The sequence below is a fragment of the Polypterus senegalus genome, chromosome 3 (genome assembly GCF_016835505.1).
Source record: "Polypterus senegalus isolate Bchr_013 chromosome 3, ASM1683550v1, whole genome shotgun sequence".
Classification (NCBI taxonomy): domain Eukaryota; kingdom Metazoa; phylum Chordata; class Cladistia; order Polypteriformes; family Polypteridae; genus Polypterus; species Polypterus senegalus.
In genome coordinates this window covers 230,717,013-231,864,758 of record NC_053156.1, presented here as the reverse complement: position 1 = coordinate 231,864,758, position 1,147,746 = coordinate 230,717,013, and the positions used below count along the sequence as shown (strand labels likewise).

Below are 1,147,746 nucleotides of genomic sequence, written 5' to 3'. Positions count from 1 at the left end.
CGTCGCAAACTTGGCTATCAGCTTTGGCACCAGGCAAGGTTGCTCATCATGGTGTGGCTTTGGTCTTGTGGGGTGACGCCTCACGTGCTCTGAAGACCAACAGGCAGGCACCAGAGCTTATTTATGTATTTGTTCAGGCACTGCCATGGACTGGGGCATCACCCTGGGCTAGTTAGTGTTGGGATGGGCTTTGGCTCAATACAGATGAAATTGAAAAAGGATGAAGGTGAAATATTCCCAGGCTTTCTAGCATCTGGTGATGAATTACTCACCAACATCCCTGGATGGAGAAAATTTTATGGAATTCACACGAGTAAGCAGATATGTAGGCAGAAATATTTGACTATGTTAGCAGACTAACTTATTTGCAGTTGTATTACTGTGCATGAACATGGAGATCAAAAGGTCTGGGTGGGTTGTTTGAAGCTCTAGTGAGATTTATCAGCACAGGGGCAACATTTAAGCAAGGAAGAGTCGCTCCATAATGGAAAGTATCTGCACCTTCAAGCTGAGTTTACCAAAGAGTGTTGTTCAAGGAAATAAGAAAGAAACCGTACATCTGCTGAAAAGTGAATTGAGGTTAATTGAGCGATGCTCAATGAAACAGTGACTCCCCAGTAGCCTTGCCAGGAAGAATGAAGATAAATGTTACAAAGGAGAGAGAGAAGAACCTGCTAACCAGGTAACCTCCCTTAAACTGAGGTATAGGTCAGTAAGGGCTCCTCAGCAATCACTAGAACTAAGTAACTGTGCCACTCCACCATATTTGAGATATGGGAGAAGATAAAATAGAAGTGGTCATAGCTACCTGACCTGGGGTTTAGTGTTGAGCGGGCTGGCCAGAAAGTTGTGCTGTCTTACCTTTTTGTCATGAATAGGAGAACTGAAGCAGATATAATCTATACTAATAAAAGGCAAAGCCCCCACTGACTCACACACTCAATAACTCACTGACTGACTCACTCATCACTAATTCTCCAACTTCCCGTGTAGGTAGAAGGCTGAAATTTGGCAGGCTCATTCCTTTCAGCTTACTTACAAAAGTTGGGCAGGTTTCATTTCAAAATTCTACGCGTAATGGTCTTAACCGGAACCTATTTTTCTCCATATACTGTAATGGACGTTAGCTCGACGGCCATGGGGGCGGAGCTGCATGTGACATCATCAGGCCTCCCACATAATCACGTGAATTGACTGTGACCGCAGTATGTAGAAAAGAAGGAAGAGCTCCCAAAGATCGCTTAAGAAAAACGCAGAATAGTTTATTCGCGAGATACAAGTTTAATGAGAAGACACAAGGTATAAATGAGACTTTAGATCACTTTGTAATGGAGTTCAAATTGCTGTAGCGAAAAACTTTTAAGTGCCGGGTCTTAGCTAACATTAAATAAAGCCGTGGACATCGCAACATCACACAAGAGAGCAGCTAACGTGAACTGACTGAGCAGCGTGCAGTGATCACTTCCATGTATTAAACCTGTTCAAAAAATGCATTACACAATTGACAAGGTAGGAAAAGAATATGCTCTGAGCTGAGCTCCACAGCTAACGCGGTCTTGCGGAAGCAACTTCGTCACGCTGCCACGAAATACTTTACAATAAAATCCACAAGTTAATACACACGCTGTCTCTAGAGTTTCTCCACACTCAATGTATTCCTCACGTCCCCTTTATACCCTCTGATCTCCCATTTCAATTCAGATGCCTCCAATTTCCAGTAAGGCTCTGCTGCGCGATGACAAGTAATACGTGTCAGGGACAGACCCTACAAAACGATGCCATTGATTTCAGGCAAGAGCTGCTAAACATATTTCTGTCGACAAAATAAAAATTACTTATATTTAAAATTTAAATAAAACTTGAACAGATACGATAGTTCATAATACCCACGCAGCACTAAGAGCAGGAGTCCCTCTTTTGTTTTTTCAATAGGAAGAGGGTCATGTGACACATTAAACTCATTGGGAATTTCACAAGAAAAACAATGGTGTGCTTGATTTTAACTTTATTCTTTCATGAGTTATTTACAAGTTTCTGACCACTTATAAAATGTGTTCAATGTGCTGTCCATTGTGTTAAATTGTCAATGCAACCCTCTTCTCCCACTCTTCACACACTGATAGCAACACCGCAGGAGAAATGCTAGCATGGGCTTCCAGTATCCGTAGTTTCAGGTGCTGCACATCTCGTATCTTCACAGCATAGACAATTGCCTTCAGATGACCCCAAAGATAAAAGTCTAAGGGGGTCAGATCAGGAGACCTTGGGGGCCATTCAACTGGCCCACAATGACCAATCCACTTTCCAGGAAACTGTTCATCTAGGAATGCTTGGACCTGACACCCATAATGTGGTGGTGCACCATTTTGCTGGAAAAACTCAAGGAACGTGCCAGCTTCAGTGCATAAAGAGGGAAACACATCATCATGTAGCAATTTCGCATATCCAGTGGCCTTGAGGTTTCCATTGATGAAGAATGGCCCCACTATCTTTGTACCCCATATACCACACCATACCATCAATTTTTTTTGTTCCAACAGTCTTGGAGGGATCTATCCAATGTGGGTTAGTGTCAGACCAATAGTGGTGGTTTTGTTTGTTAACTTCACCATTTGCATAAAAGTTTGCCTCATCACTGAACAAAATCTGGAAGCCTGTGCTAGCATTTCTCCTGCGGTGTTGCTATCAGTGTGTGAAGAGTGGGAGAAGAGGGTTGCATTGACAATCCAACACAATGGGCAGCACATTGAACACATTTTATAAGTGGTCAGAAACTTGTAAATAACTCATGAAATAATACAGTTACGTTAAAATCAAGCACACCATTGTTTTTCTTGTGAAATTCCCAATAAGTTTAATGTGTCACATGACCCTCTTCCTATTGAAAAAACAAAAGTTGGATCCAAAATGGCCGACTTCCAAATGGCCACCATGGTCACCACCCATCTTGAAAAGTTTCCCCCCTCGCATATACTAATGTGCCACAAACAGGAAGTTAATATCACCAACCATTCCCATTTTATTAAGGTGTATCCATATAAATGGCCCACCCTGTATATATATATATATATATATACTAGCAAAATACCCGCGTTTCGCGCACTACGAGAAGTAGTGTGTTAAAGAAGCAATGAAAAAGAAAAGGAAACATTTTGAAAATAACGTAACCTGATTGTCAATGTAATTGTTTTGTCACTGTTGTGAGTGATGAGTGTTGTTGTCATATATATATATATATATATATATATATACTGTATATATATATATATATTTACACACACACATAAACATATATATATATATACATATCTATACATATACACATATATACATACATATATATATCTACATATATACACACACATATATACACACACATACATACATACACACATATATATACACACAAATACATATATATATATATATACAGTGGAGGAAATAATTATTTGACCCCTCACTGATTTTGTAAGTTTGTCCAATGACAAAGAAATGAAAAGTCTCAGAACAGTATCATTTCAATGGTAGGTGTATTTCAACAGTGGCAGATTGCACATCAAAAGGAAAATCGAAAAAATAACTTTAAATAAAAGATAGAAATTGATTTGCATTTCATTGAGGGAAATAAGTTTTTGAACCCTCTAACAAAAAAAGACTTAATACTTAGTGGAAAAACCCTTGTTTGCAAGCACAGAGGTCAAACGTTTCTTGTAATTGATGACCAAGTTTGCACATTTTAGGAGGAATGTTGGTCCACTCCTCTTTGCAGATCATCTCTAAATCCCTAAGGTTTCGAGGCTGTCTCTGTGCTACTCTGAGCTTGAGCTCCCTCCATAGGTTTTCTATTGGATTAAGGTCCGGAGACTGACTAGGCTACTCCATGACCTTAATGTGCTTCTTCTTGAGCCACTCCTGATATATTTTTCAAATGTGATCGCGCAATTCAGATAGAGTTAGGCCAAGACTACAGCCTGCATGCCTCAATGAGTCATCCTCCCTCGCTCTTACTTTTTACCGTTCATCTAATGAATACACTGAGTATGGCTTTACCAAAACAATCATTGATGGCTAATAAAGTATCCATTATTGAGTATGTAGATGCGGGATATATATATATACATATATATATACCCGCCGTATCGCAGCGAGAAGTAGTGTGTTAAAAAGCTAGAAAAGAAAAGGGAACATTTTAAAAATAACGTAACATGACTGTCAATATACAGTATTTGTTTTGTGAGTGTTACTGAGTGTTGCTGTCATCAAGGATTTGATTATCATTATTTCTTTCAATCAGGTTCAGTATTTGTAGGATGTGTTGTGTTCAAGTTACATTCCGTGTTTGTCAATCGTTGTAAAGATGACAGGTTTCATTCATCGATTCGCTTACTGCATCAATAAACAGCTCGTCTTCTTCTTTATCTGAGACCTGACACACTGCATGCACGGGTTTTTTACACTGTCTTCCTTTAGCGGGACATTGACTTTTTCCACCGTGTGCTTTGTTTCCGCAGTAGCTGGATTTATGAATTTGTTGCCTTTGCTGTATGTTTTGGGTCATTGTCGTGCTGGAACACCCATCCACGACCCATTTTCAGTTTCCTGGCAGAGGGAAGGAGATTGTCGCTCAGGATTTCACGATACATGGCTCCGTCCATTTTCCGTTAATGCGATTAAGTTGTCCTGTGCCCTTAGCAGAAAAACACCCCAAAGCAAAATGTTTCCACCCCCATGCTTGACGGTGGGGACGGTGTTTTGGGGTCATAGGCAGCATTTTTCTTCCTCCAAACACAGCGAGTTGAGTTAATGCCAAAGAGCTCTATTTTGGTCTCATCAGACCACAGCACCTTCTCCCAGTCACTCTCTGAATCATTGGCAAACTTCAGACGGGCCTGCACATGTGCCTTCTTGAGCAGGGGGACCTTGCGAGCCCTGCAGGATTTTAATCCATTGCGGTGTAATGTGTTTCCAATGGTTTTCTTGGTGACTGTGGTCCCTGCTAATTTGAGGTCATTAACTAACTCCTCCCGTGTAGTTCTAGGATTCTTTTCACCTTTCTCAGAACCATTGACATCCCACGAGGTGAGATCTTGCGTGGAGCCCCAGAGCGAGGTCGATTGATGGTCATTTTGTGCTCCTTCCATTTTCGAACAATCTCACCAACAGTTGTCACCTTCTCTCCCAGCTTCTTGCTAATGTTTTTGTAGCCCATTCCAGCCTTGTGCAGGTCTACAATTTTGTCTCTGACATCCTTGGACAGCTCTTTGGTCTTTCCCATGTTGTAGAGTGTGGAGTCTGCTTGATTGATTGATTCTGTGGACAGGTGTCTTTTATACAGGTGACTAGTTAAGACAGGTGTCCTTAATGAGGGTGACTAATTGAGTAGAAGTGTCTAACCACTCTGTGGGAGCCAGAACTCTTAATGGTTGGTAGGGGTTCAAAAACTTATTTCCCTCAATGAAATGCAAATCAATTTCTATCTTTTATTTAAAGTTATTTTTTCGATTTTCCTTTTGATGTGCAATCTGCCACTGTTGAAATAAACCTACCATTGAAATGATACTGTTCTGAGACTTTTCATTTCTTTGTCATTGGACAAACTTACAAAATCAGTGAGGGGTCAAATAATTATTTCCTCCACTGTACATACATACACACACACATATATAAACATATATATACATATACATACATATCTACATATATACACACACATCTATTTCATATCAGTGCGTCGCTGTTTGTTAAAAGCGGTTGACTCCGCTCTTACGTGCAATAACAAATCAAATCATTCAGTTGTCTTTGCTCAGATGTCATTTTAGAGCTGGGCGCCTGGCATCTTTTTTTGGCCACAAGTTCGTTTATGTTTGGTGTGAGGTTCTGTGTTGTGGAGATTCTCAGGATGAATTGCAGGTGCTCATCAGTGAGGCGACTCCTGTGTGCTGTTTTGTTAGTCTTTATCACTGAGAAGAGCTTCTCACACAGATATGTGCTACCAAACTTGCACAAGGTTCGAGCTGCTTGTAGACGGACTTTTTTTGTTCTTCAAAGTCACCAAAGCGCCGTGCAAACTCAGTGCGCAATAACTCTAGCTTCAATAACTTGCAGCATCATAAGGTAGACTTGATTAGCGGTAAGTGTTAGGCAAGGCAGCTGAAGCGCTGCATTATGGGATCTGTAGTTTATTTTGTTACCAGCGCTTCATATACCGGGCCATTAATAACAATAATACAGTATATAAAATGATCTCAGCGGGCGGATATAATTACATGCCGGGCTGGGTGTGGCCCCCTTGAGTTTGACACATATGGACTAAATAGAACTTGAAAAGATATATTTTTCAAATGTGATCGCATAATTCAGATAGAGTTGGCCAGCACTACAGCCTGCATGCCTCAATGAGTCATCCTCCCTCGCTCTTACTTTTTACCGTTCATCTAATGAATACACTGAGTATGGCTTTACCAAAACAATCATTGATGGCGAATAAAGTATCCATTATTCGAGTATGTAGAGCGGGATATATATATATACTGTGGCCCCGGCTGCTGGAGCCGGCGGGGCCTAGGAGGGCGTGAGGAGGGCTTGTGCCTCCTCCAGACCGCGAGGCGTCCGTCCTGGTTCTGTTGGGGCCACGGGTTGAGGGCATGGAAGCCCTTCCCTGTAGGGGCCCGTGGTCACCGCCAGGCGGCGCCCGATGCCGGTTTATCCCGTCGCGGTTGCGGTTGGGGCTGGAGCCCGGCGGGGCGCTTGGAGGACGGAGGAGGCGAGTGCCTCCTCCAGGCGGAGTGGGGCGTCCGTCCTGGTTAGGCAGGGGGCCTCGGGTACAGGGCTTTGAAGCCCAGCCCTGTAGGGACCCGTGGCCACCGCCAGGCGGCGCCCGGTGCCTAATTATTCGGGAGCCCGGCACTTCCGCCACACCAGGAAGTGCGGGAAGACTTGTGTGGCACCGGAGAGCTGCCAGGAAGACAGCCGACACTTCCGCCACGCTTGGGCGTGGCTAGAGGCAAGCACCTGGGGCTCATCCGGGGCATTATTTAAGGGGCGCCTCCCTCCAGTGATTGGTGGAAGTCGGGAGGAAGCAGACGGAGCTGGAGGCGAGGGCGGGGCGGCCAGGACAAAGGCACAGAGACTGTGGGCCCTGGACTTTGGGGATTGGTCTTGAAGGCACTGGGGGTGCACGTGAGCACGAACTGTAAATAATATTAGTGTAAATAAAAGTGTGTTGGGCAAAAACAATGTTGTCCGTCTGTCTGTGCCGGGGCCAGCCTTCACAATACATATATATATACCAGCGTATCATGGCGGAGAAGTAGTGTGTTAAAAAGCTAGAAAAGAAAAGGGAACATTTTAAAAATAACGTAACATGACTGTCAATATACAGTATTTGTTTTGTGAGTGTTACTGAGTGTTGCTGTCATCAAGGATTTGATTATCATTATTTCTTTCAATCAGGTTCGTATTTGTAGGATGTGTTGTGTTCAAGTTACATTCCGTGTTTGTCAATCGTTGTAAAGATGACAGGTTTCATTCATCGATTCGTTTCTTACTGCATCAATAAACAGCTCGTCTTCTTCTTTATCTGAGACCTGACACACTGCATGCACGGTTTTTACACTGTCTTCCTTTAGCGGGACATTGACTTTTTCCAACGTGTGCTTTGTTTCCGCAGTAGCTGGATTTATGAATATGCTTGTAAGTATCAGACGCTTCATATTTTTTGCTGCCTTTTCAATTGTGTAATTCGGTTTTTGTTCAGCGCTCTTTGGAACTGTTGCTTTTATCTGTGCACTGCGTCAGTTCACGTGAGCCACTCGGTGTACATGCATCGAAGTTTCCCAGCTGTGCTGGTGCCATCTCGTGCTATGTCCATGGCTGTATTTAATGTTACCTTAGTCCTGGCACTTAAAACTTTCTCTGCAGTTTCGCTGAGTTTGTGTCAAACACCACCCTGACCATCTCATCTTCCTCTCCATAAGCACAGTCCTTCACCCGTGAATATTTACCTGTGGCAGTTTGCTATTGGATTGCCGCTAACGGACGTCCTTATATGGGCAGGCACTAAATTACAAGCGCCAGCGTAGCCTGTCTATGAACTTAATTTAAAGTGTAGGTTTACATGCGTGCTTTGTTTCAGTAGCAGAACTCATGAATATGGTTGTATATGTCACTCGCCGCTTCTTATTGTTTAGCTGCCTTCTCAATTATATAATGCATGTTTTCTTCAGCGCTTTTTTGAGGTCTTCCTGGTTTTCTATGTACTGCGTGATTACGTGGGAGGCGTGATGATGTCACACGAAACTCCGCCCCCACGGCGTTGAAGCTCATCTCCATTACAGTAAATGGAGAAAACTGCTTCCAGTTATGACCATTACGCGTAGAATTTCGATATAAAACCTGCCCAACTTTTGTAAGGAAGCTATAAGGAATGAACCTGCCAAATTTCAGCCTTCCACCCACACGGGAAGCTGGAGAATTAGTGATGAGTCAGTGAGTGAGTGAGTGAGTGAGTGAGTGAGTGAGTGAGGGCTTTGCCTTTTATTAGTATATATATATATATATATATATATATATATATATATATATATATATATATATATATATATTGTGGACTAGGCATTGGACACAGACAGACGGACGACATAGTTCCACCACACACTGTTTATTTACAACTATTATAATATTTACAATTTACCGTGCACACACAAACCCCAGTGCCTCCAGCACCGATTCCCCCAATTCCAGGCCACACAGTCCTGTGCCTTTTTCTCTCCTGGCCGCCTCCAGTCCAGCTCCGTCCTCTTCCACCCGACTTCCGCCCTGATGGGCTCCAGCTGCTTCCCGGCACTCCTCCGCAGACACGCCCTTGTGTGGTGGAAGTGCCGGCTGCGCACCCGGTAAGCCGTCCGGGTGTCCCCTGTCGTCTTCCCCCCAGCACTTCCTGGTGTGGCAGAAGTGATGGGCTCCAGGGTTCCTCAGGCATCTGGACGCCGCCTGGCGGTGGCCACGGGCCCCTACAGGATTGGGCTTCCAAGCCCTCTACCCGTGGCCCCCAACATAACCAGGACGGACGCCCCCTCGCGGTCTGGAGGAGGCACAAGCCCTCTTCTGGTCCTCCTGGGTGTCCTGGCCGGGCTCTTGCCCCGGGCGGGGTCCACGCGGGATATTCCGGCATTGGGGTGCCGCCTGGCGGTGGCCACGGGTCCCTACAGGGCTGGGTTTCCAAGCCCTGTACCTGAGGCCCCCAACATAACCAGGACGTACGCCCCCTCGCGGTCTGGAGGAGGCACAAGCCCTCCTCTGGTCCTCCTGGGAGCCCAGCCGGGGACCACAATATATATATATATATAGATAGATATATAGATAGATATATATATATATATATATATATATATATATATAGATAGATAGATACATAGATATAGATATATACAAAGTATATATATATATGGGTGTGTGTATATATGTAGATATGTATGTGTGTATATATATATATATATATATATATATATATATATATATGCCAGCAACTCTCATGACAATGACAAAACAATTACATTGTCAATCATGGTACGTTATTATTAAAATGTTTCCTTTTCTTTTTCATTATTTCTTTAACACACTACTTCTCCACTGCAAAGCGCGGGTAATTTGCTAGTATATATATATATAAAAGACCGCCAATATTATTGGTAGACATGGTCACAGTGGCCTACACATGGATGACAACTGTATAACAGAAAGATGAAGGGAATGGACAAACTTTGTAAGAGAACACAATAGCAGAGAAGGACAAACAAAACAAAGAAAATGACAAAATTAAGGAGACGGCACAATGAGAGACACCAATAAGAACACAAAGAATAAACAATGGTGAATAGACAGAGCTTAATTTAAATGGCCTAATGTGGAGAAGAGCAAGACTGAAGGCATAGGTACCTAAAAATGAAGAATCAACAAGGAATGATGGCACAGCCATTACTGATGAGAAGTCTAAAGTGTTGTTTCTATTCAAATAAACCTTTGCTGAATTCTTGAGCTCCACGCCCTATAATTCCAGAAAAGCCACTTTTCTACTTTTGTCCCATTGGTCATTACTCATAGACCACAAATATGAATGTAGATATCAATAGATGGGTAAAGAACTGTGCAGAACCTCATGTCCATTTTTAATTTGCACAGACAGACACAGCACTTCCATTCAAGTCTACTTGCCATTAAGAGAGGCAGTACTTAAAAAGAAAGCTTCATTTTTCATGATTACTGCTCAGCTTCTGCTTACATTGCATTTGAATAAAATATTGCATGTTTGGCTGGCAGTGCTATCCATAGCGACTTACAAGATTAACAGTACAATTATTTACATACGATTTTTCACACTTTTATCAGAGAAAGGTATCTTGCTTATGATTTCAAAGTTTATCAGGGCAACAACTGAAGCAATGACCTTATGATTTAAAAATCCAGACCCTTGGCCATTACTTTTCCAGGCCACGAGACTTTTCCTTCATAAGAAATGCCACATTTACCTGATGCATGTAAGCATGTGAATGCAGTTTAAATCTATAAAAAGTGGCTAAGTAACATTCAGTGCCAAGACTAACAGGCCAGACTGTAGCCTAACTGGGCTATATGACTATTTAGCATTGCTGTAAGAAACAAAGGGAATGCCAATCACAATTATTCTGAGTCATCCACGCATAGTTTTGATGAGACAGTTTAAAGCCGTGGGAATGCACAGAGTTACTAAGTGGCAACACAGGAACTTCTCTTTACTGAAGAGCGGTGTGAGGGAACATCTCATTATAGATAAACTTCTCAAAAAATTTCATGATGTCTCAGCATGCTGTGTAATTAAATCATTTTTCACTACTTTCAAATTCCAGTCCTATATAACACTGGAACATAAACAGCGTAACATCATACATTATATACAGAGATATGCATATATTCTTTGATTGGAGTTATGTTGCTCGAATAAGCAGTTGTCAGAGATGCCTTGTGTAGCAACCCGGCCGGGACATCTGGGAAGACCGGAAGAGGGCTTACACTCACCTCAGACCACATGGGGGCAACCACCCTGGTTCTTTTGGGGGCCACGGGTACAGAGCTTTGAAGCTCTACCCTGTAGGGGCCCGTGGTCACCGGCAGGGGGCGCCCCTGTGCCTAGAGAGGCCTGGACATCCAGGAAGTGCTGGGGGGAAGAGGATCGGGGTCACCCGGAGTGCTTCCGGGTACACAGCCAGTGCTTCCGCCACACAGGAGCATGTCGGCGGAAGGTCACTGGAAGACACCTAGAGCACATCCAGGTGCATTTAAAAGGGGCCGCTTCAGACAATGGCTGGAGTCGGGAGGAGAAAGACAAGGTCTTGGAGAAGAGGAGTGGAGGCGGCCTGAAGAAGGAAAGAGGCATTGTTGTGGGCAGGACTTTTGGGGACTTAGGGGGTTGTTGTGCACCTTGTACATAATGGAGTATGCAAATAAACGTGTGTTGGGTGACATTAACGTGTCCGCCTGTCTGTGTCTGAACCAACTTCCACACAGTGCATAAACACCACAAGAGGAATTTCCACCTCTCCAATATTACAGAATGCTTTAATAATAAATACATTAGGTAATACAATCGATCAGTCTGGTTCCTCGAGTTAGGGTTGGGTTATATTTCCAAAAGGCAGGGGTAACTAAGGCTTCTTTAATGCCTTTTTGTCCTAGTTTTCAGGGCAGTTACTCTTTTCCATGTGGCCGAGCTCCTGCTCCGAAGGCTGTTAGAAGTTATGTGAAGAAGACGAAGCTGGACCCTCTCTTATACTGGGCCTGAGTTGAATAATGAGCAACCTTAAGTTATGCCAGTACTGTGGCTGACTATAGTGTGTTGAGATATGACTCTATCCTGTTTCCATCCTGAAAATGGAAGAGAACTTTGTCTTAGGTAGCTGGAACTGTTCTTATTTCACAGGTTTTTCCCCATGGAGGTAGATCAAATTGTGGTTTTACATGTATATGTGGGTCATTTTAATCTAAATACTAATTGCCTTTGGTCAGCTGCATTCTGAAACAGATCATCTAGTTGAGCAACTAGATCATAGTTTCTCTAAGGGTTGCAAAATATACAAATATAAATAAACATACAGGATCTTTACTCACTGATGTATTCAATGGGAAGGGTCACGTACAGTTTGCAAATTGTCACATGATGGGTCACTGTGGGCAGTTTAAGCAATCGACATTGCTCTTCTATGACTGTCATTGGCGATTCTCTAAAAAGGTGCTATGACTGTAGGTGTCAAATCTCCAAGGGGGAAAGAGGAAACCCCCTGCAATCTGACAGTCATCATGTACTAGGTCTTGAAGACACTAAAAAAGTCAAGATTGGGTGGCAAGAAAAAAAAAAGTTTAAGAAACACTGAACTAGGCTCAATTGCTTTATTTCAGTTATTTATATGTGTAGATGGCAAAAGACCAGGTAATACCAAGTATGTCTCTGCAGTCTGGTCTCCAGTTAGTCATCTATGACAGGTTTCTATATTTTTCGTTAGAAAAGAAGTGGTTGATTTCAACATCTTTGCCCAAGGCTTTTGTGCAGCTTCCTCATGCTTGTGATTTCATTGATGCCATGCCTTTTTCTTTCAGAGCTTTGTGTGTGTTAATTGGATGTGATAGAATCAGATGAATTATTTGTAGGATTTTCAAAAAAAGGTGAAGCAGATCAAATGAAATCCATTACAAACTGATTAGCACATCTTATATTATGTAAAGTTTATCCACTACCTATACCGCAAAAGACAAACTAAAAAATGTAAGTGTGCTAAATCAGGTCACCCATTCACTTAGTGGTCCAGATCCTTTTTTAGAAGCGCCTCAACAGTAAATTACTCATCTTGCCAAGACACTGCAAGATAAAGTTCTGAATTGTGTGTTAATCTGCCCTCCTCAGGTTTATGTTGTTCTAAAAGAAAAACACTAAATATGTGGTCTTTCTTCCTTGTGGAACAGGCCAGGTCATGTTGGGGAGCATGCAGTGATACAGCATATTGTCACAACCACCACGACCCTCCAGGCAAACATGCATCCAGTCTCACCCCCTGAAAATGACCGTCTATATCCACAGCAAGTGTTACGTGGGCGCCCCCTTGGGCTGGTCCAGCTGTTTGGGTCCTCAGCAATGAGGATTCTGCAAGCCAGATCACCCTCGGGGAATCACACCACATGGCTGTAGTGCCGTAACTGAAACTCCCTGTACCTCATTTGGAACTCCGTGAGCAACCGCTCATTCGACACAAAGTCAAACCAGTGGTACCCAACAATTCTTTAAAGAAATGAAGTACTGAAGCACTCCAGTCTTCATCTCAGGTCACTCGATAGTGTGCACATCTCGCAACTACATAGCAAAACATGAAGCACCAGGACTCTAAAAACGTGGACCTTCGTCCTCTTGCAAAGATATCGGGAACACCACATAACCCTTTCCAGTGACCTCATGACCCCCCCCATGCTCTCCCAATCTGTCTACTGACTTCATAGGAAGAGTCACCAGAGACATGAATGTCACTGCTGAGGTAAGTAAACCTCTCAACACAGTCAACAGTCTCTCTGCCGACAGACACATTGCTGATGGCTCGTCCCAAGAGGTCATTAAAGCACTCAAGGACACTCATAAGCCCAGACGCTTGGACTCCTCGCTCAGGGCCTCCATTGACTCTGTGAAAAACAGAATTGTCGACAAAGTCAAGATCAGTAAATCTTTCTTTGCCAAGAGATACCCCACAGCCACTGGAACCCACGACTCTGCCCAGAACAAAGTCTTGCAAGCATTAAACAGAGTAGGAGCAAGAACACACCCCTGACAAACTCCAGAATCAACTGGGAAGAATACAAAGGTTCTGCCTCCAACTCTGTACAGCACTCACAGTAAAAGTGTACAGGCTGGCCATGACATCCATCAATTTCGGGGGGATCTCGCAAAGTCTTAGGATGTCTCACAGGGTAGCTCAATCAGTCAAATGCCTTATGAAAATCAACAAAAGGTGTAAAGAAAGCTGATATTTGTGTTTGTGATTCATGAAAATCATCAGTGCCAGGATACGGTTCGATGATAGAGTTCTTAGGTATAAAATTTGACTGTTCCAGGTGGACAAATGATCACAGATCCTATTGAGGATGACCCTACTAAGGACCTTACCCAACACCAAGAGTAGTGTTATCCCCCTGTAGTTGCCGCAATTCAGTTAATCAATTTCCCTTTTCCAGATAGGGATGACTAGTCCCATTTTCCAGTGAGTTGAAATGAGGCCTGTCTCCCAAATGAAAGATGCTTACAATGCCGGGAGGACAGCCTTACTACCAGCCTGGAGAAGTTCACCCTGGATACCACATTCCTGTAGCCTTACCTACCCTCAGCTAATTCACCCCCTCTGCAATCTCAGTGAGCTTGGGTGGTTCACAGCTAATTGGAGGATTGGCCTCAAGAACCGCGGACATCCTAGCTGGTGGATTTGCTTTAAACAACTGCTCAAAATAGCCAGCCCAGAGGGTCACAAAAGCAGCATTATCTGTAAGGACTGTTCTATCACCCGCCCTGACTTCATCTCACTGAGAACAGATTCATATGTGTGTAATGCTTTGATTCCTCTGTAAGAAGGACGTGGGTTGCTAGACAATAGATGGTGTATCACTTGCACACAGATTCCTCAAACAAACACCTCCTTATGGAAGTCAAATATATTATCAGGACCTTCTACTTTCAGGTATTAGGCATGCTCATTTACTGCAATTCTTTATTTCTAGTATCAGCTACATTGCTCTTTTCTGAACTCTTTCTGGGCAAAATTGTATAGTGTTGTCTTAAATGTTAAAGTTCTTTGTTTAAACTTAATATCAAATTATGTGATTTTGTTGGTAAGATAGCAATTTAACACAATATACTGCATAATTCAGAAATTGCTTACAAAGGGACGAGGACCGTACCAGAAGCACAGATAGCCAGGCAAAGAGAGGTCACGAGTTGATCAGTGGGCCACATTTTGTGTTGTTTTAGTGAAATGTCCAGACCCGTTCACCTCCCTTGAAACTCCTTGAAACCCCATGCAGAGATATAACTTTCATGATCACAGAAGGGGACGTGACCCATACTCATTTTGAATACAGTATTAGGAATTTAACTTTCACATTTTTGAAAAGTAAGCAATAAACATTAAATAATTATTCACACCTTTTGAAAAGACTCGCATATAATGTGTGCCATTGCGTTGGAGTGCAAGAAAAAGTAAGACGCACCCCTGAAAAAATTCACTTTGCCCTTCAAATTATGGAAGGGTCAACCTATCCATCACCTGATCTCTGGGAAAAATACACAAACCATTTACTCTGTCCCTTCAAATACTGAAAAATCAGACATGAGATTAGCCGTGTTACTGGAAACTTAAAATAAAGCACACTGCCGATCAGTCTAAGTCCATTCTTCTTCAAACATGTTGAAGAACCTACCAGAGCTGCTATACCCTGCATAAAAGTTAAAGCAAGACAAACACCTCACGCACTTTCCTTTCAGAATGGTGTAAACCTGATCCGAGATGAGATGTTTTACTTGAACATGATATAAAGATATGCTCTTCATAAATTCATGTCATCCTTCTTGTAAGCAATTTAAAGTGGACCACACCCTTGGACTGAAAGCTAATATATCAATAACCACACCTTTTCAGCTGTAAAACCAGTGCTCAGCTAGCCACATGCATTTCCTTATACTTAAAACTTCATAAGTGTCCTCATGTCGATAAGTACACTATCATTGAAGTTTAGTGTCTGTGAAACCCAGAATTCTCTCCAAAATAATAATAGGGTCTTCTGTTCATAAAAAAGGATATTGAAGTTAATGTTGTCCCTGGATGCAGATCACATTAGAAGTTTCCCCAGGGTGACATAACGTCTCTAACAATCAAATGCAGCATCTCAGACTTGAAGTTTACTTTGCTATTGGGCATCACAGCCTTAGTTCTTATGACCCCTTATTTTGTGCACCTTGTCATTGATATTAATGTTATTACCCATACTGTAGATTGCTGGGAGGAAGACCAACATTTAAAAAGTGTGTAATTTCATGAGTAGGTATAATTAGCACCCTCAAAGCTTCCAAAAAAAAAACAAACAAACATATTTCTAGGCTCCAGAATTTTCTCATGACGGCACACATGAAACAATTATTGTTTTATGTCTTTGAATTTATTCCAATTTTTTTTTTTTGTTAGGATTCTAACGAATCATTTGTAGTAAAACACTTGTCAAGTTAGGATGAGTATAACGATTGTGTAATAGGAAAGCCCTTTTATAATCTCCACTTGATGTTTATATCTAAATATATATTTAAAAACAATAATGATAAAGTTGTGGTCTCCAGGAGGAATATGAAAATAAGGTTGCTTTTAAGGAGTGTGCAGCCTTCCTTGGCTCGGTTCAGTATGAAATCTGATGCTCTGATTCACTGCTGAATACACACTCTTAGAAGTCTTTCCAAGCAGTGCATGAATACATTATTTATTTTTAAAACTCAAGAACAATAAAGGCATAGAGGCATGCATATTCTACCCGTTACGCCTCAGGCAGCGGGTGGAGTACTTGCCGTCTTTGTTTATGCTTAAATTCAAGTTTGGGACTGATGCCCAATGGCGCATGAGAATACAAGCTGGTTAAAGTTGTATAGCACTTTTCTGTATCTTCTCTTTCAAACACTTGTCAGGGGAACAAAGTGTCACTTAAATCTTGGTTCCAGTCACAATTAATCATAACATATTGTAGCCAAAGTTCAGAGTTTTGACATTCTCAAAATGCACATTAGCCTATATTCCCATTTACAAGTTTGTTTGCATTTTCTGCTATTCTTATTAGATTCAAAATAGTCAGCATCATAATGTGCATTAAATAAACTGGAGAAAACAAACAAAAGCACTGGACAAACAAATGTTCTTTCTTTAATCAATCAGGCAAAACGAGGGTCTTACAAATCCTGGCAAAGAAAAAAAAAGCGATGGAATGGATAATACATGTAACCTGTGAAGATTCAGCCCGGACACAACAGACACTGAGACAAACGTCCAAAAACACACGCTTTTATTTGTTCATTTCTACACAGCACAGTGCCCCCAGACAGCCACAATTACTTAGTCCTTTTCCTTTCCTTCTTCACTGTCGCCTCCACTTCTCTCTTGCAAGCTCTGTCCTCTGCCGCCTGACTCTGGCTCCTTGAATGGAGTGAGGCGGCCCCTTTAATGTTGCACCCGGATGTGCTCCTGGTGTGGCGGAAGTGCTGCAGTTCATGGTTCAGGAATGATCTGGGGGTTCTGTGGTGGTGGCCACGAGCCCCAACAGGGTTGAGCTTCTAAGCTCCTTTCCTGTGACCCTGATGCAATCCAGGGGGGCTGCCCTCTTACGTCCTGGGGAAGATGACGCCTCCCTCCCAGTTCTTCTGTTCTCCAGGTGTCCCAGCCTGGCAAGGGTCCCAGCCGTCCACCACAAACCATAGTAATGAGTTGGCTAAAGTCTTCTTGTCTTGTCTAGTCCCTTGCTTTTAACTTTTGAGTACAGAGTTGCATGGTATATAAACGGTGAGCTTTGAATTGGGGTATCAGGGACATAAGGAAGTTGGAAGAGGGTTGGCCTCAGCTCTCCAAGAGGACATCCTTCAGTTAAATAGTTGTTAGATGACTTTTACTGAAAATGCTCTTTGCCTTCAGTTTCAAAGCTACCTCCAATCAAAGCCACAATGAGTTTCGACTTAAAGGATGATTCGTTAGCAGGATTTCAACTGACAAGAAAAAGAGATGTCAGAGGCTTGTGGGTAAGAGTTTGAGTGGGGAGAAGGAGGAATGTTTGGTTTGCTACTGAGCTAGAAACTCCCCTACATAGACAGGTGATTACTGTGCCTGTAAAAAGTTTTCACCCCCTTGAAAGTTTTCAGATTTATTATTATATAACATTGAATCAGAGTGGATGTAATTGGGCCTTTTTGACATTGATCAAAAGAAAAAAAACTTAATTTCAAAGAGAAAGTTCTAGTAATAATCTAAATTAATTACAAATATAATACATAAAATAACTGAGTGCATAAGTATTCATGTGACTCATGAATACTGTAAATCATCACTGGTGAAGCCAATTTGATAGAACTTACATTAGATTACATTATAGATCTTTATTGTTATATATACTACAAGAGAATACTGAAATTCATGTGCCACAGTTGTGGTGATGTATAAATAAATACAGTAAATAAATAAGAATAGCATTAGACAAATAAATGCTTAAACAGGTGAACAACATGAATAAATAAATATAGTAAATAAGATAAGAGATTAAAAGAAAAACTAACATACATTACAATTACAAATAAACTAGCATATGGGTGCAGTACATGGTGAAGGGCAATAAGGATCAGGTTACTGCGGAGTTCAATGACTTTATAGACTGGAGGAGGAAGCTGTTCCCAAAGTGGGTGGAGCAAGGGGTTAGTGCTTTCCAGAAGGTACAAATGAAAACAGATGATGGGCTGAATGGCTGTCATCAGAAATAATGGATTTAGCTCTCCTCAGAAATCTGGTTGAGTAGATGGTATGAAGCTGTGTAAGGTCAATTCTAATGATTTTAGAAGTTATCCTTTGGAGGAGTTTGAGTTCCTGACAAGTCAGGTTACCAAACTACACCATGATGCATCTGGTCAGGAAACTTTCAATAGTGAAACTGTAAAAGTGTATTAATGTTTTCGCTCCTACCCCAAAGCTCTTTAACCTTAAAAGAGACTTTTCTGAAATTTTTGACTATGCAGGTAGTGTAGACTGACCACAAAAGGCATTTGGTGATGTGGACACCAAGGAACCTGAAGCTTCTAACTGTCTGGGCAGGGAAGCTGTTAATGTAGAGTGGAGGGTAACTGCCTTTGTTCTTTCTGAAGTGCACAGTTATCTCCTTTGCTTTGTTGACATTCAGGAAGAAGATGATGTTATGGCACTATATGCTCAGATCTTTACCTTCCTCCTGTGGTGGGCTCTGGCATCATCCGAGTACTTGATGCTGTTGCACTCATGCTTTGCTACACAGTTATATTTGAATAGCCTATACAGTACATCAATGGGCCAAGGCAGTAGCCTTATGGGTTGCTGATATTAGTGAACAGTGTGGAGGATTTAGTTTTGCCAATCTTCTGTGACTTGTCTCTATTTGTCAACAGGAAGTTAAACACCCAGCCACAGATGAAGCTACTCAGACGAAGGTCTTAATGAATTTTAGCACTAGCCTGAAGAGCACAGAGGCGCTGAAGGCAGAGATATAGTGAATGAACACCATCCTGCCATAGGTGTTTTTTCTTTCTAGATGTCCCTGAGCAGTTTGTAAGGTGAGGGAGATGACGTCATCCACAGGCCTCTTAGGCTAGTATGCAAACTATAACAGATCCAGGTTAGCAGGGATATTGTGATTAATGTGGATCATGACCAGCTTCTCCAGACACATCATCACCAGAAAAGTCACATAATTAGCTAAATGAAGATCATCTCTCTGTAGATGAGGGTTGTCAATTCTATCTATCTATCTATCTATCTAATTGATTGTTATACAAATGCATCTGTAGCAGAAAGGTCCAACGTGGTCAGTCAGTATCATGGCCTTACCTACAAAATGAAGACAAAAAGAAAACTCCAAGAAACTCTTTGAAAAAATGACTGAAAAGCACAATTCAGGAGATGTAGAAGTAAATCCCCAAGTCACTGAAAATCCCTTAGGGTCTAATTAAAGCAATCTTTAGGAAATAGAAAAAGAACGACACAGCTGTAAATCTGCAAGGGACCTATGAGAAGTTTCAAGGAGCTACACTGGCTGAGATTGTGCAGACAGCAACTCTTACCCAGGAGCTTCACCAGTCATATCTGAATGGAAGAGTGGAAACCCAATGTTAAAAAAACACATATGACATATCAGCTAGAGCTTGCCAAGAAGGCACAAGGGAACTCGGAGGTCAGCTGAAAGAAGTTTCTATGGTCTGATGAGATCAAAATTTAGCTTTTTGGCCAGAAAGGCCATGCCAGTTGTAAGCGTAACACTGTACATTATCAAAAACACACCATCCTCGCTTGGTGACAGCATCATGCTGTGGAGATTCTTCTTTGCAGCAAGCCTTGCAAGGCTTGGGTTAGTAGAGGATAAAATGAATGCAGCAAAACACAGGGAAACCCTGGAGGAGAACTTGATGCAGTCTGCAAGAAACCTGGTTTGTTTTCCAGCAAACAGTCACCTGAATCATAAAGCCAAAGGTACATAGTAATGCCCTGTTGTCGACTGTTTCTGGAAAAAAGAAATACCACTTGGAGTTTTGCTAATCAACATAAATCAGAAAATATCAGAAAGCAAACTTTGAATCTGATTACTTATTTAAAATCAGAGATTCTGGCTTCCAGTCTTTTGTATATTGTTTCTGGTCTTGGCACCATATTCTTGTCATACAGTATTGTAAAACTATGTGGTTTTTATACACAGTGTGTTAGAACAAAGCACAAGTACTGTTACATCTTGTTTCCTTTGTTCTTGAATTGGTATTCACTAATGAATCATTGCATAAAATGTGTCAGGGAGGAGTCTTATGTGTCATTCAGTGAACTTTGTTCACTTTTACAGTCTGCGAGCACGTAGACACTGGTGCTGTTCTTTCTCATCTGTATCACAGAAAGGCAGATTTTTACACAGTCTAGAAATATTTTTGATGAATTCCAATCTCATGTGTGGTCACTGTCTGTGTGGTGTTTCCATTGACTCACCCTGTTTGTGCGAGTCTTTTTCTGTATATCCCTGTTCTTCACCCACATCCCAAAGAAGATGCATGTTAGGCTTTCTGACAACTGTAAACTGGTCAATTAAGGGTGAGTGTGTCAATGAGTGTGCTTTGATATAGACTGGCACTCTCTACAGTGTTGGCACTCTCACTGCACTGTTCTGCCCAGTTCTGTAAAGATAATAACTTGTATATATAACTTGTAACAGCTTGTATAAATTTTAGTATGTGCCTTCCTTTTTTAAAGATGTTCTCTTATCTGCTGAGGGATGGCTTGGAAGTTCCTTGGTTTTGCTGGCTGCAGAGACTATGCAGTGGCTCAGTGATGCACCATCAGATTCAAACTGGTAAAATGAGTGGAGCAAGTGGTATCTGAATTAAGCAGGAGGCTGTCTATAGTGCTGTGTGTATTACTGATACATAACATACACACTGTAATGATTCCAAAATAATAAGAATTGTAAAAACCCACACAACCAAGTTAATAGAGACAAATAAATGTCAAGAGACAAACAAAAGGAAAATACAACATTTTGACTATGTGTTGCTCAAATCTGAACAATTTTTTTGTTTTTTGTAACATTTTTGGTTATTAAAAATTAATGATATCAGACTACATCAAGGGAATATTTTAGCCTGAAGGAGGACAATGGAGAATATTCAAAACAAATCCAGCAAAGTTGTGAATGCTATTCTGAGGACTCTGAGGGATATAAAGGAATACTTAGTTGAAATGCATGTTGCAAAAGAAAAATGGTGACTAAAATCTTACATGAATGCTATGGTATAAAAATGACACACTTCTTGAAATTGAATTTAACTATCACACAACTAAATTTTGCCAAAACAAAATAGATGAACACAAACCAATCCAAAAAACACAGCACATCTTTGGTCACATTTTTGGTTCTTGAAAGACCTATCTGCATGTAGGATCCAGAAACAACTTTTTTATTGAGATACCTAACAGGTAACAATGAATAGATGGTAACAGATTTGTGAAAAACCAATGGGTTTTGATTTTAAAAGGATTCTTGCTTCATGCACTAACTCATATGTAAAGGACCCTTCCCAGTATGAAATAGTGCGTTGTCAAGCAATGGTTTAACAAGTAATCATATATCTCAGTAAAAAAAAATTAAGTACTATTAAAGAACCAGTATTTTTAAGAGTGTACTACTTTTAAATATGTTAAAATAGAAAACAGATTCACTCAGAATAACAGAAAAGATATTTGGTGTGGACTGGGCTTAATGACTGTACTCAAGTAATCTGAGGATGAAATGTGGACAAAGTTAATGCCCTAAACCAAGTTTTAATAGATTTTCCCACCCACTGTCATTTTCAGGGATGAGACAGAGTATGGGAGTCAGGTAAAGAAATTTGTTTCTTGCTACAGAAAGAATTGTCTGAACATCAGCAAAACCAAGGAAATGTTTATTGACTTTCACCGAACTATAGAGCCTGTATGCCTGGTCACTATTCAAGGAGTGGATATGGGGATGGTGCCCTGCTACAAGTACTTGGGTATCTACATCAACTGGGTTTGTAACACAGAGTAACAACATAAGAAAGGACAGAATAGGCTCTTTTTACTTAGGAGACCGTGCTCTTTTAATGTGGGTAGTGATATCCTTCACATCTTCTATAACTCTATGATGGCCAGTTTGATTTCCTACGCTGTGGTGTGCTGGGCTGGTAACATCATTTAATGAGAGGCCCACCAAATCAACAAGCTAATCGAAAGTTTAGGCTCACTTATGGGACACATTCTAGATCCCCAGAGGTAGTAGTGAGGAAGAGAATTAAAACAAAACTATTATGCCATTATGAACAATGCTGCACATCCTCTCTCTGTCACTGTAACACTGAGGAGTTTCAACCAATGAATCATTCAGCAGAAGTGTGTCAAGAAACACTACTGGGGCTCCTTTATACCAACAGCAATTCACCTGCATAATGCTTCACTGTGACTGCCCTGACATACCCGTAGCAAAGTCAGACATTTTCATCTTTTTGAAATTCTTTGTGTATGTTTAATGGGGCTGCTGTTTCTTATAATATTTCATGAACTTCTGTAAAAACTAAAATTTCCATTTTTGGATAAATAAAATAAAAAAATCTATCTATCTATCTTCACTTATTTCATATATATACAGTGGGATGCAAAAGTTTGGGCAACCTTGTTAATAGTCATTATTTTCCTGTATAAATCGTTGGTTGTTACAATAAAAAATGTCAGTTAAATATATCATATAGGAGACACACACAGTGATATTTGAGAAGTGAAATGAAGTTTATTGGATTTACAGAAAGTGTGCAATAATTGTTCAAACAAAATCAGGCAGGTGCATAAATTTGGGCACCGTTGTCATTTTATTGATTCCAAAACTTTTAGAACTAATTATTGGAACTCAAATTGGCTTGGTAAGCTCAGTGACCCCTGACCTACATACACAGGTGAATCCTGTAATGAGAAAGAGTATTTAAGGGGGTCAATTGTAAGTTTCCCTCCTCCTTTAATTTTCTCTGAAGAGTAGCAACATGGGGGTCACAAAACAACTCTCAAATGACCTGAAGACAAAGATTGTTCACCATCATGGTTTAGGGGAAGGATACAGAAAGCTGTCCCAGAGATTTAAGCTGTCTGTTTCCACAGTTAGGAACATATTGAGGAAATGGAAGACCACAGGCTCAGTTCAAGTTAAGGCTCGAAGTGGCAGACCAAGAAAGATTTGGATAGACAGAAGCGGCGAATGGTGAGAACAGTCAGAGTCAACCCACAGACCAGCACCAAAGACCTACAACATCATCTTGCAGCAGATGGAGTCACTGTGCATCGTTCAACCATTGAGCACTTTACACAAGGAGATGCTGTATGCGAGAGTGATGCAGAGGAAGCCTTTTCTCCGCCCACAGCACAAACAGAGCCGCTTGAGGTATGCTCAAGCACATTTGGACAAGCCAGCTTCATTTTGGAATAAGGTGCTGTGGACTGATGAAACTAAAATTGAGTTATTTGGGCATAACAAGGGGCGTTATGCATGGAGGAAAAAGAACACAGCATTCCAAGAAAAACACCTGCTACCTACAGTAAAATATGGTGGTGGTTCCATCATGCTGTGGGGCTGTGTGGCCAGTGCAGGGACTGGGAATCTTGTCAAAGTTGAGGGACGCATTGATTCCACTCAGTATCAGCAGATTCTGGAGACCAATGTCCAGGAATCAGTGACAAAGCTGAAGCTGCGCCGGGGCTGGATCTTTCAACAAGACAATGACCCGAAACACTGCTCAAAATCCACTAAGGCATTCATGCAGAGGAACAAGTACAACGTTCTGGAATGGCCATCTCAGTCCCCAGACCTGAATATAATTGAAAATCTGTGGTGTGAGTTAAAGAGAGCTGTCCATGCTTGGAAGCCATCAAACCTGAATGAACTAGAGATGTTTTGTAAGAGGAATGGTCCAAAATACCTTCAACCACAATCCAGACTCTCATTGGAACCTACAGGAAGCGTTTAGAGGCTGTAATTTCTGCAAAAGGCTGATCTACTAAATATTGATTTCATTTCTTTTTTGTGGTGCCCAAATTTATGCATCTGCCTGATTTTGTTTGAACAATTATTGCACACTTTCTGTAAATTCAATAAACTTCATTTCACTTCTCAAATATCACTGTGTGTGTCTCCTATATGATATATTTAACTGACATTTTTTATCGTAACAACCAATGGTTTATACAGGAAAATAATGACTATTAACAAGGTTGCCCAAACTTTTGCATCCCACTGTAGTTCTCTGTATGAGTAATTCTGCTAAAATATTGGAGTCAATTATATAGTCTCCCTATTGTATAAAAAAATAAGACAAGACTTTTGTCAAGTGATTTTTTCAAGTCCCACGAGACAAGACTTTGGCCATGAGATTTTTTCAAATCACGCCCTCCTCTCAACCATATTTAACCACGCACACGGTACTCTCACCTCTCATTCGTGTAAATGCTTTTGACAGACACGCTTCCTGTGCTCTTAGCTCTTATAAATGTTAAAGTTTTTCTCACTTTAAGATCCCAATTAAAGAAGTCATATTATGTCTAAGTCTTATTGAAGAACTTCATCACGAAGGGTTATCAACAGAAAAAATGAGTACACGGGCAATCCTAGCACCTAGAAACGAGGAAGTCAAATGAATCAATCGGTCACATGGCAAGTTGGTTAAATGCATAACAATAGACTACGCTGAAACAGTTGGTGGTGATTGTGTGGAAGATGAAACCAGCAAGTTACGATATCCTGAAGAATATCTAGAACCATTAATACTGTCCAGTCTTCCTCCACATGAATTACTGTAGAAAGAAGGATGTATCCAAGAAAGGTAATATAGTAAAATTAGACAACAAAGGAGATCTTGATATTCCTGTTAGAATAGCTTTTGCAAAGATAATTTACAAATCTCAGAGCCAAAAATTCGAAAAAGTCATTTTATTTAATAGAGAGAATGAAACAAAATTCAATCATGGGCAGTTTTATGTTGCGTTGTCACAATGAAAGTCCAAACACAGAATCAAAATTCAATGCAATATTGACAAAAACATAATTAAAAAAATTGTTTTTACTGAAGTTTTACAGTAAAAGTGTAAGTTTAAAAAGCATGTTAATTTTAAAGCCAAACAGAATGAAATCGCATTACACAACGAATAACTTTAACACAACATGAAACATAATTTACTTTCAAATTATTACGTTTGACTATTTTTTTAATATGGTTAATTACTTGCTGTAATGTAAAATAGTTCTATTATGCATATGTAACAATTCCCATGAAAATAACAAGCTGTTTAAATTCTACATCTGCATCCCCAAACGTGAGCGGCACAACCGCAAAGAGGCTAGCACGTAGCGCAGGCCCGGGTTTTGGCAAGCGAAGTGAGCATGGCGCAAAGACCCCTAGTCTTTATAATCTTAACCATACTCTATATTTGCCTCCTTCTTCTTTCCTAAGGACTAATTTAATTAAAAAAACCTGACGTCCACGACACTTACTACATCATTTTAAACACTGGCATGTCCTCATCTCCATTTGCCCAGACTTTCTCATCATTTGCTCCCTATGCTTCATTAATTATTTCTGAAGCTCTATTCTTTCTCCATGTCATAATTCAGCATTTGTTTATATGTAGATTCAATCTAGACATGTTTCACCTAGCTTTATTACATACATCTTATTGATAGATAAATATATTTTTTTTGTGACATCCTTACGGCACATTCAGTTTTGCAATTATGGATGTCCTAGTTTTGGGATTTTCTCTAAAAACATATTTCTACTTAGAATTAGATGTATTTTTATTTCAGAACCGTTGATTTGTCTTCTGTATCAGACTGCTCAATTATTTATGTAATTACATTGCCTGGTCTTTAATTTCCTAGATTTCTGGCATTCATGTACCCCTGAATAAATCATTACACTACAGCACTTTAATGTGTTGTTGTAATTTTCCACTCTGTTAGAGATTTGGCCTAACAAGTGCATTTCAAATCTTAAGCAAAACCTCTCCTGACATCCGTCCCAGACAATGTGCTGTATAACCCAACAATCTATTATCATTTTTAATTTCTTCTGTTCTATTGCTAGCTGAGGGCAGTTGCAAGTCTACTAACACTTCCCATTGTTTCTCCTTATATACTTTTCTTCTTTCAACCCCTTATATTAAAGACCTAGGAGTTGTGGTGGCTTAGTCACTATCAACCACCAGGCAACTTTCAGAAACCAATAGAAAGACTAACAGAAAGTTGGGTAAAATAGCACAATGTGTAGAGTTCAAGTCAAAGGAGGTTATGCTCAAGCTTTATAACACACTGGCGAGGCTTCACCTGGACCACCGTGTGCAGTTTTGCTCTCCAGGCTACAAAAATGACACAGCAGTACTAGAGAAAGTCAATAGAAGAGAATCTACTAGTCAGATTCCAGGACTGCAGGGGATGAGTTATGAGGGAAGATTGAAGGAGCTGAACCTTTTCAGTTTAGGCAAAAAGAGATTAAGAGGGGACATGACTGAGATGTTGAAAATTATGAAAGGAATTAGTACAGTACACCTTGACTGTTACTTTGAAATAAACACATGGGGACACAGCTGGAAACTTGGTAAGGGAGAACTTCAAAGTACTGGAAGGTAAGTCTTTATTTAAGACAATCCATTGTTTGACTGGAAGCCAATGTAGATGAGCACTTGAGAGGTAATGTGGAGAGAGTAACTTGTTCAGGTCTAGATTCAAGAAGCCCTTCAATAATCCTTTATTTTCTTACTTGAAATTTTCAAATATTTACTTTTATTTAAACAAAATTTCATTTGTTGCTGAGGAGAACCCTGGAGATATACAATGGGAAAAGGCTGGGGAACAAAGTTGGATCTGCCTTTATTAACAGGGCTGTCAGTTGTATACTGAATTAAAATGAGATGATCCTCCATAACGAAAGAATTGCACAGATATGACATTTATGTTCTCTAACTCTCAAATGGAGTCTGCTCAAAAACAATCTGAGCCATTTGATTACCATTGCTCTGTGGCAGATGTTCTTTATCCTGTTGGCAAAGAGGAGGTGTTGTCTAAATAAGTTGTCCCTTTGAGATAATGTCTTTTTCTCTGTGGAAGAAAGGAAGAGGGTTGTGCCCTCAGAAACCTTCCCTCCAAGAGACAGTTACAGGTCAGTACATTTGTAGCATCACATATATGTCCAATTTTGTATTCTGTCAAGGTCCAGCCATATGGATTTTTCTGACAGAGTATGTGGTGCTAATGCACCAATTCTATAGCCTTTTACAAATTTAACAATCATTTATATACCATATATCGTTGAAATATTTTATTTAGAGTAAAAAACAGCAGTGATCAAAGAATTAATTCCAGCAGGCCGCACACAATCCAGAAGATCATCACTCTAAATAAACCTTGATGTGCTCTGTGCTAAACTAAAATTATACTCCTTTCTATAAACCACACCCTGATGATATAATGATTACCCTTTCAAGAGGTAGCTTGTCAAAAGATTTGTTATTCTTTCTCATAAAATTTCAGCATATTGATAAACAAACATCTCTGCTGTATTAACATTTGGCTGCTAATTACTCACACAATTATGTCTCTGTTGGGTGCTTAATAATCATTTTTAATAAATTACCTGTGAAACAAACTTCACTGATTGATTTTCTAGCATCTAGTGCTAAATTATTTCCCTTTGTGTCAGTGACATCAGCTATTTAGATAAGTTTTAGCATATCTATTCAGTAGATTTCTTGTTGACTCTAGGACAAATAATGTTTGGTTGCAGGGATTTATTTGGCTTTAAACAAAGAATTTATGTAAACTCCAAAAGGATTAAATGTGATCTTAATGTTTCCTGTATATTTGCATGCTTCCAGAATGCATATTATAATATTTATTAAATTAAATTCAAATAAACCATTGCTGAAAATGCATCTGAAACAAAAACTGGAAATCAGCTCTCCCCACAAGTACTGTAGAATATTAGTGACTTGCTCAGTTTATCTTCCCTCATATGAATGATGAGGTGTTTGACAAAAAATGGACAGAACTAGATAGAGAACTGACTGAATTAGTAGCGCTCCAGTAAAGAGCGCCATTTCAGCCATAAGAATCTATTGCAGCACCCCTGGGTTCAGACCCGAGAATGACACACTCTCCATGATGCCACAAATTGTCAGAGGGGGTGAGGACACCAGGAGAAATTGGTTATATAAGCTGCTCTAGCAAGCAGGGAAGGAGGGGGTGCAGACACAACACTGTATGAAAGCATTTTATTCTGCGCTTCCCTGCTGATGAGAACTATAAACTTGTGTACATGTCTGCTGGTGAGCCTTGAATGTGGACCCTAGTTTTGGGTTGGCTCATGGTACCAGGGAATAGTTGCTTCTGTTCCAGGATAAGTGGAGTGTGACAGAGCTAGGTATCATTTGTGTGTAGGGTTTGAGCCAGCACGTTAGTCAGCCAACACACAAAGCAGGGTACACACTGGATTTAGTAATTACTAAAGGACTAAAAGTTGATGTGAGGCAGATCATTGATATTGGTTTATCAGACTAATTTTTCTTACTATTTAATATAGAAATAATGACAGAAAAAATTAATGAGAAGCATACTGCTAAAAATGCTTCTTTGATTCATCTGCAGCTTCAAAGTTTACAAACGTCTTAAGCAACCAGTCTGTTTGTAGTACTTATTACAATAGTGAGGATAATTTAAATAGTAAGGTAGAAAATTTTAATACTAAAGTGAGAGCTGCCGCTGACATTGTCGCACCTGAAAAGACAGTTCAAAAATCCCCCAGCACTGTTACACTATGGAATACCCAAAGAGTGTCTGATCTAAACAAATCATGCCAGAGAGCTGAGCGTAAATTGAGAAAAACTAAACTGATTATCCACTATGAGATATTGAAGACTAAAATAACAGAATACAATAACATAGTTCGTCTTGAGGGGCACTGATATTTCTCTAAAATTATAAATAACAATGCTAGTAATCCCGGTGTTTTATTCTCTACAATTGATTGTCTGTTAAACCTTAGTCACTCAATGGAATGCCTCCAAAAAACCACCAGTGAAACTTGTGAGGCTTTTGCTATATTTTTAATCACAAAATTAATGATATTAGAAGTAATATAGTACATCTCCCCAATACTGATCCTCTTAAACCTCCTTACTCCATTTTAAACAAATTACATTCTTTCACCAGGATAGATTTACCTGATTTATATAAAATAATTTCTCAACTTAGACCCTCCACCTGTGTCCTTGACCCAATACCAGCAAGTTTTTTCAAAGAAGTATCTGGCCTGCTAATTGATAGTATTCTTGACATAGTAAATTTATCAGACTGTCTTAAGACTGCTGTAGTTTAAACACCTGCTCAAAAAAATAATCTTGACTCCTCTGCTTTTGAATATTTTAGACGTATTTCTAACCTGCCTTTCATAAGTAAAATCCTAGAAGATGTCATTATGCAGCTAAATGACCACCTCAATAAAGATACTGTTCTTGACCCATGATATTCTATACTGGTGTTCCACAAGGCTCTATCCTGGATCCACTGCTCTTTTCGATCTACATGCTTCCATTACGTCAGATTATCTCAGGGAATAACATGAGCTACCACAGCAATGCAGATGACACACAACTGTATTTATCAATAGCACCAGATGACCCCGACTCTCTTGTTTCTCTGAGACAATGCAGAATGCCACTGGTAGAATCTTAACTTGGAAAAAAAATCTGAGCACATCTGTCCAGTTCTGATGTCACTACATTGGTTACCTGTGACATTTAGAATTGACTTTAAAATGCTGCTTATGGTTTACAAAGCCTTAAATAATCTCACTCCATCCTATATTTCAGAATGTCTTACACCTTACACTTCAAATCGTACCTTTAGATCTTCAAATGAGTGTCAGCTTAGAATTCCAAGAACTAAACTTAAAAGAAGTGGTGAGGCAGCCTTCTGCTGTTATGCACCTAAAATCTGGAATAGCTTACCAATAGAAATTCGTCAGGCTAATACAGTGGAACTGCTAAAAACTCATTACTTTAACGTGGCTTTCTCATTGCTTCATTTTAGTTTAACTCTGATATTCTGTATATGCATTTTATTGTCATTATCATTCAGGGTGGCTCCAAAATCCATACTAACCCCTACTTACTCTGCTGTTCTTTTTCCGATTTTCTGTGGTGGAGATCTGTGCCACCACCACCTAATCAAAACACCGTGATGTCCCTACATTGATAGATTGAAGGCCAGAAGACTACATGACCATCATCCTCAAATTCTTCTATGTGAAGCCTGAAAACCATAAGGACTAATTAAGATCATTTATGTTAGGTAGAATGCCTAGAGGGGGCTGGGTGGTCTCGTGGCCTTGGAACCACTGCAGATTTAGTTTTTTGTTTTCAAGCTGTCTGGAGTTTTTTTTTTTGTTTTGTTTTTTCTGTCCTCCCTGGCTATTGGACCTTACTTTTATTCTATGTTAATTGTATTGTATTGACTAATTTTATTTTTATATTTTGTCTTTATTCTCTTTTTTCATCCGGTAAAGCATCATTTGTATGAAAATGTACTATATAAATAAATACTTTTGTTGTTGTAGGTCAAGTGAACAAGACGGCTGAAAACCTATAGCACCACAGAATACTTAAGTGAGGTGGCAGAAACTGACAGCTGATGAAGCCACAGGTCCTTCTGAGGAAAACACCAGTGGTCTGGCATAAAATGGCTTAATCTATTCCTCAATCTCTTGCAACCTCTCCCCCAAAGTGTTTAACAGTATAATTTAGTACGTCAGGGGGTGAAGCTACCCGCTTAATGATTTACTTTTTAAAATTTGGCGGTGCTGAGATTTTAAAAGAATTTTTAGAAGAAAAACCCTTTTGAACAGTCAGACAAGGAAGACTAAGAAATGAAATACAGCAGTATTATTGTGTCATTATTGTCACATGTATAAAGAACAGTGAAGATCTTTATTGTCAGTATTAATCAACAGGCAACATGTTACCACTCCACAGCACTATTATTAATGAGGATAACAACCTTATCCTGAAACTTCTGTCAAACAGCAAAGCTAATGAAGTCCTTTAGGTCCTATTTAAGAGCTCCTCATGCCACGGTCCAATTGCTGAGGCACTGAATTCCCTCTTCCTTGTTCCTGACCCCCATTCTCTGAGTCATTTGACTTTCTCGTTGTGAGTTTATTATTTACTGTTAATTATAGCTACACTTTGTTCTTTTAAGGAGAACTTCAGTTTTGGGAATTTGGGTTTTCATTTTGGGGTTCCACCTTCAAACATAAATAATCATTGTCTGGCTTGTAATCTTGGGCTTTGTGTTATACTTTTACTGTTAATATACTGTTAATATTTTTACAGTTCACCAGCCAAAGTTATTTAATTTGGGCTCCTTCTATGTTGCTTGATTAGTATCTCTGCTACATTTACATGCTTAACTAAGCAAGTTTATACTTGATAAAGTAATTATTTTGTAAGCCTCTGTGAAACTGTTTTCTCTCTTAACCCTCTGATCATAAAACTGAGGAAATAAAGTACTGTTAGATACTTATCCTGTTATGATTAGTTTTATCTGCAATTTTTTCACTATAAATACATTTTTCTTTGCTTTTATGTAATTTTCTCATACCCTGTTATTATTACCTTCCTTCTGTATTTCTTTTGTTTTGGAAGATTTATTTTTATTTAACCATATATTTTGATCATTTAGTAGTGGCCTGTTGTTTTTCATAGGTTTCAGAATTTAGTAGTTCAGTTGCTAATATATATTATATATTGTGACAGAGTGGGGACGCTGCTGTCCCCTTAAACCCTCAGACCAGACGCCAGACACCAGGTAAAAGACCAATTATTATTTATTTGGACAATATTACAGTGCACAAGCACCCTCTACTCCACAATACAATTCTCAATAAATCCTCCACTCCCAGACGCGTTGCCACCCTGCCACCCAACTCATCCACCTGGGCTCTCCCACAGTCTTTTATAGTCCGTGACCCAGAAGTGCTTCTGAACCCTCAGTCCATGTGACTTCCTAGCACTTCCGGGTCAGATCAAAAGTCTTCTTTTCATCCCGGAAGTACGTCATTTCTTCTGTCGCTGTAATTAAGATGTACTTCCAGGTTAGAGACAAAACTCTTGTTGCTCCTCCCTGCAGTGCCTTCTTGGGGCCCCTGTGGTATCCAGCAGGGCTGTGGATGAAAACTTCAAAGTCCATAATTCCCTGCTGGCATTCGGGGCACCTCCATGCTGCAAGGAGGGTTCCACCTGGCGGCCTGGGGGTAGTGGCTGGGATGACTGGCCAGCCATAGTCCACAATATATATATATATACTGTATATATATATATTGTGGAAGATTAGCCTCGGACACAGACAGGCACACACCAATTTTCAACTCACCACACTTTTATTAACAACTATTTACAATTAGTAACAGTCCTACACACAACCCAGTAGCCCGCACCAAGCACCCTAAGTCTAGGCCCGTCAAAGTCCTGTCCTCTCTTCACCGCTGCTGCTCCTCTCCTCCGAGCTCCGTCCACTTCCACCCGACTCTAGCTGACAAATGGAGGGAGGCGGCCCCTTTTATGTCCACGTGGACGTGTTCCAAGTGCCCCCGATGAGCTTCCTGCGGCACTTCCTGGTGTGGCAGAGGTGCCGCATGAGCACCCACAAGCACTCTGGGTGTCTCTGGTAATACTTCTGCCAGCACCTCCAGATGTGGCAGAAGTGCTAACGTCCAGAGCTTCAGAGTCTTCAAGGCACCCCCTGGCAGTGGCCAAGGGCCCCAATAGGGTTGAGCTTCCATGCTCAACTCCTGTGGCCCCCACACAACCCAGGGCAGCTGCCCTTTTGTGGTCCAGGGGAAGCATAGTCCTTCACTCGGTCCTTCTTGGCGTCCTGGGTGGGCACAGCCCCAGCCTGCCACAATATATATATATATATATATATATACAGTATATATATATATATATATATATATATATATATATATATATATATATAGGTCAAATCCCATTATAGTGAAAATCAAAGTAACAAAATAACGAATGTTTTTTGTTGGCCCAGGCAAATGTTCATACAAAGTTTCACTGATTGTTATTAATTAATTTTTGTTTTTTACCAGAACTGGCCCCCAATTATAATAATGCGATTCAAAAAATACTTAATACTATCCCTACACTTCCACTGTCAGTTTGATATCACAGAACTGTAGTCTCGAGAACTCAGCAACAAGTTTTCTTGTTAGACCAGAAAAAATTGACAGTCTGTTGAGAAATTTCCCGGCGAGGCTCAGCAAGAGTGTAGGCATGACATCATATATTTGTTTCTGAATTAGTCCATTAGTTTTCCATAATGCCTTAATAGGATGTAATAATTCTGTAGTGAGTTCACCTTCAGATGTGCACTGTATTAATAACCATAATGTAACCAAAAATCCAGACAAAGTTGTATAAATGCAAATACTTTAATTATCATTTCACCTTTAGATTTGCACTGTATTAGAACTATAACAAAAGTTTATAGAGTAAATAAAAAATCTGCACAAAGCAGCATTAACGAGAATAACTTAGTTACCAGCTTTCATAACACTCTGATTCAGCTCTGGGGCCTCATGTATAAATGGTGCGTACGCACAAAAATGTTGCGTAAGAACTTTTCCACCTTCAAATCGCGATGTATAAAACCTACACTTGGCGTAAAGCTACACACTTTTTCACTGTACCTCATACCTTGTCGTACGTAAGTTCCCCGCTTGGTTTTGCAAACTGGCGGCAACCAGCGTCAAAGCAATGCTACTGTTCCTGTGTGGTTACTCCTTATTTTCCTGACGCGGCTTTATAAATACACTGAAACTAACCGCATATTGTTTATTAGTGTAATGCCTCTGATTGTAACTAACTTGTAACAATATAATGGTCCAGGGAATAGCCATAGTATACCAAATACCATAACTGCTTTAGCGTTGTTACTCTAACTGCACCTTCTTCTTCTTTCAGCTGCTCCCATTAGGAGTTGCCACAGTGGATCATCTTTTTCCATATTACTCTCACGGCACCACTCGGAGTATTTATATCACTGTATCTGAGTGGGGAATCACAGCTCAGCAGCTGATTGAAAAGAGAATTATCGGTATACGGCATTAAGCACACGCTGTCTCAGCCACGGCAAAACGTTTCAAAGCCTTACCTGTGCGGATCTCGCAGTTCAGAAACAGTTTCATCCCAAGAACTATAAACACACTCAATCAAGCGCTCCTTGTAGAACTGTTTGTACTTATAAGTACAATTACCTCACTGTAAACTTGCACTACAGTTATAATATTACACAACCTGCGCCACTTTATAAAGCGCGTATTTACATATGATGACGAAATCATTTTTAAGATGAAATGCAGCAAAATATGTTTATTATATTTTACATTTAAAACTTTAACTTCATTTAAATAATCTAAATTCTTCACTGGTACTGGCGTGAAGGATAGAATAATTAAACATGTACTACGAAGATATTTCAATGTTCCTTTAACGTTTTGAAGAATCGGTGCTCTAAGATTACAAATGGCTTAAAGTCTATTACAGAGCTGATTGTGTGGCGATCCACCGTGCATAAGATACCATATTGACATTGGACTTTTTCTATTGGACATAGAGCCGCCCATGAGTACTGCTGCAATAAATAATTTCATCGAAGATCGCACACAATCACTGCGCCGTGAAACTCATGTTTAAGAATGTGCTTTAACTCCTATCATCATAAAAATTATATCCTGTATACATCTCAGTATTTTAGTTATTCAGAGAGCTCTAATATCACAAATGTAATGGATTCTGTGTCCAGTTGGAGGAAGAGAGCCGGTTTAAGAAGCAAGTAGTGATTCACACACATAGAGCACATAGAAGATCAAATACAAAACAAAGCATTTAACGTGCTACTTTAATTACGATGTGATTTGAGAAACTGGTTAATTAAATGATTTTAAGATGACGTTTATGATGTTCTACTTTAATGACAAAATAAACTACGTGATTAAAGTGGAAATGTCGAGATTGAAGTTGACATTTCGCTTTTTCCCCACCGTTTGCCTTTTTTCTCTGTACCCTAGTAAACTTTCATATGACACTCAGACAGTGGGCTACAACTCGCCTTTTCACGGCGACTTTGATATGTGACTTCTTTTTTATTTCCGGCACTGCGCTATTTTGTGAACGTGAGCTTTCAAGTTTCCCCAACACGCTATGTCACTCGATCAACTTCCTTTTGTTGATTATAACACGGTTTATTTGAACAAATAGTATGTTTTTCCTTTGCCTCCACTTGGTATTCGCTGAAATTCTTATATTTTCCCCCATGCTTTTCCCATTGTCTTTTCAGAGAAGGCTGAGCTTAAGGGTGATTTATATTGATTTGCATATTCAAAGAGGCGTAATTCTGGGAGGAGTTGGGGCGTTACATAAAGCGAGTGCACGAGCGTTACTTTTCACGCTGATCGGGATTTATGTAGTGGAAGAACGTGGAAGTTGAAGTACGCACAGATTCCTGCATCTGGATTTTTCTGTGTGTAAGCACATTTCGGCTTTTGTGCTTAGGCCATGTTATAGTGCGAGTTCTACACATGGCGTTATACATGAGGCCCCTGCTCTTTTGAGACCGTAAATATGACTTTACTAAATATCAGAGCATTAACTAGTAAGACTCTTTACATTAATGATCTTATCAGTGATAGGAATATCGACTTCCTTACACTAAGCAAAATGTGGCTTTGCACAGATGGTGTGGCAGTGTTAACTAGAGCAGATCCTCTGAATTACAGCTTTGCTCATTCGGTTCACCAAGGGAGAAAAGGCGGCAGTTTCAGGAGTATTTACTTGAGCCGATTAAACTGTAAAGATATGAGTTTTGGTAACATCACATCATTTGAGTATTTTGTTATTCAAGTAGTGTTTCAGTCCCAGTCTTTCATATTGACCATTTATAGACCTCCTAAATATAATGTGTCTTTTATTGAGGAATTCTCAGATGTGTATCTATAATAATAACTAACTTTGACAAGTTCCTAATTGTAGGCAATTTTAATTTTCATATAGATAACCAGTATGACCCGAAAGGAGGAGAATTCCTGAAATGACTGCTCTCTTTTGATCTCGGTCAGCATGTCAACCTGCCCACACATAAGGAGGACACATGCTGGATTTAGTGATTTTAAAAGGATCATAAGTTGATGCGTGGCAAGTTGTTGAAGTTAGTATATCAGACCATTTTTGCATATTATTTAATGTAGAAATACTGATAAGCAAAATAACTGAATATAACAACATTAACTGCCTTGAGAGGCAGTCCTATCAATCAATCAATCAACATTTATTTATATAGCACATATTCATACAAAAAAATGTAGCTCAAAGTGCTTTACAAAATGAACAGAAAAATAGAAGACACAATAAAAAATAAACATAAGTCAACATTAATTAACATAGAATAAGTAAGGTACGATGGCCAGGGTGGACAGAAAAAACAAAAAAAAACCTCCAAAGGCTGGAGAAAAAAATAAAATCTGTAGGGGTTCCAGACCAAGAGACCACCCAGTCCCCTCTGGGCAATCTACCTAACATAAGTCAAACAGTCCTCTTTGTATTTAGGGATTTCATGGAAGGACCTGATGATGATGGTCACGTAGACTTCTGGCTTTCAGTCCATCAATGTTGGTGCATCATGATGCTTTGAGTAGGTGGTGGTGGCGCAGGCTCTATTGCTCTAAAATTATAAATAATAATGCTGGCAATCCAAGAGTTTTATTCTTAACTGTTGATCATCTTCTAAACCCAGCTCACTTAATGGAATGCCTCCTAAAACTACTATTAAAACTTGTGAGGCTTTCCCCCAAAGTTAATCCGATTGAATTCCAGCATTCCCTTTTAAGCAAGTTACATCTTTTTCACTGGAATAGATCGACCCAAACTATGTAGAATAGTTTCTCAACTAAAGCCCTCCATCTGTATCCTTGACCCAGGACCAACAGGCTTTTTCAAAGAAGTCTCAGATGTGATAATTGATAGTGTACTTGACACAATGAACTATTCATTTGATGCGGGGTCTTCTCTGACTGTCTTAAGACTGTAGTTGTTAAAGCCCTGCTCAAGAAAAGCACTCTTGACTTGACTTTTTGACAACTGTTTTGACAACAACTTGCCTTTCATAAGTAAAATTCTACAAAAGGCAGTAATTAAGAAGCCAAAGTATTACTTGAATAAACATTCTATTCTTGACAAGTTTCAGTCAGGTTTTAGAACAAATGGAAGCATAGAAACTGCAATGGTAAAAGGAGTAAATGATTTGCGGGTTAATGAAGACAGAGGCCATATATCTATTCTTGTTCTCTTAGACTTTAGTTCAACATTTGACACTGTTGGCCACAGTATTCTTATAAATTGCATTAGACAATAAGTGGGCCTCACTGGCAGTATCCTAATTGGTTTCAGTCTTACTTTACAGGTAGAATATTCTTTGTTAGTTGTGTTGATCGTACTTCAGAGATACAGTACATGATATTGTATATGGTGTACCACGAGGATCTATTCAGGGTTCGATGCTTTTTTCAATCCATGTGCTTCCATTAGGTAAGATTATCTCAAAGCACAAGGTGAGCTACCTCAGCTATGCAGACGACACACAGCTAGCTTTATTTATCAGTTGCACCTGATGATTCTGATGCTCTTGTCTGTCTGATCCAATGTCTTAGCAGTATTTTCATTTGGATGAGTAGTAACATTCTCAAACTGAAAAAGGAGAAAACAGAGCTCTTAGTGATATAGGAATAGCGAGGGTATTAGAAATAAACTCAATCTTATAACTTTACAGGACGCTGAAAAATTAGTTCATGCTTTTGTTTTTAGTTGAGTAGATTACTGTAATGTACTCCTAACAGGACTACCTATAGTAAAAAAGACATCAGTTGGTTGCAATTAGGGCAGAATGCACCAGCCAGAATATTAACTAGAAAAAGAAAATCAGAGCACAACTTATCAATTTCAGCATCATAACATTAGTTACTCATGTCACTCAGAATTGACTTTGAAATTCTACTAATGATTTACAAAGCCTTAAATAATCTTACTCCATGCCATATTTTGGAATGCCTGTCACCCTACACTCTGAGTCAGAGGTCCTCAATCACAGTCCTGGGGGCTCATGCATAATGCCATGCTTAGAATTCACACTAAAACATGGCATACGGATAAAAGCAGAAATGTTTGTATGCACAAAAAAATCCACATGCATAAATCTGTGTGTTCGCCAACTTCCATGTTCTTCCGCTACATAAATCCCAGCCAGCAGGAAAAGTAATGCACGTGCACACACCTGCTGCCACTCCCCAAACTCCTCCCAGAATTACGCCTCTTTGAATATGCAAATCAATATAAATAGCTGTAAGACGAGGAGACCAGAGACGTAGAAAGGTTTGGGGCAGCCACCCGTTTAATTCGGTTTCCCGGCTGCAAAAGTCTTTGAGGCATAATTAAACAGTTGTTACACAACAGAGTCCAAAACAGAACTGCCTGCCTAAGCAAAGGCAGTGAGCTTTATAGCACAGAGGGCGGAAATGATGTCGTCCTCTGGGCGGAACTGAAGTGACATCATCCTTGGGGCGGAACCGAAGTGACCTCATTCTTGGGGCCGGAACCGGAAGTGATGTGTCCTTCCTGGAAATGGTGGCTCCTGGTGGGATTTCCCGGGTAAGACCTGCAGAGAACTCAGAAAGAGCGTCAGTGCACCCGCCCCTGGGCAGATGTATAAACAGTATTTCCTAAGCCCTTCAGCTGCTTCCCATGCACACGTGTGTGACAAGACTCCCCCCTCAGCCCAGACCCGTGGTCGGGCGACCTGCACCGAGGGGTCGTGGGCCCGGGAGAGGGCATCGGCGTTGGCATGAAGAGACCCCTGTCGATGAACGAGCGTATACTTGTACTGCTGCAGGTCAAGAAACCACCTCGTGACCCGCGGATTCGACTCCCTGTGAAGGGCCATCCACTTCAGAGGTGCATGATCCGTCACCAGAGTGAACACGCGACCCAAGAGGTAGTACCGCAGCTGAGTTACCGCCCATTTGATCGCCAGAGCCTCTTTCTCCACCGCCGCGTACCTGGTCTCCCTGTCCAACAGTTTCCGGCTCAGGTACATAACGGGGTGTTCAACACCGTCGGCGCTTTGGCTCAACACGGCACCCAAGCCTGTGTCCGGCGTCCGTCTGGAGGATAAAAGGAGAGAGAAGTTAGGGGAGATCAAGATAGGTGCTGAAGTCAGAGCCCTTTTTAAGTCACTGAATGCAGCCCCCGCTTTATCAGACCATACCACCGTATTAGGAGCTCTTTTCTTTGTCAAATCGGTCAAGGCGCCGCGCTCTCGGAGAAGCGAGGCACAAACCGGCGGTAGTACCCGGCCAAACCGAGAAAGGATTGGACTTGCCGCTTGGTTTCTGGACGGGCCAGGCCATTATGGCTTGCAACTTGGAACACTGTGGCCTCACAGTACCCGCCCACTAGGTAGCCCAAATATTTGGCTTCCTCAATCCAAAGAAACATTTCTTGGGGTTGATTCGGAGCCCGGCCTCCCCCAGCGTCCGTAACACTGCTGTGACCTGCTGTACGTGTTCCTTCCAGGTGCTGGAATAGATGACGACGTCATCCAGATAGGCAGCACAGAACGAGTTATGGGGCGGAGCACTTTGTCCACCAGGCGCTGAAAAGTCGCAGGCCCGTGTAACCCAATGGAAGGACACGATACTGCCAGTGTCCGCTAGGAGTGCTAAGCGCGTTTTTCCTTCGCGGACTCCGTTAAAGGAACCTGCCAGTACCCCTTTGTCATGTCAAGTGTAGTCAAGAATTTGGCTGGTCCCAGTCTCGAGGAGGTCATCCACGCGAGGCATGGGATAAGCATCAAATCGGGAAACTTGGTTAAGCCGACGGAAGTCATTGCAAAACCTCCAACTGCCGTCAGGCTTAGCAATCAAGACGATGGGACTGGACCAGGGACTACTACTTTCCTCGATTACTCCTAGTGCCAGCATTCGCTTGATTTCCAGTTCCACTTCTACTTTCTTTGCCTCCGGGAGTCTGTAGGGTCGCTCACGGACGATCACCCCCGGGTCAGTCAATATGTCATGCGCAATCAGAGAGGTCCGACCGGGTTTTTCACTTACCACCTCGGGGACAGAGCGGATAGCTGCTTCGAGCTCTTGTTTCTGCCTGGGGGATAGCTGCTCGCCGAAATTAAGGGAACTTACTTCAGCGAAGAGAGAGCAGGGCTGTCCGGAGGAGGGATCGGGATCCCTCTCCTTCCACGGTTTCAGCAGGTTTACATGATATATTCGCTCAGCTGGTCGGCGATTGGGCTGTTTCACCAAATAGTCAACCAATCCCTTCCTTTCCTTAATTTCGTAGGGGCCTAGCCAATGGCGAGCAGTTTAGAGTGAGAAGTTGGTACCAATACCATGACGCGATCCCCGTTGGAACTCCCGGAGAGTCGTGCCACGGTCATAAAGGCGGGCCTGTGCTGATTGCCTCCTCTATATGACTTTTAGAATCGGTCTTATTGCATCAAATCTACGCGCAATTGGGCGATATATTCCAAAATATTAGTGGAGGGCTGTGCCTCCCCTTCCCAGCCCTCTTTTAAAATATCCAATAAACCCGGGTTGTCTTCCGTACAGTAATTCAAATGGAGAGAACCCGTAGAGGCTTGAGGAACTTCCGATATGCAAAGAGGACAAGGGGAGGAGTTGGTCCCAATCCTCCCATCCTTGCTGACTACCTTACGTAGCATTTGCTTGAGAGTTTGATTAAATCTCTCCACTAGGCCATCGGTTTGAGGATGATACACCGAGGTCTTTAAATGCTTTATTTTCAGTAACTTGGCAGTCTCCTTGAACGTTTCCGAGGTAAAAGGCGTTCCTTGGTCCGTCAGGACTTCTCTAGGAATGCCTACTGCGAAAAGACTCCTACTAGTTCCGTGCAATATTTTTGTGGTAGCCGGCAACGGAACGGCTTCAGGGAATCGGGTAGCATAATCCACGAGGGCAGTATATATTTATATCCTCGGGCTGAGGGTTCTAGGGTCCTACTATGTCAACCCCAATCCTATCAAAGGGAACGTCAATAAGGGGAAGGGGAATCAGAGGAGCACGGTCCCTCCTAGGAATTTGCCGCAGTTGACATTCCGGACAGGAAATGCAAAAGCGGCGAACCTCCTCATTAATCCCGGCCAGAAAAACGGAGCTTAATTCGCTCTAATGTTTTATCGGGCGAGATGGCCTCAAGAAGGTGGGAGTGTGCTAACTTCGCAAACCTGCCGCCGGTAGGTCAGCGGGATTAGCAACAACTTCGGACCTTCCCCTCATGTTCAGCGACCCGATACAACAAATCATTATCAGCGACAAAGTGAGGTCCCTGTGGCATGGGCAAATGTGCGTTGGCGTTAGAGAACCACTGCATTCTTTATGTGTTTCAGAGAGTCGTCATTCCACTGTTCTCTCTTGAAAGAAGCCGGCGTCGCTCTAAACTGAAATCGTTGTCATCTATAACGAGGCCATACGTTTTTCGGGGAATGCTTTCTAAACTACCGCCGTTACTATCAGACCAGTCTCGCCCGAGGATTACGGGAAACGGAGGATCCGGATGCACCACCACGGTAAGCTGTCGAAGGGTTCCTCCGAGACATACGTAACACCGGGCGGTATTGTATGTGCGGATATCTCCGTGTATACATTTTAGACTGGTCTTCTTTTTAATCCACTGTTGCGGTAGAATAAAACGGCGAGCAACGACAGACACGTTACTGCCGGAATCGAACAGCGCTGTAATTTTATGACCATTACTAAGAAGCTCCCCGTATGTCTATCCGCCAGGGGATTGCTAAGGGCACACAAACAACCCCGCCATTGTCCCCTACGGTCCGCCTTGTTCCCCGACAGGTCGCAAGCCAGACGGCCCGGCGACTTCGGAACAGGCTCTGGATTGCGTGGAAGGGACTGCTTTAGTAGGACATAGCTCCCGGGTAGTCCATAGAGCGGCTGTTCTGCCTTCCCAGGTTTCACAGCCGGCTTCTGGGTTTGCAAGGTTTGTAGCAGCTCGTCCATAGAATGGAATTCGCCCCAGGCCGGCTGGGCAAAATCCTGGGGTAGCTTTTTTAGCAGCAAAAAACAGGCCACTTGCTGCACTATCTGTAGGGGGGTCAACTCGAATGGCCGTAGCCACTCACCCACCTTTTGCCAGAGAGCCATAGCCTGCTCTGACAGCCCTTTGTTTGGGTTAAACTCCCAGTTTATTATTTCTTTCACCTGCCAGCCTGGGGACAACCCATCGTTAACAGGGACCTTGGTCCCGATGGGCAGCTCGGCTTTCCTGCCAAGGAGAGCATACTGAGCCACTCGAGTGTGTTCCCCAGAAGCCAGCCCACGCCTGTGGGTCCCCTCTACCTTCTCCACGAGATGGGTGGTCAACCCCGGGTTATGCTCATGGAGCAGAGCCTGTACCAGCGTCCTTCCTGATCCTCCGGCGCACTCCCTGCCCTGAAACTCGGCCCCGGTACTCACCCACCTGGTTCCATGAAAGTTCGTGTCCCTGGTTCATCGGGGACACCATCCTGCCGACTACGCCACTGTAAGAAGAGGAGACCAGAGACGTAGAAAGGTTTGGGGCAGCCACCCGTTTAATTCGGTTTCCCGGCTGCAAAAGTCTTTGAGGCATAATTAAACAGTTGTTACACAACAGAGTCCAAAACAGAACTGCCTGCCTAAGCAAAGGCAGTGAGCTTTATAGCACAGAGGCGGAAATGATGTCGATCCTCTGGGCGGAACTGGAAGTGACATCATTCTTGGGGCCGGAACCGGAAGTGACCTCATTCTTGGGGCCGGAACCGGAAGTGATGTGTCCTTCCTGGAAATGGCGGCTCCTGGTGGGATTTCCCGGGTAAGACCTGCAGAGAACTCAGAAAGAGCGTCAGTGCACCCCGCCCCCCCCTGGGCAGATGTATAAACAGTATTTCCTAAGCCCTTCAGCTGCTTCCCATGCACACGTGTGTGACATAGCCCTTAAGCTCAGCGTTCTGTGAAAAGGCAATGGCAAAAGCACGGGGGGAAAATAGGAGAATTTCAGTGAATACCAAGTGGAGGCAAGGAAAAACGTACTATTTGTTGGTTTAAACAGTGGTATAAACAACAAAAGGAAGTTTATGGAGTGACATAGAGTATCTGAGAAACTTGAAAGTTCAATTTCACAAACTTGCACAGTGCCTGAAATAAAAAAGAAGTTCTCAGATATCAAAGTCACCGTGAAAAGGCGAGTCGTAGCCCACCGTCTGAGTGTCATATGAAAGCTTATTAGGGTACAAAGAAAAAAAAAATAGGGGCACAGTGGGAAAAAAGCTTGAAATGTCAACTTTAATCTCAAAATTTCCACTTTAATTACGTAGTTTATTTTGTTATTAAAGTCGAACATCATAAAGTTTATCTTAAAATTGTTTAATTTACTAGTTTCTCAAATCCCATCGTAACTAGAGTAGCACATTAAATGCTTTTGTTTTGTATGTGTTATTCTATGTACTCTATGTGTGTGAATCACTACATGCTTCCTAAACAGGTTTTCTCTTAATCTGACAGGACGCAGAATCCATTACATTCGTGATATTACAGATCTCTGAATCATTTAAATACTAAGATGTATACTTGATATCATTTTCATGATGATAGGAATTAAAGCATGCATTAAACATGGGAACACGGTGGTGCAGTGATAGTGATGTGCTGGCGCCTCATCCAGAGATTGTTCATGCCTCATGCAAGATGCTTGCTGCTCCGTGCACGACCCTTGATGAAATAATTTAAGCTTAGAATGGCTTCCTCAGAACTTTTAAGGAACATTGAAATATTTTCGTAGTACATGTTTAATTATTCTATCCATCTATCCTTCCAGTGTCGCGCCAGCACAAGCAACAATACAATGCAAGGCAGGAACAATACGTGAATAAGGTGCCAACTTCTTGCTAGCGATGTGCCACCGTGTCCTCACATATTTAAATATTAACAATATAGATTATTTTGTATTTTGTATAATATAATAAACATATTTTGCTGCATTTAATCTTAAAAATGATATCGTCATCATATGTAAATATGTGCTAAAGTGGCTCAGGTTGTGCTATATTATAATTGTATCTTAAGTTAACAGTGAGGTAATTGTACTTATAACTACAAAGTTCTACAAGGAGCACTTGATGGACTGATTGAGTGCGTTTATAGTTCTTGGGATGAAACTGTTTCTGAACTGCAAGGGCCCTACAGGAAAGGCTCTGAAGCGTTTGCTGTATGGGAAAACTTCAAATAGACTGTACGCATGGCTGAGGCAGTATGTGCTTGATGCTATATACTGATAATTCTCTTTCCAATCAGCTGCTGTAGAGCAGTGATTCCACACAGATACAATGGGATAAATACTACAAGTAGTGCAGTGAGAGTAACAACACTAAAGCAGCTTTGGTATTTAGAATAGTTTGGCCATTTTGTGGGCCATTATATTGTTACAGGTTAATTACAATAAGATGCCTTAAACTCAAAAACAATATGCTGTTAATTTCTACAGCGCGAGGCAGGAACAATCCGTGAACGGAGTGTTAGCTCCTTGCTAGCCCTGCGACACCATGTCCTCACATGTTTAATTATTAACAATATAGATTATTTAAATTAAGTTAGAGTTTTATCTGTATAATATGATAAATCTATTTTGTTGCATTTAATCTTAAAAATTATATCGTCATCATATGCAAATATGCGCTTTATAAAGTGGCTCAGGTTGTGCAATATTATAATTGTATCTTAAGTTTACAGTGAGGTAATTGTACTTATAAGTACAAACAGTTCTACAAGGAGCACTTGATGGACTGATTGATTGTGTTTATAGTTCTTGGGATGAAACTGTTTTTGAACTGCGAGGTCCGTACAGGAAAGGCTCTGAAGTGTTTGTTGTATGAGAGCAGTTCAATAGGCAGCATGGCTGAGGCAGTGTGTGCCTGATGCTGTATACCGATAATTCTCTTTCCGATCAGCTGCTGTAGAGCTGTGATTCCACACTCAGATACAGTGATATACAGTAAATACTCCGAATGGTGCAGTGAGAGCAGGGCCGGCTCTACGCTGGGGCAAGGGGGGGCAATGCCCCTTAAACAAACGTCTGGCCTCCTTAAATCAAACTTTTAGAAGCTGAGAGAGAAAATAATAGATTACCCACAAACTGAATATGGACAAGATTTACTACAGTAGCTGAAAAATCCACTGGAAAAGGCACAAATGAGATGATAGGTTTCACCTCTTGTTCGCTCTTTCCCTCCGTGCACTGTTTGTCCGCAGCTCACACAGCACTCCGCAGAGATCCTCCACTCACCCTCCCCAGCTAAACATCCAATCACTGTTTAGTATGCAAATGACCCGGTGTCAGGTTTCTCAGTAGGCAGGGCTGCGCAACAGCGGCAGGCTTTGAGGAAGCAGCAAATCTCTGTCGTCAAAATCATAGTGACTCGTGAGATAATTAACAACAACTGAAAAATACATCTATATTTGTACAGTCAATGGGGGACTAGTCCATTGTTCTTCTCACAGTTTCAGTCTGGTAGAGAAGTGTTTCTTTCTCGATCCCACAAGCATTGCTGCTGCTGCATAGAGCCGACTGGAGGTCCCGTGTCTGTCTATCAGACCCCGACACAAAGCCCCGCCCCAGCTTTCAACTCTGCACTCAACAGTTTTTTCGTTTCATATACTGATGATAATCACAGCGATTTTAGTAAAGCTTAATTACTTTCCTCCCCAGCTTCCAGCAGTCACAAAGGGAAAGTTAATGCTGTGAATGCATCCTTTTTCCCAAGCTTTTAAAAGTGTGACGCTGCTCCTGGCTGTACCAATAGCAGTAGCAATGATCAGAGACAGCAACTAGCATGTCTACTCCTGTGGCATCAACAGGCACTGCTTCTCCTGTACCTCTGCCAACAATTGCTGCCCCAAAGCAACCCGCTCAGCTACCCAGTGACTTAAATGGTAATACACCATCCCAGCCAATACTGGGTAGTTACCCCAAACGTGTATTTGGTGGTACAACATTAAGATCATTCAATCCTGCCTGGTACCACACACACCATGGCTGGAGTACTCTGTTGTGCGGGACGCATGCTTCTGTTTCCCATGTTGGAAATATGGCAGGCACTGTTAATGAGAGGGATGTAGTTTTTACCTTAACTGGTTTTAACAGCTGGAAAGCAGCACTTGATCGAGACAAGGGGCTACAAAGGCATGTGTCCAACCACAACCATGTGCATGCTTCAACCATCTGGATTGAGCATAAAAGCAGAGAGGCCATGGGGGGGACTGTGGATTCAATGTTGGTTGGTAAAACACAACCTGAAAAAACATTACTATGTCAAGAGTATTGGTAGTGCTATAAGGTTTCTCTGTGTAAATGAGTTGGGGCTCCGTGGGACTGCAGAAACCTTGAGACATGATGCAGGGTAATGATGATGACATTGCTTCAGGTATTTTTAAAACTGATGGAATATACCTTAGAGAAGGATGAGAAGCTAGCAAGCATTGCTAAGGGTGTCCCAAAAAATGCAAAATACACATCTAAGGATATCCAAAATGAAATTATCCAAACACTGGCTGACATGGTGCTTGGAGAGGTCAGGAAAAAATATGAAAGTGCTTTTGCCTCAAAAGTGATGGGACCAGGGATAGGTGCAATGTGGAAAATTGTCTGTGATAATACGGTTTGTCAGAAATTCCATGCCAGAGGAGCATCTTATTGGGTTGCTTGACTTGCAACAACTTGATGCAGAGTACATCACCTCTGAGATACTGTTACACCTTTCTGATGCTGGCTACAGTGCTGACAGTATACTTAACCAGTGTTATGATGGGGTTAGAGGTGGTGTACAAGCTCTGCTCCAAAAGAAGCTTGACAGATATGTCCCATACATCCACTGCTACAACCACCAACTGCACTTAGTGGTTGTGCATGCCATGCAGAGTGAGCCGTGTGCAAAAGATTTTTAGCCTATCTAGTTCACTCTACAACTTTTTCACCACCACTATGTGCTCAATAAACATGATGCACCTTGTCTAAAAAGGCTGCTTGAGATCAGATGGACAAGCCACTATGAGGTGAGGTGACAAGGTGCACTGTGGACAATCAAGAACAAATCCTTAGTATCCTATCTGAGATGACAGAGGATGATGATGCTGCAGTTGACCTGTGCACCGAGGCATCAGGCCTGCTATGCCAAATTAAGAGGCATCACTTCTTTGAGATTGGAAAGTTCCCAGTGCGGTGCTTGGTGTCTTGAAACCAGCAAATGCTATTCTACAGTCTCAGTCAGTTGATCTGTGCAGTGCTTCTGAGGTTGTTAGTGCAGCACTGGACTCCTTAAAAACATCCTTGAGGATGACTGTTGGGGAGTGTCATCTCCTGCTGAGGATGAGTCACATCCAACAAAGAGAAGGAGAACAATGAGCAAACACCTGGGTCAAAGTGTTGTGCTCTCAACTTTGGGCCATACAGACTCTGGTGATCCCACCATTTCCCCCCATCAGTTTCTAAAAAGATCCCTGACAGGGCCATTTCAGAAATGGAAACTAGATTTTCACATAGGAATATTGACCTGATGAGAGCCATATCTAGTCTTGCACCCAAATCTAGTGCATTTCTAGATCCCACCCTGTTGCACCCTCTGGCTGTGATGGCTGGCACTGTAGCAGATGTTGTAAGTCTGAAAAATGAAGTTCTTGTGGCAAAACAGATGCTGCTCAAAAAATGTTCAAAGGAAACAGACCTGTCCACTGTGTGTAAACTCCTGCAGGAGTACAAGGAAGCCTTTCCTGAGTTGCATAAATTGTATGTAACAGCCCTGGTAATTGGTGTGTCTTCAGCATCGTGTGAGAGGTCCTTCTCCACTTTGTCACAGGTCCTAACCCCCTATTGTCACACCATGTTACATAAAAGAAAGAGGAATTTGGTGATCTTGGCCCATGAGAAGTCCATAACAAATAACTTGAATATGGATGAATTTGTAAGAGTTTTTTGCAAACGGAAACAGGAGACTGTTGTTGTAGAGTGGATTGAGGAGAAAGGAGAGAGGAGCTGTTCAGTTACAAACAGAGAGTTCAGTGGCTTACAAAACAACCAAGCTTAAAACAAGACAAAAAGACAAAAAAAGAAGAAAAAGTTCAAATGTTCTGTTCTAAATCTGTTGTGTTCTACAAATTAGTTTGAGAATTGTAGGAAAAGACATGGTGAATTTTTTTTTTTTAATTACTATGCCAACCTTTTAGTTTTGTAAATATTGGCTATATTGAGAGGTCTTATTTTATTCTTACTTTATTTTGCAAATTTATTTGAGAATTAGGCCCTCCAATTAAGATCATTTTATGTTGTTGGTTGTAAAGATCTGGATGGATATTTTATTTTATTCTTTATTTTATTTTTTTACTTTTCAAGACTTGGTGAATTGATTTTTTTATAACTTGGCCTACCCTTTTAGTTTTGTTAATATTGGCAATAGTGAGAAGTGTTATTGTTGGGTTCGAATATAATTGATATAGGCCATAAAATTAAGGTAAATGTCATGTTTTTAGTTGTTATAATTTGATGAGGAATATTTTATTTTATTTTTGTTGTTTTATTTTTCAGTTTTCCTCCTGAGGGATTGCCACCTTATTGTGGTCAGGGGGTTTGTGTGCCTCAGTGACCCTAAGAGCTACACCAGCAGAAGCTTAGCCTTCAGGTGGGACACCCAAGTTGGACAGGTCTTAGGGTGGAGGCCTGACAAAGTGCAATCCAATTACATGACAAAAACAGTTATCCAGAGCACCCCCACCCCTTTCCCGCCTCCGTCGTCACTATGTGCCCCCTTCACATTTCTGTCTGCCCCCTCATATATGCCTGTCTAGAACCGGCCCAAAGTGAGAGTAATATGGAAAAAGATGATCCACTGTGGCAACCCCTAATGGAAGCAGCTGAAGGAAGATGAAGGCGGTGCAGTGAGAGTAACAACGCTAAAGCAGCTATGGTATTTGGAATAGTGTGGTCATTCCATGGACCATTATATTGTTACAGGTTAATTACATTCAGATGCCTTAAACTAATAAACAATATGGGGTTAATTTTAGTGTATATGATAAAGTCGCGTCAAGGATGTGGAGAAAGGGAAAAGAAAAAAAAAATGAAGTTAAAAAGAAAGGGAAACCACACTGGAACAAAAGCACTGCTTTGACGCTGGGTGCCGCCAGTTTGCAAAACTGAGAGCTTGCGTATGCCAGGGTTTGATCTACCGTGGAAATGTGCATGGCTTTACGCCAAGTTTAGGTTTTATACATCAAGATTTGAGCGTGGAAATAGGAGTACGCAACATTTTTGTGTGTACGCACAGTTTAAACATGAGGCGGCTGCAGGGTTTTCTTCTAACCCAGTTGCTTAATTCAAAAGCAATTCTTGCCAATGATTTAATTTCATGGCTTGTTAGTGCTTTAACTCTGCTATGTCAGGTCATTTTCATATCCTAGATTTTCTTCCCCTTTCTAAGGATATCATCCAAATGATTTGAAGGCTAAAATGGATGAGTAATTCTCAGTTCTTCACTTTTTTCTCTTCACTTTCCTTCCAAGTATTTAATTAAACCCAACAGAGCATGATAAATACACACAGGTGTAAATGGTAACAAGCTAAATGGAGAAATACTGGTCTCTTTTGTCATGTGCATGTTATTGCTAATTAGGAGCAATTAAAAACTGAAATACAGCTGTGTAAGACTAAAATAAGCAATAAGGGTTCAAAATCTTAACAAGCGAGACAACTAAAGTGAAGCAGAAGTGTTACTTAAGTTACTTAATAAGTGCTTCTGATTAAGAAATTGAGTTGGAGCAAAAACCTGCAGCCACTGCAGCCCTCCAGGACTGTGATTGAGGACCCCTCTGTAAGTCATAACTTTCCAAGAGCCCAGATTAAAAGAAGTGGTGAGGCGGCCTTTTGCTGTTATGCACATAAAATTTGGAATAATTTACTGGTAGAAATTTGCCAGGCTAGTACTGTGGAACATTTACAAAAACTGATAAAATCCCATTACTTTAAATTGGCTTTTTTGCAGCTACATTTAAGTTGTATTCCTGATAGAATTTATGGGCATAGAATTACTTCATCAAGGCACCATGCAGCCCCCTATGTTGACAGACTGAAGGTGGCTGTTCACAAGGCCAACTTCATCAAATACTATCATGTGAAGCCCAAAAACAAAGATGATTGATTTAAGAAACTGGAGTATTTTATTTTGTTTTTTTCTGTCCTCCGATCTTATCTTTTTCTTTGTTACTTATTCTTTAACTAGCAGACCTCGTGCGCTTCGCTGCAGTCGCTGTATTTGGAATAATTATATATCTACATGCGACTTATAGAGCTTCTTTATATACAACATTTTTGGTTTGTCCTCCTGGAGCCAAAATATATAAATTTTCTCTATGACTAATTCGTGAACATGCTACATAAAAAATAGAAACGGGAAAAACGGCAACACCGCCGGGAACAACAGTAAAAAACAACAGTAAATGAGATAAAGTAAAAGTCTACTAAACACTAAAGTACAAAAACGAAGTAGAAAGTAACAGTAAACCGCAACACCGCCCGGGAACACCGGCACACCGCGAGTACTAAACACAAAGAAACACTAAATAGAAACACTAAAGGAAAAAATACTATTCAGTAAGTACTGCGTCTAGTAAACAGTACATCAGTAAAGGAGAGAAGACTAAACAATAAGGAGAAAGAACGGCAAGACCGCGTCAGCTGCAGAGCTCAGCTCGGAGCGAAATGAAGCGAATGAAATGACGTCAATGGGAGGGGAGATGATCACGTGACTCCCTCACCCTCCCTCCACAAACACACAAACACAGTCTTTTGGATCCCAACTCTCCTTTATATGTATAGATATTATTTCCTAATCTTATTTGTTTTTCATTTCATATAACTTTCTTTTTGTCATCTTGTAAAGCACTTTGAGCTACATTATCTGTATAAAAATGTTGTTGTTGTGGTTGAAATCACTTAACTTTTCACTTAATTCCACTAATAGATCTGCTACTTTCTTTTTTGCTCTCTCTATTACGGACTTACTCTAGTATCTCAGCATTGACTTCCCTCCTCTGTACATTAGATCAACACTTGAAATTCCTATCATGTTTTTGCAGACATCAAGATATTGATTCTATTATGATTGTGTTCCTCTTCCTGTTCAGTCCTGCCAAGCCACTGTCACAATCATAATTTTTCTTTATGCAAGCAAACATTTCTAATTGCATGCTATACATGTCACAAAAAAATCAAACAATGGGATGGTGATGCCTGATCTGTCTCAAATGGTATCAGATAATTGTGAAACCCTATAACACTGTAATTTTTCGACAAAATGCAGCTATATAGATATAAACATTAGTAAATTGAGAACCTCACAATCACCTGTTACTCAGATAAATATATTGTTTATGAACTTCCTAATTTGAAACAGCGACACCTTAAACTAAAGATCAAATTGCTTTAAGTTGAAACAGGAAAATAATATAGAAAGCACAATCAGAGTTCATACACGGCATGACTTGAAATCAAGACCCTGCGGTTCTCTGTTAGCAGTGCTAGTGATCAGATCTTTGTTATGTAGTTCAAGGCCATCAAACTTAAAAATTCTACATATACTGTTTGTTCTTTCTGCTTCAGCACTCCGTGCCTATTTGAAACAGGGACATCATACTGATGGTTTGTTTTCTATAAAGTTGAAGGAACACATGCAAGGCTTCGTTCTTGTTGTTGTTGTTGTTTTTTAATTTACCATCATCAGGTAATCCTCCTCAGAGGGTGGGAAAAGATTTAGATGCCACTCATTTCCATTCTGCTTAGTCTTGTGTTCGATGCCTTCCTGATATTGTTGGCTTTCTTTTTCTGAAAATACAAGAAGCATCCAAATGCACAGCCGCATCACAGGTCTACACCAGCAGTTCTCAGCAGAAGTGACGCCACTGCCTGTGTATACTACAAACTAACAGCACTAACCCCTATTCTTAAATTACCCTTTATCTTAACATTAACACTAACCACACTAATCCCTAACCTTAACAACCTTGATCTCTAACCTTAACTTATCCTATATACTACACGCTAACCATACTAACCCCTAACTTCTGCCATGAAACTACTGGTTTAGACCTGTGGTGATGTATGGTGCTGCGGATCTGCAGTTTGATGTTATTAGAAATTACTGTGGCTACCATTAAGGTGGCTACTGGTTTGGACCTTTTGGCACTCTCTACTGGTGTTTGCTGCATAGCTTTGATTGGGAGAAGCTCAAACTGAAAAGGCAAATGTATGATTAAAAAAATGAATGAAAACAGTCCTCAAATCAATTCCAGGAATAATGGGTTTATCAAGTTCCATCACTAAACTGGAAAGTTCAGGTTACACATGTGCATCCTCTTCATAAACCTAGAACACTGCACATTATAGATGCTCCAAAGGATAGATGGGCATCTCGCCCAGGACAGAGATGAATCCCTTACCCAGGCAGGATGCCATAATGGAAAGATGGACTAAGTATAGGCATGCCTTATGATTCCCGTCCTGAATGGGATGCCCAAAGGCTACAGGATTCGGCAAAAGATGAGGGCAGGGAGCAGTTCATCCCCCAATATAATAGGTGGCAGTGTACCTCATATAGAGTCCCATTTTGGATACCTGGACGGCCTAATGGGACTTGGAGTCTAAAAGTGCAGCCCTGTAGGGGTTCCTGGCAGATGATAGGGGACACTGCCAGGGGGAGGGACCGCCCGGGCTTTCTTATGAATCTGGAAGTGCTTCCAACTGGCCATGTCATGTCACCAGAAGTGCCCCCTGGTCCAGCATTAAAACGAGCCCGCTGTGACTCTTGGATGAGTCAGAGTTGGGTGACAGTAGGCTAAGCTCTAGGAGAAAAGAAGGAGAGAGAAGAGAGAAGGGTAGAAAAACTTAAAAAGGCTGCTGTATACAGTATGTTGGCTGTAATTGTAATTGTATTGAGCTGTCTGGATTAAAAATCCTTACATTTGTAGCCGGAGTTGAGTTGGGTCATGTGGGTGTGGGTTTGGGCTTTGGGGCTTGGTGGCACTCCCTACTGTTCACAATGGTCAATAGAGCTAGCCACTCAGTTAGAAATAGGCTTCCAGTACCCAGTACAAGGATAATTTCACATAGCACAAAGAGCAATATTTTTGTACATAAGAAATTACATTGTGCATACCACAGAAAACCGAAAAAAGAAATTGAGGGTTGTTATAAACATTTTGATAACAAATTAAACTACTGAGAGAAGCCTATTGCTATCTAACTTTACCTTGATGCAAAACCATCACTTGGTCACAATACATCTGTTTCCCAGCCCCTTTACCCTTTACATGACCATCCAGAGTTATTTGGAATATCATTAATCCTGACTGAAACATTCTGTTCTAATCCATGACAGTTATGACGCAGGTGTCATATTTTTTGTAATTGATATTTTTCTTTTGACAGGTCCTTTCATGTATTCCTGTTTTTTAATTCCTTTCCAGTCTTTTCATTGTTGTTTTTTTTATACAATTATAATGGTGATATCATCTCAGTGCCATTTTGTTTTGGTGGTTGTCATCGTTTTGGACTAATTTCATGGTGGCAATCATATTGTTTATAGCAACTGTATGTGTTGCTACCAAGAAGACTTAGTGCTAAGATTTCTGCTTATTATTATTATTTCTATTATTATTATTTTACTTCATTTTAGAATCATAAATTGGGTCTTAATGAATAGCTTTAAAACCGGTCTTTCTGTTTTTTATTGACTTTCTGCCAGGCTCTGACTACACCGCTGCTCATTCTTTTTAATATGTTAATTGCTCTAGCTACAAACTGAGCCACAACAATAATCATATGCTCTGAATCCAGCTTGGAAGCAGGTAAGAATTTGTGTCCTTTTAGCCTGACTTCTCATCAAGTCTCCGATTGCCTTCCCCTCTAAACTGAATACAAATGCACCAGTTTGAATCTGAAGACCTGTATGCTTTGCCTAGAGGCGCCTTATAGCTAAATTTGTCACCAAACAGAAGACACTTAAGCTATACATTGCACTTCCCCATACATAACAAACATGCCAATTTAAAAGGTTCTTTGCATGGCACATTGGGTGATCTGCTCATTTATTCTTCCTTTGAAATTTCTTCCTCTTTATTTCTTCTCTCTGCTCAGTTTAAGATGAAAAGAACAGGGATCTTGCTTGCCAGTTTCACAGAGTAGCTGACCATTAACAACAAAAACTAACAGATTTTTTTCCTTAGACAAAATATAAAGTATAAATATTTTGTAAGCGGCAGAGAAGAAAATGTAACAAAAATATCAAATATCGTAGTTAGCAAATCTAGCATTGTAGTCATGTAGTCAGTAAAAATCAGGTGCTCAGATATATCTAGGTCTACAAAATGAAGTTAAAACAAAATTGAAGTCAAAGAGAATTAAAAGGTCACATTTAACACCATAAAGAAACTTTAGAATACCAGGCAGAAATGCCCAAAGGGAATTTCAAATCAAAAAAACAGGAATTCCCAAAAGCCTAAACTCTTTTTAGGGGATTCCTATTCAGTCCAAATTCTTGGTCCCTAAACCAAGAAAACAAAATCAAAACCTAAATAAACTTTGCAACAAACAATTATCTTTTGAATGTGCATGCCAACATTTATAGCAATGTCTACCACATCAAAGTGATAAAATAATGTCATCAACAGACAATGTCAAGGAATCAAGATAATAAACAGAAACCCAAACAAACCATTAAAAGATTATCTATTGACATCAAACAGCACAAAATCAAGCTAAAAAGGCTCTAGACCAAGATACTGGAATGTGCCCAAACAAAATTCTTGAAATTATTATCCTGCTATATACCTCTTAATACATTTTCAGGTGCTAGGAATGAAACTGGTGTGTGGGGTATATAGTGAGTAGTGATGAAATTAAAACAGAGGAGACTGGTCCCAATTGTTTTTGATTTTAAAAAAGTGCAAAGATCCGATGAAGAAAATAAGTAAATGTATGTTGCCAAACTGTTCATTTAGGAGTTGACATTTTTAGACTAACCTACTCTCTGTAGTGTCACCACAGTCCTGCTACACCTTTGTATCAAATTTTTCTTCAACCAAACATGTCACTTTGGACACCAAGGTCTAAATGTCAAAGCTAAAGTTAGGGAACCAAAGTTGAATTGTTCAGATATTTTTGCTGCTTTCAGTTGTGGCCAAGCTGAATTTAAACACATTGATTTGTGAATAACAGAGTTATATACTTATAAATGCCAAGATTGTCACTGGTATCAAATAATGAAATCACTTTCAGTTTCCAGTTGTGCATGTACCCACAAGTAGATGGCAAGAGCACCACATGGATTGGCAACAGGACATCAAATGCATGTGACATTCACGGTAAAAAAAATGTAAAATAAACATGATATATGAATAAACAGTAACAAAAAAAAAAATAAAAAATCCAGTTTCATAACGGTAGAAAACTGGTGCAGAATCATCCACACCAGGTGCTTCATCAAAAGTGGTATTCTGCCATGACAGTAGATAACAAAGACAAGAAAGGTAGATAGTGCACAGTTCACTTTTAATAAGGCAGAAGGAGCAGGAGCTCAGGGAGATTACTGTAGATAATTTGATTAAAATCCATACATAAAGGGGGACCTCAGTTTTCATTTTGATTTAGATTATTTAGTGTAATACTGAAGACTAATGCTGACCTTCTTACAATTCAATGGAACCCAATGATAACACCAATAACTGAATGCTCAGTTTCTGCAGAGGACTTTCATTAACTTGGACGATTCTGGTATATATTAGTTACTGGATGATGTGGTGTTTGAAGTGCCGTCTGGAGACTGGCATTTTATTCACACACAATATCACCTGACCCTAAAATACTTCTTGATGGTAATGAGGTTGTGCTGGAAGTACTCCTACTTTCCTGGACCAAAAACAGCTACCTTTCCTTACTCATGTGAGTTCGCGTTTGGAGTGGAGTCGGGCATCGGGAAGAAGTGGAGGACAAAGACAAGGAGAAGGAATTAATAAAGAAGAAAGGGGGAGAAATATTCAAAGGGATAATCTGTAAGAAGTTATTTGGCATAACACAAATACTTTCTTTGAGCAGGGACTGTGTTGGTGTAGTTGTGTCAAGGGGTTGGAACTCAGTATTGCCCCCTAGTGTCAATACTATCCTTAATTTTGGGCCTTGTTACCACTCATTGAATTTCTCAAGAAACATACTAAAGCCTCACTGAAGAAACGTCAAGGAGAGGTACATACTGTCAAGAAAGGCTTAATCAGGGAACACTAAATCATATATTTTGCATTTTTATCAGTATACCTTTTGCCACCCATATTAATATAATAATGAAAAATAGTAGTGGGCAATACAGAATATGTGGTGGTATGGGTCTATATTTGGTGATGTTAAACATCTTTTAGGCAGTTTGAGTAGTGCAGGAAAGCCCAATTAGCCAAAAAGAGCCAATGAATAACTAAACGGTGGTGGCCAATGGTGATTATTCCTTTAATTTAATTTGAGAGCATACTTGTTACAGAGATAGGATAACCTGGCTGTAGGACTACTGACGCCCCCAACTATACATTAGAAAGACTGCAGCGTCTTGCTGAATACAGTGGAACTTCATTCTTTTATAGCAGCTTTACAGTTCAGCTGTTCTTTAGCAGTTGAAATTCATTAATGACCTATTATAGTTACACATGATTCATTCTACATATTATGTAATTTTAAGTGCTTTATTAAGAATTGTTTACAAGGCACATTTCAAATGCAGTTACATGAGCATATTTTAAGCAAAAAGAAAGATAACAATGAAGAGAGTACAGTGCTTTCTAAACATTTATTCTTAAATTTAACATGGTAAAAAAGCTAGAGAAAAATAATGCATTATCCCAAAAAAATCTATATATTCTCTACTTGTAGCTGGTTTGTTATGTAAAATAGCACATGGCAAACTGAGTTCAATAAGGGATGGATAAATGTGCTGCTCCTTTAAAGGGTACATGCTGAAAGTGGTGTTACCCGGGAACAGTGGACATTGTGAGAAGCCTGGGCCAAGTCCATCTAGCCAGTGAGGCAGTTGGCCTTGTGTATTTACTCAGCACAAAGGGAAGCAAGTACTTGCTGCTTGATATTATTTCTTTGTCACTAAGCACACTCACGCATTGTCACAAAAATGACCTTGGCCAATGTCTGCTAAGTTAACATGAATAAAAAAGTATATGGTTCTAAAAACATTTTTTAAATGCTTTTTTCCATTATAAGGTCTCAGTGAGTCAGGGCCTATACTGGTGATACAGAATACACACACACAGTAAGCCCCTGCCCTGGAAGCATTTGCATTCACACAAAGCAAGTTAATATCTAGCCAATAACTAAGAGGAAGAACCTTTATAATCCAAATAAAACATATATTGGGCTGGATTCAAACCCAATTTCCACAAGTCGCAAGGCAGCAGTGCTAAACTAGGTGCCACCACGCCAACCTCTACACTGTATATAATTTCATAACATATGAAATACTTAACTCTCCTTCATATTTTCTTAGACTTTCCATTACAATAAGCCAATTATATATATAAAATATATATATATATATATGAAAGTATGTATGAATGTATGTATAGCTCTGCAATCTACTGTACACATACACATGCTCTCTCACATAGACACTGTGCATCACCATAATTTATGTGACAGAAAATCATGACTGGTATGCCATGATGGGTTAATAAAGTGGAATCTCGTCCTGTGACACATCTCATTTGGATCAATGTGATGTACGGCACAGTTACGGTTATAAGGAGCCCGATATAAATTCATTAGAAAGTGCTAGAGATGCTGTCAAAGCACCTCCAGTTAGTGCTAGAGGGTGGAAGCCTTGACCATGTTTTTTTAGAAGGAACACTTAATGGAGTTCATATCTCAGGACAAAGCTTAATTTTCTGTTCCTTATAGGACTGAACAGGTACATGTACAGTAGTTGACACATTAGTGCCCAATATTCATATTATGAAATTAGGTCAGGGTTTTACGAAGTGAATACAAACACTTTATAATCATTATCCAGCATCTGTAATTAATGTTTGAAACATTGGAGAGGAAGGCCTGAAATGGTCTTGCACAAAATACTGGGGCCCAAGTTTGTTGTATTATTCTCCCTATGACCTTCACTGTATTAAGAATTGTACATTCCTGTGATGCTCAACAGTGCAGAGTGAATAATATATGGAACATTCAGAACTTTATTTACATACAAGCAGACAGAAAGTAAAGGCTCCTAAAATGACTCCACTGGAGCCAAGCTGTTCAGCATCCATGCCAACAAAGCCATCTTTAAATTCTTGCAATCATATCCATTCATTTTAAGATAGCCTTAAATCAAAGAAATTTAAAAATTAAGTGCACATTTGATAAATTAGAGAGTTACTTTCATTCATCCATTCATTTCCTAGTCTTTCAATCTTCTCTTACAGTGTTGGGAATTATTCTGAATTCATATCAAAATGAAGTTTTGGTATAAATGAAGACTGCAATACTTAATAGGATTTAAAAAAAAAGTTAATGGCATTATTTAGGTAACATAAAAGCATTAAAAAGAGAGGTCCAAAGTGGAACTGACTAAGTCTATATTGAAGGATTCTGGAATTAATACTGATAAGCTGTTGATCCTATTAAAGACACACTGCCGTTGTCAGCTGATTCAAGAAGAGTTCTGAAATTCCTGACAGCAGGGATGGAGACTGGGAAAAGGGTGATGCTTAAATTCTCCCCATGTGCTTCATGACAACAGTATGGTTTTGCAGGACACATTATCCATGTAGTAAAGATAGACAGGATCTAAAGGTTTGAAGTAAATACTTTCAGAAGAGGGAGACAAGCTTGGATTTCTTCTGCTGCTACTCCTCAGAGAGCTGTGCAATTCAATGCGTGCTTCTGGTAATTTAACAAGAGTAGTGTTACAGGCCTGCAATGATTCATAAAAGTATTTCAACACAGAAGATAAACTGGAGAACATGAAAGCTCAGTCAAAATTGTAACATAATTCATCTCGAGGTGGCAATCAAAGGTATAAGCTAATAAACATCATTTATCCAAAACGACAGAGAACTGTAGATATTACACCATTACACTGAAAATGAATGTTGTATAAGGCATGAAAGAGAAAGGGAACACTGAAGCTTATGCAGGGAAAGTAGTACATTCAGTTGAAGCTTTGCAAATGGTGGCCTCCTTCCATTCCTCTTTTTTCTAACCTGAAAGAACAACAGAAATATCAAAAATAAAAACCTTTCCAGTGCTGTAAGTTGTTCTATCATGTGAAGAGCATTCATATGTGGGTATTAGCGTGGAGTGAGTTACACAGGGCATTGCTATGTGTCATTTGTGAGAGCCATAGGATGTTCACCTTCATTGAAGAGGTCAGTAGTGTGAGTCATTTCTGGAATTATTTTAGAGAGAAAGACCAAGTCTAGTACCCCTAAAAAAACTGCTCTATTTTCTGTATTGAAATACTGTTGGTGGTTATCAAACTAATTGAGTTAGAACCTTTGTCTTCATTTATGCAGACAGACAAGGTGATATGCCTGACTGGTAAGTGATCAAAAAAGTTACAGGTTTAACTTAATGCCCAAGATAATTATGATCAAGCTTATCAAAAGACCTGCGGTGGGCTGGCGCCCTGCCCAGGGATTTGTTTCCTGCCTTGTGGCCTGTGTTGGCTGGGATTGGTTCCAGCAGACCCCCTGTGTTAGGATATAGCAGGTTGGATAATGACTAACTGATTTATCATAGACTAAATGCAAGAATAATAGCTGTAATGAGCTTTGGGAGAGACTTTGTCATGAAATGCATCACTTATAGTACATAAAGCAAAGAATGCTTTAATTTCTCTATTTTTTCTTATTAGTATGGGGCTAAAATGAGCAGGAAACAGCAGGATACTTGGGAGATTTAATCAAACTAGCCAGTTGTTGTTAAAAAGAGAAAACATGCCAGTGCTAGAAAAGATCCCTATAAAGTATCTATCTATCTATCTATCTATCTATCTATCTATCTATCTATCTATCTATCTATCTATCTATCTATCTATCTATCTATCTATCTATCTATCTATCTATCTATCTATCTATCTATCTATCTGGGATGTGCAAAGCAGAAGACCACTGTGATGTAGGCATGTACAGTTAGGTGTCACACTTACATTTAAATGTTTCTGAAAAGGTTAATTTGAACTCAGTCTTACCTAAGGCAATTTTCTGCAGAGATTTCATAGTGGAAGTGGCGAGATCATTCACAAAGTATCCCTTTTTTAGTCCTTTCTGCAGAAGGAAGAGAAAAACATAAACAAACAAGACAGATTAATGAAGCAGATGTTACCTTCTTATAGAACACTCTATTACAAATCAGCCAGTTGGCCTTTCCACATTAACTTGCAGTGCAAGTTTCTCATTTGCAAACTGGAAGGAAAGTGGAAGATTTCAGGCATTGGTTGCATGATATTTTTAACGTTTACTGGGAGACAAAGCTCTTAAGAGGAAAATTAAGAGTGTAGGAGCAAAGAATTCTACATGTAAATGAAAGTCCATTTACAAAGTCTGTTGTACATTGCACAAATTTAAATTAAACTCAAGACAATTCATATGCCCTAAATCTCCATCTCAATTATGTTTGTGTATACTCAGCATAACAAGAGGCATGACAGAAACGCCGTAGAGGCAGACGCCATTCATTATGTGCCATATTGACAGATTTTTCCCCAACTCATCAGAAACGTCTTCAGTAATTCTGAATGTTCTTTCAACACACATTGGCACATTTGTCAGTGACTGTGGATTTTTGAAAGTGATCCTAGCATCTTTTTTAAAGAAGCAAAAATTATGCAAATAGTGTTTAAGGTAAACCTGTCACAAACTATGAAAAGCTATTTGTTAGAGATGAGAATAAACTGTTCATTGTGAGGAATTCAATGCTATGAGACTGAAAAAAAATGTTAACGTAAAAACTCAAAATTTAGTAAACTAAACAGTTCTGTGCAAGAACATCGTACATCCCAAACCAATAAAGAGCATATTAATACATTACCGATGTTTAACGTCTATAGCCATGATTATTAATAAATGAAGTCCCATTCTGATTCAACAAAGCAAACATGGGAATGTCTAGTGCACTGAATAATTCAAGAAGTATTTTCAAAACAAACTATTTATAAGCAGTTTTGACCAGCAGTCATGCTGCTTGAGAAAATATTCATATTTTATCATAATTACAGTACAACACACAACATTACAAGATATGCCAAGAAAATTAAAAAAAAAAATTTGCATTTTTTCTCTTTTTGCCACAGAGCCTTTATGTTTATACCAGTGTTCTTGTATTTGTTCTTTTATGCACATAACTATACTTAAAACAGCTTGGTTTACATTCCTGATCATGTTCAAAATTAAAAACTTTTAAAGAGTATTCTTAAATACCCAAGTTTCCAAAATAATTTTGAGTATGGAAAAGTTTGCGAAGATGCTTATGTTTTTTCTTCCTATAATCAGGGACTGTTCAGGACATTTACATGCAGTAGAACACCACCTGAAACTTAGGTGTTAGAAAACAAGAGATAAGGTGGGGGGTTTGGGGGCTTGAAGTATCAGCTTTAGGGTCTATTTTAGGCTTATTAATCATAAGTGGCTTTCAATACAAGATTAACAACAAGAATGAAAGAAAGAAATGTGATTATGGCATTTACTTTTTGAAATAACCTGCTAGACCAGTTACTGTTGTCTTGATATTATACAGTATCTATTGGAGACATTATACCAAAGCAGAGAAACACCAAAACAGAATCTAAAAAAGGTATTTGTTAGGTGTTTTATTTCCAAATTCATCACTTCGGACATGAAAATAACTTTAATTTCCAACTCATTAAACCATTTCCTGACTCTGCTTTTCCATTACGGGATTTGTGGAAGATGAGAATAACAGGACTAAAGTGAACCAACTAAAATGTGAATTTAAAGTCTCTATTTAATGTAACCACAGATGTGAGATAAAAGCAGAGCTGCAAACATAATCCAGACAAAGGAGAAAAACCTACAAACTCCAGGCAATGACCAGGCTGTAAAGCACTAACACTAGAAACTGAACCACAACACTGCCTTTTCCAAGCAAGCTTATGTTCCCTTTATATCATGAGTACCATATCAACAATCCTTCTATATAAAAGCGGTTGGGATTGTCCTTCCGTCCCGTGAGTGCTACGCAGGCGCGGAGTTTCACACACGCCCTGTCCATTTTGCAATGCATGATGAGATTTGTAGTTTCGTTTTTCCAGGTAAAAGATGATTTTCTACTCCAGACTGTGCGATATCTTCTTCTTCTTTCTTACTATATAAAAGCGGACGGGATTGTCCTTCCGTCCCGTGAGTGGAAAGCGTAGCGGTATTCCGCTTATTACAGCCTTACTACTTGCAGCTTGCGGGTCGAAGCGACATGATGTGAGCAGAGTTCTGGTGCTCCCATCGTTCCCTTGCTTTTGTGTGCGATGCGATGGAAATAATTAATGTTGATGGAGTACAAATGCCTCCCCGCATAGTCAATATCAGGGAGGTTTAAAAGGGCGACCTCAATATAGAAAAAAAGTTTCAATTTCATCACAAAAATAACAGAAACTACGAGTATTAAAGTAATACCGCTCAAATGCAATATAACCAAATTAATGAGTTTGTATAAAATATCAAATTGATCTACATATTGAATTGCCTTAAGAAGTGGTCAACTTAAAAGTCGGTCGCCTTAAAAGGCGGGTGAGCCTAGTATTGTATACAAGGATCTTTAATTGGAATAAAACAATCTGAAAATGTTATAGACCTCCATTGAACAACTTTGAAAGCAGACAGTCCAAAGACTAAGTATGAAAATGTGGGAAGTTAACAAAAGATACACCTTCCGTATGACAGAGTTTTACACTTTTTGGTCTTAAGAAAAACCGGAAAAGCTTCCGTCAGCTTCACATCACACAGAAGGGACAGCACAGTGCGGTAAGCGCAGAGTTTGCATGTTCACTCTGTGTCTGCATGGGTTTCATCCTGATGTTCCAGTTTCTTCCCATGCTAAATTGGCTCTAATTTGTGTGCGTGTTCCATTTGCAATGGACTACCGCACCATCCAGGGTTTGTTCTTGCCTTGTGTCCTATGCCTTTATCAGCTATAAGAGTAAATACCTAAAGCGATCTTAAGTGAAATAAAATTTAGAAAGAAATATACACAAAATTTACTTACAACTGCTTAAGTTTATTTTGGGAAAAAAATGATCCTCAATATATAGCAAAATTATGAATGAATGCCTTTGGGCAATTACTGTAGAGTCATTTGTTTTAGTAGTATACAAATGTATAAGAGTATACAAAGTTGAGGCAAATGCTTGTTATTTCTTAGTTTTTAGTGAGAAAATCACATAAGCTCTTTTTCTCTCCTTCTTCTTGGAAGGCTACTATAGTTAGCACTGAACATATATTTAACCAGTAGGACAATCTCCTGAGTGCCGTGAGAACAGGATGTGCTCAAGTGCAGCTCTACATACGGAAGAAGAGGTGCCTGACGCACTCTGTAAAAATCTGGTGGTACAGCAATCCAAACAATGAGTTCTTAGTGCTCGGGTTATTGTCTTGCAGAAATGAAATTACTTTATTTTGTTCTTTGTTAGAAAAACTAATTGTAAGTATCACAAGTCAAAAAAAGCAGGAATATCCATTAACTGAGGGAAACATGAGTGGATGCGCTGGCTTTTAGCAATCTGTCTGCGGCAGGTTTACTGCTGTGCATGAAATAATAAGCATTAATATTAATAAACTACACTACCCACCCTGACAAAATATTTACTGAACACTATGCGGTTCCACAACAGCAATCATCTGTCTGCATGCCTGTACTTCATTCCAACAATAAGGCAATGCTCTATCATGTATAAAGAATAAAATCAAAATCGATTAAAATTAAAATGGAAAAAGGGTTGTGTGATAATGCAGTTGACTGCACTGCTGGCTCATCACTCCAAAGACTCATTGATTCTACGTATAGGGTTTGCTAATTCCACACATGTTCATATAGGGTCCTCCTAGTATTTCCATTTTCCAAAAATGTGTGAATTAGGAAAATCTGAAATGCTAAAAATCTGATTAGTGTGGGTGTGTGAGAGAGTGTACCGTCCATGTGAACTGACATTCCATCAAAAATTGGACTTCTGCTCAATCTTCCTGGAAGAAGCTCCTGCTGTTCAATATCCAAACATGTATAAAACAATATTGGCAAATAAACAGCTTAATCAATTACTTAAAAAATACAGTTTGCATATGTAATTCAATGAAATTGATTGTACTAGGAGAAACACATTTGTTTGAGATCAATTTCTAAAATGCTTATAAAATGTTTTTCACATTTCACTGTTATACAACACTGAATCACAGTGGATTACATTTGGCGTATTTGACGCTGTGTTAGAGAAATCACTATTAAGTAATCAGTTGAAGCTCTGGATGATTTAAAAGATTCTTTTCTTATACCAAAATACCTGGGGAGACAAGCACAGTTACCTCATGCAGGTCCCAGGCTGACCTGGAAAATTACGGGAATACATTAGTGTATATAATATTTATATACCTAATGTCAGTAAGGTTAATTAGCATATAGTTGTAAGTGAGGGCCCTATTAATTAAGCTTCTTAGAATTACTTATAGGAATTGCTTTAAAAGTCACACTAGGATAAGAATTTGTCCTACCAATGAGTTTGCCAGAATTATTTACAAAGTGCTCTAGTCTCAGTCCCAATGAGGAGCAGAAGGCCATGTCTGAAAATGAATTGTGCCACAATTTAATGGCACATCTTGATCAAAACTAACACTTATGATGATGATTTGTAGTTTTCTGATATTAATGGTGAGGCTTCACCACAAAGATAATAATAATAATAATAATTATAATAATCAAAGTCGAAGAAGAAGAAAAAAACATAATAAAGAAGGATACTGAGTTAAGCTTAATGTACTTGTTGCCACTTTGCAATATCATGAATAACAATTTAGTAAACACAGAGATGGAAACAGCAAGACTCACATAACGAATGAAGGTAAAGCCCAATAACAGGCATGTTTTTTAACAACAAAAGCTCCATGGATTGTTCCAGCCTTGTGCACTATTCTTGCTGGAATAGGCTCTTGCTTTGATGCGACTCTGCTCATTATAAAGCAAACTTAGAAAATGGATGGATGTGTGTTCCACAGCCACACTTCCCGATAAATCACCTTCCTTCCTTCCACAAAATGCCTCACAAAGCATCTGCAAAAACTGAGTGATCGTGCAAGAAGACTAGTGAGGGAGGCCACCAAGAGACATTTGAGAATTCTGATGGTGTTATAAGCTACAGTGCTAAGATTGGAGAGAATGTGCATACACCAACTGTTGCCCAGGTGCTTCATGGAGAGAATAGTTATGTGATAAGTTATTTTATGTTTTATATTTGCAATTAATTTAGATCACTTTGTAGAGATATGTTTCCTTTTTACACTAAAGTCTCTTTTATGTTGATTAATATAAACAATTCAAATTAAACCTCTGTGATTGAAAGCTGTTTCACATTCAAACTTCAAAATGGAAAGACAAGTGGAAATGAACATGGGAGGAATCATGCAGCTAGCAATAGCAAAAGTTCAGTTATGTAAGAGAATAGAAAATGTTTGCAGAGATTCAACTCTTACTATTGTTTGGTAGGCATACCTCTTTAAACAAATTCTGAAGCTCCTTCTGTCCCCAGAGATCATACATTAAGAGGGAAGCAGATTTCAAAGATTTAGGATTTGACCTGTAAAAATGTGGACTATAGTTAGTATAATGGTTTTAGTATTTTTTTTAATTCAATTAAAATTTTTGTCTGCTATACCACTGTCAAGAGACATGTGACATAGTTATAATTAACTATGCTTTGATCTAAGAAAAAACAGCTTACATTTTGATACAATGCTCTTTACAAAAGAAACAAGATAAGTGTACAGTATTTTTGTTTATCTGTTTGCACAAATATTTAATTTCAGACAACTGAAACTAGATTTAACTGAGGTCTAACAAAATGAACTTTGGATAAAAGCCAGGGGTCTTCCTGAGAGACATACCTGTCTAAGGAAAGTTCATGCAGCACTGTCAGCAACTGGCCATCAGCCAGCGTCCTCTTGGCAGTTCCAGCGTCAGCCGTTGCCAGTAAATGAAAAGTGCTGCATGCTGTTGACATAAGATCATCTGAGTTTTTTGAATCGTTACCTATAGTCCTTATCATATTGGAGAGATCAGGGAGGACTTGTTGACCTAGATGAAGAACATCACATTTTGAAATCTGTTATTAAGTAACACAATTTACAAGTGATGACAAAAAAAAAAACAAACCAGCTATTCTGCAAGGTTTTTGAAAACATAAGGTACTTCCTATTTATATATTGAGCTTTAGCCATAATGCAGTGTATAACATTACTTAATCAGAGAATTTATTTTTACCAAGTAGTTAAGCCTGTAATCACATGGAGACAAAACTATACGCCAACCTTAAGCCATTAGACTGACTCATAACCCCCAAATTACCCCATGCTTGCTATGATGTTAAACTATATTATCTACAGTGGTTTCAGCAGCTGGGAGAGAAAGATGATGGGAGATAAAGAAAAGTAAATGTTTCTGTGATGCTGTAATACTAGTCTCACCATCATGCAGGAATTAGACATGCTTTGTTAGTTGTTATTTTGGGATAATGACTATGTTTCTGTATGTTTGCACACAACATTCAAAATAAATAAGCAAGTAAATAAATTAATCATTTTGCAGTTTCAGAAGGCCATTTGGACTTGGCTTGATGTTAACCTAGTGCTTACTACATTTATAAATTAAATCGCTTCTTATTTGTATTCTTTAATTTATTTGAGTTCATATCCATCCACTGCATCTATGTATTCATTCACCTAGCCAGCAAAAAAACTTCTGTCTTCTTTTCGGTTTGCAGTCAACGTCAGTTTGCAGCAAGAGGAAAAGTTAGGCACTAATCTTCAGAATGCTCTCACTCATACTAATCCAGTTTACAGTGTCCAGTCCACCTAACTAGATTTCTTAGGGTTATGGGAGAAAACCTACACTAATGTAGTTAGAACTAGGGAATCCATTTCCGGACATTTTTCATTCCCGGGAATGAAACTGCTGTAATTCCTGGGAAACCGGGAACGGCCAAGCTTGCATATATAATGTGTAAAAGTGTAAAAATCGATCAAGAAATAACAGAGTTATAGCTGAAAATAATAAAGTGGCACGGTTTTTTGGCCCACAGTGTAGTGTTTTGCAGATTAATTCTGTCAACCAGCAGCAGTCGTCAGTCTCCCGGCTCCGACTAAGACTGAGTAAAGTGGACTGGGAGGAGTCTGCATTCGGCAGCTCACGAATGCCGGGGCAGGGCAGACTTCATTGACGTCTGTCGGACAACAGCTTTGAACAGTAACTTGAAATTGCAATGCGTCAGTGTGTGGCATCCGCATTATCTGTGCCAAGAAACTTGCCATCACATAATGATGACAAGAAACTGGAAGCATCAGTAAAAGCTGAAATGGCGGTGTTTCACAGCAATGGCAAGCGCGGGCGTTGTTTAGAACAAGTGTTTCAGTATCTGATCAGGTAGATCGTATTGCATTCAAAAAAAATTTTTTTAAACGTTAGTCTATCATATATCCTCCCTATGGCATTTGCCACTTGATTGACATACAGGACGGCCAGTCTGAGATCTCTTTCCTTCTAACACACTGATCATTCCACATGCACCCATACAATCAGATTGTGATTCAGACTATGAATGCCATGAATTTAATTACACCGATCTACATGCTGTCAAATAAACGAACCACACGCCATGGCTTCGCCTCTGACGCTGATGTCCGAGGTTCGATTCCCGAGAGGGGGTGCAGTGAGTGTGTACGCCTGATGAGCCCAGAAGTAGGGCATGTTGCGTACTCTTTGCATTATTTGACAGTAAAACTTTGTAACCTTCTATGATCTTCTTCTCGCAACTGAAGAGGGCACTGTGGCGGATGTTTGCCGACACAAGCGTTACCTGGTAGGCAACCACCCATACAATCAGATTGTGATTCAGACTACGAATGCCATGAATGTAAATACCCCGATCTACATGCTGTCAAATAAACAAACCACATGCCGTGGCGCAACATAAAGGGCGAAACACATGTCGCATACTTTTTTGCATTATTTGACAGTAAAACTATGCAATAGCATTTTTAATGTAGGTAGATCATTTCGACCTGGTCATTTTAAAAGTAGCTCGAAAGCCGAAAAAGTGTGGGCACCCCTGAACTAGATACATGTACTTATATGACAGCATGAACTGCTTGTAGATAAGGTTAGTCTTTTATTGGTGTCAACATATTGCAGTAGTTTTATTAAAAATAAGTGTCGGTCATTCTAAAACTGTTCACATGTGAGATGCCCGTGCACTGTGTCATCCCGGGAGCCCGGGATTCCCAGTAATGACATGCGGGATTCCCTAATTCCCGGGAATGGATAAACCCATCCGGGAATGGATTCCCTGGTTAGAACACGGAAGCTCTGCACTGCAAGGCATTCAAACCAGAATTCACACACAGTGGGCTGCTAATGTCACCTGATATTTTTTACCACCTATAAACTATTCCTTTTTTGTATCAAAAGTTGCTTGTCTCATTGTTGTGTCTCAACTTAGGGACATGAAACAGAATTAATAAAAAAAATATATCTTTTCTTTTTTTATCTTAATGAAGTACATGAATGCCAAAATGCAGAAATGAAAGGTTCTATTATTTAACCTCCCCAGGTTTTACAGTAGTGTTAAATTTCACATATTCCTTGTATCTGCCTGATGTTCCTACATACACACAATTTTTTATATCCCAAAGATGTTCTGTTAGGTTAATTTTCAATAATAAATTTTGCAATTTATTCTTTTCAGAAGACAGCTTTATAATTATAAATTAGTAACAGGAAACTGCCAAAAATACAGAATTGATTACATCTTTCCTGAAGAAGGGGCCTGTGTTGCATTGAAAGCTTGCATATTGTAATCTGCATAGATTATAAGAAATGTAACATAAACCGATGCACTACCTAGTTTAAGTGCTTGCACTATAGTTAAGTCACTTTATTTCATTGCTGTGTAATAAAGATGGTGGTATATGATTTAAACATCCTCCTGCCTGTCTTTGCTTAACAGTCATTTCTACCATAGGTAAATACTATTTTTTTAATTCCCCACAAGCAGAAGGCAAGGAACATGAATTATACAAATACTGGGATATGGTCAGTACTAGAATTGATGCCGAAAGCCCCTTGGGACCTGTGGTCCACTGGCATAGCTTAAATTAAATTTCAACTGATAACTACTGTATATTCTCAAAGTTATTATAAAATATTTTACTATGCTCACTAGTGCCCAAACATATGAACTGGTGGGATAATTTGATAGAAATGAGTATGAGTGAGGTGAGTGTGTCTGACTGGTAATGGATTGGCATCATGTCCAAGGACTGGTTTCTGCCTTGGCTTTACCACGACAACCTCCAGCATAGTTGAGAATGTAATAGAAGGAACAAGGTTGAACAATGGATAAATTGTTATGGAGAGAAGCAGATGCAAAGCAACATGTTCTTGATGCCTTATGAGTAGTTCAAACATGCACAACACAGCCTTCTGCTGCTTGTTTAGTTGAATGCAATGTCAAATGAACATGGAAACTCGACTGCATGATTGTACCATTGCTGAACAATGTGACAGAGTGTAATTTCTTTGGTTAGAAGGATTGAAATCTGCTGAATTTCTCTGAAGGACGTTGGCTCAGTATGGAAGTGAAAACAGCATGACTCAACAAAAATTTTATGAATGTAACCAACGAAGCCCAACCATCAACATCACGCACACAAGCACACTTCAAAAGAGCAAATGCTTACATCAGAAAAGACCAACATATTACATTGTCCATTGTTGTTGCACATTTGGATGTTAACTATGGATCTGCACATGCCATAATGCATGATGACATGGGGTACCATAAAGTGTGTGCAAGATGGGTATCTAAACAGCTTACTGATCTGCACAACCAACATCCTTTGGTATGTTTCAGCAGGTTTCAGTCCCTCTACCCAAAGAAATCTCACTACAGCATGTTTATTAACAATGGTGATCCTATAGAAGAGCATCCATTTCCATTTGACCTTGGTTTCAACTATGTTCGAACTGTCAATAAGCCAATGCAAACATGTTGCATTGCATCAGATTCTATCTGTTGTGGTTACCATGTCATTTTCAAATTGCATTTACTTTTCAATTTGTCCTTGTATTTTTTTCCATTATAAAGAGTTCTACTAGTTTGCCATTAGTTATAGCATTACAAAATAAGACAAAAGCAGCAGTACTTAATACCGTAGTTCATTAACAAAGAACACTTGCTTTCTCACTTACACATTGTTTTCTGCACACTTGGAGTTCGTGCAATGTTTCCAAGCACAGACACAGCAGCCTTCTGAATGTTCTTATTGCTAGACCGCAGCAGACGGGAGAATTCTGGGAGCCCCTTTACCTTACGCACAAGTGAGTCACTCATTACATCTGACACCTTGCCAGGTAAAGAGAAAAAAAAACAAAACTTTAAGAGAATATTAAGTTAAACACATACATTTTCACTCTTTGGCTTTTTCTTCAAGAATGTTACATTTTGCATTTTGAACCTAGATTTTTTCCAATGTAATATTTCACACTTGAACTTAGATGTCATTAGAGCATTTAATAAGGAGAAATTCAGTGACTAAAACTAGCTTCACTAGAGGTTATCTCCCAAGCTGAACCCTTCTTCATTAGAAGACTTTATAAAATCAGTCTGAGGCTTTTCATATCTTCAGATGGCAGGCACTTCAATTCACAGATGCTATTTTTTTAATTTAGATGAACTGAGTGTCACTCATGTTTGTGCTCCTTCCTTTCTCCTGTCATGGATTTCAATTAAATAAATGTTCCGAAGACCCTATGCAAAAGGCTCTGTACACATACATATTTATTATAATTTATTACAGAGTGACAAGTTAACTTATTGCGCCACTCTGACAACCAACGATATTCATTTTTCAGAAACTAGATAAAGACTGATAGTTAAAAAGTAGTTAATCGTCCTATAAACAGTGAAGAAGCTAGAAATGTAAAGTAAACAACTTATCACAAGGTCAAACCTATGCCAACGTTTAGGTGAATCTTTTAATCTATAATAGCAATGTACAGCATTAGAGTATACATACGTATTATACTACATTTATATACACATATATATGTATTATTATAATACATAAAAAATCTTTCCTTCACACCTCCCTGTCAACATTTGATGTGTTACGTTTTAACACATCTGTACCCCTGTTCTCTGTCAGTGATCACACTCTCCCAATTCCCATGTCCACAGGCTCAACTCTCTTACTGTGCTCTTGCAAGCTGTAATATTTTGTAGAGCTCCAGCGCAGGCCTCAATTGTAGATTCATTTCTACTGTTTTTAATTAAAGACATGTATGTCTCTAGTCCTTTAGTGTTGCGCAGCCATTCCACTCCTTCTGGGTTTTTATCTTCTACTACATTGAAGTTAAATACTTCCTTCAGAAAAAAAGAAAACAAGTTTAATCCAGGTTAGTTCGTACAGATTAAGGAGATGTACCCAGAAGTAACATCTGCTATTTACACGCATTTGCTTTGTGCCAGAAATTAGTGCATCAATTAAAGCATTGATGAAGTATAACAGTTAAATCTTCACACAGTGAAAAAAAAAGTCCATCTCCAAGCATTCCCTTTCTGAATATGCCAAATCCAAACAAATCCTAAAATATACATTACAAGCCCACTTTGCTAAACACAGCAAGTGTGTGTGAACTATATATGTAAAGTTAGCAAGCCGCCTTTAGACAAAGTTAGCTTCTTAACTGGGGGCACTTCAAAAACAGTATAAGTAGAATGAAGAGCTAACCAAACACACATACTGTAAGCATAGTGATGTTACACTCTCTGGTATTGTGAAAAATTATTCCACACAAAATATTACAGATGAGCATCCCTCTTACCTCCTCTGAAATTTTTCCACTCCGAGGGCTAAAGCAACCCACTGATGATGAAGACTTCCTAGAAGAGGAATTGCGAGGACGTGAGTACTCCATTGTTTCAAGCTTGGATGGCACCTCTGAGTTTAGCTGATAGGAAAGGTTGTGCAAAATGCAAGCACAGTTCTCCACGGACTGTGAGGGAAGCACACAGATGACATCAAAGCATTTTATACTCAAAAAGATTTCATATGCTGTATAGTACATAAGGGTTTATGCATGATGTATTCAATCCTAGGGAGGCTAGCCCAGTACCTTATGGGGCAAAACTGCAAGGGCTAGTCGAGTATAGTATTGCACATTTTTAGAAATGAAGTTTCTTTTTCCATGGTCTCTGCATATTACTGTCAGTTTCTCAAAGCCAAGTGCTGGGGTGGAAATAATGTGGAAGTCATTTTTGTAGTCAGGCATTAACTGGATATTCCACACCAGAACCCTAGCATGGTTATTTTTCAGAGGCATTTTTGAAAAAACTAACTTCATTTGCAACATGTTTATTTTGCATCATATGTTGGGTACCATTTTGCTGGTTATGCTAGGTACATACACTCAACAAAGCCAGAAAATAATTTCAGGTAGAATAGATCTACAAAAGGTGCCCAAGCTTTATTGCAACCTTAGAAAGGGGTAGAGCCCTTCAGACTGTCCAAAGTGGAGAAGTCTATAAACTGACCATGGACACGTCAGGAACAATCCCAGATCAACATCCTCTCCCCTTGTACTAGGAGACAGTTCATGAAAAGCCAAAGAGCATCCTTCACCATCCTTTATGTAACTGATCAGGTCCCAAGCCTCGTAGATTGCTTTGTGTGTGTACGGGTGTCAGGAAATAGACTAAAGCATTAATATTTTCTAAAGGCATTAATAACATTTGAAGTAAAACAAGGCAAACGGAGAAAGTCTCTATAATGGCTATGTCTAAAAGCATAACATGTGGTACTCAAGGAAACCAGATAAGTTAAAAAAAGGAGCTGAGGACTAACTTTGTCATCTGGTCTGTTGGCATCCACACAACCCTGTAGGTAGTTCATCAGAGAGTCAATCAATCCCCGACATTCCCTCATGGCATTGCGTTCCTTTTCAGAAGAGCAGCTTAAATTTCTGTAGAGAAGACAAGCAAAGCAGAAGTGCATGTAACATTATAACTTTGGGTAACATGCCTTTAGAAGGGACCATTGTAACTTTTTATATTTTATGAAAATTGTGTTTTTACTTGATGACAGCAATATTTCATTTACTTTTACCATACTCTATTTTCTCCTGTGCAAAGTATTATTATCTGATCTATAAATGCACATTGTAATAGTGCTTGTTGTAAACAGTGCAATATAAAATAATGATTGAGATTACCTTTAAATGCAATTGTTCACTAACACTGAATCGTTATACAGTAATGAGAATCATCTAATCATTAAATCTGAATACAAATAGGATGAATCAGTGACATGTTTGAAGGTGCGTGTTAGTGAGAAGTATAATTTATGCGGTTGTGAAGGTACAGCTTGAGAAGATACCATCAATGGGAAGCTTCTACCTAGTTTAACATTATGTTCTACCCTCAAGGTACAGTACTTGGCAATATCTCAGTTACAGTTTTGTGAAAATTACTCCCCTTTATTCCATAAAGGTTTTGGGGCAAACAGCCCTCATGTATTTATAGTACATGTTTGACTTTAAACAGTGTGTACTTGGAAATAGGTCTCTTGTTGCATCAAGTAACATTTTAAATTCAGACATAGCTCAGCAGCATGGACTCAACTGGACACTGCACACAAGTTAGCCTTCACAAAAGCGGAGGCTTCATCCAAATAAATATTGTAAAGCATGAGACCAAGGAAAATTTGCTAGCACTAATTCCATTAGACTTTCAAATGTTGCTGGTGCATTGAAAAGTCCAAAAAACATTACTTTCTCATTGGAAAAGTATTCTGTAGCTAAGGCACCACAGTCCAGGTAAGTCTGCAGATATCTTTTCCGCAGGTCTACTGAATTGAAACAGGATAACCCAGAAACGCAATCCAGAGTCCTCTTAATGCAGTGGTGCACCAATTGTTTCTTGTAAAATTATTGAGCCTGCAGTAATCCACATAATGCACAATCCCTCTTTCAGATGGCCATAACAGGTGCTTCTCATAGTTGCATGACAACACCACCAGTCATTTTTTCGATCTTATGTTCCACTTACTTAAGATTGGCTAGTGGAATATGGTGTGATTATCCTTGGATTTGAGTGGCATCCCCAGTATAAATGATGTGCCATGTCAACATGCCCTTTTACAGTTCTTATCACTAACTGCAACTATATCAAAAAACCCATCAAGCAACTCTCTAAGTTGTCCTTCTTTGCTATGAATTAGGCCCTCACTGTTGCAGTACCAAAACTCATGCAGCACAGCCCGTGTTCCTCTCAATGCCCTAATGGAAATGCCTGTCTTGGCATGAGCCAGTTCCACTGTTCCTCCAGGTTTGGATGCTCCATGTTTCAAATCTGCTTCTTAAATATCCTAGTCTCATGGAGCCAGATATGAATACATGTCAGGAAACAACCCGTTAAAAAGTGGCAAAATTCTGCACTGTAAAGGCTATGCCCACAAGACCTCTTCCCAAAACACCCACCTCCAGTTCCTCCAGTCCATGAAATTTAAATTGGCAGGATTTCATGAAGACAGCAAAAGTAACTGGATAAAAGACGACACCGAGAGAAAAGAAATGGCTAAAATTGCCATTAGCTCAGTAGCACAAGGTCACCGAAGCTTAACAATTAATATAGGCATTGTAATGAGCTGGGTCACAGAAGACAGAGACAGACAGACACACATGCACGCACACACACATGCGTAGACAATGGCTATTACTTGGCTCCACTTGTTTGAGATGAGCTTCTGCCTTCTACTTCTTTCTGCTAAAATATCTTTCTGTCATTTTGACTACTGCATCACTATATGGCATAACAACAGCAAATAGGGTTAAGACAAACATTGTGAGCTATGGATATACATGTTAAAATGGTACACCTCTACTCTGGCATAGCATGTTTGCACTTCTAATTAGACAGTAATGATAACTTACTTTAGTTACTTGTTTAGATGTGCAGTCAGAATGATTTTTAGGCATATTTGTTGCTTTGTGTGTTTTGAGTACTGAAATCTGCATCTCCTGTGGCTCTGGATCATCAACAACTATAATGGCACAACACAGGTGGCTTTCACTTCAAAGTGGCCTGCTGCAGGGTTGAAGCTTGCTTCATATGCAGTCAGGACATCTAGGTCCTGCATGTAGGGTTTACATATGTGAACCAGCTAGAACTAGAAGTGCAGAGTCTAATCCCTAATGCAAATCCTTAGGTAGCACTGTCCAAGTAATGTACAGGCAAGTTTACCGGTCAGCAGTATACCAAGGGCTGCTCACAGGAAGAACTACAGTATTTGCCTGACCTCACTCATTGTCAAGATTGTGGTGATGAGTGATTTGAATTTGGCATGCACAAGATCACGCAGAATGTACAGGCTCTTCCCAATTCATATTTTTACGCCATTTTAGAAATCTGTGTGGTTGTGATATAGGAAAAGGAAGCAGTTTGGGCTGGCTGATCCTGTGTTAAGCTGATTCACTGCTGTCTTCTTGTGCCATTTTTGGCGCTGTCTTTCCAAGTCTGTCCTTCAAAGGTGCCAAGAGTGTTCAGATCACCGGTAAATCTGTTCTTTTTGTTGGTTTCTGGTTCATACTGCTGCATTTTGTGGGTGTCCTCAGCTTCCTTGTTTTCTCCAGGAATTTTGGTCCAAGCCTCTTATTTGTTCCAATGTGAGGACAATGATGGGGAAAGTTGACATTCAAGTGCATAAAAACTGATTCAGGTTCTGCTTTGTTTACTATTTTATGTTGTGTTAAGAAGGCATTGGTGGTGCTGCTGAGTTTGCTGAAGCACTGCTCAGAATACTTCCAATGACAAAGCACAAACCTCTTCTCCAGTCAGACTGCCTGTATACTCTGCATAACACACTGTATATCTGCTGGCAATTTGTCAAGTGCTTCCTCTGGGGACTGATGGCACTGATGCAAATGGATGCTCAGCTGATCAGCACATTCCCTTCCCAATGTGTTATTTAAACATGACTTTCACATTTGTTGTGATACCATTGCTTAGTGATTTCTGGTGTAAGAGAACCAGTTGTGCTCTTTTTTCCAGGGCAGTCACAACCTCACCATCTGACCAGTCCACTAGTGCAACCACTTCTAATGGGTGCCTAATGCCTCCCAAGTCTATTATAAGGCTATATCTGCCATCTTACCTGAGGCATCCAGTGGCATTGAAGAAAATCTCAGGGTCCATTTTGTTGTTTGCTGGAATACGTTCTTCTGGACAGCCAACAAAGGGCAGCACAACATTCTCGGTAAGAGAAGGCAGAACAACATTGATCATACGAGATTTCAGGTCATCATGTGAGGACAAGTTCCACAAGAGGCCTGTGGAGGGTAAAACAGTTACATAACTAAAATTAATTTTAATAAATGTGTGCACCTTGTGCATATTTAAGAAAAAAACACTTTATTTACATACATAATTAAACAAATATATGCATGTGTACACTAGAATTCAGTAGTTTGAAAAGTTTGGAATCAGCCATGCATTTTCAAGTTTTTGGTAGAAATTGACGCGTTTATCAAGATGCAAAAAATAATTTAAAAATAAAACTAAGACAAAAATAATAATGTTGCAAATGTTGTTATCATACTGAAATTTTGAAGCCCAAAATATCATTAACTAATGGATACATTATTTTAGAATAACTTAAATATCACATATACCAGAAGTAAAAACAGAGTGTTATAAAAACATTAGACCGCAGAGGCATTATCTACATTTGGTACATCTCAGCTTTAGCTCTATTAAGTAGTACATACAATAACGGTAATTCAGCACCATTTTTATGTAGCTATACACTTTCCAGACAAGCAAATTTATATATATATAGTAAATCTACACACTATTTTTCTACTTTAGGAATAGATCATACAGTTATCATGACAGCACATACAGCAACAGCGAAATGTAGAGAATTCCCAGCTAAGATGATAAATTCAGTCATATGAACTAATAAAGAACAATGCAGGACAGAAGAAAAATAAAAAGATACAAGCATAACTCTAACTACAAAGCCACTGACTTGCAGTTCTAACATATATGATATTTTGAAATCAGCATAGACCAGAAGTAAGATTCCCCTTTCTTATGATGAAATGTGAAACATCATTTCTCAGATTTTTTTCATGAATAACTTTTCAACTAAGCTTAATTTTTTTAGACAGAGAATTTTTAGCAAAGACCATTATTAAAGGGTGTTTATAACACAAACAGTAGTAGTTTAGAAGCTCTGCACTCCTAAGTACTCACCAGTCAGTTGTTTTTGAGTCTCAGAAGACTCTTGATTCTTGAGGACTCTCAGTGCTTCATCGATTCCATAGTTGTTAAATATTTCCCTCTTATTCAAATCATTTTTAAAGGCAGCATTGCGTAGAGCTCCAGCAACTGCCTGCTGAACCTTGGGATTACGACTCTTAATCAGGGAAATGAGTTTTTGGATGCCCCCCAACCTATTAAGCTAAAAAAAAACACACAATGCTTATTTATCATGTAAATATAAAAACACTTAATCAAGTTAAACTTCATTTGGATGTTTTTACTTATCATATCAATTGTTTCTTTCTCAAGAATATTAAGTCCCAGAAGTATTTAATAGTTCCAACAATTTCTAAACATTCTTGTGTACCTTGCTTTCAATATAGCAGACTATACTTCAGTATTTAGCTCTTTAACATTAGGAATTATTTTATGATATCCCAGAGGTGTACTAGCTTTGGTGATGCAACCACATTTAAGACCGGCATAATTTTTCATGAAGTTCACATTTACAGAAACACTACTTTCTTTTATTTTAAATAAGTTTGTGGATTGGCACACATTTACAGACTGGAAATAGGATATTGGCTTCAAAGGAACACAAGTACATATGAGGGAAATTTCTCTGACCTCACAGTTAAGTAGAAAAAAGAACAGAAAGAAATTATCCTTAGGCACAAACTCCTGTTAATTTTCTTGAAGAAACACCCTTTGTACACACCAGGCTAGAGCTACCACCCTCAGCTAGACAGCTGATGCCTTCACAGAAATAAACGCATTTACCCCTTAGAACCCACCTCATCTTTAGCTGTTGCTTCTTTATAGCAGGCGTGTTGAATGAAGCTGGCTCCACAAAGTTGCAAGTCCTCATTATTGTTGTCCAGGAATAGTACTGCCTCTTCAAAGCTGATATTAGCATTTGTTGGTCCTGCACTATCAACCCTAAAATTATACAAACATGGCAAGAAATAGTCTGAGAAACATATTATGCTATAGAAATGTAGGAGTGAAAGTAGTACAACAATGAAAAAGATATTTACTGTATATTTAGGATAATTAACATTTTGTTGAGCTTCAAAAAGCCTGAAATGCTGGTGACACTCACACTACATGATTCTTTATGCAGTGCTCCAGAATTATTTAATATTTTTGCTATCAACAGGGTATCAATGGCATTTCATGTTTTTTTCATATGTCTATGTTTATGAATATTATGCTAAATTACATGCTCTTTGCTTCACTAATTTCACACTTTATTTAAATGAAGGATGCAGTAAGAAGTGATTGATGGCTCATGCAAATACCATCATTACCCAATAGGGTGGACGGAAGACTGAAGATAAACCAGTGTCCTGGACAGGAAAAAAGAGACATGGTCACGTTTGGCATCTACAGACAGGTATGAAATGGAAGGAGAAATCTCAGCAAAGCTCAAGGAAAAGGCAAAGCTCAATGGTTAATAAATGTGCTAAACCTCAAGTGCTAGTGCCAGGTGCTATGGCTGGAAGTAGGTGTTGCTTTGGCAGAAGCAAAAAGAGGGTGTTAGAGAAGTAGAGGAGGAAGTATGAAAATGTGTGAAAGCCCAAAGGGACCCCCAGCTCTTTGACTTTATATACATGTATGATAGTGCACAGCAATAACAGAGGTGGCTAAGACCCTAGCACTTGATAATCGTAGAACGCCCCTGGACTGACGGTGTCAGTTTAAACTTAATGGGTCCCCAGGCAAGCTATTTAGTTCTTATTACATTCAGATGTACAAATTTTAAAAAGGGACCCTCACCCCCGACCTCCAAAATCATTTTACATGTGCAAATGCTTATTTTCTAAGGCGTATCTCATTATACTTACTCTGCTTGCTCAATGCCAAATCTGTTGACAGTATTCATAAATCTGCTTTGTGCAACATCCTCTATGTTGGAACTTGAAGAGAGAGCTCTGTAATTTTGTACGGGCATCCTCTGGGAGCTTACTATGATATCATCCTGGATGGTATCACTATACAGGCTGCGCCGGTTGGCGCGAATGCGCTGGCTGGGAGCTCCACGCAGAGTGCGACCGTCATTCAGGTGTGGCAAGTCAGGCTCACTGCGGCTGGCAGGCATTTGGACAGGGTCATAATAGTTGTTAACCTGACTGACTGGCTGTGTGAGTATATCTTTTTGGCTATTGGAGCTGAAGATCCTTCTCTGTGAAGAATTACTGTTAATCCGTCTTGTGCCAGACTTAAACGTTTGCTGTGAAAACATAAAAGCTTGAAGAAGCTATGCACAAAATTGAGGACATACAATTCTAACACATATGACAGAAAAAGTATGAAATAATACAGTGCACCCAGCAAATTATGAAATATTACAGTGTACCCACATAAAATGAAAATAAAAACATTCTTAAAGAGAACAAACTATTGAGTCTACTAAGCTTATTTGGTGGGCTAACATTTCTCAAAATATTACCCAACTAATTTTTAAAAATTGCTAGGTTCCCCACTACCCTCTGTTAACAGTGCTGCTACTTTAAATGGTCACAGGAAAAATATATAAATAACCACTTAACTTATGAATGTACACCAAAAAGCAGTGTCCAGTAAGTTTGAGGTAAATGGGCAGAACAGAATGCAAAAAGAGTAATTGGCTAGGTGCAGTTGGAGTACCATTGCAGAGTGTGATGTTAAACAGTACTCAGGTGTACACACTTTAATGGCTCAAAACAGAACGCTCTGCCTAGAAATATTACCCTGCCTTATTCAATACCACATAGAACCTGAACATAAGACTTGGCCAGGACTGGATCACTATTCCATTTTGAGCAGCACTAGACAAGAGCTAAGTGGTAAGGTGTCCTGGTCAAGTCTGATCTGGTACTGAATTTCATACAGATGTCTGTGGTTACATTCATTGCATAAAAGATCAGTTTGCTTTCAAAAACCCAGTAGAATCATCCATGATGTGTCCATTTCTTGAAAATCCGATGAATGTGGAGCTGGAATTGTCTGCAACAAACAGTTGAATGACTGCACAGACACCTGGGCATTCCTTAACAATTACCTAGTTGCAAAAATCAAATTTACATGCAATTAGTTTAAGGCATTGTGATGTGAACTTACTGTAACAAATGCCTGACCACTGTGCAACCTGTTTGCATCATTTTGCCTTTTCTTTTTTTTAAGTAAGTCGTGAATCTCTGTAAAACGCACATGTCCAAAGCAGTATACGTGACACCATATAAAAAGTTACAACACAAAAAACAACACAGGCACAACAGAATGTACTCGTGTGCGAGTAACGTCACCGCCAAGCTAAGAAGAGACAGAATGTGTAAAATACAAATCATTCTGTTGTATCAATGCACAGGTCAGTCCTTTTAAACGACAGTGATGGCTATGACCAGTGGTGTTGTCCAATCTGACATTCTGATGAGGGTAATCACACCTGTGGCAAAAGCTGCAGCCTTCCATTTGCTTGCCAAATTTATCTTTGCATATTAATGTATTGTATATTCTAGTAATTTGGAAATATGTTCTTGAATATAATTTTCAATTGCAGCCCAGTGCTCTTCATATTGTTGCTGAATACATACTTGTTTTAAGCATTTCAGGTATCACATTCACAAATTAATTATGTTCACATTTTTAATGCAAATAATTTAATTTAATTATGCAATGCTCAATTTCATTAATGTAATGTACTCAGGCATCAGTCTACTAAAAATTGTCCCGCAATCTTCATAGCTTTTTTAATAGCAGACACATTTCCTTATGAATCAACTATTATTTCTTGATCAACTGCTGTTACAGATTCTTCTCTTTTATGACAATTAAAAAAAACTCAGCTTTTCAAAGGTATCTAATATTACACTATATAGCAAATCAGTTTAATGCTGAAGGTCACAGGTATTTAATATGCTAATATTATGCCTTGTTCTGTGCTTTTTGAGTCCTTGTTGATGCTATCAACGATTACCAATGATAACATGAAACACATGGCATTCGTGGAACTGACTTTACCGCAATTGGAAAACTAAGCTTATTCAAGAGATTTGTCTTCAGTTTTGTGTCGACTTTATAAGCGCAATTCATGGATTACCTTTACACCCTGGCAGGTCTTTGGTGTCAGTGACACACCCCTTTCATCAAATCCCACACTTTTTTTCAACTGCTTCACCACAGTGTGCTGTTTGTGTCACACTACTCAAGCTGCTGCAAGAGCAGAGATTTCTTTCATTCTCAAAGATCTGAATTTAACATCCTTTTCTGAGTCTGCATTATCAATGTACCACTTCATGGCCAGACACCTGCGTTTACTCTACCTGCTCACATTACCCCTAGAAGACAATACACCAATCAAAAAACAGTAGTTGCTAGAGCTCTTTCTTTTAACCTTAAGGTGGAAATTTCAGTGCACTATACTGTTATTTTTTTACAGGCTACTGGTTTGCCCACAGAGGCTGAAGGCTTGCCTGCATGCACTACACACGACAACAGGCTAAGGCATAGTTTTGTCCCCTTCGTAGTACAGAGCTATCATTGCAATCAGCCCTGGACCTACAAAACTACAGTACAGTTACAGTTCTATAAAGTAAGTACAACTAATACTGTATATCAATTTTTTCCTTAATTCAAAGAGCATTACAAATAATAACACTGTGTGTTATTACATTTCTCAAACCTTGGGTGATTACAAAGAGCATTAATAAGAGGACATTAAGACAAAGAACCAACAGATAAGAATAAAAACAGGGAAAAAAAAGATATCACAAAAAAACAGTATGTATAGAGCTTAAAAAAAACATCTACAGAAACTAAGAGTTAAGACAAGAAAAATGCTGACAGAAAAGAAAGGTGTTGAGTTCAGGTTTAAAAGAAGACAGTGAAAAGCAGTTTCTAAAGAATTGAAGTAATGCATTCCAAAGTTTAGGGGCCAAAGTACTGGGGCCCCTCAAGGATAGTTTGGTCTGTGGTACCCTGAGCAGTCTAGAGGACCTGAGTACACATGGAGGTTGTAAGAAGGTTGTGATTAGATAAGTGAGTGCAAAACAAAGTAACACGCTGAAGGTGGTAAAATTTTGTATTTATATGCAAAGAAATTGGTAACCAGTGTAAACCAATAAAAAGTATATGAGTGATGTACTCTGTACTCTTAGTGTAAATAACTAATCTAGCTAATCTATACTGCGTGCTGTTCTTACTGGAACAGCTGAGTCTTGCTTATCCGACCTTCACTTATCCAACATTCTGTATTATCCGACATCCCACCGCAAAAAAAAACAAAAAAACGTATCAATCGGCAACAAGAACTGCAAGTTGCGAGCGTGAGCATGGTCTATTTTTTGTTGCTAAGTTCATTTTTTCAGTTAAATTTTTATGTTTTGTTGTAAAACGTGATTACAGTGGATTATGTGGCCAGCCCTCTCTAGCGTGTGTGCGTGTGTCTCTCTCGCGTGCTTGTGTGAGGGTGCGTCTCTCTCGCGGGCGTGTGTGTTTGTGTGCGCATATCTCTCGGGTGCATGTGTGTGTGCGTGTGTCTCTCTCTCTCTCTCTCGCATGCGTGCATGTCTGCGTGTGTCTCTCTTTCTCTCACGTGTGTGTGTGCGCGCGTGTGTCTCTCTCTCTCTCTCGCGCGCGCGTGCATGTGTCTGTCTGTGTCTCTCTCGCACTGCACAGGGAGAGACTGAACACGTGCGGAAATCATCGGCATGCACAAACCGAAAGGGAAACTGGCTTGCTCCTATACCGAGTGTGTGGTCGTGAACAGAGGCAAAAGTTTGGCGAACTTTTTGGTCATAACCCGATTTGTACGTGTTCAGAGACTTCATGAACCAGGCCACTGTATTAGGTTCGTAATGTGTAAAATTATAACGTAGTTTGACGTTTAATAGGCTTTCTCTTAACACCTCCCATTATCTAACATTTTCGATTATCCGACATTCTGCCGGCCCGTTTATGTCCGATAAGCGAGACTCTACTGTATAGAAAATTCTTTTTGCATTTGAAACGGAAATTACGTATGATCACAGAACATATTATAATACAGGAACTAATCACTTTGTTTGTGGACGCCATTTTTATATTGTCTTTACGAATTGTTATTATTTGTGTGAGAGTTATTTTACTAATATTGAAAAGAAGTAAACACAAACACGCCGATCTATCCCATAAAAAATGCACCCCGCGTCGCACTCTCCCAGCCCTCATCTCTGGACTCCAGCGCTGAGCCGTCCACCGCCAGGAGCGTTCTGACAGAGAAGTTTTATTTATTCGGCTACGTGACTGTCGCGGAAACTGCCACATCATAACTTTTTTTTAATTGCCATTTAATTGGCATTACAGCTTTGCGTCTTTCTACTTTTTAACTGCGGCGAGCTGTAAACAATGTGAAGACGACACCGACTTCCGCAGTGAGGGGTCGTGAGAACAAAGTGGACGTTGGGAGGCACGGAATGTCGGGCTGCTCCGTCGGGTTGAGAGCTTTGCAGTTTCGGGCGCTGTCCTCTTTTCTCGCACTCTTTGTGACACTTCGAGTTCCCCTTGGCTCCTGGGAAAGTGGAAATCTTTCCGAATGAGAGTGATTGGTGCAATCGAAGCAAAACTCTCTTTGTAAATTGCGCTCTACGACTACTTACTGTCCCTTAAGGTGAGTTCGTCACTAAAACCCTGCAACATTCAAGGTTGCTTTTGTGATGAATTATTTTAAGACGATGAAGGGTTTACATCTAAGAAGATGTACTGACCTCTTCATGTTTAGTTTTGAACTTGGTAATTGTTTGGACCTTCTGCCTGTTAAGCACGGAAGGGCAGCGTCCACATTTCCCACAATCATTTTCCTCTTAAATCACAGGCATGTAGTGCAAGGTTGTCAGGCAGAAATTTGCAGGATTGCATAGGAAATGTAATTTCTATACCACAGCGGTCGTGTAGCGGCTTTCACAAAGGATCTGCTACCGAGAGATGATCCAAATATATTTAAGCTGCTGTCAGTGCTACTTACCTGTTGTGTTATAGCACCTTTAAAATGTACATTACCCGAAAGCACTCCAGTACTGCTCAATGTATCTTTACTTCTTACATGTTAATGTTTTACTGTTTAATAATTTATATACAACATTTTATTTTTTCCCCTTGCACTCAGTGAATGAAGCCACTGGGTAATCAGCTAGTCTCTGAATGGATTAGTCCATTGAGTGTTTTAGTTGGGATACTAGTGAGCAGGAAATTGCAATTATCAAGTCAGGAGGTAATGTAAGCATGAATGTGTATTATGGTTTCTTTCTTGTCTTTAAAGAGCGAAGGTGAGCAATGCTGTGGTGATGGATAAATGTAGTTTTTAGTAAGTGAGCTTATATGAGGCACAAAGTTAAGTGTCCAGTAATACCATAGTAATATAACAAGATAATGAACAGTATGTAAAGGATTTACAATCCATCCATCCATTATCCAACCCACTGTTTCCTAATTACAGGGTCACTGGGGTCTGCTGGTAATCACACCACTAATATTAATACAAAAGTCTTAAATTTTGAAGCACTTAATAAAGCTTCAGTTTTGTCAGTATTTAATCTAAAAAAATTTGCATTTAACTACTTGTTTATATCAGAGATACTTTTTGTCAGTGAGTAGTGTGGGAAAATGAGTAGTAGACATAATGCTGAAATAAATCTGTCATCACCATAAACTGAAACTGAGACCATAGCAGCAGGTGATCTGGCCAATGAAGAGAACATATATTAAAAAGAAGGGGACCAAGAACTGAACCCTGGGGTACATCTTGAGTAACATGGGCAAGGAACAATTTCTGACTTTCTTGTGAGATAAAGTACTTCAGTTAGGTAACTGAAGTGAGACAAGAGAGAAGAGTATCATAATCTACAGTATTAAAAGCAAAACGAAGGTCAATCAGAATAAGAATGTTGAGTGCATCTGTATCAGCAGACAGGAGGAAATCAGAAGGGCAGTCTCTGTACAATGCGTCATGCAGAAACCAGACTGAAAAGTTCCAAAATGTTTATGTTTGAAAATAAATGTTTGATATTGTTGTAGCCACTACCCTCTCCTAGAAAAGGGAGGTTTAAAATAGGCTGGTGGTTGTCAAGAATGGGTAAGTTGAGGCCGGGTTTCTGAAGGACATGAATGACTGCCTCAATTTTAAGGCAAAGTGGAACAGAGCCAGAAACTACCAGTTTATTGATAAGGTTTGAAGTAGGAAATAACTGATATACAGGCTTTAATTAGACAGGTCAGGTTTTGAGGAAGAGGAGTTTGATTTTGCAATGATATCAGAAAATGAAAAATGGTCAATGGTGGTGAAAGTTGACAGCAACTGCTCTGGAGCTTTAGGAAAAGGTTCATGAAGTTCTCTCTCTTTCTCTTTATCTACTGTATCTATCTATGGGGAAGAGGAAATGGGTTGGCTGGATGGAACAGTAGATACATGGCATTTTACTTGCTTTGTTTCTGAAGAAATTAAAAAGCCCTCTCAATTTTCTATGAGCTAGATTATTGTAGTAAAAAATTCAGTGCTGACTTTTGTTTGAAAATTCTGGTAGGGCCACACAGACTTGTAAAATCATTAGACGGATAGATTGATGGATGAATTGATAGAATAAAATGTATTTGTCCCAAGAGGAATATTTAGCTTTTTTTACAAAAGCTCTAAAAATAATAAATAAATAAACACACACACACACACTACAGACTGAATACACATCAAAATAACTAAAAAAAGGAACACTTCTGACTTAACAGTCACAGTCACAGTCACAGTAAGGCATTACGCAGATGTATTACCATTAGTATTTAGGAGCCCCAGTGGTGTTTCTTGACTTACATCTGCTAAATAATTTGTTGGCTGAAAGTACTCAGTGTTAGTCTATCAGGAAGAGGATGTTCAGCATTGTTCATAACGGCACTCAGTTTTGTTGTGATGTTACTAGGCCAGCACATCACAACGTAGAAAATTGCACTGGCCCTCACAGAGTTATACAAGATGTGAAGGATGTCATTACCCACATTGAAGGAACACAGTTTCCTAACAAAACAGGGCCTGCTCTATTCTTGCTTGTATAATTCTATGTTATGAAACCAGTCTGTCATTGATGTGGACCTCCAAGCGCTTGTAACAATGCATCAAACATGCACTCCCTGACTGGGCATAGAACCTCTTTGGTGCGTCAAAAGTCAATAAACCGTTTTTTGGTTTTGCTGACGTTAAGTTGGAGACAATTCTTTCTGTCCCAAGAAACAAAGTTCTACACCTGACTCCTCTACCCTTTTGCTTATCAGTAAACCCTTTAACTACAGAATCATCCAAGAATTTCTGCAAGTGACATGGCCTGGTGTTATATTTATGGACTGGGATATCCTGCAGGGGTCACATAATAAGAACGTTGAGGATGTTGTTGACTGCACTACTGATTACATCAACTTCTGTATGGACATTGTAGTTCCAGTAAGAACAGTACGCTGCTATGCTAACAACAAGCTATGGATTACAAGTGACATCAAGGGCCTTTTGAACCAGAAAAAAAGGGCTTTTAAAGGCGGTGATCAGCATGAGCTCAAGCGCGTGCAGAAGGAACTCCGAGTCCAGCTCAGGGCATTAAAGGAGCAGTACAGGAGAAAGCTGGAGCAAAAGTTGCAGAATAACAGCATGCAGGAAGCGGTCCCACCCCATAAATTATTCCTCTACGCCTACTCTGTTGTCTGTTGTAACTGTCAAAATGAACATCCATTATCCAAACTTAAAGTATACGGGGCCAGAAAACCCCAAACCTTTATGCTTGTCTGTGCTTTTGTTGTACACCCTGTATATATCTTCAGTTCAGTTTTTATTAGGGGTTACCAGTAATCTAATGCCTAAATAAGGTCCTATGATTAAAAAAATTTGGATGCATTGTTGTTTAGTTTGGCAACTAACTTAAGTGGTGTAAAGTTATTGAAACATCTGTCAGACTCTAATGAGATGCCCTGAACTTGTTCAGCCTAATTGACTCTGTTGAGCTAAGTTGCTGCTATGCCCTGACGCTCAAGTTCTGACCAAAAATTGGAAAAAATTGTAGGTTGTGACGTTACAGCTTTGTTAAAATTAGTTGTAATGACTACTGCTAAAAAGCATTTACAGAGCTGATCATACCAATTACGTTTTTGTTTTATCCTTGCAACCATAAATTCAGCTCATTCAGAATGTTGGTTAGGTCAGCCAGAAGTGCTAAATCCATAAGTCACTTTTCATTATCTGCCTGTTCACATTCAGCATGTTTTTGGAGAAAATCTATAACACTGAAAATCTTTCCAGAAATGTATCTCTGCTCAGGCATCACACATCAGTATGTAGTTACAAATGTGTGTTCTGCATCATTCTCCTCCATGTGTGCAAGGAATACCTGCCTCTGTAGAGTTCTTGCTCAAGTGGAATTTGCAACATCCATCACATATATCATGTTCAAAGTCTTGCCATACAAAGCTTGTGTCATTTACACAAGGCAACAAAACCAACAAAACCATTATCGTGACCTACCATTGGTAACAGAGTTAAATTTACAAATAGGTAGGTGTATCTTGTCAGTTAGTTCAATGAAAGCTTGGAAAATATCTTCACCATGTGTATGCCCTTTCAGTGCTAAAATGGCAAGCATCTCTTCTTTAGCACTCATATCTTCAAATATCATTTGTATGTAAATACACAAATGGACCACACCTACCACATCACTTGAGTCATCAAACCTAAGAGAGAAACACTCACATCTCTCGATATCCATTTTCAGTTGATCCTCAAGTGGTTCCACTACCTCACATCACAGTGACACTGTATCTATTCATCCATTATCCAACCTGCTATATCCTAACTACAGGGTCACGGGGGTATGCTGGAGCCAATCCCAGCCAACACGGGGCACAAGGCAGGAAACTAATCTCGGGCAGGGCGCCAGCCCACCGCAGAATGACACTGTATTTCTGAGTAATTGGATTTCCTTGATAAAATCTCCAAATAGCGAGAGTGTCTTCAAATGGCTATTTTTGTTTTCCAAGAATGTGACTCACATGGTATGATGCCAAGGTCGCTGCTTTCCCTCTGGTATTATGCCTCATAAAACTGGATTGTTATGCTATTAATTGAGTTTTAAGTTCTTGGACCATTTGTCTTCATAGCTTACTTTTTGTGGGGAAATCTCTTTCTTGGGTTTTGCGCATTGTTTTGAAATGTTCTAGTTTGCCCTTCTTTGCTAGAGCAACACTAGCTTGGCATATCAGGCATACACATTTAGAGTTAGATATAAAGAAATAATCCTTGTCCTATTCCATGTGAAAATGATACATTTTTAGGCCACTTTGTTTCTTTCAGTAGCCATTATTTTTGTGGTATGAAACACTATTGCAACTTTTCAGCTACTATACTTTCTACTTTCCTGCACAAATATAAAGTATCCAAGTGTTTTGGGGGTCTAGTCTACATGTGTGTATGTCTTAACTGAACTCACAATAAACAGGGAATGATAAAATTTCTGAGATATTTAGCTAAATTAGTAAACTGCAATAGGTATTCTTACATCAATGGTAAAGGAATTCATATGTTACATTTATTAATTTATGATATTTATGATAGGTTTACTCTGCTAATGCATATCTTATGCTGCATTGTTATATTAAATAATTAGATTGTAAATCTAAGTAGAACATAGAAAGGTGCTATATATGAACATAATACTTTCCTATGAATGTAGTTGAAAAATATAAACTTCCTTAACAAGCATACTCATTAATTTCCCCTTGGGATTAATAAAGTATCTATCTATCTATCTATCTATCTATCTATCTATCTATCTATCTATCTATCTATCTATCTATCTATCTATCTATCATAATCACTGTGTCTTCTCAAAAACGTATTAGAACGCATGTGCTAGACATACAAACATCCACCTGAAGTGCTGATCATTCAAGACCTCAAAAGATAAACAGAGATTGGGGTGTGGGTGTAAAGAGGGTAGTGGTAAGAATCATCCCCATCATGTTGAAAATTATCCGCAGCTGCATGGACCCTGCTAGATGTTGACTTTGAACAAGGATATTTAAGTTAAGGGGTAAAGATGAAAAAATATAATGAGCGAATGCCTGCCATATAGGTTGAATGAGCCAGATATAATACTTTTCTACTACAACACAAGTTATGGGGCTGCCTGCCAGCATAACATCCAGGCACCAGTTCTTACAGGTCCTATAAAAAGCTATTTTCAACTCAACACCTTGGTCTTGTATTTCTTGGTAATTTATTAAATCTGTACTTTTACATGCCTAAATAAAGTTGATTTGGTTATTACAACATTAAAGTGTATGCCTTCTCATGTGTAATCACTCAGTTGACAGAAAAAATCTTTAAACATAGGGTTCAAATAGTATATTTTGGGGTGGGGGGAGGTTTCTTCAGTGAAGAAGCACAGTACTGTATATGCTTGGGAATAATACTTTCACAATAAACTGTATCCTTGGAGAGGTTCGTGATTGTATTATTTGGTATCAAAAGGTAGTTAAAGAGATAGACAAAGGGGAAATCTTTCAGGAAGGTTTGGAATAATTGCTACTTATTTAGAAAGAAACTATTTATTTATTGTTCCTTTTAGGGGGGGGTTAACTTCTATCCACAATAGAACACCTGATTACACATTTGGGTACTAGACGGCAGAAGTGAGGAGAAAATTGTCAATGATAATAAGCTACCTACACTAATTTTTCAATAACACGTCCGTGATCACTCTGCAAGCACTTCACTATTGACTGGTTGGGCACAACTGCACTAAAGACTAATTTAATGACTAATGAAAATCACAAGTGGCTAACATTTGAAGAACTAATGAACGAACACGTGGCTAGTGAATTTTGAAATACAGGGAAATCTTTCATTGACTGATTTCATTGCTTTCAATGTTCAATCTTTATTTTATTATTACATTCAGCTGCAGTTCTGCCATGAACAGAGCCTGACACTACAGTAGATCGCTTGGGCTGTAAGTAAGTTGGGTAGATTTAGAGAGCTACTATGCAGTACTCTGTTTTAAACTAGAAGTCCAAACTAGCATGGCTACATTTGAAAACACATATTTTTCTATTCATTCCGGCCTTTCGTTCACATTGAAACAACATTTTTGACCACTGAAAACAAATCATTTCGAAAACACTCTCCATTGCATAGCAGTGTGAAGGGAGAAAACTGAGGTTTTCGAGAATACTAACATGTACCTGTCATGTTAGTGACACTGTGGCACTGACTTCACTTTTGTCCCCTGTGATCTAATCTTTACTGTGGAGAGAGTCCTTTCCTAACTTGCCAGCATCATCTGACAGGTACTACACCTCATAAATATACAAGCATAAATGCTGTGCTGACTGCTGTTACTATTAGCAACAATATGTTTATGTACCTATCATATCGGTATGGTTGAGATCCACTTGTAAATTATATATAACTAGTACAGAACTTACCTGATCTTTAGTAACTATTTGGTTTTATTTCATTATCTGTTTTTTTTGTAGCTCATTAATATTGGTATCTGTTACATTATTTGAATTATTAAACCAGGATTGTTCTAAGCTGTCCAATTTCCTATACAGTTCTAGTATATTCGTGCCTCTTTGGTTCAGATGCAACCCATACGAAGAGTATACAGTACATCCCATCTTTCCTTATTAACACCCCACAAAACTGTGACCCTTTTTCTAACACTAACATTTAAGCTGTACATTTAATTGTCTTGTTGCCCCAGTCATACTTTCTGTCATGCATCGGAACAGGACAGTTGATTAAGAAGAATACAATACCTTGTCAGTGCTGCCCCTAATCTTATCATCTGAATATACAGTATATGTATTTTTAAATTCTCATGCACAGTAAGTATCCTACTTTTACATATGTCATGCACACCGTTATGTTTCATTGTATGTTTCAATGCTGTCTACAAGCCATCTGCCTGATAGAAAAGTTGCCATCATTCTTCTTGATAACGGAGCCCCTTGCTGCTATAACTTCCTTCTTTTTGGGAGTGGTTTTGGATGTAATTTATTTAGACTCCCTATTCCATCCTGTCAGGATTTCTGAGCCAAAAATGCCACCATGAAGTTTTTCTTTTTTTAAGAAATGAAGATCCCAGATAATGTCCAGTTCCTGACTTATGTCTAAGAATGATCCAGCTAACTTTAACTTTACAAACTGGAGTCTCCAGCTGTGTCAATTTTGGGATACACACATTGTATCTGTAACATGTGGGTGAGTTTTTGCATTTTTCTTTTGCAGTATTCTCAAGTAATCTTTTTTCTTTTTTGTAAGCAGCTTTTGTTGCAATGTGCAGAGGACATTGCCACCTCTTCAATGCAATCATCTAGGAAGGGTCCATCTGTGTTTTCTATTTATTTAATAATTAAAATAGTCAGTGGATGTAATGATATTGTGTTAAGCACTGGTTTTTCTCAGCTGTAGAGTTCTGGGTTACAACTTTAGTCTTGGTCTGCAGGCAGCAAGTACCACCATTTGTTTGTATAAAGTGTGTGAGAGTGGTTCAGTATTCTGATGGAGTAAATGTAAATTTAGATATTGGTAATGGAATTGTTTTGGAGAAAATATGAAGTTTTGCTATTTAGGTGACATGTTGAGTGCTGACAGAGGAGCAGGAACAGTAGTCATTCTGAAAATCTTATCTTCTAAATGAGTCTCTTTGACATTGAAGGGTAAAAGTCATGAAAACTGTGTAAACAGTTGTATGCTCTATGGTATGGGAGTGAAAAGTGGCAGATTAAAGTAGAAAAATGTGGAAAAAAAAGAAAATGATCAGATGAATGTGTGAATTATTAAATTAAGAGAATGATTTGGTGTGGGGGTGATAGGTGTTGTGCTGAGGAGAGTACAATTGTTTGGACATGTGGAGTGAAAAGCAGAGTAATTGGGTGATAAGGCGCACTAAGATGGATGAGGGCCCATTGGAGCAAAAAGAAGACAAATAGTACTTAAAGGTGATGTCAAGTAATTGGGAAAAGAATGGAGTGATAAGATTTGAAGACAACTGTAAAACCTTATGGGTGTTTAAACTGTTGAGAATAATAATGACAATGATTAATGTCCACATGGAATTTCCCAGTATCTGTGTGGGGTTTAAAAGTGTTACAGCAATCATCCTCTTACATCCAAATGTCTTCCTTGCTAGATTAACTGGCAATTCTAAATTTGAGTTGTGTGAACGGAGTTTAATGAGTGTGTGAGTGAATCCCACTGTAGATGGCCATCCTGTCCTGAGCTTGTTCCTGCCTAGTGCCCAGTTATGCTTGGACAAGCACAACTGTCTTCAGTCCTGCATTGGTCAGCAGTGGTGTAATAAATGAATGAATAAATTAAACTTCTCCATTCATTTTTACATTTAAAAGCGTTGGAGCTTCTTTATAGGCAGAACATTTAAGGCTGTTAGGAGATATTAATAAAAGGAAATAACAAGCATCACGGCTTTTTATAGAGTATACAGGAGAGGACATTTGCATTTTGTGGTTCGGGATCATCTTTTGGTTAGAGGCATTAACAGAAAATCATATTTTTATTAGTTTATTAAAGGGTGTTTTTATTACAGATAGAGCACCATGGTGACAAAGTAGTTTATGCTGCTATTTCATGTACTAATGGATGTCTGTGTGGAATTTACTAATAATTTATTTAATAATAATAATGGCAGAGGAGTATATCAAGTGTACAAAGTTGGTAGAACTGGTTCCTCACATAATAGAAATATGAATATAGGTTGAGGACACTTCTCTGCCCCCCAAAAAGGACAAATACAGGGTTGAAATTGAACTGATCTAATTTGGTTGGAGTCTCAGTTATTTTCAAAACAACAAAGAATATTTAGTGGTTTAATAAAGAGGTGTGTTCATGTGGCATTACATGAGAAAAGGCAAGATGTGACTCAGTATTTTCAGAATGTAATAGGAAAATCCCAAAATTTTGAAGCAGGGGAAAGGTGAGGGAGGTCCTGGCTCAAGTTAAAGTTTGTATATTTCAGCAGAAGCCAACAGCATGCCTTTTTTGCGTGTGAATGATTTTCTGATTTTACAAACGGAAGCAAAGGGTAAGAGATAAGCGCCAACTAACTGAAGGTGGAAATTATGAATGCTTCTGCTGCAGGTGCAGTCATCTTTTGCACTTATTAGTTTTTCTTTTAAAGTTGTGGTGTATAATAACCTCTGTTGAAAGCTATTACACAAATATTACATTTCTCTTACTTTAATCTTGGTTCTTTCTATCACTTTTAATTCTGAAGCTGTTATTGTATTGCCTTTTTCTCTCACTCTCTCTCTCTGTTAAGCTGTTAGACTGCTAGACTTTGCTGTTATGTTTTAAAAAGTTAACTGGCAAATAGAAAACAGTGACACTCTAGTGAAATATTCTTCACTGGCGAAAGCCCACCGTAGCATACGGTGGTGTAAGAATAGGAACGGAAAACAGTGAGAAAAGAATTGAGAAATCATGAAGAAATAAATACTTCTTGAAAGACGCAGTTGTGAATAGGTGTTTTGGTGGTGACCACAGATAATGAGTCGAAAGATCTAACCATAGAAAAAGCCACGTACAACTGACCATGGCTGAAGACTGGTTGTTAGAATTATTGTGAAGAGTAAACAGCATGTGGGTATAAGGAAGGCTACACTTCTGAAATTTGATTGCGTAAATATAATCAATAACAACCTCAAAAAGATGTTGTAGAATGCCTCTAAGTAATTCCTGCAGCTTAATACAAAAGACTCGTACTACAATATCAGGTCTGTGCTCCGGTCTTTGAGTATCCGACAGTGCATATAGTATTTCCTGCCAAGCAGGATTACATGTGAAAGTGATAAATAAATGAGGCTGTCCGAATTTATGTACTATGGCCATGGCATCCTGCTAGTTTGTTGCATGTATCTTGGACGTCCTGGAAATTTGGACGGTAATATGATCATTTTGCCTAAACGTACGTTGTTATTTTCAAAGTTTGCTTGCAGTGCGTCTGACAGTCCTTTGTATTGTTCGACGCGCAAATCTTGTTGATCTAATCTGAGATAGTTGAGACACGCGGCCTCAGTTTTAACATACACATCTATGACGTACTCTTTAGAATAGTTCACCGCTGGAGTACAAAATACTTAATGTATTCCTCATTGCTAATCTGTACGTGTAAAATTGGCATTGAGTAAGCTTTCTTCGCTTGGCGGTTCTTTTATCGGGAACATGTTGTAAATCTTTGTGCCAGCCAATTTCTCCGTAAGGGAATAAAAGTGGGTAAACCATAGAATCGCAATTCATATTGAGCGTGGAAATCTGTTTACAGGAGTTGCCTATGCAACAGATGCAAATGTCCCTTTCGGCAGGCGGTTCGCCATCTTCTCCAACGAAAATCGCTGTAACATTGGTGTGACATGTCAGGGCATTTTATCGTCGTAAATCCTGCCTAGGGTTTTCCTCTAAAAGCATTCGTACAGATGCTGTTGGATTGGACTGAGAGATTTCATGCATATGTTTGTATGATTTAGCGAAGGGTTTGATGGTTCTGAGCATGGAATCTAGCTGGAGAAGTAAATTTTCGCTGCATGTAGAGTTTGCTTTATTTCGTAAACGTACTGCAGAAGCTTGGCGAGAAATGCTGTATTGGCTGCGTGGGGGCGGGACCAGTTTTGAAGAGGATCCGCTGGCAGCATGGGGAAGGGTTTGGAAAAGGACAAATAGGAATCGAGAAATCCCGTGCCTGCTGCGTGTGGGCGGGACCAGTTTTAAGGTGGAAGCAGGACAATGGTCATAGCTTCCTAGTTCTGATGGTATGAATCATGGTTTTGTAGATAAAGGTTTTCCCTGTTCCAACAGGACCATCTAAGAAGAAGCATGCTTGTCGCGGATGGGAATCGCTGTATGCAGCGGGTAAACATGTGTTTGGCGAGGTGTTGTGGGCGACCACATGAGCAGGCAGTGCGCATGCCTCGAGAGCGAGGGTTAGAGTTGGCGGGCGGGGCTCTGTCGTGCGTATCCCATGACGCAGGAGGAGGGTTAGAGTTGGCGGGCGGGGCTCTGTTGTGCGTACCTCATGGTCAGGCGACTTGGTCGATTATATATATAGATGTTTGAATTAATTATAATTTTATTATTTCTCAGTTGATTTACAAAATATATTTTTTGTTACAAGTGTTAAAACATGTAATTAATTTTCCAATTTATTTAAGGAGTTATTCATTAAACTACTTATCACTAGCTGCAGTAATGGTATGAACCACAATACAGTATTTAAATATCAAATATGCAGAGATAATAATGAACAGAATAAGGAGAAATAATACATAGTATACAATGAATGACTGAAAGAATAAACAAATAAATTAATTGAATAAAGTAAACTATACCGTACATAATATTCTGATTACACCATGTGGAAAATAATCTAAATTCAACCACAACAATGTATAGTATTATACAATAAAAATTCTCTGTTTTGCAGATGTTCGGTGCCATTCTGTTTTCAAGTAACTTTTTTTTATTTATATGATTGTTCTGTGACATACAGCTACCTTTGTATTATTATTACTATTATTGTTGTTGCTATTGTAGTTGTTATATTCTTTAAAGATTGCCTGATACTTAAAGGGACTTCCTATCCATTTTGTACCTAATTGGAAGCTAGTTTATTATGTAATGCTGCTGACTCATTTAGGATGGTTAACTATGCCTAAAACTGAATGCTATTTATTTATTGGACACAGCTTGTACAGGTTCAGTGTCTAATAAATACATAAAAACATGTCATGCATACATGGTATAAGCTTTGGGGTATCACACAATCATAAAAGAAATGCTCAAAAATTCATTTTTTAAGTGGAAACATCAGTATTAGATCAGCGTGGCAGGGATACACTTTCAAAAATAAAGGCATGAGGCCTAAAAATAAGGCATACACCTCAGGGTGTACATAAGTACCACTGGCATGACTATAATATTTGTACCTTTATAATAACATACAGCTTTTTTAAGGGCACAAATATTGTACCCATACCAGTAAAGAGATTTCATACCCCTGACTGCACAACCCTACCCACAACTTGTACAATATTGTTTTCCTGACAGCGCACAGTTAAAAGTGATGGGGGAACAGGCTAGTAAAGTGTCTGAATCTGTCTAAGATATACGAGCAATTACAAGAAAGGCACCATCCCAGTTTACCTGGCATAGAAGAGAAAAGTCAAGGGATGTGGAATTGCAGTCCAGCTTCCAATACCACTCAGAGGGACACAGACAGAGCAGACCACTTGGAATAGCGTACACAATGATATCATCATTCAGTTAATATCAAGAATGTCTTGCATTTGCAAAGCATTGATCAAAATCTCATCAAACAAATGTTGTGCTGCCCAAAACACTAAATATTAAATATGTCTTAAGCACTTTCTGGTGTCTATTACTGAATGACATGACCAATATGAATGTTGATTACAAATTTTTGGCAAGTAGTTTAAATACAACTCCATCCAATCTCATAAACATTAACATCCTTGAACAACTTAATTTTGTACATATGAATGGTAATACATAAATATGATAGACATAAAACATTGCACACAACTGTAGTACACACAACAAACACTTTACCTATGTATAATACATCCATCCATCCATTATCCAACCCGCTGAATCCAACCACAGGGTCACGGGGGTCTGCTGGAGCCAATCCCAGCCAACACCCTGGTGAGCAGGGTGCCAACCCACCACAGGACGCACACAAACACACCCACACACCAAGCACACACTAGGGCCAATTTAGAATCGCCAATCCACCTAACCTGCATGTCTTTGGACTGTGGGAGGAAACCGGAGCGCCCGGAGGAAACCCACGCAGACACGGGGAGAACCCGGGAAGCGAACCCAGGTCTCCTAACTGCGAGGCAGCAGTGCTACCACTGTGCCACCATGCTGCCCATGTATAATACATATTTTACATATTACACAAATCCAAATTTCAATACATTCCTGTTTTTGTCTATACAATGTCATATTCTGGGGCATGAACAAATTCTGTGCACAGCCTCCACATTAGCATGCCAGCATGGGAAGGATGGGTTGTTGTTGAGAAGTATATTGTTTGTTCAGCAACATAAGAGTGAAAAAGGGAGTGCCACTATAGACATATGCTATAACAAACTCTACAGGAAGGTAGTGGCTGGGCAGTGCAGGAGGAGTAAGATTAACGTTATCAAAATATGATAGATGCTTGTGCTACTACATAACAACTGTGCTGATGCCTATTTATACGATTATGTGAGAACAGTACATTCAATATCTTTGTGTTTGAGTACAATAAGCCAATGTGAATGTTCATAAACTTCTCATGGGTGTGCTTGTGAGCGAGAAAGTGTACATGTGTTTGTGAACATATGTATGTATATATATATTTGTAAGTCACAATAAATTGACAGCCTGTGCTTTCAAATGTGTTTATATCTATAATGTTTATTATATGTAACAATGGGTAAAACTGTATATTATGGAATGTGCTTAAGTCTTTGCAATAGTGATGTTGTAGATGCACTTAATTATTTACAGTATATGGATATACAGACATGAGAATTTACTAATGTGTTTTTATGTTGGTTTGTAGGTGTGCTCCTATCATCTTAAGTGTCAGTGTGTTTTGAAGTCCTTGTGGATGATGACTGACTGACTGACTGACTGTCTGGAAGAATGTTTTCAGTCCACTCGACTGGGACCTATCAATTAAATGTGGTCTTATCCCTGCTTTACTGCTTATATTGTGCCTCCTATCTCCCTCTGTGCAGATGTGCTTGTGTATTTAGGAATACAGAATGTTAAATTTTAAGACACTGTTAACTTTGGGACTGTTAAGACTGTGTATTCTTACAAAGAGAAGACAAAGTAAGTGAGCTGCCTGTTGAAGGAAACCAGAGTGTCAGTTTCTGCTGGGCCAATATCAAAATTTCAAACATGTCTGAATGATCTTTCTGCAGGCAAGCAGACATGTTTTATATTCAGTCAGGTGGCTTGATGTGAGTCTACACTGAAACTGGACTAATGCTGCACTAATTGCTATGTTAAAGTTTGTGCTGATAATCATCTTTGGTGATCAAATTTATAATAATAAAAGGGAAAGGAGTATAGTAGATTAGAATGTAATTAAAATAATTTTTCTGTAAGTGAATAACAACTCGACCCAGTGTTTCAGGCACTGATTGATTAAGAACATCTCCAAATGTAGACTTGCTTGTCTGACACAAAAAGGAGCAAGGGAATTGCCTCCAATACTGTGGATTTATTAAATAACAAGTGTGGAGGTGTCTCAGAAGCAGGACCATCAATTTTGAACCTGTCTCAAACTTCTGAAGGACATAAGATATAACATTGCCAATAATATATGAGATAAGAACTAACTTATTAGAAGAGAATGGCAATGAAGCTAGGTAATGGGGAAAAAACATTTTGATTTGAAAAGAAAGCAAGGGGATTGCTAGATATTGATCTTCATTTATTACTATTTGTTAAGTCTCTTCTGCCCAAAAGCTTTCCACTCTTTGTTTCATTGATGCCTGGTGGATATGTTAGTGGATTAATAAAACATTATGCTTGATAAGTGCCACAAGTGAACAAGTCAATTAACTTCTCTGGGGACTAGTTGTAGAAATATGGGAGCAGGTGTACTATTTTGTACCTGCAAAGCTCAGTGGGAGAATGTTTCAGTTACCTTTGGTTGAATTTGTTAGCAGTTTCTTAATTTCTGCTGTCTTGTCCATCAGTTTGAAGTGCTTTTGATTTTACTGATGTTTGGTCAATTTTTGGTGGACACTGGAGTTGGGTAGAGATGATATTCCCAGCACAGGGCGCATCCACGTTTAGTGCAAATTTAGGTTAATTTATGCAGTACCTTTACAGTATCTAGCTATTTTTTGTTACCACATGAGGATTATACACTGTGTAGCAAAAGACTGAACAGAAATAGATATAAAAAGTAGTAGGGCCTAGGTACTCAAGCAATTAATAGATCATTAGTAATCATTGTTATTTCAGTATTAAATATTCTGTGTAGTGTTCTCAAAGAAGATTGATGTCTGAAAGAAGCATACTACAAGATAAAATTATTCATGAGGCTCACTTTGAAAAGCTTTCACTAAATAACTTGCTGTGCTGTCCATCTGGGACAAGTTGAAGTCTAAGCAATCAACGTAGACCAAGTATCAACATTTGAGTGCATCATTAATCGGAATGTACTTTGTAATGTATGTGGAAATACAGTGCACTATATTTGACATTCCAACAGATTGCACATGGCGAACATTTGTGGTAATGAATGGTATGGGATTCGTAAGAAATTTGTTAATGTGTGCAAGGCGTCATCTGTTGGAATGAAAAATACAACACATTTTATTATAGTCATGGCCAAAAGTTTTGCGAATGACATAAGTATTGGTTTTCACAAAGGTTGCTGCTTCAGTGTTTCTAGATCATTTTGTTAGATGTTTCTGTGGTATACTGAAGCATAATTACAAGCATTTCATAAGTTTCAAATTATTGACAATTACATTAAGTTTATGCAAAGAGTAAATATCTGCAGTCTTGGCCCTTCTTTTTCAAGACCTCTGCAATTCACCCTGGAATCAACTTCTGGGTCAAATCCTGACTGATGGTAGCCCATTTGTGCATGATCAATGCTTGGAGTTTGTCAGAGAATTTGTGGGTTTTTGTTTGTCCACCTGCCTCTTGAGAATTGACCACAGGTTCTCAATGGGATTAAGGTCTGGAGAGTTTTCTGGCCATGGACCCAATATTTTGATGTTTTGTTCCCCACACCACTTAGTTATCACTTTTGCCTAATGGCACGGTGCTCCATCATGCGGGGAAAGGCATTGTTTGTCACCAAACTGTTCTTGGATGGTTGGGAGAAGTTGCTCTCGGGGATGTTTTGGTGCCATTCTTTATTCATGCAGTGTTCTTAGGCAAAACTGAGAATGAGCCCACTCCCTTGGCTGAGAAGCAACCCCACACATGACACTTTACTGTTTGCATGATATATCACACCAGGCCATTCTCCAAATGCCTTCACCTCAGTTTGTAAGTAGAAGCATTCACACCTGCCTGTTACCATTCCTGAACAAGCTCTGCACTGATCCCACAGCCGAATCAACTTTAGGAGGCAGTCATGGCACTTGCTGGACTTTCTTGGGTGCCCTGAAACCTTCTTAACAACAACTGAACTTCTCTCCTTGAGGTTCCTGATGATCCGATAAATGGTTGATTTAGGTGCAATCTTACTAGCACCAATATTCTTGCCTGTGAAGCACTTTTTGTGCAAAACAATGATAACTGCACATGTTTTCATGCAGGTAACCATGATTAACAGAGGAAGATCAATGATTTCAAGCACCACCCTCTTTTTAAAGCATCCAGTCTGCCATTCTAACTCAATCAGCATGACAGAGTGATCTCTAGCCTTGTCCTCGTCAACACTCTCACCTGTGTTAACTAGAAGATCACTGAAATGATGTCAGCAGGTCCTTTTGTGGCAAGGCTGAAATGCAGTGGAAATGGGCAAAGAGAGACTTTACAATTAATTGCAATTCATCTGATTACTCTTCATAACATTCTGGAGTATATGCAAATTGCCATCATAAAAACTGAGGGGGCCATCTTTGTGAAAACTAATATTTGAGTCATTCTCAAAACTTTTGGCCACGACTGTACTAAAAATGTTTGTGATACGCCACTTTTTGGAATAACAAAGAGACACAGCAACTGAATAAGCACATAGATACAGAGACACACAGACACTTGTCTTTTAACTGCGATGGTTAATGTGCAAATCATTTTGTAAAGGTTCATATTACAATTCACTATATAGAATAAGAATTGAGAGAATTACTGAGAAATTGTGAGAATTTTTGTGATGGTGTTCACCTGAGAAAAGGCTACAAATATTACACTTTATTTTGTGAAGTGATTTACCATTCCAATTGTTTTAAATTTAGTAGAATAAACGATTGTGTGATAGTGTCTATTTCTAAGGTTTTTAAACAGATTGTAGAGTAATGTGTAAACCATGTTGTAATTTTGCTTGCTATAAGAAGTATAATATAGAATGAGATTTCTTTGTAGAATGAAAGAAAGGCACTAAAAACAATAAAATATGAGTTTTAAGCACATTGTGACACATCAGTCTAACTATTTGTGCTATATTGAAAGCAAGCTACTATTTAACATGCATTTTTTCTCCTGTTTGCTCATTTCTGCTTGAAGACAAAGACAGCCTGAGCCAGCAGATGCACATATCCTCACTAATGATACTGCTTGCTTTGAAGAGTTGCTGTGTATAGGCTTGTAGGCTTGCTTACTTAGATTACCAACAACATTTTTGAGATCTCTGTTCTGACTAGCACAGTTGGTTTGCCTGCAACATTTAACCCTGAAAGCAATATGCAAAACTCTGGATCTCAAAACAAAGATACATCAGTTATTAGCTTGTTGAATATATTGTCAAATCCAATGGGTCTATACAAACAACTTTTTCCCATAAGCACTGAATCTGGTACCTGCTATGCAGAACACCTGCTGAAATGATCAAAATGCTACTCCATACTTGGTATTGAATAGGATACTAGACAAACCATCTCAGTGATCTTTATATGTATACCTAACAGGCATTTTGTCACTTCGGCATACTGAGGAAAGTGAGTTGAATGCCATATAAGATTCCAATACCACAACAACAGACATCTGATTCTAGCCTTTCCACAGCATCACCTATATATGCAGCAAATCGTGAACAAGTGCGAATAGGGTAGTCATTTACTCCGTATGAAGCTAAAGTATAGGCTTATATTAAAATGCCAATTAACTCTATCCTGATTATAAAAATACTACATTTTTCAACACATCCAGTCCAGCCTAAGAAAGCATCTCATGTCAGTTACCTTTGTCAATGAACATGGTATTTGCCCAGACCCTTTTTGAGGAACTTTAAGGAGCTGTAACTGTGACTGAATTTTTTAGTTAAAGTAAGTGCCATACAGAGGTTATTAGCAGGCTGAAAATGTTTTAATGTAGGCATTTAGAAGTTTCTGCAATCAAAGTGGAGAAAAGCAAATCTGATTCAACAGAAAACTGGGTTTACTTTGGAGTGGTGTTCACCATTTATGGTGTTATGTAAAAGATTATTGCAGAATCCGTACTGTACTGCAAACTAAACTGGAATCACTGACTAGGTAAAACAAAAAAATGGTTTACATCTGTTTTCTATGCATGAAGAACATAAATTCATACTTGGTATGACTTTAGAAAGAAACTGTGCTAGAACATGTACTACAAGTTTTGACTATGGAAGAATTAAAGGAATGGATGTCGACGGCCTCAGATAAGATGTTGTGTTTACTACTGAAAGGGAGGACCTCAGCTATAAAAATAAGTTACATTTATAAGGGTGGAAAGAGTCGATGAGTGTCGTTAATACCAGCTCTGGGCGTCACCCTTTAAAGGCAGTACCCAAAATGGCAGCAGTAGTGAAATGCAAGGAAAATGAATTGACCGAATAAGATATGCTGGAGTCTGGATTCCGGATTAGGAAAGGTATCAAAACAAAAAGATTTTCCACAACTGTCTTTTTCACATTCTAAAAAACTTTTTTCTTTTTATGGTCCTCTAGTGGATGAAAGTCAGTTTTCATTAATTAAGTATATCAGATATTTTTAGTATAACAACATTTCAAAACAGCACAGTACACATATTCATTAGACATTCTGTAGGTTAGGCAATTTGGAGACTCCAATTTTGGACGATATGGATGTGTATTTATGTGCCCTATGATAGACTGGATTCCTAATCAAAGTCCAGATGCTGCCTTGCACCTAACGTTGCCAGTATGATCTCTGGGCCCTGTGACTTTGAGCTTGATTAAACTGGTTCTATAATAGATGGATAGAGTTTTCCAGGATAGCAAACGTAAGCACTGATTATATCTTCAATAAGGTAGAAAAACTAGTTGTCAGAGTGTGTTTTGTGCATATGTTATTTTGATGAAATAAAATGAGACTGAAACTAAGAAACCTGTGTTTTGCTCTTGTAGAAAGAGAGTGAGAGCATAGGAAAGATTATCAAAATCATTTTGCCCAGTTAGCAGCTGACCTATGATTGCTGCTTCATGTGGCCAGTGTCCTGAGTTAGAATCCTGTGTCAGTGTGATTTGTATGTAGATTTTGCATATTCTTCCTGTGTTAGTATGAGGTTTCCCCTTACATGCCCAAAGACATGTGCTGACTCTACATATTAAAAAAACTAGAAGAGCTGGTAGTGGAAACATGGCTTAAGGCACTATGATCAAACACTAAGTTATCCTCAACCTTAAAAATCACTAAAAAGGCAAGGCTGTACACCATGTACTATAGTATAAACCACACTGTTCAACTTGTTGTCACAGACATGGTAAATTATTTCAATTTTATGATGATGTTAACTTGGCTTGCAGAGAATGCTCATATAATGTGTTCATATAAAATAGCTGACCTCGGAGTTTGGTCACTGTTCTGCTGGCTCAGATCAAAATGTGTTTAGTTTTTTATTTAATTTGCTCTGTGGTGGGCTGGCACCCTGCCCAGGGTTTGTTTCCTGCCATGCGCCCTGTGTTGGCTGGGATTGGCTCCAGCATACCCCCGTGACCCTGTAGTTAGGATATAGCAGGTTGGATACTGGATGGATTTAATTTGCTTTTTATACACCCACTACTTTTGTTTCATGATTTATGATCACCAGACACTCATAAACCTAGGATCACAGGTTACTAACCAGCTTTGTGACTTCATATTCGTTTATTTAGCTTGGCTAAGCGAGATCCTTTTGGAATAATGGTGACAATAACAGTGGACCCACTCAAATGAAAAAAATGAAGTGCGCAACAGACTAAAGGATTGTTATAGTTATGTGTGAAGTCTGTGCACAGACCAAAACGCAAAGCATAAACTGGTCATCTACCAAAACACATTCATACTTGTGGCCTGTTCGATCAGTGTGCTTATAGTCTCTCAGTGAGTAAGTGACTGTTTGGTCAGTGTTACATGTCATAGCAGAGGAAGGGAGACTTGGTTTATGAAGGAAGAGCTGTGCCTGTGCTGTGCTGTTATTGACTTTACAAAAAAATGGAGAAGGTGGAGTGAAGTGTGGTATATACAGTACATGATGAACAGATTCAGTTCAAGTATTTCTGAATGTCTATTGAGTGCTTTAATATCCTGTTGCATCATAATCAGTCCTTTATTCATCATTCTGGAACCCACATAACCAGACTCTCCTCGAAATTCACCACTTTGAATGCATAGTGCTGCATCTCCTTCACTGCGTAGGTAGAAAAAATTAAGTGTGCAGCATGTGCCAGCTGCACATGGGGTATGCCTCCAACTCTTACATCATTTTTGTCGCATAGCCTTTACTACTCGAGCACACTGACCACCAGTACCCAGTGTTCTACTAGCAAATGTCCAGTCACTGGAGAACAAGCTGGACAACTTCAGAGCAAGGATAAAGTTCCAGCATATCACTGTAATAAAAATAATCTCTCCTTAAACCGGTATGTTGTGCCAACATGCTTTAAAAGATACTTCATTGTCCCTGTACCTGGGTTTGCCTGAATGCCTATAGCAAAGAAGTGTTTTAGGAAGCTAGTCAAACATTATATATGCCCTTTCTGACAAAAGAACTGCATCCATTAAAATTTGCATATCACTCCAGTAGATCCACAGAGGATGCCATCACCTTAATTCTTCACATGGTACTGGCTCACCTGGACAACAAGTGAGGCAGTTATGTGTGAATGCTATTTATAAACTATAGTTCTGCATTTAACACAATAAACCCCTCAAAGCTCATCATCAAGCTCAGAGACCTGCGTCTGAGTGTTTCATTGTGTAGCTGGGTTTTTAACTTCCTGACAGGCAGACCCTAGGTAGCTGGAGTGGGTGGCCACATTTCATCATTTCTCCCTCTCAACACAGGCGTTCCAGAGGGCTGTGTTCTGAGTCCAGTGCTGTACTCCCTCTACACATGTGAATGCAAGACTCCAACATCATCGTGAAGTTTGCTGGTGACAACAATGAGAAGACTTACTTGGATTAAGTAAAGAGCCTGTCACACCGATGTTATAACAGCATTTTAATCCAGAATGTCAACAAAACAGATGTGTTGATTGCAGGTGTTGGGAGAAAAAAGCAGAGGCACTATCATCTCCTCAGTATTAACCTCACTAGAGTAGACAGGATGGACAGTTTTAGATACCTGACTTATTGGTCCAAGCACATCAACACCTTGGTAAGAAAGTTACAACAACATCTTCACCACCTGAGACACCATAATGATTTCAGGCTGCCCTTCCAATTACTAAATAACTTCTAAACATCCACCATTGAAATTCATTGTCTGGTTTGGAAGCAGCAGAAGGCTCTGCTTATGTGATGAGGTCAGCTGAACACATCACTGACTAAGCACTCTCTAACTTCCAGGACATTTACACTTAAGTGATGTCAGACCTGAGCAAAGAATATTGTCATCCCAACAGCAGCATCATTTCAGTGCTCTGAGTCAGGTAAACGCTACTGCCGTCTAAATCCCAGTTCAAAAAGACTGAGCAGGAGATTTTTCCCACAGTCTATCTGCATGTTGAAAGAGGAAAATGTCTAGAAAATAAATGATGCCCTATTGTTAACACTCTTACATTACGTTATTCAACTTATTATTTATTTAGTTATTTATCGCATATTTTATAATTCTATTATAATGTGTTTTATTGCACTTATTTAACATAATGATTTTTATTGACATCTGTAAAGTCATATATTATTGCTATTGTCCTTTATATTCCTCCTAAATTTACAGTCTTTGAGCTTAGCAACTAAGCATTTCACTACATATTATACTGTATTTATAATCGGTAAATAAAATTTGACTTGACTTGACTTGAAATATATAATACAATGTAATCCCCTGTTTAATATAATTACTCATCTTGGTACTGGAACACTTGCCAGAACTTGTCACTCTGTTTTTATTTTCTCACAAATGCACAGAGAAAAGATTTAGGTTTTAACCATGTCTTTTCATTTGGTTGTGCTTGATGTTTATAGTAAGCGTTCCTCATTGTTATGTGTTGCAAGGAACTCATTTTTTGTGAAATATAAAATTGTTTTCATTTGACTGTTTGAAATGAAGGAGATCCCACCCAGGCAAATGCTAAAACATTTAAACTTTAAATATTTTTCCCAGTCGGCAAATAACCAAATATGATTAATAAAGCCATTCAGTTACTACTTTGGTTCATATCTTGGCAGGAATGGACACATGGTAGCAACAATCCTCCTGATAGGATGCCAGTCAATTACAAACTCACTCGTGATGGGTCAGCACAGAGTAACTAGTTAACTTGACAGCATGACTTTCGACTGTAAATGTAGCAAAGAAGCCCTACTGGAAATGCATGTAAAGTTAGGTCCATAAATATTTGGACAGAGACAACTTTTTTCTAATTTTGGTTCCGTACATTACCACAATGTTTTTTAAATGAAACAAATCAGATGCAGTTGAAGTGCAGACTTTCAGCTTTAATTCAGTGGGTTCAACAAAAAGATTGCATAAAAATGTGAGGCAACTAAAGCATTTTTTTAACACAATCCCTTCATTTCAGGGGCTCAAAAGTAATTGGACAATTGACTCAAAGGCTATTTCATGGGCAGGAGTGGGCAAGTCCGTCGTTATGTCATTATCAATTAAGAAGATAAAAGGCCTGGAGTTGATTTGAGGTGCGGTGCCTGCATGAGCAAGATTTTGCTGTGAACAGACAACATGCAGTCAAAGGAGCTCTCCATGCAGGTGAAAGAAGCCATCCTTAAGCTGCGAAAACAGAAAAAACCCATCCGAGAAATTGCTACAATATTACGAGTGGCAAAATCTACAGTTTGGTACATCCTGAAAAAGAAAGCAAGCACTGGTGAACTCAGCAACACAAAAACACCTGGACGTCCATGGAGGACAACAGTGGTGGATGATCGCAGAATCATTTCCATGGTGACAACAGCCAACCAAGTGAACAACACTCTCCAGGGGGTAGGCGTATCGATATCCAAGTCTACCATAAAGAGAAGGCTTCATGAAAGTAAATACAGAGGATGCACTGCAAGGTGCAAGCCACTCATAAGCCTCAAGAAAAGAAAGGCTAGATTGGACTTTGCTAAAGAACATCTAAAAAAGCCAGCATAGTTCTGGAAAAACATTCTTTGGACAGATGAAACCAAGATCAACCTCTACCAGAATGATGGCAAGAAAAAAGTATGGAGAAGGCGTGGAACAGCTCATTATCCAACGCATACCACATCATCTGTAAAACACGGTGGAGGCAGTGTGTGATGTCTTGGGCGTGCATGGCTGCCAGTGGCACTGGGACACTAGTGTTTATTGATGATGTGACACAGGACAGAAGCAGCCGAATGAATTCTGAGGTGTTCAGAGACATACTGTCTGCTCAAATCCAGCTAAATGCAGTCAAATTGATTGGGCGGCATTTCATGTTACAACTCGACAATGACCCAAAACATACAGCCAAAGCAACCCAGGAGTTTATTTAAGCAAAGAAGTGGAAAATTCTTGAATGGCCAAGTCAGTCACCTGATCTTAACCCAAATGAGCATGCGTTTCACTTGTTGAAGGCTAAACTTCAGACAGAAAGGCCCACAAACAAACAGCAACTGAAAGCCGCTGCAGTAAAGGCCTGGCAGAGCATTAAAAAGGAGGAAACCCAGCATCTGGTGATGTCCATGAGTTCAAGACTTCAGGCTGTCATTGCCAGCAAAGGGTTTTCAACCAAGTATTAAAAATGAACATTTTATTTCCAGTTATTTAATTTGTCCAATTACTTTTGAGCCCCTGAAATGAAGGGATTGTGTTAAAAAATGCTTTACTTGCCTCACATTTTAATGCAATCTTTTTGTTCAACCCACTGAATTAAAGCTGAAAGTCTGCACTTCAACTGCATCTGACTTGTTTCATTTAAAATTCATTGTGGTAATGTACTGAACCAAAATTAGAAAAAAAAGTTGTCTCTGTCCAAATATTTATAGACCTAATTGTAAATATAGGAAAATTAGGCAAGCTTGACAAAAAAGCAAAACCTCCAAGAAACAAACTGTGGTCCTAGAACAAATGAAGTGGCAATGCTATCCAGTATCAAAATACCAACATTAGTGTTTCTTTTGTGGTGTGTAGGGGGAAGATAGCACTCCTGTCTTCATATATGTCCTGACCAATGGTTACTGTATATCAAACACACTTTTTTTGTGCTGGGGTAAAAGCGTAAAGTTTCTTTGGATTGGCACCATGGAGATTTCTTTTTGCTCAATGGCAAACTGGCACCAGAAAGAGTATGAGCAAGTGGCTGGACTGTGTACTTTTCAGCAGAGACTTTTATGACCTGGATCAAAGTATAACTGCATGGTTGCCCCCACCCCCTTTCCTCAGGGTGAAACCTGGCCAACTTGGCTACAAATAAAAAACTGAATGCACTGACTGGTGTCATCTTAATTGAAACTTCCTGATGTTCTTATCTCTAGCTCCAGAGCTGGCTGGACACTTGAGGTGTCCGGTAAAGAGGGAGCTTAACAGTACAAAACAAAATTTGCAATTCACTCATCTATGAAAAAAATGCAGTATTGGAAGAGCAATAAAACAGTTACAGAATAACAATTATATGCTGTGTATCTTAAACATACAAAAGTCAGCTAAAGAACCACCAGATAGGCTCCCATGGCGTTAGGGATACAGTACATGTCGAATCACTGACACGCTGTTTTTTTTTTTGGCTAGGGACACAAAGTGTGCTGAAACACTAAGAGTGGATAATTGGTATAATAGATTCAGGCCAAAAAAACAACAGGTGTTAAAAAGACTCAACAAATACTGAGAAAGTAAAATGATTCTGGAAGATCAGAATTTTGCTCATTCTTTACTGCGATTAGGATTTATTCTCCTTTCCTTTACTAACTACTACTTCTTGCTTATACTCTTAATTCATGCATTTGGGTTATGAGTGCAATTGTGTCAGTATTTGGGCTTATTAGCTAGCATCTCTTCATGCTTGGTGCTTTTATGTATGTATCAGGCAAGTTTCTTGAGTGTTTCTGACTGTGTGAAGTGGGTGAGTGCATTTGTGTACTCATGTTCAGTTTTAGAAGTTTGTACATATTTCTATGTTATAATATATGTCTGTGGGTCTGAGAGTATGTGTTGGCATTTGGTTGTTAGAGAATGCTTACATCAGCGAACAAATGGTGGTATCTGACACATGGATGATATGAATTTCACAATCACAAATTTCATGGAAACACCCCTTGTAGTGTGAGATCAGACAATTAAAAGTCAGCAATACAGCCTGAATTCTCAGAGTTCTGACATTACAGTGATCTTTCACCTTACTGTATAACCTAAAATTAAAAAAAAAATAATCTGGTTAGCCAGAAATTGCATTTTTATATTTGGAGTGAAAAATATGCTTTCCATGAATTTACTTTGCTTTTTAAAACCTGGCTGAAGCTCGCAAGTTGTTGATTTTGGCAGTAGCATAAGCCTCTGAAACTAGTTTGCAGCCAATTCTTTTGCATTTTGCCTGTCTCAAGTTTGTTCGTGGATCAGCCTAGTGACCTATGATAATCTGAAGTCAGCAACTAAAGCTTAACAATCTACAACTAGAAGTCAACAAAGCTTTTATTTAGTAGTGGAGTAGGGATGTTCTTCTTCTAATGGCAGTGGAATCTTGTCCTGTCCTTCATTCTTCAATGTTTTGAAGAGTAATGTGGATTGCAAGCAAGATGGACTTGCAAATTGGACCAATGCATAATTATAATGTTGTTTGGTGTTATCAAGAACTTTTTTCCTTCATGTAAAATGCTACTGCTGCCCTGACACAACACTCTCCTTTGTGGTTTGCTGCTTTTCTTCTGTGTCTAATCTCTGTTTTCATATATATCTTCAGCTGTGGATTCCTTCTAACATGCTTCTAGGCATTCTGCTTCTGTGGATGAGATTGGGGTCTTATAAGGGTTTGCTGCACTTGCACAGTTTATTTCTTGAGTTGGATTTTTGCATACAGGCAAATGTGTGGCATGGTGGTGTAGGAGGCATAAGCATGAAAGATTTAAGTTATTTTTTAATGTTTCATTGTGTTTTTTTCCATATATAAATCTCTACTTGACACTTGTTTTCCCCCACTCTAAAAGCATCTCCTTCATTCATCTAGATCATTATGCAAATTTGTATCATTTTTTAATCTGTGTGACCCATGACATCTACTTAATCCTTACACTAAGATTTTGTCCTTTTTTCCCCTTTCCAGTTCATCTTCTCTATGACCACATCTTATCTTTTTCAATGTAAGTTCCTACATTGTATTAGAAACCCTGGTTTGGACTTAAATGGCTGCCAAAGTACCTGCAAGGCGAGTACTCACATAGTATTCACTCACACTTAAAACAGGAGGTTGTGGGTTTGCCAACACATGCTCCTTAATACATTTTGTGAATTAGCTCCATTTCTCATTTGTTCAAGTTTATTAGGAAACGTGCTATATAATACAACAGCATTACATTTTATATTTGTTGCATGTTTTACATGCTTCAGCTAGTCTAACAACCATTTGATCTCATGAGATTAAGATGAACTGAAGTGAAGCCAAGTGTAGTCATCCTGAAAGATAAACACTAAGCAGGCTGCTTGCCACTCATCCAAATAAAGCAATATTGAATCTTTTTCATGAGTACATACTGCAAATGCTGAAAGAAACTTTGCAAAGTGCTTCTTAAAATGATACAGTGAATAAATTACCTGCCGTCGAGTTGTTGGCACCCTGTAGACATTGGTATTATATCCGGATAGTGTATTTCCTCCTGCCCAGTAGGAAGATCTATGGCCAAAACCATTCATGAAAGTTGAACCCTCCATATCTATAAAGGAAAGAGGAGCATTAAAGGTGCGACCGAAATTGAGCACCATTTGAATTGCTAATTGTATTAATATATTTTTTTTATACAAAGTGTACTACATGCAAGTTCAGTGCAGGAAATAATCTGTTATGTAAACAACAATTTTTGACTGAAACTCATGGGAATTTTATATACAAATAGGAGTATTTTACAAAATATACAATATAATAGTTTATATTATCTGAATAATTAAATCAATTACTTAGTCTCATTGGTAGCAGAAACACTTTATAAATTAAACAATCAGCTTCTTTCTTTCTGATTAATAATGGTCAAACATAATTAATACACAATATATAGGTATATCTAGTCAAAAGAAAACATACAAGAATTTATGTAATTCAGAGGTACTTAAAGGTTTTCGGGCTAAGGATAAAATTGACCACCTATAGCCATCAATCACTAGTTAGTCTAATTCTGCCTTACAATTACCATATTTATTTTACTAACTTTATTGATGAGAAATATGCATAATTACAGTACTTTTATTTTTCCTTTCAATGATATAACTTGAATATGAAAAATCAGTGTTCCAGAAACTCTCAACAGGAGTGTAATGTGTTGCTGTCATGACACAGACTTCTTTAAAGACCAAGTTTTATGAGCAGCTGCTTAAAATGGAAAAATGTATTGAACAGGAACAATTAAGAGATTTCAAGCAAACCTGCAATCTTAACAAGAAAACAGAGATACTGGCTATAACAGGTGAGGTGTTAAACGCATTCGCTAAAGAAGAGCATTCAAAGCTACACTTTCAGATTTGAACTAAAACAGAATTGTATCAGGTAGCTCAATGAACATGCACAAGCAAAGCACCTGTCTCATCCTCTGTCCTGCATGCATTTGTTGCCATTTTTGTCATGCCTACTACTCATCTGATTTAACCCTAAAGGAGTGTTACTAATAATAGCATTGGGATTTTTGAACTATTATCGAAAGTCTTTATAATGAACAATTTGAGTAGTCCATCTGACTAGTAATACTGCCAAGTCTGGTAAAAGACATCAGCCTTGGACAGAAAGACTTCTACTAGTTTTGTGCCCTAATCAGTAGTTTTTGAAATGAAAATTCAGTTGGGGCCACACAGATCTTGGAGAGAGAGAGAGAGAGAGAGATGCTGTCAGAAAGGGTGGAGCTATTCTGAGAAGCCACGCAGAGGGTGAATATGTGCAACAGAGAGAACAAGCACTTAAACAGCAGATTGTTTGAGACCTACAACCTTAGTCTTGCGGAGGGAAAACCCATTAAAAAGTCTGTAGTGAATACTGGCGAAATCTTCCCATACAAATGCTAGGCCCACAGGAATTCTTCCTAAAACACACGCCCCCAATTCCTCCAGTCTGGGCACTTTAAACTGCTGGGGATTCAAGAGAGATTAAAAGAAAACGAACAAAAGACATGAAGCTGAGAGAACATAAAAAAGCTAAAATTGCTGTTATCAATTCAGTAGTAGTAGTTCCACAAAGTAACTGAAGCTAATGATTAAATTGTACATTGTAATGTGTGCACTGCGACAGAGAAGACATACACACACACACACACACGCACACAAGTAGACCACTGCAGCTTCTTGGTTGTAATTGTTAGAGAAGTGCTTCTGTCTGCTACGATATCTGTCTGTCATTTTGAATATTGCATTACTACATTGCATACCAACAGCAAAAAGAGTTTAGATACCCATTGTAGTCTATATATATATATATATATATATATATGTATATATACGATGTGTTAAAACGCTGCAGTTATATTCTGGAATGGCACATTTATATTTCCAATTCGACAGTGATGTCAACTTCTTTCAGTTATTCGTTTAGAAGTTCAGTCAGAAGGGTAATGTTGTGTAGCATTGCCCATGCTTTTACTGTTGTGGTTAGGCAGATAAGTTGCTTGGGGTGTTTTGAGTATTGAAATCTGTATCACCCATGGCTCTTCATTATCAGCTCTTTTAAAGTAGGGTGTGACACATTGTTTACTTTGGATGCATATTTTGCAGTTCAAATTTTCACGAACATAGCTGCTAATTCTTTCAACCTTACATTGACTCCAACACTATTATCTTAACTAAACAACAGAATGCACACACAGTACCTGCGACATGTCATTCACTTTTTCACTAGTGCATTGATGTCTTCAAATGCCAGTTGTGGACATTAGGGCTTGCTGTTGCCCCTTACATGCAACAGACAGACACACAGGACACAGGGTAAAAGCAATGAGAAGTATTTTTAATGCCATTTCTTCTCTGAACAGTGCCCTAAGCACCACAACCACAACAAATCAATGAATACCAAGCACAATAATCTTAAATCTCTCCTTCACACCTCCCAGCAAGCTTTGTCTACCTCCACCCAACTCTGGCTCCCTGCTGGGTTCACAGCAGCCCTTTAAAATAGTGCCCTGGAAGTACTTCTGTCATTTCAATCAAGTGACTTGTCAGCACTTCCAGGTCGAATATAGAACTTAAATTTTTCTTCAGCCAAGATGTACTTCGGGGCTACCATTCCAGTGACCTTCTAGTACTTTTGGGCTATGTAGAAAATAAGATTCCTGAGGTTTTCTCATAGCATCCCTGGCGGTGTCCGTAGTACCCATTAGGGCTGTGATACAGAACTTCAAATTCCATGATGCTCTGCAGGAATCCGGGACACCATTATGCTAGAGGGAAGCTGCCATCTAGCGTGCTGGGGGAAGCAGTGTCCCAAAGTTGCTGCCTTCCACTCTTTGGGCACCCTGGCCGGGTACAGCCGGCCATCCATCACACAGTGTATAATCTGATGGTACAGGTTATGTTTATGCAATGTGGTCTCTGCACTTGTGACACAAATTTATATGCTTAATTGGGTTCTTTTTAGGAGATGTTTTGGCAGTAGACAGTTCGTTGTAATCAGAAACAGGCTCTTTGTCAAACCAGTTTAATGAGAGCACCATTGCTCTTTGCTGTTCAAATTTACCAGCCCTTCTTTGAGTGACAGCTTTATGAGGTGTTGGATTAGTTTATAAATGTGGCACTCTGTTAGCTGTCAAATTGTTCTCATCAAGTTTTAAACAAAATTCACTGATTGTCTCCAGTCATATTATAAGTCTAGCTTAGCAAGATTACCCACACCTCTACTTACATCCATTGGCCATTGGTGATTATAATATTGATGACAGTTATACCAAAATAGCAAGATATACGGGCACACAAACTTTAAACTGCATCATAAAAAAATCAACCAACATGTTGCTTGAAAGGTGGAATTGAAAAGATGAGCACATGAGCACACAGGGTCAAAGGCTCTCACCAAGCTACCTTGAAACATGCTAGTGGCACAAAGAAAACTTCACATACTTCTAAAATAAATATTGTCCTACATAGGTAATTGCATTAAACAGGTCAGGGAGAATGCACTGATACAGCAAATTGCCGCACACACCATACGACGAAGCATCTCAGGATCCTGGTTGGTAACCCCCGGGAAGTGACCATCTCCTGCTACAGCCAGGTATTACATTGGTGTCTCCTTGGCCTAGTCCAGTCTCTCAGGTCTTCAACAGTGAAGATCCTGTCAGCTGGATCACCCTCGGGGAATCGCGCCACATCATAGTGTCATAACTGACGCTCTTCACATTGCAGGTAACATGCCTTTTAGGACTCTGGGAGCAGCTGCTCATTCGACACAAAGTCAAACCAGTGGTACCCAAGGATTCTCCGAAGAGAAACAGTACTGAAGGAGTCCAGTCTTCGACTCAGGTCACTGGATAGCATCCATGTCTCACAATCATATAGCATAAGCATATCATGGAAAATTGGGAAAATCTCAATATGATGAATAAGTTGAGTTTGCTATAAATATGTTATCAATATATTAAATTATTAGGGCAACTTTATTACTTACTACATTTTGTTCAACAGTGCCCTTTGCCCAAAATACAGAGATGAAAGTGACTTTAATATATGACAAAAGATGTTTTATCACAGTAATTGATGGACATTGACCTGAATAAGAAAAATTAATTTATAAAAAAGACCTATTTCAATTTTAACCATTTGTAATTCTAACCATTATGCTTTGATTAAAATGTTTTGCAGCTAGTTAGAAAATGTGCTTGTCATTTGTTATTTATTATACTGTAATCGATCCTCTAATAAAATGATGCTTGTGACCATACAATTGTGACTTAATGATCTCTTTAGATGAAGATGCAATCTAGTTGCTTTCTAATACTACTTTTTTTATATCTCTTAAACTTGTTACAACCCCTCTAAAACATTTAACACATCAATCCTTGCTCTGTATTATCTAATAATTATGAAAAAATGTGGCAAGGTGAGACTTGCTTGAGAGATGAAATGAACAATGTTAAGATATTCAAGTATATGTCCCAAAGGTTTAATCTGCATAATTTATGTGCCAAATATTTTCCATTGTTTGTGGGAAGAGCTTGTTGATATGCATGAAAGCTAAGTGTTAGTCAGGTGCTGGCTTTGACTGAAATGGCTTGTGGCACTTCTGTATGCATATCAGACTAAAAAGGACATAGCACAGCAGAAAGCTAGAGTACAAGCTCTCTTGAAAGCCAGCTCTATCAAAACTCCATTGATGGTCTGAAGATCTTACGTGAGCCCACTTCCTATTTCACAGAACCATTATAAATAATGATTATTAGTATCTTACAACTTAATGCTTTTATTTTTTAGCATTAAACAAAACCAAATAGCTATAAATATAAGAGAAAATTAGTTAAGCACAGTGTAGCAACAGCACCACAAACAAATAAAAGCTACTAATTATAAATCATTGTTAAAAGTTTACTCAGATATGTGTTTAAACTGAATATGAATTCTTTTCATAACTTTGATTTTTTATTGTCCTTAAAATGGGTGCCAAAAGGAGCAAGAAAGAAATTAATTAAAGGAAAAGTCTATTGTAGCACACACAGATGCAATCACAAATACAAGCTCAATGTGTGGTTTGAGCTGGCAAATGGCCTAACAGCATGTTTTTATCACAAAGGAAAGCATCAAATGTATAAACAGAAGCCATCATATTTAGGAATCAAATCAAGGACTGTGAGAAACTGGTGAGCTCTGCTGATCCACCTTTTTTCTCATGTTTATGATGCTATTTGTATTTTACTAAGAATCTGAGATGCACCAAATCTTGTATGTGCTGATTTTAGAGGATGCAAATTGAGTTTGCAAGTTGTAATAGAATATCCTATGGTCCTCTTTGCCATTTTATATCCACTGCTTTAGACAGTGTGCTGTTCAGAGACGACAGAAAAGCCAGAGTATGTGAGTCTTTCTTATTAACAAAATGTAAAAATGCATAGTTTAATGCCAATTACTTCAATGTATTATAGATGCAAAAATATTCATGTCCATATCAACAAATTAATGAAAAAACTGTGTGGCTAAGTAGTTTAGATATTTGGCTCCTTATATTTACCCTACTTGATCTCAATGTAATTTTTGACACTGTAAGCTCATAATATTGGATGTGAAGATTATCTAAATTGGAAGCAGAATAGATTTTAGAGTTTATTTTTCTTGATGTTAGGCCATGTGTTTGCTCTTTCTTATGGTATTACAAGCATTCCTTATGGCTTCCTTACTTATCCTATTTGTATTTATTATGAAGTTTTATCCTTTAGCAAAATATGTGTGAATCTCAAGTTACTTCCATATACTGTATTGGCTGAAAATACTCAAAAATAGTGCAAAGGTTCTGACAAGTTGCATAAGCCTGCACATGGTATATTCTGGTTTAAGATACTAAATGTTTAACCAATAAATAAGTAGCAGTAATATTAAAAAAACTATCTGGACTATGATCCAAATCCAAACTTAATGAAAATTTGACAAAGTCAAGCATCAAACACAGCACATTTGAATGTGCCATGAATTTAGATTTTTTTTACCTCTAGACTTTATTTTGTTTTGGTTTTATGGGAACTAATATTATTTTTTACTTCTATGTAAATGAAAGTATCGTAATGAGGTCAAAAATTCACTTTTGAATTAAGTTCAGATTCTGATTCTACAATAGCCAAGAAAAAACTGATTTTAGTATGGTGTGTCTATGGGTGTCTGTGTGTGAGGTTTGTGGAAAATCAAAATTGATTTTCATGTTCTAAAATTACAGTTTTCATTGGAAACTTACGCATTATGTGGCACTCCTAAAAGACCCCATCCCAGCAAAGATACAACAAATTACAACATCCAATTTCCAAAATACTGTATCTGCCCTAGGCAGCACGGTGGCACAGTGGGTAGCGCTGCTACCTCGCAGTTAGGAGACCCGGGTTCACAAACTTCCTGCGTGGAGTTTGCATGTTCTCCCAGTGTCTGCGTGGGTTTCCTCCGGGTACTCCAGTTTCCTAACCACAGTCCAAAGACATGCAGGTTAGGTGCATTGGCGATTCCAAATTGTCCCTAGTGTGTGTTTGGGGTGTGTGTGTGTGCACACCCTGCGGTTTATTTCCTGTGTTGGCTGGGATTGGCTCCAGCAGACCCCCCTGACCCTAGTTAGGATATAGCGGGTTGGATAATGGATGGATGTATCTGCCCTAAGCACTGAGGTCTATGTACAACGACAGTGTCCAAAAAAACTCACATACAGTATGTTTTGCATCATGTTTGTCCTGTTATAGGCTCAAGGCTTTTGTTCTGGTTGGTACAGTACTTATGTTCAGCAATATCTACTATAGGAAATGTTTTACTCAATGGTAATTTTTGCAGTCTGCTCCGTTTAGTCATGGGGCCTACTGAATTGCAAAATATTTGCACAAGTAGATTTTGAGACACATACTTAATTTAAATATACATGTATGCACACATGGAGGCACAGGCACATAGGCACATACACAAACACTCAAAGAAATTTATAAACAAAAATAAAAGTGAGTTTAATGCACCTGAGCATATGTTGGATGATGAAGGGAAAGAAATAAACACACGCATACCTAAACTCTAAAAAATAAAGGTGTCAAAGTGCTTCATTCCATGCAATGCCATAGAGGAACCATTTTTATATCCCAAAAGAACACTCCACTCGAAGCTTCCAGAAACACCCTTTGTTTATTTAGATCTGTAAGAAACTCCATAAATAATCATGCATACATGATAACAATTTTTAAAACACCAGTAGGTTCCTGAGTTTAAAAAGACTCTTGCTGTATATAATGACACAGGCTAAGTTTGGATGTTCTTGATCTTTTTGTATCCTCCTAGGTAGCCTACTATACATTAATGATTCCTATTTTGTCCACATATTAAGAACATTTTCAAAGCCCAAATAACTAATTTCATATGTGAAGAACCCTTTCCTTTGTTTAGCAATGGTTTTACAATGACCCACGCAACCTAGTAAGGTGCCATCACATAATCATTTTTTTAAGAATGTAGATCTGTAAAGATAGACAATGACTGAGGCATTAGGACACTCCTGTACCAATAAATCTATGCAGCTTGTATACTTCATTTGACCCAACTTCCTATTCATTTTACAGAATTTGTGTAAATAATAAATTTTAAATAAGTTAAAGTACAGTACTTGATTCTATATTATTGTACAGCACAATTGGTTATACTGCAAAATCTTCTGCTGAGTGTTTTCCTGCAGTATCTCTCAGGTGAAATTTACATACAGGTACTGTAAAGACTATTCCATTCCAATGGAGATGTTAGCATGTCATATTCCTGTGATTATTTTTTTACAATCACTTTCAACATGTTCTTTATTTCTATAACATCACGTGCCAGTCACACTTTAAAAGATGGCTGGTATTCTACTTTTGGAACTCTGCTATTTGTGCACATCTTTATCTAAATATTATGACCCGATTTGTTCCAAAAAATTTAAAAACTTTTAGGCATTGGCAACCTTGGCAGAGTGACATGTGGTCATGTTTTAACAGCAAAGTAATGGTAAAACAAAGTGATAACAACCATAAAGGCAGAAAAAAAAAAGAAGCGTGACAACTGCAGAGCATCAAGCAAACCACAGAAGCCAATTACATGACAAACAACAAGAATTAGTAAAAAGACAGGATGCTGAAACACATAAGCAAGCAAGAAGCAGTCCTGAATATAACCTATTATGATCAGGAAATATTAAAAAAAATGAGGTAGCAGAAACCTGCTCAGAATTCATAATCAGATGTAAGTATTGTGTTTACTGATCATTGAACATTAAACTTTATTTCTCATAAATAAAGAAAGGCCAAGTGACCTGTGGTCATGCTTTCACTGCAGAGTGATTGATAAACCAAGTGATAACCACCACAATGGCCAAAAGAAGAGCAGCAACATATGCTACCTGTCAAGAACGCCCCTCAGAAAGCAAGTAAGTGCTGAAGAACAAAAAAAATAAGAAAATAAGATGCTCAAGAACATAGACAACCAAGAAGTAATCCCAAATATAGAGTAATTGAGAAGCAGGCAAACATGATGGTTCATAGGCATGCAAGAAAAGTCCAGGATACAGAATGTGAGAATGAGAAATGCACAGCAAGTAGTCCACTACTTAGTAAAGTTATATTAGCAATGTCAACATGTATTTTGTAATGGTTAAAAGAAAATGTTGCCAAAACTGAGAAGTTCTACTTGCTTCATATAATCATATGTCATTATAATTTCTAGAGGAACTGAAACAAGCAACAGTTTAGAAACCATAAGAAGTATCAGCAGCTCCTAATCTTACCTGTTTTTTTTTTGCATTTCATTTTAGTAGCGTAGGGCAGCATTTCTCAACCTTTAAGTATTTGCGACCCGAGTTTTCATAACAGTTTTAATCACGCCCCCCTAACGCTTTTTTGAAAGGAGCCCACTAATACCAATTTGCTCTTTTTTAATTAATGAAATATCATAGATACATACTTTATTATGCCTACTTAACTTGTATCGACATTTATCTAACTCTATATTTATTTTTCTAGTATCAGAATGTAGTTTAAGTTAATTTGTTTTGATTTCAATAGATATATTTTCATATTTTTGATTCTTGTTTTCTTTTTTTTTCACATCTTCGCACCCACCTTTTTGTTACTTCGCGCCCCCCTAGGTGGGCCCGCCCCACAGTTTGAGAACCACTGGCATAGGGCATGTTTCACTGGTTAGAGTATAGCATGCTAAATGGTGTTTCAAGAAGATTTTAGTGTTAGGAACTTTTGCCTTGTTTCTTGGCCTCCATTTGGTTTTACATATTTTTAGCTGATTTTCAATTTTTCCATTCTTACTTGCTGTGTTTACACCTCCTGTTATTCTCTGAGTACTAGTTAGCCTTCTCCTTTTCTTTGTTTTCATCTCCCATTTGTTTCTTTTAAAATTCGGCTTTATTCCCTTGCTCTCTGTGTGCAAGATGATACCAGAATGAACTTGTAGTATTGATTGGTGGTTGTTATATAGAAAGTATTAATTTGCCGTGTCTTCTAATGGAGAGAGGAGTATTATTCATATCTGTTTAAAAAATATCGCCTGCCTACTGAACGATGTTTGAAGACGTGCACATAAACTGAAACATTTACAATACAACAGTTCATACTAAAGATCGACCTGCAGTTAATTGAATATATTGTTCAGAAGCATAAGCCATGTTTATTGTCTCAGTTCTCAAGCAGGTGTGTTTTAACTTGTCTAATTCAAACCAAACAGCACAATATTTGTTTATCAGTACATGTGTATTAGAGTTGTGGCATCCTTGCAGTTAAAACAAGCATGAATTACAGAACACTTTCACACATTGCACTATTTGTTGTCTTGTTTTGAATTCTGAAGTAAATATAACCTGAGGTTTGAATGAAAAATCATTGCCAGTTTTAAACATGAAACTGTTTTTACTATAATGTTGTTCCCTACAGTATTTGCATGTGAATCAAAACTGCTTACATTTTGCAAAGTAAAAAGAATATACTTTGTAAATCATTATTAGAAAAGAGAATGTGGTCATTGCTACATTTGTTAAAAGATACATAAAACAAAACATTGTTTTTTATTTCTAGTACATAAGATTGAAGTTTATAATTTTGTAACTTTTATGAACAAAATGGTCTTCTTGTACTCCTAAATTATAAATACAGTCCCAAAACATTGAAAATAGTGCCATGCTCACTTTTGGCTCAAGAAAAGCTTATTGACTAAAAGCTAAGACAAACTAGCCTGATAGCTGGATGATGTGAATTTAAACAAATGCAAAGCAACAAATTATGGTAGTGCTAAGACAAAAATCAAATACACCTTAAGTAACAGTGTTATTCTAGCAGTCCATCAATTTTGAAATCACTCAATTCATTTCTGGGTTGTGGGGATTCATAACATAACCTGACAAAAGAAGCTGAATGAGGAAACCAATCCTGCATGTGATAGGAGGAAATGCTATCCTTCTTTCTTACAATTTCAAGTTCCCAGTTGACCTACATTATGCAATCACGAGGACAACATAAAAACTGCACACTACACCAACAATAACAATAGACAGGCCAGTATTTGTGTCTAGGCTCTTGAGACATTGCCTAATCATGGTGCTATGTTATCCAGCAGTATAACATTTTCCAGGTCATTTAATCTGTTTCAGGGTTGAATGAGATCGGAGCCTGTGTCAGCAGAATCTGACACAAAGCAGGGGATAACTGGATGTGGCACCAGTCCTTTATGGGGATCCCTAAGACACAAAGGGACAATTTAGAATTGTCAGTCAACCTAACACCTACATTTCTGGGGAAGTCAGAAGAAAGGTGGACTACCCAGACAAAAACCCATCCAGGTATGAGGATTTGAATTAGAGGCAATAAATTCATAAAGCAGCAGTACTAACCAATGTATTGCTAGTACTGATAGTTTAATTTAGATAAGTTTAATTAGCTGAGGCTGTCACCCAAAAATCTAACATGTTACAAATAAACAGGGTATTGTTTCATGTATTTCAAAATTGAGCAGCAGGTCAAGTGATATATATTCAGTGTCTTACAATGAGTATGTATTAGACAATAAATGGCCAACTGCATGATTTAGATTTCACTGTAAAAAAATAAACAAAATCTCAAGCTACTCTATTATTAACACACTGTATAACACTTAATTCTGAACTTAAAGTACTAGCTTAGATGAGTTGTTTGGTGCCATAATATATGTATGTAGTCATGACCGAACTATTAATATTTTGGTCGTACAGTCAAACACCTTTGCTTCTTTGGAACATCCACTATATTTAACACCTTTCTATACTTGGATTTGGTAACCAGTCCTGCATGTGACATGAAGTTCAGGTGTAATCAGACAGAACCCTAGCAGTCCTGACACTTTTAGAGCTTGTTCCCCACAATACAATGAGAGTATACACAACCTTGGTTGGAGCATTAGAGGAATCTAAATAATGGTACAAGCAGAGGGAGAACTTTGTTTTGCAAGCCAAAGTGTTGAGTAAATTCTCCTGGAGGTTAAGGCTGAGGATGCCCTTCCCTTTTTGCAGTATTATTATATTGGCATGATCTACTAGCAGACATGACAAAATTCTGGTTTGTTTCTGAAGCTGCAAAGAGCATCAGAGAAAGATACACTGGTGAAAAGTAAAGATGAAAGCACATGATCTGATTCACAGAACATCTGTTTTCTTGAGATGCTTGCTTGCATAGACTTGCTTATGTTAGTCAAATGAGTAGTTTGCACCGCATCTGTATTATTCAGTACAAAGCCATATTTAGTCTGATTGCTTCGGAGTGGTTATCTGTCCTCGGCAATTGTTCTAGGCATTGGTGGAATCACTTAAAAATGAATACAAACACATGAAAAAATGAATGTATTCTTTATTAAAATTATAAGCTGTTAAACTAGCAAACGTTTGAATAGATGTCGAAATGCATAATATGCTATTCATTTGCTATACTAACAAAAAATAAGTCATAAAATTATTTCCTTCTTTATAACCACATACATTAAATTATTTTTGACATGAAATGTCCTGCCCAACTTTGGACACGCAAACCATGTAGCGATGATAGAGGCACAGGATTTTCCTCTTTCTAGTCGAAGTATAATAATCACTCTCTTTGTCTGGCCTCACAGCTATAAATGTAGTTGTTACCTCCACCTTTTCCTTACTGATCAGTATATCCTTGTGCAGCTGTTTTGCATTTAAGTAAGCAAAGCTGTTGGGAATATGCATACACTTGCTTCAGACACTTGTAAACTCATATATTCTGTGACATTTTATATATCACTTTACATAGTTACACCTCATGACTCATAAGATGGCTCACAGTCATAAAAACAATAAATAGTTTAAGTTACCAGTGCATATGTTAAAGAGTCAACAAGGTCATCTATTCTTTTGTTATATTGCATGTGGGAGGGATAGCCTGTCATGTTCTGAAAGTTTACACACATATAAGACAGACAGTTGAAAATACTGTACCTTTGAATAAGACAAGGTTTACTTGCATTGTAATTTATAAACAAAAATTAAAGTGATCCACAACAGTTGTTTTTTTTTCACATTTGTACTATCATCAAAAAGAGCCAATCAAAGCCTGTACCAACAACAAAACCTCATAGTTTTTCAAAGCTTCATGACTAAATAAAAATTTATCAGAAAACATGTTAATGTCAGAAAAATAAATAAAAATTAATTATATGAATGTTGCTTTAATACGAAATATTCTAATGTTCTTAAATCAGACATTCTTCTCATTGCCACCTGTTTTTTAAGTCTGTTACTACTGACTCACCGATTTGTTTCGGCTGAGTCTCTTATTTCTGAAGTAGAATAGTATTACTCACTTGCTGCCAAATGTCTAATGTGTTAGATAAATTGAATGATAACAATGTATGCTGAGCTACAGTTACTGATTTCCAGCTTTCATATTTAGATTTTTAGATTTTGTGCTGGTTTCAGGCAGTATTTTACATTATGCAAGGATTATTGCCTTAAAGAATTAACTATTTGATTCCAATTCTTTGTAATGTTATTTTAAATCCTTTTTAGCATTAACCGCTAGATACTATGTACAGTATGCTCTTATTTAAACATTTGCTCTTGAGCCTGATTTTAATTCTGTTTACTGTTGGATAGTGTTTTAGTCTTTATGCTTAGAATTAGCTGATGGTTTTCAAATCTATGTAGAATTTGACATAATCTGTTTTGAATTAGACACTGGTTTTCACTTTTTTATTTTTTGAAAATTTCATCCAAGTTTCTAAGTTTGATTGTGCTAGTTTCCAGGTCTTATTACAAGCTAAAAAACTAACATTGGTTTTAATACTGGTTTCACTCACTGAGAATATAATTTAGAGAAACAGGTTTAATCCATCAGTGTATGCATACTGGTTTATTATTTAATAACAGCTTTTGTGTCCACTTATTATTTAATATAGATTTCTGAATTTTTAATACTGCTTTTAACTCTGGATTCTAAACCTTTCATTTCAGAGTCTTGGTACCCAATTCAAATTTCTGGGTATGTTAGTGTTGGCATTAGTTTCCGCGTTGTTAATATCTGGTAATAATTTCTGAGCCTACCTTGTTGCAAAATGTGTTTAGGTTTAATTTAGCATTACACAGTAGTTACTTAGTCTGTTTATAAACAACCACCATTTTCCATGATACTGGAATCTGTTTAGTATTTGACACTATCTACTAAGGTATGTACAGTATATAGAGAAGAAGTCATTTGTTTCTGAAATGTTTATGATTCATAATTAAGGTTTTAAAACTTGTATATCGGTATGCATTACATTCTCATATTCATGTTTCTGAAAGTTTAAGATAGGAAACTAACCCTGGTTACGCAGATACCAGTCCATCACAGGGCCTAATTAAGCACGCAAACACATTCACACTCAAACTGGATTTATTTGGAATCATCAAATAACATAGCATGCATGCCTTTGAAAATGTGAGAGAAAAGCCTTAACAGACAAGGAGCAAACTCTAAACAGACACTGAGCATGTACTGTATAGGATTTGATGCCAGGATGGTGGATCTGTGCTGCAGCAGGCTTAGGGTTATTTCCTTTATAATTCTGTTTACATTTTTTTTAATATTACTGACTTCAGGATTTAACATTACATACTGATTTCTGTATGTTTTTGGCATCTGCCAATCACTTATACAGCATAGTATATTTTTTCCAACACTTATCAATAGTTTAATGTGAAAGCACAAACATATTGCAAAGTATGTAATACTAACATATCCTCAAAATATTAAAATAACTTATGAGTGTGTAGTGTGCTTTTTATAAATACATGGCATCGTCACATGATTACCACGTGGTGTGCAATGTTATTGCATCTGCTAAACAGGAAGGCACGTAGCGCAGTTGTTTACTGTGTTTCAGCACCTGGGTTCTAATTTCAATTCCGGGCATGTATGGATTGTCCACATGGTCTCGGGATACTCAGGCCTCCCTCATGTTTTAAGATGTGGTTCTCCACTTAGCTGACTACACTAATTTTGCCCAGTAAGAATATTGTGAATTGTGTGAATACACTTGGATGTACCTTGCTTTCGAATTGCGTCCTATCCAGGGTTAGTTCCTACCTAGTACCCAAAGATGTAATCCTATGGTGGTATAATTGGTTTATTAAATTGACTACAATATAGATGGATTAGTGAAGTCAGATTTCATCTTAATACCATTCATTTTTGTGTAATGTTTGTCTGGTGGGCCCTTTGGGCTAGAACAGTAATATGAAATAGTCCAGGAAATAACATCATAAAGATTGTAGCTTTTGTCACCTGTGTTGGGTAAAAGAATGATCATCTAACAATACATTAGTTAGCAAGTTGGGTATTAAATTGTTAGAATTTCATTTCTGATGTTACCAATGAAAGTTTTTTTTTTTTTTATTTACTATTCAGTTGCCATTATTGGTACAACTAACTACGAACACATTATCTAGATAATAAAGGCCGACTTCTGTCCGTCCAACAGTTAAAATTAAAACAAGCATATTTCAAGATGAAAGCAGTTTTGCAAAAATTAAAGGAAACTTACCCACTACTTGGTTTATCCATTTGTATTAACTGGCGGTAGTGCACGATTTACAATACTGTTAGCATGTGGAGCCTAAACTATTTTCTACCGTATGTCGCAGTCTCTTTTTAACCATTTTTGCGCATGAAACGATTCTGAACTTGCGATCGAGACTCTCCCTTGAGTGGATAATTCCTTAGATTGTACAAAGGAGGACCAGTTATAATCGGTAATTTTATATGGTCGTGAGTATTTACGTGATGGGGCGCTTTAACGTCCCCTAACTCCTCAGCATTTCACTTCTCAGAAGTGTTTGGTGCAGCTTTACGAACAAATCAACACTCATTCCCCCCTCAAACACCACTCATTCTAGAGAAAGAGAGCAAAGTCCCTTACTTTTGATGGTGCTCTGTGCGATGGTCCCATACTTTGACTTTTTCCTTTTGATCGTGTTGACTTGCTCCAAGACGCGCTGCTGTCGGGTAGTATCGGTCTTTCCTTGCCTTTCTGAGGGAATCGCTAGGGAAGTGTTTTCGGAGGTGTTAAACAAATCCCCGGCCGTTGCCGTCTTAAGGTGCTGGGTGGACATTGTGTGTCTGGCGATAAATTGTCGGCTTCAACAGATGCCCGCCGCCGCTGCACGCTCCAGCAGTCTTCCTTGGAGCCCCAGCTACCGTAGACACCTCAGACAGACCACACCTTTGTGAATATGGACTTGCCCATCCCACGCCCAAAGTCGCTAGTGCAGGGTGTGTGTTTTGATTTGAAACGTTGATAAGAAGCGCTACCGGACGGACAGGTTAACCGGTGTACAAATGTGACATGGATTAGCATGTGCCGCTACTGTAGTTTCAAACACTGCAAATATTTTGCACATTTTTGGGTCGAGGGTATTTGTGAAAATTGTATCACAGAAATGAACATAATTCATATTGATTCAAGCACGTCTACCAGAGAGTATCAGTTTGCTTATTCACAGCTGCAATCAGCACGTGTTGTATACTGTAAAGGGATGATTTGAGTGAAGTGTCATCTAAATTTTAAAAGACAAGGAATTCTAGAGGGTTCAGCATCCACATACATGGAGTGCATGTAGTCGTAACATTCTGTTTGTAAGATGCATGATAAACATTTAGTCTGCTTTAAATAATAATTATAGTCTAAATTGGACAATATCATACTGTTTATGTGGACTGCATGGAAAAGATGTAATTTCTGCAAGGAATTCAGCATTTTTTGCATTATCCCTTGTATTATGCCTGCTACAGTTATACACAGATGAGTCTAGGAGGTACTGTATGAGAGACTGAGCGTGTATAAGTTTTATTTTGTAATGGACTAGTATCCTTATCCACGGTTGTTTCCTGATTTACACCTGATGCTACTGGTTTAGGCTCCAATCCTTTAAAACTGGATTAAGAAAGCTCAGTTAGCTTTGCTTTTCAAATGTTTTAGTTCTCAGACCATTAATTCAGTCATTTACTTTCTGGTAATACACTTCAAATAGTGAAATGCAGAAGCCATTAGACAGACTGGATGCATGGACAAATGAATAAGGACACAGGCTTATATATTTGGTACAGTGTTTAACAGAGAATAGTTGCTGTACTAGAAACAGTTTCTCCTTCATTAACAAATGCCTGTATTTTAAAAGAGTTTTTCTCAGTAGCATTGGCTGCAAGGCAGGAATGAACCCTGGATGGGGCCACCACTTCATTGAACGCCACCTCACTTGCCACTTACGACTCATATATACTGTATACATATAGAGCCAATTAATCTAACATGCTTGATTTTGGGATACAGGAGAAAACTGAAATATCCAGTGAGATATGTACACTCTATGCAGACAATGGCAAAGATGATTTTTGAATATTGGACTGTGAGGCAAAAGAGCTAACCACTGCACCCTAATTTCACTCTGTATAGAAATTAAAACACAAATTGGAAAATGTTAGTGATTGCACCAATTTTTACTAAATATTACAATTTTGATGCATAACCTTCATACATTTTCATGTTTCATGGGTAGATTGAGTAACGGAAAGAAGCCAAGTCTAATTGCACAAGCTGTTTATTTTATTCATTCTATGTCAAAAAACAGTTCTGTTCAGATGCAGCAGTCAAAACTACTGTAAAGAGCAGGTAACAAAATAAAATTATGTAAAACTCAAAGTCAAAGAACACTTTTATTGGTTCAGAAAAAGTGACATTTGTGGATTATTATGCATCAGAATGAAATGTAATAAAAAAAATTATATCCATGTAGAAATCCAATTTCCTCAGCCCAAAGATACTTCAATGAGTTATCAGTATAGGGTTCAAGGTGTTACCTGGTGATCTGTGGCGGATACATCTTTGAAGAAGGTGGAAAGCATTGGCATTGTTACTGTAATGGTCTGTCTCATGTTCAATAAGTCCATGTGGTGTTGGCTTCCCAGACTCCTCCAAATTGATTTGAGAAACTTTCAGCAACCATTTTCAGCAAAATTATCAACATGATCATACTGCTGTCTGAAATGTGCTGCCACCATATGTGTAGTTTAATGGGCTGTATGCTCATTTTCATGAAGACAAATGGTTTGACCTCTGTCAAACTCATTTATTGGGTTGATTCATTGACAAATCCAGTATTTTTAGTATGCTTCATTGACACATCAATAAATCTCATGGTTACTCAGGATTCCACTTTTTTGGTTATCAAAGTTTTATGCTGAGCTCAATCTGCTGTCCTTCATAGCCAGTTGTGAGGCTAATGTGAATATAGACCTAATTATATGTGTACCTGTCATACTGATCTCTCTTTTGCTGATTTTCATGCAAGATGAGTTGTTCAGGTATTTATTTGTAACAGATATGTTTAAGTAATGGGAAAAAAGATACAATTGTTGAATTGTCCATCATGCCTCTTTTTGCCATGATAAGTAAAAAATGCACTGAAACTGAATGTGTTAGAATATTGATTTGTGCAGGGGAAAAAATCAGGGCAAAATGTGTTTGCTAATTTCTAGTTGTAGTTGATCTTGTCACTAAAATCCAAGGATTTTCCATAAACTACAAACTTTATCCATATCTTGAAAGACCTTGTCTTATGGACAGTTTGTTTTATGATCAGTAGGCTATTGAGTGAGGTTGCATTTTTGTGTTTGATTTCCCTCTTGTAAGACATTTCCTTCAGTTAGAAAGAAATGTTAGGCTGAAGATGACCAATCGGAATTATTAAATACTGGTTACTCTTATTATTAAATACTTTAATAACTATTATGGAATCAAGAGGGCGCTTTGCTGTTCTTACCAAATATTTAGGTCTGCAGGCTTCTCTCAGTGCATTCCACATGATTGGAGAATATGTGGAGAGGGATGGTTCATCTGACCATATATTTATCCCCTTTTCGTTAGCCCGTTACTGCAGTTCTTTGAAACAGTATATTTATAAACATTATTGCATTGTTTTTTTCATTTAGCACTGTATTGTTATCCATGTTAATTGCCTAGTAATAACACGTGCTGTTTATAGTGTTTGAAAAAAATAAAAATTATTTAATTGTATTATTGGCCTCTGATGATCTGCTCTGAATTCCAAACAGGTGGGAGTTCTGCATGGAGCATTCTGTTCCATTCCTTATACAGAGATTTATAGTCGGTAGTTATTGTTTGCGTCATTCTGGGTTGGATGCTGCCCTTTCTACAATATTACTGGAATATGCTCCAACGCTTCAATACCCTGTTTTGGAGTTGGTGTTTTTGAAAATAATTGGATGTTGAGAGATTGTTTGTTTCCGAAACAGCAGCAAGCAGTGTTATATTTGGCACTGAAGTGTTCACCAAATGTTTAAACAATAGGCAAGTATTTGTAAACTAGCTATGTAAGCCAGCACGGGGTCCGAGAAACTATTGAAATCGTCAGAAAAAAAATTGAAATGTCGAGATGTCAGGTAATTGAAAGTTTCTTCGAGGGTTCATTTTGCCGATGTGCTTGCCTCATTCCTGTATTAACCACTAAGCGGGCGACTCTTTCTTCGGAGTTTTCGTTTTGCCAACGTGCTGGCCTCACTTGCGTATCCTCAGAGGTGGAGCTCTTACCCTGACTCCACCTCTAACTTCCAGGCCGGACAGACACACACACTTCCACGCGTAGACATTTATATATAAGATTGTAGGCAAAGGGGACTGCCTAGAGTTTTTAATCCCTGACCCAGAGCAATTTGTGCATGTTTACTACTTTTAACCAAAAACATTTTTATTTTGTAGTGTGCTTTACAGTGTAAATAGCATCTTAATACACTTTTCAAGTAGAGAATTACAGCACAATTTGTTTCATATTTTTTACAGTATGGGCACTGCCAACCTGCTCAATATGAATTTCAACAGTTGAATACCTGAGCTAGTAAGCCACATTTATTGTGTTTACGCAACTCAGGAAGCATAGTAGTATGAATTATCAAATTATTATATAATTTATATAATTATTATGTAATTTGTACTCTATTTATTGAAATGTTGCCAAATATAATTAGAATTTACAATGTAGTTGACAAATTCCACATATGTGATAATAATACATCAGATATATCTAATCTTTTGTTTAGAGTTGAGAATGAGTTAAATATTGATGGAAGTGTTCTTGCATGGTTTAAATTGTACCTTAAGGACCAACAGCAATTTGTTGCCATCAGTAAATTTAGGTCTAACCCATCTCATCTGCTCCAGGGTGTCCACTGGGGATTAGTTCTTGGTCTTCTGATTTTTATCATTTATATAATTCCTCTTGGTACCTTTGTTAGACGGCACGGTCTATGAATATATTGTTATGCTGATGATACACAGGGCTACACACTTGGCTTACACAAACATTACCTCCTCCTGTATTGTTTGCCTGTTTGGCTGGCATAAAACACTTGTTGTCTGAAAAATTTCTCAAACTGAATAGTGATAAGGCTCAGACTTTAATTTTCATCTCCTGACACTTTAGGAAATTAGATAATGTCCCACTACAAATCCTGAACTTTAGTACATCTTTGTCAGCATAGGTTAAAAATCTTGAGGTTGTTCTTGATTCCACAGTCTCCTTTGATCCACATTTTAATAATATTAATAAGGTTGCCTTTTTCCACCTTAAGCAAATATCAAGACTGCATCCATTACTCTCTGATATTGCAAATGAGATGCCTATCCATGCTTTTCTTACTTCGCGACCTGACAATTCCAACGTAGTGTTTTTTGGTATCTCTGCTTAGAGTCTAAACAAGCTACAATATATACAAACCTCTGCGGCAAGGGTGGTTACACATTTAAAACATTCACTTCGTTCTTCTGACTCCTTGGTGTTAACCATTCCATTATGAAGGTTGCACACTATAGGCGATAAGGCTTTTATGTATGTAAAAAAATGAAAAAAAAATGTAGTCTTTCCTTTTCTACATCCATTTTATGTGAAAATTGGTATTTTATTATGTTAATTCTGTCATTTCATATCAATGAAATTGCATCATCTTTAATTCCTAATGTATTTTAGTTTTGTAGAATCGAGTGATTTAGTGTAAAAAAGAAATATGGTAGCATCAATTAATACCTTAGATGGTACTTCTGAGAGCAAATACCCTGAAGCATGTTTCCCATGCTTTAGGTGTCATACAGACATCATTTATATGATGTCTATTTAAACAAATTTATAGGCAAAATTATTTGCACTGCAGAACAGTTTTCAGAGCTGTAGTAATCTGCCCGTGTATTTAGCAAAAGAAAAAAATAATGATGATGATTGTGATGAATCAAGTAGCAAAGAAAGATATTCTTTTCACACTAAGGTGACAGCTTTATGAGAACACAGTCTCTGGTTTAAAATACCATTAAAAAGAGAGACTGTAGACTCCACTCCACTCCACTCCACTTTATTAATTCTCACTATTAGCTTACTTTGTAATTCTCTTATCCACACTTGTTGAATGTGACACCCATGCAAAACTGTACCATGAATTCTACGTCATTAATCTTTTAAATATTGGCTTTATTATTTGCTATGAGGCTGGAAGCCCTGGCACATACATTCGTAGAGTGTACCACAGTGTGCTGGAAAGTACCCCAGGCAATGGCTTCTTTAACAGAAGTCAGCACTAAATAAAATTTTATGCCTACTGCTCCTTGTTTTTATTCCTGTTATGAGTGTAGCTGCTATCAATATGCATGATGGCCTGTTAGGACTGTAGTACTATTATTCTTCATAACTGTTTCTTGAAGACATTTTCTGTGGAGTCATTTGTGCTTTGCAGCTATGTTTTCATACTTTCAGAAACATATGCATAAATTCACCAGCATATGTCAGTCTTAGCTACCAAGTGATTCAATATGTAGATGTGTGACTTTGAGTTTTGTGTCTATGTTAGGCTTATATACTAACTGTGTCCCAAACTGGCACCCTACTGAACTGGTCTTTTTACTCCGATTTCATATGCTCTTTATATTTCAGTAGGTCCTCAAGAAATTTCAGCAGTCTATGGAAACTTAGCCCAATTGCTCAATTCTCAGTATAATCTAGTGGCTTTTGGTTCACTAATAGCATGCCTACTATTTCACCATCTACTTTACTTTGAGTAAGGGACATGTTGTATTATCTCAAACTATTTGCTAGACATCAACTTTCCTATTTTATAAAATATGGCAACATTTTATAGAAACTTCACTTTACCAGCCTCTTTAGTAAGAAATGCAAAACCTTTTATTGTATTTTGCAATTTTATCTTTTCATTGTTGTTTCTTTTCTTTTTGCCTATGGCTTACGGGGGAGAAAACAAATCATCTAGCAAATTAAGGATAATCAATCTTATTTATTTTATTTGAAGAAAATAACATTCCATACAATCAAGTCTAACTTATAAAACTAAGAAAATAATATTACATACAATTAAGTCAAACTTAACAAACCAGAATGTATCCCAAACCCTAGAAAATAGTGGAAAGCCAATAGCAATAGGAAACCTTTAAAACAACAAAGAAGTGAAAATGTCCTTTTCCGCGATATAAATGCTTATTCTAAAATTTAATTAGTTAGATCTTGCCATATTTAAAAAAGTTTTAAACAGATCCTCTAAGTGAAAATTTGATTTTTTCCAATTTCAAATAGTACAGGACATCAGTTATCCACTGAGTTATAACAGATGGACTGGGATTCTTCTAGTAGAGCAAGATAGTAGTGTGCTATTGATATATGCAATTGCAATCAATTTGTCCGTTTCCACTTTAAGGCCATATGGAAGTACACCAAACACAGCTGTTAATGGGTTAGGAGTGATTGTGACATCAAGACTATCTGATAGACCTTCAAAGATTTTTGTCCAGAATAATTTTAATTTGGTGCATGCCCATACCATGTGGTCAGTGAAGCTGGAGCTAGATTGCAACATTCACAGGTTGAATATTGGCGTGGATATGTTTTGGACAATTTTAAATGAGATAAATGTGATCAATAAAACATTTTAGTATGATTGAATGCTTTGCGCGTATGGAGGAGCATGTCCATGCATGGCTTCCTTCCTCTCCTTTCCAGAGATGTTAAGTGAAAGATCCGCTTCTCACCATACCCTACGATCTTTGAAATGAAGAAACTTTAAAATTGTTTTATATATTAGTGGTATGCTGTTTGACTCTTCAATACTGGTCAGTAGAGGTGAGGAAAATCGGACAGGTTCCTTTTAGCAAAGTTTCTGATTTGAAAGCAGTGGAAAAATTGTGTTGATGGGAAGTTAAGTTTGAAGCATAATTGTTCATAAGATTCAAAGACATTATCTATATATAATTGTCTAAGTGTTTTAATTCTTGACAGTTTCCAAACATTAAATAATATGTAGGTTTGTGAGAATAGAAAAAGTTGATTATCATGTAGAGGTGCAACAGGTAAAATCTTCTCTGCCTTAAACTGCTTCGTGCATTGGTTTCATATTTTGAGTGACTGATGGACAATTGAATTATTAGTATACTTAAGATAATCTGTATTTACTGGGGCATGATTTTATTTCTATTGCAGACCAGGCTTGTGTATATTCATAAATTTGTGATAATTTCCAGGTCTTTATTGCTTGTATATTTGTAATAAAACTGAAAATTAGGTAATGTCATACCTACTTCTTTTTTAGGTCATTGTAGAATTGCTCTTTAAATGCACGGATGCTTCAAATTCTAAATAAATTAAGTTATAATTGAGTGTAATTTCTTAAAGAATTATCTGTTAATGTATATGGGGTTGCTCTGAAATAGAAAAAGAAGCTTGGGAAGGATGTACATCTTAACAGTATTGATTCTCTATGCCAATTTGAGATGAAGGGTAGACCATCTGTTCACATCTTGTTGAATTTATTCCATGCTGATAGCAAAATGTTGTTGAGATCTACTATGTTGATTCTTACCCCTAGGTATTTAAACTGATCTAGAGAGTTCACTAGAAAAAGCACATTTTAATTTAAATAAATTTTGAGTCCAGATATCTTTTGAATTCTGCTAGTGCATTAAGAACTAATGGTACTGCAGCTTGTGGGTCTGATATATACAGTACCATATCATCTGCCTATAGTGTTGTTTTCTGTTTAAGTACTTCTCAGTCTAATGGCTCAATGGTCATTGCAAAAAGCAATGATGATAGGGGGCATCGATGTCCAGTACCACATTCTGGTTTGAAGTAGTTTGAAATAATGTTGTTAATGCAAGCAGAGGCTTCTGGACTGGTATATATTAGGTTTATCTGTGCATGTATGTTTGGGCCCAACCCAAATTTGTACAATGTGGTAATTAGGTATTCCTATTGGTTTGTCAAAATGCATATTTCCATGTCAGATAATTTTTCTGCATCCAAAGATAAGATCTCTGGTGTGTTAGATTTTATGGGTGAGTATATTACATTAAACAAACATCAAAGATTAAAAGTTTGGTCTTGTCGCATTACAATAGGAAGAACTTGCTCAATCCTTCTAGCTAGAAGTTTGGAGAGTATATTAATATAATTATTCAGAAGTGAAATTGGTCTGTATGATACACATTGTAATGAGTCCTTACTTTTATTTTGAAAGATGGTAACTAATGCTTGGTGAAAAGTTTGAGGCAGAAATATGTTGTCTCTAGCTTCTATAAATGTTGGTAATAATACTGGAGCTAACTTATTTGAAATAATTTTTTTATAAAATTTCAATGGGTAGCCATCAGGGCCTGCTGGTTTCCCACTTTGAAGTGAGTTTGTAGTGTCTAGTAATTCTGAGAGTGTCAGAGGTTTATGTAGTTCCACTAGAGATACAAGAGTATCTAGATGCGGTATTTGTAATTTATCAAAAATTCATTAGATTGTGTCTTATATGCTTTAAATTGAGTAGAATATATGGACTTATAGTACTCTCTAAATGTGTTGGTTATATTTTTATGGTTAATGATTTTATCTCTATCTTTGTTGGTAATTTCTGTTATTGTATTGCGAACTTCCTGTTTGTGTATTTGTTGAGCTAAGATCTTATTAGCCTTCCCTCCATGTTCATATTAATGATGTCATGATTTAAAGATAAGCATGATTATATAATTTAACTAGCTGTCCCCCACAGCTCCACCCATGTAGTAATGAAAAAGGACAAACTTTAAAAATCAATAATAAAAAAAAAGTAATAATTTGTATTGAGAAGAATTTATATTTATTGCTTCGTATCCGAGGGCCTCTTGGTATACAATATTTTTGATTTTGCTATCAGAGGCGAGAATGTAGCTGTGATCTCTTTGACAAAAATGTAAAAAGTTGGCAAGGTATCTCTGGCCAAGTGGAAGGTAGGTACGCTCCAACATCAAACATTCCCACTGTATCTGATTATGTTCAACTCTGATGGGAGAGCGTCCCCCACATGGGGAGAAGAGCATGTGGTCGTGATATCTCTGCCAATAAGCAGGTACCCTCTAAAACACACGTAACTGTAATATCTCTCTCAAAAACGTCAAATGTTACTCTTTAACAATCTCTAGATGATAATGTCTGCTGAACAAACGGGCTAGCTAAGAGGAAGCAAGGTACGTTCCAACACATGGCGATAGGTAGAGCGACTCAAATTGAGGCTGGCATGTGAGTAAGGATGGTCCCATCTGGTTCCCTACTCCTGAGGGCCTGCCTCCCTCTCCCCTCCGCCCGCAGCCTGTTTGTCGGATTTGCACGAATAAATTGCACCGCAACCGAACTATGATACTTAGCATGATGCTAAAGTTGCAAAATCAACTAGAATGTTCAAACAAATTATAGAAAAAAAACCTGATCTAAATCCATTAAGTAGTCTCGGGAAAAGCAGACAGACAGACAGACAGACAGACGTTGGATTTTATATATACAGTGAACCCTCGTTTATCACGGTTAATCCGTTCCAGACTCTACCGTAATAAATTAATTTTCGCGAAGTAGGATTCTTTATTTATAAATCGAATATTTTTGCAGTTAGAGTATAGAAAACCTGTTTTCGACCTTCTAAATACGTTTTTTAACATTATTAGAGCCCTCTAGACATGAAATAACACCCTGTGGTCACCATTACACTCGCATTACCCAATATACTAGACAAAATAAGAGAAAATAAGACATATTAGATGTTACAAATATCATATTACTAGGCTCACTCGCCTTTTAAGGCGACCGACTTTTATCCTCAATTTTTGTGCGCTCCATGTGTACATCAGGCATATAAGTGTAGGGAATGAGAACATCAAAGTGCCCATTCATAACATCTCCCGAAAACCTAAGTTTTTTTTTATCCCCTCAAGTGCCTGTCCAAAGTTGTACAATGTCAGCCCGAATCTGTACCGCTAAAGACGGAGTTTCATGCACTAAATAAGCTATAGATGAGAATAAGCAAGCACCATCTCCCCTGATATTTACTACGCGGTGAGGCATTTGTACTCCATCAACATTAATTATTTCCAGAGACATAATTTTGGCTATTTTTCTGCTTACATCGCGTCGCTTCGTACCTCAAGCCGCAAGTAGTAAGTCTGTAATAAGCGGAATACCGCTACGCTTTGCACTCACGGGACGGAAGGACAATCCCGAACGCTTTTATATAGTAGATTATTGTACTGTACATTTAAATGCACACAAACACACACAGTTCTTACACACAACCACTAACCTATGAAGGCACGACCTCAGTAAGATAGTCTTCAGAGGTGGTGCAGTATCTTCAGCAGGTGTGTTGTTGTCTTCTTTCGCTAAAGGAGTACTAGAAGTATGCAGTGGGTGTCTGGGTGCGCAGCTGAAGAACATCTTGATAGGCAGTTGCTGGCGCTGTCTTTTCATATGCGTGAGGAGGCTTTTGTAGGGTATTGCCATCTTTAATCATATCCAAGAGTTTCACCTTCTCCTGGATAGTAAGCATCTTCCTCCAGCGCTTAGTTTTATTGTCAGAAGGCTTAGAAAAAGCAGCAGGTTTAGGAGCCATCGTAGGGCTTAGATAAAAGTTCTCAGAAAGCGCATGCGTAGTGATGTAAGCATGTATGAGAAAAAAATCGCGAATGAAGCCGCGAAAGTTGAAGCGTGATATAGCGAGGGATCACTGTATAGAGATAGCATGAGAATCACTGCCTGTAGCAACATCAGGAGCAATGTAGAAAACCATGGACAAGGAACCAGCCCATCACAGGCGGTGCAGTGGCAGTGCTGCTGCTTTGCAGTAAGGAGACTATGGAAGATTGTGGGTTCGCCTCCCTGTGTGGATAGCTCTTTGAGTACTGAGAAAAGTGCTATATAAATGTAATGAATTATTATTAATGTGCACACTCATATTCACTCCTAGAGCAAATCTAAGAATTGTCAAATAACCTAAACTACATGACATGTCTTTAATATATAAGATAACCTATGCAGACATGAGCATGCCAGTTCCACACAGACAGTACCTCAGCTGGTAGTCAAACACAGCACTCTGGAATAGTGAAGTACTAATTACTGTACTTCATTGTCTCTGCAGAATGAAATATTCACACGTGTATGAAGGTAATATAAGCATATGGCCTCTAATTTAGTCATCTGTGAAAAAAAGACATTTACTGTATGTAGTTGACAAATGGGATGCACCTGTTTGCTTTTATATGAAAAAACTAGAAAAAAAACTAGTGAGTGTGAGCTGAACCTCTCTTAATTTATGTCCTAGACTTTAAAAAATTTATTAGCAAGTTAATGGTTTCTCCTTACTGCCTGCAGGATGAAAACATTGCCTCAATTTGAACACCTAAGTCACTTTTATAGTTTGCTTCCCTTCACTCATTTTGTGTATATGATTCATTTTCTTGCTACCTTTATGAGGTGCTTTTCAATTATCTTTTAAGACTGTATATGTGTTTCTGATTTAATTTTACATCTAATCATTCATGCTTTGTCCCTACATTTTTACTTTTTTCTGGAATTCTCATAAGTATAGTTATTGAAGTTGACTCTTCACAGTTAATGTAATTTAGAAAGTGATATTAGTGCCCCAACCCATTTTAATTATTTTTTATCACCTCTCTTTTCTCAAGTCTAATATATTATTGAAAAGGTAGAAATTGGGTTTTTTAATCTATTGAATGGAATTCAATGGATTTAAATACATTTTGGTAGTTTAATATATTTAACAAAGAAGGCTATTATACTTTACTGCATGTTTTCAATGTGTCTGAAATATAATGAGTTTGTCATTGATCTGAGTGTTCATGCGTTTCCCTCCACAGTATCCCTGGAATCCTTACAATGACAATGAAAACCAGTAGCAATATCTATACGGGGGTGGCCAACTCTGATCCTAGAAAGCCATAGTTGATTACAGATTTTCATTCTAATTAGCGACTAATTTGTGCTACTAATTAGCTTCATTTAATTTATTTGCTATTTAAGACTCAGGCCCTTTAAATCAGGGCTGAGCAACGTCAGTCCTGGAGGGCCGCAGTGGCTTCAGGTTTTTGTTTGAACCCAATTGCTTAATGAGAAACCATTCATTGCTGATGAAGCTCTTTTTGCTCAAGTGACATTTTTCTGCTTCAATTTAGTTGTCTTGCTTATTAAGACAACTTGAATCCTTAACTGCTTATTTTAGTCTTAAACAGATTTATTCATTGTTTTAACTGATCCTTATTAGCAATAAGATACAAATGACAAAGGAACCAGTAGTTCTACATCTAGTTGTGTCCATTTCCACCCATATGTATTCATCATTCACTATTTGGTTTAATTAGGTACTCATCTGTTTTAGGCTTCAAATGATTTGGATGATACATGTATCATTAGAAAGGAAAACAAATCTGTGATTTAAGAATGAACTGACATGGTAGATTTAAAACACTAACAAACATTGAAATTAAATAAAATCTGTTATTAGTAAGGATTGGCTTCTACTTAAGCAACTGGGTTGGAATAAAAAACCTACAGCCACTGCAGATCTCTAGTGTCGGAGTTGGTCACACCTGATCTACACAGCAGGTACTCAGTTTAAAGAGTAAAAGAACAAATTGGAAAACCAAAAGACACAGCAACGTAATAAGATGGCAAAGGTCCTCAACTTGATGAAATTATTACGGAAGCCACAAGCTAGCTTAATTGCCTTTTGTTCCTCCTTGTTTTAGAATCTTTTTCAAGATCCCGTCATCCATTCCTGTAGCTCTGAAATAAACCAAATCCAAGTTCTTGTTTATGCTGCTTTCCTTATGTTGACCAGTGTGTAACCTTTAGAAGTGCACATTTTGGCAATATCAGTGTCTATCTCTATTAACAAACCCTTCTTGTACAGTATGTGGTGTTTTTTGGCTACAACAGAATATCTATTCATAAGGCTGGTTTGGGTGAAGACATGATTTTTCATGATTTTATTGTTAAAATAGCATGTCTGAAAACTTGGCATATTAACCTTAGAGTGTTGACCATATGGAGTGTTATGTATATTGTGTTGGTATTTAATGTAACTAATTTAAATAATCATAATAAATAATAAATGGTTTATATTAAATAAAGCTTCAGTGCTGTTAGTTGGAGAAACTTGTTATATGAAAGATTATGGAGCTCCTTACTAGATAGTCTTCACTTCGGCCGTGTTCCGTACCTAACTTCTGGGTGTCATGAAATTATTATTGTCTTTTCAGGGTTAGAGTCAGACATACATCAAATTTATATATTACAAAGGGATCTTGTAGCACTGAAACTTTCCTTTCTCCATCAACTTGCACTTGTGTTTGCTATTTGTAAAGGTCAGACCTTTGCTTTTTTTCTAGTGTTATACATTTATGAGAAGCAAACCTATCCAAATGGCCTGCAGGCTAGAACCACTTGAGTAAGATGACAGGCAGACAAACCTGTTTGGCTTTTGGAGGCGAGCAACCTTCAGGAAATATGTAGATGTCAATCAAGCCTTTCATTTATTGCACCCAGAATATAAAGGCCTCTTTAATAAATGAATCATGGTGACCACACCTAGATTGCAGACCTGGGGCCTGCAAATGGTGCATGTTTTGGGCGTGATTGCATTTCAAAAGCTTTGCCAAAGCAGTCTTTTAAATATTAGTTCCTTTCAGAAGATAAAAAATATCCTGAGGATTAGACATGTTGAGATTTGTTTGGGCCTCATCTTCACACTGCAGTATAGTTACTTTCTGATTTCATCTTACTTAGGATTGTGGGTGGTACTATGTGTTTAGTTGTCTAGTAGCTTACAACTGAGTTTAACTGACTGGCCCTGATCCAGGATTCATTACCAAAGAGCGACAGAAAGAATTAAAGCAGAGCACATTATAATATGAACTTTTACAGGAAAGCCTCTTGTATTACCTAAAACAACAAAGCATTTGTTAAAGTAGTAAGAGCACTCAAATTAACAAGGTAACTGTAGAAATATTAATAAGAGGAGAGCTGAATAGAAAGGACAAAGCAAGGATAAAACCAGTAAAATAACAGTAATGCAGACTAAAAGGGAAGTAGCAGTTGTGGTAAGTTGAGGAAAACATTCAAATGACTATGGCCCCAAATAACAATTCTAGTAGAACATAAACTGTATATGATGAATAAAGGATTAAGCTACATCTGAACAGGTATAAACTGTGACATTAAAATTACCATATGTACTGGAGAAGCTAATGACATTAAATGATTAACAGTACAAGACAAAATGGCACAAGACATCCTCAGGTCACCCTGTAACTGTCATTATTATTATTATTTGGTTAAATTATTATTTTTAAACCTGAGCTGAAATAATTACATGGGACAAAAATTGATATATGTTACATTTCATTTATGCCTATTACTTTAGTTTTGGAGTTTAACATGTTAGAACACAAAAAGGTGACAAAGGGGAACATTTTTTGTATAATAGGTGGGTTTTTTTTTTCTTTTAGGGAAAAAAAATATAAATAATAAATGAAGAGGCAATAGGCACCCTTTATTGTGACTGGGGTGCAAATTTCCTTAATAATTCTGTTACAGGTTAATGTTGATGTCTGTCCACAGGACATTGATATTTCCCTGTCTGCTTTGAAGAGGAAACTGTTTTGTATCTCATTAACATATAAGATTGTGATAAGAGAACTGCCTGCTTCCTTGTAAAATGTTTGTATTTACCTGGTTTGAAAATTAACATGTTCTTGGGTGGGCCAGCACGGTGGCGCAGCGGTAGCGCTGTTGCCTCACAGTTAGGAGACCTGGGTTTGCTTCCTGGGTCCTCCCTGCGTGTAGTTTGCATGTTCTCCCTGTGTCTGTGTGGGTTTCCTCCCGCAGTCCAAAGACATGGTGGATTGGTGATTCTAAATTGGCCACTTGGTGTGTTTGTGTGTGTCCTGCGGTGGGTTGGCACCCTGCCCGGGATTGGTTCCTGCCTTGTGCCCTGGGATTGGCTCCAGCAGACCCCTGTGTTTGGATTCAGCAGGTTGGAGAATGGATGGATGTTGGTTTTTAATCAGCATACAGTGGTGAATGTACTTCTTGATAGCTGACAAAAGTGTTCTTTTTCTTTAACCAATGAAAATGTGTTTAAGCAAAGGAAATTGATCGTCATGATGATAAGCATTTATATACTTTTGGGCAGTGGGTCGTGTTTGAACTGTGCAAAGAGAGACAGCACAAACAGAAGGGATGGAGCGACCTAGAAGATGGTGTGAAAGGGCAGACGGTGTAGGAGAGAGATGTCAAGATCTCTCAAGCAGTCGAGGATATGTGGTTGGCAAGACATAAGGCACACAGACTGTGACACCTGCTTCCAGGGAGGAAGACACAGTTTCACCAGAGCAATGCTGGATCCAGTGAGAGGGGGAAGACTCACAAAGTCAGTGTACAAGAACCAAGACTTCTGTTGAGAAACAAGCATTTGAAGAACTGAGTGTTTCAGTGGGACAGTTAGAAGACCAATCATTGTATTAACACAGCGTGCAACTTGGACTTCGAGCACCAAAGGTTGTATCCTCAACTGTTATGTTTTAAAGGACTTTAGAGTGTGGACTGTGTGTTTTTCTTTTTAAAAGGTTTTCATTTTTGATATTTTTAGATTCTTATGTACTTTAATTTTATTGGTAGATTTTATATTATCTGGTGTAATATTTTTATAGGGTGGCGCAGTGGTAGCGCTGCTGCCTCCAGTTAGGAGACCTGGGTTCGCTTCCCAGGTCCTCCCTGCGTGGAGTTTGCATGTTCTCCCCGTGTCTGCGTGGGTTTCCTCCGGGTACTCCGGTTTCCTCCCACAATCCAAAGACATGCAGGTTAGGTGGATTGGCAATTCTAAATTGGCCCTAGTGTGTGGGTGTGTTTGTGTGTGTCCTGCAGTGGTTTGGCACCCTGCCCAGGATTGGTTCCTGCCTTGTGCCCTATGTTGGCTGAGATTGGCTCCAGCAGCCCCCCGTGACCCTGTGTTCGGATTCAGCGGGTTGGAAAATGGATGAATGGAATATTTTTATATCTTGAAATTGCTGCCATGTCTTTCATTTTGTGTTTATTCACCACCCACAATCTGTGCACTATTACCTTTAAAGTTCAAGAGTTCCCAGACTCTTAATAAAATTGGGTGACTTAGTGGATATTTTAACTGAGTTTAGGTTGGATTACCTAAAAGTGTGACCAGACACCCATCACAAAGTGATTCTTTTCAATCAGCTCATTTAATTTAAGCATAACTAATGGCCAAAATAGTTAATTTAACAGTTGTTTCTTGCTACATTGATTGAACATATAACAAATGAGCTGTGACTGTATAGTGTTCAATTTAGTCTTTTATTTTTCAGCTTTTGTTTGAAGAATCAATGCCTTATTGTGGTTCAGAAAAATACGCTACATTTGATGAATATAATATAATTATGTAGCAGTGCTGGAACTTAACAGAGTGATACTGGTAATTATCTATACAAAAATAGCTTCTTTATGAATAAGCAAGAGACAAAATTTCATTGTATTGAATTTTACAATACAAATAACTGCTGATATGAACGTGTCATTTTGTCATGTATTGTATAACATTAGCCAAAGACTAAAATTAAAAAAAGGTTAAATGAAAATTTCAGCAGAGGATTTAAAAAATCAATAGAAAAGCTAGAACTAAGGTGTAACCTGACAATCTGACCGTGTTTTGGCAGAACCATTATTCACCATATGTGCACAACTGTCATATTTCAGGCAGGATTCCTCCACTGGTTGGAGTTCAAATATATGTTTTACATCTCTTTTGTTCATTTTAGATTGTTTCATTTATTTTGATTATGTTAATGTTACTTCTGTTGATCATCTGCATTATTCTTTGTTTTTGATTTTGTTTATTTATGTAAGCTGCCTGTGTTATGGTCCATTTGTTTTGTGGGTGATCCCCAAGAGTCGGAGCCACCTACCAATCACCACCAAGAACACTGCCCTCCACCCTCCACCCTCCTCCCTATAAATCTGGAGGATCTCCCACAGTTCCTGGTTGCAATTAGTGCAGCTACATGGGAAATTGAAGTATATTTTTCACTGTAACTGATTCAGAAATAGAGGTAAATTACAGCAAGGAGGAATTATACAGCAGTGCATCTTGCATTGCTCTCAAAAGCAGACATCTGGCATATTTGAGGGAGAAGGCAGCCAAACTCCCAATGCAAGCTTTTCTGGCCAAATCATACACACTGAAAAAAGTATAACCTCCATTCAACTTAAAATAATTAACGTAATGATTCACACTTAATATCTTCAATATGAACCAATATAATTCTTTTTATCTTATTGAACCCACAATTTTTAAGTTAAGGCAAATCATTTAGAGTGATTGGGTGTAATTCACTTGTTCTATACTGAAGTAAATCTATTTTTTAAGTTGTTACAATTTAAAATGCTTTATTGGTCATAACCTGTTTTTATACTATTAGAAATATTATGAACATAATACATTCCAATCCTTTTTACATTTATTTACAAATCCAGTGCAAATACATAAGCATTTTGCAGTGTAAATCTTAAAAATACAACAATAAATTATTTCTACAGCTTTCTTGAAAGTATGTTTTATTACAAGTTCTTATACTTAAAATTAACAGTTGAGAAACAGGGTTACTTACCAGAAATCCTCAATTATAAAAGTCTGCTGCTGAAAATGACCAGACCTGTATAGCCACATCCACTCCACTCAGGAAAGTGTTCTTCTTTTTTGGCAGTTGGAAAGCCAGCACGCTGGAAAGTTCAACCGGAAGAATATACAAATGGCGCCTCCCTCACAGCACACGAACAACCTAAAATTTTAGGTTAACTGAAATAGGAGTTTTATGTTTATTCCTTCCACCATAACTTACTTTGGTACAAACAAATCTTTTGACTTTGAATGAGATTTGAAACCAAATATTTCAAGCTACAACACTAAATGACTAATCTTAAGTTGCTTGAAAGAGAAAATTTACGTTAAATGAACAACATCCATGTTATACTTTTATCTGTGCAGTTCATCTGTACCTAGTAAGTGAGTGTAGGGGATATTATCACTACAGAGAGGTCTCAACTTCATACAATGTTGACATATATAACATTATACGTTCCTCATAGACCCAGTCAGGACCAAAAGCTAACAGGCCAGTAGGGCATTCAAGCTGAAAATTGAAGGAAAGCCAGTGTTGTATGGCACTGCAAAATACGTTTTCTTTATTGTGACATTTCTCATGTTTAACAGTGAAGGCTGAAGGAGAGAACATTGATCGGGTAAGTAGCTTACTCTTTCATTTTCTTTTTTTTCTTTTTTTTGCCCGAGGACCTTTAAAATTTTTAAAATTGTTGAGCATAACGCAATCTGGGCATCAGTTAATTATCCTTATCATAATATTCTTGTTGGCAGCCAAATTCTATTTGTTCAATGGGGGGTGTAGCATACATTTCACATCGTTGAGCAGGACACTGATCATTATCATTTTATGTTTACTTGTGATCATGATCATTCTGTACCTAATATGTACAATTAAGGTTTTTATTTTACTTCTTTCATATTTACCCCCAGTCCAAATAGCACATCTTTTAGATCTTATGTTTCTAAGGCATCCTCCACACTGACACGTTCATATAGCTCCTGTGATGTGCTGCAGGAGGGAGCAACTGTCAAACTAGTGTTTTTATTAAACAAAATGAGTGTTTAGAGTTCTTAATGTCAGCTGGGCTGACTGCCAAGACTTTTTCCAAATGTCTGGCTGGGTAGTAATATCCCTTTTGTTGCTAATGCGCTGGGTATTTCAGACTTAACTCTATTTCCTTCATCTCTACCTTTGATTGAAATAGACTGTAATATGTGTGTTTTTTCTTTGATGTGGCAGAGATTTTATAGGTGACATTGTGTACTCCACAAGTGGTCCTCAAGTTCATATTTAGATAACATTGGCTTCAGACTTTTATTCCAACCAGTTTAACAAATTAACAGGTCAGACTAGCCTTTAATCTTCTGTTATTTTTACATTTAGAAACATGTGGTAGTAAGATATTTATATTTAAGAGAAATTCAGACATTTGAGTTAGTTGCATTAGAATTAAATGCTTAACTTTCTTTTATCATTTTCTTTTTAATTTACTCTTTCCTGTAGAGGTTGTATCCAAATACTGGCAATTAGTAATGAACACTGAAATCACACGTGCAAATGACACAGAATACTAAAGTGTAACCAGCACAGCAGCGTCATGTTCATTCTGTACTTATTAGTAAAAGTAAGGCTGTTTGTTCTGTTATATTTGTATCTTTTGTGACATTTGGAATTCAGGCTTCACACATTATACACTTCATGTCTACATTTTGTCAATTATTACTAAAACATGAAAAACGTTTCTGTTTTAACAATGTGTTTACTGTACATAGATTGTTGTAGACACGGAACTCACATGAAATGCAAGTGTTCCAAATAACGATATAGTATTTATAAAAGGTGTCATTTTGCTTGACTTCTCATCTATACAACTCTTAGCAACTGACACACAGGTAAACAGACTTGATCTGAGACAACTGTGCAGGGTGGGGGGATATGATAGTAGGCTGGTTGCTGTGTGCTGTTTATTCACACATGTAAAAGGACAAAACATGCTGATGAAGAGGTGCGAAGCGTTTTAAGGTGGGCCGGAGTTTTTTCCTAGGCTCTGGTAATTCTAATGTTAAATCAGTGGATCTCAAGTTCTGTTGAGTGGATCACTTTAACTACACTTAACTATTTATTTCAAAAACTACCTATACCTTGGTTCATTCATCCTTATTAAATGTCCATACCACTGCAGCAAGATTTTCATGAATTGTTGCGTTTCCAGTTTTTTCACAGATTCTTTCACCTCTTACCCTGTCTCATTTTGTTTTACTAACCACTCACCTCAACTGTTCTACTGGAAGTTCCTACTGGAGAACCTAAACATCTGAGGGTATGTCCTTTATCTCGATTTATCATTCTTTTGCAGAATTATGAAGGCCTTAATTACTCAATTTAAAACAGTCATATATGTCTGATGTTGCTTTCTCCAACAGTTAATGAGACGCTGTTCTGGAAATAACAAAAAATTCACATTTATTGCCGACTCCAAAAGAGAAAATGGAAAGAACCAAGTAAATGTTCTGTAAATTAGCCTTATGACATAATCCCTAGCTGGCTGATGTGGGTATGGCTCAAATAATGGTGGAAAGGGATGCTGTGGTTTGAAAAAGGGCAGTGTCTGCTTATTTTAACAGCGATCATTGGGCTAAAACATTAGAATGAAACCAGCTTTTAAAGCACTGGAAGACAGCATATCATCTGTAGAACAAAGTGGGCATTTTCCATTGTGCTAAGCTTTTAGTGACACACAAGGTCTGTTAAGACAACAGACAGTAGCTGGGATACAGAATTTGAGCTACCTTCCTGATTTAACAAGAAAGTGAATAGCTGAACTGTAGATTTACCCATACTTTGGTCAGTAATGTCCTTTAATTGAAAAGAAAGGTATAAACCAGAGTTGAACTTACACCTCTGCAGATATTCCTTCTTACAAAAAGGTGCCCAGATGGACAATCGTTTTAGGCTTGTAACCACTAACTGAACTCTGGCTGGTTTGTGATGGACAAAATAAGGCATCTATAAGCAGGCACTGTATCTATAACTGGAAATGACTTTGATCTAATCATCAGAAAAAAATAGCTGCATTTATCTCTTCTGACTCTTTGGGAAGCTGAAGGCTGACAATCTGTTTTCTTTGTGAGCTGAAAGACGACAATTTTCTCTCTTTGGGGTGAGGAGCCACCCTACTTTCTGCAGAGCAAAAGCTCATATTTAGCCTGGAAGTAGGGCTGGGCAATGTGACCTCAAATCAATAACATACTTAACTGAACATTTTACCTTGATTATGATTAATGAACGATTATTTTGTTGTTTTTAGTTAGTTTTTTTTTGTTTTTTGCCCTCATAGTTCACTGACAAGGTTTGTAACCCAAAACCTGTGACCTTTTCTAATGAAAGATAGTATATCTTATCTTTGTGATTTTAAACTAATAGAAGGAAACACACAGAGATAAAGAATTTATGATTCAGCTCTTCTTGAACCTCCACTAATGCCTTCTTTTTTCCAACTGCAGGAAATAAACACTTATGTTTTTCCTCACCCTCATTACCTGCTCCATGCATTGAGCTTTCATTGCATTTTCTGAAATAAACACACATTAAAAAATGAGTTGTTATGTTATTGATGGTTTCACTTATACCTGAAGATTTTACAAACTGTATAGCTCAATAAAAAAATAATAAAAGAGGAGAAATACCTCTTAATTCTAATCTACTGTACTTAAATAATATCAGATTAATAACACTTCTAGAGCATTTTTTCTACTCTAATGATGACTCAGTGTAGGGCTTTGTAACACTGTAATATCAAGTACATGGTAACATTAAGAAAGGTGCTATATGAACTGTTTTTTATTGTTGCCACAATATTTATTTAATGTGCTGAAAAATAGCTGTATCTCAATTCTAAGTAACTAAGTAAAAGTTTACTTATGTTGAAGCTTTTTGAAAACATGTAACAAAGTACTTAACAACAACAGCACAGTAAAGGATAATTTTTAAAAATAAGGCATATAAAACATGTAGACATTATCTTTGGGCAGCACGGTGGTGCAGTGGTAGCACTGCTGCCTTGCAGTAAGGTGACCTGGGTTCACTTCCCGGGTCCTCCCTGCATGAAGTTTGCATGTTCTCCCCACGTCTGCGTGGGTTTCCTCCAGGTACTCCAGTTACCTCCCACAGTCCAAAGACATGCAGGTTAGGTGCATTGGCGATCTTAAATTGTCCCTAATGTGTGCTTGGTGTGTGGGCATCTGTGTGTGTGTGTCCTGTAGTGCCCGGGGTTTGTTCCTGTCTTGCACCCTTTGCTGGCTGGGATTGGCTCCAGCAGACCCCCGTGACCCTGTGTTCGGATATAGCGGGTTGGGAAATTACTGACTGACATTATCATTCATGACACATATAAACGAAGCACAGAAAAAATATTGCAGCTAGTCACCACCCAGATATCACCATTTAGATCACTGGATATTGTAGTGTTATGTCTGTTAAACTGATGCGCACTTACTGATTGTCTGTGTCCAAAACACTGCTGCCGTATCCATCCATTGAGCTCTGCAGCTTTGTCAACATTAGCGGCGTTGTCTGTCACACTGACCACAAGGTTCTTTTCCATGAGGTCCCATGCAGAAAGCATATTTCTCAGGCCCTGTACAATCAATAAGTATGCTGTCTCAAGGCATCTGTTGCGCAGCTTCCATTCATCGTCAATGTAGTGCAAAATAAGGCTCAAGTATGGCTCCATCATCCTACATGACCAGAGATCAGATGTGGCTGCAAAGTGCTGAACAGATTTCAGTTCTGCAGCTACCTTTTTCCAAAATATTTTGTACATATTGGGCACCGCAGTTTGGGGAAATTATTTTCATGATGGCACAGTGTATCTTCTGACAAGGGTTTTAATGAGGTGTTTAAGCCCACTGTGCTACACTGTAGCTATGATAGCCATATCCTTCATGATATAGTAGGAAATGGCATCAGTTATTTCTTTCCATCTTCTTGAATCTTTTCATATTGTGTAGCATTTGTAAATGCTTGTATTATCAACAGCTGCATTGAGGAGTCACTTGCTGCTGGGCGCTTATCAGTCTCTCTTTATTTGAACCATGCACTGTTCATATTTGTTGAAACAGATTGGTGGTATTACCTTTGGTCACTGAAACTGTTTTTCTGTAGTGTTTACATTTAACTTCTTCTTGTTCAGAGTTGTCTATCCTGAAACCAAAATGTGTCCAAACAACAGACACTGCATTTTATTTGGTAAGAGCTGCTCCGTGTTTGAGATCTCCTCCATGTTGCTTGCCTTGTACAGATTGGATGGGGTGGAGTCATGTGACAACACACGCAGTAGTATGTTTTTATGGGGACAGTACATGAGCGTACACTGGTGAAAGTATTAACAGAATTAAAAATAAAAGTACTAACAGAATAAAAAAAAAACTAAATAACCGACATTGGCAAGATTACACTGATCAGAGGTTCTGAATGTCAATTTCAATTAATTCATTTATCATAGTTCTGGAATCCTTGTGTTTATCAATAAATAGTATTATTCTTTTTCTTAAAATAAGTGTGCATCATTTATCTTAATATATGTCTAACAGCTGAAAAACCCTCCTACAGAGAAAGGCAATAGAAATAAAGTGGAAGCTTTACCAAATAATTTAATTAAGTACTGACATTGTAAAAGTAAAACCTGATAACTAGCAGATTGATTAATATCGATCAATTCTTCTTATCACATCCTACAAAAATTTGTTACATTTATTTGCCATCCCTGGATGGGCCATGAAGCATAGATCCCTCACTTATTTTCTACACATCAGAACAAAAGTACAACATGGTCATGGGTCACTTCCTTGTTTGTTGCTGAGGTCTTGGCTTTTCAACTGTGCTGACCTTGCTTAAATTGTATTAACGATCCAAAGGCTGGATGGCTCAATCAATTTCCATAAGGCAGAACTCAGATGCTAATCATTGTGACAGACAAATCACTATTTTATTTATATATTGGTTATAGAAATTAGTCCAATAAACAATATAGTACTCTATAAATTGCTTGATATGCCTAATTGTAGCTCTTTGATGTTTGTAGCTTTGTTATTGATTCTTACTTTTGAAGAAGGCTTTGTTTTGCAGCTCATATAGCATCTGATATTCCTAGTAAAAACTAAAATACTTTTATATATGTATTTAAATGCAAGGTAAATATACAGATAAATATTTGGATATAGGAAAAATATGTGTAAATATGTGTATATATATGTATGTATATATAGTATATATATGTGTATATATATATATATATATATATATATATATATATATATATATATATATATATATATATATATATATGTGTGTGTGTGTGTGTTCTTATTTATCAAATCGATTCCAGTATGTACAGAAATGTGCAGACAGTACTCCATCATTATACACAGAAGTTCAATATGGTGTCCCGTAGGGCTCAGTACTGGGACCTTTACTGTTTTCACTTTACATGCTTCCACTGGGATCTGTCATTAGGAAACAATGTTAATTTTCACTCGTATGCAGATGACACCCAGTTATACCTTTCATTTAAATCAAATGAAGTTTCTCCGATGTTGTCTATAATAAGTTGTGTTAGTGAATTAAAGGAATGGATGAATGAGAACTACTTGTCTTTAAATACAGATAAAACAGAGATGTTAATTGTTGGAGGGAATGACGCTGTTCGCAGCAATATTTTGTCGTCATTTAACTCAGTTGGAATCCCAATTAATTTTACTGAATCAGCCCGCAATCTAGGAGTTATCTTTGACTCTAGCATGTCATTTAAAGCGCATATTACAAAGTCGTCCAAAACATGTTTTTCCATCTTAAAAATGTTAGGAAATTAAGGCGCTTTCTAAATAAACAGGATTGTGAGAAATTAATTCATGCATTTATCTCTAGTAGGATTGACTACTGCAATGCGGTGTTCACTGGCTGTTCAAACTGTTCTCTATACAGCCTCCAGTTAATCCAAAATGCCGCTGCAAGAATTATTACAAGAACAAGAAAATATGAATCATAACCCCAGTTCTTAAATCTTTACACTGGCTCCCAGTTAAGTTCAGGGCAGATTTCAAAATCCTCCTTTTAACATATAAAGCATTAAATGGCCAAGGTCTGGCTTACTTGTCTGAACTTATCATGACTTACAAACCTGAGCACATTAAGATCTCAAGATGCCGGTCTGCTTAGGATTTCAAGGATTAATAAAATAACAGTGGGAGGTTGAGCTTTTAGTTACAGGGCCCCTAAACTGTGGAATGGTCTTCCTGCTTCCATAAGAGATGCCCCTTCAGTCTCAGCCTTTAAATCCCAGCTGAAGACTCACTACTTCAGTTTAGCATATCCTGACTAGAGCTGCTGATTAACTGTACATACTGCATCTCTGTTGTTAGTCATTAGCACTATAACATAAGTAACATGATAATTTTATTTGAATACTAACCCTCACCTATTCTGTTTCTTTTCTCGGTACCCAAATGTGGCAATTGGTGCCACGGCCCACCTGCCAAGTTGTTTGCCTGCCTATGGTAAAGTCATCCCTGATGGAGGATCACAGGAATCATGAGAAAGAGGGGTCCTTTCATCGGAGCAACGTTTCAGCCGTGGCATGGCCAAATGGGGAGGCAGCTAGGATGGATGAGGTCTCCAGGACTCTAAAAATATCCAAACCTAATTATGTCATATCATCTACTGTTAAACCGTACTTCTAAAATTTTTATTATTATGCTGTCTTAAGGAATTGTTCTGTTCTGTATATTGTATTGTATTGACCCCCTACTTTTGACACCCACTGCACGCCCAACCTACCTGGAAAGGGGTCTCTCTTTCTTTCCCGAGGTTTCTTCCATTTTTCCCTACAAGGTTTTTATTGAAAGTTTTTCCTTGTCTTCTCAGAGAGTCAAGGCTGGGGGGCTGTCAAAAGGCAGGGCCTGTTAAAGCCCATTGCGGCACTTCCTGTGTGATTTTGGGCTATACAAAAATAAATTGTATTGTATTGTATTGTATTGTATTGTGTATATATATATATATATATATATATATATATATATATATATATATATATATATATATATATATATATATATATATATACCCCCCCGTGATAGGTAAAAATCCGCAAAGTAGAAACCATGTGTTTGTATGGTTATTTTTATATACAGGGTGGGCCATTTATATGGATACACCTTAATAAAATGGGAATGGTTGGTGATATTAACTTCCTGTTTGTGGCACATTAGTATATGTGAGGGGAAAACTTTTCAAGATGGGTGGTGACCATGGTGGCCATTTTGAAGTCGGCCATTTTGGATCCAACTTTTGTTTTTTCAATAGGAAGAGGGTCATGTGACACATCAAACTTATTGGGAATTTCACAAGAAAAACAATGGTGTGCTTGGTTTTAACGTAACATTATTAGAGAGCGTGACAGAAAAACAAACAATCAAAAAATCAATATGTGCTGTTGGGCTTTTAAGTATGAGCACCGCGAAGGGAGCAATGTGAAGGTAGTCTTTCAGCATTTCTTAGAGGAGCGTCAGTATCTTCTAAACAAACAGCCTCTGTGCAAACAGCCCCTCTGCTCACACCCCCTCCGTCAGGAGCAGAGAACATCAGAGAGAGAGAGAGCGCGCAAGATTAAAGCAAACAATCAAAAAATCAATACGTGCTTTTGGGTCACCGCCGATAAAGCGGCATTTCTTAGAGGAGCGTCCATATCCTCTAGGCAAACAGCCTCTGTGCAAACAGCCCGTTTGCTCACACCCCCTCCATCAGGCGCAAATAGAATGTCAGAGAAAGACCGAGAAAAGCAAACAATCCGCTTGGGAAGCACATCGTATATCATTGAGGATTTTTAGTTAATATGTAATACATGCTCTGATTGGGTAGCTTCTAAGCCATCCGCCAATAGCGTCCCTTGTATGAAATCAACTGGGCAAACAAACTGAGGAAGCATGTACTTTAAATTAAAAGACCCATTGTCCGCAGAAATCCGCGAACCAGTGAAAAATCTGTGATATATATTTAGATATACTTACATTTAAAATCCGCGATGCAGTGAAGCTGCGAAAGTCGAAGCGTGATATAGCGAGGGATCACTAGATATAAATACACGGGGGTTACCCACTACTCGCTTCGCTCGCCAACCCCTCTTGCCACTTCCTGTCTCTGCCGCTCTTGTTGTGAAAAGGGGGGCTGAATGCAGTCCAAGTAGACGCAGTCACTCCTCCAAAAACCCCTCTTAAATGGTGATATAATGGGAAACAAATAGAGTTTTTTTTTTACCTCCTCTTTGCTCGATCAGCTGCTGGCTTGCTGTTGCTGTGCCACGTGATCTGCATCTCATGTGGTGCTTCAAACATTTAAAATCCTGTACAGTAGCTGTCTTTGCCATCTACTCTTTTTCTTTTATTTCTGGTCCAGGGCGTGGTTAAATCTGTTGGCACAAAGTCTCATCATGCGGAATGTAAGTTCTTGATATTTTTTAGTTTATAATTTAAAAACAGAATAAGAATCTGAAAATCTAACAACGTCACATTAAAGTTTGATAAATTCTGAAAAGAATGATACCAAACATATATACTGTATATAGATTTTTAAATAAGCCCGATTTAAAGCATGATAAAAAACGTGTCATAAAAACGTCATATAAAATTGTTGCACTTTTAGGCTTAGGAGTTTATATATAGAGAGTAGATATATATACTGTGGTGGACAGCCAGAGCCTCGAAAGAGGAAGGACCAGGGGAGAGAGCTTATTCAGGGCATTACCTCCCCGGGAGTGCCAGGTGGCAGCCTCCTGGTACCTCAGACTGGAGAAAGTGTCCAGAAGTGCTGTTACAGAGCAAGAGTAGGGTGCTTCCAGCTTTTGTGTTAATGGCATGCGTTTTGTTTTGTATTGCTATTGTCATCTTTACCCATCATACACCCTGTTCTTTTAAGGACTAATAAAGACTCCAAACTTAAATGATCTCTGCAGCTTTGTTTCTACACTCAATAAAGCTGAAATATGCTTTGAGATACTGTATGTATTGCTATCAGTTTTCATACTAACAATGTAATTCAAGGATGCCACCCAGGAAACTGTTACCTTATAAATGATTTCATGGAACAAATACAGTATATGCACTCACAGGACAATTTACTAATTATAATATTACCTCAGGCTTCATGGGCAGTGTGTTTAATTCTGGTATCTCAGGGTTTAATGAGGATGTTGTGAAATACTTTTTTTTTCAAAGCAGGCTGTATGCATAGTAAAAGAATCACTGTTTTTAATGAGAAAAATAATCCTGCCTGCCAAAACGTAATTTCCGCTTGGTGAATCTCACTGGAAAAATGCAATGGCAAGGTTGTATGAATCTATTCTTTCAAGCAGAGGCCACAAGTTCATTTCATACTAGTAGAAAATGAAAACAATGTACACAGGTAAGGGTTTACAAAAATAGATACAAGTGCTTTTTTGGAGATGACAAATGAAAGACTATTTAGACAAATATCTAGAAAATTAGATGAAAAGCCAGTAGACATAACATTGTAATTATATGATGGGAACAGCAGACTACACACTGGATATAGCATATAAAATCTTGCGCATTGTAATTCTCTCAGGGTTCTCTTATTTTGTGTTTTGATGTTCATAAAAAGATCAACACATTTGTGGCATAGGCATATCCTCCCTGGAGTCTTTTATTTACAAATCTGGAAAAGACCAATGTATTTGAGCCTTGGACTGTAAACTTAGGTTGTCACTCTATTAACAATAGAAAAATAGTTCAAAAAATGAATATATGTCTCCGGGCACTGGAGAAAAGGGAAACTGTAATTCAATAAAGCCAGCATCAAATTTACCTGAATATTGGCACAAAAAATATTGCTAATATATGCATCAAATTATCAAATGCATAATAATCTATTTATGAAGTTTTGTTTTGTTTGTATCTGTTTTAATGTGATATAGTCCCTCAAAACATGACACCAAGATTTGGTGACATATGCCTTTTGTTAATGGTCTCTAGATGAGTCCTTTCTCTAGGGCTTCTGCATCCATTTTAATTTGCCTACCTTATGCTAGCTAGCTAGAGTAGCATTTCTTGGCACTACATATGTTTTTGCTGTCTGTGCAAATGATAGTTCCAAATTATTTCCTAACTGAAAAGTTACACAGTTATGTTTTGCTGTTTGTACTATATTGTTTGAGAAAAATATTACATTAAAACCTGGGACAGCACGTTAACTTCATTCAAACAGCAGTTAGTACTGAGTCTTATGACACTTCATGCTACTACAGAATGGATTTATTCAGGGAAATGTTTAAGTATGAGAGCAGTAGTCTTAGTGTTGCATCTCTTTTCTCTTCAGTAAAAGAACACCCTTGGAAGACTAGTCTTGCATACCTGCATCCTCTTAAAAGGTCCCCAGACATTCTGCAGTCATGGAATAGCAACAATGGAGGTAATTGTATGATAGAGGGAAAAACAGAGAGGAAACAGAGGGATCCTGGGACTAACTTGCTTTACTGGATCTGCCTCATATCAGCGGGAACTGCTGGTGAAAATTATACAGCCTTTACTTGTATGTACATAATAAACATAGAAACTGGTATTACCCAAAATATTTGTCTATCTTTAGCTCTTTAGCTTGTAAGATTATTAACTTATCCACAGAATCCAATGATTCAATAGTGGAGGAAATCAGTGGATGAAGTTTTACATGCTTGTTATTGATTAGCTCTGACCATTCCAGTTGTAATTCACCAGAAAATTAAATGAGCTGGCAGGGTATGTCTGCATTAAGAAGGAATGTAATTGTAGAAAGCCTTAAGCCTGTGCAAATATTAATTGCTCTTTTCTTTTACTGATCACATTGAAGTATACCCTGTGTTGTATTAATAGGCTGCTGTTTGCAGTTCTTCACTTAAAGAAGAATAGTCACTCTTGCTGCGGTGGGCTGGCGCCCTGCCTGGGGTTTGTTTCCTGCCTTGTGCCCTATGCTGGCTGGGATTGGCTCCAGCAGACCCTCGTGACCCTGTAGTTAGGATATAGCGGGTTGGATAATGGAAGGATGGATGGATGGATAGTCACTCTTGTACCATTTCTCTTGGGAGAAAACTCTAGAATCCTAACCTGGATATGGTGCTTGCCACTGACTGCCCAAAGCTGAAGTATGAGATTGTCACCCATCTTTGAGTTACATCCACAAACATTACTACAGTACCTGATGGAACAACCTGTGGAACTTGGGGCTAACTGTTTAGATAATGAAGTTAATTAAATTCACTGGATGGTTGAATGATATTTATGAACAGTACTATACAGGTTTTTTCTCTTAAAACGTCATTACTCCATTCAACAACATGGCTAAAATACACTGAAGGAAGTTAATCATCTTCACTGAAAATGCTCTATTTTAGCAATGGTTTAGGTGAGCTGGCATATACAGATAGTAAAACAGCAAATGGTTTAAACTTGTTTAAAGTTTATACATTTAAATAAGTCGATAACCTCCCAAACGTGTCATGGTCTACTGAGGAGCTACCTAGTGACTTGGAAATTGCAGAGGGAGAAATAATGATTAGATTAAACAGGTTGGGAATCTAAAAAATCAAGACCAGATAATACAGTATGTTACCTTGAGTGTTTAAGTAAGTATGCAAACCCTTGGCATATATTTTTCAAAAATCTCTGTACAAAGGGGAAGTTTCTAAAGATTAGAAACTAGCAAATATTAACCCACTGCAAAAACAATATGGTGATCAGGCTGATCCAGTTGTCTATCGGCCAGTTAGCTTAACGTGTATCACATGTAAATTAATGGGTGCAATAGAGGAAAAGATTTAGCAGCACATGTCTAAAACCAGAGTGTTATGAAATATTCAACATGGGCTCAGTTGAGGAAAGTCATGTTACACTAATATGCTGGAATTCTCTGAGGAAGCAACACAAGCATATGATAAGAGAGTTGCATATGATATCATTTACCATGATTTTCAGAAGGCTTTTGATAAGGTACCACATCAGAAATTAGTTATCAAACTAAAAAAAGTGGGAATTCAGAGCATGGTGAGTAGGTGGATACAAAATTGGTTAAAAACAGGAACCAAAGGGTAATGGTGAGGGAAACTGCTCTTTTTAGTAATAATAATAATTAATTACATTTATATTGCACTTTTCTCACTACTCAAAGCACTTAGATAGAGGGAAAGCACTTCAACCACCAGCAATGTGTAGCACCCACCTGGGTGATGTGACAACAGCCATTAATGCGCCAGTACGCTCATCACACGTTAGCTATTAGGTGGTGAACAGGTTAGAGAGATAGCCAATTAGAGACGGGGGATAATTAGGGGGCAATAATTGTCAATTTAACCAGGACATTGGGATAAAACCTACTCTTTTCAAAAGATTCTCAGGGATCTAATGATCGCAGAGAGTGATTTAAAATTAAATCCACAACACAAAGTGTGCAGAAAGCAAAAGGTTCTGATTACTTTCTGAATCCACTGTATATATTCCAAATAATAAGTGATAAAAAAAAGAACCATGATGTAGTATTAGGTTCATCACAGGGCTTGTTCGCTCACACACAGAGGGTATTTAGAGTGGCCAACTAACCTCACAATTATATCTTTTGGCTGTGTAAGAAAATCTGAATAATTAGAGAATATCTGTGCAGATATGGGGTGGAAGTGCAAGTTCTTTATATGTATCGATCAGTTCAAGAATTGCACCACGGACACTAGAGTTTCAGAAAGTAGTGCTACCCCACTGATCCATGCTGTCCAGCCTGGTCTTTTACATGTATTGAAAATATGGGGAATGAATAGGTAGATCTCTAGGTTTATTTTTGGGGTTAAAAATGTGGTTCTAAATACAGTAGGATTCAAAGCTTCTGCAGGACAGACAGCACAATAATTATTTACACTTCCAAGCATTATATTCAGCTTCATTATGCTTGGGCTCTGAGGCTGTTTGTGCTTAAGTGACACCCCAAAGTAATTAATTTAATGTTTAAGGTCCTCTACAATCTATTTTACCACTTTTAAAATAATTTTATGACCTCTTATGCTAGCCACTAGCTAAGTTTGCTTTTCAAGTTAACCCACCTAAAATTTACCTTAAACCAGTTATGTAAAGCACTTTGAACAATTAACTTGATTTTTAATCCCTTGGACCACACAGTTCTTCAACTTGTACAGACTCGACCATACCCTTCATACATCCCTAAGGCAAGCAAAGCTAGCCATGATTAATCAGCACTCCTTTTCTTGACGTAATGGTACCATCTGGGTTTTTTGTAAAACAGAGTAGTAGAAGAAAGAAACTGCAATGCAGAAATAATTATAGATTGAAAGACAGATCATTACTCCTATATTTTGTATTTTCTTTTAGCCGCAAGATTTATGAATTCATTTTTCTTTGTCTTTACATTGAGCTTATGAAAGAATGGTTGAGAGAATGTCGGAAGAAGTTTTTGTCAGTAACCCTGTAATTAACATGTTCTACGATGTTTGTAATCTGGGAATCTTTACTACATTGTCTCTAATGAGTCTGTAATTACATTATTTTGGAAGAGAAAAAGTACAGTATAAGCACCATGTGGTTAAATCAACATGTGACCTATACAGTACTAACCCAACTTTGACTCATAGCCTTTCTTTTCACTTACTCTCTGGGCAGTAAATGTGACATTAAGAGCTAAAGTGTGGAATTTCAAAGGGAAGAAGATAATGACAATAGTATGGATTATTATTGCACCTTTTGGCAGATTATACTTTAGTTCAGGAAACAGAAGGCAAGTCAAAACCTCTGTGACAGGTGGGGCTCTGACTTATTCTGAGTGGCAAATTGACTTAAATTATTGTGGTGTTAATTATGGGTTTCCGTTTTTATCCACATTCACTCTGGCTTTCACTTCATCACTAAATTTGCTAATAGACTGCAAGGCAATACTGTTTTTCTTTTTTTCTCTTTTTATAAACTTGGTACATTGGTTAAAAGTAATGACCAAAAAAGAGACAATAATTTAAATGAGAAGGTTGGAATTATGACACATCTGCAGACTCACACTGCTGCACTGCTGATCTGTTCTTGGCAAACTCTTGCCTACATTGCATCCTCTCATCTTCTGTTGAAAAAATGCAAGCTTGCAGACCTCTAATTCCTCTTCATCTTGTGTTGCTAGGAGGACAAAGAACAAGTAAGGTAGTAGCAGCTAATTATTTAGCTGCACATGCTGTTATTAGTTACTTAAATGTGTGTCCAGATCCAAGACATGAGTGGACAGCAGCCCGGACCATAATTTCAGGTAGTGTCACTGAAGTTGCAAACTTGGAAGTAGTGGAGCATGGGCAAAACACAAACATGTTGATATAAGCTATCGTTAGCTGAAAGCAGGTGAATAGTGTGAAAGAAACAGGGAGAGACCACTGTGAAGGATTTGGGAGTACCAGCATGGTAAACCTCGTATACTTGGCAACAAGTAAAAAAAAACAAAACAAAAATGATGTCTTTACAGACAGAGCTCATGAATGAACTAAAGACATTAGGCAAAGATGGCAGTTATATAGGATGGTGACAAGAAGGGGCAGGTCCAGGGGAACCAGGGGTCCTTCTGTTAGTCTGCAGAGGGAAAAAAGGGAGAACGTATTAGAGGAAAGCACCAACCGCATGGAACAGTAGATAATTAAAGTTATTCAAGCCTGTAAACTTTCCCATGTGCATGTGTGTTACAACAGCTAAGAAGTATTTCAAAGGTTCATGTTAAACTAAGATGGGAAAGGGCAGGCAGAACTTGAAGCAGCAAAAGATATATTTACAACAGTGAAAAGCAGGAAAGAGGATAAAACTAACAAGATAAAACTGAGCTCCAATACATTGTACTTTAGAAAAATTTGTTACATTTGTCTTGACTATACAGAATATTATCTGTATCTTATTAAAATCAATGAAAATATTAAAAAAGGAAAATTTGTAGTAAATAATTTGTTACTAGAAACTAAGCCTTAAAGTCAACAGATACCATGCACCTAAACAATAGACAGAACTTAAAGCCAAATGTATATAGCAAAAAATTAAAGCATTGAAGGAAAAAACAAAAACCACTCTGGATTTTTAAAAGTATCCATATCCTGAACAACACTGAACTGCATGATCCCAAACTTTATACTGTCGCAACAATATCGCACACTTCCTTTTGGTAGCACACATGTAAAAACAAAATGGTGGCACGTAAGAATAGAAATATAATGCATATTATATTTAATTAAGTCAAAAGCAAATCAAAAGTAATAACATTACAGTATTAAACTCTGCAAAGTACCAAATAAAACATTATTCCACAAAAGTTTTAAATGTAAAGTTAAACAGGGAGGGGAAAGAAATGTTGATCAGTTTGTTAAACAGTGAACATGCTCATTAATATTTAAAGCTTCCTCTTGTTTCTGTAATTTTTGTACTAATCACCTTCACAAAAAGCAGACATGTAGATCTGACAGATCTTTCTCTGTTACAACTAGTATGTAGCATGACATTATATTTAAAAAATGGTTAAAAGTCTTGGTTTTTCAAGTCATTTTGTTTTTAACTATAACCTACATTAGAAACAGTGTTTTTTATATTTCACTATTCACTGAGCACAGGCTCAGAGTGCTTACAAATGTTTACCAGTCTAATATATGACTAATATGGCATAAACCATGCAACATTCAAGGAAAGCGATTCAATTTTGAGTACTAACCTAAACCTGTTAGTGTACAGCACTGACTTTGGAAAATAGTAAGATTAGCTTATGTGTACTAAAATACCAGTATGTGATTCACATGTTTGTAGCATATGTGGTTTATAGTATATGCTTCATGTTTCAGAGTCAATTCTTCATATACAGTATGCATCATGTACCAGGGAATGTCTCTTTTCCATATGCCATAGTCAAGCGGTACACTGGTGTTTTCCATTTGTGGCCGGGTGGCTTTCAAAGATGACCCAAACTCTGGATAGCCTTTGATATGCTAGAAGAAAATGTTGCCACTTTGCAGACACCATCGGAGTCATCTATGCATTAGTTGCATTCATTTTTCATAAACAGTTAAAAATGAGAAAAATCTTGCATGTCAGATTCCCTGAATGTTGACTTCTGAAAAAAATCACCATCTCATGCAACAGACAAAAAAGGAGGCAAGGTGTTTCTCCAACACTAAAGGAATTCAATGTCCAAGACAGTGCTGACAAAATCATCTGCAAACATTCTTATAATGATGAGGGCATTGTCCATATTGGAATATTACTGAGAAATGTAAACTTCTTGTTTTATTTGATTATTTATTTATTGAACATCTTTGGAGCACTGCACAATTTGAACACTGTTTTTAGATTGTTTTAACAAAAGCACCAAGGTACTTTTGTACCTACCCTTTGTTTTGTGTGTTGTGTCCTCATCTGCTAGGCTCAACCCTCTGGTACATAATCGGCGGTAGAGGGTTCGAGAGGCTCCTGGAGGGACCCGGTAGTGTGGGACCGACTTGCACTGCCACAGTGTGTCAATAATTGTCTTTCTGCATCACAACAATGCTCCTGTTCTTACTGTACAGGCTGTCAAAGCTGCTCATCAAAGTCATAGATTAAAAGAGATGCCACACCTACTCTATACTCCAGACCTTGCCAAGTGTGACTACCACCTACTGCACAATCAGAAGAGCATCTCTGTGGCATGTCCTATATCAATGATGACAGTGCTGTGTCTTAGCCCAGGTCTCAAACCCAGTTTATTTTATTTTTTGTGATATTTGTGTTAGTTTTTAAATATCTTTATTGTGCGTATTGTGTTTTTTGCCCTATTATATGTTTCAAATATTGTTCTGTTTATGAATTATTTGTAATGTACTGTATGTTATTTGTTCATTCTTATTCTAGTGTTTGCAGTCATGTGTCCTGTCCTCTTTATATAAAGATTCAGGAGGCAGGTCCACCATGGCATTCAGCTAGAGGACCACCTGCTGCTAATTTATTGCAGAAAAAGGGTCATATCCGCCAGATTAAGATTGATTATTCTTGGAAATACATTATTTTGTGAGTAACTGTGTTTTTTCTCTCTGTTTTTAAAGATTTCGATATTGGATTCTGATTTTAGGGTGGCATGGTGGCTCAGAGGTATCACTGCCTTGTATTAAGGAGTCCAGGGTTCATGTCCCAGGTGATTATCACTGTGTCTGTGTGAGTTTCATCCAGGTGCTATAGTTTCCTCCAACTGTCCAAAGACATGCAGATTAGATGAGCCGGTGATTCTAAATTGGCCCAGGTCTGTGTGTTTACTGGTGCCCAGTCCTGGGTTTGTTCTTGCCTTTTGCCCTGTGCTAGTTGGAATGGGCTCTCGCAACCCTGGTCTGGGTTAAGCGGATTAGAAAATGACATTGACTATGATTTAGATATGTTAGCTTTGGGTTGCCTTTTAGGAAATCTTATTTCTTCACCAATTTTTGCCTTTGGTTTGTGTGTTTTTCTATATCAAAATACATTTTTAAATAAAAACTTTGTGAATTTTAAAAGCCCAGAGTTTTTATGCTTTCTTTTCTATTTATTAATTTTGGTGTTTTGTCTGAAGATTGTCAAAGATGGCTTTGGTGCAGCGCTTTCGCCTTTTATGCCTGTGAAGGCAAGGAAAAGCCAATTTTGAATACTAGGCCTTGGTTAGGCTGGAGGCCAGATTTGTGAGGTAATGTCTTATTTTGCTATTTTAGTGGCAGAAGTCACAACATACAGAAGGATGGATGCACAAGGAGGACAACACATTTATTTGAGAGACATAAAAAAGATTTGTGAATGCGTCAACAAGTGGTACAGTATCACATCTTTTACTATACCATAAAATGATAAAAAAAAAATCAGGATTACCCATGATGTGCATCATTCATTTCCTTTTATTCACATGTTGGTGAAATGATTTTCTTTCAGTCGTGGAAATTCCTGACACATAGCCATTGGTAGAAAATTATTCCAGTGATGAACATGGATGTAATTGTGAATTTCCATCATTATTAGCAGTTTTACATGAAAAAGGTTGCCATGGAATATTTTTATTTTTGAACCTTCAATTTTACGGCATTGCTCATACATAATCTAAGAGGGTCAGATAAAACATAAATGGTCTTCATTTCAGCAAATGTCCAGATTGAGTCTCCCAGAATACTGACTCACTTTTCTGTTTATGTATGACTTTAAGCCAGAAGCTTGCCATAGCATTCTTGTGACAGCCTTCACATGTATAAGTGGCTTATTACATTTAATTGGTGCTTTTTGGTTCAGATTCTGCAAACACATCTGTATCACTTGTTTAGTCCTTTTGAAAGCAGACTTAGTAACTGTAGGGTTTCAGGTGAACAGACTCACTAACCTTTGGCCAAGCAAGCAGAGAGCTACGTCAAATAAGATATTCAAAAAGGGGAAGACAACATGTAATATTCATGAATGCAGGGGTAAAAGGAGTAACTAAAAATGCCTATTTTTAGGTTCACAGCTCACATAGACTTGACTGGCAGCTTGAGGCCTGTACAGAATTTTCTTTTGCTGAATTAGGCTGTGAAAGATTTTTAAAGACTAGCAAGAGAGTAGCTACTTTTTTATTCTTGAGAATTCAGAATTGCAGAGACCTGACATTTTGAAGGCAAAAGAGACACACCCTGAACTTGATGCAGCATTACACAGTGGGAAACAGGATTAGCTATGTCTCCCAGTGAGGCCACAGAGGAGCCATTCCGCCTCCTCCCTGTCTCCACCTCAAGGAGCTTGAAGGATGTTGGCACTGTTTTCGGTGTTTTTTGGCAATCAAATATTCGTCAGACTATCCCTCTCTTAAGATGGAATCATCAAGTGATATACTAGCAGAGATGTGCAGAGTAGTGCCTCAAACGTTGATGTGAGTCATCACCCTATGCTCCTCAAAAAAATGCTCCGGCTATTGCAATTTATTGGTGGGTGGGCTACCCAAGCACCAGCTTGTTTTGTTATGTAGAATGAGTCAGGTGTCTTTATGCAAATCAACACCGCAAGTGCGTTCCCTCTTGCCTGGAAGCTCGAAGGCTAAGATAAGATCCACCTGTCAAAGTAAGCCTTCAAGTGCCTCCAATTAGCCTGTTTATCTAAAGTCTCGTTTTGGAGGATCAGGGTGTGGAGAATGCTTCAGAATAAACACCTTGGGCTAGACAAGTCTGGGAAAGGTGTGAAAGTGAATTGCATTTCCAGAAGAGAACAAACAAGGAAACAACTTGCTATATAGCACTAGTATTCTCTAGTTTTTTATTTAATCATTGATACAGTCAGCTAACAAGTAGCATACTCTCAGCAGTTTTTCATAGGCGGCAATAATTATTAACAAGCTTATTTTATGAACATTTCATGAACGCCTTAGAGTCAACAAGGGAGTAAGCAACAGTCAGCATTATTTTTACGACCCAGCAACACAGTCTTTTTAAAATAAAAATATTTCACTGACTTCTAGAGGATACTCTCTTCCTTAAATTAAAGGAGAAATGACATAATATAATCAACTACAGTGAGTCTGATATGCTAGGTGGTGTGGTTTTCTCACTTTAAAAAGATTAATAATGATACCCTGTTATTTCTTATCACGTGCTGAGCTTTCAGAATAGGTTCCTGCATGTGGTTAGGTGACTTTTAGGGCAGAGTCAATTCCAGGTCAGTGGGTGGACTTTTATTTCAGGGGCACTGTAATGACACCTGTGTTCATCTGTAAACATTTAACTGCCCTGCGAATGCTCTCCCTCCAGAGCAGTGTACTGGTGTCTCTTCTTTGAGAGATACCAGTTCTGGGCTAAAGGAGATAAAGCTGACACAATGATTTTCTTTCTTATCATCTCTTATAACCCTGGGCCTCCTTAGTAATTTCTAAGACAAGTTACTGAATAGACATTTCCCCATTAAGGTCACTGTTAGTCCTGCTAAGTTGCTGCAAATGCTCCTGGACAAGCCAACTCACTCATGTCTTCTTGTTTGAGGTTGTGAAAGAATAATATAGAGATAACAGTAGTTAAGTATTTTGGTTTGCAGTGCACACTGAAATATATAAGTATTTGTTTGAAAATGTCATGATGGAAACAAGTGTACTATGAGGAAGGTTGATATAATCCACAAAATGTACTAAAAAGATGACTAAGAGATCAATAGATGTCCTTTAAACAACATGACCGGACATTTGTTATATGCACAGAAATGTCAAGGGTGGTGGCTCAACACAAAGGATATGAGAAGAACAAGAATATGAGAACATATACTTTTATTTTTAATACGTCATTTGGTTGTAGACCAAAGAACCAAAAAGAGTAAATGTTTGCATTGATTGACACTATTATGTAAATTTAGTTGCTTATAAAATAGACCTATACCCTTAATATTTTGATCTTTGTGTAACAGACTGCTGTGAAGGTTGCTCCCTCTTCAGCATATTGTTACAAGAGTAATAAAGGACACAGATGGACAACTTTTCTCCTGCCTGATTACCGACATAAAGGGGTTTATCAGACCTCAATGTTTCCTTGTCGTTTATTTCACCTTGTACAATTTCTTGTATTAGGAATTTGTTAGTTTTCGCATACCCCTTGGGGTCAGAGTGCAGGGTCAGCCATTGTACAGCCTCCCTGGAGCAATTGAAGGTTAAGGGCCTTGATCAAGGGCCAGAAGAGTAGGATCTCTTTTGGCAGTGATGGGGATTCGAGCCAGCAACCTTCAGGATACCAACGCAGATCCTTAGCCACCACTCCACTGCTCTTTTATTTTAGCTTGTCTTTTGTTGTCCAAAATACAGTCTAATGATATCTGTACTGGATGAGCTGGCTTAAAGATTGGTCATGATTTCTTTTCTCCAAGCTAGCAAACTCCCTAAGACAAAAAACCTACAGTCTATTTCCTTCTTAGGTTAGTTTACCTTTCTCAATAATATTCCTAAGCTGCACACATATCTAATTGAGTATAATATGAGGATGAATGTCAATGAAAAGGGCCATTACCTCCTTCACTGCAACAATATTGCCTCCTGAAGAAAGTATAGCATTCAGATTTACTACTTCCATACCAGCTTCTTGTTTCATTTGTAAAGACTCATCCATTATCGAGCTTGAAGTTTGCCTTAAACATCAGCATAAACCTGTGAGATGCAGCAAAGACATTGGTCAAGACATACTGTACCTTTCACAGATTTATAGCAATACGTTGGCACTGTTTGAGACCCACAAAGAAAAAAAATCACTTATATTTGAACCACTGATCAGATTCTTCCACTGTAACACCAGTCATATATTACCACTGGACTTGTTTTGGTGTCTTTAACCACAGAGCAAGACCATCTAATGTTCCATCTTATGGCAGTATTTGTGTACTTGTGGTTTTTTGTGGTGGGGGATTTTTGTGGATACTCCAGCTTTTGATGAGACCCACACTTCATCTAATTTTCTAGAACTCTGCATGAACAGTATTAAACTATTTTAACACATTTATGTTTAGTGGAATGCCTAAGGGTTCATTTATACTTCACGCTCAGAACGCGTACGCGTCCGCATCATGGCTGCCACGCGTTCCCAGCGTTCATTTCACGCATCCTCTGAACATGAACAGGTCCTCAGAAATTAACGCGACGCGTGCGCAAGTTGCAGTACCAACAAAAAGTCGGGGGGCGCAGTGTGCTAAAAGTCGGAACGTGACGTCAGAGTCTCTGTTTACTATCTACATGTGACAGCAAGCCTCTATGGAGATCCTTCGGGGATCGATGTGCACGCTTTGCTGTTTGATGAATGGTTCAAAGTGTTGAAGCAAAATGCCGACATACAGATGCATTCGTGGTGCTTTTATATTCAAGCGTCGCATATTCCCGATTGTAATGACACGATACATTTTAAAAGTCTCACATACCATCTTTTGTGCCGTCTATTTTTATTTTTTTACTTTACCTGCTGTCAGGTCCAAGATGCTCGTAGCGATTAAAAACTGGGATGACGTTTACGATGGTCTGCTTTAATAATAAAGTAAACTATGAGGTTAAAGTGGACATTTCGAGATTAAAGCCAAAATTTCCACTTTAATCACAAAATACGCGCTTTCACGTGTCTTTTATTTTTCTCAGTGGCTCAAATAGCTATACATTATGTTGCCGATGTGAAGTTGCAAAAACAGATGGCACTGAGACTTTTAAAATTTTAAAATGTATCGTGTCATTACGATCGGGAATATGCGACGCTTGAATATAAAAGCACCACGAATGCATTTGTATGTCGGCATTTTGCCTCACCACATCGAAGCATCCATCCCGTAGGATCGGCATAGAGGCTTTCTGTCACATGTAGATAGTTCCCGAATGTAATGACACGATACATTTTAAAAGTCTCACATACCATCTTTTGTGTCGTCTTTTTAAATTTTTTTATTTTTGCAACTTAACAACAGCAACATAATGTATAGCGTTATATTTGAACCACTGAGAAAAAAATAAAGGACACGGTGAAAACGTTTATTTTGTGATTAAAGTGGAAATTTCGGCTTTAATCTCGAATTGTCCACTTTAACCTCGTAGTTTACTTTATCATTAAAGCAGACCGTCTTAAACATCATCCCAGTTTTTAATCGCTACAAGCTTCTTGGACCTGATAGCTGCGGCAAGCAGCAAAAGATCACCACACAGAACAAATTAAATGTATGATATTCCAACTCTCTGCACATTTAGAATCTTTAGATTCATACTTGATATCACTTTCATGATGAAATGCATTAAAGTGTGTATGTTACATTTTACATATAATTTCATTTAAATAATGAATACTGTTAATAATTACACACATGGGGTGACACGGTGGCGGAGCAATAGCACTGCGGTCTCGCAGGGAGTTACGTTGCTGGTATTTCCTGCTTGTATTCCACACTGTGCTCCGGTTTCCTTCCAAAGATAAGCAGATTTGGGGATTTGGTGCCGCTAAAATGACGCTTAGTGTATGTGTGCTTGTATTCACCTTGATGAGCGGAGACCTCGTCCAGGGATTGTTTCTCAGTCGTGCCCAATGCTTGTTGGAATGGACACATCCCTGGATTGATGGATTTAATCAATAAACATCCTTCACAGATATTGCGGTAAGGTGTTATCGGAATTTAATAGGTGTTTTAGGCAATTCACAACACAGAGAAGCCAAACATGTTCTCACCGTGATAATATCTCACACTGCCACCTGGTGAACTCCTCCAGATTTACGTAAAGTACGCGCGCAAGTATAACCACTTCAACGCTTGCGTAGCAGGAGCGTCCGTTGCAGCATGCGTCGCGTCGCGTGAAGTATAAATGAGCCCTAACAGGGCCCAGATAGTGTTTTGGACTTGGAACCCCTATAACTTTAGGTGTATTTTCTCCACCTACTTGAACTTTTATTTTCCTGTTATCCCTGGCCATCTGCCCATAGCATTAGGCTTATCATTATATTCATTAAAGACATTCATTAGTTTAGCAATTTAATCTATACTAAATCTACTATATCTATTACTTATTTGTTAATATTTTATTTGCATTTTTTATTTCATTTATTATGTATTCTTTGTAATCGTAATTTTTTTATTTATCTTCTTCTAAAGCTCTTTGAGTTACATATTTTATATGAAAATGTTCCATAGAAATAAATGTTAGTATTGTTGTTGTACATGTAATAAATCTAATGTATGAGCAGTTGCACCCATGGAGACAGTATTAGATAAAGCAGAGCAAATGCTGCATTTCTCAGGTCCTGTGCTCTAGCACCAAATCTTCACTGTTCTGGCAGTGTTTTAAGGTTGTGCTGTTCAGATCAACAATTGTCTTCTTTATGCTAATCTCTCTTTTTCAGCCTGAACATGATCCCCTTTTGACTTGTATCCTGCACTTGCCAAAAACACCAATAAATATTTTCACTTATTTTTCTTTGACAAAGAGGAAATCTGCTTTAAGCTGCAGACAGCTGAACCTCCAGAAGCTTTATGCACTTTATTAGAAACAAGACACGACTTCACAACTTATTACCTACTTCGGTATCATTCAGATCTCAGTAGAATTATGTGTAAAGAAAAACAGCCTCAGTTTTTCAGTAGAACAAATCATGCACTCATACCAACTTTAACTATACAGGTTAAGAATGACAGGTGACCAGTTAATACCTAAGGACATTTTTAATTTACAGATACAACCAAATACATTTGTCATTACACCCTGACAATGAATGCTCACATATTATAGATCTGTCTCCTGGGTAGTAAAAACACTGCTGAAACATATTTCATTTGTAAGTTTTGCTAAAATGTTAAGCAAAAGCTGCAGAGATATGCAAACTGAACAGTAGTATTATGGCATTGTCTTTGTGCACATTTTCATTTGGTTGCTTAGCTTATTGCAAAAGAAAGAAAGAAAAATTAAAGGTGCTAGAAGGTCAGTGCTCCTCAGTGGTAGTTTTCTGCTTAAATAAACACAGCAATGGCTTCCGGGTTTTTCTAATCTCACACGTAGCTTCCAGTAGGCAAACACAGCAAAAAATAGGACTGGAAATACACACAAGGAGATTGTGCTGGAGAAGCTCGTCTGTATCCTGTGAAACTCACACCAAGGCATGTTTATCCAGTAAGGGGTGGAGTGGTGGCTCTGAGGTTAAGGATCTGTGCTGGTATCCAGAAGGTTGCCAGTTCACATCCCTGTCACTGCCAAAACAGAACCTGCTCTGCTGGGCCCTTGAGCAAGACCTTTAACCTGTAATTGCTCCAGGGGCGCTGTACAATGGCTGACCCTGCGCTCTGACCCCAAGGGGTATGCGAAAACTAACAAATTCCTAATACAAGAAATTGTATAAGGCGAAATAAAGAACAAAAAAAAAATAATAACAGGCTGTTTCCTTGTGTTGTGTTAAGCATAGCCTTGCGGAGTAGCAGTTCATTGAGACTGTGGTATTTACAACTCTGAACTCCTAACAAGAGGTCCTACTATTTTCATGGTAGTAGATGAAAATGAGGAACAACACTGTACATAGAATTAGGTGGACGCATAATATTTAAGACTTTTAAGAATTTTTTTGTTAGTTGTGAGTGTAGTGTGTCTGAACACAAAGAAAGTCAGTCTTTACTTTATATGGCCAGAAAGATATACTATATAACTTTATATAGCAAACTATAAGTGCACAAGTTTAGGGGTGCTGCCTCAAATATCCTTTAGACTGTTAATAAATCTTGACTTAGATACTGTCTGTATGGAATAAAACTTTTTTCCCTATGTCTTTATAGTTGTTTTCAAGTGTTCCAGTTTTTCAGCGAAATCTGAATGATGTGTGTTAGGGTGCTTGCTAACTATTAACTTGCTTACATAAGTGAATACACAATTGGCTAATTCACTTTCATTCCCTGCCTATTGCTGCTAGGATGAGCTTAAATTCATCTGGCGCTGAAATATGATTATTGTACAGAACATAGTGCTTTATAAAGTAAATTAACAAACGTACATTCATATATTGTAAACCTGTTTTTTTCTCCACTATAACACCTTTTCTATCAGCATTACATGCAAGGAAAAACAAACCTCAAAAAATATCCAATTATTAACAAGACAAATTCAAGCACTTATCCACACAGTATAGAGTTAGTAGTTAACCTGGTATGGATATCCTTGGAATGTAGAAGGAAAACAACCACTAAGGCATAGAGAGAACATACAAAAACTACACTATATTTAGGCCTGACCTCAGTGTCTCGATCCTAGAGGTTAAGAAAGCAAGAAAGGAGAGGTGGTTCTTTATTTTGATGTGAATATTGTGCCAGGTGAAGCATTATGTTAAAACCAACATAGACATTTTAGAGAAAAGGAAACATTAACTGTAAGTAGCACTTAGAGACAGATAACAGGGCTTAGGACTGCAACACCAGTCAGCACCAGATAAGCTCAGACAGCTTCATGCAGAGCAAACAGTAATTACCGGGATTTTGGTTGGTGGAATTTATAGCTCTGTGCGTCCATTGTAGGGTTTTGAAGAGGGTTATGTATGAGGCTCCTGTGGGTTAGTATGTTATGTTTTGTTTGAATGAGTGGAAAAATTAACTAAGAACCTCACTCTAGAGTCATAAATTTTCTAATCAGACTATTGGGTTCATGTTTCATCTTTTTTTTATACAATGCAAATCTACTTAGCGACTTTTTAAGAAAACATTGACAAAACCATGTTCCACTTATTAACTTCTGACTCACATGTCAAGATGATATAATAAGTATCAGTTTCCTCAACACTGTAACTCTGTTTTTTCTAATCCAGTAAGCTGTCAAGACCTGGCTTTTTAAAATTTTTTTCGACTTGTTAGTCTTTAAAAATATTTTACATATCATTTGGATAATGATGTGGGGGGGATGGTGGTTCAAGGCCAGGGAATGAAGAGGTTATGTTTATTGTTTGTTTCAACACATTTTAATGATGTTTAAAATGAAATTGGTCTCATGGATTTTAGGGTGGCACGGTGGCACAGTGGCACAGTGGGTAGCGCTGCTGCCTCGCTGTTAGGAGACCCGGGTTCACTTCCCAGGTCCTCCCTGCGTGGAGTTCGCATGTTCTCCCTGTGTCTGCATGGGTTTCCTCCCACAGTCCAAAGACATGCAGGTTAGGTGCATTGGCGATTCTAAATTGTCCCTAGTTTGTGCTCGGTGTGTGTGTGCCCTGCCCGGGGATTTGTCCCTGCCTTGCGTCCTGGGATTGGCTCCAGCGGACCCCCGTGACCCTATAGTTAGGATATAGCAGGATGGATTTTATGTTGGGGCCTTTCTGTTGATGACTGCTATGCTATTGCAAGGCACAGTCAACTGAAAGTGGTATAAAGGTCAGTGTTGGTTTTTCCAGTTTTTCGATTAGCCTTCTTATTAGTATTTCTATCTAATATTCCTAAGCTGCACATATCTAATTGAGTATAATGTGGGGATGAATGTCAATGAAAAGGGCCATTACCTCCTTCACTCTTTTTAACAAATTCAAATTTTCTTGTGTGCATATCTAGTTCAGTCTCTTAAATTATGACCTTGTTTATATGAATAATCCTAGGTAAAGTTGTGACACCCTGACTACCTTTAAGAAGGCCTCTCATTTCTTTTTCTGTGGATATCATTGTGATATATAAACTCTCTTCACCTTTCTGCTTTACTGTGTTTAATAAATGATGCACTGTGTCTGTCATCAGTGCCCATCCACAAGAAAACATCTGGTTTCTTGAAGCTGGTGAGTTACACTTGGTTGCAGAGTCTCATGTAATAATTCAGGAAATGCAACTAAGCCAGCACATCCTGACTATTTATTACGCACCCATTGTCTCATGCTTCTTCTTTTTGATTTCAGAAATAAGTGGCTTTGTGAGAAGCTATAATTGAGAAAATGAAAGGATACAGCCCACCTAGTGAATAAACTAAAGAGACAGGATACAAGACTCAGTGTGAAAATGCGAATGTCAGTTACTTCTCAGAAGGGTGAGAAGTGATAAACTATTTTAAAATATACAGATTTAGAAAGATAAACAAGTTTGAAAATGTATGCATGACATTTTTATTTATTTCATTTCGTAGACGCCTGATCGCAGCAAAAGTATTGTAAAATCATTAGTTGTTGGTTGAGGAGGGTCTATGTCTAATTGTAGTTGATATCCCTTAAGCATAATACCTTTCAAAGGCTTATCTGATGGGGAGTAAAATATATGTTATAGTTTCAGGCTAAAATTGCTGGCTGCAACGTATCATGAAAGATAGCAGTTAATTGTGGTGATTTTATGATAAATAGAAGTATAAAAGAAATATTGAATCATTACAATCTGCAGATAATGCAGCTGTAAAGTTGTTTTTAGTGTAATGTGAAAATGTAAACACATATTTATTTATGTAAAACAGTAAAATATGAAAAATATATAAGTTGAAATAGCTTCTAAATGAGAATTTCAAAATTTTGTCTATGTTTTTAAATGGCAGGTTTTAAGTTTTCAAAAATGCATACAGCTCACTTCATTTTAAATAATTCAATAAAATAGAACTTTCTGGACAACAGTTAAATTGTTTCATGTGAAGAGACAGACATAATATTGATGGCAGGTATGTTTTGCATTTAATGCAGATGGACCTAAAAAGGCATAATCCTTCAAAGCTGCAAGTCTGCAAGAAACCTATCCAGCATAAAGCAGAAGTCAGTTCTGGATGGGGTGACACATGATTGCAGGTTACACTCACACACTGAGGACCAAATAAGACCACTCAATTAACTGGAAACATATGTTTGTGATATTGAATTAGAGTTTATTACCTGGAGAAAAGTGTCATAGGCATGAGGAGACATTGATAACAGTTTCCTAAAGATTTAATGTCACTATGCTACTGCCCACTAAATAGTTTCCTCAGTTTCAAATGCTATATACACTGCCTGGCCAAAAAAAAAGTCGCCACCAAAAAAAAAGGTCACACACTCTAATATTTCATTGGACCGCCTTTAGCTTTGATTATGGCACGCATTCGCTGTGGTATTGTTTCAATAAGCTTCTGCAATGTCACAAGATTTAGTTCCATCCAGTGTTGCATTAATTTTTCATCAAGATCTTGCATTGATGATGGTAGAGTCTGACCACTGTGCAAAGCCTTCTCCAGCACATCCCAAAGATTCTCAATCAGGTTAAGGTCTGGACCCTGTGGTGGCCAATCCATGTGTGAAAATGATGTCTCATGCTCCCTGAACCACTCTTTCACAATTTGAGCCCGATGAATCCTGGCATTGTCATCTTGGAATATGCCTGTGCCATCAGGGAAGAAATAATACATTGATGGAATAGCCTGGCTATTCAGTATATTCAGGTAGTCAGCTGACCTCATTCTTGGAAGCAGAGAGCGGCGGCGTCACCCACAGGCACGTAGCCCTTCGAAAGCACCCGAGCAAGTTCACCTGAGGTAAAGCCGGCAGCTGACCAGTAGAAATAACCGGCAGTGAGAAATTAAAGTCGATCGCTCAGCGGGTGGTGGAAACTTAAAGCGACGGTGATTCAGCTGAACACGGAAAGCGCTGAAGCACCTATAAAAACGGCAAAGATGACTTCAACATTTAATGTAAGTTCTATCTGCTCTCTGCCCATCGAGGGCACGTTTATATGTTGTGTGTCCTGCAGTATGTACAGCTCAGGTTTTCCGGCCGACAGTGCAGATAGCTTCACCTGCCAAAAATGTTTAGTTAATTTAGAGTTGGTCGGGAAAATACGCGAATTGGAGGACCGCGTTAGGAATCTGATAGCGATTAGGCAAACCGAAAATTGGATCGACTCGGTTTGTTTAGACAATTCGGCTACATCTGATTCGCTTCAGTCTCTCCAGGTCCCACTGTAGTCAGTGCGAGGCCGAAATCAGCAGCACCAATTCAGCCACAGGGCGAGTGGGTAACAGTAAGACGGGGGTCTAAGAATCCAAAATTTAGTCCCCCAGCACCCAGGTCACCAATTCGGACCCAGAACAGGTTCTCAACTCTCCGCAGCGCGCCTGTGGAAACTGAGAATATTAAAGTGCTCATAATTGGCGATTCCATAGTGCGGAATGTTAGAATTCCAAACTATGTTAAACCAGCAGTTAATGTTAAGTGCCTTGCAGGGGCCAAGATTTCTGGCATAAAGGCCGCATTAGACCATGTCGCGACGATGAAGTATCTACCTTATTGCTGCATGTCGGCACTAATGATATTTATTTACAGCAATCTGAGGTATTAAAGCGGAACTTCATCTCTCTATGCACCAAAGCTAAAACAAAATGTCGGAATTTAATTGTATCTGGTCCCTTACCAAGATTATATAGAGGGATGTGATTTATAGCAGATTGCATTCCTTTCACTGCTGGCTAGAAACCTGGTGTGCAAATAAAAGCATAGCATTTGTGAACAATTGGGATGATTTTTGGGAAAGGCCTGGATTTTTCAGAAGAGATGGTCTTCATCCTAACTGGATGGGATCTTATGTATTATCCCAAAATATGGCAGCAAAACTGCCTGGTTGACTGATTAGAGCACCATCCAGGCCGCAGTCATGTGATCTTAAATCACAGGCTGTTGTTTATCCCACCTGTTATTTTCCTGAAGCTGTTACCCTGTTGTGGGGCATCCAGTAAATTTAGTCTTGATACAAACCATAAATTAATTGATAACCAAAAATAAGGTGTATAATTAGACCAAGGGATAAAACCAGACACTCCACCAGGGGCATCTGTAATAGAAATTTAATTCAAATTAAAACAAAAAATATATCAGCAGTTCAGAAAGAACCATGCAGTTTTAAATGCTGTTTATTGAACATTCGCTCTCTTGGCACTAAAGCTGTTTTGGTAAATGATATAATATTAAGTACAAAATCTGATCTGTGTCTTCTTACTGAAACCTGGCTTAGTAAATGTGACACTGTTCCTCTAGCTGAGGCGTCGCCAGATGGATACTCGTTCCTTCATAAGTCTAGAGATTCTGGTCGAGGAGGAGGCCTTGGAATAATTCATTGTAACAAAATGCAAATCACTCCTAAAAATTTAGGCAACTTTACATCCTTTGAGGCATTCATTTTAAATATTAAAACAGATTCCAACACAATTATAGTGCTAGTCTACAGACCACCAGGGCCATATTCATTGTTCATGACTGAATTTAGCAACCTTCTGTCTGATTTGGCTATAAATTATGATCACGTAGTTCTGATGGGGATTTTAATGTACACATTGATGTGGAAACTGACACTTTTAGCAAATGTTTTACTTATTTGTTAAATTCAGTAGGATTTTGTCAGATTGTCAAAGGTCCAACTCATAATCATAACCATACATTAGATTTAATTATAACTTACAAAGTTGAAATTCAAAATTTAAATATTACTCCATTAAATGTAGTTATTTCCGATCACTTCTTAATTACGTTTGATTTAGTTCTGCCCATGCCAGCGCACTCGCAGATTAAAACAAAGACAGTGCGACATCTAGATTGTAATTCTGCTTCAAAATTTATAGATACCTTGAGTAAGTCGAGTGTAATTGTGGAAAACCATTTAGATCAGTTAACATCAAATGTAAACGTGGAAAACAATTTAGATCAGCTAATATCACATTATAATGTGACCTTGAGAGATGCTCTGGACACAGTGGCTCCCCTAAAACAAAAGTGATCAAAGCACATAGAAACTCTCCCTGGTTTAATGAAAATACTCGAGCTCTTAAATTAGAGTGTCGAAAACTGGAGCGCAGATGGAGAACAACAAAGCTACATGTCTTTCAAATTGCATGGACAGAGAGTGTTAATAAATATAAAAAGCCCTCTTTAAAGCTCGCTCAGAATACTATTCTACATTAATAGATAGCAATAATAAAAATCCTAGGGTACTTTTTAGAGCAGTGGCTAAATTAACAAATGGGAATTCAGATCAACAGTGCAAAATACCAACAGATATTAGCAGTACAGACTTTATGAACTTCTTCAATGAGAAAATTAAAAATATAAGATCCCAGATCTCAGCATCACAGTACAAACCAAATACTAGCTTAGCAGACCCTGCCACATTGCATTCAGCACTTTAATAATTTTAATCCTGTAACTCACCAGGAAGTCTTAACTTTAATTACTAAAATGAAGCCCACTACTTGTTCCCTAGATCCAGTGCCAACAAAACTAGTAAAAGTGCAATGGATGTTCTTGCAGCAGCCTATTCTAACATTATCAATAGTTCATTACTGCATGGCACAGTACCTGATGCACTAAAAGTGTCAGTCATTAAACCTTTACTTAAAAAGTCAGACCTAGACCCACACATACTAAATAACTATAGGCCTATTTCAAATTTACCATTTCTCTCTAAAATACTAGAAAAGTAGTCGCCAGTCAGCTTCAGTCACACCTTACGCATTACAATTTATTTGAGAAATTCCAGTCTGGCTTTCGCACTGGTCATAGTACAGAAACGGCACTAACACGGGTTGTAAATGACATTCTGATATCCTCTGATGAAGGAAATTCCACTGTAATTATGTTGTTGGACTTAAGTGCAGCATTTGTCACCATTGACCATTCTATTTTACTGCACAGGCTAGAAAACGATGTTGGGCTTACAGGCCCGTGCTCGCTTGGTTCAGTTCTTATTTATCAAATCGATTCCAGTATGTACAGAAATGTGCAGACAGTACTCCATCATTATACACAGAAGTTCAATATGGTGTCCCGAGGGCTCAGTACTGGGACCTTTACTGTTTTCACTTTACATGCTTCCACTGGGATCTCTCATTAGGAAACATAATGTTAATTTTCACTCGTATGCAGATGACACCCAGTTATACCTTTCATTTAAATCAAATGAAGTTTCTCCGATGTTGTCTTTAATTAGTTGTGTTAGTGAATTAAAGGAATGGATGAATGAGAACTACTTGTCTTTAAATACAGATAAAACAGAGATGTTAATTGTTGGAGGGAATGACGCTGATCACAGCAATATTTTGTCGTCATTTAACTCAGTTGGAATCCCAATTAATTTTACTGAATCAGCCCGCAATCTAGGAGTTATCTTTGACTCTAGCATGTCATTTAAAGCATATTACAAAGTCGTCCAAAACATGTTTTTCCATCTTAAAAATGTTAGGAAATTAAGGCGCTTTCTAAATAAACAGGATTGTGAGAAATTAATTCATGCATTTATCTCTAGTAGGATTGACTACTGCAATGCGGTGTTCACTGGCTGTTCAAACTGTTCTCTATACAGCCTCCAGTTAATCCAAAATGCGCTGCAAGAATTATTACAAGAACAAGAAAATATGAACACATAACCCCAGTTCTTAAATCTTTACACTGGCTCCCAGTTAAGTTTAGGGCAGATTTCAAAATCCTCCTTTTAACATATAAAGCATTAAATGGCCAAGGTCCGCTTACTTGTCTGAACTTATCATGACTTACAAACCTGAGCACATTAAGATCTCAAGATGCCGGTCTGCTTAGGATTCCAAGGATTAATAAAATAACAGTGGGAGGTCGAGCTTTTAGTTACAGGGCCCCTAAACTGTGGAATGGTCTTCCTGCTTCCATAAGAGATGCCCCTTCAGTCTCAGCCTTTAAATCCCGGCTGAAGACTCACTACTTCAGTTTAGCATATCCTGACTAGAGCTGCTGATTAACTGTACATACTGCATCTCTGTTGTTAGTCATTAGCACTATAACATAAGTAACATGATAATTATATTTGAATACTAACCCTCACCTATTCTGTTTCTTTTCTCGGTACCCAAATGTGGCCATTGGTGCCACGGCCCACCTGCCAAGTTGTTTGCCTGCCTATGGTAAAGTCATCCCTGATGGAGGATCACAGGAATCATGGGAAAGAGGGTCCTTTCATGAGCAACGTTTCAGCCGTGGCATGGCCAAATGGGGAGGCAGCTAGATGGATGAGGTCTCCAGGACTCTAAAAATATCCAAACCTAATTATGTCATATCATCTACTGTTAAACCGTACTTCTAAAATTTTTATTATTATGCTGTCTTAAGGAATTGTTCTGTTGTGTATATTGTATTGTATTGACCCCCTACTTTTGACACCCACTGCACGCCCAACCTACCTGGAAAGGGGTCTGTCTTTGAACTGCCTTTCCCAGGTTTCTTCCATTTTCCCTACAAGGTTTTATTGGGAGTTTTTCCTTGTCTTCTCAGAGAGTCAAGGCTGGGGGGCTGTCAAAAGGCAGGGCCTGTTAAAGCCCATTGCGGCACTTCCTGTGTGATTTTGGGCTATACAAAAATAAACTGTATTGTATTGTATTGTATTGGAGCACATACTGTAGTTAAACTTAGATCTGACCAACTGCAGCAACCCCCGATCATAGCACTGCCCCCACAGGCTTGTACAGTAGGCACTAGGCATGATGGGTGCATCACTTCATCTGCCTCTCTTCTTACCCTGATGCGCCCATCACTCTGGAACAGGGTAAATCTGGACTCATCAGACCACATGACCTGCTTCCATTGCTCCAGAGTCCAATCTTTATGCTCCCTAGCAAATTGAAGCCTTTTTTTCCAGTTTGCCTTACTGATTAGTGGTTTTCTTACGGCTACACAGCTGTTCAGTCCCAATCCCTTGAGTTCCCTTGGCATTGTGCGTGTGGAAATGCTCTTACTTTCACTATTAAACATAGACCTGAGTTCTACTGTTGTTTTTCTTAATTTGATTTCACCAAACGTTTAAATGATCGCCGATCACGATCATTCAGGATTTTTTCCCGGCCACATTTCTTCCTTGAAGACGATGGATCCCCACTATCCTTCCAGTTTTTAATAATGCGTTGGACAGTTCTTAACTCAATTTTAGTAGTTTTTGCAATCTCCTTAGATGTTTTCTCTGCTTGATGCATGCCAATGATTTGACCCTTCTCAAACAGACTAACATCTTTTCCACGACCACGAGATGTGTCTTTCGACATGGTTGTTTAAGAAATGAGAAGCAACTCATTGCACCAGTTGCGGGTTAAATAACTTGTTGCCAGCTGAAAGATAATCGCCCATGCAGTAATTATCCAATAGGAGGCTCGTATCCATTTGCTTAGTTAAATCCAGGTGGCGACTTTTTTTTTTGGTCAGGCAGTGTATTACAGTATTGCAAATTAAGCTCTAAGCATTGATCAAATCAAACCCCTTCATCTCTTTCTCTTCAGTGACAGGATAACTAAGGAATGTTAAAGTTTCAAATTATTTGTGGTTTGTATCGTGCAGAAAAACAATGAAATGCAGGCGCCACAAATCCTAATGACTCTTATGCAAATGAGGGTGACGAGGCTCCTGAATAGCTTGATGTTCCAGCTTTGTATGTTAAGGGACTCCGGAAAAGAGATGTTTCTGATTAACTATGACCTGAACAATATTTTGAAACAGATCAACAGCATAAAGCTTGCAGAGAGCCAGTATGTGATCCAGCAGGGTTAGAATGATTGAACTGGAAGGTCTCGAAATGGACAATGTTAAGCATTTAATTATGGTCTCATATGCTTGCATGCAATGGAGTTGTAAACTGAGAAGCAACTGTGCATGTTTCTGTCTTTCTGATCCAATTAGGCATTGTGGCAAGGGAGCACAGCTGCACATTCCAAAAGCAATGTCCAGCATCTATGAAAATGTATGCGTTTTGGTGTCCTTTACTATACATTGCCCCTTTCTGTAATAAACACCATACTAAAGTGCATTCCTAGTACAGAGATTTAACACATTTTGCATTTTTTATGATATATAGTATGTATAGTGACTTGTTTCAGGGTCTCACTTTGAGTCAGTGGTGGGAAATGAACTTGTGCTTTGCATGTAACCAGCTGCCTTTGCCAGTAGATAAAACTACTATCGTTGTGGGCAATGGGCAAAAATGAATATACTGATGACAGATGAAGAAACTGCAAAGGACAGGACAGTATGAGCAGATAATGATGGGCCAGTTATACAACTGTTAATATACTGTATCATGGCACTGGGTGTTTACAACAAAGCAGAAACAATGTGCCAATCTTTTTCTTCCTCTTTTGGCTGCTCCTGTTAGGGGTCTCTACAACAGATAGGAAAGGTGCTATATAAATAAAATGTATTATTATTATAATCGGTTTCCATATCTTCCTGTCCTCTATATTTTTCACTGTCAAGCCCATCACCTGCATGCCCTCTTTCACAACATCCATAAACCTCCTCTTAGGCCTTTCTCTTTTCCTCCTGCCTGGCAGCTCCATCCCTAGCAATCTCCTCCCAATTTACCCAGCATCTCTCCTCTGCACATGTTCAAACCAACACAATCTAGCTTCTCTAGCTTTTTCTCCAAATCATCCAACCTGAGCTGGCCTTCTAATGTACTTGTTCCTAATCCTGTCCATCCTCTTCATACCCAATGCAAATCTTAACATCTTTAATTCTGCCACCTCCAGCTCTGTCTCCTGTTTTTTTGTCTGTGCCACTGCTTCCAACCCATATAACATAGATGGTGTCACTAAGGTCTATTAGAAATTCCCTTTCACTCTTGCTGGTACCAGTCTGTCACAAATTACTCCTGACACCCTTCTTAACCCACTCCACCCTGTCTGCACTCTCTTCTTCACCTCTCTTCCACATTCCCCATTACTCTGCGCTGTTGATCGAAAGTATTTAAACTCTTCCATCTTCACCAACTCTACTCCTTGCTTGTTCACCATTCCTCTGACCTCCCTCTCATTCACAAACATGTATTCTGTCTTGTTCCTTCTGACCTCCATTCCTCTCCGCTCTCAGTCCTATCTGCACCTCTCCAGGGTCTCTTCAACCTGCTCCCTACTCTTGTTACAGATCACAATTTCATCCTCAAACATCACCAGGACTTATGTCTAATTTCCTCTCTCCACCTGTCCATCAGCATTGCAAATGAGAAACGGCTCAGAGCTGATCCCTGATGTAATCCCACTTCCACCTTAAATGCATCCGTCACTCCTACCACAGACCTCACCACTGTCACACTTCCCTCATACATATCCTGTACCACTCATACATACTTCTCTGTCACTCCTAACTTCCTCATGCAATACCACAGCTCCTCTCTAGACACCTTGTAATATGCTTTCACTAGGTCCACAACGACACATTGCAATTCTATTTGGCCTTCTCTATACTAGAGAATATAACACCCTCACAGCAAATATTGCATTTGCAGTGCTGTTCATTAATCGTCACCTCCCTTCTAAATCTAGTTTCCACCACTCTTTCCCATAACTTCATGCTTTGCCTGATCAATTTTATCCCACTGTTGATACCACAGTTCTGCACGTCCCACTTATTCTTCGGTACCAGTACACTTCTTCTCCACTCTTTTGGCATCCTCTAACTTTTCAAGATTGCATTAAACAATCTGGTTTAAAACTCCAATGCCATCTCTCCTAAACACTTCTATGCTTTCATAGGCATGTCATCTGGACCAACAGCCATTCTTCATCCTCTTCAAATTTTTGTCTTTACTTCCTCCTTGTTAATTCATTGCACCTACTGCTTCACTATCTCCACGTCATTCAACCTTCTCTCTCTCGCTCTCTTCATTCATCATTATCTAACTATTCTTTCCATCTGCTCAACACATTCTCCTTGCTTGTGAGTATATTTCCATCATTATACTTTATTACCCTCACCACCTGCTCATTTTTCCCAGTTCAGTCCCACTGTCTAGCAAATTGGTACAGGTCCTTTTCTCCCTACTTAATGTCCAACCTCTCTTACAACCCATCATATGCCTTATCCATAGCCTTCACCATCTGTCTCTTCACCTTATCTCCTTGTACTCCCATCTACTTTCTTCATCTCACTGACTATCCCACTTTTTCTTCACAAACCTTTTCCTCTGTATACTGTTTTGTACTACCCCATTCTACCACAAGGTTTCTTTGTCCTCCTTCCTCTGTCCAGATGTCACTCCAAGCACCCTCCCAGCTGTCCCCTTTGCCACTTCTGTTGTAATTACCCAGCATTCTGGTAAGTCTTCACTACCTCCTAGTGCCTATCTTACAACCTAAACCAAACTCCACAGTCTTTCTTTTTCAACTTCCACCATTTTATCCTTGCTTCTGTCCTCACTCTCCTCCTCTTCTTGATCTCCAGCATCAACCTACAGAACACCATCCTTTGCTACCTATGCTTTTCCCTGCCACTACTATGCAGTCTCCAATCTCCTTCAGACTGATCCTCCTGCCTAGGATATAACCCACCAAAGTGCATCTTCATCCACTCTTGTACATCACCCTGTGTTCCTCCCTCTTCTTAAAATATGTATTCACCACAGCTATGTCCATCCTCTTCACAAAATACACTATCATCTGACCTTCTTCATTACTCTCCTTGGCACCATTACTTTCTCATCCCACCTGTTCCCTTCACCAACATGTCCATTGAAATCTACTCCAATCGCCAATCTCTCTGTCTTGGGTACAGTCTCCACCACTTCACCCAACTCACTCCAAAAATCTTCTTCCTCATCTATTGTACACCCAATTTGCAGGGCATATACACTAATGACATTCATCATCACACCTTTCATTTCCAGCTTCAATCAACACTCTGTCCAACATTCTTTTAACCTCGAAAACACTCTTGACATACTGTTCCTTCAGGATAACCCTTACTCCATTTCTCCTCCCTTCCACACCATAGTAGTATAATTTGAACTCGCCTCTGATACATCTGGCCTTACTCCCCTTCCATGTGGTCTCCTGCACACACAATATATCAACTTCTCTCCATCATCTCAACTAACTCTCTCCCTTTACCAGTCATACTGCCAACATTCAGAGTTCCTACCCTCACTTCCTAACCTTCCTCCTCTCCTCTGGCCTCCAGGCATGCCTTTCCCCTCTTGTGTCCTTCTGCCAACAGTAGCCCAATTTCCCCGAGCACCCTGTTGGTTAACAGTACTGGTGGCAGCCATTGTTAACCCGGGCCTCAACTCATCTGGTATGGAAATCTGCATTGTTGTTCGCATATTGATCTGTCAGCATTTTTACACTTGATGCCTTTCCTGACATAGCCCTCCCTATTTATCTGGGCTTGTGATCTGGCACGGAAAAAAGTCTCCGGTTTATGCATTCTCAGTGGCTGTGTTAATGTGCCAATACTAGGACCAAATATGTTTCTTAATTTCAAACTAGCCTGTCAGCACTTTTTTAGGAAGACCATTGAAGAGAAACTTGTTACACTTATCTCATTGTCTACAATTTCAACCTTACTTAATTTTTGAACAGCTTTCAGAACTACTGTATGTTGTGCTGTAAATTTTACATTTCTGGTATTTTGCATGCAACAATAATAATGAAGATGTACATTATTAGTGACTAAAAGACTAGAGCAATTGTATCTAGAGATCGAGAATAAAAAGCAATCAACAGTACACTTATGTGCTCAAAATAAGTTAAATATGTGGTAACTAGAGTTTTTCATAAGACGTGCAGTTGACTCATGTTTTATATGTGTCCACTTAACAGGCTTTAAACAACAGAGACCTGCAGCATATATACTCTGTAAACCACAAGATGATGGTTTTGAGGTCTTTCTTGCTCGAAAATCCATATAAAGAGTTAGTGTTTTAAAAGGTTACATGCAACTTTTGTTCTTGCTCTCCACCATGAGGCAGCTGTACATCATGCTCTGTAAGTATCTGAGACTGTAAATCTTTAACACTTCTCTTGTTTGAGCTTTATTCTATCAGAAGTCTTAGCTGTGTGTTAAGTTTAATACCTCTTACAGAAAAAGGGTGATTTTAATTATAAACAATAACATTGAAAGGCTCTTCATTTATATGTAATTTTTAAAAAGATGTTCACAATTTTCCCACAGCAACAGTGAAATACAGCAAATTCTTCACATCATTTTTTAATGCATGCTGTCTATTTAAGTAGGTGAGAACAGAGAAAGGAAATAATGTAATTTTTAGAATAAACAGTTTAACAAGTTAGATTTTTAATCTCCCTGATTGGATGGAAAGATACATAGCCTGGGCGGCATGGTGGCGCAGCGGGTAGCGCTGCTGCCTCGCAGTTAGGAGACACAGGTTCGCTTCCCAGGTCCTCCCTGCGTGGAGTTTGCATGTTCTCCCCGTGTCTGCGTGGGTTTCCTCCGGGCGCTCCAGTTTCCTCCCACAATCCAAAGACATGCAGGTTAGGTGGATTGGCAATTCTAAATTGGCCCTAGTGTGTGCTTGGTGTGTGGGTGTGCTTGTGTGTGTCCTGCGGTGGGTTGGCATCCTGCCCAGGATTGGTTCCTGCCTTGTGCCCTGTGTTGGCTGGGATTGGCTCCAGCAGACCCCCGTGACCCTGGGGGTTGGAAAATGGATGGACACATAGCCTTATATATCATTATTCAAAGTATTTCTGTTATAAATCAGTGTCATATAGTTTTAGTAAGTGGGAGTATTTAAAGAATAGCCTAACTTTTGACCTTTTAGAAATAATAACGTTTTCAAGAGCAGAACTTAAATCTTTTGTTATTGTTACCTGTTTCTTTTTAATCAGAAATACAACAGATGTGATATGTCTGTGTACAGTTCAGATATGATCAGTTTAAAAGTAAAAGTAAAGTGCTAGTGCTGTGCTGATGGAAATCATTTGTTGAAGTGCTTCAGTGGGCAGTGGTTTCTATTGCTGAGCTCTTAGGCTCATGTTTTAAAGTGTTTTTGTCAGTTATTTTTACTTTCTCCATCTTTCACATATTGAGGACTATTGTTTTAATGAAAAAATCAGCTTTAGGGTTTTAAGTGTAAAACATGTTTTGGTATCCTTAGAACACATTTTAGCCATTTTTAAAAGATGTGTCTGTGTGTTTGAGTAACTGTGAACACTATAACTCACAATTCAATGAAATGGTTCTTATTAAAGTTTGCCAACAATTTGAATCCCATAGTTGTAACAGCTGAATTGTTTTTTATAATAATAATAATAATTTATTTTATTTATAGGCACCTTTCGAGGCACACAAGAACACCTTACAGAACACATTAATGGCAACAGTCACAATATAAAATTAATCGAATATTACAGTAAAATTAAACCAGAATAAATAATTAATAAAATCGAATTTAAATTTATCAGCTAAAATTATCGAACAGAATAAGCAATTTTAAAAAGATGTGTTTTAAGATGAGATTTAAGGGTGCTAAGAGAGTCAATATTATAAATTTCTTGTGGGAGAGAATTCCAGAGGCACAAGGCTGCTCGACTAAAACCTCTAAACCCCAGTGTAGTCAACCGAGCTGGAGGTATAATAATAGATCTATTGATAGAGGAAGAAGATCTAAGGATATGGAGATGTGAAGAAGATCAGAAAGATAAGGAGGTGACAGATTTTGAAGGGTCTTGTAAGTAATAAGCAGAATCTTAAAATCTTAAAAAAAAGTTGCTGGAGGACAGGAGTAATATGTTCTATGGAAGGGGTTCAACCATCATCAGACCTAAAGGTTGAGCTATCTATATTATCTGTTTACTTCGAGCTTCAAACTTAATTTTACATACAGTGGGATGCAAAAGTTTGGGCAACCTTGTTAATAGTCATTATTTTCCTGTATAAATCGTTGGTTGTTACGATAAAAAATGTCAGTTAAATATATCATATAGGAGACACACACAGTGATATTTGAGAAGTGAAATGAAGTTTATTGGATTTACAGAAAGTGTGCAATAATTGTTCAAACAAAATCAGGCAGGTGCATAAATTTGGGCGCCACAAAAAAGAAATGAAATCAATATTTAGTAGATCCGCCTTTTGCAGAAATTACAGCCTCTAAACGCTTCCTGTAGGTTCCAATGAGAGTCTGGATTGTGGTTGAAGGTATTTTGGACCATTCCTCTTTACAAAACATCTCTAGTTCATTCAGGTTTGATGGCTTCCAAACATGGACAGCTCTCTTTAACTCACACCACAGATTTTCAATTATATTCAGGTCTGTGGACTGAGATGGCCATTCCAGAACGTTGTACTTGTTCCTCTGCATGAATGCCTTAGTGGATTTTGAGCAGTGTTTCGGGTCGTTGTCTTGTTGAAAGATCAGGCCCCGGCGAAGCTTCAGCTTTGTCACTGATTCCTAGACATTGGTCTCCAGAATCTGCTGATACTGAGTTGAATACATGCGTCCCTCAACTTTGACAAGATTCCCAGTCCCTGCACTGGCCACACAGCCCCACAGCATGATGGAACCACCACCATATTTTACTGTATGTAGCAGGTGTTTTTCTTGGAATGCTGTGTTCTTTCTCCTCCATGCATAACGCCCCTTGTTATGCCCAAATAACTCAATTTTAGTTTCATCAGTCCACAGCACCTTATTTTAAAATGAAGCTGGCTTGTCCAAATGTGCTTGAGCATACCTCAAGCTGCTCTGTTTGTGCTGTGGGCGGAGAAAAGGCTTCCTCTGCATCACTCTCGCATACAGCATCTCCTTGTGTAAAGTGCGCCGAATGGTTGAACGATGCACAGTGACTCCATCTGCTGTAAGATGATGTTGTAGGTCTTTGGTGCTGGTCTGTGGGTTGACTCTGACTGTTCTCACCATTTGTCGCTTCTGTCTATCTGAAATCTTTCTTGGTCTGCCACTTCGAGCCTTAACTTGAACTGAGCCTGTGGTCTTCCATTTCCTTAATATGTTCCTAACTGTGGAAACAGACAGCTTAAATCTCTGGGACAGCTTTCTGTATCCTTCCCCTAAACCATGATGGTGAACAATCTTTGTCTTCAGGTCATTTGAGAGTTGTTTTGTGACCCCCATGTTGCTACTCTACAGAGAAAATTAAAGGAGGAGGTAAACTTACAATTGACCCCCTTAAATACTCTTTCTCATTATAGGATTCACCTGTGTATGTAGGTCAGGGGTCACTGAGCTTACCAAGCCAATTTGAGTTCCAATAATTAGTTCTAAAAGTTTTGGAATCATTAAAATGACAACGGTGCCCAAATTTATGCACCTGCCTGATTTTGTTTGAACAATTATTGCACACTTTCTGTAAATCCAATAAACTTCATTTCACTTCTCAAATATCACTGTGTGTGTCTCCTATATGATATATTTAACTGACATTTTTTATCGTAACAACCAACGATTTATACAGGAAAATAATGACTATTAACAAGGTTGCCCAAACTTTTGCATCCCACTGTAAGTGTATACCAACAGATTTCATAATTCCATTTTTATATTGGGGTGGTTAATTAGTCACTTTATAAGTAAGTATAAATTAAAAGACTGAATAACTGATTTTAGATCTTTATCATGTTAAATAACACATTCTTTATTAGTAAATCATTCCTAAAAGTGTTACTGTTAATTGTATCTAAGTGAATACACTATCTTCGGTGGGCTGGTGCCCTGCCCGGGGTTAGTTTCCTACCTTGCGCCCTGTGTTGGCTGGGATTGGCTCCAGCAGACCCCCATGACCCTGTAGTTAGGATATAGTGGGTTGGATAATGGATGGATGAATGTATACACTGTACATTTACTTGCTCCCTACATTTTTTTATATTGAATAAGAAGAAGAAGCAGGCTATGCTTATATGCGCCATCACCTTCCAGAATAGATTATAACTTCCTTAAACCCAGTATTCAAGAAAGCAAACTCAGATGTTGAGTGAATACAATTAATATACTCTCACAGAACCAACATTAAAAAATCAGTACACAAATGTATGAAGTTTAACTTTGAATTTATGAATTGTGAACTGAATTAAAAAATCCAAGCATGAAGACATCAAATTAAGGAACATGCTGCAAATACATCCTGTAGCCACATTGTTTCTCTTCCTCTTTCTGTTTTATTTCTGCTGGTAACCAGTGCAGACGCACTGTGATAAATGTATAATAAAATGAGGGGAAGAAACAGTATGAATTGATTCTAGACCCTGAGCCTATCCTTCTGTCTCTACACCTGTCTTGTGTTTGACCTTCTGAGCTTGGTATACAATGGCTAAAAACACACACACACACCCACAGACAAATTCACAGAGGAAATGTATATAAAGAATGTGAACAGGCTACTTATTATAAGTTGCCTGTGTAGGTTTTACAGAACAGGAAGACGCCCCTACTCCAGGGTAAATGCACACAAATATTATCATCATTTAAAATCTAACTTTCACTCTCATTAAATTTCTTTGACTACGAGTAAAACGTTTTTAATTTCAACTTAGAGCAGTAAGAAATATAACAAAACTTGTAAAATGAAAAGGCACCTGTAACTTTGATCTCATGACCAAAACATTGGTTACAAATAGCCAGTTGATATAAATGTATAGTGGGTAGTGTGGCTTAGTGGCTGGGGCCCTGGACTTTAAAACATGTGACTGACAGTTCAGTCCCCGCCTCTTTTCCATTTGGCCGACACTGTTCAAGTCACTGAACTTGCTTGGGAACCAATTGTAAAAATATGTGTAAACAATTGTAAAGTGTCTTGGTCTTGTATGTTGCCTTGGGTGAAGGCGTCTGGTACTTTAAATATACAATAATAATAATAATAATAATAAATAATAATGACAAAAGAATCTTGAAGACAAATATAGTAGCTACATTTCTAACATGACTAAATGCTACGGCAAGTGTCCTTGTATGAACTGGGAGTGTAGAATCAATCTATATGTCTATCTATCTACATGTTAATGGTTTACTGAATCCCTCAATATTCCTATGACCTCTGCTGAGAATGCGTAACACCAGATGACTCAATATTACCCTGATATGTGTATGTCTGTGCAGTTCCATCCTGGCCAGGGCTCCACATAACCTTTAATTGAGTTAATGTTTAAATAAAGGAATATATTCAAATTACATCTAATTTTTTCTAAATATAATTGGATTACTATAAAAAGGAGTACCCTAGCGTTGCAGGTTCCAATTTCTGCCACAGTGTTCTTTTCTCAGATCTCAGACTTTGTGGATGGGTATTTTTTAGTGCTGTCATTTTTTCCCCCATATCCCAAAGATGCTCAGGTTACACAGGCTGTGATCTTAAATTCCCTTCATATGTGTTTGTAAGTGTGACCAGTAATAGACTGCCATTATAGGTTGGGTTGCTTCCTGCTTTTTACACAGTATTACCAGAACTGCCTCTGCTCCTTTGGGATTTTGAATTCTGAAATAAGAAGAATTAGAAAATAAAAAGATTGAGCCATTTATAACCATTTGAGGACTGTCCTTCTTATCCATTGCTAGTTTTTATCTTGCATATGTTGCATTTATTTTAACTCCTGGCTTCCTATAACTCTCTAAAACATGTCTGAAAAATAAGCAGAAGGATCTGAAGTTGCAAAGAGGAATCTATAGTTTCAGTATGTAATAACTGGAATGGCTGTGTTAAGATTTTGTTGTGTTATGTTTCTTGTAAATTTGTAATCATCCCCTATTCCCTGTTTTGCTTCCTGTTTATGTTTTTTTAGTATTTGTAGATTTGCCTTGGTCCCATTCCTCACTTATTTACAATTAGGCCTTTCTGGTGTAACGTAAAGTGCCCTATATATTCCTCCTGTTTGCCTCAGTTCTGTACTGAGGCATTAGCTGTCCTGCTCCTAATCAGCCCTTTTCACAAAATCTGAAATGACATATTGACAGGTAAATCTACTTTCTGCTAATATGTCATTAATAGTAAGTGTGTATTCTGCTTTTCTATATCAACTTCTAATAATAGTTTTTTGCAATGTAAGAAGAAAAGCACTACATAACAAAAGAATGAAAATTGGAAAAGTAAAAATTAATTGTGAGGATTTTTTTTATAATTATTAAGGTGTGTCTGTTAACTTTCTTATGCCAGTACACTAACAGTTTCAGGTAACCTGTTCTTTTTTATATTTAATGTTAGCTCACTCTATTTTGACAAGTCAAATCAAGTCAAGTTGAAGGGTAGCATGCACTGGTACAGATAGGGATGACAAGTCCCATTTTCCAGTCAGTTGGGACGATGTCAGTCTCCAGCACAGCATTTAAACTTATGACTCATATTGTTAATCAGGAAAAAATAATAACATTGCAGTTATGTTAAGTTTACCTATGACTATTTGCAGTTGCCATTACATCAAGAAGGCATCTGCTGTGCTCACACATTATCTCTGAGACAAGCATTTGACAATTTTGGTGTCAGTAAAACACTAAAGTTTTTCCAAAACGGCATAGCAACAATCTTAAAGCAGTGTGTGAACTTTATGTACTCATCAAATTTAAAGTGCTGGCTACAAGCGTGTTACAATGGCATTGTCATAAAAACGAGTCCAAGTTATTATAAAGGTTTGGGGCAGCCACCCATATATTGTTTTTCCCAGCTGCAAATGGGTTTTCTTATCAAAGAAACGATGTGCATCTCACAGAGTCCAAAACAGAACTGACTATAGTAGCCCAAGATGGAGGCTTTAAAGGTCTTGAGAGGAAGTGACGTCAAAGGGACCGGAACCAGAAGTGACGTCATCAAAGGGGCCGGCTTCGGAAGTGACGTCTTCAGAGGCGCCGAAAGCTTGCAGGATTTCCCGGGAAAGGTCTGTAGGGAACTGAGAAAGACAGTCAGTGCACTCCGCCGCCCCCTGGTCGGATGTTTTATTACAATTACTCGAGCCCTTTAGCTGCCTCCTACTCGCACGTGTGTGACAAGGCCCCCCCCTCAGCCCAGACCCATCGGGTCGGGCGTCCTGCACTGAGAGGTCGTGGGCACGAGAGAGAGCATCAGCATTGGCATGTAGAGAACCCTTACGATGAATAAGTGAAAACTTGTACGGTTGAAGGTCAAGAAACCACCTAGTGACCCGTGGATTTGACTCCTTGTGAAGGGCCATCCACTGTAAAGGAGCATGATCCATCACCATAGTGAACTCCCGGCCCAAGAGGTAGTACCTCAACTGCATAATTGCCCATTTGATCGCAAGGGCTTCTCTCTCCACCGCTGCATACCTGGTCTCTCGATCCAACATTTTCTGGCTCAGGTACATGAAGGGGTGTTTAACACCATCGACGCTTTGGCTCAGCACTGCTCCCAGGCCTGTGTCCGAAGCGTCCGTCTGGAGAATAAAAGGGAGAGAAAAATTAGGAGCTTTTAATATTGGTGCTGACGTAAGAGCCTGTTTTAAGTCACTAAATGCAGCGTCCGCCTTGTCAGTCCATACCACATGATTAGGAGCCCTCTTCTTTGTAAGATCAGTCAAGGGCGCCGCTCTCTCTGAAAACCGAGGTACAAACCGGCGGTAGTACCCGGCCAACCCGAGAAAGGCTTGGACCTGCCTCTTGGTTTTCGGACAGGATCATTTAACAGTGGCATCTATTTTTGAACACTGTGGTTTCACAGTACCCCAACCCACCAGGTAGCCCAAATATTTAGCTTCTTTCAATCCAAAGAAACATTTCTTGGGATTAATACGAAGCCCTGCTTCTCCTAGTGTCCGCAATACCGCAGTGACCTACTGTACGTGTTCTTTCCATGTGCTGGAATAGATGACTACGTCATCCAGATAGGCAGCATTATACGCATTATGGGGTTGGAGCACTTTGTCCACCAGACGCTGGAAAGTCGCAGGAGCCCCATGTAACCCGGATGGAAGAACACGATACTAGCAGTGTCCGCTAGAAGTGCTGAACGCGGTCTTGACCTTCGCAGAGTCCGTTAAAGGAATCTGCCAGTACCTCTTTGTCATGTCAGGTGTGGTCAAAAATTCAGCTTGTCCAAGTCTCTCGAGGACGTCATCCATGCGAGGCATGGGATAAGCATAAAAAAGGGAGACCTGGTTAAGTCGACGGAAGTCATTGCAAAACCTCCAACTGCCGTCAGGCTTACTAACCAAGACAATTGGGCTGGACCAGGGACTAAAACTTTCCTCAATCACTCCTAGTTCCAGCATCCGCTTGATTTCCAGCTCCACTTCTGCTTTCTTTGCCTCAGGAAGTCTATAGGGGCGCTCTCGGATTAAGGTTAATTCCTTGCCGAAATTAAGAGTGTCTATGTGAGCAAAGAATGAGCAGGGCTGAGCGGAGGAGGGATCTGGCTCCCTCTCCTTCCACGGCTTCAGCAAGTTCACATGATAAACCCGCTCAGTTGGTCTACGATTGGGTTGTTTCACTAAATAGTCGACCCACCCTTTTCTCTCCTTAATTTCATAAGGGCCTTGCCAATGGGCGAGTAATTTAGAATGAGAGGTGGGAATTAATACCATGACACAATCCCCCGGCTGGAATTCTCGGAGTGTCGTGCCACGATCGTAATAACAGGCATGTGCTGCTTGTGCCTCTTCCATATGACTTTTTAAAATATGTCGAATTTTTTCAAATCTAACTGAGCGATATATTCCAAAATATTTGTACAGGGAAGAGCCTCTCCTTCCCAACCTTCTTTCAAAATATCCAATATACCTCGGGGTTGTCGTCCGTATAACAAGTCAAAAGGAGAGAACCCCGTAGAGGCTTGTGGGGCTTCCCGATAGGCAAAGAGAACGAGGGGGAGGAGTTGATCCCAATTCCTCCCATCCCCGCTGACCACCTTGCGAAGCATCTGTTTGAGAGCCTGATTAAACCTCTCCACTAGATCGTCAGTTTGAGGATGATACACCGCGGTCTTTAAATGCTTTATTTTCAGTAACTTGGCTGCTTCCCTGAACGTTTCCGAGGTAAAAGGTGTTCCTTGGTCCGTTAGGACTTCTTTAGGAATACCAACACGCGCAAATACTCCTACTAGTTCCCGTGCGATTGCTTTAGATGTAGCTGAGCGCAAAGGAACAGCTTCTGGATATCGGGTTGCATAGTCCACGAGGACTAATATATATTTATGTCCTCGGGCTGAGGGCTCCAAGGGTCCTACAATATCAACCCCGATTCGTTCAAAGGGGACATCGATTAAGGGAAGGGGAACGAGAGGAGCACGGTCCTTCTTAGGAATTTGCCGCAATTGACATTCTGGACAAGAAATGCAAAAACGGCGAACCTCCTCGTTAATTCCCGGCCAATAAAATCTGAGCTTAATCCACTCTAAAGTTTTTTCGGAGCCTAAATGGCCTCCAAGGAGGTGGGCGTGAGCTAATTGACAAACCTGCCGCCGGTAAATTCGTGGAATTAACAACAGTTTCCAAACCTCCGCCCCATGTTCCACGACCCGATATAATAGATCATTTTCTATTACAAAGTGAGGTCCTTGTGGCATGGGCTGATGTGTGCATTAGCCATTGACAAGGACTACTGCATTTTTTGCAAATTTTAGGGAGTCATCGTTCCACTTCTCCCTTTTAAAAGAAGCCGGTGTTTGTTTAAACTGAAAGTAAATGTCGGAGAGAGGGTCTGGTCTGACCTCAAGGGGAGGGGATTCTTCCCGACTCGTCAAGGCGCGGGTGGATATTCATCTGGGACCTCAGTCCCAATGGGCGGCTCAGCTCCATCCTCCGAGAGAACATAATAAGCCCTTTTTGTTTCATCCCCAGAAACCAGCCTATGCCTGTATGTCCCCCTCACATTCTCCATTTGGTAAGTTATACGCCTGGGGTTGTATCTGAGGAGCGGAGCCTGTACTGAGTCCTTCCTGACCCCCAAACGCACTCCCCCCCCAGAAACTTGGCCCCGGTACTTTCCTACCTGGTTCATCACCTGTCCGAGTCCCGGTTTCTTCTGGGACTTTATCCTGCCGGCTACGCCACTGTCATAAAAACGAGTCCAAGACATTATAAAGGTTTGGGGCAGCCACCCGTATATTGTTTTTCCCAGCTGCAAATGGGTTTTCTTATCAAAGAAACGATGTGCATCTCACAGAGTCCAAAACAGAACTGACTATAGTAGCCCAAGATGGAGGCTTTAAAGGTCTTGAGAGGAAGTGACGTCAAAGGGACCGGAACCAGAAGTGACGTCATCAAAGGGGCGGCTTCGGAAGTAACGTCATCAAAGGGGCCGGCTTCGGAAGTGACTTCTTCAGAGGCGCCGGAACCTTGCAGGATTTCACGGGAAAGGTTTGTAGGAAACTGAGAAAGACACTCAGTGCACTCTGCCGCCCCCTGGTCGGATGTTTTATTACAATTACTCGAGCCCTTTAGCTGCCTCCTACTCGCATGTGTGTGACAGGCATATAAAAATATGTTCTTTTGTCTGTTTTGATCATTTTGATCTATTATCTTTACCATGTTTCATCAGTGGGAAAGCTATTGAAACTCAGGCAAGAACATTTTGGTTTAGAACTTCAGCACAGAGGAACACTATAAAAGCTCTTCTGCCATTTTTTAGGTTCCTTTCTCAAATTTTACAGTTCATAGATCTGGCATTTTTGAGGGTGCAGGCCCAAGTCTACCTTTTGAGGCCTAGATGAGTATTCTCCCTTTATAAAGTTATGCCCTATGTGTGTGATACAGTCATTACTAAGCTTTTTTGGTTACCATAGAGGGATATCTGAACTGAAACTGAAACAGTATGATGCAGGTGCTATGTATGTCCAAGCAGCTAAAGGCCAGATGACAAGGAGTGGATTTGCACAGTTCCTTCTACCTCACTATGACTTACCCAAAGAAAACTTAATATGTTGTGGTTGTTTAATTTATTGTATGCTACCTACTATAGCATACACTGTAACCTAAATTAGACTATATATACTGTAACCAATAAAACTAAGTAATAATCAGTGCAAATTAATCGTGCTAATATTTCCATCAATTTAAATTGAAGGTTAAAATAGTTACATTTATTTTATAATTCATAAATGATGTAAGAGGGGTGCAGAATACTGATTTAACAAGTGCAAATTTAGATATTGCCAATAGAGTTGTTGTGGAGAAATTAGGGAAGTTCATTACTGTGAAAGAAGATAAGTTACAGGTTAGAAAAGTCTCGGCTCAGATTATAAAACCCTGTTTTATGCAGTTGATTGTAGAAAGGAAAAAGTGTGCAAGCACACCATTGGTGATGGCTTTTTCACTTATGATAAGCATTGTGTCTTGCTTCCATTTGATTTAATGTACAAATGGTAAATGAGTTGAAGTGTACTTTTATATTGCTGAAGATTTGAGCATGGTTGGATTTAGATATCCAGACTGGGTTCTGGTTTTTTAGGGGTTGCGACTTCCAATTTGTTGAACAAACAGACAGGCATGTTATCTAGCCCAGTCACTCCTATGTCCTTTTTCTGCAGTCTCTTTTTAGTCTGGCAAATTCTGTTGAAGAGTCACATTTTTGACAACAGTGGCGCAAAATTGCTGCTAAGATAGCACCGTTTCCATTTGTGTATTGTAAACATTTTCTGAATTATTCTAGAAATAATAGCATGTTCCATTAGTTATAAGAATCAATATGCAACGAAGAAACTAGTTGGAATAAAAGTCATACCCACTGCACCCTCCAAGACCAGGTCCAGGACTTTCCAATCTGCTTATTTATTCAAATACTCTAATTTCACATGTAACCTCTGACTCACAAAAATGAAATCAACAATTGTAACTTGTTGAGTTCCACAATCTCACTATGAAATAAACGTTTTTAAAATTACAACTAAAGAATTAACTAAATATCAATGTTACCTCTTACCTCAAAGAACTACTTACTAATATGTGTTCTAACTATTCATATGCAATAATTTTACATTTATGTGCATTATAAAATCTATTCATTAAAATGGCATGTTTATTTAAACTATTCAGACAGAAACAACTGGTTCATGATTGAATGAATAAATTAAGAAAAAATGAAGAATTCAAAATGTATAGAAAATGGCTAAATAAAATGACAGCTTCTCGTCTTCTTAATTTTTTCATAAGGTTTAAAGTGTCAAGATTAACATTGCTTCAATGATTCTAGACTTCAGTCCTCATTAAATTGTCATTGTGTTCAGCTTCTAGTCCATTCATCATTCTTGTTTGAATTCCTTTTCACAATCAGTACTGAAATACAATATAAAATTAATTTTCTTAGACATAAAGTAGGGTGGCACAGTGGTGCAGTGGGTAGCGCTGCTACCTTGCAGTAAGGAAACCTGGGTTCACTTCCCGGGTCCTCTCTGCATGTTCTCCCCGTGTCTGCGTGGGTTTCCTCCCGTAGTCCAAAGACATGCTGGTTAGGTGGATTTGCGATCCTAAATTGGCCCTACTGTGTGCTTGGTGTGTGTGTGTGCCCTGTGGTGGGCTGGCACCCTCCCTGGGGTTTGTTTCCCGCCTTGTGCCTTGTAACCCTTTAGTTAGGATATAGCGGGTTGGATAATGGATGGATAGACATAAAGTATCCTAAATTCTCTATACTGTTGACAGAGCACCTTTCCAAAATAAGTTTCTTCTTTTTCAAATAAAATGTAGCATCATTCAGGCAGTCTGGTAAGCTTTTCGCATCCAAATGTAAAATCATCAATATTGGACACAGCTACAAAGCAGTATTTATCAATGCCGACGATTAGATAGATACTGCATGTTAATAGGAGCATTGCAAAATGACTGTAGCTGCCGAAATAAGGTATAGTCAAGCACGGGTAAAACACGTGTCTAAAGAAATCTCACAGTCCAAAAGTTCGTTTTGAAAATATTTAGTGAAAGTTAAAAGCAAATAATCCACACAAGAATAAAAGAAAAAATAGTTACACACGTAGAATAAAAGGCAAAAAAAGGGAAAAATGTATCTTGTCTTAAACTTAGCTTTTCTTGAGAAACTTTAGTTATTTCTGTACTTTAAAGTTCTATAATTTTTGTTCTCTACTTAAAGATTCTTAAATTCTTAAATACTTAAAGACTCTTTGCTTCTTCTTCTGTATGCTTTAAGCATACGGCACAGCACATAAATTAAGTGCTATTTTCTTACATATTTACTTCACACACTCAAAAAGCCCGTAAGCCCACTGGCACATAGGCATGTGCCCAGGCACGGTTTAAAACCATATGCCTTCCATTCCTTACTCAAGGCAAAGCTGTCACTAACTGAAGATTATTGTTTAAGTCAAAGCTGTTAGAAATGGCAGGAATAAACCAATACAATGCTATTTACGGGGGTTATAGGAACCTCCCACAGATTAGGCATTGTCATCTAATAAATATTCATAAACGTTATAGAACTAGGAAAATGGCTCTTACAATGACAGCAATTCTTGTCCAGTTTCTCTGAAATTAACTCTTTCACTGAGATTTTTTTGCAATCTTCGCTTTCTGATGTTTGATTTTACAAACTAAAATATTGTCTGTACTCAAGGAGATTCTTTGAATACTTTGACTGTTAAGTTCCTCAGAACATAATTAAGAAAAAACAATACTAAATATTATTCTGCATTATTTTATCTGTCAGGACAGAATGTATCCACAGGTCATTGTGATAGAGATGATTAAGATAATTTAAGTTTTTCTTTTTTTTTAATCCTTTAGAAATGAAATCTGTTTCTAGGCATTATAAATACCCCAATGCTTTAAGGTGGCCATATAGTGTTGTTCTATACGGAAGTGATTGACACAAAGTGCAGCCACACTATAATGTCTTCTAAGTGTTCAGTGATGCACCACCCGATATAAACATCATTGTTTTGTTCTGTAATTTATATCACAATTAAAGTGCTTCATTGTTGTAACCATGGCTCTCACAAGCTGCTAACTTAACAATTACGAAAATCACAGTGGTATGTTTGGATCACCAGTTTTAATTCATCAATTTAATATGCCAAGTCAACATTTTTAATAGAAATATACATATTTTCATCAACTATAAGGGAATGCAAAGTTGATTGCCATATTTCACTGAATACTTCATAGACCATGTTTCAATGAATGGTTATGCTGATAATGCATTTGATTAATTCAAAAGCATAATTTTTCCTTCTCCGGGTATCGGGAATTTCAGTGCATTTTGTTAAGTGACAGTGCATCTTTAACACAAAGAGCACTGATGAATTTAGCTTGACAGCGCAAGGACATTATCAATTGATGTATTCCATGTTACAATTTGTTTCCACTGGTTTTGGCTTTCAGTTAATTCAGTCAATAGATTTTTCAAAAGTCTTCGAGTCTAACTTTAAAGTTTTGTGAGTGTGTTTATGTAGGTTTTATAACTAACATGGTGCTTCAGATAATGTAATTTTATTTTCAATCTACATTTAGCCAGAATTCCACTCTCTATTAACGTCAACTTTCCAGCCTGTTACACCTAACAAATGCCAGTTTCCCAGAATTCAAAAGTTTCCCCAAGGCATATACTGTAAAGATCTGTCATGCTTGGCATAACAGTTTCAACGGAATGATCATTCGTCCATTCTTTCTTAAAGGTTAAGTATCTTTTCTATTGAAGACCACCAAGTGTTTTCATGGTTAAGACATGCTGTATGTTGCTGATCAGACATACTGCATGTTGCTCATGACCTAAAGATCAATGAAAGGCACAAGCAGCACAATTTCTTTAATAGTGCATATGCATACATCTAGATAATTAAATAATTGCTATGAATAACATCACTTCATAGATTTAAAGCACAGTTACCTGCCTCATCATATTGTGGAGTTGCAAGAATAATTGCTGACCAGAAATGTATTTCATTTTTTATAACAAATAATAGATTTAATTCATTCATGATCTACCTAATTCATCCCAACAGCATTTAAGTGCAATACAGAAATGAAAGACATAAAAAGTTATTTCTTGACAATACAAAAATAGTACAAGAAGTTGTACTAGTAGAAAAGTAAAGCGAAGAAAACTGTGCGCCATTGATCAAGAACATTAAGCCACCTTCCGAAACGCAAGTGACAGAGGGTAATGGCATATATCTAAACAGGAGTGCAGCCTGACAAATTATAAGTCCATGACTTTAGGGGTTTCTTACAGTACAGGCTCTGAAGTCCTTATCCTTTTATGCAGTTCCCCTTCTTTTTTTATCCTTGTTAGATCCAGTTTGCCCTCTTCCCTCAAGATATTAGACACCTTTGTGTGAAATGTTCAGTTTCTTGTCAATCTGCCAAAAGAAACTTTCACTGTGCAAAAAAAAAAAAAAAAATACTGACAGGATTCTTAAGAAAGCTGCTTGATTTTGGCCATTTTTTAACCCAGAATTGAACTTTAAGAACGCCAGTACTTTGCAACCCAAGTGAACTGAATAACTGGGTCTAATGCATTTAGAAAGGTTTCTCTAATAACCAATTAGTGTTTACACATGACTTTTTAAGAATGAACTAAGACAGGAAGGACTGCTGAAAATGGAGCTTTGTAGACATATGTAAATAATAAATAAAAAATTTCTAGTACAGCCATTAGAAATCTATACTAATAAAAGACAAAACCCTCACTGACTGACTGACTCACTCACTCACTCACTCACTGACTCATCACTAATTCTCCAACTTCCCATGTAGATAGAAAGCTGAAATTTGGCAGGCTCATTCCTTACAGCTTACTTACAAAAGTTAAGCAGGTTTCATTTCGAAATTCTACATGTAACGGTCATATCGGTCGATAACGGTCAACAATGTCCGCCATGTTGAACTTTCTTATTTATGGCCCCATCTTCACAAAATTTGGTAGGCAGCTTCCCTGCGCTAACCAAAATCGATGTACTTACATATTTCGATGGTATGACGCCACTGTCGGCCGCCATATTGAACTTTCAAACGTCACCAATTTTCAAACTTTCCGTGTAGGTAGAAGGCTGACCCCATCTTCACGAAATTTGGTAGGTGGCTTCCCTGCGCTAACCAAAACCGATGTACGTACTTATTTCGGTGGTATTACGCCACTGTCGGCCGCCATATTGAATTTTCCAAGCGTCACTAATTCTCCAACTTCCCGTGTAGGTAGAAGGCTGAAATTTGGCAGGCCCATTCCTTACAGCTTACTTACAAAAGTTAAGCAGGTTTCATTTCGAAATTCTACGCATAACGGTCATAACGGTCAACAACATCCGCCATATTGAACTTTCTTATTCATGGCCCCATCTTCAAGAAATTTGGTAGGTGGCTTCCCTGCGCTAACCAAAACCAATGTACATACTTATTTTGGTGGTATGACGCCACTGTCAGCCGCCATATTGAACTTTCCAACGTCACTAATTCTCCAACTTCCCGTGTAGGTAGAAGGCTGAAATTTGGTACTTATTTCGGTGGTATGATGCCACTGTCGGACGCCATATTGAACTTTTAACGGAAACCGATGTACGTACTTATTTCGTTGGTATGACACCACTGTCAGCCGCCATATTGAACTTTTCAACAGTCTTTGTTACTTATGGGCCCATCTTCAAGAAATTTGGTACACGGGTTCCCAACGCTAACTGAATCCTACTTACGTACATATATACATCCATAGCCTGCACCTCGGTCACCGTGTGAGGTGGAGTTGGGTCCCCCATCCCAACGCCTCCCATGTTGTTGGCTGCCTGCCTATATAAGACCGTCCGTCGCTCCGGTCTCTACATTCCCTTCCTTACTTCACCATGGGATTCACGTCTCCCTACTGATAACTACAGCCTTTTTGTTTAATCCACGGCTTCTCCGCTGTTTTATTGTTTGTTTATTACAATTATAGTTATTGTTTAGGTATTTTAGACTTACTTTTCATTGCTCAGGTACCCATTTCCTTTATCATTCCAATCCCCATTACCATGTCTATCGAGATGATCACTATCGATCAAAGAACTGTCACTTGCCGAGTGGTTTCCATGCCCGGAGATAGCACCTACCTTTTCCATTCTCTTTGTTACATATTGCATATTGTTGTGTGCTTACAACGCTTGACAGATGCCGAATGTCACTTCAACACAACAAATCCTGCAAATACTGTCGTAATTGAAGCAAACCATGAAACTCAAACCGATTATGACAGCAGCAATCCAAGCTGTGAGATTTGAGACAAGAGTATTGTTCACATGGCCAACTGTAAGTTACATGCTCAAGAGTAAGCTCAGCGCACAACTTGGTCATGTTACAACCGGAGGGCCGAACTGACAACATGGTATACAAACAGATCCTTAACAAATAATTATTGGCATATTTTCCTGCAGTTTAAAAAGGTTTAATTTTCTTCTTAATAAAAATTTTAATACAGTACTTCGCCTCTGCGAAGCGCGGGTATTTTGCTATATATGTTTATATGTGTGTGTGTGTATATATATATATACTGTATATACATCCCAGCAACACTCATGACAATGACAACACAATTACATTGTCAATCATGTTACGTTATTATTAAAATGTTTCCTTTTCTTTTTCATTACTTCTTTAACACACTACTTCTCCGCTGCGAAGCGCGGGTATTTTGCTAGTACTACTATATAACACTTTTTAAATCAGCGCTTCCCGATTCATTTTACCCTTGCACCCCCTGTGACGGACGAGGCCAATTTCGCACCCCCTTGGTTTGAGAAGAAGTATGAAAAAATATGAGGTTAACGCAGAAAAACAGATCACCAATTGAAGCTTCATGAATAATGGATACTTTATTCGCCATCAATAATTGTTTTGGTAAAGCCATACTCAGTGTAATCCTCCTTCCATTTTCTAATTTTTTCGTGACTAGCCATGATTAAATGAATGGTAAAAAAGTAAGAACGAAGCGACGGTGACTTATTGAGGCAGGCAGGTGAGAGCACAATAGCACGCGGGCTTGATGTAGTGCTCGTCAAGTCGATCTAAAATGTGCTGTCAGATTCGAAAAAATATATCTTTTCAAGTTCTATTTGGATATAAATAGATTCTATTTAGTCGATAGAAATATCTTTGGTAGGAATGTAAGTTGAATTTAGTCTTTAAATTTCTATGGTGAAGAAAAAAATATGCAATGATGACTAAATTTAACTTACATTCCTACCAAAGATATTTCTGTTGACTAAATAAAACTTACTTATATTTAAAATTTAAAATAGAACTTGAACAGATATGATAGTTCATAATACCCACGCAGCGCTAAGTGTATGTAAGAGCACTCCATTTTAATAAGCAGCGTATTGCACTGATACGAAATAGCTTGCCCATTTAGGCCTAATTATTTAGGAATAGATAGATAAATTAAGATTTTGCACAAATAATGTTTTTCATTTTTCTTCCTCGATGAATTCTGGCACCCCCAATCGGGAAACGCTGTTTTAAATCAATATAATGGCGTCAATTTCTATGAAAAAAATTCTCAGTGCATCTAGACTTTTGACATGTATATATTAGTATCCTTATGTATATGTATGTACGGTATGCAATGATTTGTGTGTAAACTACGTTCAAAAAAATTAGTCAACACCACTTTCCATGTCAGCTTTCTGAAGAAACAAAATGAAAAGAAAAAAATATATATTTTACTGTGCAAGCAACTTAATTTTTTAAGTTTTAATAATTGCTTATGAATGCTTTGAAATTACTTCAGTTTTATTTGGTCTGGCACCTCCTGACTCATTGGTATGAGAAATTCTCCACATATGATATACCATTTGATTGGTCTTGATGTTTACTTATACAAGAGGAAAAGTTTTTTGGGGTCCCTTTTTGGCACACTAAACCCAAAATATCCTCATTTTCAGACCATGATTTGTGCAGGAAATGACACCTTTTTGATAAATAGTATACCAATAGGTTTACCCCCTATAGTGGGATAAAAGGGGTCAAAGTTATTCCATTTTACAAAACTTTGATAAAATGGATATCAGTAATATAGGAAATGTGAAGTTCCATTTTATATTACTTCAACATTGCTGATCATGAATATAATATTTTTAACATAAAATAGTTTTTTGGGGGGCCTAGCCCTCTAAGATCCACTCCCAGAAGGTTAAATATGATACATTACAAATATAAGGTTGTGGAGTTAAACTAATTCAAAGTCAATAATTCTGAATATATTATTTTTGATTTTTGATCCTTTACTGGGGATGTAACCCTCTAGGGACCTCTATGAGTGGGTGAAAAATGACAAATTTCCATTACAATCAAGAATATTTAGACTCTAAACATTTAAATTCAAGCACACATTTTAATATCTATTCTTTAATACCTATAACTATTCTTGTTTATTATGTACTTCTATCTCATGAAGTAAATTATTGCATTTCATATGAACACCCCAAATTAGGGTGACCCATTTCTTTTTACTCTGCAACTCTGATGTCTTCAGAAGTTAAGTTTTATCATTATGTCAAATGCTTTGTCCAGGGGTGGATTGGGTTTGTTAAGAGCATGGCCTGTGGATTTCAAAGTTGTTTTTTTGTCAATAGCCAAGATCCTGTGCCTCCATTAAGCTTGTAATTTATTTAAATAAGCACACAAATGCCAAGTAGCCATTCATGGGGCAGGTATCCCATTTGCCTCCCTTTAGAGAAATTACATGAAACTAAAGCTTGCGCTTTGAAAAAAATATTCTTCACCTTTTCTTTTTACTGCGCCCATCCTTATTGCTGTTTTTAAGGGTGGTGAGTTTTATTACACTGTTTGGATACCCAACATTTGCAAAGGAATAAAAAAGAATAATTTGTATGGTATCTACAGACAGTGCCATGTCCTAGTGTATGTTTTAGCCTTGTATCTTAAAGAGAAAGAAGTTTGGATGTTCAGTTCTCCTCTCTTTTGACTCTTAAAACCAGTACACTTTCAATTACTGCTTACTTTTTACCATCTACAGTAGCTGTTTTTATTTTCTGAGTTTCTCAGTTTTCATAGGTAACAATGTTTCTTTATGCTTATGTGACACTTCACTGCCTACCATCCAGGTTTCTTCACAAGAAAGAAAAAAATGTATATTTAGAAATCTCCCTCATCTTTTTCATCCTGATTTTTTTCAGTTTTAACCTCCATGAATTGCAGTATGCCCAACAAAGGTAAGTGTTTTAAAAGCATCTCTTAAATTGGGTGTTTAGGGCCATGAAGGTCATCAAATATTCAAGAGCACCATTCTTGTAAATCATATACTGCCTTTGAAAACTCAGAAAAGAAGCTTTCACTTAAATTGCAATATATTTCTACAAAGGCAGTTTCAGGTGGTTATAGGTCCAAACAAAAGAAACTGCTCAAAAAAATTAAAGGAACACTTTGAAACTGTAACATGTGCTCAGGGTGAACCTGCTCTCATCTGTGAAAAGCACAGGGTGTCAGTGGTGGACCTGCCAATTCTGGTATTCTATGGCAAATACCAATCAAGCTCCACGGTACCGGACAGTGAACACAAAGCCCACTAGAGGACATTGGGCCCTCAGGCCACCCTCATTAAGTCTGTTTCTAATTGTTTGGTCAGAGACATTCACACCAGTGGCCTGCTGGAGGTCATTTTGTAGGGCTGTTCTTCCTTGCCCAAAGGAGCAGATTCCAGTCCTGCTGATGGATTAAGGACCTTCTACTTCCTGTCCTGCCTGTCTCCTAGAATCTCCTCTATGCCCTTGAAACTGTGCTGGGAGACACAGCAAACCTTCTGGCAATGGCACGTATTGATGTGCCATCCTGCAGAAGTTGGACTACCTGTGCAACCTCTGTAGAGTCCAGGTATCGCCTCATGATACCAGTAGTGACACTGACTGTAGCCAAATGCAAAACTAGTGAAGAAACAGTCAGAAAAGATGAGGAGGGAAAAATGTCAGTGGCCTCCACCTGTTAAACCATTCCTGTTTTGGGGGTCGCCTCAGTGTTGCCCCTCTAGTGCACCTGTTGTTAATTTCATTAACACCAAAGCAGCTGAAACTAATTAACAACCCCCTCTGCTACTTAACTGACCAGATCAACATCCCAGAAGTTTCATTGACTTCATGCCATACTCTAATTAAAAAAAGTGTTCCTTTAATTTTTTGAACAGTATAGTTTCTATATCCTGTAGCCTTCTATATCCTTCTGTGTGCCCCTTTTTTGGAGGCCAAGCTCAAAACTTTATATTGCTTTTATTTGTGAAAGTGAAAAGAAGTGATAGAATTAAATGCTTATCAACAATTAATTAAAGCTGATCATGAAAGCTGCAGGGACATTTGCCCACAACTGTTTTGAATATTACTGTGTGCCAACCTGTTTGTGCTTTATTATGGTGTTATCAGTTCACCTGTAAAATGTTCCTACTACAAAAGGTACCAACTAACCTCTTAGGCTCTTTTCATAAAGGGGAATTGGAAGAAATGTAAAAAACAGTTGTACACTTTACCTGAAACCTCTTATCTGTCTAACTGTTCTTATTTTACCCTGCACGTTCAACCCTGAGGACCTCTATCAGCATTCTGATTCTCTAACTGTCTTTGGTTTCACTACTTTATTTCAAACCAGTTAACCACAGTTAGACAAGGAATGAACAATCTAAACTCATTAGTAGTAATCAGACAGAGAAATTTTTTAAGCTTTCATTTAAAAATTATATTTATTTGCAACCAAACCAATATTAGAAAATATGAGCAAGAAAAAGAATTACTCTATATAATAATAATAATAATAATTCTTTGCATTTGTATAGCACTTTTCTCACTACTCAAAGCACTCAGCAATTACAGGTTAAGGGCCTTGCTCAAGGGCCCAACAGAGCAAAGTCCCTTTTGGCATTTATGAGATATGAACCAGCAACCTTCCGATTGCAAGTGCAGATCCGTAGCCTCAGAGCCACCACTCTGCCTACGATATTACCTGGGTGAGTTCATGCATTTATCATTCACTTCCAGATAACAATTCCAAGATTGTCCAGCTCCTTAGTAACAGATGATATATTCTTTTTTATTGAATTCATTAAAACCAAGTAAAATTCCATACAAACAAGTTGAACTTAACAAAACTGAATTCAATTCAACCCCCACCCCAGAGAAAGAGAGGAAGGCCAACAGCCAGAGTAAAACTTTAAGAGCAGAAAAGAATGAAGGGAATCCCTTTACCCAGTATAAAAGCTTATTCTAAAATGTCTTTGATTAGATCCTGCCAGGTTTTTAAAAAGTTTTGAACAGATCCACTAAGTGAGAATTAGATTTTTTCCAATTTCAAGTAGTTTATAACATCAGTTACCCACTGACTTCAAAGAGGTGGGCTAGGATTCTTCCAGTTGAGCAAGACAAGTCTATGTGCCAATAGTGAAGTAAAGCGTAATTACAGTTTGTTTGGCCTTCTCCTCCTTAAGCCCATCTGGGAATACACGAAACAGCTGTTAATAGTTTAGGAGAGATTGAGACAACAAGGCTGTATGAAAGGCATTTAAAGATTTTGGCCCAGAATGAAGTTAATTTGGTGCACGCCCAAAACATGTGGCCTAATGAGGCTAGAGCTTGATTTCAATGTTCGCAGGCTGGATCTTGCCCATGGAACATTATGGACATTTTTAAACAAGATAGATGTGCTCGATAAAGATTTTAAGCTGAATAATTGCATGGTTTGCACATATGGAGCTAGGGTGAATTTTGTGCATGGCTGCCTTCCATTCCTTTTCTGAAATGGTGAGTATGAGATCCTTTTCCCACTGTACTCTGGGATCTTTGAAAGAAAGGGACTTTAAAATGTTTTTATATACAGTGGTGTGAAAAACTATTTGCCCCCTTCCTGATTTCTTATTCTTTTGCATGTTTGTCACACAAAATGTTTCTGATCATCAAACACATTTAACCATTAGTCAAATATAACACAAGTAAACACAAAATGCAGTTTTTAAATGATGGTTTTTATTATTTAGGGAGAAAAAAATCCAAACCTACATGGCCCTGTGTGAAAAAGTAATTGCCCCCTTGTTAAAAAATAACCTAACTGTGGTGTATCACAGTTAAATGTGTTTGATGATCAGAAACATTTTGTGTGGCAAAAGAATAAGAAATCAGGAAGGGGGCAAATAGTCTTTCACACCACTGTATTATAGAAATTCTGTCTGAATCATGGCCGCACGGTGTGCAGTGGTAGTGCTGCCTCGCAGTAAGGAGACCTGGTTTCGCTTCTTGGGACCTCACTGCATGAAGTTTGCATGTTCTCCCCGTGTCTGCGTAGGTTTCCTCTGGGTGCTCCGGCTTCCTCCCACAGTCCAAAGACATGCAGGTTAGGTGCATTGGCGATCCGAAATTGTCCCTAGTTTGTGCTTGGTGTGTGGGGGTGTGTGTGTGCCTGGGGTTTGTTCCTGCCTTGCGCCCTATGCTAGCTGGGATTGGCTCCAGCAGACCCCCGTGATCCTGTGTTAAGATATAGTGGGTTGGACAATGACTGACTGACTGACTGTCTGAATCCACAAGACTGATCAATATTTCTTCTGGATTAGAAATAGGAGGGAGGTGAGGAAACAGGTGATATATTCTTAATCGAAAAATGAAAAGAAAAGTTTTCTTGCAGGAGACAGCGCTCTTTTGTTAAGTGTTAAGCAACTAAGAGAAAGTTCCATTTGAGTGTCTGTTTTAGTTAGACTCCTTGCAAGAGTCCATTTTTTCCAGCTGCACTGAGCTTTGTACAGAAGTGTCAGAAAAGCAAAAACTGAAAACTGAGCTCCATTAAAGTGTCCGTGCCATCTTTTGCCTTTACTCGTGGTGCAGCTGCATTGTTCTTATGTGTGACTGGACATTTCTTGTGGGGAGAGCTTCTGTTCTCTTTCTCTGATGTAGAACCCTCATCCTCATCCTCAGAGTTCAACTCTGTTATAGCACACCTTTATTTGAAAACTAGCAGTGTCAGATTGGGGGGAGCGTGAATGTGACTGAGAAAATAAAACTGCATAATAACAAAAAATGCTAACATTTACAAGTACCATGAATTTACACCAGCTGTTACAGACTGAAATAAAATGTATTTTTTTATTGTATAACAGTAAGAATAAGAGCAGCTCTTTACTCAAAATGGTAAATCTAGGAAGAGCCCAGAATCAAACCCACAATCTCTTGATTATGAGTCAGTAGTTCTTACCTCTGCACCACCCAAGTGGTCATGTCAGCATCGTACACTAACCCGATTTCTTTTTTTAAGTTATATTCTTGAATAAAAGCACACTTGTTTTGTTATACAGTACTTGTACGTTTTGTGAAAACGTTTATTTGACATTTGGACTTCAGTCTTCACACATTATACACTTCATGTCTACATTTTGTCAATTATTACTAAAACATGAAAAACTTTTCTGTTTTAGTTATGTGTTCAACAATTCCTACCTTGCATTTCCTGATATCCTGCATTTACATAGATCACTGAAGACAAGGAACACACATGAAATGTATGTATTCCAAATGACAATATATTTTTTTCCCTCTACAATTCCAGGCACCTCACACCCAGATAAACAGACTTGAACTCTTAGAATCTTCTGTGTGACTTGAGCTGTGTTAGTAGGGGGATGGGATAGCAAGCTGCTTGCTGCTTGTGCTGAACAACACATTTGCAAAACAAAAGACACTAATGGAGAGGTGCGAACCAATTTAAGGTGGCTCAGGATTATGAGTTTTTTTTGTAGGTTTCAGGGAATCCAGTGTTAAGAAACTAGACTCAATGATAATCTCATTTATCTGGAATTTGAGACATTCGCACATTCAAAAAATTAACCCTACAAAGACCTAAAGCAGAAGGTGGCATGGCACTACCTAAGTTTCAGTTGCATTTTTCTGTGGCAAATATATAAACAATAAAGAACTGGAAATCAGCTACAAATTAATGAATTTACACCAGCCTGGTCAGCAATGGAAATTAAATCTTGCTATACCTCTTCTCTGTATGCCCTGCTTTGGGCCCCAGTAAATATTAAATTTTGTCAATTTATCTATAATCCTGTCATCCAGCAGTCATTTGGAAAATGGAATTATTACAGGACACACTTCAAGCCAGAGAATCTTTTACTGTGTCTGTTGTTCCTCTATATGATAATGACCTTTTTCAGTCTTCTCAGACCTACTCAGTATTTAATCTTTTGAAAACACTTGGGTCAGAGGCACTTAAAAATGTTATATAGATCACATATTTGCATTTTATGAACAATTAAGCTTCAAATTTAACTTTCCAGTAACACACTTTCATCACTATTTTCAAATTACAATTTTTTAAAAGAAACCTAACCATTTTTTCGGTACTTCCACCCATTTATATTCCAGAGGCAATACTGCTCAGTCTTGGAGACTCAGACAACACCTCAACAATATAAAAACATGTAAAAAAAAGCCTTCCCTCCAATGATCCAATGGTGCAGTGGGAAAAGAACCTTTCAGTGAATATCTCAGAAAAATGGTGGAAGTAAGCCATACATAGAAGCCATTCTAGATCTGTATATGCGCCAAGCACTCAATAATTCAACTTAAAATCTTTCATTGATCACACTTATCTTGTTTAAAATTGTCCAAAATGTATCCAGGGCAAGATCAACCTTGTCAGTGTTGCCATCTAGCTTCAGCGTCAGTAGGTTATACTTAGGTGTACTTTCTTCATCTCTCTGACTGTACCACTTCTTCTTGACAAACCTCTTCCTCGGTTTACTCTCTTATACTTCCCCATTCCACCACCAGGTTTGTTTGTCCTTCTTCTTCAGTCCAGATGTCACATCAATCACCCTTCAAGCTGTCTCCCTTGGCACTTCTGCTGCAGTTGCCCAGCTGTCTGGTAACTCTTCACTTCTGCCCATTGCCAGTCTTACCTCCTCCCTGAATTCAACTTTGCAGTATTCCTTTTTCAAATTCCACCATTTGATCCTTGGCTTTGCCATCACCCAACTTCTCTTCTTGATCTCCAATGTTATCCTACACACCACCGTCCTATGCTGCCTAACTACACTTTCCCCTGCCAACACTTTGCAATCTTCAATCTCCTTCATATTGATCCTCCAGCATAGGATATCATTTACTTGTGAGCATCTTCCTCCACTCTTATACATTACCCTGTGTTCCTCCCTCTTCTTAAAATACGTATTCACTACAGCCATGTCCATTCTTTTGGTAAAATCATCTGACCTTCTTCATTCCTCTCCTTGACACCATACCTACCCATCACCTCCTCATCTCCTCTGTTCTCTTCACCAACATGTCCATTGAAATGTCCATCACTTCATCCAAAACACTCCAGAAATCTTCTTTCTCATCCATTGCACACCCAACTCGTGGGGTATATGTGGTAACAACACTAGCAGTTATCACTAACAACACTAGCACTAACATACACTAGCAGTTATCACTGTGAAAATATTCTTTACCTATTTTTTTCCTTTAAGAGAGGCATGCTGATACAGCACTTCAGTAAAATAAATTTTTATGTAATTTTTAACTCTGGCAATTTTTATTTTAGATTAAGGCAGTACACATAGGTTTCTTCCCATCACACAATTCTAACTGTTGCTCTGGCGTACCCATAAGCATCATTAATAGTGTCATTATTTTTTATAGACAGCATAGATCTATTCTATAAAGGTGTCACAGACATTGGTGAAAAGGGGTGTGAGGCCTCCTAAGAGTCTGACAAAGCAGGCAAGGACCTTTACCAACCTGCCCAGAAGTAGCCTCACCACTAAACAGCCAGTCCTCAGGCTCCACAGGCAGGCTGCAGTCTTCTGGGCTCAAAAATGGTTGACTGGCTTTAAAAATTCAAATGCCCTAAATATTCAAGAAATGTACAAAAATGCCACTCAAGAGAGAGGAGTCATCAAACATCTGCTTTTATGAGACAAGTCTAAACAATGAACCTTTATAAATGAATTATTTATTTGGAATAAACAAATAGAGGCACAAAAACAAGGAAAAGGATTTACCTAAAAAGACAATCCAGGGTGAACAAGTTACTGAAATAATGTTCATTTATCCACCCTCACTCAATAAAATGGGAAAAGGGAAAACTTTGTGAATTAGACCCGCTGTTTCCTTATGTTGAGCAGAGCTAGTTGAGGTGGTTAGGGTATGTAGTTGGAATGTTCCCTTGGTGTGACTTTTAAATAACCGTGAAATTGATTAAATCCTATAATCTAAAAAAAAGTTTGCCATTTTATTTGTTTATTGGCCAAGCATCATGCACTGAATCAATATATCCCCCATGTGGAATGCTGGCCTGCCTTTTCCAAATTCAGTTCAGGACGTTTAACATGACACCCAGTAAGGTAAGGACTACAAATGCCCAACACCAAGCTTTTAAAATTAATAACAAACTTCTTATTTCCCAAAATTTTATTCCAGTGTATTGTGCTTAGGTCCTACTCTGGTCTGTACCTTGAAAAAAAAGAGAAACTTTAAGAAGATATAACATTTCTGGTAATTCTAGCAGTAGCATTTTATTTTAGTTAATGAATGTCAAATTTAGTCTTTCATACCTGTCACTTTATTTATCTCCTAAAGGAAGGGTCGTGATTGATCTGGATCCACCCTGGGCAGATTTATTTGAGACAGAGTCAATCATTCTGAAATGTGAGGCTGAGGATGGATCTTCTGGATGGAAGTATGAGTGGGCAAAAGAAAATAAGGGAATGCTTGAGAAGCTAAAGAACACCACTGGCAGCAATGGAGATACATACAGAATCAAGTCTGTTAAAGATTATGACAGTGGAATTTACTGGTGTCAAGCCGAGAGAGTGACTGAAACAACTGAGAGTGCATCATGCACCTTAAATGTCTTAAGTAAGTCAGAAGCTAATTTACCTATGAGGCACATTCTGTGGGGCACAAAGAGCACAGTCATCAAGATGTATGGTGCGGGCAGTTAATAATGTGTTATGTGTTATGAGAAGCATTGGTAACATTATGTATTACTACACATGTCTTCATTTAAATCCTTAGTTTATCTGAGCAATTAATTATGTAACATTTGTTGTTACTACTTTAAACACACCCAATTGCACTGAAGGTGTATACTATAAAATAAATTAGCACAGACATTAGACTGAATACATTGTTCATATAAATATCAATTTGGTGAGCATTCAAACCAAGTGTCTGAAATAGTATTAGCTCTAATAATAGAATGGACCAAAAGAGAAGAAACGTGGAGTCCTTTGGACGACATAATGCAGTGTTAAGTGCAAAATAAACACAGACTCTTTTTAACCATAAAATAAGTATAAACAGAAAACAACAAAAAGAATTGAAAATAATGAAGCAAATATGACATTGAAAATATCATTAGTGCAACTTCAGCCTAAATATTAAAGATGGTTTGCAAGCAGACAAAAACAGTAGTTGAGAACTCAAGAGATCAAAACTAAATAAGTGTTTAGTAGTTTTTTTTTTCACAGTTGAACACTATATGTGAGTTATGTTATAAGATATTGCCTATAATGAAAGATGGTGCATAGTTAAATGAAACCAACATCGCTTATTAGCCAAATGGCTAATGAGTAGAGTACTGCAGCAGACTGTGAGAGTTTTTTCAGCATCATAAGATGTTTACAATTCATGTTGATTCAACACTCATCATTAAATCACTTTTACATTGTTTCTTTCCTTTTTTTAAATTATCAAAAGCCTACAACTTCATTATGACTTAAAATGGAACAAGTTTGAGAGAAAAATGACTGTACCTAGAATTCAATTTTAAAAATGAATTTCCTCTATAATAGGGTTGAAGAGAGGTGGCCCCTATTCTGGTAGTAGTTGGTTAAAAAGGAAAAGTAACTCTGAATGGTATCATGATTCCAGTCATTCACATTGGAATAGTCCAATACACAAAAATACAAACTCAGGTTTATGACAAGGGCAGGTTTATGATAAACAAACTGCATGAAACTCACGTTCCTGGGAGAACTTCACATTAGCTTGTGAGAATATGAAAGCTCCATATTATATGCACCTCAAATGCAAATATAGTACATGTTCCAAACACTGTGAGGCCACAGCACTCTTTGCTGTAAAACTGTCTCACACAAAAATCATTATAGTACAAAATATATTAAGCTGTATGTCTGCACACACTATAGCATAGATATCAACATGACAAGCTCGTCAAAAAGCAAGAATAACACAGAAGGCTGCAATGAAGTGTCACACATTAAAGTTTAAAATGGTTACTTTTCCTTTTTGGGTTACTTTGTTGTATGTAAGGGACAGATTTAAGAATACAGTTACAAGAAGCAGACAATTTACAGCAGAGGAAGTGTGAAGCACTTTCAAAAGATCGAAGAAGTATTTTAATATGAAAAATATTTTTTCTATATTATTCTATATTACTATACATGCAATATTATCTGGTTTTAACTTTTTATTTTCAATCATTCCCCTCCTCCTTTCCTTCAAAAGCAACATTTGAAATAAAAGAGCATTGATTTGCTATCCAGTTTAAAAGTAAAAATGTATCAAAGAAGGCTTGCCATATTTTGTTTGTATAAATGGGGTTTGCAGGGAATGGGTGAAGTGGAGCTGACTGAAGTGTTGCTTATGTATGGTGTTTAAGAATTTGCTGGGATTAATTGTATTAGAATTGTACTAAATCTATAGGTGTGTAGCACATGGTAAAATAACTACAGTATATGACTACCATATAACAAAATAAGTTCAGTTTAAAATACTTATTTTAATATTGAGTTTCAGTATGTTACTTAGTTTTAATTGTGCCTTCTTTCAGTCACTGTTCAGCCAACAAAATTATCTGAAATATGTAAACTTGGCGGAAATACATTCTGTGCCATGACTGATCCATTTATTTAAGCCGATGATGTGATTGTAAAAGGAACTTTAAAACAAATGTATAATATCCAATTGGTTAGTTCATATCACTTTTTCAAAAAACTATATAATCCCACAACCAAAAAGTCTATATCATTTATTAAATTATTTTCAAGCTGATCTGTCTGTTTCGTAGTTAGTATTTTGTGCTCATTGTTTGCTGCCTGCTTGTTTTCTTAGAGGGGCGTCCAGGAGTTTCAATTACTCTGCAACCATCTTTCACAATAGTTTATGTGGGAGAGTGGCTCAGTCTAAAGTGTGAGGTAAAAGAAACGTCTGCTGGCTGGAAATATTCCTGGGCTGCTGGCACAGATTCAAACTTAATTCAAGTTCAACATCTATCTGATGTCATTGTAATTGGAACCGAACTGAGATTTAAACCAGTGAAGTTATCTCATCAAGAGCGGTACTGGTGTCAAGCTTCGAGGAAGTCATTTCAGTCTTCTTCATCCTCCTTCCTTCTTCAAATAACTGGTGAGTGCACAATAATAAGAAATGTAAGAGTAGTGAAAAGTGTAGTACTAAAATGATGTGTGGAACATACTGATCTGATTTATTTTTCCATTTATGAACTCTTTTGGAAACAAAACTAGAATGTGTCATTTGTATCAGAATCTACCAATGTATATTTACTTGTAACATAACATAATATTCTCCAACCATGCTTAATTCAATTCAGGTTCACAGAGAACAGGGAAACAAAGGCATAAGTCAGAAAACAGCCCTGGACAAGGTGCCGTTTTCCACAGCGCCCACTCATCCATACACAACCTCATCCTCACGCAGAGGCAAATTTTGGAATCTGTAGTCAATCAAATCGTCAGGTCTTCAGAAAGAAGAAGGGAAAAGGAGAGCAACTGAAAGGAAAACCAATAAAAACATAGAGGGAACATGCAATTGTTACATACACAATGTTCAGGCACATGATTTAAACCCAGAACACTGTATCCATGATTGTTGTATTGTTAATCATAGTACCTACCCCATGCCACCCTCAATTGAATTAAGAATGTTTTGTTTTTAATACTTTGTTAATAGTTTACTATTATTTTTTAGCTGTTGGTTGTGATTGTTTTTCTCAAATTGCTGTCAGTTTGAATATACATTTGTAGGCATAACATAGATGTGATGCTAGTATTAAGTGATGATTGTTATTTTGGGAACTATGACTTTATAAACTCTGCAGTCTTAAAGAGAGTGCCTTGAATATATCTGAAAATCGAGAAGAAGACCTTAAATTTAAATGTCTTGGTTCTTAGTTCCACACCATAAAATCTGGTTTTCTCCTATTTCCCTTTTCTACCGATATAATGTTAACAAATGAGGTTTACATATGTGGTTTCCACTCATTTCAGGTCCCCCCTTTAAACCATTCTCAGTAGATATCTGCTAATAAACTCATTTATAGCAGCTAATTTGAGAGTATTCTAAAATGTACTCTTTATGAATGCTATCAATAAGGTTATTGTCAACTGTACAACTACCCCAGTGTGCTCCAAATACTGAAATATATACAAGTAGCTGACTTGGAATGATAATCAAGCTAGTGTTCAAGGATCTAAGAGTGCAACTGAGAATAAAAGGAAATTGGCATTCCAAAGTTTAAGAACTATCAACATTATTCAGCGGGTTATATACCATTAATAGCATTTTAAAATAACGTCTGTTCCATTTTTGACTACTCATTTTGCTGTTTTTTCTTTGCTCAGCTTGAGGAAATTACAGCTTATTGATTATGAAATACAAGTAGGACATTGGAGCAGAGGGCACAGAGCTTGAGGGTCTTCCACTACTATAGATAAGTAACTCTGCATGTCATCTGCATGACTGCGGTAGTTTACCTTGTGTTTCAAGGTAATCTAGCCTAAAGGATGCAAGTAGATTGAAAATAACAGCAGGCCCAGATTTGATCCTTGTAATGCCCCATGTAAAATATGGATCCCTGAACTACAATCACCACAACTAGCAAGGAATATTCTACCTATTAAATAAGACTGAAAGTAATTAAGACCCTACCAGGGAGACCTAGCTATTGGCTAAGGCGAGGAGGCATTCCATTAATTTAGCAAGGTTCAGTCAATAAAACTCTTGGATTTCCAACATTATCATATACAATTTTAGAAACATAGGACTCTTTATACTGTATTTAGTTCTATACTTCTCCAGTATTCTGTAGTGAATTTAGTTTTCCTACATTTACGCTCAGCCTTCCAACAGTCTCTCTTAAGTTCAGATACTCTATGTGTGAGGTCAGAGGTATTTTAGTAGTGTAAAATTTCTTAACAATTTTTATAGGGGCTACATCAGATGCAGCTATTACCATAGCATCACAATTTTCCACCATACTGCTTACAAAATTCAGACTGATTATTTTCAATATTAGCACACTTAGCAGCTGCTGTGGCATTGAAATAAGGTTTTCTAACAATATGCTTCTCTTTAGTTCTAGTCATTGGTATTTCTGTGTCAAATGATAAGCAGAAGCAATCATAAATACCAATATCCTTGACCTGCTTCAAGTAAAATTTTTAATCCTTTTGCAATTACTAAATCAAGCATGTGTCCTCCCTTATGTGTATTTTGGTTAAGTTTCAAATAAGCAGGAAGATGATAAATTATCTTCTTTTGAGGTCACACTGTTTTTATATAGTTCGGAGTTGCTGCTAACACTGTAGCCCCATCACTGCTAAGACATGTTCCACTCAATGTTAGAAAGTCTATTTTACTGTTATTGATAAGGTCAATAATGTAAAATGTCTTTCTGGTTAACACTGAAATAATAAGTAAGGTCATACTGTGGGATTCGGAAAATCACAGCTGCATCAAAGTTTTAGGGAAATTAAGCAATTCACTTATATACTGGTTTGTCTGGACCTTTTAGCTAAACTATGATGTATTACTATAAACCCACTGCCAAATCATCATATCGTAACATGGGTTTATAGGTTAAATCAGGCCTAAAGTTACATAGTCATGAAAGAAAACTGTATTTTTCCACTATTTTTACCATTTTTAGATGTAAGTGGAGTATGTTTGTATTCTCAACTTGACCATGGTATACCTTTATGTTCATCTTTGAGGTTGATACATGAAGTGAAACGATTTAGAGTTACTTTTTTATTTTTTCTTGCACCTTGAATCACTTCATAGCCATCACTGTTATTGAGTTTTCCCATTTTTTCTATTTGTTGCCTCTACATGGCAAGGTCTTTTACCTTTCAATTCAGTGTCAAACTTGTCTTAGCCTCTGTTCCATGTGATTCATTATCATGTAAAGCAGTGTTTGTCACTGAAGTGTCTGACAAATGTGCCCAATTATTATCCCTCTCTCAAAGCCACTGTTATCTCTTCTTCAACCGATACTAGACAACATACAGAACATGTATAACTGCTCAACATTTTTATTTATGCCATTAAGAATAATGGAGTATTAACTTTATAATTATTTCAATGATCACATCTGCATTGAACTATCAGCTTCAATATAATTTGTACTACTCTATTATTCAAGTGTTTCCTTCATTTTTGTCACTTAGCCTACTGTATATAATCGCATTCTTGTCTTAGTATTTTCACATTTACTTTAGCAATAAAATAACATATACCTTATATTGAACTGAACAGAAAATAGCCTTAACTATTTTACTGCAAGCACTTATGCTGAAGTTTCACAGTAATTTGAAAATTGATAGCGGGTTGGAAAATGACTGACTGACTGACTGGCGTGTTTACATTTACAGTTGCTCAAAAATCCAATTTCTTCTTTTTTCAGAATTAAGCTGAATCATTATTGTGACTAACACAAAAGACAGAAATATCATCTTAGTTCCCTTATATTGCAAATATTTTAGGAATGTTCAAATCTAAATGTCTCATCTCCATAACCAAATTTGGACTCCAGAACTAATTGATCTACTGATTTAAACTTCTGAAGGGTTGCAAACATTTTCCACAAATTCAGATACAACATGTCAAATTTTGCACACACATTTAAGCTACTGTAAAGAAATGCTGTAATTGCACAGTTCTAACTAATATGTAAAGTGTGTAAATGAAGTTCTGTCATATTTATTTTAGAAAATTTTGTTAAGGATACAGTTTAAAGAAACATAGTTATTATGTTTAATGTTTTCATTGCTGTTGAATTTTCTCTTAGACAAAGTGCCTAAGGTGCTATTATCTATACAGACATCAGAAGGACCTGTTTTCACAGGAGAAACTGTGTCTATGAAGTGTGAGCTGGATGAGGATTCTGCTGGCTGGATCTATATCTGGTACAAGGGTATGGAGCATAATTCAAAGTTTCATACCAATAGTAGTAGAGATCCTGCTGGATCCAATTACGTGATTACCCAAAGTGGGATTTCAGACAGTGATGTATACCGATGTCAAGCAGAGAGACCAGCAACACATTTTTTCTCCAACCTTAGTGAAACAGCAATTTTGAAAATATCCAGTAAGTATAGCATTCTATGTAAAGCTTTGAGATTAGTTTGTATTAAAAAAATTGGAATAAAATGTGAACATTACTGATAATTCAGTTTGCTTTAAGTGATTCATTTTTTTGTGCAAGGTATCTCAAATTGGATGCTCTAGATTTTTGTTTTATATTGGTATATTTATGGTTACCCACACATAATGTGAAGTGAAAATAAAAACAAAAATAGTTGCTTGTAAGCAAATTCGTCTTGTGGTGTGCCATTTAGGCACCAGCAGATTTTAATGTACTTTTAATAAATGCAACATGCAAAGTCAAGTATTTTATGTTTTCTATAACAATGTAATTATTTTTAGCAGAATAGCATTTGAACATAACACGATCTGCAAACTATATTCAAATTTATAATTAGGTCTTTAATGCTTCTGTAAAAAAAAAAACATTAAACCCAGGTAAGTGATATATTAGAAAATAAAAACTTATAGACTATTTATACTCTTGACACGGTAGATCTGTGAGTGTGACTGACTCAGGTACTGCTGTCTTTCTTAAAGTGGTAGTATGTAATTCCCTGATAATATAGTGAATTAATACTGGGGATTTTAGGGTTTTATTTCTCTTTAATTATATGATACAACATATTTATCTTTGTACAACATTTTCATAACAATTAATATTATATTCTAATAGAACTGGATCTACATATTTATTGTAATCTTTTCAAAACATTTCTAAACCTTTTTTGGGAATGCTCTGTATTCTTGATGGAGTACAGCAGAACCTGTGTGGAGTGTGCAAGTTGTGTAGTACATGGCTGCTGAGAGCCCGAAAAAGGGCTTTCAGATCTCCTACAGATGTTTTGCAGAAACAATATTCAACATTTACCTGCAAAAGTTGTGGTTGAGGATTGGCAACTAGAAATCAATCACTCATTGGTTAGGCCATGATTTCTGTCATTCTCCTCACTTTTTTCCCATGGTGCTACTTTAAGAAGAATTTATGCAAAGGTTCTGTTGTAATACACTGTATTACTAAAATGACTGCATCCAGAAGCATATTGCACATTTCTTGAAAATAAATGTAGGTGATCAGCATGGGCAGTTATCCAAATAATTAGATTTACGTGTCTGTACTAGTCATCACTTACAGTAGAGACCCTTACCCTGAATGGTTAATAATTAGGTATGATAATTGTAAACTAGAGATATTTCTATTTCTATTACAATACGTCAAGAATAATTTGATAATGCTTTTATCAGTCTTACAAAAAACAGTAAATGTCTACTGAGTTGAATACTCATTATTCATGAGATCTGGTTGTTAGCCTAAAGTAATACAGGCCACATTGTCTATGACCGAGTGATGCTGCTAAAATCAAGAAGGATTCGCGTGAGCCATAATTCCTACGCAAACATTTCACCACCAAATGCAGACAGACATGTAACACTTTGTGAATCACTGGACAACACCTTGGGCCATGGGTGGATGACCTAAATGGGGATGAAGAATCTCCCTTTGTAATTTATAAAAGAGTATTAACATAGCCACCTGTTTCATAACAGAACAATTTTAGACTGAATTGTTGGTAATAATGAGTTTTGGGGTCTCCTGCTCCTTTTTGGTTAGTAATCATGAGATTTGCAGTAGGGGATGATGTAAACAATGGTGCAATTTAGGCAAGGATCTTGAACAGTAAATCAAACAGCCAGAGAGTGATGTGTTATGGTGCTCCATCACCTCTTATAATTAGTCACAAAGGATATTTGTTTAAGACAGTATGGTGTAAATTTTCAATGCTACTATCTCACAGAAGGGATAACAGCACTATTGTTTGTCTTGTGTACAACATGTGTCTAACAATAAGTAAAGACCCCCACCCCCCTTTTATCCTACTGACAACTACTGTTTTTTGATGTTAAATACTTTTTTGGATGTGCCAAGATACACCATTTGGTACCGATCCATTGATCCATAGCTACTTGTGTCACTGTTCTGCTGCAAACCCACATATACTATACAACCCCATTGTGGATCAAAAATGATTCCTTTTGTCTTGTTGTAGAATAATTTCTTAGTTGCATGGCATATATTCTGTATGTTGTTTTTTAAACAAATTAGAACTCCAAAATTTTTTTCAGTGTGTATCCATTAATGAATTTTTGAAAGCCATACTGGAAAATAGTTTCTGTATTGTGATAAAAATTGGCAGAATGTGTTTTGTTCTGTGAAGAGCCATGAAGAGCCACGTAAACTGGGCATGTAGGTCTTAGAGTATTACACTACTGTATATTTCTTAGTATTTTGTGATGAAACCTCAACAGATGCCAGTGCAGGGAGGTGAATGAATAACCTGTCATTCATCTACCTTGTGAACAACACCAGATTTGTCTTGATTGCTCTTACACAGCTGACAAATTCATGCACAAATACATTTTTCTCTTTTAGTTTTAAATTCATATTGTTCAAATGGCCTAAAATAAATGTAACACAGAGCCACCTGTTTTCACGCAGCTCTCTGTCCAGGAGGATGCTAAGTTTTTTCTTTCAAATCATTTACCCATTTCAGTACCATAACTTAGCCAACAAACATTTGAATGATAGATCAAGTCATCATGCCTCAGTGTCTACCAGTAGCTCTTTGAATTTACAATGATTCATACCTCTTTAACTCGTTTCACCACTTATTTTAATAACATGTTCCAATTTAAGCATGCTTTTGTAAAGTGCCTCTTTGTGAATGATGCAGTGCAAGAAAATTCCCTCTGAGTCTAGAGAAAACTTGTTCACACCTTTTTCAAAAGCCCTATTTTTTTCCTGTAACATTTGGAAATCCATTAGCGGTGACACTTGTTGATTTATCCAACGACAACCTTAGTTATGTATAGAGAGAATCCCATTTTTGTGAAGAGGTCTGTTTTTAGGTGTCACATAAGTTTACCTCATGCGACTTTTAAACAACAGTGCAAGAGTTATAAGTACTTTATTCTTTACCAACTCACCACAAGGAAAAAGTAATAACTTTAATAATAATAGTATAATATAGAAACAAATATTGGATCAAGTAAAGTACAATCTCTAAACTGTTTATCTGTCAACAGATCCACCAAAACCTCGTCTGACTATTGAGAGAAAATGGATGAAGGTATACCAAACAGAAAATGTGTCTTTAAAGTGCGTGATTGAAAATTTTACCAGTGACTGGAATTACACATGGTACAAAGATGGCATTAAGCAAAACGCCTGCAGGAATAGCGAAAACTGCTCTGTCTACGCTATTAACTCTGTGGCAGAGCAGCACAGTGGAAATTATACTTGTCGTGCTAAGGCTCACTCAAAGTATTCAGAAATAAGTGACCCTCTTCAACTGCATGTTTTTAGTAAGTACCACCTCTATTTTCACTGAAACTAAAAAACTAATGCTTTCTGTAGTCATGGCTCACCAGCAAATGGCCAACATTGTCCCAGCACTTTTCTTTTTAAACTGATGATAGCTTCAAACATATCATTATATTTTTAGAAAATGTGCACTTTTAATAAAAGATTCTTTAGATGTCTTTTAGTCACTTCAGAATAAGTGTTTACAATAAGTCCACTTTTACATATTCATTATTGCCATTTTTATTTTGCATTGCTAATGTGCTTTTTTCTCACAGTAACTGGTACAAAGAAGATGTTTCTGTTCTTTATATGACAAAAACTTTTAATCTTACAAGACCATCAAACTTTATAATTTTACAGTGAATTTTTACAGTTGGAGCACAGGAAGGATACGTGAATTTCTTATGGTCCTTTGGTGACTGAGCTCATACCTTTGTGACTTTTGTCACTTTCCCAGGCTGATTATTTAACGTGTATATTATAAAACCTTTTCACCGCTCTTCAACTTCAGCCTTTTATTAACTCAGAACAAATAGATTTGGGGAGCAGTATTCTCAATTCAAAACTCCTTTTTTGTGTAGTGTATCATTACAAATTGCTGTATTGACAGTATAGCACACAAGGAAGCTACAAAAAAAGACAACTGCAATATTAAGTACTGTTTCTTATCAAAGCAGTGTAAGTGTGAATCTGTGTTCAAGATTTACAGTCAAATATCGTTTAACAGTAATATCAACTTTCTTAACTGCTATTACTATATAACCAGGATTGTTGGCTTGACTAATGCTCAGACATTGACTGGGTACGTTCTACTGAAGTACATAATATTTAGTTCTGAATCTGACAAGTAGCACTAAAAAAATCAGAAGCAGAAGTCCACCATGAATTGGAATTAGAAGTGAAAATTGTGCAGTCAGAGAAACCTAAAATTAAGAAAATGAGTTTGAAATACCACAAACAATATGATCAGTGTTAACCTATGAGATGACACGATCGAGTGTGTATATGTAAGTAATAAGTGTATTATCCTGGCATGTTCTGCTACCTTTAGTGAAACTTGGCGACATTTCAAAGACACTTCAGTCCAGAGAGGTAGTCATTTTATTTATAAAAACATTTGGTAATGTTTTAGTTTAAAAAATGCATCTATTACTCATTTCATATTATGTAGCAAGCCTTAACCAACACTTCTTTAGGTCTTAGTAACACAAAGCATCAATAAAGTGCTTATTCATCTCTGCAGTGTGACCTACTAATAAAATTTCACTTCGGAGTGGTCTGAGGTGGCTTAACTGAGAAACATTTCTTTTTTTTTTTATTTTATTGATTTTATTAAAATCAAATAACATTCCATACACATAACTCAAGTTTTACAAAAAAAAAAAAAGGTTTGAAACAAATCAACACCCACCCCTGAGAAAGAGAGCTAGGCCAGCGGTGTAAAACTTTATGCTAGTAAAAATAAGTGAATAGATAAATTAATAAATGAATAAAGAGAAATGGAGTAAAAGAGGGAAGAGAACCTGCTTCCTCAATTTAAATGCTTATTCTAAAATGTTATTGATTAGATGCTGCCAGGTTTTGAAAAAGTTTTGTATAGATCCTCTAAGTGCGAATTGGATTCTTTCCAGTTTCAAATAGAATATAACATCAGTTACCCACTGGCTTAGAATAGGTGAGTCAGGATTCTTCCATTTGAGCAAGATAAGTCTACATCCACTTTAAGCCCATCTGGAAGTACACCAAACACAGCTGTTAGTGGATTAGGAGGGATTGTGACACCAAGGGTGTCTGAAAGGCATTTAAAGATTTTTGGTCCAAAATGATGTTAATTTGGAGCATGCTCAAAACATGTGGCCCAGTGAAGCCAGAACTTGATTGCAGCGTTTACAGGTTGGATCTTGCCCTGGAAATATTTTGGACAATTTTAAATGAGAGAGAAGCGCTTGATATATAATTTTCAGTTGAATAATTCTATGCTTTGTGCATATGGAGCTCGAGTGTATTCTGTGCAGTGCTACTTTCCAATCCTTTTCTGAAAGGTAGAGTGAGAGATCCTTTTCCCACTGTTCTCTTGGATGTTTGAAAGGGAGGGACTGTAGAATAGTTTTATATATTATGGAAATGTTGTCTGAGTCCTCAAGACTGATCAACATTTTTTCTGGTAGGTGGGAGGTCAGGAAAATTGGGCAGGTTCTGTTTAACAAAGTTTCGAATTTGAAGGTAGTGAAATAAATGTGTTGCTGGAAATTATGCTTTGGAGCATAATTGTTCATAGGATGCAAAGACGTTGTCTATGTACAGATCTCTAAGTGATTTAATCTTGAATGTTTTCCAGGCATTAAAAACTGCATATGTTTGAGAGGGTGGAAAAAGGTGGTTATCGTGCAGAGGTGCCACAAATAAAAGCTTCTCTATCTTAAAATACTGTACTTCCTACATTGGTTCCATATTCTGATTGAGTGAAGCACAATTGGGTTTTTAATATAATGGCGATAACTTGTATTTATTGGTGTGACCCGACATTTGCGCGATAGAGATATGCGCGCCGACAAAATAGCAGCGATTAAAACGTGGCGTCAAAATCGCGCAGACAAACTCGCGTCGACAAAATCGCGAAAGTTTCATTAAATATGAATTACAGTACTAGTTTAAAGCATATATAATAATTTAATTTTAGAAGTCAATATTATGAGACGCGGCATGCCATCAGCATGGCACGTAGATAGTCCTTAAGATCATGCTCTGCATATGTCTTGCAGCAAGACGTCTTGATAATTGAGCATATTTAGACTTGCTGATTGCCTGACTGCTGGTAATTCCGCTTTGTATACGACGTGTTATGCCAACCCTCGACTGAGTTGTTTGTTTGCGGCATGCCATCAGCAGTTATAACAGTTATAACCTAGCACATAATGTGTACATAATGCACATGTACGCGTTCCACTCTCTTGGCCTCTCTCGCGATTTTGTTGTGGCGATTTTGTCGGAGCGCATTTGTCAAAAACCAGTTAGCGGGTTTGTTGCCGCTCATTTGGCCATCGCGGTTTTGTCGGGGCGCATATGTCTATCGCGCTTTTGTCCGTGAACCATTTATTGGGGTGCAAAGCAAGGAATATAAAGAAGTACTGCAGGATTTTATTTCTATTGCAGACCAAGTCTGTGTATGTTCATCTATTTGTGTCCATGTCCATGTTTTTATAATTTGTATATTTGCTGCCCAGTAGTAAAATTGAAAGTTAGGTAAAACCATGCCACCTTCCACCTTAGGTCTTTGTAAGGTCGCCCTTTGGATACATGGATGTTTTGAATTCCAAATAAATGAGGTTATGGTTGAATCTAATTTCTTAAAAAAATATCTATTGATGTATATTGGAATGTTTTGAAATAAAATGAGAAGCTTTGTAAGGATATTCATCTTAACAATGTTAATTCTTCCAGCTAAAGTGAGATGAAGGGTTGACCATCTATGCAAGTCTAATTTTTTCCATACAGACGACAAAATTTTGTTGATAAAGAGCTTTATGTTTACTTCTGATGTTTACCCCCAGGTATTTAAAATGATCTGCGATGATAAAAGGGAAGGTGTCAAATCTAATATTGTATGCTTGAGAATTCACTGGGAATAGCACACACACTTTTATTCAAATTGATTCTGTGACAAGAAATCTTTTGAAATTCCGTTTGTGCCGTTAGGACTGCAGGCACGTATTTTGTGGATCTGATATATTCAGTACCATATCATCTGCATATAGAGAAACTTTCTCTTCTAGTCCTTCTCTGATAATCCCCTTTGTTTTAATTGCATTTCGACAATGAATTCCAGTGGGTTAATGGTGATTGCAAAAAGCAGTGGTGATAAGGGGCATCCTTGTCTGGTACCATGCTCTAGTTAAAAGTAGTCTAAATTAATGTTGTTAATACCACTTGAAGTTTCTGGATTGGTATACAGTGATCCCTCGCTATATCGCACTTCGACTTTTGCGGCTTCACTCTATTGCGGATTTTATATGTAAGCATATCTAAATATATAACGCAGATTTTTTGCTGCTTCGCGGGTTTCTGCAGACAATGGGTCTTTTTACTTCTGGTACAATGGTTCCTCAGTTGGTTTGCCCAGTTGATTTCATACAAGGGACGCTATTGGCGAATGGCTGAGAAGCTACCCAATCAGAGCATGCAGTTAAGTTCCTGTGTGCTGATTGGCTCAGCGATGGAGCGTCAGATTCGATTCCGCTGCATTAACCAGGAAGTCTCGTCTCGCTCATTCAGCATCAACGTATTTCGCTGTGTAAAGAGTTAACTTTTGCGCTCTTTTATGTTTATCTTTGTGCATAGTCAAGCCCTTCGTTATGGCTCCAAAACGATCTGCTCCTGCTACTGCTACTGCTTCAGGGGCTGTGCCCAAGTGCCAACGGAAGATGCTAACGATTGCCGAAAAGGTAAAAGTTTTGGATATGTTGAAGGAAGGGAACAGCGACACCGCTGCAGGACGCAATTACGGCATCAATGAGTCCACAATTCTTTTTATTTAAAAAGGAGGAAAAGAATATAAGATCTACGGCTGCAGTGTCCTTTAACCAGGGCGCAAAACGAGTTGTAAGTGGATGTAATAAGGCAGTAGTCCAGATGGAATTTGGATTGAAGACTGCCGGAAGAAGAACAATGGCGGTGCTACACAATCGCCTGAAGAGGATCCTTTAGAAGAGCTGTAATGCTCTCCTTAGTTGTGATGTAAAATTAAACTCATTGTTATCGGACAAATCGTTGTGTCATTGTTGGTGAGTAACCATAATTAATTTTCTACGTACAGTACTTATTACATGTTCATATGTTTAGTGTCACTGTACACACGTTTTACTGTATACAATTTTTCTTGCATTATACGTATTTATTGCTGGTGGCCTGTCTGTCGTAATGGCTGTAACATATGTGATATCGGAGACACTCGATATCTTTAAAATAATATTTAGGTTTTACTGTATATAAACAGTGTGTTTACATACATAATTTCAACAAATCTTACCTAATATCTAAGAGAATATAATATATTATATTATATTATGCTGTATAATTGTGCAGGAATATGTTTATAATAGAGTGGGAGAGTTTATAAAGGCTTAAAATATATAAAAATAACCATATGAACATATAGTTTTTACTTTGCGGATTTTCACATTTTACAGGGGGTTCTGGAGGGATTACTGTACAGTAGTTTGATCCATGCACAAATGTTCGGCCAAAACCCAAATTTCTCCAATGTAGTGACAAGGTAGTTCCATTCAACCATGTCAAATGCTTTTTCTGCATCTAACGATAATAATATCTCTGGGGTGTTTGACTTTGTGGGTGAATATATTACATTAAACAGGCATCGAAGATTGGAAGCTAAGTGTCTGCCTTTAATAAATCCAGTTTGGTCTTGTAATATTACCAAAGGCAGCACTTACTCCATCCTTCTTGCTAAGACTTTGGAGAGTATCTTAATATCATTATTCAGAAGTGAAATTGGTTTGTACGATGCATATTTTAATAAGTCCTTATTTTTTTTAGGAAAGATGGTAATTAATGCTTGGCGATAAGGTTGAGGTAGAATTTTATTTTCTCTAGCTTTAGTTAATGTTGCTAATAGAAGGGGAGCTAGCTGAGTTGAGAATTTCTTATAAAATCTGGCAGGGTAGCCATTAGGGCCTGCTGCTTTCCCACTCTGCAGTGAGTTTATAGCATCTAGTAATTCTGATAGTGCCAGAGGTTTATTCAATTCCTCTGCACTAAGAGTATCTATTTGTGGAATCTGTAATGCATCCAGAAATGTGTTTAAATTGTGTCTTGTCTTCTTTAATCTCAGTAGAATATAAGGAATAAGGATTTATAGTAGTCTCTAAATGTGTGCATTATATTTTTATGGTCAATGATTTTGTCTTTGTGTTGATAATTACATTGCAAACCTCTTGCTTGTGGACACATTTCTCTTGATATTGCATAGTTAGTATAAGAGCTGTCAATCCTTCATATTATCAAGTAATTTTACCATAATGTCAACATGCTACACTGCACAGACACAAATAATCTATCTACTGATGCTTTACAAGTGTTGCAAAGATCAGAAGAAGCCTTTGTTAAGGTCTTGTTACATAAGTGTAAATGAGTAATAGATGCAATTTTACTGTTTAAATCAAAGACATTGGAAATAGGGCATGACCTACTTTGACATATCTGCGACAATAACTTGCTTTATTTATTCTTGAACAGAAAATATTTTCCAGCTGACCTTGTTAAGAGTTTTAAAATAAACTGATTTTTTTAATCTATTCAATGAAAATATCCTCAAGATAATCTATAAAAATAAAGTGCAATGAAATCTGATTGATCAATCCATTTTTTATGCAGATGATGGAACTAGTGGAACAAATCTTGTGGTTTTGAGATGAACTAGATGGTTTCTTGTCAGTGAAAATGTCTTACAATTGCAAAACCTAGACATGGCACATTGGTTTAATGATGTTTTTGATCAGTAGCTAATATTTCTGATTCTGCGCAAGCAAGTGGTCCTATTTTTTCAGACAAAGCACCTTTCTTCATTCTATAAAGTAGAGAACTATGAGCTAGACAGAAGGAAAATATGTTATTCATATGTGTCAAAAGATACTTTTGTTGTTGTTTTTAGCAGAGGTATATAGAACAGTTTGTATTATTGCTTTCTAGAAAACGGGCCACAACTAATTCTTTGGTCATCAAGTGTTGTGACCTACACAGGAATTCCAGTTAATTTGAGTTGCATGATAATGGGAGAATCCAGCAAATGGGAGATTTTATGGTATAACGAAAGCCAAAAGCTATTTGCAGAAGATCAAGGTAACACTGAAGTATCTAATTACAGCATTGTTTCTGCTAATGTTTGGGACAGTGGAAAGTACTGCTGTCGAGCAAAACGAGAAAAGTTTCTGTCAAACTGCAGCAATCAAGTGGAGATTCAAGTCTTCCGTAAGTTGATTTTTTTTTCCTTTTATGTTCTAATGAAATGTTCAAACTGATAATTATAACAGGTAGACTACAACTTTTTCTGCTGCTTTGATAAGACTGCAATTGTAAAAGTGGAGTTTTTTTTAGCATTCCTGGTATTTATTTAAGTAATGTTTGTTGTGCTTTTATTTATATTTTGTATGCATTTTTATTTATATGTCTCTTTAAATGTCGATATGCACATTTTTTTTTATTGAATAGGGACAGTGGGGTTTTGGGCCTAGGCGGTGTGAATGGACATTAACTACCACTACGTATAAGGCAAGAACAGGGAAGTGCCGGTACTTTGTGTGTACTGGAACATTTCCAGCAATGTAGTGTCCATTTTATGCAAAAAGTGTTACCTTATATAATAAGGGCCTATCACTGGCTATTTTGTAAGTACACCACCACTCAATGTAATGTTTCATTTATACAATATACACATAGTGCAGGAGATTTTTCAAGTTGTTGCATTTAGGTCCTATTAAGTTTCATTTTATATATAAAGAGTAGAAAAATTATCCATAAGTTTACTGACATGGTAGAGTAACGAATGATATAGTGATCTACCGCTACTAGAAAATTAAGCTAATTGTTATATCTGAAATTGTTTCTCTAGTTTTATGATAAAAGAAACCTATAAGCTCACTTCCACTAATATTAGGTGTAATTGTGTCAAACAGTTTAGAATTTGGACCACACATCAATGCAGTGGTTTGTGCTACTTCACAGATCCAGAGCCCAGGTTTCGAATCTCACCCACAGTTGTTGTCTTTGTATGGTTTGTTTTTTCTCTGTTCTCTAATCTTAAGGAGTATTCTCCCAGTTACTTGACTTTTTATCCCACATCTCTAATAGGTGAGGTTAATTTTTTATTTCAAATCAGTCTTGTATGAGTGTGTGTGTGTGTATGTGTGTAAGCAAGCCCGTGATGGACTGGCACCCCCACCTATGTGTAGTACCTGCCATTCTGCCAGAATATGCTATAGCCCTATGTGACCCTGAAATGGATTAAGTGCACTTGAAAATATTAAGTCATGTTAATGTAGTTCAGATTTTTCTGGATAAGCTATTATTGTAAAAAGCCTTGTAGGCTATTTAAATTTTCACCTATTCATTTGTATACCTTACATTAGAAGAGAAAAAAAGGAAATTCTTTTTTTTTGTTCCACCACAGAATTAGGACGAAGTTTCCTAAAATTCTAACCTAACAGTGTCTATTTATGTTATGGAGCTTCTGTAAGAGCTTTCATGGTTTGGCCATGCTGTCTAGATATCTCTCTATATGCATGCCAGTCTGAAACATCCTAGTAATTACTCATGCATGGACATTAGCACAGAGTCATTAGTAATGAAAAAGCTGAGAAAGGAATTTATTTGAATCAGTTTTTGGGGAGAACACTAATTATAACATGATAAAATTTTCCCATGCTCACTAAATGCAACCCTGGGTTTCAGAAGGTTAGAACCTATCCTGGCATCATTGGGCTCATGATAGGAAACAGGGGTAGACACTGTTCCATTCTGTCACAGGGCTGGAATAATAATTATTAATTAAAATGTGTTTAGATTACTGTTTTAATAATATAAATATAATACATATAATTTCCGTCCATCTATAGCAGCAGTATATGTATCAACCACCAGCAGGAAACAACCCTAGTAAGTTGAATTTCAGCCTGTCAAAGGACATAGCTATTCATACACCCACACCATCAGAGCTAGTTTAGCTGACCTGTAGAATCAGCTCTACCCACTGTGGTTCAGTGCTATCCTAAAATATGTTGAAAAATAATAGTAATCAACATAAACAATTATTTAACAATGTTTTTATTATGTGCTATTAACATTTAATGAATTCATAAACTGCTAACTAAAATTAATCTAAAGTCTAAAATAGTATGAGACATCAAAGAGCACATGTTCAGGAAATTCCATTGTGTATAACCAAATGAAGCTTTTGGAATTTAAAGAGAAAAGAGGATTTGAAAAGCAAACCCAATGAAGAAATTTCCTTTTAATCTTGTTGTGTGAAAACTGAATAACATTCACTGATATGACCTTTTATTTTCTTTACAGAGAGTCACCTAAAGCCTATATTAATCATAGAACCTGATGAAAGAGACATCTACAGAGAAGATAAGTTTATAATAACGTGCCGTTTTAATGAAACTATTACTGGCTGGAATTTCAGTTTATACAAAGATGGGCTGAAGGTAACACACAGTAGTCCTTACACAGTCAGCTCAGCTAAGTCTTCTGACAGTGGTGAGTACTGGTGTGAAGCTGAAAGTAAACTGGATGCAAATGTCAAATTGAATCAAAGCAACGCTCTCAATATTACTGTACAGGGTATGTTACAAAGTGCAAATTTCTTTGCATAACAGTATTCCTCAGAGATGATGCTGGAAGAAATTGGCTTACTTTCCTGTTTTAACATTTACAGCTCTTCCTGAAACTCTTCTGACTCAAATGTTACGGAGTGAAATATTTAATATTATTTTTAAGGGTCAAGTGACACTGAAATGTGAAACTGCATGGAATTCCACTGACTGGAAATACATATGGTTCAGAAATACTGCTGTAGTAAACGAGGCTCATCAGGGCGGTCTATATATCATTTATACTGGACATGACTCATATGGTGTGGAGTACAGCTGTAGGGGACAGCAGTTTACCAAGCCATTTTACTCAGAATACAGTGAGGTTGTTACACCCTCAGTGACTGGTAAGTGAAATTTAGTTGTTCAAACAAGTAAAGTTTATTTCTTATCCTTTCACCTATTTTTTTTATAATGTATAGACACATATATTTGAAAATAAAAATTGTACAATATGGAATTGGTCTTGTGTAAAAATTCTAATAGATTTAGCTCTAGTTTTGCTCATTCAGAAAAAGGCTGCTGGCTTCTTGTTAGGGTGGCAAGTCTTGAAAGTAACATGCTGCTCTGTTTAATGCACTACCAGGTAAAGAGAGTAACATTAAAGAAAAGCCATCTAAGCACTGCTTGGCAGAGTCCAGAGCTATAGTTCCAAATGTGGTGCAAACTAGCACTCCAGGAGCTTTGCATCTTTGATTTGTTTTGTATGAAAACAAAAAAGTAGTAGAACCTAGCAAATATTTGTATTTGTACTAAATGTGACAGAATTTTATCTCTCACAAACAGTTCCTGCCCACATGTATCAGATTAGCAAAAATACCGTTTTGATGTTTTTCTCTATGCCTATCACACTCACGTCCATGTTCTTTGTAGAGTTCTTGTCTAGTTCCTCAGCTAGAGTATATACTGTACCTCTATGGTGGCTTGGCTCTCAGCAAGTGCTATTCAGTTTCTTCTGCTCATCCAGAGTTCAGCTTCTTAACTACTATATCCTGTCCCTTACTTATCCCACACTACTCCTTCTGCTTCTACCTTTTCACAAACAGTAATTCCAATTACTATTAAATCAGTTTAAAACCCTTGTCTTGACCTGCACTATCATTATCAACAGTCTGTGATACACTATTTCCCTACATCTCTATAAGAAATCTCCATTGTCTTTCAGCCTGTGTGTGAACTGTATGTCCTCTAGCCATACAATCTAAACTTTAGGCTGTTTCAGAAATATTCCAAGTCAGAACAAACTTCTTATCATCATCTAAAATTCTCCCATCTTCAGGTAGGCAATATACTGTAGAACTCCAAACTAGAAGACTCACAGTTTATTCCTCACCTACAGTTCATTGTGGCAATTAAACAACATGTACTCAGGCTATAAAAAATTAGTTGTGTTACCTGTTTGCGTCAATGAGATGTCTGGGACTAATGTTAAGTATGACAAGGTGTTTAATGAAATAAAGGTTGTTTAACTGCTTGCACTTATGTTCACATGGCTTTTGAAAACAGGGCTTTTTACAAAGGCTCTTGAAACATGAATCTATCTGTTAAATGTTAAATAATGTGCTTTTGTTAGGCTGATAGCTTTCATTTAGGCTAAGGACAAGCTGTAGTACAAAACATTATTCTTCTTTAAAATCTGTTCTGTGTCATTTGTTCACTTTCTGTTTTCTTGTTAAATACTGAAATGTACAATTTGTATACTGATTTTTGCAAGTTGCTTTGAGTAAAAAATATCTTCTAAATACAAATAATAATGTAGAAGAACAATGCATATTGACCATGCCAAACTGGCAAGGACATCAAGAAAACCATTTTCTTCAATCGAACCTAAGAAATGCACTGGCATGGACAAACATAGCCTCAGAATAGACCTTCAAATAAAGGAACTAAAGTTTTTTGCCATTCAGCTGAGAGTCCATTCATTTGTTTCTCTGGCAAAATTAGCTATACAGAGCTCTCTTGAATTTAGTTTGCACAGTTTACAGTATTCTAGACTAGTTCATGCTTTATGGAGCTAGCTTATGGGAAAAATTCCCTACAAATCCATTTGCCGGTTAAATTGAGTTCAGAAAATAGTTGTGTACATATTGAATATAGATGAAGTATTGAAAATTAATCACATGGTTCTTTTCTTACTTCTTTTACCAGTACTTAAAGCGAGATTGATTGCAGCTGCATCGCTTGTTATCATACTGCTCATTTGCGGCATTTTACTTAAATGTGGATGTAAGCGACTTCTTAGAGTAAAAGGTGAGTGTTTCGAGAATATACTGATGTTTTATTTTTATTTAAATAAACAATATCAGAAGAGACTCAAGGTGTGGCATCATTGTACATTGGTTAACACCCCTGCTATCCTAGATCCAGAGCCATGGATTCAAAACCTAGCCTGGTCATCATATCTGCAGTTTACATGTTGTCTTTGAGTTTCCTTGGGGTTTTCTCTGGGTACTTGTCCCCACAGACATACAAAGATATACAGTACATTACAGGTTTGGGTGTATGTATGCCAATGTACCCTATGATGGAACATTGATCCATCCATAGTCTTGTGGGGCTTGATGTGATTCTCAACCAAGAATACACATCTAGGGACAACTAGTCAAAAATGTTCTAGTCAATAGCTGGGAAATCCATTGCTGCAAAGGCTCCACCAACAGAGCTTCTTCTTAAAACACTTGCTTCCAGTTTCTCAAGTCCATGCACTTAATATGCTAGTGTTTCAGGAAGAGAGCAAATAAAGCTGAACAGAGGACTTGATGATGAGAGAAAATAAAAAGTTAAAATTGCTATCATTTTAGGAGCTCATTGTAATAAGCATGGCAACAGAAGGGACAGACACACATATAGCCCACTGCAGCTACTTGGCTCAGTGTGTTTCAGAAATGTTTCTGTTATTTTAAATATAATACCATCATTATATGGCTTAACAGCAGCAAACAGAATTTAGATAGGCATTGTAGTATACACTCACCTAAAGGATTATTAGGAACACCATACTAATACGGTGTTTGACCCCCTTTTGCCTTCAGAACTGCCTTAATTCTACGTGGCATTGATTCAACAAGGTGCTGAAAACATTCTTTAGAAATGTTGGCCCATATTGATAGGATAGCATCTTGCAGTTGATGGAGATTTGTGGGATGCACATCCATGGCACGAAGCTCCCGTTCCACCACATCCCAAAGATGCTCTATTGGGTTGAGATCTGGTGACTGTGGGGACCATTTTAGTACAGTGAACTCATTGTCATGTTCAAGAAACCAATTTGAAATGATTCGAGCTTTGTGACATGGTGCATTATCCTGCTGGAAGTAGCCATCAGAGGATGGGTACATGGTGGTCATGAAGGGATGGACATGGTCAGAAACAATGCTCAGGTAGCCCGTGGCATTTAAATGATGCCCAATTGGCACTAAGGGGCCTAAAGTGTGCCAAGAAAACATCCCTCACACCATTACACCACCACCACCAGCCTGCACAGTGGTAACAAGGCATGATGGATCCATGTTCTCATTCTGTTTACCCAAATTCTGACAACCATTTGAATGTCTCAACAGAAATCGAGACTCATCAGACCAGGCAACATTTTTCCAGTCTTCAACTGTCCAATTTTGGTGAGCTTGTGCAAATTGTAGCCTCTTTTTCCTATTTGTAGTGGAGATGAGTGGTACCCGGTGGGGTCTTCTGCTGCATGTCCGCCTCAAGGTTGTGCGTGTTGTGGCTTCACAAATGCTTTGCTGCATACCTCGGCTGTAATGAGTGGTTATTTCAGTCAAAGTTGCTCTTCTATCAGCTTGAATCAGTCGGCCCATTCTCCTCTGACCTCTAGCATCAACAAGGCAGTTTCGCCCACATGACTGCTGCATACTGGATGTTTTTCCCTTTTCACACCATTCTTTGTAAACCCTAGAAATGGTTGTGTATGAAAATCCCAGTAACTGAGCAGATTGTGAAATACTCCGACCGGCCCGTCTGGCACCAACAACCATGCCACGCTCAAAATTGCTTAAATCACCTTTCTTTCCCATTCTGACATTCAGTTTGGAGTTCAGGAGATTGTCTTGACCAGGACCACACCCCTAAATGCATTGAAGCAACTGCCATGTAATTGGTTGATTAGATAATTGCTTTAATGAGAAATTGAACAGGTGTTCCTAATAATCCTTTAGGTGAGTGTAGGTATATGCTATGTGTTACATTGCTATAGCTATATTCTGACAGGGCATGTGTGCATTTCCAATTAGACAGTATTGCTAACTTACTTATTTATTCATTTAAATGTGTTGTCAGATAGTGGATATTGTGCAACCTCGTATATTCTTCTGCAGGTGTTGTTAGGCAGATTTCTTGAATCAGGTGTTTAGAATACTGAAATCTCCATCCCTTGAGGCTCTTCATTATCATTTTTATTAAAAGCAACCCCTTTTCACAGTGTGTAAGACATTGTTTACTTCAAATGCATTATTTGTGATTCATATTTTCATGAACATAGCTGCCAATTCTTTAAACCTTACATCGACTCAGATGCTATAGTCAAAACTGAACAAGAAGAGTGTGCTCACCTCAAGCACTAGTCCATTGATGGCTTTGAATCCCAACTGAACACATTTATATGTTTAATGGGAGTTTTTTCAGAAGGCTTTTTGGCTAATAACAATTTATTGTAATCAGAAGCTTGCTCTCTGTGAGATCTGGTTATTGAAAGCACCATTACACTTTGCAATTTAAAATCACCACCCCTAATTTGAGCTCCACCTTCACAAAGTATTGAATTTAGGTCAGGTCAGGTAGGGGAGCCTGCATTTGTACAGCGTGTTGCCACACCTACCATACGACAAAACAGCTCAGGATCCTGGTTGGCAACCCCCGAGGCAGACACGCAGAGTAGTCCCACCATCTGGAAACTACCCTCTATCTGCTGCAGCCAGGTGTTATGTCTGCATCCCCTTGGCTTGGTCCAGCCACTTGGGTCCTCAACAATGAGGATTCTGAGAGCCAGATCACCCTCAGGGAATTATGCCATATGGCCTTAGTGTTTTAACTGACACTCCCTCACAGTGCAGGTAATGTGCCTCATTCAGAACTCCGTGAGCAACCACTCATTTGACACAAAGTCAAACATGCGGTACCCAAAAACTCTCCGAAGAGACACAGTACCAAAGGAGTCCAGTCTTCATCTCAGGTCACTAGATAGCATCCATATCTCGCAACCATTTAGCAAGACAGGAAGCACCAGGACTCTAAAGACATCCTTTTCATCCTTTTGCATAGATACGATTGGGAGCACCACACAACCCTTTCCAGTGACCTCATGACTCCCCATGCTCTCCCAATCTGTCTATTGACTTCATAGGAAGAGTCACCAGAGACATGAATGTGACTTCCGAGATAAGTAAGCCATTTGACAAGGTCGACACTCTCTCCACAGACAGACACACTGCTGATGGCTGAGCCTAAGAGGTCATTAAAGGTGTGAATCTTGGTTTTTATCCATGACACTCTCAAGCCCAGACACTCAGACTCCTTGCTCAGTCCCTTGAGAGCCCTGGTCAGAGCCTCCATTGACTCCACAAAAATCACAGCATTGTCAGCAAAGTCGAGATCAGTGAATCTTTCTTTGCCAACAGATACCCCACAGCCACTGAACCCCATGACCTTGCCCAACACACCAGTCCATGCAAGCATTGAACAGAGTAGGAACAACAACACACCCCTGATGAACCCCAAAATCAACTGGGAAAAACGCAAAGGTTCTGCCTCCATTCTGCACAGCACTCATAGTACCAGTGCACAGGCCAGCCATGATATCCAGCAACTTTGAGGGGATCCCACTTAAGTCGATCAACTAATATGAACGCTTTACAAAAATCGATAAAGGCTGCAAAGGAATTCTGCCAATATTTGTGTTTACACTCCGTGAGAACCCTCAGTGCCAGGATGCAGTCGATGGTAGACTTCTTAGGTATAAAGCCAGACTGCTCTGGTTGCTGGTAGGTCAGCAAGTGATCACAGATTGTATTTATTGGATTGGTTTAGAAATTTAACATTCAGTGCATCATCTACTTGTTCCCATCCACTTTTAAGCAAAATTCACGCCTGGTTGTCTCCAGATTTGTATATTATATGTCTGGTTCAGTGAGACTAACCTATCCAGTGTTGGTTTCTATGTTTCAGTAATTTTTTTTGCATTTTATGCTGTTTAAACAGTCTCTGTAACTTTTGCTTATGCTTTTGAGGTGTCATGCTTTAATGGCATTATTGTGGAGTGCAGAAGATTATCAAGCCTTGTGTTAAACGAATAACATTAATTTAAATGTGAGGAAAAAAAAAACCCCACATATTACAAATATACATAATAGGCAAATTACTCTTTAAAGGGGCTTACCAAAGTTAACCAAAGTTAAACTTCTGGGTCTATTTCTTCACTGGATGTCTGAACTATTTAACAGTTTTCTTACTATTTAAATGGAATCAAAGCACTGCAGGAAGTTGATATGAGTAACAATTTGGAATGTAGCAACACTTTGAATACATTATGATATGTAACTATTACATATAGCAATGTGAAACAACAAAAGAAAATTGACCTAATGCATCGGAAAAATAAATGAAGCAAGTAACTTTCTACATTATGTGTTTCTCTTTAAATGAACTGTTACTGTGTTAGAACTAAAAATTACACAATTGCAAATACTATCCTATGCATTTTAACGTTTTCTATAATTTAATGGCAATTATTTTACTGATATAACAAAGTGTAGCACAGATAAGTACCACTTGAAATTAATTATATTACTTTACCTTAGCTCATTTGCATTTGCTCTACTTTTTCTGAATTATGGACCATTTAACAATGTGGTGCAAGTAATAAACTAATACTCTTAAGGGCATCTCAGTGATATTTGTAATTCTGTGGGTGTTAAATATAGTGATGCTAATGGAACAAAAATTTTAAAGAGATATTTATTGCATTTATCCATTATTTGAACCTTTTTTATCCATTACTGCATTGTAGTTATTAAGAGCTAACCTTGTTTCCTGCCTTGCGGCCTGTGATGTCTGGAATTGGCTCCAGCAGACCCCTGTGACCCTGTAGTTAGGATATAGCAGGTTGGATAATGAATGGATGGATATACCAGCATCAGGAACAGGGCAGGAACCAACTCTAGATGGGCACTAGTCCATCACAAGACACACAAACAGACATCTACACACTGACTCACGGCATTTATAATTGGAATTATGTCTTTAGGATATGGGAGAACAAAAGTAACCAGAGAAGAGTCATAGGAGGAATGGGCAAACAACAGAAGGAGACAGTGACCTAGTCCTGGAATTGCATTCAGATGCATTGCCTGTGGGTCAATATGACTAGCAAGTCTCAGCAATTAGAGTGTTGATAACATATATTTGTGGTGAAATTTCTAATGCTGAGTAAGATGACATGCTCTTGCCATTGACTCTGTAAATGGATGTTTTTCCATAACCTTGAACTTCTGTGTGTAAGCAATAGTACAGAAATAAGTAGTATTAATATGTTTCTAAACCAGCAGCTGCCTGAGAAGTACAGTAATCTCAGGTTGTTGTATGGAAACATTTTAATTCATTCCAAGTACCTTTTAGCTTTTCACCTGTAATAAAGCTCCACTACTATGGACTCACAAAGTATAAAAAGTGTGTGGCTAAAATAATTATTTTTGCTCTGTTTAATTACAGTTTCTGAAAGGCATTACATGTTGTGAAAACACTATGGTTTAGTCAGTAACCTGATTGCTCTTTTTTCTATTATAAGAAAGCACACTATCATAAAGCTAAATTGAAACACCACATTTCTACAGGTACTGACAAGAAGGGTGTATATCCTAGTATGAACATGCATAACAGTAAGTACATTTGCACTTTTATCTGTACAATATGTTGGGGAATTCTGCTAAGAATGAAAAAATGTGTGTTTTTAATATACTTTTGTTAGAACCAGGGAAATGTGTGTTTGTAGTGAAAGATTCATTAGATCTTTGATCACATATAAAATGCAAAAAATTCTTATTTGTGTTTACCATATGTTTTTATTTTGTTCTTATACAAATAAAAACCCTCAACCCTGCCAATGCCACTTGTTTGTTATCTACAGTATGTGTTTGTTCTCTCGATTCCAGCACTTTTTAAAAATGTTTTGTAAATGTAATGCACACTGGTTGTAGGGACCACTCCTACACTGCCAAAAATGACATCTAAGCAAATCTAGGCAAGTGAAAAGTTTTTATACTAGGCCATGAAATCTTATTTTTCTTATTTTATGACCTATTGACCTATCAAGAAATTTGTATTTAAGATTATTTTAAGTATTATTGACAAATAAACAATGCTTACTCCATTGGTAGATTTTTTTCTTTGCAAAATAAAAAAAAAACAACTATTTTATTTAGCAATAAAATCTGCCAATGAGGTAAGCTAATTTATTTGACAAGCTAGTCTGACCCTTTTCTGTTGAAATAAACAGCACCATCTACTGACACATTTTGGAATTTTAAGCTGCATAAGCCCAAAACACACATAATACAGGTATACCCATCAAGAAAAAAGTAGCTTAAACTATACAAGTGAGAACAACACATGCTTGAACTTATATTTCAGGAGCCTTTGATTACTTATATTTCTTAGCAAAGCAACACCATACAAGGCAAAAAGGAACCGGGAACGGTTTGCAAGGCGCTTTGATGTTTGGTCAGTAGATCAAGAATGAAAGAGAGAAAAGTTGGATTTTCATAGTTACCATTATCATACCTCCTAGGTGACTGCTCTCAGCCCACTGACGCTACATTTTACGCCATGACAAGGTTGAATTTTACATCCCTGGGTAGGTGTTCTCTTGTTTCTCTCATTTCCATTTCCAACAGATCTTCCCAATCTGACATTTTTTTTTATCATTGACAGATTCGGCCACTAACGATGAAACTAATAATATGTTGTATCATACTATTGAGTAACTGCCAACAAAGTATTGTAAGTAAACATAATTGCTTTCTACTTTACAAATAATTCATATGCTGGCTTAGTTTTAAAATTGTGTTGTTGAAAGTTAAAACTCTTTCTTTACTAACTATTTTTTATTTATTTAAATAATTCTTAATTATGATACTGTGATCATACATATTTTGTAAGCCTTGGTAAGTGTTAACTAAAACTTTCTGTTGTGAAATGGGTCACACGTGATTAATCAAGGATTCAACTAGAAACCAAAACACCAAAACAAATTGTAAATTTAGAAGTTCTTTACCAAAGTTAAAACAAAACAAAAACCTGCAGCTGGCCTATTCAAATGATGGCCCGTGGGCAACATACAGCCCAGAAGCAACCTCTGAGTGGTTCAACCTGTGGTTCTGCCAGAAACGCACAGAAAAACCGAGAAGAACACATTTTGCAATCCTTCAGAAATTCCTACATACAGTAAATTCCTACAGTAGTACAGACCATGAATACAAAACTCTGCATAGCCTGGCAACATTCAACTCACAATGCAGCACTTTGTTATGTGTCTAGAAGTAGTGGTAGTAGCCTATGATGCAGTGATTTTTTTTTTTTTGTGACAGCATAAGCTGGTACGCAGCACCTCGGCCGTGACAGCTGGTTGTGACATCGACTACATATGAAATGAATTAATCAGTTGTGTGCTGAGTTATATTCCAGTTTCATCAAGTGAGTGCAAACATGGGTTTTCGCAAATGAATCTAATTGCTACTCTCCTGCTTCTCCAATGAGAGCCTTGTTACTGACAAGCACTGTCTTCACACTTTTCTTCATATGATTGGTTGGCCTTCCACTTTCACACTTCGATTCTGTGGATTCATGGCTGTTATGGGGTAGATGATCAGCCATTGACACTTGAAGCAAAGAATGAATTAGGAAGACTACATTTAATGAAAACATGCAAAAAGTTTGTAAATTTCTTTAAAACTTAATCAAATTAAGCACTGATTACTTAGCAGGACTACATAAATTTTTTTTTTTGTAGAATATAGAGCTCATTATCAACTTGACTTCATAAATTCTCTGTTTGTAATTTTAAACTATGAAGTACAACTTTATGCATTACTGTGTTATGCAATATTATGTTAACGTAATGATAGCACCACTGCCTTGTAATAAGGAGATGATGGGTTTGGCATCCTGGGTCTTCCCTATGTGAAGTTTGTAAAGCATTATATAAATGTAAAATAAACAAAACATGTAGCGCTAGGACTCTCAGCCTCTACATATCTTCACGGTACCTCAGACTTGATCCAAACACAATGTATGCGTACCTCCAACTTTTTGTTTACAAAAAGACACTGCTAATCACACATGTGGTGATTTAAAGCAAACCTGTGTTCCCTCAGTGTGCAGTAGACATTGTATTCATGTGTGTTAGTTACTGTTACTGTGGTGGGCTGGCACCCTGCCTGTGATTTGTTTCCTGTCTTGCGCCCTGTGTTGGCTGGAATTGGCTCCAGCAGACCCCTGTGACCCTGTAGTTAGGATATAGCGGGTTGGATAATGGATGGATGGATGGATAGTTACTGTTATCACTTCTTAAGGGTTTGTGCACTAATAGTGTTAATATCATTGATAGTTCTTTATTATTCTATTAAATGAACTTTGTGATGTGACTGGGTCATACATGACCAAGATGGTTATTTTATTTTGAAAGTTTGAAAGGTAAACAAATGTTATTGCTAATACTTTGTGGAAGATTGAGGGTTAGACAGTTCCCCTAACCGTGATGCAGATAGGCTCAGGGATACACAAGTCCCAAAAGCACAATTTCTATTTTCTTCTCTTTAGCACACCATGCACAAATCATCAACACTCAGTACCTTTCCTTTTCTATTTCTTTCTTTCTTTCTTTCTTTCTTTCTTTGCCGCCTCCACTCCTCCACACAAGATCTACTCCACCTCCTGACTCTCTGAATGGAGTGAGGTGGCCTCCTTATATTGTACCCGGAAGTGGTCCAGGTGCTGTCCCATTAACTTCAGGCAGTACTCCCAAGTGTGGTGAATGTGCTGCATGGGCATCCGGAAGTACTCTGGGTGTCCCCCGATCTTCTTCTGGCAGCACTCCCCAGTGTGGCGGAAGTATTGCCATCCTGGGCTCCACAAATGTCTAAGCGACACCTGGCAGTGGCTACGGCCTCCAACAGGGTTGAGCTTCCAAGCTTTGATCCCGCGGTCTCGATGCAAACCAGGCCGGCTGCCCTCTCACGTCCCGGGGGAGATATTGTTTTTCTCTCAGTTCTTCCATTCTCCCAGTTGGATACGAGCCCCAGCCGTCTGCCACAACTGTTTACTTTTTTGATGTTATGCACTTTGAGATGTGCCTAGGTCAGATGTGAGCAAAATGTTTTGTTTTTTTCAAAATGGAAGCAAATGTTATTGCTAATACTTTGCACTATTTTGTTTTTATGCACATCTAGATTGGCCTAGTTCAGTTATGACTAAAATGTTAATTTTTTAATTAGAAAAGTGGAAAAAAATATGCTACTACCACAGATTTTGTTAATTTATAGCTTTTTTGGGGGTTTTATACACTTTTTGATGTGCTTGTGTCAGATGCGACCAAATTTAAAAGGAAAACAATGAATAAACATTATTTGTTTTTCAAAACATTTATTTGTGTTCGTTTAAATTTCAGACAGGCTACTTTCCATTTTGACAGATTTGCACTTACAATGAATGTTACTGTTCCCAGAATGAAACACTTTGTACTTATGTACATATGAAGGACATTGAAAATATTTCTGCACTTTTATATTTTCATTGAAAACGGTGAAGGCGGGAGGAGTAGTAATTGCGCATTAAAAAGTTGGTATGACGTTGGGAAAATTGCATCGCAAAGGAATGTGACTATGTAGAAAAGTGATGTCATTTGTTTCTGAAATTAATAGAGTTTAAAGACCCTGTATTATTTTTCTGCCTTCTCAATATTTGTGATCCCTCTAGTTTACATTTTAGTGGAACAATCTAATTTTTTCTGCACTATGTGCTTATAGCTTTCTGACCAGCAAGAAATACAGTTTTACAAGTTACTACTGATGCCAGTAGGTTCTAGCTTCTGTTTTATTTGTTCAATAAGTATCTTCTTTTCCATGTTTTCATAGAACCAAATTATCTGTGTAAGGGTGTTTTTGTAGTTCTGTGATATCAGCACTGTCTGAAAATAGAGCACTAGTGGTTGTGAAGGTGTGTTAATGAGGTGTATATACTACATGGAAAAGGTTTATCAAATTACTGTATTTTTTATTACCCTTTTATTTTTTTTTGTTTGTCAATAACTTATTTTTAGGAATAAGATTTTAGCAAAGTCAGAAATAAGTTGTTAATTAAATTTTGGCATGTTGTTAATTTGTTTGCAGTGTTAACTTTTGTTTCTATGCATTACTGATATATATTTTAATTTATTTATGTTTTTTTTCAAGTTCAAGTTGCAATTTTATTAATGTTATTAATGTTTTTTATGGGCACTGCTATACTTATTTAATGGTATATGATATAATAGATGGGTTCATGGAGGGTGACTTGCATGGATAGTAAATGTTGAAATGTAAGTTTATTGAGCATTTTAAGGTCATTACCACTGCTGGTCAGCACTTCACTAAGAATGCTTAATAACGAGTAAATCTGCATGTGCATCCCTTTGAGGTAAAGGTAAGATTTCACTTTAAGGTTTAGTTGCTGGCAAAACAATAAGCCTTTAATATTTCACACATTTTTGTAAGATTAGTACAGCACATATTTTGTAGATCAAATTTCTTCTTACAGCATGGGCTCTGCCAGCATTATGATTCAGAGATAATGTGGTGGTGCTCTTTTAAAGGAACAGGTTTTGTGAACTTCCTCGGTTCTGAGGTTTTAATGAGAAATGGTGCCCACATAGTCCTAAGTGACATTTTTAAATGCTCCATAAGTATCTGCCACATTATGCTCCTCAGATCTCTTTTATGCAGCAGCATACATGTTCTTCTGGAGTCTCAGAAGTCTAAGTGGCTTCTTTATTGCTGTATTAAGTCATTTGTTGGGCATCATTTGTTGGTAGGCTTTGGTTCAGGTGGTGTTTTTGGAAGATCTTCTTCCTTGTGCATTTAAGTTTACTTTAAGCTTTGATTTAGGCAACAGAGCCCCTTCTTATACTCAAAAACTCAACTATGGTTGAATTCTTTCCAAATAATATTTTGAAAGAAGGAGGTACTTGACATTTTGTAATCAGAATAGCATCAGTTTAAAGGCAACCCCAGGTCATAAAGTAAGAGACTGATTGTGTATAGAACATTAATGAGAGACATTGGATATGTCTATTTGCTGTGACCTCACAAGATATGCCCATATTTGTGATAAACTTATTTTTTAAAAGGTCTGTCCATTTTTTAAAGTTTTATTTATAGCATAATATTCTGAAACACGCTTAATCCAAGTATGGGTCACGGTTGGCTATACAGGTAGTTTTCAATTTACGACCTATGCATCTTACAACCATTCGACTTACAACTGCTGCTACATCTCATATGCAAAAGACAGTTTTCACTACGCTAGGTCTGGATGCCGTGACTCATTCATCTCAATCTCAGTTTGTTACCTTCAGCAGTTTCGATTATATTCAGTTACATTTTTGTTGGAATTACAGTAAAAAAAGGCATTTGATCTTGGCACATAAATGAAGGAGATTAAGCAGTATAAGGCAGGAAAGAAAGCAAATGTGCATGTGCTATGGCTTTGAATCTGGTCAAGATGAGCTGCTTCATGCAAACCGCCATGAATGGGCAATAATAATAATAATAATACATTTTATTAATATAGCACCTATGCTCAAGGCACTTAATGAAACCACACTGATCACGTTTATCTGTTAGTGTTTATTATTAACAGGCTGAAATGTTAAAACAAAAATCAAATGAGCATTCGGACTTTGCCAGTACAATTCCTTCTTTGAACAGTTAACACAGTGAACACTGGGAGAGGCTCACACTAATGATGTAACATAACAAACACAAAGAAAAGATTCATGTAGCTATTAAAGGTTCAGCACCCATGTGAGCAAAAATAATAGCAAAACAAAATAATAAAATAATTTACAAAAAAAAGATTGAAAATCTACACAATGTGCTAAGAATAATGACAAAAATGGATTTAAAATAAACAATATGACTTAAGAGACCTACTATACAGTACTATTCGTACAGTCAGGTTTGAATACATATACCAGTCTGTCTTACATCCAGAAAAACATACATAGACACAGGAGAATGTGCAGGCCCTACAAAAATAATGATCTGGTGAAGAATTAACAACAAGTATATTACATCTTTGAGACAGCAACAGAAATGATTCCCTCTGCCACCAGCACTCTAATGATGAATCATTCTGACACTGTAGTTATGTGGTGACTTCAGCCATGTGACTCCATAAGAAACAATGACAAACTTCCATCAGTTTATAACTGTATCATATTATTCTTGAAGAAATAACACGCTGGACCTGCTCTATTCAAATGTTAAAGATGCCTTTAAGTGTAAACTTCTGGTACCTTGGGCAGATCTGACCATATCCTAATTCATCTTACTCCCAGCTGCAAGTCTGTTTTTAGATGGCAACTTGTTACCACCAGAACAGTGAAGAAGTGGAACCTGGAGGCTCAAATGGCCCTGAATGACTGATTCCAATTGACAGACTGAGAAATGATGTGTGAGTCGCATGGGGATGATATGAAGGGATTCAGTCACTGCACAATAGACTATATTTTGCCTTTGTTTCAATACTATTCTGCCCTTTCAGACATGCTTTGCTTTCCAAACAACAACATCCCCTTAATTACTATGGAGCTAAAAAGAATGAATTAGAAAAACTGAGCATTCAAATCTGGTGATAAATAGGTTCTGAAGGATGCCTAGAGAGTCCCGAAGAAAAAAACTGAGTGAAGAAAAGGAAGCTTGCCAAGCTAAAAAATTAGAAAACAAACTCACAGAGAATAACATAAAAGATGTCTGGAATAGACTAGGCCTAATTACTGGACTCAAGCAATTCAGGGCTCAGGTTCTAGAAAGGGATATAACTAGCACCCTGAACCAGTTTTTATTGGGAGATTGTTCCTGCCTTGTGCCGTTTGCTTTCTAGGTTAGGCTCCAACTGCCTCATGGCCCTGCTCAGGGATAAGCAGGCTTAGAAAATGTTATGGCATGGTATGTTCCTTCCCACTGCCACCTTCCACCAATTTTATGAGATTATTCCATTAATGCACCACTTCCACATCCATTCCCTGAATAGTGACTTGATGTTCTCCTCATCAAGCTGTTTCAACGGTTCAGAGGCAGCAACTGGAACAAAAGCAGTCTGAGTGAGAGAGGACAGGAGAGTGAGCCATTAGGTTGGCTTGGGCTCGATCTTTTAAATGTTCCAAACCTCTTGTGAGAAGCCTGCAGCTACTCCTGAAAAGGGGATGGGTAACAGTGTGTTTGTTTTCCATTGAAATACTGTTTAAAAGGGAGTTTCTGAGGGGCACTTGTGCTTTTTTGCCATAGTTTTACTGTTAAGAGCAGTGGCACCTGTCACAATATATGTAATTGTTCCCCATCTTTTAACCTCCTCTCCACCCCCACATCTATCTATCTATCTATCTATCTATCTATCTATCTATCTATCTATCTATCTATCTATCTATCTATCTATCTATCTATCTATCTATCTATCTATCCCAAAATAATTGAATAAATAGGTCATTGCACAAATAAGATAATTTGTAATGCTTTAATGTACTTATCTACTGTCTTTTTTGAGCATTTGCTTAATTATTTGTTTATTTTATGTAGTTATGTTTTTATGTCATTATGAATCTTGTTATTCTATTTACTTTATGTACAGTCTGCTATTTAAATTTCAATTTGCATGTTTAGAGTTCCTGTGGTGGGCTGGTGCCCTGCCTGGGTTTTGTTTCCTGCCTTGCCCCCTGTGTTGGATGGGATTGGCTCCAGCAGACCCCCGTGACCCTGTAGTTAGGATATAGCGGGTTGGATAATGGATGGATGGATGGATGTTTACAGTTCAATCATTTCTTTGCTAGGTCTTCTCCATATAGGCTATCACGTGACATTTCCATAAGTATTTCAAACTTCATATTCAAAAACTGAAGAAAAAATAAGCCTATTTTATTTGTTTCCTTTGTTTGATAAAAATTCTAATATTAAGCTTTGTTTTTGAGGGACAGTACAGAAGGTTATGGCCAAAAGTTTTGAGAATGACACAAATATTAATTTTCACAAACTTTGCTGCTTCAGTTTTTATGATGACAATTTGCATATATTCCAGAATGTTATGAAGAGTGATCAGATGAATTGCAATTAATTACAAAGTCCCTCTTTGCCATGAAAATGAACTTAATCCCAAAAAACCCATGTCCACTGCAGTTCAGCCCAGCCACAAAAGGACTTGCTGACAGCATTTCAGTGATCCTCTTATTAACACAGGTAAGAGTGTTGATGAGAACAAGGCTGGAGATCACTCTGTCATGCTGATTGAGTTAGTATAGAGGGGTTCAATTGTTGTGAAGATGGCTTCAGGGCACCCAAGAAAGTCCAGCGAGTGCCAGGACCGTCTCCTAAATTTGATTCAGTTGCGGGATCAGGGCACCACCAGTTCAGTGCTTGCTCAGGAATGGCAGTAGATAGGTGTGAGTGCATCTGCACACTCAGTGAGGCAAAGACTTTTGGAGGATGGCCTGGTGTCTTGAAGGGCAGCAAAGAAGCCACTTCTCTCTAAGAAAAACATCAGTAACAGAATTATATTCTGCAAAGGTAAGGACTGGCGTAAAGTTACAGTATATTCTCTGATGAATTCCCTTTCTGATTGTTTGGGGCATATGGAAAAAAGATTGTTGGAGAAGAAAAGTTGAGCGCTACCATCAGACCTGTGTCATACCAACAGTAAAGCATCTTGAGACCATTCATGTGTGGAGTTGCTTCTCAGCCAAGGGAGTGGGCTCACTCATAATTTTTCCTAAGAAAACAGCCATGAATAAAGAATGGTACCAAAACATCCTCAGACAGCAACTTCTCCCAACATTCCAAGAGCAGTTTGGTGACAAAAATGCCTTTTCCAGCACGATGGAGCACTGTGCCATAAGGTAAAAGTCAAATCTAAGTGGCTCGGGGAACAAACATTGAATTTTTGTATCCATGGCCAGGAAACTCCCCAGACCTTAATCCCATTGAGAACTTGTGGTGAATCCTCAAGAGGAGGGTGGACAAACAAAAACCCACAAATTCTGACAAACTCCAAGCATTGATTATTTAAGAATGGGCTGCCATCAGTCAGGATTTGTCCCAGAAGTTGATTGACAGCATTCCAGGGCGAATTGCAGAGATCATGAAAAAGAAGGGCCAACACTGCAAATATTGACTCTGCATAAACTTAATGTAATTGTCAATAACAGACTTTGAAACTTATGAAATGCTTGTAATTATACCACAGTATACCATAGAAATATCTGACAAAAGATCTAAAAACATTGAAGCAGTAAACTTTGTGAAAACCAATACTTGTGTCATTCTCAAAACATTTGGCCACAACTGTACAGTAGCAGCAATAAGGTAATATGGCTGTATGACACACTTACACAGCAGTACCACCAGAGGGCAGAAATGTTTATCTACAAACCTTTCTAAAGGAAAATTCTTGAAATTTAAATGTTGCTGTTAAATTAGGATTCTTCAACAAATTTATCAGCAATCTATAACAAATTATTCTTTTAGTGATACTGTTCTATGTTATTTTGTGCTTAGCTGTACAGAGCTCTTTAGTTGGAAAAGCTGTTAATGAATTAAGAGTTTACCAGGAAAAACACAGACACTGTAAACAGTATCACATACATAAGAATTACAAAGTATGACACAAATATTAAAATAAAAAGCAAAGTCGATTAACACTAAAATACTACACATGGTAATGGTCGTTTTATATTTATTGTAATACAAATTCATATACTGTTAATGAATTAAAAATTGAACACTCTTTAAATGAATGGGTGTATTTTGTAATGCTCTTGTTGTATTTTAACCTGGTTCTCACTAAACAGGTGTGTCTTCTCTCTCTCTGGCTTCTCTTGTTGGTTCATATGTGAACTAATGCTAGCCATGTTTTTAGTAGCAGGACCCGTGAAAAGAATGGGCAAAGGACAGCAGTCAATGAATGAACCTATATTTGAAAAATGTAAAAACTGCGGATCTTAAAACAGAATTGTTTATCATTGTAGTTAACCAATCCCAGAACACACAAAGATAGACTTTTTAAGTATTCTCTAAAATGGTCAAAGTATGTATGCGTGCACTTTTACATGTAGGAACAAATATATAAAGTACACATTGTGGTCTGTAGGTATCCAACATGACAAAACAAAACAATATCTTTAATAGCAAAGTATCAATAGGTGATACAAGAGAACAATAATGTATAATCAAAACAGAAAATAAAACCCTCAGTGCCCAGGTCTTAACTAAAGAAAAGTAACCCATTGATACTTTCTTAACTCATTTCCCTACTTCACCTTCCACTACTTTGATGTTCTTCTTCCCTCTGTCTAGCTGAGCTCTTACCACTAGCTTCCTCCCACCTCCAAGCTCCTTTGAGCGAAGGAAGCAAGACCCTTTTATACTGTGCCGCAACCACCTCCCAGGTACCTTTCTGTAAGCACCTCCAAGAACCTGGCTGACATCAATTTCTGGTACTGATTCCTGCATGTTAGCCCCACTACAGAGGTGTACTGGAGGTGGTTATGTTGGTTGTCTTACTCGCTACACCCATAAGGGTACAACACATCACCCTCTGGGGAATGTCAAACCCTGTTATAAAGCTTATATCTTGATGTGAGGGTAACATCTTCTACTGGTTAATAAGCCTAATGCTATCCAGATTAACTTTGCAACATACATAATAAGGAAACTTGTTGCTTGAAACAACACTTTATGAAAAAGTTTAGGTATTCCTCAAAAAGCATTATTAAGTGCCCTTTTGTGGACTCTTCTAAAACGGCCTGTTCTAGAACAGTCCCTGTATTACAAGAACATGGCAGCACATGAAAAAGTCAAGAAAAGAAAGACTAGACACATTCCAGGACAAATGCGTATGAAGAAAGGCTGAAGGACATTAATCTTTTTGGCCTCAACAAAGGATACAATATAAAACCATTCAGAATTATAACACAAATATTCTTAAAACAAAACCCTCCATCTTACTTTGAGCCAGGGTGGAGTCTTACGTTTCATTATTTAAAAACATTTCAGTGGTTGGGACATGGGAAAGAAAAAACAAAGAATGGAGCCAAATACAGGCAAGTCATTGAGGAGAACCTGCTTCATTCTTGAAAAAGCCATAGGCTAGATAAAATACAGTACAGCAAAAATAGTGTAATTAAATTAACACTTGAAGTTCTTATATGGAACAATTTAAAGGGTTACTTTAACTCTATAAAAGTCAGATCAGTTAGGATTATATTTTGTCAGTGCTTAGTAGTGAACCAAATACTTGAGATTTGTCTCTTTTGTAAGTTTTTCATGTACAATACAAGTAATTTCCCTTTTAATTTCTTAAATTTCAAATAAGAAAAAAATAATGTAATAAGAATTTATGGAGTAACATCAATATTTTCAGTAGAAGGTGGTGTGAATACTTTTCTAAAAACACGGTATAATATCCAGTTACATGACTTGACACTACTTTTGCTTGAATGTTACAACTGCTGTTGACTTAAAATGTAAGGCATTAGACATGCTGCCTAAAGCCACTTACAGTATCCAGTATTCTGTTTGTCAGTTCTCAGAGACTGACTTGTTAAAGGTTAACAAGGCAGTAGTAGACTGAAAATGTAATTTACATGTGCTGTAGTGGTTCAGTGATGGAGCTCTACCTTTGATATTTTGGAGTCAAAATAGACAATACCTTGTGATAATGCAGAAAGCAATGTGAGTTTATACCTGTTGTGGCAAATGAGGTTAAAGCTTCTGCACAATTTTTATTAAATAATATGAGTAATTCACTTGCATTGCCTGCCAACAGTTATTGTTGTTCCAGTCAGGTGGTTGTGGTTTGGTTGAAATTCTTCTTGAAGCCATCCTTCAGTTGGAGTTTATTGTGCACTGACATTCTTTTTTTCTGTTTTTCTCTTCAGCTGATTGACTGTTGGACATCTTTGCAAGCCACTGACAGCTTCATGAAGATCTACAGGCAAAGTCAAACTCCACCAGACTCATTTTAAGTTAGACCCAAATAGGGATGGTAATTGAATAGTGGGAAGGCTAAATTCTTACCGACATGGGATTTTGATATGTGCTAGTCCAACTTTTCATATATGTCGGCTATCTCCTGTTCACTTTCTTTCATTCATTGACCGAAACTAATCACAGTTTATTTTTAAACTTTAACAAAGCCATAATCACAATTATGTGTAATTCATTAGTTGCATTATCATTGTCATCCAGATCCTAAAATATTCTAAACATCTTTTAAAGAAGCCTTCTGTTGGGTTTGCAGGAGCCACATTAATCCTACGTGTTTTTAAGATGGCTATATGTGGTAGATTATTTTTTTTCTCATTGTTTCTGATATTTCTAAAATTTTATAAATTCCTTCCTCCAAATGAAATAATGTAATTTCTATTGTTTTGGCCTTCTGATTTATTTTTTTAATTTTCAAGAAGCAACATTGTGCATTGCATATTTTAATATTAATAGTTTCTGTAAATCTATCAATAATATTTGTGTGGAATATTTTGTTTATTGACCCTTGTTTGAATGGAACAGTTCTTTGTGCCCTTTATGAAAGGCACTATTTAAAAGAGTACTCTAAAGACATAGCTAATCTCCTCCACAGATTTCCAGGGTGAAGAACTTGGGACTATCACCTTCAGAAATGCTCTGCCCACTTACTAGCTTAAAATGTTGTGTAAAATGCTTTTTTGTACCAAGTACAAGCCCTTCCTTGTGAATATACAATTAAAAGAATTAAAGAAACTACTATATATACACCCTTGCTTCAAATCCAATTGTCTATCAAGTGGTGATCTATTGGAAGCTCTGCCCCTCTCTTCACCCGAGGTCCAAAACATTTAGCCTCAGGTAGGATGACACAACAAAGTCTGTAATCGACCATCGGCCCAATTTTCTGTAGTACCGGGTACAGTTATTTACGCTTTGTGTTCAAACATCATCTATGGACAATCCATGTCTAGCAAACAAATTCAAAAACAACTTACTTTCCTTGTTCAAATCTGGCAGACCATTCTTCCCAATCACATCCCTCTAGTTATCTCCATCATTGCATTTTTTCAAGTACCTCACTTACCTTCTCTTAGAAGACTGAAAATTCCACAGAGTGTTTGGTATATACACGCAAACAACAGTCAAAGTTTTACTCTCTGTGATTTGTAGCCACATCAAGGCAACCTTCTTGTCCTCCAGAGAAACCTCCAACTGCACAGCATTCAACTGGGTGCTTGAGAGTTTCCCCACACCAACCTGAAGTCTTTCACACATTGTAACTCCAGTGTGGTATAAAAGTCACCCCTGATCAAGAAGTATGGTTCCAGAGACCATACTATGTGTGAAAGTGATACCAACTATATCTAGCTAATACTTTTCCACCTCCTGCACTAGATCAGGTTTCTTCCCTGGGAGAGAGGCCATCAGACTGAAGAACGCAGCCTGTAGGGAAATGTTCTGTGTGGGATCTCCTGATTCGGTTGAGAGAAGCAGAAGACTGCTGCGAAAGAAGTTGTGGGAGCAAAAGGTCAAGTGTGGGAGGAGTTTGGAGATGCCATGAAGAAAGACTATCAGATGGTCTCAAGGCTGTTCTGGCAAACTGTTTGATGCCTCAGGAGAGGAAGGCATGACCTTGCCCAGACTGTGTTAAGCAGGGATGGAGAATTGTTTTCCCAGGAAATTTTCAAGCAGCAGAAAAATCACTTTGAGAGGCTCCTCAACCAATTGCATGTGCCCTCCTACTAGATTGCATGATTGGGCACATCCTTTGAATGTATTCCATCATTGATGGTAAAGTCACTATGATGGTCTGGTAACTCCATGGTGATATGGTTGTTGGGGTGGATAAAATCCAACATGAGATATTGAAAGCATTGGACAGGGTTGGGATAACACGTCTATTCAATGTTGCATGGCAGGAAGGTAAAGCACTGCTCTAATGGCAGACTGGAGCAGTGTTCCTCATATTTAAGAAGAATACTTTGGTGCTGGGGAGAAGACTCTGTCTGATGATTGAGCCAAAGACACAGGAGGAGCAACATGGATTCTGTCCTGGCCATGGAACAGCAGACCAGCTGTTCCCTGGTGCAGTTGCTGGTGGTATAGTGAGAACTTTGTTGATTTCACATAGTCTGGGTTTTGGACTCCATCAAGACTGTGTCTTATTACCAATTCTGTTTGTTTATTTTTTACAGCTGATGGGGTCTAGTGGGAATGCTAGGGGCAACACTGTTCTGTTATGTAGATCATGTTGTCCTCTTTGCCTAACTGTGACCTACATCATGCACTCAAGAAATTGGCTGATACGTATGAAGTGGTTGGGATGAGGATCAGCACCTCCAAGTCTAAGGTCATGGTTGTCTCTTGAAAAAGAGTGGATTGTTCTCACGAGATGAGATGGGAACAACCACCCTTAGTTTAGGAGTTCAGGTAACCTGGGATCTTGTTCACAAGTAATGGAAATAGGGAACGTGACATTGACAAATGGATTGGAGTAGTGGCCAATCTACATTTCTGTCCTCACCAATGGTCATGAGCCGTGTGTAATGGTGAGTGCAAGCAACAGAAATGAGGTTTCTTCACATCGAGAGCTGGTTTGGCCATGTTATAATGTTGCCCCTAGAGCTGCTCCAAGCATGCCTCACAAGGCAGAGACCCATGACACCACAAAGGGACTGTATATCTTGGTTGGTTTGGGAATGCCCAGGAAGAGCTGAAATATGTAGTTGTGGACAAGGAAGTCTGGGCAAACCTGCTTGACCGGCTGCCAAGGGGCCCCTTAACAAGAAAAATAGTTTCAGAAAATAAGATGAGACAAAAGAAGTAAAAACAAATAAAAAGAACAAAACCAAGTCCTGTGGTTTGTCTTTCTTTTTTCTCACTCCTCCAGTTTTCTGTGCATGTGTGTGTGTGAGTGTGTGACCTTCCTTTTGTGATCAGTCAGGAGATTATAGCAGCGTCTAAACACCCGACTTTACACTAGGCTGTTTTAAACCTCCCTCCGTTAATAGTTTCTGACTAGGTCTGAATTAAATCTGGGGCTGATTGACCAACTTCTGTTGCCACTAGGAAACAGTACATTTTGGTAGCCCTAACACCATTGCATCCCTGAAGGAACACCTCCAGATTGACTGCATGTTTCGTATTAGGAATTGCTTGACCCCACATGTCTCAAATGTTTGCTGACTAGATATGGGCTTCTTTGTTTCTATTGTTAGGAGACTGAAAAGTCAAGTATTCTTCTGCTTTAGTTGCTTACACATGGTATTGACATAAGTTTTCCTGCTTGACATTTGTCTAAGTACCTTTAAAGAATGGGGGAATGTTGGACCTTAGAAATGCCTTTTCACACTTTCAAATACTTCCATCTTCCTTCACTGCAGCTCATAAAGTGCTGGGGCAGTGAGAATATAGGTCTGATGAGTTCTTGACTCTCTAATGGTTTTATATTTATTAATCATGAAAAGTTATAGCAAAGTGTAGTTTTCTTCTTAAGCAATGCAGGTATTGTGTGTGCTTTGTGTACAACAGTCATATACTTCTCCAAATCTTGTATAGAGCTCTACATTATTTTAAGTATATAGTGTCTAACGTGGTGCTTCATTGGATCTTGTCTAGGTCTAAAATCAACTGAACATATTAGTACTTGTACCTCTGGGCACACTTTCCAAACTCAAGATGAAGACAAGCTTTAGTTCTAAACAATGAATAAAATTACACTTAATAACAGAGACTTTAGCTAATAGAGTTCTGAACTCCAGAGTAATTCCTCTATGGTGTTAGATAAGCCCATTTAGTATCAGTAGTTAAATCAAAGCCGAGACTTCTAAAATAGCACTTTCTCAGTAGAGCTGCTGCTGTTCATAAAGGTTTTTGATAATTGTAGTTGTCATTATAATTAGCTGCCACTAACCATTCTCTTTTGTTTATTGGCATCCTGCAGTGGTACTTGATGTTGCTGCTTCATAAAAAAGGTGCTCAGGAGTGGATGAAATTAACATCACTTACCAAATATCTAGCATCACACATTTGCTAAATTACATCAAAGTCATCTATACTAGCCTGTGGTATAGTATATTCCAGACAGCCCAGAAGAGTGGTCTGGCTGGCAAGTTGCTCTTTAGTAGGTTACATAGAGTTTGTCCTGCATTTTGTAAAATCTTTGGGAACTGAAGGGCTTATTTTGTCCGGTATGTGTATATAAACAATATCCCATAAAATTTTCAGTGTCTAGTTTACCTAACATGTTTGCCATTAGAAGTGAATGAAAGTCAGAGTCTCCAGAAGACAGACAAAGATCAGACATTTATCCAGCAAGGAGAGATATTTTTAAGGATTCTGAAAGAAATATGTCATTTACAGGTAAGAGGAGGGAGAGATAAAAAGTCCATGAGTAGGACAGCATATTCCTGAACAAATGCTGCTAGTGAACTCTCCATTTGAAGCCTGGAGGTGGCAGCAATCTGACCCATAATGTAAATATTTCAGATGCTGCACAATACCAGTGTCTTTTAAGATGTTCCAGTCTGACCATTTGCTCTGGACAAACTTTTTAATATGCAGGGATTTATCATAAGTATACTTCATCATAGTAGAAAGCCAATATTTATATGACAGTAGTAGAGCACATTAAAGCAGCACAGCGGAGTAGGTTAGGCAGACGGAGTGGTGTGGCACAAATGAGCAGCAATAGCCACGCAGCACAAAATCCAGTAGAAGCACAGATTGATGCCACTGGAAGACTGATCCATTAAAAAAAGGGAGATACTGTATAAGACGTGCATGAGGATAATTAGCAGAATTCAGACTTTCCAACATATAATCATATACATATAACTGTGGGTGTCACAGGTGTGATCACCTTAGCACTGGTGTTTGTGAACATCAGGCCATTTCTCCAGTTGATAATAATTTCTTGAGTTGACTCAAATCTTTGAAACCCAAAGAAAATAAATAGACATTTCCTACTGGGATTTATTTTTTTCTGAGGAACAGCAGCTTTCCCTGGCATCTGAATGCAAATTGTCACATTATTTCGTTGGATGAGTGAACAGATATCAGAGAGGACTTCTGTGTCCTATCATAAGTCACCTTTCATTTAGCTTTCCGTAACCCTATAATGAAATAAAGTAACGTAATAAAATGTATGAGTCTTTTCCTCTACCTTGAATTTAAAGGAAATTTCAACAGTTTTTGTTTGTATTAGTGAATTTCACAACATTCTGGCCATTAAGAAGTGTCAGAAAAGAATTTTATTATGTGAAACTGCTTCATGCATCCAGCATCCTCCAATGATGTGTGGCATGTTGATTAGCACATCCAAATAAAAATTCTACTGCTCCTTGTACATGTAACAATTATGTCCCTATAAACAATGTGCAAGTAACTCTTCTGTGCTACGACTGGTGGTCTTTCCAATCCTTAAAACTAGTGGAAGGGCATTTGCTTTAAAATTGAAAAGCCATAACAGCAGGGAACTAATAAATATATTTTACAGTATTCAAACTCTTGCTTCTGCTGCCATGTACGTATCTTTTATGCTTTATGTTTTAGGATTTTACAATAATTTCTATTTTAGTACAGTGATCTCAACAAATCCAATGCATTAAAAACTACCTATACAGTATATCTTGATTTTATGTTACAAATATGTTTTTTTTTTTATTGGAACACTAGGGGGCACCACATACCAGAATTTGTGCAGAGACAGTAGTGGAGCGTTGCCGACTAATTGTTTAGAAAACAGCCTGTTTTTTAAATTAGTTTTTGACTTTAGAATTTGAATCTCACTGATGTAATCATTTGACCTTTTCAGCTCATTTCATTAACATTTAAAATGAGTGTACAAAGCTCGCTCTTAAGTTTGATCCAGCTATTGATCTACAGTTTATACATTGTTTAGAGATGAACACCTATTGATAGTGCATGATGTCTTGGAAAGGAATTTTACAAAAGCCTTAATGCAACAGGAACAACACACAGGAATTTAAACAGTGCACCTTGTATGGAGTACTTGACAAGAGGGAACAACTAAACTCCAAGTTTTTAAGACAGTCATGCTGACTTTTTGCAATTAAAAAGTTGGAGATTTTTGAGAGTGTGTTAGTAGTGTTAATTAAACATGGGTCTTGCTTTCTATGCAATTAAACCTGTGGAAATTCTAATGTCAGGTTTTTTGGAAGAATAAAATTTTGGCTTGAGTCCATGCTCCCTTAGTAACCATTTTTTAATTAATAATGCTTGCAGGACATCCTTGGAGCTGCCCCAGTTCACCTACTCTATAATACTTTTCCTACTTGTCGTCCAGCTGACTAACCTGGGTTGCTCTACAAGTATGTGTGTCCTGGGGCCTCATGCATAAAGCCGTGCGTAGAATTCGTACTATAACATGACGTAAGCACTGTGGTCCCCGGCCAGGGGCTGGAGCCCGGCCGGGATGCCCAGGAGGACCGGAGGAGGGCTTGTGCCTCCTCCAGACCACGAGGGGGCGTCCGTCCTGGTTATGTTGGGGGCCTTGGGTACAGGGCTTGAAAGCCCAGCCCTGTAGGGACCCGTGGCCACCGACAGGCGGCGCCCCGGTGCCTGAATATCTCTGGAGCCCAGCACTTCCGCCACACCAGGAAGTGCTGGGGGGAAGACGACAGGGGACACCCGGACGGCTTCCGGCACGCAGCGGCACTTCCGCCACACTGGGGTGTGGCTACGACTGATTGCCGGGAAGCAGCTGGAGCCCATCCGGGTTCCTATTTAAGGGGCCGCCTCCCTCCAGTCATTGACAAGAGTCGGGTGGAAGAATGGCAACGTCTGGAGAATCTGTGTGTACTCCAACTTCCGTGTTCTTCCGCTACACAAATCCCAGTCAGCGTGAAAAGTAACGCTCGTGCACGCGCGTGCTGTCCCGCCCCAATTCCTCCCAGAATTACGCCTCTTTGAATATCCAAATCAATATAAATTGCCCTTAAGCTCAGCCTTCTGTGAAAAGACAATGGGAAAAGCATGGGGGAAAATATAAGAATTTCAGCAAATACCAAGTAGAGGCAAAGGAAAAACATATTATTTGTTTATTTAAACCGTGGTATAATCAACAAAAGGAAGTTGATCGAGTGACATAGCGTGTTGGAGAAACTTGAAAGCTCAAGTTCACAAAGTTGCACATTAAATTAATTTTTTTCCTCAGAACTCTACACACAACACCCGATAATGAGAAAGTGAAAAAAGTTTACTTGAGGTTTTTGCAAATTTATTAAAAATAAAAAAACTGAGAAACCACATGTACATAAGTATTCACAGCCTTTGCTCAGTACTTTGTCGATGCACCTTTGGCAACAATTGCAGCCTCAAGTCTTTTTGAATATGATACCAGAAGCTTGGCACACCTATCCTTGGCCAGTTTTGCCCATTCATCTTTGCAGCACATCTCAAGCTCCATAAGGTTGGATGGGAAGCGTCGCTGCACGGCCATTTTAAGATCTCTCCAGAGATGTTCAATCAGATTCAAGTCTGGGCCACTCAAGAACATTCACAGAGTTGTCCTGAAGCCACTCCTTTGATATCTTGGCTGTGTGCTTAGGGTCGTTGTCCTGCTGAAAGATGAACCGTCGCCCCAGTCTGAGGTCAAGAGCGCTCTGAAGCAGGTTTTCATCCAGGATGTCTCTGTACATTGCTGCAGTCATCTTTCCCTTTATACTGACTAGTCTCCCAGTTCCTGCCGCTGAAAAACATCCCCACAGTATGATGCTGCCACCACCATGCTTCACTGTAGGGATGGTATTGGCCTGGTGATGAGCGGTGCCTGGTTTCCTCCAAATGTGACGCCTGGCATTCACACCAAAGAGTTCAATCTTTGTCTCATCAGACCAGAGAATTTTGTTTCTCATGGTCTGAGAGTCCTTCAGGTGCCTTTTGGCAAACTCCAGGTGGGCTGCCATGTGCCTTTTACTAAGGAGTGGTTTCCGTCTGGCCGCTCTACCATAAATGCTTGATTGGTGGATTACTGCAGAGATGGTTGTCCTTCTGGAAGGTTCTCCTCTCTCCACAGAGGACCTCTGGAGCTCTGACAGAGTTACCATCGGGTTCTTGGTCACCTCCCTGACTAAGGCCCTTCTCCCCCGATCGTTGAGTTTAGATGGCCTGCCAGCTCTAGGAAGAGTCCTGGTGGTTTCAAACTTCTTCCACTTACGGATGATGGAGGTCATTGTGCTCATTGGTACCTTCAAAGCAGCAGACATTTTTCTGTAACCTTCCCCAGATTTGTGCCTCGAGACAATCCCATCTCGGAGGTCTACAGACAATTCCTTTGATTTCATGCTTGGTTTGTGCTCTGACATGAACTGTCAGAGGAAAAAAATCGGAGGAAAAAAATGAATTTAATCCATTTTGGAATAAGACTGTAACATAACAGAATGTTGAAAAAGCGATGCGCTGTAAATACTTTCCGGATGCACTGTATACATACATATATACATATATATACACATATACAAATATATACAGTACATATATATATACTGTGAAGGACAGCCGGGTCCCATGCCTGGCAGGGACGCCCCTGCTACTTATGTTCCAGGGGAGCCGCCATGGGCAGTCCAATACCTCCCCCGGGACGCTTGGTTGCAGCCTCCCTGGCCGACGGTGATTCCCCAACCGCCCGCAGGGCTCCATTGGAGATGGAGTCCTCCACAGCTTGGTTGGGGCCCGGGGTGGCCGCTAGGGGGGGCTGTGCTTCCCACAGCCCAGCTGGACGAGTCTTCAGCCCCACCCGGAAGTGCAATTAAGACCAGGTGGTTAATCACCTGGAACGCTTCTGGGTGGGCTATAAAAGGGCCCAGCCACCACCACTCGACGAGCCAGAGTTGGGAGGAAGGAGACCAAGCTTGTCTGGGAGGAGTGGTGGAGCGAAGTGGAGAATTGTGGTATTGTGATTTAGTGTTGGTGCTTGGGACTGTGTTTGGGCACGTGGAAGACGTGTCCCACAGCTGAAGAAAATAAAAGTATCTGTACTTTTTATACGTGCCTCCGTGTCTTTCTGTGTCGGGTCAGGCGCCTATATAGCGCCTTTGTTACAATACATATATACAGATATATATATATATATATATACACATATATATACACATACATATATATACATATACATACACACATATATATACACACACACACACACATATATATACATATACATGTATATACATTGTCACAAGAACGAGACATGGACAGATAAAGAGTTGGGGCAGCCACCCGTATAATATAGTATCCTGGCTGCAAAAGGTCGTTTTCTCAAAATAATCAGCACTGAAGTGCATTCAACGGAGTCCAGTACAAGACTGAGGAAACAAAGGAAAAGGGCAGGTTTTAAAGGGGGAGACAGGAAGTGAGGTCATATGGATCTGGCACGTGGTCTTCCACCATTGGTTCGTAGCCGGAGGTGACATCAGAGGGACTGGAGCTGGTGTGCCCGACTTCCATTGGCTCATTCCCGGAAGTGATGTCAGGAGAGCCAGGTGAAATCCCCCGGGGATGGTCTACAGGCAAGGGAGAAAAAGAGTCAGTGCACTCTGCCACACCCGGCATGCCTCCGAACTGCCTTCACTCAAGCCCTTTAGCTGCCTCCCATGCGCACGTGTGTGACAACATATACATATCTACACATATACTGTATATACACATATATATATACAAATCTACATATATATATCTACATATATATATTAGGGGTGGGACTCGATTAAAAAAATTAATCTAATTAATTAGAGGCTGTGTAATAATTAATCTTGAATAATCGTATGTAATCACACATGAAAATTTGCCCCAAATCGCAAATGTTTTTTTTTTAATTTAAAACGGTTTTAGTGGGCGACAGAATCAAATAATAGACATGGACATGAATATTGTAAACTCAAGCTCTTTTAATTTCTGAAAAAAAGTTCCCCTTTGCTTGGAATTGAAAGTGTGATTAAATGCGTTATTTTTTTTAACGCGTTATGGAGTACATGCATCGAAGCTTCTCAGCTGTGCTTGTGCTAAGAAAAGGAAACATTTTAAAAATAACATAACATGATTGTGAATATAATAGTTTTGTGACCGTTATGAGTGTTGCTGTCATCAAGGATTTGATTATAATTTCTTTCAATCAGGTTCTTATTTGTAGGATGTGTGGTGTTCAAGTTACATTCCATGTTTGTCAATCGTTGTAAAGATATCAGGTTTCATTCATCGATTCGTTTCATACTGCATCAATAAACAGCTTGTCTTCCTCTTTATCTGAGACGTGACACACTGCATGCACGGGTTTTTTTTACACTGTCTTCCTTCAGCGGGACATTGACTTTTTCCACCGTGCGCTTTGTTTCCGCAGTAGATGCACTTATGAATATGCTTGTATGTATCACACGCTTCATATTTTTTTGCTGCCTTCTCAATTGTGTAATTCGGTTTTTGTTTATCCCTCTTTGGAACTGTTGCTTTTTATCTGTGCACTGCGTCATTTCATGTGAGCCGCTTGGTGTACACGCATCGAAGGTTCACAGCTGTGCTGGTGCCATTTCATGCGATGTCCACGGCTGTATTTAATGTTAGCTAAGACCCGGCACTTAAAAGTTTCTCTCGCAGTTTCGCTGAGTTTGTGCCAAACACCACCCTGACCATCTCATCTTCCTCATGAGCCTGCCAAATTTCAGCCTTCTACCTACACGGGAAGTTGGAGAATTAGTGATGAGTGAGTGAGTGAGTGAGTGAGTGAGTGAGTGAGTGAGTGAGTGATGGCTTTGCCTTTTATTAGTATAGATATATTGGTGTGGTCGCCCCTGCAGTCCTTGCTTTTCTTTCTCCAAGTAACCGATCGTCACACAATCAGCTCTGTAATAGACGTTAAGCCATCTGTAAGCTTACAGCGCCGATTCTACAAAATGTTTAAGGAACATTGAACATGTTTGTAGTACATGTTTAATTATTCTATTCTTCATGCCAGTCCCAGTGAAGAATATAGATTATTTAAATGAAGTTAAAGTTTTATCTGCATAATATAATAGCACATTTTGCTGCATTTTATCTTAAAAATGATATCGTCATCATATGTAAATACGCGCTTTATAAAGTGGCTCAGGTTGTGCAATATTATAACTGTAGTGCAAGTTTACAGTGAGGTAATTCTACTTATAAGTACAGATAGTTCTACAAGGAGCAATTGATTGAGTGCGTTTATAGTTCTTGGGATGAAACTTTCTCTGAACCGCGAGGTCCGTACAGGAAAGGCTTTGAAACATTTTGCCGTGGCTGAGACAGCGTGTACTTGATGCTATATACCGATAATTTTCTTTCCGATCAGCTGCTGCTGTGATTCCCCACTCAGATACAGTGATATAAATACTCCGAGTGGTGCAGTGAGAGTAATATGGAAAAAGATGATCCGCTGTGGCAACTCCTAATGGGAGCAGCTGAAAGAAGAAGAAGAAGAAGAAAAAGAAGGTGCAGTGAGAGTAACAACGCTAAAGCACTTATGGTATTTGGAATACTATGGCTATTCAGATGCATTACACTAATAAACAATATGCGATTAACTTCAGTGTATTTATAAAGCCTTGTCAGGAAAGGAAAGGATAACCACACAGGAACAGTAGCACTGCTTTGTTGCTGGGTGCCGCCAGTCTGCAAAACCAAGTGGAGAGCTTGCGTACGACAGGGTATGAGGTACCGTGGAAATGTGTGTGGCTTTACGCCAAGTTTAGGTTTTATACATCGAGATTTGAACGTGGAAATGTTCTTACGCAACATTTCTGTGCGTACGCACCATTTATACATGAGGCCCCTGGTCCTTTTTGTAAAGAAAGAAGAATAGACTTTGATGGACCTACTGATCTAAATGCCCATCCCTTCTTGTATTCTCACAGAACCTAGGGAGTCTGTATTGATGCAACGGGCATAATGTGACCTGTGTTTTCTGTTTAACACAGAAATTGATTAGTCCAGAGGCTTTTCACATATATATATATATATATATATATATATATATATATAAGAATTTGGTATTTTGTAATGGAATTGCTAGGCAGATCAAAACCATGAGGCCACTTTTTGGCTTATTCTCACTCTCTTTCTTCCCATTTGCTGAAGGGATGCATGCTCAGTAATAAGGGTAAAGTTGCATCTTACATGGCTGACTGTAACACCCATTTTATGGCTATGGTCTGGGTTTCACAAAACTGTTTTTGATGCCCATTTGCTTGTCAGCTTATATTCAGATGCTGATCTGTAAGATTTATATTTTTAATAGCATTGTTACAGTATTAAAATCACTGTAGTTACTTCCTTCATTTATATCTGGCCTACAACGAAACTGACTGATTTTTTTAATTCCCTAATTATATCATGTCCACCTGCATATCCCAAGAAACTGCCTCTCTTAATTTTGTTTTTTCAGGAAGATAAATGCATAAGTCAGTTTGGAAATCTTGTTGAAGTTGTCTCCCAGTTGGGCAAGTAGACAACAGTGTCTAAATAGACTGAGTACTAGTTACCATGAGTAGTGCATGTAATTATTATTTTTCAATGCACCACCATTTTGCACTTAATTTTAAATTACAGAAGCTACCATTTTGTATTATTCTTCTAGCCAGGGCCGATCCTGGCGACGGGCAAAAACGTGCCCCGCACATGGGCGGCCAAACTCAAAGGCGGCCGTTGAGGAGAAGTGCAGCAGCCGGCGACGCTGCAACCGGCGGCTGTCCGCCTTTGAATTTTAAAGTCTGAGGACGGCCGACGACTATAGCAGCGGCGGCGTTTGCAGTGAGCAAAGTTTGACAAAGTTGCGTGTAGCTTGTATTGTAGTCGATGCGTTGATGCCTATTAGGGACTCCACATACATAGCGATTTGCTCGCGCGAGCGGGCGCAAAAGCCTTTGATGGTCGCCGGCTCATCGCACGCTCTGTCTGAACGGTTCCATTTCTTACCATGTGTTTACGACACGCTCGCGACCAAAACTCTAAATGTGTGTAGTCCCTTAGTCAACGTTCAACTTGCATGTTTCATAGTTGCGTCACGAAGGCGATAGATTTCATGTGAGACGCGTACGTTCCTCAACGGGATTGCGAGTCAAGAGAAGCGGCACAAGACAGCGGGGCTGCGGCGATCTCTGAATTGACTGTTTGTCACTGTGTGCAGTGCTGCCTGTCGCTTAGAACGATTAAATAAGCCGGCTTTCTAATCTAGGCTGGTTTGGTTTGGTTTGATTCTATTTGTTTGGACTACACAAAGGCTCAGGATTCGTGGTTCTACACAAACGTACGTTATGATTATGATATGCTGTTTCATTGAGAAAGTATGTACAGATTTTTTTAACACTTTGAGCCCACGTTTTCACCGGCAATGTATTTTTACATTTAAAATGACCATCGGTGGCGCACGTGGGGTTCAAAGTGTTAATGAAATATTTCAGAAAAATTACAAACTTTTACATGTTTACTTATTGCCCAATGCACACTGACATGACATTAGTGTGTACTGTGTATATGTCACTTGTGTGAATTAGGCCCAAGATTATTACAAAATTATTATTATATTTGAATTAGCCCTTTATTCTACCTATTTTGTAGAATGTCCGAGAGAAAGACAAAACGTGAAAGCCGGTGGTACTACAATCAAAATAGAGAAAAGAAGCTAGAAGAGAGGAAAAGTTTACAGGGAGCTCTAGACAAATATATTTTTCATCCAAAAACTTCTGAACTTCCTAGTACGAGCTTATCACACTTCGGACGACCTGTGGCTGATTATGAAGTACAGCACCTAACACCGTCTTAATCCTGTTTGAAGTAGTACATGTAATAGTAATATCCGTCATATCATAATAGAAAATAGGTACGTAGGGCGGCGAAACCACATTCGCACAAAGGCGGCCGTCTACCCAGGATCGGCCCTGCTTCTAGCAGTTATGTTTGCCTTTGCATTAGCAACCGTGTTGTATTGTTGTAACATGTTTGCCACATTCAACAAGAATTTTGTCATTTACTAATATGTTGATTCTTTGTTTAAGTTTCTAAATACTAACAATTAAACATGCAGTTGGCTAGAGAGATGGGGAAAGGAATTTTGAAACAAACAGGACTTTAGCTTTGTTTAACAGGTTCACAAGTTTGCTTTGAGTTTTAGGTTTTGCCAATGTGCTTTTTGTCTTTCTAGTTCTGACTAGCGCGGGCAGTGCTTTCATTTACTGGTCCTTGTGTTTTCACCTCACTGGTAATTGATTAATCACAACACTTGGTAACAAAAGATCAGAGTAACTAGTAATCTGAGCCAGAGGAAAACAACAACTACTGTAAACATTAATTCTTATAAAGACCAAAGTAAAACTAATCATACATTTGAGAAAAATTATTTTCATAATCTTAAAAAAAATGTCCAAAATGATAAAATCACAACAATTTAGTGGTTAACATTGCTGCTATGCAGATGAAGTATCCTGGGTTTATATTTTGTCCAAGTGAGACGTTTTCACATTCTATGCAGGTTTTTTCCCAGGTACTCTGGTTGTCCTCCCACATTCCACATATGTACAAGGCAGGTTAAATGGCCCTGGTGTATGATTCATCTCTACAATGGACTGGTCCCCAGAATAGGCTGCAACTTCCAGTGTTATATTATTTCTATTTAATATACCAGATATTGGGAGGTTGTAGGTAACACAGGCAATCCAAATGTTAGCAAATATTGCTACTAATGTACACGAGAGGTGCTGAATGTGCTTTATTGATTTCGCTTTTCGTATAAGGGGAAACAGCTAATACTTATTTTCTATATACAATAAATGATTGCAATGAACTGGGGATTTTCCAATTAAATTACCTGTTTGCATATGTTAGGCACAACAATTGGAAACTGTATTGATCTGATGAATGTCATTTCAGAAGCATGAAGAACAGTGTAACTTGGACATCAGAAGAAATACATTTAAGAACTGGCTTGCAGGCTGTTCTAATGTTGACATCTGGAATCCTATAGTGCCATTAGAATACAAATACATTTTCCTAGAATATGGTTCTTTGTCATTCAGAAGTTTACTAAAGTTTACTGTTAGATGATGAATCTTTTGAGACCCTGTGAACAAATTCCAAGTTATGATATGAAGCTCATTAGAGACTGTCTTGGTGTTCCAGTAACATTTGTTTATCAGAAGCTGTGTGTTTGCAAGGGCCCTAATTTAGTAGGGTCCATCCAGCTTGCTAATAAGTCATATTGGGAAATTTAAATTCCCCATACAATGTTATCACATTTTTTACATAATTGCTTATTCCAATTCATTGAAGCTTGTCTGCTCTAAAAACTTTGTTGGCAGACCCTCCCCTGCTTTGGCTATGCCTGATTACTTGAAATCTGTTCTTTCTAATTAGTCTGCTCTGAGATTTATGACCACTGTCCTGCTGCTCTTAACACTCAGCCATTACTCTCAGTTCATTACGGATTGACTCTCACACTTCATGCTTTCAAAACTTCCTCCCCCAATGCATGTATATGTTTTTTAATTAATTTGCATATACAGTATAATACAAACTGTTTTGGAATCAAATCTCCACCGTGAAATTACTTGCTTTGTAGCACATAAATATTGTTGCTTTTAAGATACTTCTGTGTACCCTTGACTCTATGCTTTTCTTAAAAGGTGCAGGTTACTTGCAGTCTATCTTAGGTTTATTTCCAAGATTTCCCTGTATTGTGCTGTATTGATTTTACTCTGTACCCTCACAAACCTTCCAGGGCCAACTGCAGAGAACCATCTCCACAGCATGATACTGCCACCACTATGCTTTGTGGTAAAGATTGTGTGTTTTTGATAATGCACAAAAAACTCAATATTGATCTCATCAGACCACAGAACCTTCATCATGTTGACTTCAGAGTCTATATGTGCCTTCTGGCTAACTTTAGCTAAGGTGTCATGTGCATTTTATTTTCAGTTGCAGAGAAACAGTTGTATGCACATCTACGGTCACAGTCACAGTGGTTTGTAGTTCCTTTGGAGTTATCATAAGTTTCTGGTGGCCTCCCTCACTAGCCCTCTTCTTTTATAATCATTCATATTTTGTGGGTTGGTCTACTCTGTGCAGATTTAGAGCTGTACCATTCTCTCCAATTTTTAATGACTAGTTTAACTGGACTCCTAAGGATCTTCAGTGACTTACTTGGGGAGTGTGTGTGTGTGTGTGTGTGTGTGTGTGTGTGGGGGTGGTGTTGTGATGTGTGGTGTGTTGTGTTGTGTTGTGTTGTGCTGTGCTGTTTGTTTGTTTGTTTGTGTTTTTTTTTTCTTCATTGTGATGTTTAGGGCATAATACTGACCCACCACAAATAAGCGTTAATGAGCATTTATACTAAAATCAGTGAAAACCTCAGACAGGTGATCTCCATTTAACTAATGATAACATTTCTAAAACTGATTGGCCCCCTGATGAGTAAGGTGTGTCATATTAAAGAAGGTGAATACTGATAGTATCAAATATTTTGTGTTTTATATTTGTAATTAATTTAAAACATTTTGCATGATTTCATTTTGACATGAAAGAGCAATTGTCTATTGATCAATGTCAAAAAAGCCAAATTAAATTCCACTGTGATTCAATGTTGTATAACTGGAAAGAGCATCATCAGTCCTGGAGGGCCACAGTGGTTGCAAATTTTTGTTCTAACCTTATTGCTTAATTAGAAAACAATCCTTACCGTTAAAAAATCTAATTTATGGCTTGTTAATGTTTTAACTCTGCAATGTCAGGTCATTCTTATATTGTACATTTTTTCCTTTCCAAGGATATCATCCAAATTATTTGAAACCTAAAACAGATGAGTAATTCTCAGTTCTTCACTTTTTTCTCTGCTGTTTCCTTCTGAATATTTTATTAAACCAGAGAGCTCATGACGAATACACACAAGTTAGATGGAGAACTGCCTTAATCATGGACACCTTATTGTTAATAAGGAGTCATGTAAAACAGTGAATGCATCTGATTAAGAGTAACATGAGCAATGAAGGGTTAAATATCTTAAGAAACAAGACAACTAAAATGAAGAATATGTGTTTTATCACCAATAATTGACTTCTCATTAAGTAAATAGGATTGGAACAATAACTTGCAGCCCTCCAGGACCAATACTACTCACCACTGTTGTATAACAATAAAATGTAAAAACAAGAGAGTGAATACTTTTTGTAGTCATTGTATGTCTATACAGTATATGCTACATTATGGCAAGCCAAATTATCATTTAAATATATCTTGAAAACATTTAAAGATACCTCTAAATATTTTAAGATATCTTTAAATCATTTTGAAATATCTCTTAATCATTTGAAGATATCTGTAAATGATTTAAAGATATCTTGAAATGCATCTTGATTTTAAAATATCTTTAATGCACTTCAAGATATCTTTAAATGATTTGCAAATAACTTTAAATAAATACTTGTGCACACTGCACTGAACTGCATATTCCCCGTTTAATGTAGCTGCACATTTAAAAAATCTGTAGCTTTTATATCTTTGTAAGGATTTTCTTACTATGAAAACATTCTGGATAGATATCAAATACAATACTGCATTCTGTTCAGGTTAGATTAGAAGCCCTTATTCTATCCATTTAGAGAACAAAGAAAGAAATACCACAAAATCAATAGTGAAATATTCAAAATATGAACAATGGTTCAGCACACCTAAAACAACATTAATAAATACCTGACAAACCCTAAGAACTTTGGAACTGTTTATTGTAAGGTTAATTTTAAATTAAATTATACATCATTTTCTTGTTGTGTTATGGCTGGAGAGTTAGGATTCTTTTAGTTCAGGACAATAATACGTTGTGCCTGCAGTGTAGTATAAGTTATCAAAACAGATTCTTTATTAAGGACTAATGTTCCATAGTGCATAGGATTAGAGATCATTTTATATTTACAACTGCCTGTTAAATAAGGAAATATTTTATTTCAAGAAAGTTTGGGCTAAGGGCAGCCTTAAAACATGAGCTAGAGAAGCTGGTACCAAACAACATCATTCAGAAGTAAAGTCTTTACATGAATACATTTTGGATAGTCTAAATTGATAAAGGTTTTTACTGCTTAATTTACAGATTGAAACTGAATTTGATCATGTTTTGCTATTGTTTCCAGCAATGTCTCTGAGTTAAAAAGTCTTGTATACTTTAAAATTATTACCTGTTTTGGTATTGCAGCTAGATATAATAATTTCTACAGCAGATGACAAGGAAGTGTTAGGAAAGGCAGTTTCTTTTAGTAAAAGCTGCATATTTGCATGCAGTAACAGAAATGTTTTGATGAAACTTATACTCATAACTTGTTCAAAATGTAAGTGAATTCTCAAGCTACAGATCCCTTAAAAGAACAGTCCACTCAAAAATGATTTTTTTTATATGTTACTTACCCTATATAGTTTGTAGTGATGGCAGAGAATAAAATTTTATCTCATGTTTTCATGCAGAACGAGAGAAAAACGTTCATCATTTAATAGAATCTAATGGAGACCCCTGCTTTTTAAAGGCCTGCAAACTAAAACACTCTTTTTTAAACTGTGTTTAAAATGTCCATGGAAAAAAAAAAATCTCACTTTACTTGTTTCAGATAATCCTCATGTCTGTTATCCAGTTATATGCTCAAACATGCAAAGCACATGCATTTTTTGCTAAAACACTATTAACAGTTACTTTCAGAAAAATCAGCTTACATCGTAAACAAGAAAGAGAGTAGAATATAACATGCTTTTGAATGGTGAATTACTATAATTTCTAGATATCAGCTATAAAATGTTTCAAGAAAACTGATTACCTGAATCAAATAATCTAGAATACTGTGTCTTTTGCCTAAAGAGTTATTTTTTGTTCATGTCTAATAATAATTTCCCAAATCACTGGTTGTTCAGCAAATAGGTGGCGGTGGATTTGACGGTAATGGAAACTATCCTCTGTGACAAACGTTTTGCTGATTTTGGCCTTCTTGTTTCAATCAAATCATGAGCTGTCTTTTGGCTCTAATATACAGTATATTACATTGACCATATGCTGGAAATTTGATAGTAATGGTGTGAAAACAACATTTATTTCTATAGCACATTTTCATATAAAGCTCATAGTATTTTACAAAATGTCAAAGAGGTAGTTACAAGCAAAGAAATCTGCAACTTAAAATTAGATAATAATAATAATAATGAATAAACAGTATGCAAAAGATAAATAATGCACACTTACATAAGGTAGATCTATAATTAAGAGAATTATAGTCCTTAAATACCTGCGGTGGGCTGGCGTCCCGCCCAGGGTTTATTTCCGGCCTTGCACCCTGTGTTGGCTGGGATTGGCTCCAGCAGACCCATGTGACCCTGTAGTTAGGATATAGCAGGTTGGATAATGGATGGATGGATAATCCTTAAATATAGAATTATTTTTTAAGTCTCTAAATGAAAGGCAGATGATAAGGTCAGTTGGCCAGAAAACATTTTAAAAACTCCCCTTAATCTGGAAGAAAAAATACTAAATCTGTAGGTGTTTCAGGCCAAAAGAACTCCCAATCCCCCACTGCCCCATTTTAGCTAAGTAGTTCTTCACAGGCAGCTGCACAGAACATTGATCAGAGTGATAAAGTGAAGCACTTTCTCTATTCTCTTTTTAAGAAATTTGGACAACCTTATTTAACATATCAATATCTGCCGCATTGTTTAAGATTAGAAATGTACCACTCTGGTTTTAATGAATGCAGATAGGGTTAGTGAATTTAACAGATTTTTTTATAACATTCTACTGGATAGATTCCTTGGCCTGCAGGTTTTTAAATAATCAATAGGAAAAAGTTTAAACAAATAGATAAAAGACTAATGTGCTTGACAGGCATCATGTGATATATCTGTTGTGGGTAAAGCCTGAAAATTGGATAAACCTAGAATTACTCAGATAAAGCTTGCATTATCCAGCAGACCTGGGTAATGCTGGAATAACATTAGAGTTTCTAACTTTACCCAGGTAACCTGTTTGAATAATGCAAGCTTGTCCTGTGTAATGCTAGGTTTATCCAATTTCTGCTTTTACCCGTAACATATCCACAATCACATCCCTGATCCAATCTGAATTGCTTCTGTAATTTGAGCCTGTTTATTTTAGCTTGCTTATTAATTTTAGTATTATTCTAGTGATGCCATTTTGTTTTTAATAAGACTGTTACTATTTTATAATTCCTTTTACATGGTTGCAGTCTGGTTGTTCTGCTCAGTGGCAGTCATGTGATGTGGAAGTCAAGTGACATCTTAGGTCATCTGGTTCCACCTATAAGAAATGGCAATGCAAAGCTTCAACCATCCAAATATAGGATCAATGACAAAACAAAAATGGACAAATAATGTATTTTGGGGCAAATATTCAAGTTAGACTTTATAAATATCTTTATACAAAGACTTTGGTTTTACATTTTAGTTTTGATGACTGGTTCTGGTGTTTCTTTTTTAACTTTGCCTAATTTCCTGAGCATTACATCCTTCCATCTTCTGGTCATTTTTTCCATCACCCCAATCATTTCTGACAATCTGTTTTCTCTTGGGTGATCTTAACATATACTATACCAGATTTGTAAGGTAACTGAATAAAATGATCAAAGACTGTTTAGACCTTTCAAGCCAGTGATACCCTTCTTCTACTACAGGTTTGATGACCCAGATGCACTGTCAGCTATGTCATAATTATTATTATTCTGTAAATATTGGCTTCCAAGAGGAAAAAAGGCCCAAGAATGTGATTTACTGGCATTTGGGAATCTAGTGTTCCCATCCAAACTCCAATTCATAATGAAGAGAATAGTTAGGGTGACAATGGATTGGCACTGAAATGAAAACTGTATCTAATTGCAACAAGGCCTCTTGTACTATAAGGTTGCAAAAATAATTTGATATGACAGGGACAATAATAGTACTAAAGTGCTTGATAATTTTTCTATAATAATTGGCAAATTGAAGTTTCTGTATTTGTTTTATCAAGGTAAAAGATTCCCAGGCTTGTATAGATATGACCACTTCTAGCTTATATCTCAGCAAAACCACAAAAGGCTTGGTAAAAAATAACCTCTCTCCCAGGCTAGAGAAGTGTGATTTTCACAAGTCTAGATGAAATCTCACTTACATGCTGTATATGTGTTTCTCAGTCTGTGCATCAGGACCCACATGTGTGGGTATCTCTTTAATATTTTAGGGAGCCACTAATGACTGGTTTCAGTTCTCCTCCAAGTGAAAGGGACATTTTGCTCCTGCAGAATTGAAACGCTTGACATAAGTCCAGCTACAAGTAGATGTGACGATACGGATTCTGCTCCAATGCTCCCATCTTACTTCTGAGAGCTCTTGAACCCAACACCATCAGTAATGTCACCGATGAGCTAGGCAGTGAAGACATCAACCATGAAGCAAGTGCATGGTGCAAAAAGTGCAAAGTGCTTTTATTAAAAAATAAAAAAAATCAAAAACAAATTGTCCAAATAAATAGTGCAGTGCTTCAAATAAGTTATTAAATAAATAATCAAATAAAACAGGTGAATCTGTGGAGGTTAAAAACACACTAGAAAAAAAATCCTTTAAAACAACGAGATTAAAAACAATGGCTGGAAGCAGTCTTTTCTTAAAACTAAAGCCAGGTGCGTTCTTCTACTGGCGGCTCCCTTGCTTCTCCCATTTGGGCCCCGCAACAGGGGTGTCGCCGTACCAGCAAATGCAGCACCTTCTGTTCTGGTCCGGTAGCCTTCCAATCCCCGGCTACGTCGGGCTCCAGCCGGACCGAGACTTGGGTTCCTTCCCTAGTGGCTAGGGCTCTCACGCTGGTACACAACGTGCCCAAAGCCTCCACGACTCCCGTTACATTCTGCGCCAAGTCGTTTCCTCTGCTGGTCACTCCAGCTCCTCAAAATTACTCAGCTGGAGTGACCGCTTCCAACAGCCCCCCCTCTGAGAGTTGGCCAAACACTTCTTCAGGGCTCTATTACCAGCTGCCTTCCACCTTAATAGAGCCGTTCTTGCTCATGCTCTCACTCTCCCGCACCGGCTTTCTCCTTCCTGTTCCTTCTCCTTTAACCTCCCATTCTCTTTTTCTTGTCTCCTCTCTTTTTTTCTCCTTTCCTCCCTTTCATCCACCTCACGATTCTAGTAAATATTACAGGGACGTGGATCAGGTGTGGCAATTAGCAGCTCCCGGCAACAATTATGGATGCGGACGACTCTTCACCTGTGCACTTAAGCGAGGACCGCCCACATCACGAATCACCTGGGAACCGCTATTAAACCATACTACCACGCCCTCTCTCTAAGCCACAAAGTTGGCAATTATTTATTTAAAAAGTGGTCTTTGATCTGAGCTGTGGACTCGCTATACCACAGTAGATGACAACTTGTTGTACATTATACACTTTATTATGAAAGCCAATGAACAAGGACAATTGGCTCAAAATGCCTTGTAGAATCACCCAGTTCAAACTCTTTCAATTATGTGTCAACCACACAAGATTCACCCCAACAACCTGAACCAAGCAGAAAGTTAAAAGATCATACAACTCAATTTTCTGAAGTATGGATTTACTGTTACCATGATGCATATAAGAAGGATCAATTGTTTTAATTATTGAGTGCTAGCAACCAAAAAAACAAAATGGCAGTAGCCATGAAAAACAAAACAGCATAGTGACAAGAAAATGAAACAAAGACAATAGAAATTTCTAATTTTATTATAATTTTTTTATAAAATATATTTGAATAACGCTTTCAATTATGTAATTAAAATTTCCCAGAGATTCTCTGACATGACAAACATGTATTTTACTCAGAGAATACAGCAAGAAAATATATTGGCTCCAGGAAAAAATGTAAAAAGTATTAAGATCATGACAATGATGATAATTGTTTAGTTATTCCAATATCTGACCCCCATTTTGTCAATGGCTACTCTTGCTCTTTCCCATTTTGATTTATCTTAATTTCCTGGTCCATCTCTTAAAAATACTTGGAACCTTTTTGATCATTGGGCCTAAAATGCACAAAGTGTGATGATTCTGGCCGTTCACACCTTTAAGTTGGACAAGCACCTTTAAGCTCACTTGACCATTGAGGAACTTTTTACATGGGTGAGGAATTTAGTATGATGCATGAAGCTGAAGCATTGTTACATCATAGTACTATTAGGGTGCCAGTAAAAAGACAGGCTTGAGTGGGATGGTGTGAAATATTACTTTCATTATTTTATATTCTTAACAATGTAAATTTATTATTTTATAGTTGTGAGATGATTTATGTACATAATTGTATATATATGGAGCAAAGGTGGGGTTAGTGACTTGCACAATGTCAGACAGTGAGACAAAGTGACCTGGACCAACAGTCATCAAATTTTAAGCTCACTGGTTTACAACAACAATAACAACATTTATTTATATAGCAAATTTTCATACAAATGATGTTGCTGAAAGTGTACAGAATGAAGAAAGAGAAACAATGAAAAAATATATAAGAAAATAAAATTAGGCAATACTAATTAACATAGAATAAAAGTAAGGTCTAATGGTAAGGGAGAAAAAAAAACAAAAACAAAAACTCCAGACAGCTGGAGAAAAAAATAAAATCTGCAGGGGTTCCAAGGCCACGAGACCGCCCAGCCCCCTCTAGGCATTCTACCTAACATAAATTACCTCAATCAGTCCTCATTGTATTCAGGGTTCTCATGGAAGAACTTGATGATGACAGTCATGTGGACTTCTGGCCTTTAATCCAACAATGCAGGGACAGCACAGCACTTTGATCGGGTAGTGGTGGTGCAGATCACCACCACAGAAAACCGGAAAAAGAACAGCAGAGAAAGTAGGGGTTAATACTGATTTCAGGGCCACCATGAATGATAATGATAATTAGTTGAATGTTCAGAGTATCAGGATTAAACTAAAATGAAGCTATTAGAAATCCTTGTAAAAGTAATGTGTTTTCAGCATTTTTTTAAAGTACTCCACTGTATTAGTCTGGTGAATTCCCATTAGCAAGCTACTCCAGATTTTAGGTGCATAACAGCAGAAGGCTGCCACTTCTTTTAAGTTTAGCTCTTGGAATAATAAGCAGACACTCATTTGAATATCCAAGGTTATGATTTGGAGTGTAAGGTGTAAGACATTCCAAAAAACAGGATGGACCGAGATTATTTAAGGCTTTGTAAACCATAAGCAGTATTTTAAAGTCAATTGTGAATGACACAGGTACCCAATGTAGTGACATCAAAACTGGAGAGATGTGCTCGGATTTTATTTTCCTAGTTAAGATTCTAGCAGCTGCATTCTGCACTAGTTACAATCGATTGATGTCTTTTTTGTGTAGTCCTGAGAAGAGTGCATTACAGTAATCTAGCCGACTGAAAACAAAAGCATGAACTGATGTCTCTGCATCTTGCAGTGTTATGAGAGGTCTAACTTTTGCTATATTTCTTAAATGAAAAAATGCTGTCCTAGTAATCTAATTAATATTTGATTTAAAATTCCGGTCAGAGTCAATAGTTACCCCTAAATACTTTACCTCCGTCTTGACTTTTAATCCTAATGCATCAAGTTTATTTCTAATACCCTCATTATATCCATTTTTGCCAATCACTAAAATTTCTGTTTTCTCTGTATATAGATTGAGACAATTACTACTCATCCACTCAGAAATACAAGTAAGACATTGTGTCAGTGAATCAAGAGAGTTGGGGTCATCAGGCGCTATTGAAAAATACAGTTGTGTATCATCAGCATAGCTGTGGTAGATTACGTTATGCCCCGAGATAATCTGACCTGACGGAAGCATGTAAATCGAAAAGAGCAGCAGACCCAGGATAGAGCATTGTGGAACACCATATAAAATATCATGTGTCTTTGAAGTATTTTCTACCTACCAGGTAGAACTCAAACCAATTTAAGACACTGCCAGAGAGGCCTACCCATTGACTAAGAATATTGTGATCAATGGTATCAAATGCGGCACTCAGATCTAAGAGGTTGAGAACAACAACAACAACATTTATTTATATAGCACATTTTCATACAAAAAGTAGCTCAAAATGCTTTACATTATGAAAAATTAAAAAATAAAAGACACAGTAAGAAAATAAAATGAGTCAACATTAATTAACATAGAATAAGAGTAAGGTCCAATGGCCAGGGTGGAGAGAAAAAACAAACAAAAAAAAAACTCCAGACGGCTGGAGAAAAAAATAAAATCTGTAGGGATTCCAGACCATTAGACTGCCCAGTCCCCTCTGGGCATTCTACCTAACATAAATGAAACAATCCTCTTTGGATTTAGGGTTCTCACGGAAGGACTTGATGATGATGGTCTCGTAGACTTCTGGCTTTTAATCCATCCATCATTGTTGGAGCATCATGATGGTTTGAGTAGGTGAAACCGGAAAAAGAAACAGAAGAGAGAGAGTACGGGTCAGTACGGATTTTAGAGTATCAGGATTAAGGATTAAAGTTCAGGGTTAAGTTAAAGTGAAGTTATGAAAAGGCCATGTTAAAGTAATATGTTTTCAGCAGTGTTTTAAAGTGCTCTACTGTATTAGCCTGGCGAATTCCTATTGGCAGGTTATTCCAGATTTTAGGTGCATAGCAGCAGAAGGCCGCCTCACCACTTCTTTTAAGATACACCGCTTCTGTCTGCATTTACCCACAAGTCATTTACTACTTTAACGAGTGCAGTTTCTGTACTGTGATTTGTTCTGAAACCCAACTGAAACTTATCAAGAATAGCATGTTTATTGAGGTGGTCATTTAGCTGCATAATGACTGCCTTCTGTAGGATTTTACTAGGCATGTTAGAAATAGGTCTAAAATATTCAAAAGCAGAGGAGTCAAGATTATTTTTCTTGAGCAGGGGTTTAACTACAGCGGTCTTAATACAGCCGGGGAAGACCCCTGTATCTAATGATGAGTTTACTATGATGAATTGATGAACACTATCAATTAGCACGCCAGATATTTCTTTGAAAAAACTTGTTGGTATTAGGTCAAGGACACAGGTGGATGGTTTCAGCTGAGAAATTATTTTATATAAATCAGGTAAATCTATCCTGGTGAAGGAATTTAATTTGTTTATAATGGAGTACCGGGGTTTAAGAGGATCAGTATTGGGGAGATGTACTATATTATTTCTAATATCATTAATTTTTTGATTAAAAATACAGCAAAAGCCTCACAAGTTTCACTGGAAGTTGTGCCTAAACCGTGCACACTTAAATCATACTGTTACAAGATAAGTAAACAGTTAATTCTGACCAAGAATAGTGAACTTCATTAATACATGATACTGTAATAGTACTAGATATGTATGCTACATGCAGGCAGCGCTGGAATTTGCTAGGTTCTCTTAGCATAAGCCCTTGAAGGAAATGATTTGAAGTTCCTTCTATTCTCCACCATTCAGTGACTGAGCAACCTCTTCACGGATCAGTGCTCTTTCACAAACAAGACAACAACAATTAGTTATGTCCAAGGAGAGCATTTTCTAGTTGTCAGACAGCACATTGTAACAAAAAAGGTATTATTTTAAAGTAAAGGGCATGGAAACACCAAAAGTTGTTACTGGTGGTCTGATTTAGAAAAAGTGGTGACATGTTATTATTTCTGTTTTCTAATTTCCATCTTTGAGAGGAATCAATACTAAATCCTATATATTTGTAGTTTGATAAGTTTATTACTGTATATTTAAATATACAATAAATTTAGATTTTGTATTATTGCATTGGTATGATAATACTGCATGATTTTTCATATTTGTGTTAATGTTTTATGCGCTGTGAGCCAGCTCTGTAAAAATAACTTGGATGAAGTTCAGGATCATGAAGTGGAGCTACAGCTTATCCTAGCAGCCTCAGGTACAAACCAAGAATCAACCCTTGGATGGTGTGCCAGTCTATCACAGGGATCAGTTATGAATAAGGTGAATTGAAATGTATTTGGCTGCTCACACACAGTTTAGTCACACAGTCTCAAGTTGAATTTTTCCTAGCCAATTTCAGATTCATATTTTTTATACTTCTTCCAAATAGAATTCAATAAAATAGCAGCTACAGGAAATCAAAGTGAATTGGGCATATTTGGGTCTCATACTGAGCTCAATAGACTCTAATTTTCCATATTGCTTAGTGTCTGAGGAGCTTCACCTTTTAATTACAAACTAGCAATCCCCCGCTGCTCTGCGCGCATAGTAGTAAAACAGGAAAGATAGATGGATAGATAGATACTTTATTAATCCCGTGAGAACGGCCCCACCCAGCTCCCTACTCCCGACGTCACGCCTCCCCCTCCCCTCAACCAGTAGCCTCTGTCTCAGATTAGCACGAATAAATCACTAAGCAAGTAAACTATGATACGTAGCTCAATGAGAGAAGTCGCAAAATCAACCGGAATGTTCAAGCAAATTATAGAAAAAATCCCAAACTAAATCCATTAAGAAGTTCTTTTGTGAAAAGTAGACAGACAGACAGACATTGGATTTTATGTATTGTCACGCACGCGCCCATGGGAGGCAGCTAAAGGGCTCGAGTGAAGGCAGTTCTGAGGCATGCCGGGATGTGGCAGCGTGCACTAACTCTCTTTCTCACTTTCCTGTAGACCAAACCCGGGAGGCTCCACCTGGCTCTCTTGACATCACTTCTGGGACCGAACCAATGGAAACAGACCTTACCAGCTCCAGCCCCCCTGATGTCACATCCGGGCCTGATCCAATGAATAATGAACACGTTCCTGATCCTTATGACCTCACTTCCTGTCTTCCCCTTTAAAAGCCTACCCTTTTCCCTTCTCCCGCAGTCTGGTTTTGGACTCCATTGTATGCATTCAGTGCTAGTTGCTTTAAAAAAATGACTTTTGCAGCCAGGATAAAAAAATTATATGGGTGGCTGCCCCAAACCTTTATCTGTCTTTGTCTCGTTTTGTGACAGTATATATATATATATATATATATATATATATATATATATATATATATACATACATACACACACATATAGAGATGACTTGAAGTTATATAGAAGTACAGTAGTTCAAACACCTATGGTATATAAATACATTAGAAAGATATGCTACAATAGATAAAAAAATTTGATTTTAGCTTCTTGAATATAAAACCATGGAAAGACTAATGGGCTTTGTTCACTCATAAAACTATCCTTACTTCTGACATGCACTTGCCAAACTCTGGTCTTCCACATCAAGTACGTTAACACGTTATAAGAGCTGAGAAAACCATTAAGTTTGCCCACTTATGTTCTGGGGGTATAAAGGTGGGACTGATAGCATTTATGGACAAGCATTGTCAATGGGTCTTGTAGCAATAGCCGATACTTTTCATTTGTAATTTGTATTATCACAAAAGAGACAAAAATGCCATTTGCTACTGTGAAGGATGCTTATGCTATAGTATGAAAAGTTTTGTGGAGAGCAGTGCATTTAATTAGACCAGGAATGACAGCTGCATTACATGACAGGCCCTGAACTCAGTGGAGACAGTGAGAGAAAAGAGGATGAAGACAACAATGGAGATCAGTATAACTAATGCTACTTTCTCTGAGACTTGTGGTCCACTATGATTTTCTCACTTTCTTGCCCATATCCATCTTTCTCATGACTTCTCTCATCTGACCAAGATGTGATTCTAAGGAGGAGAGAGTCTAAAATAAACTGGCGAATTAAAATCCAATAAAAACTCAATGAACTGTGATATTAATGCAAATTAAATGTAATTAAATAGAACAGTCTGTGCTTCCATCAGTACAGGATTTTCCATTGTTAGAGCCATCTATTGTATTCTCCCCTGAATGTTCACTTTTGCCTGTTTGACTTATGGTAATACAGTTATATATAATGTACTGTATGAAAATCATTCTAAATGTATATTGGAGTCTGATTAATATGTGTGTGTCTGCATATATATATATATATATATATATTTCTGTTCATCTTCCTAACCCACTTATCCAGGGTAGGGTCATTGGGCAACTGGAGTAGTCATCCAGGAGAATAGAGGAACAACAGCTGGACAGGGCACATGTCTATCACAGGGTGAACACACAGACATACATGCCAGTTTTGCAACACTATTACACCTAACCAGCATGTCGTTTGACTGTGGAAGGAAATCAGAGTATCTGGAGGACACCCAGACTCAACTGAAGAGAAACTGGTAGTTCTAGGCACTTGGGCCAAAAACGCCAGTCTCCTTACTGCAGGGTAGTGTGATGTCACAGGTGTCTACAGCCTTGAACTTTTTCTTTTCCCAGGACATCAATAGTCATGAACCAAGACAGACAAGGACAATGAAGACACCATACAGCAAGTTACTGGTGCAAAGTGCATTTATGTGTTTATTAAAACCAAAGACATTGTCCAAAACAAATTACAGTACAGTTCTGTCTCTTCAATAAGTAAATAATATGTAAAAATGGTACTCAGTGAGGAAGTTAAAATCCAATATATAATCAACTTCTCTCACTTCTCACAGTGCCCTGCTTACCCATCACTTTAGGCATGATTAGCAGGGCTAACATACCAGCAAATGCAGTTCACCATGGCTCTAGTCCAAGACACCTTCTGCCAGATATCCAGTGGGACACAGTCAGTGTGTACTGGCTTCACCCTTCTGCTGTCTCCATTTATGTCCAGGACCCCTTGAATACTCAATCGCTCCTGTTCTCAGCTGTTTATCTGGTGCACCTCTAGAGCACCTCTGTCTACACTCCTCCGTGGGGCTTCCCCTACCGCTTTGCCACCTCTTTTAGCACTGGCTCCAATCTGATTCTGTCCTTCACTGCCACTAATCTTACTTCCTAAATTTATTTTTTTTCTTTTCCATCCACATTGTTGTCCTACTGAGACCCATTTTATCCTTTTATGTGCAGGTGTTTTAATTTATAGTGACAACATTGTTAAATTATGCAGGACCACTTGTCATTGAAACTGCGGCTTGCTGTGGGGTGTTTTAGGCTTTATAAGTTGGTTGTTACTTTACCTATATCACTACAGATTGTACTGTAGCTGTGTCATCACCAAATTATCTGTCAGTTTCGAAAAGCAGATTAAAAGATGCATTATGAAACCGCTTCGTATGTGGCATTCTAAACGAAGGAATTCAAAAAAGACACATCTGACTTTCTAACAAGCACTGTTTCAGTGGAAATGGCAACGCACATTAGAATTACCAAGTGGAGCAAAATCTGGAAATATGAATGAGCTAGCAGCATTAAAAGGGGGCCACATGCAAGTGTGCAGAGCAAAATTGGTGTTATGTTTGTGGCTCTGGGCCTCACAAACCATTCCAATATAGATTTAGAGATAAAGTGCGTACGAAATGCTACAGGAGAGGACATATTTGCTGTGGTACAAACAGAAAAAATAACATCCAGAAAAAAAAATGTACGTAATATATAAGATGCATTTGAGATTAAACATAAAGGTTCACTGGCCACCTTAGAGTTATTTAACATGCAGAGCCAAGACAAGCAAACCATCTGATTACACATTAGGTAAATGGTAAAACAGTGAAAATGGAGTTAAACTCAAAGTGTTTTTAATAAAGCAAAGCTAATGCCACCATCCATTCTTCTGAAAACCGGCACAGAAGTAGTATATGAGGTATGCAATATCAAAATGTCATTCTGTCAGCCAGAATCAAGTATTCAAAAAGTGCACCTGGTGGTTCGGGAAGATACAACTTAAGAAGGAAGCCTTGAAAAGCCTACAAGTAGCCACTGTTGTGTCACCACTGTTATGGTTCAGCCGGGGAGATTGTCCTGGTTATGTTTATTTCACATTCTTCTTGTTTTCATCTTTTGATATTAATTTTGTTTTTATTTTTCCTTTAAAATTTTCTTGATATGGTATTGTTTAGTTATTTCATTTGTAATTAATATGTTTTATATCTTTTGCTGCTATTCTTTGTGTTGTGTGGGTGGAACTATCAGAGGTGGGGCCATCTTTATGTCAGTGCTGACGTGGTTGCTATTAGCCTATAGTCCTGGGGAGTGAGTCTTGAGGTTTGTGTTATATATGTGCACTGTGTTATTATTGAATTATAGGGTTCGATTATGCAGCTATGTGCTGTAGGTCTGCTTTTTGTGAGATGAGCTTGATTGCTTTGGTCTGAGAAGTGTAAAAGAAAAGAAGAAGAAAATAAAAAAAGTTGTTAGGGTGTTGCACTTATCAGCTTTCAGCATCTCTCTCTTAGACATAAAAATTTGTGTCGAAAAACTTCATTTTGAGTATTGTATTTATTTTTATTGTTTCTGATTTTTTTTATTGTCTTTGGATTTGGACTGGTTAACTTTGGATTGACTTCCAGGCAAATCCTTTTTCCTTATCTGTCCTTTTTTCTATTATTTATTTTCTTTCACTTATCCAAATAAATCTGTCTGCATTGGCTTTATATTTCCATGTTAAAGGTTTTTACGGTTTTCCTTTCCCTTACAGGATATTTCTGAATTTTTAAATTCAGTTTCTCATTTTGGGCCTGTGCAGGTTGAAGTCTGTCTGTGAAGTTTAAAGTCAGACTGCCAGGAGTGAGATCTTCTATAGGTAGGTAAGTGACAGTTCTAGTCTGTTTTGTTGATCTGTTTTTGGATTTTTGTTTTCCGTACGTCGCTTAAATCATCCGAGATCAGGTGCCTCATCTTGGATAGGTTAATGCCGGTGACACTCATCCGGGATAGGTCGGTTTGTCAAACGCAGCTGTGTAGTAGATTAGTCTAGCTGGATCTAATCATCTGAGATGATTGTGCGTGCCTGCGCTGATTGGAAAGCCCATATATATTGAGTCTAGAAAACATGATCAGCAAGTCTTTAATAGGCTGCAACAAAATGACGAAAGAATGGGCGCATTCTTTTACACAAGTGGAGCAGGACCTGTTACTCAAAAGATATGAAGAATTTCAAGAGTTAATATGTACAAGGGGTAACACTGCAAAAGCAGCCCAAACTAGAAAAGATGGCTGGCAAAACATGGCCGACAAATTAAATGCGTAAGTAGTGTGCATTGTATTTACTGAATGCAGCGTTTCATTTCCTATGTGTCACATTAATTATTATGTCATAATTCCAGATCAAACATGAGCACAAGGAGAACATGGGAACAGGTTAAAGTGAAGTACAAAAATATACTTCAAACTGGTAAATATTGGTATATAACTATTTAAAGAATTGTTGACATAAAGAATCATTTATAATAGAAAAACCATTAATTTGAAAGCTAATAAGAAGAAGGCAGGCAAGCAAAAAACAGGTGGAGGTCCACGCAGTCCAGACCTAACCCCTGCAGAAGAGTTGGCTCTCCAGCAAAATGCCCATCACCTGGTTTCTGAGGGCATTCCGGGGAAAGCTCCTCCTCAGAACCAGTGGCAGGATGCAGTGGTCCCTTCATTTCAGGTAAAGGATGGTCATTGTATATATTTGTCCTCAATGTGTGCCATAGGTATGTCCCATTCAGCTCTCTTTTTTATTTTGTTTTTTTGTTGGGTCAGTTGCAGGGAATGTCATATCCCTAGAACCTGTGTCTGACCACCAAACTATTGACGAATGTCAAATATTTGATGAAGACACTGTGTCTGATTATTCATCAGGAGGAAAGGTAAATGTTCCAAATGTTTGAACAAACTTCACTCTGATCAGTCCCACGTGCTAATTGTCATATGTTTTGCAGGAGCCTGTAGCCAACACACATGTACCTTTTGGAACATCCACAAAAGGAGATGGTGTGGTTGGTTGAGCCATCTGTTGTACTTGATACGAAATGATTCAAAATGATATACTGTGTATACAATATAAAGGAAAAAAGGCATTTGTAATTGTGTATTTATTTGCAGAAAAATGTGAGGGCTCTATACAAGAGATATCTTCAGCAGAAAGTCACATACAGGAAACTAAAAATGAAGAAAATACAGCAGGACATGGAACTTCATGAACTGAAGACAACCAAAAGTTGCAGATAAAAATACTAGAAAAACAATTGGTAACAAAATTCTCTTCTCATTCCCATGATGTGTATGCGTGAGTGTATCCTTAATTTATGTTCTCCTCCTTATAGGCTGAAGGTCCGTAATATATAATAAATCAGTTTTGTGTGAAACCACTGTTGTCTTTTTCATTGAAAATGTTGGGCCACAATTCTGTCTCTGGCAGCTCTGCCACTGGTTTGCTCAAGGTGCACTAGGTCAAGGTCATCATCAGGCTGCACCAAAACCTCAGGGACTCTCTCTTTTCTGATGGTCGCTATGTTGTGTAAGACAGAGCATGCAACAATTATGTTACATGCTCTGTCAGGCACAACCCTCAGCCTTTTTAGACATTGAAATCTCTCCTTCAGGTGGCCAAAGGTCATTTCAATTCGTGCCCTTGTCCTAGACAGAGCTGCATTATATTGAGTTTGTGACCCAGGGTTGGGGTCAGGAAATGGGGTCATTAGAAAATTCCTACAGGCATATCCCCTATCCCCAAGCAGGATTCCATCATGATCTGTGGAATATGTAAAAATTGTGAATACAATACACACATCACCATGGTTAATAATTAGATTATTACCATGTTCAAATGTCTGATGCAGGTGTGACTCCTTAAAAATTCTAGAGACATGAACAGACCCTGGCCATTTAGCCTCAACATTTGATACAAGGTAAGATGCATCACAGATCATCTGAGAATTGATAGCATGTAGGTCAAACAATTTTACTGTCAACATACCTATTGGCTATTTTCAACTCTTTCAAAAAGTGACATTACCTGCACGTTAATACTGTGGAAGCCTTTTCTGTTCACATAATCTGCATCATTTGGACCTGATGGGGCCTTTATTCGGATCTGTCCCGGTCACATTTGGAAATCCTAGGTAATAAGAATGTTAGGCTGATTGTGAGATTCTTTATTGAACTTGTTGTTTTTTTTTCCTGTGTATTACCTACCTGCAATGGCATGAAACACCTCTTTTATGGTCTGCACACGCAGATGTCCAGGAAACACTATGAAAACCCGAAGGAAATGTTTCAGAGCCAAACAGACTTTATGAATTGCCTGGCAAACTGCACTTTTCAATAGATGTTCCGCATCGCCTACAGTATATGAAGAAGTGCCGCTTGCAAGAAACCTCAAAGCAATGCATACTGTCTGTTTGGTTGTGAGAGCCCGACTTCGCCAAGTTTGACTTCGAATATAAGGAGCTAATAAATCTTTGAGGTACAATATTCCCCCTCGGCTAAAGCGATATCTTTCGAAAAGAATTTCCTCCGGGAGCAATAAAGGATCTTGCCAATCGTGCAAAACCCTCTCTATATGAAATTCTCTTCGTATAATTTGCACACCAATATCAATTGGTCGCTCATTCATGAACGGTGAAGCCATGACTGGATGAATTCCACGCACCGTCACTGATTACGTGTGTGAGCTAATCCTTGTTTACATAGAACAAACCTGCTCCAAGCAGGTTTGAGGATTAGGATGTGTTGCTATGACAACACTTCCAGCAAGAGTTTCGAAAAACTGACAGATCCAGGATCAAGCCAAATCGTCAACAATTACATCCGGCTAAGTGAGTAATCCACGTATGAAAAATACCCCCAAAATCTGTAATTCTCAGCACACTGTAGAGGCAAGATTAGGCAAAATCCATATTTGCAATGCAATAGATAAATGGAAAAATAATGTTTAAAAAAAGGGCCATTCCATGATTTCACGTCATGATTTCAAGTATGGTCAATTCCATATGCTATATGACAGCTAGTACATAATCAACTTGATCATATGGAAGCAGGTGGTATATATTGTCAAAATTGCACTGAAGATGAAAAACAATAACAAAAAACACAAAGCATTGATTATAAAAGTTAAATTTTCTCTTCCATTGAAAAAGGCACATAACTTATGAATTGTGATCCTTCTGTTCATGTGTTAAAAATGTATAGATTCTTTAGCTAGTTATTAAGTTTATCATGTTTGCGATGTGGCATTCATTTTCTCACAGCTAGTTTACCACCTCCACTCACATTATTTTCTGTGTGTGAGTGTGTGCCTATGAGATGCTACTCTGAACTTTCTTACAAGAGTTTGGATAACACTTAATAACAGCTAGAACTTATCCTTCATTAGGTTAGCACCTTCTAATTACAATTACACCAATACTAAAATACATTAGTTGGCTTTGTCCTAACTACTAAGTTAGAAAGAATAGCTCTTGGAGTGAAAGTGGGTGTACTTATAGTTCTGGGGCCTCATGCATAATGCTGTATGTAGAATTTGCACTATAACATGACGTAAGCACAAAAGCGGAAATACGCTAAGTAGCACGTTAAATGCTTTGTTTTGTATTTGATCTTCTATGTGCTCTATGTGTCTGAATCACTATGTGCTTTTGGGCTTTCTCTTCCTCTGACAGGACACAGAATCCATTACATTCGTGATATTACAGCTCTCTGAATAATTAAAATACTGAGATGTATACGTGATATCATTTTCATGATGATAGGAGCTACAGCATGTTATTAAACATGGGAACACAGTGGCGCAGTGATTGTTCATGTCTCACGCAAGATGCTTGCTGCGCCATGCATGACCTTTGATGAAATACTTTATTGCAGCAGTACTGTCTCTTTCAAACGTACTAACCTCCGATTCCTGCCCTTACTTTTCTTTCTCCAAATACCCAATCGCCATACAATCAGCTCTGTAATAGACATTATCTAGAAACTTAGAACACTGATTCTTCAAAACTTTAAAGGAACATTGAAATATCTTCGTAGTACGTGTTTAATTATTATATCCATTTATCCTTCCAGTGTCGCGTCAGCACCAGCAAGAATACAGCGTGAGGCAGGAACAATCCGTGAACGGAGCGCCAGCGGCTCGCTAGCGCTGCGGCACCGTGTCCTCACATGTTTAATTATTAACAATATGGATTATTTAAATGAAGTTAAAGTTTCATCTGTATAATATAATAAACATATTTTGCTGCATTTCATCTTAAAAATGATATCGTCATCATAAGTAAATACGCGCTTTATAAAGTGGCTCAGGTTGTGCAATATTATAACTGTATCGCAAGTTTACAGTGAGGAAATTATCCTAATAAGTACAAACAGTTCTACAAGGAATACTTGATGGACTGATTGAGTGTGTTAAGAGTTCTTGAGATGAAACTGTTTCTGAACCGCGAGGAAAGGCTCTGAAGCCTTTGCCATATGAGAGCAGTTCAATAGACAGCATGACTGAGGCAGCGTGTGCTTGATGCTGTATACTGAGATTGCTTCAAATTCTTTGTGGCCACACCCTAAGTACTGGAGTCTCTGTTATACCACAGAAGTTGCAGCCAGGTCGAGCACTGAGCTGATAGAAAAAATTAGCTGAGGTCTTACAAGGGCATTAGTTTCCTGGATGCTCATACTGTTAACTCATCCTCCTGGTTGACCACTGGTGCACATTTCTGTCCAGAGAAGTCCTATGGTGTGCTTCACAGTTAACCTTGCCAAGAGCATATGTGACATAACAATAATAATAATAATAATACATTTTATTTATATAGTGCCTTTGTAGCACCTCCCCTCTGCACTCTAGGGGTTGATGAGGCACTAGCAACATATGGCCTTATAATTATATGATTGCTGTTACAATGAATAGTATCTGGCATATGAAAAATTGAGGGTTCAGCCAGTTACCTTACCAAGACTCCAGACATCACAGACAGCACCAGCAGCAAGTTGTCTGCTAAAGCTGCTTTGCCTGAAAATAAATGTATCATGGGTTGTCCCGTCCACTGAGCCAAAATATTTACCAGTCTCATCTGAACATCACAGATGACTTGTGTTTTAATGGAATATATCTGCTTACGGTTAACAAATACAGCTTTAATCTCATTAGGTGGCCTTATTTTTCAACATGAGAGTGGTGCGGTGGTTAAGGCTTTGAACCTCAAACCCTCAGGTTGTGGTTTCTAATCCCACCACTAACACTGTGTCACCCTGAACAGGTTACTTCATCCACCTGTGCTCCAATTGGAAAAACAAAAGAAATGTAACCAATTGTATCTCAAATGATGGACGTTGCTTTGGATAAAAGCATTAGCCAAATAAATAAATGTAAATGGGCACAGTAACTTGCCCTGATCATGTTAGGAAAACCTGAAAATGCTGCAAATTGCCTTTTTATGTTGGCCTGTACACCCACACCGTAGGCAAACTGAATATAGCACCTTGTCAGTCCTTTACAGCTTCTAGTACAGTGGACATGATGAAGCTGAAGCTTGACTAATTATTCCTGACCTGTCGGCCAGAAAGCTAACCATTGTTAAAGCCTGGATATGAACAATGATAGTCTGATTTCAGGCTGTTTGTGTTTCTAATGCCAAATTAAACACATAGTTTCAAAAGAATGGCACATATGAGCCTAAATCAGCTTTTAAGTCAGTCATTATCATGGGCAAAAAAAAGATCCCTGAAAGCCTGCTTCTTTTGTGTTTGTGTTCATTTGAATACTCTTCAAGGGGCATCAAATAAGCCATATTGTGTCAAACCTATGGGTTATGAATGGGCTATAGGGCATGGTATTCAAAGCTTTCTGTATGCAGGGAGTGAATCACACCTATGTAATTGTATTAGTTTCTAAACCTGAGAAATGGTAACAAATAGCCAATGTAAGCTGACCAAAAAACTGAGATACTTCATTGTAACAGAGCAGCACTGGTAAACTTAGGGAACTTAAATAGAGTCTGTACATCATAGCCATCACCTTTGAGATTTAACATGTTTGTCACGTCAAGGCACAGTATAATAACAGCTTGGTGATGTGAATTATTATGCATGTGAGTCGTCATTTAGTTGCTTTGGCTGTATTTCCCTACTTTATCAATGGTTTCATCATTTCATACATTTCCTGAAATGTTGCATACAGATGGGTCAGAGCTGCCATTAATATACTCAATATTTCCAGTCATGTTTTCTTTTATAAATCATGACTTTGCGTGGGCAGTTGCTTACACACATTTCAGGCCTCTTTTTGTGTGTATGTAAGTTTTATAAATCTGATCCCAGATCTGTGATTCTGCAGTACTAATCACATTTTTGCTTAGTAAAAGAAAAATAAACTAATATAGAAAATTTCTGCTTACCAATTAAACAAGTAAAAGTAGGCTTGATTTTCTTTTATCTTGCAGCTCCACTGACAGATTATCCCCTGAATGGCGATAGCCTTTGTTAAAGTCTGCTGGAATGGGCCAGGTGGTTGCTAAATGAAAATTCCAGAAAGCAATAAACCAAAAAGCCCTTTTCTAAAATGACTTGTATTGCATTCAAGCTAAACCATTATGCAGCTGTGTCAAGGAGGCCTCCACTGCAGTTGAGAAACAGACTTTGGTTGCTTGCCACCCTTTCTGGGGTTCCTGGCGCCCTGCCTGGCTATGCAATGGCCATAATGACTTGGCTCTGTCACTTGTAGTCTACAGCTCAGAGGCTGATCAATGAGGGATTCAAGACTCGCTTCTCCTAATTACTTTCCACAATGCTGAGCTTTATTTTTTACAATGTCTTAAAGCAAACTTAGTAAATAGATGCTGAAATTTTTCTTATGTGTATTTTTTATAGCCACATTTCTACATTTCTCGAAGGGATACAGCCTTTTCATTAAGTGTTCATTGCTCCTTTGGATTTCTTGCTTTTCTCATGCTCTAATGAAAACATCTTTATCCTGGATTTCGGACATTTTAACTGCTTGATGAAGTCAGAGTGGAGATAAGAATCTAGATTTTTTGTTTATATAATTTAAATAAAAACAGCATTTCTTCTTTTGAAGAGTCTTCAACCTCAAATATTCAAATTGAGCCTGAGTTTATCCAGCTTCCGTATGCTCTTCACCAACAGGATTGATTCTTTTTTTCAGGTTGACTACTCCATTCTAAATTGCTCTAAGAACATACACGTGTATGATTTTATGAATTGTGCTGTGTATTATAGTAACAATATCCACATGACTGAAGAATGTCTGGTGAAGAATTATGAAATGGGCAGAACCACTAACAAAAGGGTGAAAATAACAATCCAAAACTGACTGTCCAAAGAACTAACAAGCACTATCAGTCATCATTTAACTCAGTTGGAATCACCTAATTTTGCTGAATCAGCCCGCAATCTAGGAGTTATCTTTGACTCTAGCATGTCATTTAAAGAGCATATTACAGTTATTCAAATCATGTTTCTTCCATCTTAAAAATGTTGGGATATTAAGGCGCTTTCAAAATAAATAAGATTCTGAGAAATTAATTCATGCATTTATTTCTAGTAGGATTGACTACTGTAATGCAGTGTTCACTGGATGTTCAAATTGTTCTTTATACAGCTTCCAGTTAATCCAAAATGCTACTGCAAGAATTATTTCAAGAACAAGAAAATACGAACACGTAACTCCAGTTCTTAAATCCTTACACTGGCTCCTGGTTAAGTTTAGGGCAGATTTCAAAATCCTCCTTTTAGCATATAAAGCCTTAAATGGCCAAGGTCCAGCTTACTTGTCTGAACTTATCATGACTTACAAACCAGAACACACATTAAGATCTCATGATGCCGGTCTGCTTATGATTCCGAGAATTAATAAAATAACAGTGGGAGGTCGAACTTTTAGTTACATGGCCCCTAAACTGTGGAATGGTCTGCCTGCTACTATAAGAGATGCCCCTTCGTCTCAGCTTTTAAATCCTGGCTGAAGACTCACTAATTCAGTTTAGAATATCCTGACTAGAGCTGCTGATTAACTGTACAGACCACACCTTTGTTGTTAGTCATTAGCACTAAAACATAAGCAATATGATAGTAATTTGTTACTAACCCTCACCTATTCCGTTTCTCTTCTCAGTACTCAAATGTGGCACTTGGTGCTACAGCCCACCTGCCAAGCTGGTTTGCCTGCCTAAGGTAAAGTCTTCCCTAATGGAGGATCGTAGGAATCATTGGGTAGAGGGGTCCTTTCGTCGGATTGGCTGGTCCAGCGCTGCTTCAGCTGTGGAATGGGTAATAGGGGGAGGCAGCTTAATGGCTGAGGTCTCCAGAACTCTAAACAAATCCAAATCATATTATGTGATATCATCTATTGTTAAATTCTGCTCTGTAATTGTAATATTTTTATTTTTACATTGTATTGAGGATTACTTGTGTTCTGTTCTGTGTATTGTATTGTATTGACTTCTTTTTGACACCCACTCCACACCCAGCCTACCTGGAAAGGGGGTCTTTCTGTGATCTGCCTTTCCCAAGGTTTCTTCAATTTTTTTCCCTACAAGGTTTTTTTTCTTTGGGAGTTTTTTCTTGTCTTATTAGAGAGTCAAGACTGAGGGGTTGTTAAGATGCAGGGCCTGTTAAAGCCTATTGAGGCACTTCTTGTGTGATTTTGGGTTATACAAAAATAAATTGTATTGTATTGTGTTATGATTTCCACAAAATGACTAGAAGAGTTGTTAGAATTTGTTGCACTTCTTTTTAAATAGGCAGTAATGTCAGAAAAATGATGGAACATAACAAAGTACATAAAAAATTTTACAAATGAGAGGAAGCCATTCAGTCCATCAAGCCCACTTGTTTAGTTGTCCGAATATTTCATCCAGATTAATCTTAAAGATTGTGAAGGTTTCTGCTTCATCTACATGTCTCAGTAGTTTGTCCCACAACTCTTTGCGTAAAATGCTTCCCGGCTGATGTTGTTTGATGTCACAAGCACACGCGGAAATAGGGCAAAAACTGACAATTAAAGTGAAAATGAGGAGATGGCTACCTTGAAAGATATCAGGTAAGGACACCTATGGTAAAATAGGGAAGTTACCGAGGAGTACAGTGAAGTCAGCATTCACACTTTTTAAGAAGACCCTTAATTCCTAAACTCTTAACTAGCCCTGGACAGAATTGGCAAAGGAGAATTTAATACCTTCTGGCTGTTAGGGAGCATATGAAATCTGGAGGCTGCCCACAACTTTGGCCATTTATAGTTTATAGGTAGGGAACAGATTCAAAGCTGCCCTAAACCTAAAAATGACTCAAGAAAGACCCAACTTGACACCCCAAAGCATTTTTTTCAGGCCACTTACTCCCTGCCAGAATCTAGTTGAGTGTGAACCTGTGGGTGGGTTGTTGGCAATAAATGTGCTTTGAGTAGTGAGAAAAATGCCATATAAATGTAAAGAATTATTATTATTATTATTATTATTATTATTATTAGGAGAAAGAGTGGCCAGAGTCAACTGGAAATGGAAAGAGAAAAAGTTGTCTGTTTGTTAATAGGGATTGGGTTTTGGGAATGTGGACATGTGGACCAGGAGGCCTTTGATAAGGAGGCCCAGAGACGTCCTAGGTGATTATTGTTTGTCTCTTCATTACTATTATACTGGGATACACACTCATAAATATATTGAGCTTACATTTACTGTAAAGTGTGCATTTATACAAAATTTTTAGCCTGTTATAGCAATAAGCTTTTTGCTTGAACTTGGATTCTGTAAAACAAATTTAAATTACTGTAGTAATCGGCAGCAAAGTCACCTGGAAAGTTGCAAGAGTGGTAGAAGGGGAGACATTTGTATGAGTATGAAGATATGTATATTGATATATTTGTACACATTGAGAGTATTTTGAAGGGAATGTGGACATTATTATTTGAACAAAATTTCTATAAAAAGTTATAATATTGTAACCACTTTATGCTTCGAACACAGTGCTTATTATTATTGTATTTTTGTCTGACAACATTATCCAAAAGCAACTTACAGGATCAATATGTCTTACAATTGATTACTTACTGTACATGCCTATTTGGAACAAAGGCACTTAGCTTAACTTTTCTGTATTAGCGTCTCATAAAAAAGGCTGTAGAAAGAAAGGGAAGTATGGACTTGTCGGTATCAAACTTTAAGAGTAGGAAATTGCCAATCCTTGTTAGCACTGAGCTCCAAACTCTCTCCTGCCTAGCTCAGGTGGTTTCTCAGAATGTCCGATTATTAGAGTAGCCCATAGAATGGCAGGGACAGTGAGCAATGAGAAGCATCGATCAAGTCAAAAGTCAGACAGTGTGTTGTAGAGGGTAAAGGCACTGGGCTTTAAGAAAAAAGGTGGCCAGTTTACTTCAGACCTTTGACCTATTGTATGATATTGATCTTGACTATTATATATAAGATCTCAGCTTCGACGCTGAGCACCACAACAGGTGGATTCTCTTCTCTATTATGGTTCTTTGAGGTGGCACACTTTCCTTAAAAGGACTGCTTGCCTTTTGCCGCACTAGTTGGAAAAGCGTGTGCCACTTTGCGGAATGGCCGTTTTCTTAGATGCTCCAGCTACTTGATAATGTAATCCCACCTCATTCTTTTGGTGAATCATTCCTTGCTGATATAACTTGTCTAGTGCGGTGTTAAATGAACTCTTTAGGTGTAGCCAAGGAGTGGAAGGTGTCCATTTCATTGGCTTCTGTATCACATCTCTGCATTTTGAGGATGATATGGTCCTCCTGGCTTCATCAGGCTGTGACCTGTGAGCAGTTTACAACCAAGTCTTAAATGGCTGGGATGAAGATTGGTAGTTCCAAGTCTTCGTTCATGGTTCTTAGCCCGAAAAGTGTGGATTGCCCACTCTATTTTGTGAAGTATCTTGGGATTTTGTTCACAAGTGAGGAAGAAGGGAGTATTAGATCAACTTCACATCAAAACAGTGTCTATTGTCAAGTAATCATTGTACCGGTCAGAAGTGGTAAAGACATAGCTGAGCCAAATGGTGAAGTTCTTGATTTACAAGTATGGTCATGACCTGTGGGTAGTGACCAAAAGAACTAGATAATGGATACAACCAGCAGAAAAGAGTATCCTTAACAGGGGGCCTTGGCTCAGCCTTAGGGATAGGGTGAGGTGTGCAGAGATTTGGTAGGAGATCACAGTAGAGCCACAACTCCTCTGCATCGAAAGAAGCCAGTTGAGGTGGTTTGAGAATTTGATTAGGATGCCTGCCTGGGGAGTTTTTTTTTTGGGCATATCCAACTGAGAGGAGACCTTGGGGCAGACCCAGGACACGCTAAAGAGATTATATATCTCAGATGGCAAGGAAAGGGGGCATCTTTGCTTAGACTGCTTCCCCTGTGACCTGGAGAAAATGGATAGATGGAGGAATAGATATACTGAAACACTCACAGATATGACAATACGACACAGCAACACCTCACATCTCCAGCAGACTGGGTCTCCGTCTGTGCTAAGTCTGCACACTCCTTCCATGTCCATGTTTCTCTTTTTCTCAAAGACATGCAGCTACGGTTTTAAGGTCGAATTAAGAACGCTGTAAGTGAATGTGGTTGTGTGGGAGTGTGACCTGTACTGCTCTGGCAATCAATTCACGGCTGATTTCTGCCAAGTTTTCAGTGTTGTCAAGATAGGCTTTGACTCCCACTAAACTTCAACTGGTCTAAGAAAAAGTTTAGAAAATGTATGGATGTTTGAATTTTGATGTTCTGTGTAGCTTCAGCGGGCCCTTATCTTTACAACTTTGAGATGGAATAAGACAAAGTTAATTGACTACATAGACTGCATTGTGTAACACCAGTATGCTGCACTTCTTACACTAAGGCATGACACTGTGTTAGTCTGTTAGGCTATTGCATTTTGAGTTGAATCAAGTCGTTGCATGTGACTTTGCAGAATGTACATTGTAGAAAGAGAAAAACAGACTTAAGAGGATGACCTCTACCTCAAACAGCACAGGTAGCAGTGCAAGCGCAGGACTAATTCAAAGGGCATTAACAGTTAAAGTCTCCTTTGTGACCACACTGAGCTTTGTCTGTTTCTTGCTGCTACGGACCAGTGATTCTCTAACTTACAGAGAATATATGTTTCTGAAAGTACAGTTCCTCTTGTTGAAAAGGCAGTCACCTCTGATTAATTCACCTTGGCTTTGAGGAAATCACAGCACAGGAGGGTTGCAGTTGTTCAGGCAGCACACTGGACTTCGTTTGCTTTTCTCTAGCTCCTTATTTTTAAACAGTAAAGCACCAACAGACAGAGTAAGTTATGCAAGGCACTATATAAAATAATTATAAACTGATAAAGGAAAGTTCAAGGCTGTGCCTCAGAGCAACTCTGATTAATTAAGTAACAATGTCCATAAAAGCAAAAAATAAAACTCTAAACAGAGGGCATCCTGGACATGCAGAGATCTGCAATGAAATATTAGCGAATTTAAGAAGCTTAATGTAAATGTCCTAGTGAGGTTTTTTGCTTTGATTTCTGTATGTGGTATCTTCTTTGTTTTGTGGGGTTTTAAAATCTATGATTTAATCATTCAACTTAGGCAAATGACACTGTGAAATATCAGACCTAAAAGTATGTTAGTGTGGGCTTGTTCTCACTTTAAAATGCTTCATATATTTATTGCATGATTATCATAATAGCAAATTACTGTTTAGAAAATGTACTAAAATTAATCAAAATCATGGTACCCAACTGACATCATGTCTGTCAGATTTATCTACTGTTTGAAATACTACAGGACTCGGGTTGCTCCTCTGCAGTGGCATACAAATTACCAAATGGTGCTAAGAACCCTTCAAAGCTCTCATCCTGATTTACAGATTGCATTGACTCACACTGACGGATAAAATGCTGAGCAATACAACACACCTATGGGATACACATAAGAGCTGCTGAGCAATGAAGCTAGTGTATCTTCATGCAGCTGGTGCGTGTCAAAAGGACAGTCTATGGAATGATGAAAAATGCATTCACAAACACAAACAATCTTCCACACAAGGCCTATACTGTATCTTCATAATGAAATGAGCATACCATCTGCCGTGACAATGGCTCTATGGTCAAATCCTCCAGTGACTGGCTGGTATTTAGATGAAAAGGTAAACGTGCAAATTACATGCAAGCTCGGTTCGTGATTTACCAATTTCATGGAGCTGCTGTCAAACCTACATGTCAGCTAGTAATATTTACACATGAATTACAAGGCAATAACAGTTCTATCAACGGAGGTAGAGAAAGATGAGAAAGACAAACACTCGGGGGATGACCAGACATGCTTGCTATTCTGATGGAGGAGGAGCAGCAAAATAGCAAAAAATGAAAGGGCATTTTCTGATAGATTAGGCCACCCACCTGAGCTCCTAATGTTGCATTTCTCTTTATATGTATATGTCAGACTGTGATGATCTGTTGATATCCTCTATCGGCGTTCATTTCAAAGTGTTTTTAAAGGATTAAAGCACAAGTTTATTTTCATCACCTTTATAAATCTAATAACATCTGTATACTGCAGAGAAATATGTCTTTAATGCCTACGTTTACAGAACGTTAAAGAAAGAACAAAAAAAGGATTTCAACATTTTAACTGTAGAATAATGAATTATAAACATTGTGGCCTGAAGGGGGTGCTCCAGCTCCCCAGACCCAGCATAGAAATACACAGGCGCAAGTTCAGCAACACACAAGGGTTTTATCTGGGAAGCTCTTGTCTGTAAGAGTTTCCCACAGTACAGCCAAAAGTACAACAATGGAGCAGCACACAATACTTGTCTTCTCTGCCTCTTCGTTGTCTGTTTCTCTCTGTCATTCTCTGCCACTGTTCCTCCCAGCAAGCTGTGGCTCCCCAACCTGAGGGAGCCGGCTTCTGTTACGCAGTACCTGGGAGTACTTCCAGGGGTCCATTAGCATGGTCCATAATCACTTCTGGGTGAGGTGTGAGCCCGATGAAGTAGGGTTCAGGTGTCCTTGCAACACTCCCTAGCAGGGCCCATGGACCCAACAGGACTGAGTAACAGAACTCCATCTCCCATGAAGCCCTGTGGGAATCCATGGCACTGTAACAACCCATGGGGGCTGCCATTGAGTGTCTCTATGTACACTCTCTCCCCCAGTCGTTCCAGTGCAAAAGCGTCTCAGCCGAGTAAGGGCTCTGGCTGTCCGCCACAACATGCATACATACAATCAAATTTATATGCTTAATGCAGTTCAGGGTCACAGAATCCTTACTAATATTTAAGTTTTCGTGTTTTACTCAGAGAAAGGGCATCCGTATCAACATTACACAGGAAAAACATTAGTGTGCAATAAGAAAGAAGAGACACTGTCCCAAATTAGGAATTTACTATATGAGGTGGATTGGCTAAGTTTCTTTTAGGAGTGTTTATAAACAATGAAGAGTTCTTCTGTTGTGATTACAGGTATTTGGATAAGATGGGACAGAAGACTCCTGTAGAAAAGTAACAGATTCAACCAAGACAGTGCGTACCCAATAGTTTCCACTTTCCAGCAGTTACAGGTGGTAAGTAACAATGTGGCACTATCAAAAACATCTGATACAGGAGAAGATATACTGTATATATATATATATAACGAGAGAGAGAGAGATATTTGTATAGATACATCCAACTTAGTAAATTTAAAAATAAGAACAATATCTCGGGATGGAAAACAGAATTTTTGGAGAATGTCTACATGGACACATAGGGTTAATGCAAATATCTTCACGTTTCTGACTTTGAGAGGCAACAGCATTAACAAACGTGCCACCCAAATTTCCATCATTGATAATTCTAAGTTTGTATTAACACATAAATGTTTAGTGATGTTAAGCTTAATCTACATTGCATATGATCTGACTGGCAGGAGGACTTAATGACTGCACCCTTCTTTGCTCAGCTGTGTTCATCACTAAAGAATTGCAATACTGTCAGTTTTGTTGGCTTCAGTGAGTAACTCTTTTATATGTCTTTGCTTCTGCAGTACTCAAGATTCCTACTGGGACTGATGTTTACCCATGATGAAGCACCTTTCTAAATGGAAAATAGAACTTGTATGCTTTTTTTAATTATTCTTTTAATTCTTCAGAAAGTGTGCAACACTGGAATTATGACATTACAATGTTTACAATGCAGTAACACTCCATTGATTTACCACCACTAGCCAGTATCATTGGAGGAGCAATCATTGCTTGATCTGAAAAAAGAAAAAACAAGCCCAAAATTTAGATGATCACTAAAGAAAATAAGAGCAAAAATACAGTAAGGTCAAGGAGGTTATTTATGGGCTTGCACATCTTTGTTTTCTGGTCTGGTGTGTGACTGTTAAGTTCAGGGCTGATTTAGATATTTTGCCATTGCAGTGAACAATACCCTTCTTGTCAAGGCCTGACAGGGATGTTGTCTGCATCTGAACCTCACTGAGTAGGCAATGGAGAACTTAAAGACCACCACAATCAATCACCTGGGACCTCATGCATAACGGTGTGTGTAGAATTCACAGTAAAACATGGCGTACAGACAAAAGTGGAAATGTGTGTATGCACAAAAAAAATCCAGATGCAAGAATCTATGCCTACGCCAACTTCCACGTTCTTCCGCTACATAAATCCCGGTCAGCATGAAAAGTAAAACACGTGCGCGCGCCTGCTACCACTCCCCAGCTCCTCCCTTAATTACGCCTCTTTGAATATACAAATCAATATAAATACCCCTTAAGCTCAGTGTTCTGTGAAAAGGCAATGGCAAAAGCACAAGGGAAAATAGAATTTCAGCGAATATCAAGTGGAGGCAAGGAAAAACATACTATTTGTTGGTTTAAACAGTGGTATAAACAACAAAAGGAAGTTGATTGAGTGACATAGAGTGTCGGAGAAACTAGAAAGCTCAAGTTCACAAAGTCGCACAGTGCCCGAAATAAAAAAGAAGCTGTCAGATATCAAAGTTGCCGTGAAAAGGCGAGTCGTAGCCCACTGTCTGAGTGTCATATGAAATCTTTTTAGGGTACAGAGGAAAAGAATAGCCACACAGTGGGGAAAAAAGCACAAAATTTCCACTTTAATCTCGAAATTTCCACTTCAATCACATAGTTTGTTTTGTCATTAAAGTAGTACATCATAAACTTCATCTTAAAATCATTTCATTTACTAGTTTCTCAAATCCCATCATAACTAAAGTAGTACGTTAAATGCTTTGTTTTGTATGTGTTCTTCTATGTGCTCTGTGTGTGTGAATCAATATGTGCTTCTTAAACCTCTCTGGCAGTGTCTTAAATTGGTTTGAGTTCTACCTGGCAGGTAGAAAACTCTTTGTAAGGTGTGGTAATTATACTTGAAAGACACATGATATTCTGTATGGTGTTCCACAAGGCTCTATCCTGGGTCCGCTGCTCTTTTCGATTTACATTCTTCCGTCAGGCATAACGTGAGCTACCATAGCCATGCTGATGACACAGAACTGTACTTATCAATAGTGCCTGATGACCCATTCACTCTCTTGATTCACTGACACAATGTCTTACTTGTGTTTCTGAATGGATGAGTAGTAATTTTCTCAAACTAAATAAAGAGAAAACAGAAATTTTAGTGATTGGCAATAATCAGATTACTAGGACAGCATTTTTCCACTTAAGAAATATAGCAAAAGTTAGACCCCTTATAACATGGGTGGGTGGTCTTGTGGCCTGGAACCCCTGCAGATTTAATTTTTTTCTTTGTTTTTTCTGTCCTCACTGGCCATTGGACCTTACTTTTTCTCTATGTTAATTAGTGTTCCCTTATTCTAATTTTTATTTAATTTATTTGTTCTGTTCTGTGTATTGTATTGTATTGACCCCCTTCTTTGAACTGCCTTTCCCAAGGTTTCTTCCATTTTTCCCTACAAGGTTTTTTATGGTAGTTTTTCTTTGTCTTCTCAGAGAGTCAAGGCTGGGGGGGCTGTTAAGAGGCAGGGCCTGTCAAAGCCCATTGCGGCACTTCCTGTGTGATTTTGGGCTATACAAAAATAAACTGTATTGTATTGTATTTATTTTTTCTTTTTTCTCTTTCTTCATCATGTAAAGCACTTTGAGCTGCATAATTTGTATGAAAATGTGCTATATAAATAAATGTTGTTATTAAACAGGCTTTCTCTTCCTCCGACTAGACACAGAATCAATTACATTTGTGACATTACAGCTCTCTGAAAAAGTTAAATACTGAGATGTATACTTGATATGATTTTCATAATGATGGGAGTTAAAGCATGTATTAAAAATGGGAACAAGGTGGCGCAGTGATAGTGACGCGCTGGTGCCCTGTCCAGAGATTGTTTCTGCCTCCCGCAAGATGCTTGCTGTGCCATGCACAACCTTCAATGAAATAATTTATTACTGCAGTACTGTCTCTTTCAAATGTACTAACCCCCAATTCTTGTCCTTCCTTTTCTTTCTCCAAGTACCCAATCGTCACATAATCAGCTCTGTAATAGACGTTAAGCCATCTGTAAGCTTAGAACGCCGATTCTTCAAAACTTTTAAGGAACATTAAAATATCTTTGTAGTACATGTTTAATTATTCTGTCTATCTATCCTTACAGTGTCGCGCCAGCACAAGCAAGAATACAACGCAAGGCAGGAAAAATACCTGAGCAAGGCGCCAGCTCTTTGCGAGTGCTGCGACACCGTGTCCTCACATGTTTAATTATTAATATAGATTATTTAAATAATGTTAACATTTTATCTGTATAATGTAATAAACATATTTTGCTGCATTTCATCTTAAAATATCGTCATCATATGTAAATATGTATTTTATAAAGTGGCTCAGGTTGTGCAATATTATAACTATATCGCAAGTTTACAGTGAGGTAATTGTACTTATAAGTACAGACAGTTCTACAAGGAGCACTTGATGGACTGATTGATTTCATTTACAGATCTTGGGATGAAACTGTTTCTGAACTGTGAGGTCCGTACAGGAAAGGCTCTGAAGCGTTTGCCGTATGGGAGCAGTTCAAATAGACAGCATGGCTGAGGCAGGGTGTGCTTGATGCTGTATACCAATAATTCTCTTTCCGATCAGCTGCTGTAGAGCTGTGATTCCACACTCAGATACAGTGATATAAATACTCTGAGTGGTGCATTGAGAGTAATATGGAAAAGGATGATCCGCTGTGGCAACCCCAAATGGAAGTAGCTGAAAGAAGAAGAAGAAGAAGGTGCCATGAGACTAACAACGCTAAAGCAGCTATGGTATTTGGAATAGTTTGGCCATTCCATGGACCATTATATGGTTACAGGTTAATTACAATAAGATGCCATAAACTACCAAACAATATGCGCTTAATTTCAGTGTATATGATAAAGCTACATCAGGGATGTGGATTTAAAAAAGAAAAGCACTGCTTTGATTCTGGATGCTGCCAGTTTGCAAAATCAAGCAGAGAACTAGCGTACGCCAGGGATTGAGCTAGCATGAAAATGTGCGTGGCTTTACACCAAGTTTAGATTTTATACATCGCGATGTGAGTGCGGAATTGAGCGTACACACCATTTATACATGCGGCCCTTGGAGTGTAACAGAAAGCTTTCATAAAGTGCCCTCACAACAGTAGCTTTACTAAACCTCTGTTTAGAGATCCCCTTTCTAGTATGGGCCTACAGATTCAATGTTTATGTTTATGTAGTGTGAGGAGAAGCAACATGTGAGATGTCACCAGAGACAGGGTCTCAAGTGAGATAAATTGGAAACAGATAAAGAAATTATCCAGTAACAAAGGATGTGACAGCAATGGTATTTTAAAGAAATGCTCAGCAGCTTCCACTGGGGGAGACTTTGCTAAAGGACAGCTTAATTCAGAATTAGCTGCAGTTTATGAGCAGTGGCACAGCTTTTATAAAAAGACATTAGATCAGTAGAACACATATGGTGAGAACGAGCCATTCAACTCAACAGGATTGTGTCTCCTAGTCACCAAGACTCTCCAAAATAACATCAAATCAATATTTAAAGGTCTTTAAATTTCTACACTCTTAAAAATAATGGAGCCTGAGTGTTTCTTCACAGCAAGTTCAATAAAGAACCACCCATGTGAAGGTTCCAGAAAGGACATTGCTACGTACAATAAACATAGACTAAGCTCTGGTTTTTGTGACCTGTTAGTGGTTTTCTAGGTAGCTTAATATACTGTACATTAAAGATTTCTTATTTGGCCAGATATTAGAAACCTTTTCAGTGCCCAAAGAACCAATTGCATATGCAAAGACTCCTTTACTTAATGAATTGATTCATTGTAAAGCAATGGTCCTACGAGGAACTATACAATCCAGTAAAGTGTCATCTGAGAACCATTATTAAATACCTGTATACTCTCTACCATGCTACTTGGTAATTTGTTCCATATGTGTATGATTCTTTTTTATAAAAGAAGTTTACCCTTAACAAGTTTCCAACTGTTTCCCCATGTTGTTGTTCAAGATTTTATTTTAAAGTAACATCAGGCATCCACTGTACTGGTGAAATGAACATGGTTTTCCATTGTGGCTAATCAGAGCATACACATTGTAGGAAACCCTGTGCATCTTCAGCAGATACCTCAGTGTCACAAGCATTTCACTCCTTAAACTATATGCTTCGCCTGAATGGGGCAATGATGGCTAAGTCAGCCCTTACTTGCAAACCAATTCCAACTGTGAGATCTTGTTAGGTACAACCATTTGGAGCTGGTCTCTGCTACCATGGCTATCTCCCCTGTGGCTTTCCTCAGGAATTTAGGTTTCAAACCGATCTTCTGTAAGAAATAGCACACTGCTGACTTCGATGTGGAATAAGGTTGCATGCCTCTACATGTATTAGCCTTCTCCTAGTTCTTTGGGGCATCCAGTCAAAATTGATTCAGGGTACAAAACATTGCTTCACGCTGGCCCCAGATCTTTAGGTTGCTTGGAGATGGTGATTAGGTTAGCTACTCCACGATGAAGGAAAGCCAACTTGCCCTGGTCGGTGCCCCATAGTTCCTTTCATCGCTTGAATGCCTGACCCCACTTCATCCACTGCCCCTGGCATGCACGCTCAACAGCTCTTAGCCGGCAGTCTTCTTTGGCTGCCTCTCTGACCCTCTGCATGACCAGTTCCCTCTTGCCTTTGACACTGGCAATGCTCCATTTCTTAGTCCTAGCCGTCCTTGGCAAACCACCCCAACAATCTCCTGATGTTTCCAGTATATTTCAGCTTCACTCACTAATTCCTGAGGCTTCCACTTTAGATTTTGGATTTGCACTTTAGGTGGCACAATAGTACAGTGGTAAGGAGTCAGGGTTTGTGTCCCAGATCCTCCCTGTGTGGAGTTTGCATGTTCTCCCTGTGTCATGTGTTTCCTCCGGGTGCTCAGATATCTCCCATTATCTAAAGACATGCAGATTATATAAATTGGTGACACTAAATTTTCCCTAGTGTGTGTTTGGTATGTGTATGTCTGTTTGCGTGTGTTTACCCTGGGTGGACTGCTGACCTGTCCAGGGTTTGTTTCTGCCTTGTGCTCTATGCAAGCTGGGATAGGCTCCAGCACCTACTGCAAGCCCTGGTCTGGATTAAGTGCATTAGAAAATGACAAAGCACTGTGAAATGTGTTATATTATTGTCACTAGATCCTAATGGTTCAATCACATCTATCCCCTGAGTCCAAACTTAATTCAAACAGAATAAAAAATCTCGACAGGCTCCCCAAGCTCCTTGTTGATGCTTTAACATACTTTGTTAAAAAATAAAGCATGCCTCAGAGCCAACTACATACAGGCAGTGATTATACTGGGAGTTGACCCCCAGGTTCCTTGCCTAGTGTGGCACCAGCACTAAACCCTAAATTATGTTAGTAAAAAAAATTATGGTCATCTGTGCTTCCTCATGGATGTAAAGGTGTTGGTTTGAATGCTTAGCCAGTCCTTGTCTGTGCAGAGTTTCCCCCATGTCGGGAGTTTTCTCATTGTTTTTGTGAAAGATGTGTGCATTGAGTTGACTGTTGACTCCAAATTGATCCAATGTGAGTATGATTGCTCTGGCATAGACTGACATCTCGTCTACAACTGGTTCCCGACTTGCATTTGGATCTTTTGGAATAGGCCTCAGCAGGTTTAGACAATAAATGGATGGGTGGAGGTTAATTATAGTATGTATAAAATGTAGTGGTTTATTTTTTTATACAGCTCCTTCCACTGGAAGGTTAGTTCATTGATGGTCACTTGAAGGCCTAGTGACTGTTTTATTTGCTGCTATTTTTTTTTTAAATTGTGCTTTTATCTCCATAATAAAGCTATTCAATTTGGTTTAATTTTCTGGCTGGCAGCTTTTTCTTTTGAGTAGTGCTCTGCATGGACTTCTAACAAGTTTTTTTGTTAATTTGTATGTTTCACCAAGAGACACTGCAATAAAGATATCACATTCCTGCTCTGAAAATATGTTCGAGCAGCACTCTAACAGAAAACTGGGACACCTGGGGTTGCCCACAGGAAGATCAGCAATATAGATGAATTTTTTTATGTTGGGGTTTTCGGTTTGTCTTTTAAAACTTCTCCTTAAATTTTTAAATCCCCTTGCAATGCTGCTCTTTCTGTTAGGCTCAATACTAACAACACACAAGACATTTCCAAAGCACCAGTCTTCATTATGAAACAGACTATGAGGACTATAACAGCTTTAAAAAGAAATTGTACTTACAAAAGTTAATGGGCTAGCATCCTGTCCTCAGGCACTTGTAGGCTGTATACTCTTGGGGCTCAGATTCACTGTATGCCCCTGATTTGCTTATCCTGTCAGGGTTCCAAAAATTAAATAAAAGAATAAACTGTACACAATTGTTGCAGAGTGGGCATTTCTTATACCTCACACTACTAGAACCTGGGATCAGCTACCACTTGGATCAATGTCTGTCTGTCTTCCTAAATCAAAAGTTGTTAATTGGTGTTTTTGGGTGGCTAAGTGGTTAGTGCACAGCTTTTAAGAATTGTGTTAAGATTCTTTGTGTGAAGTTTACATATATTTACATTATATTTATGTGAATTCAACCTTTGCAACAAAAAATAGTACTTATAAGTTAACTGGTGACTCTAAACTGGGCTCACAGTTAATTATTGTTTTGGATCTGAATGTGGCTTGAGATGGACTGGCACTGGTGCCACACTGTTAAAGCATACAACATGCATTACTTAGAATTTCAAAAAGCCTTTGATTCAGTCCTGACGATTATTTTTGAAACTAGAAGCTATTGGCTTCAGAGGTTAAGTTGGTTAATCGGTAGAGAATAAACATTTCTCTGTTATATAAAACAAACTGAGATGAGACGTGACCTTATCAGAAAAACACTTTCACGTTCCGCGTGACTAGACTTTGTGCCAAGAGATTTAACCACACCTGGGACCAGAAAAAGACTAAGAGTAGATGACAAAGTAGAACATTGTAAAGAATTCAAAAACGTTGGTGTGATACACATGCAAAGCAGGTTAGAGATAATGGAAGTAGGAAAATTCGAAAGTCTCAAAAAAATGATAGTAAAGAGCACAAACAAACGGATAATGTTACTCGGTGAAATAACGGAACAGCGAAAAGAGATCAAATAGTGTTTAAGGATGTCTGGGGGAGAAGAGAGACAAGGCAGTGAGACAAAAGGACAGCTGCTGTACAGGCTTTTAAATGTTCGAAGCGCCGCACAAGATGCACATCACGTGGTACAGCACCAGAAGCAAGCCAGCAACTGATCGAGCAAAGAGGAAGTAAAAAAAAAACTGTATTTATTTCCCATTGTATCACCATTTAAGACGGGTTGTGGAGGAGCGACTGCATCTCCTTGGGGTGCATTCAGCCCCCCTCTTCACCACAGTGCGTTGCGTAGGTGGCGGAAGTGGGTTGGCGAGCTAAGCAAGGAGGGGGCAAAGCCCCCTAGCTAATTATAAGAAGAGAATGTGGGGCAAGGTCTCCCAGGGATTCACATCCTCAGACCGCTGCTTTATCGAGATTATATTAATGACAAACATTCTGGCGTAGTTAGTAAACTTGTGAAACTCATAATTAATATTAAAATTCGAGATATACTAGATATTGAGGAGGCAGCAAAAATAAATCAAAAAGACCTGGGCAATTTTCAGAATTGGGGGAACACCTGGAAAATGCAGTTGAAAGTAGAAATGTGCACCATGCTACACGTGGGGAAGAGAAGCATCAGTTATAAATACAAGAATACTGTCTTTTAGAAAGCCACCTCTGAAAAGGATTTAAAGGTTTATGTTGAGTTTAAGCAATTAAAAAGACAAATAAAACTTTAGGTTGTATTGTAAAAACTGTGGAATATAAATTAAGGGATATTATGCTTAGATTACTTAATCTACTAGTAAGACCACGTCTGAAGTACAGCATGTAGTTCTGGTCACTAGGCTTCAAAAAAGACATAGCAGCACTTGAAGCTGTGCAGGGGAGAGCAACCAGGTGCATTTCAGGACTTAAGGACATGTCGTACTGTGATATACTCAGAAAATTAAACATGTTGTGTAATAAAGAGCCTTGACACAAAACAAAGGGTTGGGTCAGCCACCTGTATTCAGCACAACAATGTACAAGTACTGATCAACAGAGGATGGGAGTGGGGTTTTATAGGAAGGTTTGCAGAAGTGATGTTCGGGGCCGGGACAAGAAGTGGTGTGGTCCTCAGGGCCGGGACAGGAAGTGACGTCCTCAGAGCAGAGGCGGAAGTGACATCTTCGCATTCAGGTGGAATTTCCCATGTCTGGTCTGAGGGGACAAAATAAGAGGGTTGAATGCACCCTGCCACCCCCTGGCTGGGCATGGAATTCCCTTCTTTTGGTCCCTGTGGCTGGCTCCCATGCGCACGTGTGTGACAGTGTTTAGTCTCAAGCAATGACTGCATGGGGACCAAATCCAGGTATTTAAAATTCTCTAAGGCACTGATAAAGTAGATACAGATGAAGTTTTTTTGAACAAATGATGAATCATGTACTCAAAGACATAACTGAAAATTAAGGGGAAATTTATTTAAGACTGACTCTAGGTGGCGTTTTTTTACTTACAGAATTCTGGGAATCTGAAACAAACTGCCAAGTCATGTAACTGAAGCAGAAATCTTGATCAATCTTTAAGAAACATTTGGATGAGATATTGGGCCAGCTTAGCTACTAGCTAAACAAAAAATCTTGATTGACATAATGGTCTCCTCTCATCTGTCAAATTTCTTATGTTCTTATCCTATCCAGGGAGAGCTCCTGCCTTGTTCAAGATACTTCTTGAATGGACTCTAGTACCCATGACCGTGAAATAGATCAATCAGGTAAAATGAATGAAGTAGGTGTTAATAAATCAAATACATCAATGTATTTTGCTAATGTTTTTGTTTTTAGCATGTAGATCCAAATATTATGGAGAAATTCATAAATGAACAAGATGGTAATTGTGGGCTTCTGTGGTGCAGAGATGTCACATCACTAAATACTAACAACCCTTCACTGTGGCACTGAAGAGAACATTTACTTTTTATACCAGAAGCAAAATACACCAAGGTTCTGAAATGAGGAGATCTTACAAAAATGAAAGAGATGTATTTCTTTATATGGGCTGCAGAGCATTTATATTAAGGCATGGTTTGAAAGTGGCAATAATGGGGCACTTTACCACAGCTCCAAAGAAATCTTTGTACTTCACAGAAAAAGCACAATTTGTATTTTTCTGTAAATTTTACACATTTCATCAGTTTACCATTCTATAATTCATCTATTTTCTGAAACCACTTGATTAACTGGAGTTAATTTCAGATTATGTTATAATCTGTTGACACTTTGAAAATAGAGTAACATGCATAATTTCAATTGTATCCTTTTTTTGCTAATTTCATATGTCATTGGTTGTAACTGTATTCTTTCTCTGCAATTTATTTTTGTTGAGACTTTTTTGCCTTCTGATATCTGAACAAAGTGCCAAAGAAAATGCAAATAAAGACCATCCACATGTAATAAATGCATTGGTCACACTCAGTATGTGACTGACATTTTTTGACATAAATTTCAAAACAATCTGGAAACTTGATTTGGAGACATGGTTTCAATTTAAATGGTTTGAAGTAAAGCTGAAAACAGTAATTATTAAAACTCACAAATGTGTGACACTCAAGAGCCAAATCACCTTACCTATAAAGGTTAGTTTTTTAAAACATATCTTAAAATGCTTCTGATTTAATTAAAAAAAATCGGATTTTTAAAACTGAAAATATTGCTCTGTCTTAAGATATCCACTATGCATTTTAAAATATTACAAATAAATATCAAAGTTATATGTTTTCCATTTGAAAACCACATACATTTCCTTCTAGATCGAAAAGGACTGTATTTTGATCTAGAAACACACTAAACATACAGTCAACAAACAGGAGCCAGTCAGTGAGCTAATATTATATAGCATCATCAAAATGTGCTTAAGAAGGGAAAACAAAATTGTATAATGCAGTCCAGGGTTACAACACTGGACACAGGACAAGGAACAGCCATGAAAAAGACGCTAGTCCATCAAAGGCCTGCTCAAACACACTGTCCATTTTGGAATTACAAGTTAACTAAATCTTCATTTCTTTGTAGATATTGGAGACAACCAGCCCATACAGACACAGTGAGAACATGTACACTCCACAAAGACAATATCCAGACATTGGATTTGAATACTGAAGCTCGTCTAGTGAGGAGGCAATGCTATATAGTGTACCACCATGTACCCTTCATAATTCCTCATAAAATAACAATGTTAAAACATTAATAGAAGGGACACAACTCTAGTATCATTAACTCTGTACAGGGTTATACAAGGGTTTGACATCAAAAACAGAGAGTAATTAACAGTCAAATCAGAGAAGTCAGCTAAAACTGGTAGAAATGGTGCACAGTTAAGTGTGTTAACAAGTATTGAATATAAAAAAAGTATATCTTTAATCACAAAAGGTGATGCTTTGTTGTCTGGACTGAAGCAACAATAAGGAAGCAACATGCAGTTTTATAAAATGTAACAAATCCTGATATTAACCTGAGGAAAATAGCTGAAAAGTGAAGTTGTTATAATAAAATTCATAAGAGTATGTTTGGCTCAACTAAATGTATGTGGTTAGTGTGAGTGCCTTCTTATACTGAATAGCTCCTAATGAGCACAAAAAGCAAGTCATTGCAAAGGTGAAAAAGAAACACAAGGAACAAGGACTGAAAAGTGACAGAAACCTTGTGTTCAAAAAATGAAAAACATTAAAGATCTTATTATTTCTTCCAGGCCCACCTTTACATTGAGTCTCAAATGTATTAACAAGTGCTTACTTACCTGTCTTCTACATAATAGAAATACTGTGCATTCAGTTTGTATTTTTGTACATTTCTGTATTTATTTCAGTATTTTTCAGGATTTCATTAGTTTTACCATTATGTTAATATACCATTTTGTTTCACAATCGTGCTACTCTTTCTGGTGTTTATAGTGGCTCAAAATATGGCCTGGACATTACTAGCATGCAGTTTGTTCATTATCAGCAAGCAGTTTGTTCATTATCCAACTGCCCAGGTACCATGAACTAACATTCAATATGAGGATGGGTCTTCTTTACCATCATATGCTGCCAGCACGGCATCTCAAGGTGTGACTTATGGTGGTAGTGTTGTCATGACATGAGTATTGTAGGATTCTTGTGAGGAAGGGTGGCAGCAGGGAGTAGCAGTGAGGTCATGAAATGGCTTATCTAACTGTTCCTGTACTGTTGTTGTTAATAATATCAGTATCTTCAAATGTCTCACTAGCAACCTTGTTATTAACATCATCACCCATGTCCTTTTCTTCCTCACTCTTGGTTTTTACAATGAACGTTTCCAAAGACTCTTTCTTCTTACTTTTTCTTTTCTCAAACCCACTGTAAATAATCTGTTCCCATTCCTGTTTGGGTTTACAATTTTCAATCAAGCCTAGTTTAGTTATACTGCATTCTGCCAAAACTTTTAGCTTGTAACTGGCAGCATAGTTAGTGAAGGATGGACTTGCCCAGAGTTTTGAATAATGCCCCTACACTCCCAATAACTTCAGATTTTACTGTGAGTAAAGAGTTTTGTGTGTTGCTTTAATAAAATATGTTAACATATATGCATTTATATTTTACACATGTATTAAAAGAGATTGTAGATTATGGAGGTGGCAGGGCTTGGGTTTGGCCAGCACAGGATGCCCCAGAGCATGGACTTCTGGGTGGCTGTATGCTTCACTAACCCCAAGCCCAAGCGATGGCTCTGGCTGCTAGCATATTTTTATTTTTATATTTTATTCGCGTCTTTATCCAAGGTAACTTACAAGATCTGGACATTATAGCACATTAGGAAATTCTTTATATTAAATATCACTAACTAATACGTGGTTGTTTGTTTGTCTGTCCAGGATTTTAAATCACCTGTAGCTCACAAACCGTTTCACCTATTGACTTGAAATTTGGTACACATATACTATGCAATGTCTACTATCTGCTTTCGGGGTGAAGATATTTATTACTCTTTTTATTTTATTGTAGAATCAACTCTCGGCAGCGCGCATCAGGCTGGCATGCATTGCATGTGTATGGGTGCAGTTCTCATTCCCTACCACTTTTGCTAATCATTCTTGAGGCAGATTGAAGACTTACATGCCAGCTTAAGTGAAAAATTAAAGAAAACATACTAAGTAATTGCAACACAAAAACAAACTTAATCAGTTTTAACGCAAAAAGATGCAGATGAAAGAAGAGAAGCAGCGGGCTGCTAGGGTGGAGAAAAGAAGAGCTGCTCAGGAAGCAGAAAGCATATCAAACTCTTGTGGCAATGCAGATTCGGCTCCATACTCCCATCTGCTGTTCGGGAGCCCTTGAACCCAACACCGTTGGTAATGTTACCGATAAGCTAGACAGTGACACAACAACATAGCAAGGGGATGATGTACAAATGTGCAAAGGTGCTTTTATTTAAAAACAATTAAACAAAAGTGTTCAAATAAATAGTGCAGTGATTCAAAGTTCCAATAAATAAACAATCCGTAAAAGAAATGTGGAGGTTTGAAAATAATTACAAAAACAATCCTTTAAAACCGAAGTTAAAATGTTGCTGGAAGCAGTCCTTTAAAACAATGGCAAGCCCCAGTGCTTCTTTTACACAAGTGTCTCATCTGCTTCTCCTGTTTGGGCCCTGCAGCAGGCGAGATGCTCTCTCTGCAGCTGTCCTTCATTCTTTCATCAACACAGGTCTGGAGGCCTCCCGATTCTGGCTTCGGTCGCGCACTACCCCAGGCCCGAGACTTGGTGTTCCACCCAACGGCCAGGATGCACACGCTGGGGAATCCACCACCAAACCTCCCGAATCCTGTGGCCCTTCACTGGTCACTCCCACTATTCGTTCACTCAGTGGGAGCGAACACTACTACAACTCCCGGGTGTCAGCCTAACACCCAGGCTTCCGTACAGCTCCCTGCGAGCATTCGCTCGCCCGCCTCTTTCTGTCTCTCTCGTCCTGCTTTCTCCAGCCACCTCCGTCTTTCTTTTCTTGTTCTACTCTCTTTTTTTCTTAGCCGACTCACGCTTCTATATATCAAGAGGGCATACAGAGATGTGGGCAGTCTCTCACCTATACACTTAGGTAAGAAACGCCCACACCGCAGATTGCCCTGAGAACTGCTTCAGCCACACCTACCACGCCCCCTCGCTATGCTGCGAGCGCGATGATTATTTATTTAAAACGGGGCCTATGCTGAGAGAGCTGTGGACCCGCTATACCACACCTCTGAGCAAATGAATGCTAAACAGAGACAGAGAAAGAGTATGAAAACTAGGAATACTCAAGTCAAGTGTATTCACTGCATGTTATCGTGCAGTATGCCATTACTGGTTACTTGTATAATTAAGCATTATTACCAGGTAGCTGCTGCACACTAATAAAGGTATGGACAGATTTCGCAAGCTAATTTTATACCTTTCACACGTAATAACTAATTATAATTATATAATTTAATAACAGGCACTTAAGGTACAGTGTAACCCACTTGCTATTTATTACAAATGGAGAACAAGTGTTTTTTAGCATTTATTCTGAGAACACTTTTATGCAAGGCAACTTAAAATATTAGTATGGATAATTTCCCTATGGCATATCCACTACACTGACAGTTGGGTTTGCTTTCTTGGAGACATATAATGAGTCCAAGTGACAGCATTTATGCCAATAACATTTTCACCAGCCTAAAATGATCAAAGCAGGCTCATAAAATGCATGGATGGGTGGAAGAATGACAATTTAATTACTGGTGAAAAAGACCAGGGCATGAGGGAGAGTCAGACACTTTTAATGTAGAAGCTGCTGTTAAAAGGAGCTTAAAATGTCTCCTTATTGACCAGGCCATTTCTTGCTGATACAATAATTCACAAGTTCTTCTCTCAAGTGCTCAGTGCTTGCAGCTCTGGCTGATTTGTAGGCGGATAGGGAAACGAGGGCACCAATCCATCATGACTGTAAAACAGAGAGTGCGGCTAATCTGTCAGTCAGAGACAGGTCTTGGTTCAGTGCCCTCTAGGCACCAACTGCACCATTCATTAGCAAATTCATCCTGCCTCCCTCAATAGCCTATTAGTATTTGTTTGTGTTTTTCTTTTCTGTTTTTTTTTACTGTGTTTAAATCTATTAAGAACATATAAGAACATGAGAAGTTTGACAAATGAAGGAGACCATCCAATCCATTCAGCTCTTTTGGTTATTTTTATAGCTAAATTGTTCCAGAATCTTCTTTTTAATCTAATCTAAAAAATCACACAGATGTATTTATCTTAAAGACAAAAGTCAAATCTACTGAAGACTGATATAAATATATACATGTTTTCACTAAACACATCCAGTATTCACTGTGTTTTCAATATTGAATTAGGTATCTTATGAAGAATACAGAAAATATGTTTGGAGCAGAAGTCCATTATTTTTAAATAGCACATCTGAAAGACTCATCACTGCATGAAAAGAACTGTATCCGGACAAATATGGTATGGGAAATCTCCGCTAAACTCTACGTCTGCCAGATGTATGATGTAGCGTGCTTGGAAACGTAGCATGCAAATGAAATTTTGTGAAACAACCAGATACCTTATGTATGTGGATGTATACAGGAATCGGTGGAAGTTTCAAAGAATCCTCACAGCTAGCAATGAGGTGTGATGGCTGTGAGGTGTAAGAGCCTTTCATATGTTAATGACTATCAAGTAGAGGTGTTGTCTTTGTTATCATAGCCGGGTGGGGGGATTAGCAGCAGGCTACATACTGCTCTTCCCGAAGAGGCTATCTTGAGTGCAAGTTCGGTGAGCAAAGACCACAGGAAGAGTCAAGCCATGCGCTTAAAAGAGTCAAGAGGGCGCATAACGTGGGCATTGCAGTAAGTTGAGCTTTATGTTAGCTGACAATATAGTAGAAAATTATACCTCGCCAAGTTAGCCTATCTTATTTCTCTCCTAGCTTATTTAACAGTTTGTCATGTCCGAATTATACGATGTTGTTTGAAAATTCTTTGTTTCCCATGCATGTATGCATGTATCTACTAAAGCGTTTTTAATTCAATGTTACAGGAAGCTGTAAGGCGCCTCCGTATTTCGGAAAACAGCCCGCATAAATATGATCCACAAACTGGGTAAGCAGTGTTTTTTTTTATATACTATGTATGGGGTTTTATGTAATCATTTTAAATGTAATTAATGACACTACTCTCTTTCCACACAGAATAAGTTCACCTTATAACCAGGTAGTAATGACATATCTACTGGAGGAACTGAAGTTGACTTTTGCAGATGCAGACCCTGAGTGTATAAAGGGTCATTTATACACTTAATATTTGTATATAAAGGGGAATTGTATTTATAATTATGTTCATGCCCCCTTTATTGTTGTCCCTCTAATAATTTGAATTGGTTTTGTCACTTAAATGAATTATTTTTTTATTCAGCATGCTGTAGGACTTACTATGAGACACTGCGAAGGAAATACTCTTTGTCTCAGCCAGGAAAGTCCCAGCTAAGAGGCTCCATTAAGATAGGGGCTAAAAACAGACAAAGGAAAAGATGAGTAAGTGTACAAATTAATATATATATATATATATATATGTATATATATATACAGGTATATATATATATATATATATATATGTATATATATATACAGGTATATATTAAGTTTGGTACATCTCTGGGTGTTTTTAGGGGTTAACATATGGTGTGTTTTGCAGTTGCTGGAGTCCAGGTCTAGAGTCATCCAAACAGATGCAGAGAGAGAACTGTGGCAGACTGCAATTCTGGACCTGATGTCTGATGAAGAGGATGCCATCGTTGATGGAAGACCAGTGTGGGTTGTGAGGTCTCCACCTCACAGGAACCCACAATTGTCTGAGCTTTGCCAGCAGCTTCAGTCCAGATTGGAGGCAGATATGCGTTATGCTCTTACACACCGTCAGCGTGGAAGAGCTGATGGAATCGGGCCAGAAGAAGATTCATCCAATAAAGAATCCTAGGTTGATGGGGTGACAGTTTATTTATTCATGCTTCCACCCACATTAGGCACATATCTGAAGAATGGAAATACCTGAAGAAAAACTTACACAGACATAGGAAGAACATTAAGACAAACTTCAAATAGCCTGTGAATGGGTCAGGATTTCAGTCCAGCTTATGGTAGACAAAAGAGCTAACCACATTCTGAAGCAGTGTTATTAAAATGAGACACATTTGTGATACCACTAAGATCCATCCATCCATTTATCTGTTAGTGGACCCTCCTTATCAAGATCAGGACCGCAAGAACTGGAGTCTGTTTTGTCAGCACTGGGCTCTTGGTAGGAGCCACACTGGTTGGGTCATCAGTTCATCCTGGGAAACATTCACGCTCACTGGACTAGTCTGACATTCACAAACTTATGTTACAAACCAGAGTAGATGGTGAAAACTACATGAAAACAAAGGGAGAACATAATGACCAGGTTAGGACTGAAACCCTGACCTCTGGTATTGTGAGGCAACCATGCTAGCCATTATGTTTTCCCATACCACAAGTGTAAACTGTCTGATTACTATAGTTTGCTTTAAAATATTTTCTCCCTGAAATGAACGTCTTTTGTTAAAGAATAAATAAAAACATTTGTTCTAAGCAGAGACTCTAACCTTTAAATTGGTCCCATATGAGTGAAAGTGGGTGCTTGTGTGACTGGCACCTTGTCCACGTCTTAAGCCGGATGATTTTGGGCAGTCTGTGGCCACTTATGACCTTAAATTGAAGTATACAGGTTACAAAAATTGATAAATATGTAATACTAGCAAAATACCCGCGCTTCGCAGTGGAGAAGTAGTGTGTTAAAGAAGTAATGAAAAAGAAAAGGAAACATTTTAATAATAACATAACATGATTGACAATGTAATTGTTTTGTCATTGTCTTGAGTGTTGCTGGCATATATATATATATACACACACGCGCATATAAACATATATATACATATATATATACATTGTGGTAGATAGGGGGCGCTCTCGCTCCCTTGAACCCCTGTCCATGACTCCAGACACCAGGTAAAAGTCCTCAAATTGACTTTGTTCTTAGGCCACAGTGTACAAAACACCCTCTACTCCACAATACTTCATACAAATCACAACAACTAATACAATAAACCAGATCTCCAGCTCCCAGATGCGTTACCACCCTTCCACCCGTCTGGGAGCTCCCACAGTCCTTTTATAGCTCCTGACCCGGAAGTGTTCCTAATCTGCAGTCCATGTGATTCTCAATCACTTCCGGGTCAGGTAAAAGTTCTTTTCTTCAACCCAGAAGCCCGTCGCTCTTCCTATGATGAACTTCTGGGTTATAGGGCACGAAGAAATCTTCGGTCCTCCCTGCAGCTCCCTCTTGTGGCCCCCATGGCATCCAGCAGGGCTGTGCATAAAAACTCCATTGTCCATGATGCCCTGCTGGTCTTCTGGGGACGTCTATACTGCAAGGAGGGCTCCACCTGGCGGCTTGGGGGTATTGGCCCGGATAAACGGCCGGCCATCCTCCACAACATACTGTATATATGCATATATATATATACACACTAGCAGAATACCCGCGCTTCGCAGCGGAGAAGTAGTGTGTTAAAGAAGGTACGAAAAAGAAAAGGTAACATGATTGTCAATGTAATCAATGTGATCGTTTTGTCACTGTTATGAGTGTTGCTGTCATATATATATATATATATATATATATATATATATATATATATATATATATATATATAGCCTGTGGTGGGTTGGCACCCTGCCCAGGATTGGTTCCTGCCTTGTGCCCTGTGTTGGCTGGGATTGGCTCCGGCAGACCCCCGTGACCCTGTGTTTGGATTCAACGGGTTGGAAAATGGATGGATGGATATATATATAGCAAAAGTACTGCCTTAAAATTTTTATTAAGAAGAAAATTAAACCTTTTTAAACTGAGGGAAAATATAACAATAATTATTTGTTAAGGATTTCTTTGTATGCCACGTTGTCAGGTCAGCCCTCCGGTTGTAATATGACCAAGTTGTGCGCTGAGCTTACTCTTGAGCATGCGACGTACAGTTGGCCATGTGAAAAGCAATATTGTCACAAATCTCACAGCTTGGATTGCTGCCGTCATAATCGGTTTGAGTTTCATGGTTTGTTTCAATGACAGTACTGTATTTGCAGGACTTGTGTTGAAGTGACATTCGGCATCTGTCAAGTGCTGTAAGCATACAACCGGTTTCATCAATAACTTCACCTCCAGCTTTTGAGAGTTTAAATATTTATAAACATCAAAGTGTCCACTACTGTAATCATCAGCTGTGAGTCTAAGATGTTTAAGAGGCATTGGCGGTTCTCCAAAGGTGTAAAATATATTCGTGGGTGAAGGACTGTGCTTAACATATTCATAAGTAAGGCTGCTGCGCTACTCAGCACGCCTCCCATGTAATTGACTGCCTGCCCATATAAGGCCATTTTTCGCTACGGTATGTTCATTCCTTACCTTGATTCGTCAAGAAAGCAGCCTTCTCACAGCTTCTGCACTGTTTTATAAATGAACGACATATAAGAAAGTCCTTTTTCCTTGCTTCGCCAACGAAGCAGCCTTTTTATTTAATCTATTGGTTCTCCGCTGTTTTATTGTTCATTTATTACGATTGTTATACTTATTGTGTAGGTATTTTACACTTAGTTTACTGTTCAGGTACCCATTTCCTTTATTTAATCCGCAGCTTTTCTGCTGTTGTTTTGTTCATTTATTACAATTATAGTTATTTGATTCCCTTTCTTTGCCTGACTGCCTGCCCATATAAGGCGCTCCGCAGTTTTTTTGTGAAGCAGCCTTTACACAGCTTCTTCGCTGTGTTATAAACGAACGCCATAAAAGTCCGTCCTTTCTCCTTGCTTTGCGGTTCTCTACTGTTTTATTGTTCATTTATTACGATTGTTATAGTTATTGTGTAGCTATTTTAGACTTAGTTTACTGTTCAAGTACCCATTTCCTTTATTTAATTCGCGAGTTCTCCACTATTTTTTTGTTCCTTTATTACGATTATAGTTATTTATTGATTCCCTTCTTTGGCTGACTGCCTGCCCATATAAGGCGCTCCGCTGTTTTTTTGTGAAGCAGCCTTTACACAGCTTCTCCGCTGTTTTATAAACAAAACCCATATAAGGATTTCGTTTTTCCTTGCTTCGCCAACTAAGCAGCCTTTTTATTTAATCCACGGGTTCTCCACTGTTTTATTGTTGGGAGCTCTTCCTTCTTTTCTATGTACTGCGGTCACAGTCAGTTCACATGATTACGTGGGAGGCGTGATGATGTCACACGCAGCTCCGCCCCCCACGGCCGTCGAGCTAACGTCCATTACAGTATATGGAGAAAAATAGGTTCCAGTTATGACCATTACGCGTAGAATTTCGAAATGAAACCTGCCCAACTTTTGTAAGTAAGCTGTAAGGAATGACCCTGCCAAATTTCAGCCTTCTACCTACACGGGAAGTTGGAGAATTAGTGATGAGTCAGTGAGTGAGTGAGGGCTTTGCCTTTTATTAGTATAGATTTATTGAGGATTGCAGGATGGTCACTCTACACTGGCTACACAGAATTTGTTTTTCCTGCCACACTAGACAAAGGAGTATGAGTGACGGTTCCTTTGTTTACTGTTACAGGTAATAATTTATGCACCACTCTGATCTGTGAGTATAATTGTTATTAATGTGTTGATTTACTGTATTTTTTTAATATACCGCATTGTTAGCATGATATATAAACAAGCATAACTAACCAAAAGTCAGATTTAAACACAAGCCATAGGAAATCTTGGTAGAATTTTGCAGAAAACAATGTGGGCGTTTAATAATGCAGAAAAGGCTGAGGCGGTGGATGTCATTAGAAAACATTTAAAAGTCATAAAAGGGTAAAAAGAGACTAAAGTGGGTGGGTTCCCTAAGGAAAAAAAACATATTTTAGATTAGATCTTTTAAAAAATTACACTTGCTTGATTTATTTGCATGAGACAATGAACTTCAAGAAGTATACAAAAGAAGCAGGAAGCATTCCAACTGACTATGGAGATCAGAATTCTACAGGCATTGCAGAAACAAAAATCTTCCCCTTTGTAAAGTGGATGAAGAAAACAAAGGCTTAAATACTTCTTTGTGATCATCTGCGTATCAAAGGACTTGTTTAAATTGTTATTCCTGGGGAATGTATGCGAGCAACGTTAAATGAAAACAGGCTCTTAATTTCACGGTTGCCTTTTTCTCTGCAGTACAGACTGAATTTCATCACATGACTTTAATTACAGACACACAGTATGTTCATAGCACCTTGATTCCAGTTATTTTACCTTGTAACATGGTCTCTGCTTAACTGGTCACCAAATCTCCTTGTGGATCCTCTGTGTATCCTTTCTCTGTCCCTGATTCTAAATATTTATTCTTGACTACATATGCAAATTTGACAGCCTGTTCTCTGTACCACTTTGCCTTACTGGCCTAGCATTCTGTCCTTTCTTTAGCTTTGCTATTTACTGGCTAAGGGTTTCAATTTCAAAATAAATGTTTAGTCTAGAATCCTCATAAAAACTTACGTCATACGGTAGTAGTGTTTGTTCAGAACTACACCATTCAGCTCAGAGTGCTGATCTCAAGAGTGTCAATTTGTCAAAGCTACATTATATTGAAATAAACCTTGTATATGGATCTGTGTGCAAAGAACTTTCTACCACTAACAGTGCTTTGTGTAACACAAGGTCCATCAATAGGCTTGTATTGTATGACTTGATCAAGAACTTCAGTCTTTGTATGTTATGCTTTACTGAAATATTGCAAATACAGTTGTCCCAAAGTAATTTCCCCCATAGGATTGTATGTAAATACAATTAATCTGTTGCAGACCGTATGAACTGTATGTAAATATATTTTTTTAAAGATTTTTAAGCACAAATATAGTTAATTACACCATAGAATGCACAGCGTAATAGTAAACTAAATGTAAAAACATTGAATAACACTAAGAAAACCTTGAACAACAGAGAAAACTAACACTGCAAGAGTTTGCGCTATAGCGCTACGAACCACTCACTAAAAATACTTTTTTTAATGAGTTTTAAAAACAGGGAAAAAAATGAACATTTGAAAAATCCATAATTTAATAAACCACCAAGAAAAGTAACATTGAAACAATGAACGCTAACGAGCTGATCGCTGTAAACAGAAGTGAAGTGGAGGTAAAAATCCAATAGAAAAAAGTCTTCATTAATTACAGTGAGGTTAAAACAATGCTCGAATCTGTCTCTTTAAAAACAAGCCTGGTGCATTCTTTAACTGCCTTCTCGGCTTTATGCGACCAGCCTGCCCTCTCTCTCTCTCTCTCTCTCTCTCTCTCTCACTCGTTGCACAAGGAATGCACAGGAAGAGACTGAAGATGTGCGGAAATCATCGGCGCGCACAACAACAACAACAACATTTATTTATATAGCACATTTTCATACAAACAGTAGCTCAAAGTGCTTTACATATTAAAGAATAGAAAAATGAAAGACATAATTATAAAACAAAATAAATCAACATTAACATCGAATAAGAGTAAGGTTCAATGGCCAGGGGGGACAGAAAAAACAAAAAAACTCCAGACGGCTGGAGAAAAAATCTGTAGGGATTCCAGACCATGATACCGCCCAGTCCCCTCTGGGCAAACCAAAAGGGAAACTGGCTTGTTCGTATATCAAGAGTGTGGTCGTGAACAGATGCAAAAGTCTGGTGAACTTTTTGGGTGTAACCAGATTTGTACGTGTTCAGAGACATTTGTGACCCGAGGTTCCACTGTACTTACAGAGTTTGCATCTCTAAATAAAGTGACTATTCATAATAGGGTGACAGTTTGACAGGAATTGTTAGATCTGACTTTAAACATCAGAAGAATATCAATTAAATTTTCATTGTCTGTGAAGTGGTTTAGTCTAAACTGACTAGATAAAAAGTTTCTATCTTGCTTAAAGTTCTGTATCAGCCTCTACAACACAATGCATCTTTTTAAGGTTATTTAATGTGCCTCAACTATGAACTCAGTTAACATCTACAGTATGTTGACATTTCTACATATAAACCTACAAACAATATTATTTGCTCATAGTTCTCTTTTCCCATTTTGCATATTTCTATTCCTACGTATTGTTTTTTATTCTACAACCTTATTGTCTTTTATTCAAACCATTTTATTGATTTTAATTAAAAACAGATAACTTTCCATGCAGTCAAGAGCAATTTAACAAAACAAAGCAAAAATTCAATCCCCAATCAAGAGAAAAAGAGAGAAGCCAACAACCGAAGCTAGTCTAAAAAGGAACGAGAAAATAAGGGTATCATTTTTTTCCATAATGGAAGCTTATTCTAAAATATTTATTGATATTTTTAAAAAAAAGTTTTGATCAAATCCTGTAAGTGAGAATTTGATTTTTTCCAATTTCGAGTAGTATAGAACATCGGTTGTCCACTGACTTAAGAGTCGTGGGGTGGGATTCTTCCAGTTGAGCAAGATTAAGTCTATGTGTTAGTAGTGTAGAAAAGGAAATTAGTTTGTTGTTCTTCTCCACTGTAAGACTGTCTGGGAGTACACCAAACACAGCGGTTAATGGGTTAGGAGTGATTGTGACACCAAGGCATGAAGAGATTTTTGTCCAGAATGAGGTTAATTTGCTGCATGCACAGAACATATGGCCCAGTGAGGCTGGAGCTAGATTGCAATGTTCACAGGTTGAATCTTGCCCTGGAAACATTTTGGATAACTTTAAATGAGATAAATGCGCTTGATAAAAGATTTTAAGTTGAATTAATGTTTGCTTTGCACATATGGAGTTCAAGTGTATTCTATACATGACTGTCTTCCACTCCTTTTCTGAAACATTAAGTGACAGATCCTTTCCCAAATGACTCGGGTGTCTTTGAAAAGAAGAGATTTTAAAATATTTTTATAAATTGTAGAGATGATATCAGAGTCTTCAAGACTGATCAATAATTTATCTGGACTAGAACAAGGGAGAAGGTGAGTAAAATTGGGCAGGTTCTGTTTAGCAAAGTTTCTAGCTTGAAATTAGTAGAGGAATTGTATTGATGGGAAGTTACATTACATTACATTACAGTTTATTTTTGTATAGCCGCAATGGGCTTTAACAGGCCCTGCCTTTTGATAGCCCCCCAGCCTTGACTCTCTGAGAAGACAAGGAAAAACTCCCAATAAAAACCTTGTAGGGAAAAATGGAAGAAACCTCGGGAAAGGCAGTTCAAAGAGAGACCCCTTTCCAGGTAGGTTGGGCGTGCAGTGGGTGTCAAAAGTAGGGGGTCAATACAATACAATATACAGAACAGAACAATTCCTTAAGACAGCATAATAATAAAAATTTTAGAAGTACGGTTTAACAGTAGATGATATGACATAATTAGGTTTGGATATTTTTAGGGTCCTGGAGACCTCATCCATCTAGCTGCCTCCCCATTTGGCCATGCCACGGCTGAAACGTTGCTCTGATGAAAGGACCCCTCTTTCCCATGTTGCATTTGAAGCGTAATTGTTCATGGATGCAAAGGCATTTTCTATGTAAAAGTCTCTAAATGTTTTAATCCTGGACATTTTCCAGACATTGAATAGTGTATGTGTTTGAAATGGTGGGGAAAAGTGATTCTTATGTAGAGGTGCAACAGATAAAGGCTTTCCTCTGTTAAAGTTTTTCCCATATTGGTTCCATATTCTAAGAGTATGAAGGATAATTGGATTTTTAGTGTAATGACGGTAGTTTATATTAACTGAGGCACAGAAGAGGAAATATATAGAAGTATTGCAAGATTTTATTTCTATTGCAGACTAGACCTGTGGATATTTATCAATTTGTGTCAATGTCTGGGTCTGTATAGCATGTATATTTGCCACTCAGTAATAAAATTGAAAGTTGGGTAGTGCCATACCCCCCTTCTTCTTTAGGTCATGGATATTTGGAATTTCAAATAAATTAAGTTATGGTTGAATCTAATTTCTTAAAAAAAAATTGTTAATGTACAGAGTATGAGGATGCTTTGAAATAGGAAGAGCAGCTTGGGAAAGATGGTCTTCTTAACAATGTTGAGTCTACCTGCTAATGTAAGATGGAGGATAGACCACATCACTAAGAGTATTTAGCTGTGGTATAATGAATCAAGAAATTAATTAGATTGTGTCTTATCTTCTTTAAACTGAGCAGAATATAGGGACTTATAGTACTCTCTAAATTTGTAAGTTATTGTGAGGTTTCTGAATTCTTTTTAGAATCCATCCCCAAACCCATACCAACAGGACGAGACACTGAAGTGTGACTGCCGCGTCTTTGGAGGACTGCTTGTCCATTGCTGAGGCAAACACAGGTTAGCAGTGCAACAGTGTAGAGCCTCAGAAACAATTATGAGCCAATCAAGATCTTGCTATAAGTGCCTGTTGCAGATTGGTGATGCACAGAACATTATAAACGCAGGGAACTTGCCCGTTTGCTCTGTCTGTGTATAGGAGAGTGATAGCTCCCATTGCAATAAATAACCCTGCTGTTCCAGTTTAATGTTGAATAAAGCAGGTTTTGCTAAAATACTGAGAATCAGCCTTGTGTTTTGGGGTGTAAGATAGTGACTTACGCGTCACATTATATTTTATGTTCAATTATTTTATCTCCATCTGTGCAAAAGTACTTTCTTTTATTTTAATTCATGATTGAGACCCTTGACATTCCAATTCACAAAGTTTACTATTTGGTCATGGAAACATTTGTTGACATTTTGCAATCTTAGCTTAAGGTAGTTCTTTGTACATATGACAGCTATGATATCTATTTCATATTATTGCCAAGTGGTACAGCTATGGAGAATATTATACCACTAAACGATGAATAACAATACTGCAAAAGTTCAATTTCAGATGTTATAGATTAATTCTAGTTTTTAATCAGATTTTTAAATTACTTGCTTTAAAAGGTGTTTTTCATTTGCCTTAGAGTTTCATAATAGTTATGAAGTAATGTCATTTAATACATTGTATTAGGTCATATTTTGTATCACAGAATGAGATACAATGAAATTTTATCTCATGCCTACTAACTGCTGCAGCACCCTAGCACTCTTATGTTAAACAAAATCCTGCCCCTTTGAGTTCTGAAATACAAGGAAAATAATTAACAATTAGAAAGAGTGAGGAAAAGGGAAAAAATGAAAATCGGTGGTGCAAAGGATCACACATGAATGAGATCTTGATGAAGCGGCCATTGAAACCAGTACACATAACATTAGTGCAGCATTTATTTCAAGTTAGCATCGTGGGGATCTGGAACCTATCACGCAGATATTAGGCATAATATTAGGCCGTCCACATAAGGGGCACCAGTGTATTGCAGGATCAAACATATTTTGTAATTAGTTTTCCTTCATCTAGCTAATGTTTAAACATCTCCAAGGTGCAGTTTGCAGCTGCACCACATGGTAACTCATTTCCTGGGTCTACAGTTCTATAATTTGGCATACAGCTCATTTTTGTTTTCAAAGTTTTCATTTTCTTTTTACGTTAATAAATACATTTTTGATCATTTTTGCTTCAGGACAAGAAATTCACACTGAGACTTATTGAATCTTTTATAAAAAATACAATTTGAGTTGTCATTTTTATCCTGACACAGTATTTACAGACATATTGCTATGGCATGCTTCACATGCACAAATTGTTTTGACTTAATGCCTGCAATGAAACAGAAAATTAAGGTGATAGATTTTGTGAAATATTGTTTTTAAAACTAGATGTGAATGACAGGAACCCAGTGGAGCATAGCTTTTACAAGAGTCAAATCAGTGAAGCAAATTTTCAATGTATGCTGAGTTATACAGTTGGGAGCGGTCTGCTGGCTACTATATTGTACCCTAAAATGATTATTTTTTCCTTTTCTCTGTCCTCATGAGAAATTGGAAACTTCTTGCCAGTTATTCCCTACAGTGATGTATGTTTTTCTCGCTTAAATAAAGGTTTGTAAGTAATGATATGTTCAGATAAGTAAGCAATACCTTGGCCATTTAAGGGTTTATAAGTTAAAAGAAAGATTTTGAGATCAGCATTATAAGGTAAACTGGGAGTTAATGTAAGGACTTGAGAACTGCAGTTATGTGTTTGTATTTTCTAGTTCTTGTAATGATTTTTGATTTAACTGAATGCTACATAAAGAGTGAATTGAGCAGTCAGTGAATAACACATTCCAGTAGTCAGTTCAACTAAAAATAAATGCATGAATTAATTCCTCAGTATCTTGGATATTCAGAAGCTGTCTTAATCTTCCAACATTTTTAAGATTGAAAAACGTGCTTTTGATAGTTTTGTCATTTATGTTTTAAAAGACATGCTAGTGTCCAAAATAACATCTGAAATGCGTGCCTATTCAGTAAAGCTAATGGTCATTCCAGCTGAGTTCAACACTGGCAGAATGGTTTTGTGGTCAGTATCATTTCCTCCAATAACAATTTTTTTCTGTCTGTATTCAGAAACAAATACTTCTCATCCATCCACTACTTTAAATTACTGACACAATTAATTATGTACAACAGCGGAGAAATGTCTTTTGGTCTAAAATGTGGTATAATTGAGTGTCACTTGCATACGAGTTAAAACAAATGTCATGTTTTCTAACGATAGCTTTCAATGTAAGCATGCAAAGTGAAAACACTGCAGGTCCCAGTACTGAACCCTGCGGGACACCATATTTAACGTCTGTGTATAATAAATGAGTACTGTCAGTACATTTCTGTATATGCTGGTAACAATTTGATAAATAAGAACTAAAGTGCCTATGAGCCCAATGATATTTTCCCCTGTAATGAAATATGGTGTCAAATGCTGCCCTTAAATTTAACAACATAATAGCTGTGCAATTTCCTTCATCGGATGATACCAGAATATCGTTTACAATATGGGTTAGTGCTGTTTCTATGATATGAAGCCAGACTGGAATTTCTCAAATAAATTGTGATGTGTAAGATGAGCCTGAAGCTGTGTGGCAACTACACTTTAAAAGTATTTTAGAAAGAAAGGGTAAATTGAAAATTTAAAAGGTAATAAAGTGGGAGAAACTAACATACCATAATGGAGGAAGGTGTAATAGAAAATGTGCTACGCAGGACCCTAATCATCTACTGTGTCTATTTAAAATGTGTGTGTTTAATTTCTCCCGAGATTTCAGGTCAGTGAGACTGTGGCTTAGCACCACTTTTATGTTGAAAGATGGAAAGCGATAGTGTCCAAGAGTTAATAAGTATGAAAATCGTGTCATTTGACAGAAACCATGGAGTATATAATCGCTCATTGGTCAACGCTTCAACTGGCTTTAAGTGTTCTCAGTGTAACACTGCTTTAAAATGGAAATTCAGTTTATTTTTGTATAGTGCGCTTCACTGAGTGAAGGCAGAGAGCACTGTGACAAGGTGAAATTCAAATACCAACTTTACCAGCAATTACATAATGATCACACATGAAACAAAGATGTGCTTAAACAGAAAGTAAAACCATGTAGCATGGTTAGCATGAGTAGCATAAATGGAGTCCAGCAATACCTGTCCATTAATTAATTGTTCAACTGTGGGCAAAAATCTCAAGCTAGAAGGCGCAGCTTAAGGATGGCAGTCAGAGTTAAGTTTTTTGCCAAATGACAGGAATCAACCATTTGACTGTCCATAAACAGATAGTTTAGTACTCAAGGATAAAAAATATAGTCATTTAAATTATAGAAATGTATATTATAATTGAAAGTCTTATTTTTTTTTAATTGTTACTCTATCAATATCTTTACAGCTGTTTATAGTTGTGTGAGCATGAAGAGTACCTCCACCAGGCCAGCAGCTGCATTCTCCCTGTGGAAAATGAAAAATCAGTTGTTGACAGGCAATAGAACTAAATGGAAATGTGCTCATTGTAGAGCTACTGACTGACAGTTTATTGTGAGACCTGTATATTTCATAACATGTCTTATATTTTTGAGCCTTTGGTGTCTGTGCAGTGAAAAGCTCCCCAGTAACAAATCAGCTTGAATCCAGATCATGGCACAGCTGAGATGATTTCTTTTTGACAGGACTGTTGCCTAACTACTGTGAATATGCTCACCTCTGAGGATGTGACTAGTATTAGTAGCGATTGCTTTGCCCTCAACGTGGGGTACATTTTAAAGTTGTTCGTGCACTGAAATACTTTGAAGTAGACTCATTCATTTGAGTGCTGTGACATGTAAAAGTTGAATTTAAGTGAAGGCCAATTTGCAACACAATGTATATTAAACCAACTGTTTTAAAATGAGCAGTTATTTTATACAGTAAATGCAGAACCATGATTGCATATTCCCCTAGTATTTAAGTGTTTTCATTCAGTGCTTCTGACCACAGTTGAAAAACAGAGATTCTGTTTATTTCAGATGACTCTAGGATTGCTGCGGCATATAATTATGAGATAATGTCCACTGATCGACTTGCATTCATTCAAGATCGCACAGTAGCTTGCATGCGTTGTTGCTGGCGTAAAGAGACAGAATGCAATAGGTAGGTTGATTTTTTATATTTTGTAATTTTAGTGAAAAAAACTTCACTGAAAAGTAGCAGAGCATCTGTAAAATGGAAGTGTAACAATCTTATTCAATTAACAGTTAATGTAATAACAGTATTATACAACAAAGCCATTTCATATAAAATGATGAGAAAATAACATGACCTAAAAACAGTGCTGAGTGACACTGCACTCTTGTGCTAGATATGCAAGAGTGTACTACAGACATGTTTATAAGAGAAATTACTATTATTATTTATTTGATTCGTATAATAAGAGATCTATATGGCAGAGAGAATAAGGAGAGATTGCGCTGGTTTGGACATGTGCAGAGGAGAGATGCTGAGTATATTGGACAGAGCCAGTGGTGCTGTAAGAATTATGTTTCTGGACTTCTCTAGCATCTTCAACACCATCCAACCTCTGCTCTTTAGGGACAAGCTGACAGAGATGGGAGTAGATTCATACCTGGTGGCATGGATCGTGGACTATCTTACAGACAGATCTCAGTATGTGCGTCTCGGGAACTGCAGGTCTGACATTGTGGTCAGCAACACAGGAGCGCCGAAGGGAACTGTACTTTCTCCGGTCCTGTTCAGCCTATATACATCAGACTTCCAATACAACTCGGAGTCCTGCCACATGCAAAAGTTTGCTGACGACACTGCTATCGCAGAATGCATCAGGAGTGGGCAGGAGGAGAGTATAGGAACCTAATAAAGGACTTTGGTAAATGGTGCGACTCAAACCACCTACAACTGAACACCAGCAAAACCAAGCAGCTGGTGGTGGATTTGAGGAGACCCAGGCTCCTCCTGGAGCCCGTGATTATCAAAGGCGACTGTGTGCAGAGGGTACAGACCTATAAATACCTGGGAGTGCAGCTGGATGATAAATTGGACTGGACTGCCAAAACTGATGCTCTGTGTAAGAAAGGACAGAGCCGACTATATTTCCTTAGAAGACTGGCGTCCTTCAACATATACAATAAGATGCTGCAGATGTTCTATCAGACGGTTGTGGTGACTGCCCTCTTCTACGTGATGGTGTGCTGGGGAGGCAGCATAAAGAAGAAGGACGCCTCACGCCTGGACAAACTGGTTAGGAAGGCAGGCAGATTTCAAGAACTGGGAGCAGTTCATCCCCTACTTTAATAGGTGGCAGTGTTCCTCATTTAGAATCCCAGTTTGGACACTCACAGTGGTGTATGGGAGTCAGAGTCGGAGAAGCAGTCCTGTAGGGATCCCTGGCGGATGATAGAGGGCACTGCTTTGGTATCTCCCTGGCTTTCTCACCCTGCAAGCACCTCCGAAGTACTTCCAACTGATTTTGTCTCATCACCCTGTGTTCTTAGAAATGACAATATTTCCCGCACAACAGGTATTTAAAGAAGAAAAAGAAATCTTTAAATTTAATGTGCTTTGATGTGAAATTTTGTTGTTAAGGTCCATTTGGTTTTTCACATAACTAGAAAGAAATTATTTTCTTTGCCCTTTTGGTGTTGTTAAGGTGTATTATATTTGGAAAAGTAAAAAGTAAGTGTGGTAGAGGGGGAGTCTGATTAACTCTTTTCTGATAGTCAGACACAATCAGCAAGGATGGACAAACATTTCTTTGTGAAGATTTTGATAAGGCCCCAGAAGTTATAATTATGATGTAACAAATCATGTCCCGTAAAGTGCTCCTTCTCTTCTTGTGAGTACTGTGCACCGGAAGGCTGTTCATATCACTAAATCAATGATGCCAACATTCCTTAGGTTGGATTGGGGATTTATCAATTTCAACTACCATTACTCCAAAAATACTGTTAATTGATCCCTAAACATGTGCGCACACACACACAAAATGATTTATCTCTGAGATGGTAATTCAAAACATGGCTGTCCATTTTCATCAGGATGTCTGCTATGGGCATTAGACATGAAAGTGAACCCTGTCTGGTCCCCTGGCTCATTATTCAGAAAAAACACTCAGAAATATTTTAACGCATGAATGCCATTCTGTCCCGCTAGAGTGTTCTATAGAGTTCCTCTTATCAATGCCTGCACTCATTCATTTTCCTATCTGTTTAGCCAGTTCAGAAATGAATCCTAACCTGGCAGATCAGTTGCATTGTGAGATTTAATTTTGGGCAGAGCCCCTTTCCATCCACACTACCTCACGTGTTGCCAAATTAGAACTGCCATTTCATCCAGCCTTCATGTCTTGGAATGTTGGAGGACAATCAGAATGCCTGAAGAAGAGAAAGTATAAACGTCATACAGACTGTGCTTAGGCTGGGATTCATGCACAGGGCGATTTCCGCACTTTCTGTCATTCTTTTCTAGCTCTAAAAGGTAATCTATTTGCTTATAATTTTCTATGTGGATTATTATCTATAATATTATAATGCTGTTTACAAGATACAATTATACAGCACATGATCCTCCACATCACATTTTGTGTTAAAGTTAAAATGGCAAAGCATTTAAGTGCTTTGTCAGTCTGTTTGTTGAATGTGCACATTTGGGCCTTTCAAGGATAATGCACTTTTAGTTCTGTTCTTTACCAGAGACAAATAAATTACCATTTTTCAGCTGCCACTGAAAATGCCCAAATTTCCCATACATGTCTGAGAAAAAGTCGGCTTCCCATATTTATGGTGAGTCACATTAGAGCACGAAAGAAGTCAGGTTTGTACCATTGTGACTGACCAGTGGGACTTGCTGTCAAGATATAGTGTTTTATATCTGCAATCGCAAATAATGTAGGTTATTAAATTATGGGCATCTCCAGTGTGGTCTATATTATTATAAATTTATGAGAGCTTGTCTGCAGTGTTTTGTTGCCCTCACTGCTGATCAAAACACATTTAGCATTAAATTAGACAGCAGAGTACAGTTATTAGAAAATGTTGTCAACACCGCAAACTTTTTGATTCATCCATTTGTGAAGTATACAGTATTTTTCCTCAGACAACTAGGTACATATACTTTCTATATATTCATGTAATGATATATTTTATGAACCTATCCATACATCCATTATCAAATTTTCTTAATCCAAGGTTATGCTGGATGGTTAACTTCTTGCCAACATCACATGCAGGGCAGCATCTCTCAGTGAATGGCCTGACCTCATTTCCCTGCACTTTCTTTTAACATTGCCTAATTCCAGTTGTGTCTTTTACTGTGCAACATATACAGTACTTTGTGATAGTCACATGATGAGCTAAAGCAATAAAAAGCTGGAGATTGGATGGTATCGTTGTTTAAGCATCACATCAATCCGCTTTTACTACAGCTACCATTTTAACTCATGCTTTTTTTCCCTAAGACCCCATCACGTGCCTGTCACATAATTTGCATTATGAAGGATTAAAAGTGGATTAAATGAGCCATGGGGAAATGCAGACAAAAGAAATACTAGGCATTGTCCCTCAGCCAAGCTCTGACTTAAAGGAAAGGTAGTGTGGCAGCAGGAACCAAACATGCATGGGATGTCAGTCCATCATAGGGCTAAACTCCCATAACCAAACACTCACTCACAAAGGACCAATTTAGCCTTAAATTAACAAGTTTTTTCAGATGTGGAATGAATCCAGAATTCCTGTAGAACATCCAGTGTGGACAGAGGAAGAATATGCCAAATGCTTACAGAGAGAGACTGATCCAGTATTCAAACCCAATTGCCTGGGGCTTTCAAACATGTAGCAGCTATTAACCTTAAATATAAAGAATTTGGTTTAAAAACGTGATTTAAGAAGAGCATCCTTTATAACATGATAGATGCACACTTTTATAAAGCATAGCAAATAAACAAAAGGATAGCATCTCAATTTTAAATTTATTGTCATCGGTGTGTCTTTGGCATGAGAATTCTGGTAGGGCCATTCCAGTATTTTACCGTATTCAATTCAATACAGTTTATTTTTGTATAGCGTTCTTTGCTGAGTGCAGGCAGAAAGTGCTGTGACAAATTCTCAGATAAAATGCAAATAAAACTTTACTAATTACATAACGAGTACATAAAGACACAAAATAGATTACCATAAATGGAGCCCAACACAATCTGTCCATTAATTACATGTTGAACTATGGCCTGCTGACATCAGAAGAGAGGAACACAAAAACATTTTTAAGTTCTGGAGGGTCTGCTGTCAATTGTAACTGACAAAGTCAGACACAGCCAGAGTCCTGGAGACCTCAGCCAACTGACCACCCACCTCCTGGGTATTCTGCAGTAGAGTCAATGCTAGGTTGTTTAATCTGATGATAGAATCTTTCTATCCATTGATTCCAGGGCTTACAGTATCTCAGGTGTCTTTTTCATTATTAGGAAAATAGCATTGAAGTAGGGCAGTGGTGCCAAGCGCAAAAACAGGATACCAAAAAGAGAAATAAAAAAGAGAAGATTTATTGATGGTTATTATTGTAATACTTATATTTAGGTACAAGTGACGAACAGAGATGCAATATACACAGTTTTTGGCAGCTTTAGTCAGGGTGTGCTAAACTAAAGGAATCAGTCTTCAACCTGAATTTAAAAGCTGAGACTGAAGGGGCAACTTTTATATAAGCAGGTAGATCATTCCACGTCTTTGTGGTCCTGTAACTAAACGCTTCACCATCCACTGTTATTTTATTAATCCTTATAACAGGGGTCCCCAACTCTGGTCCTGGAGGACTACAGTGGCAGCAGGTTTCCTCCTAATCCTTTTCTTAAATAGCAACCCATTTTTCATGCTAATTAACTTCTTTTGAAATAATTTTAATTTTGATCTTGTCTCAGACCCCTTAATTGTTTCTTTATTTGTTGTTAATTAGCAGCCAAACAATAATGAGATACAAATTGAGCCAAAACAAGACCAGGACACATCATACAATATCTGAAAATTAGGAAAGATGAAGGTCTCAGGAATGTTGATCTGCTCAGGCCCCTAAAACATTTTAACAGTGCTCTTAGAAAAGAGAAAATCAACAATTTCAAAAATGTCTGCTATTGTACAATGATAGCAGCAACAAGCCATAGAATTAAAGAATGGGTTTATTTAAGAACAAGAATCTATGCCCAATTAAGCAAGTGACTGGAGTGAAATTGGTTGGAGTTTGACACCCTGACTTAGTTGGTCTTCTGTTGGCCTACTCGCTTCACATTTCATTCCTGTTTGGGTGCCATTTAAGGAAAGAAATGAAGAAATTCAGGGAAATATATCTTAAAAAACAAGTCAATTTAAAGTAATTCAAAAGAAATTAATTAGCAGCAAAAGCAGAGCACTAATTAAGAAAAGGGTTAGAATGAAAACCTGCAGCCATTGCTGGCTTTCAGGTCCGGAGTTGGGAACATCTCTGCCTTATAATCTTTAGTAGGCTGGCATCCTGAGGAGTCTTAATTTGCAGTAAACGTAAGTTCAAAAACGTAAGCAGGGCCTTGGCCATTTAAGGCTTCATATGTAAGAAGGAGGATTTTGAAATCAGCAATAAGCTTAAATGGAAGACAATGTAAAGACTTCATAACAGGAGTGATGTAGTTTACTTTGTAGTTCTTGTAATAATTCTTGCAGCAGCTTTTTGAATTAAGTGAAATGAACATTGTAAGATATGGCCGACCATGTACCCCGGCCAATACCCCCAAGCCGCCAGGTGGAGCCCTCCTTGCAGCATGGAGGTCCCCAGAAGACCAGCAGGGCATTATGGAACATGTAGTTTTTATGCACCACCCTGCTGGATGCCATGGGGGCCACGAGAGGGAGCTGCAGGGAGGACCGAAGAGTTCTTCATGCCCTATGACCCGGAAGTTCGTCATAGGAAGAGCGGGCTTCCGGGGTGAGAAAAAACATTATTTACCCTGACCCGGAAGGAATAAGGACTTGTGGACTGTTAGGAAGGAACACCTCCGGGTCAGGGAATATAAAAAGACCATGGGAAATCCCAGACGATGAGCTGAGTTGGGAGGCAGGGTGGCTAAGCGTCTGGGAGTGGAGTATTGGTTTATTGTATTTGTGATTATCATTGAGAATTGTGGAGAGGAGCGTGCTTTGTGCACAATTATTATTATAATAAATAATTATTGGATTTTTATCTGGTGTCTGACGTATAGTCTGAGGGTACAAGGGTGCGAGAAGCATCTTATTCTATTACAACATAAAGAACAATTTGAATAGCTAGTGAATAGTGTATTGCAGTAGTTAGTCCTACTAGCAATACAGTAATTGTGTTAATTCATCTTTTCTATTCTTCATATTTAGAAAACATCTTCATTTATCAAGTTTTTTACGAAAGAAGAATGTTTTCAATTGTTTTGTAATGCATATTTTAAATAACATACTACTGTCAAAGATAACCCCTAAGTTGCATGATGATTTAATAAAACTAATGGTGATTCCAACTAAGCTTAAAAGTGACAGAACATTGTCATGCTTTGCATCATTCTCACCAATAACTAATAGTTCTAGTAGTAATTATCACCATATATTATTTTAATTCACTGACACAATTAATTAAGGACAGCATTGGAGAAATACTGTTTGATCTAAAAGAAGAGTATATCTCCATATGAGTGAAAATGATAGCTGGCCTCTAATGATAATTCCCAATGGAAGCATGATCGATGGTGTTAAACATGATTTTCAGAAATGGTCTGGTAACTGATTATTTAGTGTATCAGGAACTGTGCCTTTCGGTAATGAACTATTGATAATAATAAGAATGGCCGCTGTCAGAACAGCCATTGAGCTGTTCACTAGTTTTGTTGAAAAAGATAGTAGGTTTCATTTTACAAATTAAAATTATAACTTCTTTTTCTGTTATCAAAGTAAAAGTACTAAAATGGAGTGTGCCAAGCTGAAATCTTATATTGTAAATTTTATCATTAAAGAAGTAAATTAAATCTGAATTGCTAATGTTGCATAGGCATATTGTATTGTATTTCAAAATTTCCATTTGCTATGTTAGCATTTGCTCTAAATAGTACACAAGAATTAGTTCTGTTTTCATCTTCTAATCTAGAATAATAATCATAATGGTCCACAAAGACAATTTTATTTATACTTTATTACACTGTCTGTCCATGCAGTTTTGCTGCTCTCCATCTATCTAGTTTTCTGAACTGTCATTTAAGTGTGCGAGTGCTCTTATTAGACCAGGGTGAGTTTCTATGTGGTTAAATCACTTTTGTTTCAAGGGGAGCCAATATATTCAATGACTCTTTCAAAGTCATATTATAATTAGATGGTAGCTGATCTACATCATTTTCCATAGTTTTGTTTGAGTTTCTCAAAATATCTTTCAATTTTGTGGATGAAATATAATCGAGATGTCTTTGTTTTTATTATTGGTAAGGGCAAAATCAAGTAAATCGTAATGAAATAGTGGTCAGAAATAATTTAATGTAATATTTAAATTTTGACTCAACTCTGTAAATAATAATTAGATTAAATGTGTTGGTTATGACTAGAAATTGGGCCATTAACAATCTGTGTGTGTATATGTGTGGACCTTTCCAATGCAAATATTAACTTACCTAACAAATAACATCTGTCCCCGTTTTGCTAATGACTAGCAAAATCATGCACATTTATGCACCTTTCGTGTCTTAAAAAAAATCAAACAAACAATGGGATGCTGGTGCTCAGTGTGCCTCTGTTCCCATTGGATCATTGTGATACACTTGAAATCTTCATCACCTGACAAATTACAGCTGTACAGATTTAAAGTCTGTAAGTAAAGTGAGAGCCACGCAACCACTGCTGCTCTGGAGAATATATTGTCTATGAACTGCCTAAATTTAATTAAATTAGAATTAAAAAAAAAAAACTTCACACCACACAGAACATGAAGACTACACACTGCATGACTGGAAATGAACATTGTACGTCAGCTAGCAGTGTGCAGTTTTTTTTTTTAACAGACTTTTTAATATCTTATACCAGATTTTTTCTAAATGGATTGATTACCCACCTTTAATAAAAGAACAAGTGTCTGTGTCTGTCCGGTTGTTTTGTCTCTGTTATATGCCATTTGGTATGGGATTTGCAAAAGCAGTGTTAATGCTTGCAATGTTCCCTCTGTTGGAATGCCAAATGAAATGTACTTTCTTTACTACATTCATTATAAAATACATTCCAAAAGATAGTGCACTGCAAATGTTAATGCTGAAGTGCACATTGATTACTTAAAATTCAGTCCATCTTAGACAAGTAGCACAGCTAGTACTATTATGAAGATTTTAGGGTGTCTGGCTGCTGATGTCTCAGTTTAATCTTTAATTCAGTGCTGCCAGGTGATTGTGTTTTAGGTGTGCCCTGTCTCTTGGCCTGTCAGAGCACTCACTGTCCTTACTTCTCGCTTGGTGCTTCCATTGGCTCGGAACCTTCAGCAACCTGCTCTTGAAACAACTGATCAAGAGTACTGGAGCAAAATTAACAAGTTTGAACCAAAAACAAGTAGCATCATATGCCTTACTGGCATCAGACATAGGTTGACATCACAGCATGGACAGCAACCACATGCAGATGCATTCAGTCAGGACAGCAGCATTTAACTGTCTAGAGATGCATCCACAGCTTGACCTCAGTCGATTAGGGCACCACATTTCTTTTGTTATGAAATGGCCTTTTTTTGAAAATGTTTTGTGTTCAAAATATTTTTTTGATCTAAGGTACTAGATAAATAGTATTCCTGTAGATTCGTATTAGTTTTGATCTACAGTATGTTACATTTTGTTAGCAGTATGATTAATTTATATCTTGTAGCCATTTTGTTTTTAGGGTCACTGCCATTTTCTGGTTCTGTCACTAAGGATGTATGGGTCAGTTGCTGTGTGCGTTTCTGGAGGTTGATCCTTTATAACCCACATATTCAATAGTTATTTCATCCAAGATTGGGAACATGTGCTGATAGCATATTGCTGCCCCCACCACATTACAAAATTTCACCCAAGTTTGTGGATAAACGCTTTTGTTTCTGAATTTCTTAACTATCTGCTTGTACTTTTTTTCACTTGTTTGGTTCTTGTTTGATGACTTGATTTGACAGTTTTCATTTCCCTGTCTGAACTTTTGGCCCATTTCAGGTCTTCAATCCATATGTCAATATTCTTCCATGCCTGTTTCAATGAGGTATAACATCTGTTTCCTCCAGCGCTGCTCAATGCATTCTGTATACTCATCTGTCTGTATGCCACCCTGCTACTTCACTCAAAACACAAGTCAGTATCTGAACCCTTCCCAAAAGAGAAAGATTAAACACCGTGTGGTTAATTCCTGGAAGAGCTCACTTTGTATGTTATGTGCCACTCCAGCTAAGTTTCTCCGAGCCAATTTAGACACCAGATCTCCCAGAAGATGTCTTCCCACTTTCTTAATGTGGTGACTTGTGCTGCTTGTGGTCCCCCCAGTGGTTCTCACCTTTACTTTCAGCAGCCTGATTCTGCCGCCTGTCATTATTGCCTGGTGGAGTGCAAGTTGCTCCAGGCACTTTTCAAATAAGGCTGCCAGTATCCTGTGGAGAAAGTGCTCATCGTGTTAAGGCTAATTTCTCCTTTCAAATGATTGTAGTAGGCACTTGGATTTATTTTAGACATTTATGATTTTTTCTTTTGTTAGTCCAGAATGCTAGTTGTACTTGAATCTTCACTGGATTAACTTTACAAAATGTCTTATAATGCCTTTTGCTCAGCTATTTGGCCTTACATAATTACAGCACAGATGCACAAATGCACAAGAACATGTTTTTTAGAGTCCTCAGTCATAAGATCAGGTTGTGCTGAAAAACTCCTCTTATCTGACCCAGGCAGCAAATGGGCATGTGCTTTTTCACTTTTCCGCAGAGCCTTGAGCCAGTGGTTTAATTGATGCTGTAGATTCCCAGTTCTTTTAACCCTGCATAATAACTTGCCTCCTGCCTCTGCTCGTCCTAGTACTTCATTGATTCTCTCTTTTTTCTCCCTCTCTCTCTTTCTCTCTGTCAGGCTGAAACTGCCGAGCTCAGCAATCCTCAATGCGGGCACTTAATGGGTTGGGGGGGGGTTTCTGACTCTGCTGAAGACTCCACGATGCACCATAAAAGCTTCCCCCTCCCAATTAAAAGCAAGGACTTTCATTATTGAACAGCATATCAGCCAATCGGGTGGCACAGCTGGAAAATACAGCAGTGGTACATCAGCTAGTGGCCAGGAAAAACTGCAGCGTGCCTATAGTCTCCAGACAGAGGTGTGTGTGCGCGTGTTTTAAGTGATTTAATCGATTCAGAGCCTGCATGCCCAAGCAAGTCAGTGACTGAAGGAGACTCATAGTAAATGCAAGCAGCACTGCCTCAGCGAATAGAATTTGTCATTTCTTTCTACATCTATGGGGGACAGTGGTATGCAGCATCTTGAAGAGTAGATGTTCTTTTCTTTCTTTAAGAGTCCTTCAAAGTGGCCAGAAGAGACTGCTGAAGTTTACCTACCACCTGAGACGGGGACATTTGTTCGGTAAGATGCAATTACTTTCATATTCCATCGCTGTCAGTGTTTCTTGAGGGCTTGGACAGAATTGTCATAGTTCCGAGACAAACTGAAATACTGGCTTGTAGAAAAAAATGTACCTTGAAGGTCAATAAGTAGGAGGGGACACCATAAGCGATTCAGGGATATTGAATGAGTTTTACTGATTTTTTTCTTCTTTTATATTGAACCAAAGTTGTTACTAGTGTTCTGAAGGTGCTAATTGCTCACTTATCCTGCTGCATCATTCGTTGGGCATAACTTGCAGTGAAAAATGGATGCTTGACATATGAAAACAGTCAGTTGAAGGTCATTTTGTGCAAACTCCAAAGAGCAGTGAAAGCAACTTCAGCATAACTTTTTATGAGCCATAGAGAAACTTGCTGAAGCTGTCCCTATAAGATTTAGTAGCCTTGGAGGCAAAGAATGGTTGGAGGCAAGAACTTGTTAAGGTTGAGGTCTTGGCTGCCAACTGAGAAAAACACAAACATCTGTTTATGTAAGGAAACTGAGGAAACTCTAAGTGTGGGTATCGAAAGTTTTGTGATATGTTCTGATTAATATGAGTGTTTGGCATGCGCATGTACTTTCATAAGGTGTAAGCTGTTATCCGTTAGAAAACATCACTAAGATACATGCTGTCAATTCAGTCGCCACCTAGTCACATTCACCCTGCCACGTAAAGATATGTATGTTACTTTCATACATGTACTCGCTCATACTCTATCTGCTCTATCTAACTCTAAGTTACCCACACGTTTTAATAGTCCAGTTTAAGATGGATCCACAGTGGCCATGTGACTCAGATTAGTAAAAGACATCCAATGAGGTTAGCAAATCCTTAGGCACTATATTTAATATGTAAAGACTCATTTTGAGTATCAAAAATAATTTAAACATGTAAAAGCTGCACAATCAGATGTCCCAAATCCATGTCCAACTGGTAAGCATTAACAATTGTTAGTTGCTATGTTATGGGTACGATAAGGCCTTATACCTGGTCTCTGTTTTCTATCGAAAAATTGGTTTATTTTTTTTATTTGGTATTTTTTTCCAATGTTAATGGGTTTTTTTTAAGTCTCATTCGTTATTATTTTTTGTTTTTGATGCTTTCATCCTTTTGAATGTGTTCCTTATTCTCTGTATTTTGAGCCCAAGAGTGCATAACCCCTGACACCTAGCAGCTGTGGGTTCATCCTAACCCTTTATAAATATCTGAGAGGCCTCAGCCCAGTGTTGAGGCATTGGCTATCCTGCTTTGTTTGTTCAGGTAATGTTTCTTGGATTTTTGATTCTTTGTTTTGGATGTGTAAGTTTTCATTTTGTTTCTTTGGTTTTGGACTTTGGTTTCTGGAATTAGATTTTTTGATTTACAGATTTGTTTTTTGTTCCATTTTGGGCAGTCTCTTTGAGGCAACAGTTTGTTTTTGTCTTTTCATTTTTGTATTCTTCTTGTTTAAAATTTTGAATACCTTTTTACTTCCTTAGCATTGTATTTTTTTCTCAAAAAACAATGAACTTTTTGGCTTGAAAAATTACATTTTTATTAAATCTATTTTTTATGCTGCAAAATGTGAAAAACATTAAAAGTACAAAGTCAGAAGTGAAGAAAGTATAATCATGATTCAAATGATGAATAATAATAATATGAACTGCACACTGCACATGTGCGAGTGAAATGAGTGTCACTTTTGGATTCATTCAACGTCTCCGATGAACTTCTAGCATGAGAGGCAGGAAGAGGGAGAGAAGTAATGTTTTATTTTACACACATTGTTTTGTTTTGTGCAGTTTTCTGAAGTGTGTGAGCATTTTGTATACTGTAAGAAAGGTGCACTTTGCAGAACTTTGAATCGTGATGAGCTTATCAGTGCATTTTGACTGCAGAGTAAAAGTGGCAGACTAGGATGTTACAGAAAAGCATGCTTGTTTACATGAATTACAGATGTCCTACACTGTTCAAAGATATAAGCATTAATTAATTAGAACAGGACAAAGCAAGGTGCCCTTTTGTTAATTAAAATATATTGTATGGGTCATTTGAGACCCTTGAGTGTTGCAAATTGAGAAAGCAATTTTCTCTATGCTGTGTTCATTTCAAAAAATATTCTCAGATTATGTCACAGACTGATTGACAAAAATTCTCTATAATAATAAAAAAATTTGGGTCGAGACATGATTTTCTCGGAGACACTTTAATGTCCCGCGAGACAAGAAAGTGAGACAAAAGGACAGCTGCTGTACAGGCTTTTAAATGTTCAATGCACTGCACGAAATGCAGATCACGCAGCACGGCACAAGCAGCAGCAGCGGCAAGCCAGCTGATGGAGCATAGAGGAGGTGTTTGTTTCCCATAGTATCACTGTTTAAGAGAGTGTTTCGGAGGAGCAGTCGCTTCTCCTTAGTGTGCGTTCAGCCCCCCTGTTCACAACGCGAGAGGCAGAAACGCGAAGTGGCTGGCGCGTAGAGTGCCCCCGTTTAACTCATTCACTACAGCTTTATTACTGGCAAATATCAAGAAATACAAAATGAATGAAATGAAATTAACAAACTCTTTCAATTACATATCCAGTTAATTGAATTAACCAAACCCGGGGATGGGCGATATGGAAAATCGGAAATATCCAATTTGAGTGTAAGAGTGAATCTAAGAAAGTTAATATAAGTGTTGTGAAAGGAAACACCTTAACACAAGAAAAAGGTTTGGGGCAACCGCCCGCATACTTGAATAAGGCAGCAAAGAAATGAAAATTGGTAATACAGTTGTGTACAGGTTGAGTCCAAAACATATCAGAATTCACAAGCGGACATTGACTGGTATTTAAGGTAGGTTGGGGGAAATGATGTCAGAGTGGCCTGAACCAGAAGTGATGTAATTGGGGACGGAACAGAAATGATGTTATCGGGTCCAGGCAGAATTTCCCGTGTTTGGTCTGCACCCCGCCACCCCCTGGCTTGGTGTGGAATTACCTTTCTTTTGGTCCATTTAGCTGCCTTCTATGCTCACATGCTTGACAGTGTCTTCTTAATTTCAGTAGAATATCAGTTTCTCATAGTTACATAGATTAAATTATAAACTTTTACCTCTTGTAAGTTAGCATGAAATAGAACTTTCCTGTAAAACTATTCCTATATTCCTGTAAAACTGAGTGTTAATTAAGACAGAAAGTCTCACATTTACAATAGACTGTTAGATTGTTTGATAGTTAAATACAAATAGGACACTGCAATACAGATTTCTGACCGTGTTGACCACTCCACACATAATATGACTGTATGACCAAATGAAACAAGACAAGTAAGCTTAAACAGAACTTTCTTTTAAAAAAGAACTTTTCTTTTCTTTGTAATATCAATTTTCTATGTTTTTGTGTGAACTGATTGCTTTGAATTTTTCTGAAACTTTTGAAACAAAGATATTTGGACTGTGGAATTATTTGAACACACGTCACACTATTGCCTGAACTATTCTATGAAGCAGACTAAAAGATGCAGAACTTTGGTAATTTGGGGCAAACACAGCTAAAATGAGTTTTCCATTTTTTATTAATTTTCAAAACTACACCATACATTTCTTACAAATTTTATTACCCTGAAGTTTATCTGTTTCCTTTCTGTTTTTGTATTGCTTAGTTAATTTACTTAACTGTTTAATTGTTTCTGGATTGCTTATCTGCTTATGACAGCTCAGACAAGGTGCAAAACAAATCCATTGTAAAACTGAACGGGTACATTTTACGCAGGTTACTTTCATGGAAAGTCAATCATATGTTTTGTTGTGATCAAGCAAAAATATCTTTAAATATAGGAAGAAACAGAATATTTTATTTTGTTTACTTCCTTTGAAAGCTAACACAACTTTGTTGTGCAAAGATAATTTCTGATAAATACATTGGTTGAAATGAAAACCAACTGTGTCACAGAAACAGGATTTAAAATATATCATCGAGAAATGTGTACATGGAGAGGAAAAAAAACAGGAAAGCAATAACCCAACAGTTTCTCTGGGCTGTTAAACCTTTGTCAGTTCATTGGGGTGACCGCCATACTTAGCCCACACTGCACTGGCTTTCTTTCCTCCTGCCTCTCACACTGTTCCCCTCTCTAGACTCGCCTTTACCTTAAAGCCTCTACTCAACGCATTTAGCCTCTGGCTGAGACATGGTTTTAAATCCTCTCTCTTGATCATTTCATGCCAGGTCCTGAAATCACTTCTAGTGTCAGGGTCAGCCTTTCATCAGACCCATGGACAAAAGGCTAGAACTCTCTTTAAGAGAACCTGGTGTCCTAGACCCCCTTATCCTTCTGTAACCATTAAAGAGTAGTGTCCACACATCTGTTACAGGGACAGCATGGTCCTGTGTATTCCTTTTTGGGACATTCCAGTAGCCAGGACTTGTCGTTATCTTGTGGCTTTTTCCTCTGGCATCCCCTTTCTGTTTGATCATGGACAGAATTCTTTGCCAACTGTTGGGTCAACTGATTAGTTTCAGTTAGTTTAATTATAACGTACATTTAAAACAACCAACCAACTTTCACCAAAGCACTGTACATTAAAATAAATAAGGCAAAAAGAATTACATTCTAAGATAGGATAAAGTTAAACACAAGACATAAAGCATAAAACACCATAGAGATATTAAAGGAACCAATTCTAATTAAAAGCCAAAGAAAAAAGATCAGTTTTCAGCCTGGATTTGAAAATGGTCACAGTTGTTGCACACTTGACATGAGCAGGTAGATTGTTCCAAAGCCTAGGAGCGGCTCTTGATAAAGAATACTTACCTTTAAGCTTAAGTCGTAACTACTGAGAGTGTCTGATCAGAGGACCTAATGTGGCATGATGGAACATAAAAGTTTAAGAGGTTGGGAAAAAAGGGAAAGTGCTAATCCGTTTGAGCACTTAAAAACAAACAATAACACTTTAAAATCAACTCTGTAACAAACCAGAAGTCAGTGAATGGAGGCTAATATAGGAGAAGTATGGTCGTGTTTAATGTGTCCCCATCATAAGCCTAGTAGCAGCTTTTTGAACCAGTTGTAGACGAGAAAATGATTGCTGTGTAGCTCCATTGTATAATGAGTTACAGTGGTCCAGTTGCGAAGAAATAAATGGAAGAGTCACCTTTTCAGAATCAGCAACATACAAAAAGGGCTTGATCTTAACTAATACTCATAATTTGAAAAAGCAGGCCTTAACAACAGAATGTATTTATTTATTTATTTCCAATTGCCATTACTCTCAAATACCACACCTAAATTCCCAGCACATGGTTTAATGTATGGTGCTAGTGGACCAAGATTATAATCAAAGGCACCATGCAGGTCAAAGATCCTAAATTTAACAATCTCACTTTTCTTTACATTAAAATCAAGAAAATTGAAAAACTGACACCTACTGTATCTTCATAGTGTCATCTAGGTCATGCAGCACATGCACACACAGCCACAAACATGGTGTTTGCTCACAAGCTGCCATTTCTGCTTGTTGCAAGTCAGGCACTTTTTCTCTGCTAGAGAGGTTTTCTATATACCATATTGCTAGCGTCCAGTCACAAAATATATTACATTCCATGACCATAGACTTTAAACCACAAAATAACTGGGTCACTTCCCAGCCCTGTAGTATTGTGCGACACATTAGCAGTGTTCCAGGTGTAAAAAATATCAGTAAACAATTGTAACTGTCATGATTTTGTAAGTCACCTTGGATAAAGGCATCAGCTGTATGTATAAATAAATATATTTATATTGACATAGGGTAGTGGTAGCATCAAGTAGAAGGGTCCTTTCATCAGATTGGCCAGCCCAGCACCGACTAAGCTGTGGAATGGCCAATAAGGGGAAGAAGCTTGATTGTAGAAGTCTCCAGGACTGTAAACAAATCTGAATCATATTATTTGATATCATCTACTGCTGAATTTTGGTCTGTATTTGTAATATTACTATTGTACTATTGTATTGTATAGAGGATTGCTTGTGTTCTGTTCAGTGTATTCTATTGTATTGTATTTATCCCCTTTTTTGACAGCCACTGTATGCCCAACCTACCTTTGAGTTGTCTTTCCCAAGGTTTCTTCCATTTTTTTTCCCCTTCAAAGGTTTTGTTTTTTTCTGGGAGTTTTTTCTTGTCTTCTTAGAAAGTCAAGGTAAGGGGGCTGTCCAAAGACGGCCAGTTAAAGCCCATTGCAGCACTCCTAGTGTGATTTTAGGCTATACAAAAATAGATTGTATTGTATCATAGTGCTGCTGCCTCACAGTAAGGACACCAGGGTTCATGTACTTTCTTGGCTTTTCTATTTTCTCCCCATGTCTCGTGGGTTTCCTCCAAAGTGTTCCAGTTTCTAATCACAGTTCAAAGACATGCAGGTTTGATGAACTGGTAACACTAAATTGGCCCTCGTGTGTGTGTGTGTGTGTGTTGATGCATGTGAGTGTGTTTGCCCTGTGATGGACTGGCACGCATTCTGGAGTTAGTTATTGCCTTTCTCACTATGCTAGCTGGGAAAGGCACCAGCACTGTCTGCGACCCTGGTCTGCATTAAGTGGGTTAGAAAATGACTTGACATGTGAAGATGGCTGATTTATTAGATTGAAATTGACTTCTCCAAATGTTGAAACTCTGTCTCTAATTTAAATAATTCTGAACCATAACCTAAATACTAAAAAATTGAAACAGAGAAACGATGTGGGTTCATTTAAGCTATGAATTTAAATTATACATACAGTATATCGAACCTGCTTGATCTATTTTTAGGGAAGTAAACAGTAAACAGCACAAGTCCATCACAGAGCCCACTTACTCACGCAAGGAGTCAACATGAAGGAAACCAGTCAGCTTAACTTGCTTATCTTTGGGAGTTCGAAAGCAGCTAAAACACCTTGAGAAATGGCACTAGAATTGGGAAGAATGTGCTGCCTGGAGCACTGATGCTTCATTCTTTAATGATTTCAGTTTAAATCTATTGTTGATTTCAGTTTGAATTATAATACCATAAATATGAGCAGTATTGATTAAACTTTTGTAGACATAATGGTTCATTTTTAAAGTAATTTATCACAGCATCTTCTTTCTTTCTTCTGGAAATTACTGTACACTGTATCTTGAAAAGGAATAAATGAATGAATGTACAGGATACAAAAAGTGAGAATTTTCAGAGAGTTTATTGGGAATGCTTAAATTAATTAATCTTTTTTTGTGATCATATTTTTATTGAAATACTAATCTTTGCTTTTATACTTGTAAATGAACCCATTAATGAATATTTAATATTTTTTCTGTTGGATGGTCACATGAAAAGCTTTGCCATTTATAATTGTACTGTACCACAGCTCATATTCTATTGGAAAATAAAGCAAATGAAAAAATTTTACAAACATTTTATGAATACAAATTATTATTCATTTGTCACTGAAAAATACAAACAATATTTGCCAAATGATAAAAAGGGAATGTCAACTGAATGAAAGTCACACAGTAAAGGCATGGCTACACATTTACTGTCAGTCATCATGCCTGCATCTCAGGCACATGCTTATAGTTATGTGTCTGCAGTGCCATGAAGGAAAGGTCAATCAAATGATGTTTCTCCTTTTTTTGAGTCTTTCTAGGTTTAGAGACACCTCAAAAAACCCCCCATACAGGCCACAACCTAAAATCCAGATCTTCATGATATACTAATGTGTTAGTGTAAACGGCTCTGCCATAGCTTACTTCACAAGATATTTACTACTTTTGATGTCTTTGTACACCATGTATGGATGACTCGTATTACATAAAGCATTCATAGAGCTGCCTGTTTTAGGTGTTAGAAACAAAGCTAATACAAGAGATTTAGCACGTCTACAAATATACAGTATCTCAAAGTAAGCTTATAAATAAATGAGAGTTTCATGAAAGATGCTTAGAAAAATTATAATTGAGAGCAAACAAGTATAATGCAAAAACCAAAATGATAGTACATCAATGCACTCCTCTTCCAAATTGCACGTGCACTTCTTTGAAAAGTATCACTGTGTCAATAAGTTTGACATGCTTGGCAGGATAAAGTGCTAGGAATGAGCAGTGGGTTAAAAATGGCAGTTCTGTGGTGAGCGCAAAGCCTTGAGACCAGGGCAAAGAAAAGGTGTTGCATTGATGGAAGGTGACGGTGCCTTGATGCCAACACTTGTCTATACCACAAGGTATCAAATTGTCTGTTGGGCCCCAAGCATTGAGTAAGCTGTTGGATTCATGGCGATTGTGATAGCTGGCAAAAATGTACAGTTAACTGATAGGATCAAAAACTGGAGGAAACTCTGATCCAGTCATAAAAATAAAGGTCAGCCTATTCAATGTGCAAATGCTACAATAGAAGAAAAAGAAGCCTTCATCATAAAGCAAGAATGCAACAGTCATAATCAAATGAGGGACATGAAAAACTATGAGTGGAGTTCAAAAGATTCCTCAAGCACAACTGAGAGCATGTCACCCTTTTGCAGGTGTGGAGTAGATGTTAAAGTAGACGTGAAAGAGGTGTTTTATTAAAATGGCAATAATTAAAAAGAATACAGCCATATGAAAAAGTTTGGGAACTCCTCTTAATTCTTTGAATTTTTGTTTATCATTGGCTGAGCTTTCATAGTAGCAACTTCCTTTTAATATATGACATGCCTTATGGAAACAGTAGTATTTCAGCAGTGACATTAAGTTTATTGGATTAACAGAAAATATGCAATACGCATCATAACAAAATTAGACAGTTGCATAAATTTGGGCACCCTAACAAAGATATTACATCAATACTTAGTTGAGCCTCCTTTTACAAATATAACAGCTTCCAGATGCCTTCTATAGCCTTTGATGAGAGTCTGGATTCTGGATGGAGGTATTTTTGACCATTCTTCCATACAAAATCTCTCCAGTTCAGTTAAATTTGATGGCTGCTAAACATGAACAGCCTGCTTAAAATCATCCCATAGATTTTTGATGATATTCAAGTCAGGGGATTGTGACAGACATTCCAGAACATAGTACTTCTCCCTCTGCATGATTGCCTTTGTAGATTTCGAACTGTGTTTTGGGTTATTGTCTTGTTGGAATATCCAATCCCTGCGTAACTTCAACTTTGTGACTGATGCTTGAACATTATTCTGAAGAATTTGTTGATATTGGGTTGAATTCATCCGACCCTCGACTTAAACCAGGGCCCAAGTCCCTGAACTAGTCACACAGCCCCACAGCATGATGTACCTCCACAAAATCTGACAGCATGTAGAAGGTGTTTTTCTTAGAATGCAGAGTTCTTCTTCCACCATGCAAGGTGCTTTTTGATATGACCATATAACTCAATTTTTGTCTGATCAGTCCAAAGCACTTTGTTCCAAAATGAATCTGACTTGTCTAAATGAGCATTTGCATACAACAAGCGACTCTGTTTGTGGAGTGAGTGTAGAAAGGGCTTCATTCTCATCACTCTGCCATACAGATGTTCTTTGTGCAAATTGCGCTGAATTATAGAACGATGTACAGATACACCATCTGCAGTAAGATGTTCTTGCAGGTCTTTGGAGGTGATCTGTGGATTGTCTGTAACCATTCTCACAATCCTGTGCATATGCCGCTCCTGTATTTTTCTTGGCCTGCCAGACCTGGGTTTAACAGCAACTGTGCCTGTGGCCTTCCATTTCCTGATTACATTCCTTACAGTTGAAACTGACAGTTTAAACCTCTTAGATAGCTTTTTGTAGCTTTCCCCTAAACTATGATACTGAACAATCTTTGTTTTCAGATCTTTTGAGAGTTGCTTTCAGGATCCCATGCTGTCACTATTCAGAGGAGAGTCAAAGGAAAGCACAACTTCCAATTGACCACCTTAAATACCTTGTCTCATGATTGGACACACCTGTCTATTAAGTTCAAGGATTAACAAGCTAATCCAACCAATTTGGTGTTGCAAGTAATCAGTATTGAGCAGTTACATGCATTCAAATCAGCAAAATTACAAGGGGACCCAAATTTTTGCACAGCCAGTTTTTCACGTTTGATTTAATCTCATACAACTAAATACTGCTTCACTAAAAATATTTGTTTGGAAAACACCCCAGTACTCAGATGTTCCTAGGAAATGAAAGACATACCACTGTTATTTTTTTTTGCTGAAAGTAGAGTAAATTATTATGCAGGTTCCAAAACTTTTTCATATGACTGTAATAATATAGAAACAAACTGGAAAAAATTAACAAACCCAAAAGAGGAAAATATAACATTATACAAAAGTAAACTATCCTGGAAACTAAATAAAATATCCAAATAAATTTCAATGAGAAACAAAGGAACACCAGAAACTAAACTAATAAAAAAGGGAATGAAGAGAGAACTTAAAAAGGAGAAAAAATGAACCTCACAAATGATCGAAACTAGAACTCAAACCTACTAATAAATTACAAACTGAAAATAAATTAGAAAAAGGTTAATATGCTGGGGTACAAGCACCCAATAAACAATGCAAAATTACATACCTTAACCTAAAGAAAATATTAATCAATTCCTTAAAAAGCAAAGAATAAAAATGATACAAAGGCTTAATACCAAGAGGTGTGCCTGCTGCAAAGAGTTGTTACCAATCAATACCTCAGCCAAGAACTGATGGTGCAGCAGGTTCTTAAATAGAGCCTCAGGTGACTGCTGTAATTGGTGGGGCACCTGAGGAATAAGCGATAAATGAAGGCCCTCCCCCTAGGGAAAAACAAATATGAAATAGGCAAGGAAAGGATTGAAAGGAATAGGATAAGGTGCAAATTAAATTCCAACAGAAGGCAATACTGTATTCTAATACTAGCAAAATACCTGCGCTTCGCAGCAGCGAAGTACTGCCTTAAAATTTTTATTAAGAAAAAATTAAACCTTTTTAAACTGAGGGAAAATATACCAATAATTATTTGTTAAGGATCTCTTTGTATACCACATTGTGAGTTCAGCCCTCTGGTTGTAATATGACCAAGCTGTAACTGTGCGCTGAGCTTACTCTTAAGCATGCAACGTACAGTTGGCCATGTGAACAGTAATCTTGTTTCAAATCTCACAGCTTGGATTGCTGCTGTCATAATCGGTTTGAGTTTCATGGTTTGTTTCAATTACGACAGTATTTGCAGGACTTGTGTTGAAGTGACATTCGGCATCTGTCAAGCGTTGTAAGCATACAACCGGTTTCATCGATAACTTCACATCCAGCTTTTGAGAGTTTAAACATTCATAAACATCAAAGTGTCCACTAATGAAATCGTCACCTGTCAATCTAAGATGTTTAAGAGGCACTGGCAGTTGTCAAAAGGTGTAAAATATTTGGCCATTTCGGTACACTTGATAGCGACAACCAAACAATTCAGTGGCAGCCATCAACTCACATGCAGATGCATAAGTGAAGGGCTTAAGCATTTCACTCTTCTAGTGCTCCTGTGTAGTATAATTATCTCCTGTACTGTCATCAGTCCACACCTTGAACCTGTCCCAGTCATTCAATACATAAGACACAATGTTTCTCCGGATATCAAGAGTGAGCCTGATATGGCTGTGCAATATGTAGCAAAGAGAATGGAAAAGGTAGGTGCCATCTCCGGGCATGGAAACCACTCGGTAAGTGACAGTTCTTTGATCGATGGTGATCACCTCGATAGACATGTTAATGGGGGTACGGTTGGAACGATAAAGGAAATGGGTATCTGAACAATGTAAAGTAAGTCTAAAATACCTAAACAATAACTATAATCGTAATAAATAATAACAATAAAACAGCGGAGAAGCCGTGGATTAAATAAAAAGGCTGTAGTTATCAGCAGGGAGACGTGAATCAAGTGGCGAAGCAAGGAAGGGAATGTAGAGACTGGAGTGACGAACGGCTTTATATAGGCAGGCAGCCAAAAACGTGGGAGTTGTTGGGATGGGGGATCCAACGCCGCCTCACACGGCAACCGAGCTGCAGGCTATGGACGTATATATGTATGTAAGTAGGATTCAGTTAGCGTTGGGAACCCGCGTACCAAATTTCTTGAAGATGGGCCCATAAGTAACAAAGAACATTGAAAAGTTCAATATGGCAGCTGACAGTGGCATCATACCACCGAAATAAGTACCAAATTTCAGCCTTCTACCTACACGGCACGTTGGAGAATTAGTGACGTTGGAAAGTTCAATATGGCGGCTGACAGTGGCATCATACCTCCAAAATAAGTACATACATTGGTTTCGATTAGCACAGGGAAGCCGCCTACCAAATTTCGTGAAGATGGGGCCATGAATAAGAAAGTTCAACATGGTGGACGTTGTCGACCGTTATCGACCGTTATGACCGTTACGTAGAATTTCGAAATGAAACCTGCTTAACTTTTGTGAGTAAGCTGTAAGGAATAAGCCTTCTACCTACACGGGAAGTTGGAGAATTGGTGATGAGTGAGTCAGTGAGTGAGGGCTTTGCCTTTTATTAGTATAGATAACAGCAAAGGCAGCAAGGAATAAGTCCATAACAGCTCCAAGGAAGTGACTGCTTATGCAATTAAAACATGGCACTGTGAAAGATAAATATACAAAAATGAAACATTACAGCATAATGCAACAGGCTTGTTACTATTGAAGGGCTGCAAATGGAGAGGCACAGAGTTTTCAAAACTCACTGAGATGGGTGCACGTAAAGCTGTTTTGAATTTTCTAAACCTACTGTATTGAGAGGCTGCAGATGAAGTTGCTCTGAGTCTTCTAAACTTGTTGGTAATTCAGCGGTTTTATTTTTAGTTTACTAAATTTCAACAGTTTGTTGTATTCTTGTCTTTCCATGTTCTCATCCACTTTTGTACTTAATGTTCATGCAGATTGACTGCTTTTTGAATGTGAAACTCCCGACTTCACAAAATTAAGTTGTATTACTTAAGCAAAGCTGCTTGTAGTGTAGTGAGTGAGTGCCATATTGACTAGCAGCCTGATGTTAGTTTGTTCACTCCTTGGCTGCTGTGAATTTGTCTTGTTACAAAGAAAGAGGGGACTTGTAACTTTATGGAGGAGATGCTGCACTGACCGAAGAATTTGCTGAAAGGGGATTCAACCTGGAAAGGTAAGAAGAGAGAACCAGGAAGAGACATCTGGAGGAGAAGCAGGGATCAACAATTCACTAGCATGGGAAACACAAAACAGAAGCCATGAAGTTGGATTTTTGCCCAGATATACAATTGTGATACATCTCAGGTGACAAACTTTTTCTTATGTATTTTTTCTGGAGTTTCTAAACATTTCTGCCAGTAGGACACAACATTTTATTTTGTATTTGTTGCGACTTGCTGGGGATTTCATTCTGCTACCATCGTCTGCTTCATTGTGCTGTTGAAGGTTGGTGCCGTGAACGCTTTTTTTTTTTTGTGCAGTTGTTAATGCACTTTTATACTACTGATCACTGCTGGTCTGAGATTTGTGGTGATTGAGCAGTTGCTCTGGGTTTCATCAGTTTCCAGGGGAGTGGCTCAAGCTGGTGATGGAGTTTGTTTTGAATATATAAAACTAAGAATATATATAGTAGTTAAACTTAACTATATATAGTTAAGAATAATTGTCAGTAGGTGGTTAAGTGGAACAGGAAGAAGAAGTGTCTGCTGCAGTGAGTCTAATAAAGAGACCTGTTTAGTTTATTGTCATGTGAGTTTTATTCTAGGTGGCCCAGGGGTCTCATGAATTCAGGGTCTGTAGTTCAGTTCTTGGTTGAGGTACTATTTGTGTGGAAATTTACAAGTTCTTATAGTCTTTGTTTGTTTGTTCCCAGTACTTTGGTAGTTTACCTTTGGCATCACTAACTTGGTAATGGTAATGCTTGTCCTTTCCTGGTAGCAGTGGGCACAAGTCAGGTACCTCTCAAGTCAAACTTGAAAAACTAACAAAGCAAAAGGAAGTACATTTTAACAGCAGACTAACAACTAATTACTCATCATTGCACAAGGGTTCAGGAAGCTAGCGACTTTTCCCGTAACACAAAGTGTAATCTAAGAGTGAGGAATGGGGAGCCAGTCTATTTGAAGATATAGTTACACATTCATTATACTCACATTTACTCATACAGGGTCAACTCAGCATTACCATATAACCTACACCGCAAGGCACTGCGGCGGGTGGAGAAAACCGCACAACGCATCATAGGGACTCCACTTCCGGTCATTGAGGACGTTCACAAGAAGAGATGTTTACGCCGAGCTCGTTGCATTCTTAAGGTCTCCTCTCATCCAGCCAACAAACTCATCCAGCTCCTCCCCTCCAGAAGGCGCTACAGGAGCCTTCCGACTAAAACCAGCAGGTTTAGGAACAGCTTCTTCCCCACAGCGGTCACACTTCTGAACTCAGTCCCCCGTTGAACCTCCACATCCGCATTTAGAACATCTGTATATCTATATATATCTATATATCTATTCCCATCTTCACTGTGCTCTTAACTGTACATATCGCGTTTAACTGTACATATCGTATTTAACTGTACATAATATGCACATACTATATTTATTGCACTTCTGCTCTTTGCACTTCTGATTAGATGCTAAACTGAATCTCGTTGCCCTGTATTTATACATGTGTAATGACAATAAAGTTGAATCTAATCTAATCTAATCTAATTTTGGAGAACAGTTGAAGAACATGAAGAAAAGATATTTAAAAACAAGGAAGATAACTTGAAAGGGAGAATTGAACCTGGACCTCCAGATTAGCCGGCGCACTATGAATAGTAAAACCATGCTAGTCTTTTAGTATGTAGCACCCTTCACTAAGAACACCTCCTCAAAGGTCCTTTACTTGTTAGCCTTGTCTCATTCAATGACTTGGCTGGGCTCACACAGCAAGGCAGTAGTAGGATTTAACCAACAACTTCATGGTGTATAATTCAGCACCTTAATCACTGGGCAACACTGATGGCATTTTCTGAATGGGAGAGTCCATGCCTTCCTGTGATGAACGCTTATCCCACTAATTTAATTTCATTTAATTGATCACAGATTGATGCTCTTGAGTGGAGGCAGTTTTGAGGACATAATGGGTTTGGACTGCTGAGAAGCACTGTTGGAACTATTGGGCTGGAATGTTTCACATTTCTAAGTAGCTGCATCAATCAAGAAGAGGCCACTAGAAATCTCCTAGGCATGCAACCAGTCAGTATTTAAATTTTTGCAAATCAAGCTGTTTACTGTTCTGAAAATAAAATGTGTAAGAAACCCATTCCAGTTTGTTAATTGTTGATGCAGAGCCTTGTGTGTTTCTGTTTCAAACCACTTTAATTCTGTGTTACCCCAGGAGGCCCATGGAACAGAAAAGCGGTTTATTATAATAATCTAAGTCTAAACGTGTGTTTTTTTTCTTCCATCTTTGCCGTCACATTAGTCAGCATGCAGCCTTTTTCCTGAGTGTGGCTTTAAAGTAGTTTGGAGAGCAGTGACCTTGAGACAGCAGCAAAGACAGAGGTAGGCTGTGATTCCCTTACTGAACGATCTGGTACTTTTATTATATCATTTTGAGCAAAAAGAAATGGCATGAGGTGGATATTCAAAACCTGTGTGTAAGTGTGTCTAATACAATTTATTGCTTGTCCATTTCTTCATTTACTGATTAAAGAAATGGCATCTGATGGGCCTAAGTTTAACTATTCAATATATTTCAAAAACAGCACCGGATTATTTTGTTTTGCAAGAGCAGAGGTTTGTCTGCACTGCTGCAGGATGTTCATAAATGATTGAATAAATGAATGAAAATAATTGCACCAAGTGGACAATATGCTCTGAATCCCATGGTCTTGCACTAGATAAAGATGGCTTCATAATGGGTGGTTGGAATAACAAACAACCAACTTTTATTTTCTAGTGAGCAGGGGCCTCATGTATAACGCCATGCGTAGAACTCGCACTATAACATGGCGTAAGCACAAAAGCCGAAATGTGCTTACGCACAGAAAAATCCAGATGCAGGAATCTGTGCGTACTCCAACTTCCACGTTCTTTCGTTACATAAATCCCGATCAGTGTGAAAACTAACGCTCGTGCACGCGCATTTTGTAACGCCCCAAATCCTCCCAGAATTACTCCTATTTGAATATGCAAATCAATATAAATCGCCCTTAAGCGCAGCCTTCTGTGAAAAGACAATGGGAAAAGCACGGGGAAAATATAAGAATTTCAGCAAATACCAAGTGGAGGCAAAGGAAAAACATACTATTTGTTCAAATAAACCGTGGTATAATCAACAAAATGAAGTTGATCGAAAGACATAGCATGTTGAAGAAACTTGAAAGCTCACATTCACAAAATCACACAGTGCCGGAAATAAAAAAGAAGTCACATATCAAAGTTGCCGTGAAAAGAAGAGTTGTAAGCCCACTGTCTGAGTGTCATATAAAAGTTTATTAGGGTACAGAGAAAAAGGCACACGGTGGGGAAAAAGCACGAAATGTCAACTTTAATCTCGAATTTTCCACTTTAATCACGTAGTTTATTTTGTCATTTAGTAGAACATTATAAACTTCATCTTAAAATCGTTTAATTAACCAGTTTCTCAAAATTACATCGTAATTAAAGTAGCACGTTAAATGCTTTGTTGTGTATTTGATCTTCTACTCGTATGTGATCTATGTGTGTGAATCACTATTTGCTTCTTAAACTGGCTCTCTTCCTCCAACTGGACACAGAGTCCATTACATTTGTGATATTACAGCTCTCTGAATAACTAAAATACTGAGATGTATACATGATGTCATTTTCATGATGATAGGAGCTAAAGCACATTATTAAACATGTGTTTCATGAGCCTCATGCTCATGACAAGCATTTATCTTTTGTCGAAATTTGTCGCTGCGTTTTTAGCTGTGTTGTTATTTTCTTTTCTGTTTTATATTCAATATATATTGGCGTGGCCCCAAGAGTCCTTGCTTTTCTTTCCCCAAGTAACTGATCGCCACACAATCAGCTCTGTAATAGAAGTTAAGCCATCTGTAAGCTTAGCCGATTCTTCAAAACATTTAAAGAACATTGAAATATCTTCGTAGTACATGTTTAATTATTCTATCCTTCACGACACTCCCAGTGAAGAATATAGATTATTTAAATGAAGTTAAAGTTTTATGTGTATAATTTAACAAACATATTTTGCTGCATTTCACCTTAAAAATGATATCGTCATCATATGTAAATACGCTTTATAAAGTGGCCCAGGTTGTGAGATATTATAACTGTAGTGCAAGTTTACAGTGGGGTGATTGTACTTATAAGTACAAACTGTTCTACAAGGAGCAATTGATTGAGTGCATTTAAAGTTCTTGGGATTAAACTGTTTCTGAACCGCGAGGTCCGTACAGGAAAGGCTTTAAATCATTTTGCAGTGGCTGAGATAGCGTGTCCTTAAAGCTGTATACCGATAATTCTCTTTCCGATCAGCTGCTGCTGTGATTCACACTCAGATACAGTGATATAAATACTCCGAGTCGTGCAGTGAGAGAAATATGGAAAAAGATGATCCGCTGTGGCAACTCCTAACGGGAGCAGCTGAAAGAAGAAGAAGAAGAAGAAGAAGAAGAAGAAGTGAGAGTAACAACGCTAAAGCAGTTATGGTATTTGGAATACTATGGCTGTTCCCTGGACCATTATATTGTTACGAGTTAATTACAATCAGATGCATTACACTAATAAACAATATGCGGTTAGTTTCTGTGTATTTATAAAGCCACGTCATGAAAATAATGAGTAATCACACAAGAACAGTAGCACTGCTTTGACGCTGGGTGCCGCCAGTCTTCAAAACCGAGCGGAGAACTTGCGTACGACAAGGCATGAGGTACCGTGGAAAAGTGCGTGGCTTTACGCCAAGTGTAGGTTTTATACATCGTGATTTGAACGTGGAAAAGTTCTTACGCACCATTTCTGTGCGTATGCACCATTTAAACATGAGGCCCCAGGTGTTTTACACGTGCAGTGATACCCAAATACTTTCTTGTATTTTTATGCAGACCCAAGGAGATCAGGATTGAATAGGCAAAAGCGGGGTACAACTGAATGCTTGTAAATTTTTAGAAGGATTTACAGCTCAATGAATAAATACAAAAAATAGCAGAAAAAATAGGTTTAAAATGGGTGAATAGAAAGAAAAATGCCTGGACAATTGAAAAAATAAGTAAATAAAATCATCATGCACAGTGTCTTTATAGACAGGAGTTTTGATGAAGGCAAAAATTTTGTTAAGAACTTGGGAGCTCCCACCTCTTTAAAATCAAAGCATAACAGAAAAAGACCTTGGCCCTGGGATGGACTGGATCCTTATCCAGAACTGGATCCTACTTTGCAACCAGTGCCTTCAGGATTTTATCCAGTCCTCAAGACGCTGGACTGGATTAAATAGGCTTGAAAATTAATGGATAGAGGAATGGTTGGGTATCTAAATACTGACCCTATATCACTACACTTTTCTGTTGCTTAAAGTTAAGAAACTTGTCACTTCAGCCTACCAATATCAGAACTCTGTAAGATATTTCACTTCTGGCATTCAAGGAGGATTCATTGTTAAATCTTAGAGTTGGCTTGTTTGAAGGCCTACTGAAAACACCAGTTTTTCCTGGCTATCCATTTTCTGAACTTAGTTACTTGACTATGCCATTGTCTACCCATTAGCATAGGGTGTAAGACAAGAACCCAGCCAGCAGGGGACACCTGGACACTGTCAAACTAACAATCAAATAATCTAACATTCCTGTATTTGACAAGTGGGAAGAAAACAAAATACTTTGAAAAAAAACTCATGCACAACCAGGGAGAACCTGTAAACTCCATAGGTGTAGGAGCCATGCATGGGTTTGAACCCTGTTTTCTTACTTTGTGAGGAAACAGTGCTCATCTTTCATATTGTGGAATAGGGTTATTGTTTGGCAGTAAAAAGTGAAGTTATAGAGTAAAGATGTTTTTATGCCAGTGATTTAAAAAGGGTGTTTGAGAAAGATTAATCCATCATAGCTTTGAGGAGCAGAAGGAGGGATCCCACATTATGTAATTAATAAAACAATGCTGGGGATTGAACCTTTGCTACAGGGCTCCAGATCTGTAGAATAATCTACATGAATGTTTTAGTAATGCCCCAGCAATCATTATGAATGGTTGCTGATATTTCTCTATTCTGTTTCCCTTCTTAGTATACTGCTGCGGCACTTGATGCCACTGCTACATTGCCAGACTGGTTCTCCTGGCCTACATGAGAGATACTAGGAGCCTTGGAATTCAAGAATTGAAATGATTTCATCTTTTTGGCCAATACAAACTTGTATAATACTGTAGAATACCAAGTGAGTGGGCAGCGAGTGGGCCTTAGTCTCCAAAAGCATGATTTTGTCTTCTGTAAGAACATATCTGTCTCATTTAAAGTTGTCCAAAGTGTTTCCAGGGCAAGATCCAACCTGCAAAGATTGCAATCAAGTTCCAGCCTCATTGGGCCACATGTTCTGGCCGTGCCTCTAATTAACATCATTTTGGACCAAAATCTTTAAATGCCTTTCAGACAGCCTTGGTGTCACAATCTGTTCTAATCCACTAACAGTTGTGTTTGGTGTACTCCCACATGGAATTAAAGTGGAGAAGGACAAACAAACTGTAATTGCCTTTACTTCACTATTGGCTTATCTTGCTCGACTGGAAGAATCCTAACTCACCTCTTTTAAGTCAGTGGGTATACTATTTGAAATTGGAATAAATCTAATTCTCACTTAGAGGATCTATACAAAACATTTTCAAAAACTGGGAGGATCTATTCAATAGCATTTTAGAATAAGCATTTAAATTGAGGAAGTGGATTCTCTTCCCTTTTTTATTCTATTAATTTATTTATTTTTCCAACTGATAAAGTTTTACTCTGTTAGCTTAGCTCTCTTTCTCATGGGTGGGGGTTGATTTAATTAGAACCTAGTTTTGTAAAACTTGACTTGCTTGTATGGAATGTTTTTGATTTTAAATAAATTCAATGAAATTGAAAAAAAGAAAAAAGAACATATGAAATATATATGATAATCGAGAAGAAAACATTAACTTCATTCAGCTTGTTTGTCCTTGTATCTCATTTAGAATCTCTAAAAAATGACTGTGGACACCTGGACAGGTTTATTTTCTCTAGCAATGCTGCAGACTGGAGTTTTTGCATTACACCACTCAATTGCCATATGACAAGTATAATATTAGTGGTGTTGGATTGTCATGATTTTAATTATGTTAATCATACTGAATTTTGTTTTATTTCATGGTGTGTTCCACCTAATGTGTGTGTCCATGTATGTAAATGATGTCTACTTTAATTATTTCTGCTATTGTGTTATAGCTAGAAAGTTCTGCAAGTGCCCGGAGCCTGTACTCAGTGAAGAGGAGTGAACAAAAATACCTTCAATTGACTTGAATGTGATGCCAGTCCAAAATTCATCACACTAACACCAGGACACTAGAGTAATCTGTGAACCTAAATCTAAAGTCTATGGGAGAACTGCAGTTTCCACATGAATTGAATCCCTAGACTGTGAAGTTGCGAGATTTAGCCACTATGCACCATTTAGTGTTGCAGTTGACAGCTTATTGTGTGCAGTGCATGTCTCCTCCTTTGTCCGTCGGGTTTCCCAGGTGTATCTCTTCTTTGTGATGTTGCGCGCATTGTCCTTGACTTCAGATGGGTTTTCCATAAGCTTTCTTGTTGTGTTGGTATTCCTGGGACAGAGTGATGTTTTACTTGTTGCCGTAGAATTGATTTATCTTCCTGCAACACGAGTGAAGAGATGAATGAATTAAGAGGTATGAATGTTAGTACCCTACAGTAGATCTGGCATTGCCTGGCTTGCCCTGCTTTCTGGAGTGGCTCTTCCATGTATGCAGTAAAACTCCTCTTTCTTTCTTCTGACATTGGCTACAGAAAGAGTGAAGAGTTTTGTGTGGAAAGTGTGTCAGAATATTTCACAATGTAAATATTTTACAAGCCATTTCCCAGGGTCTTTTAAGATTTTAAGAGGCACTGCAGGCATGTATTAATTTGCTGTCGGTGTGCCATGATGGACGATGTGGTAACTTTCCCTTGAAATCACATCAGTCAGTGAAATTGCAGCTTGTAGACTGGATGTCACAAACAGAGCTTGTTTTCTAATTATTATACTTAGAATGTCTACTCTACTTGGGGAACAGAATAAAAAAATTAACCCAGGTTTACAAAGAATTTTATCGTTATTCTTTCTATATTTTTGAGATTGTGACCGATTTAAGCCCCTTTTTCAGCATATCCTAGTAATAGTGTCATAAACATGAAGATAATAGCATATCCTGGGATGGGAATGGTCCTTCAATTTCAGGTTTGTACTTTATCTATTTGGCACAAAACCATGCTTGTTCTGTACGATGTTTGATTTTTGTTAATGAATCCATTTTTTTGTTGCAGTCCTTTAACATAGAGATTTGGCAATAGTGTCATCTGAAGTGGCTATCAAGTCTCTTGAATAAAAGAAAATGAATCAAGAGCACTGCAATAATGCTACCATAATGGAAGTCATCTCCATTTCCACAGTAGGCTTTTTACCTGGAGCCTCATGACGGTGAATGTTATTTGGCTAATATTTTCTAGGTCCATGACCGAATCGAGAGTGCTGCAATGAGCGTTTATTACTGAATTTTAATTTAACTAGAAAAGCAATCAAGCACTGGCACTACTGAACCAAAGCAGTGTAGAAAAAAAAAAGTAGTTACGTGAGAAAGGAGGACAAGTAAAAAATTAAAATATGGTAGGCCTAACAAAGGCTTCTGGGGTACTTTATGCTGTATTTGCCATCTTCGTCATTTACCTCAACCTGTTCATGCTCCTCTTTTATTACTCTAAAGCCTTTTTTGATCACCCTTTAGGTCCATTTCTTTTGCTCTTTTTCTACTTCTTCACATTTTTCTTCCTCCTAACCCACTATATCCTAATGTTTAAAAACCTCTTCATTATATTCCTTCCCTTCATGTAGATTTTGTTTTTTTTTCTTTTTCAGCCTTTTCAAATCCCTCCACCACCCTGTCTTCTCCATCCTTCTGACTCCATCCTCACTTTCTATGTAATGTTTACTTTATTATTAACATATACTTTCAGTGACTTCTTTAGGATTTTCTGTAGGAGCTTCAGTCATTTCTAAGCTTTTTTGTCATTTGTTTTGTTCAAAAGTGAAAATTTTTGTTTTTTGCTTTGGAATTGGTTGAAAGGTAAAACCACCTTTTCTTCTTTTTTGTGTATGGACTGAAGCACTGGACTGAGAAGAGTTTCCAGTCAAAATGTTTAGTGCTTTTTGTTTTTCTCTTAAATTTTCCCTCTTGTCATCTGCGATGAAGGAGGCCCAGACCAAAACCAAGAGGGGAAAATGAAGGAATTGTCTAAGTACTAGTGCAAGGTAGAGTTGAAAGGATCAAAATGGTCTTGCAAACAAGATCAATATGTTGATCAAAAAACCAAAGTAAATGTCCTATCTGTTACTAAATATTCCTTTCCCAAATTGGACTAAATATTCATTGAAGATTTTAAATTATTCAAACACTTGGACACCGTGATATACACACCACATGTTTAAAGGCTGAGTGCAAGTTTTATTAGTTGTCATACTGGCTGTCCATTACATACGTGGCAATGAGCATGACTATTACAATGAAAAAGTCTATGGCTATTAAACTAAAAACTATACAATAGTCCCATGATGTCAGAAAACTAAATATTAATTCAAAAGTGAACAGCAAGTTAATGACATTGAGTTCCATCTATTGCCTTTTAGTATGGGTTCTTGCCATTTGTTCCTGTCTTTTCTGTCAAATTTGATTTCTGTATAATTTATTTATTTTTTATTTATGAACATTGCTTATGTTTGTTCATTTTAGTATAGTATTATTTTTCTGAGATCATTGTGTGGCCATTTTGTGTATATGTTTTGAAACAGCACCACCAGTTTATGTCTCTGTTTTTTTATCTCTATAGTAATGCATGGTTGCTAAGCACTTGACATTTGACTTGTGACATAATGACCACGTTGATACATAAAGTGCAACATACTTAGCAATGCTTTTGAATGTTAGAACCAACATCCTTGTGATATGAGATATGAGAAAAAGTACTTCAACAGACCTGGTATTTTCTCTGGGATTTGGGCCTTCTTTCTAGTGTTTTGGTGTTTTGCCCTCTTGTGCTTCTGACCAGAGTTAGCATTTTGAAAGTTCTTTGCCATTTTCCTTAAGGAGAAGCTTACTGATATTTCCAATGCTCTGTAATACACACATTAATATGATTGGGCACTCCATTAATCCTGTTCAGATAAAACAGCTGGCTGTCCAGTCCTGTTATGCCAGTTAGGCATATTCCTGGTGGCTGACTGGCATTTGTTTGATTGTCTAATTAGCATGGACGTGCCAGTCTCGAAGTTGTTCAGCCAAATTCCAGAGAGCTACAATTCTTTTTGAGTTGTTTCTGGCCTCCTTGTATTTGAAGATTTGGCTGGCACTCTGCCCTTTGCCAATCCTTTTGAATACGATTGGCCCTTCCTAATTATTATCTGTTTCTGTGTAGCAATAATTAGGCAGCAGTCCCAAGTTGGGATGGGCAAGGGAAATAAATCAGAAGTATTGATTGAGGCTTGCTGCTTTAGCATTGTAAAATAACACCAACATTCTTATTCTGGTTCTGGTCACCTCCCATGCCTTGAAATCACTCCAGTCCTATAGCTGATAAAGCTGAGTTCCATTTACATGTGGTCAACACACCCCATCATTAACGAATGAAAGTAACAGATTATCAGTTTCTACTGGTTTGCCCCACAGCCCTCCACACTACCATTAATGTGATATACCAATAACAAGAGGTTTACACCCACTTTCCAAAAATCCTTACATCGTCATTAACATATATGTTCACTTTCATTTCCAAAAGTTCCCCCACTAGCAACAATTAAAGTTCAATCCTTGTTACAGGATGTCAACAAACCCTCTCCCAATAACTTCACTTTCTGTTACAAGTGGTCAGCTCCCATTCCTGAGAACCACTTCAGCTCCACCATTAAAATCCAGTTATTGTTGGTCAGCTTCAAACACCTGCAACTCCAGTTATGGAGATCATCTTCCTTTGTCACAGTACATTACAGATCATGTGTGAAAGTTCAAGCTGTCACCCTGACTTGCTTTTTTGGTCCCTTGAACCAACTATGTACTATAGTCTGTTCATTGCCAGATGTTTCTTATGAATGGAGGGAGGTCTGGAGAAACTCCTTAAACTGGCCAACTAAGTACAAATTTCTAGCAGCACTTTACGGCTTTGTGGAGGTGCTGGACCTGGATCGTTACATGCAGTGGTGTAATCTTAAATTAATTCAGATTCCTCTTATGATTCCCTTGGTGATACTTTATCTGGCTGTGAATCCTGTAGATATTGGTTTTGCTCTCTGTGTTCTGAAATATCTTTTTCCAGCCTTGCTGAATGGCTCTCAACCTGCTCTTCCATACCGTTTGTTCACAAAGTCAATCAAAAATGCTTACTGAGAAAACCAGGCTAGTTTACAAGGAAATGTCAGACAAATCACAAGAGAATGATTAGTGGATATTGAGAAATGTATTCTGGAGAATGCAAAGGACTCATAAATCTTCTTAGATTGGCTAGTCTCTTCACTTTTTTTGCCCAGTGTTGAATTCATATATAGAAGGTAGGCATGCTCATGCCAAATGAATCTCAATAGCAATGTTAAGATTTGACCAATGGAGCACATAGAAATCACCCAAAATCTCCCAAGCTGGGTTTCCACATACTTCAAAGGAGGAGTCTGAGATTAAGTCCACAAAAGTATGAGAGGCCAGAAAGAATTCCTGGCAAGCATATCTTATCCTCTGTAGCAATAAGGGTTTGATGGATGCCTACCTTCAGGGTGCTCTTGAATACTGACAATAAACCACTCAGTAAATGTTAAACTGGGAAATACTAGTCAGTGTGGCTTAGCATGGAGCTTTGTAGCATTTTGCTGTAGGCATTACCTGTTATTTACCAGCTTGTACCAAGCAAGGTAGTATAATAATATCAGGATGAGGAGTACAGTGAAGAAAGTTCACCCGGGCCTGTTCCTCTAAGTTCTCACAGATAAGAGATGAACGACTGGTTAAGCAAATTCATTGACTCCAGTGGGGTGGATAGAACTAGAGAGAAGTGTTTAGCGTCTAGTATAAACTGGGACAGGATACTCCTGGATGGTACACCTATGCATGCCTTTTTACATGTGCACAGAACAAATGTGCAAGGACTGTCCTCTTAGTATTCTTGGTATGCATCATTCTCTTAAAGGTCTTCTCAATTAGTCACCTTTTCATTCTGACAAAACTCAAGTCCTCTCTGTTACTTCCCAGTCTTGTCCCAGTGAGTGCTGTCTTGTCTAGAACGGAAGGATTAAACATTATGAGCTTGTTTACCTATAACTTGTCACTTCTGAGTTGCTGACAGCCACTGCACCCCTCCTGGAGTCTATCAAAAGCTGGTCATATCGATTCCTTCTGTGGAATGTTTAAAATGCAACCTTCAAAACAATCAAATCAGAGCATTGATTTTCCAGTGTGTGTTTCCACTCCAGTAGGCGGGAGACTGGCACGCCTGTATACAAGTAGATTGTACTCGCCTCCAGACATTTAAATTAATAAACTGTCAGCTGCAACGCCTCGAGATTTTTTGGAGTCCATTGGAGCTGGCTTTGGAAACTGTTCACCTGTCATCATCAGCATGCATTTCTGCAGTAATTTTGGCAAGGAGAATAGACTTTTTAATTCTTTGCCGCTCACTATTTTTTAAAGAGTTATCTACACACAAACTGGTTTTCACACAAACAGGCTTTTTGAAATGCTGGTGTGAGAGACTGTTTGCTCCCCCTATGTTCCTGTATAATGAATTTGTAGCGGTCCAGTGCCACTCAGATTCATACCGTAAATGGGATTCCAGGAATGCACCCAGCCTTGGCCTGACCTGGACAAACTCATAGACTGAGACACAAATCAAACAAATGTGTGACATATATTAAGTGTAATATTAAATATAAACAACAAAAATCAGAAAACACTCCCCACCCTATAAATATTACACACAACAATCAATCCTGACAATAAACACTCATGACAATGTCACCGTTCCAATGCAGCAGACATGAATGAAATGGTATGGAGTAATGATGACGATGATGACCCAGGAACAGCTTCCGTAATAAATAAATTAAACAGTTCTACTGGTAGTCCTGAATGGCAAGGGGTGAGATTTGTGGAAGCGCTCCCTCTGAAGACAACTAATCCACCACTAGTCACATGACTGGCAAGCCCAAGACAGTCCATTCATCCTTGCGAGAAACGATTCAGGGTACAAATGACTTTACAGTGGTTATGCAGGATGGGATACACAGAACACAGATCTCTTGCTGCTTCGGCGGTCCTTTTTCAAGATTTCCACTGGTCCTTCTTGTCTCCAGCAGCCTCTGCACCCTTTTCAGACATCCAATGAGGGTAATTCTCTTTTGGGGCTGCTGGGAAATGGAGTCCTGCCAGCAGTAGCACTGCTACAAATTTACAGTCAAAAGATGCTTGTATGACTGTGGTTTATGAAAGGTATCCATCCAAGATCAATCCATCATGCTAAAAGATATAAGGACTTAACCAACCCATAATGGGAACCTGTTCCACCACAGATTAAACTGGAAGACAATAAAGGCAAAAGAAGGAACAGGACTGGGGCATAAAATCTTAATAATACAACAAGCAGGGGTCAGAGAAAGTCACCAAATAATTGTGGAACACTGATAACACACAACACAGATTGAAACAGCATCATGTTTGTGAAATTTTGTGACACAACTTTCAGGCAGCATGGCCTAGCAATGGAGACTCGTGTCTTAGCAAAGAGGCTACAAAATGGCACCAAGCATAACAAGATAGCATCATAGAAAATGGAAAAATGGTTAAAAAACAAACAGTAAAACAGAGAAAAAAACAAAACAAAAGTGAATCCAGAAAGTGCAGCATTTGGAAAAAAATTAATAATTCTGAAAGAATAATTCATACAGCCCCAAAAATGTTAACAAAATCATAACAGGTGCTAGACCAACACATCTAATACTCACTCAGGGACATTTTATAATTAAGAAAAGCCTTTGTGCTGTATAAGAGAAAACCAGACAACCAAGAGTACATTCATGTGGACATGGGGAGAATATTCAGTTCTCTACACAGGTGGGGACAGGATTTGAACCCACGGTCTTAGAGCTAGCCATTGAACCACCATGCTGCTCATCTCAAGGAGATGTTTTAAGAAGCAATGAAATCTTTAAAAATATGCATGATGAGCTAACACAAATGTTTAAAAGGACCACCACTAGCTTGCAAACACTATTGCCAGGATGAAGAGATGAGTGAGAAACCTTATTCTTGTTTCGTGAACGTTATGGATGGAGAAACAAAATGGAGCTAAATCAGTAATGTCAGGCATAAACATGGGTGTCTCAGCAAGTTGCAAGGGAGAACTTTAGTCATTCAGTCCTCACCGCTCTGTTAAAAAGCAATGCCCACAATAAATATACAGAAGTTGAATCCAATTTGTTCAGTTCAACTAGCAAGATATGAACATGTATGCTTTCTATCTATCTATCTATCTATCTATCTATCTATCTATCTATCTATGCCTATGTGTGTGTATATATACACTCACTGGCCACTTTATTAGGTACACTTTGCTAGTACTGGGTTGGACCTTCTTTTGCCTTCAGAACTTCCATAGTTCTTCATGGCATGGATTCAAAAAAGTGCTGGAAACATTACTCATGGAGTTTGGTCCATATTGAGATGATAGCATTTTGCAGTTGCTGTAGATTTGTCAGCTGTACGTCCAAGATGTGAATTTCCCATTCCACTACATCCCAAAGGTGATATATTGGATTGAGATCAGGTGACAGTGGAAGTCCATTCAAGCACAGTGAACTCTATGTCATGTTCAAGAAACCAGTTTTAGATTATTTGAGCTTTGTCACATGGTATGTTATCCTGCTGAAAGTAGCCATCAGAAGATGGTACACTGTGGTCATAAAGAGATGGACATGGTCAGCAACAATATTCAGGTAGGCTGTGGCATTTAAATGATGCTCATTGGTACTAAGGGGCTCAAAGTGTGCCAAGAAAATATCCAGCACACCATTACACCACCATCACTAGCTTGACTCATTGATACAAGGCAGGATAGATCCATGCTTTCATGTTGTTGACACCAAATTCTGACCCTACTGACTGAATGTTGCAGCAGAAATTGAGACTCATTAGACCAGGCAACATTTTTCCAATTTTCTATTATCCAATTTTAGTGAGCCCATGCGAATTGTAGCCTCACTTGCCTGTTCTTATCTGACAGGTGTGGTCTCTTGCTGTGGTAGCCCAGCTGTTTTTTTGAGCAAACATGTCATTTACAAATATCCACCCTGATTTTTTGATGGTCATTGTGAAAGGAATGCAGAGATGAAGCAAAGTTGTAGTGAGATTTTGATGAAATAAGAAATGCAATACATTGCAAACCTGAGGTCACGTGTAACCCATCTCATCTAATCCGCCTAGCAACCAGATTTAGTTTTTGCCGTTTTCATGGCATGAAAGCATTAAGTATTCACAGCACCAGTGGCACAGTCGAAAATTTTGGAGCAGTTGTAGGAAGCATTGTGCATAGCAACTAGTGAAGGTAGATGTATGATAGTGAATACAGTATACTGCTTGTAGTTTTGTTTTCATTTTTTCCCATTTGTAGATTCTGCTGTTTTTAGAATCCAGTAAGAGTATGCGCCCAATTCATATGTCTTTTAGAAAAGAAAACAGAAACACAGTCAGGAGTGACATAGAAATTTGATGGGATCTGGAAAAAGTAAGAGGGAGCAGGTGGGAATGAGATGGAACTTTGTGTGCAGCGACCAGGAGTGGGACAGAAAATCAGAACCATGCAGACTTCTACATGGAGACAATAGAGTTCAATGAGCAACCATAAACTTTATTTCAAAAGGGAAGGTGTTACCAAAAACAACCAACTCAATACTAATATGGCCCATATCTTTTACTTCCATCTTTTTATTTGCTTATCCCTACTTTTCCACTTTTGAGTATGCCTCACCTCATTCTAAGCTCAACTTCTGAGTCTGTATGCAGTTCGTGAATTTTACCATTGATGTAATCAAGTGGTAAAACCAAAGTATAGTCCCATAACGTTGTATTCACTCCATTAGAAGTAAAGAAGCCTGCTCTTTCTGAGGTACCTCACTTTAAGTTGCTCCTTCAGAGATAAGGCCACAACATACAGTACATGTAGTTTGCACCCCTATGTATATACGGTGAGTGTTCACCTACACATCCTGTCCTAGATCTTTAGATGTCATTCCACTTCTTAAATCAGACCAAAGAGATCACCCAGCAGGTTCCATTTTCTAAGAGGCATTACTTCATCTTGACTTGGACTCAGCTCATCATTTCAAGAGCCAGTTCATAAAACCTCACAGAGGTGACAAAGGTGACTTGCCGTAGTCCCTTGTGAGTATGAGATGAGGGATTTTATCATACGGTTAGAGCTCTGTGGATGAGGTTTGAGGTTTTCTTCCTGCCCTGTACAACAGCAAGCACAGTTGAAGCAGTTTGAAGACTGAATATAATTTGTTCTCGCAAAGGAAGCATTTTGCCCACTGGAGCAGGTGATCAAAAGCCACCAGATTTTGCAGACAGTAGTGTATATGGAACCTATTCAAGTGCATGACACTCCCTTTGGTACAATATTTTATCGCTTCATCAGCCCGCATCAGATGGGAAGCCAGTGAAGCGCTAAATGTTGTGATTTCTCTTGAGTTAACGTCAGCCAGCTCTGGATGTTCTTTTGTGATAAGGATTTCCCTGTTTCAGTTTTAGTGTGAGCTTTTATCTTTTCATGTTACTGTTGCTAATTATAGTTAATGATAATTTCAGTGTAAATATTTAATAAATGATGGTGTGCATGGTACTGTAGCTACTGTAACTAGTTACTCCTCTTTCCTTCCCACACATATAGGCCATTGGTAGCTAGCGTACATGGTATAATATTCTCATACACACACCCTGATGCTTTTTGTGACTCTAATTTGAAATTCCAGTCAGGGTCAGCACCTCATGACACCCCTTCAGCATATTTTATATAGAGAACTCTCTCCTCCTTAGGTTTTTGTTGTGAAAATGACGATGGGACTCTTGTAGTAAACACAAAAGCATTTTATATACAATATGTGTGGGTCTCTTTCAAATGCCAGATTGGCTTGATTTTGTTCATCAATCAAAATTAATGGTGATTGTTGTTGCTTTATTTAATCCTCTAGCCTATTGATATGGGCCCCTTTTATCAAATGTTCTTTGGTTTCAATTTGAACCCCTGGCACTCTCAGAAGTGTTGGTCCAAATTATTTCCAAACGTGGTTTAATTTGTAATATACTCATTTTCTGTAACTAAGTTTTCCTGCTGTTGAATCCTTGGGTAGCGCTGGTTTGACTTTGAATCAAATGAGCGTTTTTTCACAGAGTCCTGAATGACACCCATTTCCTGCATTGTGAGGATTGTGTGCATCAGTTATGGCACCAAGGCCATTCCCCAGGGTTGATTAGGCTTGCAGAATCCTCACTGTTGAGGATCTGAATAGTTAGACCAGGCCATGGGGATGCCCATGTAACCTTGGCTGCAGCAGATAGATGGTCATTTCCTTGGGGGAGGGACTGGACTGCATGTCTGCTGGGGGGGTTGCCAACTAGGATCCCATGCTGTTTGTCGTGTGTTGGGTGCGGCAACGCTCTGTACCAGTGCATGCTCTGGTCCTTTGTAATTTTTTGTTTTAGGTTGATTCATGGCTCACCCTTTGCCTTTACCTGTTTATTTTGTTCTTACCTGTGTAGATTACGAAACCTGGTCAATCATTACTTGTTTCCTCCAGTTATTTTCCAATATGGTTTTAGTTAGTGACATTACCTGTTCTTGTCTTTTCATCAGGAAACAAGTGCTTCATGCTCAGTTACACCTGGGTGATGAACTAAACAGAAATGACGAGCATAAAGCCCTGGGTTGAGTTGCAGTTAGCCTGTGGTGTCCTGGGAGTTCCACTTTTTCCTGCGGACCTCATAACACATCTTGTCTTGATGTCATTCACTCTCAAGATGTATGAATATAAGATAGCTTAGACTATGCAGACACGTGTTTTCAGTCCTGATCCTGGGGAACTTTTGTGGTTGCCAGCATGTGTCTTCGCTATTTTTTAATAATGAGATTTTTGATTTTAATTACGTTGTTTACTTACTTTTTTTACTTATTCTTTTTTTAATTTTTATCAGTGGTAACCTTGAATCATTTAAAGTTATTTGTCAGTCAGAATTAATTTTTTGAGAATCCTTAAGCAGCTGAGATCAGTTTTACCTCATCAGTTCCTGTCAGCTTTGACACTGTATGTGTAATCACCAAGCAATTAAGAGAATAAATAATTTAACAATTAATAATCTACACTTTCAGGCTTCAACAGAATTTTTTAGTAGGTCTATTTTCTGTGTTAGTGTAAATGGAAGAAGTATTTTTTTTTCATGATTTGAAATAATTAGGAAGAGCAGTGTGTGACTGGCACTTAGTGGCTATAATGTACAAGAACACACATCTGAAGTTTTACTGTGTAAACTGTGTTTTTAAAAACTGTAACCACAAGGTGTCGTGTGAGAGCACTAAACCCACAGACTCAGTAAAATATCACATGCTGATTGGGTAAAATAAAGGACTTTTATTTCGTCCTGAGCACATTTCTACAGACCTCTTTCCAACAATTAGCTAAAACACAAATATAATCACGAATATTACTTAATCTTCCTCCTTACGTCCACCTGTTGAGTTTTGCCCACTGCCTCCCAACTCTGTCTTGCCCATGTGTGGCAGCAGGCTGGACCTGGGAATGCTTCCAGTACCATTCTGTCTCCTCTGAGAAGCACATCCGGGCCATAGACAAAGTAGGGTGGTCCTCCCCTAAAAGCGCCCTCTACCAATTCCTAAGGACCCCTACAGGGCTGCACTTCTGGACTCCATGTCCCTAGCACCCTTGCAGATGATCCCCACTGGGTTCTCATACGAGGACCACTGCCACCTAGTGCATGGGGGATGAAACCACTTCCAAGTTCCGGCTTCCACTGGTCCATCCATTATTTTATAATGGCCAGCCGGCTAATCCATCCATCGTTCTACTTAGGCCTCCCATTTAGGTAATACCCCATTCTCCTCCCTGGCTGAGGGCCAGGACCTTAAAGAATGGTTAAGAGAAGCCTGGCATAGTGCATCACCAATCTGTTACTCCAGTGTTCCGAAACCCCATAAATTCCTCTGTTTAATGCAGGCAGTGAGGCATAGTGGTCAAGGCACTGGACTGTAAATAGCAGTAAGCAAAACAGAAGAGATTCATTCTGTCAAATTGCCTAAAATTTGTTTCACATTCAACTTTGCAATTGTGAAATGGGACTTTACAAAATTGAGTTTTTTTTCTTTTTTTTAAAGTTTGGGTTAGAAGCAAGGAATTTTGCTCCCTAAGGATTATTTAATAGCTGTTTTGTCAAATGCTGGTGCTGCTTCCACAGCTCCTCATCTTACTAGCGCTCTACCTGTCTTCCTCTTCTCAACAATCATTTTGGGTGTTGTGTCAGCAAGCTGATAAAGATTTGAGAACATATTAGGAGATGAATGAAAGATAGAAAACTGGAGAAAATGGGGAGATCAAAAGACATACAGTGGTGTGAAAAACTATTTGCCCCCTTCCTGATTTCTTATTCTTTTGCATGTTTGTCACACAAAATGTTTCTGATCATCAAACACATTTAACCATTAGTCAAATATAACACAAGTAAACACAAAATGCAGTTTTTAAATGATGGTTTTATTATTTAGGAGAAAAAATCCAAACCTACATGGCCCTGTGTGAAAAAGTAATTGCCCCTTGTTAAAAATAACCTAACTGTGGTGTATCACACCTGAGTTCAATTTCCGTAGTCACCCCCAGGCCTGATTACTGCCACACCTGTTTCAATCAAGAAATCACTTAAATAGGAGCTGCCTGACACAGAGAAGTAGACCAAAAGCACTTCAAAAACTAGACATCATGCCAAGATCCAAAGAAATTCAGGAACAAATGAGAACAGAAGTAATTGAGATCTTATCAGTCTGGTAAAGGTTATAAAGCCATTTCTAAAGCTTTGGGACTCCAGCGAACCACAGTGAGAGCCATTATCCACAAATGGCAAAAACATGGAACAGTGGTGAACCTTCCCAGGAGTGGCCGGCCGACCAAAATTACCCCAAGAGCGCAGAGACGACTCATCCGAGAGGTCACAAAGACCCCAGGACAACGTCTAAAGAACTGCAGGCCTCACTTGCCTCAATTAAGGTCAGTGTTCACCACTCCACCATAAGAAAGAGACTGGGCAAAAACGGCCTGCATGGCAGATTTCCAAGACGCAAACCACTGTTAAGCAAAAAGAACATTAGGGCTCGTCTCAATTTTGCTAAGAAACGTCTCAATGATTGCCAAGACTTTTGGGAAAATACCTTGTGGACTGATGAGACAAAAGTTGAACTTTTTGGAAGGCAAATGTCCCGTTATATCTGGCGTAAAAGGAACACAGCATTTCAGAAAAGAACATCATACCAACAGTAAAATATGGTGGTGGTAGTGTGATGGTCTGGGGTTGTTTTGCTGCTTCAGGACCTGGAAGGCTTGCTGTGATAGATGGAACTATGAATTCTACTGTCTACCAAAAATCCTGAAGGAGAATGTCCGGCAATCTGTTCGTCAACTCAAGCTGAAGCGATCTTGGGTGCTGCAACAGGACAATGACCCAAAACACACCAGCAAATCCACCTCTGAATGGCTGAAGAAAAACAAAATGAAGACTTTGGAGTGGCCTAGTCACAGTCCTGACCTGAATCCAATTGAGATGCTATGGCATGACCTTAAAAAGGCGGTTCATGCTAGAAAACCCTCAAATAAAGCTGAATTACAACAATTCTGCAAAGATGAACGGGCCAAAATTCCTCCAGAGCGCTGGAAAAGACTCATTGCAAGTTATCGCAAACGCTTGATTGCAGTTATTGCTGCTAAGGGTGGCCCAACCAGTTATTAGGTTCAGGGGCAATTACTTTTTCACACAGGGCCATGTAGGTTTGGATTTTTTCTCCCTAAATAATAAAACCATCATTTAAAACTGCATTTTGTATTTACTTGTGTTATATTTGACTAATGGTTACATGTGTTTGATGATCAGAAACATTTTGTGTGACAAACATGCAAAAGAATAAGAAATCAGGAAGGGGGCAAATAGTTTTTCACACCACTGTAACTGCGAAACCGAAACAAAAAACAATAATCAATGTAAACATTTTCATTAGCACTAGGTCAAAGCCAAAAAAGCAAGACAAAAATAATTAGCAAAGGACATTTGAAAAAAGGGTAAAGTATTCACAACTCAGATGAGGAAATTACATTTCTACCAACCTTTTCACTTGTAGCTTCGAGTAACCACAGTTCAAGACCTCTGAGTTGGGATACTGTCCTAACAACAGGCATCCAAAATGGTGGCGACCAACAGAAATATAAAATGGTGGACAAAATGGCACAAAAAATGACTTAACTATTAAACAAAGTAGCAAAAAAAAAAAACAACTGAGTTCAGAGACCCCAAAAATATAATTCAAAATGATTGAAAGTAACTTATAAAAACGTTCAGAGTCTATATCACAACATTGGGTGAGATGTAGCACCTTCTGTACTCACCTTTTCTTACTATATATGCTGATCCAAGCCAGGATCCTTCTAGAGACTCACTGGTGTCCACATACCCTGGTCAATGTGTTTTAACAGCTGAGAAGTGTTTACAGGTAAATGCCTCCCAGCTGTGCCTTCTTCCATGTCTGCAACAGAATAACCTGCGACCTGCTTTTGCATATGGAGAAAAAATGATACAAATGAGATGAAAATAAACAGTGTGTAGTAATGGTGTGAATTATGCTGGTTACGAAAACCCAATTTATTCAATAGATGCTTTTACAAAGTGAAACTCTTAAGTTTTGCTGTGTATTCAGTTTCACACAAATCATTTCTCTCATGACGAACTGTAAACCAGAGAGATGCCTATTCAGTTCTCACCTCAGAACCACTGAGTGAACTTAAGCAAGTCCCAAAAATTGTCCATGCAGTTGTACTAATGTTCTGTAAAACTGTTTAACACCATACATGCGCAGCTTTGAGTTGAGCACCTATGGATATCCCAAAGAGTTTGTTTTACTATAACAGATGCCATCAATTTTACTTTTATACAGTAGCACAGTCTTCACAGCTCCACAGATCTAGGTTACATTTTGACTCTGCCACTGTTTGGTTAGACTTGACTCCCAGGCTAGGTTGGTTCATGATTTTCCCTATCTTGCCTGTATTGACTCAGTCTTCTATAGTGGAAAATGTCTTCAGAAAATGGTTGTTCAGAGTTTCAAAGCAGTTTTTTTCTCTTCTATTTATTTTCTCCCTTTCTCAGACTTTTGTCTGTACAGTTCCAGAATAAGATCTAAGGAGCTTCTTGTGGTATGTTGTAGCCATACCATCTGCACTTCAGAACAAGTAATACACTTGAAGCTAAACATGTTCCGGCCTGGCCAGTACTTCGATTGGAGACCAACCAGATAAAAAAAGCTTGAGCTGCTGCTGGAAGAAGTGTTGGCAAGGCCAGCATGGGCACATATCCTGTTGTCTGAACGTGGATCCCCACTGCAGAGACATAAAATGGTGCCATTTTGTAGATGAGATGTCAAATCAAGATCCTGACTCACTGTGGTCAAAATAGATTCCTGGGCATTCCTTGTAAAGAGTAGACTGTATCCCAAGGTCCAGGCTAAATTGCCCACCATGGACTAGTCATTCTGGCCCCCCAATCACCCCCTGTCTCTCACTCCTTCACCACCTAACAGCTATTGTGTAGAGAGTCTACTGGCACAAAAAATGGCTGCAACCACATTATGCAGGCAAATGCTACACTTTAGTGGTGATTGAAGTGGCTCACCATTCATTATGTAAAGTGCTTTGAGAAGCATTTATATGTAAAGAATTATTATTATTATTATTATTATTATGACCTTGTAATACGCAGCCCAAAACAACACACTCTATTTCAAATGCAGGACCAGCACAATACCCTTTGCCTCATAGTGCTCATAGCGGAACAAATAATCCAGCATCCTGTTTGATTTTTCATTTCCTTTCATGTAGCTTATGAGTCGCCATAACCAACCAGTAAATGTTCACACCGCACAGTCATTTGATTTGTGTTTAGATTCTGGTGCATGTTCTGTCTGCTCAATCTTTACGAGTTCTCCCTGGGTATACATAAGTTCACTTTTTCAAACATACAGTATGTTGCTGGCTTGATTCATAATTTTGAAGTGATTCAGAATGAATGGGTCTTCAGTTTGAGCTATTCAAACACAAGTACGATATATCAATAAAATATTTATTTACTTTAACAGTTAAAACAGGTACATTTCAATAGGTTAGTTTTCATGAAATTTATCCTGATGAATGTGATTTGGCAAACAGAGAGGGGCAACAAAGAAGGGTGTGCAGAAGATGCCTGCTGCAGTTGTCACAGGTGAACATGAAGGATGAAAAGCAGGATGTACTAAAGCAGGCCTGCTTGCCAGAGGTTCAATTAGGAATGTCTGTGCTTGCAGAGATTAGTTTAAAGTAGCAGAACTACTTATCTAAAAAAGAAAAAAATCAGACACAATTTCATTCAACTCACAATTCCATTGAAAGCTAAAGTTGACAGTTTAAATAGCGTTCAGTTTTAGAGAATGAATTGCTGGAAGAGTTTAACAATATGTCCATTAATAACATATCGTATTATATAATTTAATACCAAACGAAGCCTGGTCCTTCACTGCTCACAAAACACTATAGCTATGGCCTCCAGGCTCTTCCAGTACTTGGAATCCAATACAGCAAGCTAACAACTCAGTCCTCCAGTAACTGTGCATAATTGAGACTCTTCTTTAAAATGAATACACTTTCTATTCTCTGCCACGCATAACATCTCCAGACTTGCTGAAGAAGCGTAATAAATATACTAAGAAACAATAAGTACTACTTAGCTGTTTCCTGTCTTCTTATGAGGGAGATTCATTGCAGCAGAACATAGAAGTGAAGTTAACAGATACGCCTTTTTATGGCTCTTGAATGAATTAATGATGCATATTCCCCAGTTTATTCTTTCATTTTTTATTTAATCTCTATAACCATTTTGGGGGATTTTGAACTATAAATTTATCACAAAGATAGACACATACACTGATACCTTGAGATACGAGTTTAATTCGTTCCGTGACCGAGCTCTTAAGTCAAAATGCTCTTATCTCAAATCAGTTTTCCCCATTGAATGAATTGAAATGCCATTAATCCGTTCCGGACTCCCAAAAAACACTGCAATTTTTTTGTTACATGTTTTTAAATAAGAAAAATGTACTTATAAATAATGAATATTGTATAAAAACACAATAAAATAGAATGTACTGCAATAAACTGGTTTTATTAAGTACAGTATAATGTACAGAATTTACCTTGGAGATCAGACGAGTTGAAGATGCCGACGGAGGTAGTGGAGAAAGGTTGAACTGAATACAACAACAACAACATTTATTTTATATAGCACATTTTCATACAAACAGTAGCTCAAAGTGCTTTACATAATAAAGAATAGAAAAATAAAAGACACAATAAGAAAACAAAATAAATCAACATTAATTAACATCGAATAAGAGTAAGGTTCAATGGCCAGGGGACAGAAAAACAAAAACTCCAGACGGCTGGAGAAAAATAAAATCTGTAGGGATTCCAGACCATTAGACTGCCCAGTCCCCTCTGGGCATTCTACCTAACATAAATGAAACAGTCCTCTTTGGATTTAGGGTTCTCACGGAAGGGCTTGATGAAGATGGTCACGTAGACTTCTGCCTTTTAATCCATCCATCATTGTTGGAGCATCATGATGCTTTGAGTATGCGCCACCACCACAAAGAAACCGGAAAAAGAAACAGTAAAGAGAGTATGGGTCAGTACGGATTTTAGAGCCACCATGAATAGTTATTATGATGAATTGAACATACAGAGTATCAGGATTAAGTTAAATTGAAGTTATAGAAAGGCCATGTTAAAGTAATGTGTTTTCAGCAGTGTTTTAAAGTGCTCTACCGTATTAGCCTGGTGAATTCCTATTGGTAGGCTATTCCAGATTTTAGGTGCATAGCAGCAGAAGGCCGCCTCACCACTTCTTTTTTGTTCTTGGAATTCTAAGGAGACACTCATTTGAGGATCTGAGGTTACGATTTGGAATATAAGGTGTCAGACATTCCGATATATAAGATGGAGCGAGATTATTTAAGGCTTTATAAACCATAAGCAGAATTTTAAAGTCAATCCTGAATGACACAGGTAACCATTGTAGTGACATCAAAACTGGAGAAATGTGCTCGGATTTTCTTTTCCTAGTTAGGATTCTAGCAGCTGCATTCTGCACTAGTTGCAAACTATTTATGTCTTTTTTGGGTAGTACTGAGAGGAGTGCGTTACAGTAATCTAGTCGACTAAAAACAAACGCGTGAACTAATTTCTCAGCATCTTTCAGTGATATACACTGATTATTCACTGATTTTTGCCCTTTTCTCCGCACCTTCCTCACTTTCATCTGCAGGGGTTTTCGATAAAAATCTGTCCAATGAGGTCTGTTTCATCCTCTCTTTCAGAATGTTTCTAAAATGTGTTAGGCAAGTGTCATTAAACACAGCTACTGCGCGGTCAGTTGTAACTTTTACAGGATGTTTCTTTTCAATAAAGTCAAATGTTAGGCAAGTGTCATTAAATAACCCTGCTACACTATCTGTTGCAATTTTTTTCAGGGTTATCTTTTAAATAAACTCAAGCTTTATGCAAGTGTCATTAAATAGAGCCGCTGTGCAATCAGTTGTAACTTTTTCAGGATGTTTCTTTTCAATAAAGTCAATTGTTAGGCAAATGTCATTAAATCGCCCTGCTGTACTATCTGTTGCAATTTTTTTCAGGGTTATCTTTTAAAAGAAACTCAAGCGTTAGGCAAGTGTCATTAAATAGCACTGCTGCACTATCAGTTGCAACTTTTTCAGGGTGTTTCTTTTCTTTAAAGTTTGAAACTTTTTCCCAGATTGCAAACACTTCCTTTATCTCACTTTATAAGGTAAACTCCTCCGCCCCTGCCTCCTCCGTGATACCGATCTCCTGCAAAACCTCCGTATGTTGCCGCATTTGCAGTTCTGTCAATTCCTCCATCATCAGTTCCTCTGAATGTGCGGTGACAAGCTCTTTGATGGCTCGTATTTCGAATTTTTGCTCATAACTCAAGGCAAAAAATTGACCTAGTGACGGCTTGTATCTCAAAAAACTCGTACATTGGGGCACTCATATCTCAAGGTACTACTGTACTTGAAAATTGATCAATGAAAGTATGAAAATAGTGTCTTTTCAAACTGAGTTCAATACAGAACTGAATTGCAAGTTGAAGGTTATATATGGTCAAGACAGGAAATGAGGGCAGGAGAGCCAGGACTGGAAGTGAGGTCATCAGTCGGCACGTCCTTCTGATTGTCCGCAGACGAAGAAAGAGAGAAAGTGCTTGCTGACAGTGCCAACCGTTGGTGCGGTGGATAATCACACTTATTCAGAGCCGTAAACTGTCTCCCAGTTGCACATGTGTGAAAGTACCAAGTTGAATGTGGGAGCAGTGGTCCATTTTACATACAGAAGAGATGACACATGAGTGTCCAAGTCCATAGGAATGGAATGATTTAATGGTCCAGTGTGAGGCTACCAATGCTGGTTTGTTGTTATTAGGCAAACTGATTTTGGATGGCAATACCACCAGTTACTGTATATACTGTGATAAGAAGTTGTAAATGGTGTCAAATGGTGTCATGTGAATGAACAGGCAAACATAGATGACTGTTCTTTGCAGTGTAAACTGTAATTTGAACACACATGCCATTAAAGGCAAGCTTGGGAACATGGCTTGTAGAGTAGGAGTGCTGATATGGTGAAGGTGTTTTATACAGCAGGAATGAGTGGCCAGATAATGTTGTGCTGCAAAATGCCATCACATAGGTCTGCCACCAAAGGAACTCAGTGCTGTTCTGCCCAATAACATGGAACGTGGGAAGCCACTAGTGCCTTTAGTTGTGTGGATGCTCAGAAAACTGCAGTGAGTGTCAAATTCAAAATTCAGAATAACCAAAATGCTAAACTGTTCCTGAAGTTAAAAAGATGGAATTCCTATAAGTTGTGACCAAAATACTTTATTACTGAAAGCACACACCAAAACATATTGAGGCTGAAATCTATAATCTTGGACATTGCACTGAACGCAAATGCAAATGGGCAACACAAATAACTTTAATATATAAAAGCAAAAATAGAGTGCATTGCAGTGTGAGTTTTTATAATAAGGAGCTATATAAATAGACTAGTTGAAAACTGGAGGGTAAGGGGCATGCTGGGTTTTATGTTATTATGTGACTAGCAAAATACCCGCGCTTCGCAGCAGCAAAGTACTGCCTTAAAATTTTTATTAAGAAGAAAATTAAACCTTTTTAAACTGAGGGAAAATATACCAATAATTATTTGTTAAGGATCTCTTTGTATACCACATTTTGAGTTCGGCCCTCCGGTTGTAATATGACCAAGCTGTGCGCTGAGCTTACTCTTAAGCATGCAACATACAGTTGGCCATGTGAACAGTAATCTTGTTTCAAATCTCACAGCTTGGATTGCTGCTGTCATAATCGGTTTGAGTTTCATGGTTTGTTTCAATTACGACAGTGTTTGCAGGACTTGTGTTGAAGTGACATCTGTCAAGCGTTGTAAGCATACAACCGGTTTCATCGATAACTTCACATCCAGCGTTTGAGAGTTTAAACATTCATAAACATCAAAGTGTCCACTACTGAAATCGTCACCTGTCAATCTAAGATGTTTAAGAGGCATTGGCGGTTGTCGAAAGGTGTAAAACATTTGGCAGAAGGCAGAAATCATAATATAGAACATAAAAACACAAAATCTAAGCCTGAGTAAAAAGAAAAGGACATAAATATACTGTACTGCACACTGTACTGTAGTAACAGAAAAAATTAGTGTAAAAAATCCTTACCTTTATTCCTTCTCATGTCTCAATTTTTTTAAGTTTTTATGGTAGTGAGTGTTGTAAACTCGAAACGTTGTATGTCGAAACGTAACCCGAGGACCCCCTGTATTAATGTATTACTTTCACTATCTATGGGAGCCATGCAGGTACACATGACAATAAACCTCAACTTGACCTTCAGCATCCTCAAACCATTAAGTGAACACTAGGAAATCTAAATTAAATCAAATACCTATTTTCAAGTAGAGTTTAACCTTGAAATAAAAGATTTGTTTCAATTAATAGCTGCAGACCAGAAAGTGAAATGTCCTGATTACAATAAGAGAAGGATACAAGACTGTTCAACTTTTTCAACAACATTTAACATTTCTGTCACTTTATTAGTTGTATTTGATTGCATTCCTTAATTCAAATAGACAGGATTCCTGTGATCAGCATCATTATTAGAGTGAAACCCAAAGGCAGGTTTAAGGCTCCATTTTGTAGCAGCTAACAGTATGGCCTCTGATGTCATGTGATCCTGCAGTGAAAAAAATGGATTCATAAACTAGATTAATGCTTCATAACATGGGCATTATGTTTATTTAACCACTTCTTTGTTAGGCGTGAATCGATTCTCACATAAAGTTTGTTTTTGGCTACTGCTTATAGACATTTTTGTGTGATTTATAGTTGATTTTTTTCACACTGCTGTATGCCCAAATTTTAGATGTCTGTTTTTATTTCCTTCCTCAGTGATGATTTTTATGGCTGTGTTTGATACCTATATTTTAATCCTTTTCTTAATCTCTCTGTTTACGTCCTTTTTTGATTGTCTCCATTACTTGGAGAACAAATCCTTATCCATTTTAATTTTGGTTTTATTCTCATGCTTTCACTGTCCATTATCTTAAATGATTTATTCGGAATTAGGAAACTGTTCCATCCACTCAGTTTTTCACCCAGTTTACAGGTTTACCTTTCCTTCTGTTGCACTTGCTTTAGCGTCACTTATGCTGTACAAACAGTGTTGAAAGCGTTAGTCCCAAGTGTCACTCGGGCAACTGTATAGACACGTCTCATGTAATTCTTAGACCTGAGGATTACTCGGGTTGTAAAAGTGTCAACAGCGTTAGTGCAGGAAAGGATATAGGCATGTCTTGAGTAAACGACAGGCCTGAGTGTTACCCAGGCAAAGGTGCTGACACATGTTCTACTAGCCTCATAATGGCATCTCGTAAGAAATGTTTTTCAGCAGCCCGAGTGTTGTATGCTATTCACCGTGATACGAGCAGTGATGACGAAGTGAGACTGTCTTCAGGCAGTAAAATTGAAATGAAAAGTGAAATCAATAGTGATTCTGATGAATCTGAACGTGACGCTCATGTCAATTGCGCATGTGCAGTGTGTTGTTCAAAAGCTGATCAGTCTGTTAAGGAAATCTGCAAGGAATCACGTTACTACTGTCTCGACTGTGATGCTGGATTCTGTATTTCACCGTGCTTCAAGATATACCAGACAAATATTTTGTCAGTATATATGGTATATCCTTCCATCCATTTTCCAACCCGCTGAATCTGAACACAGGCGTCTGCTAGAGCCAATCCCAGGCAACACAGGGCACAAGGCAGGAACCCATCCTGGGCAGGGTGCCAACCCACCGCAGGACACACACAAACACACACTAGGGCCAATTTAGAATCGCCAAACCACCTAACCTGCATGTCTTTAGACTGTGGGAGGAAACTGGAGTGCCCGAAGGAAACCCACACAGACACGGGGAGAACATGCAAACTCCATGCAGGGAGGACCCGGGAAGCGAACCCAGGTCGCTACCACTGTGCCACACAATCTTCATCATTAGTCGGATCAAATTTAATAAATATTTAACTTTTCAAGCAAAAACAATGCAATGGTTTTTACATTATGTTTTTCAAGAAAAATGTAATGCTAAAGAAGTTAAACAACTCCATGTTTGTGTCCACATTGGCAAAGTGGTTAGCTACATTTTGGATTCACTGTCCCGGGTCCTTAATCGCTATCAGTTATATGTTCTCCCCAAGTATTCATGTTCTTTTCTTTTTTAATCCTGCAATTCTCCTAGATTCCGCAGACTTGTGTATTTAAGCTAATAGGTGACTCTAAACTGACTCTGTGCTGGTTGTGTGTTTGAGTAGGTCTTGCGAAGCCCTAAGACCCAGCCCAGGGTTTCTTCCTGAATAAAGAAGCTGCACGCCCAACCTACCAAAAGAGGGGTCTCTCCTTGAACTGCCTTTTCCAAGGTTTCTTCCATTTTCTCCCTACTAGGTTTTTTTTTGGAGTTTTTCCTTGTCTTCTTAGAGAGTCAAGGTTGGGAGGCTGTCAAAAGGCAGGGCCTGTTAAAGCCCATTGCGGCCCTTCTTGTGTGATTTTAGGCTATACAAAAATAAATTGTATTGTATTGTATAAGCCCAGGGTTCTAATTGCTATAAACTGAATTAGACCTGTTTAAAAATGGGCTGTTGTGTTATTTGTTGATGTCTTAACTGCACTCATCAACATTTGCACTCTTTCCTTTTAATCCAGTACCATTGGTTTGTTGTCCATAGCCATTACAATCTTCAGCCCCTCATCTCCTACTCCCGTCTTGACATACTCCTTTACCAGACTATCAAGCTACAAAATAACATCAGGCAAGATTTTAATGTATGAATTTCTCAATCCCTGCATTTCTCATTTATTTATTAGTTTCATGTTTCAACATTCATGTTTCCTAATCCCTGTGGAAGCACACATGCAGCCCTACATATTCAAAAGATTTGTCTGACTTGGAAAAGCCAATTTAAGATCAATGCAAAAGACCAAGTGTTCAGTAGATTACAGAATCAATGCCCTTGTCCGGAAAATGTAATGCTTATCATCCAGCAAGGGTGTGCAGCTGTGTGAATATTTTTTAAAAATGTAGACTTTAAATGACAAACGAAAAATGATAAAAGCTTAATAAAGCAAAGGAACCTGAAAAAGTAATATTGCTCTCGACAGGATAAGCCAAATGTAGTAGAAAGAAGAAATTAAATAATGACAGGGCTGACTTAACATGAAATGAACAATTCATGCTGACTGTAAAAAAGGTGTCATTCAGAGAGTAAAAAGTTTAGCAATTAACAACGATGTGGTTAAAAGGCAGCCATTCACTTGTTTGTTCTACTTTCTCCAATTTTCTTCACTTGAAAAACACAAATGTATTGTGTGTCACAACTTGCTTTTCAAGCAGAGCATTTATAAGTTATGATATGAAACCTGAGCCTGGTAGCCATTCAGATGTCAAGAATCCCAAAAGTTAGGAGATCTGGGAAGAGCAAAGGATTGTTTTTGAAGATTATATGGAGCTTCAAATCCCTGGAGTCACCTTTGATGTCAAGTCCCATATGTTGTGAACATCTTGCAAATAAGAAGGTATCCAGTGGATCTGAGAGGGAGAGTGTAAATGGCCAGGAGGTGAAGGAGGAAGGCAAAAATCGTAGTCTAAAGACGGGTGAGGGTCAGAATACCAAAAGAAACTGAAAAAGAAAACACTAAGCCAAAGTCGTAGTCAAAATATTCTAGTCATAAGGTCCCTAGTATAAAATGGTTATTGTAAATCTACAGTAAATGCTTGGATGAGATGACATAAATTGTTATGTGAAGTTTGCACTGTGTGACCAGCAGCCATAAACAGCATGGCAAAAATGAACGTAAAATGGTGGCAGAGGTACCAAACATGAAACAAAATGGTGTCACTATAATAATGATAAAAATAATAAGCAAGAAACTGACATCATAAAAGACCAAAATTTAAGTAAACTGAGTTTTAGGGTGGCAAAATCAGATTCATTACAATTTGTGGTTACAGGATCTCCACTTAATTAAAGATACCCCAAGTGAAAAAGCATAAGATGATATTTTTTTCCTACATATAAAAACTAAGCTTACTAACATTTAAAAAATATATACTGTACATATAAATGTGCAACTGACTTAAAGTAAGAAGGAGATTACTGAGAAATATACAATATGTAATGCCAAATAGCAGCTGCAAGACAAGCTCTTACGGACTCACTTCACTCATAGATACTGCATGGTCAGAGTAAGCACCTGCCCTTCTGCCTTTACTCCAACTGACCAAAGAAAACACAACAATGCAAAAAGAAGTAAGGCCCTAAATTAAATACATGAGTGAAACAGTCAGAAAAGGAACATATAACAAAGGTGTATGGTGGAAAGAACAGAAAAAAACAAAAGATATAAACTCAGAAAGAAGGTTAAATCACAGTGTGAGGCCAGGCTAGGGTCTAAGAATGTTAAAATGACAAAACACAGTTCCAAGTTCAGTTATCAAAAAGGCAGATGTGGTATCAGAACTGATACTAACAAGAATTATTCCCAAACCAAAATAAATGGTGGATTGTGAAAGATTTAATTTTGAATTATCCAAAGCCTTGACAAATGGATTAGTGTCGTGAAATCCTCAGCAACCATACAGATAGCAATGGGCACATCAATATACACAAGATGAGACTACTCCCAATAAAAACACACTGCAAAACTGTGTTGTAATAACAGGAAAAGTAGTCAAGTACAAAATTATTTTGTAAAAATAAAATTCTACAAACAAGTACAATTACACAGGTGTTTGAAAAGAACAATGCACTTGTGCTCTGTTCTGTGTATTGTATTTTATTTACCCCTTCTTTTAACACCAACTGCATTGCCCAGATACCTGGAAATGGGTCTCTTTACGAATAGCCATTCTCGAGATTTCTTCCATTTTTTTCCCTACAAGGGTTTTTTTGTGAGTTTTTTTTTTGTCTTTTTAGAGAGTCAAGCCAGGGGGCCTGTTAGAGCCCATTACGGCACACCTAGTCTGATTTTTGGCTATACAAAAATAAATTGTGTTGTAAAGTACTTATTCCAAACTTCTGTTATGGCCTCCTGGCAGGGTAAGGGCCGGACACCCATCTGTCTTCTGGGGTAGCTACAATATAAATATATTAACATCCAAAAACTCAAATCACTAGGTGGTAAAATATAATTTTCTTCACTGAACAAAGTATTACTCCCAGATTAAATCATCTTAATAGGCCAAATCAAATACACTTATTTCTTGACCTGTCAAGATAAAACCACAAGATCTTTTATCTGTATTTTATGGGTACGTCCTGAAATAAATGTTCTCTGGTAATGAATTGCTCAAACTATTGCCACTTTTTTAGAAATAAATATTATTCCATTCCTGCAGTTGTGCCTATTATTAGATTTATCCTCTGTACAGTTGTCTGGCTGTCTGAAACAAAAAAAAAATGTCTTTAGTTACAATTGCAAAGTCAACCTTGATATTAAAATAGAAACTGCCTAATTTTTTTTCTTTGCGCTACTGGCAAATATTGTTTCTAAATTTATTACAAATGGAATTATTAGTTTCAAGGATTAATGGTTTCACTCTTGGGACAATTACCTTCTGGTCTAGTACATGATTTCAGTGGAAGAATTTTCATAACTCTGGTGCCATTAAAGTACTCCTTAATATTTAAGAACACTTGCCCCTTCTCTTGTCCTATGTTCAGTGGTTACAGGTATGGAAGTGCAAGGCATGTTTACTACTGTTACTTAGCTGTTCTTAATTCACACATGGATCCTATGGCGATTTGAAGATTGTGTACTTGTAGGCGATGGGGTGTACTTTATTTCTTTGACTGTAGTTACTGTCTCAATGTGCAAGTCAAATAGAAAGCATGACCGAACTAATGCAACAGGGTATGTTAAACCTCAAAAGTGCATTGTAATCTCAGTACTTCATTGAAATTATGTATATACATTATAGCAGCAGCACCATTTTCAAGTAAGAGAAGAGAAGAAAAGTGTCTTTTAAATTTTATTTATGTAAGCTTGCTACAAGACCCTGAGTATATAATCTGATTTTAATGATATGTTTTAAGATTTTATTTTCAGTTTCTTATTTGTATGGAATTTTAAAACGTTTTGTTATTTTGTTTGTATGGTAGTCTCTTTATTTCTTTATTATATGTAATTTCAAAATTAATACATGCAAAGCTTCTGTTTGATTAAATGTGATATGCAATATTTTGGAAAGTAAGTACTTTTTGTTAATTTCAGCTTAGTTCAGAAAAAAATATATTTTTTAAGTGAAAGTTTACTAATATTTTCAGCCATGTCTGTAGAATCATCCGAGTGTGTCTAGAACATACTCAGGTACAACGTGGTAGATTCAGAGCATAGAGTGCCGACTGTTAAAGGATACTCACATTAATATTGGCTGTAACCTCCCAGTGCTGTAGCACAGGCCTGCACTCTGGCATGAAGATAGCCATACAGATGACTAATGTTCTTCTGGAAATATCCTTTTAACCAGGAGGCTTATCAGGTCGAGGTTCAATGTGCAGTCCAGTTTCATAAGTGCTCTGTAGGGGAGAAGTCAGATGGGCATGATGGTTAGGATTATTTACAAACTCTTACTTGAAGACCACATCTCCTATTTCATGCAGGGACAGAATTAAGACTGACTGCATGTTGTCTCTAATATAAAAGCCTGATGACCCTTTCCACAAATCAGATGTGAATTAGCACTGTAGTCCAGTGCCAACCCTGTCTGTTGGAGACATTTGCAGTACATGGGTGTAGCTGCTCACCAGGTCTCTACTGGACGTGTACATGACCATCACTCATTTTCAGGCAGAATTTGATTTCATCACTTAAGATGACAGACCACCCTTTCTCCTTCCAATCAGCCCTTTCAGGGCACCACTGCAGGCATGCATGATGGTGATGACAAATGACTGGCAGTCATGCTGGGGAACAACCGATTGAATTCTTGTCTTAAAAACATGATTACATATGATACAATTGGACACTTTTGATGTAATGGTGGCTCCGATGCTTGCTGTTGTGGTAGTTTAGCCTGCCACATCCTCCCTTATGACATGCTGCTCTGCAGATTCATCCATCATCTGGTCTATCCAGAACCACATCTCTATCACCTAAACACTGTGGACACCTTCCATCTCCATAGTTCCACAATTTGATGGAAGGACTATCCTACTTTGTGAAGGCCCCCTCTACAACGATACTCTGTTATTTGCAGTGCACAATGGCATCTACCAGGCATGAAGAACACTTCAAAGAGTACTGTACAACAAATCTTAACACAAGCAAATTTTCCATAAAACTATGAAAAACACCTATTGGCAGCAGTGATGGGACCCTCAGCATAGTCTGTATTGCCACAGGATACTCCACTAACGTTGGGACATTGATCACATTTTTTGACCACTATTGTTATTATATTCTATTAGGCTTTCTTTTTTTGATTTTCCACTAGTATATTTATGCATTTTACAAGGCATAGTGCTGGGCATTTAAATTCAGGCTGTTTTGAAGTTAATCCATCATACAATATGATCGAACCCCATCACAGACACTTGACTCAGGCCACATCAAGTGAATTTTTAATGTCACAGTTAAATCAGGAGTTGGATAAATGAATGCTCCCTGACAGCACCAGCAAGTGCAAATAAAAGCTACCCAAAGGGCTACACTCCCTTTTAAAATATCAAAATGGGATGAATTAAAATACAAATATTAAACATAAATAAAATAAAATAAATACTTTGTAGTGTTGATTCTTTGAGAGCATATTGTTTAGTATCTTTTGAAACTGAAAAGCAGTAGATTTTCGGCTTTAGACATTTACTCTTATTTGGTTGGCAGATGCTTTCATCCAAAACAACTTACAAAAGATGTAAACATAATCGACTAACATTAGGCTAAGGCCTGTTTGTTCAGCAGGTTTAGTAGGACAGGTAACAAAAGTTGATTGCCACAAGTGAAACGATGTAATAAATAATAAATTTACAATCATAGATTAACAATCAATGAAACCACGCAGAGGCTGCATTGCCAGACGCTGCTCCCTGGCAGACATGAATGGATGAAATGGTGTATAGGACTTCACCAGTGTCTCCTCATACTTAGGTGCTGACCCATTGACTACTATGTAGGCAAGCATCAGGGATTTGAACTTAAAGTGTGCTACTACTGGGAGTCAATGTAGCAACTTGAAGAGAGGAGTGATATGTGCCGTTCTCGGCTGGTTAATATAATACAAGATGGGCCGCTGCACTCTTGATCATCTGCAGCAGCTTGATAGCACACACGGGTACTCCTGCCAGAAGCGAATTGCAGTAGTCCAGACACATCAAGACCAAAGCCTGGACCAGACGTTGTGCTTTACATTCCACAAGATAAGGTCTGATCTTGTGCATGTTGTACAGTGTGAACCTGCACGAGAAAGAGTAGAAATTTAGTCAGAAAAACATAGCTGCTCATCAGTCACCACCCCAAGGTTACGTACTGACTTGTACAGAGATGGGGAGTTGAACAGACTGGCAGGCTGGGGTAACAAGAAGCTTTGATTTTGACTGGCTGAGCTGTAGATGGTGGTCCCTTCATTCAGGTTAAGATATCAGTAAGGCATGCAGAGACTCTAGCTCAGGGGTCCCCAACTTCGGTCCTGGAGGGCCCCAGTGGCTGGAGGTTTTCATTCTAACCCTTTTCTTAATTGGTGACCCGTTTTTGCTGCTAATTAACTTATTTTCCTTTCATTTTAATTGACTTGTTTTTTTGTTCTCTAGAATTTCTTCACCGTTCATGCTTCATTTCTTTTCTAAAATGGCACCCAAACAGAAATGAAATGTGAAGTGAGTGAGTCACCAGAAGACCAACTAAGTTAGGGCCTCAAACTCCAACTGGCTGCTTAATTAGGAGCTGATTCTTGTTGTTATTCAACACTAGAATTACCAGAACCTACAAAAAAACTCGTAAATCCGTCCCACCTTAAATCACTTCTTAAAATCGTTCACAGCTCTCCACCAGCGTCTTTTGTCATCTAAATGTGCTGATAAAATCAGGCTGCAAGCAGCTGGCTATTCCATCCCCCCACCGACTTAGAACGTGCACAAACTTCTCTCAGCTCATGTCTTGATTGATTTTCTGGGAGTGAAGTGGAGTTTTAGAGTGGAAATAATAAATCGTTTGGAACACACGCATTTCATGTCTGTTCCGTTTCTACAGTAATCTGTGTAAACACAATGTTAAAACAGGAACGTATTTATATTCTAGTAGTAGATGACAATATGTAGGCATAAACTATATAATGTATGAAGCCTGAAGTCCAAATATCAAAGAAATACTTTCACAAAAGTTACAACTCTAACACAACAATTGCGCTTTTATTCAAAAATATAACTGCAGAAACAAAAAGCCGCCTTAACATGCGACATTGACACCCATTTATTATGACTGCCTCTGTAGCGCAATAGAATCAGCTGCCAACTGGGAATCAAAGGGTCGTGAGTTCGATCCTGCACCACTCTGTTCTGAAAAGTAAACTGCTCTTTGTCTTACTATTTTAGAAAGAAAACATACATTTGATTTCAGTCTGTATCAGCCGGTGTAATTTATGATACTTGTAAAGGTTAGCTTTGGTTTTTTTTTTTTAGTTAGTTTTGTTATCTCAGCCTTGTTCACGAGCCCAAACACACCCCAACCCTGCATCTGATACTGCTGTTTTCACATACTGTAGACACGCTGTAACAGAGGTAAACTCAGCTCCTTTCTACATCGGAGCAAGAATGCACATACCATTGCTTGCATACTAAAGTGTCAGCAGGCACTTTTCGTGGCATTACACACATTTTTGAGCATGCCCTCTGCACACTATTTGTGACTTTAGGCTTTAGGAAGTAAGTAAATAAATAAAGGTAAACCGTGTCGTAAAATGATTTCTGTAAAACGTCACATATATTTGTCTCTTTCTTTTTTTAAAATGTGCGTTGATCACCGCCAGAATGTTGTAGCACACAGCATCTGGCCAACTGCATGTTCTTGCGCGCACTGAATAAGAGACAAATATACAGTCTGACTGAGAGAATCAGACTGAAAAAAAGCAAAAATTTAGAAATGCCATACTTTTACAGCTGATCAGACGCAGATCATTTTCAAATAATATTGCATTTGTGCGATGATGTTTTCACATATATTGTCTCTTTCTTTCAGGTGTGTAATAGAAACCACAGCATAGAGAGAAGTGTGTACAACACTTCTTACAGGAAAAGGCGATGGAAAAAGAAAAGATGATGCAGCATCAACAAGCTTCAGTTCTTTATTTACCTTTAGTTACCTTTATTTATTTAGTCACTTCCTACAGCGTAAAGGCACATGTAAAATGCAGAACTTCCCATATACATATACAAAGTACAGTGATGGCAAAAGTGCGATGTGCATTCTTTCTCCGACGCTAGATTTATTTGGCATGGACGTGCTCAAAAAATACATGTGTAATGCCACAAAAAGTGCATGCAGACACTTCATTTCGCTACCATTGGTAAGAGAATGTATCGTGATACACTGCAGAGCTATAGTGCGTCTTTATGTGAAAACAGCAGTGTCAGATGGGGGGTGGGGGGGCTTAGGGAAGGATCCTGAACGCGACTGAGAGAATGAAAAGTGAATAAAAAAAACCAAAGCTAACCTTTACAAGTATCATAAATTACACCGGCTGTTACAGACTGAAATCAAATGTATGTTTTTATTCTAAAATAGTAAGAATAAGATCAGTTTACTTCTCAAAACGGAGTCATGAGGGATCAAACTCATGACCTTTTGATTCCCAGTCAGCAGCTGATATCATTACACCACCACACCAGTTGTAGTGAATATATGTCAGTATGGCTTGCTAAGGCAGCTTTTTGTTTCTGCAGTTACACTTTAGAATAAAAGTGCATTTGTTATGTTATATTTGTACCTTTTGGGAAAGTGTTTCTTTGATATTTGCACTTCAGGCTTCATACATTATATAGTTTATGTCTACATTTTGTCATCTACTAGTAGAATATAAAAAACGTTTCTGTTTTACCAATGTGTTTACACAGATTAATGTAGAAACGGAACAGACATGAAATGCGTGTTTTCCAAATAATGATCTATTATTTCCACTCTAAAACTCCACTTCACTCCCAGATACTCAATCAAGGCATGGGCTTGGAGAAGTTTGTGCACGTTCTAAATTGGTGGGGGATGGAATAGCCGGCTACTTGCAGCCTGATTTTATCAGCACATTTAGATGACAAAAGACGCTGGTGGAGAGCTGTGAACGATTTTAAGAAGCGATTTAAGGTGGGACGGATTTGCGAGTTTTTTCGTAGGCTCTGGTAATTCTAGTGTTAACCCTGTTCTTTAATTCAATGGTTTCTTGCTGCTTTCATTGTGGAATGGCACACATTCCCGAAATTGTTGATTTTCTCTTTTCTAAGAGCACTGTTAAAATGTTTTGGGGACTTGAGCAGATCAGAATTCATGAGTCCTTCACCTTTCTTTATTTTCAGATACTGTATGATGTGTGCTGGTTGTGTTTTGGTTCATTTTGAATCTAATTAATGTTTGGTTGCTAATTAAGGAAAAAGAAACAATTTAGGGGCCTGAGTCTTCAAGAGCAAGTCAAATAAAATTAATTCAAAGAAGATAATTGGCACTAATTAATTTAAGGATCAGGATGAAAACATGCAGCCACTGGGGCCTTCTAGACTGGAGTTGGGGACCCCTGCTCTAAGTGATACTGTGTTATGATCAGGAGGGAACAACGGGTTCAGTTGGGTATCATCAGCATAGCACTGATAAAAGAAACAATGGGACTAAATGACTTACCCCAGCAAGTATAGAATATGTAGAGAGTAGATGAGTATTTGAAGACAGAGTAAATGGACCACAGCAAAGCACTTTAACACTGGCAGCCCAGTGCTCACAACTAAATCCAGGTGGTGAGGACTCAATTTTCCTTATAAGAAACTTCTGGCAGGTGCAAATCTATCTATGTATGTATCATGACTGTTTAGCTTGTTATTTATTTCTGTCTTAAAATTCAGGCACTCAATAACAGTTTTAAAAGACTGGTTGAAAGAAACCATTCTGTTTTAAAAGCATAAAAAACAGAGGACTGGCCTAAAAGATTTATTTAAATTTTAGATAAAATCAGTGTAAAAAATGAAAATCTGATTTCAAAAAGGTTTATGTTCAGCTTACCATGAATGATGTAAATTTATTAGTCTGGATTTCAACCACACATCTTTTGAAGTCAGTCAGAAGTGCATGATTAATTTAATAAAAAAGAGGCCTCTTCATCAAGTACTTACCAAGCACTAAGAAAAAAGAGCAAATGGTTTGTATCTTATGATATAGTATGAAAGAACCTTTTTCTCTGCAACTCTGTGGATTTACCTTTAGTATACTGGTTTTTCACTCCTATCAAAAACACACCGATTAGATTAATTGGTCAATATGAACTGGTCCAGTTTGAGTAGGTACTGGTGTATGTGTTCCAGTGTTGCAGTTGACTGGCATGCTGTCTAGAGTTCGTTTCCATCTTGTGCCAATTGCTGCTGTGATAGACATGAGTCCATCACAACCCAGTATTAGAAAAGCAGGTTACAAAATGGATGTTTCAGTTTTTCCTTGTCATAGACAATCACACAGAGGTTGGTTCCTACCTTGCATTCAGTGCCTCAATGACAGCCTTCTGGCCCATGTGACCTTAAATTGAGCATTGAAGATACAAATAAGTGAATGGGTGGAAGATTGTCACTTGCAGAAATTCATAGGTACTACATAGAACTACATAGGTAGTTCTTCAGTTATGGGGTGTATCAGTAAGACAGAGTATGGGAGTCAGGTGGCGAATGTTGTTTCTTGATACAGCAAAGAAATGTTTGCAACTTAATATTAGCAAAACCCAGGAATGGTTATTGACCATTGCAACATCAAGGAGTCACTGCGCCTGGTCATCATTCAGGGTGTGGATACAGAGGTGGTGCACTCCTACAAGTACTTTGGGGTCCACAGATTAGAATGGTCTCATAAAACAGAGGAACTATATAAGAAAGAGCAGAGCAGGCCGTTTTTCATAGGAGACTGCTTTCAATTAATGTGATTAGTTACATCCTTGATATCTTCTATAACTCTGTCATGACCAGTGCGATTTTCTACAATATGATGTGCTGGGCTGGTAACATCACTTCAAGAGATGTCCTTCCTAATCATCAAGCTAATTAATATCTATCTATCTATCTATCTATCTATCTATCTATCTATCTATCTATCTATCTATCTATCTATCTATCTATCTATCTATCTATCTATCTATCTATCTATCTATGTGACTGAGACTCGGATTTCATACTGTTTCCTTTGACTGTGGTATGTGCTTCCTTTTATCATGCATGAATTCCTTTTTTTGTATTAAAGTACTGCTATTAGTTCAGCAATTCTATTTTTTAAATTAATCTCTCAATTTTGGCAAAGCACTTTTTATCAGCACTATTTTCAAGGAAACCTTCCCCATTTGGTAATGAAACATAGGCAAACATTCCCAGCTGTAACCCATACATGTTTTTTCCCCCAAAGTGGTTTTGGTGTGCAGTAAACATCTTGCTCCAACCATCCAATTGTTTTGCTACCCTCTTATCCAATTAAGCAATTCAAGGAACCCAGTCTATCTTGGTATCACTAGGAACAAGGTGTTAACCAACCCCAGATGAGATGCCAGTTCAGCGTCTTTCATACTCATACTGGTCTAATTTAGAATCTCAATTCAGTGACACATCATCTGTATTTTGGACTGGACATCAGCTTTTCCTGGTGATTTTTAAGTGACTTGGTAGTCACTGGCTGTAGTCAGAATTTGCATGAGGGAGATTCATGTGAGAACAAAAAAAGTGAAATAATCTCAATTTTAGGTAGAAGTCCTCACTGCTCAATGCATTGTGTGATATATTTCGCTTAAGGCATTTTTACTACTGGGTCAAATCTAATAGGCTACTATTTGATAAAGGCAAATGAAAAACTGTGCAGATTATACCAAACACATGTGAAATGACAGCTGGCTGCAAATTCCACTTCACACTAAGGCAACTCTTAATTACTAACTGAAAGATGGACTTAACTAATTCTGTAGTTTACATTCCAGCTTAACTATCTGCTATCTCAGAGATCATAAGACATTGAAACATTTGAGCTCTACTTTTTAATATAAACTGACCCAAAGATATCTTAAAACACCAACCCCATCCAGAGTGACCTGTATATGTCCTGTAATATATACCTTTGGACATCAGAAGATTTCTTATCTATCTTGAGCAGAGTCTCCTTCTGTCCTTCACACCCTCTTGTGATTTACAATACATTGGCAGCTCTGTAGAACTCACTTCCATTCTGTCTTTAAGCAACTTTAAACAAGACTTTTCCTTTTCATTGACTTTTCTAACAGACTGTAAAGCAGCCAGAAGTCTCTCTATGGCCCTAAGCAGATGTCATTTTAGTCCCCTTTGATGAAAGCTGTGCTGCCCCTTAAGGAGATGAAATGTGCCTCTTAGTGGGCTGACTGAGATCCTAAATTACTTTCTGTGGTGTAATTGGGACTTGATTTATTTTCCATATATTTTGTCCCTTTAATTAGTAGCTCAATTTCTTAATTGGAATGCCTTAGCTTGATAAATTCAGTTTATCCTTTTGTAGTATAGGCCTGGATTAAAAGAATCAATTCCTGTTTGCCAGGTGATGTCCCCCCCACCCCCGCCTGCTGCCAACCTACATGGTCCTTGTGAGAGTCTTTTCAGCGGTTGCCCTTTGTAACTTTGAAATGGCAATCTATTTTAGGTGAAATAAAGAAGAAGAGCAGATTTGATTTATCTGAGCATGTGGAGCAGTGCTTCTGCCTGGCCTAATTCTTGTGACCTTCCCCAGGTATGGGAAAGACTCTGTAGTCATTTTTTTTTCCTGACCATCTGGGAACAGAAAAAAGATACAATTTATTTTTCAAAGATCATTTGTGTTGACTAGTATTGCCTTAATCCAATTAGCTGATTATTGTGCAATACTGTAACTACACTGCAAAAATGTCTTGCTTTACTTGCTGTAAAGATGGGACCCTGTGACCGTAAACTGGTAGAAAAGTGCTATGAAATATCTGGGTGGATTATTGTGTAGATCCTCCAAATGCAGTGCCCCACAAACACCTTCTCCAGTTGGAGTTTCTGAGGCCACACTGGTAGTACATTTATTCATTCTAGCTGCCTTCTAGTCATTTCCCCGGTTCAAAACCTTATCTTTTTGATTTAATATGAGATAAGGTCAAAAGGGTTTAAGTCAGGTGTCATATGAGGTGTGCTGAAAAGGTTTTGATTCTGCCCTTTTTAAGAGAAACAGCAGTAAAACTAGTTTTATTTTTCAATGTAATCACTGTGAACACAAATACACTTTCTATAATGTTCACAAAGGTTTTGTGTACCATTAAAATGAATAATTTTATGCTGCTTCTAATACACTTTCCCACCATTCATTTGTATCTGACTTGATATATCATCATTGGCACTCTGTGTGCTACAGTTGAAGTCCTTCACAGGACCTGGTCTGGAGGATTGGGTGGCCATGACATCTCTTAGAATCGACAGCCTGAACAATCCATGAAGTATAAGTGGGGATAGAAAGGAAGCGGTCAAAATCCTTCCTCATTGCAATTCCTTGTTTAACTGCAATAAATGCCAAAGCAGACTAAGCAACTGATTATATGGGCATTTTGAGACATGTCATTAATATAGTTTACACGTTCAACATCATAAAAACTTGCTGGGGCCTGATGAGACATACAATTTTTTGGTTTCAGAGAAATCCCACACTTACATTGTTTTGTTTATTGTTTGGATTGTCACATGGTGATTTACCCATGTTTCATTTCTAGTTAACAAGCATTTTTTAAACTCATCATTCTGGGCATCAGATGTCCACCTTGCTCATGACTTAATTGTTCACAAAAATGGCTTCCATTGGCCCTTAAGTAATGCCTATTATAATGCCTGTCATTTCTCACATTATAGGTCTGAGATGGGATTATATCAGAGATCGTCTCTGAGCCCTTTCTTATTTGCAATGGTGATGGACAGGTTGACAGACGAGATTAGACAGGAGTCCCTGTGGTCTATGATGTGTACTGATGACATTGTGATCTGTAGCGATAGTAGGGAGCAGGTTGAGGAGATGCTGGAAAGGTGGAGATATGCTCTAGAGAGGAAAGGAATGAAGGTCAGTAGGAACAAGACAGAATACATGTGTGTAAATGAGAGGGAGGTCAGTTGGATGGTGAGGAGGCATGGAGTAGTGTTGATTAAGTTGGAAACATTTACATACTTGGGAAAAAAGAGAGTGCGGGCAGGGTGGAATGGGTGGAGAAGAGTGTCAGGAGTAATTTGTGACAGATGGGTATCAGCAAGAGTGAAAAGGAAGGTCTACAGGACAGTAGGTGGGTGGGTTGGAGATGGTGGCACAGACCAAAAAACAGGAGACAGACCTGGAGGAGGGAGAGTTAAAGATGCTAAGATTTGCATTGGATATTGACAAGGATGGAGAGGATTAGAAATGAATACGTTAGAGGGTCAGCCCAGGTTAGACGGCTTGGAGACAAAGTCAGAGAGGCAATATTGCGTTGGTTTGGACATGTGCAAAGGAGAGATGCTGGGTATGTTGAGAAAAGGATGTTAAGGATAGAGCTGCTAAACAAGAGGAAAGGAGGAAGGCCTAAGAAAGTTTATGGATGTGGTGAGAGAGGTTATGCAGTTGGAGGATGTGATAGAGCAAGATTTAGAGGACAGGAAGATATGGAACAAGATGAACCGTTGTGGCAACCCATAACAGGAGCAGCTAAAGGAAGAAGAAGATCTCTCACATTATTATTATGGTTATTATTACTCTGTCATTCTCCTAATTCTTCTCATAATTTGCTCTGTGGTAGCAAACCTTTTTCAGATGTCTGTGTTCGAGACAAGCCAGAACTTGAATTGTTTTTGAAAGTCACCCTGACACAACATAATTCTGCATCCCATATCTTTATTGTGGCATATAAAAAAGGTGTGTTATTATTGAATAAACAAGAAAGATTGTGTGCAGGCATATTGTTTTCAAGCTTTGGAAATTCAGTTGTCTCACAAAGCGTAATTTTGTTAATTCTGAATTAGGAAACATATATTAACTTCTGTTGGTCTTCGAAACTTGTAATTCACCTATCCTTGTATACAGGAGATAATCATTGACTCTTTACAAAATTAGCACTATAGAATACCCCCTTCATCTTCAGGCTCAAAAGTTTTTCTCCAATCCTTATCCTTAAACATAGTGCATGGCTAGAATGAATGCCTTAACAGATTCTTCATGTGTGTTTTGTTTTTGATTGAAGTGATTTTTTATAGAGATGAGCCAACCCAGATTGGAGTAGTCTTTGTTTGTTTTTCTTTCACCTGAATCTTGTGATAGGGCAGTGCCTTTGATCAGACTCAAACAGGCCTTTCTCTCATTGATGTTATGGACTTGCTTGTTTCAAATCAGTGTTGAGGAAAACTTTCAGTTGTAAATACTTAAATCAATATTACTCTGGACTTTTTAGAAATAACTTGAGGTTTCAGAATACCCATAAATTTGAATAAGATCATCTATCCAGGATGCTCTAGATTATTAGGCCTTTCACAGATACTCCTTGCTCTCTGTCTTTCATTTAGTTTTTGAACTTGTTTTACTAGTTATTAGTTTTGATTAATGTTAAAATTAGATTTGATCTGGCTTCTGGCTTGTCACTTGTTTTAGCCACTAGAAAAATGATATAAACAGATTTTAAATTCATGAGTGATCTGTTGCATTCATTGCAATACCAAGTACAGGCAAATTACAACTTGGAAGAGGTCACAGGCAGAGTGAAGAGCATATGAAAGCTTCTTGATGTCTACAACACCTAGAAAAGTAAGAGACACCAAGAAACTAAACGTGGGATGTATTAAATATTCCCCTAATCATCTATTAGTGATGTGAGTGCATAGACAAATGCATTTCACTGTACTGTTGAAGTTGTATATCCTAGGATGGAGAGGGCAAAGAGCCAGAATGAGAACAAAAGCAAAGTAGAAAGGTTTCAGAACTGGTGTGCCATCGGGCAATGTTTGATCACTCTCAAAAAATGAATGAACTGTGTTGTCTTATAGCAGGTCTTCTGAACTTACAGGCACTATGGCATTTTATCTATTATGGAGAACTGGCTTGAACCTGATATGCTGTACCTGAAACTGTTCTTATGGTGGACAAATTTAATCTTATTTGTGTAAACAGAGACAGATGTAATAGCAAAGGATAGAATGAAGACACTGAATAATATTGAGTATTTTCAGCCAATGAATTATTCAGCCCTAGGGTGTCAAGAAATGCTACTTTATACTAATGACAATATACCTTTATATTTCCTTACTGAGACTGTGACAGCTCTTTTTATCTTTAGCCAAGTTTTAAGTTTTCTTTTTTTTTAGTAATAATTTTTTTGTATTTGTTTGTGATAATATTGATGTATGTATTGATTTGTTTAGATTCAATAAAAACCCAACTGTTCCACTTGGGACAAATACAGTTCTGTCTAATCTAATCTAATCTATTCTAATCTGATCTGAGTTGAGGTCTGGCCCATAGGTATACCATCAAACTTAACTGAAGATTTAATAAGAATAAGCTGTGCATAAGACATTAAAAGTATTAGGCTGGCTAGTGTAATTATAAATCACCTTCATGTTATATAGTGCCTCCCTAAGGTATTTCAGAAATTGTGACTTAGAGTATATTTGGGGTGGTGGCAGTCTGAGGAGCTTGCTCAAGATCACAAAATGATTCTGAAGCTGCAGTCAGAACTGAGAAAGCAGATGTATGAGAAGAAAGCTCACAGCAAAGACAAACTGGACAACAAATCATAGCAGAACAATGTGATAAAAGTAAGGATCATCACTGGCTACAAGCAGGCTGTGTAACTTGCACAAGAAGGGAACAAGAACAGAGCTAATAAACTAAAACAGTCCTTCAACAGGTTTGACTTATCCTGGTCAGGTCAGAACTCCTCCAACACTGATAGTTCTGCCATCTCTACCATGCAGAACCTTTAATAATATCACACCTGTGGTCTCCAGCTCCCTTCCACTTCCTGGACTGACTTTAACTGTTGCTCAAGCAAGGGGAGAGCTGGGGAGACTCTGCACAAACAAGGCTGTGGCACTGTATAGAATCAAGCCCTGGGTGCTGAAAGAATGTGCCAGCCAGCTCAGATGGGTACTTGAGTGTCTGCTCTCCCTTTCGTAGATTTTGCTGAAGGGTCCCCCTCTATGAAAAAATTCCTGGGTAGTCCCAGTGTCACATATATTGGCATTATAAAACCCTTGTCTGTTACTTTTTCAAAATTGTCTAGGAAAATGTAACACAAGCAGTGTGAAAATATCCAGCCAAAGATTTTTTTTTTCCATTCATCCATCCATCCTCTTCCGCTTATCCGAGGTTGGGTCGCGGGGGTAGCAGCTTGAGCAGAGAAGCCCAGACTTCCCTCTCCCCGGCCACTTCTTCTAGCTCTTCTGGGAGAATCCCAAGGTGTTCCCAGGCCAGCTGGGAGACATAGTACCTCCAACATGTCCTGGGTCTTCCCTGGGGCCTCCTCCTGGTTGGACGTGCCCGGAACACCTCACCAGGGAGGCGTCCAGGAGTCATTCTGATCAGATGCCCGAGCCACCTCATCTGACTCCTCTCGATGCGGAGGAGCAGCGGCTCTACTCTGAGCCCCTCCCGGATGACTGAGCTTCTCACCCTGTCTTTAAGGGAAAGCCCAGACACCCTGTGGAGGAAACTCATTTCAGCTGCTTGTATTTGCGATCTCGTTCTTTCAGTGACTACCCATAGTTCATGACCATGAGGGTAGGAACACAGATCGACTGGTAAATTGAGAGCTTTTCCTTACTTCTCAGCTACTTTTTCACCACGACAGACCGATGCAGAGCCCACATCACTGCAAACGGTGCACCAATCCGCCTATCGATCTCATGCTCCATTCTTCCCTGAACAAGACCCCGAGATACTTGAATTCCTCCACTTTGGGCAGGATCTCTCCCCCAACCCTAAGAGGGCACTCCACCCTTTTCCGGCTGAGTATCATGGTCTCGGATTTGGAGGTGTTGATTCCCATCCCAGCCGCTTCACACTCAGCTGCGAACCGATTCAGAGAGAGCTGAAGACCACGGCCTGATGAAGCCCAATCCTGAGTCCACCATTCCGGACCCCCTCAACACCCTGGCTGCGCCTAGAAATTCTGTCCATAAAAGTTATGAACAGAATCATTGACAAAGGGCAGCCCTGGTGGAGTCCAACTCTCACTGGAAATGGGCTCGACTTACTGCCGGCAATGTGGACCAAGCTCTGACACCGGTTGTACAGGGACCGAACAGCTCTTATCAAGGGGTCTGGTACCCCATACTCCCGGAGCACCCCCCACAGGATTCCCCAAGGGACATGGTCGAACGCTTTTTCCAAGTCCACAAAACACATGTAGACTGGTTCGGCAAACTCCCATGCACCCTCCAGGATTCTGCAAAGGGTGTTCAGCTGGTCCACTGTTCCGCGGCCAGGATGAAAACCACACTGTTCCTCCTGAATCCGAGGTTTGACTATCTGATGGACTCTTCTCTCCAGAACCCCCGAATAGACTTTTCCAGGGAGGCTGAGAAGTGTGATCCACTCAGCACACCCTCCGGTCCCCCTTTTTAAAGAGGGGGACCACCACCCTGGTCTGCCAATCCAGAGGCACTGACCCCGATGTCCATGCGATGTTGCAGAGACGTGTCAACCAAGACAGTACTACAACATCCAGAGCCTTGAGGAACTCCTGGTGTATCTCATCCACCCCTGGGGCCCTGCCACCAAGGAGTTTTTTGACCACCTCGGTGACCTCAGCCCCAGTGATGGGGTAGCCCACCTCCGAGCCCCCAGGCTCTGCTTCCTCATTGGATGGCATGTTAGTGGGACTGAGGAGGTCTTCGAAGTACTCCCCCCACCGACCCACAAGGTCCCGAGTCGAGGTCAAAAGCACACCATCCCCACCATATACGGTGACACTGCACTGCTTCCCCTCCTGAGACGCTGGATGGTGGACCAGAATCTCCTTGAAGCAGTCCGAAAGTCGTTCTCTTCCCAAACTCCTCCCATGCCCGAATTTTTGCATTAGCAACCACCGAATCTGCATTCCGCTTGGCCTGTCGGGATCTATTAGCTGCCTCCAGAGTCCAACAGGACAAAAGGGTCCGGTAGGACTCCTTCTTCAGCCTGACGGCATCCCTCACCGCTGGTGTCCACCAACGGGTTCGGCGATTGCCGCCATGACATGCACCAACCACCTTACGGCCACAGCTCCGGTCAGCCACCTCAATAATAGAGGCACGGAACATGGCCCATTCAGACTCAATGTCCCCCACCTCCCTTGGGACGTGGTCAAAGTTCTGCCAGAGGTGGGAGTTGAACCTACTTCTGACAGGGGACTCTGCCAGACATTCCCAGCAGACCCTCACAACACATTTGGGCCTACCAGGTCTAACCGGCATCCTCCCCCACCATCAAAGCCAACTCACCACCAGGTTGTGATCAGTTGACAGCTCCGCCCCTCTCTTCACCCGAGTGTCCAAGACAGGTGGCCAAAAGTCCGACGACACAACCACAAAGTCAATCATTGAACTGAGGCCTAGGGTGTCCTGGTGCCAAGTGCACATATGAACACCCCTATGCATGAACATAGTGTTCATTATGGACAATCCGTGACGAGCACAGAAGTCCAACAACAAAACACCATTCGGGTTCAGATCGGGGGGGCATTCCTCCCAATCATGCCCTTCCAGGTCTTACTGTCATTGCCCACGTGAGCATTGAAGTCTCCCAGCAGTACGAGGGAGTCCCCAGAAGGTATTCCCTCTAGCACCCCCTCAAGTGACTCCAAAAAAGGTGGGTACTCCAAACTGCCGTTCGGCACATACACACAAACAACAGTCAGGACCTGTCCCCCCACCCGAAGGCGGAGAGAGGCTACCCTCGTCCACTGGGGTAAACCCCAATGTACAGGCTCCAAGTTGGGGGGCAATAAGTATGCCCACACCCGCTTGGCGCCTCTCACCGGTGGCAACTCCAGAGTGGTTCCAGAGTCCAAGCTGTGCGTCGAGGTGAGCCCGACTATATCTAGCCGGAACCTCTCGACCTCGCACACTAGCTCAGGCTCCTTCCCATTCAGAGAGGTGACATTCCACATTCCAAGAGCCAAAGTTTTTACTTTACAAAAACTTTCCAATTTAGTTGTTGTTATAACTCAGTGGTTTTCAACTGTAGTTCTCACATACAAACAGTAGCTGCTGGTTTTATATTAAACCAGTTTATTAATCAGAGGCAGATTACTGTAGCTAATTGAATGCCTTGTATAATAAGATGGCTTAAATCTGTGCTCAGTCTAGGAGTGAGGCATGCTCCACCTTGTGTTTTTACATCTTTAAAGCATATTAAGGTCTTTACTCTGAAGAAACTCGTCTAATATCTCTTTTTTCATGTTTATACTTTATCTTAATTTAGGATTATTTAGGATTTGTTCCTTAATTGTCTTAAAAATGGCAGTGAATTAAAAAAATAGTTTAATATTAATTATATTTTCTGTTCTGCAGTGTGTAATCAATAAAAGTGAAAATAAATTATTTGACTTCTCACAAGCTATTACATTTTTTATGATGCACTATTACTCAAGCTGCTTTCTAAGGAGCTTTATGATACAGCCCACTTAAAAGGAGTTATACAAATGCATTTTAATTGATTAACCAGACTCCCTGAATCTCTAACTAAATTAGTGATTTTATAGAAGAATAGAAATGCATGTTACTCTGGATAGTTGCCACTGATCCCTTGTATTTGCACATTATGCCAAAGAGGACATCCAGATATACTCAGGCTGCAAATTTACAAGAGCAGTGCAAGTATCCAATACTTAAAGTGGGCAGCAGTAGTGCTAACAAATGAGTACTGAGGCACTATACAGCATAAAGTGAAAAGGCAAATTTGGGTACCTGACACTTTGAAAAAGTGGTGGTGATGGGTAGAAAACTCAAGATGTAAAAATTTGGAAGTCTTCTTAATACTGGAAGAGAAATGCCAACCCCTATCCATCAACAGATCAATCAGCAACATGTGTGGCGACTTTCTGATGGAGTGCTACAAAGTCTAGAAAGGGAAGCATGAAGAGGAGTTTTAACTCATGTTTTTGGTGAACTAAAGTGTAAAATGTTTAGATATGTCTGTGTTTAAGTTCTTTATGTCATATTTTTACCATTAGGGACTGTAGGAGAATCCCCATGGTGCAGGACATGAATTGGGCCTTGGTGGATTCTTAACTGACAGTAGTGACATTGCCAGTATCTGTGGATGATTTGTATGAGAAATTATGACCCACTTTAATGAATGGAGCTCTAGAAGTAACTACTTCTGGGCCATACATCTGAATGGAAATCTTTAGTGGAAGTGGAGTAGCCATCCTCCAAGCCATTAAATGGTTCCCTGCTCTCTTTCATTATAGACATATGACTATATGGAAGGTGATGGGAATACTGATGGGTCTAGTATTGCCCGGACAACTGGACCCTCTGGTTGAGATTCTAGCAGGATATCCCTAGTGGAGTTCCCAAGAACATTCCTCACTCTTGATATGATGGTTGGGCTTTCCCCAAAAGTATTTCCTGGCTGGTCACAAGGCGAAAGAGCCTGGTGTGGGGGCACAGATAATTAAAAGCAAGGGGTCAGTTGTTGGTTGGAACTAAGACTAAGTGAAAGAAGAAAAGTCAGACAGAATGGGCCGGTGTAGAATAAGAGTTACAAAGAATTATGAAAGGGGATCAATCACCATGCCAAAGACATACGGCTTGGGACCCTGTTAAATTAGGTACAAGGTAATGTGAACATCTGGAATCAGGGCTTGTAGATCACTTTCGAAATTGGAAGGAGTCGTAATCCCCCTTTAAATTTAACACAAGTTGGGATTTCAGACTCCGGGGGTAGGGGATGAAAGTATGTTGGGGAGGAAGGTCAAAAACCCACAGTTTAAAAAAGCACTTTGAAACAAACATTTCACACATTGAAATAATATTACAATTTATTCTTTCTGATGTTTACAGTATTTTCACTTGATAAAATTTTGAGTAGACAGTTATCCTTCAAATAATTTGTTATTTCTGCTATTTTAACTTTAAATGATTATTTCTTTAACTTTGCATATAGAGATTTTCATGCATATTTAGCTAAAAAAGCCATACTTGCCGAGGATAAATTGCATTAGTAGAGTAACACAAAAACATTTAGAGACTGTAACAGAAAATACGGTGAGAAAAATAAGTACCTATGTATATAAAAATGTCCTGCATCTGTGCCCGTCAAACAAGAGGGCTGCAATGTCAGATGAAGAAAGGCAACAAAAACCATAAAGAAAGGGATGTAAGGGCTATAATGTCCAAAATCAAAGGCAACAAGATGCACAAAGAAAGGGGGGCATAAGGGCAAAAGTGTCAGAAAACAAAGGCATCAGGATGCACAAAGAAAGAGGGATGTAAGAACTGGCCAATCTGGTGAACAGAGGTTCCTAAATACATGATGACATCAAAACATATTGACTTTCCATTGTACCTTTGTGCCCATTTTATGAAACTGGCATTTCTTTGTGCTAGGTTTTTATAATTTTATGCATACTATACTGTTTTTACTGTCACGGTTTCATTTTCTGCAGCTTTGAGAGAGTCGGCAATCAGATTAAGGCTTCAAGTGTTAATTTAGGGAATCTGAGATATTTAGCTAAATAAAGTTAACATATTCTAAGCTATTCTAAGCTTTGGTGGCTCAGTAGTGCACACTTATTAGCACGGCCACTTTACAGACCCAGCATGCTTGGTTCAAATCCAGCACCTGTTTGTCTCTGCGGAGTCTGCATGTTTGCCCTGTGCCTCTGTGCCTCCCTTCTGGGTACTCCAGTTTACCTCCCACATTCTCAAAGCTTTATAGATTTGGTTAAATAGTCCTAGTGAGAGTGTGGATGTGTGTGAGTGGACCCTGTGGTGGTACCGTGTTCACACCTCTTAAATGTTTTGTGCTTGGTACTTGTCAGGATAGACTGTTGCTTCCTGCACCTCTGAATTGAAGTAGGTGGGTTTGAGAATGACTAGGACTATTCCTAGTTTGCAAGAGAACATATTGCTTTAAGGCTACCATGAATTATTGCCAAATCCAAATCACATTTCTCAAGGACCTGAAAAGAATGTAAAGGTGACCTGTGGCATCAAAGGGAAAGATGTCCTAAAATATTCTCATTTTTCTACTGGAATGTCCTTCAGCAGTGGCAGCCTGTACCATCGGTATATCTAGAGTCAATTTTATTGTTATCCTTGAGCATTATTTATCTATTTGAGTGTGTCACTAACTTTACTTTTCAGTTTAAAGGCAGTCAGTTCACCACAAACATTTTAATGAAAAGCCACTTACAGCACAGCCACAAATTGGCAAAGGCCAGTTTGTCAAATTAAAAGGAGTGAAACTGAATACAAATTCACTAAACTGACAGGTCAATTTCCTGATTTTTTTTTTTATCGATTTCTACTCAAGAGTATACTTCACCCTGTTTTTAGCCCTCAATTTAACAAAATTTTGTCGGGTCTCTTATAAAGTTAAACACAGGGCATCACACAACAGCCATGCCTTCAACTGTTTCTGTGCATTTGCACAGCTCCTTTGAACATCTAGTCAGATTGCTGCATTATGCAACTGCAAGTTCATGTCAAGAACAACTGGAATGAAGCAATGTATAAAATGGTAGTTTAAAAAAGACTGAATATTCTTGCTTACTAAATAAACTTGTGCTGGAATTTCTTGCATTAAAAATGACAACTTGGCAGGAATTTGTAAATTCTATGGAATACCTATGCCAGATTTCATGCCCTGGGAATATTGAGGTATTAACGAGAGAATAAAGATAATTAGAAAAATACCAGGAGTTAAAAAGCACCATTAAGGGAAAAACAAGTATGATCAAAAAATAAGCAAGAGTTTAAAAAATAAACAAAACCAAGACACAAAACTGGAAAGCAAAATTGGAATCAAAATCAAAAAAAAAAAAAAGGGCCATAAATCCTAATATTGCCTTGGGTAGTTATTCCTAATGAGTCAGTGATTCTCACAAAATTGAATTTGCTGCAGAACTTACATTTTCCCTTTACAAACAAATTAGTAAAAACATGGTGATTGACAATCAGCCAAATTCACAAAACTCACACTAGTAAGGTGTTTAGATAGAGAGAGATAGATAGATATTTTATTAATCCCAAGGGGAAATTCACATACTCCAGCAGCAGCATACTGATAAAAAAACAATATTAAATTAAAGATTGATAAAAATGCAGGTAAAACAGACAATAACTTTGGATAATGTTAACGTTTACCCCCAGGGGTGGAATTGAAGAGTCGCATAGTGTTGGGGAGGACCGATCTCCTCAGTCTGTCAGTGGAGCAGGACAGTGACAGCAGTCTGTCGCTGAAGCTGCTCCTCTGTCTGGAGATGATACTGTTCAGTGGATGCAGTGGATTCTCCGTGATTGACAGGAGCCTGCTCAGCGCCTGGTTGCTCTGCCACGGATGTCAAACTGTCCAGCTCGATGCCTACAATAGAGCCTGCCTTCCTCACCAGTTTGTTCAGGCGTGAGGCATCCTTCTTCTTTATGCTGCCTCCCCAGCACACCACCGCGCAGTAGAGGGCAATCGTAACAATCGTCTGATAGTCTTCTAAGGAAGTATAGTCGGCTCTGTCCTCTCTTGCATAGAGCATCAGTATTGGCAGTCCAGTCCAATTTATCATCCAGCTGCACTCCCAGGTATTTATAGGTCTGCACCCTCTGCACAGAGTCACCTCTGATAATCACGGGGTCCATGAGGGGCCTAGTCCTCCTAAAATCCACCACCAGCTCCTTGGTTTTGCTGGTGTTCAGTTGTAGGCGGTTTGAATCGCACCATTTAACAAAGTCCTTGATTAGGTTCCTATACTCCTCCTCCTGCCCACTCCCGATGCAGCCCACGATAGCAGTGTCATCAGCAAACCTTTGCACGTGGCACGACTCCGAGTTGTATTGGAAGTCTGATGTATTTAGGCTGAACAGGACCGGAGAAAGTACAGTCCCCTGCGGTGCTCCTGTGCTGCTGACCACAATGTAAGATCTGCAATTCCCGAGACACACATACTGAGGTCTCTCTTTAAGATAGTCCACAATCCATGCCACCAGGTATGAATCTACCCCCATCTCTGTCAGCTTGTCCCTAAGGAGCAGAGGTTGGATAGTGTTGAAGGCTCTATAGAAGTCCAGAAACATAATTCTTACAACACCACTGCCTCCATCCAAGTGAGAGAGGGATCGGTGTAGCATATAGATGATGGCATCCTCCGCTCCCACCTTCTCCTGGTATGTGAACTGCAGAGCATGGAGGACATGTGGCCTAAGGTGGTGAAGCAGCATCCACTCCATGGTCTTCATTACATGTGATGTCAGGGCGACAGGCCGGGAGTCATTTAGTTCACTAGGACGTGATACCTTTGGGACTGGGGCGATGCAAGATGTTTTCAAAAGCCTCGGAAAGTTTAGTTCTTGTCTGGGACATCTTCTGCCTGTAATTTAGTGTTTAAATAAACTATAGCCATTACTTTTCATGTGTAGACATTTTGTTAAGCTGTAAGAATTTTGTTTTGTTTATTCTGGTAATACGATGCCTATTTTACTAATTATAATGAACACAATCCTAAAGAGGCATGAGAGATAAATATGATACTTTATATATCCATTGACAATATTGGGATTTGGCATATCCTCAGGCTCATCTGTTGGAATCAAGAAACACCTATGGGTATTTTCTTGGCAATTGCAAAAGGGGAGGAGTTACCAAGCATTAAGCTTTCCTGTGGAGAAAAAACAGTAATAATATGCACTGTGATTCTCTGCAGTGATGTGAATGGGGGCCGTAATTGGTGTGCTGCAGTTTACTTTTGTTACATAGTTGTGAAAAAATGACAGCAACCACAGAAGACTGAAAAATGTCTTTCCACTCTAAGATGTTTAATTCTGAATTTCACAAACATGTAATAGTTACTCTTACTCCTACTTACAGAGACTGTTTTTAGCCAGAAAGGCACCAACACTAGTAAAGCAGAAACTGTTCCACCATCTTTTATAGATGGAACAAGACGATTAACTCTGTCATGTGACCTTTGCATCATATAACAGGCAATGGGCATTGCAACTGAAAAAATATGGCAGTTTTCATTCAAAAATATTGTGGAGAAGTGATAAGGAACCCTGTAGAAAATGGTGATGAGATGACGTCACAATGAAAGTCTTAAAATAAATAAATAATAAGAAATCCTGCATAAAAATAGCAAAAGTAAAAGAAATTAATTCAGAAAGGCACAGTAAGGCTATACAATAAGCACTTTGCGTTTCTCCCTTTTTGTTGTACTGACTGCATTTTCATGTTTTTGTTGTTATAAACCCTTTTCTTTTATATTCTTCAACTTCAGCGGCTTTAATATGGTTTCATGGACTATTCATGAAAGCCCATTACAGTTCATAATAGTTTGTGCATTTTTTCCTTGAAATTTGTGCCCAATTACATTTGCATTCTTTTGTAAGGTGTACTCCATGGCATCTCTAATACTACTTACAGATCAACAGAAATTCAGGAACGTACTTGGTCAACATAAAGGAACAACAGAAATTAAACAAAATCACATTCTGAATCATCTTTTGAGATACATTGAATGGCTGCTTTCTCATTAATCCTAGTCCATAAAAGAAATGATCAAACATAATGCCTTGTTTAGGCATCCATTTCTGACCTTTACCTTGAAAAGAACGCATCCTTATGATCTGAGCTCTCACAGGTCTACAGGACACTGTTGTCACCCAATCATTCAGTCCATTTTCTCAGTAAATTAGTACATTTTGAGAAGTGGTTTTGATTTTTTATAAATTATACGATCAATTGACAGAGTTTAGGTGGCTGCCTGCTTTTTGGTAAACTGTACTGTATAGCAATATTGGAATTGAAACGTGTATTTATCTGACTAATGACAATGTGCAGTATTATTCCTTGCATACACTCATACATTAGGGATACCATCTCACTATCATTATGTAGTAAAAACAGTGAGAGTGTCAGGTCTTTATTTCTCTTTTGTGTTATGTATCATGATTAAGGTTGGGTTCAGCATTCTATTTAAATGTTTAGTGGCAAGATATAGCATGGATTTTAATATGAAAGTCCATCCATCCATTATTCAACCCGCTATATCCTAACTACAGGGTCACGGGGGTCTGCTGAAACTAATCCCAGCCAGCACAGGGAGCAAGGCAGGAAACAAACCCCGGACAGGGCGCCAGCCCACTGCAGTAATAAGAAAGTCTTTATGTAAAACTTATGCGGTACAAAGTGACATTGTTTGATTGCAGGAAAAGCATTATGGATTATGTTCAGCTTGTGTTTATTTTATTTTTGTGCAGTAATTCTGAAATCAGCTTAGGGTCAAGATTTCACTTTAAAATTTTACAAGATGGGAAGGTGAATTTTGAGGTACTGGTCTTATTTCAGCTTGGTGAGATTATCAAATTCAGTTTGGATTTGTCATTTAGATAAAATCTTTAAGGAATAAAATGGTAATGAATACAATGCACAACAAAGTTTTTGCTTCTTGAACACTGTTGGGTGTTTCATATAGATTTTTGGGTGCTGATCACGAATATCACATCAAAATTTACCCATCACGTATTGTTTTCAGTTTTGTCATGATTTTTACTTATATTTGTATCCAAACATTTTCACTCCCATAAATGACTTATCAATAGCAGTTTGTGCAGCCTGGTCATGTCCAGGCATAGAATCGGGCGAGGTTGGAAGCTGTTCTGTGGAAGTTGACATCCTGGGCATGCATGGGCAGGTCCGAATGAGCTTGACGCTGTCTCAGCATGCTATACAGGTGACTTGCATACACCGATCCTGCTCATTTGGTTTATATAGATAGTCAATGTGTATGTATAGTATCAGTATAGTAAAGTATAGTATCTGTAGCAATATAACAGTAAGTAAGCTTGATGCTATAGATGTTTTGGTGTCGGGCGATATGTCTCATCAATGTTGTAACAGCTACGATACATTCTATTATATCTGTGGCAAATATACACTTGTGCCTCAGAGACGTTGGATGACTCTCTTGTGAAGAAAGCTTATCATCTGTATTTTGGCTGCAAAATTGGTGATCAAGACAAGGAATGGGCGCCTCACATTTGCTGTGCGACATGTGCTGTCAGTCTGAGAGCCTGGCTCATAGTCACTCGAAAGAAGATGCCTTTTGCTGTTCCGATGATATGGCAAGAACAGAAAAACCATGTGATGGGCTATTACTTCTTTTTGACTAATGCGTCTGGTTTCTCTGCCAAAAATAAGAAGTCAATTGAATATCTCTGCCTTCAGCAATGAGACTCGTGCCACATGACGACAGCCTTCCAATTCCGAAACCACCAGATGATTTGACCTTAGACCTACCAGATGAAGAAATTGCAATGCAGGTTACTGACAGTGACATTGACCCAGATTTTGAACCGTGCTCATTAGGCGATCCACATCTGATAACACAGTCCGAATTGAACGATTTGGTCAGAGATTTGGGTCTGTCAAAAGCAAAAGTCGAGCTGCTGGGTTCTAGACTGCAGGAATTGTGTTTGCCAGGTACGAAAATTCTTGTGTGTCGAGGCTGACATCATGATATAACCAAATTTTTTGCATACGTCGACAGTCTCTGCTTTTGTTGTGACATTGAAAGATTGTTCTTGGCCTTAGATTGTGATCATAACCCGGAGGAGTGGTGTCTCTTCATTGATTCGTCGATGTTAAGCCTGAAAGCTTTTCTGCTACACAATGGCAATGTTTATCCTTCATTACCTGTTGGCTTTGCTGCAAACATGAAAGAAACATATGAGAATATGAAACTGTTGCTAAAGCATGTCCAATATAGCAGGTACAACTGGAATATCTGTGGAGATCTTAAAGTCGTTGCTCTGTTACTAGGACTGCAGCTTGGCTATACAAAGTACTGTTGTTTCATCTGTGAATGGGACAGCAGCGCCAAAGACTCGCACTATTCTCGACAGAACTGGCCACTCCATAAAAAGTTTGTTCCAGGACAGAAAAATGTGGCAGATGAATCGCTTGTCGACCTAGCAAAGATATTTTTGCCTCGTCTTCACATAAAACTGGGACTCATGAAGAATTTCGTGAAAGCACTGAGCAAGGAAGGCAAAGGAGCCTTCAACCAAAAAAAAAACTGCTAAGTGAAAATCTGTAAATCCAGTTTTAGAACAAAACAAAACCATTGTCCTAATAGAACGATAGTGATTATGATGTGAGTTGGTCATCAGATGTTGACCGACACCTGTTTGGTAGATTCTAACATACCAAGTTTCAATGATTTTCATACTTCTGTCAATCCTGCATTTCATCATTGCCCACAATGATAGCCTGTTGGAGAAAACAGTTTTTGAAATGAACAGTTATGCTGAGCAGTGTCAGAAAAGACACAGTAAATCATCTGCTTGTTGCAGTCACTGGCAGCCTGTCACTGCAGAGAAAATGTAGCATTTCACTGACAAGGATGACTATGATGAAACCAATCACCCAGCACAGAAACTCTACTGTATGTTCCAAAATATGACAAAATTTTTGTTGAAAGTCTCATGATTTACAAGAGAAGGCTGTGGTGGATGCAGTAAATTGCATCTAAGTGTGCACAATTTGATATCAGAGTCTACAAGCTGTGCAAAGAAAATACTACTAAATATGCAAAAGAACTGAGGCTGTTTTACCTTTGTTTTCCTTGCTTACCAGCTAAAAGAAGACCAATCTTTGGAATACATGCTGATTAGCAGATCATCAGAAAGTGTGTTCCATGCATGTAGAAAGGTTAAGTGGCAGTTGGGATGTCACAAGAACCTGTACTTCAGTGCAAAGTCAATATAAAAATTACAAAAATGTTACGGCACTAGCTTTTTTACAGTATCGTTAAAGTATTGTACTCATGCATGACGCTTTGTTAGGTCATTTTTATTTCATTAGTCAGTTAGCTCAGAAAACAATTAGTGTGTGCTTTGAGAGTACAATGATTGACCGATTAGAAGAGCTGAAATTGCTTGACTTTTAGAGTCACAGATTTCTAAGAGGCGAAAAGTTAATATTTGAGATTAATCGCTTTTTTATATTGTGCCCTGCACAAACCCAATAAAGGAATAGAGGATTCACATTCATTCTCTGATTAGGATGAGGATTATCAATCGCTGTCTGAAAACATCCATCCATTTTGTGACTGGCATATACAGCTGAGAGTCATGGTGAAAAAACTCATGTATTCTCTACTACGTTTACATTTATAATAAGTGGAAATCGAGGCTGGCTTCAAGCAGTCTGGTTTATTAATAATAAAAGAAAACATATTTAGTGTTTCAATGCTTTGAAGCACATAGCACATTTTCTTATTAGAACAACATTTATTATGTTAGCAGGGATGCATATTCGCCAAAACATACAATTAGCAAGACAGTGTATTTCATTTAATACGATTCTGCAAACCCAAAAATAGTGTCATTTGTTTGGTTTTTGAAGGCAAACTAAAGTTCATTAGTATAACCCCTAACAAGAGCTGAACATAATTAAATCATATTCTCTATTTCAAATATTTTAATGGTACGTTATCGAGTGTAATGTAGTCTCTCAGTTACGATTAACTACAGGCAAGGTCAGTGCAATAAATGGTCTAATTCTGGATTTGTACACAGGTTAAGCGATAGCAGAGTCTGATTACTCATATAAGACACCTTGAAAACTGCAGAACAAAATTTGTGTATAGGTTTTCTTAAAGAATCTATTAAAGTAAAACTGACAAGCTTCATTTAACACATGAAGTTGGGACAAATATAAAATAGGAGAGACAAATTTGGACAATTAAAGCACCAGGAATTTGTGATATTTGAAATTTAAATGGATTTGATAATCCATAATAAATCAGATTTTAAAAGCATGTTGTTACAAAGACAGTATTTAAGAGTTTGCATACATCAAAATGAATTACATTATCTCAGAATTCACTAATTCAACAGTACATATGTAGTAATATTTACATTTTTTTATATTGATTTTAATTCTAGTTTACTTAAAATATACCTCCTTGGGGGGCGGCACGGTGGCGCAGTGGTAGTGCTGCTGCCTCGCAGTTAGGAGACCCGGGTTCACTTCCCGTGTCCTCCCTGCGTGGAGTTTGCATGTTGTCTGCATGGGTTTCCTCCCACAGTGCAAAGACATGCAGGTTAGGTGGATTGGCCCTAGTGTGTGGTGGGTGTGTTTGTGTGTGTCCTGTGGTCGGTTGGCACCCTGCCTAGGATTGGTTTGTGCCCTGGGTTGGCTCCAGCAGACCCCCATGACCCTGTGTTTGGATTCAGCAGGTTGGAAAATGGATGGATGGATAACTCCTTGATAAATATATGAATATTTTAAAGGTGTTACTATTGGCATTTTTATACTTTATATTCTATCACAGAAAAAGGTAAAATATTGTAACTTGAATAACAGAGGTACTTTAATAAAAAGTCATTGAATGGGATTTCCTTTTTTGCTATACTATCAAATACAAATTAAGCATAGTGAAAGTTCACTGGTATTAGTATCAAATGCAAAAAGTCTGCTTTCGTGGCATCCCTTGGTGGCAGCAAATCAAAATAAGAAGGACAGAGTAGACAGTGGATTATGTTGCTCTACAGAGCAGGGGCCCAAATTTCCCAGGTGCCATTAAAGCATTCTACATGAAGCAGAGTGTGTGCAAAAGATGGCACTTACTCTTCATACTTTTTAAGCTGGACAGCCATTTAAACAGCTAAATGAAGAGAGAACTTCAGGTCACTTTCATACTCATCTATACAATTAAAGATAAAAGGAATTAATGGAGTTTGTCTGTTGCTTTATTACCTTGATCAATTTGCAAAATAAGCTCACTGATTTGTGAAGGCTTTCTTATATTCTATTGTCATTTTCCAAAGAGATTACACATTTATCAGAAAGTCTTAAGCAGGTGCCATTATCACCATGAAAAATGGGAATATGTTAACAAGTTATGAGACTGTACTAGAACCACCTTTAAAGGAATGCAGGTTTGAAGGTTCATTGATATGTGGACAAGAGTTACATTACTAAAAATGCCATCTGCCATCCATACATGGTAGCGTAAGATTTGTACATGGTGTGTTTTATTGTAATTTAACTAGGAATACACATTAAACTGTTTGGATGTCATAGGTTGTTTTCTCTTATTTTTTGACGATAAAAAATATCTGTGCAGAAAAAAAGGTGCTGGAACTGGAAGTGCTCAAAACCTTTGTGAAATTGTGTGTAGTTGGCAATGTATTTTATCAGGCCATGAAAAGAAAATGTAGCAGTTCCATATAGAATCATCTTAACAGGATCATCTCCAGGCAGAGGAGTAGCTTCAGTGACAGACTTTTGTCACTGTCCTGTTCCACTGACAGACTGAGGAGATCGTTCCTCCCCCACACTATGCGACTCTTCAATTCCACCCGGGGGAGTAAATGCGAACATTAATTTTATTTTAATTCTTTTCATTTTTATTACTATTTAATTTAATATTGTTTCTTTGTATCAGTATACTGCTGCTGGATTATGTGAATTTCCCCTTGGGATTAATAAAGTATCTATCTATCTATCTATCTATCTATCTATCTATCTATCTATCTATCTATCTATCTATCTATCTATCTATCTATCTATCTATCTATCTATCTATCTAGAATCCAAGCCAATCATCTGATGAGACTTTTTAAATTGACAGGGCTGGATTTCCCTCTGCAGTTTCCTCTTGGGTTATGTAAAATATCTATCTATCTATTATATAGTGCCTTTCATATCTATCTATCTATCTATCTATCTATCTATCTATCTATCTATCTATCTATCTATCTATCTATCTATCTATCTATCTATCTATCACCATATACTGCAAGTGACTTTCCAAGGATAGTTTTTACAAAGGGTAGTCTTTGGCTTACTGACTCTAAGCAAAAACAAGTGGGAAGAGAAAATGTGTAGGCTAACATATCTTTTTTTTTTTTGGACTTTTATCATTTATTGAAATGGCTCTTATGAATGGTAAACTAATTTATCACCCAAACCTGTGAACCAGGTCATGGAGAATCTGGGGCTAACCCTGCAAGCATAGAATGCCAAGCAGGAACAATTCCTGGACAGGGCTCCAGTTGAGTGGTACAATATATAATTCAAATAACTAAAACTTCATTATTATCTGTAATTATTTGATGGATTGAGTGTAATATCCAAAAGAAAAATTGTTCAAAGTGCAACATTTGCAAACAACGACTGAATATTAAGTTCACTAAACTCTTTTGACTTTGTCTGTTATAACCAACCAAGAATCTCCCAGCAGTTTATCCAAGGATTCTGCTGACTGGGGGTTTTTGTTTTCCTCTCCTTTGTTGTCAGCTGATCATATCTCAACAAAAATATTAATGGAAATACAGGATATTCTTAGGACCATTTTAAATGGCCTGTTTTACTGTCACTTAAACTAATCTTTACTTTTGTGTTTATTTAAGTCTGAAATTGTATTTCACCTGTGAACGTAATATAGCAGTCCGAGTTTGCACTCTGTGAAGAGCCCTATATAAAAATAAACCGAAAACTGAAATTTGGATAGCTTGGAGGATAGTTATGCCAACAGCTTATCCACAAACTTCAACTGATTTTGCTCCAGATTCCTGTAATGGTTTGCATGAGAAATGATTTCCACTAAATTTCTACAAATGACTCTGAGTATGTGATTTGTGACTTAAACAAAATGACAAAATTATTTCAGTTATTTTGAAATCCTATGTTAGGCTCTTATGCTGCACTCCCTGCTTCAGATTAAAGACATCTACTCCTCTTCTGCTGTCAGAAACAGAGATACAAGGCTTTTAGTGCTACTCTGTCTTTTTGTAGTGTGGTGAGGAGACCTACACACATAATTTGAGATGTGACCTTAAAGCAAAATCACACATCAATAAATATTATGTCTTACAGTGTTACAGCAACTCTTAAAAGTATGTGTGTGTTTGTGTGTGTGTGTGTGTTAGTATAAGAGTACTCGCAGCTTTCATGTATAAGCTTTAAATCTTTTCTGTTGACAGCCTTGCTGTGCAGGATTCCACACAATGACCCAAATGTAGCACTTGTAAAGTCTTATGTGCATTTTTTTGTATTCTACTTTTATGATTTAAACATTTGCTGCCAAGGCATGCAGAAGGCAGGGCAAGACATGCTTCTTATATCATGGAATTTTTTTTTTTAATTTGGCTATTTGCTAACTGCACTTCCAGTGTGATTCTTTTTTTTCCACAGGATTCTGTTGATATGCTTGTCAATACTCACAAGCTCATCCTAAATGCCTCACTGCTTTTCTGGGTTTATGCAATAATTATTAAAGAAAGGCCTGCATTTACATTAATATTCAGAGTGCAAGCATCTGCGTCAAACTCCACTTACTCCACACTCCCCGGGAAGCTGTCATCATTACAATCGTGCAGCTCTGGGAGGTTCCACATTTGTCCGCTTCAATATGCTATTGCAGCAAATAGCAAGCCGGATACATTTCCCAGAATTACCTATCAGCACTTTTTCTTCTGCAGAGAAACATCTGAGTTTTATTTCAGTCACTCCATGGCATTGGCCTGACAGATTAGCTGACTTGATAAATTCACTTCTGCTGTGTAATTTTGAAGAGGAACTTTTCCCAAAGCTTTTGCGTAGCTATTTTATTGGATTCAATTAAAATGGTGACAAAGATAGATAATGTGTAGAAGGCTTAACGAACACTAGTAAGGAAATTTAATCTTATCTCCCACTTTGTCCTCTAATTAAATTCCAATATGTTTCTGTCTGTAAGAATATTTGGTTCTTCTAATTATGATGCATCAAAAGAGAGACAGAGGGTGAAAGGATGTGGAAAAAGACTAATCAGAAAAGTGGGTCTGGTGTAATTGGGAGGGCACTGGCGGACATGATAAATATATGGAGCACTGAAACTCCTTAAACACTAATGACATTTCTGATTGCGCATATTCACTGCTTGATTAACCACTGTGTGGAGTTTGCATGTTCCACCCATGTTCACAGCTGGAGAATAGTCAACTTTATTAAATAATTGATGTAGGAGTCTTATGTGTTGGTAACACTAATTGCATTGGTAGTACAATATTTTTCTGATTTAAGTGTGGATGTGTATATGTATTCTTTATGTTAGAAATCATCTTACAAAGAATGAGACAAATCTAAAATATGCACGTGTCTTGTAATGGACTGTGTGCCACCTAGGGCTTATTTCTAAAGCTGTAGGGGTAGATTGTGGCCCATTCAAATCATGACCTCCTCAAAGCTGATACAGAAGTTTGATGAATGGGTGGATCTTGTCCTTAACAATAAAACCCATTCCACAGCAAGTACATCAGCTTTTTTAAGAAAACTTTGCCCCCTGCTCGCTTCGCCTGCCCAAATCCCCTAACCCATCCCTAAATGGTGCACACTATGCACCAGCCACTTCGAGTTCCTGCCACTTGCGTTGTGAAGAGGGGTGCTGAACGCACGCTAAGGACAAGCAGTTGCTCCTCCGAAACCCCCTCTTAAACGGTGATACAATGGGAAACAAATATATATATTTTTTACCTCCTCTTTGCCCGATCAGCTGCTGGCTTGCTGCTGCTGCTGCCATGCTGTGTGATCTGCATGTCACGTAGCACTTCGAACATTTAAAAGCCTGTACAGCAGCTTTCCTTTTGTCTCACTGCCTTGTCTCACGGGACGTTCAAGTGTCTCCAAGAAAATCACGTCCTGTCTACTTCCAAGCCTTCCAAGATTTTTTTTTATAATAGAGAGATGAAAGGGAGAGGTCTGCACAGTGATGTCATGGCTAGCACTGCTGCCTCTCTGCACTGCTCCAGGGATCTGTTTTGAGTCACAGCAGAGTAATCACTCTGGTTGGCCTAAAGCAGATTACAGCTGGATGAGGTGCTTGCCCCTCGCCTATGAGCTTCCTACTACCAGAGTGCAGAATCCTAATTGCTGAGATGAAAGCCTATGCAAGTGATAAGCTTGAGGTCTCCATGGATTTATTACAGACACCATACCGTCAGATATGTGAGATGGCTTTAAGGGGAAGCACAGCAATGTTTTATTGTCTCAGTGTTTCTTTTGTGTGTTTTGCTCCATTTTGTATTAAATCTTCCTACCTTGTTTCGCTTTGAGTTGAGTGCTTGTGTTGCTTTAAAAGTGCCTTGTGTCTGTGCTCATTCTGATAGGTGCTATATAAAATGAAGATCAATTTCATTGATTTATGTAGAAAAAAACACTAACTGATCAAAGCACCGTGTTTCCCTTTATGTTTTAAAGATCATCTTGATGTTTCTCTTTACTTTACAAAGATCGTCTTGAATCAAGGTGCTAAGTTGGCACAGGTTAAGTGCTGAGTGCAAGAAATCAGTGTCTTTATTTTGTTACATCATCACAGAGCCTTTTAAAAAGCAAACAAGACTACGTTTTAAAATTGAAACATGAAATACTTCCAATACATTACATACCTGGGCTGAGTGTACTTAAGATTGTGGAGCCAGAGAGTGGTGATGTGTTGCATTTTGATCAAACATTTTACACTGTACACATTACAATAAACTTTATATTAAGCATGCACAACATATGACCTTTGTTTTGTGGACTTCTCAAACGTCCTCTTAATCAATGACTTAATGAGAGAGGAAAAAGTACTACTTTGTTAAACCCAACCTTGCTATCTATTACGAAAAAGTACAATAAATTAACTGAAAAATAATCAGTTTGAAATGCTTTCATTATATGGTGTGACAGATAGGGGGCGCTATCGCTCCCTTGAACCCCTGTCCACGACTCCAGACACCAGGTAAAAGTCCAATAAGTGACTTTATTAATTTACCACAGTGCACAAAGCACCCTCTCCTCCACAATACTCATAAAATAATCACAAATCACTAACAATACACAATAATCCAATCTTCCACTCCCAGACGCGTTGCCCTCCTACCACCCAGCTCAGCTTGCTGTTTGGGAGCTTCCATAGTCCTTTTATAGTACCCGACCCGGAAATGTTTCCCAATCCCCATGTGACTCTTTCACTTCCGGGTCAGGTACAAGTCCTTTACTTTTCACCCCGGAAGCACGTTGCTCTTCCTCTGATGCACTTCCGGGTTATAGGGCACAAATAAATCTTCGGTCCTCCCTGCAGCTCCCTCTTGCGGCCCCTGTGGTATCCAGCAGGGTCTTGTATAAAAACTACATAGTCCATGACTCCCTGCTGGTCTTCGGGGCACCTCCATACTGCAGGGAGGGCTCCATCTGGCGGCCTGGGGGTATTGGCCGGGATGACAAGCCGGCCAAAGATCACAATGGTGGCATTTTTGATCCACCAATGGAGTGAAATGAAGTTATGAAAAGTAACGTGAGAGTAAGCATAACATTATAATTTAATAACCAATCAAATAAGATCAAATTTGGACACCTGTTGTTTCTAACACAAATGCAGAAGAAATAGCAGATATCCACCATAATACAAGGCTACACATTTTTATAAATAACTTATTTTGGAAGATAACAGAGTATTGTTGTTTAGTAAGACATGTGCCAGCTTTTCCAACAGCCAGAAAAAACAAAAGTGGGATGAGACAGTAAAGAGAATATCAATGTTAAGGAGAAATGCACACCAAACTATCACAGTGCAGCAAGGCTAAGGTCAGAATTCGGCATCAACCATCAATTAATGAAGTCCTTAGAAGTGCACTTTCATGTAGCTATGCCTATGCCTCTACAATGCATCCCATCAAGCTGAAGGTTTAATGAGGTGCTCTGACTGAGGGTTATATGACAACAGGTATACATGGAGGGGTTACCTACAACCACCCATTAGCTTTCTACATTCATACTTTTTTGCCCTTTGACGAATTAGCTTTAATGAAGGCATTGTGGGTACTCCTTGACCACTTTGTCACAATATAGATAAAATGTCCTTAATTATTTTAAAACCACCTGTACTTTCAAAGCAAACAACCTATATGGCAGTTTTAACAAGGCTCCAAGTTTCACTGGAGTATAAATAAGTTTTAATTACAACCCATTGAATAACATGAATGTGTGGGGTTCATTAAGGGGTAGTCAGAAAGACACCACAGAAATCTGTGGATATTCTTCTGGGTAGGTTTTTCTTTATTGTGGCTGTACTATCTATGCCCCGGCTTACTAACCCCCAATTTCTGTTCTTGCATTTTTTTCTTCCTGCTTCTCTCCATAACTATAAAACACAGAAAACTTCTCAGTCAAAGTGAAGCAATCTACCGCCACAGAAGACAGATTCTCAAAAACTTTTAACCAGCATATAAATGTTACAACCTTATATATTTATAATTATTAACAGTTGTCACAAAAGACTCCAGACAATCACAAAGGTTTGGGGCAGCCACCAATATAATATGATCCTGGCTGCAAAAGGTTTGTAAAGAGTGAGTTGTTTGTAAGACTGCGTCCAAAACAGAACTGTATATGCAGAGGTAAGATAGCGGTTTTAAGGGCTAGCAGAGGAAATGATGTCATCTATGCCGGAACCGGAAGTGACATCTTCGGGGACTGGATGTGACATCATCAGATGCACCCAGCCTGGAAATGACATCATCAAAGGCACCTGAACCTGGCGGGATTTCCCGGGAATGGTCTGCAAGAGACTGAGAGAGATAGTCAGCACACTCCGCCACCCCCTTCTCTGATGTAGTATTACCGTTACTTAAGCCCTTTAGCTGCCTCCTAATCACATGTGTGTGACATAGTGCAAATTATTTAATTTAACAATTTATCATAAAATATAATGCTACCAGTACATGAATTCATTTGATCATGTAAATGATATAATCTCTAGTATAAATCTTAGTATTGTAATGGTGCTGACTTTTTGACCAGCAAAGGACTGACTGTCAGCAGCATTCTAATATTAAAATGAGCAGCTTCAGTGGTATTGACAGAGAAGTCATTGAAAGGAGTGAGCGTATCACAGTCACACTGTTGCTGTATTACAAGTGAGCAGTTCTTTTAACCCTTTTGGCCCTGGATTTTCTGTTTATATGGGAAAAATTATTTTATGAGATATTCTACCTTTGGGGTGTCTAGGAAGCTCAAAAATGAAAAAAACAAAAAAAATGATCACTATTATTATACAATAGCTGACAAATACTTCAGTCTTCTTGAGGAAATAAAATTGAAAGTGGAGCTACTTACTATATAGTGTGTGTCCATTTGTACTTCTGTGTTTCGCACCCAAAGCAACTGCGGTCTCTCTCCAGTCTGCTCTAATAGTAGCACGCCCTGTTCCAACGGCTGCAATCGCACCCGTGCTTTACAAAAACAGCTACATCCATCCAATCATTATCCAACCTGCTATATCCTAAGTACAGGGTCACAAGGAGCCAATCCTAGGGCGCACACACACACATACACATCAAACACACTTTAGAATCGCCAATGCACCTAACCTGCATGTCTTTGGACTGTGGGAGGAAACTGGAGTACACCCATGCAGACATGGGGAGAACATGCAAACTCCATGCAGGGAGGACCCTTGGAAGCGAATCCGGGACTCCTAACTGCGAGGCAGCAGTGCTACCACTGCACCACCGTGCCACCCAAAAACAGCTGCATATACTAGTAAATTGATGTCAAGGCTGAAAGGGTTAAGAATAGGAAGCTACCTAAAAGAGCAATAAAGCGAGCAATGATATAATGCATTAGTGCTGGCAAGCACCAAACAGTGTTGCAGTATTCTAAATGTTCATAGAGCTGTCATTACATGGATTTAATGACTTCTGTGTGACAACCATTGTCTGTGGCTACATTTGGCACCAGAGGTATCCAATTTAAGAAGTACTTAGAAATTAGGGAGTGGGTCATGGATCACAGAGACTATGAAGGATTTAATATTTCTGTTTTAGTTATGATGGGTTTTGAGTAACACTTGTGAACAACTGATCAGTCTTAAGATGAAGTTTACAAAGTTCTTAACATTATGATGCTTTCAGGAAATGCACCTCTGAACAGTAAATTGGAGTAGATAAGCTAGCAGTATAGCTTAAGTAGGACGAGTGCAGTTCTTACAACAAAAAAAGCCCAAAACAAATTAGAGAATACAATTCAATATAAATGATTAAAATAGGCAGGTGTGAGTATGTGAATGTTTGTGCAGGAATGTGTTCTGCAATCGATTACTGTCTTGTCAACAACTGCTTTTATAAGATTTCCAACTCCACTTAAGGCTGTGGTATAATATGTGAATTTTCCTGTACTTATAATGTAAATAATGTTCTTGGACTCATTTTGTTTTCCCTGTGTTGATGCACACTTTGCAGTATACAGTTGTAATTTTCATAATGTCATGTAATCACTCTTTAATATGATAGATTGATAGTTGAAATCCAGAATCAATCCTAACAGCTTTGAGCAATGAATATGCGTAAAGTATTGTGAGTCTACTGCAAACACTGTATGCAACATGTGTTATCCTTACTAAAACATCATTGAGAACTTTACAAACTGCATAAGCACATTGTCAAGCAGTTGTTGTAGGGGACACAAGTCCCAATATATGGAGATGTGCTTCTCCTGAGGCCACCAATTTTAGTTTTTGAACAATACACTACAGGCACAAAACCATTCCAGCTAGCAGTAGAATCAAACCAATACTATGACGTTCAACTTAATGATGAAAAGGTTCAGAGGAAAAGTAGTGTATTGCCTTGGAGTGGAGAGTGGAGTAACGTTTGACAGCATATTTCCTTTGAACAATACACATCTTGTGCCGTACTGGATATGACACTGGGTTTTAAATGGCAAGGCACTTTTGGCTCACTGTGAAGTAATTTTGTTAGAGTTGTAACACGGTAATTGTTTTAGCGCACTAAATCATAGTGCTCACAGTACAAAGACATTTCAAAAATATATTTTTTTGTTAAATGGACAAACCACCTACCTGGTTAAGTAGGGAATAACTGTGCTGTTATTTTCAATATAGTAGTATAGCCTATTTTGTGATTATTTATTTAGTATTTGACGTTATTCTCTTTACTGAGCCCTTCTGTGCCTTTTATTACACAAAACCAACTGTCTGCAAATAATGGAGATTTTCAGTGGCTTGGATCACGTTCTAGTGGCAATATGTTACTGTATAAATAGCAGCACAAAGTTATTCAAAAAGATTCATCTACTAGGAAGGGAATACTAAGGAGCTACTTAGCATAATTCACACCAAGTTCATACTAATGCGACATTGTCATTCTGTGGATTTGAGTTTGATTTCTGCCTGCAATGTATTCTGTAGAATTGAGCCATTTGTTATACAATATGCAGGACATGCTGCTGCTCCAGGATGGTCATTACCTCTGCTTTGCTATTTCTGACTCATTTGTAGACAACGGTAAGTCATTTAGAGGGTTGTAAAGAAGTCTCTAAATTACAGTCATAAATGTTTGCTACATGCTAATGCTTTGGTTTAGTTTGCAAATGCATAGGGTAACATCAGAAGTGGCTTTAGTTCCTTGTTTATTTTATGATCCATTATGAAAGAGCAATGCTGTATTGTATGTATGTTTATTATACCTGAGGCAGCTTTTTAATGCTAAATTGGAAATTACTTAATGCAGTGAATAGTATTTAAAGAAATTACAAGCTCAGTAAAACATTTTAAAATTATCTTTCTGGGGCCTCAAGTGATCCAGGTGTTTACTTTTCTTAGTTAAATTGATTATTTTGCTGTACTAAAGTTAGGGTATAGATGATATATACCACCTATGACTACTATAATAACAAATACTATTGCTAAAAGGAGTACTCAGGCCATAGAATCAAAAAAGCTGCTAGCCAGAGTCCTTCTTTTCATGCAATTTATAATTATAATAAGGATATGCTTTATTGTTGTCCGCATACCAGCTATGTTATATGGGTTGGAGACGGTGTCACTGACCAGAAAGCAGGAGACAGAGCTGGAGGTAGCAGAGTTAAAGATACTAAGATTTGCATTGGGTGTGACAAGGATGGACAGGATTAGAAATGAGTACATTAGAGGGTCAGCTCATGTTGGACAATTGAGAGATTGCATTGGTTTGGACATGTGCAGAGGAGAGATGCTGAGTATTGGGAGAAGGATGTTTAGGATAGAGCTGCCAGGGAAGAGGAAAAGAGGAAGGCCTAAGAGGAGGTTTATGGATGTGGTGAGAGAGGACATGCAGGTGATGGGTGTGACAGAGCAAGATGTAGAAGACAGTAAGTTATGGAAGAAGATGATCTGCTGCAGCAATCACTAACAAGAGCAGCCGAAAGAAGAAGAAGAAGTAAGAATATGCTTTAGGTATAAAGCAGGATAGATGGGTTGCACAGTGGTTAGCCTCACAGATGCAGTATCCTCAATTTAATTTTTGGCCAGATCACTTCCATTGTGGAGTGTGCATGGTTCTTTCCCTTTCTAATGCTTTTTAAATGCTGTTTTAAATTTAAATCCGTATGTGTTATTTAAGGGTAGCACTGCTGGATGACAGCTCCATCATTGTGTGTTTAAATCCTGTGCTAGCATATTGTCTGTGTGGAGTATACATGTTCTCTCCATGTCAAACTGTGTTAACCCGTCACATAGCATTACATATATCTCCGGCCTTAGGTATAAAACCAGACAGCTCTTGTTGCTAGTAGGTGAGCAAGCAACCACAGATCCTATTGAGGATAACCCTAGCAAGGACCTTATCTGGCACTGATAGCAGTGTTATCTCCCTGTAGTTTCCACAATCCAGGCGATTGCCCTTTCCTTTCCAGTGAGGGACTATAAGTCCCATTTCCCAGTCACTTGGGATGACAACCATCTCCCAGATGGAAACAAAGAATACTTGCAATGCCAGGAGGACGTTCTTACCACCAGCCTGGAGAAGTTCACTCTGGATACCACAGATCCCTGCACCCTTCTCTAACCTCCACTGATTTGTGCAGTCTCAGTGAGATTGGGTGGTTTGTATGATCTAACTTATATTTAGAAGTTGGCACAGAATGCAGTAGTTATCCCCCCATATTAAAATGTAGCAAAACCTATGACATTAAGTATATTTTGACAATTTATGGTGCCAGAACTTCCTTATGTCTGCTCAAACACAACCCATGAATGTACTATGAATAAGAGTGAATCGGTTTACATGAAATGTCAGTACTCTTTGCTCATATAATATCCTTATGGAATGATGAGTACATTATTCCTGATTTACTGTAAATCAAGTGATGCATTGGGGATGTGCTAGTGAAGTGTGCCAAGCATTCAATATTAAATTTAAATGTTCATTCATTCTTTTATTCATTCATTTCCAATCCACTTTTTACAAGGATGTCAGATATTACATTGTGTCATTATTCTCCATCTTTTTAAGATGTCTGTTTACCTGATTTTACACCTTCAAGTTACAATGTTGATTAGAATTTTAATATTACATTTTTCTACATTATGCTCTGTCCTAAGAAAGGCAGACTGAGAAATTAAGATGACTGGGTGAAGAAAAGGTAAACTGAAGCCAAAGTTGAAGAGATCTGTCCTATCAATTGCTGCTACCAAAATATTAAAGAATCATATTAAGGCGACAAAGTAAAGAATCAGAAATGAGAGAATCTAAAGCACAAAAACAAAACACAGCATAATAGGCACTTGGGAAATATTAAACTACTCAGAATCATAGCAGTAACAGGTCAATTATTGTTGTTGGTTGATAAGTTGTTATATTCCAACCTCTCCAGTCTAGAGAGTGATTGTATTGCAATTTTCAGGTAGAACAGGTTATCATTATCACCTACATGGCACCCTAGAACTCATGCTGGGGACTAAAAGTGACTCAGAGATGCTGAATGACAGCTATTAAACTTTGCCACTTAAGGGATGTCATAAGAATGAAGTTGCACTGGGCAGTTGTCAGCTCCAGAGAAAAGAAAGAGACATCAAGGAGCAGCAAGTGTCCGAAACAAATGAAACAATACTGAAAGATTCTATGGTTTGCATTTGGTGAAAGCAAACTGTGAAGTGAAGAGGGACAAGCTTTCCAGAGGCATCTATTAAGGAAGAGGCGGTTCAGGTGCTACAGGAGAGCATTTGTGTTTGTGCCAAGGTCAGATGTCTGGAAGGAACTATTCAATCAGAAACTTGCACAGTTGTTACATGTGAAATTAGCAGTATGCGTGCTCTGGAGTTTTGGATAGGAAAAGAAGATTTGAAATTGGAAGTATGCCAGAGAAAATGGGTCAAGGTGGAGCAAAGAGCAAGGAGCTGAGTCTGAGTGAAGAGAAAGGCTGAAAATGTTATAAAAGGCAGAAAAAGTGTGAGACAACAGGCAGTGAATGTGTAAAACGGTATTTAACTTAAATGTTCTTACTTATATACCAATATGCTCTATCCAAGTCTACAGACTCAAGTGTTCTGTCATATAAGCTAAATATTTCAAACGATTAATGAAAATATTACAATAGCAGTAGGCTAAAATAATGACCTTCTTCTGTCAAACAAGACCTCGAAAAGGGAGGTGGCTCATCCAGTAATTAGACTTTCTTGCTAATGATTCAAAGGTACCAAGAAGTGCCTGCAAGGCTGTGCCCTGCGTTTCATTACTGCAGCATCAATGCAAGTGCTCCCCTTGAGTACATTATGCTATTATAAATCACAAGCCTGGGAGCATCTAATTTACTTTGATTTCAGCAATGTAAAGTGTGATAAATGGCCACCTGCTTGTAACAGCTACTTCTGTTTAACAATTACTAAGCCCTAAATTGAGATCTCTTTCAAGGACCTGAGGAAATACAGTTTACCTTTTTAAAACTTCCGAACTAAAGAGGGGCAAGTGGCATCTGGCAGTTGGTGTATACTGCTGCTTATATAAGATATGATCATATTCTGAATGTGCAGCTACTCTATTGGTAGACATTGAAGGACAAGAGCAAGGCAGACAACCTTTTATATAGTGGCTTTTGAGTACAAATAATATACCAGGATGTTTTACAATTATAAAACCAGGATGTCAGTCTATGTACATTTTTGTAACTTCTGGAGTTTAAACAGGAAAAGATACTGAGGATCACTGATTAAGTGTGAATGAACCAGCACCCTCGGGACCTTCTGAGATAATGTGAAAATTTTAATTATAAAATTAACCATGGCTGTACATTTTTTAAGAACTAGCTATAGTGGGTTGATTTGTGGAAATTTTATTAACTCTTTAAGGGCTGATGTCAACTTATATCAAAAGGAGGAGTTGACGATGGTAATCAATTGTAAACTGTGCCAAAACTAACTGTTATGTTTTAGTTGGACTCTCGTTGCTAGAAGGAAAGTTAGCTTCATTGGGTTGACCGAGATTTTCTGTGTTCGTGTGAGTAGTAAAGTGCAAACAAGTGCAAAAATGGCACTGACATAATGGCGAGAGATCAAAGCGAATGCGTAAAGCAAAATACTCCTATGGATGAAGTTTTGTCTATTATCTCTAAACTGGACTATAATTTGCCAGACCCCGATTTTAATACAAGTGATCGAGGTTCCAGCTTGAGCTGACTGGTCCCCAGCTAATCGTGTAGCTGACACACCTACAGCAATGTTCGCAGGAGGACTGCCACTTACAATGGTAAGAGGTACAAATCAGATTGCAATGCACTGCGACTGTGACCGCTGCTGCTGCTGTTGCTGCCGCCCCAGCCACGCGAAGACAGCCTGGCAGCAAGTCTGCTGCACATTCTTGGCAAACTGGCAGCATGCAGCAACAGACGTTTTATTTTGATTTCTGTGTGAAACCATTGCTGTTCAGAAACTATGTTTTTCGGAAAAAGTATTCAGCCCTCAAAGAGTTAAGTAAATAATTTATCTGCTTTGTTTTTGGTTAGGCCAATAATTAATTCTATTTTTTTAGTAAGACTTCCACATTATTTTCCTCCTGATTCTTTGTGGATTTTGATTCATAGCCCTAAGACAGACACCCACTGGCCACTTTATTAGGTACATCTGTATGTATAACACAAATAGTCTGCTTCTCTAAACTGTCATGTCACTGAAACTAAGTATACACAGTATAGCATGGTTCAGAGATTTAGCTGTTGTTTAGTCAAAACGTTTTGGTTAAACATACAATTGTTGGTGCCTAACATAGTGTTTCCATCACCTCATGAATCAACTTGAGATTTACATGTGCTAGACTAACTAGATTTTACAGACTTTTGTGCAATAAACAAAAAAATATTCAGTAAGTGGCAGCTTTGTGGGTGAAAGCACCTCATTGTGACTTTTCAAAGCTAACACAAATACCACAATACTCAAATGACAGCTCTTTAGAACACTGTGCTGCAGAACCACAGCTCTGAATGTTTAATGTATCATTAAGTCCATACTGGGTTCCACTGCTGACCATCATGACTGGTAAATTTTGTTCATTATTTATTCAATTTCTGGGTATGTTTGTGTCAACATTTATATTTATTCTGAAGGATTTCCACCTCCGAAAACTAATTTGTTATCTAGCTCTTTGTAAATATTTGTTTTTTTTTTGTGTTATTCCGTGTCGGCATTTTGTTTCTCTCATGGGTGCTGCCATTTACAAGCAATTGTGTAGTTCATTTCCAAAACAGTGTTTCCCAGAATTCTCTTGGACTGCGTAATGCGTGATGTCATCTTTGTGATCTTTATTAAGATCAGTGTGTGTGCTTCCTTGCTATTTCAGATGGATAAAAAATCATGAATTATTGTCAATCTTTTCTTTGGTATGTTTTTGGTTTTAGACTTTCTATTCTGATTTTTTTTTACTACAGTTATTGATTTGTCTCATGGCTAAATATTTTTCCAGTTTTCAATCTTGGCATGGCTTCTGTTTATGCCTAATCTCCTGGTGCTCAACTAAAAAAATCTCTGTCTCATGAGACAGATCAGAAATTTCAGATGATTGAAAAAGTGGAAACTTGAGAAGAAACATATTTATTCTAAAATCAATTTAATAGTGTCAGAGCAGCACATAAAAAAGATATCAGAACTGACTACTAATGTGTATTTCAGTTGTTTGATTAATTTGTCCACATGGCAAAAGAAACACAGACTTTTAAACGACAAAGGAGGGATTCAAATAAAGAAAGATTGCATGCACTAGTAAACATTTTTTGAGGAAACGAAACAGAAATGCAGTACATGGAGTAATTTAGGGGAAAAATTGGAATAGGTGGTTAATCTCTTATTAAGAGCCTGGTTAATCTACCTGTATGGAAATTTTAGCTATGAATAGCTAATTTGCTTAAAACCTTTAAAGGTAAATGCCCATTCTGAGATATCCACATCCAGTTCATAGTGGAACTTGATGTCTCCAATGTCTCTTCGGGACAAAACACTGTCAGCTAAGAACAAGAAAATGAATCTACAAGGAATGTGTGATTACCAAAACAAAAAGATTATACCTTGGTTTCTTCTGTAATGTGTAGATCATGTGGTCAGATTTTGGCATAAATTGTTAGAATCCATTGACTCATCCTATTTTGCATCAACAGTAGTGGTGGTACTAGAGTAATGTTATGGACGATCTTTTCTTGGTACATATTAGGCCTATTAATGTCTATTGAGTGTCATTTGAATGCCGCATTTTATCTAGTATTGTTACTGACCATTAATGCACATACTATAGTCTACCCTTCCACATAAATACTCGTAGCAGGATAATCTGTCATGCCCCAAAGAATGTATTATATCAGTTACTTTGCATGATTATGACAATAATTTCAGTTAACCTCATGACCTCTGCAGCACCAGGCTCTTATTCTTAATGACCACCTTTTGGATGGAATGGAAAATTCATGAATCTGTGGCCGAAAATCTGCAAGACTGTGCGATGCTGTTTAGTTGGCATTGACCAAAATCCTTAAGAAAAGTTTTAAGAAACAAAACGGTACAATCAGTCAGTCAATCATTGTCCAACCCACTATATCCTAACACAGGGTCACGGGGGTCTGCTGGATCCAATCCTAACCAACACAGGGCGCAATGCAGGAACAAACCCTGGGCAGGGTGCCAGCCCACCACAGGGCACACACACACTCTCACACACCAAGCACATACTAGGGACAATTTAGGATCGCCAATGCACCTAACCTGCATGACTTTGGACTGTGGGAGGGAAACAGAGTATCCGGAGGAAACCCACACAGACACGGGGAGAACATGCAAACTCCACGCAGGGGGGCAAGCCCAGGTCTCCTAACTGCGAAGCAGCAGCGCTACCACTGCGCCACCGTGCCACCCAACAGTACAATGTATTGGCAAATTCCAATGTATTGGAATTCCAATTCCAACAAATTGGCAGAATTATAAAAGCAGGGAATTTTTTAAATACAAGCCTAAAAGGCATGATGAAGAAAGATGAAAATCAAATACAGTATAAAACATTGACGGGAACTGTTCTAAATTCTTATGCAGGTTTCACTACTCTCTTCATATGTATTCTTTTCAAAACTCTTTCTCACAGTTAAGACTTCCCCCTTTCCCTTAACGTGTTAGTTGGTGTCCCAGGGCTATCCTACAGAGCCCCTGAGGGGACATTGTGTAATTTCATTTTCTGGGGATTTTACTGGTGTGCTCCAGATATTTTCAAGTGAGTACCAGATAGTAACAAGTGCACACCAGATACTTTTAACCGCACAGTAACTGAAAAGGGGCTCCATACCGATACATAATTACTGACGCATATTAGTTCTGTGGAGGTCCTGTGGAGGCCACCAGTGGGAGCTGTTTAATATGTATATGTCTATGTATATATACATAGCGAGAGAGAGAGAGAAAAAGAGAAATTTATATGTTTAATTAATCAAACTTGAAAGTGGTTTACTCCTTGAAGAGATACTCAAATATGGCTCAGTAGTCCTAAAGAGAATAAAATAAAATTACACTCCTCATTTTAAAGGAAAGTATAACTTTTGCTGATTGTACAAAAGTTCATCTCAAGGTTCATATCAAAGGTGTGCCCATCAAAGAAGGGAAGACATCAGCTTATGGCAATGAGGTTTATAACGGTTGTCTTTTTAGGTTTATCCTCATCTGTCCATGTTTGTCTACATATTAGGTCAACTTTAACATCTAATAAAATTAGAAAGCTAGTTTATTTATTCTTAGTTTATTTTAGAAGCTCATACTTTTCCTGCCTAATATGTACTCTAGAAAATAAGTTTATGCCAGCTATTTATTTGCTGAAAGAGATAATACATTTGCATATTTCCTAGCTTAAATCTTATAGCAGTGGAGGCTCCAAATGCCACTAAAACTCTAGGTTCAAATGTCCACTTTGTCTTACCCCATTGATGTCATTTACGTTCCATGATATAAGGATCAACCTGTTGTTTAAAGCTAGTGCACTATAAAAAAGCAAAACTCACCATATGAAAGCATACAATTTAGCCTGACTAAAAATCTACTCTAGTTATAGTAGGTAGTGTAGAGGACTCTATTAATGCTTCAGACTTTCTAATATAAATCTCACAATGAGCAAATTTCTCCTTGGGCAAGTGATTTTGACTTGGCTCCTAGAGGAAAAAATATTAGAATATGAGATGAAATGACTCACCCAACACCTCCTGCGTTATTACAGGATTTATTAATAATAGATGGACACCCAAGTATCTGCCCACAATGGTCTTATTACTATATATATCTTTGCATTATTTGACAGTAAACTATGCAACATTAATATATATATATATATATATATATTACGTACAATATATATGTCTTTGGTTTGGATCTTGACTAGGCATTCTCAGAAACCTTCCCAAGTTTCTTCCTCTTGTTCTAATTTTTTTTTTTTTTTTAGTAAGTATTATGTCCCTTTGCCTAAACCAGTCTTACTGTTTTTTAAAATATTTTTGTTCTATCTGGTTATAAGGTTAATTTCTGGGCTTTTTAGGTATCAAATACATGTAAGAGCACCTTTATCAATTGCCATACAGTAGTTCTTAAAATCATATTTATTAATTGTCCCTGATTGCTAGTAGGAGGCAGGTGATGAAGGTGCTGGCAAAACTTTGGGGTCATCTGTGTTTCTTGGGGGATGTGTTTAAATTCTTAGTAAGTTAATGTCAGTTTAGGAACACGCTTCTACTGGAGATGGCTGAAATTGCTGTAATTTTCCCTTAACATTTTTTTTTTTAAAAAAACTTCTCTTTACTCTGTTTTCTTCTCAATTCCTCCCATCACCTGGCTGCTGCCTACATTAGTGCCTACATGGGGCACTAATGGTATTGAGTAGAGGAAAAAGTAAAGTTCAACACAATAGTTTCAAATCCTCCTCATCTAATTTAGGATTATGGCTGGAATAACCTACCTCAGCAGTACTGAATATAAGGTGGTAAACAACCTGTAGATCATGTGGACAGTAGGGGGACTACAGCTCCACCAACCCCAGACACAACAGACACAAAGCCCAAGTTCAGCACACAATACGCCTTTATTAAACAAGACATTATACAGCACAGCACAATAAGCACCAATACACAGTTTCATTCTTCTTTTTTCTTTCTCTTCTGCCTCTTGTCCACCTCCGCTCCTCCTTCTGTAAGCTTTGTCCTCCACCACCCGACTCTGGCTCTCTAAATGGAGTGAGGCGGCTCTTTTTATAGAGCGCCCAGAAGTGCCCCATGTGTCCCGTGATCTCCTTCCGAGTGTGGCAGCAGTCTTGCTGAAGAAGAAGACTTAGCCGTTCACATTGCGTTCCCTGGCGGCTTCCATGCTCCAGCCCGATGGCACTGTAGTAAACCAGGGGGGCTGCCCTCTGTCGTCAAAGTGGAGGTATTGCCCAGTGCAAGCTACTTTCCTCAGTCCTTCCTTTAAGAGTCCACCACAACAGTTATTGTGTGGTTTTTGCATGTTGACCCCATGTCTGCGTGGGTTTTTCTCTCCAGTTTTCTTCCCACATCTCCAGTGCAGGTTAGGTTAAATGTCAATTCCAAAGTGTTCCCATTGTGAGTAAACTGCTGTCTCATCAAGCATCTGCTCATTCTGTCTTTTTTGTTTCTTTTTGTTGTGCAAAATTGATAGGCAGAGCACAGGTTCATCCCAACAACAGAAAAAAGCTTAAGCTATTGACTAAGAGAGGCAGTGCACCAGGTTTAGGGAATGTTTAAAATTATGAGAGACAAATTAAAGATAAGTGCGCAGGCGTATATACTAGATTTCCTACTGAATGTAAAAGTCTTTGGCCAGCACTCAGTGTCTGTGATTAGCTTTTCTTGAAAAGCCCTCTTTATTGATGTAAGGTCATCAAGAGGCCAACACTGTAATTCAAGTGCTCTGCCTCCTCTGAGCCTCCTGCTAAGCATATGATTGTCTCTTCTCTGGAAATGTGCTCCTCTTTGGTGTCCAACCCCCACTGTTTACCGTAAACCTTTCATTGCATCAGTCTGATTATAGGTCATAGTTCACTGACTAGCAAATTATCATTACTGAACTCATCTGTTTCTCTAAACAGAGACTCTGCCTCATTTTTGGAATGAATCCCAATGCTTACAATACAATACAATACAGTTTATTTTTGTATAGCCCAAAATCACACAGGAAGTGCCGCAATGGGCTTTAACAGGCCCTGCCTTTTGACAGCCCCCAGCCTTGACTCTCTGAGAAGACAAGGAAAAACTCCCAATAAAACCTTGTAGGAAAATGGAAGAAACCTGGGAAAGGCAGTTCAAAGAGAGACCTCTTTCGAGGCAGGTTGGGCGTGCAGTGGGTGTCAAAAGTAGGGGGTCAATACAATACAATATACAGAACAGAACAATTCCTTAATACAGCATAATAATAAAAATTTTAGAAGTACGGTTTAACAGTAGATGATATGACATAATTAGGTTTGGATATTTTTAGAGTCCTGGAGACCTCATCCATCTAGCTGCCTCCCCATTTGGCCATGCCACGGCTGAAACGTTGCTCCGATGAAAGGACCCCTCTTTCCCATGATTCCTGTGATCCTCCATCAGGGATGACTTTACCATAGGCAGGCAAACAACTTGGCAGGTGGGCGTGGCACCAATGGCCACATTTGGGTACCGAGAAAGAAACAGAATAGGTGAGGGTTAGTATTCAAATATAATTATCATGTTACTTATGTTTTAGTGCTAATGACTAACAACAGAGATGCAGTATGTACAGTTAATCAGCAGCTCTAGTCAGGATATGCTAAACTGAAGTAGTGAGTCTTCAGCCGGGATTTAAAGGCTGAGACTGAAGGGGCATCTCTTATGGAAGCAGGAAGACCATTCCACAGTTTAGGGGCCCTGTAACTAAAAGCTCGACCTCCCACTGTTATTTTATTAATCCTTGGAATCCTAAGCAGACCGGCATCTTGAGATCTTAATGTGCTCAGGTTTGTAAGTCATGATAAGTTCAGACAAGTAAGCGGACCTTGGCCATTTAATGCTTTATATGTTAAAAGGAGGATTTTGAAATCTGCCCTAAACTTAACTGGGAGCCAGTGTAAAGATTTAAGAACTGGGTTATGTGTTCATATTTTCTTGTTCTTGTAATAATTCTTGCAGCGCATTTTGGATTAACTGGAGGCTGTATAGAGAACAGTTTGAACAGCCAGTGAACACCGCATTGCAGTAGTCAATCCTACTAGAGATAAATGCATGAATTAATTTCTCACAATCCTGTTTATTTAGAAAGCGCCTTAATTTCCTAACATTTTTAAGATGGAAAAACATGTTTTGGACGACTTTGTAATATGTGCTTTAAATGACATGCTAGAGTCAAAGATAACTCCTAGATTGGGCTGATTCAGTAAAATTAATTGGGATTCCAACTGAGTTAAATGACGACAAAATATTGCTGTGATCAGCGTCATTCCCTCCAACAATTAACATCTCTGTTTTATCTGTATTTAAAGACAAGTAGTTCTCATTCATCCATTCCTTTAATTCACTAACACAACTAATTAAAGACAACATCGGAGAAACTTCATTTGATTTAAATGAAAGGTATAACTGGGTGTCATCTGCATACGAGTGAAAATTAACATTATGTTTCCTAATGAGAGATCCCAGTGGAAGCATGTAAAGTGAAAACAGTAAAGGTCCCAGTACTGAGCCCTGCGGACACCATATTGAACTTCTGTGTATAATGATGGAGTACTGTCAGCACATTTCTGTACATACTGGAATCGATTTGATAAATAAGAACTGAACCAAGCGAGCACGGGCCTGTAAGCCCAACATCGTTTTCTAGCCTGTGCAGTAAAATAGAATGGTCAATGGTGTCAAATGCTGCACTTAAGTCCAACAACATAATTACAGTGGAATTTCCTTCATCAGAGGATATCAGAATGTCATTTACAACCCGTGTTAGTGCCGTTTCTGTACTATGACCAGTGCGAAAGCCAGACTGGAATTTCTCAAATAAATTGTAATGCGTAAGGTGTGACTGAAGCTGACTGGCGACTACTTTTCTAGTATTTTAGAGAGAAATGGTAAATTTGAAATAGGCCTATAGTTATTTAGTATGTGTGGGTCTAGGTCTGACTTTTTAAGTAAAGGTTTAATGACTGACACTTTTAGTGCCATGCAGTAATGAACTATTGATAATGTTAGAATAGGCTGCAAGAACATCCATTGCACTTTTACTAGTTTTGTTGGCACTGGATCTAGGGAACAAGTAGTGGGCTTCATTTTAGTAATTAAAGTTAAGACTTCCTGGTGAGTTACAGGATTAAAATTATTAAAGTGCTGAATGCAATGTGGCAGGGTCTGTTAAGCTAGTATTTGGTTTGTACTGTGATGCTGAGATCTGGGATCTTATATTTTTAATTTTCTCATTGAAGAAGTTCATAAAGTCTGTACTGCTAATATCTGTTGGTATTTTGCACTGTTGATCTGAATTCCCATTTGTTAATTTAGCCACTGCTCTAAAAGTACCCTAGGATTTTTATTATTGCTATCTATTAATGTAGAATAGTATTCTGAGCGAGCTTTAAAGAGGGCTTTTTTATATTTATTACACTCTTTGTCCATGCAATTTGAAAGACATGTAGCTTTGTTGTTCTCCATCTGCGCTCCAGTTTTCGACACTCTAATTTAAGAGCTCGAGTATTTTCATTAAACCAGGGAGAGTTTCTATGTGCTTTGATCACTTTTGTTTTAAGGGGAGCCACTGTGTCCAGAGCATCTCTCAAGGTCACATTATAATGTGATATTAGCTGATCTAAATTGTTTTCCACGTTTACATTTGATGTTAACTGATCTAAATGGTTTTCCACAATTACACTCGACTTACTTTAGGTATCTATAAATTTTGAAGCAGAATTACAATCTAGATGTCGCACTGTCTTTGTTTTAATCTGCAGTGCGTTGGCATGGGCAGAACTAAATCAAATGTAATTAAGAAGTGATCGGAAATAACTACATTTAATGGAGTAATATTTAAATTTTGAATTTCAACTTTGTAAGTTATAATTAAATCTAATGTATGGTTATGATTATGAGTTGGACCTTTGACAATCTGACAAAATCCTACTGAATTTAACAAATAAGTAAAACATTTGCTAAAAGTGTCAGTTTCCACATCAATGTGTACATTAAAATCCCCCATCAGAACTACGTGATCATAATTTATTGCCAAATCAGACAGAAGGTTGCTAAATTCAGTCATGAACAATGAATATGGCCCTGGTGGTCTGTAGACTAGCACTATAATTGTGTTGGAATCTGTTTTAATATTTAAAATGAATGCCTCAAAGGATGTAAAGTTGCCTACATTTTTAGGAGTGATTTGCATTTTGTTACAATGAATTATTCCAAGGCCTCCTCCTCGACCAGAATCTCTAGACTTATGAAGGAACGAGTATCCATCTGGTGACGCCTCAGCTAGGGGAACAGTGTCACATTTACTAAGCCAGGTTTCAGTAAGAAGACACAGATCAGATTTTGTACTTAATATGATATCATTTACCAAAACAGCTTTAGTGCCAAGAGAGCGAATGTTCAATAAACAGCATTTAAAACTGCATGGTTCTTTCTGAACTGCTGATATATTTTTTGTTTTAATTTGAATTAAATTTCTATTACAGATGCCCCTGGTGGAGTGTCTGGTTTTATCCCTTGATCTAATTATACACCTTATTTTTTGGTTATCAATTAATTTAAGGTTTGTATCAAGACTAAATTTACTGGATGCCCCACAACAGGGATTATGGGTAACAGCTTCAGGAAAATAACAGGTGGGATAAAGAACAGCCTGTGATTTAAGATGCTTACCAATAAGCACGTGTTAATTTTTACTTCCATGTCTTGAAGAAACAGGTTTTAGAGCAGTATTACGTATTTTTCGATGGATTCAGCTTTTAATCTCACTACTGAGTTTTTTTCATACGGCTTTCCAAAGCACCTCTCCATCCATTTTCAGAAACCTACTGTGAACAATTACAAGCATTGTTGAGCCATTCCACACACAGGGACAGAAAGACCAAAATGTACACAAAACACTGTTTATTACACAAAAAATAGTACATTTCTCAGTTCTATGTTAAAAGGGGTCTTAATAAAACCAGCCCTGTAAACTAGACAGCACACTTCTTGTACATCTGTTATTTTGAGTTGTTTTTGCTTCTCATTTGTAATTTTTCTAATTTTTTTTTTACTTTTGAAATCATTCTGAAATGTTATTGTTTTTTGTTTTATCATCACAGTGCTGTTTTCAATTAATTCCCTGAGGTGATCAGCACCATTTTTATGACTTTTTTTCATGGTTATGGCCATATTGTTTACAGATTATTATGCCCTTTTCCGGTATTGTGGGGTGGATGTCATGTGACATGTTTGGTCATCTTGTTCCACTTATTCAAGATGGCAGCACTTAGCAGTGAGTCTCCTAGTGCTGAATGAAAGACATAGCCTTTTTTTGTCTTGAGTATTTTGACATTTAGGTGTTAGGGAAAGGATATTAGATCATGGTCAATATTTTTAATTTTTGAATAATGTTTTTGTGGTTTTAATCCTTGGTATTTTTAGTCTTTTTTGGTACTCTGCCTCTTCAACAATTTTTCTTTGTCTCTCCCTTTCAAACCATCTTAATTTAACAGTTCATTTAATCTAACTGCTCTTTTTATACAGCCATAACAACACTAGTCCATACTCTTACACCCACGTTCCTTTACTCTAAGTCAATCAGTTTAACAACAGGCCTTTGGACTGTGGAAAGAAATTGTCATCCACAAACGAAACTCATCAAAATACAAACTCAAAGACACAGAGGAAGTACAACCTAGAAAAAAGTGGGTACAAACACTAGTAATAAAACATAAATCAATTAATTATTAGACGATTCCCATTATTGAGGGTAAACTGAGGAAGCTGAGATAAAATAAAAATAACAAAAACCTGAAAAGGAATGTATAATAACATGCCTAAATGTGCACTTATTATGAGCTGGAGCCTGTTTGTTATGATCTTGAACTATAAATCAAAAGCTTCTTGAATTTAATTCCAAACATCTATCACTAAATGACCCTTGAATAACTCATTTAAATTTCCAGCTGCCAGCTTTGTACAAACTATGGAAAATATTCCTTTGTTTGTTGGGTTTGTGCTGCATGTAAGTGGCTTTGTGTGAAATCAATAGCTAAGTAAATGAGTAAATATGTGCCCAGTACTTAAGGCAGGCATATTAATTTGCAGCTCTAAGATCTCCCTGCATAGATAGATAGATAGATAGATAGATAGATAGATAGATAGATAGATAGATAGATAGATAGATAGATAGATAGATAGATAGATAGATAGATTTTTTATTTGTCCCCAAGGGGAAATTACAATTAAGCAAAGGTGTGTGTGTGAATCCCATCCCATCCAGCTTTGGTTCCTGGCTTGAGTCTAATACTGCTGGGATCATTTCCAGCCTTTTCGACAATGCATTTAGATACGCTGGTAGAGAAAAGGCGAGTTATTCAGTCTTTAATAAGAACTGTACTGGCACTCTTTCTCCATGTAGCATGTCCTTCCCAAATATCTTTGTCTTCTAATGTGCCGCCCTTTGTATCAGTTAGGGATTAATTGCTCCCATTTTTTTCCCATGTGTAGCTAATTGCATGCTAAAAGTTTAAAGTAAGATTAAAAAAAAAGTAAATTCAGGGTTGCTGTCTGACACATCAAAGCTCCTACTGGCCTGAGTGAAACTGAGTGTCTTCATTGTGTCTGTTGATATTTTGCTCTATATTCTCATGCGTTTTCCCTTTGCTGTCAATTAAAGAGGCAACAATGCATGTTTTGTCTATGGACCTTGGATTTGCATAATGGGCAAAGATGTTTTATGCCATTTCTTATGTAATTATCCAATTTCAGGCAGCATCCCGTATACTTCACCTGTAAAAACTGTGTACAGCAAACAGTGTGTGGGTGACAAACGTGAGTATCAGGCCATGAGAACTTCATACATAAATAACATGTTTCTAAAAGCAATAAGGGAAATTATCATTTTCATTCTCTGTTTTTGCGTTTACACCATTTTTACATTCTGTATTGTTAATGTCCTTATCTTCTAATGAGAGTCCTTGTGTGCATGTGAAAAACAAACTTAATTCTTCTGGATGGCTGGGGAAAAAATAAATTGCTCTGAGCGATACAGACTTTCCCTGTGTCTTATGTATTTTCAAACTGATTTATAATTTTTTTGTTTAATTTAAAATAAACAAGTTGAATTATTAAAGGAGACAGTGCCAATTTTCTGTTAAAATCTGAGCAGCTAGTATTACACTTAGGAAATGAAAAGAAACAATCCCACAGTGTTCAATATGCAAAGCAGCCTAAGGTCAAAAGGCAGTGCCCTTTAGCAATCTGAAATCACTCAAACTGTCAGAAAAACTGAACTGGACAATACAAATCTCTTTTGAGAATTCCTTATTCCTAAAGGAACTATACAGATTGATACTATTAGACAAAGTGATTAGCAAATACAGTCTAAATGACATGGGTCTGAGAGTCAAGCTTCTCCATCTGTCTGTCTGTCTGTCTGTCTGTCCACTTTCATGAGAGAACTACTTAACGGATTTAGATCGGGTTTTTTTTCTATAGTTTGCTCGAAAATTCTGGTTGATTTTGTGGCTACTGTCATTGTGCTAAGTATTATAGTTCACTTGCAGTAACAATTTATTTGCACGAATCCGAGAGAGAGACTGCAGACCAAAGGAAGTGGGCGGGGCCTTCCTCACTCATGCGCCAACCTCTGTTTGAGTCAATCTACTTCTTGTCATGTGTTGGAGCGTGCCTTGCCTCTGCTTGGCTAACAATACCTGTTTGTTTAGCAAACATTATCATCTAGAGATTGTTAAAGAGTAATGTTTGACTTTTTTGAGAGAGAGATCAGAGATACATGTGTTTTAGAGGGTACCTACTGATTGGCAGAGATATCACGGTCACATGCTTTTTTCCCCATGCGGGGGATGCTCTCCCATCAGAGATGAACACGATCAGATACAGTGGCAACGTTTGATGTTGGAGTGTATCTACCTTCTTTTTTAAATTTTTTTATTGGTTTTTAAAGTCTATCCAGTTTCACTACTACATGGGTGGAGCTGCAGGGGACAGTTAGTAGATAGATAAAATCTCAATGAAATTAAACTTTGGGTGATATTTATATATGCTGTAAATATGAACGTGCAAATACTTCTCATGAGCTTCAGGTAGCTGAGGAACTGTCAAAGCATTTGTGGGAAAATGCAAATCTTTACAGGAGTAAACGACAGTAAAGGCTTGTGCACCAGCACTTACATTGGCTAATTAGACCTTGCTGGAGTCCAGTTCTCCATGATGTCAACAGAATTTATTCTCATGGTGTTAATTGTTTAGAATACTGTTCCTCAGGGGTAAGCTAGTGTTGCTCTGTTGAAGACATATCTCTGTTGAATCCAAATCTCAGACCCAAAGGCCTTACTACAGGAATCTTTACCACAGAAGACATTGTAATGGGGCAGGCTTTGCAGGCAGCATACACTCAAGGGGGGCGACTCAGTCCTGCTGTGCTCCAGCACTGCGGCATGTATAGTAGATTGTGTGTGCCATTCATCATGGCTGTCAACAGCTCTGGAGGGTGCAGTGCGTGCGCACGTGTCTGCATGTCAGTGAGTGTGTACAGTATGTGTGTGTGGGTGGGTGTGTGAATGCATGCTGCAGGAGGTTCAGCAGTAAAGACAATCTTTGGGTGCTATCTAAATACAGCAGCCATAGTAAAATACTCAAATCAATATGTTCTTACTAAGCAAACTTTCACTTACGGGCCTATGATAATATAGTATGAAAAAGGAAATGCAATAAGCACAAGACATAATATTGAAACATAAATACCATGTAAAATACAAACATATGTTCATGATTATTGTATTTCCAAGACATTCTTAAAAGAATAATTCTGTGTACAAACTACACTTAATTAAATGTCAAAATAAGACAGATATATAAAACAACTACAGCCGCAATAGTATGCTGTGTGAAGATAATGATTCTTGAGCCTTGAGTTTGAAGGGGCTTCTGTAATGGTCAGTAATCCATATTAGAGTTAGGGCACCCACTACCTAAATGCTCTCCCCCTTACACTAGTTTCATTTATTCTCAGAATTGATTTACTGTAACACATTTATTATCAACTATTATTGCTAATCTTTTATTAGGGAGAGACATATTACAGCACCAAAAGGGAGCTTTAAGTAGATAGAGTAACAAAAATCTCTAACTGACCTCCATCTCCAACCATTACTCTTCCCTCACTGACCCAGGACACAAAAGTGGTCAGATTAGCAGAAAGCATTGAGTATAGGTTTCCACATTTTCATGACATCTTAATAAACCTTAACCCCTCACCCTGTTCATAAATGATATAACAGCCAGAAAACGTCAACCGTTTTAATGAAAGTGGCCAAACAGAGAGAATGAAAGTTGGACCAAGCATTTTCCACGGTTACATGGACAGGAGCTTCCCTAATAAATCAAAGTGCGTGAATTTGTCATTACAGGAGGTACTCTTTCTCAGAGACCAATAGTATCAGAAGATACATTATTTTGTCCTGCATCTGATGCCAGACCCCAAAATTCCAATTAAAAAAAACTTCCACTCAAAAGCTAATAGAGATTTGGCCTCTAAATTATTAACTTTAGTTTTAGAGACATTAAATGGTGCCACACAAAATATGTCATGTGAAATGTATTGTTTTTATTGACTGTTTTATGAAAGCTAGGGTGTTTAGGATATTCTGTTACCAAGATAGTTTGATATCTTTTATAATTCTGAAAAAATACCATTAAAACATGAAGCTCTGGTAATACCAGAAATGCACTATATTCCATACACATCTAAAATAGAGGGAAGACTGAGTTTCCTGTCAGTCTAACACTGTAAGAATGCAGAAACAAGGAAAAAATCTAATGGCATACAGAGGTTTTTATTAATGCAGATCACAAGAACTAGGGTGAGGTGGGGATACAGAATTGTGTCCCAAAACTTCACATTAGTTTTAGAATGTAAATGTAGACTGTAAGGGATCGGTCTCAACACTCCTAGCTCTGTCTTCCTCTTTTTTACAGACTTGCTATGCCCTGGAAAACTGAATAGACAAGTATACCATGTGAAGCTGGCAGCAAATGTTATCAACAGATGTACTTTTCAGAAGCATTTGAAGCGGAGCTAATTACTTTCCTAATACACTAAATGCTCATTTGTCTTCCTAATATCAAAATTTCAAAATAAGCGTCTAGAGTATCCCAGTACAGAGTCCACTTGATGTAATTTACAATATATCATATCCTATCTGTTGGTGTCAGATTCAGAAAATATATAATTGTCTTTTTATGTGGTATACTTTCCACTTGATACTTTTTAAGATAATAACTTTTCATCATCTACTGTTTATCAAGTGTTGCACTTCTATGAAAACATCAGCCTTTCTAGTATTGCCTGAAATGCAGTGGCTGTTACTGGGTGTGAATTCATTTCATATTTTATGAAAAGTCAAGTTGCACATATATACCTCATTTGACCTTTGTCCAAAGTATGTGTCTTATGCCCTTCAGACGTGGAGAGGTGTTGAAAAATTGATGGGCCTTTGCCAAGATGGCACCTCCAGATTAATTTTTTTTTTTCGCAGTTCTGTCTTAAATATCCAGGCCATCCAATTTCCTCCTTCCCTCCATGTCAGTCTGGTATATCTGGGCTAGCAGATATATTTAATGAGTCAGGGCTGGAGATGTTCTTTTCTTTTCGATCTAAGCATCCTATCCCTTTCACTTACTACTTTATTTATTTGAAGCTAAGGTCTGTGCTCAGGACATGTAAAATCCCCATCTCTTTCTCTCTACTAATTCATTCCCTGTGCTCATTTGCTTCAACCCTTTCTCCTAAGTTTAAACTGGTTTCTGGTTTCTTTCCCTTCCCTCAAAATTCTCCCAATCATGTCTAATAGGCTAACAGACTTTCCCCATCTTCTGCATTGTGTTGGCAAATCATCTTTCTAAATATTAAAAATTGCTCTAAAAATCCTAATCAACAGCACACACAGTTTAAATTTGTTCATAAACTATATTCTACCCCCAGAGACGTTTTCTGATGGGAACAGAACTAGCTCCCGTATGTCATCTTTGCCCTTTTATTAAAGTCCCTGGCACCTTCCTCCACACTTTCTGGGAATGTTCTTCAACTGCAGCTCTTCACTGTTATGTGGCTGAATCCCTCGCTACTATTCTTTCTTTCCCCATTCCTTTCGAACCTCAAGTTCTCCTCCTCCTAGACCTCTCTTCTCTTTCCTCACTTTTCCTTTCTCTCTCTAGCTGGAGGCTTTTAATGGATGCAGCCATTGCAGCTTAGTTGCTTTTACCAATCTCCAGTCCTTTTCTCTCCTGCAGTCTGGAAGCCTAAATTTTCTAATCTTACCCTCCTGTTCAGTTAGTAAAGAGCTCGTTAGGGGTTGCTCCGTTAAGAAGATTCTCCAGTCCACCCTTCCTCTTTTCTTTTTTCTTCCTTACTTTGTTGTGTGCCCTTGCATGGGTGTGTGTGTGTTTGTGCCAGTTTAGCCATCAACTCTTTTTTTTCTTACTGTGTTTCTACATTGCTCACAAAAATTAAAGGAACACTTTAAAGAAACACATTAGATACATCAGATCTCAATATGAAGTTGGATATCTATACAAATAACGACAGGGCAATGTCTTAGGAACAAAAGGATGCCAAGTCTTTTAATGGAAATAAAAGTTTTCTGCCTACAGAGGGCTCAATTGTGTAGACACCCTAAAATCAGAGTGAAATGAAGATGTGGCAGGCTAGTCCATTTTTTCAAAAACTTAATTTCTGCTACTCAAAATGCTTTTCAGTATCTTGTGTGGCCCCCACGAGCTTGTATGCATGCTTGACAACGTCGGGGCATGCTCCTAATGAGACGACGGATGGTGTCTTGTGGCATTTCCTCCCAGATCTGTATGAGGGCATCCCTGAGCTGTTGTACAGTCTGAGGAGCAACCTGGCAGCGCCTAATGGACCGAAACATAATGTCCCACAGATGTTCTATTGGGTTTAAGTCAGGGGATCGTGAAGGCCATTCAATTGTTTCAATTCCTTCATCCTCCAGGTACTGCCTGCATACTATTGCCACATGAGGCCGGGCATTGTCGTGCATTAGGAGGAAACCAGGACCTACTGCACCAGCGTAGGGTCTGACAATGGGTCCAAGGATTTCATCCTGATACCTAATGGCAGTCAAGATGCCGTTGTCTAGCCTGTAGAGGTCTGTGAGTCGCTCCATGGATATGCCTCCAAGATCATCACTGACCCACCACCAAACCAGTCATGCTAAACGATGTTACAGGCAGCATAATATTCTCCACGGCTTCTCCTGACCCTTTCACGCCTTTCACATATACTCAGGGTGAACCTGCTCTCATCTGTGAAAAGCACAGGACGCCAGTGGTGGACCTGCCAATTCTGGTATTCTATGGCAAATGCCAATTGAGCTCCCCGGTGCTGTGCAGTGAGCACAGGGCGCAGTAGACATTTGGGCCCTCAGGCAACCCTCATGAAGTCTGTTTCTGATTGTTTGGTCAGAGACATTTACACCAGTGGCCTGCTGGAGGTCATTTTGTAGGGCTCTGGCAGTGCTCAACCTGTTCCTCCTTGCCCAAAGGAGCAGATACTGGTCCTGCTGATGGGTTATGGACCTTCTATGGCCCTCTCCAGCTCTCCTAGAGTAACTGCTTGTCTCCTAGAATCTCCTCCATGCCCTTGAGACTGTGCAGGGAGACAAAGCAAACCTTCTGGCAATGACACGTATTGATGTGCCATCCTGGAGAAGTTGGACTACCTGTGCAACCTCTGTAGGGTCCAGGTATCGCCTCATGCTACCAGTAGTGACACTGACTGTAGCCAAATGCAAAACTAGTGAAGAAACAGTCAGAAAAGATGAGGAGGGAAAAATGTCAGTGGCCTCCACCTGTTAAACCATTCCTGTTTTGGGGGTCATCTCATTGTTGCCCCTCTAGTGCATCTGTTGTTAATTTCATTAACACCACAGCAGCTGAAACTGATTAACAACCCCCTCTGCTACTTAACTGACCAGATTAATATCCCATAAGTTTCATTGACTTTATGCTATACTCTGATTAAAAAGTGTTCCTTTAATTCTTTTGAGCAGTATATTTAATTAGTCATCTCAGGTGATTTGGAGGGTGTTGGTTTTTGTTGTTACAAAGCCCAAAAATCGGTTGTTATTGTTGGCTTCTTTTTACAGTGTTCCATTTTCATTTTATCAATAAAAATTTGGTCACAAAAAAGTATCTTTGGCCTATCAAACATATTCTGTTTAAACATTTTGGATATGTAACTTAGAAAAAAAGTGTGACATTGAGTTAAATTTTGTCCCTTAAATCACCTCAAAATATTGTTACTTTAAGTGTTCTTATCTGTGTCAGACAGTATAATCAAATCTGCCAAGCAAAACAATAAATATGGATCTTCATGACTCAGATAAAAACTATCTGGATATGCTGTTTATTTTTATGGATGGATCTGTCTTGTCACTACATTTACAATATCTAGACCAGAGGTAGCCAACATGGTGCCCATGGGCACCTGGTCACCCACAGGGACCATGTGCGTTGCCCATAGGGCATGGTCTAAAAATAGCACTAGACACCATTGAGCTCTGTCTAAAAATTGCATTTAATTGTGTTGCTGTTCTTTTTGAATCAATAACAGTTGCATTGATGTAGATTGGGAGGTAGTCTGCGGTCAGAATTCAATATCGTGCGCAAGCCATCATCTCATTCTTTGCTGAGACAAGCAAACAGGCGCAGCTATGATAGGGAGTTAGACTCAGGTTTTACCTCCTAAAAATAAAAAAAAACATGGCTGAAAAGCTAAGGAAAATTTCCAGTACATTAATAATATCATTAAAGGTGAACCGAGCAATTTTATGTAATTCAGGAAGTTTGTATCAAACAAGTAGCCCTTTGTATTACTCAGTACCCTTGAAGTAGCTCTCAATTTCAAAAAGTTTGGTGACCCCGATCTAGACTTTTCATTACATAACACCTTTTAGAGGAAGCAGTACCAACAAAGCTCTCTTGTAAAGTTTAATGCTGTAGATGTTTTTTGTGCTTTTGTCAAATCGATCTTCGGACAGGCTATAGCAAAGGATAGTATTGACTCCAAATGTTTCTGAAAATATGCAGAAATAAATGTGAAAATGCATTTATGAATAAACTGTATGTTATTTATTGTAGATATGGAGGTGTTATAATAGGAAATACCCTTGGAGTATGACAAAATGTTTGGAAGACACCATTCTCCTCATTTAGGGAGTGGGAATATATCGTAAAGACAAGCACTTAATTGATTAAACCATTGTCTTAGGAATCCGCTGTTTCAAATGCAGCCAATCCAGGAAATGAGGTTGGTCTTTAGTTTCTCTTTGTTTTTGGTTTGCTCGCTGTGACTTGTTCAGGTCTGTCTTGTAAATTAGCCACTGTATCATTAGAGACATTCAAGGAATATCCTCTAATGAATTAACTCTGAATAGTCTTTCCTTCGTTTGGAGAAACAACAGACACAGACTCCCAGTTAGAACCTCCACTGTCTTCTGTGTCACTGCCAAGAGCGGTGTTTGGGGGTGGTAAGTGGGGCTACTGCCCCAGGCCCAGCGGCTAAGAGGGCCCCGCTTTTGAGGTCCATGTGTCCTGTTCGAGCAGATTTGTCAAGTTATATTATCCAGTATATATATATATATTTGAGATGCTTCTAAGAGGAACCCTTTTAAAATCCCTCATCAAGGTGAAATTCTGTACATGTACGTCTTTGAAAACATTCCATAGTCTGAATATTAATGCACAAAAACATGTATCGCTAATGATAACCAGCTGACATGACATCATCGTGAGTTAGGACTATGACATCCTGCATATCGAGACTCAGAGTATACATAATTAGGGTACTTTTCTAGAAGAGGCCCTACTAATTTTCGCATGAAACCGCATCGCATTTCACACTGTCATGGTATTGTCATGAATTATGAATTGCACTTTTTTAATAGATTATATCGATATATTTTAAAAAAGTCTTGCAAAAATGTAGTTGAATACTGTAATGAGAAAATCCGGTGTATATTAACATTATTATTATTAAATACAGTCCACACATACCGGTAATAGCATGTGATGTAACGTGCCCCGTGTAGGGTTGGTCAGCCCTAGGCCCCGCACAGCCCTAAGGCCGCCTCTGGTCACTGCTAAATGTTTTAATGTAACACAGTCCTGCTTAGCGCTTCCATAACAATGTCGGTAAAGTCTAAAATCAAGGTGTTACCATCACATAGTTATATATATTTCTAATTTGCCAAGTATCAGGAAAACTACACATAATACAGGTTGAGAGGCATTGTAGATACATACAGACAAATAAATAGATTCTGCTAAATGGTAGAGAGATGGGGGAATGCGTAAGGAAAAGCCACCACCTTTCTATAATTTAGTAAGAAATGCTTGGCAATCTTTTTGCAATAAATCTCCTTTAATGGCATACATTGCCAGTGTTGGGTAAGGTAAGTAAGTACATAACTATCTTTTATAACATGTTTATGAATTAGCTAAAGTTTCTCAAACACTTTCAACATTCAGTAATTTTTTTTTTGCTTTTTTGCAATTTAATATTTCATTCAAAATTCAAATTAATTATTGGAATTTCTGCCTTTTTGGAAATTTTGATGCTGTTTTATTGCAGATGGTCCTATGATGACTCTATCTTCTTCTTTAGTCTCTTCATTGTGTAGACCAAATGTTATACTACCTTTTATACCTATGAAATTTTGTAAAATGACAGAGCAATGGAACAAACAGGAGAGAGTTACACTTTAAATTGATTGTATTACAGATAATATGCCAAAATTATTACCAAAAATAAAGTGAGTGTGACAAAAATACCATTACAGCCTAAATAGCAGTGATTGGTATGTCCATGGGCAGCTCTCTATTTAAGTTTGTCTTGATCTTTGCTATCACATGGACTTTGAATGGAGTATTGAAACAGGCTGCATGCCTATCTTAAAATGGCTGCCAAGACAGAGTTGTCTTCATTATGGACAAATAGCAAAAGAGAGAAGTGTTTGTCTCTTCATGACCAGATGGTGAGAAAGAGAGAGAGAGAGAGAGAGAGAGAGAGGCAGAGTGACCAACTTCCACCATGGGCCTGTGGATGCAGACAACTACTTTGTTTCATTCAATCCTATTTCAGTCAAAATCCAATTGCAATGACCAATAGAATAAGTCTACTTGTGTACAGTCACGTTTAATGCCTAATCCTGCTTAATGCCAGAATCCAGTCTTCAATGGGGGAAGGTGACTATCTCTTTGTTCCTCTTTATTGCCTCTTATCCTCCATAGTTTCTGGAAGGAGGGAGGGTTCAAAACCTGCCTCTCCTACAGAGTCATAAATCTTTACTTGTCCTCTCCAAGGTTTCTTCCTGGGAGGGATAGAATGTAAAGTCCAGACCGGTGGACTCTCTGATATTTGGAGCTTTTACAAACTAAAACAATGCTTCTTACATATCTACACAGTTGACACCCTACCCATTACAAATGACATACCCGTACAGCAGCACTTAAAAGCTTTTTATACCCACATGTGCTTAATAGACATTATCTCATTCAATTATCACTGAACTAGATATTACAATACACCGAGAAATTAAATTCCAGCAAAGGAACTTTACAAATCAATATTTCAGAAAACAGTGGCATCTGTGTAATCCTTATCGCTCTCTACATATTTTCATTTCCGAAAATATTTCAACATCACAACACATGTTCTCTCCATGTCTGTGTGAACTTTTCTCCCACATTTAAAGTCTTGCATGCTAGTTTATTTGTCTATGACCAAAAAATTGAGTTAAGCTGGTCTGAAAATAGATTGGTGGATGATGAATTACTGCAGCACCTAAAATCAGGTGATGAACCGCATGAGACACAGGCATTAATCCTGGCTAAAATAAATAAATAGGCACAATGATGTTATGTTGAATAGTGATGCTGTCTCCACGCTTCAAGCATCTGAACTTGATTTCTGGCCCAGTCACCACTAGGATAAGCTCCGGCTTACAATCAGCCTCCAAAGGGCGCAAAAATGGATGGATGGAAAAACAGCATTAATTTAAGAAACCATCATATATCCTGAGGCAGAATATTTTTTAGCATACTGTTTATCTTAGAGGGCCACATGTTGCTGTCAGCCTTCTTTTATTGAGTAGCTAGCTCTAGGAGGTAAACATTGATCATCAGATGGCTTTCACTCTGTTTTCATTAAGAATGCACACCATAACAATATTTATATAACACCTTGGTGATGAACAGCATAATGTGCGGAGGTGTGGTTGGTGAGGGCATCTTATTCTAAATGAGTTGTTCTTCTTGGCTGGAGTCCCATGAGCCTCACTGAGTCTGTATTTCTTTTTCATTGTCTCAAGATGCATTTTAAATTCATATTTTTAATGTGAGTCTCACTGTTCATTTATGCCTTAATAACTGATTGTTAGCTAAATCCTTACTAATACATTGTTAATATCTCTTTCTTCTTGTTATTATATAATTTGGATTTTGGTGTTCTAAAAACCTACAAAAAAGAGCGTTTCTTGCTTGAGTTTATTTGTTTTTCGTAACTTCCACAATGTTAGTTAAAGACCTCTTCACTAATATCTCTGCATTTCCAGATCAGTTAAATGCCAGAACTACCAAACCTGAAAAACATTCACAGTAAGTGCTGCCCAAGTATAGTAACAACAAGAAACAAAATGGTCAAGGAGACAAAATACACTTTACAAACTGAACAGATTCAAAACTTAGAACAAAAGAAGGCCAGATATCAAGGGAGCAGCAGATGAAAAATCTACAAAAGGCACAATGACTTGCAAATGTTTGAATACATGTTAAAGCTATGAGTGTTAACAGAGATCAAATTTAAATTATAGGCTTAATAATAAATGTTGTAGTTATGTAAGCCATTGCATGGTATCCTAAAGCTACAAAAGATGCCTCCCCAGTAATGTGTTTAACACTGCTACAGCAGAAATGCACATTGGACATTCAGTATGGAGCGTCTTTTCCCTTTGTCTGCATGGTTTTTCTTCCTGATTTCCTCTCAGCTTTGTGAGACTGGACTGTAATACTCCTCTTGTCACTGTCTATGTGGAATCTACTTGAGTATTTTTGGGTTCTCCAGTTTTCATTCCACATTCCACAAATGTGACCTCCCAGTTTACCCAGTGTAACTGAGTGTAGGTGTGCTTGTGAATGTACACTGCAGTCAATGGACACCTTGTCCAAAACTAAAACCTACCCTGCACACAGTGCTGCTGTGACAAACTTTGAGTACCCTCTACACTTTCACTGGAGTAAGTACGTTTGAAAACAAATTAATGTACCATATTATACCAGAAAAAATCTATAAATGATGTGTGATATGATTGACGCATTTGTTAGTCAACTGTCCTCAAGATCAGGGCCAGCTTGTCAATTTTCCCTGTTTGGAAGAACAGCCACAACACTTCAGTTGCAGTTACACAGATACACCTGATTTGGGACTTCCTGAATCTCTCTTTTATTAAAATAGAAGACTCAGCTTCTCCTGTCTTCAGACATTTTTAAATGGCCTCTTAAGGAGTAATTAAAGGCTTCAAGAATAGCAACACTTTTTGTGTGTACAGTAGCCTCATTTGAAGTCAACTCAAAGAGCAAACAAAAACTAGCGAGCTGGCAGGCAAGGGCCCTTTGCGTAAACTTAACAAGTTAGCAGCGGCCTTAATTGGAGTTCATCAAGTCCGGCCTGCTGTGATGCTCAGCATTTTGCCTCAGCATTGTTTATTACTCTTCTCTCTTGGTGTGCAATATGACAAACATGTTCTAAAGTGTTTCTGCTGGTGTTTTTATTATAAGGGAGAAGTATATTAATCAACTATGTTAATCATCTAAAATCGATCAGAAACAAGCAGATGTCCTGGTGGTAGTGACCTGACCCTCATTTGCAAACCTGGACTGGTTTCCACCTTCCACCCAAAGCTGCTTGGAATGGCAATCTATAACTATAGACTGGAAAAATCATTTGAAATTAAATAAACAGATGATCTTCAGTTTACCTCCACTTCAGCCAAAAACACAAATAGTAACATGTACTCCATATGAAAGAGCCTTATGTATGAATCCCGCAATAATGCTGGAACACACAGAAGAACTGTACCTGAGAAGTACAAGATGCTCAAACTCCCTGTTACCTACATCATACCTCCTGTTGGGAGACCTGCTTGTGTCTCCTTAACAGTAAATCATTTGTGTAATTTTCCTCACTCTTGGTATCCTCTAGAAGTACATGCTACATAAGAACTGAACACCGAGAAAGAACACCATTCACACTAAAGCAATTTGTCTACAAAAGTGTATTCTACAAGCCACATTTGCAAATTGTCTTGTTTTTATTGGCTGATTTTCTTTCTTGTTTCATTGTGGGTGTCATACCAAGCTCAGGCTATGGCTCTGTTGAAAAGGCGAGAGCCATAGTGTGTCAAGTCAACTGTATTTCATAATGCTGAGGGCTCAGCTTTCCTGTTATAGATTTGAAGAATTGAAGAAATTAAAGCACAATGTCTAAGGTTAAAGGGTAGTAGATCTAAAAACCACCTAACTAACATGCAAGGGCCTAACTAAATAGGCATTACACTCTTATAAATAACAGTTCTTAATGACACTTTACTGAGTTGTGTGGTTCCTTGTAGACATATTGCTTCACAATTGTGGGAAAGGTTTTTTGCATATGAAATTATTTTTTTGGGCTTTGAGAAGGTTCCAAATATGCGGACCAAACAGAAAGCAGAAATGGATAGAAGGATCCCTATGTGACAGAACCACTAGGGGGCGTGCCAGCCACAGACAGACACGGGAGGCACACTTATAAAACATGAGTGCTTTTCTTTTTTCTTTCTTCACTCATGGAGAGGAGTCTTCCCTGTTCCTACGAGCCCACAACACAAACAGCACACCTTAACACAATTCTCTTCTTTCTTTTCTCTTTACTCTTTCTCCTACACTTCTCCTCGGCAAGCTTCATCTCCGTCCTACCGACTCTGGCTCGCCAAGTACTGTCCACTGGCCCCTTATATAAGGCACCCCGAAGTGCTTCAGGTGTTTGTTGCCCCACTTTCGGAAGAACCACCCACACGGGCTCAGGAACAGCCGCAGCTCTCACCCAACAGGGCTGTGTCCAGCTCCATCTCCCATGAAGCCCTGAGAGGTACCGCTGCCACCCAGGGGGGCTGCCATCTAGCGTTCCGGGGGAGGTAATGCTTTCTCCATACTTGTTCCCCCAGTTCTTCCAAGAAAGAGGTGTCCTTGCCAGGCCAGGGCCCTGGCCATCTACGACACCTAGCAGGATATTAACAAGAAAACCTGAATTTAGCCTCTGTTTTTGTATGCAAAAATAGTCCTTCTAGAATCATGAAACCATTGGTATTTTACATACTGTATCTGCTATCATTTGTTCATTGGTATTTATGGAGCCTATTGCTGATCTAAATAAATTAAGATTTTTTTTTGGAACCTTCATTTGAATGTTTTTCGGGAACTAATCAGGATTCTCTTATGGTATTGCTCTGAAGAACCACTCTGCCACCTCACTCTCTCACAAAGTAAAATGGTAGCTGGCATTACATTAGGCTTACCATATTTCTTCACATGACTTTTGTTCCTCTGTCTCAAATTCAGTCTTTTTCTTATTCTAATCTTCTCTATTGCTAATCTTTCACCTCCATGAAGGGGCAACTATTTCCCTTTTATTAGCCAGGAAATTTTATGTAAAATGCTTCCCATTGAGAGTGGTTTATAGTGCATTGTCTAGTGCATTTGGATTGTTGTATGGATTTTCAGCATGCTTGGTTAGAATCATGCAGCCATATGGGGTTTGCATATTTGCTCCCATGTTTAAATAGGTTTTACTTCAAGTATTCCAGTTTTCCTTCCACATCCACAATGATGTGCAGGTCAAGTCAACTGGCAGCTCTAAATTGGTATCCAACTGTTTTTGAGTGTACCCTGCAATGGACTAGTACCCAGAACAGTGTTATTTCCTGAATTGAGCCCAAAGCTACCATGATAGGCTGAGGCCCCTTGTGACTAAATGGTTTTAAGAATGTTATGTTAAATTTCTTAATAACAAGCGTGAAGCCCTGTGCACATTAGAAAATACAAAGTGAATAATGCACAAAAGGCTTTGGTACATAAAAATAAGCATACATCTTCTAACAGGAGAAGGTGGCTTTAAGTAAACTCTATGTACCCAGAATAATACTAATGATGTTAAATATATTAATACATTTCAGAATGGAAAAATTTATGCAGGTAGAATACAAAGTAAAGAAATTAACCCTAATTAAATCTGCCCACACAGGTGCACCACTGAGCATGGGTCAGGCCTGTCCCTTCCACCAGTAAGCCCTTTCCCCAGCTTACCTACCATCTAAAGACTCAGTCTGCCCCTTTGTGATTTGGGTTTGGAACCTCTTCTTCAGGTTGCGTGAGCCAAAATCCAGGAATCACATTTGGTGTTGGGGTCATCTTAGTTTTATTACAGACACATCAGAATACAACTCTGTTCAGTGGACCTTCATGTCCCTGAATATCAGCAACCCTTAGAGAGCTAGATCTCTTAGGGTGCCTTCCATCTGGCCATTCTCTAAAAAGTCCAATCCATCTCATATGTAAAAATGTCCGAATGTTTCTTGGCCTAAATTCAAATCCCCCATATGTTCAGTCTTTTAAGGAAGCACTTTCATTCCTGATTTGAAAATAAGAAACTCATTCCTGCCACCCAGTGGTCAGGAGGTTTTTTTTAAAACCTCTTGCTCACTGTCGTTGGCTTCAGTTGGATACCAAGGAAGAATAATAGGCATTTCAGACATCTGCAGGCTTCTGTGAAACTCTAGAACAGAAATTCTTAAATTGTGTGGCATTGAACACTAGGGTTCCATGAAAAACTGTAAGCCATCAGTCATAATTCATTGTGTCAGCTGTAGCTATTGGAAAATATAGCAGTGAACAATGAATAGCCTGGATTTGACGCAACACTGATTAGTTCTTTTGTTGCACTGATTTGAGCACATCCAAAGTAGAAAGTAGAACTTCCAATGTCTGTCATAATAGTTACTGAATGTCTCTGTTGTTTTATAGCATTGCAGTCATCACTGACATCTAGTGATGCTCATTAAATAAACTGAATGAAATAATATTTCTGTTTTTTTTTGGGTTTTTTTACCAACACAAGTTATATATATTGTTACATTTGGATGAACTAGTTTCACAAGTTCGTATTTGTTAGGAATATAATTATATATAATTTATAATTGATATAAATATATAGATTTGAACATGAAGTTTTGTTAATTAGTATGCATACTTCAGGTTTTGAAAAATAAAACAATATTTGACAGTTATAATAAAACAGAATAACTAAAGAAGAAAATTAAATTTTGGATACAAATAATTAAAAACAGCATAATTAAATGACCAAATGATTAAGGCAGAAAAAGGAAATGAAAAAGTAAAGATTACTTTATTGTGATCAATCATTTACAGAATGTCATTAGCTGAATTTAATATATATAGACTATATTCCTAAAAGTCAGAACTCCAGAGAATTTTTTGTGGATTACTTTAATCTCAATGAACAAGTGGAGAAAGGTCTATCTACAGAAGAAGAAGATATGTTGACTGATCCTTTCTCAGATGTTATGTCAAAACAATGAACATAAATTTTAGGTATAATAATAATAATAATAATAAAAGAGAATGTTTACTTTTAAATGAGTAAACATATAGGTATCATACTCCAGTCTGCCTTTCTGTGCTCATGTGAGAGTAGATTTTTGATTTTCACTACAACAAAAACAAATATTAACATAGGCTCAATATGACACCTGTCTTTAACAGACATTATGCCAAATGTTGATGGTTTGCGTGATAAAGTGCAAGCACATTCTTCTCATTTACATTTATTTTGCCTGAATCATAAAAGTTTTTTATTATTACGTCTCTTTACCTAAAAATATACTGTAAATGTGTATATTTATAAATATATCCTTGATTAACATTTGTCTCATAGCTGATTATTTTGATTCCTTGTTTGTTTATTTATTTTTTTTAACTTTCATTAGGTTTCTACTGAATACTTTTTGCATAAGACTCTGTGCTCCCAAAAATTTAAAGAAATGATGCTCTACAACACATCAAAAGACATCAAAACATTAAACATTTCCGAAAAGGCTGCAGCCCTCTCTCTCGTGCACTGGTTCTCTTTTGCAGTTTGTCTCAATCTTGCATATGATTATGTTGACATTTTAGTGTAAATAAACCAATCATGATTTACTATAGCATAGGGCCCTCAATTAAAATCAAGTGCAGAAAAGGAATTGGGCTGGCTGCACACCCCGGTCACTCCTATAGTCCTGTGTCGAATAGATCCCCACACCAGTCTACACCAGTTAGGACCACTGGCCAGTCAAGGCTCTGGTAAAACTAGGACTTCACTTTCATGCATACAACCAAATAAAATGGTACTCAGCTATGTAACCAGGGATGCATAGGTATATTCTGCATCAAGTCAGGTTTTTGTGATGCTCTGCCTCGTGTGTTAAGCTTCTTTAGTGGATGGCTTTGCTAGTTTTTTTTTTGGAGCAGCTAAACTTACTTTTTCAATCAAATATGTATTCATGTATCCATTTCTAAATGTGTTTGATCCAGTTCAGGGTACCATCCATTCATTATCCAAACCGCTATATGGGGAGCCAATCCCAGCCAACACAGGGTGCAAGGCAGGAAACAAACCCTGGGCAGGGCATTAGCCCACCGCAGATTTGCTAGTTCATCTCCGCCTTAAGCAATTTTTGGTAAATACATTACATTTTGATAAACCTTGAGCTTCTATATCATAATTCTGGGTACTGAGACACCATTGTCCAAGTTACAGGTAAATATATAAGCTAATTTCAACGTTAATTAGATAAGGTACAGAAAGCATGCCATAATTACAACATTCATCTTACCCAGTCTAAGTCTTGCTATTTTGTCACAATGGCTTGCAGATTTTCTTTTCCTTATTAAGCAATATGGGACAGCAGCTGGGGTTTTAGACTTTAACCCATAAGGTTGCTGATTTAAGTTTGTTATATCTGTATATTTACAGAACCTTTTTACTTCTGTATGCAGTCCTGTCTGTATTGTAGACTATGTTGAATTCTGTGTACACTTTAAACTTTCACATGGGCACTGCAGATGAGAGAACAGCCAAGGCAGGATTTACAGCATCTTAATTTATATGCTGCACATTCTTCAGCTTATGCACTTGGGTAATTAATTAAATTTTTGGTCATTAGTCTAAATTGAAGTCATTTATTTTAATTGCTGAAGAGAATAATGTAGTGTGTTCAGATATTTTTTAATTCATTTTAATGACTCAGCCTTTTTAAAGCAATGAAATGATCTGCCAGAACAGTTTGTTTTGAAAAGCTTATTACCATTTATTTAGACTGTACATTTCACTTAAAGTAACGTAAATCTTCAGGCAGATGTGTCAGAATATTTTTGTGAAAGCCAAAATAAATTGCAATGAATATATATGAATACTGAAGCTGTAAAAAACAATAATTCTTTAGTGCTGGACAGCACCTACACATAAAGTGATACAGTTTCAAAAGTGAAACATGAATGAAAGAATGAGGGCAGGTTTGCATTTAACGTTAGTGTAGTCTTCTTTTGACAGAACAATGGCAGTGAGGCCTTGCTTGCTATGGCACTGAACATGCACCACCGCCTGAGACTCACTGTATACCCTTGAGCAAGTCACTTAAACTGCTTGTTCTTCAATAATAAAAATACATATGTAAATAATTCTAATGAATAACTGACCTTGTTTTAACAATCAATATCCAACTAACTCTCAGACAGAAAATCAGCAAAGGCACATTTATTTAATTTCATATACTCACTTCCAATTTGAGCTTTTTCCAGTAAGTGGTAGACGTTGCAGTCAGCAATTAACTATGAAAGTCCATTACTATTTTCTCTGGTTGTCACAATAATCTGACATAAACAAATAGTCCCTTGAACCAGGAAAGCTTCTGCACAAGACATGCTGATTACAGTATGGTTGCAGAAATGCCTGTTACTCCTTACCTATCTCTGTCTCTAGTCTAATTCTTGAATAATCTTTTGAAGAAGCCATATGGGTACACTTTCCAATTGGTCGAGATAAAAAAGCACAGAAACACCTTTTCCTGGAAAAGTGGCATGGCCATGATGCATATGTTTTACAGAAGTAGACACTTCGAGAGTGAAGAAGAAGAAGAAACGTTATGTAAAAAATGCGGTTTTAATTGTTTGCTAGTCTAATACTATCAAGGAAAATCTGGGCTGCACAGTGGTTGGCACTTGTTGCTGCACAGCTTCAGAGTGCTTTATTTGTAGCTTTCATATTCATTCAGTATTTTTGTATGTTGTGCTTTCATTCAAAGTCATGAGATTTTAAATTGTATTTGTTGCTGTTTCAATTTAGGCAATTCACAGCCAATATATTCTTCTCTGCCGTGTGTGGTTAGCAAGGCCTACAGTCTTTAAAGTATTTAACGTTTAATCCTGTATTTTTTCATTTTGATAGATGCCATTGCCTTACAATTACAAAACAAATGACTTACCTTCCACGACATCACAGTGCTACTGCATGATTTTTCCCAGCTGTTTTCAAGAGTGGTTCTTACCTTTATTTGTCTTGCTGGTTTGGATTTACACATTCTGAAACATTAAATATATGTGGTTAACATTTCTTCACTGTAGAGGAATTGGTATGCTTCAAAGCTTTTGTAATTTTGGACTTTTGGACCATCCACACCAAAGGATAAAATGAATGAAACAAAAAATCTGATCATTATATACAGGGTGAGTCAAAATTATCCATCCATTTCCTAACCCGCTGAATCCGAATACAGGGTCACGGGGGTCTGCTGGAGCCAATCCCAGCCAACACAGGGCACAAGGCAGGGAACCAATCCTGGGCAGAGTGCCAACCCACCGCAGGACACACACAAACACACACTAGGGCCAATTTAGAATCGCCAATCCACCTAACCTGCATGTCTTTGGATTGTGGGAGGAAACCGGAGCGCCCGGAGGAAACCCACGCAGACACGGGGAGAACATGCAAACTCCACGCAGGGAGGACCCGGGAAGCGAACCCGGGTCCCCGAACTGCGAGGCAGCAGCGCTACCACTGCGCCACCGCGCCGCCCGAGTCAAAATTATGTTAACACTAAAGGTAATGCTATGTATATACTTATATCTACTCTATATACAGTATATAAAATTCTAAGCCTAAAAGTGCAACGATTTTGTGCAATGATTTTATGTCATGTTTTTAGTCACGCTTTAAATCGGGCCTATATGTCTATATATGGTTGATATCATTCTTTTTAGAATTGATCTAACTTTAATGTGATGTTGTTAGATTTTCAGATTTTTATTCCATTTATAAATGATAAACTAAAATATCAAGAAATCACGTCCCGCGTGACAAGACTTTGTGCTAAGAGATTTAACCATGCCCGGGGCCAGAAATAAACGACAAAGAGTAGATGACAAAGACTGCTGTACAGGTTTTTAAATGTTTGAAGCGCCGCGCAAGATGCAAGTCATGCAGCAAGCCACCAGCTGTTCGAGCAAAGAGGAGGTAAAAATAACCCTGTATTTATTTCCCCTTGTATCACCGTTTAAGAGGGGGTTTTGGAGGAGCAACTGCATCTCCTTGGGGTGCGTTCAGCACCTCTCTATACAACACGAGTTGCAGAGACACAAAGTGGCTGGTGCATAGCGCAGGCCAGGGGAGTTGACAAGCGAAGCGAGCAGGGAATAAGCCCCCTAGTACATTTTTTGTGGACAATTTATGTGCCACATATGTTACATGTGTTCAACATGAAGACAAACAGGTTGAGACATTCCTATTAATAATCCTGCACATATGAAGTATGTTTTGTGAATAAACTGTTTTCGCAATTCAAATGTTAACATAATTTTGACTCACCCTTTATAATAGGAATGGTTTCCCCATACTGGTGACATTTCTACCTTTGATTTATCTCAGGAGGATGAGATTCACGTATTTGTGTGATAAGATAAGATATGGGGTGATAACAGTGCTTGCCATGCTAGTCTATGTAACGCATGGATCTTAAAGACTTAAACAATGAGTACTGTCTGGCATAACCACTATTCAAAATAAGGGAAGAATCAAATGATAACTGACAACTCACCTCACCTGATTCACTCTTTTAAAGACATTTTCAAGTAAAACATTTTCTGTGGGTTTTCTCCCTACATAATCTTTTGTAACTTGACTTTAACCAGATTTTTTTTAAGTAAATGTATGGTATTATTTGTTAAAGATACGATTGGAAAAGGAATAACCTGCAGAATTTTAGAAATTGACTGAGAGATACAAATTCTGAAGAGGTAAGAGAGAATAACAGCCAGAAGGGAGGCTAGAGTTCAGTAAATGGTGAAATGGACTACAGAACCGATTACCAACACCCAATACACAAAGCCAAAAAAGCTAAACAAAATCCTACCACTGAAGCCTTCTGTGGAAACACCTTTTAATTCCCTGCATTCCTAACAAAAATAGTAAGAAAAGGAATTTGATCCAAAGCAAGGATTACTAAAACATACAAATCTCCATCTTATATACAAGTAGGTGGCCTGTGATAAAGCAATATGTCACATGACTTGTGCATCTTAAGACTGACAATAGGCATAATAACCAAAAGTAATATGCCCATGGCCATGAAACACAAGCATGAAATGTAGATGTCCAGAAATCAAAACAGAACCAAATATAAAAATGAAAAACCCCCATGGTAAGCAAATGACAACAGATCACAGCAATTATTAAGTTGAAATCTCTTAAGGATTCAACCTGTCTATTGGCTAAATGACATAAAACAACAGGCTTGAGTATATGGATGCTATGAAGTACAGTTAGTCACCTCCATGACCTTTTAATCTGTGATAATGTTTTATGTAGAATATTTTTATATTTCTTAACATAAGAAAATGTAGATGAATATCTGGTCTGGTATAATTGAAGGAAAAAAGAACTACCACAAAGCAGCCAGGTGCTGAACTTTTCTAGGTCCAGTTAGTGAAAAGCAAATAGACTCTGGCAGCATTTATGTTGCGTCATTGTATCAGATTAGAAGAAGGTATCGGGTGATCGACTATATAGACTTATCGCATGCCCTGGGAACTTCTGTTCTTAAAGAATGGACGGTGCAGAATTGTAGTCGGAGAAAACAATATTTAATAGAAGCTCCAAAGACCATTACATTTCACCAAAGTTTGGGTAATGCATTGGGGAGAACAGGCTTGCTATGCATTAAATGTGAATTCCAGGTACTGTATATGCAAGATAACTTGAATGACCTTGGAAGGTTGAGTGTGGACATACCCTTTGAATGAGGCAAAACGATAGATATATATATAGACATATAAAATAGTTCTTTTTGGTCTGAAGCTTTCTTAGTTGCCACTACTTGACGTAAAACACCTGGATTATCCAGGAAGCACATGTGAGCATGTGTGACCATGTAAACAGGTAGGCGTACTGCACATCAGGAACATTACCAATTTGTATCACTGCAAACTAAGCAAGGGAGGCATTACAGAGAGAGTATACTGTATAGTTTTTCAACAAAACAACAAATCACAAAAGCCTTACATATGCTTAACTTTATGGAAAGGTTAACCTATCTGGTGTCGACAGTGACTACACATTTAATCTGATCTTGCAGTATCCCTAAAGTTACTGTGAGCAGCTGGACTCTTCTGCTGAGCCTTTTATACAGACTGCCTGGTGTCTTTTCTTTTCCCACCTTCAATCAATCAATCAATCAATCAATCAATCAACATTGATTTATATAGCACATATTCATACAAAATTGAAGCTCCCTCAGGCTTTGGCAAAGAAATTAATTTTGATCCTAGCCTTTCTAGGTTTGGTGATATTTTGAAATTAAATTCAATTCAATTTATTCTTAAAGAGTTTCATCATAAAACGTGATAAATGACATATTCAAATTTTTTGATACTCTGAGGTAGAAAGATTGTTGCCCCATGCCACAATGAAATCATATTTTAGCAAAAACGTGATATAGACCCTGCTTATTAGTATGCTAAAATTTACTCTTTAATTTCACAATGTGATAAGTGTCTCTTCCCTTTTCATACAAACTGCTGTATATACTTTCAGCATATTAACATGACAGTGCCCCTGTTCTGTGAATCGAGAAGAAAATGATGCAATTATACTATAAACTTCTGTCAAATTAATGACACTTGTTGACATATTGTACTTAATTGTCCATGAAAACTGACTACAAGCAATTTATTACTATGCAGTTGTCATTATTTTTGTGGTTCTGTTACACACTTAATTGTCCACAAATTTGAATGTGAAGAGATGTTATTGTTCAATTTTTGATTCTTGTTATCTAGTCTTTTTCAATTTAATTTGCTGTATGTTAATTTATTTTAGAGTGTTTTGCTTAATTTATCAAGTATATTGTCTGTTTTCATATTATTTATGCAAACGTGTTGCATTTTATGAAAAAGGCATACAATTGATATGTTGAATTTTACCAAAAAGAATTAACAAAATTTATTTTACAAATGAATTACACATCCATCCATCCATTATCCAACCCACTATATCCTAACTACATGGTCATGGGGTTTGCCGGAGCCAATCCCAGCCAACACAGGGCACAAGGCAGGAAACAAACCCCGGGCAGGGTGCCAGCCCACCACAGAATTACACATTTAATGCAATACAAATTTTGAAATTTTTACTGTTCTACCCTAAATTTTGGCACGGCAAAATTATTTATTAACTTGTGCATCCAGGTGCTGAACCTTTCTAGTTCCTGTCAGTGAAATTTAAATAGACTCTGGCAGCAGTTATGTTACGTCATTGTCTTAGATTAGAAGGAGGGATAATGTTGGGGCGATCGGCTATATAGACTTATCGCATGCCATGGGAAATTCTGTTCTAAAAGAATGGAGGGTGCAGAATTGCAGTCGAAGAAGACAGAATATTTAATAGAAGCTCACCAAAGGTTGGGTACTGTGTCAACAAAACTCTAATGTCTTTTTGAGGAGAATCGACTGTCTATTGTTAGAGTAAAGAAGAAACGTGATGCTGTATGTAAACATATTTTTACTTAGAGGCATACTAAGCAGATTTTACAAAATGCAATTGCCACTGTCTAAAAAGATACATTTCAGAGTGTTAAAAATGTCTTCAATCTCGTGTCCATCTCACAATTCAATGATGCTACAAAACCAGTATTACAATCTTATTCATCTGGTAAGAGACTTGAGTGCAATTCCAAAGAAGATGGATTAATATTTGGATGGTTGATCATTTTTTTCAGTTTTCCTCCCAGCAGTGTTAAAATGTTTCTCTGTGCCAGCTAGTAATCACATTTTCTAATCCACTTTCAATAAACTTTTTTTTTTTTTTTTAAGAAAAGCTTCAGAATTGCTGCCACATTGTACTTCCTGCCGTGGGCTCAGACTTAAATATTTAATCAAAGAACTCCAGAAAGTAATAAGAAACTAGAACCTGGTGAGTAATCCTAACCAGGGTCCACGCAGAAGCATTGCATGATGAATTAATCTAATCATCCATTATTAGACCCATTTGATCTAGTTTAGAGTTATGATGGGGTTGAATGTTATCCTGGCAGCATTGAGTGCAAGGCAGCAACAAACTGTGGATGAGAGGTCAGTCCATCACTGGGCACAGCAATGTCGACATCCACATTCACATACTGCAGTGAAGCCAGTTTAGATTCATCATTCAGTCTATTACACATATCTTTAGGATGTAGAAAGAAACAGAAATGGAGAGAAAATACAAACTTCTGTCATAGTTTCCCCAGGCTCAGAATTTAAACTCAAAATGCTGGACCCTAGCGGTGGCACAACTATCAAATGTCATTCCAGTTCAGGGTTACAGAGTGCCACTGTCTATCTTTGGAACACTGAGTACAGGAAGGAAACCACCCTGTAAGGCACACACTCTCACAACTAATTTAGAAATGACCGTTAACCTAACCTAAGCATTGCTAAGGATTGTGGGAGAAATGCCTGAATACCCATTTGAAAAACCAATGAAGACATGGTGAGAGAGTGTGGACTCCACATAGACAATGACCGGGCACTGGAATTGAACTCACAGCTCTGGGCATTTTTTGAAATCTTCATTTTTGTTTCCATTTGAATCTAAACTTTAGCGTACAGTGATTATCATTCATTTTGTGTCTTCTCTTTCGTTGTCTGGAATATGCTTCTTTTTCAAATGAATAAGGATCACCCTAAAAACAACACTGATCAGTATTAACGGTATAAGTGCAATTGTTTAACCATTTTGCATTTTTTGGTGTTTCTGCAATATCTACTTTGGCGTCATTCACTTACAATCATTGTGATCAATGTGCATGTCTGTTCATGAAAACAATGTGCATTTTCTTTCTTTTTTATTTATTTATTTTTTTTTGATGCAGAGTAGCACAGGCTGATCGTGCAAACTTTCTTAAAGGGACAAAACTAAATTCAAGCAAAATTCTAAACTTGAAATTTTTACAAATTATTTTATTACTTAGGATTAGATTAGATCCACAATTCACACAGAGGAACCTTCCAAATTATTTGACAACTGTAAAGTATGTTTTATTTGATCTCACAAAATGTCTTGTATTTCCAAAATTTAATGGACTCATGAAAACTCCAGTCACTACTAAAATAACCTTCTATAAGTCAATCATCTCTTCTCTGTTTATTTTTATAACCTGATTTTTTATTTCCTTTATTTTTTAGAAAAAATATTTGCCCCAAGTTTTTACATTGTTGCACACTTCAATTAAATGTTTTAATCGTGTATCTTTAATTATATAATTTGATTTGGTGAAGCTCCTACAAAAAACTTTATTACAAATGCCCAACATGCAAGTGTACATCAAAAGGCTTTGAGCCAGGACATCAAAGTGGTATACTACAGGACCAAGTCACCTAGGAAATCCAAAAACAGCCAAACCAGATAAAATGATATGATTGAATTTGTAATTCTAGAATACAATATTCCTTTAGAGGTCTTTGTGAGATCGATGCAAAGGCGGCACCCAGGAAATTAAATCAAAACATGTCAGAAAGCCCTGTCACTAAGGCCTTTTTGAAAGTACCTTTTTGCTTCCTCTATGGTAAACGAATGTCCTTACAGACAAATGCCTGTAAACAGACATGACTAAGTGCAAATGGGGAGCCGAAAGCACCAAAAAGAAGGAGACAGAATCAAAACCTCTGGTGGGAGACAGACACCAAAAGTGCTGTCTTAAAAGTCAAAACACCAAATCAGTATCAAAGTAGAAATAAATATTGCAAGAAAGTCTTCACACTCACTACCATTGTTACCTCGAACTAGCACAAGCTGTAAAGCTTATTTTTAAAATTGAATCAAATAGGTGGACGCTGATTACTATGTAGCACCTTATTTCAAAGCAAAGTATGATGACTACATGTGTCATAAACAATATGACGATAGCCAAGCTCTAAAAATCACACCAAAAATGATTTCCAAGTGGACCATAAACCAGAATTATAACACTCACCAAGTCTCTATGTACCACAACTGGCAACTGGCCCCCTTCTTGTGCTACCATCAAGGGATAGGCTGCAGAACTCTCTCCAGGCAGGTTATCTCTTGAGGTTTGGTCTGCCTTTGATATTAACAACAAAAAATAAATTAAAAACATCTATAATCAAAGAGTGGCAGTGAGAGAGATAACAGACACTATAGAGATTAGTTAGTGGTCAGTTGAATCTTTTTTTTCATATACAATTAAACTTGACCAAAGTTTCTGCATGCTGACCCCTGAATTGAAGCTTCTGATCTTCCAGAGAATCTCAAAATAATAAAATTACAATGGGAGAAATTTAAGTGTTTCATGAAGAAGGGGACTTGAAAAGCTTGCATATTGTAATCTTTCTAGTTATCCAATAAAAGGTGTAATTTTGCTTGACTTCTCACTACATCCATAATGGCTAACACGGTACAACACCCTAGTACTACAGTATAATCATAGATGAAAGTCAGGGATTTCACAATTACCCAGAATCCAAACAACGATGAAACAACAGAAGTATAGTGATTCCCCAACATGAGGTAAATTCAAGATCCAAGCCAGTACTAGCTTAATCATGTGTACAATTTATCATGACGCTAAGGGTGCAATCTATAAGGATTACATGAATCAAAACACCCACATAACTGGTAAATTTTATGGTTTGGACATTTCAGTAGTTGATCAGGGAAAAGTAGACCAGAAATGTGTTAGTCATACCTCTTTTACTACAGAACGGTGCCCTGCTCACTTTGTAAAAGTGGCAAAGGCTACTCTGTACAACAGGGGAATCAAAGAGATGCCACATTTATCCTCTTCTCTAGACTTGTGTGCACATTTCCACTTTTATCCGTATGTCATGTTTTAGTGTGAATTCCACACACAGCATTAAACATGAGGCCCCCGGTCCTTTGTTTATTAAAACCCATTCCCCTTTCAGAAGGGATGTCCTCTTTGTACATAATATACTAAAGAAGGAGATGTTAAGCCAGCAACAGATGAGTGCTTGAACAAGCAAAACAAAATGTTTTATTGATTCGAATAATTTTAATAAAATAAAATGTGATCAATTTTACTACTTATTTCTCTGTTTCTCAGGTACAATACTTTGCATAATTTCAAGAATACCACTTATCATTCCCCAATGCATCTCAATCACCAAATTTAAGAAAAACTTGGGCATATTCTTCAAAATGGTGTGGACAGCTCTTGAGATCTTGTGGATACGTTCTTTTATGAAGTTTTACTGTACTTCTTTTGATTGACTTGAGGCATTTACTAGACAGAATGACAGTGAGTGAGTGAAGTATGGCTTAATAACATAAATATTTTATTGTGAAAATATAGAGGGAATTCAAAATGAGGGGGTAGTGACCAGTGATGTTAGTAGTAGTCCTTGGGAGAGGAAATTCTGCACCAAATTGTGATGTAGAAAGTGACATTTTGTAAAAAATATCCTAATAGTTTCATAAAGATGTTTTCCCTTGGTTGTCCCTTTTCTCCATATCTGATGCATGGAACACACAACTTTTCAGTGAAAGGTTTACAAGTAGTTTAGAAAACTGTACCTTTTCTTTTTTTGCCTTCATCCATGCACTGTGATTAGAGATTACCTATGAAAAATGCAGCTTCTTTCATGATGTTCCTTCAGTTCCAGAAATTTCTATTATAAGGTTTACTTATTTGCGATACCAATATTATTTGTTCAATGTTAATTACTGTATGAACAGACAGTCATCACTTGCTCGGCCAGTAGCTGGTCTAGTCTTTGAGTGACAGAAATCATGAACTCCCGGTAAGCAGCACGCTGTTGTTGAGTCATAATCTCCTTTCTATATAACTGCTGACTTGTGATGTATGGAATTTTCATCAGCCAACACTTCATCTTTTCCCCTAACTTTGATTTTAAAATTATTTGCTTGAATTTTTTCTCACGTTTCTATACTAATAAAAGGCAAAGCCCTCACTGACTCACTCATCACTAATTTTCCAACTTCCCGTGTAGGTAGAAGGCTGAAATTTGGCAGGCTCATTCCTTACAGGTTACTTACAAAAGTTAAGCAGGTTTCATTTTGAAATTATATGTGTAACGGTCATAACTGAATCCTACTTACATACATATATATACGTCCATAGCCTGCAGCTCGGTTGCCGTGTGAGGCGGAGTTGCGTCCCCCATCCCCACGCCTCCCACGTAATTGGCTGCCTGCCCATATAAGGCAGTCCATCGCTCCGGTCTCTTCATTCCCTTCCTTGCTTCGCCACGATATTTATGTCTTCCTGCTGATAACTCCAGCCTTTTAATTTAATCCATGGCTTCTCCGCTGTTTTATTGTTCGTTTATTATGCTTATAGTTATTGTGTAGGTATTTTAGACTTAGTTTACATTGTTCAGGTACCCGTTTCTTTTACCACTCCAACTGTACCCCCATTAACATGTCTATCGAGGTGATCACCATTGATCAAAGAACTGTCACTTACTGAGTGGTTTCCATTCCCGGAGATGCCACATGCCTTTTACATTCTCTGTCTTACATATTGCACGGCCATATCATGGTCAATCTTGATATCCGGAGGAACATTGTGTCTTATGTATTGAATGACTGGGACAGGTTCAAGGTGTGGACTGATGACAGTACAGGAGATAATTATACTACACAGGGGCACTATAATAGTGAAATGCTTAAGCCCTTCACCCATGCTTCTGCATGTGAGTTGATGGCTGCCACTGAATCGTTCGGTTGTCGCTTTCAAGTGTACCGAAATGGCCAAATATTTTACACCTTTGGAGAACCGCCAATGCCTCTTAAACATCTTAGAATCACAGGTGTCGATTTGAGTTTTCATAAACTTTAATGTTTATGAATGTTTCAACTCTCAAAAGCTGGATGTGAAGTTATCGATGAAGCCGGCTGTAGGCTTACAACGCTTGACAGATGCCGAATGTCACTTCAACACAAGTCCTGCAAATACTAACATAATTGAAACAAACCATGAAATTCAAATTATGACAGCAGCAATTCAATCTGTGAGAAAACAGTAAAAAGGAGGAGTGTCAGACATCATGGTACATTTTCTGATGCAGCTAGACGGAAACAACTTTGTGACGCTACTGCCAAATACTCGCAGAAAAATCCACAAGTTCATAGAGATGCTGCCATTAAATACTCGCAGGCAAATCCAAAAGTTCATAGACACGCTGCCACTAAATATTCACAGGCAAACCCACAAGTTAATACCGGGAATGCCTGTTAAACATCTTAGATTCACGAGTAGCGATTTGGGTAGTGAACACTTCGATGAATGAAACCTGTTATCTTTACAATGGTTGACAAACACGGAATGTAACTTGGACACAACATGTCCTCCAAATACAAACCTGATTGAAAGAAATAATAATGATCAAATCCTTGATGACAGCAACACTCATAACAGTGAGAAAACAATTACATTGATAATCACGTTACATTATTTTTAAAATGTTAATACAGAATATTTGTTTTTCTGCTTTGGTATATTGACTACTAGAGCTTCTATGTTTTCTGCTGCAGTTTATTTTGTATTCATGCTTGACTTGTTTGAGCAGAACATTTCAAGAACCTTAGGACTGACTAATGCATTAGTTTTTGAAGGTCACTAAGGTTTAAAAAATGTTGCTTAACTGAATATATTATTGTTAGATGTGCTGTTTATAATGGTGTTGGGCACTGGTAAAATACTAACCTGTATCCAAATCTGTCTTAAAATACTAACAATCTCTTTAAATATTCTCCCACATCCTGACTATTTGTAGATTATTCCCTTTCTTGTTTTACCCTACCATCCTGTGTTCTAAAAACATTTTGTCATGACCTCTCTTGTGCCTTGTCTCTGGCTCTCTCGTTTTCTCGTTTTTCTTTTTTTTTTTACTACCTCCTTTACCTTTAATTGTTGGTTGTTACCTGTTTGCTTTAGAGCCTAACGGGGACGGGCTGTTTGCTCATTGACTCTCAGGTTTTGTAGTTGTCATGATCTGGAACTCTTTTTATTGTGCTGACTCAGTCTATTTTCTTACTTTTTCATTCTTTTGAGGACTTTAATTCATGTAGAACATAATTCTTTCTTTAGTTTGTTGATTTAAGAGCCCATTTAAGAATTAATAATTATTTAATGTAGTTGCATGCAGCCATTTTGTTTTTTGTTTAGTCTTTTCAGGAAATAACGTCTGTGATCTTGCTACCTTTTTGACAGGTCGCAGCACTGAGTAGGCCCTTAACACTAGACTACGAAAAAAGTCGTAGATCCGACCCACCTTATATCCATTCGCACCTCTCTGCCAGCGTCCTTTGTCCTGTAAATGTGCCAATAAAGACAAGCAACAAGCAGCCGGCTATTCCATTTCCCACCGACTTAGAACGTGCACAAACTTCTCCCAGCTCATGCCTTGATTTATTATCTGGAAGTGAAGTGGAGTTTTAGAGTGGAAATATTAGATTGTTATTTGGAACACACACATTTCATGTGTGTGCTATTTCTACAATAACCTGTGTAAACACGTTTTTAAAACAGAAAGGTTTTTCATATTTTAGTAGTAAATGACAATACAGTTTATGCCTACATTTTGTCATTTACTAATAAAATATGAAAACATTTCTGTTTTAAAAATGTTTTTACACAGATTATTGTAGAATCGGAACACACATGAAATGTGTGTGTTCCAAATAACAATCTACACTGCTCACAAAAATTAAAGGAACACTTTAAAGAAACACATTAGATACATCAGATCTCAATATGAAGTTGGATATCTATACAAATAACGACAGGGCAATGTCTTAGGAACAAAAGGATGCCAAGTCTTTTAATGGAAATAAAAGTTTTCTGCCTACAGAGGGCTCAATTGTGTAGACACCCTAAAATCAGAGTGAAATGAAGATGTGGCAGGCTAGTCCATTTTTTCAAAAACTTAATTTCTGCTACTCAAAATGCTTTTCAGTATCTTGTGTGGCCCCCACGAGCTTGTATGCATGCTTGACAACGTCGGGGCATGCTCCTAATGAGACGACGGATGGTGTCTTGTGGCATTTCCTCCCAGATCTGTATGAGGGCATCCCTGAGCTGTTGTACAGTCTGAGGAGCAACCTGGCGCCTAATGGACCGAAACATAATGTCCCACAGATGTTCTATTGGGTTTAAGTCAGGGGATCGTGAAGGCCATTCAATTGTTTCAATTCCTTCATCCTCCAGGTACTGCCTGCATACTCTTGCCACATGAGGCCTGGCATTGTCGTGCATTAGGAGGAAACCAGGACCTACTGCACCAGCGTAGGGTCTGACAATGGGTCCAAGGATTTCATCCTGATACCTAATGGCAGTCAAGATGCTGTTGTCTAGCCTGTAGAGGTCTGTGAGTCGCTCCATGGATATGCCTCCAAGATCATCACTGACCCACCACCAAACCAGTCATGCTAAACGATGTTACAGGCAGCATAATATTCTCCACGGCTTCTCCTGACCCTTTCATGTCTTTCACATATACTCAGGGTGAACCTGCTCTCATCTGTGAAAAGCACAGGACGCCAGTGGTGGACCTGCCAATTCTGGTATTCTATGGCAAATGCCAATTGAGCTCCCCGGTGCTGTGCAGTGAGCACAGGGCGCAGTACACATTTGGGCCCTCAGGCAACCCTCATGAAGTCTGTTTCTGATTGTTTGGTCAGAGACATTCACACCAGTGGCCTGCTGGAGGTCATTTTGTAGGGCTCTGGCAGTGCTCATCCTGTTCCTCCTTGCCCAAAGGAGCAGATACTGGTCCTGCTGATGGGTTATGGACCTTCTATGGCCCTCTCCAGCTCTCCTAGAGTAACTGCTTGTCTCCTAGAATCTCCTCCATGCCCTTGAGACTGTGCAGGGAGACACAGCAAACCTTCTGGCAATGACACGTATTGATGTGCCATCCTGGAGAAGTTGGACTACCTGTGCAACCTCTGTAGGGTCCAGGTATCGCCTCATGCTACCAGTAGTGACACTGACTGTAGCCAAATGCAAAACTAGTGAAGAAACAGTCAGAAAAGATGAGGAGGGAAAAATGTCAGTGGCCTCCACCTGTTAAACCATTCCTGTTTTGTTGCCATTGTTGCCCCTCTAGTGCATCTGTTGTTAATTTCATTAACACCACAGCAGCTGAAACTGATTAACAACCCCCTCTGCTACTTAACTGACCAGATTAATATCCCATAAGTTTCATTGACTTTATGCTATACTCTGATTAAAAAGTGTTCCTTTAATTCTTTTGAGCAGTATATTATTTCCACTTGTCTTGATTTTGGCTAGTGTGTACGTTAATGTATTGATTCCTGTTTTTAGTTTAGTACTTTGTCGTTAATAGTTTGGACCATTACATTAACAATTTTTTTTAGATATTTTTGTATTTTGGAGTATGTCTTAGATTTAATTAATATGAGGTTTTTGTAAGTTTTATAGTTCTTCCTTGTTCTTATGTTCTACTTAATTAACATTTGTGCTACTCCTTTCTGTTTTAGTTTGTAATGGTAGTTATTACTCCCAGTTTTCATTTCTTTTTTTAAATATTTTTGGTGGGCTTGGTATTAAGGAGGATTTTTAAGGTTTTGGCCTTTCTCTTATGGTAATCAAAATTTTGTCACATTCATGACTTAAATAGGAAATCCTTCCATCCATTTTCAAACCTGTCGTTCAGAGTCATGCAAAGTCATACCATACCTTACCTGAGATGTATCTGGTGCAGGGAGGAAACTAGTCAACATAAAGCATCATCCCAGGGCACACACACTCACATTAACATATGTACTCGGCTAATTTACTGTCACATACTATGTGTGTCATATACTACACACATAGTTTCATAATTTGTGGTGGGTGAAGAGAGAACCAGAATACCTAAAGAAAGGAGAACACAGATGATCCAACTCCAGGAGCTCAAGGGCTGCACCTTTAAGACTGTACCTTCATGGAGTTTATCATAACAGCTGACTTAAATGCATTTCCTAAAGTTTTTAGTGCATGACTAGTGCTAGATGTCACCAGGATCTCTACACTTAGACACATATTTTGCCTGTAATCTGGCAACTCCTATGAGTGTCTTCTATTATGCCACATTAATCAGAGGGCATTGACCTAAACATTCACTATACCTATTTGGGTATCATGAATAATTCTTCGGATAGGGATTCTGTGGTTCATTGTATATTTATAATGATGCTGTCAACCGCTTTAGACTGCTGTAAGTCTCCTAATTCAACTAATTTATTAACCTGAAATCTACAGACTACCTACCCTTGTCTGCTATTCCAAGATTCTTATAGAAAGCTTTCTAACCTTCAAGTCACCAAATTTAATAATCAGAATTTTTATGAACAAACATTCTTACAGAAAGGCATATTCCTGATAGTTTTGTTTACTTATTTGCTCTGGTGGCAAAAGTCACAATAAGAGCCAAAGTCATAAAAAGTGTCAAAAGTTGAGATAGACTAAACCAAAACCAAACATCAGATACCAGATCATCGTCAGGAGAAAAGCTAAAATTAACAAAATCAGCTTTACGTTGTCTTTTACTAAGATAACAATGCAGAATGCTTTGATTAGGTTCCTCCTTTACCCAGTATGCCCCCCATTATCATCATCATCATCAATCATGCAACAGGTGCTTCACTAATTCTTCATTTTAGCAAACAAAGATAGTAGTAGGGTGTTGTACCATGTTAGCCATTATGAATGTAGTGACAACTCAAGAAAAATGACACCTTTTATTGACTAACTAAAAAGATTACAATATGCAAGCTTTTGAGGCAACTGAGGCCCCTTCTTCAGGCAAATTTAAACATTAAGATTAAATATTAAGATTATATCTTGCCTGAAGAGAGGGCCTGAGTTTCCTCGAAAGCTTACATAAGGTAATCTTTTTAGTTAGCCAATAAAATGTGTTATTTTGCTTGACTCCTCATTGCAAACAAAGATAGAAATAGTAAAGAAATGGCAGTGTTGCAGCTCTTAGTGTTGATGTCATGCAGCACTCAGACTCTGTGTTATTTATGACTAAGGTATCTTCTCTGTGGTGGTTTTGGTGGTTGTAGTTCACCTAATGAAGTTTCTTAAACTCAAAGTTGGTTCAATTTCATTTTGCACAGGGGTGTAGGTGAGCGTATCTTGTCAAGGGCTGTTGTCTTCTCTAAGATGACTATTTGCCTTGTAATCTATGCTAAGCGGCAAGACTTTTCTATGAAAGCTTATGGATTTGCCTTGAATTGAACTGCCCAGAGTCTGAGGCAGAGTTCATGCATTTGATTCTAAATGCTAAGTAGTAGGAACCTTAAAGGGTACACTACCTATATATGCCCCACACTGGACCCAGATTTGAAAGTAGTGCCCCATGCCTAAAACAAGGGAGGATGGCCCCAGTTTTTGAAATGCAGGTAACACATGATCATGCATTTTGGACAGTGATCCTTATGCAGTAGTGCTGTCAGTGAGAGCTAACGTCATTTTTGTCGTAAAAAGAAATAGCCAAGTGCTAGTTTATTAATAACAAAATTTTGATGGCTATCTAGATGATAGTGAGAGCCTGATCACAGTTTTCTAGAAATGTCCTCCCCTATAAAATCAAATACACTGTGCAGTAGACTATGATTAGATATTTCAGTGGTGTGGTGGCACAAGTAATAGTTAATCTAACCTTTGTGGACTAAATTAAATCATCCATTTGATGCAAATCTTTGAAATTCTCATAAAAAGTAATTGTCTTCTGATGCATAGTTTAGGCAGCAAGGGGGAACCAGTGGTGTCGGCCAAGTTAAGCAGTTTATAGGAATGTAATAAGCACAGGGATAAGTATCAGCAGCAGGGACAATTGATAGTTAATCAGGCCATAGAGAGTGGAAAATATGAGATTTTTTGCTTGCATTTCTTGACAACATATTTGGCTTACCATCTGTTTCAGTTGTGGATGTATTTATGAAAATATGCCTTTATGAAAATCAAAACAAAATAGGTCAAAATACTACAGTATTTTGCATTTTTAATGCTGTATACAATGGTGCAGTGATTTGTACTGTTGCTTTACAACTTCAGGAGGCGAGGGGAAAAAATCTTGGTCTGGTCAGGGTCTGTGCGTATTCTTTTCCAAGTAAAAACATTTCCTTTGAAAAAAACTTTGTTTGGTGGTATGATTGTGAATCAATGCATCCTGAAGTGAACTGGCTTCCCATCCAGATTTTGTATCATCTTAATTTCCCTGTGACTCTAATTGGGTTGGTTCAGGAACTATGAAGAAATTGGGAAGACGAATGGACATTATACATGCTGTGGTGCCAAGGGTAGTGTGATTAATTTGAAGTGTTTGGGGTTTAATCTGAGTCCAAGAAGATGTCTTTTTCTGTAGTTTCCAAGTACAGTACTCACATTCTCATCATGTTTCTTTTTGCATCCTAAACAAGTATATGATACTGCAGCTAGTGGGTCCAGGCGACTGATTGAAATTCTGTCCGGGGTAATTACTTACAATTAGGCTCGAACTCTCCTTAAACCTAATTTGGAATAGGCAGGAACAAAAAATGAATCAGTGAATACTGAGTTACATTTTGGTACAACAACTAAATTAAATCAATAGGAAAATGTTATCATCATGACTGGTCATAGCACTATAACTGGATTCTGATTGATAATGTTGTTACAATGATTAAAATAGTACAAAGGTGACAATACTACTGTCATATGATATTAGTGAGATCCAAATTCTACCTTTTTTGATAACTTTCTGGACTAATATACAAAGAAAGAGCCAAAGTTAGGTAAATACAGAAAATTATAAAGTCAGCATTTAGCCACCTTTCCAGAAGCCAGTGATGGACCAGCCTTTAGCAATGTGCAATATGTGGCGCATAATAAATGTGAAAATTGTCTAAGCATATTTCTGAAGCACATGCTTGTCATTATTAGCAATATGCTATGATGCCACAAATTTATTTTATTTTGGCAGTGACCCTTACTTAATACATATGTGCCTCTGGAATCTGTACTCCAAAGCATTTAGATTTGAAAGTTCCAACACAGCTAGTAGAAAAATTGGAGGTTAAACCATGGAGGGTGCTAGAAAATTGTGATAATAGAATACAATTACAGTACATGTGTTATAAGCCTACATTGAATTTGTGCTGTTTAACAACACTTTACAATGGGGTTTAAAATGGAGTACAAAGAGGCTTCTGGTGGCTTAGTAGCTTTTATATACAGCAGCCTGAATTTCAAGAGAAGTGAAAATGGCATCAATTAATGTGTGTTAGTGGTGAAGGGTCTGTGAATAATTGTTCAGTTTTCTTAAACATAACATTTTTAAAGTATGCTCAATATAGTAGTATTCAATAATTAGGAACTGAAGGTATCTATTAATACAAAATTACCAAAACGTCCATAAAATCAATATTGATGTTAAAAGAAAAGGAGAAAAGAAAATTATGTAATTTCCTTATCTATTTATTAATATTAGTTAAAACACAATCGTTTGTTAAAATTATATAAATAAGTAAGAACATAGAAAGGAACTGATTTAACACAAATGGTACTCGATGGGCAAGAAGATCGGTGGTTTGCCGTGATTGTTCATTCAAGATAAGATAAGATAATATAAGAAAAGATAACACTTTATTAATACCCGAAGGGAAATTTAGGTGTTCCAGCAGCTCACAGCAAAACTGAAACATATAGATTAATACATACAAAGTACGAAGTATAATGTAAAAGTACATATAGATTAAATAACTAAAACACCTAATAAAATAGATAGGTTGAAAGAGTTAAGATAAATAAAAACCATAACATACCAGACATAGTGGTGTATTACCAATCCACAGTAATAAATACATTGCAGTATCACAGTATTTATGCAATAAATGTGATACATAGGATGACCAGTAACCAAAGATGAAGTGTCTTGTGATGGATAAAGTAAAGAGTCTGATGTCCCATTCATATGATTCATGAAATAATTCAGTGAAGGATACATAAATTAAAACCCAGAGTTGTATAGTCTGATAGTAGCAGGATGAAAAGACCTGCGAAGCGGAGGAGATAGGAGGGAATCTTCATAATTAATGACACCTTTGCCAGCATCCTTCTCTCTACTTTCTCCTCCAAAGTGTCCAGTTTCACCTGTAGGACTGAACTGGACTTTCTGATGATATTGTTAAGTCTGTTAGTATCCTTGGCTGTGATACTGCTGCCCCATCTAACCACAGCATAAAAGATGTCACTTAATACCAGAGACTCACAGCAAGTCCTCAGCAGCAGGTCTCCTGCACCGAATGACCTCATCCTCCTCAAAAAGTAGAGTTGTCTCTGGCCCTTCTTATACAAAATGTCCATTCTGCTCCCATACCAGTTTATCATTCTGGTGAGCACTCAGGTACTTGTAGGTTTTAATTATCTCAATTTCCTCACCCTGGATGATGACAGGAGCCAGACAGGACTTCTTCTTCCAAACGGTTCACCATAAGCTCCTTTGTTTTCTTTAGTAGGAGATGGTTGTGATGGCACCACTTCATAAAGCTACTCACCAGGCCTTCATTAATACATCCAACAATAGCGTTGTCATCCAAGAACTTTTGAAGGTGACACGTCTCAGAATCATACCTGAAATCCGAGGTGTAAAAAGTGAAAAGGAACGGAGCAAGGACAGTACCCTGTGGAGCAACCATGCTGTTAATCACTCTCTTCAACACACAGATCTCTAATCTTGCTTATTGCGGCCTGATAGTCAGATAGTCCAGGAAATCAGGACGCGGCACACATTTATATCTGGGTCAGTAAGATCAGGGGCTTATGGCCACTGAAGCTTCCCACATCCTGATGCTGCTGTCCATTTTTAAATCCTCCTTATGTGTATATCAGTTAGGGCAACTGCACCCTTACCGTGTTATTAATTCAAGCACCATTTAGCTATAGGTTGATAACGTTGGTTATTTTCTGTTATAATCTGCAAATAATATTGTTCACTCAGTTTAGTCTTACTGTATGTATGCTTACATAATTGTTTTCCCCTTCCATTTATTTTGTGAGAAGTGACTTTTTTTGTAAACTATTAATTAACTTACCTAAAGCAATGGGAGAAGGGCATTGCTGTGTGAGCTGTTTGTGCGTCTGACTCGCTTGTATTTGGCACCTGAGCTACTTGTAGACAAGTAACAGTTGAAAATATATAAAATATACAAGTTCAAGTAACCACTCTCTATGTAAAATTGAAACAGTAAAGTAACTTCTAGTTGAGATGGCATACAACTTTCACCTTTGCAAACAGATAAGTTTGAAAATTTACAGAAGCTTTTCAATCTCGATAATTTTTTTAAAGAATAAGTGTTCCACATCTCAACATATCTGGTCCATGGGGGACCAAGTTCTTTCATGTGGACATGTAAATGGACAGACATGGGTTTTCACAATAGGTTCTCTGTGCATTATATGTGAATAAATCTAAAAAGTGTTGTATTAATGTTTGATGCCAGTGCCTCTTTTGGCCTGTACAAAACCAAGGTCTTTCATCTAACTGCCTCCATTTTCTTGGTTTCTTTTAAATTTTATTAATGTCAAGTTACTCATTAGGAGGATATAAATTCCATTTATAAATAATAGCAAACGTGATTAACACTGGGGAGAATTTTAATTTGTTATTATTTTCATTCTTTTTACTGAAACTTGTGAATTTATCTACTGTATATGTAATTGGTCTTGTGTACCTAATCCTGACTTGTTAGTATTACATTTTGCTGGGTGATCATTACATTCTAATTCACTTTGAAACTATGTATCAAAATTATTTTTCCTGATATATTGTTTTATCGTTTCACAAAAGTTTGCATGGTATGGCTGTGGTATGTCAGGCAGCTTTTTAGGTAAACCTTACGACATATCAATCTGTAATTTAGTGCAACAACTGCACTGGGTTGAACTGGGGCCTTTTTAAATTCTGTGTTTACACTTTTTGAGTGCCTTTAATGTTTACCATTATATATGTTTTTACATTTATTAAAGGACTAAACTGTCCAAAAATGATATTATTTGTATGTTACTTACTCCTTGTAGTTTATAGTGATGGCCATTAAAAAAATCTTTTGTTTTCATGCTGAATGGAGATAAAAAAGTTTCTGACATACAGTGAATACAGAAAGCAATTGTATATCTTCAATTTCTACACACTTTATTGTGTTGTACATTTAATTTTAAATTGGCAAATTTTCCATTTTTGCTCAATAATCCACACTCAATAACCCATAATAACAAAGTGAAAATATGTTTACAGAAAGTTTCACAATTTAATAAGAATTTGCACGCTTTGCTGTGGCTCTACAAATTGTGGTCAGGTGCAGGTGCTTTGATTATCCTTGAGATGTGTCTAGAACTTGATTGGAGTTCACCTGTGGTGAACTGAATGAATCAGACATCATTTAGAGAGGCACACACACTGTAAGGTCTCACAATTCACACTGCATATCAGGACAAAACAAGCCATGTTGAACTTTACAATCAAATTATGGTGAGGCATAGAATAGGGCAAGAGTGTAAAACCATTTCTAAAGATTTGACTGTTCCCAGGAGGACTGGGGTATCAGTAAGTGTGAAACGGAAGAAGTCTGAAACTACCACGACTCATCCTAGAGTTGGCTGTCTGGCCAGACTCAGTTACTGGGCAAGAAGGACCTTGGTCAAGAAGGTGAACAAGAACCCAAAGTTCACTCTAAAAGACCTTCAGAAGTCCTCTGCTGAAATGGGAGAACCTATCAGAAGGACAACCATCACTGCAGCACTGTGCATTTATGGTGACTAAACAGAATTTACCCTTTTGTTAAAGGGTATATGACAGTCCACTTGGAATTTACAAACTGTATGTAAAGGACTTTGAGAGCATAAAGAAAAAGATTCTCAGGTTTGATGAGAAAAAAAAAAAATAACTGTTTGGGAAGAATTCCAAGCACTATGTCTAGCAATGACCAGGCATAGCTCATCATCTGCCCAATTACCTTGAAAAATGGTGCTGGCAGCATCACGCTATGGGGGTGCTTCTTAGTGGCAAGGACAGAAAGACTGATAAGAATTGAGAGAAGGATGAATATAGCCAAATACAGACAGGACCTTGACGCAAACCTGCTCGAGAGTGTATGCACCCTCAGACAGGGATGATCGTTCACCTTTCATTTATGTTACTGAAGTACACAGTCAAGACAAGGGTGGAGTGCCTTTAGGGGCAAATGCCTGACTGTCCATCCCATGTAATCTAATAGAACATGAGAAGATCTTCTGAAAAAAATAGGTTAAACTGCCCAAATTCAGGTGTGCAAAGCATGTAGTGACTAACGCAAGAAGACTCATAGCTGTAATTGCTAGCAAAGGAGCTTCTACAATGTATTAAATTTGGGGTCTGAATACATATATGAATGAGAGATTGCAGAGTTTTTGATTCATAATTAATCTGAACAACTTTCTGAAGACATGTTTGCACTTCGTAATTTTTGGTTATTGAGTGAAGATTGGTGAGCAGAAATGGTAAATTTATCCATTGTCACACACGTGCGAGTAGGAGGCAGCTAAAGAGCTTAAGTAATGGTAATACTACATCTGACCAGGGGGCAGTGGGGTGCACTAGCTGTCTTTCTCAGTTCCCTGTAGACCTTTCCCGAGAAATCCTGCCAGGTTCCGGCACCTCCGAAGACATCACTTCCAATTCCGAGCCCTTTGATGATGTCACTTCCAGTCCAGAAGACATCACTTCTGGGGCCTTCGATGACATCACTTCCGGTTCTGGAGCCTTATATGATGTCACTTCTGGTACAGAAGGCATCATCTCTAGTTCCGGGCCATTCGATGACATCACCTCCTATATGGGTCTTTAAAGCCGCCATCTTACCACCAATAAATCAGTTCTATTTTGGACTCAGTCTTGTGAACAACTCTGTTATTTTCAAAAGCCATTTCCAGCGAGGAATATTATATGAGGGGCTGCCCCAAACCTTCTCACGATGACTGGTCTGTGTTTCTATCACATCATTTAAACTTATATCTATAACACAATAAAGTGTGCAGAAAGTGAAAGGGTCTTAATACTTTATGAATCAGATCTATCTATCTATTGTGAGATTCTATTTGTTCAGTATTGATTAACCAAGGGCACGCTTTCAATTACTGCATATTGATTTAGTGGGGAAACACACATGAACAAGTATCCTGTGGCAATCCCTACTGCATCAAAATGTCCTTCTCAAGTGTATTTTTGGTTAAAAAAATCTGCAATGGAAACAAAGGCTTGTGAGATCAAACAAAGTGAGTCAAGTGCATACACCTCAAGGATTTTCCAATATGCTCAGCTCAGAAACTGCTTGAATTTCTGCTGAGCCTTGCAAACTGTAAGAGTGAATAATAAATTAGACTTCAGACTGTCTGCCTGCATGTGCCTTTTCTTTGCTTTATTTTGTTGCAGGGTATTCCAGACCCAATTAATACAAAGTACAAGCTGCCTAAGCATAAGGTTTGAGGTTTTTCAACCTCTTGAGGATTAGTCTGTGATTTGTCAAAATGTAATTTCTTCATTTAGACTTCAAGGGTAACAATATGCTACAGCTAAGCAAAAATCATAATCAGTATAATCTTATTTAGCATTCACTTGTAAACACTCAGCACTGTACCTTCTAGTCTTTCTTCACAGTTCTTTTCATTGCAGTATACCGAGCATTTTCAGCACTACACATCTCTTTTTTCATTTTAAAACTGGTGCAAGAAGTCTGTTTTTAACTCTTGAATTTAACTAATTGTGTGTGTTTCAGACTTAATTCATCCTAATTCACCCTAATTCTAAATAGTAGTGATGTGCTCTGAATCCCCCACACTCTACTTTTATACTGTACAGTATATCGGTCTAGAAGGTAGTCTGTATAGTCATGAAGTAGCTGTTTTTTTGTCATATATTCAGCCTGCAAGGTATGTTGGAAACCCATAAAAAGAATCAACATCTATACATAACATGTAAGAAATAGCTAGGGAGGTACAGCAAAAAATAGAGAGACTTGAAATTATGAGCACTGCTAGTTGCCCTGTTTTAATTAAAATTCAGATCTCGTTTTACAGATGCTGGGATTACAAGAATCTGATGGATGTTGGCCCTGCTTCTGTGTGTATAGGGAGGATCACACTTTTCCATTGAACACTCACACATCTCTGTGTGATGCCAGAAGGAGAAACTTATTCTTAATGCAGATAAACACCTATATTTGGGTATTTATCACCCCTGCCCTCCATTCAAAACAGCACCCACATCCAGCCAAGGTGTGCTGGGGTCCTGCTGGTCATGTTTAGGCAAAGGCAGTTCAGCCAGACCCTTCAGAAGGTAATGCAGAGTGGGACCATCTGAAGGCATCAGTTCACAGTAATCTCTGACGTCACATATTTAAACATAAGTGAAACCAAAAAGTCTTTATTTAATATAAAAACACCAGACTGCAGCAGAAGTGTCCTACTAGAAAGAGGAAACATTACAATTTCAGTTTCCTATCAAAAGTATTCATAACTGCATTTCCAATTTTGTCCCTTTACAAAACTTCACATTGCCCTTATTTTTCTTTAGGTTCCTGGTTTTGCATATTCAGCTTCTGTCAGTCATACCTTTTTTAAATGGATATAAGCTATTTTTGATCCTTTTGTAGAAATTCAGTGCTTTTTTCCCAAAGGTACCTGGACTAGAATCAACTATGAAATTTCTCTACTGTTGGCTTCATCTCTGTAATTGAAACCACTCTGGAAATGTCTCAAAGAGACTGTGGTGTGTGAGGGACCACATGTGAGGACCGACGTCCCAACCCAACTTGACTTGGGTACCTTACCTTGCAATAACATGGAAGGACTGGAGAGAGCAATATATTTAGGTTTTTGTCTTCCTTCGTATGCTAGGTGGCAAAATCCCTGAGCCATGATACTGCTGCAGATACCTATGGAGCATCATGGGATGTATAGTTCTGTGGGCCAACCCTGTTGGGTCCCATGGGTGCTGCATGCCATGGGGCACCAAAGGGGCTGAGGAGCCTACTTTGTAGGACTTCAGACATTATTCCCTAGCCCCATGTTCAAGACACCAAAAGTATGTATAAAATGTACAATAAAAGGAGCTGCATGTTCTTGTCCAGGAGAGTCAGAGACAGGCAATGCTTACCTTGAAGGACTCTCTTGTGGAGAGAAAACGTGTATTACTGTTCTGTACAAAGTATTTTGTAATAAAGCAGCCTTTATTTGAATCAGGACTGTGTTGTGTGTTCATGTTTGGGGTCTTGGACTCAGTGGCTCCCCCTAGCTTTAACAGCTGATACAATGATCACTGATTGATTTCAGCCGAAGTCATCAAAGAAATGAAAAGCTCATACTTTTTATATGTTTGCTTTTAAGGAATACACAACCCAAAAATGACCAATTTTTATACATGTTACTTACCTCATGTAGTTTGTAGGTATGGCTAAGAAAACATTTTAAGTTCATGTTCTTAATGCAGAATGAGAAATGATATAATAAAAAGGCTGAACAATGGTAAACAATGGGAAAAAAGTCCATGAAAACGGAAACAATTCTCATGTTACTTATGTTGCATGATCCACATGTCCGTTATCCACTTGCATGCTCAAAATATGCAGAATGCATGCGTGTTTGCTAAAATATTATAAATATTATTAACAGTACCAGGAAAGGCAGAAATCTCCTGACTAATTAATGAAGGGAATTCCCTTCCTGGTGATGTTGTACACTTATTTTTCCAGAAGTAGCTTTTAATAATATTTTGGCAAAAAAATACATGTTTTTTGCACATGAGTGTTTTCTACATCATTTACTGTTGGACTGTCCTGGTTGACCATTTGGTCCTATTATATAATAAACTTTTTCTTTTGTTCTGCATAAAAACACGAGATGAACATTTTTCTCAGTTGTCACTGCAAATTACATTGAGAAATTAACATATTAAAAAAAAATCATTTTTTGGGTGAAGCATTCATTTAATGGTTATACAGTTTTTGTGCAATCCTCCCTTTTTATGCCCAATGTAGTGTACTGGATCACAAGCACTTTATGATAGTGCTAATTGCAAGTGAGAATGTGTGATCCACTAAAGCATTGCCTAAAAAGAATATCAGAAATGCTTGAAATAATAGGTTCCATAAGCAGCATAAAACTGTGCAATTAAGAACAAATTAAAAGTATAAAAAATATAAAAAAAAAAGAATGATTTGCACCTTGGCTTCAGCAGACCCCCGTGACCCTGTGTTCGGATTCAGCGGGTTGGAAAATGGATGGATGGATGGATGATTTGCACCATAATAATTTTCTTTATTTCTACTGTTATGGTAAATACTGTCTGGATAAATATGCAACTAATACAATCACTTATGTTTAAGGTGACCATTGTACAAGTAGAATTTCTATAAAAACACTTTTGTTGTGTTTCCTGGTAGTCCCTAGATCTAGCTTATCGGCTGTGAGCCAGAGAAGTGTGGAGGCAGACTCCGATGACCACTTGTTGAGTGACACCAGCACAAACCTGATAGGCAGCTAAAGAGTCTTCTAGAAAGCAGCAGCGAGCTGTGGCTCTCAGTGAGACCAAACACTCGACCAAATATGTGATGCAATGTGCCCACAGATGATAGAATAGTTGGCAAGTAATCCTAAAGGTTAATAGGCACATGAAATGATTAGCGATGATGTGTTTGAGCTGATCCTAGCACACTGGGCTGTAGACAACTGTTCAAAAATGGCAATAAATGACTAAGAAAAAAGAGAAAAAAAAAAAGAAAAGAAAAATTAGCATAAATAAATTTGAATCCAATCTTTCTGCTTGTGTAGCTTGTAAAGTTACAAGTAATTCAATGAGATCTATTTTCTGGCATGCAAAAGTTATGTATTTAAATAGCACAGAAAACATTTATTTCTGTCAGAGAACATGAAAATGTCTAGATACGTACAGAACATTTAAAGTGAATCATTTTATTATTATTACTTTTAACAAATACTAATCTGAGGCAAATATAAGAATGCTTACTAAATAAATTGAGTAAAATTGTTTTGTTTAATAGCTGTTTTTTCTTTCCATTGTTTATTGATGCTTTTCTCAGTAGGCATCTCAAAATAGCATACAGAGTTTAATCAGATAGGTACATTAATTTATTCATGGTGGAAACAAAACTAATGTGTCTTTGAGCAGTATGGCAAATATCTAATAGATTTATGGTTCTGTGATAGACGTCAGCTATTTGGGAGTAGAAATGTAAACCGCACAATGATCCTACACACTATGAACTGGAAATATCAATTATATAATGTATTATATTTTAATGTAGTTTCTATTGTTTATGCATTTTTTTAATTTAGAGTTGCCTGTTTAGTAGTTTAAGGCCCTTTCTTATCACATCTTATACAGCAATGTGCCTGCATTTAGCTAGCTCAAAAGTAGTGGCAAGATCCTTCAATTAATTTAGCAATAAAACATTCTCATTCTTGCTTCATCCATTTTATTGTCATGGCGGTCAATTTCTTGGCATCATTAGGCATCAAACCACAGACAAGGAATCAGTCCATCACCGACACACATTCAGGCTTATACTCGGCCAGTTTACTAGCTGAGGTCACCAATTAACCTAAAATGTATATCTTCCAGATTTTAGACACTTACACATGGAGTCAACGTGCCAATGCCACATAGAAAGAGACCAGGTTTGAAATTCAGAGGAGTCTTGGAGGCAGCAGCTTTAACCACCTTGGTTTAACTAAAACAAAGACATGCACCCCAGTTCTGCCAGTGTAAGATGCATTCCTTACAATAGAAAAGCGGGTTTTATAAAATAAATGGATATGACAAATAATGTCATCATTAGTATTCTAGTGATCTTCAACTTTCAAAGACCCACGGTTTGCATTAAGTTTGCAGAAAAATGAATGGATGGATGGATAGTCTGTTTAGAGTTAGGGATCCACTGCCCTAAACCTTCTCTCCCTATTGCTCTTTACTTCTCTCCTTAAACTGCATACTACCATCATGCTAGTGCCTGAAAATAAGAATAAATCAAGTGTCCACTTACTTCAAGAATATCTGTTGACTGGAGACACTGTCTTTTGCTTAGCATATCCTTGGGTCTTGTGCCTAACATCTCTTTTTTATTAATTTAATTCTTTCAATAATATATCTTATGATGTGGAGGTTTAACTTTTAAGACTGATGTGTTTCTGTAGAGCTGTGAGCGGGAACCGCATTGCGTTGTAAAAACTCCTATAAAAAGTGTGCCTGTGATCGTTGGTTTTTCACAACTTCATCACAAAGTCCTGACAATACTGGAATGTGTGCTAATGTAAAATAGTTCCATCACTCTCACCTGAAAGAAAAATATCAACACATGCATCAATCTCATTTTTATAGTTTTCATTGTGAATAAAAGCTGAAAAGAATTAGTTTTATTGACTTTGTGCGGTGATTGATTTTCTTGTGTTGGAAGAAATCTTGAATGTTGACATTCATGCACTACAAACAGATCGGTGCCAGTAGTGTCAGATGATGAGGAAAGCACTTAAAATACGGGAATGCAGACATTCCCATACTACTTCCTAGTTGTCCCTGTGAACTGCCTGTCCAAAAAAAAAAAATGAAAGAATCAATTTATTACAGGTGGAGAAATGGAGGATGTCCATGCTGCAGCAGGCCACTTGTTATGCTTGGTTGGAATGGAAATCTGGGTTGAGGGAATCTACAAATGAGTAAAACAAAAATGCATTGATTGAGATAATAGATTAGATTAGAGAGAGAGGGAGAGATTCTTTATTTGCCTTTTGTACAGATGTACAGTACATAAAACATCTTACACGATATGTCCTGTCAGGTACATGAAGTATAGTATAGGTACAGTCATCCATATTAGCTAGGACAAAACAAGTGCATGACGGTACAAATGCCTACATTACTAGGTGGAATATTGTTTGGAATTTAATATATGTTATTATACAGCTTACTTATTCTATCTATCATGCACATTATTAAGAAGATGGACTGCAGCGTGGTAAAAACTGTTCTTGAACCAAGAGGTGCTAACTTTAATAATAGCATACCTACTGCCTGACCTCAGTTTGGAAAACCGACTGTGTCCAGGGTGAGTACAGTCATGAAGAACTCCAATAGTTCTGTTTCTGCAGTGTTTTGTTGTATGTGGACACTGTTGTGGAAAGAGTCAGTAGAGCCAGTGATGCACTGTGCCTGTTTCACCACCCTTTGTAGTGATCTCTTTTCCTGGGCTGTGGCGTTCCCATAATAGACTGCAATCCCTCCGTTCAATGCACTCTCAACAGTACTGAGGTAGACGTTCACTAGTATTTGTTGATGCATACAACACTTCGTTAAGCATCTAAGGAAGTGAAGGTGCTGCTGTTCTTTTTTAATGATGGCGGTGGTGTTTTGTGACCAGTTTAAGTTCTTTGAGATGTGGAGAAATCTGAAGCTAGCCTCTCTCTCTCTCCATCACTTCCCCATCAATGCAGACGTGAATGGTTCTTTTGTCCCCTCCTGAAATCCAGAATCATTTCTTTAATTTTGTTTATATTCCAAGTGAGGCTGTTGATGTGACACCAATTTGATTAAATTAGGTATATTTTATTAATCACCAAGGAGAAAATTCATACAGCAGCAAAACAAAAAGCATAACACCATAAAATACACAGATATCGGCTCAAAGTACAGTATGAAACAACCAAATAAAACCATATACAGTAATAAAATAACCATGATGCTAAAAAATAACGGTAGGAAATAAAAATGTGTACTATTTTTCTTTGGCCATTGGCTGAAGTGAACGAAGGAATGTTGGGAGAACGTAATGAAATGCCCAGTGGCAGCAGGCAGAAAAGATTCCCAGAGGCTCTTCTTATTACACCATGGAGGAATGAATCTGTGGCCAAAAATCCTCCAAGGAAGCACCCCTGGAGGGGATGGGCAGAACTGTTAATGATGACATCCAATTTTGCCACCATCCTCTTTTACAAGAGTGTCTCGAGTCAGTCCTGTGATGGAGCTGGCTTTACTGATAAGTTTGTTCTGGCACTTTTGGGCCACCTGAACTCAAGCTGCTCTCTCAGCAAACCATTATATAGAACAGCACACTTGCTATAACAGACTGGTAAGTTTCAATTTTGTAGAAAAATAAACAAATTCACATTATTTTGTCATGAGTTTCTTACTCAGAACTTTTGTAAATCGTAAAATTATGTTTTTTCCTTTTGTTACAAAATACGTGTGGGAGAGGTATAAGCAAGTGTTAGAAAGCTGTCAAGAAAAGAATGACCGGTTTTAAAATGATGTAACATTAGTGGAGACAGAGTGTTACGAAATCCATGAGTGTTTATTTTCTGATATTAGTTTGTGCTTCCCCCAATATTAATTACCCATTTTGTCTGTCTAACACAATGAACCGATGAATGAGTTTATCTATCTCATCTAAATTCATAGTCAAATCTGCTTAATGCAATTCAGGGTCACAGTAATCTGGAGCCTAATCCCAGAAGCACCAGGCCCAAGACAAGGTGTCACTTCATCGCAGAATTTATCTAATAGCCAGCAAATTACATTTTTTCCTTTTCTGGTGTTCTTTACCTGAGAATGTTTTTGACAAAGAAACATATTTGTGACAACACTTTTACTGAGTAATTATGTAGCTTTCATTTTATAATTGTAAGAATTGTCACAGACAGGCACCGTCGTTACAATAACACGTTTTAAAAGGCCTTTAGGAAGACCGCTTCTGAGTGCTGAGGACTTCTGAGGAATCATGTGGTTACATTTGTTGTCTGCACCACTTAATGCAACATTTTCCATTTTTTACTCTGCTATAGTAAGTAATGAAGCATAAATGCACAAGAGGTGAAATTGACAATGAATCCTACTGTTTTCATTTGGGTGCGGCATCATATAAAGCCATTTCCTCATAATCTGCCTCCATATTCAATTCTTGTTTAGCAGGTAAGTGTCCATCAGGAAGCTGATTAATCAATAATGGTCAAAGGTTAAAAAAGGCATGGCAATGAGTGCCTGACTTTAACTTAATGGTTAATATTTTTACGTGGAGAAAACATTTTCTAAACAAAAGAAATTCTGAAGTAAAAATGCAGAACAAGTATGAGTGTAAATAGTCTTCAGCTCCCTGAGATCTGGTAATGGAGAATGTAAGTTACATTTTTTAATGGAAAAATCAAAAAGACTGTAATAAAACACATTTTAGCAGCAGTCTAATAGTACATTAAAAAAAGAAATGAAAACTAGTAAAAATCACTGCCTGACATCCCTGCCTCCTTACATTATTAGCTTTCAGTTGCCATGCATGGGTTCATTTGAAAAATGTAGCTACAGTTATAATAAAGAAGGAGATGGTTACAGCATGGGGCATTCAAATACTCTAAAGGGTATGAGAAGAAATCAGGATTATGAAAACATATGAAGGGATGATTATTTAAAAAGAAATGCTTCATAAAAGCTACATGTGCTGCCTGAAGACTTTCTTTAGGCCATGATGAGAATTCTCTTCTTTTTAATACATATTCCTCTTTGCCCTCTCATTTTCTCTTCACTTTGGGGAATCTGCCATCTTACCTCCTTGGGAATATCCAGGGAAGAACCTAGAAGGCAGAGCCAATGTGGAGTTTAGTGATCCAAGTCATGGATTGGAGGCAGCATAGATAGACTTCCAACAAGAGATTCTTTTCCTTCATTTCAACCCTTAATTTATTGTTTACTTAATAATGGTCCAATGATCACTTGTGGCAATATCAGCCGCAGTAAGAAAAGGAGAAAAAAGGATTTATGTACATAATGATTGGGAATAGCTAACTTGTTTCTTATCATTGGTCTTTTGCTGAAGCTGATGGAGATATCTCAAGGAAAAGAGAAATCCCTAGGGCTCAGCTTTATTAGCATTCATCCCTCTATCAAGATCTATCTTGATTTTACACTTTAATGTCAGACTTCAGATACATTTCTCCAGTGCAGTTGAGCCTGTGTATGGTAGATAGTATGCACTGAAGACACACAAGAAAGCTGAGATAAGCATATGACAGTCACTCTGTTCTCTAAGAGGTGTCGGAGATGCTTTGTATCTTATAATGTGAAATGCTTACAATGAAGTTCTGCTCTTTTGATGCCATATAAGTTTAGAAGGTTTCGTGTTACTGCTCCTTTAGCGGTGGTGTTTAAGTTTAGAGTTTTGACAGCAAAAATGTGAACTTTGGTTTTCCCACTCAGTTTAACAGTCTGCTTGACCATGTAGTGCCAAATCAGCCACCATAAATGAGCTTTTAAAAAGATAAGTGGAGAAGTGGAGCATAAAATATTGTCAGACATGTTCAAAATATTTAGTAGAGGGGGAAGCAACCAGAAGATAAGACTTGATAATCAACAATCAATTATGTGTTTGACTGTGTTGTCAGGTCACCAAGCACTTAACACAAAAAGAACCAACTAACGTCTTAGATTTTTTTTTCTAATGGGGAATAGGAAGAATTGTCATAGCCAGCTGTATCCTTATCTGTAGCCTTTTGCCCATCTCACTGCCCTTATTGTACTCTGCGTATTCGACACTAGGGACCTCTAGACTCACAGACTAGGACTGTCTTTTAATTTCACTCCTTTACATCATCCCACTAATACAGGAGTTTACAAAACATCCTTGGTACCCTTAAGGGGCCACAGCTAGACAAGGAATGACAATCCAACTCTTGGCAATGCTAGTAATCAATAATCAGACAGAGGTATTGAGTTTAAGGTTATACTAAAAGTAATATTTATTTGCATATTATCCAATAGAAGCAAATATAAGCAATAGAAAGAATTATACTACCTGGGTGGGTTTATGCATTCTTCATTTAATCCCATATGATGTTTCCCACATGAGCAGATAGCAAGCTCAATTTCAATGTATGTGGCTTCTCTTAAAGTGTCAGAAAGGCACCAAAAAATCCAACGGAAGGAAGTTCTAATAAAAAGCCACCAGTCTCTCTTCCCTTCTTGTCCAAGGTGAGCACCTGGCTTTCTTCCGCTTGAAGAGGAGACAGATTTCCAAAACACAGCAAATTTAGTAAGACATTATAACACTCACATTTATTTTCCCATGGATATCAAAAGCTGTACTAATATGCAACCGGACTGGCTATATATACAAAAACATTCTAAGGACCTACTTTGCCTTTCAGCTTTCCCAGAATACACTTCATTCCTGTTCTGTTTGACAGAACTTTTAGACCTTAGCTGTTCACATGAAACCTGTCAGTTGAAAAGGTTAAAGCATCTTCCATTCAGTGCATCAGAGGGAAATTGTACCAGGAAATCTCAGTGTGGACCCAACATTTTGTTTGATGTACTGTGTCACTAGGCATATCAACAGAACCAATAAAAAATTGGCAAAACCCACAAGAAAGCAGGCATGGCACTGTAGTATTTATCGTTGCTGCCCATAGCTCTACAGTCACAAAGTTAAATTCTGGACCCAGCGCTTGTATTTATGGAGACTGCTCTCTGAGCCCTGTATCTCAGCAAGGTTTTCTTTTGGATACTTTATGTTTTTTGGTGCACCCTAGGTTAATTATCATCTCCAAATTGTGTATGGATCAGTGGTGTTTGAAGCATAGAATCAGATCCTACCTAAAAGGTATTGGAACAGGCTCTTGTAATGACCCTGAATTAAATTTACTGGTGTGGACCACCGGGGCACGTATAACCACCATTACCTGACACAGAAAGGCAGAGACACAAGTGCAGCACACAACACACTTTTATTGAAGACTGGGGAAGCTCTTTTCCTCGCTCACCAGAGCACAGCACAGTGCAGAGCACCAAAGTGCACGGTTCATAGTCCTTTTCTCTCTCTCTGTTCTTTCTCTCACTTTCTTCCACTTCCATTCCTCCCTCAAGCTTCATCTGCTTCCTCCTGACTCTGGCTCCCTGAGTAGTGGTGGCTGGCTTCTTTTATAGGACACCCAGAAGCACTCCAGGTGTCCAATGAGCTTCTTCTGGCAGCACGTCCGAGTGTGGAGGAAGTGCTGCTCACCAGGGTTTGGCAAATGTCCAGGTGTCCACGGGCCCTAGCAAGGTTGAGCTTCCATGTTCCAAACCCGTGGCCCCACTGCAAGCCAAGGGTGTTGCCCTCTAGAGTTCCCGGGGAGATAATGTTCTGAATAAGCTCTCTCCTCTGGTCCTTTTACTATCGAGGCGTACTGGCCGGGTAAGGGCCCCGACCGTCCTCCACACTGGGTTTGATGATGGAAATACAATCTTCAAGAAGAAGAACGTTGCCAGTAATAATGAGTACAGGTGATTCAGTTTTATTCATCTAACATATAATAGACTGGTGCTCTGTCTAGAACTAATGAGTGCCTTGTGCCCTGTATTGCTTTGATACATCAAGAGCAAATCAAGCAATCAATCATTCAGCCCATATTTACTACAATGTCTATCAAAGTGAATATGGCCAAAAAACGAACAATGCAACAAGTTGAAGAAAATGTTGAGTTTCTGAGGTGTTATGATGTGCTGTTATCATATTTTCATGTATTTTATGATATTTTGTTCATTTTTGATTTTGCTAATATTGTTATTCCTATTTTTGTTATTATTATTTTGTGAGTTAATATTATATATAATAATGTTGGTATTTTTATTGTTATTTTAATGAAGTCATTGTGCCACTGTCCTGACTTTGTTGCAGCCATATTGTGCCACTTCACTCATAGGTCGCATGTGTTATGATTGATGTTTTTAATTTATTTTTTCCTGGCTTTTCCTTTATTCCAGAAAATCCATTATACATTTTTCCTGGGGTTTTCTGATCCAGAAATCCAATTTATAGTGTTAGCTTTGTGTTTGGGGGGCTGATTATTTTCTTACATTTATTTTTATGCCATGTATGTTTTGATTATGGGCCACAATGTTAAGAGTTTTGTGTCGTCCATTACTATGGAAAGGCATGCCGTTATGAACTGGCACTGTGTGATGGTTATGTCATTGGGTTGGCCATGTAAGGGTCACTTAGCATGGTCTCTAGCCATATAGCTATTACATTCAGCTTTCTTTTTGATTTTGGAATTGAAATTCTGCCTGTTTTAAGACCCTGATTTATGATTTAATGCTAATGACTTTGACAATCATTTTCTTGATTCCCAGGTTTGACTCAGTCTTTGTTTTTCTAACCATATTTATTTTCTCAGTCTTTAAGACTTTGCATCTTAGCTATTGTAAAACCAATTTGGGAATACACTGTATCGACTTTGATATTTGGGAGTTGTATTGGGGTTAGGTGATTGGTATTATGTTTAAACCAGGGCCACTACCCTGGCTTATGTTTAAATTTCTTTTTTATTTTTGGTCCTTTGGTTAACATTTATGTTAATGTTGTTATTTATGTTTATTTTTGGTTCAATTATGCATATTTTTACCAGTTTGTTTATTGTTTGAGTTCTATATGTGAATGGTTGTTCTGCCCTTTTACTTGTGTTTTGTGGGTGCTTCCCCAAAATGTAGGCCCACCTGTCAATCTCCATTGAGGGACTGCTCCTTGTCCTACAAAAACTCATGGGAACTGAACGTCTGCAGTACATTGTATATACAGTATTTGATTGTTAGGGAGTTCCTTTTTGCTTTTTCTGTTTCTTTTTATTTACTGACTTTTTGACTGTTTTACTTCTGTTTTTGGGATTCTAATTTCTGCATAGTGTTTTGGGGTTTATTTTTTACCCATTTTTTTATTTTGTTCTTTTGAGAATTTTGTGATATGTTATGATTTTTGTGACATATATCACCTTTTAAAATGATACTTAGTTTGTCCTTGGAGGTTTATGGTCATCCTTCTTCTGTTGGGCCATAAACTATACTGCACTTCACTTATATTTTTGAACCTTTTGAATCTAAGTGCATTTTGGCACAGTGTACATCAAAGCCAGACACTAGAATGGGAGCTCATGCTGTGTTTGGATGCACCCTCTCTGGGGAGGCACATAGGAGTTATGGCCTGCTTAACTGGCTAATATTAGTGGTCTCACATCATTTTGAGTGGATTACCCTAATTGGTTTTTATTAGTTTCTCTGGCTTTTTGAGCCCTGCTGGTTTAGCGACTTTTGTTTTCCCTCTTACCCATTGGTCCTGGAATTTATTTGCCTTTTCACATGCTCCTTTCCCCTTATTACCGAATAGAAGATGTCATAAGCCTAAACTTTCATTTTGCAGTTTACATTAGATTTTCATGATATTTGATTTGGACTTTGCTCTGCGATATTGCTTGTTCGAGAAAAATCACCCATCTTCATGCAGAGATTTATTATAGAATGCTTACGGTCTAACGACTTTAGTTAATAGGTGGTAGACTCTACAGAGAATACAAAGGGGTCTGAAATTCCAAATATGTCCACCAGTAGGCATGATGAAAGGAAAGTGAGATTTGGGCAAATACACAGTATAAAACTTCAGTAAACACTACAAACTCTTCAAGCAGTGCAACTGCATGATTCAGGAAAAGTGATTAATGGAGTTCAGATTTTGGATTTTACTCTTGAGCTGGTATTGTAAAATGGGTAATTGTTACAAAGACCTAGGATATCATTGACATGGCCATCAATCTGTTTTGAAGAAAAGGTTAGCCTGGAGGTTATCAGACAGAGCATATTGCAGCCAGTGAGACAGGCACGCAGCCATTTGTTAGTGTCCTTGCGCTCTCTGAGCTGCCTGAGTGGCCATTGCAAGAGGCGCTTTATTCTAAATGGGTCAGGATTAATCGCCTGTGTCCTATTACTCACTGTTCACACATTTCTAAAGGTGCCCTTGGGCTGACGATTTAGTAAAATATTCAGTTTTTTTGGTTTTGAGGAAATGTCCCAGGTAAAGAAAGATGACCTTGGTGATTTGGAGGACAAGGGAGAAATGAGGCGTAGTGGAGAGAGGACTCTTCAAATACCTGTGTGGAAATTTACTGTCCATGCATACTTCCTTTCATGTGTCAGAATGCTGATTCATATATCAAACAGATTGGGCTAGCACAGGGGTCCTCAATCACGGTCCTGAAGAGCCGCAGTGGCTGCAGGTTTTTGCTCCAACCCAGTTGCTTAATAAAAAGCACTTATTGCTAAAGTAACACTTCTGCTTCACTTTAGTGATTTTGAGCCCTTATTGCTTAATTTTGTCTTAAACAGCTATTTTAATTGCTCCTTATTATCAATAACATGCAACAAGAGAGAGCAGCATTTCTCCATTTAGCTTATTTACATTTACACCTGTGTGTATTTACCTGTACTATTGGGTTTAATTAAATACTTGGAAGAAAAATGAAGAGAAAAAAGTGAAGGACTGAGAATTACTCGTCCATTTTAGCTTTCAAATCATTTGCATGATAGAAAGGGAAAGAAAATCTAGGATATGAGAATGACCTGACATAGCAGAGTTAATTTAATTTCATAGCTTGTTAGTGCTTTATTGGCAAGAATTGCTTTCTAATTAAGCAACCAGGTCAGAACAAAAACCTGCAGCCACTGCGGCTCTCCAGGACTGGGATTGAGGACCCCTGGGCTAGCAGATTAAAATGGGCCTGGATTACTTTTGGCTTTAGAATATTAGAACATTAAAAAAATCTAGAAGAGAACAGGCCATTCAATCCAACAAAGCTCGCCAGTCCTATCGACTTAATTCTTTTAAATAAACATCAAGTCTAGTTTTGAAAGTCCCCAAAGTCTTACTGTCTACCACACTACTTGATAGCTTATTCCAAGTCTCTAAACTAAAGTGTCCAAGTGTCTAAAGTGAAACACTTCCTAATGTTTGTATGGAATTTACCCTTAACAAGTTTCCAACGGTGTCCCTGTGTTCTTGATTAACTCATTTTAAAATAACTCTCTCAATCAACTGTATTAATTACCTTCATAATTTTAAACACTTCAGTCATGTCACCTCTTAATCTTCTTTTGCTTAAACTGAAAATGTTCAGCTGTTTTAATCTTTCTTCATAATTCATCCCCTCTAGCCCTGGAATCAGCCTAGTCACTCTTCTCTGGACTTTTTCTAGCACTGCTATGTCCTTTTTGTAGTCTGGAGACCAGAACTGCACACAGTACTCAAGATGAGGCCTCACCAGTGTGTTATAAAGCTTGAGCATAACCTCCTTGGACTTGTACTCCACACATCAGACCTCCATGAAACCTAACATTCAGTTAGCCTTCTTAATGGCTTCTGAACACTGTCTGAAAGTTGATAGTGTCGAGTCCACTACGACTACTAAATCCTTCTTATAAGGTGTACTCTCGATTTTCAGACATCCCATTGTGTATTGAAACCTAATGTTTTTACTTCTTACATGTAATACTTTACATTTATTGACATAAAATTTCATCTGCTACAAATCTGCCCAAGCCTATATGCTGCAAATCCACACATCTTGGTATCATCTGCTTGTTACTTATATTTCTGTCAAAATCATTTATGTATATTAAAAATAGCAGTGGCTGTAGTGCTGACTCCTGTGGAACACAACTGTTAACATTAGGTAATCCTGATAAGGTTCCTCACACCATCACCCTCTGCTTCCTGTGTCTGAGCCAATTCTGCACCCATCTAAAAACATCACCCTGAACTCCCATTACTTTAAGTTTGATGGTTAACTTCTCATGCTGCGCCTTATAAAATGCTTTCTGAAAGTCCAGATAAATAATATCATAAGCTCCACTTTGATCATATCCTTTTTGTTGCTTCCTCATAAAATTCTAGCATGTTACTAAAATGCGACCTCATTCTACTGAACCCATGCTGACTGTTCAGAAAATCTCCTGTACTTGCCATGAATTGCTCAGTGTTATACCTAATAATTACTTCATTTAATTTTCCTGTGATGCATGTTAAGCTTACTGGCTTATAGTTGTTTGGATCTGCCATTTTTTTATATAATGGGATAATATTTGTCATTTTGTAGTCCTTCGGAATTTCCCCAGGGTACAGTAACATCCTAAAAATATGAGCCAAGGGTTATATTTGTACTTGCTTAAGAACTCGAGGGTAAATATTATCTGGTCCTGGTGATTTATTTAATTTCAGCCTGTTTAATCTGAACAGTACTTCTCCCTCTACAATTTCTATATGACTCAATACCTGGGAGGTTATCCACGACCTCACTTGTGAAGACCTCAGAAAAATGCATGTTTAGAGCATCTGCTATCTCACTGTTTGTATTTTTCAATTCCCCTTTACTATTTCTGATACACTTCACCTCCTTCTTGACTATTTTTTTACTACTAAAATACTGAAAAGAATCTCTTTAGGTCATCATTTTCCTTATCTGCTATATTCCTATCTAACTGGTTTTCAGCCTCCCAAATACCCTTCTTAATGGTTGCCTTCATGTTCTCATATGCCCTATGATTTTTTTTTTTTAATTATTAGTCTTATACGCATTATACAGCTGTTTTCTCCTTTCATCTTCTTTTATAACTCTTTATTAATCCACTGCAGAGTTTTTCTAAAGTTTCTTATTAATTCCAAATTTAGGAATGTATCTGTCCTGCATTACACGCAAAATGTTTTTAAACCTGTTCCACTGTTTCCACACTTAAAAGCTTATCCCAGTCTATCCTCCATAGACCTTGCTGCATTTGCTCAAAATTGCCCAAAGTTAAACTTAATAGTGTTAGTCTTTGCATCTGCACTCTTCAGAAACACTTAGAATTGTATTCTATTATGGTTGCTTGACTCTAGTGGTTCAATCACCACTACACCCTCAATTCTATCCCAATTATTACAAAATATTAAATCTAGACAGGCTTCACTCTGTGTTGGTGCTTTTATATACTGTGTTAAAAAACAGTCACTGATTACTTCTGAAAATTCCTCCTCTTTTGCTCAACTGTTTGCAAGTTTATCACAGTCAATATTCAGGTAGTGCATGGAGCCACTCGTAAAATAAGGCCCCTTTCCCTAATGCTTTTGTTACCGGCCTCAGGCCTAGCGGAACCTGGGCTAGGTACAAGCCACTGTTGCTACAGGGTGTAGCCCCAGCGATATGGTGAAAAGCATAAAAGAAACAGGCAGCAGTCCCGAGTCTCAGACCATACTTTTCTGGTCTACTTTATTCTCATTTACCCGGAAATATATAAATGCTTCAATCTCTGCATAGATCAACATGACGATCAGTTAAACAATGGTGCATGTCAATTTCCTCTGCAGAACAACAGTGTAAACACATTTACTTTGGTCCAGAAATAGTATTGATGTCAGTTATCAAGAAGTACCTGATTAGAAACCTAAGTCACCAGAACTCGTTCATTTTATAAGGAAGCAGGCAGTTCTGTATCACCACATTGTGTGTGGATGAGATGCTAATCAAAGCAGTCTGATTATACAAAGCAGATGGCTCTTTTGCAAGACAGGTAAATATTTAGGTTCTGTAGATATCCATTCATCCTCTTCCGCTTATCCGAGATCGGGTCGCGGGGGCAGCAGCTTAAGCAGAGATGCCCAGACTTCCCTCTCCCTGGCCGCTTCTTCTAGCTCTTCCGGCCAGCCAGGAGACATTGTCCCTCTAGCGTGTCCTGGGTCTTCCCCAGGGCCTCCTTCCAGTTAGACTTGCCCGGAATACCTCACCAGGAAGGCATTGAGGAGGCATTCTGATCAGATGCCCGAGCCACCTCATCTGACTCCTCTCGATCCAGAGGAGCAGCGGCTCTACTCTGAGCCCCTCCCGGATGACTGAGCTTCTCATCTTATCTTTAAGGGAAAGCCCAGACACCCTGCGGAGGAAACTCATTTCAGCCGCTTGTATTCGCGATCTTGTTCTTTTGGTCACTACCCATAGCTCATGACCATAGGTGAGGGTAGGAACATAGATCGACTGGTAAATTGAGAGCTTTGCCTTATGGCTCAGCTCCTTTTTCACCACGACAGACCGATGCAGACCCCGCATCACTGCGGACGTCACATCAATCTGTCTGTTGATCTCATGCTTCATTCTTCCCTCACTCGTGAACAACCCCAACCCTGAGAGGGAACTCCACCCTTTTCCGGCTGAGGACCATGGTCTCGGATTTGGAGGTGTTGAGTGCCATCCCAGCTGCTTCACACTCAGCTGCGAACCGATCCAGAGAGAGCTGAAGATCACGGTCTGATGAAGCAAACAGGACAACATCATCTGCAAAAAGCATTGACCCAATCCTGAGTCCACCAAACCGGACCCCCTCAAGAAATTCTCTCAGTAAAAGTTAGGAACAGAATCGGTGACAAAGGGCAGCCCTGGCAGAGTCCAACTCTCACTGGAAATGGGTTCAACTGCCGGCAATGCGGACCAAGCTCTGACACCAGTTGTACAGGGACAGCCCTTATCAGGGGGTTGTCCTGTAGATAGCCATCATCAGTGAAAGGTCAAGCAAAATGATACCTTTTATTGGCTAACTAAAAAGATTACAATATGCAAGCTTTCGAGGCAACTCAGGCCCCTTCTTCAGGCAAGATGTAATGTAATGATTACATCTTGCCTGAAGAAGGGGCCTCAGTTACTGCGAAAGCTTGCATATTGTAATCCTATTAGTTAGCCAATAAAAGGTGTCATTTTGCTTGACTTTTCACTACATTCATAATGGTTAACACGGTACAACACCCTAGTACTTTAAAACACTGAATTCAAGCCCATTACACTTTCAGGGTGAAGATACGTGTCTTCACTAAGAAGGGGCTCATCATCCAGCTCGTTCTCCGTGAGTTGGTGGAGTAATTGGGGCGAGACGCACCTGCATATGAAGTGTGCGATTGAGATGCCGCCCCCATGGATCCTTAGGGACGAGCCAACACGCACCGTCACAAACCCCACCTCCTTTTCTGTTCTATCTACTCTTCCAAAAAATGTGCATCCCTCTATGTTATACTCATCCCCATCTTTGTTATTTAGCCAGGTTGACAACACGGATAGATGCTATAGGGCCCATCTAGGTATATGATAGGACAATCTCAGCATTTGCAGGTAGCTCTTAAACTGTAAAGTTTGCTTCAGAGCTGGTTCTGGAATACATGGTATCATTAGAGGGTAGCACCTTATAGTTTATAAGAAAATATTTCACAACTTTGGGTAGAAAAGTAATCAACAGGGTTCACATATTTTATTACCTTGCACTCCTGTTGAACTTTGACCTGCCTAACTAAAGCTGAGTTCTTTTCATATCTGCCAGCAGGTGACTAATAAAAATATTTACATTTCCTCTTTATGTCCCAATACTTCTGAGGAGAGAAGAATGTCATCATTTTTGGCCCATTCTCTGATAGCATCACATTATGTCCAGTATAGGCAGAATCGAGCTGCTCTCAGGAGATCTAATGAGAGTAAAGTGAAGCTAATTTAATTAAAAATGGCAGGCTGCTGCGAACGAAAGGAATGAAATGGTTTCCAGCACAATTTCACTCTCCATTTCATCTGATTATGAAATTGTCTTGCCAGCTCTGACTCTGCAGCTGAGCTGGGGCCTCACGGGGAGCCTTGTTGTAATTTGCTGCTACTGCTTTTTTTTTTTGCCGTTCTTAAAGCTTTTGTATCAATGAGTCTGTCTGCCTTTAAAGTCATTATGGGATGTAGCCAAAGAGTGAAACTGTGATGAAGTGTCATAGGTCCCTAAAGCAGGAAGCAGACTACTGGGAATGTGAATATCATGTGGCCACAGGCTTAATGAAAAGCTTATTTTTTCATGTATTCATTCATCCATCCATTTTCTCTCCTGAACTTTAAGTACAGGGTTATAGGGAGAAAGCGCTTATCAAGGGGGCAACAAACCCTGGATTTTATAAATGATAAAATGACGGAAACAAACAAAATGTGTACTTCATTGTATAAAACATTACCTTTTTGATCATAACATGCAAATGAAGAGAGATATCATAAGCCTTCGTCATCTTAGGCATCAACCATTTTCGGTGGATGAAAGGGATGTGGAATTGGTAATGTGAAGCCGTTGTTTCAGATGCATAATTTAAAAATAATTAAATCATTTTCTGTTATCCTTATGTTAACATTTAAGGTTTACATAGCATGGTAATTTCACATCAAAAAGAAGAAGTAATCTGCATTTAATTTCAGTTAATTTAATGTATTTTTGCATAGTGCACTTCAGTGATACTTAAAGTACTTAAACATATTTATAACTGTAAAACAGTAATAGTGAATTACAAACACTTAAAACATTTGCATGCATAAGCATGAATAATAGGCAGATATAACAGAAATTGCTCTCAGAGGTTAGACAAACAGAATCATGCTAATGCACTGTCCTGCAGCCTAAGAGTAATGTAATGACTAGTTGACAATGGAGAACAACTTCAATTAACAGCAGTCTTGGTAAAAATAAAATTCTTCTTGTCTTATGTTTGATGTTTAATAGCCTAGTCAAATGTCTATGCGTCTCATCACCTTCTCCCTCCTTGTATATGATACATTTACCATGAACTGAAGCAAAATATCTGGACAAAGTAGTAGTGACACAAGAAATCAAATAAAGAAACAGAATAAAAATGGTAGCAGAGATAAAGCAAAAGTCAATCTAAAGTAAAAAGCATCAGCAATCCCGTGCTGTAATTGACTGTAAGTTTTGTAGCTTTTAAATAATACTTTTTTAAACAAATGTTTTCTTTATTTGTAAACAAATTTCACATGCCAACTGACATATGATCTATTGTAAAATGATGTCAAGTATTGCACAGTACATGACTCATGAGCAGTATTACAGTGACAAAGCAATGGTGATAATGTTAAAATATATAAAAAATACTTTTTAAAAACCACGCTTATATTAAGTTAAAAAGTGTACTAAAAAGTAAAAAAGTAAGTCTCTCATACATCACTCACAAAATAAAAGGTAGGCACTTTTGATAAGATTTTAAGAAGTGATTTTTGAATGTTCATTGATGAAAAGCGCCCACACTTTTATTTTATGAGTGATGTATGAGAGACTTATATTTTACTTTTAGTACACTTTTTAAGTTAATATAAGCATGGTTTTTAAAAATTTTTTTTTATATATAGATTATTTTCAACTTTTTAGTCTTGGGTTTGTTTTAGTTCTATCCATTACTAGCGTCATCTATTGGTGAAATCTTGAACTATTCTTCATATGAAAATTTCATTTCTTAATTAACATGGATTAATTGATCAATTAGTGAAACTGATTATTGATTCATGTGTTGTCATCGGAAGTGAGTAAGTGTGCAAAATTTCAAGTCATTTGGACAATAGGAAATGGGTTAAATATCATTTACAAGATTTGTAACAGGTGAAGTTAATAAAAAGCATGGTAATAATAATAATAATAATAATAATAATAATAATAAAATGACAAACAAATGAAAAGCATCAATAACTTAGAAATTTTAACACAGAGAGAATGAGAAAGAGGTACTTGTGTTATGATGCAATGGTGTACCACAAAGGATATGAGAAGGGGAAAACTGTATTTCAGAGAGAGAAAATAACTAAAGATCTGTATATTGAAAAAGAAGGGAAATGCTGAAAATATACTATAGTTATAAGGCAAAGCAAACAAATGAACTTAACAAATTATGTACAGTGGAACCTCGAAGTAATTTCCCCCATAGGATTGTATGTAAATACAATTAATCCGTTCTAGACCATACAAACTGTATGTAAATATATTTTCTTTAAAGATTTTTAAGCACATAAATAGTTCGTTATACCATAGAATGCTCAGTGTAATAGTACACTAAATGTTAAAACATTGAATAACACTGAGACAAACACCCAGGCTCCCTGCTCATCTGCACGCGAGCCTGTGCTCGCTTGCTCACTCTCTCTCTCTCTCTCGTGGTCACTCGCTCGCTCTCGCTCTCTCTCTCTCTCTCTCTCCTGCACTGGCTTTCTCCTCCTGCTTCTTGCCTTCACAGTGAATGCACAGGGAGAGACTGAAAATGTGCGGAAATCATTGGCGTGTACGAACCGGAAGGGAAACTGGCTTGTTCGTCACCCAAATGTGTGGTCGTGAACAGATGCAAAAGTTTGGCGAACATTTTGGCCGTAACCCGATTTGTACGTGTTCAGAGACGTTCATGACCCGAGGTTCCACTGTATTATAGATTTGTTATCAGAAAAGCTTATCATTGACAGTCAACGAGGAAAAGCAGGACCTGGCTGACTGAAGTTAAACAAGAAATAACTTCAGACACTAATGTTCACAAGCTAATCCAACTGCTTCCCATCTGTGCCAGATGCATCTACACAACAACTTAGACTTTTAAATCAAAACACCGCCTTAAATGAGTCTTACTCAGTTGTCACCTGAGTTTTCGCAATGGTTTTACATTTTTTTTTTATGTTAATTTTAAATATAAACTTAATTTTTACCCTGGCTTCAAAAAGAAAGTTTGTTTATTTCACATACAGCCACTATTACATAAAGCAATTATTGTGAAATCCATTTTAGGTAACTTAAAGTGGGTGGAAAGGATACAGTTACTGGAGAATGTCCTAGAAGCATTAAAGCCTTTCTGCACGACACAAATTCAATTGATTCAGTTTATTTGTATAATTCAACTGCCTCTGATTATCTTTACTCTCTTCAGACACCCATGGAATCAGTTAGTGGCCTAAAGCAGTAGTGCTTACTCAGTCACAGAATGATTAAATTACAATCAGAAGAGAGTGTAGAAATTCAAAAGATATACAGTCAGCATCTTGGTTGCCCATTTCGATCCAGGGCAGATATAGACCACATTGCAGCACGATCCTCATTATTGATGTTTTTCTAGCTTCGAAAATTAGAATACCTTCCAATGCAAACCCAGAAAAACTAAAATGGTTCTGTAAAGCAATAATATCCAATATTAAATACAAGTTGTTCTTTCTTTCTTTGATACTTATTACATGTGAGTGTAGTCATCTCTTATGAAGACTGATATTTAAGGTTCATCATGGAAAGATTTTGATGTAACACATGCATTTATGTGTATTCTGCTTGAACAGAAAGAACAAGACCGGGAAAACAACCTATAACCTTGACTTTTACTACACATTTAGCATCAAATTCCCATCTTATGACGAAGTAAAAGAGCAGTTCTTCAGCAACATGGTGTCAATTAACACTTGACTGTGGACGAAGGCAAATTGTTGTTTTCCAACTCTGTTTCACACCCCTACACACCCTATTTCTCCTTTCTTTGTTACTATAAATTACATCTTATATGTTTGTCGTATTGATGTTCAGTAATTGGAAGTATTAATGAGGCAGATGACATACAAGGTGGCGCAGGGAAACAGGAAATTTTGGAACTGGGTGTTGGTGACCCTGTGGCATCGGCAGTTGTTTGGGACCAATGCAACCTCGTTTAGAACCCTTTGCCATGGAGGAGCAGTAGAGTGGTGCGCAGTGAGCATTGGCTGTGAAAGCCTTTTATAAGAATGGCTGATTCTTACACTGATGTGTAAAGGGAATTTTGGTGTCATTACTAGTTAAGACGTCATGATGGTGTTGCGTCTGCTCACGTGATTACAACATGGGTGCCTAATTTCGAAAAAATGTGTTCGGCCTTAAAAAAAAAGTCCCTAGGTGGATCCACTTCACATACTGCCCAACAATCAATGGCAGCTATTCGACGATTGTTTGGACAAACAGTGACATTCCATTGCCTCCGAGATCCCCAGATCTCATGGTTTGTGTACCACACATATCCTGCAACAATTGCTGAACTAAAAAAGGAAGATTGAAAAGGAAATTGCTGGCATTCCTCTTGACATGTTATGTCGAACAATGCAGAATTTCCACAACAGGCTGTCAGAATGTGTACAGAGAAATGGTCAATACCTTCATGATGTTTTTTTTCAAAACATAAAATGAATATTGAATGAATTTTGATCACCATCATTGATTGCATATCCTGTGCAATACATTTCATCATTAATGTATTTTGTATTGTGTTTATTTGTGCATTGAACATCAATTCAAAATGTCCCGTTTGCCTGTGTAATCAATGTGTGCAGAGGGGTAAGATGAACATAGAATGCAATAGTTTCTGGACTCTTACCAAGGTTACATAAAGGATATTTAGTTTCATTTTCAGCTACATTCCCTTAACTGTTGGTCTGCAATCTGATGTACTTTTAAAAGTATAGTATTGTAACTGGAGTTAGTTTTGGGAATGGCCTTTTGAAAAAGATGGTTTCCAACCTAACAAAAGTGGATCTTTCATTTTATATTAAAGCATTTTACCAAGGCTGTATGATCAAACCATTAAGGCACTATCAAGTAAAATGCAATCTGGAAGCAATTCTGCTTATAAGTTTTTTTTTTTTACTTTAGAACCACATTAAATAAGTTTGTTTTACCTCAACAATTAGCTCACATAAGTGAATTAAAGACATTTCAGTCAACCTATAGCAATCATAAATGGATGTAATCTTTCTGCAGGAATTAGCCATTTGCTACACAGAGTATATGATCACTATTAGTTCTCAATATCAAAGCATTTCAAAATGATTGGTTTTATTTGAGCGTTGCTAAAGTTAAATCAACGCATGCAATTAATTTCAAAGGTATTGTCTAGTTTTTGTGTAGTCCAGTCAAGTTCCTCCACACCAAACTTGCTCATCCATTTCTTTATAGACTTTGCTTTGTACACTAGTGTGTGCGTAGCCATGTTAGAACAGGAAGGGGCCATCCCCAAACTGTTCCCACAAAATTGGGAGCATGAAATTGTCCAAAATGGCTTTGTATGCTGAAGCATTAAGAGTTCCTATCACTGAAACTAAGGGGCCAAGCCCAACTCCTGAAAAACAACCCCACACCATAATCCCCCTCCACCAAACTTTACACTTGGCACAACGCAGTCAGGCAAGTACCGTTCTCCTGGAAACCACCAAGCCCAAACTCATCCATTGGATTGCCAGACAGAGAAGCGTGATTCGTCACTCCAGAGGACACGTCTCCACTGCTTTAGGTTTACTCAACTGCATCTGACGCTTTGCATTGTACTTGGAACTGCCGGCCGTCCCTCACAATATGTAATTTTAAACTTTTTGTAAATTAAAAATGTGGAAATTTTAGGCTTTTTAATTTTTATTCCCTATCAAACCATTATTCATTTTTTATATTCAAATGTAATTCATTAAAACAGCATTTGATGTACATAACAAAAACCAAAAGATATACACAATCATACAAAAAACTCTTTGTAATCACTTATTAAAATCCTCAAATGCAATATTAGAGAGAGGTTTTGGAGGCAAGCAATCTCCCATAGCTCTGCCTATTTTACACAAGAATTTAAGACTGAAAGAAAATGGTGTTATTTCAAAATATTGACCAGGATGGTACATTTGGGGGGACCTTGACTTAAATTTTGGGAAACCATGATTTAAGCTATTCCACTAACGATGGATGAGAAAGAATTTTACTTTTGATTTAAAACTCACTTAGATGGTTCAAATGGTAAAAGTATCAACACTTGTATGCTTAGTGTGGGCAAATTAAAATATCACAGAAGTACAGCCTCCTTAATTTATCACTTAAGCGCAAAACATTCATGGTGCTGCTTTTAAAAACTGTAATGTTAGGCAGCAAAATATGCTTCAGACTACAATCCATGAATGTACAAGTCAACATATTTCCATGAATAAAACAAAATCTAAAGCTACCACTATTTGTTACACAATGATTGCATCAGACTGCAGATCTCTTAAAACAGGTGAAGATACAAAGCTGAGAGACATCATTCAGCGATGTCTGACAATTTCTGCACATTTCCTTCACATCGGATATCAAGGATTTATATGAAGGGCACAAGTCTGTGCAATCTGAGCAGTTAAGAGTTCTTCAGCAGTCACGTTCACTTTGCTGAACTACTTTAGTTAAACAGATGATTATACAAGATTAATCGAGTACCCTAATTTTGTGACTGATCGCGATTAAGTATTTTCATCATTTGACAGCCCTAGTTTATATTCATTAATTAGGAAATGCAGGCTTTGTAGTAATTTCAAAGTACAATATCTGTAAAATGATTACAATTTCACAGTGTGGTAAAATACGAGAGAAGTCAAAACAAAGATTTGGGGTACCACTTTGGTAACCCCATTTAATGATAGATAGATAGATAGATAGATAGATAGATAGATAGATAGATAGATAGATAGATAGATAGATAGATAGATAGATAGATAGAACATTTTTGTCCCTGGGGGAAAGTTTGGCTTTATAGGCTTGCAATACTTTGATAGCATTTAATAAAGGCAAAGAGCACACACGGGCGCTAAATAATGGCTTTTGCTGTGAATAAACAAATGTGCAATACGTAATTTCTGATTCTAAGCTTCATCATTGTCCGTCATTGGTCTTTAATAGCTTTCAGATCTTTATATTGGGCTCCTGGAAAGAGTAGGATTTCCATGGGCAAGGCAGAAGTGATGTCAGTTGTCCTCTGTCTGATGTCCCTCTAAGCTGTGGGTGCAACAACAAGAACATTTATTTATATTGCACATTTTCTGCAACAATGTAGATCAATGTGTTTTACAAGATGACGAAGAGAAAGTTACAAGAAAAGAATAACAATTAAGATTAGGCAAAAAATATTAAATAATAAGTAATAACAAGACAAGGTAAGGTTAGATGCCCAGGAGGAAAAAAATAACAAACCTCTAGGTAAAATGAAAGATAAAAAAAACAAAATCTGCAGAGGTCCAAGGCCGAAAGACCACCCAGCTCCCACTGGGCATTCTACCTAAAATAAATGTTCCTAAATTAAACCTCTTAGTTTTCATGATACACATAATAGTATTTGATGAAGCTGGTCTCGTGATCAGCTGAGAAACTTGCCTTCATTTCATTATCTCATGGGGCTGCATGGTACTTTGATCAGGTGATGGTGGCACAGATCACCATCACAGAATAACCAGAAAAGACAGGAGAGAATAATGGGAATTAATACAGATTGTGGATCCCCAAAGAATCTGATAATTCTACACCTATAAAGTCTGTTAGGAATACAACCGAAATGTACCTATGAAAAAGCCAAATTAAAATAATGGGTTTTTAGCAGCTTTTAAAAATGTTACACAGTATTAACCAGGCAAATTTCAATAGGTAAGATATTCCAGATTTTAGGTGCATAACAGCAAAAAGCTGCCTCACCACTTCTTTTAGGCTTGGCTCATGGAAGTTTATGATTTGGAGTGTAGGGTGACAGGCATTCCAAAATATTGAACAGAATAAGAATATTTAAGGCTTTGTAAATCATTAGTAGTATTTTAAAGACAACACAGGTAACCAGTGTAACAATGCTAAAATTGGTGACATGTGTTCAAGTTTTCTTTTTCTAGTTATGATTTTGGCTGCTGAATCCTGCACTTATTACAACTGATTCATGTCTCTCTTAGGAAATCCTGTTAGGAGTGCATGGCAGTAATCTAGTAGACTAAAAACAAAAGCGTCTTGTAAAGTTATGAGAGGTCTAACGTTTAGTATATTTCTTAAGTGGAAAAATGCAGACCTTGTAATTTGGTTAATACGTGATTTAAAGTTTAGATCACAGTCACTAATTTCCCCAAAATTCTTTACCTCCACCTTGATTTTTAAACCTAAGGGATCAAGTTTCTTTCTAATGCCCTCGCTATATCCATGTTTGCCAATCACTAATATGTATGTTGTCTCCTTATGTAGTTTGAGAATGTTACTACTCATCAATTTGGAAATACTGCTAAGACATTGGATCAGAGGCCCAAGAGCATCAGGATCATCATGTGCTATTGAAAAATAAAGCTATGTTGTAGTGCTATGGTAGTGCACCTCATGCATTGAGATAATCTGACTTAATGGAAGCATGTAGTTTGAAAAGAGCAGTGGACCCTGTAAAGATCCTTGTGGTACACCATATACAATATCATGTATCTCCAAAGTACAATTACTACAACTAACAAAGAATTTTCTACCTGTTAAGTTAGACTGAAAGCAATTTAAAATACTACTGGAGAGGCCCACCCATTGTCAAAGGCAATTTATAAATGGCCTATGATGTCAAATGCTACACTCAAGTCTAAGAGAACAAGAACAGATATATGGTCTCTGTCACCATTAACATTAAGATTATTTACTACTTGTTTTATCTTGGTAGAGTAATATATGTATCGCTCTACTTTCCCCTATTGTATTATTAATATGCAGCCTTAGAATGCCTAATCTCACAAACTTTCCACTGTATATAACTTCTCCCCACCTTCCCTTCTATATCTATAACCTCAGGCAAATAGATGTAGTAAAAAGACAAGCAGGAGTTAAGTCACACATAAAATAATGTATTACTGATAATATTCATAAATAATAACAAAATGCAAAGTACATTTGAATATTGGCAGCCATACAACCTGATAAAATGGTGATGTGTAATTCAGGTGGCACACAGACTTGCAGTTTCTTAAAATGTCTCTAGTTAAGGCATCATTGGTGTTCAGCTTTCAGCCACATGCCTGTTCAATATGGCTGCTGAGCTGTGCTCTTCATTGTGTTGTCTTCATCATCACAGGTTAGCAAGAGAGATGCTTCTTCATCATATGTGGGTCAGAGAGAGAGATGCTTCTTCATCATATGTGGGTCAGAGAGAGAGAATGTGGTTGAGCAAGTACATTTATAGATGTTCTCTCCAATTCCTAGAACCAATAGGATATCATGGTACTTAAAGGCCTCTGAGACAAGCCAATTCCAAACAGCCATATCTCAGACCAATGGGAGAAATAGTACATTTTAACACCTCAACCCCCAAGACCATATGTTAAGCTAACCTGGGTTTGTGTGGGGGAAAACTGGTTTAAGACATCCCCCCAAATCCTGTCATAAAATTACAAAGAGACAGTTGTAAAAAGGGAGGTGGGGGAAGGCAAACATGAATACCTCTAAATTACATTGGTTTGCCTAAATTTTAAATAAAGGCATACAAAACATTTATCAAGTTATATGCAAAATCCCACATCACAACACTACTTTAACCAGTGCGGTTTCTGTACTATGGTTTGTTCTAAAACCTAACTGAAACTTCTCAAGAATATAATGCTTATTATAGTAATCATTAAGCTGCTTAATAACTGCCTTTTCTAGAATGGTGCTTAAGAAGGCCCATTTAGAAATTGGTCCCAAATTGTTAAAGACAGATGAGTCGAGATTATTTTATGTACAGTAAAAGGAGTGGTTGTTAGTCACAGTACACTGGAGCAGGGCCGCCTTAACAGCATCACAGACCCCAGGCAAAGTAGTGCACTGTTTTTATAGCAAAACAGAAACATACATAGTTAACAGAAACATTGTGGGCCCCTATGCTCCTGGGGTCCCTGGCCAGTGCCCATACATTATGACGACCCTGCTCTGGAGCCCTGAAGGTATGTGTGACAACAGTAATACAATCTTAGTATAAGCCAGGTTGAAAATGATTTTATCTGCTATGTAATAAAAATCTACTCTGTGTGTGTGTGCATGCGTGCGTGAAACCTGACTGATTGGTCAGTTTGGCTTTGGTGGCTCAGTATAAGGAACATGGTAAGTTAGGGATGTGGGGTTCATTCCTGATTGTAGCCATTTTTTTATCTTTACAAAGAAGGAGATAAAATGGAATACTTCAATGACAACTAAGCAAATAACGTACCAAGCAATGTTGGATTGCTAAGTACTAACAGGTTGCATCCCAAGTCATCTTCAAAGACAGGAAATATTTGCAAGTATAGAAAGGGAGCACTGGGCAAGAGATGTTGAAAGACACAAGGACACAGAAGAAAGTGGTAGAAGGAAGGATGAGAGTTGTCTTCAGAGACAGGAATCATTTGAAACAACACAAATTATGTTTTCACAGCTTATTTGGGTCTGCATCACAACACAGCTTTGCATTGCTGGCTGACCTCAGGTTGGCCCCCTGCATTGCAGTGCTGCATCTCAGTTTAAATGATGTTGTCTACAGGTTGTAATTAATTTAGTATACTGCAAGTATTATTAAAGTGGACACAATAGTACAACCTGTTCAGTACATGTGTCATATCAAATGGGAAGACTTATGACTGAAAAATTACATGAAATAAAAAGAAACTAGACTGGGAAAGCTGTTTTGTAAATATTAGAACTATGCCAGATAACAAACAATATGTGCTGTAATATATTATTCAATATTAAAGGATTTACATATATGAATTTTAAAATCATTTTCAAAAATCAATTTGAACACTAATTTCTACAAAGGGTCATTTTGAACAGGTCTCTGTGATTGATTAATTGATTAGCAAAAGTATATTGGACAAATTGTTATTTATGCTACATCAAAAAACAAGTCAGAAAATATACGCATGGTGTAACATTCAGGTGTGTTCAGGGACTTGCTTTGAATGTTAGAGCATATTTATTTGTTGTTTATTCCTTGAAATACAGATGCATTATGTTTCTGTTTATTAAATACTAGCAAAATACCCATGCTTCGCAGCGGAGAAGTATTGTGTTAAAAATGTAATGAAAAAGAAAAGAAAACATTTTTAAAATAACGTAACGATTGTCAATGTAATTGTTTTGTCTCTGTTGTGAGTGATGAGTGTTGCTGTCATATATACTATATATATATATATATATATATATATATATACACACACACATATAAACATATATATATATATATATACATATCTATACATATATACATATACACATATACACTGTGAACTGAGACCCGGACACAGGCAGACGGACATCGTATGTTTACCCACAAACACTGTTTATTTACAATATATTTACAATTTGTTTCAGTGCACTTCCCAGTGCCTCCAGCACCGTTCCCCCAAATGTCCAGGCCTCACAGTCTCTGTGCCTCTCCCTTGGCCGCCTCCCGTCCTCTCTCCAGCTCCAGCTCTGTCCTCTTCCACCCGACATCCACCAATGACTGGAGGGAGGCGGCCCCTTAAATAGGAACCCGGATGGGCTCCAGCTGCTTCCTGGCATTCCTCCGTAGCCACACCCTAGTGTGGCGGAAGTGCCGGCTGCGCACCCGGAAGCCATCCTGGTGTCCCCTGTCGTCTTCCCCCCAGCACTTCCTGGTGTGGCGGAAGTGCTGGGCTCCCGGGATATTCAGGCACTGGGGTGCCGCCTGGCGGTGGCCACGGGTCCCTACAGGGCTGGGCTTCCAAGCCCTTCACCTGAGGCCCCCAACATAACCAGGGCGGACGCCCCCTCGTGGTCTGGAGGAGGCACAAGCCCTCCTCCGGTCCTCCACAACACATATATATATACACATACACATATATACATACATATATATATATATACATATATACACATACATCCACATATATATGCATATCTACATATAGACACATACATACATACATACACACACATATATACAGACAAATACATATATATATACATACACACATATATATAAACATATATATACATATACATACATATCTATATATATACATATACAAATATATATATATATACACTCTTTGGGGTGCGAGCAACTGTTGCTGGGGGTGCCAGAATCCATCAAGGAAGAAAAATGAAAAACATTATTTGTACAAAATCTTAATTTATTTATCCATTCCTAAATAATTAAATGGGCAGGCTATTTCGTATCAGTGCAATACGCTGCTTGTTAAAACGGATGACTCCCGCTCTTACGTGCAAGTCTGCGTGGATATTATGAACTATTGTATCTGTTCAAGTTCTATTTAAATTTTAAATAGAAGGAATTTTTATTTAGTCGACAGAAATATCTTTGGTAGGAATGTAAGTTAAATGTAGGCATCAGTGCATAAATTTTTCTTCACTATAGAAATGTAAAGAGTAAATTCGCCTTACATTCCAACCAAAGATATTTGTGTCGACTGAATACAACTTGAAAAGATATATTTTTTTGAATGTGATCACGCAATTCAGATCGAGTTAACGTGCACTACATCGAGCCCGCATGCTATTGTGGTTTTGCCTGCGTGCCTCAATTAGTCACCCTCCCCTCGCTCTTACTTTTTACTGTTCATCTAATGATTACACTGAGTATGGCTTTACCAAAACAATCATTGATGGCGAATAAAGTATCCATTATTCATAAAGCTTCAATTGGTGATCTGTCTTTCTGCGTTAACCACATATTTTTTCATACGTCACAAACCAAGGGGATGCAAGGGTAAAATGAATCGGGAAGCGCTGATATATATGTATATATATATGTATGTATATATATATTGAAATAGTTTTACTGTGAAATAATGCAGAGTACGCGACACGTGTTTCGCCCTAATTTTGGGGTCATCAGGCGTACATACTCAGTGCACCCCCTCTCGGGAATCGAACCTCGGACGTCGGCGCTAGAGGCAAAGCCTCTTCCATTGCGCCACGGTATGTGGTTTGTCTATTTGAGAGTATGTAGATCGGGGTATATATATATATATATATATATATATATATATATATATATATATATATATATATATATATATATATATATATATATATATATATATATATATATATATAGCGGAGGAGTAGTGTGTTAAAGAAGTTATGAAAAAGAAAAGGGAACATTTTAAAAATAACGTAACATGACTGTCAATATACAGTATTTGTTTTGTGAGTGTTACTGAGTGTTGCTGTCATCAAGGATTTGATTATCATTATTTCTTTCAATCAGGTTCGTATTTGTAGGATGTGTTGTGTTCAAGTTACATTCCGTGTTTGTCAATCGTTGTAAAGATAACAGGTTTCATTCATCGATTTGTTTCTTACTGCATCAATAAACAGCTCGTCTTCCTCTTTATCTGAGATGTGACTCACTGCATGCACGGGTTTTTTTAACACTGTCTTCCTTTAGCGGGACATTGACTTTTTCCACCGTGTGCTTTGTTTCCGCAGTAGCTGCAGTTATGAATACTTTTGTATGTGTCACACGCTTCATATTTTTTTGCTGCCTTCTCAATTGTGTAATTCAATTTTTGTTCAGCACTCTTTGGAACTGTTGCTTTTTGTCTGTGCACTGCGTCAGTTCACGTGAGCCGCTCGGTGTACATGTATCGAAGGTTCCCAGCTGTGCTGGTGCCATCTCGTGCGATGTCCACGGCTGTATTTAATATTAGCTAAGACCCAGCACTTAAAAGTTTCTCTCGCAGTTTCGCTGAGTTTGTGCCAAACACCACCCATCTCATCTTCATCTGCATAAGCACAGTCCTTCACCCATGAATATTTAGCAGCAGTGTTTCTATTGGATTGCCACTTACGGACGGCCTTATATGGGCAGGCACTAAATTACATGGGAGGCGTAACTCCGCCTCCCACGGCTATCGAGCAGAAGTCTATTATAGTATATGGATGAAAAAATAGGTTCCAGTTATGACCATTACGTGTAGAATTTCGAAATGAAACCTACCCAACTTTTGTAAGTAAGCTGTAAGGAATGAGCCTGCCAAATTTCATCCTTCTACCTACACGGGAAGTTGGAGAATTAGTGATGAGTGAGTGAGTCAGTGAGTGAGCCAGTCAGTGATTGAGTGAGTGAGTCAGTGAGGGCTTTGCCTTTTATTAGTATAGATGTTTGTAGCAATGAATTATTGCTCAGAAATAATAATGATAATAGAATATAATAGCATGTGTATAACAAATACAGGTATGTGTTTCTAATTAAATTTTACTATATCATCTAAAAACCAGGTCATATGTGCTTTTAGTGGTGGAAATATTTTTTACATACATTAGATTCCAACTCAAGTGATGTAAAAAATTAAGGTACTGTTATAATGTTTTTAATGTTAAGTATATTTTGTTAAAAATGCTGACTGCACAGACGCCTAGGATATGAATGTGTGGTCTGTGTCTTTTGCCGAGTTCATATGCTCTTGGACTATTCGGAGCCACGAGTTGTGACATTTCACCTTCCCACTTCGATGAAGTCAGGGTGATCCAGTTGGACTATTCAGAAAAATACAAGGTTGTTGTTGATTTGTTACTTGTTACTCCAAATAATATCTGACCAAAAATGGCATTGCAGGGTGACCAGGTCATATGTTTTATTTTAAATATTTGATTAAGATGAAAGGTCAATGTTATGTCACAGCTTAGACAATTCAAGTAGCTTTATATTGTCCGAGTAGTAATTCGGTGAGCTTTCATGTGTATTTCCGGGTTGACAACTCGGATTTACCTTCTGTCCGAGAACACGCGGACGAAGCGTTTAAACAGGGTTTGAACAGATGCAGAGGAGCAGGTGGCAACTGTAGTTTGTGTTTGTGTATATGCACTGTAAATTAAAAATTAGAAAAGTAGGATATGGTAATAGGCTTTTTGGCTTTTTTATTCACTTAACCAGCTTCTGCAGTAAGATGACCTTTTCTTGAACTGTATAGCACAGCCAAGAAAAGATTTGCCCTGCCATCAGGTACAGAGACAGTGGTGAGCCTTTTCACCATACCCGTCTTCAGTGTTCTCTGTGGAAGAGGTGCACCTCAGAAGACTGTAAAAAAATTATTAAGTACTTTTAAAAGGGGCTATCCAGTTTGTACCGGATAAACTGTTCATTGAGATTTAGAATTTATATACGCCATTTTCAGTAAGGACTTTTTGGACCTGTATATATCATCTGGAGGGAGTGATATGGGGGTTTTATATATTTATTATTACTTTTTGTTGTTATGCTTGTAAATAGTCATATCAATTTGGTGCATAATATATTCAATTTCTTTTTTCTGGTGTATTTGTTTAATATTCATGTGGTGGGGAGGAAAAACACAATAGAGCTTAGGTGTTGGCCTAATTCTATCCCAAATCTGTTTATGACCTCATTGCCCCTTAAAAGTTGGGATACGCTGCACTGTTGTTAGTTGTTGGTCAAGTAGGGTACATGACTAATTGCAGCAGATATTTCTTAAACATAACCTTTTTTTGAATTAAGTGGTCAATGGAGAAATAAAATCTGTGTTGACATCTGCTTGAGGTTGCACAAGAAGCTGATAAGAAGGTGACTGTCCACTCACATGCAATACTCTGCTAGTATTTAGGTAACTGTACTGGGGATTTCTTTTGCTGTCAAGAGCTGCAATCAGACAATTAAAAGAGGAAAATATACAGTGTCACAATAACGAGTCACAGACATCATAAAGGTTTGGGACAGCCACCCATATATTGTTTCCTAGCTGCTAAAGTTGATTTAAATTTGAACAGAGATGTCAATGTCAACTTTATTTATATAGCACATTTAAAACAACATAGGAATGCTGTGGCCAAAGTGCTTTACAATACTAGAATTAAAGAAAAACATACAATTAACATGAATAACATAAATAGAAATAAAACAATGAACATAAATAAAAATAAATAATACATAGAAGTAATGTTACATAATCACAATGAGGAAACCATCAGTATTACTGGAGGTCATGGAATGCAAGTGAATAGAAATGAGTATTTAATCTTGTTTTGAACAGTTCAATTGTAGACGACTCGTTTATGTGATGAGGTAAAGAGTTCCACAGGCAAAGAGCAGCAGCTGCAAAAGCCCTGTCCCCTTTAGTTTTTCACTTGGTACGAGGGACAACAAGAGACAACTGACCAGAAGATCTAAGCACTCTGGATGGCTGGTGTAAAACACACAATTCAGATAAATAGGCAGGAGCAAGCCCATGTAAAGATTTAAAAACTAACAACAAGATTTTAAAATCAATTCAAAAACTGACAGGCAGCCAGTGTAAAGAAGCTAATTTTGGAGAAACAGAGTCATACTTTCTTGCCCCAACCAGAAAGCAAGTGGCAGCATTCTGGACCAACTGTAACCTGCATATCAGGGATTTGCTAATCCCAGAATACAGTGAGTTGCAGTAATCAAGGCAAGAAAAGATAAAATGCATGAGTAGCTTTCTCAAGATCCCACGAAGATAAAAAAGGCTTGATCTTACCTAATAGACAAAGCTGGAAAAAGCAACTCTTGACTACAGAATTAACCTGTTTCTCAAAAGAGAGGTTACTGTCAAAGATAACACCAAGATTGCGGACTTGAGGTTTGCAAAAGACAGAGAAAGAGCCGAGAAGTCCAAGACCAATTTGGGCTTTAGCTGATGGACCCACTATAAGCACCTCCGTTTTATTTTGATTCAGATCAAGAAAATTATTAGCCATCCAGGATCTTAGTTCAGAAAGACAGTTGTGCAGTTGATTTATTGCAGAGTTGCAGACGGAAATATAAACCTGTGTATCATCAGCATAGCAGTGAAAAGAAATGTTAAATTTCCTAAAAATAGCTCCAATATGGTGAAGATATATAGAGAATAGGATAGGACCCAAAATGGATCCCTGAGGATACTACTTTAAGAGGAGTAGTAGACGAAAAAGAGGAATTTAAAGTCACTGAAAAGTGTCTACCAGTTAGATATGATCTGAACCAGTTAAGAGCAGCCCCTTTAAACCCAACAAGATGTCTGCAACAGCAATATCTCATGGTCAATAGTGTCAAAGGCAGCAGTCAGGTCCAGGAGGACAAGGACTGCAGCGCCACCTGAGTCAGTAATAATAGAGATATCATTGAATACTTTAAGGAGGGCCGTCTCAACACCATGATAACGCCTAAAGCCAGATTGGTAGATCTCAAATAAATTATTGGAGTTAAGGTGATCAACCAATTGATTATAAATAATTCTTTCTAATATTTTAGCCAGAAATGGCAATTGGGAAATCGGGCAAAAATTAGCTAAAACTCCAGGATCAAATTCTGCCTTTTTTAGACAGGGCACCGAAGCATGTTTAAAAATGAGGGCACAACCCCCACACTAATAGAATCATTGATAATGGCTAGTAAAGATGGGCCCAAAACATCAAAGGCTTCCACTAAGAGGAGTGGTGGTGCTATATTAAGAGGACTGGGAGCTGGTTTAAGGGTGTCAATAGTTCTTTTTAGCTGTGAAAGTGAGACAGGATCAAAAAGATTCAAATACAATACCATGATTAACAGTAGGAAGTTCATAGTCAGTTGAAACAATACCACAGCGAATTTTATCAATTTTACTGACACAGAATGAAAGAAATTGCTCACATGAAAGAACAGTGCTATTTAATCCCATCACAGAATGAGGGTGAATGGCCGCATTAATTGAATTAAATAAGACACTAGGATTCTTAGAATGACAGGAAACTAAATCAGTGAAGAAATCATGTTTAGCTTTCTTAACTGCAACCTGGGAGTTGAATAGAGAAGTCCTAAAAATCTGTTTAGAAACAATCAGACCATCTTTTTTCCAACGCCATTCTGCAGTTCAACAGGTGCGGCACAGCGATCACGTAGTTTCATTTAGCCAGGGAGCAGGTCTTCCCTTATTACAGCGTATCTAGAGCAGAGCAATTGAGTCTAATGCCTTTTTACAAGAAGAATTAAATTCAAAAACAGAATCATCGATACAATCATATTGGACATACGCATCAAGACTAGAGACTATTGTTTTAAAATCAGATATAATAGAAGAATTTAAAAAGCGAGAGCAGCATGAAGCATAATTAGTAGTAGGGACTGCAATAATATTCAAATCCATCATTATAGAAAAGTGATCAGTAAAAGAAACATCGCATAATGTTCATAGAGCAGAGTCCAAAACAGAACTGGTTTATATTGAGGCAAAATGGCGGTTTTAAAGAGCAGTGTGGGAAATGATGTCACTGGTGCCGGACCCGGAAGTGATTTCATCAGGGCCGGAAGTGACATCGTCATTGACAGCAGAACCGGAAGTGATGTCATCAGGACCGGCAGCGAGGCCATCCATGGTGCCAAAACTATGTGGGATTTCCCGTGGATGGTCTGCAAGTGACTGAGAGAAACAGTTAGTGCATTCCGCCGCCCGCTGGTCTGTCATACACTTACTATCATTTAGCCCCGTCAGCTGTTTCCTAATCGCACGTGTGTGAAAACAGATTGAAGCAACCTCTCTTTCCAAGTAAATTTGAAAGAGCAACTTAATTAGTAATTGAAGTTGTACAGATTTTTCTCTTTTTTAAGACAGATGATTTCAAAAATGCAACAGAGCTTTTTAAATCGGAGTTTTCGAAACTTCAGAAATTTGTACAATATGCTCTGTTTGAGGTTCTTTTAATGAAAATTGAACTTCTCCAGCAAGTTTCTCTGAAGAAGAATTCTACTAAATTTCAATGAAATCAGTCCATTGGGAACCGTCTATGTTTACATGACAGCCAGATATGACAAGCACACTAGCTTATTTTCACATTTTTAAAATGGCAGAAAAGAAGGTATAACTGGCATGGCCTAGAACTGAATTTTGTTAGTACTTCAGCTTAATTTATCTGTAATGTCATTTCAATCAATAGATTGATAACCAGTGATTTTCAGTCAGCCTCTTGCCGTGCCCAAGACATTAATGTAGCAGCATTTCTCCTTGTACCTATGTGATGGCAGGAAATGAGAACATATGAATCTGAGCATTCAGTACTTTTCCAAAAGGGACAACCTCAACCTACCTATTAATTTTTTTGCCTTGCAGAATTAATTACTAATTTGAATTTCTCTTTTGAGTTTATTAAAAATATGCAAAAATGTTTTATTTTTCTACAGTTTAAAAAAAAACTACCTTAAGATCAAAGTACTCATGTAAGTCCTCAATAACAACATACCGTAAACAGAGAGCAGAGAGACAGGTTCATTTTTGGCCAAACATTAAATGAAATAGAGCATGTGGAAAAAGCTGCGAGAAAAATGTGATTGCTCATTTGTCTTGATATCAAAGGATAAATAATCTTAGAATGTTCAGCCTGGCACTCTTTTTGTTTGTAGAGGTTAGCATATGCAGATGATCTCTTTGTCATCTCTTCCTTAAATGATGGCAGAACTACTGTACATGCAAATAAGCTCTTTTGAGATTGAAATTTGAGGTTTCTGAAACACCCTTGAAGGTTTTGAAAGTCATTTGCAATAATTCATCTTTCTAAGGTAGCAACAAAGCCATAGTGAGTGTAAGAGCTGTGGAATCTGTTTAACCTGAACTCAGTTCAAGTTTCTATTGTGGAAATGGACTCCAGAAGAACACAGGAGGACGTCATCATTACTGGAAAAGGTCAAATGTTGGGTAGCAGTGTATGCAGTGAATGAATAGCATGCTGTGACATATTTTATGGCTAGCATAGTCATACAGTACCTGGGTTATAAATTGAGATATCTCTGAACAGATGACCACACCGACATTCCTGTACCTGTTGAAGACACCCTGGCTGGATCTGGTCTTGGTCGAATATGGGGGTCAATAAGAGAAGATGACTTAGATACAGCTTGCTAATGAAGTACACATTAAAAGTTAAAGTGTGACTATAAGGATATTGGTGATTATGATTGATGGTCGATGATGAGATAATTATACCCACTGACTTTTCAAGGAATCTTAGGACATTCCATAAAGTAACTATTCAGTGAAGTTTAAAGTCCACTCCCTGCAAGTGCCCACATAATATTAAGTCAGACTTGATGTAGCAAAAGATATCATACAGAACAAAAACAAGGGGAATAAAACACCTCTAAGCCTTTTCTCAAAATTATATTTTGTTATGCATGCCTATAGTACAACAAGAAAACACAAATAAACTGTTAGTATCTCATCTACTTAATGAAGTGTTTTGGTATTTTTCAGTAAATTATAAAAAGATGCAAGAGGCTGAAAGCATGTAGATGTAGAATATGAAGACATGCTGCATAAGCATTGCATCTGTGCTGCTGTTCTTTCCATGAAGTCTATATCTTACCACTACTATAGGTATTGTGGATGAAAATCGAGAATAACAGCAGGCAGACACCAATAAAAAAGTAAAAAAGCAATTTCATTATTCTTGGTGAGCAGAGAGGCCACAGGAACTGTCACGTTCGCTACAGACAGTCAGCCTAGCCAGCAGCCTGAAGAGACTTCCTTTAATACTCAACTTCGTTGACAAGAAAGAAAAAGAGGAAATGTAGTAGTTCATCTTGAGGTCATTACATGGATTGCTAGAGTCCCTGTTCACATCCTAAATTTGTACATGTTTTTTACAGATAAAGAGTTGTCTGCATTTTCACAGTTTTAGGAAATACACTTTTGCTAGCTTGCATGTACATAAGTCCAGTTAGCGGTTTTTAGGGTGTATGTAACTCAGCAGTTTTAGACAATGCTACCTCCCTATTCTTCTGCACCATCAGGGTTATAACTCTTCAATAGCTATGTGGCAGTTACAATTTAAGAATTTTTTTCTCAGCTTATAAAAGGATTAAATGTTATACTGTCGGTTAATGCACAGCACATTCTTATCATAGCTTACATTTCAGTTAATAATTTTTTTTTCTTCCTCAGTATCTTATTGAAGTAAGATCTCTATCTTTCTGTATGCCAACTGGAGAAATAAATTCTTCCATCCCTTTTCCAAGCACACTCTGTACAGGGTGGCAGAGGATAGGAGCCTCTTGCAGGACACCAGCCTGGGCCATTTACATTTAATAAGCCTTTGGGATGTAGGAGGAAAACAGGGGTAAATGTACTGGGACACTGGCAAAGATTTTACTTTAACTGAGATTAAAAGGTATTTTTATAATATGTGAGGGCTTTCTCTTTAACTATCTTTCAACCAATACAGTGAAAGAATCATTTTAAAGTGATAGTTGGTTCCTTTAAAATGTGAAATACCCATGTCTTGTCATTCATTTATGCTCTATTTGATCAAACTGCAAGAATTCTATCCTTTAACTTTCCTTTGTACTTCAAACCCCAAAGACCTGGAGTGTATCTTGTAGCTCTTTTCTGAACTTGTCCCCCTTCTGCAATGCCCTTCTTGTATATGGACACCAAAACTACACACATCAGTTTAGATATGGCCTCCCAAGTCCATTACACAGCAGCTTATGTAGAACCTTTTTCTCCCCATTATGAGATTCATTAATCAACTGATGGATATCTTTACAGGCATCTCATGTTTGCCTATCACTGAGGAGGCCTTATCATCTATTCTTCGTCTTGTCCCAGTTGGACAAAAGAGGCACTTATGTTAGAGTGCTGTTCATAGACTAAAGTTTGGTATACAACATCATTAACCCTCAGAAGCTTGTTGGAAAGCTGAATCTGGCAGGTTACAACGGTTCTTTATACATCTGGATCAAAATCTTCCTGACAGAGAGATTCCATACAGTCCACATTGGAAACACCATCTCCAGCATCATCATGTTGAGTACTGGTGTCCCCCCCGCGCTGTGTACTCTGCCCACTTTTGCTCACTTTAATGAATCATGACTAACCATGCACAGCTCTAACACTATTATTAAGTTTACCCACAACACAACAGCAATTGTCTCATCAGCAATAGTGGTGAGTTAGCTTTCAGAATGGAGACACGATGACTGGTGGACTGGTGCAACTACAACAATCTGTCTCTTAACATGGATAAAATGAAAGAGATGATTGTGGACATGAGACACACCCATGCTGTCCACAACCTACTGCACATCAAGAGCTTTATGAAATTGGTCAAGATAGCTAAATCCCTTGTTGTACACCAGACAGCTGACCTTACTTTGTCAATTGACACCACCTCCATACCCTAGTTTGTGCAGCAGCATCTCCACTTCATTGGGCAGCTGAGTAAGGCAAGCCTACCTCTCTGTACTCTCACCATATTCTACAGAGGCACCATCGAGAGGATTATGACCAGCTGCATTCCTATCTCATTTGGAAACTGCTGTGTCTCTGACCACAAGGTCCTGCAGCAGATAGTACTGTATAAACAGCAAAAAAGTTCATTGGGATCTCCCCAACCTCCATTAAAGACATCTTATTAAGCATTGCATCAGGAAGCCTACAGCACTATGGAGGACCATCGCACATTTCCCACAGTCTCTTTGTTCCACTTCCACCTAGCAGAAGGCTGCTTCCAAACCAGTTCTGGCGGGTTCTACAACAGCTTCTTCCCCTTGGCTGTCTGGACTCTGAGCTCTGTGCTTACCTCCTCCCCTAAGATCTGCTCCTAGTAGTTTATCTATATGCAGTTCATTTCTTACTACTTTTGTCTGTATAATTATTTTTTGTTATTATCATTAATTTGTATTTTACTATCCATTTTAATTATTTACTATCTATTCATTTCCCTGTTATTTACTCAGTTATCTATGTATAGTACAGTATAATTCTTCTCCTATCTTGAACTTGTCCTGTGTTTATTTGCATATTGCACCAAGGTCATGGTGGAACGTTATTTTATGCCACTGTATAGTGCAATACTGCAATACTAGTATGGATGATCTGTCTCTGTTATTCCAAAAGATGGCCCATCATACACATTTTTAATAATAAAATGCATTGATGGTGCAACAGTAACATTAACACTGCTTTTGTAAATCCCATACCAAATGGCATATAGCAGAGATGTATACATTGCATGGTGCACTGCAAACATTAATGCTGAGGCCTATGTTGATTACTTAGATTTCAACTCGTCTTAGATGGGTGGCACAGTCACTTGACTTGATTTGACTTGACTTGATAATCCAGCAAACTACAAGTATTAGTCTTTTTCAATTGCTCCTAAACACTGAATAACACAACAAAACAGACATAAATAATCAAAAAAGAAATGTATCAAATGTCCAAGTCAGTCACCTGAAAAGTTCTTTTTTTCTCTCTCTGGATACCCTTATTTTGATAATGCAGTTGCACCCTTGTTCAAGGTGCCTGTGTTTTTTATTCAAAAATGACATGAAAAGGAAAGAAAAATTATGCCTAATCACAGGAAGAATGGGCCATTTAGCAAAAACAACATAAAGCCAATTAAATATAATTTGCATCTATAAAAAGCTCAAATTTATTTAATTACCATAAAAAAGCATTTCATAAAAAGATTCCTTCCTCTTTATTTGTTCTGCAATATGTTTCTTTTACTCATTAAGATTGTAAGAGTTTATACACTTTTGAGGGTTACTTTAACGCCATAACAGTTAATTCAACTCTCACAATTTCACTGGGTATCATCAAGCGCAGAAACAAACTTTAGTACAAACTGTATACTTCCCATAGCACAGTATTAGGATCTGTATTAGGATCAGTCCCTGGTGGGTCACTACAGTGTAGGCAAAATATCCAGACCCAACTAGATGAGGACGTCCATCAATAATATTAAAAATATTTCTTCCAGCTAGCTGGAGTACAATTTCAGATATTTTGTTTTCACCAAACTTTGTTCATGGACAGAAAACAGGTTTCTACATAGAGAAAAATATAAGGGACTATCTTAAAAGGTATTCAGCCATCACACCTCTGCTTTGGGGCTTTGCCTTTTGCCTTAATACCCATACATCCATTCATTTTTTTATACATTCATGCATTGAGGCATTGCCATCTGCCTAAAAACCCAACTATCCATCCTTCTTCATTCCTGCTTACCCATTTCTGCCTTTTTAGGAGAAAGTGGAATAAGTCATGGATTGTAGGGCACACTTATGGAAATACCTGCACTTACTCATGTTTGGCCAATTTCAGATCATAATGTCCAGTTAACTTTACCTCCATTACTTTATTGGCTTGATGCAACACTCTGTAATAACTCCAGCTTCGCCTCAGTGCTCCTAGTTACCATGAATGCGATATCAAGAATAGGATCTTTTCATGTCATCTGAACTTCTCCTATTAGTATAGACAAATATTGGCAAGGACTGTAAAATGAGTCATTTAGTTGTTTTCTCGAAATCTTGCATTTGTAATCTATTTAGTTAGCCAATAAAAGGTGTAATTTCACCCTACTTTCTCCTGTATCAATCTATGACTAACACGGTACAACACCCTACTATTTTGTTTTCTACCTGTCAGTAAAAGTACACACATATGTGTTTTGTAAAGCACTTGTAGCTGTATTCAATAAGTGGCATTTGTTATACTAATATATACAGTGTATTGTTTATAGCTTTTAAGGGTGGGGTCCCTGTTAGTGGTGCCCTGAAAGGAGTCAAGTGAGGACAGTCTGTTCAAGCCATGTAGTTAGCATGAGGTCAGACTGGACAGTCTCCGTTAGTGCAGTCCTATACATGGCTGCTTGCATTTAGAAAATGAAAGCAACGATTAATGTAAAAAGTCAATAGATGTGTAGCATGTCTTTAAATTCTTTACACCCTAAAAGTAATTGTAGCTTGCAGACATTCCAGCTGGTTTGTTTGCTCTTCTTTTAAACCTACTAACATGTTTACGTATGTTGTTTGTTTTACAGCTCCTTCGGTAATCTGAACCTCGTCTCCAGCAGACCGTAAGTATAAACAGATTCCATTCTTAAACTCCATGGATTTTGTTGCATAATGGTCAGAAGCTTTACTACTGTATTCCAGGCTGCAAGCCAACTAATGATCAGTGCTTACCAAACAGTTCTAAATTCATCTTCTCCCTCCTTTAATCCTCCAGCCCCCTTTTCATTTTGGATTCACAAGTCACAACTGCATATCAATTGATGTTATGAAGCTGATGGCATCCGAGGGTGCATTGTAATGAGCTCAAAGCCATGTATGTGGAAAACCAGCTATTTTTTTGGTAGATAAAAGTCAGGTAACTAAATCAGACAGATATTGATGATGTAAAAAGTGAATATTTGAGTTGTGGGGATGAAAAAATGCCCTTAAAAATATAGAGAATTGAAGCAGGTGGTATTTGAAATTAAAAATGATTAAACTTGAAATCAAAGGAAAGGCTAGCAAGGCTGCAAAAAATCATATGTAACCATTGTGCATTACAATATCAGGAAATAATTTATTAGAGAGTCCCAGGAAAAGGCATAGACTATGTTTTGGTGAAGCAGAGCTTGACATTAAGAAAGGCACAATAACACAATAAGCACAGTAAAATGTTTTACTGATAGGCTCAATAATTGTGATAGATGGCATCCCTTTCAGGAGTGAACATACCTAAAGTTACCTGAATAGGTAACCTATGACCTTATGACATGATTAGGCAGGTTTAGCAAATTAACAAATTACAAGATAAATAGTGAAATCCACGCAATGTCAAAGCAAATTGGCATTGCAGGTGTGGTGAAGCAGAATGCAGGGTTTCCATATTCATTTTATAAACATGGCACTCTCTGACCAGGCAGACTCTTCGAATTCTTTCTTCAGTCATCTTTCTTTGGGCTCTTTCTAAGACAAAACGTATCTTAAGTGATTGAAAGAGAATCCCTAATGTCAGATTTCCAGTGGGCAACATGAACAGATGTTGCTTAACTATTGCTGGCATTCACCAGTTCACTGTTAACCTTGAATAGGTCTGCTTCGTGGTTTTTATATTTCCCATAATTTTTTTTTGGTTCTTTTATTGAATTTATTAAAAGCATATAACAATCAAGTCAAACTTAACAAAACTAAATTCAAATCCACCCCCACCCATGAGAAAGAGAGGAAGGCCAACAGCGAGAGTAAAGAAGAAGTAAAGAAGAAGAGGCTGTTGACTGCACAACTGATTACATCAATTTCTGTATGGACATTGTAGTTCCAGTAAGAACAGTATGCTGCTATGCTAACAACAAGCTATGGATTACAAGTGACATCAAGGGCCTTTTGAACCAGAAGAAAAGGGCTTTTAAAGGTGGTGATCAGCATGAGCTCAAGCGTGTGTAGAAGGAACTCCGAGTCCAGCTCAGGGCGGCGAAGGAGCAGTACAGGAGAAAGCTGGAGCAGAAGTTGCAGAATAACAGCATGAAGGAAGTATGGGATGGGATGAAGATCATCACTGGCTGCAGCTTGAAGCGGGGTGCCACTATGGAGAGAGACGTGGGGTGAGCAAACCAAATGAACAACTCCTTAAAAGGTTTGACCACCCTAACCCACACTCACCTCAGAGTACTGCATCCTCCAACCATCCTTCTGCTGATACCAGCATAGGAGAGACATCCCTACCCACAATTACAGCAGTGCAGGTGAGCAGAGAGCTAAGGAGACTTCGTGCCAGCAAAGCAGCAGATCCAGATGGAGTATTGCCATGACTGCTGAAGGCCTGTGTGCTGGAACTGTGGAGTTCTCTACAGCGCATCTCCAAGTTGAGCATGGAACAGGGGAGACTCCCTAGGCTTGGAAAACATCTTGTATCACCCCAGTCCCAAAGGTATCACGTCCTAGACAGCTGAATGACTTCCGTCCTGTTGCTCTGACGTCACATGTGAAGAAGACCATGGAGCGGCTGCTGCTTCACCACCTGAGGCCACAGGTCCGTCATGCCCTCGATCCATTACCAGAAGACGGTGGGAGTGGAGGATGCCATCATCTATATGCTACAACAATCCCTCTCCCACTTGGACAGAGGCAGTGGTGCTGTTAGAATTATGTTTTTTGACTTCTCTAGCACCTTCAACACCATCCAACCTCTGCTCCTAAGGGACAAGCTGACAGAGATGGGAGTAGATTCACACCTGGTGGCATGGATCGTGGACTATCTTACAGACAGACCTCAGTTTGTGCGTCTCGGGAACTACAGGTCTGACATTGTGGTCAGCAACACAGGAGCGCCGCAAGGGACTGTACTTTCTCCGGTCCTATTCAGCCTATATACATCAGACTTCCAATATGATTCGGAGTCCTGCCACATGCAAAAGTTCGCTGATGACACTGCTGTTGTGGGCTGCATCAGGAGTGGGCAGGAGGAGGAGTATAGGAAGATAATCAAGACTTTGTTAAATGGTGCGACTCAAACCACTTACACCTGAACACCAGCAAGACCAAGGAACTGGTAGTGGATTTTAGGAGGCCCAGGCCCCTCATGGGCCCCATGATCATCAGAGGAGACTGTGTGAAGAGGGTACAGACCTATAAATACTTGGGAGTGCAGCTGGATGATAAATTGGATTGGACTGCCAATACTGATGCTCTGTGTAAGAAAGGTCAGAGCCGACTATACTTCCTTAGAAGGTTGGCGTCCTTCAACATCTGCAAAAGGATGCTGCAGATGTTCTACCAGATGGTTGTGGCGAGTGCCCTCTTCTACGCAGTGGTGTGCTGGGGAGGCAGCATAAAGATGAAGATCGCCTCACACCTGGACAAACTTGTTAAGAAGGCAGGCTCTATTGTAGGAATGAAGCTGGACAGTTTAACATCTGTGACAGAGCAACAGGTGCTAAGCAGGCTCCTGTCAATCATGGAGGATGCACTGCATCCACTGAATAGTGTTATCTCCAGGCAGAGGAGTAGCTTCAGTGACAGACTGCTATCACTGTCCTGCTCCACTGACAGACTGAGGAGATCGTTCCTCCCCCACACTATGCGACTCTTCAATTCCACCTTGGGGGGTAAACGCTAACATTATTCAAAGCTATTGTCTTTTTTTACATGCATTTGTATTACTCTTTAATTTGATATATTTTTTTTTTGTATCAGAAAAACTGCTGCTGGATTATTTGAATTTCCCCTTGGGATTAATAAAGTATCTATCTATCTATCTATCTAAAACATTTGAGTGTAGTAAAAAGAGAAAGGAATCTTTTCCTCCAATATAAATGCTTATTCTAAAATATTATTGATTAGGTATTGCCAGGTTTTAGAAAAGTTTTGAACAGATTCTGTAAGTGAGAATTTGTTTTTTTTCCAATTTCAAATAGTATATACCACCAGTAACCCACTGACTTAAAAGAGGTGAGTTAGGATTCTTCCAGTTAAGCAAGATAAGAATACATGGTGTAGCAGATAGAGGCGTGGTCCACCTCTAACACCCTCAGGTACCACTCTGAACACCAGGTGAAAGTATAATAACTATTCTTTTTATTATTATACCGTGCACAAAGCACCCTCCACTCTACACTCATAAATTACAAATAACAACAACACTATTCTCTTTCCTCCTCGCCCAGACACTTCGCCCTCCTACCTCCCAGCTCAGCTAAGTGTCTGGACTGAGGCATCGTCCTTTTATAGCCCCTGACCCGGAGGTGTTCCTGTCCCAACAGTCCACAGTTCCTTTTTCCTTCCGGGTCAGGGCAAAAGTTCCTTTTTTTCAACTCGGGAGCACATCGTTCCTTCCTGTCACATGACCGTGACGTACTCCCAGGTCATACGGCACAAAAGAGCCCATAAGCCCCCCCACAGCGACTCCTAGTGGCCCCCAAGGTATCCAGCAGGGCTGTGTATAAATACTACAAAGTCCATGAGGCCCTGGGGGTGAGGACCGGCCTGAAAAGCCGGCAGTCCTCCACAATGGTTATAGTGAAGTAAAGGCAATTACAGCTTGTTTACCATCATTTATTGTACATCCACTCTCTTTTTCTCCAGCATATGTGTTCCATTTTGTTTGGAAGTTCACTTTTGAGTGTTGCTTTGAAGCAATTTATCTTTGACTCACTTTTTTATTGAAGCAGGTTGATTAAGCAATATGTGGAATTTTCTCAGATGCTCAGCATTCACTCTGAGCCTCTGCTGTCTATTTACAGAGCTCCATCACCAGAACCTTAAACATTTTGTCTGTGTTTAAAGCACCACACATGATACAACTATCCAGTTGACAATAATTCTTTATCAGTGATAATGTTCAAAACTGGAAGCCCACCTTTCCTAATTTTTTCTACGTCGTGGACTTGCTATTTCTGTGTTTAATTTTTTCTTCCTGGTCTACTGTACTGATGCTGACCCTGCTATTCTACTGAATCTGTTAGTTCTTACTGTCAGTCAAATATTCATATCAAGAAGTGTTTGACACAAGATGATTGCTTCAAATTGCTACATATTTTACATCAAATTATATATAGTACCACATTGAATACAGTACATTTTCAGAGTGGCAGTTTTTATTTCTATCCATTTCTCAGGTTACACTATACTTGATTTTTGATGAATGCGTGGAAAATGCAGTTTAATGTAGAAAATTGCAAACTGCTGTATGTGGGCAAAAGGAACTTAATTTATAAATACAAGATGGAAGACAGTGTCCTACAGGAAGCAACCTCTGAAAAGGATTTAGGGTGTTTTGTTGACAGAATGTTTTCATCTTCTAAGCATTGTGCAGAAGCAATTAGAAAGGCAAATAAAATTTTAGGTTATATTGTAAAAAATGTTAAATATTAATTGAGGGGTGTTATGCTCAGACTGTATAATACACAAGTGAGACCCATCTGGAGTATTGTGTGCAGTTCTGGACATAAGCATACAAAAAACACATAGGAGAAGGTGAAGTCTTCCAGAAGAGAGCAACCAAGTGCATCCCAGGACTGAAGAACATGTAATACTGTCACCGACATGCTTAGTCATGAGCATAGGAGACCAGGTGGGGATGTAATCCAGGTCTTCAAAATTCTCAAAGGCATTGATAAAGTAGATTCAGGAGAATTCAGCTTAAGGGTGAATCACATACTTGAGGACAACAGGAAGTGCATTTAGGACAGAAGCCAGGAAGCATTTCTTTACTCAAATAGATATGGAAATCTGGAACAACCTACCAGGATGTGTAGTTGAGGCAAAACACCTTGTAGTATCTATATGAGATATTGTGATGGCTTAGCTATTAACTAAACAAACAAACTTGATGGACTGAATGGTCTCTTCTCATTTCCCAATTTTTTATGTTCTTATATATTCTTCCACGGGCTACTAGCCTTGGATCACATCTAATTTAAAACTCTAGGCATGGTTTATTATACCACTAGAAGATCTGACCCTGTGTATCTCCAGGCCATAGTCACAGCTTTTGTACCAGTCTGCCACTAATATATTACTAATTGATTATAAATCTGCTCTTCCTCAATTCTAAGCTCCAGCTTTAGTGGTAGATAAGACATTTTATTAAACTCTGAGCTCAATGTTTTAGAAAAGAACAAAAAACAACTATTCAGAATTTACTTAACCTCATTACTAATGATATTTATAACACCTACAGTGCCTGTTATAGTTATGTTTTTTTTCTCTGAAATTTCTCTTTTGAATTCAAAAGACTATAAAGAAGATTGGAATTAGGCTAAATAAGGCGCCAACTATTTAGGCTTTTATAGGAGAAACATATCAAACCATATGCCAGTTTTCACATTCAAATCAGACTGAACACCATCCTGTTTTTTTTTCTGGTTTTGAAGTTGCTATCACTTCATTTGTCTAATACACTCAGCGTTCTGAGTTCAAGTCTCACACTGGTTTGACAGCTATGTGAAGTTTTCCAATTCAACTTGTTAGTTTTTCATCTGGTAGTCCAGTTTTCTTTCTATGTCTAAATGTTATAAATGTGTGCTTGATTAATTGCATTTCTTCGAGGGTTGAACACAGCCTTAGACACTGTGATACCATTAGTTATTAAAAAGCATGGCTGGATGGATTGTAAAGACTGAATAAAAGCCTTACTCCTATATTGATAATTGCATGTCAACTTTCAAAACTAAGGCTCAAACTTCCCAGATCACCCTGCCAGAAAAGTGACAGGCAAATTTACAGTTATTGGGTGATCAACATGTACAACATACAAGTGTGTTACTGAATCAACAAGGTTTACAATGGAATTTATCATTAGTCTCAGTTGTGCTTTTGCCGATTGCACTTTCACAGCTTATGCATTGTTATATTAATGACTTTACCTGTGATGTACCTCATCAATTTGCGTGCTACCTTTTATTAAGGTCGGGCTTGTAAAATCCCCTTGTGTTTCTATTCAGACAGTTTGTGAAATGTATGATGGAAAAGGTAGAAATGAAAATGTACATTTCATCATATTATTCTCTTTAGCACAGTGGTTAGCACTGCTGCTCTCATGGATCCAGCATCCTAGATGTGAATCCCGCTGACAGTTATTTTATTTGTGCACATTCTACCCATGTCTATCTCATCCAGGTACAGTATTTAGCTTTTCCTGCCGCATTCCCAAAGATGTGCATGTTAGGTTAATTGGTGGCACCAAAATATCCTCAGTATAGTGTGGGTGTCTGTGTGAGTGCGCTGTGTGATATATAGTATGTACAAATATAAATATATCTATTTCTGGAATGATATAATGGGATCATTGTGAAGGAAGATTATTGAGGAACCACATAATAACATCGGAAGAAGTAAAATAAAAAAAGTGCTCAAAAATCATTTTCTTTTCATGTTGTTTTTTGCTGTATCTCTTTATCCCAGTCCTGACCTTGCTTCCACTTGCTAGTTGAGCTTTTGTCCAAGACTATCTTCCTGACTCCAAGCCCAGTGTTTCTCTGACTGTGAAGTGAAGCCTCAGCTGAGGTTACTTGTGGCCAGACAATTGTTGCCTTACTTTGTCTTTTTAGGGATTCCAGGATGGAACTCTTTCTAATGGCTCTTGGTGACTCTAAACCAATGATACCTTTGTTTCCTTTAATATTCAGGTCTCCAGGGTTGCCTTTCAACTGCCCAGATAATTGGAAAGATGATGCTCTGCTGTTTCCTAATGAATATTTGACACAGCACTGGGATTCGGTGGCATTTCCCTGAGAATTCCCCAATGAATGCACAGCCCTACTTTTTAGCTAATTGCTATGTGATGACACTTCTTGGTAAGGAGTGCTTGTAGCCTCTTGATTGGCCTCTCAGGAGCCCCCGAATATACTAAAGGTTGTTTGGACACCTGCTCAGTGGGGTCCTGAAGGAATACAATATGCTGCCACTCAGGACAAAATTATCTTCAACTGGTACTGACACCATCCTTTATAACTGTCCCATGGTACTCAGCATAAATAAAGGGCCAACCGACCTGTAGTGGCCCCTATGCTCCTGAATTGACACGGGCAAGCCTTGTCCTGCTGTCAGTGTGGGATTTTCTGGGACACCTGCAACTGTCCTCTTGCCAACAGCCAAATATAAATTGTGATTTTTATGCCATAGCCAGGGTTTCATTCCTGACTTGAGCATATTTTATATGGATTGTTTTGTTTTTGTTTTGTAAATATTTTATAAGCTTGGTTTGTGTTTTCTTAATGCTTAAATTGTATTTTTTGTATTATTTATTTACTAGTGAAAAACCCATTTAGTAATACAGGCACAACAGTACAATGTAGAATAGGAAGAGAATGTAAAATATAGAAACAGGGAATCTAAATCTTATCGTGATATTAGGATTGCAGAATCATCTAAGAGAGTAGACATTGTCCCCATGTTATTGGAGGTGTCGAGTGAAAATTTCTTTATAGTATATTTAATGTTTATTTTTATTAGTTTTTTAATTTTACAAATTGAGTTTTTCTTAAACTACACTTGTAGTCTTTGACTAAAAAGATTTCTTTGTATGCAGTGTTTTGCTAAACTGTCTTCCCCATCTCCACCACACTTCTTAAATCCCACCTTTATGCCATAATCCCGACTATTACAACAAAAATAAACTCATCCCTTGACACTGACTTTGTGCCGCTCACTTTTAAAATCGCTTCTGTAACCCCCATGTTAAAAAAGTCTGGTCTTGATGGTGACGATTTTAACAATTTTCAGCCTATTTCACACTTACCTTTTCTGTCAAAAGTTCTTGAGCGTGTTGTAGCCTCCCAGCTCACCAATTACTTAACCTCTAATAATTAGATGGAACCCATTCAGTCTGGTTTCAGGGTGCAGCACAGCTGTGAAACTGCTCTTCTTCGGGTAACCAATGATTTGCTTATGGCAGCAAACTCTGGACAAACCAGCATATTAATGCTGTTAGACCTCAGTGCAGCATTTGTCAGGAATGACATTCTACTTTCCAGTGTGATATATGGTTGGCTGTTCATCCCGGCCAATACCCCTATGCCGCCAGGTGGAGCCTTCCCTGCAGCATGGAGGTGCCCTGAATGCCAGCAGGGAATTATGGACATTGGAGTGTTCCTCTACAGCCCTGCTGGAAACCACGGGGGCCACTAGAAGGCGCTGCAGGGAGGAACAGAGCTTATTTGCCCTACACCCCGGAAGGACATCCGAGTCACATGGACAAGTGGAATGACATGCTTCCGGATTGAAGAAGAAAGATTTTTATCTGACCCGGGAGTGTTCCTGGTCACGTGGACAGAGAGAGCGAAACACTTCCGGGTCAAGGACTATAAAAGATTGTGAGAAATCCTCAGACTACGAGCTGAGCTGGGTGGAAGGGTGGTAACGCATCTGGTAGTATTTGTATTGTTTATTTATGAGTATTGTAGAGTGGAGGGTGCTTTGTGCACTGTTGTTTATTAATAAAGTAAAAATTTGGACTTTTATCTGGTGTCTGATGTATTGTCCAAGGGTTCAAGAGGACGATAGCACCCGCTCTCTGTCACACCAGAATGGAGAACATGCTGGGTATCTCTGGAACTGCCCTCCAGTGGTTCAAGTCCTACCTGACTGATAGGCAAGAGTTTGTTAGTTTTGGCAGCAGCAGGTCCAGCTTAGCGCCAGTCACACAAGGAGTTCCTCAGGGATCTGTCCTTAGCCCTCTTCTCTTCTGTATTTGTATGTGTCCCCTTGGCCATATTATTTCTAGCTATGGACTGGGTTATCATTTTTATCCAGATGACACTCAACTCTATTTCAATGTCAAAAGTGCAACTTCCTCAGAGTTTTCTCAGCTCACAACTTGCCTCAGTGAAATTAAAACCTGGATGGAGCAGAATTCCTTAAAATTAAATTGCAACAAAACTGAACTCCTGCAAATTGGCAATAAAGCACTACTTAAGAAAATGAGCACCTTTTCAGTCACTCTTGACAGTGATCTCATCAGATCTTCTTCTGATGTAAGGAATGTTTGTGTCATTTTTGATTTCTCCCTTTCTTATCCTGTCCACATAAACCACATTAAGAAACATTTCTTACTTTCACCTCCATAACATCACGTGTTCGCTCATTCTTCTCCTTTTCTAATGCTGAGAAACTTGTCCATGCTTTTATCACATCCCACATCAATTACTGTAACTCCCTACTGGCAGGTGCCCCTTCTAATCTTGTATCTCAGCTCCAGATGATTCAAAACTTTGCTGCTAGAGTCCTTAAACGAACCAGCAACAGCGAGCACATCACACCGATCCTGCTTCACCTTCACTGGCTCCCTGTGTCCTACAGGATTCAATATAAAAATGTTTTAATAACAGGCAAAGCTTTAAATGGCCTTGCACCAAACTACATCAGTGACCTTCTAAATCACTATGTTCCTGTTCACATGTTAAGGTCCTCTGATTCTGTTAATCTTGTTGTGCCTCACACTAACCTGCACTCTATGGGTGACAGGGCATTCAGCTCCATAGCACCCAGACTTTGGAATGACATCCAAAGTCTGGGTGCTCTATTCATTCTTTTAAAAAACCACTTAAAACTCATCTATTTAGGAAGGCTTTTAACTTAACTTAACATTCTGCCTTTTCGTTCAGTTTACCTCTCTGTCCAGGTGCTTAGGATAATTTGTGTGTCTGTTATATCACAAATTAGGTTATTTATTAGGTTTTTCTTTTAGTATTGAATTTAGTATTTTACTCTGGTTTATTGTTCTTTATTCTATTTAATGCTTTGTTATCTGTTTCATTGTTCTAGTCAGGAAAACATTTGTATCCAATGTTACATATACCCTGCTGTTTTTTTCTAAGACTCTTGGGCATGGGAAAGGCGCTATATAAATAAAATGTATTATTATTATTATTATTCTTTCTCAATTAGCTGGTTGTAATCCATTGGCAAAATGGTAAATCACACCATTGTTCATAAAATATTACGGATGAAAACCTTGTGCAGATGCAAAGTTTTTCAAAGATTGCTTAAAAATATACAGTATATAAAGTCCAGCCAGTAACAATCACTAGTCCTTGTATCCCTCTTTCTTTGTACCTTTTGCTGTCTCTGGGCATGTAACATTCTAGCTCGCGTTTCTTTTTCTCATTCCACCCTTGATTTTTGTAACTTCTTTCTCATGTTCTAATTGCACTTCATCCAAAGAATTTATCATAGGTTGTAGTGAATTCCCGAAGGGTTAATTGAAAGTTAATACTTTTTAAGAGACATTCATGCAGAAGTCAAGCATCATGAGTGGCGATGACACTTGTAAATGTTACTATGTTACATCCAAGCACGGATGGACACAGGAGAGTTTATTATGTTATGCCTCAGCACAGATGGACACCTGCCATTTTGTCATTTTATATATATAGAAATTGCCTTCTGTTTGTTATGGTAATGAACAAGGAACAGGAATTTTAATGAGGAAACTGGGAGACATGGTGTAGTTAAAAACAGAAAAAGGTCAAACCCGGGAGATCTTCTGCTCTAATTAATAAAAGAAGAGACAAAAATTCAAAAAACAGAAAAGATTTATGCAAAATAGATCTGAAAACAAGAGTTTTGAATCCAATAGTTTATAAAAGGAATTAATCCCAAGGTTGACTTTTTAACCCCCCACATGTTGTATTTTAAAATTTCACGACCTTTGAGGAAACGCCCCTGACAATAATGAAGGCCAAAATGGCATTGATCATAAATAACCAAGATGAATCAAATAAGACAACTGATGTTAAACTCATATTCTAGGGCTAGGAAAACCACCAGATTGAATGCTAGAACTTGACAAAAGACAAGAAAATATTAAATAATGAATCCGCTCATAGCACTATGAATATGTAATGTTAATTATTTATTTATATGCTGTGGGTCTACAGTACATAAGCTTGCAAAAGCCTCAGTGCTATCAGTGAAACATTTGTTTACTCTCAGATTTTCATTTTTTGGAATTTGAATTTTTCCTTGTAATTGTGAGTAGCTGTTTGGTTTTTTAGTTTATGAATACAGCTTTGGACTTTTGCTTCAAGTTTCACATTCATTTGCTTCCTGGTTAACCATGTTTTGGATAAACATCTTGATTTCTCTCTTTCATTATTGTGTTTGAGAATATTCTGTAATAAAATCTTTACATTTATTAAAGAAACTTTGGTTTGCTATTGTGAGCCTGGGTTTTTAGGATTCTCTTCTCCTTTTTTCCAGTCTTGGCTTTATTTCAGCCTATCTTGAGTTTGGGATCTGGATGATTTTTTTTTGTTTTTGGAAAAGACTGTTTTTTGAGTTTTGTGAGCCAGACAAATCATAACAGTAATACTGGATTTTCACAGTATGTATTGTAATAAAACACGATATCCTGCTGGTGTCTCTCTATACCCAATATGAAATCAAGCAAATGTAAAAAATGTGTTTTAAAATCAAGCAAATGAGTGAGAGAAAAATAAGAAAAAAAACCTTGAAGTTCACATAAACAGACAAGATAACAAAGCCCTGTTTGCCTTCATGGCCCCAGGTCTTGAACACATATCACCCAGAAAGGGGGTCTCAACCACTTTCTTTTTCTCTCTCTCTCTCTTTCTCCCTGCCTGTCTAAAATGACCCTAACATCTTTCTCTTACTAGATTGCCAATAAGAAGAGTGGTATTAGATTATTATAGGAGCAGAATGATTGTGTAGTGTAATTTTCATAATTTTATTTTTTGAAACTGGAGTTGTAATTTATTTTATAAATAGTTTTTTGATTCTTGCTATCACTATGTTATTCTGACATGGCAATGGTATTTAGGAAGGCATGAGAAAATAGTTTTTCCAATTAGTATGGCTTAGTGGATAGGGAATAAGACAATAAACTACAAGGCTAAGACTTTAGTCCTAAGCAAATCACTCCACCTGTCTGTGCTTCTCCACACACTCACACAATATATAGAGTACATATATTGATACTGTTATACTATACTATACTGTACATTAAAGCAACATGTCTTTATAAAATGGTGAATTATAAAATAATTATTTTTCCCACTTTGAATACCTTATCTCTACATTCTTTTTGCTTCACCCACCTCTACTTAGAGCTGTGTTTTCTTATATAATTCACCTCCTAATTTAGATCATCCTTCGTTTGACTGAAATTGGGGCAGATATTGAGGTTTTGCTACTGTCCCCCAGGAAATGACCCTTTTCCCACATGTTGGATTGACTGATGAGGCAGGCCTTAACTGTTCAAATGGCAAACTCATGTCCTCTGAGTTGGAATGAGAATTTGGTCTGTCACTTCAAGAAACAAATGTAATGGACTGCAATGACCTTTCAGATAATAAAGTTATAAAGCAATAAAAATGAAGAGCTCAAAACATATACATTATGAAATTCTGTATACTGTGAACCTTATGGGTCACTTATCTTCTATCATTGAACCCAACAGCACAAAGCAAATTCTAAGTGTATTGAAAGCTAACAAAATCCTAGTTTTAAACAGCATTTTCACAATACAGTAAATGAATACAGACAAAATAATTAGCTTTAAAAACAATTTCTTGGATGGCCTAACACTTTTACAAAATATTGAATATAAACTCCTTTATGTACATGCATTTTGTTTTAGGGGTCCTCAGAAAGCCAAGCGATGCAGCTCTTCATCATTTCTCTGAGCCTGTCTTGTCTTGTCTTGTTTATTGAAACACCAAGCAACTGGGACTGAGGGCCCTCTCTTTCATTTTCTTCTGGCACATTCTTTGTCTTTCTGTAGCACCCTTAGGCAGAATTCATGTCCTAATTTTCAGGTCAAGTAAACTGCCTTCCACCTTGTTCTATGAGGGACATAACTGGAAGGTCAAGTCCCAAAACATCCTTGTGGATCTTCCAGGGCTATTTTTGATTTTACAGGTCTCTGGTTTCTCCCTACTTGGATGTGTCTATTTCTGTTACTTATTTGTTTATTGGTATTATGTAAATTTGTATGTGTTGTAAGAAACAAGACAGGAACTAAGATAAGATTAAGAGAACACACAATGCAATAAGATAAGATGAGGAAAGATACGCCAAGATAAGACAAGATAAGATGTGATAGAAGTCAAGAGAAGATAAGATAGGATAAGAGAAGATTATACAAGGCACGATAAGAGAAGACATGATACGATAAGATAAGGAAAGAGAAGATAAAACAAGACATGATATGATAAGATAAGAAAAGAGAAGAGAAGATAAAACAAGATACGATACAATAAAATAAGATAAAATAAGAGAAGATAAAACAAGATAAGATACGATGAGAGAAGGTAAGATAAGAGAAGACACAATGATACAAGATAAAATAAGGAAAGATATGTGAAGATTAGACAAGCTAAGGCAAAGATAAGATGTGATACGATAAGATAAGATACAATAAGACAAGGCACAATAAGAGAAGACATGATACACTAAGATAAGATAAGGAAAATTAAGAAAACATAAAGCAAGATGAAATATGATAATAGAAGATAAGATAGGATACAAAAAGACAAGATAAGGAATGATAAGAGGTGACATGATAAGATAATATAAGGAAAAGCAAGAGAAGATAAGACAAGATAAGACAAGACACGGCAAGAGAAGGTAAGATAAGACATGATAAGAGACGGCAAGGCAAGGCAAGATAAGCTACAATAAGATAAGATAACATACGATAAGATAACATAACATAACACAACATAAGATAACATAAGATAAGATTCCTTTACTGTCATTGCATAACACATGCAACGAAATTCTGGTACACTACCTGAAATGATACTCAAAAATAACTTTTAAAAACCGAACGTCTAATATTCTCACATAGATGGCTCACATATTACACAATTATCAGCATATGTAAAAAAAAATAAAAGTTTTTCTAAAACTACAGCACAAGTTAAGAAAAATAATTAATAAACAAACAAACATACACATAAATAAATAAATAATGATAAATATGCTGTTTCACGATTATTTCTGTAATGAAATCACACACCTCATAGAACTTAGTATAATAATCATTTTGGGGTAGAAACTGTTCATCAGTTTGTGGTCTCTAACAGACCTATATTTCTTCCCTGAAGGAGAAGTTCAAACAGTTCATGTGATGGTGATACAAGTACTTTATGAACCTGTATGTCTTCTGCAAACATCAAGAGGTGTACATGTCTTCCATGGTAGGCAAAGGTATGTTGGTAATTTTCTCTGCTGTTTTTATGATGCTCTGTAGAGCCTTTTTGTCAGCTGCTGAGCTATTACCGTACCACACGAGTATCCCATAAGTCAAGACACTCCTAATGGAACAACGGTAGAACCAAACCAGAAGCTTTTGTGACAGGCCAACCGTCTTGAGATTTTTCTGGAAGTAAAGTCACTGTTGTACTTTTTAAACCTGTGATTTTGTGTTTATTGACCGTGTGAGATCTTCTGAGATGTAGGTATCCAAGAATCTAAAACCAGAGACTCTGTCACTGTTTATATATTCCTAAAATCAAAAATCAGTTCTTTCATTTTTTGGTGTTAAGTATCAAGTTATCTCTGTACACTAGTCTGTCAGTCTATGTACCTCCTCCTGTAGGCAGACATGTATCCATCAGTGATTAGTCCCACTATTATTGTATTTGTTGTGGGATGGTATTTAGTCATATGCATACAAAGAGTAAAGGAAAGGGCTCAAGACACATTCTTGCGGTGCTTCTGTGCTAAGGGAGCGGTGTGGGCCCATCCTTTCTGGCTGTGGCTGGTTTGTTAAAAAGTCCTGGATCCACAGGCAGATGTTACGCTAAAAGCCTAGGCCGGATATCTTGGAAAACAGTGTGCTCTGTATGATAGTATTAAAAGCAAAACTGTAATCCACAAACAGCAGCCATGCCTATGTTGCTTGCTGTTCCAGGTAAAGCAGTACAGCGTGGAGGACAGCAGAAATGGCATCGTCTATTGACCTATTGGATCCATATGAATATTGGTGAGGGTTTAGAATGGGTGGGAGAGCAGCCTTGATGTCCTTGAGGTCCAGGCTTTCCAGACATTTCATGATTAATGATGTTTAAGCTACAGGTCTATAATCATTGAGGCAGGTCTACAGTCTGCTTTGGAACTGGTACTATGTTAGGTGTCTTTATTCAGGTAGGGCTAGTGCACTGTGATTGAGATTGATTGAAGATATTTGAAAATACCTCCTAGGAAACCATCTGGGCAGTCACTTTCCATACATTGATATTCTGGAATGGGCTTATAACATCAACAGATTGTATAGTGGGTACCTGTCTGTGGGTATCTGGACCTAGCCTGGTCTCTCCTGCCCATGGCCGAAGAAGCTGTTAAGCTGCTCTGCCAATGAGAAACTGCTGCTACTAGTAGGTGGGCTGGTAGTATTGTTTTGTTTAGTGATGTGACATATACGTTGTCATCATGGGCGCCGGCAGGGGGGTGCAAGTAGGTGCACGTGCACCCCCCTAGCTTTTGAAAAAAAGGAAATGGAGAAAAAAAATAAATCTTTCAATAATAAGAAAAACGCAAAAATAGTTTTTATTTTAAATTTTTAAATTACAATTAGACGTTTACATTTTACAACTATACATAAACAATCATTCACTTTGTTTCTAAAAGAGCATCTCAAGCCTTCTTTTTTGTTGTCCAAACTTGTCTACAACTTTGTCGATAAATTTTGGACAATTATTTATTCTTTTTTTGTGTACAATAAGCATACATAATCCACTTAATCTATCGTCACTCATTGTAGATCGGTTCCAAGTTTTGACGCGCCGTAATGTGCTAAAAGATCTTTCAATACTGCAGGTTGTTGCAGGAAGTGTCATGCCAATCTTGAGTGCCTCGGAAACAGCCGGATAAAACTTCGTAGCCTCTTCAATTAAACTCATGCAATCGGTAATTTCGTTTGCAATGTTTTTATTTTTCCACATCTCATACCATGTGGTAGCATCAGATATAAAGTTTGGAAGAATATCACCATACAGACTGTTAATGTCTTCCAGAACTATTAAAAACGATGATTTATCCAATTTACTCATTTCTTTTGGGTAAAGTTGTAAAAGTGAAAATGCTTTCTCTTGTGTAAAAGAATACCGAATTTGTAGAGAAGATATTATAGAATCCAAATAAGGGATGAAAATGGACCTCCTAAAATATTCTTCTGCGTTTTCAGAAAGTAAATTCGATCTGTGAACTTGCCTTTATTTAACCGTGGCTGTTTTAATTCAATGTCTAATTCTTCACAAATCGATTGTGCTTTTTTGAAAATCAATGAGGCATGCCGTCGTGTGAGACGACCGCGCGGCTTATACTGTCCGATTTTCACGTGGTCGTATGACACGGTGGTTGCTCTTATAATATAAGAGCATACATATTATGTAACCAATCAACTGCATTTGCTTAAGACAACTGGGCGTGTCTTAAGCAAAAGGTAGTATCTAATTATAATTTGAAGCTTCGATAGTGGTATATTTTTGTCATTTGCATTCATTATTTTGTAATTATTACGTAAATAATAATATTTTGCATTCAGAGCGTGCTATTATTTGTGTATTGTTATTATATGTATAGGTGTATAGCTACAAAATGTATTTTCAAAATAATTATGCAAATGCGAAAAAAAATGTAAACTTTTTAAAATTTATAATTCCCCCAACCCCTTCTTTCTACCACTAATACTTTAAAACCCGAAAAATAATTATATCTATTTTACCAACATACAAGTATATAGTGTACAGCTAGATCTCTTTTACGCGGTATAGTTCCGATTTATGGGAGAACAGTGCGCTTTAGAGAAAATATTTATCATAAAGTTGTAGAACTTATCAATGTCTACAATTTTTATTTGAAATATTTTCTCTAAAGTGTACTGTTCTCCCAGAAATCGGAACTATTAACCGGCGTAAAAGAGGTCTAGCTGTATGTAAGTGCTTACAAAATTACATTAAAAACTTAAGGAAAAAAGCACTACCTATGCCACTGAATACATCAATAACATTTTTAACTATATTCCAGTGATCATATGATAACAAAAAAAAGTCGATGATTTTTGTCAGAAAATTAAAAATTAGGTCATGCCTTAAGTGGTTAATCTATCTATGCAAAAACTGACTGCTCTGTACTGTTCAGAGATAGCGACTGTATTGGCAGGGATTTAATAGGCACATACATATACAAAAAAAGTTTTTGTTGCGGGGGGGAGCGTAGAAAGAAAAAAATCTCTTTATGCACCCCCCTGAATTAAATCCTGGCGGCGGTAATGGTTGTCATGCATGGCTGCGGTCTGAGTTGTCAAAATAATGCTCAATATTACGCTTGTAGGCTGCTTTGGCATCTCTAATGCCACTCTTCAGCTTCAATCTGGCAATGTACTGCTGGTTATCGGCAGAGTGAAAAGCCTTATTGTGGGCCTTTAGAAAGACTTGTACAGCTCTTGTCATTCACACCTTATTGTTGGAGAAAGCATGATTTGTTTTGCTTTGTTAAAGTGGCATTGTATATGCATATGTTTATATAAAACAGTACAGCAGAGATGTATATATCAATATTGTCATCTTCAAATACAGTCCAGTCAGTGCTACTGAAGCAGTCCTGTAGCTACTCAGAAGCTCCCTCTGCCCACACCTTTATGTCTCTTATAGTTGCTTTGACCATGATGATGAGAAGACTGTATACTGGAGCTAAAAAGAGAGAGATGTGGTCAGACTGGCCCAGTGGCAGGAGAGGTAATGCTTTAAACACATGGTTGAGGTTAATGTACCCATGGTCAAGTGTGTTTTTTGCTATCATGGGACAGTGAATATGTTGATAAAATTTGGGGAGTACAGCCCAAAGCAATTGTAGAGTTGGAAATTTGGAATTAATGTATACAGCATTGACTATAATAACTAAGTTGTCTTGGCAAATAGAGTAGACAACATTTTATTGACAAAATATTCCAAGTCTGGAGAGCAGTGAGTATAAATGATCTTAGCATTTGTACACCAGTTGTTGTTCATATACCTGCCCGCCCTACTCTTGCCGGAGCCTATAGTCCTATGCTACGCAGCCTGCCAGGTTAATAACCTCATCCAGAATCGTCAGGTTGAGCCATGTCTCTATAATGGCCATAATGCAGCAGTCCTGGATGTTGTTCTGCAAGGAGATGGGAAGTTCCACATTCTTTATTTTATTTGGGAGCGAACTTGCATTGGAGACAAAGTGACTTGACAGTGGAGGTTTATGCAGGATGTTCGCTGTCAAGCTTTTGCTATCTCATTATACGCCGCCTCCATCTTCTTCTAGCTGGATTTATAATCCATGGAGACCCCGGAGGTCTGACTAACTCTGCAGAGATGTTGTGATGCCGGACTTTTTTGTCAAAGACGCAGCTGCTGTGCATAAGGATGATGTATATCAATTCGTATTGGCTGTATTTGATGTTCACCTGTGCAGCACATGTAACACATGGTAGTAAACAAACTAAAAAAACTAATGAAAAACTAATTATGGAGTATCCCTTCGAGGAACGTTAAGCTTCTGTGTGTGCATGCACTACCACAGACTTCAGAATTCATATAATTGTTTGAGAAAAAAAGAACAAAATACGTTTTTTCAGACAGGAGTCTAGTCATGACTGCCTAAGATGGAGGATCTTTCGGCTTTATATATTTCTGACAGGAAGAGGAAGGTCCACGTGGACAGACACTGGATGTGACGTCAAATGGTAGTAAAGCTGTCAATCTTCCGGTCTGTAAAGGGAGGAAAAGGAAAGATGTTATTACGCAGCACCAATCCCTGAAGCAGCGAGAAATTACCATTACCATAGCCCTTAACCTTGTCCATTTTTCGCACATGCATGACGGTATGTTTTTATTGTATATTGATTTATTTGTTTCTTTACTTATTTATACTTTTTAATTACATTTTCTATCCTTTAAATTCTTGTAAAACACATTGTGCTATATATTTTGTGTAAAACTGTGTTATAGAAATAAATGTTGTGGTTGTTACCCTTGTAATGTCTGGCAAGGCAGACAGTCAAGAGGTTGTGAGAAGGGCCAGAAAGCATAAAACACTGAAACAATGTCTAGAGATAGGCTAGAGGGAAGAAAACAATGATAGTTCACCTAAACCAATATGTTAGCTAATATTAATGTCAAAAATAATGTGCTAGAATGTGTTGCCAAATACTCAAAGAAGACTCTCAAAACCACTCACAAAGCTACTATAAATCCAGAAATTTGGACAAATTGGAAAACTGCCAATTCTGTCCTTTATACTGCCGCACTAGTGACATTATGGGTCGTGACCTGCCATTGTCACATGGTAGCAACGTGCATAGCAACTAAAACCAAAGCAACTCAAAATGGAATTGGCTACAAGGAAAAGAAAATGGTGGTACGCCAAGGGTAAAAATAATTTTAACATGCTGAAAACGACCCTAAGTAAGATCACCGATTGCAAAAATACTTCCACAAAAAACAGCCATCTTTAAAAAGTATAAAAATTACATATGAGATATTCATAGAAAAAATATTAAAATCTATACTAATAAAAGGCAAAGCCCTCACTGACTCACTCACTCACTCACTCACTCACTGACTCATCACTAATTCTCCAAATTCCCGTGTGCGTAGAAGGCTGAAATTTGGCTGGCTCATTCCTTACAGCTTATTTACAAAAGTTGGGCAGGTTTCATTTCGAAATTCTATGCATAATGGTCATAACTAGAAGCTATTTTTCTCCATTTACTGTAATGGAGATCAGCTCGAAAGCCGTGAGGGGCAGAGTTTCGTGTGACATCATCACGCCTCTCACGTAATCACGCATTACGTAGAAAATCAGGAAGAGCTACAAAACGTGCTGAAGAAAACATGCATTATATAATTAAGAAGGCAGCGAAACAATTAGAAGCGAGCGAGTGACATATAAAACCATATTCAGCGGCTCACGTGAACTGACGCAGTGCGCAGACAAAAAGCAACAGTTCCAAAGAGTACTGAACAAAAACCGAATTACACTGCTACGCTCAAATAGACAAACCATGCGCCGTGGCGCAATAGTAGAGCCTTCGCCTGTAGCGCCGACGTCCGAGGTTCGATTCCCGAGAGGGGATGCACTAAGTATGTACGCGCGCTTCTCGATTCATTTTAACCTTGCATCCCCTTAGTTTGAGACGTATGAAAACACATACGGTTTACGCAGAAAGACAGATCACCAATTGAAGCTTCATGAATAATGGATACTTTATTTGTGATCAATGATTGTTTTGGTAAAGCCATACTTAGTGTATTCATTAGATGAACGGTAAAAAGGTAAGAGCGAGGGGACGGTAACTTACTGAGGCACACAAGCAAAACCACAATAGCACGCGGGCTCGATGTACTGTAGTGCGCGTCAACTCGATCTGACTTGAGCGATCACATTACAAAAAATATTTCTTTTCAAGTTCTATTTAGTCCATATGTGTCAAACTCAAGGCCCACGGGCCACATCCGGCCCGGCGTGTAATTATATCCAGCCCGCGAGATCATTTTATATACTGTACTAGCAAAATACCCACGCTTCGCAGCGGCGAAGTACTACATTAAAATTTTTATTAAGAAAAAAAATTAAACCTTTTTAAACTGAGGGAAGATATGCCAATAATTATTTGTTAAGGATCTCTATGTATACCATGTTGTCAGTTCTGCACTTCGGTTGTAACATGACCAAGCTGTGCGCTGAGCTTACTCTTGAGCATGTAACTTACAGTTGGCCATGTGAACAGTAATCTTGTCTCAAATCTCACAGCTTGGATTGCTGCTGTCATAATCGGTTTGAGTTTCATGGTTTGTTTCAATTCGACAGTATTTGCAGGATTTGTTGTGTTGAAGTGACATTCGGCATCTGTCAAGCGTTGTAAGCACACAACCGGTTTCATCGATAAAATCACATCCAGCTTTTGAGAGTTTAAACATTCATAAACATCAAAGTGTCCACTATTGAAATCGTCACCTGTGAATCTAAGATGTTTAAGAGGCATTGGCGGTTGTCGAAAGGTGTAAAATATTTGGCCATTTCGGTACACTTGAAAGCGACAACTGAACAATTCAGCGGCAGCCATCAACTCACATTCAGAACCATAGGTGAAGGGCTTAAGCATTTCACTCTTCTAGTGCTCCTGTGTAGTCTAATTATCTCCTGTACCGTCATCAGTCCACACCTTGAACCTGTCCCAGTCATTCAATACATAAGACAGAATGTTCCTCTGGATATCAAGAGTGAGCCTGATATGGCCGTGCAATATGTAACAAAGAGAATGGAAAAGGTAGGTGGTACAGTATCTCCGGCATGGAAACCACTCGGTAAGTGACAGTTCTTTGATCGATAGTGATCACCTCAATAGACATGGTAATGGGGGTTGGAATGATAAAGGAAATGGGTACCTGAGCAATGTAAAGTAAGTGTAAAATACCTATACAATAACTATAATTGTAATAAACAAACAATAAAACAGCCAAGAAGCCGTGGATTAAACAAAAAGGCTGTAGTTATCAGTAGGGAGACGTGAATCCCGTGGCGAAGCAAGGAAGAGAATGTAGAGACCGGAGCGACGGACGGTCTTATATAGTCAGGCAGCCAACAACGTGGGAGGCGTTGGGATGGGGGACCCAACAGCACCTCACACGGTGACCGAGGTGCAGGCTATGGACGTATATATGTACGTAAGTAGGATTCAGTTAGCGTTGGGAACCCGTGTACCAAATTTCTTGAAGATGGGCCCATAAGTAACAAAGACTGTTGAAAAGTTCAATATGGCGGCCGACAGTGGCATCATACCACCGAAATAAGTACGTACATTGGTTTCGGTTAGTGCAGGGAATCCGCCTACCAAATTTCGAGAAGATGGGGCCATAAATAAGAAAGTTCAACATGGCGGACTTTGTTGACCGTTATGACCATTACATGTAGAATTTCGAAATGAAACCTGCTTAACTTTTGTATGTAAGCTGTAAGGAATGAGCCTGCCAAATTTCAGCCTTCTACCTACACGGGAAGTTGGAGAATTAGTGATGTTGGAAAGTTCAATATGGCGGCTGACAGTGGCATCATACCACCGAAATAAGTACGTACATTGGTTTTGGTTAGCTCAGGGAAGCCACCTACTAAATTTCGTGAAGATGGGGCCGTAAATAAGAAAGTTCAACATGCCGGATGTTGTTGACCATTATGACCGTTACGCGTAGAATTTCTAAATGAAACCTGCTTAATTGTTGTAAGTAAGCTGTAAGGAATGAGCCTGCCAAATTTCAGCCTTCTACCTACACGGGAAGTTGGAGAATTAGTGACGTTGGAAAGTTCAATATGGCGGCCGACAGTGGTGTCATACCAACGAAATAAGTACGGACATCGGTTTCTGTTAAAAGTTCAATATGGCGGCCGACAGCAGCATCATACCACCGAAATAAGTACCAAATTTCAGCCTTCTACCTACACGGGAAGTTGGAGAATTAGTGACGTTGGAAAGTTCAATATGGCGGCTGACAGTGGCGTCATACCACCGAAATAAGTATGTACATTGGTTTCGGTTAGCGCAGGGAAGCCGCCTACCAAATTTCGTGAAGATGGGGCCATGAATAAGAAAGTTCAATATGGCGGACGTTGTTGACCGTTATGACCGTTACGCATAGAATTTCGAAATGAAACCTGCTTAACTTTTGTAAGTAAGCTGTAAGGAATAGGCCTGCCAAATTTCAGCCTTCTACCTACACGGGAAGTTGGAGAATTAGTGACATTTGGAAAATTCAATATGGCGGCCGACAGTGGCGTCATACCACCGAAATAAGTACGTACATCGGTTTTGGTTAGCGCAGGGAAGCCACCTACCAAATTTCGTGAAGATGGGGTGAGCCTTCTACCAACACGGGAAGTTTGAAAATTGGTGACGTTGGAAAGTTCAATATGGCGGCCGACAGTGGCGTCATCCAATCGAAATAAGTAAGTACATCGGTTTCGGTTAGCGCAGGGAAGCCACCTACCAAATTTCGTGAAGATGGGGCCATAAATAAGAAAGTTCAACATGGCGGATGTTGTCGACCGTTATTGACCGTTATGACCATTACGCGTAGAATTTCTAAATGAAACCTGCTTAATTGTTGTAAGTAAGCTGTAAGGAATGAGCCTGCCAAATTTCAGCTTTCTACCTACATGGGAAGTTGGAGAATTAGTGATGAGTGAGTGAGTGAGTGAGTGAGTGAGTGAGGGCTTTGCCTTTTATTAGTATAGATTATTGTTATTAATGGCCCGGGGATATGAAGCGCTGGTAGCACAATAAACTACAGATCCCATAATGCAGCACTTCAGCTGCCTTGTCGAACACTTGCCACGTTAATCAAGTCTAGCTTATGATGCTACAAGTTATTGCCAAGCTAGCCCACACGATGCCAAAGAGAAAAGGTGATTCTGAACATAGAGCCTTTAAAAACCGATGGGAGGCTGAGTATATGTTTACTGACATTGCCGGTAAACCCGTGTGTCTCATTTGTGGAACGTGTGTACAAAAACTGGGGTCTCCTACCCAGCAAAAGTTGAGCAGCCGGCGCGCTGACTGTGTTTCAAGTCAAAGTGAGCACTTTTAATTTTGTTCATCCTCCCCCTGAGCTATAGCCCAGACAAGTGCAAACACGGGACCCCTTTTCTACACCACGGCAAAATAATATTAAGGTGATTCACACTTTCTTTTGCACGTATACGATTATCAGGTCCTCAGCTCGGATTATGAAGACACCCACACGAGTGGAGGACTGACAGTGCCATCACAGCCGATTAATGGCAGGGACGTCTCACCAGTCTACACAAGACCCACCGCGACTGTCCCCCAATCATAACGTCATCGAACACATGTCTCTATACTATATAAAAGAAAAAGGCAACTTTCCTTTCTTTACACCTTTTTTCCTTTTATCCCAAACCAAAGCCTTTCTCTCTTAACACTGCAGAGGACACAAAACTAATTTTCTTTAATTTCTGTTAATACCGGTAAGGCACATTACCAGAGGCAGAAATTTGAATGTTCACATAGAAAATGTAATTTCTATACCACAGCCGTGTAGCTTTCAAAATGGATCTACTACCGAGAGATGATCCATATACATTTTAGCTGCTGTTAGTACTACTTACCTGTTGTGTTACACAGTCTTTTAAAATGTAGTTTACCCGCAACCACTCCAGTGGTGCTCAATGTACCTGTACTTCTTAAAACGTTAATGTTTTACTGTTTAATAAACTTATAGACTATATTTTATTATTTTTCCCTTGCACTCAGTGACCAAAGCTATACACACACATATAGGCACATACATATATATACACATATATATACCTGTGTGTATGTTTGTATGTATGTGTATTTATATACACACACACACACACACACGCGCATACATACATACATACATACACACACACACATATATATAATTTGTGTGTGTGTATGCATGTATGTGTGTGTATATATGATGTAGATAGATATGTATATATATATATGTGTGTATATGTAGATATCTACTGTATATACATATGTATATATGTATATAGATATGAAGATATGTATGTGTATATAAATATATAGGCAAGATGTTTCTGTATTTCTGTATTACATCTTTCCTGAAGAAGGGGCCTGAGTTGCCTTAAAAGCTTATTGTAATCTTTTTAGTTAGCCAGTTGAAGGTGTTATTTTGTGTCACTTCTCACTAGATTTACTGTATACAGAAAAGTCATAGTAGGAACAGATTTGCTTCAGGCCACTCAGGAGCTCAATCCACATCCATGTCTGTGGTCAGAGTGAGACATCTCACTCTGGGCATGTCTCCATTTATTCAAACCCTCCTGGAAGGGGCAAGGCCTTCTCCAGACTCCGCCGGTGGCATCAATTGCTGTCACTAGACAGTGCTGGCCAAATTACATATTTTGATAACAGCAAACAAACTAAAACAGTCATCTTTTTTATGAAAACCTTAATGTACAGATACAATTTATTTGATTAAATGAAAAATATTTAAATAAATAAAAGAGTTAATTAGGCATAATTCCAGAGTCTAATAAATCATTTGACTCTTCAACCATTGTGCAATACTCACCAACCACATGCTCTTTTAAGCAACTAGCTGAGAATGTCAAAATTAAACTATTTGATGCCTACAAAGTGGGAGACGTTTATAAAAGGAGATTCAAGTGCTTCTAGCCAGAAATTTCCAAAAGTGTAATTAAGATATTGCAGTTAAGGGGAACCATGGACATCAAGACAAGATCTGGAAGACCAAGAAACTGACAAAAAAGTTTTTATAATGCACTGAATGACAAAGCAAAACCCCCAAAACGCTGCAAAGTACCTACAAGCAGGTTTAGCTGAGAAAGGAATGGAAAAGCCATCTTGTCACAACAAATAGCATTTTAAGTATGTGAACGAACATCTGCATAAGTCAAAGACATTTTGGAACTAAAACATGGAAGTAATATGGACAGATGAAGATAATATGAAACTCTTTGGCCACAACCACAAAAGGTTTATTTGGATATAAAAGGAGCAGCATATGAAGGAAAGAACATTTTGACAACGGATGTGGATGTCTTGTGCTTTGGTATTATGAGGCAGCTAGTGGCACACAAAACATTATGTGAGTACAGGGAAGAATTAATTACACTAACTATCAACAAATTCTCAAGGACAGTGTCAATCCGTCAGTCGGTTAGGAAACTAAAGCTGGAAGAAGGATGGCTTCTACAACAAGACAACAAACCAAAACACACTTTGAAATTTCCTATGAAGTACCTCAAGAAATGGAATGGCCCTCACAGTCTCCTGACTTGAACCTCATTGAAAACCTGTGGGTCAAATCTTAAACATGCTGTGCACACAATATGCAGAATATCTTGCAGCTGGCAGCGATCTGCAAGGAAGAATTCAGACACTTCTAGCTGGCTAAAAACAATGTTGGGAAGCTGTGATTTTTGCCAAAAGGTTTGTTACTAAGAACTGAAAGTGCCACATTTATTCTTATCTTTTAATTTTTTTAGTTCATCAATTAAATCACAAATGAACATTGTGATTTTCATAAAAATACATACGTGCTAGACTAAGCAAAGCCTTTCATGGCCCTGGATGGACAAGTAAATTAAACAATAAATGGATTAATATAATCGTCACAATATAAATTAAGAAAAAAAATCCTGAGTAACAACACAAGATTGTCCATCTCATACTATCATACTGTGTTAGACCAATGTCAAGATCAAAATACAGTAGTCAAACCCCAAAATCTTCTTTTATGCAGCAAATGCATATGCATCATTAGGTATGAATAGCAAAGCCTTTAAATGTTTTAATTTTTATTTTATATATCAGGTTCAACACCGAAACCATTACAAAGTGTATTACAAAACCTGCAATAATACAATTTACACCAAGCGGGTTACAAACTACAATTATGCCATCTGTCGCTACTACTACACAATATAATTCACACTTTACAGAGATGTAAGCTTTCCATCTTTCACACTTCATGCTGCACAAGTAGCTGCTCACTTCAAGGTTCTTTTTAGAAATGATTTGCTTTCCATATTTCTGTTGTGAAATTGCTTACATTTTCTTCAAGTACTATGTTTTTGGTTCTTTATTTTGCCTTATGCAATTTCCTGTATTAGGAATTTGTTACTTTCATCATACCCCTTGGGGTCAGAGCACAGGGTCAGCCATTGTAGAGCACCCCTGGAGCCAGTTCAAGTTAAGACCTCAAGACCCCAGCAGAGTAGGATCTCTGTTAGCAGTAATGGGGATTCAAACCATCAACCTTCCTGATACCAGTGCAGATCCTTAGCAACAGAGCAACAACTCCACCCCAATATTAGATTCCAGTCTAAATCTGTGGGGTTAGTGTCGCAGTAGACTTTTAGTACTTTTACTGATGCCGTTGTTAATGCTAATGAAACACTGCTGAAGTGTCCTGGGTTCAAATTCTGTTTTCTGTTATTGTCTTTGTGGAGTGGTCAGCTTCATGGACTTTAGCCCATAAGACCTTGAACTATATTAAACAGTTATAATATAATATATTATTATATAATATAATATAATATGTCCATTATCCAACCCGTTATATCCCAACTACAGGGTCACGGGGGTCTGCTGGAGCCAATCCCTGCCAACACAGAGCGCAAGGCAGGAAACAAACCCTGGGCAGGGCGCCAGCCCACTGCAGAATATAATATAATATAATAAAACACCAAGGTCTGTGAGTCCAGCCTCTCAGAGCAATATGATTGGTCAGTTTGGCTTTGATGTGATTGGTCCATTTGGCTTTAGTGACTTGAAAAAAGAGGTTGTGTGACTGTGAGACACACAAGGCAGAGTAAAGGCACCTTCAAAGACAGAAAGTATAAAACAAGACAGGAGGTGAGAAAGGCACCTCAAAAATAATGAGCAGGATTTATGGGAATACGCTGGAGTGAGTGAATGCTTGTGACAAGGATTCAGACACAAGCGAATACAGAGGAAATGTGCTAAAAGTAAAGGTACAGCAAGAGCAAATAGTTTTAAATTATTCTGTTACCTGTATGACAGGTACCGTAACTAGTATAATATGATATTATAACAATGTGAGACTTGGCTATTGTTGCTGGCATTCTCTGTCTGAATCTCATGCTTGGTCATTGTCTATCCATCCATCCATTATCCAACCCGCTATATCTTAACACAGGGTCACGGGGGTCTGCTGGAGTCAATCCCAGCCAATACCAGGCACAAGGCAGGCAACAAACCCCAGGCAGGGCGCCAACCCACCCGGGGTGCACACACACAAACACACACTAGGGACAATTAAGAATCGCCAATGCACCTAACCTGCATGTCTTTGGACTATGGGAGGAAACCCACACAGACACGGGGAGAACATACAAACTCCACGCGATGAGGACCTGGGAAGTGAACCCTGGTCTCCTAACTGCAAGGCAGCAGCACTACCACTGCTCCACCGTGCCGCCCATCATTGTCTATGTATGTAGAATTAACACATGCACAGGGTGTTCTTCAAGGTACTCTGATTTTCCTCCTATATTCCAAAAAAAATGCATGTAAAGTTAACTGGTTGCCTCAAAATAGGCCTGAGTGTGTATTAGTGCCCGTAAGTGTGAAGTTGCACCTTTTCTATGGTTATTTCATACCTTGCATTCAGTACTACTGTGATAGGCATGAGCCCCACGACTCTGTGTCTGGTAAAACAGGTTTGAGAATGTGATGTATGTATGTATGTATGTACACTACTAGCTGTGTTACCAAGCTTTGCCTGGGAAATTTCCTAAGACAGTAAACTTTGGTTAAATTGCCATCAGGACTAATATTAAGAGTTCACTGGAGCTGCTTACTCTTTATCATGCTATATGCAAGTGGCCATGAGTAAAACATTCTGCCACAGATCAGTTTCTGGTTTTTCTAGTCACTACCTTTGGATTTTGTTGATGTTCTTCGAAAAAACACAGTTTTACAGGAAACTGTATTGTTTTGAATTAAAACATAATCAGTAGTAATGATATGAATTTCGTGTATAAATTGTTATCATTATTAGACTTTCATGATTTTTGTTAGTTTTACGTCCTAGTTTATTAAACTAAATGAGCTGTGGGTTGCCTGCTTTTGAGTTGTGACCCATCATTGTATTCCATGGGAAAGGGTTAAGTGCGATTTGCAAAGAGTCTCACAATGGGTAGCTGCAGTCAGTTTAAGCAATCGACTTTACACTGCTATGAATGTTGTTGGCAATTCTCCAAATGGAAAACTGCCCCCCACCACCCAAAAAGATGGCTATCGGTGGCAAATTGCCAAGGAATGACTGTCATTGGCAAATCTCCAGGTACAACCCCAGATTACTGTCAGCAGCAACTTTGGGTCTTTAGACTCTTGGAAGGGCCAGATTGGGTTACAAGAAACATTAAGTTTTAAGAAACACTGGTTTACATCATTCACACAAGCATTTATTTTTGTGTTTTCCAGCAGTTGTATTTGTAAGGTATATAAAATTCTAACAGTGTTTTACTTAAATTTTTTACAAACAGCAATGACATTTACAGACTGTGCATTTATGTGGTTCATGCATTGAACTGATCATTTTTAAATCAGGAGTTGCTTTCTATCTGTAAATGTATTATAGAGAACTCTTCATAGTTAGAGGTAAGAAGACATGGGAGTTTCCAATTTAGACAACAAAGGGATGAACTTTTTATGAAGGTGTGGGACTCAAAACAGGAGAGAAGTCAATATTGTACAGAAACACTCAGCTGCCCTACAGTTTATACAGACCAAAGAATGCCATCTCTCCTGCCTTGTCTTGAACCCGAGAATGGCACTACCTCTTCTACTTCTAAATCTCTCCCATTTTGCTTCTGGTGAAGCAACACCTACCCTGACACCCACTCAACCTTTACGGCACATTTGCCAACCAAATCTTTCGAGAGCTTCTCTGATCTTTTCTCTTTCTACTAGACAACTCATTCTACATATCAAATGTGATCCTGCCTCATTTTTCTGTCCAATAGACCGCCCCTTCTTCACTTGTTCATCCACCCTATTGGTCTTTGTGTTTACCCCACCCATCACTTCTCCCGGCAGCCTTCATTTGCATAAACTGGCAGCGCTGTGCTGAACATGTATATGGCGCCTTACCATAACTTACTCACTACAGTATTATTATCAACAAATAAAACATTTATCAACAAATAAAAAATACAGATCAGATCATTTTCTTTTTTCTGTAATGTCACCAAATTTCAATCAAATTAGTCAAAGCTTTTTTTAGATTTTCTATTACAGTTTTTATTTTTACCACTTTATATCGATATACTGAAATGTCTTTTCTTAGTGGATACATATTGCCCTAGATATTGTGACCAATGGATAAACTATAAGAGAGAACTATTGGAAATATTTGGGGCACCAGCTGAGCAACCCCATTTAATTGTTGGTGTAGCCAAAATAAAAAGAATGAAATCCAAATTGCCTCAGCCCCTCTGTGCTTACAAATACTCAAACAAGCGTATCTACGTATTTGAAGGAGCTCTGTCTACTTCACTACTCAAATGCAGAATACATCACCATCCTTTGGGGCTGGCCTGTTTTTATAGTGCCTTGATCGGAAGGGGTGGAGCCATCTTGGAGATGAAGATGGGTACTAGGTATTGTCTTGGGGGTGCCTGTCTGCACAATGAAAGATGCCACTGTTAGCAACACCATGGAGTGGTACAGATGCTCATGTGTGGCAATGTACAATGCTGCCAAAATGTTAGTTTATAAATTAAATGGGAAATAATGTTTTTGTTGATGACTGAGTTGTCTTGCATTTTATTTATAAAGATGTATGTAATACGTAGTAAGTACCTGTGCTGGTGGTGCTCCACTTCCAAAATTCTGATCTTGCTGCTATAGAAGTCTTGCAGAAAATTCTACATCATATACATACATGAAAGCAAATACCGGTCCTGCTGCTGGGTTGATGCCCTACTATGGCATTGTCCAGTTCTCCTTGTGTATTGCTGCATCTCTTCTATCTCTCTCTGTGCTCTTGAGACTGTGCTGAGAGACACAATAAAACTTGATGGCACATATGGATGTGAGATTCTGGAGGAGCTGAACTATATGTGCAACCAGAATCGGCTGCAGGTATCGCCTCATACTACAAGTAGTTATAAAGACACTAAAAAAATGCAAAACTAGAGATGAATCAGTCAGGAAAGATAAGGAATGGGCAATTGTCTGTGGCCAACACTTGCAAAACCATTCCTTTTTCTGGGGGTTGTCTTGCTGTTGCCTCTCCAGTTCTACTGTTATCATTTCATTTGCACCAAATCTGTAGACGTTGATTCACAATCGCTTATGCTACCTAACTGGACAGATTGACATCCCTGAAGCTTAATTTATTTGGTGTTAGACTGCAATGATTAATTTTTTTGAACAGTGTATAATATCCAGGTTGACATCGCATTGTTTCCTACTATCTGTGTAACCACCTGTGTTTCACAGAAACTTTGATCAAGGTTTTAGAAAAATGAGGATTATTGATTTTTCATTTCAGAATAATTGACATCTCAGTATCTCATAGAAAGTGGTGATAGTTTCAGCTCCTAGAGGGAATTTTTTATTTTAACTGAATGCTAAAAACCCTTGACACCTTTTCCACGATTCTTCAAAAAATTGTTATTTGATGAATATCTAAGAGTCAAAAAGGATAATGGATTTAGGAGAATAGTATTTAGGGTGATACTATAGTACTGTTAAGCTACTGCAAAATATTGTGATGTGTGGGTCACAGACTTGCATCAGAGAGAAAGAGGTGAATCAGTTTCACAAGAAAAATCTGCTTTATTGTTGTGAAGACAGGAACATCCTCAAAGCATTCCTTTGGGAGCTGTCACTCAAACACATGCAACATTCAAGCAGGTACTCCCTTCTCAGAATAAAAGAAAATATAGCCTTTCTGCACAAGATAGGAGACAGAAAGTGAGCACAAGGCCAAGGCAGTGGCCAGTTTTAAATGTTCCAAACCTCAACCAGCAGGTAACAGACACGTTACACGGGGAGCCTAAAAACCTGCAGTTGCACCGGCAAGGGACAACCAGTCCCTGCCTGTGTTAACAGAGTGTTGGCAGTTAGGAGGTTGTCGAGGTCTCAAAAATCTCGCAATATCAAAATAGGGTAGGATTTTATTATCAGTTTGAATTATGGTAAAAATTATTCTTTGTATATGTAATCAATAAGCAAATATGACTGAATTTTAACTTGCTTGTTTTGTTATTGTTTACCATGCTCTCAAAGGGAACTTTTCCGCCATACATGTATTTACATTGGAAAAGAAAAAGTTTTTATTGTGATGAAATAACATGCACAAAACAAATATAAAGAGTTGGGGAATAGCCCCATATATTGCTTGTAGCAAAAAATTGGTCAAAAATTATGAAAAATCAAACATTAGACAACTGTAAAGGATGTTAGGTGGCTATTTATACAGAAAATGGCTGCCGGACATGATTAAGGCGGAAGTGATGTCATCGATGCTGGACCAGAAGTGACGTCATCATCAGAGGCTGGAAGTAACATCATCAGATGTGGCCTGTAGTGACGTCATCATCAGAGGCCGGAAAGTGACATCATCAGGGCTGGACCGGAAGTGACGTTATTGTCCGAAACCGGAAGTGACGTCTGTAATGAGGAAGTGGAGTTGCCATTTCCTGAGATGTGGGTTATTGCAGGTAGGTTTAGTTTATTGTTCTTCTTTGGTTCTATAAGATTAGAAAGAGAGGCATCAGTACCATAAAACAACATCCCATCTGTTAATAAATCGCTCACCTGTGGGTCTGTTGACTGTCTCCTAAGCTCACGTGTGTGACATTGCCCCCAGCCAAGACCCATCAGGGCGGGCTGCCTGAACTGCAGAGTCGAAGGTTCAAGAGAGAGCATCAGCGTTGGCCTGAAGTGAACCCCAACGATAAATGACCTGGAACCTGTAAGATTGCAATTCCAGAAACCACCTGGTGACCTGTGGATTTGACTTACGATTCAAGGCCATCCACTGCAAAGCGGCATGGTCCGTAATCAGAGTAAACTCACGGCCCAACAAGTAGTACCGAAGTTGGGTCAAAGCCCACTTGATCGCCAAAGCCTCTCGTGCCACCGCTGCATATCTCGTCTCTCTGTCCAACAGTTTCCAGCTGTGGTACAATATGGGGTGTTCAGCACCATCGATGTATTGGCTCAACACGGCACCCAAACGTGTATCCGATGCATCGGTCTGGAGAATAAAAGAATAAGAAAAGTTAGGTGATCTCAAAACAGGTGCTGACGTATGGGCCAGTTTCAAGTCACAGAATGCGGCTTCAGCTTTGTCGAGCCCTTTTCTTTGTTAAATCAGTAAGAGGCATATCCCTCTCGGAAAAACGAGGAACAAAACGACGGTAGTAACTCGTTAAACCCAAGAAAGCCTGAACCTGCCTCTTTGTAATCGGACGGGGCCATTTGACAATGGCATCAATTTTGGAACACTGTGGTTGAACCGTAACCCTACCAACTAGGTAGCCTAAATATTTAGCTTTGTTCAGTCCAAAGAAACATTTCTTTAGATTGATGCAGAGTCCTGCCTCAGCTGGAGTGGTCAGCACAGTCAACACAATCTTTACATGCTCCTCCTAGGTACCAGAATAGATAACTATGTCATCCAGGTAGGTGACACTATAGGAATTGTGGGGCCGTAACAGTGTATCCACCAGACGTTGAAAGGTCGCAGCTGCCCCGTGCAAACCAAATGGGAGAACCTTGTATTGCCAGTGTCCACTAGAAGTACTAAAGGCAGTTTTTTCTTTAGCGGAGTCCGTTAAGGGAATTTGTCAATACCCTTTCGTCATATCAAGTGTAGTTAGAAACTGAGCATTACCAAACCTCTCTAGTAGATCATCCACATGAGGCATGGGATACACATCAAATTTTGAAACCTGATTGAGTCGTCGGAAGTCATTACAATACCTCCGCGAACCATCAGGCTTAGAAACCAAGACGATTGGACTAGACCATGGACTACAGCTATCTTCAATAATATCCATTTCTAGCATCCGCCTTATTTCCAGTTCAGCTTCATTTTTCTTTGCCTCAGGAAGCCTATAGGGGCGTTCTCGAACAATCACACCCAGGTCAGTAACAATGTCATGCTCAATCAGCGTAGTGCGACATGGTTGTTCACTTACTACTTTCGGAATGGACAAGATAGTATTCTCTAACTCTTGTCATTGACGCCATGATAAATTATGACCGAAATTAAGGGGCTGGTATTCTACAAAAAGGGAGCGGGGCTGACTGGAGGGATATACTGTCTTTCGATCCTTCCACGGGTTCAGCAAGTTAACATGATATACCCGCTCACTTGGTCGACGATTAGGTTGTTTAACCAAATAACTGACGAGTCCTTTTCGTTCCTTAATCTCGTATGGCCCTTGCCAATGAGCCAATAATTTAGAATGGGAAGTATGTATGAGCACCATCACACGATCCCCCGGAAGAAACTCCCGGAGGGTGGTGTTGCGATTATAATGTATTGCCTGTGCTGCTTGAGCTTTTTCCATATGTTCTTTTAGGGCCGGTTTAATTTTATTTAATCTATCGCGTAACTGCGCGATATCTTCCAAAATGTTGGAGGATGGTAACACCTCTTCTTCCCATCCTCCTTTTAGTATATCTAATAGACCTCAGGGTTGTCTTCCATACAGGAATTCAAAAGGAGAAAACCCCATGGAGGCTTGAGGTACTTTCAAAAAGTATGAGGGGTAGTAACTGATCCGTTCCTTCCATCCTCACTAACTACCTTGCGTAACATCTGTTTGAGTGTTTGATTGAATCGTTCTACCAACACATCTGTTTGACGGTGATAGACCGAAATTTTCAGATGTGATATTTGCAGTAATCTAGCAACTTCCCTGAATGTCTCTGAAGTGAAAGGAGTTCCTTGGTCAGTTAAAACCTCTTTGGGAATCCCAACACGTGCGAATATCCCTATTATTTCCCGTGTGATTTTTTTAGAATTTGCAGAGTGCAAAGGAACCGCTTCTGGAAAACGAGTGGCATAATCAACTGAAACGAATATATATTTGTAAACACGTAAGGAAGGTTCAAGGGGTCCTACGAAGTCAATTCCTACTTTTTCAAATGGAACGTCAATAAGGGGTAGAGGAATAAGAGGAGCACGGTCCCTCCTTAGAATCTGACGAATCTGACATTCTGGACATGATGTACAGAAATGTCTGACCTCCTCATTTATTTCCGGCCAATAAAAAGTTTTTTTGGTCCCCAAATGGGCTCCGAGTAACTGGGCATGTGCTAATTCACACACTTGTCGACAATACGTGCGTGGAACTAACAATAAAGTCATAATTTCACCTTCGTGTTCAGTCACTCGATACAATAAATCATTATTTAATACAAAGTAGGGCATTCATGGAATGGGATCTGTAGACATCTGTCCATTTACTGAAACCACGGCATTTCTAGCGAATTTTAATGAATCATCATTCCACTACTCCATTTTCAAGGACGAAGGAGTACATTTAAACTGAGAAGCCAATTCATTCAGGGGATCCTGGACTACCTTAAGGGGTGGAGTTTCAGTTGATGCAGGTCCTATGGTGGTTGGTGTGCCTCCCGTAGTGCCTGAAGGACCTTCATCTCCATCTAATAAACTAACTGTATCAGGGATAGGGAAGCTATTACACGGCGTGGAGACAGCCGGAGTAGTATTTTTATTTTCCATTACCAAACCCTCTTTGATTACAGGAACAGAAATGTTATTACCACTTTTATTATAGGACCAGTCCCGCCCCAGTATCACCAGGTATGGTGGATTTGTCATTACTGCTGCAGTTGTAGTTTTCATGACATTCTCCACGGATATGATACAGGACGCGGCATTGTAAAACATAACGGCGAGCAACAATAGAAATGTTACTCCCGGAATCAAACATCGCAGTAACTTTAAAGCCATTAATCACTACTGTCACTATAAGGAAAAGATAAAGTATTGCCTACAGCACAGTACCTCTCCTTCTTTAGAAATGAACAGTCCATCGGCTCCAGGGATGGGCATGCAGTAAACAGATGTCCTACCCCCCCCACACTTGAAACAGCGCGGGGGATAGCTTGATCTTTCTTTCTTCCGGTTAGAGATGTCAGGAGATCAGTTAGGCTCATTAAAAGGTACACGAACCTGTCGGGGTGGGCGAGAGTACTGTTCTGACCCTTCAGATTTATGGACCTCCCAATGACGCTCAACTATTTTAACGAGGTTATCCATAGAAGTAACCTCCTGTTTACAGACTTGGTGGGCGACTTTGTCTTGGAGAGCATTTATGAAGGTTTCTGTGTTGAGGAGTTCGGCCATACGCTGGGGACTGTTTATATCTGGCCACAGCCAACGTCCTACTTTGCCCTATACTTCGTACACTTGTGTATGGATCGATCTCTCAGGATCGAACTTCCACACTCTCCAGTCTGTCGCCTGCTGATCCGCGGAAACGCTGTAGCGTTTAAATATCTCTCACTTGAGAGTATCATAATCGGCAGCCTGCTCCTCCATTAGATCATAATAAACCCTCTGCGCGTCCCCCTTCAAGTACATCGCCAGAATGTAGGCCCACTCCGACTACGGCCAGGCGTTGCGCTTAGCATTATGCTCGAAAACCAGGAAGTATGTATTGACGTCATCTCCTTCAGTCAAATAATAAAGATGGTACTGACCGTGACGTCTCTACCCTTACTGCTGCCGTGGCGCGGGCCTCTGACTCAGCCAGACGGGTCCTGGTATCACCCAGTTGGATCTTCACCTGTTGTAGCTCTGCTACCAAAGTGTTCAGCATGGTGTTTAGGTCCTGTCCCTCGCTCATACTGGAACTGTATCCTGTCGGCTACACCAATTGTGACGAAATAACATGCACAAAACAAATATAAAGAGTTGGGGGAATAGCCCCATATATTGCTTGTAGAAAAAAGTTGGTCAAAAATGATGAAAAATCAACCATTAGACAACTGTAGAGGATGTTAGGTGGCTATTTATACAGAAAATGGCTGCCGGATATAATTAAGGCAGAAGTGATGTCATCAATGAGGGACCGGAAGTGACGTCATCACCCGAAGCCAGAAAGTGGCATCATCAGAGGCATCAGGCATTAACACAATATTAAAAATAAACCGTTTGAGACTCCAGTGTTTTTTTTTTTGCTGATATACTTCAAATCTTTATCTGGACTGGAAGTGACGTCATCACTCAAAGTCAGAAAAGTGGCGTCTGTAATGAGGAAGTGGAGTTGCCATTTTCTGAGATGTGGGTTATTGCAGGTAGGTTTGGTTTATTGTTCTTCTTTGGTTATATAAGATTAGAAAGAGAGGCATCAGTACCATAAAACAATCCCCCATCTGTTAATAAATCGCTCAGCTGTGGGTTTGTTGGCTATCTCCTAAGCGCATGTGTGTGACAGTATATATTTGTGTGTGATTTAAAAATGGTGGAAACAGATGTTTCAGCCCACAATACATCCATTTTTTGTTTACTTCACTTATCCAAAGTTGCATACAATTAACTTTTATGGGACCCTAAAGAGACTTCAAGTTCAGGTTTAACAAATAAGTTATTACATTGAAATTCTTATTTTTATTTGCTATCTAAGTTAACACTGAAATAAAATATAAATAAACAAAATTAAATTATTTGAAATATAACACATGGTAATATGTAAAAATGTCAAGGACAGAACTCACTATGGAGGTGTTCCCAGCCATTCCTTGACATGTTATAATTGTGTTGTTCTGGATTTTGATGGTATTTTATCATCTGTCAGGAGTAGAAATAGTCTCATTGGGGTAGTTAGAACTTTTTGCTATCAAACAGAATGTATTACCACAGCATCTGGTGTAAATCTCTTCAGTTGTTAAAGGTGCTTCAGTATCCCCAAGTTGTGCTAAGATGCATACTTTTTGTTTGTATTATAATGATGCATAGCAAATTAGAAGCCTACTTTAGACTGGAATTTGTTAAAGAGTGACCTGTCCTTTACAATATAAAAAAAACAAGGTGCAGCACCATCAACCAAAATAATCTTTCCCTGCTACTGTCCAAGAGCCATCATTTTTAAAATGAGACAATGGTTACATAGTGTTATGATTTTGTGGGATGTTAGGGTTTTTAAGATATGGCTCCTAAGGTACAAATGACTTTTAGTTTTGGGTAGAACAAGACCTTCAGTAGGGTTTGATGGTCAACTAGCAATGGGGCCAGTTTCATTTTGGGTGGCAGGACATTAGCGAATCCTGTCTTAGTAGGCAGAGGCTGCAAGTTCACTAGTGCAGAAATAATGATGCAACATCAGCTGCTAGAATTTGATTTATGGACTGATTTGCCAGCGCATGCTGTAACGATGGCACTAGCACAGCCAAGTGTCGCTCTCTTGATTCATTTAAGTAATTTGTCTGATTGATCACTGCTTTGAAACATTGGCAAAGTCGGATAGAAAGCAGTAAGGCTTGAAAAAGGAAAAAAGAAAAAGCAATGAACACCGTTTTTTTTTTTTGTTTTGTTTTGTTCATTTAGTCTTTAATGAATTTACTGCTGCAGACTTCTCTGAACTATAGGGGAAAAAGAGCCTTAAGAAAACATTAAACTTCCTTTTATTCTTTGAAAAGTATTGCAAAAGCTGCAAATGATAGGTGTATATAAAGTCTGGTAGGTGATCTTGTAATGAATGATGAAGTTAGAGAAAAGCAAGAATTTTAGTCAAAGGTAACGTGTTTAACTTAAGAAAAATCGGTTTGGCTTTGCACTTCTTATGTGACATGTGGGTCACACTGTGAGAAGGACCAGGCAGCTCAGTTGTAATCTGTCCCATTCAAAAGAGCAGGGCCAGTGTGCTAGAATATGAAGATGTTGTCAAAATAAAGAACACTTGAGACTCACAGACAGTTTGATGTGCAGAGGTTTAGTCAGTTGTAGCTGTCATAATGATGGGAGTAATGGTCCTATTGACCTCAGGTAATAATGTGCAAAATACACACAGACCCCACCTATACTTTATTCTGATTATTTGGAATGCTTTTACTTTTTTGAATAAACCTTGATAGTTGAGAAAGAGTTCTTCAAGAGTAGTATAAAAAACAAACCCAATAAATCTTCTGCTTTGCTCTTTTAAACACCAGCTTCATCTTTATTTTACACACATTATTCTACCCTTCAATTGATGTATATCTTTTTATCCATCCATTTATGCAATCCAGTTTCATAGTGGTATGGAGGCTTAGCCCTGAATCCAACAGCAGTGAGTATAAGTGCTTCTACTAGTCCATGAAAGGGGAAACTTGTACACATCCACACAGGATGCCAGTTAGTCAAACCTGCACGGCTTTAGGTTGTTAAAAAAACAGTCCATACAGATCTAATGACAGCATGAGAATTTCTTTTGGACAATGGCCAACCCAGGATTCAAACCAACTCTATTGAATCTGAAATGATGTTATGTCAAATATTGTGCTGCCATACTGCTGACCTAATGAGCCTTGTGAGACGTTCTTCCTTATGTAAATAAGCACATCTATCCTGTATTCAACAGGTCATTCAAGCACCTGGCAAACACAGAATCTCCATTAACCAGGTGGTAACTCAGCAGAATGTCATTCCACTTAAGCTGTAAGTTAGGACAGGCTGTGGTGCACAATAGCGCACTCATTTACATTATAAAAGCCTCACTGATGTCAATTCAAAGTCTATTTGTGTGACAATAATAATAATAATAATAATAATAATAATAATAATAATAATAATAATAATAAACCGGTTGTATTTCTCTTTATATTAATTTCTAAAAGCAGATCACTGCTGGCCTCAGTCTAAGTCTCAGTTAAGTCCAGTTTAACTGCCAAGGCTTGCATGTTGTTTGTACTTCAACAACTGCCATAGATCAAAATTCATTGCCCCCAAAATCAGTGGAGGTTGGGCCCCCACCTCATAAAAAAAGTTTGTTTTAAACCATTCAGAAACTATTCAAATAAATGGTTTTTTGGATTTCGCCTTGTGCCCAGCCAATTTTTTACAACTCTGGGGAAAAATAATAAAAGTGAAAATAATTCTTTGCATTTATATAGCACTTTTCTTACTACTCAAAGCACTCTGCAATTGCAGGTTAAGGGCCTTGTCAAGGGCCCAACAGAGCAGAGTCCCTTTTGGCATTTACGGGATTTGAACCGGCACCTTTCAAATTCCCAGTGCAGATCCCTAGCCTCAGAGCCACCAGTGGGCATTAACACAATATTAAAAATAAACCGTTTTGAGACTCCAGTGTTTTTTTTTTTTGTTTTTTTTTTTGCTGATATACTTCAAATCTTTATTTCTACCTCAGTTTCATTAATAGGCTTGCGGCCAATGTGCAAAATATCCTTTGGTAATTGGGAGCGTCTCATTAGCTGAATACTGAAATCATATGCTGGTACTGTGGAATACACAATACATTAGATATGGAGAATGTTATCAGTTAAAATATGCATATCTTAGGAATGCAAATTGTATTATAGGCAGATCAGTAACAATGTATTGCACGATAACTTGCAGTGAATACACTTGACTTATAGTTTTCAGACTCTTTCTCTGTACGTTTAGTATTCGTTTGCTCAGATGTTGATGCACTTGCTGCTTCCTGAGCAGCTCTTTGTTTCTTAACCCTAGTGGCTCGCTTCTTCTCTTTTTCTGTCGGCACCTTTTCACGTTAAAACAGATTAAGTCACTGTTTATGTTGCAATTACTTAGTGCATTTTCTTTTATTTTTCACTTAAGCTGGCACTTAAGTCTTCAATCTGCCTCAAGAATGATTTAAGATATGAAGAGGTAGGGGAAGTGACGGCGAAGGTGGTAGGGAATGAGAACGGCACATGTATGCATGCGCTGCATGGCCGCATCTGAAAGTTGATTCTACAATAAAATAAAATAAAAAAAAGAGGAATAATCTTGGAGGTCAATTATCACCTCGAAAGCGGATAGTAGACATCATGCAGTATACGTGGAGCAAATTTCAGTTCAATAGTTCAAACGGTTTGCGAGCTTCGGGTGATTTAAAATCCTGGACAGACAAACAGACAGCCACGGTAGTGTATTCTACAAGAAGATACACAGTCTGCAAACAGAAAACACCCCAGAATTACATGGAAAAGCCACCTTTTGTGATGCACATACTCTAGCAGAAACACTATTTGCCAAAGACCGTTCTCCTCTAAAGACTGAAGTTGAACACCAACTTCTTTTAAAGCATGTACTGATCTTCCGTTTGCAACTGACCATTCCTGCTGAATGCTGGTAATCAAAGTCTTCTTTGAAGGGTTGCCACAGGATTATTCCAATTTTTGGCATTTTTATTGAACAAGTAAGTTCAAAAACACTGCAATACCTGCTTTGTTTCCTAAGAAAGTCTCTGCCTTTTTTTTTAAACATCTGGTACTGCCAACTCCCATACACTCATCTTGCTCCATCCAGACTGTGATGAACTTGCACACCACTGTATTTTAGTTCTGCCTGTAAAGAGCTCTCTGCACTCTATTACAATATATTATTGCAAACTCAGTAATGAGATCTGAGTAATTTATAACCTTCCATGATGCAACTCTCCAACTTCTCAATGAAAATTTCAAAGATTAATATACAGGTAAAATTCCATTACAATGAATATCTTTACATGGTCCCGACAGTTTCCCCATATGACAAAGTCTATAGAAATCTCGTTACTATGAAATGCATTCAGCAGATACTTTCATTACAACAAAGTGCCCAAAAGACCTTGAAATGCCTGAATGAATCATCCACAGAGCTGTTAGTTCTATGGTCGCAACTCAGTTGTGCACAATGGTCCCCAAACAGAAACATTGTAAATATTTTTTCTTTCTTCAGAATTTCCTGATTTCCTTTTTAATGGTTTTCAGTGATACCTTTTGCTTATTGCTCGTCAACATTTGAAAAATATCCATTACAATTTAACTCATTGTCACCCTTTGATAGAAATGGCAGAAATGGCTTCCAATTCCAGAAAAAAGAAAAAAGACATTCCCAGTGAACTTGGGATTTGGCCATCAACACTGTCAACTTTCTTGAAAGACTGAGCAAAAAAATAAGAAAAATCTCAGGTTGGAAAAGTATGCGAATTGCTGCATTTGAAGATGTCGAAAAAGCAGTTTTTATGTGGATATGCTCATTCAAGAAACATTCCTATTAGTGTGCCCCTCATTCAAGAAAAAGCAGTCACTGTTGTGAGGTTTCTAAACTCTCTTGGGACCTCCCCCAACAGCACGACACACCGAAGAGTGTCCCGAAGTGAGATCACCGAGTCTATGGAAGACTGTTTATCTGTTGCCAGGGAAACAGCAGGCTCACAGTGCTGCTGCGGCTCGCCACCTAAGCAAACAGAAACTATCTTGATGGGTCATGCAAGGAACATTGTAAATGCAGGGAATAGTATTACTTGGCCACTAACCTGACCACAACCCTGCCTGATTGCTGTGTCTGTGTATAGGAGAGTGGCAGATCTTGTTACAATAATTAACTATGCTGTTCCTGTTTCGAGCTAAATAAAGCTGGTTTTGCTAAAGTACTGAAACTCAGTCTTGTGTTTTGGGGTGCAAGGCAGGGACTTATAGCACAACCACGATCTTTTAGGATTTGCTTCTGTGGCTACAGCACTATGAGCCTGCTGTTGTTCTGCCCTAGCAAATAATCTTCCACAGACATGGCAACTGTGCTTCGGGACGCACTTCGGCATGTCGCCTCATTTGGGCTGTAATCCCAAAAGCCCCAAACCTTCTCCCCCAAAAGAGTTCAGAAACCTCACAATATGAAGAAGAAGAAAAGGATGATTAGGCCCACAACATGCCTCCACATTTAGATAATGTTAGAATTCCTCCCACCCAATTGCACGGCAGTGCTTCAGCCATTGGATTTGGGCATAATTAAAGTGTAATTATCGCAAAGAAAATTCTTGTCAGCATAACTTGTAGACAGGAGGAGATTAAAATTAATGTGAAAGAAGCTATTGAAAATTTAAAGAAAGCACTATAGTGACAAATACAGAATCTCATTACTACGAAATTGTCATTACAACTAAATATTTTTTAGGTCCTTGGCACCTCGTTGTAACGGGATTTTACCTGTTTATTGTTGTGTCAGAATTAGTGTGGATCTAATGAGGGGGGTCCTTTGGGTCTAGAGCCCCATCCACCTTTTAGGGGATGTAGGTGCATTCTCTATACCAGTGATTGCACCAGTCTCATAGTGCCATAAAGGGTGCCTGAACACTTATTTCTTTGCTTTCTACCAGAGAAAGTGTCATCACTAACTTTATTGATAACAGTCAGTTTGCATGAAACAGTTAAATCATTCATCAGTGGTCATATTCCTAATCTTTCAAAGGAGACACTTTTCAGCAATCTAAGACCTAAAGTGAGGCACATCACATGTATGGTACTTGTTTAGAACTGATGATGATGAATATTGACAGCAGGAATATCTGATCAGTGTTAGCTTGTCTTGATATATGATGGACTGACCTTAAGGGTCAGGGTTAGGGCTATCACTAATTAAAAGATAAATTTGATTTTTATCAATACTCCTTTGGTATCCCAGGTAAGTGTTCTTCTTACCTAGCAGTAAAGTGTTCAGAACAAAGGACAGCTCAAAACAGAAAAGGGAAACAGTTCAAATATTTAAAGGCAGTTGTAGAAACTTTTCCTTGGGAATAGAGAACTGGTACCATAAAGAGAAAGACAGGCACAGGTTAAGAACAGCTAATGTAGGTAATTCCAGTTCATGAATTTCAAACTTCATACTCAAGTGAATAATGTTTAAACCAGCACACAGCTCCAAGATGAGTTCTGCTTCAAGTATAAATGTTCTTTTTTGAACAACTGAACAATTCAGAAGATAAGAAACCAGTGAATATGGGCCTCCTTACCTTGTCTAGGCCTGGGCAACGAGTAACCCTGTGTATGCCTTAAGGTGCTCTGGGACGACAAATTCAAGATTAACCTTGGAAATAATTGTGGACCTGTAACATCACATTTCATCAACTGGAGAATGGCATAGTCACTGGGTGTACTGTCTCAGTGATTCTTTTTACCTTGGCCATGAATATGTGGAGGTGGAGTGTAGAGGACCACTGGGAAGCCAGTTAAAAGCCTAGGAAAGGTCTTTAACAGCACAATAGGGGTCACAGCCGCAACCAAAAAAATGGCAAAAAGATGGGAACTTGGCTTGTAGTAGTGGACAAGACAGGGCTGCCAGGAAAGTTCAAAGCCTGGATTTGTCAGCATGACATCCTCCCACAACTCCTCTGGCTGCTGCTGGTTTACAATGTCCCACAGACCATCGTCAAGGGCTTTGAGAGGAACATCAGCCAATTCTTGTGTAGGTGGTTGGGCTTTCTTTGCAGTCTAAGCAGCATTACTTTATACAGGAGTAAGATCAAGCTATGACTCCTCTTCAGTAGCCTATCGCAACAGTTTATGGTTAACCATGCAAGAGAGGTGCTGAGGTACAGAGAATTGTGTGATACTAAAGTCTCCTTAGCCAGCACAATGATGAAGATGGGTAGGAAGTGAAGGGCTCAGGAGGCAGTTGAAAAGGCTGAAGCATGGCTGCGGCACAGTGTGCTGGTGCAGGCATTTGTATCAGGACACCCAGGACTTGGTAGCTTCCTGAAGACCTTGCTAAAACAAGGCTTGGTGGAAAGAAAGAGTCAAGTCTGTCAGCCAGTCAAGGTAGAAGTCTGTGTAGCATTGGAGGAACCCGCACCTGTAGGATGGTTGGGATGCAAAGCAAGGGGCGTGGACTCGATGGGAGCAAGTAATAGACTGGAAGATCTCATGGTCAGAGTTGTGGAAAGCTGAGCTGTCCTCCCCAGCCCAACTAATCTCTTCTCCTGGGGACCTGACATAAACCCCTGGCATGCCTGCTGTGTAAGGGAAGAGGATCCCTGGAACATATTCTAAGTTGTTGCCCAAAAGCCCTGGGAGAAGGGAGTTATTGATGGCACCATAACCAACTGCTGATGGTTATTGCAGAGTTCATCAGTGCAGGGATCTCTCTTAGCAGGCACCAACAACCAGTAAATCACATGATTGCTTTTTTCAAGCCTGGTGTGAAGCCACAACAGCACACATACCCAACGGGGGGCTCTGGAGACAGTTGAAATTTCCAGAACCCACCATTGTGACCTTGCTTATGCCTGACATGGTTCTTGCATCACAAGCATCAAGGCAGGTGGCCCTACTGGAATTGACTGTCCCCTGAGAAGACTGGATGGGAGAGGTGTTCAAGGATCTCACACGTGGATGCCAAAGCAGGGGAATGGAAGACCTGTTGCTACTTCTTTTAGGTCGGCTGACAAGGATTTGCCGACCAGTCGCTCTGCAGGGCTCTCAAGTAGTTGGGGATCAGGGGACTGCAGAATAAGAGATCCATCAGGAAAATTACTGATGTTGCTGAGAAAGCATCAAGATGGCTATGGACCAAAAGAAGCAATCTGTGGATGACATAAGCTACCAAGACACAAGTCGGGGGCTTTTAACCCCTGGCTGGGTCACCTGATTAGACTGATGATGTGTCTAGATTTCACTGTAAGATGTGTGTTAAATCATTTGGATAGTGTCCCTGAAGTATTCCCAGACTGGGGTATAGAGTAAAGCCATATAACCATTGTTAACACAGGAAATATGGAGTTGGGTGGTGAGTTGGGTCAAATGCTCTATTGGCAGAAGGAAAAAGAGAAAGAGAAAAGTCATAGTGGAAACTGAGAGAAACACAAGTTAGGAGAAAGGGAGCTGATCTTGTGTTTGTGGCCTCAGGTCTTACTGAACGGATAAATAAATGACCTATCCCACCTTTATATGAGTCCTTTTGTATGCCCCTGTATTGCTTTTATTTTGAATAAAATATATAATTATACTATTTATACATTTTTTGGTCTCTATTGCTCTTTTTAATGTTTTTTATACAAGCACCTCTTACAGCCATATAATCACATTATATATGAGTGTCATACCAAAAGCATTGAGCTTGATAATTTTATGATATTTTATGATTCTGTAATGATATTAAAAGGTAATTATATTCATCCATCCACATTCTCATCCCGCTATATCCTGAGCAGGGTTGCAGGGAAGCTGGAGCCTGGAGTAAGCATTGCGTGCAAGGCAGGAACAATCCTTGTACAGAGTTCCAGTCTATCTCAGAGTGAACACACACACAATCACACATACACACACACACTAGGTCCAGTTCTTTATTGCCAGTCCATCTAACCTACAGTATGTGTCTTTGGACTGTAGGAGGAAACAGGAGCTTAGATAATTATGATTTCAATCTACATACCTTTATTTAATTCTCCACAAAGTTCCTACCATGATCCACTCTTCTAGATGTTTGAAGTCCCCTCTTTGTATTACAAGGCTACTGGAGTCATGCAAAACGGTGATGTATTACTAACTGGATATTTTCATTTACTTGTCCTCTTTAAATTCTGATAAGTCCATGAATTTTTCTTTGCCACTCTTAATATTAACAGATTGTGGGCAACCAGCATGTGACTGAATGGCAATGTTTGAATTCTTGTCTTTAAAGTTCTTTACCCATTATCTGGCACTGCTAGTGCTCTTGCTGGGGTCTCCATAAGCACTCGGAAATTGTACAGTAATATCAACATGGGGATTTCCACTTCAAAAGAAATTCAATCACCACATGTGTTGAAACAATATGTTGTTATTAGTTATTTTCTCAAAATGAATATGAAATGGAGGCAATTGATATCATCTTTCCTTCAGGTGATTGTTGGAGCCCCTAAATGCTTTCATTATAATCATTATAATCTTGCATTTCAGTTTTATTACTTCTAATAAAACTGATTATTGAAATAAAGACATTAGTTTCAAGTAAATAATAATCTTTGTTTTCTTACCAATGCTATCACTTTATATTCTATCTTCAAAAATTTTCAGTCACACTGTGAAGATAGACAGTTATCTGTGTAATAAATGGTGTACGTCTTTGGCAGATGCAGAAACTTGTCATAAATTAAGTTGAAACATATCTCATTCCTTTTGTGTATAATGTTCAATGACTTTCTAGAGTTTTATGCCAATTCGAAAAAACACTTTAGAGCTTGCACTGGGAAATGCAGCAATTAGTTTACTTGTGCTAGGTAATGACTCTGACAAAAAGTGAGTGTTGGAAATTAATCAAAAAGGAAGTACAGTATATTTATAACAAGGATTATTTTGAAAGGAAATAGATCTGGTACATTGGTTGATTGTGATAAAGTGGGTTAGGGGTCTGTGGTGGTGTGAGATTTTTTAAATAAAAACAGTATGGCTCTTGGTGGGTGTGAGTGTGTGCCGCTGTAAAGGTGTGTGGCTTGTGGGGTGCGCAATGTGGAAACTAGCTGATTGGTTGTTAACGACCAGAGTGATCATCTCCGTTGTATCTCATTGACACCCTGTGAGTCGTTTAGCAAAGCACCTGCACCTACAGTGTATAGGGTTAGAGGGTTGGTTAAGAAAGAACTGGAAGAAGAAGGATCAAAAAGCAAGAAAGACAAAAATGGGAGAGAAAATCAAGGAAAAGAACTAGAAAAAAACGAGAAGTAGGATCAGGAATATGAGCCAGTGCAGCAGACAGGAAGTATGCCATACTGGGGAGGGGGCCCCATAGTGAGAGGAATGGCGCTTCAGGGGTGGGTCACTCTTTTTAAGCCTGGAGGGAACAGAAGAGACAGTTGGATTTGTGAGTTGCCCTACAGACACTTGGAATGGTGGTGGGATCATAAATCTGGGCTTTGGGTGTCCCATTGGTCACCAGCTGTGTTAGCTGGGACAGTTAACTGGGCCTGCTGGTGTCTTTGCCCTGCAGAGGAGACCTGATGGGTGACAGGGATGAGACGGGAAAGTGATAGAGGCACTGTAGCTCGCAGGAAAATATGGAAGGAAGATCCTGATTTTAACCCTTGTGTTTTAACTTTGATTTTGACATTCTTTTTGGATTTTTTTATTTAATGATTTTATCTCAGGCAGTTGATTATTTATTGGATTATTGATTTAATGAAGACTTTGCACACACTTTATTTATTGGACATTGGCTAGATTGATAAACTGCACTAAGCCCTTTTTGCACCCACCTTGCTTGTTTGTGCCCTCACTGATCTAGGCCATCCTCAATTTCATGACTATCGATATCCTGGGGAAAGGGTGAAGCCAGGCTTCAGGGAATTTAGGGGCATTGAATTGATATCTCTTGTTCTTCCATATTGCTGAACAAAATGTATTTTTTATTTTATGATGTTAAGTAAAATATAACAATATAATATTCTCCACCTTGCTTAATCAAATTCAAAGACACAGTCTACATTGGCAGCATAGGGCACAATATGAATTAAATTAGTGATCAAACATTTCTTACATTTTTGAAAACCAATGATGAGTAGGAATTATAGTAGTGCTTTTCATTTCCATGCAATGAAAATATAAATAGAAATATGTGACGGTGTAGGTTTGCTGCATGCTCCCATCGTCTATCCGGGAGCCCTTGAACCCAACACCGTCGGTAATGTCACCAATGAGCTCGGCAGTGAGGCACAACAAATGGAGCAAGGGGATGGTGTAAAAAAGTGTCAAGTGCTTTTATTAGAAATAACAACAAAACAATGTTCAAATAAATAGTGCAGTGCATTCCAAAAAGTCATCAAACAAATTATCCATAAAAACCTGTGAAAGGTGGAGGTTAAAAAAACGAATGTAAAACGAGGTTAAAACAACACTGGAACCAGTCTCTCAAAAACAACAAAAAGCCTGGTGCTTCTTTTACCTGGCAGCTCTCCTGCTTCTCCCATCTGGGCCACGCAACAGGAGAGTCACCCTTTCTGCAGCTGGCATTCTCTCCACACAACTGATCTGGATGCTCCCCAATCCCTCGTTTCGGTTCCGCTCTCTCGATTGAGATTTGGCTTTAAACCCAACGGCCAGGACGCTCACGTTGGGGCTTCTACATCCAAGCCTCCCAACTCCCGCTGCCTTCTTGGCCTTAGGGGCCAGCCACCCTTCTTCTCCGGTCACTCCAGCTACTTGATGGCTCAGCTCATCCCACCACTAAATAGTCTTATTTTGTTTCTCTGTAATGACAAATGTGACAAATATGTTCTGAACTTTTTCAGATACTTTGGAAGAGAGGAGTTTTAAGGTAAAGTAATTATATTCACCAAATAATGGCACCATGTAGGCAATAATTAGTCTTGTCATGCTGTCCCTTAAACACCACTCATAATGCTGTGGCTAAGTATGTCTAACTTTAAATGAGAAGAACACAAGTAATCAGAAATAAGCTTTATTTGAAAATCTAACATTTCTTGAGGCAATATGTTTTATCAAAAAAGTTTTCTTTATAAAGAAATGTGTGTTTTTTTTAAAAGTTTCCATCTGTGTATAAGAAGCAGGTGAGGTAAACCACCAACGCACAGGCACCTGCACCTACACATGGCAACCATGAATGTGTGCATAGCAACAATTGTGACATAATCAGAACCACTAGGACAGCTCAAAATGCTAACTATAAACAAAAGAGTTGTTTTTTTTCTGAAAATATGTTTATTTGATTAGTTTATAATTTTTAAATTCAATTTTTAATCAATTTCAGCGTGCCTAGTAGAAAAAATCATATGCAAACCAAGAACGAATAGCACTCAGTGCCTGAAACCTCTGACAAAATGACTAACTTGGCATCGATTGTGAGTGGGCTATAAACTAACAGACCATGACTGGCAGATATGCAGCTCAACACAGAGAATCTCACAGAAGATAAACAAACACAGAGCACACTGAACGACTAATGTGTGTGAATGACTAATGTACTCATTGGGATAGTTTTGAAGTTTTATTGTAATTTTATTTGAAGTCATATACCCTACAGTGGTTTGTGGCATTGCTGAAGGAACCATACAGTTTTTCTTTTTAGTTTCTACTGACATGACTTAAACATAACTATTTAGATAACTTCTAATTGCACTTTTAGACAAGCTGAAAAAGGCAGTAGGTATCATAAAGGGCGTCCTGTTTTTTGTAGGCTCTTCATGTGTGTATTTGAAAAGTACACTTACATAAAAGAAATGTTATGGCTTATCATTTTTAATGAAGAGAGGTCGTTGATTAATTTGTTTTTACTCTTTATATCCTTTTTCCCTTTACAAATCACATACTTGAAAACCATTAGATTAAGCCAAATCTCAAATGCAGTGGAATGTGAATGTAAGTTTCAGCTTCTGCACAGAAAGTGAAACTTCTGTCCAGAAATGCATAGCATAATATGAGATAATGATATAAAGCTTTTCCAGTTTTCTCTACAAATATTCAGTAACTTGTTTATTTGTTTTAGATTGTTGCTTACTGAAATGGCAATGTGAAAACTAGTACAAAAACTACAGTTAACATAATCTTCCAATGTAAGCCAGTCACTTAGATGCTGTCGGCTTATTGTTCTTCTTCGAAAAATACACTGTCTTTTTTCAAGAATCATTGAAAGATAAGTCTATTCTGTTTTTATGGTGTTAGTTTTGGATTTATTTAAGACTTTGTCATTATTGTTGAGTAAGAAGAGGACTGTGAGCATGCTGATGGAATCCCATTGATTTCAGGTTGAATACTCATCACTGATAAGACCACTCCACTTAGCAGAAAGATGATAATTATACACAACCAGTATTAACGCAAAGAGTGTCTCTGAGACGTCAGGAAGTACAAGATTACCTGGAATCCCATTCATGTGCAACTAATTTATGATACTGAGATTGTGTCCAGCAGTTTATTTAAAGTGAGTGGAGGTCTCCTGTTTCCCAGGCCATTAGCCTAATGACCCTTAACTCCTATTGACTTTGCTGAAGTGTGATGAATACCAGAATGTTTGAATTCAGAAGCTGTTCACCTGTAATAGCTCATTGTTCAGCTCAGCAGGACATTTATTCAGCTGACTAGCACAACTAATAAAACAAATGAAACTGTGACAACTCTTCTTACTGTGTTTCCGTTTCTCTAGAAAAGAAAATAATGTACCTTTCCATAGAATAGAAATGTATAGATTGCAGCTCAAATTTTAAGATTATGAAGTGCTATGACACTTATTAAGCTATGTATAGCTAGTCATACACACTGCTGTGCAACTTCAATAATACAAAAAAAAAAATAATGTCAAATTGCTGGGGACCCCAAAGGAATATTCTATTTATTAACCTCAACAGACTAAAGCTGGCAAGTTCAAGAAAAAGAAAAGCAATCTTTTCCAGCCTATTGTGAACAAGTGACAGTTGTTTCCTGGTTGAGTGGCTTTTTTTGGTAGAGAAGGCAAAAGAAGAGCTCTGAAATGCTAGGTTAGTATTCCCCCTCTAGGTGCTCTTCGTTTCTTAGGACAAAAAGGAAGATGGGCAAACTAGCATGTTCCTCCAAAGCTCTTTTCCCGGTGTAACACTTGGTATTTTTTCTTGTAACAGATAGACTTTGCCCACGCTCTTGACAGTATGTTCATTTTGTATCCTGGGTGGTATGGTGTTGTGGTGGTGGAGTCAAACCCTACTGTGATTGTGTATATCTTTGTGTTTGTTCCTTGGTAACTAATGAATAGAAATTAGGCCCATGTGGGTAATGACCTGGGGCCTCATGCATCACACCGTGCATAGAATTCACACAAAAACATGGCATACGGACAAAAGCGGAAATGTGCGTACGCACAAAAAAATCCAGATGCATAAAACTGTGCGTTCGCCATCTTCCACATTCTTCCACTACATAAATCCCGGTCAGCGTGAAAAGTAACACACGTGCACACGCCTGCCGACACTCCCAAACTCTTCCCAGAATTAAACCTCTTTGAATATGCAAATCAATATAAATAGCCCTTAAGCTCATCATTCTGTGAAAAGACAATGGGAAAAGCATGGGGGAAAATAGAAGAATTTCAGCGAATTCCAAGTGGAGGTAAGGAAAAACGTACTATTTACTGGTTTAAACAGTGGTATAAACAACAAAAGGAAGTTGATTGAGTGACACAGAGTGTCGGAAAAACTTGAAAGCTCAAGTTCACAAAGTCGCACAGTGCCCAAAATAAAAAAGAAGTTCTCAGATATCAAAGTCGCCGTGAAAAGGTGAGTTGTAGCTCACCATCTGAGTGCCATTTGAAAGCTTATTAGGGTACAGAGAAAAAAAAGGGCACACAGTGGGAAAAAATGTCAACTTTAATCTTGAAATCTCCACTTTAATCACATAATTTATTTTGTAATTAAAGTAGAACATTATAAACTTCATCTTTAAATCGTTTAATTTACTAGTTTCTCAAATACCATTGTAACTAAAGTAGCATGTAAAATTTTTTGTTTTGTATTGTAATAAAGGCGCTATATAGGCACCTGACCTGACACAGATGGACACAGAGGCACGTATAAACTAAACAAGACTTTTATTTTTTCTTCAACCATGGGCACACGTCTTCCCCGTGACCCACAGGCAATACACAGTCCCCAAGTATTAATAAGCACAGCAAACACACCAACAATCCTTTTCCTTTACCACCACTCCTCCTCAAGCGTAGTCTTCATCCTTCCAACCCTGACCACCTGTGGTGGTGGCTGGCCCCTTTTTATAGCCCACCCAGAAGCGTTCCAGGTGATTGACCACCTAGCCTTAATTGCACTTCCGGGTGGGGTTGAAGATTCGTCCAGCCAGGCTGTTGAAACCAGACAGCCCCCCCTAGCGGCCACCCTGGGCCCCAACCAGGCTGTGGACGACTCCATTTCCCATTGAGCCCTGCGGGAGGTTGGGGAATCACTTTCGGCCAGGGCGGCTGCCACCAAGCGTCCCGGGGAAGGTACTGAGCTGCCCACGGTTGCTCCACTGGAACAGATGCAGAAGGGGCGTCCCTGCCAGGCATGGGACCCGTTTGTCTGCCACAGTATATATTCTTCTTTGTGCTCTATGTGTGTGAATCACTATGTGCTTCTTAAATGGGCTTTCTCTTCCTCTGACAGGACACAGAATCCATTACATTCATGATATTATAGCTCTCAGAATAATTAAAATACTGAGATGTATACAGGCAGTCCCCGGGTTATGTATGAGATAGGGACTGTAGGTTTGTTCTTAAGTTGATTTTGTACGTAAGTCGGAACAGGTACATTATGTTAATAGATGCTATTGTTGACTGAATGTAACCAAGTGTTCTGCCAATGAATGATAGAGTTTCACCTCTCTCTGACCTTTTTATTATTTCTGCTTTATTTTCAATGGTGATGGTTTTTCTCTTCTTTACTGTATCACCAGCACTTGCATCAGATTTATGTTTCAGAGACATTTTTGACGGGTGTTTACAAAAGGTTAAGATGAGCTCTTCTGCACTGCACTGTATACGCTATAACAGCAGGAAGGCACCAGTCGTAAATACGTCTGATGTACTGACAAGAGACAACTTCCTGCTATGTATGTAACAGTACAAGCAAGCTTGCTATTCAAAATGAATGGGGCCCGGCGAGGGGCGGTTCCTCACCAGCCCACCTCACAGTCACCTCCACTACAGTATGCTGCCTGCAGTGTCCGCCCACCGAGAACGAACACGGTGCAGCCAAAGGTAGGTAGTGAATCACCCACCACTGACCCCATTCAACAGGCAACCATCCGAGGCACACTACAATGCTACCCACCACCACCCCGCAACCCTCAATGGCCTCCGTTCAGCCGCAGCCGGGTCACTGCTTGCAGCATTACCAACCACCCACCGAGAACGAATGGAGCAACCTTGTGTGGTGGGCGGGCAGTGAAACTGCTTGCTGCCGGGAGCCGCCCGAGGGACACTACACTGCTCAAGCAGCAAAATCGCCCCCCTCCAGCCTCCTTCCAGCCACCGCTTGCAGCGTCCCCAGGGCAAAGATGACGGAGTGGCAGTTACTGAGGCATATGCATCGCAGCTGCAGCCCCATTCGTAAGTTGTAGGTCGGATGTCTGTAACCTGGGGACTACCTGTACTTGATATCATTTTCATGATGATAGGAGTTAAAGTATGTTATTAAACATGGGAACAAGGTGGTGCAGTGATAGTGGTGCGCTGGCGCTTCGTCCAGAGATTGTTCCTGCCTTACACAAGATGCTGTTACCTTTGATGAAATAATTTATTGCAGCAGTACTGTGTCTTTCAAACATACTAACCCCCAATTCCTGTCCTTCCATTTCTTTCTCCAAGTAACCATTCGCCATACAATGAGCTCTGTAATAGACGATAAGCCATTTTAAGCTTAGAACGCCGATTCTTTAAAACTTTTAAGGAACATTAAAATATCTTCATAGTACATGTTTAATTATTCCATCCATCTATCCATCCGGGTCATGCTAGCCCCAGCAAACATACAGCGCGAGGCAGGAACAATCTTTGAACGGGGCACCAGATCTTCTCTAGCGCTGCGCCACCGTGTCCTCACATGTTTAACTATTAACAATATAGATTATTTAAGTGACGTTAAACATTTTATCTGTATAATGTAATAAACATATTTTGCTGCCTTTCTTCTTAAAAATGATATTGTCATATGTAAATACTCTGTTTATAAAGTGGCTCAGGTTGTGCAAGCTTACAGTGAGGTAATTGTGGATCTAAAAAAGAAAGGGAAACCACACTGGAACAAAAGCACTGCTTTGATGCTGGGTGCCGCCAGTTTGCAAAACAGAGCAGAGAACTTGCATACATCAAGCATTTAGCTGGCGTGAAAATGTGCGTGGCTTTACACCAAGTTTAGGTTTTATACACTGCGATGTGAGCATAAAAACGGGCTTATGCAGCATTTTTGTGTGTACACACCATTTATACATGAGGCCCCTGGTGCCTTTTCCAGGGCTGGTTCATACCTTGCATTTAATGCTGGTTGAACAGGCTACTGACTCCACAACCTTAGCATATTTCTATTAATCCAGTTGTCTAGCTACCTTTCTCACATCAGATGCTCACCAAGTTAGTGACTGTCTTGTTTTTGTCCAGTTGCCTGTCCAGCAAGATGGTAGCTATCTTGCTTCTGTTCAGCCGTTCACATTTTGTGTAGCTATCATGTCTCTCATTTACCCAAAGGCAGCAGCAGTAGTCAGTCAACCTGCTAAACTATGGCTGTCTTGAGCATCTTGCCATGTGATCCACAAAGCTACGTGTTCATATTCTGAATGTGGTTTAAGATGTCCTGCCAATTAGTGTTCCTTGCAGCATAGAGGTGCCCCGAATGCCAGCAGGGAATTATGGACCGTGGAATTATAATGTACAGCCCTGCTGGATACCAAGGGGGCCGCCAGGAGTCGCTGCAGGGAGGCCCAGGGATTTATATTTCCCATATAGCCCGGAAGTACGGTATTTCCAAGTCACGGGAATGGAAGAAATGATATACTTCCAGGCTGAAGAAAAAGAGAAGTATTTACCTGACCCGGAAGTGCTGAATAATCACATAGACTGAGGGCTCAGAAGCAGTTCTGGGTCGAGGAATATAAAGGACTGTGGAAGATCCCATACAATGGAGCTGAGTTAGGAGGCAGGGTGGCTAACCATCTGGGAGTGGAGGATTGTGATTGTATTGTTCATTGAGTATTGGGGACTGGAGGGTGCTTTGTGCACATTATTATTATTATAATAAATAATAATTATTGGACTTTTACCTGGTGTCTGACAAGTGGTCTGAGGGTTCAAGGGAGCGAGAGAGCCCTTAATCTGTCACACCTTATAATTTCTTAATGACTGGGAATTCAGGTTACTTTCTTTAAAACAATATTTAAGCATTTTTAATATTTTTGTTAGACTTTTTCTTTCTTTGGTTGTGACCACTAAAATACTGCCTATTGTATAAACATTGTCATTCAGAGGGCAAAAAAAAAATGTAAAAAATATATGTAGGTGTCCATAATGGGATCATACCAAAGGAGCACTGCCATTTATCGTGCTACGGAAAGAACTGCTCTTGATAGACAGTCTTCCCCAGTCCATCTATTAATTTTTCACCCCAACTTGGAAAATAATAGAAAACCATCCTGGCTAGGTCATTCCTTCTAGTATAGTGTCCATCCATTACAACCTCCCAGCCTGGCTAGGAATTACCCCTCATCCCAGTCGGGGTACAAGTTCATCTATTAAGGCACTTACACTATTAAGTGTTTTGTCCAATCCTTCATTAAACTTCCCATGAAAGAATACAAACTACCCATCCCTATTAACCATAGTAGAGCTGAGGTGAGACTTTAGCCATGTCCTATCACAGTGGAACCTTGGGTCACGGCCATAATTACAATACAATACAATACAGTTTATTTTTGTATAGCCCAAAATCACACAGGAAGTGCCGCAATGGGCTTTAACAGGCCCTGCCTTTTGACAGCCCCCCAGCCTTGACTCTCTGAGAAGACAAGGAAAAACTCCCAAAAAAAACCTTGTAGGGAAAATGGAAGAAACCTCGGGAAAGGCAGTTCAAAGAGACCCCTTTCCAGGTAGGTTGGGCGTGCAGTGGGTGTCAAAAGTAGGGGGTCAATACAATACAATATACACAACAGAACAATTCCTTAAGACAGCATAATAATAAAAATTTTAGAATTACGGTTTAACAGTAGATGATATGACATAATTAGGTTTGGATATTTTTAGAGTCCTGGTCCTAATTCATTCCAAAACTCTGGTCGTAACCCGATTTGGTCATGAACCAAAGTAATTTCCCCCATATGATTGTATGTAAATACAATTAATCCATTCCAGACCGTACAAACTGTATATAAATATATTTTTTTAAAGATTTTTAGCAAAAAAATAGTTAATTATACCATAGAATGAACAGCGTAATAGTAAACTAAATGTAAAAACATTGAATAACACTGAGAAAACCTTGAACAGAGAAAAGTAACATTGCAAGAATTCACGCTATAGCCTTATGAACCGCTCGCTGTAAACACCTTTTTTTTTTAGTTTTAAGCCCAGTTAAAAAGAAAAACATGAACATTTGAACAATCCATAATTTAATAAACAATCAAGAAAAGTAACATTGCAACAATGCTCGCTATGAACCGATCGTTGTTAATACTTTTTTTAATGAGTTTTAAGCACAGAGAAAACATGGACATTTGAAAAATCTGTAATTTAATAAACAATGAAGAAAAGTGACATTGCAACAATACACGCTACAAACCGATCACTGTAAACTGAAGTGAAGTGGAGTTAAAATCCAATAGAAAAAAGTCTTCATTAATTACAACGAAGTTAAAACAATGCTCGAATCAATCTCATTAACAAGCAGCCCGGTACATTCTTTAACTGCCTTCTCCACCTTACGTGGCCAGCCCTCTCTCTCTCTCTCGCACTCTCTCTCTCACGTGATCTCTCTCTGCCGCTCGCTCTCTCTCCATGTCTCTCTCTTGCTTGATGCACAGGGAATGCTCAGGGAGAGACTGAACATGTGCGGAAATCATCGGCGCGTACGAACCGGAAGGAAAACTGGCTTGTTCGTTACCCGAGTGTGTGGTCGTGAACAGATGCAAAAGTTTGCCGAACGTTTTGGTCGTAACCTGATTTTTACGTGGTCCTAGACATTCATGACCCGTGGTTCCACTGTATATGATGAAATGATCACCAGGCAGGGGCTGGATGGCTCAAGGTCCTTTACCCTGCTGAGAGGACAATTTATTGAAAGGACATGGGGAGACTAATTATGGTGCTTGCAGTTTGGGAGTTGTAGTCCAGTGGCACAGCCCTATGGTATTCCATCAGTGCCTGTCGTCAACTGGGAGATGGAGGGACAAATCATCCCCACTTCAGCATGCCTCCACCCAAACTGAAAGACCTCCAGCTGGCAGTGTCGTAACAACAGAAGTGCTCCTGGATCTGGCATAAAAGAAGCCACTCAACCTCATCTGGGCGAGTCAGAATCGGGAGGCATGGACGACACTCGTCTGGAGGAGAGAGAGAGAGAGAGAGAGAAAGGGAAGGAAAGAAAAAAAGAAGGAAAGAAGGAAGGAAAGTTGTTAAAATAAATAATTATTTGAACTTGTACTTATAGTGGTGTTGATGTGTTAAAGGGTCTGGGGGCTCACTGGTGCTTTCTACTGGTCACATTGATTATGTTTTTTTTAATGTTAAGCTTTGTATCAACTATTGGGAAGGAGTGTTACTTAAAATGTTGCACAATTTTTGGCTGTTTTTGGTTCAATCTGTTCTGGAGTTATGGATACTACAGATGTACAAACAATGTGAATATGTAAGCACATTTTCAACAAGCAACATTCTAAAATCTGTTTAGTCCAATACAAGGGTGCTACCGGACTTGTGTGTATTGCAGCACCACAGGGTGTAAGACAGGAAACAGCCAAAACTAGTAAAAACAATGATTCAAAAGAAGGAAATGGATTTTAATAATATCTAAGATATTTGAGAAAATACAAAATTCCTGCACATCCATTACTGAATATACTAATGTTTGTACCACACAAATAGTTTTTACCATTTAGAGTATTACAGCAATCTTTAGTGCAAATCATTACCTGACTTCAATTTATTCAAACAGAGCTGGGTGCACAAATATATATTGGGTATAAAAAGATGATGCTTTAAACAGTAAATATGTCAAGGAAGCAAATGAAAAATACCTAAACGATGAATGTGCAGTAAAGCAGTTGAATTCTAGTGTGTAAAGTGCATTTTTTAAAGACGGCTGGCTTGGCACATTAAGAATGGGCATCTGCTGGAACATTGGAGGACTCACTGAGCAGCTTGTGGGCCTAGAATCACAAACATAAGGGCAAATAAAAGAAAGAACTTGATGAACACAATGTGCTTGACCACCTCAACAGATTGCCTTAAATGCCTTCTACCTCCTATTGCAATTAATACAGATTTCAAGGATGAGTAATGCAAACAAAAATTAAGCGCACAGATTCATCTTTGAAATTAGCATTCATGTATTACAGGAGGATGACAATGCAATTAGAAGCCAACAAGCCCATTGTCAATATGAATTACTTTGGCCCATTCTGAAATTTAAAGATTACTTTTCTAATGAATTTTTTAATTAGAGATTGTTGCTTTTTCTCTGGTGATAACATTAAGAAAACACTTCTGCAAGTGACAGGTAATAATTAATAGAGTGCCAGCCCCGCTCATCAATAAAGTAATTCAAACATCACAGAAAAGAAGGAACAGTGACTGCCTCTTAGTGAATCCAGCTACTGGTGGTTCTAAGCATATTTTATGTGATTAAGTAAAGAGAAAGCTAGTTTTGGATTAAAAATTAGTTTCACAGTAGTTCTGTTGTGTTGAGTGGTGAGTTTCATGTATTCTTTTCAGAAATGTTCAATTGCTATATAATTTTAACATTTATCCATTTTTTGAATTTTCATATCAAAGGATTTCAAAATGTAAAAAAGTAGTTGAAAATGTCTCTCTGAAGTTAGACATATGAGGGGGAGTCAAGCTATAGTTAGAAAATGGGATTTATTAGAAAATGTAATGAACCTTAACAAAACTGATAATGACATTTCTCAATGTAGTCTCCACCCTTCTTAGTGCACTGCCTGGAAGTGCCTGGATTCCAGCAGAACAAAAGGTTTTGTCTTGTCCTCACAACCACTCATGCACCCGGGTTATTGTCGAACACTACATATTACAGTCACTAGTGCAGGTTACTGTGACTTGCTGGAGACCAATGTGAAGTCTGCTATTTGATCCAAGTGCCGTGAACTGCTGTCTCAAGGAGCCCTTTTGCAGCGCAAGACAATGCCTCCTTACCCAAACACTTTTGCTTAAAACTGGGTGGAAGCATCGAAACCAATCTAATGGCACATGAAAGTGGCACAAAAAGCAGATGACTATGAACTGCAAAGATCACAGGTACTCTCTTTAACCTGGTCCTAAAGAGGACAAGCTTCTGTTTATGATGAACCATCTACTAAATAACCTTATTAGACATATAAATGTGTGTCATGTGTGCACAGAACACATTGCACATTTTAAAAATAAACATAACCCGATGCAAGTGAAAAATCTTCTTGTAGCATCATTGCCATTATACATTGACCCTCAACAGCGTCATTGGACAAGTGGTAAACGTGAACAATATGTTGTCACAGGTGCCGTGTGTGCTCTCTGTTGCTTAGTGCTACAACAATAGTGTAGCAGTCAATGAAAGTTTGAAAAGATTGAACAGCTATATTCATGAAAATATGAACTACAAAATATGTATTTGAAATAAACAGTGTCACACCCAGTATAAGGGACTGTCATTAAGAAAGCTGAAAATGAAGAGCCACAAAGGATGCAGATTTCAGTACTCAAAACACCTGAATCAATAGCAGATGAGGCCACACAACATCCACATTCCAACTGCTCGTCTAAATGAATAACTAAAGAAATTGAATATTACTGTACATTACTACAGTGGTCTACGTGTGTGTGTCTGTCTGTCTCCTCTGTTGTTATTAAGCTTCAGTTACCTTGTGCAGCTGGGTTCCTGAATGGATAAGCCTTTTATTTTCTCTTTTGTTCATTATTTTTTGCTCTAATCCCTGAAACCCTTGTGGTGATTTAAAATGGCCATACTGAAGAAATTTAGGCTGGGTGTTTTAGGGACAGGCCCTGTTGGTATAGCCATTGCAGCACAGGATGTAACTGCTGTTCACTACATACTTTTGAATGCGTTATACCCAAACATGTACTCTCATTTGAGAATCATGCCTGGCCCTGCAAGACTACAGGCTAGCAGAATCCTACTCCATGTTCAACATGCAGGACACCCAACAGGTGTCATTCAATATTTAATTTATTTTTCAAATTTATTTGTCTCAATGTGGTCTGAAGACTATACAACTAGGTGCAGAGCAAGAACCAACCTTTCACGAGGCACCAGTTCATTACAGGCTTGGCTCATACACACATCTACATGTTTATTTATACCGAGCTTGTTTAAAGTCTCTAGTTAACCTAACCTGTGCATCCTGGGATGTGAGGGAAACCCACAGTTCTAGAGAACACCCACGTGGGCTCTGTGAAAATGTCAGACTGCACATGGGCCAGTTTAAGATCATACTTTTATAGATTACTAGTTGTCCCTCACAGCTCTGCCGGTGTAGTAGTGAAACATGAAGAAACATTTAAAACCAATAAAAAAATGTTAAAAAATGGAATAATTTGTATTGAGAAGAATTTATATTGATAGCTTTTGTATCTGAGGGCCTCTTGATATACTATTTTTGGTTTTGTTATTGTGGAAGAAAGATGCTGAGGAAGACAGGAGTGCAATCAGTTAGTATTAGTTTATTAACAACAAGTGAGTAACATGGATCTCCTGCTCGCAAGTCAGAAGAATGCACTTCCCCTTCAGCAAGCCCTTTATATAGTTTATTCTCCCTCTGTCACCTTTTACAAAAAGAAAAAAACTTGTCCACTTGTCTCACTCTTTTACAATTTTAAGTTAGCACATTTCTGAACACCAGGCAGAAAATATTTGTTGCTGACAGTTGCTTTTATTTAGGAAGTTGCCATCATACTTTCCTGCTTACACACACATTTGAATTAGGTAATAGCTTATATTAGTATATATATTTTCATGTTTGTATATATACATATGTTAAAGGTTGGGAAGGTATCTCTGGCCAAGCAGAAGGTAGGTAAGCTCCAACTTCAAACATTCCCACTGTATCTGATCGTGTTCATCTCTGATGAGAGAGTGTCCCCCACGTGGGGAGAAGAGCAGATGGCCGTGATATCTCTGCCTATGACAAGGTACCCTCTAAAACACATGTAGCTGTGATCTCGCTCTCAAAAACGTCAAACATTATTCTTTAACCATCTCTAGATGATAATGTCTGCTGAACAAACAGGTATCGCTAGCTAAACAGAGGCAAGGTACGCTCCAACACATGGTGAGAGGTAGATGGTGGCTGGCGCGTGAATGAGGAGGGTCCGCCTGGCTCCCTATTCCTGAGGTCCCGCCTCCCCTCCCCTCGGCCCACAGCCTGTCCCTTGGATTCTTGTGGATAAATTGGTGCCACAACCAATCTACACAAAATCAACCAGAATGTTCAAGCAAATTATAGAAATAAAACAGATCTAAATCCATTAAGCAGTTCTCTTGTGAAAAGCGGACAGGCATACAGACAGACAGATGTTGGATTTTAAATATATTGAGATATAGTAGATGAACTTCTAATTTGATATATTTTTTAATTTTAACCTACACGGTTTTTAGTGTAGTTTTTTTCAATGTTTAAGATATTCTTTAGTTTTAATTTTTATTTAGTTTTTCATTCTACTTTTTAGGCTTTATTTAGTTTTAGCTTTTCAGCACTTAACCTTTATCTTTTGTTACATTTTATTAGTTTTGTTTTGCTCACCAACATGGTTTTATATGTCTAAAAACACAGTTTTCCTTATACCTGTAAAATTGTATATCATTTATATTCCGTACCAGTCAACTTAATACATGAAACATACAATCCGACTATCTGAATGAGCTCAGCTGTCTCATGGCATGACAGTAAGGCACCTTGAGCTATATTATGAAAATATGCTATAGAAATAAATGTTTATATTTATATAAAATACTGAACATTTGCTATAGCAGCATCTCAGATCACTCACTCCATAAGCTACATGCAAAAGTTCCTTGTGTGCCTAAACTGGGTGTGTGTAATTTTAGCAATTGAGAATGCTTAATGACACAATTCTACTATCCAGCTGTAAAATGGGTAATCTCCTGCAGTTACACAAACGTATTCTATGTACTGTATACATAGGGAGAATATGCACATTCCATACAGACACTGACCAGGCTAGCAACCAAGCTTGTGGTCATGGCACTGTGTGGCAGGAACACAAGCAGTGCACCAGTGCTTTGTACAAGTTAAATTGTTAGTACTTAATAACCTAGTTAAAAAATAATGTATACATGTAATATTATCTCAGTTGATAGCATTGGTTGTGTGCTACACGTGTAGTTAATTTGTCAGTGATTTACTAACAGGCAAGCAATATTGTAAAATAAGGCAGTTATTTTTTATACAAGTAGTATGAATAAACATCCATAGGTACTGTGCTGTGATCAGGTATCTTGTTTATTCTAATAGTTCAGGCTGATTTGATAGCTATGTAATATGATCAAATTAATCAAAATCATATTGAATGTAGGTCAACAAAGAAACACTTTAATTTTGTGAGGAACAAAAACTTACAGCGCCATTTTTTTTATATTGGATGTGCAAATCATTGATGCTGGGTACTGAATTTCCTACTTTAATCAGCTGTCTAAATATTGACTGAATTTGATGCCGGGGTGGCCACTCGAGCTTCACAAACCCAGCAAAGGAACTGGTGGCAAATTTTTAGCACCTTCTTCTTGACGTTTGGTAAAAGCTGCTACTCGCTGACATCTAACAGCTTTGTGACTGACAGTCAGTTATGGCCAATGAAATCCACACAATAAGACACTGGCAAGTGAGCAGGCATCAGTGTTCACTCTCAGTTCTACAAGGGAAAACTGACTGATAGCCCAAAAAAATGAATTAAATCTCCAGAAAGAGCTAGTTGAAAGCAAGAGTCTGACGGCTGAAGCAAGGGGTATTTGCACATTTACATGAAGCAATGTTATTTTCTAAGCTAAAAGTTTGACCACCTGGTTTTAATGAATATACTGGCAACTGTGCACAAAATGTGATTTTCTCATTTTCATTTAGTTCTAGATTTCAGATATTTTTTAAAAATTTTACTGTAGTTTTCATTAACAGAATTATTATTTTTTTCATTTTAGTTTTCGGTAGTGAGAAAAACACTAATTCCTGGAATAATCAGATAATAGTGCATAGTAGGGTTGACAGTTTAATCACAATTCACTTGTGGAATATGATCTATAGAATTCTACTCACATTTCAATGTAATATTTTCCACTGTTTAAGTGGAAGTGAAGGGTTGCACTACAGTGTTGTTGTAGTTCATTAGGATAAGGCAAACTGAGGAATCTTTGGAACTAAGTCTTTGTTGGAACTTAATGAGATACAATAAATAAATACAACATCTTTCCTCCTATACATCTTTCCTCAATGCCATATACAGACAAACAGAGGTAACAGTAACTATATATTGCTAAAGGAAAGGATTAAGCAATCATGACTCAAGTTAGAGACAGGCCATCATTAAAACATTTTGGAGGAGAGAACAGCTTAGAGTTGTATATGTACTGTATATGCATAACATGATGAACTTGTGGATTTTTCTTCACTCAGTTCAAGTCAACCAAAATAAAGAGATGCACTAATGTAGTTGCTTTAATACTGAGATCATTGAATGCTACTTCTTATTCCCTTACATGTCAAAATGGTGGACATGTGTAGGGAGGATGCAGTGAGGCTGGGAGAGAGAGAGAGCCAGGATTGTGTAATGTCACCTTCCCATTTGCAGCATATGGAGTTAGTGCATACGGATAAGCAGCCTGTTTAGACTAGGAGGCTGTTGGTTCACAGTCAGTTTCTCCATGTATAGACTTGTTGCAATGAGTGATGGGATCCTGAGTAATTCCTTGCCATTGATAATATAAAGCAAGGAAAAACTATGACTAAGAAGCAGATAAGAATATAAATACTCTTGCCGCTATGCAAATGCTAACCTTACCCAAGCCTATTTGAGATGTATCTTTGCGATCAGAAAAGGATGACATAGAATTTCCCCTGTTGAATGGCATCAGGGTCTTGGAAGAATAACTCATCATGTGTTTTTGTCAATTCACAACTCCATGTCATGTCATCCTCGGAGGAAAAACACTAATTAATGATAGAAATAAAATTGTTAATTGACAACGGCCTGTGTAGAGCTTTACAAGAAGTAAGGTAGATTGATCCTAATCAGCTTGGTGTTGGACAACAGAGAACAGAAAATTTCATTAAGCTTAATGGTTATAGTGGATGGCCTGTAAATAACAGCTTGATAAATGGAAAGTGTAATGCTATCACTAGAAGGAATAACTAGAAGAGTAAGCCATACTATGTACTGGAGAGCATTCTTCAAAACATGATGCACACTTCATAGTGAAAAGTTCTCAGAAGACCAAGAAGTTAATTTGCCTGGAACCTAGATTGCTCCCGTAAGTCATATAATCAGTTCTATTTAATGGGATCACTAGCTCAGCTGTAAAAGAAGGGTCCCAATGGAAGTAACTTGGAATATTTCATACTCTTATCTCAAAAAGAAAGAAGTATTACATATGCATTGAAAAGCTTCTCAAAGACATTACAAAGTTGTGCATAAAAGGCGGCACCCCCTAACCACACAATGCACCATCATAGCCAAATGAAAAAGAGGCAGCACATTATTCAACAGGAACATGAGGCTAGTACAGGTAAGAACACCCCTGTCAGATATAGTTGATGAAGGAAGAATCTGTGTCCAATGGAGTCAAACACAGGAGAAGTTGTTGGAAAAGAGCCAGATTTAAAATCCTATTAAGGAAGACAGCAGAAGGCAAAGACTCATTTATGGTATAGACTGTGTAACAGAAACAAAGATTGACCTTTGCCTTAGAAGGGCTAAGCTGAGAAGGAATGGTTTAGGACATAATAGAATAGAATCAGATATCCTTCCCTCATATGTGCATCTGCTACTGTAATGAAATAGTCCCTATATTCACCACATATATACCCTATAAGGAAAATTTAGTTCAAAGCAACATTTTGTGGTGAACACTAGAATCCATGAAGCCTACAAAAAAACTCAAAATCCGGGCCCACCTTAAATTCCTTCGCACCTCTCCATCAGCATTGTTTGTTTTGTAAAAGTGTCGATCAGCAAAGGTAACAGGCACCCTGCTGTCCCGCCCCCTACTTTTTGCCCTCAACTCAGGCAAAATGTTCTCCCAGTTCAAGACAACGCTCCTTATCTATGTGTGAGGCTCCTGGAGTTGTATAGGGTAAATAATGCAGTATATCATTATTTGAAATACATGCATTTCAAGAGTGTTCCGTGTCTACAAAGATCTGGGTAAGTGTAAGATGAAAGGAAATACTGAACACATACCTAAAACAGAAACTTTTTCCATGCTATACTAATAATGACGTGAAGTATATAATGTGTGAAGACCTTAGTCCAAATATCAAATAAACACTTATGCTTTTATTCAAGAATATTACCAAAAAAAAAAAAACATTTCATTTACATGTTGCTATGAATGAGTTAAAAACCCAAGCTCAAATGTCAATCGACAGGGAGTTAATGTGTATTCTTAAATGGTGCAGAGTTAAGAACTGCTGCCTTATAACCTAAAGGTCCTGGGTTCAAGACCAGGCGCTCTGTGTTTTGAGTAGTGAGCTGCTATTATTATTATTATTACTATAATATAATAAAAACATACATTTGATTTGAGTCTGTAACACCCAGTGTAAATTTTGGCCACTTGTTTTTTTTATTATTCAGTTTTATTCTCTCAGGGATTCTTGGTTTACTTTATTTCATGGTTACAAATGTTTTTTTATTCCTGCTGTTAATTATTTGAGAATATCCTGATTTTTATTTTGCCAAATTCATATTTGGTATCATTATTATTGTTATTTTGACTATTGTTTATTTTAGCTTTAACTTCATGACATTGCGGCACGAGTCTGTTTAGAGTTCTTCTTGGCAGATACCAGCATTATCTGAGTTACTTTTTTGGACATGGTCATTTTTTGACAACAATGACAGCTGCAATATTTTTTCAAAACAGTTGCTATCTACTCGGCCCAGCAATGCATCAAGTTTTTTTGTCACCGCTATAAAAGATGGTGGCACGGACAAACTCATGTTCACACATTGGTTTGGTTGGATTATCTAATCAAATGACCTACAATAACATCAGCTAGAGCATCTTTAGAAACATCCAAAAAAGTAAAAGATCAGCTTGGTTGTGACTCATTTTGGCTATTCATTATGAATTCTGAGTTGAGGTTTGGCTTTTTTTGTTAGGGTGTTGTGATTAATTTGCACTCACCTCCTTTTTTGGCTTATCTTAAATCATAACCACTATATAGGAAAGGTTGTAGGAGACAGCTACATTAATAATTACACTTTGTTTTGTCAGTTAAAATGAATCAAAACAAGGCGGGACACATTATGAACTTCATTAAAGCCTCTGTTTTCTTTTCTGTTACTTTTGCCTTAATCTCAGCTGCAATATCCAGAAAATAAATCCAAAGCATATAAAATGTTCGAGAATGAAATAGGTGATGTATCTTTTCTTTTTTCCAGACTATATGGGATTTTTTGGCAATGCTATTTTAAACTTTCTCTAAATATTACATTTTAATAAACCAAGAAGGGGAAAAAATATAATTTAGTGCTGGAAATAAAGCTTCTACTATTTTAGATTGTAGGAAGATTTGTTCACAGAGCTAACATAGATGTACTGTAAATCTATGGCAGGAAAAAGCTTGTTATTGTGCAGGATGAAAGACCTATGTGATGTGTGTGCTAATAAGACACTGGCTTAGACAGTAACGATTTAAAGTTATTTTGACAGGTTTGCTGTTTTCAGCATCAAGGACACTGTTTTCATAACTATCTACACTTCTTTCAATTAATAGATTTTCTTATAAATCTGAGTACAAAAGGGCAATTCTGTGTATTACCAACAACTATTGAGAACCACAAGGCCACATGTTCAAATCTGTCCTGACTTGCTCTGCTTAGTCCCTCATTCATTGGCTTCTTCTGTAATCTGGACAAAGGAGATCACAGAGATGTTCAGACAGAAGAGTGTCCCGTAATGGTGTCAGTTTCTGAAGAAACGTGCCATTTTCTAGCTGCTGCAATTTTTATTCTGACAGCTAGGCTCTATATTGCATTAAATGAGAATATTACATATTTAGTCTAAGTGCAAGACAGGAACAACCCTGAATTGTATTTATTGAGTTTGATAATGGAAGACATGACTGACTACATATGGACACTTGTTTTAAACGTTGTAGGAAACTCAAAACTGACATTTTAAATGCAGAACAGCAGCAAACAGCAACATAGGAGAGGACAGCTAGTTATAGCTTTTTGCATAAAGATTTTTGCATATGCTAACTTGTTCAGCATAGAGCATGTGTAAAAATCAGTGGAACTATGAACAAGCAGAAGCATCACCTGTCAGTCCATGAATCCATCCATTTTGCTTACCCTGGATTAGCTAATTAACCTGCTATAAGCTGCACATCTTTGGTATTTAGGAGAGAAATCTTGCAAATAAAAATATACAAACTGTACCCAGAGAGGGAATTTAATGACATTGTGATTCTGCTCTCTAAAGCTGTAAACTGTTATGGTTCCTGTTTGGCTCACTCTGTTTTGAACAGGGTCTCTGAATTTAATAAGAAAGTTTTTTCTATATAACAGAGACAACAGTAAGAAGAACAGAATGTGACTACAGCCATAAAAATGTGAAGTGCATTGGCTTTGTGCTGAAGGAACTGCACAAAAGTGAACAGAATTGTTTAGACCAACTTAGTTAAATTGGCTTGATTAGAAGATGGCTTGACTTAAAGTGGAAAGGGATGGTCACCTGCACTTTCTGCCTTAAGACTGCATAATTAGCTAAAAGGCTTGGGACGTACAGTATGTATGGTATCTTTCACAACTGCTTTGTCTATCCCTACAGGAATTCATTTTGACAGCAGGGTCACAATCTAGACTGTAAAGAGAAAAGGTGAAAGAATACTGTGACTCCTTTTGCATCATATACAGTATACACTACTGCAGTGGTTCCCAATCTGTGGGGCGGGCGCCCATAGGGGGGCGCGAAGTAACAAAAAGGGGGGCTCGAAGATGTGAAAAAAAGAAAACAAGAATCAAAAATATGAAAAAACCATCTGTTGAAACCAAAACAAATCAACTTAAACTACATTCTGATACTAGAACAATAAATATAGAGTTAGATAAATGTCGACAAAAGTTAAGTAGGTATAATAAAATATATATCTACATTTCAAAAAAATGTTGGGGCGATTAAAACTGTTATGAAAACTCGGGTCGCAAATACTTAAAGGTTGAGAGTTTTAAATAGGGTTTCTTTCATATGAACCTCTAGAGATGAATCGGAATAAATCAGGTCAGGTCAGGTTGGGGAGCATGCACTGGTACAGTGCGTTGCTGCACCCACCGCATGACGAAACAGCTTGGGATCCAGTCCCATCATCTGGAATTGGCCCTCTATCTGCTATAGCCAGGTGTTATGTGGACGTCCATTTGGCCTGGTCCAGCGACTTAGGTCATCAACAATGAGGATCCTGTGAGCCCGATCACCCTCGGGGAATCGCACCACATGGTCATAGTACTGTAACTGATGCTCCCTCACAATGCAGGTAATGTGCCTCATAAATCTCTCTATTATAAAAGGAAATCTTAAGACAAGACTTTTTACAAAAGATTTTTTCAATTCCCGTCCTCCTCTCAGCCATTTACAACCACGCCCACAGTCCACTCACCTCTCATTTGTGTGAATGCTTTTGTCACACACAGTTCCTGCACTCTCAGCTAAATTTTGACGTTTTCCTCACTTTAAGTTCCCAATAAAAGAAGACTTATTATGACCAAATCTTATTGATGAATTTCATCCTGAAGTGTTATGTAAAGAAGAAATGAGTACACGGGCAATCCTATCATCGGGAAATGATGAAGTCAAATGAATTAACGTGTAAATTGTCAATCAGTTACACGGCAATGACATGTAAAATTTTAACAGGTGACAAAAAAGGTAATGTAGTACATGTTCTGCACATAACATTAGACACCAAAGGAGATCTTGATATGCCATTCGTATTAAAACGTTACAGTTTCCTGTTACAGTAGCTTTTGCTATGACAATTAACAAATCACAGGGACAAACATTTGAAAAAGTCAACTTATTTATTAGAGAGAAAGAAGCAATATTGCATTGCGTTGTCATGATGTAAGTCCAAACACGCAATCAAAATTCAAAGCGATATTGATGAAAAGTTAATTCAAAAAATAGTTTTTACTGAAGTTTTACAGTAAAAGTGCAAGTTTAAAAAGTATTTGCGTGTTAATTTCAAAGCCAAAAAAAATGAAAACGTATAACGCAATGAATACCTCTAACGCAACATAAAACATAATTTTCTTTCAATTTATTATGTTTTACTATGGTTAGTTACTCACTGTAATGTAAAAAGGTTAGTTCTGTTATACAGCTCTGTGAAGTGGCTAGTGCGTAGTGGAAGGGAAGCGAAGCAGGGGGCTCTGCCCCTAGTACATTTAAAAAAAAAATCCAATCTTATTTCGTTTTTTTTTACTAGAAGGAAAGAGATAAGTGTTTTTTTACTTATATCAAAATACAAGAAGTTAAATGGAATATTAAGTAAATAAGTAAAAGTAAAAGACCCCCTGCTTTGAGCTACATTCTTTAGATTTAAATGACTCTGTCTGTCTGGTTATGTTTAGAAAATAGTACATTTTTAGATTTTTTTAATTTTTCACTTTTTGTGAATTTATTTGCTGTTCCAAGTTTAAATTTCTATTGAAAGTATATAGTAGTAGGCTGTTGTACTGTGTTATTGATTAATTTTAGGCACCTGTAAGGTTTACACTGACATGGAAAGTCTGTTATTTCTGTCAGAGTGTAGCTGGGTAAACACATAGGAGGCTTATCATTACTCAGAAAAAATGATTGAAATAATAAATGAATGATTATTTTTGTAAAATTCTAATTCGGCCTGGTATGAATTAGTGTGGATGTGTGTTATGGTGCTCCATGAAAGACTTGTATCCTATGCTAGACTTGGTCTTGTCTGGAATTCAAAGCTGCTTTGAATATGAAAAAGAAAATCAAAACATTTTAAAAATTGATAATATGGATATACTTTATATTATACAGTGAACTGCTTTAATTTTCCACTCATAAAAGTGGTACTACAGTCTAATGCTATAAAATGAAAACTGTTCTGACAGACCACAATGGATGCAAAATAGAGTTCAATGTGGTCTTGATGGCTCTTAAAACAACAAGGATGACTTTTAACTTTTTATAGATGATCTTAGATCTTAGTTCATTACAGGAGAATGGCTATGTATAGTATTTTACAATAAGTCTTTTTTTCTGATTTTACATGTTTTATGTATGATGCTGTGAGAGGGAGTAAAGCATTACATCCAAGATGGCTATTTACATGCTTTTTTGAAATCCTACTGTAGCCTATATGTCCAGTAAAGTGGAGGTGTGGAATGTTGGATGTTAACCACAAGAATTTCATTCACTATTTAATCCAGTTATCATATTACTGATATCAGGTTAATTGAGATGGTATTCACTGTAGAAAGGTGTTTTATGCAATAGTGCATGTTTATGCTATAAATTAACATATCTGTGGTGGAGATAAACGAGACTTGCACCTTATTTCTGCAAGCTATAGAAATTTGTGCTGAAGATTCTGTCAGTCAGCTAGTCATTCTCAAACCACTTCAACAAATTCAGGGTCATAGAGGACCAGATAATATCCAATTGCATGGCCGGAAACAACTCTAGACAGAATGCCAGTCCATTCACACACTCATTGGAGTCAGTTTAGAGTCAACAATTAACATAACCTGCACATCTTTGGTGGTGTATGGAGAAATTAGAGTACCTGAAGCAAAACTGAATACCAACACAGACAACAGGAAACCCTAAACAAACAACAAGTTCCCGGAGTTCAGCCATGGATGCTGGACCTGTGAAGCTACAGCCTTAGCTTTTATGCCCTATTGCCTACTGTATAAAAAGAAATAGTTGTTTAAAATAGAAATGCTTCACATCATTGAAAACACATGAAAGAGAAAGGATTACGAGATCTATAAAACATGTTCAATTCTGTATATAATCGCAAGGAATAATAGTCACAAAGGACATATTTCTATTTCTTCTCTTCCCCAGGTCAAAAAGCAATAGCAAGAAAACAGCTATCTGAAAGATCTCTTACAATCACAGTATAATCCCTATTTTCATGCAGTAAAGGGTGAAATTCTACTGAGAGAAAAAAAAAGAAAAAAAAATGAATTTTTTTTTTTGTTTTGACCAAAGTACACAGTTGAGATTTCTCTTAATTTGTACAATATATCACAATGGAGTATTACTAGGTAGAATAATCTGTGAACTAATGTTTCATTTTGACTGAACACCTCTAGAAGGAAGCTTAAATGGTATTGAGAAAGACATGAGGATATAGCCAGCCTCAAAGTTCTAAATATTACAAGAACAAAATTATATTACAAGGGTATCAAGTTTAGGACCCTTAGTTCAAAACTTCACCATGTTTGTGGGTTTGCTTCATGTCTGCATGTTTTTTGTTTTGTTCCCTTACCTTGGAGATCTCTGTGCCTGTAAACTAAATTAAATAAGTTAAGGAAATTAATTGTTTTATTATATTATATTATATTATATTATATTATATTATATTATATTATATACAGTAGCATAACACTGTCATGCTTGTTTAACCCTTAACTACTCATAAGGTCCATAAGTACTCATGCGGTGTACTATACACACCAGTGTTAAAATGGTTGTTTATGTGCATGCTGTGAGGTTGTAATATAAAATATTACAATAATTTTAAATTGTACATATTTTTAATGTAATTTAATACCATATTACTGAATAATATGACACAGTCTAGGACTACCTGAAAATAAACATGATCCATTTCTCCACTGCTCATTCGTCACTGGTAACATTTCCATCCATTGCAGGATTGGCACATGTATCACATTTCACTTCAGATGTTGAATGTTCTTTGCAGACAGTGTTATTGCAAGAAGAACATCTCATTGTTGTCATACATACGTAAGTAGCTACACGGTGTACCACATGCACCACATGGAACTTGCGACTGTGCTTCCACTCATAAAACCGGCTGGGGGCACACTGTAGGGAAACCATTGCGACACTGTACTTGTAGTGAATCAAGCTGAGGATAGATGACGGATGCTGCCGGTAGGTTCAAGTAAAAGGATGTTGGACAAAAATAACTGAGGTTGGTGTACAAAATACACCAGTGTGAGTAGTTAAGAGTTAATCCATTTTAGGTTTGCAGGAGTTCATTGCCTGTCGTGGCAACTGTATGAAGTATTTGGCCCATTCACGCACTTGCACACAATTCCACTCACACAGGGCTTATTTAATATTGCCAGTTACCCTAAGACACCCGTGTTTGGGACTGCAAAAGGAAAATAAGAGGACCAGACAGAAAACCACCAGTGGCATTAACAGAATGTACAAAGTCCACACAGCCAACAACTAGGCAAAGGAATTATATATATTGCACTTGCTCTGTGATGCAGCTGTGTACTGCCTTCCCGTATTATACAGTTAGGTCCATAAATATTTGGACGGAGACAACTTTTTTCTAATTTTGGTTCTGTACATTACCACAATGAACTTTAAATGAAACAACTCAGATGAAGCTGAAGTGCAGACTTTCAGCTTTAATTCAGTGGGTTGAACAAAACGATTGCATAAAAATGGGAGGCAACTAAAGCATTTTTTTTAACACAATCCCTTCATTTCAGGGGCTCAAAAGTAATTGGACAATTGACTCAAAGGCTATTTCATGGCCAGGTGTGGGCAAGTCTGTCGTTATGTCTTATCAATTAAGAAGATAAAAGGCCTGCAGTTGATTTGAGGTGTGGTGCTTGCATGTGGAAGACTTTGCTGTGAACAGACAACATGCGGTCAAAGGAGCTCTCCATGCAGGTGAAAGAAGCCATCCTTAAGCTGCGAAAACAGAAAAAACCCATCCGAGAAATTATATTATATTATATTATATTATATTATATTATATTATATTATATTATATTATATTATATTATATTATATTATATTATATTAGCTGTGCTACCGGTCTAAGATGGGGTGAAACCTAAATAATCAACGTAAACCTTAGTGTTAATGTTTGTTGTGCATTATATTATATTATTTTTTCATTTTCTGTGAACCCTTTTAATCTATTAAATATTTAAATTACTCATGGTAACCCAATAGCTTTGGGCAGATGAAATGAATGGCAAGTAAATTCATTGCAAGGCATACTTACTCATTAAAGGACAAATAAGACTTGTCAGATAACCTAACATGCACTCCTTTGTGTCTTCGAGGGATAACTGGTATATATTTTTAAAAACCCAACAAACATGATCTCCATCTGATTAGAAAAACTCTAAAGAAGATTGTGGTTGTAGAGTTTGAAGACCCTGTGGCAATCGTAGAATATAATGTATGTAAGGTCACTGAAAAATACACAATGAATGAGCAGTAAATTGATTTTAACAAAATGACATCTGATAGTGTTATGTCTGTATTATAAATTATTTGGCAGGAGATTTTATTCCAATCTTCCAAAATACATGATTGGTCCTTTTGAAAAGACTATATTATTTATTGCATGTAATAATGTGTATTGACCAACCCTAATCCAGCCCTAAAACTAACAAAATTCTAAAAAGGTATATTGTAGATCATTTGCATGAAAAACAAAACAGGAGAATATGGAATTTATTATGTTAATTCACATAAATGGCTAAAATATAAATTGGAATTTGCAGGGAATTATTCTTTCAGATTCTTAAGTGTGTCCACCCACCTCTATTTTTTTCTACGTTCTAATTTCTTCCTGGCTTTTTATTCTGCATACATTGTCATACAGTCAGTATTATAGGCTTTTTTCTCTGTATGTACTTAAAAGTATCAATTGCTAAAAAGTACATCAGGACAAAATAGAAGGATCGGATGTAAATGTCCAGGCCAGTGACCAGGCCAGAAACTGAACCCAGGTTCCTGATGCTATGGAGCAGTAGTACAAACCACTGCCTTGTTTTTTTGTTTTCTTCTTTTATGTATAAGTAAAATAATTTACTGCTTTCTTGCAATAAGATCAAAAGTGTGTCATATGTACCAATGAATTATTTACAAAGACATCTGACACATCTGTGCAAATGGTTTACTACCGCTGCCAATTAACATCCATAATACAGTTCTCTGAAAGACACTTACATTGTTTTATGTGCACTTATCCTACTGTTGGCATTTGGTGCTCAAAATCTCCAACAAAGTAGGTAGAAAAGAGCTATATTATGATTTGTTTTAACTATACATGACATACAAAGGCTGAGGAGAAATCCAAGGCATTATTTTAGATGTATGTTTCTTAGAAGTCCTTTCTTATCCTTACTTCTAAATTTTTTTAACTTTCATTTGTCAGTTAATTCTACTTCTATCCAATATTTTTTTTTTGCAAAATCCTAATCCAACCTTTCCTCCATTTACTAATTTGCTGGTAAGGATCATAGAGGGAAAAGTATCCATCGAGACACTCCTGAAAAGTAAAGTAAAGGAATCAGTTCTGGATAGGTTGATTTTCTTTACTCATAGGGTCACTTTAAGCCCAAAATGTGAATGTTGCTTCCATGGGAATTACTTTGTTTGATAAACCAAATAAAAATAGTTGCTTCACAAGATTGAGAACACTCGAAGTACAATCAGGCACCATGTATCTTTTGAAAAAAGGTGGTTTTTAGTCTACAAACAGCATATTACTACTGCTGGCAGCTACTGCTGCATCTGTTGATAAACATCAAATTAAAACAAAATAAAAAGTGCAAGGTGAGATGTTCAGAATTCAGATAGTTAAAGTGGACTTCAGCAAATTAAGGAAGAAGACAAAACATAAAAAAGTTTGCATTTTTCCTGTTTAAACGAGTTTGATTTATATTTGAATTAATCCTGACTTAATATATGTTATTTCCACTGTATTGTAGGGAAGGTAAGGTTAAGGAACTTATTCAGGGGTCACAAAGTCAGTAATAGATAGATAGATAGATAGATAGATAGATAGATAGATAGATAGATAGATAGATAGATAGATAGATAGATACTTTATTAATCCCAAGGGGAAATTCACCTACTCCAGCAGCAGCATACTGATAAAAACAATATTAAATTAAAGAGTGATAAAATACAGGAAAAACCAACAATAACTTCGTATAATGTTAACGTCTGTCACTGAAGCTGCTCCTCTGTCTGGTGATGATACTGTTTAGTGGATGGAGTGGATTCTCCATGATTGACAGGAGCTTGCTCAGCGCCTGTTGCTTTGCCACGGATGTCAAAGAGTCCAGCTCCATGCCTACAATAGATCCTGTCTTCCTCACCAGTTTGTTCAGGCGTGAGGCGTCCTTCTTCTTTATGCTGTATCCCCAGCACACCACCGCATAGAAGAGGGCACTCGCCACAACCATCTGATAGAACATCTGCAGCATCTTAGTGCAGATGTTGAAGGACGCCAGTCTTCTTAGGAAGTATAGTCGGCTCTGTTCTCTGTTGCACAGAGCATCAGTATTGGCAGTCCAGTCCAATTTATCATCCAGCTGCACTCCCAGGTATTTATAGGTATGTACCCTCTGCACACAGTCGCCTCTGATGATCATGGGGTCCAGGAGAGGCCTGGGTCTCCTAAAATCCACCACCAGCTCCTTGGTTTTTGCTGGTGCTCAGGTGTAAGTGGTTTGAGTCGCACCATTTAACAAAGTCCTTGATTAGGTTCCTATACTCCTCCTCCTGCCCACTCCTGATGCACCCCACGATAGCAGTGTCGTCAGCGAAATTACATGACTTTTGCTGGACTGTTTCATTACACATTAGCTACGTTCTGTAAAAGTCATGCAAATGTATGAAAGTTCATTAATATGGATACTTAGTTGCTCCTGGCTTACACATCATCTAGCTAACTGTACTCCAGAAATGCAACAGTCAACTGTGACCATTCAGTCATGTGATACATTCAGTTACTTTACTATTCCGAGATTCTTTTCCAGATTTTTCCTCAAAGACATCAGTACTTCCACTTTTTCTCAAAGTTTTCTTTTTTCCTATATCTCACAAGATGGACAATTTCCTTCACTTATTCATCTGTAGTAAAGATGAAAAGGACTGGGCTTCATTAAAGCAGAGATGCACCACCTTTGGTTTATATTATGGGATGAAAAATTACAAAAGAAGTTAATTTCACAGAGGTGAGAGATTTTTTAAGGTGCACAGTTTATTCAACACACTAGAAAATAAATAATTAATAAAAATTATCAGTCGCTTACACTGAACATTGCAGTTATGTATTCAAGGTAGAAAGTATAACACCCTTTTAAAAATACATTTGATTTGATGTGAAATTAGCTTTGTAAAAATTGACTTGTTTGTATGAAATGTTATTTGCTTTTAATAAATTCGATAAAATGCTTTAAAAAATTCAAACCTACTTACCTAACTACTTATCTCATCCGAACAAGCTTCCCAAATTCTCCTACCAAAGGCTTAATCACAGCTAGTCTATGCCATTTAAAACTTAAAGACAGACCTGGCTCTTGAGTGAAACCACACAGGAGATGGTCTCACCAGGAGACATATTGATAGACAAAAATCCACATAATACCTTCCCTGCAAGCCAACTAACCCTACAAGTATTCTCATCAGTGACAGGACATGGAAACCAGTAGAGCTTTGACCAGTGCTAGTGGCAAGAGGGACCCCATCATTAAATACAGACAATATGCAGTCTAGATTGAGGCTTATTGACTTCTTCCTATGCCATATGCAGTAATGAACTGCACTGTGAAAAATTTTGGACTTGCTCCTAACCCCATACATGACTCTAGTTTGCCCAAAAGTAAACCCAAATGAGGTTTAAAGAATGCTATGTGTGACTGTGTGATTCATGAAATAAACAGGGTGGGTGAAAGAGAGAGGCCACAGGTTGTACATTATGAAAAGAAAAAAATTTCAACATACAGAAAGATTGTGAGATGTTGTCATGATCTGTGTGTTTTTGTCAGAACCAGCTTATATGACCTTCACCATTTGCTTTATACCTTGTTTTGGATTTCTTTGCTTGATTTTATGTAGTTGCTAATTTTTGTTATTATAGTATAATGGTGATCTCATCATATTGCAATTTGATGGTCTTATTTCTTTATTTGTTGCTGCCATTTTGTGCCAATCCTTTCTATAGCTATGTTGTTTTCCATTGCTAAAATTATGGCTGATCACATGACATTGTGTTTTTTTGCTGCACCTATCAAAGACGGAGACACCCCATAGTCATTATTTAGGTTTTGCATTCTTTCCATTAAAAGCAAAATTATTTGTGGTGACATGAGCAAACAATACAAGTTAGTGTAAGGACCAAGAAATCTGGACTTTGATTTTTCTTAGCTATCTGGTCTTGGTGATTTAATTCTAATTTGCTTCACCAGCTTTTCAGACTCTTTCCTGTTTTTATTTATGACTTGTTCCTTTAATATGTTGTTTCTCAGATCTTGTATGCCATCCTATCACTCATTCTTTTCCTTTGTGAGATCATAGCAGATATAATGTAAAACCTGAAGGAAAATTAAGGAAGACTTTGTAGATAAAGCAAAAACAAGTGTAGTTAGAGCGAGGGGAGTTCTTAAGGTTTTGTCTTTGGTATCTTTGACTTTTTATCTACACTTTTATCTATTCTCAAATGTTCTTAATCCAAAGCAGTTGTACTTTGGCTTTAGACCAGTGTTTCCTAACCTTGGTCCTGGAGGCCCACTGTGGCTGCAGGTTTTTGTTCCAACCAGCTTTTGTTTTTAATTGGACTCCTGAGCTATTTAAGTGGACTGTTATTTCAGAGATTCTGTGTTTTGGGAACAATATCAAAATTAGAAAACTAAGTTTGGTTTAAAAAATATATTAAAATGTACCAAGCAGTTATTGTATATGGGTCTTTTTAACAATATTTTCATCTTGATTTTCATTTTACTTTTCCAGGTGTTCTAATTGTTTAATTAATCCATTATTTACTAATTAGTGGGTCTGACGCTAAAGTAGTTGCAGCCTTTGATTAATTAAGTGTTGTTGGCCTGGGTGTCTGTTCTGCTCATTTTTAATTGTCATTAATAAGAAACAACAAAGGGGGAAACCTGCACAGAGAAAGGGCAAAATATAATGAAATCAACAAAAGAAAGTTAAGCATTAAATCTACAGCAAATCAAAAATATTTCCAAATGTCTTATAAATGTTAACATCATGCTGCTGTGCTTTTCCAAATGTAGAATGAGAGAAAAAAAAATCTCCAGCTGATTAACTGAACTCAGTGTTGTGTTATCACTGATTAGGGTTGGAACAAAAACCTGCAGCCACAGTGGGCCCCCAGGACCGAGATTGAGATCCACTGCTTTAGACCATTCAGACAATATTCATCAGGAATGTATTAGATATCAATCTGATTATTTTCCTTTTGTTTCCTGAATGTTATTGATTGTTATTTTCATTCTTTGAAATTTTATTGCCATCTTAGAGATGTCATCATTCTGTCATTTACTGTCTTTGAAGTGAGAAACAGCATTTGTTTTGCTGGTCATGTGATGTTCGCATGACTCAATGCTGGATGCCTCTGTGGTAGGAGAGAAACTGGACAGCTTGGAAAGTGTGGCAGATCAGAGAATGTTGTCTAGGCTTTGGTCTGTTATTAAAAATGCTAATCACCCACCTTCATAGTGTTGTGGTTGGACAGAGGAGCATTTTCAGCAGTAGACTGGCTAGCATCAAGTGCTTCACTGAACGTCACAGGAAATCCTTCCTCCTCACAGCCATCAGACTCTATAACTACTTTTCCAGGTCACTCACCTACATTTTAAGCTATTGCCCTTTTTCTTTATTGGATATCCAGGTACATTTTTTCAAGTACTTGAAATGTGCAACATACTATCTGTTCTTGTGCAATAAATTGTCTGCTCTTCACCTGAGAATAACCTTATTTGTTCTCAAAATGTACAATAATTAACTTAAGGTGCAACACACTGTACTTTAGTTTGATACTTACATTTATTATACTTTATTTATATTACATGATTACTTTATACTTGCTCTTAGTTTAACATGTCCCTTGTCTGTTGTTAAGTTGCAACATAAGTAATTTCCTTCGGGATTAATAAAGTTTTCTGATTCTGATTCTTGTATAAAAGATGTCCATGCAAAGTACAAGGCAACCAGAAGCATTGTAACTTTAAGAACACTGAAAGAGAGGGTGAGCATAAGCAACTTATGGACATTTCTGGGTAAAGAACTCTGTTTTTAATGTTGTTTTATTAAGACTTTCCGTTCTGTTTCAGGGATCCATTTTGGTAAACGTTATTATGAACTTCTGTGTTTCAGTTATTTGTTACAACTTTGACTATCCTCTTGCCACTGTTTATCTCTGCTTCTCTCTGCTGCTGTCATAACAAATCTTTGACCGACTGAATTTCCTACTCTCTCTCTAATTCAAACTTAGCTGCATTGGGGCACAGAGCAAGAACCAACCCATGAACACAAACTTAAGTCATTAAATAACAAAAAACTACAGCAGCAAATGAAAAACCCATAGAGACATGATTAAAATATTCAAACTTCTTGGGCGTGCACCAAATTAACATTATACTGGACAAAAATCTTTGAATACCTGTCAAACAGCCTGTTTGATGGACTCCTGGATGGGGTTAAAATGGAGAAGGACAGTTTGATAGTAATTGCCTTTACTTCACTACTAACACTTATACTTATCTTGCTCAACTGGAAGAATCCCAGCCCACCTGTTATAAGTCAGTGGGTAACTGATGTTCTATACTATTTGAAACTTGAAAAAATAAATTCTCACTTAGAGGATCTGTTCAAAACATTCTTAAAATATGATATTTCAAGATCTAATTAATCAATTTTAGAATAAGCTTTTATATCGGGGAGAAAGGAGATTCTCCCTTCTTTGTTGTTTTTAAAGATTTGCTCTTACTGTTCTCTCTCTCTTTCTCAGGCCAGGGGTTGATTTCAGGTTTGTAGGTTAAGTTTGACTCAATTGTATGTAATGTTAATTTCTTTCTAAAATTAAGCTTTGATTGTATGGAATGTTATTTTCTTCAAATAAAATCTATGCAATATTAAAAAATGATGCAGACTTCTCAAAGTCTGATATGAACTTAGACTCAAAAGACAGAAATTACACTCAACACTCCGAAAATAGTGTAATCCTGTCATTCATTTTGTTTAATACAACCATTATTATGTTAATGCGATATTCCTTGCCATAGTTTGCATGAAATACCATTTAGACATATCTAGCTTTACATCTGTTAACTATGAATCAGAACTGCTATTTTATGCCCTTATAAAACATTATGTAAGATTCAAGAACTACTCACAGATTGAACTTGTGTCTTCACTGACCTTTTGTATGTAAGTTAAAATATGCCAGTAGAGTCCATTTTGGGACTTAACAGAGCATCACTTACCTTTGCCTTTAGTAATCTTTTCAGCCTTGTGTGAAATATGAAACATTCTTAAAACAGATCAAGAAAGGTTTTTCCTACTTATTCTCTCAGTAAAATGGAGTCCAATTTCATTATAACAGCCCCTGGAGCTATATTGTTCTTGCTCACCATTGGGCTGAAGAATAGAGAACTCACACATCAGGAAATACTGGCTGTAGTCAAAATCAGACAAAAGTGCAACTCAGGACCAGTTTATATATATTGTTACATTATTACTACACACTTCATATGGGCTAGGCATTAATTTGGCCTAAGATACATTATAAACTTAATACAATAGAGCAGATACTGGAGGCAATGTTGCAATGGCTGTCAGATTTGTATCCAAAGCTCTGTGAGCTTTCTTCCTTGGGTTGTTTTCTGTGACATCTCAATTACACGTGTGCTGGGTTAATTGATAACTCTAAACTGAACAAATATGAGTGACAAGCAAGTAGATGTACCTTGAAATGAACCCATAATCCACCCAGAGTAGGTTCTTGCCCTCTGCCCAACACTGCTAGGATAGGTTTGGGTTCAATAATGGAGCAATGAATATATTAGGTATCTAGTAAATAAAAGCAAATGTCCAATACTTTAAAAGGGACCATTGTTTGAGGGTGAATGTTTAAAATTCACAACCAATACAACCTTCATTTTGAGCACAATCCTCAAATCCAACAAAGAAAACAATAGCTGGACAATACAGTTTTGTTGTCAAAGGGAGATAAAACCTTTCTCTACCCAGTTTTGATTGTGATCAGGCTGTTCTTTGGGTAGCAATACAAAGGAAACAATTGGAAAGCAAACACTCTACATAAATGTAGTACTGGCTTACATCGTAACTCTTAGCAGGCTTGTCTCTGCAAAGCTCTCGTGCATTATGCATAGGGCATCGACCTCAATCCCTCTCCCAATACTTCGGTTGTCATGGCCTTCAAGCAGGTGGTTTAGGAATAAATGTCAGCAAAGATATAGATATTATATGTGTATATATATATATATATATATATATATATATATATATATATATATATATATATATATATATATATATATATATATATATATATATATATATGAAAGGGAATAACAGAAAAAACAGTCAGATGTTAATAAAAAGATAACAAAAAATGAAAAGGGTGCCTCCTAGTAATATTTTCAAAAAAATCAAATAAGTACAACACTTTTATTTTCTTACACACATGCTTTTAAGTAAATCTTGCATGCTTCCATTTCAAAGGTTTAAGGTTACATTGAATCAGCAATGTAATTCATGTAAAATCAGAAAAGGGTGATGTTTGTATATTCACAGTGGTACACAGGTTAGCTTGGCAATGCTGGTTCAAATCCTAGAGTAGGCACTGTCTTAGTTGAGCTGGCATGTTCCCCTTATATCTGTGGATGTCCACCATTATTGTGTGTTACGTCAATTGCTCAGAGAAGGATCCTTGTTCATGCTGCCAGGGTATAGACTGAACTGAATTAATTGAGTTTGGCAAAGGACTAATGTAGGGCGGCACGGTGGCGCAGTGGTAGCGCTGCTGCCTCGCAGTTAGGAGACCTGGGTTCACTTCCCGGGTCCTCCCTGCGTGGAGTTTGCATGTTCTCCCCGTGTCTGCGTCGGTTTCCTCCCACAATCCAAAGACATGCAGGTTAGGTGGATTGGCGATTCTACATTGGCCCTAGTGTGTGCTTGGTGTGTGGATGTGTTTGTGTGTGTCCTGTGGTGGGTTGGCACCCTGCCCAGGATTGGTTCCTGCCTTGTGCCCTGTGTTGGCTGGGATTGGCTCCAGCAACCCCTGTGACCCTATTCGGATTCAGCGGGTTAGTAAATGGATGAATGGAAAGGACTAATGTATGAAATTAAACTGTGCACACTGAGTGTTTACACAGGGTGAGGGCAAAATATTTGTGACTTTTACCAAATCAGTAAGACACCTTATTTTAAAAATAAACTGAGCTGACTGCTTTATGATGTTTTATTTACTTCATGTTTATTGTACAAGAAGCACCCTCACAAAGTGGCTTACAAAGCATGCCATAGTACAATTCAGATTAACAACATTAAACACAAGATAAATAAGTTCAAGAGTGTTGACATCGGGCCAGCCCAGGTATGGTTCCTGACTTGTGCCCTTTCTTTCCCCAGAACCTTGAATTGAACTAGGAGGATTTATCAAATCTTATGTTATGTTACGAATCAATACTGAAGTCAAATAATAAGTGGACAGTCCAGTGAGATGAGGATAAGTATGAAAGACAAAGTCAAATTAGAGATTGTAGTTGATCTCATTTTCTAGAGTGCAAGCAGATAGTTTCTAAACATTCAAAGGCATTAAGTCTTCAAATCAATGCCTTGTAGAAGGCTAATAATAGTGCAGGATTGACCAAAATCATTTAGCTTCTGCCTGACTCTGCCACAATAAAGCAAAATAACAAAAGGTTAACCTCCTAGCAAATCCTTCTATCAAATGTCACTGACAACGGTATGCCTATCTCATTTAAATTAAACAGCTTAACCGACCAGTAAGGCACAACTAGTGCTACAGTGTCCTCTCTTTATAGGCCATAAAACTGATAAGCCTCTTGTATGAGGTGCAGAGCTAGGTGCTCAAAAACCTTAGAGGAGAAAAGTATGTCCTCTGCTGAAGAAACTCTCTCCGCAGGTACAGTATGCTGCAGTCGCAGAGCCCCAGCAGCAGTGTCCTGCGAATTAGTAATCAGTTAAGACAGCACGAAGAAAGGAAGACTGCACGCTTAAACTGGAACACAATGCACCAGCAAGAAGCTTTCACACGCTGACATCCAGATAAATCAAGCAGGCTGACACTTAAATTCACTCGTTGTGCTCCAGCCCATTTCACGCTGCAAGCCTCCCCAGTATGAAGCAAGGGGATCTTTGGTGATGCAGTTCAAACTTGAATTGTTAATAGTAGTAATAATATCTCCCGCTATACAGGTGGCTTATGATTTCCCACGGGATGGTGCCATTCTGAACCGGCTACAACAAAAAAAAATACAAATCCCGAGATAGATTAGCCCCTATAGCCAGTTTGCTGCAGTGTGTGTGGCTGAGATTCAAGGCGCACCATGGAATATTCACCTCACCCTATCCAGGCACAGGTCAGCGTGAACCAGTGTCGAGGCTCTAGGGGACCATTTTGCATATTGATTCTGTACGAGTGCCCTTGAATGTTGGGCCAGGGCGTTGAGTACTGCATGCAGCACTCTGTGAGCAGCATTGCAAATCAGGGGAGGGAGGGGGAGAGAGAGAGAGAGAGAGAGAGAGAGAGGTGTGTGCAGGGATGAGAGAGAGTGAGAGTGAGTGAGAGAGAGAGAGAGAGAGAGAGAGAGAGGGGAACACTGCAGTTCTGGAGCTGATGGGAAGACAACAGAGGACATTTATTTCTTTAACACATTAGCCCCCAAGTGCCTCTTTGTTGGATGGGTCATCCCTTAGGTGGAGTCGGACAAAGGAGCAATTACTGGTAAGGTGGTAGCCTTTTCTCCTTATATTCTGTTTAGTATCTGTATCTGTATTTTAGACCCATGGTTGGACTACTGCAAAAGCTCCGAAAGGGCTTTTTGAGTGAAAGTTACTTACTGAGAAACTGATGTTTCAGATTGATAGTGTGGCAGACTGGTAATAATATGCAACCCAACTATCAGCCCCTTCCCCCACACCCCTTTCACCTTTAGCTGGTCTGGGGCAAAGCATCAGAGTAGTAAACTGCAGCAGTGTCAGGCTTCACCACGTGTCAACAGAAAGACCGCTGCTGACTTGTTTTGTCGACTATCCCAGCTCCCTGCATTGTTATTATTTACATCGGAAAGTTTACTCATCATTGTCAACAGTTCAGAAACAGTTATGGAGTGACTTGCATCTTCTGTCATAGCAGATTTCTGTTTTCATTGAGAGGGTATTGATTAGCAAGCAAAAAATGGCCAAATCACACTGGGCTTTTATAGCGCAGTTCTGGTGTTGTCTACACTCAGAATTCAGTCTTTAATATGTTTAGTTGTTGAATTAATAAGTTGGAATGTTACACACAACTGCGGTCACTATTAGTTGCTTACTTTTTACACAATCCTGTGCAGATGCTGGTGTGTATGTAATTTACAGAATTATTTTTCCTGTCCTTGCAAAAATACTCCAGTGACCTTTGTTATACATTGCTAATATATAATTAACAAGTGTTTAGTAATTTTTCTGTCTAATGGGTTGGTTCCTGTCTTGCACCCAATGCTGCAGGAATGGCATAATCCTTGCATCTTTATTACCATTTGACTTTTATTCCAATAAATGAAATAATAGATGGAGTTAATTCAGTTGGCCTATTTAAAATCTTCAAGTGCAATAAATGTAAATTAATGATATTGTTGCTGTTATTTAAATTAGACATACTTTAGAGCTGTTATGTATTCATATGGAAGTGCTCTAAATAATAATGAGCTGGATATGGCATTGTGAAATACATTTATTAGAAAAATGCTGGAATACTGTTGGTATAATAATGCAGAAGTATAATAATTGAACAAATAATCAACAGTGAATAGTAAAATCTATCCACGCATCAAACTATTCTTTTACTGACCCCACATACATTTTAGCGCTAAGGTGGAATTAATAATATGTCATTATTTATTACCAACAATATGCAATATAAAATACAATGCATTATTCATGATTTCTCTACCAAAGTTTACCAATTAGTTCATATTAATTTAATTTTACAGTGAAACACTGCATTTTTTTAGTTCAGTTTATATATCCAATACATTCCAGATTAATAAAGCACAGGCAACTTCTTCCTTAGCAGATTTCTTTTTTTTTTTTATTTTGTCCTTGCTGCACTAAATCCAAGTGTTTAACTTAAGGTGTTGAGTGCAGAAAAGTAGGTGACTGGGATTCTTTTTCAGTTTGGAGCATTTTTCTTGGGACAATCACAATAGCAATTCGAGGACAAATGTTGACACTTGCTGGTAAATGCAAAGGTACAAAAGCCTTCAGATCTCTGTCTTCTTGTAGACTTTGTCAAAGGTTGGATCAATGAATTTAATTGACATTCCAAAGACATATCTGATGGGTTAATTATCAATGCTATACGCTCTTTGTATGAATGAGTGTGGACGTGTGTACTGTGGTGGACTGACAGCCTGTTAAGAACTGGTTTCTGCTTTGTGCCTGATGCTGTCAGGGAGGTTCTGGCCCCTGAATCCCTGAACTGAAATAAATAACGAACTGTAGAAATGCATTGAGGTTTAATACTTCATATCAACAAAGATGTTTGTGTAAGCATCAGTATTTCTATTAATTCTCAGCATCCATCCATGCATCTGTTTGCAGAAAACTAAAACTTCTCCTGGCAACATGAAGTGCAAGAAAGGAAGCAACCCGATATGGATTGTGAATATGGCATACAAAAAACTTATACAGTCATCCATGCCCATTCATCAACATTATTAATTTTATTGGTGCTCCCTAAAAAATAACTTTACCTCCTCAAATAAGTTAATTTTCTTCAATATCAATATGTATGTCTGCCTTTCTGCTAGAATTTCAACATGTAGCAAAAACACAATGCCAGTACACAGCTCAAGTTCAATGCAATACATCCAATCAGCCTGTTTAATATAGTTTAGGGTTCCAGGGATTGAAACCAGTCCGCACAGTAATGGGCAGGAACCTAGACAGTTCCAGTCCATCACAGGACATACTTACTTATTCATTCATCTTCCATGCCTGCCTTTTCCTTTTTCTGTTTTGTAAGCAAGGTGCTAGGCAATGGCTCCAGTCCATCATGGGGCACACTCCGTCAAATAAGTTGTCACCAGTGAAGTTTTTCTGCCTGTTTTTGCAATGAGGGAGAAACGTTAGGGTTCCTGGAGTAAAGCCAGAGAAGATTAGAGAGTATGTCAAGTCTCCACATCTGTAATGACTGGGCTGAGGCTTGAACCCAGGACTCTAGACACATCACTAGCCAATCTCTTAAAGTAATTATTTGCTGTAATTTATTTCCTGTCTTATCAAGTTTTTGTTTTTCTTGCTGGAAATAATCACAAGACTCATTTTCAAAATGAGCTGCGCAACTGTTCATCAATGTGCTGTGGAAGCTTTTTCTTATGCCAAGTTGTGCCAGCCATAGCTTTAAGATCTAGCTTAATGCGTTTAAAGTCTTAAGAGGTATTGTTTCTAGTATTTTATGGGCGATACATCAAAATAATAATAGCTAAGTAGAAAATATTGAAAGGAAAAATATTTAGTCTTATAGATGGTTGTTCATTTATCATTTTGTATTTTTAAGGATTTGATGTCCATATTGTGTGATGTCTTCTTTCATTATTGAATAATATTGTCTGTTTTATTAGCCAAATAGTATCTGAGAAGAAGCTTTTTTCCTTAGTTTAGCACTGTTTCAAATTTTAGGGCTATTGTAATCTTATTTCTTATGTTTATCCTTGCCAAAATCATATTTGAAACTGTTGTTACTGGAGAATTAAGTCTGTCCTGCATGCATTTTTTTATTTGCTGACTACAGAGCTCTCTAAAGTTATTGACTTAAACATCCTGCAACATACTGGCAGGATATTGGCAAACAATGGTTAATTAACAAAACTCCCTTAACAAATATAAGTATGTATACTGTTATTTAAAAAGTAAAAAAAATAAACCAAACTAATAATAAGGCACAAAACAATATCTAACATATGCAAGAAAACATATAAAACAGGAATGACAAGTGATGTATGAGAATAGGTAAATACTTTCTTCGCAATCAGATCACTTTGTTTAAGTATAAAGTAAAAATGCCTTAACTGTCTGACAGCAGCCATACCATCTGCATTTCAGAACAGATCATCCACCTGAAGCAAAGCATGTACGGGCTCAGACAGTACTTGGATAGGAGACCATCAAGGAAAAGCTATAGTTTCTGCTAGAAGTGGTGTTGGTAAGACCAGCAGGGGATATTTACCCCTGTGGTCTCTGTGTGGATCCCAATGCCCAAAGGCAGTGATGGGGATACTGTGGCATAAATATGGTGCCTTCCTTTGGATGAGATGTAAAATTGAGGTCCTCTCTGTGGCCATTAAAGATTCCAGGGCATCTTTCAAAAAGAGTAGGGTTTATCCTAATGTCCTGACAAAATTGCCCATCATGACCTCATCCTTTTTGGCTCCCTAATCAACCCTTGTCTGTAATTGACTATCTCTCTCACCCCTTCACCATCTACAGTTATAGATAATGTGTGGTGAGCGTACTGGGGCAATAATGGCTGCCATCACATCATGCAGGTGGTTGCGCTACATTGATGTTGGTTGAAATTGTTACACGTTGTGTATTTAAACTGTTTTGAGTAGCAAGAAAAGCATTATATAGATGTAATTATTATTATTATTATTATTATTATTATTATTATTATTATTATTATATCCCTTTAGCCTGAGGTTCCATCCTGTAGAATGAACTGGGTATGATTCAGCTTGCGTATTTAAAATTAATTTCTTTACAAAATATTTTTTAATTTGACATAGAGCCTCCTCATTCTGCCACCTGAGAAGAATGTAAAAGCTAATTTCTGAACACTTTATATCTGTAAATCTGTACAATGTTTTGACCTTGTAAAGACAAAGAGCACTGTCTTTATCTGCTGGTTTAACAACCTTTTCCCAGGATCTTGGAGGTATTTGAGTAGGAAATGCCCCTCCTAATCCCAACCTTTTTTAGTCATCTTTTACAGTATGTATTCTTAGTTTAACACCAGGTCTCAGTGAGGAAAAAGAAATGCACTCTATAAAGTATATTGAATTGGAAAAAATAATGAATGCAGCTGTCTGTAGATTTATAGTTACCGCTATAAATGACAAACCATGCTGTATACTACAAAGTCACAAACATTATGGCTGAAGTAGTCTCTTCTGCTTATGTAAGGGATTCTAGGTTCTCTTCAGCTTTATAAAATGATAACATATTGACTGAAACACCTAACCTTTGTTCCTGAATAGTAAATATTGGTAGTTATAGGTTTATTATAGGTGATAACCAGTGCCATGTCGTCTCTTTACGGTGGGCTGGCGCCCTGCCTGGGGTTTGTTTCCTGCCTTGCGCCCTGTGTTGGCTGGGATTGGCTCCAGCAGACCCCTGTGACCCTGTACAGTAGTTAGGATATAGCGGGTTGGATAATGGATGGATGGATGTCTTCTCTTTCTGCTTCTGAAGATGCACTTGATTCAATTTCAGATGACTCTGCCTTCAACTCATTAATCAAGCCGCTAACATAACATAATATGCTAATGACTGGAAGTTCTGGAGCTGGAACCTGGGCTGAGATGTAACTGGTCACCAAGTGGTTGCAAAAGGGCAACTTCTTACTACTACAGTATATGTAGCAAGAGTATGAAGTGCACAATTACAAGAGACTGGAACTGCAGCTATGGCAGCATGATGAAGGGCTCATAAATTTTTCCCATGGCTAATTTTGGTGTGATGTGACAGGGAAGGGAAGAAGCAGAATGTCCTGTTAGGTATTAAGAAGGACAAGCAACTGAGGTATCCACATCTTATAGTATAGCTTACACTTATGGGATGCATTTTAGTGTAGGATACCCAAATATAATTATTCTGCATGGTCATTGGCCTATACTTGCCGTCCCCCAGTCTCATGTCATCTAGCCAGGCCTACATTAAAGGGATAGTGTGAAGCACAGAGCTTTAGCCCCTGAATGTCTACCTCTATCACCTTCATTTGCTGACCACTATAATTCTGCCTAGGGCAATATCTTTCATCTTGCTAACACACTGACCCTTGTTAGAGAATACTTTTTATGAGGGCCTGTGTCAACCCCAGCCACTCCTTCTGTCTGCATGTTGCCTTCTGCCCTTCCCATCAGAGTCATTTGCAATGCAACAATAATCAGACAGTAGTTACTTGAGAAGGAACATGGCGAACAAAAGCTGGAATTTGACAGAGGCAATTTGCTCGAGCATTGTGCTTCTTTTGCTAACTGTTCTATTGATTTTGACATATTTTATGTTTTATGATTTTTGTATACTGTCTTTGTTTTTCAATTTCTTGTTATCTTCTACTCTGCTTTTTATGTATGACCATCTGCCTGCTTGCTGCACATCCTGATCTGAATTCAAACCTGGCTTTGCAATGCAAGCCATGCCTTACAATGTGGCATGTGCCACTACATTCCCATGTCTTAGCTTTTCCTTTCCAACAGGAGAGCCAGTGTTAAAGGCCTTTGTTTTGTTGGCTCCCACTTACGTAGGTCCTTCCAATCAGTATGAGCCTGACCGGCTGCCAAAGTAAGCCAGGTGCTTTGTGGTAGCATGATATTTAATATACATACATCTGATTTTTTATTTTGTATTTTGCTTTTAACCACAAGGAGACATGGGATTGAATGCAAGGAAGAATGGCAGTATATTTCTGTACACAATCACTTATACTGGGCTAACCTGCTGCCAACAATGTCATACACATTTTTTAGTGGTGAGTGGAAATCAGAGTAAGTAGTGGAAATGAAACAAACAAAAAAAGAGCACCAAAGCTTGAAATAATGTTATCTTTTTTAACAGAACACATTGATTCATAAATTAACCAGCTAATGTTGTGGTCATTTTGCTAAATGTTGTAGGCTGCATGTACTGATCCACTGTCCACAAAACAGACAATCTTGAATTTTTACGCAGTTAGATCTGTCTATTCTCATTGCCGGTAAGCAATCTTTTGAAGATGTTCAGAATCATTTTCTTTATTCTCTAACTGGCTGTGCACCTCTTTGATGAAGTGATCCCTGGGTCAACAGAAGAGATATTTGGTTGACCTCTGAATACATTAATATATATATATATACAGTGGTGTGAAAAACTATTTGCCCCCTTCCTGATTTCTTATTCTTTTGCATGTTTGTCACACAAAATGTTTCTGATCATCAAACACATTTAACCATTCGTCAAATATAACACAAGTAAACACAAAATGCAGTTTTTAAATAATGGTTTTTATTATTTAGGGAGAAAAAAAATTCAAACCTACATAGCCCTACATGTTGTCTATGTTGTCTACATTGCATTGCTGAATTCTTAATAATTGCTGCCCCAGATTTTGCTTCTCTTCTATCTTTGCATTGACCTTTAGGCTTTTTGAAAGGAGGAGCACCAGGAACTGGTCTCACATCCACTATTCCTCATTTCTTCAGATCATATTCACACACTATGGCAGTAGAATGCCTCTGCTTCAGAGACTATGTGCAACATGACTATGCTGCAGGGAAATTGTCTGTAGGAGAGAGTCGGAAACTTTTTTTTTTATTAATTTTATTACAATCAATACATAGCAATCACATTTTACAAAAAAAAAAAAAAATTATGCTAAGAACAGATCGATCCCCACCCTTGAGAGAGAGAGCAAGCCAAACGGTGTAAAATTTAAGGCTTTTAAAAATACCTAAATCAACAAATTCTCTGTGCTTTATAAAATCATTTCAAAATATTACTGATTAGATCCTGCCATGTTTTGAAAAAAGTCTGTACAGATCCTCTGAGTATTTGATTTTTTCCAATTTTAAATAATATAACACATCAGTTTCCCACTGACTTAAAAGAGGAGAGTTTGGGTTCTTCCAGTTTATCAGAATAAGTCTGCGTGCCAAAAGTGTAGTGAATGCAATCACAGTTTGTTTGTCCTTCTCCACTTTAAGACCCTCTGGAAGAACCCCAAACACAGCTGTTAATGGGTTAGGAGGGATTGTGAGTCCAAGACTGTCTGAGAGGTAATTAAAAATTTTTGTCCAGAATAATGTTAATTTGGAGCAGGCCCAGAACATGTGACCTAGTGAGGCTGGAGCTAATTTGCAGCGTTCACAGGTTGGATCATGTCCTGGAAACATTTTGGAGAGTTTTAGTCAAGACAGATGTGCTCAATATATAATTTTGAGTTGTATAATTGTATGCTTTGCACATATGGAGCTCGAGTGAATTCTCTGCATTGCTACTTTCCACTCCTTTTCTGATATATTAATTGAGAGATCATTTTCCCAGTGTCCTCTTGGATCTTTGAAAGGAAGGGATTGTAAAAGGATTTTATATATTTTAGAGATGGAGTCTAACTCCTTGAAATTGAGCAATAAATTTTCCAGCGTGGATGAGGGTGCAAGATGAGGAAAATCTGGAAGGTTCTGTTTAACAAAGTTCCTGATTTGAAGATAGTGAAAGAAATTTGTAGCTGGAATGTTAAATTTGGAATGTAATTGTTCATAGGATGCAAAGACGTTGTCTATATAAAGATCCCTAAGCAATCCCTGAGCAAGCTGCTCCTCTGTCTGGAGATGATACTGTTTAGTAGATGCAGTGGATTCTCCATGATTGACAGGAGCCTGCTCAGTGCCTGTCTCTCTGCCACGGATGTCAAACTGTACAGCTCCGTGCCTACAATAGATCCTGTCTTCCTCACCAGTTTGTCCAGGCGTGAGGTGTCCCTCTACTTTATGCTGCCTCCCCAGCACACCACTGCGTAGAAGAGGGCACTCGCCACAACCATCTGATAGAACATCTGCAGCATCTTATTGCAGATGTTGAAGGACGCCAGCCTTCTAAGGAAGTATAGTCGGCTCTGTCCTCTCTTGCACAGAGCGTCAGTATTGGCAGTCCAGTGCAATTTATCATCCATCTGCACTCCCAGGTATTTATAGGTCTGTACCCTCTGAACACAGTCATCTCTGATAATCACGGGGTCCAGGAGGAGCCTGGGTCTCCTAAAATCTACCATCTGCTTGGTTTTGCTGGTGTTCAGGTGCAAGTTGTTTGAGTCGCACCATTTAACAAAGTCCTTGATTAGGTTCCTATACTCCTCCTCCTGCCCACTCCTGATGCAGCCCACAACAGCAGTGTCATCAGCGAACTTTTGTACGTGGCAGGACTCCGAGTTGTATTGGAAGTCTGATGTATATAGGCTGAACAGGACCAGAGAAAGTACAGTCCCCTGCGGCGCTCCTCTGTTGCTGACCACAATGTCAGACCTGCAGTTCCTGAGACACACATACTGAGGACTGTCTGTAAGATAGTCCATGATCCATGCCACCAGGTATGAATCTACTCTCATCTCTGCCAGGTTTTCCCTAAGGAGAAGAGATTGGATGATGTTGAAGGTGCTAGAGAAGTCCAGAAACATAATTCTTACAGCGCCACTGCCTCTGTCCAAGTGGGAGAGAGATCGATGTAACATATAGATGATGGCATCCTCCGCTCCCACCTTCTCCTGGTATGCAAACTGCAGAGCGTCGCGGGCATGGCAGACCTGTGGCCTCAGATGGTGAAGCAGCAGCCGCTCCATGGTCTTCTTTACATGTGACGTCAGAGCAACAGGCCAGAAGTCATTCAGCTCACTAGGACGTGATACCTTTGGGACTGGGGTGATGCAAGATGTTTTCCAAAGCCTCGGGACTCTCCCCTTTTCCAGGCTCAGGTTGAAGATGCACTGTAGAGGACTCCCCATCTCCAGCGCACAGGCCTTCAGCAGTCGTGGCGATACACCATCTGGACCCGCTGCTTTGCTGGCACGAAGTCTCCTCAGCTCTATGCTTACCTGGGCTGCTGTAATTGTGGGTGTGGGGAAATTCTCTCCTATGCTGGTATCAGCAGAAGGATGGTTGGAGGGTGCAGTACTCCAAGGTGAGAGTGGGTTAGGGTGGTTTAAGAGGTTAAAGAAGTTGTTAATTTGGTTTGCTCTCTCCACGTCTCTCTTGATGGTGGCACCCCACTTCGAGCATCAGCTAGTGATGATCTTCATCCCATCCCACACTTCCTTCATGCTGTTATTCTGCAACTTCTACTCCAGCTTTCTCCTGTACTGCTCCTGAGCTAGACTTGGAGTTCCTTCTGCACGAGCTTGAGCTCATGCTGATCACCACCTTTAAAAGCCCTTTTCTTCTGGTTCAAAAGGCCCTTGATGTCACTTGTAATCCAAGTCTTGTTGTTAGAATAGCAGCATACTGTTCTTACTGGAACTACAATGTCCATACAGAAGTTGATGTAGTCAATAGTAGTGTAAACCACACTTTATTTGGGATGTTCATAAGAAATACAATGATTTAGAGTTAATGACTCAGTACATAATAAACAAAAATAGTTGTGTCAGATATTTAAATACTAAAATGTGTGGTTTAATTTAAATGTATAGTCTAAATATTTTGGTTGTAATAGATATTTTTGATTTAGCACATTCTGTTGCTCTGCTCGGTACTCAAATGTGGCACTTGGTTCCACGGCCCACCTGCCAAGTTGTTTTGCCTGCCTAAGGTAAAGTCATCTCTGAAGGAGGATCGCAGGGATCGTGGAGTAGAGGGGTCCTTTCAGCAGATTGGCTTGCCCAGTGCTGTTTCAGCTGTGGAATGGCCAAATGGGGGAGCCAGCTTGATAGCTGAGGTATTCAGGACTCTAAACAAATCCAAATCACATTATTTGATATCATCTACTATTAAATTCTGCTCCATACTTGTAAAATTTTTATTTTCATACTGTATTGAGGATTTGTTCTGTTCTGTGTATTGTATTGTATTGACCCCCTTCTTTTTGACACCCACTGCACGCCCAACCTACCTGGAAAGGGGTCTCTTTTTGAACTGTCTTTTCCAAGGTTTCTTCCATTTTTTCCTTACTAGGGTTTTTTTGGGATTTTTTCCTTGTCTTCCTAGAGAGTCAAGGCTTGGTGGTTGTCAAGAGGCAGGGCCTGTTAAAGCCCATTGCTGTACTTCTTGTGTGATTTTGGGCTATACAAAAATAAATTATATTGTATTGTATTGTATAGTGGTCCATAGATAGCTAGATCCCTAGTAAAGGATCAACAATCAAAAACATGGTTATGTTTAGAATTTGTCATTTTAACTTGCTAGTAGTGGCTCTTAGAGAACTAAGAGCACTGGTAAAAATCAAATATCAAAAATATCATCTTCCTGATCAGCAACCTCAATATAGCATAAAACAACACTACACAAACTTATATTGCAGATCCCCATTTTTTCAAAGTTTTGTGAAATGGAGCATCTTTGACCTCTCATATCCCATTAGGGATTGAACCACTGGAGTTGGTTTATGTGGCATGCACAGTTTTCTTCTGATCTTTTATTTTTTGAAGACACATATTTTTACTTTTTATTGTAAGGCTGTAATTTCTTGCCCAAAAATTAGGGTTTTTGTTTCGTCTAGAGGACCAAAAATGGTCTTGCATAATTAGACATCAAGATACATCAAACTGTATATCATATGTGGGGATTTTTTTGTAATGGTGATTGGAGTGATTTTCAAACCATTCATAAATAATTTGTATTAACACAAAATGATGATGATGATTATTATTATCATTATTATTACTATTATTATAGTAAACACTGTTAGTCTTAACTTTAATATGTATATTAAGCCATAGTACTATTACTTCTCACTGCCTACCTGATCTTGATTATGCAAGTCTATAAGAGCTAAATGGATGCACTATTACAACCATTAGTAATCTAAATGATCTTTCATGAGAAAATTCTATATAGACAATTAAGGTTATGATGTTTGCATATGAGTTTTGGTTTCAACATTATATCGCACCAAGCAGAATCAATTTTATATGTATCAATCGCCTATCATTAGGCACAAATACACTTCAAAAAATTGCACCAGTTTAGCGGCACCATCAATCTCTGTTTGATTTTGTTCTGTTTAAAGTCAAACTGCCCAGGGCTTTGGAGCACAAGCAGTGTGGGAAAAGGGGCTACCTACCCCAGTCAGCAACTGAACCAAACTATATACAAAGTGATATGACATCACTGACAAAATAGTTATTAACCTTTAAAAATTAGGCAGTTGACAAAAGTTGACTTTATTCGTTGTAATAAGATTATCTTCCTCAGTAAGTACTAAAATCAAACAATAAATTTGTGTTATGAATAATGTAACTAAAGTAGGGAGTGAGTTCTTATTTTTATATTGGGACATGGCATTTGTGCCAAACAGGGCTGTTACTGTCAAAAGGCCACCCAGGTAAACAACAGTGAAGGCAGGGGATTCAGTATACATAGTTATTTAACCCTTGTGATGGGGCAAACCCATAAGAAGATTGCGCATTGTAGAGAAAAAATATTTTATTTCATTTTTTGAATAGTATCTGTGTCTGATTGGACAACAATCTCCCTCACTGTCTTTGATTTGAAGCAGTTTTGTTTGCATTGCAATACATTTTATGTTGTCAGGCTGTATAATACACTAGGCAAAAATATTTATAAATAAAAATATATAATGGATGAAATAAGTATATATCTATAAATAAATAAATATAAATGTAGTCTTAATTAGATTCTGTTACATAGAAATGGGTCGGTAGGAGCCGAACTAGCAAAGAAGTGGCACATGACTGGATTCATACTATAAAAGAAGAAGAGACTGAACAAGGGTAACCACTTAGCGGTAGGTAGGTTTTATTAAACAGGGGCCCTGAAAATAATTACAAAGTAGACCCCAAATGGAGAGGTCATGGGACACAAGGGCTAACTCTCCTAGAAAGAAAGGAGGTTGAATGAAGTTTTCCTCATGGAACAAGTGAAATTCTACTGTCTGTTTTAGAGGGCAGACGAGCTGTGAACCACCAAAGACCTGAACTTGAGTTAGAAAGTTTTATGAGCAAAATACTTCAACAGTACTAAATTAAGGAAGCCACAGATGTTGAGGAAAAAAAAAACACTGATAGATGGGAAACTGACCAGAGGAATCATTTTGTATGTAAGAGACAGTATTTCAGATAGTGAGCATGTCATTCACAAACCTATGATATTCAAGGTGAAGGCCTAGCTTTGTTGCTGAAGAATGTCTACTATATGCTTGATTCTGATACTTTGTTCTCTCCTTTTGATCATCCCTTCTATAAACATTGTCTTTAACACACTATCATTTTAAGTTTATTTGAGGTTGTTAGCCTGTCTTTTTCCAGGTGTGGGTGAAACACAGTGTCCTCATCACACGTAAAATACATACTGTAAGTAACAGCAGCGTTATCTCTGTAGATCTTTCCACATGTTTCATTTTGGTGTATGGAGCATCTATCAATGTGTAGCTTCCTAAATAATAACTGGCTTCCTTATGCTTTAGTGGTGACTGATATAATCATTCATGTGTAATGAAAAATTAACACGGTGCCAACTGAGAAACTAAATTCCTGGTTTACAGATTTAGTACAAGAGCAGTCCTTGAATACTGCATTATTACATAAACCATTTTTTGAAGAACCCCGTCTTCAAAGTGAGCTGCTTTTGGGTTCACTGAAAAGATAACAATATATGGCAGCACTGTCTCTGGTTCAGCACACAGAGAATATGAGAACAGTATTTCTATTTCAGAGTGTTACAGCAGTGTGCCTCTTGATTTTTTATTTTTTTTTTGCGTTTTCTGTCAGTTTTCTTATTTCCCCTGCTAATATTTAAAATGTATTAATCAACTATTAAACTGATCATAGCAACCTAGTAAAACTGTTATAACCTAAGTGTGGCGTCAATTTAAACACCATCTTAACTAAAGTAGAGTTTAGAAGGTAAATATTTGTAAATATGTTATTAGCAGAGTCTTGGCTTGGCTTTGTTTCTTTTTTTTTTTATTTTGCCTCTAGCCATTTCATTTACACAAAGCAACCCCTGCCATTTTGCTTTTGGACCTCCTGTAGAAGAGGTCTGGTGTTTTTTCCACATGCTGTCAAGCTATAACTGTGAGCAGCTGTGCCTCTAAAGTCCCAAGGGGTTTGCCTTTTCATCACTCAAGACGGGCAGATTTTAGTGACTGAGGTGAAAGGTCAGTCCATTACCCTGTTGAATTGGTTGACCTTTGTTTTTTAAGGGCATTCGTATTGTAGAACACAGATGTGTTTTATCAGCTCATTTAGGATTCAGGAGGAGGCAGGTTGTAATCCATTCCTCGAGTCGAATGAATCTACCGATGCTCATGAAATCAATGATGGGGACCAGTGAACTGCCTGAAGGGAGGGGGTGGGTCGAAAATTACAACAATGTACATCTTCTATAGACAAGGTGGCTGCACACTATATGCAGCACACACTATTGAGGGAAGCATGAAGTAGTTAGCTAATGGTTTCATATCTTGCTGACTTTGCTCCAGAGCTCACATTGCATTTAGTTGCTCGGGCTTGGGAATTGCAAAATGCTTCAAAAGAGTGAATTTATGACATGCATCAAAAATCAAAATTGAGTGCTAGTGCGTTCTTTTTATTACAGGGAAAAGAGCAATTTTCATTTCCCACTTTCTTTCTGTGTAATTTCCATCTTTCATGTATGTATAACATGTATTACTAGACTGAAATGAAGAATGGTAATTGAAAGCACACTGTTGTCACAGAATAGAAATGAGAAACACAACCAGATAGTTTGGGGATGGGCACGGGAGAAGACTGAAGTGATTCCTGCATGACTCTAGAATCGGCTGGCTCACCTCCTGTTTAAACTGCAGTATTCTGTACACCAAGAATGCATTGCTTCCTTAAAAATTAAGTGAATTTTAATTGCTGAATACTTTCTAGAAGACACATAGCTTGGTTCTTGCAAATCATGTAAAGGTGTACAAAAAACATATAATGGTTAAAAGAACATAAAATCATTAAAGCTGGGATATAATAAGATAGATAGATAGATAGATAGATAGATAGATAGATAGATAGATAGATAGATAGATAGATAGATAGATAGATAGATAGATAGATAGATAGAGAATAATATTCTATCTATCTATCTATCTCTCTGATCCCTAGTATGCTGCTGTGGATGCCGCAGGATTTCTGCAATATTATAAAATTTGTATTATATTACTATATTAGAATATTACAATAATTGTAACACAGTAGTCTGTTCTGCAGCAAATATAATCAATCATTAGGGTAAAGCATTTGCCTAGTACATTTAATATGAGATGCTATTCAAGTGTGGAAAAAATTTTTAATGGACACCCCCCCCCCACTGGAATGTCCCAGTTTAAGCAATTCTACATAGGAAGGTGAAAGTGTCAATCATTATTCTTTATCTAAATCTTACAAGAGGCAAACAACATATTTTATTAACAAGTGTTGCAAAGAAAAGAGTGTCCTCTGAACTATATTTACAGAGACATATCAACAGATGCTGCATCATAAACATTTGTAGTAATGCATTTAATTACTATACATGTTTGTAATGCACCATCTGTTGGAATGACAAATGCAATGTATTTTATTAGTACATTTATGGCAAAATACATTCCAATAGATTATGCACTGCAAACATTAATGCTGAGGTCTACATTGATTACTTACCTTTTAACCTGTCTTAGACAGGCAGCATAGCTACTCCACCTTGATAAAAAGATAGTCTGCTTGTCTGTCTCTGTGTCTGTCTGGTTGCTATGTCTCTGTTATTCTAAATGATGGAGCATCACAAACATTTTTAGTAATAAATGGCATTGCATTTGACAGTTGTCATTTGGGTCTCAAAATAAAATTACTTACTTTTCAGTGAGCATGTGCCCTTAATGAAAGATAGATAGATAGATAGATAGATAGATAGATAGATAGATAGATAGATAGATAGATAGATAGATAGATATTGCATGTTTTATTAAAATTCAAGATGCTAAAATTAATTGAAGTGGATTGGACAAATTAGATGAAATGACTTCTTGATTGAGTTTAAAGAATTGAAGCTTGATGAACTAAGATGCTTGATTGCTCATGCCTGACTTCTTTCTGATTTGATCAGTTGGTTAATTCTGACATAATGGAACATGAAACTGCTACTTTTATCCCTCTGGTTTGGAATTATTCCAGTGGAATAAATTCAGATTTGATGCTAATGTTTTATTCTTTTATTGTTTGACCTAAAAAGATTAACATTTTTTTCATGTGAGACAGTTAAGGTGGGAGCAATACATTCTAATGTTGATGGATAGAATGCTAAAGAAGCTAGGCACTGGATATTGATGCTCTGTTTTATTACCGTGTAGATCAAATCCTAAGCTCTTCATGTGTTTTAGTTTTGAATAATTTGTTACATGTGCACCTTGATTTCACATAGCAAATTTTCAAAACAAAAGCCTCAAAGTGTGCAGTCGGGCAGCACTAATCTTGAAGAACCTGCAGTGGCAGTGAACACCCAAGATAAATACGTCAATTTGGGCACTGAAGCCACAGAGATGCAGGGTACATCTGAAGCATTTAAGGATAAATTGTTCGCAGTCAAGAAGTACAGCACAACCCTGTTCTATTATTTTAAGATATAAAGAAAGATATTGATAGTAAAAGCCATCAGACTGCAATAATGAAAAAATAAACATGGAGTACAAGCCTAACAATAAAAAAAATAATGTGATTGAATTTTTTAATCTGCTTGGCTTTTGAGTGACTTGGGTCTATTCTTATTCTTAACCCTGGCAGGCAAATACTGCTGCCCTAGAGCTATTGTCCCAATTATCTTGCATGAAGACAGTCTATAAATTTTTCATATACTGTATTATCCAGTCCAGCATAGGTAGCTATCTTTCATGGATTTTGTTTTTTTTCTACAAGAAGACTTGAACGACATGATTTCTCTCCATGTTGCAAGTAAGCTGAGTTATCATTCTCAGGATTTTTCCTCCTTTCTGTTTTGGGGTTTAGAATTAAAAACACTTACATGAAATTCCATTTTCAAACCTGGTAAATCCAATTCACAGATATACCAAAAGCTTTGGGAAAAAGGCAGCATTGAGCCCCATATTGGGTGTTAATTTACTGTGAGGTGCATCCAAAGACACCCAACCTACTCTCACTACAATAGTTCTAACCTTTGAGATGTGAGAAAAGTAAAATTGTCTGGCTCCTAAATTTTATTTTGTTGAAGAGACCATTGATGTGAAGATCTTGTTTAATAAAAGCCAGGTCATTGGATTGTGCTTGTCTAATACTGTTTGGAAAATTATGCCTCCATTTAGACAAATGTGTGTCACATATGTGATGAGTTCTCCATTTTAGTGTGATTCTTTAGGCTTTCCTCAGGGTTTAAATATCCTGCAGTGTTTAAAGTAACATTTTAATGGAGTTTTACTGTATAAGTACATCTGTATTTCTTCAGTTGCATTAGAATAACAGTCATAAACTTTCTTTGCTTGATGTTTCAAGACACATTCATACATTTATGAACTTGTGACCATTAACACCATACCCACTTCAGTCTTATTTAACATGCAGTGCATTCATTTAGAGTCAGTAGCGGTCTATCCCACACTCATTAGCCATTTTATTAGACATGCATATCTAGCTTTGGGAAGAACATATTTTTGACTCCAGACCAGTTAGAATTATTTAAGGCATCAGTAGTACTTGGGTGTTGTACTGTGTTAGCCATTATGAATGTAGCAAGAATTCTATCCAAATGGCACCTTTAATTGGCTAACTAAAAAGATTACAATATGCAAGCTTTCGAGGCAACTCAGGCCCCTTCTTAAGGCTAGACGTAACCAGGAATCACAAACCTTCCTTATGACTTTTGGGCCATGCTGACTCAAAGCCATTAAATGTTTCATGCTAATTTTTCAGCCACGTATTTATGCTTTAAAGTTCTTATCCCACCTCATGCCAAAAGATCTGCAATCAGAGGGCTGTGCAAGCCATTGAAATAAACTGAAGTCATTGTTAGGTTCAAGGAACCATCTTCTGTGGTTTGTGATACGGTGCAATGTCCTGCTGGAAATCTCAATTAGAAAAGGGTTATACTAGGATGAACATGGGCAGCAACAAAGATTAGGTATATTTTCATACTGAAATGATGCTCAATTAGTATAATGAAAAATTTTGTACACCAAAAAAACATTCCCCACACCATTACACTACCACCAGCAGCTTGTACTGAAGACAATAAGTAGGACAGATCCATTGATTAATAGTAATAGTTTACTACATATTCTTCCCTTGCCACCTGCTTGTCATGGCAAAAATGACATTTTATCAAGACAAGCATTTCAGTCTTCTATGGTCCAGTTTTGATGATTGCATAATCATTGTAAACTCATCTTCCATTTTTAACCAAAAGAAATGGAACCTGGAGTGTTCTTCTGCCTCTCTGGCCCAAATTCTTTTCAAAGCTTAATGTGTTGCATACTTAGAAATGTCCTTCCACATACCACAAGAGCTTTTAATTCAGTTAGTATGAATTGAGTTAAGTGGGATAATTCTGGGCATTTTCCTCTGACTTCTCTCATTATCAGTGTGTTTATGGCTATACAACTGCCACTCAGTTGATGATTTTTGTTTGCTAAACTATTTACTGTAAAACCTAAAGACTACAGTGCCTGTGAATTCTGGGACGGAAGCAGTTTCTGAGATGCTAGAACCACAGCATCTGGCATCAACACTGATATTTTGGTCAAAGTCACTTAAATCACACATCTCCCCTATTTGGTTGAAGAACAACTAAACCCTCTGACCACATCTGTGTATATTAAATTGCAAGTACATGACTGGCTGTTTGGACAAGTAGAGCTTTTTAAATTTAAAAGCAGGTGTACCTAATAATGGGGCTATTAAGTGCATATTGTGTCACATATTTTTGAATTTACTTACATTGCATTATACACATACTCACTATCGTGATGACTTTGCTTGAGGAAACATGAAAAACTTGTCTCATACACACTAAAGCACCAAATGCATGCATTTCACCTTCTCTCTTTTCAAAGGTGATGAAAGCTACATACTCCAGGAAGGAATTAATTGACATTGCAAATCTTCCATAAAGTTCTTTAGATCTATAGGTAGCTGTCTAATAATACATGTTATCCAATCCTTCATTTTTGCAGAGGATTTTTTGCTTTGGTTATGTCTCAGTATGTGACTGGGCTTTAGAACAACCTACATTTGCTCTTGCGGGTTAGTTAAGACTGTGAAAAATGACCCAATGGACTTAACAGGCATTTGAACTAAGGGGCCACTCTGCTGAAATAATGTGCACACTCAAGGTTTCATCCAACCATCCATCCTCTTCCGCTTATCTGAGATCGGGTCGCGGGGGCAGCAGCTTGAGCAGAGATGCCCTGACTTCCCTCTCCCTGGCCACTTCTACTAGCTCTTCCGGGGGAATTCCGAGGCATTCCCTGGCCAGCTGAGAGACATAGTCAATCCAGAGTGTCCTGGGTCTTCCCTGGATCCTCCTCCCAGTTAGACGTGCCTGGAACACCTCACCAGGGAGGTGTCCAGGAGGCATCCCGATCAGATACCCGAGCCACCTCATCTGACTCCTCTAGATGCGAAAGAGCAGTTCCTCTTCTCTGAGCTCCTCCTGGATGACCGAGTTTCTCACCCTATCTTTAAGAGAAAGGCCAAACACCCTGCGAAGGAAACTCATTTCAGTCGCTTGTATTCACGATCTTGTTCTTTCGGTCACTGCCCATACCTCATGACCATAGGTGAGGGTAGGAACGTAGAGCTCCTTTTTCACCATGACAAACCAATGCAAAGCCCGCATCACTGTGGACGCCGCACTGATCCGCCTGTCGATCTCCCGCTCTATTCTTTCCTCACTCGTGATCAAGATCCCAAGATACTTGAACTCCTCCACTTGGGGCAGGATCTCGCTCCCAATCCTGAGAGGGCACTCCATCCTTTTCTGAGAACCATGGTCTTGGATTTGGAGGTGCTCATTCCCATCCCAGCCGCTTCACACTCGGCTGCAAACCGATCCAGAGAGAGCTGAAGATGAAGCAAACAGAACATCATCTGCAAAAAGCAGTGACCCAATCCTGAGCCCACCAAACCGGACCCCCTCAATGCCCTGGCTGAACCTAGAAATTCTGTCCATAAAAGTTATTAACAGAATCAGTTAAAAAAAGGGCAGCCCTGGCGGAGTCCAACTCTCACCGGAAATGGGTTCGATTTACTGCTAGTAATGCGGACCAAGCTCAGACACCGATCGTACAGGGACCAAGCAGCCCTTATCAGGGGATCTGGTACCTCATACTCCTGGAGCACCTCCCACAGGATTCCCTGAGGGACATGGTTGAAAACCCTTTCCAAGTCCACACAACACATGTAGACTGGTTGGGCAAACTCCCATGCACCCTCCAGGACTCTGCCAAGGATGTAGAGCTGGTCCACTGTTCAGCGACTAGGACGAAAACCACACTGTCCCTCCTGAATCCGAGGTTCAACTATCTGACGGACCCTCCTCTCCAGGACACCCGAATAGACTTTTCCAGGGAGGCTGAGGAGTATGATCCCTCTGTAGTTGGAACACACCCTCAAGACCCACTTCTTAAAGAGGGGGAACACCACCCTGGTCTGGCAATCCAGAGGAACTGTCCCCAATATCTATGCGATGCTGCAGAGGCATGTCAACCAAGACAGTCCTACAACATCCGGAGCCTTGAGGAACTCCGGGCATATCTCATCCACCCCCAGGGCCCTGCAACCAAGGAGTTTTTTGACCACCTCGATGACCTCAGTCCTAGAGATTGGAGGGCCCACCTCCGAGTCCCCAGGCTCTGCTTCCTCATTGGAAGGCATGATAGTGGAATTGAGGAGGTCTTCGAAGTACTCCCCCCGCTAACCCACAACCGTCGAGGTCAGCAGCACACCATCCCCACCATATACAGTGTTGACACTGCACTGCTTCCCCTTCCTGAGACGCCAGATGGTGGACCAGAATCTTCTCAAAGCAGTCCGGAAGTTGTTCTCCATGGCCTCCCCAAACTCCTCCCATGCCTGTTTTTGCCTCAACAACCACCGAAGCTGCATTCTGCTTGGCCTGCCGGTACCTGTTAGCCGCCTCTGGAGTCCCACAGGACAAAAGGGTCCTGTAGTACTCCTTCTTCAGCTTGACGGCATCCCTGACTGCCAGTGTCCACCAACCGGTTCGGGGATTGCCACCATGACAGGCACCAACCACCTTACGGCCACAGCTCCTGTCAGCTGCCTCAACAATAGAGGCACAGAACATGGCCCATTCAGACTCAATGTTCCCCACCTCCCTCTGGATGTGGCCGAAGTTCTGCCGGAGGTGAGAGTTGAAGCTACTTCTGACAGGGGACTCTGACAGACATTCCCAGCAGACCCACACAATACGTTTGGGCCAACCAGGCCTGACTGGCATCCTCCCCCACCATAGAGTGTCCTGGTGTCAGGTGCACATACGGACACCCCTATGCCTGAACATGGTGTTCGTTATGGACAATCCGTGATGAGCACAGAAGTCCAATAACAAAACAAAACACCACTCGGGTTCAGATCGGGGGGCCATTCCTCCCAATCGCAACCTTCCAGGTCTCACTGTCATCCCCAGCAGGTGCGCCCTCTAGCAACCCCTCCAAGGACTCCAAAAAGGGTGGGTACTCCAGACTGCTGTTTGGCACATATGCACAGACAACAGTTAGGACCCGTCCCCTCACCCTAAGGGAGGCTATCCTTTTGTCTACCGGAGTGAACCCCAATGAACAGGGTTCAAGTCAGGGGGCAATAAGTATACCCACACCCACTTGGCGCCTCTCACCAGGGGCAACTCCATAGTGGCAGAGAGTCCAGCCCCTCTCAAGGAGACTAGTTCGAGAGTCCACGCTGTGCATCGAGGTGAGCCCAACTATATCTAGCCGGAACCTCTCAACCTCGCACACTAGCTCAGGCTACTTCCCCTTCAGAGAGGAGACATTCCACGTCCCAAGAGCCAGTTTCTGTAGCCGAGGATAGGACCACCCAACTCACACTGCACCCAACCTCCTTGGCCCCTCCTACAGGTGGTGAGCCCATCGGAAGGGGGACCCACGTTGCCTCTTTGGGCTGTGCCCAGTCGAGCCCCATGGGTGCAGGCCCGGCCACCAGGCTCTCGCTATTGAGCTCCACCTCCAGGCCTGGCTCCAGAGGGGGCCCCGGTGACCTGCGTCCGGGCAAGGGAAAACACCATCTAATGTTTGCATGTATCATAGGAGGTTTTCTGAACCACTCTTTGTCACATCCCTCGCCTAGGACCAGTTTGCCTTGGGTGACCCTACCAGGGGCATAAAGCCCCCGAAAACAGAGCTTCTAGGATCATTGGGACATGCACACCCCTCCACCATGATAAGGTGGCAGCTCAAGGAGGGGGTCCTCAAGGTTTAATTTTGTTTATTTGTTTTTTGTTATTATTATTGCCTAAGGTATCTTGCAAGATCAGGTTAAATTACAATAACATATTTTACTGTTGGAATTTACTTAAGGTCACGCAGAAAGTTAGAGGTAGGGCTTGAACTGGTAACATAGGCCACACTACTTACCTTCAAGGAGTCTTTAACTCAGAAATTAATCCCCAGGATGAGACTGCTACACTGTGTTCTTTGGGTTGTGTTTCCCTCTTCCATCTTCCCTCCTTTTTTCTATTTGAAGGATTCTTTTCTTTCTCCTCATGTGTAATTCTTCAAGGCTCTGTTGACTCCACATAGTTCTTGGTGAGTAAATCATGAATGCTAAATAGAAATCTTTCATTTTCTGGTAAAGATTTTTTAATATTTTCAAATGTCCTATCTCACTATTATTCAAATAGAATCTTGAACTGGAGATGATGGGCATCAAAGTCCTCCCTTTCAATATTAATTGAAAATATATTTTCTTGAAAATTTTTCTTCAAATGTTTGACAATATTATTTAGAAAATCATGAATACTAAATGGAAATCTTTAATTTTCTGGGGGAAATTCTTTTAATAATCTTTCCAAATGTTCTGTTTCACTGTTATTTAGAATCGTGTACTGGTAATAATGGGCAGCAAGCCTACCCTTTCAGTAGTTCTTGAAAATAGCATTAGCTCATTGTATTTTAAAGTCCTAAGATATAGTATGAAATCTTGCAAAAGTTCTTGTTTCAGATTTGATCAAGTAAAGTTTAATAGTCTCTATACAAGTAATCAGCCATGGGAAAATAATCAGTTTTGCCTTTGGAGAAGTACTACCCCAGCCTGGACCCCACAATCTGTTGGGAAAATAGTTGCAGCATCCATGGGATGTTATTTGTAAAATGTTTTTTGGAGCATATTTTCTTTTCTGCAAATAGGTTGGGGAGCGAGTGCTGATAGCAATTTGCCACACCCCACCACACGATGAACCACTTAGATTGGGTCCCGAGTGCAGTGGGGTGACATCTAAGTAGCACCCTGGAACAGTGTGAGTTTTTTTTTTTCACGATGGCTGGAGTGCCAGTACTGCCACCAACCCCCAAGTTTTTCCTGTAATTCAGAGGACCTGCTTGCAGGGCTGGATGTAAATTAATGTCATACCCAGGACAAAGCAATTGCAGGTTAAGGTCCAACAGAGTAGAGTCACTTTACGGATTTGGGACTCGAACCAGCAACCTTCCAATATCCAATGCAGATCCCTAGCTTCAGAGCCACCACTCCACCCCCACCTCAAAGGGAACACATGGGAGGCAAACTGGGGTCTTTTGGATGAAGGGTGACAGCAGTCGCTTGTCGCCACTGAGTGACTACTGCATGTAATGGTTGTGGAATATTTCAAATGTGTTATTCTGTGCTATTGCCAAATATCAAACTTATTTGGTAACTATTCAATGTCAAATATTCAGATTGTATGGCGAATGTCCCTTTTACAGTAAGTCATGTATCCAACTTTTATATAAAATGTTTTGTTTATACTGTATGCCTAATATCATGATTGTATGTCATATTGTTAACTTAAGTAAACAGTCTTAGCCATGGGTCATATGTCATATATAAATGTCAAATATCACTTGTATATGTTAAAAGTGGAGCCTTAAAAGTCTATAATAATATCTAGATATTAAAGGTAAGGTCTGATATTTAAGCCATTTCTAAAGGGCAAATATGATGTAAATCAGCAAGGCTAAATGCAAAGGTTCCATGTAAAGTCTATTATGGTGATCTAGAAATGTTACACTCATCATAAACAGGAAAATGCAATAATTAATATTATAAAATCATTGTATTACTTTTATATTATAATATATAAAGTGTGATAAATATATTTATATATATAAACAGAATAATTATTATATTAATAAGACGTTTACCTTATAACCTAGATGTTTGATATTTAATGTGAACATTTGCTATGTAATAGAGACATTTATCGTACAAACTGCATCTTTAACATTTATGCTGGGTATTTGACAGATAAGTATGACATTTGCCACATAAGTTTCATATTTGCCATGCTACATTCCAAAAAGAAAAGCATAGACGTTCATAAAATAGGCCACTCTTAAATTTAACTTCTTCTACATAATAAAAAAAATAACACTACAAAGAGGAGTTCACCACCTGTTAAATGGAAACCCATAAACATTTATGTATGTCACTATACTTTTTGAAGCCATGATTCATCCTGCTGCCTTTCTTGAACTGGTTATTTAAGTGTTGTTTATTTATTTTGAATTTTTTCACATTTTGATTTCAAACTGTCAGTTATATATTGCTGCAAAAATTCAGTCAAAACTGAATGTGGTTGATCTTCCTACCACATAGTACTGTCCAGAGTCTCACACGAAAGTTCAAACAACACCTGTTGTTTAACCTTCTTTGTGCCTAACTTACTGTTTGATTGGTGGTGGCCACTCGTTTACTCATAAGCCTTGTTAATTTGTGTTTGAAAATCAATTAAAGATTGTTGGATAGACCAATGGAGGTTGGTTTAGCAAAAGAAAATTAGACTGGTAACTGGATTTCTGTGTTGTAGGGGACACTCCCACGATGAGTTGCTCCCACTGTTGAGAAGCAAAAGTTGTAGCCATTGGAGCCAAATAATAATTGCCCACTTCAATTAGACTAATCTAGTTTTTGATGGCAAAGATATTGTTTCTGTAACAGACCCACTCCTCTTGAGGTTTGCTACATACTTCCCTTGCTGAGCCTCACCCTTCTTAGTAAAGTGCTTCCACCAATTTAACTGGCTTTTCTATTTGCATAGTTGGTGTTTCTGTGCAAGTCGCTCCCAGGGAGAACCTCAGAAATTAACTCAGGTCTTGCCATTTGTCGGTAAAAACAAGCTAAACAGCCTTAGACATTCAACTCAAAGAGGAACGCCATCACTTCAAGTAACCAATTGGGCCTTTGACAATGAGTGTGGCCCTTCCATAGTCTCATTCCAGTTGAGAATTGTTAAATATTTGACAATCAAGCTGTTAAGTAGAGCTAGCTAAAAACATGATTGTCACCTCAAAAGAGTTAAAGTTTTGTGACTGGAAAAAATAAGCAACTACAGAGAATCGAAAAAAGGAAGAAAAGGCTGATTGGACTGCCAAAGGTAAAGCAATTACTTTGAGAAATGTTCAATCTAGCTGCATTATCAGAAAAATGAGAGGGACATGAAGTAGACCAGGTATTCTCTTGACAAAATAGCATCTGTTTTGAATTAGGACAAAAAACTAGACAATCGAGAGAAAGCAGATAAAGACACATTGAGATCATGTAGAATCGACACCGAGAAGGAAATAGCTAGGATTTGAACACGTTTCCTTTGAGCTTAGAGGCAACTTTGCTAACCTAATCACTGAGTCCCCGTGCTGCTCTAATGTTACAACTTTACACTTTACAATCCATGTACAACTTTCAGCTTGCTCACAGAGGAGAGTACTACATACAGAAGGAGTCAATTGAATTGTGGGAAGCATTACGTCACAGTAGTTAGCACTTCTGCTTCATATCTGCAGTGTTCAAATCCAGTTGAAAAGTTCAGAGATACTTTTTGCTTTCTTCCCTTCTGACTTCTTTCTCTTCACTCAATTCTGAATCATCTTCTCAGAGGACGCCACAACATGCTGCAATGTTGTTAAGACCTTCCCACCAACGCTGCTCACTAGGGACGTAGGTGGGCATGTGTGCATACAATCTGTTCAGCATATTTTTGGAAAATGCGTCTAGAAAATAAATTCAGACTTGGAAATGAGCTGCAGATGCCGTATTTTTGCTAAGTAATTCTGTCAGTGCAGTGATCCTAGTGTGTTGCTCTTTGCAAAGGACTATCTTAGATAAAAAGTTTGATTGATCAAATTTACCTTGTCAACAGCAGGTGAATGGTAATTTATAAATTAAACAATATTAGATAGTAGTGGTGTAGCTGCCAGGGATTCTTATCTGAATGGGGCAACCCTTGAGTAGAGCCTTCACACTCTCTCCTGGTTTATGCGGTTTTCCCAAAGACATTGTTATGTTTTTGGGTGACGCCTGTCCAAGGCCAGTTCTTGCCATGGATTACTTTATTCATGGATACGAGTCGGCAATGTTATACAAAACAACATGTGTTTAAGAAATACATGAAGGGACAACTAATTTGGGAAATTGAATACTTCTGGAGTTTCAATCACACACAAACAATACAGCCACATTATTATAAACAGAATCTTTCCAGCAATCTGGATTTTTGGGAAAATTACTTCTTTTGATGTTTGTTGTTTGGTGTAAAATGTGATTTCCCAAAGCATTGTTATGGGAGTTTAATTAATGCAAACTTGTTTATTAATCATTTATTTTTAGCTTTATAGCTCTTTATTGCCTACTTGCAGGTGTGCTGCTTGCCAAGGCTATTTAAGTCAGAGAGCTCTCATTTACTTTAACTACAGTTTTAATTGCAGAGCTTTCATTTGCACCCTGCATACCTGGCACTTTAAACATTGCTGGAAGCTTGTATCTGTGTTTTATCAAGTGAATTAATTTTGTACTCCACAGGAGGGACAACAAATTACAGTTGAAATGAGAGAGAATGGTAAATCAGTTGTAGGTTCATCTCTGATGTAACAGACATGACTTTGCAAATGTGTTAGAACGTAAGTCTTCTTAACGCCACAATAAGGAAGAGTACAGGAAGTGGTAAAGTTTAAAGTGTGTGCATTGTAAAAGTGCTCCATTAAATTTCCCTAGCTACTGGCAGTCATTGTCACCAAACAACAAATATACAGTATGACATGAATATCAGAAGAATGGCCTACCCCTAAAATATTGCAGCTGTATGCTGTTTATTGGAAAACCATCCCTCAAAAAATGTTATTTTCTTTCCTTTGTTTCTAGTACTTCAGACTGTAAAATGTAAAGGGTATTTATGCCCCCTTTCAAGCGGCACTAGTAGGCTCCCTTGATCATGATTTTTGACTTTAAAATCAATTTTTCAAGTTGGAAACTATTAAGAGTTTGGAAATGCTATTATTGGCATTATTTTATATTCCAATAGGCAGACTGAAATATTCTAATATTTGTGGCATGATAGCAGAGTGGTTTGTAACCTGCATTTAGATGCTGTGCCTGGTCGTAGTCTGTGTGAAGTTTGCGTGCTCTCCCTGGATACTTCAATGGTCCTCTTTCATCCCCTTCTTTTAATTAGCTTCTCTAAACTGGACTCAATGTGAGGGAGTATGTGTGCCCTGCAGTGGTCTACTGCCCTGTTCTGGGTTTTTTGGCCACCTAGCACCCAGTGTTTCTGGGATGAACTCTGGCCTCTCACAAACCTGATTAAGGGCATTTGACAATGCATGTATGTATTGTGAAGGAACTCGTGGACAGACAGGCAACCTGGCCGAAATGGTTGGTGGTACCTTTCCCAGTTGGGACACCAATACAATGGATGGGCATTGGATGACTGCTTGTATTGGTATCAGATATTGGGGTAACATGTCTGGATTCCCACAGGTCTGCATGAAAATTATAGTTGGAGTAGGGAGCCACTGGAGGTAGCTCTTGGTGGGCATTTTCCCTGCCCTCATCTGTCTGACTTGAAAGTTTTTCCAGTGTATACTGGTGATGTGCCAGAAGTAACGTGAGTGCTGGTATGTTTGTCAGTGGGCTCTGCAATGGGATGGCTCCCCATCCTGGGCTGTTTCCTGCCTCACACTCTCACACATATGGCCACGTAACCCAACCTACATGTCCATGGGATGTGGCAGTAAAACCTAAGACCCATGAAGAAGACATAGGGAGACATGGGTAGAAAGTACAAATTTTACACACATATCACCAGACAGAATTCCATCTCAGGATAATGGATCCGTGAGGCAAAAGTGTTAACCATTTTGTAAAGGTGTTTTCACCATTTAAAAAAGATCTTGAAATATCATCAAAAACCTATGCAGTTGTCACTGCAATTCTTCATTACAATTGCCCAGACCATGGAACATCTGTTACATAGTTACATACCCTGATGTTTTTATTACATTTTGAAAGTACAGATACATTGTAACTATGTAAGTACACTTGCTTTTGGATCAGTGATAAATTGTTACATTTTAATTATATAAACTGTGAAATAACAATGACAACTGAGTAATTAACTATATTGTTACTTTGTACGAGTAATAACTCGTAGTTACACTGTACTTATACAGGTAATTACATAGTAGTTACAGTGTAAATATGGACACTTAATGTAAAGTGTTACCAACTGACCCTTAAAACATTTCAAGCTCACTAACAAATTATGTTCTTTTCTCAAATTTTCAATAACTGATAGTTTTTCTGCCATCTATACATTTCCTAATCCATTTATTCATTTAAGGGGTGTGAGATGCTTATCTCTCTCCCGACAAGCACTGGGCACAAGACTGAAACCACCCAGTTCATTGTAGGCATTACACATACTCATACCTTTAAACACAGTCTATTTGGAGTGTCCAAAGCATTTCTTTGAGATGGGGAAGGAAAATCCCAAGCAGACATGGTGGGAACATGCAAACTCCACACAGAAAGTGACCAGACCAAGACTGAATTCCAGTCAGCCTAAAAACAATAAAAATGAAGTTATACAATAAATCTAAATTGGAGACCTTAAATCTTGGATTTTACCTGCTTGTTTAATGCTTGTCTTATTATCTGGTTACTTATGTACATACACACAAAAAAAGCATACACACTTGTATTTATTTTACCAAGATCATTCAACACCTGAGGCTCAGCTGATGGCATCCATTGAGTGCCTTGGGCCAGAAGCTACACTACAGGTCAAATGCAAATTACCTGAATATTATCATTCCAGCTTCTTATTTTAAGATGATAGCCTTTACAAGTGTCATTTATTCAATTGTAATGTATTATAAAAGCTGTTTTACTGCATTGCACTGAAATATTTGTGCTATTAAGACGACACATTAATTAAACTGGTGCTGCTCAAAATTTGCTCAGTCATGTGCACCTTAAGATAAAATTGCAGCTGACAGAAGGGAACTAAAAGTGGACTATAGGAAACGCTTTAGACAGTTGTACAGGATAATTAGAAATCTGTCATAAATTATTGATATATTGTTGCCAAACTTCCTGTTCTTCATTGATTTTTGCAGTCTTCTGATATTTTTGAGTGATATTTGTAATTGTGCTTAGAGAAGGCAAGTTAGTTTCCTTTTGTTGGTAATCAAAAAGAAATTTGTCATCCCTTTTGGACAGAGCTCTGAAATACTGGCATTGCTTTAGTTTAAAATACTTGCAAGAAAAGAAAAATACTGTATCTGCAAAAATAAAATCAGTTGCCTCGGGGTTCTTGGGAAAGTTTTTGGGTACCAAGTCAATCATTTATATGGTTCTTAGCAAACGAACACAAATAACAAAGAAAAATAGGATACATTACAGCACCATTCAATTACCAGGTAAACTACAGGGATAAATTAAGTAATTGTGTAAGCTTACATATGATAATATAAGTAGAATATAAGAAATTGACAATGAGAGAGAAAGGAAAAAACAATGAGTGATAGAAACAGAGGACAAAGCATGGGAGCCAGCCCTCCAGAAATACAGGGCAACAACTTGTGAAGGCAGAGCTCTTTTTGTTTCTATCACACTTTGAGTTCTCCTTTTTTCACCCTTCATTAGGGTTTTTTTTAAAAAAAAAAAGCATTTTTGATATTTTTGGTGTCTCTTACTTACTATTTTGTGTTGGACGTACAACTTGGTGGTACTTTCCTGTGCAACAATTATTTGACAGTAAGAAGTGTAATTCTGTACAGCAGAGAATATTCAATATCAAAATGAAGTGAATAAAAGCATTAGGTATGAAATAGTACAATACTGAAGAGCAGATCTTAAACACTAAAGACAAAAGATCATGTTTACGATCACATGAGTCTCATGGAAGATGTAAGTAGTAAAATGTACAGTGTAATGGACATGGAAGTAAATGAGCCTTCACTTAGAGTCAAATAGCCAGGTTTTGGGGCAATGAGATGGTTGCCCTTACAATGTATCTGTTTTATAATAATATTAGCTTGGATAAATACTACTGAACAGAGCTCTAGGGGATTGATACAGCTCTCTATGTCAATTGCAGAGACTCAGTGCTTAAGTTGTGAGATTATGTGACAAATGGCTACATGGTGGGGGGTTAATCAAGAGCTTTGAAAAGAACAAAAAAGCGCCCATATTTTCAAATACATTTACTTTTGTTGTCCTGTTTTAGTTCTAAATAATAACAATATTAATTATAACTCAAAAAGATTGTAAAAGAATCATTTTTATTATATCTGGTTACTAAACAGCTTCGTACAGAGGCAGACTTTGTTAATGACTGCGGACATTTTGGATCTGGTGGTCTGTCTCTGTAAACAATCCAGGAACATAGCTTTCCTTTCACATTTCTAGTCTTTCTTCCTGAGTGCAGATGAAGTGTGTATGCTATGAATATTATGACATGCTAGGCAGAACTACCCTTTGTCCATTTGCCATCCACTTTGAACCCATTTTAGTAATAACAACATTCTCAATTCACGATTGTGAGTGTTAGAGCTTGTCCTGACAGAATAGGATGTAGGAAAAGGAATAAAAAAAAAAACAGAAACGGTACCTGTCCACCCCAGGGTCCTCTTTCTAGGCATCCACACTCATACTCAGATGGGGATAATTTAAAACCGGTACATAAAATAATACACACTTTGGTTATATGGTAAGAAAACCAGACTAAAAGGAAACATTATAACCCTGTATAATTTAACAGTTGTGGAGAATAAACAATTGTAAACAGGATTGAAGTAGATAACTGGTTTGTGGTTTATTAATGAAGATGGTAGGAAAGGGTGGGTCCAGGAGGACGAACACTGGAAATGACATCAGTGATGATAAGGTCATCAATCACCTGATCTGCAGAGGAAAAATATATATTGTGACAAATGCAGAGGGACATGCCAGTCACCCAACCCGGGTCAAGGACTATATAAAGGACAGAGAAGGGAAAAGTAGGACAGAGATTGCTGGGAGGTGTGGAGGAGAGAATAGTGCTTATATTTGTGATTAATATGGTTGTATTGCCTTTTTACTGTGGCAGAGGTGCTTCTGTGCACTACATCAGGAAGAAAAAGATTAAAATATCTTCTTGGTGCTTTTAACCTGGGTTCAGTGTATCTGTCTGTTGGGGTTAAAGGGGTGACAGTGACCCCTAGCGTCTTACAATATATTACCCAACTATTACCCCAATTTTCAGTATTTTCATATCCTTCTTACTTAATGCTACAAACAAATTCTATATACTTGGTTTTACATTTCGGCCAATTGTTTCTTTATTCCAAGTACTTCCAGGAATTACATAAAAGCAGCTTCCTGCAACTGCTAATTGCACCAGAGATGAAAGGCAGAGGAAAATGCTTGCGTGAAAGAGTGGAGGCACAGACAGAGAGAAGAAGACAGACAGTGCTTTATTGTTACTGTGTGCTGTGTTGTATGGTGGTTATAGAGTAGGAAACGCTTATTGGAAGAGTTTCCCTCAATAAAAAGCCTCACTTGTATCTGAGCCTCTGTTGTGTGGGGTGTCTGGGGAGTTGGAGAGCCCCCAGGTAGCCACAAGTGGTGTAGCTGGCAGGATTCCTGGCCATCTACTGTCAGGGACCTGTTTTTAGTGAAGTCTTATGGCTAACACACCACGCTGCGGTACAAGCAAGTTTGGCAAAGAAACATCCAATCCCATCCATTATGGGAAGGGAAAGGAACTGGCAGACTGGGAAGACAGCAAGGAACCCGATGCACAGCGTAGTCATCATCACTGAGGAAGCCGACATGGGAAGCAATAAGGATACCTCAGAGAAAGGAGCACTAGATGACAAGGTCCAAACTGAGGTATGTGTCAGACTTAGGAATGAGATGCCCCGGTACTGTTTTACTTATAGTCTGTGTTTGTATCTCCTACTGTAGATAGGGAATTCCCAAACACCTATCTGTGGCCAAAACAAGTTCCCGAAAAAGATTATGACAATGCTACCTCGAACGACATGGTCTACGATTGTGAAAAACAAAGATGTTATTAAAAAGTAAAGTTAGGTTAAATATTCATTTATTTCATCTAATTGCTTTTGTATTTATGTATTTTAGTATTACGCAGTCTTTAAATTGTTTTATACAACCCCATCAATGTATACAGTAATATGCCAATAACAATAGGATTTTTTTTCATAGGAACAGATTAATCATTTTCCCTTTATTCCTTATGGGAAAAATTCGTTTGGTATACATCCTGTTTGGTATAAGTCAATGGATCTGGAACGGATTAAGGACATATACCGAGGTACCACTGTGTATATATATATATATATATATATATATATATATATATATATATATATATATATATATATATATATATATATATATATATATATATATATATACGGTATATATATATATACTGCTCAATATGTTCCATTGCCAGAAGATTGTGTCTCCCACCACAGTCTCAAGGGCATGGAGGAGATTGCAGTAGATAGGCAGTTACTCTAAGAGAGCCGGACAGGGCTGTAAAAGGTCCTTAACCCATCAGCAGGACTGGTATCAGCTCCTTTGGGCAAGGAGGAACAGGATGAGCACTGCCAGAGCCCTACAAAATGATCCCCAGCAGGCCACTGGTGTGAATGTCTCTGACCAAACAATCAGAAGCAGACTTTATGAGGGTGGCCTGAGGGCCCTACGTCCTCTAGTGGGCCCTGTGCTCACTGCCTGGCACTGTGGAGCTCGATTGACATTTGTCATAGAATACCAGAATTGGCAGGTCCACTACTGGTGCCCTGTGCTTTTCACAGATGAAAACAGGTTCACCCTGAGCACATGTGACAGATGTGAAACAGTCTGGAGAAGCAGTGGAGAACGTTATGCTGCCTGTAACATCGTTCAGCATGAGCGGTTTGGTGGTGAGTCAGTGATGGTCTGGGGAGGCAAATTCGTGGAGGGACGCACAGACCGCTACAGGCTAGACAATGGCACCTTGACTGCCATTAGGTATCAGGATGAAATCTTTGGACCCATTGTGAGAATCTATGCTGTTGCAGTGGGTCCTTGGGTCCTCCTGGTGCATGACAATGCCCGGCCTCATGTGGCGAGAGAATGCAGGCAGTTCCTGGAGGATGAAGGAATTGATACCATTGACTGGCCCCCACACTCTCCTGACCTAAATCCAATAGAACACCTCTGGGACATTATGTTTTTCGGTCCATCCGACGCCGCCAGGTTGCACCTCAGACTGTCCAGGAGCTCAGTGATGCCCTGTTCCAGATCTGGGAGGAGATCCCTCAGGACACCATCCGTCATCTCATTAGGAGCATGCCCCGACATTGTCAAGAATGCATACAAGCATGTGGGGGCCATACAGACTAATGAGTACGATTTTGAGTTGCTGCATTGAAATTTGGGCAAAATGGGCTAGCCTGCCATATCATTTTTTCACTTTGATTCTTGGGGTGTCTTTGAATTCAGGGCTCTGTAGGTTGATAATTTTTATTTCCATCAAACGATGTGGCATCCTTTCATTCCTAACACATTACCCAGTCCATATCAGTATAGATATCCAGCATTATTTTTTCCCATTTAGATGTGATGTGTTTTCCAAGTGTTCCTTTAATTTTTTGAGCAGTTTAGATTCTGTATACTCCTTACCAGCTTTTTATTATTTCAGTGTGCATCTCAGTTTACTTATTGTACATAGATCTAAAAGCATTATTTTGGGCTAATCTTACCAATGCCTTAGTACCTGAGCAATGCTCTCTTAGACATTAGGTATATTGATGCATCCAAATCAAATAATATTAAAGCAGAAAGTTAGGTGCTACACCCTTTAATTTAAAGTATTCATATTCCCAGGGTTCTGTTAATTATTTCTCATAAATTCCCTTTAAACCAAATGTTAAACAGTGTTATCTGAAGCAACAAAATTCACCAACTTAAATAATAAAAAATACACACGACTTGCAGTATTCCTTAGTGCCATAAGGCTATCTAATTCAATTAAACCATTTTCCTATTTCACTATTTTTGTATCCACCAGCCAGCTTCTTTCATGCTTCACATCAGATTTGGTAAGATGGCTGGCATACTTTTGCACAATAATGAAGTTTTCTTGCCTTTGCAAGAGACTGAGCAGACAAGGAATGTCAGAAGCAATAAGCCATAAAAGGATTCAGATTCCCTGCCACCATATCAACTTGGACTTTTGATATTAAAAGCAATTTGGCTGATTACATTTCTGCTCGATTGCCAGAACACATTGATATTATTAAGTGGACTTATGTGTGCAGAGAAAGTGCAAGCAGCTGGCTTCCTCATGTTTTATAGTTTGATTTCTGCTGGTAAACTGAAGCTCATAATAGCAATACGCTCAGGAGGGCTTAACAAAAGATAGATATGTAAAAGCTTCCAGGGTTTTATGAACTTTCAGCATGAAAAATGGTTATAACTCTGTAAATAAAATGGATGATGGGAGGAGAATGGGAGAATGAGAATGTATGCTTTATGAGTGTTACACCTCATGTTGTGACAGGCTGCATGGAATGGGCTCTTTCAGTTGCTAGATTTTCGCTTTTATTTGTTTTACTCACCTTATCACAGCAGCTTTGCTACATTGTTGCAAATGACACACAGGAGAGCCTCATGAACTAATAAAAAAACTAATGTTCTATTGATGGCATCTTTAGCTCTTTTCTGGTGTAACAAATAATAGGGAAAATTTAAGTGTGTGTGTGTTTGTGTGAGTGGGCCAGCCAGTGGACTGGTGTTTCATGCGTTGCACCCAGTGCTGTCATGACTGGCTTCATCTTCTTGTGACAATGAATTGGATTAAGTAGGCTTAAGTAGGCCATCCATCCATTATCCAACCTGCTATATCCTAACTACAGGGTCATGGGGGTCTGCTGGAGCCAATCCCAGCCAACACAGGGCGCAAAAGAGGAAACTAACCCTGGGCAGGGCACCAGCCCACCGCAGGGCAATGTTACATTATGTTATCTTAAATACAAAGGAATAAAGCATGTTTAGTCATTGAATTAACTGGGCATAGAGGTTGGGAGCATGCGCTGATAGTGCGTTGAGCACCCATCACATAACGAACCACCTAGATTGGGACTTGAGTACAGCAGGTGACACCTCAAGCACCACACTGAAACAGTGTGAGGTTTTGTTATGGTGGCAGGAGTACCAATCCTGCCACCGACCCTCAAGTTTTCCTTTTATGTTGGAGGATCTGCTTGCAGGGCTGAATGCAGATTAACATAATATCCAGAAGCAATTGCAGGTTAAGGGCCTTGCTCAAGGGCCCATTGTAGAAAACAGCAAATAAAACCAAGATAGAAAACAACAACATATTATCATGTAACATACAGAAATTGTTGGTACATTCCAATCCAAAATTAGGTAACCAATATAAAATCTGGATCAATACCAAAACATTGAGAATCAGAAATAATAGTTTGCATACTTAATGTAGGAGGGAAATTGACACCAGAAATTAAATGGGAAGAAAGTTTGCAGTGAACCAATGGGATTGAACTTGATTGATTTGTATATATTAGTGCATTAACTTGTCTATGTCTAATATCTTTAAATAAATAAAGAAATATCTGGGATGCTGTTCAGTATTGAAAAGTACTACAATACATAAAGTGAACTTGTTTATAACTTACTCAGGATTTATCATCCTGAGTAATCCCAAGTAACTAAAATATGGAGTAAAATGTGTACATACATACCAATTAGATGTAATTATTCGATACAAAATGTCTATCAAGTGAACAGAATCAGCAAAAATAACACTTTAAAAGAAAAAATGCAAGTAAGTCATCAAACTAAGAGAAAAGCACAAATGGTGAATAACGATCTTAGATTATGCAGAAAAAGTTTTTCTACCCATAGTGTAAAAATATAACAAAGATAGGAAAAACCTCAAAACATACAGAGAAGAGTTCATATACAGAAATCCCAGCATAAAGGTGATGTGGTAAATCAGAGAATCCAGAACAACCAGTGTCACTTGGAAAGTAGCATAAGATAAAATTAATACAGATACAGCTACTGGAAACACACGAATAATACCAGAAAGCTTTATATTAGGAAATGCCAAAGAACAGAATAAAAACTCTTATATTTTGTTTTCAGCATAGGCAAACTGTTGCATATAATAAGTTTAGAAATGACTCCCTAGAGCTGCATAGCTCAGTGCTTTTCAGATATAATGAGGTACTGTGGTAGTATAAAGAATATATGTATGCAATGATTTCATTACTGATAACAGACATTGCAAACAATTTCAACAGCAATAGTAATAGAAAATATCATAACCTCTAAACTAGTAGAGAAAAACTTTGGTTACTGGAATCATATCACTGTATTATATTGTTTTAAAGGGCAACATTGTTAATAAGGAGGCTAAGAAAATGTGTATGTACTTAGTTGAACATTTTTAATAATTTCCTTCTAAATGCTCTTACATGCCTAGGAAACCGAGAGTGGTAATAATTGTATGAGTTTGGCATGCATTGTCTCAATGTCTAATAAGTTGTTTCCTGATAAAACGCACATCATTTGACAAAATGTGTTGACAAACATGCATTTACATGGTGATAGTTTATGTCTACGAGTTTTTTTTCTTTTTATTATAGACGTGAGTTGAGTTCTTCCCTGATAATTCCTTCTGTCCCTTTCACTTAATTCACACTTCCTATTGCCATCAGTAGATAGATTGCTAATTAAAAAAGGGATGAACATTTGATAAATTCAATTTAAAAAGAGATGTCCAATGGGATTTCATTTGCATGTTATATAAAATAGCATGCAGAGAGTAAATTAAAGCGCAATCGACTGCTTGATTAATTTGTTCTGTTGGCTTCTTATGCATAATTAACGACTAATGTTTAATCAGAATAGCTGCCTACATATTCCTAAAATGGATCTCATTTCATTTCCTAGGGTGAGAAGCTGCTCACCTTCAGTGTTCGAATTTTCATTTTTATTTCACAAATAACAATGTACTGTACTGTAAACTGGTGACCTTAACCTTTTAAAGGAACCCGTCATTTTGCCCTCTCCAGTAGGCTGTGTGAATTGGATGAGTATCATTCTGTCAAACCTTAGGAGACTTTCAGCTTTTAAAATAAAGTTTCACTCCCAATCTAACAACTTAGATTTTAACCACTTGGACTTCCACATATCTGTATATATGAAGATTTGTTTGAGGATGATGTATACCACTCTTGAAAACAATTTCATATCAGTATTCACTGTTCTTTACACTATATACTAATAATCCTGGTCAAGAAATGAATATAGTTATTGAATTACTGAAAGCTGGCTCACCCAAACACTTGTGCCCCTCACCAACTGCAATACTCCTCATTTTCATTTGAGCTCTGAGCTTGAATTACATTCAGGATTATTCAGCTACTAATGGATTTTCTAAAGTCTAAAGCAAGAATTTCTTTTCAGGGCCATAACCATAACACCATATACTACTGTATATCTTGCTCTTATTCACAAAGAAAATTTACATTGAATACTTGTTGTGAATATTCTCAAGTGGTACCGAGATATATGGTGATAAGATGCAGGAAACCACGTTATAATAACACATGAGAGACCTGTAGTTAGTGGCATGGGCAGAGAGTGACATAAAATACAGGAGAATTTGCACAGCAGAATACACGAGAACAGGCTAGTCAGCCCAATAAAGCTTCTCAGCCCTATCCACTTAATTCAAAATAACATCAAGTCGAGTTTTGGTGGTACCTAAAGTTCTAATTTCGAACACACTAAATGATAACTTATTCCAACTGTCTGTGGTTCTCTGTGTGAAGAAAAACTTCCTAATGTTTGTACAGTATTTACCCTTAACAAGTTTCCAATTGTGTCCCTGTTTTCTTCCTAAACTTATTTTAAAGTAACATTTCAATCCACTGTACTGATTACGTTTGTATTTTTGAACACGTCAACCATCATCCCTTAATATCTTTTTACTTAAACTGAAAAGGCTCAGCTTCTTTAAACTTTCCTCATAACTCACCTGTAGTCCTGGAATGAGCCTAATTGTTCTTCTCTTGATGTTTTCCACAGCTGCTATTTCGTTTTTATAGTCTGGAGACCATAACTGCACACAGTACTCCAGATGAGGCCTCACCAGTGCGTTATAAAGCTTAAGCATAACCTTCTTGGACGTGTACTCTCCACATAAGGGCGCTATATAAGCTAGCATTCTATTAACTTTCTTAATGGCTTCTGAACACTGGAAGTTAATACGATTCCTAAATCCTTTTTCATAAAGCATACTTTCAATTTTACAACCTTCTATTAGATCTAATATTTTTACTTCCTGCATGCAGAGTGAATCTGCTACATTCACTCTAAGGTGTGAAATTTAAAACCAAGATGGTTATCTTAAAGCAAGTTGGTTTATGATTCTTAATGTAGTCATATGGTTCAGCAGCTCCCAAAAACATGGTATCAGATCAGCTGATCTGTAACAAGAAATGAAATGAAATGGTGGCTTTTCTGTGGTAGAAATTTCATTGTTGAATGTTTCTCTAATTAGCCTGTAGTAGACTTACCAGGTCTGGATTTTCCTATTCTGTCTCCAAATTAGATTCAAGATGATTACCTGAATAAAAACTCACAGGCATAATAATTCAGAATCAGGAACCTTTACAAAAGATGGTGATGATACATGAATGTGTATTAAGTTAATTTCTATAAATGTCTAAAATATCAGAGGAACTGGACCATAAGTCAAAGTTTGCAGACAAATACATTTTCTCTAATGTATTTTCCACAGACAATATTTAATACATTCAAAGTGATTATCTGACTAGGCTTTGACTGACTTGGCTCTTCAATATAGGCAAAGGATGGAAAAATTTACGAGAGAAGAGTTTGAGGTTTAAGTCTGTCATACATTCCCATGCTATAATCTGAAATGACTGTTAACATAACAGGCCACCAGAATATTGTTAATTTATCCTTAAATTGTGACACAAATGCAGTATGACAGATAGGGGGCGCTATCACTCCCTTGAACACCTCTGATCAGACACCAGATAAAAGTCCAATATGACTTTATTTTATAATAATAATGTGCACCAAGCACCCTCCACTCCACAGTACTCACAATAATCACTATAATAATCAATAATCCTCCACTCCCAGACACGTTGCTAATCTTCCTTCCGACTCAGCTCATCCATCTGGGATCTCTCACAGTCCTTTATAGTCCATGACTCAGAAGTGCTTCTGAACCCTCAGTCCATGTGACTTCATAGCACTTCCAGGTCAGATCAAAACTCATCTTCTTCATCCCAGAAGTACGTCATATCTCCTGTCGCTGTGACTAAGACATACGTCCGGGTTATAGGGCAAGTAACAGTCCCTGAGCCTCCCTGCAGTGTCCTCTGGTGGCCCCCAGGGTATCCAGCATGGCTGTGAGGGAAAACTCCAATGTCCATGATTCCCTGCTGGCATTCAGGGCACCTCCATGCTGCAGAGAGGGCTCCATCTAGCGGCCTGTGGGTATTGGCCAGGATGACTGGCCGGCCATAGTCCACAGCAGCTTGGGGAATGAAATTGTGTAGGGTACCACTGTACCTCATTTAGTTCTGTATTCTTTACCCTCTCTCTTGAAATGGAAATGGCTGCCAAAACTGTTTAAAAAAATACTTGGTTCTGAGGCTTTGTTAGCAGCACTAAGTTCTGAATTGTGTAATAGTTCAACCACTTTAGCATTCCTAAAAATGGAATAATAAGAACTTACACAATTAAAACATTAAATGAAGACCCCATTATAGGATAATATGCTGTATATCCAAAGAAATATTACCAGCATGTGAAACTCAAATTTCTCCTTTTTGGCAGAATTTCAGTTGTCCCTTTAATGATGCAAGATCTCATATACTCATACATGCAGAATATAATCAGACAGATGTTAAAATAATTTATTTAATATAACTGACTTAAATGCACCCAGAATGTCATTGTGCAATAAAGCTAAAAAATGGGCATTACATTATTCACAATGTCAGCTGTATTTAATGAAATCTTCCTGTTATCATCCTCCTGTATTTAAATGAAATTATATAAACTCTATAAACCTAACATGTTAAATATTGCCATTTGTCTTACTTATTTCAATAATGGAGTGATTAAAGAAAGGGGATACACACTCCTTATGGTGATTTTATTTAATCCTCTATAATCCATACAGTATCTGACTTAAATAATACATCTTTTTTATCCACAAAGGACAATCTCACTGATATGTTCTTAGCATTATGCTTCTCCATGGTTTTGGTTGTGGATGAAACATTATTGCTTTTAGGCTGTGTGAATGTCAAGTAGCAGATCAATTGGCCAGTCACATGCTTTCTGCAATACTAGGAAATAGGCATCATTTCTTGCTAAAACATCAATGAAATCAAAATAGAAAGTCAGTAAACCTTCAGGGATATATTCCACAGTCACTAATTTTTAATTAGATTTCATTAAAAAAAATTCTAAGGAATGATGTATCAGTTTCAAAAATCAATTATTGGGCTGTGTTCATATAAAAAGGGAAAATCCTAAAATGATGGAATATTTTGTCACGATACAGATCAAATAATCTTTTCATGTGAAAGCTTCACTTGTAAGGCCAATGGAATTGTCTGACAATCAATCCTGAGCAGAACAGCATATTACCCAGAACTTGAGCTGACATTTTACATTTTACTAAAGAAATCAGCAGATTAAGGGAAAGGTAATATTCATAAATGTGAAGAATGAATAAAGGTAACTTTACAGGCACAAGTAAATGTTTCAGCGGATTCAGAAAGTTTTCAGCCCTTTTTGAGTGTTATAGTGTCAAAATTATTAAAATTCATTTTTTCCCTCATCAAGCAATAGTCAATACCCCAGAATGACAAAGCATAGCCATGATTTTAGAAATATCTGGAAATATATTAAAAATTTAAGAGTATCAGATTGACCCTATGCTCAGTACTTAGCTGAAACACCTTTGGCAGTGATTGCAGCCTGAGGCCTTCTGGGGTATGACGCTACAAGCTGTGCACACCTTGATTTTGGGATTTTCTGCCATTCTTCTCTGCTGATCTTTTAAAGCTCTGACATGTTGGATTAAGATCATCTGTGGACAGCTATTTCTAGGTCTCTCCAAAGATGTTCAATTGGTTTTAAGTCTGGACTGTAGCTGGGCCACACAAGGACATGCACACAGTTGTCCCTAAGCCACTCCTGCATTGTCTTTGTTTTCTGAGTACACCGTAACAAATGATTTAAAATATACTGTTAATTACTGGCAACTAATTGCTTTACTTTTGCAGTAGGTTACTATATCACATTACAGCGTATTGTAACAAAAATACAATACCGTATGGTCACTTCACAGTAAACTGAGCCACAAAATTAATGTAATGTAGCAGTATACTGCCGTTGAATTACAGTAATTTCCTTAATTGTTACATGATAACTATAATAGTACTGCATTTTAGTAGCCAGTAACTTACCAAAACAATTTAAGTTAAAAGATGTGAAAAAAATGTCTGTAAACGAACAATTAAATAGCCTAGCAAGTCAGCTGCCAATCTTTTTGCCATCAGGCTTAAAGACCATCATTTTTATCAATTGATACAATTTCAGTGTTTAGTGCAATTATGTCATGTGGTCTGATGGAAAAGTAAAGGTTGCTTTTGTGATGCTGGGTATGCCACAGCTTCATCAGTTTATCAAAAATAATAATACAATAAAACCACTATAACCACAGTTTCTATAGCTACAAAAACATCTTCAGCACACACAGGAAAATGAAATTGCTAGCCATCTTTAAGTTTTTGTTTCTCACAGTGCAAAGTTGTGGGGATCAGCAGGGAAAATTGTCATTCTTGCTGTAAAGGGGATGTTCCTAATGAGAATATACTAACTTCATGCAAATTTAGTTTTCTTTGTCATCATGACTTTACAGCAATACAACAGTTTTTCACAAAAATAGTCTTGCACATTGAAATAATTAATTGACAGCTAAAACACTGCTTAAATTTAACTTTACATACATTTATCTATTTTAAAACATTGTTATAACGATTTATTATATTACAGATGTTTGACTATGAAAATACACAGTTCATGGAATTTATTTTTCCAGTATATTCATCTATTTTTTTCCAAAATTTACATCAAGATGAGTTTTGAAGGTCTCTAAAGTCCTCCTCCTGTCCATCTCACCATTTGGTCACTTGATCCTTGTGTCTAAGTTTCTCTGTATAAATGAAAACTTTCTCATGGTTTTATGATATTAAACAAGCCTCCGACAGTGTCACTGTAGCCAGGATTTCACTTTTATCTATCATCTTACCCAACTAATGAAGTTTAAGCGTCAGGGCTCCTATTCCCGAAGGGGCCCCATAAACAACTTTAGTTCACATTGCTTAAAAATTCTGGCTGTTTACTATATGAGAAGGTTTTTTTTTAACATAAATATTCATAATAATTTTGTGTATGTCAAAACACAATAATAGTTAAAATCATTTTTATTCTTTCTAAATCTATTTAATATAATTATAAATAATTTGAAATGCTATTAACATTTATGATAGAAATTAAATTTTTTAGTAAAATTGTTCCCAAATATTACTACCGCACTTAAGTTGTACTTGACAGTGCATAAAGAATGTTTTCAAAGCTATCTTTTATAAAGAACAAATTTCAGTCCGCCATGACTAAGGAGCGCTTAAATTTTTTATGCATGTCGTCTCCAGAAAATGATAAAAATGGTGTCTAAAATAAAATACTGTATTGTATTGATTGTGGTCAATCCTATGTCTTATTTCATCATTCTATGATGCATCATGGGTGCATATACCATTTCCCAAATTTACATCCCCTATAACTTGAAAACTATATGGCATAGGAAATTTTTATTCACACCATTAACTTTGACATGTGAGATAATCCAGCAAGGCAATTTTAATCTAAATCTAAGATGTAGTGGTTACATTTTTAAACATGTGTGGTAATGTGTTATGAAACAACCCCAATGAAGAAGTTAACATTGGTTATCCATACATTGAAGGGGACAGAGTAACAGTTCAAGCTTACGGGGCCCAAAAAATATGTCTGTCACCGTCACTTAACACATGCAGAAGTGAAACGGTGTGAAAATGCACAAACAGAAAATGTCCCACAATGCAACACATATCAGTCCTAATACAATTTTACATAATTTTCTGTCCTATAACAGAAGATGGCTTACCCTGCTGTTATTACACAATGCAGTATTTTATTGTGGAAAAATAGAGCTAATTCCTATGAAATGCTGGCATTTTTATACAGGGTCCAGTCATTGTCCTGTGAGAAGATGACATTTTGTCTTGTATCACACTGTAACAGTATTCCACTGCCTGTTTCACATTTCTTTAAAAGTAATCTTCCTCTATGAAAATGCTAAAACCATTTAAGATGTAAATAATTGTGATAATCTAGCCTGTTACTGAACATGACAGTTGTCTTTTCTTCCATACCCTGTGCTTCTACTTAGCTTTACACCTGTTCTTACTAGATTGCACTTCAAGATACCCAAAATGTATTGTAGAATCCCTAAATAAATTAATTTATTTTGAAATCACTTATTCATTCATGCAGTACAAGACGCCCAAAAATGTGTATTTAAAAAATCCAAAAATAAATGAATGTTCCAAAATGTTGCATTTTTTTCATTTTCATAGGACCTCTTGAATTGTTATTGTAAAACGGCTGTTTCCATTTTGATAAAACATATAGTAATGCAGCATTTAATTTAATCTTCAAATTAATTAATTAGAAAAGATTTTAGAATTAGCTTACGGCCACACCAGTATTTACGCGCCTGATCTCTAATGTTGTCATGTTTTAATTTCTTATTTTGTCTTTTTATTTTTCTTCACTATGGAAAGCACTTTGAGCTACTTTTTTGTATTAAAATGTGCTATATAAATAAATGTCGTTGTTGTTGTTGATCTTGTCTGATCTCAGAAGCTAAACACACTCGGGCTCGGCCAGTACTTGGAGGGTGGCACGGTGGCACAGTGGGTAGCGCTGTGATGCTGTAGCAAGAGATAGCGAACACGCAACAAGAGAGGCCACAGAAACAGCAACAGATATTTTATGTTGATTTATGTGTGAAGCCGTTGCTTTGTGTGCTTTTCAGAAAACAGCCCCACAACTCCTTACTGAACCCCCACCAATCTGTGCTTCCACTGCTGCGGCAGCCCACGCTGCGGCCAGAGACAGCTAATATGCGGTGACAGTGCACTGCATGCAGCAACAGATGTTTTATGTGGATTTATGTGAGAAACTACTGCTTTAAAATTATGTCTCGTGTTTAATGTGCACCCCAATCTTTATTGAACGAAAGTGAGTGAAAATTGCACACATTATACGTGAGATTTTATGGTATTTTATATTTTTTAAACTATTACATGCTATCGCCCAAATCCATGTTAATTTGTCACATGAGATAGTTGCTGTATTATGATGCTGTTTTTCTGCTTAACAAATTCGTAGAAGAGTATCTGTAAAATTTTACATGCTGAGTTAAAATATCCTCAATTCTTTTAATTTATTGTCACTTACTGTATTTCCCAGCATTAAAAGATGAACAGAACATTGTGTCCAAATGAAACTGGAATAATAAATTTACAACCATAAAATACAATAATAATACTAATAATAAAACACTCTAATTTAAATGATTAGATTTTTAAGTGTAGAATTGCGTATGCACAAGTAGAATGACATACTGTGAATAATTACAAATACAGCAAACAATTGGAAAAGCTGGAATGATAAGATTAAGTGTACTGTGAGAAAGACTCATATTGTGCAGAACAGTTTCTAGAATAGATTTAATCTATTGGCAGCCATAAAGTGGACTAAGCAGGATGGATTTACAGGCAAGAAAAGCAGTACAATGAAGAGGATGAATACATCATAGTTAATGTGCATACTGAATACTCAATATACACAAAAAAAGAGCTTCTCTGATTATAAAGACTTGTGCCAGGCAGCTGCTGGGTATGTGCTTTTCTGTCCTGCTCCCACACAGGTGCATCATCCATCTCCAGCACACTCTGTGGTACTCGGTGCAGATGTCACTACAAGATCGGAGATAGAGCCTCTTCAGCTTAGGGAGTAATAATATATTCTAAATAGAAAGTTGTTAAGCTTTTTGTGACAAAAAGTTCTTCCTGTCTGGCTGCATTTTCAGGTTTTATAATCTCTTCAAATGAATTCTTGGCTGATGCCCAGAGGAGCATTTCTTGTCAGCATTTTGTTCTCTAAAGCTTGACCAAATTGTACTTCTTTTAAAAGTTTAAAGGCTCTGTCAGTGAGGCATTTTTTCACTGTCAGCTTTTTAAAGATATTTTGCATTTCATTACATTCAGCAATGTCTAAGGATGCATCAAAGTAATGTGTGCCTTTTAGTTACATGAAATAGTTTTGTTTTACATTATATCATATCGTAAGGTACATAAAATTATAATATTTAAATCTGAGAATACAAAACAAATAAGGATATTGTTTTTTTCCTGCCACACACACAGAGTATTCAATAAAGAGACTATGCATAGAAATGTTTCAGGTTAAAGGCAAAAGAAAGGTGAAAGGTGAAATTTTGCTTAAGTTAGCACATAGACAGCATAGAGATCCATCATGACTAGAAAAAGAAACATCGCTGCCCAAATCAAGCAACTGACACAACAGGCCATTGCGAAAATGCCAAAGATAACATCTATGTTTAAAGCTTTGGTGGAAGAGGGAATTGTTGGAATGCTACCCATGTCATAAATGGAGCAGATTACCGTATATCAGGTGAATTGAGCATTAAGGCAAGTATGACAGTTTCAAATGGTTTCTTCTGCTGATCCATCTTGTGCAGCTCTTTCCGTAGCATTTGACCACAAGCTTTGTTTTAATGTCAGTTGTGCAAACTGACCACCCCAGACCAAGGCTGATATAAGGATATGAAGGGTATTTGAATAACAATAAGCAAATAATAACTTTAACCTTTCCAAACCTAGTACAGGGGCTCAATACAAAAGTATAAAATAAATGAATCAGAGGTCAAGTGCAAAGTCTAGATGTGTAGTGTGGCTTCAGTCTGAGGTAAATAAAAACATAGATACCATATTTTTAAAAAGCTAAATATATTCAAATCATGAATTGAGATAAATGAAGGAACATTAGGAAGACCTAAAGAAGGCATTTATGTACTGTATCAAGTGCTAATAAAGTACGGAAGTGACAATGAAATTACTTTTTGAAGTTGAATGAGTGATCAAAATATCATGTACAATTGGGTGAATATTTTCACACCAGGGTTTGAGAATGAAATGGTGTCAGAAGATACATAAGATTTTCTTTTAATGTGTAAAGAAGAAGAGTAATGAAATTACAAGGTACTTTTGGCAGTAAATGGTCTAAAATAAAGGAAAGACATGGTCAATTTGTATATCATGCATCACTCTTGGCTACTCTTCTAAGCAGGTTGTACTTTAGGCAGACACTTGGCATTACACCTGTGTTATTCTATAGGTCAGCATATTTAGTTTCTTTTTTCTCAATTTCCTTGTTATGTTTTGAACCCATGCTCTTATAATAAGAACCTTTTTGATTATTTTCTGCCTTGGCCTATGCTTACATTTTTGCCATTGTTATACAGTATTTTTAATCTTTTTTGAATCACTTTCTGAGAACATTCTTCATTGTGTTTTAAAATATTGTTTGGCATTCAGTCATCTTATTGTGCTGAAGATGTTTTCAACATGTCTCTGCAGTCTCCTGTTGGGAGTTCTGCATCAGTGAAGCATCATTTAATCATTGTCATTTACAGGTCAAGTCTCACCACATTGGCACAAAGTCACTGTGGCTATGAATGTATGACTCCCCAACAGAAAGCTAACCATAATTGCACAGCATGGAATTAGGAATGGTGAAAATAGTATGAGAATGTGGCAATGTAGCTGTTTGGAAGTAAAAATGCCAAAGTGTGAATGGCCATGTAGTAAAATATTACTTCAAATACTGGAAGGATCTTATTTGATTGATCAACTGTTGCAAGTGCAGTCACTGAAAGGACAGACTTATTTTAAAATCTTGTGGGACAGGTGATGGATACTGATGTAGTGAGGATTAACCTAAGAATGAGCAATTCAGTTGTTTTGGGGAAAGTGGAGCAGTTTTGCTTTTAGTGTAACCTGTTAAAGACTCGGCAGTGGTAGTTGAGTTCAGATGAACATGAAAGAAGTTCTAGATCTTGCTCCTTATTTTGACTATTGAAAGGGCTTCCCTGAAAATGAAAATGAAATTAAAGTTTCTGATGTAGGAAAATATGATGCAGCCAATAAAGCTAAATTTGAAAGGATTGACACCCTGCAAGTGGAGGTCAGGGACTCAATAGGGTTGAGAAAGGCTATCAGGAGAAAATGGCATGGAAGGTCATTTTTGCAGTAAGAAAAAACAGGAGGAGGAAGAAGATGTGGGTGGAAGTGAGCTGGCTGGCATAAGAAGAATGTGAACAGCCCCTAAGGATCCCCCAGGCAGCAAAAAATAAAGGGAATCTTGTGGCAATACTGAGTAAAACTGTAAAGGACAAATGGAGGCTGTATATTTTAATGTTGTATAAACACATTTACATAAAATGGGATTCTTTCATACCTATTTATGTGCAGAAGTTCAAGTTTATTTAAGTTTTATAACATTATAAAAGGTTAAACATAGCCGAAAAACAACACTATATAAATATCAGAGAACTGTGACACTAGATTGTTCTTTGTGAATAAAATGAACACAGTAGAGACAAGGTGTTCCTGTATTCATTAAATTCAAAAAGATTCTAATTTAAACAGAATTTTTAATGAATAGAGCAAAACTTAACAATAATGTTTTCTGTGCCAGTGTGTTCGAAGCACTTGTGTACCCAACTTCTTTATCTCTTTTTCTTAATGTCCTCATAAAACAAAGTTCTGCACATCTGATCAGTTGCTTGAACGTTTGACTTATATACTAATTTATTCTAAGCGTTTTTTCGAGACTGCTGCTAGGTTAATAATGTTTCCACTCATCCAGTGCCATAATACTTAGAATAGTGTCGTCACCAAGACTTTCTGATAGATGTTCAGCAATTCATAGACCAAAACAAGGACCACAAAGCTAATGGTAACTCCAACATTGTATTTTGGTCAGAAACTCATATACAGATTTCTTTGATTTTAACAAGACACTAAGGAATCATTTGCTTCTGCATCTCTTCATTTACTTAACTTAAGTGCATGCTCTGTAATTGTCTTTCTAATCAAGAAAGTGTGACAACAATAGAAAATATTATAAAATATCCAAAACACTTCTTTGTTTTTCAGTTTTAAGGATAAACTGTGATATTTAAGTACATTTAGATTCAAAATTAAATAGGCATTTATTAAGGGTGTGTCAGAACAGAATTGCTACTTATTGGATAACCAAGCTCACGATTAAACATTGTAGGATGCATGTTAGATGTGTGGTCCTTTATAAATGGTTAAATTGTAGGATTCTTTATGAGGAATCAAGATGTCAATTTTTGATACAGTATATAAATTAAAAATGTAAAAAAAAAATAGTAAAATAAGGTAAACGTAAAAAAAAAGTTAAAGGTACAAAATATTTCAACTGTGGTTATCAGTTTATACTGTGTCTGCTGAAGTTCAACCAACCACCATGACTGGAACCTATGAGATGCCACAGAGAGGAAATAAATGTTTAAGCCAGCTGAACTCAACACATGTTCCTGCATCCCTCATATTAAATGGACCTTATTGGCACTGAGGAAGTGTGGAAACAGCTCTTCTGTAAGAAGCTAAAACAGTGGTTCTTATGGTAGAAGCAGACCTACAGTTTCGCAAATTCTGTTTTATTTTTCAGAACATAGCAGGCGGGTACTTACTGCTGATGCCCTAAGCTGTGTTGATCTTTAACATGCACCATCAAATATACAAAATACTGTATTTTAATGCAGTAGTTGACACTTTATCAATTATGTAAAATCATACCTCACTTTGGCTTACATGACTTTTCTGATGTCTCATTAAAGTTTTAACTATTTCATAGTACAATGTAAAACTCACCTTTGATAACCCTGATGCTAGCTGTTTTGCAATCATAATAATCACAAATTTAATATTTTGTGCATTTTTAACCTTCAAGTTAACAAAAGCTAAAGTAACACCATGTTAGCTTATTCTGGTTGTAAAAATATCTTATGTTCCATAACTATAAATAAAATGTCATCAGTTAGGCTGTATTAGTGTTCCCCATTATTTATTGCACATTTTCACAGTTATGACCCTTTAACTTGTTATTCTGACTCTCCTGATTCCCTTTCCATTCCAGTTTGCTGGTACACAGTGCAGTCAGGACAACGTTAACTATGGTATGGTCACCACGCTCCATGTCACAAAGGACACATCATCTCAAGCTAGTTCCATGAATTTGTACATTAGTTTCCTCCAATGGCCTGCACTGTTATAGTCAGTTGATTTATTACATTTTTTTCTGAGCATTCTTTAGACTTTTATGAAAAGTTCTCCATGTAGAATAGGGTTTTGAAGCCTAATGAATCTATTACTGACATTGTCTTTTTGCTTTATATTTGTCTTTGTCAATGCTGTTTTGTTTTTCCACATCTGACACCATTTTGGGGAAATTCTGTTGTTATTGTGTTGTTAGGCATGGTCAACCAGACGTGTGTGCCATTGCTGAGTCAAAGGTGTAAAGGTTAGCATTTGTGCACTTGTTGACTGTCTGGCAGTGAAGATACAATTTTTAAAGAGTTGTCAATATAAATTTTCTTCACTTGTTTTTCTGTTTAATGGTTCTCTGTGTGTGTTTTCCAGACGAAAAATTTTGGTTTAGTGTTTTGGGTTAGGCGTTAAAATGCATTAAGTCTATGTTACTTTTGTTCAAAAAATCAATCATGTACAGTCCCCAAAACTCAAAATAGCAAGTTGTGAGCATGTAGAATGACATGGGTCGCCCTCGGGTCCCGGGCTGCTGGGTTCCGGGCCCGGCCGACTCGGGAGGGCGGCTGCGGGCGGACCTGAGGGCTTGCCGTTGATATCTCCCGGGACTCTGCCGGCTGCTGGTTGTGACCCCCGGGGTGATCCTCTGCGCCTCTTGAGGGGGGGTTGGGGCTTCTCTGGTGACGGCCTCCCTGGGGTCTCCGCCTGGGGTGACCTCTGGATCTCTGGGCTTGGAACTCCCTCCATCTTCCGCACGTTTTTGGGGGCAGGTCTGTGGCCCTTCACACTCACTATTGGATGCTCCTATAGATAAACCTTACACATACAAGCGTGCGTACACACACAGGTGCTCACATGGTGATTTTATAAGTATGACTTGGACATCTTCAGCACATGATCTAAGGTTGTGGTGGCCTTAAATGCCTCAGTAATAATTACTGTATGATTGTCAGCAAACATTTTTACTTTTATATATCTTCATGTAGCTGATGCAGCAATGTTTTTGTCTTGTGGTCCCCCTTTCTGCAGGTCTAGAAGCGGATTCTGGTTCATTTATTGTTTATTCTATACGAAACCCCCCCCTCCCCTTTACCTCCATCTCTTCCTTCTCTCTCTTCTTTTTCTTTCACTTTTGTCTCCGTGTCCGGTTCGAATCTTAAAAACATCTAAAAATATTTTTTAATAAAGTTTTGGTATCAGGCGTGACGTCAGCAGAAGCTGTAACGCTCCACCTGAGAGAAAAACTGTAAGGCTAGTCGCCAGCATTCAGACATCAATTCTGATTGCTTCACAGCCGAACAGGACACGTTAAAAAAAAAAAAAAGAATGGCACACAGCACAAATGTGTAGCGTACCTTTACATTTTCTTTAACCTACAATTTACACTTGCAACATTTGAAAGACACAACTGATTACCTTTCATTTTAATTTTTTTCTAGTTGGAGCACAGGCAGGTGAAGTGACTTGAACGTGGTTACACATTGTCAGAATTTTAACTCACAACCTCAGGTTTATTCCAGCCAGACAGTGCTATATATATACAGTATATTTATAATAAATCATCAACAGAACCTGTAGTTCTTTTCTATGAATAATTTCTGGTTAAATTGAATCATTTGCCGCAGCAAATTTCAAATAAAGCTTGTCTCAGAGTATTTACTCATTAAATGCCAGTTAAAGCCTGTAATGCTTTTATGCTTATTCTGAATTTTATTAATAATTTAAACACTATGGATGAAAATATAAAAGATTGATATCAGTAGTCTTTTTTGGATAACAGGTATTAAAAGCAATTCTAGTTTTATTTTTCATTTTTATTTGCACATACATTTTAAAAACTTAAAAAATATAAAACATAGAATTTTGCTTAAATTATTCTTTTTTTTTCTACATAGACTGTTTATTTATTTGCTGTGAATGCTTCAAGGACAGGAGTCTTGCAACCTTGTGATAGAATGAATTGGTAATTACTTGTTTTGTCAAAGCTGCAGCAGCCATTAGTCAAATTTGTCTGAGACTGGAAATCTACGTCAATTATAATTAGACCAGACCATTTAGCTCAAACATAAGGAAATACAGAAGGAACAGAACTCAAAATAAAGCTTTTACTAGCCCAGGCATACAAAGATAATCAAAGGTTCTGAATTTTAGCCACACCTCAACCCACAACTTTATCCATAAGTAAGGAAATGGTAATGCTTTCTCAAATGCAGTTGGCTACATCTGTCAGCTCAAATACAACTGAAACAAAATAGGAGTAGACCTCCAAATGACCATGCTCAACTGTATTAGTCCAGATATATAGTGAGAAACAAGATTTGGATTCCAGATACACCTTAACTATCATCACCCTGAAATAATTAAAGAACTGAAACGAAGCTTTGATCAGTTAGAGCCCCTAGCACAGATACTTAAAGAAGTTATAAATGTGCAGTCAAATCATACTTACAAGACAAGACAAAAAAATACATAGAAGAGAAACAGAATCCCAAATATATTACATGTCAAATTCAAATATCATCATATAGCAAGGCTACATACGGTAAAGGGAAAACACTTTTTGATCTTCTTTCTGGTCATCGCCTCAACATTGCTCAGTGATTTGGATGGCTTGCAGAATTCATGCAGGCACTAGAGCCGCCATCTAAGTTGAAGGACCTCACCGGGCAAGATTCCCATCTGCCTAGGGCTAGTATCATGTTGCTGGTGCAACAAAGAAAGTGATGTGGCATTTGTAGCAGGAAACATCTGGCTTTTAGAAATGATGGCCACTAAATGAGAAAGGAGAGAATCATGGGAAACAGAGCAAGAAAGCATCTACCTCAGCTAATTAAGAAAAAACAGATAAACTTCATCCAGATGACAGTTAAGCAGACAGATTCCATTAGAGGCAAGAAATTGGGACTTGATACCAGGCTCTGTCATTCTAGGGTTGACCCTTCTGGTTTGTTGAACTGGTTTACCTTTAATTGGGATAGTGGTAAGCAAAATATAGACATTTGATGACTATCCTCTGATTCCAAAGCATTTGTCTCTAAAGCGATAGAATGAAACTTTCCGCCCTGTTAACTGTAAACTGCAATCTATATATATATATATAGATCCTTTCCTTCACATGTTTTCAATATGTGCTAATTTATGTGGACATTTTAAACGGGAGAGAATTCATTAGATAGCTTAGGTATAGGCTTAGAGTATAGGCATCCATGAGGAAAAAGGGTAACCAATATTGCACACCATTGCCTTTTTGGTAATCAAAAGTAAATCGATTGTTTGTGTAACCATAGCGAATATTAGAATTGCACATTCTTTTGTTTGCTTGATTTACTGTTTTGCTGTCACTGCTTAGGGAATAGCGAAAGAGGGGAAACAGGATTTGGACTGATATAGCTTGATCCTGGTGATCTTCCAAACAATATCCATCTCTCCTACAAAGTGTAGCTTTCACTTCTTTTTTGTTTTAATCCGAGTTATTAAAGGAAACCAAATTCTAGCCAAACCTTGACTGAACAAACCATTTTAGCTACTGAATAATTAAACCTTCATCAGAACTCACAGCTCAGATACTGGATTGAAGAAATTAGAGAGAAAATGGATTCCAGGTGCATCTCAGCCAAACACCTAGAAAGGAAAGTGGTGGAGTAGGCATAGAAACACAACCAAACCTACAAAAAACTGATAGTTCAGATAAGAGAGGAAAACAGCTGATGAGCCATAGTCCAGCTAACACACCATCAATTGCTGCATTGATTTCCAAGCCTTCACAAAGTGTAAAGGTTTTTTGAAAGGAACCTAATTATATAAAGCTGAAAGTACAGTATAGAGTGTTCTTATCATTTTGTGCATTTTTTATTTACATAGTGGCATTTATGGGATCAGTTTAAGAAAAAAAGAAAACAATAAACCTTGTCCATGTTCCATTCCATTGTACCTCTGAGTGAGGCAACAGCTGGGAGAGCTTAAGGCAAACAAGTTATCGGGCTGGCACCAAACAAAGCTCCTGGCCACTCAACAGAAAGATCATTAATTATCTGCTGTCAGAATTCTTGCTTTTGGTTAATGGAACAGCTGCACTGCAATCCTTCATGCTTCCACAATCATTAATAGGATTAACTGGCCCGAGTAGTAATCAAGCAATGTGAACAAGATTTTTCTATGATGAATGATAGTTAGTGCCCCACAAACAGAATGGATTTCTTTTGGGTTAAGTAAGCTTCTCTGAAGATTCTACTAACTAACTTAGGTAAAACATTTCACATGTATGTCTTTTCATTTTGGTTTTTTTTTCATGCAACTCTTTACAATGTATGCTTCTTAATTATTAGCTAGTCTCCCTTACTTTGGCTCTGATTTTGGGAGTGACCCAGTCCAGCTAAATTACCTCAGATGTTAAAGAGAAGGAAAGTGTTTGAGGATTGATACATTGCATACACAACTTTATCTTGGATGAGACTTGCAAAGAATCTCTGGAACCTGAAGCATTTCCATGTTGCAGCCCTTTAGATTTCTATCAATGGTTAGGAGCATGTGCTGAATACAACACGTTGCCGCACCCATCACATGACAAACCACCCAGATTGGGGCCGACTGCAGCCATGCAATGGGTGACACCTCAACATCACACTGGAAAAGTGTGAGATTTTTTACAGTGGTTAGAGTGCCAATCCTGCCACCGACCTGCAAGTTGGAGGACCTGTTTGCAAGGCTGGATGCTGGTTAATGTCATACCCAGGATGAAGCAATTGCAGGTAAAGGACCTTGCTTAAGTATATGACAGAATAGAGTCACTTCTGGCATTTATGGTATTTGAACTAACAATGTTCTGATTGCCGGCACAGATCACTACCGGTAACTTCAGTGTCTATCAATGGCAACAATTTATTTGACCATTCCAATTTGTGACAGACTAGAGACTGACGGTTTTGCATATCAAGTTTGCACCATTTTCCACTGGGTTATTTGAAAATGTAAAAGTCCACTGAAAGGCATTTTCACGTTTCTACTAATTCATCAAAACATTTAACTGATGGCCATATTAAAAGAGACTATGAAACATAAATGTTTTGAAAAGATTCACATAGTGTAATATTGGTGTGCAGCCTTCACCAACAGCCTGCTTTGTTCTGGTTGTTGTCAAATATAAGGGAGTCTTCAGCCGCCCTAACCCAACACAGACAGGCAAAAGCAGAATCTTTTCACACACAACGCTCGTTTAATTATCTTTCCCCAGTGGAACAATTCCACTTTGTTCTCAGCTTACGGTACAGTTCTGTCCTTACAATTCAAAGCACAACAAGGTCGTCTTCTTCTTCTTCTTCTTGCTTTCGACTCCACTCCCTTTCAGGTATGTTGTGTCTTCTGCCTCCCGACTCCCATTTCACTTCAGTAGTGGCTAGCGTCCCTTGAACAGGTCCTGGGTGTGTCACAGGTGATTCATTAGCATCACCTGGAGTTACTCCCAGGTGTAATGGAAATACACTGCTAGACTCATCAGCTCCCCCTGGTGGTTGACAGAGGAACCAACAAGGCTGCATGGAAGCCTTACTTCCAATCTGTAATGGCAGAGCCCATGGTGACACTGCTGTCCAGGAGAGCTGTCTTCCAGTATCCCAAGGGAGGTAACGCCTCATAGGTGCTCTCTCCCCAACAACAACAATAACAACATTTATTTATATAGCACATTTTCATACAAAAAGTAGCTCAAAGTGCTTTACATAATGAAGAATAGAAAAATAAAAGACATAGTAAGAAAATAAAATAAGTCAACATTAATTAACATTGAATAAGAGTAAGGTCCAATGGCCAGGGGGGACAAAAAAAACCAAAAAAAAACTCCAGACGGCTGAAGAAAAAAATAAAATCTGTAAGGATTCCAGACCATTAGACTGCCCAGTCCCCTCTGGGCATTCTATCTAACATAAATGAAACAGTCCTCATTGGATTTAGGGTTCTCACGGAAGGACTTGATGATGATGGTCACGTAGACTTCTGGATTTTAATCCATCCATCATTGTTGGAGCATCATGATGCTTTGAGTAGGTGGTGGTGGCGCAGGCCGCCATCACAAAGAAACAGAAGAGAGAGTTGGGGTCAGTACAGATTTTAGAGCCACCATGAATAGTTATTATTATGAATTGAACATACAGAGTATCAGGATTAGGTTAAAGTGAATTTATGAAAAGGCCATGTTAAAGTAATGTGTTTTCAGCAGTGTTTTAAAGTGCTCTACTGTATCAGCCTGGCGAATTCCTATTGGCAGGCTATTCCAGATTTTAGGTGCATAGCAGCAGAAGGCCGCCTCACCACTTCTTTTAAGCTTTGTTCTTGGAATTATAAGAAGACACTCATTTGAGGATCTAAGGTTACGATTTGGAATATAAGGTGTCAGACATTCCGATATATAAGATGGGGCGAGATTATTTAAGGCTTTATAAACCATAAGCAGAATTTTAAAGTCAATCCTGAATGACACAGGTAACCACTGTAGTGACATCAAAACTGGAGAAATGTGCTCAGATTTTCTTTTCCTAGTTAGGATTCTAGCAGCTGCATTCTGCACTCGTTGCAAATGATTTATGTCTTTTTTGGGTAGTCCTAAGAGGAGTGCGTTACAGTAATCTAGTCGACTGAAAACAAACGCGTGAACTAATTTCTCAGCATCTTTCAGTGATATAAGAGGTCTAGCTTTAGCTATGTTTCTTAAGTGAAAAAATGCTGTCCTAGTGATCTGATTAACATGCGATTTAAAATTCAGATTACAGTCAACAATTACCCCTAAGCTTTTTACCTCCGTCTTGACTTTTAATTCTAATGTATCCAGTTTATTTCTAATAGCCTCATTGTATCCATTATTGCCAATCACTAAGATTTCAGTTTTCTCTTTATTTAACTTGAGAAAGTTACTATTCATCCATTCTGAGATACAAGTCAGACATTGTGTTAGCGAATCAAGAGAATCGGGGTCATCAGGTGCTATTGATAAGTACAGCTGTGTGTCATCAGCATAGCTGTGGTAGCTCACGTTGTGCCCTGAGATAATCTGACCTAATGGAAGCATGTAGATTGAGAATAACAGCGGACCCAGGATAGAGCCTTGTGGAACACCATATTGGATATCATGTGTCTTTGAGTTGTAATTACCACAACTACCCAGGTCCTTCCATCCTGCTAGCATCCTGGGCAAACACCCAGAGTTGACCATCACACTGTCCAGATCAAGTCTAATCATGTGAAGCCAACATAAAAACACTGCGTCATAGCTCTGTGGTAGGTCACAAAGCTTTCTTCATAATCTCATCACTGTATGCTCCATGTTCCAAATCTGTGACTTACAAAACTAGGATGAGTGCTTACTTGATTGAAGTAAACACTAAGAAAGTATCTGTAAAGTTCAGGAAATATAAGATAGATGGTGTATCAATAGGTGGGCATGTTAGGCCTTCTTATCTGATTTTTTTTTCATTGCTTAAAAACAATTTCAAACAAGCACTCTAGATAATTTTATTTCTATTTTCTTTCATATTGAAAGTTATATTGCCATTCAAAGCAAAACCTTTCTCTGCTGTTATCATAAAAAATCTAAAATAACCAGAAACATCAAAGAAAGTTTTCATTTAAATTTATAGAATTTGTGATTTTGTATAGTTTTTTTTTTTTTTTACACTTTTCCTCAACTCAACTCAACCTTTTGAGTCAATTTTAAAAAAATTATAATCACGGGTGGATAAATCAGTAGTCTAGACAACCCAGGACAGTTCTTTGGGGGTCTTTTATTGAATTTATTAAAAGCATGTAACATTCCATACAATCAAGTCAAACTTAACTAAACTAAATTCAAATCCACCCTCACCCATGAGAAACAGAGGAAGGCCAACAGCCAGAGCATAACTGTTGAGAGTAGTAGAGCGAGAAAAGAAAAGAGTCTTTTCCCCCCAATATAAATGCTTATTCTAAAATGTTATTGATTAGTTCCTGCCATGTTTTTAAAAAGTTTTAAACAGATCCTCTAAGTGAGAATTAGATTTTTTCCAGTTTCAAATATTATATAACATTGGTTACCCACTGGATTAAAAGAAGTGGTTTAGGATTCTTCTAGCTGAGCAAGACAAGTCTACGTGCTACCATTTTTTAATTCTGGACAACCAAACTACAGATTCAAAAAGCTTGGCGAACTACCAGATGTTTTAGATCTTCGGTTCATGCCATATTTAACTAATCAAAAGTAATCTGATAAAAACAAAAGAATCAATTCTTCATGTACAATCTTAACTCGATTTTAAAGACAGCTGCTTATTGTGAGTCCCATAACCGTCATCTAACACGCACACACCCAGTAGTGAGCAATATAGCAAAATTGTAGAGCAGTCTGTAAAGCAAGCAAGAGAAGCAACAACATGAGCTGTAATGCAATTGGGGTAGTAAGGGCAAAAGTGGCAAAAGTGGATCATATCCTCTTGTCATTCACCACAATATGAATAAGATCATAATTAATGCATACCTTGCTATGGATTTAAATAATAAAGAAGAGGACTGTTCCACTGCTGAAACATTTTCAGCAGCTTACTGTCTATCTAAAACATTTTCAGCAGCTTAAATACAGAGGACTGCGGTGGGTTGGCACCCTACCCAGGATTGGTTCCTGCCTTGTGCCCTGTGTTAGCTGGGATTGGCTCCAGCAGACCCCCGTGACCCTGTGTTTGGATTCAGCGGGTTGGAAAATGGATGGATAAATACAGAGGATATTTCACAAGGAAGCAGTGACTGCAGGATGGGTATCAACCCCAAATCAGAGGATGTACCATTCTCTATGCAGAGAGCTTCAAGAAAAAAATCCAATCCATTCTTTTCAGACAAAGCTAATTTTAGGGTTGAAAATGTGAGGAAGCACAGTAATATTTGACTGTTAACTATACCAGTCACCATAACCATAGCCAATGAAGATGTAGTTCTGAGTCATTTTATAAAATGTACAACTTTTAAAGAAAAATGTACACTGCTGCAGCAGGGAACTTCTTTCAATTGTCAAGGCCTGAATGACCTAAAGTCTTCAGCAACCAGATCATCTCTTGTGATGACTTGAATGTTCCATCAATATTGCTGTCATACATTTTCAAATGTTCAGCCTTATGAAATGGACATTATTGAAATTAGAGCGCTGTACTCTAATATGGACAGATCTTGCCTTATTCTGTCACAGAAAGGGCACAAGAGGAACCTCAAAAAAAATAAGATGCTAGCCATTAATCGATATATATTATGGGCTCCTAACAGGTATGTCAGAGGTGGCGAAAGTGCTCCTTTCTATTAGCCCAAACACTACAGTGTGTAAAGTGTGAAACTCACCTTTAACATGAGGGCCCATTTAATGGTCCAAGCATAACACATTTTAATGCAACAGTATACACAGATCACTGGCTCTGGTCAACTAAAGATGTAAAGGACACATTGCACCTCAGAATAATCCTGAAGGTCATACTAATAATGTTTTTGACAGAGAAACTAATTGGTGGGGTCTAACTAAACCTGAAAACAAAATTTAAGAATGCGAAATTAATGCAGTATTTCAGTTAATTTCTGATAAAATATTTAGTGTATATTAGAAAAAGACCACACATCAACATGACATAATCATAAACCTTGAGTGTTAAGAAAGGCACTTATTAAATAAAATGTACTATTATTATTATAATCATTAAAAAAGAAGTATTTACTAAAATATTCTCTTCTAAGGTATTGATTGTGTTTATATAGTGTTAAGAGATGGAGTGCTATGCACTCGTGTACAGCAAAACCTTACATGTAAACATTCCTGTAAAAAGTTGCAGGTAATCCTCCACACTGTATATAAAGCTGGACTTACAGAAAGCATACCTGGACTACCAGGTCTGTAAAGCTGCTAACCAGCAGACTACCACATGCATTTACAATCTGTCCAACCTGTATAGTAAAATAGAAGCTGAAAAGATCCTGTAGTGACACTTACAGTATCTGTTCCAAATCAGTATAGTATTTCAGAGTCAAGAGTGACAGATTCAATAGTAATCAGTTGATTTGTTTAGGAGTAACTTTATGTGACCACATACCTAAAGACACTAAAACATACACCACACTGGAAATATTCAAATCCTGTCCAGATATTCACTTTTTATTGAATTTATTAAAAACATGTAACATTCCATACAAACAAATCAAACTTAACAAAACTAAATTCAATTCAACTCCTACCCAAGAGAAAGAGAGGAAGGCCAACAGCCAAAGTAAAATTTTAAGAGTAGTAAAGAGGGAAGAGAATCCTTTTCTCCAGTATAAAACTTTATTCTGTCCAGGCATTCCTAACACTTTTAATTCTCTTGCAATTTTGAAAGCACTGCAATAAAGTCTTCCATAATAGGTATGACGAAATTAACAACCAATTTCTTCTGCCACTATCCTTTGTAACGGTTTTCTCTTCCAACCCACTGCCTCTGTTCCTTTGAGACTCCTATCATCATAGGAGACTAAAAGCGGAAATCAAACCAATGACGTTACGCACCTTCAACAACAGCTCTACGACTGTTATACCACTTCAGCTGACACCAGGAAAATGAATGATGTAAGATAAAATTTTATAGTACAACTCCGGGAAAATGTGTTAAAATGGTTTGTTGTTGATTTGTCGAGTTCTGATCAAGTAATTGTCTGTGTAACAAGATGATACTTGCTATGCACAATTAGCAGACTAATGAGCTTAAGGTGCTGGGCTTGATGATCCTTGCTTCTAGGTTAAATTTACTTTTTCTTCCTTTGAATTAATATTTCATGTGTTTTTTAGGCTTTTTTTTTTGTTATTTTTATTCTTAAGGACCTTCCGAGCTGCAGTGCAGTCACTGTGTTTAAGTCACTCAATAACATATTAGAATCCAACTTATTTTAGAACAGGCGGTTGCAGTGATTAATGTCTGTTCTTTATGCACTGATAAAGGTAAAACTCTCTCAGTCCACAGGAATGAAATAGAACTGCTTTTTTAGGACTTCTTGCGTTCTTGGCAACAATTGTAAGTTTTCACCATTAAAAGAATGTTTGCCCAATCTATCAACGCTTACCTGCCTTACAATAATGATTTCAGTATTTATGTCCTGTCATTTGTGAGATAAAAATAATCAAACCAGCGACATTTTTTTTTCTGACAAAACAGGTCATTCATTCCCAATAAGCTCATTGATCCTATTCACCTAGATTCTCAATATTTTGTGTCCTTTAGGGTGGCTGCAAGGTGTCACAACTTATAAAGGCTAATACAAACTGCACAGGATATAAGTGAGATTCTTTTCATATGTAGTTTCCCATCATATTTAAATATCTCCAAGAAGCAGGAGAATTTCACGCTGATTTTTCAGTAACACTGAATAATACACTGCTGTAACTCATAAAAATGGGAGTTTCAGATAAAAGTGCCATGATGTCCAAGCCTGGCTTTTTTAACAGGTAGCGTGCACATGTGGCTTAAGACATCATGTTTAATCCACAGCTCTGACTCACTCTGCATCTCTGAGCAAGTCACTTAACATATCTGCGATAAAATTAAACTTGTCTAAATTTATGAAATGCACTGGCTGTGCTATTCATCTAAGACGGGTTTGAAATCTAAGTAATCAACTGAGACCTTAGCATTGACATTTGCAGTTCACTATGCAATATGTATGTCTCTGTTGTATGCCATTTGCTCTTTAATTCATAAAAGCAGTGTTAATGTTTGTGATGTGCTGTCTATTGAAATAACAAATGAAGTGCATTTTATTGCTAAAAATGTTTTTGATGCAGCATGTTTTGGAATGACATAGACACAGCAACCGGACAGACGCACTTTTCCTTTTATTAACGTAGATAGTAATGCTGCTTGCTGTGAAAAGATGCTATTTGATATTTGTTTTTGCTTATGCCTGGATCTAAGAGCTGGAAAAAAAATGTCACAAGGGTAGTTGTGGAAAATCAGAGATAAATTTGTTAAAGATAGAATGGCATGTGCTATCCATTCACCGCCAAGGATTAAAGGGATTTTTTCATTTTCATCTTTTCATGTTCTTTCTTTGCACTTCCCACATGTGCTTTGCATCACTGGCTGGAGCTCATCACTGGGCTGCCTAAAGTACACTAGTTTATTATTAAAGCCTTGAGACCATTATTAAATTTCTCTCTAGCATGGCAGCATGTAAGAAGCCAGGACCTCCTTTCTATCTGACCTTTATCCCAGTACTAACTCTGAGTTATTAATAAGTCATTTTGAAAGGTTTAGCCTCCAGAAATTGAATAATTTCTTGGAAGTCAGGTCTGCCCCAAGATATCTAGGCTCTAAAGTGTTGGTATGATGCCCCATATCTGCACCACAGTACCCACACTGCCCTGTAGACCACTGGGCTTTAAACACACCTCTTCAGTAGACTTCACACATTTCAAAGTAAGATATGAAGGTTAGAAAAGGACTGTATAAAACATGAAAATTAAGTGTACAGAAGTCAAATTATATAGAATGTGACTTTATGGCTACAGCAACTGAAGGCAACGCCATATAAAATATCGGCAAGGTAAAGGCTGTAGTTAAGTGTACATGAGGGAATGTATGAGGAAATGTTCACAGAAGTGACATCTGTCAGAAAAAAGAGTAACTATTAATCATTATACCTATTATGGTATACTCTAAGTGTTATGTTCTACAAATTCAAATCAGTGGAACAACAACAACATTTATTTATATAGCACATTTTCATACAAATTATGCAGCTCAAAGTGCTTTACATGATGAAGAAAGAGAAAAAAGGCAAAATAAATAAAAATTAGAATAAGGGAACACTAATTAACATAGAAAAAAAGTAAGGTTTGATGGCCAGGGAGGACAGAAAAAAACAAAAAAAAAACTCCACACAAGTGTAGAAAAAAATTAAATCTGCAGGGGTTCCAGACCACGAGACCACCCAGCCCCCTCTAGGCATTCTACCTAACATAAATGACCTCAACCAGTCCTCATGGTATTCAGGGTTCTCATGGAAGAACTTGATGATGACGGTCATGTGGACTTCAGGCCTTTAATCCATCAATGTAGGGACATCACGGTGCTCTGATTAGGTGGTGGAGGCGCAGATCGCCACTCCAGGAAACTGGAAAAAGAACAGAAGAGAAAGTAGGGGTTAGTATGGATTTTGGAGCCACCATTAATAATAATGATAATTAATTGAATATACAGAGCATCAGGATTAAACTAAGATGAAGCTATAAGAAAGCCATGTTAAAGTAATGTGTTTTCAGCAGTGTTTTAAAGTGTTCCACTGTGTTAGCCTGACGAATTCCTATTGGCAAGTTATTCCAGATTTTAGGTGCATAACAGCAGAAGGCCGCCTCACCACTTCTTTTAAGTTTTAAGAACCTGTCATCTGCCACCCTATTTCGAAAAGAAGTAGCCACTCTTGACTTACAAACTTTGTGACCAATTAAACTGCTGCAACCAATAATTTCATTCCATTTTAAAGACAAAATCATACACAAAAGAGGTAGTAATGATTCTAAAACAACTACCTATAAATGATTTAATAGTCTAGATTATCCACAATGTTATCATTAGGTACTGTACATCATTAACATGGGTTGGATCAAATCCACCATACATCATGCAGCAGCTTCTCTGGGGTAGCAATTTCCAGAAAAGTACCCCTGACATATTTCACACATGCTCAGTGCAGGATTTACGTATAAGCTACACAAGCTATAGTTTAGGGCCCTCGCCTTCTTGGGGGCCCCCAAAACAAATCATATTTGGCACTTACATAGAATATCTGGCCCCATGTCTCAAATAGCTTAGGGCCTTATCAAGTCTAAATCCGGCCCTGCACATGCTCTATATGAGACAATCCTGGACACACATTAAGCGGGCATTCACTGAAGATATCAAGCATATGTAGTCAGATATTTATTATTCTGTAAAATTAAAATGGTGACGGGATCTTCAAACGTTGTTGTTTCACAATCAATCTACCCTTAATGAGCACTATAAAATGCAGAATGTAGCAGTCAGAATCTTAACTAGTAAAAGAAAATCTGAACACATCCCACTAATTTTAGCATTGCCACAATGGTTACCTGTGTCATTCAGAAATGACTTTAAAATACTACTAATGGTTTACAAAGTCTTAAATTATCTTGCTCCATCCTATATTTTGGAATGCCTGTTCCCCTTACCACCAAGTTGTAATTTTAGATCTAAGAATGAAGGTCTGTTTATAATCCCAACAGCCCAACCTGTGAGAAGTTGTGAGGCAGCCTTTTGCTCTTATGCACCCAAAATCTGGAATACTTTACTGATAGAAATTCACCAGGCTCGATGATGTCCTGCTTACAGAGGAGAACTCAAAATCAGAAAGCGGCCAGATTAACTAAGAAGGGCAGGCAAGTTAGAAGCAATTGACCCAGGCAGCATATGCTTAAAGGTACTCTTATTAGAGTTACAAGTAATATTACACTCCACCTCTTCCCACCCCATTGCCTGAAATGGCAGTCCCCTTTACAACAACTTCCACCAAATTTAGGCTTTATGGGTGTTCAAGCCTTTTTATTCTTTCTTTGAGCAGTTGCTCAGTTAAGAGTGTTGCCTTAATTGCCTGTCTGCAAAGCTGCCTATTGTGATGAAATCATGTTATAAAAGCAGCTTATTCGGGTTTGGGAAATGAGAGGGGCTGCGGTGGGCTGGTGCTCTGTCCGGGGTTTGTTTCCTGCCTTGCACCCTGTGTTGGCTGGGATTGGCTCCAGCAGACCCCCGTGACCTTGTAGTTAGGATATAGCGGGTTGGATAATGAATGGATGGATGGATGGAAATGAGAGGGGAGGACTTGTGTTTAACTGAGTCAGGTATGGAAAATTAGTTTTGGATGGTTTGTTTTTTTTATTAACAGAAATGTAATTGTTATTGAGCCAGCCATCCTGATTGCAATTGCTGACTGAATTACTTGAACAGTGCTGTGTGTCTAGTTTTGTGTATCTGTTTAGCTAGATGGTTAATTATTTTTGTCCTTCTACCCTGCTCTGTTGTTGTGTGCAACTCTTTCTTTGGGATAACTTTGAAAATACTGTAAATGGAGTTGGTCTTTTAGGTAGTTTAGTGCTTTCTGTGGTTCTTTCTTTCTCTCTGTCATTTGTATGTGGTATATTTATGTACCCCTAGGCCTTTAGTAGACTATAACAAGTTAGGGGCTTGTCCAGGATCATTTTTGAATATTTTATGCACTTTTTGAGTTGTAATTGGATGTATTATGGCCAAACTGCTATTGGTGAACTTGTGTTGGCTTTAGAGTTAACCTTGTGTGTTTTGGAAGTGCTGTTGAATATTCAAAATTTTTGGGGCTTTAGATGTTTCTCTGTTTAAGGCATAAATAATTGTGGACTTGCTTAGTCTGTTAGGAAAGCAGGAAGTAATATCTTCATTTTAATTTAAAGGGTCCATTTTGGTATATTGTGGCAGGTTACTTGTTCTCCTGCTTCTAGTGTTTTAATATGGATTTGCATGAGTTTGCTAGTGTGGCCACAGCTGATAAGCTTGACAATTATGGAAAGGCAGACCTCTTAATTATTGCTGACCTTTTGATATTACATTATCTCATCATGCTAGTAACAATATAATTAAATCTGAACTTAAGTGTAATTTATTTAATGGGGGTGTATGGAATTTAATGTTTCATTGCATGTTACTTATGCTGAGGTAAAAGCCACATTGCTTTCAGAGGCCTCTGTTGTAAGTCGTGTTAATGAAGGAAGTACACAGCCAAGTGAGGAGAGGGAATTTGTTCTGATGTTCCTTTAGAAAGTAATTCAGCTGGAGTTGGCTTCAAAGAACTTGATTTTGAATTAAAATATCAGGGGGTTAAATTACAAGCACTTAGATTTGAAAAACAAAGTCAGAACATGAAATAGTAGCTATGGAAAATAGGAATAAGAAGGATGGAATTTGCAACTTGTCTAATTACTCGACTTCATGAACTTGATGTTGAGGCCTTATACTGTCTCATATCATCCTAATCCTTCTAATGACTTTGATATTTGCAGACATTCATGTAGTTGTTCCATTTAGAGAGATGGACCTTTGTTTTACAGTGTTTGAATGTGTTGCAACTGTTTTATATTTGCCAGAAGATGTCTGGAAAAATGCAAGAGTTTGAATTACGAGGTTGTGAAAGTTGCTTTGTTGTGAGCAAAAGAGCTGGTTACAGAGGCAAATTGACAATAGTTTAAAAATCATACGAGACATACGACATTCAAAATGTTTCTGCACTTTTATATTTAATTGGGCATTAAAAAGTTGTTACGATGCTGGGAAAATTGCTTAGCAAACAAAGGTGACTATGTAGAAAAAGTGATGTAATTTTGTTTTTGAAATTCTAAATAAATAGAGTTAAAAAAAGTGAGGAAAGATTTTGAACGTCCCTCATAAAAAACAGGAGAATCAAATTTTTGTGGATTTTGCACAAGAATCCTTTGCTAGATGGTGTGCTTATCAAAGATCAAACAACTTCAACGACTCAGATTTAATTCTGGTCGAGGATTTCAAACATTGTCTTCCCGAATGAATTGTGACTTATTTAAAAGAAGAGAAAGTCTTGGAAGAGCTATCTTAGCTGATGAATTTGTTCTTACTCAAAAATGTATTTACAAATGTGCTCTGGAGTTGAAAAATTCAAACGAAAGGCTTGGGTAGAAGTTTCATTGAGTCTTCTTATCAAAATCTAATACTGGATAAGGCAATAAATTCTGATAGTGTAGTTGCAGAACAAAATTGTGTTCTTTACTGTAGAAAGCCAGGCCATATAATTTATGGTTGCAAAATGTTGAAAAAGAAAATAATGCCAAGGCTCACAAAGTGTGGCACTTGTTCAAGTCTCTCAGACATACCTGATGGGTTCTTAGTTAATTGTGGTTATAAACCTTTTGTTACAAATAGCTCTGTAACAACATCTGGTAACCCTGCTGATCAGAGGCATAATAAGTTTAATTGATATAGGTGTTGTTTTGTTAGAAGAAACTTCACCTCTGTCTGAAAAGACCTCCGATGGGTCAAGTGTATTAGTGCAAGGCTTTGAAGTGGGTTATGTGAATGTTTCACTGTATCTTGTGTTTCTGAAGTCTCACTTAGCATTGGAGCATGTTACTGTAGGAATGTGCCATTGTTTTTCAGTGGAGGGGGTTACATTCATATTGGGCAATGACTTGACTGGGTGTAATGTGTCACCTGTTCCAGGGGATACTGAAAAATCCATACTAGCCTGTTCTGATTAGGTGGCATGCCAATTTCCTCAAGTGTTTTCTGCATCTGTTGTGACACGTGCACAGTCTAAAAAGACGAGGGGTAAACAATTCTGAGCAGTTGGATGTGGATTTATCTGAAATGTCTTTTAATGATATTGATCAGAGGGCATCTGATTTCCATTTACCTGAATCTAAGAAAGTTAAGAAAAAAAAAAAAATACAGACTGAGATTGTAATTGAAGTCGTAATGCCTTGGTCACAAGAGCAGTTTACTGTGGAGCAAAAGAATAGCCCTGAACTTGCATCACTATTTTCCAAAAATGTTGGGAATACCTGTTGCTTTTGTCATTGAAAATAGAGCTTTGATATGTGTCAACCGTCTGAATCATTTTTCTGAATGGGATACAAAATCTCAAATTGTCATGCCTGCTTTATATTATTTGAATGTGTTATTGGTTTCCCATTACTGCATAGCTGGTCTTTTGGGAATAATAAAACCTGTGACCAAATACTGCGGCATTTCTATTGGCCAAGGTTAAGGTCTAATGTTGTATGTTATTGTGAAACATGCCCTGAATGGCAAATGGGTGGGAAACCAAACCAAAAAAAAAACTTCAGCCCCATTATATCCAATGCTAGTAATGGGGAACCTTTCAAACAGATTAATTTTGGTGGGGCATTGCCAAGAACAGTATCTGCAAAGCAGTTTTTGTTAACCATTATACACAAGATATCCCAAGGCTATTCCTTCAAAGAAAATAACCACCTCAGGTATTAAGGCTTTGATTCTGGCCTGCCAAAAATTATGCAGTTAGATCATGAGTCTACTTTCATGTCTGAGTTGTTTGCCCAAGTTTTACAGCAGATAGCAGTAAAACAGTGTGTGCTGTGTACTTATTGTTTTTAGTTTGAGAGAGACTGGGATGATGGCATTCCTTTTGTATTTGCTGCAAGAAACGTTATTCAGGTTTCTCTTGGCTTTAATCCTTTAAAGCTTGTATTTGATCATTTAGTATGGAGAACGTTAAAGCTGCTGAAAGAGAGATTGACATATGTCACTTTGGCAATACTAAACATGTTTTGGATTAGGTTTGGCTTTCATTACAAACTAAATTATGCTTGTGAAATAGCTAAATGAATATTGGAAGCCTCTTAAAGAAAAATGAAGAGAAATTTTGACAAGAAATCATAGTCCACGTTTTCAGGCAGGTGACAAAGTATTAGTCCTGTTTGATACCCATCTTCTACTTTGCAAGCTCATTTTTCTGGTCCTTATGTTATCGACAGAAACATGAGTAACAGGGATTATCTTATCTGCACTCTAGATTGTAAATGAATATCTCAGTTCTGTCATAGTAATATACTGAAACTGTGCCAATGTAGAGAAGATGATTGCTTAAACAATAAACAGACTTAAGTTGTATTGCTTTGAAACCTCAATGGCGTTAGCTATACTACTGACAAAAGAGGATGGGTTATCTGTGTGTGTGATGCACACGTTGTGAGCAGGATGTTACCAAATTCTAAAATATTGTATAATCTGCAATGATCAATGATATTAATCTGAATGTGCTGATATTGTAAATCTCATTTCTGCTTATTATGGACTGTTTCCTGATGTACCCACTTGTAGGAATGTGTTCTATCATGACATTGAGGTAAACAATGAACAGCCAATTAAATATCATGCTTATAGAGTTAATCCTGGTTAATGAACATTAAAGTAGAATCTCAATTGGACAATGGTCATCCACCTCACAGTAATTCATGGAGTTCATCATGTATTTTCATTCCTAAGCCAGATGGGAGTTTTTGGTTTTGTACTGATTACCGATAGGTGAATGCAGTTATTAAACCTGATTTACTCCCTCTTCCAATGAGTGTATTGATTGGTTTGGCTCAGCATGTTTTGTGGGCAAATCTGGACTGTTAAAAGGCAGGTGCTCTGACTCCACATGCTTCTGAAAGTTCTGCATTTGTTACACCTGACTGTTTTCTTCAATATACAATAATGGTATTTGACATACGGAATGCTCTTGTCACATATAATGACTTACAGCAGTTGTCTTAGCAGGAGGCTTGAGGCTTATTTGGATGATCTGATGGTTGATTCCAAAAGGTAGTCAGAACATCTTCAGACTATTGAAGCATTTTTTGATCATCTTGAAAAGGTTAACCTCACTTTGAGCTTGGCTAAGTGTGAATTTGGACAAGCAATATTAACCTATCTTGGAAAGCAAGTGGGCCGTGTAAAGGTATGACATCTTGAAGTAAACATCACTGCTACTAAAACATTTCCTGTACCTAAAAACGAAAAAGTCAATTTCCGAGTATGGTTAGAAATTATAGTTTTCTAATGTTGTGTCCCTGTTGACTGATTTAACAAGCACAAAAATCTTTTATATGATCTAAAAACTGTCAAAATTCCTTTAAAAATACAAAATTCTTATTAACGACTAGTCCTTTTCTTCCTGCTCCTATCTTTATGCTGCTGTTTAAGCTGGATTTAGATCAAGTGCATGTGGAGTTGGTACCTTTCTTTTACATTGAGACAAAAATGGAGTTGAAAATCCCATATGCTATATTTCCAAGAAAGTCAATATCCTCAGCTAAAGGATATAGAGAAAGAGACTGAATTTGCTGTTGGCCTTGCAACATTTTGAAGTCTATGTTGGCTCATATATTCCTGTAATGGTTTTTACAGATCATACTCACCTTACCTTTTTGAATAGTATCTAGTTCTAATCAGAGATTAATGTGTTGATTTTTGACTGCTCAAAACTATACAGTATTTTTTTTGTTAAGGATAAAGGTAAAGAAAATGTAATGGCTAATGCTGTTTCTTGCATTAATGTGTACTTATGTAACCTTAAGCTGTTACAATAGGAAAGATATTTTTTCAGTTACTTACTATATGCCTCCTTAACCTCACACACCAATTCAGTTGGCATTTGAATGACACCAAACAGAACACACCTGGTTATATACTGGTAAATATTCTGATATCTTACTGGGCATAACATGGATTGGAAAAGCTCAGTGGCATTTCAGATAGCTTTGGATAGATGGTGACTTTTTTGTTTATTTGCTGACTAGCAAAATACCTGCGCTTCGCAGTGGAGAAGTAGTGTGTTAAAGAAGTAATGAAAAAGAAAAGTAAACATTCTAATAATAACATAACATGATTGACAATCTAATTATTTTGTCATTGTCATTAGTGTTGCTGGCATATATATATATATATATATATATATATATATATATATATACAGATATAAACATATATATATATATACACACATATATATACATATATACATATATATACACATATATACACACACACACACATATATATACATATACATATCTACATATATACTGTATATACACATATATATATATACAAATCTACATATATATATATCTACATATATATATTAGGAATGGGACTCGATTAAAAAATTAATCTAATTAATTAGAGGCTGTGTAATAATTAATCTTGATTAATCGTATGTAATCACACATGAAAATTTGCCCCAAATCGCAAATGTTTTTTTTATTTAAAAGGGTTTCAGTGGGCTTACAGAATCAAATAATAGACATGGACATGAATATTGTAAACTCAAGCTCTTTTAATTTCTGAAAAAAAATGCTTTTAAACTGCATTTCAATTCAAAACAGAAACAAAAATATCATCCCTGGCTAAAATTGGGCAGACTTAAAAATAAAGTGGTATTTTAAGTACTTTAAGTACATTTTCAGAATGGTATTGTCTTTAAATAATAATAACAAAAATTTCAACATAAAGTGCAGTTTTTCTTCTTAAAAAAATAAGGCAGAAACATAAAAGGTAATTTGACCAGCTTCACCTTTAAACTCTGAGTAACCTTAGCCAAAATTATTTTGTACATTAGGCTAAAACAGTGTGATCATTGAACATTTTGTAATTAGATGTAATTAGAATTACTAACGGTCACGGAAGTCCAATGATCCCCAGTAAGAGCCACAAAGTCTGCTTTCTGTAATGCATCTAATTTTGCTTGCTTTTCAGTGTGCACAAAACCATGCTTTTATCAAGGCTTCTGTCGGGTAGTCTTTTGAAATGAAATTTTCCTCCGATCAGTCGTAGGAACGCGCTTTATTCCGACTCTAACATTTTTGTAGCTATGATGTGTGCTTCAATGTAATCGATATACCAGGAAATCATGCATTGACAAAAGTTCCCCTTTGCTTGGAATTGAAAGTGTGATTAAATGCGTTATTTTTTTTTAACGCGTTATGGAGTACATGCATCGAAGCTTCTCAGCTGTGCTTGTGCTAAGAAAAGGAAACATTTTAAAAATAACGTAACATGATTGTGAATGCAATAGTTTTGTGACCGTTTTGAGTGTTGCTGTCATCAAGGATTTGATTATAATTTCTTTCAATCAGGTTTGTATTTGGACAGTTTGCACAAAACCACGCTTTTATCAAGGCTTCCGTCGGGTAGTCTTTTGAAATTTAATTTGCCTCCGATCAGTCTTAGGAACGCGCTTTGTATCCATTATTCATAAAGCTTCAATTGGTGATCTGTCTTTCTGCGTTAACCGCATATTTTTTCATACGTCTCAAACCAAGGGAATGCGAGGGTAAAATGAATCGGGAAGCACGGGTACATACTCAGTGCACCCTCTGTCGGGAATCGAACCTTGGCGCTAGAGGCGAAGTCTCTACCATTGCGCCACGGCGTGTGGTTTGTCTATTTGAGAGTATGTAGATCGGGGTATATACAGTATACTGTATACATATATATATATATATATATATATATACCCACGCTTTGCAGCGGAGAAGTAGTGTGTTAAAGAAGTTATGAAAAAGAAAAGGTAAGATTTTAAAAATAACGTAACATGATTGTCAATATACAGTAATTGTTTTGTGAGTGTTGCTGTCATCAAGGATTTGATTATCATTATTTCTTTCAATCAGGTTCGTATTTGTAGGATGTGTTGTGTTCAAGTTACATTCCGTGTTTGTCAATCGTTGTAAAGATAACAGGTTTCATTCATCGATTCGTTTCTTACTGCATCAATAAACAGCTCGTCTTCTTCTTTATCTGAGACGTGACACACTGCATGCACAGGTTTTTTTTTACACTGTCTTCCTTTAGCTGGACATTGACTTTTTCCACCGTGTGCTTTGTTTCCGCAGTAGTTGCACTTATGAATATGCTTGTATGTATCACACGCCTCATATTTTTTTGCTGCCTTTTCAATTGTGTAATTCGTTTTTTGTTCAGCACTCTTTGGAACTATTGCTTTTTGTCTGTGCACTGCGTCATTTCATGTGAGCTGCTCGGTGTACATGCATCAAAGGTTCACAGCTGTGCTGGTGCCATTTAATGCGATGTCCACGGCTGTATTTAATGTCAGCTAAGACCCGGCACTTAAAGGTTTCTCTCGCAGTTTCGCTGAGTTTGTGCCAAACACCACGCTGACCATCTCATCTTCCTCTGCATAAGCACAGTCCTTCACCCGTGAATATTTAGCGGCAGTGTTTCTATTGGATTGCCGCTGACGGACGGCCTTATATGGGCAGGCACTAAATTACTTGGGAGGCGTAAATCCGCCTCCCACGGGCATCGAGCAGAAGTCTATTATAGTATATGGACGAAAAAATAGGTTCCAGTTATGACCATTACGCGTAGAATTTCGAAATGAAACCTGCCCAACTTTTGTAAGTAAGCTGTAAGGAATGAGCCTGCCAAAATTAAGCCTTCTACCTACACGGGAAGTTGGAGAATTAGTGATGAGTGAGTGAGTGAGTCAGTGAGGGCTTTGCCTTTTATTAGTATAGATTAATTAAATTTAATTTTAAATTAAAGAGCACAATTTACTAGCAAAAGTATGTAAGCCTCTGGTTGCATTCAGTTATCTGTATTTTTAAAGTAATCTAGCAAAAAAATATTCTCAGGAAAAAAAAAATCATACCTTATTTATTTATTTTTGATGAAATCATTTCAGTTGAACACCTCTTTAATCAAGAAGGTAATTGCAGTAGCATCACAACCATTAGTAAAGACCTCCTTGAGGGGGCACAGAAGGAAATTAGCTTTTTAAAATATCATTTTGTTTTGCCCCACAAGTACTCACTGTAAATTAAGTTGAGTATTAGGTCAGAAAATGAGCAATTTATCAAATGTTAACAAGCAGCGTACCGTATTTGAATGAGCAGGTTTAGAAGAAGGAAGACTGCCATTGTATTTTGTTTCAAGATCATGTATAGTGTTTGTCTACAGGAGTCCTAGACTTCAAACACACTATGGTCCATAGGTACATTGACGAATAGGGACTGACATAGAAAGATGACTGGCATGTAGCAATGCTACATCCAAGATGACTAATGTGGTTGATTGTATTGTTAGGAAAAATCCAAGAGGACTGTTGCAATGCAGAGTCTAGAAAATATGCAGCTGATAAGGCAGGTCCTCTTTCTGCTACTCACTGTGTGTCTCTTTAATGCTGCACACTCCTTCATCCTTATCCAGGCTTGATTCTACCAACTCCAAAGTAAGCTAAAGTCGTGAGGCAGTGAAGAGGAAAGTTACTTGGCAGCCAACTGCTTATCATGGCTCAGTTGAAAAGATGTTTCCTTTGAAACAACTAAATTGAAGGTTCAAAACCCTTTGACATGGTCTAACTAATGTATGTAGCTGAACTAGAAAAAAATCACATTTTACTAAATTACCCATTGCAGAATTGTGAATACTGTCGTCTTTTAGCTTTTTAGCTAGATGCGCACGAGTTGAGCATGTTCTCTCAGTATATTCATAAGTTTACGTCCTGTCCTAAAGATGTAAGTTAACTCGTGACACTAAATTGGTTCCATGTGATTGACTGGCAATCCATTCACTCTTGCTTCCTGCCTTGTGCCTGATACCACCAGGGAAGGCTTGAAACCACGTGATCCTGGACTGAAGTAAGCCGGTTTGATGACAGAGAGCTGGATAAAGAATCCCTGTACTGACTAAATAACTGAGCTTCCTTTTAAATGCATATCGAGGATTAAGTTCTCTCCTCACAGCTTTTGGTTTTATGGGTTAGGCAGATAGTTATAGTGTAATAAATGGTGTAAGGCTATATAAAAGATGCAGTCTATGGAGACGTTAATACGTAATTAGTATAGTTTCACCAGTTCTGTTGTCATCAGTACCTTTTATACATTGCTTGAATCTGAATTTTGGCATCCTGGGATACAGTCTATTTCATGTCTAAAATATTTACATTTGCTTTTGTGATTACTCATATCTACCATTATTCTGCCAATGGCATTGTGTGCAGTTTTTTTGGATGGTCATTACTATTGTGTGATTATTTTTGCATGGCTGTAACCATATTGTTTATGGTCATCATGCCATACCAATAAAGAACGGTGCGTCACAGTTTTTGGATTCAAAATAAACTCTAAAATACTTTGGTAAGAAATAGTTGGGGCCAATTAAAACATGTCAGTATTAGGACCTCAGCTAACTATTTCTGGTTTTGTGCTTCTGCTTTTAATCATTTCAGTAATTAACCTGACACATTTATGAAACGTGGGCTTTTACTATCTCATTCAATGTATTTTTGTATTTTTAACCTCTAAATTGACTTAATGGTGTGCTATTTCATGCCTACTGATGTAAAGTATGTAATTCATTTTACTAGATTCTTACAACATAAGGTCAGGCTGCGTTAACAGCATACATGGAAGGAATGCTGTTCTTGGTATAAGCCATGTGTGATAGTTAAAAGACAGCACAAGGTTATAAAACAGATAAAAGAGTATTTGGATGACATATGGTCTACCTTTTTTAAAAGGCAGAATTCTTTTCTTCTGTCATAATAAAATGGCACACATTTTGGTTGGAAATGAGGCAAAGGAACAAATAGTTAAGAGTTGCTTCAATGATTTTGTCGAGCTGGAACAATGTTTATTTACATTTTGAAGAATACAGAAGGGTTTCACGTAAATCAAATGTGTACTAAAACCTTTGCCATTGCTTAAACTCAAAACCTAAAACTATTAGCTTGTTTGGGTTAGGGGTGGAGTTGACCTACACCCTGTCGAGTTTTCAGTTCAGAATATGTGACTGAATCCATAACAAAAGAAACGTCCATCCTATAGCCCGATTTGGATTGTTTACACCAGGAAATCGGGTAAAGTGATTATTACTGGTGGACCTTTGTAATTGTAGTGCCTTCCAAATCACTCATGTCAATAACTTTTTACAGACAGTACATTTACATCTCAGTAAAGATTACAGAGCCTTTTGCCTTCTAGAAAAAGTCTGTAAAAAAATAAGGTTAAACTACTTCTATGCAAATTGACATGTCAATAAAATTTCATTTCCTAAAAAAATGGCATTTCCCCCGGGACTTGAGAGGTTTTCACTGAAAAAATAGGGGTAGTTGCAAAACTTGTCCAGGCTCTGTGTGACCCACATCAAACCACATCAGACTGATTCATACCATAATAGTCAAGTGGATGAGTGTGTAGACAAAGGAGCTCCAAACAAGAGAGTTCTTTTCAAAGGTGTCATGCTTGTGGCATTATTAGGTAAACCACCCATCTCAGCTTCCCAGATCTAGATACAAAGGGTCAATGCCATTTTGCATGTTGTGCTTAATGCCATCCCTATATGTTTGTTTCAGGTATTTGATGCATTCTCAACATTTTTCCCAGTCACTTAAACACCCCTTGACAGAAGGACATTTCTTATACAACTCTTTAAATATGCCCTTCCTAACCGAATGGTTATGTGCCCTTTGCTCAGACTAGGTTTGGAAACAGTGGACATCCAAACCGAGACGAGGCACAGTTTTAGCCCTGCTCCAATTGTAGCCCTTCATTAACCTGGTCACTACCATGATTCTTCCCTTGTTATGGGGAGGAGCAAATGTTATGGAGGTACAACGCACGCAGCTTTTTTTAGGTGACAACATTTCATAACCATAGACAGCATGCCTATCTCTGTAATTTTGCCAGACATTTCCTCTCCTGTACAAATCCATGGTAAAAACTGCCAGCGTTGTGTGATAACAGTGACTTTACGGACATATCCCCTAAAAATGTATACCAACTGATTAGGGCTTAAGACAGCAACAAGGTTGCTTAACAAACAGGTTGAATTTAAATCAAATTATAAAGCACAAGATAAGATCAGAACAGCAAAAGAATAAAAAAAAAAAATTAGTAGGCATGGGCATAATCAAGTTCAGGTTAAAAGGCCAAATAATATATTGATGCAAAAAATAATAACCTAATGGCCAGGCTAAAGAAATAAAACTAAATATCCATTTTTGAGAGGCATAAAACACATCACTTATTGACCTGCATTTAAAAAACTACATGGAAACCACAACAAATAATTCAGGAAGTTAAGAGAGGGGCGGCACGGTGGCACAGTGGTAGCGCTGCTGCCTCGCAGTTAGGAGACCTGGGTTCGCTTCCCGGGTCCTCCCTGCGTGGAGTTTGCATGTTCTCCCGTGTCTGCGTGGGTTTCCTCCGGGCACTCCGGTTTCCTCCCACAATCCAAAGACATGCAGGTTAGGTGGATTGGCGATTCTAAATTGGCCCTAGTGTGTGCTTGGTGTGTGGGTGTGTTTGTGTGTGTCCTGCGGTGGGTTGGCACCCTGCCCAGGATTGGTTCCTGCCTTGTGCCCTGTGTTGGCTGGGATTGGCTCCAGCAGACCCCCGTGACCCTGTATTCGGATTCAGCGGGTTAGAAAATGGATGGATGGATGGATGGATGGATGGAAGTTAAGAGAGGGTCTTAAGCAGAGCTTCGAAGAGCTTACATAATCCCATCACTCTGCCCAGTCAGCAAAGGTATTTTAAGTAAACATCAGTAGGCACAACTTTAACATAAGAAACAAACAAAAAAAATGATTTAGGGTTCAGAGTTAAGTTTGAAAAAAGCATAGAAATTAATGTAAAGAAGTACATAGGAATATTATAAATACAAGGTTAAGGTTGCTGCTCTACAGGAAATGATCTCAGCAAATGACTTAAAAGTTTATACTAACACAACATTCTCATCATTTATACAAGATGCAGAAGCAATTAAAGACAAATAAAGTGATTAGTTATGTTGAAATTAACAATGAATATAAATCAAGGGGCTTAATGCTCAAGGTCTTTAATATTTTAATAAAGCCACACTATAGTATGCACAGTTCTGGTCACCACACTAAGAACATAGCAGCCATCGAAGCTATCTATCTATCTATCTATCTATCTATCTTTATGGCAAAGGCCTGGACTTGTACCAAGAACCCCACTGTGCCACTGTGTAATAGCAGTGCTCTGAAGACTGCATTACATTTTGGCCAAAGTTTAGTCAAATGAATGAAGTTCTAACTATCTATATAGCTTTACACTATGTGGCATTACATGGCTACTCATAAGATTGACCTAATGTATGCTCTAAAACTTTCTGCAAAAAGGTTGTGTATTATTCTTCTTTTCAGCAAGTTTATTTTTGTGAAATGGTTTATCTGTTTTTTAACCTACAAACAAATTGCCAGTGTTCTTTATGCCAGCCTTCATAAATTAAATGTATCTTGAAGCAAATTCATTCATGTATCAGCCTCATCCTTATTCTTTTGCACTAATCAATATGTCGTTTTCACTTCTTAATCTCAATGCATTTTCTTTTATTCACAAACTCACAATAACGATGATTTGCTGCCTGATAAAGTATTACCTCCTTTGGGAAATTAGAAAAATAAGATTAGAGTATAAAACACTCTCATACTTGACTAAATGATGCATCTTATTACAATATCAGTGAATGAAGTCAACAGTAGGTTTTTTAATTGATGTAGGATGAAATCTTATTTTATGAAAGAACTTTTAACACAAATTTTATCATTAAGATATTTAAATGTATTCCACCCGACTAAGCAGCAATCAATACATCCAAAGGTCCTAGAGAATACATTATCTCTTTATTCATACAGTACTCAAAAATATTAAGGGGACACTTAATCATCACAGTCTAACACCAAGACAATTAAGCTTGAAGGATATCAGTCTATCCAGTTAGGAAGCATAAGCGATTGTGAATCAACTTCACCTGCTTTGATGTAAATGAAAGTGACACCAGGTGCACTGGAGAGGCAACAACAAGACAACCTTCAAAAAGAGAATAGTTCTACAGATGGTGGCCACAGACAATTGCTCTCCCCTTATCCTTCCTGACTGATTCTTCTGTAGTTTTGCATTTTGCTAGTGTCCTTGTCACTACTTGTAGTATGAGGCGGTACCTCAAGCCGATTTGGTTTGCGCAGGTAGCCCATCTTCTCCAGGATGGCACATTCATACGTGCAATTGCAACAAGGTCCCAAGAGCATTGAGGAGAAACTGGGAGATAAGCTATTATTTGCACTATAGCAAGTGAAGTTGATTCACTATTGCTTATGCATCCTATCTGGATAGACTGATATCCTTGAAGCTTAATTGACTTGGTGGCAGACTGTGATGATTAAGTGTTCCCTTCATTTTTGAGCAGTATACAATGTTATAGGCTACTTTTGTTCCTTTGCTTGTGGATGTGACATCAACTTAAAAAGTAAAAATCACGATTTCAGCTTTGGCTACTGTTCTGTGCAATGTGGATCAAATATGTTTTGTTTTCTTTATTTATTTCTAGAAACCCCATTTCAATTAATTCAAGATGTGGAACTTAAACAAGCTTTTCCCACACCGCACAGCTGTGCCAGAGCCAAACAGCACTGCGGTGACGCCATCTGTTTCCAGTGCAGCTGATAATTCAACAGAACCAGTGAACAGCAGCAATCGGTATACTACATTTTTCAAGCAATTTGGGGCTGTCATGGAGAAAATACCATGTGAGTATATAATGTAACTTGGTGCTAAGTATACACAATTCTAGTGATACCCCCTGTATACTGTCTTAGGGAATATTGAAAGGCTTTTTTGGAGTTTTCCTCAGAAAAAATGAAAGCAGAGAAATTCTGCAAATTTTATTAAAATGTCTTATTTTAGTATGATAGGCCTCAAACTTTTTTGGCCTGTGGAACTGCTCTTATGCCATAGGGTTGAGCATTTCTTTACAGTTGTATGTATTAAATATACTGTAAGTACATATGTCTTTTGCAAAATGACCAAATAATTTCTTAACACTTTAGGTACTGCAAAAATGCATCTATTACTCATTTACCATTATGTAACAAGACCTTACCATCCACTTCTTTGGGTCTTCATAGCATCAGTAAAGCATTTATTCATCTCTGCAATGTGACCTATTTTTTTTTCATTTTATTGATTTTATTGAAAATCATTCCATACAAATAGATCAATTTTTACAAAAAATAAGATTGAAAACAAATCAACCCCCACTCCTGAGAAAGAGAGGATGGCCAACAGAATAAAACTTAAAGCTATTAAAACTAAATAAATCGATGAGTTTAACAGGCGGATAAAGATAAATGAAGAAGAAAAAGAAATGGGAAGAGAATTTACTTCATCATTGCTTGAAGAGCTCATCTATACTAATTAAAGGCAAAGCCCTCACTCACTCACTCACTCACTCACTCACTGACTCATCACTAATTCTCCAACTTCCCATGTAGGTAGAAAGCTGAAATTTGGCAGGCTTATTCCTTACAGCTTACTTACAAAAGTTAAGCAGGTTTCATTTCGAAATTCTACACAGAACGGTCATAACGGTCAATAACGGTCGACAACATCGGCCATGTTGAACTTTCTTATTTATGGCCCCATCTTCACGAAATTTGGTAGGTGGCTTCCCTGCGCTAACCGAAACCGATGTACTTACTTATTTCGATTGGATGACGCCACTGTCGGCCACCATATTGAACTTTCCAACATCACCAATTTTCAAACTTCCCGTGTAGGTAGAAGGCTCACCCCATCTTCACAAAATTTGGTAGGTGACTTCCCTGCGCTAACCAAAACCGATGTACGTACTTATTTCGGTGGTATGACGCCACTGTCGGCCGCCATATTGAATTTTCCAAATGTCACTAATTCTCCAACTTCCCGTGTAGGTAGAAGGCTGAAATTTGGCAGGCCCATTCCTTACAGCTTACTTACAAAAGTTAAGCAGGTTTCATTTCGAAATTCTACGCGTAACGGTCATAACGGTCAACAACGTCCGCCATATTGAACTTTCTTATTCATGGCCCCATCTTCACGAAATTTGGTAGGCGGCTTCCCTGCGCTAACCGAAACCAATGTACATACTTATTTCGGTGGTATGACGCCACTGTCAGCCGCCATATTGAACTTTCCAACGTCACTAATTCTCCAACTTCCCGTGTAGGTAGAAGGCTGAAATTTGGTACTTATTTCGGAGGTATGATGCTGCTGTCGGCCGCCATATTGAACTTTTAACGGAAACCGATGTCCGTACTTATTTCGTTGGTATGACACCACTGTCGGCCGCCATATTGAACTTTCCAACGTCACTAATTCTCCAACTTCCCGTGTAGGTAGAAGGCTGAAATTTGGCAGGCTCATTCCTTACAGCTTACTTACAACAATTAAGCAGGTTTCATTTCGAAATTCTACGCATAACGGTCAACAACGTCCGGCATGTTGAACTTTCTTATTTACGGCCCCATCTTCACGAAATTTAGTAGGTGGCTTCCCTGAGCTAACCGAAACCAATGTACGTACTTATTTCGTGGTATGATGCCACTGTCAGCCGCCATATTGAACTTTCCAACATCACTAATTCTCCAACTTCCCGTGTAGGTAGAAGGCTGAAATTTGGCAGGCTCATTCCTTACAGCTTACATACAAAAGTTAAGCAGGTTTCATTTCGAAATTCTACATGTAATGATCATAACGGTCAACAATGTCCGCCATGTTGAACTTTCTTATTTATGGCCCCATCTTCTCGAAATTTGGTAGGCGGCTTCCCTGCACTAACCAAAACCAATGTACGTACTTATTTCGTGGTATGATGCCACTGTCGGCCGCCATATTGAACTTTTCAACAGTCTTTGTTACTTATGGGCCCATCTTCAAGAAATTTGGTACACGGGTTCCCAACGCTTACTGAATCCTACTTACGTACATATATATCGTCCATAGCCTGCACCTCGGTCACCGTGTGAGGTGGCGTTGGGTCCCCCATCCCAACGCCTCCCACGTTGTTGGCTGCCTGACTATATAAGACCATCCGTCGCTCCGGTCTCTACATTCTCCTCCTTGCTTCGCCACGGGATTCACGTCTCCCTACTGATAACTACAGCCTTTTTGTTTAATCCACGGCTTCTCAAGTGTTTTATTGTTTGTTTATTACAATTATAGTTATTGTATAGGTATTTTACACTTACTTTACATTTCTCAGGTACCCATTTCCTTTATCATTCCAACCCCCATTACCATGTCTATTGAGGTGATCACTATCGATCAAAGAACTGTCACTTACCGAGTGGTTTCCATGCCCGGAGATACTGTACCACCTACCTTTTCCATTCTCTTTGTTACATATTGCACGGCCATATCAGGCTCACTCTTGATATCCGGAGGAACATTCTGTCTTATGTATTGAATGACTGGGACAGGTTCAAGGTGTGGACTGATGATGGTACAGGAGATAATTAGACTACACAGGAGCACTAGAAGAGTGAAATGCTTAAGCCCTTCACCTATGGTTCTGAATGTGAGTTGATGGCTGCCGCTGAATTGTTCGGTTGTCGCTTTCAAGTGTACCGAAATGGCCAAATATTTTACACCTTTCGACAACCGCCAATGCCTCTTAAACATCTTAGATTCACAGGTGACGATTTCAATAGTGGACACTTTGATGTTTATGAATGTTTAAACTCTCAAAAGCTGGATGTGATTTTATCGATGAAACCGGTTGTGTGCTTACAACGCTTGACAGATGCCGAATGTCACTTCAACACAACAAATCCTGCAAATACTGTCGTAATTGAAACAAACCATGAAACTGAAACCGATTATGACAGCAGCAATCCAAGCTGTGAGATTTGAGACAAGATTACTGTTCACATGGCCAACTGTAAGTTACATGCTCAAGAGTAAGCTCAGCGCACAGCTTGGTCATGTTACAACCGAAGGGCAGAACTGACAACATGGTATACATAGAGATCCTTAACAAATAATTATTGGCATATCTTCCCTCAGTTTAAAAAGGGTTAATTTTTTTTCTTAATAAAAATTTTAATGAAGTACTTCGCCGCTGCGAAGCGCGGGTATTTTGCTAGTTCTATAATATTATTGATTAGATCCTGCCAGGTTTTGAAAAAGTTCTGCACTGATCCTCTAACTGAGAATTAGATTTATTCCAATTTCAAATAATATAAAACATCAGTTACCCACTGTTTTAAAAGAGGAGAGTTAGGATTCTTCCAGTTTAGCAAAATAAGTGTGTGTGCCAATAGTGTAGTAAAGGCAATCACAGTTTGTTGTCCTTCTCCACTTTAAGCCCAACTGGAAGAACACCAAACACAGCTGTTAATGGGTTAGGAGGGATTGTGACACCAAGGCTGTCTGAAAGGCACTTAAAATATTTTGTCCAGAATGATGTTAATTTGGTGCAGGCCCAAAACATGTGACCCAGTGAGGCTGGAACTTGATTGCAGCGTTCGCAGGTTAGATCTTGCTCTGGAAACATTTTGGACAGTTTCAAGCGAGACAGACGTGCTCGATGTATAATTTTAAGTTGAATAAGATGAATTTGCGCATATGGAGCTTGAGTGAATTCTCTGCATTGCTACCTTCCACTCCTTTTTTGATATGTTGAGTGATAGATCTTTTTCCCAGTGTCCTCTTGGATCTTTGAAAGGGAGGGACTGTAAAATATTTTTATATATTGCAGAAATGCTGTCTGAGTCCTCGAAACTGAGCAATATTTTTTCCAGCATAGAGGAAGGTGGGAGATGGGTAAAATCTGGCAGGATCTGTTTAACAAAGTTTCTGATTCAAAGATAGTGAAAGAAATGTGTTGCTGGAAAATTATTTTCAGAATGTAGTTGTTCATAGGATGCAAAGATGTTGTCTATAGAAAGATCTCTAAGCAATTTAATCCCAAATGTTTTCCTGATATTAAAAACTGCATATGTTTGCGAGGGTTGACAAAGGTGGTTCTCATGTAGAGGTGCCACAGAGAAAAGATTCTCCATCTTAAAATGCTTTCTACATTGGTTCCATATTCTGAGTGGGTGAAGCACAATTGGGTTATTAATATATTGGTGATAACTTGCATTTATTGGGGCACAAAGCAGGGAGTATAAAGAAGTACTGCAGGATTTTATTTCTATTGTGACCTATTAACAAAACTTTGGAGTGGTCTGAGGTCTTCATATTACATATTTAGTATAAGACCTATGAATACTTCATATTAACAAGTAATTTTACCATCATGTCAATATGCCACACTTCACAAAGATAATTAACCTACCTACTGATGTTTTATAAGCATTATGAAGACCAAAAGAAGTCTATGTTTAGGTCTTGTTCCATAATTGTAAATGAATAATAGATGCCTTTTTGTAGTACCTGAACTAATGAGTTACTAATATTTCTTGCAGACAGCATTATATTTTGCTTAAAAGAACAGTTTTACTTCGTTCAGTTATTGCTAGTATTTTCAAAATAACATTAGAGAGTCTACTAGTTGATTTATTTAATTTTTCTAATTATAGTAGTCATTTTTTTCATTCTTATTCATATTTATCATTATTTATAAGGTTGTACTTGATGGTAGTGTGACACATTACTGCTTTAAAAAATGTTGGTACTCATATTCTGGCATCTTAACTTTTGATCAGCAAAGTAATGACTCACAAGAACTTAGTGCAAGAGCAAAATAAAGAAAATAATAGGTTCTCTCTTGCTATGACTTCAGTAGTTTTGAATTTTGACTAAGGATTATGAACAACATTTTGTTTTTTAATTAATGTGTACTTGACCTCTCCTAATGTGTGATTATCACAAAAACACTCGTACTATCCCTCTCTGCAGAGCTACACAAAATCTATTTGGTTAAACAAATTTATTGCAACTTTCCTTCTTCCACCAGTTGACTGTCTTAGCATTAATTTTTTCTAATTGCATTGGGAATCATTTGTTAAGAGAATCCTGTTTACAGGAAATTAGGTGAGCCATCTTAACATAACTACACCTACATATCTTCACTCTGTACCAATGCTTTTTTAGTCACAGTTACTCAGGAATTTTAGCACAGCAACATCCATCCATCTATTATCCAACCCGCTATATCCTAACTACAGGGTCACGTGGGTCTGCTGGAGCCAATCCCAGCCAACACAGGGCTCAATGAAGGAAACAAACCCCGGGCAGGGCGCCAGCCCACTGCAGGGCACAAACGCACACACACCCACACACCAAGCACAAACTAGGGACAATTTAGGATCGCCAATGCACCAAACCTGCATGTCTTTGAACTGTGGAAGGAAACCGGAGTACCCGGAGGAAACCACAGCAACATTAAAAATAAAATAATTCTTTTATTTACACTGTGTGGAAAAATGCTGGTTCAGAATCTCTAAAATGTGAATAATATTCCAGAAATTCAAAAAGAAAGTTATCAATATCAACATACTGACATTCTCCAATCAAGGCCTTCTGAAGTAAGACACAAAGCCCAGAGACGTTATAAAGGAAGACAAGAAAACACATTTGGTTTGAAGTAGAGTTGTCTATGTGGGTCTCACTAAACAGGAGGCTAAATCCTGGCCACACCTGAAGCACAGGATAGATTCAGTTGTGGAATCTTACAGTGACAAGATGCTACAAGGCATTCTTTGACTAGAGTGACTGTTCTAAGTCAGCAAGAGATGACTAATTGGAGAAGCCAATTTTTAAATTTTGAGTTCCTTTTTAGCATAACCGTAAGACACATTACGAATAAAAATACTCATTTGAACAAAACATGCTACTGAGTAACTAAGAATTTTATAGCGAGTGAAACATGAAGAAAAGCACACCTGGTCTTGCGAAATGTACTATTAGGCAGAAAAAGAAGATAAACTGAAAAGTCTTAACACTGAAACTTCAAGGATTTTCCTTGCTCACCTGTTCCTACATTGACAAATGGCAGTGACTGCCTGACATTAAACCAAATCTACAGAGCAAAACAAACTCACCACAGACACAGAACAGCAAACAGACAGCCAAGAGAAAAAAAATAATAAAAGCACAAGGTTAACATGCAAAAAAACATATATAATTTTGTAAAATGTTTTAAGGAATGTTGAGTAAATTATGTAAAAGTTCTGATGACCTAACAATCATTCCACTGATCCAGGGAAGTATTGCACAAATCACACTTTTGACATCAAGACGTAGCTGAATATGCCAAAGTCTTGTAAGCAAAGCTCAGTTTGTTCAACCAATACAAATGGTTTTCAGTTACTCAAGGCAGGCTTTTCGATTGTGCATATGCATGTGATAAATAAACCTCCCAGAAAAACGTTTGTCAAGAACATCTAACCCGATTGGAGAAAAAAAAAAAAACGAGAGTTTTTCAGCACTGAAACAAGAAGTAATGCACATGTTGAAAAAAAATGGCACAAATCTGTATTAGCACTAAAAGGGCATGTCTCTGATGTGGAGAGTTAAAGGAGCTGAGTGGAAATCTATATACTGTATAGGCCTAAGTTCAATACAGTTCTGAAACTCGGCATTATTTGTTATTGGAAATGTTTCTGATTATTACTTAAACTAAAAAAGTTTCTTTTGAATTGCCCAGTTTTATGTATATAAAATCTTAATTGCTAATGTCAGGAAATTCCTATGGACAATCTGGTGGTGTAAAATCCTGATGTACAATCCAAGTTCCCTCACTCATGTCAAGTATTGGGCAAACCATAGCTATCCTAAATGGTGGTTGAGAGCACTTTTTAAGTATTTAACTTAACCACAAACATCTGTATGCAATTCATCTGTATGAGTACCAGACCAAAATTGCCAATTTTATAATGAGTGTTTCCGTTTTACTGGCAGATACTTGATTACAATGGAACCATTTTAATATACTGTATGTTCCAAAACATTATGAGTATGTTCCAGATAAATTTCACTCTTTATTATTAGACAATGTGCCTGTAAATGTTGTCATGAAATATGAAATATATCAAAAAATAACAAACGGCTTTATTTCTGCTTCAGCCTTATGATGTTCTATAAGCTCCCACTTCAATAAGAGCGTCAAGGAGAGGCATACATCATGGTTAATCCTTAAAGGTCTAGAAGTATGGCGTGTTCTTTTTTTTTGTCTATTACTGTGAACATCTTGGTGATATTTATTGTTACAAACTTATTGACTATAAATTATAAATTGTTGCTTTATGTACTTAATTGTCTCGGCTTTATCATACCTATTTTTTTATTGGTGCATTTTATGTTTTTGTTTTGTGTCACATCGTAGACAAAAACAGAACACTGTGTATGAATGACATGCTGATTTAAGTTAATTTTCTGCATTTTTGAAATAACAGTTTTACCTTCTCATAATGAACATATCAATGTTGTAACTACAAATGCAGAAACAATAGATATGCTATAGAAAATGTTGGAACCATTCTCTGAGGTTTTGTTTGTCATTCAATAGAAGTTTCATGAACTCTCAAGCTACAGTTCCATGTTAAGTTTCATTCATAACTTTGGATGGAGCAGGCCAAGAGGAAATGCTTATTTGCCTCAGTTAGCAAACACAACTTGCCCTCTTTCTCTTTGATGAGATGATATTTACATTAGAACATTAAATCAACCTAGACGAGAACAGGCCATTCAGCCCAACAAAGCCCGTCAATCCTGTCCACATAATTCTTCTAAAAAAAAACATCAAGTTTAGTTTTGAAAGTCCCTAAAGTCTTACTGTCTACCGCGGTACTTGGTAGTTTATTCCAAGTGTCTTTAGTTCTCTGTGTAAAGAATAATTTCCTAATGTTTGTGTGGAATTTACCCTTAACAAGTTTCCAACTCTGTCCCTGTGTTCTTAATGAAATCATTTTAAAATAACAGTCTCAATCCACTGTAATAATTCCCTTTATAATTTTAAACACTTCAATTAAGTCTCCTCTTATCTTCTGAAAAGGCTCAGCTCTTTTAATTTTTCTTCATAATTCATCCCCTGTAGCCCTGGAATGAACCTAGACCCTTTTCTTTGGACCTCTTCTAGCCTGTCCTTTTTGTAGCCTGGAAGTCAAAACTGCACACAGTACTCCAGATGGGGCATCACCGGTGCATTATAAAGCTTGAGCATAACCTCCTTGGACTTGTACTCTATACATTGTGCTTATATAACCTAACATTCTATTAGCCTTCTTAATGGCGACTGAACACTGGAAGTTGATAGTGTAGAGTCCACTACAACTACTAAATCCTTCTCATAAGGAGTACTCTTGATTTTCAGACCTCCCATTGTGTATTCAAATCTAACATTTTTACTTCCTATGTGTAATACCTTACATTTACTGACATTAAATTTCATCAGCCACAAATCTAGCCAAGCCAGTATGCTGTCCAAGTCCTTCTATAATGATTTAACAGTTTCCAAATTATCTGCCAATCCACCTATGTTGGAATCATCTGCAAAGTTAACCAGCTTGTTACTTAATTTCTTATTCAAATCATTGATATATATTAAAAATAGAAGTGGCCCTAGCACTTACCCCTGTGGAACATTACAATTAACATCAGCCAATTCTGAAACGTTCCTCACAACATAACCTTCTGTTTCCTGTGTCAATTCTGCACCCATCTAAACACATTATCCGAACTCCTACTTCTTTTAATTTGATGCCCAACCTTTCATGTGGCACCTTATCAAATGCTTTCTGAAAGTCAAGATGAATAATATCATATTCTCCACTTTGATCATATCCATTTGTTGCTTCCTCATAGAATTCCAGCATGTTGGTGAAACATGACCTTCCTCTTCTGAACCCATGCTGACTATTCAGAAAAACTCCTGTACTTGCCACGTTGGCTGGAATACAGCTGAATTGTCAAATTAAGTAAGGCTTGTTCATTTAGTTCTAGTGCTGGGTGGTATGACCAAAATTCATATCACGGTATTTTTCAAAATTATACCGGTTTTACGGTATTCAACTGTATTTTTTTCCCATGCATGAGTAGATGTTAACCACATTTTCCATTGCAATTACTGCAGTAGACTGGCTAAGAATATCCTATTCCACTGTCATGAGAATTGTACAATGTACAAAAAAACATTTTAATGTTCACACAAGTATTAATACAGGTTTGCATGGCCCCATACAGTGACAGTTTTCAAGGGGGTGGCACTAATGAAGAGAAGGAAACACATTGCATGACAGTTGCAGTCAAAATATAGAACCTTTTTATTGAACAAATTTTGCAAACAACTTAAACTAAAATTTTGACAACATATTTTTAACCATCCAAAGAGGCATTTAGACTTAGTAAAATATCCAGAGGTGCTTGTCAAAAATTGTATTTTACTAAACATGTCTTAGAAAAGGAATAAATAGTAAATATTTTTGTAAATCAACTACACTTTCTGTTAATGTTAACAATCTCTGTCCATGACACGTTAAAGTGACTTTTTAAACAACTTTACCATCATTAAACTGCATAATATTTTAAGTAATAAATAACAATAAAATAAATAACAGTGCAACTTCCAGTAATAATACTATTACTTCAAGACTTCAAGCCCTGGTGAATTATACAGTATTCACCAAATAAAAATAAAATAAAATAAAACAAGTGCAACTTGGTGATGACATCTTTACCAACTGAATCATCATTAAAGCAAATTGCATTAATATGTACCTTGCTTCAAGCTAAGCTATATACATAAATAATAAAACTGCAACTTGCATTTATAATGCTGTTTGAGGTATAGCCCTATGGAAGCGTATTAGGGCCACAGTAAAGAAAAAAAAAAATATGGACACAGTGAAGAAAAAAAAAACTATATGTCGAGAATAAAGTCGACATTTTCACTTTATTCTCATAGTTTATTTTGTCATTAAAGTAGAATGTCGTAAACTAAACTTTATCCTAATATCAATGTTTACTAGATTTTCTCAAACCCCGTCATAAGTTAATTTAGCACATTAAATGCTTTGTGTTTTGTTCCCCGACCCAGTTGTTAATCGCTACAAGCTTCTTAAACTGACTTCCTCCGTACTAAAAGGAGACTCAGGCAGCAATCGCTGCACAGAATACATTTACTTCATGATATTTCTGCTCTCTGAAAATTTAGAATGCTAAGATAAATACTTGATATCATTTTCATGATGAAATGCATTTAAGCAGGTATTAAACATGCACGGTAGTGTGGCGGTAATGCTGCTTCCTTACAGTAAGGGGTCCCCAGGTGTACATTCAGAGTAGAGAACGTTATGGCAGGTGTGACGAGGCTCCAAAAAACTGGATGTATTGATGGGTATCGCACAAGTTTAACTTAAATATTGTGTAAATGTTGGGTTTGTGATCTGTTGGTCAGAGACACGAACACAGAATTCAATGGATGGTCTTCTGAGTGGGCTTTCTTTATTACATTCGTGCTGTCTCTGTCTGGCGTACCAAAACCCCAGTTCCTATCCTTTCTTTTTCTTTCTCCACATAATCAATCACCACACGATAAACGTCTTTGTGAAATAAAACTAGTCATAAACAGCCCACGAAGTGTTCAGAACTTTTAAAAAATCTTCGTTATACATGTTTAATTATGCCGTCCATTCAGGGTTGCGCCCATCCCACCAAGCATTGTGTGCGAGGCAGGAGCAAATCCTGAACGGGGAGCGCCATCACATCACAGGGTAAATACAAGCAATACATACACTCGGGTCAATATAGCATAACAAAACCCCATATCCTACATGACTTTGAAAGGAAACTGAAGCACGCCAAGTAAACCCACCAGAAAAACATGCAAATTCAAGGCAGCAACACCCGGGACCCCCTTGCTGTGAGGCAGCAGTGCCACATCCACACCACCGTGCCCCCACATGATTAGTACATGCTTGAAGACTAGAATTACCAGGGCCTACGAAAAAACTCATAGATCCATCCCACCTTAATGTATTTCATCATGAAAATGATATCAAGTATTTATCTTACTGTAGCATTCTAAATGTTCAGGGAGCAGGAATATCATGAAATTAATGTATTCTTTGTGGTGATCGCTGCCTACGCCTCCTGTTAGTGCAAGAGGAAGTCAGTTTAAAAAGCACATAGAGATTAACATGGCTTTCGGGAACACTTAACACAGCATTTAATGTGCTACATAACATTTGACGGGGTTTGAGAAAATCTAGTAAATTAAATATTAATTTTAAGATGAAGTTTAGTTTACAATGTTCTACTTTAATGACAAATTACGAGAATAAAGTCAACTTTTAGACTTTAATCTCGATGTAAATGGCAAGACTAAAGTAGAAATGTCGAGAATAAAGTCAACATGTCAATTTTATTCTCATCATAAGTGTCGAGATTAAGAAAGGCCGAGAATAAAATCAACATGTCGTCACACTATTACACAATACCCAGGTACATTACACAGCACTGAAAAAAAATAAAACAAGTACAACTTGGCTTGCAGTATTATCCAGTAGTATAGAAACAGTATTCACACATTGAACATAATGGTTCACATCCGAACTTTTAAAACCAAAGGATCTCCAGCCAACAGACACAGCATCTTTTTTTGGCAAAAGTTCTTCTGTGTCATTATGCTCAATTTTATTGTCTGCTCCAGCTTCAGTTCTGGAATGTTCTCTGTCCATTTTCACTGTTCAATACCTCCACTAATGCATGTACTCCATTGTATGCGTGTTTAGCGGTGTAGCAGTGAAAAAAGGTACCCCCTTAAACAGTTTCCCGCTGTACCACATTCCGAATGTTGTTTAGGCTATTTAAATCAGTGTTGCAGTATAAGAAAAATCCATATCATAACGAAAATAAAAAAAAGTGTTTTGGTATTAACCGGTATACTGCCTAGCACCATTTAGTTCACTTAGTGGAATATTCTGCTGGTCTGCTTTTATAGCAGGGTAAAAATGGCCAATGAGACCATGTGACCATGCCCTTATGACTCTTCAATTCCACCCGGGGGGTAAACGTTAATATTATACAAAGTTATTGTCTGTTATACCTGCATTTTTATCACTCTTTAATTTAATATTGTTTTTTTTTTTATCAGTATGCTGCTGCTGGAGTATGTATAGTGCCTTTCTTTAATTCTGGAATGATACAAAGACTGCCAGACAAATGATGTAGAACTAAAAAGCACCAAAACACCATGAAATGCACTGAACTGGTTGTGAAACTTGACACCTTGTAGGTTATCATTCATAAAAATGACAGTTTTGATTCATTTGAGACTGTGGGCACATGGTGAATGGCATGTAGATTTGACAGTAGTGGTGACATGTATTAGGGTGAAAGGCAGCAATCTCAAAACATGTATTTCAGCCACAACAAACCCACATCCCTTGTCCAAATATAGATCATTGTGGTTTCAAAGCATTTCTCAACAATTGGAATATGGTTGTGAACTGTACACCTAGATAAGGCAAAAATGGAGGAGAGGCCTCCAAAATGCTCTACAAAATGCAGGTCATGACCTTCACTGGCCAACCCAGAAGAGGATCACCCCAAGCTGACTTACTTCAACTACTATGTGCAAGCTTTGGCTTAGCAGACCTCATAAATGGGAAGCTAGCTTAAAAGATCAAAATGTAAGGAAATATTGCAAAATATATTAAAAAGCCCTATAAAAGATTGGATAACCCTAAACCCCTGGTTTGTGGAAGACAGGGTAACACACAATCTCTATAAACAGAAGATTTGTTTATTATTATAGAAAAGCTTAACGAGAATGCTGAAAAGCGTAAAAAAGGAGTTGTCTAAAAGGCAATCAAATATGTCCCAAAATGCAATCCAAGTACATCCATCCATCCATTATCCAACCCACTATATCCTAACTACAGGGTCACAGGGGTCTGCTGGAGCCAATGTCAGCCAACACAGCGTGCAAAGCAGGAAACAAACCCCAGGCAGGGTGCCAGCCCACCACAGGGCAAACACACACACACTAGGGACCGTTCAGAATCGCCAGTTCACCTAACCTGCATGTCTTTGGACTGTGGGAGGAAACCGAAGTACCCGGAGGAAAACCACACAGACACAGGGAGAACATGACCCAGGAAGCGAACCTGGGTCTCCTAACTGCAAGGCAGCAGCGCTACCCACTGTTCCGTCCCAATCCAAGTATACAAACTAAAAAACAGAGCAGAATAATGAAAAAACAGCAAAATCCAAATACAGAAAACATAATAACCTAACCACTTTCAGCAACGTCAATGAACTGCTGCTCGAACATCCATTTTTCTGGCTTAAATAATCAGAGGGAGGGCTCATGAGTGATGATGTCTTTTTTGTCCCACCTGTTGTGGAACCTCCCAAAAAAGGACAAAGAACATAGACAAACGTAAATGGACAATACCCGGTTAACTAATTATAAACAAAATTGACGGAGATCATAGAAGTATGAAAATTAATTAATTCAAAACTAGCAAAGATAGCAATAATTCATTACATACACATGAGTTAAGGATGTAATACAACAAATATTCTTACAATTATCAGATATTATGCTTTGAAAATGGATTTGAGACAGTTTTATATCAAAGTACATACACATGAAAAAAAAGAGTCTGTCAGAGATGATGTAAGAGTTTTTCTCTCCCGGTGCAAATATGCCTGTAGGTATCCAAGCTACAGTATAAGTTTACATTGTAAACGGTAATGTTAAGCTTATCTGCCATTGGCAAAGATCATCGGTCTGGTATGACATCGGTGTAATGTGATTAACTGTCTGGAAATATTCACTATCCTTCAAACCCAATTTATCATTTAAAGGTCTAAGTTTAAATCCCACAGAGAGTCATCCAGTAGTTCAATCATACTGGGTTCCACGGCCTCCTTGTACTGAGACAAAGGGAATTCATTGCAATCTCTGGATTTACTAAAGAATGGATCAGTGACTGATGCACAATGCTAGAGAGAGAGGTTAAACATCCTATGAGGATGTTTAAAAAGTGAAGAGATAAAGGAATGGAGGTCTGGGATCCATCTGCCAATAGGCACCCTCGAAGCTGACACCTTTCTTTGAAATTCACGCAATGAACTATAGATGCATGGAAATAATTTAGTAACTAGAATTTCTCATATCAGTACTTTGGATTCCTTCACATTTGTACTGACAGTATTTTGCATTTGTTAGACAAATACTGAAAGAATATGTTGTTGTAGGAGGACTATTTTCATTAACACAGTCCATATGAAAAATAAAAACAGTAATTAATCTACTTGCATAAATAAGGAAGTAGACATTTGCACCCAAGTTGATAAACAGGCACACATTGCCTGGGTAGATTGGAGAGAATTTAGAATTAAATGTCTGGGAATTTACCATATGGATGAGTGATGGGGGTTACAATACAGAAAAAGCAAGAGCACCGACAGGAAATAAGCAGCAGAATGGTAGCATGTTGAAAATATACCAGATTTACAGCATTTTCTTGGCACCTGCCCTTGGCTGACATAGCTGTTTATTGACATTGAACAGTGTATCTGAGGTTGGTTATCAAGGTAAAGAATTTTCTTACTCTAAAAATGATGGGTCATCTTCAGCAGCTGCCACATACATATGAAAAATGGAGAAGCAGGCATCAGTGCAGATTTTTCATCTTTTATAATTCGCACAGCTCAGCCTATACTTGAGAAGCAATTTCAACAAGCTCTTTTAAACAAGATAATTGTCAAGAAAATAAGCCACCTTGGCTTACTAGTAAATGTTAGGTCTAAGAACCAGTTGAGTTCAGAAAAGGCCTAAAAAACAAATGCTAACCTATGAAATTTTGTTGCATGAAATTTGGAAACTGAACAAGAAAGCTGAGCTATAAAGATAGAGAAAAAGCGCTGAACAGTTTTGAAAAGTCTGCAAAACCAAAAAGACAAATTCTTCTTTTGTGGATTGAAGTTTAAGTGATCTTTTGAAAAGACATATGTCATAACTGACACTTTTTGCATGATATAGTTAATTAAACCATAAATAGGTGTTCTTTTCCACATAGTGGCATAGTCAGCCTGAGAATTTCAATTAACTGTAACACAATTAGTATAATAAAATTTTAATCATATAGTATAAAGAAATTATTCTTAATGCACTTCATATACATGCAGTATATTAAAATCAGGATTATTAAAAAGGTAAGTAATGAAGAGGAATACTGAATTGTCTAAGGAAAGAATAGCTCTTAAAAGCTGGATGCCAAAAAACATTTTTCACATTTGTCCACAATCTTAATTTTAAAAAAGAATGAGGTCTGGATTGAGTCAAACATTTCATTTTTTGAAAACAGAGAAGGGCAGAATCTTTGTATCAGTGGTACTGGATTATAATTTTATTTATCATTTTTTTTTATTTATACCGTAACTATAGTATAGAGGTTATATATTGTATAGGAAAGAAGTTTGCTTATTGTATTTGGCATTACTTTCATTTCATTTTTTATCGTACTGTATTCTGTTTGGTACTTTAATAAATAAGATAAATCATTTTAACATTTGGCCTATTCTCCTAACCCTTTTTGGTCTTGAGGGAACGAGGTGTCACTGTAGGGGTTTCAGGCCTATTACAGGTAACCAACCAGTCAAAGCTTCACAAATTGCTGCTAATCCCAGATTTCTGCTTGTTGGGTAGACATTTAGACCCCTAAGGTCACCCCATGTCTAGGAAATAGAGCCAGATAACCTGGGAGTTCCCCCAGGCCTGTCTGTAGACACCATATAGTACTAGATACTAAAGTATGCAATAGTCAGGTACTGTATATAACATCACTGAAAAATCAGAGATTGGAGAAAGAAGCATTGTGATTTGTAGGTCTTCACCAAGCCAAGTTTGCAGAAAACATTTTGACTTTAATTGCTCCAAGTCTGAAGTGGCTGTGCGTATTTTACAAAAGTTGCCAAGCTTACTGTCAAGATATACGGTTCACTGACAAAAGCGCAATAGACATATGAGCCCTGACAAAAATGCGATGGACAAATGAGCGCCGACAAAATGGCCACAACAAAATCACGAGAGAGGCCAAGAGAGTGGGACGTGTACGTGCGCATTATGTACACATTATGTGCTAGGTTATAACTGTTATAACTGCTGATAGCATGCCACAAACAAATAACTCAGTCGAGGGTTGACAAAACGCGTAGTATACAAAGCGTAATTACCAGCAGTCAGGCAGCCAGCAAGTCTAAATATGCTCAACTATCAAGACGTCTTCCTGCAATTCTTCCTACATATGCAGGGCGTGATCTTAAGGACTATCTGCGTGCCGTGCTGATGGCATGCCGCGTCTCATAATATTGACTTCTAAAATAAATATTATTATAAATGCTTTAAACTAGTAATTCATATTTAATGAAACTTTCGCGATTTTGTCGGCGCGATTTTGACGCCGCGTTTTAATCTGCGCTATTTTGTCGGCGCTCATATGTCTAGCGTGCAAATGTCGGGTCACAAAGATATACAGCCTGTGACCACAAGGTCCCTGAGCCCCAAACCCAAACTGCAGTAATACCCAACACATTATTGGAATAAAATTAAAGATATTTATTTCTCCAATAAACTTCTCCACAATCACCTTTCCAAAAATTAGCCACAATTATACAATAGATGCACAATTCTTTCTCCACTCCTCCTCCACTGAGTGTTGCCCACTGCCTCCTGACCCTGACTACCCGATGTGAGGCAGCAGGCTACTTTTAAGCTGGACCCAGGAATGCTTCCGATACCACGCCATATCTTCCAGGAAGCACTTCTAGGCCCTAAAGAAAGTAGGGAAGTCCTACCCCAACAGTGCCCTCCAGCAGTACATAGGGCTGCATTTCTGGACTCCATTTCTCAAGTGCCCCTGCGGGAGTCCCGGCCAGGTTGCCATACAATGACTACTGCCACCTGGCGTATGGGGGATGGAACAGCTTCTGACTTTCAAATTCTCTTGGTCCATCTGTTATCTCATACAGGGCAGGCACAACAGTTTTACTCTGTCCCGCCGGCAAATTTGTTTGTTGTTCCGCACTGGCCTCCTGCCCTTTCTCACCATACAAGCCATAAGTTCAATCTAGAATCTGTATTTCTATTTACAATCTTTTAATAAATGTAGAAAAGGTAGGAAAAGGAAATCTGGCCATTCTTGTCAATTAAACTTACATTTGAATGAGAACAAGCATATAGGCAATGCAATAAAAAAACATTTGCACAGAAGTCCTCTTATCTTTTATTTATCTTATTTTTGTAACATAAAGCCAGTCATTTTGTATAATGTGATATAAGTTCTTCCAGTGGTTTTATCAAGTGAAAATATATTCTTGATTATTTAACAGTGTATTAAATACATTTTTCGTTCTTAAAAGCAAAAGCATTGCACGTACTTTATATGTTTGTCATTTGGCCTGCTTCTTGTGTTGAGTATAACGTTGTTTTTATTACATAAATTTTGGAAAGCAGATATTATTATTTGTTGTGACTTTTCTTATTTCCATACTAATTTCACACAAAAATGCATGCATAGCGTATAGGAAAACACTAGTATACATATTTTTTGATGCTGTCTGTAAATATATTTAGTTAGCTTGATTAAACCTAATATGGTTTGGTATTGTTTGTCCTTTATACAGCTGACCGTATGAACAGAATGAGGTGTCTTGCTTAAAGAACTAAGAGCAGTGCCTTTGTGTCAAAGATAACCCTGTTATCAGCCTTGAACCACTGCTACCCAATGTTATCTCTTTCTTGAACCTTGCTTTTCATTTGCAGACTTATTGACAATTGAAATGACCCCAAGTCAAGAATCAGCTTTGCTTGGAATGGCACCCATTTGCTGGTTGGGCTCATACTGTATATAAAAGCACCTAATCTGCTGAGTGGACTCTAAATCACTAAATGGACAATATGTGGGATTCCTAATATTATTTTATAATCTCCATTTAAATAAACAGATTTAAAAAATGCTTAATGTAATAAAATTAGCTGAATAACTTAATACCTTAAAATTTTACTTTATTTTAGAATTTTTATGTGTTACTTTAGTACATTTGATTTTACTCCATTTGCTTAATGGTGGAATGGCTAAAATGTATATACAGGTATATACTGTAATACTCATTTCTCTACTGATGGGTATAACCGAATTAAAACAGATGGCAACCAGGCCATCAGTGCTGAGGTGGATGAAGTGACTTATAAGAGAGATAATTAAAAGTTTATGGCCCAGGCTCATCTTTTTAATTACTATTTTGATCAATATTGCTCAGTTTCAGTTAAATATATAAGGTAAATCACGACACTGACACATCTATTAAAAGCAGCTGAAATTGGTGGTTGTCCCTTATAACACAAAACTGGATTAAGAAGGTTCAGTAAATAGAAAAAACTATTTTTTAAATATATATATATAATATTGACAAAAACCTCAATTCATTCAATGTTTATATTATATAAATAATGCTCATACACTGCAAGGTTCTAATAAGAGTATTCTGTACACTAAAAACTAATCGTACTGTAAAGAAAATAAAAGTATTGATCAATTCTTTACTTTTACAAAAATGCATAAGGACACAAGTGACAGATGTGACAGCTTTTCAAAAAAACTAGAAACAACTTGACAGGTTGCAAATATTTACTTCCATAATACCCTCTGTAGTGCTTTTGTTCAAATGTCGTGCATACCATCTATACTGTACGTGAGCAACATGTTGAAATAAGTGAGTGGCAGGTAATCAAAAGTTACAGCTTATGTTTGTGAAATAAATGTTTGGAACACATTTATTCATGCAGTATACAGTAATCCTAAAATAAGGGTATTAATAATACACATTTGTGACTGTCAAGTAGTTGATGGCTCACTGGGTTGCTGGCAAGTGTGTTCTTACACTTTTGGAAAGAAAATTGTGATATGAGTATTTGACATTAATAATAAACTGTATGTAATAGCCAACCACCTTATCAATCAGTTTTATAATAAACAGTATGCTGCTTATTTTTCACAGTATTGAAATGTATAACTATTATATATAATTTTACATAGAAAATTGGCACCACTTAATATATGCAACATATTGCATATGTATGCTATAAGTATGGGTCGTTGTCCATATAGGGTTTTCATACTCTCTCCATGTCTGCATTGCATTTCCTTCAGGATTTTTTTTAGGTTTTTTCTCCCAATTACTCAAAGATTTGCCCTGTAGGTAAATTGGCAGTTTCAGACTGGCCCTGTGTGAGTGTGGGTGTGTGGATGAGTGGACCCTGCAGTGAATTGACTCCCAGACCTTCCTGTCTCTTGCCTTGCATCGAGTGATTCTTACTTGTGTGTCTGACCATTATGTAACATGTTGTCATTCTCTAAAACCATAATAAACAACAACATTTTAAAATATAGAACTCCATTTTTTCTACTAGAAAACACAAATTACCTTACCTGATGCTCTTATGTTTTTTCGGGTTGATATTTTGGAAACTTTTTAACATCAGCGATTCATCCTGTATTATACGTTTCCTCTTCTTCTTCTTTTGGCTGCTCCTGTTAGGGGTTGCCACAGCGGATCATCTTCTTCCATATCTTCTTGTCCTCTGTATCTTGTTCTGTTACACCCATCACCTGCATGTCCTCTCTCACCACATCCATAAACCTTCTCTTAGGCCTTCCTTTTTTCCACTTGCCTGGCAGCTCTGTTTTTAATATCCTTCTCCCAATATACTCAGCATTTCTCGTCTGCACATGTCCAAACCAACACAATCTCGCCTCTCTGACTTTGTCTCCCAACGTCCAACTTGAGCTGACCCTCTAATGTACTCATTCCTAACCCTATCCATCCTCGTGACAACTATTGGAAATCTTAGCATCTTTAACTCTGCCACCTCTAGTTCTGTCTCCTGCTTTCTGGTCAGTGCCACCGTCTCCAACCCTTTAAAGTTTCTACCCTCAGTTGAACTCTCTTTATCTTCCTCCTCTCCTCTTTCCTCCGGACACATTTTGCATATTGTTGTCTTCGGACATTTCTTAATTATTTTTAATTTTATGTTATTGCCTTCTTGTGATGCCATTTTTTAAAATTTTCCATGACACTATACATGGTTGCTAAGAGGGCATGGCTCCAGGGATTGCGCTGAGGATGCGACATGACACTTTAAAAACCATACTTCACAGTATGCATGATTTAGGAATGTTAAAGAAAAAGTGTTTTGCTTTTTTTTACTTATAAACTACAACTATAGCACTTATTTACAACCACGGGTTTACTTTGAGTTTTGGTGTTGGTATTGACTTCTGATTTATAATTTAGAACTGAGCACCTATGTGTCTTGGATTGTTTAATGATGTTTGATCTCCAGGTATCAACTAACTCCATCTCCTGATTCATTTAATAAAATAAATCTGCCTCACTCTTCCCTGGTCAGAACACCTTAGGTATTAGAGTAGCTGGTAACTCACCCCTTTACAGTTTCAAGGGCTACTTGTTTTGTAATATAATGACCAGAAGAAATACAGAACATAGTACAGGATGTGGTTTCAAGATTTCTGCTTGTGACCCCGCAGTCTGTAATTTCCATCCTTTATTTCCATCCTAACTCACCTTATCCTATTCTACTGCTACTTTTGCACAATACAATGATAGCCAGACCACAACATAACATTCTCAAAGCTACTTAAACCCCATTCATAAAAATGTCAGCCAGAACATATCCAAATAATGATATGTAAATTCCGAATGTGCAGTCTATATGTGCATTTCCAGCCTAATTTCACCTTCAATTGCCTCTTCCAACATATGCTCAATGAAATGACTACTTTACCCCAAAGGAGCTTTGAACAATTGACAGTAATTAATTTTGCAAATACTAAAGTAGTTAAAATTGATCTTAACTACAATAATCTCAGAGGTCCTGTGGCTGTTTACTCTATAACTAGGGCATATTAAAATTTCAATAACCAAACAAATCTACTACAGTGTAGTAGAGTTTGGGTACCTAAAATGAATTAAATATGTTTTGGTTGGATGAATTTAAAAAATGCCTGACTTCAGCAATGTCTTTGCAGTCACTGTGCAGCAGAAGATTACTACAGTGACTCTATTAAAAAGGATTACTGGGATCAAAATGTCATTAAAAAATTGTTCATTCCAATTATCTTATTTCAACAATCAGGTTTCTTCTAAAATGACAGGATGGTCACTGTTGTCTCATAGTTTCAGTCAGTGTTCAGGTTAACATGCTAAAAGTAATTTGCGATATGTAGTCAGATCATTTTTAAAAGTACCAAGTATTGTAAGGCAATGCTTATTTTGCTTAAGTAAAATACCTGTGTTACTTAAAAAAAAATATATATGTGTTACATAACTACAGACGCTTATTCCTGACACTCCAAAAAAAAAAAAACAGCTTGCAATCAAGTAAAAGAACAGTTATAAGTATACATATAATCCTGCATGTGTTGAAAGGTAAATTTAATTCACCCAGTTTAGGGTCACAGGGAGTGTAGTGATCATTGCAGCAGCGCTGGTTGTAAGGCAATATGTAGTGGACGACACTGACCTTCGCAGGGCTCAATCACACAGCCAAACACAAAGGACTCTGCTGCATGCAATCCAGTAAAAAAAAATCTATTGATAAAGTATATGCTTAGTTTTCATCCATCAATTTGCTAGAGTTGTTTTGAAACTGTATGATCTGGTGGCACAGCAGCTACTGTTCATAAGGTTGAGAACGCCAAAAGGTGACTAATGTTATTTACTTCACAGTACATTAGGAACTAAACATATTTATAAAACACAAGACGGTTCATGTCTGGGCTTAGAATTTAATTAGCACCTGAAGTGGAAACAAATAAGTCCCAGTAATTTCTGTTTTTGTCAGCTTCTTGCTCCTCGGTCCTCCTCACAATGCTTTTCTTAATTTTACAGAATTTCTTAATTGAGCTCCCTCTCACACTTTTTGGATTGGAGGGCGGGGAAAGGTTGAGGGTTGCCTCCCAGAGTGTCAATTGGGATATTATTTGTAAATTAGATTAGATGTGCTCTTAAGGTTAGAGTGGTACATGCTGCCATTTACTGACGGTACACTGAGGTGAAAAATGGAATAAAGTTAATATGCTAGTTCAAGCACTGGATTCAATAAGAAATGCTGGCCAGAGAAATGATCAGTTTTATACAAAAGAAGAAAAAGCAATGCAAAAGTAACACACTGTTTGTAATGCATTACATCTTCTTATATACGCTACCGTGGCTATCCGTTTGTCTGTCCAGAATTTTAAATCACCTGTAGCTTACAAACTGAACTATTGACCTTAAATTTGGTACACATATACTACGTGACCTCTACTGTCAACTTTCGGGGTGATGATTTTTATTACTCTTTTTATTTTTATTTTATTTTATTGTAGAATCAACTCTTGGAATCGGGCAGCAGTGTGCGGCACATGTGTACGGCGCCGTTCTCATCCCTACCACTTTTGCCGTCACTTCCCTTACCTCTTCATATTTGAAATCATTCTTGAGGCAGATTGAACACTTAAGTGCCACCTTAAGTGAAAAATTAAGAATTGCAGCACAAAAACCTGACTTAAAACGTTTTAACGCGAAAAGATGCCGATGAAACAAGAGAAGAAGTGGGCCGCTAGAGTGAAGAAAATGAGCTGCTCATGAAGCAGCAAGCGCATGAACCTCTGAGCAAGTGAATGCTAAATATACAGCGAAAGAGTAGGAAAACTAGAAGTCAAGTGTATTCACTGCACGTTATCGTTTAGTCCGCAGTTACTGGTTTTATAATAAGTAACTACTGTATATAACATATTTATGTACTTTTTTGTAAGTAATGAGAAATCTAACCAAGATAGTTTTAAAAGTAACATTCTACAACAGATTTCAAATACCAGTCTGCCTATTGTTTCTTCTGTATGTTTTACACACATCCAAAAATATGTTTAGGGTATATAATGTAAAAAAAAATTTAAAAAACAAACTTGTCTCTGGTTTATTGACAAATTTAAAACTGGACCTCCCTGAGTAAGTGTGGAATTGTGGGTAAGAATGCCCTGCATTAGATAGCAACCCATTCCAAACTTGGATTGTCTATTATAAAACTGCCATTCATTTCTTTCACCCAAAAGTCTACAGATGTTTTATTCACTTTGTTATTAACAATAATACATTATTTTCAAAAGTATTAAGATTCTTGAAGTATGTTGTTGTGTTTTTCATTATTTTATATTATTTTACAAAGCCTTAGAAATGTTTAATAGCTTTCATGTGTTCCCCAGAATTGGTTGCTGCCAGGATAGACACTAGAGTCTGCCACCTGTGCTGAAATAAGTGTATTCACAAAAATGAATAAAATTAATAAACAAGTTAGTTTTTTTATATACCCAGTTTGTTACTTAATTGCTTAATTACTGTTTCGGTTGAAGAAGTTTTTGTGACATTGTTGCCTGCAAATTTTGTTATTTACCTGTAAAAGGATACTGTTGTATGGTATCTCCACCAATACAGCAATAGTGGTCATTACTTAAGCAAGCTGTGCTTGTTTTAATGGCATGGCATGTGTTGGATTCCACTGAAAAGACGAATAGTCCAGAGGTACTCCAAAATTACTGCAGATAAAATTAGCATGTAAAGAATCAGGAATTAAAACTGATTGTATAAGTTGTGTGTTGCTGTAATATTCGGAGGCTTCCATTACCTGTTTCCACTTCAACCTTCATTCACCAAGCCTTTCTATTCATGTCTTTCTTCCCTCGGTATGCAGTGCCACAATGGGCTATCATTGCTTTGGCTGTAGTGGTGGGGCTTCTCGTCATCACCTGCTGCTTCTGCATCTGCAAAAAGTGCTGTTGCAAGAAGAAGAAGAACAAGAAAGAAAAGGGAAAAGGCATGAAAGGAGCACTTAACTTGAAGAACATGAAAGGGGATGGCCAGGTACTGTGTGTGATTGTCGTCTAATAAGCTATCTTTAGTCCATACGTGTTTCTAATTTTATTCACATTTTATTTACAGCGCATGAAACAGTTACTAGTCTAATAAAAATATCCACAGTCTGAGACAGGGAATAATACCACTACTTTATTTTCAGTGTAAAAGAAAGCTATACCCTGTTCATTTTAATTAAGTTGCTTAATGAAGTACACTGCTAACTGGATTAGTAAAGCCATAACTCACATAGTCCGCTTGTAGAGTTTATAAAAAATAAAATGTACAGCCACTTGATCTCTATCATAACTGAAAAACATCCAAATGGCAAAACAGTGATAATCGGGAAGCTTATAAAATGATCTCTTCTTTGCATGCAGTTCTCCTTGCAGTGCATTTTGTTCAGAAGTCCACAGGGTAAAAATGTAAAACTGGTATTCTAAGTTCAGTTTACTACAGACTTAAATCTGAAAGTCAGCACATTTCATTAAATACAATTTCTGGACTTCACCTTCATCTAGTTGAGTCCAGTGAAACATTTTTTGCAAATCGTACAAGATAATTTGAAGATTCTTTAAAGTAAGTTAAAGTAATGTATTCACAGATGAAGAATTTTCTTATTTACTGTAGATACTTGCTATGTTAAATGAAGCTGTTTCACTAAGTTTCTAAAAAATGCGACATCTTATTTAATAACTTATTATTGTAGACAAAACTACATCATGAATGAAAAACAAAATCTTAAAATTTACAAAATGCATCAACTTCTTGTCTGCAAAATGTTCATCCAAAGTGTTTTTAAAATGACATATTCCACTTTGCTGGGACTCTGACAAAGTGGAATGAATCAACAAACTTCTGTGATTCCTCTTCAACATAAAGGGTATAGTTCAAATTAGTTTTTTGACAGGTTACTTTCTAATTATCAAGACAATCAAGTTGCTTTTTATATGTGCAACTACAAAAGTAACACTGAGACTTTCCAAAATGAGTCAGAATATATTAGTGAGAAGTGGTCACAAAAAAGTAAAGATTAGAGATTAAGAAGAGAGCAAAACAGAGGGCATTGTGTAGTCTATACCTGCTGTGAAACTTTACATTACATGTTAGAAATAATGATGACTGAGAATGAACATTAATGGGTCTGTCACGAATCTCAGTTTTTTTTATCTTCGTAGAATCCTTTTTTTATATAAATTCAGACATTTCATATTGTTATACTGCATATGGTTTTAATATTTTTATTGTGGCGATAACAAAAGCAAGTTGACAATTTGGGGTTTCTGATTTGTTCATAGATGATGCCATTTATCACGTGCAGTGCTATCTTGTATACTCTTTTTATGGCCATTACCCTTCTTTATTCTAGAAACTGTAAAGATATCCTGCTTCTGAAATCAAAGTTTCCTATCCCATAATGTGTCTATCTAATTATCTTGAATCTAAGACTTTTTTTTAGTTTAACCCTTTTTTAATAAATAAATACATACATGGATAGATAGATAAATAAATATACACAAGCACACTATAGTCTGAGCACACACCAGAATGACTAAAAAGAAAGAAATTTGGCAGTCACAGTCACAGTGAGGCATTATGCAGACGTATTGCTGGAGCCCCAGTAGCGTTTCTTGACACATTTCTGCTGAATGATTCATTGCCTGAAAGTCTTCAGTGTTAGTGTATCAGAGCGAGGATGTGCAGCATTGTTCATAATGGTACTCAGTTTTGTTTTAATTCCCTTTGTGGCTACTCTCTCTGGGGATCCAGAATGTGTTCCATAACTGGGCCTGCCTGTTTAATTAGCTCGTTGCTTCGGTGGGCTTCTCCTGAAGTGATGTTACCGGCCTAGCACACCACAGCATAGAAAATTACACTGGCCATCACAGAGTTATAGACAATGTAAAGAATATCACCACCCACATTATAGGAACACAGTCAAATCCATACTTACTGTAGGTTTACATGTTAGGAATAATGTTTATTGGTACCAAGAACTTTAAATTTAATGCATTCTGTAAGTTTTAAAACTATTGTTTCAATAACTTTCTATTAGTTACAATTTAAACTGGTGAGGCAGGTGAGCTTTTTTGTAAAATCGAAAAATGTGGCATCACTCAATAATTCTATTGTCAGGTCAAATAACAAAACGTCATGACTATAAATGAACAATTATTTATTAAAAAAACAAATGCTTAAAGGATTCTCCTGAAAACACACTGAGCATGTATGTGCATATAAAAATAAAAATAATAAAACACTAAGTAACCATCACAGACCCACCTCATTTTGAGCTAGTGTGTTAATCTTTACCGGCTACCTGTAAATAGACAGCCATTGAAACACTGAAGCAAAGGCATACCCCAAAAACAGGATAAATAATTATGGGGCTGGTCATGCACCGCCACTTCAGTGCATGATTCCTGTCCTGAAAAGTGTCTTAAATATTTCTGCATCTCACCAGTTGAGATAATGGCTGCTATTAGTACAGTATAGCCATTTCAACTTTGGTTTCACTCTGTTGTTTCTTGTCTATCCGTTTTTGAGTAGGGCTTCTATGTTCATTATTTCACTCTGATTTCTTTCTTTATTCTTCAGTCATTTCAATCTTTCTCTTTGTTATAAATAATTGAGATCTTCAAAGGTGTATTCTTCCCGCAATATGCTGTGCAGAACTGAAGAAACACAGGAAAAATATGAGTATGGTCTCCTCTGGCCTGCAAGAATTTGTGGCTGGACATTTTGAATATATTCCAGTTTGGAGTGATCTACAGCAGAATCTAGTTCCATTCTAAAGAATATTGGTTTAAGTTCAATATGGACCTTTAACCGTACACTTTTAATACCTACTAAGGCACCTGGGTACACAATTTACACTAAATTTACACTACCTGTGTAAAATTTTATGCTTAAAATCTTACACAGGTAGTGTAATTTCATGCAAGGTTTTTCTTTTGTAATGTTTGACTGCATTCTCAGGATGGACAAAAAGTTTAAATCATGGTTAATCTAACTCTAGTTAGAATAGGTAACTATGAAAGAGAAAACAAAATTTAAATAGTAATTTACAGCTTCATTGAAACTAGGGACTAAAATATTATTCTGCCACGAGACCTACCTACATGCTTGCTTCAGTCATATTTACTACATTATTTGCAAGTTGAAAAATGTATTACTCATGAAACCTTTGCATTATTTAAAAACACCAGCAACTCTCCAACTCCAAATATAAAGTGCAGAGTAACTCTTTATCAAAAGCACTCTACAACAATTTAAGAAACGTACAGCTCTGTTTATTACTGCAAACGTTAAGAGGTCCAGTTATTCATCAGCAGAGCGATCGTTATGTGGGTGATGGAGAGCATTTGCATGTAATATTTATTGAACCCCACAAAAACTCAGAAAACGTCATAATTAAAAAAAGCCAGTTCAGAAGAGCAAAGCTGGCAATTAGAATGCTGGCATTCATAATGAGAAGTAAATTAACATGTTTTAAAATTCATAGATTATTAAAGTTTCAGCACCTACTTTAGTAATAAGCAAATGAGCAATTTTCAAAAAAAGAAATATGTCAATGTACTCTTACTGCTTGGTGTTTATATCATCTGTATTTATGAAAAATGTGAGTGTCGTATTTGCTTGCGCTTTGGGGCTTGTGTGAGAAATGATAGACTTTGCAGAATAGTACATCTTTTTTATGTGGATTACAGAAGATTAATAATTCAAACCATTTTGCTTTTTTCAGGCTTTTGGAAATAAAACCATGACTGAATATCTTGGAATTCATTTTTTCTTTCTTTTTTAAATACATTTTTAACCAAGCATTTTGTTCAGTCGAATGTTTCACTGGTTGCTTTAATTGGCAGTTTTAATATTTTACATTTTTTGAAGGTCGCATCAGATGTAATAATGTTCAAGCTAATGAGGATCCCTCATAATTGTTTTGCTGCATGTGAAATGAATTGTAATGGAATTCAGTGCTGAGGAAGGGAGAAACAAGGATTCTTTCCTGGCCATCATCTTGCTGACAACCTAGTACTGTCTATCATGTATTGGCTAAGCCATTTCTCCAGTAGTTAGCTGGCTTAAAATCTATAAACATTGCAAGGTTACTCCCTGCTCCTTTATTTATTTATTTATATTTTTTTTTTGCACGTGAGGTGACAACAAATTCTGTAATATGCAATGTTTAAGGATACACAGAGCATCATGGAAAACCCGACACTTTTAATAATGAAAGATCAGGGTAGCACCTCAACCCTTGGTGACTGATAAGAGAAGAACCAGTTAACTGATGTCAAAGTGAGCACAACCCATATACAGTACTGCAAAATATAAGACCAGACAAGGATAATTTATTTTTATTATAAATGAAAATAACTAATTTAATCTCTTGAAGATAATAGTTCTTTTCTACATTTTAGCCCTCTGGCCCAGCTATGCAGACTCTCAGTGAAATAATAATTTGGGTCAGCCTTAAATGAGTGACTTTTGAATCTATGCAATTTTAATTAAACTAGCTTTTATCTTTTTCCATTTTCTGAAAACATAGTGATAAAGTGTAAGAAATTAATATGGAAAAAGTAAAGGGGAATGGCTTTATGGCTTATAAAATATTACAGTCAGGAGCCATAAAATAATGCTAGCCTTATCAAAAATTCTAATTAAATAAAAAAAAAAGGTAAAAAGACACAGACATCATTATAATGTACTTTCATCTTGTTTATAGGGAAAACAGAGCAAATCCACTTTTGGCATATAGTGTAACTCTAATTTGTGCATTAATATTTTGGTAATATTATTTTGGAGAGCGGAGGAGTGAAGTGGATTGGCCATCTTTTCATGAGAACAGCCTGCTTTCTTCTTGTTCATATAACATGAAATTAGTTACATCTAAAGCTGTTTGAGAATCACAAATTAAAAGTATTCAAACTCTCAAATACCAACCACACTTTGATGCTTCAGGCTCAAAGTCGTAATGATAGCCTCCTACTACATGCCTAGGGTGTCATTAGGCCTGAGCTTGAGTTAGACTGTTATAGAAAGCACGGATATGCAAATATATAATTTGGAACCATTACAAATGATGCTAATCATAAGGCAATATATGTATAATATACAGTACACATGCACAACTATTATGATCAGAGATTAGTGCGGTAATGAATCAAGAGCTTTGTCTTTACTTATTTAAAACACAAAGAGTGACATTTACTGATTGGCAGACACACATGCAATAAATTCAAGAGAAACTCCTATATAAGTAGAGGTGACAATAAACTAAAATGGTTGAAAATACGTATTATTTGAGCTGTTTCTTTAAAGCACAGCTATTCATGAAAGTGTTATCATTTAAAAAAAGAAAGAAAAACTTTCCTTTAATAATTTTTCATATTGTTGTGAGAAAATATACCATGTTTTATACTTTATATAGAAAATGTGTATATACATGTCTATATGGAGTTGATCTTCAATATTTAAGTTGTTTTAAGAACATATCGAATATCACATTTTGGTTCAAAGTAATCACAATATCAATTTAAGTCCAAATCGCCTAGCCCTGTAATAATGATAATAACATATACTCAAATTCCACATTATTCCTACTGATTACCCATTTCAAATCAAAAGAATACAGTTTCCTGTAAAGGTTTGTTGTGTAATGACCATCTTTAAAAGCTAAATCAGTCGGAAAAGCAGGAATTGATATAATGCAGAAGTGTTTTCCCCATAGACAATTGTGTATAGTATGTTCAAGAATAAGCAGCTCCAGTAACCTAATAATATCATTACTTCTAATTTGACTGACATCCTTATCCAATGCATTTCTTTCGGTTTTCCAACTGGAGCCCAGATCGACAGTGTTAGTAGTTGGATTTGATCCCACAACCTCAGAGTCTGAAGCCTTAACCACTACACCCCACTGCCTGACAATTATATTAACAACTAAACTGACAAATATTGTATTAAAGTATTGAGTTAGATATTACTTCTGATGCACCCGATTAACTAATGGCAGTATAACAGATGCCCGTTGTCTTACAGAATTTTCTGGAAGAAGCTTGGCAGCACAACTGTTATCAAATAAATTATCTAAGATAATTCCATCACTTAGAATATGCGTATATTAAGTAGACAAACTGCATCATGTGCATGAATATGCAATCTGCAGATAAAGGCCATGCTACCTTGTAGAGCTGACCAGTATCACAAAAAACATACACTGTTCCAAGACACATAAGAAGCTCTGAAATCTCTGTTTCATCACGTGGATTAAGGTAATTGCATGTGGTAAACTAACTTGCCACCCTAACACAGGGTCTGTTAGTTAAATTAGTTAAGTGCACAGAAGGCCGAAGCATTTCATTTTGAGTATAAAACAGCACCTCCCTGCAAATCCGAACACTGCCACTGTCTCAATATTAGCAGCCTCCATTACTTTATGCTGTTCACTGTCACACTGTTAGCATTACTGAGACCAAAGCCATCATCAATGAGACTGTGTGGCTCCTAATTTATTTTTTTTCTCGCAGTCTCTGCGATCTTTCTCAAATCCTCTTCAGGCTGCAATATTTTCTCATGATGTAATGTCCACTAAATGATTAATAACACCATCATATTTTTGTAAATTTTATTTTTAGGGACAAATTCCCCTCAAGTTGTTTTTTCTAGCTTTCAGGTAGCCCAAAGTATTATTTGCCCACCCTAGACAATCCTGCATTTAGTTCTTTGGTTTCAGTAATGTTTAATGAAATGTTTCTCGGTCTACAAAATGCTTAGTTCTGCCAATGTACAATATACAAAATTCTTAATTTGTAAAGGTAGAAACTTACTTCTGTCTCCATGACACCATGTAAAAACTATGAATCCACTTGTAATTTCACATTCGTTTGCTGAAATATGGGATTTAAATGATTTACATGGTCTTTTTAATTGAATTTTGTTAAAGATTGTCACCAAAACTGCATCTTCAAGGTGAAAGTACGTGTTACTGATCCTTCTAAATTTATTGTAAGTAAAAATTCTGCTACTCTTGAGTTATTATTAGGTCTTTAAAGGTCAGTTTCTACCAGCTCTAACTCTGCCAGGCGAGTCTGTACTTAGGCTCTATCAAGTTGAATGGTGACCACTCATACACTACATATGTTTCGCATTTTGTTCTTTACTAGAGAATAACATTCCACTTGTCATTTTCATCTTTGGTCTTGGATGTGGCATTCTCTGTAGTCTGTCTGCTTTTGCAAAATGATGCTCCCAGACCTACATGCTACGATTTTTTTTAAGACCACACATGAGTAGACATTGTATCAGTCTCACTATACTGTAAGTGCCCCTTTCCCTGCAGACTTGTACCTGAATGCTTTACAAGTAAAATTTGGAATTATACTCCTAAGAAATGTTGAAAGTTCAAAGAAGTTACAATACTGCAGCTGTCACTTTTACCATTTCTTGTTTTTTTACCCTCTCTCTAGACAATCCATATCCCAGTAATTGGTTCCAAGGTCTTCCAGAGTCTATCATTTCCCCTGCATGCTCCAACAGTGTTGCTGATTGCTTGTTGTATTTCTGGTGTCTGTGAGTTCAATATTTTCCTCTCTCTCTGCTCTCCTCTCCAACTCTGTGTCTATCTGTCTGCTGTGTATCTTGAATCTCCTGGACATGCGGTGTTACGGTAGGTGTTTACCAGTCACTTGCTACTCAGATGAGGCAAGGTTTTTGCTAGTTTTACAGCCTGGAGCTAAGGGAGTCACCAGAAATTTAAGCTGCTGAGTACTTATCATGTTATATTATATATATATATAAAAATAATCTGAAATTAAATTAAAAAGCAAAAAAAAAAACAATCAGTTGAAAACATGTATCCCTTCTAATTCAGCTTAAAGTTCTCAAAAACCCTGATCAAGGCTCACAGGCCACAAGTAACTGTTTTAATTAGCATAGTACAAGTCTGGAAAAGCAGCAAAGAAGGATCAAAGCCGGCTTTACAGAAAGCAGGGTGGCTTCCTTCTGTAGATGCGAAAGTGCATGGTATTTAGGCTGCTATGATTCATGGACTGTAGCCATCTTTAATGTTTGTCTTCCTGGATATCGATACTAAGTGCTACTCTATCTAATTTCAAACAACACTTTATCCCATGCTTATAGTGGACAAAGAGCTAAAGTTCAAGCTTGACATTGCATTGCATGATGCTGAGGAGGGTGCTTTATAATAAGGTGCATGCTAAGGGTGGATGGCTGCTCTTTGGAGACAAAATAGTGCTGAAAAGTGCATTAGACCCTGACTTCTTCTTGACACCAGACTCCTTTAAAAAGGGTTGAATGTTCTACTGACTGAGCAAAAAACTGAAGCCTGGTGATTGATGTATTTCTATTAAATTGTTTATGCATTCTTTAAATATACATTAGCATAGTAGGAAGCATTACTGCCTTACAGAGGCTTAATTCCAGGCTGGGCTTCTTTCTTTATGGAGCTTGCATGGTCACCTGTGTTTGAGTGGACTTCATCTTACAAGCTGTAATTATTCAATCAAATCAATTGGTACCCCTGCCGTGAGAGAGTGTATGAGTACTCAGTATGATATCAAGTAGTGTCCCCTACTTGTTATACTCCCCTCTAGCTTTGCATTCACTCCAGAATTACTTAAGCAAAAAGCAACAGATGAATACCTTTAGTGTAGATTGCAAAATGGTTAATTCCATTGACTTATTGCTCTAGAGATATGGCTTTGATTTTCAGCCTGAGTTTGTCCTAGTTTTTCAGTCCCAAACACATGTGTTTTAAGTTCTTGAGTGTTTTCCTTGGTATAATTGAGTATATCTGTGCCTTGTGATAGGCTGACCATCAGTCCAGACTTGTTCTTGCTTTGAGTGTAGGCTCACAGTTCTGTAGTTGAGCTTCAGTAAATGGATGGATGAATAATTTAAATACTAATATACATATATGTAATATAGTTGTAGTTTTATTTTAGATTTATGCAATTTAATTTATAATGTATCCAAATATGCAATATATACAGTATGTAATGCTATATATTTATATTCATATGAATAATGTACTTGCCCTAGGCACTATACAGTTTATTCTATACTGTTCATTTATATTGAAAAAATGCAGTCAGCTATTAATTATTAGAATCATTTCTTTTCCTGATGAGTTTTATTGTATCCAACACTACCTTTAGTAAACTACCAAAGGTACTCTGAAAATGGATTGATTCATAATAGCATATAATTAAATGTTTTGACTTATTTATCAATTCTGTATATGTATTTGTAATTATTTATCATCAAAATGATGTTTTCCTTTAAGTATTAAGTATTTTATTTTATCCATTCATCCATTCCTTCTTTTTGATCCTTGTTAATTGAATTTAGGTTTACAGGGATAAACAATATTTTTAAAACAATATGCTGCAGTGCTTTAGGAATCTTGGTTTCAGCTCTTGGGAATAGGTCACTATCTGAATAAAAGCTGCACACACATCCTGCCAGTGTGCATACATTTTCTTGAAGTTCTCTCACATCCATTAACAGTCTGTCATAGGTCAACTGGTAGCTCAGACATGATCAGGTATGAATGAGTGTAGCTTTGTGGGAAAGCATCCAGGCAGCTGACAGAGTTCGGGCCCCTTTCGTGTTTCAAATATGTGCGTATATTTTAAAATGCCACTTAAAGGGTGGGCCCCTGACAAGTGTCATGGTTGTCCACCCCCCTAGGTGCGGGCCTGAAGTATCTCATTCCTGGTTGGTTTCTGCATTGCTGGGACAGGGCCCAGCAGTCCGTGATCCTGATCCTATGGGGAAGCATGTCAAAACCCAATTGGCTGAATGGCCTTAGTTTTACATTAGCATATTATGAAGCATATAGTTCTTGTTGACATGTGCATCTTGAGAAGATTGTTCTAGGATAGTGTGGTCCTACAGTTTTAATAGATGTGGCCTTTCATAGGGGATAAAAGAAGTATGCAAAGACACTATAATTAAATGTTAGTCACAAATGATAGATCATTGCAAAGACATTTTCTAGTCTGCTCAATACAAAGATCTCAAATAACCTCAGTAATAATAATGATAATAATTATTCATTTTATTTATATTTTACATACCACCTTTCCCATGCTCAATGTACCAAACTTTTGTGTCGCCTAGTGGAGAATGCAAGAATGAAATTCTGATTCATTGTAGAAAAGAGCAATTGATCCAGCTGTAACCTTATTTTCAGTAAAAATCATTGCTTTTTTCTAATTAAATAAGATTAAGTTAATATTTTTAGACACAAAGATTTGGATTAAGGGCCACATTAGGCTTTAACTGCAACATTCTGTTACTCTGAATGATAACAATTTAAAGTAGCTATGATTCTGAGACATTATGTGACTTAGATCAAGCTCTCTACTAGTCTCGGGCACTAACACAAAACACCCAAGATTAAAATTTAGACCACAAGGACTTGACAGCCTCCTTCGCCTTCTGTGTCCCATAATTTTAGAGTATTTGAATCTTCTTTGCTCATAAGAATTACCACATATTTCAGATGAAGGCTAAACAGGTGGGTAATAAAAGTGTAGTTCCTGAAGCTTTTACTGATTGACATTATTGTTATCTTTGTTGCCATTGTGTGAATGTGAGAGCTTTCCATGCAAGGTTCCCAGTCAGAAAACAGTTTTCACCCACTGTAACCTCAGCCAATCTATATAATAGCCCTAATAATTAAACTTATCTCAGTTATATGAGAAAGTTAAGAAATTTGTATTTATGTTAAACTTAGCAATATAAAAACCAGCAAGAGCAAAAACAAACAAAAAAAATAAAAGTCAAGGGAGCAGTCAAGCCTACCTAAAAATTAAATTAGGTTATCAAAAGATTCTGAATTTTCATATTTATTTGGTGAATTTTTCAGGTAAAACAGGATGATGAGGATGATGATGCCGAAACAGGGCTAACAGAGGAAGAAAAAGAAGAAGAAGTGAAAGAAGAAGAGAAATTGGGAAAATTGCAATATTCTTTGGATTATGACTTCCAGGACAACAAGGTAGGTTTTAAAATAAGTTTGTGATGCATTTAAACTGTTTCTGCAGTACATCAGGCTCATAATGTACTTTATGTGGAACATTTTGTAATCCAGACTGTTGGCAGCGACACTCTATTATCTCATGTCTATTTTGTGAAGTACTCACAAATAATTAAAGTGATGATAAAATCATTCTAGCATACATAAGATATGGAATGGAAAAGATTACAATTGGCTTTTTTACCATACTTCCCAGTGGTGGTTTGTAATGTGGGGTACTAGGGCGTTGCCCCTTTCCAAATATTTAAAAAACTCTTACTTAAAATGAATTAGGTAATGCAAAATAATCATGAGGGCGGCACGGTGGCGCAGTGGTAGCGCTGCTGCCTCGCAGTTAGGAGACCCGGGTTCGCTTCCCGGGTTCTCCCCGTGTCTGCGTGGGTTTCCTCCGGGCACTCCGGTTTCCTCCCACAATCCAAAGACATGCAGGTTAGGTGGATTGGCGATTCTAAATTGGCCCTAGTGTGTGCTTGGTGTGTTTGTGTGTGTCCTGCGGTGGGTTGGCACCCTGCCCAGGATTGGTTCCTGCCTTGTGCCCTGTGTTGGCTGGGATTGGCTCCAGCAGACCCCCGTGACCCTGTATTCGGATTCAGCGGGTTAGAAAATGGATGGATGGAAAATAATCATGAAGTAAATTTGTCTATTTGCACAACATGCCTGGTGTCAGCATATATCCATTAAAAACTGGTTCCGACTTGTACTTGTTTAATTTCTGTGTGAATACCTATATTTCCTGCGTGAAGTGTGCCTGACAAATGAAAGTGTACGTAACTCTTTGATCTTATGGCAAGAAGGTGACCAGAGTCTGCTCTTTAATCATCTGCTTTCAGATTTTCACATTTATTGGCAGCGAATTAGTATTGGTTTAGGTTTTTTAATCTAATGTGATTGGACAATCATCAATGCACTATTTCAAGTTGACATCAATGGTTCACATTGATTCACACCAGCCATTAATGTAACTACAGGTGACTGAGCACGACTTTAGGGAGATGGGAACTACAAGTGGAACTTCACAAATCAAAGAAAATTTGGTTATTTCTTTAATGAAATACCCCTTCATAAATCATTCACTTGAAGAAAAAAAGAAGACAGAGAAGCTTGGACTGGACTGACCGGACTTAAAAATTCAGTAGCAGGCAAGCGATCGAGGATGAGTTTGCACACAGACTTTTTCTGCTCTTGTTATGGCAGAGTTGGCTAACTAGGTGTGGTGCAAGTAATGCCTTTTTTGCTTTCCCTGTTTGTTGTTTCAAAGCGTTAAAGCGTGGTGGACAATGACAGGGATACGAGACCTAAAACATCTTTCTGAAACCTGCAAGAGGCATGAAAGTAATCTAGACTAGTGTTTTTCAACCAGTGAGTTGTGGCACAGTGTTGCGAAGTGAGAGCTACCCATGGAATGCCATGAAAATAATAGTGCAGTATACCTGGGTCTGAACCTGAGAGGGACAAACTCTGCATGTGGTCGAGGTCTGTCTGAGGTGGACAGGTCTACCTGGAGGAGCTGGCATAAAAGCAGCTCCGTGATTGCTATGTTGCGAAAACAGAACTTAGAGCACTTGTGACGCGTCTCCAGGCTGCTGGAGTCCATCTGCCCTGGGTGTGTGGTCACTAGCATGCCTCACAGCACTGGTTGACTGTGGGAATACAATTTGCCTCTGAGGCAGAGAAGGTTAGCTATAAGGGTAAAGCAACTTGGAGCTGCCACCAAAGTGCTGACTAAGTGCCATGTCTGAGAATGTTGATCTCAGAGCTCCTTTTTTACAAGCTTCTCCAGTAGTCCTGTCCCTTTGTGCAGTTGAGTATGCACATGAGATAGAATGTGTATGTGGAAATTTATTTTATTTATTGTACATTTATTTTGGAAATGTACTGTTACAACAAAAGAGTTCACATTAAAAATACTGAATAGATAATTATGTGTACACATATTTTGTTTGCAGAAAATTATCATGACTTTAAAGGGATTAAATGCTTTTGCATACCAGTGTATTTGGCCCCTCATACACTGGTCTTGAACACAATCAAGTAGAATGGATGTTCTAGTTGCCCAGCATTTTAGTACCATAATAAACATGCTTTTTCTCACGTCACATTCTCTTTCTCCAGCATGGATCCTTTTCCTCCTATGAGAGAGCCCTTATCCAACTCCCCTCCCAGCCGAAAACCCAACAGACCACTAAGAAGCATTAGGATTTAATGTCCTTCCTGTAGCTACGTCAACTGAAATTCCCAAAATCACTTCCACTCTTACGATTTCCCACTGAAGATACTGGTTTCCATGATCACAGAGTTTCTTCTAGCAGCTCCTGATATCCCTACACTCTTAAGACCCCATATCACCATCAAAGGCCTAGGTAGCCTTTGTAGCACAACACATCTTTGCCCTCCATATTTTTGCAATAAGGTATGTTCCCAGTATGAACCTCTTGCTGCTGGCTATTAGTCTGAGCGACTACTCTTGTTTTTCTGACAGCCCTCCAAGTAATAAATATCTTTTACGCCACTGCCCAAAGAGCAATAATTTCTGGAGCGCTCTCTCAGTAAAAATAGCATACTTCCCCAGACACTGCCTATTGATACTGTATATAATGCAATGGTGACATTTTCCTTTAATGGTCGAGCATGCTCTGTCCCATCTCTACTACCTTGCAGGACGTTATCCTTGTCTGTTTTCTCCATAACAGCACCTTGCCTGCATAGCATTCTCTCAAAATGTATAAAGTACTTGCACTGATTCTAACTTTATGATCAAAACCTGAGCATGTGAAGCACATTCTGACATTTTCTGATGCATTGTTTTAGATATATTGGTATTAAATGCAGTACCACCTTTTAAATTCACTACTTTTTCTAAATACAGTACAGACACTCCCTTCAAAAACACCACATCACTTTGAATTCACAAGTAACTTTATATAGAATACTACCACCTTTGCTCCTCCAACCTGGTGTGTTTAAATTTTTCACATTTAAATAAATACTATTTTTTGTGAATTAATCAAAATAGAGTATCATCTCTTTACTTTTGAAATCATTTAAGTAACATAGAGCAACTTTATGGGTTTAACTGCAACTACTACGCTTAGCATTTTAATACTATTTTAAAATGCTCTGTGCCCTTCTATATACAAACACACCTTCTTTAAGGAGAACATCATCTTTAGATTGTGAGTGTTCTATCAGTGTACAGTGGCCTGCTGTATTTAAACACAACCTCCTTTAATATAGCATGACATAAGTTAGCCTTCTGTTTAAATGCAGTCATGGTAAACAGAACATAATGTTTTGTTTTCGAATCGATCAAATAGTATGATATACCTATTTAAATAATAGACCTTCAAAATAGCATACACAGTAGACATCTGTGTTTGAATAACCCCACTTTAAACAGAGCACAGCCTTTAGTTTTTGAACACATTGAATCTGCCTATTGTACTTCTATGCTGAAATGCAACCATCTTAAATAATGCATCATCCACCGTTTTTGAATGTGCTGAAATGGTGCACAGAGCCACCTCTTTAAAGAGAAAAACACTATTGACAAGGTCACCACCCTGTGTTTAGTAGTAACCTGTGTATTACGTGCCTAATTCTCTTGTGTGAATTCACAGCCTAATGTATCAAAAGCATGTTGCCCTTTCAGAATATCCTTTTTTCTTTTCATATTGCATGCTTTGTATTTGGCACAGGTGTTTGTTTTTAGATTGTTTTTTTGCGTTTCGCCATCACCATAGGTTATGATCTGTAAATCACTCTGAAATTTTGTTTAGCAGCTAGCTACTGCCTCTTGGATCTCTCATCTATAAATAGACACACTTTATCCAGTTCAGTTGAAAGCACTGCGACTCTGTGCTTTCCACCTGCTCATGTGCTCCCTGAAGGTCATAAAAAGTATCTGTAAGTGTAATGATTTTACCAAAATTTCAAGTCCATCAATTCTGCTACATATAAAACAAAATTTAAACACTAGCCTCTGTATTTTGGAGGACTGGAAAAGAAAAACACTTTCCTGCGGATTGACATTGACAAAAAAGTCTGGAATATAGGGAAATGTTCATTAGTCTATGGATCCATTTTGCTAATTAACAATCCTGACTGATGGTGATGGTTTAATATTGTGTATTTGTGTTTTGCATCTGTATCTGCATTTTTCATACAAGTAGAGATAAACAAAAAGGTAGCACCCTTAAACTGGCCCTGAATTTTTAATTATTACTAAAAGCCAAAGGGATAAACATTAAAGTCTTTATTATAAAAGTAATCATGAACAATAGGATTAACAAAAATGCACAAATATTAATAGGAAATAACAAACCCTATCACTTCTCTGGATCATTCTATTCAAGACAGATGCCCTTTTCATATGGTAGGGTAGCTAGCCCACTTTCATCCATTATTATCATGCCTATCACCCTCGAAACCTACAGTCCTTCCATAAATTCCTCAGATGTCATCTGGCCTTGCTCTCCAAGCAGTCAAAACTTTTATCAGGCTAATGCATGTTCACTGACCTTACTTTTAAATTCAAATTTGGGATCACTTGCAGGATAACCTCTACAACCTACTCTAGGGTCATGAATTCCATCTGGATGCACTTGGGCATTAATTAATTAATTAATTAACTTAATCCCCATTTTCCATTTGCAGGACTATGGACTATCCTGGTAGGCTGACCTCCATAATATGCACATAGGGTTTACAAGTTCTTCAGAGGTCCTAAATTATGCTAAATAACAATCTAAAGAACTTCTGATGAAATCCACTTTATATTCCACTACCTCACTCCTTTATTTTTTCAGGGCCTTATTTGGGCTTGGCTTTTATCCTACAGCTCCATTTTTCTTCCCTCTGCCACCTTTCACCATGAACGCCATAAGAACATAATAGTTAATGATGTGTATCTATTTGTGTGGGCATCTGAGATTGGGCTTTGATTGTATAATGTAAGGAAAGACTGTTACTTGGCTAGCTCTGGAATGGATGCGGAGACAGGGCAGTTAAATCAGTTTAATGCAGTACCCTCATAATTCCCAAAACTAATAATTTTGTGTTCTTCCAAAAGATACAGCATATGAATTCCAGTGCTGCAATTCTGAGACCAAGCTGAATCTACGTAAATGAGGATCCTGATTTGTTTAAACAAGTCTTTTACTAATTGACACAATGATGTAGTATACTCTGGAGGATTTGTAACAGTCAGTAGCTGACATTAATTTATATTTTTTATTCCCTTATTATTAACATTTCCTGATCATGTTCTAGCGATTTACCAACATTTACACAGATATTGATTTCCCTTTATCCTTCTGCACATTTAACTTGTAGGCACCAGGGAATGTACTGTTATATAACCTAAAAAATGGAGGAACCAACTTGTGTCATTCATACAGTTAATCAACTGAAACTGTCAACTGAAATCTGTTAAATTATTTTTCATCAAATCAATATATAAATGCTACAGATATTTATTTCTCTTTTATAAACATTACATGTTTCATTTAGATTTTTAAAATGTTTTTCAACTTATAAAATTACCAAAATATGTTTAAAATAATATTCAAAATTAGTTTTTTTCCCTGAAGAGCATCAAGTCATATTGAAAATATTGCTTCTTCAAGCCTTTCCTGAAACTTACACACATTGGAAATAAAATATTAATCCTCAATACCCACAAGCTCAAAATTACAGATGTTATATTATTAATAGCTCTGCAGCTCGATGCAGGCCTTGCAAACAATTTCTGGGTTTGCTGGAATTTGATCACTCCAAGAAAACACAATTATTTTTCTGCTATTTCAAGGTCAATCCAAGTTTCTTTTTTTAAATACTAATTTGCATGTAATATAAATGTCATACCTGTGACCCTGAACTGGCTTAAACTGTTTCACTAACAGAGGGATTGATAAATAACAACACCATGCTTTTTTTTTTTAAATGTATCCCGAATTTGTTAGTCAGTCTCCAGTGTGGACCCATTTTTGTCAACTCCCATTAAGGTCAAGTGTAGCTAAAAGCTGGTGGGTTCACTGTTATCCTCCTACTTCAAATTCGGGTTCAATTTTATTGCCTTTTGACATGACTGGTTTGGAAGTTGTGTCCTCAGCACCTTTTTAAAAGGGAACAATAGAACAATAGCTAAAACAATGACAATCCAACACCATGCAAGAAATGTAGCAGTCTGAAAAAATATAAGGAAAACAAGAGATAAGCAACAAAAGGTAAGGGACCAATCGGTGCCTTGTTTAATATATAACATATTAATGCAAACTAAAAGTGCCAGCACCCAAAGTAATCATAGACATTGCACTGCTGATACTGCCTCATTCTCCAAGCTGCTCTGTACTGAATTGATGGCTCTCCATGCTCTTCTAATCTGATTTGTTCAAGTATGCCGATTTCCTGCACTTTTGGTCTTTAAATTTCCTGTGGGGTGAAAGCAATGGGGCCTCCAGGTACCAAACCGTAATGACCTTAGCGAGTTTTACATTCCTGCATGTGTGTGAAAGAGTTGCTGTTCGCATCAGCATTTTGTCAGACACCAGTTTGCAAGTCCATACCTCTGAATTGTAGCTTGGATGCTCCCGATTTACATGTGACTGGCTGGTTATTACCTGGAAACAATCAGACGGATCGGTATTGAACCAAAACCATTCAAACAACATCAGTGCAATTATATATGGCAATGAGGGGAAGCTAAATTAGTTTGTGCTCTAGTGCTATCGTATCTTCTTCTAGGTTTATTAATGTTGCCAAGTAATATGTTAGATGTTAGCATATTGTGGAACTTCAGAATTTAATTGTATGACAATCAGAGATGGATGACCTGAATAGACTGTTCCTGCCATAGTAATTCTAAAGTTTTAATGGTTTAGCTGATTTAAAACTGCATCTGATCTGTTGTGCATTCAGATTTACTGATATCATATCTTCAGAATTGTTCTCACACTTCTGCAGTCTTTCATACAAAGCAGCTGTTTCAATGAAATGCTTATCTTTGCTTGGGTTTTGTTTGGCTCTTGGAACTTTCTTGATATTTTCTTTAAGATTTCAGTCATCAAGCTGACCATGTGTCAGATGTTTTTGCAGGCATATCTCTACAAAAATTGCACAAATGCAGTATGTTTAGGTGTCTGTCTTCCTGATTTACATGGCCTGATTTGTGCCCCATGATGTTATTATCAGAAATGTGGTACAATTCATGGACATTTAGGGTTTTACCTAAAAAACTAGGCCACACAACTCACAACACACAACAATCCCCCAATTATGCACGGTTCAAGAAGAGAGTAACATACCATAACATTCGCTGTCCTAAATAATAATTTCAGGGTTGTTGGGGTCCAGAGACTATGCTGACAAGCATCAGATACAAGGCAGAGCCACAAGCCACAGACAGCAAGGGTAGAACTTCAAAACATATGACCAATTCTAAAATATAGGACAACAAAAATAAAGAAAAGAATGCATGCTGATGTGTAGCTAAGGTCCTGAAGTGGTTGTTTTGCACACTATAATTAGTGGACTGACCTACGCCTCTTCTTTTATTTATCATATAAGTACACTACCAGGGGGTACTGAATAAGGTCTGCAACATTGTGGCATAAGAAATTTCTCAGAGTGAAAAAAAATCATTCTATTAGAGATCTTGACAGAAGTATGACTTAAAGGTAAGTACTTGCGTGGCTCAGTCTTGACAAGATCACTATCTCCGTTTCAGTTATGCTTTGACAATACTACCCACAGGAAAAGCCACTGACCTATTCTTCATTCTCTTTCAGCTGACAGTTGGCATTATCCAGGCAGCAGACCTAATCTCTATGGATATGGGAGGCACCTCTGACCCCTATGTTAAAGTTTTTCTTCTACCAGACAAGAAAAAGAAGTTTGATACCAAGGTCCATAAGAAAACGCTGAATCCTGTTTTTAACGAGTCTTTCACCTTCAAGGTAAATAATAAAAAATAAAATCAACTCCAAACACAGATAATTCCTTGAAAATTTGGCTACAGTCTCATTGTTTGTAATCTTTGAGTTGTTTGAGCATATAAGGGCTCAAAAGAAAATGTTCCAGTTGTTTAGTCATTCAGCAAGACTTTAAATTATACTGTGGATTTCCTAAGGAGCTACATTGTATGCCACCTTCCAAAGCTATAATACAAAGGACAGAGTAGTCAGTGAAAATGAAAAGAATGTCCTTATTATACAAAATTGTATATCAATCAGCAAATTAGAGGAGGTTCTTACACTTTTTAATCTGAAGACCCAAATAAGAAACTCAGTATCATACTGGGACCCAAAAAGAGGAATATTACCATAATGACAGCATAGTCATACATAAATAAATAATAATGGTTATAAAATAAAAACAAAATATATCACTGCTAGTATAAATGCTTGGTGTAACATTTAGTTTAGTGATTTTTGAATGGATTGTATGAAGGGTCAACTAAATTAATCACCTGACTCCTGGCACTGGATAAGTAATAAATGACATTTTACAAATGAGCTTCACTGGGTATAATATATTCTTCTAAATGAGTTCAGTATATCCCAGTTTTCATTTAACAATTCACTAAACACAGCACAGAGGGTTGAGTAACATAGCTAAATTATTCCTAAAATGAATGTCCTATTTGTATTTTGTTCATTAGATATATCTTGATGGAGAGTTTGGAGAACAGTCATGTTTGAAATGTTTTATGCTGCCAACTGGTGTTGTGCTAAATGCCAAAATCCTTTTGATACTTCCTGGTGTTCTATAGTTCTATGTGGTCCAACAAACACGTCATCCACACTATCAATTGATTGAAATTTATGAAAGCACTGTTAAGAGAAGGAATTTGTCCTTGCTGAGGCACGTTAAACTTAATACAAAATCTTCTTTGCACCTCTATTACAAATATAATATAGACTCAATGTATGCCTTAACAGCAAACACACAATGAGGCACCAATCAGTTGTATTTGACCACTGAAACTGTATTTAGCATAAGACACTGCCATGGCAATATACAGTATATATACTGTATATATATATATATATATATATATATATATATATATATATATATATATATATATATATATATATATATATTGTGAATGCTGGCCGGACACAGACAGACGGACATCTTATGTTCACCCAACACACGTTTATTTATAATAACCACAATATATATATATATATATATATATATATATATATATATATATATATATATATATATATATATACATACTGTATATATATATATATCCCCCACTAATGTTAATTGGCAAATCTTGCCAAATTGAATTTTTCAGCAAATTTGCTAGGTTCGTTGGTGACCTTATTTGATGAAAAAATTGTCTCTTTAAAATTCCACCACAGCCAGTTTAGGCAAACTTTTTTTCCAAGCACCACATGATACTTTGTGATGCTAGTAGAACATCACAAAGAAAGCCCAATACAGTATTTATTTTTACATTCTCATTTATTGTTGGAACTGCCATGTCTGTGAAAACTTTGAGAGTGAGCTCTCTTCCACTGCTGCACTCATCACTCGCAGTGCGATCGCTCAGTCCACTATGTGCCACTTCACATGTTCTCCCTTCCTCACGTGAAATTCATGCTGGCTGTGTACTCTGTATTACACAATGTAGGAGAACATTGCAATTCCTTTTCAAATGTGTTTACAGTCTTTTATTACCTAACTAAAATAACTGGATTGCCAACAGTTTTCTGGTTTATTTTTTATGTTTTATCATATGTAGTAAAAACAATGTGAGTTATTATAAGTGTGACATTTTTTTGTTGATTATTTCATAGTTGTCTGCTGAAACAGACAGCAATTCTGGGAAACAACATTTAGTAATGTCAGTAACAGCAGCAGGAGGGCATTCATCAAGGTAAAAAGGATTTGCAAAACAATCAAGTCTGTGAGAGACAGTGTTTCACACCTGGGTACCAATGTTCAATATTGTTACTTGTGGTTGTAATACAGGGTCTTTTGTGTTAAAAAAATAATCACGTTTTCTAAATATTCAAGGAAGGATAGGAGCATGACATGAAATAATTAAAGATTTACAACTATCAATTGGCATTGGCTGTGATGCTTCTAGTGTTAAATTATTTTATCTCTGTTTCTTGCAATGGCCCAGTGAGTGGGGAATCACAATGCAAATTTTAAAAACCACTGCTGTACAAAGCTGTCCTGCTACAGAAGGGCAGTTCTGCATGATGCACAAGGCAAGCGTCTTAGATGGGTTAAGCTGATTACATTACAAAATCAATCACTTAATAAGATTTGTATTAACATGAGATATAATATTTGTGCATAACAACAGTAGATCCAGAATTTCTCTGATTTCTGCGAAAGTGTGTTTTTTTCACTGTAACTGAGCAGGTTCTAGAAAGTGACTATGCAGCCTGACATAGTACATAAATTTATCTCTATGTGGCACAGTTGCACAGTGGTCAGCACCCTTAGTCCCATAGGTAAGGTCACACTTTTGGTCACAATAATTGGAAGACATTTCCGTAGCCCTCAGGGACACTTAAAAGACCACTGTACTATTAAAAATCATTCAAAACTAATTTATGTTTCTCCATCCCCAATACCTTCAATGAGTTTCACGGAGTTTGCTGAAATTCCCAAGTATTTCTGCGTTTTCACCAAACTCATGTAACAGCATAGTCGGTGGGGATTGTTCATCACTAATCCCTGCCATTCTGACCCTTCACAACACCCTGAAAATCATTACATCTTTGTGCCTTATCTGTTATTTTTACTTCATATTTGCAAACTAGCACCTTGGTTTTTCCACCTTACAAGCTTTTCTGTGCCATTCCCTCCTCTCTCCCTGTTTATAATACACATCTTTGCTGTCATACATTTTAATCTGACTGTTTTTACAGGTTGGTGTCATGAGGAATATTAATTATATGTTCATACCATAGAAACAAAACATTTTGTGATGCAGCAACATCATTGTTCACACGCTACTTCGCAGATAATATAGCACCATAATAAGCAGTGTGGTAAATAGAAGGCATTTTATGAAAATTCACACTTGGATGAATTTGGTTAAATTTACTACACAATCGTGTGGTGACCCATCACAAACTTGCCTGTGACCCAATCTGGATTGCAACCCACTTATGATACACTAATTTAGAGCATTAATGAACCTTTAGTAATCAAATAATTTTGAGCAAATTTGAAAAAAGTATTGTTGGTGCAGATAAAATCAAGAACAGCAGAAAAAGAAGATTAACTGATTTACATCTTTCTAACCATATATATGCTATGTGTACCCATTTGTATATCCATTTCATCATCTCTCAGTAAATCAATATTATATTTCATAAAGCACTATTCACAGGACTCACAGTATTAATAAACAAATGGAGTAGCTTGGAAGTATACACCAGCGCTTCTCAACCTTTAAGTATTTGCGACCCGAGTTTTCATAACAGTTTTAATTGGGCCCCCCCCCAACATTTTTTTGAAATGTAGATGCATATTTTATTATACCTACTTAACTTTTATTGACATTTATCTAACTCTATATTTATTGATCAGAATAAAACATCAGAATGTAGTTTAAGTTAATTTGTTTTGGTTTTAACTGATGTTTTTTTTTCATATTTTTGATTCTTGTTTTCTTTTTTTCACATCTTCGCGCCCCCCTTTTTGTTACTTCGCGCCCCCCTAGGGGCGCCCGCCCCACAGGTTGATAACCACTGGTGTACACTATCAAAAACAAAGAACAATCTATTATTAGACCAGAAAAATCTGTTAAACCCAATGACACTGTGCACTTCAACTTAGTCATTGCCAAACCTTGGTTCTTCACATTCTTCATCATTCAATCATATATTTGCTGGTGAGGTTTATGATCTTTGTCCTGTATCATTATCCATTTTTAGCCAAGCCAAAGATGTAGAACATTTAGCTTGATGTTTTCTTCTAGTACACTGTAGTATAAAGAGAAGTATTAGTGGGCTCAAAGATTGCACATTTATTTTAAAGGGGTAATGCCTTTCTAGTATAGGACTCTGGAAAGAAAAAGTAAAAAATATGGGTCAGTATCCTTAATTTACTGTAACTCCTGGAGGCTCACAGTAGGCTATTAGTTGAGAAGGAAGTCATGATGTTTTCTGAGACCTATTGAAGTTCTTATTGTAGTCTTCTGGACTGACGCAAGATGCACAGCATAGACAGGTTTTCTGGGGTATTAGGAATTATAGCTTAGAAAGTTACAAGGAAAATTGTACATAAAATTGTGTATATGTCAGGAAGAGAGAATAGCTGAGCCTGGTGAGGTGTAATGTAGTTCATGTGATTTAAATTCTGGAAGATTCAAGAACAGGCTTTAGTTTTTTTTCGGTCTGTTTATCTATTAAAAAATCTGTTTAATCAAGATTAGGGTAGTGGGGATTGTCCCGACAGATTTAGAAGAGTACCAGTTATATTTTGATGCTGTTTAATAAAGGGCTACAATTCAAGAGAATATTAAAGATAATCAGGATGACAGCAGTGACTTTAACATCTTTCCTGAATTTGTGGAGGTTTCTGATGACACCAAAACAGACATATCTGTAAATACACTATATGACTTAAAAAATGATGTTTTTTTCAGTAAAACAAGAGAAAAATGATGTGGCTTGGATATAAAGAATTTTTTAAAAATGCACTTATTTTCTCTGAAGCTGGCTTGTATTCACTCCAGCCTATAGCAGAGCCAGAATATGGTGACATCAAGGTGTTCCTAGATGCACTGTAAGCATGATGCTCCGTCACCCAGATCTGCCTCTGCTCTGCCTGTAGTTACCCATCCTGTGCAGGATCCTAGCATTCTTTCCCTTTACTGGCACCATATCTGCTATTTTGTGAATAAAATAAACTGGTGATGCCATGAATGAGAAGCAGAAGCCCTTCAATACATTGCACACACATTGACACGATTCTGCATGTGCAAGTTCCATTTTGATCAACCACTAGATTATTCACATTCTTTTCTCACACTACGTAAATTTCTTTTGTTTTTGATCATGGAGCTCTGTGACACAATACAAGCCCCTTGAAATTTCAGTTATTTGACACAACCACATTGGAAGTCAATAATTATATACAGTATACACTATAATGGACTGACACACCATCAAGGGCTGGTTTCCTGCCGTGTAACTGCCAGGAAAGGCTCTGGCCCCATTACCCTAAAGTAGAATAAATAGATTCAGGAAGACAAAATAAAAGAGCTCTGCATACTTGTAGGTCAAGGCCAAGGAGCATTAGTGTCATTAGAACAACTGGAATTTCTGACACTTGAGAGGACAATTCTTTACTATTGTTTTGTTTTGCTGGCAAATACAGAAAACAAAAGACATCGGATGTCAATTTGTTCTTTGCAGTTACAAAAAATCTACAAGTTACTTAATCTACAACGTAACGATGTGCTTCTCTGTAAATTGTGCCCTTTATATGTGAAGTACTTTGAGGTGCTTCTGCTTATTATATTTTTATTGTACTAATTGTGAGGCTTTGTTGAACTGTAAGGGGCGATTATTCAGTTCCCATATGTGACTTCTTGCATTGTGTGAAAAATGTAATTTCACTTCCTGGATTTCAGTTAAAAAAGCAAAAAAACAACTGTACTGTCCATATAAAGAGCAAGAGAATGAATTCACAGCTAAAAAACATTACATATAAATACAGTATTCAGAGTTTGTTTGTCTTGGCCCATTTTCACACAGTACGTGTGGACAGCCCAGCTGGGCAATCATTGTGTTAATCACAATTCTTTTTCTGTTATTTCTGATTTCTGTGTTGCTATGTTTGAATTGTAATTCCCCTGCAGGAATAAGTCAGTAATTAACATTGTTTTCCCACATTCTGTGGATTATTATGTAATTAGCAGTAAGTCTCGCGCCCCCGCTTTCATTCTGGCTCGCATGCAGAGCTGGTTATGGTGCTCCCACTGAAAGCTGTGAAAATATTTAAACAATGTGAATTTTTACTTAGTTATGGCATTTTTGAAGGTACAGTATGTGTAGGGGGATTAGTAAAGCGGAAATGCTGGCTGATTCTATAATATAGGCAAGTGCTACTAACATACTGATTTGCAGTAAAATTAGGAAAGGAGACATGTGGTGCCTACCTGAAGAATTACTGTTGGCATCTATGCCAAAGACAGCATTTTTCTTTTTTTCTTTTTTTTGTATTGTTATGCTTTTTCCAATTATGATTTCCTTGCTTCCAGGAGAATAATATTTTGGCAAGGTCAGCTGGTTCTCCAGTGTCTTGTTTAATTCATTGCATTGTATATAAACATTTACATGTATTTCCTTGGCAGACACTTTTATCCAAAGTGACATACAATATAATTGAGTAAACATCTGTTTGGGAAGTGTTACTGGACATGGTTGCAAAAGTGATCCTCACACGTGAAGGGCTCAGAACAAAATGAGACATAAAGCCTAGTCCTAACTCTCTGTGGTCATAAAATGATCTTTGGGCATCTTTCATAAACACCATAGAGTATCCCGATGTCCAGGCCAAAGTGCCCTCCATGGCCTAGTCATTCTGGCCCCAAATCATCCCCCTTCTAAAACTGGCTATTTCTCTTACCTCTTCAGCATCTAATAGCTAATGTGAGGTGAGTGTACTGGCATAAAAATGCCTGCCATCACATCATTCAGATGGATGCTACACATTAGTGGCTCCCACTAACTATGAAAAGCATAGTAAAGCAATATATAGAATTATACATCATACTAACTTTACATAAATGTAAAGAATTATTATTATTATTAAAATACAAGTAAGTTACAAATCCTAGTTTACAAAAACCTAACTGCATATTAGTTAGACAAGAGACTCTTCAAATGCTTCTTAAACATATTGCGGGTGTCAGAATTTCAAAAGGAGGTGGGCAGCTCATTCCACCAGCTAGGAGCTACACATGAAAAGATTCTGGGCTAAACATAAGCACCAAAACCCCACCATCGGTGATGTGGGAGTGCTGGTTATCAAAAACTAGCAATAAGGCTAAAGAGAAACCCCGTCCATACAACACAAACTGTTTGTACAATATGTCAGATACCTGGGCAAAACCTATAAAGCTTAAATTGCATTTTTTTTCGACATGGATTACCACTTCAACTTGTCAGTACCTAACAGGCCTCTTATACTGAGTCGCACTAGATTTTATCAGGCTCTAAAATCCTCTTCAGGACACTGCACTTACGTTTACAATCCTGAGGTTATACTCCACATAAAAACATGAAAGTCTGTAATGCTGACTTTCTTGCTGATCCTGGTGAGCGTGTACTGCAGGCATATACTGTATGTTCTTCTGCTGTATTAATATGCTTATTGTTTTTCATCCACAATGCTCAAATATATGGGAAATTAATTAATTTTTAATGTGAAGATGGATTTGGGCAGGCCATCCTCGCTGCTGACGCCTGGCATGACCACACTTGATTTTGCAGTTTCTTGTTTATAACATCTGCAAGACTTGTTGGGCTTGATATATAATTACATTGTGTGGGTGAGCAACTGCCTCGATCAGTGTCCAAGAAAAACAAAAAAAACGCAGTACACAAACACGACATCTAAAGAAGAACTGTAAACAACTAATAAGTAGTTTAAAGAGGCTGGGTGCAAAAATGAAGGTATAAAAATGTTTAAATACCTCTTTTTGAGAATATGTGGGTGAAGATTTATGGCACAAAACTTATCCCAGCCCCCAAATCCAACTGACAAATTTCAAAATCTCAAAACCATTGCACAAATTGATATTAATAGTCATCCCTGCACAATTAAGTTGAGTTTATTGTGGCTCTAACAAATGTGACTTTATGAACACTATATGCCTTGTCAGGTTTCAAGTCTCTTTTTGATTTTGGAAGTTCTTTCCAAAACATATTCATTGTTTTGAACTGACCACTTTGTGTCTTTTAAAGTCCAATGCCTATAGCAAGCTCTCATGAATAATGTAAGTAAAGTAAAAGGAGTTGGCTAACTGATTATGAATTTAAAAATAAAAAAGTAAAAGTAAGAATAAAAATCAGTTTGACAATTATCTTATTATTATGTTTTTCAGCTATTTGCTCTCAATGAAATAAGATGTTGCTCACAAGGGCATTTGCTAACTTGAAATGTGGTTAAGTGGCCAAGAAGGAAACAAGGTTTCGGAGAATGGGCCATATTAAAAGACTACATTCACCCAACATTCAAAATGTCTCAATTTTTACATTTTTAAAAAGGTAGAAGGACAGGGAAAATAAAAAAGAACACACATTTTCTCTAGTGCTCCTATATGGTGCCTCTTTAGCCCATGTACTGTATATAAAGGTCATATAGTTTTACCCTTTAGTATTCTTTGACTTTTTTGCTTGGCTTTTGGATTCTACATTTTGTCACGTTTTTAAAATACTTTTGCTTGTGTAGTTTGGGCTAAAGCTGCTAACAAACATTGATTTTTTGGTTGTTTGGCTCTGTTGTACCTTCTTAGTGTGTTTCTGCTTGTCTGAGTATTCATTCCCTTTTTGCTAGCCACAACCTTTTCACTCTTTGTTCTAATGGCTTGGCTTCTGCATCATGAAATCTAATGCTATCATGAATGAATGACACCTCTGAATGCGAGATCAGTCAGTATGTGCCAGGCATTCTCAGTCTTTTCTTGAAACAAACATTTGTTAATTGATAAACGTTTTACTTTCATCATATATCAGAGACCTTCTGATAATTAAGTCCTCTGATCAAATTGTGTTCTTCCTTTATTTCTCTCTTTCTGTAGTCATTATTGACGTATGTACAGAGTAAAGTGAGATTCTTACTTGCATGTGCTAATCAACATAGAACATGTCACTACACTACTCTCAAAATTAATAATACTGTATATCACATCATGATATAAAGCAGTAATTAAAATAAGTTGTGAAGATGTGCTCCATTAAGCTAAATTATTGATTATTAAAAGTATCAATTGCAAGTTAGTAAACGTCTAATAATAAGGCACCAAAATGTTCAATTCAAGATCTTTTAGGCACAACATCAGCTTGTGCTCTTTACTTGAAAAGCTTATTGAAGTGGGAAGTCACATACAACATTGGGCTTTTAGACTGCCAGCACAAACAATATATGCGCTTTTACATTTACTTTGTAATTTCATGGAATAAATAATATACGAAATACTCTTAACATCTGTCCATTCATTATCAAACCTTCAAACATCCTTCTTTTCAGTTGGATGTATACCTTTTACAACAAAGAAGTATCCCTTTTCTATGCTCACAATGTCCCATTTGATCAAATCTTTAAGGAGAGACCCAGCTCTACTTTATCTTGTTTCTTTCATATTACAAAATTGCTCTACCCTGCTCCACTGTGTTCTTTCTTTCCTCAATTTCATATCCAGGTGATCAGAGTTTCAAACAACCTTATGGCCATTAATTGTGATTTGTCTTATACGCTGTAAAGGCAAACCATTTGTAAGCTTCAAAAACTGATTGCATCTCATGGGGCAGTTCAGCAATAGACTTTCAAAAGGTAGCTGGCATGGCCGACTATGAAATGCAAGCTTTCTCCTCCACTTTCTTTTTCTTAATTTAGCATTGGATAAGAAGCTTGTCCCAGTTTCTTGCAGCTCACAAGGGAATATAAAGATTCATACAATAAAAGCCACCCTACTGAGATTGCCTTGTTTTGGATTTGAACAAAATACCAGCACCTGACATGTTCTACTAGATAATTCAGTCTACTTTTTAGATGTATACAGTATATTCTCCTCTTTTATCCAATCCACACTGCCAAATTTACTATAACATAGCACATAGCATAACGTTATTTTAACCCAATTCACTGTCATGATACCATTATTGAAAAGAAAGCCAGTCAAATGTAGGGCCCATTCCTGAACACATCGACACTCACACTGTTTTGAATTTGATGTTGCGGAATTATTATTATTTTGTATCTGTTTCTTCACTTTTGAAATATCATTATGTTTTAGTGCCATAATTTGTTTATCATGGGTGCAACCATTTCCATTATTGTTCTTGATGGAAGCTATACTATTTTTTGAAATGCTACTCCATTGTCTTCACATGACAAATGTAATTTAAACTGCATAATGTCATCGTGTGGTCACTATGTAAGATGGCAGCCCACTAGTACTAGCATTCAAGATTTTGGATAAGCTTAAGCCATCTGAAAGTTAGGAGTTTGCAAGTTTAATGATTAAGAGTTTGTTTGCTTATTGGGTTTGTTGTTTTGTTTAAAGTGACTTTTTGTCTAAGACACCACTAAGACACTTATTCTTTCTGAACTATAATTCACTCCTTCTAATCCCCTGTTTCTTTACTGTTTTTTTTTTTCTTCCACCTTTTTCCACTTTAGCAGAATATACAAGGATACAATTTAGAATTACCCATTACCTAATTTATGTATTATGGCTTGTCGGAGGAAATCCAGAGAAAAACCCTTTCAAACATGATAAGAATGTCCAAAGTCCACACAGTCAATTGCCAGACATGGAATTTGAATGCAGGATACTGAATCCTTCAGGCATCAGCACCAAACAATACACCATTGTACAGCCCACAATTTAAACTAAATGTATTTTTACAATTGCCAGCAAGGAGAAAAAATAAATAAAATGCTTTACAGTTTCTACTCATGTGAAAATAACCATTTATGAGCATTATATTCCTTAATGGAAACAAAGATGACATGTAAAAGGTAATTAACTTTTGTGCATCTAAAAACAGTGCAATAAAATGTTCTGGATGGTTTATCCAGGTGACTGTATTTAGAGCAGAGCTTTAAATGAACTCAGAGGTCTTTCCTTAGGAGTACATGGAGGTGACACTAATCTGCACAGCCAGACCAATACATTATTTCAGTGAAGCAAAGATATGGAGAGCAATTAGCCTGTCTCCTTGACCTACTATACAGGGGCATATGAACAGCTCCAAGCATTCAGTTATCTGTTGTAGCTCATCATCTTCCAGAGTGTATAAGGGTTTCCAGAGTGATTTTCTAGTTCGGTGGTATAATCTTGGTTTTCTGCCACTCTGTATACACCATAAGGTGTCTACCTCCACTTTAAAGCAAGGTCAGTATAAATTGTCTATTGAAAAGAAAAGAGTTGTGTCTGAGATTTCCTATGTCAAGTTTTTTTTCTATATTTGTTGTTCCAGATTATACAGTATATATGGCATTTTTCCTCAGAAGTCATGCAATAAGCAAAATTTCAGAGCACTTGAAACCTTAATCTCTATAATATCTCACCAATCAACTGCCGCATGAGCAGAAAAAAGAAAAGTGCTATTCAGGAATTGAGAAAAGTGCTATTCAGGAATTGAATGTCTCAGAGGTCATACTTAATGTTTGATATTTAGCAGTTCAAGCATTATCATAATCTCTCTGATCTGCCAGATTACTCATGCTGCCAATGGTTAGCAAACAACTGCTCTGTAATCAAAGATGATCCCAGGAACTATAATTCTATGATGCTCCCTTAACACGGACAAAGTGTCTCTTAGAACTTGTGGTTTGCACAGTAGGAACATGTTCTACATTTGGAAAACCATTCACAGCATTTTAGCATTACTGCCTCATATTGATTAGACTACTGATTCATTTTGTAGTTGGAGTTATTTATGGTTCTTCTAAAACATATTTATATATTTTTTTCATTTGTGGCCATGTACACTTTTAAAACAACATGTTTCATATAACATTTTTTATACTTCTTGGTGATCTGTACTGAAATTAAATGAATATTGGGTAGTGATCGTTGGAGCACTGTTAATTTTTTAAGTAAGCAAAGTGGGAGTTTTTATAATTTACATCCATAATGCAAAAAGCACTCCAAAGCGAACATGAGAGCCAGCAGTGAAGTTCTCAGGTGAATTTGGACCATGAAGATCTACAAAACTATGATTCTTTCTAGAACAGCAGTTCAACAGTCAAATCTGTGTGAATTCCTCCTCACCACTCAGTCATATCAGAGAGAAATCCGTAGAAATGTACTTAAATGCAGTATGCTACAGAATTGGAAAAGATTAAACCACTGTATGCAGAAGTGTTAATTGGGCTCAGCTGAAAGTATGTGAAATGTATGTAATAACTGGTCACTGGAAAATGAGTTTATCCACCCATCTCTCCATTTATGAAAATACTTTATCTGGTTGAGGGTTGTGGCACAAAAGCTTACACTGGTAGTGTTGGGCTCATAGGTAGAACCAATCTCAAATGAGGCCTTTTTAAATGATCTCTTTCTTCATTTGCATCCAAATTATTTAACAAAAAGAAATAAACAAAGTATTCCACAAGATTTTAAAAAGTAGACCACTGCATTGCCTTCCATTTTGGGTCTTTGGGATCAGGCAGTGACAAACAGAAAAATTGTTTCTGTTTCAATCTAGAAATAGATGAAAACCAAATGTATGTTTGAAGTCAATTCCTGTTGTCAAAGTCATACTAGTGGATTAAAGTTGAAAGGAGACCTACTGTGGGTTCACAGCTGAAAATATTCTTGCAACCTGAACCTGAGTTTAATTTTAATGTACTTAAATGCTCAGTAGAATGTTCTGGATCACTCCCACAAATGAATACTGAGTACCTAGTAGCAAACATTCAGTGGAGCAACTGACAGGCATTGTGAAGTCATCTTATTTAAATGAACATTAATTTTATAAGACATGGTGAAAAAATTTGATGAGTGTTTAAAACTCAACTATGTGTTGCATGTGACAGGTGCTCTAATACATATAATGTATCCAAATTTGAAAGTTGCTTAGAAACTTGGACTATAGTAATAATTCTGTATTGATTGCTTTGTGAGAACACACTATTCACTATCTGTGTAGCGAGAATGATGAGTCCACCATAAGTGGCAAATAGGGCCATGTTATGGAGTAGCCAAGGAAGCAGCCACCCAAGTCTCCACACTTTAGCATGTACCATGCTGAACTACTAACCTCCTCCACCCATTTCTCTATGCACAATCACTCCTCAGACATGCCAAATATAACTATATACATATTCAAATATTTTAATCACTGCCAGTCGAGGACCTGTTTGAGCCTTAGGTGGGAAGGGGATTGGCGGCCCTCGATGACCATCGTGAGTAGTCAATATTAGACTTCAGCGTCTAGGGTGGCTGCCCCTTGGTGTCTGGAACAAAGCCCCTTCCTTTTATATAAAGCACCCCTCATGTATAGTAGATATGGTAGATATTTTATGGTTTTACATAATTGGCACCACTCTGTGCAGATAATCAGGACTTTATAGAATAACACCCTTAATAAATTGACCATCTTAGGTTGTTTTGGTGAGAGTTCTCTGTGCCTCCTCCAGCAAAATGCCCATATCACCCTTGCTTAAATCCTGCACCGATTTTATTAAAGAGACACACAAAACTATGATTTTTACTCAAGATAAAGACTCAACACTGAAGGTACATCTATCCCATTCAAAAACAAAACTGGTGAAAAACCAGAGAGCAGAAGCAGAAAGACAGAGTAATTACTACAGTGGTTGTGAGAAAAAAAGCAAGCAGAAAAGAGGATAAGTGGGGGTATTTAAAGGGTCACTCATACCGAGCCAACTCACGATCAGCAGTTAAATCTAGCATGGACGTCTACAGTATGCAAGGGGAAAGTAGACCAACCCATAAAAAGTTACTTTGACATGAAGACTATTTGTGAAATCTATGGTGACAGTGACGAGAACAATATTTAACGCAGTATTGTGCAACTTTAAGGTAGTAGTGTCAATCAGTAAATGACAAAAAAAACCAAACTAGTATAGTTGCTCTTTATATTTAATATAAGGAATATGTGTTATATAATATTGCTTTAATGGTTTCTTTACTATCTTGATCAAATTAATAAGTTTAAAAAAAGGTGTATAGGCTATTATGTGAATTGGCCAAATGCAGGACATATTTTCTCCACCATACCCTAGGGCTGTTTTGAAGGTCTACTCTTAATGAACCATGAGTGGCATTTCAGGAACACAACTAAACCCTCTTGATCAGAAATGGCAGCGACACCCATGTGACATCTGTTTAGTACATGTGCAAAATGTACAACATCCAGGGGATTTTTATTTGTTATTTTCTCTGCTTAAATTGACAGGGAAACAACCATTACAACTATTTATTTCTCTTTTAGATTCCATATCAAGAATTGGGAGGAAAAACTTTGGTGATGGCTATTTATGACTTTGATCGCTTCTCCAAGCATGATATTATCGGTGAGGTCAAAGTACCTATGAACACTGTGGACCTGGGACAGCCTATCGAGGAATGGAGAGATCTGGAAAGTGCAGAAAAAGAGGAGGTCAGTGTTGCATTAATCAGCGAATTGCTACTCTTTGTAGAAAGTTTCTAATTAAAAGGATGTTGCCTAATATCTGCTTAAATGTCATATAATTGTGCCATTTCCTATGTGACAGCCAGAGAAGCTGGGGGATATCTGCATTTCATTGCGCTATGTTCCTACTGCTGGAAAACTTACTGTTTGCATCTTGGAAGCTAAGAACCTTAAAAAAATGGATGTGGGTGGACTCTCAGGTAAGTAAAGATTTCATTTTTTAAAAACACCCATATTACCAGCAGATGAGATTGAATAAAAAAAATAAAGAGGGTGAAAAATAACATTTAGTCTGAAATGAGAGACACCCATATATGAGGGGTGTTTAAAAAAAGTGTCTGCAATATATTTAAAGAAAGAAATACATTAATAATAAAAAGTTAATTTTGTTGTAGTCTCCTAGTTTATCAATTAGCTTAGACCTATGGTCACATACCTTTTTGCCGGAGCCACGTCACGACCATGTTCAGTAATCTCAGCAGCGGTGGATGTAGATGGATACCCTGATCATTCTTCTTTTTTTAACTTTTCAATTCAGTGTTGTGTCCTAATACATCTTCAGCTAACAAAAATTGGATAACTGCATGCTCCTCTTCTTGTATGCCTATTGAAGAGGAAATGACCATTGTAACAATGCTATAACATGGGAACAATGAGCAAAACATGTCTGAACCTGTGTCCCATCAACTTAAACAAAGTTCATACACACACATGCCACTGCCTTTGCAGCTAACACTAGGAAAAATAAAATAAAAATTTGATTTACTCTGATACAATTCAAAAAATGAAGCAAACAATGGCAACCTTTTGGGAGTATCCCTTTAATGAGGCCGGGATACCCTTACAAGCTAATAACAGGTGCTGTGATTTCACATCTGTTGCCAATTGAATGAAGTCCAACGTGCAAAGGTTAGCTGTCCTTCTCCGGCCAGAGTGATATACATTTATTAAGCCCTGAAACAGTCCTTAGAGAAGATATTTAGCAATCTGTTGTCTCGTGACTTGAGGTAAGAGTGAGGATGTAGCCACTTCTTAAATATCTTTAACCAAAGCAGCTCACTTTAATGACCTTAATTATATATGTGGTCAAAATAACTAATATATCATCAGAATCCTTTTCAGTTATACTTGATTCAGATTTAAGCCCATTAAATAAAACACACAACAAAATGTTCAAGCACACTACTCTTGGAAAAAACAAATACATTTTGTTGATCATAAGACAAAATTGACTCTTTAGAATGCAGAATTTATTCAGATCAAATCTTTTATCCCATGAGAGCTGGGTTACCAGTATTTTAAGTCCCTGTTCCTTTATGTTTCCAGTACTTAAATTTAAACAGAAGGAATAAAGTTCACCTACACCACTCACTTTCTAAGGGTCAGCACTACAATGCATAAAGCCCCACATATATCTCCCAAAACAATCAGCTGTCGGTAGACCTGTTAATGTGTTTTCTATTTACGACATTCTTCTTTATCCCCCTTGGTTCCTTCTGATGGCTTTAATGCTTCACTTTTCAAATAAGGTCCTGGTTATTTCAATAATACCAAAAGGCAGACTCCTCAGTCTCCCTCCTCCCTTTTTTCTTTTCTTTCTTCTTTCCCGGATAGGATTTTAAAATATCTCAGAAGTCCTCTCCAGCCTCTCCTACAGTGGCTCATCTTGACCAAATTAAGGAGTTCCCTCCATAAAGACTTCTTATTCTTTAATTGCAGTTCTCATCATGAATAAGAGACAATAGAAAAAAGATTATATAATACAAATACATTTTAGGTATATACTGATCCCTTTCTCACACCGTGTGATGCATTCGGTTAGAAACATGTTTGGTGACTATAATAACAGTGGCAGGGTTTCTTAGACTATTTGAATCTACCTAGTTGTCTTTTCTTCTTCTATCCATTTTCTGAGCTTTGTTTTTAATTATAGGTTTTCTGTTCAACGATGGTCTCAATCACACAGACATCACTCATTGAGAACCATTTTAGAGCCGTTGGTTCACCTAATATGTACATTTCTTGGATGAAAAAAGGAAAACACAGTATCCAAAGAAAATGAACATAGATAAAGGGAGAATGTGCAAACTCTTGTCCTAAACTGGACTCAGTAGTGGACTGATCTAGAATTTCTTCTAACTACTGTTTCTCTGTGATGCTCAATTAATTTATCTCTATGATAGAGCATAACTATTACAGAAGCAATATCATTGTAAGTGACACACACAGTCATTGGACTGGCATTGTTCTGAATTTAAGTTCAGCACTTTAAATGGCATATCACAATTTTAGGAATCATTTAGCTAAGAGGAGACGATTCAGTACCTCGCTTGTTTATTTTTTTTACCAAAGAAATCATTTAGCTTTCCACTTATTGTTTTTTAGTGCATTTTTATAGATGCTAGGATACACTAATTTAGCCACATGACCAGTTTGTTAAAGATTCTCAATTTTAGGGGTTTAAGTTTAAGTTACAACATGCCTTTAGCTTCAACTGTGTCACTGAAAGTATAGTTCATTCGTAGGTACATAATCATGCTGGATTTACTTATTTGATTGGTATGTACATTCCAAATACTTAGTAAGGACATGTCTACAAAAGCCTTTTGTAGTGTTTTTTTGTAGAACATGACAATTAATGCACCACCTTCTGTGGCCACCTTTTGACTTATGATAAAAATGTTGTGAATAGCTCAGAGCTGCTCTTTCCTTACACATAATGTATACAATGACATTTCCTTCCTGTGATTAAGACCTTAAATATTATTGATTTATTTTACTCATAACTTCCATATAAGGCTAGTTGTTCAAGTACAACCTTTTGTTGATATCTTTGGAGATGTTTCTTGTGTTCTTTCCAGAATGTTAATTCTGTAGAAGAAGAACAGTCCCACTCACATTGTGGAGCCTATATTAGTATAGAACATAACTAACCTCTGTAAGGAAGTCCCACACAGATTAGGACACATTTGTTCTAGTTTCAGATGCACCATAATTACCATGTCAACTTCGCATCTTTTGAGATTCCGATCTGCTGCATGCTCCTCCTCTGGGGTTCGGAAAGCCCCATGTTGGGCGCCAAACTGAGGTTGAAATCAACATCTTAATTAAAGAAAGTAACGTATCCTCTAATACAGTGTTTCCCAAACTCGGTCCTGGGGACCCCCTGTGGCTGCAGGTTTTTGTTCCAACCAGATTCCTAATCAGTGACAACACCTGATAACACTGAGATCATTTAATTAGTTGGTATTATTTTTTCTTTTATTCAACATTCAGAAAAGCATAGCAGTATGATTTTACATTTATAAGACATTTATAAGTATTTCTTCTTTTGCTATAGATTTAAATGCTTAACTCTGTTTTGTTTATTTCATTATACTTTGCCCTTTCTCTATGCAGTTTTTCCCCCTTCGTTGTATCTTAATAATGACAATTTAAAACAAGCAGATCAGACACCCAGGCAAACAGCACTTAATAATCAAAGGCTGTAACTACTTTAGCGTCAGACCCACTGATTAGTAACTAATGGATTAATTAAACAATTAGAACACCTTGAAAAGTAGAATGAAAATCAAGATGAAAACACTGTTAAAAAGAAAAAAAACATTATTCCTATATAACTGCTTGGTACATTTTAATATTATTTTTTTAGCAAACTTAGTTTTCTAATTTCTGTATTGTTCCCAAAACACAGAACTTGGGAAATATCAGTTCACTTAATTAGCCCAGGAGTTCAATTAAAAACAGAAGCTGGTTGGAACAAAAACCTGCAGCCACAAGGGGTCCCCAGGACCGAGTTTGGGAAACACTGCTCTAATAGGACAATTCAGTAATCAGGCAGGAGAAAATCTGTTTATTGTATCTTTTAATTATTCCTCAGCACAATGCCTTAGAAGGGAGAATTCTTCAAAAGGAGTCTGTTACAGAATGGTCAGAATGATGAGAAACAAAGAGTAGAGGTTCATTTTATAAACCACTGAATTTACATTGGTTTACACCCAAATGACTTACTGTATATAAAATAAAAGTCTATTATATTATATTCTGGTCCTTCTTGTACCTTTAAGTTGAGCCACCCACCCTTGAAATTTTACAGGATATCTGCTGACTTCCTAATCATCTCTTTGTCATTTTTCAGTACATTTTGTTGTTCACTTGATCTTTATCTGGTTTCCTGATATGCCAGAAAAGGTTTCTGACATTTATTATTAACCCTTTATGATGTTTCTTTAAGATGAATGCTATGTTATCCAAAAATTATTCTTCCACAGTAAATATTGCACAATACACCTGTCAGTCTTTGTTCTTGTTAAATATGTATATATTAAGTCACTGTTTTTCAGTTTCTTTATTGCTGTTTTATAGTGTGTTTAAAGCACTTAGAGTAGCATCAAAACCAATGTTCTTGGCGACCCATAACACCCTCTATATATTTTTATATGTTTGTGTGCATGAAAGCTAGATCTATGTGTAAATTATGGAAATATAGCACACTTGAATAACCAATTGAAGTATACCTCACAGTGTTGTACTAATTATTGATTAAATTTGCTTCCCACTATGATACCTTCTACCCAGTTTAAAAACAGAAAACCATTAGGGTTGAATTCTGTATGCCGTATATACATCTGCCACTTGTGTTCTGAATCAAATCCACACAACACTTATAAAATCTTGCCTTCTTGTTGTAGTCTGTCACTATACAATAATAAATACAGTAGATCTGTGCCCGCTGATTAGAAAATTGCTTCTGTGACCCTTGCTTTAAAAGGGTTGACCTTGGTACTGAGAATGTCAACAATTTTCATTCAATCTATCACTACCTTTTCTTTCCAGTGTTTGTGAGCACGTTGTGGCACCCCAGCATAATAATATTTAACTTCCAACAACCAGACAAAATTATCATCCTTGGGAAAAGGGGTCTGTTGTGCAACATCTCTGTTCATTGTGACTTACATATGGCTGCAGGCTCTGGAGTAGTTTTCATTTTAATCGTGATAGACATCAATACATTTACAGCACATTTGCTTTTGATCTTTTTCCACTCCAGATCCATATGTGAAAATTCATCTGCTTCAGAATGGCAAGAGGCTAAAGAAAAAGAAGACAACAGTGAAAAAGAATACATTGAACCCCTACTACAATGAATCATTCAGCTTTGAGATTCCATTTGAACAAATTCAGGTAAGCTTTCCCTGTACTAATTTTCAAATTTCAGGTTAAAATTAAAAAAAAAAAATTGCTCACCTCTGAAGAAAAGCAAAAAAAAAAAAAATACAAGGATGTCACAAAATTATTGTGCATCAGAATCGGTCAGTTTGTCATAATATTTGTGACTAGAGGAAAAAGCATTTTTAATATCATACAAAAATTGGACTATATTCAGTTGATAAAAGCAGCATGGGGTTTTGTTTGGCAGTGTGTTCATAATTGATGTGCTTTTTATATTTCTGGATTTTTACTCATCTTATTTTGCATTGTCTCTGTTACAGAAAGTCCAGGTAGTCATTACAGTCTTGGATTATGATAAAATAGGAAAGAATGATGCCATTGGTAAGATCTTTGTCGGGTACAACTCAAGTGGCACCGAGCTGAGACACTGGTCAGACATGCTGGCAAACCCACGTAGGCCCATCGCCCAATGGCACCCGCTCAAACCTGAAGAGGAAGTGGATGCCATTCTGGCATCACAGAAAAAGTAAAAACTGGTCCACTTTACTCATTCACTGATTTCCAGGCTCTGCATGAAACTAACAACCCCTTGTACTGCCAGCGCCGGTAAATGCCAATATTAAAGCTTCATGGTTTTTTATTGTCCATTAATCAATTTTCTAATTGAAGTTCATCTCCATTAATCCTGCTCTGGTAATACTCCACAGATGCTGTCTCTTCACATGTTTTCCTTTCCTGCTCAATCTGTAACTTTTAATTTTATGGAATTATGTTTACTCATTAATGTATGAAGAATGCTTTGTCTTTGGTTCATAATTACCTACAAATGATAACCTTTTATGTGTTTACTGTATTTTCAGTTTCTTTCCACAATTAATTTCTTTTAGTAGCTGAGGTACAACCACATTACTATGGTTTTAGAAATATTCAGAGAACCCATTCTGATAATCTGGATAAAACATGTCTGAACTTCCCATCTTTCCCATTGGTTGGGCAGCTGTAGACCACTTTTTCAGGATCGGCATTAATTAATAAACTAAATCTTATCAATGCCAGCAGGATCAATTGCTGAGATTGTTACATTTAGTTATACATCTGCCATGACATTAGAAAAAAAAAGAGCAAACCATCCCATAGTAGTGTGAAGTGTTTAAAGGGAAAATGAATCAATATAAAGGGAAAAACAATCACAAAAAACAAGCATATATTTTAAAGATAAAAGAACAGCTTCTACTATTTAGAAGTAATCACTGCTTTACATGGATTTGTTTTCACATTTTTGCTTTTACCCAAACATGTCTTTTTATTACTAGTGCAAACTTTCTACAAGTGAGGAAGTATCCAGAAAGGATTTCATAATTTGGAAACTGTAAATTAACCACAATTGGATCGATCTATCTATCTATCTATCTATCTATCTATCTATCTATCTATCTATCTATCTATCTATCTATCTATCTATCTATCTATCTATCAAACAACATCCTTCTGTACCTCCGCAGAGGTCCTCATCAGTGTTGCTGAAGGTGATTTTGGTGTCAATCCCAACCAGTCTGCACTGGTTGGCAGTCTAAGAATGATGCAGAGAATAACCAAAGAAGGAGGCAAGGGTATTTTAAATCCTCAAATGAAGCTTGACTGACATAGCTACCACTGGTAATAATGAAAGACACCCTTTCTTGTAGGCAAATAACTGTAGGTAAAGATCACTAATAACCACTTCATTCTGAGTTTTCTATTTGTGTTGGGTAGCAATTCTTTATTGAGTGGAAATGATTGTTTTTATAGGCACTGAATTTATATTAAGCCAGGTTGATAACAGAAAGTCTGTTAATCTGTACTCACTTGATAAATGAGGTTAATGAAAGCCAGCATACGTTATTTTAAATAGTCTGATATACTTGCACATAACTGCCTCTTTCACACACATACAACCTCAGTTTTTGCTCATTTGGTATTTTTAAGTTGCCAATCGGCTCTTCTCTTTGTTACATTAATAGCTGTAGTTGTAAATGCCTTAAGGTCAGAGTTGTCGGAATTCCCTCACCTCACAGTAAATGTCACTGGTTCCATGTGATGGATGTTTATTATGTTTCATTTCCATTATGCTGTGGATGGATTTTGATATGGGAGCCATGGGTGTGCAGGGATAAATTAGTCATTGGCAGAATTAACTGAAAGTAAACAGAAATGAAACAAGAAAGCACTGAGATGGAAATCTGTTTGCTGAGCTCCTATCCAAAAAAAACATGAACATGTTGAAAGGGAGGATTCCTGTTTTGAATGTAAGGCAAATCAAAGGTTACTTGATTTCTCTCCCCTCATCACCATAATTTTTTATCATTCATGGCTTTGGCAAAAGAGCAGTGCTGATACGTGCAACAGCTGTCTGCATTATTCAAAGCAGCCCACTGTGTAACAGTTTTTTCATTCAATAACATTACAGAAGAACGTATTAGGGTAAAGTTCATGAATTCTTAACATTTTCTGATTAAGACAAATTTGCAGTGATTACTAATTTATAAAATTAGAATATATGTTGAGTGTGAGTTTATGTGCGCATGCAAAGTCTTTTTAATTGCCATTCCAGTAAAAAAGTGTCTTAAATTCACATTTTTAAGTGTCTAGTAGATATCTTACTATAAATCTAGTTAAATTGCCTAAGCTGCCATTTACACCTATCTTTAGTTGAAGGGCAAGCAGGAAAATTTTATTCTTAAAAAAATAAACTAAATAGATACATAAATTTAAAAAAATGCTTTGAACATAATCTTCAAATTTGCATCCTCAACAGAATGGCAGATTCGCAGAACTTTGTTATCCAGTTCCACATCCTTAACGACTCAATGCCATGTAAAGGTGGATTGGCGGCACCACTCATTTGGCCTATAGATTGACATCAATCTAAAGCTTTTAGCGGGACTTAAAATCTTAAAATGATTCTAGGATATACTGTATATTTTTTAAAATATTAACTCTATTCCATGTCTGACTGAGGCAGGTTTAGTTCTGCATTATTTTACCTATAAATATATATATATAAATATATACATAGATTATCTTGTTAATATTGCATGTTTATATACAATTTTGTAAATAGGGCATGACTTGAAGGAGATAAAAGGGAATATTGTGTGTTTATGTTTATTCTTTATCATTTTAATAATAAAATAAATAAAAAATGCACTGATCGTATATTTTATATCTGACAAAATATGTATTTTCCACAAAAGCTGTAAGGAAAAAAATGTACATTTTAAATAACAATTCTGCAATCTTTAAACTGCCTAATATAGTTGTGAAGAGTGTTGTGTAGTCGTGTGGGTCTGCAACATTGCTGTTAAATGCATGCTTGGTAAACCTTTGTCTATTTGTAGGAGTGTTTAGTGATTATTTGATATATCTATCTATTGGGGTTATTCATAGGTAGATGTATTCATACAGAACAGTACAAAAAGGCCTCCAAGTTTTTGTTTATTCACATCACATGTTGATTTTCTAGGCTTATTTTGATAGTTTATGTATGCCGAGAAAGTGAAAATTATTTGCAAGGTAACAATGTGATAGAGAAATGAAATGGCCATGGAAATGAACTCAAATAACACTAACATACACAAATATATATGAAGTCATAGTATATATTAATTTTGTGTACTTAGAGGTCATGCTCAAGCCATACCCTAAATCAAGAGATCATCAAATAGTTAAAAAATGTATCCAAATAGCAAAAGCTTAATTACTGGAAGATTAAACACAAGAGGGGAAAAGAGCACATCAAATAGTGTAAAACAATAAACAGCCTCTCACCTTTACGATTATAAGCCAGTATTTATTACATAGGTAGCTGATCCACTTACCCAACATGCCCAACTAGCGTTCCCCTGGCACCTTTCTTTGTACTCCTCTCCATACTATGGCCTTGCACTTTCTTCTTCAAATTAAAAATTTAAATGTCATTTAAAATGTCCAAGTTCAGAACATCACTGTGCTTTTCAAGAGGTTGTTTTAGCAGTCCCTTTTCTTCCTGCATTTCTGTACTATAGACTAAGCTGGATGGAATCTTTAGACAGGTTGTCTTCTCATGCGGCTCCTAATGTACTGCAGTTGGACTTCACTCTGTCCCGTATATTTTGGGTGAAGCCCTACATACAAATCCTTTTATTGGTCCTTTAGTGCCCCCTTTTGGCTATACGCAAGATCATAGCTGGCCACAGTATTGCTACATACACCACACATACATATGCGCACACACACACGTACACGTATATATATATATATATATATATATATATATATATATATATATATAGTTAAGCATCTGTTCATGATGGTTGTCACTCACAGAGGCAGGCCCAAAAATGACTTGTGACATTGCAGGTTTTTATGTATCATCTGTGGCAGTGGCAGACGTGATGTCATCTGTACCAGTTGATACCTTTATTTCTATGGGCAAAACAGGAGAAGGTGTTGCCGGCAGCACCACTTTGTGTACTGGGGTTTTCCTTAATACTTATTCTCTGTATTATACATATGCTATATAATTGCATTCCATTATAGACAAGGAAAATGCCTCAAATGTAAACCGCTAGAAATCTATTGTGATATAATAATACTTAGTTGGCATAGCTGGAAATCTCTAACCAATCGAAAATATTTTCAAGCACCAATCATTAAAATTTGTATCACCAATTTAAATTTAATCGCATTATTAATCAAATTGAATTATAAAGAAAACAGTTTTATAGCCATTTAACACTCTTAAGGCGCATGTATATTTTTTCTATTCATTTTAACAAACTGGAATATTAAATATTTAAAATTCTGTCCTACTTTGATCAACAGATTATTTACTTTTATTTCTTACAGTGTGTCTCAGAGCTGTACATCATCAATGTATTGCTGAATTATTTACAAGACAGACAATATTCCCATTCTCTGTGTTTTTATTCTGTTTTTGTTCTGCACTACTCTATATGTTGTTTTTTTTAAACTAATTAAGAGAAAAACATCCTAATAAACTAGTCAACAAGGATGACAGCTTGTCCTTTGTGACTCAAAATCAAACCCACTAAATTCTATACTAAGGTGAATCTGCTAAATAAACAAAGAGAAAGATTTTTAATTAAACACGTGTTAGCAAAGTGGATTCAGAAATTAGTTACAATAAAACCTTACAGCCATAGAGATTCCTCAAAAACAGGAAAACATTCAGCCCGCCACGTACATTTCATTCGACATTTCGTTTCTGTGATGCTGCTGCCCCCTTCAGTCTGCTTTGTGTGATTAAACGGATTCTACTGATTAAAGCAGGATTGTGTGGTATGGGCTTGACACCACAATGAACCACCTTCACAAAACTGAAGTCTAATTTTCAGAGAAAAAAACAGTATCCCAAATGATGTGCAACTTCATAATAAATCCATATATAAAGTGAAAAAATCATAGAAGAATTTAAGTAGTTTTCACAACATCATTGAATTTCATAGTGTTAACCTGTCTGCAGGTAAATTAAAAGAAAAAAAAAAAAACGCTTTCTGGTTTGCATAGTGCAGAAGTAAAGTTTCTTATTTTAAATAACACATAAACCTTTCATAATAAAACTGTGGTGTGCTTTTACTCAGAAAATATGAACTGCAAATTAATATCAACAAGCTAACATTTACGTTCAGTTATTTGATTCTACATGTGCTGGTGCTGAAACAACAAAAACTTGGATGCTCTTGTGAACCTATGTCTAATGCTGCTATAATTTGTGTTGACTAAAATAAACTTGTAATATATATGACACACACACACACACACACACGCACATATATACATACATATATATATATATACTGTATATATATATATGTGTGTGTGTATATATAAAGTTATATATAAGCTTCCACACAAGCCTTTTGACTACAAATTCTGCGCGTATGTATGTCTGTATACAGATTATTTAATAATAATATTGAAGCCATACAAAATGGGCACTAATATGCTAGTGCTCCTCTGTGTAGAAAACAATAAATAAAAATTGCTGGTTTTGTTTGTCTGTTCAACAGCACTTCAGGCATTTTCAGTATGTCGTATGTGTATCTTTGTGCCAGCAGATCAATGCGCTTTTTATCTATGTACAACAGCTGGTACTGTATGTCTAAGAAATAATTGTGATTTCTTTCTGGGAATTAAAGATAATTTTGAATTCTATTGTTAGCCATAAAATACCTTCTTCATATCGATCCATATGTAATGAATGTTTTATGTTTGCCTCCCATAATGTCTTCTGGAAACATTGGGTCGTTGTCATCATCCCAAAGACCAAGCAGCAATATTACTTTGATATGCCAAGAATGTACAGTTTTGCATGTTTGCCTACCTTGCTGAATTACAGTATGTACAGTCTGTGGGGAAAAGGGATCCAGCCCAAAAGTTCATTATTGTCCTGTGTTCTAATTGCAAACATGTAGAACGGTTGATGTTTTTTGTCTTGGAGAGCGTGGATTCAACCGCTGTGCCTATTAAACAGGGCTTGTTAGCAACCTGTACGTTATTCACTTTATATGTGGCAGTGCGCATTCATTTATCTTTTCCTGGCAATATTTCAATTATTTCTTTCATTTCTGTCACCATTTCAATTTACTAACTGGCAAGAATGCTAAGGCTAATGCAATATTTCTAAAATTTCATCTATCCATCCATCCACCCATACTTGTATTACTTCTCCTGCTGTGCATTACAGATGAGAGGAATTCTGCTAGATAGGGAAAAAGAACATATTAAGATCAAAGTGTAAACATGAGCATGCAAACTGTAAATACAATAATTAGCCTAAAGTGTTCTGTTTTCAGTTAGTAGCAATCCACAGCCTTAAGTAAGGCAATCTGACTTTTTTTGTATATTTTCAGCTATTCAGGGTATTCTTAGAATAAATGTAAAGTAGAGTAGTTCTGTCCTTACAAATAATAATGAACAAACTGGATAAACTGTCTGATGCATAACCCTATCTAGTATTCACGAGTTAACAGCAAAAAAGTTTATTTTACAAGTAGGTAAAACATGCAACAGAAAACCACACGATGTCTGCTGAAATCATCAAGCACACACTGCTCTATGCTCATTTGGTTTTGTAACATACAATTGGCTACAATGCTTTCTCCACAAGCTGTGTTTCCTAGTCAGCCAGTCAAATCAATAATTGCAAAAATAAATAAATACAAAAATAAAATTAGATCCACATTCTCCTAGAAATGATAAATATGCGTGCATAATCCTTTTATCCTAATGACTATATTTTTCACAAAGTAGTTTTGTACATTTTACTGGAATCCTACACTAACAAAACATTTGTTTATTTTATTATTTTTGTATTTAACAATGCTATTTATTATTTCATTATTAGTATTTTAACTTTTATTATTGTTATAGCTGTTAACTATGAAGATGTAACTACTGAAAATGACCACAACAATGTACTGTTTAAAATAATAATGCAACAAATAGCTAAATACACATTTAACGACTTAATATGATGCATGTCCATGAATGCCTGGCAGTTATCTATGTTCATTATCCTGTATCCATAAAATGACTGCCAACCGTATATGAGTAGATTACATTACTGTATAACAGGTAAGTAGGGTAAGGAAACTGTGAAGTATCTAAAATAGTTTGGTCAACAAGGACATCTGCAGAAGTAAAGGTAGAGATAATGCATGCTTTTATTGTATTATAAGAAAAATATATGAAAAATTATATTTGCGAATGACAATATTATATTTGATAGGAGACCTTTTAAACATCCTACTGCATTTAAGTTGGTAATTTGTGTTCATTAGGTATCTAAAACAATACAATAATATAAGATAAATAAAGCCCACACATTCTGCTGGAAAACTGTTTATTATGTATATATTATAATAAAATGATATTTTAATGATATACGCCAGTGGCCTTCAATTTCTGTTGCTTTTCATTCCAACCAACTTATGTTGTCTTACTTTAATTAAACAAGCTGTCATTTCCCATTTTTCTTGTGCCAATCCTTAAATTACAAGTTGGATATGCTACCTTTTAATTAACTGAAGCAAGCATTTAAGTGCGGAACATGAAGATGGAATCATTTGGTTTACCTTGCTTATTGTTATTTTTTTTTAAGTGTTCTGGTTATTTAAGCCAATCAGCATGTCCGTGGGGTAGGCACAGAAGATGCCCTTTCACATTCAGTGTCTGCTCCAATAATCCTTATTTGTCCACATTTCAATACAATTAAAACAGCAAAGTCTGAAGGACAAAATTGAAATTAAAAGAAAATAAAGGAACAGAATAAAGCCTTTAAAGCTATGGCTAACCACATAAATATTTTCTAATATTTGCTATAAATGTAAGCCTCATGCTATTTATTGCCCTCTTCTGATTTCAAAACAAGAGAAGGAAAAAAGTTTGGCTATTTAAACAATAAGGTCAATTTTAGAAGTAAATTGTTTGTGAAACTGGTTGGGAGGAAATCCTGCAGCAATACGTGGCCCGGACCAGAACTTGAAAGCCACTGATGTATGCCATTACAACAACATTGGAAAGCACTAAAAATAAAGAAATCACATTGATTATTTGGAAGTTCTACTGATGTTTCTGATTTTATTGAGCACTATGGACCAAATTTCTTCTAATCTCAAAAACATCTTATGAAGAGCATCACTTGTATTTTTAAATAGGGATAATAGGTACATTTTCGTAATCGCGCTTTTTACTCTACTTTAAAAAATAAGTCAATTAAGTCTTGGAAATTTTCTTATGGTGATAATTATTGCATATAGACAACAAGCTTATTGGCATTTCTGCCAGTGATGACCTGTGTATAGACTTTTCAAGTAGTGTTATTAATCGGACTGATTAATAATTTGTTGGAGTGTCTAACACTGCTCAGGGTAGCTAGGAATAAATGGGTCTTCTTGTAATAAGCGTCTTCTTTAACAGCAATTAATGGATATTGTGCCTAAACCCTGCAGGGCACACTTTAAAAAATGAGTCGGAGTAGAAAACATTTGTGCCCACAAGGAAAATAGCAAACCCCAATGGAGTCCAAGTGTTGTGAGGCAGCACAGCTACCAGCAGAAACTGTGTGTTGAGTAAGGCTTAGATAGTCTTGCAATAAATATTGATGTCGCAAAATTTCATAAGTACACATTTTAATATATTGCCTTAAATGCAAGCAATTAGTATTGAGCTACTCTTTCAGCATCAATAGGACCGCTAAAACAGTATTGTCACTGATTCAGAAAGTTTTTACTTGTGTAGTTGTTAGAAAGCGAAGGCATTGTGACTTGATCCTGCTGTCTGATTCGTTCCATTATTGCCCTTATTTTTTCATTGCATGATGTTTATTGAGGGAAATGGCAAATGTGTTTATCCCAGAAGATATTACTATATTTCTCTTCAGAAGGTTGACATGATTGCCCATGTTAAATAATTAGATTTAAATGGTTACACACAATACTGCCATTAAGCATGGGTTGCCATGATCTATTAGTATCATTTTAGGTATATTTATTATTGCATAATAAATGAATAAATAGGTAAAAGTAAAATGCGACTCAGAACTCACTTTGTAGACTGGAATTTTACATTTGTTATTGAAGCTAGAAGGTCTGTAATCATTTAGTTTACTGTAAATTGCTGAACCCTTCTTGCATGCACATATTGTGAAATAACAAAACACATCTTTTCAAAGAGCTCGTTTTCTGTGTCGCCTTTCCATTTCCGTTTTGTAACCATCTGTGATGAGTCTAGTTGTTTCTCAGTGAGATATGTACTGTACATACTGTTGGTCCATTGTTTTTGCCTTTTTTTTGTTGTTGTTTTTTTGCATGATTTGTCTGACCAAGCTGTGATTTGTGTTGTTACGTCCTCTTCCAATTGTGACCATTTCACATAAATATGTAGATAAGACCAATTTATGCTAAGTTATGAAGACGTCATGTTGCCTTGTATCCTGCTGTTCTCACCTACTGTTTTTATCACCATGGTATTGTACATTTTGAACTTTACTAGATGGTAGTGTTGCACATCATGGATTTTAGTGTTACTTGTTTGATTCTGGCCCAGGTAGCACTGAATTTTCAGATGTCTTCCCTATCATCTCAGAAGTGGTTCTCCACGCTGCTCCTTGTCCTAAGTATGTTGTTCTTTTTTTCTATGTTTTTATTGTTTCCACTGTAAAATACTATCCAAAGAAGCCCTTTTGTGGCTGCTTTCCTTTTTATCCAATTTCTTCATTTTCTTAGCGTTTTTAATGGTGTGGTGTGAGCTACTGTTAGTGTTGTATGTTCTGTGGAAAGCATGCTTCATCCCTTGATGAAACACCTTTAAATGTTGCTTATGTAGCCACAGATGCTCACCATCTGGGGTGATGATTACAGCAATGCATCAGCATCCCTTGTGAAAAACTTCAGGGGAACCAAATATGGCAAAATATCTCAATACAAATTTATCAGTGTATTAAGTTACCAGACACCTGTACTGAATATAAAATAAATAAAAGTCTTTTTAATTATATCTGTGTTTTGTTTCTCATTGCAAATGGCATCTTAATAAGGAGAGACAGTATATCACTATACCTTCATCACCTCAGTATATAGGAGCTGATCTTCTGAAAAATGCTTTTGCAGCTTTACATTTGTAATACTGTATGGGTAGTTTTTCAAGCTCATCCACTGGCTGAATACTTAACCCATAATCAAAAGACTCTTCACATTGATCTTAAAGTTTTAGGAAGCTAATAGCTAAAAATAAACTAGCCAACCCGCAGCGTACCATACGCCGCATAATCAGGCTGGTTTTTTAATGATTTTTAAGCACAGGGAGAAAATTAACATTTGAAAAATCGGTAATGTAATAAATCAGCAAGAAAAGAAACATTGTAACAATGAACGGAACGAACCAACACACAATCGTCCGTGACTGAAAACTGGTGGACCGCCATCGCTCATGTACCCACCTCCAACTCGTCACTTGAGTCGTTGTCGTCTTTGCACAGTCCAGATGCACCTGTGACTGACGTAGACTTTCCGTGTTCCTGCAGGAGCATCTAAGAAGACGCATGTTTGTCGTGGATTCAAATTGCTGTATGTAGCGTGTAAAACAGTTTGCTATGGCGCACGCGGTCATGTGTCGTAACCGAAAAAAACTCGGTTTTTAAAGACTGCTTACTTCATTGTGTTTTAACCTCAGTTGTAAAGGATTGTTTTAAGGATCCCATGGGATACCCCTCGCAAACCGTTTTACATGCTGCATATGGCGATTCACCTCCGCAAGAAACATGCCTCTATGAACAGTCAACGTGGCTCAGAGGTGCATGTGGCCTCTACGACAGACGAATATAAATGACGCCGTTTTTTTTCTGTGTCGTCGCATCCAAGTTGGTGGGCGTGACTCTGCGAGTTGTCGTTGTATCCAATGGTCTTGGAGTTGGTGGGAGTGGCTCCTTCCTGCGTGCGCCATAGGTGTCTTACTTGGCGGCGGCTTAGTGAATCCACGCACCTTCCGGCGTGCTTTCCATGGGTGTCTTGCCTTAGTGAATTATATGTATAGATGGAGCAATCAACTATTTATGCCTAGTGCACAGTTCTGCAATTTTTATGGTAAGTATAGAAGACTAAAAACATATGACAAGGAAGATGGATTCTGAAGATCTGATGAAACACATCTTGAGGTTCTCTGCATCTCCCTCTGCTTCATACTGTGCTGCCACAACAGGGTACAACTACTGTGTCTCTCTTTGACAGATGCAGATCTTGAAGCTGCTGTGAAAGAATTGAGGCCTGCCAGATGTCATTCTTGTTTTTTTTTTATTAAGCTCAACACTGAAAGGAGACAGCATGCTAAGACCAACCTGGTCACAGTCACATTCTAAAACAGGAAAAGTGGCAGTGCTTTATACACAGGCTGGCAAACAATTTATACCTGTAAAAGGAGAGAAGTATATTAAGTAAAACTGCAGCTGGATATGTTAGCAGCAATGTGTGAAAAGAAGGTATTGTATAGAATGTCTGAGAAATCTATAAAATGCATGACATTTTTAGGCAAAGCATAAAATGCCTGTGTTACTTTAATATGCTATATACTTTCCCTAGCCATTGTATATAATACCTAGGCATTATACAGAATGACGTGGTCAGTTTGCCTTTTGGCATTGCATAGAATGCCTAGGAAATGTTTGATATTTTAATCGTTTCATACTTTGACGTCCTATTTTCATTATTCTTTAGATTTCCTAGGCATTCCACACAATGCCTAATTTCACACATTGATGGTAACAGATATATACAATATATGATTTGTTATGACAGGATATTAATGCCACTATTTAGAACAGTGCTTCAGAATACTTTGTGGGAGACAATGTAGTTCATCATTATAGTAGGTGTTTAACTTATACAAAAAAAAGTAATTTGTCTTATATAAAAGTAGTTCACAATGAAGAACAATATAATAATAATTAATAATGAGGTACAAATACTGTGACTTAATTAGGGCTTCCACCTTTACTCCTTAAGCATACCGTAATCCCAAACATAATGGTAAAAGCAGAATGCTCCTTGGTGACAGTGGGAATTTTATGAACACCTAGAAGCCTGAGGTACTCAATATTTAAGACTTATGATAAATGTAAAAAGCCAGGAGATGAAATGTACTGTTTAGGGAAATCAAATGTGTAGTCAGGGGAATTCAAAATCAGAGGAGATAAACTAAACAAAGAGACCAGAAAGCAGGAATCAAAGTCAAAACGTAAGCAGTTTTCAAGCCAGGAGTACCACACTATCTTTCTTTCCTTTAACTCAAACTAACATGTAGATCTTTTTTGTTTCAGAATTAGATCCAACATTTGGATAACAACAGATGTGGGCCACCATCTGATATAGGTGTAGGTTAATATGTCATGTAACCTCAGTGTTAAGTAACCAGTAAGAGACATGGCAAACAAGCAAATGGCTGCAGTCATGAAAAAAGAAACAAAATGGTGGCAACTATTCAAAAACATCTGTCACCATTAAAGCAGTAAGGTAAATAAAGAATAAGAAATGAATATACAAATTCCAAATGTTCTGACATTGATCACGTACCTGAATTTTAGAATGGAATAAGGGCCTGAGGATTAAATAGAAAAGGAAGTTAGGAAGCTAACAAGGATTAAAAGTCATAAATCCTACATTGATCAAATATTGCTTCTAAAACCAAAGTCAGAACAATACCCCATAATCATAACTTGTTAAATCAGAAGTTAAAAAGTTTATCCACCATCTTAGAGAAAGTTGTAACTACATTTTGCATTTAGTGAATAGCCTGGTGAAAGATTTTACCAAGACAATGCAACAATGGAAAAAAAATGGTCTCAATTCCAGTGGAATCTATCAGTTGTGGCACTGAGCTAAGAGCTGTCAGACGCTGAGTACAACCAAAAATTAGCAGTAAAATATTTTTAGTTCATTCGAACTAATTCATTGTTTCAGCAGTATTAAGTGATCAAACACACTAAATTCAATAAAAGTTATTTAATGTTTCTCCAAATTCCCATGTGTCATACCCAATCATATATTTGTGTTCAGCTTGAATCAGTCTATCAAATCCACCAATTATGTTTCTGGAAGCAAAACTTTTGAAAAATTTGTGGCCCAGTGTTTATCCGACTAGACTGTGTAATGTGTATGGCAAAAGCACGTTGCATGTTGATTAGCACATACAAATAAGAATTTTACTGTCCTCTGTACATGTGGCAATGATGACCCTATAGGTCTTATAAATATGCTAAGAGTCTTCCTTACCTCATTCCAATTGCCTGGTGTAGCTATCTTATCACAGTTATTTACACTTTTTCTATGGCACAACTATAAAAATGCAATATTTTCCTCATTCTCAATCTATTTTTCCTTAGGTACATTAAAATGGAAAGTAGCTGTTGTGTTTCTGTAATTCAGTATCATCTCCATGTGTGCACAATACAGTGAAATTATTACAGATATATGTTAATAAATATGCAACACATCACCATTCTCTGGTGTCATTATTAATGAGTATAACAACTTTACCTTGAGACTTCAATCTTCTTATTACAACCTATCAGAAGGTAATAATTTCCCAAGATTCTTTAATTTGTTACAAAAGTAAATGAGCATCCTATCCAGGGCTCTTTCCTGACAATAAGAATCCTATAAAACTATAGTGTGGGGCCAACCCCTGGTTATTAAGTATCTGCAATCTAAGGAATATGAAAAAGCTAACAGGAGAAACAACCAAAAAAGACTGAATTTAATTTAGTGAAGAAAAAAGTTCAATGATCAGATAGAAGACAAGAACATAATTTCTAAAAAGTTCATGCTGTTGGTGCTGCAAAGTATGACTTCCAAAGGGAACTTCTGCTTTGAATATGGCAATGGCTGCTGTCATCAGAGCTTATCACTGGAACAGCTGATTGCAGTTTGTGTTGAAATGAAGTTAACGTGCTGATGGACAGCATAAGCTGAGTGTGAAAAGAGGAAGTCAGCAGGTTAATATTATTGTCTGGAAGAGATGTGGTTGATGGAGGTGTTATTGTGCCTAGTTTCTGACACATCAACTTTCACTACTGTGAAAGCAACAAGGAGTCAACATTTTGTAAGACAACAACATGGCATGTCTGACATAACTGCATGGAAGGAGTTCATGCCCCACACTTACACAATCTCTTTGTTTTTTATATACAGTAAAACTGCATTAAGGGATCACAGAGAAAAGATTTAAATAACATGGAGCATGTTTTCTTTTTATTTTAAAGGATTATTTGCAAATTTATCCATTACCAGAAGCCAATGAGCACTCACATTTTGTGCGGCAGAAGTCATTAATCAGTTCCTTAGTTTGGCTGATGTTTAGTTGGAAACAATTCTCTTTACTGTACACCAAGAAACACATGTCTCCAACTGACTCCTATAGTCTGTCTCATTGCCTTTATCAATACACCCAATAAGTGTAGAAACACCTGAGTATATCTGCAAGTGACATAATATGGGACTATATTTGTAGTCAGAGGTGTACAGAGGGAAGAAAAAAGAAGTTCCTTGTGGTCCTCCATGTCTGTATCAAAAACACAGTTCTTGAGTCTCACAAACTGTGGTCTGCCTGACTGATAGTCCATTATCCAGGATACCATAGGCTCATCCACCTGAATATCTCTGAGTTTACACCTTAACAGGGATGGCTAGATGGTATTAAATGCATAATCATCACAGTGGTGCCAGCTTTGCCCAAGTGAGAATAAGACGTGTGGAGCATTTGAGGGGTTAGAAGAATTTGACAATTTTTTTCCACTTGACGTATGGACTTACAACAGGTCAGCATGGTGCCTTTAGTGAATATACTACAAGAGTTTGTAATCTGGGGGCTACTGTCATGAGCTGATCAGTTTGTAGTTTGTGTATCTGCACAGTGAGAGTTGTGTTAGGTTGTCTCCTTTCAATGTACTGTATGTGTTGTACTCCACCAAGCTAGTCCTTTGTGTCTTCTCCATTCCTCTCTTTTTCAAGATTTTCATGGACAGGACATTAGCACACAGTAAGTTTGAGAATCTATGGGTGTGCATGATGTTGTCCCCCAGGCATTGTTAAAACTGTAATCTCTGACATACACTGGAATAATTCACAGCTAAGTGCAATGAGATAGGTAGCACCTTCAAATCTAAGGACATGGTCTTGTCCCAGAAATGTCTGGCTTGTGTTCTCCAAGTAAAAGATGAGCAGCTCCCTCAAGGGGAGAAAATACCTTGGGATTTTCTTTACCAATGAGAGAAGACCAATGAAGTGATGCAGTTTTGCAGACTTTGTGTCATAATGTATTGGAGAAGCAGTAGTTATGTCCTTGAGCAAAGCTGACAAATTATGTTATCAGTCTATATTCTTTACCACGCCTTATTTTTTTGAAGTGCACAAAATTAGATTCCTAGTTAGGTTTGGTTAGTGTTTACGTGACAAGAAGAGAGCCTTAGAATATAATCTTAATTCCTCCAAATTGAGACTGGACTAGTTGAGATGTATTTTAGTATGTAGTTAATATGCTCCTGGTGCGTCTTTCTCTTAAGTGTACAAAGTCATGACCCAAGCAGAAGAGATTTAAGGGCACCATGGAGGGGTTATATCTCTTGACTAGCCTGTAATAGTGTTGAAATTCCTTTGGAGGAGCTGGAAAAAGTTGATGGGAGTTGATCTATTGCCACAAAGATCTTCACTGAACAATTTACAATTATGTCAGATTTTGTGTGTGCTGCCACTGTTAGGATGGAATTTAAAAGGACCAGAAGAGAACTGACACATGATCCTTAAAAGAATGATGTCAAAAGTGGAAAAGTCTAAGAGAACTAGAATGTCCTAAACCATTATGAATAACCAAAAAGCAAAGTCTAAAAATATTGGACAATTAGAACAAATCAGAACAGTTTATTCAGCCCAACAAAGCTTGCCAGTCCCATATACTTAATTCTCCCAAAGCAACGTCAAATCTAGTTTTGAAGGTCCCATGGAAGAACTGGACTGGCCTGCACAGAGCCCTGACCTAAACCCAAAAGAACACCTTTGGGATGAATTCTCATCCATCATCAGTGTTTGACCTCACAAATGCTCTCCTGGAAGAATGGTCAAAAATTCCCATAAGCACACTCCTACACCTTGTGGAAAGCCTCCCCAGAAGAGCTGAAGCTGTTGTAGCTGCAAAGGGTGGGCCAACTCCATATTAAAGCCTATGTATTAAGAATGGGGTATCATTTAAGTTCATGTGTGTGTAAAGGCAGGCGTCCCCATACTTTTAGCAATATTAGTGTATGTGTGGTGTACAAGACAAGGGAGCATATGATTAAGTTATACCCAGCAAATTGTGAGGCCTTATCTGGATTGCTGAGTACAGTTTTGGTGTCCATATTACAAAATAACAAAGCAGCACTAGAGAAAGACCAGAGAAAAGTGACTAGGCAAATTGTGGAGTTTGTGCTATGAGGAAAGACTGAAGGAATTTAACCTATCTCAGTTTAAGCAGACAGATTAAAGGTGACTAAAAAAAGTGCTCAAAAAATTATGTAGGGGATCTCAGCTGTTATATTAAAATTAGTTCTTCAAGCAATACATGAGGCACCAGATGGAAACTCATTAAGAGTTAATTTTGTTAAAATGACTGAGAACTGTAGATGGAATTAATTGCCAAGTAGTATGTTAGACAGCAGCACTTTAGGGACCTTCAATACTGTTATTTTGGAGAAATTCAATGGCCTTGCATGGCAAATTATGTTGGGATGAATGGCCTGTTCTCAACACAAGTGTTCTAATGGTGTAATATTTACGTGTAAGTGGAAGTGCGACACAGTGATCTTATCTGTATATGAAGTTAACTTTGTATCTGATCTTGTATCTTTTCAGTAGATTGATGAAATGTGGCTGATTTACTCATGAAACGCCAGACATTGATTTAATTTAGATTTCATACTGTAAATGAAAAGAGACTAAGAGTGGCTGAGATAAAAAATGTATGGAGTGTTGTATTCAAATAAATTCAAGCAGTGAATAGAGTAGAGTAGAGTAGATATTGATCATTTGAAATCATTTTGGCCATAATGGATCTAATGTGTCAAAGTGATTATATTGATGTCTATATATTTATCAAATAGTTTGATAAGGATAAGTGTGGTGAAAGCAAAGCTGCATTTAATAAATGGCTTCCAGACATGGGTGTTCAGTCAGGTCGAAGAATTTCATCCTCAAATGATTCCTTCTACAGAGTACACACTAGACAGGAAAGTTGGTATGAGCTGCTCAAAAATTTAAGATGTTAAAGTGAGCAAGACAACACATTTTAATCAGCTAAATATAATGGAAACCTTCTAAATTGGTCTTCTTTAAATACCATTGTAGCAAACATGTTCTTCAATGGTGCGGGCCGGAGAGTGTGTACAGGACATGATAGTCAAACTATACAGTATATAAATATATATATAATATTTCTAAATATATATAAAAAAGGTGTTTGTGATGCTTCATGATGCAAAAGGCTAACTTTAAAATGGCTGTACAGGGTTGAAGATTCTGACTAGGCTTTAGAATCAACAGAAGCTCCAAGTCATCAGATTGACTCTTTGAAAACACGATAGTCTGGCTGACCTACCATCCTCTTTAAGTAAACGTCTTATAAATAAGGCTGCTGGTTCATTTTGTAATGATATGGATTGAACTTGGTTCTTTAAATGAATTAGCCCATATGAATGATAATGTTACCATGTGTGTCCTGTCTAGGACACTTCATCATGTTTCATCAAAGATTCACTGACCGTGAAATTCATCTGGAAAAATCGGGTTAGGAAAATGTTAAACAGCCATGAATAAACGTGGTAGAGTTTGAGAGGTTATTGCCAATGGAAGAGCAGTTCTTGATCTATAGGGCCATGCAAAAAGCAGAGGGTTACATATTAATTAAGGGCACATCAAGGCAGAAATGTACCATGGACGGTGAACTCACTTAGTCACAAAGAGCTGCTTTAGAGTTTAAAGGGACCAGCACCTGAAATAATTTGGATAGCTGTAGCAGAAAAACAAAATGTATCCTAGTATGTTTTACTATTTCTGTATGAACTTGTTTTGGTTGTGCCTGACTGATTAACTAGGACATTCAATATCATTTGTACTCACTATAGCTACCAAGGGAGCAATGAGATAATGACAATTAATACTTTTTACTTTGCCCTTTGTAATGATTTAGGATATATATATATAAGAATTCCTCTTTAAATATACTTACCATTTTTTAAAATCTGTTTACCTATTTTTTGGCCTTTAGATTTACACTACATAATAGGTGTGTTAAAGATTATACCATTTATCTGTATGCTGATTGGTACAAACTAATGTGCTTCTTAACTTTGTTATGCAAATTAACTTAACTTACTTAAGATTGTTGCTTTGCTTTATTCCTTATTTTTATTATAGAGAACTGGGTTGCTCACATGAAAGATTCCTTCCAGCTTGTTGTAATAAAGGACGCTCATATTGGATTTGTTACTAATGGTGATTCTCAAGTATTATTTCCCTGACACATGCTTCTCTAAACATAGACTCATAATGAAGTCTCCTTTTTTTAATATTGCAGAAAGGCCCCTACTTTAATTTGCTGCAACAAGAAAACAGAATGGCTAATTTATGATGTTTTATTTGGATTGTTACCTTTGCACTTTTCTAAATATTTAGCATATTGTATCAATCAAGGTGGAAATCTTGTAAATAATTGCTGCGTCACAAAACAATAAGAGAGCTCACATGCACTGCCTCTCTGGTTCCATCATCACTGTCTCACACATTGAAGGTTAGGTTTTCCCCATCCACATCTTGTGTTTTAGGTTGAATGTCTCTTTGCCCTTTTCTTTGCTCTTCCTTGTCGTCTTTGATTTTCCTTTCATTATCATTTTGTGTCTTCATCTTCCTCCACTGTCTTGAAAACGTTAGTGTAATTTTCCCTAGTTACAGATTTCATGCAATTGGACTTTGGCCCTTCTGTCCTCATTGAGCAGATGGTGTCTTTAACCGCAGTACCAGGGGCTGTCCATTAACAGCACACTTCTATACTGCAAATATGATGATTTGCACAACAAGGATGGGGACCATGCATGCAAATGAACAGAAGAAAGGCTACAAACACTAAAACATCATCCTGATTTTTAATTATTGTATGCATTCTTTTTTATTTAGTAACAGTTACATACAGTATGCACTCTGAAAACACATCAATGCACTCAATGTACAAGAAGAAACATGTTTCCCTTTGACACCATTTTCAAAACTCGTTACATCTTTGGAAATTATTATGGGTCCTGAAACATTCATTTTCCTCTAGGAAAACAATCTAAGAATTCAGCTTGAAGCATTAGAGTTCACTTCCAGTAAGTCACAAGTAAAGGTGCTAATTTGAAATTACTTGGGGCCTTCAGATACTCGGGTCAGTAGAGACTCAACAAGCACTCCTAGAAATGGATGACACATCAAGACACGGTGAGGTTTATACCGTACATTCATTGACTTTGGAGGCACGCATATTAGATAGATAGATAGATAGATAGATAGATAGATAGATAGATAGATAGATAGATAGATAGATAGATAGATAGTCAATATTTTAACCAGCAAGTTAGCAAGCGAAAGTCAGTCAATCTTATGATTTCCCATCTCCAGTTAATAAATGTTCATTTAGCCTTTAAAAACAAAGAAACCCCTAGCACATCTATCAACACAGAGAGTTAGATTAAGTTTAAAATAAAAAAACTATGTAAAATTAATTTTGTTTCATCTTATTTTTAATTAAAAGTAAAATTAATTTATTGTAGTAAAAGATGACCAGACTGCATATTGTCTGAACATTACAGCCATTAAGGCCCATTGTAATTCCTTTCTGTACATAAACAGAGTAGAAGGTCACTCTGAAAATCAACTCTGTAGAAAGGCAGAGCTCGCCTGTTTATACAAACTGAATTTTGGGCTAGCAGCCATTGACAGAACAGAACATAGCCAAAGAATCCAGTGAGCCCCATGAAGTTTTGTTCTAATGGCATTTCAGTTGTAATGCACAATCAGAGACTTTGTAAGTGGGACTCCTCCATTGCCAGATACAGCAGAATGAATATTTGCCAGCTCTGTCTTTTAAACCGGCCAACAAACTGGTACAAATCTAAGCTTCTACTGACATCTACTGGGTACAGAGAGAATTGACATCAGGGATTTTTCTACTCAAGCTCTCATATTGCACTGTGGGAGCTTACATTAGCAGCATCATAGCAAATATTAATATGCTTGTAAACATGGTCTTATATAATTGTCTTTTCCTGGCAAGTAATTTACAAGGCATCTATGAATAAAGTTCAAGCATCCAATATACAAAGAGCATAAAAGGAATGATAATACATTGTAAAGGACTTGCAGCAGCAGGTGTTTTCTCACATGCTATTGGAAGTCACAGAATAGTGCAAAAATGGCCACCTTAAACAGCTTTCTCATAATTATGCACTTGGTTTGTAAATCAAAAATAGTAACCCTGGGTAGAGACTGTCCGCTTGAAAACTACCCTTTGTGAAGGCTAACAAAAAGCCAACCATTGACAAGTTTAATTAAACAAGCAGTTTGATTTTTTTTTCTTTTAATTGCTGAGTGTTATGGTTGAAAGTTTGCTTATGAATTATGCAGCAAATGATGCACTAATAAAGTGAAACTGCTGCATCCAAGAGCGTGATTGCAGCACTATGCCATAGTGAAGAAGAAGAGTTCCAGAAGTGTTGCTTTCGTTTAGAAGCCTGCTCCATGACTAATCAGTGGGAGGTTACAGACTTGATTTTAGTTGGAAGTAGTAGTAGTATATATATATATATATATATATATATATATATATATATATATATATATAGTGTGTGTGTGTGTGTGTGTGTATTTGTGCTGTACTTTATATAGAAATATTGTCACACATGCACATTGAAGGATCACCTTCTGGCCTCATCAGAGATATGTAGTACCACTCTGGGACAAGAGGGGGTGCTTTTGCTAATATTATCACTGCTGTTTTCATCCAAAGCAACGAGAAGATGCCCAATGAGAGCACCTAAAGCCACCCCTCATGGTCAAAGCATAAAACCTAGATGTCCTAACAAGGTGGCTTCTCATTCGGACCTGAGTTGGACAGAGCTCCCACCAAGACAGACTGACTTAAGAAATCGACCCAAGGCAATGGCTGACTATTTTTTATATTTTTTTGCATTGTCTTACACCTGTATTGTTTAATAATTCTACCTGGTTGGCAATCCAACAATTCTTTGGAATCATCCAGTGTGTTCCCTCATCCGTAACATATGTATATATGTATAGTTCATGCTTGTATGTCAGGGGGTTCGCCCTTCAAGTTCCTCCCAGGTATATGATACCACTCCAGACTGAGAGGGGGCACTGCTACTGTCTTGTTTTCTTCTTCCTCCATGGTGTAAAGAAACCATCCAATGAGGACTAGTGACTCTACCCCTTCTGCTCCCTGTGCCATAAAAAGACGACCAATGAGTAGGAAGCATCACTTCTTATCCAAGCGACCAGAGCAAAGGAGCGCTTTGCTAACCTTACAGGAGATGAAGCATCTTTATTGTAGTAGCCACATTATTCTGGTGACAGCAGTTTTTTCTTTAATTTTACAACCATTGAACACGGTTTTTGATTAAACTGTTATATAAACAGAGATAGCTGGGTTGGAACCCCAAAATTAATTTTTGCTTCAGTCTGTCATTCCCTTGGATAACCACTATAACTTTAGAAGGAATCTGTCACTGTGACTAGAAAGGACCTGCTTTCTAAAGAAATATGATTATCTACACTGAAGATGATAACATAGTAAGTGTTTGTATGGAACAGAGAATAAGAGGTGGATTTTGATTTTCATGAAAAACAAGCAAAGGTGAGGACAACATCTACAGCAACATACTGTAAGCTGCATAAGAACTGAGAGGCTTTTGTATTGAAAGAACAATACACATCACTTAAACCTGATTAAAACAACAGAAAACCCCATTGTCTTATCCAACCTCGTTGATTCTCGTTCTTTCTGACATATTACGTTGAATGACACAGTCCAAGCTTACTGGGGTAATACTTCAAGGCCAAGGCAGCATCATGAAAAGAAGGCACCACCATCACCATTACTGAGCTGAAATAACTCATAAACCTATTAAAAGACACTTGCAGTTTCTATTCACATACTTTATAACAAGGTAACACTTTACTTGAGATACTACAAAAATTGTTTATTCCTCTCTGCAATGTGACCTACTAACAAAACTTCACATTTCCTGACTGTACTAGGGTGGCTTAACTAAGAACACATTTCTCTTGATATTACATATTTAGAAGAAGAGCTCTCAATCCTTCATATTATCAAGAACTTTTAACATCATGTCAATATGTCACATTGTACAGACATGAATAACCTATCTACTGATGTTTTGTAAATGTTATTAAGATCTAGAGAAGTGCTTAAGAGTAAATGAGTGTTCAACTAAAGTGTTACCTAAAATATTTCCTAATGCCTAATATATACAGTATATATATTATTACTTCTTTATTTTTTGGTCTAGGGCTTCTACTATTTATGTTGAAGTGAATAAAACAATTCCTTAATGGCCCTGTGACTAGACATATTGCATGTGCCTCATAAGGAACAAGGATTCTACTTATGTCTTAACTTTGTAATCTTGGATGTAGTAAGTAAATAAAAAGCCTGAAGGAAAGCTCTGTTTATCTTATTAAGAAACAGCCAATTTTTAACACAAATACTATAATCATATGGCGACATTCTGTCTGAAGTTTTATTTCTCCTATGACATCTGTTTAAGTGTTATTTTTTACTTTATATTTCTGTAATCATATTTTCACCATGACTGTTATATTACTGCATTCATTTATATTCAAAGCACTGGTTTCAAAAAGCCACACTTTAACTTCTCATCCCATAATACCATAAGCGACTTGTTTTTCAAACATTGTGTGTGAGTAAGGCACACTGAGACATGAGGAGCTTAGCTTTTAATTAAGGCAGGGAATGGCGTATCAGGCAAAGCAGCTCGGCACTATGGTGTGTTCAGGATGTCCGTTACTTTCACAATGGTAGCAGATGGACTACTACATCTTGTCCTGTAATATTCTGAAGTGAATGATTGATGTGTTCTGTAGCTGGTAGTAATAATTTTGGTAACACTCTAGACAAGGGGCTTTAAATGCATTCTATAGTTAATCAATTAGTCATTTATTTATGTATTACACATAGATAACACCTTTCAAAAGCTGTTGATGCAATATGGAAATTGTTGCTTATTGATGGCCAGTATCCTGCTTTGTGAGTGTTATTTAGACCTAAAAATACAGAATCTCATTATCAAGTAGTAACTGATGCACTAGTCTCCATTTTTGTATGTCTGACTAAGACACCCAAATAAAGATTTAATGAAGTTCTTGTCACACAGCAGTAAGTTAAAATTCACAGCCCCCATTGTAAAATGTCATTGGGGATTTGTACGGGACAAAGCATGTGATAGGATGTGTGCTATACGTGGCCCGCCCCCATTTTTGTACTTTTCACTCCCACAAAAAAGCCTTAATGAAGTTCATATTACATTGCATTTAGTGAATATGAAGGTTAAAATTGGCCATCCCCATTCTAAAGTGTCACTAGGGGTGTGTAAATCTTATTAAGACAGGTCAAGCATATTATAGGAGATGCACTATGCATGGCCTACCCCCATTTTTGTATGTCTCACTAAGACCCCCCAAACAAAGCCTTAATGAAGTTCTCATTACACTGCAGAAAGCGAATATAAAAGTAAAAATTGGCAGCCCCCATTCTAAAGTGTTTGTAAATCTTACTAAGACCGGTCTAAGCATGTGATAGGATAGGCACTATCCATATCCCAGTCCCATTTTTGTACATCTCACTCAGAATCCCAAACAAAGCCTTAAAGAAGTTCTCATCACACAGCAGTAAGTGAATGTTCAAGTCAAGATTGGCAGCCTTCATTCTAAAGTGTTATCGGGGGTTTATTAAAGCATGGGATAGAATACGCACTATGCATAGCTACCCCCATTTTTCTATCTCCTAATCATATCAGACCCAGTTTTGTAACTGACTCACAGAGGACCTGTAGCTAGTCATTCTTCTTCATTGTTGCTCTTGGCGATTTAGTGGTCTTACGGAGGTCAAACAAAATGTTTTTTAAGCTTTTGTTACATTCCAGTAACTCGCTCATCACATGCAACCAGGTAAGTGCAATTGTGAAGTTTTATAAATTTGTTTCTCCAAGTATTTGTGATGGAACAAACTTAGCACTTTCGTTTTTTTCTTCATAACACCATAAAGGTTTAGTTACATATGTTTAAACTGTCTGTAAAAGCATAATTTTTGTATTTTCTTCCAAGTAAACTGGCTAACTTATGAAAAGTAAACACATAAAAATGGTTTAGTTCAAAATGTATTCAAAATTATTAATAAAAAATTATTAGAATGTAAAAATGTACCTTAAATGTCAGTGCACATTGTGTAAGGTGTTAATATTACAGTAAACACTTACCTTTGAATTGTATAGAGTGGCTTAATTAACAGTTGTAGTTTGAGTGAAGGCGCCCATTGACTCGATTATTCTAATGACTTGCAGTACATCAAACTGGCCGTTTCTCTGTGTGTGCCATGTACTGTATGCATACGTGTCGTAAATTGTGTGAAGGCTCTATATGTGTCAACACATTCTTTACACCTATATTTTGTATACAGTGCCTTCATATTTTTTATGTTGTATCCACAAATTATTACAGAGAAACTATCTTTAACTTTGTAACTTACTGTATAATATCCAAAGTGGAATGATTTTCATGTGTAATTTAAAATAAACTCACTCAGTTCCCATAACATTCCACATTATGTGTCCTTGTGGGCTCACTCTCTTTGACACTAGTGGGTTCACATGTAGTCATTTCAATGGGCTGATGTTCTTTGGGTCTTCTTAGGTCTTTTAAGATGCTTAGACACTTTTTCCTTCTCCTTCATACCACCAGAGGGGGACAAGTCACCAATTTTTGCTCACGCAAAAATCTTTTTTTATTTTTCTTTGCAAAAAGCTAAATAACATTAAACGTGGATCTCCTAGTTGGAGCTCCAAACCTTTCTCTTTTCGACCTTCTTGTTATTTATTACTGCCTTTATATTCATTTTTGCAAGTTTCACATTAACCTGAACATCCCTTTTCTCAACCAAATAATTTCAGTGTGACAGCAACACTAAATGTGGCCCATACGATTGCTTAAATGAGACGCCCATGCTGGGTCTCTCATGGGACCATTCAAACTTGCTGCCAGGAATGGCTTGTGTACCAGCTCACTGACCAAGATAATAACGGAGAATTCAAAGAGCAGCGAGATATTTTTAAATTTGCAGCAGAGAGTCAGGAATGTAAACTACTACGTGACAGGCACTCTAAAATTTGATGATTCTTTTTTTTTGGTTGACAAACCTGATTAATTTTTATCACTCTTTTTTACTTTATGACCCTGTTTATCCTAGTAAAGGCTGTGTGATTAATAATTACAAATACTTCAAAACACAGAAGTGCATACGTGTCATTCAAAAATCTGTTTTCAGGATGTGCATACCTGTCATTTTTTTAAATACATTTTCAAGAATAGCGTTATATATTCATGAGAGGATTATCAAACGATTACAAACAACATGACTGTGAAGGACATTACAGCAGTGACTCCTTTCTACTCTTTGACAGTAAAATATGAAAGTACAATTCTTATGCTCATCAAGCCCGCCATCTGGCAGCAGCCTTGCTCTCCATTGTTCTTTCTCTTTCCTATTTGGTATCCATCTGACACAATTCTGAATAGAGGTGCAAAGTGAGAAAAAATTGATGTTGTTCATAAAACCTGCTGATCAATTTACATGCATTTCTGTTTTCTCATAAAAATTAATCTGAATCATTTGTTTTTCTAAGCACATATTAAGAGAGTGGATGAGTTTTTTTCCTTCACTCTGTCAAATAGTATGCAACATATTACCCAAATTGATTTTTTTTTATAGAACACTAATAATGGAAATATTCAGAGTGAAGTAATTAGGTAGGCATGTTGAGATCAACAGGCCAATTCAGCTTAAAACTGCTGAGCATGTCTTATGATTAGAGTAGATCTGCAAATACTTAAGAAGCTTATTTCTTTCAGATTGTATCATTTCAAAGTGACACATAAGTACACTCGTGTGATATTACAGAACACTCAATTATAAAAAAAAAAAAAACACTTCTAAATATTTTTTTCTGTAAATAATAAAATTCTAAATCTGTGAATCTCATCTGTTGAACCTCCCAGAGGTAATTCATCTAATTTCTTCCCATTGGCATGCAGGGTTGTTTGTTTCATTTTATACAATAAAATCAAAGCGGCTAAAAGGAGCCCCCTATAAATGTGAGACACACATTCTGCATGGCACTGAACAGGGACAGCATAGTCATGGAGCAGGTGTGCACGTGTGCGAGCGCGAGGGGACTGGGCCTCACGATCCCCTTCCTATGGGCACAGGCGACAGACAGTGCATAAGCCTACAGGTCGTGGTGGGATCACTTGGACAGTTTACTGATTACTCGAATCAGGGCTCCGTTCTCATCCTTTAGCCGCTGGTTGTCTGACTTGAGATCTGATAAAACCTGAAAAGAAGGAAAGGAGATTTAATCAATACATTGAAATTGAAATAAGAACCATTTCTGTGGGTCACATATTTCAGCCCCTTTGATTAATGGACTGAAAATAACAAAGCTCACACCAGTATGCACATGTTGGTGCCTTGATTGCTGGGATTAATTCAGGACTTTACAAACTAACTTTTATAAATGAATTTTTATGTGGTGGTACTTTACAGGCACAAGGGGTGGAATAACTGCTTTAAGCAGCAAAGGCCAATGGGATGATCAGCTTAAACTGGCCACCAGTGGCATAAAATGTCAGAATGGTTCACATAAGTGGAGAATGGAGTTTAGCATGTTTTTCCCAATCAAAATGCATTGTAAGGGGATTCAGTTATTTAAGAAATTTTTTTTATTACTGCATGATTGACAAATGTTTCCTTAAGTTGGCATAAAACAGCAGGATGCATTATTATTGTTCACTTTTGAGAATGACTAGCACATTTTCAACTCTAGTTCAGAGTTTCTTTGACACTGAAGAGTTCAGTGGTTCTAATGGTGCAAATGGATGAACATCAACATAAGAATGAAAACCTGTGAACAGGAGAATGAAAAAATCAATATACGAGGTGAGATACAAAAATAATCAGATTGGTAAAAAAATTTATATTTATTGATGAGTTATATAGCATTCTAAACATTGTCACCTTCTATATACCCACCTCCCAATCTCTACACCGCTCCATACGTATCTTCCACTGATTGAAACAGTGCTGGAAGCCTTCTTGCTTGAGGCATTTCAATAGGCTTGCCATTTCTGTCTTCACTTCATCCATTAAAGAAAAATGTGTTCCCTTCAGGTGACTTTTGATTTTCGGGAACAAGTAAAAATCACTGGGACCTAAATCAGGTGAATAGGGAGGATGCTCGAGGACAGGAATGTTTTTGTCAGTCAAAATCTGCTTTACAGAAAAAGCAGTACGATCATTTTGAACAATCTGATTCACCGTTTTGATGTTTTTATCCGTCTGACACAAGTGTGGGCAACCTGGCTATTGAACGACTTTCACATTTTCTTGTCCTTCCTTGAAACATTTGTGCCACTCAAACTGTTATCACCGCACACTGTTTTTATCATTTTATAAGTTTCTGTGGCTGTTTTGTTCAATTTTGGGAGAAATTTGATGTTGATTCGCTGTTTGATTTTTTTCACCCGACATTATCGCGGCAACTCGTGTAGAGATTGTTGTGCAAATACTGACTGGGCTATTTACAGGATATACCTAGCCAGTCGGCGGTTTATGAGGGTGTATAGGAGGGGATATAGTTCTATGATTTACAATTGGCCGACCTCCAGACTGTTTTCCAGGAAAGCCCCAAGCCCAGTCTGATTATTTTTGTGTCTCACCTCGTTTGAAAAAGAAAACACTAAGAATCAATAGTTGGCTGCACAAATATGTAGAAGGACAAGTTGATGGCATTTTCCATTGTCCAGTACCTCGCTTATTTCACAGGCTAGAATTATTACAACTTTTATAAAAGATGATTATTGAACCAGTCTTTGTTTAAATGACAAAGCAAATCACGGTCCTGTATTTGGAATTGTTTAACTTCTCGTATTCATCAGCTAGAAGAGGCTAATGGAGACAACAGAAGACAGGTCCACATAGTCACTAAAACCAAGAGAGATATTTGTCATTTTCATAGTTAGGATGACATAGTTTAAAGTAATGAGTTACTGTCATCTCATTACAATTGTGTGACACATTAATTTTAAACCTTGTAGTCACATTTGTTGTTACTAACTTAACTAGACTTGTATTGCTTGTGTTACATACAGTGCCTTGAAAATGAATTTGCCTCCTTCCTAATTTCCTCTATTTTTGCTTATTCGTAACACTTAATCATTTCTCAATGCTCAACAAATTTATTCTTTATTATAGTACAAAACACAACCTAAGTAAACATAAAGCACAGTTTTTAAATTATCATTTGATTTATTAAAGGAAAAAAGTTCAAGACTTTTATCACACATGTGAAACAGTAATTGCTCCTAAAATTACTTCTTGGTTGTGCTACATTTAGCAGCAACAACTGCAAACAAATGCTTCCAGTAACTGGAGATCAGTGCTATGAAGAATGGCCCATTCTTCTTCACAGAACTGTCTTAATTCAGCCACATTGGAGGGTTTTTAACTGCGAACTGTCCATTTAAGGTCCCGCCACAACATGGCAGCAGTTATGCTTGGGTGTGTCAAGTCTACCTTTCTACCATTTAAATTTGGTTCATTGATAAGTGACTAAGGAGACAATTTCTTTTTCACATGAGTGATAAAGGTGTTGATGATTATTGTTCCTTCAATAAATTAAATGATCATTTAAAAGCTGTGCATTGTGTTTGCTCAGGTTGCCTTTCATACTCTTTTAAATTTGGTTGGAGATCAGAAACAATTAATTGTTGTGAATAAGGAAAAATAAAGGACATCAGTAAGAAGGCAAATACTTTTTCATGGCACTTTAGTGTAAATGTAAATATCATAAGTCTCATTCTGTTTAATGAGGTGAATGTGGCTACTCAATCTGCGTTCACTGTCCCATTTTAACTGCACATGTAGTATGCCATTTTCACATACGCGGTGAGTACACTGAATTCTACAACATAGTCAGATCACTGCATGACATTTCTTTTTAGTTTGGGATTGCATTGAGCTCAGCTTTGTCGTTATTAAGATTTTGAGATTTAAACTGAAAGATAACAACTTTTCAGTTTCATGACACATGTAAAGATGGGATTAACAGAGAGAATTTCATTCTACTTAATGGAAGACAGAGCAAAGCAAATTGTGCCGTGTGTTTGGGATCTTTTATAATTAAATGTGTGATAGCCACATTAACACGGTAGAACTCCCATTTAGCATTTTTCTAGATGATGACTAAAGAAAGGTATAAATGCTGGAAAGTGTTAAATGAAGAAAATTGTCACCAATTTGCTAGGATCCTATTAGTACAGGTGTCAGTTTGCTGTATTTTTTTTTATTTTTATTTTATTGTAGTTATTTATATGATTAGTAACGTGATCCAATTTAAACTTGTCTTGATTTGTTTTGTTTTACTTGTGGTATTATTATGGTTCTTTTTGTTGTTTCAGATGTGTTGTTGATAACAATTGTGACAGTTATTAAACCACAAGAGCCTTAAGCACAACTACAGCACAGCACACACAACCTTGAGTTTGATTTTTAAAAACAAAATAAGGCCATGTTCGCACTGCAGTTACAACATTTTTAATTACAACTTTTTCACGAGCATGTGATGCAGACTTGATCTTCACAGATAAGTGTCCATCCATCCATCCTTTATCCAACCCGTTATATCCTAACTACAGGCTCACGGGGGTGTGCTGGAGTCAATCCCAGCCAACACAGGGTGCAAAGCAGGAAACAAACCCCAGGCAGGGACAGATAAGTTTGATTAACAAAAAATGACATGGAAGTACAACATTTCAGAAAAGTTTTACACTACTTTTTACATTATTTTACACTACACTATTTTTGTAACCACTGTTTTGCCTCCAAAACCTCAACCTTTCATTGTTGTCAGTCCTGCCTCCTTTGTCATGTCCACAGGTTTTTACATAGAGATATTGTAGTGATAACCAGTGAAAGCAGCAAACTGCAAGTTTCCATTTCCTGTTTGTCTTCTTTGTCATCATGAGCTGATGAATTCACTGATGTCCTGCACTGGAGTGCTGTGAAGTAGCGCAGCAACCATCATCTGTCAATTAATCCTGATCTGTCTGACAAAATGTTTTTTAGTCATTTTGCGTATGTGGTGCACATTCAGGATAGACATCAGTACAAAAAATATCAGATTTCAATCACTTACAAAACTGACTTGAATAGTCAAACTGAAAAAAAAAATCAAATATAAGGCAACAATCAGAATAGTGAGATTTAGCTGGAGTATAAATGCATCCTTAAAAGATCTGAGCTTCTTCAGGTAAGAACTTTTTTCAACGAATTAAATGCGGGAAATTGCTAAATATGAGAAGGTTAAATTGGTGTTCTACTGTATTTGGTCCCTTGTAATGAAGAGAATCTTGATCAAGGAGTTCATGAGGAATCAGATTTACAGAGGCACAAGTCTCTTTGATTTGCAATTAAATTAGTATGCTATTGTGGCATCCACCCCCAGCCGGGACGTCCAGGAGGACCGGAGGAGGGCTTGTGCCTCCTCCAGACCACAAGGGGGCAACCGCCCTGGTTGTGTTGGGGGCCAGGCGGTGCCCCGGTGCCTGAAGAACCCTGGACCTCAGCACTTTTGCCACACCAGAAATTGCTGGGGGGGAAGAAGACTGGGGACACCCAGAGGGCTTCCGGGTGCGCAGCCGGCACTTCCGCCACATGGGGGTGTGTCCGCAGGGGATTGCCGGGAAGCAGCTAAAGCCCATCCGGGTTGGGAAAAAAGGGGCTGCCTCCCTCCGTTCATCAGCAAGAGTCGGGTGGAAGAGGACGGAGCTGGAGAGAGGAGTGGTGGCGGCCAGAAGGAAGGCATCAGTGACTGTGAGGCCTGGACTTTGGGGGATCGGTGCTGGAGGCACTGGGTTTGCATGGAAATAACTGTACATAGTGTATATAAATAAATGTGTGTGTTGGGTGAACAAATGATGTCCGCCTGTCTGTGTTCGGGTCCAGTTCCAAACTATAAATGTTTGGTATCATAAAATATAGCACCATGTCCCACAATGCATTCAATCTTTTTTTCTTCTTTGTAATATTCCCCAAAAAATGGATGAGATATCTGTTTATGACAAAGTTATCTCAGACTTTGCCTTAAAGGATAATTTGGGTATTTTTCAAGTGAAAGTTGTTTCTTTACAAAAATTCATTTGCCAGGCAAAACTGCTCTAAAGTTAATCATTTTCTATAGTTTTAAAAAATATCTTGCCCACACTGGTGCTTTACATTGCAGTCTATGGGACATGGAGGAAAAGCCTAAAAATGTACCAAATACATCCAATGTTCAATCCAAGACAGTTGTTGAGTATTGATCCACGTCTTGTGATTACACACACGCTGTAAAATACTTTATACATTTTCCTTTTTGAATAAAAAACAATATTACGAGATTCAACCATTTTAAAACAGGACCAGCTGTGCTCAGCATTTAGTCTTCCTGCACAACAACCTTTCATCCACTCCAAGTGTGGTTTCCACTTAACTGATTAAATGACAGTAAATTTTTGGTGCTAAGTGGTTGGCTTTGTTTGGATTCACTTCCATATTTACTTGAGAATTCAAACAAATGAATAGAAATTGTATCCTTACCTTGAGAAGAATGGTAAAAGGAATATGCGATAAAATTATTATTTTCAGATGTGTCTTGTTTTCACAGATAAGTGTCGAAAACACAGAAGTCGCAGATCAATACTCAACAACTGTCTTAGTTAAAAAAAATGGACGTATTTGGTAAGTTTGTAAGTGTTCCAGCGTGGGCAAGGCATTTTTTTTTTTAATTTACAGAAACTGCTTCCATTTAGAAAACAATTACAAGTGGCAAATGAATATATATATAGAAATACATATACTGTATATGTTATCTGGTGGGTAACCACCTAATATTCACATTGCAATTCAGAATTGAAAAGAATATATATAAAGAGATTAAGTAAGTCCTTGAGTTTTTAATGCCTGCACTGTCCAACTTTGTGGTGTCCTCTGTCATCTGTTCAGTTTGTTCCTAAGACTTCAATGGCCTCTGCTGTTGAAAACATCCTACATTGTTCCTGTTCCCTAGAAGGCAGGCGCCGCTTCACCTAATGACTACGGACCAGTGGCACTTACAGTATGTCTCACATCATGAAGTCCTTTTGAGAGGCTGGTCCTGAACTATAAGAGTTCTCTTGTGGTAAACCACTTGGATCCACCACAGTTTGCCTGTCAGACAAAGACTGGAGTGGAGGATGTAATCATCTGTCTGTTCCACAAGGCTTATTCTCATGTGTGTAGGCAGCACTGTGAGGATTATGTTTTTTTGATTTCTTCAGTGCCTTCAGTACTATCCAGCCATCTCTGTCAAGGGGTAAACTCAGAGATTTGCAGGTGGATGAGCCTATGGTGTCCTGGATAATGAACTACCGTAGATTCCGGAATACAAGCCGAGAATTTCATCCTAGATTTTTGGCTTGGAGTTTGGGGGTCGGTTTATACAACGAGTATCATTTCAGATTCAAGATTTCCAGCGCAATGCTGGTTTTGCCGATGAATACGGAAGTAAATAATGACGAAACCACAGAGCCATCTTTCAGATGAAGAAGTAACTTTGCATGCCGGTACTTTAAATTTAAATAAAGAATTTATTCAAAAAAGTGTTTTAGTTGATTTTATTAATATAATGTATAATAAATTATCGGCAAGTTTAAAATAAAATTTTTTATTATGATTTACGATCCACAACTTGCGTTACGAAACGGATGCGGTCACGTGTATCCGCTTGCGCGATTGCAAACAAACAACCGAGAGCGTTAGTAGCGCCAGTCGGAGCCCAGATACATGTGTTTGTGGATGTAATTTCGAAACGAAGATGGACATTGTGTGGAAATATCTCCTCCTCCTCCCTTCCTGCAGCCCAAAGATGTCAAATTAAATGGTGAGTACAGTATGAAATTGTTTCTAGAATAGAATGCCTTTTATTGTCACTAAACGCATCTACAATGAGATTAAAAGCAGCTCCTTCAAGGCAGAAAAAAGTTCTGTATAGGGCTTGTATGGTTGTTTTTTAGCCTTAGCATAACACCGTATCTGCGGCCCCGCTTCTGCTTTCTTTCCCTCCTCCGTCTGTGTCGTCTCCTTGACCCGACAACAATCCACGGAGAGCCCGCTGGTCTCGCTATGTTGTCTGGGATGTTGTGCGTGTGATGGAAAACACTCGAAACGGATGTTTGGCTCTGGACACCGATGTCTATAAGGTTCTGAGTGGTGTAGCGGATGTTCGCCGAACCGATCGTGCACAAACAAGGACAAAAAAAAAAGTACAATAACAACAAAAAAGTGCACTGAAAAGGAGAGCCTTGATCTGCTGCGACCATGCGCACCGCCATGCTCCTAGCTTAATCGAAGTAGGCTAGGCACTTTTTATAACTTTTTGGTTAGTACATTAGAAAAATTATTGGTGTTTTGGTAAATTATGCACATTATACAACTCTTTTTTATTATGAAAAGGTTAAGTAAGTGTTGCAGTGGGACAAGTCTCCGGAAATCCACCCGCCGATGTACCGTATTTGGGTATATAGTTTCAACACAAAGGTTCCATTTTACCAAACTTCTCCGCAATCACTTCTTGGTTTCCATCAAAAATGTCGGCAGTCTCAAATTCTCACCGATAAACATTATAAATACACCTGAAGAGACACTTTAAAGGAAATGTAGAAAATTTTGCTTGGAGAAGGGGGTCGGCTTAAATACCGGTCATCGGCAAATACATGTAATTTAGTAGGTAGAGAAGGGGATCGGCTAATATACCGGGTCGGCCTGTATTTCGGGATCTACGGTATCAGACAAACCGCAGTTTATGAGGCTCAATAACTGTGTTTCTGATATGGATAACACTGGAGTAACACTGGAGCACCTCAATGAACAGTTGGGTCTTCTTTTCTCTTCACTCTGTACACCTCTGACTACCAGTATAACACCAGGTTATGTCACTTGCAGATATCCTCAGATGTTTGCACTTATGGGAGGTATTGATAAAGGGAATGAGACAGAGTATAGGAGTCAGGTGGAGAACATTGTTCCTTGGTGCAAAAAGAATTGTCTGCTACTAAACATAAGGAAATCCAGGAAAATGGTTATTGAATTTTGCCGCACCAAAGAACCTCTATGTCCCGTCACTATTTATGGAGTGGATGCAGAGGTGGTCCTCTCCTACAAGTACTTTGGGGTCTACATTAATGACATGTTGGACTTGCCTTGGAATACAGAAGAACTATATAAGAAAGGGCAGAGCAGGCTCTTTTTCCTTAGGAGACTGCATTCCTTTACTTTGTATAGTGACATCCTTTACACCTTCCATAACTCAATAATGGCCTGTGTGATTTTCTATGCTGTGGTGTGCTGGTCTTGTCACGGAAGGTCTCCCACATCACATTAGGTTCGGCAGTTGTACCCAAATCTGAAACTTCCTCACACAAACTGCGTGCAAACTCATTAGAAACAGCTTGGTCTTGGAGTCTGGCCAAGTCCAGGCTCATTATCCTAGTAGGTGGTAACCTATTGGACCTAAGCTGGCTCCTAATAGTAGCAACAACAAGTCTGTGGTCAGAATTCACAAACTGGGCACTTCTGTAGACCCTGCAGTTTTGCAAGAGCCTCCAGCGTCTGACCACAAGGATGCGATTGATCTCCTTCACCGCAACACCAGTATTGGAGTACCAAGTCCAACGATGCGGATCAGGGCACTGGAACCAGGATCCAGCGATTCGCAGCCCCTGACCTTTTGCAAAGTCAAGGAACATGGAGCCACTTTCACCATAGTCATCAGACCCATGGGGACCGAGACAATCCTCATAGCCAGCCCTGCCAGTGCCAGTGGTTGCACTGAAGTCACCCATGACCAGAGGAGTGTCACCCTGTGGGCATCCATCAACCACCGAGTAAAGCAGTTTGTGTGAAGAACTTTCAGATTTGGGTATGACTGCCAATCCTAATGTGATGTGGGACACCTTCCATGACAAGACCCTGAAGGTTGCTGAGGGTTGTGTTGGTGTTACTGGTGTTCCAAGAAGTAGGTGTTTTATCTTGCAGGGCACCCTGGATATCATCGAGAGGAGTGGCAGCGCACGGCTCAATGGCAACTCTGGTCTGTACCGAGAACTAAGAAGGATGGCTGCGAGGGTTCTGAGGGCAGATAAAGAGGCGTTTATTAGAGAAATCTGTGTGCAAGTGACACACCATCTGTGGTCTAGCGACCCATGTCCTGCTTACAGAGGAATCGAAGCATTACGCACATCTGAATCTGTTCCTCGGAGTGTCGCTGTCAGGGGGGTTGCAAACTGGGATCCCAAGTTGTTTTGTCATGTAGTGGGTGCAGCAACGCACTGTACCAGTGCATGCTCCCCAGTATGACTTGACTTGGTGTGCTGGGCTGGTAACATCACTTTAAGAGAGGCCCACTGAATCAACAAGCTAATTAAAAGGTCAGGCTCAGTTATAGGATGCACTCTGGAGATAGTAGCAAAGGAGAGAATTAAAAAAAGCTGAGTGCCATTATGAACAATGCAGCACAACCTCTCTCTGACACACTCATACTGAGTGCTTACAGCCAATGAATCATCCAGCAGAAGTGTGTCAAGAAACACTACTGGGGCTCCTATATACCAACAACAATATGTCTGCATAATGCCTCAGTGTGACTATCTATCTATCTATCTATCTATCTATCTATCTATCTATCTATCTATCTATCTATCTATCTATCTATCTATCTATCTATCTATCTATCTATCTATCCCATTTTTGTGAAGAAATAACTTTGACTTGAGAAATACCTAACTTATCCTTTAATTGTTAGTGAATGTAAAATAGTTACTTATAAAATGTACATGCTTTCTTCCTGATCATGAAATGTCTTTTTGATAGTTCAAAGAGCACCAAGATGAGAGACACGTAGAGATGGGTATATTTGTTATGTTATACAGGGTGGTCCAGATCTAATTATGCAGATCCAGATCATCTCAATGACTGATTTATGCGTGGACGATTCCAGTTTGGCACGAAGGCGATTCTTCATGTCGTCAGTTTGCACACTTCTCGATGGTCCGGGATTTTTCGGGTGATTTTCTATGTAATAAACTTAATAAGTTATAGCGTAATGAAAATTGCATAATTAGATCTGGACCATCCTATACAATAAACACTGCCAATAGCTGGCCTTACCCAATCAGTAAGTGCTCTCATCTGCTGGCCTCTGCGCTAGCAGTAATTGCAATGTTTTTTGTCTTCATATTTGTGAATATTTGAGCAGTTAAGTTAATTTCATTTATAATTAAGGTCATTCTTAATTCAAGAAAACTCTTTGTGAACTAACAGCCACTACTCCAACATATTTTTGAAGGATATCCACTGCTAGTTGTAATTTCCTCCTTATTAAAATACTGGGAAGTAAATCTTGTACTTTCAGCTATACAGCATCTTCATGAGTTCAGACGTTAAGATAAAGTAATGTGATTACTATTTCGAGGAAATAAAGAATAACATAATCCTGTTACAATTTGGGAGAATGTGTTAGTATTAACACATTATAGTGATTTAATGGATTACTTTACAGAGTGCCACTTAAGATGTGTTGTATGTTCCACAATTTTTTTGGTTGATTTAAAATCTTGGTCTCTTATTTATATCTTATTTATCTACGCTGGTATCCTGAAGGTTGCCGGTTCAAATCCACGTCACTGCCAAAAGAGATCCTACTCTGCTGGGCCCTTGAGCAAGGCCCTTAACCTTCAATTGCTCCAGGGATGCTGTACAATAGCTGACCCTGCAATCTGACCGCAAGGGGTATGCAAAAACTAACAAATTCCTAATACAAGAAATTGTATAAGGCGAAATAAAGAAAAAAAAAAAAACACTGAAATAATGCATATAAAAGATTGGTGAGATTGGCTGGGTGACTGATTTTCTCTAATTAATTCTACAATACCTTAGGAATAGAAAGAAAAATATAATGTGACCTTAAAGGAAAATATAAAAGATGCTGAATCCATTTACCTTGCCATTGTCCAAAAAATTCAGGGATATTAAATTCAAGTACATATATAAAAAAAATCCCAAAAAAAAACGCATCATACAACTTCTGAATGAGGGGAATCTGTAACTTCATCCTAGAAGACTCAATAGTGTGCCAGGCCAACCCTGAGTGATTATCCATAGCTTCCTGGCATTCTACGAAAGTGCTACCAAGAAAAAGGTCGAGAAGAACTTCCATGTTTTTAAGACCTGGTCTAGCTAAGCACACCACTTGCTACTGGGATTGTTAGCATTCCGACCACTCATCAGCATTCTTATCCACCTGGATTATCACGCTGTCAATTTGTTTCTGTTATCATAGAGTAATTAGATGCCACCTGCCTATTACCACATCCAGGCTGCTTCCTCAAGTGAAATTAATTTGCTATAAACCCTCATAAGCGTTCCATTGTGTCTCCTTATCTCATCATATAAAAGTTAATTATTACGACAAAAGGAATGCAACAAAAAGAGGGAGACACAGTGAACAAGTGTTACATAAGTTTCGTCTACAACACATCAAGTAGTCAAGTCAATGAACACCATAAGCAGGGGTGAGGTGCTTTGATGAAGAGCATGCTACTGGTGAGGGCAACATGTATTGAGTGGACAGACATTATTGTTATGTTGGAATTAGTCCAGTTAACTGTCTTGTACAGTTTTTAAAAATGTAACAGGATGATTATTTTCAATCTAATGGTAGCGTATAAATTGGATGAAGAATAAATCACTGCGATGCATACCTCTTAAGTAAACTACATGGGGGTTTCAAATTAGACCTGGCGGTTGCAGCTGCTAACTTCTGGAAGATCTGTGTTCCATTCGTTGTAAACATTTTGCCAGTGTGTGCCAACAAAATGGAATAAATACTACTAAAGCACTAGACTAAGGCACATGACACTTAGATCTTTATGACCAGCGCAGATTTTGGATTTTGTGTGGAACTGATCATTTCCTAGGACGCTGGGATGAGTTTAACTTTGTCCCAAGATGTTTGTACTGCTACAGTGGTACGGAGGTACTGACGTTGGGTAGGCAAAGGTTTTCAGCACAAATCAGAAACATACAAATTGTTTTTTAACCAGCTTTACTGAAATAAACTTATATAATGTAACTGAACACAGTTTCAGAGAAGTTTACTCTGTCTATATAAACCCCTGAAGGTGGGAGCTGTAAGATGATGTGCTGGAAACACACAAGACTTGCTCAAAAGAAAATTTTCAGCACTTTCAATGTCTAATTAATTGAAAATGTTTGCAACATACTGTCAGGGTTGGTTTCTGTATGATGCTATTATGTCAGCTTTTCACTGGATATGTTTTAAGTAATACTTGATGTTTGTTTTTAATTTTACTAGGGAACTCCGCCCCCTGCTCGCTTTGCTTGCCCACCCCCAGGTTTGGTTTACTGGATATACAATTCAAAAGAGATTGTTATTTTCATGGGAATTGTTACATATGCATTATGTTCACTTTTACTTTAAAACTTTTGTAGAAACAATACTTGTCCTTTATTTCCGGCCCTGGGCGTGGTTAAATCTCTTTCTCACAGGACATATAATGCTGCTCGTGTTGTGAAGGGTGGGGCTGAATACACGCTAAGGAGTTGCAGTCGGATCATCTGCTGACTTGTCTGCTGGCGAGCTGTGTTTTCTCCTTGTCATGCTACAGATCAATCATTTCAAAGCCTGTACAGCAGCTGTCCTTTTGCCACTTTCCGTCTCTGCCGCTCACGTTGTGAATGGAGGGGGAGGGGGAAGGGGGGGGAATGAACGCCCACTAAAGAGAAGCGATTGGATCATCTGCTGACTTCCTGCTGCTGCTGCCAAGCTGTGTGTTCTGCTTGTTGCTTGTCATCGTTTTAAGAGCTGGGAGCACATGATGACTGTCTGCCAAAAGCATTCCAACAACTGCTTGGTTAGATGTCCGCAATTGTTTTAAATGTTGTCTCACTGCCTTGTCTCGCGTGACGTTAAAGTGTCTCTCGCGGAATGTCAAATTGCAATCTCATGGCACCAAGTCTCATGTTTAAGGTCCCCACAAGATGCTCTGTGACCAATCTCTTTCATCTCACGGGTTTTTAAAGTGTCTTCTGAGAAGATTATGTCTTGTCTCCCTGGTCTCCCTTCCAGATTTTTTTTTTTATAATAGAGAGATAGTTGTTTTAAAGGATTATTTATTAGCATTTTCTTATGATGTCATTTTCTTTTGGTACAGGAGTCAGCATTTTTATGTATTGTTTCAGGGGTCATGAGTGACATCAGGGATTATGGAATATAATGCTTGATCCTTGGGATCACATGATTGTCCAAGTTTGCGGATTTCTCAAAGAAAAATATCAAAGCTCGTTTGTGTGATTTGGATTCCTATGTCTTTATTTTGACCACGAGTTAGGGTTCGATATTGTGCTTTGACGCTTAGTTTCTTTCTTCCCTGTTTTGACTATTGCTGAATGCATGACACTTACTCTGTGGTTAATTTGAAATATCCAACTTGGCACTGCAGAGCCCAGGAACAATCCATCTCCAAGTGCATGCACAGTTGGAATTAAAAAATGTTTATCTAATTTAATCTAAAATAGAGTTGTGTATTTTAAGCACAGGATGCCTCTACTATAGATAGGTGGACTGTCCTTCCCATCCACCCAATGGCTAGATCTTCCACCACTTTGGAGACCTCAAAGATGTCAACAATGGAACAACAAGGTTACTAAAAAAGTAAAGAAGTGGCTGTGATTGCAGGCCAGAGACTGGTGTAGGAAACACATGCATACGTCTGTCAGTCAATTAATGAAGAAGCACTGTAAATACATCTAGATATCCTGTAATTAAATTCAAACAATTCCATAATCTGTTAATAGCAATAAAAAAGTGTGCTGCAAAAGTTTCTGGGCAACATTTTGTGCATAAAGGGTAAGTGGTAAACCACAAAGAGGCAAATTAGCTATGACTATCACATTAAGACTATCATATTAAAATAAAGGTGTCTAGCTGTATGGGTTAAGTGTGAGCTTATCAGCTAATGAGAATTTAATGATGCCAGTATCATTACTGTGATTCATAGTAAAAGTGTTGTAAAGTTACAACTCATGGGACCAATAAAGCCGTATCACGGTAGATGATGTCTCTAATTACACTCTGATTGGATGATACTGTAACCTTATCAATCATTCAGTCAAGATTCTTCTCTTTAATTTCTCCTCGCATTCATTTTCCAAATCCATGTATTCTTTTTGAGGTTCATGCAAGGCCAAAAACCTATCCCAGAAACAATGGGTACAAGAAAGGAATGAAGCCTGTAGAGGATGATAGGCCATTGCAGGGCACCATTGTTCAAAGTCTTTTATTCATTAGCATAAAAGCATTTAAGATTTGGGATGAACATGGAGTACCAAAAGAAAACCTACATAAACATGAGCAGAATCTGAAAATTTCTCAGGAATAGTGTTTGACCTGAGGCCAAAGCATTCAGTACAGAACCATAATGCACCCCCAGATACTTAACAATCACATCCAAATACTTTTAGATAAAAATGTACATTACATTTTCAATCCTGCCTGATTCTTATTTTTATTTTCATGTGTATTAAAAATGCAAAATCCTAATACTAAATACTTTTCTATATTCTAATGTACATGTCTAAGTATAAAAGAAAAATGTATACATTGTTAATTTATATTTTATAGTCTGTTGAATAACTAGCCTAGCCTCATACTTGTCTTTAATATTCTGGTACAGTTTTGTTACTTAACAATCAAATATGCATTTAATTGCTACATTGTAGTGCCACAGAGTTGCTGTGTCACATACGTGTGCTTGGGAGACGGTTTAAGGGCTCTGGCGATGACCAAACCAGGGTCTGCTGCTGTGTTCTAATGTCTTCTCTCTGCAGAATGAATGAGTGACGGCCTTTCCACCGCTGACGTCACTTCGGTTGTCTGCCCTCCTGGACCTCTACTTCCTGCCTGGAATCCACATGACCACACACACTCCCTGTCATTGCCGGCAGTTCTTGTTTGGACTCACATCTGGAAAGGCATACTTTGTGTCTGAGAAAAGACAATTTATTTTTTGTTTGCTCTACATTATATGGAGTCATGGACATGCCCCAAACCTTTCTATGTCAATTGCCTTCTTTTACAACAGTTAAACGATTGGCATCTCAGCTGCTAGTCATTAAACTATTTTTTTTCTTTCTTCAACAGAGACTGAAACAGGCTTCTCCATAAATGTCTATTCTAAGTTTATTGCAAACTTGCAAAGCTCTACAATCCATTTAGCTACAGCAGTTGGCAAATAGGGACATCCAGTCATTGATTATCACATCATTTTGAAACTTGTATCCTGAAGCTTAACATAATGGTAGGATTTCCTAAAAAAGAAGGACTCTGCCAAGTGTGGAGCTGGAAGCCACAAAACAGCACAAAGATGACCTGAAGGGTTTCATGAGCCCTTGTGTGCATACTCCTTTTTATTGTTCTATCTCAGTCTTTTCTAGAAGGTTTCCATGTGGTCCTCAAGTTCATGTTTTATGTAGCTGTCCCCTCACAGCCATGCTGCTAGGTCAGTGAGTGACTACATATTTGCTGGGTGTTTGTGTGGACTGTATGTGTTTGAGCATGGTGCATGGTGGACTGGCATCCATTTCAGGCTTCATTCCAAATATCATTTACATTCGTGTCAGAATAAGCCATCCCATATGACAGAAAAGCAGAAAAACAAACAGGAAGGAGATATTAACTAATAGTTTTTTTCAGTATACATTTTTTTGAATATGAGCATTCAAGTAAACATACCCCTCTTTCCATTATTTTCACAGCTTTCATTCTTCAATATCAGTGCATGCGCAATAAAACAAGAGATAAGAATGAAACCTGCCTGGCAGCAGAGTACAGGAAGACAAAGAAGAGGACGTGAGATGGACTGAGTGAGTTAAAGGTCCTCTGTCTCAGGCAGTGGAGAGACCTCCGACAGTCTGGCCACGACTCGTGTCATGGCTCTGTTTTCTGCCACAAGCCGCTCATTCACCTGCCGTAAGGTTATGATCTGACTTAACTGTGGGAGGGTCTGCAGGGGTCAGACAGAGTGAAAGACAGGAAGGGAGAGAAAGACAATAAGACAGACAGACATAGACAGAAAATGAGACTGGACATCACATTCATTTTTTCTCACTTGCTACTGACCAGTGACCTCTACCTATCACACCATAGCTTATTGTAACAGCATGGCAATGAAACACCCAGCAGGGCCAAACCTAAAAGCATATGCTTGTTGGGCCTGGCAGAAGTGGCACAACACTGGCATGCCTTATTTCTTCATAGACAACTCACCAATACATTTTTTCTTCCCCTTTCCCTGTGGTCAATAAAAATCTAGTATTTTAAAGGATGAGGGCACAGAAAGTGTGTGTTCTGATTCTGATTTTCAATAGCATAATTCACAGACTAAGACAGGGCTATTGTGTGTCTGCGACCAGGGCTATTGGTACCCAGCAGGACAACAGCTTTAATGGGTTTATGGTTCAGAGGTACAATATCTCCAGGAGTCACAAGGAGGCAGTGTTGCTGGATGGCCATGGCAGTTTAAAGGTGAGCCCTAACCCCAGATGAAATTTCAGAAAAGAGCCCAGCAAAGAGATAAGTCTAAACTAAAGTTTTATAAGCCTTAGAAGGAAAAGTTGGAGGTTAACAGAAGGTGAGTGGAAAACCAGTGTAGGTACAAAGGGGTGACAGCTGGCATATAAGTAACACATTATCAAATTCCCTTGACTTGTAGGAACATTACATCCTGAAGGACAAATACCCTTAGTGCCTTAAATAGTATGCACCTACACCAGGGGTGAAAAACTCCGATCCTGGAGGGCTGCAGGTTTTCATTTTAACTATTTTCTTAATCAATTCTTAATTAACTTCATTTAATTGATTTTCTATTTAAGACTCAGACCCTTTAATGCAGGGCTAAGTAACATTGGTCCAACGTTTTGTTCAAACCCAATTGCTTCATGAGAAGTAATTTATTGCTGATAAAACATATTTCTCAAGCAACATTTTTCTGCTTCATTTTAGTTGTCTTCCTTGTTAAATTTTTGAACACTTAATTGGCTATTTTCATCTTAAACAGCTGCATTTATTATTTATAATTGCTCCTTAATTATCAATAAGATGTAAATGACAAAGGAAAAAGCAGTTTTCCTTCTAACTTGTCTCAATTTACATCTGTATGTTTTTTACTGGTTTAATAAAACACTTAGAATGAAACTGAAGAGAAAAACTGAAAGTTACCTTTCCATTTCAGACTTCAAATCATTTGAATGATATCATTAAAAAGAAAAAAAAATCTACAATTTAAGAATGACTTGATATTGTAGAGATAAAACACGTAACAAGTCATGATATTAAATAAGATCTTTTATGGATAAGCAAGGATTTTTTTCTAATTAAGGAACTGGGTTGGAACAAAAAACTGCAGCTACTACACTCCTCCAGGACTGACATTTGAGCTAACATATCGTTATGCATGTGGGCTTCATGAGTGTCTAATAATAATTTCCATTCATGCTCCCTGAACAGAGGAAATCTCTCTCAAAGATGACTGACATTACGTCCAGCAACATGAATTAGCAGTAAACCTGAGGAACTCAGCAAACCCTGTGCTGTTTAACTAAAGTCGATGTCACATTATACAAGTTATTGTCAGAGGGATGTCAAACATAACAACTGCAGTTGCTGAGCCTGCTGCCAAAGGATGTCAGATTCCAAAAGTAGAAATCACAATATGTCAAATTAGAGACTATGTGACAACTTTCCAGCCCAGTTTCACATTTCCACAGTATCGCGGGCTGAGCCCTTTTTGTGATAACTAATGATGTGCTGCCTGATGAGAATAGCTTCACAGGTACAGCAAGTCCAGAAACAATCGTAACAATTTTTTCCATTCTTTCCATTCTGCCATTGTACGTAAAACACACAAAATCAGACAGCCAAGTCTCTCCCCTATTTGTCAGGTCCAAAACACCCGTGTTCCTTATTCCTCGTGGCTGTAATATATGCATTGCATTTCTGTGTGACGATCATTGCTGGTCAGTTGTCACACGTACACAAGCCTGCTCCTACAACAACTGTTTGATTTTGTTGAGGTGAGTTACAGACTGGTTAGACTGAATCACTGGGTATATCTGAGTGTATTACTGGTGGTCACAGAGTGTGTCGTGACTTCTACCAACCTGCAAATGAAGTCTGCGACCGACAATCACTGGGAAGATCTTGTAATGTGATTTTGTCTTAAGGTACTGCATCTTATATTCACTTTACCAAAGAATAACCAACATAATAAATCAAACATCTTTTCATGTTCATTGCACCCTTATTGTTCCTCACTTCCATTAATACTGGAGCATAGATTTTGCCCTTGCTTGCTTACTCATTTTTGTTCTGTGGAATTTTTTTTCTCAAGAACTAATTTAAGGGGGTATGAAACCTGATATATACCTGATATGAGGAATAAGTTCTGGAGCATGACTCTCCACTTCTGCTGGGGTTTGAAAATAGATAAGCCATGAAGAGAACAAGTGAAATTTTGGCCAATTAAGTTGTCCCCTACTGTTTTGCACCAAGAGATGGATATCATTTTCCATTTTTAGTAGAGAACATCAGTGAGGACTGCTCTAGTATTCCAAGTCATTGGCACAAATCTCTAAAATACTACTCTGACTGTAGGATACTCAACTCCACCCACTCCAACCCTAAAGTTCCGTTAAATTCTTATGACAATAATTTTATTTATACACAAGGGAGAATGCATTTAGGTGCAAAAAGATTTGATGAAAACAGCAAACAGACAGTAACATCTGGTCAGATTAATTACATAACCACTCAGAAGGCCCTGTTAATCAACGAGTGCAATCTGGAAGGTAGAACAGAGTAGAGGGAGGTCACTAGATAAGGCTGTCCTATCACAATAGTGCAGTCCAGACCTAGGCAGGTGTAAATGATGCAAGGAGTTCTGGTGTTCAACTGAAGAAATCATGGCCACCCTAAAATCATTTTTGTGGCAAACAGTTTCTTCAAATATTCCTCTGAATTTACTTAAGGAGTAGTGAGAAGAAACTAAGGAAAGAAGCCTTTTTGTAAATGAAATGTTGGTAATCAAGGGAGGATAGAAGCTGAGAAGAACATGGTGAGTTCATTCTGGAATGCAATCTCAGCTATCCTGTAAATTAATCATTTTTACAATAGCCCTGCTACATAGCTGGGCATGTGTGTGGTGTGTGTGTGTTTGAATGTAAAAGATATCCATCCATCCAGTATCCAACCCTCTATATCCTAATTACAGGGTCACGGGGGTCTACTGGAGCCAATACCAGCCAACACAGGGCGCAAAGCAGGAAATAAACCCCGGACAGGGTGCGCACACACACACACACAAGCGACAATTTAGGATCGCCAATGCACCTAACCTGCATGTCTTTGGGCTGTGGGAGGAAACCAGAGAATCCGAGAAAACCCACACAGACACGGGGAGAACATGCAAACTCCATGCAGGGAGGACCCGGGAAGTGAACCCAGGTCCCCTAACTGCGAGGCAGCAATGCTACACACTGCACCACCGTGCCGCCTGTAAAAGACATTTCAGCACAAAAGTAGCAGGTGGTGGCACAGGCTCTGTGGCTGGCATACTGCATAAATTGATACTGATGGGTGAGTAATGACACAAGTACAGAAGAACAACGCAATAGAACAGAAGAAACAGAAGAAGTGAAGATCACACCAGCTGCAGGTGGGACACTCCAGTGACAAACATAAAGCAATGTGTCTGCACAGCTGGTGGAATATGTGCGGCAGCATCTTCTAGAGCCACTCACCAGTTGCTTTCTGTTGTTTTTTCCCCAATAAACTAGTGATGAAAAGACCTAGGCCTCTGCTGGTTTTCCTGAGGAATCATAACACCAAAAGTCAAATCACTGGATGAGACACAATTCAATAGGTGACTGTCACTTGTCCTTGAATGCTACTCTGGACAGAAGCTATTTGAACTCCAGGACCCTTTAGTTGAGAGATGCTCCATGTGTACATATCACCTTTAAAGACTTGCACAGATGTCAAAGACGCTTGTTTGTTTGTCTTGGTATGTTCTCTTGTCAAATTAACGAAAGTTTATTTTAGTGGAACTAATTAACGCAGAAGTAGCAGAATGATGTAGATCTGCTCTTCAAAGGTAACCACAAACAGGCATGACCTCCTCTGGCTTTATCTAGAATGCTGCTGTGCACCTGAACTGTCAATGTGAACTTCAGATTGCATTTGCTAACACCAGTTTTTGATTAATTTTCACTTGGCAAGAGATACACAGCCAAAGAGCACATGACATCCAGTCATTTTTTTAAGCTGAAATTATTTTTTCATATTTTATTTACTGAAGCATTATTTTTACATTAACAGATTTGATGCTTCCTCTCCCTTTTTGTTTTTTGCAATTTATAACTTATGTTCACTTAACACTGCCATGTTTCTGGGTCAACTTAGGCATGAAAGGACTGTGAAAAAATAAATTCAACATCAAAAATGCCACAAAGTAATCCTTATTTTAATTTATTCTACTCCCAGTCCCTCACCCACAAGGTGTCTCAACTGGCTAGTCTGATGGCAGGTTAAGCAGGTCGGGTCCTCCTCTGAAAGACCTGTCATGATAGGCCTAGCTGTGCTTTCTTTCATAATACCTGTATCATCATTAATACAGAGAAAAAGCTTTAAAGCTCCTTACCTTTAATTCTTCCTCCATGTCAGAAACTTTCTTCTCCAAAGCACGCTTCTCCTGTTAGAATAAGAGCAAAATACGTGGTCAAGGAGACACACAATAATAATTCTAACTGAATAACATCATGGTAGTTTCTTACCACTAAGATGACTTTCTAAAGAAAAGCTATCTTGATAGATTTCAACTAAAACCCGATGTAATGTTATTGTGGGCCACTGACATACCACAATGGATTGAAACAAAAATATATAGAGCCTCTTAAATCCATAAATAATGCAAAATCTGAAGATAAAATGGGTATATATAAAGAAAGTGTGAAAAAGTACATACGTGCTCCACTTCATTCTTGCCCAGTTAGCCTTACCATAACCTGTATTTGGAACATGTCTACAGCCAACCCACCTAGATGCAAGGAGAATACATGGACATAAACTGGACTTGTGTCTATTGGAGCAGAGTCTGTAATGGCTGCTGTCAACCTTTCCTATATAAAATTTCATTACTTCATTACTTTACAGGAAGGTTTTGGAGGACTTTGTTATGTGGTGCAGCAGGCCCGCACCTAGGAAATTCTGGGCCCCAGGCAGCTGACAGAGTTCAAGCCCCTTTTGTGTTTCAAATATGTGCGTATATTTTAAAATGCCATTTAAAGGGCGGGCCCCTATCTAGCTCGGGCCCCTGACAAGTGTCATGGTTGCAAGGGGTGCGAGCCTGGGTGCAGGAAGAATCACCTGCAACTGAACACCAGCAAAACAAAAGACCTGGTGATGGACTTCTGACATTCCAAAGAGCCTTTGAATCCAGTCACTATTGAGTACCTGGGGGTTCACATAAACAACAAACTGGACTGGTCTGACAACACAGTGGCAAAACAGATATGGACTCAAATCTTTTCAAAAAAGGTTTACACCTTTCTCGTAATGACTGTTGTTTTCCATTCGAACCTGTCCATTGTGTTCTCATCAGTCCTTTGGGCCACTTGTTTCTATATGCAGAATACTGGCTGTGCGCAAACTAATTGATCTGGGGCCTCGTGTATAAACGGTGCATATGCACAAAAATGTTGCATACACCCATTTCCACACTCATAACAAACTCATAACAAACACATAAAGCCACACACTATACATGCACTTTTCTGCTCAGTTTTGTATACGGGCAGCACCCAATATCAAAGCAGTACTACAGTTTCTGTGTGGTGTCCCTTTCTTTTTTAAATTCACAGTCATAATGCAGGCTTTATCAAATAGACCAAAATAAATTGCATATCGTTTACAAATTTAAAGCACTTGATTGTAATCATTCTGTAACAATATAATGGTGCATAGAATGACCAAACTATTCCAATTACCATAGCTGCTTTAACATTACTACTTTTAGTTCACCACTGAGAGTATTTTAACCCTTTTATTATATTTGTGTATGGCATCACAGCTGCACAGGATGTGTCAAGAGTGCAGAGGATTCCAGCTTACAACTGAGATATAGTTTCCAGCCCTGGAGGACATTTATAGCACACACTGCCTCAGGAAAGTCTCCTGCATCTGCATTGATTCCAGTTACCTATACCACAGTCTACTTGAACTTCTCCCATCTGGAAAACGTTTCAGAGCCTTTCCTGCATGGACCTCGATGTTCAGAAATTGTTTCATCCTAATAGCTATAAACCCACTCAATCAGTCCATTAAGTGCTCCTGGTAAAACTGCTTGTACTTATAATTGCAATTACCTCACTGTAAACTTGCACTGCAACTGTAATATTGCACAACTTGTGCTGCTTTATTAAACCATTTGCACTTTTTGCACTGTATGTACTGTACATGTATACTGTACTTATTATTTCATGTTGTATATTTTTCATTGTTTTTTATAGTATTATAATTATTATTTATGATTTTATAGGAAAATAAGTTGCATATTGAATCTCATTGTACCATACAATGGCAATAAAGGAATGTAATTCAGTTTAATAGAAGAGAACGCATATTTACAAATTATGATGACTGGCTTCCGAGCTCTTGGAGCTGTGTATTATTAAAATACTAGATTGTATACTTGAAATCATTTTTATGATGAAATATATTAAAGCATGTATAGCACATTTTACAGATAAATTGTTAACTTTATTTAAATAATATATACTGTTAACCTTGTTAAGGGGTTATGCTGTTCTGTTGGCAGTCACTTTCTATATGCAGTCTGAATAAAGCAGTCTCAGTTGACTTATGGAAACCTATTTCATGTTGTCTATATGCACAAACAGACCTCAGGTCTCCACCACTGGAAGCCCGAAGTGGGGGAGAGGAGCGCAGCTCTAACTTTGTACACTACTAATGCAATTAGTAAGCAAAATCAGCCACACTATGAAATTCTACCAAATACGCCACAATTCATTACTGTGAACATATAGCTTCACAGACATGTTGCATTTTTTTCTTTTTTGTGCAAAATCGTTAAGAATAACATAAAAGCAGTCAGCACACCACAAAGGTGAATTGGTTTAGTCTTGACTCTTGGTTGACAGTTTTGGGGGTTTGGTAAAACATTGACACTGAAGTTCCAAATAAACACACATGTATCAGGTGTCCAGTTTAGGAAAAAGAAAAAAGAAGAAGAAAACATGAAAACATGCAGCTATTTCATCAATTTATCAGTGTAAAATTATGGTTGCAATGAAATGGACTAGAGTAACACTTATGTTTGTTAGCCCACATTGCTATGTCGCTTGCTAAGCTATTACACTTAGGGCGGCAATATGCCGTTTTCTGTCTGACTAGCTTACATAACATTAAATATAATTTCACACAATTTCAAAATGATAAAGTGCGCAGCCTGTAGCAAAATGATTACAGCCTAACTAGCACTGAGGTGACATCATAAAGGTTTTCTGTGATTGTATCTACTCAGACCTGAGATCTGTAATTTCCAGATGTCTATATTATGTTAATATTTTGTCTGTTTTATGATATATTGAGTCTTTTAGGGAGTCGTATGATAGAATTAGCCATGGAGGTTGTATTGTTCATTTGGTTCCTATTCGGAAAGTTTGATAAATTGTGCATAATGGCATGTACATTTAATAATACAGCAAATGAAGATTTCTTATGATGATGTAATTGATGACTTTGCATCAAGCAAGGCAAGAAAGGTCTAAGTTTAGATGGCAGGTGTGCGGTTTAGTTTGTATGATTCTTGTTTGTGCAATAGTACAATCATGGTCTCGTCTTTATAAGTGTGTTATTGTAATGGGCTACAATTCAGTGTTTTAAAGAAAATGACATTTCTGGAAACTTCTGCTACAGGTTATTGTTGATGGCTATCTACAGGACATAAATATTTACCTGTCTTGCTACAAAGTCACCTGCTTTGAACAGTCAGATTGCTTTGATTTAGTATCTCATCTACACACAATGTGGGGATACAGAACTGTCGGCTTCCTTTGAAAATGAATGAGTTCTGGGGACATTGGTTTCTAATCAGGTACTTTTTTATAGCTGACCACAATACTATCATTGAACCAAAGTAAATGTTCGGCAGAGGAAACTGGCATGCACCATTGTTTAACTGATTGTCATGTTGATCTATGCAGAGATTTAAGCATTTATATATTTCTGGGAAAATGAGAATAAAGGAAAACAGAGAAGTATGGTCTGAGACTCGGGACTGATGCCTGCTTGTTTATGCTTTTTCACCATATTACTGTGCTTACACCCTGCAGCAACAGGGACTTGTACCTGGCCCAGGTTCCCCTAGGCCTAAGGTAGGTAACATTATCATATTTATGAAATTTAGTTTTATTTTATATTAGGGGGTTACCCCCTGCCTGCTTCGCTCGTCAATCCCCGTGGCCTGCGCTACACACCAGCCACTTTGCATCTCTGCTGCTTGTGGTGTGAAGAGCGGGGGCTAAATACACCCCAAGGAGATATGGCTGCTACTCCAAAACCCACTCTTAAATGGTGATACAATGGGAAACAAAAACAGCTTTTTTTTACCTCATCTTGGCTCGATCAGCTGCTGGCTTGCTGCTCCTGCTGTGCCACGTGATCTGCATCTCGCGTGGCACTTCAAACATTTAAAAGCCCGTACAGCATTTTATTTCTGGCCCCAGGCATGGTTAAATCTCTTGGCACAAATTCTCCTCTCACGGAAGGTGAGTTCTTGATATTTTTTAGTTTATAATTTAAAAATATAAGAATCTTAAAAATCTAACAACATCACATTAAATTTCAATACATTCTGAAAAGAATGATACAAAAATAATTTAAAATAATTAAAATAAGCCAGATTTAAAGCGTGACATAAAAACATCACATAAAATCATTGCACTTTTAGGCTTAGGATTGTATATATATATAGAATAGATAGATTTTTGTATTTATATAAATTTAATTTTTAAATGTTATGATTATTTATTTGTGTTTTTCCAAAAATCACAATAACAATTACAGTTAATGCAGAATGGTGTTTTTTTTTTATATTGATGCACAGTTTTTGTTTTACTGAGGTTGAAGTAGGGGTTTACCCAGGGCACCATTCACACTAGAATCACCATTGGTTAAATGTGTGAAAATGCTAAATGTGGGGATGTCAAATCAGGATTCCCTTGTACATGTCTTTTTCCACAGTGGTGGCACCAACCTATGCTTCTGCAGAGGGAACCCACGGATTTTACACTACATCAGTGGCTGTGATGTTCCAAGGACCACTGAAATAAATTACATTTACTAAGACTCTTTCTTATATATACTTCATAGAGTTTAGGGGTGCAAAGATTAGTACTGTAGAGAATTTTTACCTTCTTTTCTGATTCGAGCACAGTTGATTTTTCTGAAGTCCGGTCCTGCTTCTGAAACACAGAAACACATGAGGCAGAGGCTTCATTAGTCTGAAAAAAGGTCAGCCTTGATGGAATAGCTGGTATAGTTGGTGGTCTACTACTAAACATATCCAATAAAAACTGGGTATTATACTTCTATCATTGGGGATCCTGTGACATTCTTCAAAATATACCAGACTAGAATGAAAAGAAGACTCTTGTAAAGAGTTAAAAAGTTTGGAGATCCTACCTATGGCTGCATTGTTGGTAGACAGTATATTTCAGTGCTGAGTAATGTTGCTCCTGGGGGGCTGCAGTGGCTGCAGTTTTTTTTTTTTTCCATACCAATTACTAAATGAGAAGTCAAGTACTGCTGTTGAAGCACGTATTGCTCAAGTTACATATTTCTACTTAATTTTAATTGTCTCATTAGTTAAGATTTTGAACCCTTCATTGCTCATGTTACTCTTAAATAGGAGCATTCACTGTCTTTGATTGCAGTAAGATACAAATGACTGACAAATGGACCAGCAGTTCCCCATCTAGCTTGTTTCCTTTTTCACATGTGTATATTCATTTTGCACTGGTTTAATAAAATCCTGAAGAATACTGAAACTGAAGAAAAAAAAAATGAAGGATTGAGAATTACTCATCTGTTTTGGGATTAAAGTCACTTGAATGATATGTGTAGAATGGACAAAATGTACGATATATGAATGAACTGACTGAACCTGGCAAAGTTAACACACTAACAAGTTGTGGTATTAAATAAAATCTGTTATTGACAAAGATTGTTTTCTAAATAAGCGATTTGAACAAAAACCTGCAGACACTGTGACCCTCCAGGACTGACATTGTTCACCCCAGTATAGCCCACTGTAGATATTGAGAGAAGGTTAGAAAACTAATGTAGCAAAAAGAAACATTTCTTGATTAAAGGTAAGATTTGAAGCATATTTATTAAAAGGATGAAAAACATTACATGGTAAAATATGTAAAAGTCTAACTAGGAGAACTGAAAAAAAACCTATATCCCAGATTAGGCATGTACTTACCATGGCAGTGAAAGCTACAAAAGACAACCTTTAACCTAAAACATTATGCCAGGGGTCAATTATGTGTTTTCCACAGAAAAATGTAAACCTTTTAGAATAGATATCCTGCAGGCCAATTTCCTTACTGAATAATGGTGTTAAGATTCATGTTTAATCCCTAGCAAGACTTTTGGGAAAATTTGTCCCTATATAATCTGGCAAAATGAAATTAGATTTGTTAAAGACAATTACAATTAAATCTGCAGAATATATCCCATCAGAAATAGGCCATTATGAGCTCCGACTATCTTTGGGTACAAAAAATATATTTTCATAGAGTTAAAAGGGATCATTTATTCTCTACATTACACACATTTGGATTTGGATCAAATACATGTGAGTAGATTAAATTGTTATACTTCAGCCTAGAACTTTCAATTTGTGACACTAATATAAGCTATGATTATTTCATGTTATTTCACTTTCCTTGTCACTAGTTTTGTTGGCCATTTTCATTAAAACCCTCCTTGTGTATTTGTGAAAGCAACCAGAGTTTTAGGTAGTTAAAATAGAAAGTCTTCAATCTCCATGCATTTGATATGACATGGTACTTTACTCCTCTTCATCACTACCAAATGTACTAAATGCGTTAAAATAAATCTCATAGCTCAGTCTGTATAAAAAAATATTTATTACAGCAATCAGTCTTGCACATCAGTTAAAATTTTCTTAACTCTCTTCAACTTCTAACATCTCACAACTTGGGAATTATAACCACAGTTTAATTTAAAGACCTACAGCATTCCAATTTAATTTTAGGAACCTGATGGAAAGTGGACTGAATAGTGTTCCATCTTATATTAGCCAAGATATTTAATGTTGTTAGCATAAAAATCCTTCCAAAATTATTATATTGTTTTCAAAGTATCCCTATGTACAATAATAAGTTCTGTGAAAAGTTGACACAACTATAACTTTACTTTAATCGGGCACAAAAAGGATTTTAAAATGGATTTTGCACAGCCTATTTTGCAACTCTACTATAACTCCATCCATCCTTCCATTTTCCAACCCGCTGAATCCGAACACAGGGTCACGGGGGTCTGTTGGAGCCAATCCCAGCCAGCACAGGGCGAAAGGCAGGAACAAACCCCGGCAGGGCACACACACACACACCTACACACCAGGGACAATTTAGGATCACCAATACACCTAACCTGCATGTTTTTGGATTGTGGGAGGAAACCGGAGCGCCCGGAGGAAACCCACACAGACACGGGGAGAACATGCAAACTCCACGCGGGGAGGACCCGGGAAGCGAACCCAGGTCTCCTTACTACGAGGCAGCAGCACTACAAATGTCCCACTGAAATTAAGCACAGTGATTCTAAAATTTACTTTGACTTTTATTTCATTGCAGACAGATATTTCATGTTTTATCTGGTTAACTCCATTTCATTTGTTAATATACATCCATTCCTGCATTTCAGGCTTGCAACACATTCCAAAAAAAGGACGGTAAAGCATTCACCACTTTGTAATGTTGCCATTCCTCCTCTCTTTATTAACTTGGTTATTTAACCATTTGCCAGTAAAAAAAATGCCAGCAATCAATTTTGAAACTAGAATGGCTCTGACTGCACTGCAGATCTACACTGCTCATTTGTACATGTAGTGACATTTCAGTCCAGTAGAGGTCAATGTACAACAACCTTCCTTGGGCCTCAGCTCACAAAAGACGCATACTTCTTATATTGATGTTTAATGTTGTTAATTGTATATGTGGAAATTTAAAAGCAGGCACAGCGGTGCAGCAGGTGGTTTGTCTACTACATGACATCACTATGTTTTTTCATGTTTGAACAGAATTGTTCTGTAGACTCTGATCTAAAGGGACACTGACAGGTTGTTTGGTGCCTTCACCTTAGTGTGAGTTTAGAATGAATTTGGGTGCATGCATGGCAAAAGTGCACTGCATTGGACTGCTATACAGTTCAGTGTCTGACGAAAATCTGTGACATCAAACATTTGAATGCATTTGTATATTGCCAAATTTCCTCCTGGGGACCAAAGAAGTTCTATCTATCTATCTATCTATCTATCTATCTATCTATCTATCTATCTATCTATCTATCTATCTATCTATCTATCTATCTATCTATCTATCTATCTATCTATCTATCTAATAATAATAATGATAATCTATTTCTACATGTAAAATATATGGCAGGCAAGTAAAGTGGCATGCTAGCTGAACTATAAAGGATGAGGTATTAAATTTACAACCACATTTTAGAAATTACTTTATCTGTCATTTATCCTAATGTACATTTGCTGTATGTACAGCATAGAGTGACATATTGTGAATAAAGTTCTTGATATAAAAGAAACCTGAAAAAGAACTGGCAAGCTGAATTAACATTTAGAAATATCTCAAAACGAATTGCAGGTATTCAAAATTGTATTTATTTCAAAATATCTTAAATGCATTTTAGAAAATCTCTTATCTGCAATAAGTTCCTTTGCATTTAGTGAGCTATCAAATATATTAAGTCAGTATTTATTTTGGAATCTCTGAAATGCAATTCAAGATACCTCCAAATACCTTCTTGTAAAGTTGCCTGTTTTCAATAGGACCTCCCTAACAAGACCAGGAAGTTATTTGAAATATCTTTAAATGCATTGTTGATATCTCAGCATTTTCTAAAAGTTATTTTAGGATCTCTGGAAATGTATTCAAGATACATTAAAAATGTATCTCAGATATCTTCATATTAATTCATGTTTTAGATATTTGAAGTACATTTTTAGATATTGTTACACATGTGCACCTGGCGATCACCTTCTTGGCTCTGTCAAGGAACGACAGGGGGTGCTGCTGCTAACACCGGTTCATGTTGTGTTGTCCAAGGCACTGAGTGTGCTCTCACAGTTATGACGAAGGTGTCAGAGGCAATGTGAGGTTAAATTATAGGCAGCTATGCTTTTGAAAATATGAATTGCAAAACAAGCATTTGACATAGACAATGTGTCACAACTCGACAAAAGGAGATTAAAAGACTACTGTTAATAAAAACACTAAAATCAGAAAATGTGCCTAACAACACCAGTACAAGCACATCATCCACCTTCTGACTACATGTCTAAATGAATAACTAAAGTAAGCTAACATTACTGTCAAATTGCAAATGCAAGCATGCCAGCACAAAATAGCCACAGCGTATTAGGACATACTGTAGCAGTCACAGACCACAAGGTTTATCTAATTAAATATGTCAGCAAGATACCGTAGCAGATAGAAGCACTTCTCAAACATGTAGAGCCAAATAGTTGTCTCATTTGTCACAACGCAAATTGCCATGTACAAATTAATCATTACGCTTCAGTTACCCTGTGCTTAATAACAGCATTTTTAGCTTTTTATATTCTCTCAAAAGCAAGTGTTAAGTTCAGTTCCTTTTACTTTCTTCAAGAACCTCAGCAGTTCAAAGTTGATATACTAGAGGAACGGGGGGACGTGTTTTAGGAAGAAGCACTGAGAGTGGAGCCTTTGCAGCACCGGATTTCTCCACTCTTCACTACAAAGTTTTTAACGAGTTGTCGCCAGTCGTGTGTTCTCATTTGAGAATCACATCTGGCACCACAAGACCAGTTAGTGCATGACGCATGTTGTCACTGTCACAATGGCTTAAAAGGGCACCCTTGGGAATTTCTGGGTTATTACAATAGTGAATTTAGTGTGTGTGTTTGTGTGTATTTTGTTTTTTGGTTTCTGGTTTAGGACTTTTTGCCATAAACTTTGAGAACTATTTTTTTTTTTTGCAAAAGAGCAATTTGAATTCACGGTTACAAAAATAGCTTATTATTGACTCAAATTTGTTCTTCTGATCCCTATCACAACCCATCTGATTTTCAGATACCTACAATTAAGTTCAAGATATCTCAAATAGACAGGATTCCATTAAAAGAAAATAAACTTTTACAGGAAGTGATTTGGAGATATCTTACATTGTATTTGGGATATCTCAGAATGTATCACAGATACCTTAATATGTAAAGGAAATTATTTTGAGATGTCTGCAAAGGAGTTTCAGATACTGTAGCTTCAAAGGTGAACTACGTTTTAAAATATGTGACATTTATTTTGAGATATCTCAATGTTAATTTGGCTCGCCATTCTTAATGGCTGTTTCATGTCTTATACTTGAAGCTGTTGGGATGAGCTCAGCTTCTTCCAATCTTCAAACCTTGAAGTGGGTAACATAAGTTCAGAAAATGCTTTTGTTTTCCACTGGTTTCTGTTGTTTCTGAAATAACATCAGAGATGTCACTCTGGGATTGTCACTTACTTCTGCTTGTTTTAAAGTTTGTTTGCTTTTAAATTCATAAAAGAAGAACAGTATGCAACAAGGCACATATTTATTAATGGTTGTGATGGGCGGCCGGCCACTTAACCCAGCTGGGATGCCCAAAGAGTGGAAGGATGGGGGAAGGCAGCTACTCTGGGACACTGCCTCCCCCAAGATGCTAGATAGCGAATTCTCTGCAGCATAGCGGTGCCACGGATTCCCTCAGGGCACCATGGGATCTGGAGTTCAGCTTCACAGCCCTGCTGGGCACCATGGGTGCCACTAGGAGGCACTACAGGAGGACCTGGGGACGTCTACTTTCTACATAGCCCAGAGTTCTATTGAGTGATGGGGACAGAAGCCCAGAAGTACTTCCGGGCTGACGGAAAACTTGATTTCTCCATCTGTCCCAGAAGTGCTGGCAAGTCAAGTGGGCAGAAGAGCAGAAGCACTTCTGGGTCAGATCATATATAAAGTACTTCTGAACACCCAGCAAGTGATCCAGAGTTGGGTGGAGGTTGACAAAGCTTGCTGGTAGGTGTGGAGAAGAAAGAAGAGAGAGAATTGTGATTACTGTTGTGTTTATTTGATTGCATAGTGTGGCTGTGGTGCTTGAGGAGCACTGTACAAAAAGAAGAAAAGAATTAAACAACTTCTTGGTGCTTTTAACCTGTGTCCTGTGTCTCTTAGTGTCCACATGGTATAAAATAATTTGCTTACCTTAGAAATTTAAATGATATCTGATTTTTCTTTTCCAAACCCATAGCTTTTTGCACATCATTTAATGGATAACAGAGGAAAGATTTTTTTATTTTCTCGAAGAAAGGATTTGGCTTGCTTTGTGTACAGTCTCCAGTTTATGAAGTCATAGGTTCTTATTAAAGCTGAATAACTGAATGTAAACAGCTTCAGCAAACACAACTGTAATGTCTTTACAAGAGCAGAAAATGAGGAGATCAAGTTGCTGACCTTTGGATGAGAGCCTTACCTGACTGGCTCTGTCCAGCTGGCCCCTAATTTTGGACAGCTCCTGCTTGTTCTCCTGCAACTTGTTCTTCAGTTTCTCATTTTCAGACAAGGCATCTTCATAGAGCTGTGTTGGTTCAAGCAGAATATTGCAAAATGAATGAACTAACCTCTTAGTGAATACTAAGATCACCATTCATACCCAGCAGACATTCAGCTGCTCCTACTGTTCTTTATTTAATATGTAGTAAAGCAAGCCTAGCAGATTTCTGTTGCTTTGCTGTATAAGGAGTGCATGTGTCACTACAAGCAAGACATTAATTTTATACTATGGTGTTATGACAGTGGGGAACATCACCACTCTTACATGTCTGCTGTTTAAGGGTAGATTCTCTCACAAGACATGTTAGGGAATGTTGTGCTAGTCATACATGCTTATGTAAAAACAAAAATACATAACAAGCTTTAAACAGAAATAAATCTAATGGTTAACCAAAGCAAACATCAAAGTTAGAGTTCAACCTTCTTGTAATCCTTGGAGCTGCTGCTGTCTTCGTCACCTTTCCCCAATGAGGCGAGCCGATTTTCACGACGGGTGTAAGAGCTAATACGGCTCAGCAGGCGGTCAGTGGAGCTGTCATCTCCAGCACTGGAAGCAGAGTCTAACCTGAGAAGTGGGTAGAAGGAATCAGGGGAAAAGCTCATTCATCCATACATGCAGCTTTTGATTGTGCTAATTATAGTTGGAATCAGAGAGAACTGTGACCTTAACACCTCAAAGAAAAGGCACAATTTAAGAACATGTCCTGTAGTGTAATATCCTGTCTTGGTTTGGCCAATCTCAGCGAAATGTGATTTAAAATGAGGCATTTGACATATTTCACATTTCAACATATGCATGACTCCCGTATAGATTTCTGCTTTCCCTAAGCTCGACTCCCACAGTGACCAGCAGCATTCATTTGAATGTCCATTTGGTGGTCTTGTATTCTGGTATGCATACTGTTTTGAGTCCAGACCTTATAAAAAAATCATCTTAAGGCATATATTTGAATACAGGAATCACTGCCTGTTTTGCAGAATACCTTACAAGATGGATGTGATTTCAAAGGGAATTTCATGTAGTTTTGGATGAGGTGAGGCTCCAGGTGGTCCTGACTTCACCCAAACTGAAACCTGGCTCACCTAAACACGCAGGATTTCTTTTGAGCATTTGATGAAGTTGTATAAATTTATGCAGCATATTTTATATGTTAGAGTGCCCACTAAACAAAATTAATTCATTCCGTGCTCTTTGGCTCATTTTGAGAGCTCTTTTCCTTACATCCTGTCTCTCACTGACTGCAGTCTCATAGCCATGTCTGTTAGCAACTGCTAGTGTGACATTAGCCTACTCACAGTGTACATCTGTTGCCACTGATTTTGCACCCTAAGGCTGCTTATTGAAGATAAGTAAAGTTTAGTATTTTGGACACAATTGTCCTGTTTTTATAAAGTTTTTCTAAGACCTATAGGAATAATTATTGCCTATTTATATTATACATCATAAGTTATTATGTTCCACATTGACATTGGTAGATTCATTTTCCTGGTCATGGAATTAAAGTATGCCTACACAGCTGTTACCCAGGACAAGACCCTGTTCAGATTATGGGTTTATGCTGGTATTGGAAACATATATTTATAGTGTTGAAATTCCAAATGGCTTAAGTGACTTCCTCAAAGTCATACTGTGACATCATGAGACCATATTGCCTGTCCTGAAGGCCCTTGGGAAGTGAGGAGACCAGAGCCAGCTAGAGATTTTTTACTGACCTGTGAAAATGTTATGCCCAAACCATACAGTCTTGGAGGCATTTGCTATACATTTTATTGCAAACCACAGGCTCATTTCCCCTTTAGTGTTCTGCATGAGTTGCATTTCGCACACAGATTCCAGATTGAATAGCAGGATGGGTAGGTCTCCCTTGAAGATTGCTGTGACTTGTGGCAGAATTTAACTTTGAAGAGTGAGGGGGGCCCATGGAGACTCAAGCAAGTCACACTAAGAGAGTAAAAGGAGGTGGTAGGAGGGAAAATCTGGGTCTAAGTGGCAAAAATCACCCAGAGCCACTCCCTCCAGATGCCAAAGGCTACGTCTACTATACTCAAGGTGACAACGTAGTGTGAATATATGGTAGCACCAGCCCTGGAGGAGACTGACAACAGGGTTATACAGGAACTTTGCAGTGTATCAAGAGAACATTAAAGTGAGAGCATACATGGAATGTCCAAACAGAACCGTACAGGAGGAGTACAGCATGCTCTGTACAGCGTACAGACGCTTGTTCATATAAGGATTTTTTGGGAAGGAGAACAATGAGTGAATACCCTGGTGATGTAGTATAGCTGAAGAATTATGGTTAAAATTAGTAAAAGATGTAACTTGTAGCAGATTTTTAACAATATTTTAGCAAATTAAAGCTGAGTATTACTGTATATGAACACTATTTATAAGTAAGTATTTATATGAATTCTTAAATGCAAAACTGATATTACTTAAAGCAGATTAGAATATAGAAACTATTTAGGTAATTTCATTTAAGATTTCTCTGGATTAATTAATTTGTTTAAGTTAATAGGAAAAGGGAGGGTTAATAAATATTTTGTATGTATTTTAAGAATATAGTTAACATGTGAAACTCATTTTTAAAAGATTTGTTAATTAATAAAAAAGCTGGATGTACATATTTTATTCATTGGATTGCATTTATATGTAAATACAGTAGATCTATTTTAATAAGTAGTTAATAATGAATTAATTGATTAATACTGTTTTAGGTGTATGTTATTGATTCAATAATTGAACATGACCAGGCACCTGCTGTTTTATGAATTTCCCATGTCAGAAGTTGATGCTATGGAGATGAAGATCAGTTAGCACTAGAGATGGATAGGGACATCAAGGAGTAACTTTTATAGCTCAGAGACAAACCTGCTGGCTTCTTTCAGAGAGTTAGTTGAAGAGTCTGGGTGACCAAAGCAAATCAGGTTGTGAAACTGCATAACTGCAAGGATGGGAAAGTGGTAACAGCAAGGATGTAAATCCATACTGGGCATAAATAGTCTCTGTATTTGAGGCCATGTTACATCATCAGGACACCATTGGTGTTGAGGTGAGGGGAATGGACATTGGCTGTATCCCACAATCTGAGCTGGGGAAAAGCCAAACAAGGAAAGAGGTGGAAGATGATACAGGTACAGATCCAGAACATAGTAGAGGAGGAACAATGGGATAGAAGCTGCATAGGAAGTGGGCTTGGTTAGAAAAAGCTAAAGAAATGTGGAATACATGGGCAGAAAGCAGAATAAGGTTCCTTCTGTGAAGTGATTATAATATCTTCACAACCCTGACAAACGTACTATGGGGAGTAAAGGAAGACCCAAGCCGTACATTTTGTGGGAGGCCAACCAGCTTGGAGAACATCTTATTGTCACACAGGACAGCACTGCTAGAAGGGAGATACTGCTGGACCAATAACAGAGTGCTAGCATCTTTGGCAGGGTTTCTGAAGGAGACAGTGCAGAGGTGCAAGGAAATCTAGGAAGGACCAAGGCCTATCCATTTTATTAGGAGTGACAGTGACCTGCTAGGGATGCTAATGACTTAGCATAAAACCAAATTTGTCTATCTGGTCTAAACTAGCTAACAGCATAATTAGGCTGGGGCTGATGGTCCCTTTTGAAAAGCCAAAGTGGAAACTCCACAAGTTCCATCCACTGGTTGATGAGTGTATAAAGAATGGATGGAATGTGAAGTCTCTGCCAGTGGATGTTGAAGTCAATGGCTTTCCATGCCAATCATTATAAAGAACACTGAAGACTCTGGGTGTGAAAGGGAAGTATTGCAAGAAGATATGTAGCACAGCAGGGCAAGAAGCGGAGAAAACAGCACAATGGAGAAAGACTCAGTTGATTAACTACCTGGCTCAGGTCAGGCCTGATCAGGTTGTCCTATTCATCTGTCAGAAGATGTCATGATAGTTTAAAACATCTTTTTGAAGAAGGGAATCACCTGAGGATGAGCCATGTAGCAGCTATATAATTCAGCGTATGTAAGTAAGGTGTATAAGTTCATAAATGTTCTGTATGTTTATGTGTGTGTGTGTGTGTGTATGTGAGGAGTATTACACAAAGAACTCCAGCAGCTCAGTGAAGGTAATCGTTGATGCTGATGCTCAGACAGGGAGTTTGGTGTTGGCAGTGAACCCAACCATCAAGCCTCCAGCCTCATCATTTGGTCATATTCTAAACAATCATATGTATTCTACATACAGTGATTTTTGTTAGATGTCCTAGAATTAAAGGTTCTCGCTAAATACTGAATAATAATAATAATTTATTCTGGGACATTTAGAATTGAATCATACAAAAAAGTGCACTTTGAAAATTGCTTCCATTCTACACTCTTTGACAAGATATGACTAATGCAAAGGGATTGGAATACATGCAGTCTGGAACGTAGGCGTTCTGAAAGTTTTTTTCCAAAAAAGATTTTTTACTTAGTGCTGGGAATGTTCAAGAGTACATCAAATAATCAGCTTGACCACTTATTTCAGAAACAGACTGAATGGCACAGTCAGGATGCTCAGTGCAATTTATTTTAAATTGACTCCATGCTTCCATGGCACATGGTGGCATAGTGGCTGGTGTTGCTTCCCTCACTGATGCAATCCTAGTTTGAGCAAAGGTTCATACACTGTCGGCTTGTATTTTCTTTGGGCACACAGATTTCTGTCCCCCAGGCTCTCATCTGAATAAGCAGTTTAAAAAATTAAATGAAAAATGAAGTCTCATAACATCAAAATGCAAAGGCAAAGAAAGAAGCCAGCTTGCCACATAGCATATCTTGTCAAATCCGTGCTTTCATGCTGCTCAGATTATTTTTAGTAAGGCAAACAGCTTTTAAAGAAAAGCTGAAAAAACTGTTATTTTTTGATGAAGATATTGTACTTGTGAGGTCCTTTGGAGATGAAAGGCTGAACTTTGCAATGACTCATTAGGATCACAGGCCTACTGATAAGCAGGGAACAAGTACAGCAGATCTTTCAAATAACCCAAGATAAATAAATAAATAAAAAACTTCAAGGCGGGTGCCAGAAATAGCAGAACACCACTGTAGCCATTAAGCTCAGCTCCGCTAAGTAGTCACTAAATGACCGTTATTGGATGAAAATGTTTGGAAAATACAGGACACAGAGCTTGCTTGACAATTATTTATAGTACAGCATAGGCTAAAGCATTTTGAAAATAAAATGCTGCATATCCACAATCAAATTTTCTTAATTTATCTCAAAGTAACAAAGAGCTGACGCTGATACCAGCAGCATTGTATTCAAGATAATGTTCATCTATGTATGAGGTGCCAGTCTAATGCCAGTGAAACATTCACAATGGGTCAATTGAAAGTCACCAATCGATCTGACCTACTCATTTTTGGGATATTTAGGAGGAAAACAAGACCTCTGGAAGAGAATGTAAACATCACATTGTTATTGTGCATCTGTGAGGGAGCAGCAGCAAACAGTGGACTGCATACAGTACATTTACATGTTATGAGCTGGCACGCCTTTAGCACAGAAAGACAGGGGGAGACAGCATGCATGAGGCATTGACACCCCCAGACTGCTAGAAAGCAGCCCCCTCCTGTGTTGTGGCAGTACCACGGTTTCCCACAGTGCATCATGAAAACTGGAGTTCTTGGACTCAGCCCTGTTGAGTTCTGTGGGCACCACCAGGGCATGCTGTGGGGACTAACCCAGTAGCCTAACCCAGAGGTGCAACAGGACCACGATTATGGGACACCAGAAGTACTCCTGGGTTTCACACAAAAGGAGACGCCTTTGATTATGAAGGTTTGCCCATCATTCAGAACAAATACATTTGACGTAACATTCATGAGAGTGTGCGACCGCAGGACAGAATAACAAGTCCATTAACCACAAAGTCTGTTCTAAAAGTGTTCTAATGGCTACCCCCTTACCCTTACGGAGAGGTGAGGGCTAATAAGATGTAGACTGAGGGCTGGGTGGAAGGGTGAAGCAGTAACAATCAAATGTGCGCAGAGTGGAGGGCAGAGTGCAAGATCAGTAAGGGATGGAGTTGATGTGCGCAGGGGAGCCATTTTGAAGGTTTGGAGGTCTACACCTGCTGATCATTTCTTGATGAGCAGTGAGAGTTGTATAGCTAAAGAAAGAGCTCCTACTGGAAGGGACGAGGTGGGGAGGCAAAGCGGTGATTGAGCAGTGTGTGGAAGTTGCTGGGGTCTTTACCCAACATCCCGATGACGACAATAATGACAGAAGTGCTATAATTGAGCTACGTGCAAGCGTGTTACAGGGTACATGTCTGGGAAATCTTTGAATTAAGAATCTCTGTGTTGTGATTCTCCTTGGTATGGTTTTTGTGTTTTTATTTGATATAAATTTAATCATTACTGATTTTAAAATGAAATAATATTTTTTTCCTGCACGTTTGTTACACTTTACAATTTAAAAATGTACTTTTTGAACACTAAGCAACTGACTGAGTATCGTCACTTACTGCTAGTTCATCTCAATTACAAACTAGAAGACGCCCGACCATGGAAGGGTGTAAATGACATCACACCCACTTGGCCTAACTAAAGGACTTCCACCTGTGTCTATGTGGCGGGTGGCTAGCCCACTTACACAGTACTTACAGGGTATTAATTCTTTACCTTACCTTCTATTCTTCTCATTCAGTGGCCTGTCATCCTACCACCATTTTAGTCCTTGTCCAGAATCCACTCTCAGCTAGTTTTTAGAACAGAGAGTGAGATTTAAACACCCTTGATATTATTATTATTATTATTATTTACATTTATATAGAGCCTTTCTCACTACTCAAAGCACTTCAGTGAGTGAGGAACCACTTCAACCACCACTAATGTGTAGCATCCACTTGGATGATGTGACAGCAGCCATTTTGCGCCAGTATGCTCACCACACATTAGCTGGTGAAGTGGTGGGAGAGCTAGCCAATTAGATACAGAGGATAATTAGTGGGCCAGAATGGGTGGGCAATTTAGCCAAGACAGTGTGGCACACACTGCTCTTTACGAAGGATGCCCAGGGGTCTTTTATAACCACAGAAACTCAGGACCTTAGTTTTACGTCTCATCAGAAGGACAGAGCCATTTTTACAGCCCAGAATCTCTATCATTGCACTGGGGCATTGGGATCCACATTCAGATCACATGGTAAACATCCCCTGCTGGTTTCGCCAATACTTCTTCCAGCAGCAACCCAAGCTTTTTTATATATTGAACATACTTAGCCTCAGGTGGATGACTTGTTCTGAAGTGCATGTGGAATGGCTTCCCTTGTAGGTCAACTCCAGCCATAGTTATTTCTGGGATCAAGGGTGGGTCTATAAGAGCTTTGAGCTCTCATTGCTCTCAGGCAGCTGCAGGAGTTTCAGCAACTTCTGTACCCTTTAAATGGCCAGACCACAAAGGCAACTTTAAAGCTGGCCACTCTGCTCCTGGGACAACCTCCGCCACTGCTTCATGCTCGTATGATTAGGTATTCTAGCTCACCTGCCCTCTAATGTCATTGAGAAGCTTAGCAGTTTCTCTCCAGTCTGTGGTTTCTCTCCAGCTTGATGCAGTTGTGAGTGCACTGGTTGCACTGGGCAAGAGCAGTTTAGAAAGAGAAATGGGAGCAGGAGATGGAATGTGGTCAATGCAATGCCATGGTTAAAACCAGGAGAGTAAGAATTGAGTAAGAAAGCACATGGACTTCTGCTTTAGTTGACTGTAGTCTCAATATTGGTGAAAAGGTTTTCAAAAGGCTTTTAAATGTGCACTTAAAGTTAATAAAGGTGTACCAAGATAATCTACATTTTCATTGCCTCATGTGTATTCAGGTAAAGAAAAATTCTGTATTGCAGTAGCAACACAGAACGTAGTATTTAGACTTGTAACCCTAACAGAAATTTTTATGCAACTGATTTCATTGTTTTTTTGAGTTCAAAAGCCTAATATGGGGAATAGGTTTAAATATACTTAGGAGTTGGTATAACTTGAATAGTCATATTATGGTTTTACAAGAATCAAGATGAAAACATCTTTTTATAAGCATGGCCAACTTTCACAGCTTGTTGAGTGATTTAAATATTTTAATTATGTAGAACAAAATGCTCAGAGGTTGAGCCAACTTGTGTGATGAAATCATTTACTTAATATTTTAAAGTTGGGCAAACATTTTTTTTCACAGTGCCATCATTGGAGTTTCTCTTACTTACAGGTGTAAGTGCCCTAGACAGTGGATGGTCATCCCTGCCAGGATGAAGGAGGTTCTTACCTGGCAAGGAATAATGGAAGAATGGCCAGATTGCTGACACCACCTGGCCAGGATGCCTTATAATTCCCATCATGGCTGGGATGCTGGAAGGAAGAATGGACTGATGTGAGCTGGAAGCTGGGAGCAATTCATCCCCCAAATTAATAGGTGGCAGTGTTCCTTGCAAGTATTCCCAGTTTGGACATCTGCAAGGCTGCATGGGAATTGGAGTCCAGAAGCCTTATAGAGTTTCTTGGTTAATGGTAAAGGGAGCTGCTGGAGAAGGACCTCCCTGGTTTCCATACCTGGATGTACTTCCAATAAGCCACAATGTGCCACTGGAAGTACTCCCAGGTCCAACTTAAAAGAAGCCCGCCACCATATTCCAGGTGAGTCAGAGTCGGGACGCAGCGGGCAACACTCACTGAAGGAAAGAAGCAGAGCGGAAACAGAGAGAAAGAGTAAGGTATTTAAGTCTATATATATTGGCTGTATTAAGTGTTATATTTGAGCTATGTGGATTAAAAATTCTTTATTTAAACCTGGAGTAGTGTTGAATCTCGTGTGTTTGGGGTCTTGTCCGAGTTGCATTTTTCTGTGTGCAAATATCTACAAATCACATCACATAATAACACAAGAAACCTAACTAATCCAATTCATGGTCACAGAAGTCCGGAGCCCATCCTGGCAGCACTGGGCATAAGCTAGGAGCCAAACCCAACATAATCATTTTTCAAAATGAAGGCCTGCCTTTATCAGTCACTGTGGCTCTCTAATGCTCCATTTCTTGTTAACTTCCTTTAAAACCTTTCCATTGCAAAAGGCAAACCACAAAAGAAAATAAGCAAACTGACATGAACACTCTTGTATGTTGATACACAACATTCCACATTCTCCCTGCATTACTGCTCTTCACTTATTAAAGCTTTGACCCAAAACAGACAAAGGGTGCCTGGAAGTATCATTTAGATGTTGCAAGAACAGTTTAAGATTCCTTGCTTTTTATTAAATAATGCACAACTACAGAAGTAATGTGGCAGAGCAGTGTGCGGGGGTCTTTACCCGATATCCTGATGAGGACAAGAATGACAGAAGTGCAGTAGCTGAGCTATGTGTGAGAGTGTTACAGAGGCACATGTCTGGGGACAGGTACCCTGAGGATCCACTGATCATTGAATTAAGAATCTCTCTTTGGTACTGTTGATGTGTTTCTATTTGCTAGAAAGTTAATTATTTATCATTTTAAAAAAGGATTAATTATTAATTAATTAAGAACTGTTTGAGAAACTGATTTACTACTGGTTCTTCTCGGTTATAAACTACAACACACCCCACAGAAGAATGGTGCTCATGTCCGCATGAATGGGCATTACACCCACTTGGCTTAGCTAATAAAGGACTTCCACCCATGTCTGTATGGCAGGGTGGCTGGCCCACTTGCTCTCCTTACAGAGCATTAATTACCTAACTTACCTTCTGATCTTCTCAATCAGTGGCCTGTCATCCTACCTCCATTTGAACACTTGTCCTGAATCCACCCTTAGATAGCTTTTGGCAGAGAGGGGAGATTTAAGCACCCTTGTAGATCAACTCCAGCCATTCTCACTCCTGGGATCTTGGGTGGATCTGTAAGGCCTCTGGGCCATAAGTCCTAATTGTTCTCTGGCAGCCCTCTGAGGCTTCTGTACCCTTTAAATGGCCAGACCACAAAGGCAACTTTAAGGTTGGCCACTCTGCTCATGGGAAAATCTCCACCATGGCTTCACTCTCTGTCCTAGCTCACCTGCCCTCTAATTTGTTGGAGAAGCTTAGCATTTTCCCTGTAGTCTCGAGTCTCTCTTTAGCTTGTTGTAGTTGTGGGTGTACTGACTGCATGAAACTAACTACTCTGTTCAATATGGCCCCACCTACAGTAAGAGGACTTGTTTCCATTTCGTCCGTGGCCTCACTCTCATATAATTAGTTACCCTCACCCATTGCTAGCTCACATGTCCTGTATGTATTCACCTCATTTGTCAATCCTTTACACCCTACTCTCAGTCTTTGCTGTAATTTCTCTATGGGAACTTGTGGAGCAATCGGGTAAATTGGTGTCTCTAATTGTTATGTTTCCTGAACAAAATGTATAATCCCTCATTATAAATTCACAGCTAAACACAATTATACATAAGGATACTTTATGAAGTAAAAGGAATATTCAAGAAGCCTTCAGTAAGTATTTACCACCCTTCAGCAGCTGTACATTTTTGTGGCTTTACTGTACAATTTTTTTTTATTTTCTTCCTCAATTTAGTTAGTATGCACAAGTTAAGGTACTTAGATATTATATTATAAACTGAAATATTAATCTAAAACTACTTAACCAATTCCAGCTCTCAGGCATGGTGTGTTTGCCTCAATGGCCTTTGCACATCAGCTTTTGGACTCTTCTTCTGCACTCAAAATTGATCAGGCTAGACAGGGGTCTTACTCGGATTTCTAAGTCTGGACTTTAGCTCATCTCTTCAAGAACATTCACTTTTGTGTTTTGATTGTGTGGTTGGAGTCACTGACTTGTTAGAACATGTAAGTCTTATGAAGTCTGTCACAGGTTCTGCTCATGCATTTTTCCTCCATTTTCTCCACCATTTCTTGATTGTTTTATCCTGACAATTGTATCTTTTTTTTTTTAAATGGAAAGCGTCCCCATAACACTTTGTTTTGTATTTAACCCAAAGAAAGATTAATGGCTCCTTCCTCAAACCCAGCCCAGCCACATTTCCAGTGTTTATGCACTGGATATCACCTCCCGTCTTGTAAACTGAATTGAGAAGTTTTGTCAAAGTGCTCAGTTTTTGCTAACTGAGTTTTCCTCATGCTACTCAGCTCAGAAGGACATCCTAGCCTAGCTAGAATCTGCTTTGTTGCATATTTTCCCATTATTTTGTTTTGGGAAATTACAACACTCTAGAAAATATTGTTCATTCCACTTTTCAGGCCTGTGTTTATTCAAAAAAAAAACATTAAGTAAGGCTAAATCACTCTTGCCTTTTTAAATCTATGGACAGTTTCAGCTTTCTGAGGACCACAATTTTCAGCACTTTAACTGATCAACACATCCACTATGATTAAGAAGGCTGACAGGCTGTCGTTTCTTAAAGACTGAAGATTGCCAAATGAAGCACTAAAAACTTCTTACAAACAAGTTATTGAAAGTATTTCGACCTTAAACACTGTTTGTTTTGCTCCTGGAAACAGTGTTGTGCATCACTACTAAAATCATTGTCACTCCTTAAAGTGCAAGATAATTAAGAATGTATCCATCCCATCACCCTGCCTGCCTTTAGCTTGCTCTCCTTTCATATGGTAAATGGCTAACACAGTCAACACCAGGAGTAGAAGATTTCATTAGAGTACTTGCACAAAAGCTGTGAGATGCATAAACTTGACATCCTAACTCTAGGAATATTCTACATTAAGCTAATGAATGGGTTGTCAGGGATGCCAGGGGCGGCGACCCGGCCGGGACGCCCTGAAGGACCGGAAGAGGGTCTACACCCACCCTGGATCACGTGGGGGCCGCCACCCTGGTTGCTTTGGGGGCCACGGGTAGAGGGCTTGGAAGCCCAACCCTGTAGGTGCCCTTGGTCACCGCCAGGGGGCGCCTCGATGCCTTGGGAACCCTGGACCTCAGCACTTCCGCCACACCAGGAAGTGCTGGGGAAGAAGAAGGACACCGGAGAGCTTCCGGGAGTACAACCGGCACTTCCGCCACACTGGGGCGTGTCGGCGGGTGATTGCCGGGGAGCACCTGGAGCACATCCGGGTGTGGATAAAAGGGGCCGCCTCCCTTCATTCAAGGCTGGAATCGGGTGGAAGCAGGACGAAGCAGAGGAGAGTGTGGAGGCGGCCCGAAAAAAGGCGTTGTGTGGCCAGCACTTTGGGGGGTTTGTGTGCACCTTTGGACTGTGTAAATAGAATAGTTGTAAATAAACGTGTGGTGGTGACTTTACAACATGTCTGCCTGTCTGTGTCCGGGCCACATCCACAGGGTCTAAAAGTGCTTTTTGTTAGATTGATTGTTTTTTGGCTGCTTTGGAATGGTGATTACTAGAGATGAACGAAACTATTTGCACAAAATTGAATTCTTAAGAGTTTTGCTTTGCAAAAAAAAAATCATGACGAGCAAAATTTGTAACATAAGCACATATATGTTCACCTAATTTGTAACCAATTTCTATACATGCAAAAGCACGGCACAATTTATTCTGTTGCTGCCACTTTGGAGGCCCTTGTTTGCCTCTAAAATCCATTTTCCTGAGTATGTGACCACTAGTGAATCCTTGCAAGTATCCTGGCTTTGATTAGCTTACATAGTTTGGCAATGTCAGTGCTGATGATGTTACCTCTGACCCTAAATGAGTGGTGTCAGGCAGAAGCAGCAGCGTGAAGTAAAAAGGGCAGATTACCACACTTGGAGCTTTGTGGAAGGAATTATGGGAGATTGGGGCAGTGGTAGCAGGATTCTCTCTTCAGATTGGATGGCCAGTACAGACAGACTCCACTATAGAAAACATAGTAGTGGGATAGGCCAGTTGGCCGAGGTCTCCAGGACTGTTGCTTTGTTTTTGACTTTCTCTTGTATGATTTTAATCTCGTCTTGTCAACTGGCCATAGTTTATCAATTAATTAATGGGCAGTGTAGAGTCCAGGAAGGAAGGAAGGACAGGCACTCTGGCCAGGAGGACCTAATGGGCGGAGTAAGCAAGTGAGCTTGCCAGTAGCAATTCATTCCCACACACAACAGGTGGTAGTGTTCCTCAACGCTGGACCGCAGGGTGGCATGGGGGTTGGAGTCTGGAAATACAACCCTGTTGGGGTCTTAGGATACAACCAGAGGGCGCTGCCGGAGGAGATCTGCCCTGGTTTCAGCATGACCAGGAAGTGCACCTGATGACTTGGGCAGGAGACCAGAAGCAGGTCAGCTTTAAAAGAGAGCCAACCACATCACTTAGATGAGTCTGAGATGGGAGGCAGTGGGCAATGCTCTCTTAGAGGTAGAAGGAGATTTATGAATTGATGTGTTTTACTGGTGTTCTTATTAAGAAGGTGTTTTTATCAAACAAAATTCTTTATTTAAACCTGGAATTGTGTGGGGGCATTACTGTGTATGAGGTTTGTAGCTTTGTGGTTATAACAGATATTATTGGTTTCAATTTTGTCTTTAATCAGATCTATCTTGTTCTTATTGTGTTTTAACAAATCTGCATTTATATGTTTTCCAGTTCTGTATTTAGTAATTAATGTAATCTATACTTTTAATATTTTAACTGAGAAGTGTTCACAGTGCTCTGTTCCTGCAATCACTTAAGAGTGCCATACAAAAAATAAGTTGTACTGTGTTGTAATAAACATTTCAGCTGCCAAACAACCCACTTTTTGCTTTTAGACCTACAAAAAAAATAATGACGTTATAATAATAAAGTAATGCAAATATGCATTTTGGATGGATAGCTCCTCAGTCTTCATGGCAGAACTCCTTTTATTTGTTAACTAGAAAAATTACAATATGCAAGCTTTTGAAGCAACTCAGGCCCCTTCTTTAGGCAAGATATAATCTTAATCTTTAATCTTAATCTTTACATCTTGCCTGAAGAAGAGGCCTGAGTTGCCTCAAAAGCTTGCATATTGTAATCTTTCTAGTTAGCCAATAAAAGGTGTCATTTTGCTTAACCTCATTACGTTCATAATGGCTAACACAGTACAGCACCCTAGTACTATGGTAGAACTCACAACTAGAATTCACAATTGGATTACTTGCCATATCCACACAATTGCAGAAACTCGATCCACTATGACACAAAATATTCTTAATTTGGTTTATTACACCAAAAAACACATAAATATATTTTAATGTGAAAATACAATGTGACGATATGTGGGAACCTGTAAGGATGTAAATAAAGGACTTGTGTGTGCATAACGATCTGTGTAGAAAGCCACTTTGGTAACAGCTTCACCCCTCACTCTGTGGCTCCCAGCATTGACAACTGTTTCATGAAGGTGATACACTACAGTATTTAACTGAGTATGATTTTAAAAATTCATCACCTCTGCCCACGTAAGATACACCCTTTGGGGTGCACATTTCCGTTTCAGAATAGGCTGGGGCTGCATCAGTGTGTCCCACCAAAGGGGCATAAACTCAAGTGCCTTAATTGTTTGAAAGCCCAGCTTCATTCACCTTCAACAGAGATGAACTCTGAGCAGCCACCTGTAATGTTTATGCAATAGGCTGGCCCCATATGCATATTCATAAACATATTAGGCAGTAAACAAGTAGAAAATGCTACATGCACACATGCAGTGCACATTAAGAACATGCATTAATCAAAACATTTCATATATTACTGTATCTGTATAATTTCAGATTTAATTAGAAATAATAAGAGAGAAGCAATAACTCAAAATATATTCCATCATCTGTTGTAATCTATACAAAATTAGAAAACTAAATAATGTCTCTTACCTGGACGTCCTGTCATGCTAAAAGAAAAAAAGAGAAAAAGACAAATTAAATAATAAAGTAAAGCTGTTGTACAAAAGATAAAGGTGTATCACTCTCATAATTTTTTAATTTATTTTTTACATAATCATGAGCCACAATAGTCTTAAATATGCATATCCAATGTCTCACATAAACGTCAGTAAAACACTATTGAAGAAACCAAAATAGACTGATTTATTCATGTGTCTTTCACTACTGATCTATTTTCATTTTAAGAACCAGAAGGCCTGAGCCTGTGTAATGGATGGCACTCATGGGCTGGCATTTCGGTCGTAATGGAATACAGATCCTTACCCAGTTAGGAGGCTGATATGGTGGACAGACTTAGGGAGGCAACAACATACGAGTACTTTCTCTGCCGTTATGCTAGGTGGCGGCATCATTAGTTTTGGTACCCTGAAAGTTACCCACAGGCTACACTGGGAATTGAAGTCCTAGAGTGCAGCACTGTTGGGTTTTCATGGGTGTTGCCGCGGTGTTACAGGGATGTATTATCCCTACCTTGTCGAAGTCTTTCCTATGGTTAATGCCCTGGCACCAGAAGTGCTCTTGGGTCTGAAATAAAAGGAGTTATTCTGCATCATGCAGTCGGTGCAAGAGGACAAAACATGTCTGAAAGGAATGGAGAGCAAGGAGAGACAGAGAGAGAGAAGAAGAAGAAGCCAACTTTATTATATCATTTATTTAACAAGAGGCCTGTTTTGAAGGGTAGTGGTGTTAAAAAACCCTTTATTTGAACCTATTTTATCTGTGTTGGTTGTGTCTGGGGTGTTGTAATACTCCCTACAGGTCACACCTGTCAAAGTAGTACTGGGCACAAGGCGGGACCCAGCCACGGACAAGGCAAGATCTTATTCCTGAGTAACATACACACACTCATTTACATCCATGCAAATTCTACCAAGAGTGACTAAACTTGAAATTAACTCAGGCCTGTAAAGTGCTAGGAACTCTGCAACCAAGTTGCTCACTCACATACCCATATATACTGCATTTTTCATAATACAACATTAGAAACAGTCTAATACTGCAATTTTCATTAAAAATGCAAAGCTGACTAAAAGGATAAAGTACATAACACAACAACATAGTGATGAGTTCTCTCCACAAGGTCCACCATCAGAGACTGTGTATTCTGTGTCATGTATGCACATCTGAGGGACCACCTCAAGGACTCATCCAAGGATTGTGATGCCCCACTGGGATGAGAGGGGGCTCTACTGCTACTAGGCTCATCTCTTTTCTGTTCATTGGCACTAAGAAGATGACCCCTGAGGCAGCTGACCATGCCCCTTCTGGCGAGACCACTATAAAAGGGTGACATCCCCAAATGTTAGCATATGATATGGATGTGAAAGCTAGAGAGAACAAAGCTCTCTGATTCTCACTTGCTCATAACAGCAATATTGAATTCAAAAGCCAATAAGGCGATTTATGTTTATTATCACAACTTCGAGCTCCTGTTTTCTTTGTCAGCAAAATGATAAGAGTGGGCAAGCTGGCTGGCACACCAACACTTAGAACAAGCACCAAGTGTCCCTTCCTGCTGTGCACAGTGTCATCAGTAACATTAAACTGTGCGCTGGTAAACAGTTCTAGACACTGTTACCAAAATAGGTGAAAGTTTAGTGGATTCTGAAAAACAAAAAGAAGGACTAAAAATTTTTTGCATATACAGTATCACATTTACAAAATAAATATTGTCATGGATTGTCCTGCCTTCTCTTTGAGGATGTATCCATGGGATAAACAAACCAAATATTAAGAAAGGCTCCATCCAAATTAGCCATCCACCCAGCAGGACAACCCTGCTTCATTTGAACAGGCAGCACTGACCACTGTGCCATTGTGCTGCCTGCATGAACAGAGAGATTCTGAATATACAGATAGAGATATAAATACCTTCTTCTTTCGGCTGATATAAGTATAGATATAGATATAGACAGAAAAGCCCCAGGTCATATTACTTAGGCATTATGTGCTTGGAATTTATAGAGTGTTCTCAGTACTTACATAAAAATCATTATATTGTATGTTTGCTGAATAAAGAATGACTAAGAATTTATAGAATGATTTGCTAAAAGAGATGCTACAAGTTCATATATGAGTGTGAAAATACAATAATATGAAACATCAATACAAATAAAATAATTTAAATAAACCTCTACATTTAAAGCAGACACCTAAATAAATGCACAAGGTCATACAACAGAATAGTCTAACAAGATATTAGGTTTAATCTAAACATACCTGTAGGCCAGATCCAAAACTTCACTCAGAGACAAACAGACAATGGTCACAATTAAGAATTAAAATAACCAAAACAATAGACAAACACTGATATCCAAAATCAATGAGACAAGAGGCAAAAAAGCACTTGAGTGAAACAAAGAGCTGTTGCACACATAGGCTGGGTGAGGTTTAGGGGTACTGATGGACTAGTGAAATGTTTATTCATTTGCTTTCCATTTCCCTCAGTAGAACAAATGAACACAAAGAGGAGAAAGCCTGCATCACTGTTGGCTCTGTCCCTTCTGGCCAGAGAAAAATAAAACCCCACATAACCATGAACTGTGTATCAGTTGACCAGAGAATAAAACAGAGTGAAAATGGAACTCCTGCAGCATGGTGGAATATCCTGGACACTAGACGGCAGCAGAAATATCTGATATTTTACTTCTTCTTCTTCTTTGGTTTATTACTTTGCAAAAAAAAAACAAAAAAAAAAAACATGCCAGTTAAACAGGGTCTTAGAGCTGGCACACCAACATTTTTAACATCTCCTCTCCTTGGGCTTTCACAAAAGGAGAACACACTGCTGCTTAAGCAAAATAATCTTCTAAGCTCCTGCTGCATAATAAGCACTGCATGTCCACAGACACAGATATCAAGGTCAGAATCAAGCATAAGAAAGGTGTTTGTGCAGAGATCCAGCCCCTTCCTGACGTGGGGATGGTGTACTGCCAACACTTCTGAGATCATCCATTTAAACGTATCTATGAATTTTCCTGTGATTTTCAGTCGTAGTCTTCATTAACATTATTTTAATGAGTTGTGAACAGTTTTGGCACCCACCTCAGTCAGTCTATGACTCAGTCATAGTGGTCTGTGATGAGCCACAACAAAGATGTGTGACGAGGCTTATTAGAGGAGTGCTCATCTAGATACTCACTGAATACAATATGGACGAAAGGAAAGAAGGAAAATGGGTGCTATTGACTGCAAAAAGGAGAGGCTTGCCAGTCTGATGTCTCATTTTCATACCAGAAATTAAATATGAGAGAGAGGCTGAACTCACCATGACTACACAACATTCAAATAGAAAACAGTGTTGTAAGGCAGTACAATAATAGGTCATCAAGCAAGCTGACAATAGTTTAGAAATCTGAAACTGTGCCGAGAAGTCATAAGAGACTTGTGTAATCCATGACATGAGACAAAGGAAACAGGATAAAGGGATTTGAACCACAATGATATCCCATTTAATGTCCAAATGAAAAAATAAAGCCAACAGAATAGCATAATGTAAAAGTACAAGAGGGCGGCACGGTGGCGTGGTGTGTAGCTGCTGCCTCGCAGTTAGGAGACCCGAGTTCACTTTCTGGGTCCTCCCTGTGTGCAGTTTGCATGTTCTCCCGTGTCTGTGTTGTTTTTCTCCGGGTGCTCCGGTTTCCTCCCACAGTCCAAAGACATGCAGATTAGGTGCATTGGTGATTCTAAATTGTCCCTAGTGTGTGCTTGGTGTGTGTGTGTGTGTGTGTGTGCCCTGTGGTGGTCTGGCAACCTGCCCAGGGTTTGTTTCCTGCCTTGCGCCCTGTGTTAGCTGGGATTGGCTCCAGCATACCCCCGTGACCCTGTAGTTAGGATATAGCGGGTTTGATAATGGATGGGTGGATGGAAAAGTACAAGAAAGAAAAAATAATTAAGAAAGTATCACTCCTTAAGTTGAGGAAGTTCCTTCAGACGCAAATTCAAGGGTAATTGGTGACTTTCAATCTCTTTGATTCTTAAAATGGTACAAGGCAGAAGGGGTGAGATTCCTAGAACTGAAACAGAAGTGGCACCCTCATTCTTCCGTAGATTCTGCTTTCGCTCTACAGTGTTTCCTTATTCATGATTTCTGCTATTCTGACATTATCAGAGTCCTGAAGATGTCCCCCAAGCATGTATGTCTGACACCCATCATCCCTGTAGCTCCTAGTTTTGTATGGTAACAATATCAAGACAAGGTCCACTGTTAAGTGTGACATGCTCACTGCCTGAAAGTCATGTAGTGTGACACCAGCCATAGAGAATTTTGACTTCATTAAAGTCCAAACCAGGCAGAAAAGAATTAGGCTCTTCAAAAACACTGAGTGGTATGTGATCTGAATTAAAAGAGTTAAACTGTTCAAGTGGTTGTATTAAGATACAATACAGGAAATGAGGCAGAAGACATTTTAAATTCATCACATGTACACGAAAAGGGAAAACCAGAGTTTGAAAACCAGGAGGCTTTCTTTATGCATAGTAGTACTAGGGTGTTGTACCGTGTTAGCCATTATGAATGTAAAGAAGAGCCAAGCAAAATGACACCTTTTATTGGCTAAATAAAAATATTACAATATGCAAGCTTTCGAGGCAACTCAAGCCCCTTCTTCAGGCAAGATGTAATACAGAAACTGAAGTTTCCTGTGTTTATATCCACACACTAGGACAAGAAACAACAATGGTAAATCTTTAAAGGAAAAATCTTAAATGTAAAAAATTAATAGGTTAATAGGTTTAGCCTGAGTGAACCTATTAATTTTTTACATTTAAGATTTTTCCTTTAAAGATTTACCATTGTTGTTTCTTGTCCTAGTGTGTGGATATAAACACAGGAACTTCAGTTTCTGTATTACATCTTGCCTGAAGAAGGTGCTTGAGTTGCCTTGAAAGCTTGCATATTGTAATCTTTTTAGTTAGCCAATAAAAGGTGTCTTTATGCATAGTGAAGCACGCCGACCGAGGAGATTTATCTAGTAGTAGATTACTACAGAGTACTGGGATGAGATTCTGGCTCAGTCAAGGTCTGTTACAAGTTTCCATATTCTTTGGTTTCTTTCAAGTAATGCTGTTTTCCTCTCACATCAATAAGATGAGTATTTTAGGTTAATTGTCAAATCAAGTTCACACTTTCAGGGACTAACGTCTTGATTAGGGAATGGTTGTCACCTTACAGAAGATGCTGCTCAGGGCTCCTTTTGTTTTCTACAATTGGATTGTAACAAGTAATTTCAGAAAGAAGAACAATCAAGAAATATTGTAAAAAAAAGTCATTATGCAGAGACAGAATATTATTTTTGAGAGACCCAGATTTAATGTCCATAAACAGCCATGGAAACTGCTGACTTCATTATTAGAGCTCTTCATAAACTTGCTGAGCAACAGCATTTTCTGCCCCTTAGAGATAAACTGTTGCAGGACTGAATTAGTTAGGAAACAGGAGAGATCTGTCTTTTTGAATGTTTACTGCACAGTTAGACCCATTTTTAAATTTCAGGTCTATTGACACATTGAGATGGCTGCAGCTGATGCTCCAGAGAAGTGGATGGAGTGAGTAAATTAGCTATCATGGTCTCTCAGGTCACAGGAGAGGACTGCAGAACAGGGACAGAATTCACAGAAACAAGTAGGCATCGGGCATTTGTCACAAATGTTTAAAATCCTCTTTTCACAACTAGAGTGAGTGTCCAACTACAGTAGATCAGTACCAGAAATGTCACAAAAATGGCATTTTGTCACTTCTATAGACATCGCAGTCCAGGAATATGATATCACATGACACCTAGCTCTAGCAGGCTTATACAGAGGAGGATGACAAACAGGGTTGCTGACCAGCACTCAGATATTAAATTTAATGTAGATGTTGTTATTTAAAGTTTACACTCACTGAAATCCCTGCATAACTTTCCACACAAAAAAGACAGAATGGTCCGAATAAGGCGTGACCGCCAGTTGTTGTGTTCATATTGAACAAAAGAAATGTCCATCTATCTCAAGTAATTTTAAATAATTGTTAAAGGTTGTGGCCACCAGAGGGCACCCCACACACATAGGATTGGAGGATTGGACACAAGTTTCTGCAAACAAGGGCTTTAATTCTGTGTGAAACTCTTCCTGGAAGAGTTTCCCACACCACCAGCACATGTGCAAGTACAATTCAGTACTGCAAGCACTCTCTGTCTTCTTCATTGTTTCTCTTTGCCTCTTCCATTCCTCCAGCAAGTTTTATCCTCCTCCTCCCTGGATGAGTTGTAGCTGGCAGCTTCCTTTATACAAATCCGGAATTACTTCTGGTGTCCCACAGGTTTGGCCCAGGACCACTTTCGGGTAAGTCTGGAGCCTGGCAAAGCAGAGTTCACCAGTTCTCTCTGTGCCCCTTGGTGGCGCCCACAGAGCCAACAGGGTTGTGCTACAGAACTCCAGTTCACACGATGCCCTTTGGAAATCCGGGGGATTGTAGAAACACGGGGGCACTGCCATGTAGTGATCTGCGGGAAACAATGCCATGTGCATGGTGTCTCGCCCTGTCCTTCGAGGTTGAGGGTGTCCTAGCCATCCCTCACAAGCTCTACTCTAATTCAAGAGCTTTCCTATAAACACTTATTCTATAGTTTAGGCTCTGTTTAATGTGATTATTCAGTTCTACTATGATGCACAAAATAACCCATTAACACCAAAAAAGCAAAATGGCAGTGCCCACTAAAACAGCAACAACATGATAAAAATACAGTGAAACACATTTTAACAACAAATGCACATTAGTACCAGATTACTAACTAATTCATCAGAAGAATAAACTAGAAAACAAAGATAAAAAAGTGACTTGCCTGTCTGCTTTTATTATTGACAACCTAGTCAGACTGCCATGTTTGAGATTCAATATACATTTTCTAAATAATTCATTTTATCTGAGGGAAAAAATGAGGGGAATTGTGAATGTTTTATTTGGACTTACTGAGTTACACAAAGATCTGAAGATGCCTACTCGGACTTACTGAAGTACCCTTTGGTGTCATACAATGAACTCATCAACTACACAAAGAAGAAAAGGGGACATTCTGAGGGATTCATAGGGAACGTCTTATGTCTCACAGTTCCCTCTGAAGGAGATGGGTATTATGCTAATCAAAACAGAGGATCTAAAGAGGATTTGCTGGACCATGAAAGAGACAGAGTCCACCTGCTTTTTAAGTTCTAGCTGACCTTGCTGAATTTACTATATTGCAACTGAAAGAACAGTTTCAACTGGATTAGAATATGTGCATGAACATGAGAAACTATAATGACAGTCAATGTCTAAAACTTAGAAAGCACCCTGCCAAAACAGAAAGAGCTCAAACATAAGCTGTCATTAAAACTGCAAACAAAGACGAGAACTGAAATTCTATGAGTCATGAACTAGAAGACATAAGAGTGAAATAACTAAAGTTGTTTGAGGGATGAATCTGTAATCTCGGACACCATACTGAAGGCCACACGGGTTTATAAAACTGAATATCTGTGATGTGGCACATAGTGCCTTCTGGAAGGCTGTCCTTAGCAACAGTGCATCAAATCCTAGCAGCACAGCCACAAAATTCTGACAAATTGGTGACATCACACAGTTAAAAATAAATGGTTATAAAATTGTATTAACTTATCATTAAATTATAAAAAACTAAACCTCCATGTATAAATATTCCCTGACACATGAAGCCTCCAACAACCCATAACAAGTTAGCAAAAGTTTTTTTTTAAACTAGCACAACTTTTAAAAGGGTGAACCAATTCATTATAACAAGGTGGTTAAGAGATTTGCTAAGGTGTCACTAATCCCTCTTGATGTTAACCACTTTTCTGCGAAGACTATAAAAAGTCACAAATTCACATGGTAACACTTACTTTTAGGTGTTTCTCTTTGTTGTTTGACTGTCGAAGAGATTTGCTCAAAGACTCAGAAAGCCATATTTTTTTCATGGATTTACAGGGTTTCATGAAGCACCAAAAGCCACTTAGGAGACATTAAGAATTTACAAGGACTGTCTCATATAAAGAACATAAGGAGGTGAAGAGACTTGTTTGGGATCATCTGACTGGGGATCATTTAGCGACTCCTCTTTGGGAAGCAAAGGGTTGAGGACATTTAAGAGTCAGTGCTTGAACTGGACCGGGATTGACGTCAGATAGTCCAGTTCAGAAATGTGTGGGGGGCTTTCACCCATCCCAGCTCTGAAATGTAAAGCCGCAAGGAGGACAGAAGTTCACTAAACTGACCTGACACGTTTTTAATTCTTTTGCATGTTCTCTCTAAATATTTATCCTCTGCTTCGGCAGCTGCCAGCCCATATGTGGTCATGCTTTCAGATTTAGACTTGACGCTCCTGTCCACTCAGTAAGCTAGTGTTTTTCACATTTTCCGTATTTAGAAGTTTGCAGTCAGACAGGCATGACCTTTGTAGTGTAAAACTGGAAAATCCCCGAGTCTCAGGAGTGCCATATCACTAGAAAGTACAGTAGACTTATATAAAGATGTCTGAATCCAAGAGGTACTTTTTAAAAAATTTTACAGCACCTGCTATTGTGAAAAGAATCCTTTGACACAACTTCAAAATAGCAGAAGTTCAAGGGAGTGTAGAAAGAGTGACAGATGAGGTAGAATGTAAGGAATTAAAGCCCCTCAGCTACTGGGCCTCACTGCCTGTTCATGTATTTGCACTTCAGTGAGCCTTAGGGCCAGTCTGTCCCAGAAATGAGGATTATTTTGTCAAAGTGGATGCGTGATGTTGATGGGATAATAACGGTGCTCCCTGCTGTACTCTTTGACATTTGGCATACAGCAGCGCCTCACATTTTCTTAATTTGAAAACAAAGCACCCATGCAAAATCCTCCCACCCATTTATGGAAAATGTTCTCTCTTCTGGCTTTCCCTTCATTTGTAAAGCTCATTACTTCACCACACAGTAGCAATGACACAATGCTGTACACACCACCAACGACTTAATGGATCCTTTTAAAATTTTTCCTATAGCTTTGCATGTTAAACAAAGAATATGAGAGTATGTCACTAGCTCAGATGCTGTGAGTCACACAGTAGAGATGAGAGACCTTTTCTCCACTGCCCTCCACTACACCATGAGGAGCCTGGGAAAACAAGCTGCTGCTGAGCACGGCTCTACTAAAAATTGTAACGTTGCCAACTTTTGATTTTCCATTAACCCATCCAGCTTTTTTCTCTCCACCCACTTTAATCTAAATCAGAGTTCTGAGATCATGGAATCTAATGTCAGAAGCAAGCAAGACAATAAAGGGCAAAGCCTTAAAGGACACACACAGTATGCCTGTACTGTGAATTATTGTCCAGTTACAGTTTTATACAGTACTAATCCAATTAAATAAAGTCAAAGTACTTTACAAAGCATGGAAACCTTATATTATATAGCACCTTTCTCTGTGACTATTAAATCACTTTACTAATCAACCAATCATCATATAGCATCTTTAGTAGGTAGCACTATGACAAAACACTTTACATAACTCTTTATTTTAAATGGTACCTTTCAAAGTGAGCACCATCAGAGAGTAATTCTGAAATCAAAAAATCTCAATTTTTTTATGCCTCCCCAGACCTTTACACCACCAAAACGGTCATGCTGAATGATGTTACAGGCAGCATAATGTTTCCACAGCTTCGCCAGACCCTTTTACGTCTGTCACATGTGCTCAGGGTGAACCTGCTCTCATCTGTGAAAAGCATATGGGGCCAGTGGTGGACCTGCCAATTCTGGTATTCTATTGCAAATGCCAATCGAGCTCCACGGTGCCGGGCAGTGAGCACAGGGCCTACTAGAGGATGTCGGGTCCTCAGGCCACCCTCATGAAGTCTGTTTCTGATTGTTTGGTCAGAGACATTCACACCAGCGGCCTGCCTGCTGGAGGTCATTTTGTAGGGCTCTGGCAGTGCTCATCCTGTTCCTCCTTGCCCAAAGGACCAGATACCGGTCCTGCAAGTGGGTTAAGGGCCTTCTACGGCCCTATCAAGCTCTCCTAGAGTAACTGCCAGTCTCCTGGAGTCTCCTCCATGCCCTTGAGACTGTGCTGGGAGACACAGCAAACCTTCTGGCAATGGTACGTATTGATGTGCCATCCTGGAGAAGTTGGACAACCTGTGCAACCTCTGTAGGGTCCAGATAACGCCTCATGCTAGCAGTAGTGACACTGACCGTAGCCAAATGCAAAACTAGTGAAGAAACAGTCAGAAAAGACGAGGAGGGAAAAATGACAGTGGCCTACACCTGTTAAATGATTTCCTGTTTTGGGGGTCATCTCATTGTTGCCCCTCTAGTGCACCTGTTGTTAATTTCATTAACACCAAAGCTGATTGACAACCCCCTCTGCCACTTACTGACCAGATCAATAGCCCACAAGTTTCATTGACTAGATGCTACACTAAAAAGTGTTACTTTAATTTTTTGACAGTATATTTTACATTTTCAATATTTTTATTTTATTTTACATTTTTTTATTTACTATTTTACACTATGGCCAGAGGTATGTGGACACCTCTGAAAGTATTGTTCAGGAGTTTCAGCCACATCCACTGTGATGGGGCCATGCAATCTCATTTGACAAACACTGGTAGAAGAATGGGTCGTACTGAAGAACTCAGTGACTTTAAACATGACACTGTCATAAGATGACAGCTTTGCCACAAGACAGCACATAAAATTTCTGCTCTGCTGGTTCTGCCCCAGTCAACTGTAACTACTATTATTGTGAACTGGAAGCGCTTATAAAACACAACAGTTCAACCATGAAGTGGTAGACCATGCAAATGCAGAACGTAGACACCAAGTGTCGAAGTGCAAAACACATAAAAATTGCTTCTCCTCAGCTGCATTACTCAGAAATGAGTTCCATGTCCTTTTAGAAGCCACATCAGCACAAGACAGTTCATGAACTTCCATTACCGAGCAGCTGCACACAAGCCTAAGATCACTATGCCCAATGGCAGACTTTGCCTGGAGTGGTGTAAAGTGCACCACCATTGGGCTCTGGAGCAGTGGAAATGTGTTCTATGAAATGACAAATTACACTTTACACTATTTGGAAGTCTGATGGATCTGGGTTTGGTGGATATCAGGAGAACAATACCTTCTAGACTGCAAAGCACCTATTTTAGAATTGGTGGTGTAGGGATAAAGGTTAAGGTTTGTTTTAGGGTTTGCGCTAAGCATCCTGGCTCCAGAGTAGGTAACAGTTAATGATAGAGCAAAGATAATTAAGACAATTGTGTGCTTCCAACATTATGGCCACAGTTTTGGGAGGCCCTTTTCTGTTCCAGCTTGACTGTCCTCCTGTCTACAAAGCCAGGTCCATTAGGCTCCATAAGTCCATAAGACATTAGGGGCCTGCACAGATTCCTAATCTCAACCCTATCAAATACATTTGGGATGAATTAAAATAGCAATTTCGAGCCAGGGGTTCTCATCTGACATCAGTAGCTGACCTCATAAACGTTCTTTTGCTCAATTGTTATGACAAAAGGACACAAATATCCACAGACACACTCCAAGATCTTCCCAGATGAGTGGAGGCTGTTATAGCTGCAAAGGGGTAGCCAGTTCCACATTAATACACATGGCTTTGGAATGGGATGCCCAACAAGCTCACATACAGTAGGTGTGATGGTCAGGTGTCCACATGCTTTTGCCCATATGGTCTATACGGTACCATATTCAACAGGTGACAAGCTTTACAGAAAAATTCAGTGTTTTCCCTGGCACTGAACTGCAGTAAGGGGGCTTGAAAATGATATGTTATCAGCCTGCAATGGGCTGCTTCGTGCCCAATGCTTGCTGGGATAGGCTCCAGCAACCCTGTTGTGGATAAGTGGGTTCAGAAAATTGATGGATCGATGTTATCACCTAGATGTACAAAGCAAACAACTGATACCTTCTACAGCTCTTTTAAAAATGCAAATATTGGTAGTTGATTTTATATAACATTTTTCACTGTTAGGGGTTTATATGAAGTCAAATCAAATCTCATAACATCCTTATAGTCAAATTCATTTAGAGTTGCAGAGAGCTCACCCTAGAAGTACAGGGTGCAAGACAGAAACCAGTCTATCTCAGATACTGCTACATTTTGGGTGGAATATTTTAAATACTTTACAAAAAAATGCAATTTCTTGATATTCACAGCCTTTCACAGTTTTGTCTATCAAACGTTCTTTGGTGTTATTCCTTTACAGCAAACACTAGGTCTTTAAACATTTAAGTACATGTAACAAAATTATTTGCAAAGCAGTTAAATTATTAGTATAGAGAATATTTTGCAAAGGTCCCCACTAATGCTTAATGAAGCAAGCAGTCTTTTTTTAAAGCTCCTCAACACTGAGAACAATCTAAAGTGCCAATTCAAGTGAGATACTTTTATGAGAGGACATGTGCAAAAAGGCCTTTGGCTTGGTCTGTCTGTCTATCAGTCTCTTTACCCATTTACCTATCTAGTAGGAAACATGCAGATCTCCAGTCCTCAAATAAAGCAAGCTGCACATTTCCATTTTGGCAAGACAGTATGTTATTTCATTGTGAAAAAATACCACTTGAAAGATGTTGCTGCTCATCTTTTCCCTTCTTCCTATTATGGAGTTCTTTTCCGCGGTTGATGATCAATAAACACAATGATTACACTCAATTATGAAATCAGTATGCAGTGTGTCCAGGGTATTACCAATAGATTGGCTTGCAATGATCAATCTTTTATGACAAAGATTTTATCTACTCCCTAATAAGACACTCAGCAACTGGTACTGCTTTTCTTTATACCATGACACTTTGTTGATCATTCTACTTTTCTGAGGTTCCCATAAACTAAAATTTTTGGACTTTCCAGAATATATCAGGTAATAAGCTTCCGATAAAGAACAAGACCAGACTTCAGGTCCAGTAGTTTGTAAGTGCCAGCAGACCGCTGCACCCGTTGTTGATGCTCTTCTTTTTTTTCTGCCATGTCACTTTGCCATTAGAAACACACAAACCCAGCTCATGTTGCCATGGTTGGCACTGCTTCAGATTTGTTGATTCACCAGAGTGTATGGACCAACAGACATACTGTAAATAAAGGTGGTTCAATTTGAGCAATGCTGCTCAATCACTTTATGTCATGCGCCTTCTGTGACATGCTTGATGCAGTACCCAAGCGACTCTCCGCTCTAGTGTTTAGATCTGGATGGTGCATGTGCCCAAAACATAAACATTAATATGTTACTTACATCTTGCCTGAAGAAGGGGCTTGAGTTGCCTCGAAAGCTTGCATATTGTAATCTTTTTAGTTAGGCAATAAAAGGTGTTATTTTGCTTGACTTTTGACCATGTTGCTTACATAAAAGCCGGATCGAATGTTATTTACCTTAATTTATTTACTTACTTCTTACAGCATAAAGTCACAAGTAGACCGCAGTGCTTTCTGTGTACATATACAAAGTACAGCGATGGAAAAAGTGCGAGAATCCAGTTAAATGGTACGAGAATGCAGGTAAACTTTTTTTTGGGGCACATGCACCGTCCAGATCTATACACTAGAGTGGAGAGTCTATAGCGGCAGGTGGAAGCTGCCATCGCTGTACTTTGTATATAAGAGCCAGATCGAATGTTATTTACTTATTTACCTTGGTTGATTTACTTACTTCCTACAGCGTAAAGTCACAAGTAGAGTACAGAGCTTTAGCGCGTCTTTATGTGAAAACAGCAGTGTCAGATGGGGGTTTATGGGGGTAGGGAAGGATCCTGAATTTTAAGTGAATAAAAAAAACAAAGCTAACCTTTGCAAGTATCATAAATTACACCGGCTGTTACACACTGAAATTAAATGTATGTTTTTATTCTAAAATAGTAAGAATAAGAGCAATTCACTTCTCAAAACGGACTCATCCGGGGTCGAACGTGTGAAGTTTGGATTATCAGTCAACAGTTGATACTGTTATGCCATCGAAGAGGTCGTAATAAAAGTGTGTCAATGTCGTACCCTAACGCGGGTTAATTTTCGGCAGTTATATTCTTGAATAGAAGCGCACTTGTTCTGTTATATTTGTATCTTTTGTGAAAGTGTTTATTTGATATTTGGAAATCAGTCTTTACACATTATACACTTCATGTCTACATTTTGTCAGTTATTACTAAAACATGAAAAATGCATGTGTTCCAAATAACAATATAGTATTTATAAAAGGTGTCATTTTGCTTGACTTCTCACTCTATACAACTCCAAGCAACTGACATGCAGGTAAACAGACTTGAGCTAAGAAAACTGTGTGCCGGTGGGGAATGTGATAGCAGGCTGCTTGCTGTTTGCTGCTTATCAACACATTTAAAGGACAAAAGACGCTGATGGAGAGGTGAGAAGCGATTTAAGGTGGGACGGATCTACGAGTTTTTTCATAGGCTCTGGTAATTCTAGTGTTAGTGTGGCTCCCATTCATAGCTGCTTGAGCTTTCTACATGAATATAACTGTTATCAAAGTACAATGGAAGGCAGTGTACAAAAATGACTTGATAATTTTTTCAAACATGCTTTAGGCCTTTGGGAGACCAGTGCCTATCTCTGACACACTGTGTGCAAGTCATTAACCAATCCTGGACATGGCACAAGACTAACACACATGCCCTCATGGGGCCAATTTATAACCGTCACTTAACTTGTAGACACACATCTCTGACAGCCCTTATTATAATTGGTGGGATTGTGTGTCTCAGTGGCCTGGAGAGTTATGTAGAGACACACTTGCCACACAGGTAATAAAAAAAAAAAAAGTGATCTAGACTAGTAAGCGATCCACTGGTCCTATAGGCTTGAGGGCTAAGCTCAGGACTGAACATGCAGTTATATTATAGAAACAATGCTCTTTATATGCCAGTGGGTGTAATTAGTGATAACAGTCAATTAACCTGATACATTAATCTTTGGAATATCAGAGTAACGTGATGTACCCTCCAAAAAATGCACACATGTACAGAATTCAATCTCAAGACACTGGAACCATTGTTAAATAGTGAGCGATGGTGAAAGCCTATTGATCGAACAAGCACATTTTATACAGTACCTTTTGACCCTGTGTTAGGATATAGTGGGTTGGACAATGACTGACTGACCTTTAACAGCTAACATTGCCTCAAAGCATCCCACTATTTATTTTCTGAAATTGTATTTTTCCTAAAAGGAGTCACTGAGCAATCATCATTTCATAAATCATTACTCCATCACAAATCAAGTGTTCAGACTAGATTTCATGCAACATCTTGTCACCAGTCTTTCTTTCTTTCTTTCTTTCTTTCTTTCTTTCTTTCTTTCTTTCTTTCTTTCTGTAAGGTCAAGGACTCGGACAGCTGCTTCTAATTATCGTAAATTTTCTCGTTCTTGCAAATCGGAAAAATGGTGCAAATCACTTACTCTGTATCATGAGGACCACACAAGAGCAGCAGCAGAAACCACCACAACAATACAAAGCTCTACAAATCTCTGTTTGGAAAGTCTGCCTTGATTGCCCTCTGCCCATATTTTATTTGTTTCTAATTGCATTCCACAAATTGGAAACCACAAGTGGACTTTCTTAAGCTGAGTGTTCAGCTGCATGCTTGCTTCAAAGCTTTGAAATTTGACAGCCTCCCCCTGCATGTGTTATGTAAGACAATTATGTAAAAGAGATTTCATATCCCTGACACCTACACGCCATCGCTTTTCTGATGTCTGAGAAAATGTTAGAAATTTGTATGCTGCTTAGATTATACATGCTGATTTAGTCAGTCTTCTTTTGTTGTTTCATTGTTTGCTGTAACATAAACTTATTGTTTAAGGGTTGCTCTGCCAAAGTGGTAAAAAAACATCTACTTTAAAAGTAAACCAATCTGAGAGGAACATCCAAAGTCAGATAATCACTAAACTTGCAGTTCATTTCAAGGTCATAGTGAGGTAGAAGTTATCATGAAAAACAAGGCACCAGGCATGGATGATGTGTCCCCTGAATTTTATATGGAATATAACAATAGAAAAAAATTGACAAATCATTAAATGTGTCAGGCTTGTTTTGTTAGCTGACACATTTTCCCAGTTATCTCATTAAGTTACTTTAGTGCATGCTCCCAATCTCATACCCTCATATAGCGCACCATTCACAGAGATCATAGCCATAAAGTATACAAGAAAAAAAAAAAACGTCAAAGCAAAACACACCACCTGACCTCCAACAGACACAGCTGACCAACTTATTTACTTGCTTACACAGCCATCTGTGTTACCCACCCTGGCATTTGCTACCCAGTTCATGTCATGTCTCTGGTCTACTTTTAGCTTCCCAAGCAGCTGAGCTTTTTACTATAAACTTCTCTAAACCCTAGCGGCACTATACTCTTCACCCTCCAGATAAAAAAACAGTTGCCATTAATTTATATAGTGTCTTTCAATGATGAATAGTGACTCAATTTGCTTTACAAATATGGAAACATATTGCAGTTGTTAAAAGGTCTAATTTTACAATTGGGGCACAGGAAGTTTAAGTGACCACCTCGTGATCACACATGGAGGAATGAAATTTAAGCCAATGTCACATTATATGACTTCTAATTGGAGGGGATGTCAGACCTGATAACTGAAGTTGCTGATGTTGTTGCATGAGTATGTCAGATGACACGACTAGATATTGCAGGGGATTAAAAATTGCACAATTATGTGATGACTTTCCTGCACAGTTTCACACTTCTAAAGTATTGTGAGAGCACCCCTTATTCAGTAGCCAAGAACGTTCTAATTGATGTAGTGCCCATGCAAAAGGTTTAAAGCATACCAAGTTTAGCCACAATTACTGCCCCTTTTAAACAAAACATAATACATCAGAAAGACTAGCCTCTTTTCCATTAAACAAGGTCCGAAACTCTTATGTTGTTTATTCCTTGTTACTGCATCTTATGCAATGTACTTTAGGGTGAGCGGTTCTCAAATACACAGAGCCTGCCCCCCGGACTATAGATGGAATCATCTTTTATATATATCTAACTATTATATTAAAAAAATCTTGGGTCGGGACGTGATCATCTCGGAGAGACACTTTGACGTCACGCGAGACAAGACATTACAACCTTAGGAAGCAAGACCCATGAGACGGTGACTTTTGCATGTCACGCCCTACTTACAACCAATTTAAAACAAGTTCATGGACATCTAACCTCGCGGTTGTTAGGAATGCTTTTGGCAGACACACTTCATGTAATCCCAGCTCTTATACTGTAAATATTATACGTTCTAGATGACACATGAACAACTAAGCGAAGAAGAAAGAGCAACGCGTCAAAAAGAGACCCCAAAAGTGCTAGAGAGAAAAGAAGGCAAAAAAGGATGCATAAGAGAACAATAATAATCTATGTGCAAATTCAAAAAATAAGGAAAGTAATAATCATTCTGGATGACCCACGAGAGACACTTTTACATCCTGCAAGACAAAGCAGTGAGACCGAAGGACAGCTGCTATACAGGCTTTTAAATGATCAACGACAAGCGACAAGCAGAACATGTAGTTCGGCAGCAGGAGCAGAAAGACAGCAGCTGATCCGTTCACACCTCCTTTGCGCGTGTTCAGCCCCCTTTACAACACAAGCGGCAGAGGCATGAAGTGGCAGGCACTCAGCGCACCCCGAATGGGGGCGGGGTAAGCGAGCAAAGCGAGGACAGCTGCTGTACAGGCTTTGAAATGTTCAACGTGCAGCATAAGAAGCAGAACACGCAGCACGGCAGGAGAAGCAGTAAGCAAGGAGGTGATCCGTCTGTATCTCCAAAGTGTGTGCTCTCCCCTTCACAGCGCGAGTGGCAGAGACATGAAGTGGTCCCAGGGTGGTGGAGGGAGGGGGAGGCCTCGTGAAGTGAGCAGAGGGCAAAGCCCCCTAGTAGAGACATAAAAAAAAGTGATGAGTAGGACATAAGACATAATCATGAAGTCACCTTAAAATAATTGGTTAGATAGACACTACTTTCCTGTTGATCCCTCTCCCTTGCTTATCACCTTTGAGCACTGGGTAAAGATGTTGGTCACAAATGCGCAGAAAACATGAAAAAAACATCTTGACACCATGTAGTGCCCTGTTGCTCATTTTGAAAGGTAGTTTGCTTAATCCCTGGTGCAGTGTTGAGGATTTTGGACTTGGGGACATTAAACTTGCAAGTAATTCCTTGAGATTTTACAGTCTAATTGCTATAAACCCACCAAAGTTCACACTAGTGCCCAATAATCATCAAGTTCAATCTGGCTCAAGATTCAGGGGATTTGCACTCTCTTGGCATTGCTTAGGCAGCTTGGGAACTGCATGGTCACAAGCTTATCATATATTCTCAGAACATGCCCAGCATGGTACTGTAAAACACAAAATGCACAATGGAGAATGGGAATTTGAAGAACACGCTTTTCATAGTCCTCATTTCTATGTTGAGCTCCATCCCTGCCTTTAGTTATGTTAATTGTTTTTGTCTTCTTTATTTATTGCTTTTGTTCATTAACATGTTTTTGTAAAGTGCTTCTTATTAGTTTCTTTCTATCTGATAACTGATTTTTTATTTGTTAATTTCCTTCACTCAATTCCCCTTTAATTAAGCTCAGGGATGGGGTCTCCCATCACTCAAGTGGGCCATCTTTAGGAAAGTCTCCTGACTCTGGCCTATTTAAAGGCTCTTCTAGCCTCAGCTTAAACGTGCATTCACACCTAAGCATTTTTCTAGTGTTTTAGCACTCAAACCATTTGAAAAATTACATGTCATTGTTTTCGTTGATACTATTCATGCAAAAGCATTTTAGCAGAAATGTCTTGCTATACATGGACTTTCGGCCAAATGCTTGTTTCATTGAAATGAAAGGCAATGCTCATAAAACGAAGGCAGAAGAAAACAAAAGTTTGTTTTGGAAATATTTTCATAGGAAGTCCATGAAACTTCCTGGATGAAGCAGCTCATTGAAACAACAAAAATAATGCCAGTATTGCAGCGTGTCCATTAATCTTCTAGTGCAAGAGTTCCCAAAGTGGTTGATTTGAACTTTCTAGGGGTTAATTGTTTCAATAAAAAAATTTGTGGGTCAACGACAGCAAAAATAGACCTCCTTACTACTGCTATTTGTTCGTTACTTCAAAATATTCATGATTCCAATAGGTACCTAATTAAGAAGTATAATAATTCAAAAAAACACTTTTTTGATAAAAACACATTACATACCAAACTTGCGAACGAAAAGGTAAAATGTGTCATTAAAAGAGTCACACGTAAGAATGCATGAAAATACATGTAGCACAAACATGTCTGTGCATTGTCTTATCGAACGTATCAAAGCAAGTGCGGACATGAAAAACCGTTGCATGTCCGTACTTGTTCGCGGTGGGACGAGTCGACGGATATTCGATATTAGCAGAATCTATCAGTCTTGTACGGTCATGCTTTCATAAAACACTATAAATTGGTTCGTTTGATGTGACATGTACTTATTTGTGATTTGAACTTTGAATATAATTATTTATTGAGGAGTAGTACTACGAAAAAAAAATCAGAGGACAGAGGATCAGAGTTTATTTATTCGAGTTTGAACAAAAATCTTCTGTTTCAAGTAAGTACATACTTTATTTTATTTTTTTATCACAGGGGCTATCGAAATTGTTTGTTAATAAAAGTTTTTATTTCTTCAGATAATATGACTGAACCAAAAAAGAAATGCAGACAGTACAGCTTGGACTATTTGTACTTATTTTGAATTTACATATTTATGTCATAAATGTCAAAAATGTATTTTTTTGCTTTAATTTTCATTAGTGCAGTTAGTTTCGATATTAAATGTTGCACAAGATAATGCCATATTCCGTAGTCCTTTTATCTTTTTCAGTCATTAATTACAAGCGATTAAAATGAAAAGTTTTATATCAAGTGAAATATTTAATATCGAGTACTGTACAAATGTATTAATTTGAGTAAGTAAAGTAAATGGCTAGAGGGTCGACGGTTTTAAAAGTTTTTGGTAAAGGGGTCTGCAGTTGAAAAAAGTTTGGGAACTCTTGTTCTAGTGAAAGATACTGATGGACAGATTGAGGTATGTAGCCTGCAGTCATATCACAAGAGTTCAACAAAAGTCATAAGTATACCTTGGCTTTTTATCAGGTTAATGTTCAGTACACATGTTTTTAAATAAAAAAGGCAGAGTGGTAGCGCAGAGCACTTCCTCACAGCACCATATTGGATTTGCAGGTGTCCGTGCATTTTGGGATTGATAGGTATTATTGAGTGTGTTGAACTGAGTAATATTACCTTTGTGTCAGTGATACAGTATTTCTCATTTAGGACAACATGTTTAGTCCTTTTAAAGTATATAGCATCCATTCCCTTTTCCATCCCCAATCTGAGACTCCAGGTGAACACTAGCTGCTGCACTGCCAGATTGCAGTATGTCAAAAGAGCTTTAGAAAATAACTAAATTAAAACTAAACAAATTCTTTAGTAATACATTTCTGCTACCGGATTACACAGCTCACTCATCTCTGCTTGGCTGTGAGACAGAGCCCTGAAATAATCAACGCATTGTCCACCATGTGTACTTCTTGCCTTACACCCATTGCTGCTGCAATAATCACTGGCTGCCAGTGACCCTAAACAGAGCAGATTAAATTTACCCCTCAGCCCATGCAGGATTAACTGCATATGAATAAAATGTATAATCAATTCATCTGTGTGATAACCCACTCCTCACTAGCTGTTACTGAGGACTGGATCATGTGCTTGCATGAAGTTGCGCCAACAGCAGCAAGCAATTTTTTCTTTTGGGAAATAACACAATAATTTTCTTTTTCAGTATAGCACTAATTATGTGCTTTGTGGTTATCAATGCCCATGCTTGAATTTTTCAGGTTGTTTCCTACAGCATAGAAAGTCCACAATTGTCTTCTTGACTCCTTCTGATGCAGAACAGGGTGAACCCAATATATTTAGTCGCAACATTGACAACATCTGCTCTTCAGTACTGTGATTATCAGGATTAAAATCATTAAAGTCATAATGGCCATTCTAAAAACAAATAAATCAATTTACAACACGACAACACCTCAAAACCTACAAAATTGAAATGATGAAAATCATATTTTTCCTGCTAAATTCTGCTTAGAAAACACTGGGAAAATACTTGGAAAACACTCACTTAAGAGCTCCTAAAAAAAAAGTCCAAAAAACATCTGAAAAATGCTTGCAAAAATCCTTGAAATGCGCTAAATGCTGGAAATTTGCAACGCTCGAGAGTGAATTGGCCCTAAGGTTGAGTTGCCATCTTTTTGTCTTCTGTGTCCCTTCACTAAGCTTGAGCTATTCCTTTCATTGTGATTCAAGATTCTCCCTATCTGGAATTCACTCATGTTCAACTTTTATTGTATAATTTCTCAATTTTGGATTATGGACACTATACTTTGTTATTAAAAACTGTATCTTTTTTCTGTGATTTTGAAATTTAGTTGGCTACCATTATTTTGTGACTTACTCTTTATCACTGTGGCCAAAATTGTTTACTACCTCTATGCCTGTTGCCAGTAATGTGGCACAAATATCACATGATGCATTTTGTCCTCATTGCTCTGCCAAGATGGTGGAGTCCAATCCCTGACATCCAGGTATTGGCCGCTTTCACAAAATTTGAAAGTGAATAATCATTGATGAATCCCTTCATTATTACCAAGTTAAGTCACTCACTTTCTTGCCTGTTATGGGGAGGTTTTAACAGAAGTCAGTATGCTGTAATATACTGTAGAATGAAAGGTAAATTAGCTGTCATTGTATAAACTAACTGAATGTTATCCATACATTTTCCAAACAGCCATTTATCTTTGGAGATTTTCAAAAAGTTTTTCGTGTTAGTTGCATATGTATTCTAAGTTTGGTGTCAAATGTCCATGCCTGAAAGATGGTACAGATCAATGAGGAAGAAGTGTAACTTCAGGTTACACTTTAGAAAAACTGCCTAAACTCTCAACTTGAAAAATGGAAAATGTTACGCAATTATGGTTAAAGAAATCCAGGCTGTATGTAAATGCGCTTACTGTAACCTCAAAGGAGTAATTAAGTTCCTGCCATAAAAAGTGCAAACATACAGAGTCAGCTATGGCTTTAAGTTTACAGTTCATATTGTTAATCAGAAAAAAAATGAATTTGATCACATTTAATTTATGTTGTGTAAACTAACCAAGACCAGGTGCTGCTGCATGGTCAAGTTTGATTGACCACCAGACGTTCCTTGCCATCCTCTCTGACCAAATGCATCAGTAGGACCTTACTGTGTGTCCTGGAGAGCATAGATGTCTAACATGCATTAGGTAAGCACAGTGGTGTCCACAGGATCGTTTCTGTAACCTCTCCTCTTCTTCTTGTACACCTATTAACCAGTCATATAGATTCTTATATTAACTGTAAGATTTAATAAACTCTTTTGGGACTGCCCCCAATGGGACAGCACACCAAAGAGCATCCCAAAGCGCGATCGCCGCTTCTGTGGAAGACAGCTTCTCCATTGCTGGGGCAACCTCAGGCTCCCAGCACTGCAGCGGCTCGCTGCAAAAGCAAATCCAAGCTGATCAAGATTGCGCAATAACTGCTTCTCATTGATGGGTGATGCAAGGTACCTTGTAAATGCAGGGAACAGTATTACTTGACCTGATTGCTGTGTCTGTATAAAAGAGTGGTAGATCCCACTACAATAAATAACCGTGCTGTTACTGTTTGAAGCGGAATAAAGCTGGCTTTGCTAAAGTACCTGTGTTTTGGGGTGCAAGACAGGGACTCACACGTCAGACAATGTTGTGGTAATGATACTCAGCTGTACCCGTCGTTCCCTCCAGAGGACCAGACAGACTCCGATAGAATATCGGCTTGTCTCACAGATATCTCATTTTGGACAAAGGAACACCATCTCCTGCTCGGTCTGTGAAAGACACAGCTCCTTATTATCCCAGCCAGTCTGTCTATTCATTGCAGAGTTTTTGTAAAACTTGGCTGATTATTGTTAACACATAAAAAAAAGACAGGACTCAACCTTCAGGTGGTGATCAATGACCACATATTCTTCACTGATCATATTGCAACTGTCTTTCATTCATACTGATTTGCTCTATGTAACATTCACAAGATCAGTGGATCGTACAGAGTATTCAGCACAACTTCTAGTTCAAGCTTTGCTCCTGTCACATGTGGACAACGGCAACTGTTACTGGCAAAAGTACCTGCATGCACCACCAAGGCACTACAGATGATTCAAAGTGCAGCAGCAGGTCTTGTATAGAACCAGCTAAAACAGAAGCATGTCACTTCCCTTTCCAGGTCACTTCACTGGTTCCTAGTTCCAGTATACATTAGGTTCAGATCCTTGATGTATGCCTACAGGGAAGTCAATGGATCATCACACTTCTATATGGCACCATCTTTGTGTAGCAGCAAATCCTAATCCACACTCTTTTCATGTGTAGCTCGTAGCTGAAGAAATGAGCTGCCTACTTCCTTCAGAAGCGCTGACTACCTCACTGTGTTTAAAAAGCGTTTGAAGACTCTCTTGTTCTGTTGATATATTTCTTGTTGACATTGGTCTTTGTAGCTGAGAAAAGCATAACTAATCTTGTTGTTCTGTTTGGTTTACAGCTTTTCACATTTGATGGTCTGTTTTGCTGCCTTGTCCTGTAACATTTGTTTCAAAACAATACCTAAACTGATGTTTACTTAGTTACCATAACCTCTTTTGTAAGTTGCTTTGGATAAAAGCATCTGATAAATACAGAAATGTAAATGTAAATGATTGAGAAGGAACATGGTGTGCTGTTTTTTAAAATGTGCAGACTCTTACATTAACTCCAAAGAGATCATCAGATTTTAAGTACTTCTACAGCACACACCAACATTTTAACAATTCATTATTTGATTACAGCCAATTTTTTAAGGGGTTCACAGTCTTTTCCTTGTGTCCTAGTCTCCAGTCATAGCAAAGAGGCTACCTCTTTCATGATCACTTATCCTGCAATGCCAAACTCTTGCCTAGTCAGACAAACAAAGATGTGCACACTTTGAGGTAGGAGTGCTGCAAAACTCTGCAAGGAACTCTGTAGTGTAAAGACTGAACAGTTGCCCAGGCTGCTTTTTATAAAACTGACTGGAACTGACAATGATTGTTCATTTAAGTATTGTCCTAAAAGGAACAGTTTTATCAACAAAAGTTTATTTAAAAGGATATGTGGAAAAATATCAATGCACTTAAAAGGATGGTTCAAACGAAATGATGAGATGAAGAATCTTACAAAAGTGCAGCTGTCAATATGGGATTGAAACCAGAGATTAATGTATCAAAAGAAAAAGCCAAAACAAGACTCAAAAAACAAAGCAGGAGTGTAGAGCTAAACAGTCAAGAAAAATAAATAGCTAAATAAACATGAGCAAAGGTTTGTAATTTAAACCTATACCAGGATAAAGTACATGCAGAGTCACCATGTCTTATACCCATGCGTGATGGATAGCCGACAGCTCAATCTGGCCGGGACGCCCAAAGACTGGAAAGATGGGGGAAGGCAGCTACTTTGGGACACTGCCTCCCCAACAAGCTAGATGGCGACTTCCCTGCAGCATAGCGGTGCCCCAGATTCCTGCAGTGCACCATGAGATCTGGAGTTCAGCTTCACAGCCCTGCAGGGTACTGTGGGTGCCACCAGGAGATGCTGCAGTGGCACATGGGAGCTTTCTTGTCTGCATAGCCCGGAAGTACTCCAAAGTCACGGGGCCAGGAGCCCCGAAGTACTTCCATGCTGAAGAAGAAACCTAACTTTCCCATCTGACCCAGAAGTGTGGATGAGTCACGGGATCGGAAGGACAGAAGTACTTTGGGGTGAAACACTATTTAAAGGACTGGTGGGAGCCCAACAAGCAAGCCAGAGTTGGGAGGTAGACGACAGAGCTTGATGGGAAGTGTGGAGGAGAGAATTACATTATATTTCTGATTATTTACCTGTGTTATTGTGGCTGTGGTGTTTAAGGGGTTGTTATTAAGAAGAAAAGAATATTAAGATACTTCTTGGGACTTTTGCTCGGTGTACAGAGCGTCTGTCTGTTGGGGTTAATGGGGCAACAGCGACCCCTAGCATTTTACACCATGAATGTATATCACATGCAAGGTCATGTAGGTAACGTCCCTCAACAACCACCATAGCAACAGAAAAAAAAATTAATGCGGACACATTAATCATTAAAATAAATAAAGGTTTAAAAAAGTTTCAAATTATAATGATCAGTGCCTCCCCATAGTTGCTCATAGATTATGTAGTGTGCATAACTCACATAGAAGATTTCCATCTGCCCCATGAGCAGACTTTCTGTGTTACTTTTTGCCTATCATGACTGACTTAAATAGTGATTCACACAGGCTTCATCATCATATGCTGTGCTTAGATAGATAGATATCACACACCAAAATGACTCAAAATGAAGAAAATGAAAAAGTAACAAAAACGTCTGACTTGGCAGTCCCTGTCACAGTGAGGCATTATGCAGGCATACTACTGTTAGTATAAAGGACTTTTGCAGAATGATTTGTTGACTTAAAGTTGCCTGATAGTATTCAATTATAGTGTGTCAGAGACAGGATGTACAACATTGTTCATAATGGCGCTCTGTTTTGTTTTAATTCTCTCCTTTGCTACTACCTCCAGGGGGTCCAGAGTGTGTCCCATACCTGAGCCTGCCTCTTGAAGTGATGTTCCCATCCAAGCACACCACAGCGTAGAAAATCTCACTGGCCATCACAGAGTTGTAGAAGTTGTGAAGGATGTCACTACATACATTAAAGTAACACAGTCTCCTAAGGAAAAAGAGCTTACTCTGCCCTTTTTTATATAGTTTCTCTGTGTTCTGAGGCCAGTTCAGTCTGTCATTGATGTGGACCCTTAAGTACTTGTACGATTGGATCACCTCTGTATCCACTTAATGAATAGTGACTGGACATAGAGGTTCTTTGGTGCGATGAAAGTCAATATCCAGCTCCTTGGCTTTATTCATGTATTTGCAGACAGTTCTTTCTACACCAAAGAACAAAGTTCTCCACTTGGCTCCTATACTCTGTCTCATCCCTTTTATCAATACACCCCATAAGTGCAGAATCATTTAAGAATTTCTGCAAGTGACATGACCTGATGTTACTTTTATAGTCTGAGGTGTACAGAGTGAAGAGAAAAGGAGACAGGACACCGTAGGCTTATCCACTTGCATATCTCTGAGTTTACACCTAAACAAGGATGGCTGGATGGTACTGAAGGCACTGGAGAAATCAAAAAACATAATCCTCACAGTGCTGCCAGCTTTGTCAAGGTGAGAATAAGCCTTGTGGAGCAGATAGATCATTACATACTCCACTCCAAAGTTTGTTCAATAGGCAACCTGCAGTGGTTCCAGGGGGTCAACCACAAGAGGACTCGTACAGTCCGAGATGAGCTTCTCACAGGTCAATTTAAACTCAGAGGCCTATATTTGGAAATACTGACCAGTGCAGATTGGCCAATTCTCATTTGAGCTGCAGCACTCCATGCTTGTAATAATGTGTACTAAGTAAGGTACTTTAATGAAAGTAACATGATTGCAAAGTGCTCATGATGGAAGGCACTCTATAAATCAAAGATTACTTTCACGCTTCAAAAAAGGATTTGTGAAAAGACTTGAAAGGGGAAGAAAACTTGGGTGAATCTGGAAAGTGGCAGTTAAACAGGAGAGGATTATGATGATAAATGATAAAATGAAAAGAATTATGTTAAGTAAGTTGTATAATGTACATGAAAGGTGCTCTATACAAGAAACCTTGACTGCACCAACTGTCTGAATCTCAAGTAAGCCGTTTCTCAATAACTTCAAAAAGACATGGATTAACCTGTCCTGAATAGTTAAATGATAAATTGATTTTGTGAACTCTAACAGGAAAAGATATCACAGAGGGATAACCCCCACCCCAGTATCTTGTCACTACACTTTTTATAGTTCTGTGAAACACTCCCTTGGGTGGCAACTGTTTCATTTCTCCAGCTTGCCATGTGAATAAGGTAGTAACTTGGCACCAGTTCATCAGGGTACATGCTGCCCAGTTCTGGTCAAAGAGACTGTGAGATTTCACCTCTATATGGTCAACTTGCAACTGGTTATGTGGGAAAAACAGGCTCTTTATTTATACTGTATATTGATTTATTTATTTATTGGCCAAGTGAGATAAAGTGTGCTGTCTGGAAGCCAAAAAGATTGGCATAAAGCAAAGCGCTTTTGTTTTGTTTTCTTTTCCTAGCTTTGCTGCAAGTTATGAAGTCATCTCACACAGCTGACTCTGCTCACTAAAAATAAAATAAAAAAAAAATGATGCGGGTGTCTTGAGGGAGAAGGAGTCGGACTCACAATGTACCAAATTGTTTCCTTGGCATTTTCATAAAGGAACAAATGCAAAGGCATATATTTTTTTAAAGATTATCAGAGGGCCCATGACAGCCTGGACAAAGATTCTGCTAGGCCCAGCACTGCTGATATATGCACCTCGATACTCATGGACGTTTCCTTTATTTTTAGCACACAAATATTTCTCTAATGTAGGTTTAATATCAGTTTAAAGGGTCTTAGACCACATTGTTGAACAGCAGAAATGCAGAGTCATCCTGCATTGAAAGCGAAAATTTACTAGGGCAGATTCCAAAAACAATACTGGAACCCTTCAATCACCTTCATTGATTAAGTAAGGAGTACAATAGTTATGTGATGGCTGCCACTCAAGCCTCACCATCTCCAGGCCTACTCTCTGAATCAGATACCCCCCTACTGGCTCTTTTTACTGTACAAGTGAGCTGAAATGCTTAACAGATGTAAGGTATGGCTTCTCAGAACGTAATGGGGGAATAACAATCCTAGTCTGTCCAGGTCTTTACCCCACATGGAGTTCCTCTTTAAGTTCTGACTCTGACCAATTTGTGAATTACAGTTTTACACAAATATTTCATTTTGAGACAACAACACCATTACCTCTATAAAGTATGTGATCTCTTTCAAGGACATAGTTATTAGTAAGCTTATTGTGCTTGTTGATGCTGTTTATTGAATGACACATTGGCATGATGGTTAGTGTTGCTTAGTCACAGCTGCAGGACACTGAAGCTACTGTATGTCGAAAGTACTATATTCTCAATTAAAATGGTGTTTTGAAGCAAAAAACAATTCCCATCCATTCTAGCATTTTCACATCATTTACAAAAGTATTTTTCTCCATACTAAAATCACCGAAAACACATATGATGTAATCACCTGCCTACACTGGCCATGCACTCAGTATAAACGTCCTAAGCTCGGCATACACTGAGCAATTTTGCCACAACTTTAAAGCTGCTTTTCAGCCACTAACTGATTTTCTGAGTCAGCCCAAATTTCAGCATCATCAACCACTGTTTTGTATGCAGTATGACAGCAATTGCAACGATCAGGTACATCCTATGATTGGGTTGTTGCATGATAGGAAGAATTTTTGTCAGAAATTTCAGTCAGCTGTCTTGTAATGAGAGATGTCTTACAAGCTGATTTTCTCAAAAATCATTATGCAGCAACTGCAGTGACTGTACATTGTACATGTATAGCCTCAGTACAGATGCCGTGGCATGTCGGTTGGACCAAATATGCTTGAGCAGTCTGAGTATACCTGTATATGCGACTGGTGATTCAGTTGTGTAGTGTGACTAATCGCTTGATCACAATTTCTAAAAATCATACAAAACACAATACAGATATACAGGTGTGCAACTCAACAAGTGACATAGAAAGGAACTCTCCTTTGCCCTCTACATTGAAATATGTTTTTCTTTGGCAAAGGATGACCAATCAGGGAACAAAACATTGTAATGAGCAGGATCGAATCAGGGAAGAGCCACATAATAAGCACAAACCAACCATGGTGATATGGAATCTGAATTTTCAGAAATCTTTGTTTTCACCTCTTCATGCTGAAATACCATGCCAGCATTCTTAACAGTATCTGGCTCTGAAAGCACTTTCAGGAAACACTGGTGTAGTGTAGATGAAAGCTGAAAATGAAGACAAACGCTTGTACTTTTATATGAAAACATATTAGTGTGAAATAGACCTGAGTTCAGTTTATGGGCCTGACTGCTGCTTGTGTGAGATATTTTTTAGGGTAATTAATAAAAATAATAATCTAATATTCCACCTATTTTACAGAAAACGAGTGTTAAATTGATTATCTCTAAGTTGGCTCTGCTTGTGCCTGAACCTGTGTATACTTCAGTACGTGTGTACCCATCAACTGTTAGCTCCAGGCTTTGTGTCTGATCTTGCCAGAACAGCAACCATGACCTGAGAAAAATGATTTAATAAACTGATGGATAGGTGAAAGGTTGGATATTATTGATTGTTATTTATTGTAGGCTAGAGGAGGTATGTAGTGAAAAGAATAGGACAGAGTCCTGATAAAATATCTTTGACCTTAACAGGGTCAGATACCTTCTCACACGCATTCTTGGCAGCATAAGCTCACTGTAACTATTAGCGGTATTACACAGGCATGCAAAACAGTTCCACGAACAAGGATTTTCACATGTAATCAAAATGTATTTGTTGATTTCCAAAATAAAGAAATAGGAAATTAACTCCATCCCCTCTGTGTTCAAGCCTTGATACCAGATCTGAGTAGATTACCCTTAATCTTTGACCAATGTCTACCTATGAACACCTAGCAAAGTACTCAAAGAAAACAGACCAAACAGCACTTAATATTCCAATGCACACTTAATTATAATATGATTCAATTGTAATATATATTATTAATACTATATATATATTGCAAGAAGAGGCATTACCAGACGACTGGAACAATAAACAAAGAGCGTCATCCATAACCATGTAAAGAATTTCTGCTAAAGTGGCTATTCTCCTTATTCCAAATTTACCTTTCATTTAAGATTTGGCAATACCCTACAAAGTGAGCACTTGACACCTAACTATCAAAATCCAATTTTGAACAAGTTATATATATATATATATATATATATATATATATATATATATATATATATATATTTTTTTTTTTTTTTCATATTTACTCTAAGGTGCTTTCAGGCACTGCCCACCTCAAAGTTACCATATATTAACAACATGCTCACAAATCCAACCTTTTTTAGACAGATAGATTGGGAGGAACTATTCAAATACAAAGTTTTGCAGGAATATTATGTCCTTGGCATAGTGTTACTATAAATCTGAATGCTCAGACTAAAGGTTTTAGCACTTCTGAACATCAACTAATGAAGTAGTTCACCTTATACACTGCCTATAACAAATATTCATCCCCTTGGAAGTTTTCACATTTAATTGTTAAGGTAAAAATAGAATTATGTTTCTGAAACTGAACAACAGAAAAAGACTCATTAATATAAAGGTTGAAAACAGATCTCTGTAAACTGATCTACATTAATTACAAATGTAAAGCACAAAATAATTGCTACCTTTAATATGGCACACCTAAATCATCTCTTTTTCAACCATTTAGTTTTAGAAGTCACCTAACTTTAGAAGTCACTGCTGCTGGAGTATGTGAATTTCCCCTTGGGATTAATAAAGTATCTATCTATCTATCTATCTATCTATCTATCTATCTATCTATCTATCTATCTATCTATCTATCTATCTATCTATCTATCTATCTATCTATCTATCTATCTATCTATCTATCTATCTATCTATCTAGTTGTCTTATAAGCAGGTGGTTGAAATAATTTCAAAAGTCGTTTTCTGAATCACTATAGTACATTATAACAGCATAGCTCTAACAGAAATGGCAATGCAAGTACCATAGTACCTCTTTGTAAATTAATGTCCACTCATTAGTTGCCCATATCCTGATCAAAATCCACATACCTCCCTCAATTTAGCAATCACACCATCTACTAGCTGTCACACTCATCCATGTTCCATCTAAGAGCTCTTTAGGAGGCTCATTTAATGGAGGCTTGGAGGTTTCTGCAGCAGTTACACACAAGGGTCAAAGCTTGTGCAAAATAAGTGTTAGGCAGACTTAAAATGCTGCCTGCTTCTTTTTTATGCTTGGATTAGAGGACTTTTGGAAGGATGTCCTCTTTTATTTCCCATCCATGCACTCTAACCACTTGTGCACTACTTCTGCCTGTTGGTGACTTGTTAGATATGTTCCACTCTCTACCATTCTGGTTTTGCCCTGCAGAAAGTCCTGCAGACATCCCATCAATAATCAATTATTATAACCCATACTGAAATTTTGTTTTTTCTGATTGTCAGGAAAACTGTGTATAAAGCACAGAATTATAATTATAATCTCTTGCTTGCTTGAAGTGTGAAAAAGACCCCTCATGAAGCAGACCACTTAGAGCCACAATAATGATCCTGAAGTATGGTGGTAAGAGGAGTGCAGAAATTGCAAACCTTTAAGTAGCAGAATATGTTGCTACAAAAATTGGGCCCCAGAGCATCTCAAGAGCCAGTTCTCTATAAGGCTGGGAATCTGTGATCCCAGATGAACTTGTCATTTTTGAAATAATAATGCCTAGATAGCTGAAGCAGAAACTGGAAAAAAAAAACAAAAAAAAAAAAACAGATGACTCGGAGCAGTGCTTGCCTACACCCTGCTAGCCAGCAGACAGTCAACACAACTCCCTCAGTTTTAGGCTGCCCACAAATGGCTTGCACCTGTCTCAACCACTTTTACTAAAGAGGCCCTAGGCAAATGAGATAAGCCTTACTCGGAAATTCTTGGCAGTAGGTGACGGCGATGAAGGGGGCGAGTCTGACTGGGACTTTCTGTTGCGAGAGATCTCCTTGCTTCTTGTGAACAGAGATGACATCTCACGGGTCCCGCAGTTAGTGGAAGTGGTGAAGAGGATCCTGGCACACAAATCTGAGTCAGCAAGAGGATACCCTCTGTGATGGCAGTGCAAAGTCAGGGGGCCAAAGAATTCCCAGCCATTCCCCCACTGTACCAGCTGCTTCTTTAAGTACTACGCAGAGGAAAAGTGCCAAAGCTGCTCCGTCTCTTTCACGTCTTTCTCGTGCTCCCGAGTCTCCGCTCTCTCTCTCTCTCACTCACAGAAGCATGCACTGAGCGTCGGCTGCTTGCGATTATTTAAGAAAAAAAAAAAAGAAAGGGGGAGTGGAGTAGGGAGTCATTTTAAGCTTCTTTAAACAAACTCTCTCTTTCAACAGAAATCCACACTCATACACGCACATGCACACAAGTCAGCTGGCTATTTTAATGCTTAATTTTTTTATACACAGGCCCACGCAGTCCTGGCTACAGGCCAGGAATTCTGCAGTATTCTCCAGTGCTGAGATAGAGATGTCCCTGCCTGGAAACGGAGACGCACAATTCCTTATACAGTAAGATTGCGTGCAGCTAGCAGCATTCAATCTCAGCTTTCTTTCATTAGAGATCAATTCCCATGCACTTAACTTAATTTCTAAACTTATATGAAATTTTTTTTGTCATTTGCTACAATGACACAGTTGTGTACTTATTCAGCAATGACTCCTGCACTTTACTTACTGTAATAACTAAATGCAGAAACATTTTTAGGTCTGAGTTGCACATTTTGAGCTCTGGATCCCGGCCATGTACTGTACATTTGTCAGCCAGTTAGATTGAATGGGGTTCACCACCTACCTCAGGTGGAATAGGTACTAAACCGAGTCTGAAGAAAAGGGAAGTGCACTGCTGGCTCATTTAAAAAATTTTTATGTGGCGTAGGGATATATTATTGCATGGGTTTATTAATGTGTAGACTTTGATTTTATAATTAGCTTATCACTACAATAAGGTTTTGGACTTTCTCAAATTGTATAACATCTTTTCATGCCTGCATTTTGTCCATCCAACCATCCATTTTCCAACCCGTTGAATCCGAACACAGGGTCACGGGGGTCTTCTGGAGCCAATCCCAGCCAACACAGGGCGCAAGGCAGGAACCAATCCGGGGCAGGGCGCCAACCCACCGCAGGACACACACACCCACACACCAAGCACACACCAGAGACAATTTAGAATCACCAATCCACCTAACCTGCATGTCTTTGGACTGTGGGAGGAAACCAGAGTACCCGGAGGAAGCCCACACAGACACGGGGAAAACATGCAAACTCCACGCAGGGAGGACCCGGGAAGCGAACCCAGGTCGCCTGCATTTTGTGTTGATAAGAACTCAAATCACTTCAGTTTTTTTGTTCAGAACTTCCTGACTCAGTGGTGTGAGAAAAAACACACAGAGTATAACATACCGTTTGATGCATCTTAATTTCTGTTTATGTAAGGCGTTAAGCTTTTTGGGGTTCCCCCTTATTTTTTGTCCATCAAGACTTACAGGAAATTTCATACGCATGATAAACAGTAAACCAGTAGGTAACTTCAGCAGAAGTGATCTGAAGGACATGAAGTTGTGCATGACACATCAACTGACACCAGGGGTTCACCTGTAATAAGGATACGAGGGGTCAAAGTTACTCCTATTAGCAAAACTTCAGAAAAATGGGGATCACTAATATAAGCATGTGGAGTTTCGTTGTATGCTATTTCAAGGTTGCTGATTATGAATATGGCAGCATCTCTATATATATAAAATCCAACGTCTGTCTGTCCGTTTTTCACAAGAGAACTTCTTAACGGATTTAGATCAATTTTTTTCTATAAATTGCTTGAACATTTCAGTTGATTTTGTGACTTCTCTCATTGTGTTGAGCATCATAGTTTGCTTGCAGTAACGAGTTATTTGTGTGAATCCAAAAGAAACGCAACGGGTTGAGGGTCGGGGCCCTCCTTACTCACATGACAACTTTGGGCCATATCTTACATCTTCTTATCTAGCATATGAGAGAACTACTTAACGGATTTAGATTGGGCTTTTTTCTAGAATTTGCTGGAACATTTCGATTGATTTTGCGACTTCTCTCATCGTGCTAAGAATCAGTTTGCTTGCATGAGCAATATATTCGTGCTAATCTGAGACAGAGGCTGCAGGCTGAGGAGAGGGAAAGGTGTGACATCAGGAGTGGGGAGTCCGTTTACCTTTGTGCTTTGGAGTGTAACTTGCCTCCACTTATCTAGCGATACCTTTTTGTTTATTGATTTTTAAAGTTTGTCCTGTTTCACTACTATGAAGGTAGGGCCAAGGGGAATGGTTGTTTTACATTTTTGAATCTTTATTCATAGTCCTAGCCCTCTGTGATCCACTCCTGGAAGGTTAAAAATGACAAATTTCAAACATAAGCATGAGGGGTATCGTTCTAGATTATTTATTATTATAAATATGATGCTCTTTTTGATCCTTCACTAGGGATTTAGCCCTCTACAGACCTTCTATTATATGGTGAACAATTTCTATTAAAATTGGGAATACTTAGACTTTAAATTAAAGCACACAAATTAATATGCTTCAAATATCTGACAAAACCATTTGTTTTTATTATGTATTTCTACCTCATGAAGTAAATCATTACATTTCTTATTAACACCCCAACTGCAAGGTATTTCTCTACAGCACAGGATAGCTGTTTGGTTTCATTTTGCTATTTATTCACTGAACATAGAAGAATCACTGCACAGTTTCCACCATTTTTCCTCAAATAATTTTGAATAATAATAAATAATTTTTGAAATTCCCCTTCAGAAAACTGGTCTCTCCCCTATAGTTAGACTTCATTTGAGAGAATTCTTTTTAGTGGTAGATGGTGAACAAATTTAAGCCTATTAGCAGACAGGTATCTTTCACCAAAATAAGCATGAAAAACTTACTTGTTGACAACATTTAAAGCCCCTAACAATCTTTTTCAACACTAAATAAAGCTCTTTCCAAAGCAAGTAGAGTTTCACTTTTCCCAGAAAAAATCCAAAGGTGACTGTGACATCACACACCAATTCACGTGGCACAGGAATGACCCTGTGGGAATCATGCTGGGGCTTTCTCTCTGGATTTTGTACTGCCAAAATAATGGAAGAGGGAATAGGGAAAAATGATTAGGAAATGACCAAACTGTCAGCACACTGGCAGATAAACATTTTGTGCGTGAGCAGAAGGTGCACATATGAAAACAAAAAAGTCTGAAACAAGAGGCAAGCATCAACGTCAAGAGAAAAAGCACAAGGAGTTTTGAAAACGCCGTTTTTATATGAGGTATTTTGTCTGCAGATCGGATAAGGAGCCATCCTTTAATCCCTTTACTTCAGTTAAGCACAGGTCATGATCTCAGAAGCCATGCCCCTAGAAACATTGTGAAGTGGACCTAACGATTGGATCACAAAACGGTGGCAATTGAGGATCCAAAATGGCATCCAAGATGTTGTCTAATTTTGTTGGCATAATTATTTTTTGAATATATCAATTCATTTTGACAATTTGTCTCTTTCTTTCTAGGTTGGTATTCAATACTTTTTTTATTTTTTTAGTATGAAATATTTTGGACTATGTTCAATTATTTTCTTTTTTTCTTTTTTAATTTATTGCAACGACATTTTAGACACTGCTATATTCTGTGCTCTCTGTTAGAGCGTAGTCACCAGCATATCACAATCACCAACGTCAAAGATGTCTTTATGTCTTCTGACACAAATATGGCAGTGATTAGCAGTTGGCAAAAGAAATTATTGGTAGGCTACACTTTGGTTTTGACCAGTTCTTTACTGTCAGTTTACACCTAGTCTTTTTTCCTCACACTCATAATAATTCTTGGGCTGCTTCTGTGACCCCTCAAGAAACTGAAAGCAACACAAAACACCAACTAAAATAATCTTTAAACGATTATTGCACAAAAGTTCTGCCTCAACTGGTGTCTCCACACAATAACTAGCACCATAAAAGTTTTGTGTTTGAAATTCAGGACAGTAGGAGTAGTATACTGAGATCAGCCTTTGGGTGATAACGTCACAGTGTGTCACATTTGGGTTTTACATGGTAGCCACAGAACTGCAGCTCCTGCAATAACCACAAAATGGTGACCCATATTAAACAAAATGGTGGCAAAAAATAAAATAATGCTAAAAATAAACATAACAAGTCAAATTTCAAAATACAAGTTTGATTATCTAATTGGAGACAGGGTGGTTTGTTTTGTTGCATTTTTCTAATCGTTTCCTTTTTATCTGTTAGTCACTACTATATGTTTGTATCTTAGCCTAATGTCTTTAATAATTTCCTTTATTTGTTGATGGTTTATTTTTCTGTTTTCTCTGGCTTGTAATACAGACCTTAACTGAGTCTTATTCTTAGTAAGTTCTTTGTTATAGTTTCGCTTTACAGGTTTATGGTATGGACTTGTTCAGTATTTAGTTCTCAAACTCTTTGTAGTAGAGTCATTGCTTGCTTGATGCTTGGATTTTATATTTTTTTTTTGTTTGTTTTTTCTCATTTATTCAATTTTCTGATGTTACTTTTAAAGCTCTTTCTTGTTGATACTTTAAGATTTTTTTTGCTTGTTTCAATTCTTTTGATTAATTATTTTTCTCAGAATCCTAAAATGATAAATTACATATTGATAGAAAAAGTTCTTGTTTTTCTATAATATCTACATGGCCTTTTCCTTTTACTGTGCAAAAAAAAAAACCCATAATGGACACAACCTGCTATTGCATTTGCCCAATTCCCTGTGATGTAGGGAGTACAAAATACAAAAAAAATGAAAAATAAAAAATCACTAATGCCAAAACGTCAAAAAATATAACAAGGTATAATCTAAACACAACTGGATATTAACAGTCATGTACTTTTAGATCCATTAATTCAATAAAATTCTGCAAGCAGCTTCTTATGAAGCCATACTCAAAAGTGAAGAAACTTCTTTGGTGTTTTTTAAAATTATTATTCAGTTTCTTCTACCATTTCCTCAGATTTTATTAAAGTATCTAGTAAACACATACAACGTAATGCTAAATGTCTCTTAGTTGATGTTTTTTTTCTAATATCCCTCTTGTGGCTGTTTCATCTTAGCAATTTGCAGGTCCAGTCTGCACCACTAGATGTTGCAGTATGCAGTCCTACCTTATGCTTAATGCTGGTTCTAGTAAAAATGATTATTAAAGAGTTTTTACGCCTAGATTGTTTGGACCACTTTTATGAACTTTGGAGTGATTTCCTTTGTAATCCGGTTCATTTAGTGAGATATAAACACACCAATCACACTCTGGTGCACACCAAAACAGCAAGACCAAGATCCTTTAGAAATAGTGTTTTCATTGTGGTACCAAGTGAGCCCTGAAGTAGTTCACCTAAGGTATGAATGTGATCTGACACGGGACTGACATAACTACACAAAATACTGTGTATTATGGGAAACATTCTTTCCGAGGGTTAGGCACTGTCAGTATAAAAATAAATGCGCACGCATAAATGCTGTTCAAGTTCACACAGAGCACCACACACAAATACCATTTAATCAGATCAATCCTAGCACCTGATTCACCCTCAAAGTCACGATCGATACATCAATTGACCAATGTAAGAAAAAAAAAGGAATATATTGAAACCAATCATAGTAGATCAAACCAAATACAGAGTTGGCTAGAAACAAATGTTTCAAGTACCTGACAACTAAACCCCCTTAATCTGCACCACAAGAATGATGCACACTTTGGTCACGATGCAGACACTTAAGACAGATTAACTTTTTTTCAATGTAGTAAATGTTCAACAAACATTCCAAAATGAACATTATTCCTGTACATCCTTACATCTTGTCTTTAATTTGAACTGTTTGTAAATTAATATCATCAGCCCTCCAATTATAGAGTCCTGACAACCTGCAGCCTATCTTGGTAGCATTTAGCACAAGGTAAGATTTGACTCTGCATGGGGAACTACTACTACTACACACATACACACACACACACACACACACACACACACACACACACGCAGGGTTGAGATCGGATCACCAATTAAACAAACATGAACACGTTTGGAGTAGATGGAGGTCACTCCTTGAGCTTCATTAGGCCTGTCTTTTGTCCTGGGTCCTTGATATCTCTTATTGTACAGCAGTAGCACAAATCTCAAATGATGACACAGTATGAACCTCTAAATGCTTTTTGCAGGATTTCTACTAAACAGGTAAGTGTGTATGCACGTCTTTATGTATTTGCTTGATTGTTTTTCTTCTTTGTAAGACAACTAACTGTTAATGTACATTTGTTAACAAACCTTTAAAGTCGTTAAAAAGATAAGCAGCTGATAGCTGTTGGAAGAAAATTAAATTAATTAAATGAACAGACTGACAAGGAACTTACACTGATAATTGATTTGAAATGAAAAGAGAATTCTTTCTATGGGAGAAAGCAAACTCGTGTTCTAGAAAACTAGCAGAGAGTTGGCCCTAAAAGATCGACAAGTCTACCAAACATATCCAAAGGATGAAGCTTATTTGAAATTCAGGAGCAGAGTGAGACTTAAATAAAAGGTGAACCCTGATGAAAAATAAAAGCAACAACCATGCCAGGTTTGTTTTTGGAAAATATCCAATAGTTAAGATACACACAAACTATGGTGACCACACTTTAAATATTCATGTAACTGATGTTAAAATGATGCCTGATGTCATCACGCTGACACCAGTTACATGGTAGCATCCAGTAAACAATATGGCTCTGGATAAATATTAATGGCAAAAATACACTTAAAACATACTAAATAGCCAAATAATAGACTCATGACTACTACAGAATACAAGTACTACTGCCTGTGTTTCTATTATCAGCCTTTTGGAATTGGCATTTTAGTAAGTTTTGAAATGAGAATATTGTGAACTTAGGAGTTCCAAAGTATGTAAGGCTCAAATGTTCAAAATCATTTCCAATAATGCGGACTAGGGGTGGAAAACACCATCAGAATCTCTGGCTAGATACAGAAAGGGTTGAAGAATCTATAAAAAATAAAAGATTTACTATTGATACTCTTGAGAAAATGCTTTTCAATGCAGTGAAACTCAGTGGAGACCAAGAAGTAAAGGAGTTGTCCAATGCAGTGATCTGGAAATGCACTCAAACAACAGAGGAAGAATGTCAAAATCCCAAAAAGTACCAAAGCACAAAAAACAGCACAAGAACTCAACAAACTCCCAGAGTGCATTCAAAATAAACAACCAAGAACTAATGAAGACCCTCCATATTTATAGAGCAGATGGCAGTTCCTGGCAGTGATTGGCCCAAAAAAATTCATGGAACATGGCCAAGGCATAGTTCACAAAGCACATAATACATGAAAGTAAACATTAACATAAAGCAAATGACCCAAAAGTGAACAAAAATACATAAAAGTATCTATCTATCTATCTATCTATCTATCTATCTAAAACAAGAATATGAACCCCAGCCTAGTAGAAATCAATAAAATAATAGTAATAATAATAGTAATACATTAAATTTCTATACTATAGTTCATAATAGGAACATTTTTGATTTTCTCCTGCATATTTGAGAGGGACTCCAATGATCTGCATCTAAGCAGTGGTTTGACAAAACACACTCAGATTGACTCATTGAGGCTAAATTGCCCACCATGGCCTAGTGTTTCTGGTCCCTTAATCATTCACAGTCCCTTATTAGCTAATGTGGAATATGGCCGGCCATTCATCCCGGCCAATACCCCCAGGCCGCCAGGTGGAGCCCTCCCTACAGAATGGAGGTGCCCCGAATGCCAGCAGGCACTAATGGACATTGGAGTTTTCCTTTACAACCCTGCTGGATACCACAGGGGCCACTAGAAGGCGCTGCAGGGAGGAACAGTGTTTATTTATCCTACGCCCCGGAAGTACGTCCGAGTCACATGGACAAGGGGAATGACATGCTTCTGGGGTGAAGAAAAGGACTTTTGATCTGACCTGGAAGTGATAGGAGATCACATGGACTGGGGATTGGAACACTTCTGGGTCAGGGGGGATAAAAGGATTGTGGGAGCTCCCAGACGGAGAGCTGAGCTGGGTGGAAGGGTGGCAACACGTCTGGGAGTGGTGGAGAGTATTGTTATTGTGATTGTATTGTTTAATGAGTATTGTGGAGGAGAGGGTGCTTTGTGCACTGTGCAGAATAAATATGGTCTACTTTTGGACTTTTATCTGGCGTATTAGACAAGGGTTCAAGGGAGCGATAGTGTACCCTATCTGTCACACTAACCATCTCTCACCACTTCACAAGCTAACAGCTAATGTGAGGTGAGCGTACTGGTGCAATATTGGCTGCCGCTGCACCATCCAGGTGGATGTTAGACCTTGGTGTTCGAAGTGGTTCTCCAATGTCTAGGAAAATGGCTTTTACTAGGTTAGAAAAACCATATATGAATGTCATTTTCTTTAATTATTCTTTCTATGTTATTTGTTAGAAGAAGACATGGTAGTAAAATGGTTAATGCTGCTGTCCTACAGCTTTTGGTTTGATTACCAGACTGGAAAGTTTCTATGGTTGAATTTACATGTTCTCAATGTGTCCATGCTGTTTCTTCCTCTAAGAACTCAAATTTTCTTTTCATATCAAAAACTGTGCATGTGTTTGGTCAACTTGTGAACATAAATTGGCCTGGTCAAGTGAACTCAGGTGTATGTTAAGTGTGCCTTAAGACCGACTAGCACACTTTGCTCTATTGATGATTGCTGCCTTCCTTCTGACAACTATCCTGGATTAATGCTAGGGTTTAGAGGGCATATAATTGAAACATTTAATTTATGTTTCTTACTCACTTTGATCATCGGTGCTCTGACATCTCAAGGTCGAAGCTAAATGAAATTTTAGTGTTTAGAAGAAAGTTTTAGTCAAAAGCTGGGCTGAAGATCCAAACCAAAAGGTGTCTGGTGCCACAACTTGGTGTTTCAAAAGAGATTTGTGAAGGTTGCTACATGAAGTATTATGCTTATGTTTAGCCTTACTGAACTGTGACTAAGAAAATGGTGATAATATTGCTTTTAGGAATGCCTGAACCATCAGAAATGCAGCTCTTTTAAGTTATGGCGGTTAATTTTTTATTAACATTTTTCAAATCATATAGCACCTTTCGAACAGTATCTCAAAGAGCTTTATAGATAAACCACAGATGTATTATTTTATACAGAGCCATAGTTAATACTGATGTAACTATAATGCCAAAAGGCACCCATACTGGTGCCAGTATGCCATACCACCTGCCTTGTTGGTCACTGGTGTTTCATGCTGAAAATGTTGCTGGATTTCAAGGTGCCGAAATGCCGGGGCAATGGCGGCAGAATGCTTCTATGCAGTGTTTCCAAGTAAGGTAAGGAATGCAGAGAAGGATCTGCTCACTGAACTAGCCTGCATGTGCTGTAAGACTGAGAAGGTAACGTCTCTGCTCTCAGAGATTCTGCCAGAATGATATGAAACAGATATGTAGGAGCCGCTTGTCAGACATTGCTTGAAGTAAGACAGGGAGGAGTGCTACAAAAAAGTATAGTTGATCTTCCGCCTTGGCACCATCCAGGATATATTACCTCCTGCCAAAGTCCAGAATCTGCTTCTCGACAAAAGACCTCTGCCCTCAAACTTCTCTGCAGTGATCCCATTCCTTTTAGCTTTATAGGCAGGATGTGCATGTTCCATTAACGCCAAGTTCAATATTTGGTATATTATTTGCTATATTTGGTCTGAATCTCTCACTTGAATTTGCTCCCCATGTTTATATACAGTAGGCATAATTTGAGAGAAGCACCATCGCCACCTACTGGACTGCTAGCAATTTGCAAAGACTCCATCATGACCTGGAACCTTTCTGAATAACATTTTACACTCATTATTTAATACATTATGCAATATATATATATATATATATATATATATATATGATTTTATATATATATATGATTTTATATATAAATATACTTTTAAGTTTCTTTATTTTATTTTATAAAAAGTCTTTTTACTGATTTAAATAATATTGACCAGCAAACTCATCTTAGTGCACAATTGGAGAAAATCCATCTCATTAAATCTTAAGCTAAATTTAAAGACTTTGTTCCGTAAGATGTGGTAAGTTTGAGTACAAATCATTCTATAGTTTAAAATTAATAATGGCACTGAAATCATATGTCATTGAATGCTTTGGACATTCTTTTTAACAAAAATGATATTTACGAGAGGACATGGCACAAAAACGGGGCAATGTTCTCCAGAGACCCCTTAAAACCTGTTTTTAAAGTCAGAGTTATCTCATGATAAAATAAGGGAGTTCAAGATTGTGTTCACCTAAAGGCTGGCAGTTATTTAGAATTAAACTTTTACACCGGTCTCCAATCCACTCAGCCTTTGAAAGTGATATTTATATTGTATTCTACGCAGTAGATTATGCATGATTGACACTAACAGGAACGTCTCTTAGAAAATGTTCCAATTTGGAAAAAAGCAGCAGTAAAATGGTCAGTTATATCAGAATAATGATTAGTTAGTAGTCATATCACTTGCACTTCAGAAGAAGGTAATCCATCTGAAGCTAAACATGCTTTGGCCCAGCCAGTACTTGGATGGGAGACCATCTAGGGAAAGCTTGAATTGCTGCTGGAAGAGGTGTTAGTAAAGCCATTAGTGGATGCTAACCTTGGGGGTCTGTGTTTGGATCCCAAAGCCCAAGTGCTGTGACAGGGACTCTGTGTTGACAAAATTGTGACTCCATGTGATTATAAAAGATCCCATGACATTTTTTGAAAAGAGTAGAGTGTTTCTTGATGACCAGGCTAAATTGTCCACTACAACCTGTTCATTCTGGCCCCCTAATCATCCCCTGTCCCTTATTGGCTATTATCTCTCTCACACACTCACCACCTAATAGCTAATATGTGGTGAATGTACCGAGGTGAGAATGGCTGGTGTTGCATTAGCCAGGTGGATGCTACACATTAATGGTGGTTCAAGTGGTTCTCCATTGTCCACGTAAGGTTAGAAAAGTGCTATAAAAATGTAATTAATGTATTACAATTACTTTATTTGGTACAGGGAGACATGGTGACAGAGTGGTTAGTGTTGCTGTCCTACCACTTTTGGAGAATAAGTTTGAATGTTTCTGTGGTAGAGTTTACACATTCTCCATGTGTCCACACTGTTTCTTCCTTCAAGTACTCAAATCTTCTTCCCACATCAACATGTGACATTTGGTCAACTGGTGAACTTCAGCTGTTGTGGTCTGAGTGAGCAATGGAGTATATTAGCTGTCATGTAGGATAGACTGCCAGCATTTGCTGTTTTGTTGATTGCTGCATTCTCTCTGACAGCTAAATTGAATTAAGCAGGATTAAGAGATGGAATAATGGATGCATTTTTAAAAGAAGGTCAAAAGACCAATAAAAGTGCTAAAATAAGCAAAACAAAAATAAAATATGCTGGCTTCCATAGTCTCACTGCTGAATGAAAGAATTTATCCTTTTCTACAAGGTGCTCACTTGTTCACCTCTAATCACAATCAGAAATGTTGTTTGAATCCATTTCAGTCACTAACTCCAGGCTCATACTGAAAAGGACATAACATTTGTGTTAACAATAAAAAACTAATTTTATTTAATGCATTTCTAGAGTGACTACTGTACTAAGTCAATACAATTGCACCATATTTCTACAAGTGAAAGATATTTGACTGCATGCTCAAGGTCAAACGGTGAGTCAGTGCATCAGTTTATTTTTGTATAGCATTCTTTTCTAGGTGTAAGCACAGGGCGCTGTGAGAAATTCAAAGGTAGATATAAATACAAACTTCATAAATGACTAATTACATAATCAGTTAATCAGTACACATAAAGCCACAGATTTGTTTAAACATGCAGGAAATAAACAGTTCAAAGTTGATTAAGATAAACGGAGCCTAGCCATATCTGTTCATTATTTCATTTTTAAATTATGGCCAGTTGACAACAGAGGACAGGAAACCAAAGCCCCCAGTTAACAGCATGCCTATAGAAAATAAACCTCTGATTGGTCGACAGTCAGTTATAGCAGACAAAGTCAAAAGAGAAAGTCAGTCACAGTTAGAGTCCTGGAGACCTTGGCCAAGTGGGTGTCCAACCCTCCTGGGCATTCTATAGTAGAGTCTCTGCTGGGCCGTCCAGTATGATGCCATAATCTCCAAGTCTGTTCTGTGGTGCATGCAGAACCCAGTCATTCCCATTTGCTTTAGCCATTACACCAGAATGCCTTCAGATTAAGACCATAGTCATTTCCAAATCAGGGAGTACCCCAAAAGAAAAGCGTCATTTCGTAGCTCTAAGCTCTATAGTGACCTCCAAGCCAGCATTGCATCAATGGACCAATCACTCAACAAATGATCACAGGGAGAGCAGCAACCCCTTATTGAGGATCACATGATGATCATCTCCAAATCCTGCTTGATTGGTGTGTATATGATTTGCATAAGCAAATTTTCTTTTGGAACATCCATTACACCAAAATGACCTACAGTACATGTACAGTTGCCTTACTTTCAAACATGTTGTTCTTTCACCCATATATCATGCAAAAACATTTTAGAGCCTAGGTTCTTTCACAAAACAATTGTCAGTATGTTTAATTTCTAAACAGGAATACAGCGTGTGCCCTGACACATTACAATTTGCCAGACATACAAAAGCTCATTAGGTGCACATTTACCCAACAAGGTCCTAATCAGATCAGATTTAAGAAGGCATTAATTCAATATTTATGTCACACCAAGTCAAAGGCCACACTTCCTTACTTTTATGTGCATTCCATAAAGCTTTGAATGACACCAAAAATAAGAGAGAGGGCTACTACCATACTTCAGGGAGGTATGTTACAATATGTGCCAGTGTTACCAGACATTATGGATTAATTCACTCCACTGCAGGCAAGCTTTCAGAAGACTAGTGAAACAGATGCCACTTCAAGATCTAGCTGTTCTCAAGTAACCAGAACAATGGATCACACTCGAGAGATAATTTCAGATATTCAACCCATACTGCTGCGAAAATTGCTGGCAGACACAAAGCCTGCACCAGTAACACAACAGTGAGGAACAGACATCTTGCTACTGGCCTTTAGGGCAAGGTGATCTGCCAAGTGACACATTTCAACTGATTTTTTAATTGACATAATATTTATGCAGTAATTAATTCTAGAACCTAATTGAAGCAAAACTATAAAGGGTTATGAATGAATGAATTCCTTAAATAATGAAAACGTTTTAATCTAGAATTTAAAATGTACTCAACAACCAATTTATCTGATGTAACAGACTTTCCAGCCCAAAAGTCAACTAAGCCTTCCATTAAACCTTCTTGGCAGAGACATATAAATAAAAAAATGAAGTATCAATTGCATTAATTATAGAATTTCACTTCCTTGTGCTCCACTTACCTAATGACAGTATACATTTGCACTCAATGTACATCTTTTAAATTAAAAATATATTAAAATAAAACAAAATAAAATAAAGTGAGAGGTTTCCACTAAAGTAATTTATAAATGGTATCAGCAAAGCTACATAGTACCAGTCGTGAATTTGCTTGAACCTTGATTCTATCTCTTAATGACAGCTATTTCTATGTACTAGTATATCATTTTACACTCATAGCTGGATTTTTACCTCTCGGTTCCGGGATGTGAGGTTTTGCTCTCTGGCTTGCCGTCTTTCTCGTAAAGACTGCAGAAAATCTGAGTGCTCCTTACCAATCTCTCCATCATTTTTCCGTTCAGAGGTTTGACCTAAGAAAGAAAAAGAGAAATCAATAAACTTTGTTTAAGCAATATATTTTTTATGTAATTTTTGTAAAATAAATAATTTAAGTCAAGTTTTAATTTTTGTCATTGACATCTCCCTAAACACCAAAATAATATTTTGTGATTTGTGTTATGTTATATGATATTTCTAACCTGGCCCTTGTGGATTTTTGTGTAAGTGGGCTGAGCAGTGAGCGACTCTGGTGCCCAATGTTAACTGGGTACGGCAGTGAATCAAGAATTATTTAAGGTTGTAAATGTTTTAAAAGTATTGTTTCTGTAAATGGAATTACAGTGTCTATAAAAAGTATTCACCCGCTTGAAAGTTTTCACATTTTATTGTTCTACAACTTTACATCACAGTGGATTTTCTGGCACTGAAGTAAACAGAAAAAGACTCTTTAATGTCATAGTGAAAACAGACCTCTGCAAAGAGATCTTAAATAATTATAAACATAAAGCATAACATAATTGACCACATAAGTATTCACCCCTTAAAGGCAGTATTTAGTAGTTGCTCCTTTGCCAGCCATGACAGCCTTGATTCTATGTGTACAGATCTCAGCTTTGCACATCTGGGCAATTCAATTATTCTCCATTCCTCTTTGCAAAACCACTCAAGCTCTGTCAGGTTGCATGGGGATCGTGAGTGAGCAGCTTTTTTCAAGTCCAGCCCCAAATTCTCAATTGGATTGATAGCTAGACTCTGACTCTGTCACTTCAATACATTAACATTGCTATTTTTCATCCCTGTGTATCGTTGGTGTTGTGCTTGGGGTCGTTGTCTTGCTGGCAAACAAATCTTCTTCCAAGGCGCAGGTTTTTTGTAAAGTTCAGGTTTTCCTCCAGGATTTTCTCTTTGTCATTGTTTCTTATAGAGGGTTCACCCATTACTCTCACAAGCCTTCCGAGGCTTGCTGCAGAGAAGCATCCACACAGCGTGATGCTGCCACCATTATGCTTCATGGTGGGGATTGTGTATTTTGGATAACGTGCAGTGTTTGGCTAACATCAAACAAGGCATTTACTCTGATGGCCAGAAGGTCAATTTTACCTTAGAATCTTCTACCAACTGACTTCACAGTCTCCCATTTCATTCTGACAGACTCTAGGTGAGATGTCATGTCTACTTTTGTCTCTCTACCACTCGACCATAAAGCTGTTACTGGCGAAGCCCCTGGGCAGCAGCTGTTGTATACACAGTCCCTCCACTCTTAACTATTGTAACTTGTAACTTATTTGAAGTTTTCATAGGTCTCTTTGTGGCTTTCTTCTCCAGTCATCCTCTTGCACGATCACTCATATTTTTATGGATAGCCTTATCTAGGCAGATTTACACCTGTGCCATACTTTTTCCATTTCTTAATGACTTATGTGCCTAGGATCCAAGGGATCTCCAACGCTTTAGATCATTGAGCTTATTGGTTTGAGCTGCTTAATACTTTCTTCATAATAAAACTATCCTAAGTTGTTATAAAAATCAAAAGATCAAAGCAACCCCTTAACCTGTTCTGGTAACATTTTAGTCTAGGTACTGCAAAAATGCATCTATTACTTATTTAAAACAACAAGCCTTTAACAAAGGCTTCTTTTGGTGTTCATTGCACTTATAAAACCTCAGTAGACATGTTATCCATCACAGTGCAGTGTAGCATATTGACATGATGGTAAAATGACTTGTTAATATGAAGGATTCACATGTCTTGTACTAAATAAGTAATATCAAGAGAAACGTGTCTCAGTTAAACCATCTTAGTACACTCAGAAAGTGAAGTTTTTTTAGTAGGTCACATTGCCGAGATGAACAAACACTTTACTGATGCTTTGTAAGTGTTATGAAGACCCAAAAAAGTTTTTGTTAATGTCTTGTTACATAATAGTAAATGAAGTAATAGATGCATTTTTGACTCCCATGCTTTTCAGTCACCTTTTTGCAGAGTTGCTTGGAATATGTAATTGTTGATGTGTCATTTTCTTTCCTTCATTATGAAGGTTAGGCCATGGTACTAGATAAGGTGCATTTATAGTAAAATCATAGAAACCCTTAAACCACAGAAAGGTGATTTCCATTTAACTAATTAGATAGATAGATAGATAGATAGATAGATAGATAGATAGATAGATAGATAGATAGATAGATAGATAGATAGATAGATAGATAGATAGATAGATACTTTATTAATCCCAAGGGGAAATTCACATACTCCAGCAGCAGTGACTTCTAAAGTTAGGTGACTTCTAAAACTAAATGGTTGAAAAAGAGATGATTTAGGTGTGCCATATTAAAGGTGGTAATTATTTTGTGCTTTACATTTGTAATTAATTTAGATCAGTTTGCAGAGATCTGTTTTCAACCTTTACATTAATGAGTCGTTTTCTTTTGTACAGTTTCAAAAATGTAATTCTATTTTTACCTTAACAATTAAATGTGAAAACTTCCAAGGGGATGAATATTTTTATAGGCAGTGTATAAGGTGAACTGAATAGAATTTAAGTGTATTAATGAAGAAAGATTTAAATTCTTAGTAATAATTGTTGAAAGCGGCTTAAGTGAGTTCAGCAAATGGACACACAGCCGGTCTGTTTATTAAGCACTCAAGTCTAAACAGTAACAGAGTATTAATTAGAAGCTATTTAATGAATAGTATTGCACATTCTAAATAATACAATATACAATACACTGAGGTCCATGCAAGTATTTATTTATTTTTTTTGCGAACCATTTGAGTAAAGATCTTTGTACGAGGTAAGGTTTTTCCACAGAAACTGGATACTAATCAGAGCTGTTATGTCTGATTCAGAGGTTACAGAAATGTAAAGGTTCGTGTTTGACACAAAACGAGCAGAGATGGCAGCACACTGGAAACTAATCGGGCACACCTGTCCCTTTGAAATTTAATATCACAGCTGCACAGCCTGAATGGAGCAGAGCAGAGCTGTAAAGTTGAAACTCTTTGGCCTGTGCTTTACCGAGAAAAGGGACTAAAAGAGAATCTGATTGCATTATGGAATGTTAAAGGGCTGTTGGAGATGCAGTAAGCTCCAAACCCAGTTTGTCACGTGTCATTATTCAGCACAATGACATGTGCTTTCCTGGAACTTTAAATCAAGCACCTAATCCTCTATTGTAGCGCTAACTTTCTCTTCATATCTTATGGCTCACATTGAAAATTCTGCCAAACTTTTTTCTAAATGCAGTTCACCAATAAGAATGAAGGAAGCACCGTTTCTGTTGCTGTCTTTGCTTGATATCCTGGTAGGTAGCCGGCTGGTCAGCGATGAATTGGGAAACAGGAAACAGTTGGCAGAAGTAGGGGATGGGTTCTCAGCTTGGGATCCAAACCTCTGTCGTGGATAACACAACTGGTGGAAGAGATTAAACAGAAACATGAAGATCTGCTATTTGAATGCTATGGAAAATACAATTATATTGTTCTATGCTCATTTTTAACCTCCTCAGAAGTGTTTGTATTTTAATGATTCATCAGGTGGCAGAGGAATGAGCTGCTTACTACTTTCCTTGTGGTGAAACTCTCCTAAGTTGTTACAAAAATCAGAAGATCAAAGCAAAAACTTTACTATTGCAAAAGTTCCAGTAATCTTAGTTCTTCACTGTGTCGGTTCAAGCACTTTGTGTAGAAGAATGACAATGTGCTGCATGTTGAGTAGCACACACAAGTAAGAATTGCTCTGTGACAGTAATGTGCACATGGGACTTTAGACAGCCACACCACCAAGTCATTATGAGATACTGCCTGTGCTTTAAGTCGTAAAAAATATATGGTCACAATCATAATGTATCATTATCTTATGCAATTATTTGGTAAAGGAATAATACTGATATTATTAATAATTTATAATTATAATATTAATAATATTAATAATAACAGTTGTTTCTATTACTAACTAGTACTAACCATCATTACTGAAATACAATAACATGATACAAAATGTAAAACATGTATGGCATATCTAGATAAAAACTTTAGAATTACAAGGCAGTAGTAAAGCTGACTGATCAAGCATACTCCTTGAAAGAGTGAGAGGAGTGAACTATCCTGCCCTGGCTGAAGGTTTATCTTTACATTTTCTTTGAGTGGTTAAGGAATTAAGAGCAAAAAGGGTAGCTTGGCAGAATAATAATATTGCTGTATTAATTCCTGTAGCTAACCCGCCATGTGTCCCTGAACAAGTTATTTAACCTGCCTACAAAAATACATGTAAACAATTTTACTATATATCTGTCCTTAATGTGGTGTTCATTATATAAAGGTTCTATTTAAATTAACATTTGTTTTTATTTGCTTAGATCAGAAACAAATTGGTGACACAACAACGTTCACTTACATCCTCCTGACTGTGACTTCGTGTTCGCCAGGGTCTGTTCTCCTCTGGATTTCTGGGCAGACCCAGCAACGACTTTGCCTCTGGCCTGTCTCCTTCTTCTGTCCTCCCTGCTGTCTTGCCCCCCTCCCATCTTTCGGTCTCAGTTGTGTTCTTCTCTGGCTGCGATTGGCCAAACATCTTTTCAGCCTCCTTGAGATCTGCCAGTGTGACACCCTACAATGAGGATTATTGACATTAGTACATAGTTCAAGTAAGGTATATAGTATGATATGTGTATATATAAACCTTATGAACGATAAAAAGCTGAAGACAAAAAATTGTGTGGAGTACTATGCCTGTGAGGCGCTGACTTAAGGCCAGACAGACTGACCTTTAACAGCGTCTCACAGCATCTCGCAGTTTAGCAAATGTGGCTTTTATGTCAATGTCTAAAGAGGGTGATTAAAAATTTAAACATGCAAATCCATTAAAACCATTCATCACTGGAACTGCCCATTCATTCATTTTGTATAGCTTCTGTTTCCTTTTTGGGTCAAGGGGCAGATTCCAAACATGGAAAAGATTTAAATCTACTGTATATGTGGTAAGCTATGGACACATATCAACTTCAAATAGAAGTACAGAATGAATAAATCAAGAGCCAAGGGTGAAGCAAACCTGTATGTTGTCAGTCAGTTGTACGGCATGATAAGTTACAGCATATGGTGTAAATTGTAAATTGTACAATATGATATCAACCAGCTCCTTGGTATAGTGATAACTGATGCTGGAAGATTGTATTCAGGTAGATGGAGCGAGCTAGGGTTCTGTAAAAGCACCTAATCAGAAAACTATTTGCTTCTTGATGGCTCCTCAGATTTGTTTGGATGTGTCAGTCCCTTCTGAGATTCAAAACATTCACAGATAGGAGCCATTTGACATACCTATGCCAAAAACAGGTAATAAGAGGTGATGAAAAAAAATCTCAGCAGGAAGGATATCTGAGAACAGTTTTAGACAAATTGCTTTGGTCTCTTTGCTCCTGGGATTAGTGTAAGCTCTCTGAGACCCTCTGCTGTAAAGATCAGGGCAAGAAAATAGTTCAATGCAAGGAAGAATTTAATATTTCATAATGTCAGAAACGCAGCTAACTTCAAATTTCATCTTAATTTCAGCAAAACCAATCATTTTTGCTTGTAAATAGTCTTAATGCCTTCTCAGAAATTTGTTATACAGTATCAATATAGTAATACTAAAACACATCAATTCCTTTTTTTCCCCACTTAAAAAGAAGGGCAAAGATTACCTAGAAATCATGGGAAGACTGTTAGTCCACTGCAGGACATACACACACGTCTCCACACCAATACTCATTCATACAGTACTGATTTAGAATGACCAGTTAACCTAATTTATCAAATCTTGAGTGTTAAGAATTCTAATACAGATATAACATGCAAACATAAACAGTGACTGTGTGGGATTTAAACCCAGTTTTCTGGAGCTGTAAGCCAAAAAGACTAAGTAGTGTTTCTGCATTGCACATAATATAATATAATATAATATAATATAATATAATATAATATAATATAATATAATATAATATAATATAATATAAACTATATAATATAATATAGTTTTCAATCAATGGAATGACAATCAGGTGTGAGTGGGCACCCTGTGTTATTTAAAAAACAGGGATCTAACAAAGTCTGCTCTTCACAACACATGTTTGTGGAAGTGTATCATGGCATGAACAAAGGAGATTTCTGAGGACCTCAGAAAAAGAGTTGCTCACAAATTTTCAAGCACCACTGTAGCGCTGCTGCCTTACAGTAAGTTGACAAGGGTTCACGTCCCGGGTCTTCCCTACATGGAGTTTGCAGGTACGCCTTGTGTCTGCATGGATTTCCTCTAGGTACTCCAGTTTACTCCCACAGTCTAAACACATGCAGGTTGTTTGAATTGGTACACCGAAATTTTCCCTATTGTGTGATTAGGTTGCATGGGTGTGATTGGGATGTGTGTAGGGGTGTGTGTGTTTGCCCTTCAATGGACTGGCACCCTGTCCAGGGTTTGTTCCTGCCTTGCCGCTTGTGCCCTGCGACCCTGTTCAGGACTAAGCGGGTTAGAAAATGACTGACTACCATGAATGTTTTTTTTTCTCACTCTGTTTTCTTCTCACATCATAAAAGACATGCAATTCCATATAATCAGAAACTCTGTCTTCACTCACATAAATGTATGTGGCTTAGTGAATGATTGAGCTCGGCAGTAAATGGGTGTCCTGCCCAGGGTTGTTTCTCACCTTTCACCAAGTTCCACTGGGATAAGCTCCAGGCTTCTGCAACCCTAAACTGGAATAAGGGGCTTTATAATGTTATGTTTTATAGTAACAGTGGAGATTATGGTTCAGATACTGAGCCCCATTGTCTGTATAAAGTTTGAATGTTCCCTCCATGTTAGCATGATCTTTAACTCTGGGTAATCGACTTTTCCTCCTACATTCTAAAGACATGTAGGTTAGGTTAACTGGCAATTCTAAATTTGCTCCATATTAGTGTATATGGTTGTGTGAATGGCTGCACCCTCTGTAGCATTCAATCAGTTGTATGGCATGGGAAGCTATACGCTGTAAGAACTATGCAATGGTTTTACCAAAATTGTGCCCAGTTTTTCTTGGAGTGGTACTAACAACCTCTGACCCTCATTAATAGATAGATAGATAGATAGATAGATAGATAGATAGATAGATAGATAGATAGATAGATAGATAGATAGATAGATAGATAGATAGATAGATAGAAATAAGTGTAGACAATGAATGAGAGTCAAATTATCCTCCTGGGAATAAAAAGCTTCAAATCAGGGTGCTTACATACCTCACTCACAAAGGTTGTATTTTCTGGAAGGTGAGGTTTTTTAAATAGCTCAGTATATTAGTGAAAAACCCTGAGGTATTTCAGAATCTTGATTTTCTGTAACTCTGTGCCCACATGTACCTTCAAACCTGATACTGAGCTGCTGGTTGCAGATTCTGAATACGATATACATTACTCTTATTCTAATATTTTAACTTGATACATCAATGCAGGTTATTGTTATAAGTAGGAGATGAGCACCTTGAGGCACACTTATCACATCTCTCTCCTTCACTTATCACAAATCAGTGGCAACTTAGTTTAATTAATAAATTGTAAATCTGTAAATTTTAGATTTGCAATGAGCTCACCTGTGTTGACCGCCGAGTTTGTCGAGCCTGTCTTGACCGTGCCTTCCTCTGAGATTCGGCCTCTTCATCACGCACTGGGGTCAAAAACCTGCAACATGTGTACTGGTATAATTTTTCAGCCAATAAAATGTGACTTTTCTCCACCAAAAATCAAGCACAGCAGTTAGCTCTTCTATTCAGCCTACTTCATATATAGTATATAATATTACATAATATGCACTCAAAAATGAATAATTATGCTTCCATCTCTACAAACAAGAGGCCCCTGTGGCATTATAAGCTGGTGAGTGTAGTTCTAAAATAAGAACGGTATCGGTGAGTCATGCAACTTACACCTTCTGTACTGCACCTATGCAAATGTGCTTTTCCTGTATGTTGTGATATAACACATTTACAGACAGAAAAAACTGCAAATCTACACTTTCCCAAATGGCAAAGAAGGCCATTTAACAAGCAGGCAACTTTTTTTGAGGGCCAAGAAGTTGTGAAAACAAATATAGAAAAAAGGAAAATATGTCCTGAATATAGTATTAATTGTGCAGTGAGGTCATCAGCTGAATTTGAAAAAAAATAAAAGAGCAGATTCACAAAGTGACAGGTGGCTAACAAAATGACAAAATAGCTTCACTAAAGTGAAAAAATTTATTCTATATGCAAAACCCTCATCAAAAAGGAGTAATTTTCATGAGGCTAAGCTAAGCAATAAGGAGCAGTCAGTGAGGCTTGATCCAGTGCCAAGGTGTTGTAATGCATTGTACTGAGGTGAGTAACATTTCCTTTACTGTCTTAGGTATTCATTTCACCACAGGCGTGGCACAATCCTGGATATAAAACATCTGGCTTCATCTCAGTTAAAATGTACGTGGGACTTCATATTGTTATTCCCTTTTTATTTTAAATATTGATATCTCTTTGGTTTTGCTATGTGTTTAACATTTGTGTGTTTATTTACATAGATTGTGCATGATTTAATAATTTAGTTTATACTATTATAGCTGTAAGTGTTGTGTACCTGTACTCAGTGAACAATTCTACACAGAATATAAATGGAATTGAACAGAATCGAGTTGAGTCGATGGAAATATGATGGTGCAATACGGTGCCAGAGTTAGTGCTGCCACAGAGCAGGTCCAAGGTCTTGGGACGGTTAAGTGTTGAATCCTGCCTTGCACCCAGTTCTGCTGTTCTCCAGCCTCTCACAACCTTAATTTGGATCAAATAGGTTTGAAAATATATGAATGAGTTGAACTGAATAGTAATATAGTTCAAAAAAGCCCCAAACCCTTTTTTATTGTAATTAAGTTTCTGTTGATTGTAAATAATATATAATTCAAAATAAACAACTTTTTTATATATACAGTACATTAATAAGAGAGTATCACCCCCAGCCCTACCCCCTCAGTTGGCTAGTAATTACTCTTGGTTCCCTAGGGAAAGGTCATGACAGCATTCTTCTATGGGACTTACACTACCAGTCAAATGTTTGGACGCCCCAAGAAACATTCATGTTGATAGAAATTTAAACCTTATTTTTTATCACAGTACCATTAAACTGATTTAAAAATGCAGACATGACATTACTAGTACTGCTAATGGATAGCGCTGCTTAAAATATGTAATTTTTAAAGTACAGTATTAATCAAATACCACTAATAGCGCACTGCACAATAACGTGCAGTGAATACACTTGACTTATAGTTTTCATACTCATTCTCTGTATGTTTAGCATTCGTTTGCTCAGAGGTTGATGCACTTGCTGCTTCCTGAGCAGCTCTTCTATTCTCCACTCTAGTGGCCCGCTTCTTCTTTTCTTTCGTCTTTTCTTCTTTCATTGGCATCTTTTTGCATTAAAGCTTAATTAAGTCAGTCTTTGTGTTACAATTACTTAGTACGTAAGGTCATTTAAAATCCTGGACAAAGAAACAAACAGCCACAGTAGGGTATTATATATAAAGATGAACACAGAGCCCCATTTTTAGCAGCCATAACTTCAGTGTCCTAATGGTTAACTACCTTAAACATGACTAATTGGAGAAACCTTTGTAATAGCACAAGAACAGCTGAAACATGTTCTTTTCAGTAGACTTGCAAGCTACTGGCATTTCTAAAGTTCAGTACTGGGTTCAAAAATGGCCGAAATGAAACAAGTTTCTCAAGACAGTTGCCAGTCATTTGTCTATTGTCAGTCTATTGACACTTTTTATTGGCTAATTAAAAAGATTACAATATGCAAGCTTTCAAAGCAACTCAGGCCCCTCCTTCAGACAAGATGTAATACAGAAATTGGAGTTTCCTGTGTTTATATAGACACGAGATACAGCATTGCAAAACCTTTAAGTGAGACATCTTAGATGTAAAAATTAATAGACCTCTCCAGGCCAAGATTCATTTAGCAACAGAGGAGAACAATGTGTAGTCAAGATCTTTGGATAAGATAACTGTTCAACAAAGTCTTTTGAAGTTTCTAAGTAATTTTTTCAATACAAACTGGATCTGTAGTCACATTGTCTGGGTCATTCCGAGAGATGCAAACAATCCTCATTTAATAATAATAATACATATTATATATTTGTAGGCGCCTTTCTAAACACTCAAGGATACTGAAACAATAGATAAAACACAGATTATAAACAAAAGTAAAATACAAAAATTAAAATCAGACAGAGCAATTGTAATCAAAGAGAAAAAGCACTCTTAAACAAATGAGTTTTAAGTTTAGATTTGAAAAGTGAAAATGATTCAATATTTCTAAGCTCAGGTGGTAGTGAGTTCCAGAGCTGGAGAGCAGAGCAACTGAATGCTCTGCTCCCCATAGTGGTAAGACGGACAAAGGTCAAGTGGATGGAGGAAGAGGATCCAAGGGTACGGGCGGGAATGGCAACATGGAAGAGGTCAGACAGATATGGAGGGGCAAGGTTGTGGATAGCCTTAAAAGTTAGTAGGAGAATTTTGAATTGAATTTGGAACGGAACTGGAAGCCAATGAAGCTGCTGCAAAACTGTAGTGATATGGTGAATAGAGGGGTTCTAGTAATGATGTGTGCAGCTGAATTCTGGACCAGTTGAAGCTTATAAAGAGATTTGCAAGAAACACCAAAGAAAAGAGAATTGCAATAATCCAGATGAGAAGTGACAAGGCTATGAACAAGGATAGCAGTGGTTTGGGGAGTGAGGGAGGAGTGAATACAATTAATGTTATGCAAGTGGAAATATGCAGACCGGGAGATGTTATTGATGTGGGACTGAAAGGATAAAGTACTGTCAAGGATGACACCCAGACTTGTAACCTGTGGGGAAGAGGAGACAGAGGAATTATCAATAACAAATGAAAAAATGATCAGTTTTGGATAATGTTGATTTTGTACCAATGAGGAGAACCTCAGTTTTGTCACTATTTAATTTAAGAAAATTTGGAGAAAACCAGAATTGATTGGTATGCAATCAATAAGTGAGGAGGGTGGAAAGGAAGCAGTAGGTTTGCTAGTGAGATAGAGCTGGGTGTCATTAGCATAACTGTGGAAGCTAATATTATATTTATGAATGATATTACCAAGGGGAAGGAGGTAAAAAATGAAAAGGAGGGGCCCCAGGACAGAAAACCAGGGCAAACCTGAAGTAACAGCGGTGGGTGGGTATGTGAAAGTTTTAAGCTGAACAAACTGAGTGCGGCCTGAGAGGTAGGATCTGAACCAATCTAGTGGAGTGTGGGTAATACTAATACCAAGATAATCTATTGAGAAGAGTAGTGTGACAAATAGTGTCAAAGGCTGCACTCAGATCAAGGAGGATGAGAATAGTAATTAAACCAGAATCTGCTGCCATAAGGGGGTTATTAGTCATTATTATAAGTGCCATTTCTGTACTGTGGAGGGGACGAAAACCAGACTGGAACTATTCATACAGATTATTTTGAGATAAATGAGAATGATGTTGAATAGCCAATATTTTTTCAAGAATTTTGGAAATAAAGGGTAGATTAGAAATAGGACAGAAATTACTGAAATTAGTCGGATCGGCATATCTGGACATAAAACTCTTGTTTCTATTTAAAACATGTTGTAATGTTTTGTTATTTAGCATGAGTTTAACTTCCCATTCTTTTCTCTCTTGCAATGTTCTGAAGTTGCCCATAAGCACTGTGACTTTATTTTTTTATTCATGTATTTATTTTTTTTATTAATTTTATTGAAATTACACAGCATTCCATACAAATAGATCAATTTTACAAGAATAGGATTGTAAACAAATCAACCCCCACCCCTGAGCACTGTGACTTTAACAGGAATATCTCTTTTGCATGCTTAATGAGGAACCTGTGTAAGTTCATTCTTTGGTGGAGTGTTTGTTTAGTTTCTCCCACATAAAGTGCAGTGTTGGGACATTTCATACAGAGAATTAGGTAGACCACATTAAAGGGATCATGTTCTAGTCAGCAGGGTGGTATAACTACACAATCTGTATCATAAATGTAAGGACACATTTTACATCTTTTTTTATGCAGGGAGATGTACCATTTTCTGTTGGTTCAATTAGGGAACTTCAGACAATTAGTTGCTGCAGGTTTGGTGGTTGTCTGTATGTCAGAAAGGGGAGTTCTGGAAATACATTTTCAGGGTTTTGTCATAGCATATTTAGCATTGGCTGAAGTTCTTTTATAATTTTTTGAAGTGCTTCAAGATGTGGGCTATAAGTGACAACATGGGGGATGTTTATCATTTAATTTTGTTGTTCTGCATGTTTCACAACAATACAAGAAGACAGATTTGGCATTGGTGTTGAAGATGGAGACTGGAGAGAGCTGTAGAGTTCAATATAGGCAATTTGGTCTTGATGATATGTCATATTTCTTAATTTACCTCAGGTAGACAAATATTTCGGTCTCTTCCTGATACCTTCACCTCTGAGCTGTCTTCATTATAGGCACTTTCCCACCACAGGAACTCTTTTCAGAAACCAGGGACTTTTTAGAAATTCAGAAATTTTTGTAGCATTCCCACCTCAGGAATTTGGGCCATTTTTAGTTCCTGTTACATTTTTTACCTCCTACTCCATGGTACTGTATGTATTTTTAGTTTTTAGTTTAACCAGGAATTACTGTTGGTGGGGCTTGGGCGATGAATTTTGTGGATTGGTTGACTACAAGCACTGGTGCCATCTTACAAATTTGTTACTAGTTTGAACTTTAGAGAGATATCTCTGAAGATGGCGCATCACATCACTCTTCATAGCCACCTCCATGTTGCACCATTTCATGCACTGCATTGAAGCAATGATCTACCCTGTGAAGTCACAATCACTTTAAAGTAATAAGATGAGGGTATCCTCTATGAACTACCAAACATGTATCACTTTGCACTGCATCATGTTATGTCTTTGCACATCACATATTTTACTTAAAGTTTACAGTTCCTGTTGTGAGGTGGGAATCTGAAACATGAAAGTGGCTAGGCGCCACAAGTGGCCTAGGGCCTACATCATTCAAGAACTCACTGGTCCCTGAAAACAAAGTTCTTGCAGTGGGGAAATGCCTTATGTCTGTTTTCTTAGTGTGTATTTACGGGCAGTTTTTTTCTTCCACCAAGTATCAAATTCAATTTTAGTGTCTGGGTGAGATGAGACATGTGTCATTAGCACAGTCAATATAATCTAGCTGCTTGTATTATTATCTGGATTGCGATTACATTTTTTTAACTGTTCCTTGGTCTACTGATTTTTTTTCCTATTGTTCCTGCGGTTATAGAAACCAAGGAATACATCATTCATATTCATATTTCAAATAGTCTAAAATACTTTTTGAAAATGTTCTCCCATGACGCCATGTTGTTTTTCTAATAGGCCTGGGAGTTATTTGTTGATGGTTGCTATGTCATTTCTTGAGGGAGGGACGGCCAGGAGTGTGCAGCACATGAACTAATTAACATGATGGTATAAATGTCAGCGCTGTACATGTCCTGGTTGACTGAGTTTGTGGATTCTGCTCCTAAAGTCTAACATTTTTCTATCCTGGGTAGACTTTCTCATTTTCCAGACAAAAATAACAAAGTCATCTCAGTTGGAGTATGTACTCTGAATAGTTGTATGAGCATGCCATTGTGTATGACATGGCATGTACTACTATTGTACAGATTTTGTATGACAGTTATGAAGTTTGATGGAGTTTCAGGGTGGGTCATTAGTTTCCAGATAACCTTTGTATCCACATTGTCAATAACCTTTTTTGAGATCAATGAATATTGTATAAAATGGGAGGCTGACATTCTACAGTAATGACAAGTGAATGTTGATGCTTGAAGTGGCTATGTTATTAATGCATGATATATTTCAATGGGATCCTTCTTGGGCTTCCTGCAGCCTCTTGTCTAAGGCAATTTTCAGTCTGCTAAACATGATTCCAGTTAAGATTTTAGTATTGATTGACAATAGCATAATTTATTGCCAGTTGCTACAGTGGGAAAGGTCAAATTTCTTTGGAAGTTTTATACAGTACTATTTTTTTCCATTTTCCAGCCTCTTACTCTTGTTCCCATATTTTCAGCAGAAAAGGATGCAGCATCACAGTTGATGCTTGGATGCTATCCAGGCCTGATGCCCTTTCACCCATTAAAAATTTAAAGGGTCTAGAAATTTCAGCCTCTAGAAAGTTTGTGGGTTACTGTTCATCTCTAGGAGTTGTATATATATGTATGATGTTGTAATTAGTGGCCATATTCAGCACTTCCTTGAAATACTGGGCCCATCAAGTTCTTTTGTCTGGCCTCCTTGGTAATGGTTCTACCTTTTTTGTCTTTGTTTAGATAGGTTAATCTTTCCTGAAATGTTGTTGTTATATAATTTTTCATGACTCTTCCCAGTTGCTATTTCTGCCACTTCAGCCAGGTTGTGTAGAAGTTACTCTAATTTGCTCTGATGCTGTTTTTGTTTTAGAAGGTAATTTCCCACTATTGAGCTTGCAGGCCCATTTGCCCCTGTAGACCCTGCTTCCACTCTGTTCTATTGGTGAGAAGGGCCCAGGTGTCTTTCCTGCTTTTAGCTATCTTTTATTGTACATCATCCTGTTTCCTAGAACTTTACAACATGTGGATGTCCATGTCTTCCTAATACAGTACTTTTCCATTATCCCATGACTGTTTCCTCTAACAAATCCAGGAGAGTCTGAACTATATTTTTCTACTTTTATTTCTATATTTTTTGTACTTTTTCAGTCAACATTGTATTTTTGAGAAGGTTTTGCTGTTGGCTCTCTCAACACTCTTAGTCTTATCTTCAAGATTACCTGACAAGATGGTGATCAGAAGCTGCAGATACACCTTACTACTTCCTAATATCCACTAGGTTTTTTTTTTTTTTTTCAAATGCGGGCTAAGATGTGGTCTATCAGGTTTTCAGTTCTTCCATCTGGAGGTTGTGGATAATTTTGTAGGGAAATATGATCCATCTGATGATCAGATTGTTAAAAGCACAAAACTGTGTAAAGGTTATCAGTTTTCATTAGTAATAACAATGCCATGTTTACCCATGATGACTTCTTTATCCAGGTTGTCTGTTAACACTTTGGCACGCATGTCATCCACAAAACTTTTCAGGTCTCTTCTAGGTGTTCTGTCTAAAACTGCTTGGAGAGTATGGTAGACTTTACCTTTTTCCTTTTTCATCAACATAGTTTGATAGTGCACAACAATTGATGAGGGTTATTTTGAGTCCCAAGAAGCTAAACCTTGTTAATAAAATTCTTAAAGAGATTAATTCCCATTTCAATAATGCTTTGGCTGCTTCTGTTGTTAAATGCTGCACTGCTTTGAACAAGTAGTATGAAAACTAGAGAGTGGAGTACATCCAGTAAGCTGACTTGTACTTTCTGTTTGTAAAATTTGAATGAGACAGTGTATTGATTATGAATTTTAACACATTGTTTTAAGAATGACACTGTATTCTATATAAGTAACAATAATACGACTACTACTACTTATCCTTGTTTGTGTACTTAGTTCAAATCTTTATGTCCCAAGTAGATGATTGTGTCTTCACTTGTGAGTCTTGTCTGGCCTGCTCCATACGATCTTGTTTCACATAATCTGAGAATCTTGAAATTGTATCTCTTCATTTCATTACTCACATAAGTTTTACAACTCTTGTGCAGCATCCGGATGTTCCAGGTCCTTATCCTGGACTTCATTTTGTTCAACAAGTTTTTCAGTGGACTAACTTCCAAAAGACTTTCACATGCTCAAAGAGGAAGCTCCCCAGACCAAGCTGATTTGTAATAGCACCCGTTCATTTTCTGTAACAACGTACTGTTAATCCTCTTCTCAACCCGTCACCTTAGAAAACTAATGGATAGTGCATAGCTTGAGTCCTATCACTTGACCTGTTTCCCGTTGATGACCAGTTTGAGGTCTTTAAGGTACGCAGGCCACCAACCACACAACAAGTTGTAGATCTTCCCGGGAGCTACACTGTTAGGAGCAAAATGATTTGGAAAGTGTGGGATGATGCAGAATAATGTAAGTCCTAACTTCTCTTAGAGATTTTTGCTCTGTGCCCTGTAATTATGCTTATCATGTTATGGCAAAAATGTCAATCTCTACTAAAAAATATAAGAGGTCTCAGCCAGCCCTAATGGGAGGAACCATATATATCGAAACCATCCAGAAAGGAAAAAAAAATAATCTTCTCCTGTGCCTGTGCCAGGATCCTTCAGGAAGATGAATTATGCTATTAGAGAATGCATTTCCCATCCTTTCAGTTATTACATCCACTCACTGCACTGGGCACTCATTAGTGTTTGTGAAGTCATTATGTGTTATACAATTCTTATAAAACCAAACAAAACTGCATAAATGCTGTATCTACATTTCACCAATTATTTTTCATGCCTTGATTTTTCCTACAATAATTGCTGCAACTTCATTTACAATTACTTCCTGTCTGGCTATAATGGTGTCCGGCAGGATGCCTGGTGTGCTACTTTCTGTGTCCTTACACCTTATATTTCTACTGTTGTGATCTGAAGTTTATATATCAGGAAGGTGAACAGTGACCCCCAAAAAGAGATTAGCTTAATTAGTTTAATTACTGTTTACACAAAAAAATGAAATAAAGATCATTGAAAAAGAGAAAAACGCAAGCAATACAGACACCAAAATACCAAAACACCAAAACATGGAAAGAATCCAGCAATTATACAGGTCAAAATACAAAATAAGCCAAAATATTCTTAAAGCCAAGCAAAACAAAATGTCTACCAATCTGAAATGCAACATTTCAAGAAGTACAGCAACAAAACCAAACTAACCTTCAAACAGATAATCCAAATTTTAGAGAAGCTGAGAAATGAGCACAACTAACATAGGGAATAACTGAATGCCTACCAGGAGCTTATACAACCTGAAAAACACAGGCTCAGGTGACAGCCCTGTGAGGCTCAGCATAAAGAAGAAAGGGAAAGTAATTAACTAAATTAATATAATTAAAAGGAAATAGAATCATTACAAGATAATTTAAATAGAAGAAAAATATATCAAAGAAAACAAATGAAAAAAACATTTTCATTAACAAAAATAATTTACAAATAAACAAACAACATAAGACCAGGGACATATGGACCTGCAGAAAACATGTTCCCCTTCTGCACTTCGACATTTTCTGTTTTTATGAATTATTATTTTTAATCTTCTTGGTTTATCTAAAATACTCACTTTATATGTAATCTAGGATCTTCAAAACTAGGAAATGTAAGTATTTACTAAATTTTGCTTGTCGGGGGTATAACTCTCAGCCTTACGTGTTTAACATTCTGGAAGATAATAAAAGTTGTTCTCAAGCAGAAATCCCTGAAGAAAGAACTGGCAAGCAGCACAAAGTTAAAAAAGAGGTGGTCTTTACTAATAAGATAAAAAAATCAAAGCAAAGAAGACCCACAAAAACCAGCAAAGTGCAAACCAAACAGAAAACACAACACTTCTGCCACTCTGGGCTTACCTTAACAGTTCATAAATTTCCTGTCTGCCTGGTGAGGCCTAGAAAACCAGTAATAAGAACTGGTTTATTCTTTTTCTCTATGATCCCGTAACATCAGTTCAACTGCTATTCCAAATTCCCATTCCAACTCAAAGCTTGGTAGTCCATGAATCCTGTCCAAGCCCTGATCATAAAGAATCACTGACTTGGAGATTTGATTGGCATTTTTGAGTTTCGTTGCAATGCTTGATGCTTTGTGGGATACCCCAACCCCCGAATCGTCAATTGAGTGTCTAACCTTCACAGGGAACACATTTACAAGATTGAGATTTAAAGGTAAACTGCTACATTTATGTTTAAATTTTATGCAGTGAGTTAAAAACTTATTTTTTTTAGTTCAGTTTGTTCACTTGCAGTACTGTACAGTGCATCAGGAAAGTATTCACAGCGCATCACTTTTTCCACATTTTGTTATGTTACAGCCTTATTCCAAAAGGGATTAAATTCATTTTTTTCCTCAGAATTCTACACACAACACCCCATAATGACAACGTGAAAAAAGTTTACTTGAGGTTTTTGCAAATTTATTAAAAATAAAAAAAACTGAGAAATCACATGTACATAAGTATTCACAGCCTTTGCTCAATACTTTGTCGATGCACCTTTGGCAGCAATAACAGCCTCAAGTCTTTTTGAATATGATGCCACAAGCTTGGCACACCTATCCTTGGCCAGTTTCGCCCATTCCTCTTTGCAGCACCTCTCAAGTTCCATCAGGTTGGATGGGAAGTGTCGGTGCACAGCCATTTTAAGATCTCTCCAGAGATGTTCAATCGGATTCGAGTCTGGGCTCTGGCTGGGCCACTCAAGGACATTCACAGAGTTGTCCAGAAAGCCACTCCTTTGATATCTTGGCTGTGTGCTTAGGGTCATTGTTCTGCTGAAAGATGAACTGTCGCCCCAGTCTGAGGTCAAGAGCGCTTTGGAGCACGTTTTCATCCAGGATGTCTCTGTACATTACTGCAGTTATCTTTTCCTTTATCCTGACTAGTCTCCCAGTTACTGCCGCTGAAAAACATCCCCATAGCATGATGCTACCACCACCATGCTTCACTGTAGGGATGGTATTGGCCTGGTGATGAGCGGTGCCTGGTTTCCTCCAAACGTCATGCCTGGCATTCACACCAAAGAGTTCAATCTTTGTCTCAGCAGACTAGAGAATTTTGTTTCTCATGGATTGAGAGTCCTTCAGGTGCCTTTTGGCAAATTCCAGGCGGGCTGCCATGTGCCGTTTACTAAGGAGTGGTTTTCGTCTGGCCAGTCTACCATACAGTCCTGATTGGTGGATTGCTGCAGAGATGGTTGTCCTTCTGGAAGGTTCTCCTTTCTCCACAGAGGACCTCTGGAGCTCTGACAGAGTGACCATTGGGTTCTTGGTCACCTCCCTGACTAAGGCCCTTCTCCCCCGATCGCTCAGTTTAGATGGCCGGCCAGCTATAGGAAGAGTCCTAGTGGTTTCGAACTTCTTCCACTTACAGATGATTGCAGCCACTGTGCTCATTGGACCTTCAAAGTAGCAGAACTTTTTATGTAACCTTCCCCAGATTTGTGCCTCGAGACAATCCTGTCTCGGAGGTCTACAGACAATTCCTTTGACTTCATGCTTGGTTTGTGCTTTGACATGAACTGTCAACTGTAGGACCTTAATAGACAGGTGTGTGTCTTTCCAAATCATGTCCAATCAACTGAATTTACCACAGGTGGACTTCAATTAAGCTGCAGAAACATCTCAAGGATGATCAGGGGAAAAAGGATGCACCTGAGCTCAGTTTTGAGCTTCATGGCAAAGGCTGTGAATACTTATGTACATGTGCTTTCTCAATTTTTTTATTTTCAATAAATTTGCAAAAATCTCAAGTAAACTTTTTTCACGTTATCATTATGGGGTGTTGTGTGTAGAATTCTGAGGAAAAAATTAATTTAATCCCTTTTGGAATAAGGCTGTAACATAACAAAAGGTGGAAAAAGTGATGAGTTGTGAATACTTTCCGGATGCACTGTATGTGGTTTAATTTGTGGTTCACAAAAATAGAAATCATACTTTTTCATCTTCAAATGTGTCATTACTTTTGTATGGGTGTGAACGTAATTCAAACATTTTTCAGGGGTAAGGGGCATAGAAAAGTTTGGGAACGCCTGCCTTAGGGGATAAGGGGCTAATGTACAATGTGTTTTTGGCCATAAATATTTGTCTTGTCTGGGCATGTTGGCAAGCCACTAGACCATTACCCAATTGGAGTGTAGTGATTTAGCCATTGTTTACCTGTACCTCAAAAAGGAGCAAGCACTAAAGAAGGACACCAGATTTGGGATGTGCAATACCAAAATTATTTCATTCATCTGCACGGAAGGTTGGCATTATTTTGATGATGTATACAGTATACTGTGACTAGAAGACCTATTTGGACATTGTTTCTTTGAAGTGGATTTTTTCTGGTTAAAGAACTGCAGGTCCGTGACATTTTGTTCCCTGGTAGTCCTTTCCATTTTTCTTCCATTCTGACTTCACTTTAATGAAGCATTTCCTGTCATTTATAACTTCACATCTGACCTGGCACCCACTGCAAACTTTTTGCAGTTAATTCAGGGTGTTATCTCATCTCATAAATGGCCTTTATGTTATCTCATTTCCTTTATCGATTATCCTGCTCTAATACTTCACTGAATTAATATCCATCCATTTATTCATCCCAGTTTCAATGGGGGGCTTTGCTGAATCAGAACCTGACAGAGTTGCCTGCACCTGGCAGGAACTAGTCACAGATGGGAGGCCAGTCCATCACAGGGCACACTTGGGTTTGCCTCCACACTCAGTCATGCCAAGACATTTTACACTTAGTAGTCAACCTCATCTGCACATCTCTGAAATATGAGAAGAAACAACAGTAACAGGGAAAAAGTTAAGTCAGAAATAAGGAGAACATGCAAACTCCTCATAGATAGTAAACAGACCTGGATTTGAACCCACATCTCCATAACTGTATGCATTATGGTACTTTTAAACATTTTTTAAGTAAATTTCTACCCTCTTTATCTGCTGACCATGGCATTTCTGATTGAATCCAATTTTTTTGTGACGTATATTTGAATCTGACATTTGTGTCCATGATAGGAGTGATGGCTAAAATAACAACATATAGATAGGCTGTGCCCAGAACTCAGCAGTTATGTCCAATCCAGCTGGTATTCTTTATTCTTTTTGTTATAATTTGCAAATTATAATACTCTTCATAGTCACTGTCTGCTAAACACAGGACTTAAATCACTGCATACTTATATTTGTTTAAATCAGCCTTCACATCAGCAGACACATTTTTGAATGGGCTGTGGAGATGTAGAAGCATTTGAATAAAATTTTCCATCCTTTGAATCTAAGAGAGATCTCTTAATTTTATCTTCTTGTCCTGCTCTACCCAGGCTGACACAATTCCTGTCTTTGGCAAGCATCAGTTTTATTCTGCTGCCTGTCTATGACCTGGTATATAGTTACATGCCCAGAATGACTTTTATGCCCATTTCTTTTTTTTTCCATTTCAAGGTTGGTGTAATTAAAATGTTGAACTGTTCTAAATAGTTGAGTAATGTAGGTGAAGACACAATTTTGGACTCGAGAACAACATCTGCAGAAACTTTACTGGCCCTAGTCCATTCCTTGTGCCAAGAAAAAAGACTGTAGCCTTAAAGAAGAAAGCTTTCACTACACAAATCAGATAAGGCATTTGCAGTGGACCAGTGCCTAAACCGTGGATGGTTCCAATAACACATCTGATGCCACCAGGACAGGAGCTGGATTACACAGAATCAATAAAAATATGTATTGATTAAAATAAATGGATATGGCATCCCATTCACCATGTAACACAGGGGACTGAGCATTCTGCCAACCTTTTGCAAATTACATTTGGCTGACCTGCATCTTCATTAATTATTCTTTTGTAAAACATGATGATGACAATAATCCCAAAGTGATTTTTCTGTGTATGGGCATGTTAGACCATTCATCAAATTCTTAACAAGAAAGAATGAAAGTTTCCACAACATAGTTTATACTAGCCGAAGCCTGTCGTAGCATACGGCGGTGTAAGAATAGGAACGGAAAACGGTGAGAAAGGAATTCAGTATAACAAAGGCTTAGGAAACCACTGGCGCAGCATAACGAAAATAGCAAGGAGCAAAACCAGTGCCAATGGTCAAGAGAGTACCTTCCTGTAGCAGGCTACAGAAAACATAGACATACTGTATATAGATAGACGCCACATTCACTGTGTTGCCCAGTCGACACGATAAGTCAGCGCGTCCGCCCTATTGCGAGTGGTAAAAGTGCCATCTAAACTAATACAGGTAGACGTGGAAACTGGGTTTTCTGATGAAAAAAACAATAACGTTTTAAACAGTATCGTTTACATACAAAAGATTTTGGCAAATCGTTTACATGCAATTATTTATATCCATTTATACACTAAATGCGTGCGTATCCCATGGTCTTAGAGTTGGTGGGCGGGACTCTGTGTCTTGCTTGCCCTTAGTTACAGTTGGTGGACGGGGCTCTCTGTCTTCTGTGCGGTGTAAAGTCAAAGTGGCTCAGAGGTGCATGTGGACCTTTGCACAGACGAAAGCGACTGAGGCTGTATTTGGTGAGTTGTTGCGTGCCTCGAGAACGATGCTGGACTCATGAGGGCGGTTACAGTTGCCGTGCGTGGCTCTGTTGTGCATATCCCATGACGCGGTAGGAGGGTTAGAGTTGGTGGGCGGGGCTCTGTCGAGCATATCCCATGGTCTTAGAGTTGGCGAGTGGGGCTCTGTCTTGCTTGCGCTCAGTGTCTTGTGTGCCCTCAGTGTCTTGCTTGCGCTCAGTGTCTTGCATGCCCTTAGTGAATTATACAGTATATATAGATGAATTACCTCGCTAGGACCTTAGAACTTCTTGCTAATATTTTTTTCTACACTATGCCTTATATGCGCATATATTGTACATACAACAACATCACAAAATAGTACTTTCTCCAAAACAACGTCAAGATGAGTTTTGGAGGTCTCTAAAGTAAGAGTCTTTTCCACATTACTTGGTACATACATTGTCAAGTCAATATAATCAAATTCAGGATAGCCAGAACACTGGGCATAAGTTAGACAGTAGCTTTGGACAGGGCATCAGTCCATGATTGGCAAACAAACACACACACATGAACATCACACTTCCCCACTGGATCGATTTAGAATTGACAAAGAAGATGACAAGCATGTTTTTGGGGATGTGGGATAAAAAACAGAGTACTCCAGAAGAAAACCCACACAAGGACAACATACAAACTCCACACAGATAATGACCAGGCACAGGAATGAGTTAAATAAATGTAAAGAATTGGGTTTATATGGCAGCATTAGTTTGGTTGGTCAGAGTACTAAGCATAGCACAATGTTTTCATTTAGTCCTCATTCACACTTATACATTTCTACGCATTTTTGGTAGTTGCTGTCCTGATGTGCAGAATCTGCAATTTTTTTAAATAATAAACGGCAATATTTTCATTATATTTTGCTCAAAACAAACAATTGTATGGGCAACTTAACATTAAAGCATATCCTTTTCCTAAATTTTATCACCTTAAACATCTGTGCAAATATGTCAAATGACCAGGATTATGCCTCGGACTGTATTGATTTTATAACCTGTGAATGGATGGGCACCTGGAAAAAGGCATTGCCAAACTGATTTACAGCTTGGGAAAGGAAGGTAAACTGACATAGTTAAATAGATCAAAGAGTTTGAGGGAGGACATCCATGATATTGACAGCCAGTCAATCAAATGTGTGTAACAAACCTGGTTCCAGAGTCTCACATGGAATTTTGAAATAACTATAGCTTGTCTGAGGGAAGAAAAGTGAGTGACGTCAAGAGGAAAAAACAGAGCGACATCAGGAAAGGGTGCAAGCAACGTCAGGAAAGAGCAAGAGTGTGCGACCATTTTCATCTGATTGTCAGCTAAAGAATCTCATCAACAATATCGATTGCTAAATCAATGCTGCCGTGGGCCATTCATCTTTGACATCTTTAACTTTTCGTAACTTTTTCTAAAGACTATTTATATTCAGACTTTGATATCCACATTTTCTTTTATGCTTTTCTCTACTGGAATTATTGTTCTTTAATAAATACCATGTTTCTTTTAGCCATCTATACTTTTTCTTCATATCTATAGTGATTTAAGTAATAAGATAAATATTTAGAGCACCTGGAGTAGTAAGGAAGTGCCATATGATTTGAACTGCGAGATTTTATTGGCTGAGGATGAAAAGCTCTGTCCAATAATGAACAGTATTAAAGTAAGACATCAGGAGACCAAAGGTAATATTTAGGTGTGAGATATATCTAAGACATCACACGTCGTTTGTGCCAAAGATAAGTACGTTTCTTGAAGTACTAGGGGAGAATAGGCTGTGCATTTGTTATTCATATGGCACTCGTGTGGGTTAAAATGCTAGTGAGTAACGGGCTGTGTATACATCACTCCTACGGTACTTGTGTGGTGAGGGTCTGTGTGTATGTATGTGTGTGTGTGTTAATCTTAAAGGTACGACAGTAGATCTACTTGGAATGAACCTGGTAAGTTCCCATTACCCTGGAGAAGGTAAAGGAAGAAAAGGTTGTGTAATGCTGGTCACTTGCAGCATACCAGTAAATCAATTTATCCTGTCACCCCTATTGATGTTACTGCAGAGGAGTGCATGTGTTTTTAAAAATGTTACATGTGGCATATTTTCCATAGACAGATACACAATAACAAAGTTGGGCACAATTGTATGTTTTTTTGGAAAGAAACTGTACAACACAAGAAACCTCTCCTTGCTGTTTCCATTTTCACACATGAGTGCTTTGGGTGCGTCTAAGTGGCTCTACCAAGGTAAAACAGTCAATCACAGGGAAGGGGTGAAATTGACCACTGGCCACCTCTTCTATCTTTACTGTAAGACCAGATGACGCATTTCAGGATGGATTGTAATATCATTTCTGGTTTTATCCTGGAGGTCTTGCTACTTAAACCATGAACTTACTGAACGCTGGCACCCATTAGGAGTAACCTTACTTTGCAACAGAGAAGCCTTTGGTGACTGAAGAACTGCAAGGACACTAATTGATGTTATTGTTTCCTGTTTTTCATTTTCCTTATGACTTTATTTACTAAACACATTACCCACTTTGTCCTCCACTCTTTCCCCAACATTTTCTGTGTCCTCTTTCTTTCAGATAAGACTGAGCACACACACATTCTCCAAGCACTTTGTAGGAATGTACCCAATATCACCTCTGTCTTCAGCACATCTTTAGGAGTGCAGTTGTCTTGCGTGTCATCATAATTGGCAAAGTGGGCTGGGACAGAGCCAACCTGATTTAAAAAACATATTGCAGTTCAGACGCTGCCTCAGCTGCAGAGCAAAACAGAGAACTCACTTTAACTCATCACAGGCTGAACTGAGCAGTTTAATGCTACAGAGTAAAATCCTCATTAGAAACTTTAAATTGGAAGAGAAAGCACTTGAATCAATGACTGTCATCACAACTGTCCTACCTTAATTCTGGTATTGAGCTATAAAAGCCACCACTAACAGAAAGTTAACCTCCAATAAAACATATTGGATTAACAAAGAAAGTTCTGCTTTATGTTTTTCTAATTCTTTCATTTTTTTGGCTAAGGCAATTAAACAAGGCATCCTCTTCTGGACTCCCAAAGTTTTGCATCTCTCCCTGCTGTTTAGTTCTGTTTACAATGGGCAGGTGATTATAAACTGTAATTAAATACTTCCCAAAGTATACAGAGTGCAGATATCAACAAGAATGCACTACCCCAACTCTTCATCTAAATTCTCCTTTTCAAATGGAATACCAGCAAAATCATCTTCAGTGCATCTCAGAAAACCCACTTTGAGTTATTATTTCAGACTGTTTACTGCTTCACTCTTCTTGTACTTTCAGGCAAGGAAAATAAGTTTGAACTTTGTGATGGGTCTAAATTTTTAACACGTCATCAGCTGTCATTCTGTTTTCACATTTCTTACGGTCTGCAGGGCTTATTGTAATTTCTCGAGGTTTGACACTGAATTAATAATTATTTGCACTTGCTTATGGCCAGCTGCTATCAAAATAAGCCCAGTACAAAATCCAGAATTAAATTTTACCTTACTGTGATGCTTCAATTGCTCATTTAAAAATTGCAATCTCCATGTCTCTGTTACAACTGTGTTTTCTCCATTTACTCCCTTCAACTTGCACATGATCCTTACAATTGACATGTAGTGGCAGTTCAGCACAAAAAAAGTGGGAGCTGAGTGAGAAAGAGCTCAGCTGACATCACTGGAAAGTGCTCTACTTAAAGTGCATAGAGGTAGTCACTGTGCCCATGAGCAGTGTTTCTATTAGCTTATATTGTACAGACAGACCTCAATATGTGCGTCTCGGGAACTGCAGGTCTGACATTGTGGTCAGCAGCACAGGAGTGCCGCAGGGGACTGTGCTTTCTCTGGTCCTGTTCAGCCTATATACATCGGAATTCCAATACAACTCAGAGTCCTGCCACGTGCAAAAGTTCGCTGACGACACTGCTATCATGGGCTGCATCAGGAGTGGGCAGGAGGAGGAGTATAGGAACCTAATCAAGTACTTTGTTAAATGTTGCAACTCAAACCACTTACACCTGAACACCAGCAAAACCAAGGAGCTGGTGGTGGATTTTAGGAGGCCCTGGGATTATCAGAGGTAACTGTGTGCAGAGGGCACAGACCTACAAATTCCTAGGAGTGCAGCTGGATAATAAATTGGACTAGACTGCCAATACAGATGCTCTGTGCATGAGAGGACAGAGCCGACTATATTTCCTCAGAAGGCTGGCATCCTTCAACATCTGCAATAAGATGTTGCAGATGTTTTTTCAGACGGTTGTGGCGAGCACCTTCTTCTACGCAGTGGTGTGCTGGGGAGGCAGCATAAAGAAGGGATATCTCAGGCCTGGACAAACTGATGTGGAAGGCAGGCTCTATTGTAGGCACGGAGCTGGACAGTTTGACATCTGTGGCAGAGCGACGAGCACTGAGAAGGCTCCTGTCAATCATGAAGAATCCAATGCATGCACGGAACAGGATCATCTCCAGACAGAGGAGCAGCTTCAGCGACAGACTGCTGTCACTGTCCTGCTCCACTGACAGACTGAGGAGATCGTTCCTCCCCCAAACTATGCGACTCTTCAATTCCACCCGGGGGGAGGGAGTGGGTAAACGTTAACACTACACAAGATTATAGACTGTTATACCTGCCTCACACTCTCCACCTTGCATTTTTTAACTTGCACTGTGCTTTTATTGCTCTTTAATTAATATTGTTTTTATCAGTATGCTGCTGCTGGAGTATGTGAATTTCCCCTTGGGGATTAATAAAGTATCTATCTATCTATCTATCTATCTATCTATCTATCTATCTATCTATCTATCTATCTATCTATCTATCTATCTATCTATCTATCTATCTATCTATCTATCTATCTATCTATCTATACTGTAAAGGATCTGCTTTTGAGGGCCTTTGTTGTGGGTTCACAGCTGGATACAAGCAGTTATCACAGTGCAAATGTCTAAACTATGATGTACTGTGGTATGATTCCATGACACATCATTTGGCGTAGTCAGCAGGATTTACACTGTAAATGGAAGAATATTAGTAGCAGTGCTGTGCAAAAAAGGTGGGGACTCAATGAGAGGAAGTTTAACTGACATCACCAGGAAGCACATGCATAGACACACACATGTGTAGGGGTTCTCCTATTAGCTTACATTTACATGTATTTACTTGGACTTTATCCAAGGCAGAAATTACAAAATTTATGAAACACAGTATAAAGAAGCTTCTGAAGATGTTTGTAATCCAGATGTACTGTTCATGAATAAGCACCGGAAGTTACCACAGTGAAATATCTGAGCAGGGAAGAATTGTGGTGCGATTCCAAAATACTACTTGCAGTATAATTACAATATGTCACAGAAGGATTATATGTCAAATGTCTCAAATGTCAAGGCTCTCCATGTTGTGATGTAAGCACATCACTCATCCTGTTTGTGCTCCAACTCCGTGAAGACATGTAATCTGAGTCAATTTTCTGTAGTAAATGTGTAAGATGTTGAAAGAGATTTTTCATTTTGCAAACAGTGAACAGAATGAATGGTGTCTCATCAGCTTTGTTGGCTGCCTTTCCTCTTACCTATAAACCTTTGTTTAGCATGCAAATTCTCCCCATTTTTGCATATTTTCTCTTTCTAGGATACCCAGTTTTTCTCCCACATACCATAATATGTACATCAAGTTAATATTTTATTTTAAATTAGTCCCATGTGACTAGAGGTGTGTGCATCACTGGGTTCTAAGATAGACTAGCTCAGTGTCCAGGGTTGATCCCTACCATGAACACCATGTTGCCAGTATAGGCTTCAGTCCCCCATGACTATGAGATGGATTAATTTGGAACACATTAATAATCTCATGTTTGTGTTTATTCATTATGTGGAATATGTTTAAAATGTTTATTAACATTTATTTATATTTCCATGGCTATTTCGATTACATTGTGTTGTTGCCATTCTGAAAATGTATTTTTCCATTTGTGTGTATGCTTTCATGCATGACACCATTTTGGAATTTCAGGTAGCACTGGGGCTACACGAGTAATGTTCAAGTTTGTACTGCATGTTCATCAGTCTTTTATATGTACAAGTTACATGCTTATCAAAGTAGTATTCCATCATGTATGTTTCAGGATGTCATTAATGGAGAATGTCTACCTTTTTTAGGATATAGTTCATCATTTAAAAACAACCACTCATCTTACATTATGGTTCAACCAATCAAAGTAGCTAAACATCAGTACAGGAGTAAACTAGAGACCAGGTTATAGATTTCAGAAAACAGAAGGCATACCACACTACCATCTGTATCACAGTGGATTCTGTTGAAAGTGAGAGCAGCTTTAAATTTTTTGGAGTGACCATAACTGATTAAATGAAATGGGCATGGCATATTTTGGCTGTTGTCAAGGAAAACTCAGTAATGCTTCCTTTTTCTCAGACAATTGATTAAAGCTCAGATTTCTCTATTTGTTTTTAATATCCTGTACAGGCACAGTGGAGTACATTCTCACTAGCTACATTACTTTCTGGTACTACACCTGCTCAAACAAGAACATAAAGCATTGCAGAGGATGGCGACAGAATATTATCAGCACCTTGCTGCCTTCTATTCAGAACAAATGCATTACAACATTACTGCCTTAGGAATGAAAACCGGGTAAGTAAAGACCTCAGTCACCTTGCACAGCTACTTTTCTCACTTCCACCTTCTGGAAAATGGTGCAGGGTCATAGACACTGACATTGGTAGATATAGGGACATTTTCTGTCTGTGGGTTATAAGATTACTGAACAACCAACCATAATAGCACGTATTTTTAAATAAAAACATTTCAAACCTAAATATTAAATTGTATTAAGTACACATGACAATAAACTCAAAGTTGTACTTTACATCTCATCTGGACATGTAGCAATGTGGTAATTGTTTCCACACTCCTCAGGACTCCTTTCCCATGACTATCTGTATGAGGTGTGGCAGAAAAGTAATGAGACTGGCAACACTGCAAGCGATCTGGCAATGCTGCGCTGTTGTCCTTGATAGAGCACGTGTATCAGTACCCTCCCATAGCTCAGTGCGAGTTTCAACTCCTTCCGTTAACTACGTGATTTTTGTGACTGCTATTAGCGAAGTTGTGTTTTTGGTTGTGCATCACGCAAAATGGAACAGTGGAATTTGGAGCAACGTTGTGCCATTAAATTTTGTGTTAAGCTTGGAGAATCGGCAAGTGTGACGTTTGAAAAGTTAAAACAGGCCTATGGGGAACATTCTTTATCCGGAGCTCAAGTTTTTCGCTGGCACAAATCATTTTTGGAAGGCAGAAAACACGTTGAAGATGAACACCATTCAGGGAAAACATCGAACGTGTGAACACTCTTGTGAGATCAGACTGTCGTTTAACATTAAGAATGTTGAGTGGACAATTAAATTTGAACAGATTTACCGTTCATCAAATTTTGACTGAACATTTGCACATGCGAAAGGTCTATGCCAAAATGGTACCGAAAAACTGCCCTCTCCATAACAGAATTTTTGACCTCAAAAGGGATTCCTCTGGTTCCCCAGCCCCCTTATTCACCTGACCTCAGTCTGTGTGACTTTTTCCTTTTTCCTAAACTGAAAAATGTCCTCAAAGGACGTCATTTCGGGACTTTAGAAAACATCCAAAAGAGCATAACGGACATGCTGAAGACCATACCAGTTGAAGACTTCCAGCGCTGCTACCAACAGTGGGAACAACGTCTCCATCGGTGTAATAATCGGATAACATTGATGTTTGAAAAAAATAAAAACTTTGGTAAATAAAAAATCAGTCTCATTACTTTTCTGCCACACCTCGTATATCCACCTGGATTTTCTGAGTAGATTGTTTTGGATTGATTTTGGATAATACCATCTGAACTGTTTAATTTGCTTGTATTTTATTTTAGGATCTGATTGCAGTATTTTAGTTCCCATCTTTTACAGACTTTGCAATACATTAGACTTGTGTGTTTTATGCATATTTATTGCATATAGTATGGTAAAATACTGGAAATTAGGCAACACAAGAGGACAAGCATGTAGTATCTTTCTTTAGTGGACTGTAAATAATGTATGTTTAATTTCAGTGATTGAGGAAGTATATTATTTGCATTTTGTACTTTATTAAAAATATACAAGGTGAGTCAAAGTTATGTTGCTACTAATGGTACTGCTATGTATATATTTATTTACAATTTTTGAGGACAATTTATATGCCACATATGGTACATGTGTTGAACATGATGGTGAACAGGTTGACACATTCCTTTAAATCATCTTGCACATATGAAGTATTTTTTGTGAATAAATTGTTTCTGCCATTCAAATGTTAACATAATTTTGACTCACCCTGTATATAGTCTCTAATTACATTTCCTTCACTATCCTTTCCTTTTTTTACAATTGAATGATGAAATATTTGTGGAGAATACAGGCTGGTATAAGTTGAAATATGGCATATAATCTGGCTTAGATGTATAATTTACTAAACTGCCATCTGTGCAAATTGTTATAAGGTTTTAGGATGTTGTATGTTGCTGTGCACTACGGGACATGTGACATCATGACAGTCATGTAATAAATAGCATCCACACTTTTGAAAATGAAGGAAACACCTCACAAGTGACTTGTGCTCAAGCAACAAGCTATCTTAGGTTTGATCCTTGTCTTAATTTGATTTCAAAGAACAAAGCTAAATTTGGCAATAAATCTATATGTGTAGAGTACCAGTCTTTGTAATGACTGTTCTTTAAAACCCAAAAACAAAGAAGCAAGAGGACTTGCGTTTTAATTATTCTTGGTCACAAAACTGAGTGATTGGTGGGCATTTTTGTGCACCAGACTTGCCCAGAAAAATACAAAATAAATTTACATGGATTTCTTGCCTCCTTGCCATGCAATGCAGAACATAAAGGACTGACTTGCCTAATGGTTCTTTTACTATCTACCCTTCAAACATGAGTCAAGACAAGATCTATTCAGAACTGGATAACTCTGGAGCTTCTTAATGATGTGGATAATTGCTTTTTCCCTGTTCTCTGAGTCCTTTCTGACTGGTCAGTGCTCATGGAATAGATACTTTCAAATCACAACTACTTGTGAATGAGATAGCCTTTCCATAGCTGCTTGCTTACATAACAATTCTCACCCGCTAGAGTCCCTGGAGTAAAGCCGACCTCTAGTGGCTGCCATTCATTATTACATTAAGAGAAGATCCTCAAACTAACTCTGTCACAAGAACAGTTATCTCTGAGCTGTTTACCCTTCTCACAATGACCAATGAAAACCACTAATATCCTTTGACTCATATAACCACACATTGTTGAATCTATTTAACAAAATAGAGACCAATTTTTTTCCATCTTTATGTTTCCTACCCCCAGCACCACCTTACCAGGCTGCTGTCTCATCACTTTTGTAGTTGTAAAATGAGTGGTACTGTACCACACAGTTAGCATTGGTGACTCACAGATCCAGGAAATTCAATTCAAACTACAGGCATAATACAGTATTCTATACTGTGCATACACTGATGTCCTACCAAATCCCAAAGACACAGCATGTGTGAATGTGACTTTGGGTATGTAAGTTGCCTGGGTTGAACTGTTTTTTTAATGTATGGTTGACTTCTACCTAATGTCCAATGCAGACTCCATAATATACTTTTGACAAATTTATAGCAAACAATTCAGACTCCATCAAATGTAAATGGAGTTATGGTAGGCTATGTGGGAGGAGAGACATAAAATTGATTAAAATTGTTATCATTCTCTTTATGTGTCTTTTCTGTTCCTTATAAAGAGCAGAAGAAACCAAACAAAGAACAGGAGCCTAGAGAATGATTCATTCTAAAGAGAGAGGAAGCAAGGGGCAGTCAGACCTATGCTGCTACTAGTTAGGATTGTGCCGCATACTGGAAAAGTATCGAAGAAATTAAATTTTAAAATTTTACGGTACCATGATTTTGAAATTTTCGGTACTAGCGGCAAATATCTTTCTTCTTAATCTCTCACCCTCCTCAATTCCTTTGATACTTGGCACTGCAACTGCAGAAAAACATTCATTTTGTACACTTTAACAAATCGAAAATAAATACTTCAATGCAATCTGGTCTTCATGGGGGGCACCCCACCTTCAATGCATCGATGTGATCAAGACTTCATGGCTATTAAGAGGAAAGTAGTCTGTAGTACAGAGTGATGGCACCAGGGAGGTGATCAATTGTGTGGCACACCAGGCAGGTTGGAGTAACACAGGAAGTTTTGTAGTTACCTTTCATTTGCTTCTGAACTATTTTGGTACTGGTACTGAGATCTGAAAGCTAGTGTTGATACCAAAGTCAAAATTGTAGTACTGATCCAATGCTACATCTAGTATGGCTGCACTATAGGACCAACTATGACTTAAGAAAGCCTTACATGTGCAACTGGTGTATGCAGAGTGGATATTAATGTTTCCAGACAGCAAACAGTGACACAAGACAGGATCAAGCCCTAAGTCATTTATAAGTCCTAGCCGTGCTACTTATCAAAGACAGGTAATAGAATGATTAAAAAATATCTGCTAGCTTAAGCCCCACTTGTAGCTTCAGTGCCTTTCCTATATATTTGTGTGTATGAACATCTCTTAACCGGTGCTTCCTCTCTCAAGTGTATTCTCATAAATCTTACTTTTCAGACTCTGTTATTGTTTTCGAGGCACCTTTCTCCCCTCCTGTCCATCTTTACACTTTTCTGTCTTTGAAGGCAGCTCTCTCAGCATGCCTCATATACTCTTACTCCACCTCATGTGTCTCTCACTTGCACTTCCAAATTCATCACGTTACCAAAGGCAAACTGACTAATCCCACTAAAGTCAAACTAATCAATTAGACTGCTCAGAGGGACTGGGCACACAGACCTTAGTGTTTTATTATTTAGTAGATTGTTGTCATTTTCATCAGGCATGTGCTAATCAATATGCAACATGTCATCACTCTCCTGGTGATAAGTGAGTATTAACAGCCTCACCTTCTGCCTTCCTTAGCTGAAAAATCTCAGAACACAAATTGCAACACTACCATTGGGAGACATATTAATTCAGCAGACATTTGGAATGTTATTACATAATATTAGTACCAACCCCACACATTTTCCAATCCATTATATCCTAACTACAGGGTCACGGGGATCTGCTGGAGCCAATCCCATCCAACACAGGATGCAAGGCAGGAAACAAACCCCAGGCAGGACAACAGCCCACATAATATCAGTAGTAAAAGTAAATATAATAATTGATCACTCAGGCCTAAGCAATTGTATGGGTGTTTCCATGCTTGGCTGAAAGTGGCACCAGGAGAATAATTAATTTCCTTAAGGGCAATAGCCTTTTGAGCTTACAATCAAGAGGGGAGTTGGGGCAAAGGCTCATCTGTGTGAGGAAGAGAGTCCAGGAAAAGTACAGTAAAAGTCTGTGTGGTGTAGTGGCTTTGGACTTACAGCCCTGAGGCTGTGGATTCAAATCCTGCAACTGACACTATGTGACCATAACTATATCACTTTACCTTCCTCTGCTCAAAATCAAAAAACAAAAGAAATGTAGCCAATTGTATCTCAATGTCCTAATGATTTTTAAAGCCCCAGGAACTGTTTAAAAAATGAAAAGCCAAAAGTCAAATCATATCTGTCATGTGCCATGAATTCTGGTTGTTACACGATAGCACATTGCTATCAACAACATGGCCACAGCTACTTGAAAATATACAGAATGGCAGTTACTGTGACAAAAACAAAATAAAACATGATGACCCAAAAATAATAATAAAATGATGATAAAAATAATCAAAAGTATAAAATAAGTGCAAAAATACATTCAACAAATTCAAAAACTACCTTTATCGTAACAATTTTAACAAATTGAACTTCAGCGCTGACACAAGTGGCCGTCTATAGCAACAGCTCTGTGTTTGTTTGCCTTTGTTGTTCTTTTCCATTGTTTACAGCTTTTTTTTTAATTGGACAATTAAAAATGTGAGGAAGAACTCACATTCACTTACACAGCAAATTCTGGGCCTGCGCCCTTTGTCTATTAGAGCATCGGATCTAATCACTGGGCTGACAGCAGAGCTACAGGGTTAATGTTGGGGAAAAAGAGTGGGTGTCCAGCTTTACAATAAGAGAAGGTTCAGACCTTATCTGCCTCGATTATGATGGGAAATGTAAGATCACTGGAAAATAAAATGGATGAGTTCTCAACGCTGATTACGAGGTTAAAGGAATACGAATTCAGCAATCACATGTGCTTCACTGAGATGTGGTTTCATCCATCCATTCATTATCCAACCTGCTACATCCTAACTACAGGGTCACGGGGGTCAGCTGGAGCCAATCCCAGCCAACACAGGGTGCAAGGCAGGAAACAAATCCTGGGCAGGGCACCAGCCCACCACAGGGAACACACTCCCACACACTAGGGACAATTTAGAATTGCCAATGCACTTAACCTGCATGTCTTTGGAGTGTGGGAGGAAACCAGAGCACCCGGAGAAAACCCATGCAGATATGGAGAGAACATGCAAACTCCACGCAGGGAGAACCCGGGAAGCGAACCCAGGTCTCCTTTATGCAAGGCAGCAGCGCTACCACTGCACCACTCTCTGACCATACAGTCAGTCCCATATAGTACAGAATGAGAGAACACAGTGTAGAATGGACCCTGACATAACCAAGGGGAGCCAAATAGCACTCGTTCCAACACCTGTGTCTAATATATTGGAAAAATTTCCCAGTTTGGAACCTCAAGTCTTGGGGGCATCTACCAAGATTATGTGGCTTAGAGCTAAAATTCTGGACAGAAGCAGAAGGTAAAGTGACAAAAAAAAGGAAGTGGACTTGCCGTTTTTGAGAATGAATGTTGAACTGCTCACAGTGGGCTTATGACCTTATTATATGCCAAGAGGGTTTTCTAATACGATTGTGCGGGCAGTTTACATCCCCCTTGGCAGATGTGGCAACATACACAGTATACTCTGTAATAACCAAACTGTACTGACCATCCAAGTGCTTTTATTATAATTTCTGGTGACTTTAACCATGTTTCTCCACTCGCACCAATTTTTACCAGTTGGTCTGATAACTCAGTGGCGCTGTACAAAAAGGGTCAGAGCAGGCTGTACTTGCTACCGACACTCAGCTCTTTTGATGTGTGCAGCAAGCTGCTGGAAATGTTCTACCAGTCCATAGTAGCCAGTGTGGCGTTCTGCAGTATACAGGGCTCGATCTGAGTTCAAAAGAAGCACAATGTCTGAACAAACTTATCAGCATAGCTTCCATCACAGGGCTAACCTTGGACATACTGAAAGCTGTAGTAGAAAAGAAGTTGGTGGCAAAATTGTGTGTCACCATTAAAAATCCCCTCTATCCCCTCCAGGAGGCTCTCTCATGGAGCACTTGTAGCCATGGGCTCATTCCTCCATAGTGGGCTAAGAAGCACCTCCGTTGGTCTTTTCTGCCCACTGCTATCAGGCAATTCTTTGCTTCCACCTGATATACTTGATAACTTTATTGATTGATTGATTGATCGATTGATTGATTGGATTATCTGTCCGGTGAATTTATATTCTTGCTTTTTAGGTTTCTGCTGTTGTGTGCATTTGAATTTCCCCATGGAATTAAGTGAGAAGTCAAGCAAAATGTCAGCTTTTATTGGCTAACTAAAAAGATTACAATATGCAAGCTTTTGAGGCAACTCAGGCCCCTTCAGGGGCCTGAATTACCTCAAAAGCTTGCATATTGTAATCTTTTTAGTTAGCCAATAAAAGCTGACATTTTGCTTGACTTCTCACTACATTCATAATGGCTAACACTGTACAACATCCTAGTACTATACCTATAGAATTAATAAAGTTTGTCTACTCTAATCTTATCTAAATTCACCACTTTAAACATATCTATACTCCATAGCATCATTCTGTGTAAATACTGCTACTATGAGAACTTCTGCTGATAATATCAATAATCAAATGTTGATTGAAATTGGAAGGAGCCCCAGTGGTAACCTTCCACACAAGGAATATCACCAGAATAAAAAAGTCACTTTAGTTTTCACAAACTAAACATGAAAAAACAAATGAACACAGTGAATAATAAAAAAGAAATAAAACAAAACCAAGAACAACATTAAGCTTCTTTAGGTCTACTAAAATGGTTGTGGTGCCCTATCTACCTCTTGGCTTTATTCTGTATCACAAAGGGTCAGGCAGCCTGTGCCATTCTATGTCAAAATATTAAATTACATTGTGTGACTTCCTGAGACTTGTGTGTATCTATAGATGGGCAACAGACGTTTCAAAAAAAGGTGCATAGTCACGACAAGTGTGATTTAGTGCATGAGTGAGCGAAAATAACAAGTATCAAGGGAAGCTTTGAACAAACTCCAAAACAAAGGAAATGCCAAACTGAGCATTTAGAAAAGGTTCAACAGTGAAGGCCTAAACGGATTACACTTCTCACTTGAACCTTTAGGTATATTCATGGGGAGCTCAACTCAAACAGTCAGAGTCACAACAGATGCAAAGCAACTACAGATAACAGCTAATATAACAAAATGACATGCTGGTATCAAAATATTGATTTCTAATATGACATTTCACAGTTTATTAGGTGCTGGACACTATAGCTTTTTTTGTATTTGCAAATATAAAACTGTGTGTATGCAGTTAAATAAAAAGGGTGATAGTTGTGTTCATAAAGGTACCACTATGTAACAAATTTGGATGGAACACAAAAAGAGGTAGAGTCACTTGCTATAAATGCCTGATCTCAAAAGACAACCTCAGAGGACTGATCCGGTTCCAAGAGCAATGCATAAAAGGTACCCTTGAATTTCGTAGAATCTTCATTACATTTAGCTTAATGCAGTTAATTAGAGAAATAAGTGAGAACAAGCAATGTAGTGGATGAGTGCATAGACTAGCTCACTTCGTCATATTGGTTGCCTGTAAAGGGAAGTCTAATGAAAGTGGTACAGTCAGTGAAGCGCATGGATTTGCTTTACTATTCATTCACATTGTTGTGTGATAAATGGGAAGATCAGTGTCTCTCCAACCATATTCTTTCTTGTGAGAGTTTTCCTTCATCAAGGGATACCGGAAAAAAATGAAGCCAAACATATTAAACTATACAGAATTAAGGGACTGCATTAACAAAATGACAAAAGATGCCACAGAGTAAAACAAAGATACAGAATAAAGCAATAAATATTTGGCCTTCTTAACCTGCCTGAGCCTACCTAGATTAGATATCAAAACCATTCCTTTAATTAGAATGGCTTGTTTCAATGTCGTACCTCAAAGTTATCTTTCGTACCTCCTCTTCAGGTCTGCTGGAGGTATCTTACTTCTGCCTACTACTGCAACTTCATTCTCACAAGGTAGTATTAAACCTCATCTCACAGTTACTTTCAGCCAAAATTCATAATCACTTTAAAGGATGCAGCAATTGTCCTTTGGTGCAGTAACACAAAGATATAGCTCCCTCTAGCATTGCTCAGTTTCCATTCTCCTTGACCTTAAACAGTTAGGTTTCCCTTCACAGATCTCTTCTTATGGAGTAGCTTGGGTACCATTTGTACCAAGTGGAACCAGTCTTCTGGAAATTGCATTTCTGTAGGCTTTTCCCAAGCCTTTTGCTAGATTCTATGGCTTATTCTATTATTTTAAGGGCCAGGCACCCTTGATGAATGCTGGACTACCTGTCCACAGTCAATAGCAAGACGTCATCACTACATTGATGGGCCTAAATTTTGACCACCAATGCCTTGAGAGATCCATACCTATAGGTGTACTTTCAGGTCAGCAGACACTCACTTTCACACTTAAGACCTAGGAGTTTTTATCCTTAGGGAGTGGAATTAGCCCTGATAACCAAATTCTGCTACCTAAATATTTCCCAGATCACCTAGTTACACAACTATCAGGACAGATAGATAGATAGCTAGATAGCTAGATAGATAGATAGATAGATAGATAGATAGATAGATAGATAGATACAGTGCATCCGAAAAGTATTCACAGCGCATCACTTTTTCCACATTTTGTTATGTTACAGCCTTATTCAAAAATGGATTAAATACATTTTTTCCTCAGAATTCTACACACAACACCCCATAATGACAACGTGAAAAAAGTTTACTTGAGGTTTTTGCAAATTTATTAAAAATAAAAGAACTGAGAAATCACATGTACATAAGTATTCACAGCCTTTGCTCAATACTTTGTCGATGCACCTTTGGCAGCAATTACAGCCTCAAGTCTTTTTGAATATGATGCCACAAGCTTGGCACACCTATCCTTGGCCAGTTTCGCCCATTCCTCTTTGCAGCACCTCTCAAGCTCCATCAGAATGGATGGGAAGCGTCAGTGCACAGCCATTTTAAGATCTCTCCAGAGATGTTCAATCAGATTCAAGTCTGGGCTCTGGTTGGGCCACTCAAGGACATTCGCAGAGTTGTCCTGAAGCCACTCCTTTGATATCTTGACTGTGTGCTTAGGGTCGTCGTCCTGCTAAAAGATGAACCGTCGCCCCAGTCTGAGGTCAAGAGCGCTCTGGAGCAGGTTTTCATCCAGGATGTCTCTGTACATTGCTGCAGTCATTTTTCCCTTTATCCTGACTAGTCTCCCAGTTCTTGCCGCTGAAAAACATCCCCACAGCGTGATGCTGCCACCACCATGCTTCACTGTAGGGATGGTATTAGCCTGGTGATGAGCGGTGCCTGGTTTCCTCCAAATGTGATGCCTGGCATTCACACGAAAGAGTTCAATCTTTGTCTCAGCAGACTAGAGAATTTTGTTTCTCATGGTCTGCGAGTCCTTCAGGTGCCTTTTGGCAAACTCCAGGCCGGCTGCCATGTGCCTTTTACTAAGGAGTGGCTTCCGTCTGGCCACTCTACCATACAGGCCTGATTGGTGGATTGCTGCAGAGATGGTTGTCCTTCTGGAAGGTTCTCCTCTCTCCACAGAGGACCTCTGGAGCTCTGACAGAGTGACCATTGGGTTCTTGGTCACCTCCCTGACTAAGGCCCTTCTCCCCCGATCGCTCAGTTTAGATGGCCGGCCAGCTCTAGGAAGAGTCCTAGTGGTTTCGAACTTCTTCCACATACGGATGATGGAGGCCACTGTGCTCATTGGGAACTTAAAGCAGCAGAAATTTTTCTTTAACCTTCCCCAAATTTGTGCCTCGAGACCATTCTGTCTCGGAGGTCTACAGACAATTCCTTTGACTTCATGCTTGGTTTGTGCTCTGACATGAACTGTCAACTGTGGGACTTTATATAGACAGGTGTGTGCCTTTCCAAATCATGTCCAATCAACTGAATTTACCACAGGTGGACTCCAATTAAGCTGCAGAAACATCTCAAGGATGATCAGGGGAAACAGGATGCACATGAGCTTAATTTTGAGCTTCATGGTAAAGGCGGTGAATACTTTTACAGTATGTACATGTGCTGTCTCAATATTTTTATTTTTAATAAATTTGCAAAAATCTCATGTAAACTTTTTCATGTTGTCATTATGGGGTGTTGTGTGTAGAATTCTGAGGAAAAAATTAATTTAATCCATTTTGGAATAAGGCTGTAACATAACACAATGTGGAAAAAGTGATGCGCTGTGAATACTTTCTGGATGCACTGTAGATAGACTTTGTCAGTCATAACAGACACACCTTAAAATTCCATAGTTGGTCTAACTCAGAGCCACATCTAATGAGCACAGTCTACATATAATCTGAGCCAAACTCTAGCGGAACTTCAGAAACAACTTCTCTCTTCCTATCTTTAAAAGAAAGTTCACATTTATTTATGGTTCTGACACTTTTATCTTAACAAGCAAACAACACACACCTAGTACAACAGTTTCCTTATTTCTTTCATTGGAATACTGGAAGAATAATAGTCACTCAGTCAGTGAAGGGTGAGACGGCACGTGAAGGTTTATTGACAAATACATTAAACACTAAACTTTAATTCCTTTTAAGGGAAACGAGATTAAGAACAACTTTTGTTTAAGAAACCAAAAAATACATGTATCATTTCTAATATATATGCATCTGACCGCAGAAGTATATATAGTGCACATTTTTACTATACAGGCATTTATACTGTATCTCACTATTTGAATCTATTTCCTGAATCTGGTCATTCAACTTTTTAGGAATAATGGGTGGAAACATCCATCAGACACAGGGAAGCAACCAGCTATGAGTGGAGGGCCTACCTATACCAGGTTACACTCACAAACACACACCTCACCATCCTTTATTCCATGTCTTTTCTAAACACACTTGCTCTAGTTTTGTGGTTGTGGGAGACCTAGAGTCTGTTCTAGCAGCACTGAAGTACAAAGCAGGAATGAGCTGTGAAGAATGGCGCACGAATTTATTACAGAACACCCTTACCAACACGCCCATACTTTTCTCAGTTGGATTTGTGAAAGTATAATTCTGTTAATTTCACTGGCATAACTAAAAAAATGAATAGATTCAGAAGATGAGTAAAATAATAGCACTTTACTTTATTGCTAAAATTAAATGTAATCAATGCAACAGCAAAACATAAGCAAATGTAACTGTTTAGGTATTATAGCAGTTCTACAAGTACAAGCCTATTAGCATTCACGCAGTACCCTCGATGCACTTCACACTGTACATTACTCGGCATGTACCGAATCTGCTGAGCCAGCCCACCTTCAGGTAAGAGCTGCTACTCTACTTCCTGTAGTTAAACACTCAGTAAAAAGAAAAAAATAACAGATTTGACAAAGAAACAGATAATGGCATGCATCAGAAGAGCATGAAATGCACTAGGCATATTTATAGAGAGTACACTGCAGTTTGGCAGCACATGCCTTTAATCAGGTCACTTTTCTTCATTTAATGTTATGTAACACTAAAGCATACGTAGATGAAGCATAGTAATCATTTCAAAAGGTGGAAACACAGATATTTCTCTACCTGGTCACGCAGGCTTGCATGTCTGATGTGAAGGTCAGGTGCTGGAGAAGTCAGACTTCCAGTGACTGCAGTGTTGGATGGTTATTCTTCTTCTCCTCCCTCTCTCTCACTGTTTCACTCCTGTGTTCTCTCTCTCTCTCTCTCTCACTCACTCACTCAGTTTCTATCTCATTTTTCCTCTCTCTCTCTCTCTCTCTCTCTCTCTCTCTCTCTCTCTCTCTCTCTCTCTCAAGGGGACAGCACACACACACCAGTACAAAATAAAGGCTCCGTGCTGGAGTGGGACAGCATGCTATCTGCTGTGGCCTGAGTGCCTCATTAAAGGGCATCAGAAGTAAGGGGTGGAGTCCTCTGCAGAATCTTCTTGCTTGCAGCTTTCAGTTGTGCTCTGCTGCATCTAATTAAACATACTAGAGGGGGAGAGACAGACGTACTGGATGCGATTCAAGAGCAGCTACTAACTTGCAGACAGAATGCGCTCAGGTGAAGCACATCAGTGAGCTTGAGACAGACTGAAAGGGTTAGACAGATAATAGAGATTAAAAATAGGTTATGTAAATTCATTTCTTTAGGTTCCTAAATTATACTTAATAACTTGTGAAAACAACAAGACTCAGCTTCCTCTCCTAGTCTGGATTACCTGATACCACCAAGAGGTACACTGGCCATGGAATGGTAAATGGCTTCAGTCATAAGGTGTAGCTATGGATTGTGCTTCATGTTGATGTGTCTCAACGTAAGCACATTTCTTTGCTAAAATATTGAAATGCAGAGGTCGTTCTTAACATGCAGGCAGCACCTTCTGCAATTTCTATTAACTCTATGTAAGTGTATCAGAGCTCAGGGCACACACAGAAAAGCCATTGCTTAGTAATTTGATTTGGTGACATTAGTACCCAGGAATATGCTCTTGACTAAACCAATAGGAGGAACATACATAGGTAAATTCTGCCAGTGCAGATTGAGTTTGGAATTGAAAGGAAGCACACAGCAGCTCACTGGCAGAAGAAGAAGAGTGGCAAGACACTGTAGGAAAGAATCTATAAAAGTGTGGGAGGTGAGAAATCAAGGCAGGCAGTTTATTTCCAGCATTAACAATTTCATGACGATTTTGTTTTAAAAATGTCTATCTCAAGTGAAACAAAAAAAGTTAAATATATGTTTTTTTAACTTCTTTAGATAAAAAGCCTATACATTAAACTGCTAACCTTCTGTTTTTAAAGTGGCAAAGATTTCAGTGGTGTTTTATGTCATGTGACATTGCTCTACTGAGTGTTAATAGGAAGCCCATCCATATATCAGGAGGACACATGAACACTGTACAGAAGGACTCTAAGGCAGACTGAACCTAGGACTGAATAGCCCCTGCATCTTCGATTAAATGACCATCCACCCATTTATAACTTGTTTTTTTAGTTCAGGACATTGGGGAGCAAGTGTCCATCCCAGAAGCATCAGGTGCAAGAAGGAGGTCAATTCTAGATCGGGCACCAATCCATTATAGGCCCCTCTCACATTTGGAGATGTTAATTCAATTAATGCAGTTATTTTTGGGATGCAGGAGAAAAATATTAAGTGACCAGTTTCATTAAATTATATTTAGACTGTGTCAAAAAAGCCAGCAGGGAGTGGATGAGATCTTATCAAGAATTGCTACAATGGCCTTATCTTGAACGTCAAGTGGAAAGCAGTCTCTGATGTTTCTCAGCCACACTTGTGACTCCCTCACCCTATGACATGGGACAGAGACACACCGTTCACCTCCCAACGGCCCAGTCTCATTGTTGCAGCTGTTTCAAATAGTTTAAACTCAGATTTGCAGGGCTATCTGCTAAAAATACACCATCTGTCTGCTGATACTCGTTTATGCCAGGATGCATGCTTGAGAATTTTGTTGTTCATTTATATTGTGGGCTATCTTTCCTGTTTCCTCCAGAGATCTTATAATGTCTACTACCATGATCCTTTCATTCAGTTTTCTTTGATAATGTTCTATAATAGGGCTGGAAATATGACTGGCAACATATTAGTCATATACAGTAAATACCATAGGCGCTGGCAGGATTAGGTTGAGATAGCCTCAAATGCTTAGGGTTAGCGGGAAGACTATTTTTAGATAAGAAAAAGCACTGGCATTTTTTAGCTGTTTGATCACCAATGATTTTTCAGTTGTGCTCTGAGATTTTCAATACCAGGGTAAGTTTATGAAGTGTCAAGTGTTAGCTGCAACTGTTCACCGCCATCTGATCAAAGTGCTACTGGTGGCTCATTTTCACTGAATCAGTAACTAGGAATCACATCAGAGTAGTGCCAAAAACATGAGACCAAATTAGCAGTTTTCTAAGTAGATATTTAGGATTTCCCCAAGAGCAAAAGGGACACTAATGTCATAATGGACAGAAATGACATGCTATGCTATTGCATAAGTGATAAAATGCAGTAAAGGATCCCAGTATGGTTCCTTCTCCAATCAGTGTCAGTAAATCTGTGCTTGAATTTTACAAAGGTGGCTAGAAAATCCCTCTACCAAAACATGGAAAGGGACTTGGGTAGGTTTTATGCTTTCTGAAAAAAAAATGTAATGACGCCCAATTTGTTTTTAATGTAAAGCACAGCCCAACAAACAGGCTCAAAAGACATAAATAATTTACAGACATGATACAAAACTCCATGTGGTGCGTAGATGGGCGCAGTTGAGTATTGGTCTCTATATTGCACCATGCTGAGGTGTAATATACTGCATAAAATTTTGATCTAAAATAATATTATGACATTTGGTCTGTTCCTGCTTATGTTATTTCAGGACCATATATTTATCAAAACCGCAGTCAACTTAACACTTGTCAAAGTGACACTGATTCCTGGTGCTTCCACTCTGCTATACGTTGGCTAATGGTCCAAATTCGAACATTTAACTCTAGTTTTGGTTTTGTTTGCCACTAGTTACATTTTTTTTTTTTTTTGCATTTTTCCATCATGCCTTTTTCTTTTGATTGGGCACCAGTCATGATCGAGTCTATATTAGATGCCACTTTGTGCAACCATCATTAGGGTTGCATCCCATTAGAGGTGTGGCTTCCAGGGTCATGATGGGATAAAAGGTAAGCATTTGATCTGCGGATAATGCCTTAAATACTAAAAAGAAACACTTTGTTTGCTAATTGATCTTCGTATCTTTCCTGCTTTTCTGATTTTTGACTTTGATTCTTGCCTCTTGTCTGGGTTTTGGTCGCTTCATTTATATTTTATTTGTTTTGTTTTGTCTTTTGCACTCATCTCAAGCTTTGTCTGAAAATCTTATTTATCTGTTTCCTGTAGAGTCAGGACAGCACCACCATTTTGTGGTGCTTGTTTATTCTTACTATCAAACGACTATGCACAGACAGCCAGAGGTGCATGAATCATAATGTTACCATTTCAGGGGTATGAATGTCAGAGCCATCAGCTTTCTGTTTGTCTGAAACTATAAATTGATTCAAGAACCACTATAGCGTGCTTTGATTCCTAGCATTTGATCACTGACTTTAATTAATCAGTAAATCAAAGTTACTTCATTTGTTTGTCTTTAGTTCATTTTATGCTATTATTAGCATTTTAGAAAGATTTATGTTTAATTCATTTTTAATTGAAGACATATTACATTTTTTGCCATTTTAATTTAAATGCATCACACCATATTTGAGTTTTAGCATTTAGGTAACCGGGTACATTTGTGGCCACCACAGTTGCTAGAAATTGTCTCCAAGGATGCATTAGGCAAACGTTCCACTATATTTCTTAGAGCAACACCTCATTCCTTTGTCCAGGATTATAGACTGGACTTTTAAAATATCTTTGTCTAAAGCTTGTAGTGTTTGATATTCTAGTTACGATTCATAGCATTGTTTCTTGATTTGATTCTTAGTCTTAATGTTTTGATCTAGTTACACTTGCTTTTGGTAAAGTCCTCTGGTAATTCCTATTTCTACTACAGTTAGGTCCATAAGTATGTGGACAGTAATACAATTTTCAGAATTTTGGCTCTGTGCACCACTACAATGGATTTGAAATGAAGCAATCAAGATGTGATTGAAGTGTAGACTTTCAGTTTTAATTTAAGGGGCTCACCAAACATATCATAAAAGCCATTTAGAAATGACAGCTATTTTTATACATAGTCCATCCATTTTTCAGGGGATCAAAAGATTTTGGAGAAACTACTATAATCATGAATATTATGGTCATTTTCAATACTTGGTTGAAAATCCTTTGCAGTCAATGACTGCCTGAAGTCTGAAATTCATGGCCTTCTCCAAGTGCTGGGTTTCCATCCTAGTGATACTTTGCCAGGCCTTTACTGCAGCTGTTTTCAGGTGCTACTTGTTTGTTGGAATTTTTACCTTCAGTTTTGCCTTTAGCAAGTGAAATGTATGTCCATTTGGGTTGATGTCAGTAGATTAACTTGGTCATTGAAGAATATTCCAATTCTTCGTCTTGGTTTGCTGTCACAACATGTTTTGGTTCATTTAACATCTGTATTGTGAAGCAACTCTGGAGTGCCTGTGTGTGTGCCTCTCTCTCACCCGCCTGTGTGTGTGTGCCTCTCTCTCGCGCGCTTGGGTGTGTGTGTCGCACTTGCTCGCTCGCTGCACAGGAAATGCACAGCGAGATACTGAACATGTACAAACCGAAAGGGAAGCTGGCTTGTTCGTATGCCGAGAGTGTGGTCGTGATCCGAGGAAAAAGTTTGGTGAACTTTTTGGTCGTAAACCGATTTGTACGTGTACCGAGACGTTCGTGAACCGAATATATATGAAAAATACAAAATCTGTCTGTATGTCCTCTTTTCACGAGAGAACTACTTAATATATTTAGATCAGGTTTTTTTCTATAATTTGCTGGAACATCCCTGTTGATTTGGCAACTTCTCTCACTGCGCTAAGTATCATAGTTTGGTTGTGGCAGTGATTTATTCACACAAATCCAAGAGATCGGCTGCAGGTCGAGGGGAGGGAGAAGCGGGACCTCAGGAGTGGGGAGCCAGGTGGGGCCATCCTCACTCACGCACCAGCCTCCATTCAAGTCGGTCTATCTCTTGCCACGTGTTGGAGCGTACCTTGCCTTCGCTTAGCTGTTTACCTGTTTGTTCAGCAGACATTATCATCTAGAGATTGTTTAGGACTAACATTTAACGTTTTTGAGAGAAACATCAGAGCTACGTGTATTTTAGAGGATAGCTAGTGATTGGCAGAGATATCACGGCTATGTGCTTTTGTCCTCACATGGGGGATGCTCTCTCATCAGAGCTGAACATGATCAAATACAGTGGCAACGTTTGATGTTGGAGTGTACCTACCTTCCTCTTGGCCAGAATTACATTTTTTTTTATTGATTTTTAAACTTTGTCCTGTTTGACTATTATGTGGGCAAAGCCATGGGGGACATCTAGTAAGTAATTGAATGCATTGTTAAAATGTTTATGGCAAGCTCAACTTAGCTGTCAATCATATTTTTTTTCATATTTTCAGGAAACAGGCTCAATGTAATTTCTTACCTTGAAAGAGATTTCTTTTTGGAGTATGTGGAATTTTCTTTGTGTCTGGTGCCACTAGCCTACAGTGTCCTTTGCTTATGTGTGTTTGTATGTGCAGCCTGAACTTACCAGTTTTGCCTTTTAGCTTTAATGATACAATACTTTAAAGCAACCTGTAGGTTGATTTTTTGTTATGCAATTTAAAGAGTGCATGAATTTGCACATCTTGTTATTTTTTAGTATTCATCATCATTGTCTTGAAATACATCAATTACTTATGTAAAATGTGATTTTGCAGTTTTGACTATTGAGCAACAATTAAAAATTCATGAATATTTATTTGTGTTTCTGTTTTTGGTATTGAGTAGTTGTTGTTGATGTTGAGATATTTTTTAAAATTATCCTTTAGTGATTGTACCAGATGACAAAATATGATCTTGGTTTTGCATGATTTTTTAAAGGCATTATTCTGCTAACATTTTATTAGCACTGTTGGTGGTCAGACCTAGTGGAATATGGTAAGATTCTTAGAGGCATGGGCAGATCCACAATAGTCTTCTATATTTTAACAAAATTTCTGTTTTTTTAAAGAATGTCCAAACGATTCTGCATACTCAATATTAATATGGAGTATGTGTGGAAACAAAACCTGTCTAAGGTGAAAGAGGTGAGATGCATTCACTCACAGTATGAGTGAGAGCTGCTCATGGTAAGTATGTGTTGTTTTGACCAGGACCAATTTAAATGCTGTGCAGTGCATTATTATTTATCATTATTCATCATTCATCCGATATCACTACTTTAACATCTCTAAGAATTGTTTTTACCTTTGCAAGTTTTTTCAACACTGTCCACACAAAAGGTAAGTAACAATTTATATTCATTTTAAGAGTTGTAATGAAAAGACTCATAGAATACTGTTGCTAAAAATACATACTAATATACAATATGTTACACTGAAAGGAACATTGTTACTAAAAAAGGAAATTTTCTATTATTATATTATTATAAGGGCGGCACGGTGGCACAGTGGGTAGCGCTTCTGCCTCACAGTTAGGAAACCCAGGTTCGCTTCCTGGGTCCTCCCTGCATGGAGTTTGCATGTTCTCCTCGTGTCTGCGTGGTACTCCGGTTTCCTCCCACACTCCAAAGACATGCAGGTTAGGTGGACTGGCGATTCTAAATTGAACTTAGTGTGTTTGTGTGCGCCCTGTGGTGGGCTGGCGCCCTGCCCAGGGTTTGTTTCCTGCCTTGCACTTTGTGTTGGCTGGGATTGGCTCCAGCAAACTGCCGTGACCCTGTAGTTAATAGACAGCAGGTTGGATAATGGATGGATATTATTATAAGTTTTTTAGTCTGATATTATCTATCAGTTCTTTTGATATTAATAAAACACGAACGTATAACATTTATCTATTTATTTTGGGGGCCCAGTAAAAATCCTTTTCTTTGGCTCTCATTGCTGCTGTTTCTGGATGTCTAATACATTGTGAAATGCAGCATCTCTCTGAGAGTGAGAGACACTGCCTCCTTGAACCACTCACTTTGGGTCAGAGATAACACTAATCAACTCACGTCATCCCTGTGAGCCAACCAAAGGCAGTATCCTGCCCAAGACTCCTTAGTAGCTGCATAAGCAAGCCAGTGGATTTAACCAAAAGAGCCAGTCTCATAAGCACTGCTCTTTAAGTGCTTACTCATTCGTTCATCTTCCTCTTTTTTCACGATAGGCATCTTAGGATGGCTCTGTCCCTTTGAACAGTCTGCAAAAACCTTTGCACTGGTTCCCTTCTAGATCCATGTTGCCTGACCAGATTTTTCATGCCAAAAATGTCACAGGTTATGGTGTTAATCATTTACTTTTGTTTTGCCATGTTTACAGCGGCTGCTATGCCTGCGGTCTACAGTACCAGTCTCAGCATTGACTTTTATCTCTTTAGATCCATGAATATGAGGATTAGGTATTTCCAGACTATCACTATCATCTAACAAGATAACAATGAATGACCGTTTGTACATATTATAACAACTGTATATTAAAACACTACAACATTAGAAAAATTTTGATGAGGAGCAGGCCATTCAACCCAACAAAGCTTTCCAATCCAATCCACCTACTTTCTGCAAAATAACTTTATGTCTAGTTTTGAAGGTCCCTAAACACACCACTTGGTCATTTATTCCATGTCTCTATGGGTATCTGTGCAAAAAAAAAACTTCCTAATATTTATGCAAAATTTACCCTGAACAAGTTTCAAATTGTCGCCCCCATGTTCTTGATGAACTAATTAGTAACAGCCAGGATCCACTATACTAATTAATTTCATAATTTCAAAAACTTCAATATTGTCATCTCTTAATCTCCATTTTATACTAAAAAGGTTCAACTCATTTAATCTTTGCTCATAGTTCACATCTTTCAGTCCTGAAATCAACCTAGTCACTCTTCTCTGGACATTTTTTAGCACTTAAATGTCTTTTTGTAACCCGAGACCAAAACTGCACACAGTACTTCAGGTGAGGATTCTCTTGTGCAATATAAAGATTAAGCATTAATCCTTTGACTAGCACTATATACATTGTGCTACTGTACATAACCTATCATTCTGTTAAAAATTCTGTTAGACATGTCATTTGTTCCAGAAAACAACAATCTAAAAAGGCCTGTCATCTTAAAAAGGGCATCTTGCAAAATCAAATCTTTATTTTGTACACTCTTGTGTATTACCCTGTAATACAGATTTATTAATGCAGATGTAATTTAATTGTGCTTCTATAGTTTGCTACATATGGCCCTTAATATGTAATGTTTGTGTTTTATTTTGTGTACGTTTCATTTAGGATTAATTAGATAGATATAGCTTTATATGAATAAAACTGTGTGCCCAGAGGTCATACAGGAAAGCTAGCATTAGCACATACTGTGGATCAGCAGATGTGTTTCAAGAGAAATAGAATGGTGATGATATGTGATGCATTTTAAAAGACTGTTGAATTCTGAAGTGCACGCACAACAGATTAAGGAATTGTGGGAAGATATGCAAATATAATATGAATAGGCTACAAGGGTGTTATTAGTTATTAGAATGAATATATTTAAGCTTTGATAAACTAACCAGTGTGTATATGCTTTGCAGGAAGATGTAAAATAGGAGCTTGAGATCTTGTTAGAAAACATATTTCTCATAGTTAGCTAAAAGTAACATACCTAACAAGTACCCAGACCATAGGAATTTATCATTTGTCCAGTTTTGACTGATGTGACCCTACTAAAAAATAACCATCATAGGCACTATTTTAAAAAAGCATTTTTTGGAGAAATTGCAACTGCCAGAGAGAGATGACACATCTGCTATATTTGTCATCTGCATTACCATCCCTATGGTAACAAACATCATGCCTGGCTTAAGAAGATAGAGTGCAACAACTAAAAGATGCAGCCCCTTGATATGAAACTTGCTGGGTGACCCTGATTTTAATTGTACAGGTTGTATATTTTAATCCAGGTATTCTTTCTAACATTCATATGCCTGGTCTCTCTGCAAATAAACATAACTGAGCATTGAAATAAAGTTTGGATATTATCCCCTTGAAATGGCCTTATTTACTGACATCTAGCAATGAGTAATGAGTGTTAATATAGTGAGCAGTGGTCATTCATGCAAATTAGTTTAAGATGAGGTCTTACAAAGGAAGCAATTTGAGAACCAAGAGAAATGTGCAAATTCTGGCAGGAGATTGGACCTCCTGGCCTTCATTGGAGTATTTTCTTGCACATTTGTTCAGGTTCACGTTGTGCTTCTGACTGGGGCAGTGATTCAGGAGCTAACCAATATATCCATGAATCCAGGCAGGAGCACAGTACATGAACAGCTCCCGGCATCTATTAAGCTTTTGTAGGTATTTATGATTATCTAGTTTTAAAAAAATGTAAGGATTTCAGAGGTAAGTAGTGGAGGGTGTATGCATTTCCATATCTTGTTCACCAATCAAAAAGAACCTTAGGAGGTCCCTTTCTTGAACACTTTTGCACAATCAAACACACCCAAAACCTTTGTAACAGTTTAGACTTCCAAAACATCTCATGCATGTGCAAGGAACAGTCTCTATTCTGACTGTATAGAATAAACTATAGTGAACAGTGAATTGATGGTAATTGATAAACATTGGGAAAGCTTGCATTACTGTTTGTATTTCTGCACTGTGTCAGTTTTTTAAAGCAGTTAGCAAGCATGTTTATGATTTTTGCTGTTGTAATGAGACAAGTAGCAGAGCATGATAAACCTGGAAAAGAAAGGAACTCTGCATGTGCATAATAAAATATATCAAGTTTTGTGAAGAATATGATAAGTGAGACGATCAAACCAAAAGAACAACCATACACAGTATACAGAAATAGATGAGCCGTAAAATGTACAGAATACAGTATACAGGAATGGCTAAGAATATTGAAATAGAACAGCCATATACAGTATCATGCAATAAATTTGTCAGATAAGACATCTTCCTCTTGACTGAACCTCAGGGAGTAAAGGTAAAAAAGGTCTAGATGTAATTTTTCTGTCTGCTTAGAAAGGAACACGAAGCATGTCACCCACGGCACGTCTCTGAACACCAACTTGAGGCAGACCCTTTATGTCTGCATATCTCACTTATTTATGAAGCTACGATCCAAATCAAGCAAAGTAGGTTTACGAATAGCATAACTGATATAAGGAGGAAACATCTTTAGGTTCTTCTTCCAGAATTCATTATTAAGCATTTTAGCATGATATTCTCCAACTCTCTGAGTTCAAGTCAGCGTTTCCGGTGTGGCAGAGCCAATTTTGGCAGAATTGGGTTTAAGGAAGGATATAGCTCTTGGACAGTGTGCCAGTCCATCACAAGGCTACACAGTGTGGCTGTATAAGACAAATAAAGGGATTTCATCATTTGTGTAAATATTGCAGACAACATTTTCTTACATTTCAATTCATGTTGGAAATTTCGCTGGTCTATCCATTTTATTTATTTTTTAAATATACTATATTTTGTGTCTATATCAGGATTTTTTTAAATTATACCATTATTTATAGTTGTTGAGATTTTAAATGTACCATTTTTGAGCAATTTGCTTGCATCAATTATGTCTTCTCTTTGGAAATTATGTATTTGTTCTGATGTGCACTTCTCTGTTTTCAAAGACAATTTCAAATTTAACCAATAAATAAAAAATCAATAATTTCAGGGTTTTTTTTTTTTTATTTGGTTTTTATTGTTTGAAAAAGGCATTGTGGCCAAACAATCAATTTGATTGTAGTCTACTAGTCAGTTGCTGCTGCTTTTTCATTTCTATCAAAATTTAATTGCCACCTCAGTATATTTTTTGCTGATGAAATGCTATGCTTTCTTGTTTGTCAGCTGTTCTTTGTTGCATTATATTGCTGTTGTCTTTAATTTGATTTGGTTTTTCAGATCCCTGCATTTCTGGAGCTGCTTCTAGTAAGAGGTGTATTATTTTCAAACAGTTTTCACATGTGTATTGCTGCTTAAGGGTGTTGTAAAGCTGTATTGTTGGAATCTTGGATGGCAGTCTACTCATTACATCTGCTGGTGATGGGCTTATTCTCCTACATCTCTTTAAATGCTTTCCTGGTGCCAACTACCTCCAGTTAGCTGACATAAAGAACCGTTGAAATGCCCTGGTGCTGTCCTGTTGGAAGTCATCAAGCCATCTAACTTTTAGACCTATTCTCTGAACCAAGTCACTTGGATACAGCTGGAGAAACAAATACAGTTGTGCTTGAAAGTTTGTGAGCCCTTTAGAATTTTCTATATTTCTGCATAAATATGACCTAAAACATCATCAGATTTTTACTCAAGTCCTAAAAGTAGATAAAGAGAAACCAGTTAAACAAATGAGACAAAAATATTATACTTGGTCATTTATTTATTAAGGAAAATGATTTAATATTACATATTTGTGAGTGGCAAAAGTATGTGAACCTTTGCTTTCAGTATCTGGTGTGACCTCCCTTTGCAGCAATAACTGCAACTAAACGTTTCTGGTAACTTTTGATCATTCCTGCACAACAGCTTGGAGGAATTTTAGCCCATTCCTCTGTACAGAACAGCTTCAACTCTGGGATGTTGGTGGGTTTCCTCACATGAACTGCTCACTTCAGGTTCTTCCACAACATTTCGATTGGTTAAAGGTCAGGACTTTGACTTGGCCATTCCAAAACATTAACTTTATTCTTCATTAACCATTCTTTGGTAGAACGACTTGTGTGCTTAGGGTTATTGTCTTGGTGCATTACCCACCTTCTCTTTAGATTCAGTTCATGGACAGATGTCCTGACATTTTCCTTTAGAATTCTCTGATATAATTCAGAATTCATTGTTCCATCAATGAAGGCAAGCCGTCCTGGCCCAGATGCAGCAAAACAGGTCCAAACCATGATACTACCACCACCATGTTTCACAGATGGGATAAGGTTCTTATGCTGGAATGCAGTGTTTTCCTTTCTCCAAACAGAACGCTTTTCACTTAAACCAAAAAGTTCTATTTTGTTCTCATCAGACCACAAATAATTCTTTCAATAGCCTTCTGGTTTGTCCACGTGATCTTTAGCAAACTGCAGACGAGCAGCAATGTTTTTTTTTGGAGAGCAGTGGCTTTCTCCTTGCAACCCTGCCATGCACACCATTGTTGTTCAGTGTTCTCCTAATGGTGGACTCATGAACATGAATATTAGCCAATGTGAGAGAGGCCTTCAGTTACTTAGAAGTTACCCTGGGGTCCTTTGTGACCTCGCTGACTATTACACGCCTTGCTCTTGGAGTGATCTTTGTTGGTCGACCACTCCTGGGGAGGGTAACAATGGTCTTGAATTTCCTTCATTTGTATACAATCTGTCTGACTGTGGATTGGTGTAGTCCAAACTCTTAGAGATGGTTTTGTAACCTTTTCCAGCCTGATGAGCATCAACAACTCTTTTTCTGAGGTCCTGGTTCAGAAATCTCCTTTGTTCGTGCCATGATACACTTCCACAAACATGTGTTGTGAAGAGCAGACTTTGATAGATTCCTGTTCTTTAAATAACACAGGGTGCCCACTCACACCTGATTGTCATCCAATTGATTGAAAACACCTGACTCGAATTTCACCTTCAAACTAATTGCTAATCCTAGAGGTTCACATACTTTTGCCACTCACAAATATGTAATATTCGATCATTTTCCTTAATAAATAAATGACCAAGTATAATATTTTTGTCTCATTTGTTTAACTGGTTTCTCTTTATCTACTTTTAGGATTAGTGAAAATCTGATGATGTTTTAGGTCATATTTATGCAGAAATATAGAAAATTCTAAAGGGTTCACCAATTTTCAAGCACAACTGTACAAGCCTCAGACAAGACCTTTGCTGTTGGTTCTGCTGTTGTAGAGTTTTTTGAAGATGTCAATACAGTGACTTCACAGATGTTTGTTTTCAGTCCAACCAATATTAATTGTCATGCTGAGTGCTACTTGTTCTCTAATGTTCAAGCAGTTGTCCACCACCTCCTGTTTTGGTGTGTGCACGGGTGTTTTTTGAAACGTATTAAGCTCAAGATAAAAGAAAGCACTTTCAGGAAATGTACACCCTTCCATCCTTGCAAATTATAAGTGGTTTACGCTGATCTGGCCTTGGCAGTTAGCCACAAGTAGCTCATCATTTACATGTCATATAGGAATCGACACTAAAACTGTGAATGGTTTACTTTGTTAAATGTCGTAATATTAGCTGTGTTTTGCTTTGATGGCATTTGCTGTAAATAGTGCTCCATAAATTTAAAAATGTACTGTATCTGGTAAGAGAAAGGGGGAATAACTGTTGCAGCCTCTAAATCTAGGATAATGCCAAGATATAAAAAAATAATCATGTCATGTATGTAATTGGAAAGGGCAAGTACATAGAATAACATGACATCCAGGTCTCCAAGACAGCTCCTTTGAGTTTCTTTTTAGTAGTGTGTGCCCCCTGTCAGCCAGGAGGAGTTGCCATCTCAACATTTTATCCTACTCTGTAGCGTGTTCCTCTAATTACAATAAGAGCTCCATGATACACCCAAGAACCTCCTACTGTTAATAACAGTTTAATTCTAATAGGTGCAGAAATAGACAGAACCATAGCTCTAATTTGATCCCCTTTCTGATGTTGACCTCTGCAAACAGAGAAAATAACCACCCAGATCGCATTCCCCAATGAAACAATCAGTGCATATATTAGAAAAATCCAGACATCCATCCATTATATATATGTATATTTGTTGATTCAAATGTGAATACCCTTGAATAGCCCCTCTAAAATGAAACAGTAGTTGTGCAGAAATAAGGAAAAGGGACAGAAAAGGAACAAAAAATATACCTACTTATAGACAGAACATAAATATAATCATCACACATATTTATAACACCAGTTCAGAGCCGAATTCTGTCCTAGAAGCCATTGTCCATCTCACCTGGGTGCACAACATCTCTCACTAAGAAACAGGAGATACAAGCTTCAGTCGTAACAAAGTAAGCACCACACACAATGACGTCCTCCAATGGTTAGCCAGCACTTGTAATCGCATATGCATAAACCAATCCATCACATTGGCGTCTTGTGCCTTTTACAGTGCCGCTTGAACTCCTTCTCTGGGTCCTCCCCTCCTCCTTCCCAAAAAGTGTTCCTTCTCTTTTTGAAGAACAACTGTCCCCTTACGTCACAAAACAGCACATTTATGCAAGGACCCACAGACACAGCTTGACCACCTTCTGCCCTTATACTGACATCCTACACTTACTTAATTCCCAGGACATGTGTTTTCAAGAGGAACAAGGCACCAGAAACAGATACAGTGAATATAGCATATAGTTCCGCTACAACTCACTTAATTGTAATAATTCATTTCTGTCAAGGACATATCCCTGTATCTCTATCTCTCCCTCTTTTCACTTCAGCCTAATGGCTTTCCAGGGCACTTGGCACACATACAAGGAATACTGTCCACTACCAGTGCCTCTTGTACCCTGACAGGGTGACACTAGGCATCCATGCCAGGATTTGTCTCTCCATTCTAATTTGGACCTTGCTCGGTTCTATCCCTGTCATCTACCCACTTACAATCTCATTGTTTGCAATGCTTGCCATCACAATATCAATATATTGTAACAACACTGACAAGTTGCATCAACCAGAGAGGAGTCATCCATAGTATGAGATGGCATTCCATCATGCAAATAAACAGATTCAGGGCCAGTGACAGAGGATCCTATAAAAATGGAAAGCCTGCAATGTTGAAAGCAGAACTCCAACTTGTGTGGCAATAGCAAGCAGTCATTTTAAGGAAACAGAGACACCTAAAAGAGCCAAAAGGATCCATTTTGGTACTCAGTGCTACAATGGTGTTAAACACATTGGTGTAGTGGGATGAAAAGAAGATCAACCATCTGATTTTAGCAAATGCTGAGTGCAGTGGGGACTGCAATGGACCTCCTTGGCTATTCTGAGGAGTTGATGGAGAGTTTTAAAACTGAGATCCAGCATATGGATTTATATTTGAAACATAAGTACAGGGGCTAAGAAAGCTGAGAGAATGCTACTTCTGCAGCTCCACCACCACTTTTCCACCTGCTAAGGTCCATTAGTTTGGGTGTAAGGATGCATGCAGGAGGAGATAGGAAAAATGTGTGACAGACTGACTTGGCACAGAACCCAGGTGAGCTCTATATGGCACAGCTGGTGCTAAAACTGAGAAGGCCAAGCTTGAGGCAGACTGTAAAGACATTGTAAAAAAAAAAAAAGACTCTAAAGAACAGACATGGAGGGAGAGTCTCAAGGCAGTAGTTCTTACCTCTGCATCATTCAAGAATACATATCAACTTCCTGTCGATTGACATTTGATCTTGGGGTTTTAACTCATTGACAGCCACATGTACTGTAGTCTTGAATAAAAGTGCATGTGTTTATTTGCTATTTGGACTAAAGTCTTCACACATTATACACTTCACATCATTATTAGTATAACATGGAAAAAGTTTCTGCTTTAGGTTTGTGTTCAGCATTTCTTGCCTCACATTTCCTTTCATCCCACATTTACCCAGATCTTTGTAGACACAAAATGCATGTATTCCAAATAATACAGATATACTATATTATTTACCCTATACAACTTCAGGAACCTCACACACGCAGATAAGGAGCCTTGGCTTGAGCTTGGAGAAGTTTTTGTCCGCGTTGAGATGGGGGAGGGGAGGGGAGGTGGAGTGGGGTTATGTGGAGAATTGAGGAATGGGACAGCAGGCTGCTTGCTGCTTGTGCTGATCGACACATTTACAAAACAAAAGACATTGATGAAGTAGTGCAAAGGTATTTAAGGTTGGCCAGGATTGCAAGTTTTTTCGTAGGCTTCAGGGATTCTAGTGTTAAAGAACCAGCGAGACAAAATACACTGACAGAGCAGAATGTTTCATCTTCTTTCACTTTTAAACTTCTCATAATCTTCACTTCTCAAGTTCACATTTAAAAATTATACTATACATGCTACCTATCTAAGATGGGTTGAAATCTGAGTAATCAACGTAGATCTCAGTGTTAATATTTGCAGAGCACCAGGCAATGTCTATTTCTCTGTTATATGCTGTTTTGGTATGGGATTCATAAAAGCAGCATTAACATTTGTAATGTCCCATCTGTTAGAATGAAAAATGCAATCAATGTATATTATTACTAAAAATGTTAGTGATGCGCCATCTTTTGGAATGGCAGAGACTTATTAACCATATGGCCACCCAAACACTTATTCTTTTATTAAGGTGGCACCCTTTACTAAATCGTATCCATGAAATGTGCCAGTGCAAAGGAAAAAAAAAGATATTTCTATGCCGAAAAGTAAAGAAAGTAAAGAACACAACGTTTCAGTTGTATTGCCTTCATCAAGTGGGACTAAAAAGGAAAAAGCAGGTTACGTGTATAGGAGGGGAAGGAGGTAACAACTTCATAGCAGGTGAAAGGTGTGAAAAATTAGAGTAGGTGTGAAAAGCTGCCTTTAGAGAATATGTAGGGAGAGATTAACAAATTAGTCAGTCATTATGACCTGGAGGAATATGTGATCCACGGTTGAGAACGAGCGTTTTCTCTTTTTTATATCTTTGAATCTTGTAAAAAAAAAAAAAAGCACAAACAGATCAATGTGGCTATGATCAAGGGATGCAAAATGTTGTAAAATGGGCTTTGTGAGGTCTTAAGTACCTGATCCTTCTTCCTGAAACAATCTGCTAGTCATCTCTGTGTTTCGCCAATGTAAATGGCTGGATGCTTACTAGAAATGCAATAACTAATATTTTTAATCTGGAATGTGGCCTGATGTTGAACATTAAGCTTACTGGATGGACCAGATATGATGGTTTTATGATGATATATTTGCAAGTGAGACAACAGTACCTGGCATGAAATGTGGCTCAGCTTTGTGAAGTGGGCTGCAGAGAAGAGGTTTGTGTAATTTAGAAAGTCGTCAGATGGTAATCAAGGGAGGATCACGAGAAAAGGCTGCCATGACAGGATCTATCTGTAAAATAGGAAAATGTTGTTTAATGATATATGGAACAGACAGAGTGGGAGGGTGGAAAGTAAGGACAAGCAGGATTCTGGTTTCATTACATGGTGAATGTGGCAGTTGGTGCCACTGCTCTACTGCCTGGCTGCTCTCCTGCATATAAAAGTCATCTTGGATAAAGGAGTGCTTGAATCATTGGATAGAAAGATTGGCTCATCAGATTGGAATGGGTTGAATGAGGTCTCCTATTTTTGACTTTCTCTTTTACAATTTTAATCTCCACTGTTGTCATTGGGCCGTAGTTTAATAATTAATTAATGGACAGATATTGTAAATTCTAAAAATTTCTAAATTGTTCCTTGTGTGTTTTAACAAATCTGCGTTAGATGTGTACCAGTTCTTTTTTTTTTATTAATTTTATTACAATCCATACAAAGCAATCAAGTTTTTACAAAGAGAAAAATTAAGTTAAGAACAGATCGATTCCCACCCCTGAGAGAGAGAGCAAGCCAAACGGCGTTAAATTTAAGGCTTGTAAACATACCTAAATTAATAAAGTCTCTGTGCTTTATGAATGTATTTTAAAATATTACTGATTAGATCCTGCCATGTTTTGAAAAAAGTCTGTACGGATCCTCTAACTAAGTATTTGATTTTTTCCAAATTCAAATAATATAACACATCGGTTTCCCACTGACTTAAAAGAGGAGAGTTTGGGTTCTTCCAGTTTATGAGAATAAGTCTGCATGCCAGAAGTGTAGTGAATGCAATCACAATTTGTTTGTCTTTCTCCACTTTAAACCCATCTGGAAGAACCCCAAACACAGCTGTTAATGCATTAGGAGGGATTGTGAGTCCAAGGCTGTCTGAAAGGTAATTAAAAATGTTTGTCCAGAATAATGTTAATTTGGTGCAGGACCAGAACATGTGACCTAGTGAGGCTGGGACTTGGTTGCAACATTCGCAGGTTGGATCATGCCCTGGAAACATTTTGAAGAGTTTTAGTCGAGACAGATGTGCTCGATATATATAATTTTAAGTTGTATAACTGTATGCTTTGCGCATATGGAGCTCGATTCTCTGCATTGCTACTTTCCTCTCCTTTTCTGATATATTAATTGAAAGATCTTTTTCCCAGTGTCCTCTTGGATCTTTGAAAGGGAGGGATTGTAAAATGATTTTATATATTGTAGAGATGGAGTCTAAGTCCTTGAGATTGAGCAATATTTTTTCCAGCATGGATGAGGGTGCAAGATGAGGAAAATCTGGAAGGTTTTGTTTAACAAAGTTTCTGATTTGAAGATAGTGAAAGAAATGTGTAGCTGGAATGTTAAATTTGGAATGTAATTCATAGGATGCAAAGACGCTGTCTATATAAAGATCTCTAAGCAAGTTAATTCCAAATTTTTTCCAGATATTAGAAACTGCATATGTTTGTGAAGGTTGAAAGAGGTGGTTCTCTTGCAGAGGTGCCACAGAAAGAAGCTTCTCCGTCTTAAAATGCTTTCTACATTGGTTCCAGATTCTAAGTGAGTGGAGCACAATTGGGTTATTAGTGTATTGCCGATAACGTGTGTTTATTGGAGCACAGAGCAAGGAATACAAAGAAGTACTGCAGGATTTTACTTCTATTGCGGACCAAGCCTGTGTATGTTCTTCTATTTGTGTCCAGGTTCTTATTGCCTGTATATTTGCTGCCCAGTAATAAAACTGGAAGTTAGGTAGAGCCATGCCACCTTCTGCCTTTTGTCTTTGTAAGGTCACTCTTTTGATGCGTCGATGTTTTGAATTCCAAATAAATGAGGTTATTGTCGAATCTAATTGCCTAAAAAATTATTTATTAATGTATATTGGCATATTTTAAAATAAAAAGGAATTTAGGAAGAATATTCATCTTAACAGTGTTAATTCTTCCAGCTAGTGTGAGATGAAGGGTTGACCATCTATGCAAGTCTTGTTTAATTTTTTCCATGCATGGATGAGGGTGCAAGATGAGGAAAATCTGGAAGGTTTTGTTTAACAAAGTTTCTGATTTGAAGATAGTGAAAGAAATGTGTAGCTGAAATGTTAAATTTGGAATGTAATTGTTCATAGGATGCAAAGACGCTGTCTATATAAAGATCTCTAAGCAAGTTAATTCCAAATTTTTTCCAGATATTAGAAACTGCATATGTTTGTGAAGGTTGAAAGAGGTGGTTCTCTTGCAGGGGTGCCACAGATAGAAGCTTCTCTGTCTTAAAATGCTTTCTACATTGGTTCCAGAGTTGGCTGACCTGCGTTGTAATAGAGAATTGGCGGACTTGGCCCAGGTGTCCTTTAGAGAGATAGTGTGCACCCCTAAGGTGGCGCGGGAGGAGATTCCAGACCAGACAGGTAGGAATAGGTGGGTCACGGTCGCAAGGCGTAAGGTAAAGGGTGCACACTGTCCGGGGGCATCAACCCCAGAATTAGAAGTGTCTAACCGTTATCATGTCCTGGCGGAGCTGGACGGTGACTCTGATAATTCTGAGGTGGTAGGCAGGGTTGAGGAGCCCCAACGGGCCACCTCAAAACCAGTTCCCAAAAAGAGAGAGGTAGTGATAGTTGGGGACTCAATCATTAGGGGATTGAAGCGCAGGTGTGCTCCAGAGAGAGAGAGTCTCGTACGGTGTGTTGCCTTCCGGGAGCACAGGTGGGAGACCTCCCTGGAAGGGTGGATAGGCTCTTGGCCAGAGCGGGGGTGGATCCAGTTGTCATTGTCCACGTTGGAACAAATGACATACATAAGGGTAGTCTGTCAGTTCTGCGATCCAAATTCAAAGAGTTAGGTACCAAGCTGAGGAGCAGAACTGACAAGGTAGTCTTCTCCGAAGTTCTGCCTGTGCCACGCCAGTCCAGGTAAGATTGAGGAGATTAGAAGGCTTAACGCGTGGCTCAAATCTTGGTGCAGGGTAGAAGGGTATAGGTTTATGGGGCATTGGGACTCCTTTTGGAACAGATGGGACCTGTTCCGCCGTGACGGGTTACATCTGAACGGAGGGGCACCAATGTATTGGGGAGGCGTATGTGTAGGCTAGTCGAGGATTGTTTAAACTAGGGAATGGGGGCAGGGAGTTTAGGACAGGCCAGATTTAGATCTATACATGGAAGAACAAACAATGGTGTAGAAATAAAAATGCATAGTAATGTAAATTTTAAGCAAACACGTAAAGATAGAAGGATTAACACATTAAAAATAGCTTGCCTTAATGCTAGAAGTATCAAAAATAAGGTAAGTGAGTTGGAGTTGTATGTAGCAGAGCACAATTATGATATTATAGCAATAACGGAAACCTGGCTAAATAACAAAGATGGGGATGAGTGTAACATAGAGGGATACACATTTTTAGGAAGGATAGACAGAACAGAAAAGGAGGTGGGGTTGCTGTTTATGCCAAACAGGAATTAAATGTAAGTCATCTTCAGTTGGATGATGAGCCCCATCTTAGTGAGGACATGTGGCTTGCCTGGAAAATATTAGGGAAAAGGTCTCATTTTAGGAGTGTGTTATAGACCACCCAATTCAGACAGTAATTTCAACACACATCTTTTAGTAATATCAAAAGGCAAGTTTACAGGGGATATTATAGTCATGGGGACTTTAATTATCCAAATATTAACTGGGATAACCTTACAGATGGAGGAGCACAAGAGCAGGAGTTTTAGAAGTAATCAGCGACTGTTTTTAACACAGCATGTTAAAGCACCAACAAGGGGTGAAGCCTGTCTGGATTTAGTATTCTGTAATAATCAGGATAGAATTGAGGGTGTAGAGGTGATTGAACCACTAGGGTCAAGTGACCATAATGTAATACAATTCTCAGTATTTTGTAAGAGTACAGATGCAAAGACTAAAATTGTTAAGTTGAACTTTAGTAGGGCTAATTTTGAGCAGATGCGACAAAGTCTAAGTAGGATAGACTGGGATAAGCTTTTAAATGTGGAGACAGTCGAGGAGCAGTGGAACAGGTTTAAAATGTTTTACATGTAATGCAGGACAGATACATACCTAAATTTGGAAGTAATAGGAAACTAAAAAATCTCCACGATGGATTAATAAAGATTTAAAAAGAAGTTGCAAAGGAAAAACTGCTGTATAAGGCATATAAGACTAATGACTGCAAAGAGAACCGTGCGTATGAGAAATGAGGGCTACCATTAAGAATGATATCAGAGAGGCTAAAAGACAGTTGGAGAGGAATATAGCAGATAAGGCGAAAGAAGACCCCAAGAGATTCTTTCAGTATTTTAGTAGTAAAAGAACAGTTAAGGAGGAGGTCAAGTTCATCAGGAATAGTAAAGGGAATTAAAAGATACAGACAATGAAATAGCAGATGCCCTAAACTTACATTTTTCTGAGGTGTTTACAAGTGAGCAAGTGGATAACCTGCCAGAGGTAAACACAACTACTAAGGAGGTACTGAGGGATTTGGAAATTGTAGAGGGAGAAGTGCTGCTCAGATTAAATAAGATGAAATCAAACAAATCACCAGGCCCAGATAATATTTATCCTCGTGTTCTTAAGGAGGCTAGTGAGTACATATATAAACCCTTGACACATATTTTTAGGAAGTCACTGTGCACTGGAGAGATTCCAAAGGACTGGAAAATGGCAAATATCATCCCATTATATAAAAAGGGTGACAGGGCAGATCCAAGCAACTATAGGCCAGTAAGCTTAACAAGCATCACAGGAAAATTAATGGAAGGAATTATTAAGGATAAGATTGAGCAACACATGACAAGGACAGGAGTTATTCTGAACAGTCAGCATGGGTTCAGAAGGGGGAGGTCGTGTTTTACTAACATGTTGGAATTCTATGAGGAGGCAACAAAAGGATACGATCAAAGTGGAGCTTATGATATTATTTATCTGGACTTTCAGAAAGCATTTGATAAGGTGCCACATGAGAGGTTGGGCATCAAGTTAAAAGAAGTGGGAATTCAGGGTGATGTTTTTAGATGGGTGCAGAATTGGCTCAGACACAGGAAGCAGAGGGTGATGGTGCGAGGAACCTCATCAGAACTGGCGATGTTAAGAGTGGTGTTCCACAGGGGTCAGTGCTAGGGCCGCTGCTATTTTTAATATATATAAATGATTTAGATAGGAATATAAGTAACAAGCTGGTTAAGTTTGCAGATGATACCAAGATAGGTGGATTAGCAGATAATTTGGAATCCGTTATATCATTACAGAAGGACTTGGATAGCATACAGGCTTGGGCAGATTTGTGGCAGATGAAATTTAATGTCAGTAAATGTAAAGTATTACACATAGGAAGTAAAAATATTAGGTTTGAATACACAATGGGCGGTCGAAAAATCGAGAGTACACCTTATGAGAAGGATTTAGGAGTCATAGTGGACTCCAAGCTATCAACTTCCAAACAGTGTTCAGAAGCCATTAAGAAGGCTAACAGAATGTTAGGTTATATAGCACGATCTGTGGAGTACAAGTCCAAGGAGGTTATGCTCAACCTTTATAATGCACTGGTGAGGCCTCATCTTGAGTACTGTGTGCAGTTTTGGTCTCCAGGCTACAAAAAGGACATAGCAGCACTAGAAAAGGTCCAGAGAAGAGCGACTAGGCTGATTCCAGGTCTACAGGGGTTGAATTATGAGGAAAGATTAAAAGAGCTGAGCCTTTACAGTTTAAGCAAAAGAAGATTAAGAGGTGACATGATTGAAGTGTTTAAAATTATGAAGGAATTAGTACAGTGGATCGAGACTTGTATTTTAAAATGAGCTCATCAAGAACACGGGGACTCAGTTGGAAACTTGTTAAGGGTAAATTTCGCACAAACATTAGGAAGTTTTTCTTTACACAAAGAACGATAGACACTTGGAATAAGTTACCAAGTAGTGTGGTAGACAGTAAGACGTTAGGGACTTTCAAAACTCGACTTGATGTTTTCTTGGAGGAAGCAAGTGGATAGGAATGGCGAGCTTTGTTGGGCTGAATGGCCTGTTCTCGTCTAGATTGTTCTAATTCTAATTCTAAGTGAGTGGAGCACAATTGGGTTATTAGTGTATTGCCGTTAACGTGTGTTTATTGGAGCACAGAGCAAGGAATACAAAGAAGTACTGCAGGATTTTACTTCTATTGCGGTCCAAGCCTGTGTATGTTCTTCTATTTGTGTCCAGGTTCTTATTGCCTGTATATTTGCTGCCCAGTAATAAAACTGGAAGTTAGGTAGAGCCATGCCGCCTTCTGCCTTTTGTCTTTGTAAGGTCACTCTTTTGATGCGTGGATGTTTTGAATTCCAAATAAATGAGGTTATTGTCGAATCTAATTGCCTAAAAATGATTTATTAATGTATATTGGCATGTTTTGAAATAAAAAAGGAGTTTAGGAAGAATATTCATCTTAACAGTGTTAATTCTTCCAGCTAGTGTGAGATGAAGGGTTGACCATCTATGCAAGTCTTGTTTAATTTTTTTCCATGCAGATGGCGAAATTTTGTTGATATAGAGCTTTATGTTTACTTGTGATGTTTACCCTAGGTATTTAAACTGTTCTGCAATGATAAAAGGTAGGGTATCTAATCTAATATTATATGCTTGAGAATTCACTGGAAAGAGTACACTTTTATTCAGATTAATTCTGAGACCAGAGATCTTTTGAAATTCTGTGAGTGCTGCTAAGACTGCAGGCACAGAATTTTCTGGGTCTGATATATACAGTACCATGTCATCTGCATATAATGAGATTTTCTGTTCCAGTCCTTCTCTGCTAATCCCCTTTATCTGATCAGTATTTCGACAATGTATTGCCAGTGGTTCAATGGCAATGCAAACAGCAGCGGTGACAAGGGGCATCCTTGTCTAGTGCCACGTTCTAGTTTAAAGTAGTCTGAGCAAATGTTGTTGATGCAAACTGAAGCTTCTGGGTTAGTATACAGTAATTTAATCCATGCACAAATGTTTGGGCCAATGTAGTAAAAAGGTATTTCCATTCAATCATGTCGAATGCTTTTCTGCATCCAATGATAATAATATTTCTGGGGTGTTTGATTTAGTTGGTGAGTATATTACATTAAACAGGCGTCGAAGATTTGAAGATAAGTGCCGGCCCCTAATAAATCCAGTTTGGTCTTGTGATATTACCGAGGGGAGCACTTTCTCCATCCTTCTGGCTAAGATTTTAGAGAGTATTTTAACGTCGTTATTCAGAAGTGAAATTGGTCTGTATGATGCACATTGTAATAAGTCCTTATTTTGTTTTGGAAAGACAGTGATTAGTGCTTGGCAAAGGTTTGTGGAAGAGATTGGTTATCTCTGGCTTCTGTAAATGTTGCTAATAGGAGGGGAGCTAGCTGAGCGGAGAATTTCTTGTAAAATTCTGCAGGGTAGCCATCAGGGCCTGCTGCTTTCCCGCCTTGGAGTGACTTTATAGCATCTAGTAATTCTGATAATGCCAGAGGTTTATCAAGTTCCTCCACACTAAAGCGTCTATTTGTGGTATCTGTAATGTATCCAGAAATGCATTAGATTGTGTATTGTCTTCTTTAAACTCAGTAGTATATAGGGATTTATAGTAGTCTCTGAAAGTGTGCATTATATTTTTGTGTTCATGATTTTATCTCCGTTAGTGTTAGTGATTACGAGATTGCGTTGCGCACTTCTTGCTTGTGAATTTGTTGAGCTAAAAGCTTATTAGCTTTCTCCCCATGTTCATAGTAATGATGTCTGGATTTGTAAATTAGTTGTTCAGTTTCTTTAGTTGTCAAGAGGTTTAATTCCGAATGTAGAGCCTGCCTCTCCTATGTAGAGTCTCGCTTGGTAGTCTGGCGTGTTCTTCATCTATTTTAGTAATTTCGCTTTTTATCTCTGCTACTTTCTTGGCCTCGGATTTATTTCTGTGGGAAAGATATGAGATAATCTGTCCTCTTAAGAAGGCCTTAAGAGTTTCCCAGAGTATTCCTGCAGAGATCTCGGGGGATGTATTTGTCTCTAGAAAGAATTTGATTTGTTTGGATATAAATTCAGTACAATTCTCATCAGCTAATAGAAGCGGGTTGAGGCCATCTGCGGGGTGAGTGCATGGGGCTTAGTAATTTTAGCTCCAAGATCATAGGTGCATGGTCAGAAATAACAATAGCATCGTATTTGCAAGATTTAATCTTAGGCAAGAAGTTATTGTCTATAAAGAAGTCCTCGAGTAACAATGATGTACTGGTGAGTAGAAAGAATATGTTCTTGAATTTGGGTTTAAAAACCTCCAGGGGTCTGATAAGTTGTGATCAGTTATAAACTTTGTAATTATTTTTGCAGTATTAGATGCCATTCCCCCTGTGGAGGAAGTCCTATCTAAAAGTGGATTTAGAACACAATTAAAGTCCCCAGCCATTATAACTTTATGAGTGTTCAGATTGGGAATGGATGCAAATAAATTTTGTATAAATTCCTTATCATCAACATTAGGTGCATAAACATTTATCAAAATCATTTTACAGTTAGATAAGTCTCCCATGACCATTACATATCTCCCTTCAGGATCCAATACTACATCTGATGCTACAAATGGTACTGTTCTATGTATGAGAATTCCCACACCTCTAGTTTTCTTTGTAAAACTAGAATGGAACATTTGGCCAGTCCAGTCTTTTGCAGCGGAACTGATCCTTGCTTATTAAGTGGGTTTCCTGTAAAAATACTATTTTAGCATTTAGACCTGTTAGGTGAGAGAGTACTTTCTTTCTCTTTAATTCGTGATTCAGGCCTTTAACATTCCAGCTTACGAAGTTAACTGTCCCATCATGGAGACACTGATTCTGAGTTTTTGATGTCATTTTATAGTCTTATTATAATTATAAAGACTGAGAGGATAGATTAGGTATAGATCAGGCCTGCTCTCTTTCTCTCCCCCTTAACCCCCCACCCTCCTTTTTGCCTCCTCAAGTGAGGCTAAAACCCACTTCACACAGTCCCAGTCCTCTGACATACCCAGAGACAGAGTACGTCCAAAGCAAAACAAGTTCCAATGCAGCGGCGCTTTAGGGTTAAAGGATAGAGATATCTCTAAAAAAAAAAAAAAGTTTTGCACTTAAAATATATATATACTGTAGTCTTCAGCAATTTTAGTGTATTAAGATGATACACCCAGATAATAAACCCGGGGATGGTGTTAAAAATGTGTCCAGAAGAAGCATAACAAGTCTTAATGCAGTAATAGCAATAACAGTAAACCAAGGGTATGATATTGAACAGTCTTGTTTAGGGTAGAGATGAAATAATTAGAAAAGAAAAAGAGAAAAAAAAGAATAATTAAGCACAATAAAACATAAACAGATAGCGCCCTAGTAATACTAAGTAATAATGAGAATATATTAGAATATATGCTGATAAAAACCCGTATTTTAAAACGCATAGATCAGACAAAGGATTATTAATCTTTGCTTTATCATTAACCACCATGACTCACTATTATGTATCAGAATAGTCCCGGGATCAGCTTTCTTAATTCCTTTTCTGCTACTTCCTTGCTAGCAAAGACATAGAATTGACCCTGCCATTCCACTTTCAGTTTTGTCGGATACAGGAGGCTGTATTTGACACTGGCTTGCCGTAGCCGCTGTTTAATATTATAGAAGGCTGCGCGTTTAGTAGCTGTTGCTGGAGAGAAGTCAGGGAAGATAAGAATGTGGTTATTTTCATATATAATATCTTCCTTGTTTCTGAGGAGTGCCATCACCTCTAGCTTAAATGATAATCGTTCAAAACAAACTATAAAAGATCTTGGTTGGGGTCTGACGGTGTTTGATCTACGTACGCGGTAAGCCGCTGCTATCTCAGATTCTGCTTTAAAGTCGTCCCCGATTATTCTAGAAAAAAGTTCAGCTGCGAATTTCACAGGGTTTGAACTTTCTCGATTCTCCAGCAGACCTTCAATTCTGACATTATACCTTTTACTCCGATCTTCTAACGCAGCCAGTCTGTCTCCAAGTTTTTCGCATTCGAAACTAACATTTACTGCTCTTTCCTCGGCAATGGCAGCTAAATGTTCGGCCATTTCAATCCGATTCGTGAATGTCTCCTTAAGATGCTCCAATTGATCAGTAAGCGTGCTCAGTTTAACCGAGTTTTCCTGAATGCGCTCTTCAATTTTACCCAGCACCTGTCGAAGCTCAAGTTGCACCTCTTGACGCAGCCTTTCATTTGCCTGTTGGAATTCCTGTCGCAGTCATTCATTGGCCTGTTTCATCTCCTGTTTCAATTCCTGTCTCAGTCTCTCATGTGCTTTTGCCCTTGCTTTCTCAATAGCCTTCTCGCTTTTGTTTATATCTTGCGTGAGCTCAGCGAGCAACACCTTCTGTGTGTACCAGTTCTATATTTAGTAATTAGTGTAATCTTTATTTGCTTTTAATTGATAATTGTTGATGACACTCAGTAAAGAGCGGTACACAAAAAAAAGAACTCTTGCACTATTGCATTGTATTTTTGATGTTCGTCATCCATATCACTACAGAGAAAAGTGCTTGCTGTGAGGGAAGGAGCTAAACAGAAGGTAACTGTGTGAACCAGTTGTAATAAACAGAGGGTTTTAGTCCAGGAAAACTTATAGAAAGACTGACATTTATGTCAATGAATGGCAGAGAGCTGGTAGATACTTTAACTATGAACCTGGGTGATGGATGAAAAATGGTAAAATCGTTAAGATATCTTCTGGAGCAGAAAGCAGCACCAACACAATCATTGATGTATCTTTTCTACAGGTCTGTTTTAAAGCTCAGTAAGAAAGGAAATGCTTTTCTACTTAGCCAACAAATATGTTGGCATAGCCAGGCTCCATCCTCATGGCTAGTGTGATACCACAGACCTGGTGATAAAGGTCTGTATGAATAAAAAAAGCATTGAGGATAGAACCAATTTTGGACTGGACTGGGCATCTGAAGATTTTAGATTAGATTAGATAAAGTTTATTAATCTGAAGGGTAAATTCAGATGCACACAGAAGCAGAAACATAAAAAATAACGATATAGACTTAGAGGATGGATAATAAAGCCAATTGATCAATTGAAAAGTAAATATATAAAATAATATTTTGCAGAAATTTCAAAATGAACTAAAAGTGTACGCTGGGAGGAAGCATTGAATTACCTGATAGCATCGGGCAGAAAAGATTCCCAAAGGCGCTTCTTAGCACAACTTGGTGGCTAAAAGTGTTCCAAGACTAGTGCCTCCTGAAGGGTAATGGGTGGGATATTTCATGATGACATCCAATTTTGCCACCATTTGCTTATCCACAACAGCGTCGAGTGTGTCCAGAGTTCGGTGTGATGGAGCAGGCTTTCCTGATAAGTATTTTCAGGCTCTGTGCGTCTTTTGAACTCAAGTTGCTTCTCCAGGAGACTGCAGCGTAGAACAACCCTCTGGTGGACCTTAATTTAACATGGTAAAGATGAAACATTCAGTACAGTGAAACCGAAAACTGTCAAACCATTAGAAAGCATGGTTGGTATTATTTTAAAAGTTAAAAATTATATATGTTGACTTCTTCTTAAGTCTCTCGGTTTCTTTAATCAGTTATGGTCTTTGATCATTTTATTTACTTCAATATTATTAATAAGTAAATGTGAGAGGGGAGGATGCTTTTTAAATGTTATGAGCAGTAAAATTTAAACTTGTAAGTATGTTATTCCTTTGTTTATTTTGACATGTGCTGCAGTCTGCACAACCTAATCTCCCTCTAGTGGTTTGCAGAGATCATTACATCCTTATGTTAGGAGGAGAATCCTTTTTAATTTAAATGACCGGCTCAAAGTGTTGCTGCTTTTAGTGTGTGGTTTAAAATACCTAATGATACATTATCATTATTATTATTTTTTTTCCATCCTTCAGGGATATAAGAATACATCAGAATACATCATAGATGCAGTCCAAAAATGACATAACAGATTGAAAATGGCAAGTGGTCAACACTTGGTTTGTGCATCACAAGAATTCAAGAAAACAGCCCACCAGTCCTTCACAGAGTCCACTCACATAGGCCCACTCTCACAAAGGGTCAGTTTGGAGCCCCCAATCCACCTAACGTGCAAGTCTTTGGGGATATGGGGGGGTTGGGGTGTAGTACCAAAAGGAAGTTACAAACGTGAAACACTGCACACAGACATCAATCAGAAACAGAATTCATATCCAAGTCTCTGAGTTCATTAAACAAAAGCACTGGGTACTACACTTCCATGCTGCCCAGATTTTACTTTATATAATCAAAATTCATTAAAAATATTGAGGCTGAATTTATTTATGTAAATTTGATTTCAAATATGTGATACTTGACTTTTATTTCCAAATTCAATTAATATATATCAAGTCTGAGTATATATTTAGACTTTAATCCAAAAATCAAATTCAAAATATTCGCCCATTTGGCGTCACATAACATAGTGTATATACAGTGATAGGAGCACCCTGGCCTAAATAAAGAGCCTCCTCCTCCTCCTTACACAATTATACCTGCAACCAATTTAGAGTCACTAATTAGCTAACATGTAGCCTTTGATAGGCGGGATGAAAATGAAAATACAGGAGAAAAGCCTGTGTGCACACAGGAAAAAAATTCAAATTCTACAACAGATTATTACTAGAGACAGAAATCAAACCAGCTGTGCTAACCACTGTGCCACCTAATTGTTTTTTGACAGTTGTATATCATTTCAATTTCAAGTTTATTGTCACATCTACAAAATACAACAAAATTCTTACATGCAAAATAAGAGTCCATGTTAACAGTTTGAAGACCTGATTAATTCATAATTTGACCAGGAGAGGACTACTTTTGGCAAAAAGCAGAAGATGAATTTCTCAGTGGGGAAAATTCATAAAAAGTCAAATGTGTATAAAGAATGAAAACCAAAGCATCAATTCTAAATTTTATTTTTTCATTTGGGTTTGGATTTAACATCACTTTACAATAAAAGAGGGTGAAAAAACACACCTAACACATCTTAGCTAGTCCTTTATTTTATGTAACACTGGCTTCAGCCACAGACTATCAGTCTCTTTTCTGTGGAACTAACAGCATTTGCACAACATTTTATTATATCGTTTGCTCAAAGACAATAATTTATCTTTTATCCTTCAGTCTCTGCAACACATGCTGGCTGTGCACTAAGAAAATCTGTTCTCTTTTTCAGTTGTAATTTTCATACTAACAAAGATTCTTTGAGGTGTAAAGACTAAATTACTGTAAGATGTTCTAGGTCAAAACAAAATGAAGTAAAATAAATAACAGAATTGTAAAAAGTATTGATAAAGCATTATATCTAAGTTGAAAATCCTTGTATACAGTTTACTCCAGTGGAATTTGACAGCCATTATACAAGAATGATTTATTGCAGAAAGTTGAAGATATCCGACACTTAATCTATAGCACTGCATAAATAATAATAATAGACACATACAAACAACATTTTTCTCAATTGTACACTGTGTATAATGGAAATTCACTTAGTTCATACCAGCCAATAGAAAATGTTTGCCAATTTTGCAGTAAGTTATTGTCTGTCTGTTACGCTTTCATTGTTATCACTCAATAATTTAATATTGTTTTTTTATCAGTATGCTGCTGCTAGAGTATGTGAATTTCCCCTTGGGATTAAAAAAGTATCTATCTATCTATCTATCTATCTATCTATCTATCTATCTATCTATCTATCTATCTATCTATCTATCTATCTATCATAAGTTGCAGAAGATTACAGACATGCTGTAAAATATGCAGGTATGTTCTGTATGTCCATGTACAACCCCAATGAAGTTGGGACGTTGTGTAAAACATAAATAAAAACAAAATACAATGATTTGCAAATCCTTTTCATCCTATATTCAATTGAATACACTACGTAGAACAGATATCTAATGTTCAAACTGATTAACTTTATTGTTGTTTTGCAAATCTTCATTCATTTTGAATATGATGCCTGCAATACGTTTCAAAAAAGCTGGGACAGGGGCATGTTTACCACTGTGTTATATCACCTTTTCTTATTTCTTATTTCACCTTTTTCTTTTAAAAACACTTAATAAGCATTTGGGAACTGAGGCCACTAATTGTTGAAGCTGTGTAGGTGGACTTCTTTCTCATTCTTGCTTGATGTACAACTTCAGTTGCTCAAAAGTCTGGGGTCTCCGTTGTCGTATTTTGCGCTTCATAGTGTGTCACACATTTTCATTCTGAGACAGGTCTGGACTGCAGGCAGGCCAGTCTAGTACCCGCACTCTTTTACTACGAAGCCACGCTGTTGTAACACATGCAGAAAGTGGCTTTGCGTTGTCCTGCTGAAATAAGCAGGGATGTCCCTAAAAAAGACGTCGCTTGGATGGCAGCATATGTTGCTCCAAAACCTGTATGCACCTTTCAGCATTAATGGTGCCTTTACAGATGTGCAAGTTAAACATGCCATGAGCACTTAAACACCCCGATACCATCACAGATGCTGGCTTTTGAACTTTGCGCTGATAACAATCCGGATGGTCCTTTTCCTCTTTAGCCCAAAGGACACGACATCCATAATTTCCAAAAGCCAGCTGCGTTCCTGGGTGTTGTTGATATATGGCTTTCGCTTTGCATGGTAAAGTTTTAACTTGCACTTGTAGATGTAGCGACAAACTGTGTTAAATGACAATGATTTTCTGACATATTCCTGAGCCCACATGGTAATATCCTTTACAGAATGATGTCGGTTTTTAATGCAGTGCCGCCTGAGGGATTGAAGGTCACGGGCATCCAGTGTTGGTATTCGGCCTTGCCGCTTACGTGCAGAGATTTCTCCAGATTCTCTGAATCTTTTGATGATATTATGGACAGTAGATGATGAAATCCCTAGATTCCTTGCAATTGTACGTTGAGAAACATTGTTCTTAAATTGCTGGACTATTTGCCCACGCAGTTGTTCACAAAGTGGTGAACCTCGCCCCGTCCTTGTTTGTGAATGACTGAGCCTTTTGGGGATGCTCCTTTTATACCCAATCATGACAAACACCTGTTTCCAATTAACCTGTTCACCTGTGGAATGTTCAAAACAGATGTTTTTTGAACATTCCTCAACTTTCCCCGTCTTTTGCTGCCCCTGTCCCAGCTTTTCTGGAACGTGTTGCAGGCATCAAATTTAAAATGAGTGAAGATTTGCAAAATAACAATTAAGTTAATCAGTTTGAACATTAGATATATTGTCTTCGTAGTGTATTCAATTGAATATAGGTTGAAAAGGATTTGCAAATCATTGTACTCTGTTTTTATTTACGTTTTACACAACATCCCAACTTCATTGGAATTGGGGTTGTAAAATGTCCCCTTAACACCCTGACCTTTATATTTATATTCATCACTTCCGTATTAAAGTTCACCCATCAATCTGTCTTTATTGCAAATTTGCTTATTCTATTACAGGATTGCAGGACACAGAGCATCATCAAACACAAGGCAAGAATCAGTCCTAGGTGCCATGCCACCCAGCCTAACACAGAACATATTCTCACACATACAGCCACACAAGATGATTTTAAAGCTGTGAAATATTGTAGCCCATATACTGTAATTTGAGATGTGGGAAGATAATAGAAAAAAAAATATATTAACTTAGGAGAAACATGAAAAATTCCACACAAACAGTTTTCAGACAGATCAACAGAACTGGGCCTCACCGATACAGTCCAGCACTGTAAGACAGACGTGCTGTGCCACCAACCTGCCTCCCAAATCTTTGTTCGTTCTCAGCATGACCCTTGTTTGGAATACTTGCCATTTCAAATTTATTTCCACATGAGTGCTAAGGACAATACTTCTTTTTAAACTAAATTCAAAACCTTCATTGTTTCATGTGTACGTCACTTCCTACACAAAGCAAAAATCCTGAATGTGTCTTCTATTAGATAACAACATTTTAAGCTATTTCAGCTATATACAATCTACACATTTTTTAAATAGGACCTAATTTAACATGTTTTGGTAAAAAAACAAATACAAACATTTAAAGTTGTTCCTTAGACGATCCTTCATTCTGAAAGAGAAAACAGAATGAAATCAATTGATAAATTTACATGCAGATCATTTTCCTCATATTTATGCTGTTCTGCTTAAGGCCATTTTCCAACTCTACCATTTAAATGTAAATTAAACAAATACATTTCTCTTATTGCTCCATACATGCTTTGTTGTAAATCTCTTTAAGACCCTCTGCATGGCATTAATTTAATTTCTCAAAGGTCTTATACTTTTCAGCTTTATAGTGCCAATGTATACCATGCTCTGTCTGCTGCAAGATTTAATGTGAACTTTACACCATTCTTATGGTGCTTTATCTTCTGGCTGTGCAATTTCTGTACAGTAATGCCACTTCTGGTGATGTCTTTACTTAACACATCTGCCTTAGCCATCCACCCATCCGTCCATCCCATCAATTCCTGACATACCCTCATGAATATTGCACAAATGAAGTAAACAGGCCTGTGAATGGACTCTGCTTACTCCCACTCATATATTGTCCAGGTGTAAATTTACAGTCCACAGTCTAACTTAGGTGCCTGTCTTTGGGATATAGAAGGAAACTGTAGTTACTGAAGAAAACATCTTCAGACACATGGAGAATATACAAAAGCTGGGATATGACCTCAGGTCTCTGGAGCTCTACCATACCACTCTAGGTAAATTGTTGTCAGTCTTAATCTATTTAATTGGAACCAGGCCCTTCATGAACTTAAATGAGACCTGAACCATTTAACATTCGGGAAGAGATTTGGGTTAAAAAATATTTACTTGTAAATATCCACATGTAAAAATGTATTGGTTAGAAGGCATGATATTGTATTTGTATATGCCCTTAGCTTGAGGCACTCTGGATTGACTCAAGTTAACAGACATAGCCAAAGGGTTAAAGTGGAGAACTATGCCCTTTTAGCTGAGGTGATGCCCACCACTATGATCTTAGGCCCAGGCCAAACAGAACTGCTTCCCCCTAGGGACAGGTTGGATCTTTAAAATTCTCAGTGTGTTCTGATTAAAATAAAGTGACACATGTAGCTACTGAACTGGTGTCAAACACATTCCTGATAGATATAAAAAAAACTCAGCCTCTGGAACTTTCTCCAAGGGATTCCTTCAGAACATACAGTTCAGATGTTTTGTAATCAAGATGGATTTATAATTGGGGAATACTTTGTCCCAAGGCAATAACCATCTCCTTTGATAGCCTTAGTTAGGCTCTGTAGGATGGTACAGCTTCTTTGTTCTTTAACTTCACTGTCATCATCATGCTACTTATCTATTCTGTAGGCTCAGTATGTCTGTTAATGACATCAAGATTCTCTATAATTTTCAGGGCTGGTAATTTAAAGGGATGTAGTTTGGATTTTTTTTTACTTTGAGTGGTGCATGCCTAAAACACATTCACATCTCTTTAAGCATTTCCATCTGTCCGTTAACTGACCCGATTTTAGAGTTGCAGGCAGGTGGAGCATCACCAAGTTCCTGTCTGGAGTTCAATGCAACAATCTTTTCTTGCCTTTTGGCGACATCATGTGGCCAGAATATGTCACTGACTTGGTCGTTGAGTTTTCCATTTGTGGCTTATTTCTTTGTATTCAGAAATGGTAACAGTGGCTGCACACTTTAGTATGTCACTCCATTGTTCCTTTCCTCTTTGTTTTTTCTTTTTTTCCTTACCGAGCTGATCTGCATGCCGAATTTCTGTCTATTCCAAAGAGTGTCACATTTGCTTGCACTTCCTTGTTTTTGCATTAATCTTAACACTGATTGTCAGTGTGTGAACCATTTTGTCTGTGACAAGTGTTGTACTTTCACAAGTTCACACATTTCATTATATCTTTTTCTCTAGATAAAATGCAGCAATGTCTTTCTCTGAAAAAATAAAGTACTAGAGTGTTGTAAAAATTCTAATTATTTTACAATAGTTTCTTAAACAAAAAAAAAAGATGACAAATCTTGATATTAATTTCTTTTTTGTTTTTAGATGACCTATATGTTGATCTCTACTCATATGAATATTATACTCTGTTCCTCGTAAACTTATTCTGGCATGTCATGTTTTTTTCTTGGTAAGTTACTGAGACTACATCAAAACTGTCATTCTAAGGGAGTCAGTTATATTCAAACAAGAAATTCTAAACTGAGCCTCTGACACAGCACGTGCTGTCTGCAGCCTATGTTTGATAATGTCACATAATAACTTACAAAATAAAAACTGATCGGATGAATGGAAATTGATGTTTTGGTACAACTCTAATGTAGTTTCAGAAACAACAGAAAATCATGAAACTCCAATCCACCTTTTCTTTAGTTCATAAAATTTTGGGACAGTGCTTTGAAATTGTAAAAGATGCTAACACTAGTATGTAAATCAAAAGTACTGTACATCTTGGAGATGCTGTCTCTGTTTCCAGATATCGTAGTCTCACAGTTAGATTTCTGAAATGTGACATCTTGGTGCAGTGATGCTTTAGCAGGCTGTGGATGAGCTCACATGCCCTTTACATTTGCTAATCCTGAGGTCTGGCTTTGTCATTGCATTCTCTGAGAACACATGGCACCCACCTTATCTTGAACACCCATGTTAAATGGTACACTGAATAAATATTAAAAGCCAGAGTTAGGCATAGAGAGTAGCTCTGTATTCACCGCCTCTTCTGTTAGCAGCATCTCCAGTTTGGTTAAAATTAAGAAAAAAAATCAGTCTAATCAGTAGTTAATGAAAATTGGCTATTTTTAATTTCTCTCCTGGAAGCTAGGTTAAGTTAGGCATTTCCAAATTGGCATTCCAAGAGTATGAGTTTATGCACTGATCTTTAATGGGCTTATTCCCTGCCCAGGGTTACACCTAATGTTGCTCACATAGCATCCCTCAGGCATGAATGAGATTAAACTGATTTAGGAATCTTACTACTTTTTCATTTACTTATTTTATTTATTTTTTGGAAGTCTAACAACTGTTGTATACCCAATAGAGGATTACATATTTTGAAAACCTGCAACAACTCTGTATTGTTTAACCATATTGTTGCAGATTGTCCCCTCAATGTGCCTCTAAACTTTTCAGTATGATTTTGCTAAGACTGTCTCCTATTAGAGCCACTCATCCGTTTTCTGCAAACAGGGGTCAGATTTATAAAATTTCCGTATGCAAAAAAAAGGCTTGAAATGTGAATACGTAACATTGGGATTTCTAAAAGATAGTTTGACAGGAAAGCTTGCATACATTTGTGCCATCTCTGACACATCCCTATGGAACATTTCTAGGAAAATGGGAAATGTCCGCACCCTTGATCAAGTAGGGAAATGCAACCAAACTCACAATTCATATCACGTAGCGATTATTATAATGTGTGTGACAAGGTATATGACAAACATATTAAACCTCCAAAACAATGACTATGACATACTCTGTTTTAGTTCTTTTTTAAGAAGACCAATGTTGTGTATTTGCACTGAAGAACTTTTTTGTTTTTTCCGTCAATTTATACAGTATACCTGTATAAATGTTTCATGATTAGAACCACAGGCGTTATATACTCCCTGCTTACAGAAAGCTTTAAATCTCATGTACTACAGCTATATTCATAGTCTAATGATTTAACACAACATGGCTTATTGGGCAAAGCTCTGAGATTATGCAAATAATCATATATGAAGGGAACAAGCTTTTAGGGACTAGTCAGATTTTTTTAGCCCATGATGATGACTGGCATATGAGCCAATTTAGACTTTCAAGAGACCTTCTCTTGAAAATATGTCCTTAGATGGCCCCGGGCATTAGAAAGACAGACTGCCTAAAATCAGAGTACCTTTATTCATATCCAGGTTTTAACAATGATTGGCTTTCTGGCAACAGGCACCTACCAGAGGAAACTGGCCTACTGGTCAGGAATACCTCAGACAGGCTTCAGCTCCCTCATGTCTGATGTGCTGGAAGTTATAAATGACTGATGAGGTGTTACAGTAAGTTTCTGTAAGGTTTGGTTGTACATATCTACATAAACAGGAAAGAATACAGCAGTGCCCTGTTGTCCTAACATAATCTTGGCAATTGACAACACTCATATTGCAATAAAGGCACGTTGTCAGAATGATGCTACTTTTGTTAACCATGAGCAGTGACATTCAATAAACACACAAGTCATCTTCAACGTCAAGATGAGACTAAGACATATTGTGGTTCAATGGCTGGGTCAATCCATGATACGTTTATTTTGAAGTAAATCACTATTGATAAAATGACTTGCTGATGGTGCTGTATGTGATGGCTGGCATTTTGGTTATTTGACTGGTTGAACCCACAGTTTTTCATATGGTCTATACTACATCATGTCATTACAAGTGCCAAGTGATTGTGGCTGCCTGCTCAGACACTAGCACCTTCTTCTTTTCTCTGAACCCTGAGCGCAGAGAAGAGGTGCTACAATTCCTGAAGTGCAATTGGTGATGTCTGGAAACATCAGGTGAGAAGCTGTTCTACCAGCCAATGAATTTCTGCAATATCATGACTGCATATGTACGAGGTTCATTAGCAAAGTCCATATATGGTTGTTTCAGGGTGGAACCGCCCATTTACAAGATGATTATAATTTAGGCCTTTATTAACTTTTTAAACTTAGATAATTGCTCCTTATTATCCTTGAATGTATTTAGCTTATCTTTTTAGAAAATATTTAACCTAGATAACACATGATTTATCTTCTCTGCATGTACTGTGGTTTACAGCAACTGATGTTTGGTTCATTTCTATTTTTCTAACCCTTAATCAAGTAGAGAAATGCAACTAAACCAGCTACATGCCAACTCACACATATAATAATTCATATCACTAAGCAGCTATTATATTGTGCATTGATGTGACAAAGACATTAAACCTCAAAAATGATGAATATGATGCATAGACTCAATTTTAGTTCCCTTTTAAGAGGGTCAATAACTTGTCTTTTTTTATTTTGATTTTCCTGTCATGGTTTTTGCCTGAAGCAATTTCAACATTCATCAGTCTTGTTATCCCTCATTCAGTATCAACTGAAACAGCTTAGCTGCTTAGAAAATGCATACCAAAATTTATTTTTCACAATTCAATCCATTGCTTTGGTTCATTTGTGGAACAAGAAATTAATCAAGATGGTACAAATGTTTGTCACCAGGACATTCACACTTGTGTCTTTTTCTCTTTTCTTTTTAAAAACAGTATCTGCATTTCAGGAGGAGCACATGTAGCCATTCTCTTCTATAGCTTCCTCTTTTCAGAATAGAATTACCATCACTTGACTATCTTCTTTCCTTACAAACTATGAGATGACAGTTTCCATTTTTGTCTGAGACACTCAATTATTCATCTGGTAAATCTCCTCCAGTCAAAAGTATTAATGTAAATGTTACAATATTTGCTATCCTTAGATGCTTCCATCTTCACTTTCACTATCTATCTATCTATCTATCTATCTATCTATCTATCTATCTATCTATCTATCTATCTATCTGTCTATCTGTCTATCTGTCTATCTACAGTTTAGGCATTAACTTTAATGCATTTTCTTCAGTAGTAATTTTACTGGATGGTGATTGTGGGATGTCATTAATATTCACCACTCCTGAATGCTACAGCCATACAGTAGCTTTTTTGTGTGAACTCTATCTATATTTTTAGCTATATTAAATTAAAATGTAACTTTGAAGACTTGTATAATAGCTCTGTAGATTTTTTCTCGATCTGTTTAGATTCTTGTTCAGCCTCCAAGTTTTTTAACCCCCATTTGCTGTGTATAGTGCATTTCAAGTCTTACCATTTATAACATCATTGGTTTACCATGACTTGTGTGTATCATTTGCATTGTTTATGGCAGCAGACTGAAGGACAACTAGGCATTCAAAAATGATAAGTCAAGACCAAGTCTCTAAAATTTTACTGGAATCATGAACTGCATTGAGTCTTACCTACAACAATGAGTCTAGTAGTGCAGATGGCCTTCCCAAGGGAGTTCTCTGCAATAGCCATATACTCGCCACTGTCTTTTGGACGAACTCCAGTGATGATGAGAGAACACACCCCACATATATTAGATGTCTGGTAGTCGGCATTTTTCATAATGCTCACATTGTCTCGGTACCAAGTTACTCTTGGGGCCGGGTTTCCCATTACAGCACAGCTCATATTGCATTGGTATCCAAGTGGTACATAGTGAGTCTTCAGGCCGACACTGAACCTAGGTGCTTGTCTCTGGTCATTCTGCTTGTAGTGGGGAAATTTAACTGTGAACTTATCTGTATTTAGGGGGAAATCATGCAAGGAACAGATTAATTTAAGGTAGCATGCTAGCATGATATCAAATCTTTTAGAGCTATGATTGCAAAAGTTGTTTGTTAACAAATTATTTACAGGGTAACCATTTCTCGTTCAAGTTTAGCTACCAGGTGGCACACAAGGGCACTTAAAAAAGAATAAATGAAAGAGTTCTCAACACTGTCTACATATATGTCATATCACCAGTTCCTTACTAATATAAATACTTTTTTTCTTTTTTGGTATCAAACTAGTGATAATTATCAAACATTACATGCTATACTTTCTTTTTAATATCTACAATATAAAATCATTTTTTAAACATTTTTTCAAAAAGCAACATACATGGTGAGTAGCAGGCCACCATCTTTAAAGTATTGCCCACCATTATGTCATAGGTCACATGACCTGTGTGTCATGTGTCTAACAACAGCCATAGTAACCATAAATAAGACCACAGCTTTCATAAAAAAAAACTAAACAAAATGGCAGGAGATGTGTGAAACAGAACAAAAGTACAAAAAATATTAACAAATCATTAATGACAATAATATAACTTTACTTGTTGTTGGATTTGGTCACCTTAATCAATTGTTAAAATTTAAGGATTAGATTTATATTTGTTTACATGCTTTTATATTATAACCAAACATTTTGTATCCAGTTACATCTTTGAGAAGCAAAATCACTTACTTTACAATCTTACTTAAAAAACAAACTTTATCCTAACTATGTTGCTCACTACTCTTCTATTTTTACAGTGTGATCAAACTGAGAGCTATCATGTTTTACAACAGCTTAACGACAAACATTTAAAAATGCCTGACATAAGGGGTGCCCCGATTAAGCTCACCTTTCTCTTTATTGATGCTCCAGGCTGGTGATTCAGAAGGTTCACTGAGACCCATGTCATTTTTTGCATACACCCGGAAGTAGTACTGACGTCCACAAATGATGCTAGTAGCTGTGATCTTATTGTTAAAAATGTGATCTGCCATAGTTTGCCAGGAAAGCTTGAATGAATCACGCTTCATCACCATGTAGTGTAATCGATTGTCATACTTCTCATCGGGTGAAGGTTCCCAGAACACTGTTACTGTTCCAGGAACCTTCTCCTCCATTGTCACCAGCCCTGGTGGTTTTGGCTCATCTAAAACAAACATAGGATTTTGTAACATTGACCAAAAACCAATGAATTTAAATAATCTAATGATGATTATTTTTTGTCAGTTATTTACCTGTGACTCTGATCTCCAAACTCATGGACTCCTGTCCGAAGCAGTTCTTAATCATGATGCTATAGATTCCAGAATCTGTTCTATCAGATGTGGGAATCAAAAGCTGCGACAGACCATCTGTGTTTGTGATTGTGGCTCTTTTGGTAATAGGAACGTTATTCTTCATCCAGATCACCTCTGGAGTAGGGGAGCCCTGATAAGTTAACATACAGGACCAGATTAGCGTCCCACATCTGAACATTTCAGTTCTGTCTATAGGTTTAAAATAAATTACTTCTATACATGCTCTGTCTTCATTGGAAAATTGATTTAAACAGCAAAACAGTAGTTTCAGGTGATGTTTGTTCTTAGGTTACAAAAAAGGCACAACCTAGGAGGAGATTGCATCAACAAAAGCAAAAAAGAAAAACTTAATGAGGACATAACAACTAATTGCAACCATTTAACTTCACTTACAAAGTAGAGGAGGAGGAGGAGGAGGTTAGGAAAATGCACTAATACAATGTGTGGCCACACCCACCACACAACAAACCAACTCAGGATCCCAAATTAGGACTGGAGTGCAGCCGTGCAATGGGTGACACCTCAGCACCACACTAGTTCAAATGGAATGGGACAATGTGAGATTTTTTACAGTAGTTGGAGTGCCAATCCTGCCACCAACCCCAAATTTTTCCTTGCAAATTGAAGGACACACTTGCAGCTCCGAATGTAGGTTAACAAAATAGAGCTGGCTAATAAATATTTTCTCACTCTGAAAGCATGACATTAAAACAATTTAATGCCTAAATTTTACAACAGTGACAGAATACAAAATTAACTGATGTATTTTATTATAGTATTTTGTTGAACATGAGGATTTACTGATAATGTTTTTAGGTCTATTCTTATTCTGCTTAGCTTTAATTTTGTATAGGCCTCTTCTGTGTAACTTACAACTTGTGCTTTTAGAAGGATAGTGATACTGCAAGCAAGGCATGTTATTTTCCGGAAATCATAGTGTTAGAAAAGGTACAGTTAAAAGTTTTAAAGCAAATATACATTGATTTACAGGAAAAATAAAAATAATCACATTTGTAAAGTGGTGGCATTAAGGGTGAAAGCCCAGTATGTAAAGCTAAAAAAGGTCCAAGTAAAGTAAAGTAAAAGCCTCAGCCACCAAAACTCACACAACCAACTTCAACCATATTCAAGAAAACATTTTCCAAATTGGGGGACCAGCAGCTCCTCTCCACATGTAATGGAAGGTGGCTTCATATTTTCTCCAAACTGGAAGAGTTTCAGTCAGCTATAACTAGAGTATACTATCAGGTGGAAAACGGCAAGCCAAATATATGGCAAAAAAATATTTTTGTTTTGGACTAGGGAAAGAAAAGAATCACTATCAAAACATAACTGTGAGTCAAAAAGCCAGGGATTCAAAACAAAAATCAAACATCAGAATGAAAGTCAAAAATAGACACGCAAAAAGTCTTGCTGTCTCTTTCTTCTTCTTCCACTTCATCTTTCCTCACTTATATGAGGGGTTGATATGCCTGATCATCTTTCTCCAAACAGCTTGGTCCAGCACCTCCTAGCCAGTCAAGCCCTTTTCATTCAGACCTTCTTTTTCTTTGTCCATCCACCACCACTTTGGCCTACCTCGCTTTCTTTTCCCCTGCACTTCCGTTCCCATCACTCTTTGATCCATGTATTCATTGCCTCTCCTCATCACATATCCATACTACTTCAACCTACTTTCCTGTACTTTCTTAAGTATATCTCCCACTTTTGCTGAACTTTTCATTTTCTCATTTTGCGTTTTGTCCTTTTTTGTAACTTCACATATTCATCTCAACATTCTCATTTCTGCCACATCTAACTTCTTTTCCTGTTCCCCATTTACTGCACATGTCTCACCTCCATACATCATTTCTGGTCTTACCACTGTCTTAAAAACTTTACCTTTAACGTTCGCCTTAATTCTTTGATCGCATAATACTCCTGATAACTTCTTCTGGTGGTTCCATCCACACTGTACTCAATGGGTTATCAGTGCATCTAATTTTTCATTTTGGTCTACCACTGATCAGAAATTTAAATGTAGCCACTCTTTTCAATAGCTCTCGCTGCAGGCTAACTCCTGAACCCTGATCATCCTTAAACCTAATATTTTGTCTTCCTGTTTATCTTCAATTCCAATTCCAATTTCCTCTCAAATTCCTCTTTTCTGGTGCTACACAACACAATGTCATCAGCAAAATGTATGTATCAGAGGGATTGTTCTTTTATCACATGACTCAAACATGTATAGTCAAGTGAAACAGATAAGGACTTAAAGAAGATCACTACTCTAACTTGGGTCTTGTCTGTTACTCCAGTTCTACTTTTAACTCAAGTCCTAGTCCTCATTCCCTCAGACATATCCTGGACAATCTTCCCATACTTATCTGGTACTCCTTTCTCTCTCAAGCACCTACAGACCTCTTGATGTGGCACTCTGTCATAAACCTTCTCCAAATCAATAAGCACCATATGCAATCCACCCTTAATATGTTCTGTGTAGCTTTCTTAGAAAATATTGAGAAACTTGGACTTCATTATTAGCATGCTACCATCATTTCTATTAGTTGAACTATAACGTGATGGCTTGCTACTTCTTGCCTCCACAAGGGCAGAAATAGTATAGCATTGTCAATAACAATACACCCTGTCTGAATAAAGCACAAAATGGTAGAAAATGCTAGTGTGAATGCCAACAAGAGATGGATTCCCACAACTGTAGAATGGAACGAAATGTGCAGAATATCACCAGAATTATTGGTTTTAAGTGTCTGCAGCATTGTACTAAATCTGATTTAAACATCTACGTTTTTGTATTGTAAATAGTTTTGGACATTATTTTTTGTTTAGGTGATACTGAAGAAAGTTCACCAAGGCTTCTTCGCCTTAATGTTACTGCTATTTCACATCTCAATAATTGAGATTTTTGACACAAATAATGGAAAATTGGAAAACTGTGTTCCAAATTTGATAGCTGATAGATAAACAGATAATTGGAGTTTTCCCCATCATTTGTCCAATGATGTGCAGTAAGTTTGTCTAGACTCTTCTGTAGCTCATAGATGTATGTACCAATTAAGACAAAGATTGATTGTTTGATTACAATCTATGAATCTCTGTATAGAAATATTTAAACACTGATTACTTGTCACTTGTTCTGTATCAGAACAATAAAAGAGGGTTAATCATTGATGATTCCATTATTTAAAATATAATTATTCACTAGCCACGAAACCTGCCCTCTATATTCCTTTAGCATCTTTCCAAACCTCTCTTGCCCGACACTGCCTCCCTCAAGCTCATTCCCTTTAAACCTGCTTCTCAGACTCTCATTTTGTGCAACCATGCTTGCCTCCTGTCTGTTTTTATATTTTCCGTTTCTGAAGGAGACTCTCAGTGTGGCTCCTACATCTTTACTCCTCCTCATTTGTCTCATATTTACACTTCCTCTTTCAATTGTGTCACCCAATCAGAGTAAAGCCAAACTGACCAATCAGATTGCACTGAGGGATCAGGCACACACACACACACACACATAACTTAGTTTTTTTTATTATATAGTAGATAATTATAAAAACTCAGAAGGGCTAATAAAATTCTTTATTGCAGCCAGACAACCTAACATTGAGGACAAATTCAAACAATTAAGCTAGAATTGAATTATCTACCTTGACTCTGTCAGCATTAATGATTTTTGTTTTTTTTCACCAATGTGACTTTCATGTCAATATACAACACAATAAATATAATCCAAAATATAAATGCCTCTAGTCCATTGGCACGGTAATACAAAAGATATGTAGATGGTGAGGGTTATGTTTTATTAAACATGGAGATTCTAGAGTGTTTCAGTGTGGATTCAAAACCAGGTGCTCATTTGCTCATTTGTCATAATCAAAGGACCAGCCATTGTTAAAAATGAAAATCACACTGCCAAGGCAATAAAATCACTGCAGGTTTTTTAAGTCTTTAGCTGTAATGAGCAGCAATTTTTCTAATTCAGTTGCCATATTTACATAAATAGGCAGTGAAATGACACATGCCTTCTAACCAAGATACTGTACTTTATCTGGTCTTTTCTGTGACATAGAATGTGCTTCTGCCCATGAAGCTACTTATCTTTCCTATCAAGTAAACACAAATTTAATGGAAAAACAAATTAGAGTAAAGTGAGGTGACTTCTTTGCTTGTGCTATCATATAATTAAACGTCCACATATCCTCTAGCTGACTGTTCATAAATCTTAATTTATGAGTGACCTGACTAGAAGAATTTTACAATGGTTACCTCAAAGTGGATGTTGACTCGAATTGTGCTACCCTCCTTCACCACCATGAATGATTTGAAGCTGGCATCCTGGAGAAAATGGGGTCTCACTGAAACAGCCAAATGGATGAAAGTCAGAAGGGCAACAGGAGAAGTTAAGCAAGACAAAAAAAGCAAAATACACTGAAACAGGGATGGAAAACGTGCCAGGCTGCCCCCCAACCTTTCCCTCCCACATTCAACTGCTCCAACACATTATATGTTTGAATTTGAATATTTTCTAAATGGTGGCTCTCTGCCTTCACAGTGGTCATGTTTCGAGATTATAGGATGTTACAAGACCAAAGCCAAAAAATCTACTGTACTGTGTTAAATAAAATTCAAAAATAAAACGTAAAATGTTAAGGTGGGCACTTTAAAGTGCCCATTAAGTCTGTTTGTGAGTCATAATGTTCGTACAGTGAGTATATAACAATCAATACCCATAAAGGTGCCCTCCTAAAGGGTGCAGGAAGGAGGATGAGGAGGGGAGCAAACACTGATATAGAGCATTGCCACACCCACCACATGACGAACCACCTCAGGATCCCAAATTAGGACCCGAGCTTAGCTGTGCAACAGATGACAGTGTGAGATTTTTTACAATGGCTGGAGGAGCATTGCCTAAATCCAGAAGTATAACATGCTTGTCTTTTTCCTATCTAGCTGCCAAGTCATCAATCTGAAAGACGACATTTACTGGTCCAATATGACCCTGCCTTCTGGACCCATCTAAAAAAAAAAGGGTTCCCAGAGGACTCCAGATATAATGATGACCAAGGGAAAAAAGAGACAAGGTCCACTGTCAATGACAGCACAACATTCAGAAGTAGAATCATGCTATAAAAAATATATGGGGACACCAAGTTGGATCCCCAATTCTCTCTTTTGTCTGAGGAATCTTCTAACACATTATATTTAAGCTTTTAAAGAACTGCAGCCTCTTTCAGTGATAGCTTCTTGATCTAGATGTGTAATACATCTGTACTTTACTTAGCATCCTTTTCTTACACATTTTAGTCATGTTCTAAGAATAGTCTCTGAACCCCTAGTCTTATGATATTCCCTGCAACTTTTAATGTCTTTATTTTATTTGCATTTCATTTTCACATTTACATGTTTTTGTAGCTAAATAAGTATTTTATTATTACAATTTGTCAAATTAATGCACTAGTTGCAGCATACTGTGTAAATGAAAACCTGAAAATGCACAAAGCTGTAGTCCATTGGTTTAGTTATCAAGAATATTTTAAGAAGTGTAATGTAACAAACACATAACTATGGTGATATGTGAAATTAACCTCTTCTTTTATTTATTTACTGTTTCCTTTTATTTTTTTTATTTGCCTTCTTTACGCAAATTAGTGCTAACTATATATATAAATATATACATATATTGTGGCAGACGGCTTGGGCCCTTGCATGGCCGGGATGTTTGTATAATAGAAGGGCCAGGGTAGAGAGGGTTCAACTCAGGGCGTGCCGGGAGTTGCTACAACCCTGTTTGGTTCCATGGTTGCTGTAAGGGGGTGCTACAGGGCCTGCACAGCCTTACTATGTTGGGCTTTCACAACACCTCCAGGAGAGTTGGGAGGAAGGGAGATGAAGTTTGTTTGCGGGTGGAGGCAGACTAAGAGAGAGAGAGACATAAAAGAGAAGAGGAAAAGTGTGCTTTTGTGTTTGGAACAGTACTGTGCTGGTGGGAACTGGGGGAAGGCATATTCCACAAGGAAAGTCAAAAAAGTGTGTGTTGAACTTGTCTCTTGTGTCTGTGTGTCAGATTTGGGTGGCAGGAGCACCCTACGCAGGCCACTATATACAGTGCATCCGGAAAGTATTCACAGCGCATCACTTTTTCCACATTTTGTTATGTTACAGCTTTATTCCAAAATGGATTAAATTCATTTTTTTCCTCAGAATTCTACACACAACACCCCATAATGACAATGTGAAAAAAGTTTGAGGTTTTTGCAAAATTATTAAAAATAAAAAAATTGAGAAAGCACATGTACATAAGCCTTTGCCATGAAGCTCAAAATTGAGCTCAGGTGTGACAAAGATTGAACTCTTTGGTGTGAATGCCAGCCGTCACATTTGGAGGAAACCGGGCACCGCTCATCACCAGGCCAATACCATCCCTACAGTGAAGCATAGTGGTGGCAGTATCATGCTGTGGGGATGTTTTTCAGTAGCAGGAACTGGGAGACTAGTCAGGATAAAGGGAAAGATGACTGCAGAAATGTACAAAGACATCCTGGATGAAAACCTACTCCAGAGCACTCTTGACCTCAGACTGGGGCGACGGTTCATCTTTCAGCAGGACAACGACCCTAAGCACACAGTCAAGATATCAAAGGAGTGGCTTCAGGACAACTCTGTGAATGTCCTTGAGTGGCCCAGCCAGAGCTCAGACTTGAATCCGATTGAACATCTCTGAAGAGATCTTAAAATGGCTGTGCACCGACACTTTCCATCCAACCTGATGGAGCTTGAGAGGTGCTGCAAAGAAGAATGGGCGAAAATGGCCAAGGATAGGTGTGCCAAACTTGTGCCATCATATTAAAAAAGACTTGAGGCTGTAATTGCTGCCAAAGGTGCATCGACAAAGTATTGAGCAAAGGCTGTGAATACTTATGTACATGTGATTTCTCAGTTTTTTTATTTTTAATAAATTTGCAAAAACCTCAAGTAAACTTTTTTCATGTTGTCATTATGGGGTGATGTGTGTAGAATTCTGAGGAAAAAAATGAATTTAATCCATTTTGGAATAAGGCTGTAACATAACAAAATGTGGAAAAAGTGATGCGCTATGAATCTATACTAATAAAAGGCAAAGCCCTCACTCACTCACTCACTCACTCACTCACTGACTCACTCACTGACTCATCACTAATTCTCCAACTTCCCGTGTGGGTGGAAGGCTGAAATTTGGCAGGTTCATTCCTTACAGCTTCCTTACAAAAGTTGGGCAGGTTTTATATCGAAATTCTACGCGTAATGGTCATAACTGGAAGCAGTTTTCTCCATTTACTGTAATGGAGATGAGCTTCAACGCCGTGGGGGCGGAGTTTCGTGTGACATCATCACGCCTCCCACGTAATCACGCAGTACATAGAAAACCAGGAAGACCTCAAAAAAGCGCTGAAGAAAACATGCATTATATAATTGAGAAGGCAGCGAAACAATAAGAAGCGAGCGAGTGACATATACAACCATATTCATGAGTTCTGCTACTTGAAACAAAGCACGATGTAAACCTACACTTTAAATTAAGTTCATAGACAGGCTGCGCTGGCGTTTGTAATTTAGTGCCTGCCCATATAAGGCCGTCCGTCAGCGGCAATCCAATAGCAAACTCCACTAAATATTCACGGGTGAAGGACTGTGCTTATGGAGAGGAAGATGAGATGGTCAGGGTGGTGTTTGACACAAACTCAGTGAAACTGCGAGAGAAAGTTTTAAGTGCCAGGACTAAGGTAACATTAAATACAGCCATGGACATAGCGAGATGGCACCAGCACAGCTGGGAACCTTCGATGCATGTACACGCGGCTCACGTGAACTGGCGCGTGCACAGATAAAAGCAACAGTTCCAAAGAGCTGAACAAAACCGAATTACACAATTGAAAAGGCAGCAAAAATATGAAGCGTCTGATAAGCATATTCATAAATCCAGCTACTGCGGAAACAAAGCACACGGTGGAAAAAGTCAATGTCCGCTAAAGGAAGACAGTGTAAAAAACCCGTGCATGCAGTGTGTCAGGTCTCAGATAAAGAAGAAGGCGAGCTGTTTATTGATGCAGTAAGAAACGAATCGATGAATGAAACCTGTCATCTTTACAGCGATTGACAAACACGGAATGTAACTTGAACACAACACATCCTACAAATACGAACCTGATTGAAAGAAATAATGATAATCAAATCCTTGATGACAGCAACACTCAGTAACACTCACAAAACAAATACTGTATATTGACAGTCATGTTACGTTATTTTTAAAATGTTCCCTTTTCTTTTCTAGCTTTTTAACACACTACTTCTCGCTGCGATACGCGGTATATATATATGTATATATATATAACCCGATCTACATACTCGAATAATGGATACTTTATTAGCCATCAATGATTGTTTTGGTAAAGCCATACTCAGTGTATTCATTAGATGAGCGGTAAAAAGTAAGAGCGAGGGAGGATGACTTATTGAGGCATGCAGGCTGTAGTGTGCGTCAACTCTATCTGAATTGCGATCACATTTGAAAAAATATATCTTTTCAAGTTCTATTTAGTCCATATGTGTCAAACTCAAGGGCGGGCCACATCCGGCCCGCGTGTAATTATATCCGCCCCGAGATCATTTTATATACTGTATTATTGTTATTAATGGCCGGGTATATGAAGCGCTGGTAACACAATAAACTACAGATCCCATAATGCAGCGCTTCAGCTGCCTTGCCGAACACTTACGCGTTAATCAAGTCTACCTTATGATGCTGCAAGTTATTGCGAAGCTAGCTCACACGATGCTGAAGAGAAAAGTTGATTCTGAAAATAGAGCCTTTAAAACCGATGGGAGGCTGAGTATATGTTTACTGAACCGTGTGTCTCATTTGTGGAGCTAATGTGGCTGTAATTACAGAATTTAATCTAAAGGCGGCACTATGAGACAAAACATCAGGGTAACCTGAATGCAATGCAGAAGATACAGAAAGCAGAAGAATTAAATAAGAATCTGACACTTCAGCGGACGTTTTACCGTGCACAATCACAAAGTGATTTCAAGTGAAGCTGCTTTTATGGGAGACACAAATGCACCAGTGCAATTGCCCCACTTTCCCTGTTGCCAAGTAATGTTAAACCAAGTCGTCACTACGGTGTTCCCAAATCGCACTTTGCTGATAAACTGGCGCACTGAGTTTGCACGGCGCTTTGGTGACTTTGAAGAACAAAAAGTCCGTCTACATGCGGCTCGAACCTTGTGCATGTTTGGTAGCACATATCTGTGTGAGAAGCTCTTCTCAGTGATAAAGACTAACAAAACAGCACACAGGAGTCGCCTCACTGATGAGCACCTGCAATCCATCCTGAGAATCTCCACAACACAGAACCTCACACCAAACAGAAACAAACTTGTGCCAAAAAGATGCCAGGCGTCCAGCTCTAAAATGACATATGAGCAAAGACAACTGAATGATTTGATTTGTTATTGCTGAAAGGAACACATTTTATTTATATTTCCAGGTTTTGTTATGCAGCATGTTCATATTTGAATTTGTATAATTTTGACAGGATATATTTTTATGGAGAGCAAAATCTTTTGGGATATTTAAAATCTAAGTTTATTTTTTATATAAAATTACATAAGAGTAAAGAAATTTGAATGTTTGTTCTTTTAACGTTTACTTTATTTCTAACTTGTATAATTTAGACAGGATATATTTTTATGGAGAGCAAAATATTATAAGTTGTTTAAGGTTTGAGTTGATTTATTCAGAATAATATTCCTGTCTGTTTTACCATTCCTACCAAAGATATTTCTGTCGACTAAATAAAAATTCCTTCTATTTAAAATTTAAATAGAACTTGAACAAATCGATAGTTCATAATATCCACGCAGACTTGCGTAAGGCGGGAGTTATCCGTTTTAACAAGCAGCGTATTGCACTGATCTGAAATAGCTGTGTGTGTATATATGTAGATATGTATGTATATGTATATATATGTTTATATATGTGTGTGTGTATGTATATATATATATATGTATTTGTGTGTATATATGTAGATATATATATGTATGTATATATGTGTGTCTGTATATTTATGTGTATATGTATAGATATGTATATATATATATATATGTTTATGTGTGTGTGTGTGTGTATATATATATATATATATATATATATATATATATATATATATATGACAGCAACACTCATCACTCACAACAGTGACAAAACAATTACATTGACAATCATGTTACGTTATTTTCAAAATGTTTCCTTTTCTTTTTCATTGCTTCTTTAACACACTACTTCTCCGCTGCGAAGCGCGGGTATTTTGCTAGTCTATACTAATAAAAGGCAAAGCCCTCACTCACTCACTCACTCACTCATCACTAATTCTCCAACTTCCCGCGTAGGTAGAAGGCTGAAATTTGGCAGGCTCATTCCTTACAGCTTACTTACAAAAGTTGGGCAGGTTTCATTTCGAAATTCTACGTGTAATGGTCATAACTGGAACCTATTGTTCTCCATATACTGTAATGGACTTTAGCTCGATGGCCGTGGGGGGCGGAGCTGCGTATCACATCATCACGCCTCCCACGTAATCATGTGAACTGACTGTGAACGCAGTACATAGAAAAGAAGGAAGAGCTCCCAAAGAGCGCTGAAGAAAAACGCATACAAGCTTATTCATAAGCGCAGCTACTGCGGAAACAAAGCACAGTGTAAACCATAAATTTAAATTAAGTTTATGGGCACGCTCCCTCTGCCGTTTGTCATGCCTTTGTCGAATACTTTATTCGCGAGATGCAAGTTTAATGAGAAGACACGAGGTATAAATGAGACTTTGGATCACTTTGTAACGGATTTAAAATTGCTGTAGCAAGAAACTTTTAAGTGCCAGGTCTTAGCTAACATTGAATAAAGCCGTGGATATCGCAACATCACACAAGAGAGCAGCTCACGTGAACTGACTGAACGCAGTACGAGTGATCACTTCCATGCATCAAACCTGTTCAAAAAACGCATTACACAATTGACAAGGTAGGAAAAGAATATGCTCCGAGCTGAGCTCCACAGCTAACGCGGTCTTGCGGAAGCAACTTCATCACGCTGCCACCAAATACTCACAGAAAAATTCACAAGTTAATACACACGCTGTCTCTAGAGTTTCTCCACATTCAATGTATTCCTCAGATTCCCGTTATACCCTCTGATCCCCCATTTCAATTCAGATGCCTCCACTTTCCAGTAAGGCTCTGCTTCGCAATGACAAGTAATAAGTCTCAGGGACAGACCCTACAAAAGGTTGCCATTGATTTCAGGCAAGATTGCTTTTCTACTAGACAACTATACGTTGCATTCTCAAGAGTGAGCTCGCGCAGCTTCGTCATATTACAACCAGAGTGCTGAACTGACAACGTGCTATATAAAGAGAACTATAATAATCATAATAAACGAACAATAAAACAGCAGAGAACCCGTGGATTAAATAAAAAGGCAGCTTCCTTGGCGAAGCAAGGGAAAAGGATAGCCTTATGTGTCGTTCGTTTATAAAACAGCGGAGAAGCTGTGTAAAGGCTGCTTCACAAAAAACCAGCGGAGCGTCTTATATGAGCAGGCAGTCAGCTAAATAAGGGAATCAATAAATATCTATAATCGTAATAAACGAACAAAAAATAGCGTACAAGCCGCGGATTAAATAAAGGAAATGGGTACCTGAACAGTAAAGTAAGTCTCAAATAGCTACACAATAACTATAGCAATCGTAATAAGCGAACAATAAAACAGTACAGAACCGCGAAGCAAGGAGAAACGACGGCCTTATATGGCGTTCGTTTATAAAGCAGCGGAGAAGCTGTGTGAAGGCAGCTACACAAAAAAACAGCAGAGCGCCACACTCTGAATGTATTGATAGCATCACCGTTATACCCTCTGATCTCCCATTTCAATTCAAATGCCTCAAATTTCCAGTAAGGCTCTGCTTCGCGATGACAATTAATAAGTCTCAGGGACAGACCCTACAAAAGGTTGCCATTGATTTGAGGCAATATTGCTTTTCTCCTGTACAACTATACTTTGCATTCTCATAAGTAAGCTCAATGCACATCTTGGTCATATTACAACTGGAGTGCTGAACTGACAACGTGGTATACAAAGAGATCCTTAACAGATAGTTTTTGGTATATTTTCCCTCAGTTTAAAAAGGTTTTCTTTTCTTCTTAATAAAAATTTAAAGGCAGTACTTAAATGCTGCTGCCTGAGGATTTTGCTATATACAGTATATATATATATGCATGTATGTATGTGTGTATATATGTACTGTATATATATGTAGATGTGTATATATATGTATATATATGTGTCTGTGTGTATATATATATATATATATATATATATATATATATATATATATATATATATATATATATATATATATATACAGTATATACACAGTATGCGTGTTGTCACAGATGAGCGGGGACACTGCCTGGCCGGGACGCCTGGACAGTCCCCGAGCTGGAAAATACTTCTCCTCCGCCACGAGAGGGCAGCTGCCCGGGTCTATTTGGGGGCCACAAGGACGGAGCTGGGACGCTCATGAGAGGACGTGGCCCCTGCCAGGGGGCGCCCGGACAGTTAGGGAATCCTGGATGGCAGCACTTCTGCCACCCCAGGAAGTGCTGCCGGAAGTAATTCCAAGAAGACATGGAGTGCTTCCAGGTGCTTTCCTGACACTTCCGCCACACCAGGAAGTGACATCAGGGGGAGCACCTGGGGCTCATCCCGGTCATAATAAAAGGGGCCGCCTCCTTCCAGTAGAGGAGCCAGAGTTGGGAGGAAGGAGACGAAGTGTGTTTTGGACATTCTGGTGTCGGTCTGTCTGTGTCTGGGGGTACGCTTTCCACAGTGTGTGTATGTATGTATGTATGTGTATATATATATATATATATCTTGTCACACACGTGCGCATGGGAGGCAGCTAAAGGGCTTGAGTGAAGGCAGTTCGGAGGCATGCCGGGGTGTGGCAGAGTGCACTGACTCTTTTTCTCCCTTGCCTGTAGACCATTCCCGGGGGATTTTACCTGGCTCTCCTGACATCACTTCCAGGACTGAGCCAATGGAAGTCGGCCACACCAGCTCCAGTCCCTCTGATGTCACGTCCGGCTATGAACCAATGGTGGAAGACCACGTGTCGGATCCATATGACCTCACTTCCTGTCTCCCCGTTTAAAACCTGCCCCTTTTCCTTTGTTTCCTCAGTCTTGTTTTGGACTCAGTTGAATGCACTTCAGTGCTGATTATTTGTTAAAACGACTTTGCAGCCAGGATACCACATTATACGGGTGGCTGCCCCAAACCTTTATCTGTCCATGTCTTGCCTTGGGAGCCCTGGACCTCAGCACTTCCGCCACACCAGGAAGTGCTGGAGGGAAGAGGAATAAGAACACCCGGAGGACTTCCGGCTACACAGTTGGTGCTTCCGCCACACGGGGGTGTGTCGGCGGAAACTCCTCAGAAAGCACCTGGAGCCCATCCAGGCATGCATAAAAGGGGCCACCTCCCTCCTCTCAAAGGCAAGAGTCGGGTGGAAGTGAACGGAGCTCAGAGGAGAGGAGTGGAGGCGGTCTGAGGACTGTGCAAGGCATTGTCGTGCAGCCAGGACTTGAAGGGGTGATTGGTGCTGCGGCACTGGGTTAGTGCACTTAGTTGTATTATAATAGTTGTAAATAAACACGTGTGTTGCGAAACAACATGTCTGCCTGTCTGGGTCCGGGCTGTACCCCAAAACGTATATATATGTAGATGTGTATATGTATATATATAGATATGTGTAGATATGTGTATATGTAGATATGTTTATATGTGTGTGTGTGTGTATGTGTGTGTATATATATATATATATATATATATATATATATATATATATATATATAGATGAGAGCAACACTCATAACAGTGACAAAACAATTACATTGACAATCATGTTACGTTACTTTTAAAATGTTTCCGTTTCTTTTTCATAACTTCTTTAACACACTACTTCTCCACTGCAAAGCGCGGGTATTTTGCTAGTATATATAAATGTGTGTGTATGTGTGTGTGTGTATTTGTGTGTAATTAGTTAGTTTGATAGATAGATAGGCAGATAGACAGATAGATCTTTATTTGGCTTTTTTAGAGAAGGTCTTTAAATAAATGCATAAATATGTAGATGGATAAATAAATAAATATACACACATACTTTGGTCAGGCAAGGGTGTGGAATTAAATAGAGAACAAAATCACACATATTGAGCTTTATATATGAAAAGATGATTCCTCAGTTTCACAACATATATAATGAAATAAGGCCATTGTGAAAATTAATAAATACTTATTTATGTTAGCACTCTGCAAAAAAAAAATTGCAATATAAATTGTGCTTCAGGTTTTACCTATCCCAGACTCAGTGTCTTAAAATATACTCGTTTCTGCAATCGGTAGAATTATGAATGTAAAAAGGCAGTCACAAATTTCTGTATCACTGTTTTTATCTTTATAAATGACAAATTGTTTCTGCAGTTGCATTATAAGTTAATGGTATGCCTGTCATATATATCTGAATTTCAGCTGAGTCAGAAGGCAAAGCTCTCAATTTTCCAGTTGATCTACATCCCCACACTCAAATATGACTTTAGAAGCTGACTTAATATTTCATCTTACTGTACAATCCACTAACATGCATAAATATTGAAATCTGTCAGAAATGAGTTTGTGCACAAGTTTCAGGGTACACCTATTTTGTCACTGAGAATTTTTTACATTGAGTGCATTAGAATATCTGTCCATTCAAAGCTCGCCAATACTATCCACCTATTTTCTACAAAATGATATCAGGGTGAGAGTTGAAGGTCTCAAAGTTGTACTGTCTAGCACACTTTTTGGTAATTTTTTCCATGTGTTTATATTTATCTGTATGAAGAAAATCTTTCTAATGTTTGTGTGAAATTTACAGTTAACAAGTTTGCATCTGTGTCCTTATGTGCTTTTTGATGAATTTATTTTAAAACAAGAGCTGAGAACAACCATACTACACTTTAACCTCTTTAAACTTCATTTGTTTAAACTAAAAAACTTCAGCTCCCTCAGTCTTTTCTCATAACTTCTGTGTATCTCTTGGTCTTGGAAGCAGCCTAGGCGATCTTCTCCAGACTTCCTCAGTATTCCAAATGGGACCTTAGTAATGCATTATATAAATGAAACATAACCTCCTTGACTTGTACTTCATACACTGTGACATGTCACCTATCGTCCTACTAGACTTCTTGATGACATCTGTGTGGATGTAGATAGTGACAAGTCCACTATGACTCCTAATTCCTTCTCATAAGGTGTACTTTCAAGTTTCATTGTGTATTCAAATAATTTTTTTTACTTCCATTGTGAAATACGTACTTTACATTTACTTATAATAAATTTTATTTGCCGAACTTTCAACAAATCAAAATTTTGTTGAGATCTGACTGATTATATATTTTCTGTCATTCTGTCTAGTTTGGTATGATTTGTAAACTCAACCAGCTTGTTCTAATCATTTATTATTTTAAAAAAAGAGTATCAGCTGTAGCACTAATGCCTGAGGGAAGCTTCTTTTAACATCATCTAATTCTGGCAAAGTTTCTTGCCATAACCCTTAGCTTCCTATCTTTAGGCCAGTTTTGCAACTTTCTACCTACAGTGCCTTGTAGTTCCATTCATAAACCTTGCATCCGTAAGATTTCTAAAAGCCCAGATAATTAATATAATATGTACCTCTGTTATCATATTCTTTTCTTACTTAGTCTTTTCTTTAATAATTGCATCCATTAATTTACCCAAAATGCATGTTAAGCTTACTGGTCTATAATTTCAAGGATTCTCCAGATCACCTTTTTTAAGTAATGGGGAAACATCTGCTAGTTTCCAATCTATAAGAATTTTCCCTGTATAAAGCGATTTTCCAAAAATACACTTTAGAGTTTTTATATGCACTCAGTAACCTCATTAAGCCCTCTCCAGAATAAATGTTATCTGGTCCTGAAGATCTGGTTGATTTCAATCTTTCCAATCCAAGTACAACAATTTAAAAAAGAGCATGTCCTTCATAGCCCCTATATGTACTGGGAAGGTATTTAATTCTTCATATGCAAAAATATAAGAAAATTGCAAGTTTAAAGCATTTGCTTTTTCACACTTAACACTCCTAAAGTACTTCACCTACCGTCATTTTTCTGATGAAATAATCTCTTTGGGTTGTCTCTTGCATTTTGAGCCATAGTCTTCTCCAAGAGCCTTTTAGCTTTCCTAATACCCTTTTTAACCGTTGCTCTCATGGCTATCGTAAGCCCAACAGTAAGCACTGGACTTGTTTGTTTTATACTGCAGTGATTACTGTTTCCTCCTCAGGGATAAAGAGTCCTGGCTCAGTCATTGAGAAAGTTTGTTTCCAAGTATTCTAGTTTTCCTTCAACAAGATGAGTAGGTTAGGTAACCTGGTGTGTCTAAATCAACTCTGAAATGGTGAATACACAAATGAGTGTGTAATGCAATTACCTTGCACTCTGCTCAAGTTTTGCTTCTGCCTTTTGCCTAGTACTGTTAGTATTGGCACTGGCCATTTATGACCCTGAACTTAATTAAGTAGCTTTGATAATGACAAATATACAACTCTTTATATTTTTTATCAATGGCTTTTAAGATTTGTTATCAATTTTCATAGTTTGTGTAGTTGTGTTTATAGAGTCTAGAAAGAAATCAGAAGTCAGATTAAAGTGTGATCCATTATGGAGCTGTCCCAGGAACAGAATGGGGGCATGCAATTACTTTGGCAAAACTGGAAGAACAGATCAACCTACCTGGGGGTGGCATTGCAATTACATAGTTATCCAGTTCCTGAGGCTCGCCTCGGCCTCCATCATTTACGGGTGTCACCCGAACAAAATACATCTCCATGGATTTTAAGCCCTTGATTGTGTAAGAGGTCAAGCTCACAGGAGCAGAATTACAGCTCAGCCAAGTGATACTGTTTGCTGGTTTCACTTCCACAAAGTAGCCTTTGGCTTCATCACCTTCATCTACATCGGGCTTAGCCCAAGACAGTGACAAACTGCTATAACTTGAACCGGTGACCTTGAGATCCTTTACTTTGCTGGGTGGCCCTGTCAGCACATACATAAAAGCATAACAATTGCCACAGTTATCTTCTTCAGTTGAACTTTTTCTTGTACTTAAAGTAATAGAAAGAGAATATACTAATTGCGTAAATTCTATGGCTTTACTTACCAACATTTAATTAACAGTTGTCTAGCGCTCACAAGATTTGTGACAAAACAGATTTTACGTTATCATTATTTATTTAGCAAACATAAGTCAACATGCAGAAGATATGTGTGAAATTGTAAGTTATGTGTTTACTTTTAGAACTATAAACTTCTTAAGTATATTATATTTTTACGCTAAAAATGTAATGCAGCTGACATAATTATCATTAATATAATAACTATAATTGATGTAATTATTATATCATCAGTACTGTCATTACCTCCATATAAACTAATGTCCAAACTTACAAACAAAAAAGTAAAAAATAAAGGCAGCATACTGGCATGCAGTCTAAGCACTTACTCATTGGATCTCGAGCAATGACATAATTAGACGGAACGCTGAACTCTCCCATCCCTGACTCATTGACTGCTGCAACCCGAAACTCATACTGCGACCCTTCCACAATGTCAGTGATGACACATTTCTTCTCTGAAACACAAAGCCATTATTATAACCGTCAGTGCATTTCAAAGTTAGGAATCCCCTTCTACAGCATGTTCACATAAACCTCTCATCTGTCTCCATGTTTTCATTTTGTTATCACTACATTATTTCCTGCAAAACCCTGGTACTCCAAAGACAAACCAGTGTATAATTTATTAATATTAGACTATGTGGAGCTGTGTCTGCCAGCATTTTTTCCAATTACTGAGTGGTACACTTAAAAGAGCATCCTGATTGTGAAGCTTTCTTCTTCACGTATAAAACTGTGGAGGAGGAAGAGGAGGGATTACTACGCATTGCTGCACCCACCACGCGACGAACCACCACTGATTGGGACCCGATTGCAGCCATGTAATGGATTACACCTCAGCAGCACATTGGAATAGTGTGAGGTTTTTTACGGTGGCTGGAGTACCAATCCTACCATCAACCCCCAAGTTTTCCAGGTAAGTTGGAAGACCTGCTTGCAGAGTTGGATGCAGGTTAACGGCACAACCAGGCCAAATGTCCCTTTAAGCTTTATGACCTCAGTCTCGGAAAATCTTTCTCCTGTGGGGTGACTGGGATCTTTTCCTGAATAAGATCAAACTCAGTTGTGTAGGGTGTGACAGGAGCTTCCACCTGCAGTTAAAGTCACTTCAGTACACATGTACTTTGTGAGCATGTCTGTGTCAATCAAACAGAGGAAGCTCTGCAGTCTACTTGTGACTTTAATACTATAACATGCAAAAAGTTTCTATTTTTGGTATCTGTTCAACATTTCTTGCTTTTCTCGCATTTCCTGTCATCTTACACTTACTTGTTGTACATACGTAACACAAATGAAATGCATGTGTTCCAAATAGCGATATATTATTTACCCTATGCAACTCAAGGACTTCACACATAGATAAAGAAGACTTGAGCTGGGAGAACTTTTTTGCCCAAGATGAGCTCTGGTGGTGGTGTCGGAGATGGGATAGCAGGCTGCTTGCTGCTTGTGCTGATTGACACATTTACAAAAGATGTTAACAGAGAGGTGTGAAGGAATTACAAGTTTTTTTGTAAGCTTCAGGGATTCTAGAGTTAAGGGCTTTTTTCAAGGGTCCTCCGCAAAAGTGTAGAGGTTAAATCAAAGTAAGCATGGTGAAAGCAAAATGCTGCTATCTGAGAAAGGAGAACTGGGGAGTACAATTGTGTGAATGGAGACCCACAATACATTTAGTCTCTGCTGTGTTCCTAATACGCAACAGATCAATCCTTCCAAAAATGCAATATCTAAGAGACCAGACCTGTTCTTCAATGCAAAGCTTAACCCTTAGGACAGTATAAGTTGAGGTAGCAATGAGTCAAGGGCACAGATGGAAGATGGTTACAGATAAATTTCGCACAAAGATTAGAACATGTTTCTTCACACAGAAAATGATAGATCTGTGGAATAAATTACCAGCTAGTGTGGTAGACTGGGGATTATCAATCTCAATTTAATTATCAAAATATTCTAAATTCCAATGTGAAATAATAGAAAACTAGAGGGCATTTGCAGAACAAGGACAGAATATAAGCTTCTGCAATGAAGCAGGTACCTTATGTCAGTGTGACATTGAAAATCTCACTGTTTGAATTTGAAGAGAACATGCACAGATCTGAGGCTTTGAACTGAAACAGCTTTTAATCAATGTTTTTAATAGTAAAACTGTAATAATGTGTACTATTTTTTGCAATCAGGTCCACTCACCAAAAGTTTTTCAAAATGTTTTAGCATTTTTCATTTCTTGTTGTCCACTTATATTTATAGTTATGTTCATTTGACATCTGTGGATTCTGCAGTACTTTACTGTAGTGCAGCATCCCAGTTTCTTTGCATTTACGAAGCATTTTTCTCTTCTTATCAATCTGATGGACTGTTGTGCCATCCTGGACTAGTTTCTACCTTGCAAGCTATTTTGATGGCAGTGGCTTTGATTCCCCATTACCTTAAATTGTGTTGAGTGGGCTTAAAAATGTTAGGTCATTTATTTGTTGTCTGTGCTTGATGTCAGTCGTTCTTGTTATTTTCTTGTAATTATTTCTTTGATTTTGATACTGTTTACCTTTCTTGTATCCTAAAGTGATGCATATTGTTAAGAGCATCAGTTAAAATAAAGGCAGATTGATTGATCTTGTTCACCTGCTAGGCAAGCACACATACAGTACTGCAATGTGGTTATATTGTTATGGACTTTAGAGCTCTAGAGATCCCTTGCATGCTCCAAATAGACTGGCACAAGTCTCCTTCAAAGTATTCAGCAGCAAAAATTCTCATATAGTAAACTACTGAGATCCCATTAATCTTTGGCAAAGACAGAAAGCCCAGGGGCAGTCCAGGATGTGTTCCCCATTCACCAAGTACAACGAGAATTAGGATTGTAATAAACCTATGGGAGGCAATCGCATTTGAACCTTGCATAGCCCAGAGTGTATGTACTATAACATTCTTTTCTTTCAAATTTCATTGTGAAAATACCATTTACATTCTTTAATTCTATAGCATGTACCATCTCCAATGATCTTAACCTACTGAACAATTAGAACAAACATCATCTAAGGTATGTGTCAAGATCTAGAAACTTGTTTGTAAGAATAAGGATCTGGCAAGAATTAAATTTACAATGGATGAGTATGCAAAGGCACTAACTTTCCATAACTTTTCTCAACATACTAACCTTTCAGTGGCTCATTTGAGACAGATGTCCACAGATTACTCCCCTTTTTTCGTTTCTCCACTGCATAGCCAGCAATACGAGAGCCCCCTGTGTTGTGTGGTGCTCCCCAGGAAAGTGCAATGGCCTTGCTGGAAGCACTTACAATTTTTGGAGGTGCAGGAGGTCCAGGAAAGGCTAATGAAGAAAAGCAGAAGGTGAGCAGCATTTTTTAGTTGCTTGTTTTAATTTTTAACAGAAGTCTGTTAATTGATTGAAACCAGAATCTTTCCGTTTAGCTCAGTTCATTGATATTTACAAGTATTTGGTGAGTAGTATAAATATGTGAACTAGATACCTGTAGGCCTATAACACAGTTTACGCAGGGGAGCTTTAACATGAAAATTAACTTGTTATGCCGAGGAAGCTAAAATAAATCCTTGATTATTCTTGAGTTCATACTTGCTGTATGTTAGAAGGTCCAATAATCCAATACATTTTTTTGACTGTATAGAGTTGCTATGGACTTAAAATTTAAACTGATTTAATAGTCATTAAGGAGACTTTGATGTTTTTATTTTTTGTTCTTGTTCAGTGGCTCATGTCAAATCTGAAGGTACTTGGATCTTTTAGTATCTTGTAGTATTGATCACCCAGAATTTTCATTCCTATCGTCTACAACTAGTTGTCAGAATAATAGACTAGGACATCATTTTTGGTTAAATGCAATCTGTTTGTACATTTGTGATCAATAAGACCTCCTAGATTTTCCTAATTTGACTTCTTTACACATTAAGAAATTAGTATGTTTGGTAAATGACTATTTAGGGCTAGAATTGATTGATTTCTTGCTGAATTGAGGAAGATGCAGAAACCTCCTGATGTAAGGCATGATACTATGTTATATATAAACATCTACGTGTGGAAGTGTGTGAGTCTGTCTGACCAGCCCGAAAGTGAGAGGTGGAGTCGGAGTAAGAGGATACACAAGAGAGGCCAGCACTTCGGAAAAGTGAAACCTCTAAAGAAAGAGTCACTCGCTTAGTGGCTAATACATAAGCGAGGTGAACACATCTGCAAAACGATATCTCTTTTACTTTTCTTCCTGCCGCTAATACACAAGTGAGGCGAGCACACCGGCAAAGGGAAACCTCCAAAGAAAGACAGTTGCTAATCCGCTAATGCACAAAAGATGCAAGCACGTCGGCAACACAAAACCTCCTAGGAGAGAGATGCCCAAAGTAGTTCCTTTCAATTACCTGACATCTCTACATTTTAGTTTTTTTTCTGACGATTTCAATAGTTTCCAGGACCCCATGCTTTTTACAGCTAGGGCTTACATGGCTAGTCTTCTTATATAATATGCTACCGTGGCTGTCCATTTTGTCTGTCCAGGATTTTAAATCACCTGTAGGTCACAAAGCGTTTGACCTGTTGACCTGAAATTTGGTACGCATATACGAAGTGACCTCTATTGTCCACTTTCCGGGTGATGATTGACCTCCAATGTTATTCCTCTTTTTATTTTTATTTTATTTTATTGTAGAATCAACTCTCAGCAGCTCACAGCAGGGCGGCCAGGTGGCGCATGTGTACGGGCGCCGTTCTCATCCCTACCACCTTTGCCGTCACTTCCCCTACATGTTCATATCTTAAATCATTCTTGAGGCAGATTGAAGACTGGTGCCAGCTTAAGTGAAAAATTTAAAAAAAGTACTAAATAATTGCAACACAAACCCATAAAGATGCAGATGAAAGAAGTGAGGGTCGAGAAAAGAAGAGCTGCTCAGGAAGCAGCAAGCGCACCAACCTCTAAGCAAACAAATGCTAAACAAACAGAGAAAGAGGATGAAAACTATGAGTCAAGTGTATTCACTGCACGTTATCATGCAGTCCGCCGTTACTGGTTATTAAATAATTATTATTCACAATTTTATGACCAAATCAGAATTAACAGGGGCTACAGGGGTGGAGTTATGAGTCAAAATTTAAAGAGCTATGCCTTTAACTTACGAGACTTTCAAAACTCAACTTTATCTTATTTTGGAAGAATTAACTGAATAGGACTGGCGAGCTTTGCTGGGCTGAATGGCCTGGATTGTACTATTGTTCTAACAGACATGTAAATTGAGGCCGCTCTGTGTAAAGGTCATTGTATGGGTGGCATCTGTCAATTGTATGGCATTATGTATCATTTTCCATTGAATATTCTTTAGTATTGCATGACACATTCGTAATCCTGCTGTTTTGCTGACAATTGCCATTATGTGGATACCATTATAGCTAGCTAAGGATGTCACATTCAAGAACCTGCAGTATTTATCAAATAAAAATGTAATCACAATAAAGAACCCAAAATACTTACCTGAAACTATTATATAAAATACATTTAACATTTAAAGCAGTTGACAGGTATGAGTGGAAGAAGTGGCCTTTTTACTTGACTTGATTCATGATGATGAGGATAATAAGAAAGTCTGTAATAGCTACATAAAATATTTATGCTAATGTTGGCCATCCATTTTTTAGGATTCAAGGATGAACTGCACTTCCAGACAGGTTGATTGCTTAAAAGGTTGATAATCTTTGTGAGGCTGAGACATTCAAGTTAAACTAGTTTAACATCACTCTATGACAGGCTGTATAGAAGAAGCAGTAAAAGCTCTGTGAAATTGGCAGACTTCTGTTTTTGTAACATCTCCTGGGTTGAATAGCTCTAGTTCCCATTTTTCTTCCTTTGTATGGCACATCTAGGTGTATCTGGATAGTGCTGCTGTATTGATTTATATTTTTCAAACCTGGCCACCAACAGAATTCCTGTCTTACCTTAGGGCATTCTAAGAAAGCCACTCATGCCAGCATGACTGACATAAATGGATGCTGTGCCAGTAATTATGGAGTCTAGGGTTCAAATATGGGTATGTTCAAAGGTTTACTGGTGATTGTAATCTTTTTAGGTTGGGTTTGGTGCACAGGCATTGTTTCCTTAGACTCTGTAACAGTCAAACCAGTTACATACACCACTGCATACAGTATGCATGTTGCTTAGAAAGCAAAGGACAATGAAAAGCAACAAACCTTTCTTTCCTGCAGTTATGTCCTCAGTCTCCAGGAAGTCACTGACACCCTCTGAATTAACAGCTCGAATTCTGAAGCAGTACTTCTTGCCATGATCAACTTTGTCACTGGTGTAGGTGGTGGTGCTACCAGGGACTTCACCTACTTTAACCCATGTGTTTCTTCCTACTTGCTGCCGCTCTACAGTATAACTGTTGATTGGCTGTCCACCATCATCCTTCGGGGGTCTCCACTTGATCTGGATGCAACTGGCAGAGCTTTCCAGGACTTCAACTGGGCCCTGAGGTGACAATGGCTTATCTAAAAAAAAAAAAAGATATATATATGTAACAATGTCACTGATACGAGGCTTGAAGTAAAAGTAACATGTACCTAAAGAATGAGGTTTCGATTGGAAAACCTGTGTTACCTGTCAGTTATTTAATTCTATGAATTTGTAGTTAAGTACATTCGTAGTAGGTCCAACTTTTGAAAATCCTTTTCACCTTGGAAGGTTTTATTGAAGGTAAAGATTAATTACTGGTCTCAAGGATCTTATATTCATCCCTTTATTTTCCCTTTATTTAACCTGTCAGTCTTCACTAATTACATTTAGAAATTAAACAAATTCCAGCTTGTAGAGCAAGATTTAAAAGATGCACACAAAATGTTAATTTGGAAAAGATGCAAATGTAGAATAATGACAGCTCCTGTGCAAATTACTTTGTGCTACCTCTCCTGTTTCTAATTTGCCATACAGTCATAGGTACCGGAAGACAATTTAAGTAAGCTTGTTTTGTTTAAATATATTTTGCCATCTACTTCATTTACATTGCACACTTCACACACACACACACAGGTAAAGTACATATAACTATACAGATTAACAATTTAACATTTTTATACAATTCAACAAAATACAGTATACTACTGTAATATCACATGTAGGGTCTTTTATTGTCATATGATTTCAGCACAGGGCTCATCATTTCTGTCAAGAACAGACTACCAGTATTCATGACCCATCTACTAAAAATAATATGTGCAGAAGAGTGTTATGGATAAATATAATAAGTGTTTCAACTTCCAACAGCATCACTGGATGCAAACAATTTTAAAAGATTAAACAAACAAAAGTAGTGAAAACTTCCCAGCTTTATTATGAAAAACCATTGTCTATAGCATCCCACTCACAGTTGGTTGTACCACCCAGTGTTGACTGAATAGGCAGTGCTTCCCACCACACTGATTTAGACAAGCAGCCTAGTGGCAAGATCATTATTAATACAATTAACATCCTGTTTTTAATGCAGTGTGTCCTGTTGGCTGCAGATGTGCCAACATCCTCCATTGGATACTAGTTTTTGAGAAAGTGGTTATATGCCATTGATCAGTGATGCTGTTGATTTCATTTTCTATTTTATTGTTTCTTTTTGATAATTAACCTAATTTATGTTCAAGGTTGATTCCTACCTTACTGCTGACACTTCCTGATTCATCTCTGTCTCCCACAACCCAAAAGCAAATGTGGATTAAGCAGCTCAACATGGCTAGATAACATTATTGTTTGTAAGTCCAGTATGAAATGTAATAAAAGTATATGCCAACAGATGGTTGTGATAAGCTAAAAATGCTGACACATTTAACATATTATCCAAAATAAAAAGTCTACTTCTTTTCTTGCTGTTGTAACTAATACCATCTGGTAGCAGTTTTATTCAACTGTAAATTATGTTTAATCATCTTTAATACTGTTCCTATTGTGGTTTGGCTAGAGGGTCACCCAAACCCTTTCCCACACCTGTGCATAAAGGCCTTTTAATCCTTCATAATCTGAATTAGCTTTATAACAAATAAGGCATACATTTTAAAGTAAGAGTTGAGAATTAATAAAAAAATTCATTTTTGTTATTGCCTGTAATTCTATTTTATTTTAATTGTTGTTATAGTGTAACTAGGGATAATTATGTACTGGTGCCTTATATGTCTTCCTATCTTTATGTTGAGCCTTATGGGTTAGGGCCTACTAGCACTGCACCTGGAGGCATGCTTCCCGTCATTTATAAGGAATCAAAAACTGCATTTCCTCAAGTCAGCTGAATTGGTTTTGTTAGGCTCAGTTTTGAATTTTGTTACTGTTAATTCTTTTTTTATTGGTGTATGTAATGCTCTAAATTTATGTGCATGTTCTGCTTTACTGTTATTTTTAAATTATTATATTTTATATCTTTAGTATTTAATGTTTGTAATTATGTCTTGTAACGTTAAGTGTGCTTCCATTTCATGTAATTTGTGGTTGGAGCCCCAGGAGGCAGGCCCTCCCGGATGTCACCACTGCTGAGGACTCCCTCTGGCTATTTAAGGCCAGAGAAGAGGATGCTCTGGTTATTGTGTTTGTGGAAGAATTTTTGTGTATTATAATTTCATTGGATTTACTGGTTTTGCTGATTTTTTTTTTCTGCTCTATTCTGTAGATTGTTGGTCTTGGATTGCTTTTTTAAAATCAATCCTTATTGGCATCTTTTTCTCTTTTGAGCATTTTTCAACATTTTGTTTTTGTATTAATAAAACTTTATTTATAAAAGTTCCGTTGTTTGCCCTTCTGTTTACAAGCCAGAGGTTTGCAGTTGATCACTCTTTTGTGGGTGTTTTTGATATATTTGGAGAAATATCTTGTTATATTGACAGTTTCCCATGTTTGGGGCTTCCTAGACCAAAAGTCTTCAGTTAATATTTGGTGAATGGTTGCATCTGGGTGGGTCTCTTTTAGGCAGGTTGGTGTAAGTACTGGCCATTCTGTAGGCCTTAAACCCCTTTTTGTAGTGTTCCAGACTCCCATTTACATCAGTTAGTGGACTATGGCTATGTTCAGTATGTAAATTTCTGGATTACAGACTTATGTTGGTTGCTTAAAGTTTGCCTATTAGGTTACCCTATTTTGTTTATTCTTGTTCTTATTTTCTGTTTAAATTCAGTTATTAGTAAATGCAGTTATAAGTTTAAAACAACAATGTGTTTGTAATTGTTGACCAGGGGCCTCATACATAACGCCGTGCGTAGAATTCACACTAAAATATGGCGTATAGACAAAAGTGGAAATGTTCGTACGCACAAAAAATTCCAGATGCATACATCTGTGCGAACGGCAACTTTCACGTTCTTCTGCTGCAAAAATCCCATTCAATGTGAAAAGTAACGCACGCGCCTGCTGCCACTCTCCAACTCCTCCCAGAATTACGCCTCTTTGAATATGCAAATCAATATAAATAGCCCTTAAGCTCAGAGTTCTGTGAAAAGGCAATGGCAAAAGCATGGGTGGAAATAGAAGAATGTCAGTGAATACCAAGTGAAGGCAAGGAAAAACGTACTATTTCTTGGTTTAAACAGTGGTATAAACAACAAAAGGAAGTTAAAATTTGAAAGCTCAAGTTCACAAAGTCGCACAGTGTCTGAAATAAAAAAGAAGTTGTCAGATATCAAAGTTACCATGAAAAGGCGAGTCTTAGCCCACCGTCTGAGTATCATATGAAAGCTTATTAGGGTACAGAGAAAAGAAAAAAAAATAGGGACACATTGGGAAAAAAGCTTGAAATGTCAACTTTAGTCTTGAAATTTCCACTTTAATCACGTAGTTTATTTTGTCATTAAAGTAGAACATCATAAACTTCATCTTAAAAGCGTTTAATTTACTAGTTTCTCAAATCTCATCGTAATTAAAGTAGGACATTAAATGCTTTGTTTTGTATGTGTTCTTCTATGTGCTCTATGTGTATGAATCACTACGTGCTTCTTAAACGGGCTTTTTCTTCCTCTGACAGGACACAGAACCCATTACATTCATGATATTACAGTACTCTGAATAATTTAAATACTGAGGTGTATACTTGATATCATTTCAGTATTCATATCATATCAATTAAAGCATGTATTAAACATGGGAACACAGTGGCACAATGATGGTGATGAACAATCCAGAGATTGTTCCTGCCTCATTTAAGATGCTTGCTGCGCTGTGCGCAGCCTTCGATGAAATAATTTATTGCAGCAGTACAGTCTCTTTCAAACATACTAACCCCCAATTCCTGTCCTTCCTTTTCTTTCTCTAAATACCAAATCACCACACAATCAGCTCAATAATAGACGTTAAGCCATCTGTAAGCTTAGAACTCCGATTCTTCAAAACTTTTAAGGATCATTGAAATATCTTCATAGTACATGTTTAATTATTCCATCCATCTGTTCTTCCAGTGTCAGGCCAGCCCAGCAAGAATACAGCACAAGGCATTAACAATCCCTGAACGAGGCACCAGCTCCTTGCTAGTGCTGCAACACTGTGTCCTCACATATTTAATTATTAAAAATATAGATTATTTATCTGTATAATGTAATAAACATATTTTGCTGCATTTCATCTTAAAAATGATATTGTCATCATATGTAAATATGCACTTTATAAAGTGGTGCAGGTTGTACAATATTATAACTGTATTGCAAGTTTACAGTGAGGTAATTGTACTAATAAGTACTATCAGTTCTACAAGGAGCATTCGATGGACTGATTGATTGCATTTATAGTTCTTGGGATGAAACTGTTTCTGAACCACAAGGTCAGTACAGGGAAAAATTCTGAAACGTTTCCCGTGTAGGAGCAGTTCAATAGACAGCAGGACTGAGGCAGTGTGTGCTTGATGCTGTATACCGATAATTTTTTTTTCAGATCAGCTGCTGCTGTGATTCACACTCAGATACAGTGATATGAATACTCCGAGTGGTGCAGTGAGAGTAATATGGAAAAAGATAATCCGCTGTGGCAACCCCTTACAGGAGCAGCTGAAAGAAGAAGAAGAAGAAGAAGGTGCAGTGAGGGTAAAAACGCTAAAGCAGCTATGGTATTTGGAATAGTTTGGCCATTCCTTGGACCATTATATTGTTACAGGTTAATTAAAATCTAATGCCTTAAACTAATAAACAATATGCAGTTAATTTCAGTGTAGATGAGAAAGCCACATCTAGGATGTGGATCTACAAAAGAAAGGGAAACCACACTGGAACAAAAGCACTGTTTTGATGCTGGGTCCCGCCACTTTGCAAAACTGAGCAGAGTACTTGCGTACGCCAGGGTTTGAGCTAGCATGAAAATGTGCGTGGCTTTACACCAAGTATAGGTTTTATAAATCACGATTTGAGCGTGGAAACAGGAGTACGCAACATTTTTCTGCATACGCACCGTTTATACATGAGGCCCCAGGCTCCTTCCTCCTATTCCTAAGTTTTGAATATGAATCTTTTCCCATATTTTTTTGGGTAGAGTAGGGCTGACCAATTTATAGAATTTTTGGTTTTGATTTGCTATTAATGAAAAATCAATATGCAAAACTCGATCATTGTGATTTTCCACAATTTCTTATAGACATTGAATAAAATCCACAAAGCTTTCATTACTCTTTCTAAGCATGCCAATGGCAATGATAAGCATGACAAAAAAGAAGATGAGCATCAGAAGAGGAAGCATTTATAACAGGTAGAGTTAGCTCTGCAGTTTGCAGACTGTTAGGGTTTAACCAGATATAACTATACAATATAAAGTTTATCTGATCTAATCTAATCTAATTACTGCACATGAACAGGCCATCCAGGCATTCCTGCAACATTCCCTCTGGCCTCCAAAAAATATTCTAAACATGCTCAGCAGTTTACTGAGATTAAATATTTAAGAACATAGCCAAATCTTGACTGTATATTCTGTTGTTATATCAGCAGCAATTTTAAGAAAAATCTGAACATATCACACTTATATAGGCCCAGTATGTACATTGCTGTATCAACAACATTAAGTAGAAAGAATGACATTTGCCATTGATGCCATAACAGCAAATATCAAAGGCTGACTAGGCCTTAACTTGGACACTACTTACCAAGAACTATCAGCTTTGTTGCAACCTCTGCAGTTCCACTGTCATTTTTGAGCTTAAGCTTAATGTCTCCACTATCTTTACGCTGGCACTTTCCAATCAGCAAGCGGCTATGGTTGGGACCTTTCTCAATATGCATTCGATGGTCCTCTGCTAGCTCATCTCCATCTTTGTACCATGACGCTTTCATAGGTGCTCGCCCTTGAAAAGGTACTTTGATGACAGCATTCTGGCCTGCTTTCACCACCACTGGCTGTTTTGAGAGCTTCTCCATTTCGTCTGCATCAATTTCTGGAGGATCTAAAAAAAACAAAGATACCCATTTACTTGAAGATGCATGTGTAAGGGAGTGACCAAATTGCCCAAAAAACAAGTACATAAGTATCAGAAATGTAGCAAGGTTCATCATTAATTTGTATACAGATAAACAACAAGTGACCATATCAAATGTCTTGATTTTCTGGAAATGTCTATAGTTATAACTATAATAATTAATTACATTTACTGTATATAGAGCTTTTGTGACTACTCAAAGCACTTTACATAGACAATGTCTACTTCGGCCATACCCAATACGCAGAGCCCAACTGGATGATGCAACATCAACCATTTTTGCACCAACACACTTAGCACACATTATCTATTAGGTGGTGAAAGGGTGACAGAGATAGTTAGCCAATAAAGGACAGGAGATAATTAGGGTGTCAGAAACACCAAACCATGGACTTCAATTTACACAGGACATCGAGGAACACTCTGTTCAAAAGATGCCATGAGATTTTTTATGACCTATAACCATTTGATATCTTTGTCTGGGCCTCTTCCACTTAACTGATTGCAAACATACACATACAGAGTAAGAGACAGACAAGATGCAAAAGAAGAGACAAGGTCAAAACAGCAGAGGTTTGAACAAATTTAAGAAGGCTGTTGTGAAAATAAACAGAAAACTCTATATAAGTCTTTAAACATAAAATTATATAGAGATTACATGAATATGCAAAATCTATGAAATAATAGACAATATAAATCTTTTTTATACACTCCATTAAAATAACAGTCAGTGAGTCAGAATGTGTTAAAAAATGAATGGAGGAGCAGGATATTATCTATTTTTTGAAGTCAAGGCAACAGTAGTTTCTAAAGGCAAAGGTAAAGCACACAGCCATGATTATTGTGCACCATACTTCTTCCAAGAATAACTAATGTTAATCTATCTTTGCCATCAGACCTTCTTGTAGCTCTCTTCCACTCTAGGGCACTAGATCACTACTCTTTACTCTTTATATTTATGGTCATTCTAATACACAGGATTAAATCAATTTGGGAGTCACAAAATTAATACTTTACTTCTACCATTACTTGGCAGGCAGATTTTGAGGTCTGTGTGTCCCATTCGAGCAAATTTGTCAAGTTATATACTCCAGTATATATATATATATATATATATATATATATATATATATATATATATATATATATATATATATATATATATTGTGAACTGGGACCCGGACACAGGCAGACGGATAACATGGTTCCACCACACACCGTTTATTTACAATACTATATACAATTTTTTGTGCACTACAAACCCCAGTGCCTCCAGCACTGATTCCCCCAATGTCCAGGCCACACAGTTTCTCTGCATTTCTCCTGGCCGCCTCTAGTCCTCCCTCCAGCTCCGTCCTCTTCCACCCGACTTCTGCCGATGACTCGAGGGAGGCGGCCCCTTAAGTAGGAACTCGGATGTGCTCCAGCTGCTTCCCGGCACTCCCCTTTGGACACACCCCTGTGTGGCAGAAGTGCCAGCTGTGCACCCGGAAGCCGTCTGGGTGTCTCCTGTCTTCTTCCCCCCAGCACTTCCTGGTGTGGCGGAAGTGCTGGGCTTCAGGGTTCCTCAGGCACCGGGGCACCGCCTGGCGGTGGCCACGGGCCCCTACAGGGTTGAGCTTCCAAGCCCTGTACCCGAGGCCCCCAACATAACCAGGACGGACGCCCCCTCGTGGTCTGGAGGAGGCACAAGCCCTCTTCCGTTCCTCCTGGGCGTCCCGGCCGGGCTCCAGCCCTAGCCGGGGACCACAATATATATATATATATATATATTTGAGATTCTTCTAAGAGGAACCATTTTAAAATCCCTTTTCAAGGTCAAATTGTGTACGTGTATGTCTTTAGAAACATTCCATAGTCAGAATATTATTGCACAAAAACATGTATTGCTAATGATAACCGTCTGACATGACATCAGCATGAGTTATGACTATGACATTCTGCAGTGACTCAGAGTATACTTGTAATTTGGGTACTTTTCTAGAAGATGCCCTGTTAATTTCCACATGACACTGCATCGCATTTTGCACTGTGGTGGTATTGTCATGAATTATGAATTGCACTTTTTTTATAGATTATATCATTATATTTTGATAAAGTCTGAGTGTTATCTTGCAAAAATTTAGCTGAATACTGTAATGAGAAAATCCAGTGTATGTTGACATTATTTTTTATTAAATTCATGTGCAAGTTTATACAGTCCACACATACCGGTAACAGCATTTGACATAACCAGCCTTGCGAGGGGTTGGTCAGCCCTAGGCCCCGCACACCCCTAAGGCTGCCTCTGCAGATAAATGTTCATATCAACTGCTTATTAATTTCTTGATCTCAATCCTGTTGAAACAATTAGTCCATTAAACATTTTTGAGTCCTGATCTTGCTTTTAGCTTTTACAAATCATTCCTCCTCAGACTATATTTTTCAACCCTCATAAGACAATATACAACACAAACTAACCTTCCACAACCACACAGGATTCTGATTTGTGTCCATCTGCTTCAAAGCGGTATTTCCCAGCATCAGAGTCTTGAACATTAGATAGTATGAGTTTATGGTTGCATCCATCGTTATATATTGCTAGACCATCCCTAGACTGCAGCTGTAGGTAAAAGAAGATATAAAAATTAAGAGGCTACTTTGTTTAATTTCTGTTTTACCTCTTCTGCACTTCAGTCTGGCAAACTTTAGTGTATGCCTAGATTGGAGGCTAGGAGAGAAGTTTTGAGTTGAGTGCAGGAAACGTTCAATCAATCAATCTTTATTTTATGTATCATTTTTCATCATAAACATTTATGCTCAAAGTAACATAGACAGAGATAGAAATGGATTGTAAATCTTTATAATTTGTATCTTTTACATCATTTGCTTATATAGAAATAAATGCTCCCTTATTCATTTTCATCTATTTACTGCTGCAGTGGGCAGGCGCTCTGCCGGGGTTTGTTTCCTGCCTTGCGCCCTGTGCTGGTTGGGATTGACTCCAGCAGATTCTCGTGTCCCTGTAGTTAGAATATAGCGGGTTGGATAATGGATGGATGGATCTATTTACTGCATATGATGCATTGGTTGAGCCTCAGTAATTTTGCTTTTTGTTGGATTTCTGGCATCCATACCTTATGATAGTCCAAAATAAACACTCTGCAAGCATTACAAAAATAGATTAGAAAGCATCCATCCTTCTATTGGGAACCAGTACAGAGTAAGGAAGCTTCTCAGTACAGAAATGGTCACAAGGCAGCCCTGAATGTGTCACTAGTTTATCTTGGGCCACTCCCCACACTCATTCATATCTGACCAATAAAGAGTCACCCATCATCCTAAAGGGATCATATTTAGAACTGAATAGGAGACTAGGATGCCTGTAGAAAAACCCACTTAGGGACAGCAAAAGCAATATCCAAAAAAAGTGTAATTCACATTTATTCCTTATTTTTTTGCACCTTTCTAGTTTGTAAATATATATTGGAGATGCCCTAACATTAATCAGGGAACTTTATTTTTAGAAACAGAGAGGAATATGCACCAAAAAGCTCTCTGGACTCCGGAGGTTTACCAAAATGTAATTTAAACTCATGATTTGCAATTAACAAAGCACAGTGCGAATTCAGTCTATAGAATTAGTTTGTCATTATGGCTTTAAGTGAGAGTAAGTAACCTCAATTTTAGCCCTAGATCTACTCAAAACAGTGGTGAAATTTCCACAAAACCTATCAGGCAAGAACACAATTGCCATGTGTGCATTTGTGTTACATTCACAATCTCCTCTATAAAGACACGCTTTGGACTTTCTAATTAAAGGCAGTAAAGGGATCAGAAGGACCTCAGGAGGCTTATTGCATCATATCAGAGCATGAATAACACTTCAGAAATTTGTTATCCTAAAAAAATGTTGTTTCAAGTCTCCTAATATGCTTGTCTTTACATAGCTGGATGTTCAGCCTGATGCATCACACCACAAATAACAGCATGCTGAGAGTGATGGTTACTTGAAGCCTGTCACAACTACAATACAATCACAGAGAACAGCAAATTTTCTGAAATGGTGTCACAATGTCTATGTCATCTTCAGTGCTCCATTCTGTTTTGAACTCCAGATTCCCCTGTGGTGATGATGCAGAATATGATGTTATCAATAAAGCATTATATAATGGTTTGAAATTGTTAGCCACTATGCCACTCACTGGCCCTTATTATTATGCAAATATTAAGAAATTCCAAATATACATAAGGGTTGCTTGTAGTAAAGTTGTTATGGTTCTGTCTCTACAGGCATTCATCTTGCTGTAAATATATAACATGATATAGGAAGCAGTTAATTTCCAGGCTACTGTATTTTTATTAAAAAAAAAATTAAAAGTTCATACTGTTAATGCCTATCAAGAAATTCAGATAATCCGATCAGACATAACATTAAAAGAACCTGCCTCAAGCCACCAAAACAGCTCTGATCTGCTGAGGCATGGACTCCACAAGACCTCTGAAAATGTCCTGTGTTAACTGGCACCAAGACATTAGCAGCAGAGCTTTTAGATCCTGTAAGTTGCAAGGTTGCGTCTCAATGGATCGGACTATTTTTTCCAGCACATCCCATTGATTCTCAATTGGATTGGGATCTGAGGAAATTGGAGGCCAAGTCCACACCTTGAACTTTTTGTCATGTTCCACAAATCATTCCTGAACATTTTTTGTCGTGTGACATGGTGCTGAGAGAGGCCAATGCCATCAGTGAATACCATTGCCATGAAGAGGTATATGGGGTCTGCAAGAATCTTTAGGTAGATGGTACATGTCAAAGTAACATCTACATAAATGCTAGGACTCAGTGCTTCCCAGAAGAACATTGGCCATTTACGTATTTTCTTAGTGAATCCTGCAGCTATCTTTTCCCTAGGTAGACAACACACACAAACCGGGCAATCCACATGATCTAAAAGAAAATGTGATTCCTCAAACAAAACGATTGCTCCATGGTCAAGTAATGACTTTCACGTGCCCAATGTAGGTGTTTTCGGCAGTGGACAGGGGTCAGAATGTGCTATGCACACCCATACACGGCAAGCTGCAATGCACTGTGTGTTCTGACACTTTTCTGCTATGGCCAGCAAGTTTTTCAGCAGCGTGTGCTACAGTAGCCATTCTATGGAATCAGACCAAGAGGGCTAATCACTGCATATGGGGAAAACCCTATAAGACCTGCTGTTTTGGAGATGCTCCGACCCAGTTGTCTAGTTATCACAATTTAGCTCTTGTCAGAGCTGCTCAGATCCTTAAACTTGCCTATTTTTCCTTCCTCCAGCACATCACCTTCACTAACTGATTGTTCGCTTGCTACCTAATACTGCATATCCCACTATTGGTGCCATTATAATGAGAAAATAAATGTTATTCAGTTAATCTCTCTGTGTGGTTTTAAAGTTGCAGCTGAACAGTGTATATGCTTTCAGAGATTATCCGAAAAAACAGCTGTCATTTTCATAATTTTTATCAATTTTACATACCTTCACACCATCTTTAAACCACATGCCTTCTGTTTGGTCACTGCTTAATTTGCAGACAAGTTCCGCAGAGTGGCCCTTTCGTGCTTGAACATCCATCAGGCCGCTAACAAAATGAGCACCTAAATCTAGAGAGACGAGAAAGGAGAGTTCAGCAGTTTGGATTTTCTTCTACGTTTTTTTAGACACAGCCTACCAGTGCAGACACAGCAAGCATTTTCAAGCTTTGTTCAGGCATAAACAAACTGCAAATATCAAAGTGTGTTTCCACTGCATCTTAACAATATGCATACAGGTGTAATTTAGTATAGTTAACAAAAGCATGGAGATAATTTTTGCATCATATTACAATTACCGAGATTGTGGAACCTCATGTCACGCAGATTACATGAGGAAACATAAATGTATGTTACACCTGACAGGCAATGAAAAGAATTTCTTATGCAGAGTTCAGTGCTGAGTTAATTTCTATGCAAACAGTTTTATGAGTTGTACAAAATAAAGTTACAAGGTAAACACAAACGTGTACAGTATATAAAGGAGTGGGTGTGTATGTTATGTAGATTTCCTGATTATCTATGAATTGGCTCAGCATTGACTGACAATACATATATGAACCTTGCTCATGATTATACTTACAGTATTATCTGGATTTGGATGTATTTATATATTACAATCTAAAACTATGTATTAACTATTTTTACTCCAACGGTAAACACTTACTTCAAACGATCTTTCTAAAATATATCTAAATTTCATTTTCATTTTGATCAGAGCTGCTTTGAGGTCTCTGTCCAGTCTATGTTTAATTTCATGTGTTTTGTTTTTCCCAGGCCTCTTACTTTCAATTGTATCTCGAGTCTATGGGAACTCTTCTCAAATTAAGATTCTGAGATGAAGAAGCCATTAAGGCCACAATTATCAGAGAGACCTATAAAAGACTTCTATGTATCATGCTGCTATTCTGTGGCATTAGTTAGCATTTGCTTCTATAACTACAGTTCCTTCTGTCCCAGAGTAGACCTTTGGAAGAATTCTTAAATAAATTTCTCTTGTTGAGATTATGTGGTTTGGCTTTCAACTTTGATTTAGTTTATGTGTTGGGAGAATTTGTTTTTTGGAATCTTATAAAATGTTTTCAGGTTCTACTTTACCTTTTATGTGTGACTTGATTTAACACTTTCGGATTTCATCTTCAGCTTTCTTTTTTAATCACATACTTTCTTTGAGTTTACTACGAGGCACGTTCAAAACGTTTTTGCATTTTTTTAACTCTATTGATTAAGCATTTCAAAAACAAATTATGAGCACTTTTCTACATAGTCACCTTCCTTTGTGATGTAATTTTCCCAATATCACACCAACTTTTTAATGCCCAAATACTACACCTCCTGCCTTCACCGTTTCCTACGAAAATAGAAAAGTGCAGAAATTTTTTGAATATCCTTCATATTTTAATCTGTCATTTAAAACTTTCCCTCCTTCCTATGTAGGTGTCGCTGCTTGGTTTTCATTCAATTATTTTTCTTTGAATTGTTCTACAGTTGGTTTATTGGCTTATCTTTCATTTTCTCATTATTTCACCAGTTCCACTTTGTTAAAATTGAGATGTTGTTCCTTTCTGGCTAATACATATTGTATATATAAATTAATGACTCTATTATTTTTGTTTAGAAGTGTTTTTAAGATTTCAGCCTTCCTCTTAGAAATTGGTCATGATCATTTTCACTGAATTTTCTAACAGATTAAACTGTCAATACCACAAGTATCACTTTTAAAATCAATATGAACATACTACAGATTTAGGAAATTCATTATCAAGGATATTATAAATTATAACAATCTTCATGTGCATTAAATATTAACTACAGCAAAGTAATTTGGATTATTGTTGTTAGTGTATGATTTATACTATCCACTTAATCAGCCTATAATGAGCCTCAACTACTGGTGAAAGGATGAGGTATAGCGATTTAGAATGACACATAAAAACTTCAGTTCTAATAACTTCTGAAAATGATGTATACAATATATGTATTTTTCTAACAAAATGGAATTCTGTTTTTTTGGTTTAAATTTTGTAAATATTTCAAACTGTGGTATGAAGTAAATAATGATCCACATTACAGCAGTGAACTCTATTAAAGTTAATGCGAAATAGCATTGTTATTATAACACATTCAATTTCCATTAACACATCTAAACCTTTCAATTGACTCAGTACTAATTGAATATTTTCATTGCAAGGATAACCAAATGATAAGGTAAAAATTTTGGTCGGCCTAAGCCAAGTATCAAAGAAACCCAACATGTTGCTTTGAGTGTTGATTAGTTGCAAAGTAGTTCTTTCTCTGACTTGGTCATCTAAGAATATTTGGACGCAGAACTCCCATATATTGTCTTGGTTTGTGCATCAAGTGGTGGCTAATACCCCGAGGTGTAAACCCAAGGCTGAAAGTTCAGTTCTAACTGTTAAACTGCTATGTGACTGTCAGCAATTACCTGGCTATACTCTTATCATATGGGCTCAGTTCTCTTCTTTGCTTGGGAAGTTTCCCCGAGATGGATAATAATAATTATAATAATCAGTGTTATCTTTTTAGTGTCTATATGAAAATTATATGCACTACTGCATTTAGGAAATACCCACATCCTATTACAGTTTTATATAATCTCAAAAGTGAGCAGTCAAGCAAAATGACACCTTTTTTTGGCTAACTAAAAAGTTACTGCAGTTGCTTGACTTCTCACTACAGCCTTAATGGCTTAAACTTAGGGTACAACACCCTAGTACTACAGATATACTCGTAGTAATAAGAAATAATAAGAAGTGCATAATACATTTTACTAAAATTCCTCCTTGATATAATACCAGAGTAATAAATGTACCCCTGTAAACTATATCAAGGATCATGGAACATTGAGTTGTTTTATACCGTGGTTGTACCATGGCACTAAATTTCCATTTCTTTTCAAATATGCTATGTTGTTGTATCATGATATAATGCTGTAATGAGCCACGGACATACAGATTCAACCTAACATACATAGTATGAGGTCTTTTACAAGCTGGTGATTTGAGAAGATGTCACATTACGTGACATGTAGTTATGGGGTCAGATTTGCAGACTGCAGTTGCTGACTTGTCACCAGACCATGTCAATTTAAATAACTGAAAATAGCTGCCCATGTCACATTTACTGACTGGGTGCTAATCTTCTAACATATCCCTTTTCCTGACGGCCAATAATGTGCTGCCTGATGGAGCTGGCACTTTATGAAAGGCTAACAGGTATGTTGAGTTTCAATCTCCTTTTTAATTTGTTCCATTCTGTCATGTTATGTAAAACATGAGACATCAGATAGAAAAACTTCTCTTCTGTTTGTGATGTCAAAAACACCAGCGTTCTTTATTCCTCATCGCTGCATTATATGCAGTGTACTTCCTGATTAGCACTCGTTGATTGTCAGATCTCATGCACACAGGTCCTGACCCACTAAAGACAAGATCAAACCTTTTTGATTGTATTGTCACAAGCCTGAATAACGTGCAGGACGCTATTCTCCAGCAATCTAGAATAACACCATGCTGCAAAAAAATACCATTGATATTTTTATTTTGCCACTCTATGGTAACTCATCAATATTCATGAGTGGGCTGAAATACTAAAGCAGTTTTAGAACAAACTGAAACTGAACCATACGTTGAATCAACTGATAGTGAGGACAATATAAATTAGTCATCAGGTGTTGTGACGGATAGTGAAACTGATGTATATGAGACTGTGTGACTGAACCACTGGATTTTACTGGTGAATGTTCACTGTGGTACAAGTAGGTAGGTGGCAAAATGTCTGCGGGCAAATAGAAGGACAGGAAAGATGTTAGCCCCTTAAGCACTATTCACAATGTCAACTATTCGTGTCAGGGAAATGTAGAAATTTCTAAGCCTTGTGATGTGGTAGTTTACAAGAACCTAATTTGCACATTGATCATGCAGATGAGGAACTAACATTGTACCATCTCTTGTGGAAGCAAAAGAAAAAATAGTATAAGAACAATGAGCAAACAAACATGCTTCTATTGGCTGTACGCTATTGACTGTTTCACACAAAGGACATAAACTAAATCTGCATCAGAAGAGCAGTAGACATTATCTATACAGTACCTTTCTTAATGTATTTATGTTGCCATTTTGCTATTTACATGTTTCTGTTTAACGTAATAACATTTTTTCCTGTTGAAAAAACAATTCACTATTTTTGGCTAATTTTCTTGGGGTAAACATAACACTAAAGAGGTTAAGGCACATAGAAAGCAAGTCCTAGGCAAATTCTGTGATTTTATAGGGAACTGGCCGAGACCATCCTCACTTCAAATCCCCTTTAAATTCCCAAGTTATGATCAGACATAATGCACAGCAAGTATCGAATTTAAATGTTCAAATGCAAGCTCTTCCTTTAACATTTTAAAATAATCATGCTTTTGTTAATTTTTTTTCACACAAATGAAACATCCACTAAATGAAAAACACACAAGTAGAGGACAAATGCAACTTTCTACTTTTGAATTTGGTTCTTTTAAGATTAAAATCATAACATATTCAGTTTGTTGTGGCTTCCATGCACAGGTTCTATCATACCAGAAGGGGATTCCTCGACCAGCAGCTTCCGTCCTGAACGCTTGTTTTTCCTGTTTTGGTCTTCTGTAAGTCCAGTGACATTTGGGCTTGATTCAATGCAATTTCGTCCAAGTCCAGATTTAGCAGAATTATCATATCCAAGGGACTGTGTACTAGGACCAACAATATCTTTGCCTGCCCCCAAATCTTTCTGTAATTGTCCATTTACATCTCCTGATTTTCCTTTCAAGCTTTCTGATATGCCTTTTCTATTAGCATCACTATCTGTCACAGAGGATTTTTCTAGAATAATGGGACTCCTTTTTTCACCCTCACTAAGACTTTTGTTTTCACTTAAGTTTTCACCATAGCCATCTGCAATCCTTCCATGTTCCCCTCCTGAATTATTTACAAGACCTGCTTTTTCATTCAGTAATCCGCTTACATCTTTGTTCCCATCATTGCCAGATTTGTTTCCAAGACCTGCCTTTTGATTCAGTAATCCACTTAGTTCTTTGTTCCCATCATTGCCAGATTTGTTTCCAAGACCTGCCTTTTGATTCAGTAATCCACTTAGTTCTTTGTTCCCATTATCGCCAGAATTGTTTCCAAGACCTGCCTTTTGATTCAGTAAGCCACTTTGTTCTTTGCGCTCATCACCTTGCCCTTCAGTTGCACCATATTTCTCCTCCTGACCTACTTTTTCTGACAGCGATAACCCTAACCCATCATATCCTAAATTCACATTTCTACCATGGCTTTCATTTGCATCACATAAAATACCATCATGTCCATATTGGCTGTCTCCTGCACTACTACTGACAACATCAGAGTGCCCACAGCTTCCTTTTCCACCTTTCAAATCATGTAATCCTGTGAGGTTTTCTTTACTTCCTTCTAAATTTGTTCTAATTCCTTTCTTATCTCCTCCAAGGGTCCCAATAACTTTCTGTCCAGATGTTGAATCCTCTAAGCTACTTTCTGAGTTACTTCCCTGATACCCATTAAGGGTATCTTTCCCAAATCCATCATCAAATCCATTAACAATTACTTGATCTTGCCCTAAGCCATCATAATTCTGAATTCCCGACTCTCTGTTCAGAGTTCCTTTTTTTGCCCGATTTTGGCCTTTGCCTTGTTGGTCCTGCTCTTGATTTTCACCTACATCTGTGACTTTCCTAGGTTTTCTTTTGGCTCGAGAAGCTGGATCATCACTTTCTTCAACTTATATAGTAGTTTGATAGGAGTGCAATACAGACGTATGGGAAGGGGAAGAGGCAGAGAGAAAGAGAGAGAGATGGAGAAGGAACATGATGAAGATGAGACAACATGGTCATGAAAGCAGGGATACAAGCAGCGGTTGAACATAGGATATCTAATAAAATGAAAAAGGGTCAGGGATAACCTTAAAGGAGCAGAACATTTAGTACTAAGATAATTTGTACATGAAAAAGATGAAGAAACACAGAGAAACTATACATATATATATATATATATATATACATACATTATACATGTAATATATATACATTATATATTACATTTCTTTATTTCTATCTCTATCAAAACCTAATTTAAAAAGGTTTTCATTATTTCCATGAACACCCAGTGAAGAAGCATGGCAGAGTACAATAATTAACTCAGACTCAAATTGGCCATCTTGATAGGAGAAAGTGATAACAATGGTTAGGTACTGTAAATATTTATTAAACTTAACAATCTACCCTATGCATGTATGCCAAACAACTGAGACTAAGTGGCCACTTTACAATGCGTCTGCCGAATGTTAATGACTAGTCAATCGATTAAAGCATGATGTACGTGGACACAAATATTTAAAACAGGTAGCCAGAAACCTTAGGGACAATGTGTGCAAAATTTAGAGAATGAATAGATGAGACTTTTTATACAATACTGTTGTGAATGCTAAACATGCCACCATGTGTATTTTATCAGAAGCAACTGTGCCTGCGTGATCAAGAATGGTCCACCACACAGAAAACAGCCAGATAAATAAAAGAGGTCAATTAATTTTTCACATCAGAATATAAAATTAATAATAATTTACAAACAGTGTTGTATGACAGTGGGTGCCTGAATTAAGTTCTGCCTGTGTCAACACAAAGCATGGTGTACATGTAGTAAGAACATAAACACTAAGCAGTAAAAGGCTGGAAAATGAATTCTGGCTTCTCTGAACAAATCTGATGAGAGGACATGGGTATGGTTAAAATGCTATGAGTGATTTTTCAAACAGACCAGTGGTAACAGACCAATAATGAGAGGTATATTTTCATGGCACAGCTATGATTCTCAGATGATATAAACATTAAACATTTTTTGAGAGGTCTGATTTTTGTTTTAATTATGGTTTAAATTGTGGAGAAATTAAATCTAGTTTTATTTTTTCTTTAAGCTGTGTTAATTTTGATATTGTTATATTTCCAATTTTACTGCAACACCATTTTACTTTCTAGCAGACTCCTCCATTTTGTTTAACTGTTACTACAATGAACCAACCTTTTACTAGGGGGCATGGTACCAGAAGATGAACACTGTGACATCATTAGTACAACAGGATAAAGGTTGATGTCGAGCACTGAGTCCAAGATTGTGGACACTAAACAAATTACAGAGCTAGTGTGATTTTTGTATAAACAAAATTTTAGTGTAAAGTCTTCTTGCATCAAAATTCTGAATATAAATTTTTAGCAAACTTTAGTGCTCTGGCGCATGGTTGACAGTATGGTTATGATTTATCTTTGTCTAAACAAAATTACTTTTGGTTTGGCTTTAGTTTTCCTGATATTTTTTTTCCATCTCTTGATCCTTAAAGAGTATTTTTTTGCCCTTTTGCAATCATGGTATAGCAGGTACACACTGAAAACCAATATACAAGTTGGGAAAAGTTCAAGTGGAGTAAGATATCTAAAAATTGTTGCCACTTGTGAATTTGCCTATTGCAATATGATACAAATTCATGTTACAAGCTATCATAATCCTGGAATGGTTTCAGGGTCCTGAGAATGAATAAAGTTAGAAGCAATTGCTTCCCCAGTCACCAGATCTCAATCCAATTAATCATATTTGGAGTGAGATAGAGCTATTTGAAGTAGAGATCCATCTCCAACTAATTTGCAAAAACTTTGGTTACATTAAAGCTGACAAAGGTCATCATCTTTGTGCCACACTTGCAAGACTTTATTGTGTTTGTGGTGACTCTTTGGTATTTTACAAATTTTTGCAAATATATTAAAAAGAAAAAAACTGAAATATCCCATTGGAACAACTATTCAGACCTTTTACTCAGTACTTTGTTGAAGCCACTTTGGCACGGTTTACAGCCTGGAGTCCTTCACTCACATGGATTTGGGGATTATCAGCCATAATTCTCTTAAGACCCTTTGAAGCCCTCTCAGGTTGGATGGAGACCATCAGAGGACAGCTATTTTCAGGTCTATCCACAGATGTTTGATTAGATTCAAGTCTGGGCTTTGACTAAGCCACTCAAGAACACACACAGAGTTGTTCTCAAGACACTCCTGTGTTGTCTTTGCTATTTGTTTAGGGACATTGTCCTGTTGGAAGGTGAACCTCTAACATAGTCTGAGGTCCTGGAACAGGATATCTCAATACTTTGCTCCATTTAGTTTTCCTAAACCCTGTCTAGTCTCCCAGTCCCTGCTTCTGAAAAACAACCCCACATCATGATGCTGCCACCATCACGCTTAACTGTTAGAATGGTATTGTACAGGTGATGAGTGGTGCATGGTTTCCTCCTGACATCATGTTAATTTTGTTTCATCAGTCCAGAAAATCCTGTTTCTCATAGTCTAAGAGTCCTTTAGATGTCTTTTTAGGTGTAAAGCCCAGATCAATGGAGCACTGCAATGAAGATTGTCTTTCTGGATGTTTCTCCCATCTCCACACAGATTCTCAGGAGTGCAGCCAAAGTGACCATTGGCCATTGGACACCCCTGTTACCATGACCTTTCTTCCATTACTGCTCAGTCTGCTTGGGTGGTCAACTCAGGGTAAAATTCATGATTGTTCCACACTACTATCATTTAAGAAATTATGAAGGTGGCTGTGCTATTGGAAACCTTTAATGCAGGAATCTGTTTGTAGCCTTCTCTCTCTGTGTCTCCACAAAATCCTATCTCTATGCTCTGTAGACAATTCTTTCAACCTCATTGCTTGGTTTTTGTTCTTATATACATTGTCATCTGTAGGACCTTATATAACAGGTGTGTGCCTTTTCTAATCATGTCCAACCAAATGTATTGACCACAGGTGGAATCCAAACAAGATGTAGAAACATCTCAATGATGAACAATAGAATGGATGCACCAAATTTCAAGTGTCTTAGCAAAGAGTCTAAATACTTGAGTGAATGTTATATTTCAGTTTTTATTACTGTTAACAAATGTGCTAACATTTCTAAAATCCTGTTCTCACTTTGTCTTCAAGTTGTACTGAGTTTTGCTTGATGTGGGAAAAAATGACTTTAAATGATTTTAGCACAAGGCTGCAGAAAAAGAAAATGTGAAAAATAGTGAAAGTGTCTGAATACTCTCTGAATGCAGTCTTAATTAACACACCATGCCTTTTTATATATATTACAGTTAACACTTTGGAAGTATGCTGAAATAAATTTAACTGTTTACAGGTTACACTTGCTATGTGCACGTTCACTTCTAACATTAATTTCAGAAAGGTCATTAGCTGAAATTGTGCTTTTCTTTGACTTTCCTGAAATCGTAGGCTGAATACTGTAGTTTGCAAATCTGCATTTTTATACAAACTTTAAAAGAATTAAAGCTTTGTAGTAGAATGAATGAAGTATGAATGGTACCATGATAATGGTGACATTTCTGTGCTGATACAATTCATGCAATGGAGACTAAGAAGAAATAAAGGTGTTCAATGGTACTAAAAATAGTAAGAAAAGTGATGGAAAGTGTATAAAATATACAGTCAAGTCTAAGTAGTACACATTTAGAAGGATCCAATGGCAGCAGTCCAATGACCTTAAAGTGCAGCTAATCTATGGTTTCCATTGCCTGGCTTGCTTTATAGCAGTGGGGACTACAGCCATGCAGATGTAATTTTAACTTTTACTTTTCCAGATCAGAGTAACAACATGTTGTACAACGTTTGACATAAGTCAATGAAAGTACTCTAGACACAAGATGGCTATTGAAACTGACACTGTGGTCTAAATATATGAATGTTCAAGTAATAAGGCTCAAGCATATTTTAAAAACTTTCTGGTTTTTACCTTGTGCTTGCTTTAAAAAATGCTCTCCAAGATGGACCTCAGGCAAGTGATCCTTCTAAAGCAGCTGTATCAATTTAAGTACATGATTCATTGAAAGGTGATGCAATTCTTAAAAAATATCAAGTATCTTACTGATAATTAAATATTGCAGAGGGTTTAAAAAAGATTGGTTATTAAGATTAAATCCCTAGAGCTGAAGTGTTCATCAAGGTGGCCATTTTGGTCTTCAACACCCACACTGCTATGCTTCTCCACCACAGCATTATATTAGCTTGCTTAGTTAATGGAGGTAATTGATGTAGCTTTCTCCCATTGGCTAACCCTCTACCATTGTGCAACTCCAAATGGTGTACTTTCCAATTTTGAAGGACTCTTATATATGCAAATTACACTTACTGTGACCACCCCCCCCTCTCCACCCCCCATCATCCTTCATTTACAGGTAACTTACTTTCCACCATTAGCCAGGCGCTAGATGAACGGATGCCTGCTGCCACTGAATAGATGCCTTTATCAACTGGCATGACATCTTTTATAATCAACCTGTGGGTGAGGCCATCTTCAGACACAGTGAATCTATACTTGTCTCCAGCCTCCAGGGTCTGGTTTTTGTACATCCATACAAGTTTGGGGAGAGGATGAGAAAGAGTCACCTCAAAAAAGGCATCCTCGCGTTCCTTACAATGGACCTCCTTCATGGGGCTGGTGAAGTTAATTGGAATAACTGAAAGGTAAGAAGAAGTTTTGTTTTCATTACAGCACTTCTTGATTTAAAAAAAATGCTTGATGCTCCACTGTTATACTCCTAGAATTTTAATAAGTGGAACACAGAATGACCATAGAAGAACATATTGCTTTTTCCACCAAATTTAGGGTTAGGGGTAGGGTTAGTCAGGGTCATACTCACTTCACATGTAAGTATGATGTGGAAGTAGGCAATTTCTATTTGTACCTTCAGCTAATCACTGGGGCACCATGCTAAATGGTGACATTTCTATACTAATGCATTTGGCAGTTATTGTGTTCTATTGCGCAAATTTGTTTCCTCTTCATGAAATGTAGTCTGAATAGCAGAAAAAGAATACAGTGGTGGTGACTGACTAAACAACTCTGTGCAGTTTTTTCTTTTTTTTTAATTAAAATCACATTGTTATCATCTGTTGATTATCATCTGTTACCTTCCTTTTGAAAATTGAGGAGCAGGTTGCTTGACTGCAATCGCCAAAATGTTCCAACAGATGGAGGTTGGACCTCTCCACAATGACACCTGAGCTAGTTAATTAACCTGTCTAATGCTTATTTTTTATTATTTGACTGGCAATAAATTATTCCAAGAAATAAAATATTGAAAATATGAAAGAAAGGCTTAATGAGATAAGACTAAAAGTGGAATTGCAGTGGTCTTTCACATGACATGTCACATGTTTGCACTTTTAGGAACTCTACTTACATTTTGAAGGTAAGTCTGTTGAGAACACATTGACTTCCTCTACGTCCACCTGGTACAGTCCAGCATCTTCTGGTAGAAGGTCACGGATTGAAAAGATATATTTCTTGCCAACTTTTCGCAAGTTGTGCTTCATTTCCATATCTTCGCTATATGGAATGAGTTGGCCATCCTAAAAATATATATCAGTTTAACAGTTCAAGAATTGTTCAGGATCCTGGAATAGCTGAAATATAATGGTAGCACTTTAGTTTTGGTACTGCAAAAATGCATTTATTACTTATTTTACTCTGATGTTACAAGACCTTCACAAAGGCTTCTTTTAGTCTTAATTATGCTTACAGTATAAAGCCCCAGTAAAGTTAAGTGTGGAATTTGGTATACTGGTAAAATTACTCATGAATATGAAGGATTCACAGGTCTTGTACTTAAATATGCAATATCAAGAGATACTGGTCTCACTTAAGTCAACTCTGACCATTCCAAAGTGATGTTATCTTATTGTACATATGAACAGCCACTTTACTGGTGCTTTGTAAGTGTCATTACAACCAAAAGAAGCCTTTGTGAAGGTATTGTTACGTAAGAGTAAATGAGAAGTAAATGCATTTTTGCAGTACCTAAGCTAAACTGTCACCAATTTAATTTTTAGAGAATAAACTACACTTTTCATTTTCGTGTTTCTGTGGATTCAAATATCCAAAGGCACTTAAAAATCATGATTTATATATAGCGGTTTTGGTATTACAACAGTTATAGTACAGGTAGTTTATGTGACTTGGTGGGGGCTACACAATGGCTGAGCTCTTTGGTTTGTAGAGCACTGATTTAGCAAATATTCCAATCAGAGGTTCAAGAAGTGAATGTCCATCCTGTCTTTATGCATTTAGTGGAATGTTTTAATTTTATTTGTGATGACACAAAAGCTAAGGTTATTCATTCCAACATTCATCCAGGGTGTCAAACAGCTTATACTGTCCACACTACTTTATTCTTCCTGTTGTTCATCTATCATACACACAGCAGAGGGAGTGACAGAGACAGACAAATGGATGGACAGCCTCATCGTTGGATAGACGGACAGACGTGACTGTCTATCTATGGTAATGAGCTTTGACTGGAAATAAGTCCAGACTTGACAGATCCACTGTTTTTTCCATAATCAAAATGATACCACACTGCCAACCTGCATTCAATTAGCCACGTTACCTCCCTTTTGGCTCACCTTATACAGAAGTATCCTGCTGTTTTCATCTTTCAGCTGCATCTCAATTTCAAACTGAGCAGAGCCCTCATTGGTCACTTGAATGTGTTTCAGGTTACTGATGGCTTCCACAAACTGGGAGCAAAGGGTGGGAAGGGCAACAGGCAAGATGGGTAGTTAAAAAGTCACAGGTAAAAAATGAAGAAGACAAAATGGAGGGAGAAAGAGAGAGGGAGAGATGGTGGGGACGTGTTAAACAAACAAGATGATGAAACAGGGTAAGATGGTGTACATTATGATAGAAAACTGGGAATTAGGCATAGCAACTCCAGCAGCACATAAATCTGTTTGCATTACGCCATCATCATTGATGCAAAAGTGAATGGCATCATGCAGCAGCAGAGTCTTATCAAAATATGCTTTTATCTTTAATCATTTTCTTGCTTGGATGATTCTGCTTTGGCATGTAATGAGTAATGGAGTTTAGTTCCATCTAAAATTATGCAGCCTAAAGTTTAAAAGATTTTATCAAATTCCATTAACAATAAGGAGCACTTGGACCACAGGTATATCTGATGGAATGCCATGCATGTGAAGTTACCAAGTGGTTGACATTTTTATTTTTGTGGGCTCTGGTTTCCTCCTAAACCAGATGTGCCTCACCAGATGAAACTAAATGTATTTTCATCCAAGTGGGTAATCTAGAAACATGGCATGAAAGTAAATTTAAAAGCAAATTGGAAACACTGGTGCATGATGTGCCATTAACATTAAGTACAGCTTTGCAGCCATCAACAAATGCATGCCTGATAAGTAATAAACTGGAGAAAAATGCAGCTGTTTTTCTGAAGAGGAGTAAAAAATGAAGGAAATGTTGAGATTTGGAAGACCTCACATACATGTTATCTGCTGTATTAAGGCTGTCACATGATTTCTGGTTTATAGTCTTATAGGTGTTTAGTCGTTTAACAGTACATCATGACATTATGCCATTAATGCAATTGCGTGTTAATATTGATGATTTCATGAATGATTAATGCACTGTTTAATAGATTTAAGAGCAGTGATGCTGAATGTTTGCCAGGTGCTGTTTTAAATATCTTACATAGCAATCTGCATCTTATTTTTGCAATTAAGATGAGGACGAACACATATGTATGCTGCGTATTGTACCTTGGATTGTTCTTCTTCTCTCTCTTTTTTCAGCTGATTCAACTTTTTGAGCATGCCACGGAAATCAGTGATTCCATATTCTATGCAAATGCGCTCATAATCTTTCTTATCTGCACTTAAAAGAACTTCCCAAACTTTAGAGTCCAAAGCTTTCTGTTGACGGGATGGTTCTTCTTTTGGAGACCTATGGATGCAGAAAAGAGCACAAATTTATAACCATATTTCAGTAACACACTAAGAAATGTTTTACCTGGGTTTCTTTATTAGTTGGTTAAAGGTCTGTAACAAGACTTTTATTTGGCATTAAGGGTATAGAGGAGGGGCTACCTAAAGTTCTTATGTCAGTCACTTACTGCTATGTAACAATGCCTTAACAAAGACTTTGTTTGTGTTACTTAATAATAATATTAACAACAATAGGAATTGTATTAGAGTAACTTCTTAAGACACTCATTGTAAATTGATACCTGGTGCAAAATTGGGCTGGCTTCAGAATGAGCAATAGTTGTCTGGAATTGCCAAGGGGTGGAGCAGTGATAAATCCTGCTGTTCTGGGATCAAATCCAAATCCAGTCATTTGCTGTGTGGAGTTTAAGTGCCCTTCCTGTGTATGCGTAACAGAGCTTAAGTGGACCAACAAGCCCTGTTAGTCACTTGCACCAATGGAGTTCTCCTTTGTAAGGGTCTAATATCACACCTCTAGGGTCTCGTGGTGACGGCTTGAAATGGGATTGAAGCTAATGCAAGTAGATCTTGATTATATCTACATGGATTTTCCTCTAGGTATTTTGTGTTTTCTCTCTAACATCTAACCCTCTTGTGTATTAAGTTCATTAATGACTTGAAGTTGGCCTGATACAAGTAAATGTGGATGTAAATGCATAAATATGCTCTTTAAGCTGCCTTCTGCTCAATGAGGTCTCCAACAATCATGAATTGAACATATTTACATAAAGCTGTAGAAACAGCAACAAAAAAAATATTATCCTCTTTCTGTTAAGTTGTTTTAACTGGTTGTACAGTAAATGTAGGTGTAAAGGAGCATTGTAGACAAGAGGAAGCTTAACAAACCAGTGAAAGGCTTCAGAAGCATCCTAGAGTTCACAGAGAAAGCCATACAACCAGAAATGCCACATGTTTAACAGTGTGGAAACCACCAAAGAGCAAAGGAGTAGATTTAATGAAAAAGTGCTCTTGAATCAATCACTCTTTGGGCACTGAGATAAAATGATAAGAAAGGGTTGGGGGCTGGCAGCAGAATGAAACAAGTCCTCCTATTGGTGACAACAAATCAAGGCACACAAGGCTTTTGGGACATGGCTACAGTCTGTGTTCTTGACCCTGAATTTATTTTTTAAAGTAATCTTAAACAGAGGCATGTATCACTAGTTGTAAAGTAGGAAGGTATGGGCAAACATTGCACTAGTAAAAGGAAGACAGGCCGGGGGTCAGAATAGTATAGTTAGTTAAGGGAGTTAAAGGAAGTTTTTAGCTCTTAGGACACAGTATACCCCTCCAGGTAGACAGGGCACAAGATCTGTATTAGGTAGGCCTAAGATGAATATACATTAGGAGTTTGCTGCTTTATTTGTGTTTATTTTATACCTCAGTTTACCCTTTGTTCATCATCTCCACACCTCTCTCTAAAGTTTGGTAGCACTGTAAGAGCTGTGCTTATCATTCACACATCTTATCACAGTGTCAAGATGTGTGCTGCTGAAGTCTTGGAAACATCAAAGGTTTATGAGAAGATGATAACTCCAGACAGATGCACAACTCTAATCTGCTGTGCCACCCAATTCAATAATTCATCAGAAAATTCCAGTTCTAGCTAATGGATTTTCTAGTAGTGATTATGAATATGAATATCCATTGGGGGGTTGGAAACTGCCAAGCAGTCTTCATAGTTATCTTACTTTAAGCTTCTCATTTATCTTGTAGGCTCATTGGACGGAGGAGTGCTCAGTAAATGTGTCGGAGGTGTGAAAGCTACGCAGAAAGCACATCAACAGCCATAAACCATGCTGCGTTAGTCACAAAGACGACGTCAGGAGCAGATCAACAATTGAAAAAGCCAAGCACTTAGTCATCGCAGTTTTAATGATAAGCATTGAGATCATTTGAGTATATAATGAAGGAAATTTTATTTTGCAAGTTGACTTTGTTACACAAGAAAGCATGAGCATGTTACCGCAATTTTGGCTTCCCTTCAATGGCTTCCAATTCATTTTCAAATCCATTTTAAGATCCTTGTATTTGTTTTTAAATCTTTTAATGGTTGTGCCCCACTTCATTTGTCGGAACTGCTGCACCCTTACGTACCGTCTCGCTCTCTCAGGTCAGCAGACCAGATGCTTTTAGGTGTTCCCAAGGCACAATACAAACTCTGAGGTGATCAAGCTTTTTCAGTTGCAGGCCCAAAACTCTGGAACGATTTGCTGTTGCACGTTAGGCAGGCTCCTTTGCTAGCTGTCTTTAAATCTTATTTAAAAACACATTTTTACTCTCTGGCTTTTAACCCAGTATGATATGTTGGCTATCTGTATACTTTTTATTAAGAATCTCTTCAGTTCCTATGTGTTTATGCGTTTCTGTTTCATTTACTTTTTGATTTTGTGTGTCTGATATGTTGCGTTTTCTTTTTTTATTGTACAGCAAATTGGTCAGCCTTGATGTTGTTTTTAAAATGCTTAATAAATAAATAAAGTATGTCTTTACTGATTCTTTAAGCTATATCCCTTCATGCTAACAGAATATTCTTAGAATGGAAATATTTGTGACGTAGTTATTCTGCAACGATTGATGGAGCCATGTTAATAAGATTCTTAGAGGCACAGCTACTCTAAGTCAGTCAAGGCAGACTTTCAGCATCATTCAGTTAGAACATCATACTCTTACCGCTTCTTTAGAAGCTTCCGAAACTCTGTTGGATCTTCGTGTGCAGCTGAAAGGAAAATGTATGAAATTGCAAACTTGTAACAGGACGGATCACAGTAAAATACAACTCTTCTACTGATATATTGAATGTGCATTCAGTTCTAGACCTAAAAGAATGTAAGAAACACCATAATAATTTGGTTCATAGATAACTAAGAAGGACTGAGATATGTCTCCTGAAGCTCTCCCTTCATCTGGTGTCAAAGAGACTACATTAGAAGAATAGCAAGGCATTGATGAGGGAAATAAGACTGCATGAACTGACTTTTAATGTTCCTAACGTAACTTGGTGAAACAATACATAAGTCGAATAGGGTTGAGGAACTTCTTTCAATGGGGCATCAGCATCATGAGTCACAAATGTGGTGTCTAATATAGAGAAGGTCTACTTAAGTTCTGTTCATCAGCATTTTCACCAGTAGACAATGAATGGGCTTTAGCATTATTATTAACATTAACTTTCATTTTATGGGAAAAAATGTCCATTCTAGCAGAAGATTTGAAGTCCATTCAACTGTACACATTTTACCCCTCTTGCCATACTTATTCATAGTGTTTTGTGTCTTAAATGTAATGTTTTCAGATCCGATATGCTCACTAACAACCATCCACCATGCCCCCCTCAAGAATACTATCTGACACAAACAATGTTTGCACAAGACCGCTTTCGATATGGTGAAAAAGTAAGTACCCTTGTATTTCAGCTCTGTGGTCTTCAATTTCAGGACATACAGTGGCTATGAAAAGTATTTATTCCCGTAAGAGTTTTCAAATTTTATTTTTCTTCATTGAATAACAGTGGATTTAATTTGGGCTTTTTGACATTGACCCAAAGAAAAAAAGACACTTTAGTGTCAAAGTGAAAACAGACTTTTGTCAAAGAGATCTAAGTTAATTACAAATAGCAAACACATAATAATTGATCACATAACCATCGTCTGCTTCAAGTCAGTATTTGGTAAATGCACCTTTAGTAGCCATGGCAGCTCGGAGTCTGTGTGGAGAGGCTTCTATCAGCTTTGCACATGTGGACACTGCGGTTTTCCTCATTACACAACTGCTCAAGCCCTGTCATACTACATGGGCATTGTGAGTGAATGGCCTTTTTCAGATCAGCCATAAATTCTCGATAGGATTGAGATCTGGTCTCTGACTCAGTTACTACAAAATATTAACATTGCTGTATTTCAGTTTTGGCTTTAGGCTTGGGGTCAATGTTTTGCTGGAAAACAAGTCATTTCCCAAGACAGAGGTTTCTTACAGACTGGATCAGTATTTCCTCCAGGATTTCCCTTTATTTTGCTGCATTCATGTTACCTTCTACCCTTGTAAGTGTTTTTTCATAATGTGTAGTGTTTGGCCAAAAAGCTCTATTTTGGTTTCACCAGACCACAAAACCTTTTTCCAAGTGGCATCAGAGTCTCCTGTCTTCCTTCTGATAAGCTCTGTAGTTGAGATTGCTTGTGCATTTATTCACTTTTCTGTGAAGCTATGACTTGTGAAGCACTGGGCAACTCTTGCTGCATGTACAGTTCCATGTAGTCTCAGCTACTGGAGCTTGAAAATCGTTCAGAGATCTTATAGGTCTCTTGGTTGCGTCCCTCATTAGTCTTCTTATTACATGGTTTCTGCGGGAGGTGTACTTTAGACAGATTTACAACTGTGACATAGTCTTTCTATTTTCTAATGGTTACTTTAAATGAGTGCCAAAGGATATTCAGTGACTTGGATATTTGCTTGTATCCATCCCCTGACTTGTGCTTTTCAGTCGCATTTTCACAGAGTTGCTTAGAATAGTCCCCTTGACGACAGGCAGGTGATCTTAATTTAGGAAATGACGTGACTACTAAAATCCAATTGGCTCCACCGCTGATGTGTCATATTAAAGGGGTGAACACTTATGTGATCATTTATTTTGTTTTATACTTGTGATTAATTGTGTAAGGATCTGCTTTCATTTTGACAGAAGAGTCTTTTTTAAAACCAATGAAATGTTAAAAAAAAGTATTTTTGTGTTTATCTGTGTCAAAAAAGCCAAATTAACTCCAGTATGATTCACTGTTATCTAACAATAAATTATGAAAATGTTGAAGGGGATGAATCCTTTTTATGCATAAAGAAAATAGCAATCATATGGTCCTCATAATGTCCAAAAATTAGGTAAAACTAACCTCAGGTTAGAGAGACAAATAATCTTAAAGCTCACCTTCCTGTGCCTTTGGTTTTGCTTTCTTCTTAAACCCAACTATAAAGAAACAAAAAAAGAGGCAAATTAGAAAATACATGCCAAGAAAATAAAGCCTTTTTAGCGTTTAGGTTAAAAAGATGTTTTCTCATTACAGGCAATTAACCTCTAGAGATTTTTTTATTTCCGCCTATGTCCTTGAAACTAATGAAAGCATTAATTAATTTAATGTTAGAAAAATTAAATATGACAAGGGTAAATCAACATGCTCTGGTTTCAGATAGCTGTAATTAATATCCATGCATTTATTCATTTTCAAGCTTTATTAATCTAATTATTGTTTTGCTGTGGGCCAGCACCTACTCCAGCAACACAAGTGCAAGACAAGAGCTTACTGTGAATGGGGTGCCAGTTCATCACAGAGTGCTAAAAGTCGCTGGTTAAAGTAACACTAACATTTAAGGGTGTATGAGAAAAATCAAAAAACCCTAAGAAAAGGCCACATAGGCATCTGGAAAACATGAACATTTCTTAAAAAGACTGACCAGGTCAAGGGTTGAACCCTGTCTTGAGGAGATGTAAGGTAGTAGGACAGCCACTGAGCCATCATCAAAATTACCATGTCAGTGCCTGGATGTAGTAGTGTTAATCATTTCACTATCCAAGACCTTAAGAGCACATTTCAACACAGGAGAATGGTGCACTTTAAGCTAAACAGCTTTTGAGTATAAGGTACTGGAAATATGGGAAAACCAAGTGGCAATACAGGCCTGAACAATGCTAAAGATTCAGTAGAGAACCTGATTGGCAAGTGTTAAAGGTAGGGGTTTGAACTTGCAAGGGATACACAAGTACTGTAGTCTTATGAATCAATACCACAGACACCTACTATCAACAGTTCATCCATCCATAGTATAAACCTTCATCTTCTATCATATGGCTGTAGGGAGGTGACACTGGTCATGGCAGCAATTCATTATTTGGTCATAAGGCAAAATCAGTTTGTTCCTTAACATTCTCATTCACAAACACATGCACACCCATTCACACTTATTTGTACTGGGTAAATTCACGACTGTGATTCAGTCTAGGTGGCAATCTTCCAAAGTGGACGGCTGGCACCTCATCAAGGATTAGATCCTACCGTGTAACAATGAGGTGGAATTGGCACTGGCCCCCAATGACCATGAACTGTATAAAGTGGTGTTTCTCAAACCTATTTTCTTACGGCCCAATCTTGCCATTCTTAGTGCCTTCGAGACAAATGTCATGATGCCCGTCAGATTGAGCGTGCGGGAGGTCCCCTTGGAGAATTGCTGCCGACATTGATATGTCATTGATACACTGATATTGTATCAGTGTTGATTGCTTATACTGCTTGTGGCAACACACTTTGCAAACAGGACACAATGCTTTCCCATTGAATACAACAGTGTGTCACGACTTTATGCAACCCAAAAGGTGGCAACTTGGAAAATATGGTATAAAGCAAATTCGGAATTTTGTTATGACTCAAATTAATACATCTGTGCAATGTGAGTAGAACTTGGAGTGTCCAGAGAGAATTTGCATCTATTCTGAAGGACTGACAAATCCAGGGATATGACACCGGATTGTGAAACCACAGTCTCGCAGGGCTATGCATGATTCTCGAAAGAGAACATACATCTGGGAGCAACTCAATAAAACGTTGAAGTGAATGACATCAAAATTGGCTGCTGAAAAGACTCCATTCATAGGGTCTCTTCCTAAAAACCCACCCCCCCAATTTCCCCAAGTTTGCACACTTTAACTATTTCGGGTTCCATTGTCCCATTTCTTTTCATGTACTCGAAAAAAATAACTGAAAAAACAAGAAGAGAAAAAAAGAAACTAAACAAAACACTTGACAATGACAGAAAATAGAAAGCTAAATTTGCTGTTTTCAATTTACGAGCTCAGTAGCACAATAACGCATGCTGCCGACAGAAGAGACAGATACACACATCCATGTAGATCACTGCTGGTACTTGGCCCCATGCATTTGAGAAGTTCTTCTTGTTGCTACAGTATCTTTCTGTCATTTTGACTATTGCATTACTATATGGTAACAACAGCAAATAGAATTTAGATAAACATTGCAGTCATTGTGTATACAATGTGTTAAAGCATTGCAGCTGTATACTAGCATGACATGTTTCCATTCCCAACTAGACAGTAATGATAACTTACTTTAGTTATTCGTTTAGACATGCAGTCAGAAGGTGTACGCAGTGCAGCATTGTTCATGGCTCTGCTGGAGAACTGTCATCATTATTGGGCACATTTACTGTTTTGGGTGTACCGAGGATGGACAACTACATTTCCTGTGGCTTTTCTTTAACAAATCAATTAATGGGAACGCTTTTCACCTACTTTTACTTTGAAGTAATTACTTCAAATGCATATTTTGCAGTTTATATTTTCACAAACATAGCTGCCAATTCTTTCAGCCTTACATTGACTCCTACACAATTGTCATAATTGAACAACAGAGAACATACACGGTACTTGCAACAACGTATCATTCACTTTTACCACGAATCAGATGATGTATTGAAATGCCAATGAATAACCTCATTTTGCAGAACGGTTTTTCCCTTGCAACAGATTATGTTTATTTTTAACACATGCAATGTTCTCTCCCCATACGCGTCACACATTCATACGTTTAATAGGGGGCACTTTAGGAGACTTTTTGGCTGTAGGAAGTCGATGGTAATCAGAAACTTGCCTGCTCTCTGTCAGGCGAACCTGGTTAACACAAGCACCATTGCTCTTTACAGTTCAAAATCACCGCCCCTACTTTAATTGTCACTGAGGCATTGGATTGGTTTAGAAATGTCACACAAAGTGAGTCATCCAATTTTTCACCCCCAATTTTAAGCAACATTCATTCATGGTTGTCTCCAGATGTATGTATTACACTTCAGGGTCTGTGAGACTAGTGAAACTATGACAAAGCAGAGCTAACAGCTCCACCATGCTTCCCACTTCTTAAACCATTTATTTGTTTTCATATTTTTTAATTTACATTTTTCTTGTGCCGGAATTTGAAAATTAGACTTTGCAATAGGAAAAATAACCATAAGGTAGGAAACAGGTAGGAAGCACAAGGTAGGAAATGGCCTTGTTAAGCCTTATTAATGATGTCAACTCACCTGACATATACCCACCCACCATGCCAGTTAGAGTCACCTAACATAGCATTTACAATCTAAAAACACTTCACACATTAGAAATAGTGAATAAAACTCTAGGATTATTTCTGATCAAAAGTTTCTAAATTGTCCTCTAGAGACAGTTATATTTTATTGTTTATTACTACCATTAGTAAAACTTATTTATTAAAATGCTTTTCCAGTTTCTGTGTAAATTTGCTGATTAAGACATAAGTATTACACTAACATCATCATTTTAATTTCTATAATTTCTGCTCCTATTGTATAGCAGTACATTGAGTAACCAGGTTTTTCCAGACTTACTTTCAATTACTATCAGGTTGGCAAAGCACAGAGCTTCTCCATACAGATTGGAAGCGGAGCATTTGTATGTGTCTGCATCCTCACCGGTCACACTGATTACCTGTGAAAAGAAAAACGAAAAAATCTTACATGTGGATTATATGAAAAATGTGAAATAAAAAAATGATTACTATGTCAAAATAGTACTTTATAAGGTGTCATTTCAAAAATGGACCAAACCTTTTAACAGTGTGGATATAAAATAAGCATAATTCAAATAAAGATGCAAGCAGTATTTGTAATGGTTAATATTGATCAAGAGACATATTTGTTTTTCTATCCATTCATTTTGTGTTTATATATTTTTCATTACAGGTTTCATGAAGTCAGAATGCATAACAGCAGTACATTGCAGGGCCCACTCACACACTCACACACTCACACACACACACACACTTGTACAACTAATTTAGTGGGTGCCAGTTTGGAATCACCAGCCAGCAAAATGACCTTGGAGATGAAACAGAAAACTGGAATATTTGGAGAAAACTTACATGAATACAAGCAGTTCCTAGTGATTAGACTAGGATTTAAACCCAGCCATATTTCTGAAAATTCTTATCTCTCTATTATAAAAATAAATCTTGGGACGAGACGAGACTTTTTTCCTGCAACGAGAAATGATCTTTTGAAGAGAGACAGAGAGACACTTTCATGTCCCGCAAGACAGTCAAGTCACGTCATACTTACAACCTTTGGAAGCAAGTCCTGTGAGACAGTGACTTTTGCAAGTCATGTCCTACTTATAACCATTTTCAAACAAAACCACGATCATCTAACCTCTCAGTTGTTGGAATGCTCTTTTGCTCTCAGTTCTAAAACTTTATACGTTCTTGATGACATGTCAACGACTAAGTGAAGAAGAAAGAGCAGCGCGTCAAAAAGAGACCCAAAAGCGTTGCAGAGAAAAGAATGCAAAAAAGAAAGCAAAAAAGAACGAAAATAATCTATATGCAAATTCTGAAAATAAGGAAAGTAATAATCAGCCCGTCCCACGAGACTAGACTTTGTGCCAAGAGATTTAACCACACCCGGTGCTGGAAAAAGACAAAGTAGAACATCGTAAAGAATTCGAAAACATTGGCATGACACACATGCAGAGCAGGTTAAAGATAATGGAAGTAGGAAAATTCAAAAGTCTGAAAAAAATGATAGTAAAGATCGCATTAGCGCAAACAAATGAAAAATATTACTCGGTGAAATAACAGAACAGCGAAAAGAGATCGAATAGTGTTTGAGGATGTCTGGGGGAGAAGAGAGACAAGGCAGTGAGACAAAAGGACAGCTGCTGTACAGGCTTTTAAAATTTTGAAGTTCTGCACAAAATCCAGATCATGTGGCACGGCAGCAGCAGCAAGCCAGCAGCTGATCGAGCAAAAAGAAAGTAAAAAAAAAACTATTTGTTTCCCATTGTGTCACTGTTTATGAGGGGTTCTGAAGAAGCAACCGCATGTACTTGGGGTGCGTTCAGCCCCACTCTTCACAACGACACATAGCACTAATGGGTGGGAAAAGGGTTTGGAGAGCAAAGTGAGCGGGGGCAATCTTTTGAAAAGTACCTAGAAAATGAGCTTGAATACAGGTGGCACAGTGGTTAGTGTTGCTTTATTAATCCAGTGTCTTATGTCTGAGCGTCTTGCCCATTTGTTGTATTTGTGGGGTTTAGGTGTTCTTCCATTGTCTTCTTTGGTTTTCCACTAGGTACTCCTGTTTTCCCAGAAATCAAGTGAATTTGAACGGGTTTTGTATAAGTGTGGTTGTTTGCTTAAGTGAGCCTTGTGAGTGCTGGTGTCCTGGGCTGATCTTTGTCTTGTGCCCAATTCACCCAGAATAGGCTGAGGCCATCACAGCCAAGGATTGTATTATGTAGATTTGAGAAGGTCATGTTATAAATGTAAAGAGCACTCCCAAATCACATTGTTTCTCTTGATACAAGAGAGATTGTTCAGCTTCACCCAAAGACTTATACTTTAATTTCTCCAGTACCTTTAACACTATCAAACCTTACTTGGATATGCTTAAGGTGATGAAGGTAGAAGAACTTGAGTTGCTAATTAAGAAGCAATAATCTGTGAGAATCCAGGACTGTGTACCTGAGACAGAAATCAGCAAAACAGGAGCAAACAAAACAAAGTAGTTGGTGCCAGGGAGACCCTCTGATCAGTCAGCGTCTAAAGTTTTATTTGACTTTTAACGTGCACATTGCTTAGAAGATGAAACTGCTGTGTCAAAATAAACCCCTACATCTTTTTCATAGGTTGCTTCCTTCAGGTTAGTGCTTCCTAACTTCTACGTATTTATAATTGATATTCCTTTTGCCCATGTGTACCACTTGTACTTTTCTATGTTGAACTGCATTTTCCAAGAGCTCGCCCAATTCTAAACTTTGTCCGAGTCTTTTTGAATCTTATTTGCTGTCTCCTCAGTTTCTGCCATTCCTGTGAGTTTAATACTTTTGTTAACAAGCAGGTGCACTCTCTAAAGTTGCTGCTAAGTGTACAAAGCTTTATGTATTATTCAGAAAGAGATTAACAAAATCTATCTGGAAACCTTAATTTAATACTACATTTTGACTAAATGTAAAACCTAAAGAACATCTGTAAATCACTGCTTACTATGGTTAATGTTAGATAAGCAGGCGTCTAATGTACTTTGAGATGATAGTCTGGGAAGTAAGTCCTCTTTACACAACATTCTGTTCGACCATCCATCCCTTATTGAACCCTCTTCTGAACCTATCCAAGTAGAACAGGATCTAATGCAGGGCTCCACATATTTTCAGAGCATTTTCAAAATATTTTAATTGAAAAATGATATTTTCCACTCTTTATTCAGAGGAAAGGGGATGAAAATTTATCAAACCTAACAGGAGTATTTTCGTCCAAAATGACTGGTTACACCCCCATCCACAATCTGGTCAAACTCTATGTTCGAACATGATACAGGAGGCAGTAAAACTTAAAACAAGTTATTAGCATAGCAAATCTTGTCACTCTTACTTGTAACATATGTTCATCCATAATTTTGTCATACGTGATTTTATACTTGCTGCCATCATTCATATCTCCTTTATTTCTGCTCCATGTCACCTGAGCTTTGGGTTCCCCACAGATGATGGCTTTGAATGTGGCTGTTTTTCCTGTGGAAAACACACAGTCATATTATATGGGTTTTCATGAAAATATTTAAAGACATGCAGTAGATCATCAAATTATACAGTAGTTACAGTAAGTAACCAATGATCCTCTCCTAATGCACAGGATAGAATGAAATATGATTAATATACTGTATTGAAGGAGTAACAGGTCCATGCCTTAACCACTGCTTGCTGGTCCTGTCCTAGACTCAAACCTATAATCTCATTCTTCTTAGCCCACCTTTTTCAGTGACCTTTGTAACAGTACACCAACCAGCAAAATTATATTACTTATATTACAAGCTGACATGTTCTTTGATATAATCTGTACTCAAAATAAGAATTTTAATTTCCTTGCACTGGCCCTGCTGTGGTCAATCATGACCTCTAGGTGCTCTACTAGAAGAAGATCAAATTTGAATATAGAGGAAGTAAAAGCCATAACAAGGCGTCCATAGATGAACCTGTGGAAAGATCAGGGTACATCTGACCCTGTCTACCCCCACTGGTATCCTCTCAATACCGTCATCCTGCCAGAACATAGTCCCTTTTTTCCCATAGGATCAAAGTTCAACACCTGTAGCTTACATATTTGTCTGTTTTTTTTGCAACGTTACCCTGCAGACATCAAGAATTGACTGTAATTTGCCATTGGGTGTTATGTTAATACTGAATGTTTAGTTGGTTATCCACCCTGTCTCCTTAAAGTGAAAGCAGAAGAGGCAGGAATTTCTAATGATGCAGCTGTGGGACTGCCCCAGCAGTAGGGCTGCAACTAATGATTATTTTGGTAGTCGACTAATCGTTCAATTTATTTTTTGATTAGTCACGATTATTTCATGCCTGACTATTATGATGCCTGCGACCTGTGGTTGCACATCCTGTTCTGGGCTCCAGTGCATGTCTTACCTCATCTACTCATGTCTGTCAACCTGTGAATTGTCACCCTGATGTCTCTTGCATTAACACAATTAAAATTAATGATAATCAAATTAAAATAACAACCAGTGAAACATGAATTTGAAAATAATCAGATGTTTTTATATTAGTGTGACCATCACAATAAAAAAGAAATATATTAAACAATACAAACTAAAGTGCACATAGTCTTTAAACAAAAAAAGTGCATTTAACTTAACCAAAAAATACATTTGTAAAACTCAAACGTTTTTCATATTTTAGTAAGAAATGACAAAATGTAGACATAAACTATATAATGTGTAAAGCCTGAAATGCAAAGATCAAATAAACACTTTCACAAAAGGTTCAAGGACGATACAATAGCTTCCGTGGTGCAGCGGTAGGAATTGCTGACTTATAATCAAGAGTCCTCCAGTTCGATCCTGACTGCCTTGTATATTTACTGTAGTGAGTTGCTCTTATTGTTAATATTATACAACTAGCCATGTGCGCCCAACTACGTTGCACGTGTTAAAGTTGTCTGTGAAGGGCTCCCTGTTTAAACGCGGCTGCCAGTCGTGAACTGGGCCCTTCGTCGCACAGCATTATGATTTTTTATAAGGGAAACAAAATTACAAAAGAAAACCCTTGGATATTGATTCGTTAGGAACGGCCTACTTGGAATCACTGTCCGAATAGTAATTATGTGGTGATGAAGGAGCATTTCTGCTTCTGTCCGTTCACAGTCCGTCTTGTTTTCACAACGCTATCGTTTTCTCTCACGATGTCTTCTCAACCTTTCTCCAATCTCGCAGGTTGCTTTGTGGCAATCCAAAGAGTAAGGCAATATACACGGAGCAATGGTTATAAAGGGGGACACATAGGTATCCAGGCTCTTTAAAGCATAAATAGGGATCACTTCACTGACATGTGAGCAAGGCCTGGTACAACTGTGAGACGCGCAGCACTCACCGGCTACAACATAACAATAATAATTTCCGGAACATGCTGTTACGTTGTCATTCATTTTACCCACTGTCTTTCTTTCATTCATATGTTACGTAGGCACGTACCTTTTATCTTCGGCAATCTCATTCTCTAACCAGGCCTCAGGAGCTAACCAGCGTAACACTGTCCACCACCCCTTTCGTTATTCCGGCACATTGTTGACATCCGTGAGTAACAACAATGTACTAAACTGGAAGGTGGTCTACGCATGCGTGGAATTTGTGGACAAACAAAGATCAAGATCTAAATGAAGATCTCTTTAGTTAATTTAAAGTACAACAATTTGTTTAGTTTGAATGTCTGTGTTTTGAGGTGTGACTGTAGTACTACAGTCTTCAGTAGTATAAGCCTGGAGGAGATTCTTAATGCAATGCCTATGTTTTAGCTGTCTCTCTACTGCCATCTCGTGCTTCTTCTTCTAATTCATTCGCGGACAAACAAAGATCAAGATCCAAATGAAGATTATATATAGAGATAAACACATACATTTGATTTGCGTCTGTAACAGCCACTGTAATTGTATAGTACTTGTAAAAGTTACCTTTTTTTTCACTTTTATTCTTTCAGTCACGATCACAATACATACTACTGCCCCCCAGGGATCTGACGCTGTTACTTTTTATCTGAAACTGGGAATAACTGTAGATGTGAGTGGTGTTTTGAGGCAATTGAACTGGAAATTCTCTGATCTGGATGGATAAAAGCTGACAAACAAACGCTGGCGAATCTGCCTTATTCGTATTTCATTGTCACTTGATTTTTTTTATTCGATTTTATTGAGTGTTCCTGCTTACGCTGAATTAGTATGGCCCGTGATGTCACAGCCGCACTTACAAAAAAACAGAGACATAGGTATATATGATATTTGGAATTATTCATTTTAGATAGATAGATAGATAGATAGATAGATAGATAGATAGATAGATAGATAGATAGATAGATAGATACTTTATTATTCCCAAGGGGAAATTCACATACTCCAGCAGCAGCATACTGATCCATGTCCAAGTAGTAAAAAGAAGTAAAAAGTGTCCAGGGAACGAGTCCACATAAAAGAAAGTGGTAGGAGTGATCTTTATGACCTTATAGTACATTTCGGAAAACATGTGGCACAGATGGAACATTATTCATATTCATTCGCGTACCTTCTTGCAGTTGTAATCAGTGACCGCATTTTTTTTTCCCCCAATCTTACCCAGTCTGCACAGGACTCCAGGACATGCAGAGGAACGAATGTTCCTCTGCAAGGTGAGCCATGAATGCTTTTCTTTTCTCAATGGACCCCGTACATGCCTTGCACAGTACATGTGCCTTGATTGCCGCCAGGTCAATAGCACAAGCACGCTTCCACCTGTGTGCTGCAGCTACCACTGAATAAGCTCATGCCTTCTGGTGTTAGCGCGCAGCACCGGGGGAAAAAAAAGAAAGAGACAAATATATGTGACATTTTGAAGAAATCATTGTATGACCTGAATAGTACCAATCAGAAAACATTATCGCACTAATGCAATATTATTTGAAAACGCACAGATCAGGTGCAAATTTGTTTTTTGTCAAAGTTAGCTTTTTTCACTTTTGTTTTCTCAGTCTCGTTCACGCTCTCCCTCCCTTCCTGATCTGACCCTAAGTAACTAACAGCGCCAGCATAAATTCTCAAGAGACAGCGGCATCACATCTCCAGGATGCTTTCGTTTCAGATGCTCATGCATCGCGGTGATGTTGCCATGAAAAGAAAGCTCCGTTTTACATAATCTGCATTCAACTTTTTTTTTCAGTGAAGTGCTCCCCCACTTTAAAAAGTTTCTGTCTCAATTTTTTCCATCTCCTTCCCCCTCCTCTATCCGACTTGCCATTGCAATCACGTTTATTTTCCCCTACATTCTTCTTCTCCTCAGACGTTCTTCTTCGTTGGTAGGACTGTGTGCACTCTTGACAAACAATAACAAACGATACTGCCCCCAGACGTTCATGTAGTGCATAGCAGTTACAAAAACCAATGTGGTTCTTTGTAATTGGAGCCTCTATTGAAGATTCTGTTTATGACGCGTCGACAATAAAAAATCCACAGCAACGATTTTTTGTAGTCGACATCGTTGATTACATCGACTAATCGTTGCAGCCCTACCCAGCAGTATAAATGGAGCTGGATTTGTGACCCCTGCTCTGGTTAAGGGTACTGCCTTTGTTTTCTGAGTTTGGGATTATTTGCGGAATGTTATTTTTGTTCCTACTTCCTTGCCTTGCCTTTTGTGCTCCTTTATTTTGAATTATTCAAATAAATGCTTCAATTACAAAGAAACTTTGTTTTGTTATTGGGTGTCTGGGGTTTGATGGTGACCCTACTGACCCTCTTTGTAATATGTTAAGGTATTTTTGAACTTTTAAAGAAAGACAGTGTCCCATTTTGGGCCTATGCAGGTGTGAAGCTTGCCTATTGAGTTGGAGATTTGGCTACCTGGAGTGTGGGCAATTCAGTGGGTGCAAACCTGAAAATCGGGCATGTCTGGCATTTTGTTTGGGTTTTATGGTTGACTACTTCCATTTTTGTGCTTTTATGAAAGTGAGTGTGTGACTTTGCTTGTAAAACAATAATGTCTCAATTCACAACTCTCCAAGCATAATGGGAAATAACCATAGGTATTAGAGTGAAAGGTTTTCAGTTATCACTTAACAGCTTTGGAGGAATATTAAAAATATGAATGAATTACAACTGAAACTCACCATGAAGGAAGTTATTTTCTCAGCAAGGAAATTAAAAGGACCAAGAACTGCCTCTTGCTTGTAATTGTACTCTCTCAGGAGGGGTACAGCACCTTCAGGTCTATATTTTACATTCTTGTGTTTAAGTGAACACATGGAGAGGAAATTTCCTTTTTCTAATAGGTTAAGTTGGAAGGGTGTTGGGAGGAAGAGTAAAAAGTGTAACTTTAAAGCCACACAAGTTTCCACAATGTATTTGTTTAAATAAAGTCAACCACAATACAGAACAGAACAAAAATACATTTATGGAAATACATTTACAGTGATCAACACACTAGGTCCAATATTGCACAAGCTTCTTTGTAGTGCAGCATAAAGGAAAGGAAGAAAGGTAAGTAGATATTATCAAGGAAAAGGTCTGTTTGTGATGTCAAGAACTCATTATCAGCCAGTAATAAAGACCTAAACTGCAAAGGGCCCTGAGATAGATATTTATTCTCAAAATCAACTGAAAAATAACCATGGCCTGAAATTACAATACTGATATATTGGTAAGACTTTACATTGGAGAGTAACTGACGTATAAAATAAATGTGTATAGAAGAAAAAAAGAATAATTATTGGAAGAGGCATATAAAAAATGCCAAGGGATAGACATTTTATTGTATATGTATGTAAGAAAAAATGTAATTGCCGAACTAGATTCTGCAGTCCAAAGAGTTATTAGGGCTGAATGATAAAGAATAGGATTTTAAAACACAGTAAAAATTTCCACCTATATCACACAGTGGGAGTTCAAGGTTAGCAAAGAAAACAATTTAGTCATAAAGTTGCTGTAATCAGAGTCAGGAGTATATACGATAGCTGGTAGTAAGGGTGTATTCTAAAGGTTGCCTTTAGCAATGATTGTAATACCAACCATTAATGTCTGATATTAAATGTACGGGGTGTGACGGACAGCCGGGTCCCATGCCCGGCTGGGATGCCTCTGCTGCATACGTCCCGGGGGAGCCATCATGGACATTGCAGTACCTTCCCCGGGGCGCTTGGGGGCAGCCTCCCTGGCCATGGATCCCTCCTCAATCTTCCCCGTGGCTCAATGGGACATGGAGTCCACCACAGCAGCCCGGTTGGGAGATGGGGTGGCCGCTAGGGGGGTGCTGCGGACAACCAGCCACCACGCTGGACGGTTTATCAGCCCCAGGCACCTGGAACACTTCCGGGTGGGGTATAAAAGGGCCTGCCTCCCAGCAATCAAGGCCAGAATCGGGAGGAAGAGGACGAGGTTGCCTGGGAGGAGTGGTGGTGCCAGGAAGCGTTTGGTTGTGTGGGTTATTTTGTGCTTTGGACTGTGTTGGGCCTGTGGGACACGGGGAAGGCGTGTGCCCACGGCTGAAGAAAATAAAAAGCCCTTTGAGGGTGAACACGTGCCTCTGCGTAGTCTGTGCCGGGTCGGGCGCTATATAGCGCCTTTATCACAGAGGATATTAATTTTTGTGAACTAAAATTTCCACACCTCTAGTCTTACTATGGTATATAAAATGAAAAAGCTGTCGTGCCCTTCCATTTTGGATACAAAAATAGTATGAAGTGCAAAGGAGTGTTTCCTGGAGAAATGCTATTTCCAATTTAGGTTTCTGAAGATCCAAAACCATATTTTTATGTTTCACAATAGTAGTTAGACCTGTATGAGTTCAACTCATAAACCACAACCTGCAGCAGGGTTGTTTCAGTTAATGGGCTTCAAAGGAAAGAAAGAACACTTTACTCAGTTTGAGCATTATATGCACTGAGGTGCAGTACTTCACACAGATAATACAGTCAAGTGAGGAAAGAAGTTAAGATCAAAAAATGAACAAGTTAAAGAGAGTAATACATCCCACCCATGTCCCCTCCCTAAATGAGGTGAGTGTACACCTACATAAAAAACACGGGGAAGAAGTGGAGACAAATAGACTAATACTTCATTTTCTACTTATGCAAACAGTAAATAAACACAATTGAATTCCCTTTTTGATCTTACAAAAAATCATAAGGGAGAGTCTAACAGTAATGTAAATGGTTTTAGACAAGAAAATGCCCAGTGAGAGCAACTGACCTTGGGACTTTAGGGACCTTCACAACTCAAGTTTTATGATTAGGTGGATAGGACTGGAGAGCTTGTTTTGGGCTAAAATGCCAATTCTTTAGATTTTTCTCATATTCTAATTTTCTAATCTCTGGAAAGAGAGAGGAAACTGGAACAGGAAAAATAAAAAACTCTCAACGTTAGAGAAAATACCCCTCACAGACAGTAACTGGTATGGAATTTCACATAGATTCCTGAAATTAGAGGTACAAACACAAACTACTGTGCCAGCCCAGAGTAATCCAGTCCAGAGTAAAGATGGACTTAATAAACCAAGGTGCCTATAGTGTCCTTCATTCTCTGCCATCCTTGTCTACTTTAGTTGCCACAAAGCCAGTTACGTGCCAGTTTACTGCTCATCTTACCTTCCTGGATAGTTAGTGGGATTGGCTTGCGATCAAAGTCAGGTGTGCTGCACCCTGGTGGGATGTCTTCAGTATACTGGGTTATTTTGACTCCTGGCATTTTTGACTTCTTTTTTACATTGGCTGCGGGAAAAGAGGTGCAGAGTCAGCACCCCGAAGCAGACATAGTGACCCACCCGGCAGCATGCATTTCACAGGATTCCAGTCCAAGCAAAATAAAACACGAGAAACTTAAGGGCACTGCTTACCTTTTCTCTGTTGGGAGTTTTTTATTGTAAATTGGTCTGCTTAGTAGGGGGTCACAGAAAATTAAAGACAACACAGCAATCATTGTGAAAGGGGATAAAACCCACACACGGTATTATTAAACATTGCACACAATGGTAGTAACCCTGCTATATTGAGCACCTCTGGAATGAATTGTAGACAGTGTGATCGAAAAAAAGAATCAAATGAGAAAAGTGGAGAGAGAGTGCTTTCCTTGCTACTGTTAGAATTAGACAGGGCAAGCTACTGTTTATTCCAGAAATGAACAGAAACACTAAAATCAAACAATTGGAGTTGTCTTGACCTACAGGTTAATACAAGAAAAGCAGAAGGAAACCAGGCAAGACCAGTCAAAACAGAGGGGAACGTGCTGTGGCAAAAGAAGACGGGCACTGCCAAAGAAGCAGTTCATGCACCTAGGACCCTCTTCTAGTGGCAGAAGGTGTAATTTGTCACTGTGAAATGGGCATCTAAATAGCCAAAAAGAAGACTGTCCCAAAAAGGTACTGTGTATGTGACAAAGTAAAGTCTGACTGCTGTGATACGTCTGTGTGTAGCATTCACAAAACACTTTTGGATCTAAAATGAACAAAATCTGGGAATGGAGGGGAAAAGAAAATGCTATGAGAAATTCATATACAGTATACTACAAGTGCTATATTATTTCATCTGCACATTCAAGTTTTGAAATGTCAGTGGAGTGTGCTCTTTGTAAACTGATTCAATTTCATGGTAAAAAAAAAAATCAAAAATCGTATTTTTAAATGGCTACAATTTTAGTTCTTATCCACTACAGTTGCTAGAGTGGCAAAATGAGCATTAGTATATATCTGACAAAATCAATTGAATAGGTACTTTCTATGCCAACCAGTGTTTATGGGGTTTTTGTTACTGATAAAATGATTGATAATAATGCTCATGCATATTGAAAGTGAGATTGTACTTTTACATTATTACTCTTTGTATGTGATACTTTATGATTTAAAAACTCACAAAAATTGCATTTGCTAATATTTATTAATTTTTATATATGAATATCACTGTACAGTGTGCAGAGTGTGCTCAGTTAAATATCTCAATGCAGATATTCATTATTATTGTAAAAAATAATTTCAATGCTGATAATAAAAGTCTCAGAAGGTACCTTATGGACTGTAAGTATTAATAATGCTTATTCAATGGAATGATACAGCGCATTCATCAGTTAGATGGGATGAGTTGATGTACTGTGTAATTTTCAAAGTAGCATTAAGAAAGTAATCAGCAAGAAAATATTTTTTGCATTTCCATAGAGAATTGGCTTAATTCCCACTGTATGATTATGACATGAGATTAAATTCTTTACTGTTTTTTCTCCATAGCACATAGTCTTTCAGACTAGGCTAGGGAGAAGTAAGTCAGTCAGTCAGTCATTGTCCAACCCGCTATATCCTAACACAGGGTCATGGGGGTTTGCTGGAGCCAATCCCAGCCAGCATAGGGCACAAGGCAGGGCACACATACACCCACACACCAAGCACACACTAGGAAAAATTTAGGATCACCAATGCACCTAACCTGCATGTCTTTGGACTGTAGGAGGAAACCAGAGTACCTGGAGGAAACCTATGCAGACATGGGAAGAACATGCAAACTCCAAGCAGGGAAGACCCGGGAAGTGAATCCAGGGGGAGATGTAAGTCTATACTAATTCAGCTTGTTTTCATGTGCTACTTGTGGTGCATAAACCCCGGGGTATAGCCTGGAATTAATTACAGGGGATCACAAAAAAGTACATGAATCATATTTCTGTGTAAATTTAATCAGTTTGAACTGTCATCAGTTAAATTTGATGGGCTTCAAACACGAAATCCAAGCCTCTCCATCCCAACACAGGTTGAGGTTGTTGACCAAAAAAGATCTAGCAAAATGGAGCTTCTTGGTGTTAATTTTATCATTTTGTGAGTGAAACGATGTTCTTACCCTGCTCTGATAAAGATCCATTCATCATCTTTGAAGTGCTCATTTTGATTGATCTTTTTTAGACTGGAGTCTAGAAAATTAAAAAAATAAATACATAAAAACACACAAATCCATTAATAGCAGAAACAGTATGATATCCTGAGGACAGAAAACAGAAAGAGAAAAAGGTTTTCAGTGTTCAATGGAGATTTTAAAACTTTATACTTTTTCATACCTACAAATAGTAGAGAAATAAATGGAGTTTTTCAAGATTAACAAATATCTCCAGGCCACTGGATCAACGTTAAGTTAAATTAAAGGGATCTGAGCAATTTAAAAATGAAGACTACTGCATCACATATGCTGCAATAATCTAATTGATCTGTAACTAAATGTATCTTCTTTGGCGCTTAATTCAGTTTCAGTCTCCAGTTAATTTGGTTGGTTTTCATATCGGCATATTTTCAAGTGAACCAGAATGTAACACTAAATCCTGTTGGCATGTGTTGGACTTCCTCATTGGACAGAAACAATTCTTTCCTGTGAAAAATCATCACAGAGGGCCAGCAACAGCTGTGTTTGTGCATTTACAATAATTATATGGTTTGTTTAGCCAACAGAGCTCTGTGAGCAGAATGCTTATTAGCTGATGAGCAGAAGAGTACATAATTTATATGCTACTTCACTAGCTGCAAAGGGGACACGTTTCATCCAGGCAACTCTACAGAAGATGGCAAACTCTGCTGAGAGAACTTAGTGACATACTTCAGTTTCATTTAGACTGTGATTGTATCAGGTGACTTCCCTGTGTGATGCTGCACATTGATTATATGAACACAACCTTGATTTAGTTTATCGCAAATCCCATCTACTGTCTTTACACCTGTAAATGTTCATTTTAGATTATTTGATTAACATTTACCACATATTATTAGAGTTAATATGCCTCCAGTGCCCGCATCATGATCATTCACATTGAGAGGATACCCTACCTGCATGCATCACTTGAACGGTACATAGAAGGGGGTCAAAAGATAAGTTGAACACAGCACTGCTATTCCTTTCTCAACACGTCTGATATGGTTTGATCAAGCCAATCACAAACTGATTTACACCCTTTTTTAAAAAAAAAAATGTGATTAACTACTATCTGAGTACAAGGCTTGCTTTGATTGACTTGTACTTGGGCGTGCAGATTTACAATTGTTTTACATTGATATGTATATGTGTATTTTTTTCCTGACACTGCCTAATTACCAGCAGAAATGGTGTAGGATGAGTACCACAGAACGTGCAAATTTTACCTCAAATGCACAGTATTTCCCGTAGTTAGACTGGTCCCATGTCAGACCATATTCTGTACCTTATGTAAATTGCCAAGGGGTTCACTTGGTACCACCATTTCTAAAGGGTCTCAATCCAGTTGTTTTGACCCACAGCAGAGTGTGACCAGTGTGTGATCTATCTTAATGAACTACAGGAGATATCATTCTGGATTTTGAAACACCTTTAAATGAACTAGGTGTGAAAACACCTTACAACTTTTTACTTTTTATCAGTTTGTACCACCCATTCAGTGCTACTGACTATTTTGCAGATGAGTTACTTGTATTGCCTGGCTTTTTTCACTCTGTTTGTTACATATTGCTCATTTATTACTGAGATGCATATTTTTAACATAACACTGTTGCATATTATTTGATATTTGATCCCAATGCTTTGTTTACAGTAGTGGTCTATGTCTGCTGCATAATATTGCTATACCATGTATCGAATGGGTCTTCAAATAGATTTGACCTACGTCCAACTTCTTCCAGAGCAAATATTCTTTGGGTGAGACTCCATCAGAGCAAAACCTGTAGCACACATTATAAATGCGTGGATGCTAGGAGTCACTGTTGCCCCTTTTTACCCCAAAAGACTGATGCAGTACACAGGCTAAAACACCAAGAAGGTATTTTCTATAAAGTGCCCACAAGCACCACAGCCACAAATAAATAGGCAAGTAATCACTAAATAGCACAATTCTCTATTTCCTATACCACACTTCCTAGCAAGCTCTGTCCTCCATCTCCCAAATTCGGCTCCCTGCTGGGTTCCCAACAGTCCTTTAAATTGTCCTTAACCTGGAAGTGTGGACAAGTCACATGATCGGAAGAATGTAAGCACTTCCGGGTCAGATGGAAAACTCAAGTTTCTTCTTCAGTCCAGAGTACTTCAGTGCTTCTGTCCTCGTAATTTGATTATACTTCCGGGCTATATAGAAAATAGAGGTCGTTGTATGATTCTGCAGCGTCCCCTGGCAGTGCCCATGGCACTCAGTAGGGTTGCGATACCAAACTCCAAAGTCTATAATGCCCTGTGGGAGTTCAGGGCACCATTATACTGTAGGGTTGCTGCCATCTATCACCTTGGGGGAAACAGGGTCTCAAATGAGTTGCCTTCCCCATCCTTCCACTCTTGGGGCATCCCGGCTGGATTGAACTGTTGGCCATCCCTCACACCATACATACATCTCTCTCTCTCATTCACTCATGAACACTGTTATCCAAACATCATGGACTACCTTAATTATCTCAGCTTTTGCATGTGCTAAATTTATCCACTGGTATTTTAATGTTCATTAATCAAAAAAATAAATAATGCTAAAAATCAATGATAAAAATAAAAATGTAAACATTATAATATCAATGCCACATAAACTGACAAAAATTATCCAGTATATTGTCATTTAGAAAAAATCATTAAGGCTGCTTTGGTAACAACAGACAATCACGCTGTTTTAAGATTTATACTCAAATTAGCATTGGAATGAAAAATTAGCCAGATCACAACACTTATTAAGGGATAATATTTAATGGACAAATTAATTCATACACTGCTCAGAAAATGAAAGGTACACTTTCATCACACATTGGAGCTCAATGAACAATATTAAAAACAAATAAAAAGAAAAAAGAAATAAGTAATAGTGGAAGATCTTTACTGAGTAATACTGTGTAATTCATTGAGAGGTAACTATTGTTAATAGAAGTTAATAGAACTCAGATTGTGACTCTGTAGTGTATATGGCCACCACATGCCTTTATGCTCTCACAACAGTGTCTGGGCATGCTCCTGATGAGACGGTGGATGGTTTCCTTGGGAATCTCCTCCCAGATCTGGATCAGGGCATCAGTGAGCTCCTGGACAGTCTGTGGTGCTATGTGGTGGTGTCAGATGCACCAATACATAATGTGCCAGAGGTTCTCAGTTGGATTCAGGTCTGGGGAACATGTGAGTCAGTCAATGGCATCAATGCCTTTGTCATCCAGGATCTCCCTACACTCTCTGGCCATGTGAGGCTGGGCATTTTCCTGCTCCAGGAGAAACCCAGGGCCCACTGCACCAGCCTAAGATCTGACAGTGTCTCTGAGGATTTCATCCAGGTACCTAACAGCAGCCAGGGTACCATTGCCTAGCACATGGAGGTCTTTACAACCCTTCAAAGATATGCCTCCCCAAACCATTACTAATGTGCCACCAAACCGGTCATGCTAACATTCACCACAGTGTCTCCAGACTCTTTCATTGTCAGTCACATGTGCTCAGGGTGAATCTGCTCTCATCTGTGAAGAGAACGGGGCACCATTGGCAGAGCTGACAATTACAGCATTCGCTGGCAAATGACAATCAAGCTGCGCAGTGATGGACTGTGAGCACAGGTCCCACTAGAGGACGTAGGGTCCTCATTCCAACCATAAGGAGTCTGTTCCTGAAAGTTTGATCAGAAACATGCACACCAGTAGAGAGCTAGAGGTCATTTTGTGGGCTCTGGCAGTTCTCTTCCTGTTCCTCATCACAGAAAGAAGCAAATACCAGTCCTGCAGCTGGGTTGATGCCCTTCAATAGCCCTGCTCGGTTCTCCTTGTGTAACAGCATGTCTCCTGTTATCTCCTTCATGCTCTTGAGGATGTGATGGCAGACACAGCCAATCTTCTTGCAGAAGCACATATGGAGGTGCCATCCTGGAGGAGCCGGACTACCATTGCAACCTGAATCAGCTTGAGGTACTGCTATATACTACCAGTAATGACAATGACACTAGCAAAATGCTAAACTAAACAAGAATCAGTCAAGAAGGATAAGGAGAGAGCATTTGTCTGTGTTCACCATCTGCAAAACATTCACCTTTTTGAGGTTATCTTGCTGTTGCCTCTCCAGTGCACCTGTTGTTACTTTCATTTACACCAAAGCAGGTGAGTTGATCCATAATTGCTAATGTTTCCTAACTGGACAGATTGATATCCCTGATGCTTAATTGATTAATTGGTATTAGATTGTGATAATTAAGTGTTCCCTTAGTTTTCTAAGTAGAATATTTTAAATGTTGCAAACTCCTAAAGTTTTAACGTTGCAAATATCTCTCTCCTTTTTTTAGTATTGGTTCCAGCTTTCTGTGAAATCAGTAATTACTATTAACTAGAGACGGCATCCCATTCTCTCACATAGTAATCAAATTCATTTGTCACATTTTAGTTGTTGTACTAATGAACATTACTTTGGCTTCAAACACCCAAAAAATGTTTGCTGATTGAAGTATGTTGTTTAAACAGCCCCGCTAAATACGCATCCCAGGGATTATGTGCTTCCATTAGTGCATTTTAGATTGTATCAGAGTGGTCTCCCTCTGTGGGTGTTTTGAACATTAAACAAATTTTATTTTGGAATGAACATATGAACCAGTTCATTCCATCACTTTTGTAGAATATCCACAGATATAGATATGTGTATCATTCAGATGAATGCAAAGCCTGGAGTCCTTTATTGGGCATATGTACGGTAATGCATTGAAAAGCAATTTATTTTGCTACCGTTTGTAAATCACTTATTCAAATGTGTGACGCACTTTAAGGTGATTACAGCTCACAGCTGACATGTCAAAAATCAATTGCCCTCTCAAAGCAAACACAAATTGCACATTTTTATTTCTGAACTAATTTAGAAGGGGATAACTGTGGCATTAATGAAAGTCTTTTTTTGCCATGAAGAGGCATTGTGTTTCTAACTTAAAAAAAAATGTTTTTTAAAATTGTACTGAATTAAAGGAGAATGATTTGAGGCCTGTGAAAGCTGGCACCTTTGCCAATGCTTTAGCTCATAGGCTGCCAATTGGCGATCTCAGATGTAAGGTATTGTTACAATACCAATGGAATGATCAACAGATGCATTGTACTGTAAGACATAATGGCAATAAACTGAACTGAATTTATGGAAAAAAAGTTAAAGCACCTGTCAAGTAACAAATAGACAAATGAAATAGCCTAACAGCAGTGGAAAGTAAAAAAGTAACAAAAACCATTTTCATGGCAGCAAGAGATGTCACATCATCAGCTCTCTAGTTTGCTTCTAACTCAGTGTGCTTTTTTGCAGTGGGATAAGAGCCATGCAACACTCTTCCTCTTTGCTCTGGTTTAGTGAGAAAGTTCTCTAGAATGTTTTTATTTAATACTACAGAACATATTCTTCCATACTTCCTTCAGCTCACACTTAATTGTTTTAGAACAACTAAATCTCTCTAGCAGTAGCTGAGAGGTATCTTTAAAACATAATAACTCATAAATGTGCGCCTTATGTAGTTCAACTCCTACCCCAGTTGCATTAAAGGCAAGACAGATACCAAATGAGGATGAGCTGCCAGTTCAATACAGAGCTTATTTAGACATGCTCATACAACAAAACTGGAATACTAGTCACCAGTCAACTTAACACGGACATCTCTGAGATGGGGGGTGGTGGCGGGGGCCTAATCAGGCATGAAAGAACATGAAAATCCCCCTGCAGAATACAAGAAAGTGAGGAATCTGAATGCACAGTGCTGAACCTCTGTGAAAGAAGCATTAACCACTCGATCTGTTGTGTTTTCTTCACCAAACAACGCTTCTCTGTTACTTTTTAAACATGGAGAAACATTTGGCATGTTAAAAGTTCATTTACTTAGCCTTTTTCAAAAGTTTAAAATTATTAACATCATTATTTTTAAGTTTACCGCAACACCATGTTACTATTATTATTATTTACTTAGCACACACCTTTATCCAAGGAGACTTACAAAATTACAAGTTATAGTACATTCAAGAATGAAGATGCAAGCATCAAAAGCAACACAAGATAAAAAAATACAGCATACAGTATATAAAAAAATACTTTTTAAAAACCATGCTTATATTAAGTTTTTGTAAAAAGTAAAAAATAAGTCTCTCATACATCACTTGTAAAATAGAAGGTGGACTTTTTAACTTAATATAAGTGTGTTTTTTAAAAAGTATATATATATATACAGTATATATATATATATACTGTATATCTATATATATATATCTATATATATATATATATATATATATATATATATATATATATATATATATATGCAAAATATCCATGCTTCACAGCGAGAAGTAGTGTGTGAAAGAAGTTATGAAAAGAAAAGGAAACATTTTAAAAATAACGTAACATGATTGTCAATGTAATTGTTTTGTCACTGTTATGAGTGTTGCTGTCATATATATATATATATATTTATATATATATATATATATATATATATACTGTATATATATATAAATACACACACATATATATAAATATATACACAAATCAACATATATATACACATACATATACATACATACACACACATATACATATATACATACATACAGATAAATATACATATATATACACACATACACATACATACAGTATATATATACACATACATACATACACATACATACAGTATATATATACACATACATATACATATATACACACATATATATAAAGATATCCACATATATATATATATATATATATATATATATCTATATATATATATATATATATATATATATTGTGGACTGCGACCCAGACACAGGCAGACGGACATCTTATGTTCACCCAACACACTTTTATTTACAATATTTACAGGCTTTTTTGTGCACTCACACACCCCATTGCCTCCAGCACCGATTCCCCCAATGTCCAGGCCACACTCTTCTAGTGCCTTTCTCTTGGCCACCTTCCGTCCTCTCTCCAGCTCTGTCCTCTTTCACCCGACATCCAGCCTTGACTGGAGGGAGACGGCCCCTTAAATGGGAACCCGGATGGGCTCCAGCTGCTTACCGGCAATCAGTCCTGGTGTGGCGGAAGTGCTGGGCTCCAGGGTTCCTCAGGCACCGGGCACGTCTGGCGGTGGCCATGGGTCCCTACAGGGCTTCCAAGCCCTGTACCCAAGGCCCCCAACATAACCAGGATGGACGCCCCCTCGCGGTCTGGAGGAGGCACAAGCTGGAGCCCGGCCAGGGACCACAATATAAACATAAATACATACATACATATATATATACTGTATATAGCAAAATCCCCGCGTATACCACGTTGTCAGTTCAGCAGTCCGGTTGTAATATGACCAAGCTGTGCACTGAGATTACTTTTGAGAATGCAACGTCTAGTTTTGTCCAGGAGGAAAGCAATGTTGCCTCAAATCAATGGCAACCTTTTGTGGGGTGTGTCCCTGAGACTTATTAATTGTCATCACAGAGCAGAGCCTTACTGGAAATTTGAGGCATTTGAATTGAAATGGGAGATCAGAGGGTATAACGGTGATGCGAGGAATACATTCAGCGTGTGGCGCTCTGCTGTTTTTTTGTGTAGCTGCCTTCACACAGCTTCTCCGCTGCTTTATAAACGAACGCCATATAAGGCCGTCGTTTCTCCTTGTTTCGCGGTTCTGTACTGTTTTATTTTTTGTTTATTATGATTCTTATAGCTATTGTGTAGCTATTCGAGACTTACTGTACTGTTCAGGTACCCATTTCTTTTATTTAATCCGCGGCTTGTATACTATTTATTGATTCCCTTCTTTAGCTGACTGCCTGCTCATATAAGGCGCTCCACTGGCTTTTTGTGAAGCAGCCTTTACACAGCTTCTCCGCTGTTTTATAAACGAACGACATATAAAGCCATCCTCTTTCCTTGCTTTGCCAAGAAAGCTGCCTTTTTATTTAATCCATGGGTTCTCCACTGTTTTATTGTTCGTTTATTACGATTATTATAGTTCTCTTTATATATCACGTTGTCAGTTCAGCACTCCGGTTGTAATATGACGAAGCTGCGCGAGCTCACTCTTGAGAATGCAACGTATAGTTGTCCAGGAGAAAAGCAATCTTGCCTGAAATCAATGGCAACCTTTTGTTGGGTCTGTCCCTGAGACTTCTTACTTCTCATCGCGAAGCAGAGCCTTACTGGAAATTGGAGGCATCTGAATTGAAATGGGAGATCAGAGGGTATAACGGTCATGCAAGGAATAAATTGAGTGTGGAGAAACTCTAGAGACAGCGTGTGTATTAACTTGTGGATTTTTCTGTGAGTATTTGGTGGCAGCGTAACAAAGTTGCTTCCACAAGACCGCGTTAGCTACGAAGCTCAGCTCAGAGCGAAATGAGGTGAATGGGAGGGGAGAGGATGACGTCACTCCCCCACCCGCCTCAACTGTCTATCCCCCCACAAACACAGTCTCTCGGAATTTGCATAAGCACAGCCCTTCACCAGAAATTTTAACTTAGTTACAAAGTGATCAAAACTCACGTTTATACCCTGCGTCCTCTCATTAAACTTGTATCCCGCATTAGTCGTGGGCATGACAAACGCCAGCGGCAGCCTGTCTATGAACTTAATTTACACTTTAGGTTTACACCGTGCTTTGTTTCCAAAGTAGCTGCAGTCATGAATATGCTTGTATGCGTCACTGTGCATGACAAACGGCAGTGGGATCGTGTCTATAAACTTAATTTAAACTTATGGTTTACACCGTGCTTTGTTTCTGCAGTAGCTCCACTTATGAATATGCTTGTATGTGTCACTCGCTCGCTTCTTATTGCTTCGCTGTCTTCTCAATTGTATAATGCATGTTTTCTTCAGCTCTTTTTGGAACTCTTCCTTGTTTTCTACGTACTGCGCTCACAGTCAGTTCACATGATTATGTGGGAGGCGTGATGATGTCAGAAGAAACTCCGCCCCCCACGGCCATCGAGCTGAACTCCATTGCAATATATGGAGAAAAATAGGTTCCAGTCATGACCATTACGCGTAGAATTTCGAAATTAAACCTGCCCAACTTTTGTAAGTAAGCTGTAAGGAATGAGCCTGCCAAATTTCAGCCTTCTACCCACACGGGAAGTTGGAGAATTAGTGATGAGTGAGTGAGTGAGTGAGGGCTTTGCCTTTTATTAGTATAGATATACAGTAATCCCTCCTCGATCGCGGGGGTTGCGTTCCAGACCCCCCGATAGGTGAAAATCGCGAAGTAGAAACCATATGTTTGTGTGGTTATTTTTATATATTTTAAGCCCTTATAAACTCTCCCACCCTGTTAACATTATTAGAGCCCTCTAGACATGAAATAACACCCTTTAGTCAAACGTTTAAACTGTGCTCCATGACAAGACAGAGATGACAGTTCTTTCTCACAATTAAAAGAAAGCAAACATATCTTATCTTCAAAGGGCGTCATAAAGGCGCGTCAGGAGCAGAGAATGTCAGAGAGCTCGCAAAGAAAAGCAAACAATCAAAAATCAATACATGCTTTTAAGTATACAGAAGCACGCGATAAAGCGGCATTTTGTAGAGGCGTCCGTGTCCTCTGTGCAAACAGCCCTCTGCTCACACCCCTCCGTCAGGCAGAGAGAGCGAGAAAGATAGAGAGAAGCAAACAAGCACAGCGGGAAGCATATCTTATAGCATTGAGGAGTTTTAGTTAATATATAATACATGCTCTGATTGGGTAGCTTCTAAGCCATCCGCCAATAGCGTCCCTTGTATGAAATCAACTGGGCAATCAAACTGAGGAAGCATGTAACCTAAATTAAAAGACCCATTGTCCGCAGAAAGCGGCGAACCAGTGAAAAATCTGTGATATATGTTTAGATGTGCTTACATTTAAAATCCGCGATAGAGTGAAACCGCGAAAGTCAAAGCGCGATATAGCGAGGGATTACTGTATATATAATTTTCAACTTTTTAGTCCTGGGTTTATTTTAGTATAATTTTATAATCAAAATTTTATCACTTCCTTTAATATTTCTATCTGTTACTAGCGCCATCTATTCATGAAATCTTGAACTATTCTTCATATGAAAATTTCACTTCTTAATTAACATGGATTAATTGATCAATTAGTGAAACTGATTATTGATTCGGGTATTGTCATCAGAAGCGAGTAAGTGTGCAAAATTGCAAGTAATTTGGACAATAGGAAGTGGATTAAATATTGATTACAAGATTTGTACCAGACAACAAACAGGTGAAGTTAAAATAAGCATGGTAATAAAAACAAGCACAAGGGATTACAACAATTACATAATTATACCGGCAGCTAGACTAAGATAAAAATCAGTATCTTTAACTCTATGTCAGTGCAACAGCTACTACCCTGTAAGTGAGAATTTAAGCAGTTCCATACTATTGAATGAAAAGGTGCATGCACCTAATGAGTAAATTGGATGAAGTTTGAATAGCAAAAGGGTTTGGAGCAAGAAAGACGAAGCATTGTCCAGCCTTGGCATGTCTGGCAACAGAAGGGATGGTCAGAGAACAGGCAGAGAGAGTTTAGAGACCTCTTAAGAGGAAATAAGTGGAGATTGGGGATTGGAGATATTAAGGAGCAGGACCATTCAAAAAACGTTAGGCCATGACAAGAGTTTTGCTGGATCCTTCAGGCAACAGGAGAGGCCAAACCAGAGGAGCTGAAAAAAGAAACAGAGACCGTCAATTGAACAGCTGCACTCTGGAGTAGTTGAAAAGGTCTGATAATACCTAAAATAGGTTTCACCAGAAGGGAGTTGCAATATTCCAGCCTAGAGAGATCTAATGCCTAAACAAGGCGTTGCATGGCATAATTATTGAGAAATGGTCAAATCCTCTGAATATTATGAAGAAAGAAACAACAGTACTGGGCCATTAAAGCAAGGAGTGCTGTTCATGGCTATGGTTACTACACACATTTCAGGTTGCTAGAGCCAGTCCAGTGGAGGTCGCGGCTTGTGTTATCATCAGTGCAACAATATAAATAGTTGCCATTTTGATGTTCACACTGTCCAACTAGGTGGATTACAACAGACCTTATTTTGTGCATTACTTCTCAGGTTTATTTTTGGTTACGACCTTGCTTTGTTCTCTGACTTTGTTACTGTTTCTCCCTATTGGTTATAGTTTCTAGAAATCTTTGTAGTTAAGAGTTCTTACCAGGTGTGCCTCATTCTTTGACTTCTTCGTCTTTGTACAATATCTACAATGCTAAAACATCACCTATATATCTCCCACTTAACATTATTTATTTATTTATAGGGCTCAGGTTTAATAAGGTGATAGATACACTGTTGGGTAGACAAGGTTTACAAGCAGGTGAACAGTGAAATACACACAAATCCAGCTTTGAGCACCATGCATGAATAAAGGGTGTTCATCACATAAGTTCTAAAACAGGATGTCACCTAGTGAAGGTCACATTAGCTGAGTATGAGGCACTGTGTGGGCAAAGGAGAGGAACAAGGGCTTCAGTTGCTATATTTTGATGTCAAATGCCCATTTAAGCAAATATTTGAGCCGGTGTTTCCTAGGAAAGAAGGACAAAACTTGAAGGTGTGAGAAATTTGTATGTGCAGTCTAGGATGGCTATGGGGTGACATTTTTAACGCAATTCATTCTTTTTGTAATTTCATTTTTCTTATACTTAGAAGATGCTAAATGGAAAATCACTGCTTTTATCAGTAAAACAATATACTCATTTGTTGCACATGTCACACTTGTACTTCTGTGTAAATGGAAAATTTACATCCTATATAAAAAATGGGAGACATATATGTTAAATATCTATTTAAATGTCGAATATCAAGCATAAATTGAAAATGTCTGCTTTAAATAATAAATGTCAAACTTATTTGGTGGTATTTCACATAAGTGGCAAAAGTCAAGCACATATGGCTAATTGTCATGAATATGTCAGTCTTTCTGTTAAACATAAGTTACAATGGCTATTTTACTTACAAGCAGTATGTTAATGTGTTGAAAATGTAAGTACAAAAAAGGACTAGAATGGTTTGACTCACAGAAGTCAGTAGAATCAGCAACCAAAATAATAAGAACATGAGAGCTTAAAATCAAGAAGATTTGGAGTCAAGGCCAAAAGGCAAAAACTGGTCAGAGAGACTAAGTTTTCACACTCCAGGTAAAAATGGCATTGGTTTACACAAATGTATAAGTATTTCAAGCAAAAATGGAAGGCTGAAACCATTAAACCCCTTCCCATGACACAATCGCTAGCAAATTAAATTTAGAAATTTGTTTTAAATTGTTAAATAAACAATAATTATTTGGGGGTAATTATTCAAGAAAATTAGCAAGAGAGAAACATTAAGCACCAAAGAAAGAACAAAATTATGATTTGACAAATATTACCAAAGGAAAGCTTATAAATAAAACAGCATCCATAAAAAACAAGGGAAAGACAGCTAAGCAGCAGATAAATATTCTAATTACTATAAAGAAACACCCTTGAATATTTTATCTAGAAATTGTAAACTTTAAAATCATAATACTAAAGTATTAATTTTAAAAGGTTCCACTCATATAACATTTTGATGAGCCAAAATCAAAACTTGGAACATCCAGACTAAGCAAGAAATGAAAATCATCAATAACTTTCTCTGACAGAAGGGGCAAAGTAAATGCCCGAGGAAAGCTTAGGTCTGAGTGGATGCAATTGTTGTATTTCCCTCAGGTGATTGTGCCCCTTTATGCTGCAGAAAAAATACGAGCAGAATTGTGATAAAAAGCTAAAAGGAGTGGAGCCAATGACAAGGTCTAAATGAGGCTATAACAAGACAAGCTTACAGACTTACACTACTGAATATGTGGTTCACTTTTAAATAAGTTTCTTGCAGCTACAGGAAGCCAGTGGAGAGACCAAGTCAAAGAAGAGGGAAGAATGAAACAAGGAACAAAGCACACCAGTTGAGCTGTCACATTTTGGAGGAGCTGGAAAGATCTGGTAATAGCTGAAGGAAGTCCCACCAGAAGAGATATGCAACATTCCAGCTGACAGAGAACTAGTGCCTGAACAAGGAGTTGTTTGGCGTAATTACTGAAGAAGGGTCAAATCTTGTGTCATCATTGACAGAGCAATATAAATAGTTGCCATTTTGAACTTTCCACTGTAAAGCTTTGTGGATTTCTAAAGATCATTTTGTGTATTTTTCTCAGGATTTGTTTTGGCTTAGATCTTGCTTTGTTCTATAACTTCATTATGGTTTCCTCCTTTTGGTTTTGGTTGCAATAAAATATTTTTAGTAGCTCTTATTAGGTGTGCCCCTCTCATTCACTTCCTGGTTTTTGTACAACCTCTAACTAACTCCACAGTGCTACAACATCAGGTATGTACTTCCTACTGAACATTATTTATTCATTTAAGCTTTTGTGTATATTATTTGCAAAAAATGTTAGCAAAAGTAAAGTTGAACAACTTCAAATTTAAAAATGTAAACAAGGTGCTACTTGCTAACTGGGCAAGAATAAATAGAATGTGATGTTCTGAAATGCTGATGCTTATAAATAGGGCTTGAGTCTAGAAAGGTCATAGATGCACTGTACAGCAGTCAGGGTAGACAAGGAGATGAACATTCACATACACACAGATCCAGCTTTTTGTGTCATGCATGAGCACAGAGTATTGATCATATAAGTGCTATAGCAGGAGGTCACCCAGTGAAGAGTCATATTAGACGCGTATGCAGCACTGTGTGGGCAAAGGCATGGACAAGGGCTCCAGTTGCTATGCCGTCATCTAGCAAAGGAGAAGGAAGAAACTAGAAGGTGTGAGAAATATTAATGTGCACTCTAGGGTGGCTATGAAGTGATATTTGTAAAATGACTTTACTTTTCAAAACGCATTTTAAGCTAAAAGGGGAGGCTACAACCATTAAATCCCTTCCCATGAACCAATCATTAGTACATTTAATTTAGAAATTTGTTTTAAATTGTTAAATAAACAATAATTATTTAGGGATAATGTTTCAAGAAAATTAGCAAGAGAGAAACATTAAGCACTACAGAAAGAACACAATTATGATTTAACAAATATTATCGAAGGAAAGCTTATAAATAAAACAGAATTCATAAAAACCAAGGGAGAAAAAGCTAAGTAGCAAATAAATACTGTAATTTTTATGAAGGAAAAGCCTTAAATAATTTAGCTGGAATGTTTTAACTATTAAATCGTAAAGCTAAAATATAAATAAAACAACATCCGTTCATATGTTTTTAAAAGCCAAAAATCAAATAGTCAGACTATGCAAGAAGTTTAAATCATAAGTAAACTTCTCTGAGGGAAGGCAGCAAAGACAATGACACAGAATAGCTAAGGCCTAAGAGGATGCAATCCTTTTATTTCTCTCAGGTGATTGTTCTTTCATGATCTGCAGCACCTGAGGACCAAAAACCAAACAGAGGTCATGCCCCATTAGGCTGCAGAGAAAAAAAATAGGAGCAGAGACATGATAAACATTAAAAAGAAGTAGAGTCAAGGAAAAGGAATAAATGAGGCTTTGACAAAACAAACTTAATACACTACTGAATGTACGGTTCACAATTAAATAAGTGGGCCACCATGATTTTACAATGCATACATACATATAGGGCGGCATGGTGGCGCTGCTGCCTCGCAGTTAGGAGACCCGGGTTCGCTTCCCGGGTCCTCCCTGCGTGGAGTTTGCATGTTCTCCCGTGTCTGCGTGGGTTTCCTCCGGCGCTCGGTTTCCTCCCACAATCCAAAGACATGCAGGTTAGGTGGATTGGCGATTCTAAATTGGCCCTAGTGTGTGCTTGGTGTTTGTGTGTGTCCTGCAGTGGGTTGGCACCCTGCCCAGGATTGGTTCCTGCCTTGTGCCCTGTGTTGGCTGGGATTGGCTCCAGCGGACCCCCGTGACCCTGTATTCAGATTCAGCGGGTTAGAAAATGGATGGATAAAAATGCAGTGCTACTCAATACTCTTATAATTTTAAAAGAGCCACTTAAATGGTAGAAGACATGCAGGTTAGGTGGATTGGCGATTCTAACTTGGCCCTAGTGTGTGCTTGGTGTGTGGGTGTGTTTGTGTGTGTCCTGCGGTGGGTTGGCACCCTGCCCAGGATTGGTTCCTGCCTTGTGCCCTGTGTTGGCTGGGATTGGCTCCAGCAGACCCCCGTGACCCTGTATTCGGATTCAGCGGGTTAGAAAATGGATGGATGGATACATACATATATATATGTGCCCTCATACCAACCAACATACAAAATGATTGAACCAAATATGTCATCATATTGAGACTCTAAAAAGAAAAATATGTATAAATGACAAAAATAAATGTTGAAAAATTAAAAAATCACGATTAATGTGGATCAGCAAAATTCCCCCCTGTGTTTTCCTCCCCAAGTAAACTGTGTTCGCCTTTGGTCCTGTTCTCTGAGCATTTTACTTAAAATTTGCAATGCAGCCAGCCTAAATACTTTTGTTCCAGTGCCCCATGATGGTTTGTGAGACCAGCATGACATCACAACCTGGCTTTCATGAATGCAACTGTAAGCATAATCCACCTCACATTTTACGTCACTGACTGGCATTCTTCATGCATGCATGATGTCACCACACCAGTCTGATCTTCATCCTCCTTGCATTAAAAAAAAAAAGCATTTTCATTGGTGGGGTACATTAACTGACTGTTCTGAGAATATTATGAAAATATTTCATTTCGCTTCATAGATTCATTGTACATTATATCTTTACTGTGGGATTAAGCATGTTATGCTCCTCGCCATGTAGTGCAGATCAGGTACTTTCAGGCACAGCCCTCTAACCCTATCACACTGATCTCTCACTTCATAGACTCTCTGCATCTGCTGGTATGCCCCAGTATACATACATACACATGCCAGTACTATGAAAAGAACAGAGTAGCTCAAACCGATTTTCGAGTCCTCCCTGCTATGCACCTGGTCTATATAATGGAAGGCAGTGCTTGCTGAATGCATAAACAATTTGCTGTGTGGCATAGTGCATATTATAAACAAATCTTAAAGGATCTATCCCTGAGCCAGAAAATACACAAGATCCCGTTAATTAAAAATAATGAAAGATTTGTTACTGTTTAGGTGTTTCTATCTTTTTGATGGAAGAAACAATTGTGAAGCATCTGCACAGATAGATTGAATACACCTGGCATGTCCTTTTCATTTCTTATCTGTTTGTTCACATGCATGGCCAATCAGTACCCTGAAGATTGGAACTCTGTAAGGACAATGATAAGTTTGTGATAAAGTGAGGTCCATGACTGTTTGCCAGTTTACATAAATAATCGCAGCATTCCCGTCTTTGTGGGGAGAGGCGTGGTGGTGTGACAAGAGCAGTTTCCATGCGTGATGCAGGTGCGGGCAACCCAAATTGATGCCAGAATAAAAGGGAAGCGCGAGTGCGAGAGGGAGGGGAATTGAGAAAGAAAAAGAAAAGACAGGGGTTAAAGGGAGAAAGAAGGACAGAAGGCAGGACATGGAAGGAGCCACTAGGAACGAGCAGGAAGGAGCGGGCTTGACGGAGAGAAGGCAGGCAGCTGGGTTTGAGAGCTCCGTGAGTGGAGCGAGAGGCTGATGCCCATGAGCTGAAGAAGTGATCGCTCTGGCTGAGCAACTTAGGGAGCCAGAGCAATATGCATTAAAAGGAATGACTCATCGTAGAAGACCGGGAAGGCGTCGGAGATTGAGGAGGCTTGGGAGGAGAGCTCCAAAATGAGTGGCATAGGCATTGGAGTCCCAAGCCTAGGTCTAGAGATGCAGCCTTACTGTAGCCATGGGACAGCAATGACTTGGACCTGCGGAAGGTCAGCTGCATTTGTCAGTAGGGCGACTCCTTTGCTGCAAGGCCCATATGGAATAAGCAGGGAAGCTGCCAGTGAGGAAGAAGGCTCCAGTCTTTTTAATAAAGACAGTTTCCTGCCAGTTGATTTTAATCTTGTTTTAATGGATTTATTTATGTAATCATTTTAACCTCCACAGATACACCTTTTTATGGATTATTTATTTATGGAAACTACCCTATTTATTTTGGACATTGTTTGGATTTGTTGGGTTTTTAATAAAAGCACTGATCACTTTTAAAGCTTCCTGTTGCTACAGTACAAGTGTGGTTTGTCTTCATCTGCCAAGACATCAACTCGGTTACAGTACTGACGATATCAGGTTCAAGAGGCTCCAATTATAGAAGAGGCAGCAAGGAGCCAACCCGCACCATCACAATGTTCACTTTGTTATTGTTGGCTTGTGGCCTTTTGTTGGATTCTGTTTGTGGTTGTTGTTCCCTCTGCTTCAGCTTTATTTGGAAATGTTAATTTTATATGGTAAGATCCAGGTTAAAAAATAAATGTCTCAGTTCTATGGCAGATATTGACAAGGTATATAGTAAATGTTATTTTTGCATTACAAATATTTGATTTAAACAGTAAATGTCAAATAAAAATCGATTATGGCTACCTACTTATGAGGACCCTGATGAAGTTCTATAGGAGTGTGTTACCAGAAGCCATACAAAACTACTTCCTAGGATTAGCAGCCTGCTTCACACAAGGTATGAAGTGACCTTCTTTCTCCCTTTCCCTGGCTTTAACTGTTGTAGGATGACAGTACCTGACCAATTGCTGCATTCAGGTCTTACTTGTGATGATGAATGACAGTATGCTACAAATGAAAACAAAACTGGAGATTCAGTAAGAGCATGGACGGTCACATGATATACAGTAACATAACATTCTCTTAAATCTTAATCTACATCATTTAGGGCCACAGGGTCTGTGCTTTCGTAGCAGCATTGAGTATAAAACAAGAACAAACCAGTGGTGGGGTGACAATCCACTAAAATAGTTAATTAACTTTATGCATAGCTCTTTGGGATGTATTAGGAAACTGGATTACTCAAGGACAAAGCCTATACAGATCCAAGTATAACATGCCAACTAAACACAGACAGCCACAAGTCACTGGATTCAAATTTAGGATGTTGAATTCCTCAGACAGTAGAGCACTAATCAGTATGCCATTGTGCTGCCCTTGAATGGACAAAAACATACATAAATAAATACTTGTACACAGGACCAAGGAAAGCCACCCTTTTCTAATTTTGCCCTCAGTTTGATGGCACATCCTTTCAGTACCACCACTATTCAGCCTCAACATGAATAATCACATATTAAATAATGTTGTCATTTTACCACCATTACTCTGGCACAGGAGAGAAACAGAGGGGATTCATGGAGGTGTCAGGCAGCTGTACATAATTTATACAGCTGTAAAAATAAAAAGAAAACATTAATAATTATGAAGTTATTGTTGATCCATCTTCTTACTCTGCTGAACTAATTTAATTCCAGAAATTTGATACCACGATATCCCATGCCCTATCTTGCTAATTTAGGATTGTTAGTCAACCTAACATACGCTACTTTAGAATGTCTAAGAAACAAGGGAAAAAAGCAAATGAGAAGAGATCAGACAACTCAGCTGACTAGGCAAGAATAAACACTCCTCGAGCTGTAAAGTAGTAGCTGTGTAACTGATACAACTCGCTAAATTTTAATAAGTGTTTGCTGCTAAGTTAAACAAATGCTATTTTGTCAAAAAAAAACATTAATGCACATTGTAGAAATGTAGAACAGTTAAATTCTAAGCCAATTTTGGAGGTAGATGTTAGGGAACTTAAAAAATTTAGGAGGCATTAGGAGATAAAAAGTTAAGGACCATCTATTGGCTAATAATTCATAGCTGGTAGGACACACTATTTCCAGCAGATGGCAATAAATAACCATGGCCTGTGAGAAAAATACAGTCCAGAGTAGCTGAAAGCTATGTTGTACTGTGGGAGCCATCATTTTTTATCAACTTTCTGGAATATCAATGGACGTTATCGTAGAGGACGGATTGTAATGAACCTCTGTAAAACTAAACCAAAAAAGATATTTTCAAGCATTTTATTGCTAAGCACTTGAAATAGAGATTCTGCCGTGGGCATCTCCTGAAGTGGGGTTTAATTGTTCTTAAGTCTGTACTGATTTGGTGAAAGGATCCAGACACATAAAGCGGGCAACAATAGAAAGGGTTTAGCACAAAAGCCCAGTGGTTTGATATACAGGAAATGATGCATCCAATATTCATGATTAATCATCATCACCGTCATGGCTTGCACTACAGTCCATTTAGATCTTTAACATCCAGAAAAACACTTCTCCAGTCTTTTTGTTTTCAGTTCTCACCCTCTAATTCCCAATCACCGCTCATCATACATATTCCTCCAACTCTGTCCAGCCAACTTTTATTTTACTTACTTCAATGCTGTCTTCCTGGTCTAACCTGAAAGATTTAATTCACTACCTTTTCTTTTGCCATTTTTTGCATGTGCTCTTTTTATTTCTGTCATCATTCAAACGTCTCCACATAACCTCCCCAGTTGTTTAATCATCCTTAATTTCCAAACCCTTCTGAATATTCACACTTCCATAGTTCCTCCTCTAAATTATGTAGAAAGTTTTTTTGTCAGTGTACGTCTCAGAACAATATGTCACAATTGGTCTTATTACAAATTCATAAATTCTTACTTTTTCTAATTTACTCACTGTCTTAGATTTTAAAATAACAGCTGGCCTTTCAATAGTCTGCTGATAAAAAGAAAGAGAGAACAATGCTAAGATGTAAGTAGAAACAGACCAGGAGATCGGCATGTCTTTAACAAAGAAACTGAACATAAAACAGGTTTCTCAAGAGACTGTGATTTGTAAAGAAAACTAGACAAAGTTCAAGGAGTCATTAGCTAGAGCACTATTACTCAACAGGAGCCAAAACACTAAAATGGAGAATCAGGATGAGATGAGAAAGCTAGAAATTGTAAACTGGAATGTAAGAACATAAATTAATAAACCACACACACTCACTTCTTAAATCCATAATCTGAGACAAAATGGTGCTGGTACTTTGTTGGAATTTTTTACCAAGACTTCATGATTCAATCTGACAATGTCTTTTAGCAACCCTTTATCAATCCACAGAAATTATAAAATGGTGGTGTGATGCACTTAAATTAAATAGAAGAAAATATATCTTTTCAGGCAAGGAAATATAATTAATTCACAAACATGAAAATTAAGCTTTTGAAATAGTAAAGTTTCATTAACTGAGATTTTAAATTACTTCAGCAAAAGAAACTTCTAATGGGTCAAAACAGGTTTTTTAATTCCTATCACTATTATGGCAGCAACACATAGGCGTGACTTGGCATCATTGTATCATTCCTATTTAAGATGGTGGCATGCAGCTTTGTATAATATCATAAGTCACTTGTCTTCCCTTGTAATTCATTTTAATGCAATAAATTCAAGGTTCTAGCCTTCAAGTCCTATCTCTAAACTGAAGAGTTCATGTTGTACAGCCCACATCCTCTAGTAAACACATCAGGGCCAATAGAGTAAGCTCTTCAGTCAGAAACAGGCCTGCAGCACCTGGCACAATCTCCCACTACAAACAGCAATATTTTTCTGGATAAATAATTTCATTAAGCATATAATGAAAACTGAAAAAATGCTTAAGAAGACAAAGTCTAGGGTTGTTACAAACATTTTAAAAATTAGTTGCATTTCTGAGCTTCTTATTTATTTTGCATAGCATGTGGTGTAGGTTGTGCCTCACTAGCCCTTACAGCAATGGACAATTCAGAAATTCCACAGCTATATCTTTCTTTCTCACCATTTTCCCTTAAAGCTAGTTATACAGTATATATTCTCTTCCCTAGGAGAAAAGGAATACATCACTTAAGATGAAATTACTCAGACCAGGGGAAATTTCTCCACCTCAGGAGAAATGCATCAGATTTAAGAGGGGATTCCTAGAAGGAGGAGGGTTCTCTCCACACAAGAAATTATTTAAGAAAGAGTGAATACTTTGGACAGGGACATACTCAAATGACAGGGGACTGCTAAACAGTGGGTTAGATTGAATATCTCAGACAGGTTAGGGAATCATCAGATGACAGGTTGAAGGGAAGGCTCAGACTAGAGTTTAGAGAGAGTGATTCGGATTTACTTTGTGAATATGAGCGTGAATTATGGAAAGATGATTCCCATCTACCTAGGAACTCTACATTGGAAAATGAAATGTGTTATGAATTCTCAAAAGATATATAGATATATCTTTCAGTATGTAAAATATATGTAGTTTAAGAATGTATTTTTAAGATTATATACAATGAAACATACTGTATTTCACTTGATACCCATAGAACGAGGCTATATACAGTAAGTGGCCCCATTAACAGAGTAAGAAGGGGTGCTGACACTGCATTGTGAGAAAGCACTTTATCCTGCATCTTCCTGCTGCTGAGGACTGTCAACCTGTGTGGGTGGCCTCCAAGGAGTCTTGGACGTGGACCCTACCATTGGGTCAGCTCTGGGTAGTTGTTTTTAATGCAGGGTGGAATCTGATCTAAAAGTTCTTCTTTGAAGAAGGTCAGTGATGTCTGGCTGTTAAGGTCCTCCATCCCTTCTCCTAGGCCTGGAGACAGGTAGGAACCTAGAGATAAGTGCCCACCTGATGGTGTGGAGGGGAAAGAGGCCACTGGTTTAGAAGAAGGTCTTGAGAGACAGGAAGGATTACAGCTGGACAGAGTAGTCGACCAGTTGCATTGATTTTAGATAAGGACAAATACACTTATACAGTAGCTAGTTACAGCATGGCAAAGCTGTTTAGTGTTGTGTATGTACACATGCATTACTACCTTTCTTGTACACTAACCTGTGTATATTAAATCTTCTACTAAATCTCAGCATTTACCTTAATTTCTGACTATTCTGCTCTTATTTTTGGGTCTGCTCTACCCCTGAAATGTCACATATTCTATTTGATTATGTAACTTGTATAAATGTGTATAAACAAATTCCATCCATCCATTATCCAACCTGCTACATCCTTACTACACAGTGCTGTGTCTGTGGGGGGTTTCTTTCAGGCACCACAGTCTTCCGAACACAGCACCGGAGACATGTGTGTCAGGCTCAGTGTACTGTATGTGCAGTATGAATAAGCGTGTCAAGCTCAGGGTTGTTTCTGTCCTTTTCAGTCCAGTACACTTGGACCTCCATAGCCCCAAATTGGACTAAGTGGCTTTGGGAATGTTATTTATGTATATAAATATGAATGAGTAATGTTCACTGAAAAAAAGAAAATCATCTCCATATTTCATATTTTCTTGTCATACTCACTGACTTGGAATATAATGGCTCTCATTTTGTTTACAATTTAAGAACAAGTAAATATTAAGAATTATGTTGATTCAAACCAACACAAGTTCATTCAATTCAAATGTTATATTTAGTAGCTCTTTCCACTCAGAACTCATTTTTTACAGATTATGTCTAACATTACTTCATTTTGTGATTCTTCAGAGGAAACCTGCTGCCCCACCCTCAAACTACTCAACTGATTTCATCAAGTCATGTTTCTCAGGGAATATTGGTAGAAATGGTACCTTAATCAGTCACACTTTGTGTCCTTCCATCTTTTATGAAAACCTCATTTAGAAAAAAAATATACTTATATGGTTTTCCCTTATATGTTAAAATAATAACTAATAAAATCCTGTTATTTTCCATTGTAACAGCAACAGCAGGGGGTTGCCATCTCTGTTGGCAACTGATCCTTTCTGAGGTTTATGTATCCTGCTGCAGACAAAGGTGCGGTGACAGCTCCATGTGCTCAGGTTGTTTCTGCAGAGTGGGAGCCTGAGCTGCCCGGGAAGGTGAGAAATTCAGCTGAAATACAAAGCAGCTCTGGCCTTTGCTCTGCCGAGTTCATTATGCGTGACTGGTGCATGTGTTGGTGGAAGGAATCCAATGTTGACAAATTTGGAGTGACCTGCAGACTTGTTAACTTCTCCACTAAGTCTTGAAGCTCCAGCCAATGTTGTTGCCCGTGCGGAGGCTTCTGAGGGCCTTGAATAGTATGTGCCATACAGTTGTTAGCAGCTTGTAACTGTGCTTCTCCACCTCAATGCTATTCCATTGCATACCGTGTTGTTTTGACAAACATACACCTACTCTACACATACACACAGCATGCTATAATCAAGATATTTTAGATGTTAATATAAAAACAAATGGAAAAAATAATTAAGTCAGAAGTAGTGTGCTTTTTATCTTCATGTTAACAAAATACTTCTTTATGTTAAGAAAAGCCCATCTCAGTCAAGTAGCCATTGTGCTTGACATAGCTATTGATTTAGGCAGGACTACACTGTGGGCATTCAAGGTCTAAAAAAACAGATAAAAAAAAATGAGTTTGCATATAATTTATACATTTATTTGGTTAGATCTTTAAACACTGATGAAACAGAATCAACTATTAAAGTCAATCTACATTGAGTAAATTCTACCATTTAAGTGGCTCTTTTAAAATTATAAGAGTATTGAGTAGCACTGCATTTTTATCCATCCATTTTCTAACCCGCTGAATCTGAATACAGGGTCACGGGGGTCCGCTGGAGCCAATCCCAGCCAACACAGGGCACAAGGCAGGAACCAATCCTGGGCAGGGTGCCAACCCACTGCAGGACACACACAAACACCAAGCACACACTAGGGCCAATTTAGAATCGCCAATCCACCTAACCTGCATGTCTTTGGATTGTGGGAGGAAACCAGAGCGCCCGGAGGAAACCCACGCAGTCACGGGGAGAACATGCAAACTCCGCGCAGGGAGGACCCGGGAAGCGAACCCGGGTCTCCTAACTGCGAGGCAGCAGCACTACCACTGCGCCACCGTACTGCATTTTTATTAAATCCTAATTGCATATTTTAAGGGAGCATTAAACTGAATAGAAGATATTAGGATAAATACATATATTTTTATGCAAGAATTAATATAAACTTTATTCATTAAAATAAGTTGTTAATTGACAATTACAGTGTAAAGTGAAAAACAGAAGCCATAGTGGTACCCTTTACAACAGATCTTGGAAAACAATGAATTACTAAACACTGCGTGCATTCTAAAGCATGTATTGTCACCCCAAACAATGCTGATATTCATTTAAATGCCCTGAAGTACTGCCATTGCTCACTGGGTCCTGTGCCAGGGATTTCTGATAAATTTGATTAACTTAATTAAATCTCAGCTGTTTCTTCTGAAAGCTCTTCTGTTGACTTCTGCCAAATGGATAAAAATATTAAACAACGGAAGCTGTGCCAGGAAAATAGCTTATTTAAGATATTACTTATGAAAGGAATGCAAATGCATTAAAAAATCAAATACACAAACATGATCTAATAATGCATCCTGTTAAGGAAATGTGCATTGTATTTGTGCGTGGTTTAATGAATATCATGACATACTGTACGTATTTTTAGAATGTGTCTGTAAAAAGATTTATGCACTTGATGTACTCTATCTATCTATCTATCTATCTATCTATCTATCTATCTATCTATCTATCTATCTATCTATCTATCTATCTATCTATCTATCTATCTATCTTTTCCCCAGATTCATGTGCTGATCCAAGGCCAGGATCCTATCTGAGGCTTGCCAATGGCCACACACCCAGGTTGAAGGACTTTAGTGATGGAGGAGTGGTCTTGTACACTTTCTGTACCCCTACTTCTACACTGTCAGGAGCTGCTTACCCAGGGAGTCCTACCTCTTTCTGACAGTTCTAGGCCATCTAAGTAATGTGTTCCACTCAGGTCTGGATGCATCATTTCTGAAAACACATAACAATTGGCTACATTGAAAGCTTTTCAATTTTTTTTTCTTTTTGCATTTCATATTTCTCTAAAAAGGTCAAATCTGTATCAATTGACTGGTAATGTAAGGTAAAATTTTAATACGGTAACTTTCTGTTTCACCCTCTAGCCTAATAGGTAGCTTACAGTGATGAGAACAGCACAATCATAATCATACAATAATAGTGCCATAAACTATTAACATATTGTAACATTTGAGTCCGGACATGAGAGGGACACGCTCCTCAGTGGGCAGCACCATTTATACATGAGGCCCCTGGAGAATAGTGCAGCAAAAAGGTTGCCTGTGACTGCGAGTGATTGGAGTGAAGCAAAGCTAGGCAACCTGCAAGACTAGACAAAAGGACAAATCAGCTGGGAGAGTGAGGTGCCATTGAACATGTGGACACCACCAGGTGGAGGCACGCTAAAGAAATCCAGTCTTCTGTGGGTCAATGTCCAGCAATTAGTGTAAAGAGGTTGACCAGACTACCTTGCACCCCCATAATGTCCTGGCAGATGTTAAACCTCGAGGTCAAGGTTTTTCAGAGGAGAAGTCAGTGTAGTACCTCTGGTTCAGGACCCGAGAAGGACATGCTCCTCAGTTGGTAGGTAACTGTCTGAAAATCAGGAATATTTGGAGAAGTTGACTAAAAAGCAGCCCCGGGAACAGCAAGTAGAGAGAGGGCTCAAATATGACATTAAGAAAGCACTTTGGACACATCTCCTGGCTGCTAAATCCCATCGACTGACATGCGAAACCACCACTAGGTAGAACTTGGAGCTCAGATAGCTGGGGAATAGTTCAACAGGCAGTTTGTCTATGACCTCGACTGAGGGGATTGAGGAGGAGCTGGGTGGCATACATTATCAGACAAAGGTATAAATCAGCTGGGATAGTGAGGTGCCATTGAACACCTGGAGATGTGTTGACGAAAGCCAAGACCATTTCCAGGACCACTCTCCAGAAATTGGTGTAAAGAGACTTTTTCACCCCACTTGGTCCCTTAAATAAACCGACAATCTTAATACAATCATTGAATTCAATGAAGTCAAAGTATAACAGCTACTTTAAACATTAACCTCATAATTAGTGTTTAGTTTGTTTTCATTAACCAATGGAAATAACCCAGTATCATCACCCAGTTGAGAGACCAGGAGTAAATATGAAAAATGCCATCAACAAGTTTATTTGGAAGATGCTTATACTTTAAGTTAAATCAGTCTTTAGCAATGCACTCAAAGCCTGGAGCTGCACTCCTGTCACTGTGTTAAATTTTATTTTGCCATGTCAGTGTTTCCTATCCTATTCCAGTTTGAGGATTATTATTATTATTAATCATAATGCCATTATTACTGTTGGATTATTACCTACACTGTAGCCTATGATTTTTTTGCTCCCTCATCCCCCAATGTTTATGCCAAAATCACCACCCATGAGGATACTGTACATATTATAGAGGTTTAACTATTGTACTCAGTGTAGCGTGTTTGTGTGGGCTTAGGGGATTTTTTAAAAGCAGCACAGAGTTAACAGTTTAAAATTCCTCTGGGTCTTACTTTGCAGAACACCTTGTAAGTGTTTGCTCAAGGAAAGTGCTTTATAGTCTTTTTTTGGTTCTTCCTTTGCTTTGAAAAGCACTTTAAGAAGGTGAAACAAGCTCTATAAAATAAAGAAAGACTGACAAATTGATTTTAAGAGATTTCCTCTCTCGGGTCTTTCTTAGTTATCTTTCTTCTTTCACCTGCTTCTGGAAAAGCTCAGGTGACTCTTCTTTACACTTTCCTTCAGGAAGGTCACACACAATATGTGACTTTATAAAAGTGTTTTATGCAAGGATATTTTTGTTCCCCTCTAGGCACTAGATCTTTAAATCATTAAATACTCCTGTGACGTCTGGATGTGAATATGACATTATTTTTTTCTACTACTTCTTTATGCTTCTTTCTGTTATGCTTTACTTATCTGTAAATGTCTTTATCTTGTCTGCAAGTTTTTTTTCTTGATTTGATTCAGTCTCTCCAGTACTCCTTGTAAATGCAAACTCATATTCTTTGGATATTTAGAGCTTTATGTGTTTTGCTAGGAAACCCGATTGAATAAGCAGTTCAAATAGCTGCCGGAAATATAAGAGAACTCAATAAAAAAAAAACAAACACACTGAAAAACTGCCAAAAATGGAAGATAAAATTAACAATATATTTTTCTTCTTCATCATAAATTATATTTTGCACATTCAGTTTATGTGAAAGCTTGAGTCATTTAGAAGAGAGAAAGATTCCACTTACTTTGTGCTCTGTGTTGTCTGAAAGGGAAGCTTCTGTGTCAGTTCACTCCTGACAGAGTCTGATAGCTGCCTGTCTTCTCACAGAGTTATTACCTAATAAAATGTGGCAGCCCCACCTCTTACGTCCTCTGTACCAATGACTGTCCCAAGTACATCTGCTCAGTTCATGTTCCTATTTGGCACAACAAACCCTTTCCTTCCTGATTTTCTTAATAGATTGGGTACTGACATCTAATGACAGATCTAACACATCTTAATTGGGGGCACATTCTGTAGTTGCAGTATGAATATAATCATCGACTGAGATAAAAATCACAATTAAATCTTCCAAGCATGAGAACATTGGCATATTAGTAAATAAAAATCAAGTTCGTCATAATATTGGAAATTCAATAATTCAATATAGTGAAAGTTCAGTTACACATTATTTAATCGCCATTGTCATTCTATTTCTCTTCTGCAAAGGGCTACAATTTGTAATTCTTTATAGTGGAGCTGCTCTGATTTTGGATTACACCAGAACCTTGGAAGTTGGGGTAATTCCAAAAAATAAAAGTAGTGCAAAAATTTAAAGTATTATCTCTTTATAAAGCCACAACAACAATAGCAATAATTATCATTATGATTATAATCTCTATATATATCGAGAAGAAATGCCATCTCTTTGCTTGTTCGTCCCTTATGCATTTGACCATGGTCTAAACAAATGCAGTGAAACCTTCACAGTGCATCCTGTCACTCGAGAAAAGGTCAAGGAGTATGTTTTGGTGAAAAAAATTGGTCATCTGCAACATGTCCATCTATATATCTGACCATTGAGACTGCAGCTTTCAACAGTACTGAAGAACATTATGAGCAACTACAAAATGTATGGTTTTAAAGGATTTTTGGCATTTTGTTAGCTTTCTGAGCTTGAATGTGCAGTCTCAAATTTGTTTGTTTGAGAAAATTACCATTTGCAAAGAAAACTAACAAAATATCTACACTTTGGGGAAAAAGCTAAGATAGGAGCTTCCAGAAGCTGTGAATTTGAATTTGAGGTCTATTTATACTAAATTGAAATGTTTAGAGTTTCCAGTGTGTCTTGCCATGATATTTAATGTCCATCTGTGAAACTCAAGAAAACTCTGTTAAAGGTGATGGCATTAACCCAGGGACTTGTTTTTTTTTTTTTATTGTTTTAATGCAGGAAGTGACATCCTTCACATGTTCTACTACTCTGTGACGACTAGTGCAGTTTTCTAGGCTGTGGTGTGCTGGGCTGGTAACATCACTGCAAGAGAGGCCCGCTGAAAAAACAGGGCAACTAAAAAAGCAGGCTAATATATGGGATGTACTCTGGGCCCCATGGAGGTAAGGAGAGAATTAAAAGAAAACTGAATACCATTATGAAAAATGCTACACATCCTCTTTGTGACACACTAACACTAAGGACTTTCAGCCAACAAATCATTCAGGACATGTGTGTCAAGAAACGCTACTGGGGCTCCTTTCTACCAACAGCAATACGTCTGCATAATGCTTCACTGTGACTGGGACAACCATGTCAGTTTTCTTTCTTTTTAATTTTCTTGCTTTATAGTCATTCATTGTGTGTTCAGAGCAAAGTGTGTTGATTAATTTATTAATGTTTATTTACTTATCTACCTATTCATTATTTATGTATTTAAAGAAATTCTGTAAAAAGCCTAATTTCCCCCTGGGGAAAAAAAAGGTTCTATTTATTGCTTTTCTTACAATTGTCTTATAATATGCAAATCGGTGAATAGGAAGGATTTGCTGTACCTGGAAGTACCTTCCTTCTGTGAGAAATTTATTATTGCAATCTGAAATGTTTAAAAACAGGTTATCTGTATTGTAAAGCAGGTTTATATGCAATATCTTCCTTTTTCATAAAGATGAATTCTTTCCAGTTCCAACACTTGAACTTGCTAAGTAAAGACGAAAGTGGCCCATAAAGAGTACGTAGAGAGGGGGCACAGATACAACATTTAGAGAGTACTTTGGATGTGTCTCATGGCTGCTAAAACCCATCAACCAACATTCCAACTCTTGAACATGCCAACTAAATGATGTCTCTGGATTAATGCTGGCACCCTTACCAAAGTTTTCTTGATTTTTGCAGATGGTCATTGCAAAATTAAATTGCACTAGAAACTGTAGACATTTGAATTTGTGGCAAATGGACGCCAGATTCAAACTCACTGCTCTCAGCTTTTTACCCAAAAGTGTAGATATTTTGATACTTTTCTTTGCACCTGTTTTGTGATTCCCATAGTCTAATCGCACCTATTTATAAATAAGTTCCTTGGCAATGGCAGAAAAAAAAAACGAGAAGCGTATCACACATGAGCAACACATGATATTGAGCAATAACAGATCTGCGATGCCCTTAGATGTCCAGGGCTGCACACACGGCACACTGAATGGTTCAGCATGTGTCTACCCAGTGCTGAGTGGAGTTGGTAAGCTGTTGAGCCCAATTTGTGATGGGGGATAAGGGCTTGCAATTATTCCTCACAGATGAGAAATTCCCAGTAAGTGTAAGTTGTAAGCGTGCACTGATTAAGTCGGTGTCCTTTCTACATGCCACCCATAGCTACTACCATTTGGATGGTTTAGTAAGGTCCTGGGATCAGCCCAATTGTGATCACTTGTGGCGTCTGGTGGATTGCCTAGAAGACGATTGAACTTGACTACAGAGGAAGTAAAAGCAACAAGGTTTCTGTAGGTGAAACAGTGGAAAGATCACTACCAAGCCATCAAGGGTGAATTAATGCTCCATCTGATCCTAACTCCATTTTTGTCATAGGCTCAGTGCTTCAGTATTCACAAAGCTTAAAGAGGAATTATCATATAATAATAATAATAATATAAGAATGGTTCCAATACACTGTGTCCCTTAAATGGAGTACGTAACTTCAGTAATAAAGTAAGAAACCATAGATAGGAATGAACAGGAGGACTCAGAGTTAAAAAAGGAGAACCTTAATTTTAATATGTAAACGAAAGCAGACTATAATAAAAAGACTGGAGGCAATGTATAGAATATCTGTGACCCAGATGTCAAGCTATACTAGGAAAGAGTTATGGGTAGAAGGACAACATGACAGAGAAGATGCTCCTCGGGTCTTTCTTCAGATGGAAACTCCCCCTACAATAAAGTAAACAGTCCCTCCAATAACTAAAGCCAAGTCGAGTCGGGGAGGTACATTTTCAGACAACTTGGTTCAACTGTAAGGACTTCTGCCTATTTCTCAGATTACAAGGAAGAAGCAGAGTTGAGAGACAGTGCGCATCACTTTGTGATTAACTGCCAAGGCCTGAGGTTCAGATTTCACCCTAACGTGCTAGGAGTATAAAATCAGGACATGAAGATCTGGTACTGGAGTGGAAGGAGTATGCTGTGGAAAAGGTATATGAAACCTGAACGCATCATAAATAAAAGTGATGTCCACACTGGAATGAAATGTAAGATTGCTATGAGGCCTGGCAAACAGCATTGAGGATGCTTGTGTTTGTTTGTAGTGCAGCAGCTCCATCAGCCTATAAATTGGACAATTATTAGAAAGGAACCTGCAAATCTAATTCTAATTTGTATAAGTAATATCTTTAATATGAAGTCAAACAATTAAGCTTAAGAGAAAATGCTTCCATTGGCTTGTGTATACGAACGGTTAAGTGATAGTTGTGATTCAGGTTGCTAATTGTGGGGTAGGACATAACCATATTCATATGTAGGCAGCCTTAAGGTCTTAGGGCGGTGATTCCCAACGTGGCATGCACGCTCCACTGGGGGGCAATTTGATTTTTTAGGGGGGCAATTTGAGAATTTAGGTACGTTAAACAATTTATAAAATGAAAAAACAGAAATTCACTGTTAAAAATGATCGAAAAAAATAAACAAATTATTTTTATTTTTACAGAGATATATATTTATATAAACAGAAGGAATGGTGAAGAAATCTTTAATTTATGATTTTACAACCGGCTTGGGTTTTTCTACTTAGAAGTCATTTTTACCATTAAAATAATATGAATTGTAACAATGAATATAAAATTTTGCAATATAACAAAAATATAAAATGATCAAAATATTACAGAAAAAGCTGTCATTAAAGTTAGTTTATATTTACGAATATCATATCTCTTATTATATGTTTTCAAAACTGTATTTACTGTATTTTCATATTACTTCATATTATATTATTTTTTTAACAATTTCTTAGTGGCTGCGGTGGGCTGGCGCTTTGGCCGGGGTTTGTTTCCTGCCTTGCGCCCTGTGTTGGCTGGGATTGGCTCCAGCAGACCCCCGTGACCCTGTAGTTAGGATATAGTGGATTGGATAATAGATGGATGGATGGAATTTCTTAGTGATTTCTTTGTCAGTATTTCAACTATCCTTTCCCTCTTTTGTTTCCATGTTCTTTAGAAGCTTGTTCAGACCAAATTAATGATATTATGGGCTTCCTCCACATGAGTAGGAGTTCACTTTTTGAATAGGTAATAATAAAAATAAGGTATATGTTAGGGACATCATGATTTTAGAGAGGCCTAGGTGGGGCATGGCCAAAAAAAGGTTGGGAACCACTGTCTTAGGGAGACTGACTTCTTGACAAACACCCTGTTTCCATGTACGGCACCTTTAACATCATTCTAGCAGCTGCCTTTCTAGATGGGAAAATGTCTCATAGCCACTCACCTTATTATCAGTATTTGGGTTCTAAGGGATCTTCAAATTTCGACAGCTCACACATTTGATCTTGGGACACACTGGGTGCAAAGCAGCTCCACAAACTTAGAGAACAGTTAGATAGGGCTGAGAGAGAGTGAGATAGAGAGAGAGATGGGGGGGCAGAAAAGAAGAACAAGTCAATGTCATTTTTTTTCACTTGGGCAAACTTGAGAGCACGTGAGGAGAAATCTGTAAATGCCAAATTCCAAAGGGTGAATGATCACATTCAAAACGCTACAGTTTGGAACTCCAGTTCCCAGCATGCATATCTGAATGGGTAAGCAAGCTCAGGGATGCTGTTATCTAATGGAACGGGGGAAAAAGTACACCAAAGTTTTTGTCTCCCCCAGATCTTCCTTTGTACTGGAATCCCGGCACGGTAAAACTCCCCGTTCCATCCTGGCCAAGGTGCCAGCCGATGTGTGCCATCTGTTATAACACAGAGACATATGCAATTACACCCCTCTGTGACCTAGAAACGAGGTAAGGCTTTTTAAGGACTGAATGACAAATAAGTTGTAATGTCTTCAGTATTCACTGTTTCCAAAAGAGAGTAGAGATTCTCTAATGCAGTTTTGGCAAGTGAATTTTAATATCCGTTTAAAGAAAAAAAACAGGTGTGTTCAGGGTTGTATTTCAGTCCAGAGAAGGAAGGAGACTGAAAAATATTTTAGGAGCAAACACAATCATACTCTGGGAACAGGCCAGAATTGAAATAACTCAAATAAAGTATGTGAAATGTAAACTCAAAACACAAAAACAGGAAAGAGCAGTCAAAGAATTATTGCAAAATTTCTGAACACTGGCTCAGTTTCATCAGTCAATCTGTCTCACGCTTTGTCTGTATTATCTATGAACAGTTTTTCTGTATTATCTATGATCTAATACTTGGATGCTAGCTGCTGGATGCAACCACCTTATATAAGCAGAGCATAATGTGCAGTTTTCAGCTTTTATTATTATACAACATTGTATCACATGCATTTCATTTGAGTTTTTTGATAGATCAACAGAAAAAGACTCTACTGTACAATGTCAAGGTGAAAACAGATGGCTGCAAAGTTGTCTAAATTAATTTCACATATGAAACACAAAATGATTGGTCATATAAGTATTCACCTCCTTTAATACAGCATACCTAAATCATCATTGGTGCAGCCAATCAGTTTTAGAAGTTGCAAAATTAGTTCAATGGAGATCACCAGTCTGTAGTCAAGGGGTATCCATTGATTGTATTTAAATCCACCTTTTCTGGATGGTCCAACTTGTGGTGAATTGGTGTTGTGGCCTAAAATACACAATGATGACAAGAATGAAACAAACAACAAACAAACAAACACACAACACACAATCAACACACCAAGCAACTCTATGAAAAGGTAACTGAAAAGAAAATATCCAAGTCATTGAATACCCTTGGAGTCCAATTAAATCAATTGTTAAGAAATGGAAAGAGTACTGTATGACACAGCTATAACTCTGACTCCGCTTGAATAGGCCATCGGAATAAAAACTGAGTGATCTTATAAAAAGAAGACGAGTGAGGGAGGCCACTAAGAGACACAAATTGCAATGGTTGAGATTGTCTAGGGGCTTCACAGCTTTATGGGAGAATGGTAAAGAAAAAGCCATTGTTAAAAAAAACACACATGGCATCTTAGATAGTGTTTGACAGATAGCACATGAGAGACTCTGATGTCAGCTAGAAAAAGGTTCTATGGTCTGATGAGACACAAATTGAGCCTTTTGTCCATTAGACTACATGCTACACTTGAATACTGCACATTATCAAAAACACACCATCATCATCATGCTGTGAGAATGTGTCTCAGCAGTAGGCCCTGGAAGGCTTATAATGGTAAAGGGTAAAATTTATTCAGCAAAATACACAAAAATATGATGAAGACTGGAAGAAACCTGTAGCTTCAGATAAGACTTCTTTTCCAGCAATACAACCAATACAAGCTAAAACTACACAGAAATGGTTTAAAAACAACAATGCTAATATTTCAGTGTGGCTAGGCCAGAGTCCAGATCTCAATCCAATTGAGAGCTTGTGGCTGGACTTGAATAAAGCTGTTCATTCACAATCTTCATTCAGCCCGACGAAACTCGAGCAGTTTTGTAGACTGCATGTTTGCAAAGCTCATAGTGAACCTGTGTACACTGTGGTAGATAGGGGGTGCTGTCATCCCCTTGAACCCTCAGAGTTGACTCCAGACACCAGGTAAAAGTCCAAAGTTTGGATTTATTATAATAATCCAATGTGCAAAGCACCCTACACTCCACTATATTCATAAACCAATTCACAATACAATAATCAATAAACAAATCAATCCTCCTACTCCCAGACGCGTTTCCTCCCTTCCTCCCGACTCAGCTCATCTGTCCGGGTTTCCCTCAATCCTTTATACTGTTCAACCAGTTCAAAAAGTCCTGTTTTCTTCATCCCGGAAGTATGTTGGTCCTTCCCCATGACGTACTTCCGGATTGAAGTAAACCCCAATGTCTCTGGGCCTCCCAGCAGCATCTCCTGGTGGCCCCCACGTTATCCAGCAGGGTTGCACTGGAAGACTCCAATTTGGGGCCCCTCCATGATGCAGGGATAGCTCCACCTGGAAGCCTGGGGGTATTGGCCGGGATGACTGGCCGGCCATGTCTCACAACACAGATGGCTGCGAAACGTGCACCTACTAAATACCAACGTAAAGGGGGAGAATGCTTATTCCATCAATTACTTTGTGTATTATATCTGTAATTCATGCAGACCACTTTACAGATGTCCGTCTTCACTTTGATATTAAGACTGTTGCCATCCCATAGGAATGAAGAATCAAAAAAGAGAACTCCTTAAATATCATTCTGGTTTCTCCTAGACAACAATGCAATCAGAAGGAAATAAAATGCTAATGTTCTCTTTTGTCTCCTGCTTCTCAAATTTTTCACCTGAGAAGAAAATACCCCGGAATTCTCACATGTGTTTCATCTTGAGTTTCAGCAGAGATTTCAGTAAAATCATACAATGGGCTCAGATTTTTCATCATCATAAAATACTCAGCATGTTTATGAACATTTAAAGACATAACTCTCTGATTTTTATGTTGTGAATTGTTATTATCATCTGATCTATGCTTTCCATTGTGGAAAGCATGAGAAACAGTCATAAGAAGGGTTTGGACTCAACCTGTTACGCTATTGAATGACTCATTTTCCTGCTTCCAAATATATTTCAAAGTTCGTAAAACAAAACAGTCTGTGTGTCCCACAGATAAAGCTGCTTCTTCAGCTGAGGTTCCATCCTCTTAAGAAGATGGTTCCCAAATGCACACCAACTATCGGGGTTTGTGCTGCGTATCGTATGCTCAGTAGATGCATAAAATGTAACAAATTCATTTAGTCTTAACACATTCATTTTACTTTGACAGTAATAAAGTTATAGCAGAAAGGTCTTTACAGGAAAAAAAATTGTCAATGCATCGTTTCAAACATATAAAAAGTTTTAAGTATCATTTTTTTTTACTGTTAGTATTCTAACACAGACCCGCAAAAAGCCTTTTGTAGGCCTTCAAACTCATTTCTAGGTTGTAGGGCTTCATTTTTTTGTGTATACATTAAAGTTGCATTTCTGCCTAAAAATTTACTGCCTTTGTTTATTACTATTGTACCCTAAGTAGTGTCATTTTTATTTTATTTTTTTGCACTTTGAAAGTATTTGCATTGTGTGTTCAGCAAAATATGGTGAAATATATGGGCAGTTGTTTAAAATACTTTACTATGATTACAAAATGATAGTCCTTGGTTCTGAATAATTTTATTAATCACTCTAATTTATATTGCTGTGCTGCAATTCTATCATTCTAGAAGAAAAGAAAGGGAATTAAACAAGAGTACAAAGAGATCTCACAAAAACTAACATACTTTTCAAACCAAACTCTCAGTGTTGACTCCTTTTACCTCAGTTGTATCTCACGTCTTCTTTTTACCTAAAGCTCTTTGTCCTAAAGAATTTTAGGAGAAACATCTGTGACAAAGTTGATTCTTAAATGAAACATAAATGAGAATTTCTGTTAAGTCTCATGAGCCATTAAAGATCAACCTTGGAGCAGTAAAATATTCATATGAAATAAGGGAATTGTATCAGAGTACGGTAATGGTGTGTGGATCTTAGGGAATAAAGCTCTTACTCAAGGATGATTTATGGCTCCCTCTACTAACAAGAACATGCTCACTAGGCTTCATGGTAAGACCAACCATAAGACAGCTGTACAGACAACCCCACCTAAATTGGGTGTACCTGCACAGGACTTATACAGTATGCATCTCAAATTTACATAATGATTGCTTGGATATCAGTAAGACCTTTTTAACTCTTATGGACTGGCATTGTTAATTTTGCTGCCACTACTGCTACTGTTTACGTCCCATGCTGTTGATATTGTTACAGAATGCTAAAAATTATAAAGATCATTTACAAGACCAAAAACCACACACACACACACATTAGCATCTGGTCCTCCATCCATCCATTATCCAACCTGCTATATCCTAACTACAATGTCACAGGGGTCTGCTGGAGCCAATCCCAGCCAACACAGGGTGCAAGGCAGGAAGCAAACCCCAGGCCGGGCGCCAGCCCACCGCAGGGTGCACACACACACACACACACCCAGCACACACAAGGGACAATTTAGAATCACCAATGCACCTAACCTTCATGTCTTTGGACTGTGGGATTACCCAGAGGAGACCCACACAGACACAGGGAGAACATGCAAGCTCCACGCAGGGAGGACCTGGGAAGCAAACCCGGGTCTCCCAACTGCGAGGCAGCAGCGCTACCCACTGTGCCACAGTGCCGCCCCATCTGGTCTTTATAACTGAAAAATAAGATGAATTACTAAACTTTAGTATTACTTCCCAACTATTACTATAATGCACAGTAGTACATAATGAGTTTGACCACCTTAATAAAAGAATACTTGCCTGTGTGTCTGTCTGGTTGTTATGTCTCCGTCATTCCAAAAGATGGTAGGCATTTACATTTACTTCTTTGGCTAACACCTTTATCCAAGGCGACTTACTACATTTATGATACAATTGGGTACATGTTTTTTGGTTTTCCAATTGGAGCACAGGCAGGTCAAATGACTTGCTTATGGTCACACAGAGTCACTAGCGGGATTTGAACCCACCACCTCAGTGTTTGAAGACCAAAGCTTTAACCATTGCATTCGTCATTCAAATAGATGGCGCATCACAAACATTACCACTGCATTTACAAATCTTGTACTAAATGGCATATAACAGAAACATATGCATTGCATAGTACATAGCAAACGTTAGTGCTGAGGTCTACATTGACCACTTAGATTTCAGCCTGTCTTAAACTGGTAGCAGAGCCTGTCCACCTTAATAAAAAGGTAAGTGTTTGTCTGGGTGTCTGTCCAGTTACTATGTCTCTGTCACTCCAAAAGATGGTGCATCACAAACATCTTTATAAATAAAATATATTGCATTTGTCATTCCAGTACAAATTGCATATAACAGAGACACATGCATTGCATAGTGCATTACAGACTTTAGCACTGAGGTCTCTGTAGCTTTCAACCCCTCTTAGACAGGTAGCACAACTAGTGAGCACAGCAACTAGCAACAGAAAGTGTAGCATTTATGTTCATAGGCACATGTTAATTTAAATAGACAGTAACAGACAGATCATAGATATTTATTAACAGAGAGATCATAGATATTTATTCAAATTGCTTTGAAATTTTTATGATTAGGATTTTAAGAAACATGACCCTTGTTAATCACTCTAACTATAGGGGTATTAGAGAAATCATGCTAATGGGAGATACTGCCCATTCACAATGGAGAAATAGTAAACAAAATCCCAATCCTGCAGAAAATAAGTAAATTAATATTAAATAAGTCCACTGTCTTTAAGAAAAAGAGTAAGTGAGGTTGTGGCTGACCTAGGCCAGCTTGCTGACCTCAGCCTTCTGGTATCTTAAAATATCATATGGCACAAGCTGAAGTCTGTAGCTGTAGAATACGATGGTGGTCTGGTGTGGTCTGTCACGTATCATTCCATGGCTGGGAGTAGCAGCTAGGTCAAGGTCACAGAGACAGCAAGCACCAGCACATGATACTGTGGAAAAAAGGGAAAGGGCTAGCAACAGCTGGAAATAACAATTTGCACAATTTTATTTTAGAATAACAACTAAAACACTTTTTTGCTGTGTGCCAAATAAAGCAGCAGCTATGATAAAAGTGCACGTAATGTAAATTGTTACCAAGAGCAATATACAAAAATAAAGGGGGTCTTAAATTTAAATACTGATACAGATGAGACATCCATTACCCAAACAGACAGATCACTTTAAAATCTTGGTTCATGTGTACATTTTCAGACTCACTTCATCCAAATAAGAGCGTATTCAGGCATCATTATGCATAAGAAAGGAAATAAAAGGGTGCTAATCCATCACAGGGTGCACACACCTACTGTACACTCACTCAGACTGGAACCCATTTATGGTGATCAATTACACTAACACATGTATTTCAGGAATGAGAGAGGAATGCTGGTGTATATCCAAAGCAACTTACAACATCTATCCATCCATTATCCAACCCGCTATATCCTAATTACAGGGTCACAAGGGTCTGCTGGAGCCAATCCCAGCCAACACAGGGCGCAAGGCAGGAAACAAACCCTTTTATTAGCAGGGCACACACAGACACACCCACACACCAGGGACAATTTAGAATCGCCAATGCTGCGACCTGCATGTCTTTGGGAGGAAACTGAGGAAACACCCAGAGGAAACCCACATGGGGAGAACATGCAAACTCCATGCAGGGAGGACCCAGGAAGCAAACCCAAGTCTACCCACTGCGCCACCCTAACTTATAACATTTATAACACAATTGGTTACATTAATTTTTCGTTTTTCCAATTGGAACGCAGGCAGATCATTTGCTCAGGTTCACACAGTACCAGGAGTAGGATTTGATCCCACAACCTCAGGATCTGAAGTCCAAAGCCTTAACCACTAAACCACACTGCCTGTCATATGTGGAGGAAAACCCACGTAGATGCAGGATGTGCAAACACCATACAGATGACAAAATGGTGCAGGATCTAAACTCTGAAATAGTAACTACTGTGCTATCTTGTTACCCTTAAAAGCTTACTAGTGATTTTTTTAAGTTTCAATTTCCATTTGGTAACAAATAACATCTATCTATCTATCTATCTATCTATCTATCTATCTATCTATCTATCTATCTATCTATAAATGTTATATAATTCAAACAATTTTTCATTCATAATAAAAAATGAAGAGGTTCACAGCTAACCTGCAAGTAATAAAACACAACACTTCAAAGCTTGAGGGTTCACAAAACCCAATGTGGCCTTCTGCTTTCCATGAATTATGGTGTCAGCAATTCCTCTTTCTGAATTAATTCTCTACAGCAAAGAATGCAATTTCTCCACACCGACACAGCAGGATGGAAAGTCCAAATCATTGAGCAGGTATTTAGAAGCATGAAGTATATCTTGTAATATATTAAAAGGTAAAAGGAAAGAAAAGCTCCTGTGGAGATTTAATTTTACAACAAGAAATATTTAAGTTTATTGACAAACAGTAAGCTAGGATTTATTTTTGTTTCATCTGGTAAGAATGTTTTGCTAGCATTAGTAAGTTTATTTTAAGCCCTTATAACACCTAATTAAGCCCCATTGTGGTTTACTGTAATGTTATAGACTTATTTTAAATTAATTATATTGTCATTGAACTTAGAATTATTATGTCTCATACATTTGCTAGGGAGTGGCACAGTGGTAGTGCTGCTGCCTCACAGTAATAGACCAAAGTTCGCGTTCTGAGTCTTCCCTGCATGGAGTTTGCATGTTCTCCCTGTATCTGTGTAGGTTTCCTCCGTGTGCTCTGGTTTCCACCCACACTCCAAAGACATGGAGGTTAGCTATATTGGCGATGCTAAGTTGGCCCTAGTGTGTGACTGCAGGGTGTGTGTTCATTTTGTAATGGACTGGTGTCCTGTCCAGAGTTTGTTCATGTCTTGTGCACTATGCCAGCTGGGATTTGCTCCAGCATCACCCACGACCCCGTTCAGGACTAAGCAGGTTAGAAAATGACTGACTTGCCAGGAAAACGTTATTAGTGAAAATTGAACCAATCTATAAGACTTTATGTTCTATTTTTGTCTTCAAAAAAGTTTCAACTTACTGCATGCTGTGCTGTAAATGCAGAGGTGGCTATTCAGGTAATGATGGCTCTGAATCCCCTACCCACAATTGTACCCATACTACACAGTGTTGAATAGTCATAGTCCACTGAACTAAAACAGAATTAGTGAATATATAATTAGGTTATACAGTCCCACACTTTGTAAAAGGTTCACTTACTCACTAAAATGAGTTAATGTACTGCAGATGTGTTTTAAGTTCTTAGTACATTACAGACTAATAAATAAAATCCTGCCCAATGAAAGCTGCTATTTATAAAGGTTTCTAGCAATCATTTAAAATGAGAAAAATGCCTGATGACTGAATATTTGCAAATATGACTCTAGTCCACAAGAAGTGACATAGCTATAGAATAATTAGCATTCCAAATGATACAGTGCAAACTATAAATCAATATATTAAATTACAGCCAGCAAGGGTTAATAAAAATGAAGGTGGAAGATCCCATCAAATCAACCTGTTAGGATTTTATTTTTACATTTACTTAAATGTTCTAAAAGCCTCTGAGACATTTCCTCACTGAAGATTAATTCTGGGGTAGAAGCTACTGGCCTCAGGGGTAACTTACAAAGCTCAAATTCAGGTGGGTTGATACGTTGTTGACAACACTGCAGATAAGGGGAGAATGCTGAACATGGGGTGAGTTCTTTATAGAAGTCCTTAAGGGGACCATGCTCTGCCTTTTATTCTTTCTGATTTATAATAATGATTATTAAAGCATACTTTCTAGATGAAATACAGTAATCACAGCATACTGGTTTTCCAAACACTTCAAGGTTTCAAAAGCAAGATTTTAATTGGCGAAACAGTTACTGTTAATAGGTTTGAATCCTGCACCCTTTCTTTCATTGTCTGTGGTCATTGTGATATAGCATGACACTTCTGAAATTTAAAGATGATACTAAAATTGTAGTGACACCAAATACTGTAAGGCATCTCACCAGGGTCCTCATGCATAATGCCGTGCGTAGAATTTACACTAAAGCATGGCATATGGACAATAGTGGAAATGTGCGTATGCACAAAGAAAGTCAGATGCACAAAACTGTGCGTAAGCAAACTTCCACGCACTTCCGCTACATAAATCCCGGTCAACGTGAAAAGTAACACTCGTACATGCGCCTCCGCACCACCCAGACTCCTCCCAAAATTTCATATATTTTAATATGCAAATCAATATAAATAGCCCTTTCCATTCAGTGTTTGGTCAAAAGACAATGGGAGAAGCACGAGAAAAAAAGAATTTCAGTGAATGCGAAGTTGAGGCAAGGAGAAAATGTACTATTTGTTGGCTTAAGCAGTGGTATAAACAACAAAAGGAAGTCGATTGAGTGATACAGAGTATGGAGAAACTAAAAAGTTCAACTTCAGAAAGTCGCACAGTGCCAGAAATAAAAAAGAAGTGGTCAGATATCAAATTCATTGTAAAAAGGTGAGTCGTTGCCCATCATCTGAGTATCATACAGATATTAGGGTACAGAGAAAAGAAAAAAAATAGGGACACAGTGAAGAAAAGGCCAAAATGTCCACTTCAATCTCTTAGTTTATTTTTTCATTAAAGTAGAATGTCGTAAACTTAATCTTAAAATCAATGTGTAATTTACTAGAGTTTCTCAGATGCCACCGTAACTAAAGTAGCATGTTAAATGCTTCGTATTCTATGTGTTCTTTGTGCTCTATGTGTGTGAATCACTACGTACTTCTTAAACGGGCTTTCTCTTACTCCGAAAGGACACACAATACATTACATTCTTGATATTACAGCTCTCTCAACAATTTAAATACTAAGATGTATATTTGATATCATATTCATTGGAAATGAATTAAAGCATGCATTAAACAAGGGGGCATGGTGGCGCAGTGGTAGTAGATAGATAGATAGATAGATAGATAGATAGATAGATAGATAGATAGATAGATAGATAGATAGATAGATACTTTATTAATCCCAAGGGGAAAATTCACATAATCCAACAGCAGTATACGGATACAAAGAAACAATGTTAAATTAAATAGTAATAAAAATGAAAAAATGAAAAAAATAAAAATAAAATTAATGTTAGCATTTACTCCCCTGGGTGGAATTGAAGAGTCACATAGTGTGGGGGAGGAACGATTTCCTCTGTCAGTGGAGCAAGACAGTGACAAAAGTCTGTCACTGAAGCTACTGCTCTGCCTGGAGATGATACTGTTCAGTGGATGCAGTGGATTATTCATGATTGACAGGAGTTTGCTTAGTGCCCGTCGCTCTGCTACAGATGTTAAACTGTCCAACTTTACTCCTACAATACAGCCTGCCTTCTTAACAAGTTTGTCCAGACGTGAGGCGTCTTTCATCTTTATGCTGCCACCCCAGAACACCACCGCGTAGAAGAGGGCACTTGCAACAACCGTCTGGTAGAACATCTGCAGCATCTTACTGCAGATGTTGAAGGATGCCAACCTTCTCAGAAAGTATAGTCTGCTCTGACCTTTCTTACATAGAGCATCAGTATTGGCAGTCCAGTCCAATTTGTCATCCAGCTGCACTCCCAGATATTTATAGGTCTGCACCCTCTGCACACAGTCACCTCTGATGATCATAGTTTCCATGAGGGGCCTAGGCCTCCTAAAATCCACCACCAGCTCCTTGGTCTTGCTAGTGTTAAGGTGTAAGTGGTTTGAGTCGCACCATTTAACAAAGTCTTTGATTAACTTTCTGTACTCCTCCTGCCCACACCTGATGCAGCCCACAATAGCAGTGTCATCAGCGAACCTTTGCACGTGGCAGGACTCTGAGTCATATTGGAAGTCTGATGTATATAGATTGAACAGGACCGGAGAAAGTACAGTCCCCTGCGGCGCCCCTGTATTGCTGAACACAATGTCAGACCTGCAGTTCCCAAGATGCACATATTGAGGTCTGTCTGTAAGAAGTCCACAATCCATGCCACCAGGTGTGAGTCTACTCCCATCTCAGTCAGCTTGTCTCTAAGTGATGAGTGATGAGCTGGCTCCCCTTTCAGAGATTGTTCCTGGCTCCTGCAAGATACTTGCTGGGACGTGTGCGACCTACGATGAAATAATTTATTGCAGCAGTACTATCTCTTTCAAAAATACTAACCCCTAATTCCTGTCCTTCCTTTTCTTTCTCCAAGTAACCAATTGCCAGACAATAAGTTCAGTAATAAATGTCAAGCCATCTGTAAGTTTAGACTGCCAATTCTTCAAAACTTTTAAGGAACATTGAAATATTTTCATAGTACATGTTTAATTATTCCATCTATCTGCCCATCCACAGTCGCACCAGTCTCAGCAACCATACAACACGAGGAAAGAACTATCCTTGAATGTGGCACCAGATCATTGCTACCGTGGTACCACTGTGCCTACACATTTAATTACTAACAGTATACACTATGTAAATGAAGTTAAAAATGTATCTGTATAATGTAATATACATAGTGTAATACATTTCAACTTAAAAATGATATCAAGGAAATCTAAGTCGACTTAGAAGCCAGTCGTCATCATCTTTAAATACGCGATCTCTTCTATTGAATTTAATTCCTTTATTGTTAATGTAATGAGATTCAATATGAAATCCTCCATAAACTTATTTTCATTTAAAATTGTAAAATAACAACAACAACAATAATAATAATAAATAATCCGATGAAAAACAATTAAAAATATACAATATGAAAGCATAAGTGGCTCTGGTTGTGCAATATTACAACTGTAATGCAAGTTTACAGTGAGGTAATTGTACTTATAAGTACAAACAGTTCTACCGGGAGCACTTGATGGACTGATTAAGTGCATTTATAGCTCTTAGGATGAAACTCTTTCTGAAGCACGAGGTCCGTACATGAAAGGCTCTAAAACGTTTGGTAAATGGGAAAAGTTCAAATAGACTGTGCACATGGCTGAGGCAGAGTGTTCTAGATGCTGTATTCCAATAATGCTCTCCGCTCTTGAGACAATCCGCCATAGAGATTTCCGATCAGCTGCTGTACAGCTGTAATTCCACACTCAGATACAATGGGTAAAAATACTCTGAGTGCTGCACTGAGAGTAACAACTCTAAAGCAGCTATAGTATTTGGAATATTTTCGCCATTCTGTGCACCATTATATGGTTATGGGTTGATTACAATCAGATGCCTTAAACTAATAAATGATATGCGGTTAATTTCAGTGTATTTAATAAGGCCATGTCAGGGATGTGAATCTAAAAATAAAGGGAAACCACACGGGAACAGTAGCACTACTTTGACACTGGGTGCCACCAATTTTCAAAACCGAGCAGAAAACTTGCATACGCAATGGTTTGAGCTGGCATGAGAATGTGCATGGCTTTACACCAAGTTTAGTTTTTATACATTGCGATGTGAGCGTGGAAATGGGCGTACGCAACATTTTTGTGCATATGCACTGTTTATACATGAGGCCCCAGGTCTTCAGAGGTAGTAAGACAATTCAAAAGCCCACAATAATCTTTAAAACTACACTAAAGAATAGATGCATGCAAAGTATGATATGCAGGCAAACAGAACTTTAATTACAGAATAAATATAAGATTTAAAGGGGTTTATGGAAATACAACATTCTCATCATCTATACTGGGTTTTCTGACTCCAGCCCTGGAGCCTGCTACTGTGCCTATCACTTGAATGATTACAATGAATTGAAATGTTTTTTCTGTTAATTATCTTTCCTTCCCTTCATATTAATTGACTAATATGTTTAATACTTAAAAAAGAACTGGTTTATATAAATAGACAACATTATACTGAGACTTTATAATCTGCTTGGGTTACCACTTGTGAACCACTGCATGCAGGTCTGGTTACCATGCTGCAATATAGACATTAAATCTCTTGAAGAGGGGCAGAGTAAAGCAAGAAGGTGCATCCTACTCTAACAAGTTAATCGAAATTAAACCTCTTTAGACTTGAACAAAGAAGTCTACAAGTGGACCTAATCCAGATCTTCAAAATTCTAAAATACATCAATAAAATCAATGCAGCAAATAGCAACTATTTGTTTTAATATGAAATCATGCACTCATGATACTTAGGAAGATAAGACCATAACATGTGAGCCTACAATCTATTTTAATAGAACCTATTGTCTCATGTCATAAACGTATTAAATGGCTATAATGGACATGTTAAGTCCAAGAAATGACATCAGCTTGTTAAAAATTGGCAAACCTCAGACATCATGGTAAAAAAATATTTGCATATATATTTTTTTGTTCATTTGTTGTAAATAAAAGAGCACTGGAAGTAGTTATGTGTCCAGCCATATAAAGGCCTCTCTATCCTCAGTCAAGGAAACTCGAAGTTGAGACTGGAGCAAAGACAAGGGCTCACCTGACAAAGAAGGAAGAAAAGGGCAGAAGTTGCTAATGAAAGTGTTTGGAGATAAAATGGAGTGTTTACTACTGTTTTGGAGATGTGATTAAGCTGCATAAACATTCGAGTACCATTTAGGATAATGTCATTTTTCAGTAGGGCTTACCTTGTTATGTTGTATTATTACCTTGTTGAAATTATTTCTTCTGTTTTGTCTGCCTTATATATTTTTAGTTCTATATGAACACCACTTTTTGGCAGTTTTTTAGGAAATGGGAATCATTTGTGTGCACCTCTGCTAGTCACACTGAAAACTTATGCAAGTGCTCTGAGACTGCTTAGGGAATGCATATCTTCAGATGTGGATGGAAAACTCTAAACACATGTCAGGAGAGTGTGCCAACTCCACACAGAAAGTGCCAGGCCAGGATTCAAACCCAGGGCTCAGGAGCTTTTTGATACACTAATGGCACTAATCACTATACCACAATGACACCTCATTGCCCAGTTTCTCTAAACACTTACTATTTTTGGAGCCCTATTACTTGTTACTGTATGTGCTAAAGTCTGGAAGATCACCATCAGAACATTTTGGGCCACATCTTAAGCCAATATACCTTCTTCTCAGGTAGATGCAAAGAAGATAAATGATTTGGGTTATTAATTTATTAAATTAAGTACATCTGATGATCTTACAGCAATGTTTATATTTTTTTCTTTGCGGTAAGCAACCAAAATACAGTCTGTTTGCAGGAAGAAGCCTCTGTGGAATTTATCTTTAAATATTTTTAATGTATTTTCCTCATACTCTAAAGCAGAGCTGCAGAAATGACTGCTTAGCATGTAAGTACACAATAAAAATAATAACAACTGCAATGTGTAATTCATTCCTTGATGGATGGCTCAGCTGCTTTTACAATTAGGAAAGCAGCCCAGGATCACTTTTTATGTTTCCCTTCAAACATGCATGAGTTATGTTCTTATTGCCCTCCATCATATTACTTAAGCAGATATTTTAAGAAAAGTAATAAAAAACTTTATGCTTGACATTTGACCCAAGAAGAGTGACAGTCACAAGGCAAAATGTCACTTAGTCACCCACCTTAACTGGGAAAGTGCACCCTAGTATCAAATAGAGAAGACTGCAAGTGACAAGTCCTAAAATGTAAGTCAAGAGGTATAGGAAGGCTGATTGTGGACACTGTGACATGACCGATACTGTTGCCCACTTGGCAGAGATGGGCTGCTATTGAGAAATTTGGAGTGAAAAAGACTGAGCAGTAAGCCTTTAAAAAAATTAGAGCAACAAAAACATTTTTTAAAATATTAGGGGCTTGTAATCCTGCACACCAGCAAATAGCAGACTACTTATGCCAGAGAAATAGTACATTATAAGCTATTAAAGCAAAAATTTGCCCCTGTCATTGATACCCAGACAAGAAAGTTTAGCTTTCAAAATGAGCTGAGAAAAAAAATCTCAGGAACACATTCAGAGAGGAAGGTGCATATGGCTACATAAAATGTGTAAATCTATTTAGACTACATTGTTTATATTGGATCTCAGGCAGTTAAAGAATGGAATTCAGAGGCTGCTACTCAGTGACCAACAAATAGTGCTTTCAGTTTAAAATGTTTTGAAATTACTGACATGGTTGATCTTTCCCAGTCAGGACCACAGCAAAAGAACCACACAATATAAAGGCTCCTAGTGTTACCTACTGGCTAATCCTATAATACCTTGTTTATTCTTGTTTCTGACCCAATGAGTGGTCCAAAGCAAGGCACCTAACCTATACCATTATTAACATTAATGTAATAGTAATTATATGCCCTTGGGAGGGCAGCACTGTTTGTTGGGCTGTTTGCGTCTATAATAGGTCTCTTTGTTTATGTCTATTATAAAAAAAATCTTGGAAGGAGACGATATGTGATTTTCTCAGAGACACTTTAACATCCGACGAGACAAGGCAGTGAGACAAAAGGACAGATGCTGTACAGGCTTTTAAATGATCGGCGCGCAGCACAACAAGCAGAACATGCAGCCCAGCAGCAGCAGCAAGCCAGCAGCTGATCCGACCGCATTTCCTTACCGTGTGTTCATCTCCCCCTTCACAACGTGTGTGGCAGAGACGTAAAGTGGCTGGCATGTAGCGTGCCCCTGGTTAAGAGGGTGGGCGAGCGAAGTGAGCACGGGGCTAGGCCCCCTAGTCATTTAATAAAAATTTGACAAAAAACATTATTGCTAATAGTTTTCCCAAATGGATACACTCGATTCCCAGAATACTATAACAATTTCCCTACATATTCAAAATGTTACTCACACAAAGAATAACTCAGTATTAAGAAAAAAAGTAATCACACAGCAATGAAAACCAAATCAGTTAGAATCACACACACATATACATATAGCATATACTGTTAAGGAGCTCACATATAATACTGAATAAGACACTATGTTGCAAAACACAAAACGTTCTTATGAAAAGAAAGTGAAAAATAACATAGCAAAAATAGTAGCTAAAAAACAACCTAAATTTATTCACATTACAGAATTATATACAGGCAACTCCTCTTCTGAAAAAAACACATGCAGTAGTATTCATATGGAAGGAATTTTCTGCAAAATGCAAAATAAAAATTATAAAATAAAAATGGAATCTATGTTCTGACATTTATTTTTCAAAGTCTATGTGCAAGGATGAAGCAAAAATTAAAAATAAAGTAAAATAACACCATTTGGAATTTAATTTTCCACACACATAAGAGTAAAATTTAAAACGAACAATTAAATCACCCTTTTGTCTTTTCATTTTGTCTTTTTATTTTCCATCCAGGTCTTGGTGTGTCAGCATTATAATTAAAATGAAAATGCAATCCACACTTTAGATTTTCTTTTTTGTCATGACATGCATAATAACTGCTAAAAGGATATCAAATTTTCCCTTCATATTTTCTTTTCCATTAGGTTTGCAGTACATATGTGACAAAGTTTAAACAAAAACTCAAAATGGTTAAATCTATTGCAAAGTTCCCGTTTGGATATTCATTTTCAGCCTAAACAGCAATGAAGTTGCAAAAATGAAAAGCCAAACACAAACACACAAGTACTGTCACCACCTGCTGCTCATTGCATTTTCATTTTCAAGTTCTCAACATGCAAATTTATGTTAATTAACAAGGTTCAATGGGCAAGGCTTAGACTTCAAAATGTGACTGACACATTTGTGGAAGGTACTAGCAACTTCTAATAACTAATGCTTTCTCTGGTCAAACAGCTCAGAAAGAATTTGCTAGAATGATGGATTCATACTTGACATCATCCTAGGCCATGTGGTACAGGTTCAGATCATATACCTTACATTGCTAAGTGGACAAAAACTCTTCAAGTAGGCTGAGGAATGTGAAGTATGAACAGAAGGACAATCATTTGTAGAGTGGATGGCAAGTAAACTGTTTTAATAACCACCGCATGGTAGACGTTGACTATTCCAATGTATAGGTAGAATGGTCTGATGTCCTATGACATATCTCACTGGTGGTAGGGAGTACAAGGTCATGCAGTACAATGAGGAATTTCTGAAGAAGTGCAGTGGTATATTGTAGACTGATAACAGTTCATAGGGTGGTTTTGAGTTCCTAGTCTAAAACTGCCATGTCTTGACCTTAGACACCTCCCATTGTTCCATCTTTGGTTACACTTATCAATATGCTTTTGGCTACACTCCTAACCTTTGGTAGAATGTAAACTACTTTAATCTAGACACTTTTGGCTATTTCACTAAGTCTGTCAGTTCCTTATTTTACTACTCTTAATATCTCTGTGTTATTTGAGATTTGCTATTTTTTCCAACAAACAATTTTTTTGATTACAGCCTTGGTGACCTTATGTTTTTGACTATGTCCATGCCTACCTCTCATGTTTGTTCACTTGTAGCTAATGGGTTTCCTCATGTGTAGCTATGCTTCCTCTTCCTACAATTACATTATTGTTTATCAATTCTACCATAATGTTACTTTTAAATATTAAAAAAAAACAAATTGAAATTGACAGGAGTTCTTGACACAATAAGAAGTCCCAATATCCATTAAAACAAGTTTTCTTATCACCTTATGTGTATCAGAAACATTAACATAAACACAACAGGTTTTAAAGCACAAAACATATAACCAATTTCTTGATTAAATACTGACAATTCAAAATGTACTCTATTGGTCGATTTGTTGATATCTGAAACTCATCCATAGTCCACTGACTTGTATTTCAACCTTAGAAGTATTCCCAGTCATGAAACTTATTAATAGGAACTGTGGGGAAAAAAGATGGTATCACCGTTGACAGTTAGAGTGCTGCCCACTAAGAGATGACTGCGCCCCTCAATCACTGCAGATACATTATATGGCCAGAAGTATGTGGACAGCCCTGCAAATGATTGATTTCAGGTGTTTCAGCAACACCTATCATTAACAGGTGCATAAAAATCAACCACATAGCCATGCAATCTCCATTGATGAACATTAGCAGTAGATTGGGTCATTCTGAAGAGCTTAGTACCTTTAAACATAGCACTGTCATCAGATGCCACCTTTGCCACAAGTCAGTATGTAAATTTGTTTTTATGCTAGATCTGCCCAGCTCAGCTGTAAGAACTGTTATTACAATATGGTAGTGTTTAGGAGCAGCAACCGCTTACCCACAATGTAGTAGTCCTTACAAGCTCACAGAGAGTGGTTGACGAGTGAAGAAGTGTATAAAATGCATCTAGCCTCGACTGAATTATTCACAACAGAGTTCCAAAGTGCCTCTGGAAGCAAAAACAGCACAAGAACTATGTGTTAGGATCATGAAATACAAGCAGCTATACACAAGACTAAAATCATTATTACAATGTTAAGCATAGGCTGGAGTGGTGTAAAGCATACTGTTGTTAGACTCGGCAGAAGTGGAAATGAATTCTCTGGACTGATAAAACATTCTTCACTATCTGGCAGGCTGATAGATAAATCTGAGTTTGACAGATGCCAGGTGAATGTTGCATTACAGGCTGCATAGTGCCTAGTGTAAAGTTTAGTGGAGGATCAATAATGGTCTGGGACTGTTTCTCAGGAATAGGGCTAAGCCTCTTGGTTTTAGTAAAGGGTACTGTTTATGCTACAGCATACTAAGAAAATTGAAACCTTCCAACTTTGTGGCAACAGTTTGGTGAAGACTCTTTTCTGTCCCATCGTGACTACACCCCTGTGCGCAGAACCAGGTCAATACAGATATGGTTTGACAAGGCTGGTGTGCAGAAACTTGAGTGGCCTGCACAGAGCCAAAATCTTAATCCTAATGAATACCTTAGGGAAGAATTTCAAAGCCATTTACTGACCAAGGCTTTTTCAACATCTGATCTCACATATTGCATTTTTGGTTCAATGGGGGAAAACTCCACGTTAACGCCCATGGTTTTTGAATGGGCTATCCAACAAGATCATATGAATGTGATGGTCAGGTGTCCACATACTTTTGATCATATAGTGTATCTCCAGATCTACTTATGTTCTTGAGTGGAATAACAAGGTCACCAATAAGCTAGAAAATGTTTCCTTTCCTTCTTGTGTCAAATGAGTGAGACTTCTTGAAATAGTTAGCCCCATGGGCTTCTCTAAATGAGTTACATCATTTAATTGTGACTAATGTGTGATCCTGAAGTGTGTTGTCCCCCATGCTCGCTTCGCTCACCAAGCCCCATGCGCTACGCACCAGCCTCTTTGCAACTCTGCCGCTCGCGTTGTGAATAGGGGGGCTGAATGCACCCCAAGCAGACGTGGTCGCTCCTCCAAAACCCCCTTTTAAATGTGATAGAATGGGAAACAAATACAGTTTCTTTTACCTCCTCTTTGCTTGATCAACTGCTGGATTGCTGCTGCTGCAGTGCTGCTTGATCTTCATTTCGTGTGGCACTTCAAACGTTTAAAAGCCTGTACAGCAGCTGTCTTACACTTTGTCTTGTATTTCCAGCCCCGGGTGTGGTTTAATCTTTTGCCACAAAGTCTCATCTTGCGGGACATGAGTTCTTGATATGTTTTAGTTTATAATTTAAAAATGGAATAAGAAAATCTGAAAATCTAACAACATCACATTAAAGTTCAATAAACTCTGAAAAGAATAATACCAAACATATATATGCAGGTTTCAAAATAAGCCTGATTTAAAGCCTGACAAAAAACGTGACATGAAAACGTCACATAAAATTGTTGCACAAAATCGTTGCACTTTTAGGCTTAGGATTTTATATACAGGTAGTCCCTGAGTTACGGACATCCGACATACGAATGGGGCTGCAGCTGCTCCTTCATCTGTCTGGGGGACGCGATGCATGCTCCTCAGTACCTGCCGCTCCGTCATCTCTAGCCTGGGGACACCAAGTGGAGGCTGGATTGAGGCTGGAGGGGGGTGGTTTCGCTGCAGTGTATGTCCCTCGGGCGGCTCCGGTTAATTCATTCTCAGTAGACGACTGGGTGCGCGGCAAGCGCTCGTGTGCAGATACGGAGGCTTGATGGGGCAGAGGGGGGCTTTTTGCTGCACACCCACCACACCGCTGCAGCTACTGCTCCTGACTGGATGGAGGCTGGATGGGGCAGAGGGGGGCATTTCACTGCCCGCCCACCACACAGCCTTTCATTGTCCCTCGAGCGGCTATCACCGTTTGGTGGGCGGCTGGTGATGCTGCAAGCGGTGACCCGGTTGTGGATGAACAGAGGCCATTGAGTGTGAATGGGGTGGCAGGGGGCAGGATTGTAGTGTGCCTCAGGTGGCTGCCTGTTGAATGGGGGAGGTGGTGGTCAATTCATTACCCGCATTTGGAATGCACCCTGTTCGCTCTCTGTGGGCTGACGCTACAGGCAGCATACTGTATGCAAGTGGAGGTGACTGTGTGGTGAGCGGGTGGTGAACCACCCCTTGCTGCCCCCATTCATTCTCAATAGCACATTACGTTACGTACATAGCAGGAAGTTGTCTCTCATTCAGTACACCAGACTTGCTGACGAGGGGTGCCTTCCTGCTGTGATAGCTCATGTTAACTTTTTGTTTCCCCCCTGCAACAATGTCTCTGAAACACAAATCTGATAGTGATACAGTTAAGAAGAGAAAAACCATCACCATGGAAAATAAAGTAGAAATAATAAAAAGGTCAGAGAGAGGTGAAACTCCATCATTCATTGGCAGAGCACTTGGTTACAGTCGGTCAACAACTGCATTTATTAAAATAATGTACCTGATCCGACTTACATACAAATTCATCTTAAGAACAACCCTACAGTCCCTATCTCGTACGTAAGCCAGGTACTGCCTGTATATATATATATATATATATATATATATATATATATATATGTGTATATATATATATATATATATATATATATATATATATATATATATATATATATATATATATATATGGTATTCAGTAGTCTGAATCACAAACCAGGTAATGCTTGTGGTTAGTCTATGCAACATTCTATAATCTGCTTCTCGCAACCGAAAGAGGGCACTGTGGCGGATATTTGCCGACTTGCAGACCAACCACAAGAGTTACCTGGTAGGTAACCACCCATACAATCAGATTGTGATTCAGACTACGAATGCCATGAATGTAATTACCTCGATCTACATGCTGTCAAACAAACAAACCACACGCCGTGGCTTCGCCTCTGACGCTGATGTCCAAGGTTCAATCCCCGAGAGGGGGTGCAGTGAGTGTGTACGCCTGATGAGCCCAGAATTAGGGCAAAACACGTGTTGCGTACTCTTTGCATTATTTGACAGTAAACTATGCAACATATATATATATATATATATATATATATATATATATATATATATATATATATATATATATATATATGTATATTCTTAAGAGACTTTCTTTATTTCCTAAGTCTTCAATATAAAACATTAGGAGATGGTACAAATGTGATTTTTACCTGGTTTTAGCTCTTGTTGGATGTACTATTCTGCTGTTTTCTAATCAGCTTTGCATGTTCATTGTGCATCTTTAGTTATCAAGCAGTTTACACATCTGAAATTTTTACATGATGGCATTTTGAAAAACTGCATTCAACTAACTAGTACTTAATATTGATATTGTTTGAACAGTTTCCAGATTTTCTCTTATGTTTTTCTACAGTTTGTCACACCTCTTTTGTTTCTCTAACATTCAAGCTTAACTTAATGGTAGTGATTTTCATTTACACTTCACTTTAATCTGATTTATTCATGCATTTTTTTTTACTTTTTCCTATCTGTTCATCTTCAGTATCCTGAATCACATGAAATCACACCCACTGTTGGCATTAATTTGCCTTTGCATTCAGCCAGTTCTAGACACTCATACATTATCTTCTAAGCTTTGTTTGGGCAGACTACCACACGTGCCCACTATAGGTGATCGATTTCTTGCCTGGCTGTCTGTGTTGAAAACAGTCTTGTTAGTGTTTAAATGAAAAATTGAACATCATTTGAAAAGTACAAAACCATTCTGCTGGTATAAACATTATACATTAAAGACTAGTCAATTGATTTGTCCATTCACTTTTAATATATATTGACTTCTCCCTGGTGTCAGTTCTACACCGGGCCAGTTTCCAGCTATTGGTGAATGATCAGACAAATATGAGCTATTTTAAAATGGCTCACAAAATTTAGGAATGCCCAGAACAAGTGTGGTAATTCAGCTGGCAGGCACCAAGATAAATAGTGAGTGAATGTAAAAATATTTTGTGTATACTTGTGTACACCTAATTCAGACATCTACTTCTCTTACTTTTTGGTCTTCTCTCCTGAATGCTTCTCTGTAAATCAGCTAAGATGTACTGAATAGCCTGTCTTAGTGAGACATGAAATGGACTCAAAGTAGCCCATGGTGTACAGCCCAAAGTATGTAAACACTGTGAAGAGGAAAAGCCCTATCAACAAAGCAAAGCAAAAAACTGTAAGTTAGCTGAGAAGGCATGGGATAAGATTCTCCAGCGGACCTTGTCAATAGAATAGGCAAAAAATAAATCCATGGCTATATTTTTTAATTTATTGATTTACCAATTTATAAAATAAATTATTGCAATAATATTCAAGCCACATCCAAATCTAAATCGAATTTTAAATTAATGAGCACTACCTGGCTCTAACCTGATAACCTGACCATTTTCAGGTTCTCCCGGGTTCACCTTGAGAGAGCAATCCTGTGTTAATTATGTAAGACCTCAGGAAGGACTTCACAGGAGCTTTGACTTATGGGAAAGGGCACAGAATTATTCCTTTGAATTTACAGAAATAGTGAAGGGTTTTGCTCTTTTTCTTTCCTAAAGTCAAATACAAAACAGAACAGTTATTTCCAGGGAAAGCCCTGTTAAAGGGCAGAATGATGTGCCTAGTGCAGAAGGAAATCAGCAGAATCATTTCAGAGTGGTTTCACAATAGCTGCAGCATGTGTATCAAATTTTAGACCTGTTTGGTGCCATTGTTTCACAGAGCTGCATACAACTCAGGACTTTAATTACCTTTTATAATTCACTGAGAATGTGTTCCTTTAGCCTAGTGAGGCAGACAGCACTGGAGATTTGACTGATGGTGTGCTGATAATGACATGTTGTAATGATCATGTACTTATCCCCGTTGATCAAGTAGCCTTTCCTGTCTTAACTTGTCCAGAAGGAGCCTTGCTCTGGCGTAACGCTACTCTTTTTCTAAATCAGTCTGCTTTGTTTAGTGCAGCATCCTGAGAGGCTCGTGTTTGGCATTTACTTCCGCCCAGAGGTTAACGAGAGAGGGGTCACTGTGAAGATTATGGAGATCATCGTCAGCTGTCCTGTGTTTTGAGGCATGGAGGGCGACTTAACACCTCAAAACAAAGGAAGGCGATGGAAATAGCTACACACAAAAAAGAGTTACGCAATAGATTTAAAGGTGCATAGCCTATCTTCTCTGACATTCCAACTGTAAGTTTATTATCTGGGCTAGGCTGAAAATCCATAAATATTCAGTATGGAAATGCTGAGTAAGAATAAAATAAGAAAAAAATGAACACAATTCATTAGTTATTTTAGTTAGAAAAGTAAATATCGATCAGGCAAAAACAATGTGATAGTCCAGAATGCCTCTGCGAATACCACCATAAAACCAGAAAAACCTACAATACTAGTATTCTCTACAACAGTTCACAAGGGATAATTATTAAATTAAGTTTGAGAGAATTAAGTATTTAACAAAATTAATATAGGACCATCTGAAATGTATAAGTAGTTAATACAAGAAAATAAAAAAATGTAAAGAAATTTATAACTGTTGGCAAAACAAAAAATGAAATCATTCAAAATAGGCAGCTAAAGTAAGTAAACTTTCATGAGTATCTGCATATTGACTTGTTCTTTCATTTTTCTCATTTTTTTAATTGTACTTGATCATTTTATTTTGTTATTTTTATCATGCTGTGAGTCAAATCAATGTACAGTATTGCCTTTTTGGGAACTGTGTTGCTTACTGTTGATTGGAGCCATCTTCGGCCATGTGATCTGCGTTAAACACATCTGATTTTAAGATGCCAAATGTATTTAACATGGGTGCACATTAGGTTCCATGTCTTAGTTATGAAAAAGCCCTTTTTGCTTAACATTAGTCAGGGGAAAAACAATGAATAGAGTAAGGACTGTAATGCTTATGTTTTTGGACCTTAGCTGTTTTATTTTGTGTTTAATCAATCTCTTTTCTGACAGACTTTCCAGCTTTCTGCCTACAGTATCTCTGACAAAACATCTGCCTTCTCATTATAATGTAGCCATCTGTTGTTATTTATTTTTAGTAAAGAGTTTTGAGGCTCCTTTTACTAATAAGATCCTTAGAACAAAATACAAAGAGGAAATACTTTTAGAATACAACAAAAGAATTTAAACTGTAGAAGATTCCAAACACTAATCAAAAATGGAACCAAGAACAAATTTAAGAATTAAGAGAAGAAAAATTTGAAGGAAAAAACAGGCTACATTTTCATTAAACCAGAGAAAATATAGCATGGGTTCTATATGACATGAACGTTTGGAGTGTTGAGCAGCAGCAGAAGTGCAAATGAACAGAAAGGTCTGATGCCGCAGTGTGAAAAATCATGTCCAACTCATAGTTATCTGTATTTAAACAATACAATGTACAAGGGAAACTATTCAGAGATGACTGGGGTTCGGTAAGTCAATTACTAAACCAGAATTCTGTCACAGATACTAGTAGAAATAAGGCCAGTACAATAGTAAGAAAAACTATGGAAATTATTGGGATTGATGCCTTTCATGATTAAGCAGTAGAACCATTAAAGTCATAAAAGAGTAAATCAGGATGACCATTACAGTATAAGACAGGATAGGATTTCTTATCACCTCCTTAAGTAAGTGGACTTGGCATCTTTTTTTTTTATTGTGATGGCTTTCAGTATTCTTCAGTATACCCAGAATACAAACATTTTTGCACCAGTTTCATTCTTCAAGCTTTATCAGTTTCTTATTTAAGGATGAGACCTGTCCTCTAAAATTTTAATTTGGTTTTCTTGCCAATCATTGCACAATTTCCCAAACTACTTAGAGATCTTTTTGTTCAGTTTTAAGCAACTTCTTTAAGCTTCTTCTACACAAGCGGATTTCTTCGTTAGGCTGGCAATCTGCTCATGAGACCTTCCCAAATCAAAAGGCATTGTTATGAAGCAAAACGTAGGAGTAGTTTGGATATGTGTTTTTTAAATACGTTAATTTGGAAAGAAACTGTTAAAAAGGGTAAAAATGCGGAGTAACCTTAGCTAGAAAGTATTAGCTGCAGAGGGGCATATGGTCCTCACACATAATGTGACAAGCCTTAAGAAGATTTGAAAAATAGGACAGAGACCTCAAGAGAAAATAATAAATAATAGCTCCAAGCAGCTGTTAGTGCTATTGCTTGGTCTCAATAAAAAGCTGAAAGGTATGACAGCACCTAAATCTGACAAGGTATCTAATTTTTTAGAGATTAATAAAAACATATGTGGTACTGAATTCCAATTAAATTTCAATCACAAGTATCTAATATGAGTTTAAAAAATCAGGTCAAATTATTGCAGGAATATAGCATGATTATGTTATTTTTGTGTATTATATGACAAATTAAAAGGAGACTGAGATAAGGTGAGAAACAATTTTAGTCATTTTTGAATTCTATAACATCTCATTCGAAAGGTTTCCAACCACTGCAACTGACAATTGTCAAGAAAACAGACCACCTTGGCTCACTAACTTGGCATAACAGCTAAACAGACAGAAATGAACTGGAGAGACTCAAACAGGAAAATACTGAAAGTGGAATGTGAAAGATAAGTCAGTAGGCAATATGCCGATCCTGAATGACAACTTATAAGAGGCTCAAATAGAAAAGTTTGTGTGGTTCGAGGACAAGAAACCCAGGAATCTAATTCAATCAACTACAGTCAATTTATAATTATAGTATTTATATATGGTGTGAAAGACACTATATAGCACCCAACCTGGCACAGACTATGCAGAGGCACGTGTTAAAACACACTTGTTATTTTTCTTCACCTGTGGGCGCACGTCTTCCCCGTGACCCACAGGCAATACACAGTCTCAAAAACACTAAAACAACACCAACAACTCTTCCACCTTGCACCACCACTCCACCCAGGCAACCTCGTCCTCTTCCTCCCGATTCTGGCTCCTGAGTGGTGGAGGATGGCCTGTTTTATAGCCCACCCAGAAGTGTTCCAGGTGTTTGACCACCTGGTCCCAATTTCGCCTCCGGGTGGGGCTGATGACTCGTCCAGGCAGGTTGTTGAGTCTCGGCAGCACCCCCTAGCGGCCACCCTAGCTCCCACACAGGTTGTGGAGGACTCCATGTCCCATGGAGCCATGTGGGAGACTGGGAAACGAACATCGGCCAGGGAGGCTGCCTCCAAGCATCCCGGGGGAGGTATTGAGCTGCCCATGGTGGCTCCCCCGGAACATATGCAGCAGGGGCGTCCTGGCCGGGCATGGGACCTGGCTGTTCATCACAATGGTGATAGTACTTACAAACCTGGGCACACAATTAACATCTCAAGGTACCGGTCAACTTCCAGTTCCAAGGATTAACAAAATAACAGTGGGAGGTTGAGCTTTTAGTTTCAAAGCTGTGGATTGGTCTGTCTTAGACGTTAGACTTAGTGATTACTAAAGGACTGAAAATTGATATAAAGCAGATCATGGATATCGGTCTATCAGACCATTTTCTTCTACTTTTTAATATAGAAATAAGGATAAAAAACACCCATGAGAATCATATTGTTAAAAAACGCTTCTTTGACTCAGCAGCAGCTTTAAAACTTACAAACATTCTAAGCAATCAGTCCGTTTATAGTGCCAACTATAATAGTGAGGATAATGTAAATACTGTAGTAAGGTGGAAAGATTTAATACTAAAGTGAGAGCTTCTGTTGACATAGTTGCACCTGAAAAGACAGAGAAAAAATCTTCTAGCATTGTTATACCATGGAAGACCCAAAGAGTGTCTGATTTAAAGAGAACATGCCGCAGAGCTGAGCGTAAATGGAGGAAGACTAAACTTACTATCCACTATGAAATATTAAAAGTTAAAATAACAGAATACAATAACACTGTCCGTCTTGAAAGGCGCTGCTATTTCTCTAAGATTATAAATAACAATGCTAGTAATCCCAGACTCTTATTCTCTACGATAGATCGTATGCTAAACCCAGGTAACTCAAAGGAATGCCTCCTAAGTACTTCCAGTAAAACCTGTGAGGCTATCGCTTTATTTTTCAATCAAAAAATTAATATTAGAAATAACATAGTACTGTATATCCCTCCAACACTAAGGATCCTCCTAAACCCCAGCATTCTGTTATAAACAAATTAAACTCTTTCACTAGGATAGATTTACCCGATTTACAAAAAATAATATCTCAATTAAAACCCTCCACCTGCATCCTTGACCCAATACCAACAAGGTTTTTCAAAGAAGTATAGGGCGTGCTAATTGATAATGTTCTTGACATAGTAAATTCGTCATTAGATACGGGGGTCTTCCCAGACTGTCAAGACTGCTGTAGTTAAACCACCACTTAAGAAAAATAATCTCGACCCCTCGGCTCTTGAAAATTTTAGACCCATCTCTAACCTGCCTTTCTTAAGTTAAGTTCTGGAGAAGGCAGCCATTATGCAGTTAAATGACCACCTAAATAAACATGCTATTCTTGATAAATTTCAATCAGGTTTTAGAACTAATCATAGCACAGTAACTGCACTCGTTAAAGTAGTAAATAATTTGCGAGTGAATGCAGACAGAGGCCATTTGTCTGTTCTCATCCTCTTAGATCTGAGTGCTGCATTTGACACCATTGATCATAATATTCTTAGAAATTGCCTTAGTCAATGGGTGGGCCTCTCTGGCAGTGTCTTAAATTGGTTTGAAACCTACCTGACAGGGAGAAAATTCTTTGTTAGTTGTGGTAATTACAACTCAAAGACACATGATATCCAGTATGGTGTTCCACAAGGCTCTATCCTGGGTCCGCTGTTATTCTCAATCTACATGCTTCCATTAGGTCAGATTATCTTGGGGCACAACGTGAGCTACCACAGCTCTTCCATGATAACCCTAAATCCAAAGAGGACTGTTTCATTTATGTTAGGTAGAATGCCCAGAGGGGACTGGGCAGTCTAATGGTCTGGAATCCCTACAGATTTTATTTTTTTCTCCAGCCGTCTGGAGTTTTTGGTTTTTCTGTCCCCTGGCCATTGGACCTTACTCTTATTCTATGTTAATTAATGTTGACTTATTTTGTTTTCTTATTGTGTCTTTTATTTTTCTATTCTTTATTATGTAAAGCACTTTGAGCTACTGTTTGTATGAAAATGTACTATATAAATAAATGTTGTTGTTCTTGTCTGCTAATATAAGAGTTGTACCTTCAGTCTCAGTTTCTAAATCCAGGATGAAAAAACACTGCTTTTGTCTGGCATACCCTGACTAGAGCTGCTGATTAGTTGGGCATATTGTAGCTCTGTTTGTTAGTCATTTGTACAAAAATATAAGTAATACAATTTTTAGAACATTACTACCTCTCCTCTATTCTGTTTCTCATACTGGTTTCCTGATATGGCACTTAATACCACTGTTCCACTACCAAACTGTTCTTCTGCCTATGGAAAACTCATCTCAGATAAAGGAGTAGTGGAATCATTGCATGGAAAGATTTTTTTCAGATCGGACGGCCCAGCACAGAAAAACATACCACTACACATTGCCCAGGTGGGGTAGACAACTAATTGATTGAGGTGTCCATGACTGTGCCTGATTTTAACAGATGAAACAGGCTATTGCTGGTATGAGAGGAGTCTTTGATAATCCTGTGAGTTCTGGTCCTGCGTCTTCTGATGTAAATGTCCTGCATAGATGGTAGAGCTGACCTGCAGCAGCATTCCGCTGCACCGATCACTCGCTGTAGGGCTTTACGATCCTGAACTCAGCAGTTCCCAAACAGGATGTAATGTTCTGTGTCAGGATACTTTCCACAGTGCCAGAGTAGAAAGTCTTTAGTATCCCTGAAGAGACCCCAAACTTCCTAAGCTGTCTTAGATGGTAGAGTCTCTGTTTTGCCCTTTTGGTCTGAACTTGGATGTGTTCAGACCATGTCAGGTCCTCAGAGATGTGAACCCCCAGGTATTTAAAACTGTTCACCCTTTCCACTGGAGTCCCATTAATGATGAGGGGCTTATAGTCTCCGCTGCTGTCTCCTACTGCAGTCCACCACCAGCTCCTTGGTTTTGCTGAAGGTGAGCTGGAGGCAGTTTTCCTGACATTACAATGTCAGGTTCGCAACTTAATCCATGTAGGCCATCTCATCATTGTTCAGGATGAAGCCCAGTACCACCGTGTCATCTGCAAACTTCACAATAGTGCTGGAGGAATACGTGGCCATGCAGTCATGGGTATAAACAGAGTACAGCAGGGGGCTAAGAACACACCCTTGAGGAGCTCCTGTATTGATGGTGATGGTGTTGGAGACACAGTTACCAACCCTCACTGCCTGTGTCCTGCCAGTGAGGAAGTCCAGCACCCACGTACACAAGCGGTTGCTGAGTCCTAAGTCCTTCAGTTTAACAAACAACCTACAGGGTATTATTGTACTGATTAGTCAATGAACAACAATATCAAATAGTTCCCCTGTTTCTTGTCTATATGGCTGAGGGTGGTGTGCAGTATGTGGGAAATGGCATCCTCCGTTGATCTGTTTGGATGGTAGGCAAACTGGAGTGAGTCAACGGTGCTTGGGATGGAGGATGAGATGATGTCTTTCAGTAGCTTCTCGAACACCTTCATGACTGTTGATGTGGGCTTATTGTTCTTTTGAACTGGAATGATTGTGGATATTTTGAAGCACATAGGAACCACAGACTGCGCTAGAGAGTCATTGAAGATGGTGGTGAGTATTCCAGCTAGTTGGTCAACGCAGCAGGCGTCCAGAGATGCCGTCTGGCCCTGCCGCCTTCCTGATGTTTACTCGCTTCAGTGCTGCGCGCACATCGCGCTCTGCAATGCTGATGACATCACTGTCCTCCGTAGTCAGGTAGTAGTTAGCGCTAACTGCGTAATCCGCCTCAAAACCGGCGTAAAACACGTTGAGTTTGTTAGCAAATGAAAATGCAGAGTCTGCTCATGAGATTTTCCTTTATAGTCCGTGATGGTACGCAGTCCATGCCACATGCTCCGTATGTCACCCTGTTGAAAGTGCAGCTCTACTAGCTCCTGATACCGGTGTTTGCCGACTTTCACTGCACATGGAACGCCGCATGAAGCCACTTGTAGGCGCTCATATTGCCAGTAGTGAGTCCAGCAATATAAGCAGTGGTTCAAACATTCACTGCTGTGCGGATCCATCTGTCAACCCACAATTTCTGGACAGGAAAAGATTTAACTCTCGCCGTGGGGACAACTTAATCAGCAAGCATAATAACAAAGCTAACTACTGCTTCCGCAAACTCGTTGATGTCATCTGCACATGTTCGGAACATGTCCCAGTCTACATCATCGAGCACGTCCTGCAGTGTGGCTTCTGATTGGGCAGACCTGCGCTTCACCTCCCTCGTGACTGGACCTTCACGAATGAAACTTAGTTTATATTCCGGCATGAGGAAAATGGCTTTATGGTCAGACTTCTCAAATGCTTGATGTGAAACAGCTTTGTAGCCCTGCTTGTACGGGGTGTAGCAGTGATCCAGAATTCTGGTTCCTCTAGATGGACACGTAACATGTTGGTTGAAGTTCGGCATTACTTGTCTGAGGTTTGCCTTATTAAAGTCATCTGCCATGATGAATGCTGCGTCTGGGTGTTTGTTTTGAGTCATACACAGAACATCGTGGAGTTCAGACAAAGCCGTGCCTGCGTCCACGTGGGGTGGGATGTAGACCGAGGTAAACTCACGAGGCAGATAGTAAGGACGACATTTGATGATTAGATACTCCAGATGAGGCGAGCAGTAGCTGGAGAGAATGGAAACATTCCTGGCATCTCACCATGTGTTACTAGTCATAAAGCAGACTCCCCCACCTTTAGCTTTGTTACACTGTGCCGTTCTGTCCATGCAAAACACAGAGAACAAATCCGGCAGTGTTACGGCTTGGTCCAGCACTGTGGGGGTCAGCCATGACTCCATGAAGCAGAAGATGTCACAATTCCTCATGTCACTTTGGAAAGTAACTCTTGCTCTCAGGTCATCCAGCTTGTTCTCCAGTGACTGAACATTAGCCAGCAGGATGCTAGGCAGTGGTGAGAGATGTGCTTGTTGTCTCAGTCTGTTTCGGACGCCGCTGTGTTTCCCACGCCACTTCTTTGTTCGCGGCCACAGGTCAGCGTCGCGTCTATTGTTGTTGTCCGGGTTGCGGAGTATCTCAGCCGGCCATGATGGATTGGGCTTAAAAGTGTCCAAAAGTGTTCTACTGTCATAAATTACTAACCCCGATGTCTTCTGTAATTGAAGAAATAATAAATAATATATAGGGGGAAATAAACTAAAAAAACGCACAGTCTAGACTTAGCAGTCAGGAAGGCGTCTGAATCTGGCCGTGCCATCCTACAACCTATTGGACAGACATTGTTGGTTTCCATTTATATTAACCAGATTCAACTTTGTTTTCTCTGTGTTTAAATAAATCTGCATGTTTATATGTACTAATTCTGTTGTTAACATTAATATAATCTATTTTATTTAAGAATTTGTCACAGCACTCTGTGCCTACACTTAATGAAGAACACTCTACAAAATAATAATAAAAACAAATAAATTGCATTGTATTGTATTGTGATATAGTAAATCTTGCTAATATGAGTGAAAGTGCATAATTAGATAGATCATGTGGAAAGTCATTTTAAAGTAATTAAGTAGATATAGCTCACAATTGCTAAAATTTAACAGGCATAATACTTAACTCTTCAGATGATGGGGAAAGAGCAGAACTAGAGCCCTGCAGAGGCTTTACACCTGGTGTCACATCCACACAATATGGAAAAAAGTGCCCTTTAAGATCTAATATGAGGCAGGATGATTATGATATAGATCAGCAAAGAATTATTATTATATAAGGGCTATACTTAAAAGGATGCACGTCACAGAAAGATAGATTTAGTACTTAGAAGAAAGAGCTCTATCGTGCATTTATGATAATGACTGCAAGTCAACTAGGTCATTCAAAAAACAAACGATACCTGGTACTGGAACACGATGTATATGGCAGGTTATTTGGAATTTACAGCACTGGTTAAGATAATAGAAACCAGAAGTACATATGCAACAGTGTAGAGTTTTATAGAGCAACATATAACTCATTTAATTTTAGGACAGTAGACTCCTGCCACTGTTCAGTTATGGGCATACAATGTTTTAGGAGCTTTAGTAAAAGAAGGTACAGACCCTATCCCACTATTAAAAACTATGGCAGGAAGAAGTGGAGATAATATAATAGAGATAGATAATAGAGCTGGAGATTGGCTATTTATAGAGGAATTTGTTAAATAACTGCAGGAGAGAAGACAGCAAGGGTTGAGGCAAGGACGGGTAAAAAATATAACAATCCACAATAGGAAATAGGCCTGGCTATCCTGGCAGTTAACTTACCTAGCACAGAACAGACTGAAACTAGGATGCAAACATATTTAGATAGAGAACTGTATCCAGTAGACAGTTGGAGCTCAAGATAGTGTGAAATGGTAGACACCACCATGGCTCACTAATAGTGAATTGGGTAAAGCTCTATTGAAAAGCATACATCCCTAAAAATGAAAACTTCCTAGTGGCCTTGAGATCGAATAGCACTGGTTCAAGGATTGAGAGCTATGGCTGCTCCACCCAGTTTCCTTGTGTTGCCCTTGAATGGGCCTTGTAGAAGTGGCCCGAATTGAGCTTAATCTATGGGAAATGGATGAGTCTAACAGCTGTGGAGAGCTACAGCATCCAGTATATTGGTTTGCAGTAGGAACTGTTGGCTGATGAGGGCACCACATTGACTGCCTATTGTGCCAGAAAATTGGTGAGCATAGCTAAAATGTATAAAAATGGTAATCATACAAGTATTAGGTAGGGAAAATATGCCAAAAACTATTTCACCTGCAGAAGTGTATGAAAGGTTATGGTTTTAAGTGGTAAAGAAGGAGACATACTGTACCGTTAACTTGTGGGAGATTTTTACCTGATCACTATGAACTTGTATATTTACTGGGAGGATCAGTGGGGCCTAGGCAAGGACCTATGAGTTGTAGTCGTAGCATATATGAGTTAGTACTGAAAGAATAAGATGAAGTGAATGGCAGTCTGTAGATGAAGAAGGAGTTCTAATTCTGTGGAATAGTACAATAGAAGATACAAATCACTTATAATCTGAAACAGACATAGAACAACATAACCCATATCATAGAATCACAATGGAAGTTAGTAAAGGAGATACTGTACTTGTGGTTGTGATGAAGATGCCATAGCAATTGCTATTAAGAGTAAATTGAGGGATGGAACAGAAGTTACAGGAGTTATATGAACTTTTAGGGGACCATAAATTGCAAAAGAAGGAAAGAAAATAATGAGGACAGGAGAGACAATTGCAGTAACACAAAATGCACCAGTGATAGGAGGAAATCAAAAAGCTTTGGCTATAATTCATGCAGAGTAGCTTCAAATGGCAGATTATGCTATGAATTTTATACAAGTTTTATAGATGCCCTAGGCACTTTGCTGAACATGTTGTATAGGGGCTAAAAGTATTGCCTTTCCGTTGATTAGCCCAGGAATTTATGAAGAAATAAAACAGGAATCAAGGCAAGCTTTTGATGCTGATTTTGAAATTATATGCAGAGGAACAATGGGCATGTTGTAAAACATAAAGTTAATATATTGGAAAGACAAGTAGAGGAAAGGGCAGAAAGATTAAGAAAACCAGTACATTTTAAACCCCCAAAAGAACAGAAATATAGGTCTGTGAGACAATGGCCTGCAACAGGTAACAAAATCTGTTTAGTTTCAACACCTGGTGCTAGGACCAGAGAACTGGAACTTCAGAGTGAACCTTAAGGTCACCATTGCATCCAAATCTCTCACCTTTTATCCTGGAAAAGGCAGAGGGATAACCAGGTTATCTCTCCAGGGTCAGCTCTAGACACAACACCATCCAGTCACTCTTGGCTGATGTTTTCTATCTAAATTCTTCACCAAATGGATGTGAATGAAATCATGGTAGAAAATGTTAAGGCATACAATGTCATTGCTCTTCCATGCTTAATAGCCATATTAAAAAAATAAACTCTGTTTCTAAAATGTAGAAAGTTAAAGAGCATCAGGAGGAAAAACATGCAGGGATCTATATTTACTTCTTACTGTATGTGTGCCACAGCACATGTACACTGCACACATTACACACAAGCTGCATGCATATGTAAACACAGCCATGAATAAAGAATGGTGCCAAAACATCTTCTGAGAGCAACTTCTCCCAACCATCCAAGAACAGTTTGGTGACAAACAATGGCTTTTCCAGCATGATGGAGCGCCGTGCCATAAGGCAAAAGTGATAACTAAGTGGCTTGGGGAACAACAACAACAACATTTATTTATATAGCACATTTTCATACAAACAATGTAGCTCAAACTGCTTTACATGATAAAGAAAGAGAAAAAAGACAAAATAAATCTTCTTCTTCTTCTTTCGGCTGCTCCCATTAGGGGTTGCCACAACAGATCATCTTCTTCCATATTTTTCTGTCCTCTGCATCTTGTTCTGTTACATCCATCACCTGCATGTCCTCTCTCACCACATCCATAAACCTTCGCTTAGCCCTTCCTCTTTTCCCCTTTTCTGGCAGCTCTATCCTTAGCATCCTTCTCCCAATATACCCAGCATCTCTCCTCTGCGCATGTCCAAACCAAATCAATCTCGCCTCTCTGACATTGTCTCTAAACCATCCAACTTGAGCTGACCCTCTAATGTACTCATTTCTAATCCTATCCAACCTCATCACACCCAATTCAAATCTTAGCATCTTTAACTCTGCCACCTCCAGCTCTGTCTTCTGCTTTCTGGTCAGTGCCACTGTCTCCAACCCATATGACATAGCTGGTCTCACTACCGTCCTGTAGACCTTCCCTTTCACTCTTGCTGATACGCTTCTGTCACAAATTACTCTTGACACCCTGCCTGCCCTCTCTTTTTCACCTCTCTTCCACAATCCCCATTACTCTATACTGTTGATCCCAAGTATTTAAACTCATCCACCTTCGCCAACTCTACTCCTTGCATCCTCACCATTCCATTGACCTCCCTCTCATTTACACACATGTATTCTGTCTTGTTCCTATTGACCTTCATTCCTCTCCTCTCTAGAGCATATCTGCACCTTTCCAGGGTCTCCTCGACCTGCTCCCTACTATTGCTACAGATTGCAATGTCGTCAGCAAACATCATAGACCATGGGGACTCCTGTCTAATCTCGTCTGTCAGCCTGTCCATAACCATTGCAAATAAGAAAGGGCTCAGAGCCGATCCCTGATGTAATCCCACCTCCAACTTGAATGCACCCATCACTCCTACCGCACACCTCACCACTGTCACACTTCCCTCATACATATCCTGTACAGTTGTTATGTACTTCTCTGCCACTCCCAACTTCCTCATACAATACCACAGCTCCTCTCGATGCACCCTGTCATATGCTTTCTCCAGGTCCACAAAGACGCAATGCAACTCCTTTTGGCCTTCTCTATACTTCTCAATCAACATCCTCAGAGCAAACATTGGATCTGTGGTGCTCTTTCTTGGCATGAAACCATGCTGCTGCTCATTAATCATCACCTCACTTCTTAACCTAGCTTCCACTACTCTTTCCCATAACTTCATGCTGTTGCTCATCAATTTTATTCCCCTGTAGTTACTGTAGTCCTGCACATCCCCCTTATTCTTAAATATCGGCACCAGTACACTTCTTCTCCACTCCTCAGGCATCCTCTCACTTTCCAAGATTCCATTAAAAAATCTGGTTAAAAACTTCACTGCCATCTCTCCTAGACATCTCCATGCTTCCACAGGTATGTCATCTGGACCAACGGCCTTTCCATTTTTCATCTTCTTCATAGCTGTCCTTACTTTCTCCATGCTAATCCATTTCACTTCCTGATTCACTATCTCCACATCATCCTACCTTTTCTCTCTCTCGTTCTCTTCATTCATCAGCATCTTAAAGTATTTTTTTCAACTGCTCAACACACTCTCCTCGCTTGTGGGTACGTTTCTATCTTTATTCTTTATCAACCTAACCTGCTGCACATCTTTCCCAGCTCGGTCCCTCTGTCTAGCCAATCGGTACAGGTCCTTTTCTCCCTCCTTAGTGTCCAACCTCTCATACAACTCATCATATGTCTTTTCTTTAGCCTTCGCCACCTCTCTCTTCACCTTGTGCCTTATCTCCTTGTACTCTTGTCTACTTTCTGCATCTCACTGACTATCCCACTTCTTGTTTGCACAAAATAAATAAGAATTAAAATTAGAGAACACTAATTAACATAAATTAAAAGTAAGGTCTGATGGCCAGGGAGGAAAGAAAAAACAAGATCACCAAGCCCCCTCTAGGCATTCTTCCTAACATAAATGACCTGAATCAGTCTTCCTTGTATTCAGGGTTCTCATCGAAGAATCTAATGATGATGGTCATGTGGACTTCTGGCCTCCATCAACAAAACATTGACATTTTTGGTCCATGCCTAAGAAACTCCCCAGACCTTAATCCCATGAGAACTTGTGGTCAATCCTCAGGAGGTGGGTGGATAAATAAAAACCCATAAATTCTAACAAACTCCAAGCATTGACTTTGCAAGACTGGGCTGCCATCATTCAGGATTTGGCCCAGAAGTTGATTGACAGCATGCCAGGGTGAATTGCAGAGGTCTTGAAAAAGAAGGGCCAACACTGCAAATATTGACTGTTTGCATAAACTGAATAATTGTCAATAAAAGTCTTTGAAACCAATGAAATGCTTGTAATTATACTTCAGTATACCATAGAAACATCTGACAAAAAGATCTAAAAACACTGAAGCAGCAAACTTTGTAAAAACCATGACTGTAGTTTAAAAATATAAATGAGCTGTACACTGTTTTATAACATTGGGTCAAATATTAACACTAAGGCACACTTTTGTACCAGGTCTGGCATTAACAATAAGACAAACTATGGCACCTCAAATTATATAAATGTGCTCCATTGCTTTAATAACAATTAATGTTTATGATCTCCAGTTCTTTTTATGGCATTTTTGACATGCATGATTAGTAACTTAGGGAAAGCTCAATGTTGCCACATGGCCACATGAGCTCGTAAAATGCTTAGTATCTTATAGCTCAGCAAAGTAAGGAATTTGCTGTAAATCAGGAGAAACCTTTGTGCAACCAGATACAACATAAAACATATCACGGCAATGACAGCTATATTGCTAATATGAAAATATTCTGTTCTCTTCTATGCTTATTTCACAGTCTGATGCATGTTTTAACAGTCTGTAAGGTGTAGTCAGCATTTCTAACATTTTATGCATAATTACCTTTTTGGGGGGTACGCTTCTCAAATCAGCAAGGCAGTTTGCGCAGAAAATAGTCAGTGCTCTCTTTTGAGCACTTTGTAAGTATCTCCAGAGCTAACCTCCAATGGATCAAAATAGCCATGACACTTGTTTCAGACTCATAAACTGACGTATAATTTAATTAAACAGAAAATGAATTTTTCCAGAAACATGCCAGGAATGGAATTACAGTTGCGCATGGAGGCCAAGCTCTCTGTGGTATGTCGCCTAGGTCTTCTGTCTGCTGTGTACTAGACCATGTAGGGAACATTTCATAGTCAAACGACTTGGAACGAGTAGTGATTGCCTGGGATGTGTATGATAGCTCAGGCCAGCTGTATGGAAGTTTGTTCTGAAAATGAGAGGGCATTTCTATACCCTGTTGTACTCAGATTGATACTGTGAAAAACATAATAAAAAGTGGAGTAGTTTTGTATGTAAGAAGGACGTTTAGTCATTAGCATATGCACTTCTGAACAAGTCATACGACTGAAACTAAGCATGTTCAGGCCCGACCAGTACTTGGATGGAAGACCATCTAGGAAAAGCTTAGGTTGCTGCTGGAAGAGGGTTAAGTCTGCAGGCGGTGTTTACCCTGTGGTCTGTGTGTAGATCTCAATTCCCCAGGACAGTGTGCTGTAAAAATGGCAACATCCTTCAGATAAGGCATAAAACCGAGGTCCTGACTCTATGTGATCATTAAAGATCCCTGGACATTCTTTGTAAAGAGTAGGGTTTATCCCAATATCCTGGCTAAATTCCCCTCGATGGCCTAGTCATTCTGCCCCCTAATCACCCCCCATCTCTAACTGGCTATCTCTCTCACCAGTTCACCATCTAACAGCTAACATGTGGTGAGCGTACTGGTGAAAAAATGGCTGCTGTCACATTATCCAAGTGGATGCTACACATTAGTGGTGGTTGAAGTGGCTCCCCTCTCACTGAAGCAATTTGAGTAGTAAGAAAAGTACTATATCAATGTAAAGGATTATTATTATGAGAACTGCAAAGAAAAAATCTTTCTTAATTTGCATTGTCTTATTAAAACTAGATTTTGCAAAGGATGTTCAAATTGCCAGGGACCCAAAAATAAAAATTACATACACTCATTGTCAATCACCTACAAAGAAAAAGCGAGTTTGGAGCTGTTTGCCAAATTATTAATTTGGATTGATATGAAGTGATTGAGCAGGAATGCCTTGTACTAGGATGATGTACCATCCAAGATTGCCTGCACATGGGAGTCTGGGTCTGGGTATTTAAAAACATTTAAGATGAATGGCTGGACATGATGGACGCAAATGTTGCCTGGGTAAATGGCAATGCTAAATTCACTTGGTGTTTTGACAATGAAGGAAGGAACCCACAATAGACTTCCCTCAAACTATGGCAAGATCCACTTGTTACCAGAATAGGCTCCAGTTTCTCACTAATTTGGCCAAGATAAAATGGATACTAAAATTGGATAGTGTGACGGACAGCCGAGTCCCATGCCCGGTGGGGACGCCCCTGCTGCATATGTTCCATGGACAGCTTAATACCTCCTCCGGGATGCTAGGTGGCAGCCTCCCTGGCCAATGTTCATTTCCCACTCTCCCACGTGGCTCCATGGGACATGGAGTCCTCTACAGCCTGGTTGGGAGATGGGGTGGCCGCTAGGGAGCGCTGCCAAGACTCAGGAGCCTGGCTGGACAAATCTTCAGCCACACCCAGAGGTGCAATTAGGACTAGGTGGTCAAGCACCTGGAACACTTCCGGGTGGGGTATAAAACGAGCCAGCCTCCACCACTGAGGAGCCAGAATCTGGAGGAAGAGGACGAGGTTGCCTGGGAGGAGTGGTGGTGCCAGGAAGAGTTGTTGTGTGGGACTAAAGTGCTTTGGGACTGTGTATTGCCTGTGGGTCACGAGGAAGGCATGCGCCCACGGGTGAAGAAAAAATAAAAAGCCTGTGTGTTTTGTGCACGTGCCTCTGTGAAGTCTGTGCCGGGTCGGGCGCTATATAGCGCCTTTTACAATAGGTGCATTATCTAATAAAATGTGATTTCATAAAGATCAAATGGTGTAAAAGTAACTTTAATAAAACACTCTAAATTGATACTAATATTTTTAAGGCAGTAAAAAGCAAGCAGAGAGTAAGCAAAATATGTGCAAGTATGCAAGAAAGCAGTAAAGTTGATATCAGGCCATTCTCATTTTCCATTTTGTTGTTAGGCAAATAAGTGGGTATGAAAGGAAAAAGAAGCCTTTCAAAATACACTAACTGCCTGTGGCTGAGTGAGAAGTGTTTTAAAGGGACACAAGGATCAGGTAATACTTTTATCAAGTGAATTGGCATGACCGCTTCAGAATTCTGTTAGGAAAACAGACAGGTGGATGGCAAGCCCATAGCTAGATCCTTTTGATAAAGCACACATCTTCTCAGGCAATGACAACGTGCTACAAAGAACACAGGAGATTTTTCATCAGATACATAACGCAGCAAGAGAGGGGAGGTATCCTTTTAAACATTTTGCAGAAAAAATAGTTTTGGCTGGAGTTGTAAAGGGGATATACAGTATATCAGAAGACATGACTTAGAGTTTGTTGTTCAAGTTAGGATTTAAAGATCAGAGCAAACACTTGGCTTATTGATTTATCAATAATTCTAACTCATCCATCATAAACTGCTATATGGATGAAATATACGTTAGTGAACCAAGCCAAAAAAATTGAGACTGAAACAGGAATTAAAACAGGAGATGAAACAGGCCAATGAATGTCTGCGACAGGAAATCCAACAGGCAAATGAAAGGCTGCGACAGGAATTCCAACAGGCAAATAAAAGGCTGGGTCAAGAGGTCCAACTTGAACTTCGACAGGTGCTGGGCAAAATTGAAGAGCGCATTGAGAAAAACTCGGCTAAACTGAGCACGCTTGCTGATCAATTGGAGCATCTTAGTGAGACATTCACGAATCGGATCGAAATAGCCGAACATCTAGCTTCCAGTGCCGAGGAAAGAGCAGTAAATGCCAGTTCGGAATGTAAAAAACTCGGAGAAAAACTTGGAGACAGACTGGCTGCTTTAGAAGATGGCAGTAGAAGGTATAATGTCAGAATTGAAGGCCTGCCGGAGAATCGAGAAAGTTTAAACCCTGTGAAATTCGCAACTGAACTTTTTTCTAAAATAATTGGGGGCGACTTTAAAGCAGAATCTGAGATAGCAGCGGCTTACCGCGTACGCTGGATCAAACACCGTCAGACCCCGACCAAGATCTTTTATAGTTCGTTTTGAACGATTATCATTTAAGTTAGAGGTGATGGAACTCCTCAGAAAAAGGAAAATATTATATATGAAAATTGCCACATTCGCGTCTTCCCTGACTTCTCTCCAGCAACAGCTATTAAACGCGCAGCCTTCTATAATATTAAACAGCGCTACGGCAAGCCAATGTCAAATCGGCCTCCTGTATCCGGCAAAACTGAAAGTGGAATGGCAGGGTCATTTCTATGTTTTCGCTAGCAAGGAGGAGGCAGAAAATGAGTTAAGAAAGCTGATCCCGGGACTATTCTGATACATAATTGTGAGTCATGGCGGTAAATGATAAAGCTAGGATTAATAATCTACTGTCTGATCTATTTGTTTTAAAATACGGGTTTTTTTATCAGCATATATTCTCATATTCTTATTATTACTTACTTATTATTATTATTACTTACTTATTACTTATTATTACTTAGTATTACTAGGCTAAATGTTTATGTTTTATTGTGCTTAATTACGTTTTCCTCCTCTTTTTTCTTTTCTAATTATTTCATGTGTACCCTAAATGAGACTGTTCAATATCATACCCTTGGTTTACTGTTATTGCTATTACTGCATTAAGACTTGTTATGCTTGTTTTGGACACATCTTTAACACCATCACCTGGGTTTATTATCTGGGGATATCATCTTAATGCACTAAAATTGCTGAAGATTATATGTATGTGTATGTGTATGTATATATGTGTATATATGTGTGTATGTATGTGTATGTATATATATATTATATATATATATATATTATATATATATGTATATATATATATATATGTATATATTAAGTGCAAAATTCTTTTTTCTTTTTTTTCTTTTTCCTCTTTTAAAGACTATATTGGTAACAGATATCTCTATCTTTTAACCTTAAAGCGCCACTGCATGGGGGCTTGATGTGCTTTGGGCGTGCTCTGTCTCTGGGTATGTCAGAGGACTGGGACTGCATGAAGTGGGTTTTAGCCTCACCTGGGGAGGCAAAAAGGGAGGGTGGGGGGTTAAGGGGAAGAGAAAGAGAGCAGGCTTGATCTATATCTAATCTATCATCTCAATCTTTATAATTATAACTATCAACGTAATAATAAGCTGCATGGCAACAACTCTTGGGGGAATAGGAAATTAAGACCTAAACTATTTCACTTCCAGTTAAGACTATAAATGACATCAAAAACTCAGAATCAGTGTCTCCATGATGGGACAGTTAACTTCGTAAGCTGGAATGTTAAAGGCCTGAATCACAATTAAAGAGAAAGAAAGTACTTTCTCACCTAACAGGTCTAAATGCTAAAATAGTATTTTTACAGGAAACCCACTTACTAAGTAAGGATCAGTTCCGCTGCAAAAGACTGGACTGGCCAAATGTTCCATTCTAGTTTTACAAAGAAAACTAGAGGGGTGGGAATTCTCATACATAGAACAGTACCATTTGTAGCATCAGATGTAGTATTGGATCCTGAAGGGAGATATGTGATGGTCATGGGAGACTTATCTAACTGTAAAATGATTTTGATAAATGTTTATGCACCTAATGTTGATGATAAGGAATTTATACAAAATTTATTTGCATCCATTCCCAATCTGAACACTCATAAACTTATAATGGCTGGGGACTTTAATTGTGTTCTAAATCCACTTTTAGATAAGACTTCCTCCACAGGGGGAACGGCAACTAACACCGCAAAGATAATTACAAAGTTTATAACTGATCACAACTTATCAGATCCCTGGAGGTTTTAAACCCAAATTCAAGAACATATTCTTTCTACTCACCAGTACATCATTGCTACTCAAGGATTGATTACTTCTTTATAGATAATAACTTCTTGCCTAAGATTAAATCTTGTAAATACGATGCTATTGTTATTTCAGACCATGCTCCGATGATCTTGGAGCTGAAATTACTAAGCCCCATACACTCACCCCAAGAGATGGCGCTCAATCCGCTTCTATTAGCTGACGAGAATTGTACTGAATTTATATCCAAACAAATTGAATTCTTTCTAGAGACAAATACATCCCCTGAGATCTCTGCAGGAATACTCTGGGAAACTCTTAAGGCCTTCTTAAGAGGACAGATTATCTCATATCTTTCCCACAGAAATAAATCGAGCGAAGAAAGTAGCAGAGATAAAAAGTAAATTACTAAAATAGATGAAGAACATGCCAGACTACCAAGCGAGACTCTACATAAGAGGAGGCAGGCTCTACATTCAGAATTAAACCTCTTGACAACTAAAGAAACCGAACAACTAATTTACAAATCCAGACATCATTATTATGAACATGGAGAGAAAGCTAATAAGCTTTTAGCAACAAATTCACAAGCAAGATGTATGCAACGCAATCTCGTAATTACTAACACGAATGGAGATAAAATCATCGAACACAAAAATATAATGTACACTTTTAGAGACTACTATAAATCCCTATATACTACTGAGTTTAAAGAAGACAATATACAATCTAATGCATTTCTGGATAAATTACAGATACCACAAATTGACGCTTTTAGTGTGGAGGAACTCGATAAACCTCTGTCATTATCAGAATTACTGGATGCTATAAAGTCACTCCAAGGTGGAAAAGCAGCAGGCCCTGACGGCTACCCTGCAGAGTTTTACAAGAAATTCTCCGCTCAGCTAGCTCCCTCCTATTAGCAACATTTACAGAAGCCAGAGATAACCAATCTCTTCCACAAACCTTTCGCCAAGCACTAATCACTGTCTTTCCAAAACAAAATAAGGACTTATTACAATGTGCATCATACAGACCAATTTCACTTCTGAATAACGACGTTAAAATACTCTCTAAAATCATAGCTAGAAGGATGGAGAAAGTGCTCCCTCGGTAATATCACAAGACCAAACTGGATTTATTAGGGGCCGACACTTATCTTCAAATCTTCGACGCCTGTTTAATGTAATATACTCACCAACTAAATCAAACACCCCAGAAATATTATTATCATTGGATGCAGAAAAAGCATTCGACATGATTGAATGGAAATACCTTTTTACTATTTTGGAGAAGTTTGGGTTTGGCCCGAACATTTGTGCATGGATTAAATTACTGTATACTAACCCAGAAGCCTCAGTTTGCATCAATAACATTTGCTCAGACTACTTTAAACTAGAACGTGGCACAAGACAAGGATGCCCTTTGTCACCACTGCTGTTTGCAATTGCCATTGAACCACTGGCAATACATTGTCGAAATACTGATCAGATAAAGGGGATTAGCAGAGAAGGACTGGAACAGAAAATCTCATTATATGCAGATGACATGGTACTGTATATATCGGACCCAGAAAATTCTGTGCCTGCAGTCTTAGCAGCACTCACAGAATTTCAAAAGCTCTCTGGTCTCAGAATTAATCTGAATAAAAGTGTACTCTTTCCGGTGAATTCGCAAGCATATAATATTAGATTAGACACTGTCAACGGCACCCGGGCACAGACAGGCAGACATCTTGTTTTGCACAAACCACCACACGTTTATTTACACTATTTACAAATTATGGTCACAAAGACCCAGAACAATGGTCACAAAGACCCAATCCACACCGTGCACAGTACCCCAATCAGTCAATAATCCTGGCCACAATGCCTTTCTTCGGGCCGCCTCCACTCTCCACTGCTTCGTCCTCCTTCCACCCGACTCCAGCTCTGAATGAAGGGAGACGGCCCCTTTATAGCTGACCCGGACGAGCGCCCGGTGTTCCCGGCAGTCGCTGGCCACGCCCCAGCGTGGCGGAAGTGCCGGCTGTCCTCCCGGCTGCTCTCCGGGCGGCGTCACAAATCTTCCCCCCAGCACTTCCTGGTGTGGCAGGAGCGCTGGGGAAACAAGTCCCCAAGGCATTGGGGCGCCTCCTGGCGGTGACCACGGGCTCCTACAGGGAAAGGCTTCCATGCCCTTGACCCGTGGTCCCCAAAGCAACCCGGAAGGCGAACCCCACGTGATCCAGGCAGGGCTCTGACCCTCTTCCGGTCCCTCCTGGCGTCCCGGCCGGGTCATGGCCCCTGGCATCCCTGACAACACCCTTCCTTTTATCATTGCAGAACAGTTTAAATACCTCGGGGTAAACATCACAAGTAAACATAAAGTTCTATATCAACAAAATTTCGTCGTCTGCATGGAAAAAATTAAACAAGACTTGCATAGATGGTCAACCCTTCATCTCACACTAGCTGGAAGAATTAACACTGTTAAGATGAATATTCTTCCTAAGCTCCTTTTTTTATTTCAAAACATACCAATATACATTAATAAATCGTTCTTTAAGCAATTAGATTCAACAATAACCTAATTTATTTGGAATTCTAAACATCCACGCATCAAAAGAGCGACCCTACAAAGACAAAAGGCAGAAGGTGGCATGGCTCTACCTAACTTCCAGTTTTATTACTGGGCAAATATACAGGCTTATAAGAACCTGGACACAAATAGAAGAACATACACAGGCATGGACCGCAATAGAAGTAAAATCCTGCAGTACTTCTTTGTATTCCCTGCTCTGCTCCAATAAACACACGCTATCGGCATCAGTACACTAATAACCCAGTTGTGCTCCACTCACTTAGAATCTGGAACCAATGTAGAAAGTATTTTAAGACGGAGAGGCTTCTTTCTGTGGCACCTGCAAAAGAACCACCTCTTTCAACCCTCACAAACATATGCAGTTTTAATATCTGGAAAAATTTGGACTTAACTTGTTAAGAGATCTTTATATAGACAACGTCTTTGCATCCTATGAACAATTACAGTCCAAATTTAACATTCCAGCTACAAATTTCTTTCACTATCTTCAAATCAGGAACTTTGTTAAACAGAACCTTCCAGATTTTCCTCATCTTGCACCCTCATCCACGCTGGAAAAGTATTGCTCAATTTCAAGGAGTTAGACTCCATCTCTACAATATATAAAATCCTTTTACAATCCCTTCCTTTCAAAGATCCAAGAGGACACTGGGAAAATGACCTCTCAATTAATATATCAGAAAAGGAGTGGAAAGTAGCAATGCAGAGAATTCACTCAAGCTCCATATGCAAAGCATACAATTATACAACTCAAAATTATATATCGAGCACATCTGTCTCGACTAAAACTCTCCAAAATGTTTCCAGGGCATGATCCAACCTGCGAACGTTGCAACCAAGCCCCAGCCTCACTGGGTCACATGTTCTGGGCCTGCACCAAATTAACTTTATTCTGGACAAAAAATTTTAATTACCTCTCAGACAGTCTTGGACTCACAATCCCTCCTAACCCATTAACAGCTGTGTTTGGGGTTCTTCCAGAGGGTCTTAAGGTGGAGAAAGACAAACAAATTGTGATTGCATTCACTACACTGTTGGCACGCAGACTTATTCTGATAAACTGGAAGAACCCAAACTCTCCTCTTTTAAGTCAGTGGGAAACCGATGTGTTATACTATTTGAAATTGGAAAAATCAAATACTCAGTTAGAGGATCTGTGCAGACTTTTTTCAAAACATGGCAGGATCTAATCAGTAATATTTTGAAATGAGTTTATAAAGCACAGAGAATTTGTTGATTTAGGTATTTTTTACAAGCCTTAAATTTTACACCATTTGGCTTGCTCTCTCTCTCAAGGGTGGGGATCGATCTGTGCTTAGCATAATTCTTTTTTTTGTAAAACTTGATTACTATGTATTGATTATAATAAAATTAATAAATTAAAAAAAAAAAAATTGAGACCAGCTGAAGAGGTAACATTTTACTTAGTTGTAAATCATGTTTAGGAATCAGTAGACAAGAACTAATAGAAGCAGCTTGTGATTAAACACATCCATTAAACACATTTCTTTCCTTCTCAAGGCACTGGGTATTTACATTGCTTGATTTCTCCAAAGCACAAAAGATTACCTTTCTCTAGGTAATGGCCTGACATCTGAACCAATTTATTTTTTTACCAAAAGTTACTGGTTCCTTAGAATGATATTATCATACTTTCCATGAACCACAGTTAAAAACTGGTCCACGACAAATATATTCAGCAGGAAGCCTTCAATAATTAACTGCACAGTATGCTGAAGTATTCAGCAGTACACAAACATTGAATTTAATGAAATAGGTGATGCATAACAGATCATTCCTCTGGCTCAGAATACTGAGCGCTTTTAGCATGCGTCCATATACCAGGCCTGTGAGCAATCAACCCTCACTTCTACTGCACATGCCAACCAAGCTAACTACACCACGAGTCACCCTGAACATCAGAGTAATACAACAACCCTGGCCACTACAATATCAACATCTCAAGCTCCAAAATAACAAGAGATCCACACTTAAACATTAACCAATTCTCCAAAAGCAAAAAATCCATCCATCCCCTAACCTGCTGAATCCGAATACAGGGTCACGGGGGTCTGCTGGTGCCAATCCCAGCCAACACAGGGCACAAGGCAGGAACCAATCCTGGGCAGGGTGCCAACCCACCACAGGACACACACAAACCAAGCACACACTAGGGCAAATTTAGAATCGCCAATACACCTAACCTGCATGTTTTTGGACTGTGGGAGGAAACCGGAGTGCCCGGAGGAAACCCATGCAGACACGGGGAGAACATGCAAACTCCACGCAGGGAGGACCCGGGAAGCGAACCCGGGTCTCCTAACTGCGAGGCAGCAGCGCTACCACTGCGCCACCATGCCGCCCCGCAAAAAATCTTTCTTTCTTTCTTTATATTGTGAAATAAGATACAAACACAGTATAAATGGTTTGGGGTTTTGAGCCCTGTATACTGTAACAAAAAGAGGTCTTTCCTTCAGACAAAACAGCATGAAAACAAAAGACAAAATGGAGGGTTTGGAGGGACAATATAAAGGGGTGGACTGGAAATCAGACGTGATGTATGCTGGGAAAGCGTGGTGGTGTATGGGAGTTGGACGTCATCATTGGGGGACCAAAGGGAAGAAAGAAACCCGGAAGTGCAGTCCTTTGTTTATTCCGGGTTGGTTTACGGTGGCATTGCTTCGTCTTTTCTACTGAACAAGAGAGAGAGAGGTTAGTATGCTGCCTTCGTCCCCTAGCCAGCTTCATCACAGTGCACGTCGGGTCCTTCAGCTGCTCCCGATGCGCTCGTGTGTGACGCCCGAGGGGACCGGAGGAGGTCTGGTGCCTCCTCCCGACCACGAGGGGGAGACCACCCTGGTTTTGTTGGTGGCCTCGGGTAGGGGGCTTGGAAGCCCAACCCTGTAGGGGCCCGTGGCCACCGCCAGATGGCACCCCGGTGTCTGAAGAACCCTGGACCTCAGCACTTCCGCCACACCAGGAATTGCTGGGGGGAAGAAGAATGGAGACACCCATAAGATAATGCAGTGTTGTATGTATGTTATCATCCAGTTGACACTCAGAACTGGCCAACTATATTTAATTTGACAAGCAACAGGGGCGTGGTGGTGCTCAAACATGAAGAATGCTGGCAGTCACCTCCAGTTCACCCTCATGTTTTTTTTAATTGTTTGAGAAAAACATAATTAAAAAGACACAATGTTAAAAATAAAAATAAATTAAGAAACAAAGACTCACTAATGTGTTTATCTTGCGGTCTTGTGTGTATGTTATCATCTAGTTGACGATCAGAACCGGCCAACTCTATTTAATTTGAAAAGCAACAGGGGTGCGGTGCTGCTCAAAAATAAAGAATGCTGGTATATACTAACTGTGTAAGCCTGTGCTGTTAAAGCACGGGATCCTAGAAAGTATTTAAATCATCACAACTACTCTTGGCATCTCTCTGCTAGAAGGATTCATGTTGCCGAAGTGCTCGCATCATTTGTGCATTAGCAGCTAAGCGACTGTCGTTCTTAGGTGGTTTCTTTTTGCCGGTGTACTGGCCTCGCTTGTGTATCCTCTGAGCTGGAACCCTCACCCCGACTCTACGTTTCACTTCCGGGCCGGACAAACACACACACTTCCACGCATAGAACTCTATTTAATTTCAAAAGCAACAGGGGCGCAGTGGCACTTAAACATAAAGAATGCTGGCAGTCGCCTCCAGTTTGCCCTCTGGTAGTCTTTTCGAGTGCCAAATGGATGATAACATGCATACAAGACTGCAAGATCACCCCCACCCTACCCAGAAGGGTGGATTTAGAAAGTATTTAGACCCTTTCATTTTCTGCACATTTTATTATGCAATTAATTTAATTTTAAATTGATTCATTTTATATTATTACCCACTACACTCAATAACCCATTATGACAAATATATACAGTATACATATTGTATCCACCTGGGGGTGCACAGCTCCCCAAAAACCTGACACAACAGACAGGTACAAATCCCAGTACAACACAGGATTTATTTCAAAGGGGGAAACGCTCTTCACCTGTTTCCACCACCGATGCAGTACAGCACAGTAATAAGCACAATCGAGAGCATAATACTTTGTCTTCTCTCTGTTTTTTCTCTGTCTCTCTGTTTTTTCTGACTCCACTCCTCCTCATGCTTCGGCTTTTTCCTCCTGACTCTGGCTCCTCGAATGGAGTGATGCGGCTCACTTTTTGGAGCACCCGGAAGTGCCCCAGGTGTCCCGTGATCTCCTTCCGGGGTGTGGCAGCACTCCCACAGAGGAGGGTTCAGCCATTTCCCATGCTCCACGTGGCAGTGACTATAGGCCCCAGGATGGGTGAGCTTCCATGCTTTCTGCCCTCTGTCATCCCAGGGGAGATACTGCGTCCCAGTCAGGTTAGGGCCCCAGCCATCCGCCACAGTGTGTATGTGTATATATATATATATATATATATATATATATATATATATATATATATATGTGTGTGTGTTTTGTGTGTGCATTTTTGTTTTTTAATTTGGTTGCCCTGTCAACATTGTTTTCCATAAATTGTTTTCCCTCCATTCACTTGGTTGGCATCCATCCCAAACTCCTGGCAAGACCTTGTAGTTATGTACCTTAACCAAAAGAGAATCCATAAAGTCACCACCTGTCCCTCGGCTGTGAATGCCTGTGCACATTAATCAGAATACTGCAAACATGGCACTTCTCTACCAGGCTGACCTTTCTAATGTTCGTTTACTGGTGACATGTGGCCAATTAATTCCACTCAATCCTGTGCTAATGCAGGAATAACAAGACTGTCAATTGAGATAGATGACCGGTACAAGGACTGGCAGCTTGTCAAGATCAACATGATACCAGGGATTACAAAAAAAGATGTTACAAAGGATATTACAATTGTGGCTGGTAACATTCTAAAGAATTCTTAAGATCCCCAACAGATTCAATGTATGCATGTCAATAATACTGAGACCGTCAATTAATCGTAGGAGGATATTTCAGATGTAAGAATATTGTTATGTATTTACCTTCCATTTCCTCCTAACTTAGATGAGAGCCAATGGACACTGAAAGCTGTCCTAATGAAAGAGAGGTTCATCTAAACATTTCAGGAAAGACACCACAATCTAAGAGAGAGCCTGTGATACCTGGTTACTACATTTTCTAAATAAAATTCATGTTAATAACTCTAAATTGATCTATAATGTTGGTGGGTGGGTGTGAATGACAGTTTTGCATAGGTACTGACATTCAAAGGTAAACCTACCCTTACACAAAACAAGCCCACCTGCTCTTGCAGCAGTTTGTACCCAAGCTCATCTGTACCCCTGGCAGTTTGTACTTGTGCATTTAATATCCCTAATTCCAATTTCCTAACCCTGTACACGTTTATTGTCACTTAACAATAAACACAATCCTAGTCCTTAGTAAAGTATAGTTGGTTGTGTCCAAATGGATTATATTTGCAACAACTCATGTGTCATGTTTTGAGCTCCCAGTCCAGCCACTGACTGTATGGGTTTAGCAAGGTACATTCTTATGGGTTGAAATGGTCCTAGACCACACAGATGTACACAATAGGGAAATCTGGTGATCCTAAAGTGGCCTATAATAAACAAGAGTGTAACCTGCCCTGTAGAGTTGTTTCTTGTGTGGTGCCAATTGCCCCTGCCTCCTATTTACCTCTACTGGAAGAAATAGCTGGATTTAAATAAAACACAACCAAGTACAAAAATAATGACCAAATATTCCTCCTTTCAAAAAGGACCCTTAATATAGGAGGAAAATATAACAATTCAGAAAATATAACAATTCAGAAATGCAGCCATCAAAAATGAGCCAATCCCTAATTTACCCAGCAATCTTTTTTGCTTTACACCTACAGGGCTCTGTAATATAGCACCATAGCTTCACATAGAGTTAAATTAAACTTCTGCAGTCTTTTGAACATGGGACACTATAAGTTCAATATATGAAAAAGTTAACATTTACTTTTAATTCAAAGAGATTTTATTTCACAGAGGCTTCCGGGCCTCTGAGTAAGTGTTCTTTACTTAAAAAAACATCATATTCCCTTTTTACTAGTGCCTATTCCAACAGCGACACTTACAAGATTATTATCTTAAAATGGTTTGCCAGTCCATCAAATACAGTAGCACAATCAAAGAGACACACACAAGAGCATTACTACTATAACAAGAGAAGTCAAGCAAAATGACACCTTTTATTGTCTAACTGAAAAAATTACAAGATTACAGATTACTTAAAGCAAGATTGCCTGAAGAAGGGGACTGAGTTGCCTCGAAAGCTTGCATATTGTAATCTGCTCAGCTAACCAATAAAAGTTGTCATTTTGCTCAACTTCTCATTGCATTCATAATGGCTTACACAGTACAACACACTACTACCAGTATCACATGGAAATAACAGTGTGTCTGGTTTTATTGTGGGAAGAAACTAAGTGTACATGTGACAAATGCTGAAATATATTGGGAATGTGCAAATAAAGCTCTGCACTTACCAAATAAGAATGTAAACTCATCTATTCATTCATAAACTATTAGTTCAGTTGTGCAACATACAGTAACTTGTAGTTGCACATTAGTTCAAAAATAGCTGTCAGATGACAGTGAGTCCATTTCAAACCGTTTCAATCTTTATTAAGAAACATTCAGTTAATCAAGCCCGTTTGTTTAGCTAACAACTAAGCTGTGCCAATATCTCATCTAGATTCTTTTTAAAGGTTGTCAAGGTTTCTGCTTCAATTACATGTCTCAGTAGTTTGTTCCAGAGTTTCTCAATTCTTTGCATAAAGAAGTGCTTCCTGGCTTTAGCCTTACATGAACCGTACTTCCCTTTAATTTCCACTGATGTGCTCGAGTATATGATTCACAATTAAGATGAAAGAATGTTGCTGGAACTACTGTATCATTGCCTTTGAGGTTTTTAAATATCTGGATTAGGTCCCCATGCAGTCTCTTCTGCTCAAGACTAAACAGGTTTAATTCTCTGAGTGTTAACCATGTAGGCTTTTGAGGTGCGTGAAAAGGGACCATGCATGCAATGGTGAAGAAACATTCCAGTCAGAACTATTCCCTCACTGTAGCCATGAGAGTCCAGAGTCAGTTATTGTTTGCTACCAGTGACTGAAAGACCCATTTACAGCAAGAAAATGAGATAAGCATACTGTTTTCTGACCGTTTAGAAATGGTTCAACTGTATGAGAGAACTTAAAGAAACATTTGATTGTGTGCCAATAACAGAAACAGAAGAAATGTTGCACCAACAGTACAATTCAGTCTTTCCAGAGCACACCTGTGAGGAGAAGAAGGAAATGTCACAGGAGGACATCAAGTTCATGCGTATAGCCTCAGAATTTGCAAGACTTGTAGGTGGTCACTATTGCTTAAACTTGCCTTTGAAGGATTGAATACTTAAAGTGCCAAACAATCGCTGTATTGCTGGACATCATGCTATTGGACTCAAAAAAAAGCTAATCAAAAATTCAGGTTTCCATTAAGATTATAAAACCTTCATGAAAGACATTATTGAGACGAGCTACGCTATTAAGGTACTCGAAGAAAGCCTAAATTGCAATGAAGGCAGGGTCTGGTACATTCCACATCACATGTGTTTCATCCAAAGAAAATTAGATTCAAATAATTTTAGATTGCATAGCCACCTACCAGGGGACTTCATTTAATGACGGTACATCTTTTTGATGCTAATTTTTCACCCAGTTGTGCTTCTTATGCTTTACGCAGAACAGCTGAAGATGCCAGAGAAACATTTCCTAAGGAAGCTGTTAACACCATTCTCAATAACTTGATGACTGCTTAAAGACGGTGGCAACAGAAGAACAAGCCATAAAGCTGGCAAAGGACCTTCAAGCTTTATGCCTTAGAAGAGGATTCCACTTGACCAAGTGGGTGAGTAACAACAGAGCAGTTTTATTGTCTATTCCTGAAGAGGACAGAGCTCTTGAACAAAAGGACTTAGATTCAACAGAGCAATGCTAACTCGTCCCTACTGAGATATTCACCACTGAGAATGACGTACAAGACTCCAAGCATTCAAATAAGTAAAAACTTGTTAATGCAAAATACACACGTTGTTATAAATTGGAAGTCAGCGGCTCTACAAAGAGGAAAATTTCCTTGAGCACAACTGGTTGTGAAAACCTGATTTGATGTTTGCTTTTTACTTGTTTTAGTCTCATTTCTTTAAAATGCGGAGATGTTTTGCATTTAATATGTATAGGACACTAGAATTTAGAATCTTAGTAGCACTAAGTCAGGTTGAAACTGAAAAGAGTGCCTTCAACAGTTTTTCGAGAACTGAATTGCATTTTAAACAGGCAAAATAGATCATTGAAGTACTATGTAGCACGTAAAATTAATAAAGATTACAATTTCCATGTCTATGGTTTGTTACTTACTTGAACTTGATTACATCGAGTGTTAGAAAATTCTTTAACTCCACCCACACATACTTTTTAGTGTTTCAAGCTTTCTTTGTTGTTGTTTTCCAGCCAGTTAATTTTTAGCCATCAATATTAGGAACCTGTTTTCTTATTATATTCATACAAAAGATGAAGACTATTCTAGAAACACTGCACATATGACAGAAACCCACAGTGAATGAATTCACACGCACACACACATGAATACACACACACATATAATAATAATGAGATACCTAACACACAAAAGCCAATTAATTCAATTCAGGGTCACAGAATCATGGGCAGAGGTCACAAGGCAGGATGCAACTCCATGTAGGGCACCTACATGCCCATCACAATAATAATGGCTTAATTTGCCTAAATTAACCATTTAACTTAGCAATTTTGGCTTTATAAGGAAACCAGAGACTAACATAGAAAGGGGGGCATTGTGTAAACTACTCATTGACATCGACAAACAGGTTAAACCTAAAAGTCCCTTACACTACTGATAATATATTTTTTTCATCTCCCTGCTCACCTGTTAGCTTGCTCTGTCAATGTCTAATCTCAGGTGTAATCTGATTCTTTTATTTATTTGTTTCTACCTTACTTTTGATTTTTATAGTGGTAGTGGCTAATGGTAACAAGCTCATCTGAGACATGCAAGAAGTTGTTTTTCTATCCAGCAGGCACGTCTGTCCTTTATTTAACTTACACTATCTATCTATCTATCTATCTATCTATCTATCTATCTATCTATCTATCTATCTATCTGCCTGCTCATAGACAGACATTTACTGTTGTACCCCTCATACAAATTTAAAATAACTTTTGTTGCTTTTCATTTCTTCTTCAGTGACACCATATACAGTATATTCTGGAAAATAAAGTGCTTTTGTGAAACATTAAAAAAAAACCACAATAATGCACCTTACTTGCTTTGGTGTCCTTCCTGTTGCTGGAGCTTTTGACACTTTCTTTCATAACAAGGAGCTGACACAACAGCACTCTTTATCATTATGTCTGCTCATTTTCATCTGGGTTTTTCCTGTCAGCACCTGCTCTTAATGGTTTTTCAAGGAGAGGGGAGTCTCCTGCTAATTTTTTTAACTAGAAAGGAAAGTGTGTGTGTGTGTGTGTGTGTGTGTGTGTGTCTCAAGAAAGGCCTGGTTCATATTCCTAGCGCAGTGGGAGAAATGTGATCTGTCAGACAGTAGGAATGGTGAGATGATTTACAGCAAAACATTTGACTATAGCCCATCCCTCTCCACCCTAGACACCGGATAGTCTGAGGAACTTTTCAAAGGCACAGTGAGTGCAGACCCTAGATGAGGCTATTCTTGTTGTGTCAATTTTAGCAGTGAGCAGGTGCCAGGGCCAGTCTGTGTGGATTTTTTAACTGGTTGTGTATTGAGAGCTCAGTAATTCTAGTGGAATGTCGCTCTGCTAGGCATCTTTTGAAAAGGCTTCCTTTGCATGGGTTCTTTCTTTGCCACTTGTGATACTAATAATCTTGTATTTTGAAGGCCATTATCCTTAGATGCTCTGGGAGTTAGAGTAATAGCAGCTGTTTTCCTTTTCATTAACCATCTCTTTGTTTCTCTCTCTCTGTCTCTCTCACACACACACATGCACACACACATCTCTTCTTGTCAGCAGCTGGGGAAGAGAAAAGCTGAGAAGTTGAAGGTAGGAGGAGCACATCCTAAAACAGACACTGTTCCACATTTCAAAGAAAGGGACCTGCGTCTCCCCATTTCTAATGACTGCGCCACAGTGAAAAGTAGGCACGCACAAACCCAATACTAAAGCTTGCAGTTTGCATTTGTCAGTGATAAATTTTGTCAGGAGATGCTGGGTGAAGACAGGAGTGAGGAATAAATCTTCACAGTGTACAAAGATTTTTGTCAGAGGTTTCAGAGAGGTTACAACTCTTCCAAAAGTAGTGAAGAATTTTGTTGGGAGTGTGTAGAGTGTATTTTTCACTGCTTCACTAATGGATTCATGATGCCAGTTTTCGCCAGTGGTCCAGGAAACATTTCATTGGCAAGAAAAATAAATTCTTTTGAAATTTATCTTTTTGTCCCTGCAGACATGGGAGTTATGTAGAACATGGCTTCAATAGTTTTTGTCCATGTTGCACACCTTAAAATGTGTTTTATACTTAATAAAAGTTATTAATATTACTATTGCCTTCAAATGTTTATGGGAAGTATAAAAGATTCACCACAGAGACAGACTACGCTAATTAAGAATAACTGTGCAATATTTTATTATTAATAATTGTAATTATATGACATGAGGCAGTAAGGGTTTTTTTTTTTTCGTTTTTTTTCACAGCATGATTTTACTCATGTGCACTTTGAATTACATCTATTTCACTTTTTTCTCGCTATTGTTTTTAATTGTTTCAATTAGGAATTAATTTCTTGCCTGCTGTGACTAATTGGCCCATTACCAAGTGTCTGTTTAGGCTTTAGAAGATGTGGCTCATTATAAGAGCAAGAGAAATGATAGGGGGCAGTGGAGCAGACTGAAGCATGCAGTGATACCTGACAACAGCAGTCCCCAAATGTCAGTCAAGTGATCCATAAAGGCAAAGTGAGTTTTAAATCAGTCTGTTATTTACTTACAGTACTTAAAAATTATTTGTAACAATCAAGGTTGCTAGCCGACATCAGTGCAACTAAGTCAGTATACTTAGATTCATTAGAAATAGGTCTAAAACTATTAACATGGAGCACAACTTTTAACATTCTGGCAAATGGTTATAACATTTGCTTAAGCTCAGCACCTTTAGGCAGTGCTCCAATCTGTATGCTGTGGTCATCCTTCTCTCTCTCTCTCTTAAATGCAACACTTCTTCAAGCTCATTCTTTCTCCAGTCTAACTGACCTCAGACCTTATGTTGGTCTCTCTTCTAAACTTGCTTTGATGAAAGCCTGGAGTGCCCATGTTTGGTCAATTTAATGTTTTAACTCCATTTCACGTTGAAGTGTGCATCAGTACTAACAGGCTGCCTACTACTAATTGACCTTTATGAGTAAAGGGTGTGACAGATAGAGGGTGCTATCGTCCTCTTGAACCCTCGGACAATACGTCAGACAACAGGTAAAAGTCCTATAGTTGACTTTATTATTAACAAACAGTGAACAAAGCACCCTCTTCTCCACAATACTCATAAATTCCACAATAATCAATAACAATACTCCAATCCACCACTCCCAGATGCGTTGCCACCCTTCCACCCAGCTCAGCTCGTCATCTGAGGATTTCCTACAATCCTTTATAGTCCTTGACCTGGAAGTGTTTCGCTCTCTCTGTCCATGCGACCAGGAACACTTCTGGGTCAGATAAAAACTCTTTTCCTTCAACCCAGAAGCACATCATTCCTCTAGTCCGTGTGACTCGGATGTACTTCCGGGTTGTAGGGCAAATAGTCGCTTTTCCTCCCTGCAGCACCTTCTAGCAGCCCCCATGGTATCCAGCAGGGCTGTAGAGGAAAACTCCAATGTCCATAATTCCCTGCTGCATTCGGGGCACCTCCATGCTGCAGGGAGGGCTCCACCTGGCGGCGTGGGGGTATTGGCCAGGATGAACAGCCGGCCATATATCACAGGGGTTATTATGAATCACTGACTGAAATCTGGGACTTTTAAAGACAAATCCTGCAATTTTGGATTTGAATCTAAGCATCTTTCAATTAAGGCTTTCATAAAAATTAATTTGGGAAATGTGGCACAGAATTACACTAACAGGTGACTGTCAAACTCAAGAGTCTGCTATTAGATTTGACTTTAGCAAAGTGGTTCTTGGTCCAAAATGTTTTCAGTACAACTTCCCTAGGAAAGAAAATTGGCTACGTTATAGTATTTAAAAGCTGACCTTGTGTTTTTAAAAAGGTCAGATAGAAAGCATCTGCTTTTTTAATATAACATTAGAATAATCTAGAAGAGAACAGGCCATTCAGCCCAACACATCCCAACAGTCTTATCCACTTAATTCTTCCAAAATATCATCAAGTTGAGTTTTGAAGGTCTCTGATGTTCAACTGTCTACTACAATACCTGCCAACTTTTTCCATGTGTCTGTGGTTCTCTGTGTGAAGAAAAACCTCCTAATATTTGTGTGAAATTTACTCTTACCAGGTTTCTAACTGTGTCCAAAAGTTCTTGATTAACTCATTTTAAAATAACAGCCGGATCCACTGTACTAATTCCATTCATAATTTTAATCACTTCAGTCTAGTCTCCTGTTAATCTCTTTTTGTTTAAACTGAAAAGACTCAAATCTTCTAATCTTTCCTCACAACATCCCCTGTAGCCTTGGAATCAGCCTAGTCGCTCTTCTATGGACTTTTTCAAGAGCTACTTTGTTCTTATAGCCTGGAGACCAAAGTTGTACACAGTACTCCAGGGGCCTCATGTATAACGCCGTGCGTAGAACTCGCACTATAACATGGCGTAAGCACAAAACCTGAAATGTGCTTACGCACAGAAAAATCCAGATGCAGGAATCTGTGCGTACTCCAACTTCCACGTTCTTCCGCTACATAAATCCCGATCAGCGTGAAAACTAACGCCGTGCGCGCATTATGTAACGCCCCAAATCCTCCCAGAATTACGCCTATTTGAATATGCAAATCAATATAAATCGCCCTTAAGCGCAGCCTTCTGTGAAAAGACAATGGGAAAAGCACGGGGGGAAAGATAAGAATTTCAGCGAATACCAAGTGGAGGCAAAGGAAAAACATACTATTTGTTCAAATAAACCGTGGTATAATCAACAAAAGGAAGTTGATCGAGTGGCATAGCGTGTTGGAGAAACATGAAAGCTCACATCCACAAAATCGCACAGTGCCGGAAATAAAAAAGAAGTCACATATCAAAGTCGCCGTGGAAAGCCGAGTTATAAGCCCACTGTCTGAGTGTCATATGAAAGCTTATTAGGGTACAGAGAAAAAAGCCACACGGTGGGGAAAAAGCACGAAATGTCCACTTCAATCTCGACATTTCCACTTTAATCACGTAGTTTATTTTGTCATTAAAGTAAAACATCATAAAATTCATCTTAAAATTGTTTAATTAACCAGTTTCTAAAATCACATCGTAATTAAAGTAGCACGTTAAATGCTTTGTTTTGTATTTGATTTTCTATGTGCTCTATGTGTGTGAATCACTACTTGCTTCTTAAACCGGCTCTCTTCCTCCTACTGGACACAGACTCCATTACATTTGTGATATTACAGCTCTCTGAATAACTAAAATACTGAGATGTATACGTGATGTCATTTTCATGATGATAGGAGTTAAAGCACGTTATTAAACATGTTTCACTTCGATGAAATAATTTATTGCAGCAGTACTCAGGGCGGCTCTAAGCTTGTGGTGGCACTGGGCAGAGGAAGAATCGGTGGCTCCTTAAGCCGCCAATGTCATGCACGTGGATGGCCACGTATGTTGCAGACACTAGCCTCGTGCTCATGACACAAGCATTTAACTTTTGCCGAAATTTGTCGCTGCGTTTTTAGCTGTGTTGTTATTTTATCTTTCTGTTTTATATTCAATATATATTGGCGTAGCTGTCACTGCAGTCCTTGCTTTTCTTTCCCCAAGTAACCGATCGCCATACAATCAGCTCTGTAATAGACGTTAAGCCATCTGTAAGCTTAGCGCGATTCTTCAAAACGCTTTAAAGAACATTGAAATATCTTCGTAGTACATGTTTAATTATTCTATCCTTAAAGACACTCCCAGTGCAGAATATAGATTATTTAAATGAAGTTAAAGTTTTATGTGTATAATTTAACAAACATATTTTGCTGCATTTCACCTTAAAAATGATATCGTCATCATATGTAAATACGCGCTTTATAAAGTGGCGCAGGTTGTGTATTATAACTGTAGTGCAAGTTTACAGTGGGGTGATTGTACTTATAAGTACAAACAGTTCTACAAGGAGCACTTGATTGGCTGCATTTAAAATTCTTGGGATTAAACTGTTTTGAACCGCGAGGTCCGTACAGGAAAGGCTTTGAAACGTTTTGCCGTGGCAGAGACAGCGTGTGCTTAATGCCATATACCGATAATTCTCTTTCCGATCAGCTGCTGCTGTGATTCACACTCAGATACAGTGATATAAATACTCTGAGTCGTGCAGAGAGAGTAATATGGAAAAAGATGATCCGCTGTGGCAACTCCTAATGGGAGGAGCTGAAAGAAGAAGAAGAAGAAGAAGGAGAAGTGAGAGTAACAACGCAAAAGCAGTTATGGCATTTGGAATACTATGGCTGTTCCCTGGACCATTATATTGTTACAAGTTAATTACAATCAGATGCATTACACTAATAAACAATATGCGGTTAGTTTCGGTGTATTTTATAAAGCCGCGTCATGAAAATAATGAGTAATCACACAGGAACAGTACCATTGCTTTGACGCTGGGTGCTGCCAGTCTGCAAAACCGAGCGGAGAACTTGCGTACGACAAGGCATGAGGTACCGTGGAAAAGTGCGTGGCTTTACGCCAAGTGTAGGTTTTATACATCGCGATTTGAACGTGGAAAAGTTCTTACGCAACATTTCTGTGCGTACGCACCGTTTATACATGAGGCCCCAGGTGAAGCATCACCAGTGCATTATAAAGCTTGAGTGTAAACTCCTCGGATTTGTACTCTACACATTGTGCTATATAACCTTCTGTTAGCTGTCTTAATACATTCTGAACACTGTCTGGCAGTTGATAGTGAAAAGTCCACTACTACTCCTAAATCCTTCTCATAAGGTATACCTTCTGTTTTCAGACCTCCCATTGTGTATTCAAACCTAACATTTCTACATCTATGTATAATACATTCACTTACATTAAATTTCATCTGCCATAAATCTGCCCAAGCTATTACCAAGTCAATTCAGTACAGTAAATACCTTCCCATTGCCCAGAGGGGACTGGGCGGTCTCTTGGTCTGGAATCCCTACAGATTTTATTTTTTTCTCCAGCCTCTGGAGTTTTTTTTTTGCTTTTTTCTGTCCACCCTGGCCATCGGACCTTACTTATTCTATGTTAATTAATGTTGACTTATGTTTATTTTTTATTGTGTCTTCTATTTTTCTATTCTTCATTTTGTAAAGCACTTTGAGCTACATTTTTTGTATGAAACTGTGCTATATAAATAAATGTTGTTGTTGTTGTTTTCATCAGCATTTCTATATCCAGTTGATTATGTTGTGAATCTTGGAATGGCATCTGTACAGTGTACTGGGAAGATCACAGACCATCCCTTTTGCTGAAGCGTTTCCTTAATATTTTGTTATGATCTGTGGACATCATGAAATTTGTGTAATCAAGAAGGTTTTTTTGAAGTGACTGGTAAGTGAAACTCTAAAGTATTATCCTTAAATCAGTTTTAATCAGTAATATTGAATAGTGGTTAATAAAACAGTCAGAGCTGTGTAGTTCCTCCTGTTTCTTTGACTTTGTTGTGAATAGTGATTACATTGGTGAAACCAATGGAAGAACATTCTTATAACAGCATTAGAGCATAGAGTAAGAAATATGAAGAAAAAAATTATATGTATTGGTCATCATACTTTAGGCCATCCAGCCAAACACTACCCTCCATTAACTAGCAGCCCTCCACATCAGATGTATTCTCAGCTCAAGTTCTTAATTCTTTAAATTCAGCCCCGTTGTTTTGCACCCACTGGTGGGACCGAACAATAATGCTAAATGTTTTCAAAAAACTCCAATATATTGTTCATTTCCTTATTGATATCCATCCATCCATTATCCAACCTGCTATATCCTAACTACAGGGTCACGGGGTCTGCTGGAGCCAATCCCAGCCAACACAGAGCGCAAGGCAGGAAACAAACCCCAGGCAGGGCACACACACACACACCAAGGACAATTTAGAATCACCAATGCACCTAACCTGCATATCCTTGGATTGTGGGAGGAAGCCAGAGTACCCGGAGGAAACCCATGTAGACACGGGGAGAACATGCAAACTTCATGCAGGGAGGAGCCGGGAAGCGAACCGAGGTCTCCTAACTCTGAGGCAGCATTGTTACCCACTACACTACCATGCCGCCCTCCTTACTGATATAATTAAGGTATTTTGTTTTGCCATTAAAATGCAAAATTACATACCCCAATATCATGTTGTAATGTTTTTCTTTCTTCTCTCAAAGATGGCTGAATTGCCATATCAAAGTAACACCTGACTCCAACACCCCATGGGTTTCTTGAATACCCTATTTCAATTGTGCACAATATGATGGGCAGACTATTAATCAACTAAATGACTTTCAACTTTCAAATGACATTGCATTCCACTCTTTTTTTCTTTTTTTAAAGAAGTTTTTGAATCTTGCAACTGTTAGTTTTGTAATTTGGATACACAATATAAATTCTTTAAAAAGTTTATATATTCTTACAGAGTAAGATCTGTCCTTCAAAATGAAACACAGGCCAATGGTCTTCAGTAATGGATTCGTATGCTATCGATACTGATTTGAAAACAGTAAAAGCAGTAAAAAAGAATCCTGTTTATCGTACTGATTCAAAACAGTAAAACTAGAAATTTTACTTGTAGATATATCATAACGGGCGGCACGATGGCGCAGTGATAGTGCTGCTGCCTTGCAGTTAGGAGACCTGAGTTCGCCCCGTGTCTGCATGAGTTTCCTCCCACAGTCCAAAGACATGCCGGTTAGGTGGATTGGCGATCCTAAATTATGCTTGGTGTGGGTGTATGTTCCCTGTGGTGGGTTGGCGCCCTGTCTGGGGTTTGTTTCCTGCCTTGTGCCCTGTGTTGGATGGGATTGGCTCCAGCAGACCCCCGTGATGATGTAGTTGGATGGATATATCATAATGTTTCTTTCTATGTGTTCCTGACAAATTCACTTATACTTTTATAGTGTTTGGTTGCATATTCCAACACCAATGGAAATAAGAATAACATTCAAAGTTCTTTTTGCAGCTTATTCTGCTGCAGCATATTCATTTTCCAGGTGAAAAAATACTGAAAGAGAAATGGGTCACCTTTATTTTGAGGTGTAGAACATGAATATTGAGTAAAGGATGATGAAGATATAGCCAGTTCAATAAAAGTAGCAGAAAATGGAAAAAAAGGAGGTTGAGTTTAAATATTTAAGAAATGAGGTGGCTGTAGGTTTTTGTTCTAGATAATTTCTTAATTTAATATTACAGTCATAATGTTAATATTACAGTCATAGTGTTAATTTAACTTATTTAATCAGACAGCAACAACAACATTTATTTATATAGCACATTTTCATACAAATAATGTAGCTCAAAGTGCTTTACATGATGAAGAAAAAAGAAATAAAAGACAAAGTAAAAATTAGAATAAGACAACACTAATTAACACAGAATAAGAGTAAGGTCTGATGGCCAGGGAGGACAGAAAAACAAAAAAAAACCTCCAGGCGGCTGGAGAGAAAAAATAAAATCTGCAGGGGTCCCAGGCTACGGGACTGCCCATTCCCCTCTGGGCATTCTACTAACATAAATGAAACAGTCCTCTTTGTATTTAGGGTTCTCTTTGAAGGACATCATGATGATGGTCATGTGCTGTAGACTTCTGGCTTTTAATCCATCAATGTAGGACATCACGGTGCTTTGATTAGGTGGTGATGGCACAGATCGCCACCACAGAAAACCGGGAAAAGAAACAGAAAAGAGAGTAGGGGTCAGTATGGATTTTAAAGCCACCATGAATAGTTGTTATAATGAATTGAATATACAGAGTATCAGGATTAAATGAAGGTGAAGTTATCAGAAAGCCATGTTAAAGTACCAGCTCTCTGCTGGCTGTTGCGGTAATTAAAAATAATGTGACTTTTACTTCTTTTTTGAAATCTATAAAGACACTGGATTCATGCACCTTTCTGTATATTTTGCTTTGGATCAAATCATTTTTTCAAGTCTTTTATTATTTTATTAATCAGAAAGCAATTAAAGGTAAGTACCAAATAAGAAGGGAGTCAACAGCCATTCAGTTTAACTGGTGCCATTTTCATCTGTATTTGTGTACATCATTAAGTAAATGCTCTAAATAAAATCATCTGCAAACGAAAAGAAAACAAAAAGCTGAAAGATCTAATGCTGCAAAGCTTTGTTAATTTCTTTTAACTTACTGAAAAATAAAATATTGAAGGAATTTTGCAGAATGCAAACAGGTAGAAAGGAGCATAATGTCTAATTTAAGTCAAAACAAAACCTTGCAGCAACTGTTACTCTTCTTGGCCAAGATTGCCACCCCATAGTATATGACTTTTTCAGGGTAGTCCGCCATACGTTATGAGAGAGAGACTTGGTTAGTTGGTTTTCTGATTATCAGTAAAAGACTGGCATTATTGAGAAGGGATCACCATCATGAACAGTGTCATAACAGAGGAGTGCAACCAGTCATCTTTTACCTGGACCAATGTTGAACCAAGATATTTTCCCTGTGTCATGGTTGTCCACAGGGTGCTTAGCAAGAAGGCAAGGGAGTTCTTATTCTTTGTTTTTGTTGTCTGAGGTATCTGGTTCTGGAATAGTGTGAACAAACTATGAACAATTAGAGAGTACAGTGGTGTGGTAACCACTGAAATGTTCCTGTGGAATAACTTGAGATAATTTGTCAGGAGAGGCTTTAAACTGTATTCTCATGCCATTGTATAATAAGATTGGAGGAGTGAGTGTTCTGTTCAAAATGAGAAACAGAAAGTTTTCTTTAAAAGGACTAGGAGAATGAGATGTTGCCAAATGATACATGCCAGGATTGAAAACCATACATTCATACCGATATTTTACCAATCCTAAACACTAACCAGAAAATCAAATCAAACTGTAAAACAAGAAGAAACTCAGTAATCAGGAAGTTTTAGGGGAAAAAAAGACTCTCATAACACTCAATCAATCAATCAATCAACATTTATTTATATAGCACATATTCATACAAAAAAAATGTAGCTCAAAGTGCTTTACAAAATGAATAGAAAAATCTAAGACACAATAAAAAATAAACATAAGTCAACATTAATTAACATAGAATAAGTAAGGTCCGGTGGCCAGGGTGGACAGAAAAAACAAAAAAAACTCCAAAGGCTGGAGAAAAAATAAAATCTGTAGGGGTTCCAGACCACGAGACCGCCCAGTCCCCTCTGGTTAATCTACCTAACATAAGTCAAACAGTCCTCTTTGTATTTAGGGTTTTCATGGAAGGACCTGATGATGATGGTCACGTAGACTTCTGGCTTTCAGTCCATCAATGTTGGTGCATCATGATGCTTTGAGTAGGTGGTGGTGGCGCAGGCCGCCACCACAAAGAAACCGGAAAGAGAAACAGAAGAGAGAGTTGGGGTCAGTACGGATTTTAGAGCCACTATGAATAGTTATTGTGATGAATTGAACATACAGAGTATCAGGATTAAGTTAAAGTGAAGTTATGAGAAGGCCATGTTCAAGTACTCTTTGAATCCAGATCTATAAAAAGGGATTTAATGGGGCAATGTAAATACTGTCACACTGATGACAGGGAGCACCGTTATAGTAATGGGAATGCTATACCCACAAGAAGTTGATGACCATACCAAATTAACTAAATGTGTAACAACGTCAACAAAACAAAATCAAACATTCAAATGTTAATTCAGAAAACTATTAACAGTATACATTTGAATTCTTTAAAGTAAAAAAAAAAAAACAAAACAAAACAGAAACTGTATATTTGACAGGAAAAGACTAAAAAACTAAACTAAGGAAAGAAGCCAGTCGTAATAGTGAAACTGAGAAATGTGGCTATCTTGCCAGGAGGAATCATCAGAGGAAAGAAATAAAAGATTTAACAGCAGAGGGCAAGCAACTTGTTCTATAGTTAGTGATAATTTATTTTAATATATAGGGGTCATTAATGTATACGTTTATATGTTCTTCCATATCATGCAAATTCTAAATACATTATAACATCAGTTTTTGAAAACTTACTAAATCCAATACAAGTTCATATTAGTAGGTAACATTAACAAATGTCCGTTACACTTTACAGCATACTTGCAAATCGTTGATTTTGGATACTTTGGACTAGACTTACATCATCTAACCCTGTGGAGCCTTCTAATGTCGGGCCTGTATGCGTAACCCTTGACACTGACCATTTGCCATTAATGAAACTGATCACAGGTCACCATAATGATCTTTAAACACTTTCTCGCTATTCCTCGTCTAGAGCTTTAACTCACACATAAAGAAGAAAGGTTGCCAGGTGATAAAAAAGAAGACCGTTATAGAGGTCGGAGGTGGTCCTAGTAATGTGGAGTTTGTGGGTAATTCAACCAAATGAGTAAACAGAATATGTAATTCCACTGTTAAATAGATAATGATTTGTGTGTCACACACTTTAAAATTAAAAACATAAAATTAGTGAAAACCTAAGGTCTGTCTCCATGTTACAATGTTTTAACCCAGAAACACCAACTAAATACGTACAGTATAGTAAATAAGCTAATTTGATGTAGTCAAGCTAATATTTCCTTACAAGTGAAGGTTTGCTTAAAGGAACTGGCAAAGGAATGGTCAGCAAACACACTGGGGTCTGTTACACATGAAGTCTAGATGATGTTTTCTAAGCCAACACACAAACAGAGAAACAAAGTTAGCAAGTCACAATGTTTTTTGTACCTTCTGCTTTTTCGGGGGCACAAGTGCATGGGTGTAGCCATGTTGTGCATGACACTGGCACCTGCTGCTTGCCACATAAGCCAAATCCTTACGTTCACTGCTTCTGAGGTGTTTAAGATGGTGGTATTGAAAATAAGATGCAAACATTAAAAACAAACTCTGTCCTTGTAATTTCAGGTTATACTGCGGTTGCAGAACTTTTGGCTTTTTCACTTTGTTTTGAATAACAATTTTTCAAACATTTTATGATCAGTATTTAAGATTTCCATGTGGTATTCTGACCTATTGCCTGACCTCTGAACATGTTTTTGCTCCCTCCAGAAATATTATGTATCCCATAATTGTGTTTTTGTTTTTGCTCTGATTATTTGTTCTTCCTAGTTAAATTACCATTTAAATTTTTTTTCCATCTTATTTGTGCATTATTATTCATTTCAGGATTTTCTGAAATTGTTAATTTTATTACTGAATTATTTTAAATTATTTTGTTATTTAATCTCAGTTTTATGATGGGTTTATACATTACGTTTGATCCCCATTTTTTATTACTACAGTTTTCTCTGTGTTGTGGATTTGTTTTGGTGCCTGTGACCAGTTTACAAAGTATGTGCATTGCTATCAGGAAGATAAATGGCGTCATGACCTAGAAAGCACTTCAAAAAGATACACACTCCTCCTGGCATCCAAAATTCTGAATTTCAAACCAAAAATGTTTATAGTGATAGGGGTGTGTGTTTTAAAAGAGTTAAGTAAAATCTCATCTTTCATATTTGGACTTCGACTTCTGGTTTGCATATTGGGGTTGGTTCACTTTCAGCTTTATTTTGATTAATGGTTTAACCTGTTCTTTTCCATTGACAAAGATTTTTTGCCTCTCCATCTCCTGGTCTGTCCATTAGCACCAATTTTTATACTGCCTTCCTTCAAAGCCATACAACTATACAGACTCTGCCATTATTGAAGTTTTGTTCTTTTGGAATTTTTTGTGTTTTTCTTCTTCTTTTGAGCTTTGTTTTTTGTACTTTTCTTTGTACTTTAATTTGTTTACCTGTTCTCACCACAGTAATCTAAATATGCTCATGAAAAGCAAGTTGTATAAGGTTTAACTGCTTCTACCCACCTAGGGAATGTTAAATGTTTTGTCACAATAAGGTCCTAGAGTGATGTGACCCTATTCTCCAGTTTATATTATTTATTATTAGCCCTTATATGTTATAATAAGATTGATATCCATGACCATGGGCAACTGGATAGAATACCAGAACAGGCAGGGGAGGAAATAAAAAGTTACACATTTATTTATCTATTACATATAATATACCCAACATATAAGGAAGCAGAGTACACGGAGTATTGTTCAAAATAATACAACCTGATAATAAACTACCATGTAGCTCACTGTTTGATTAGTCTTTGGTCTGGCATGACCAACCATGACCTTTAAATGGATGACTTGGCCTCCTTCATGAATAGTAAATAGCAAACAGCAAGATTTTCTTTATTACCTCACTCTTTATCTTCCTTGATGTACCCTCCTGGACTAAAAGAATAAGCTGACTCTCTACTTGATATCAATTATATTCAGGCACATCTCAGTCCTCCAGTCCCACCCTTGTTTAGACTGGATTTTAATCCTAAATGGGGAAGGGATGTCACAGATTTTACTTACCAATCCCTTCCATTGCAAGCTATACTGATCTGCTAATGACCTTTCATCACTTCCCACCTGTATTCCTCCCGGCTAGCTGACCAGTCAGTTTCTTAAATTGTGTCATTACTAATTTAACAAGCAGTAAGTACAATGGGCTTCTAAAGGTTTTTTTTCTATTTCTATATTTTTATCATAATATGATTATGGTGTCCTCATGACAGTAAGAGAAAAAGACACTTGCTGTTTTCATTATGTGGCCTCTATTATTGGTTCAATTTGTTTGGTCAAGTGTTCAGAAACTTTCAGGGATTTGAGCACTATGTATTTCTTCATTTGAGTTTAACTATTACTGCTAAAAACTCAGATGTTTGCCTACTGAACTTTTATTTTTAGTTTCTTTGTGCCAGTTGAATTATGATACTATTTAGTACCATTTGATGCAAAGCAGAAAACAACTCTACATGAGATCAAGGACAATGCACAAAATACTTATGCATATACCCACACATTTTGTTTCTGGGACAATAGATTACAATGCAGCTAAGTGTACATGGATTAGGGGAGAAAAATGGAGAACCTGGGAAAAACTGCAAATGTAAACAACAATTTATTTCTTGTATAGCTCAAAATCACACAAGGAATCACTGGGCTTTAACGGGCCCTGTTTCTTGGTAGCCCCCCAGCCTTCACTCCCTAAGAAGACAACAACAAAAATCCCAAAAATAAAAAAGCTCTTGTAAAGATAAAAAAAGTGGAACAAATCTTGGTAAATGATATTCCGAGCGAGACCCCCTTACAGGTAGGTTGGGTGTGCACAGGTTGTCAAAAATGAGGTAAATACAACACAAGACACAAAACAGAACACAAGTAATCCTCTTTACAGAGCTAGATGGCCAATCTATCATTGCCACCTAAGATCAGTACAAACTCTTTACTTATAAAGAGAGTACATATGTATTCTAGACAAATGGCACCCAAGGAAATATCCAACTTGTGGTCTAACTGTGGATGGACAAGGTTTAGTTTCTGCAAGTTACTATAATGTCTATGTTTCCCACAACAAAAAAAGTAATGATTTTTAAGGCTGCATGTCTAAGCTTTTCATTTATTATATAAAATAGAAATGTTTCTAAAAATGATGGCTACAAATCAATGTAAATAATAAATAAACTAATCACAATATTTATTTGGACAAGCAGATATAAAATGGGTACATGGATTGAAACTAAATAATACATATATTCTACTTGTCAAAAATAAAAAGATAATAACCATCACTAATCAAATATTTCTGCAGATAGATTTTAAATATTAGTTTGCTGAATAATCAAACATGGACTTAAGTATATTCATCATAGATAATTAAAACAGAGTGATTCAGAAGGAAATATACAAATGTAAGCAAGGGGAGTACCTCACAAAATGATAATGTTCTAACCTGTTTATATAAATCCCCAGTTTTATATAACAGTATTTTAGGAAAAGGTTTCGCACTTTCATTGCCTTCACTGACACTTGATAATATCAATGGTGTTTTTATTTATGTAATATTAACTTTTGAAAAAAGTTATTTAGCTCATCACAATATAACACTTACTGTAAGTTCTTATCCATAAAATAATTTGGTTGCTTCTATTGCAATATTTATTTTGTTAGTCAGCAAGTAAAATAACATCATTGTAAGAAATAAGAGGACAATGATAAAAAATTGGGGACCCAATAGATTGCAAGAAACTAAAGAAAACATGCAATAATTGCTGAGACACCTTTCCACATACAAGTTCAGGACACAACTGACAAAGATGGCAGAACTTCTGGTTTTAAGTCCTCCCGACAGGAAGATGCGGGTCCAAGTGGACAGGCGCCACAAATGACATCAGAGCTGTTATAGCCGTCCGTTATCCGGCCTACAGAGTTAGCAATTGAGAAAGGCATTAGAACCCAACACCAATGCCTGGTGTGCTGGTAGATTTACAGTCACTAGAGCCCTTTACCTGTCCCCTAGATGTGCGCACATGTATGACAACATATAGTACACCATATAAAAAATGCCCTCTTTATAGAAAAATGGTTAAATAGTTACATTAAAATCAATTTGTATCAGTTTGGAAATACACTTTTATCAGAAGTCTTTCATTATTTAATACCTGAGGTGGCCGGTGCTGCCTGGTGTGGAAAAAAAGGCTGGTGTAGTCTTTAAATAATTTCCTCAGGAGGAAATATTTTGATTTCAACCCAAAATTTCACAGACTAAATGCATGCAAATTTGTATAACTGTGTCAAGATCCAAAAATGCATTCTAGACGCATTTCCCTAATAACATCCAGTTGTGATCAATAAATAAGGTTCCCCAATTTCATGTTGAAACATAGTTGATGGTGTTCTTCTGTACAAATGGGGAGTCTGTTTAAAATGTGATGGTTCTGCTTTATGGATTCTCACACTGGAGAAGTACGTTCATATTTATATATTAGATAGCTATGTAGATTTCATAAATTAAGATCTCAGGTTGTTTGTTCACAATCAAGGGGATGTTTTTGTTCAATCATCCTCCATAATGTCTATGATTTCTTTATTATTAATAATAAATAAATAATTAAAATGTTTTATTTATATTATTCCTTATCCTGAACTCAAGGTCACTATTGTACTATGTACTCATGACGATATACTTGATCTGTATAAAAATAAAATTGCAAACCATGCTTATGTTTTCCTATACAAATTAAATGCAGCCTGTTACTAATGTTGGACCTTAACCAGCCTAAAGTAGTATTCAAAATTTCAAGGTGAGACTGAAGACAGGAGAATAGAATGTTATGATTAACGATACCAAAAGGCTCTAAAATCAATAAGGAGTAAAATATTGAAAAGACCAGACTCTGCAGAAGTCATTGAAACCTCTACAAAGAGCAGTTTCTGTGCTATAATGGGTATGGGAACTTGACTGGAAAGATTCAAACAAATTGTTATTAGACATATATGCTTGTATTTGAAAGGCTACTACCATACTGAAAATCATTGAAAGCAAAGGAAGGTTAGAGACAGACCTGAAATTAATGAGAACTGTAGAGTCAACGGAAGGTTTTTTAAGAATAGGATGGACAATGCCACTATTTAAAGAGGTTAAAATGTTCATAATGTACAAAATGTTGGCTCAAATGAAAGAATGACAGGTTTTGAAAAGACAGTGATGTTGCAGCTGGGTCGTGTGTACAGCTGTTGGATTTCATAATAAGCTTGTGAATGTGCACAAGATCAAGGGGAGTAATTCTTCTAAAGGGAGTAACAGTATCAATGTTTTTACAGATGGGGTAAAAGATGGCAGTTCTTTATATACAGAATCAGTCATTTCCAGCATGGTCTGTCATATGGTGTTGGCTGCAAAAAAAAAAAAGACAGAAGCCTTTTTCTATTGTTTCAATATACTTGCACCACTTTCACCAGCAGTTGGCACCTGAGAGCCCGAGTAACGCGCACATTTAAAACAAAATTACATCATGATGAAAGCGTGTTCACAAAGGTGGAAGACACATTCTAAATACAGATTCTGTAGAATTTGACTCAATCTGTTTTAATGCACAACAGAATACAGTATACTATGAATTTTATTTTGAAGAAAAACTTAGAGATTAACTGGTTATGCATGGAATACTTTATTTATAATACAAGAAAAAATAATCTGACCAGGTGGCATAATGGGTTGCTCAAGATCATTGTTGTAAGTTAGACAATGTACTGCAAGGTGAATTTATCTTGTAAAGGTGCTCAAGACATTGTCCAACAGTTTTCTTAGATCTTAAAAAGTTTGTGTTGAAGGACCAACTTGTGTTGTATGCGCCCATGTGTATAAGTAGGAAAATCAACATACTTTAAGGAAATAAAACAGTCTATTATAGAAAAAAATCAGATATCAGTGAACAAGAAGAAGAATCATATAGATATTTTGATCATCTGAAAAACAATTCACAAGAATGCAGAAAAAGCTATTGAAACAAATTCTGACAATTTACATGTAACATTTATTCTAGTTTGTGTGGGTGGTAAACCAATATAAAGAAAACTGGAACAATACAATTAAGCTTTATAGTTATAAAAACTCAAAAGAAGTAACCTATAAAAGGCTACAAACTCTAATTGTCAAGTGTTTACATAAAGCAATACCAAGACCACCATGCAGCCTGGGCTCTGTGAAGTATTTGTAGTCATTATTTGGGGAGGTTTAAGTACATCTGTGTTTATTAGGCTGTGGCCAATTTTCACAAAGAAAAGAAAGTTCAGCTGATTCAGCTGAATAACAGTTCTTTGTTTGTTAGTGAACAATAGTTAAAAAGAACAATATCAACCTTATTAGCTGTTTGATTAATAACAGCAGCTGCAGCAAGTGAATCTTAGTGCCATGTTGTCACAGAGGATGAAATTAATTTGATATTTTACCATAATGAAGGAATGCAGCCATTAGGAGTACTGTTTACATTAAGCCATTGTATAGTGTAGGTGAATATATATTTATTTATCTATTAATGTATGTATTTAATTAAAGAGCTAAAGTAAAAACCAAAATGAAGCCCCAGTGACAAATAAAGTTCTATCTATCTAATTTATTGTTGACGGCATGTTACACCCAGGGTATGGCAGAGGTTATCAGCCTCATCCCCTAATTCATTGGTCTTATTTTCATTTCAAAAGCACTGTTCCATGTAATTTACATTGTCTATTTAGGATGTGCGCTGATTTTTCCAGAATTATTTATTTAACAACAGTTAGGAAAAAATGCATGTGCTTTTTCACCATTTCGGCATACAACTGGATAATCGATATGTGGATTATGCAACACATGTACTATGAATTTTTTTGTTTGTTTTTCCATGCATGTTTTTCAGATTCATGTTTTTGCCGTTCTACAGCATTTGCCTCCATTGACTTGTATTACAGTAATCCCTCCTCGATCGCAGGGGTTGCATTCCAGAACCCCCCGCGATAGGTGAAAATCCGCGAAGTAGAAACCGTGTTTATATGGTTATTTTTATATATTTTAAGCCCTTATAAACTCTCCCACACTGTTAAAATTATTAGAGCCCTCTAGACATGAAATAACACCCTTTAGTCAAAAGTTTAAACTGTGCTCCATGACAAGACAGAGATGACAGTTCTTTCTCACAATTAAAAGAATGCAAACATATCTTCTATTCAAAGGAGCGCTATCAGGAGCAGAGAATGTCAGAGAGAGAGAGCGAGCGTGACAGAAAAGCAAACAAGCAAAAAATCAATACGTGCTGTTGGGCTTTTAAGTATGCGCATCGCGATAAAGCAGCCGCAAAGAAGGGAGAAATGTGAAGGTAGTCTTTCAGCATTTTTAGAGTAGCGTTCGTGTGTTCTAGGCAAACAGCCCCTCTCCTCACATCCCCTCCGTCAGGAGCAGAGAATGTCAGAGAGAGTGAGAGCGACCGAGAAAAGCAAACAATCAAGCACCGCTCGGGAAGCACATCGCATATCATTGAGGAGTTTTATTTAATACGAAATACATGCTCTGATTGGGTAGCTTCTAAGCCATCCGCCAATAGCGTCCCTTGTATGAAATCAACTGGGCAAACAAACTGAGGAAGCATGTACCATAAATTAAAGACCCATTGTCCGCAGAAATCCGCGAACCAGCGAAAAATCCGTGATATATATTTAGATATGCTTACATTTAAAATCCGCGATAGAGTGAAGCCGCGAAAGTCGAAGCACGATATAGCGAGGGATCACTGTATATCATAAACTTTTTTTAAATCTCCATTCTGCATTAAACCATGCTTTTTTTTCTCTGCCATCAATTCTAATTATATGGGGTAAGCAGCATATTAAAAAATAATTTTGGGGACAGTTATTTCTTTAAGTGCAGGAAGACATACAGTTTCTGGAAAAAACCTTGATAGTCAATTATTTAGTCAGGAAGGCAGACTTACTCAGCCAGCCAAGACAAAAAACCACAAAAGGGACTGTGAAAGCTTGTGTTTGGCCAGTGAAAATGGACTACTGCAATTTCAGGTTGGCAGACATTCAGCTCTGCCACTCCACTCTTCTCCACTAATCTCAACTGTTCATAATGTTCGTAATTGTTATATAGATGGCCAATACAGTCAACGTAATCCAGAGATAATTAACTGAAGTGAAAAACTAATCAGAAACTATTAGTATATGTTTTGGTTATTTGAACAAACAGCAACAACATACAGCATATAGACAGGCAACAGTGGCAGACAAATAAACCGGCATGTGCTTCCTTGCTTATCAAGAGTTGCAGAACAGAAATTATATTAGGTTAATTGGCCTTTGTGAGTGTTGGTTTGAAGTGTCGTCAACTGATAAAACACACACATTCTCCAAAGAAATTTTGGGGCACCAGCTAGGTCACTCCACTTAATAACTAATAAGTCAAAATAATAAACAGGTACACAGTGGCGCAAACAACAGAAACAAAAGAAGGCAATATTACCTAGTAAGGCTTAGTATAAATTCAACACTCTGTGGAGCAGTCAGAGTGTCAGATTGAAGCTCCATCAAGCAGTCTGCTCTTCCTGGAATGAGACAACCGCTGCTGGGAGCATCTTAGCTTTATAGCAGCTGGACTGGAAGGGGCGGGGTCAGTTGTCCTCATTGGGCAGTTTCTCTGAGCTGTGGGTGGAAAAAGAAACAATACCATCAGTGACAGCACCGACTCGTAACACAGAGTGGTAGTGCATACCTATGATGAGCCCAAAAGGTGACCCTCAGACACACATGCATGACAGAATCTAAGTAGAAATTGAATATCTATACTAATAAAAGGCAAAGCCCTCACTGACTGACTGACTCACTGACTCATCATTAATTCTCCAACTTCCCATGTAGGTAGAAGGCTGAAATTTGGCAGGCTTATTCCTTACAGCTCACTTACAAAAGTTAAGCAGGTTTCATTTCGAAATTCTACGCATACAGTCATAACGGTCAACAATGTCCGCCATGTTGAACTTTCTTATTTATGGCCCCAACTTCACGAAATTTGGTAGGCAGCTTCCCTGTGCTAACCGAAACCAATGTACATACTTATTTTGGTGGTATGACGCCACTGTCAGCCGCCATATTGAACTTTCCAACGTCACTAATTCTCCAACTTCCCGTGTAGGTAGAAGGCTGAAATTTGGCAGGCTCATTCCTTACAGGTTACTTACAAAAGTTAAGCAGGTTCCATTTCGAAATTCTATACGTAACGGTCATAACGGTCGATAACGGTCAACAACGTCCGCCATGTTGAACTTTCTTATTTATGGCCCCATCTTCACGAAATTTGGTAGGCGTATTCCCTGCGCTAACCGAAACCGATGTATATACTTATTTTGATGGTATGACGCCACTGTCGGCCGCCATATTGAACTTTCCAACGTCACTAATTTTCCAACTTCCCGTGTAGGTAGAAGGCTGACCCCATCTTCACGAAATTTGGTAGGTGGCTTCCCTGCGCTAACCGAAACCAATGTACATAGTTATTTCGGTGGTATTACGCCACTGTCAGCCGCCATATTGAACTTTCCAATGTCACTAATTCTCCAACTTCCCGTGTAGGTAGAAGGCTGAAATTTGGTAGGCTCATTCCTTACAGCTTACTTACAAAAGTTAAGCAGGTTTCATTTCGAAATTCTACGCGTAACGGTCATAACGGTCAACAACATCCGCCATGTTGAATTTTTTTATTCATGGCCCCATCTTCATGAAATTTGGTAGGCGGCTTCCCTGCACTAGCCGAAACCAATGTACATACTTATTTCGGTGGTGTGATGCCACTGTCAGCCGCCATATTGAACTTTCCAACGTCACTAATTCTCCAACTTCCTGTGTAGATAGAAGGCTGAAATTTGGTACTTATTTCGGTGGTATGATGCCACTGTCGGCCGCCATATTGAACTTTTCAACGGTCTTTGTTACTTATGGGCCCATCTTCAAGAAATTTGGTACGCGGGTTCCCAATGCTAACTGAATCCTACTTATGTACATATATACGTCCATAGCCTGCAGCTCAGTCACCGTGTGAGGCAGCGTTGGGTCCCCCATCCCAACACCTCCCATGTTGTTGGCTGTCTGCCTATATAAGGCCGTCTGTCGCTCCAGTCTCTACGTTCCCTTCCTTGCTTCGCCACGGTATTCACGTCTCCCTGCTGATAACTACAGCCTTTTTATTTAATCCACGGCTTCTCCGCTGTTCTGTTGTTCATTTATTACGATTATAGTTATTGTGTAGGTATTTTAGACTTACTTTACATTGTTCAGGTACCCATTTCCTTTATCATTCCAACCGTACCCCCATTAACATGTCTATCGAGGTGATCACCATCGATCAAAGAACTGTCACTTACCGAGTGGTTTTCATGCCCGGAGATGACGCCTGCCTTTTCCATTCTCTTTGTTACATATTGCACGGCCATATCAGGCTCACTCTTGATATCCGGAGGAACATTGTGTCTTATGTATTGAATAACTGGGACAGGTCAAAGGTGTGGACTGATGACGGTACAGGAGATAATTATACTACACAGGAGCACTAGAAGAGTGAAATGCTTAAGCCCTTCACCTATGCATCTGCATGTGAGTTGATGGCTGCCGCTAAATTGTTCGGTTGTCGCTTTCAAGTGTACCGAAATAGCCAAATATTTTACACCTTTGGACAACCGCCAATGCCTCTTCAATATTTTAGATTCACAGGTGACGATTTCAGTAGTGGACACTTTGATGTTTATAAATGTTTAAACTCTCAAAAGCTGGATGTGAAGTTATCAATGAAACTGGTTGTATACTTACAATGCTTGACAGATGCCGAATGTCACTTCAACACAAGTTCTGCAAATACTGTCATAATTGAAACAAATCATGAAACTCAAACTGATTATGACAGCAGCAATGTGAGATTTGAAACAAGATTACTGTTCACATGGCCAACTGTACGTTGCATGCTCAAGAGTAAGCTCAGCGCACAGCTACAGCTTGATCATATTACAACTGGAGGGCCGAACTGACAACATAGCATACAAAGAGATCCTTAACAAATAATTATTGGTATATTTTCCCTCAGTTTAAAAAGGTTTAATTTTCTTCTTAATAAAAATTTTAAGGCAGTACTTCGCCGCATGCGAAGCTTGGGTATTTTGCTAGTAGAAAATAAATGAATAAAAGTACTGCATGAATATATGTAACTGCTAAAGATGCTCTTAAGGACATAATACAGTTGAATTATGCAGACTCAAATAATATGAAAAATGCACAGCAGATGTTTGCAAGAACATCAAAACTTTGACAAACGAGAGGAGACTATTCTGTCCATCAAGCTAATTTGCTTAGCTAAATTGTAATATCAACTCATCTACATACTTTTGAAATTTGTGAACATTTCCACTTCTACCACATCATTCAGTAGTTTGCTCTTTGTGTAAAGGAATGCCTCCTGTTTTTTCTCTTAAATGTACTTCACCGGTGCTCTCAAGCATAAAATTCACTTTTTAACTGAAAGAATTCCGCTGGATCAACTTTATTGACGCTGTTGAAAATTTTGAAGACCTGGATTAGGTCTGTATTCCTCCTTCTCTGCTCAAGAATAAAGAGGTTTAATTTCCTTAGCCTGTCAGAGTTCAATATGACCTTTGGCCCTGGGATGTATTGTGTTGTTCTTCTGTGCACAGCTTCAATTGCTTTTTGTAGTGTTTAAAATAGATGGGTTATCTAGAAAATCAACTGTGTAATACAAAAAGGTAAGTGAAAATACATTTCTTGCTGTTTGTAAAACAAACTGCTTAAGCTCAAGAAATATTGAAGTAACGGTTTTGCACAGTTCTTCAAACAGTAAAGCTGTTTACTCTTGAGGTCACGTAGTCACCTTGGAATTATTTTTGTTTGGTGTTAACCTATGTCAATATGAATCATGACTCTCTTTAGGGGGCAAGAGCATGCATAGTGTTTGCGAAGCACATTTTATTGAACTGAATTTGTTAGAAAATCTTTGATGGTAGAAAAAAGAATGTGTTTTGTTTTTGTACATCATTCTACAGAAACAAAATAATTTCAGAAACTGACACATCTATACTAATAAAAGGCAAAGCCCTCAGTGACTGACTGACTGACTGATCACTAATTCTCCAACTTCCCGTGTAGGTAGAAGGCTGAAAATTTGGCAGGCTCATTCCTTACAGCTTACTTACAACAGTTAGGCAGGTTTCATTTTGAAATTCTACGCGTAACGGTCATAACTGGAACCTACTTACGTACATATATACGGCCATAGCCTGCAGCTTGGTTGCAGTGTGAGGCGGAGTTGCATCCCTCATCGTCACGCCTCCCACGTAATTGAGTGCCTGTCCATATAAGGCCATCCATCAGCAGCAATCCAATAGGCTAGTGTTTGGCACAAACTCAGCGAAAGTGCGAGAGAAACTTTTAAGGTCTTAACTAACATTAAATAAAGCCGTGGACATTGCAAGAGTGCACGAGATAGCACAAGCACAGCTGAGAACCTTCGATGCATGTGCTCCGAGCGGCTCACGTTAACTGACTGTGAGCGGCAGTACGCAGAGAACAAGCAAGAGCTCCAAAAAGCACTGAACAAAAAACGCATTACGCAATTGAGAAGGCAGCAAAAGAATATGAAGCGAGTGACGCAAAACAAGCATATTCATAAGTGCAGCTACTGCGGAAACAAAGCATGGTGTAAACCTTAAGTTTAAATTAAGTTCATAGACATGCTGCCGCTGGCATTTGTCATGCCTACAATGAATACGATATTCGCGAGATACAAGTTTAATGAGAAGACGCAGGGTATAAACGAGACTTTTGATCACTTTGTAATGGAGTTAAATTTGCTGTAATGGAGTTAAAATTGCTGGTGAAGGAATGTGCTTATGCAAACGAATAGGAAGCAAGGTGTAAAGCTTAACTTTAAATTAAGTTCATAGACACGGTGCCGCTGGCATTTGTCATGCCTACGACGAACACGATATTCGCGAGATACAAGTTTACTGAGAGGACGCAGGGTATAAATGAGACTTTTGATCACTTTGTAACGGAGTTAAAATTGCTGGTGAAGGACTGTGCTTATGCAAACGAAGATGAGATGGTCAGGGATAGAATAGTGTTTGGCACAAACTCAGCGAAAGTGCAAGAGAAACTTTTATGTGCCGGGTCTGAGCTAACATTAAATAAAGCCATGGACATCGCAAGATATTCGCGAGATACAAGTTTAATGAGAAGACGCAGGGTATAAATGAGTCTTTTGATCACTTTGTAGCGGAATTAAAATTGCTGGTGAAGGACTGTGCTTATGCAAACGAAGATGAGATGGTCAGGGATATAATAGTGTTTGGCACAAACTCAGCGAAAGTGCAAGAGAAACTTTTAAGTGCCAGGTCTGAGCTATCATTAAATAAAGCCGTGGACATTGCAAGATCGTACGAGATAGCACACGATGCATGTACTCCGAGCGGCTCATGTGAACTGATTGTGAACACAGGACGCACACAAAAAGCAAGAGCTCCAAAGAACGCTGAACAAAAAACACATTACACAATTGAGAAGGCAGCAAAAGAATATGAAGCGTGTGACTCATACAAGAATATTCATAAGTGCAGGTACTGCGGAAACAAAGCACACGGTGGAAAAAGTCAATGTCCAGCTAAAGGAAGACAGTGTAAAAAATGTGGTAAATTGAACCACTTCGCTAAAGTTTTCAGGACTGGGAAAGGTAAGCCCGTGCATGCAGTGTGTGATGTCTTAGATAAAGAGGAAGATGAGCTGTTTTTTGATGCAGTAAGAAAGGAACAACCCTCTGAATCTGAACAAGCCTTTGTAGACATATCAATAGGAAAGCAAGGTGTAAAGCTTAAGTTTAAATTAAGTTCATAGACACGCTGCCGCTAAATATTCGCAGGCAAATCCACAACTTAATATCGGGAATGTCTGTTAAACATCTTAGATTCATGAGTACCGATTTGGGTAGTGAACACGTCTGTTATCTTTACAACAGTTGACAAACACGGAATATAACTTGAACACAACACATCCTCCAAATACGAACCTGATTGAAAGAAATAATGATAATCAAATCCTTGATGACAGCAACACTCATAACAGTCACACAACAATTACATTGGCAATCATGTTACATTATTTTTAAAATGTTTCCTTTTCTTTTTCATAACTTCATTAACACACTACTTCTCTGCTGTGAAGCGTGGGTATTTTGCTAATTATTTAATAATTTTAGAAGTGGTTTAACAGGAATTGGAATAATTTTATAAAGTTATAAATTTAAAAATTTTATAAAGATGCAACACAGCCATGGATACTGAAGTGACGAAACCCTATTACCTTATTCTACCTCATCTACATTACTAGGGTGTTGTACCGTGTTAGCCATTATGAATGTAGAGAAAAGCCAAGCAAAATGACACCTTTTATTGGCCAGCCAATAAAATGTGTCATTTTACTTGGCTTTTCTCTACCTCATCTACAGGAACATATTTCCCTACATCTCTGGCTTTGCTAAATTGCTACTGCTTTTTACCAAATATTTCATAAAAACATAAGGCTGTGACGACACTTGAACAGAAAATGTGATCGTATATGCCACAGCATAATTTCACATGCTTGCACGTACAGTATGCTGACAATGCTGTAAGGTCATTGTAAAAAAGTATTAATGTTCAGTGCCAGCAAAATTATTAGACAGACAAATCTAAAGCACAGGAATTAATCATTGTAATGTAACCGACAGACTTGGAGATTCTTTTTTATATAAGCAAAAGATACACATCTTTATGTCAGTTATACAGTGCCTAGAAAAAGTATTTATCTCCTTGGAAGTTTTTGCATTTTATTGTTATACAACACTGAATCACAATGGATTTAATTTGACTTTTCTGACACTACATAACAGAAAAAGACATTTTAATGTCAAAGTGAAAACAGATCTCTGAAATATAGTTTAAATCATTATTATTAAAGACACGTTGATCACATACATATTCACCCTTTCAAGTCAGTTTGATAGATGCACCTTTACAGCCAAGACAGCCTTGAGTCTATGTGTGTGCAGGTCTCTATCAGCTTTGCACATCTGGACACTGCAATTTTCCCCCTAACTGCTAAACTAAACTGCTCAGGTTCTATCAGGTTGCATGTGTGTCATGAAAGAACAGCCTTTTTGAAGTCCAGCCACAAATTCTCAGTTAGATTGGGGTCAAGACTTTGACTCGCTCACTCCAGGACATTAACATTGTTGTTTAAAGCCGTTCCTCTGTGTAGCTTTGGCTTCATCTCTGCGGCCACTTTCTTGCAGGAGAACAAATTCTTTCCTAAGGTGCAGGTGTCTTGCAGACTGCAACAAGTTTTCATCCAAGATTTCCCTGCATTCATTTTATCCTGTACCCTTCCAGTGCCAGCTGCACAGAAGCATCCTCACAACATATGCTTCCACCACCGTCCTTTACAGTTGGACAGGTGTGTTTTTGATGATGTGCAGTGGTCAAAAGCAGTGTTTAGTCTGATCACTATAAAGCTCCATTTTGATCTCATCTAACCTTTTAACCTTCTTCCAGCTGAATGCAGAGTCTCCCATGTGCCTTCTGGTCAAGATGTCATATGCTTTTTTTCACACTTTCACTTTGCCACTCTCCCATAAACCTGTGACCGGTGAAGCACCTGGACAACACTTACTGTATGCAGAGCCTTCCCAATCTCAACCACTGTAGCTTGCAACCACTTCAGAGTTCTTAATGGTCTCCCTTACTAGTACTCTTTTTGTATGATCACTCAATTTTTGTGAAGACGTGCTCTAGGCTGTGCCATACTTATTCTGTTTCTTAATGGCTGATTTAATTGGATTCCAAGGAAAGTTTAATAATTTGGATATTTTGTTATGTACTCACCCTGCCTTGTGCTTTTCAATCACCTTTTCAGGGTTCTTTTGACATGATACTGACTCATCACAACCAGATCTTGTGCATTTATGCAACAATCAGTTGAAACCCCAGACAGGTGAAATGTATGTGACCTCCTAAACCAACTGTCCACATCACTGATGATTCAGGTGTGTTACAATTACGGGGTGAATATCTGTGTGATCAATTATTTTGTGCTTTATTTGTAATTAATAGAGTGGCTGATTAATCAGTGTTAACGTGTGTGATTCAGTTTCTGTGATTACGTTTTTTACGCAAACCATAAATGCATTAATTTAATCCAGTCAATTTGACTGCACTAATCACCTAATGAAACAGTGCCAAGTGAATCCAAGTGTATTAATAGCACTTGATGGTTTTCTGTGTTGTTTCTTGATGTTCATCAACACACAGCAGCAGAGTTGCCACTTGTCCCTTGTAATGCAGGATCATCCTGTATTGAAACATAAACTACAGCATATCATATTGAATCACTAATGGACACTGTTTGTCCCATATTTTCATACACATTGTTTCACATATACAAGAGATCTGCAAAGTGCAGAGAATAATATGAGAACCATTCAAATTAAACCAGCTATACAAGAGGAGTTTCATTTTTGTGCAGATGGAAAAGCAACACACGCTGAATGAGATTGTTGATAACAGCGTCATTATTGCCATTATGTTGCATTTTCATATTGATGGTTAAAAATGACCATTTAAAATGAATGTCACGTTGCATAGTATAGCAGAACGTCTAGAACAAGACGCACATTGATGTCTCCTAATGTAAGAACATCCTTAAAATATAAGAGGCTGTCAAGGTAATGTAAGTAAGTGAGCCCTGTCTCTTACAAGAAATTAGTTTGCCATAGAACTTTCTCATTGCCCATGGAGGGATATCTGACCTGAAACAGGACGGTACAGGTACTACCCATGTTCAAACAACTAAGGAGCAGATAACACAAAGTAGAAAGGTCGATTCCTTATATCTCACTCACACGCCCCCAAAAGGAGACATGGTATGTTGTTGTTGTTCAACTACTTGCATATTACCTGCTGTAGTGTACATTATCTTATATATAAATGTCTATGCGTGGAAGTGTGTGTGTCTGTCCCACCCGGAAGTGAGAAGTGGAGTCGGGTTAAGGGCGCCACTTCAGAGGATATGCAAGTGAGGCCAGCACGTCGGCAAAACGAAACATCCAAAGAGAGAGTCACTTATCTACTATTACACAAACATGGCGAGCACATCAGCAAAATGGTATCCCTTTTACTTTACCTCCTGCCGTTAATACACAAGCGAGGAAAGCATGTCGGCAAAATGAAACCTCTGAAGAAAGACAGACGCTTAGCTGCTAATGCACAAACGATGCAAGCACATTGTCCTCCTAGGAGAGAGATGCCCAGAGTAGTTCCTTTCAATTATTTTTTTTCTGACAATTTCAGTAGTTTCTAGAACCGCTTACACAGCTAGTAACCTATGTTAGCCTATTGTAACCAATAAAAGTAGGCAATTATCAGTGCAAACTGACCAAGTTAAAATTTACAGCTATTTGGGCTGAAGGTTAAGATAGTTAGTTAGTTAGACTTGTTTTATAATTAAAAAATGATACATTCTATGACAACATGCAAAGGAAAACACCTAAATAAATAACCCTACCACATACATATTTAGAAGTTTTTTTCACTCAATTCTTTGTTATTTTAAAGCCTAATCTATTAATATTTTCAATCCAATTAATGACTTCTGTCCAGCTGTGGAGCTGACTCGTGTGTATCACATAGTTAAGTACACCATGAGCTGTAACAGTGCTAATTGTGCACATAAGTTGAAACAGGATTATATGTTTTTTTTATATATTTGTTTAGTAATTTTGGTATTTTGGCTTGCAACAAAGTAGTCCAAATCATATGTATTGTTTTTCCCAAAATTTTAGAGCATCACCAGAGGGGGTAGGGTGTTTGGTGGATGTTGCTTCTGTTACACAGGACTGTTCAATACACTAACTAAAATAATGTATTATTCAAAAGCAAGTGATGATTAAAACTGTATTTTTATTAGAAATTAACTACTGAGTTCTGCTTTATAGAAAAATATGAATAAACTTTATGAAAATATAAAAAAATCTGATTAGTATGCAGTTAACTTTGATTAAATATTAAATTGTTCAATTAATTGTGGTTGAATTTATTTAGACTGCAGTCCTAGTAATTAATCAGATTTGCTTTTACTTTGACAATAAAGAATATTTTTCTGTTTATCAGTGGGAAAAAGCCAAAAATAAATCCACTGTAATTCAATGTTGTTTAACAATAAAATGTGGACACATCCAAATGGGCGAATACTTTTTAAAGGCACTGTAACTGCATTAGGCAGGAAGTATGGTGTGGTTTACGTATGTGGTTTGAGCATGGGAAAAATGCTGTATGAACAAAATTCATTATTATTAGTGGCTAAGGCACTGGACTTTAAAGCAGAGTTATGCCAGTTCTGTCCTTGAATCTTCTTCACTGTGTGACCCTCAGAAGGTTATGCAGCCTATCCATACTCAAACTATAAAAAATTGTACTCTATCATGATTTTGCTGGTCAATTTGCATCAAGGTGTCAAATAAATAATCCAATTATAATTATAAAATTGCACCATTCAAATGATGAAGTAACAGTAATGAATCCAGGTTTCTTTTGAGTGTTCATTCAATACACACAACATTTACCCACATTCCATTGCACTAGTGAAGGAATCAATAGCCTAGCAGCAGAACTGGGACCAGGCAGAAACAGGGGCAGGATGTGAGCCAGTTATCACTCAACCATACCCAGGAAAGCTTACAAAAGGCAACTGACCTGATTCTATACCATTTTGTAGGAGAAAACGTTAGTGCATAAAGGAACACAAAGTTGAGCTGGCAGCTGAACTAAAATCCCTGGCGATGAGCACTGGAACTGTTACATACCGCACCACTTTGTTGCCAAGTAGCTTAATGCATATACAGCATTTTTTTATAAACATGACTGAAGGTGAGTGACATTACTGTATAAAAAATGACAACCTTGTGGAGGATGCAACAATGTTTATTTTGAAAACAGTCAACTGATAAAGTAAGTATAGGCTTTATTTTTCTCGTAATTATAGGACTGGTGTTTGTGCAGCCAGTGTTTAGCATTCAGCAAAACAAAGCCTTCAAGCTGAAAGCCTTGAACCTGAAGGCTGAATTTAAATGGAACATCTTATAAAGAAGTTACTGCTAATTTAATTCATGATGCATCTTTGAATAAAGTACTTTACATTAAAATATTGCAGTTTGTTATAGATTGAATTAAATAATGAAAAATGCATGGGTTTTCTACAGTAATTCATATTGATCATGTAGAACAGAGGGACTCACATTAATATAATGGAGAATAAATGGGACTAGTATGAAACTGATAAATGATTTGTATTTTTTTTTTAATTATGAGCTGAAGTAATAAACACAAAGCGAAAATTCAAGTAACACAACAATAACTTTAACCTGATTTATCTATTTTAGAGCCTGAACGGGCCAAAGCCTGTGCTATTAAAAGGAAGGATCATATCATGAACAGTGTTTTAGTACACTACAGGGCCAACTCTCACACACCCACCCACAGGACCAGTTGATAGTTGCCTGTTAGTCAAGCCAGCACATCTCTGGGCATCTGGTAGCAAAACTGACACATCAATAGACATGGAGAGTAAGCTTCATGCACACAATAAATAGGGTATTAGACTTGAATCTGATATACTTGAACCATGAGGCAGCAACCTTTTCATACCATACACCATGATGCTAAGTGATCAACAGATATTATTTATTCTGTATGTGTACAACTACAATGCATCCTTGAAATCCAGTGTTTGTCAGGATGGGGTCTCCTCTATCCATCCATCTATCTACACATTTACTAAGCCCACTTAATTACAAATTTCTTTAACCTCACTACACACACCGACTTGGGGTTCCCTCTTCTTAATCAGTATAAAGCCATTTTGATATTTGTGTTCTCATTAGGTTTCTTTTATGATTATAGAAGACTTAAAGAAGAATAGGAACACTTAGGAAATTATTTTGATTGCATACTTATTACTTTTTAATTGTCTTGTATTTATCAACACATTTTTGGTCTTTATAGGCTTTCTCATTGTTTTGGTGGTAGCGTGGCTAGTGTTAGGGTTTCCAACCATCCAGTAAAATGGGGAATCATCCCGTAATTTGAAAGTAATAGATTTATTCTGTATGGTGATACAGAATGTGATTTGTTTCCTATTTTCATACATAATGCTAAAATAAAACTTCAAGGAGATTCTCCAGTGTACTGCCCTTCAATAAAGCCATATGTGTTATACCATCATGCTGTTTTATCCTTTTATTTCTCCACATAAACTGTGGCAATATTCCAAGGATATGCATTATAAGATGTTCAATGACTCAAATTTTTGTTTTGCTTGTGTGTGAAAAGACCTTACGGTGGACTTTTTTTTCTTTTTCCTTGTTTTCTAGTTAGGTTGAAATGGACATTAGTGCATTTTTATTTTCTCCATTCATATTTTCCCTGTTGTTTTGATCCAGTACTGCATTTTAGTCTCACTTTTACACATTCCTCTACTCTTCTTTAACCCATCAGTATTTCTGTGACTTTTTACCTTCTTGGCTGTTTCTTCCTTTATATATTTTGCATTAAAAGCAACTCAGAAATGAAAAAAAAACCCTTTCTCTCTTCCTCAGCGAACTCTCAAATATTCAAATATAAAATCCTCTCTGGTGAATCCAATCAATTTCTACTTATGTTTCATTTTCAATGTTTTCTTATTGTTCAACCACCAGCATCTATTTCTGTGGTTTCCATGGCCATAATCACTCTTATTCCTGACAGTCTATTAGCGTCTTGCAATTTGTCATTTAGTTCTAACACTTCTACGAATTTACATAGATACTAGCACTGTTTTTTTAAATCCAAGCTACTTATGGCCCAATCCAGTTCTTCGCTGAATATGTTTTTTTCCATATTCATATTCCATTTGTCGGCTTCTATTAATACCTCCATAATGAGGATTCCCTCCAAAGTAAAGGGAGTCCATCAACATATTGTATTGTGTTCAATTTAAACACCGGAGCTGTATTATTTTTGTATACCTTTCTGTCTATCTTTCTCACCTTTATTATTTCTGCCCTGTTTATTTTTGGCTTTCTCTGGTCTTTGATTATTCCTCCTTCTGTCTGTTATACCATCTTCCATTTCTATCTGTTGTGGAAAACCCCTTCCTCTCTTTTCAATGAAGTTAGTCATAGAGTCACATGAGAAGGCAAAAAAATTCTTTATTTGCACAGATGCTGTATATGTACAAATGTCTTGGTCCATGGAGTGAGCAATTCATTAATCAGTTCATTTGCTTTTATACTTTTCTATTACAATTATCTCATCTAATACATCATGTTGTCTGACTTTTAATATGCATAATAAGCAGGATTTTATTACTCTACCCAATCAACTAGTGCCACCAGCATTTTATGACTCCTGCCGACTCTCCCATTTACATAAATGTTGCTTCTCTAATAGGAGTAATTTGAGGATTATACTAGTGATCTTAGTACCGCTTCATAGGAAGGGTGTTTGGGCTTTCCCATTAGTTTATTCTCACTTTCTAGAGGGGTGTTTGTTACTCATTTACCTAATTTTAACCTTGAAAAATCAAACGGCTGGCTTGTCTAAGGTGAGGCAGACCTCACGTGCTCAAGCTTTAAGCTGTGTTTAGTTAACCATTTAGTAACTTTCAGTCATTTTTCTTAATGTTTTAGTAATTCATTATTACAACTTCATTAGGTACTGTATATACATGTAATAAAGTGTAAAAGATTATAAATTAACTAAAACTTTCATACAAGTCACTCTTTATCAAGTCCATTATTTATTTATTTATTTTCTCCTTTTCCTCTTCTCTTTCATTGCTTTCCCAATTATCTGTCATTTCCTTCTTTCTAAATTTTCTGATTTTCTTGTCATCCCTTCCTATTCCTCCTCAGTTCTCATTTCACTTGTTGTACTGTCACCATGAGCACTTTCTTTTTTTAAAAATACTTATCAACTTTTATTGAACTGGAGACTCTCAAATTAAATGAAGAGGGTTTCAGCACAAGATGCATTCAGTTTTTTGTTCCTTACATTTTCTTGATTCTAGGTTTAATTTGGACATTAGCTGATGTCATTGTGCTTCTGATATTTCAGATTATGACACGCAGCATTAGGTGTCCACACTTTGGATTTATAAAAGTATTTCACAGCATTCTCTAGCACTAATAATATTTAGGGAAAGAATTCTTAGATATGATTTGCAGCTTTGCTCGTCTTTTTGACCTATGTATTTTTGTCATACGTTTTGGTTATGACTTTCTAGCAAATTTTGAATTCCTGATTCTATAACCCTCTGTTTTTTTCCACTTATTACTCTTACTAATTTTCTAAGGCTTTTCATCTCCTTTTGCTTATTTATTTATGTATTTATTTCAAAATATCATCTTTCTCCTTAACTTTAGCACTTTCTCTTTGGATGCGTGCTTTTTTTCACCACTACCAGGTTATTGTTGTACTCCTCTCCCACTGTTATGCCACAGAGAACCCCTCTAAAGTAACCAAGTTTAAAGACTCGATTTGGATTTATTCTCAGCCCTAACTTCATTTTACTCTATTTACTCTTAGGGACTTTTGGAAACACTGTCAAGAGTTCTGTATTTCTGAAAATGGTGAATCCTGCTCATTACCTTCATGCAAGAAAATTATATTCTAGCATAGAAGAGTTGCTTTCCATGGTACTTGTTGTGTTGGTTACCTGTGTGTATTTACATAACCTTTTGTACAATTTGAATGCTGCATACATGCTCAAAAGGTAAATATTTTACAGATCACTGCAGTAAATTCAATGGCTGGAGGGACAACCATCCCTTCCTCTACCTGTTTCCACCAATATGAGCATGCCCAGTGTCTGCAAACAGCTGTGTCGTATACGTTTTAGTGTGGACTCAGATAGTGTGAAAACACTGTTATGTGTTAGGATTTTTATTTTTATTTGAGTGCTGCCATTTTATGGGCACCAGCATTTTGGTTTTCTGGTTCTCATGGGCGCTGTCACTTGTTCTCATGTGTGTTTTGTTAATGTGATGCTATGTAGCTTTCAGACATATGATGGATGTACCATGTGATCCAGAGACACAAAGTAAATATGTTATATAAGATGGCTGTGCACTTAAAGTAGTGTTAATACTTTGTTGCAAAATAAATTAAAGACTTGTTTTATCCTTGTAAATCTCTTCCACTCACTTAATAAAAGTCCATGCGGCAGAACTTTATGGAAAGCTCCCAACAGATATGACACATTGCTGTGACAATGTTATAATTTTGCCTTACAGTTATAGATTTTTAATCCAACTTGTAGCTTCTCCCTCTTCCATTTTTCTCCCTGTATATTTATTCCCTCAGTTCATTTTCTACAAATTGGAGAATTCTTTAACCTGTGTTTTTTGCTGTTCACCGTTAACAAGGCTGTTTTGTAGAAGTGGGATTAGGAAACTATTTCTAGTTTTGTTAGTATGAATGATAAAGCCTTACAAGTCTTTATTGTCTTTTTCCATAAAAATCATGTTTAATGAAAAATCTTGCAACTGTCATGCAGCTCAATGGGATCAAAATAGGCTGTTTATTTAAAGAATGAATCTGAATAATTTTCTTTGTGCAGTTTGTCACTTATACAAATTGAAAAAAAAGTGTCTCCTTTAGCTACTGATTAAAAAAAAGCTGAGAAACAACATTTGAAGTCACTGACTGAAATAGGTTTTCTAGCATAAAAGCATGTATTATAAGTGTGCTCTGCATGTTATGAACTAGAAACGCTTCTTGTTCAATCAAAGTGCATACAGTGTTTCCTGTTGGACATGATGAACATTATGGGAGCTCACTGTACTTTACAGTTCCTGGTTTTGAAAATGACCTGAAATACAAGATGTAATACCCCAATGTCCGCAGCCATAGGCATTACCCAGACAGGGCATCCAGTAGTTCATACTGGAGGATGGACTAGGGTAAGTGAGCAGGTAACAACTATGATTAAAGTGCCAAAAGTACAATTTACATATTTAAAAACAAGCGTCACTGTACAAAAATTAACAATGCATAATCAGTCAAAGAAGAGTCAGCTAGAGGTGCAAAATATAAGTTTGATAAATAAATAATTAAGCAAGTTAAACACAGATAAAACTGCTTGGAAAAATGGATATTCACAGGTCTTTCCCAGAGCAGCAATCATCCAAGCAATACACCTAAGCAGTCAGTTTGTGAATGAAGCCCCATCGCCTCCATCACCACTTGCCTGATGAAAAAGCTAGCAACTCTTTGTTCACCTCATTCACTCCATCATCACGCCATATTGCGTTAAGCCTGGAGTTTCCCTTTAACAACATCACGTCACCTCTGCTCTAAGTCAGCAGACCTGACTTTATCACAAACACCAAACTCAAACTCCTGTGTGCGCTTTCTTTCCCACCTGCAGAGAGCTCTCCATTGCCCACCTTCTCACTTTCTCCTAGCTGCAGTGGAGCAGGTTTGACCCTGCTTTCCAAGAAGGAATACCATGCACAAGGAGAAATAACCTATTCAACCCATTTTTCTCTCTCTACCTTTTTATTTTGTCTCTTCCATTCCCCGTCACCTTTCTAATTTACAACATTTCACCTCTGTTGACTCTCTCTCTCTCTCTCTCTCTCTCTCTTTTTTTCTTCCTCTGTACCACAAATCTTCCCCAACCCTTTATATCCAGTACCTATTAACCGCCGACTGCCACTGCAGCTGAAGCCTGTCAATTAATGCCTCAGCTAGGTAATAGCTCACTTAATGAAACTGCTTGTGAACTCTATCCTGCTAATCTCTAATTGTGCCATCCCCGGTTTAAACATAAGGTAAGAATTAAAAACATTTAAACTCATTAATATCCCTAATCAGTGACACAACGTGTCACAAAAGGTACAAATATAAGTAACTGATCAATTACAATATGTTTAGATTAAATTATTGGTAACACTTTAGATATTGCAAAATGCATCTATTACACATTTATTTAACAAGACCCTAACAAAGGCTTCTTTTCTTCTTCATTACACTTATAAAACATTGGTAAATAGGTTATTCATCTCATATTATGCATATTAAGATTCTTTGATAGGCTGGTGAAGAAATTTTACTGAAGTATGGGATATCAAGAGAAATGTGTCTCAGCTAAGCCACCTTGGACCATTCCAAAGTTTTTACTTTAGTATGTTGCATTGCAGAGGTGCAAAACCACTTTACTAATGCTTTGTACGTGTTATTAACACAAGAAGACACCTTTGTTAAGGTCTTGTTACATAAGAATAAAAAAGTAATAGATGCATTTTTGCAATGCCAAAACTAAAATGCTACCAAATTGTGAATAGAAATCACTATATTCGCTATATCAAAATTCTTACTTTATCAGATGCTCGTCTCCACTGATGCTAAGAGAAAAAGTCGTGTGCTTTTTTCTTCTTTGTCATCATAAATGCAGTTTTTCAGATTGTTGTACTTTTTTGTAACATTTAATTGTCTTAGGGTGCAGTCTGAACTAACTTAATTGTCAGTGATATGAATCACCCTCTCATCCAGAGTGCAATATGCTCTGTGTTTTATGAACATCCAGAAAGTTCTTGAAAGTTCTTGAAAGTTTAGAGTATTATTATTAAGAGCAAAAAGAAAAAAATAGCCTGGAGATGGGACTGAAAACTACAGGCAGATGACAGAAATGTAATCTGAATTTTTGCTAAGGTCAGAATCAGGTATAATATTTAAACCATGTGCAAAACTAAAATGCTATCCAGAAATGGAACATTGTAAAGAACACTGCAAAGTCCTTGCCCCATTTATTGTTCCTGACTTAATCTAGATAAATTATAGTTTTTGTATTTGTTTTTAAAAATTAATCCAACAATCAGAAAAACGGGATATGCACACATCTGTCTTTCATAGGTGGAACAAGACTTTCTATAATGTCATAAAAGTTCTAAGTTACGTGCCCGAAAACAGACATAACAACTTGTACAGAATATGGCCACAGTCATGCAAATGATCAAAACAAAATGGCTGTAACTATAGTAGAACACAAAATTAAATGGTGTTGCCAGAATAATGTTACATAAATAAATAACACAGGGTGGTCCAGATCTAAATATGCAGATCCAGATCGTCTGGATGACTTTGATTTATGTGGGGACGATTCCAGTTCGGCGCAAAGATGATTCTTCATGTCATCAGTTCGCACACTTCTTGATGGTCCAGAATTTTTCGGGTGATTTTTAATGTAATAAACTTAATAAGTTATATTGTAATGAAAATTGCATAATTAGATCTGGACCACCCTATAGTAAACTCATTTTTAAATATGCAGGCTGCTTCACTGACTGTTTTTTACTTTCACGTCTTTACTTCATCCCAGTTTATTCCCAGTAGAGGACTTTACCAAAATTAAATCTCCTTTTGAGTCCTTAAGGAACTGCAGCTAGACAAAG

The 1,147,746-nt window shown here is 38.0% G+C and overlaps 5 protein-coding genes and 1 pseudogene across 14 annotated transcripts; 2 read left to right on the top strand and 4 right to left on the bottom strand.

The window, feature by feature from the left end:
* Positions 1-57,273: 57,273 nt before the first annotated feature.
* LOC120525965 (plakophilin-1) lies at positions 57,274-127,830 on the bottom strand. The gene is made up of 14 exons (XM_039748720.1): positions 127,535-127,830; positions 112,022-112,140; positions 79,986-80,371; positions 78,933-79,077; positions 78,130-78,337; positions 77,027-77,201; positions 73,721-73,838; positions 72,702-72,872; positions 72,070-72,240; positions 71,067-71,220; positions 66,707-66,896; positions 66,315-66,399; positions 60,799-60,874; positions 57,274-59,809 (listed from the first exon to the last, which is right to left on the bottom strand). The coding sequence occupies exons 1-14, from the start codon at positions 127,725-127,727 to the stop codon at positions 59,805-59,807; spliced, it is 2,196 nt and encodes a 731-aa protein (XP_039604654.1). The 5' UTR covers positions 127,728-127,830; the 3' UTR covers positions 57,274-59,804.
* Positions 127,831-185,790: 57,960 nt separating this feature from the next.
* LOC120525964 (Fc receptor-like protein 3) lies at positions 185,791-253,501 on the top strand. Its single transcript, XM_039748719.1, has 14 exons — positions 185,791-185,851; positions 205,886-205,921; positions 213,314-213,592; positions 215,813-216,106; positions 219,789-220,088; positions 223,169-223,447; positions 230,154-230,432; positions 232,533-232,805; positions 232,900-233,181; positions 234,983-235,084; positions 240,676-240,720; positions 241,629-241,694; positions 241,772-241,840; positions 253,020-253,501. Exons 1-13 carry the CDS (start codon positions 185,800-185,802, stop codon positions 241,822-241,824), a joined length of 2,340 nt encoding a protein of 779 aa, XP_039604653.1. The 5' UTR covers positions 185,791-185,799; the 3' UTR covers positions 241,825-241,840; positions 253,020-253,501.
* A 30,715-nt stretch (positions 253,502-284,216) lies between these two features.
* On the bottom strand, positions 284,217-287,516 carry LOC120526657 (annotated as a pseudogene).
* A 51,631-nt stretch (positions 287,517-339,147) lies between these two features.
* On the top strand, positions 339,148-762,043 carry syt2a (synaptotagmin IIa). 4 transcript variants are annotated; one of them, XM_039748716.1, is made up of 11 exons: positions 339,148-339,236; positions 339,432-339,499; positions 525,482-525,517; positions 688,526-688,724; positions 712,724-712,893; positions 723,785-723,916; positions 731,740-731,907; positions 746,134-746,301; positions 746,417-746,534; positions 751,385-751,518; positions 751,827-762,043. In XM_039748716.1, the coding sequence occupies exons 4-11, from the start codon at positions 688,550-688,552 to the stop codon at positions 752,034-752,036; spliced, it is 1,275 nt and encodes a 424-aa protein (XP_039604650.1). In that variant the 5' UTR covers positions 339,148-339,236; positions 339,432-339,499; positions 525,482-525,517; positions 688,526-688,549; the 3' UTR covers positions 752,037-762,043. The 4 variants fall into 4 exon arrangements, with proteins under 4 accessions (XP_039604650.1, XP_039604649.1, XP_039604651.1 ...); XM_039748715.1 differs by lacking the exon at positions 339,148-339,236 and having other exon boundaries at positions 339,247-339,499; XM_039748717.1 differs by lacking the exons at positions 339,148-339,236; positions 339,432-339,499; positions 525,482-525,517 and adding an exon at positions 610,166-610,314 and having other exon boundaries at positions 723,794-723,916.
* A 9,159-nt stretch (positions 762,044-771,202) lies between these two features.
* Positions 771,203-912,523, bottom strand: LOC120525962 (protein phosphatase 1 regulatory subunit 12B). Of its 5 annotated transcripts, none has more exons than XM_039748711.1 (12): positions 912,363-912,522; positions 878,672-878,759; positions 875,461-875,673; positions 874,338-874,476; positions 870,980-871,098; positions 825,293-825,309; positions 810,962-811,106; positions 810,462-810,566; positions 804,070-804,120; positions 799,278-799,328; positions 798,379-798,446; positions 778,677-778,762 (listed from the first exon to the last, which is right to left on the bottom strand). In XM_039748711.1, exons 1-11 carry the CDS (start codon positions 912,380-912,382, stop codon positions 798,411-798,413), a joined length of 984 nt encoding a protein of 327 aa, XP_039604645.1. In that variant the 5' UTR covers positions 912,383-912,522; the 3' UTR covers positions 778,677-778,762; positions 798,379-798,410. The 5 variants fall into 5 exon arrangements, 4 of the variants coding, with proteins under 4 accessions (XP_039604644.1, XP_039604647.1, XP_039604645.1 ...); XR_005633050.1 differs by lacking the exon at positions 798,379-798,446 and adding an exon at positions 794,397-794,585 and having other exon boundaries at positions 778,679-778,762; positions 912,363-912,523; XM_039748710.1 differs by lacking the exon at positions 798,379-798,446 and having other exon boundaries at positions 771,203-778,762.
* Positions 912,524-944,676: 32,153 nt separating this feature from the next.
* Positions 944,677-1,050,376, bottom strand: LOC120525961 (immunoglobulin-like and fibronectin type III domain-containing protein 1). Of its 3 annotated transcripts, XM_039748706.1 has the most exons (24): positions 1,050,301-1,050,376; positions 1,023,156-1,023,225; positions 1,020,927-1,021,049; positions 1,013,689-1,013,828; positions 1,010,651-1,010,750; positions 1,007,169-1,007,207; positions 1,004,924-1,004,969; positions 1,002,026-1,002,209; positions 1,000,874-1,000,987; positions 999,652-999,820; positions 998,653-998,925; positions 992,942-994,144; positions 988,303-988,427; positions 985,262-985,403; positions 982,472-982,768; positions 976,578-976,877; positions 973,524-973,697; positions 970,696-970,824; positions 969,927-970,229; positions 957,303-957,391; positions 952,974-953,166; positions 952,589-952,885; positions 951,390-951,716; positions 944,677-945,462 (listed from the first exon to the last, which is right to left on the bottom strand). In XM_039748706.1, the coding sequence occupies exons 2-24, from the start codon at positions 1,023,196-1,023,198 to the stop codon at positions 945,458-945,460; spliced, it is 4,815 nt and encodes a 1,604-aa protein (XP_039604640.1). In that variant the 5' UTR covers positions 1,023,199-1,023,225; positions 1,050,301-1,050,376; the 3' UTR covers positions 944,677-945,457. The 3 variants fall into 3 exon arrangements, with proteins under 3 accessions (XP_039604640.1, XP_039604642.1, XP_039604641.1); XM_039748708.1 differs by lacking the exon at positions 992,942-994,144; XM_039748707.1 differs by lacking the exon at positions 1,000,874-1,000,987.
* Positions 1,050,377-1,147,746: the final 97,370 nt, after the last annotated feature.

Excerpts from the sequence above, each read along its gene's own strand:
- syt2a (XM_039748716.1), top strand. The coding sequence starts at position 688,550 with ATGTGGAACTTAAACAAGCTTTTCCCACACCGCACAGCTGTGCCAGAG. Across the intron at positions 688,725-712,723 it reads TGTCATGGAGAAAATACCAT|TGCCACAATGGGCTATCATT; the intron begins GTGAGTATATAA and ends CTCGGTATGCAG. Across the intron at positions 751,519-751,826 it reads TTCCATTTGAACAAATTCAG|AAAGTCCAGGTAGTCATTAC; the intron begins GTAAGCTTTCCC and ends TCTCTGTTACAG.
- LOC120525962 (XM_039748710.1), bottom strand. The coding sequence starts at position 912,382 with ATGCAAGCCTGCGTGACCAG. Across the intron at positions 878,760-912,362 it reads ATGCAAGCCTGCGTGACCAG|GTTTTTGACCCCAGTGCGTG; the intron begins GTAGAGAAATAT and ends CACATGTTGCAG. Across the intron at positions 778,763-799,277 it reads ACATGGAGGAAGAATTAAAG|GTTTTATCAGATCTCAAGTC; the intron begins GTAAGGAGCTTT and ends CCTTCTTTTCAG.
- LOC120525961 (XM_039748706.1), bottom strand. The coding sequence starts at position 1,023,198 with ATGAGCACTTCAAAGATGATGAATGGATCTTTATCAGAGCAGG. Across the intron at positions 1,013,829-1,020,926 it reads CCCACTAACTATCCAGGAAG|GAAAAACAGCCACATTCAAA; the intron begins GTAAGATGAGCA and ends TGTTTTCCACAG. Across the intron at positions 988,428-992,941 it reads GGTCGAGGAATCCCCTTCTG|ATTTAGGTGCTCATTTTGTT; the intron begins GTATGATAGAAC and ends TCGTCTCTCTAG.
- LOC120525965 (XM_039748720.1), bottom strand. The coding sequence starts at position 127,727 with ATGTCCACCCAGCACCTTAAGACGGCAACGGCCGGGGATTTGTTTAAC. Across the intron at positions 78,338-78,932 it reads AAGCAACAGCTAAAGATGAG|CTTAATAGGTTGGGGGGCAT; the intron begins GTGGGTTCTAAG and ends GTTTTTTTTTAG. Across the intron at positions 60,875-66,314 it reads TTCAGAATTTGTTTAAAGAG|AAAGGACTAAAAAAGGGATA; the intron begins GTATGCCTACCA and ends TTCCTTCTGCAG.
- LOC120525964 (XM_039748719.1), top strand. The coding sequence starts at position 185,800 with ATGCAACTTTTGTTCTTGCTCTCCACCATGAGGCAGCTGTACATCATG. Across the intron at positions 235,085-240,675 it reads GCGACTTCTTAGAGTAAAAG|GTACTGACAAGAAGGGTGTA; the intron begins GTGAGTGTTTCG and ends ACATTTCTACAG. Across the intron at positions 240,721-241,628 it reads TAGTATGAACATGCATAACA|GTGACTGCTCTCAGCCCACT; the intron begins GTAAGTACATTT and ends CATACCTCCTAG.